Source organism: Heteronotia binoei, chromosome 4, assembly GCF_032191835.1.
Source record: "Heteronotia binoei isolate CCM8104 ecotype False Entrance Well chromosome 4, APGP_CSIRO_Hbin_v1, whole genome shotgun sequence".
NCBI lineage: Eukaryota > Metazoa > Chordata > Lepidosauria > Squamata > Gekkonidae > Heteronotia > Heteronotia binoei.
Genome location: NC_083226.1, coordinates 161,099,672 through 162,253,104, shown reverse-complemented (window position 1 = coordinate 162,253,104; position 1,153,433 = coordinate 161,099,672). Strand labels below are relative to the sequence as shown.

Sequence of the window (1,153,433 nt, the reverse complement as noted above, 5' to 3'; positions counted from 1 at the left end):
TCTCTCCAGGTAAACAGATACCTGTAGACTGGAGATCAATTGTAATTGTAGGAGATCTCCAGGCCCCACCTGGAGGTTGCAATGCAATCACAACCTACAGGTTATAGTGATAAATAACTATGTAATAAACAATGCAATAAAGTCCCATACAAAATCACAGTCTCTTCTCATTATTCAAAATTCATAAGGAAGTCCATATTATTCTTGTTCTCGAAGAACTAGCAACCACTGCTGCAATAAAACTTGATCACAAAGGAACTTGCAAATGGATATCTTCATGCAATGAGAAGGGAAAAAAAATCTATATCACTGTATCCACTGTGCAATGATATCAAAATGAAATTCCCTGGACAGGTCTTCAACTTCTGCCACACCCGTTTCAATTCCTTTATCAATGAGGGAAATTTCTCAGCTTCAAATGATACTCAATATCCAAATTTCTAGAAACAAATTCTTAGGGACACAAAGTCTCCAATACGTTTTCTTTATGGCGGCACACGCCCTGGCAACCTGAGCACACACACTCTGTGTACATCACAGCTTGTAAAATTACACAGGCTTTCCAGGTCAACACAAGGCAGTACACACCATGCTTCAATTCTATTGCATTGGTGTAGTATAGAGAGCCACTGGGTGGATAAGTTGTTGAAGCTGTATCTGGGAGGGCCACATTCATATCCCTGCTCTATCATAAAGCTTGCCATTCACTCACTCTCAGCCTAATCTCTTGCACAGGGTTGTTGTTATTGCGAATGTGAAACGCAGGAGGGGGGAATCACTTACACAGCCCTGAACTCTTTAGGGGAAAGGTGTAATAAAAATACACAATTACTAAAATAGCATAGTGGCTAAGAGAATGTATTATGACCCTGGAAGCTAAATCAGGGGTTTTAAATTACATTTCTGCCACGAACTTATTAGGTAGTAATAGGCAAACTGTTCTGTGCCTAAGCACCCAATCTGTAACAAGTCAAATCATAATAATGTCCCCAGGGCTTTTTTCCTTTCCTTTTTTTTTTTGAGCAGGAATGCAGTCCTGGCTAGCTTGGCATCAGGGGGTGTGGCCTAAAATGCAAAGGAGTTTCTGCAGGGCTTTTTCAACAAAAAAGCCCTGACTGTCCCACTTTATAGGGTTGATATAAGGATTGCAGCAAAATAAGGTTCTGGAAGGACTCAGAACACTGCAAATTAGTTAGTTAGTTAGTTAATTTGATTTATATCCTGCCCACCCTGCAGAAGCGGGCTCAGCAGTATATCCCGGTTTTGATCTAATCTGATAATCCTGTAATTACGATATTGTTTTGTTTGGATGTGGTTTATTTAATGTTGCTGTAAACTTTTTAATGTTGTAAGCCGCCCTGAGCCCACTTGTGAGATAGGGCGAGGTACAAATCAAAACATTAAATTAAATTATATAAATGTCAAGTGTTCTTATTGACAACGTATAGGACTGTCGCCCTTGAGGTCAGGTCACACAGGCATGTATATTGAATGGTGCCTGTGCTGGGCTGGGAAATACCTGGAGATTTGTGGGGCGGAGTCTCAGGGGGTGGGGTTTGTGGACGGAAGGGACTTCAATATACATAGAATCTGCATTCCAAATGGGCCATTTCCTCCAGGGGAACTGATCTCTGTTACCTGGGGATCTGTTATTATCCCAAGGGATCTCCAGCCACTATCTGGAGCTCCTGCTACAAAAAAAAAAAAAAAAAAAAAAAGCCCTGTAGGTTATTGGGAAGTTCTGCCTGAGCAACCTGCGATGATGTGTTCACACGATCAACCTCTTGTGGAGACCGAAGTCATCACAAGATGAACTTTGTCCATACAAACTATTCTGTAGAACTGGGAAGGACCAAAGGCTATTTAGTCCAGTTCCCCATCTCAAAGGCAGAATCATGCATCCCTCCTCCCACCGCAGACAGACCTGCGTAATTCAGATTGCAGAACACCACATGTCCCCAAACAGGTGCGGTGCAGAGGTGTTCTTGCAAAAATCTAATCATTAACTAAATAACTGACAGTTTGCTGCCCTTTAAACTGCTAAATAACCATCTGGGGGTGAAATTCTTTCCCAGTTGCATTTTTTTCTTTTTGCAGAATGCATACAGAAGTAGCTCTATGACTTTGTCCTTTTAGGATGTTGTCACCTGCTCGTTAGCAAAGAATTCCCTACCTCCAATACAGCCACTTACCTCTTGCAGGTATTTTCTGTAAACAAAAGCACCTGCGGTAGAAAAGAACTTCAGAAAGAGGATATATATTTTGTGTGGTTAGGCAAGTTTCTTATCATTAGGAATGTGATCGGATGTGATCGGGGTATTGATCGTATTGGGCTAAAGAAATGCTCCAAGAGGATTTCCAGGCAACACTGATCCAGGCCTCATTTGGGACAGGAATAGTGCTCCGCAACCTGTAAATTGTATTGTGCTCTTTCTTTCTTTAAAAAAGGTAAAAGAAAGGTCCCCTGTGCAAGCACTAGTCGTTTCTGACTCTGGGGTGATGTCACATCACAACGTTTTCACGGCAGAATTTTTACAGGGTGGTTTGCTATTGCCTTCCTCAGTCATCTACACTTCCCCCCCAAAAAAACTATAAACAGTGGTACTAATCACAGTCTCCAATAATTTATCCAAGTAACTTTGTGAAGCCTTTTGTAACAGTGCTACCCTATTGCTTGCCTAGAAAAACACCAAATCTGGAGTGGTGCACACTGAAGAAGACCAAACTCACAGCTAGGATGCCAGCCTGAGGGAAGATGAGCTACAGGGTTCAGCAATATCAAGAGACTCAACAAGAACTGTAATAATAAAAAAGGTAAAAGTAGTTCCCTGTGCAAGCACCAGTCATTTCCAACTCTGGGGTGACATCGCATCACAACATTTTTACGGCAGACTTTTTACAGGGTGGTTTTGCCATTGCCTTCCTCAGTCATCTACACTTCCCCCCCCCCCCCAGCAAGTTGGGTACTCATTTTACCGACCTTGGACGGATGGAAGGCTGAGACAACTTTGAGCTGGCTACCTGAACACAGCTTCCACAGGGATCGAACTCAGGTCATGAGCAGAGAGCTTGGACTGTAGTACTGCAGCTTTACCACTCTGCGCCATGGGGCTGCTTTTCTTTCTTTCTTACCTCCCCCCCTCAAAAAAAAAATACTTGCTTCTGGGCTCCACTGTTCAAACCCCCTGTGAGAATTTTGCTAAACTGTAAGATCTAACAAACTTTCTAATATTTTCCCCCACAAAAAAATGGGAAAATATTCCAAACATGATGATGATGATATTGGATTTATATCCTGCCCTCCACTTTGAATCTCAGAGAGGCTCACAATCTCCTTTACCTTCCTCCCCCGCAACAGACACCCTGTGAGGTGGGTGGGGCTGAGAGGATTCTCACAGCAGCTGCCCTTTCAAGGACAACCTCTGCCAGAGCTATGGCTGACCCAAGGCCATTCCAGCAGGTGCAAGTGGAGGAGTGGGGAACCAAACCCGGTTCTCCCAGATAAGAGTCCACACACTTAACCGCCACACCAAACTGGCTCTCTATAAAGCAGACAGATGAAAATCTTCCTTATACCACTGTGGCCGTATAGGAGAAAGTAATTTAAAAAGTATGATGGGAGTAAGGTTTTATTCTGACAATTGTAACTCGAGATGCATTTTAAGGTAGATGCTGAGCTGATGTGATTTGCTACACCTTCCGGTGATGTCAGGGGTGTGTGGCATATTCAATTGAACTATGCAAATGAGTTGTGCTAATGAGCTCTGGCACCTCTTTTTCTATGAAATGGCCCTTGGTTGTAGAGTCCTAAGTGGGGATTTGAGCCTGGGTCTTCTGGAGTGACATGTTCATCACTGCATCACAATCGCCTCCAGATATGGGTGTCTGGATTTTTGTTGTTCAGCTAATGGCCTAGCTACTCCTGCAGGACTGGATCTACTTTTTTTGGGGGGGGGGGGAGGGGTGGCAAAATTTAAAAAATGATGCCTTGTTATGGACCCATAGAATAGAATGGACTCCATACCCAATTTGGCACCCCCCCCCGGCAGTGCCCGGGGCAAGTACCCCTCTGTTCCCCCCTAGATCTGGCCCTGTACTCTGTATGGGATCTCATGTGTGAGAGATGAGCATGTGGCCTAGTTTGGCTGGGGAAATTCCTGGAGATTTCAGGGTGGAGCCTGGAGAGTGGATGAACCTCAGTGGATACAATGCCATAATGTTCACCCTCCAAAGCAGCCATTTTCTCCAGGGGAACTGAACTGATCTCTGTTGCCAATCCCCAGGTAGGGGCAGGGGATCCTCCAGTTTTGAGGCCCTCCCCCCACTTCAGGGTCATCAGAAAGCAGGGTGGGGGAATGTCTGCTGGCACTCCATTATTCCCAATGGAGACTGATTCCCATGGGGTACAATGGAGAATTGATCTATGGGTATCTGGGGCTCTGGGGGTTGTTTTTTTTTAGGTAGAGGCATCAAATTTTCAGCATAACATCTTGTGCCTCTCCTTGAAACACCCTCCAAGTTTCCAAAAGATTGGACCAGGGAGTCCAAAACTATGAGCTTCAAAAGAAGGTGCCCCTATCCTTCATTATTTCCAATGGAGGGAAGGCACTTAAAAGGTGTGTGGTCCCTTTAAATATGGTGGCCAGAACTCCCTTTGGAGTTCGATTATGCTTGTCACAACCTTGTTCCTGGCTCCACCCCAATGTCTCCTGGCTCCACCCCCAAGGTCTCCTGGTTCCACCCCCAAAGTCCCCAGATATTTTTTGAATGGGACCTGGGCATCCTACTGTAGTCTGAAGATCAGAGATAATTCTGGGAGATCTTCATCTGGAGGTTGGAGACCCTACCATATGCACTAAGCCATGATCTAGAAAGGCCCATACCTAAGTGCATCTACATAGACTGTGCTGTGATCTGCTTTGTGGTGTACACAAAACAAAGTTTGAGCATGTGTGTGAGAGATGTGGAGGCGGAGATGAGGACAGAATCTTTGAAACAAGTTGCTATCAATTAAACAGTAGACGTGCTAACTGGATGGGTAAATGAATTAAACTATATTTACTCAAGTAAAGAAGCAATTAGATGTCGTTGAATTGCTATTGAAGGTGCCAAACCAGGACAAGGTAGAGAGAGAGTAAATAAGATGAAAGCTAAGAGATTTAATATTAAATTAAAGCCACTCAATTACTGCAAATGTTAAATATGCCATTTTCTGACATTTAAATGATATTTTTCGCCAAAAATTAAAAAATGAATTGTCCACCCCGAATTCCCACTTCTTAGCTGGCAAGTAAATGTCAGGCCAAAATTAAAGCTAACTAGTACCAGTGTCTGCTATATGGTGTTAGGAAAAAAAAAATAAAGATTTAATTAGAATCAATAAACTACCTTTTAATGAAGTTTCTCAAGTGTTCTATTTTTCTAAACATACAGCTTGAGTCGCTTTGCTCACAGTGTTCAAAGATTTTTCTGGCACGTTGAGGTCAAAGGGGAAACTCTGGACTTCAAAGTTCAATAACGCCATCTGTGAGCAGACCAGGAAAAGTAAACCATCAGAATCTGTTGCCATGGGCTGGATGTTGCCTTCTCTTGTTCCTTTATCAGACTGTTCTCTTTCTCTCCATAATCCAAGCTGTGAGCGCAAAATCAAAGAGCCGGAAGTTCTCCCAAGAATCTTAGAAAATTTTTGGTTCTACCTTGCTATTGAAAAGTTACCTGACTGCTCGCACAATGTTGGGTGAAAATGATAGATGCTCGAATGCTCAGTGGTTCGGTTCACGTTCTGCTTGCCACTTGCAAGCAGAGAGAGGATTTTCTGCTCAGCTGCTGGGCAGTTTCTGAGCAGTTTGGACTACTTTGTTGGGTTACTTTCCATGTATGGAAACCGTCTAGTTCAGCAGTAGCCAAACTTGCTTAACATAAGAGCAACATAGAATAAATGTCAGATGTTTGAGAGCTGCAAGACATAAACATCTGATATTTGAAAGCTGCAAGGGAGGAAGGAAGGAAGATGGAGGGGGGGGGAGGGAGAGGTGGAAAGAAAGCAGCTTTAAATGCATTCTTCAAGCTGCCAGCTGGCTTGGCTTGAAGGGTGATTTAAGGATAGAAATGTCTTCTCCAAGCCAACCAATGAGGCAGCAGGGGCTTCAAGAGCCACACAATATGTGTGAAAGAGCCACATGTAGCTCCCAAGCCACAGTTTGGCCACCCCTGGTCCATTCTAGCCCATTGCAATCAGCAGTTTTTCACGCATGCTTGAAGACAGCACAATCCTAAACAGAGTTTCAAAAAAAGGAATATATTGTGCATATAATAAACAAGGATAAATATTCCCACAATCTAGGTGACATTTAGGGAAAATATTCTCCCCCACTGAAGCTGGTATTTCAATCCAAAAAATCAAATCAGGAGAATATGGACCACACTTAGTTATAAGCAGTTTAATATGCCAATATATCTGGTACACATACCAAAAGCACAAGCCTTTTTTTAAGTAAGCGCTGAATCATCTGAGTGGGTAAATTTCAATATGCATAAAATATACATTGAATATACATTTTTGCCTTTTAATCTTGACTCTATTCAATTGTGGCTCTTTCAACTCATCTGAGAATCTTGTTCTAGCCCCTGTCCCTTCTGATCGCATGATAGAACCATGGAGATGATACATTGGTCTAATTTTACTCCTCCAACTGAAATCTGAAATTGGGACTCCTGGTGGGAACTCATTTTTGAAAGCGCAACATTTGCTTCAAAACACATCTGTCTAGAGCAAAAAAAAGAGAAATGTCTTCCCCTGTGTACTTTAGGGTTGTTTTGGGAATTGTGATCCTGCAGATGGAGATCTTTTTCTCATCAGCGATCATCCCCACTGCATTCTGGGTAAAAGGCTGGAAATTCTGAGGCAATATCTGGGATACAAAATGGCCTCCTGCAAGTGGATTAAGGGAGAGAAAGCTCTTAATAAGACAATAAGAATAGCTCTCAAAGGCACTTGGTCTTGAACTGGGGAACTTGGTGAGTGGTCCCTATGGTTTGTAATGGGAACCCCATCACTACAGAAGACAATGAGGCATTTATGGCCGTCCGTAACACCACACAATCTCAGATCAATGCGTACTATCCATTGCTTATCCCTTGGCTCCTGATTCTAAACCACAGACAAAACATTCTGAAATCCCAGGCTGCTTTGAATTAGTTCTAATTTGATTAGAAATGTCCCACAAGTCAACCTTACTATGTCGAGATTATGTATAATTAATGCTGTGATCAATTAGATCTGAATTGTTAGCCCATCTAGAAGCAATAACACGAGCTCTGATATTTTTTTTTCAAAGAGTTTTCCCTAATCCTCTTGTTCTATTGCTCTTTATGATGAGATAAAAAAAAGTTCTTCAATTAGGACAACATTATGCTTTACCCAACTGGGAAAAAAAACCCTTCTGGTTACATGTTATATCTATGTAAATGATACATTGGTTTAATTTCGTTGAGAGTGCGAAAGAAGAGCGGCTCTGTTTTGCCACCAGGGGAATTTGGTTTACCTACGCAGAAGCAAACCTATTTATGCTGATACCTAACGTCAGACCTTGTGATAGGGCCGGCTACAGATTACACAAACAGAGTAAACTGGAACCGATCATAACAAATCCTTGGGGGCATTGTCAGTATTCACACAATTTAGCACAACTTTCAAAGATTTAGTTTCTCAGAATATGAAACTGTCAAGTGATATAAGGGAATACTTTCTCAAGAAGGCTACAAGAGCATCCTTCCTTAATCTCTCTCTGTATCTCTCTCTTGGCCTATGGCCATGGAACTATCTGTGGTCAATACATGGATTTCTGTATGTTTCTTCCAGTGGGGATGAACAACAGATATGTGGAGTTGTTTCAGGTCAAAAGAACAGTGCAGCCATAAAGGTATCATACACCTGCTATGCTGTGGGATGAAACTGATTTGGGCTTTGGGTTGCCAAGCTCCAGGTGAGTCCTGGAGAACTGCCACTATTAAAATTGAATTCCAGATGACAGAGACCAATTCCCCTGGAAAAAAAAAATGGCTGTTTTGGTGGGTGGACTCTCTGGCATTGTAGCCTGCTGAGGTTTCTCTCCTCTTTTCCCCTCTCCTCTCCGTACCATTAGTCCAGCATCTTGTCTCACACATATAAATGAGAATAAAGTAGTCCATGCTTTACCACCTTTTCTCTCTCATCGTGGCCCAACTTCTGAGGAGCCTCGGAATAGCGAGGGGGGCAAAGTGGGAGCCTGAAACAGAAACCAGCAAAAATTATCTCCCATTTCTGCAAACAGAAGTGTTCTGCTAGAACAAGTGCCATTACATCAGCAGAAAAGTACCTTTGGGTCCAAACCCATGCAATTTATAAAGTTCAAGATCGAATACAACCTGCTTTTATAAATACATGTCCCCATAAAATTTAATAGTACCTTATATTTTGGATTATTTTTAAATATAAATGCGTCCCTCCCCAAATATGGATTTTGAGATTATCAAAGAATTACACAAAATGTATGTTGGTTTACAATGAAATAATTTGACAAAATTGTATTAGGCCTAGTACATATAGGGTTGCCAGCTCCAAGTTGGGAAATATCTGGAGATTTTGGGGGGTGAAGCCTGAGGAGGGCTGGGTTTAGGAAGGGGAGGGACTTCCATATGGTATAATGGTATAGAGTTCATCTCCCATAATGGCCATTTTCTCCAGGTGTGGCCTGGAGATCAGTTATTATACCAGGGGATATCCTGCCACCAACTGGAGGTTAGCAACATTAACCCTGAGGTTCTTGTGACCAAAATTTCCATAAGAACATAAGAGAAGCCATGTTAGATCAGGCCAATAGCCCATCCAGTCCACCCATGTGCCTGAGTTGCTTGAAATACATTGCAAAGCAGCATGTCACGTGCCTGCACTCTGGTTGGCAAATGTGGCTCCACCTCCCATGTCTGGCTTCCAGTACAGATGGGAAGCAGAGCCTCACTGGCTGGGCTGCTGCACTTGTGTGCGTACTCGGGCTCGACTCAGGTTCATGAATTCGGGGGTGGGGTAGGGTTGCCATGATAATGAAATACATTTCATGAACTGCTCTTGAGAGAACAACTCTGAGAGAACTTATGATTCACTCAAAGTCACTCCAGAAGCTGCAAGTGCAGGAGTGGGGAATCAAACCCAGTCCTCCCAAATAAAAGTCTGCACACTTAACCACTTCACCAAACTGGCTCTTGACCAAAATGGCTGTAACAGGAAGTGGAACCAGCCACCAAATGATTTCTAACAACACATCTTCAGGAACAGAGTGCAGATCCTTGTGCCGGGGCGGCAGCTGCTGTCAAAGCAACATTTTCAAAAAATCTGCACAGCCAATCAAATCTCCAATAGTCAATCAGAAACCTTACTGGGCAAAAGCCCTACCTGGTCCCACCCACTTCTGGTGGGCACCAGAAAGGTTTTGTGGGCATCCTGGCGCCTTGTTGCAAGAAGAAGATGATATTAGGTTTATATCCCGCCCTCCACTCTGAATCTCAGAGAGAGTGGCTCACAATCAGGCCCGGTGCATCCATAAGGCAGGATTTGGCGGCTGCCTGGGGCACAGGCCTGGGAGATGGTGGCGATTTTGGCCCTCCCACCCACCCATGTGCCTGAGTTGCTTGAAATACGTTGCAAAGCAGCATGTCACGTGCCTGCAAATGTGGCTCCACCTCCCATGTCTGGCTTCCAGTACAGACGGGAAGCAGAGCCTCACTGGCTGGGCCGCTGCACTTGTGCACGTACTCGGGCTCGACTCAGGTTCATAAATTCAGGGCGGGGGGGGGGGGGAGGGTTGCCAAGTCCAATTCAAGAAATATCTGGGGACTTTGGGGGTGGAGCCAGGAGACATTAGGGGTGGAGTCAAGATCAAGGCTGTGACAAGCATAATTGAACTCCAAGGGAGTTCTGGCCATCCCATTTAAAGGGACGGCACACCTTTTCAATGCCTTCCTTCCATAGGAAATAATGAAGGATAGGGGCACCTTCTTTTGGGGCTCATAGAATTGGACCCCCTGGTCCAATCATTTTGAAACTTGGGGGGTACTTTGAGGAGAGGCACTAGATGTTATATGGAAAATTTGGTGCCCCTACCCCAAAAAACAGCCCCCCCAGAGCCCCAGACACCCGCGGATCAACTCTCCATGATTTTCTATGGGAATAAATCTCCATAGGGAATAAGAGTTCCCAGCAGACATTTCCCTCCCCTCCCCCCGCTTTCTGATGACCCTGAAGCGGGAGGAGGGCCTCCAAACCGGGGGATCCCCTGCCCCCACCTGGGGATTGGCAACCCTATGTGGAGCCAGGAGACTGGGGGTGGAGCCAAGATCAAGGCTGTGGCAAGCATAATTGAACTCCAAGGGAATTCTGGCCATTGCATTTAAAGGGGCGGCACACCTTTTCAATTTCTTCCTTCCATAGAACATAATGAAGGATAAGGGCACCTTCTTTTGGGGCTCATAGAATTGGACCCCCTGGTCCAATCGTTTTGAAACTTGGAGGGTAATTTGGGAAGAGGCACTATATGCTATACTGAAAATTTGGTGCCTCTACCCCAAAAAACAGCACCCCCCCGAGCCCCAGATACCCGCGGATCAATTCTCCATGATTTTCTATGGGAATAAATCTCCATAGGGAATAATAGAGTTCCCAGAAGACATTTCCCTCCCCTCCCCCTGCTTTCTGACAACCCTGAAGTGGGGGGAGGGCTTTCAAACCGGGGTATCCCCTGCCCCCACCTGTGGATTGGCAACCCTAGGGGAGGGGCAATGGCAGAGCCTTGCCTGGGCTGCTGCTCACAATCTCCTTTATCTTCCTCCTCCACAACAGAGAGCTCTCCCAGAAGCTGAGAGAGCTCTCCCAGAAGCTGCCCTTTCAAGGACAGTTCTGGGAGCACTATGGCTGACCCAAGGCCATGCCAGCAGCTGCAAATGGAGGAGTGGGGAACCAAACCCGGTTCTCCTGGATAAGAGTTCACGTACTTAACCTCTAAACCAAACTGTGTCTCCAACCGCTGGGTATCATTCCCTCTTCTGTTTATGCACTTGCATGGGAAGGGGCGGGGGAAGCCACTCAAAGCCATTCATATGCATCTTTGGTTCCCAACACCAGCAGCTTGTGCGTTTTACAGAAGCAGCAAAAAAAAGATTTCATCCTGGATTCACAGATGGCGAAGAAAGCTTCCACCTGGCCTCCACTGGGACTTTGACTGGTGACCTCAGAGACGTACGAGGGGAAGGGGGGGGGGCGGGGAGAAGGAAAAAAAAGATGTCAGCAGTCTTCCAGAGAGGCCATGGTGAATAATACCCGGAGCTGCGCTGTGACAAGCAAGGTGCACGATCGCCTTTCTGAAGTCGTAATAAAGTTATGTACTTAAAATCACGTACCAAGGTGGGAATTGTATTCTGCTGCCTGACATGCAAACCCTTTCAATAATTCATGGGGTTTTATTATTCAATGGGTAATTCCCGACAAAAGCTAAAATTGCGTTGCCGAAGCCCTCAGGAATGTTATGTTTCTTAAGTGTTACACATGTCAGGCAGTAAACCGAGGTATGAATATTTTAAGCGGAAGGTACATTTTTTTTTTTTGTTATGAGTATAAATGCGATGTGTGTCACCGCATTTCACACCCTCTCATCTATTAAGAAGCCAACGTAGAGAGACTAAAATTACTTTACTTTGAGAGTCTGATCTTTCCAGCTGGGTTAAATATTTTTTTTCCCTGACATTATTTGAAGTTATTGTCACTTAAGGAGCGCAAAAGCCTGTTCTGGTTAATACACGTCAAGCTTCTTCTTGATGTGATGCTAATTTACTGAAGCACAGACTCAGATGCAAAGGCTCCAGTGCGCACGTGGGGCTTTCAATGCCTACATGGAGCTCCGTACGAGCAATGGCTTCTCCATTCATGCCAATATTTTTTGGGGAAAGCAGAGGTGTGCCTACTGTTAGAGAGAAGAAGAAGAAGAAGAAGAAGAAGAAGAAGAAGAAGAAGAAGAAGAAGAAGAAGAAGAAGAAGAAGAAGAAGAAGAAGAAGATGATGATGATATTGGATTTATATCCCGCCCTCCACTCCGAAGAGTCTCAGAGCGGCTCACAATCTCCTTTCCCTTCCTCCCCCACAACAGACACCCTGTGAGGTGGGTGGGGCTGGAGAGGGCTCTCACAGCAGCTGCCCTTTCAAGGACAACTCCAGGCAGAGCTATGGCTGACCCAAGGCCATGCTAGCAGGTGCAAGTGGAGGAGTGGGGAATCAAACCCGGTTCTCCCAGATAAGAGTCCGCAAACTTAACCACTACACCAAACTGGCTACACCAAACCACTACACCAAACTGAAGTACTTCTTTACCCAAAGGGTGATTAACACATGGAATTCACTGCCACAGGAGGTGGCGGCGGCTGCAAGCATAGACAGCTTCAAGAGGGGACTGGATAAACATATGGAGCAGAGGCCCATCAGTGGCTATTAGCCACAGCATATTGTTGGGCAGTGATGCTCTGTATTCTTGGTGCTTGGAGGGGGGGGGGCACACTGGGAGGGCTTCTAGTGTCCTGGCCCCACTGGTGGACCTCTTGATGGCACCTGGTTTTTTTGGCCACTGTGTGACACAGAATGTTGGACTGGACAGACCACTGGCCTGATCCAACATTGTTTCTCTTATGTTCTTATGAGACACACGCAACTAATCTCATTGGCTGGAAAAGACAATAATGCCAGGAAAAGTTGAGGGCAGCAGGAAAAGAGGAAGACCCAACATGTGATGGATCGTCTCAATCAAGGAAGACGTGAACTTCGGTTTGCAAGACATGAGCAAGGCTGTTAATGATAGAATATTTTGAAAGTCATTAATTTGCAGAGTTGCTGATGCTGGAAGTAATGTACACACAATGTTCTTCCAAGAGTTGCAGAACGATTTTCCAATATGACAACAATATTCCTGATATTTAACAATAAGAATACCATTCATGCTTTCCCCATATGGGATTAAAATTATTTTTCCCCTAGTGCCCACCTTTAGAGGGAACACTTCCCCTTCCCACCAGGTTCCTGCTCCAAACAGTTTCAAGTCAGTCTTGTTATTCTGCTAAAATATTACTTTATTAGTGTTTTTTTTTAAAATATTATTTTACTAGTGACCAAAAAGCTATAGGTCGGCAGTGTTACTGTGCAATCTGGGCCATATTTGAGGTCGCCGCACCTCAAAAAGGATATTATAGCATTGGAGAAAGTTCAGAAAAGGGCAACTAGAATGATTAAAGGGCTGGAACACTTTCCCTATGAAGAAAGGTTGAAACGCTTGGGGCTCTTTAGCTTGGAGAAACGTCGACTGCGGGGTGACATGATAGAGGTTTACAAGATAATGCATGGGGTGGAGAAAGTAGAGAAAGAAGTACTTTTCTCCCTTTCTCACAATACAAGAACTCGTGGGCATTCGATGAAATTGCTGAGCAGACAGGTTAAAACGGATAAAAGGAAGTACTTCTTCACCCAAAGGGTGATTAACATGTGGAATTCACTGCCACAGGAGGTGGTGGCAGCCACAAGCATGGCCACCTTCAAGAGGGGGTTAGATAAAAATATGGAGCAGAGGTCCATCAGTGGCTATTAGCCACAGTGTGTGTGTGTGTGTGTGTGTGTGTGTGTATATTTGGCCGCTGTGTGACACAGAATGTTGGACTGGATGGGCCATTGACCTGATCTAACATGGCTTCTCTTATGTTCTTATGTTCATATTACACAGGATCATTTTTGTATAATTACTTGTATATAGTGAAAATAACGTACAGCATACTGGCACAGAACATACAGTGTGCTGACACATGTAAAGTATGCATACCTTTTACGTACAATGCAGTAGGTTCTTATTTGCATGAGTTCGTATTCACTTCTATAGAAGACCAAGTCCTATGAAGAAAGGTTGAAGGAGCTGGGCATGTTTAGCCTGGAGAGAGGCGGTTGAGAGGTGATATGATCACCATCTTCAAGTATTTGAAGAACTGTCATATAGAGGATGGTATGAAATTGTTTTCTGTGGCCCTAGAAGATAGGACCAGAACCAATGGGTTGAAATTAAATCAAAAGAGTTTCTGGCTCAACATTAGGAAGAACTTCCTGACCATTAGAGCAGTTCCTCAGTGGAACAGGCTTCCTCGGGAGGCGGTGGGCTCTCCTTCCTTGGAGGTTTTTAAACAGAGACTAGATGGCCCTCTGACAGCAATGAAGAGCCTGTGAATTTAGGGGGAGGTATTTGTGAGTTTCCTGCATTGTGCAGGGCGTTGGACTAGATGACCCTGGAGATCCCTTTCAACTCTTTGATTCTATGATTATATGACAAAGCTATTGAGAAAATGGTTCTTGTGAAGCTGAACATCCCAGGATTAACGGTAACAACGTACCCAGGTGAACATGATCAAGGCAAAACAAATCCAGAAGACACAGCTGGTGGCACTGGCTCTCATCCCCAGCCTGGAAGAGGAGGATCAAAGGCAAGATAAATGCAAACAGCCCGTCACATACTTTCTGCTTTCAGAGAGAAGGGACCCCAGGAAAGCAAGAAGAATGCAATAAATGCAAGATTCCACTCCCACCCCACAAATATGGAAAGATGTACAAGATCCTTTAAGGCACTGAAATTATTGAATGAAGGAAGCCTTGAATGAATGACTCTAATGGGTGAGGCGATGCACTTACATTCTTGTAAACCAACAGACCTTTGAAACAATTTCAGATTCCGCAGCATTTCAGTTATTTACCAGATGGTGTAATTTTCCTTCCTGCCCTAAAAAGATTGAACTGCCCATTCCCAACAACCATTAAGCCTCTATTAAAGGGACAAGACATTTTTCTCCAGGTCTGTTGGCATTCCTGCCCCTCAACCCTAGATGAGTCATTGAGGAACAAAGAGCAGCTTTTGATCTCATCTTGATGTTGGTCACTGAATGCACATTTTTATTTTATTTGTTTAAGAGAACAATGGATCATCATGCACTCATTTGGGGATAACAGAACCTCTGCATTGGGAATAGTGACTAATCAGGGGTGTACTAGTATTTTTTTTGGAGGATTATATTTATATTATTATATTTTGATAGGTTGGGTTGAGGCTTCCGCCCATGGTATCTGTGTTTTTAGGACAGTGTGACTCAATGGTCGCAGAGGTGTCTGCAATGGTTGCAGAGCCTATGCCGACTAGATAAATGTAGCTTACCAGATTTTAGTGAAATATACTGGATAGTTTTAATGTTAAGATTTTAAGGTTTTTAGGTTTTTTAAATGTTTTAAATGTTTTGACTTTTAAATGTATTAACTTTGTACCTTGTTTATTGTTTTGTCGTTTGCTGTGAGCCGCCCTGAGCCACTTTGTGGGAAGGGCGGGATATAAGTTATAGAATAAATAAATAAATAAAATAAATAAATGTATGTTACCCCATGATTTTTTGGAAGCCGTAGCTGATTTCTCTTCCTCTGCTCTACCCCATCTGTGAAACCTTTGTTTTAAAAACTTTAAAGCTACCAAAAAAAAGAGAGAGAGAGATGGATCTTGTGACTACAAAAAAGGATGCATCGTGGGACTTCAAGCAATCTTGGATCCTGTATCTTGGGACTTTAGCTGAAAAGTAGTGGGTCAGTGCTATAGTGATTCCAACATAGCACTTTTATTAGCGAAACCCAACTGAAAATACATGCAGCTAGCCACAACTATATACACAGAACCTCCACACAAAACACACCTCCAGCAATAAGCAACTCAATAGGAAAAAAAGCACTTGGAACCCTCATTTGCATGGGCTTTATTCAAATGAATATTACTTAATTGGCCAGCTCAACAAGGGTGGCCACTCTGAGTGTAGTTGCAAGGAGCTCTCAACAATGGACTTCATTCGAATGAATCTTACCTGATTGGCTGGCTCAGCAAGGGTGGCCAATCTGACTGTAGCTGCAAGGAGCTCTCAACAATGGACTTCATTCGAATGAATCTTACCTGATTGGCTGGCTCAGCAAGGGTGGCCACTCTGAGTGTAGTTGCAAGGAGCTCTCAACAATGGGCTTCATTCAAATGGATGTTATCTGGTTGGCTGGCTCAGCAAGGGTGGCCACTCTGAGTGTAATTGCAAGGAGCTCTCAGCAAAGGGCTTCATTCGAATGGATATTACCTGATTGGCTGGCTCAGCAAGGGTGCCCAATCTGAGTTTAGCTGCAAGGAGCCTCTCAAACAATGGGCTTCATTCAAATGGATATTACTAGATTGGCTGGCTCAGCAATGGCGGCCAATCTGAATGCAGCTGCAGGGAGCTTCTCCAACAAAGGGTTTTCATTCGAAGCTCCCAGCACACTACAGTAGCAATGCTGTGTTTCTGGTACACAGCACCCATACCGACAACTGAAAGGAAAGTCAAATAACCTGTCCTTATGGGGGATGAAATTCTGCAGAGAAGGAGGCAACTGTGAGTGATCTATATTTGAAAAATAGAAAGCATTCTAAGCAGGTCTACCTAAAATCTTATTCAGGTCTGTTCAGTGGGATTTGTTCCAAGGAAAGCATTCTTAGGATTCCAGAGCTAGTGATCCAACCAGGTCCCTGAGGGGTACATGCTGCCTTTGTCAGTGATCAAGAAGACCGAGTCCTCTAACAGTAGCATGGAAGGAACAAAATATATCTACCAGAAAAGCAAGAAGAATGTGATAAATGCAAGATCCTCCCCCTCCCCCCCGCAAATATGGGGAGATGTAAAAGATCTTGCAGCATAGCATTTGAGTGCAACATTGGACTGCTGCCCCAGGCTACCCGGGGAGGAGATTCAAGTTTCATGTAAGCATGAAGCTTGATTATGGGACAGTCGGTTGATGATCACTGGGGCTTTTTTTGAGCAGGAACGCACAGGAATGCAGTTCTGGCTGGCTTGGTGTCAGGGTGTGTGGCCTAATATGCAAATGAGTTCCTGCTGGGATTTTTCTACAAAAAAGCTCTGCTTATCATATTCATTGTCTAGTTCTCAGCAGGTCTCATTTTAATGCGTTTTAAACATTTCTATGCCAATTAATGACATTTCTTGAGACAATTGATACAAAACCAGAAACCAACAATAGTAATTCTACTGATTTTAAGTAGTGTGGTTGGGATGGGGAAAAGGATGGCTGCAATTTCATTCTGTCCAAGAATCACACATATACTTTTACATTGTAGCCTCTATCAGGATGAGAGATGTCAAATACTTATCCCATTACTTTCTAAATTCAAACCCTTGCAAGACTATATCAACCTCAGACCTGAAATACTGCAGACATTCTTGTTAAGTCAGAAACAGGTAACACGTGTGGTAGCAAAATTCTGTGTATTAGCTTCTTAAGAAAAGCAATTGTGTGATTAAGGGAATGTAATTGATTTAGGACTTATTTTTATGTACTATTAAAAACCTGCTTTCTACTTGCTTCAAACTGGCTGGTCCTTGGACCATAATAAAGAATTGATTGATTGATTGATTGATTGATTGATTGATTGATTCCGTCCAAGGACAACTTGGGTTTTGTGTGTGTAAAATGCCATCAAGTCACAACTGACTTAAAAGTGACCCCACAGGGTGTTCAAGGCAAGTGATCGAGCAGAGGTGGTTGACCATTGCCTTTCTCTGCAGAGTCTTCCTTGGTGGTCTCCATCCAAATACTCATCCGCCTTAGATTCTGAGATATGATGAGATTGGGCTATACTATACCTACTACCATCCCACATCCCAACTCAGGCTAGAACCTGAATTCTTTGAATCTAGATCGTATATCCAAAAAATAGTGTGAACCATCAAAAACCTCCAAAGGAAGTTTAGAGTTCTAGTAAGGGACCAAAAGTTAAAACTTCAATAATTATAGGCAAAAGTACACGTTTATTACAAAAAACATATAAAAACCTTGTAGGGGTCCAAATGAAGCCTCATAAAATAATCAAAATGACAAAGGCACAAAAAAGAACCACCTATGACCTGACGCGTTTTGGCCTGCAGAGGGCTTCTTCAGAGGTCAAATAGTACAAATTACAACATACAACAAAGTCCATGGTATACTTGTAAGGCAATAAACAATTAATATAAGACCCAAAACAGAATGTTCCAATCTGGAAATGAATGACACACAAAAATTTTTTGGGGGGAGGCCACAAATGTATCTGGCCTTCTGTTATTGCATATATGCCTTCCAGTTTAGTTCCTACAAGTAAAATTCCCTTATCAGGGCCCATGTAACATCAACATGTATTAAAAAATAGTGTGCCCACAAAATCCAACAGTACCTACAAAATGCAACAGACGCATGTACATTTCCCTTCATATCCTGTTTGCAATGTGGCCTTTACAAAGTTATTCATTTGCATGGCATCTGCTGGGTCCCTGAAATAAATTTTGAAGAAGTCTTCAGATTGAGTTGTGTTCATCAGAAATTCAGTAAAGTCTAAGGTGACCTTACACTCATCACCCTTCTCCAGAAGAAGGGTCTCTCTCTCCAGAAGAAGGGTCCCCCAACATTATGTTATTTATTTATTTGTAGATGGAGACGTTTGGAAGGGTCCCTGCCAGACAGTCTAGGGCTTGCTCGGCTAGCACCCTTTTCTTCATTGGCTGGGACCAGGGATGGAATTCTAGCCGGAGCTCCTTTGCATATTAAGCCACCCCCCCCGATGTAGCCAGTTCTCCATGAGCTTCCAAAAAAAGAGCCTCATAACCGAGTCACATGGGGACACCCCCAGATGGCTGGTGCCCTAGGCAATCTCCTAGTTTGTCTAATGCCAGGGCTGGCCCTGGGTGCTAGGCATAGCTGGGCCTGTTCAATACATCCAGAGTTGCAAGGTATCAAAGAAGCAACATGTCTCGTGATGTCTAACCAACAGCAATGTGCCCTGCATACATAAAGCCACCTTTCTTCCCATAATGGATTAGGTCTTTTCCATTCCTCAGTTGTCTCTGGCGAGTACCATGAAGCCGGGGTCAACAAGAGCAGGCAGGAAGAGCGGTGAAGCTTAGCAGACTTTTTCTTAATTCATTTTGGCCTCAAGCCACAGACTCCAAAATTGTGCTTAAAAGGGGTCCCTAAATTGATAAATTGGAGTTAACGTTGTGCCGTGCAGAGACCCATGGCATTTCTCCAGGGAACTCCGCAATACATTCAGGTAATACATGAGGCCTCACTCTTTTGGTCTCACTCGTCCGTCATCATGAAGGGAATTTTGCTAATATAACATAATCCACGATTCTTCTCTCTTTCAATGCTGGGGGTCCTGTTTCCATCCATCGTTCAGGCAAATCTTGGTCATCTTCAGACACTTTTCAATTATTATCTTCAGAAGAATCCTTCCTTTTCTGCCAAAGATATGATGATGATAGTTATCATAATAGCAGCAATTTTAGTACTTGGGGGTGCAAGTGACTTTGTGCAATTGCTATATGCCATAAAATACAACGCAATTGAGGGTTTGAAAACGGCTCAGTGTTCGGGTTACTGACTTTGTACAGAATGCATTGCAATGCACAACATCTGTCTTTCATCTGTCTTCTTTACCTTTCCATTCCTCAAACCTTTTCAGGGAGAATTCTAAAACAGGTACGACAGGTGCGACTTCTGAAACAATGTAATCTTATCCACACCTCGTAAAATTGTATGCAGGGTGGAATGACTTCCCTTCGCTTAAGGTTCTTTCAGGTGTTTTATTGCAATCACCCACAGCCTCGATAACTATTTGAAGATCTGTCTTTGATGGCTAGCATTACCGGTGGGTTTTATTTATCAAACCTTTGGTGGAAGGGAAAGAACCTCATTGTGAACCTGCCTGAAAGGCAGATGCTAATGCTTAAGCATGTATTTATCTAAAAATAATATTTTCTGAATTGCTAAGAGCTCACTAGTAAGTACTTGAAGGGCTGTCATATAGAGGATGGTGTGGAATTGTTTTCTGTGGCCCCAGAAGGTAGGACTAGAACTAATGGGTTGAAATGAAATCAGAAGAGTTTCTGGCTCAACATTAGGAAGAACTTCCCAACAGTTAGAGCGATTCCTCAGTGGAACAGGCTTCCTCGGGAGCTGGTGGGCTCTCCTTCCTTGGAGGCTTTTAAACAGAGGCTAGGTGGCCATCTGCCAGCAATGAAGACCCTGTGAATTTAGGGGAAGGTATTTGTGAGTTTCCTGCATTGTGCAGTGGGTTGAACTAGATGACCCTGGTGGTCCCTTCCAACTCTATGATTCTAAGTATTCACCCCCCACCAGTCTTCCCTTTAAGCTGAGTTAGTGTGAGATAGCTCACAGATTTTTAGCCTCCAGCTCAAAGATTTTTGTCTCAGCTCCGGAAGGATGACCCCAGAGCACCCTAACTGATGCAGCAGCTCACTGCTTTAATGCCAGTAGCTCACAAAGCAGAATTTTTGTTCACCAGACTCTGCAGTTTAGAGGGAGCATTGCCCCCCCCAGAATGTTTTACAAAATGCTGCACTTCAGTCCATTCCTCATTTGTTTGAATTTCAAGCATGCCCACAAATGATAATGCAGCTCCTTTAGAGCTGCAATTTATCCTGTGTTATGTCTTCACTGAACTTTCTAAGCTTTCTGTCTTCAGGGAACTTTAAAAGGGGCATAGGAACAAGGGGAAAAAAGAGTGTACATGGAAAAGATAGGGAACTCCATTTGGTCTTCTGGGGCCAAATAAACAAATCTAATTGCTCAATGTATTCACAGGACATCGCCGTTAGAGTGTTTCTCATCTATTTCTGGAATCCAATTATCAGGGTGTATTTCTTGTCTGCTTCCTTCAGATAGGTGTCACTGCAGTTTCTGAGACCTATAATTTCCGAAATAATGTTTATACTCAAAATTAAAATTATTTTTTTAAAAAACAACAACAAAAACCTTGTGTTTATTTATATCAATATTAATTGAGATATTTAATTAAAATACATTAGAAACTTTTTTGCCCCTTCTCTGGGGGGGGATGTCATGGTATGAATATTAAATTAACCACAAACCAAAAATATCCTCAACTTCTCCTTGCCCATCTACAGCCAATCTCTTGCTATTATTCCAAAGCAGTAGCAGCTGCTAATCTTTAAAAGCATTTGGTCACGATAAACCAATAGAAAGAGGTGAGCTACTTGAAAAGTTTAATCAGTACAATCTTCAGCCCCAACTCATTTCAGCAAAGGCTGAATTTTCTCTTGCTCTTCTGGGGAAATTTGATACCTTGAAATTAAGTAGCAAAATGGAACACTTAACATGGCTGGTTCTCTTGATCCCAAATGCCTTGAAATGAATGAGCAACTCTGCAATAATACTAATAAATTGATCTGCATTTGCTGATGATTAATCAGTGGAAGACAAATTTAATTGGTACAGGCCAATGTAAATCAGTGGGACTCTGGATTTAGGAAATGCTTGTTTACTTTTTTGTGTGTGTTGGGGGGGAATGGAGGCTATTTGCATCTTAGAATGTTAGCATAATAAAGGATGCAAAAGAAAATGTTAAGGATTAATAGGGTTGCCAGGTCTGGGTTGGAAAATATCTGGAGATTTTGGAGGTGGAGCTGGGAGAGGGTGGGATTTGGGGCGGGAGGGGCCTCAGCATGGGACAATGCCACAAAATCCACCCTTCCAAGCAGCCATTTTCTCTGAGGGGAGCTGATCTCTGCCAGCTGGAGGTCAGTTAAGAACATAAGAGAAGCCATGTTAGATCAGGCTGTGGCTAATAGCCACTGATGGACCTCTGCTCCATATTTTTATCTAAACCCTTCTTGAAGGTGGCTATGCTTGTGGACGCCACCACCTCCTGTGGCAGTGAATTCCACATGTTAATCACCCTTTGGGTGAAGAAGTACTTCCTTTTATCCATTTTAACCTGTCTGCTCAGCAATTTCATCGAATCCCCATGAGTTCTTGTATTGTGAGAAAGGGAGAAAAGTACTTCTTTCTCTACTTTCTCCATACTATGCATTATCTTGTAAACTCTATCACGTCACCCCGCAGTCGACGTTTCTCCAAGCTAAAGAGTCCCAAGCGTTTCAACCTTTCTTCATAGGGAAAGTGTTCCAGCCCTTTAATCATTCTAGTTGCCCTTTTCTGGACTTTCTCCAATGCTATAATATCCTTTTTGAGGTGCGGTGACCAGAACTGCACAAAGTACTCCAAATAAGACCACACCATTGATTTATACAGGGGCATTATGATACTGGCTGATTTGTTTTCAGTTCCCTTCCTAATAATTCCCAGCATGGCATTGGCCTTTTTTATTGCAAACGCACACTGTCTTGACATTTTCAGTGAGTTATCTACCACGACCCCAAAATCTCTCTCTTGGTCAGTCTCTGCCAGTTCACATCCCATCAACTTGTATTTGTAGCTGGGATTCTTGGCCCCAATGTGCATTACTTTGCACTTGGCCACATTGAACCACATTTGCCACATTGACGCCCACTCACCCAGCCTCAACAGATCCCTTTGGAGTTCCTCACAATCCTCTCTGGTTCTCACCACCCTGAACAATTTAGTGTCATCCGCAAACTTGGCCACTTTACTGCTCACTCCCAACTCTAAATCATTTATGAACAAGTTAAAGTTGTAAAAGCGGGAGATCTCCACCTTCCAAAGCACCAATTTTCTCCTAGAGAACTGATCTGTGTAGCCTGGAGATGAGCTGCAATTCTGGGGGATCCCCAGGTTCCACCTGGAGGCTGGCATCCCTATCTATCTATCTATCTATCTATCTATCTATCTATCTATCTATCTATCTATCTATCTATCTATCATCTATCTATCTATCTACATCATCATCATCATCATCATTATCTGTCTATCTAAAATCTGTCTGTCTGTCTGTCTATCTATAATCATCATCATCTCTCTCTATCATCTCTATCTTCATCATCATCATCATGTCTAAAATCTATCTGTCTGTCTGTCTACCTATCTATCTTCATCATCATCAGTCCGTCTGTCTGTCTGTCTATCATCTATCATCTCTCTCTATCTTCATCATCATCATGATGATGTCTAAAATCTATCTGTCTGTCTGTCTATCTATCTATCTTCATCATCATCATCATCATCATCATCATCATCATCATCATCATCATCATCATCATCATCATCATTATTATTATTATCTATCTATCTATCTATCTATCTATCTATCTATCTATCTATCTATCTATCTATCTATCTATCTATCTATCTAGTTTTGGGGAATGCGTGCATTGAAATGCCATTTTTCATCAGTTAACTGGTCAAAACAATCCTGATAACATTCCAGATTGACATTACATCTTTATTGCTCTTATTCAGATTAATAAGCGGATCACCCTTTTACAAGCTGAGCGCCGACATTCCAGTCACCCAACCATGTTCGAATGAAATTAATAATATCTGACCAGGTTTTGTTTTGCACCTGTGAAGCACAAAGCCGAGCCCTGTGCCTGCAGCGAAATGGGCAGCGAGCCTGGCGCGTGCAAATAAATAAATAAACCTGAGCTCTGCAAAGAGCTTGCCCCGGAATCCCACGGCAACACCTTGTCACATAAATTAGAAGAATTGCAGTAAAAAGGTAGAAAATGCTGGCAAGAATGGAAGAAGGGCATACGGCAGTTAAATAGCCAGTGCTGCATTAATGTCCAGCAAAACGTCCAGCCCTGGAAGGAATTTCCCTTCCTTGCCAGATGCTATAAAATGCTGCTGAGTTTGCGGAATTTCTTCCGGCACGCAACGGCCAATCAATCAGATGATTTGCAAGAAGAGTTCAGCCAGTAAGGCCCACTGTGACGAGGCATTGCCAGGAGCGGTCCAACATGGTGGCTGGAGAGCCGGCTAACTAATGTGAGCAGCAACGAGGGCTCAGGGATGGAGCTGTCTGTTACCATAACTGCCAGAGCAGCCCCAGAGTGCTGTCGAGTTGGAAACAGCTGTGATTAGATTTCTCATTACTGCCAGTTGACTTGGGAATGGTTACAGTGGCGAACGCAGAGCTGTGGAGAGAAAAGCCTGGGAAGATGAAACTAATGGACCGATCTGTATGCATCGTGAGCGCCGTGGAGCTTTCCGTTAGAACTTTTGCAAATCAGTAGGGGCCTCCGGGCCAAATCCAGCCTGAGGGGGGAAGATCATTTAGACCCACACTCCAATTATCAATATGAAAGAAAGACAGATGTATGGAGGGAACAGCAAAACTGGGACTTGTTGGGAGTTCATTTTGGGGTCAAGAGTTGAGGCTTTACCCCCACCAGCCAGTGTGGTTCAGTGGTTAAGAGTGGCAGACTCTCATTTGGAGAACTGGGTTTCAGTCTCCACTCCTCCAAGTGAAGTCTTCTGGATGACCTCAGGCCAATCACAGTTTTCTCAGAACCCTCTCAGCCCCACCTATCTCACAAGGTGCCTGTTGCTGGGAGAGAGAGGGAAGGGAAGGAGATTGTAAATGGCTTTGAGATTCCTTAGGGTAGAGAAAAACAGGGGTATAAAAAAGCCAACTTTTCTACTCATCTTCTTCTCTCTTTTTTTGCCATCAAGTCACAGTTGATTTATGTTGGGTTTTCCGAGCCAGAGACTTTAAGAGGTCATTTGCAATTGTCTGGCTCTACACAGAGATCATGGTATTCCTTGCTGATCTCCTATCCAAATACAGACCAGGGCCAACCCTGTGTTGAAAGTTAACACAAATGAATGGGAGTGATTCTAATTTATGAAGTCATTTTTTTCTCTATAGCCCTTTCTGAGTTTTTTTTTTTTTTTAGCAGGAACACACAGGAATGCAATTCTGGTTGGCTGGCCTAATATGCAAATGAGTTCCTGCTGTGCAAAATAATTGCCTGTCAGGGGTGTGGCCTAATATGCAAATGAGTCCCTGCTGTGTTTTTTAAAAAAATACAAAAAAAGCCCTGGCCCTTTCATGTTTTTTTGGCTCTCCAGCCAATGAAGAGGACAATTAGTTTGGGACTAATATATCCTTTATATCCAACAGGTGGAGGGTATGTTAATACTTCCTGAACTGACATGTGGGGTTGCCAACCTCCAGATGGAACTAGAGACCTTGCAGAATTACAGTCTCCAGACTGCTGAGATCAGTTCCCCTGGAGAAAATGGCTGCTTTGGTGGGGGTGGGGGGGGGTGGACCCTATGTGATTATACCCCACTCAGGTCTCTCTCCTTCTCAGGGTCCACCTCCAAACCTCCAAGATTTCCAAACCCAGAGTTGGCAAGTCCAGGGCTCTCTCTGTAGCAGGAACTCATTTGCATATTAGGCCACACCCCCTCATGCAATCAATCCTCCAAGAGCTTACAGTAGGCCCTGTAATAAGAGCCCTGTAAGTTCTTGGAGGATTGGCTACATCAGGGGTGTGTGGCCTAATATGCTAAGGAGTTCCTGCTACAAAAACAGCCCTGGCCAAGTCTACTAGGTAGAGAGAAAGTGATTGGCCAAAGGTCAATATTGTCCTCACACTGCTGTATATGGTGCAGAAGCAGTAATTTGCAACTGGATTTCCCTGTGTGAACAAGACAACTCATTAGGGAAATGACTGCTATGGTGCCCAAGTAGCGTAGAATCCAATAATGTGTGACCTAGCGACCTTCAAGGGGGGGAGGGATAGATCAGTCATCAACTGATGGACATGCACACCCTAAGAGGAGAAATATTGAATTATTGTCACAACAATGTGGTGGGTGAAAGCAGAGAATATGTCAACAGGAAGCATGAGATTTTATAGGAACACTGAAGCTTGTTGTGAAATCTTCTAATTATGGCCTCCTTGAGTGATTGTTAACTAGTTAGCATTATTGATCAAAAAAAATTTCTATCAATCATTAGGAAATCTGGGGGTTTGATCTGTGATTCCTGGATTCCTTTTGATAGTTTGCCATGTTTAGAAAGAGAAATTTGCAGTATCTTTTTTTTTTCCAAGACAGCAAATTCTGATGTAACCTGAACTGCAGCAGGTGCAACCGAGCTCCTGATACACTAATTATATGGTGACTGCTATCTTTTCCTCTATGTGCACATCTTACATGTGCCAAGCTGATATTAATAGATAGTAATTGTTTGCAAGGCACAGACTGGGCCAAGAAAATTGATTTTTACAGTTGCTTAAATGCTGCAAGTAAAAAAAGTTTTTTAAGAGGCTACTAGGAGGAGCTTAAAACTGACTCCATGACATCTGTTATGGATGCCGAGTTCAGAACCAGGCCTGAAAATCTGTGTGCACTGAATAGGGCCTCTACAGAGCCAGTCTGGTGCTGAGAACCAGTCTTATCTAGTGGATGGGGTGTTGGACTAGGATCTGGGAGACCCAGGTTTGAATCTCTGCTCATGATAAATGATAAATATTCCGAATACTGATGTTTGCACAGCTCTAGTAGCACACTTGGTAGCAGTTCAGACCAATGCTCTTGGTAGGAGCACTACACCCATTTGGTTGGTTAGTGGTTAAGTGTGTGGACTTTTATCTAGGAGAACTGATTCCCCACTCCTCCATATGCGGCTGCTGGAATGAGTCTGTGCTGGGCTCTTTTTCTAGCAGGAGCTCCTCTGCATATAAGGCCACATCCCCCTGATGTAGCCAATCCTCCAAGAGCTTAGAGGGCTCTTAGTACAGGGCCTACTGTAAGCTCCAGGAGGATTGGCTACATCAGGAGGGCGTGGCCTAATATGTAGAGGAGCTCCTGCTATGCATCTCTCAGAGCTATTCTGCTCAAGAGCAGTTCTTGGAGAGCTCTCTCAGCCCCACCTGCCTCGTGGGGAGGGGAAGGGAAAGGAGACTGCTCTGAGACTGCAAGTGAAGGGTGAGGTAGAAATCCAATCTCCTTCTCCTTTTCATCTTCTCCTCCTGTCTTGACCACTCTCTGGGATTCTTGCATGAGGGCAGATGCTTTGGAGGAATCCCTCCAGCCACCACTTAACCAGCCAGTCAATTCAGCTCTGAGTGACACCTGTGAGCAGGGCTTTTTTGTAGCAGGAACTTCTTTGCATATTAGGCCACACACCCCTGATATAGCCAATCCTCCAAGAGATTGCAGAAGGCCCTGTAATAAGAACCCTGTAAGCTCTTGGAGGATTGGCTACATAAGAGGGGTGTGACCTAATATACAAAGGAGTTCCTGCTACAAAAAAGTCCTGCCTATGAGCACCGATTTCAGCACTACTAGCAAAAAAATACACAACAGCCACAGGATGCTGCTGGAGAAGTATGTCTTGAAATTGCCATTTGGTGTGTGTTCAGATTGGTCAAAGGTACATAATCCTGTTAACACACACAATGTGGTTGTGCAAGTGGACACTAATGCTGCTATTCACCAATGCCGTAGAGATTTGAGCGCAGAGAGCTAGCCGTTCACATCTTCCCCTTTGTACGCTCTGCCCAGCCTCAGTGGAATCCTCTGTTTGGTTGTTAATTACAGTGTACTGTAGACTAAAGAACTGATGATGGGATAACACCAGAGCAAATAATCTGTTGTCACCAATGCAGGGTGACAAACTACAAGCATAATCATGGTGATCGCAATGCTGTATAAAGCTAACACACATCGTAAAATGTTCCCCAGATGAACAGGTAGTAAGACCGAACTACAAAGGTGAAACCATGCTTGCAAAGGTCTCTTCCATGGAGGGGCTGTGTCTCCGTGGTAGAACATCTGTTTAGCATGTAGAAAGTCACAGGTTCAATCCCTAACGAGTGGACACTAATGCTGCTATTCACCAATGCCATAGAGATTTGAATGCAGAGAGTTAAAGGACCTTGCTGTAGGTAATGTGAAGGAACTTTGCCTGAGACCTTGGATTGCTGCTGTTGGTCTGAACAGACAGACTTTGATGGACCAAGGGTCTAATTCATGTAAGACAACTTCATATGCTTACATTCCAGCATTGAATTCCAGCCTTGATCTGCTACCTATCGCTGTGAATTTCCATGATCTGCTTCTATGGGGTTCAGGAAAAAATTCAAAGTCACTCTACTATGACATCTCACTTTGAGATATAACAATAAGCAGGGCTTTTGGGGGGCAGGAACATACGGGAAGGCAGTTCCAGCTGGCTTGGTGTCAGGGGGCTTTTTTGAAGGAAAAGCCCAGCAGGAACTCATTGCCATATTAGGCCTAATATGCAAATAAGTTCCTCGTATGTAAATAAGTTCCTGCTGGGCTTTTCCTACAAAAAGCCCTGTGTGAAACAATGGTGATTTCAGGGAGTGTGGCCTAATATGCAAATGAGTTCCTGCTGGACTTTTTCTACAAAACAAGTCCTGAGAATAAGGAGCTAACAGACAGATAGACACCAGTATAACCTTGAGGATCAGTTTGAGCTCTACTTCAATTTTTTTTAAGGGAGGTAAGATGAAAGCTAAGATTCAGGCTTAAAGCAATAGCTTTCATAACCAGGTAGTTAAGAAGCACCAAGAGACTGCCAAAGGAAAGAGAGGACAGGAAACAAAGTGGCCACACAGTAAACAGATCAAGGCAAAATCACTGTGCAAACACAAAATGAATCAACAATAATAGAATAAAGTGTCCAATTTATATATAAAGATACTCCAAATACACAGGAAGTATATTTCATGAGGAGATGGATTCCACAATAATTTTCAAGAAGATTTCATGGAGAATGCAAAAGGTCCATTCAAAAGGCTTCCCCTGGAAATTCAATCACAGTCAATTTCACAAGATGTGGTTGATCCAAAAGCTTCATCCAAGAGCCATCCTGTTTGAGCGTTGCATTTTATTCAAACAGGATGGCTCTTGGATGAAGCTTGTTTGCGAAATGTGGTATATCAAGTTGACAAATACGTAAAGGAAGGAACTTTGTACCTTTGGAGCCTTTATTTTGGGAGACTGGATCGACCACATCTTGTGAAATTGACTGTGATTGAATTTCCAGGGGAAGCCTTTTGAATGGACCTTTTGCATTCTCCATGGAATCTTCTGGAATATTATTGTGGAATCCATCCCCTCATGAAATATACTTCCTGTGTATTTGGGGTATCTTTATAAATTATTTGGACACTTTATTCTATTATTCTTGATTCATTTTGTGTTTGCACAGTGGTTTTGCTTCGATGAAAGGAAGGAGAGGAGCATGCCGGACAAGGTGGCCCCTTACCTCAAGTGCTTCTTGGTACACAGGCCAGCAAGCCCATGGATGATCTTGAGCCTAAATAATGCTGGTAACATAGTAATAGAGAACAACTTGGGGAATATGTTGGCAGCAATGTTCCCCGTAAGCTGCAGTCTTGTGAGCAAAAATTCTACTTTGTGAGCTGCTGGCATTAAAGTTGTTAGCTACTGGCATGAAAGTTGTGAGCTACATAAACTATTGTGCTCTGAGATCATCCTTCCTGAGCTAAGACAAAAATCTGTGAGCTGGAGGCTAAAAATCTGTGCGCTAGCTCACACTAACTCAGCTTAGAGGGAACGCTGGTTGGAACTCCCACCTGGCCCAGGGGCTTGGCAGCCCTAGTCCATGAGCATTGTTTAAGTGACCCCTTTGAGGATCACATGGTCTAAGTGACTTAGATAGCCAGGCTAGCTCAATCTCAGAAGCTAAGCAGAGTCAATCCTAACTAGTATTTGGATGGGAGACCTCCACACAGAGGCAGGCAATAGCAAACCACCTCTGAATGTCACTTGCCTTGAAAACTCCACTAGGTGGCCACAAGTCAGCTGTGATGTCATGGCAAAAAAACCAACACAAAACAGGAATCAGCGTCTGCTCTCTGTTGTTTTCTTCCCTTGTTTCCTTAATTTGTATTTTCAAAAATCAATTGTTATTTAAATTATATTCAGGGGCTCTTGTAAGCTGCTTAGGGCCCCCATCAGGGAGAAAAGCAGGATAAAAAATTGCATGTGTAAATAAATGACTGAGCTCTATATTAGTTTGGTAAGGGGATTTCCAGTGGGATGGGAGGTGGCATGGCATACCCCCATCTCATCAGATCTTGGAAGCTAAGCAAAATTGGTAGTTGGAAGGGAGACCACCAAGAAAGACTCTGCAGAAGAAGGCAATGGTAGACCACCTCTGCTTAATCGCTTGCCTTGAAAGCCCCTTGCTTAGATCAACTGCAACTTGATGGCACTTTACACACATATAAGGTGAAATCCAATAAAGAACTAAATGGAATATAACATGGCTGTGGTGGTAATGATGTGATGGAGGTGGTGGAAAATGCCATCAAGTCATAGCAGACTTATTGTGACCACGTAGAATTTTCAAGGTGAGAAACCTTCAGAGGTGGTTAGCCATTGCTGCCTCCACGTCACAACCTTGGCATTCTTTGGAGGTCTCCCATCCAAATTCCAACCAGGGGTGATCCTGCTGAGCTTCCAAGATCTGAAGAGAGTAGGCTGGTCAATGTGATCCTGTGGGGACACTTAAACAATGGCCATGGGCTGTTCATCATGAGTTAAGAGCCAGGCTAGCCTGTACTATCCGGTCAAGGCGATGATGCAATGCTATACCCAGGGGTCATTTCATAGGGAAAAAGAGGTGCTGGAGCTCATCACCACAACTCATTTGCATATGCCACATTTCCTGACATCACCAGAAGGTGTAATAAATTACATCAGCTCAGCATCTACCTTAAAATGCTTCTTGAGTTATCATGGTCATAATAAAACCTTACTCCCGTCATACTTTTTAAAATTACTTTCTCCTATGTGACTACAGTGGCGTGATGAAGATTTCCATCTGCCTGCTTTATATGTTTTGATTATTTTCCCATTTGTTGTGGGGGAATATATTAGAAAGTTTGTCAAATCTTAGAGTTCAACAAAATTCTCACAAGGGGTTTGAACAAAGGAGCCCAGAAGCAAGTTGGGTTTTTTTTTGGGGGGGGGAAGAAAGAAAGACCACAATAAAATTTATAGATTCCAGAGCTCCACTCCTGTGAGCTCCTGCCCAAAATGAGGCCTGGCTATACCATTAACTCAGTGCTCTATTTTTGCTGTTTGGACCCTTTGGCTGCTTTGCTTGAGCAGTCAGTTGACACACAGTGAGCTTTCCTAACTCTATGAATTGTGGGATAAGTTGGTGACTAATATGGAGCAAACATCCCCTCCCCTCACAATGAAGACACTAAACAAAATTTAGATTTTTCAGAAGACAAAGGATATCATTGCAGATGAGACACTCAATGTACACAATTTGTCAAGAAGTTGGGCTTGGAAGGAACAGAGCTACATTGTGAAATATCTTCACATTTCCTCCCTTTTTTGCCATGATGTTGCCCAAGCTTCCCCAGCAGGTCAACCTTGTTTCAAGGGTATAATTTGACAAAACAGCAAAAGGGAGATGGCATGACGAAGTGCCCACAAAGCCAGATTTCGGGTTCATTTAATATTTCTCTCTGTAGTGTTCCAAGCTTGAAAGGGAACATTCAGTTATTCTGTCAGCAGAGACATCGCTGGCGGTAATGTGCTAAGGTCGGCTTCCAGACCTCCATTTGTCAATTGTCTTTTTAAAAAATCTCTTAGGGCCAGGCTACACGTTACAACACAGGTAATGTTTAGCCAGTGGCAACTGCAAAACATCTTTTGTAGGCATTGTTCTGCAGCAGAGAAGCTGCTGGGGAAATTTTACCCATTTCTTGTTCACCATGTTTATCTGTTGAGTACCAGAAGATTTATCTTTTCCCTATGCCCTGCCCCTGTTGCTTCTCAGCTACAAAATGCCCCTTGATGAGGATATTTTGTAGCAAAGAAGAGGTTAAATCTACACACTGGTTAGTTCTGGTTACACTTCCAGAAGACTGGAAATCCATCACCCATTACCTTAACTACTCTCATGTGGTCACATCACACAAGTTAGTGACTAGGGGTACACAACTAGATATTGCCAACCTGATAGAACGGTCGATAGTTCTGCTATCAGATAGGATCAGCAATATTCAAGACCATACAAGGCATTCCTGATATTTTTCAGTTCCAATATTTCACTACTGATACATATCAGAAGTAGCCAGAACTGGGTCAGGAGGCTCCTTCTGCTGTTCTGCAGATGGTATACCAGTGCTTTTAAGTTTCAAGGGCCATTGTTTCAATGGCTGGTAGACAGGTCTACTATCCTTTGAAACACTAGCTCTTTAAAGTTTAAAGGGCTAATGCATCCTGTGAACATATGAAGCTGCCTTGTACTGAATCAAACCTTTGGTCCATCAAAGTCAGTATTGTCTTCTCAGACTGGCAGCGGCTCTCCAGGGTCTCAAGCTGAGGTTTTTCACACCTATTTGCCTGGACCCTTTTTAGTTGGAGATGCCGGGGATTGAACCTGGGACCTTCTGCTTACCAAGCAGATGCTCTACCACTGAGCCACCGTCCCACCCCTCACATCGTCCCTCCCCTCACAGCATGGACCAGCAGTGGTGCTTTGCCCCCTCCCATTGCCTGGAGGCATTTCAAAAATTAAATTTTAATTTTCTTTTGGTAATTTTGAAAAGGACATAGCTATTGTTTTTCACTCAGCTATGGGAGCATTTTAAAAAATATATATTAATTGAAAACAGAGATCTCCCCCCTCCCTGCCATTATTTTTCCAATGTTTATTGAAAAAGATAATCATACTCTTCCCAAATTTCTGATGCAGAATTAAAACATTTTTTTAAAAAATGCAGACCCCTATCAGAGAGCCATGTTTGATTCCCCACTCCTCCACCTGAAGCCTGCTGGGTGACTTTAGGTCAGTTGCAAGTTCTCCCAGAGCTGTTCTCTTAAGAGCAATTCTCTCAGAGCTCTCTCAGCCCCACCTTCCTCACGGGTGTCTGTTGTGGGGAGAGGAAGGAAAGGAGATTGTAAACCCTGTCACAGTTTTGGTGCCACACATCTCATTTTCCCATTCCAGACATTCCCCACAAGCAACATAGGACACGACCAGAAAGAGGCAATGATTATACTGATGAGTGAACATAATAATTGAATTAGAAGCCAGCCACCCCACAGGATATTTCCACATATGCCATACCACAACATACAGTAGCCTAACATTGATTGGTTGAGTTGGACTTCAATGATCAAGATCAGGCCTCGGATTCAGTGGGAGCTCACAGGAGCGTAGCTCCTGAACCTTTCTGAGAGTTCCACCTCCTCCTTCTCACCTTGTCCTTTGAATAGTAGGTACAGTTGCATAACAATCCCTGCATGAGCTCCACAACCTATATTTCTACAAAACGACCCCTGATCAAGATTATTAAAAATATGAAACCGACTTAAAAAAAACCAGGCAGTTAGGCTCAGTAGGATGTGAAAGAAAGCATAGCCTGTTTAGGTTAAAAATGAAGCCTGATTTTTAAAAAGGTTTTTTTTTTTTTTGCTGACTAAATACAGAAATTCATATTTTCACTAGGGTTGCCAATCCCCAGGTGAGGGCAGGGGATTCCCCCCCCCCTCGCTTCAGGGTCATCAGAAAGCTGGGGGAGGGGAGGGAAATGTCTGCTGGGAACTCTATTATTGCCTATGAAGATTTATTCCCATAGAAAATCATGGAGAATTGATCTGCGGGTATCTGGGGCTCGGGGGGGGGCTGTTTTTTGGGGTAGAGGCACCAAATTTTCAGTATAGCATCTAGTGCCTCTCCTCAATAGACACCCCAAGTTTCAAAAAGATTGGACCAGAGGGTCTAATACTATGAGCCCCAAAAGAAGGTGCCTTTATCCATTATTTCCTATGGAAGGAAGGAATTGAAAAGGTGTGCTGTCCTTTTAAATGTGATGGCCAGACTTCCATTTGGAGTTCAATTATGCTTGTCACAGCCTTGCTCTTGGCTCCGCCCCTAATGTCTCCTGGCTCCACCCCCAAAGTCCCCAGATATTTCTTGAATTGGACTTGGCAACCCTAATTCTGACATCACATTTTTAAATGTGTCTGTTAGGGTTGCCAGCTCCAGGTTGGAAAACACCTGGAGATTTTGAGAGCAGAGGCTTAGGAGGGCAGGGGAATGATTTCAGTGGGGTATAATGCCATAGAAACCACCTTCCAAGGCAGCCATTTTGTTCCAGGTGGACTGATCTCTGTTGCCTTGGAGATCAATCATCATAGCAAGGTTTAATCTGGCCCTGTTGGCAAGGTACTGAGAGCCAGTTTGGTGTACTGGTTAAGTGTGCAGACTCTTATCTGGGAGAACCAGATTTGATTCCCCACTCCCCATTCCCCACTCCTACACTTACAGCTGCTGGAATGGCCTTGGGGCAGCCATACCTTTCACAGGAGTTGTCCTTAAAAGGGCAGCTGCTGTGAGAGCCCTTTCAGCCCCACCCATCTCCCAGAGTGTCTGTTGTGAGGGGAGAAGATATAGGAGACTGTAAGCTGCTCTGAGTCTCTAATTCAGAGAGAAAGGCGGGGTAAAAATCCACAGTCTTCTTCAAGGAAGACACAGTAGGCAAGGTTTCTTACAAACCTCATGCTCCTTTCTTCCATGTCCTTCATTTTTTTCCTGTCCCACCAGCCAAGCACCCTGGGAAATGTCAACTTAAAGTCCAGAATACAGAAATTCTAAATGGGGAAAACTCTGTTCTGAGCACAAGGGACAAGCCTAAACTCCTAACAATACGACCTATTTGTTTTTACGATGCTAGCTGCCTCAGATGCATTTCTGGAGAGGCAACCTCTCATATAAATAAAACCATATGGCCCTGGCTGTGATCTAGATAGCCCAGGTTAACCTAATTAGGGATGGGAACAAATTGACTGATGGACTAAAGTTCGTCATGGATTTTGGCCAGTTCATGGTTTGCAAAGCAATATTTATGAACTGAAGAACCACCACAAACATCCATGAATTTTCATACAGTTTCTGGTGGTTCATGAAGAGCAGAAAGCAGAGGCTTAAATGGTTCTGGGTTTACCCCTGCTTTCTTCTCTTTTTGTTTGATTTTAATGGCTTGGAGTCATTTAAACCCCTGCTTTCTGCTCCCTAGCGGCCCCATGGCAGAGTGGTAGAGCAGCAGTACTGCAGTACTGTGGTCTGAACTCTTTGCTCATGATCTGAGTTCGATTCCAGCAGAAGCTGGATTCAGGTAGCCGGCCCAAGGTTGATTCAGCCTTCCATCCTTCCGAGGTGGGTAAAATGAGTACCCACCTTGCTGGGGGGAAAGTGTAAAAGACTGGGGAAGGCAATGGCAAACGATCCCGTAAAAAGTCTGCCATGAAAACGTTGTGAAAGCAACATCATCCCAGAGTTGGAAATGATTGGTGCTTGCACAGGGGACCTTTCCTTTCCTTCTGCTCCCTGCAAAAAGTTGTAGAGAGCTGAAAGCAGGGTTTTGTTCCCCCTCCCCATAAGTAATTTTATTAAGAAATTGCAAAAGATACAGAATAAAAAAAAAGAAGCGTCACCAAATAAACTGATACAGCGATGAAATGCTAGATAAAATACTGTTTCAATATAAGCATAACATGGCTAAAGAGTCTGAGAGTACTCCATCATTACTGCATAATGTGTATTGGACCTAAAGCAAATACTGTAGCACCAGGGATACTATTTAAAACTGGGATTCCAGAATCAAAGCAGGGGTTTAAGTGGTGGGGACCAATGTTCCCTCTAAGCTGCAGAGTCTTGTGAGCAAAAATTCTACTTTGTGAGCTACTGACCTTAAAGTTGTGAGCCACTGCATAAATTAGTCATCCTTCCTGAGCTGAGACAAAAATGTGTGAGCTGGAGGCTAAAAATCTGTGAGCTAGCTCATGCTAACTCACCTTAGAGGGAACACTGGTGGGGACTGCAGAAAGCCACAAATCAAACAGGTGAGCCTTGGTCCCTCCAAAGCTGTGGGAAGCAGAAAGAAGGGGTTTAAACTTTAAATGGTCCATGAACCAATACAAACAGATTTAGTTAATGAATCAGAATGTTGGTTCATTGTTCAGCCACGAATCACAAACCAAACTGCTGTGCCCACCCCTAAGCTTGATCTTGTTAGGTCTTGGAAACCCTGAAAATCTCCAGGTAGTTTCCCACCCAGAACAGGCATCCCTGTTCCTTTTAATCTTCATTCTCTGATGTATTTACAGGCTCTCTGACTATTAAGCCCTGTATTCCCAGTTTCACAAAAAAATAATTTTCATGATACAAAATGGATTTGGATGCAACAGTTTCCTCCAACGAAGAGGATGAAGATTCTGTTGAAGGAAGACTCTTCACTTAGTGGAAGGGAGTCATTGTATTCAACTCCAGCTGCCCATCATTATGAGTCCGTGACATCTGGAATACAATAATTCTGAGCAACATGGTTCAAGAAAGATGGTGACAAGTGGAGAAGGTTACAGAGGAGACTGAGAAGTGTTTTGAACAGGGCTTTCTTGGTAGCAAGAACTCTTTTGCATCACATCCCTCGAATGTAGCCAATCCTCCAAGAGCTTACAGGGCTCTTCTTACAGGACCTACTGTAAGCTCCAAGAGGACTAGCTACATCAGGGGTGTGTGACCTAATATGCAAAGGAGTTCCTGCTACAAAAAAGCCCTGGTTTTGAAACCAAAAGAGACAGAACTGGCTAAGCTTAGCCTTGATACAAGAAAGTCAAAGGGATGGGGAAGGAAAACAATATGCACAGAGGTGTGAAGACCCCATGAGAAAAAATGGTCAATTTTATCAAAAGTGATTCAGTTTCTCTTGAAACCGGTTAAAGGTGTTCCGCATAATGGAAATCCTCCGAATATGCATCATATTTCTCTTCAGGCAAAAATTGGTCTGGTACAAAGTGAGACAGAATGAAAGTGCTTCTTTGATGTCCGGATACTGCACAACAAATGAGTTGCAACTGCAATGGTCATAACATGGCCAACTGGTGTTCTGAACTAGCTCCACCCATCTCTCCCCCTGCCATCCATTTTGTTTTGGAATGCAAAGAATTGGTAAGCTGTGCTTAGCTTCTGAGATAGATGGTGTTATGGTGACCTGCCAATGTATTATTTTGAAAGTGCTGATCAGATCAAGCACAGATGGGCTGCACAGAGCTCTGATATTCAGCTTGGATTCAAAAGTGTTATCACTGGGACAGTAAACAAGTTCATAAGGACCCTAATGAGGCAAAGAATTGCTATGGTAACAGACAAAGAACAGTCTGAAAACCAGAGAGGAGTCTGTACATGGTGGCTCAAAAGTTCCTGGGATTTGATGCTTCTGCCGAGATACTTTGGCTTGGCTTTTGATGGTCTTTCCGTATTGAAGTTCAGATCAATTTTTTGCTTCTGGTGAGAACATCCATTCAGTTGCAATTTTAACATTTCCATATGGCAAAATGTCACAAGCATTTCAACAGCCATTTAAGATGCTGGACACACTAAGACAAACATAGCTCATGCATGGTGGCAAAGGACAATTGGAAGGAGGTTGGGAGTAGTTTGAGGAGGATGTGATCTCACTTTTGGGTGGTGGTCTAGGCATTTCCCCTACTTTTTGTGTCAAAGACCATAAAAAATAGGGGGAGTTGCTAGAGTGTCACTCTAAAGGTCGTTTTTTTCCTCCTGCTCCTCAGTTTCTTGAGGGTAGGGCTGTGGTTGGGGAATTCCCTGCCAGACTTGATTCACTGGAAGGTCTGATGGTAGCCCATTATGGTCTTTGCTGCCTACCTGGGGTTGTAAACTCTCTCATGGGTAGTCTTTATCAAGGAGGGGTTGAGAAGAAATTAAAAACTCTACCACTTCTTATTTCTTCAACATTACAAGCACCAGTTCTTCGGAGATAATGAGAAGACTGGATATGTGAGCACTACAAGCACTTTCTACTATAAGCACTTTCTGCCTTTCAAGTTTGGAGTTCAGACTGCATACATTTCTAGGGCCTTTAGGACCTTATTTAACCAAAAAAATGTATTTATGAATTGTTGTATTGAAATCTTGGTCAGCAATAGTCAGGAGCATTAATACATAAGAGATTTATAATTCGGTGTAGGTGGTATTTTTGGTGAATCATTGTATTGCATTGTTGCCTTACTCACCTGAAGGCTGACAATCCTACAAGAGAGTCAGTTTGTTGTAGTAGTTATCTGAGAGAACCAGGTTTGATTTCCCACTCCTCCACATGCAACTGCTGGAGTGACCTTGGGTCAGTTGTAATTCTGTTAGAAGCTGTTCTGGAAGGGGGAGTTTCTGTCAGAGCTCTCTCAGCCGCACCTACCTCACAGGGTGTCTGTTGTGGGGAGAGTAAGGAAAAGGAGATTGTAAGCCACTCTGAGACGACTCCTCCTCCTTCTTCAGGCTGTTGGCTTGACCCCCTTCGCCACCCAAGCCATAGTTGTAAAATCATTCCTGTGAGGAAAACGGTACAAGTTAAAGTAGCTTCTCCAGGGATCACTCCCAGGGGTTGTTTCTCATTGCAGTCACAGCCAAGAACAGAATTAACAAAACTCTGGCTCGGGAGCGACATGTGGGTCTTTCACACATATTGTGTGGTTCTCAAAGCTCCTTCCTTCCTTCCTATCTTGTAGCTCTCAAATATCCAACATTCATGTCTTGAGATGCTGACTTTTATTCTATGTGGCTCATATATTAAGGAAGTTTGGCTAACCCTGGTTTATTGTATGTATTATCTTGGGCCTGACTACATTGTATTCTATTTTTGTAATCTGTTTTCTGCATTGTATATTGTATGCCATTGTTTATACTTTTTTTTTGTCTGAATTGACTTCTAATTTTGTAACCCTATTGCACTGTCTACTGAATGTCTCGTGCTGCTTGGCTTATATTATTTTTTTATATATATTTTGTATTCTAGTTTGAGTCTCAGAAAGAAAGGCAGGCTGTAAATAAAGTAACCCAACAACCAGCATGCTTTCTTAGGCCATCCTTGAGAAATGGAAGAATGGAGAAATGAATGTGGACCTCCCAGATTCTAGTCCAGGACTCTCAGCTCTACACCACACTGACCTTTTTGCCTGTCAAACATTTTCTGTCTGTCATATAGCACCAAGGAGCTCAGAGCAGCAGAGTTGGGTCTCCATTTCCCAATTTACCCTCCCAACATGGCAGATTTGGCTGAGAGATAGTAGCCCCTATGTAGAAAAAAATGAATTCCCAGCAGGAATTCATTTGCATATTAGACAACACCCCCTGATATCACCGTTGCTTCACATAGGGCTTTTTCTCTAGAAAAAACTCCAGCAGAAACTTTTTTGCATATTAAACCACACCCATTGACATCACCATTGCCTAGTACAAAGCCTTTTTTGTAGAAAAAGCCCAGCAGGAACTCATTTGCATATTAGGCCACACACCTGACACCAAACCAGCCGGAACTGCGTTCCTGTGCATTCCTGCTTTAAAAAAAAAGCCTTTGCTCAAATGACAAGCTTCATGCAAGAGTAAAGATTTGAATGCAGGTTTCCTGCATGCTAGTCGAACACCCTAAAACTGCACTACACTGGCTCTTCTGTGTATTAAATTATCATAGAATCATAGTGTTGGAAGGGACCTCCAGGGTCATCTAGTCTAACCCGCTGCACAATGCAGGAAACTCGCAAATACCTCCCCCTAAATTCACAGGATCTTCATTGCTGTCAGATGACTATCCAGCCTCTGTTTAAAAATCTCCAAGGAAGGAGAGCCTACCACCTCCCGAGGAAGCCTGTTCCACTGAGGAACCGCTGTAATGGTCAGGAAGTTCTTCCTAATGTTGAGCTGGAAACTCTTTTGATTTAATTTCAACCCATTGGTTCTGGTCCTACCTTCTGGGGCCATAAAAAAACAATTCCACAGCATCCTCTAGATGACAGCCCTTCAAATACTTGAAGATGGCAATTGTATCACTTCAACCTTTCTTCATAGGACCTGGTCTCCGGACCCCTCACCATCTTCATCACCCTCCTCTGGACCCTTTCCAGCTTGTCTATCCTTCTTAAAATCTGGTGCCCAAAACTGACCACAATACTATGTCACTTAACATTTCCCAGACCTGATAGGAAAAAAGCAATATGATTATTAGTTTGTGCCATGGCAATGGCAACTTTAATTTACAAGACCCTTTACTGACTTTATTTTATTCCTGTGGGGAACCAGGATGTAGTACAATGGTAAAGAACATACTTGTAAGGTTGTAAAGCACATACTTGTACTTGCAGGTTCAATTCCATGTTAAATAGATCTTAGGTAGTATGTGGTGGAAAAGACCTTTACGCATGCCTACCTGTGCATGTAGGCACATAAATGTTTGCACTTGTCTTCAGAAGTTTACAAAGTGGATGACTTTGTTCTCCCAGGCCCCAGGATACTAGTGGACTGACATCATTCTGTTATCATGCACATTAAAATGAATCGTGTTCCAATTGCATTTGTGAGTCCAGTGATCACAACTAATGATCTGAAAGACCAAACAATCATGGCACACCACATAATGACTTCACATACTGTGCATGTAAAGCCTATTCCTTTCCTGGCTGCTGCTGCAAATCTCTTTTCTCCCAATCTGTGGCTGGTCTGGAACTCCGAAAGCCCAACATCCTATCCCATCTGCGGCTTGGCTTGTTCAATGCTGTCATGATAATTGCCATCTCAAGAGAAGGAGCTTAAATTGTCCTATTTTCCTGGGTTTTCTGGTGATCACAGGAGACATCCCATCAGGAAAACTCCATGGTTAGAACATTCTCTAAAATAGGGAGCTGAAAGTGGGCCTGAGGATCTTATTAATTTTTTTTATGGATCGACCCTGTGACCCATGTTACTCTTTTCATGGGGAAATTACTGAAATATATTCCGGGCAAAGAACCAGACTGTCTGGCACCTTAGGCAAGGCTAACTTTTGGTGACCCCTCACTGCACTGATGACATCATCACTTGTGGGGCACCCAATTTGGTGCCCCCAGAAGACTGGCACCCTAGGTAATTGCCTAGTTTGCCTAGTGGCAGGCAGTGGATACATTCACTGCTGTATGCTCCAACTTCTGTATATCTCATTCTGAACCTGACTCCAGAGTAGGGTTGCCAATCCCCAGGTGGGGGCAGGGGATCCCCCGGTTTGGAGGCCCTCCCCCCGTTTCAGGGTCATCAGAAAGCGGGGGGAGGGGAGGGAAATGTCTGCTGGGAACTCTGTTATTCCCTATGGAGACTTATTCCCATGGGAAATAATTGAGAATTGATCCGCGGATATCTGAGGCTCTCGGGGGCTGTTTTTTGTAGTAGAGGCACCAAATTTGCAGCATAGCATCCCGTGCCTCTCCTTAAAAGACCCCCAAGTTTCAAAACGATTGGACCATGGGGTCCAATTCTATGAGCCCCAAAGAAGGTGCCCCTATCCTTCATTATTTCCTATGGAAGGAAGGCATTTAAAAAGGTGTGCGGTCCCTTGAAATGTGATGGCCAGAATTCCCTTTGGAGTTCAATTAGGTTTGTCACACCCTTGCTCCTGGCTCAACCTCTAAAGTCTCCTGGCTCCACCCCCAAAGTCCCCAGATATTTATTAAATTGGACTTGGAAACCCTACTCCAGAGTGAGGATCAAAAAATCCACACAATGGGGCTAGGGACAGACAGGGAAGATGTTTCTACAAACTCAGGGGAACCTCCAAGTTGCAGAGAAATTATAAAACTAGGAGGAGTCAATGTATAATGTACAAAATCTTGGAGTCAATGCAGCTTAAGGGTTATGGAGATAGTTGCATCAACCCTATATGTTACAAGTAGTTATATAATCTGGTTGAGTTCATTTTTGAAGATGATCTTTAACATATCTTCTTGTATATTACTACTTATGTGCCATTGATGACAAAATTTATTAAAAATGTAAAAAAAAAGAAAAAGAAAAAACCAAACTACACAACTACCCCCCCCCCCTCCAGTATTCAAAGGTTTGCTGCCCTTTAAGTGGAGAAAATGGCAACAGTTGGGAGCTGGAGAAAGCAATGACTTGATGGAAGAAGAAGAGAATGGATTTATACCCCACCATTTTCTATCCAAAGGTGTCTCAGAGCGGCTTACAATCTCCTTTCCCTCCCCCTCCCTTCAACAGACACCCTGTGAGGTAGGTGGAGCTGAGAGAGCTCTGACAGAAACTGCTCTTGAGCAGAACAGCTCAGAGAGAACTTGTGGCTGACTCAAGGTCACATCCGCAGCTGCAAGTGGAGGAGTGAGGAATCAAATCCGGTTCTCCCAGAAAAGGTCTGCACTCTTAACCACTGAACCAAACTGGAGAAAGAGGTTATGCAGGATGAGCAAGAGGGAAGAAACTGTGTGCAGTGGGGTGGATGGGATTTCCTTCTTCATGATTTCCTCCTTGTTCATTTCTGTTACCATTCCTTCTATAATAGAACTGAAGAGTGTGACAGTACAGCATACTAAAAGGCTGATGGTGTTGTAGCGAAGTCAAATTCATATATTAAGAAGAAGACTGCAGATTTATACCCCATCCTTCTCTCCGTATCAGAGACCCAGAGCTGCTTACAATCTCCTATATCTTCTCCCCCCACAACAGACACCTTGTGAGATGGGTGGGGCTGAGAGGGCTCTCACAGAAACTGCCCTTTCCAGGACAACTCCTGCAATAGCTATGGCTGACCCAAGGCCATTCCAACAGCTACAAGTGGAGGAGTGGGGAATCAAACTCGGTTCTTACGGATAAGAGTCCACACACTTAACCACTACACCAAACTGGCTCTCCTTCTCGGGGTGGAATATGGATTTGACCCTTAAGATCTGCTGGGTAGAGAATTTGGTTCCTGTGAAAGAAAGTCCTGCCTCCTTAAACTTTGAGTTCTCTCTTCGCAATCATGGTGATCAGGAAAACCAGGGCTGTTTTTGTAGAAAAAGCCCAGCAGGAACACATTTGTGTATTAGGCCACACCCCCAATAGGGCTGCCAACCCCCTGATCTAGAAGGGGAACCTCCCTCTGCAACCCTGGCATGATGACGTCACCCGGAAGTGATGTCATCAAAATGGTGATGCCCCATGCGAGGCCGTCCAGGCATTTCCAGGAAAACTCTGGTTTTCCTGGATGCTCTAGCCATTTGGAAGGTAAAACTCTACGGTGCATAGAGCTTTCCTGGAAATGCCTAGAGCAGCCCCGAATGGGCGCCGCCATTTTGATGACGTCACTTTTGGGCGATGTTATTTCATTGCACGGCACATAGCGCGTGCACGACTGTCCCCCACTGGGGGATGAAGAGAACTCGGCAACCCAAACCCCCAATGTCAACATTGTTCCACACAAGGCTTTTTTGTAGACAAAGCCCACCCAGCAGGAACTCATTTGCATATTAGGCTACTCCCCCTGATGCAAAGCCAGTTGGAACTGTGTTCTTCTGTGTTCCTGCTAAAAAAAAGTCCTGAGGAAAACATATACATGCAATCACAGAAAGGGTTTGACAGTCCATTACCAAACTGCAGGGCCGGATCTAGGGGTGGGGGGCAGAGGGTGGTGCTTGCCCTGGGTGCTGCCGGAGGGGGGGTGCCAAATTGGGTATGGAGTTCATTGTATTCTATGGGATCCTAAGATAGAATGGCCCATGGGGGGGCATCATTTTTTAATTTTGCCCCCCCACCCTCAAAAAACATGTAGATCCATTCCTGCCAAACTGATGAGTTGCTTGTTTTTATTTTGTCAAAGAAAGAGCCTTTATTTTTGCTGCTTCCTCCCAGGAGTTTCTGGGGCACCTTCAGATTTGATTTGCACTCAGCATCATCCACCTGTCCAAAGCAGACACTTCCACCAGGGGAAATGATATTAGTCATCTGGAGATCAGCTGTAATTCTGGGAAATCTTCACCCCCCCCCCACGGAAAAACTGGCAACCCTTTAACTGGACTGGAATCTAAATGGACACTGTTTGGCACTTTTAGTTATGCAGATATTTAATAAGAGATGGAGGACTCAGGGCATTTCTTATCCTCTTTGGGCAATGCTTTTATTAAAAAAGCCAAGTACTGGACTTGTGGTCTCTTTTGTAAATTTTTAAAAAAACCCTACCCCAAATATCTTAGGCAGGGGTGGAATTCTAGCAGAAGCTCCTTTGCACATTAGGCCACACCCGTCTGATGTAGCCAATCCTCCAAGAGCTTACAAAAAAGAGCCTCGAAGCTCCAGGAGGATTGGTTACATCAGGAGTGTGTGGCCTAATATGTAAAGGAGCTTCTGCTAGAAGTCTACCCCTGATCTTAGGCCAGAGGTCCCCAGTGGAGTGCCTGTGGATACCATAGTGAAGGCTGGTACCATCTCGGGTGCCCCCAAGTGTTTTTAGCAGGGCTTTTTTTTTGTAGCAGGAACTCCTTTGCATATTAGGCCACACACCCCTGATATAGCCAATCCTCCAAGAGCTTACAGGGCTCTTCTTACAGGGCCTACTGTAAGCTCTTGGAGGATTGACTACATCAGGGGGTGTGGCCTAATATGCAAAGGAGTTCCTGCTAGAATTCCACCCCTGCAATACACGTTACCTATGTTACGCTAAACTGCATGGAAAGCTCTCTTGCAGAATTTGGCATCACTGCCAGGGTGACACCAGGCTGAATTTTGTTCCCCATCCTCTTCAATTATGCTGTAGATTGGCTCAGGCAGAAAGCTCTGACTGATCATCTGGGCACAGCGACCAGTCCTCAGAACCGTAACAGTGATTTAGTCGATGCCAACAAACAGCGCTTGTTGTATGCTAAAAGCACCGAGGGGAACCCGCACAGCAGTGAACAGGATCGCTGATCTCTCATGCAAATCAATAGGGCTTAACTTCTACCTGAGGCTAAACTCTTCTCTGCAAGTGGAGCCAGTCACCTAAGTTATGGTGTTTGGAGACACAGAAAGGATTTGGTAGTCGCTGTTTTATCTCAGGGCTTAAAACACGGAAGGGGGAAAAAATAACAAATTACAAAGTCGAACCGTCTGTCGGCAAAATTCAGTTCGGCTGCTGTACACACAATTTGCAGTAAATTTTGTTTTGGAGTGAAACCCTTGGCGCCATTGAGCTGTTCCAGAACTTTGGGAAATCAGTGCAGGCATTGTGGGATAGTTTTCCCGTAGGGTGAGAGGAGGGGTCAGCAACTGGCAGCCATTCTTCCAAATTAGAGATATCAGCAGGGGGGGAATTCTAGCAGCAGCTCCTTTGCATATTAGGCCACACCCCCATGATGTAGCCAATCCTCCAAGAGCTTACAAAAAAGACCCTGGTAAGCTCTTGGAGGATTGGCTACATCAGAGTGTGTGGCCTAATATGCAAAGGAGTTCCTGCTAGAATTCCATCCCTAGATACCAGCCTCCAGGTGGGACCTGGAGATCCCCTGGAATTACAGCTTCTCTCCAAATTACAGAGTTCAGTTCACCATGGGGAAAATGATGCTTTGGAGAGTGGACTCTATGGCATTGTACCCCACTGAGATCCAGGTGGGTAGCAGTGTTGGTCTGAAGCAACAGTACAGTTTGAGTCCAGTGGCACCTTTAAGACCAACCAAATTTTATTCAAGATATAAGCATTTGTGTGCAGGCACACTGTATCTGAAGAAGTGTGCCTGCACATGCAACGTTGTACCTTGAATAAAACTTGGATTTGCCACTGGACTCAAAGTTTGTCCTGTGGACTGGGTTAAGACTGAAAGAGTGTGTCTGGCCCAGTGCTTTTTTTGTAGCAGGAACTCCTTTGCATACAGCTTTGCTGTGGTGCTGAATCTTATTATTAACAACATCACTTCTTCTTGAGCCAAAAACTGCTGTATTTTGTGAAATGTGCCCTTCCTGCCTGTGATGTACCTTACTTTGTTCTATTGTTCTATTGTTTTGGTCTTTTACTATATTATTTTAAAATTAAATTGTAGGTATTTTTATTTTTCAATTTATGTTGTGATCCACCCTGAGCCCATTATGGGAAAGGACAGAACATAAGCCTACTAAATTAAAAAATAAATAAATAAAATTAGGTCACGCTCCCTCCCCCCCCCCAGTGTAGCCAATCCTCCTGCAGCTTACAGTAATAATAATAATAATAATAATAATAATAATAATAATAATAATAATAATAATAATAATAATAATAATAATAATAATAATACTTTTTATTTATATCCCGCCCTCCCCGCCAGGGCAGGCTCAGGGTGGCTCACAACATACGAATGCAATATACAATAAAACCATACATAGTAATTACAATTACAATTATAAAATCATCATTAAATCATTAACAACTTATATTAAAATTAACATTAACATTGTGGTGCTATAACTTAGGTCTTTAATAAAATTCAGTGGCTAAAATATGTCCAGCAAGACTTTCTTAGCTCGGTGTTAGGTGAAGGCTATTTTGAAGAGGTAGGTCTTACAGGCCCTGCGGAATTGGTCTAAACATCGCAGGGACCGTACCTCCTCCGGGAGTTGATTCCACAGCAGTGGAGCTGCAATGGAGAAGGCCCGATCCCGGATGGTCTTCAATCTGGCCTCCCTTGGCCCAGGGATATTCAGCTGGTTTTTTCCAGCTGACCTCAGCGCTCTCTGGGGTTCATATGGGGAGAGACGGTCCCTCAAGTAGGCAGGTCCTCGGCCATATAGGGCTTTAAAGGTGATAACCAGCACTTTGTAACGGACTCGGTACACCACTGGCAGCCAGTGCAGTCCGCGCAGCCCCGGCTGTATGTGCTCCCACCTTGGGAGTCCCAACAGCAGCCTAGCCGCCGCGTTCTGCACCAGCTGCAGCCGCCGAGTTCGGCACAAGGGTAGGCCCTGTACTAAGAGCCCTGTAAACTCTTGGATGATTGGCTACATCAGGGTGTGTGGCCTAATATGCAAAGGAGTTCCTGCTACAAAAAAACCTCCTGGTGGCCCAAGATCACCCAGTGAGATTCCATGGCATGAGTCAGGATTTGAACCCGGGTTCTCCCACATCCTAGTCAGACACTCTTAACTACTAGTGGGAGGCCTGGTAGCCTTACATAGTCCTCACATTCTAACCACTACACCACCTCTGTTCTTTCCTCACTACAGTCCCCTGAGGTAACATAAACCAAGTGTGAAGTTTGATTATTCTCCCAGATAAGTGTGAGAGCAGATTATTCCCCAGTTGCTCCTGTCTAAAACCACCCCTCTATGAAAAAACCTTCAATAACACGTCTTGAATTTTTCTACAGAAAACACTACAATATTTTAAGTGTGGTTCCAGATTTTTGAATTAGATACAGAAAATCTATAATAAACAACATGCAAAAATTTCATCAATCAGGTTTTAACAAAAGGATATAAAACAAAAAGGGAACCTGTCAAGGATGCCCACTTTCTCCATTTTTTATTCTTGCAATGGAAATTTTTGCTTCTAAGATAAGACAGGGCTTTTTTTTTGTAGCAGGAACTCTTTTGCATATTAGGCTACGCACCGTGACGCAGCCAATCCTCCTGGAGCTTTCAGGGCTCCTATTACAGGGCCTGCTGTCAGCTCCAGAAGGATTGGCTACATCAGGGGTGTGTGGCCTAATATGCAAAGGAGTTCCCGCTACAAAAAAAGCCCTGCAAGATTGTAATATTGGAGGATTAGAAGTAGAAAAAGAAGAGTTTAAACTAAAGAATTTGGACCTTTTTCAAGTTATAAAATCAACAAGAAGAAAGCCAAGGTCATTCTAAAATTTTCATCTAAATGAGAAGACGACGATGACCACAGATTTATACCCCACCCTTCTCTCTGAATCAGAATGTCTTACAATCTCCTATATCTTCTCCCCCCACAACAGACACCCTGTGAGGTAGGTGGGGCTGAGAGAGTTCTTACGGCAGCTGCTCTTTCAATGACAACCTCTGCAAGAGCTATGGCTGACTCAAGGCCATTCCAGCAGCTGCAAGTGAAGGAGTGGGGAATCAAACTCTGTTCTTCCAGATGAGAGTCCACACACTTAACTACAACACCAACTACAACAAGCAATCCAGTCAAATATTTAGGAATACATCTTATGGGACAAAATGATACACTATTTAAAGACAATGATAGGACAATTAAAATGCCAAAAGATCTTGAAAGATGGTAAAACCACCTCTAGCCACTATATCACACTGTTTTCATGTGGAACTGGCGATGAAATGCCCAGCAGTGACTGGGTGCTATTTCACTGACGTTTGAAACAAACGTTCTAGAGACCAACACAGTTAGTTCAGTCCTCCTGAAACAGCCACATTGCCTTTTTAAAGGCAGCCTTTTGCATAATCTCTCCCTCAATAAAAAGGAAACACAGGACCGCAAACCCTGTCTGAAAATGAGGCTTATGGCAGGATCCTACAAAAAACTGCATTGAAGTGATAAGAGCTGGTAAAAAGGTCCAGTTTATCTTCCCCGGCTGGCCCAGGGGCCTCACCCCACTTCCACTGCCAGGACACTAGCTGCCTTTGGCATTTCTGTTCCCCTGCGTTGCCCAAGCTCTGTGTGACCCAGCTGTGCTGAGCTAGGAGACAGAATAGCTCTGCCAGAGGAGAGAACATGGTCTCCTTCTGCCTCATCCTGTGGCATTCTGTACTCCTTGTCTGGGCTCATAGGACAAATGTGCAGAAAAGATACCTCACCTGAGTGGCATGGGTGCACACACAGTGTGACTTCTTGCCCACAGCTTCTCTTGAGGTACCTTCCAAGGACAGCATTTCACCTCTCCTAATTTCTCAGGTCTGTAGCTGTTGTTGGAATCCAAGAACATCTTTTGCCATCTGGTCTTTGTTAGACAACAGTCATGTATGCCTTTATCACCTCAAGGCTAGATTACTGTGGTGTGATTGATGTGGTGCAGCCTTTGGTGGTGCAGAAGGTATCAATTAATCTCCTAGCAGATTTGGGATGCTGGATGAAAATTCTTCCTGTGGGGACTTCCGGGTTTCATCGCCTTGAGCTCAGCGGAGGTCCACAGAGCTTGTGGCCCCCCTGAATCGGGCAGTTGGAGAGGTGCCACAGACATGGCACCTGTAGGGGGGACCCGGGAGGGGTTTCCTTTCGGCATGGGGCTCTTACAGGAAGACAGGGATATAGCAGCAGCTGTTCCTGCTCTTTTTGGGCGCTTCAGTGCTTTGCTGCCTTGATCGCCATTATAGCAGAAAGAGGTGAACACCCGACCACTTGCTTTCTTTGTTGCTAACAAGCCTTGGATGTATTGTTTTCCTATCTCAAACACGGCAATCCTACTCTGCAAGTAAGTTTGCTTTTCATACCATTGGCTAATGGGTTGTTTTACATAACAACAAACGGGTCAGGAAACGAAAAGAAGAAAACTAAAATGGAACCTTATGGCGCAGCTACTAAGAAGAACCGGAAGTTAAGGCTGTTTGAAGTTTTTTTGAGAGGATCTAATGGCTTGGGATTTTTACTATCGTTACTGAGAGGAGTGCTTGCATTAAGGCGAGAGGATGCACATTTCATCAGAAAAATCAAAACGTGGAAAACTTTTAGGAAAAAGGGATTTTAAATTGTTTTCCTTTCTGTAGGTAACTGGATAATATGGAACCCTCAGCAAGATATGAGATTTTAAAAGGCAAAGTGAGATCTTTGGGACATAGTATGCTTGTTCCTCTCTGATTAATATGGACATAAGAGCTAAAGGATTGAAAAGTTCTGAAAAGAAATTTAGATAAACAGTTAACTTGGATTAATTTTTAAGAAGACAGGCAACGCAATTATTTTGCAATCTGGTAGATCTGCTCTTAATATGTTTGTTTGGAGAAATTGCTTATATTGAGATAGATAAACTAATATGCTCCTTTACCATTTTTCTTTCTTATCTCTCCACTTTTTACGTTATTTTAAATTTGATCTGTTTCTCTATCCGTTTGAAATATGTAAGTTAGAAGGAGTTAGAGTGCCCCAGATGGATTGAAATGAAATCAGAAGATTTTTTGGTCAGACATTTGGAAGAACTTCTTGACAGAGTGGTTCCTCAGTAGAACAGGCTTCCTCAGGAGGTTGTGGTGGGCTCACCTTTGAATATTTATAAGTAGAGGCTAGATGGCCACCTAGCAATGCTGATTCTGTGAAACCAGGGGAGGGATGGTGGCTCAGTGGTAGATCATCTGCTTGGTAAGCAGAAGGTCCCAGGTTCAATCCCTGGCATCTCCAACTAAAAAGGGTCCAGGCAAGTAGGCGTGAAAAACCTCAGCTTGAGACCCTGGAGAACTGCTGCCAGTTTGAGTAGACAATACTGACTTTGATGGACCAAGGATCTGATTCAGTATAAGGCAGCTTCATATGTTTATATAGGCAGGTCAAAAGAGGGAGGGCAGGAAAGGATGAGTCAGTACTCAGTTCTCATCTTCCTTTCTTGCATGCCCAGGATAGTGCTGTTCTCCACTTTGGGGTCAGAAAGGAATTTTCCTGCAGGCCAGACTGGCCCAGAGATCTTGGAGGCTTTTTGGTTTTCATTGGGCATAGAGCAGGGGTCACTGGGGGAGTAGGGGGATAAATTAAGTTGTGAATTTTCTGTGTTGTATAAGGGATTGGACTAGATGACCCTTGATATACCCAGGCCCAGTGCATGGGGTTCTGCAGCCCAAGGCTAAACCCCATTGCGTGCCCCCCAAGTAAAACTTTTGTGTGTGCAAGCGCATGCACGGCATGATGATATCACAGTGGCATCATCACGCTGGGCACTCAGTGCCACTCTTTGAACATATGAACATATGAAGCTGCCTTATACTGAATCAGACCTTTGGTCCATCAAAGTCAGTATTGTCTTCTCAGACTGGCAGCGGCTCTCCAGGGTCTCAAGCTGAGGTTTTTCACACCTATTTACCTGGACCCTTTTTTGGAGATGCCAGGGACTGAACCTGGGACCTTCTGCTTCCCAAGCAGATGCTCTACCACTGAGCCACCGTCCCTCCCCAACCGTCCCTCACCGTCCCTCAGATCTCTTCAGCTCTGAAGGATCGGGGAGCTCCTCTGATCCTTCAGAGCTGAAAGAACGCTCAAGCTTTCCCTTCCCTGGCACCTTCAGAGGACATCTGGGGAGGGAAACGCACCTCTTTCGGCTCTGGGGGATCAGATCCCTCAAAACCAAAAGAGCTCAGAGATGGCGCGAGTGGGGAGGGGGCACCCGCCCCTGCTGGGAGCTGGTGCCCTAGGCAATCACCTAGTTCGCTGACTCCCACATGACGGCTCCGGATATACCTTCCATTTCTATGTTTCTTACTAAAAATATTTTTGATGAGTATTTGTGTGTGTGTGTGTGTGTGCGTGCATTGCTCTGGAAGTCATGGTGGACTTCTGGCAATTCTTAGTAAGGCTTGAATGTTCAGAGAGATGACTTGCTATTGCCTGCCTCTGCATCCCAGCTTTGGTATTCCATGGAGATCTCCCATTCAAGTACTTGCCACAGTTAGCCCTGCTAAGCTTTTGAGATCCATAAGCTTGAATTTTATGTACCTTATAGGCTGTCTGCTTTTTAATTTCTAAAGGATAATCTCCTACCGTATGTGATCTCAGGCATAAAAAGACACAATAGGGTCTTTTCTGTGATGGCACCACTTATGTGGCGTGTCCGCCCTAGGGAATTTTGTTCATCCTAAGCCTGCTCTCATATCCCGATAACCAGTAAAGAACTTTTGAGGCCTTAAACCCCCTTAAAAGCTACCACAGACAGCTTGATTTGGTTTCTGCCCTCTTCCCTCCCTCCCCCTTTTGTAATTTAGCATCTGTCGTGACTTTCAAATAAATTTGACTGTTGTGGCTTTAACTGGTTGACTGTTGCTTCATTGCTTTTGATCTTTATCGTTGAAATAGCGTGCTGTTAGCGGCTTGTTTTTAAATAAAATGGAAAAGCAGGCCTCAAATATTTAAGTCAACACACACGGTGGTCTCCAGTCCAAAACGCCAAAATGTCCAGGTGAATGCCCCACAGTTATGGAACTTCCTTCTCTTGGGAGACTCATCCGAATCGGATCATCAGCACCTTTTGGAAACATTTTAAGAGCCATCTGTTTTCGCTGGCTTCAGTAACCAAGGAGGAGAATTTTAAACTCAAATCCCATATAGGCAGCAGTATTTAAAGAGATGGGTCCAGGTTGTGGAGAATGACTTCTAAAAAAAAATCGGAGAGCCCAAAAGAGTACGGAATGGTACCTCACCTCCTCCCCCCTCCCTCAACAGTGTTCTTGCATCAAAACCATGCTGTGGGAGGGGGAGTTATTTTGCTGCTTCACTCCATGTAGAGCAGCAAAACTGGTGAAATAACTCATCAGCAGCATTGTTTTCGCACGGGGAACTCTTCCCCTCCCTCCAAATGTGTCGGCCTTTAATATCTAAACCGGCAGAGGACTGCCACCCCACATCACTAAAGAGCTACAATTATTATGCGATCACCATCAGGAAAGAAGAGCCCTCCTATATCGAAGTTGTACAGCACCATGGACTCTTTTAATTGTAATTGTATTTTATTGGTTTTAAACTGTAAATATAAACATCTGAACTGACTGTTAGCCAGCCTGAGTCCGCTTGCGGAGAGGGCGGGATAGAAATTTAAGGTAATAAAATAAATAATAAGGTAATTTATTGTTTTAACAAGCAGTACAAGTATTGCTATATCAGTTGCAGTCTTCATTCAAAATTACAATGTACAAAATAAATGAGTAATAGCAACATTTTGTTTTCGTTATTTCACTTAAGAACAGTATTAAGTTTTTACAAATGTTGATAAGTAATATCTATGAATATAGTGTTTACATACATTAAAGAAACTGTTGATTAAAAATAATTTTTGTTGACTGTTATAGATATAAACTTGTTAAGGTAAGATAACACTACCCTTACAACACATATTGTCTAACATATATATTCAGAACATTTAAAAAGTAACTATACATTACAAAAATACAATAATTATTACTGTTAATGAATTACTAACAATTTTAACAAAGCTGTAGATCTGTTGCCACTTTTGGTATTTCATTTTGGTCTTGCAAATATTCAAGTATCGGGTTCCATATTGTAAAGAAATCAGTGTACTCAGGTTGTGGTTGGAACTGGGATTTAATGTTGTCTTGTTTTCAAAAACAAGCAAAATTTACTAAAAATTACTAAATTTCAGAAATGAAATTAACCCCTCAAACGAACAAAGAATAGCCTTTTTATCACATGCCATTTTTATTACATGCTGCGAAATTGTCAATAGCTCAAAGATGGAAATCGGATAAACCACCAGACATAAATTTACGGCACTCAGAGTTATGTCTCTTATGCATAATGGCACAGGTAACTCTTTAAAATTTGAGATGTATAGTTTGGCCCGTATGCTACAATCCTAAAGACACTTTTCTGGGAGTAAGTCCTATTGAATAACATAGGGTTTATCTCCGATTACCCTTGCTGATGATTGCTCCCGTAATCCAGAGAAAATTTGTCATGCCAAGTTAGTAACAACTAACGCTTCTGTCCATGCATGGTTACTTGGAAGGTTACTTGGAAGCAATATTCCACTAGATTCTATCAGGCCCCTTTCAAACAGCCTTTGTATTATGCTTTAGTAGCTGGTTGCTAATGGATTTTTTTTTTTTTTTTGTCATTTCAGACAGACGCATTTTAGTAACCAGCTGCTAACAGATTTTATTTCCCTTCTCATGCAAAGCCACTTGCATCTGGTTAGCATAGCATGGTTGAACCGCTTTTGAGAGAATCTGTCTTCTTCCGTTTTCACCTCTTCTTTTGCTTCTGGACCGCTGTGGTGTGCTGTTTATAATGTCTATAGCACTTCCTACAATGTCACCTCCCCCCCCCCCCCGGCTTTTTTTTGCAGCAATATAGTGCTCAACTTAGAACATTCAAAACAAAAGTTCAAGGAAGATAGCAGCACAAAAAAGTCATGATGACCTCTGATGACTGACTCCTACTGGGGGCGTGGAGGATACTCAGGGACAGAAGAAGAAGAAGAAGAAGAAGAAGAAGAAGAAGAAGAAGAAGAAGAAGAAGAAGAAGAAGAAGAAGAAGAAGAAGATGATATTGGATTCAAATCCTGCCCTATACTCTGAATCTCAGAGCGGTCACAATCTCCTTTACCTCCCCCCCCCCCCAACAGACACCTTGTGAGGTAGGTGGGATTAGGAGAGCTCTTACAGCAGCTGCCCTTTGAAGGACAGCTCCTACAAAAGCTATGGCTGACCCAAGGCCATTCCAGTAGGTGCAAGTGGAGAAGTGGGGATCAAACCCAGTTCTCCCAGATAAGAGTCCGTGCGCTTAACCACTACACCAAACTGGCTGCTGGTATTCCAGAGAGGTCCCCCACCCAAGTATCTGCCAGAGTTGAACCTGCTTAGCTTCCAAGATCTGATAAGATTGGGCTTGTCTGGGCTGTCCAAGTCAGGGCAGTATATAGATATATGTCAACCGGCTGTTAGATAATTTCTTATGGTCAATTTTAGAGCAAAATCTACTGGAAGGTAATATGTGCTCTGTCTCTCTCCCTCTAAATCACCCTGTGAAGGCTTAAGTATAAATAAGAGTTGACTTTAGGAATTGTGTCAAAGACATCAGCCATTGATCTGACACAGATGCCATTTGCCAGGATCAAATTTTATTTATTATTTTTAAGATAACAAGTTTTATTAATTTTTTTCTACATACTACAAACAATAAGGGAAGGGGTTGTGGGATACAGCCACAAGAGCATTATAAGTTCTACATATAATTATCTTTTCTCTTAAAATCATCACCAGTAAGCCTTAATCATGTCATTATAAATTTTGCACACATTTTTAATATTTAGTAAAACATCTCTATCTCAAGTTCTAATATTTCTTCTGAACCTCCAACATTTTTTCAAACAATATATGTTTTATTTAAAAAAACCTGAAAATAAAAAATGCTTAAAACATTAGCACTTGTTGGTCTTAAAGGTGATTTCTTTGTATTTCTCCTGTGGGATCCAGGGAACTGGGCAAAGGAAGCTCTGGCTTTTTCCCTCCCTCCCCAAGGGACCAGGAGGGAAAGAGCCTCAACCAATGGAGGAAATTGAGGTTTTGTTCTTTAGCTCCTGTGCAACTGAGTAAGCCTTGCAAAGCAAGTTGAGATGCAGAAGGAAGCAAGAGAGAGGGAGAAGGAAGCAGACAAGAGTCAGTTATTCAGGGGCCTGTTAGAAGCCCTCCAGGGGGCCTGATAGGAGCCCCTGGGCTGCATGTTTGACACCCCTGCTCTAGGTATTACCATTAACTCTGTGGTTTGTCATTTCCAGGACAGCTCTAGGAATACCTGAAAACTATGGTTTCCCAGCAATTCCTAGAGGTACATTTTGTCACTTATGATAACAACTTCTGGTAAATACATGAGGCTGCACTGTATTAAATAAATTATCTCGCAATACTGTGCCCCCCTATATTTTTTACCAAACCTTACAAAGTAGGCATTCACATATATAGAAATTATGTGCACAAGAGACAACCACAATGTTGTGCATATAATTTCTATATACATGAATGCTTATTTTGTAAGGTTTAATAAAAAATATATAGTATTCATAAATTTATAAGTTTTGAGTTACTGTTTGTATTATTTTTAAGGCTTGTTTCATATGGGTTCTCCCCACCTCCCTTTCATTGACTTATATCTCACTTTGTTTCGGATAACCTCCAGGTGGTGGCTAGAGATCTCCCACTATTACAACTGAACTCCAGACAACAGAGATCAGTTCATAGGCTTCCCAATCCCCAGGACACAGCGGGGGATCTCCTGGTTTTACAGGTTTCCCCCCATCCCCCAACCAGCTAGCCGGTGGGGGAAGCCCCACCCCCCACAGCCCCCACAGCTCTAGATCTCTGGCAGTTTTAGGGAATAATGAGGAATTGATCCACGGATATCGGGGGCTCTAGGGGGGCTGTGTTTTGAGGTAGAGGCACCAAATTTTCGGTAAAGCATCTAGTGCCTCTCCCCAAAATACCCCCCAAGTTTCAAAATGATTGGACCAGGGAGTCTAATTCTATGAGTCCCCAATGAAGATGCCCCTATCCTTCATTATTTCCTATTTAAAAAGGTGTGCTGTCCCTTTCAATGTGATGGCCAGAACTCCTTTGGAGTTCAATTATGCTTGTCACACCCTTGCTCCTGGCTCCGCCCCCAGTGTCTCCTGGCTCCACCCCCAAAGTCTCCTGGCTCCATCCCCAAAGTCCCCAGATATTTCTTGAATTGGACTTGGCAACCCTATCAGTTCACTTGGAGAAAATGGCTGCTTTGGAAGGTGGACTCTATGGCACTGAAGTCCCTCCCCTTCCCAAACCCTACTATCCTCAGGCTCCACCCCCAAAATCTCCAGATGTTTCCAAACCTGGAGCTTGTAACCAATACTCCCTCTAAGCTGTGGAGTCTTGTGAGCAAAAATTTTACATTGTGAGCTACTGGCATTAAAGTTGGAGCTACCGCATAAATTAGTTGCTCTGGGGCTATTTTTCCTGAGCTAAGACAAAAATGTGTGAGCCAGAGGCTAAAAAATTGTGAGCTAGCTCACACTTAGAGGGAACACTGCTGGCAAGCCTATGCCCCCCACACTTCATCGCCTGGCAACCCAAACCACTTCCCCATAATTCCCAAGGCAGCTTACTCAGTATAAACATACACTGTTAAAAAGATAGCTAAAACACACACAAAATAAAACAACGTACATCAAGTTAACTGAAAACTTTCCTAACATCTATTTATATCAGTGACAAGCCAGTACAGTCAGCTTCCCTAACCAGCACGATCTCTTTTTTTTCCTGGATTCCTTTTAGATTCTGTTCACAAATGCCCAGGGCTTTTTTGTAGCAGGAACTCTTTTGCCACACACCCCTGATGTAGCCAATCCTCCAAGAGTTTACGGGGCTCTTAGTAAAGAGGCTACTGTAAGCTCTTGGAGGATTGGCTACATCAAGGGTATGTGGCCTAACATTCAAAGGAGTTCCTGCTACAAAAAAGCCATGCAAATGCCCCTTGCCCTCGTCCTGCTAGTAGGAATAAAAATCTGTGCCTATAACCTATCTCTTTGGAAAAGCCCAGATCTTTAATTGTGGCAGCTTCTCTGGAACGAACGATTCACGAATCAAGGGAGGCCCTCTCCAGAGGCACCTCCCACAACTGCACCCCCCCAAAAAAGTATAATTAGCGTTAGGCTATCCGAGAGGAAACTGAACACGTTGCTCCACCGCTGCCAAATAAAATTAAGGCCCAATTATTGATAAATGAAGAGTGGTTTGTGCTGGAGCCTGGCCTGCAGTTGGAGGAAATACATCTGTCATTTGGCCTGCGCGGGAGTCGTTCATGTGTGCCTTCACATCCTGTGCATCTCTGGTGCATCTGCAGATTTTGTGCTGAAATTCATTTAGCTGTCTAACTAGATTTGGTGCTGGATGCTTTGGAGGTAGCGGGTATTTGGACTGACAGATGCAATTCTAGGCTGAAATGATGTGTGACATGACCAGCTACCCTGCATATTAATTATTATCGAACCGGGAACAGCTGAAGCTTAAAAACTAATGGTCTATTCTCTTATCAGGGGGTTGAGGGTGTGCACGCATGGGCCTGCACATACTTTTCTATACTTCCCTTTCATCAAACAATTGCTCTCTGGCTCTGGGGCAGGTAGGAGATGCTGTGGATCAGCGGGCCATTGTTGTGGAGGGCATTTATTATTATTGCTGTGGAAATTAGAATGGAGGTGTTTCAAACGTGGCAAGCTGGATGGGGGAAGCATCCCTCTTTTACCCTTATGCAAATTGCAAATTCTATAAATTGTGTGTGTGTGCGTGTGTGTGTGGCAGAAGCTGATTTGGGGGGAAGCTGGGGAGAGGGTTCCATAAATCTTAAATGAGTAAAATAGTTTATTAATTCCATTGTCAATTGCAAATGGAAAACAAACATTTGTTAAGATGATAAAAATTGCATTGTCTGCGCGATTGTTTTGAAGCCGGCTCAGAGCCGTCATCCGCGAGACTTATTTATCCCGCTGCACTAAAGTTTGATTTAAAGTTCATGTAATTTCATCATCTTATTGTAGGGAGAATTGAAAATAAATGTCACCTTCAAAGAGAAGAGCTAATGGAGTTCTCCTTCTCTTGGCCCCTCCCCAGCACTGAAGTTCTGAGACAATATTCTGCAAGCGAAGCATTAAAGAAACATTTGCCCAGTTGAGTCCCCCCTCCTATTTCTTTCCTTTGGTTTGGTCACATGATTCTTTAGCAGAACATGGATCTAGGTAAACTCTTGTTGGGAACTAGGTGTCAACCTACAAACGGGCCAGATTCCCAAAACTGCTTGTACCTGTGCTTCCTCCATCATGGCTCCCGTCTCTTGGAATAGCCTTCCTGAGGAGATTAGGACACCTCCATCTTTACTGGCCTCCCACAAACTATACAAAACTGAAGTATTCGTGAGGGCTTCTCTGCTCAGATGATAAGGCTGCATTGTACAAAATGGCTCACAAACTTACCTGGGTAAACGATTGGGACTGTGTCTATACTACCATGTATAGCTTGTTGTAGTAGGAGGAGCCTATTATGTAATCGCTATACTGCTTAATGGGTCATGTGAATACTTATGGTCAGGGGACATTTACTAGAAAAAGAGCTACCGGAACTCATTAGCACCACTCTTTTGCATATGCCACACACCCCTGACATCACTGGAAGGTGTACTAAATTATATCAGTTCAGCAACTATCTTAAAATGCTTCTTGAATTATAATTGTCATAATAAAACCTTACCCCAACATACTTTTAAAATTACTCTCTCCTATGTGGCCACAGTGGCATGAGGAAGATTTCCATCTGTCTGCTTTATATGTTTTGGTTATTTCCCCATTTTTTTGTGTGGAGAAATATTGGAAAGTTTGTCAAATCTTAGAATTCAGCAAAGTTTGCACAAGGGGTTTGAACAATGGAGCCCAGAAGCAAGTATTGGGGGGGGGGGGGGAGGGTAAGAAAGAAAGAGCACAATCAAATTTAGAGGTTCCGGAGCTCCGCTCCTGTGAACTCCTGACCAAAATGATACCTGCTTATGACATCTTTCAGTTCTTTCTGGTGGTTTCAGACTTCTAAAATTCTGATGCATTAGTTACCGAATGTCCCCTTTTGTTGATTGTACTGACCCACAATGTGTAATTTGCCTTGAGTCCCTGGGAGAAAGGTGGATGGTAAATAATGTAAATGAATAAAAATGAATAATTTATTTCCAGTAGATTAAATAAACTTCACTTCATGCTCTTAGGAGAGCAGAAGTAGTGCTTAGAAGCCTTGGTGCAGAACTAGGAATACCCTCTTTCAGCTCCCTACATTGCTGTGAAACTAACTGAATGACCATGGCCTGTTCTCCCACAGAACAGCCTACCTGACAGAGATGGCATGGAGTTTTGAGAGTGGCACGGAGATGGGGAGGATCATGCATGCCACTCTGATTCCTTATAGTAACTGTGCACCATCAGATCGCAACTGACTCAAGACAAACCCTCGTTTATGTATTTTTCGAGACAAGAGATGGTTTGTCATTGCCTTCCACTGCATAGCAACTCGGGTCATTCTTGGTGGTCTCCCATCCAAGTACTAACTGTGGCCACACCCTGCTTAGCTTCCAAGCTCTGAGATTGGGCTAATCAAGGCTATTCAGGCTAAGTTTTTGGGTGGTATACAAATACCCAGATAAATATCTCCAGATGTTAGGGTAGGGACTGTGGCTCAGTGGCAGAGCATCTTTTTTGAATGCAGAAGATCCCAGGTTTAATCCCCAGCATCTCCAGTTACAGGATCTAGGTGTAGGTGATGTGAAAGATCTCAGCCTGAGACACTGGAGAGTCACTGCCAGTCTGAGTAGACAATGCTGACCTTGACAGACCAAAGGTCTAATTCAGTCAGTCTAAGGCAGCTTAATCTGCATTCGTGTTCTGGAATCGGTGGTCAGGTTGAACATTCCTGAGAGCCACTTTGATCAGTTGTCACTGAAGAACTGAATTAAAATCTCAACTATTTGTGTCTTTTGAAGGGTGCTTTGACTCTGCAGAGCTTATATCTTAAAAATACTTTTGTCCTCTAAGGTGCTATTGACCTTAAATCTGACAGATCTCACCTGAATTGACGTTAGACATGTGGCTACTCATGTACACATGAAAAGACTTCACTTGATGCTGGCTTACACCTATCCACAGTCACATTTTACTAGCAGGGAGCTGGAGGACTATAGTGACGATTCAATTTTCACAAATAAGATGTTCAACAATTGAAGTCACCTTACTTGCAGTGCCTGTTGTTTAGAGATAAACGTCCCACATGATTGCATTAATGGTACGTTCGCAACACGAATTGAGCAATATTTTAAGTGTTTCTTTTTAATCTGCTCACTTGGCAGCCTTCAGCATGGCTGTTGGCCAGCTAGCCGTCGTTGGCACGTGTTCACCGTTTTCTGGCTTGTTTGGATAATGTATGCCCCAAAGTCATTATGAGCAGGACATGCATCATTTAAAACCAGCGACATTTTGAATCCATCGTGTTGGCGCATGCTCAGAATTTACTGGATTGCACTAGGTTCCCCAGGCAGCATGAAAACATGTGGAGTATTTGCAATCAAATTTTGAACACTCAGATCTCTCTTTCTTTCTTTCTCTCTCTCTTCCTTTATTTATTTACTTTAAATGTGTATGCTGCCCACTCCATATGGACTCCGGGCGGCTCACAGTCATAATACATAACAACAATATCTTAGGGTTATAAACACATATAAACAATTTAAAATTTAAAAGACTTTAAAATGGTGCTATAAATTTTTTTTACATAGGTGGACCATAGGTAATATAGGCAGACCAGCTTCATCATAGTTCTTAGTTCTCTATATTACTCTATTAGGTAATAGTAACTTATAGTCACTTATTCAGTGACATACTAGTGGCAGCTGTTCACACATTAGTTACTGTACTTTCTATCTATCTATCTATCTATCTATCTATCTATCTATCTATCTATCTATCTATCTATCTATCTATCTATCTATCTATCTATCTATCTATCTATCTATCTATCTATCTATCTATCTATCTATCTATCCCACCCTTCCCAAAAATGGGCTCAGGGCAGGTTACATCAATAAAATTTGCACAAATATAAGAACAAACTAAAACAATCAAAAGCAAAATCTAAAATTTACAGAAGCAACATTCCAACAACAGCCAGGTCAAAAACCTAAATCTTGGCTGGCACAGACAAATAGCAGTAGTCAAAAACAATTCCTGCTCAACTGGAATTCACAAGTTGGCCTGCATGTGGCAGGGAGGCCATGTTGATGTTTAATGATGTCTGCCACCTCAACTAAAGGCCTGGAGGAACAGCTCTGCTTTACAGGCCCTGCGGAATTGCAGTAAGCTCCACAGGGCCCGGATCTCCAATGGGAACTGGTTCCACCAGGTAGGGACCAAGACGGAAAAGGCCCTAGCTCTAGTTGAGGCTAAGCCTCAATGATAACAAATGCACTCAGCTGAGAAGCTGGGCAGGCAAAAATGGAAAAGTCTGGAATATTAGGCAGAAAAACCATTCCATGTCTCCTACTAGGAGACCTGAAACAGCACCTTTTTTTCAACTGAATATTTTTTATCAGGTGGGTTGGGCAAATGAGAGATGGAGAAGAGACAACAGCATCCCCAGGAATGCAGTGTAAAAACATGCAAGTGCAAAACATTTGCAATGTAATTTAGAACAGGGGAGCAGAGGTCCATCAGAGGCTATTAGCCACAGGGTACTGATGGATCTCTCTGTCTGGGGCAGTGATGCTCTGTATCCTTGGTGTTTGGGGGGGGGGCACAGTGGGAGGGCTTCTAGTGTCCTGGCCCCACTGGTGGACCTCCTGATGGCACCTGTTTGTTTTTTTTTTTTGCCACTGTGTGACCAGAGTGTTGGACTGAATGGGTGGATGATCCAGCATGGCTTCTCTTATATTCTTATGAAGAACATTTCAAAGATTCCATTCTTAATTTGCAATAAAACTGTGATTTGACAGAGGCAAGTTTGCTGATTACTGATTGCCAAGCCAAGCAGATTTTCTACTGCTGAGCCACAGGCATGGTATAAATGAAGAAAATAAATGAATCAATTAAAAGGTTACCTACTTGAGTCAGAAATACAATTCTGAACCCGCAGATCTTCCATTTAACATAATAACAATGCCCAGATGTTATTTAAAATGTTGCACCATTTCAGAGGAGCACTGATTTTCCTTTATATGAGATTTTGGTAGCTTTTTTTTTTTTTTTTAAATCTTACTTTGGCAATGATGGGATTCAGTAGCTCAGTGAGAAAATGTGTTCCCATATACAACTTTGGAATACCATTGAGAAGCACAGGTGTGTCTACTTTCACCTCCAGGTTCGCTCACCTGCATTGTGAACATCATATAATGATATGTTTGTTCTGTCGGTGACATATTTGTGTTTACAAAAGAATACGAGAGAAACAATTGGTGCTAGGTAACTGGCATGCCAATTCATGCCAAAGTATTCCCCATTGCTAGGTACAGATGTGAAACTTGGACGATGAAGAAAGCTGACAAGAAGAAAGTGGATTCATTTGAAATGTTGGAGGGGAGTTTTATGGATACTGTGGATCACCAAAAAGACAAATTAGTGGCTTCCAGATCAAATCAAGTCTGAACTTTCCCTAGGAGCTAAAACAACTATACTGACTCTATTGTACTTTGATTACATTGTGAACAGGGTCGGATCTAGACTGGCACCCTAGGCAAGGCTGCATCTACTTGCGCCCCTCTGCTCTCTCTCTCTCTCTCTCTCTCCCTCTCTATCACACACACATACAGAGGCCCATAGGATAGAATGGAGGGATCAGGGCGCTGCTGTGGTGGGACCCCAGAGAAGGGGTTTAAAACCCCTTCTCAAGCATTGTGCCACAGTGGCAGCCTGATCACTCCATTCTGTCCTATGGGCCCATAGGATAGAATGGAGAGATCGGGCTATCGCTGCAGCCCAACCCCAGAGAAGGGGTTGCCCTGCCAGCCTGTGCCTTTCAGAGACTCCAAGAAGTGTGTGGGGGGAGAGATCATTTTCTTGCTTTTGCAACTCAGGGTTCAAAAGCAGGAAGAAAGCCCCACTGGCCTGTGCCTGAGGGTGGGGGTTGCCGTATGATCCAATTCTGCATCCCTGGGCTGTTGGCACCCTAGGTGGTGGCCTAATTTGCCTAGTGGGCAGTCAGGCCCTGATTATGAGAAGACAAGAATCACTGGAGAAGACAATAATACTAGGGAAAAGTTGAAGGCAGAAGGAAAAGATCAAGACATGAGATGGATGGAGCCCGAGGGCGGGATATAAATTTGATAAAATAAATCACAGAAGCCACAAGGACCCTCAGTTTGCAAGACCTGAGCAAGGATGTTAAAAACAGGATGTTTTGGAGAACATTAATTCATAGGGTCGCCATAGGGTCGCCATAAGTGGAAAGCAACATGATGGCATGTAACACACAACCAACTGGCAGATCTTTTCCAAGAGACATCTCAGTGCAAGAATGTTGGGTCTTTCTCATGCAAGCTCATTGTAGGCAAGTAGCAACTAGCTTACTCTGAACCAACCTCAGTGTTGGTTCCAGGGCTTTTTTTGATACTGGAGGGATGGTGGCTCTGTGGGTAGAGCATCTGCTTGGTAAGCAGAAGGTCCCAGGTTCAATCCCTGGCATCTCCAAAAAAAGGGTCCAAGCAAATAGGTGTGAAAAAACCTCAGCTTGAGACCCTGGAGAGCTGCTGCCAGTCTGAGTAGACAATACTAACTTTGATGAACCAAGGGTCAGATTCAGTATAAGGCAGCTTCACATGTCCATATGTCCATATATGAACGCAGTCCTGGCGGGCTTGGTGTCAAGAGGTGTGACCTAATATGCAAATGAGTTCCTGCTGGGCTTTTTCTACAAAAAAGCTCTGCGTGAAACAATGGTGACATCAGGGGTGTGGCCTAATATGCAAATAAGTTCCTGCTGGGCCTTTTCTGTATGCGTAACTGTGTTTGAAATTATTTTTAATGATTTTATTTTATTTCTATTTTTATGTATTTTAAGTTGTTAATTGCCCTGAGCCCGTTAGGGGAGGGTAGGTTATAAAGATGATAAATAATAATAATACATTTTAAAATCCTTGATTGGCTCCTATAGAAGATTTCTGCTGATTCCCATCCCCCCCTAATAAGGTGTCTCTGATCTTTACAAACAAATGCATTACCCAACACTATTAGTTGTAATGATGTGGTGAAGTTTCAAATGAATACATAATCTGAATTTCCCCTGGCTTGCGATGCTCATTTTTATCACCAATTGATCCCCCATGCTCCTAAATTATTACTTCATTTGCAAGAAAAAAGATGTATTCCAGACTTATATGTCCCTTTTGTACTGTGTGATCAAGATCAATCAGGTTATGTAGACGAGATCAGTGGCTTCTGTTAGCCCCATGCTTGAAAGTTAGGTTCCTTGAATATCTTGCTCAATGTCCATTAAATGGCCTGATTCCCACAATTCTCAATGATATCTGAGGCAATGTAATTGTAACTCTGCTTTCTCTTCCCAGGTGTTCAGTTGGAAATTTTCATTATGCTTTGGACCAAGCCATGAAATTGAGATCTGACCTCTCTCATATCCTCTGGCTAGTTGTCAGCTCTGGGTTGGGAAATACCAGAGATTTTTGGGGTAGAGCCTAGAAGGGCAGGATTTGGGGAGGGAAGTGATAGCAGGATATAATACCATAGAGTCCACCCTCCAAAGCAGCCATTTTCTCCAGGGCAGCCATTTTCTCCAGTAGGCCCAGTACTAAGAGCCCTGTAAGTTCTTGGAGGATTGGCTACATCAGGGGTGTGTGGCCTAATATGCAAAGGAGTTCCTGATACAAAAAAGCCCTGCCCCCTTCTCTCCTCCAAATATTTCCAAGTCATTCTGTCCTCACAGTGTCTTTATCTATGGACAAGAAACAACTTTGCAAAGCCATTTCAGGATTTTTTTTTTTTTTGGGGGGGGGTCCAGTTTGGTGTAGTGGTTAAGTGTGTGGACTCTTATCTGGGAGAACCGGGTTTGATTCCCCACTCCTCCACTTGCACCTGTTGGAATGGCCTTGGGTCAGTCATAGCTCTGCCAGAGGTTGTCCTTGAAAGGGCAGCTGCTGTGAGAGCCCTCTCCAGCCCCACCCACCTCACAGGGTTTCTGTTGTGGGGGAGGAAGGTAAAGGAGATTGTGAGCCGCTCTGAGACTCTTCGGAGTGGAGGGCAGAATATAAATCCAATATCTTCTTCTTCTTGTTGTTGTTGCATGATCCCAATCAGAATCAGACCATTGTGTGATTGATGCTAAATTGCTAGGTAAACCTTTGTGTGATTGAAGTTAAATTGCTGGGTACACCATTCCAGAAACTCTTTGAATCTTGTCTGATTTAGCATGGTCTCAGACTAGATCCTAGACTGGTAACCCTCCATGAGCTTCAGGGGACAAGGCTAGGCATCATATGACATGGCTAGGTATCATATGCGTAACCAGAAGTGATGTCATGTTTTGTTGCAATTCTCTTTGCTGTTGTTCAGTCGCACAGTCACGTCTGACTTTTTGCGACCCCATGGACAAAGTCATGCCAGGCCCTTCCACCATCCTCCAAAGTCTGCTAAAATTTGTGTTTGTTACATCAGTAATGCTGTCCAGCCATCTCTAGCATTCTCTAGCAGTCTCCCAAATCTCTATTGCCATGACATATGATATCATCTTTGGTTACACTGGAGCAGGAGACCACCAAGCCTGGTAAGTCCTCTGTCAGGTTCCACTGACAGCCCACATCCATATTTCTTCTTGGGACACACCCACCATCCCGTTTCTTGTCCATGGAGTTGCCAGCCTCCAGGTGAGGCCTGGAGATCTGCTTTTACAACTGATCTCCAGCTGGCAGAGATCAGCTCCCCTGGAGAAAATGGCTGCTCTGAAGGGTGGACTCTATGACATTGTTCCATGCTGAGGCCCCTCCCCTCCCCAAGTTCCCTCTCCCAGATCCATCCCCAAAGTCTCCAGGTATTTTCCAACACAGACCTGGCAACCCTACTTGTCTAGCACCCATAGACCTCTATGGTATTGAGGAAGACCGCTCCACTCTCCATACTCATTCTCACCCACATTGTCAAGGTTATCCAACCCTGACCAAACAGGCAGGAGACAGTTTTTGACAGAAAAGTAGATGTTTGCTTACATCCAGGGCCACCAGCTGTTACATACGGCCAGATGCCAGCAGCTACATCTGGATTGGAGCCCAAATCTCACTCTCCTTCTTGCTTTTGAACACACAAACACACACAGAAGTTTTATATATATATATTTTTTTTTTTTTTTACACTTTATACTTGTAAATCAGAAGGTAGATGGGCACACCAGTAGTTTCAGCTCTGGTGGTTTTTAGAGGAGATTTGAGCTAAGAGTATTTTCTAACACTGAAGTATTGAAAGAAACGGCTTTAAAACATAGAGCTCAGTTTTAATACAGTTGCTTTGTGCCCCGTAAAAGCAGAATGACTCGACGCCCCTTTGAGGCTTTTGAACAGCTCAAGGTTAGCTACGCACACTTCTGGGCTGCATGTTGTCATAAACTACTTAATGCCTTTGGTGATGTCGTGGTTATTAAGCCACATCAACAGCAGTCGTGTTATAAACTTCTATTGATCATGCATAGCACTTGAACGGCTGCAGTTTCTTATATGAATAGAATAAATGGGTTACTTTGCCCTTCCCCACCTATTAAACTATAGAGTTATCAAGGGACACAATAACAGCTCATAGCGCAGCCATTTATTTTTGCAGGTTCTGTATTTGGCCATGTTTCAGCATAATCACCTATTAATCTGGTATTTGTTATGTAACAGCAATGTGTAATATTTATACATTGTAAAATAAAGCCAGGCATTTAGAAGAACTTGATACTTTCCAGTTTTGTTTTGTTTTTTAAAAATCTGCTCTTTCCCCCATTAAGCAACTGTGTGGCACATTTTCCTTCACCCAAATCCTCACAGGTCCCCCCCCCCTCCCCCAATTCAACCTGAGAGTATTCAGCTTCTGAGACTGGTATTCTGCTATATCCAGCGAGTTCATCCATGCATGTAATACGCCAGCATTTCCCTCCACAAATTGACTGGAAAGGATGGAAGGGATTGTACTAGTAGTGGTCTCAGAAATACAAAGTACTCCTGTGTTTACTAGAGGTGCTGAGAGATAGTGGAAGAAGCAACTGAGAGAGCAAATTCCCATGTCTAGGGATAGCTTAATTAAATTCAATAAAGATTTCTCTCTCTCTTCTTTTGATGATCAGAGGAAAGGGGAGGACACCTCTTTAGAGTTTAGTACAGACCCATTCCATATTGCTTGGATATTGCTATACTTTGTCTAAATATTATCTGACTACCATTCCAATATCCCCTTGTGTGTTTTTCCAGGGCTGTGACTCAAACGGATTAAAGTTTTTTAACCTGGAGAAGAGAGCCTTTAATTTAAGATACTACAGACAGGGCTTTTTTTGAGCAGGAACGCACAGGAGCGCAGTTCTGGCTGACTTGGTATGAGGGGTGTGTGGCCTAATATGCAAATGAGTTCCTGCTGGGCTTTTCCTGCAAAAAAAGCCCTGTGCGAAACAATGGTGATGTCGGGATGTGTGGCCTAATATGCAAATGAGTTCCTGCTGGGCTTTTTCTACAAACCACCCCCCTCCCCAAACTACAGAAGCTTGTCTATGGATGTATTTGTGGTGGTGGAAAGTGCCGGCAAGTTGCAGCCTACTTAGGGTGACCTCATAGAGTTTTCAAAGCAAGAGACATTCAGAAGTAGTTTGCCATTGCCTGCCTCTGCATAGCAACCCTGGTAATCCTCAGTGGTCTCCTGTCCAGATACTAACCAAGGCTGACCCTGCTTAGCTTCCAAGATCTAGAAGATGAAGAAGATGAAGATATTGGATTTATATCCCGCCCTCCACTCCGAAGAGTCTCAGAGCGGCTCACAATCTCCTTTACCTTCCTCCCCCACAACAGACACCCTGTGAGGTAGATGAAGATATTGGATTTATATCCCGCCCTCCACTCTGAAGAGTCTCAGAGTGGCTCACAATCTTCTTTATCTTCCTCCCCCACAACAGACACCCTGTGAGGTAGATGAAGATATTGGATTTATATCCCACCCTCCACTCCGAAGAGTCTCAGAGCGGCTCACAATCTCCTTTACCTTCCTCCCCCACAACACACACCCTGTGAGGTGGGTGGGGCTGGAGAGGGCTCTCACAGCAGCTGCCCTTTCAAGGACAACCTCTGCCAGAGCTATGGCTGACCCAAGGCCATGCCAGCAGGTGCAAGTGGAGGAGTGGGGAATCAAACCCGGTTCTCCCAGATAAGAGTCCGCACACTTAACCACTACACCAAACTGGCTCTCCACACCAAACTGGCTCTCTAACATGACTGGGCTTTGTGGTAGTCACTATGAAATTGTCTGTAAAATACACATGGTTTATTACAAAACCTGACAATACACTCATTTGGGAGTAAGTCTTAGAGAGATAACATCTCTAGACATTTTTGGGAAAAATGAAAAAATTGGGATTTTGCCACCACCACCACCCCCCCCCCCCTCGATATAAATGGAATTTTGGGCAAAAATTGAAATATCTTTATAATAAAAGCACTGTGTGGTAGCCAAATGCAGGTCTCCCATTGGCTGAGGGATGTGCATCAACCATTGACCCATCAATTGCCACTCAAGGTCTGTTGTGTTTCAGTGACCAAGGAGAGAAAGAAAGCTTTCCCTAGATTGGCTGATGGAGAGAGGAGGGAAACTGCCACAGAAAGCCTGCCCTTGATTGGCTGAGGGAGGGAGGAGCAGGGAAATAGCCACGGAAAGCCTCCCCTCTATTGGCTGAGGGCTGCACCTCCTCTTCCCCTGGGGAATCAAACAACCAGAGAGACATAGACCAAAAAATTCCATCCCTTCCCAGCAAAACAATGATGTTTTATTCTAGATACCAAGCGAGGGGTGTGGGAAGAGATAAAGAAAGAAAGAGAATATGGCATCCTGTGTTTAAGACCAGGCCACTGGGGAAGTGCCTTTGCTCTCCCCTCAGTGCCTGTTGCTAGCCAATCAACTTGGTTCTGGCAGTAAAAGGTGGAGGGAGGGGCTTTCAAGACCAATTTTGGCCTTTGAGGGAGAACTCCTGACTATGGTTGCCAGCTCAGGTTGGAAAATTCCTGGAGATTTTGTGGTAGAGTCTATGGAAGCCACACTTGGGGGAGGAGAGAGGCCCCAGCTGGGGATCCCCCCTCCAAAACAGTTATTTCCTTCAGGATGGGGAGAGAGATATGTTGTCTGGAGTTCAGTTTTGATACCAGGAGATCTTCAGCCTCCATTTGGAAGTTTCCTACTCTAGGCCTGGCAGCACCCTATAAATGACTTCATGCCATCTGACTGGCATGACTTAACGAGGTCTGGCATTTTGCTCCTGTTCAGCAGCAGCCCCCCTATGACATCCACTGTGATGTGATAGTCAGTGCTTCAGAGCAGGGTCTGCCAGACCCAAATTCCTGCTGTGGAAGCTGACTGGGTGATTTTGGACCACCTACATATTTCAGCCTAATCTACCTCACAAGGCTGTTATGCAGATCAAAAGCGGAAGAGGAAAATGATGTAAACTGCTTTGGTCCCCATTGCAGAGAAAGATTATCGTTTTCCTAGGTGGAGGCTGCAAGGAGGAGGGAGGAGATAGAAAGCTGACATCAGAAGGGCAGATAAAGGTAGGTTGATGGTTACAGCTGCCGTCTTGACATACCTTGCCTCCCTCTATCTTTCCCTTCCCTTCCCTTCCCTTCCCTTCCCAACCCTCCCCCCCCCCCAGGACATGACATTCACCCACAGCAAATTTCTAGTGGCCATTGTATTTCTCCCCACAATGGGCATTATTACTAGTGTACAATACTTACCTATCAAACCCATTTACTGTTTTAAAACATTGTATATAAAATGTAATATTGTGTTAATTGGCATATTCATGAAATTTCAAAGTATGAATTGCTGACTTTTCTACTAGCAAAACTGCAAAGAAAAAAAATGCTATCATGTCACATCTGACTTACAGTGACCCCTAGTGGGGGTGTCAAGGCATGAGGCATTCAGAAGTGGTTTGCCGTTGTCTTCCTCCATGTCATGACCCTGGTTTTATTATTTCAAAATGTATGCCATAAAAAAATCTGATGAGTATTGCATTTTTCCAGTGCAAACTTTGGGGTATACTAAAAATGTATCATGATAGCATAGGGTGCAGTAGAATGGAATATATTTGCAGAATATATTTTGGAATATATTTTGCTAGAAGATCTCTCAGGCTAGCTTGATCTCATCAGATCCAGGAAGCTAAGCAGGGTTGGCCTTGTTGTGATCCGCCCTGAGCCCGCTGCAGGGTGGGCAGAATAAACATTTTAAAAACCACTTATCTTTCTCACTTGCCTTGAAATCCCTGACTGGGGTCTCCATAAATCAGCTGCAACTTGACGGCACTCCACACACACACAGGTTTAAACAAATAATACAAACCTGAATCATGTCCTCACTAGCACTATTAATCTGTGGCTAACAATATTTGCTTTACAATTCACTAAACTGCCATATAAAACCCTTTAGCTAATTCCGGTCTGAGATATGTACATGCAAATTATTCTCCAAACCACGATCATGGCACCTAAAATACTATCAACCTCATTGCTGCCTATGCTTCCACAGATGTCAGTCCAAAGTGAGAAAGAATGTGCATTCATTTTAGAAAACGGTGCCAAATCAGCAGGCAATAGATCCCTTTTTGTGAATACAGACATGCTTTGATCAGCTTCATAAAAGATAAATGGCAGCAGGAGTTTTTCCTCGTGTGAAAATGAAGTGATGGGGAATACTTTTGATCTGCGCCTGTTATGCAGATGTTTAGCTAAAGATACACGGGTTCTATGTCAACAAAAGTGGGGACCTTTGGGTTATATTCTGCTGTAGGAATTACATGGCCATTATCAGGGGTGGAATTCTAACAGGAGCTTCTTTGCATATTAGGCCACACACCCCTGATGTAGCCAATCCTCCAAGGCTCTTGCTTGTAAGCTCTTGGAGGATAGGCTACATCATGGGGGTGTGGCCAAATATGCAAAGGAGCTCCTGCTAGAATTCCACCCCTGGCTATTCCACCCCTGGCCAGATCCATTACTGTGGATCTGGATGTACACATATATCCTACAAATAGGATTGACAGCTCAGGGTTCGGAAATACCTGGAGATTTGGGGGATGGAGCCTGAGGAGGCTGGGGTTTGGGAAGATGAACCTCAGCAGGGTACAGTGCTATTGTTAGAAGTTTTGATATGTTTAGCAGAGTAATGTGGAGTAAACCACAACTAATAGCCAGGCACACGGTTTAGCTTAAACAAAGTAGTTTACTTTACTAATGGGGAAAGGGAAATGACTGGGAGTTCTAAGAAAACAAGAAAAAGGATTCAGTATCCTATCTGACTCCTTAACTACATGTTGACTCTCTCGAGTCTTTACTTCAACTGAATGGAGATCTGAGGACTTAAGGCAAAGGGCAATAAAAGTAACCAAATGCTTTCCCCTCAGACCACCACCCAAATATATTGATTAGCCAATTAGGGCTTTTCCTTTCTGGTCACTATGCATATTGACACCTAGCCTCTGGCGGGAAGTACGTGCAAACATTCTCATTGGCTCCTACCACTGACTGACTAAACATCAGCATGCATAAACAAACAATTAATTAACTCATGACGACAGGGAGTGAAATTGAACCAAAAACCCAACAGCTATAGAGTCCTCCCTCCAAAGCAACCATTTCCTCCAGGGGAACTGATCTCGATCGTCTGTTGATCAATTGTAATAGCGGGAGGCCTCTAAGTGAAAAAGAAATGCAGGGGTGGAATTCTAGCAGGAGCTCCTTTGCATATTAGGCCACACACCCCTAATGTAGCCAATCTTCCAAGAGCTTACAAAAAAGAGCCTTGTAAGCTCTTGGAGGATTGGCTACATCAAGGGTGTGTGGCCTAATATACAAAGGAGCTCCTGCTAGAATTCCGCCCTGGCCAATTGAGAACACTCAGGAAAGGGAGGAAGCAAATATCTGAAACAGGAAGGGAAAAAATGAGATGATGATGGTCCTGATCTTAACAGTCATGCTCTCCTCTCACCAGCCCAGTGACTCAGACTTGGAATATTCAGGGGAGAAGCCTGAGGAACCAAACCTAATGACTGAGGAGGGCCAAGGGGAATATTGAAGACCCAGCACCACTGAGGCACCTTCTGACAAGGGTCCAGTTAAGAGTCGTGGTTACGAGCGGCAGACTCTAACCTGCAAAACCAGGTTGGATTTCCCATTCCTCCTCCAGCTGAAGCCAGTTGGGTGGCCTTGGATTATTTATTTATTATGTATGTATTTATTTATTTTATTCGATTTTTAGTCCGCCCTTCCTGTAGAACAGGCTCAGGGTGGGTTACATTGTAAAAAACAGTCAACAGTAAAAACAGTAAAATACCAATTTTAAAAATATAAAATCTAAGCTTACAAAGATTAAGGCGGAAGAATTCTGCCTCACAGATGTGACCTATTGTCCAGGTCCAGCAGATCTTGTAGCGCTGGGATGGAGTGAGGGATGGATTAGTCACAGTTCTTGCAGAACTGTTCACTCAAGAGCAATACTCTCAGAGCTTTCTCAGAGCTTCTCCCTTGAATATTCCAAGCCTGAGTCACTGGGCTGGTGAGAGGAGAGCTGTTAAGATCAGGACCATCATCATCTCTGCCTGCTTCACAGTGTGTCTGTGGGGAGAGGAAGGGAAGGAGATTGTAAACTGCTCTGAGTCTCCAAGTGAAGGGTGGGCTATAAATCCAGTCTCCACTTCTTCTTCTTCCCTTGTAAATCTTGTTGGTCTCTCAAGTGCTACTGGGCTGGAATCTAAAAATCCTGACACGTCAACAAGGCTACCCTCTGAAACCCAATGGCAGGAGTTCCATTTTTGATGCAGCGCTTCCTTATGACTGACTTGTATGATTTGTGACTGACTGAACTGTTTGTTCAAACAACTGCTTGGCTAGGGAAGCAGCAGCACAGCAAGGGCAGGGAGGAAAACTCCGCTGAGCTGTCTGAGAACATGAATGTGGGGGGTGGGGGGGAAAGCCAATTGCGCTGTACTGCACAGCTAGGGAGGAATATGTCCAAGTAAACTGCCAAATGGCTGGGAATGTGGTCTGTCAAAAAAGAGGCTCCCTGTTTGGGACTGGCAAACAGGACATGACTCAAACCTCACATTTTTGAGAAGTCCCAAACAAGATTACTAACTGCCCCCCCCAATAGCTTTATTGAGTCAGAAGGATCAAAACCAAGAGAGCATCGTGTAGCCCAGCATGATGATACAGACCAGTTCCAGGTTTTGAGATAGGCTTCCCAACCCTCCCGCCCTGGTGGGGGACCCCAGGATTTCCACCCTCTTCCCCCGCTCCCCAAAAAACGGAAGCGGGGGGAGGGGTGGAAACGGCGCCGGGGAGCATGGCGAGTTGCCCCATCCCAGAGCGGGCAAGGCCGCCGCGCCGCTGCTGCCCCCTCCCCGCCCACCGCAGCTACTCCTCCGAGATGGGCCCAGGCTGAGCCCATTTCGGAGGAGCAGCCAAGAGGTGGCAGCAGCGCAGGGGAGGGCGAGGCAGGCCAGGAGCATGGCGAGCTGCGAATCAGGGCCTTTCTAGGACCCGGACTCGTGGCTCGCCACGCCCCCGGCCCGCCTCCACCCCCCCCGATTCCACGGTGGAGCGGGCGAGGCCGCCGCGCCGCTCCCGCCTCTTCTCCGCTCGCCGTGGCTGCTCCTCCGAGATGGGCTCAGGCTGAGCCCATCTTGGACGAGCAGCCACGGTGAGCGGAGAAGAGGCGGCAGCGGTGCAGCGGCGTCGCCCGCTCCGAGATGGGGCGGCTCGCCACGCTCTCCGGCGCCATTTCCCCCCTCCCTCCTAGCTCCACCCCAGTGTCTCCTGGCTCCACCCCCAAAGTCTCCTCGCTCCACCCCCAAAGCCCCCAGATATTTCTGGGGTTGGACTTGGCAACCCTATTTTGAGAGGTCCCAGAAAGAGACTTCACAGGGGCCCCCCTCATCAATTTCAATGAAATTGCTGAGCAGTCAGGTTAGAACAGATAAAAATACTTCTTCACCCAAAGGGTGATTAACACATGGAATTCACTGCCATAGGAGGTGGTAGGGGCTACAAGCATAGACAGCTTCAAAAAGGGATTGGATAAACATATGGAGCAGAGGTCCATCAGTGGCTATTAGCCACAGTATGTTGTTGGAATTCTCCGTCTGGGACAGTGATGCTCTGTATTCTTGGTGCTTAGGGGGACACAGTAGGAGGGCTTCTAGTGTCCTGTCCCCACTGGTAGACCTCCTGATGGCACTTGGAGTTTTTGGTCACTGTGTGACACAGTGTTGGACTGGATGGGCCGTTGGCCTGATCCAACATGTCTTCTCTTATGTTATTATGTTCTACCCACCAAGAAGTGCCTACACATGCCCTCTTTCCCTTTGGTGCACCTGAATGCCTCTCACCTGCCTCTGCTTGTGAGCTCTCCCACTGCCCATGCTTACCACTACCTGGTCCTACTGGTGGACCTCCTGATGGCACCTGGGTCTTGGTCATTGTGTGAGACAGAGCATTGGACTAGATGGGCCATTGGCCTGATCCAACATGGCTTCTCTGACATTCTTAAGAGCAGAGGTCCACCAGTGGCTATTAGCCACAAGGTATAGATGGTACACTCTGGGGCAATGATGCTCTGCATTATTGGTGCTTGAGGAGCAACAGTGGGAGGGCTTCTGGAGTTCTAGTCTTGCTGATGGACCTCCTAATGGCACCTTGGTTTTGTCCACTGTGTGACATAGGGCGTTTTCGCACTGACCTTCAAGTGGCGCAACCACCCTCTTCACACCGGAGGATCTGCCCGGATTTCGCACAAGAAGCGCCGGCGCACCCAAAAGAGCCGGCTACTTCCGTCGCGAAACCCGCTCAAACGTTTTCCTGCTTCTTGGCGGTTTCCGTTTGAGCGGGTTTCGCGACGGAAGTAGCCGGCTCTTTTGGGTGCGCCGGCGCTTCTTGTGCGAAATCCGGGCAGATCCTCCGGTGTGAAGAGGGTGGTCGCGCTACTTGAAGGTCAGTGCGAAAACGCCCATAGAGAGTTGGACTGGAAGGGCCATTGGCCTGATCCAACATGGCTTCTCTTATGTTCTTACGTACCTGCAGCTTTTTTCTCAGTAGCACTGGGTAGTGAGCACAGCGCTACTGGGCACATTCTGGAGCACTAGTGTGTGTGGGGGGTCAACAGCAGTGGACCCTACCAGAAGCCCTGGGCCTTGGCACCTGCCCCACCTCAGGGTATACTGATGCTGGCCCTGGATTGACAGATCAGGATCCAATAATAACCCCCATCATGCCAACTGCCACGTTTCCACAGAACACCACACTAGTTTTATAGAACCCAATCCAGACAGTTTGAATGATCAAAACCCGCCCACAGTAAGTGGAAGGGATGAGATTCAGGTAACCCATCTTGAGGTGGAACCTGGAGATCTTCCAGAATTACAACTGATCTCCAGACTGCAGGCATCAGTTACCCTGGAGAAAATGGCAGCTTTGGAGGGTGAACTCTTTGGAGTAGTATAGCCCACTCAGATCCCTCCCTCCTCCAAACCCCGCCCTCCATAGACTCCACCCCAAAATCTCCAGAAATTTTCTGGCCTGGATTTGCATAGCAGTGAAGCTGCTTATTGCTGACATTAAACAAATAGTATACAACTTGTAAATGTTGCTTTATGTGATTTTACGAACTGCACCTCAAATGCACACAAGAGCAGGCATAAATTACTTTGGAGAATATAATTTATTTTGGACAAAATAATTTTCAACAGGGAAAAAAAAAAAGGAACGGGGAATCAAAATTAAAAGAGTTTTCAACTAAACATTCGAAAGACCTTCCTGAGAGTTCTAGGGGTTCGTCAGTGGAACAGGCTTCCTCAGGAAGTGGTGGGCTCTCCTTTGGAAGCTTTTAAACAGAGGCTAGATGGCCATTTGAGAGTAATTCTGATTCTGTGGTCTGAGGCAGATCATGAGAAGGAGGGCAGGAAGGGTTGCATCAGTGCTTAGTTCACATATGTATGGAGAGCCAGTTTGGTGTAGTGGTTAAGTATGCGGACTCTTATCTGGGAGAACCGGGTTTGATTCCCCACTCCTCCACTTGCAACTGCTAGCATGGCCTTGGGTCAGCCACAGCTCTGGCAGAGGTTGTCGTTGAAAGGGCAGCTGCTGTGAGAGCCCTCTCCAGCCCCACCCACCTCACAGGGTGTCTGTTGTGGGGGAGGAAGGTAAAGGAGATTGTGAGCCGCTCTGAGACTCTTCGGAGTGGAGGGCGGGATATAAATCCAATATCATCATCATCATCATCATCATCATCATCATCTTCTTCTTCTTCTTCTTCTTCTTCTTCTTCTTCTTCTTCTTCTTCTTCTTCTTCTTCTTCTTCTTCTTCTTCTTCTTCTTCTCATGGCCATTTCTTATATGCCCAGGCAAATGGTGCTCACCACTTTGGAGCTGGAAACAATTTTCCTCCAGGCAGTTTTGCTAGGGATCATGGAGGGTTTTTGCATTCTCCTGGGCATGGAACAGGTGTCACTGGGTGTGTGTATGTTGGGGGAGGTATTTGTGAGTTTCCTGCATTGTTCAGGGGGTTGGGCTAGATGACCCTGGAGGTCCCTTCCAATTCTATGATTCTATGAATGTCCCCCAAACAACATGGCAGTCTGTTTACATTTCTGCTACATATGTATGGAGATATTATCCTGCAGTGATTAGAGTGGTGGACTAGGATCTGGGAGACTCGAGTTCAAATTCCCACTCATGCTATGGAAGCTCACTGGGTGACCCTGGGCCAGTAAAGATAAAGATGCAAGATAAAGATGCAAGGGAGCCAGTTTGGTGTAGTGGTTAAGTGCGTGGACTCTTATCTGGGAGAACCGGGTTTGATTCTTCACTCCTCCACTTGTGCCTGCTGGAATGGCCTTGGGTCAGCCATAGCTCTCAAAGTTGTCCTTGAAAGGGCAGCTTCTCTGAGAGCTCTCTCAGCCCCACCTACCTCACAGGGTGTCTGTTGTGGGGGGTGGGAAGGTAAAGGAGATTGTGACCAATCTGATACTCTGAGATTCAGCATATAGGGTGGGATATAAATCCAATATCATCATCATCATCTTCTTCTTTCTGACTCTCAGCCTGGACTAGTTCACAGGGTTCTTATTATGAGTATTAAATGGAGAACTGCATTGTAAGCATATCGGGAAGAACAAGTGGGGTATAAAATATCTAAATTTACATAAGGTATAGGGTACAGTTTCTAGAACACAAAAAAATCTGTTAGTCTGAACAACTGAATATTCAAAAGTTATACGCTTGATCAAGTTGCCCTGATTTTTTTTTAAAAAAATGCGTTTTGAAACAAAAAAAAACAGCAAAAAAACCCCCTTTTACACAGATGTTTAACTTTCTCCAGATGTTCCTCAAGGTATCCATGACAAGTTGGCTAATTTCTTGTAGTCATTCGGGAGGCGGTGGCTCTTTTCGCTATCTTGTTTAATCTCTTTGTAAAAGCACGGGGCTGGTTTTTTTTGGAAGAGGAGATGGGCTGCTGCGTGGAGCTGCCAGAGGGAGGCTGTGTAAAAGGATTGCTACGTTGTCAAACGCTATAATGTGTTATGACATAGATCGGCTGTTGTTTTCCAGTCTCACCGGAAAGCTTGTGGAATCTCATTTCTTTGACTGTATTAAATTATCTGCAAATGTTGTCCTTTAAACTGACACCCGGGCTCTCTTTCATCAGAACGCTGAGACATGGACTGCATCAATGGGGGAATCGCTCCGAAGCTATTGTTTCTCTGGAGGACTGGTGGTTTACCTTTACTTTTGTATCAAACTAACTTAATAAACACAGGGTTAAGGGACAATTGTTACTATAGCAATCCCCATGGAAACGGAGAAATTGCCACAAACAGCCGTCCTCCCAAGAATAGCCCCTTCCAAGAGCTCCACAGTGAGGGAAGCACAGAGAGAGAGAGAGAGAGAGAGAGAGAGAGAGAGAGAGAGAGAGAGAGAGAGAGAGAGGGAGCTCTTTAAGCAATTTTGATTCTAAATCCAACCGAATTGCAACTGCGGTGGAAGTTATAGAAAATAAGAAGACTTAACATTCTCACTGAAGAAATCAATATCCATGGCTGGAAAAATTATCTCCCATTCTCTCAACAGGCAAATTTCCTTCCATTTTACGTAATCCCTAAAGACTATCTTATATACTGCCCCAGGGGTATCTTAAAACAAGACATCTTTTTATAGAAGAAGACTGAAGACTGCAGATTTACACCCCGCCCTTCTCTCTGAATCAGAGACTCAGAGCGGCTCACAATCTCCTATATCTTCTCCCCTCACAACAGACACCCTGCGAGGTGGGTGGGGCTGAGAGAGCTCTCTCAGCGGCTGCCCTTTCAAGGACAACTCCTGCGATAGCTATGGCTGACCCAAGCCCATTCCAGCAGCTGCAAGTGGAGGAATGGGGGGAATCAAACCCGGTTCTCCCAGGTAAGAGTCCGCACACGTAACCACTACACCAAACTGGCTTGACCCCTGGAGGTCGGCAGCCCTACATAATTACCAATTTAAGGTTGCCAGGTCCCACCTTCTTCCCAGCAGAGGAATTTTTGGGCCTTCCTGGGAGTTTCTGCCCCTTGTGCAAAGCAGGCACAGCATAATGACATCTCCTGGAAGAGATGTCATCACACCATCACATGGTGATGCTCTAGTTTTTAGGCAAAACCATAGTTTGAGCCCAAATTTACCAGAGTTCCCCCCCAAAAAAACCTGGAGCATCACCATATGACATCAGTGGCGCAATGATGGGTCTTCTGGGTGATATCATTGCACCACATTTCAGGGCATTTTTGTGGGAGTTGGAAGGAGTCCGCAAAAGCAGGGGAGCCTCTTTCTGGACCAGAAGACTGGCAACTGGGGTGGAATTCTAGCAGGAGCTCCTTTGTATATTAGGCCACACACCCCTGATGCAGCCAATCCTGCAAGAGCTTACAAAAAAAGCCTTGTAAACTCTTGAAGGATTGGCTACATCAGGGATGTGTGGCCTAATATGCAAAGGAGCTCCTGCTAGAATTCCACCCCTGCTGGCAACCCTGTAACCAAAGCTTTTCTCATAGAAAAAGTCCAGCAGAAACTCATTTGCATATTAGACCACACCCCTTGACACCATGCCAGCTGGAACTGCGTTCCTGCTCAAAAAAAGCCCTGCCTATAGCCATTTTTATTGGCACTCTCCAAAAATGGTGTTCACCACTTTGGAGCTGGAAACAGCGGGAGGGACTGTGGCTCTGTGGTGGAGCATCTGCTTGGTAAGCAGAAGGTCCCAGGTTCAATCTCCAGCATCTCCAGCTAAAAATGATTCAGGCAAATAGGTATGAAAAACCTCATCTTGAGACCCTGGAGAGCCGCTGCCAGTCTGAGTAGACAATACTGACTTTAATGGAATGAGGGTCTGATTCAGTATAAGGCAGCTTCATATGTTCAACTGGGAAGTGAAATCAACATGCTTTTTCTGTGCTCGTAGAAGTGCACAGGTGCAACCTGAAAACATAAGTCTCATAGTGAAGAAAGATATTTGAGTAGCCTTGCTTGCATTTGCATGAGCGTTAAGGTATTAGACTACTAGGTTTTTTCAGGCTTCCATGGTGTTTTAATTCAGTTAGGGCAGTTAGATTTGAGTCCAGTCGCACCTTAGAGACCGATAAGATTTTTTAGGTTATCTGCTTTCAAGAGTCAAAGCTCCTTTCAAGAGCCACTTTGGTACAGTGGTTAAGAGTGGTGGACTTTAATCTGGAGAACCAGGTTTGATTTCCAACTCCTCCACATGCAGCCAGTTGGATGACCTTGGGCCATTCACAGCTCTTTCAAGACTCTCTCAGTCCCACCTTCCTCACCTGGTGTCTGTTGTGGGAAGAGGAAGAGAAAGGAGATTGTAAGCCACTCTGAGACTCCAAGTGAAGGGCAGCATGTAAATCCTCCTCCTTGAGACCAGGGTCATTTTATTTCAATCAGAAGGTGGGAAGAGTCTTTGTAAAGCAGTGGTCCCCAATCATTGTGATGCCGGGGACCGGCACCAGGGCCAGCCCACCCTCCACAGACCCAGGGCTGGCAGGGTGGGGGCACCAAATTCGGCCCCACTCCCTGCAGTGCTGTGCAGCCTCCCCGCCACCCTCTGCAGCCGTGCAGCCTCCCCGCCACCCCCCTATGGCCATGCAGCCTCCCCGCCACCCCCTGCGGCCGTGCAGCCTTCCTGCCCCATCTTTCGTTGCAGTGCCTCCTCCACCACCCTCCATTTCTACCATTTCAAGGCAGAAGAAAGGGCAGTGAAGCGCCGCCTTCCTGGCCCCTTAAAGGCAGACCGCTCCCCACCCCGCCCCCCATGCCGATCTCCATGGGAAAAACCTTTGTAGCAGCGGATGGCAACCCGCTGAAGAAGCGGCGCCAGCCTTGTCTCCACCCCACTTCCTTCCCACGCCCAGGAAGGAAGTGGAGAGGAGGCAAGGGCAGGATCCCCTGCTCACACCTGGGAGTTAGCAACCCCAAAGCCAGTGCCGGATTAAACCTTGTGGAGGCCCCTAGGCAATCAAAATCTTGAGGGGGCCCCCCTCATAAATTATCTCAGTGTCTGAGCACCTGCCCCACCTCCCATGCCCCCTGCTGCAGCCTTTAGAGTAGCCAGGGTGTCAGCTTGCCCAATGGCAAGTGGGCCCCTGATGAAGTGGCCCTGCTTAAACTTTAGGAAAAAGGAAAGGTCCCCTGTGCAAGCACCAGTCGTTTTCAACTCTGGGGTGATGCTGCTTTCACAACGTTTTCATGGCAGACCTTTTACAGGGTGGTTTGCCATTGCCTAGATGACCCTAGAGGTCCCTTCCAACTCTATGATTCTATGCCTTCCCCGGTCATTACACTTTCCCCCCAGCAAGCTGGGTACTCATTTTACCGATCTCAGAAGGATGGAAGGCTGAGTCAACCTGGAGCCGGCTACCTGAACCAGCTTCCGCTGGAATTGAATTCAAGTCGTGAGCAGAGGGCTCCGGCTGCAGTACTGCCACTTTGCGCCACAGGGCTCTTTATAAACTTTGGAAAATATGTTTAAAATGTTAATGGCCTTTTAGTAGCTTGAGAATATAATAGATGTTCCAATATTATTACTGTAATACAACTAAAATTTATGTTGTATTAAGGTTGGCAGCCTCCAGGCGGGCTCTGGGGATCTCCCGCTTTTACAACCGATCTCCAGTTGGCAGAGATCAGCTCCCCTGGAAAAAAATGCAATCTACGTTTACATTTATTATCTCCTGTATACTGCCAATAATATGTACAATATATGTACACTGTAATCACTAAAATATATATACATTTATTTTGCAAAAGTTTTAACTGCACCCTTTTCCCACTTACATATTTTTGGGAATTTTATTTATTTATTATAAAAATTAAATGATAGCCTTAAATAGGGTTGCCAAGTCCAATTCAAGAAATATCTGGGGACTTTGGGGGTGGAGCCAGGAGACATTGGGGGCGGAGTCAGGAGCAAGGGTGTGACAAGCAGAATTGAACTCCAAGGGAGTTCTGGCCATCACATTTAAAGGGACAGCATACCTTTTAAAATGCCTTCCTTCCATAGAAAATAATGAAGGATAGGGGCACCTTATTTTGGGGCTCATAGAATTGGACCCCCTAGAACAATCCTTTTGAAACTTGGGGAGTATTTTGGGCAGAGGCACTAGATGCTATACTGAAAATTTGGCGCTTCTAACTCAAAAAACAGCCCCCCCCCCCCAGAGCCCCTGATACCCGCAGCTCAATTCCCACTCATTCCCTATGGGAATTGTTCATGGAGGTGCATAATGGCTGTGGGGGTGGGGCTTCCCCCGCTGTCCAGCTGGCTGGGGGAGGGGGGAAGCCTGTAAAACCGGGGGATCCCCCACTGGGACCTGCGGATTGGGAAGCCTAGCCTTAAAGTTGTTAGCAGGCCTCCTACGTCTCCTGGTAACCAACATTTTTAGACCCAGTCTGCTACTGCCTGCAGGCACCTAACCTGAGCCTGTTAGGGGACGGTGGGATATAAATGTAATAAAATAAAAATAAAAAAAAATTCTTAAAAGCCCTTTTGACTAAGCTGCAGGGGAGAGAGGCAGAGAGAGGCAAACGTGGCAACTACGCCAGCAGCAGCCGCACCAGGCAAGCAGGTCAGGCAAAGGGCAGCTCAGCCTCAGTTGCTGCCTGCACATTCAGGCTGGGAGGGCTGCAAGCAGGGGGGAAACCAGGGGAGGGAGCGGGTCCGGGGTCCCTAAAGGTGTGGTGGCCCATAGACCAGTGCCTACTAGGTCTAATTGTTAATCCGGCTCTGCTCAAAGCCATGGCCCTCCATTTGCAAGAGCTGAGAATGGCTGCTAACTATAAGACATTTTGGTGGACATAAATTAGGGTTGCCAATTCCCAGGTGGGGGCAGGGGATCTCCCAGTTGGAGGCCCTCCCCCCTGCTTCAAGGTCATCAGAAAGCAGGGGGTGGGAGGAAATGTCTACTGGGCACTCCATTATTTCCTTCAGGGCCCTATTCCCAGAGGGTATAATGGAGAATTGACCTGTGGTTATCTGGAGCTCTGTGGGGGCTGTTTTTTTGAGATAGAGACACCATCCATAGCGTCCAGTGCCTCTCCTCAAAAGATCCTCCAAGTTTCAAAAAGACCATGGGGCCCAATTCTATGAGCCCCCAAAGAAGGTGCTCCTATCCTTCATTATTTCCAATGGAGGGAAGGCATTTAAAAGGTGTGTGGTCCCTTTAAATATGATGGCCAGAACTCCTTTTGGCGTTCAGTGATGCTTGTCACACCCTTGCTCCTGGCTCTGCCCCAATGTCTCCTGGCTCCACCCCCAAAGTCCCCAGATATTTCTTGAATTGGATTTGGCAGCCCTAACATCAATTCATAGAGTTGCCATAACTTCGAAGCAAATTGACAGCACTTAAAACACAAAAAGAGAAGGCCTGCATCCTGGATTGCTCCTAGTAACCTGGCGCCTTTTAAAAATCTGTTCAGTACAGTTCTCCTTATCACTCCCGCTCCCCCTCAAATGTACAGCATTCCCTTTCGGGAGGGAATTGTTGTGCTCTCTAACAATGCAATGTATTTTTAGAATTGTCCAAGAAACAATTACAGGTTCCCAGTGACTGCAGAGGCAGAGAAAAGCCAGTAAATAAGATCTTAGAGAGAGACATTGATTTATAAGAGGCTACGGGGGTCTTTCAAGCCTTTCAAAAGGATGGGAGGAACAGGCAGACAGAGACAGCGATATATTCCAAGACTGCCTTAGGGACAGGGAAAAGACTCGCAAGCACCATGGAGGAGCAAACAAAATCCACGGCCGTCAAATGTGGGCATTACAATCTCTCTCTCTCTCCCTCCCTCCCTCCATCAAGCCACAGCAGACTTATGGTGACCCATGGGGATGTTCAAGGCAAGAGTCATTTAGAGGTGGTTTGCCACTGCTTTCTTCAGCACAGTGACCCTGAACTTGCTTGGTGGTCTCCCATTCAAATCCTCATTGGAGCCGACCCCACTAAGCTTCTGAGTTCTGACAAAACTGGGCTAGCCTAGGCTATCTAGATCAGGTCAATATCTTACACTTTCCCATTTTTAAAAGGTGGGCTTGATCTGTAACAACCTGAAGAGAAGTCCTTTGTCAAGGAGGATTTTCTCTCTTTTTTTACAAAGATTCTGTAGGAATCAACCTTGCTTTTTAGCTTTTTCATCAATCAGTGAATCAACTAACTGCAGTTCAATTACAATAACGGTAACAACCAGGGGTGGAATTCTAGCAGGAGCTCCTTTGCATATTAGGCCATACCCTCTGACTTAGCCAATCGCCCAAGAGCAAGGCTCTTTTTTTGTAAACTCTTGGAGGATTGGCTACATCAGGGGGTGTGGCCAAATATGCAAAAGAGCTCCTGCTAGAATTCCACCCCTGATAACAGCCTTCTTCTTCCACCTGTAGATAACTCGAAGAAGAAAAAGAGGAGGAGGAGGAGGTTTTTATACCCTGCTTTTCTTTTTTAAGAGCCCCAGGGTGCAGAGTGTTAAAGCTACAGTATTGCAGTCCCAAGCTCTGCTCATGACCTGAGTTCGATCCCTGGAGGAAGCTGGGTTTTCAGGTAACTAGCTCGAGGTTGACTCAGCCTTCCATCCTTCCGAGGTTGGTAAAATGAGTACCCAGCTTGCTGGGGGGAAAGTGTAGATGACTGGGAAAGGCAATGGCAAACCACCCTGTAAAAAGTCTGCCATGAAAATGTCGTGATGCGATGTCACCCCAGAGTTAGAAATGACTGGTGCTTGCACACAGACTACCTTTATCCCCAGCAAAGTGCTTTCTGGAGAAATGACAGTCATTTCCCCAGAAAGCACTTCCCTGGGGGCACCTTCTTTGGGGGGGCTGTAGCTCGACCCCCATAAATCCAATCCTCACCAAACTTGGAGGGCAAGTAGAGGAGAGCCAGCTGGAGATCCCCCGTGGGTTTGGCGTCTCTAGCTTGCACAGGATCTGTTCTGTACACTCCTGAACCCATGCCTGTCAACATGACTGATGGTGACATGGAATTGCAACCAGAAACTCAAGTCTTTTCTCCTGTCCCTGCCCTCAACCCTCTTGCCAGTTCAGAAGAACCGTAGGTTCAGAGGAGTACCCTCAACTCATATGGGGACACTAACTCTCCCATGTAAAGGGCAGGAAACCACCTTGACCCATCCCGGAAAGTTGTTTGTTCCCCCTCCTGCTCTCTGCTTGTGGCCATTGTGGTTTGGATTCCATGGGCAGGTTGATTAAAGGATGGGGTGGGGTGCTGAAGTGTGGAAAGTACCGCCTTGGGGCAGGGGGAGTTTTTGTTAATGGCCTCTTTTCCCCCTGCCAAGACCGTGATTCACATACTGCTCACATTAGTCAGGGATTAATGGTTCCATTCCAGGTTAATTGCATATAGATTTAGGAACCTGATCTTACACTAAGTAGCGGCTGGAACAGCTGTGTCTGAAAGGAGGCAAAATGTTAGCAGGTGCCTTACAAACTCTGATATTCGGTGCCCTAATAAATCAGCCTCTGTTCGGAGTGGCGTTTTGTAGAACAACCCTGCGATTCAAGAACGGGCCCACCTCATCAAGGGGGCCACGCAGGGCATGCCAAAATTGAGGAAGGGGGCTAATTTTGTTTTCTTTCCTCTTCGTACAGGAAATGTGAGATTAGATCTCATTGGCTGGGCCGGCAGGCTGAAAACGCTATTTATTTTCAAGGAGGGGGGCATATTTGGGTTGTGGGATGCTAACAGCCACCCTCTCCGACTTATTTGCCGGCGGCTCTCCGGCCAGCCGCAGAGAAGCTGTTTGTAGAGGCAAGCCTCCAAGAGGAAACACCCGTAAACGCCGCTCCTCGGCCCATTCATTCCCCTCGGCCCGTGAACAAAGGTTCTGTGATGAATTCCTCCAACTCGCGTCACACTGAGCTGCATTCAGAAAGACCGTGTGCTGTATCTGCAATGAATCTGTCCCCTGATCCGAGCCAGGATTTCAGAGTAACCAGAGTCACAGGAAAAAACAAGTCTATTTCCCAACTTCTCCTGGACTAACAAAGGGCAGGGATTCTGCAAGGATGCAGAATGGGAGGGACGGTGGCCCAGTGGTAGAGCATCTGCTTGATAAGCAGAAGGTCCCAGGTTCAGTCCCTGGCATCTCCAACTAAAAAGGGTCCAGGCAAATAGGTGTGAAAGACCTCAGCTTGAGACCCTGGAGAGGTGCTGCCGGTCTGAGTAGACAATATTTTGATGGACCGAGGGTCTGATTCAGTGTAAGGCAGCTTCATATGTTCATATGAAGAGCTCAAGTGTACTTTGGCTGTACTCCTGTGTTAAACCAGGAGCAATAAAATTTCCCCATCTGTGTTGGACTTGGGAAGTCTCCAGTGTTTTTGCCTATGTTCCCCCCCCCCCTCCAATGGGACCTTTCTCAAATTTGCATTGGGATAGCCAGGGTCAGCTCTGCCACTAGGCAAACTAGATGATTGCCTAGGGCGCCGGCCTTCTGGGGGTGATGAATTGGGCACCCCCCTGTGACTCAGTGATGTTCCCAGTGCAAGGGGGGTGCCAGAAGTTAGCCTTCCCTAGAGTGCCAGACCGTTTAGGGCCAGCCCTGGGGATAGTGTAGTGTATTGGTTAGCATTTCAGATTACGATACAGTTGCCAAGTCCCCATGTCTGCCAGCGGAGTACTTTTGGTACCATAGAGTTTACCCCCAAATTGGTTGAGCATCCCTGTGTGAAACCATAGAGTTTTCTGCAAATTCCTAGAGGGTCCCCACACGATGTGTCTGGCACAATACGTCACTTCCGGGCATTGGGGCTCTTTTGGGGGCTGGGATTCTCCTGGCAACCTCCTCCCCACTGGCAGGTTGGGGTCCGCCAAAGTGGGGGATTTCCAGCCCTCAGCGGGAACATGGTAGCCCTGGATTAGGACTGGGAAGACCTAAACTGTTTCTACACAGGGTTTTTACCCAGGTGAAACACAGAACGATGGTGGAAAGTGCCCCCAAGTTTCAACCGACTTATGGTGAACCCAAATAATTTTCAAGGCAAGAGAAGTTCAGAGGTGGTTTGCTGTTGCCTGTCTCTGCGTCATGACCCTGGTGTTCCTTGGAGGCCTCCCATCCAAATACTAGCCAGGGCTGACCCTGAGTCTGAGATCTGATGAGACCACAGTAGCCTGAGACATGAAGGTCAGGGCCCCTTTTCACTGGTGGTAGAAAGTGCCACCAAGCTGCAGGTGCCAGAATGTGACCCCATGGTGTTTTCAAAGGAAGAGATGTTGAAGAAGATGAAGATATTGGATTTATATCCCGCCCTCCACTCCAAAGAGTCTCAGAGCGGCTCACAATCTCCTTTCCCTTCCTCCCCCACAACAGACACCCTGTGAGGTGGGTGGGGCTGGAGAGGGCTCTCACAGCAGCTGCCCTTTCAAGGACAACCTCTGTCAGAGCTATGGCTGACCCAAGGCCATTCCAGCAGGTGCAAGTGGAGGAGTGGGAATCAAACCCAGTTCTCCCAGATAAGAGTCTGCACACTTAACCACTACACCAAATTGGCTCTCCAGATGTTCAGCGGTGGTTTGCCACAGCCTGCCTCTTTCTAGCAGCCCGGGGCATCTCTGGTGGTCTCTCACCCAAATACTTACCAGGGCTAGGGATGCCAGCCTCCGGGTGACACCTGGAGATCTCCTGCTATTACCATTGATCTCCAAGCAGGGCTGGCCCTGCCCCTAGGCAAACTAGGCAATCTCCTAAGGCGCTGGCCTTCTGGAGGCACTGAATTGGGTGCCCCCATATGACTCGGTGATGTTATCAGTGGGGGGGGGGAGCACCAGGGGTCTAGAGCTGGCCCTGTCTCCAGGCAACAGAGTAGGGCTGCCAGGTCCCCAGGCTGGGCAGGGGAAATCCTTCCCGGACATCGCTGGCACGATGATATCACTCAGAAGTGACATCATTGCACCGTGACATCATGCACCGGACGCTCTAGGAGCATCCAGGAAAACTCTATGGTTTTCCTGGACGCTCTAGCAATCTGGAAGCAAAACTCTATGGGGCCTTGGCAACCCTACAACAGAGATTCATTCACCAGCAGAAAATGGCTGCTTTGGAGGGTGGGCTTCATGGTAGTTTACCCTGCTAAGGTCCCTCCCCTCCCCAAACCCTGCCCTCTCCAGGCTCCACCCCCCAAATCTCCAGATATTACCCAACCTTGAGTTGGCAACTCTAACCAGGGCTGATCCTGCTTAGCTTCCAAGATTGGATGAGATTGGGCTAGCCTGGGCCAGTTAGGTTGGGGTGGGGATATTAGTGCTGCTTTCGAAATGGCTGGTGTAGTGGTTAAGTGAGCGGACTCTTATCTGAGACAACCGGGTTTGATTCCCCACTCCTCCACTTGCGGCTGCTGGAATGGCCTTGGGTCAGCCATAGCTCTCGCAGGGGTTGTCCTTCAAAGGGCAGCTGCTGGGAGAGCTCTCTCAGCCCCACCTACCTCACAGGGTGTCTGTTGTGGGGGAAGAAGATAAAAGAAATTGTGAGCCACTCTGAGACTCTGAGATTCAGAGTGAAGGGTGGGATATAAATCAAATTTCTTCTTCTTTTCACCCCGAGTATCCCATGTGCACATGAATGGCTGAGATTGGGAATGATGTGTTCTGATCAGATCATGCAATAATGTGGCAGGGAGTCATTTCTGGCATGCAGGGAAGAGCTCAGCATGAAGCTGCCTTTGTAGAGGCATTGGCACACGTTTCTGCTTCAAGTGCTGCGATGAACGCCGATCAATATGGTTGGGCCACCTGTCTGCGATGTCACATTCTCCATTTGCTGGCACCGGACCTGACAGGGCTTCTCTATCATACATCATCTCTACTAAGGGAGTTCGTGACATGCCCAGGCAAGACCTGAGGTTGCCAACTGTGGCTCAGGAAAGTCTTAGAGATTTTGAAGCATCCGGGGAGGATGGAGTCTGAGGAGAGGAAGTGGGAATGTGACACTGTAGAGCAGGGGTGGCCGAATTTGCTTAACTTAAGAGCCATTATAGAATAAATGTCAGATGTTTGAGAGCTGCAAGACATGAACATCAGATGTTTGAGAACCACAAGAAAAGGAAGGAAGGAAGGAAGGAAGGAAGGAAGGAAGGAAGGAAGGAAGGAAGGAAGGAAGGAAGGAAGGAAGGAAGGAAGGAAAACAATAGATGGAGAGGAAGAGGTGGAAAGAAAGCAACTTTAACTTTGAATGCATTCTTCAAATTGCTGGTTGGCTTGGCTTGAAGAAGTGATAAGCATATGGAGCAGAGGCCCATCAGTGGCTATTAGCCACAGCGTATTGTTGAAATTCTCTTTCTGGGGCAGTGATGCTCTGTATTCTTGGTGCTTGGGGGGCACAGTGCGAGGGCTACTAGTGTCCAGGCCCCACTGATGGACCTCCTGATGGTGCCTGGGGTTTTTTGGTCACTGTGTGGCACAGAGTGTTGGACTGGATGGGCCATTGGTCTGTTCCAACATGGCTTCTCTTATGTTCTTATTTAAAGAGACGAATGCCTTCTGCAAGCCAGCTGACAGGGCAGTGGGGGCTTCAAGAGTCACACAAGATATGTAAAAGAGCCACATGTGGCTCTCGAGCTGCAATTTGGCCACGCCTGCTGTAGAGTTCACCATCCAAAGCTGCCGTTTCCTTTAGGAGTACTGGTCTCTGTAGTCTGGAGATCGGTTGTAATTCTGGGTGAACTCCAGGCCCTGTCTGGAAATTGGCACCCCTCCCCCTTAGCCTGCAGGATGGTTCAGTATCAGAGGACTGGTGCCTTTGTATCTAGCCCAGTGTACACTGGAGGAATATAGAAGCCACAATGTGAAAACTGTACATTCAAGACTGTAGCCAGAGTGGGATAGGATGAATTGTTTTGCAGCTGCTTTTGAAGCCCTGTTTCGACTCATCTAAGACTTTTCATTAAATGGCATTAGCTTTGCAACATGGCAGTTTCTGGTTAAATAATGGATCTTGGTGTGTGTGTTTTCTTTGTTATGGAATAGGAAAATCCCCAGAGATTTTAAAAGATCCCTGTCGGGGTCCAGAGCATGGTTTAAAGGTGGTTATGGATAACTTAAAGCACATGAAAGCTCATACCTTGAATAAAATTTTGTTGGTCTTAAAGGTGCCACTGGACTCTAACTTTATTTTAAAGTTGCAGTGGGTAACTTCGTCAGTCTGGGGCTGCATCATGCCCAGCCAGGATATCACCCTCCAGTCAAAAGCAATTTATCTGGGGAGAAACCATGACTGATTGGTGGATCATCTGCTTGGCATGCAGAAGGTCCCAGGTTCAAGCCACAGCATCTCCAGTTGTGAAACTCAGGTGACAAATGATATGAAACATCTCTCACTGTGAGACACTGGAGGCCTCCTGCCAGTCAGAGGAGACAGTTCTGATCTACTGACCTTGATAGATCAAGGCCCTGATTCAGTATAGGGCAACTTCATGTATTCATTATATATAAGGTCTTTAAGAGACCAGGCTATGGTTCAGCGGTACAGGTTGACTCCTCGACATCACCAGGGGTGGAATTCTAGCAGGAGCTCCTTTGCATATTAGGCCACACACCCCTGAAGTTCTTTTTTGTAAGGTCTTGGAGGATTGGCTGTATCAGAGGTGTGTGGCCTAATATGCAAAGGAGCTCCTGCTAGAATTCCACCCCTGCGCATGACCATATGAAGCTGCCTTCTACTGAATCAGACCCTTGGTCCATAAAGATCAGTATTTTCTACTCAGACTGGTAGCCTCTGTGTGTTCTTAGGCAAAGTTCTTTCCTATTACATACTGCCAGATCCTCTAATTGGAGAAGTGGAGGACTGAACCTGAGACCTTCTGCATATCCAAGAAGTTGCTCTGTTGCTGAGCTATGGTCCCTTCCAGAGAGCCAGTTTGGTATAGTGGTTAAGTGCAGTGGACTCTTATCTGAGAAGAAGAAGAAGGTATTGGATTTATATACCACCCTCCACTCTGAATCTCAGCATCTCAGAGCGGCTCACAATGTCCTTTATCTTCCTCCCCCATAACAGACACCCTGTGAGGTGCGTGGGGCTGAGAGAGCTCTCACAGCAGCTGCCCTTTCAAGGACAACTCCTATAGAGCTATGGCTGACCCAAGGCCATTCCAGCAGGTGCAAGTGGAGGAGTGGGGAATCAAACCCGGTTCTCCTAGATAAGAGTCCACACACTTAACCACTACACCACACAGGCTCTCCTCCACGATTCCCCACTCCTCCATTTGCAGCTGCTAGAGTGACCTTCAGGGCTAGACCTAGACTGCTCCAGCCATCCCCTTCCCATACCTGCCCTCTGCTAGCTGCTCTCCCAGATCACCAAGGAATTTCCCACCCTGGAGCTGACAACTTCAGCACTTCCTGTGCTCCTGGAGTTGTTTTCAATCATAGCTGCAGCAGGCGAGGGTCAGAACTGGCAAAGGGCCCAAGCTCCTCCGCAGCTCTGCATCCTTTCAGGGATCAATTTGGCTCTTAATCAGGGCTGACAATTAGGCTATACGGTTAATATTTTTACAGCTGTTTTATTAATAACACATACAGCTCATCCAGCCAGGATTTGTTGGAGACACCTCAGGAAAATGAATGATGTAAATAACAGATGGGAGCGGAATTTTCTTACAAACAGGCATAAAGATATTCCCATCTTGTTTAGAAGGAATTTAAATAGACAGATTGTAGATAAACAGGCAGACCGAAAAGGAAAGGAGGGGAGAATCCCTGGAGGAAGGGGAAATGGGTTGGCGGAGAGGTGGGGAGGAGAGACTTTAATATATAGACGGCACAATCTATAGCACGCTCCCCTTTATCTATTTTCAGTGCAATGCCATCTATTTGCATTGCTCGAAATACCCACTTGAATTGAGAAGGCATCAGTGGCAAAGGTGACCGCCGCGCACGCACAGACGCACATGCCAGAGTTGTGGGCTCATGAAAACAGATGGTGCTGAGAAGCCAATGCTTCTTCAATACTCATTGCTGCTATTTCTCTGTGCCTCGCGTGCTTTGCCTGTGTGGGCCTTTCTTTTGGTGTCCTCAGCCTTGTTGAATTTTTCCAGCAAAAGGGTAAAACGGTGCAATGTGAAACCCTAGCGGTTGGGACATAGGGATGTCAATCCTTGGTGTGGGGGCTGGAAATCTCCGGGCTACAGAGATCAGTTGCCCTGGAGAAAATGGATGCTTTGGATGGTGGACTCCTTGGCATTGTACCCCATTGAGGTCCCAACCCTCCCCAAGACACTTATCTGGGAGAACCTGATTTTATTCCCCCATCTGCAGCTGCTGGAATGGCTTTGGGTCAGCTATAACTCTTGCAGAGCTGTCCTTGAAAGGGTAGCTTCTGTGAGAGATCTCTCAGCCCCACCTACCTCAGAGGGTGTCTGTTGTGGGGGAGGAAGGTAAAGGAAATTGCAAGCTGCTCTGAGATTCAGAGTGAAGGGCAGGCTATAAATCCAATATCATCATCATCATCATCATCATCATCATCATGAGAGCCAGTTTGGTGTAGTAGTTAAGTGCATGGACTCTTATCTGGGAGAACCGGGTTTGATTCCCTACTCCTCCACTTGCAGTTGCTGGAATGGCCTTGGGTTAGCCATAGCTCTGGCAGAGGTTGTCCTTGAAAGGGCAGCTGCTGTGAGAGCCCTCTCAGCCTCACCTACCTCACAGGGTGTCTGTTGTGGGTGGAGAAGATATAGGAGATTGTAAGCCGCTCTGAGTCTCTGATTCAGGCAGAAGGGCAGGGTATAAATCTGCAATTCTTCCTCTTCCCAACTCCTCCACTGCAATTCTTATTCTTCTTGATTACCCACTCCTCCACTTGCACCTGCTGGAATGGCCTTAAGTCAGCCATAGCTCTCGCAGAGGCTGTCCTTGAAAGGGCAGCTGCAGTGAGAGCCCTCTCAGCCCCACTCATCTCACAGGGTGTCTGTTGTGGGGGGAGAAGATATTGGCAATTGTAAGCCACTCTGAGTCTCTGATTCAGAGAGGAAGGTGGGGTATAAATCTGCAATTCATCATCATCATCATCATCATCATCATCATCATCATCATCATCTTCTTCTTCTTCTTCTATTAGGATTGGTTGCCAATTCCCATTTGGGAAATACCTAGAGATTTGAGGGGCAGAGCCTGGGGAGGGTGGGGTTTGGTCAGGAATGGGAGCTCAGCAGGGTCTAACGCCATAGAGTCCACTTTCCAAGGTTGCCATTATCTCCAGGGGAACTGATCTCTGTTATCTGGAGATCAGTTGTCATCCCAAGAGTTCTCCAGCTCCCACCTGGAGGTTGGCAGCCCGAGGACACCAAGACATTCTGAAGCACACAGATCAGCTGCAGAGGCGGGGAAGAAGGGTAGGTGCCCAAGTCTCATTTATAAATGGGTTTGGAAGGTCTTTTTTTGATGCTATGGAACCTAGACACCCAATGGAGTCCTTCTAGGGTTCCCACCTCCAGCTTGAAGAATTCCAAGAGATTTAGGATGGAGCCTGTTATGTATTGCATCTCACTGGGTTCCTGTTGCTTGAGCTTGAGACAGGCACTCCTTGCAAACCAGGATCCTGAAGCCTGGATGAACTGGCCAATCAGGATGCTAGGCATGTAACAACTTGTAACAAAGAGATGCAAATGAAGGATTCTGGAGTAAGCCAATCAGGATGCTAGGCAAGTAACAACTTGTAACAAAGAGTTGCAAATATAGCATTCTAGAGTGAGCCAATAGGAGTAACTGTTGCATGCTGGGTGGGTGGGTGTGTGATTAACCATGGCCAGAGTGTATATAATGACTGAAGTGCTTGTGCTGTTTGTGACTGTTTCTTCTTGCAATAAAGTGTTCTTAGTAGAAAGAGCTGGCTGATCTCACTTTATTTCAGAGCCCAGGGACGTTAGAAAGTAGGGAGGAGATGGAATTCCTTGGGGACATGATCCTGTAGAGTCTACTCTCCAAAGCTGACATTTCCTCCGGGGAAACTGATTTCTGTTGCCTGATGATCAATTATAATTCTGGGAGGTCAGCAAAGGTGTCAATGGACTTCATGGCACCCACCGGCACTATATTGACTCTTGCCCTAGAACCTACAAGCTTCCATCATTAGGGTTACCAGGTCCAATTCAAGAAATATCTGGGGACACTGGGGGTGGAGCCAGGAGACTTTGGATGTGGAGCCAGGAGACATTGGGATCGAGTCAGGAGCAAGGTTGTGACAAGCATAATTGAACTCCAAAGGGGGCTCTGACCACATTTGAAGGGACAACACTCCTTTTAAATGCCTTCCCTCATTGGAAACAATGATGGATAGGGGCACCTTATTTGGGGGCTCATAGAATTGAACCCCATGGTCCAATCTTCTTGAAACTTTGAGGGTGTTTTGAGGAGAGGCTCCAAACACTATGCTGAAAATTTGGTGCCTCTACCTCAAAAAACAGCCCCCCGCCGAGCCCCAGAAACCCGCAGATCAATTCTTCATTATACCCTATGGGAATCGGTCTCCATAGGGAATAATGGAGTGCCCAGCAGACATCCCCCCCCCCCGCTTTCTGATTACCCTGAAGTGGGGGGAGGGCCTCCAAACCAGGGGATCACCTGCTCCCAACTGGGGACTGGCAACCCTATCCATCATCAGAGCACTGTTGTGACATGAAGGCTGCAATCATGCACATTAAATAATGCATTTTCAATACACTTTTAATGCTCTTTCAAACTGGATTTTGCTAGTTCACACACCAAAGAGCCAGTTTGGTGTAGTTGTTAAGTGTGCGGACTCTTTTCTGGGAGTACCAGGTTTGATTCCCCACTCCTCCACTTGCACCTGCTGAAATGGCCTTGGGTTAGCCATAGCTCTCGTAGGAGTTGTCCTTGAAAGGGCAGCTGCTGTGAGAGCCCTCTCAGCCCCGCCCACCTCACAGGGTGTCTGTTTAGGGGGAAGAAGATATGGGAGATTCAGAGAGATGGGTGGGGTATAAATCTGCAATTCTTCTTCTTCTAAGATCCAGGTGGAAAGTGCATTAAAAGTGGATCGAAAGTGCATTATTTCGTGTGTGTGATCGCAGCCGAGATATCATCAGTCGCTGGGTGGGCCAGCAATAGCCCAAGAGAGGTCTTTTGTGCCCCAGCAGAAGCTTTCCTGAGGACATCTGCTTGGTCACTGTTGAACACAGGATGTTGGATGGGATGGACCTTTTTCACCTGCTCCAGCCAAGTCTTCTTAACGCTGTTCTGTTCTGAGTCGTGCAAGCTTTTTCAGAGTCAAGGAGCGGAACAAAACAGGATATTTGAATCATGCCTAGTTCCTCTTGCATTGTGTGGTCAGCTGTCTTTGCTTCCAATGGCCGCCCCTTGGAGGAAGCGATTGCAAGACAAGGGTCGGAAGGGGAAACGCTAACTTGGCCATCGTCGTCAATAATTGGGACAATAGCGAGCGTGCAGGGTTTGCGGTAAACAAGAACCTTTGTCTCCCGGAAAGAGTGCTGGTGAAGTGTGTGTATGTTTGTGTGTTGTTGTTTTTTTAAAAAAGGAACTGGTCGCTCAAAGGGAGGCATCTGTGAAATATTTGATTTCAGTTACGTTGCGGTTGGACTGATGAAGCCACAAGTGAGCACTTAGCAGCTTCAGCTGCGTCGGCTGCAAACCTGCAGAATGAGTGGTTAGATAACAGACTGGATATTCTCTTGCACAGACAGGCTGATTCCTCTGAGATTTCACTCCTGGGGCTGTCAAGGCAGAGTGCTGGCAAGGAGGAGAAGATCACTGCAGATTTATACCCTGCCCTTCTCTCTGAATCAGAGACTCAGAGCAGCTTACAATCTCCTATATCTTCCTCCCCCACAACAGACACCCTGTGAGGTGGGTGGGGCTGAGAGGACTCCCACAGCAGCTGCCTTTTCAAAGGACAACTCCTGGGATAGCTATGGCTAACCCAAGGCCATTCCAGCAGCTGTATGTGGAGGAGTGGGGAATCAAACCCAGTTCTCCCAGATAAGAGTCCATGCACTTAGCCACTACACCAAACTGGCTCTCAGCAAAACTAGGGTTGCCAAGTCAAACTCAAGAAATATCTGGGGACTTTGGGGATGGAGCCAGGAGCAAGGGTGTGACAAGCATGACTGAATCCCGAAGGGAGTTCTGGCCATCCCATCTAAAGGAACTGCACACCTTTTAAATGCCTTTGGAATAATGAAGGATAGGGGCAGCTTCTTTTGGGGCTCAAAGAATTGAACCCCCTGGTTCAATCTTTTTGAAACTTGGGGGGTGTTTTGAGGAGAGGCAACAGATACTATGTTTGGTGTAGTGGTTAAGTATGTGGACTCTTATCTGGGAGAACTGAGTTTGATTCCCTACTCCTCCACTTGCAGCTGTTGGAATGGCCTTGGGTTAGCCATAGCTATCACAGGAGTTGTCCTTGAAAGGGTAACTTCTGGGAGAGCTCTCTCAGCGCCATCCACCTCACAGGGTGTCTCTTGTGGGGGGGGGAGAAGATTTAGGAGATTGTAAGCCGCTCTGAGTCTCTGATTCAGAGAGAAGGGTGGGGTATAAATATGCAGTCTTCTTCTTCTGTGCTGAAACTTTGGTGCCTCTACATAAAAAAAACAGGCCCCCCTCAGAGCCCTAGATACCCATGAATCAGTTCTCCATTATACTCATAAGGTATAATGGAGTGCCCAGCAGACATTTCCCTCCTCCCACCCCTGCTTTCTGATGACCCTGAAGCGGGGGAGGGGAGGGCTTCGAAACCAGGGGATCCCCTGCCTCCACCTGGGGATTGGCAACCCTAAGCAAAGCAGGGAGAGCCCAAGAGAATCACAGGAAGGCTCAGCTTTTTTCTGTTTGTTGAAATGATGGGAAGGGAGCACACTAGTTGAATGTATGTGAAACACTGAAGTATGTTGGAATTTTATTTTTTTTTAAAGAAAAAAGGACTTCACAAGGAGCCAGCATGGTGCAGTAGTTAAGAACAGTGGGCTCTAATTTGGAGAAATGAGTTTGATTCTACACTCCTCCGTCTGAAGCCTGCTGGCCAGTCTCAGTCCTCTCAGAATTCTCTCAGTCCCTCCTGCCTCACGAGGAGAAAAATCGAAGGTGATTGTAAGCTGCTTTGAGATACATGAGGCATGCTGGGTGACTTTAGGCCAGTCACGGTTCTCCCAGAACTCTCTCAGCCCCACCTGCCTCACAAGGAACCTGCTGTGGGGAGAAGAAGGGAAGGAGATTGTAAGCTGCTTTGAGACTCCTTACAGTAGAGAAAAGTGGGGTATAAAGCCCACTCTTCCTCTCTTTCCCTGTTTGTAGAAGTACTCAGTTGGCAGTAAAGAGCACTACTGTGAGAGGACATGTGGGTCACCCCTCCCCTCAGGATCACTTCAAGACCCAAGAGTCCACCAAGATTTTTTCACACTAGCCCACCAGATATCTCTAGATTGGGGATGTCAAACACGCGGCCCGGGGGCTGAATCAGGCCCCTGGAGAGCTCCTATCAGGCCCCCGAGCAACTGGCTGCCATCTGCTTCCTTTTCCCTCTCTCTTGCTTCCTTCTGTATCACAGCTAGCTTTGCCAGAGTTGCTCAATTGCACAGGAGCTACAGAGCAAAGCCTCTGTTTTCTCCATTAAGAACATAAGAGAAGCCATGTTGGATCAGGCCAATGGCCCAGCCAGTCCAACACTCTGTATCACAAAGTGGCATATATATATATATATATATATATATATATATATATATATATATATATATATATATATATATACACACACCTATATATAGATATATGTGTGTATATAGATATATGTATGTGTGTATATGTATACACACATACATATATCTATGTATGTATAGATATATGTATATAGATATATGTATGTGTGTATATGTATGTGTGTATACATATATCTATATACACACACATATATATATATGTGTGTGTGTGTATATATATACACACACACACACAGTGGGTAATAGCCACTGATGGACCTCTGCTCCATATTTGTATTCAATCCCCTCTTGAAGCTGGCTATGCTTGTAGCCACCACCACCTCCTGTGGCAGTGAATTCCAGTGAATTCCACATGAATTCAACATTGGCTGAGGTTCCTCCCTTGGGGAGGAAGCGGGGAAGGAGAGCTTGTTTTTCCAGGCTCTTTCAGTTGCACAGCAGAGCTACTGAGCCAAGCCTCTCTTCCTTCTGTTGGCTGAGGCTCCTCCCCCAACTGGTTCCCTGGGGAAGGAAGGCAAGAGTGTAAGAAAAAGCCCCCTTCTCATACACATGGACATTGTGATCAGCAGTATGTTTGCCAGGGTGCCTGGAGTTCTGACTCACACACATCTGCTCTAAGAAGTGGACTTTGCCCACGGTTTCTAAGGCTTATGTGAATACTATAAGTCTCAGCTTTGCAGCAGCATTCTACATCTCTGGATGGGTGTTAGCCAGAACTACAGACGAGCCTCCAGCCTCTCCTTGTGTGCACAATCTTGGCCATTGCAGTGGAAGAAGCCACGCCACCATGAACTGTACAGGCAGACAGTTTCCAGCCTGTTTCCATGAACCAAAGGCTAACACCACCAGAATCCATCTTGTTTTCCTGACTCCATTACAGCACAGCAAGAGACTCATGTATCCAACAGCTGCTTCAACTTCTGCATAAAGCAATCAAGCTTATCATAGGCAGGAATCCTGTCAGACTGTCTAAGCCTTTGTGCAACGGAACTCAAGACAAAGACTGGTGCCAAGAGAAGATCAAAGAGGAGAAAGAACATCTTCACCTAGAGCCAAGTTTCTTTGTATAGACCAGGTGTTACCTAGGTAGCAATTTGGCCATCTACTGTCACCTTTTTAGATAAGTTTGATAGACTTAAGTACCCCTCCACCTTAATAATTTTTCCCATTCTTTCCCTTAATGGTCACCCTTGGCCCATTGTTACCTGGAAGTCCAATCAGGTAACTAAGGCCAAGTCTGCTCTTTGGCAAGCTATGAGCATCCAATCAGGGACCACCAATTAACTGGCTATTGGCTACTGCATAAGTCCAGCCCTTATGGTCATTGCAGAGCCTCCCCTTTTCTGAGGTCATATACCAGCTGACCACCTGTCATCTGCCCCTGTACCTCCCATCCCCTAAGGGCTCAAGGTAGTCCTTATAACCTGTGACCCAGCTCCCTACAGGTATGCATCTAGCAGTACCCCATTCCTGCTGTTTAGATACATCCCCAATTCTTGGCCAGTTGAGGGTCCCCTTCCCCCTAGTCCTCGTTTGTCGCCGTTGGAGCCTTCCTTGAAGACTACGATTGGTAATTATCACCCTGTTTGTCCATCCTTATGTTACCTCTATGCATTTCCCTCTATTTTTATTAGGACTGTATGTGTGTTATATGTATCCAATACCTTGTATGTGTGTTCTATAAGTTTCTGTAATAAAAGCATAATTGTTTTACTTTATTAGTGTCCTTGGTAAATTTAACAATAATTTCTGGAGGTGGAATCCTGTACACATAGATTCTAGATCCTTTTTAACAAAGGTGCTCACCTGTTAATTCCCCAACCTCTTTTGAGGGCATTTTGGCTTACAAGAGCCAGAGCTTCCTTTGCCCAACAATGTTGTGAGCCGTCCTGAGCCTGCTCCGGCGGGGAGGGCGGGATATAAATAAAATGTGTTGTGTTGTTGTTGTTGTTGTTGGATCCCATGGGAGAGATACAAAGAAAGCACTGTTAAGACCAACAAGTGCTAATGAATTAATCATGTTTTACTTTAAGTTTTAAAAAATCTCTGATGGTGTTGTGTCCTTTATAAAGTTTATATCTCCGCTATCTGGCCTGGCCTGACAAGGTCTCATTCAGCCCTCAAGGACTTTAATATTTTCTCCAGGGGAAGTGACCTCTATCACCTGGAGAACAGTTGTAAAGGCAGGAGATCTCCAGGTCACATTTGTGAAATATTCTACAGATTAAATATATGGAGGCAAAGGAGTGAAAACACAATAGGAAGGGAAAGCAGAATTTGGCCAGTTTTCCATCAAAAACTTGCAGCCTTTTGAATCTCTTTTTCTTTTAAAAATATCTGTTGGGAAACTGCTATTTTGGCCCTGAACAAGTGGCAATCACCCTATCCAGTGGTCATGAAATCTGGAAGATATTTTTTTCTGTCAAGTTGCCACCTTTTTATGGTCACCCTCAATGTTCCCTCTAAGCTGCAGAGCCTTGTAAGCGACAATTCTACTTTGTGAGCTACTGGCATTAAAGCTGTGAGCTGCTGCATCAATTAGTATGCTCTGGGGTCAGCCTTCCTGAGCTAAGATTAAAATGTGTGAGCTGGAGGCTAAAGATCTGTGAGCTAGCTCAAGCTAACTCAGCTTAGAGGGAACACTGGTCACCCTGTAGGGTTTTCAAGGCAGGAGATGTTCAGAAGTGGTTTGCCATTGTCTACCTTTGATTCTTGCCTCTGGCCTTCCTTGGTGGTCTCCCGTCCGAATACTAACCAGGGCTGACCCTGCTTAGCTTCCAAGATTGGATTAGATCAAACTAGACTGGGCCATTCAGGTCAGTCTAGAACAGGGGTGTCAAACATGCAGCCCGGGAGCTGAATCAGGCCCCCGGTGGGCTCCTATCAGGCCCCCAAGCAACTGGCAGTCACCTGCTTCCTTCTCCCTCTCTCTTGCTTCCTTCTGCATCACAGCTTGCTTTGCAAAGGCTTGCTCAACTGCACAGGAACTACAGAGCAAAACCTCTAGTTTCTCCATTGGCTGAGGCTCCTACCTTGGAGAGGAAGCAGGGAGGGAGAGCTTGTTTTTCCAGGCTCTCTCAATCGTAAAACAGAGCTACTGAGCCAAGCCTCTCTCCCTTCTATTGGCTGAGGTCCCCCCCCCCATCCCCTGGGGAAGGAAGGAAAGATTCACAACTTCCTTTGTGTTTGTCTGTGTCCTTTATAAAGTTTATATCTTGCTACCTACTTTTAATAGGTACATACATGGCCTGGCCCAACATGGCTCAATCCAACTTGGGCCGGCCCGACTCGACATGGCTCAGCCCAACAAGGTCTCATTTATGTCAGATGCGGCCCTCATAACAAATGAGTTTGACACCTCTGGTCTAGAAGATATTTGTTTGCATACAAAGAAAGAAGGTTGTTGATCCAACCACCAGTTTGGACAGCTTCACTTTTTTGACATGGGAGTCAAAGGCTCAAGAGTTAATTTCAGGCATGTGATTTTAGCTTAGGTCAATTCAAGCCCGTGGACTTGCCTTTCATTCACTGAAAAGCAAGAAAAATGGTGGCTTGCACCATAAACGGAGGCTCTTAAGTTTTTGTTTTTCTTTGTCTCTGGCCCTTAGCTGTCGGCTTCTTTACGGCGAAGGCTGCCAAATAGTCACATGCAATTTATAGTTCCGTAAACAGACAGTGAGGCATAACAATTTAGCACAAATCATGGGCAAATCCTATGGATTTCCAATTTCCTTTGTTGGGGGAGGGGGGTTCCTTTGTAGTTCTGATTCAAGGGTAAGCATCTGTAATTGATTTGATCCGTGGGGAACCTGAGTTATCCACCAAATGGCAAAGAAATAGGGGGATGAGGTGAGGAACTGATCAATGCCAAGCCTCAGTGGAAGGGAAACCTCAAAGGAAGAATGTTTCACTGATCCACCAATCATGTGTTTTGTGGGTGATTTCAGAGGAAGGATGTGTAATGATCTGGCTCGCTTTTCTATGTCTGCCTGAAATGGAACAGAGGACATTAAAAGTCTGAACTACCATCACATGATCCTTCTTTAACAGCCTCGTCAGGTTTAAAGGGAGCCCCCCAAAGGCGGTCTCAAGAAACTTTGCTACTAGGGTTGCCCATCTCCAGGTGGGGGCAGGGGATCCCCCGGTTTGGAGACCCTCCCTCACTTCAGGGTCAGAAAGAGGGGGGAGGGAGGGAAATGCCTGCCAGGAACTCCATTATTCCTTATAAAGACCGATTTCCATAGGGTATAATGGAGAATTGATCTGCAGGTATCTGGAGCTCTACGGGAGCTGCGCTTTGAGGTAGAGGCACCACATTTGCAGAATAGTATCCAATGCCTCTCCTCAAAATGCTCTCCAAGTTTCAAAAGGATTGAGCCAAGGGGTCCAATTCTATGAGCTCCCAAAGAAGGTGCCCCTATCCTTCATTATTTATAATAATAATAATAATAATAATAATAATAATAATAAATTTTTATTTATACCCTGCCCTCCTCGCCAAGGCAGGCTCAGGGCGGCTAATGGAGGGAAGGCATTTAAAAGGTGCATGGTCCCTTTAAATGTGACAGCCAGAACTCCAACTGGAGTTCAATTGTGCTTGTCACAACCTTGCTCCTGGCTCCACCACCAAAGTCCGGAGCTATTTCTTGAATTGGACTTGGCAACCCTATTTGCTACAGTGGATTCCCAGAATTCAACATTTTGTCTAAGATCTGAATCCAGTGTGCTAAAGGAAAATGCTTGATGGGGAGGTGATAGAGGAGAGGAGAAGCAGCAGTTGCCAAATTCTCCAGCTTGGAAAAGAGAAACAGGCAAGGTCAAGAGATCATGAGATGGGCCATGGCTCAGTGGTACGGCACCTGCTTGGGCAAAGACCTGGAACTAGGTGATGTGAAGGACAGGAAGTGGATGGGGCCAGGTAGGGCTTTTGCCTAGTGAGGATTCTGAGTGACTATTGGAAATTTAGGCGGTTGTGCAGATTTTTTAAGATGTTGCTTTGGCAACAGCTGCCACCCCAGTATAAAGATCCGCACTGTGTTCCTGAAGTTAAGCAGTGGCAATCATTTTGTGGCAGGCTCTGCCTCCTGTGGCAGCCATTTTGTGGCAGCCACTTTGTTGCTGTGCCCACCATGCCATGTCAGAATTTCACATAAGCCTGCAGGCTCAAAAGATTTGGGGACCTCTGTGCTAGGGTGTCTTAAGTAAAAACGTGCAAGAACCAAGCTTGTTCCTGGCATCAGGTATGCATCTCCTGTTTGCCCTTCCTTTTTCACACCAAGAATTGCAGTAAAACACAAACTCTGTTTATGCATGGTATATAAACTAAGATGAGCAGGTTAACTGAGCTAATTCCCCATCCAATAACTGGAATTAAACCTTGAACAGTAGAAGCAAGACTGACCCGTGTACCTGAATTTGTATGTCATGGGTAACCAGAGCTCATTTTAAAACTGTGACTCTCTGCATGAGATGGGAGGGAAGAAAAGCAAGCCCAGCACAGACTAAGATTGCCAACCTCCCCTGTGGAAGCAGGGTTCTCCCACTAACAGGCCTTGCCCCCACAACTGATCCAATGACCAGCAACGGTAATTCCCAGAAGAAAGAGGAAGACCCAGGCAATGTTGCCAGTGATATCACTTCCAGCATGCACAGGAAGTGACATCATCATGCTGGCTTTGTTCAGGAAATACTCTGGTATTTGGGCAAAAACTCTATGATGGAAGCCATTTTTTACCATAAAGCTTTTGTCCAAATACCAGAGCGTTCTCATGATGTCACTATGTGATAACATCACCTCCAAAGCGCGATGGAAGTGATGTAGTTACATCACTGGGGATGTTGCCTGGACCTACCTCCTGCTCCTTGTATTCCCCGCCCCCATCCCCTGCCATTTGGCAGGAGTGACCTGTCAACCTTAGCTCAGGTCTGGGACTGGCACATTTCTGTTTATTTTTTAATTCTTCCTTAGCCACAGTTGAGTAAGATGTCTTACTGCTGTCTAGGCCTGAGGAAAGCCATTATTATTATTATTATTATTATTATTATTATTATTATTATTATTATTATTATTATTATTATTATTAAAATTGGAGCCCCTTTTGCACCCCTCCAAATCCTTGGTAGGTTTCACTTGAGCTAACATTTACCTCAAAGTTTTTTTTTCTTTTAGGAAAAAATTCAGTGGCAGCTCCTAGACATAATGTATGCAAGGTTCTTGGAATGCTCCAAAAGTGCTGTATAAATAGTCAGTATTATTATTATTTTGACAGACACCTATATAGACACAGATTCAGGAGCTTCGTTAAGGTATCCAGTTTGGGGGCTGGGGAAAGAGGAGAGCTTGGCACGGAAACGCAGATCTGAATTTCACGTATTAATGGTACCAGATGGTGCCACCACACGGTTTAAGAATGAGTTGGCTAGTGAGAATGTAACCTTTAGTAACAGTTTGAGGTAGTTATATCTGCAAAACGATAGCTTTGATTCACCTAAAATGGTCGGGCAATTAATTATATTGGTGCAACATAAAAGAAATCTAAAGGGCTCCTTCCTCAGCCATCTGACGACGGGCTGCTCTGTGACAGAAACCCAGCGGGAGGCCCAGGAAGAACTCCAAGGAACGGTTTGACAGCCACTCTGACTGAGAAACCATCTCTCCATTCGGAGCTGGCTGAGTTTTGCCACTGGGGAGAGTTGTGAGCGGCTCCCCTAGGTCAGATATCATGCGCTTTTTACTTCGAGCAAAATATCCTTCAGAATAGTATTATTTATGTAGCAGACTTCTGCATTGCTTCTCCAGCATATCTGTGCCAGCTGGGTGATGCATAAGACCAGATTCTAATCAACCCCACCTTTTCTCTTTTCCCAGTATTTGCTTTCCACCATCATTTCCTCATGATGCTCCAACAATTTCCCCTTATCTCTATGGTAAAGAGAGCCAGTTTGGTGTAGTGGAGAGCCAGTTTGGTGTAGTGGTTAAGTGTGCGGACTCTTATCTGGGAGAACCGGGTTTGATTCCCCACTCCTCTACTTGCACCTGCTAGCATGGCCTTGGGTCAGCCATAGCTCTGGCAGAGGTTGTCCTTGAAAGGGCAGCTGCTGTGAGAGCCCTCTCCAGCCCCACCCACCTCACAGGGTGTCTGTTGTGGGGGAGGAAGGTAAAGGAGATTGTGAGCCGCTCTGAGACTCTTCGGAGTGGAAGGCGGGATATAAATCCAATATCTTCTTCTTCTTCTTCTTCTTTGGTGCAACAGTTAAGAGTGTGGACATTAATCTAGAGAACCGGCTTTGATTCTCCAGTCTTCCGCATGCAGCTACTGGGTGTCCTTGGGTCAGTCACAGTTCTTGAAAGAGCTGCTCTCTCAAGAGAAGTTCTCAAAGAGCTCTCTCCGCCCCATCTACCTCAAAGGGTGTCCGTTCCGGAGAGAGGAAGGGAAGGAGACTGTAAGTCACTCTGAGAGTTCAAGTAAGGGGTGGGGTATAAATCCAATCTCCTCCCATGTACTCTTCTAACAATCACCCACATCATAGGTATTCACTGTAGCAAACATAAAAAGTTTGTATCCAAAGTATTTCTCAAGAAATACACACCTGCCTCTCAGCTCTTATCAATAATGTGTTAGTTGCTGCAGGAGCCCTCTCAGCCCCACCTACCTCACAGAGTGTCTGTTGTGTATGTGGGGCGGGGGGGAAGGTGAAGAAGATTGTGACCGCTCTGAGACTGAGTATAGGGCAGGATATAAATCTAATTTCTTCTTCTTCTTCTTCCCAGATAAGAGTCCACTGCACTTAACCACTACACCAAACTGGCTCTCTGGAAGGGACCATAACTCAGCAACACAACATCTTCTTGGATATGCATAAAGTTCAGGGATCAATCCTCCACTTCTCCAGTTAGAGGATCTGGCAGTATGTAATAGGAAAGACTTTTGCCTAAGACCACAGACAGAGGTAGGCAATATTGATCTTGATGGACCAGTGGTCTGATTCAGTAGAAAACAGCTTCATATGGTCATGTGCAGGGGTGGAATTCTAGCAGGAGCTCTTCCTCCTCCTCAGGAAATGCTGAGCGCATCATTATAGAGGTCATTTTCTAGCCATTTTAAACTCCATTCCTTACCTTATCAAGGGTGGAGAACTGGGACCAGTCTCTGCCTTCCCAACCAGCATCACTTTTGTCTTGTCCAGATTTAGTTTCAGTTTATTCACTTTCATCCGTGTGTTCACATTCAGTCAGACAGTGGCCCAAGACCTCAACTGCATCACCAGAGGATTTGGATAGAGATACAAAGAGCTGAGGGTCATCTTGCCATCTTGCATCTTTTCTCCTCATATCTGACAAAGGGAGCTTTGACTCTTGAAACCCTGAAAATATTGTTGGTCTCTGAGATGCCACTGGACTCAAATCTAACTTTTGTACTGCGGATCAACATGGCTGCCCTCTGAAAGTATCTGCCATTTGACGACATCTTATTCCAAAGCTATGATTCGATTATGTAATAATGAGCATGTGTAAAATCTGCTGATGGCATGGTCCTATGTGGTTCATCTGATGGTGGTATGTTTAGCAGCATCCAGGGGCAGAATTCTAACAGGAGCTCCTTTGCATATTAGGCCACACACCCCTGAGGTAGCCAACCCTCCAAGAACTTACAAAAAAAGAGCCTTGTAAGCTCTTGGAGGATTGGCTACATCAGGGGTGTGGCTTAATATGCAAATGAACTCTTGCTAGAGTTCTACCCCCGGCAGCATCCAGTGCAAAAGGCACATCCCCCAGAGGGTCAAGCACTGCAAGATATTCTGCCTCAGTTCAATTCAGGAGCTTCTGTTTAATGATCCTGGGTGAAATGGCCATGACTGGTCTTATCCTCCACAACTGCTTTTTCCCTCTTTTTCACAAACTGTTATTTAACATAGCTGCCATCATGACACTGTGTGGGAGTAAATATCATAAGCTAATTAGATGTTGTGTGAAAAAGGACTCCCATTTTTTCAGTTCTCTTCCTACAGCCAGTCAGCTCCCTTAGGTGACCCTGAATTAAGAGAGGAGGAGAAGAAATAGCTTTGACTTTTATTCTCTCCATACTGTATTGTAAAGATTTTTCATGTGACCCCTTGAGAGCCAAACTCCATGTGAACATTATCCTATTGATCATATTGATGGCACAGTTTAGAGATTTAGGAGAGGAATTGGAACAGAAAGGAATTTTGGGAAGGGGAGAGACCTCAGCAGTGTATAATGCCATAGAGTCCATGCTCCAAAGCCACCATTTTCTCCACAGGAATCGATCACTGTAGTCTGCAGACCAGCTGGAATTCTGGGAGATCTCCAGGGGACACCTGCAGGCTGGCAACCCTAGTCTGCAAATTTGCAAACAGTGACTCAGGGGGCGCAATTTCAGTGGGGAAAGCGGGAAAAAAGATAACCTCCATTAACCACTTCCATGGCATAGATGGAACTTTCACATTCCAGGGGAGTAAACTGCTGAACAGCAATGCCAGAAGACAACATCAAGGGAAGGTCTTGGCTTCTATGCTCTCCAGAGGAATAGATTGGCTACCGTGTGAGACAGATGGCCCATTGGTCTGATCCAGCAGGGCTCTTCTTATGTCGTTATGTTAGATCAGGGGTGGCCAAACTCTGGCTCTTTCACACATATTGTGTGGCTCTTGAAGACCCCACCACCCCTTGGCCAGCTTGGAGAGGGCATTTGTCTCCAAGCCAAGTCAGCTAGAGGCTTAGATAATGCACTTAAAGTTAAAGTTGCTTTCTTTCCACTTCTCCCTCCTCCGTCCCTTCTATTTGCCTGCCTTCCTGTCTTGCTTCTCTCAAGCATCTGACGTTCACGTCTTGTAGCTCCCAAACCTCTGACATTTATTCTATGTAGTGCTGATGTTGAGCAAGTTTTGCCACTTCTATGCTAGATTGATTCTGGAGTCCTGGCTATCGTTATCTCACTGTAGATTCTTTCTTTCTTTCTTTCTTTCTTTCTTTCTTTCTTTCTTTCTTTCTTTCTTTCTTTCTTTCTTTCTTTCTTTCTTTCTTTCTTTCTTTCTTTCTTTCTTTCTTTCTTTCTTTCTTTCTTTCTTTCTTTCTTTCTTTCTTTCTTTCTTTCTTTCTTTCTTTCTTTCTTTCTTTCTTCCTTCCTTCCTTCCTTCCTTCCTTCCTTCCTTCCTTCCTTCCTTCCTTCCTTCCTTCCTTTCCTCTCCTGTTCTAATCAAGTCAGTTACATTCTTGCCTCCTGACTTCTTTCTTTATAAGGAAGCGTTACTCTTGAAAACTCATACCCTGAAAATCTTGTTTATCTCCAAGGTGCGACTGGATTTGAATGTAGCTCTCTTGCTGTTGCTTTTAGCTCGAAGAGAAACAAAAGGTTGAACATCGTTTTAGAATTTAGTCCTGTATCCATCACACACACACACCTCTGTGCTTTACTTCAAAAGCTTTTAATAACCAGCGGTATACCCAGTAGGCTTATCCAGTGGAATGATCAATCAAATGTTTCCCTGAAAGATTGGTATCAGCTGACTGATAAAAAGCAAGCTCTGCTCCTACCTTCTAATGGGAGCATCTCAGGAATGTAACAGCAAGTCAGGAATGCCTCCAATACAGGGTCACAGGGCTACATGTCATGCAGCTGGGTTATTGAGAAATGCCTTCTCTTCAAAATACCAGAAATCCTGTCACCAACCCAATAACATGTGTAGCCTTTTGGAGCCGCTGAATGTAAATAAATCCCTTTATTTAGCAATAATGGTGGAGCCCTACTGTAACTTCAAACTTATCAGCCAGGAAATTCCCAGATAAGGCTGATATTCTAACCTCTAAATGACCACGGGGAGTATCTTCCTTTGTGACTTATCACAGCTATGTGAATTCTTCAGTCTTTGATGAAGTTTGGAATGGAAAGCACGGGCTTAACAGAACGCTGCTGGGAAAATGGGAGATGATGTCTTCAAAGAAGTGCAAACCACTGGCAACTTCTCCTGTGGATGGTCTAAACTCCAAGGTTCATGGGAAATTCATCACTAGATCTGCAGTCTTGAAACTTTTCTTAAAGAAAATGTAGCCATAGGGAGAGGTTTGGTTTGGATCAGAATAATGCTGCTCTGCCTTTCCTTTCATGCTATTTCACAAAGAGAAGTCTCCGTTCCCAAACAAATAGGTATAAGAACAATATGATCTTATATGCTGGATCAGAACACTGGTCCATCAAAGGAGGCTTTCCTGAAATTTCCTATTGCTTGGGGGAGCAGAGAGTTGTATAGATTAATGTTATGGAAACAAAACATGGAAATGTGGGGGTCTGCCTTAAAAGAAACAAAATGAAAATTAATATAGAAAGATCTAGGTGGGCAGCCGTGTTGGTCTGACACTCCATGATTATGATGGATACATTTACACATCAATCACCAATTCTGACATTCTTATTTGCCTCACTGTTTTCCCCTGGACTTAAATCTAAATAATTATGACTTTATAAACTTAGCTTGTTATTCCTGTTTGCATCTGTTAAAACATTTCACTCTATTGGATGATGTTGTTGTTCAATCGCACAGTCGAGTCCGACTCTTTGCAACCCCATGGGCCAAATCCCTCCTGTTTTTCACCATCCTCCTAAGTCTGCTCAAATTCATGTTTGTTACATCAGTAACACTGTCTAGCTGTCTCAACTTTTGCCATCCCCTTCTTCTTTTGCCTTCTGTCTTTTCCGCATCAGAATCTTCTCCAGTGAGTGCTCCCTTCTCATTTGGTGGCCAAAGTATTTGAGCTTCACCATCTGACCTTCCAGGGAACAGTCAAGGTTGATTTCCCTTAGGGCTGACTGATTTGAACTTCTTGCGGTCCAAGGGACTCTCAAGAGTCTTCTCCAGCACCACATTGGATGCTCATGCTGATTTGCTGTTCAACCTCTGCCTTATATGTATGAACTGGTAAATTTCATTCTAGTTCAACCTCTGCCTTATATTTATGGACTGGTAAATTTCATTCTAGTTTGTCTGAGGAAGTGTGCATGCATATGAAAGCTCACACTCCGAATAAAACTTTGTTGGGCTTTACAGTCCCATTGGTCTTTAACTTTGTTCTATTAATTTAGAAAAACAGCCGAAGAATCTCTCTTGGTGCTGTCAATGCGTAAAAGCAACCACGGGTTCACCCCATTCAAGGTCTGAGCGCAGGAGAAGGGGAACACAAATGCCTTTTTACCGGGCTGTTCATCACACTCAGAGGCTGTGTGCTACTGAATCATAAAAGATCAGGCGAGAGTTCGTTGTGACTTGCCTGAAGGTCTCTTAGGAGAGGAGTAAACAAATGGCAGTTAGAACCAACCTTAACATCACCACCACCATACAGACAAGCTGCCTCCTACCGCTGCTTCAATTTTTCATCATATGGAATGGAGTGCTTAGAAAACTTGGGCATGTGGCCTAATATGCAAAGGAGTTTCGGCTACAAAAAAAAAAGCCCTGGAGACATCCAAGAATTCCAAGAGATGGCTGTAGGCAAGGTATTCTCTGTTAGCACCAAGGGGTGGATCCAAACAAAATAAGGCAGTCATGGTTGCCAGCCTCCAGAAGAGGCCTGGAGATCCCAGGGAATAACAGCCAATCACTAGGCAACAGAAATCAGCTCCTCTGGAGAAAATGGCAGTTTTGGAGTGTGAACTCTATTGTATCACATCTCCACTGAGGTCCCCCTCCTCCCCAAACACCACCGGACTCCACCCCCCAAATCTCCAGGCATTTCCCAACCTGGAGCTGGCAACCCTATGTAAAGCAAAGGAAAAAAAAATCCTAGCCTCTGTGCCAGGGTAGAATCTGGAAGTGACAACTGGTGGCTCTAGGAATTGTGAAACTCTATGATAATAGAATTCTGGCGATTCCTAGAGCTACCCACCGTCACTTCTGGATTGTAGCTAGGAGCTATGTAGCGATGTTGGCAATGTCACCTTCTTATGTTTTCCCCCCTCCTTCTTCCCACTGGTTGCAAGACTTGGCCTGGCAAAACTACTTCCAGCCTTGTGAAGAGACTGAAACATGACCAAACACTGCAGGGCTCATTTCAAAAATTCACCTCACCTGGCTGTACTGGCTGACAACAACTCATTGTACTCATAGGTGGATAGGTGTGTTAGTCAGTAGTAGCAGCACAGAATTTGAGTCCAGTAGCCCCTTAAAGACCAACAATATTTTCCAGGGTATGAGCTTTCAGGAGTCAAAACCCACTTTGTCAGATCTGGCATCAGACAACATGACCTTTGACTCACAAAAATTTATGCCCTGGAAAATTCTGCTGATCTTTAAAGTGTTACTAGACCAGATTATTTTCTTACTATGGTACATACCACCATTGTCCTAAACAAATACAAAATACAAACAGTCGTAGGATAAAAGTCTTTCATGATAAATCCCTGTTTATTAGTTCAACAACAAAAAATTTAGTCCATACAAAACGTGAGAAAGTGCAACCTCCAGGGCTTTTTTTGGTAGCAGGAACTCATTTGAATATTAGGCCACACCTCTCTGATGTAGCCAGTCCTGGAGCTTGCAGAAGGCCTTGTAATAAGAGTCCTGTAAGTAGAGACATCACCCTGCCAACAAAAGTCCGTATAGTTAAAGCGATGGCATTCCCAGTAGTAATGTATGGCTGTGAGAGCTGGACCATAAGGAAGGCCGAGTGCAGAAGAATAGATGCTTTTGAGATGCAGTGCTGGAGAAGAGTCTTGAGAGTTCCTTGGACTGCAAGAAGATCAAATCAATCAGTCCTAAGGGAAATCAACCCAGACTGTCCACTGGAAGGTCAGATGCTGAAGCTGAAGCTCAAATATTTTGGCCACCAAATGAGAAGTGAGCACTCCCTGGAGAAGATCCTGATGCTAGGAAAAACAGAAGGCAAAAGAAGAAGGGGACAGCAAAAGATGAGATGGCTGGACAGTGTTACTAATGTAACAAACACAAATTTGAGCAGACTTTGGAGGATGGTGGAAGACAGGAGGGCCTGTTGTGACTGCACTTGGCCTTCCATGAGGTCACAAAGAGTCGGACTCAACTGTGCGACTCAACAACAACAAATGCACTTGGAGGATTGGCTACATCAGGAGGTGTGGCCTAATATGCAAAGGAGTTCCTGCTACAAAAAAAGCCCTGGCAACCTCAAATGGATATACACACAATCCATAAAACTGAAACACGCAATCCTTTCTCTGACAAATTCATGAATTTTATAACCTTGTGGACGGAAACAGTTTGAGTAGCGTTCCCATTTTTAAATTTAATTTCTGATCAGAGAAGCTGGACAAAGCAAGAGCGATTCTGGGTCTGCTTGTTGCTAAGTTTTGGATTCTAGTTGGGCTACTTGGTGCTATATCATATTTGGAACAGAAGAAATCCATGTGTGAAAGAAGGAGTGGTTTCTTATGCAAAATAGAAAGCAGGGCTTTTTTTGAGCCGGAATGCACAGGAACACAGTTCCGACTGGCTTGGTGTCAGGGTGTGGCCTAGTATGCAAATAAGTATGCAAATGCTGGGCTTTCCCTACAAAAGAGCCCTGTGCAAAGCAATAGTGAAGTCAAGGGGTGTGGCCAAGTATGCAAATGAGTCCCTGATTGAAAGGATTACCTGTTTCAGTTTTATGGATTGTATGTATATCTGTTTGCGGTTGCACCTTCACATGTTTTTTTATGAACTAAATGATTTTTTTGAAATAATACACAGGACTTTTTTTTTTTTTTACAAAAGACTGTTATTTTGCTTATCAGTGTGAAGACAGACATCACTGTAGTGGCTGCTTGGATAATTTCTAGGAGGGGCCGGGAGATCTCCGGGAATCACAGCTGATTGCCCGACTACAGAAATCCATTCCCTAAGAGGTAATGGCCACTTTGGAAGGTGGACTCTCTTCTGAGGTTCCTCCCCTCCCCAAATTCTGCCCTTCCCAGGATCCACCCCCAAATCTCCAGGAATTTCCCAACCCAGAGTTGGCAACCCTATACTGAGGGTTTCGTAAAGATCTTAAATTATGCATCACAATTCCGTTATTGCTTTTTTGTCCTGTCTTTCTTCCATCCCAGATCCCAAATTGCGATTGTTGATTATGCAATTGACATTTACAAGTATTTTGTTAATTTAAAAAATTAATTCGGGTGAAGGTTGTTTGGTAATGCTTTGGCCCAGATAAGCTGTTTGAAATGTCTCTTTGAAGGCACCTGCCACAGATTGCTAGAACAGAGTCAGATAAATATATATATATTTTAATTTATGTATTTTTCCAGGGGTGTCAGGGTAACCAACATCCCATGTAAACGTATTATTACGATTCCCTCTTATATGCTTATGGCTCATTAGGACCGCATCTTTATGGGCTGGCTCCGTAATTAAATTTTGTTAACTGTAAAAGGCAGGACTCTGGGCCTTCTGAACTTCAAAGCCCCCTTGCCAGGTTTTGCAAATGGGCACAAAGGCGTTCGGTTGAGTGCGTGCCAACCGTCATTCCGTCAGAGAGAGAGAACGGGGAGAAGCGGGCATTTTAGTGCAGACAGTTAAAAGGATAATGCGTCGAGAGATGCCGATCGTTCGGCTGCGCTGCGTTTCTCTCTTGGATTTGCACAGATCTACAGTACAGACGCTTCGACACATAAATCCCACAATTATTATTGTGTTGCCCTTTTCCAAGAAAGGGTAAAGGAGATTTGTAGGAGCACTTAACACATGTAAATCCCCACCTCTTCAAACCAAAGCTGCGTGCTAAATGGGTCCATAAATTTCTTAACTATTCTGTCCTTTTAGAGGGGAGGGGGAAAAGTAGCATACCAGCCACCAAACTTTCTTTTGCATACATACATGTATGTGCATGCATGTAATTAAATGCACAGCATATGCATCTACAATTCTTGAGAGCTCAGCTGAGATCCCCCCCCCCAAAAAAGAGTAATCTCAAAATAAATGTTTGCATATGTATTTTTTTTTTTAAAAAAAATTACCTATTAGCTTATTTAATATAGAGGGATTTCTTACTTCCCGCACCGTAGTGGCTAGGAGCTGGCAATAATGGCCACAAAACAAATGCCAACGCTAAGAATGAATGTAGACAAATGTCATAAAGGCACTGGCTTTGATCCAGCTCTGTAAAACCTGGGAGCGCAACAGGTCCCCAAATGCACACCTGTATGGAGACACACACCTGTAGGGAGAAGCTGAAGCTCAAATACTTTGGCCACCAAATGAGAAGGGAGCACTCAATGGAGAAGATCCTGATGCTGAGAAAGACAGAAGGCAAAAGAAGAAGGGGACAGCAAAAGATGAGATGGCTGGACAGTGTTACTAATGTAAAAACACGAATTTGTGCAGACTTCAGAGGAAGGTGGAGGACAGGAGGGCCTGGCGTGGCTTTGTCCATGGGGTCGCAGAGTCAGACTCGACTGTGCAACTGAACAACAACAATGGAGATGCACATCTGTATCTACATCAGATCCATGTGTGGTTCCCAGTTCCCAGCAAGGCATCCCTCTTCCCAGGGCCAACCCTGTCACTAGGCAAACTAGGTGATTGCCTAGGGCGCCAGCCTTCTGAGGTCACCAAATTGGGTGATGTTATCAGTGTAGGGAGGGGGCAGCAGAAATTAGCCTTGTCTGGGGTGCCAAACAGTCTAGGGCTGGTCCTGCCTCTTCCAGAGTTGTGTCCTGTGTGCTGGATTGAGCCAGCTGTGCTGAGTCTTCTATTGGCTTTCTGGAAGGGGTGTTGAGAGGCTTGTGTCACAGTCTGAGAGGGAAGTTCCCCTGTGGCAAGGGTAGCCAAACTGCGGTTCAGGAGCCACATGTGGCTCTTTCCTACATATCGCGTGGCTCTCGAAGCCTCCCACTGCCCCATCGGCCAGCTTAGAAAAGTCATTTGTCTCTTTAAATCACTTCTCCAAACCAAGCTAGCTGGTGGCTTGGAGAATGCTTCTTAAGTTAAATTTGCTTTCTTTCCACCTCCCTCTTCCCCCCCTCCCCCGCATCTATTAGGCTGCCTGCTTGCCTTCCTCTCTTGTGGTTCTCAAACATATGACGTTTATTCTATGTGGCTCTTATGTTAAGCAAGTTTGGCCACCCCTGCCCTATGGGATCTGGCATTGCAAAGAGAATCTTGGCTTTGCCCTGAGCTTGCTACATGCCTTGAGCAAACTGTTCTCTCTCAGTTCCATGCTTGCAATCCGACACTGCCTACAGAACACATGAACATATGAAGCTGCCTTATCCTGAATCAGACTCTTGGTCCATCAAGGTCACTATTGTCTACTCAGACTATCAGTGGCTCTGCTGGGTCTCAGTTCTTTCACACCTAACCAACTACATCTCCAGCCTTCAGGTGGCACCCTGAGATCTCTTGCTATTTCAGTTACCCTCCAGATAGGGTTGCCAAGTCCAGTTCAAGATATATCTGGGGACTTTGGGGATGGAGCCAGGAGAAAGATTTCGACAAGCATAATTGAACTCCAAAGGGAAGCTGGGGACTTGGCAACCCCTCCCCAGGGCTTCACCCCCCGAATCTCCAGGTACTTCCCAACCCAGAGCTGGCAATCCTGTTTTCATCACTTATTACATAAGAACATAAAAGAAGCCATGTTGCATCAAGCCAATAGCCCATCCAGTCCAACACTCTGTGTCACACAGTGGCCAAAAAAATCCAGGTGCCATCAGGAGGTCCACCAGTGTGGCCAGGACACCAGAAGCCCTCCCATTGTTGCCCCACCCCAAGAACCAAACACCAAGAATACAAAGCATCCTGCCCCAGACAGAGAGTTCCATCAATACATGTGGCTAATAGCCACTGATGGACCTCTGCTCCATATGCTTATCCAATCCCCTTTTGAAGCTGTCTATGCTTGTCGCTGCCACCACCTCCTGTGGCAGTGAATTCCATGTGCTAATCACCCTTTGGATGAAGAAGTACTTCCTTTTATCCATTCTAACCCGACTGCTCAACAATTTTTTTGAGTGCCCATGAGTTTGTGTATTGTGAGAAAGGGAGAAAAGTACTTCTTTCTCTACCTTCTCTACCCCACGCATAATCTTGTAAACCTCGATCATGCCACCCCTCAGTCATTGTTTCTCCAAGCTAAAGAGCCCCAAGTGTTTTAACCTTTCTTCATAGTGAAAGTGTTCCAACCAATCACCTGATCTTTTAGGGTCTCAGAGCAGTCATAAGCTCCTTTGCCTTCCTCCCCCACAACAGACACCCTGTGAGGTAGGGGGGGCTGAGAGGGGTCTCATAGCAGCTGCCCTTTCAAGGACAACCTCTGCCAGAGCTATGGCTGACCCAAGGCCATTCCAGCAGCTGCAAGTGGAGGAGTGGGGAATCAAACCCAGTTCTCCCAGATAAGAGTCCGTGCACTTAACCACTACACCAAACTGGCTCTCAATCCACCCCCCTCACTCTGTGGCTTGTAAAATGGGATCCAGTGCTCCCTGCAGGCAAGGATCTACCACACTCTCAAAGATCGCTGAGAGTTATAAATTTTAAAAAGCACAAAGAACCCTAGAAAGACTGCTCTGAGTCCTGCTTATGAAGGGTAGTATAATATAGTGGGTTCAATGCAATGAAGAGGTGAGGTGGTAGCGATCATAGCTCTTTATTAGATACAGTATAGTATAGGTCTGCACTAAAAGACTGAGGGGAGAGATGGTGGCTCAGTGGTAGAGCATCTGCTTGGGAAGCAGAAGGTCCCAGGTTCAATCCCTGGCATCTCCAACTAAAAAGGGTCGAGGCAAATAGGTGTGAAAAACCTCAGCTTGAGACCCTGGAGAGCCGCTGCCAGTCTGAAAAGACAATACTGACTTTGATGGACCAAGGGTCTGATTCAGTATAAGGCAGTTTCATATGTTCATAATCAGGAACTGGGCCACCAGGGCCAACTAAGTACACATCAGGGTTCCCCCACTAGCATGCCGTTGGGTCATTCAAACCGGGCTTGTGATTGGATCAGGGCAATAGGTATTTGGATCCTGCTGTCCATTGTTCCTGAGTCCCCAAGCTCAGTCCTTATGGCTCCAATGAGCCAGGCAGGAACACACACCAGAGTCTTCATTCAGGTCCACATGCACAACAGGTAGAGAAGAGTGGCCTGGCTGACCGCAAGTGAACATTCTGAGCTTTGAGATCCAAGCAAAGAAACAGAATAGCAAGAGAGGCAAGCCTTGAAGCTTTCCACCCTCCAACACCCAGACTTCCCCCCCGCGGGATGAAGATTTGTTTGCAGAGATGGGGGAAGAAATGACTCTTTGTGCACACCTCCCACACGTGCAAAGTCACATTCTATAAAGTTTATTGCAAGAAGAAATAACTAGGGTTGCTGCTTACCTGGTTCGGAAGGTTTGTACATAGATCATAGAGTCATAGATATATCGAATCACAGTGAGACTCGTACAGGTCGAAAATCTGTTATATAAATGTTGTTCAAAAGCGAATTTTTGACATTTGTCCACGTTTTGGTGGAATAACATCTTTGATCTTCATTTAGGGCTTTGCATTTCATGGGGGGGGATACTTTTGATAAATTCATGATATAAAAGGTGGCTCATGCACAACTTATGGTATGTTTGGGGCTCTTTAGCTTGGGGATCTTTAGCTTGGAGAAACATCGACTGCGGGGTGACATGATAAAGGTTTATAAGATTATGCATGGGACAGAGAAGGTAGAGAAAGAAGTACTTTTCTCCCTTTCTCACAATACAAGAACTCGTGGGCATTCGATGAAATTGCTGAGCAGTAGGGTTAGAAGGGATAAAAGGAAGTACTTCTTCACCCAAAGGATGATTAACATGTGGAATTCACTGCCACAGGAAGTGGCGGCAGCTGCAAGCATAAACAGCGTCAAGAGGTGATTGGATAAGCATATGGAGCAGAGGTCCATCAGTGGCTATTAGCCACAGCCTGTTGTTGGAACTCTCTGTCTGAGGCAGTGATGCTCTGTATTCTTGGTGCTTGGTGGGGAGCACAGTGGGAGGGCTTCTAGCCCCACTGGTGGACCTCCTGATGGCACTTGGGGGTTTTTTGGCCATGGTGTGACACAGAGTGTTGGACTGGATGGGCCATTGCCCTGACCCAACATGGCTTCTCTTATGTTCTTATGACCTAGCCTCAGATTGCAAAGCATGGAGGCACCCCATCCACCAGGCTGTCTCTTCCTTTGAGAACGCACGCATAGCTGGTCTTGAGGACAAAAGGAGATCGAGGAAGAATCGTACTGCTACAGCACCAACCCCAAATCAGACTTTTCCCTGCAGCCACTGTGGCCGGACCTGCCTGTCCCGCATTGGTCTTGTCAGCCACCAGCGAGCCTGCAGCAGACGTGGACTACTGCACCTTTCTTAAATCTTCGTTCGCGAAGTCAAGCCGAGATCGAGAGATGCTATGACTAGGGCATCAAACCACAGACACGCATTAAAATGAGACTGGATGATCTTTAAATCTGGGGTGCTTCACTTAACACCAACCCAACACTCTACCGATTGTATGAATCCCATCCTCGCTTGGTGGCATTACTTTGCTGCCAAATTAACAATTTTTCCTGTGGTGATGAAGAAAGAACAGGAAAAAAACCTGGCATTTGGCATTTTTAATTAGATAATTCTTTCTTTCTTTTTTTTAAAAAAAAAGAAACAGCAGGAACGTGAAATATATTTTCCATGCTGGGTTTTTCCCCCCCATCTGTTCCAAATGAGGTGCAATGTTAGCCAGTCCTGATCTTATGAATGTACCTTTAATGAATATTTCAGGATTATTTGTGGACAAAGATGTATAGGTGATATCCGCTAGGCAGGGCATCTGGCTGCAACACGTGCCTCATTAAACTACACCTGTAAGTTGGGTGGGTGGGGGCTCCCTTTTTTACACCAGAAATGGCAATAAAGAAACATTCAATGAATGGGTTTATTAATGGAGCCAGGTGCCGCATGTTGTAAGCTCTGGTATATTGCGCAGACACCAGTCACAAATTGGTTAACACGGCTGTAATGCCAAGAATTCCAGGGCGGGATTTGGCTAATAGAACAGTGGAACAGTTATTGATGAGACTTGTTTCTTTTCACACACACCATTCTTATCAATTCTGCATTGTTGTGCAAGGAAAAGTAGAGGGGGGGGGGGATAGGAATGTCGATGTGACCTGCATGAAAGGTTTCAGACACATTGACTAGAAATGTAAGTATGTGAAGTTAAGAGTATCATCCAGCATCTGCTGAGGACTTTTAAGATACGTTGATTGCACTGGGGACTTAAAAGTGTACCCCTACGTTTGGTGTAGTGGTTAAGTGAATGGACTCTTATCTGGGAGAACCGGGTTTGATTCCCCACTCCTCCACATACACCTGCTGATGTGACCCTGGGTCAGCCACAAGTTCTCTCAAATGATCAAAGACACCACGTATACTTGGTGGCTTTGATCAGTTGACTAATTACACCAAGTGCCCTTCAAGCAGCACACAAGTTCTCTCAAAGCTGTTTTGCTCAAGAACAGGTTCTGTCAGAACTCTGTCAGCCCCACCTACCCCACAGGGGAAGGGAAAAGAGATTTGTAAGTCACTCTGAGACTCCTTTGGCTACCAAAGGTTGGGGTATAAATCCAAACTCCTCCTCCTTCTCTTCTTCTTCGAGTGGTGCACTCAAATTGATGGGACATATGTAGGACTGCCAGCTCTGTGTTGGGAAATACCTAGAGATTTTGGGGATGGAGGCTGGGGAGTGTGGGGGTTGAAAGGCGGAGGGACCTCAGCAGGGTCAAATGCCACAGAATCCATGCTCCAAGCCTGCCATCTTCTCCGGGGTGGGGAGGGGGACACACATACAGGAGAGAACCACAGAATAGATAACCAATTACACAAAAGTAGATGGTAGTTAAATTATTGACACAAACATTCTTCAATGTATTTCATAAATATAAACATTCATAATCCATAATTCGTACAATAGCTGAAAGCTTGTAAGTCTGGAATCTTGCATCATTATTTGAGATGAGATTCTACACAAGCACTTTATTGGGCTGGATAAGTTTATTATACCAATGAACAGGACTTTGTTGTTGAGTCACACAGTCAAGTCCGACTCTTTGTGACCTCATGGACAAAGTCATGCCAGGCTTGCTCTCCTGTCTTCCACCATCCTCCGAAGTCTGCTCAAATTAATGTAAGTTACATCAGTAACGCTGTGCAGCCATCTCTTCTTTTGCCGTCCCCTTCTTCTTTTGCCTTCTCCAGTGAGTGCTCCCTTCTCATTTGGTGGACAAAGAATTTGAGCTTCAGCATCGACCTTCCAGGGAACAGTCAGGATTGATTTCCCTTAGGACTGACTGATTTGATCTTCTTGCAGTCCAAGGGACTCTCAAGAGTCTTCTCCAGCACCGCAGCTCAAAAGCATCTATTCTTCTGCGCTCGACCTTCTTTATGGTCCAACTCTCACAGCTGTACATTACTACTGGGAATACCATAGCTTTGACTATATGGACTCTTGTTGACTATATGGACTCTACTTTTTATTAAGATGACAGTGTGCCAAAGGGATAGGACTGACTGATTTGACTTACAAGCTGACTAATTGCCATATCTTCAGCCACTATCCAAACACTTCTTGGACAAAAAAAACCTATATAAAATATAATCAAAGTCCAGCAAAGCACAAGGAGGCACTAATTGCCTTGTTGAACCACCAGCTATACAGGAAATGATCCAACCGCCCCGAGATGCTAGATTGTGGTTTAAAAGGAGAGTTAAATGAAGGAGCATGGAAATGTTTGCTGAGGCTTGGATAGGCTAAACAGATGTTTGGAATCCACAGATGTTTGTTTTAAAGCAAAGGTGGTATAGACGGGGTGCATTTTATTTTGAGAAAGGGAGGGTGGATTCTCTGGTGTAATGCTGCCGTTGCTATAGCGATTGATTAAATTAAAGGATAACTTTTAAATTCCAAATCCTAATTGTACTGACAACAATCTAAATGTGGTTGGAATAGTGAGTCACACTCCAGATTATGTGTCTCCAATAAGGGCTTAATTTAAACTTAACAAGGCAATTATTATACAGTATGTTAATTCAATACCATTTGATTAACAAGGAAGGGGGAAAAAACTTGTTGCTTTAACATTAGCACCTTCATTATTTAGTTAGATCCCTAACCACTGCATAGTTAAGCGTCTCTTGTGTACACAACGATCACAATTAAGACACAGTAGCAGCTTCAAATTGAAGCACTTTAAGACAGTTTTCAGAGTTTATTTATGATTGTTGGGGTTTTTTTCCTCAGACACATTTTTTGGGTGAGATTCCCTCTCCTTTCTATAATGTGAGATGTGCGGATCCAAAATTTTGTTTTATATCAACAAAAGAGACATCTGTATGTGGAGTTCTCTGGCTCCCTTAATTGCCTATCCATCCTCAACTCTTGAAAATACCGAGGGCTAGGGTTACCAACTTCAAGGTGTTGAAAGGGTCCCATTCCCGCAGCATGTTGTGTGCATAGAGTTGTGTGTGGTGTGTGGAGTCATGTGCAGTGCCACATCACTTTTGGTAAAAACATGGAAGTGACATGCAGTAGTGCTAGGAATCACTGGAAATTCTATGGTTATACCACTGAGTTTCTGACAATTCCTAGAACTCCTTATGTCACTTCTAGGGTTTTTTTTGGTTGTTGTTTTTTTTTACCAGAGGCAACCTGGAATTGCTGCTGGCAGCTCAGTCCTCCCCATACCCTTGCCCACAACCCTCCAGCCATTTGCGGGGCACTGCCTGCCAATCCTAATGTAGGCTCAAGAGTTCTTCTGGAACTGCTGGGGATTGAACCTGAGATCTTCTGAATATGCTCCTTACCGAACAGTAATGTGGAACCCATGAATATGCTAGCTGTGTATTTGCAGTGTTTAATGGATGTAGCCATTCCGACATACATAGTGTCCAGGCAAATTCTGTGAATGTCTGAAAACTCAAAAAAATCGCTGCTTTGCCCTGACCTGGATAGCCCAGACAAGTCCAATCTCATCAGATCTCAGTAGCTAAGCAGGGCCAACTGGCAAGTACTGGGATGGGAGACCACCTCGGAATACCAGCAGTTGGGAGGTGGGGCAGGCTTTTTTCAGTCACCTCCCAGAATATCCTCCAGGCCCCAAGCTGGGGTCAGTTACCACCATAGGTTGCTATGATTTCCAGATACACACTCATGCACACACAAATACAAAAAAAAAAAAAGATTTCCTGCTTGTAGGAATAGTTTCAGATTTCTCATCCCTACTGGGTTGATCTCCAAAATGCTGTTTCAATTTCACTTCTCCCTTGTTCAAACTGAGCCCATGATTATTTATTTTTCACACCATTTGCTGTTTTCTTGCACCTAATGTTTTCCATAAAACATATACTTTAAAAAACATTGTGTGTCACTGAATCCGTGTGCCGCATTATGTCTATTGTATGAATAAATACCGTATCAATGGCATATAAAAATCACGCGAGTGTAGACAATAAAACCAAATTTGCACACCAGCACTGAAGAGGGAGCAGCCAAAATAAAGAACATAAAAAAGAAACAAAACATCTTCAATCATCTTCAAGCTTAAAAAAAAAAAAGTTGGATCCAACTGGCTTTTTCCACTGCTGAAAAAAGAGGGGGGGGGGGGTCCCCTTTGCCCATCAAAAAGACTGTGCTGGGGATTTTTGGATCTGCAAAAAAAGAAAGGCATGTGGGGAGAAATTCAGAGAACTAGATATAAAAGAGCTGACTGGATCTAACCCTACACATGAAACAGCCCACAATGCACATACATTTTTAAAAAAAACCAGTCCAATCAGGGATTCAGCCTCCTGCCCAGTCAGTTTGGTGTAGTGGTTAAGTATGCGGAGAACCAGGTTTGATTCCCCACTTGTAGCTGCTGGGATGACCTTGGGTTAGCCATAGCTCTTATAGGAGTTGTCCTTGAAAGGGCAGCTTCTGGGAGAGCTCTCTCAGCCCCACTTACCTCACAGGGTGTCTGTTGTGGAGGAAGGAGATAAAGGAGATTGTAAGCTGCCTGAGACTATGATTCAGAGAGAAGGGTGGGGTATAAATCTGCAGTCTTCTTCACAGCTAATGATCAGGAGGGTTATGAAATTAAATGTTCTAGACTCGCAAACCCAGTTCCTAGATTAAAAATGGGGATTGTACGCAGAGTAACCCTCTCTACAATGGTGTTGAAAACTGCCTTCAAGTCACAGCTGATTTATGGTGACCCTGTAGGGTTTTCAAGGCAAGAGATGAACAGAGGTGATTTGCCATTGCTGCCTTTGTGAAGCAGCATGAGATTTCCTTGGTGGTTTCCCATCCAAGTACTGATGGACCTCCTGATGGCACCTGGGTTTTGGCAGAGTGTTGGACTGGATGGGCCATTGGCCTGATCCAACATGGTTTCACTTGCGTTCTTATGTACTAACCAGGGCCAACTTTGCTTTGCTTCAGAGAACGGACAAGATCAGGTTAACCTTCTTGGGTGATGTCCCATCCAACTACTACCCAGGGCTGCCCCCTGCCCTGCATAACTTCTGAGATCTGGTGAGATTGAGAAGCCTTCCTTACTGGTCTCTATCAGGGCTATGTGGCCTAATAGGCAAAGAAATTCCTGCTACAAAAAAAAAAAAGCCCTGGTATTCAGTATGTGGTATCAATATTAAATGCAAAAAATATTAAATGCAAAAAGCAAAAGAACATGTATCCAGTTTTGGAACTTGTAGAAGAAGAAGAAAGAAGAATTGCACATTTATACCTCGCTCTGTACTCTGAATCTTAGAGAGGCTTACAATCTCTTTTATCTTCTCCCCCCCCCCCCAACAGATACCCTGTGAGGTGGGTGGGGCTGAGAGGGCTCTCACAGCAGCTGCCCTTTCAAGGACAACTCCTACAATAGCTATGGCTAACCCAAGGCCATTCCAGCAAGTGCAAGTGGAGGAGTGGGGAATCAAACCCAGTTCTCCCAGATAAGAATCCACGCACTTAACCACTACACCAAACTGGCTCTCAGTAGATGACTGCATCCTACAAAAGTTCAGATGCTTAACAAGAGCAAGCACAAGTTTCTTTTTGGAATAAAAACAAACACACTTTGTTCTAGGGATGTAAAACGGGAGTCCCCATGGCACATACAGTTATCTTGGGTTTTATTTTAGAATGTATTATTTAGTTATAGAATTACATACAAATACTTTGCATCCAAACTAAAAATTACCAATAGATCTACAACAAAATTAATGTGGAAATAAAGTAGGAATGAGTTCATTTGTTTGCCTTTCTCCAAAAATAGAAAATGTTAGGGTTCTTAAAACACACGCACAGAGACACACAAACACACCAGCCTTCTGCTTAAATTAAAATGTCAGAACCTAGTGGCAACATCGCTTTAAAATGTACCAAAAAAAGAAATAATATTCTATAATTACAACTTGTGTGGAAAGTAAGCCAGGCGCATAAATATATGAGGCAGATCTAACGAGATTGGCTTAGTATTATTATTAAAGTTCAGTTTCCAAAAGGGATTTTTTTAAAAAATAAAAAAAATCAACTTTACACTTTATAGAACAATTTATGAGGTTACTGTTCATACACCTCATCAAAAAAAAACCCACCACTGCCCATAAAACAGAGGCCCTTTCTGATGGTATCTGGAGATTTTTTAACAAGAATGTTCTTTTGGGTCCATATATTTTTTTTAAACACAGAGATAAATGGCAAGTCTCTTTGTGTACTGGTCAACTTAAAAACCAATCATCAGGTTCAAACAAGCAGTCTCCTTGACCCCAATTCACTTCCCTTGACATTTACTGCGGAGCTCTGTTCTGATAGAAAACCATTTACAGATGCCTTGTGTAGAAAGAGGACATTCTTTGGCCTGGAAAAAAAGGCACGCGGATTCAAGGAGACAAATCTGAAATGCACCGCTGCTGTAATCTTTAAATCAGCAATTCCCCAGCTGCACGCCGTGGCACACTTACGTGTCACGAGAGGACAGTGGAGCACTCCGCAAGAAATAAATAAACTAATTTATTAATTAAAAGCAATTAATCAAGGAAATAAATAAATTAGATTAATTAAAGACTCCCACGAGTCTTATCTGCAGGAGGCTGTTAGCGGCATCTCATACCTGATTCATTGCTCTGGACTTCCCTTCACTCAGTTGGCCTCTTCTGCTGGGGCAGGAGATTGTACCTGTTCTCTGAATCACATTGGGATGGGATCCTTGAATCTCTTCTGATGCAAGCTTACTTGACCGCTGAGGAGTGTGCCTGTTACCTCCCTGCATGAGGAACTGCTCTGAATATATGTCTGCAGATACCCAGGGGTGTATCCAGTTTTAATCCAGACCAGAGCCAGTTTGGTGTAGTGGTTAAGTGTGCGGACTCTTATCTGGGAGAACCGGGTTTGATTCCCCACTCCTCCACTTGCACCTGCTGGAATGGCCTTGGGTCAGCCATAGCTCTGGCAGAGGTTGTCCTTGAAAGGGCAGCTGCTGTGAGAGCCCTCTCCAGCCCCACCCACCTCACAGGGTGTCTGTTGTGGGGGAGGAAGGTAAAGGAGATTGTGAGCCGCTCTGAGACTCTTCAGAGTGTAGGGCGGGATATAAATCCAATATCTTCTTCTTCTTCTTGCCATACAGATGTTGTGTTCCATTGTGGCTTACTTAATACGGCACTTGGACCCTCCCTTCTGGTACAAGCGGAAGTGCCATCTTCTCATGCAATGGCACCTTTGGAGCCAACCCTGACATCATAATAATAATAATAATAATAATAATAATAATAATAATAATAAGAAGAAGAAGAAGAAGAAGAAGAAGAAGAAGAAGAAGAATGGCAGATTTATACCCTACCCTTCTCTCTGAATCAGAGACTCAGAGTAGCTTACAATCTCCTATATCTTCTCCCCCCACAACAGACACCCTCTGAGGTGGGTAGGGCTGAGAGGACTCTCACAACAGCTGCCCTTTCAAGGACAACTCCTATAAGAGCTATGGCTAACCCAACACCATTCCAGCAGCCGTAAGTGGAGCAGCGGGGAATCAAACTCGGTTCTCCCAGATAAGAGTCCACACACTTAACCACTACACCAAACTGGTTCTCAACATAAGGGAAGGCATATTGGATCAGGGAAATGACCCATCCAGTCCAGCACTCTGTGTCACACAGTGGCAAAAATCCAGGTGCCATCAGGAGGTCAACCAGTGGGGGCCTGAACTCCAGAAGCCCTCTCATTGTTGCCCCCCAAGCACCAAGAATACAGGGCATCAGTGCCCCAGACAGTGTGTGTTCCATCTATACCTTGTGGCTCATAGCTACTGATGGGTCTCTGTTCCATAAGTTTATCCAATCTCCTCTTGAAGCAGGAATTCCTGCCGCAGAGAATTCCATGTGTTAATTATTATTTGGATGAAGAAGTACTTCCTTTTATTTGTTCTAAGCTTATTGCTCATTAATTTCATTGAGTGCCCATGAGTTCTTGTATTGTGGTAAAGGGAGAAAAGTACTTCTTTCCCTGCCTTTTCTATCCCATGCATAATTTTGTAAACTTCTATCAAGTTACCCCTCGATTATCATTTCTCTAAGCTAAAGAACCCTATCCTCTTTGAAACATTTAGAAGCAACAAGGGGAGGAAATTAAAGAACATGCTTTTAAAATGTGAATATTAATATAAAATGCTTTCAGAATGATCAAGTTTATTGATATAGTTTAGGTTGGGCACAAAGAGGCACAAGCAGAAGGAAAATTGCCTTTATTGCTTTTGCTAATGCAAGTTCTAGAGTCCATGCAATATTATACAAGAGATTTCTACAGTTCCCACTATTTGTGTGATGATTTGTGGAAACTGTTGTGCAAACTCTCACATAAACAGAAATACACCTTTCAGTGTCTTTTCTTTTTTCACTTGGGCAATGAACTGGAACAGCTGTCTGAGTTGAAGCTTTTTCTATATAAGGAAAGACGTATTAGGTTATCAACTCGTTATTTTGCTGTGATCCATATAACAAACTTGTAAAGTTGGACCATATTATTTGCCCAAGTTTCAGACAGAGGAGTGGAGATTAGAGAAAGCAGTTTGCTTAAAGCCAGCAAATATGTTGAATCAGACTATTGAACAGGAATGCTTGATCATCTGCTGATTAAGCTTGCATCCTTTTCTGCCAGTCACGATCAGAGAAACAAGGATGGTTTGTATCTGAACAGTTCAAGTTTGTATCTGAACAGTGCGCGATTATGGGCAGCTTTATCACTGCTGCCAACTCCAATCATCAAAAAGGACAGTTAAAAGAGAAAAAAAAATTAAAGTTTGAGACTCACTACTTAGATATCTTTGTGTCTTCTGGTACTATCCCTGAGTGTCTGCACATGAACCTAGGTGACAAATCTTGCCATCTGTTTTTGCATTCTCTTCCCGATAGACAATAGATCCAGGTGGGCAGCTGTGTTGGTCTGAAGCAGTAGAACAAAGCAGAAGTCAAGTGGCACCTTTAAGATCAACATAGTTTTATTTAGAACGTAAGCTTTCGTGTGCTAGAAGCACACTTCATCAGACAGTAGGATGGAATGGCAAGCAGACCTAAATATAAAGAAAATGGGCAGTGAATTAGAATGCAAAATCATGGGAATGTTTTTTTAGCAGGTTAAAAGAATCACAAGTTGGGGTCTAGTGATTGCTAGTTTGAGTTGATCTGATAGACCAGGGGTGTCAAACTCATTTGTTATGAGTGCCGGATCTGACAGAAATCAGACCTTGCTGGGCCGGGCCATGTCAGGTTGGGCCGAGTCATGCCAGGCTGGGTCATGTGTATACCTATTTAAGATTAAGTAGCAGAGATATAGATTTTATAAAGAACACAGACAAACCCAAATATATTTTTTTAAAAAACCTAAAACATGCTTAAAACATTAGCACGCATTAGTTTTAAAGATGCTTTCTTTGTATTTCTCCCATGGGATCCAGGGAACTGGGCAAAGGAAGCTCTGGCTCTTTCCTTCCTTCCCCAGGGGACTGGGGGGGGGGGCTCAGCCAATAGAAAGAAGAGAGGCTTGGCTCAGTAGCTCTGCTGTGCAATTGAGAAAGCCTGGCAAAGCAAGCTATTCCTTCTCCCTTCCTCCCCAAGGGAGGAGCCTTAGCCAATGGAGAAAATAGAGGTTTTGCTCTGTAGCTCCGGTGCAATTAAGCAAGCCTTGCAAAGCAAGCTGTTAGGAAGAAGGAAGCAGAATATAGAGAGAAAGCACCAGATGACAGCCAGTTGCTCAGGGGCCTGATAGGAGCCCTCCGGAGGCCTGATTCGGCCCCCAAACTGCATGTTTGACATCCCTGTGATAGACAATAGTTCAATTTGTGTAAGCTCCAGGGGTGGAATTCTAGCAGGAGCCCCTTTGCATATTAGGCCATACCCCCTGATGTAGCCAGTCCTCCAAGAGCTTACAAAAAAGAGTCTTGTAAGCTCTTGGAGGACTGGCTACATCAGGGGTGTGTGTGGCCTAATATGCAAAGATGCTCCTGCTAGAATTCCACCCCTGGTGAACTCACCTGTTGCTTGTGATCATGCTGAAGTTCTTCACATCCATCTCTTTGCCTTCTGCTGCTGCATCAGTTCCAGGAGAAACTTCTGTGCAGTGTGCCATGATGATGAAGTTCTGTTGGGAGGAGGAGGGGGGAAAACACACAACCTTGTTCTGTTAAATGGCATTCTACAAGACAAGGAAGAAACCCTTCTATTACATGCACTTACGAGAGGACAAAAGCTTCACAATCAGCGCAGCTGAGAAACGTGGAGTTTAGCGTCGTTTCCCCTCCATCTAATTGTAGGAAGAGAATAGCTTCCATGTAGGGGAAACACCGAGATCAACTGTAATTTAATCACAATCAAAGTAATTATAGATATAAAGCAAATTATGCTGGAACGAGAAAGACTCGGTTGGATTAGGGTGGTCTCCTTTCCTGGAGTTCTTCTTCTACCAGGGGTTCCAGTCCCAAAGACTCTGTGTTGTTGTTGCATGTGTTTTGATACTCAAACTCAACGTGTCTACTAATTAAGAAAATGAAGACAGGATTAAAGGAAGACGCACAGAGGAAAAAGGTCTTTGGATAGGCCTCTGTTTGGATTCCTTGTCATAGCGTCTCCCATGGAAAGGATAGTCCCTGTGGAACTCAAAGAATCTCTCTCTCTCTCTCTCTCTCTCTCTCTCTCTCTCTCTCTCTCTCTCTCTCTCTCTCTAACTGATATTCGAGAGAATGAGTTGTGTTTTACTCTTGCGGTATTATGTACTTGCCCTGATCTGGAGGGCCTAGGCTAGCCCAGTCTCATCCACACTCAGAAGCTTAGTTCTGGATAACCCAGGCAAGCCCAATCTAGGGTTGCCAAGTCCAATTCAAGAAATATCTTGGGACTTTGGGGGTGGAGCCAGGAGGCATTGGGGGTGGAGCCAGGAGCAAGGGTGTGACAAGCACAATTGAACTCCAAGAGAGTTCTGGCCATCACATTTCAAGGGACTGAAAACCTTTTAAAATGCCTTCCTTCCATAGGAAATAATGAAGGATCGGGGCACCTTCTTTTGGGGCTCATAGAATTGGACCCCCTGGTCCAATCTTTTTGAAACTTGGGAGGTATTTTGGGGAGAGGCACTAGATGCTATACTGAAAATTTGGTGTCTCTATCTCAAAAAACAGACTCCCAGAGCCCCCCAATCCCCACGGCTCAATTCCCCATCATTCCCTATGGGAATCGTTCATGGAGGTGCATGATGGCTCTGGGGGCGGGGCTTCCCCCGCTGGCCAGCTGGCTGGGGGAGGGGGGAAGCCTGTAAAACCAGAGGATTTCCCTCTGGGACCTGGGGTTTGGGAAGCCTAGCCCAATCTCATCAGATCTCGGGTGCTAAGCAGGGCTGATCCTGGCAAGGATGGGCCATTGGCCTGATCTAACATGGCTTCTCTTATGTTCTTATGTTCTAAGGACTTGGATGGGAGACCTCCAAGGAATACCAGGGCAGGGACACAGAGGCAGCTAATAAAAAGACACCTCTCTGAACATTCAAGCACCAGTAAGGGTCGCCAAAAGTCAGACATGACTTCCAGGCATGCACAGACACACACACGCACTCACACAGATACATGAATGTAGAATTTGGTAGCCCAAGGATGTACCAGATGAAGGCTAAAAGTCAGTGCAGTGGTCTGGGGTCTCCCATGCTGTTTAATGTCTACTTGAAACTGCTTGGAAAGATCATCCTGTATTTGGAGCAGGGTTGGTTTGTTTGTTTTTGAGCAGGAACTCACAGGACCGCAGTTCTGGCTGGCTTGGAATCAGGGAGTGAGGCCTAATATGCAAAGGAGTTCCTACTTGACTTTTCCCTATAAAAAATCCCTGTGCGAAACAATGGTGACATCAGGGGTGTGGTCTAATATGTAAATGAGTCCCTGCTGGGCTTTTTCTGCAAAAAAAGCCCTGATTTGAAGTATGGTCAACCAGCTCTATAGCGGCCCCGTGGCGCAGAGTAGTAAAGCAGCAGTATTGCAGTACTGTGGTCTGAACTCTTTGCTCATGACCTGAGTTCGATTCCGGCAGAAGCTGGATTCAGGTAGCCCACCCAAGCCTTCCATCCTTCTGAGGTCGGTAAAATGAGCACCCAGCTTGCTGGGGGAAAAGTGTAAAAGACTGGAGAAGGCAATGGCAAACCACTCGTGGGCATTCAATGAAATTGCTGAGCAGTCAGGTTAACAGATAAAAGGAAGTACTTCTTCACCCAAAGGGTGATTAACATGTGGAATTCACTGCCACAGGAGGTGGTGGCGGCTACAAGCATAGACAACTTTAAGAGGGGATTGGATAAAAATATGGAGCAGAGGTCCATCAGTGGCTATTAGCCACAGTATATATATATATTTTTGTGTGTGTGTGTGTGTATACACACACACATATATTGGCCACTGTGTGACACAGAGTGTTGGACTGGATGGGCCATTGGCCTGATCCAACATGGCTTCTCTTATGTTCTTATGTTCTAACCACCCCACAAAAAAGTCTGCTGTGAAAACGTTGTGAAAGCAACGTCACCGCAGAATCGGAAACGACTGGTGCTTGCCCAGGGGACCTTTCTCTTTCCAACCAGCTCTACATTTCAGCTGAGTGAGGTGCATCCATCGCAGTCTTGAACAAGCGCCTGTTGCTTTTATCCTTGATGGTTTCTTTCTGATTTAAGTCCAGTAGTACCTTAGACCCACAAGGTTTTTAGCGTGTGAGCTTTCAGGGATCAAACCTCCTTTAGTTAGGTACAAAAGGAGAGCCAGTTTGGTGTAGTGGTTAAGTGCATGGACTCTTATCTAAGAGAACTGGGTTTGATTCCTTACTCCTCCACTTTTTAAATTATTATTATTATTATTAGTTTATTTATATTCTGCCCATTCCCCCATAGGGGCTCAAAGCAGAGTACATAATCATAATAAAATCACAATAAAATCACAACAGCATCACAATAAAAACCAGTTACAATATTCAGTACAACAGGATGGTCCAGCAAGATGGTATAATAAGATGGTATAATAGGACAATACAGCAGATCAGCACAGTAAGATAGTACAGTAGGAGAGGCCAACCAATCTAATAGATAGATACCTGCCACCTCACCCGAAAACCTGGCGGAACAGCTCCGTTTTACAGACCCTACAAAAGGCTAACAAGCCAGGTAGGGCCCGGATCTCCATAGGAAGCTGATTCCACCAGGTTGGGGCCAGGATTGAAAAGGTCCCGGCCCTGGTAGAGGCAAGATGGGCATCCCTTGGGCCGGGGATGGTCAACCTATCTTGGGAGTCCGAACGAAGCGACCTCCGGGGCATATATAGAAAGAGACGGTCCCGCAGGTATGTTGGTCCCAGGCCGCATAATGCAGCTGCTGTAATGGCCTTGGGTTAGCCATAGCTTTCGTAGGAGTTGTCCTTGAAAGGGCAGCTGCTGTAAGAGCTCTCTCAGCCCCAGCTACTGTCTGTTGTGGGGGATGGGGAAGGTAAAGGAGATCGTGATTGCTCTGAGATTCAGAGTATAGGATGGGATATAAATCCAATATCTTCTTCTTCTTCTGCGAGTCATAACGGAGATTCGGGTGTCCTTATATCCCAGTCTGAAGGTGTTACAAAGAAAGAAGTCAGGATGCAGAGGTATACTACACATCGCTATCAGCTTGATCAAAGCAGGGGAGAAACGTTCAGTAGCAGAAAATTAGCATCTGAGCAGGACTTGGACAAAACAACAGAAACATGTTGAATTTCCATGTAACTTGGACACAGGAAACTGCCTTATACTGAGTCAGACCATTGGCTGATCAAACACTGCATTGTCTACTCAGACTGGCAGAGGCTCTCCAGGGTCTTAAGTGGAGGTCTTTTTTTATGACTTCCTTACTTCCTGATCCTTTGAACTGGGGATGCTGGGGATTGAACCTGGGACCTTCTACATGCCAAATAGAAGCTACAGTCCCTCCATGCAGCAACTCTCTAGGGCAGGGGTGGCTAGACTGCAGCTCGGGAGTCACAGGTGGCTCTTTCACACATATTGTGTGGCTCCCGAAGCCCCCAGCACCCCATCAGCCAGCTTGAAGAAGGCATTTCTCTCTTCTCTAAGCCAAGTCAGTTGGCAACTTGGAGAATGAATTAAAGTTGCTTTCTTTCCACTTCTCCCTCCCTCCCCATCTATTTTCCTTCCTTCCTTCCTTCCTTCCTTCCTTCCTTCCTTCCTTCCTTCCTTCCTTCCTTCCTTCCTTCCTTCCTTCCTTCCTTCCTTCCTCTAACATTCATGGCTTGTGGCTCTCAAACATCTGATGTTTATTCTAAGAGGCTCCTATGTTAAGCAAGTTTGGCCACCTGCCACTCTAGGTGTCTCAAGCTGAGGTTTTTCACATCAACTGCTAGCTGGTTGTTTTAACTGGAGATGATGGGGATTGAACCTGGGACCTTCTGCCTGCCAAGAAGATGCTCTTCCACTCAGCGGCAGCCCCACCCAACCACAGCCCTGCTTCATACCTGTCCAATGAAAGTTTGTCCCTTGTTGAAAATGCAACCTTTGACTCGTCAATGCAAACTGATGAAAAGCTGCACAGCCTTCTGTAGAAAAGCTAGGGAATGAAAATCACTTCTTGGTGTGGGATCTAGCAATAATTCCCTTCAATTGTGCTTTACAGCTACATGCATCAAGGGTGGGGGGATCCATCTTGGGCAAGCTTTAATGTTTGGAAGTTGCTACACTTGCTATTCCCACCCACCCCTCCCACACTGACTCTGCGCGATGCTTTTTCAAAGGCATGATTATGCCACTGCATAAGCTCTTTTTAAACACCACTTTTCGTATTAAATGCCAGCTCACAGGCTCCCTTGCAACTGGCTCATTAGTTATTAATGAAGCAACACATTTGTTCAAAATTTATGATTGTTGATTTGCTTCCATCGCCGTATGAAATATTAACCGTGCATTTGTACTTGCAACCGTTTTGCAGGCGTTAGATGGAGGGGCTTGCATATTCATGAAGTCTCATAAATGTTTAAGGGGACAACGCAGGAAACATGTGAGCTGTCAGCCAGCCAGTAAAAAAGGCATATTTACAGTGCTAATAAGTATAGGAGTTTATAGGACAAAAACGGCGAGGAACAAATTAAACAAATTTTCCATTTGCCCCGTCGCAATGGCCCACCGTAAGCTTCCTCCCGCTCTGATGAAGCTTGGTCGATTTAGGAACCCACCTGCCAGTGGAGTTTCCCCCAAGGCAAGTCATGAATGCTAAACTCTCACTGTTTCTGCAGCTTCATTTCAGACTCATCGCAACTTCCCCTGTGTTATCTTGGCTGTGTCGTGGTAGAGCACCGTGGAACTGCCGATGCAATGAGGAAGGAAAGTGGTTCGCCATACTGAAATATTCATTGCTCCTTCCATCACCACCACCTCCTTTAGGCCTGAGGACTACAGCTTGGGGAGTTCATGCAGATCTGAGGGCAGAGCCAGGGCTGGCCCTGCCACTAGGCAAACTAGGTGACTGCCTAGGGCGCTGGCCTTCTGGGGGCATCGGATTGGGCACCCCCATGTGATTCGGTGATGTTATCAGTGCAGGGGAGCAAAAGTTAGCCTTGCCTAGGGTGCCAAACAGTCTAGGGTCAACCCTGGTTGGACTCTGAGGTAAGTGGCTGGGAGGAGAGGGAATTCAACAGGGATATCAAAATCACAGGAGGTCATAGCTCCATTGTATACTGCCTCGGTCAGGCCACACCTGGAATACTGCGTGCAGTTCTGGAGGCCTCACTTCAAAAAAAAATGTGGACAAAATCGAGCGGGTGCAGAAGAGAGCAACGAGAATGAACAAGGGCCTGGAGGAAGAACCCTCTGAGGAAAGGCTGAGGGCCCTCAGTCTGGAGAAGAGGAGACTGAGGGGGGACATGATGGCTCTCGTTAAATATTTGAAAGGCTGTCCTTTAGAGGAGGGCAAGGAGCTGTTGCACTTGACAGCCGGGGATAGGACCTGAAGCAATGGGCTCAAATTACAAGCAAAAAAGTACCTGCTGGATATTAGGAAAAAAAAAATTACAGTCAGAATAGTACAGAGGTGGAACCGGCTGCCTAGGAAGGTGGTGAGCTCCCCTTCATTGGTAGTCTTCAAAACGCGGCTGGATGATTATTTGTCAGAGATGCTTTAGGCTGATCTTGCATGGAGCAGGGGGTTGGACTAGATGGGCTGTATGGCCCCTTCCAACTCTATGATTATGTGATTCTAAAATTCTATGATGTGGTACTAGAGAGTTCTCTCTATGTAGCTGCCATGTTCTCTGGGAATACTGATCTTTTTACTCTGGAGATCAGTTATAAACCTAGGAGAACTCCAGGCCCCACCTGGAGGATGGTAACCCTGGCCTCCTTGCATTCTTAACAGGACATAGTAAAAGTAGGGGTGGCAGTGGCTGTGTTTCATATGTCATGTGATTATCCTACAGGAGAGGCTGTGGCTCCGTGGCAGAGCCTCTGCCTGGCATGCAGAAGGTCCCATGTTCAATCACCAGCATCTTTACTTAAAGGATTAGGTAGTAGGTGATGTGAAAGACCTCTGCCTGAGACCCTGGAGAGCCTCTGCCAGTCTGAGTAGGCAATGCTGACCTTGATGGACTAATGATCACATTCAGTATAAGGCAGCTTTGTATGTTCACCTCTAGACAAATCACTGGTTCCACCCCATGAACTATTGATGTAAACCAGGCCTACTGAATATGAGGCTAAGATCCACCAATGACTTCCTTGCTTCTGATTTGCAGAGATCTAGTTTGGTGTAGCAGTTAAGTGTGTGGACTCTTATCTGGGAGAACTGGGTTTGATTCCCCCCCTCCACCATCTGCAACTGTTGGAGTGACACTGAGTCAGTCACAAGTTCTCACAGAGTTGTTCTTCTCAACGGCAGTTTCTGTCAGAGCTTTCTCCGCTCCACCTGCCTCACAGGGTGTTTGTTGTGGGGAGGTGGCAGCTACAAACATAGCAAGTTTCAAGAGGGGATTGGATAAGCATATGGAGCAGAGGTCCATCAGTGGCTATCAGCCACAGCATATCGTTGGAACTCTCTGTCTGGGGCCTTGATGCTCTGTATTCTTGCTGCTTGGGAGGGGCAATAGTGTGAGAGCTTCTAGTGTCCTGGCTCCACTGATGGACCTCCTGATGGTGCCTGGGGGGATTTTGGCCACCATGTGACACAGAGTGTTGGAGTGGATGGGCTATTGACCTGATCCAACATGGTTTCTCTTATGTTCTTAAATGAGATTGTAAGGTGCTCTGAGACTCCTTCAAGCAGTGAAGGATGGGGTATAAATTCAATCTCCTCCTCCTTCCTTTTGGGAAGTTCTGGTGATCCATTGTTTGAGAACCATTCATATCCCTTGTGGGCACATCTATGGGTATTTCTAGTCAAGTGGCAGTAAGGATTGGAATGCGATAATGTCACTATTGTGTCTGCATTGCTCCTTCTTACTCTGGATTTCAGAGGTGTGCAGCAGAGCCACGGTGGATCAGGCCAATGGCCAATCCAGTCCAGCACTCTGTGTCACATAATGGCCAAAACCCAGATGTCATCACATAGCTCACCAGGGAGCCCAGAACTCTAGAAATCCTCCCACTGTTGCCCCCAAGCACCAAGAATACAGAGCATCATGCCCCAGACAGAGTGTCCCATCTATACCTTGTGGCTAATAGCCACTGATGGACCTCTGCTCTTAAGAACATAAGAGAAGTTATGTTGGATCAGGCCATCCAGTCCAACACTCTGTGTCACATAATGGCCAAAACCCAGGTGTCATCACAAGGTTCACCAGGGGGCCCAGAACTCTAGAAGTCCTCCCACTGTTGCCCCCAAGCACCAAGAATACAGAGCATCACTGCCCCAGACAGAGTGTTCCATCTATACCTTGTGGCTAATAGCCACTGATGAACCTCTGCTTCAGATAAAGCCACCAGGCTACCCACTGGGGGGAAAGGGTGCTTTCTGGCATGCCACTTGCCACAGCAGACCTGGATGCTTCAGGGGCTGGGGGGCACAGGGCTGGTTGGTATCCCCCTGCCTCTGGAAGCCTAGGCAGTTGGCAGCCAGCCCTCCCTATGATGCACAGGCGCCTGAGACTCTTCATCTTGTCAATTCTTATGGGAGCCTTATTGAGAGAAACAACATTATCATTTGGCAATAGGATTTCGAAGTATGCAAAATGCTCTGCCAAGCTCAAACTTTCCCCCTCTCTGGTGGCATTCTGTCTTCTCCTTCCCTGGGTGATCCTAGAGAATCAATGGTCACTCGACAAGCAAGATAATGTCACACTGCTGCAGAGCCAGTCAAATTAATAATGAAGAGGGAACCTTACCTATTCACCTAGGGAATGTGGGGGTACATCTCTCTCTCCTCTACACACAATTAACACTTTTGACCCTGTTTGTTGGCCTTCCCCAAAAAGTCATCCAGAAAGGAGGCTTTTCACATCCTTACAACAAAGTCAAGAAGCTGTTTGTTTACTTAGTCCTATTGTCTAAGAAGCACCCAAGAAGAAAATGAGTGGAACAAAAGAGAGACTGAATGAACAAACTAATTTTTTTTGGGGGGGAGGTGAAGAAACACAATCTTAACAGCCAAGAAGAGCCGGTTTGGTGTAGTGGTTAAGTGTGTGGACTCTTATCTGGGAGAACCGGGTTTGATTCCCCACTCCTCCACTTGCACCTGCTAGCATGGCCTTGGGTCAGCCATAGCTCTGGCAGAGGTTGTCCTTGAAAGGGCAGCTACTGTGAGAGCCCTCTCCAGCCCCACCCACCTCACAGGGTGACTGTTGTGGGGGAGGAGGGTAAAGGAGATTGTGAGCCGCTCTGAGACTCTTCGGAGTGGAGGGCGGGATATAAATCCAATATCATCATCTTATTATTATTGTTGGTTGAGACTGAAGATCCAAAAAGTTCAACATTCTGTTTTCAGCAGTAGCTGGCCAAGTGTCTTTGAGGAGCCCTCTAATTAGCGCTGCTAACCCTAGGCTGGGAAAATCAGGAACATAAGAACATAAGAGAAGCCATGTTGGATCAGGCCAGTGGCCCATCCAGCCACTGATAGATCTATCCTCCATGAATCCACCTAATCCCCCCTTTAAAGCTATATGTGCCAGTAGTCATCACTACCTCCTCTGGCAGAAAATTCCACATTTTAACCACTCACTCTATGGCTGTGTTCACACACGCTAAATAATGCACTTGCAATCCACTTTCAGTGCTCTCTCCAACTGGATTTTACTGTGACCGATTTCGCACTCACCTTACGCCACTCTTGCATTCGTCTTAGTGCGGCTTTCTTCTAATTTCCCACTATCTGCCCTGGGGCTCCAGCAAGGATCGTCGTTTTCGTGCTGCAAACAGAAACTAGTTTTTAGCGGTTTCTGTTTGCTGCGTGAAAAAGACGATCCTTGCTGCAGCCCTGGGGCAAATAGTGGGAAATCGGAAGAAAGCCGCGCTGAGAAGAACGTGAGAGCGGTGTAAGGTGAGTGCGAAATCGGTCTGTGTGAACTGGCAAAGTCCAGCTGGAAAGTGCATTGAAAGTGGGTTGAAAGTGCATTATTTAGTGTGTGTGATTGCAGTCTGTGTGTGAAGCAATATCTCCATTTGTCCATCCTAAACCTACTGCCCATCAGCATCCTTGGATGCCCTTGAGTTCTAGTAATTTGGGAGAGGGAGAAAAGCTTTTCTCTTTCCACTCTCTCTATCCTATGCATAATTTTATGAACCTCACAGTATTTGCACTTAGCCAACTCTTTTCTAAACTGAAAAGTCCAGAACTCTTCAGCTTTTCCTCCAACCCACTAATCATCTTGGCTCCCATCTTCTGTACTTTTCTCCAGTCCCGTGATTTCATTTTATATTCTTCCCTTTCCCCTAATTGTGTTAAGATAACGGTTCTTCTAAGGGGTCGTTTTGTAGAAAATTAGGTGGCAGAGCTCATTAGCATAACTCATTAGCATATGCCACCACCACCCCCAGCCAAAAGCAACCTGATGCAAGAAAGGAGAGCCTCGGGAGAGTGAGGCCTGCTTGGGCTGGCTAGAAATCCAGCCAGCCCAAGCAGGCCTTGCTCACCTGGGGCTCTCCTAGGCCACCCCCCCAGTCAAAAGATCAGCAAACCACCTACTACCCAAAATCACATAAGAAGCGAAGAAAGGGTATCATGGACTTCTCCAAGGGTTAATGAGGGCTGCTGGGGGTGTGGCAAAGCTCCTGGTGGTTGGTTGGCTGCCTGCTCTCCTAATCCAGGGATTGTTATTCAGCTCCATCTACTATTCAGTGGACAAGGAGGAGGGGGGCATCAGAATGGGGGGCATAAGAATGGTTCAGGAGCTGTGCTCCTGTGAGTGCCTGCTGAATCTGACGCTTGGTTCTTCTAAGACAAAAGCTTCTTCAAGATCCCAAATGTGTGTGCCAGTGAGACAAAGACTAATTCCTCCTCTCCTCCCACGTTTTATGCCACTTCCACAAACTAGCAAACTTCCTTTGTTAATCCGTGAAAATCAAACTGATTGTAAACAAATGTGCATTTTGATGTAAATTGCGGGAACCGAGAAATCCAAAGAACAGATTAAAATTGTTAAAGGAGAACAAACTCATAATGTGCCGGGGAATGCTTGTAATAAAAGGCTAAATTAATTTTATTAAATAATACATTTTGTATTTATGAACTTTTAAGGAATCTGGATAATGACCATGAGGCATTCATTTTCTACTCAATAATTTTTAATGCCTTAAAAAAAGATATATTGCCTTTGCATGATGAGTAAATTTGAAGTGGATGGTCCATGTTTTAATAAGAGGCTCAAGTTAGTTATTTTAATTTCTCTTGAAGTTTTTAATAAATGTCTGTTATTGATTTCTTTCTAACACACTGCAGAAAAACTGTACGCAGAGATGCTCTTGGTGCTGAGCAGCATCAGTTGGACCTTTAGTGGCATGCTGGATGATCAGAATGAGGCTTAGTGTAGTGGTTAAGTGCGTGGACTCTTATCTGGGAGAACCGGGTTTGATTCCCCACTCCTCCACTTGCACCTGCTGGAATGGCCTTGGGTCAGCCATAGCTCTGGCAGAGGTTGTCCTTGAAAGGGCAGCTGCTGTGAGAGCTCTCTCAGCCCCACCCACCTCACAGGGTGTCTACTGTGGGGGAGGAAGATAAAGGAGATCGTGAGCTTTTCTGAGACTCTAAGATTCAGAGTGAAGGGTGGGATATAAATCCAACATCTTCTTCTTCATCATCTTCATCTTCTTCTTACAGGTAGGGTTGCCGGTTCCCCCTGGCTAGGGTTGCCAAGTCCCCTGCAGGGTCCAGCATTTGATATCACATGCGAGCAATTTGGGAGGGGAAACTCTACGGTACAATAGGTACTGTAGAGTTTTCCCTCCCAAATTGCTAGAGTGTCCAGGAAAAGCATAGAGTTTTCCCGGAAGCTCCTAGAGCAGCCGGCGTGCGATGTCACCAGTGTGATAATGTCACATGTAATGATGTCATCGCGCTGGCAACATCAGGGAAGGCTCCCCCCTGCTGGCCCAATGCGGGCTGGCGGGTTGGGAACCTCTGGGGTGGGGGAAGCCCCGCCTGGCCTGGGAAATTTGCAGCCCTTACCCCCTGCCATTGGTTGGATGGGATGGGGGCTAGGATTACCAGCTCCATGCTGGGAGACTCCTGGAGATTTGGGGGTAGAGTCTGGGGAGGACAGGGACCTCAGTGGGGTAGAGTCCATCCCCTGTAGCATTCTTTTTTCCCCCAGGGGAATTGATCTCTGTAGTCTTCAGATGTGCTGTAATTCTGGAGGCTGGCACCCCTAGGCACTGTTAGAGCTACAATCAACAATCCAATGGTAAAAACCATAGAAACTAGGGAAGGCAGCCAACAGCATCACCACATGACATTATATCCTCTCCAAACATTGCCTTCCCCAGGCACACATTCCAGGGCTTTTTAGGTAGTGGGAACTCCTTTGCATATTAGGCCTCACACCCCTGATGTAGCCAATCCTCCAAGAGCTTACAGGGCCTATTGTAAGCTCTTGGATGATTGGCTACATCAAGGGGGCATGGCCTAATATGCAAAGGAGTTCCTGCAACAAAAAAGGCCCTGACACATACCCCAATCTCACAGAATTGTCAAGGCAGTATTTATTTTCACAGAATTATTCTCTCCCCCCCCCTCCCATCTCCTCAGGGAATTGTAGTAGCACCAGGGATCAGAGTCTCAGAAGTCTTTCTCATCACCTACTACCTTATCCTTTAAACTGGAGATGACACAGGTTAAGCCTGGGAGCTTCTGCATGCCAAGCAGATACTCTACCGCTGAGCCACTCTTCATCCCCCAAACGATTAATCAAAGCGCCATTAATCAAAGCGCCATTTAATAAGGGGAACAGCTGTGATCATTTTTGGTATTGTGAGGTATTGGGATTGAGGATATCTTTTTCCAGGGTTGAGTTTTTGGTGGCTCTTAGTACAGGCAGACCCTTTATTGAGAAGACTAATTTTGCATCCTGATGTGGCTTCTGAAGAAAAGCTGAGTTCACTTTGGGATATAAAAGCTTGAAATGTTACTTATCACTTTGATATAACAGATTCTCTGTTGGGACCCAAAGGTGAGTCACAAAGCCTCTGACAGTGGGTCCCGAGCCCTCTCTGCCTACTGCACATCTCTGCACCTTCCATTGTTCTCTTTTGTATTTTGGAAACCAAGAACTGATCCTGGGAACAGTATCTTCCATGTCATATATTTATTTATTTATTTATTTATTTATTTATTTATTTATTTATTTATTTATTTATATTAAGATTTATACCCCGCCCTTCTCACCTAAGTGTCTCAGGGCGGCTTACAACATAATAATTAAAACAACTTCAGTTTAAAACATTTAAAAATACAATTAAACCATAAATTAGTAAAAAACAAGATAGAATAAAACCGGCGGCCTATAGATACATTTTGTTCCACCCAAGATGTTTTACATTGTCAGCTAATGTCATAGGCCTGCCGGAAGAGGACTGTCTTGCAGGCCCTGCGGAATTGCCCTAGATCCCGCAGGGCCCGCACCTCTTCCGGCAGCTGGTTCCACCAATAAGGTGCCGTTATTGAGTAGGCCCGATCCCTGGTGGATTTTAGACGGGCCTCCTTTGGCCCGGGGACTACCAACAGGTTTTGTGAACCTGAGCGTAGTACTCTCTGGGGAACGTGTGGGGAGAGACGGTCCCTAAGGTAGGCAGGTCCTAGGCCCCATGTAGCCCCATGTAGAGGGCATTACAGTAGTCCAGCCTCGAGGTGACTGTAGCATGAATCACTGTTGCCAGGTCGTCACGTTCCAGGAAGGGGGCCAACTGCCTCACCCGCCTAAGATGAAAAAAAGCGGACTTGGCAGTGGCTGCTATCTGAGCCTCCATCGTCAATGAAGGCTCCAACAGCACCCCCAGGCTCTTAACCCTGCCCGACGCTGTTAATGGAGCGCCGTCAAAAACTGGCAGGGGGAGTTCCCTTCCCGGGCCGCAGCGCCCCAAGCAAAGGACCTCTGTCTTCGCCGGGTTCAGCTTCAGCCCACTCAGCCTAAGCCACCTAGCCACTGCCTGTAACGCCCGGTCCAGATTTTCTGGGGCGCAGGCGAGCCGGCCGTCCATAAGCAGATAGAGCTGGGTGTCATCAGCATATTGATGGCAACCCAGCCCATACCCTCGGGCCATCTGGGCAAGGTAAGGGTTTTTTTTTCACTGCATACATAATTGAGCAAGTAAAACATAGAGCACGTTTCTTAGAATTTTAGGGAGGATTCGGAGAAATAATGTTAGAAGAACAGACTGACGATGTCTCTTGCTCAGTCCTCCAAGACTACAAACACCATAGTGCAAGTCAGATAGATAGGCTGATATCAGTCTCCTTCCGGTCTACTATCACTCACCCTCTCTGATTGGTAGAATGTAGTCTCAGGGGACTTCCTTCTTCCTTCCCTGCATGCATCAGGAGGAACAGCATGGTGCCTCTCCTCATGCTCTGAACTAAGCAGATGGCCTACTAGAATCCAAAGCCACCCAGTTAGATAGAATAGTTTAGACACTCTTTCTCTCCACAATATTTATATGCTATGTTTTCTTTTGCATAAATCCACCAGTTTTGGTTTCTTATCTTAAAGCAAGGCTCTCAGTGCAGTTTGTGAGAGATTGTGGTAACCAGTAGACTTGGCCACGCTGCTGCACTGAAGCTCAGAAGAAGCACTCTGCTAAGGGAAGGGAAAGACGGCTGCCTGACCAGTCCAGCCATCCTAAACCAGACTCAACAAATAATGGAGAGGGAGCGGGTGGTCAAAGGCTGAACTGTGACCTCCATGTGCAAAAGCTGTATATGCTGGAATGTCACTTGCTTGGGGTTCACAGTGGAGGCAGCTTTGTGCAATGGTTGTTCGGTTCTCAAAAACATCTAGTTGGCCTTACTTACCTTCAGTTTCTCTCGCTATAATTCTTTCTAACTCATGCTATCCCCTCTTCCTCTTTAAATATTCCCTTTCATTTGGCTTGGGATGGAGCAAAGCGTTATTCTTAGCTTAAGAGTCAACAATTTTAGCCCAATTATCAGCTAATGTATCCTTAATATTTATTTATTTATCTATTGACTGATTGATTGGCAAACCGGATGTCATCTCAAATGCTAAATAAGATGTTCTACGATGTTATATAGACCACAGTACTTTATGCATAGTCGAATTTTGTTAGATATGGAATTAATCAACTTGACACTACTTCATCCAACAAAGTTCTGTATAACTTGGAATTTTTAAAATAAACTTATCATATGTAAAAAAAAAAATCCGGCTGGCCGCTGTAGGAAATGGAATGCAGAACTAAATGGGTGCCAAGGCCATAGTTTGCCTGGGGTGCCAAAAAATCCTCGGGTCAGCCTTGGATGGGTCATCATGCTGTGCAAATTGGACTTGTGGGCCATCCTGCTAAAAAGTTTGGGAAGCAGTGCTTGTAAATGAAGGTCTCACTTGGCATGGAGCACTGTGGTTTGCTTCTCTAACTGCGTGTGTATGTGCTTAAGATGAGCAGCACGGGTAAGACCATGACAGTGGTACATTATTGCACAGAGTCCTTCCTTTTCAGACTACAGATGACCTATAGAAGTGATTTAACGCCGAGCGGCTGGATTTCCAACATTTCTCCTGTGCTTCTTGGGCTGAGACTTGGTTGATTTCTTTGGGGTGTTATAACTATGACCTGCTCCATTAAGTAGCAAGCAAAGTACAGCTGGAGATAGCAAGCTCAGCTAGACTCTTGGCTTTTGCAGAATCTGCTTGATTAGGAAAAATGCAGTGCCCTTGTCACACAGCTCTCAGAGCAGGCTCGGAAGATGGGTAGCCATTGATTTCTCTTTAATAGGAATCTAAGGGCTGCCTTTCCAACAATAGCATGAGTTGTTATTTTTTCCTCTCCCTCCACCCCTTCTTGCATCCTATGACAGGCTGTCAAGAGCTCTGTTCTCCCCCTGCCCCCTCCCCTTTGCTGTGCTAGATGTAAACGCATCACAACAAACTCCAGGCAATGTGGTGTTTATTACAGAATTACCTGGAGAACTTCGCTGTGCATTAATCGCCGCTTGATCGGAGCGTTCCCCATTTGGTAATTAAACTGAAGAATATAATGAAATATTACTGGTGATGGAAACAAGAAATGAACAAGTTGAGCCTGGGCTCCTTCATTCCTCTGAATGATATAAGCTGAAACTCAGAAAGGGAGCTAAGTAGCAATGGATTCACACTGAGATAAAAAACTGCAATGATAAAAGTTTCTTTCTTTCTTTCTTTCTTTCTTTCTTTCTTTCTTTCTTTCTTTCTTTCTTTCTTTCTTTCTTTCTTTCTTTCTTTCTTTCTTTCTTTCTTTCTTTCTTCCTTCCTTCCTTCCTTCCTTCCTTCCTTCCTTCCTTCAAAGTGAACTACAACCAATACTTTGTTCAACAAGTAGGTCACTTTCATGATCCAACCATGACCCTGGAGGACATGTGCCCATTCTCGGGTGACTGGGAAGATTTGGTTCATGGACTGTGTAAAAAGCAATTGCATCTTTGCCTTTTTTTTCTTAGGATCTCTCTCATCTCTGCAGGATGTCGCTACTGAGCAAATGCAAAGGTTTGGCACTATGTTCTGGGCATGCTTTGAACAAAAAAAGGGGCCACACCCCCCCTGATGTAGCCAATCCTCCAAGAGCTTACAGGACTTTTCTTACAGGGCCTATTGTAAGCTCTTGGAGGACTGGCTATATCAGGGAGGCATGGCCTAATAGGCAAAGGAGTTCCTGCTACAAAAAAAGCCTTGGATGTAGGAGGTGGGAAATGTGACAGGAAAGGGGGGCGAAAATTGAATAATATGTGGAAGAGATTTTACAACGTGAAGAAAAACAGCTGTGAAAGAGGGGGCAAAGCATAGATGTAGAACATTTCCATCCCCCATTGTTTCTCCGCCCAGTCTGAGAAGTGAGGGTGGGTAGGATTGTCCAACAGCAGGAGACTGCCCAACTGAAGAGTGTACTTGGTATGCCAGCCTGTCATGGAACTATGCCACCTCAGAATGCATGTTAGAATTATTACTTTTTGGGGACCAAAAGTGCCATGCATGTAGAATGCTGATAAAACAGGAAGTACTTGAAGTACTTGAAATCTCCCTGGCATCCTAACTCTCTATTTTCAGGAAATTTTTTACATTGTGACGTATTCAAACAACAATTCCTTAATATTTAAGTTTACAAGTATTTATTTGCTAAACCTAACATCCATCCATCTATCATCATAGTCGCTTTTTGTAGAAAAAGCCCAGCAGGAACTCATTTGCATATTAGGCCACATCCCTTGATGCCAAGTCAACCGAAACTGCATTCCTGCTCAAAAAAGTCCCAATTATTATTGTTGTTGTGGCTTTTTGTAGAAAAGTCCAGCAGGAACTCATTTGCATATTAGGCCACATCCCCTGATGCCAAGTCAACTGAAACTGCATTCCTGCTCAAAAAAGTCCCAATTATTATTGTTGTTGTTGTGGCTTTTTGTAGAAAAGTCCAGCAGGAACTCATTTGCATATTAGACCACATGCCCAGATGCCAAGCCAGCCAGAACTGCATTCCTGCTAAAAAAAAAAAGGTAGTTTTTGTTGTTGTTGTTATTTCAATTTATATCCTGCCCTTCCTGGTGAAGCAAGCTCAGGGTGGGTTACAACAAGAGTTAAAAACAATTCAATAATTACATACAATAAAATGGATTAAAATTTCAGATAGTTCACTAAAAACCAACAAACAGACATGATCACTTAGATCCATAGGCCATTCAATCCCAAGCTCTGGGGGGGGGGGGGCGGGATCCTGGCAGGGGTTTTTGGTGATGAAAAAGGGGGGAAGGGACCCCAAATGACTATGCTCAGAATCACGGGACCTACATGGACAGAGGGCCATAGGACAAAGGCCACATGGGACAAGAACTGAGGAAGATGGTGTGAAAACATTGACTGGATCCAACCCCATCATTCTATCTTCAAGAACATCCAAACAGATGTCTTGATGCTCACAAGGAGGGCATGAATTTGATGTACTTCCCTTTTTTTTTTTGTATGCTCCAGCCTAAAATGCTACTCATAAAACAGGCTCAAGGCAGAACATTAAAAAAAAAATTAAAAACATCAACCAACAATACTGAGATTCTTCAATGAAAAATCTGGACAACCAGAAATGTTTTGGCCTGGTGCTTAAAGGACAGCACAGTCGGCTTCAAGGGGAGGGTGTTCCAAAGGCAAGGTGCCACCACTGAAAAGGCTCTGTCTCTAGATGCCACCTGCCACACTCTGTATTTTAACAGGTGGGCTGGATACTACCTTGTGTTTTGCAAAGAAGTGGCTCCTTTGTCAGTTTTGAGCATCTTGCCCAGAAATTTAAATGGATGCCTTTAAGTTCTAGTATTACAAAAGAATCAGAAGCATATCCTGCTGAGGTTCACAGTGCTGATCATCTGGATTTGAATTATCTTCTGGGGACATTTTCATAATCATCCCCCTCATCCCATTCCTAACCCACATCACTCCAGGCACAACACTAATCCTCAAGCTGCACTTTGGAATGAAGAGGAGGAGGAGAATGGATTTATACCCCACCCTTCGCTACCCAAAGGAGTCTCAAAGTGGCTTACAATTTACTTTCCCTTCCCCTCCTCACAATAGACACCCCTGTGAAGTAGGTGGGACTGAGAAAGCTCTGACAGAACTGCTCTTGAGCAAAGCAGCTCTGAGAGAACTTGTGACTGACTCAAGGTCACATCAGCAGGTGCGGAATCAAACCCAGCAGCAGATGTGGAAGAGTGCAGAATCAAACCAAGATCTCTCAGATAAGAGTCTGCATACGTAACCACTGCAGTGAGAGCCAGTTTGGTGTAGTGGTTAAGTGTGAGGTGTAGTGGTTAAGAGCCAGTTTGGTGTAGTGGTTAAGTGTGCGGACTCTTATCTGGGAGAATCGGGTTTGATTCCCCACTCCTCCACTTGCACCTGCTAGCATGGCCTAGGGTCAGCCATAGCTCTGGCAGAGGTTGTCCTTGAAAGGGCAGCTGCTGTCAGAGTCCTCTCCAGCCCCACCCACCTCACAGGGTGTCTGTTGTGGGGGAGGAAGGTAAAGGAGATTGTGAGCCGCTCTGAGACTCTTTGGAGTGGAGGGCGGGATATAAATCCAATATCTTCTTCTTCTTCATCTGCACCGAACTGGCTCTTAACTGGAAGGTTAAGAACATAAGAAGAGCCCTGCTGGGTCAGACCAGTGGTCAGTCTAGTCCAGCATCCTGTCTTGGGCCTTTTAAAAATAGCCTGCTTAAACATTTCAGCCTTATAAACGGCGTATTTGCTTCTCCATGTATAAATCATCTCTTCCTTGTGTGAACAAAAAAAGGGGGGAAATTGCAACAAAGTCATGTTTGCTAAAATCTGAAGCCTCCTCGTTCACTTCTGGCCAGGTCACAGGCTGCTAACAGGGCTCTTTGAAAATCCACTTCGGCATTTGATAGAACGGGTGGGCAATTTGCAATTTTTTTTCCCCCTTTTCTGATGGGAAAATTACAAATGTAAATACATTCCAGAGAGCTTTGCTTTATGCAGAAATTCTTTACATTTAAATTGGAGCATTATAATGTCAAAATAATCAGCAGGTATTAATCAGTGTTTCAGCTCAGTAGATGTTTGCCAGTTTCCATAGTGATTGGCAAGCTGATATACAAAAAAAGTACCTTTACCATCCACACCATTTATCACTTGCTATTAATAAAAATCACGAAAACATTCTTCAGACAGCTAAAAAGAAGAATAAACACCATTAATTAATAGATTTATAAAAACAGAGGAGGAGGAGGTGGCAAATGGGGGAGGGGGGGGGTTAGCACAAATACATTTAGGAAGCAATACACCAAAGCTTTATTTTGTTATAGTTGTTTTCTTTCTACCTGGAAATGAAAGCCCCAGCAGCTGTTCCAGTTTTGATGCATCTTGACACACCAAACAACCAGCTATTGGTGGGAAGTGCTGTCAAGTCGCAGCTGACTTATGGAGACCCTGAACGTTTTTCACAGCAAGAGACAAACAGTGGTTTGGCATTGCCTGCCTTTGTGTGGACAAAAGGAGATTGAGGAAGAATCGCACTGCTACAGCACCAACCCCAAGTCAGACTTTTCCCTGCAGCCACTGTGGCCAGATCTGCCTGTCCCGCATTGGTCTTGTCAGCCACCAGCGAGCCTGCAGCAGACGTGGACTACTGCACCCTTCTTAAATCTTCGTTCGCGAAGCCGAGCCGAGAGCCTTTGTGTACAGGGCTGGCTCTGGCAGTAGGCAAACTAGGTGATCGCCTAGTGCACCAGCCTTCTGGGGGTCACAGATTGGGTACCCCCATGTGACTCGGTGATGTTATCAGTGCAGGGTGGGGAACGACGGAAGTTAGCCTTGCTGAGGGTGCCAGACGTCTAGGGTCGGCCCTGTCTGTGTAGCAACCCTGGAGTTACTTGGTGGACTCCCATCCAAGTACTAACCTGGGCTGATCCTATGTAGCTTCTGAGATCTCATGAGACTGGGCTGGCCTGATCATCATGGTCAGGGCCTCTTCCTGTTGGTGGTGGAAAATGCTGTCTAGTTGCAGCCAGTGTATGGAGATGTGGTAGGGTTTTCAGGGCAGCAGTCTTCCAAAGGTGGTTTGCCATTGCCTGCCTCTGTGTAGCAAACCTTCCTTGGGGGTCTTCAGGGGTGGAATTCTAGCAGGAGCTCCTTTGCATATTAGGCCACACCCCTCTGATGCAGCCAATCCTGCAAGAGCTCTTTTTTGTAAACTCTTGGAGGATTGGCTACATCAGGGGTGTGTGGCCTAATATGCAAAGGAGTTCCTGCTAGAATTCCACCCCTGGCGGTCTTCCATCCAAGTAATAGCCAGGCTCTACCACGGAGCCATGGCCTCTCCCCTCACAAGTTGTCCTGCACAAGAATCCAGGGGAGCAGGTGCCTTTTTAAAGTATGCCAAATCAAACCTGTTGATGATATATTTATTCATTTGAAGAATCTGTATGCTGCCTCTGTAGAACCTGCTCAAGGCAGCTCACAACTGAAACAATAAAATACATACAAGTAAATAAAGTGGCAAGCCCATAAAAATAAGTTAATAAAAACATGCAGTCTAAATAGGCCATAAAACAGCTAAAAAAAGATTAAACCCCTTATTTAAAGATCTGGGTAAAGAGAAATGCTCCGGCCTTCGCGCTACTAAGCCCTGGGAAAGGCGAGGAATCCCATGCCCCCTGTTCCTGGTGCCTGCCACTTCTTGGAGTGGCAGCAAGAGAGAGAGAGAAAGCAAAGAATTGCCAGAACCTCTTTAGTTTTACCATAGAGTTTCCAGTGATTCCTAGAGCTACCCTAGGTAATTTCCAGTTTCTTCCCAGAAGTGACATGATTTTGCAGCGGTGTCTTGGGCCACCCTCTGTTTCCCTTCCCATATCCCTTCCACTAGTTTCCGGGTACTACCTTACAACCTTATTTGTAAGAGAGGCACCAGGCAAGAAGTGGGGGAGGGTATTCCAAAGGGTAGGTGCCACCATCGGGGGGGGGGGGGGAAATCCTGCCTCTGGTTGCCACCAGCACAGCAAGCTGAGGAACAGAGGATCTTAACTGGTGGGCTAGACAATGATGGAGGAAGTGTATATTGAGAAAGATGGAGGAAGCTCTGTATTGAGTAAGTTTGCCAGGTCTGTGTTAGAAAATACCTGGAGACTTTGGGGGTGGATCTGGGAGACGGCAGGGTTTGGGAAGCAGCCTCAGCATGGCACAGTACCATACAGTCCACCCTTCAAAGCAGCCGTTTTCTCCAGGGGAGCTGATCTCTGCCCATTGGAGATCAGTTGTAAAAGCTGGAGACTGGAAACCCTATGAGCAGGGCTTTTTTTGAGCAGGAAGACAGTTCCAGCTGGCTTGATGTCAGTGGGTGTGGCCTAATATGCAAATGAGTTCCTGCTGGGCTTTTTCTACAAAAAAGCCAAGCGAAACAATGGTGACACCAGGGGTGTGTGGCCTAATATGAAAACGAGTTCCTGTTGAGCTTTTCTCACAAAAAGGTGACACTAGGGGGTGTGGTCTAATATGCAAATGAGTTCCTGCTGGGCTTTTTTTAAACACCCCCCCGGCCTATGAGAACACTGTCATTTAAGTCATGTACAGAGAAAAAAAATCAATGAAAAAGGTGGTCTTGGCTAACTGTTATTGCCTGTAAAACACAGATTTTCATCTGTATTTCCCCCCATAAATATTAATCAAACTGGTTTTAGAATGATTATCTTGAATTAACTGCCCTGAAATATGACCAGAACTCCTGCAATGTGTTCTTGTGTGCATGTCATAGGTACCTCAGGTCTTGCTCTCCCACCAATACCCATGACTACAAATGAAACAGCATTTTTAAAGTTATGCTTTTAACTAAATTAATACTTTTTAAGAATAGGTGTGTATACATCTACATTCTCACACATTCCTTTTAAAAAACAGCATAGCATTTCCCTTAAATGTGAAATTAACTAGACCAGAAGCTGCCGCAATGTGCTTCAGTCAGTTTCACCATGCCATTTGTGTGTGTGTCTGTGTTAAGGGAGGCACCCTGGAGCTGGACTACAGACTTTCTGCTCTGAGGTCACACTTAGCCCTGTGAGTTATGGTAGACTATATGCAGTGAAACGTTCATTAGCATTTCCCAGAAGCTGCTGCATGTGGTTCAGTCAATTTCACTATGCCATTTGTGTGTGTTTTTCTGTGTGTCTGTGTTAAGGGAAACGCTCTGGAGTTGAACTACAGACTTTCTGCTCTGAGGCTGCACTTAGCCCTGTGAGGTATGATAGACTATATGGAGGGAAACTTTCATAGAATTATAGAGTTGGAAGGGACCTCCAGGGTCGTCTAGTCCAACCCCCTGCACAATGCAGGAAACTCACAAATACCTCTCCCTAAATTCACAGGATCTTCACTGCTGTCAGATGGCCATCTAGCCTTCATCAAGTGCATAAAGGAATAAGACTGTGCAACCTTATCCTATGTAGTGGGAAGCTCCTGGGTTGGTCAGGTCTGGAAACACTACTAGGAGGTGGATCTTCTGCCTGTGCCTGTAGAAGAAGAAGAAGACAAAGATGTGGATTTATACCCCACCCTTCACTTGAAGTCTCAGAGCAGCTTACAATCTTCTTCCCTTCCTCTTCCCGCAATGGACACCCTGTGAGATAGGTGGGGCTGAGAGATCTCTGAGAGAACTGCTTGGTGAGAATGGCAACTGACCCAAAGGTCACCCAGCTGCTGCATGTGGAGGAGCGGGTATTCAAATGTGGTTCTCCAAATTAGAGTCTGCTGCTCTTAACCGCTATACCACACTGGCTCTCCCTGGCTTTATGCTTGAGTTTCTCTAGTTGTTGAACTCAAATCACGTGATATGAAAAATTTCTCCTCCTGGTCTTGGTTGGGTATAATCTAACTTGGCAAACTCCAGGTGAGGTCAGGAGATTTCGCAGAATTACAGCTGTTCACCAGGCTACAGACATCTGTTCTCCAAGATAAAATGGATGCCTTGGTGGGTGGACTCTGCGACATTGTACCCCAATGAGGTCCCTCCCCTCCCCAAACCCCACCTTCCCCAGGTCCAATGTCCCAAAATCTCCAGGATTTTCTCAACCCAGAGCTGGAACTGAGAAATCATCCTGAATGCTTTACCTACCTATTCAAGACAGAGTCTGCAAATAGATGGAAAAAAACCTAGGTTTATCACTGTAATTATATAGAGAGCAAGTTTGTGTAGTGGTTAAGTGTGCGGACTCTTATCTGGGGGAACCAGGTTGATTCCCCACTCCGCCACTTGCACCTGCTGGAATGGCCTTGGGTCAACCAAAATTTTAGTAGGAGTTGTCCTTTAAAGGGCAGCTGCTGTAAGAGCTCTCTCAGCCTCACCTACCTCATGGGGTGTCCGTTGCGGGAAGAGGAAGGGAAGAAGACTGTAAGCTGCTCTGAGACTTCAAGTGAAGGGTGGGGTATAAATCCATATCTTTGTCTTCTTCTTCTACAGGCAGAGGCAGAAGATCCACCTCCTAGTAGTAGAGGTAAAGGAGATTGTGACCGCTCTGAGATTCAGAGTATAGGGCAGGATATAAATCCAGTATCTTCTTCTATGTACAACTAATAAGCTACTGGGGATGAATCAGAGCTATCATAACCAGGGGCCGTTTCATAGAAAAAAGAGTGGCTGGAGCTCATTAGCACAACTCATTTGCGTATGTCACACACCCCTGACATCACTGGAAGGCGTACATAGGAACATAGGAAGCTGCCTTATACTGAATCAGACCTTCCTTGGGTCCATCAAAGTCAGTATTGTCTACTCAGACTGGCAGCGGCTCTCCAGGGTCTCAAGCTGAGGTTTTTCACACCTATTTGCCTGGACCCTTTTTTTGGAGATGCCAGGGATTGAACCTGGGACCTTCTGCTTCCCAAGCAGATGCTCTACCATTGCGCCACCGTCCCTCCCCGAGGGACTAAATTACATCAGCTCAACATCTACCTGAAAATGCTTCTTGGATTCTAATTGTCCTAATAAAACCTTACTCCCATCATACTTTTTAAATTACTTTCTCCTATGCGGCTACAGTGGCATGAGGAAGATTTCCATCTGTCTGTTTTATACGTTTGGGTTATTGTCCCATTTTTTGTGTGTGGGGGTGGAAATATTAGAAAGTTGGTCAAATCTTAGAGTTCAGCAAACTTCTCACAGGGGGGTTGAACACTGGAGCCCCGAAGCAAGTATTAGGTGGGGAGGGGGGCTTTACAAAAGAAAGAGAGAGCACAATAACATTTAGAGGTTCCAGAGCTCTTCACCTGTGAGCTCGTGCCCAAAATTTGGCCTGATCATAGCAGTATAATGAAGTAGCAACACTGCTGTGAATGGGCAGTTTCTCTGTAACCAAAAGTGACCAAGTATGAAGACCAGGCAATAGAGCTAGGGCTGCATTTCTTTCCACCCCAAATTTACTTATAAAACTTACAAATCTCTCTAAGCAGCATCCTGATTTCCATGCCTAATCTAGTTTCTTATACAGTCACCAGTGTAATTTTGGAACAATGCCTGTGTGCTGTTTCCTCATTTGCAGCTGCTATGTGGCATTTAGCCCAAATCAGGAAGTTAAGGCTGAGATCAAATGATGCTTTAAAAAGCACTGTGGATAGGGTTGCCAATCCCCAGGTGGGGGCAGGGGATCCCCCGGTTTGGAGACCCTCCCCCTGCTTCAGGGTTGTCAGAAAGCAGGGGGAGGGGAGGGAAATATCTGCTGGGAACTCTATTATTCCCTATGGAGATTTATTCCCATAGAAAATCATGGAGAATTGATCTGCGTGTATCTGGGGCTCTGGGGGGGGGCTGTTTTTTGGGGTAGAGGCACCAAATTTTCAGTATAGCATCTAGGTCCTCTCCCCAAAATACCCCCCAAGTTTCAAGAAGTTTGGACCAGGGGGTCCAATTCTATGAGCCCCCAAAGAAGGTGCCCCTGTCCATTATTTCCTATGGAAGGAAGGAATTGAAAAGGTGTGCCGTCCCTTTAAATGTGATGGCCCGAACTCCCTTTGGAGTTCAATTATGCTTGTCACAGCCTTGATCCTGGCTCCACCCCCAAAGCCTCCTGGCTCCACCCCCAAAGTCCCCAGATATTTCTTGAATTGGACTTGGCAACCCTAACTGTGGATGTATGTAGCTATGTATATGTTGGAACTGGAAAAGATAAAAATGATGCCGTTGGGTTGCCACTCTCCAGGTGGCACCTGGAGATCTCCTGCTATTACAGTTGCTGTCTGGACAATCAAGTTCAGTTTCCCTGGAGAAAATGGTGGATTGTATGGAATAGTGCCCTGCTGAGGCTCTTCCCCTCCCAAAACCTCACACCCCACAGGCTCTATCCCCCAAATCGCCAGATGTGTCCCAACTCAGAGCTGGCAGTCCTACCTTAAATAGGCCTTTACAGACACATGACAGTTCCCAACCTTGATAGGGCCTGGCTCGGGTACTGATTTGTGGTGGCCCCAATCTGAAATAAGACATGATGAGAGCATCATTGGCTCTTGATGAGCCATTTTCTGCCTTGTGCAGAAGAGCCAATCATAAAGATGATGGAGAATCTATTGCTCTCTGCCCTGTTCCCTGCAGCTGGCTGTTGATGTGTGTTGGCCTACTCATCCTCCCCATCGATAAGGTAGCTGGCTGCTTTTTCAGGGGCCAAACATGACATTTTGGGGCCTTCTTCATATTGGCTGGAGGGCCAATTGTGTCTTTTGTTGCCTGCTCCAGTGTCCTGGGGACTGGTGGCAGGAGTCATTTCGTAGAAAAAGAGATGCTGGAGCTCATTAGCACAACTCATTTGCGTAACTCATTTGCATGCACCACAGAATCCTGACATCACCAGAAGGTGTACTAAATTATATCAGCTCAGCATCTATCTTCAAATGCTTCTTGAATTAGAATTGTCACAATATAAAACCTTATTCCCAGTCCCATCATACTTTTAAAATTACTTTCTCCTATGTGGCCACAGTGGCATGATGAAGAGTCCTCTGATATTTCTTAAGTCAGACCTGGCAACCCTAACACATGCACATAAAACCCACCAAAAATACACCCTCTCCCCCCCCCCCCCACAAAATCCCAACCATCTAATAGTGAGAAACCATACTGGGCAAAAGCACTACGTGGCCCCACCCACTTCCAAAAACATTTGATGGGTGATAGAAAAGATGTTGGTGGGCACCACATTGGGACACCTGTGGTACAATATGTTGTTGTTCAGTCGCACAGTCGAGTCCAACTCTTTGCGACCCCATGGACAAAGTCATGCCAGGCCCTCCTGTCTTCTACCATCCTCCGGAGTCTGCTCAAATTTGTGTTAGTTATATCAGTAATGCTGCCCAGCCATCTCATCTTTTGCCGTCCCCTTCTTCTTTTGCCTTCTGTCTTTCCCAGCATCAGGATCTTCTCCAGTGAGTGCTCCTCATTTGGTGGCCAAAGTATTTGACCTTCAGCTTCAGCATCTGACCTTCGAGGGAACAGTCAGGGTTCATTTCCCTTAGGACAGGCCAGAGTTGAGAACCCAGACAAAATGTGATCCGCTGGAGAAGGAAATGGCAAACCACTCCAGTATCTTTGCCAAGAAAACCCCATGGACAGTAACAAAAGATGGTACAATGTAGATAGGAATAATTGGCAAGTGCTTTAAGCCATCTTAGGAGCGGGGATTGTTTCCTCAGCTAACTTGTCATTGGCTTGAGTGACCTGGTGGGCTCACTCTTCGTGGGTGAGTAGCATCAACCAAGCCTTTAGTTGTTCAAGAGGAACATGAGGGATGAAGCATAGCTCCTCTTGTCACAGTTTTCCTGCCGATGAAGATAAACAAAGCCGTCCCAAGGGTCATCACAAGGATGATCAGGGGTCTGGAGACCAATCCCTAAGAGGAAAGGCTGAGGGAGGTGGGAATGTTCAGTCTGGAGAAGAGAAGGTTGCGGAGGGGACACGATTGCTCTCTTAGAATCATAGAGTTGGAAGGGACCTCCAGGGTCATCTAGTCCAACCCCCTGAACAATGCAGGAAACTCACAAGTACCTTCCCCTAAATTCACAAGATCTTTGCTGTCAGATGGCCATCTAGCCTTTGTTTAAAAACCTCTAAGGAAGGAGAGCCCACCACCTCCCGAGGAAGCCTGTTCCACGGAGAAATCACTCTAACTGTTGGGAAGTTCTTCCTAATGCTGAGCCAGAAACTCTTTGATTTAATTTCAACTCATTGGTTCTGGCCCTACCTTCTGGGGCAACAGAAAACAATTCCACACCATCCTCTATAGGGCAGTCCTTCAGGTACTTGAAGATGGTGATCATATCACCTCTCAGCCGCCTCCTCTCCAGGCTAAACATGCCCAGCTCCTTCAACCTTTCTTCATAGGACTTGTTCTCCAGACCCCTCACCATCTTCGTCGCCCTCCTCTGGACCCGTTCCAGCTTGTCTATATCCTTCTTAAAATGTGGTGCCCAAAACTGAACACGATACTCCAGGTGAGGTCTTACCAGAGCAGAAGACCCCTCTTGAACTATTTGAAGGATTGTCACTTAGAGCAGGGCGGGGAGTTGTTCCTCTTGGCAGTAGAGGAAAGGACTCAAAATAATGGGCCTTAAATAAGGGTGGGAAGGTACCGATTGTGTATTAGGCAAGAGTTGTTCAACAGTGGAATTAGCTATTGAGGGAGGTGGTGAGCTCCCCCTCACTGGCAATCTTTAGGCAGCAGCTGGACGAATCTTTTCCTTGTTTTTGTGCATGTTTGGTTTGAAGAATGGGGTTTCTTTGCAAGTGATCTCTTAGGAACTGGATTGTGCTTAAGGATTAATTCTGTAAAACACTGTAGTGGTGTGCAAAATCATGAAGCTCACTAACCATGATCTGGAAGTCTGCACATTCAGCTGAATGCCTGCACCCACACCCATACATGTTTCCATGAGATCTGGACATAGCTATTTAAAAATACATGAGAAGCCATGTTGGATCAGGCCAGTGGCCCATCCAGTCAAACACTCTGTGTCACACAGTGGCATTCTGATTACAATGAGTAGCAGACCTAATAGCCTAGAGACTAACCTGATCTCATTAGCAACCAGAAGCTACGCAGGATCAGCCACGGTTAGTATTAGGACTTGTCCCAAAGTTTATTACTTCTTCTCGGCTGTCCATCAGCACTTCCAGATAGTATCTCTCTTCCTCTTGTGGACAAGACAGGAAGGTGAATGAACAGACTGCCAGAGATGCAAGACATTGGGGAGGGGCAACCTTGTGAGGACTTCTAGTGTCCTGGTCTCACTGATGGACCTCCTGATGGCACCTGGGGTTTTTTTACCACCGTGTGACACAGAGTGTTGGACTGGATGGGCCATTGGCCTGATCCAACATGGCTTCTCTTATGTTCTTATGACATAATTATTTCAGGCAATATCAGAGGCACACTTATCACCCACCATAAAAATGCATTCGTTTTTAAGATGCCGTACAATTCCTGTTAGCTTTTGAAGCAGTGGAGTAATATGGCTGGCTGCCCCTCGGTAATTTGTTCTATACAGTCCTTTTGAACTGATTATTGATTTTTTAAAAAGTTTCTCTCTAGCCGATTAAACAGATTTTCATTAGGGAGCGCTAAGTTTCATTTTGGAGGAAGGGATCTAGAAGAGAAGCCGCATTTTATACCAGAAAAGTACTATGGAGCTGCCATGAACAGGACATAAATGGCAGACTCAATGGATTCGGATAATTAAGTATTATACCAGAGGGTTGGCTAATGATGATTCTGCTGCGTACATCTCTTTCAACCACTTTGGAGTCAAGACTTTTACCTTTGGGATCTTTACAACCTCGTCTGCGGTAATGATAGCCTCATTTTTACAATCTGAAATTAAGCGAAATCGCATCGCTACCCCATTATTCCCATATTTTGATGGCAGCTGGAGAACGAGCAACATTTTTGGGGGTTGATTAATGCCACACAACCATCTGTAAAGAGAAGAGAGCATCTCCGTGCGATGCAGCTTTAGCGATCACGCCTGACATCTAAGTAATGTTGATTTTGTTTAGATGACAACCTCATTATAGTGTATAATTGCTAGGCAATCGCCTAGCAAAGACTGGGTTAAAAACTACTGGAAGACGCTTGTTCTTCTCGTTATTAATTAGTACGTGTCCACTCCGCCAAATCCCGTGCCCAAACTTCATTTGTTATGTTCAGCCAAATGCATGAATAGCTTTTGAGTAATTATTTTCCAACATCATCTAATACCTCTTTGCACATCAATTAAAAATCCTCTTAACAAGGAACTGCATTTTGTTCGAGATCAAATGCCTAGACCAAGGCTGTATCAATCATGTAGAGCTAATTAGTGGCTCTGCTTTATATCATTTGTTTTACTTTATTATTCTATTATACACTTCCTAATGAAACCAATTGAACAATTTTAAAATCTTTGTTCAATTAATTGAAGGCTTAAAGGCCAGCTACCTAACCACTCCCCCGCCCAACTAATTTTTTTTTAAAGAAAAGCATAAATAGAAAAAAAAATCCTTAACAATTCTCTATCTGTTTAATTTACCTGGCAGATTTCTCTAAAACGCTTTCTGGCAATTGCTCATTACTCAACAGAGTTGTTTTCTGGCATGTATATTAAATAGAAAGGAGACAAAGCAATAAGAGAAGCATCTAGGATAGTTAACCTGTGAATAGCAAAGTAGGGAACGTGAGAAATTAGGAATTCCCCAAGACATTGCCGGTCTAAAACCATGTATACCATTTAAGATGGTTAAATTGGAAGAGGAGAAATCAGTTCATACACTATTAACTTCAGGAAGTGCCTTAACTTCAGGAATGTGATGTTGTTTCACTAGCTGGGGTTTTTAAAAAAAGTTTTAGACAAATTCATGGTCTATCAGTGGGTATTTGCCGTGATAGCTAAATGGAGCCTCAAAATAGTAAACCCTTGAATGCCAGATTTTAGGGCTATGATATGAGAGACAGAAGTTGCCTTAGTATCTTGTTTATAGGCTTTTTAGCAGCATTTGATTTGAGGAAACTGTATGTTATTGCTAGACCATCTTATCCAGAAGGGGTCTTAGTACTGAGTGAGAGATTCCCAGCAAGGTTTCATGAGTCTTGAATATATTCAGGGGTTTCGAACTCATTTGCTATGAGGGCTGAATCTGAAATAAATGAGACCTTGTTGGGTTGGTTCATATCGGGCCAGGCCATTGTGTGTACCTATTTAAGATTAGGTAGCAGAGATATAAACTTTATAAAGGGCACAAACAAACACAATTTAATATTTTTTTTAAAAAAAAAAACTTATAACATGCTTAAAATATTAGCACTCATTGGTTTTAAAGGTGCTTTCTTTGTATCTCTCCTATAGGCAAAGGAACTTGGCAAAGGAAGTTCTGGCTCTTTCCTTCCTTCCCAGGGGACCAGGAGGGGGAGGAGCCTCAGTTAAAAGAAGAAAGAGAGGCTTGGCTCAGTAGCTCTGCTGTGCAACTGAGAGAGCCTGGCAAAGCAAGCTATCCCTCCCCCCGCTTCCTCTCGAAGGGAGGAGCCTCAGCCAATGGAGAAAATAGAGGCTGTAGCTCCTGTGTGATTGAGCAAGCCTGGCAAAGCAAGCTGTGATGCAAAAGGAAGCAAGAGAGAGGGAGAAGGGAGCAGACAAGAGCCAGTTGCTCAGGGGCCTGATAGGATCCCTCCAGGGGCCTGATTCAGCCCCCAGGCCACATGTTTGACACCCCTGCTAAGTTTGAAAGTAGCTATCTCTTGTAAGAGCATTTGTTGTAATCTGCTGTTTTCTGCCTCATAATGGCTATATCAATATAGATCGAAACCTAACACTCAAGCCTATGTAACACTGGATCATATTCACTCAGTGTATTCAACCTATCTTGCTTTAAATATCGAAGGAGGAATGTTCATGAAGAACTGGATGTGTTGAGTGCTTCCTCTGAGAAGACTTTCCACTGGAACATGGATTGCAGGATATTTGCAGTAGGTTACAAATTAGTATAGCACAGAGCTGTAGTAGAGTTGCCAGGTCGCCCCGGCCACCAGTGAGGGATGGGGGCGGGGTAGGGTGGCCAGATGCGGGTTGGGAAACTCCTGGAGATTTGGGGATGGAGCCTGGGGAGAACAGGGACCTCAGTGGGGTACGATGCCATAGCGTCAACCCTCCAATGCAGCCATTTTCTTCAGGGGGATCAATGGTAGTCTGGAGCTCAGTTGTAATTCTGAGAAATATTCAGGTTCCATCTGGAGGGTGGCGTCCCTAAGCTGCAGTCACTACCTCCTGCTCTGCAACTCACTAAGAGAGATGATGATGATATTGGATTTATATCCCACCCTATACTCTGCATCTCAGAGCAGTCACAATCTCCTTTACCTTCCCCCCCCCCACACACACAACAGACACCCTGTGAGGTAGGTGGGGCTGAGAGGTTGCCCTTTCAAGGACAACCTCTGCGAGAGCTATGGCTGACCCAAGGCCATTCCAGCAGATGCAAGTGGAGGAGTGGGGAATCACTCCCAGATAAGAGTCCACAAGCCTAACCGCTACACCAAACTGGCTCCAACCAACCAAGTACTTGAAGGACTGTCATATAGAGGACGGTGTGGAAATGTTTTCTGTGGCCCCGGAAGGTAGGACCAGAACCAATGGGTTGAAATTAAATCAAAAGAGTTTCCGGCTCAACATTAGGAAGAACTTCCTGACAGTTAGAATGATTCTTCAGTGGAATAGGCTTCCTCGGGAGGTGGTGGGCTCTCCTTCCTTGGAGGCTTTTAAACAGAGGCTAGATGGTCATCTGCCAGCAATGAAGACCCTGTGAATTTAGGGGGAGATATTTGTGAGTTTCCTGCATTGTGCAGTGGGTTGAACTAGATGACCCTGGTGGTCCCTTCCAACTCTATGATTCTATGATTCTAAAGCATGAAAAGGAAAAATGTTTTCAAAGCGTTAGGCTTCCCATCCCAGTGTCTCTCTTTCTTTACATCTCTTGTCAATTTCATTCCACACTGAAGATCCCCCTCCCTTTTTTATTTAAATGCAGCACTGAAATCCTTTTTTTCCTGCTGGGGATGCTGCTATTTGCCTCCTCTCTCATCCCCCTTTCAAGTCAATACCAGCTCCTTTTAAACTCCCCCCTCCCAATTGTTTTAATTTTTTTTTAAATTCAGAGAGCCAAGACTAGCAATAGTCTCATATCGCTGGACTTGTGCTATCTGCAAAAAAAAAAAAATGTAAAAACCAGGGGGAAATGGAGCGTGTACAACAATGAAGGAGGGAGGATGGTGGAAGATGCAGAGTGGATGGAATGACCTTGATTCGGGCAGGGGAGTGACCTTCAAGGAGTGACAAATGAATGGGGGGGGTGGAAATCCGAGGGAATCTGTACTGTTTGAATTACCTTTGGCTTCAAAGCGAAACAAGGGGGAAATTGTCACAAAAGCACTCTCAGAAAACCTGGGGAAACAGCAACCAGAAAGCAAACGGAGCAATGAAGGGAAGAAAACCGATGCAGAACAGACCCAACAGACATGCATGGTAAAAGCGAGGGAAAACACCTGTGCATAATAGGGCAGTATATTTTTAATTTTGTCTACTTCTTTAGGTAGCGTGATTTAATTTGTCCATACAAAGAAAATGAATGAGAAGAGAGATGTAGAATAGAACTCAAGTGGCAAAGGAAAGGCATTGTTCCATTTTTTATTCTGCCAAGTGCCAATTATTCCCCTCTTCTTAAGTCCTTTAGTTTCAGAGGCTGACTGAGTAGTTTAAAGGATAAAAGTATTAGTCTTTCATCTGCAAGATTCAAGTGCCAGTCCTCCAGGCAGACCAAAGACAAATGAAGTAGGCTGTTTTCAATATGCGTCTTAAAGCATTATTATTAGAGAACATTAAAAAAAATAGCACAGAAGAGAAGGGGAATATCTGACATTGAATCTTTTTTGTAAAAAAAAAAAATCCCTATTGTGTATCATCAGCAAAATTAAAAAGGAACGTTTCTCATGAGAAGAACCAGGGCATGCCATTTCCTTATGATTATTAACAGTTCTGAGGAAAAAATTGGAAATCTTAAGGGTTTTTTTAATGCTATACAAGAAAATCACTCAAACAGATAAAAGACAATGTAGGGTTGCCAACTCTGGACTGGAAAATTCCTGGATATTTGTGGGTGGAGCCCATGGAAGGCGTGGTTAGGAGAGGGGAGGGGAAGGACAGCAGGGCATAATACCATATAGTCCACCCTCCAAAGCAGCCATTTTCTCTAGGAGAACTGATTAGGGTTGCCAATCCCCAGGTGGGGGCAGGGGATCCCCCAGTTTGGAGACCCTCCCCTTGCTTCAGGGTCATCAGAAAGTGGGGGGGGAGGGAAATGTCTGCTGGGAACTCTATTATTCTCTATGGAGATTTATTCCCATAGAAAATCATTGAGAATTGATCTGCAGGTATCTGGGGCTCTGGGAGGGGGGCTGTTTTTTGAGGTAGAGGCACCAAATTTTCAGTATAGCATCTAGTGCCTCTCCCCCAAAATACCCCCCAAGTTTCAAAAAGATTGGACCAGGGGGTCCAATTCTATGAGCCCCAAAAGAAGGTGCCCCTATCCTTCATTATTTCCTATGGAAGGAAGGAATTGAAAGGTGTGCCGTCCCTTTAAATGTGATGGCCAGAACTCCCTTTGGAGTTCAATTATGCTTGTCACAGCCTTGATCTTGGCTCCACCCCTAATGTCTCCTGGCTCCACCCCCAAAGTCCCCAGATATTTCTTGAATTGGACTTAGAACTGATAGCTGTAGTCTGGATTCTGGCCCATCTAGTCTCCCGGCCCACCTAGAGATGGGAACACTGAAACAATTCCAGGATTTTTGTCTTTAAGAATATAAGAGTCCTGCTGGATCAGATCAGTGGTCCATCTAGTCCAGCATTCTGTCTCACATACTTGTCAACCATTTCTTCTGGACAGCTAACAACAGGGCATAGAGACCAAGGCCTTCAAAGAACATAAGAAGAGCCCTGCTGGATCAGACCAGTTGTGGGGAGAGGAAGGGAAGACGATTGGGAGAGGAAAGGAAGTTAATTGTAAGTCACTTTTTCTCTGGGACTGATCTCTGCCACCTAGAGATCAGTTGTAATCCCAGGAGATCTCCAGCTACTACCTGGATGTTACAAAACAATAATACACTGCTCCAGGCACAACAAGAAACAATATAGTAATAGCCAGTGTTTTTTTAAAAAGGTAAAGGTAGTCTCCTGTGCAAGCAGCAGTCATTTCCGACCCTGAGGTGATGTCGCTTTCATGATGTTTTTATGGCAGACTTTTTACGGGGTGGTTTGCCTTTGCCATCCCCGGTCATCTACACTTTCCCCCCAGAAAGCTGGGTACTCATTTTACCGGCCTCAGAAGGATGGAAGGCTGAGCCAACCTTTAGCTGGCTACCTGAACCCAGCTTCCACCGGGATCGAACTCAGGTCATGAGCAGAGCTTGGACTGCAGTACTGCAGCTTACCACAAATACACAATATACAAATGCCAAATATAAAGTATGGACTATGGTGGATCGATCAAAAGAATTCATAGTCCAACTCTAATCTACTCATCCTTGGACCTGAGGAAGATTTGAAATGGTGAACTGAATCGACCCACCATAGTCCATACTTTATATTTGGCATTTGTACATTGTGTATTTGTAAACAAATTACTAACTATTACTATATTGTTTCTTGTTGTGCCTGGAGCAGTGTATTTTTGCTTTGTATTCTCCATGACTGGTCCCCCTGGAGGATAATGGAGAAACTATCTTTGGGTATCTGGGGCTCACAGGAGCTATTTTTGGGGGTAAAGGCAACACATTTTTCAGCATAGCATCTGGTGCCTCTCCTAAAATAAAAACAACCCAAGTTCCAAAAAAATCTATGAGCTCCAAAATAAAGTGCCCCTATCCTCCATTATTTCCAGTGGACCAAAGCCATTTCAAAGGAGAGTAGTCCCTTCAAATGTGATGGCCAGAACTTCCTTCAGAGTTCAATCATGCTTGATACAACCTGGCTCCTGGCTCCACCCCCAAAGTCTCCTGGCTCCACCTCCCCATTTCCTGAGTTGGACCTGGCAGTCCTTGAGGAGGAAATGATATTTAGTACCTTCTCTATTATTTTGCTCTGTCCAAAGGTGGGTGAGAGACCTTATTTCAGTGGCCCTCAACATGTCTGTGAGTACCATGGCACCAGCATCTTACCTGGCACCAGGGGTGGAATTCTAGCAGGAACTCCTTTGCATATTAGGCCACACAGCCCTGATGTAGCCAATCCTCCAGGAGCTTACAGTAGGCCCTGTAAGAAGAGCCTTGTAAACTCTTGGAGGATTGGTTACATCAGGGGTGTGTGGCCTAATATGCAAAGGAGCTCCTGCTAGAATTCCACCACTGCCTGACACCTACAAAGTGTTATTGGAAAATAGATGGGACCAGCATAGGGCTGTCAAGCCCTCGGTCCAGGCGGGGGTTCCCTTGCCCAGGAGGTTCCACATTGGGCCAGCGGAGGGAACCTCCTCCTACATCGCCAGCGTGATGATGTCACCCAGAAGTGACATAATCGTGCTGGCGACGGTGCACAGTGGTCGCTCTAGGCATTTCCACGAAAACTATGGTTTTTCCAGACACTCTAGCCATTTGGGAGGGAAAACTCTATGGTACAATAGGTACCATAGAGTTTTCCTCTCCCAAATGCCTAGAGCATCCGGGAAAACCATAGAGTTTTTCCAGAAACGCCTAGAGTGGCTGCATGCAGTATCGCTGGCACAATGATGTCACTTCCGGGGCTGAGGGGACTTGGAAACCCTAGATCAGGAGGTGGGGCTATTGACCAACCTAGTCTGATTGGCCAGTGGCTGTGCAGATTGGCAGGTGCCACCAGGCTATTAATTTTATTCTCACCAGACTTTTTCAGGTTTTTTTTTTTTTTAGTCTACTAATCTACTCAAACAGCAGATCACATGGTAAAATCACTCCTGGACTGTTTCAGGTAGAAAGGGAAGGCAAACTCCATGTCTTAGTGCAAAAAAGCCCTCAAAATCCCACACATAAAAAAACCAGGCATATCACACAGGCAGGAAGATGACAAGAAATCCTGAAATGTCTCTTTTCCTGAATTGTTTGCTTCTTCACCTACCTGTAACCTGACATGTTGAGGCCCAGGAACCACTGAACCTCATGACTTGCTGTTTGCATAGACAACTTCAGCCAGAGCCAGTTTATCAAGGCCGAGGACAAATTCTCATGTCCTGAGCTCAAATGTTTTATTTTTCTAAACGAAAACTTTTAAAAAAAAATTTAAGCAAGAAAAGGCTCTTTTAAATCTCCACAAGCGTTCTGCAGGTAAAGCCAGCCAGCAGGACAAAATGAGAGAGAAGGTACTAAATTCCAACTACCTTGGCAATCACCCCTTCCTGGGCAGCGTGACTGAATGTTTGGGCTGCTCTGTCTGTTTACGCCGTTCCATAATCACAGCCCCCTAATCCTCAAAAGCACAGCTCCTCCACACTCACGGCGGAAAGGAGATTGCCGTAATTTTCTGCGGCACCAACCTCCTCCCTTGGCAGCCGAGCCGACTGGCAGAAATACCTGTGCCAGGATTTGGGCTATGGCAGGAAACGGATTAAACCCAGGGTGAATTTGGCTTTGGAAACGCATCTGGAGGGGTCGGTGTGTGTGTGGGGGTGTTGCTCGTATGTGTGAGTGTGTGTTTTCCCTCCCTTCTTTCTTTGTTTGCACCAATCCAGACTCTGATTTTGTGTTATGTAGGAAGCATTTTAGCAACCTCTGGAAAAGGCATTTGTGTACACACACAGAGAGAGGTCTAGGGGTGAGAAAAAGGCAGAGCTTTCCTTTGCGGTGATTTGCATAATTCTGACATTCAGTACCTGACTCGGGGAGAATTAATTGAGTGTGCCCAAAGAGAAAGACAAAGATGGAGAGGTGGAATGGGTCCAAGCATAACATCAGATGCAGGCTTCACAGGAAGCAATCCAAGCTCCAACTTCCTGTGACAGTGCCGGCTTCCAAAAAAAAAAAAAATCCAGTTCAAGCCTCTGAGGACTTATTCATGCTCCAGACTGGATGCCACACCGGCTTCCCTTTCCAGCGTGGTGAATGCAACTGGGATTACAGCCACCAAGCTGGACGGGCTGGATAAGAGGATCGGAACAATGGCAGGCCACACGGAGATAACTGCCGCGCTGGAAAGTATCAAAAGGAATCCTCCAGGAAGGAACTGGCGCTTGGTGTGAACCTAAACTTTGTCCGTAACAACTAAACTTTCTTAAAGCACCCTTTCAGCTTGGAGTTGCAAGCCTGGGATATCTGCCTGCTGGCCCTGGTTACCCAAATTTATCCTACATGGAAAGCATTTTTGTTCAGGCACTTTCAAGGGCAGCCTGCAGGGGTCCTTCCTAAGAGATATCCCTCCCGGGACTAAAAGGAACCTGTGGGAAACTGGAGATGGAGCAGCTAAAGACCAGGTTTCCATTATTTCAAACATTATCTCCAGGGCTTTTTTTTTTTGCAGAAAAAGCCCAGTAGGAACTCATTTGCATATTAGGCCACACCTAGGCTTCCCAAATCCCCCGCCTGGGCGGGGGACCCCCGATTTGGAGCCTCCTCCCCCCGCTCGCCAAAAATCCAAAAAGCGGGGGGGGAGGGGGAATGGCGGCCCTTCCCACCCAGCCCCGATCCCAGCAGCTTCTCCTCGCCCCTTCCCTTCCCACCGATCCCCGATGCTTCTCATCCCTTCCCTTCCCTTCCCACCCCGGATCGCAGCAGCTTCTCCTTGCCCTTCCCTTCCCACCCAGCCCCGATCGCAGCAGCCATTCTTCCATTTTCCCAGGCTGCTTCCCGCCCGTAGTCAGCTGGCTGGCGGGAGGGGGGAAGCCCCGCCCACAAGGGACCATGTGCCTTTGCACCTCTGGAGGCTTGATTGAAAGGCTTCAATTTGGGATGGTGTTTCTGTGTTGCTGTGAAGAAGCTGGCAGCAACTTGTGAGTAGAGAGGCCAATCCCCTGCATCAGATTTGCCATAAAGGGGGCGGGGGGAGGAGAGGGAAACGTCTTCATTATTCCCTATGTGGAGATTGATTCTCATAGGGTATAATGGGGAATTGATCTGGAGGTTTCAGGGGCTCTGGGGGAGCTGTTTTTTGAGGTAGAGGCACCAAATTTTCAATATAGTATCTAGTGCCTCTCCCCAAAGTACCCCCCAAGTTTCAAAACGATTGGATCAGGGGGTCCAATTCTATGAGCCCCAAAAGAAGGTGCCCCTATCCATTTTTTCCTATGGAAGGAAGACATTTAAAAAGGTATGCTGTCCCTTTAAATGTGATGGCCAGAACTCTCTTGGAGTTCAATTATGCTTGTCACACCCTTGTTCCTGGCTCCGCCCCCAGTGTCTCCTGGCTGCACCCCCAAAGTCTCCTGGCTCCACCCCCAAAGTCCCCAGATATTTCTTGAATTAGACTTGGCAACCCTAGCCACACCCCCTGATATCACCATTGTTTCACACAGGGCTTTTCTGTAGAAAAAGCCCATCAGGAACTCATTTACATACTAGGCCACACCCCTTGACACCAAGACAGCTGGAACTGCATTCCTTTGCATTCCTGCTATTGAAAAAATATCCCTGATTCTCTCCAGTTCGACCCTATATATGATTCTGGGGACTCTTCTATTTAGTTTTACTGCTGTAGTCACAGTTATAATTTTCTACCTTGTGGAACTGTGGTTCGTTCCCTGGTTTGGTTGGAAGGAAGCCATGATAGTCAGAGTGATTTCAAGTTTACGGTTGCCAGCTGTGGGTTGGAGAATTCCTGGAGGCATAACGTGAAAACTGGGGAGGGGAGGGATTTCAGTGGAGTACTATGATACAGAGTTCTGCCTCCAGATCAGCCATTTATCTACAGTGGAATAGATATTTGTTGTCTGGGGATCAGTTGCAATTCTGGAAGATCTCCAGCCTCTACCTGGAGGTTGGCAAACCTATTGGTTGCAGATGACATATCTACAGTTGCCAGATGCAGGCTGGAAAATTCCTGGAGATTTGGGGGGTGGGGTGGAACCTAGGGAAGCTGGGGTTTGGAGAGACCGCAGCAAGGTATAATGCCATAGAGTCCACCCTCCACAGCAGCCATTTTCTCCGGAGGAACTGATCTCTGTCCAGAGATCAGGCTTAAAAGCAGGGGATCTCTAAGGTCCACCTGGAGGTTGGCAACTCTAGACGTATCATGTGTTTGACTACTTCCATTGGTACCCATCCCTTTGCTTTTCAAAAGAGTGATTGATCATCCAGTGCTTATGCCCTCATTTCTGTTATTGTATCCACAAACATGTGGTTTAAACTGCACAGCTCCACCCCCCCCCCCACCCCCAGTTGAATCTGGAATATATTTAAATACAGGTCTTTAAACGTCGCTGAGAATCTTGCTTTTTCTCCCCCCCCCCCCCTCCGCCTTTCTACTGACAGGGCTCTGCTACCACTTCCTCCAATGAAATCTGAAACTTCTGAATGTATGTGTTTTAACAAAGACCAAATCAAAATGGGGGAGACTGTTTCACATAAAACAATATCACATCGCACAAAATATTCCGTTCCATACCCCATCATGGTTGGCAATAGTTCAAGGCAGCCTGCAAAAGGAGATGAAAATACTTCCCCCATCTCTGATTGAAACAGAGCGATGATATTGCTTTGGTTGGCCTTTATGTTGATATAGTGTCCTTATGGTCATAGAATACAACAGATAGTATAATTAGTAAGTTTTTTAATGGAAGAGGGAAGAACAATGCAGGAAACCATTTTTTGAGGGAAATAGGTATTAAGTATCTAAATAAATAAATAATGCAGGTAAGCTAATTGGTAGCACATATTAGGTGTGTGGTCACTGATTAGCTAGATCAGGGGTATCAAACACACGGCCCAGGGGCCAAATCAAGCCCCCGTAAGGCTCCTATCAGGCTCCCAAGTGGATGACTGTTGTCTGCTTCCTTTTCCCTCTCTCTTGCTTCCTTCTGCATCACAGCTTGCTTTGCCAGGCTTGCTCAATTGCACAGGAGCTACAGAGCAAAACCTCTATTTTCTCCATTGGCTGAAGCTCCTCCCTTGGGGAGAAAGGGGGGGAGGCAGAGCTTGTTTTGCCAGGCTCTCTCAATTGCACAGCAGAGCTACTGAGCCAAGCCTCTCTTCCTTCTATTGGCTGAGGCTCCCCCACCTCCTGGTCCCCTGGGAAAGGAAGGAAAGAGCCAGAGCTTCCTTTGCGCAGTTCCCTGGGCCCCATGGGAGAAATACAAAGAAAGCACCTTTAAGACCAAGTGCTAATGTTTTAAGCATGTTTTAAGTTTTTGGGGTTTTTTAAAACATGTTTAATTGTGTTTGTCTGTGTCCTTTACAAAGTTTATATCTCTGCTACCTAATCTTAAATAGGTACACACGTGGCCCAGCCCAACATAGCCTGACCTGACATAGCCAGGCCTGACAAGGTCTCATTTATGTCAGATTCAGCCCTCGTAACAAATGAGTTCGATACCCCTGGGCTAGATTATGTAGAGCACTAGAATAATGTTTCTGGGTTGTTGGGGTTTTTTTTTTAAAGATATCAAAGAAGTTCCTAACATGAGCAGCAAAAATGTTAAGATTTGGTGGCCCTTGAGAGAACAATTTGGGTTCTTCAAAGCTCCTTTGCTCCCATCAAAACTGCTAACCCACAACATTATTACTTAAGCCCTAGCTGGAACAGAACAATTTTGTTCTGTTCATTTCGGTGAACCTTGATTGGTCCTAATTTCCGCAGGATTTCATCCAAAGAGAGTAAGCCAACATTTTCTTGAATCCCACCAGACAATTAACTGGCTTTCCTTTGTTCCCCCCACAGAACAGCTCATCCATACTAGTGAACACGTTATGATAGGCTATATATGTCAGTAGTAATAAAGAAAAATGGTATTGTGAATCCAGACAGAAGAATTCTAGGGACCTTCCATCATGTCAGCAGCTTTCTGTCATGCCCTAATAGGATCATACAAGTAATTTTGTTTTCACTAATAGGATACAATGAATAATATAATCGTATTAGGAAGTTTTAAAATTACATTAGGAAAAAGATGAGCATTGGAATGACATAATGTAGGCATGAGGGTTTTTTTTTTTAAGGAGAAATGTTATAGATACGGTTTTTTTTCTTTTTAAAAAAGATAGTTTTGGACTTGATTCCATTAGTTATTCATAAAGCATTAGTCATAAAGATATTACTGTTCATGCTCATGTATTTGATGCACTGCCTGTAGTTATTCAAGAATGGCAGACATCTTTATCATTTGGGAATGTGTAGGTACGGTGACAGGGATGCGTCTTTTCCACTCGGATATGCCTCCTCAATAATAAGCATGTTAGCCCACCCCCACCCCACTTGCCTGTCCTGCAATACGTGGATGACTAGCACGATATGTTTTCATTAAGACCCGAAAGCAAAATGCAGAGGCTGTTCCTACGAGCCGAGCAGTTCTGACCCCCAGTATCCAGTTGCGAATCACATTTGGTTTATGTTGTATTATGTGGAGTCGTGTACAATTCTCATCAGTGTTCCTGCCTGGCTCATTGCAGCCTGGAGGACTGAGCTGGGGGATTCTAGAACAATGGGCAGTAGGATCCAAATCCCTGCTGCCCTAATCCAACCAGAAGCTCCTTGCTGGTTCAAACGATCAGAGGAACCCAGGACTGTATTTAGTTAGCCCCATTGGCCCAGTTAGCCAGTCTTCTTTAGCCAGTAGTTTAGGTAAAAGGTAAAGGTAGTCCCCTGTGCAAGCACCAGTCGCTTCCGACTCTGGGGTGATGTTGCTTTCACAACGTTTTCATGGCAGACTTTTTTACAGGGTGGTTTGCCATTGTCTTCCCCAGTCATCTACGCTTTCCCCCCCAGCAAGCTGGGTACTCATTTTACCGACCTCAGAAGGATGAAAGGCTGAGTCAACCTCGAGCTGGCTACCTGAACCCAGCTTCTGCTGGGATCAAACCCAGGTCATGAGCAGAGCTTAGAACTGCAGTACTGCAGCTTTACCACTCTGCGCCACAGGGCCCTTCCTTAGCCGCTAGTTACCATGCTGTAACTCAATAAAGAGCTACGATCACTGCAACTGCGTCTCCTCTATGCTTTGAACCCACTATATTATAGTTTGTTTATTTATTTGCTTTCGAAAAGAGCTGAAAAGGGGGAATCAGAAGCCCAGAGCTGAATTCTGAGATCTGACGAGATTGGGCTAACCTGGGCTATCTGGGGCAGAGCTAGTGGGTCACTAGGGGTCCAATAGACATGATTTTTTTCCCCTCACCTGTCCAGGCTAAGTAAAATGGAAGAGAGGATATGCCAAGGATCTGGAAGAGGTATTATCCAAACCTTGTGACACCGTGCCAGTTGAAATCTGGAAAATGCGACCTCGATGAACGGAGTGAATTTATTTCCTGAAGAAGGGCTTGATCCTGAAACATCTGAACTTCTCCAGAAACTGCGTGGTCTTCCGGCTTCTCTTAATCAGATCTGCATTTCTGTTTTTTTCTGAAACAAGCTTTCTACACAGTGTTGCTGGAACTTTCACTTTCAGACTTTACAAATTGTAAAGGCATCTTTGTGTATTATGTTGATACCGTTATGGAGTCTGGCAATTAAGCCATTGTATTCATAAGCAATTCTGTCTATATTTCATTGCATTCATAAGTACTTTATTAATATAATATTGAATTCATATCGTGTCTTAGAACACAGCGGTGGTTTATTGATTCATCGTTTGTTCTGTGTTCTCCTTCTTACTGAAGGATTTGGAAGTCCACAAAAAGAACTGTTGATCTGTGTTTGGCTCATTGAGTTACAGGTTGTGCTGGTTTGCTGTTGTTGTTTGTCCTGCTGGCAGGTTGATCAACTACAGGGCTGGGCATCCATTGAGCCACAGTAGGTGGCTGCTGGGAGCGCAGAGCTGGGGAGAGGGCGCTGGTTTGGACCCTTCCAGCCACCCATGCTTCTAAGCTGACTGAAATAGTCCACATAGAAGCAACAACAAGGCTCTCGGTATCAGCGTGCACACTGTCGCTGCCCGACATTGCTCTGCCTCTCACATCACAGATGCGAGAGGCAGATCAACAGTGGGCAGCGGCAGCGTGCTTGCTGATAGAGGAAGACTCGCTGCAGCTGTGCTCACCCTTCCCGGTGCTGGTGTTGGGAGGGTGACAGTTCCTTGCTTGGGGCTCCAGCCTAGGGCTGGTGTCCCAGAGCCGCCACTGATCAACTTAAACTCGAGTTCATTGTGTCTTTGAGTCAAAGCACCTGGAGAGTGCTACAGAGACTAAATAGAATGGAGCCACTTCCCCTCCACATCCACCAAGTCTAGGCTGATGCTGAACCAGGAAGCCTGAAGGTAAAGCTAGCAGAGAGCTACCTACCCACTTAGGTTTCTATGATACATAACACGTTGACTTACTCATCCAGTACACTAACTGGGAAGAAGAAGGAGGAGGAGGAGGTATTGGATTTGTATCCCACCCTCCACTCTGAATCTCAGAATCTCAGAGCGGCTCACAATCTCCTTTCCCTTCCTCCCCCACAACAAACATCCTGTGAGGTAGGTGTGGCTGAGAGAGCTCTCACAGAAGCTGCCCTTTCAAGTACAACTCTGTGAGAGCTATGGCTGACCCAAGGCCATTCCAGCAGCTGCAAGTGGAAGAGTGGGGAATCAAACCCAGTTCTACCATATAAAAGTCTGTACACTTAACCACTACATCTAACTGGCTCTTTCCCAGGCTTGGCGTATCCCTTCAGTTAGAAGAAGGACCAGAAGAAGGCATGGGCATGACCTGAAGACCGCACCCCTTTTTATTTATCTTAGCATTTTTAAGGTGTGTTGTTGTACCTTTTGATATCTTTTTAATTAAGCAGGCCCATGCCTGTGTAGGAGGGAGGAGGCCTGAATTTAAAACAAAATATCAGCTTTCACTTTTAATGTTGGGAAATCCCTGGAGATGTGAGAGGCATAACCTGTAAAGGTGAGATTTGGGGTGGCGAGGGATCTCAACTGGGTATAAGGCTATATAGCCCACTTCAGGGGAACTGATCTCAGTCATCTGGAGAATACAGGAATGTCAGACCCCCCAGTAGGGGTCCCCCACTTTCAGGCCCCACCTCTCCAAAAAAGGGAAAAATGTAGAAATCGCACATGGTATGCCCACGTAACCCTGAAGTGATGTAGGTATGTCAGAGACATTGGGGGTGATGCTCTGGTTTTGGGTCAAAACTAAGAACATAAGAGAAGCCATGTTGGATCAGGCCAATGGCCCATCCAGTCTAGGGTTGCCAAGTCCAATTCAAGAAATATCTGGGGACTTTGGGGGTGGAGCCAGGAGACATTGGGGGAGGAGCCAGGAACAAGGGTGTGACAAGGGAGTTCTGGCCATCACATTTAAAGGGACAGCACACCTTTTTATATGTCTTCCTTCCATACGAAATAATGGATAGAGGCACCTTCTTTTGGGGCTCATAGAATTGGACCCCCTGGTCCAATCATTTTGAAACTTGGGGGGTACTTTGGGGTAAGGCACTAGATACTATACTGAAAATCTGGTGCCTCTACCTCAAAAAAACAGCTCCCACAGAGCCCCTGAAACCTCCAGATCAATTCCCCATTATACCTATGAGAATTGATCTCCACATAGGGAATAATGAAGTGCTCAGCAGACGCTTCCCTCCCCCCACCCCGTTTCTGGCGACTCTGAAGCGAGGGATTGGCCTCTCTACTCATGAGTTGCTGCCAACTTCTTCAAAGTAACACAGACGCACCATCCCAAGAGGAAGCCTTTCAATCGGAAACTGAAGCCTCTAGAGGGGGAAAGGCACATGGTCTTCTGGGGGCGAGGCTTCCCCCCCCGTCGCTGACTAGGGGTGGGAAGGAGCCTGGGAAAGTGGGGGAACCCCCACTGGAACCTGGGGATTGGCAAGCCTAATCCAATCCAACACTCAATCACACAATGGCCGAAAACAAACCAGGTGCCATCAGGAGGTCCAGCAGTGGGACCAGGACACTAGAAGCCCTCCCACTGTTGGCCCCTCAAACACCAAGAAGACAGAGCATCACTGCCCCAATCAGAGAGTTCCATCTACACCCTGTAGCTAGTAGCCACTGGTGGACCTCTGCTCCATATGTTTATCCAATCCCCTCTTGAAGCCATCTATGCATGTAGCTGCCACCACCTCCTGTGGCAGCGAATTCTATGTGATTATGTTAATTTCTGCACTTTTTCCAATGCTATAATATCTTTTTTGAGGTGTGGTGACCAGAATTGCACAAACTATTCCAAATGAGGTCGTACCATCAATGTATACAGGGGCATTATGATACTGGCTGATTTGTTTTCAGTTCCCTTCCTAATAATCCTCAACACAGCATTGGCCTTTTTTATTGCAGTCACACACTGTCTCAGTGTTTTCAATGAGTTATATACACCATGACTCCAAGATTTTTCTCTTGGTCAGTCTCTGCCAGTTTGGACCCCATCAATGTGTATTTATAGTTGGGATTTTTGTCCCAAATGTGCATTACTTTGCACTTGACCACGTTGAACCTCATTTGCCATGTTGACGCCCACTTGCCCAGCCTCTACAGATCCCTTTGGATCACAATCCTCCGTAGGGCTGCCAAGTCCAATTCAAGAAATATCTGGGGACTTTGGGAGTGGGGCCAGGAGACTTTGGAGGTTGGGCTAGGAGACATTTAGAGTGGAGTCATGAGCAAGGTTGGAACAAGTACAATTGAACTCCAAAGGAAGTTCTGGCCATCACATTGAAAGGGACTGCACACCTTTTCAATACTTTCCCTCCATTAGAAATAATGGATAGGGGCACCTTCTTTGGGGGCTCATAGAATTGCCCCCCCTGGTCCAATCCTTTTGAAACTTGGAGGGTGATTTGAGAAAAGGCATCAGATGCTATGCTGCAAATCTGGTGCCTCTACCTCAAAGAACATCCCCCCAGAGCCCCAGATATCCGTGAATCAATTCCCCATTATTCCCTATGGGAATTGTTCTCCATAGGGAATAATAGAGTGCCCAGTAGACATTTCCCTCCCCCCCCACTTTCTAAAGCTTTCTAAAGTGGGGGGAGGGCCTCCAAACTGGGGGATCCCCTGCCCCCTCCCCTCTCTCTCTATCTCTCTCTCTCTCACACACACACACACACACACACTTACTGGGTCTGGTTCCTCCACAACTTTACTTGCTCTGAAAACGAAAGCAAAACAAACGGAGGGTCTGTGCTCTGACGAAACTGCTGCTGACCCTTCCCCATGAAGCGCTTCCTGTTTCCTGCTTCCTGCTCAACTTTAAAGGCAAGCATTTTAAAAACAGGCCTGTTTGCAGGTTTCTATACCTGCCAGAGCTCTAGAGGTACATGGTGACTGTGGGGGCAGGGCTTCTTCCCACTGGTCAGCTGATTGGGGGCAGGGGGAAGCCTGTAAAATCGGGGGATCCCCCGCTGGGACCTGGGGATTGGGAAGCCTAATCTTCCCTAGTTCTCACCACCTTGAACAATTTAGTGTCATCTGCCAACTTAGCCACTTCACTGCTTACTCCCAACCCCAAATCATTAATGGATAAGTTAAAAAGCATCAGACCCAATATTGAGCTTTGTGGTACCCCACTGCTTACCACCACTGAGAAAATTGCCCATTTATGCTCACTTGGTTTCCTATTAATTAGCCAGTTTTTGATCCACAAGAGGACTTTTCCTTTTCCCCCATGACTATACAGAGTCAGAATCGACTGATGCTTGCACAGGGGACTACCTTTACCTTTTTATTGAGCTTACTTAGGAGCCTTTGATGAGGAACTTTATCAAAAGCTTTCTGGAAGTCAAGGTAAACAACATCTATTGGATTCCCCCTTGTCTACATATTTGTTCACCTCCTCGAAGAACACTAACAGGTTAGCGAGACAAGATCTTCCCTTACAGAACCCATGCTTAGTCTTCCTCAATAGCTCTTGTTCATCAATGTGCCTACTAATTCTCTCTTTAACAATGGTTTCCACCAACTTACCTGGTATTGACGTCAGACTGACTGGCGTGTAATTTCCCAGATCTCCTCTGGAACCCTTTTTAAAGAAGGTGGTGGCATTAGCTACCTTCATCCCCTACAATGTAAGGCTGAAGGTGATGTACAACCAATAACCTGACTTTCTACTCTATAGTAGAAGCTAAATCTACTATAGAAGTTTCCCCCAAAACCAGACCATTCCCCCCAACATCCCTGATGTGCCTATATCACTTCTGCACCATTTAGGCATGTCACACATATTTTTGGCTTTTTTCTCTGCTCCCAGTAAATTCACCCCTATCCCCCACCAGCAGGTCCGAAGAATCTCGCAAGCCTAGGAGAACAGCTGTAATCCTAGGAGATCTCCAGCCTTCACTTACAAGCTGGCAACTCTCTAACTTGATGTGTTTCCATTTGATTGCTATAATCACACAAGAGTGTTACTTCATGTGACAGACACCTTCCAAAGTGCAAATTGAACTTTTAGGGCAAAGTCATCTGAACTTGACTTGAAGCGGGAAAGGGGGGGGGGGATAATAAAGAGAATAAAGACAAATAATAGAAACAGTGAAGGGTTTTAGTTTGCTGATCTTCAGAGAAAACATTTTCACATGCTGCATTTTCCTGACTGAATAGAGGCATCTCCCAACCTTACCTTCTCCTACATCCCCCTCTCCAGACTATTGGTATCCTCCTGGAAGCCCACATTTCACTGTTTTCCGCTCTCTTTCCCAAGCACCAAACAACCTACCTCTTATCTGCAAAGATTTTATTCATTTATTTATATTCAATCACCCATTCCCAGGGCTTTTTTGGTAGAAAAAGCCCAGCAGGAACTTATTTGCATATTAGGCCACACCCCAACATCACCATTGTTTCACACAGGGCTTTTTTGTAGAAAAAGTCTAGCAGGAACTCATTTGCATGTTATGCCACACATCCTGATGTCAAACCAACTGTCAAACCATTCCTGCCACCCCCCAAAAGCCCTGTCCATTTCCTACAACAGGGGTGGCCAAACTGCAGCTTAGGAGCCACATGTGGCTCTTTCACTCATCTTGGGTGGCTCTCAAAGCTGTTTTAGAGAAGGCCTTTGTCTTTTTAAATCACTTCTCCAAGTCAAACCAGCCAGTTGCCTGGAGAATGCATTTAAAGTTAAAGTTGCTTTCTTTCTACCTCTCCCTCCCCCATCTATTTTCCTTCCTTCCAACATCTGGCATTCATGTCTTGCAGCTCTCAAAAATCTGATGTTTATTCTATGCGACTCTTACATTAAGCAAGTTTGGCCAACTCTGCCCTACAACGTAAGGCTCTATGTTAGGGGTGTCAAGCATGCGGCCCAGGGGCCGAATCAGGCCCCTGGAGAGCTCCTATCAGGCCCCTGGAGAGCTCCTATCAGGCCCCTGAGCAACTGGCTGATGTCTGCTTCCTTCTCCCTCTCTCTTGCTTCTTTCTGCATAACAGCTTGCTTTAACACACAGGAACTACAGAGCAAAACCTCTATTTTCTCCATTGGCTGAGGCTCCTCCTTTGGGGAGAAAGGGGGCAAGGGAGAACTTGCTTTGCCAGGTTCTTGCAATTGCACAGCACAGCTACTGAGCCAAGCATCTCTTCCTTCTATTGGCTGAGGCTCCTCCCCCCTACTGGTCCTCTGAGGAAGGAAAGAGCCAGAGCTTCCTTTGCCCAGTTCCCTGGATCCCATGGGAGAGATACAAATAAAACACATTTAAGACTAACGAGTGCTAATGTTTTAAGCATGTTTTATTTCTTTTTTAAAAAAACAATACTTAATTGTGTTTGTGTCCTTTCCAAAGTTTATATCTCTGCTACTTGGCATTACATTTTATGACACACATGGCTGGGCCCAACAATGTCTCATTTATGTCAGATCTGGCCTTCAAAACAAATGAGTTTGACATCCCTGTTCTGGGTGATGTACAACCAAGGCCCTGCCTTTCTCTCCAATGGGGAACTGAACCACCTTACATCATTCATCTCTCCTTCATTCTATCCTCACAACAGTGTTCATGAGATAGGTTAGGCTGAGAACATGCAACTGCGCAAGGTTACCCATTGAGTTTAAGTGGTAGAGTAGTGATTTGAACCTGGGTGTCCCATTCTCATTCTTTAACTCTAACCAGTATGCCACTCCGGCTTTGATGGGTTGGCTACTGTTGAACAGTAGCAAACAGCTGGGCATGGTAAGTTATGGAAGCTGTGTGGAAGCAAGCTGCTCCGTGGTTGCTGCGAGGCCTAGCCATGGTTCCTTCTCCCAGGGCCAGATTGGCCATTATGGGAACCAGGATGCCTCCTGGTGGGCTGATGGCTGCCCCCCTTCCGGGCTGGACCAGTCCTGTGGTAGAAGGGCTGTGTCTGCCCCTCCCCTCCAAGCTCTGCACAGTGTGGGGATGGTAGTACCCTTGTGAAGTGAGGAAGGTGACAGTTAAGTCCCTCATGAGGGAGGTGATGGTGATGGTAGAACCCAGCAGATTCAAGCTCCATGTGAGCTACAGGAGGTGATGTTGCCAGTTCACTCAGGCCCTGCATAAGGTGAGTCAAGGGAGATGATGGCATCTGGTTGAGGCAAGCCCTGAGTAAGCCAAGCCCTTAATCTTTCCAAGCACTGTCTAATGCAAGGGAGGTGATACATGGCCAATTGAGGAGGCCCTTCACTCTGAACCTCAGAGTAGGTTACAATCTCCTTTACCTTCCTCTCCCACAACAGACACCGTGTGAAGCTGAGAAAGCTTTCACAGAAGTTGCACTTTAAAGGACAGCTCTGTGAGATATGGCGAACCTGGGCAGTATAATAAAAAGTAGACATCCCCCTGCCAACAAAAGTCCGTATAGTCAAAGCAATGGTATTCCCAGTAGTAATGTATGCCTGTGAGAGCTGGACCATAAGGAAGGCTGAGTGCAGAAGAATAGATGCTTTTTAGATGTGGTGCTGGAGAAGGATCTTGAGAGTCCCTTGGACTGCAAGAAGATCCATTCAGTCAACCCTAAGGGAAATCGACCCTGACTGTTCCCTGGAAGGTCAGATGCTGAAGCTGAAGCTCAAATACTTTGGCCACCAAATGAGAAGGGAGCACTCCCTGGAGAAGATCCTGATGCTGGAAAAGACAGAAGGCGAAAGAAGAAGGGGACGACAAAAGAGGAGATGGCTGGACAGTGTTACTGATGTAACAAACATGAATTTGAGCAGACTTCGGAGGATGGTGGAAGACAGGAGGGCCTGTCGTGACTTGGTCCATGGGGTAGCAAAGAGTTGGACTCGACTGTAAGACTGAACAACAACTGCAAGATATATAGCTGACCCACGGCCATTCCAAACAGCTGCAAGTGGAGAATCAAACCCAGTACTCCCAAATACGAGTCCGTACACTTAACCACTACACCAAACCAGAACTAAAATGAATACATTCATCAGCAGTCTGATTTTTTTTGAAAGAGTCAGATAAAAGATTCTATAAAAATAGACTAGCGCATACTAAAAGAACTATTAATAATCCGAAGGACGACTCTACGCTACAAGCCACAAAATGTAAACTAATAATACCATTCTGCAGTTGGAAAAACTTTCTAACACTTAAATTGAGGGCGTGACATCATAAACTAATTAAAGCGATACCTGGGAGAAGAAAGGGGATATCACCTGGTGCCTAACCTTGGAACTGCCTAGGTTCGGGCAAACTGCTAATGCGAAAGGGAATTAACCTACCGAGGCCTGTAGGCACAATTATACTTTTCTAGGGGAACGTCTTGCAATCTTTCCAAAGTTTGAGGCGCCTTTCCAGTAAAAACAAACAAATAAATCAAACAAAACAAGGAGAGAAAAAAAGAGAGATTGTGGCCTCGATGTCAAGACTGCTGACTACACAAAATGTAATGATTTTCATCAGTCTCTGACAGCTTTGCGCAAGCTGCAGAAAGATCCCGGAACAATACACCTGTCCCTGGGACAGGTACCGGGAAAGTAATTACTCAGTCCTTTCTGTTCCACTTCCAGATGCTACACAATGGCTGATAATAAAGATGCATGGTTTTTGTGTCATCCATCTGTGTTCCAAAAGGGGACCCGGACCTGTGTTTTCCACAGAGCCTTTTCTTTTGGCAGCATGAAATGGAAGCCTCCGGAAGACAGCAGAACCTTTCGCTGACCTTGCCTTGCTTTGTCTGCATCCCCTCTAGGGGAACCTCTTGTAATCTGAACAAGTAAGCAGTGACTCACGAAAGCTTACCCCTGCCACAAATTTTGTTAGTCTTTAAGGTGCTACTGGACTCTTGCAGCAAATGTAGAGAGAATCCTAGCAAAACTTTTTATAAGAGGATAGATTAAATCAATTCATAAATCGGCTCTGGCAGTTTTTTCCTTAAAAGGTTATTGATTAGTTGATTGACATTTTTCCTAAAGAGAAACACAAAATCAGAACAAAGATAATGTCAGATTTGCATATTATTGTCTTGCCTCTGACCCTACATCTTTTGGTTTTCAGTATATCAATCTCTGGTTAGCCATCAAACTCAATAATTGAGTTAGGGATGGACATCTGATTAGTTCAAAAAGATCTGATCCATTCATTGTTGCCAAATAATGGTCACATATTTTTAAAGCATTAGCTTTACTTAGAATAACAAAAAATGCCTCAGTGGTTAAGAGGTCTAATACTGACTCTAACTGAAAAAAAAAATGGTTAGCTGTTTCAATGAAACTACAGTATTAACTTTACAAACGCTGGATCCGGATCAATGACTTTCTCCAATGGAAAATACCTTTCTCTCGTGAAGGAAGTTTTTCACTGATGGGACGATTTCGCACTCACTTTACGCCGCTCTCACGTCCGTCTTCTCAGTGCAGCGTCCTCCCGATTTCCTACTATTTGCATTGGGGCTGCAGCAAACATTGTGGTTTTCGCACAGCAAATGGAAACTGGGTTTTAGTGGTTTCCGTTTGCTGCGCAAAAACCGCGATGTTTGCTGCAGCCCCAGTGCAAATAGTGGGAGATCGGGAGGACGCCATGCTGAGAAGACAGACATGAGAGTGGCATAAGAGTGAGTGCAAAATCGGTCATGGTCTTTCTCCACCAAAGGGAAACTATCCAATCCTAAATAGAGTTGTATCTTTCTAAGTCCATTGAAGTCCATGGATTTAAAAGGTAAAGGTAGTCCCCTGTGCAAGCACCAGTCATTTTCGACTCTGGGGTGACATTGCTTTCACAACGTTTTCACGGCAGACTTTTTACGGGGTGGTTTGCCATTGCCTTCCCCAATCATTTACACTTGCCCCCCAGCAAGCTGGGTACTCATTTTACCGACCTCAGAAGGATGGAAGGCTGCATCAACCCGGAGCTGACTACCTGAACCAGCTTCCACTGGGATTGAACTCAGGTCATGAGCAGAGGGCTCCGACTGCAGTACTGCAGCTTTACCACTCTGCACCACAGGGCATGGGTTTAGAAGGGGGTAATTCTGTTTTAGGATTGCACTGTGAAAGAAGTTTATTGGATCCAGTTTAGCAGAAGGGAGTTGTTGGATCCCGTCCACTGTAATGGATCAATTTGAGTTTTAAAAAAGTGATCACAGAACAGTCCATCACCATTATTTCCTTTTGTCATGGGACACTCAGGGCTTTTTTGGCAGAAGAAGCCCAGCAGGAATTCATATGCATATTAGGCCACACCCCAACACCAAGCCAGCTGGTGAGTTCCTGCTCAAAAAAAGCCCTGGGGACACCAGGGTCAGCCTACAAAACAGTGGCAAGCAGAGCTTTTTTCTATAGCAGGAACTTTGCATATTAGGCCACACACTCTGATGTAGCCAATCCTCCAAGAGCTTCCAGGGTTCTTCTTACAAGGCCTTCTGTAAGCTCTTGGGAGATTGGCTACATCAGGGGAGCATGGCCTAATATGCAAAGGAGCTCCTGCTACAAAGGGTGTTTTTACATTTAGTTTGATCCAGAGTTTTAGAGTCTTCAAATTGCCTGCCACCATTCCATTTTAATTATTTTCCCTTTTACATTGGTGGATTTGCTCTGCTCATTTTGCATAGCCAAACCTATATTTCCTGCTGAAAGCATTTCAATTTTTTTTGGGGAGGGGTCTCTGATCAGACGGCAGCCGGAATAGCAGTGCTTAGTTGAATGTATACGATTGCTTGGAAATCGTGTCAACTCTGCAAAAACAATACAAATTTTAATTTCAAGATGAGGCAAGCAATGATATGTAAAAATTTCAAGTGCTGTTGGTTCTCATGCAAATTATTGCACCTTTTGGTTTTTGGAGGAGTTTTTTAAAACGCATGAAAACTTCTCTACAATATAAGTTTGAAACGTAGAGAAATGACCGGATCAAAACTAGTTTTGAGAAAAACGTTGCAGCAGCAGTGCCAGAACTCATGACACTGAAACAAATGTAGATGCTTCCGGCAGCAACAATGCAAAACAGTTGTGAGAATGTTAGGTAATGTCAAAGGTGAGTTTCCAATGCGGTGATAGAGTCACAAACTGTCAGTGTAAAACACCCCAAAAAAGCCCTGGTGGCAAGTAGGGTTGTCAGCCAGCTCTGGGTTGGGAAATTCTTGGAGATTTGGGGGGTGGAGGGCAGGGATTGGGGAGGAGAGGGGCTTCAATGGGTACCATACCATAGAGTCCCTCTTCCAAAGCAGGCATTTTCTCCAAGGTGGACTGATCTCTGTTTGGTGTAGTGGTTAAGTGTGCGGACTCTTATCTGGGAGAACCGGGTTTGATTCCCCACTCCACCACTTGCACCTGCTGGAATGGCCTTGGGTCAGCCATAGCTCTTGCAGAGGTTGTCCTTGAAAGGGCAGCTGCTGTGAGAGCCCTCTCAGCCCCACCCACCTCACAGGGTGTCTGTTGTGGGGGAGGAAGGTAAAGGAGATTGTGAGCCGCTCTGAGACTCTTCGGAGTGGAGGGCGGGATATAAATCCAATATCTTCTCTGTTGCTTGGAGATCAGTTGTAATCCCAGGAGATCTCCAGCTGCCACCTGGAGATTGGTAACGCCAACAAGTGATATTTAAACAAAATATTAACTCTCGATTGTCTGATATGACAACCCTAAATGGTACTAAGTTTGAATAGTATGAGTTCAATGCATGCTGAAAACTTCAGCGGTGGTTTGATCACTCTGCAAAGTTGTATCCAGAAACTATCATTCTGTCATACATTTCTTCCCTCCCAAATTTAATTCAAGTTAATTCCCCCCCCCCCACCGTTATTAGAACTTCTCTTGATATATAAACTCAATCTCTCTCTTTTTCTTCTTCTAGATGGTTTCTGTCATGGAGCTTTGAATATGTTTATACATATTCAAAATTCCTTGTTCTTATTACTATAGAACAAGGAATTTTAACAACTGCATCTCCTCATTTAGGGATGAAAATCATCCTAAACATGGAAGAACATGTTAGGTATGTGCGGAGAAGTTCTATAAATCCATTTCAACAGTTGTGGTTAAGCAGAAGATGCCTACAGAATATTCCATAGCAAGAGGGTCAAATGGTTGAATTCCTGGGCTTGTTTGATGTAATGAAATGTTACACCGCATAAGAACCAGTTGGTGCGATTTATGGCACAGTAAGCATTCACCATGGTTAGAGAGGGATTTGTTCCAAGAGCAACTCACATATACTGTGCAATGTTTTCCATTGTTTTTCTGGTTAAAAAATGTATTTTGAAACAGCAGATGATGCATGTTAGAAAGCTATGGATCATCAGTTTGGTGTAGTGGTTAAGTGTGCGGACTCTTATCTGGGAGAATCAGGTTTGATTCCCCAGTTCTCCACTTGCACCTGCTGAAATGGCCTTGGGTCAGCCATAGCTCTGGCAGAGGTTGTCCTTGAAAGGGCAGCTGCTGTGAGAGTCTTCTCAGCCCCACCCACCTCACAGGGTGACTGTTGTGGGGAAGGAAAAGGAGATTGTGAGCCGCTCTGAGACTCTGAGATTTGGAGTGGAGGGCAGGATATAAATCCAATATCTCCTCCTCCTCCTTCTTCTAACCTGCAGAAAAATGGCAGGCCATTTATCTCTCACCATTGTGATAGTGACTTCTTTCTCCTTCAGATTGCAGACTCTTCACAAGCACAATGAGCAAGTCTAGGAATTTCCTGCCTATGGGGAAAGACCCACCTAAATCCAATTCTCTCTGTCGTTTTCTTTTCTTTTTAAAAAATTTGTTGTGTTGTCCAGCTAACTGTGGTGATTGGAGGCTCATAGTGGCCAGAAGATTTAAGACACATCTTCCATGGAGGACACCAGTTATCATTCCAGCAGCAACTTCCATATCTTTGGTGACAAAAGAGCACCATAAATAAGGCTCGGAGACTGATTCCCCGCTAGGCTTGTTCCGATGTCAGAGCTCTTTTCCCCCTGACACTTCCATCCAATTTTGTACAAGCTGCCCCGGGGCTGTGACTCGCTTCACCTCTTTCCTGCAACAAGCAAGATCCTCTGAAAACTGCTTTCTGCTTGCTGTGGGAAAGACGCGGGGTGAGTTGCAGCACCACGGCAGCTTGTGCGGAATCAGATGGAGGCATCGGGGGCGGGGGGGGGGGGGAAAGCTCAGATGCTGGAACAAGCCTAGTGGGGAATTGGTCTGAGATCTAATTTTAATGGTGAGGCACCTTCTGGCTTTACTATCAAGATCTTCTGCATGGCCAGAAGTATCATCTCCTCATGATACTTAACACTGCTTTTCTATTTCAAGTGATATACTTCTGGTTTTGAAACCTTGCTGGGAAACAAAATTATTAGAAGTGACCTGATTCTTTCCTGTAAGGACTGCAGGCTTCACACTCATGTATTACTGTTATAGTTGGAAGAAGGGGTAGAATTTTAGCAGGAGCTCCTTTGCATATTAGGCTACACACCCCTGATGTAGGCAGTCCTTCAAGCACTTACAAGGCTCTTTTTTGTAAGCTCTTGGAGGATTGGCTACATCAGGGGTGTGTGGCCTAATATGTAAAGGAGCTCCTGCTAGAATTCCAACCCTGGTTGGGAGGATGAGTACTTTGTTCATGAACCCATGAAGCGACAATATAATTTCATATCAACATGAAGACATCCATTGTGAGTCTATTGATTAATTAGAGACAGATGTACTTTCATAAGAACTTTTTCTCTGTATCATGTTGTATTATATTATTACGAGCTAATATATTTGAAGGGTTGTCTTTTGCTAAAAGCTAGAAGAAGAAGACTGCAGATTTATACCCTGCCCTTCTCTCTGAATCAGGGACTCAGAGCGGCTTACAATCTCCCATATCTTCTCCTCCCACAACAGACATCCTGTGAGGTGGGTGGGGCTGAGAGGGCTCTCACAGCAGCTGCCTTTTCAAGGACAACTCCTGTGAGAGCTATGGCTAACACAAGGCCATTCCAGCAGCTACAAGTGGAGGAGTGGGAAATCAAACCCGGTTCTCCCAGATAAGAGTCCGCACACTTAACCACTACACCAAACCGGCTAAAGAGTGACTTCTCTGAGCCTGCTTCAGCGGGGAGGGCGGGATATAAATAAAATATATTATTATTATTATTTTATATACACATGGATTATTTATTAATTTTAAGGTTTTATCTGTTTTAAATGTTTAACCCTTTACATGCCTAAATATTGTTTAATTTTTATGTTGGATTCATTATTGGGAGCCGCCCTGAGCCATTCGTGGGAAGGGCGGGATATAAATTCTAAATAAATAAAATAAATAAAAATTATTATTATTATTATTTATGTTTTTACCTTGTAGGAATAGTGCAGGAACATTGGTTGTGCTGCTTGCTATAGGCATCCGTTTGCTCCTTACAGAGGGTTTTGGGGTTTTTTGCATACTTACAAATAACCATTTGAAAAGACAAGTTAAGTCTCTCATCCAAAGAAAGTAAATCCGTTTGTGCTGACCTGTACGTTCTCACCAATTGGGGAACTATGAGTACCTAAAAGTCTGTTGCGCAGGATTAGAACAAATTACAGTCAAAACAGGATTCCTCTAGCAATCTGGAAAGGCTCTGCAATACGCAGTTCTGTAGAAAGGTCTATACCGGATCTCAACTATAGGAGCTTTGGGTATTGATTTTTTTTTTTTTTAAAAAAATCTTTTCTTCACTAAGCCTCCGTCACTGTCAAAGAGCCCCCCCCCTCGCCCCGTGTCGCCAAGTGAAGTATAAATATAGAGTACAGAGGGCAGAAATCACTGGAGACTGTCAACGTTAGATTTAGTATTAGAGTCCCTTTTCCCCAACCTGCCAAAATCAGCATTAATATCAGTCCTATTAAGGAGCAAGGTCATACAATTCAGCCAAAGACTGATGGAGGATAATAAAGGGAAGGATGTATACAGCCCCACAAATGCAGTTGCTGCATCTGTGGCCGTTTGACATTTGCTGGTGCTCGGCCACAAGGGTTTCCTGTCTTTACCCAGGTGGAGATCGAAAGGTGTGTGCATGAGGGACAGAGGTTACCTGCCTTCAAATCTGGTTGAATACTGAAAAGCTGTCTTGCTATGCTTGAGTATTTATTTGCTAGTTCTTTATTTGGTCCACCTTTCACCCACAGGGAACTGATTAGAATGGCAACTAAAAACATATTTATAGAGCTTATATAATGCAGCACACAATCAGCAATAACTCAAATGCAAATCTTCAGTGTCTGAAGATCCATACATCTCAGTGTCAGCTCTCGGAAAGGCTTTCCTAAATACATCATCCTTATCGAGCTTATGAAACTTCAGTGAAATGGTGACCTTCCTCATATGTTTAGAAGGGCTGTTCTCTGTTGTCAGTGCTACCACTGAAAATTTCCAACAAAGGTCTACCAATAATTTCACTTTTTTGGTGCTTACAGTATGGAGAGGAGGAGGAGGAAGAGAAGAAGATGATGATGATATTGGATTTATATCCCGCCCTTCACTCTGAATCTCAGAGTCTCAGAATGGCTTACAATCTCCTGTACCTTCCTCCTCTACAACAGACACCCTGTGAGGTGGGTAGGCTGAGAGAGCTCTCCCAGAAGCTGCTCTTTCGAGGACAGCTCTGTGAGAGCTATGGTTGACCCAAGGCCATTCCAGCAGGTGCAAGTGGGGGAGTGGGGAATCAAACCTTGTTCTCCCAGATACGAGTCTGCACACTTAACCACTACACCAAACTGGCTCTCACTGATAGAAGCTGCTTTAAAGAGCACAACTGCCACATGGGAACATCTTTGGGGATGCTTACAAGTATGTGAATCCTAAGCCATGAAATGTGTGCATTATGAGTACAAAATATTCATATCTGGTAGTGGCAGTGGTAGTGTCATCCAGTTGCAGCCAATTTATGGTGATCCTGTATGGGTTTCAAGGCAAGAGATGACTAGAGGTGGTTTGCCATTGCCTGCCTCTGCATAGAAACCCTGGACTTCCTTGGTGGTCTCCCATCTAAGTACTAATCAACACTGAGCCTGCTTAGCTTTTGAGATCTGATGAGATCAGATGGCCTACCCTGGGCCATCCAGGTGACATCTGGGGTCTGTATTTTACCAGGCTGGCCACTAAAACTGTGACTTGTGAGGTTAGTAATGGGGCCTGAAAAGCCATCAAGCTTCAGATTCTGCCAAGTTCTTCCTGATTGGACACCATGTCTGTCTCTGAGCTTCCAGAAGATTCTAGGCCAGGGGTGTCAAACATGCAGCCCATGGGCCAAATCAGGCCCCTGGAGGGCTGCTATCACGTTCCCGAGCAACTGGCTCTTGTCTGCTTCCTTCTCCCTCTTTCTCGCTTCCTTCTGCATCTCAGCTTGCTTTGCAAGGCTTGCTTGATTGCACAGGAGCTACAGAGCAAAACCTCAATTTTCTCCATTGGTTGAGACTCCTCCCCCTCCTGGTCCTCTGGGAGGGAGGGAAAGAGCCAGAGTTTCCTAGTTCCCTGGATCCCATGGGAGAAATACAAAGAAAGCACCTTTCAGACCAACAAGTGCTAATGTTTCAAGCATGTTTTATTTTTAAGTTTAAAAAAATCTTTAGTTGTCTTTGTGTCCTTTAAAAAGTTTATATCTCTGCTATGTAATCTTAAATAGGTACACACATGGTCCAACCCAACATGGCCCAGCCTGGCCCGACCAAGTCTCATTTAGGTCAGATCCGGCCCTCATAACAAATGAGTTTGACACCTCTGTTACAGGCTTTGCTCACGACTCACCAGGTTCTGCTTTGGAGCCCTTAACCAAATAGGAAAGATACATCCACCTTCACAAGCCCTGGAAGAGAAGGCTGAAGATGACACCAAGCCACCTCCCACATATATTTTAATGTGGACGATGCTCGAAAAGAAACAAATCCATCGCTGACAAATGTAGTGGTGCACATGTCTATTTTGTGTGACTGTATCATTTAGCTGATTAGACTAATGCCTAGGTTAATGGATTTAAAACATTTTGATTGATTAGAAAGGTGCCCTGATTAATTGCTCAGCAGATTTAAAAGCAATTAAGTTATTTTTAATGCAAGTACTTGCTAAAACTGCAGGTGACAAATGCCATTCTCAAAGAGCCATTACCTCTTGTTTGGCAGGCGTGCCGCTCTGTTGAATAGAAAACTGGCTCACCCTCCCATATGAATAATTATGGTTGCCAACTCCACTTTGGAACATTCTGGAAGATAAGGGGGGTATCTGGGAAGGGACTTTCTCTTAGACCAGGGGTGGCCAAACTTGCTTAATGTAAGAGCCACATAGAATAAACATCAGATGCTCGAGAGCCGCAAGACATGAACGCCAGATGTTGGAAGGAAGGAAAATAGATGGGGGGAGAGGTAGAAAGAAAGCAACTTTAACTTTAAATGCATTCTCCAGGCAACTGGCTGGCTTGGCTTGGAGAAGTGATTTAAAGAGACAAACGCCTTCTCTAAGACAGCTTTGAGAGCCACACAAGATGAGTGAAAGAGCCACATGAGACTCCCGAGCTGCAGTTTGGCCACCCCTGTCCTAGACTGTATGGTGTATTGCAAAGTCCAGCCTCTAAAGTTGCCATTTTCTCCAGGGGAACTTATCTCTGTTGCCGTTTTGGGATGTCTCCAGGCTCTACCTGGAAGTTGGTAACTCTATAATAATAATAAATTTATTCTTATATCCCGCCCTCCCCCGCCAAAGCGGGCTCAGGGCGGCTCACATGACATGGTTTACACCATGATTACACTAAAATCCAAGCATTACACTAAAGGACAATTAAAATAGTTAAATACATTCAATTAAATTAAATAAATAGTTAAATTATTAAAATTATTAACAGCTATAAATTAAGGTGCCACAGTTCAGTATATGTATAAGATGGCTAGGTGTCATTTCCGGGTTCCATCTTAAACGCGAGTTGACAGAGGGTGGTTTTGCAAGCCCTGCGAAACTGATTTAGGTCTTGCAGGGCTCGCACCTCCTCTGGTAGTTGATTCCGCCATTGGGGAGCCATTATGGAGAAGGCCTGCTCCCTTGTTATCTTGTTATAGAGATGATGAAAGTGGAAAAACCAGCTCGCCTACAAAAGCCCAGTTCACAAGTTGCAGGGAATGCATGTTCATTTTCAGCACAGTGTACATTTGATTGTTCTTTGCATGTACCTTAAGTAATTCCAATGCATGCATAGCTAACTGTGGGACTGAAACCTTACATTTATCCAGGTCCTGGTCCCTAGTTTCATTCATGGTGGTCATGTCACTGATGTGAAAGAAGACGCTGCACTAGATGGAGCACTGGTCTTATTCAACAAGGTTCTTCTGATGTTCTTATGCTTACCTGGCACTGGAGTTCAGCAAGATAGTATTAACAGGACATTGCAGTTTCTCCAGCCCTGATCAACAACTAGATTTCTTCAAGGACCTCCTTCGAGAGTGGAGTCAGATGATAGGGCGAGGGTGCAAAAAAAAAGTGCCTCACCCAAGCAAGGACAAGGAACTTTCTGATTTGCATTTTCTGTTTGAAAATAGCAGCATGTTGTCCTGTGGGATGGGGGGGGGGGGCGGGAAACAACATGGTGTAGCCCGATCCTGTTACTACTATCTTGCTGAACTGCAGTACCAGATGAGCATAAGCAGGGGTGGAATTCTAGCAGGAGCTTCTTTGCATTTTAGGCCACACACCCCTGATGCAGCCAATCTTCCAAGAGCTTACAAGGCTTTTTTTGTAAGCTCTGTGAGGATTGGCTACATCAGGGGAGGTGCAACCTAATAGAAGAGGAAGAAGACTACAGATTTATACCCCGCCCTTCTGTTTGAATCAGAGGCTCAGAGCGGCTTACAATCTCCTATATCTTCTCCCCCCACAACAGACACACTGTGAGGTGGGTGGAGCTGAAAGGGTTCTCACAGCAGCTGCCCTTTCAAGGACAATTCTTGCGAGAGCTATGGCTGACCCAAGGCCATTCCAGCAGCTTCAAGTGGAGGAGTGGGGAATCAAACCCAGTTCTCCCAGATAAGAGTCCACGCACTTAACCACTACACCAAACTGGCTCTCCCTATTTTCTAATATGCAAAGGAGCTCCTGCTAGAATTCCGCCCTTGAGCATAAGAATATCAGAAGAACCTTGTTGGAAAAGACCAGTGCTCCATCTAGTCCAGCATCTTCTTTCACATCAACCAGCATGACCACCATGGGGGGAAAATCCTTGTGTGTAATCAGACCAGGCTGCTCAAACCTCTAAGATCTCAGCAAAACCTGAGAGGAAGATTTTGTAGTGGAGTCGTGTCATTGACATATCGTTCGCCAACTCTCCCATGATTGTATTTATAAATAAAGTATATGTATCGTGCTGATTAATTGTTGCAGAAATTATGTGGGGAAAGATGCATGTGTTTTATGGGGGAATCTTGGAAACAGAAAATGGAGTGAAAATGTATAACCCAAGAGTTCGAGTCATACAAGGGAAAGTGAAATCTAAACACGCCTTTTTGGGTGGAAACAGGAAAGATAAGAAATGAGAAAGCATCCCTGTCTGGTATAATGAAGTCCGATATAGCCATCCCTGAAGACAAGAGACATGCAATGCTTCTGCCCCATTTTTCAGGACACGCACATTTGTACTCTTTTTTAAAAAAATGCTTATTTTTATACTTCCCCCCAAACAGAACTCTCTGATTTTCAGATGTTTATCTGCTCTGTGTGATCCTGCGTTATGTGTATATGCCATACCAACTAATCTAAACAAATCTCTTCTCTGCTGGGGAAGAACCTATTTAGTCCCAAGTTTCCTATGAGCTTTGTCAGAGGATTACGTTTAACACTGAAAATGAAAATCCGATGTCCCAACAGCAAATTTAGCCAAAATGCTCTATCACTGGACCCCCCCCCCCCCCCCAGTTCCTGGCCTTCAACGCACTTACTAGAACCCGGATTTCCTCTGACTGTATAGAGGAAAGGATTAATGGAATGAATCACCTGACTTCCCCTTAAGATTTGCCTAGGCATGCGATTTGTGTCTGCTAAGCTGGTGTAATGATGAACAATCCTTTTTATCAATGTTGTTAAAAATAGAAACGGCAGTCAACCTTACATAAACTAGGAATAACACAAACCAACTCATGCTCAGTTCCCACAGTGAATGTCCAGGGGTATCTACAAGCAAGTTTTTTTTTTCCCCCCCGTTCCCCACCGGTCATAAAGTAGGGAGTTACTATAAAACTGCACTTGCATCTTTCTATAAAATTCTGAAAGTATTATGGGATATAGGAGTGTGTATTCAGATATAATAAGGACCCCGTGGGGCAGAGTGGTAAAGCTGCAGTACTGCAGTCCAAGCTCTGCTCACGACCTGAGTTAGATACCTGTGGAAGCTGTGTTCAGGTAACCAGCTCATGGTTCACTCAGCCATCCATCCTTCCGAGGTCGGTAAAATGAGTACCCAGCTCATTTTACTACACCCAGCCAGTTTGGTGTAGTGGTTAAGTGTGCAGACTCTTATCTGGGAGAACCGAGTTTGATTCCCCCCTCCTCCACTTGCACCTGCTAGCATGGCCTTGGGTTAGCCATAGCTCTGGCAAAGGTTGTCCTTGAAAGGGCAGCTGCTGTGAGAGCCCTCTCCAGCCCCACCCACCTCACAGGGTGTCTGTTGTGGGGGAGGAAGGTAAAGGAGATTGTGAACCACTCTGAGACTCTTCGGAATGGAGGGCGGGATAGAAATCCAATATCTTCTTCTTCTTCTTCAGCTTGCTGAGGGTAAAGTGTAAATGACTGGGGAAGGCAATGGCAAACCACCCCATAAAAAGTCTGCCGTGAAAACGTTGTGAAAGCAACGTCACCCCAGAGTCGGAAACAACTGGTGCTTGCACAGGGGACTACCTTTACCTTTATTCAGATATAAGCCAAAAATGCACCCCGAACCCCTTTGTTTCAGGTCAGCTCTGGCGATTCAGAAAGCTCCCCAAATTTGGGGATTAACAGTAATTAATCTCCCAGAATTTGGAGATCATTTGGGGCAGGGAGAGAGAAAAGGGGAAGCTGTCCCAGCAAACAGCTGTTTGGCAGAGCGTGGTCCCTGTAAATTTTAAAGGGTTATTATTTTCAATAGGAGCAGACCTGGAGCCAGGTCTTGTAGAAAACAATTACCCTTTAACATTTAAAGGGACCGTGCTCCACAAAACAGCTGAACCTCCAGCCCATGCTGCTAGAATCAGAGGTGGCACAGCCTGCCCAGACTGCTGGAAAATACAGGGAAGAAAAGAAACAGACTATATCCTGCAGGTGGTAGGTGAGTGAGGGTCCCACGGGGCAGGGATAATGTGGACTTTCCTACCTAGCAGGGTCATTGAAAGGCTGTTGTAATAAATTATATGAAAACTGAAAGTCCAAATACAAATAAAATGAAATGCGTATAAGTATTAAGATCTGAGAGTCCAGTAGCACCTTTTGTTGTTGTTGTTCAGTCACACAGTCGAGCCTGACTCTTTGTGACCCCATGGACAAAGTCACACCAGGCCCTCCTGTCTTCCACCAGCCTCCGAAGTCTGTTCAAATTCCTGTTAGTTACATTAGTAACGCTGTCCAGCCATCTCATCTTTTGCCATCCCCTTCGTCTTTTGCCTTCTGTCTTTCCCAGCATCAGGATCTTCTCCAGTGCGTGTTCCCTTCTCATTCAGTGGCCAAAGTATTTGAGCTTCAGCTTCAGTATCTGACCTTCCAGGGAACAGTCAGGGTTGACTTCCCTTAGGACGGACTGATTTGATCTTCTTGCAGTCCAAGGGACTCTCAAGGTTCTTCTCCAGCACCACAGCTTGAAAACATCTATTTTTTTGTGCTCGGCCTTCTTTATGGTCCAACTTTCACAGCCATACATTACTACTGGGAATACCAACACTTTGACTATATGGACTTTTGTTGACAGGGTGATGTCTCTACTTTTTATTATACTGCCTAGGTTTGCCATAGCTGTCTTCCCAAGGAGCAAACATGTTTTAATTCATGACTACAGTCAGGGCCGGCCCTAGACTGTCTGGCACCTTAGGCAAGGCTAACTTCTGGTACCCCCTCCCCGTACTGATAACGTCGCTGCGTCACATGGGGGTGCTCAATTTGGTGCCCCCAGAAGTCCAGCACCCTAGGCAATTGCCTAGCTTATTTTGTGACAGGGCTGGCCGTGGCTACAGTCACCATCTGCAGAGATCTTGGATCCCAGAAATGTGAAGTCTGTCACTACTTCCATGTTAGACATCAACAAGACGCCAACTCGTGAGAATGAAATTGCTGAGCAGTCGGGTTAGAACTGATAAAAGGAAGTACTTCTTCACACAAAGAGTGATTAACACATGGAATTCACTGCCACAGGAGATGGTGGTAGCTGCAAGCTTCAAGAGGGGATTGGATAAACATATGGAGCAGAGGTCTATCAGTGGTCTATCAGAGGTCTATCAGCTATGAGCCACATCGTATTGTTGGAACTCTCTTTTTGGAGCAAGTGATGCTCTGTATTCTTGGTGCTTGGAAGGGGGCAACAGTGGGAGGGCTTCTAGCGTCCTGGCCCCACTGATGGACCTCCTGATGGCACCTGGTTTGTTTTCCACCACTGTGTGACACGGAGTGTTGGACTGGGTGGGCCATTAGCCTGATCCAACATGGCTTCTCTTATGTTCTTAAGATGTTCAGGGCATAAGCTTTTGAGAGTCATGGGAGCTTTGAAAATTTCAGGTGGGCAGCCGTGTTGGTCTGAAGCAGCAGAACAAAGTCCAATGGCACCTTTAAGACCAACAAAGTTTTATTCTGGCTATAAGCTGTTGTGTGGATGTACATTTCTCCAGACACATTGAAACAGAAATCATCAGCCATTACATATAGGTAGCGGGTGAGGAGGATGTTGCCAGGATGCCGTTCCCGCATCTGTTTGTAAACTCCATTATTATGCTGTATGCTAATTAGCTGCTATTCACAGGTCTTACCAGTCGCCTTCATCCAGGCTTAGCTATATTTACTGCTCAGTTACTTATGCATTTTTACTCTAATTGGCCCTTCCTGGCAACAACATCCGCCTTACACGCCGCTACCTATATGCACTGATTGCTGACTTCTGTGTCAATATATCTGAAGAAGTGTGTGTGTGTACATGAAAACTTAAACCCTTACCCAGAACAAAACTTTGTTGGGTCTAAAAATCTTGTTGGTTTCTAGGGTGCCCCTGGACTCAAATCTAGTTGTTGTGTTGCTGACCAACATGACTACCCTCCGAAATGACACTATTATTATTATTATTATTATTAATATCTTTATTTCTTCAAGTTATGTATACTGCTTCCTCAAGAGAAGAGGATCTGTGCCTTTGCGACACACACCTGGTACACACACATGCACGATTTTAACTATTTTTACCTATTGCATAGACTCAGCCAGAAGTGGGGTTGCCAATCCCCAGGTGGGGAAATAGGAGAAACCCGTGTTCAATGAATTTTTACAAAAAACATATACAGAAAAAGCTAAAGTAGCATGATGCAAAAATACCAACTCAGTAAGTACCAACTCAATCCTTCTTAAGCAATTACATAATATATAGCTTGAATACTTATTGAGTTGGTATTTTTGCATCATGCTACTTTAGCTCTTTCTGTATATGTTTTTGTAAAAATTCATTGAACACCGGTTTCTCCTACTTCTCAACTTTACTGTGTTCTTCCCATTCGGTTTACTAATCCCCAGATGGGGGCAGGGGATCCCCCAGTTTGGAGGCCCTCCCCCGTTTCAGGGTTATCAGAAAGGGGGGGGAGAGGAAATATCTGCTGGGCACTCTATTCTTCTCTATGGAGACTGATTGCCATGGCGATAATGGAGAATTGATCTGTGGGTATCTGGGGCTCTGGGGGGGGGGGTGGTTTTCTATTTTTTGAGGTTGAGGCACCACATTTTCAGCATAGCATCCAGTGCCTCTCCTCAAAATACCCTCCAAGTTTCCAAAAAAGATTGGACCCAGGGGGTCCAATTCTATGAGCTCCCAAAGAAGGTGTCCCTATCCTTTATTATTTCCAAATGGAGGGAGGGCATTTAAAAGCAGAAGGTCCCAGCTTCAATCCCTGACATCTCCAACTAAAAAGGGTCGAGACAAGTAGGCATGAAAAGCCTCAGCTGGAGAGCCTGGAGAGCCGCTGCCATTCTAAGTAGACAATACTGACTTTGATGGACTGAGGGTTTGATTCAGTATAAGGCAGCTTCATATGCTCATATGTTCAAAAGGTTTGTGGTCCCTTTAAATGCGCTGGTCAGAACTCCCTTCAGAGTTCAATTGTGCTTGTCACACCCTTGCTCACGGCTCCACTCCTAGAATCTCCTGGCTCCACCCCCAGATATTTATTGAGTCAGACCTGAGAGCCCTAGCCAGAAGGGCCCAGAAATATATTTCTGAGGTTTCCTGCAAATGATTCCCAAGTTGGCACCTGCCTACATAGCCCCTCTGCCTATTAAATATGTAGATGGGTAGTGTGTAGGTTGTACTTCAGGTGCTGTTTCTCATTCTGTGGGGTGGGGATGTCACCCTGCCCCACGCACACCTAAGGAAGAGAGACGCACGTTGCAAAGAGCCCTTTAAGCTATTTTTTGAGGCGAGTGACCTGATACTTTAAAAGCAGGCATAGAGATCGAGGCATGCTTTAACATCTTGCAGGTGAAAAGAAGGAGCAGTGGAGAAGTTCTAAGGGCCAAGCTGGGTACCGGTAATAATAGTGGGGGGGAAGAAAATTATTATTTTTAGATATGCTAATGTGTTATTGATAGAGTTGCGAGGCAGGTGTGCGTTTGCTGAGAAATAGGTTGGAGACAAACTTTTTGTTGCAGTGCATGAATACCCAAGATGTGGGTGATGGCTGACATGCTCTTGTGAATGTGGATGATTCTCGGCTAATTTTGTGGGCCTCTCAGAACCAGCATGGTGCAGGGGTGTGAGCGTCAGGCTAGGATCTGGGAGACCCTGGTAGGCTTGCCAGCCTCCAGGTGGGGCCAGGAGATCTCCTGCTTTTACAACGGATCTCCAGCTGGCAGAGATCAGCTCCCCTGGAGAAAATGGCTGCTTTGAAGGGTGGACTCTATGGCACTGTACCATGCTTAGACTCCTCCCCCCGCAAACCCTGCCTTCTCCAGGCTCTACCCCCAAAGTCTCCATGTATTTTCCAACCCAGAGCTGGCAACTCTAGAGACCCAGGTACGAATCCGACGCTGCCACTGAACCTCTATGGTTAGGGTTGCCAAATCCAATTCAAGAAATATCTGGGGACTTTGGGGGTGGAGCCAGGAGACTTTAAGGGTGGAGCCAGGAGACTTTAAGGGTGGAGCCAGGAGACATTGGGGTGGAGCCAGGAGCAAGGGTGTGACAAGCATAATTGAACTCCAAAGGGAGTTTTGGCCATCACATTTCAAGGGACCGCACATCTTTTAAATGCCTTCCTTCCATAGGAAATAATGAAGGATAGGAGCACCTTCTTTGGGGGCTCATAGAATTGGACCCCCTGGTCCAATCTTTTTGAAACTTAGGGAGTATTTTGGGGAGAGCCACTGGATACTATACTGAAAATTTGGTGCCTCTACCTCAACAAACAGGACCCCCAGATACCTGTGGATAAATTCTTCATTCTTTTCTATGGGAATAAGTCTCCATAGGGAATCATAAGTACCCAGCAGACATTTCCCTCCCCTCCCCCCGCTTTCTGATGACCCTGAAGCGGGGGGAGGGCCTCCAAACTGGGGGATCCCCTGCCCCCACCTGGGGATTGGCAACCTTATCTATGGTGCCCATAGGCCAGCCATGCTCTCTTGGGCGAAGCCAGCCTCCGAGGAGTTTTGTAAGGATAAAAGTGAGGAGGGAATAATGTTATCAACCACTTTGGGTCTTGGAGCAAACCAGCCTCAGCAGGTTTTTGTAAGGATGAAATAGAGGAGGGGGAAAGGGGGGTATATATGAAGTAAATAGTAATAGTAATAAATGTATTGATAGTAAACCCAAGGCAATCATCAGCACTGATTGGTACATGTCTAAGAGGTGGGCATATCAGCAGGGCTTTTTTTATATAGCAGGAAGCCTTTGCATATTAGGCCCCACACCCCTGATGTAGCCAATCCTCTAAGAGCTTACAGGGCTCTTAGTACAAAGCCTACTGTAAGCTCCAGGAGGATTGGCTACATCAGGGGTGTGTGGCCTAGTATGCAAAGGAGTTCCTGCTACAAAAAAAGCCTTGCATATCAGTATCCATATCTGTTTATTCACAATATTCTTCTGGGATTGTTTAAGAACATAAGAGAAGCCATGTTGGATCAGGCCAACGGCCCATCCAGTCCAACACTCTGTGTCACAAAGTGGCAAAAAAAATTATATATACACACACACTGTGGCTAATATCCACTGATGGACCTCTGCTCCATATTTTTATCTAAACTCCTCTTGAAGGTGGCTATGCTTGTGGCCGCCACCACCTCCTGTGGCAGTGAATTCCACATGTTAATCACCCTTTGGGTGAAGAAGTACTTCCTTTTATCCGTTTTAACCTGTCTGCTCAGCAATTTCATCGAATACCCACGAGTTCTTGTATTGTGAGAAAGGGAGAAAAGTACTTCTTTCTCTACTTTCTCCATCCCATGCATTATCTTGTTTCAGGTGGGTAGCCTTGTTGGTCTGAAACTACAGAAACAGGACTCTCTAACTTTGTTCATCTGGGATCATTAGCATTTGTGTGTGATGTCAACATTCACTCAACAGTGTAGATTTGGGTTTTGTAATTTAAAAAGAGAGAAAGCACTGCCAATGCAAAGTTGCCTCTCTTCAGAGTTAAGCGTCAAGAGAGAAATTAGAAACGCAGTCATGAGAAAGGGAATCGAGAGACTTCTCCAAGCTGTCAAGTGCTTTTTACTGGATGATTAATTGGCAGTGCTCTGGCCAGCCCTGGGGTCCTGCCGAAGGCCATGGCCCTTGACCTGCATCTGCCACACCGAGAGGGACTTGGAGAAAATGGATGTCTTCACTTTTTTTCTTTCTTTTTTTTCCCTGCAGCTGTTGAAGTGCTTTAAGAGAAATCTTGTTTATGGAGAACAGAACCTTGAACTTATTTATTCGGCAGAGGAGGCAAGGAAACAAATCCCTGCTCCCAACTCCTTGCCAAAGTCAGATTCTTGAATACTTGAGAAGAATGGGAATGCTAAATGCCTGGCTTTGCCTTTCTCTGTGTTCTCCCTATCGCAAGGTGCCCCCAGTTGGGGGCAGGGGATCCCCTGGTTTGGAGGCCCTCCTCCCACTTCTGGGTTATCAGAAAGCCGGGGGGGGGGAGAGAAATGTCTGCTCAGCCCTCCATTATTCCCTATGGAGAACAGTTTCCATAGGTTGTAATGGAGAATTGATCTCTGGATATCTGGAGCTTGGAGGTGCCTTTTTTTGAGGTAGGGACACCAAAGTTTCAGCATAGCCTCTGGTGCCTCTCCTCAAAAAACACCCAAGTTTCAAAAAGATTGGAGGTCCAATTCTATGAGCCCCAAAAGAAGGTGCCTCCATCCTCCATTTTTTCCAATGGACTGAAGGCATGTAAAAGGCGTGTGGTCCCTTTAAATGTGATGTCCAGAACTCCCTTCAGAATTCAATCATGCTTGTCACAATCATGCTCCTGGCTCCACCCCTAAAGTCCCCAGGTGTTTCCTGAGTTGGGCCTGGCAACCCCGTTACAAAGACACAATCCAGTCAAGCTCAAGCACTTTTTTAAAAAAAGCATTGACTGAAGTCAAGATGGGCTCGGATTTCTCAGATTGAAGAGATTAAAAAATGGACAGAAAGCCAATAGCACAAATGAGAGAGAATATATTACGATTCAGCTATAAACAAATTCCCTATGTGTGTCTCGCAATGAATCTGAGATGGTGGTGGGAAGCGCCATCAAGTCACAGCCAATGTATGGCAACCCCTCATGGGGTTTTCAAGGCAAGAGACGGCACAGATGAACAGAGGTGGCTTGCCATTGCCTGCCTCTGTGTAGCGACCCTGGATTTCTTTGGTGGTTTCCCATTCAGACACTATCTGACTGGGACCAACGCTGCTTAGCTTTATCCAAATGGCAGTTTGCCATTTGGATAAAGTGTTGTTGAAGCTTTGGAAGTTTTGCGAATTGAATTTTTGTATTTGTAGCAATAGGGCATGACATGAATTGGGATACGAGTACTTTTGGGTGTTGTTTGTCAATTATGTTAACGTGTATAATGTCAGAATGCTGTAACATTCCTTGGCTCGACAAAGCAGGGGCTGTGCTATATGGCTGTGAAACACGGTAGGAATTAGCTAGCAAACGCAATGGACACCAGGGAAAATACTCCAGTGGACTGGAGTGGATATCTGTGAACATATTCCAGTGGACCGGTTCTTAAGGGTTATGAGTTTATATACTTTTTTGTAACAAAGGAAGTATTCTGGAACATTAAAGGAGGAGGATACCCCGATGGGAGAACTGTATGGAACTAAAGAAGATAATAAAAAGGGCATTATAAGAAAGATCTACAGTATAATGAGTCAAGATAAAAATTATATGATTGGTATAATATAGTCAAAATGGGAGAAAGAAGTAGCATTATCAGAAAATGAAATAAATAAAATAACGAGAGGTATTAGGGATATAAAAATGGAGAAATTTAGAGAACTGGAGATGAAGTTAATATTGAAATGGTATAGAACGCCTGCTCAACCATCTTATATGATCAAGGGTATGACATCTGATTGCTAGCATTGGAAAAAAGGTAAAGGGATACTTAAAATAGCCAGTTCGGTGTAGTGAGAACCAGTTTGGTTTAGTGGTTAAGTGTGCGGACTCTTATCTGGGAGAACCGGGTTTGATTCCTCACGCCTCCACTTGCACCTGCTGGAATGGCTTTGGGTCAGCCATAGCTCTGGCAGAGGTTGACCTTGAAAGGGCAGCTGCTGTGGGAGTCCTCTCAGCCCCACCCACCTCACAGGGTGTCTGTTGTGAGGGAAGGAGATAAAGGAAATTGTGAGCCACTCTGAGACTCTAAATGGAGGGCGGGATATAAATCCAATAAAAAAATTATTTTTAAAAAAAAAATCCCAGTGGACCAATTGAATGCACAGTAGACCTTTGGGGGCCATGTTTAAATGGTGACAGTGTCACTTTAAATTTTTGAAGTTTTTCCTTCGTAGTCATTGATGCGCCTTCTGAAAGACTATTTTTCTGTCCTAGTTTTGCAACGGAGACAGTCTGTTTTTGTACTACTTTCTGGAAATTTGCACATTTTGTAATAATTACATTTTGATATACATTAAGACACATTGAGATGTTGCTTAGGATAATTTTTTTATTTATTTGGCACAGTTGGCTTGTTCTTTCCAGTCGCTTCTGAGAGCCAGCAAAACCAGCCCAGCTGGGGCTATCTAGGTCAGGGTGGGAATCTGCTAGTCTTTCAAAATTTTATGGTGAGGATGCAAGACCGATCATGCATTCCCTTGAAGAAGCTTTATTAGGAAAAGAGTGCGAATTTTCTTTTACCCGAAAAATAAAATATTTTTCCTCATTTGTGCCATCAGCTCTTTGCCTATTTTTAAAATTTCTGTGATGGATGCGGTCCTTCCAGTTTGGTGTAGTGGTTTAGTGTGCGGACTCTTATCTGGGAGAACTGGGTTTGATTCCCCACTCCTCCACTTGCACCTGCTGGAATGGCCTTGGGTTAGCCATAGCTCTCACAGGAGTTGTCCTTGAAGGGGCAGCTGCTGTGAGAGCCCTCTCAGCCCCACCCACCTCATAGGGTGTCTGTTGTGGGGGGTGGGGTGAAAGATATGGGAGATTGTAAGCCGCTCTGAGTCTCTGATTCAGAGAGAAGAGTGGGATATAAATCTGCAGTCTTCTTCTTTTTTCCAGACTGAAACCGATGAGTCGTAAAAGTATTGTTATTATTATTATTTCATTTATATTCCACCTATTCCCCCATTTGGGGGCTCAGAGTGGCGTACATCAAAATAGTAATAAAATCACAATAAAATTACAATAACTTCCTAATAAAACCAATTTTAACATTTAGTAAAGTGCAACAGAATGATCCAGCAGGATGATATAACAGAATAATATAGCAAAATGATACTACAGAATGGCAGATTGGTACTACAGACTAGCACAAAAATAGCACCACAAAACAGTGCAGTAGGGGGAGGCCAACCAATCGAATAGATAGATGCCCACTGCCTCATCCAAAAACCTGGCAGAACAGCTCCATTTTACAGGCCCTACGGAAGGCCAGCAAGCCAGGTAGGGCCTGGATCTCCATAGGGAGCTGATTCCACCAGGTCGGGGCCAGGACCGAAAAGGCCTGGCCCTGGTGGAGGCAAGATGGGCATCTCTTGTGCTGGGGACTGTCAAAAGATCTTGGGAGGCCAAACGAAGCAACCTCCAGGGTGTATATGGGAAGAGACGGTCCTGTAGGTATGTTGGTCCCAGGCCGCGCAAGGCTTTGAAAGTACTGATGTCCAGCTTTCAGGACTGTCTAAAGAGAATAATTTATGTGTTGCTAAACTGTCTGTGATCTCTGTCAACACGCAGGTCTGCTCTTCCACACTTAAAAGTACTGGTCCATTCTCTCAACCAGAGGATCCCTACCCAACAGTACAGCTACATTTACAATTCAAATTCCTTGCAAATCGAATGCTGGCTTCTCCAAGACTCAGTGGGATGGGGAGCAGGGCTTTTTTTTTTGTAGTAGAAACTCCTCTGCATATTAGGCCACACACCCCTGATGTAGCCAATCCTCCAAGAGCTTAGAGTAGGCCCTGTACTAAGAGCCCTGTAAGCTCCTGGAGGATTGGTTACATTCAGGGGGTGTGGCCTAATATGCAAAGGAATTCCTGCTACAAAAAAAGCCCTGATGGGGAGGGAAGAAATCAGTTGGGTTGCTCTTCTAGTGACAAAAATGTTAGGAGGGGGTTCCACTGAGTCCCATCTTACCTTGAAAGGCCAATGGTCTGATTCAGTGTAAGGTGGCTTCATGTATGTTCCTCATTGGATCTCAGTGGGAGGAAGAAGGCAGGAAAGCTTGTGTCCAATGATGAATCTGGATTTAACCCTTTATCTTGGAGAAACCCTTCTCAGCTCCTTTCTGAAAATGAGAACCAGAGTGCTGGAGTGCTTGGAACATTGGATCAGGGCTGGACAGTCCCAGAATCAAGTCTGCTCACTGGGTGATTTGGGGCCAGACAGTCTTTTTTTAAAAGCCTAGCTTATCTCACAAGGCTGTTGCAGACAAGAAGGGGAGAATCTGAGCTCCTTGGGGGAAGAGTGAGATAAAAATCTAACAAATAAATTATTGTAGTTTTATCAACCAAATCTGTGATTTTACTTGAGGGCTATGATCAAGAATTTGGAAAGCCACATTTTATCGATAATTTTTTGTTTTGTTTATTTGTTGGTTGGTTGGTTGGTTGGTTGGTTGGTTGGTTGGTTGGTTGGTTGGTTGGCTGGCTGGCTGGTTGGTTGGTTGGTTGGTTCGTTCATTGGTTGGCTGGTTGGTTGGCTTGTTTGTTGACATTATGTACAGTCTGTCTTTCTCACTGGCACTCAAAGCAAGAGCAAGTCAATATGATCAATAGCACAGGACTTTCAATAAACAGTGCAACAGGATTTGCAGTGTGGAAATCAGCAACCAAGCAGAAATCTGAAGACAGAAATCTGAAGCATAGCATCAGTATTCACATGACACATGAAGTAGCAAAAAAATTACATTTTATGATCCTACTTACAGCAGTGGGCAGGCCAAGCAATAAAAGTGAAGTTTGCCTAAATGAATTTTGTTTTCTCTTTGTCTTATTTTTACTTTTTAAAAAATCAGAAGGCTTTGCAGGGGTCAAACTAATTATCGAGGAACATCAGTTGCCACAGTGAAGGCTTTAGGTCCGCATAGCAGGAAATATACTTTGTGGAACCCCTTTAAATGGTTTTAGCAAATGCTTTGATCCTTTCATGGAACTATTGGGTTTTGGAAATTTAACAGGAGAGGAGATTACAAAGCATAAACAACCTGTTTTTCTTTTCTTTTCTCTTCCCTCCCCCTCCCCTTTTCTGTTTGTCGTTTCAGCCATTCCTAGACCCTTCCATGTCTCGCTGAAACAACCCAGTAAAAGGGAAACAATTTAAGCTGTTTATTTGTGTACCGTTTGTAGAACTCCATTGCTACTGGCAATTTCTTTAATTAGAGTCTGTGCCAGTGTGGGATGACGGTGCGCCCAGGAAGCACTGGGTAAACCAGCTGCCTTTAATCTCTCACTCCTCAATTCGAGAAGACATACTGGGTAGCATTCCCTCTGTCAGAGTGCGCTTTTGTTCAGCTTTCTTGGCTGGGCAAGAAACAGTCATGTCATTATTTATGATTAATTTCTGATTCAAGCCTATTCTTTGGATGAGAAACAAAAGTGGGGGGGAAATATAATTAACTCTATAAAGTACGACTCGTGGAGCAGATGAAGGAACGTGCTGAGATGATCCTGGCACACACGTAGTACTGGGGACATCTTATTGGGACTCTTTTTCATTTAGAGTTGCCAAGACCAATTCAAGAAATATCTGGGGACTTGAGGACTTCCGGGGTTGGAAAATGCCAAGCTGAATTGCTTCTCAGAAGGGGAGCAGGCTGGGGCTTCTGTTTGGGGCAGTGGAGGGCAATTTAATGCCTACTGCCTACTTTTCTCAGTCAGAGTTCTGTCCAAGATATGCACAGGAAACTCTGAAGAGATTTATCTTGGCTAAAAGGGAGTCCCGGGGGGGGGGGCTCCTTTGAGGGGTCTCCGGAGACAAGTTGCATATTCATCATCTGCAGAAGTTTCTAGAGTCATTTATTTGACAAAAGCTCGACAGGATCCTAAACTTCTTTGCGACTGCTAAACATCTAAAGCTATACAAGACCGGTGTTGGATCTGGATAACTGCAGAAAAAGGTACTGATGACTATCTTCATTCTGGGACTATTTAAAGTTAAACAAAATAAAATCAGAAGGTGGGAAATAGAGATTCAGAAAGCTTGGAAGAAGAAGGGGAGAAGGGGCAAAATTTGAACTTTGTAAATTTAAAGGACAGTACTAAAAAGTGGAAAGGAATTTATTGTTTTGTCTACTTGCGGTTTTGGTGAAAAAGCCCCATCGTCACAGATTTGCAGCTCTCACAGTCAACACAGGAAATACATCAAACATTGCGAGATCTTTTTACCAGTGAAAACGGGATTTGGTGGCAAGAAAAGCAGAAAGTGTTGGATTGAAAAGGGAAATCATTGAAGCAGCTAGCCTACTCTAGTACTATAATATCATAGAAAAACACTGGCGGCCATTGCTAGGAGGTCAAAATTTAAACAAAGTTTTTTAAGTGTTTGGGACATTAAAAATTGGTAAAGCTGACAGAGGTGACAATTATAAGGTAAATACTATTGGACGTTATCGCTGATAATTATTTTAGAAGCCTTTTGAATTTTTTTTTTTTTAAGTGAAGCAGAAAGTCACGACTGCCATTTTGGAAGAAATAAAAACTTTAAAATTTAATATCTGAGCCCAGGAGGCTCTGAGGATGGCGAAATTAGGCTTATTGAAAATGGCAAGCCTTACTCTATCAAACCTGATAGTTTAAATTTAATTTGGAGAGGTTAAAATTTGGGGTGTTTTTTTAAATGTAAGAGCATAAATTAACCCATGCAAGGACTGCCTCAATGAAGAAAATGCAAGAGCAATTAGAAGCAATGGAAGCCAGGATGGTGAAAGGGGTGAGAGACATGATAACTGCTTCTAAAAAAGAAATTAGAAAAGACATTGAAGAGCTAAGGAAAGATATAGAAGATCTCAGAAATGAGACTGTGGTAACATCAAAGAAAGTGCAAGAGGTGGAAGAGAGAGTGAAAGTATATGATTCCAACTTGGTGGAAAAGGTGGCAATTCATGACTGCAAATGGATGGAAACCCAGATATGTCTGAGAGGAGTACCTGAGGATGAAGAGACTGATTTGAAAGGATATATAATAAGAATAATTGCAGAATTTTTGGAGGAAGATCCTGAAGGAACTAGAAGCATGTATGACTATATGTATAGAGTGAACTCACTATATGCCAAGAAAAATAATCTACCAAGGGATGTGGTTATAAGATATATGACAAAAGAAATGGTGGGAAAAATTTTGGAATAAAAATTTTGAAAAGACATTGATAGTGGGAGGCAGCAGAGTAAGAATCATGAAAGAATTGCCAAGTCAAGTGATAAATGACAGAAAAGCATACCAAAAATTGACAGAAAAATTACGTGACAATGAAATGAGGTATAGATGGATAATACCTGAAGGTCTGAGCTTTGAGCTGCAAGGAAAAAGGATTACAATTACAAGCACACAGGAACTGTGTAGGTTTTTTGAAGAACATAAAAAATTTGCACCATGATGGATTACAAATTATTATCTTGGAATGTAAATGGACTAAATTCACCACAAAAAAGGGCAACATTTCATTGGATTAAAAAGCAAAATTGTAATATAGTTTGTTTACAAGAAGTGCATATCAAACAAAAGGATTACAAATTTTTATGGAATAAACAATTGGGACTAGAATTTTATTCATTGGCTGAACAGAAGAAAAGGGGAGTGATTTTCTATATTAAACAAGAATTGGAGCCAAAATTAGTATTTAAAGATAAAGATGGAAGATTTGTAGCGGTAGAAATAATATTAAATGCAAAAAAACCCGTTGTTATTGGGACTGTATGCACCAAATGGTGCAAAGGATGCTTTTTAAAAAGACATTATACAACAATTTGATGAACTGACTTATGGCCAAGTTTTGTTAATGGGGGACTTTAATGGAACAATTAAGAACACACTGGATAGGTCTGGGGGGTAAAAAAAAAATAATAAGGAAGGAAAATTGCCAAAGTCTTTCTTTGAATTGGTCAAACAAGAAAATTTGGAGGATATATGGAGGAAATTTAATCCTGAAGCACAGGACTATACCTTTTTTTCAACAAGACATAAAACTTTTTCCAGAATTGACATGTTGTGGGGCACTAAAGACTTAGGCCTTATAACAAAGAAAATAGAGATTTTACCTAAAATTGGGGCTGACCATAACCCAATAATGTGGATTACAAAATTGTCTAAGAAGTTGAGAAGATGGAGATTGAATGAAGATTTACTACAGAATAAAGAAATAGTGACAAGGCAATTTCATCCACCAATCTTGGTACCCAGCTCTGCAAAACACCCTACAGACTATAAATTGCAGAAAGTCACAGAACAACCAGCACATTACACAGAACAATCAGCACAGTCAACAACCACCTTCCTTATCTTCACACCCCTTCCAACCCTCCCAGCAATTAACACAGAACAATGGTCACATTCAACAGCCAGTTTCCTTATCACTACCCTTCCAGGAAGCCCCACCAAACAATGGGCACATCCACAAACCAATTGCCCTTTCGCCACACCCCCTCCAGCCTAGAAATAGCAGCTCTCCAGCAGCCCTGGCCCCACTCAATGCACAGCAGCCAAGAAGGTCAGAGCGCCTGCTCCAGCTGCAACGCCACTGAGGATGTTCTCTGCAGCTGAGAACGAAACATCTGGAAGGAAAACTTTCTCCAGTAGAGCACGGCACTTGAGCCCGAAAGATAGTGACATCTCTAGAAAATGAAACTAAAGCTTTCTTCCAAATAAACGATAAAGAGGATATAGAATTTCAGACGGTCTGGGATGCTTATAAAGCAGTAATGAGAGGAATATTGATTACATTGAATAACAAAGATAAGAGGGCAAAAGAAAAACAGATGTTGGCCATTCAAAATGAAATAAAGAAAAAAGAAGGGGAACTGAAAAAAAGGCCAGGGAAAAAGAAAATTATAAGGGAGATTACAATATTACAAACGCAAATGAGACATTTGTTAAATAAAGAACTGGAATGGAATCTGAAAAGATTGCAGCAGAAATCTTTTGAGGGAGCAAACAAACCCGGAAAATATTTGGCCTGGCAACTGAAGAAAAAGAGAGAAAGTAAAATTATTAATAAAATTGTGGTGGATGGAAGAGAGGTGGTAGATCAAGAAGGAATAAAAAGAGAATTCTTTAAGTATTATGCCAAGTTATTTAAAGGTGTTAAAATAAGGAAAGAAAAGATGGATGAGTACTTACAAAAGATAAAAATAGCACCCTTAGCAGAAAATATGTGAAAAGTTTTTAACAATCCAATTGAAAAAAATAGAAATTGAAGCAGCAATTAATGCAATGAAAAATGGAAAAGCACCTGGGCCAGATGGATATACAGCTAAATTTTTTAAAACCCTCAAAGAGGAGTTAATCCTGAAACTTCAGAAATTGATGAATATGATAAGAACAAAATGGAAAATACCAAATACGTGGAAGGAAGCTGTTATTCCATTGATTCCAAAGGAAGATAGAGATGTCACGGACATAAAAAATTATAGACCAATTTTATTATTAAATAATGACTATAAAATATATACAAGAATCTTGGCAGAACGGGTTAAACAATATTTGATAAATTTTATAAAGGAAGATCAAGCAAGGTTTCTTCCCAAAACGCAAATAAGAGACAATATTAGAACTGTTGTAAATATTGTAGAATATTATGAAAGACATCCAGAAAAGGAAGTAGCATTATTCTTTGCGGATGCAGAGAAAGCATTTGACAATCTAAATTGGGATTTTATGTTTGCAGTAATGGAGAAAATGGAGTTGGGAGAAAGCTTTATAAGAATGATAAAAGCAATATATACTGAACAACGTGCAAGGCTATGTATAAATGCTGATCTTACAGAAGACATGATAATTAGTAAAGGTACAAGACAAGGTTGTCCACTTTCCCCATTGTTGTTTATAATGACTCTTGAAATATTACTGATGCAAATTCAAGAAGATAGAAATAGAAGGATTAAAAGTAAAAGGATTTACTTCCAAATACAGAGCATTTGCAGATGATATAATGTTTATAAATGAAAACCCTATACAAGTCACACCTTTGTTGTTAGCCAAAATACAAGAATATGGGGAGTTGGCAGGACTTTGTATTAATAAGGAAAAATCAAAACTTCTATGTAAAAATATGCAAATAAATAAGCAACAGGAATTGCAGAGACTAACGGGCTGTGAAGTTATCTCTAAGGTAAAATATTTGGGTGTGGAGATAACAATGAAGAATATTGATCTGTTCAAAAATAATTATGAGAAGCTATGGCGTAAAATGGATGAAGATATGTTAAAGTGGAATAAACTTAATTTGTCACTGTTGGGTAGAATAGCCGCAATTAAAATGAATATTCTACCAATAATAATGTATTTGTTTCAAACTATTCCAATTGTGAAAGATAGTAAACAATTTAATAGATGGCAAAGAAAAATTTCAGAGTTTGTGTGGACGGGGAAGAAACCAAAAATTAAAATGAAAATTTTAACAGATGCAAAAGAGAGAGGCGGATTTCAGTTACCAGACTTAAAATTATATCATGAAGCAATTTGCTTAGTATGGATAAGCTGGCACGCTTATATGTATCATGGGGAAAAAAAGATAAGAAACCATTTTATAAGAAACAGCTTGCTAAATACATGGATGAAATATGGAGATGAGAGAAAACCGTTATGGATAGTGCCAGCTGAAGTGATAAAAATAACAGCTGAGACGGGTGAAGAAAAGTGGTTGTCATATAATCAACTATTAAAAATACAAAGTGGCAAAATAGAATTGAAAACTGCTGAAGAGCTGAATAATAAATATGATTGGTTTCAAATGCAACAAATAAAGAGCTTGGTGGAGAATGATATTAAAACTGAAGGAATAAGAAAAGAGCAAACAGAAATGGAAAAAGTTCTGCTTGGAGACAACAAAAAATTAATTTCAAAATTACTTTTAAAATGGTCTACGGAAAATGAAGTAGTGAAATCTCAAATGATTAAGTGGGCAATTAATGTAAATAAAGAAATACAGATGGAAACTTGGGAATATTTGTGGAAGAACTCTATGAAGCTTTCGACGTGTCATAGTATTAAAGAGAACTGTTTTAAAATGATGTATAGATGGTATATGACTCGTAAGAAATTGGCAAAGATGAATAATAAGATGCCAGACAGATGTTGGAAATGTAAAAAACATGAAGGTTCTTTCTACCATATGTGGTGGACTTGTGAAAGAGCAAAAAAGTATTGGCAGATGATTCAACAAGAAATTTGTAGGATCTTGGGATATGAATTTAAGAAAGTTGCAGAGACTTTTCTGTTGGGATTACAAATGGAAAAATTTCCAAAAGAAGATAGAACTATAATTTGGTACTTGCTTTCAGCAGCTAGGACATTATATGCGCAGTTGTGGAAGCAAGAAAAAATACCAGAGAAATGGGATTGTATTGTAAAAGTTATGAAATGGAGTGAAATGGACAAATCAACAAGAATTTTAAGATACTATGATTTAGAAGTTTTTAAGATGGAGTGGAAAAAGTTCAGAAGATATGCAGAAAAAGAGTGGAAAATAAAAGGACATTGGACAATTTTTGATAATGATTAAGTCTTAGAAAAAAGAAGAATATTAATTTTTGTTTTTTATTAGTTAAGGGTACCTTTAAACATTAGTACTTGAAGTAAATAACACCGGTGGGGGTCAAGTAACGGGGGGAGGGGTGGGTAGAAAGTAATATATGGGATAGATAAAAGAAGTTATTAATGATGCAAGAAATATAATTTGTTACCATATGTTACCAAATAAAATTGTTTTAACCGAAAGAAATATCTGGGGACTTTGGGGGTGGATCCAGAAGACTTTGGGGTGGAGCCAGCAGCAAGGGTGTGACAAGCATCATTGAACTCCAAAGAGAGTTTTGGCCATCACATTTAGAGGGACCACACACCTTTTAAATGCCTTCCCTCCATAGGAAATAATGAAAGATAGGGGCAACTTCTTTGTGGGCTCATAGAATTGGACCCCCCAGACCAATCTTTTTTGAAACTTAGGGAGTATTTTGGGGAGAGCCACTGGATGCTATACTGAAAATTTGGTGCCTCTATCTCAAACAACAGGGTCCCAGAGCCCCAGATACCCGTGGATCAATTCTCCATTATTTTCTATGGGAATAATTCTCCATAGGGAATCATGAGTACCCAGCAGATATTTCCCTCCCCTCCCCCATTTTCTGATGACCCTGAAGCGGGGGAGGGCCTCCAAACCAGGGGATCCCCTGCCCCCACCTGGGGATTAGCAACCCTATTTTCATTTGCTTTTGTGGGCCTTTTTGTCACCTCCATTTTCGTTGCTGGTGTCCCCCCGTTTGTTCCCTTGATTCCATTGTACTCCCTTCGTACACTCTTTATAGGCTCTCTATACTCCATTTGTGATAAAATGTTTAAAACCTGCATAATGTTAACAGGTTACAATTGGTGTCATGTATCCTTCCACTTTGTGGACAGAATGCAGAGTTTTTCTGCACTTCTCTTTCTTCCTGGAATCCCTTCCAGCATCCAGAAAGATCATTCCAAGGGTCATGGAATCCCAAACCTGCAGAAAAAGAAACAGCTTTTTTTTTAGTTAGGGTTGCCAGGTCTGTGTTGGAAAATACCTGGAGACTTTGGGGGTGGATCTGGGAGAGGGTGGGGTTTGGGGAGGGGAGGGGCCTCTGCGGGGTACAATGCCATAGAGTCCACTCTCCAAAGCAGCCATTTTCTCCAGGGGAGTTGATCTATGCCAGCTAGAGATCAGTTGCAAAAGCGGGAGATCTCCAGACCCCACCTGGAGGCTGGCAAAGTAGTCTGGCAGTTAATAGCACCCTCTCCTTCTCTCTCTCTCTCTCTCTCTCCTATGAAGAAACTGTACCTCCATAACTCAGAATGAATACAGTGGCACCTTTAAGACAACAAAGTTTAATTCTGCATGCACATCAAAGCTTATACCCAGAATTAAACTCTGTTGGTCTTAAATGTGCCACTAGACTCAAATGGTGTGGGGGGTGGTGGGGGGTGGGCTCCCTCTGGGAATCCTACCCCCCCCAGGGAAAGTGCATGCGCAATACATAGCCTCTCCTCTCCCGGTGTAGTGAACGCCGCGTGGTCACTGTCTGGCTATGCCTGGCAGATGGTCACTGCAATGGCCTCTCCTGCATTACTGCATCCGTAGCAACACCTTCTCGCTGGTCCCCCCCCCCCCCCCGTTTTCACAGAGTTTGCTACGTCATGGTGCGACTGAATTGTCCGGCGGTATAACCGGATGGGCAGGCTGGGCCCACCAACCTCGTCAGCCTAAGAGAAGGAAAACTCTAACATCAAACCCGGGCAGATAGAGCTCGTTAATGTAACACCTACCACCTGGAGGACTCACTGCCGGCGTCCCGGCTTACTGGGCCATGGCAGATGACCCCCAGGTGAAAGGGTGGAGCCAGTACCGCGCACACTGCGCTTCACCTAAAAAATTCCTCTGCGCAGGCCTGAAGGGCATATCCACACACACAACTCACAACGCATCAAGTCCTGCAGCGATAGGCAAGGGGCGAAATGGCAGGTGGAAGGTGCCACTGGAAGCCGCAGTCCCGATCCTGCATGTAGGCGGTTCAGGATATTGGTCGCCTGATGCTAACCCGGAGACGAAAGCATCTTTCGGCAGCACCCTGAACGACCAAGCAGCCTTATCTAGGGACAGCACTGCTTGCTCCACACGGAGAGGGGCCTAGAAAAGGTGGCCTAAACAAAGCTCGTCTCCCCCACCCCAGTTGGCTAGCCGCGGTCAACGGGCATCCTTACTTGCGGTCGAAAAATAACAACAAAGAAAAGGCATGCACCTGCCTCACAAAGTGTGCAAAGACTAAAGCTTGCGTGTTGGAACATCAGAACCATGCTTGACACAGTAGGCAGTGGTCGCCCTGAACGACGCTCTGCTCTAGTTGCCCACGAACTTCTCAGGTTGAATATCGACATAGCAGCTCTCAGTGAGGTCCGTTTCCCTGAGGAAGGTAGTCTTCAAGAACACGGTGCTGGCTATACCCTCTACTGGTCGGGTAAGTCAAAGGCTGAGAGCCGCCTTTCTGGCGTTGGCTTCATGGTCAGGAACTCCATTGCCTCCAAACTCGAAAACCTTCCAACAGGTCACTCAGATCGCATCATGTCCATGCGCCTCCCACTTCAAAACAAGCAGCATGCAACACTCTTCAGTGTGTATGCCCCAACCCTTCAAGCAGATCCTGCAGAAAAGAACAAGTTCTATGCTGATCTACGCAACCTCGTACGGAAAACCCCTACAGAGGACAAGGTGATCATCCTTGGCGACTTCAATGCCAGAGTAGGTAAAGACTCGGAAGCCTGGAAAGGAGTACTTGGCAAACACGGCATTGGCAACTGCAATGACAACGGGCGCCTCCTGCTAGAATTCTGCATGGAGCACCAGCTCACCATCACCAACACTATCTTCCAGCAGAAGAACAGTCTGAAGACAACCTGGATGCACCCACGGTCCAAGCATTGGCACCTTATCGACTACATTCTGGTGCGCCAGAGAGACCTTCGAGATGTCTTACACACCCGAGTAATGCCCAGCGCAGAATGTCATACGGATCATCGTCTTGTACGCTGCAATCTCCGTCTTCACTTTAAACCCACACCCAGGAGAGGAAGTATCCCTCGGAGGAAGTTTCAGGTTGGCAGCCTCCAGTCAGCCGAAGTTAAAGCTGCCTTCCAGGCAAAACTCCAGTCAAGAATTGAGGACCTCAGTTGCCCCACAGACCCTTCTCCAGAAGCACTCTGGGAACACCTAAAAACTACCGTCCTGCAGATCTCTGAAGAAGTCCTCGGGTTCTCCACAAGGAAGAACAAGGACTGGTTTGATGAGAACAATCAAGAGATCCAAGAATTACTGGCAAAAAAGAGATCTGCCTACCAAGCACATCTTGCTCAGCCCTCCTGTCCTGGGAAAAAAGCAACCTTTCGCGCTGCATGTAGCAACCTCCAGCGCAAGCTTCGAGACATTCAGAACGAGTGGTGGACCAAGCTTGCAGAGAGAACCCAGCTGTGTGCAGACACTGGTGATTTAAGAGGGTTCTACGAAGCCCTGAAGGCAGTATATGGTCCATCATATCAGGCTCAGAGTCCCTTGCATAGTGCAGACGGCCAAGTGCTCCTCACAGACAAGGCATCCATACTGAACCGGTGGTCAGAGTATTTTCAGGTTCTCTTCAGTGCCAACCGCGTAGTTCAAGATTCAGCAATCCACCTCACCCCACTTCAACCGGTGAAAACAGAGTTGGATGAGATCCCCACCCTAGAAGAGACTGTTAAAGCCATCAAGCAACTGAAAAGTGGCAAGGCAGCAGGAGTTGATGGAATTCCACCAGAGATCTGGAAGCATGGGGGCACAGTACTACATAGCTCACTTCACAAAGTACTTGTCACCTGCTGGGAACAAGGCAAATTACCACAGGACTTTGCCGATGCAATCATCATCACCCTATACAAGAACAAAGGGGAAAAGTCAGACTGCTCCAACTACCGGGGGATAACCCTGCTCTCCATCGCAGGCAAAATCCTTGCCAGAATACTCCTGAACAGACTGGTGCCCACCATTGCAGAAGAACTCCTCCCAGAGAGGCAGTGCGGCTTCAGAGCTAACAGGAGCACCACCGACATGGTATTTGTTCTCAGGCAGCTCCAAGAGAAATGCAGGGAACAGAACAAGGGTCTGTATGTGACTTTTGTCGACCTTACCAAAGCTTTCGATACCGTTAGCAGGAAAGGCCTGTGGCAAATCTTGGAACGTTTAGGATGTCCCCCAAGGTTCCTCAGCATGATCATCCAGCTACACGAAGACCAGCGAGGCCAAGTCAGACACTGCAACGACCTCTCGGAGCCCTTCCCAATAGGCACAGGTGTAAAGCAAGGCTGCGTTCTCGCGCCAACTCTCTTTACGATCTTCTTTAGCATGATGCTTCAAAGAGCCGCAGTAGATCTAGATGAGGACGATGGTGTCTACATCCGCTATCGCACCGATGGCAGCCTGTTCAACCTGAGGCGACTAAAGGCACACTCCAAGACAATGGAAAAACTCATCCGAGAGCTACTGTTTGCTGATGATGCTGCACTCGTCTCCCACTCGGTATCAGCTCTGCAGCATATGACGTCCCTCTTTGCAGAGGCTGCCAAGCTATTCGGCCTAGAAGTTAGTCTGAAGAAGACAGAAGTTCTCCACCAGCCTGCACCCCAGGAAGATTATCACCCTCCCTGCATCACTGTGGGTGAATCAGTTCTGAAGACAGTCCAGCAGTTCAGCTACCTGGGGTGCATCATCTCCTCAGATGCCAAGATCGACAAGGAGATTGACAACAGGCTGGCAAAGGCAAACCGTGCATTTGGCCGACTGCACAAAAGAGTGTGGAGCAACAAGCATCTGAAAAAAGGCACAAAGATCAATGTTTACAAAGCGGTTGTGATGACAACCCTCATCTATGGCTCCGAATCGTGGGTTTTATACCGTCATCACCTGCGACTCCTTGAGCGCTTTCATCAGCGCTGCCTTCGCACCATCCTCAACATCCACTGGAGTGACTTTGTGACCAACACTGAAGTCCTCAAGCGGGCAGAGGTTACCAGCATCGAGGCACTGCTGTTGAAGACGCAGCTGCGCTGGGCAGGGCATATTTCTAGGATGGAAAACCACCGCCTTCCCAAGATTGCCCTGTATGGCGAACTCTCCACCGGCCATCGAAATAGAGGGGCACCAAAGAAGAGGTACAAGGACTCCTTGAAGAAATCCCTTAGCACCTGTCACATCAACCATCACCAGTGGTCTGACCTAGCCTCAGATCGCAAAGCATGGAGGCACACCATCCACCAGGCTGTCTCTTCCTTTGAGAACACACGCATAGCTGGTCTTGAGGACAAAAGGAGATTGAGGAAGAATCGCACTGCTACAGGACCAACCCTAAATCAGACTTTTCCCTGCAGCCGCTGTGGCCGGACCTGCCTGTCCCACATTGGTCTTGTCAGCCACCAGCGAGCCTGCAGCAAACGTGGACTATTGCACCCTTCTTAAATCTTTGTTCGCGAAGCCAAGCCGAGAGAGACTCAAATGTTGTTCTGTTCCTTCAGACCAACATGGCTGATTCTATCTCTATTAACTCCAAAACTCCCACCTGAATTTATCTCTAAAACTCACTTTCTTTATATGTTACATTTGTATAAATTTGGTCCTGGACATGCCCAACATACTTTCCCTCCACTGTAAAATAAAACCTCTCTCATGTTGTGTTCCCCTGCTTGGTTTTTAGTGTGGAAAAGGTTATAACCTTTGTGCTTGTCACAGCCTTGCTCCTGGCTCCACCCCACCCCAAAGTCCCCAGATATTTATTGATTTGGACCTAATCTCTAATCACAGTCCTTTCAGAACTCTCTCAGCCCCTCCTGCCTCACAAGGTGCTTTTCAGCATAGTTTAAATATCACTTGTCACTAGGGTTACCAATCTCCAGATGGTGGCTGGAGATCTCCCGCTATTACAACCGGTCTCCAGGCAACGGAGGTTAGTTCACTCAGAGAAAATGGCTGCTTTGGAAGGTAGACTCTCCAGCATTGTACCCCCACTGAAGTCCCTCCCCTCCCCAAACCCCACCCTCCTCAGGATCCACATCCAAAATCTCCAGGTATTCCCCAACTCAGAACTGGCAATCCTATTTGGAGTGACAAGTGCTTTAAGCACCTTTAGACCAATGGTAGTCCTACTCAGTGATGCGTTGAATCCATGGCTGCCGTCAGGACTTTTTTTGTAGCAGGAACTCCTTTGCATATTAGGCCACACCCTCCTGATGTAGCCAATCCTCCAAGAGTTTACAGGGCTCTTAGTACAGGGCCTGCAGTAAGCTCTTCGAGGACTGGCTACATCAGGAGGGTGTGGCCTAATATGCAAAGGAGTTCCTGCTACAAAAAAAAGTCCTGGCCGTCGTCATGCTTTGTTATGCCAGTCAGCCTTACCTTTTCCCACGTAAGTCTGGGAATTAATTAAACGGTGGCACAACATGTATTTCTTGCTTATGCAGGTGTGAAATCTAGGGTTATAATTTTATTTACCACTTTATAGGGCCCTGAAAAGGAAACAGAGAAACAAACAGTGGCAAAAAAAGAAAGTTATAGCTGGGCCTTCAGAAGTCAATTTAATCTGTGCGCTTAACCATAAAGACAACATCTGCTCTGCTAAATACAGGTGTTTTGTATACTTGTCATTAATTGAAAGGGACATTATGTCATCATACATCAACAGTTAAAGTTGGTTAAAGTGCCACTTATCTCAGGTGCAATCATTAATCAGCTCCTTTTTGCCATGGCGCTCACAGAGCTGCGATTAGCAGCCATATTATACAGTTTGACTATGACCCTTCTGGGTTTCCTTACCTTGTTCTGAATGAATGGATGTGAAACATACAACCATATGAGCCTAGGCATGTATAATTTGTAGAGAGTTTGGAGCCACAAGAGGGGGGGGGGGAACCAGGTGGATTGTAGCAGGATCATCTAGATCAGGGGTCCTCCTGTACGGCTAGGGGTTAAGTTGCAGCTATCATTTTGTGGCTGGCTCCGCCTCCAGTGGCATCCATTTTAAGATAGCCACTTTCTATGGCTGTGCCCACCATGCTGTGGCAGAATTCCAAAGGCTCCTGCAGATTCAGAAAGCTTAGGAGTCCCCCGACCTAAACATCTGGTGGAAAACTGAAACAGATGCAGTATTTTTGTTATCAGTTCTGATAATTCCCTTTTACAAATTCTGCTGAATGACAGAAGTGTGAGAGATCTGAGGTGAGGGATCCTGGAGAGGGTGGGATTTGTGGAGAGGAAGGACCTCAGCAGACTTTAGCCTCCTAAAGTATTTGTTTTTTCTAGAGGAACTGATCTCTTTTGTCCGGAGAACAGCTGTAATTCTGGGAAGTCTTCTGGCCCCACCTAGAGGTTGGCAACACTAGATCAGTGGCTCCCAACCTTTCTGGCACCAGGGACCAATTTTGTGGAAGACAGTATTTCCACGAACTGGTGTGGAGGGGTGCTTGGGGTTTTGCCGCCCCATGTTGCCTCCACGCCCTGTCCCTGCCACTCCATGGGGTCTTTAAGTGAGGGGTAAGAGAAGAGCCCCGTGGCGCAGAGTGGTAAAGCTGCAGTGGTAAAGCTGCAGTCTCCTCACAATCTGAGTTCGATCCCGGCAGAAGCTGGGTTCAGGTAGCTGGCTCGAGGTTGACTCGGCTTTCCATCCTTCCGAGGTTGGTCAATGAGTACCCAGCTTGCTAGGGGGAAAGCGTAGATGACTGGGGAAGGCAATGGCAAACCACCCCGTAAAAAGTCTGCCGTGAAAACATTGTGAAAGCAACGTCACCACAGAGTTGAAAACGACTGGTGCTTGCACAGGGGACTACCTTTACCTTTTCTTTTCTTTTTTTAAGAGAAGGTTACTGCTGTGCTGCCCCTTCCACCCAACCTGGACCTGGGCGGATGAAAGAGGTGGTGCTTTGGAGTGAGTTTGCACCGCCTCTTTCGTCTGCCCAGGTCCCAGGCAGGCAGAAGTGGCAGTGTGGTGCCTCTGCCCAGGTCCCAGGCAGGCAGAAGTGGCACTGTGGCCTAGTTGCTAACAGGCCACAGACCAGTACTGGTCTGCGGCCCGAGGATTGGGGACCCCTGATCTAGATTGTGTCCAGCCTTCAGTAGAATGGCCATGGGTCTTTCCCATTTCCCACTCCTCTCAGCACTCCTGAGAGCCAGTTTGGTATAGTGATTAAGTATGTGGACTGTTATCTGGGAGAACCAGGTTTGATTCCCCACTCCTCCATTTTCAGCTGCTGGAATGGCCTTGAGTCAACCATAGCTCTTGCAGAGTTGTCCTTGAAAGGGCAGCTTCTGGGAGAGCTCTCTCAGCCACACCCATCTCACAGGGTGTTTGTTGTGTGTGTGTGTGGGGGGGGAGGAAGATAAAGGAAATGGTGAGCCGCTCTGAGACTGGATTTATACCCTGCCCTTCACTAGCCAAAGGAGTCTCAGAGCAGCTTACAATCTCCTTTCCTTTCCCCTCCCCATAACAGATACCCTGTGAGGAAGTTGAGCTGAGAGAGCTCTCCTAGAACTGCTCTTGAGCAGAATAACTTGAGAGAACTTGTTGCTGACCCAAGGTCACATCAGCAGGTGCATGTGAAGGAGTGGAGAACCAAACCTGACTCTCCCAGATAAGAGTCTGCACACTTATCCACTACATCAAACTGGCTCTCAAGAGTAAGAGACCAATAGCACCTTAAAGACAAACAAAATTTGTGGTAGGGTATGAGCTTTTGTGAGTCACTGCTCACTTCTTCAAATACAGAAGTGAGCGGTGATTCATGAAAGCTCATAGCCTACCACACATTAAGGTGCTACTGGTCTCTCACAGACGGACTAACATGACTCCCCATCTTCATCTATCACCACACATGGTTTTTGTAAGAATACAGTGGAGGAGAGAAGAACAATTTAAGCTGTTTTCGGGCACCCAGTGGGGAGAAAAGTGGGGTATCAATGAAGTAAATGAAATGTTTAAAATGTCCCCAAGAACAAGGAGCTTTGTTTAAAATAAATAATGCTTGTCTTCATACTGCACCCAGGTATGAATTGGTGCTGTGAGATGCTGTGAATGCCAATAAGGACTGCCCACAAACAGCTCAGGTTTCACAAAGGTGGATTTATGGGAGGGGGGGGGGACATAACTTGCATATAAGTCAGGATGCTACAAGACCGACATCTACTAATTCAGATTTCTAAGACAAACGATGGTGACCTTGCAGTTCACTCAGCTTTGATTCAGGGCGTCTCGGTTGATCTTAGAACCTTAATCATATCATTACTCTCTCAGCTTTTAATGACTTCATACGTGATGAAGAAGCTTCCTGTAGAACTGTTGAACGGATTGCCGTGGTTTTGGATAGTTCAGCCCCCCTCCCCCCTGCCTTCGTCCCACTGGTGAAGTCTGGCATGCTCACACCCGATATTTGTTAGGCCATACCATTGCTAAGACAGCCCCAATTTCCTTGGAATATCAATTACTAATCAACAGCACAGCATGGGAGCAGAGAAGGATTCCAGCAGCACTTGTGTTAATGAATCACACCTTGGAACTCTATTCCGCCCTCCCAACCCTCACTCAAAGGGTGAGGACAAACAATTCTGCAAGGCATTGGAGAGACCTTTTTAAGACAGTTCTTCAATTTCTTTCCCCACAGCTGATTTGCAGAAGTTTGTGGCTCTATCACACATATTGTGCGGCCCTCAAAGACGCCACTGCCTGTCGACCAGCTTGGAGAAGGCATTTCTCTCTTTAAATCATTTCTCCAAGCCAAGCCATCTGGTGATCTGATAAATGCATTCAAAGTTAAAGTTGTTTTCCTCCCTACCTCCCTTCTTTCCTTCCATCCTTCCTTCAATCCTTCCTTCATTCCTTCCTGTTTTATGGATCTCAAACAAGCCAAGCCATCTAGTAATTTGATGAATGCATTCAAAGTTAAAGTTGTTTTCCTCCCTCCCTTCCTTCCTTCCTTCCTTCCTTCCTTCCTTCCTTCCTTCCTTCCTTCCTTCCTTCCTTCCTTCCTTCCTTCCTTCCTTCCTTCCCTCCTTCCTTCCTGTCTTATGGATCTCAAACAAGCCAAGCCATCCAGTAATTTGATGAATGCATTCAGTTAAAGTTGTTTTCCTCCCTCCTCCCTCCTCCCTCCCTCCCTCCCTCCCTCCCTTCCTTCCTTCCTTCCTTCCTTCCTTCCTTCCTTCCTTCCTTCCTTCCTTCCTTCCTTCCTTCCTTCCTTCCTTCCTTCCTTCCTTCCTTCCTTCCTTCCTTCTTCTGGGTCTCAAACAAGCCCAGCCATCTAGTAATTTGATGAATGCATTAAAAATTAAAGTTGTTTTCCTCCCTCCCTCCCGTCCTTCCTCCCTCCCTTCCTTCCTTCATTTCTTCCTGTTTTATGGATATCAAACAGGCCAAGCCATCTAGTAATTTGATGAACGCATTCAAAGTTAAAGTTGTTTTCCTCCCTCCCTGTCTTATGGGTCTCAAACATGTGACATTTATCCTATGTGGCTCTTACGTCAAGCAAGTTTGACCACCCCTGGGCTAGACAGTAAGGTTGCTGAGCCTCACTTGAAACCTGGAGATCTCCTAGACTTACAGCTGTTTTCCAGGCTTCAGAGACTGATTCCCCTGAAAAAGTTGGATGATGCGCCCCCTTGCCCAGATTGCCAGGAGACATGGACTTGGGTGCCATCAATATGCAGATGACACCCAACTCTATCTGCTAATGGACGGACGGCCTGACTGCGTCCCAGAGAATTTAGACCGGGCCCTGCAGGACTTGGCAACCTGGTTGAGGAAGAGCGGGCTGAAACTGAATCCAGCGAAGACAGAAGTCCTTTGTCTGGGTCGGGGCGCTCGGGGAGGGGAAATACTTCTCCCGGTCTTCGACGGGGCGCCGTTGAAAGCGGCGCACCGAGTTAAGAGCCTGGGAGTTTTACTGGAGCCTGCATTATCAATGGAGGCCCAGATTGCAGCCACTGCCAAGTCAGCCTTCTTCCATCTAAGGCGGGCAAAGCAGTTGGCTCCCTTCCAAGAGCGCCAAGATCTGGCAATGGTGCTTCATGCAACGGTCACCTCGAGACTGGATTACTGTAATGCCCTCTACATGGGGCTGCCTCTGTGCCGAACCCGGAAGCTGCAACTGGTGCAGAACGCAGCGGCTAGACTGTTGCTGGGACTCCCTAAATGGGAGCACATACAGCCTGGGCTGCGCGAACTGCACTGGCTGCCAGTTACATACCGGGTTCGTTACAAAGTGCTGGTCATTACCTTTAAAGCCCTATATGGTCGAGGACCTGTCTACCTTAGGGACCATCTCTCCCCATATGAACCCCAGAGAGCACTGAGGTCAGCCGGGAAAAACCTGCTGACTGTCCCCGGACCGAGAGAGGTGAAGCTGCAAAGCACCCGTAACCGGGCCTTCTCCTCTGTAGCCCCGAGCCTTTGGAACCAACTTCCAGAGGAAATGCGGGCCCTGCGGGACCTAGAACAGTTCCGCAGGGCCTGCAAGACCTTCCTCTTCAGACTGGCTTTCCCTGATCGAAATGGAAATTGCGAAGGAAACCGCCATCAGAAAAAGTAAACATAGCACTAGCACTTTTAAAAATTAACTTAATTTTAATGTTTAATCAGATTTTAAGTAAATGCTGATAATGTTTAATGTAGTTTTATTCACTTGTATAAGTTAACTCCGAACCATGTTGTTAGCCGCCCTGAGCCTGCTCCGGCGGGGAGGGCGGGATACAAATAAAATTTGTTGTTGTTGTTGTTGTTGTTGATTTGGAAGTTGGAAAAAAATACACTAAAATATAGTGGAAGATGGGTTTAATATATGTAATGAGATAAACAGCCAATATTCCTTGTTTGAGTATGTCAATGTATTTATTTATTTATTTATTTATTTATTTATTCGGGATTTATATCCCGCCCTTCCCACAAGTGGCTCAGGGCGGCTTCCAACAATTAATCAAGCATAAAATTTAAACAATTTTAAGTATAAAACAATTAGATACTTAAACATTTAAAACCTTAAAAACCAGTAGCATTTCAATTTGATAAAAACAATTAAACCTTAAAAACCAGTAACATTACATTTCATATAAACAGATGGCTGGCCAGTTACATCAAGTTTTCATCCCAGCTAGGTGTAAGCTAGCCGGAAGAGGGTCGTCTTACAGGCCCTGCGGAACTGAACCAGGTCCCGCAGGGCCCTCACCTCTTCCGGCAGCTGATTCCACCATGTGGGGGCCATAACGGAGAAAGCCCTTTCTCTGGTGACTTTCAAGCGGGCTTCTTTTGGCCTGGGGATAGAGAGGAGATTTTGTGTTCCTGACCTCAGTGCTCTCTGGGGAACATGTGGGGAGAGACGGTCCTTCAGGTAGGCAGGTCTCAGGCCATATAGGGCTTTAAAGGTAATAACCAGCACCTTGTACCGGACTCGGTACATCACTGGAAGCCAGTGCAGAGTCCGAAGACCCGGCCGAATGTGTCCCCACTTTGGGAGACCTAATAACATCCGGGCCGCGGCATTCTGCACCAGCTGCAATTTCCGAGTCCGGGACAGGGGCAGCCCCATGTAGAGGGCATTGCAGTAGTCCAACCTCGAGGTGACCGTAGCATGGATCACTGTTGCTAGGTCGTCACGCTCCAGGAAGGGGGCCAGCTGCCTTGCCCGCCTAAGATGAAAAAATGCGGACTTGGCAGCGGCTGCTATCTGAGCCTCCATCTTTAAGGAAGGCTCCAACAGCACCCCCAAGCTCCTGACTCTGTCCGCCGCCGTCAGCGGTGCACCATCAAAAGCTGGCAGGGGGATCCCCCCCCCGGGCCACGGCGACCCAAGCAAAGGACCTCTGTCTTCATAGGATTTAGCTTCAGCCCACTCAGTCTGAGCCACTCAGCCACAGCCGGTAATGCCCGGTCAAGATTTTCCGGGGTGCAGACCGGCCGTCCATAAGTAGATAGAGCTGGGTGTCATCAGCATACTGGTGACACCCCAGCCCATACCTTCGGGCAATCTGGGCAAGAGGCCGCATGTAGATGTTGAATAACATCGGGGAGAGAACCGCCCCTTGGGGCACACCACAGTCGAGTGTGCGCCTCTGGGATAGCTCCCCCCCAATTGCGACCCTTTGTCCCCGACCTTCCAGGAAAGAGGAAACCCACTGTAAGGCCAACCCCTGAATCCCCGTGTCGGCGAGGCGGCACGTCAGTAGCCGATGGTCGACCGTGTTGAATGCAGCCGACAGGTCTAACAACATCAGCACCGCCGAGCCACCCCAATCCAGATGCCGTTGAAGGTCATCCACTAGGGCAACCAACACTGTCTCCGTCCCGTGTCCTGGGCGAAAGCCGGACTGAAATGGGTCAAGGATGGAAGCGTCCTCCAGGAAAGTCTGTAATTGCATCGCCACTGCCCTCTCAATAAGTTTACCCAAAAAGGGCAAATTTGAAACTGGCCGATAATGTGCCAATTGGGCCGGATCTAAGGATGGTTTTTTTAGGAGGGGACGGACCACAGCCTCTTTGAGTGGCGTTGGAAAGTGCCCTTCCGTTAGGGATCTATTTATGATATCCCGTACAGGATATCTAAGATCCCCCTGGCAAGATTTAATAAGCCAGGAAGGGCATGGGTCCAATTTACAAGTTGTTGGGTAAGCCGATAAGAGAATCCTGTCAACTTCCTCCAGGCTGAGGGGGCTAAAGCCATCCAGAATATAATCCGAAGACAGGCTCGGGGCCTCAGGTTCACTAACTGTCTCCAAACTGGCAGGGGGGTCAGGGCGGAGTGACGCGATTTTATCCGCAAAAAAATTCGCAAAAGCCTCACAGCCAATTTCCAATTCAATAGAATTTAAACTGCCTTGCGGCAGCGTTGTAAGTCCTCTAATTATGTCAAATAATTGTGCCGGGCGTGAAGTTGCGGACGCAATCTTAGCCGCAAAGAATACTCTCTTTGCGGATTTGATTGCCATCTCATAGGCCTTCAAACTCTCTCTATAAGATGTTCGGGTCGCTTCGTCTCGAGGTCGCCGCCGCCAACGTATGTCAATATACAGTGTTATATCCCACTGTGGTCCCTCCCATCTCCAGGCCTCATTCCCAAATCTCCAGGGATTTCTCAGACTAGAGTTGGCAACCCTACGTGGAAAGGTGTACTAGTCTTAGTCAAGCTTGAGCTCAGAAAAATAAGAGTTAATTGAATCCAGTTGCAAAGATCTCCAGAGGGGAGAAGCAATGCACAGACCAAACCCAGTTGCAAGCAGGGGAAAGGAAGTTGTGTTCATACCTAAGGCTGCCACTGGGGGCAGTAGAGGAAAGGGAAGGCTGGAGATGCACTATACATATGCCCTAAGCTAGGGGTATCAAATTTGTTATGAGGGCCGGATCTGACATAAATGAGACCTTGTTGGGTCAGGCCATGTGTGTCATAAAATGTAATGTCAGGTAATGGAGATATAAACTTTATAAAGGACATAGACAAATACAATTAATGTTTGTTTATTTATTTATTTATTTTATGACTTATATCCCACCCTTCCCAACAAGTGGCTCAGGGTGGCTCACAACACAAGAATCTGACATAAATACATTTTAAACATAAAAACATTTAAATTTTAAACATTAAACCATTTAAAACATTAAACCATTTAAAACATTTAGAACATTGGGGATAGCAGACATCTAATGTAACTACGCTCAGTATCTTGTATCAGCTAGTCATAGGCCAGCCGGAAGAGGGTTGTCTTACAGGCCCTGCGGAACTGGGCGAGGTCCCACAGGGCCCTCACCTCTTCTGGCAGCTGGTTCCACCAGGAGGGGGCCGTAATAGAAAAGGTCCGGTCCCTTGTAGATTTTAAGCGGGCTTCCTTTGGCCCGGGGATAACCAGGAGATTTTGAGTTCCTGATCTCAGTACTCTCTGGGGAACATGTGGGGAGAGACGGTCCTTCAGGTAGGCAGGTCCTTGGTTGTTGTAGATTTTCCTGGCTGTGTGGCCGTGGTCTTGGCATTGTGAGACCTGACGTTTTGCCAGCAACTGTGACTGGCATCCTCAGAGGTGTAACCCAGAAAACTGGAGTTCTTTCTGGGTCATATTTGACCTGGAGAGAACTCCAGTTTTCTGGGTTACACCTCTGAGGATGCCAGTCACAGTTGCTGGTGAAACGTCAGGTCTCACAATGCCAAGACTATGGCCACACAGCCCGGAAAATCTACAACCACCATCAATGGACTCCAGCCGTGAAAGCCTTTGACAACATAATGTTTATTTGTTGTTGTTTTTTAAAGAAAAACCCCTTAAAATAAAACATTCTTAAAACATTAGCACTCATTGGTCTTAAAGGTGCTTTTTTTCATGGGATCTGGGGAACTGGGCAAAAGAAGCCCTGGCTCTTTCTTTCCTCTTCCTTTCTGGCTTTTCCAGGAGGGGGAGGAGCCTCAGCCAATAGAAGGAAGAGAGGCTTGGCCCAGTAGCTCTGCTGTTGAGAGAGCCTGGCAAAGTAAGCTATTACAAATGCCCGAGAATTGAGAAGATTTTTTGAAAAAAATAAAGAATTTGCACCATGATGGATTACAAATTATTGTCTTGGAATGTTAATGGACTAAATTCACCACAAAAAAGAAGGGCAACTTTTCATTGGATCAAGAAGCAAAATTGTAATATAATTTGTTTGCAAGAAGTTCACATCAAACAAAAGGATTATAAATTTTTATGGAACAAACAATTGGGAAGGGAATTTTTTTCGTTAGCTGAACAGAAAAAAAGGGGAGTAGTTTTTTATATTAAACAAGACCTGGAGCCAAAATTGGTGTTTAAAGATAAAGATGGAAGATTTGTAGCAGTGGAAATAACATCAAATGGGAAAAAAACGCTGTTATTGGGACTATATGCACCTAATGGTGCAAAAGATGTATTTTTTAAAGACGTTATACAACAATTAGATGAGCTGACCTACGATCAAATACTCTTAATGGGAGATTTTAATGGAACAGTTGAGAACTCACTGGATAGATCCGGAGGAAAAAAAAATAGTGGGAAAGAAGGGAAATTGCCAAAGTCTTTCTTTGAATTAGTTAAACAGGAAAATTTGGAAGATATATGGAGGAAGTTCAATCCTGAAGTGCGGGACTATACTTTTTTTTCTGCAAGACATAAGACCTTTTCTAGAATTGACATGCTGTGGGGAACCAGAGATTTAGGCCTTATAACGAGGAAGATAGAGATTTTGCCTAAAATTGGTGCTGACCATAACCCAATAATGTGGATTACAAAATTGTCCAAAAGATTGAGAAGATGGAGACTGAATGAGGATTTGCTACAAAACAAAGAAACAGTGACTTTCCTAGGAAAAGAAACTAAGGAATTTTTCCAAATGAATGACAAAGAAGATATTGACTTTGAGACAGTCTGGGATGCTTACAAAGCAGTAATGAGAGGGTTGTTGATTACTCTGAACAATAAAGATAAAAGGGAGAAAGAAAAACAACTATTGGACATTCAAAATGAAATAAAGAAAAAAGAAGGAGAGCTGAGGAAAAGACCAGGGAAAAAGAAAATTTTAAGGGAAATTTCAATATTGCAAACTCAATTAGGACATTTATTAAACAAAGAAGTGGAATGGAATTTGAAAAGGCTTCAGCAGAAATCGTTTGAAGGAGCAAACAAGACGGGGAAATACTTGGCGTGGCAGCTGAAAAAAAAGAGGGAAAACAAAACAATTAGTAGAATTGTGATAGATGAAAGAGATGTAGTTACTCAAGAGGGAATAAAAAGAGAATTTTTTAAGTATTATGCCAAGCTGTTTAGGGGGGCTGAAGTAAAGAGAAAAAAGATAGATGAATATCTACAGAAAATAAAAATTGAGCCTTTAACTGAAAACATGAGAAAAATTTTGAATGACCCAATTGAAAAAATAGAAATTGAAGCAGCAATCAACGTGATGAAAAATGATAAAGCCCCCGGGCCAGATGGGTATACAGCTAAATACTTTAAAACTTTTAAAGATGAATTAATACCAAAATTACAGAAGCTGATGAATGTAATAAGAGCCAAAGGGAAGGTACCAAATACATGGAAAGAAGCTGTTATTTCTTTGATACCGAAAGAAGAAAAAGACGTCACAAATGTGAAAAATTATAGACCAATTTCACTTTTGAACAATGATTATAAAATATTTACAAGAATTCTGGCGGAACGACTTAAGCAATATCTGATAAATTTTATAAAGGAGGATCAAGCTGGTTTTCTTCCCAAAAGACAAATAAGAGACAATATTAGAACTGTTGTAAATATTGTAGAATATTATGAAAGACATCCAGAAAAGGAAGTAGCACTATTCTTTGCGGATGCAGAAAAAGCATTTGATAATTTAAATTGGGACTTCATGTTTGCAGTGATGGAAAAAATGGAGCTTGGAGGGAGTTTTATAAGAATGATAAAGGCAATATATTCTGAACAAAGGGCAAGGTTGTGCATCAACGCAGATCTTACAGACGAAATGAAAATCAGTAAAGGTACCAGGCAAGGCTGCCCGCTTTCGCCATTGTTATTTATAATGACTCTTGAAATTTTACTGATGCAGATTCAAGAAGAAAAAGATTTAGAAGGATTACAAATAAAAGGATATACCTATAAATATAGAGCATTTGCGGATGATATAATGTTTATAAATGAAAATCCCTTACAAGTTACACCTTTGTTGTTAACAAGAATACAAGAGTTTGGGGAGTTGGCGGGACTTTACATAAACAAAGAAAAATCAAAAATCCTATGTAAGAATATGCAGAAAAATAGACAACAAGAACTACAAAAACTAACGGGTTGTGAAGTTACCTCTAAGGTAAAATACCTAGGGGTAGAGATAACAATGAAAAATATTGACCTGTTCAAGAACAATTATGAAAAGCTATGGCGTAAAATAGAAGAAGATATGTTAAAGTGGAACAAGCTCAACCTGTCATTGTTGGGCAGAATAGCTGCAGTAAAAATGAATATCTTACCAAGGATTATGTATTTGTTTCAAACTATCCCCATTGTGAAAGATGCTAAGCAATTTGATAAATGGCGAAGAAAAATTTCGGAATTTGTGTGGGCCGGGAGGAAACCTAGAATTAAAATGAAAGTCCTGATAGATGCAAAAGAGAGAGGTGGATTCCAATTACCAGATTTGAAACTGTATCATGAAGCAATTTGTTTAGTATGGTTGAAAGAATGGATAACGCTATTAAACAAAAAACTTTTAGTGTTGGAAGGCCATGGGAAAAAATTCGGCTGGCATGCATATTTGTACTATGGGAAAAAGAAGATGGACGGTCTTTTCTCTCACCATTATATAAGGAGAAGTTTATTAAATGTGTGGATAAAGTACAAGAAATATGGTGATGAGAGGAGACCTTTGTGGATAGTGCCGGCTGAAGTGATAAAGTTAACGGCCAAAACAGTTAAGGAAAAACAACTATCATACAATCAATTACTAAAAATACAAAGTGGGAAAATAGAACTGAAAACTGCAGAAGAACTGAGTTATAAATATGATTGGTTTCAAATGCAACAAATTAAAAGTTTGATGGAGAAGGATATTAAAGCTGAAGGAATAAGGAAGGAACAAACAGAAATGGAAAGAGTTCTGCTTGGAGATAATGAGAAATTAATTTCAAAAGTGTACAAATTACTTTTACAATGGTCTACAGAAGATGAAGTAGTGAAATCTCAAATGATAAAATGGGCAATTAATGTAAATAAAGAAATAAAGATGGAATCTTGGGAATATCTGTGGAAAAACTCTATGAAACTCGCAACATGTCATAGTATTAAAGAGAACTGTTTTAAGATGATGTATAGATGGTATATGACTCCAAAAAAACTAGCAAAGATGAACAATAAGATGCCAGATAGGTGCTGGAAATGTAAAAAGCATGAAGGTTCTTTCTACCATATGTGGTGGACTTGTGAAAGAGCGAAAATGTTTTGGCAGATGATTCAACAAGAGATATCTAAGATCCTGGGATATGAATTCAACAAAGAAGCAGAGATTTTTCTGCTGGGATTACAAATGGAAAAATTTCCTAAAGAAGATAGAACTTTAATATGGTACTTGCTCTCAGCTGCTAGGACATTGTATGCGCAGTTGTGGAAGCAAGAAAAAATACCAGATAAATGGGATTGGATTATAAAAGTTATGTCATGGAGTGAAATGGATAAATTAACAAGAAAACTAAGAAACTGTGATTTAGAACTTTTTAATCGGGAGTGGAAGAAATTTAGAAGATATGTAGAGAAAGAGTGGAAGATAAAAGGACATTGGACAATTTTTGATGATTAAGATTTTTAAGATTTTTAAGATAAGAATATATCTTTTGAAGGGGGAATATTTCTCTTTATTATTCTTTATTTTTTCTTGATAGTTAAAGGTACCTTTAATATCTGTTTTTTCAAAAAAAATAACACTGGCGGGGGTCAAGTAATGGGGGGAGGGGTGGGAGGAAAGTAAGATGTGGGGTAGAATGATGATTTTTTTTATCCTAAACTTTTTATAAGTTGTAGATTTAGTTCTACTACCATATGTTACTAATAAAATTGTTTATACACAAAGCTCTGCCTCCCCCCTTCCTCCCCAAGGGAGGAGCCTCAGCCAATTGAGAAAATAGAGGTCTTGCTCTGTAGCTCCTGTGTGATTGACAAGCCTTACAAAGCAAACTGTTATGCAGAAGGAAGAAAGAGAGAGGGAGAAGGGAACTGATAGGAGCTCTCCAGGGGCCTGATTTGGCCCCCAGGCCACATTGATACCCTTTCCCTAAGCAGTGTCCAGTAGCAGCCATGTAAGTTAAGACTATGATCATCTTGTACTCATGCTTCTCACTGTGATTAGGGTTGGGTTGGAATTCAATGGCAGAGCATCTGCTTGCCCTGTAAAAGGTCTCCGGTTCAATCCCCAGCTTCTCCAATTGAAAGGGTCAGGCAATAGGTGATAGGAAAGACCTGACTGAGATTCTGGAGAGCTACTGCCTGACAGAGTAGACAATATTGAGTTTGATAGATCAACGGTATGATTCAGTGTACATAAGAACATAAGAGAAGCCATGTTGGATCAGGCCAACGGCCCATCAAGTCCAACACTCTGTGTCACACAGTGGCAAAAAATGTTATATACACACATACACTGTGGCTAATAGCCACTGATGGACCTGTGCTCCATATTTTTATCTAAACCCCTCTTGAAGGTGGCTATACTTGTGGCCGCCACCACCTCCTGTGGCAGTGAATTCCACATGTTAATCACCCTTTGGGTGAAGAAGTACTTCCTTTTATCCGTTTTAACCTGTCTGCTCAGCAATTTCATCGAATGCCCACGAGTTCTTGTATTGTGAGAAAGGGAGAAAAGTACTTCTTTCTCTACTTTCTCCATTCCATGCATTATCTTGTAAACCTCTATCATGTCACCCCGCAGTCGACGTTTCTCCAAGCTAAAGAGTCCCTAGCGTTTCAACCTTTCTTCATAGGGAAAGTGCTCCAGCCCTTTAATCATTCTAGTTGCCCTTCTCTGCACCTTCTCTAAAGCTATAATATCCTTTTTGTCTGCCGAGTGTAAGCAGGGGTGGAATTCTAGCAGGAGCTCCTTTGCAAACTAGGCTACACACCCCTGATGTAGCCAATCCTCCAAGTGCTTACAAGCCTTGTAAGCTCTTAGCGGATTGGCTAGATCAGGCAGTGGCAGACTGGGGCTAAAAATACTGGTTGCTAGGAGACATAGGGGGCCCACCCACAACTATAAGACTATTACTGAGTTTGTATAAGCAATAAAAATTTGAAATAATGCATAAGTGGGGGGAAAGTACAATTAAAACTTTTGTGAAATAAATGTCTATATTTTAGTAATTACAGTATACATATATTGTACGTATTATATTGTACCTATTACTGGTACATATTAAATGTAAGTACAGATTGCATTTTCTCCAGGGGAGCTGATCTCTGCCAGCTGGAGATCAGTTGTAAAAGAGGGAGATCCCCAGCGCCCACCTGGAGGCTGGCAACCCTAAATACAATGTAAATTTTAGCTGCATTGCATAATATTGGGACTTCTATTATATTTTCAAGCTACTAAAAAGTCGTTAACATTTTTAACATATTGTCTAATGTTTAAGGAAGCCCACTTCCTCAGGGGCCTACAGGGCCCACTTGCCTTTGGGCAAATTGACACCCTGGCCAGTCCACCACTGACATCAGGGGTGTGTGGCCTCATATGCAAAGGAGCTCCTGCTAGAATTCTACCCCTGAGTGTAAGGCAGTAAGAATCCCACTAACCTGGCTCAGACACCCATTGAAGAACTTTCCCATGCTGCCGCAGCCCACCCGACCCCCCTTCCTGCATCTATCCTTGACCAATGACACCCTCCAATCTGACTTCCTCTAAACTTCATTCCAAATGTGAGTTTTGTGGCTTTTTTTTTTTTAATTATACCTTATGCAACAGTAGTTTTTGAAGAGTGTTCCAAGAAATCCCTGTGGTTTCTTGGATGTTCATCTGAGGCTCCTTCAGAAGACGATCATTAACAGCAAACAGACTTTCCTGGACAGCAGCTTGCCTGCTGCTCCGGACGGTCCGCCTGGAATGTGCAACCGCAGGAGAGTTTGGGACAGACTCTCTGTTTGCAGAGGATGATGGAGAGATTGAATGGGCTTGGCCAAGGTTCCTTAGGAGGCGGTCGGGAACAGGCGCCAGGAACCTCTGCAGTGCACCGCAGTTCTGTGACAGATTTGCACAGACTCCTCAGCAGACAAATGGAAAAAGTTCTCCGCAGGTAGAAACACTGAGAAATCACTGCACTAGAGCAACACTTCCTCCCTAGCAGGAAATTAAAGTAATGAGGTGAAATCCATATTCGGGTGCAATCAAATTTCATACACAACCCCACTGCTTATGACTCAAAAAATCCTTCCATTTATTTTTTTTCCTTGCGCAGATTAATTACACACATCTACAGGGCTCTATTTCTAGCAGGAGCTTCTCTGCACATTAGGCCACGCCCCCCCTGATGTAGCCAATCATCATGGAGCTTACAGTAGGCCCTGTACTAAGAGCCCTCTAATCTCTTGAAGGATTGGCTACATCAGGGGGCGTGGCCTCATATGCAGAAGAGTTCCTGCTAGAAAAAGAGCCCTGCATGTCTATATTTTCAGGCCAGTTTCTACACTTCTTTGTACGATGCATACAGAACTTACAGAACTCAACTGACAGGTGTGGCGAGGCACAATAGCCTAGAAAGCTTTTTACGGGGATTGGCCCACTTCAGAAGAGCTGAATGAAATGTCCATGTTCAGAGGTAGTACAGATCTGGATACCAGTTGCTAGGAGGACTGCAACAGATGGAAATATAATGTTGTGCCCCTGCATGCTGAACCTCTGAGCACAGGACTGGGTACCATGAGAAAAAGGATGCTAGACTAGATAGACCACTGGTTTGATCAAGCAGGACATTTCACATGTTCTTATACAGAGAGCACTGAGCCAAGAATGTACTAAAGAGATACACAGTTGTGTATATCTGCTCCCCACCATTTGTGTACCAGGAGCCCAATATGGTGAGTTACTTAACCCTTTCGGTGTTGCTCTAACACATCAGTCCCCAACCTTCTTGGCAGGGTTTTTTTTTGTAGCAGAAACTCATTTGCATATTAGACCATGCCCCCTGATGTAGCCAATCTTCCAGGAGCTTACAGTAGGCCGTGTATGAAGAGCCCTGTAAGCTCTTGGAGGATTGGCTACATCAGGCTTAGGGTTAGGTGTGTGGCCTAATATGTAAAGGAGTTCCTGCTACAACCCCCCCTCCACTTCTTGGTATAGTGACCCTCAAGTCCAAATTTACTTGGAATGTGGTGACCCATCCAAGGCTTCCCCAAGGTGTTTTGGAGTCCTAGGCAAACTGTGACCTTGGTACCAATTTAGTTCAAAGTTCCATTTTCTCCAGTGACAAACTGGGTCTTTTTGAGAAACCAGTAAACACTGCACAAATGGTACCGCTTCCTCCACAGTGAACCCCAAGTAAGTGACATTCTAACTATACAGCTTTTGCATATGGAGGTGACATTCCACCCTTTGACCACTTCTCCTTCTCTATTACTCCTCCCTCTAACCCCCCCCTAAGATTCTAAGAAACTGACTCTAGTAACCACTGGGCATGTTTTACTTGCTCAATATGTGCATGCAGCGAAGAAAAAAAAAATACCAGCTAATGTATAACATGGAAGATATGGTTTCCAGGGTCAGATCTTGGTTTCCAAAATATAAAAGAGAGCTATGGAAAGGTCAGAGGTAGGTGGCCGTGAGGAAAGGCTGCCCTACATCCTACTTTCAGAGGCTTTGCAACTCAATTTTGGGTCCTGACCAACGTTCCCTCTAAGCTGTGGGGCCTTGCGAGCAAAAATCCTACTTCGGGGGCTACTGGCATTAAAGCTGTGAGCAAGTGATTTGACTAATGCATAAGTTAGTTTGCTCTGGGGCCCTTTTTTCTGAGCTAAGACAAAAATGTGTGAGCCAGAGGCTAAAAAAACTGTGAGCTGGCTCACACTAAACTCAGCTTCGAGGGAACACTGGTCCCGACCCGTAGGTGGAACAGCACTGCTCTAACGTATTTACCTGGTTGTAGTCACCAGCACGTCACTGCGCATGGCACTGGAGCCACACTAATGTGCAGTCCTTTGATGGAGAAAGTAGGGAATATTGTATGTCTGTCCTGACCTGAATAGCCCAGCAGTCCCGAGCTCAACAGATCTCAGAAGCTAAGCAGAAACAGACCTAGCTAGTATTTCAATGAGAGACCTTGAAGAAATACCAGGGCCATGACATAGAGGCAGGCAATGGCAAACCACCTCTGAATGTCTCTTGTCTTGAAAACCCTACAGGGTTGCCATGTCAATTGTGACTTGACGGCACTTTCCACCATCACTACCATGCTATGTCTGCCCCGCTTTTTTGACGCTACTCTTCTATATATAAAATGCATATGGACAACTTCAGTAAACGTGTTCTCTTCCTGTCCTTGTGAAGTCTGGATGAAACTATTCATGTTGTTCCTCTACCCTTCCACCTTTGACGGTCATAAGAAGCCCATGTGGGGAAACTGTCCCACGAACCAGGCCTTTTTTTTTTGCAGCAGCAGCAGCAGGAAGTCCTTTGCATATTAGGCCACACCTCCCTGATGTAGCCAATCCTCCTGGAGCTTTCAGTAGGCCCTGTAATAACAGCCCTGCAAACTCTTAAGGATTGGCTACATCGGGGTGTGTGGCCTAATATGCAAAGGACTTCCTGCTACAAAAAAGCCTTGCCAGGAACCATTATTAAGAGGAAATGGAATAAAAACAAATTGAGCATGATGTTAAGAAATTAAAAGTATTGAATAGATTCTCTTCCCTAAATTACATAAAGCCGAGGATCTTATTAAGGTCCAAGGGAATTACATTATATATGCTTTGCCAAGAAATGCGTCTCCCTTTGAAAACAATAATGAACGGCGTCTTTGCACTCATTTACATACCTTTGATAAATTACTGTAACCAGATTAGGGAGATAAAATAACTAGTCTATTAATTATAATGATTATTATTTAACAGAAAATGGGATTCTGGGCTTTGTATATAGTAGGAGGAAGACTTAGCCATGCATTATGTGGATGTGGTATTTTATCTTAACGAGTAAGATAAGTGTCCGGTCCGCACAGCAATTGGAAGACTATGTTCATTTCCTGCACAAGATTTATAAGTATAATTGAGGGTAATATTTTAAAACTATTTGTTTGATTTCGGCGTACACAGAGAACACGGCAGGAGTATTTCTTTAATTAAACTCTATGAGCTCCTGAAGGAAGCTATCCACCAAGGATGGCATTTCGTAGGAAATCGCTGAAAGTAGTGCTCCGTAATGATATGGTTAGATGTAAAGAGTGAACCCAAGAGAGATTTTGGAAAGTGAGACGTTGGTTTAAATTCTACAGCCTGAAAATGGGATAGCTTGGGGGAAAGCAAAAACATAGTCTTGGATCCAGCAGCGTGCAAGAAGAAATGTTAAAAGATTTAACTCAATTAAGAACATAAGAAGAGCTCTGCTGGCTCAGGAGAGTGATCCATTTAGTCCAGCATCTTGTCTCACACAGTGGCCAACCAGTTCCTCTGCACCAGGGGTAGGGAACATTGGCTCGCCAGATGTTTTTTGCCTACAACTCCCATCAGCCCCAGCCATTGGCCATGCTGGCTGGGGCTGATGGGAGTTGTAGGCAAAAAACATTTGGAGAGCAAACGTTCCCTACGCCTGCTCTGGACGGTCAACAACAGGGCATTGTTGTTCAGAAGTTTACTACTTCTGAATGTGAAGATTCCAACTGATTTCCCACTCACCTTACGCCGCTCTTATGTTCCTCTTCTCAACAGGGCTTCCTTCCAATTTCACACTATCTGCCCTGGAGCTGCAGCTAGTGTGGGCTTTTTTGCACAGCAAAGAGAAACCTCTACAAACCAGTTTCTCTTTGCCGCGTGAAAAAACTGACGCTAGCTGCAGATAGTGTGAAATCGGAAGGAAGCCCTGCTTAAATGAGGGACGTGAGAGCGGCGAAAGGCGAGTGGGAAATTGGTTTCCCTTTAGTCACCATGGCTCATAGTATAACCTCCATGAATCTATGTAATCTTTTAAAGTTGTAAGGCCATCTCCACCTGCACTAGATCTTGTGCGTTTCTCCCTGTATCTTATGGCAGGGGTGTCGAACCCATGAGGGCCAGATCTGACCTAAATGAGGCCTTGTGCCAGGCTGTGTGTGTCGTGAAATGCAAGGCCAGGTAGTGGAAACATAAACTTTATAAAGGACGCAGACAAACGCAATTAAAGTTTTTTTGTTTAAATAAAATAAAAGCTTTAAATAAAACATACTTAAAAGATTAGCAGCCTTGCAAAATTTTATTTAACATTCTCTGATAACTGAAAGAAGCAAAAGGAAGGGAGAAGGAAGCAGACTTGCTTGCAGGCCTGATAGGAGCCCTCCATGTGGACAAACAGTTCAGGATATTCTAGGTTTAATTTAGAGCAAAGGAATAGCATAACGTTTTCATGCTTTTGCTTTCGCAAGGACCTCAGCGTGTGAGGAAATCTTCTGAGGTAGATCCAAGCATAGTTCTGCTAATTGAAAGCTATTATGGAAAAAAAAAACCACGCACAATGAATATTATTCATCACTTCTGGGAGTTATTCTGCACGGAGATGGGTCCAGTGTTATGTCTTGCATCCAAGTCTTCATGTACAACACAGCGAACGCTACAGAGGCGACCAGTGGAAACCCACAGGTCCCCGGATGTAGCTCGCTAATACGCTCTGCCAATCAAGATCTGTGGCGGGAAGTTTAACTGCCCAGGATTGGACCAGGCCAGACGGAGGGTTGTTCTGGGGCATGTATATAATCGGGACCCGGCCCGCATTTCTCTCTCTTGTGATGTACTCACCAATAAAGTATGTTGCCTTCAACATGTCTCGTCACTCAATACATTACAATTAGGAAATCTCTTATCCAGCTGTACAGGTGTGATTTTGTGAGCAGCATTATGTCCCACGCCTGGACCAAAACAAATTCAAGTGGACAACACATTACGGAAGACTCCAAAATGCCACTGAAATGAGCATCCTGTCTCAAATTCCCCCCTCTCTTCCTCTATAATATAGTGGGTTCAAATGCAAGGAAGAGACGTGGTTGCACAGCTGAACAGCTGAACTCTAAGATTGGCTTACTGGGTCAACTATATACAGTTCAAGGTTCCCATGCTAGGATGCCATTGGATCATTTAAACAAGCAGGGGGCCCGTGATTGGAGCAGGGCAGCAGTGATTTGGATCCCACTGCCCATTGTTTCCTAGTCCCTAGGCTCAGACCTAAAGGCTCCAATGAGCCAGGCAGGAACACAGGTAACAGCATCATTAGTTAGGGTTGCTAAGTCCAATTCAAGAAATATCTGGGGACTTTGGGGGTGGAGCCAGGAGACATTAGGGGTGGAGTCAAGATCAAGGCTGTGACAAGCATAATTGAACTCCAAAGGGAGTTTTGGCCATCACATTTAAAGGGACGGCACACCTTTTCAATGCCTTCCTTCCATAGGAAATAATGAAGGATAGGGGCACCTTCTTTTGGGGCTCATAGAATTGGACCCCCTGGTCCTATCGTTTTGAAACTTGCGGTATATTTTGGGGAGAGGCACTAGATGCTGTACTGAAAATTTGGGGCCTCTACCTCAAAAAACAGCCCCCTCCCAGAGCCCAGATACCCGTGGATCAATTCTCCATTATTTTCTATGGGAATAAATCTCCATAGGGAATAACAGAGTTCCCAGCAGACATTTCCCTCCCCTCCCCCCCCCCCGCTTTCTGATGACCCTGAAGCGGGGGGAGGGCCTCCAAACCGGGGGATCCCCTGCCCCCACCTGGGGATTGGCAATCCTATCATTAGTCCACATACACAACACCCTCTGTAATATGTAACAATGCTTACCTCATTTTCTCTCCTCCCCTTCTTCATTGCTGCTAGTTCTGGCGGGCAAATATTCTGCCAGTCCCCATTACAGAGGAGGGGAATGAGGCACAGGGATGCAGTTACAATATTTAATTATCTTTTTCTTACACTAAACCATATGATATTTCACCCCCCCCTCCCTCCAATCTTGACTTCCCTGAAGTCACAAATTTGAATTCAATTCTAAAGGTACCACTAATCTATCAAAATATAATACTTTTAATTAATACTAAAAAATTGTCCAATGTCTTTTTATGTTCCACTCTTTCTCCATGGCCGTTTTCGCACTAGCGTTTACTCCAGCGTAGCACCCCATTTACCTCCGGATCTTTTCCTGGTTTTCGCACCTGTTGCTCCGGCGCTGCAGGGGTTTCACGCCGGAGTATCTAGATCCACCTCCTTCCGGAGTTTTTGAAAACCTCCGGATCCACACCGGATCCACTTCTCGGAGTTTGCTGTGGGAAATCCATCCACGCCGGATCGACTGCTTTGTGGGCGTCACCCTCTCCCTTTCCGTCCTCCCACCCCATCCACCCCCTTGGCCAATCATCAGCCGTTCGCGGCGCTTCCCAAAAGTGCCCGCACGGCCATTTTTTTTAAAAAAACTTCATATTTCTTGCGTAATAGCGATATTTCGAAATTAACAACAACAAAAAAAAACCTCCTGCGTTATTTCGCTGTTGCGTTATCTCGCAACTACATTATACATTGTTGGGGGGGGGGAGAAATCTAGTGCCGGCATGGGCCAAAGCGTTCATGTGTGTGTGTTTTAAAAAGGCAATGCCTCCCTCAGCTGTGCCACCAGGATTTCTGGACCTGCACAAAATCGCCATGTATAAAATGGGAAGTTGGAGTCCTGCATTCTTCTCCCTGGCTACATTCCGCTCGGTTAGGAAATAGACGCGAGCTCGCTCTTCACACGCGCCACAGAAGGGGAAGGAGAGAATGGGGTGGGGTGGGGGAGCTCTGGCGGCAGGAATCAGTCAGGTCCCCGTTGCAAGCGCCAGCCAGGGAGGGGAAAGAGCGCAGAGGAAATCCCAGCTTCGCCACCCGGGAGGGAGCGAGGCTGGGAAAGGAAGAAGCTGCCACACACACACACACACACACACAAACCCCTCGATTTCTCTCTCTTTGTTATTGCGATATTTCGCAACTTCAGAATTTGGGGGGGGGGGAATCTAGTGCTAGGATTCTCCACTGTGAATGCTTCTGTTAATACATAAAGGGCTGTAGAGGATTCTACAGCTGCAGCCAATCCATAAGCAGCAGCAGCACACGTGATGCGGTTTGTCCACGAAAAGAAGGGGAAGGAACAGCTGTGACTGCCGATGTTACGTTAGTACGTCCTTACGCAACCAGACTTGCGCTTAAAAAAAAAATGATTGACAGGGCATCGAACTCAAGTCGATGCCAGTGGGAAAACGATTTGAGCCGGGGCTTCATGGAAAGCGACTCCGCAAATGAGTCCATGTGCGAAAACGAGGAAAATGAGCCGGACATAATTGCGCCGTGGAATAAGGGGAGCAAACGCTAAGTGCGAAAACGACCCATATATCCTTTGAATTTCTTCCACTCCTTTTTAAACAAGTCTAAGTCATAGTCTTTTAAAGTTTTAGTTAATTTGTCCATTTCACTCCACGATAAAACTTTCACAATCCAATCCCATTTCTCTGGTATTTTTCCTTGTTTCCAAAGCTGCGCATACAATGTCCTAGCAGCTGAGAGCAAGTACCAAATTAAAGTCCTGTCTTCCTTTGGAAATTTTTCTAATTGTAATCCAAGCAAAAAAGTCGCTCTGTGTCATCCTTGACGTATGGCCCTCTGGCTCCAGTTCTCTCTTGCGGATAGTCTTGCTCACTTGCCCAGCAAGAGGCTACACTAGCATGCTGTTTTGAATGCTTTTTTATTCTTGCGAGACCTCTGGGGTTTGTTGCTATCCAACAGCTGTTTTGGTGGCTCACTGACATTAAATTGAAATATAAGGGAATCTGAAATTCAGTGAGCGTGCTCTTGACAAAACCAAGCTGAGCTGTGTCGTGCCAAGTGGCCTTAGGGAAATCACAATCTTGCCGTCTCAGTCCCCAGTTGTGTGCGTGATTATTCCCCATTTCTACCATTCTCTCCTTACTTGTGGCTTCAGGCTTGGTTCAACTTTCCCAGACTCCTTAACCCTAAGTAAAGCAACATAGAGGATACTGCATTAGGAGGTGATGGCTACAAGCATAGCCAGCTTCAAGAGGGGATTGGATTAGGGTTGCCAAGTCCAATTCAAGAAATAGCTGGGGACTTTGGGGGTGGAGCCAGGAGACTTTGGGGGCGGAGCCGAAAGCAAGGGCATGACAAGCATAATTGAACTTCAAGGGAGTTCTGGCCCTCACATTTAAAGGGACTGCACATCTTTTTAAATGCCTTCCTTCCATAGGAAATAATGAAGGATAGAGGCACCTTCTTTTGGGGTTCATAGAATTGGACCCCCTGGTCCAATCTTTTTGAAACTTGGGAGGTATTTTGGGGAGAAGCACTAGATGCTATACTGAAAATTTGGTGCCTCTATCTCAAAAAACAGCCCCCCAGAGCCCCCGATACCCACGAATCAATTCCCCATCATTCCCTATGGGAATTGTTCATGGAGGTGCATGATGGTTGTGGGGGCGGGGCTTCCCCCACCGGCCAGCTGGCTGGGGGAGGGGGAAGCCTGTAAAACTGGGGGATCCCCCTCTGGGACCTGGGGATTGGGAAGCCTAAATTGGATAAATATATGGAGCAGAGGTCCATCAGCGGCTATTAGCCATAGCATATTGCTGGAGCTCTCTGTCTGGGGCAGTGATACTCTGTATTCTTGGTGCTTGGGGGGGGGGGGGGCAAAGTGGAAGGGCTTCTAGCCCCACGTGTAAACCTCCTGGTGGCACTTGTCGGGGTCTTTTACTACTGTGTGACACAGTGTTGGACTGGATGGGCCATTGGCCTGATCCAACATGGCTTCTCTTATGTTCTTATGTTAAGATCCTTTTTTAGAAGGTGCTGGTGAAGTGACACCAAATCGATAGTTTCTTTAAATGTTGATTCTTTTCCTAAACTGTTAGATCTTTCTGAGTGTACGGGCAGCCCAGATCTTAAAGGCCAGCTTTAGAGATTGCAGTGCAGATCTGGGTATTAAGCTCAACATTTCTTCGTGGCTTACAGTACTGAGGATGCTGAGACTTCTCCAAGCCTGCTGACAGGGCAGTGGGGGCTTCAAGAACTTCCACAATGTATGTGAAAGAGCCACATGTGGCTTCCAAGCTGAAGTTTGGACACCCTTGGCCTACACATTTTTAATCTCTCCCTTTCCCCAAGCAGTTCTGGATGACACTGAGGAATCTTCCTCTTCCTCTGTGGAGTATTCCTTTCAAGTCAAGGGTAGGGCAGAGTATATTGTTACAGCTGATCAGGATTTGTTGTAGCACATTGTTACAGCTGATCATTGTTACAGCTGATTTGTTGTACATGTGTAGGGTTGCCAAGTCCAATTCAAGAAATATCTGGGGACTTTGGGGGTGGAGCCAGGAGACTTTGGGGGTGGAGCCAGGAGACATTGGGGGTGGAGCCTGGAGCAAGGTTGTGACAAGCACAATTCAACTCCAAGGGAGTTCTGGCCATCACGTTTCAAGGGACTGAACACCTTTTAAATGCCTTCCTTCCATAGGAAATAATGAAGGATAGGGGCACCTTCTTTTGGGGCTCATAGAATTGGACCCCCTGGTCCAAACTTTTTGAAACTTGGGAATTATTTCGGGGAGAGGCACTAGATGCTATACTGAAAATTTGGTGCCTCTATCCCAAAAAACAGCCCCCCCAGAGCCCCTGATACCCACAGCTCAATTCCCCATCATTCCCTATGGGAATCGTTCATGGAGGTGCATGATGGCTCTGGGGGCGGGGCTTCCCCCGCCGGCCAGCTGGCTGGGGGAGGGGGGAAGCCTGTAAAACTGGGGGATCCCCCTCTGGGACCTGGGGATTGGGAAGCCTATACATGTGTGTGTGAACAAGGCCTTGATGAAGGTGTGAACAAAGGAGATGAAGGTATGGGATCATGTTAGAAGAGACATGACTGTTCTACTTGTGACAATCCATTCACACATGCATCAGTCAGGCAGTCATCAGGTGATGGACATGAATATGTGAACTGGGGCAGTGACACTAGATAAGTGTTAGAGCATCTGAGCATCTTCATGCACGTGTAATGCATATGATCAATCAGGATGAAGGCATCAGTCGCTCCTTTAGTTTCTAACAAAGAAGCTTCAAGGGGAGATTACAATGTGAGACTGCTGAACTCATTCACAAATTCAGAATAATGGACTCAGCTGGGCTGAATAGTGACACAGGATTCTTATCTCACTACAGACATTAATTATCTACCCGTAAGCATTTCTCTGCTGCTCTGATCAAACTGATAACATTTTGGATTGTACCTCTGCATCATGACTTCTTCAGACTGAGATAGAAGAACTCCAGGATCTCCATCTCAACTTGTATCTGGATGAAAGGAGCTTTAAGTTTCAAAAGCTCATAGCCTGAAAAGAAGATATTGGATTTATATTCCACCCTCTACTGCGAATATCAGAGACTCAGAGTGGCTTACAATTTCCTTTATCTTCCTCCCCCACAACAGACACCCTGTGAGGTGGGTGGGGCTGAGAGAACTCTCCCATAAGCTGCCTTTTCAATACAGCTCTGTGAGAGCTATGGCTGACCCAAGGCCATTCCAGCAGCTGCAAGTGGAGGAGTGGGGAATCAAACCCAGTTCTCCCAGATAAGAGTCCAGGCACTTAACCACTACACCAAACTGGCTTACCTTATTGGTCCCTAAGGTGCTACTGGACTTGAATCTAAGCGGTTCCTCCTTTGCCACTGAAAAGGAGATTTTTCAAGTCAAAGACTACCAAGGCAACTCAAATTCATAAACTTGTTTTGTTTTGTTGAAAATGCACAGCGGACTGAAAGAGAGGAAGCAAAACTATGACCACCTGTCAGGTCTTATTAGTCAGATTCTTCACACTGGAGATTTGTTATATTAGAGGGCACTGGAATTACTCATGTCAGGTAAATGAATTATAATTAAATGCTATGTAGGTTATTAAAGCACGCTTACCACAACAGGGAACCATAAACGGTAACTTAAGACAGCCTTGTTGTAGAATCAGCTGACTTGTTTCTTGTTTATTGGCCATAAACAGGAATCCTTCTCAGGTATTAGAAGATGCTCCTCAATCCATACATATATATGGGAACGTCAAGGCATTCTAAAAGAGAGGGTGGTATTTCCTGGAATGGTCGTCAGCGTTAGGTAAAAAATGGAACAAAGTTTGAGTCTTGTGACACCTGGACAATAGGCCATGTTTGTGAGACAGAATTTGTAATTTTAATCTCCACTGTTTACTTTGTAATTTTAGATCTTATATATTTTAATTGGTTTTAACCGGGGTATCCAAACTTGCTTAACGTAAGAGCCACATAGAATAAATGTCAGATGTTTGAGAGGCACAAGATAGGGAGGGAGGCAAATAGATGGGGGAGAGATGGAAAGAAAGCAACTTTAACGAAGATGGTGAGGGGTCTGGAGACCAAATCCTATGAGGAAAGGTTGAAGGAGCTGGGGATGTTTAGCCTGGAGAGGAGGTGACTGAGAGGTGATTTGATCACCATCTTCAAGTACTTGAAGGGCTGTCACCTAGAGGATGGTGTGGAATTGTTTTCTGTGGCCCCAGAAGGTAGGACCAGAACCAATGGGTTGAAATTAAATAAAAAGAGTTTTTGGCTCAACATTAGGAAGAACTTCCTGACCGTTAGAGGGATTCCTCAGTGGAACAGGCTTTCTCGGGAGGTGGTGAGCTCTCCTTCCTTGGAGGCTAGATGGCCATCTGACAGCAATGAAGATCCTGTGGATTTAAAGAGAGGTGTTTGTGAGTTTCCAGCATTGTGCAGGGGGTTGAACTAGATGACCCTAGAGGTCCCTTCCAATTCTATGATTCTAAGTGATTTAAAGAGAATAATGCCTTCTCCAAGCTGGCCAATGGGGCAGTGGGGGCTCTGCAAGCCACAAAATATGTGTGAAAGAGCCACATGTGGCTCCTGAGCCTCAGTTTGACCACCCGTGGTTTTAACTGTTGATTGCCTTTTTATGATATTACCCGCTCTGAGCCTGTTCTATGGAAAGGGCAGGCTAAAAATCAAATCAAATAAATAAGATCGACAAAGTTTAATTCTGGGTATAAGCTTTCCTGTGAATGCATATATGTCATGGAGTTGACCTCAATAATGAAATTTTATATCACCATTTAAGAACACCGCCCTTTTCAGCCCTGAGCTGGATAGCCCAGGCAAGCTCAATCTCATCAGATTTTGGAAGCTAATCAGGGCCTACTCTGGCAAGTACTTGGATGGGAGATCATAAGAACATAAGGAGGGACGGTGAATCAGTGGTAGAACATCTGTTTGGTAAGCAGAAGGTCCCAGGTTCAATCCCCGGCATCTCTGTCTAAAAAGGATCCAGGGAAATAGGCGTGAAAAACCTCAGCTTGAGACCCTGGAGAGCCGCTGCCAGTCTGAGTAGATAATACTGACTTTGATGGACCAAGGGTCTGATTCAGTAGAAGGCAGCTTCATATGTTCATATATGTTCAACATAACAGAAGCCATGTTGGATCAGGTGAATGGCCCATCCAATCCAACACTCTGTGTCGCACAGTGGCCAAAAAACCCAGGCACCATCAAGAGGTCCATCGATGGGACCAGGACACTAGAAGCCCTCCCACTGTAGCCCACCCCCCTCCAAGCACCAAGAATACAGAGCATCACTGCCCCAGACAGAGAGTTCCAACAATACCCATTGGCTAATAGCCACTGATGGACCTCTGCTCCATATGTTTATCCAGTCCTCCTTGGAATACCAGGACTCATTTGAATATCCGGACTGGGACACAGAGGCAGGCAATATCATACCAACTGTAGTGTATCGGCAGCGCGTCAGGCCTTGCGCGACGGCGACCAGGTGGCTGGACGCCCAGCGCAAGGCACGACGAGCCCCGCCCATCACCAGCAGCGGCGGGAAGTTCAACAGGCCACTATTGGCCTGACCTGTCCAGTAGGCTGAACCGGGGTTTTGTATATAAGCGGGGCCCGGCCCGCGTGTGCGCTCTCTTGCAACGTGCTCTCAATAAAGAATGTTACCCGACTCGCGTCTCCTGTCTGAGTACGTTACACTGGCGATGAGGATGGGATCCTAGCCTCATCGGCTACTACGGAGATCGAGGGCAACCACCGGCCACCACCGCCACCATGGCCACCCCGAGCGGGACCACCGGCTACATCGAGACATTCGACCCCGCCAATCCCGAGGGCTGGGAGTCCTACGCGGAGCGGGTCGAGTTCTACCTCAGGGCCAACAAGATCACCGACGCCGGCACAAAGAGGGACGTTCTCCTAAGCGTCTGCGGCCCAGCCACGTTCGAGATCACCAAGGGTCTCTCGGCTCCCGTCCGCCTCACGGAGAAGTCCTACGAGGAGATCATCAGACTCCTCACCGGCCATTTTTTGCCACAGCCTTCGTGGGTGGCCCGTCGGTTCCTGTTCCACAGAAGGGACCAGGCAGTGGGAGAATCGGCCGCCGACTACCTGGTGGCTCTCCGCAAGATCGCCGGGAACTGCAACTTCCCCCAGTTGGAAGAGACCCTGGCCGATCGCTTCACGTGGGGTCTTCGCGACGAGAGGCTCCAACAGAAGCTCTTCACCAAGGAAGAGCTCACCCTACAAAGCGCCTTCAGCGAGGCTGTGGCATTCGAGTGGACCTCGAAGACCTTCCCCAGGGGTCGGTCGGATGCAGTGCACCACGAGGACCTGGACCAGGATCGCCCAGAGGAGGGAGAAGCCCACCAGCTGCGCCGGCCACCAGTCGGCCCGCCCAACCGAGCTTCGCAGCGGCCCCGAGCGGCCGAACGACCCCCATCGGTGGAAAGGCCGCCTGCCCCCAAGTGCGCCAGTTGCGGGGGCCCCCACGACAGGCGGGACTGCCAATACAGGACCTGGGACTGCCGGAGCTGCGGAAAGACCGGGCACATCGCGAGGGCCTGCCGGGCCAGAACGGGCCGTCGAAGGCCAGCCACACACCAAGAGTCGGCGGACTACCACTCCACCGCATCCACCTCCCTACAGGTACTGAACTTGCCCCCATGCGTCCCTAACAAAATCAAAATGGCGGTCCGCATCGAGGGCGCTCCATGCAAGATGGAGGTGGACTCGGGTTCCTCCATTTTGATTATATCGGAGGAGACCCTGAGAGACCTGTGCCCCGGGAGGTGGTTTCAGACAAGACCAGCGGACTTTGTTTTAAGAGACTTCCAGAAGAACCCGGTCCAGACCGCGGGGTGGGCCCGGGTGAATGTAGAGCGGGGGTCCTTCAAGGGGCGGTTGGACATTTTGGTGGTCAAGCGCCAGCTAACCACCCTGCTAGGGCTGGCATGGTTTAAACCCCTGGGAATACGTTTGGAGGCGGTGGGGCAAATCCTATCCACCAGCGGGGTCGGGGACGTATGCCGAGAGTTCTCCGATGTGTTCGATGGGTCCCTGGGCAGTTACAAGGGGCCGGCTATCTCCCTACCGCTGGACCCCACAGTCCGACCTATTAGGCTCAAGGCCAGGCGGGTGCCGTTCGCGCTCAAGCCTAAGATTGAGGCAGAACTGGACCGATTAACAGCTCAGGGGGTACTGGAGCCAGTAGATTACGCCACGTGGGAGACCCCAATAGTCACACCGGTTAAGCCCAACGGAGAGGTGCGCATATGCGCCGACTACAAGTGCACCATTAACAGGGCACTTCAAGACAATCCGTACCCAGTCCCGGTAGTAAGCCACGTCCTGGCGGCCCTAGCCGGGTCTAAAATCTTCGGGAAGCTGGACCTGGCACAGGCCTATCAACAGCTCCCGGTAGACGAAAAAACGGCAGAGGCCCAAACCATAGTTACGCACAGGGGGGCTTTCAGGGTGCGGAGGCTACAGTTCGGGGTGAGCGTGGCCCCGGGGATTTTCCAAAGCATAATGGATGCTCTCCTTAAAGGAATCCCCGGAGTCCAACCGTTTTTTGACGATGTTCTAATCGCCGCCCCGGACCCAGAGGAATTCAACAACCGCCTCCGAGAAGTACTCCGCCGGTTCCAGTCAGCGGGGCTCAAGGTCAAGCGGGAAAAATGCTTACTGGGCGTCCCGCGAGTGGAGTTCCTGGGGTTCGCTGTAGACGCAGCAGGGATCCACCCAACGGAGGAGAAAACACGAGCCATTGTTCAAGCCCCGGCCCCAAAATACAAGGCCGAACTCCAAAGCTTCTTGGGCCTATTAAATTTTTACCACACGTTCCTCCCACACAAGGCAGCCCTGGCGGAACCCCTACACAGGCTGCTAGACAAAAATGCCCCTTGGGTATGGGGCAAACGCCAAGCCGCCGCGTTTCAGGCGGTGAAGGACACGCTGGTCTCCAATGCGGTGCTCCACCACTTTGACGAGAATCTTCCGGTCATACTGGCTTGCGACGCATCGCCATACGGGGTGGGCGCCGTCCTCGGGCACCAACTCCCGGACGGGAGGGAGGTGCCAGTAGCGTATTACTCTCGCACCCTCACGCAGGCCGAGCGAAATTACGCGCAGATCGATAAGGAGGCGCTGGCCATAATAGCGGGGGTCCACAAGTTCAACGATTATCTTTATGGGCGTAGGTTTACGATCGCCACCGACCACAAACCGCTCTTGGGTCTGCTAGCGCCGGACCGCCAGACCCCCCAAATTCTGTCCCAGAGGGTACTGAGGTGGAACCAGTTCCTGAACTCCTACATGTACACTCTGGTCCACCGGGCGGGCAAATCCATGGGCCACGCAGACGCCCTCAGTAGGTTGCCGCTACCCGAGGAGGGTCCAGACCCCGCCCCCGCGCACCATATCATGCTAGTGGAAAGCCTCCCGGAGCAACCCCTACACGCGGCGGAGGTCGCCAAGGCCACTCAGAAACACAAGATACTGGCACGGGTGCTCGACTGGGTGGTGAGGGGGTGGCCGGAGGGGAACATGGGGGAGGAATTCAAACCCTACAAGACCAGGAGGGAGGAACTGACAGCCCACAAAGGGTGCCTCTTATGGGGAAGCAGGGTGGTGGTGCCGCCCCCGTTACAAAAGCGGGTACTAGAGTCCCTACACGAGACCCACCCCGGCATAGTCCGCATGAAGGCCCTAGCCAGAAGCTACGTATGGTGGCCGGGGATGGACGGGGAAATCGAGAGCTGGGTGCGGGGGTGCCAGGCCTGCCAAGAGTCAAGGCCCGATCCGCCTAGCGCGCCCGCCACACGTTGGGAACCCTCCAGGAAGCCGTGGTCGAGGCTTCACCTCGATTTCGCCGGGCCCTTTCAGGGGCAAATCTTCCTGATTATCGTGGACGCCTACACTAAATGGCTGGAGGTTTTTCCCGTAGCATCCACATCCTCAGCCTCCACCATCCGGGCCCTACGCAGGGCATTATGCACCCACGGCATCCCAGACACCATCGTCTCGGATAACGGGGCGGCGTTTACCTCGGGGGAATTCCAGGCGTTCCTCCAGAGGTACCTCATCAAACACATACGGTCTGCCCCGTTCCATCCGGCCACCAACGGCCAAGCCGAGCGCATGGTGCGCACTACAAAGGAGGCCTTAAGCCGGATAGTACAGGGAGATTGGGAACACCGGCTGGCGGCCTTCCTATTCGACAACCGGGTGATTCCCAACCCCGTCACCGGGGTGAGTCCCGCAGAACTCCTAATGGGGCGCAAGCTCATTACACGACTCGACAGGCTGCACCCAGACAGGGCTTCTGACATTCGCGGGGACCCCGAGGTCAGGGATGCAGCCCGGGGGTTCTTTGCGGGCGATCCGGTGTACACACGAAACTACGCCAGGGGCCCCGAGTGGGTGGCGGGACGAGTACTGAGGGTCACGGGTTCCCGCCACTACGACATATCCACAGAGGGGGGCCAGGTAGTAAGGCGGCACATTGACCAAATACGCCGCCGCACAATACCGGAGGAACCAGTGGGGTCGGAAGAAGGGAGACCCAGGGAGGAGCCGCCCAGGGCTCAACCGGAGGACGCATCCCCTCCACCAAATATCCCGACACAGGAAGCGGCCGGGCCGGCAGCGACCGATAGACCGGCCGAAACGGACCAGCAGCCGCGGCCGACACCACCGCCAACGGAACCACCGACAGCCGGGGCCCCCCCCCGGAAACCCTACGCCGGTCCACCAGGGAACGGCGACCTCCAGCTTATCTTCAAGACTATGTGCATTCACTAGGAGGGGAGGGGTGTAGTGTATCGGCAGCGCGTCAGGCCTTGCGCGACGGCGACCAGGTGGCTGGACGCCCAGCGCAAGGCACGACGAGCCCCGCCCATCACCAGCAGTGGCGGGAAGTTCAACAGGCCACTATTGGCCTGACCTGTCCAGTAGGCTGAACCGAGGTTTTGTATATAAGCGGGGCCCGGCCCGCATGTGCGCTCTCTTGCAACGTGCTCTCAATAAAGAATGTTGCCCGACTCGCGTCTCCTGTCTGAGTACGTTACACCAACTCTTTAAAAAAACCCATCGTAGCCCCATTATGGGTCACCAGAAGTCACCATGACTTCCAGGCATGCAAGAACCTACACTCACACACAAGCGCACACACATGCACACAACAATCAGGGGAAAAAAGAATGTAGTACTCTTCTAGGCACTTTGCTTTGGAAGAAGACAGGGCTACCATTAGGATACCCTCAATTTGGGGCAGCTGGTAGGCTCACTGCTGCTAACCCCCATCCATAGATCTCCCCTGCCACCCAGCTGCTCTCATGCTTTCAAATACCCAGTCATGGAGGGAGGATATGTAAGACGTACGCACCGGTGGCACTCCTGGTAGCAATGCCAGAAACACTTCCAGCCACACACAGTGAGCCGTGCTGTGGGGGAAAGGGGGTGAAGGTAGGTAGTGCAGCCAATTGGACTTGGACACCAGGAGGGCTTGCAAACAGGAGAAAGGTGCATGGGCAGGTGAGGGGTATGTATGCAGGTGCAGGGAAAGAAAGTCAGAAGAAGAAAGAAGAAGAGGAGGAGGAGGATTTTGGATTTATACCCCACCCTCCACTCCAAATATCAGAGCGGCTCACAATCTCCCTTAGCTTCCTCCCCCACAACAGACACCCTGTGAGGTAGGTGGGGCTGAGAGAGCTCTTACAGCAGCTGCCCTTTTAAGCACAACTCCTACGAGAGCTATGGCTGACCCAAGGCCATTCCAGCAGGTGCAAGTGGAGGAGTGGAGAATCAAACCCAGTTCTTCCAGATAAGAGTCCATGCACTTAACCACTACACCAAACTGACTCCTGGCAGTGGGCAGGTCCCGGTAGTGGGCAGGAGGGACCCCTGGGCACTGTTCACCCAGGGGCCCCCAAAACATGCAACCCGCTCTTGGAGAAGACATCACAAAATCTAATCTTTACACAAGCAATTACATAGTACTAACAGCGGCAGAAACAGACCAGATGTTTTATCATTCTTTGTCATCCATGTGCAACAGGAGCATGGCAGTCAAAGTTAATCATGTGCTACGAGGTCAGTGTGATCATCACGAGGAATTAAACAAATTCTTACAGGGTTTATCTCAAATCCGACTCATCTTGAGACTTCGGATGCCTGGCCGCTTGCGTAGCTTTCTTGGCATTCACTCTGGTGTGAACACCATCAATTGAACACCATCTGTGCGCCAACACATAGCCAAAATGGGTAATCTGCTTTGTATCAAGACACCATAGATGAATACTGAGCAACAGGTTTGGCAAGGCTGCCTGATAGGACAGCTGATACAAGTACTGTCTTATCAGAGGAGGGTTTAAATAGGTTCCCACAGACCTTGGAGGTCCCTCTCCCAATGGGCTAAAACCAATAAAATGAATTTTAACAGGGGTAAATGTAACGTTCATTTAAGTAGGAAAAATCCAATGCATAGCTGTAGGATGGGGGAATACTTGTCTTGGCAGTAATATGTGCAAAAAGGATCTAGGGGTCTTAGTGGACCATGCTCTGAACATGAGTCAACAGTGTGATGTGGTGGCTAAAAAGGCAAATGCAATTTTGGGCTGTATTAACAGAAGTATAACGTCCAGATCACGTGAAGTGATGGTATCGCTTTATTCTGCTCTGGTAAGAGCTCACCTGGTGTATTCTGTTCAGTTTTGGGCACCACATTTTAAGAAGGCTAAAGACAAGCTGGGACAGGTCCAGAGCAGAGAGATGAAGATGGTGAGGGGTCTGAAGACCAAGTCCTATGAAGAAATGTTGAAGGAGATGAGTATGTTTAGCCCGGAGAAGAAGCGGCTGAGATGTGATATGATCACCATCTTCAAGTACTTGAAGAGCTGTCATATAAAGGATGGTGTGGAATTGTTTTCTGTGGCCCCAGAAGGTAGGAACAAAACCAGTGGGTTGAAATTAAATCAGGAGAGTTTCCAACTCAACATTTGGAAGAACTTCCTGATGTTTCGAGTGGTTTCTCAGTGGAACAGGCTTCCTCAGGAGGTGGTAGGCTCTCCTTCCTTGGAGTTTTTTAAGCAGAGGCTAGATGGCAATGCTGGTCCTGTGAATTTAGGGGCAGGTATTTGTGAGTTTCCTGCATTGTGCAGGGGGTTGGACTAGATGACCCTGGGGGTCTTTTCAAACTCTATGATTCTATGATGGGTGGACGGTGCTTTTAAATCCATCCCTGAATTGGTACCCATGGCCCATGGGCATCATGTTGAGGATGCCTTATTTACGCTATCATTTCCCCCCTATAAATGAGCCCTCTAAAGTCTGGGGTTCATAAAAAAAAATTTACCTTAAAGGCCCAAGGTAAGTCAAGCCATTTTTGAACTAGTTCTTGATGGACACAATTTATGTACAGCCCGTTAAAGTGTTTACTGGTCAGAATAATTAATTCATAGATTCATTCTGTGCCTTCATTCACCAAACTATCCACCCACACAGGATGTTGCCATTTCCTTGCAGGACATTAAAGGCAGGTTATATTGTCTCTAAAATAATGGACCTCGGCATCCATTTTCATAGAACTGGATTTGTTTCATGTACCTATCTCAAAACCTTCATACAAACCAGATGCTAAAAATATTATCTCTTCACTCTCACTCTCCTCTGATCCATCCTTTGATTCTTTTCTTGTTTTCTTCTATGGCTTTTCTAGCTGCTTTTCCATAAAACAAAACAAAACCTTGCTGTCCTTTTGATACAGTAACCCATTGTCATGTGTACTGAGCAGCAATCAACCTGGAGACTTACAGAAGAAATTAAAATGGGACCATCCACATGAAAATTCACAATATTTGGCCAGAGCATGTTCACCGAGCATGGAAATACCAACATTTTTACAAACTTAAATGCAGTTACATTTATTAATAAACACCACCACCACCACCATCTTCTCCTTCTCCTCCTCCTCCTTCTTTTGCCATCAAGTCACAGTTGAGTTATGGCAACCCCATAGGATCTTCAAGGCAAGAGACGTTCAAAGACAGTTTGCCATTGCCTGCCTTGGCATAGCAACCTTGGACTTCCTTGATAGCCTTCCATTCAAATACTAACTAAGGCCAACCATGTTTAGCTTCTGAAATCAGACGAGATCAGGTCAGAGGTGACTGTAGGGCTGCCAAGTTCCCAGGCTGGTCAAGGGTTCCCCCACTTGGGAGGTTCCCACCATCACTTGCAGTGATATCATCATGCCAGTGACGTCGCGTGCCAGCCGCTCTAGGAGCTTCTGGGGAAACTCTATGGTTTTCACAGATGCTTTAGCAATTTGGGAGGGAAAACTCTATGGTACCTATTGTACAGTCCCCTGCTGGAGGGTTTGGGGGACTTGGAAACCCTAGGTGACTGCTTACAATTATAATAATCAGGGGTGGGATTCTAGCAAGAGGTCCTTTGCATATTAAGCCACACACCCCTGATGTAGCCAATCCTCCAAGAGCTTACAAGGCTTTTTTTTTTTGCAAACTCTTGTGGGATTGGCTACATCAGGGGGTGTGGCATAATATGCAAAGGAGCTCCTGCTAGAATTCCACCCCACTAATAATTATATTACCACTGTTTCAAATGTCAGCATTGAGCTATCATTTCATTTAAGGCTTTAATCTTTTAGAAATCCCTACATTTTGCAAGAGGAAATTCCTTTTTGCCATATTAAAACACAAACCCTGGAACAGTGGGGCATTTCTTAAAAATTGGCACCACTCAAATGCATATCAAAACACATGTACACTCATGCACAAAGCAGGAAGGGTAAGGCATACTTATTCCTCTGCCATCGCTGACTGCAATTTATTAAAAACCTGGAATGAGCAATAGATTCTGTGTAGTATAATAGTTAGAGTTGGACTAGGATCTTGGAGACCTGGGTTCAACCACACCCTGTCTTCCTGACTGACCTCACAGGAGTGTAGTGAAGAAAAAATGAAGAAGGGACATGGAGGAAGGACAGGATTTTTAAAATGTACTTGATAGAAAATTCAATGGATGCATAGAAGCCAGAATCTAATGAGGGTAGTTATCCAGAGGAGAAGGAGGAGGATTTATACCTCATCCTTCACTCAGAGTCCCAGGGCAGCTTACAATCTCCTTCCAGTTTGGTGTAGTGGTTAAGTGCTTGGACTTATCTGGGAGAACTGGGTTTGATTCCCCACTCCTCCACCTGCTGGAATGGCCTTGAGTCCGCCATAGCTCTCACAGAGTTGTCCTTGAAAGGGCAGCTGCTGTGAGAGCTTTCTCAGCCCCACCTACCTCACAGGGCGTCTGTTGTGGGGGAGGAAGATACAGGGGATTGTAAGCCACTCTGAGTCTCTGATTCAGAGAGAAGGGTGGGGTATAAATCTGCAGTCTTCTTCTTCTTCCCTTCCTCTCCCCACAACAGGCACTGGGGGTGGTATGTGTGAGAGATTTCTTTCAAGGCCCAGTAGGGGACATTAGTTTCGCCCTTGTTTAATGCTCTAAGAAGAGAAACTGCACATCTCTTTATATATTCAAGTCGCCTAAAAATAATGCTCCCCAAACTATAGTTTTGAATTTAATATTTCATTTTAATTTAGGAAAAGAATAGTTTCTGAAGCTAAAGTTTGACCACTAAAATTTATTTCCTCATACTCTAAGACATATTAATCTATGTATACCCCCCTCAACGTCTTCAATACATGGACTGTGCTTCTTCTGAGCATATGCAGAATGCATTTTTTTTTTACAAATTAGGATCAGGGTTAATCTCAGGCATTTGATATTATGAGGCTGGGGAGGAGTCAAAGAGGGGAGGTCGCTAAGCAAAACTAAGCCCTGGCAGAGTGGTTTTCTTTAAAAACATATTTTAAAAAATAAGTATAGAAAACAGGCCTTTCAAATCCTAGCAAAACTGCCTCGAAGAGGATATGCATATATGTGTCATTCCTTTTATAAAGCATTTTAACTAACGAGCAGTGATTTTCTCCGGAGCAGTAGATAAAATGGCAAACGCAATCTATAGAGCAATAACTTCTGAGATCTGGATGGAAATGGCGGCTTTAATATACGCTTCTTTGCGAGCAGATAGGTCATAATACGACAATAATGAAATATGAATGGGCTGTATACAAAGATAAAAATCAGGTAATTACCAAAACATCAGCTCTGTATGAAAATAATTGGTAACGACCTTTGATAAAGAAATACTTTTGCGATATTGCTGACCGGACAAGTTTAGTCTCAGAGCAAAACACGGCTTTAAATCAGAGAGGACTTTCACTTCACCCACCCAGGTGATAGGAAGGCAGGTGGGAGTTTATGGAAAGCCAGTGGCTGGTAATGCCCACATCTCATTCTAAGAAAAGAAATTGCTTGCCTACTGACTGCTGGCATGTTTCTAGTTTGGTATAGTGGTTAAGTGCACAGACTCTTATCTGGGAGAACCAGGTTTAATTCCCCACTCCTCCACTTGCAGCTGCTGGAATGTCTTTGGGTCAGCCATAGCTCTCGTAGGAGTTGTCCTTGAAAGGGAAGCTTCTGGGAGAGCTCTTTCGGCCCCACCCACCTCACAGGGTGTCTGTTGTGGGGGAGGAAGGTAAAGGAGATTTTAAGCCACACTGAGACTCTGAGATTCACAGTGAAGGGTGGTGGGGGGGTATAAATCTAATTTCTTCTTCCAGCTTTGGTTTCTAAAAGAGAAAAATAAGAAAGATTCACATTCTCCAGGGATGTGTGTATGAGATGGGGGAGTATTTTACTACTGAAAACATGCAGAAATGTAAAATAGCCCCCGCAATGGAATTGGTGCTATCGTTGCAGAATATTTCCCATGAGGGAAACCCTTCTAAAACAGAAGTTCAGCAGCACATTAAAGTTGCTAGAGAGTCAATCGAATGTCCTTCTTAAAGAAAGGATGAGCAGAAATCTGTCATAGGTGGTTTTGTGGCCTGCAGTTGGATTATACGATCCGCTGGAATCGTTCCCAATCGATTGTTCTTGATTACCAGTATTCCTGTACGGAAAAGGAAGTAAAATTTGACTTTATTGTTCTGGAGGTCATCCAAAAAGCAGAGGATCCAATTTTATTGGCTTGTGCATTCCAGATGTTTTAGGAGGACAGGAAATAATGTAAACAAAGATGGTCCCATCTAAAGATGCGAGCTCTGGATCACATATTAACCTCTTCCCTCCTCAGGATACTTCATTCTGAGGCAAATCTGAGCCAAGTCTTTTTTTCACAGCTGGTCAGTCTCCCACTGCCCCGTGGTGCAGAATGTTAAAGCTGCAGTACTCCAGTCCAGCTCTGCTCACCACCTGAGTTCGATCCCCAGCGGTAGCTGAGTTTTCAGGTAGCCGGCTCAAGGTTGACTCAGCCTTCCATCTTCCGAGGTCGGTAAAATGAGTACCCAGCTTGCTGTGGGGAGAGTGTAGATGACTGGGGAAGGCAATGGCAAACCACCCTATAAAAAGTCTGCCGTGAAAACGTTGTGAAAGCAACGTCACCCCAGAGTCGGAAATGACTGGTGCTTGCACAGGGGACCTTTCCTTTCCTTTCAGTCTCCCACATCAGTTGAGGTGTGCAGGCAGGGCTTTTTTGTAGCAGGAACTCCTTTGCATATTAGGCCACACCCCCTGATCTAGCCAATCCTCCAAGAGCTGACAGGGCTCTTAGTACAGGGCCTACTGTAAGCTGCAGGATGATTGGCTACATCAGGAGCATATGGCCTAATATGCAAAGGAGTTCCTGCTACAAAAAAAGCCCTGTGTGCAGGTAAGAAAACACAGAAGGCTCATTTCAGGTCAATGGTGTCTTTGCTTAAGAAGAAACTCTATTACACGAGTATAATAGAAATGCCTTCTTTGTCCATGCACGTTGAAAAGAAGTACTTTTTTTTTTGATGAGGCAATTTTCATTTGATAGACAGACATATGTCAGCTTTCATTCCCCCTTTGACAGACTGTAAAACTGATCTTTTTTGAGCGTGATTGATTAATTAAACAACACTCAAATGCAGCATGGTTGCATTTTAAATGGTTGCTTAGATCGGCAGGATTGAAGTTTTTAAAATATAATGTCCCTCCGTTGTTTCAAAATAAGCATTTAATCTCTATAGGTTCTTTGTGTTAGAACACACCCTAAAGAATCTGACCTCCCCCGCAAAGCATTAAGCCTTTTAAAAACTCTATTATTAGATATGTGCACAGAAAATTAAATTTAGGTTCAGATGTGGGTCATCTTTATTTGTTAATTAGCCCAAAACCAATAAATTCCATACCCATTCCTATTAGTTTCAGTAGGAATCACATCCCCACATCATCTAGGACAGGTAAAATTCTCAGGGACTGGGCCTGACTCAAGAGAGCCACCCATTCAAATGTCAGCCATGCAGAAGGTCACTGCATTCAATGGGCAATGAAAGACATAGTGCTTTACCAGCTCTTTGCTTGCCCCCTCCCCCCACTGCTGCCCATCTTGGCCCACACAGGAGGTAGCAGCACATCAAATCTCCTCTCTGAGAAGAAGAAGAAGAAGAAGAAGAAGAAGAAGAAGAAGAAGAAGAAGAAGAAGAAGAAGAAGAAGAAGAAGAAGAAGAAGAAGAAGAAGAAGATGATCACAGAATCATAGCATTGGAAGGGACCTCCAGAGCCATCTAGTCCAACGCCCTGCACAATGCAGGAAACTCACAAACACCTCCCCCTAAATTCACAGGATCTTCATTGCTGTCAGATGGCCATCTAGCCTCTGTTTAAAAACCTCCAAGGAAGGAGAGCCCACCGCCTCCCGAGGAAGCCCGTTCCACTGAGGAATCGCTCTAACGGTCAGGAAGTTCTTCCTAATGTTGAGCCGGAAACTCTTTTGATTTAATTTCAACCCATTGGTTCTGGTCCTACCTTCCAGGGCCACAGAAAACAATTCCACACCATCCTCTATATGACAGCCCTTCAAGTACTTGAAGATGGTGATCATATCACCTCTCAGCCACCTCCTCTCCAGGCTAAACATCCCCAGCTCCTTCAACTTTTCCTCATAGGACTTGATGTGGTGGTGGCAATGTGAGAAAGCAAAGAGATATTGGAACCAAATCCACGGTTGGCTACGAAGGATATTAAAAATGAACACAAAACACCTACCTGAGTTTTATCTATTGAACATGTCAAACCCTCATACCTAAATTAATAGTTAGATTTTTAGTGCATGGAGTTACAGCTGTGAGGATTGTTTAAGCAAGACACTGGAAGACATCGCAGATACCTAAGAAAGAAGAATTTGTTCAAAAATTGCTTGAAACAGCGGATATGAACTTCCTTTCAGTGAAATTGAAGGAGGGAAATATACGAGATTGTAAAGAAATGTGGCAACCTTTATATGTTTGGTTGAAAATGGCTCAATAGGTGAGGAATAAGAAAGAAGCAGAAATAAACGAATTGGGGCTCGGTAAAAGTAGTAATTGAAAATATGAATGATGAAATATATGGTAAATAACTGATTTAAAATCTTACTCTCCAGTTTATTGTTTTTTGTATTTTGTGTTGATTTTGTGTGTCTTTATATGTTTCTGTTATGTATTCATTGGAAAATTAAAATATTTAAAAGGGAAAGAAGAAGATGATGATGATGTTCTTGATGATGATGATATTGGATTTATATATCCCGCCCTATACTCTGAATCTCAGAGTCTCATAATGGGCACAGTCTTCTTTACCTTCCCCCCCACACACAACAGACACTCTATGAGGTAGGTGGGGCTGAGAGAGCTCTCCCAGAAGCTGCCCTTTCAAGGACAATTCTGCAAGAGCTCTGGCTGACCCAAGGCCATTCCAGCAACTGCAGGTGGAGGAGAGAAGAATCACTGGAGCCGATTGCAGTTATAGCCAAGTTTTTAATGGGTTATCAGCCCCTTGTACCCAGCCCCCTGTCACATCCACTGGAACCCCTAGAGGGCACTAGAACTTTCACCTCAGAACCCAGGCTGACTTGTATCTGTTCTCCTTCACCTCAAGTCATCCCTTGTTCTGAGCTCTCGCTAAGTCCCTCTTCCATTCATCTCTTCTTCTTCTCTGCTCCTTACTTAGCGTTGCCAATTAGAGTTGCCAAGGAGTTGTTGCTCTTAGCAGAGCCAGGCTGGCTTCCTTCATCAGCCTGGTTGAGGGACTGAAGATGCCTGCTCCCACAAAATGACTGGTGGGTGGGGCTGCCAGTAGCAGAGTGTCCTGCTCTTCCTCCTTCATGGCCCACATCATAAACATGCCTTATACTGAATCAGAGCTGAAAGAGAAATGACAATTGCACATATGTTCCATTGAATGTTGCCCAACTGCTGGGTGGTTTTTTTGTGTGTGTGTAGCAAGGATTCCTTTGCATATTAGGCCACACATCCCTGATGTAGCCAATCCTCCTGGAGCTTACAGTAAGCCCTGTAAGAAGAGCCCTGTAAGCGCTTGAAGGATTGGCTACATCAGGGGTGTGTGTGGCCTAATATGCAAAGGAGTTCCTGCAAAAAAAAAAAAAAAAAGCTCTGCCCAACTGTCCTTTAACTTGTAGCTGCAGCTCCTCTTGTTCATCTTCTCTGCATTGTATCACGTGTTTGTGTTGATCACCTGACTATCTCACAGCATGCCCTTGATATAGGGTTGCCAGGTTCCCCCCTGGTCACCAATGGAGGATGTAGGGTTACCAGATCCAGGTTGGGAAACTCCTGGAGATTTGGAGACGGAGTCTGGGGAGGGCAGGGGCCTCAGTGCGGTACAATTTCATAGAGTCCATCTGCCAAAGCATCCATTTTCTCCAGGGGTCTGGAGATGAGCTGCTCCTGGGCACCCTCCCAATTAGGGTTGCCAATCCCCAGGTGGGGGCAGGGGATCTCCCGGTTTGGAGGCCCTCCCCCCGCTTCAGGGTTGTCAGAAAGTGGGGAGAGGGGAGGGAAATGTCTGCTGGGAACTCTATTATTCCCTGTGGAGATTTATTCCCATAGAAAATCATGGAGAATTGATCCACGGGTATCTGGGGCTCTGGGGAAGCTGTTTTTTGAGATAGAGTCACCAAACTTTCAGTACAGCATCTAGTTCCTCTCCCCAAAATTCCCCCCAAGTTTCAAAAAGATTGGACCAGGGGGTCCAGTTCTATGAGCCCCAAAAGAAGGTGCCCCTATCCTTCATTATTTCCTATGGAAGGAAGGCATTGAAAAGGTGTGCCATCCCTTTAAATGTGATGGCCAGAACTCCCTTTGGAGTTCAACTATGCTTGTCACAGCCTTGATCTTGGCTCCACCCCTAATGTCTCCTGGCTCCACCCCCAAAGTCTCCTGGCTCCACCCCCAAAGCCCCCAGATATTTCTTGAATTGGACTTGGCAACCCTACTCCCAATAGATTTAAAACTCCCGGGAGAGTGGGCAGCCCCCATCTACTGCCTCCTAGGCGACCACCTAAGGTCACCTAATGGGCACTCTGGCCCTGCCTGGAGGTCCCTTCCAAGTCTGCGACTCTCTGATTCTTCCCAAGCTCTTGATTCCTCCTGATGTATCTCTCGAATACTCAAGGTTTCTCTCTCTCTCTCTCTCTCTCTCATCTCTCCCCCCCCCTCTAAAATCCACACTCAGAGACAAATCAGCCAGCAACAGACTTGATGGTGTAACCCTGCACCCCCACTGGGATTCCCAAGAGTGAAAGTTTACAAAATGGAAATGTGCCACAAGGCTTAATAGCAGCTGCCAAGCAGAATAAGTGCTGCGATATCAGCAGATTTCACAAGGCATAAATCCATCTAAAACGGAGTGCAAATACGAAAGGCATATCAACAAAATTTCCAAAAAAAAAGAAATCTATCCCTTTCGTGCAACAGACTTTGCAACGCACCCACAAACCTCCTTTCCTCCCACCTTCTCCTTCCCCTCCCCACCCCCTGCTGAATGAAAGTATCTTCACACTTCCTCTAATACCAGCTGGCTCGTAGATATTGCAGAAGTTTCACTAAACAGTTATTGACAGTGATACTCTAAACATAGGTTAAACCTGCCCATGATCACCACCTGGATCCAGTTAGAAAAGCTACACACAACATATGCATCTGACACGAAGAGGAAAGCTAGTCGTACGACGGAACTGCAGAAAAGACATTAACAGAAGTCGTGCACGGACTAGGAATCCTGAACTCACAGTCAGACAAAGGAGAGAGTTGCCAACAAAAAGTTCATGGCACAGTTCCTGAGGCTTGCATTTTTCAAGCCAGGATCCTTTAAGTTTTTTGGGGCTACTTCAATGAGAAGGTCAGCAAACTGGGACAGGACTGCGCACAGACAGCTGGTCACCCCTCCTGATCTTGCTCTTCTGTGTAAGGCTGCCAAGCCTTCTGGTGTGAAGGGAAGTTAGAAAGAAAAAGAAGGTTTCATTTACATACAGGAAGTTCTCACCATAGAGTCCCTGGAAGTTCCTAGAGCTACCCAGAAAGTGACAATTGGTAACTCTAGGAATTGCTGGAAACTCTATGGTAAAATCATAGATGAGGCCTGATTTTTAATTTTTCTCCTGAGCTTCTGCCCCCTAAACTCTCCTGCCAGTTGCCAGGCACTGCCAAGGACCAGTTCAAGTGTTTTGCATGGATGGGGCTGAACCGCTCCTCTTTCTGATTTAATGATCACCTAGATTGTAGCTTGACTTTGTACTGGGTTTGGCTATGCGTGCATGTCTAGTTGTAACTGCTGGAATAGGAAATCATGCCCCCATATTCTTTGTCTTGCTTGGTAGATCTCTAGAACTTTGATTCTGTGATTGTGCTCCTAGTTTGATTTGGATGCTTCTCTCTAGCCCGCTCTGCCTCTGTTTCTCTCTCATTCTGTCATTCACTCAGTTGATTTCTACCTTGCCATATCTAGAAAATTTAAGAAACGAAATATTTGCACTTCTTCTTCTTCTTCTTCTCTAACAACACTTTGTGCTGGGAGAAGCTCCTTCACAGTTCTTGCTGTTGCAAAAAAGTGTAATATTCTCAAGAGATTTTTTGTATATATATATGCATCTGCCTCAAAGACCAAACACTGGCATGTTGAAGACCTGGGAAGCAAGCATAATCCTTGAAATTTACTTTAAACAATGTTCAGAGGTGATGTTAAAAAAAAAAAAAATCCCTATTTTGCATTTCTTTCCCCCTCAAATTGTTATTGTTGATTTTTAACAAGCATTTGTCTTCTGGAGACTTTCCCTAAGGAAACAAGTCAAAAGGATCTACAAGTGTCTTCAGAAATGGATACCACCAGAGAAGAAAAGGTGACCATGCTGTAGGGCTGCAGTGTTGACCACAGTGGGTGGCAGCATGCGCACGATGATCAAAAATTGTATTCATTTTTAGGGCACTTTCACACATGCTGAACACTGCCCTTTCAATCCACCTTCAGTGCACTTTAATGATCATTGGCAAGTGCAAAGGACTGATGCAAAGTGCATCGAAAGTGAATTGAAAATGCATTGTTCCAAGTGTGTAAAAGCACCTTTAGCACTGAGAATGAGGATCATTGAGCAAGTCCTTTGGGATCTTGGAAGCTTTCTTGCTGCAGTGGCTCCACAACTGGGACTGCTCATTGAACACAGAAAGGGCAATAGAGTATTCTTTGGCAATATTGTTGTATGTTTTTTTTTGTAGCAGGAACTCCTTTGCATATTAGGCCACACCCCTCTCATGTAGCCAATCCTCCAAGAACTTACAGGGCTCTTGTTACGGGGCGTATTGTAAGCTCTTAGAGGACTGGGTAGACCAGGGTGTGTGGCCTAATATGCAAAGGAGTTCCTGCTACAAAAAAAAATCCTGGGTTTTTTCATTGTTAAATGAGTGAATACTTTGACCTGACACTGTTGTTGTTTTTTTGATGCATTTGTTTGGTGATTGTAGCATGTACATTTGGAATTATTTATGAAGGAATTATATACTTTGTTAGTTATTTTTGACCTCCAGGTGCAGCCTGAAGATCTGGAATTACAATTGCTCTCCAGAATACACAGATCAGTTGCTCCGGAAAAAATGGCTTCTGTGGAGGGTGGAGTCAATAGCATCACATCTTCTGAGGTCCCTCCCCTCCCCAAACCGCACTTTCCCCGGGCTTCAACCTCACCTCTCCAAGACTGCCCCAACCCAGAGTTGGCAACCCTAGGTGAGTATGGACAAGCTGTAGTTGGATGAAAATTCAGTCACATGTTTAGCAATATTGGATGGATCGTTTTCTGAGGATCCGCAATGGCTTGAATTCAGCCCTGGAGAAAGTTCCGTTTCCAAAAACAATGCTAATAACTGTTGCTAACTTTGAATTTCTTCTAGCTTTTTAATGTTAGGGAACCCCTGCTGATAGTTCAGCATGTTTCTCTTTGTCTAGAACATTTGGCTTGCAGCCTTGGCAGGGAAAATGTTCCAAGGGGGGATTTAAAAAAATTTAGAAATGTGTGTTCTTCCTTTATGCCTTGCAAAACTGTCGTTTGTGTTAGTTTGACTCTTTCTAATTGGGGAGGGGAGTTTGCTTTGTTTTAGCACGGAAGGCTGTGTGCTAATTTAGAAGCTTTTGTCTTGACACAGAGTGTAGCACATGGCATTTCTAAGCTCACTGCCAATAGACTCCATCTTGATGATGATGATGATCTTGGATTTAAATCCCGCCATATGCTCTGAATCGCAGAGTCTCAGAACGGTCACAATTTCCTTTACCTCCCTTCCCAACAGACGCCCTGTGAGGTAGGTGGGACTGAAAGAGCTCTCACGGCAGCTGCCCTTTCATGGACAACTCTTGTGAGAGCTATGACTGACCCAAGCCATTCCAGAAGCTGCAAGTGGAGGAGTGGGGAATCAAACCCGGTTCTCCCAGATAAGAGTCTGCACACTTACACCACTACACCGAACTGGCTATCTTGTAATGGATTTTATAATATTGTGGGTTCTTAGGCACTGAAGAGGCGAGGTGGAAGTGATAACAAACTCTTTATTGCGTAGAAGAAGAAGAAGAAGAAGAAGAAGAAGAAGATATTGGATTTATATCCCGCCCTCCACTCCGAAGAGTCTCAGAGCGGCTCACAATCTCCTTTACCTTCCTCCCCCACAACAGACACCCTGTGAGGTGAGTGGGGCTGGAAAGGGCTCTCACGGCAGCTGCCCTTTCAAGGACAACCTCTGCCAGAGCTATGGCTGACCCAAGGCCATTCCAGCAGGTGCAAGTGGAGGAGTGGGGAATCAAACCCGGCTCTCCCAGATAAGAGTCCGCACACTTAACCACTACACCAAACTGGCTCTCCATGCGTACTGCATGGAAGGTGGCTGCACTAACAAGACTGAAGAACGGGGTCCACTGGGTCAACTATATACAACTCTGGGTTCCCGCAACAGCACATTATTGGCTCATTCAAACCAGCAGAGGGCCTGTGACTGGAGCAGGGCAGTCTGGATTTGGATCCTACTGGCCATTGTTCCCAAGTCCCCAAGCTCAGTCCTTCAGGCTCCAATGAGCCAGGCAGGGATACCATTGGTAACAACATGGATTCTCATACACAACAGATTTCATAAGGGATTTTTAATTGGTAGTGGCAGCGGTATGGTTGAGAGGCAGTGTTGGACTGGTTGGGGTGCTCGACTGGGAACTAGGATAACTGAGTTCAAATCCCCATTCTCTCATGCAAGCTCACTGGGTGACTTTGGGCCAGCCACTGTATTCAGCTTAACCTAATTTACAACAAAAATCACCGGATAATAATAATAATATATTCACACATTTAGTGTGTTTACATACTCAATTCAGTACTGAAGTCAATAAACATGATTAGGGTTTGTAGAATCTTTTGGGATCAAGTGCCGTATTCTACTGGAGAAAGTTTTCCTTCCAGACGTTTCGTTCTCAGCTGCGGAGAACATCCTTAGTGGCGTTGCAGCCAGAGCAGGCGCTCAGACCTTCTTGGCTGCTGTGAATTGAGTGACTCAATGCATTAACTCAATGTGCATTGACTCAATGCACAGCAGCCAAGAAGGTCTGAGCGCCTGCTCCGGCTGCAACGCCACTGAGGATGTTCTCCACAGCTGAGAACGAAACGTCTGGAAGGAAAACTTTCTCCAGTAGAACACGGCACTTGATCCCGAAAGATTCTACAAACCCTAATGATGTTACCAGCCGTGAAAACCTGAATTCTTCAATAAACATGCATCAACATTAATCACATATCACTAATAACCACTTGGAACTGGAACACAAGGTGCTTTGTTCACCCCCAAGAAAGTCTATTTCACAGTAATTGCAACATATGTTTCAGGGGCAAACGCCTACCTGACTTGCAGAAAATCACACCAAACCAAAACAAGCTGCCCATTCAATTTGAAAAATAAAAAACCAAATAATCCCGCTTTAGGTTTGAAGAATCCCTCAAAAAAAAAAAAGGGGTAGGGGGGAATTCAAAATTAAGTCCCATAATATTGTGCCCGTTAGAGAATAGTCTTATAATCTCTTCTTATAGTCTGAATAAAAATGAAGATCCCCTAGTTCGAAAATCAGAATATCCATTCCAAGATATTATGTCAGATCCATAATATTATGCTCATGTCATGCCACTGTATGGTAAGAGTTTATATACTCTTCTTCCTGAAAGCCTTCCAAGTCATAATCCTTATTGTTGGACTTGCTCTGAGGCTGTAGATTTTAATTGAGTCGGCTGATTTTTTTCCTTTCATTGCTGAGCATTTTTACAAAAAAGCTTTGGAGCCGAATCAATGTTATTCCCCCCTTTCTTTGTCTCAGTGAACTGTAGGTTTTGTTTCTCCTGCATAAGTGCATAAACTGCATTCATTTTAAAATCAGGCAAGGCAATCTCAGGCAATTGTCGTTTCACTTTTGCCCGCTTCTCAGGCAGATTTTGTGCTCCTTGATACCTCTGTTCTTGTATATTTTCCATATTTTCCATTTCTTTACAATTCTCCAGAAATTTTCCCATCGGTTCCTTTACCAATTCTGCTAAAAGACCAAGTCCCTGCCTTATGGAGACTATAGTAGCCATAAAATCTTTTGAATTATTCATCTCCTCCCTGCTGTTATAATCAGTATGATATTAGAAATCAGAGAATATGTTCAGAGTGCCAGGTTGAAAATCCAGAAATCCAGCTGTTCTCATATAAAGTCCACCTTTGATTAAGCTTTGTATAGTATGTTGGTAGTCCAATTGTCACATTTAATTTTAAACCAGATCTATCCACAACTATATACTCAGTCCAATTCCTTTTACTTGAAATAAAGACAATTGTTATAAGCTTGTTCTTTTAATTTTAGAAGCCTTTCTTGGGGGGGGGGCAGTCTTTTAGCCTCCTCCCCCTCTTTTGAACAGTCAAATTTGGTTTTATAATAGGACTTTAGTTGATAGGTTACATTCCAGAGTGAACGTACTTGCAAGGTATAGTTTGTTAGCTGAAGTAGAAAGACGATTAGAAGAAAGTATTTTGTTACCGGTAGACACAGCTAGTGCCATACAAAATGGCGATTGTCACAGTGAGGCTTCAGGATAGACAAAGAACCAGGCTTCGCGCGCCGACAAAATCCCTGGGAATGTCGTTTCCCATGCTGTCAGGGCTCCCCCCTCCAGGGGTCCCCTCAGGTATCTGGGCTTCCCAGACCCCCTCAATCTGCTCAATTCGGGGAGTTCGCAAGAGCTGCAATTCCCCCCACCTTGCTGAGCTGAAGCCAGAACAGCAAAGCTAAAATCCACTTTCCCTACACATCATGGTCCTGATCCAAACTGGAACTGTGTACGCCTCAGAAAACCCCCAGGTCATATCTGTCGGCTCATGAAATGGCTGGCTCACTACAGAAAGTAATTGTTCTTCCTTACAAGTTCATTTAAAGTATTCACCTCATTTGACTGTGTTTCCCCTGAGGCTGGAGCAAGGACCTGGGATTTCTCAGCCATTACAGGTATTAATCAGCTTAGCATATCTAGAGAGACTGCATTATCACCAATTACGGCTGTTGCCAAGGGTCACTGTTGGTTTTCCTTTTTTATATTTTTAAAAGCAGGGTTGTTGTTTTTTTAGCAGGAACGCAGTTCCGGCTGGCTTAGCATCAGGAGGTGGGGCCTAATATGAAAACGAGTTCCTGCTGGGCTTTTTCTACCAAAAAAAACCCTGTTTAAAAGTGTGTGTGTGTGTGCTTGCACTCCTGGAAGTCATGGTGACTTCTGGCAATCATTATTGTTGTTGCTGCTGCTGTTGTTGTTGTTATGAATCACCCAATGCTCTAGGTAAGGTACAGTAAATAAAACTGTTAAAAAGGTAAAGGAGAGCCAGTTTGGTGTTGGAGAGCCAGTTTGGTGTAGTGGTTAAGTGTGCGGACTCTTATCTGGGAGAACCGGGTTTGATTCCCCACTCCTCCACTTGCACCTGCTGGAATGGCCTTGGGTCAGCCATAGCTCTGGCAGAGGTTGTCCTTGAAAGGGCAGCTGCTGTGAGAGCCCTCTCCAGCCCCGCCCACCTCACAGGGTGTCTGTTGTGGGGGAGGAAGGTAAAGGAGATTGTGAGCCGCTCTGAGACTCTTCGGAGTGGAGGGCGGGATATAAATCCAATATCTTCTTCTTCTTCTTCTAATCCCCTGTGCAAGCACCAGTTGTTTCCAACTCTGGGGTGACATTGCTTTCACAACGTTTTCATGGCAGACTTTTTATGGAGTGTTTTGCCATTGCCTTCCCCAGTCATCTACACTTTCCCCCCAACAAGCTGGGTCCTCATTTTACCGACCTCGGAAGATGGAAGGCTGAGTCAACCTTGAGCCAGCTACCTGAACCAGCTTTCACTGGGATCGAACTCAGGTCATGAGCAAAGCATGAGTTTGAAAATACAGAAAACCATAAAAAAAATACTTAGACAGTACTAGTGCAACAGGTGAGCTACATATTACTTCCCATTTCAAACTGCCCAGCCATCTCATGGGCAGGTGAGGAGGAGGAACCAAACAAATCTGGAGAGCAAGGATACGGTGTCAGTCCTACTGAGGCCAGGTAATTTTTCAGATAGGTGGCTTGTATTGCTTGCCTCTGCATCCTGGCCCTGGTATTCCTTGGAGGTCCCCCTTCCAAGTACTTGCCAGGGTCAGCCCTGCTTAGCTTCCAAGACCTGATGAGACTGAGCTTGCCTGTGCTATCCAGTCAAGATAGTCACTGTGCTTTCATCGCCAGGGGTGAAATTCTAGCAGGAGCTGCTTTGCATATTAGGCCACACCCCCTGATGTAGCCAATCCTCAAGAGCTTACAAGGCTCCTTTTTGTAAGCTCTTGAAGGATTGTGCGGCCTAATATGCAAAGGAGCTCCATCTAGAATTCCACCGCTTCTTATTGCACTTAAATTTTATGTATTAGTGTCCGATCTTGTTCCTCTTTCCTGCTCTGTTTACAGTCTCCTCTCCAGTTTCCTATATTTATACTTCAGACATCCTTCGTGCATCCAAAACAGTGGGCTGTGGTCCACAGAAGCTTATGCTAGAATAAAAAATGTGTTAGTCTTTAATATGCCTCTAGACACCTGTTTGTTGTTTCTGTGACAGATTAACTTTGGAACAGTTCCTCTTGCTCTGCCAATTCATCAACAGTTGTGAGATGTCCACCCCCTCCTCTGATTGGATGGCATGCTTGCTATTTGGATGATGTCAGGGAGTGGCCCGGACTTCGTGGCTGAGTATCTGCTTTCCATGAAGCAGGTCCCAGTTTTAGTCCTTGGTGTCTCCAGCTCAAAGTCTTAGATAAGCAGGGCCTCTATAGGAGATTCTGGAGACCAGCTGCCAATCAGAACAGAGGAGACAGACAGACCAAGGGTCTGATGCAGGGGTGGCCAAACTGTGGGAGCCACATGAGGCACTTTCACACATATTGTGTGGCTCTTGGAGCTGCCACGACCCCATTGGCCAGCTTGGAGAAGGCATTTGTCTCTATAAATCACTTTTCCAAACCAGGCCAGCCAGCTGCTTGGAGAAATCATTTAAAATTAAAGTTGCTTTCTTTCCACCTCTCTCTCCTTCCTTCCTTCCTTCCTGCAGCTCTCAAACATCTGACATTCATGTTTTCTGACTCTCAAACTTCTGATGTCCATGACTTGCGGCTCTCTAGCCTCTGATGTTTATTCTACATGGCTCTTATGCAAAACAAGTTTGGCCACCCCTGGCTCTGATGCATCTTAAGGCAGCATCCTATGATCTTTGTTTGTCTGTACTCTGCAAAGAGCCGGTTTGGTGTAGTGGTTGAGTGTGCGGACTCTTATCTGGGGGAACCGGGTTTGATTCCCCACTCCTCCACTTGCACCTGCTGAGATGGCCTTGGGTCAGCCATAGCTCTGGCAGAGGTTGTCCTTGAAAGGGCAGCTGCTGTGAGAGCCCTCTCCAGCCCCACCCACCTCACAGGGTGTCTGTTGTGGGGGAGGAAGGTAAAGGAGATTGTGAGCCGCTCTGAGACTCTTCGGAGTGGAGGGCAGGATATAAATACAATATCTTCATCTACCTCACAGGGTGTCTGTTGTGGGGGAGGAAGGGAAAGGAGATTGTGAGCCGCTCTGAGACTCTTCGGAGTGGAGAGCGGGATATAAATCCAATATCTTCTTCTTCTTATGTCTTGGCTTGCTGGGTCTTATGGTCTCTCTTTGTAATAATGTGTGTATGTCAAAGTGGATTATGGCTCAACATTTTCCAAGATTCTTGTTGAATGAGGAAGGTGCAAGACAATAATATTTTTCAGTCCCCGATGAAGCTAACATGAAAGGCACAGGGATTGCAATATAAAAATATTTTTCCCTGTAACAAAAAACTTTTTTCTTATAATAAATATTCTCTTTCATACACCATTGGCTCCCCCCCACCCCGTCATGAAAAAGTTTATATCTTTTTAGTATTTCAGATGCTTCAAGTCCAGGCCTGGCGTGTCCATTGAGCCATAGTAGGAGGCTGCCTGGAGAAGCGAGCTGGGGAGAGGGCGCCCGTTCGGACCCTCCCTCCCACCTGTGCTTCTAAGCGGACTGAAATAGTCCACTTAGAAGCAAGAGCGAGGCTCCCAGTATCAGCATGCATGCTGCCACTGCGAGCTGTCACTCTGCCTCTCATGTCACCGGTGCAAGAGGCAGAGCAATGGTTGGCAGTGGTGGCGTGTACGCTGTCACCAAGAACCTCACTGCAGCTGCGCTTGCTGTTGCCGGTGCCGGCGTTGAGACGGAGCTGGAAGTGTAGCTGCTGGGGGAAGAGGAAATGAAAACTGTATTCAGGAGAACTGCACTGTTGTATTTTTATGTATTTATTTTAGGGAATGCGAAAGTCTCCTGGCTCCACCCCCCAAAGTCTCCCAGCTCCGCCCCCAAACTCAGATATTTTCTGAGTTGGACCTGGCAAGCTGTGTGACAACCCTGCAAGGTAGGCAAGGCTGAGAGAAAGTGACTGGCGCAAGAGTACTTAATGAGCTGCGTGGCTACAGATCAAAGATTTTAACTAAAAATGGGGGAGGGGTCTCCCCAGCCCTAAGCCAACGTTCTAACCATGGGAACCCGTACTGATGTTACAACTGAGGCCTGAGTTGAAATCTGATGGAAAGTGCCGCCAAGTCACAGCTGATGGAAGACGACCCTGTGGGGTTTTCAAGGCAAGAGACGTTCAGAGGTAGTTTGCCATTGGCTGCCTCTGCCTCGCAGCCCTGGACTTCCTTAATGGTCTTCCATTCAAGTCGGGCCTTCCCTGCTTGGCTTCTAAGATCCATCCAAGGCAAGGCAAGAAATCTGGACCCACAATTTTTCATGGTATTCCAGTCACTTTGTTGTAGTATAAATTGGAATGATGTATGTGTTTGTGTGGGTTTGTGTGTGTGTATGTGTGTGAGAGAGAGAGACAGAGAGACCGAGAGAGAGACAGGATGGGAGAGAGGTTTCCCAGTCTCAAGAATGGCAATTTAATTGCTAGTGCCTCATTCATTCATTGTGGTTCTCCTTCCCCCTCCCCACTTGAAACATTTTTTCAATTTAGACCAATTTTATAGCATCAAAAATCTCTTATAATGATTAGGCTCAGCTGTGTCAAGAAATTAAGAAGCTGATGTAGCAGGTTCATTGAAAAAGCATTCAGGGGAAAGAATACTATTTGAGATTTTTTTTTTTTTTTCCTGGAAGGAGAGGAGAAAAAGCCAGGTGCTTGGAAAAAAAAAATTAAAAATTCCAAGGTGCAAACTGAATTACAAGATGCCCAGGAGTGTGCAATAGCATTTCATTGTTTGAGTTTGGAATAAAAGACAGATAATTAGGAAATTGGGAGTCTATTAATTTTCCAAATTTACTCATGCACGAAGCACTGAGCTAAGGTGATATTTGCTTACCTCGTCATTATGCAAAAATATATTAGCTAATTATTTTGACTAATGCAATTAAGATATGCATATTTAGCATAAACTATACAATGGAAACGTTACAGTCAGCAACTGCCAGGTTGCACTCATGGGCAGCCGAGAAGCAAAAAGTCTCTGCACAGCCTGCGATGGCAAGCGGGGAGATTGTTACAGCTTTGCCTGAACGTCTTCTTCTTCTTCGTTCTGTTGCAGTAATTAATTTCCTTTGCAGGCTGGCTAGGTGGCACAACAAGCGTCGGCATTAATTTTTGGCGAGGCAGAGACACCTGAAGAGCAGCAGAATCTGGGCCTCCATTTGAGGACAGGCAGTATCTTTCGGCAGGATCCAATGAAGACGTTTCGTAGACTTTGTTTTCTTCCTATGGAAGAAGCTGGAAAGGCACCAGCAAGTTATAGGATGCATTTTTAACCCTCACCACACTCGTATTTCAAATCTGAGCCAGGGGTGTCAAACTCTTTTGTTATGAGGGCCTATCCCTGGAATCATTGTCCATGCTGTCGTTTTCGGCAGCATTTGACCAAATTAAAAGTAGACTTTTGGACATTGAACTAGGCTTCCCAATCCCCAGGTCCCAGAGGGGGATCCTCCGGTTTTACAGGCTTCCCCCCTCCCCCAGCCAGCTGGCCGGCGGGGGAAGCCCCGCCCCCACAGCTATCATGCACCTCCATGAACGATTCCCATAGGGAATGATGGGGAATTGATCCGCGGGTATCGGGGGCTCTGGGGGGGCTGTTTTTTGAGATAGAGGCACCACATTTTCAGTATAGTATCTAGTGCCTCTCCGCAAAATACCCCCCAAGTTTCAAAAAGATTGGACCAAGGGGTCCAATTCTATGAACCCCAAAAGAAGGTGTCCCTAGCCTTCATTATTTCCTATGGAAGGAAGGCATTTAAAAAGGTGTGCGGTCCCTTTAAATGTGATGGCCGGAACTCCCTTGGAGATCAATTATACATGTCACACCCTTGCTCCTGGCTCGGCCCCCAATGTCTCCTGGCTCCACCCCCAAAGTCCCCAGATATTTCTTGAATTGGACTTGGCAACCCTACATTGAACGCCAGGAATTATATAGTCTGGCCAATAAAAACCTGTTCTCCACGGTGTTTTGAGATTCCTCTCACCATGGGGGAAATGGCTTCACACTTTTCCCTTTTATTGACACCCCAGCACCGAAGAGCTTTCTCTCTTGCTCTGCCCTCTAATGCTCTGCCCTCTGCCATACTTCTTGGCAGATTTAACAAGATGACCTCCTCTCTTAGATACTTCCAAGCGGGCAGCCGTGTTGGTCTGAAGCAATAGAACGAAGCAGTAGGCGTTGCACCTTTAAGACCAACTCAAATAAATAAGTTGGTCTGAATAAAATTTAGTTGGTCTTAAAGGTGCCACTTGTCCACTGCTTTGTTCTCGTAGATACTGTCCTTGTGACCACACATCCGTTGAAACGGTCCCTCATGTCTTGCTCCACTGTTTGCTATATGCACAGCTTCATAACTCACTTCTGCATCCCATTTTAGAGAAATCAGGAGACTGCTCGCATGCCTCGAAAGTCTGTAGGCTCCTGAGTGGTTTCTCCCCGAAAGAAACTGAAATAGTAGCCAAGTTCATTTTTCTAGCTGCTATGATACGTCAAAGGATTTTGTAACCATAGTTTTAATTGTTAATGATGTTTCTAAATTTTAACTGTATCTTTTGTATTTTTATGGGTAATTTTCATTCTGTATCACTTGGTAATCCTCTTACTCTGTGTAGCTGATTTCTTTTATGCCAATAGGCTGATGATGAATGAATGAATAAAGGCTGATGATGAATGAATGAGGGCTGGATCTGACATAAATGAGACCTTGTCAGGCCAGGCCATGTGTGTTCCTATTTAAAATTAGATCACCCCAGAGTCGGAAACAACTGGTGCTTGCACAGGGGACTACCATTACCTTTTAGAGATATAAACTTTATAAAGAACACAGACAAATGCAAATAAAGATTTTTTTAATATACAAACCCCTTAAAATATGTTTAAAACATTAGCACTCGTTAGTCTTAAAGGTTCTTTATATTTCTCCTGTGAGATCCAGGGAACTGGGCAAAGGAAGCTCTGGCTCTTTCCTTCCTTCCCCAGGGGACCATGAGGGAGAGGAGTCTCAGACAATAGAAGGAAGAGAGGCACTTGGCTCAGTAGCTCTGTTCTGTGATTGAGAGAGCCTGGCAAAGAGAGCCCAGCTCTCTCCTCCTTCTTCCCCAAGGGAGGAGCCTCAGCCAATGGAGAAAGTAGGGGTTTTGCTCTGTATCTCCTGTGCGACTGAGCAAGCCTGGCAAAGCAAGCTGCTATGCAGAAGGAAGCAAGAGAGAGGGAGAAGGAAGCAGATGACAGCCAGTTGCTCGGGGGCCTGATAGGAGCCCTCCAGGGGCCTGATCCTGCCCCCAGGCTACATGTTTGACACCCCTGATCTAAACCATTCCTGTTGGAATGAGTGACTCAGCGTGCCTGGACATTGGGGGGCACTACATCACTCTTAAGTGTGAATAGGTGTTAGCTCCTTGAATGGAATGCCTTCTTTGTCTTAACTTAGGAGCTTCCCTTTGATCCCCATCCTCTCCCTTTGTCCTCTTATTTACCTCACATGGCCTCCATGGCCTTCCATGGCCTTCATAGGACACCATCTTGATCCTACCCCTTTGGCTAACGGGAAAGGGAATGCTATTTCAGCACCACCAGATATCCAAGTTCCAGACCTTGGGGCCCAGTTCCCCAGCCACAGTGGGTTTTGAAGGGGTGACCAGAGAAATCACTGGCCAAGGTTTTATTTAAGTTATTTAAGCTCGAAGTTGGAAGGGACCATCAGGATCATCTAGCCCAACCTCCTGACGATGCAGGAGCTACAACTATAATATCCCCAACAAGTAGCTATCTAATCAATACTTAAAACCCTCCAATGATGAAGAATCTATCACCTCACAAAGGAGACCAGCTTGGCCAGGTTTTTTTTTTCTTTTTTGCTATCTTCTGGGCCTGGAACAGGAGTCACTGGGTGTGGGGGGGAGGTATTTGTGAATATCCTTCATTGTGCAGTGGGTTGGACTAGATCAGGGGTGGGGAACCTTTTTCCTGCCAAGGGCCATATGGATATTTATAACATCATTTGCGGGCCATAAAATATTATCAGCTTAAAAACCAGTGCTCCGCAGAGAGAGAATGATTCAGGCCAGCAAAATTAATGCAAATAATTGTTTTTCTATGTGAAGTCATGTGGGGAGAGCCTATTCTGGTGCATGCACACACACACCGGGCCCATTGCCCTAGGGCCTAGGCAAATGGATAGGTCCAGAACTTTTTTGTAGAAAAATCCCAGCAGGAACTCAGTAGCATATTAGACCACATCCCTTAGATCACACACTCATTAGCATATTAGGCCACACCATCTGGGATAATCAAGTGCAAACTGAACTGTAACAGTAACTTTTCCAGGCCCTGCGGCAATTCTGGCCAGCCAGCCAGGCCCCAGGGAAGCTGCCGCACATTACATCTGGGCCCTGTGATCTCTGGCTGGCCCTGCAGAGGCTGCTGCACAGCACGGCTGGGCCCCACAATCCTTGCTGGCCAGCCAGGCCCCAGGGAGGCTGCCACATGGCTCGGTTTGGCCCAGCAATTCCTGAGGGCCACACCAAGTGACCTTGAGAGCCATATACGGCCCTGGGGATGGAGGTTCCCCACCCCTGGACTAGATGATCCTGGAGATATCTTCCAACTCTATGATATAAATAGGACATGGGCAGGAAACATGGGGTCCCAACACCCAAGACTGCCTTCATCCACTGAAAGATTTTCCCCAATCTGTGCAGCTTGAAACTGCTATTACAATTAGGAGGGTGATGGTGTAGAGGTGATGCCACCACAATACTCCGGGACCTGCTTATCTTTTAGCTTTCTGACGCCCATGAGAATGTTTTGGCTAAGCCTACCATGGCCATGTGGACTGTCAAATGGCTCCTGCTATATTTTGTTGTCCTTTCGAATATTTCTCAAAGAGTAGGCTGTACCATCTGGTGGACAATCTGCCTGCAAGCGACTGCATCATACCTAGCTTGCATATGCAACTGTAGACTGGCCCAAAGGAGCTGTCGTCTACAGCGAAAAGAATCCAGCGATGGATAACTTATTGAGTAGTCCACCTTCTCCATTGGTAGCAGCAGTAGATGTTTTAGTGTCCTACTTAACCCCTGGGCCTCACCCAGATGGCCAGGGCTAGTCCAATCTCATCAGATCTTGGAAGCTAAGCAGGGGTGGCCTTGGTTAGTATTTGGATGGGAGACCACCAAAGAAAACCCTACAGGATTGCCATAAATGAGCTGCAAGTTGATGGTGCTTTCGATCACCACCATAAACCTACAGGCCCCTTGCTCCCAAGGATATTTATAATGCTGCTGATAAGAGCATAAAGATACATTCACACAATATCCATGTTTTGTATATGGGGGACATTGGGAACTTAAGCCAGGAGAAACCTGAGCTAACACGTCCTGTTGATCCTGCCTTCAAGCCTGCTGGGCTTTTTCCTAGCACTCCAGGGTTTCATCGCAATGGACACTTGCCCAGTGTTAAAGGGGGCATATACCTGTAGTGGGGAAGAAACAATAGGCAATCACTTTAATTAGATTATGGACACCCCCCTATCCAACTATGTATTAAATTGTTGTCCTATGTGCCCTCCTATGAGTTTGGGGAAGTTCAACCAGCTTGCTCACAACCACTGAAGAAGAATTCTACCAGCCAGCTCCCAGCCACTGAAGAAGAATTCTACCATCCTGCTCACAGCCACTGAAGAAGAATTCTACCAGCCTGCTCCCAGCCACTGAAGAAGAATTCTACCAGCCTGCTCACAACCACTGAAGAAGAATTCTACAAACTTGCTTGCAGCCACTGAAGAAGAATTCTACGAGCCAACTCACAACCACTGAAGAATTCTACCTGTCTGCTCCCAGCCACTGAAGAAGAATTCTACCAGCCTGCTCCCAGCCACTGAAGAAGAATTCTACCAGCCTGCTCCAGGCCACTGAAGAGGAATTCCACCAGCCTGCTCCCAGCCACTGAAGAGGAATTCTACCAGCCTGCTCACAACCACTGAAGACGAATTCTACCAGCCTGCTCACAACCTCTGAAGAATGCCACGAGCCTGTTCCCAGCCACTGAAGAAGAATTCTACCAGCCTGCTCCCAGTCACTGAAGAAGAAAAACACACCATCTGGTCACAATGGACTTATGATGACACCATTCATAAGGTGTTCCTGGCAAGAGTGGAGCAGAGGTGGTTTGCCACTGCCTTCCTTTGCATAGCAACTCCAATCTTCCTCTGTGGTTTCCAGTCCATGCACTGACTATGGCCAAACCCAGCTCAGCTTCTGTGATCTGATAAGCTGAGTTAAGCTGACCTAATTGAAAAAGCAGGGATTGGTTTGGCCGCTGAAGAAGAATTCTACCAACCTGCTCCCAGCCACTGAAGAATTCTACCAGCCTGCTCACAACCACTGAAGAAGAATTCTCCCAGCCTGCTCCCAGCCACTGAAGAAGGATTCTACCAGCCTGCTCACAGCCACTGAAGAAGAATTCTACCAGCCTGCTCTCAGCCACTGAGGAAAAATTCTCCCAGCCTGCTCCCAGCCACTGAAGAAGAATTCTACCAGCCTGCTCACAACCACTGAAGAAGAATTCTTCCAGCCTGCTCTCAGCCACTGAGGAAAAATTCTACCAGCCTGCTCACAGCCACTGAAGAATTCTACCAGCCTGCTCTCAGCCACTGAAGAAAAATTCTCCCAGCCTGCTCCCAGCCACTGAAGAAGAATTCTACCAGCCTGCTCACAACCACTGAAGAAGAATTCTTCCAGCCTGCTCTCAGCCACTGAGGAAAAATTCTCCCAGCCTGCTCCCAGCCACTGAAGAAGAATTCTACCAGCCTGCTCTCAGCCACTGAAGAAAAATTCTACCAGCCTGCTCCCAGCCACTGAAGAAGAATTCTACCAGCCTGCTCACAGCCACTGAAGAATTCTACCAGCCTGCTCTCAGCCACTGAAGAAGAATTCTACCAGCCTGCTCACAGCCACTGAAGAAGAATTCTACCAGCCTGCTCACAGCCACTGAAGAATTCTACCAGCCTGCTCTCAGCCACTGAAGAAAAATTCTCCCAGCCTGCTCCCAGCCACTGAAGAAGAATTCTACCAGCCTGCTCACAACCACTGAAGAAGAATTCTTCCAGCCTGCTCTCAGCCACTGAGGAAAAATTCTCCCAGCCTGCTCCCAGCCACTGAAGAAGAATTCTACCAGCCTGCTCACAACCACTGAAGAAGAATTCTTCCAGCCTGCTCTCAGCCACTGAGGAAAAATTCTACCAGCCTGCTCACAGCCACTGAAGAATTCTACCAGCCTGCTCTCAGCCACTGAAGAAAAATTCTCCCAGCCTGCTCCCAGCCACTGAAGAAGAATTCTTCCAGCCTGCTCTCAGCCACTGAGGAAAAATTCTCCCAGCCTGCTCCCAGCCACTGAAGAAGAATTCTACCAGCCTGCTCTCAGCCACTGAAGAAAAATTCTACCAGCCTGCTCTCAGCCACTGAAGAAAAATTCTACCAGCCTGCTCCCAGCCACTGAAGAAGAATTCTACCAGCCTGCTCTCAGCCACTGAAGAAGAATTCTACCAGCCTGCTCTCAGCCACTGAAGAAAAATTCTACCAGCCTGCTCCCAGCCACTGAAGAAGAATTCTACCAGCCTGCTCTCAGCCACTGAAGAAAAATTCTACCAGCCTGCTCTCAGCCACTGAAGAAGAATTCTACCAGCCTGCTCTCAGCCACTGAAGAAAAATTCTACCAGCCTGCTCTCAGCCACTGAAGAAAAATTCTACCAGCCTGCTCCCAGCCACTGAAGAAGAATTCTACCAGCCTGCTCTCAGCCACTGAAGAAAAATTCTACCAGCCTGCTCCCAGCCACTGAAGAAGAATTCTACCAGCCTGCTCTCAGCCACTGAAGAAAAATTCTACCAGCCTGCTCCCAGCCACTGAAGAAGAATTCTACCAGCCTGCTCTCAGCCACTGAAGAAAAATTCTACCAGCCTGCTCTCAGCCACTGAAGAAGAATTCTACCAGCCTGCTCCCAGCCACTGAAGAAGAATTCTACCAGCCTGCTCCCAGCCACTGAAGAAGAATTCTACCAGCCTGCTCCCAGCCACTGAAGAAGAATTCTACCAGCCTGCTCTCAGCCACTGAAGAAAAATTCTACCAGCCTGCTCTCAGCCACTGAAGAAAAATTCTACCAGCCTGCTCCCAGCCACTGAAGAAGAATTCTACCAGCCTGCTCTCAGCCACTGAAGAAAAATTCTACCAGCCTGCTCTCAGCCACTGAAGAAAAATTCTCCCAGCCTGCTCCCAGCCACTGAAGAAGAATTCTACCAGCCTGCTCTCAGCCACTGAAGAAAAATTCTACCAGCCTGCTCTCAGCCACTGAAGAAAAATTCTACCAGCCTGCTCCCAGCCACTGAAGAAGAATTCTACCAGCCTGCTCTCAGCCACTGAAGAAGAATTCTACCAGCCTGCTCTCAGCCACTGAAGAAAAATTCTACCAGCCTGCTCCCAGCCACTGAAGAAGAATTCTACCAGCCTGCTCTCAGCCACTGAAGAAAAATTCTACCAGCCTGCTCTCAGCCACTGAAGAAGAATTCTACCAGCCTGCTCTCAGCCACTGAAGAAAAATTCTACCAGCCTGCTCTCAGCCACTGAAGAAAAATTCTACCAGCCTGCTCCCAGCCACTGAAGAAGAATTCTACCAGCCTGCTCTCAGCCACTGAAGAAAAATTCTACCAGCCTGCTCCCAGCCACTGAAGAAGAATTCTACCAGCCTGCTCTCAGCCACTGAAGAAGAATTCTACCAGCCTGCTCCCAGCCACTGAAGAAGAATTCTACCAGCCTGCTCCCAGCCACTGAAGAAGAATTCTACCAGCCTGCTCCCAGCCACTGAAGAAGAATTCTACCAGCCTGCTCCCAGCCACTGAAGAAGAATTCTACCAGCCTGCTCCCAGCCACTGAAGAAGAATTCTACCAGCCTGCTCCCAGCCACTGAAGAAGAATTCTACCAGCCTGCTCCCAGCCACTGAAGAAGAATTCTACCAGCCTGCTCTCAGCCACTGAAGAAAAATTCTACCAGCCTGCTCCCAGCCACTGAAGAAGAATTCTACCAGCCTGCTCCCAGCCACTGAAGAAGAATTCTACCAGCCTGCTCCCAGCCACTGAAGAAGAATTCTACCAGCCTGCTCCCAGCCACTGAAGAAGAATTCTACCAGCCTGCTCCCAGCCACTGAAGAAGAATTCTACCAGCCTGCTCCCAGCCACTGAAGAAGAATTCTACCAGCCTGCTCCCAGCCACTGAAGAAGAATTCTACCAGCCTGCTCCCAGCCACTGAAGAAGAATTCTACCAGCCTGCTCCCAGCCACTGAAGAAGAATTCTACCAGCCTGCTCCCAGCCACTGAAGAAGAATTCTACCAGCCTGCTCCCAGCCACTGAAGAAGAATTCTACCAGCCTGCTCCCAGCCACTGAAGAAGAATTCTACCAGCCTGCTCCCAGCCACTGAAGAAGAATTCTACCAGCCTGCTCCCAGCCACTGAAGAAGAATTCTACCAGCCTGCTCCCAGCCACTGAAGAAGAATTCTACCAGCCTGCTCCCAGCCACTGAAGAAGAATTCTACCAGCCTGCTCCCAGCCACTGAAGAAGAATTCTACCAGCCTGCTCCCAGCCACTGAAGAAGAATTCTACCAGCCTGCTCCCAGCCACTGAAGAAGAATTCTACCAGCCTGCTCTCAGCCACTGAAGAAAAATTCTACCAGCCTGCTCTCAGCCACTGAAGAAAAATTCTACCAGCCTGCTCCCAGCCACTGAAGAAGAATTCTACCAGCCTGCTCTCAGCCACTGAAGAAAAATTCTACCAGCCTGCTCTCAGCCACTGAAGAAAAATTCTACCAGCCTGCTCCCAGCCACTGAAGAAGAATTCTACCAGCCTGCTCTCAGCCACTGAAGAAGAATTCTACCAGCCTGCTCACAGCCACTGAAGAAAAATTCTACCAGCCTGCTCACAGCCACTGAAGAATTCTACCAGCCTGCTCTCAGCCACTGAAGAAAAATTCTCCCAGCCTGCTCCCAGCCACTGAAGAAGAATTCTACCAGCCTGCTCACAACCACTGAAGAAGAATTCTTCCAGCCTGCTCTCAGCCACTGAGGAAAAATTCTCCCAGCCTGCTCCCAGCCACTGAAGAAGAATTCTACCAGCCTGCTCTCAGCCACTGAAGAAAAATTCTACCAGCCTGCTCACAACCACTGAAGAAGAATTCTTCCAGCCTGCTCTCAGCCACTGAGGAAAAATTCTCCCAGCCTGCTCTCAGCCACTGAAGAAGAATTCTACCAGCCTGCTCTCAGCCACTGAAGAAGAATTCTACCAGCCTGCTCACAACCACTGAAGAAGAATTCTTCCAGCCTGCTCTCAGCCACTGAGGAAAAATTCTACCAGCCTGCTCACAGCCACTGAAGAATTCTACCAGCCTGCTCTCAGCCACTGAAGAAAAATTCTACCAGCCTGCTCCCAGCCACTGAAGAAGAATTCTACCAGCCTGCTCTCAGCCACTGAAGAAGAATTCTACCAGCCTGCTCACAGCCACTGAAGAAAAATTCTACCAGCCTGCTCTCAGCCACTGAAGAAAAATTCTACCAGCCTGCTCCCAGCCACTGAAGAAGAATTCTACCAGCCTGTTCCCAGCCACTGAAGAAGGATTCTACCAGCCTGTTCATAGCCACTGAGGAAGAATTCTACCAGCCTGCTCCCAGCCACTGAAGAAGAATTCTACCAGCCTCCTCACAACCACTGAAGAAGAAAAACACACCATCTGGTCACAACGGATTTATGATGACGCCATTCACAAGGTGTTCCTGGCAAGAGTGGAGCAGAGGTGGTTTGCCACTGCCTTCCTTTGTATAGCAACTCCAATCTTCCTCTGTGGTTTCCAGTCCATGCACTGACTATGGCCAAACCCAGCTCAGCTTCTGTGATCTGATAAGCCTGGGTTAAGCTGAGCTAACACAATTGAAAAAGCAGGGATTGGTTTGGCCAGTGAAGCTTGGTTTCAGGTAAAGATACATATATTCTGTGAGTAGGGGGGCTAGTGGACCACTCCTCCATTGGTTTGACTCAGTCCAGGACTTTCTGGAAGCATCTCAGGGGCCTCAAAATGGGGGGTGGTGGTCAATTAATTCCTTCTACTTTTGTTGGGAAAGACCTTTTCCCTACTACATTTCTGGCTGCCGTGTCACTTTAAAGTGATTTTGTACTTTTTCTCTCATTGAACTCAAAGGCTTTCTGATAAGTTTTTACTCCAGTGACCTATAATTTTTTCTACTGGAATCATTACAAAAATGCTTAAAACCATAAACGTCATCCAGGAACTCGGGCTTCTCCTCCCCTGTTCCTGCTCTTCCGTCTCCGTCATCCCCTTACTCGTCACTAGGGGTGGAATTCTAGCAGGAGCTCCTTTGCATATTAGGCCACACCCCCTGATGTAGCCAATCTTCCAAGAGCTTACAAAAAAAGATCCTTGTAAGCTCTTGGAGGATTGGCTACATCAGGTGGGTGTGTGGCTTAATATGCAAAGGAGTTCCTGCTAGAATTCCACCCCTATTCATCACAATCCTCTCTGACCTCTCTCCCATCCCTGTTCATTGGCTGCAGAAACAGCAGTTGTATTAATTTTCCATAAGTCAGACTGTTAGGTCAAACGTCTGCTTGGCGTGTACCTAAATTTGTTTCTGTTGGAGGTTAGGATCAATCCTCAGGAGCAAAAGCATTTTAATGCCCTCTGCCAGCGTTCCGTCTAAGCAGAGTTAGTGTGAGCTATAGGTCACAGTCTTTTAGCCTCCCGCTCACACATTTTTGTCTTAGCTCAAGGAAGGATGGCCCCCAAGCATTATTTATGCAATTTATGCAACTAATTTATGCAACACTCAAATCGCTTATTCACAACTTCAATGACAGTGACTCATGAAGTGGAATTTTTGCTCACAAGTCTCCACAGTTTAAAGGGAGCGTTGCCCTCTGCTGTTCTACCTGGTCTCAGGCAGGCCTTGAATTCAGCAGGAGCTCACAGGAGTGCAGCTCCTGAACCTTTCCGAGGGTTCCCCCTCCTCCTCCCCATCTACCTACCTTGTCCATTGAATAGTAGGTGCAGCTGCATAACAATCCCTGGATGACCTCCACCACCTATTTTTCTGCAAAATGACACCCCCCCCCCCAGGCATCTGGAGCTGGCCACCATCGGAGTCAAAGAACTGGGTTTAATGGACCATTGGTCCAATACAGGAGGGCTGTTTGCATATATTCTTTAGGCAGCCGCCAGGATTTACTGCTGGCGAACCTGAGCAGCGGGCTTTTCTATTCATAGAAATGCACAAATGTGAATGGAATAAAACACAGTTCAGCTCCATGCCATTGTTCCGTGGAGTGCATGTGCCGCGTATTCAGTTATGGCTTCCATGTGTTTGGAGGGAAGAGAGGCACAGATAATAGAGTCCTCTTGTCTTCCTGACTTTCAAATGACTTCAAGCTGCCAAGGGGACTCTGGGGTCAGAAAGTGCGCGGCTGCCAATCGACAAGGGCCCTCTCAGAAGTGCATTCTTCAGGTCAGTCGATACAGCCGAATCTTCACATGTGGAAAAGTTGGGAATGGGATTCTCAGGTGGTAGAGTGGATCATACCTTTTCAGGCTGCAGGGGGAGAGACAGGCCGTTTTTAAGGCCTGCCAACGCAAAAGAAACCATTGTGAGTAAAAGAAAAAAAAATGTGCTAAGAAAATCAAAGAGAAAGGGTGTGTTTCAGCCCACTTTGTGTTATGATCATTTTCTACTTGCAAGGAATATATTTTAATGCAGAGAGACATTTCAAAATATGGTTCACAACCCTACAATCAGTGCTGGATTAAACCCTGTGGAGCCCCCTAGGCAGTCAAAATCTTAGGGGGGGGCCTTGCAAATTATCTCAGAGTCTCAGTACCCACTCCGCTGCCCACAGCCCCTGCTGCAGCCTGCAGCACCTTCTCAAAAGCCCCTTTTATTAATTTGCAGGGGAGCGGCAGAGAGAGGCAAACTTGGCAATAACACCAGCAGCAGCTGCACTAGGCAAGTTGGGCAAAGAGCAGCTCAGTTGCTGGCTGCGTGTGCAGGCTGGGAGGTCTGCAAAAAGGGGTAAGATGGGGGGGGGGGAGTTGGCCTGGGACTCCTGAAGGTGTGGGGGTCCATAGGCCAGTGACTACTTGGCCTAACTGTTAATCTGGCTCTGCCTACAATCTGAAGTGGTACAGTCCATTCTGATCCAAGTCCAGGATTTATGCCCATTGTGTAAAGCCTGCAATCAGTAGGATCAAACGGCAAAGCTTTCATTCTGGATTGTACCATTTTAGACAGTGGCAGTGAGATTGCAGCTCTGGATGCTCCTCTGTGTGGTGGTGGTGGTGGTGTGTGTGGGGGGGGGGCGGGTGATTTAAAGAGATATGGCTTGACTCCTAAGTGGTGGTTCAGTTAGTGTCAAAGGTCTTCTTCTGATAGTACATTTCAATTTTCCCCAAGTTCCTCTCCCCCATGTATACCTCATGTTACCTGAAGTGAGTTTCTAGTACTGCTACGGGAGCCAGGAGTTCTTCTGGAATTCCAGCAGATCAGCAGACTACAGGTATCAGTTTCACAGAAGGAAATGGCAGTTTTGGAGGTGAAATATTATGGTATACCATAGAGGAGAAGTGGAAGCTGCAGAGGGTGAATGCTCTAGGATAGGGGTGGCCAAACTTGCTTAATGTAAGAGCCACATAGATTAAATGTCAGATGTTTGAGAGCCACAAGACGGAAGGAAGGAAGGAAGGAAGGAAGGAAGGAAGGAAGGAAGGAAGGAAGGAAGGAAGGAAGGAAGGAAGGAAGGAAGGAAGGAAGGAAGGAAGGAAGGAAGGAAGGAAGGAAGGAAGGAAGGAAGGAAGGAAGGAAGGAAGAGGAGGGAGGGAGGGAGGGAGGGAGAAAGAGGGCGAAGGAAAGCAACTTTAACTTTAGATGCATTCTCCAAGTTGTCAGTTGGCTTGGAGAAGTGATTTAAAGAGACAGATGCCTTCTCCAAGCTGGTCAACAGGGCAGTGAGGGCTTCAAGAGCCACACAACATGTGTGAAAGAACCACATATGGCTCTTGAGCCACAGTTTGGCCGTCCCTGCTCTAGGACTTTCATTTTTCCTATGGTAGACCACAGAAGTGGAAAGAAACGGTCACCTGTAAAGACACCAGGGTTCCAATCTTAAGGATACTTTCCTGGGAACAAAACCCACTGAAGAATATGCGTAGAAATGCTCCAGATTGCTCACTGAAGAACAGGAGTTAGTTGGGAATTAATAGATGGATGGAATCACTTTTAACCAGCAGTCTTCTATAGGCCCTCAGAGTGGGCTTTTCTTCTTAGCCCTGAGGAAAACTGAATAGGACTGAATAGAGGCTTTTTAGCAAGGTTTTATAGCATTACCATGACGTACGGATTTTTAAAATTTGGTTTCGATGGGAGGAAGTGACCTTACAGAACAGGAAGAGTTGGAGATGCTAACCTTTGACCAGGATGTGACAGTACATCCATGCTGCAGTCCTGCCCTTCCCAATCTTCTGTCCTCTCCTGCATGTTGAAAACCACCTGCATGTTGAAAACCACCTGCATGTTGAAAACCCTAGGCACGCTGACCCAGAAGAGCAAAATTGGGATAGGGGATGCATATAAGGTTGCCAATCCCCAAGCTTTTTTTAATTAACATTTTTAATTGAACTTTCTTTAACCATGATACAACAGTCCTTCAAACCTTGAAAGTTACAGAACAGAGGATTTGTTATAGTAACAGGTATGCATGTCTAACGTATAGAATTTAACCATTAAAATTTGCGGTATTTTGTGTAAACAGTAGGGTGAAAATAATTTTGAATTGCTTAATTTAACTTAAATTTTATTTCCTGGAAAATAGTAAAGTACCGTATTTTTTGGACCATAAGATTCACTTTTCCCCCCCAAAAAAGTGTGGGGGAAAGCGTGTGCATCTTATGGAGCAAAGGGACGATAGGACGTACCTTCCTCCGGGGGGGGGGGGGCAATCCGCTGCCTCCGCCTCCGATCCCGGCGCTTCCCCCGCGCCTGCCTGCCTGGCTCCAGCTCTGCTTCCAGCAAGTGCTGGGATCGCTCCACACTGCCCCCACCGCAAACCCAGCACTTCGCGAGCTCCGGCTGCGGAGGGGGCAACGTGCTTCCTCCGTGCCTGTCTGCCTGGCTCCAGCTCTGATGCTTAAAGAAAGCGCTGGGATCGGAGGGCAGAGGGAGCAATCCTGGCGCTTGCTGTAAGCATCAGAGCTGGAGCCAGGCAGACAGGCACGGAGGAAGCACGCTGCCTCCTCCGCAGCCATCGCTCGCGAAGCGCTGGGTTTGCGGTGGGGGCAGCGTGGAGTGATCCCAGCGCTTGCTGGAAGCAGAGCTGGAGCCAGGCAGGCAGGCGCGGGGGAAGCGCCGGGATCGGAGGCGGAGGCAGCGGATCGCCCCCCAGGAGGAAGGTGCGTCCTATGGTCCGGAGCGCCTTATGGACCGAAAAATACGGTAACTAAAAAGATTATTACTATGTGATCAAAGCCTAGATTATTTTGTGAGTTTATACTGCTTTCCCCCCTCAAAAGAGAATAGGAAAGATCAGGGCTTTTCTTTTTGTAGCAGGAACTCCATATTTCCTAAAAGTATATTAATGATTGGTACATAAAATTACTTGGTATAATCTCCTGTTGAGTTAAAAAGGTAACTATTGGGAACCAAGGGATTACAATTTTGCCAGTCCCCAGTTGGAGCAGATAGAATACCACTGAAAGACAATGAATATACTTCAATCCTTAGACCAGTATTGAAATGTCTTGAAATCTAGAGGAGACGTCTTACGTACCAAGGCTGCAAGGATTTCCTGGCCCCTCCATTTGAAAGAATTTCACAAGAAGTTATGGACTGCATTGTTTACTGGAGGAAGGATTTCTGAAAATCCAGCTATTGGAAAGTATTAGAACTAGTTGTTGTTTGTTAATAATTTGTAAATTTTCTGGAGGGAAGAAATTGGAAATTGATGTTGATATTTGTATACACTGGTTTAAAGTTGTATATAGGATAAATCGTATTTAAGGATTGAAGTTTATTCATTGCTTTTCAGTGGTATTCTATCTGCTTTGACTTTACACTGAAACCCCTTCTTCTGTGGTAATCCTTAGCTGGGGACAGGGGATTCCCCAGTTTGGAGGCCCTCCCCCCACTTCAGGATTATCAGAAAGCGGGGGTGGGGGTGGTAAATGTCTGCTGGGCATTCCGTTATTCCCTAGGAAGACCAATTCCCATAGAGTATAATGGAAAATTGATCCATGGCTATCTGGGACTCTGGGGGGCTGTTTTTTAAGGTAGAGGCACCAAATTTGTAGCATAGCATCCAGTGACACTCCTCAAAACACCCACCAAGTTTTGAAAGCATTGGGCGAGGGGGTTCAATTCAAGCCCCCAAATACAGTGTCCCTATCCATTATTTCCGATGGAGGGAAGGAATTTAAAAGGTGTGTGGTCTCTTAAATTTGATGGCCTGAACTCCCTTTGGAGTTCCATTTATGCTTGTCACAACCTTGCTCCTGGCTCCACCCCCAAAGTCTCCTGACTCTACCCCCAAAATTCCCAGCTATTTCTTGAATTACACCTGGCAACCCTATCTAATCCACTGATTTTAGAAGAAGAAGAAGAAGAAGAAGAAGAAGAAGAAGAAGATATTAGATTTATATCCCGCACTCCACTCCGAAGAGTCTCAGAGTGGCTCACAATCTCCTTTACCTTCCTCCCCCACAACAGTCACCCTGTGAGGTAGATGGAGATATTGGATTTATATCCCGCCCTCCACTCCGAAGAGTCTCAGAGCGGCTCACAATCTCCTTTACCTTCCTCCCCCACAACAGACACCTTGTGAGGTGGGCGGGGCTGGAGAGGGCTCTCACAGCAGCTGCCCTTTCAAGGACAACCTCTGCCAGAGCTATGGCTGACCCAAGGCCATGCTAGCAGGTGCAAGTGGAGGAGTGGGGCATCAAACCCGGTTCTCCCGGATAAGAGTCCGCACACTTAACCACTACACCAAACTGGCTCTCCACACCATGCATGTGTAAGGCTCCAAAAACAAAAACTGGGGAGAAGAGGGAGCCCATAAACAATGTCACCCCCCCACACACACACACACAATGTCTTAATTTCCCTGTTTGAGATTTCCCCCCCCCCCCTTCTTTTTTTTGGTGGCTGGATATTGCACAACTCAGTGCATTGAGTCACACCTTGCTTCTCCAACTGGATTGCCCTGCAAACTCTCTACCAATGAAACTGACACGTCTGAAGAGCCCTTTGCATTCCAATGAGTATCATTTGAATCTTGTTTTAATTCCCTCCATGCAACACTGTCTGCCTGGTGCTCCCAACATGTCAGGTCATTCAAGGAGCACAGCTAATAAGCGACATGTTTCTTTGGATGTTAACTGATAACAGCACAGGAATCGTTGCTGTTCACATTCCCAGACATTCAGTAATACATATTTCTTGCATAAATCTCCAGGTAACGTTACACTGTGAGGCATGCTGTATTACTATGTGATCAAAGCCTAGGTTATTCTGTGAGCTTATACTGCTTTCTCCCCTCAAAAGAGAATAGGAAAGATCAGGGCTTTTTTCTTTTTGTAGCAGGAACTCCTTTGCATATTAGGCCACACACCCCTCTTATGTAGCCAATCCTCCTAGAGCTTACAGGGCTCTTAGTACGGGGCCTACTGTAAGCTTCAGGAGGATTGGCTACATCAGGGGTGTGTGGCCTAATATGCAAAGGAGTTCCTGCTACAAAAAAAGAAAGAAAGCCCTGCACTCAGCTCAGGGACACTGGCTCACTGATCCAGTCTTCCTCATAAACTAGCACCAGTGCAGGGGACTAGGAAGCCGACACTAGTTTTCATCTATGGTCGCCGGTTCTGACTCAGGAAATAAACGGGGACTTTGGGGGTGGAGCCAGGAGCAAGGGTGTGACAAGCGCTATTGAACTGTGGAGTTCTGGCCATCACATTTAAAGGGACTGCACACCTTTTAAATGCCTTCCCTCCATTTGGAAATAATGAAGGATAGGGGCACCTTCTTCAAAACTTGGAGGGTGTTTTGAGGAGTGGCACTGGATGCTATGTTGCAAATTTGGTGCCTCTACCTCCAAAAGATACTCCAATTGGCATATTAAAGGTTCTTGGGAATGCAATATGGTTTCCATCCTTGCACAGGTCTGGATCGAACTTTAAACACCGGTGATACCCTTCTTCACACAAGCTCTGATTCTGGATGGCTACAACATCACTCTTGTTCTGTCCGTCACCGTTTTATGCCATTGTTCCTTCAAATGCTTGGGGCATCCCTGGTGAAATGCTAGCGGGCAGAAGATTAAAAACGGACAAAAAGAAATGCTTCTTTACACAGAGAGCGATTAAAATGTGGAATTCGCTGCCAGAGAATGTAGTGATGGCCAGAAGCATAGGCAACTTTAAAAGATTAGATAGATTCATGGAGGACCGATCTATCCATGGCTACTTACCATGGCAACTAAAAAGAACCTCCACGTTCAGAGCAGTGTTCCCTCTAAGCTGAGTTAGTGTGAACTAGCTCACAGTTTTTTAGCCTCCGACTCACACATTTTTGTCTTAGCTCAAGAAGGATGGCCACAGAGAAAACCAATTTATGCAGTAGCTCCCAACTTTAATATCAGTAGTTCATGAAGTAGAATTTTTACTCACAAGACTCCACAGCTTGGAGAGAGTATTGGTTCAGACGCAGTCACCCTCTGAATCCCAGTGCCAGAGGCAACATCAGGGGAAGGCCTCAGCCTGTGTGCCCTGCTGTTGGACCTCCAGAGGAACTGGTTGGCCACTTTGTGAGACAGGATGCTGGACTAGATGAACCACTGGTCTGATCCAGCAGGGTTCTTCTTATGTTGTTATGTTCTTAAAAGGATCAGGTGTCGAGTGATGTGAAAGATCTGTTGCTGAGACCCTGTAGAGCAGCTACCAGTCAGAACACACAGTACTGACCTTGATGGACCAACAGTTTGACTTCCTATAGGGCAGCTTCATACAAAAGGTCCCAAGTTTGATCCCTAGTATTTACATTTAAAAGGATAAACCAGTAGGTGATGTGAAAGTGGGAGGCACTGGGAGATGGAGGTGGGAGGTCTCCCATCACTAGTGGGGATTTAGCAATCCTACTTGTGAAGGTTTGATACCTCCCAAGGGAACTTTTAGGACAAAAATAGCCAATCTAGATTTTAAGGTTGCCAGGTCTGTGCTGGAAGATACCTAGAGACTTTGGGGCAGGGGTGGAATTCTAACAGGAGCTCCTTTGCATATTAGGCCACACACCCTCACGTAACCAATCCTCCAAGAGTTTACAAAAAAGAGCCTTGTAAGATCTTGGACAACTGGCTACAGCAGCGATGTGTGGCCTAATATGCAAAGGAGCTCCTGCTAGAATTCCACCTACGCTTTGGGGGTGGATCCAGGAGAGGGCAAGGTTTGAGGAGGGGAGGGGCCTCAGCATGGTACAGCGCCATAGAGTCCACCCTTCAAACAGCCATTTTCTCCAGGGGAGCTGATCTCTGCCAGCTGGAGATCAGTTCTAAAAGCAAATTTCCAGGCCCCACCTGGAGGCTGGCAACCCTACTAGATTTGCTTGAGAATTATAATGTATACATTATTTATAAATGATTACAGGAGACTGTGCTTCAATCCATTGTTTATGTTTCCTATTAAGTCTCTGAAAGAAATAATAACTCAAATAATATTTTTCCTGAAAGCAGTGTTGCATACTTGGATTGGTTCGTGCTTTCCGATGTTTTAAAAAATTAAACTTGCAGCCACAATGACATATAAGACTGAATTCTACAAAGGCTCTGGAACTATGTCTTCAATAAAACTCAGAACATTTTTAATTTAGTGGGACTGACTTCCAAATAAACATACTTTCTTTTTTTTTATGCATCATGTATTTCAAAAAGTTTGAATCCACGTTGTCAGTCAATTAATTCTCAAGATGGCCAACAGTCAGACAGTAAAATGGTTAGGAAATGACAAAAATCTAAAAGAAAAAAAAATGAAAACAATACCACAACAATTCAAACAAGTACCAACAGATAAAAGGCTAATCAGGCAAACAACACAATGATATATAACTCAAGCTCAAAATCAAATAGCAAACTGAAACCAATGTGCAAGCAAGTTATCAGTCACACAAATCAAAGAGCCCGTTGAAAACCAGCAAAAAAACTAGAGTGATTTAGGGCTGCCAGCCTCCATATGGAAAATTCCTGGAGATTTGGGAGGGAGTGAAACCTGGAGAGGCTAGGGTTGCCAAGTCCAATTCAAGAAATACCTGGGGACTTTGGGGGTGGAGCCAGGAGACTTTGGGGGTGGAGCCAGAAGTAAGGTTGTGACAAGCATAATTTAACTCCAAAGGGAGTTCTGGCCATAACACACACCTTTTAAATGCCTACCCTCCATTGGAAATAATGAAGGATAGGGGCATCTTCTTTGAGGGCTCAAAGAATTGAACCCCCTGGTCCGAGCCTTTTGAAACCTAAAGGGTGTTTTGAGGAGAGGCATTGGATACTATGCTGTAAATTTGGTGCTTCTACCTCAAAAAACAGCCCCTCTCAGAGCCTCAGATACCCACAGATCTATTTTCCATTATACCTCATGGAAATCAGTCTCTGTGGGGAATAAGAGTTCCCAGCAGACATTTCCCTCCCCCTCCCCGCTTTCTGATGACCCTGAAGCAGGGGGAGGGCCTCCAAACTGGGGGATCCCCTGCCCCCACCTGGGGATTGACAACCCTAGGAGAGGCCAAGGTTTGAGGAAGGACAAAGCTGCCGCACTATCCAGTGTGGAGATCAATGGAATTCAGGGAGATCACCAGAACACATGAAACTGCCTTATACTGAATCAGACCTTTGGCCCATCAAAGTCAGTATTGTCTACTCGGACTGTCAGTGGCACTCCAGGGTCTCAGGCAGAAGTCACTCACATCACCTATTACCTGGTGCTTTCATCTGGAGATGCCAAGTATCGAACCTGGGACCTTCTGCATGCCAAGCAGATGTTCTACCACTGTACCACAATCCCTATAGTGAGTCCACATGACATGGAAACATAACAAGTTGGGAAATTTCTGGAGATTTGAGGATCGTAGCTGGGGATGGAGGAGTTTAGGGCAGGAAGGAACCTCAGTGGAGTATAAGACCACAAAGTCTACCCTTCAAAGTAGCCATTTTTTTCCAGGGCAACTGATCTGTGAAGTTTGGAGATCACTTGCAATTCTGAGCGATCTCCAGGCCCCTTTGGGAAGCCTAGCCTTCAGTCACCCTCCCTGCCCAACAAAAGAAGCAGGGGTGGAATTCTAGCAGGAGCTCCTTTGCATATGAGGCCACACCCCCTGATGTAGCCAATCCTCCAAGAACTTACAAGGCTCTTTTTTGTAAGCTCTTGGAAGTTTGGCTACATCAGGGGTGTGTGGCCTAATATGCAAAGGAGCGCCTGCTGGAATTCCACCCCTGAAAAGGAGTGGGTGTGCGAGCACGGAAATGGCATACTGGTGCCCATCAGGGCTTTTTTTGTAGCAGGAACTTCTTTGCATATTAGGCCACACACCCCTGATGTAGCCAAACTTCCAAGAGCTTACAAAAAAGATCCTTGTAAGTTCTTGGAGGATTGGCTACATCAGGGGGTGTGGCCATGCTCACACACACCCCTGGTGTAGCCAGTCGGTCTTGTAATAAGAACCCTGTAGCTCTTAGAGGATTGGCTATATCAGGGGTGTGTGGCCTAATATGCAAATGCTACAAAAAAAGTCCTGGTGCCCATCATGGGTAAATAGTAGTTTGTTGTGATATCTGAATACATCCAGTCTGTGTATCCTCCAAGTGGGTCTGTTTTCACTTTATCCCAACATTTAAATTCCAGAGTTATAATAAAAAATATATATAAATAAAAATAGATTGGGACAAACGACTGCAGCGGTTAAACCAGACACGGATAATTTAACGGCAACAAACTGAAATGTATTAGTTACGAGGAGGTTGTATATTTTTCACATTAAAAATCACTTATTTTTAATTAAAAACATCAAGAGCCAAGTATGAATACTTGCAAATTCCTTCCAAATGAGAATCGGCAGGAAGCACTGATCTAAAGTTCACTCCTATGCTGTTCTTGCTTAATCTAGATGGAGCAGAGCCTAATACTGTTGCAGCAGATCCAATGGCCTTCTCCATCCCTTTGAAAGGAGGTCCTGAATGCTGTGGGCATCCTCAAGATCAGCTTCCAAGGAATGGATAGTATTATCTCGCATGATTTCATCAGGTTTCATTTTTAAAAGGGTCAGACCTTTCCAGGAGAAAAGGGAGTAAACTCCTTTGTAGTATGTAGGTTGCAAGTACTTCTGCGCCTCCGGCAGAGGTCTATCTTCACATGCGCAGGGCGCAAGGACATCACCTGAAAGTGATGTCATTGAACACAGCGTCCACTCTAGGCATTTCCGGGAAAACTCTTTGGTTTTCCTGGATGCTCTAGCTATTTAGGAGGGGAAAACTTTAAGGTACCTATTGATGATTAGTTTTTGCAATTCTGTATCTAATATTCTATGTTTATCAATTCTGTATTTAAGATTCTATGTTTATCTGTATCTAAGATTCTATGTTTATCAAAGATTTCAGGTTTTCATGGCTGGCATCATCATTAGGGTTTGTAGAATCTTTCGGGCTCAAGTGCCGTGTTCTACTGGAGAAAGTTTTTCTTCCAGACGTTTCATTCGCATCTGCGGAGAACATCCTCAGTGGCGTTGCATCCGGAGCAGGCGCTCTGACCTTCTTGGCTGCTGTGCATCTTGGGAATGTTCAGTCTGGAGAAGAAGAGGTTAAGGGGGCACATGACTGCTTTTTAAAAAGCATTTTAAGGGCTGACTCTTAGAGGAGTAGGAGCCCCGTGGTGCAGAGTGGTAAAGCTGCAGTACTGTGGTCTGAACTCTCTGCTCATGACCTGAGTTCAATTTCGGCGGAAGCTGGATTCAGGTAGCCAGCTCAAGGTTGACTTAGCCTTCCATCCTTCCGAGGTCGGTAAAATGAGTACCCAGCTTGCTGGGGGGAAAGTGTAGATGACTGGGGAAGGCAATGGCAAACAGCCCCATAAAAAAGTCTGCCGTGAAAACGTCGTGATGCAACATCACCCCAGAGTCGAAAACAACTGGTGTTTGCACAGGGGACCTTTCCTCTTTCCCACTTAGAGGAGGGCAAGGAGCTGTTCCTGTTAGCAGCAGAGGAGAGGACTCACATTAATAGGTTTAAATTAAGGGCAGGGAGGTACCGGTTGGATATTAGGGAAAACTTTTTTTACAGTAAGAGTAGTTCAGCAGTGGAATGAGCTTCCTAGGGAGGAGGTGAGCTCCCCCTCACTGGCAGTCTTTAAGCTGGACAAACACTGGTCATGGATGCTCTAGGCCAGGGGCGGCCAACGGTAGCTCTCCAGATGTTTTTGCCTACAACTCCCATCAGCCCCAGCCATTGGCCATGCTGGCTGGGGCTGATGGGAGTTGTAGGCAAAAAACATCTGGAGAGCTACCATTGGCCACCCCTGCTCTAGGCTGATCCTGCATTGAGCCAGGGGTTCAACTAGATCAGGGGTGGCCAAACTGCAGCTCGGGAGCCACATACAGCTCTTTCACACATACTACGTGGCTCCCAGAGGTCAAGGAGGAACTTAATGCAGGCTTACTCACTAGTAAGCATGCTTAGCATTGGGACGTCAGTCAGCCTGTGAGCACTGACCCATAGGTAGGCAACTCTTTCCACTGTGTGTGAAGCAGGGAGGGAAGGCGGGCTTGCAAGCTCTTCTCCTTCACCACAGAGTTTGGCAAGAGACCTAGAGTGAGGAAAGAGAGTGCAAGAACCAAGGGAGCCACTGGAAGGAGGATTGGAATTAAAGAGGGTGGCGCAGAGTTCCCCCTTAGTTTCATAGCTCTTGTAGGAGCTGTATTTACTAACCTTAGTGTCAAGGCAAACATAATGATGCAAACGGTGGTCAGTGATTTATATGGCATATGTGTGTTTCCTTCTCCCACTGGTGCTAAAAAATAATTCCCTAACCTTTCCCTATGCTGGTCTTCTGGGGACTGTTATTCCCAGCTTTTGTTTTTTTTTTTAAGAAGTCTCCTTCTTGCATGGTTGTACTGTAAAGTGCATGAATATGTATTTTATCTTCCTGTACAAAGTATTAAAAGTTTCTATAAAGGCATCTGCATAATATGTGTTCATGTTTTGCGACTCTCAGACATCTGACATTTATTCTGTGTGGTTCTTACATTAAGCACGTTTGGCCACCCTGGATGGGGCCTCCCAACTCTATGATTCTAGGTCCTATATGAGATGAAACAAAGAAGGCCAGCAAGGGTCAAAGAGGCTCAACATCAGACAGATGAAAGGGAGGGGCCAACTGCCAAGTGTACCCCAGTGAGGGAATTCTCTTAACCCTTTCCCTCCCAGATCCACTTGCCTGCAGAGTTATAATATCGAACAGATTTGGGGTAGGTCTGGACAGGACTGGGGGAGAAAGGACCCATAGCTGCAGCAATGCAGAATCTCAAGTTCACTAGATTTTCAGACCTGAAATACTGACTTCCTACACACTAGGCACAGGATGGCAAAAATCCCACAAATTCTCACCAGAGAGATTCCAGGAGATTCTCCTGGAAGTATGCAGGTTTCTGAGCAGCGCTTTTTTGCAGTAGAAACTCTTTTGCATATTAGGCCACACACTCCTGATGTAGCCAATCCTCCTTAGAGGAGGCCCTGTAAGCTCTTGGAGGATCGGCTACATCAGGGGTGTGTGGCTTAATATGCAAAGGAGTTCCTGCTACAAAAAAAAGGCCTGGTCTGAAGCACATTTTGCTAGCATGGAGCAAGAACTCACTTCATCCCTTCCTGGCTGCCTTTTCCAAGGCAGATGCATCAAAGGGCTTTAAATCCCTTTTTCTTTTCCTTCCTTCTTTTTTGCAGGGGGGAGATTCTGTGAAAGGTTGTGTCCCGGGACAGCTGGCCCTTGGGGAGGAAAAAGGAATCGGTGACCTTGCCAAGCTGACTCAGCACATTCATCACGACATTAAAGGAGCTTTAAGCCTTGCCAGCTCAGCGGGAAAAGAGGTCAGGAAAGATCCATTTCCTCTGCCCCTCATTGGTGCATTTTCGCTGTGGACACAGCATGGCTGGGATTATTTACTGGAGTTACTGTTATGAATAATCATGTCTCTAAACCCTTTTCTCAGCAGTTTACCATTTTCAGCACTTTGCAATCCTCATCTTGTTTATCCTCCAAACAACCCCATGAGTGCCAGGGTATGTAACCTCTGGGGAACTTGGGTTCTGGGAATAAAGTTCCCTTCTTTGCTAGTAGATAAATTGTTGTTCAGTTGCACAGTCAAGTCTGACTCTTTGTGACCCCATGGACAAAGTCATGCCAGGCCCTCCTGTCTTCCACTATCCTCCGAAGTCTGCTCAAATTTGTGTTAGTTACATCAGTAACAGTGTCCAGCCGTCTCATTTTTTGCCGTCCCCATCTTCTTTTGCCTTCTGTCTTTCCCAGCATCAGGATCTTCTCCAGTGATCTTCTCCAGTGGATAAGGAGTAATTAATCTGTCCTTGCATAATGGCAGGGCTTTTTTTGTAGCAGGAACTTCTTTGTATATTAGGCCACACCCCCTGACACCAAGCCAACCAGAACTGCGTTCCTGTGCCAGGGTCCACCTTCCTTGCTTTCTGAGATCTGGTGAAATCAGGCTTGCCTGGGCTATCCAGGTCAGAACAGTGTAGATGGCTTTAAAGGGAGTTCATAGAGAAGAGGCTCATCAACTGCTAGAAGCCGTGGTGACTAAAAGAAATGCCTACAGGCAGAGGGGTGGATCCGGCCTTCTTCTAAGTCAGGGGTGTCAAACTCATTTGTTATGAGGGCCGAATGTAACATGGACTCATAGAATCATGGAGCTGGAAGGGACCTCCAGGGTCCTCTAGTCCAACCCCTGCACAATGCAGGAAACTCACAAATACCTCCCCCTAAATTCACAGGATCTTCATTGCTGTCAGATGGCCATCTAGCCTCTGTTTAAATACCTCCAAGGACATAAATGAGACCTTGTCAGGCCAAACCATGTCGAGCTGGGCCATGTTTGTACCTATTTAAGATTAGGTAGCAGAGAGATAAACTTTATAAAGGGCACAAACACAACTAAAGACTTTTTTTGAAAAAACCCTAAAACCTAGTTAAAACATTAGCATTTGTTGGTCTTAAAAGTGCTTTCTTTGTATATCTCCCCTGGGATCCAGGGAACTGGGCAAAGGAAGCTCTGGCTCTTTCCTGCCTTCCCCCGGGGACCAGGAGGGGGAGGAGCTTCAGTCAATAAAAGGAAGAGAGACTTGGCTCCATAGCTCTGCTGTGCAATCAAGAAAGCCTGGAAAAGCAAGCTCTCCCTCCTCCCCTTCCTCCCCAAGGGAGGAGCCTCAACCAATGGAGAACGTAGAGCTTTTGCTTTGTAGCTCCTGTGCGATTGAGAAAGCCTTGCAAAGCAAGCTGTAATGCAGAAGGAAGCAAGAGAGAGGGATAGGGAAGCAGATGACAGCCAGTTGCTCAGGGGCTTGATAGGAGCCCTCTGGGGGCCAAGTGAGGCCCCTGGGTTGCATGTTTGACATCCCTGCTCTAAGTAGAATTCCTCCAGCTTAGGTGGCTCTTCTTCCAACGTATGTGGCTGTTCCCCCAGTAGAGGGAGGCTCCTTAGACTGGAAGAAGACTTCAAACTTGAGTGAAAATAAAAGGTGGGGTATCCATATTTTAATAAGTGGATGAGTGCATAAATAAACTTTACTCAGTGAAGTGGTAAGATAGCATAGGATCTACTCCAGAATCATGTTTGGAGCAGTGGTCCATCAGTGGCTATTAGCCATAGCATATTGTTGGAACTCTCTGTCTGGGGCAGTGATGCTCTCTATTCTTAGTGCTTGGGGAGGGGGAGCAACATTGGGAGGGCTTCTAGTGTCCTGGCCCCACTGATGGATCTCCTTGTGGCACTTGGATGCCACTGTGTGACACAGAGTGTTGGACTGGATGAGTCATTGGACTGATCCAACATGGCTTCTCTTATGTTCTATAAAATCAAATAAGGGACACTCACTCAGCCCTAAATTCATCCAGATCTAAGCATATGTTCCATGGGAAAATGGCACTAAATGTGCCTTGTTTGGGCATTACAATAAATGGTTTTAACATTAATACTTTACACACAAACAATTATTCTCAAATGTACATAAAGGGCTTTGTCAATACACAGGAAACATTTTTGATGGTCACCATACGGATTTTCAGAGAAAAAGAAATGACATCGTTTAGAAGCATTGCAGCTTTTGAATTTTCCCTAGAATTAAAGTTAAATAAAAAGTTCTCAGTTATAAGTTTACTTGCCCCCCCTTGTAAATGCAAATCTCTGCCCCCCCCCTTTGATAAATGTTTGCTAGTCTTAGCAGGTCTCTGTGGGCGAGTGATCTGTCTTTGTTCTGCCCAGTAATTATAAATTGGGCCATGATTTACAGGGAAAATTCAGAGTGTGAACCAAACACAGCCTCTGAGCAGACTGGAGGAGTACAAAATTCCTTCTAAATAGAGAACAACTGTAGCTGTTAACCCTTAGCTTACCATTTCCCTCTCCCCAAGATGTGCTGGCAAGATCAAATACCTTGTACAACTACAGTCTGAATATAGTGGAATAGCCAGGGCTTTTTTTGAACAGGAATGCAGTTCTGGCTGGCTTGGCATCAGGGTGTGTGGCCTAATATGCAAATGAGTTCCCGCTGGGCTTGTTCTACAAAAATGCCCTGCGCAAAACAACGGAGATGTGAGGGGGTGTGGCCTAATATGCAAATGAGTACATGCTGGGCTTTTTCTATGAAAAAAGCCCTGAAGATAGCTAACTAAGAAGACAGAGAACTAAGCTAGTCCTGCCAATGTCAAGTTGAGAAATTCTTGCAGATTTGGGGGGTGCAGCCATGGCTGGTAGGTGGGAGTCAGTGAAGCTAGCGGCCGCCTCAGGCGCCACCTCACCTACAGGGTGCCTTCAGGCACCCTCTTCCACCACTCCACTGCTCTCGGCTTCTCCAGTCGCAGACCCCGGAAGCTGAGAACAGTGGGACTACATGCCAGTTTGTGCTCTCCTCCAAGCTCGGCTTCCTAGCTGGGCTCAGAGGAGAGCTGCCTGAAGCTGTCTCCCCTGCAAGGGAAGACAGCCTCTGAGTGAGGCACAGCAGCCCCATGGCCCCTTTTCCCCACCCGGCACTCGGGTGGAGGAAGGAGGAGGCATTGCCTCACTCTGAAACTGCCTCCCCTGCAAGAGGAGACAGCCTCAGAGCAATAGGCAGCGTGGCCTCGCTCTGACTCCCATGGGGGGTACAGCCATGGGGGCGGCCTGGGGCGGTAAACCCCCCAGCGCCACCCCTTGGTGGAGCCTGGGAAGGGTGGGATTTGGGAAGGGGAGGACTTAAGAAGGTAGGGTTGCCAAGTCCAATTCAAGAAATATCTGGGGACTTTGGGGGTGGAGCCAGGAGACTTTGGAGGTGGGGCCAGGAGACATTGGGGCAGAGCCAGGAGCAAGGGTGTGACAAGCATAACTGAACTCCGAAGGGAGTTCTGGCCATCACGTTGAAAGGGAGAGCACACCTTTTTAAATGCCTTCCTTCCATAGGAAATAATGAAGGATAGGGGGCTCATAGTATTGGATCCCCTGGTCCAATCGTTTTGAAACTTGGAGGGTATTTTGGGAAGAGGCACTAGATGCTATATTGAAAATTTGGTGCATCTACCTCAAAATACAGTCCCCCTAGAGCCCCCGATATCCACGGATCAATTCCCCATTATTCCCTGAAACTGCTGGAGATCTAGAGCTGTGGGGGCTGTGGGGGCTGTGGGGGTGGGGCTTCCCCCGCCAGCTAGCTGACTGGGGGCGGGGGGAAACCTGTAAAACCAGGAGATCCCCCGCTGGGACCTGGGGATTGGGAAGCCTATAAGCAGGGTATAATTGCTGGGAAGGGTACAGGTTCTGGTGGTCCAAATCATTTCTCAGTTAGCAGAGCACATGGCTTTAATGCAGCAGCTGTTTGTGTTGAATCCGAACAGACCATGTGGTTTCAACGTTACAGGACATCTCTGCAGTTTCATTGAGGAAAAGGCTTTAAAACTTGTTGGGGAATATTCAAAGGCCTAAAAGGTTTGGGAGTCTTACTGGGACAGTATACAGCTTTCAAGAACCAGAGCTCTGTTCTTCAGATATTCTTGACAGCTCACACCCCCAAAAACTAGTTGGTTTTTAAGGTGCTACTGTCTGACTAGGATAGTCAATCCTGTCAGATTTTGGAAGCTAAGCATGGTTGCCCCTGACTAGTATTGGGATATGAGCCCACCAAGGAATACCATAGTCATGCCATGGAGGCAGGCAACGCAACCCACATCTGAACTAGGGCTGCCAAGCTTTTGCTTGGGGGCAGGGGACCCCCCATCCAGGAGGGCCTCAACCCATCAGCAGGGAGCAGGCAGCCAGGGGCGGGATCCCCACCCACAAAGAGCGTGCACAATCAGCACATCAGCGTGCACAATCTCCAGTGCAATGGCATCACCTGAAAGTGACGTCATCACGCCAGGGACAATGTGCCAGGAACGCACTAGGACTTGTGCTAAATTTGCCACAAATCCTAGAACATTTTCAGTGTGACACTCTAGGAATTGCGGTAAAACTCTATGGTACCATAGAGTTTTATTGTGAGTCCTAGAGCATCCCTAGCACAATGTCCCCCAGAGCGTTGATGTCGCTTCCAGGTGATGTCATCGGGCCCCCTGTGCTTTACACGCATGAGGAACAAATCCCCCGCAGCAGCAGCGGAGGGACTTGGCAACCCTAGGCTGAACATCTCTTGCCCTGAAAACCTCACAGGGTCACCACAAATCAGCCGTGACTTGATGGCACTTTCCTCCACACCAGGGTGCTATAGGATTCAAATCTAGCTGTTCCACTGAAGAACAACATGCTTGGCTTTTGAAACTATCTTCAAGGGTTGAGTAGTAGCTCATGCGAAAGATGTATACCTGAGACCCTGGAGAACTGGTGGCAATCAGAGGAGACAATGCTGACCACAGTAGATGAACGATTTGCTGCAATATAAGGCAGCTTCACGGGAAAGACAGCAGTGCCTCTACACATATTCACAGGGCTTCCTCTTAATGCTGACCACGGCCCTGAAAAACCTTTGCTTCCTCAGGATTAGTGAGAGGAGTCAAAGGGCACTATCTGCCCAACATCCTTGAACCTGATTTTAGAAATTAAGCACTGGTTAACCACAATCAAAAGGTAAACTAGCAGTGCAGCAGAGTGAGGCCAGAAGTGCGTCAAACTAGTTTTCATTAGGGTTTCCATTGCAATTTTGCCTAATTAGTCTCCAGTAATTAATGCTGTGAGGATAACGGGGATGTAATCAGACAAAGTGCTGGTGAGTAAACCCCCTGAAAGCAATTCATCTTTTGATAGTAATGATTATGTTCTTTTTTATTATTAAAGATCCCATTAAAAAGAATTTATGATTTCCCCCCTTTGTGAGAGAAATAATAAACACAATATCGGATGCTCTTATTTTGGGTATCTTGCAAACGCCCGTGCATAATTAGACACAGTTAAAAAGAGATTTTGCAAGAATGGCTTTTGGGGAACATTACCGATCAAATTAGAACCCAGATGATTTTAAAACAACCCCCCACCACCGCATGTGGAAGTACAGTATCTATAAATTACCCAAGCGCAGTTGTTTTGAAAAGATGTATTTGGATCCTTCAAAAGACCAAGCAAGAGAGGAAGTGGCTGCAACCAAGGGACTGATTAGCTATTGGCGGGCAGACAGACCTAGGCAGGCGAGACACTTGAAGGATGCCTTAACTCATCTGTTTTCAAGAGCATCATTTTACTTCCCAGAAAATCACTGGGTAAAAACTGTGGAATGCTGGTTCCCATTTTGACAATGCTAGAATGCACTGTTCTTAAGGAAATACCGAGACCGATTCCCCACTTGCCTTATGCCGCTCTCACGCTCCTCTTCTCCACAGGGCTTCTGTCGGATTTCACACTATCTGCCCCGGGGCTGCAACCAGCTTCGCCTATTTTGCATAGCAAACAGAAACTGGTTTTTAGAGGATCTTGTTTGCTGGAGGAAAGAGGCGGAGTGAGTTGCAGCCCCGGGGTAGATAGTGTGAAATCTGATGGAAGCTCCGCGAAGAAGAGGAGTGTGAGAGCGGCATAAGGCTAGTGCGAAATCGGTCTGACTTATATGCACCCAACACACACACACAGTCTCCTAGCGTCATCTTTGGAGAAGTGGTCCTCTTCCTCAAGAATCAACTAAAGAGGAAACTGTCAGTACATTTCTTCTTGTGCACAAATCCAAAACTAGGAACATTTGCTAGAGATTTCCCACTCCCCTCTCCAAATCGCAGAATCATAGAGTGGGAAGAAACCTCCAGGGTCATTAAGTGTGATCCAATGCAAGAAATTCACAAATACCTCCCATCTAGTTACCCACCCCCCCCCCCCCCAGCTCCATGGTCCCTGGCCAAACCGACCTGGAGAAAAATTGCTTCCTGACCCCAAAGCAGTGATCAGCATTTGCCTGGATTGGTAAGAAAGGGCCGTGAGAACTAAGCACTGATGCAGCCCTTCCTGCCCTCCTTCCCGTGATCTGCCGAAGTTCACAGAATCAGCATTGCTGTCAGATGGTCATCTAGCCTCTGTTTCAAAACTTCCAAGGAAGGAGCAAAGAAGGTAAAACTTGAGAATCCATATGCCAATCAGCCATCATATTGCATATATAAGAGTTTTAAAACCAATCCCATCTCTTTTGTCACAATTCTCTCCCCCTCCCCCCCCCCCCCAGTATGACCAGGAAATCAAGACTGTGGCTGCAGGCCTGAGGACAACCTCTTGGGAGTAATCTCCATTAAGTAAAATGAGGCTTACATGTGAGTAGACATGAACATATATGAACATATGAAGCTGCCTTATCCTGAATCAGACCCTCAAGTCCATCAAAGTCAGTATTGTCTACTCAGACTGGCAGCGGCTCTCCAGGGTCTCAAGCTGAGGTTTTTCACACCTTTTTGCCTGGACCCTTTTTTGGAGATGCCAGGGATTGAACCTGGGACCTTCTGCTTCCCAAGCAGATGCTCTACCACTGAGCACCGTCCCTCCCCACAACTGATATCAAGTTGTAGAGTGCCAGCTATGCTGTCAAAATCAGATTTTGTGGCAGAAATCTGAAGTTTGAGTTTACAGGTTAGGCAGTGGGGCTCAAGAGTAAATTGTAGCTTTGCTTTGGCAGGATATGTTGATATCTAAATGCCTAGGATTCCTCCCAGAGTGGCCTAAGCGGGGACACGCACTACACAAAAATTCATATTAATTTCGGGTCTGGATTTGGGGGTTGGGCTCTGTTTTCGTTGTACTTGGGGGGGGGGGTTGGGGGGGGTGCTGTTATTTATTTATTTGCAAGCACTAGTCGTTTTCGACACTGGGGTGATGTTGTTTTCACAACATTTTCACAGCAGACTTTTTACGGGGTGGTTTGCCATTGCCTTCCCCAGTCTACACTTTCACTCCAGCAAGCTGGGTACTCATTTTACCGACCTTGAAAGGATGGAAGGCTGAGTCAACCTGGAGCCAGCTACCTGAAAACCCAGCTTCTGCCGGGGATCGAACTCAGGTCATGAGCAGAAGGCTCCGACTGCAGTACTTGCTGCAACCAGCTTCACCTTTTTTGCATGGCAAACAGAAACTGGTTTTTAGAGGATCTTGTTTGCTGCGCGAAAGAGGCGGAGTGAGTGGTAGCCCCGGGGTAGATAGTGTGAAATCCAATGGAAGCCCCGCGGAGAAAAGGAGTGTGAGAGCAGCATAAGCCTAGTGAGAAATCGGTCTGACTTATACCCACCCAACACACACACATAGGGCGTTTTTCCACAGAGCTTACCGCGGAGCGACGTCTCTCTTCACCGCGCAGCGTCTGCGCGGATTTCCCACCAACTGCTCCGCAGAACCAGGAAGTGCCAGTCCTTTTGCGTCGCAGATGTTAACCGCTAAAAACCAGTTTACATTAGCGATGCAAAAGCCGCAGCTCTTCCTGGTTATGTGGAGCAGTTGGTGGGAAATCCACGCAGACGCTGCGCGGTGAAGAGGGACGTCACTCCGCGGTAAGCTCTGTGGGAAAACGCCCATACTCTCATAGCATTATCTTTGGAGAAGAGGTCCTCATTCCACCCATTGGTCAGTTACCAGTTCAGGACTGGAGAAGGAGGTGTGTGCACACCTGGAAGTCATGGCAACCTCTGATGACTGACACCTACTGAAGTCCCAAAAATTCAGGGCAATTATTTTTGTCATCTGCCACACACACATCCCATTCCCACCAAGAGGCAACAGAAGAGAGGGGATTGTGGGTGGAAAAGACTGGAAGCTGGCTCTGGACGTACCATGTTGGCAGCTTTTCCATGGGCAACCAGAAAACACCAGACATCTCCCTTGTTCAATGAAAACAATGTACCTAATTACACAAACACATGAAAAATACACAAAACACTAGTAATACTTATGGGGAAAAGACAACATTACAACACATACACCGTTGCCAATAAATACAATGGTCAGAATAACCAAAACCAAACCACTAAATTCCAATACATTTCCAAACTTCCAAGGAATATGTAAAGACTGTTCAACACTCAAGAGTAGCGTGAATGTAAATTCTCCAAATGCGGCCACTGTGGCCGGACCTGCCTGTTCCGCATTGGTCTTGTCAGCCACCAGCGAGCCTGCAGCAGACGTGGACTATTGCACCCTTCTTAAATCTTCGTTCGCGAAGCCAAGCCGAGAGAGAGAGAGCATAAAGTAGGTTCTCAATGGAATTTCAATCATTAGACTTCCCGTTTCGATAAATATCTTTATCAAGAGCTGCACAAGTAAACAACTTAAGCCTTTACACTGAGGCTCTCAAGACGATGCATCTCCATGGGCACCTTCTCCCTGTTACAGCGTCAGAGGCAGGGGTGGAATTCTATCCTTTGCATATTAGGCCACACACCCCTGATGTAGCCAATCCTCCGAGAGCTTACAATGCGGTGTGGCCTAATAAGCAAAGGAGCTCCTGCTAGAATGCCACCCCTGATCAGAGGTAGCACAGTCCACCCTACATCCCGCAGCTGGAAAATGACAGGTGGATCCGTCTTGTGCACAGAGAGGAGCCATCCTTTTCACCCCTTGTGAATAATTATTTTCTGCAGAGAACTTCTATCGGTGATGACAATGTAAGATGCTATATCTATGCATGTGTAGTGTTCTGCATGCTTGCAGAACAACTTTGTTGTTGCATTGTTAGCTGCCTAGGTGAGACATAAATATATAAAAGAAATACATAAATAATAGTGGTCCAAGGTCAATCCATTGAACTGCTTCGTTTGTACCTTTTCCCTCATGCTGACAGCTTGGACAGTAGGGTTGCCAAGTCCAATTTAAGAAATATCTGGGGACTTTGGGGGTGGAGCCAGGAAACATTAGGGGTGAAGCAAAGATCAAGGCTGTGACAAGCATAATTGAACTCCAAAGGGAGTTCTGGTCATCACATTTAAAGGGACGGCACACCTTTTCAATGCCTTCCTTCCATAGGAAATAATGAAGGATAGGGGCACCTTCTTTTGGGGCTCATAGAATTGGACCCCCTGGTCCAATCGTTTTGAAACTTGGGGGATATTTTGGGGAGAGGCACTGGATGCTGTACTGAAAATTTGGTACCTCTACCTCAAAAAACAGCGCCCCCCCAGAGCCCCAGATACCCGCGGATCAATTCTCCATTATTTTCTATGGGAATCACTGCATAGGGAATAATGCAGTGTCCAACAGACATTCCCCCCCACACACACACACACACGTTTTCTGATGACCCTGAAGCGGGGGGAGGGCCTCCAAACCGGGGAATCCCCTGCCCCCACCTGGGGATTGGCAACCCTACTGGACAGTCAAGACAAAGATCATGCCTCTTGTTCTGCCCATACCATGCAAACTGCAGAACCTCACCGCCTCAGTTTGCCTTGGGGCCATGTGGGGAAGGAAGAGGAGATTTAATCCTTCAGCCTCCACAGCGTCCCTGTTCAAAACCAAGGCATCCTGTTTTGCTATTAGCATTGTAAAGGATAAAAGTATATCCTGTACGCAGAACAATATCTGAACCCAGTGGCACCTTTAAGACCAACAAAGTTTTTATTCAAGGTCTGAGCTTTCGTGTGCATGCACGCTTCCTCGGATACATATTTCAGGTGGTGTGAATGCACACTGAGGTGTCTTGAATAAAACCTTGAATAAAACTTTGTTGGTCCTAAAGGTGCCACTGGACTCAAACATTGTTCTACTGCTGAGTATATCCTGTAAATAGGGTTGCCAGCCTCCAGTTGGGGCCTGGAGATCTCCCACTTTTACAACTGATCTCCAGCTGACAGAGATCAGATCCACCGGAGAAAATGGCTGCTGAGACCCCACCCCTCTCCATGGCATTGCAGAGCTTGGACTGCAGTACTGCAGCTTACCACTCTGTGCCATGGGGCTGCCTTATACTGAGTCAAATCATTGCTCTATCAAGGTTCATATGGTCTACTCTGGCAGCATCTCTCCAGCATCTTAGGGTGAGGACTTTCACCTCACCTTTAACTTGCTCCATTTTTAAACTGGAGTTTCCAGGACTGAACCTTGGGACCTTCTGCATGGAAACCAGACTTTCTACCCCTGGGCTGTTGTCCTCTCCCAAAGATGACAATTTCTCCCCAGATAAACAGTTCAGAGGAACTCTGAGCTCCCCCTCACCCCACAGCAGCCATCTTGGTTTTCCAGCAAGCATTCTGAAAACAGGAGCAAATAGGGTTGCCAATCCCCAGGTGGGGGCAGGGGATCCCCTGGTTTGGAGGCCCTCCTCCCGCTTCAGGGTCGTCAGAAAGCAGGAGGAGGGGAGGGAAATGTCTGCTGGGAACTTTATTGTTTCCTATGGAGATGTATTCCCATAGGAAATAATGGAGAATGGATCCGTGGGTATCTGGGGCTCTGGGGGGGGGCTTTTTTTGAGGTAGAGGCCCCAAATTTGCAGTGTAGCATCTGGTGCTTCTCCCCAAAACACCCTCCAAGTTTCAAAAAGATTGGACCAGGGGGTCCAATTCTATGTGCCCCAAAAGAAGGTGCCCCTATCCTTCATTATTTCCTATGGAAGGAAGGGGTTTAAAAGGTCTTCAGTCCCTTGAAATGTGATGGCCAGAACTCCCTTTGGAGTTCAATGATGCTTGTCACAACCTTGCTCCTGGCTCCACCCCCAAAGTCTCCTGGCTCCACCCCCAGAGTCTCCTGGCTCCACCCCCATAGTCCCCAGATATTTCTTGAATTGGACTTGGCAACCCTACATTGTACAATGCTGATTCCCCTCTCTTTCCCAAATTCTGCCATTTCCTGAATTCACCCCCAAAGTCTCCAAGTATTTTCCCACACAGACCTGGCAACCCTGCCTGTAAATATTCACTCCCTCCCCCTTTAAAATGCTAATAACAAAGGCGGGAGCTCAGTTTCTGTGTCTTCTTGGATATATTTAGTCCCTCCCTCACTCACCTCTGAGGTATCATATTGAAGCCCCATCAATATTACAGTTCTATGTTCTTTGTAAACCACTTTAGCTATTCTAGCCCTGAATGGATTCTGGGAGTTGTAGTTTTGTGAGGTACCCAGTATCGTCTGCTGGACATTCTTAGTTGTCAACAGAACTTCAGTTCTAAGGACTTGTAAAGGAATGACCCTGAAGCCAATTTAGGCCTGTGGTGGGGAAAGTCATTTTGTGATACTTTTGGAGTTCCACATAATACCCCCTCCCATGAGATTCACTACTGATGCACTGTTCTGTGCACAGATTCAGGCCCTTCATTTCACATCCTGGGAAGATGTGGACCCAGCTGTTTCAGTGTGGCTTCCCTGATGCATGAAGAGCAAATGTACAAGTCCCTCAAGAACGCTCCGCAATTCAGCTTTGAAAAATTACTATCAGGATAGATAAAGTTGGTGCACTTATTCGCAGGAGGAAACAAACGGAAATACAATTGCCTTTGTTCAAATGCCGCCATTCAGGCTGTCCCTTAGAGCAAGGATGAGGGTTTTTTATTTCCTCCCAGCATACGTGTTCCCATTTCCGGGCCTTTTACCCCTCGCCACAAATATTATACAAATACACCTTTCGCATGTCCATAACTCAAACCACATTTGGTTTCTGTCAGCAGCATCCAGGAGGCCTGCTTCGTTTTATAGAATATTTGCACCTGCAAGTTGTTTCTCATGGGATTTTATCACAAAGGTTTCTCATGGGATTTTAGTATATGGAAACAACCTCAGTACAAAACAGATGGACTGCATTCCTGCCTCTCTAAACTTTCTTTGGGTCTCCAGTTTATTGGCACCTTGACTTTGCATAGTAATAGCCAGTCAGTCTGCCAACCCTGTCCCAACTATGGGCTACTTCAACTCATCAGGAAGGGAATAGGGAGTCATGGATATTTCTGTTCTTATGGTGGACCAGCACAAAACCTAAGGTTATGTTCAGGTACTGCTCAAAAATATATAGCTGCTAGCAGGGGTGGAATTCTAGCAGGGGCTGCTTTGCATATTAGGCCACATACCCCTGATCTAGCCAATCCTCCAAGAGCTTACAAAAAAGAGCCTTGTAAGCTCCAGGAGGATTGGCTACATCAGGGGTGTGTGGCCTAATATGCAAAGGAGCCCCTGCTAGCATTCCACCCCTGGTCTCAGGCATGTGTGAACATTGGCAGTTCTGTCCATAAACCTCACAGCCCTGTACATAGCAGAAACTGTACAGAAATAAGCATTGCCCTCTCCAGACTGGAAACGCAAGTTCATAAATAGATGTGACTGTGCAGGCTGAATATTTAAATCTGGACACATTGATTATTCCAGCAGTTTTTGCACATGCACCTGCATGGGAAGGGGGAGGGTGTATTTGCAAATTGGCACCTATGTGCTCAGCTCCACTAATTGCATCTATATGCACCTGTCTACGCATGCCGGGGTGTGCTTTGCATATTGAACGAGCGAGCTACAATGCGTAGGTTTCGTGGATGCCTCAGCTGTTCCCATTTGCAAGTGTCTTTGTGGAGGCAATGTTATGAGGCAATTAAGGCCTGTCTGTTATTTGGGGTCTGCGCAAGTGGATCTCGCCTGCAGATCTTGGTGTACAGGTGTACCAGCGTAGGTACCGGGCACTGAAGAATGCCATAGATGAGCACAGAAACTAGAGAGCTCATAGGGCGGAAAGGGAACACAGCGTTAGCTCGTATGGCTCTCTGAACAAATGGAGGCTCTGCAAAGCCAAAAACATTCTTGGAAGAGGGATAGCATGGTTCACAGGCTGTGTGTGTCACCTGAATCTCGTTCATGCAAACAGGTGAACAACACTTCGCTGTGCTGTGACAGGACTACATTACAACAGAATGGTTTGGGAAGACGCTTTGGGAAAGAAAATGGGACTGTGGCCTACTCCATTGCGTATAGTGTTGCATTGTCTGTTGCTGTATGCATTATCTTGCTCTTGCTGTATTATAGTTCTCCTTATGTAATGCTGTTTTCTGCTTGTTTAACATGTCATGTTTGATATTTATGCTTTGTTCAGATTTCTGCTTTTCTTTATGTTTCCGCAGCCCTAGTCTGGGGGATTCCTGGAGATTTTAGGGTCAGAGCCTAGGAAGGGGTGGGGTGGGGGAAACCTCAACCGGATATTATGTCATAGAGTTCCCCCTCCAATGCAGTCATTTTTTCCAGGAGAAGTGATGTCTGTAGTCTGGAGATCCAGGCTTTTTTTGTAGCAGGAACTCCTTTGCATATTAGGCCACACACCCCTGATGTAGCCAATCCTCCAAGAGCTTACAGTAGGCCCTGTAATAACAGCTCTGTAAGCTCTTGGAGGATTGGCTACACCAGGTGTTTGTGACCTAATATTTAAAGGAGTTCCTGCTACAAAAAAAGCCCTGAAGATCAACTGTAATCCCAGGAGAAAGTCAGTCTCCACCTGGAAGCTGACGACCCTAGGGACGCTACGTCTCCTGCTATGGCTTGAGATCTTCCACCTTCTGCTGGTTCTGCCTGCCACTGCCCAGTTGGGTAGCTGAAGGGGGGGGGATGCTGTGGGAATGGAGGGCAATCAGCATTTGGGCTAACCCCATGACATCACTTCCAGAACAACTCAGAAGTGATGTTTGGCATCAAGTAACACTCTAGCATCCACCAAACTCTATGGTTAAACTATAGAGTTTTAGGTGAACGCTAGAACATCACCACTTCTGCAATGATGTCATTTCCTGGTTGCACCAGAAGTCACATCATTGCACTTCTGGCAAGGCCCCTGACCCCTGAGTAAGTCTCACCCCTGGTTACCAACTTTGTGCTGCCTGGCTTGATTCCATCTTGATGCTCCCTACAGGGCTTTGAAGGCAGAGAAAGCTGCAGTTCCACTGAAAAATAGTAGAGTCCAGTGGCACCTTTAAGACTAACAAATTGTATTGTAGCATAAGCTTTCGAGAAACACAGCTCTCTTCATCAGATGCATGGAGATCACTGAAATAACATATTACTGTTGTTCTTATTTCAGTTTATATATCGCCCCTTTTCCACAAAGTGGTGCTCAGAGCACATCACAGCAGTATAAAAATTGAGGTAATCAGGGATGGAATTCTAGCAGGAGCTCCTTTTCATATTAGGACACCCCCCCTCCCAATGTAGCCAATCCTCCAAGAGTTTACAAAAAAAAGCCTTGTAAGCTCTTGGAGGATTGGCTACATCAGGGGGCTTGGCCTAATATGCAAAGGAGCTCCAGCTAGAATTCCACCCCTGGAAGTAATAAATACAGGGCGTTTTCGCACTGACCTTAATCGGCAGCGACGCCCCTCTTCACCGTGCAGGATCTGCGCGGATTTCACACCAATTGCTGCGGAGCACCCGGAAGAGCCGCAAAGTCCCGCGGCTTTTGCGGTGCAAATGTAAACCGCCAAAAACCAGTTTACATTTGCGCCGCAAAAGCCGTGGGACTTTGCGGCTCTTCCGGGTGCTCCGCAGCAATTGGTGTGAAATCCGCGCAGATCCTGCGCGGTGAAGAGGGGCGTCGCTGCCGATTAAGGTCAGTGCGAAAACGCCCACAGTTAAAACAGTAAAAAGAAATCCATAGGAAGGATGTCTGCCTTCCAATGTCATCTATCCATAACACATTCCTTTCAAAGTGATACAAATTCAGATGCACATTCCGTCATACCTTTACATTCTGCCTCACCTAAACTAATAAGTACAACTAGATTGGAGAAGGAAGCATCAGTCCAATTGCCTTGTCCACCAGATATGTTTCTTGTTCTCCTTGGTAGTCATCCCCACAACAAAAGTCTTGTCGCATTTCACAAAGTAAAATGAAATAGTTCACAAAAAGTCCTACATCACGTTTTGGCTTAGCACTAGACATCATCATAAGATCGATTCATTGATTTTCTTGATTTTTTTTTTTTTACTAATTTATATTCAGCTAATGTCACCATTGCAGCTTAACATAAAAAAGCAGAAAACTAAACAAAAGTCAAACAGTGAGAATATGGACTGTGGATTAGCATTATCGCTATATTGACTGAATAAATAAACAGATAAGTGCTGCTATTTGTAGCTTATTGTAAGTAGGTTCCTATTAATGTCATTTCTGTACTGCTTAATGTGCTATCTGAATCTCCAACACTATGCTCTGAATCTCCAACACTATGCTTCAGTTCTTTCTGGTGGTTCTCAGACTTCTAAAATTCTAATGGTTGTTTAATGTTCCCATTTTGTCAATTCTACTGACTCACTCTGTGCTATCCGCCTTGAGTCTCTGTAAAAAAGGTGGACTATTAATAACTTAAATAAATAAAATAAAAGCTTCTTCCACCTAAGAACATTAGAAAAGCCATATTGGATCAGGCCAATGGTCCATCCAATCCAACACTCACACAATGGTCAAAAACACTTAAGTCACTTAGTTCTCTTAGTCAAAGAACTATAGAGCTGTGATGAGTGGTCCACTCTCCTCCAACAACACACTTCAAATAAGGTAATGTACTTCTTGTCAGCTTTCTTCACCATCCAACTTTCACACCTGTTAGGTTTGCCAATCTCCAGGTGGGGGCAGGGGATCCCCCAGTTTGGAGGCCCTCCTCCCACTTCAGCATCATCAGAAAGCGGGGTGGGAGTGGAAAATGGCTGCTGGGTACGCCATTATTCCCTGTGAAGACCAATTCCCATAGGGTACAATGGAGTATTGATCTGTGGGTATCTGGGGTTCTTTGGGGGCTGTTTTCTGAGCTAGAGGCACCAAATTTTCAGGATAGCATCTGGAGCCTCTCTTCAAAACACCTTCCAAGTTTCAAAAGGATTTGACTGGGGGTCTAATTCTATGACCCCCCAAAGGAGGTGCCTCTTCATTATTTCCAGTGGAAGGAAGGCATTTAAAAGGTGTGCGGTCCCTTTAAATGTGATGGCCAGAATTCCCTTTGGAGTTCAATTATGCTTGTCACAACCTTTCTCCTGGCTCCACTCCCAAAGTAACATGGCTCTACCCCCAAAGTCCCTAGATATTTTTTGAGCTGGACTAGGCAACTCTAATACCTGTTCATAGTAGTGCGGAATACTATGATATGAATTAGTTTGATCTAGGTCACCAATGACAGAAGGTTTTTAAATTCCAGTTATTAATGCTGACCATTCCAAGACATTTTCAGCTGAGGGAAAGACAAGAGTGCTCTTGTAATCTTGAAATAGTAGCCAGCAACCATGAAATCCATTCTGTAATTTGCTTTTTAACTTCCATTACCCATTCTCTCCCTCAGCCTATGCACTTCATTAAAAAATCCCCCTTCTGGTGGTTTGTAACCACCACAGAAGCCACTGTGGATGGACAAAACATGCACTTTCAATAACACATTTTCAACCCACTTTCAATGCACTTTGCAACTGGGGTTTACTCTGTGAATTGGCAAAATCCGCATGCAAACCGTCACTGAAGTGGAATGAAACTGCATTATTTAGTCTTTGTAGGGCTTTTTTTTGTAGCAGGAACTAGGGTTGCCAAGTCTAGTTCAAGAAATATCTGGGGACTTTGAGGGTGGAACCAAGAGCAAGGGTGTGACAAGCATAATTGAACTCCAAAGGGAGTTCTGGCCATCACATTTAAAGGGACAGTGCACCTTTTAAATGCCTTCCCTCCATTGGAAATGATGGATAGGGGCACCTTCTTTTTGGAGCTCATAGAATTGGACCCCCTGGTCCAATCTTTTTAAAACTTGAAGGATACTTTGAGGAGAGGCACTAGATACTAAGCTGTGAATTTGGTGCATCTACCCCAAAAAACAGCTCTCCCAGAGCCTCAGATAACCACAGATCAATTTTCAATTATACCCTTTGGGAATCAGTCTGCATAGGGAATAATGCAGTGTCCAGCAGACATCCCCCCCCCCACGTTTTCTGATGACCCTGAAGCAGGGGGAGGGCCTCCAAACCAGGGAATCTCCTGCCCCCACCTGGAGATTGGCAACCCTAGCAGGGACTCCTTCATTCACTTATTAAAATATGTATACTCCACCTTCCCTTTTCCAGGCCTTTTTTTTAAAGCAGGAACTCTTTTGCATATTAGACCACACACCCCTGATGTAGCCAATCCTCCAAGTGCTGATGGGGCTCTTTGTACAGGGCCTACGGTAAGCTCTTAAAGGATTGGCTACACCAGGGGTGTGTGGCCTAATATGCAAAGGAGCTCCTGCTACAAAAAAAGTCCTGAGCATGTGTGAAACTGCCAGCGAGCAACTGTTATAACTCCTGTCATGTATAACACAGTTTCTAATAAGAAATGAACCAAGATTCATGCACTGAAAAATAGTCAAAATATCTCCTCTTTTAAATGATGCACAGTCCTACATTTTTCAGACATGCTTTTTTTCCCCCTGCAAAGGTGGAACAGGAGGTATTCTCCATGTTATTTTTTTTTCCCAATTGCCTAGAATTTGTAATTTGCATGCACTTTTTGAATTGAAATCAAACATTTGCCCCGTGTTGGCCTGAGTTTAATTAAAATGATGAAAATGCTTGATAGGCTTTTGGTCTAAGGCAAAAAAAAAAAAGGATGAAGAGCTGAAATTTGGAACAAACATTTAAAAAAATGGAGAAATGCATGGTTGGAAGTGATAAGAAATGCCAAGAGTATGTATTACATGGGATCACGGGGATGAAAATAGAAAATATCCTTTAAAAAGGAGAGAGAGAGAGAATGAATTCTGGCATATGGAGTAACTGTTGCGGGGAGGTTTGGATAGGATTACATGCTTTATGGCTAATGCCCCTGTTACTAACAGTGTAGATGTTTGTAATCTTTTCCATGGCCTTTTTTGTACAACTGATGGGGGCTGCTCATCAGTCTTAGCTTAACGTTTTGCTTCCCGCATCTCGGTTAGGAAATTCAGGGGTCGTTAAGAATGGCTCGGTTTTGAAAGAGAAGCATTGAGGGACTGCGGGAAACTTGTAGTAGCAAAAATGAGCATCATTCACGGGGGATCGTTTCTCTGAACAGGCCTGGGGGACTTGGCAGTTGGGATCAGCAAACTTGCCAATATCTTGAAAACTGAGGATCAGGGACTCTCAGAATGAGTTTGCGCCATCCATTTTGCTCGGTTTAGAGTTCTAACTATCAACCTGAGATTGTGGGGCAGGGAATCATAGAGAGATGTGGATACATTTGATCAGAGTTGTGTTAATTTTATGTATTAATAATTTAGTCCGTTTTCTTTAAAATCATAATGAAAAATATTGAGATTAGTTATTTGAATCGGTAGGGGCTTTTTTGTCATTTTGGAGGAGAAGGAATTGGAGAAGAGCCAGGGCTTTTTTTGCAGCAGAAACTCTTTTGCATGTTAGGCCACACCCCCTGATGTAGTCAATCCTCCTGGAGCTTACAGTAGGCCCTGTGAGAAGAGCCCTGTCAGGAATTCTAGCAGGACCTCCTTTGCATATTAGGCCACACCTTTCTGATGTAGCCAATTCTCCTGGAGCTTACAGCAGGCCCTGGAATAAGAGCCCTGTAAGGAATTCTAGCAGGACCTCCTTTGCCTATTAGGCCACACAACCCTGATGTAGCCAGTCCTCCTGGAGCTTCCAGTAGGCCCTGTGAGAAGAGCCCTGTAAGGAATTCTAGCAGGACCTCCTTTGCCTATTAGGCCACACACCCCTGATGTAGCCAATCCTCCTGGAGCTTACAGTAGGCCCTGTACTAAGAGCCCTGTAAGCTCTTGGAGGATTGGCTATATCAGCAGTGTGTAGCCTAATATACAAATGAGTTCCTGCTACCAAAAAAGCCCTGAGATGAACTATGGCTCGTTGCTAGTGGAAGAGCTTTTCTTTGGCATGCAGAAGGTCCCAGGTTTAATCCTTGGCATCTCCAGCTAAAAGGACCAGGCAGTAGGTGATGTGGATGACTTCTGCCTGGCACCTTGGAGAGCCGTTGCGTGTCTGAGCAAACAATATTGCCCTTGATGAACCAAGGGTCTGAGTCGGTATAAGGCAGTTGTATGTGTTCATGTGTTCTTCCCTGCTCCACAGCAGCAGGTTCAAACAAGCTATTTCTTCACTGGCTCCCCTATTCAGGTTTATGCCCAAGAAAATGGTTTTAGGATTGCATCGTCCCCTTCTTTAAATGGAAGGTATAGGATCAAAAATTGAATGGTGCTCTTCTCTCTAGAAAATATTCCATGCACATGCAAAAGAAGCATGTACAGTAAGTAAACTAAAATTAAGCAGTATGTTCAGGGGGAAAGGATTCTCATTTTTTTAATGAGGGGGGCATTTCTGTGAAAAGCATCAGTGATCAGTGAAGAGCCAGTTTGGTGTAGTGGTTAAGTGTGCGGACTCTTATCTGGGAGAACCGAGTTTGATTCTCCACTCCTCCACTTGCACCTGTTAGCATGGCCTTGGGTCAGCCATAGCTCTGGCAGAGGTTGTCCTTGAAAGGGCAGCTGCTGTGAGAGCCCTCTCCAGCCCCACCCACCTCACAGGGTGTCTGTTGTGGGGGAGGAAGATAAAGGAGATTGTGAGCCGCTCTGAGCCTCTTCGGAGTGGAGGGAGGGATATAAATCCAATATCTTCTTGTTCTTCTTAGGGGATAGACGGTGGCTCAGTGGTAGAGCATCTGCTTGGGAAGCAGAAGGTCCCAGGTTCAATTCCTGGCATCTCCAAAAAAGGGTCCAGGCAAATAGGTGTGAAAAAGCTCAGTTTGAGACCCTGGAGAGCCGCTGCCAGTCTGAGAAGACAATACTGTCTTTGATGGACCAAAGGTCTGATTCAGTATAAGGCAGCTTCATATGTTCATATGTTCTTCTAATCCCCTTGCCTAATAGGCAGCATTCTAAAGTGGTGCTGAGACTACCTCTGTGATGACAGCCATTGATACTACACGATGACTGTGTGAATCTGCCTTACAACTCTTGGGGCATTTTCGCACTGACCTTAATCGGGAGTGACGTCCCTCTTCACCACGCAGCGTCTGCGCGGATTTTGCACTAATTGCTCCGCAGAACCCGGAAGAGCCACAAAGTCCCGCGGCTTTTGCGTCGTAAATGTAAACTGGCCAAAAACCAGTTTACATTTGTGACGCAAAAGCCGTGGGACTTTGCGGCTCTTCCGGGTTCTGCGGAGCAATTAGTGCGAAATCCGCGCAGACGGTGAAGAGGGACGTCGCTCCCGATTAAGGTCAGTGCGAAAACGCTCTTGGTCTTTTATTTTGCACCCCCATGATCTTCCTCTTAGTGTGCACATCTCTTGAAATCTGTCAGAACTTCTATTGATCATTTGATACCTAATTGATCCATACTTTGAGAAGGGGATGTCAGACCTCAGAGGGAGTCCAGAGGTCACTGAAATTTAACGCAGGCACAATTCCACCATCCCTGTCATCCCAGAGGTTAAAAAATCCTGAGCATCTAACCATGGAGGAAAAGAGAGATGTTTTTCTTGTCACGCCCCCAGGCTCTTGCTTGGATCTCAAAGGATTACACTCATAGACAAGACAATCCCCAGAAATTCCTGTGCTTTTTTAGAAGAGATGCCCTCTCCTTGCACTGTTTTGATTTGGTGCCCAGAACATCTGCTCACTCTTATATCTCTCTCCTTTATTTTGAGAGCTAACATTTTCTCAGCACATTGCTGGTTACCATCCGACGAGTGGTAACGGAGGAGTCAGGAAAACATTGAATTTGTACTCTGTTTCCCTAGCCAGAATCCACCCACATGCTTCAAACATAGGCATATTGGGGGGTAAAGTTTTCCGTGCGGTGTCTTGGGATTTCACTTTGTTACTCGTCGCTGAACAGCTGATTTGCTGCACTTGGAAATCAAATGGGTCCTTTTTTTCTTGCTTTGTTACTCAGGGAGAGGGTTTTTGTTTTGTTTTTTTGCTTTGACTGTGTGAAACAGAAGGCTCATTGTATGCTAAAAGGTAGCGACAGCATCGTTCTATTTCTGAATGAAGCACCTGTAACTGTGATTTGCAGTTCTGCCTCCCTAAGCCCTCCAAGAGAACTCACATTATTTCATTGATACTTCCTGGCAAAGAGGGCATCATTATAATTTGGAGGCTTGTTGGACTCTGAACCCGCAGTGTTGATTTTTCAATACCAGGAAGAAGCCAAGTAGTAATTCCTCTGAGCCAGGGGTGGAATTCTAGCAGGAGCTCCTTTGCATTTTAGGCCACACCCCCTTGATGTAGCCAATCCTCCAAGAGCTTACAAAAAAAGAGCCTTGTAAGCTCTTGGAGGATTGGGTACATCAGGGGGTGTGGCCTAATATGCAAAGGAGCTCCTGCTAGAATTCCACCCCTGCTCTGAGCATGTGTTGAGCCCGTGAGTCAAGAGAAGACTTGAACACGTGAAGCTGCCTTATACTGAATCAGACCACCGGTCCCTCAAGATCAGTATTGTCTACTCAGACTGACAGGAGCACTCTAGAATGTCCAGTAGAGGTCTTTCCCATCAGCTACTACCTGATCCTTTTAACTGGAGATGCCAAGCAGATGCTCTACCACTGAGCCACAACCAGGGCTTTTTTTGTAGCAGGAACTCCATTGCATATTAGGCCACACCTTCCTGATGTAGCCAATCCTCCTGGAGCTTACAGTAGGCCCTGTACTAAGCTAGGGCTCCAAGCCCCTGGGCCGGGCGGGGATTCTCTTGCTAGGGTTGCCAAGTCCAATTTAAGAAATATCTGGAGACTTTGGGGGTGGAGCCAGGAGACTTTGGGGGTGGAGCCAGGGGACATTAGGGGTAGAGCCAAGATCAAGGCTGTGACAAGCATAATTGAACTCCAAAGGGAGTTCGGGCCCTCACATTGAAAGGGACGGCACACCTTTTCAATCCCTTCCTTCCATAGGAAATAAAGGATAGGGGCACCTTCTTTCGGGGCTCATAGAATTGCACCCCCTGGTCCAATCTTTTTGAAACTTGGGGGGTATTTTGGGGAGAGGCACTAGATGCTATACTGAAAATTTGGTGCCTCTACCCCAAAACACAGTCCCCCCCAGAGCCCCAGATACTCGCAGATGAATTCTCCATGATTTTCTATGGGAATAAATCTCCATAGGGAATAACAGAGTTCCCAGCAGACATTTCCCCCCTCCCCCCCGCTTTCTGACGACCCTGAAGCGGGGGGAGGGCCTCCAAACCGGGGGATCCCCTGCCCCCACCTGGGGATTGGCAACCCTATCTCTTGTCCAGGAGGTTTCCAACCCGCTGGCCCACATTGGGCCAGCAGGAGGAACCTCCCTCAACATTGCTGGCATGATGACATCACCAGGGAGTGATATCATCGTGCCGGAAACATCGCACACCAGCCACTCTAGTCATTTCTGGGAAAACTCTATGGTTTTTCCAGATACTCTAGCATTTTGGGAGGGAAAACTCTGTGGTACAATAGGTACCATAAAGTTTTTACCTCCCAAAATGCTAGAGGCTGGGGGGGGGGCGGCCTTGGCAATCCTACTATAATCTCTCGGAGGATTGGCTAAATCAGGGGTGTGGGGCCTAATTTGCAAAGGAATTCCTACTGCCAGAAAAAAAGCCCATTCCAAAGAAGCTCCCCAAGGTCTCAGGCAGTAGTCTTCTACATCAACTGGTTTGTCTCTACCTGAACTTTAAAACGATACCGGAGATGCCTGGGATTGAACCTGGGGGCATCTGCCTGCAAAGCACAAGATCTTCCACTGAGCCACTTGATATCTCTTATAAAGTTAAGAAAGAGCCATAGTTCAGTTGCGTGTTTTATATGCAGAAGACACCAGAGTCAAGCCACGAAGTGTTGAGATTTTTAAAAAAAAGTTTTAAGGTGACAGAGTGTCACTGTCATTGACCACACTAGCAGTGCTAAGTCAGTATAAAGAAGCTTCATTTATTAGTTTGGTTTTTTTTTTCATATTTAGGGATGGGCATGAACCTGGAAAATGCAGTTCAATTTGTGGCATGAACCTTCACAATCTATTTGCTTTCACAGGATTCATTCTATACACTCCTGAACCTGTGCATTTTGACAGGTGCAGGTTCAGGAGTGAACAGAATGAAACTTTTGCAAGCCAGAGATACCAAACTCGTAAGAAACCTCCAGCTGTCTCTCCCCTACCTGCCCATCCAGTTTGGTAAGGATTGGATTTGCAGGGTCTGAGTTACAGCCCCCCAAAGAAGGTGGTTTGCTGTAGCTTGCCTCTGCACAGCAACCCTGAACTTTCCTTGGTTGTCCCCCATCCGTGTGCTAACCAGAGCAGACCCTGCTTGCAGCTTTGATCTGAAGGCATCGGGTTAGACTGGACTAGAGGTGGCCAAACTTGCTCAATGTAAGAACCGCACAGAATACACATCAGATGCTTGAGAGCCACAAGACATGAATGTCAGATGTCTGAGAGCCGCAAGACGAGAAGGGAGGGAGGGAAGCAAATAAATGGAGGGGGGAGGATGAGGGAGAGAGAGAGGTGGAAAGAAAGCAACTTTAAATGCATTCTCCAAGCCACCAACTGGTTTGGCTTGGAGAAGTGATTTAAGCCTACTCCAAGCTGGCCAACAGGATGGTGAGGGCTTCGAGAGCCACACAATACGTGTGAAAGAGCCACATGTGGCTCCCGAGCCACAGTTTGTCCACCCCTGGCTTGGACCATCCAGGTCAGGGCACAGACAACATAGACAACCTGGGATTCCATTTTCAGCCACTTGTTCCTAGGGAGTATTAATTTGTGCTTCCTACAAGCTCCCTTGATGAGACTGTCAGAGCATCAGAGGCTGTAAATGAGAACAGAGTACATGCATAAGACACTGTGTTGATCATTGGCACCTCCAGTTAAACAAGGGAGGGACGGTGGCTCAGTGGTAGAGCATCTGCTTGGAAAGCAGAAAGACTCAGGTTCAATCCCCGGCATCTCCAACTAAAAAGAAGATAAGAAGAAGATATTGGATTTATATCCCGCCCTCCACTCCGAAGAGTCTCAGAGCGGCTCACAAGCTCCTTTACCTTCCTCCCCCACAACAGACACCCTGTGAGGTAGATGAAGATATTGGATTTATATCCCGCCCTCCACTCCGAAGAGTCTCAGAGCGGCTCACAATCTCCTTTACCTTCCTCCCCCACAACAGACACCCTGTGAGGTGGGTGGGGCTAAGAGAGCTCTTACAGCAGCTGCCCTTTCAAGGACAACCTCTGCCTTGAAAGGGCAGCTGCTGTAAGAGCTCTCTTAGCCCCACCCACCTCACAGGGTCCAGGCAAGTAGGCATGAAAAACCTCAGCTTGAAGACCCTGAAGAGCCGCTGCCAGTCTGAGAAGACAATACTGACTTTGATGGACCAAGGGTCTGATTCAGTAGAAGGCAGCTTCATATGTTCTTCATATGTGAAGTTGGGGGAGATGGAAAGCACTTTTGTTTAAGATTCTGCCAGTCAGAGTAGACCATACCAGGCAAAGACAAACCAATAATCTCACTATCTGCAAGGCAACGTCAGATGTTCATAACCAGCCCTGCATAATACAAATCTTGACTGATATAATATAGCGGGTTCAATGCAAGGACGAGATGCGGTTGTTGTGATCATAGCTCTTTTATTTACAGCATGGTAATGACTGAACTCTAGACTGACGAACTGGGCAAACAGGGCCAACTATATACACTTCAAGGTTCCCGCGCTAGGATGCCATTGGATCATTCAAACCAGCAGGGGGGCCGTGATTGGAGCAGGGCAGCAGGGATTTGGATCCCACTGCCCATTGTTCCTGAGTCCCCAAGCTCAGTCCTAAAGGCCCCAATGAGCCAGGCAGGAACACCTTTCATTATACACAGTCTTAGTCCACATACACAACAACTGATTTAAAGGCAATTCACTCACTGGGCTGATCACTTGGAATCTAGAATCAAACCCAAAACAAGGATGCCTAGGCTTGGGAAGAGCCTTTCCACACTTCACAACCTCCCTGCTGTGCTGAAACTGGATTTCCTCATGGGTGGAGTTTATCCATATTTTCACATAAGATGTCAAATCTCCCGAAATGGAAGCCAGTTTGATTGTTGTTAGGTTTGCCTGGCAACAGGCAAGAGGGCTGTGGACAGGGATATGGGGGTGGGGGACAACATTGCCTATGGCGTCTCATCGTTTCCTGTGAAAAATGGAAGTGATAGAGGGTAGCTCTAGGAATCACTGGAAACTCTGTGGTTTTACCATAGAGATTCTGGCAATTCCTAGAATTATCTTATGTCACTCCTGCTTTTTGTGTGTGTGTTTAATTTTTTCCACTTCTTCTGCTGCTCTGAGCGGTAAAAGACATTGAGAGCAGTGGGGCAGGGAGGAATACAATGCACCAACCAGTGTCATGGCAACCCTATTTTCTGAGTGGAAGAGCATCTAGCTTCGGGTGCAGAAGGTTCCAGATTCAGTCCCTAGTACTCTTGTTAAGTACCAGGTTATAAGAAGGCCCTTTCTATGCCTAAGACTTTGAAATTCTGCCAGAGTAGACAATGCAGAGCTCAATGGACCAATAATCAAGCTCAGTGTGGGGTTGTTTCAGGTGTTCAGCTGATGGGGTGAAGGTTATCTGCTGGGCAGGTCTGATGTGCAGCAATGTTCATAATTATAAAACAAACAGCTCCATACATCCTGATTACTTTACTTGGTGGAAAGGCACAAATGGAAAGCATCTTCATTCATGAGGTGATTCAGTTATATATGGAAGCTTTAAGTATTCAGTTTTAATGCCAAGTATTAATGCGATAAAAAAGGTGGGAAATATATTTATTATATAGGAACACTGGTCAGAGAACAGTGATGACTGGTTTCTTTGCTGAGTCTATAGGTTGGATCCTGCAGGTATAGTTGTCTAGTGTTTACACCTTCCTTGATGCAAGAGCCTCCTCTTGCACTGAGGGGAAGCTTCTTGAGACAGAGAAAAGTGCCACTGCTAGAAGGAAGGGGCATGTGGAAAGTCCCAGGATCAATCCCCAACATCTTCAGATATAAAGATCAGATAACAGGGGTAGCCAAACCTGCTTAATGTAAGAGCCACATTAAATTAATGTGAGGTGTTCGAGAGCCACAAGACATGAGTGTCAGCTGTTTGAGAGCTGCAGGCAGGCAGGCAGGCAGGCAGGCAGGCAGGAAGGAAGGAAGGAAGGAAGGAAGGAAGGAAGGAAGGAAGGAAGGAAGGAAGGAAGGAAGGAAGGAAGGAAGGAAGGGTGGACCAATGATCAAACTCAGTGTGGGGTTGTTTCAGGTGTCCAGTTGATGGGGTGAAGGTTATCTGCTGGGCAGTTCTGATGGGAAGGAAGGAAAATAAAGGGGAGGGGGCAGGGGGAAGAAAGCAACTTTAACTTTAAATACATTCTCTGGCTGACTTGGCTTGGAGAAGTGATTTAAAGAGGGAAGCCAGCCAATAGGATAGTAGGGGCTTCAAGAGCTACAGAATGTGTGTGAAAGAGCCACACGTGGCCCCCGAGCCATAGTTTGGCCACCCCTGTGATAGCAGGTGATGTGAAAGACTTCTGCCTGAGACCCTGGAGAGCTACTGCTAGTCTGAGTAGATAATATTGACCTTGATGGACCAAGGGTCTGATTCAATAGAAGGCAGCTTCATGTGTTCAAGAACAGATCAGTGGGATTCAAGTCTACATTCGGTAGCAAACCGTGGTTGATTCCTACCCATGCCAACTCAAGGTGCACCTCTTAACGTACAAGCAGGGTATGATCTATGGTTTCGACATTGTCCTTTCTTGGTGGAAAATTGCTTCAGGCATATGTTTCCAATCTGGCACTTTCAAAAGTCTGACTAAGCATGCGACAGAACTATGCACAGATTGGGGGAAAGAAATGTTGGCAATTGTTTGGGTTTTGGAGCAGCTTCACGAACATGTTTGTGGGCAGAAATCAGTTAAAGTAGAAACAGACTATAGACCTTTGGAAGCCATTGATTAGAAACTGTCTGTGCTAAGGATTTGGAAAAGGGTTGTAAAATCACAAATGTTCATGCTATCATCTACAAGTGACCTTTAATGAGTGTCATTGCTACAGAATGAAGCTGAATTAAAACATGCCTAGCCATTCCTTCTAGATCCTGGAATAAAACGGGGGGGGGGGAGAGAAAATTCCCAAAGCAAGTGCTCTGCATAAAATCTTTTTTTAAAATAATAATAATAATAAAAATCTTATTTAAAATAATAATAGGATAAGCCAGTTTGGTGTAGTGGTTAAGTGTGTGAACTCTTATCTGGGAGAACCGGGTTTGATTCCCCACTCCTCCACTTACAGCTGCTGGAATGGCCTTGAGTCAGCCATAGCTATCATAGGAGTTGTCCTTGAAAGGGCAGCTGCTGCGAGAGCCCTCTCAGCCCCATCCACCTCACAGGGTGTCTTTTGTGGGGAAGGAAGGTCAAGGAGATTGTGAGCTGCTCTGAGACTCTGAGATTTGGAGTGGAGAGCGGGATATAAATCCAATATCATCATCATCATCATCAATGCACATTTCTATTCCTCCAAACTGAATATTGAATATAACTTTCTCTATCATGGATGCACAGATCTAGAGTTTTAAGGGAGACACGGTTGCTATTTTTTTTAGTGTGTCCCTGTAAATGGAATTTTGAATAACGATCGGTTATAGCTGCCCAGCCTTTCAGCTAGTAAAAAAAGAACCACAGAGATTTGGGATTCCTAGAGTGTCACCTAGAAGTGCCATCACTCATCCATCATTCTGATCACCCTTTGATCATGAAGAAATGCTCTGATGGAGATCATAGGATCTTAGGGTTACCAGCTCTGGACTGGGAAATACCTGGAGATTTGGGGGGTTGGGGCCTGAGGAGGGTGGATTTGGGGAGGGACCACAGCAGGGTATAATGTCATAGAATCAACTGTCCAAACCAGTCACTTCCTCCAGGGAAGTGATCTTGGTCATCCGGAGATCAATTGTAATAGCAAGAGATCCCCAGGTGCCACCTAGAGGTTGGCAACCCTATAGGACCTGAAGCGGGCAAGGCAGTTGGCTCCCTTCCTGGAGCGCCGAGACCTAGCAACAGTGATCCATGCAACGGTCACCTCAAGATTGGATTACTGTAATGCCCTCTACATGGGGCTGCCTCTGTGCCGAACCCGGAGGTTGCAGCTGGTGCAGAACGCGGCGGTTAGGCTGTTATTGGGGCTCCCGAAGTGGGAGCACATACAGTCGGGTCTACGCGGACTGCACTGGTTGCCAGTTACTTACCGAGTTCGTTACAAAGTGCTGGTTATTACCTTTAAAGCCCTATATGGCCGAGGACCTGCCTACCTGAGGGACCGTCTTTCCCCATACGAACCCCAGAGAGCACTGAGGTCAGCAGGAAAGAACCAGCTGGCTATCCCCGGACCAAAGGAGGCAAAACTACAAAACACTCGCACATGGGCCTTCTCTATTGCAGCTCCACACCTATGGAACCAGCTCCCGGAAGAAGTGCGAGCCCTGCGGAGCCTTGACCAGTTCCGCAGGGCCTGCAAGACCACTCTTTTCAGGATGGCCTTTGCCGGCTGAGTGACTGATGCTAGGTGACTTCTATCACCATTATTTTTATGAACAGAATTAGCACCTGAAATGTATTTGTATTTGTTTTAAATTGGAATGTTTTTAAGATTAATGTGATTTTAAACCTTTGTATAATTATATGGATATGTTGTTAGCCGCCCTGAGCCTGCTTCGGCGGGGAGGGCGGGATATAAACAAAATTTTTATTATGGACAAAAGTCATCTGTAGACTTACCATTTGCCCAGTGCTCTCTGTCACCTGCCTTCAATAATCTGAACAATGGGAGAAAACATGGAGAGGGAATGGCACCAATGGTGCTATTCAAGGAATATCCCCCAATATCTGTGGTAAAGACCATAGCGATTTGGGATTCCTTGAGTGTCACCTGGAAGTGACATCACTCATCCATCATCCTGATCATCCTTTTAAAGCACAGAAGTGTCCAATGCCCATCATTATTCCTACAATGTAATCGTGACCCATGTTGAATTCTACCGATATAAAAAATTGCTAATGATAGGAGTGGGAAGGTTTAGCCACTGGCAGGATGGTGACAGTTACTAACTTTAGAAGAGCTGAAAGAGATGTCTGGTGCAATGATAATAGTTCTCTTGTCCCAATTTTACTTCTGGGTGGAACGGGATTTGCAGAAATCCCATTTGCAAATCTGTTTTCTGCACTATATAAGAATCGGTCCTTTTAAGCCTCCAGTTTCCAGCTCATGCATGCAGGGCTTTTTTTGAGCAGGAACGCAGTTCTGGCTGGCTTGGTGTCAAGGGATGTGGTCTAATATTCAAATGAGTTCCTGCTGGGCTTTTTCTGCCAAAAAAAAGCACCCTGTCTGGAACAATGGTAATGTCAGGGGGTGTGGCCTAACATGGAAATGAGTTCCTGATGGGCCTTATCTTAAAAAAAAAAAAAAAAAGCCCTGCATACCAATTCCAGCTTAGAAAATGCTGGCTATTTGGAGGTGGTACTGGAGAAGGTAGGCCATGTGGCCTCTACACCAAAATTCTTGTCGTTTTTCAGCCCCGTCAATTAATCTGGGAAGGGCTTTGAATCAGCTGCGAGTAGACTAAAAAAATATCCATGAAAATGTGCAGCCCAGATACGATCTATACTCACACAAAGTCCCTACATTTTAATGAAAAGGGGGGGGGGATCATTGTTTACTCCACTGAGTGCTCCACTGTTTGGGCTAGCAGTATGCTCACATTCATCTGAAGCACAACATTTCGAAAGCGTAGCAAAGAGAACCAACTGTTTTTCCTCCCCTCCAAACCCTTACCTCAGTCATGACATAAGTATTTCAAGATGTTTGCTGAAGTATTACAAACCACATTGCAGGCTATCAATCTGTCAATGAAACAGCAGAAGCGCTGGTATTTCTGAGTGATATTTGAAATCTTAAGCCCATAAGAAAATTAACTAGGGCAAAAATTGCATCCTGTTCTCCATTCGGAGCGTACGGCTTTCCTCAAGCAATGAGAGAAACGCCGCCACGATTGTATTCCTCATTCCTGGGCTAAACCGTGTAATGCAAAGGAGTGAGGGTTTCTCTGTCCTTCTGTGTGTGTGTGTGTGCACTGTGTTTTTTGGGTTTTTTTTTTTTTTTTTGCAGAGCACAGCTGAATCCAAAGGAAATATTTTGGCAATGACATCACTCAAGTGAAAGAATGTTGAAATTCCCAGACCTTGACACAACTCGATATGGGGCAAGGAAGGGAGGCTGATCTGAACAATCGCTGGTCTGTGGGTGATGGAAGGCATCTTGAGCCTGGACCACGTGGATGTTGGATGATTCCCAGATGGGACTCCTGTGACCAGATCGACATGTGGAAAGAAACATGCAGCGTGAAAGAACTCTGGCGGCATATATACACTACTCTGCAGCCTCTAAACGTGACCCTACCCTGCCTGAGCGATCCGTGCTGCACATTAACCTGCTATTAGTGCTGGACATTTTAGTTGGCCGAATCAGTAGGTTAATCAACAACAACAACACATTTTATTTATATCCCGCCCTCCCCGCCGGAGTGCCACTTGATTAATTTGTGGAAGCCATTTTAATTGTAGTGACAAGTCAAGAACCATTCATACGCATCTTAAATTTATTTATGTATCTATTTATTTATCTATTGGGGAGGGACGGTGGCTCAGTGGTAGAGCATCTGCTTGGGAAGCAGAAGGTCCCAGGTTCAATCCCTGGCATCTCCAAAAAAGGGTCCAGGCAAATAGGTGTGAAAAACCTCAGCTTGAGACCCTGGAGAGCCGCTGCCAGTCTGAGAAGACAATACTGACTTTGATGGACCAAGGGTCTGATTCAGTATAAGGCAGCTTCATATATATATATGTTCATTTAATCTGATTTGTATCCTGCCCTCCCCTTACGGGTTCAGGGCGGCTAACAACATTTTAAAAACATCAATTCAGCTTCAAAACAAGACAATATAGCAAAACAACAATTTAACAGTTTACAAAACTATAAGCTGATCATCCAAGATTCGTTTACCACCGCTGCCATTATTGCTTTTGCACTCCCATATTGCTGACATTATTACTACTGTTGTGTTATTGCCATAGCGTTATTATCATAGTTATTATCGGGCTCTCCGAGATATGATGTAGCGATTGCCTGCCTCAGGTGTTAAATGCAAGCCGAAAGAGTTCAGTCTTGCAGGCCCTGCGGAACCGTACCGGGTCCCGCAGAGCTCTAATTTCTTCTGGGAGGGCATTCCACCATGTGGGGGAATGAAAAAAAACTACACAGTGGTTTAATAGGAGACAAATCCAGGCATGGGGGTGCCATCTTCCAAGTGGTGACTGAAGATCTCCTAGAATTACAGCTCATCTCCAGGCTACAGAGATCAGTTCCATGAAGAAAATGGATGCATTGGAGGGTGGATTCTATGGTGCTGTTCCACACTGGGGAGGGGCCCTGTTCTTCCCAACCTAGATCTGGGGGGTACTCCATCCCCTGCTGGTAGCCAGGGGGAGCTGGCAACCTTAGGGTGATACCTTAATGTAGACAGGGAATAATATATAGCATAGACAAATCTATATAACATATCTGCCCTGACCTGGATAGCGCAGTCTAGTCCGATCTCATCAGATCTTGGAAGCTAAGCAGAGTCGGGCCTGGCTAGTATTTGGATGGGAGACCTCCAAGGAATACCAGGGTCATGACATGGAAGCAGGCAATGGCAAGCCACCTCTGAAGGTCTCTTGCTTTGAAAGTACTACAGAGTCACCGTAGGTCATCTGTGACTGGACAGCTGCAGCAACCACAAATATAATATGTATAGATCTATATGAAAGAGCCCCGTGGCGCAGTAGTAAGCTGCAGTACTGCAATCCAAGTTCTGCTCACAACCTGAGTCTGATCAAGGCGGAAGCTGGGTTCGGGTAGCTCATGGTTGGCTCATGGTTGACTCAGCCTTCCATCCTTCCAAGGTCGGTAAAATGAGTACCTAGCCTGCTGGGGGTGAAGTGTAGATGGCTGGGGAAGGCAGTGGCAAACCACCCCGTAAAAAGTCTGCCGTTAAAACATTATGAAAGCAATGTCACCCCAGAGTCAGAAATAACTGGTGCTTGCACAGGGGACTACCTTTACCTTTATAGATCCATATAATAATATAGACAGGCAGACAACAGAGAACCAGTGTGATGTATGGTTAACGTGTTGAAAAAGAGTCTAGGAGACTCAAGTTCGGATCTCTACAGTGCCCTGAATCTCAATGGGGGACCTCAAGAGCACCCTTACCTACCTGGCAGGATTGTTGTGGAACTAAAATGAATATGACATGCACACAGTCCTAAACTGCTTTTAGAAAGGGTAAGATAAAATCAAATAAACAGAGGGAAAATGGAAAAGAAGGTGGGAAGCCAATGGGGCTTAACCAGGAATGGTCAATTTTGAAACAGATTAATTTTCAGGCACTGAGACTTAAAAAGGGGAAGCGATGGGGTGGTGCATACACCAAAAGGAAAGATGTGCCCCAGATTGGGAGATGAATTAGAAAAGGAATGAAGACGAGCAAGAGACTCAGGTTTACAAATTAAGAAGGTGCCAGATGGAGAGATAGTATGGTGCCATGGTTAAGAGTGGCGGACTCTGATCCAGAGAATCGGGTTTGGTTCCCCACTCCTCCTCCACATGAAGCCTGCTGAGTCACCTTGGGCTAGTCACGGTTCTCTCAGAACTCTCTCAGCCCCACCTGCCTCACAAGGTGGGTAAGGGAAGGAGATTGTAAGGCAATTTGAGAATCCTTGGAGTACAGAAAAGCAGGGCATAACAACCAACTCTTCTTCTTCTCCCAGATGAAGTTAAAAGTATGCCTAAGCGTATGGGATTTTTTAAAAAAGTTTTGATTCTGGTGTGAGGGAGCCTACCAATTCTAATGAATTAACGCCCTGAACTTGTAGAGCTGTCATTTGTATGTGGACATTGCACATGTCCCACTGGCTCAAGGAGAGAAATCAGGTGGGACGGGGGGAGGGGAGGGGAGGCAGCAAGGACTTGTGGAGGGGCTTATTTTCCCATCCCCCACCATTTCTTCTATCTCTTTTCTGAAAGTGCCCACAGCCTCACCCCTTTTCCTGCTTCCTTCTCTCTTTCCCACCCACCCACTAACCTACCTCTCCCCCCCACACACACATCTTCCATTTTCCCTCCTTCCTGCTGGATATTGTAACTCTGGGAGGGAAAAGGTTTTGGGGAGGGACAGTGGCTCAGTGGTAGAGCATCTGCTTGGGAAGCAGAAGGTCCCAGGTTCAATCCCTGGCATCTCCAAAAAAAGGGTCCAGGCAAATAGGTGTGAAAAACCTCAGCTTGAGACCCTGGAGAGCCACTGCCAGTCTGAGAAGACAATACTGACTTTGATGGACCAAGGGTCTGATTCAGTATAAGGCAGCTTCATATGTTCATATGTTGTTAAGAAAATTCTCTCACTGGCCTCACCCTCTTATCAGTTAGATTTTGAGCCTCTTCAGCCCTTGCTGGCCTTATCTGTTTTATCTGATATAGGACCTCTCTTCTTTTCTCTTACCTGGGGTTGGAGCTGTAACAAGCTAACCTTTTTGGAAGTCTATCTGTTCACAACGGTTCCTACATGAATATGTCATGTAATATGTGCTTCTATTTTTGTAAGTAATATTTCTTTCTCTTTTTACCATTGGAGTCAGATCATCTCTGTCATTTGTTTGGAGAGCATTTTTCCCTTAACCAGGTAACATGGAGGGCTGGGGATACTGGGAAAAGCTTCCAAGGCAAATTATGTTTTAAAAAAACATTTACATTTTTCACATTTTCATTTTCCCTTCCCCGCTATTTCTTCTATCCTTTCCTGAAAATCCCTATAGCCTCACTCCTTTTAATGCTTCCTTCTCTTTTTCCCAGCCGTACACCAACCTACCATTATCTTTCCCAGGGATTTTTTTGTAGTAGGGACTCCTTTAATATCAAGCCACACCCACTTGATGTAGCCAAACCTCCTGGGGCTTACAGTAGGCCCTATACTAACAGCCCTCTAAGCTCTTGGAGGATTGCCTACATCGGGGTGTGTGTGGCCTAATATGCAAAGGAGTTTCTGCTACCAAAAAAAGCCCTGATCTTTCCCCTGTCTTCCACCTTCCCTCCTTCTTATCTGGGAGACTCTTATCTGGGAGAACCAGGTTTGATTCCCCACTCCTCCACTTGCACCTGCTGGAATTGCCTTGGGTCAGCCATAGCCCTGGCAGAGGTTGTCCTTGAAAGGGCAGCTGCTGTGAGAGCCCTCTCCAGCCCCACCCACCTCACAGGGTGTCTTTTGTGGGGGAGGAAGGTAAAGGAGATTGTGAGCCGCTCTGAGACTCTTCGGAGTGGAGGGTGGGATATAAATCCAATATCTTCTTCTTCTTCTTCTTGCCCCCAGCAACCTCTACCCAAGAAAGCTCTCATTGAGTTGCATGGCGTCAACCAGGCTGTTCCCATTTGCACAGTGGGAAACCTGCAAGGCCTTTCTGATTCTACAAGAAAGCTGTTTTTCTGTTTTATACATCTTGTGTGTTACATATGGCCCGTGCTTTGTGTGATTTCAGCCGTGAACCTCCCTCCAAAATCAGCCATATGCAGAAATTCACAGGTGCCAAATAGTTAGGTGAAAGAAAGTTGGAAGAACACTGTATTCGCCACAAGATGGCACTGTTTTAGTTTGTTTCTCCCTCCCTTTCAATCAAGCCGAGCAGAACACAAAACGCAGCGCAAAAGTAATTATTTCCATTCTCTGTTAGAATAGGTTAAATATGAAACTGTTTGCTTTTTATCCTTTCTCCCCCCACATGATTAGTTTTAGACAGAAAGAAATCATGGAACATTAGGGCTGAAATGTTCCCGTTACAAAACTTTGATGTTACTGGAATTTTAATTTAAACTCACAAAACGCATGCAGGTGTACAGAAATGAAAATACGACTTACGTGTAGGTCTGGTTGCCAGGATGCTGCGCTGTCCTGTGGATGAAAAGATTTCCTTCAAAAGCAAATACAGATACGCATTTGGTTTAACCATTTACCCAGGGACAATTCTCATTGTCTAATACTTTTCCCTGTTAAATCATTGTCTCTATTTTTGCCTTCAGAGGAGATCTTTTTCTTTAAAAAGAAAAAACCCACTCGTGTGAGTGCGGGAATGCAGAGTGTTTCAGAGGTCCTCAACCTTTTTCAGTCTGCAGGTACCTTTGGATTCTGCCACAGTGCGGTGGGCGCAACCACAAAATGGCCACTGCTGGAGGTGGAGCCAGCCACAAAATGGCCACTGCTGGAGGTGGAGCCAGCCACAAAATGGCTTCCACAGCCTACCTTCAATCACACAGTGAAGCTCCTTGTGGTGTGGTGTCAGGTGCTGCCAAATCCAGACAATCAGATTTCCTTCTGCCAAGCAGCAGCCTGGCTGGGCAAGAGCCTCGCCTGATTCTGGCTACTTTCTAAAAACAGAGTCTTGTTTCCATTCAGATGCCACTAGGGTTGCCAATCCCCAGGTAGAGGCAGGGGACCCCTAGTTGGGAGGCCCTTCCCCCAGTTCAGGGTCATCAGAAAGCGGCGGGGGGGGAGGGAAATGTCTGCTGCCCACTCCATTATTCCCTATGGAGATCGATAGGGAATAATGGAGAATTGATCCGCGAGTATCTGGGGCTCTGGGGAGGCTATTTTTTGAGGAAGAGGCACCAAATTTGCAGCACAGCATCCGGTGCATCTCCCAAAGGTACCCTCCAGGTTTCAAATAGATTGACTAGGGGGTCCAATTCTATGAGCCCCCAAAGAAGGTGCCCCTATCCTTCATTATTTCCAATGCAGGGAAGGCATTTAAAAGGTGTGCAGTCCATTTAAATGTGATGGCCAGAACTCCCTTTGGAGTTCAATTATGCTTGTCACACCCTTGCTCCTGGCTCCACCCCCAAAGTTTCCTGATATTTCTTAAATTGGACTTAACACTAGATGCCACAGAGATCCTGTTACCAGGACTTGCAGACAATGGTTCTCATCGCTGACTGTACCCCAGCAGCTGATGATCAGAGGTAATCTGCTGAGGTATTCCTTGGGTTACCATGGCTAACCCTGGCAATTGAGCTAGGAGGACTCTGTGCCCTGTTGTTGGCCCTCAGAGTAACTGACTGACTGCTGTCTGAGACAGGATGCTGGACTAGGTGGACCACTGATGTGATTCAGCAGAGCTCTTCTTAGGATCTTAGATGCTCCATATCTTGGACAACTTCCTTTTAAACCCTTCTAAACCGCCAGGCCTCAACTACAAGTCTGCGACTCATAGTCTGAAACAGCACCCTCTCTGTCTTTCTTGAATCTCCTACCAATCCATTTCATAGGCTGAAAGTTCTAGCTTGATGGGTTTGTTGTTATTGCCTTTTCTAGAACAGATGATGACCAGATTGTCCTTATTTCCATCTGTGAGGTGGAAATGTTAGAGGGGCGTAGCTGTTCTTTTAAGATTGCACAGTCTATCATTAAAAGGTAAAGGTAGTCCCCTGTGCAAACACCAGTCATTTCTGACTCTGGGGTGACATCTCATCACAACGTTTTCATGGCAGACTTTTTTACGGGGTGGTTTGCCATTGCCTTCCCCAGTCATTTACACTTTCTCCCCAGCAAGGGTACTCATTTTACCAACCTTGGAAGGATGGAAGGCTAAGTGAACCTTGAGCCAGCTACCTGAACCCAGCTTCCACCAGGATAGAACTCAGGTCATGAGCAGAGGATTTGGACTGCAATACTGCAGCTTTATCACTCTGCACCACAGAGCTCCTGGTCTATTATTACAAACCAATTATCAACACAGTGGCAAAGTTAGACTGTTGTGCTGCAAACACAAAACCATAGAACAACAAACTGAACAGAACTTGGAGGTTCATCGTTTGTGGCCCTACAAACCCATTGAATGGGACTGCATTCCCTTTAAATGGGGTTTCCAGAGAGCCCCAAAACAGCTGAGCAGAGGGGAGCACACTGCTCCCCCCAGTCAGCTGTTTCTGGCTTTCGTGTGCAGTTCGTTTAAACTTAAACAGCCTGCTCCCTCCTAATCAGATGGGGTTTTTTGGAAGGGAGCTTTTGTAGAGAACAGAAAGTACAGGTTTAATGGGACTTGGAATTCCTTTAAACCCCTGCTTTCTGCCCTATCCATGAACTACCAAGACCCATCAAGAACTGCTTTAAAAGTTTGTGGAAGTTCATGACTGTAGAGCTGTTACAAAATTCAATTTGCGAACCACAAGCAGGGCAAAATTCAGAATGAATTTTGCTTTGTGGTTCAGTTTATGCACATCCCTATTTAGGAGAAGGCACCATTTAAAAGAGTCATCCTTAATAGGTGTCTTGAATATTGTGCTCTCTTCAACACAAATAACGCGAGCAGAGAAATTGGCCCTTGGAGAAGAGAATGAAACGTATGACAGATGGTTTTTTAAAAAGCAATTATCAAGAGGGATTTATTTTTTTGGAACCTCTCCTTCCAAACATGAAAAAAATGTTTGGCTTTTTCTAGCAGCTGATTTTTTTTTTTTTACTATTTTGAAGCATCTGATGAGAGGTTTTAGTTCTTCATTTCCTCTTCTCAGGAGCTGAGCCATCCACCATAAGACCAGCCATGGCGCACACTTGTCCTTTCTCCCTCTGAGACGAATAGGCTAACCAGATGAAACGCAGTGTCAGACTCTTCATTACGATGAAGTCATGTATGAGGGGGATGGTTTAACTTTCTCACCGGGAGGGCTGCCTTCCAAAAGAGGATGCCAACAATACAGAGATGGCCAAGCTGAAGTCAGTGAACTCAGGCAAGCTTCTTGTTGCTCTTTCTGGGCCCCCTTCAGAGTTCCATGTGTGCTGTGATGTTTCCACAGAGTTCATGCATGCACTGGGATTCCACACAAAGGAATGTGTGTTCCACAGATATTAATGGTCACGATCTTCATAGGAGCAGACCAGTGTTCCATCTAGATTTAAAAGGTAAAGGTGCAAGTATCGAGTTGTTAACGATCCATGGGGTGACGTCACATCATTACATTTTGTTAGCAGACTTTTTGTTACAGGGTGGTTTGCCATTGCCTTCCCCAGTCATCTACACTTTACCCACAGCAAGCCAGATACTCATTTTACCAACCTTGGAAGGATGGAAGGCTGAGTCAACCTGAACCCAGCTTTTGCCGGCATCGAACTCAGGTTGTGAGCAGAGCTTGGACTGCAGAACTGCAGTTTACCACTCTGCATCTCGGGGCTCCTTCCATCTAGATTAGCTCCCCATTTCCTTCAGCAGCCAACCAAACACCCTTGGAGAGCCCACAAGCAGGGCACGAGTGCTACTGCTGATTGTTGCCCCTCCCCCTAAAAAGTGGGCATTCACAAGTACACTGCCTCTGGACAAAGAGGGTCAATTTAGCCATCATGCATCCATCAATGGACCTCCCCTCACACTTTGCCTTCTTCAGGTCCCCTCCCCCAGTCTCTAGTACTTCCCATCCTGGAGCTGGCAATCCTGGAAGCTGATATTAAGCTGATAAATGTCATGAGCTTGCTGGTCCCAGTCTGCTTCTCATTTGTATAAAGACTCAATTTTTGTATCATTTCCTTTTTTTTTTCCCCTTGTGCCAAATTCTTCTCATAAAATGTACACATTTTTAATACTGTGCACTGGTTTGTGTATCTGACAAAGGGAGCTTTGACTCTGGAAAGCTCATGCCCCAGAAATCTTGTTGAACATATGAACATATGAAGCTGCCTTCTACTGAATCAGACCCTCCATCCATCAAAGTCAGTATTGTCTACTCAGACTGGCAGTGGCTCTCCAGGGTCTCAAGCTGAGGTTTTTCATGCCTACTTGCCTGGACCCTTTTTAGTTGGAGATGCTGGGGATTGAACCTGGGACCCTTCTGCTTACCAAGCAGATGCTCTACCAACTGAGCCACCGCCCCTTCTCCTAAAATGTGGCTGGACTCGAATTGAGCTCTTCTATGGCACACCACCATAACACCCCTCTGAAACTCCCCCAATTAAGTTGTGTCTCAGTATGGGCAGAGCTGTAGTCTCCTAGAGCTGGGAACAAACCAAAACACAATTTTGTTGAGGCATTTCAGTAACTCCAAAAATGAATTGAAGGTTCAGTGGTGCCTAGTAATTATGGAATTATTGTTAGTCATGACAGGGCTTGCCATAGATTTATAATGTTCTCTGGTGTGCTGAGAAATGAACCACTCCTGAGACACACATTTCTCATTTAGACTTTCCATATTTCTCTCTCGTTTCCTTTTATTTCTTTTAATGCAGTGAAGACCTGAATGTGTCTCTCTTCCGAACACAAATGGCCAGAGCATCTTTCCCTCCAGCAAGGAGTATGAAAAATGTGTTGGGTTATCTCAATGTGAAGGTTGCTTCCTTCATCAACAGCTTTGAGATTTGAGCTTTTTTCATGGGTCGTTACATAGGAAACGAAGGAAAGACTTTTCAGCTGACTTTATCTGAGGGGGCCTTTTCGGTCAATTGGCTTTACACCTGCCTGTGTAATCTCATGATCCGTGTTGTGGTTTTGCCTCAGATCACTCACAGTTGATAAAGGTTAAAAGAGAGGGGAAACCTGGGCTTTTACTTGGCGCTTCACACCTGCAGTGGGCAAAATTTTACACAGTATGTAGAAAGTGACCAAGTTTCATAGCATTTGCCATACTTAAGCCTAGTGTAGCCTATAGGCTATAGGGAAGCCTGTGTAGGAGTTGCTGGTGGGCCTACATCTCCCAGAATCCCTTCCGTTCCTTTGATTGGGTGGCAGAGTTTTTGGAGGGAAAACTTGTTCAGAACCTGGCAGAGAAGCAATAAAAAACCCAGCTAGAAAGGGAGTTGTTCTCTCTGGAGAGGCTGCTTCTCTCTGCAGAGACTGCAGCAGGTGGGTGCCCTCATCTAAGGGTGGTGAGTTTATTGAGTTAGAAGAAGAAAACATTCAGTCAGACACATCAGGGCTTTTATTCAGGGCTTTTGGGGTAGAAAAAGCCCAGCCAGAACTCATTTACATATTAGGCCACACCCCCTGACAACAGTTTCACACAGGGTGTTTTTGTAGGGGAAAGCCCAGCAGGAACTCATTTGCATATTAGGTCACACACCCCTGATCCCAAGCCAGCCGGAACTGCATTCCTGTGCGTTCCTGATTTAAAAAACAAAACAACTCCCCCCCCCCCGCTTATATTTATTTACACCAACCTTTACTATTTCTTATTTCACTGTTGCACTACATGTTCTGCTTAGGATTGCCAATCCCCAGGTGGGTAAGATACAAAAGACCCACTGTGTAATAGACACTTCAAGAAATAATCATTCACAAATATATTTCTTTTACACTTGCTTATTTGTATTCATTTACATTCATGAAATACATTATTTATGCTGCTTAACGTCCAATATCCATCTTATGTAAACTGCTTGAAGCAAAACTCCATATCCTGGATGCTGAAAATACATGTTGGTACAGTAATCCTGCTGAATCCAGATGTCCTCTACTGGCAGACGCAGGCAGTACCAAAACAGAACTTGACTTAATCCCAAGGCAGCAGACCTCTATTCAACAGGTGCAGCTACACGATTCCTAGGTATAGCTCGTGTTTCATATGCCGCTTCCTCTGGCCGCAAAAACTTATGTGGGAACCTGTGCTCGGGCAACAGCCCTCTTATGCATCGCTTAATTTCTGATCTCCAAACCAACCTTTTTATAGTTTCTCACATCACATGCACTGCTACAGGACCAACCCTAAATCAGACTTTTCCCTGCAGCCGCTGTGGCCGGACCTGCCTGTCCCACATTGGTCTTGTCAGCCACCAGTGAGCCTGCAGCAAACGTGGACTATTGCACCCTTCTTAAATCTTCGTTCGCGAAGCCAAGCCGAGAGAGAGAGAGAGAGAGAGACATCACATGCTGATTTCAGAGACAGTGCTTGCTCTGCCACTAGGCAAACTAGGCAAAATACAGCGCACTAAAAGTTTATAATGCATTAGAAATTTGGGACTTTAGATACAAATCACATTTTTAATAGTAGGATGAATGGTCTTTTAGACTAATGGCCTGATATTCAAACTCTGGAAAAGTTCTTAATAACTAGAAATAGGAGTCTTGGCACCTTAAATGCCAAGGTGAAGCCTGGAATTCTCCTGGAATTACAACTATCTCTAGACCGCAGAGCAGAAGTTAGGAAAAGACTCTTCTCTCAGCTTTCCAGGTCCCTCCTGACAACAGGTGAGGGATGTGGGGAGACTTACCAGGAGAAAGAAAAAGGCCTAGGAGATGTCGCATAGGAAGTGATGTAATCGCACCACAATGTTGCATGAAGCGGTGGTGTTTGGACAAAGAAATGGCTTCTATCATAGAGTTTTTGCCCAAATACTAGAGCAAACTTGCTTAACGAAAGAGCCACATATAATAGACATCAGATGTTTGAGAGCTGCAATACATGAACATCAGATGTTTGAAGGAAGGCAAATAGATGGGGGAGGAAAAGAGAGTTAGAAAGAAAGCAACTTTAACTTTAAATGTCACCATTTGGTTTGGCTTGGAGAAGTGATTTAAAGAGACAGGTGCCTTCTCCAAGCCAGGGCCAGATCTAGGGGAGGGGGGTGCTTCTCCTGGGCGCTGACGGAGGTGGGGTGCCAAATTGGGTATGGAGTCCATTGTATTCTATGGGACCATGAAACAGAATGACCCTTAAGGGGGTGCCATTTTTTTAATTTTGCCCCCCCCCCTCAAAAAACATGTAGATCCGGTCCTGCTCCAAGCCAGCCAACAGGGTGGTGGGGACTTCAAGAGCCGCACAATATGTGTGAAAGAGCCACATGGGGCTCCTGAGCCGCAGTTTGGCCACCCCTGCACTAGAGCTTCACCTGGAGGTTGCTGGCACGATGATGTCACTTTCTGTGTGACGTTGCCTGAGTCTTACTCTTTCTCCTGGTAAGTCTTTCCTACTGGCCAAGTGATTGGCAGTGGGGGCAGGGGACTCCCACCTTCATTGGGGATACTGACAACCTGTGAGACCCCAGAGACCCCCTGCCCATCCAAGTAGGCAATACTGACCTAGATGGTTTTATTCAGTTTAAGGCGCATCACTTGAGTTATTTTGGAGGTCAGGCTTTAAAGATACTACAGAGGCTAATTCAAAAAAAAAAGAAAAGAAAAATGGTCTCCCCTTTCCCAGCACCGTCCATTCAAAGCTCACCTTGAACACTTTCTCCCGCAAAGCCCCTCTGATTTGCAAGGATAATCCACCATGCCATAAAAAAATTTAAAAAGTCTATGGAGAAATGGCATCGAGTCTATCCAATATCAATGATTTAGGATAAGTGAATCTAAGGAGATGAAGCATGTTTAATGTAATTACACATCCACTTCTTGTGATGTACGACCCTGTGAAGCATTACTAATCCCCAAACAGATACCTGCAGGGAAGACTATCGAGAACAGCTGTTAGGACAACAAGAAATGAACCACATGAACTCGGGATTCTTGCCGGCATTTGCCTGCACCACTTGGGGGACTTGCATTTTGCCCACTAAATCCGAGTTCCGTAAGAAATTAAAGTCTGTTCCCTAAGACAGAGCATCGGTTGCCTACATAAATCAAGCCACAGAGTCCCTTTTTTCTTTTTTCTTTTTTGCTTTAATGGCAATAACCTCCCTATTACTTCTTAAAAGGTAAAAAAAAAAGTAAAGGTAGTCCCCTGTGCAAGCACCAGTCGTTTCTGACTCTGGGTTGACGTTGAATCACGTTTTCATGGCAGACTTTTTTACAGGGTGGTTTGCCATTGCCTTCCCCAGTCATCTACACTTCTCCCCAGCAAGCTGGGTACTCATTTTGCCGACCTCGGAAGGATGGAAGGCTGAGTCAACCTTGAGCCGGCTACCTGAACCCAGCTTCCGCCGGGATCGAACTCAGGTCGTGAGCAGAGCTTAGGACTGCAGTACTGCAGCTTTACCACTCTGCGTCACGGGGCTTCTTAGGACTTTTTAAATGGATAGGTGACAGCTCTTAAGTCTAGGCCATGGGTGGCCAAACTTGCTTAACCTAAGAGTCACACAAAATAAACATTAGATGTTTGAGAGCCAATATCACACACACAAGTCTTTATGAAAACTCTTAATACTTTCTTTGCATAGAAAGATAAAATATATGTGTATGCACTATATAACATGACCATATTAGAAGGACACGTTTTAAAGAACAAAAGCTGGGAATAATAGTCCCCATAAGACCAGCATAGGGCAGACTGGAGAGAAAGTCTGCATTAAGTTCCTCCTTGGCCTCTGGGAGCCGCATAATATGTGTGAAAGAGCCGCATGTGGCTCCCGAGCCACAGTTTGGCCACCCCTGGTCTAGGCAGTTGACTTCAGTGTCCTGTTCTCTTTGGCTGTTTCTCTCCTATATCACGGAAGCAAAAAGCACCACTGGCCCTTATGTCTCTCTGTGTTTATCAGATGCAGCTCTGTGTATTTCATAACTTCATTATCCATTTAGGATTCGGTAAACCAGAGAGAGAAATAAGAGAAGCCGTTTCTCCACCAGCTCCTCAAACCCATCGGCTCCGCGGTGGCTGAAAGTGGTTAAACCACTGGAATTATTTACATGCCACTCATTTAATTAGAAGCACCTATACGCTCTTTACCATCATATTACAGTACTTTAATAACCTATATTTTATTTATGCTTCATTGCTAAGTTTATTATGCTTATTATAGGATGCGATCTTAATTTTATGTTTTACAAAACAATTTAAATAATTAAGAGTTACTTTTGTGAGCATTATTTTTTCCTTCCCCCCTCCTCCTTCCAACTGGTGACGAGATGGGTAAATTAGAAGAAGCCATTTCGTTTGCGTGGTAACAGGTGCAAGAAAGATTGACAGAACCACTGGAGTAAATATTTGTTCTATAGGGTTTCCCGGAAATGGAATGGAAGAAAAGAATAGGAATGCATCACATACAGACACACTTGGATACACGCAAGAGTAGCAAACCCAGTCTGTATGCTTTTACAAGCTGGTATGCTGCAAGAAACCTCCAAATGTAGTGGAAGAAATAAATTAAACCGTTTAAGGAGCCTAAAAAATACACACGCACACTCCAAAAAAGAGAATTCTTGTCCTTCTATATAGGAACATGAGCAGACATGCCACATTGGACCAATGGCCCATTTAGTCCAACTTTCTGCTTCCATCCACGGTTAAACTTCTGGAAGACCTAGTGTGATAGCAGAAAAACTACCCCCCCCCCCTTTTAAAGGATGAAACTGTACATTTGGCCCACTATATAGCTTCATCGAATTGCTTGTAGTATGTAGAATCTATACAGATTCCAACCCCCTCGAGTTAGCTGCCGTAACCCACCTCACCGGGCCATTTTGAGGATGAAATGGAAGGCAGGAGAACTTTGCAGGCCATTCTGAATTCCTTGAAGGGCCAGGTTCAAATGTAATGGAGAAAAAATGTCACAGGTAGTCCTGAGACACAATAGGCTGCTATTCCCACATCAAATGGTGCCTGTCCTCATCTAGTTTGGTGTAGTAGTGGAGGAGAAGGAGGAGATTGGATTTAAATCTTGCCCTTCACTTGGAGTCTCAGAGCAGCTTACAGTCTCCTTTCCCTTCCTCTCCCCACCACAGACAGTCTGTTAGGTAGGTGTGACTGAGAGAGATCTTTCGAGAACTACTCTTTTGAGAACAGCTCTGAGAGAACTGTGACTGACCCAAGATCAACAGCTGCATGTAGAGGAGTGGGGAATCTGGTTCTCCCAGATTAGAGCCCATGCTCTTAACCACTACACCAAACTGGCTTTCTAGAGTGGTGTTTCTTGTGGGGAGGGGAAGGGAAGGAGACTGTAAACTGCTCTGCGATTCTGGCTGGTTTCTTACTGTGAAATTGACACAATTTTATCCTGTTCAGAAAAAATCCGCTAAAGTTTGAACCATTTCTGGGCAATCAGACAGCTGCTGCTGAAGTGGCAATATCCTGGCAGCAGTCCGTGGTTGCCCATTCACACTGCTAGCCCAGCTCAACCACAGAAAAAGGGTTGTCTCTTTTAAAAAGACCCCGTGCATGCGCTCAATTGGAGAAGCGGAGAAGTGTACCTCGGAGAGGCGTGGGGGGGAACCTGACCTTGCTGGAAACGGTTTGGCACGATCACACAGCTCTTCCGCTTATGAGTCGCCCCAGGGCATTCAGACAGCAGCCGATTATGCAACCTACATCCGATTCAGGGGAATGCTACCGGAAAATCCAGGCAGCTTTTTGATGCAGATAGGAGGCGTCTGGAGATGGGGTGAATACGGGTGCAGCTTGGAGGGCAGATGTGCTTGTGTGATTGTGCACTTTTAATCCAAATGGGAGGCAGGGCTAGGTCGGGGCAAACCTCCTGTGTGAAACCACCCTCTGAGTGAAGGGTGGGTATCAATCCAACTCTTTTTCTTCTTCTATATTTGGTATGCATGTTCATATTAGATAGGCATCTTGTTTTTTGATTATAAGATCTTCAAAACACCTAGGGTGATTACAGACCGGCACTTTGGGCAGACTCAGAGATGCCTTAGAAATCAACCAGAAAAGTCCTTCCACACACAAACATCTGCCGCCCATCCTTGTCCCATTTTCACCCTGTCCTCTGGCCTCGGCAGTGCGGCTCAAAAAGCTTCCAAAGTGGTAGCAAAATTTTTGAGCTGAATTCCAGTTGCCTCCTCGCCGTCTGGAAGTGGAAGGGCACAAGTGAGGCACCTTGGCAGTGTGAAACTGCCAAGCCGCCCCAAGCCGCATCTGGCCTTTATTTATTTATTTTTTTACAAAAACTGCACATGCACATTACCACTAAAATGTATGGGGGGGGACCCAAACCGAGCAACAGAAATGGTGTGCAACAGCCATCTGATTGCGCCCGTGTCGCCCTGTGGACAGGATGGGGACAGCTTGAGCCGTCCCAATTTGGAACGCCTCCCATCTGCCCCACATTGGCCATCTGTCATCAGCCCTTGTATCACTTTTTAAGACAGTATTTTCTTGCTTATTTAATTTGCATTTATATGCACTTTTTCTCCCCCAGTGGGGACCCCAAACAACTCACATCATTCCCCTTTCCTGTTTATTTATTTTATTTATTTTTATTCGATTTATATCCCGCTGTCTATGCTTGTTGCCGCCACCACCTCCTGTGGAGTGAATTCCACATGTTAATCACCCTTTGGATGAAGAAGTACTTCCTTTTATCCGTTTTAACCTGACTGCTCAGCAATTTCATTGAATGCCCACAAGTTCTTGTATTGTGAGAAAGGGAGAAAAGGACTTCTCTACTTTCTCCATCCCATGCATAACCTTGTAAACCTCTATCATGTCACCCTGCAGTCGACGTTTCTCCAAGCTAAAGAGCCCCAAGCGTTTTAACCTTTCTTCAAGGTGTTCCAAACCTTTAATCATTCTAGTTGCCCTTTTCTGCACTTTTTCCAATGCTATATCCTTTTTGAGGTGCGGTGACCAGAATTGTACACAGTATTCCAAATGAGACCGCACCATTGATTTATACAGGGCATTATGATACTGGCTGATTTGTTTTCAATTCCCTTCCTAGAGCTAGTTTGGTGCAGTGGTTAAGTGTTAAGTGTGCGGACTCTTATCTGGGAGAACCGGGTTTGATTCCCCACTCCTCCACTTGCACCTGCTAGCATGGCCTTGGGTCAGCCATAGCTCTGGCAGAGGCTGTCCTTGAAAGGGCAGCTGCTGTGAGAGCCCTCTCCAGCCCCACCCACCTCACAGGGTGTCTGTTGTGGGGTAGGGAAATAAAGGAGATTGTGAGCCGCTCTGAGACTCTTCGGAGTGAAGGGCGGGATATAAATCCAATATCTTCTTCAATATCTTCTTCCTAATAATTCCCAGCATGGCGTTGGCCTTTTTTATTGCAATTGCACACTGTTTTTACATTTTCAGTGAGTTATATACCACGACCCCAAGATCTCTCTCTTGGTCAGTCTCTGCCAGTTCACACCCCATCAACTTGTATTTGTAGCTGGGATTCTTGGCCGCAATGTGCATTACTTTGCACTTGGCCACATTGAGCCTCATCTGCCACATTGACGCCCACTCACCCAGCCTCAACAGATCCCTTTGGAGTGCCTCACAATCCTCTCTGGTACTCACCACCCTGAACAATTTAGTGTCATCTGCAAACTTGGCAACTTCACTGCTTACTCCCAACTCCAAATCATTTATGAACACGTTAAAGAGCATGGGACCCAGTACTGAGCCCTGCGGCACCCCACTGCTTACCGTCCTCCACTGTGAAGATTGCCCATTTATACTCACTATCCGCTTCCTATTAATTAGCTAGTTTTTGATCCACAAGAGGACCTGTCATTTTACTCCATGACTCTCGAGTCCATTATGGAGCCCATTGTATTCTATGGGCCCATAAGCAGGCACCATTTTTTAATTTTGCCCCCCCCCCCTCAGAAAACATGTAGATCCGGTCCTGACTGCTCGCTTATGCTGGCAGACAGGCAGACTGGAGGGAAATACAATCTATGGGGTAACAAATGCAGAACCTCAGGTTTCTGTCCAAGGGATTTCCAAGCTCCACTTGGAGGCTGGCAACTCTAACTGGACAGGTTGTCCAAGCAGGTTCTAGCAAAAGAAGGAAATTATTTGTAATTGGCCCAGAGAAGTCAGGCCTTTCATTTGAATCTCCTATTGGAGAATTCTGTTTGTAAATTTTAATTGCTTCTCTTTTTTTCCCCCTCTTGGAAAGCAACAATCCCACTGAAGTGCAAGCAGAATTAAATGTAGTGCTTATGTTCAGTTTTATGTTCCATTCAAAACCCAACTCTGCCCTTGCACCTGTTTTCAGAAAGGAGACCACAGTAAAACGCATTTGCAAGGTACTAATATACTAATCCGATGGTTAAAATATCAGCATGCTCAAGGCACCATTCTGCATTTCTCCACCTGGGCTGCTCCATTTTCAGAGGGGTGGGCAGGAAAAATGTCAGTGGCACTACAAGAACTGAATTCAAGACCATGAGATCAAAGCAAGGCTGCCCACAAACATTATCCACAAGCCTCTGAAAAACTATTCCCTCTCCCTCCACCCCCAATTTAAAGATAAGAGAGAGGAATTAGGGATGGAAAGCATTCACCAGCTGCAATACGTCACTTGAACCCTTTCTTTAGCTGGAAGAAAAACCAGCAACTGCTTTCTTGCAGCAGGAGGCAACTTGCTATGATTTTATTTTATTTAAGGAGTTAAAAGGGGCAATGAAGGATTCCTAGAAAGTCCCCCAGATGTTTCTGAAGACCTGAGATTGTTGACGGGTAAGAGCATGAGTGGCAGATGAGGCAGGGGGGCCTTGGCCCTAGCTGGCTGCTTTCATATACTTATGCCCCCGTAGCCTACAAAGAATCTTCTTCAGGGCTTTTTTTTTTGCAGAAAAAGCCCAGCAGGAACTCATTTGCATTTTAGGCCACACACCCTGATGCCAAGCCAGCTGGAACTGCATTCCTGTGCATTCCTGCTCCAAGACAGTGTGGTGTAATGTTTGAGTATCAGGCTAGGATCTGAGAGACTGAGAATGAAATCCCCCTCTGCCATGGAAGTTCGCTGGGTGACCTTGAGCTAGCCGGACTCTCTTGACCTAGCCTTCCTCACAGGGTTATCGTTGTCAGGATAAAATGGAAAAGGGGAAAAGAAGAAGACTGCAGATTTATACCCTGCTGGAGCACTTTCCCTATGAAGAAAGGTTGAAACGCTTGGGACTCTTTAGCTTGGAGAAACGTCGACTGCGGGGTGACATGATAGAGGTTTACAAGATAATGCATGGGATGGAGAAAGTAGAGAAAGAAGTACTTTTCTCCCTTTCTCACAATACGTGGGCATTCGATGAAATTGCTGAGCAGAAAGGTTAAAACGGATAAAAGGAAGTACTTCTTCACCCAAAGGGTGATTAACATGTGGAATTCACTGCCACAGGAGGTGGTGGCGGCCACAAGTATAGCCACCTTCAAGAGGGGTTTAGATAAAAATATGGAGCACAGGTCCATCAGTGGCTATTAGCCACAGTGTATGTGTGTATATAAAATTTTTTGCCACTGTGTGACACAGAGTGTTGGACTTGATGGGCCGTTGGCCTGATCCAACATGGCTTCTCTTATGTTCTTATGTTCTGCTAGGGTTGCCAAGTCCAATTCAAGAAATATCTGGGGACTTTGGGGATGGAGCCAGGAGACTTTGGGGGTGGAGCCAGGAGACATTAGGGGTGGAGCCAAGATCAAGGCTGAGACAAGCATAATTGAACTCCAAAAGGAGTTCTGGCCATCACATTTAAAGGGACGGCAAACCTTTTCAATTCCTTCCTTCCATAGGAAATAATAGATAGGGGCACCTTCTTTTGGGGCTCATAGAATTGGACCCCCTGGTCTATCTTTTTGAAACTTGGGGGGTATTTTGGGGAGAGGCACTAGATGCTATACTGAAAATATGGTGCCTCTACCCCAAAAATCAGCCCCCCCAGAGCCCCAGACACCCACGGATCAATTCTCCATGATTTTCTATGGGAATAAATCTCCATAGGGAATAATAGAGTTCCCAGAAGACATTTCCCTCCCTTCCCCCCGCTTTCTGACGACCCCGAAGCGGGGGGAGGGCCTCCAAACCGGGGATCCCCTGCCCCCACCTGGGGATTGGCAACCCTATACCCTGCTCTTCTCTCTGAATCAGAGTCTCAGAGCAGCTTACAATCTCCTATCTCTTCCTCCCCCACAACAGACACCCTGTGAGGTGGGCGGGGCTGAGAGGGCTCTCACAGCAGCTGCCCTTTCAAGGACAACTCCTGCGATAGCTATGGCTGACCCAAAGCCATTCCAGCTGCTACAAGTGAAGGAATGGGGAATCAAACCCATTTCTTCCAGATAAGAGTCCGCACACTTAACAACTACACCAAATTGGCTCTCAATGTTGTAAGCTATTTTGGGTCCCCATGGGAGGGGGAAATGGAGTCTAAATACCTTATTTTAAAAAAAAAGTTACAATACAAACACAGTAAGTTCAAATGACGATTATGTTTGCATCAAAGTTTTCAGCATGCCCGCTTGCTGTGCTTCGTTCTCCACAGTGCTGGATTAAACCCTGTGGAGGTCCCTAGGCAGTCAAAATCTTGGGGGCCCCTCACAAATTCTCAGTTGGAGCGCCCGGCCCACAACCCATGGCTCCCACTGCAGCCTGCAGGCCCCTTCTCGAAAGCCCCTTTGACAAAGCTGTGGGGGAAAGGCAGAGAGAGGCAAATTTGGTGATGACGCCAGCAGCAACTGCACCAGGCAAGTCAGGCAAAGAGCGGCTCAGTTGCTGGGTGCGTGTTCAGGCTGGGAGAGCTGCAAGCCGGAGGAAAACTGGGTTGGGGGAGCATGGGGGCTCGTAGGCCAGTGCTTACTTGGTCTAATTGTTAATCTAGTCCTGATTCTTTGTCACAGACAGCAGGATTCGAGTGACCTGTGCGCGGTGCATTCTCACAGCGACACCCGCAGCGAGCGCAGGATTCCTCCCATTGTGCTGAGTCAGCCTGGGATGACAGTTTTGAGCAGCCAGCCAATGATGTGGCAATTATGATCCTCCTGGGAATCATGGGGCCCAAGCCATAAATCACACTGGATGGGACTGGCGCTAGAAAACCTTTTGACAGAGCGGCTCCCTGCCTTGGAGAATTGCTGTCATCTTTCGGCTCTTATTGCCAGGGGATGGCTCAAGGGAATCCAGGCCATTTAAGAGATAACAGTATGCTATGGGGTGACTTTCTAAGTTAAAATGTGAATGCCTTCAGAAAGTTAAAATGAAAGCAAGAAGAAAAAGAAGAGTTGGATTTATATCCTCCCCTTCACTATCTGAAAGAGTCTTGGAGTGGCTTGCAAGCTCTTTTCCCTTCCCCTCCCCACACCAGGCACCGTGTGAGGCAGGTGGAGCTGAGAGAGCTCTGAGACAACTGCTTTTGAGGGAACAGCTCTGAGAGAACTGTGATTCACCCAAAGTCACCCAGCTGGCTTTTGTGTGGAGGAGTGGGGAATCAAACACAGTTCTCCAGATTACACCAAACTGTCTCTCATGTGTTTTATTTTGTTTTCAGTTTGCACCAGAATCCTATGCTACAAAGAACAAGGAGTGTGTTGATTTTGGTGTGCAGGGACAGATTCCTTAGGTATGAGGGGGGAAAGCAAGGTTGTTGTTCCACTTTGCTTAGAAGAAGGAAGGCTCCCCTCCCCACATACATGAGACCTTATCCTTCATCCCCACAGAGGGCTGTAAAAAGAAGAGAATTTTGTCAATCATCTCAATTTTAACAATTTGGTTCCTCGCCGAGTGCTTTTGTCAAACCCTGCCACTCTTCTGTGGATGTATTTTTGAGAGATTTCTGCCCACCCACTGATCTACAGTACAATGAGCAGATTTTGGACCATTGTCTGTCTCTCCTCCTACCTCCCCCCCCCCCCCAGTTCTAATCTCTACGCATCATTCATATCTGCAGAACACTTAATTGCAACTCCTTTCTCCCCTTTTGGTGGCAACGATTGCACCATGCACACAGAACAAATGCTCCGTGCCACCCATCAAGGTCTTAATCCGGTGCTTTCTATAAAGAAGAAGAAGAGGAAGAAGAAGAAGAGTTAAATGTTTTCTGTGCTGGCCTGCCTAAAATAAAACACATTGACATCAACGAAAACAAGTCGCATTCTTCCCCCACCCGCGCCTTCGATAATCTATTGTTTTTCTCGATCGAGACATTTTCCTCGTCTCCTCAGAAGTCTGATTGAGCAGAGACCACCCAAGTTAATTTGATACAAATGTTTTAATCTAATAAAGTCCTTGTGCCTCTTACTTTTCCGTGACCCTGGTCCCTTTCAACTTGCAGTAAATTTCTGGAACTAAAAAAAGATTTTCTCCTGTCAGCACTTAAAAGAAATGGGGGGTGAAATGTACAACTCAACCACATCAGTGGCTTTCAAGTATTTGAGGATCCCCTCTCCTCCCTCAATGAAACCCAGATTCTTTTCCAGGCAAATGTCTTTGTGAACCTCCCCCCCCCCCCCCGCTTTTACTTTTAAACCACAGAACTGTGATGGGAGTCTTGAGGCAAATCTTTGAAGGAATAACACAATGACCGTTAGCAGAGAGAGAACACCACTCAGGGGGCAGCAGAAAATGCCGTCAAGTCGCAAATGACTTAGGGTGACCCCTTCATGGGGTTTTCAAGGGAAGAGGTGAACAGAAGTGGTTTGCCCTCGCTTGCCTCTTCATAACAACCCTGGCCTTCCATTGTGTCTCCCATCCAAGTATTGGGCCTGTGCAGTTCACTCTTGGCGGCACGGAGCACTTCTGAGAGCGCACTGCGGACGAGTTCTCCTCCAGGGCATGCTCAGAGAAGGCATGTCGATGCCCTGCCCAGCTGCTTTCGCCTTGAAGACAAGAGCAGCCAGGCAGGGTGCATTGTTTTTACATTCAGTTTGATCCAGAGTTTTAGAGTCTTCAAATCGCCTGCCACCGTTCCGCTTTAATTATTCTCCTTTTACATTTGTGAATTTGCTGCACTCATTCTGCATAGCCAAACGTCTATATTTCCTGCTGAAAGCATTTCAATTGGGGGGGGGGGGGGCGGTCTCTGATCAGAGGGCAGACGGAATGCCAGTGCTTAGTTAAATGTATACGATTGCTTGGAAATGGTGTCAAAGCTGCAAAAACAATACACATTTAAATTACAAGATGAGCCAAGCAATGATATGTAAAACTTTCAAGTGCTGTCAGTTCTCATGCAAATCACTGCACCTTGTGGCTTTTGGAGGAGTCTTTTAAAACGCATAAAAACTTCTACCATACAAGTTTGAAACGCTTGTAGAGAAATGACCGGATTAAAACTAGTTTTGAGGAAAACATTACAGCAGCAGCGCCGGAACTCATCTCACCTAAATAAATGTAGACGCTTCAGGCAGCAATGATGCAAAACAGTTGTGAGAACGCTAGGTAGTGTAAAAGGTGAGTTTCCAATGCGGTGATAGAGAGTCACAAACTGTCAGTGTAAAAACACCCCAAGTTCCCTTGTGAGGGAAACCAGCTCAGAGAAGCCATGCCAACACACCACCCGGCTGCTTTTGCCTTGAAGGCAAGACCATCCGGGCAGGGTGCGTTCTCCTTCGAGCTGGGCTTTCCTTGTGAGGGAAGCCCGGCTTGGAGGAGAGATGCGCCTCTGATCAGCACACCTAGCGACTTCCTGAATCAGTGCTCTCACAAGCGAACGATGGGATAGATGGGGCTTTGGGGAGGAGTTTGAAAATTCTGAGGGAAAGTTCTACAGCTATGACCTTAGATCCGTATGTTGAAGAAAACTCCTGTTCAAAAGCACTCTTGTAAAGTGAGGAGCAACTTTAAAGCGTTTTCGGTGCCCATTCAACAAAAATGAATGTAGAAGACTTAAGAAAATGCAAAGCAAGACAGAAGTGACAGCAATATGCAATGCAGATAGGGTCTGTCTTTGTTGAACAGGGAAATTTCCAAATATGCTCTTCCGTTTATGAGTTGCACCCAAGCATTCAGACAGACAGCGAATATGCGACCTAAATGTGATTCAGGGGGAATATGTGGTGTAGGGGTTAGAGAGTTGGGAGAGGATCTGGAAGACAGAGAAATTTCCAAATATGCTGCCCTAAGGCCCTTAAAAGAAGGGTGGGATAAAAATGGTCTTTGCTACCATGCTATTCTTGCCACCCATGTTCATAAAAGCCAATGTGGTGTAGGGGTTAGAGAGTTGGATCTGAAAGACACCGGTTTGAATCCCCTCTCTGCCACAGAAGCACCTTTTGCATTGCAAATGTAAACCGCCAAAAACCAGTTTACATTTGCGACGCAAAAGCCGAGGGACTTCCGAGTTCTGCGGAGCAAGTAGTGTGAAATCCGCGCAGACGCTGCGCGGAGAAGAGGGACGTCGCTCCGGAATAAGGTCAGTGCGAAAATGACCATACTCAGTTGCACATTCTCAGCTTAGCCTACCATACAAAGTTGTCAGAATAAAAATGGAAAAGAGGAGAATATTGTAATCCATTTTGGGTCCCCACAGGAGAAACTACAGGGGGGGGGGGTATCTAAATAAAATAGATCAATAAATTGGTATAATCACCCTGTCCTGGATAGCTCAGAAGCTCATTGGGTGCTATCACATTGGAAAACTGTCAAGATATTATCTTGTTGCAAAAAAAAAAAAAACCCTCTTGAGTTTGGTCCAATTCAGAGGGATCAGACACTGACCATTGAAGCAGAAGCATCCCAGCAGCAAGCCATGGTTGCCCATTCAGACAGCTAGCACAGCTCAACCATGGACTTGCACAGGGGCTGTTTTGTAGAAAAATAGATGCTGGAGCTCATCCAGAGATTGTTATGCAGCTGCACATACTATTCAATGGACAAGAAGGTGGAACTCTCAGAAGGAGGAGGTGGAACTCTCAGAAAAGTTCAGGAGCTACGCTCCTGTGAGCTCCCACTGAATCCGAGGCCTGGACCTCCGTCAGAAAGGAGTTTTTTTAAAAAAAAAAGAAGTTCCCCAGTGTGTGTGCACTCAAGCAGAGAAATTCATAATCACTCCTCAGAGCAGGATTTTTTTGGGGGGGGGGGGGGGAATCCCAACTGCACCGGAAATGGCTTGGCATGATCACACCGCTCTTCCGTTTATGAGTTGCACCCAAGCATTCAGACAGACAGCGAATATGCAACCTAAATGTGATTCAGGGAGAAACTACCGGGAAGATCCAAGAGGCTTTAAAATCCAGATAGGAGGCGTCTGAAGATGGGGTGAGAATGGGTGCGGCTCGGAGGGCAGACGTGCTTGTGTGATCGTGCACGTTTAATCTGAATGGGAGGCATAGCTAGGTCAGGCCAAATCTCTTGTGTGTAGGGTTGCCAAGTCCAATTCAAGAAATATCTGGGGACTTTGGGGGTGGAGCCAGGAGACATTAGGGGTGGAGCCAAGATCAAGGCTGTGACAAGCATAATTGAACTCCAAAGGGAGTTGTGGCCATCACATTTAAAGGGACGGCACACCTTTTCAATTCCTTCCTTCCATAGGAAATAATGAAGGATAGGGGCACCTTCTTTTGGGGCTCATAGAATTGGACCCCCTGGTCCAATCTTTTTGAAACTTGGGGAGTATTTGGGGGAGAAGCACTAGATGCTATATTGAAAATTTGGTGCCTCTACCCCAAAAAACAGCCCCCCCCCAGAGCCCCAGATACCCGCAGATCAATTCTCCATGATTTTCTATGGGAATAAATCTCCATAGGGAATAATAGAGTTCCCAGTACATTTCCCTCCCCTCCCCCCACTTTCTGACGACCCTGAAGCAGGGGGAGGGCCTCCAAACTGAGGGATCCCCTGCCCCCACCTGGAAATTGGCAACCCTACTTGTGTGAAAGCACCCATTAGATCTCAGAGGCTAAGCAGGATCAACTCTGGCAAGGACTTGGATGGGAGATGTCACGACCAAGTGCTGCCACCGCTCTGGGTTAAGGGTTCCCCTTAAGAAGGCCCAGAGGACCCTCCCAAGCCCTTCAGGACTCCTGTAGCTTAGGCCAAATAATAGGCGTGAGGACCAGGCAGAGTGAACAACAACAAAAAGGTTTATTTCAGTGCAATATAAATTAACAAGGTGCATAAAACAGAAAAAGGGTGAAGGGAAAATAAACAAAAGTCCTAACATTAGGGTTGCCAAGTCCAATTAAAGAAAAATCTGGGGACTTTGGGGGCGGAGCCAGGAGACTTTGGGGGTGGAGCCAGGAACAAGGATGTGACAAGCATAATTGAACTCCAAGGGAGTTCTGGCCATCACATTTAAAGGGACTGCACACCTTTTTAAATGCCTTTATTCCATAGGAAATAATTAAGGATAGGGGCACCATCTTTTGGGGCTCATAGAATTGGACCCCCTGGTCCAATCGTTTTGAAACTTGGGGGGTATTTTGGGGAGAGGCACTAGATGCTGTACTGAAAATCTGGTGCCTCTACCTCAAAAAATAGCCCCCCACAGAGCCCCCAATACCCACGGATCAATTCCCTATGATTCCCTATGGGAATTGTTCTCCATAGGGAATATAAAGAGTGCCCAGTAGACATTTCCCTCCCCCTCCCCATGCTTTCCAAAGGGGGGGAGGGCCTCCAAACCAGGGAATCCCCTGCCCCCTCCCTCTCTCACACACACAAATACTTACTAGATCTTCTTCCGGAGAACTCTACTTGCTGTGAAAATGAAAGGGAAAAAAGGAAGGGGCTGTTCTCCGAAGCCCTTCCTGTTTCCTGCTTCCTGCCCAGCCTTAAAGGGGCACACATTTTACAAACGACTCAGGAGCTCTACAACAATATGAAGCCTACACGTATGTTCTCCCCCCTCTCCACCCCCCCACCCCCCGCTTCCTGATTTTTAAAGAGCGGGAGATGAGGCTGCGAACCCAGGAGTACCCCGCCAGGGCGGGGGGGTTAGGAAGCCTACCTAACATGTCTGAACTTATAGTTCCTAAACTACTAACCAGCACTCACACATCACTTTCCCTTTGCTTCAAGCTCTCCAGGCTACAGCCCGCCTCCAGCTCAGACTTCCAGGAAAAGAACACACCCTGCCTGGGCTTGGCCTTTCATCCCAGGCCCCACCCCTCTCTGGGCATGTTTCCCTCCAAAACCCTTGCTACCCAGTCAGAGGGACAGAAGGGATCCTGGGAAATGTAGGCTCTTCCCAGTAACTCCTAGGCAGGCTTATCTAAGGCCCAGGGTCATGACAGGAGACCTTGGAATACCAGAGCATGGAGGCAGGCATAGGCTTTATTCAGCCACCTTTTTGAATATCCTCCATGCCCGCAGTAGGGGTCAGTCACCAGAAGTTGCTATGACTTCCAGGTGTACACACACATTTGTGCACATACACACACACACAAATACAACCTCCCCCCTCAAAAAATCCCAGTATGTTAAAAACATGTAAACAATATGGAAAAACCATGCCCTCTGACTGTTACACAGGGAGGATATTGGTCAGGAGAAGAACCACCAGCGGCTACCTTTCCAGTAATATCAGTCCAGGTGTCCCGGAGGAAAGCAGCTTGGAGTCCAAAGGAATATAAACAGTCCCCAAGCTCCGATACAGGTGGCAGAATCCAGTCATGGAGCCTTAAACTCTTGTCCCGATGTGCGTTTTTGCCATCCAAGAGGGACAGGAATTTCCTCTCGCAGCCAAGGTCTGATTAAAGTATCCCATGTGAGCAGGGAGCAGAGAACATGGGCAGCGTCTCACGAGAGCTCGCCTCTGGGCTTGCGGCTTAAAAGCCATTCACCCGTCCCACATTCCTAGGAACAGCAGCTGCTCCCTTGCGGACTTCTCATATAACACCCCTGTGGCAAGAACATTTTTTCTTTCTCAGATGGGAAAAAAAATACATGCCCTTTTAACTACCTTCCAGTGACATTTACCCACTGAAAAAGGGGGGGGGGAGAGATGGGCTGCATCAGCCTCACTCAAGATAGCCAACATCTGGTCTCTGACTTTCCAGGAGCCATGGAAGGACAGGGAGTAGGGCTGCCAAATCTACATTGGAAAATACCTGGAGGCTTTGGGGGTCAATCCGGGAGAGGTAGGGTTGCCAAGTCCAATTCAAGAAATATCTGGGGACTTTGGGGGTGGAGCCAGGAGACTTTGGGGGTGGAGTCAGGAGACATTGGGGTAGAGCCAGGAGTAAGGGTGTGACAAGCATAACTGAACTTCAAGGGAGTTCTGGCCATCACATTTAAAGGGACAACTCACCTTTTTAAATGCCTTCCTTCCATAGGAAATAATGGACAGGGGCACCTTCTTTTGGGACTCATAGAATTGGACCCCCTGGGCCAATCGTTTTGAAACTTGGGTGATATTTTGGGGAGAGGCACTAGATGCTATACTAAAAATTTGGTGCCTCTACCTCAAAAAACAGCCCCCCCAGAGCTCCCAATACCCAGTGATCAATTCCCCATTATTCCCTGTGGGAATCATTCTCCATAGGGAATAATTGCCCAGTAGACATTTCCCTCCCCCCACCGCTGCTTTCTGATGACCCTAAAGCAGGGGGTGGAGGGCCTCCAAACCTGGGGATTGGCAACCCTCTCTCTCACACACACACACTTACTGGGTCTGGTTCCTCCACAATGACATCTGAAAAGAACAGGGGCTATGCTGCTCCCTCTCTCTCTCACACACACACACTTAGTTGCTCTGAAACAAAAGCAAAACAAACCGAGGGACTGTGTTGCTGACCCTTCCCATGAAGTACTTCCTGCTCAACTTTAAAGGCACACAGACACACACACATTTTGAAAAGGACCTGTTTGCAGGTTTCTAAATCTGCCCAAGATCTAAAGCTGCATGGTGGCTGTGGGGGCGGGGCTTCCCCCGCTGGCCAGCTGGCTGGGGGCAGGGGAAACCTGTAAAAGCAGGAGATCCCCCACTGGGATCTGGGGATTGGGAAGCCTAGGGAGAGGGTGGGATTTAAGGTGGAGTTTAGGGAGGGGAAGGGCCTCAGCATGGGACAATGCCATCAAGTCCACCCTGCAAAGCAGCCGTTTTCTTCAGGGGAGCTGATCTCTGCCAGCTGGAGATCAATTGTAAAAGCAGGAGATCTCCAGGCCCCACCTGGAGGCTGGCAACCCTAACAGGAAGGGCCTGGACTCAAAGGCAGAGCCTCTACTTAGCATGTAGAAAGTCCCAGGTTCAATCCCTGGCATCTCCAATGGAAAGGATCAGCTGGGAGGTGATGTGGAAGACCTCTGCCTGAGACCCTGGAGATCTGTTCCAGTCTGAGTAGACAATACTGACTTGGGTGGACCAGTGGTCTGGTGATGACAAGGAAGAAGAGGAAGATGACGACAACAAGGAAGAAGAGGAAGACAAGGAGGAGGAAGAAGAGGAGGAGGAGATTGGATTTATACCCCACCTTTCACAGAAAGGTAAAGAAAAAGAAAGAAATCTCAGAGAGGCTTACAGTCTCTTTCATTTCCTCTCCCATGACTGAGGAGAAACAGAACAATTAACAGAATCCACATTTACTGCCATTCTCTCCATCATTCTCCAATTCCAACATGTTTATTGCCTTTTGCCGTTCCCCCCCCCCCCGCAACTTATACTATCCCAAACTATTATTTTACTAGACCAAACTATTATACTAGACCAAACTATTATTCTTTCAATTTGTTAATCTCACTATTTTGCCTTTGGATTCTAACTTTGTACTATTTTCCATGCTTAACCACTACCCACAAGCTATATGTACCACTGCTAACTGTACGCCATTTCATTGTCCAATGAAGCCTGCTTTTAGCACACGAAAGCTTACATTCTCAATAAAACTTTGTTGATCTTAAAGGCGCTACTGGACTCCAACTTTGTTCTCTGCCTACAACAGACACCCTGTGAGGTAAGTGGGGCCGAGAGAGCTTTTGAAAGAACAGCTCTGGGAGAATTGTGGTTTGCCCAAGGTCAACCAGCTGGCTGCATGTGAAAGAGTGGGGGAATCAAACTCAGTTCTCCAGATTAGAGTCCATAGCTCTTAACCACTACACCAAACTGATTCTCAGGGAGCTTCATATGTGGTGGTTTTGAGAATCCTGCATTGGTCTGCGTGTTTAACCAGCACTGGATTCTGCATTGTTTTATGCGCTGATGAGTTTGCAAACCAAGGAAGAGAACCATGCCCAGAGAGAATTGTTTTTCCATTTTTTAAAGACTCTTCCTTCTGCCCCGTTTTCCTTCCCTCCCCTCTCTGTATTTCCATCTAACTTGGTCCAAAAGAACAGAATAAGGAACAGATGGAGCCCTGGTCCCACCCTTCTTAAGCCAGTCCTATTTGCAGGTTCATACCAGTTAAAAGGAGGGAAAACATATTCTCCAAAAGGTCAAGAGCATTTATTAAAGCTGCCTCTTGGAAGCTGGAGCAGATGCTGGGAGCCTCCTGTGACTGGTAACCTCAGGCAAAATGGACCTTGGTGAAATGAGACCTGCAACAGCCCTTCTTCGGATATTCTAACTTTGCAACAGTGACTCCATGAAAAGTTTTCTTTTCCTTTTTCTTCCTGGCAGAAATAAAGGGCAGTGAGGAGATCAAGGTGGCTGGTACTTTAAATAGACCTTCAGGGAATAAACTGATGAATACAAGAACAAGATGACCTTCATTAATGGGGCCTCATAGTGATGGACAGTGTCCTAAGAACATAAGAGAAGCCATGTTGGATCAGGCCAATGGCCCATCCAGTCCAACACTCTGTGTCACACAGTGGCCAAAAAACCCAGGTGCCATCAGGAGGTCCATCAGTGGGGCCAGGACACTAGAAGCCCTCTCACTGTGTCAAGCACCAAGACTACAGAGTATCACTGCCCCAGACAGAGAGTTCCAACAATACACTGCGGCTAATAGCCACTGATGGTCCTCTGCTCTATACGTTTATCCAATCCCCTCTTGAAGCTGTCTATGCTTGTAGCCGTCACCACCTCCTGTGGTAGTGAATTCCATGTGTTAATCACACTTTGGATGAAGAAGTAAGAAGAGCTCTGCTGGATCAGACCAATAGTCCATCTGGTCTAGCATTCTGTCTCACACAGTGGCCAACCAGTTCCTCTGAGGGCCAACCACAGGGCAGAGAAAGAGGCAGAGGCTTTGCTCTGATGTTGCCTCCTGGCACCGGGATTCAGACTCTTAATCAGTGTTCCCTCTTTGCTGAGTTAGTGTGAACTAGTTCACAGTTTTTTAGCTTCCAGCTCACACATTTTTGTCTTAGCTCAGGAAAAACGGCCCCAAAGCAAACTAATTTATGCAATTGCTCACAACTTTAATGCTAGTAGCTCACAAAATAGAATTTTTGCTCACAAGTCTCCACAGCTTAGAGGGAAGATTGCACTTAATGCCTCTAAATGTGGAGGGTTACTTTAGCTGCAAGGCTAATAGCTAGTGATAAACCTGTCTTTCATGAATCTATCTAATCCTCTTTCAAAGCTGTCCAAGCTTGAAGCTATCACGCCATTCTCTGGCAGTGAATTTCACATTTGAAGCACTTTTTGTGTAAAGAAGTACTTCTTTTGGTCCGTCCTGAATCTACTGCCTATAGCTTTATTAGATGCCCTCAAGTTCTAGCATTTTGGAAGTGGGAGAAAAAGTTATGTTTGTCAGCAATATCCACCCAATGCAGCTATCTTATGGTGACCAGTGTTCCCTCTAAGCTGAGCTAGCGTGAGCTAGCTCACAGATTTCTAGCCTCCAGCTCACACATTTTTGTCTTCGCTCAGGAAGGATGACCCCAGAGCACAATAATTTATGCAGGAGCTCACCACTTTAATACCAGTAGCTCACAATTTTAATACCAGTAGCTCACAAAGTAGATTTTTTGTTCACAAGACTTTGCAGCTTAGATGGAACATTGATGGCGACCCCATAGGGTTTTCAGAAGAAGAGATGAGCTACTAAAGTGTGTTTTGCTGTTGCCTGGCTCTGTGTTGGGACCATGCACTTCCTTGTTACTTCAAAATTCTGGAACACCTTTCCCCAGGAACTTCAGCGTCTTCTTGCTATAGACCTTTCCACTAGAGAAGAAGGGGGAGGAGAATGGACTTATACCTCATCTTTTACTCAGAGCAGCTTACCATCTCCTTCCCTCCCACTCCCCACAAGAAACACCCTATGAGGTAGGTGGGGCTGAGAGAGCTTTCAGAGTTCTGCTCTTGACTGTTTCAGGGTCTGATTCAGTGTAAGGCAGCTTCATATGTTTATGTATACACTACTATCTCACTCATATTGTAGGTTTCTAAAACTGAAGGTCAATGGGAAGTAAGTTACACTTAAATCCTTACAGAAGGAAGCGGAAGATCTTGCCACACACCCTGATAGGCAAACGTCTCCATCAAGAGCAACGTGTATGATAACCATTACAGAGAAAGCTTTTGAAGGTGGCAAGTTTTCCTTCTGATTTGAAATGCAAATTCTCCTTGACAGTGCGAAAGTACAATAATTTAATAGATTTGCAAATTAGAAATATTGTAGAAGTACAAGCATGATGAGTTTACCGCTGGCATTGTAATAAACTTAAAATAATCTCACGGAAAATTCCAGGTTTTGTTACATCTATTTGTCTTACAAAACCTTCAGCACAGAAACTTAAATTCATTTTTCCCCTCTCTTTGATGCATAAAACATAATCTAAATGATCTCTACAAAATGAGCCAATATTCATAACCTGGCAAACACTAGTGGGTTTTATAGAGTATTGCTATATGGCTAAAGTTTATAGGCATCTGGTATAGAATATGAATATGGTGCCTTAAGAAGCTTGAGATTCCAAACCCCCCCCCCCTTATCTTTAAAGTAAGTTTCTAGCCTTTATGATTTCCAGCAGGGCTTTTTTTTAGCAGGAACTCCTTTGCATATTAGGCCACACCCCCTGAAGTAGCCAATCCTACAAGAGCTTACAGGCCTTTTCTTATAGGGCCGACTGTAAGCTCCAGGAGGATTGGCTACATCAGGGGGCATGACCTAATATGCAAAGGAGTTCCTGCTACAAAAAAGCCATGGTTGTAGCAGCAGTAGTAGTGGAGGAGGAGGAGGAGGAGGAGATTTTATACCCTGCCCTTCACAGCAGCTTACAATCTCCTTTCCCTACTCCTCCCTAACCTTTCTGCTGTGAGGTAGGTGAGGCTGAGAGGGCTCTTTCAAAAACTGCTCTTTCAAGAACAGTGCTGAGAGAAGTTGTGACTGACCCAAGGTCACACCAGCAGCTGCATGTGGAGGAGTGGGGATTCAAACCCACTTCTCCCAGATTAGAATCCACACTCTTAGCCACTACACCAAACTGGTGTATTAATCAGGGCCAAACCTGCTTAGCTTCTAAGATCAGGCTAGCCTGGGCATGTACAGCACATAAATCAATTCTTCTCTTATTGACTGTGAGGGGCAAGCTCCTCCTTAGTCATAAGAACCCAAGGCTTTTTTTGTAGCAGGAACTCCTTTGCATATTAGGCCACACACTCCTGATGTAGCCAATCCTCCAAGTGTTTACAGGGCTCTTAGTATAGGGCCTACTGTAAGCTTCAGGAGGATTGGCTACATCAGGGTTGTGTGGCCTAATATGCAAAGGAGTTCCTGCTACAAAAAAAAGCCCTATAAGAACCTAGGCATAGCCATTGTGCATCAGATCAATGTTCTATCTATCCAGCCCAGCAGCCAGCATCGAGTCTAGTGGGACTGTAGAGACGAACAAGATTTTCAGGGTTTGAGCTTTTGAGGGTCAAACCAAAAATAATCAAGGGAGCGTTGATTCCCAAAAGCTCATACTATGATAGGAAAGGAAGAATAGGCATTCTGAATCCCTATCACAGCTAGGATGGGAAGAGATGCTAACAGCAAATCATGCCTTCTTGGAGGGTAGATAAAGAAGAAAGAGAATCAGGTCACCAGAAGGAAGGAAGACCCTGAAAGTAGCAACCAGGAGACAACAGCAGAACGGACAAGAGGAAAGATACAGAGGAACAGGTCTTTTTTTTTGTAGCAGGAACTCCTTTGCCTGTTGGGTCACACCACCCTGCTGTAGCGCATCCTCAAAGAGCTTACAGGGCTCTTCTTACAGGGCCTACTGTAAGCTTCAGGAGGACTGGCTGCATCAGGGGTGTGTGACGCAGGCCTCGGATTCAGTGGGAGCTCACAGGAGGGCAGCTCCTGAACCTCTCTGAGAGTTCCACCTCCTCCTTCCCACCTTGTCCATTGAATAGTAGGTGCAGCTGCATAACAATCCCTGGATGAGCTCCACCACCTGTTTTTCTACAAAATGACCCCTGGTGTGGCATAATAGGCAAAGGAATTCCTGCTACAAACAAAGCCCTGACAGAGGAATCTGATCCATCCACCTTTTGTTAGCTTTACTGCTTCCTCTGGAGCACTGGTGTGCTCAGTACCACAAGATATGACACATGCTCTTGTGTTTTCTCTCAGTGTCAACACGAGAGGCAACCGGGAAGGCTGGAATTCAACCTCACTTCCTTTCTTTGCACCGATGCAGCAATTCTGAGCGAGCCTGCGGAATAGAAGCAGTTCTGAGCAAGCCTGTTAAATTGGCACACGCCCCTGCTGCAGTTATTGATTGAGACAGTAACGGGCACTGAGTGTTCATTTGGCATTTCTTTGCGGGGGGTGGGGGGAGTTGCTCTGGCAAAAGCTGTCCACATGTTCCTTTAGGATTCTCCTGCTGTTTCCAGGGACCTTTTAGACAGGGGTGTCAAACTCATTTGTTATGAGGGCATGATCTGACATAAAGGAAACCTTGTCAGGCCAGGCCCTGTGTGTACCTATCTAAGATTAGGCAGCAGAGATATAAACTTTATAAAGGACACAGACAAACACAATTAAAGATTTAAAATAAAACATGCTTAAAGCATTAACACTCATTGGTCTTAAAGGTGCTTTCTTTGTATCTCTCCCATGGGAATCAGGGAACTGGGCAAAGGAAGCTCTGGCTCTTTCCTTCTTACCCCAGGAAACCAGGCCTGGGAGGAGCTTCAGCCAATAGAAAGAAGACAAGCTTGGCTCATTAACTCTGCTGTGCAATTGAAAGAGCCTGGCAAAGCAAGCTCTGTCTCCTCCCCCCTTCCTCCCCAAGGAAGGAGCCTCAGCCAATGGAGAAAACAGAGGTTTTGCTCTGTAGCTCCTATACGATTGAGCAAGCCTGGCAAAACAAGCTGTGATGCAGAAGGAAGCAGATGACAGCCAGCTGCTCGGGGGGCTGATAGGAGCCCTCTGGGGGCCTTATTTTGTTCCTGGGCTGCATGTTTGATACCCAAAGAATGTTACAGTTTGAGAGTGACTGTAGTGCTCCTCTTGAGAGCATTCGGTGGCTTTTTGCGGATGGAGGAGACACCTTTCGGAGTCTCATCGAAGAGATGTTCTTCTGTGTCTTCAGTCTTTAAAACATTTCTGCAATCTCCTCTGGCATCTCTCCCTGGTAATCTTTCCCTCCTCTCTGACTTCACACTTTTGATAAGCCTTCTGGTCTTCCAGCAGATGCTTTTTGAATCCTCTCCTTCGACGTATCCCGCATATGTTTCATTAAAAGTGTTTGTTTCTTTGATCAGCTTGACGTTCTCATGTGCGTTCGGGTGGGGAGAAGGGAGGGGAAATCACATTTTTTTAGGATCGGCAGCCCTCCGTTGAATTGTGGCGCTTCGGTACACGCCGTCACTCGGAGGTCTTAACTTCTTTTTTTTTTCCTTTTTGCCAATTTGCCTGCCTCTCCTTCCAGGGATGGCAACAATTTTGCACTGGCACCCAACGCTCGAAAAACAGCCTTTTGATTTGTTACACTGCGGAGCTGAACATGAAAGAACATGGTGGGAGGTGCCAAATGGGCACAGCAGAAAGTGGAATGTATTTTCGCGAAGGGTTGCTTAGCAATAGGTAGCAAGAGGAGCGCTTGACATTTTGCTAGAAGAGGGGACACCATCCCTTCCACATTTGCACTGGCACACGGGCCTTTTGACAAAATGGAGGCTTGGCAACGAGAGGAATGTAGCGAGGCAACAGTTGGGGCATTGGCAATGTCCCTCTTGGCCGCCATGTTCTCATTTTCAAGGAGAAGAGATTAGGAGAGTTTGGTAAAAGTACGTGAGTGTTTCCCTCTCACACACACATTCTTCTCTCAGTTACAGGCTTTGGACTAAGCCTGCAGATACGAGAGTCATGAAGAATCCAGTCTGCAGAGTTAACTCAAAAGCAAAGCCTTGTGAACACCAAATGCACAGAAATGGAGGTTCCCGCATGAAGAAGAAGAAGAAGAAGAAGACATTGGATTTATATCCCGCCCTCCACTCCGAAGAGTCTCAGAGCGGCTCACAATCTCCTTTACCTTCCTCCCCCACAACAGACACCCTGTGAGGTGGGTGGGGCTGGAGAGGGCTCTCACAGCAGCTGCCCTTTCAAGGACAACCTCTGCCAGAGCTACAGCTGACCCAAGGCCATGCCAGCAGGTGCAAGTGGAGGGGTGGGGAATCAAACCCGGTTCTCCCAGATAAGAGTCCAGACACTTAACGAAGCACATGTGACCCAGCAACCTTGCCAAACAGACAGAGATCTAGGCCTGGTCGGATCTTGGATGCAAGAGCTGCTGGTCGGGTTGCCAGTCTCCAAGTGGTGGCTGCAGATCTCCACCAGGATTACATCTGGTCTCTGGGTAAAAGAGACATATTGACCTATGCACTTGCAAATTATCTATAAAATTTATATTGTATTTATAAATTCAGCAGGGAAAACAGGAAACGGCTTAAAAGTAACGACTCACAGGTTCGATTGGTACAAAGGAGTTAAAGCACCACAATGTTTTTCAAGTCAACACAGCAGGGATAAGAACCTCAGCAGCATCCCAAATAAAAATGTTCCCACCCTTCCATCTCCTGCTTGGAAGAGTCCGTTTGATGTAGTGGTTAAGTGTGCGGACTCTTATCTGGGAGAACCAGGTTTGATTCCCCACTCCTCCACCTGCAGCTGCTGGAATGGCCTTGGGTCAGCCGTAGCTCTGGCAGAGGTTGTCCTTGAAAGGGCAGCTGCTGTGAGAGCCCTCTCAGCCCCACCCACCTCACAGGGTGTCTGTTGTGGGGGAGAAGATATAGGAGTAGGCTTGCCAATCCCCAGGTCCCAGCGGGGGTTCTTCCACATTCCCAGTCTCCTTCTCACCCCCAGTCAGCTGGCCGGCGGGGGGGAAGCCCTGCCCCCAAAGCCACCATGTGATTTTTTCCCCTCCGGAGGCTCCAGTTTCCGATTGGAAAGGCTTCCTCTTGGGATGGTGTGTCTGTGTTACTTGGAAGAAGTTGGCTGCAACTCGTGAGTATAGGGGCCAAGCCCTCACTTCAGAGTCACCAGAAAACAGTGGCGGGGGGAATGTCTGCTGATCACTTCATTATTCCCTATGTGATTGATTCTCATAGGGTATAATGGGGAATTGATCTGGAGGTTTCAGGGGCTCTGGGGGAGCTGTTTTTTGAGGTAGAGGCACCAAATGTTCAGTATAGTATCTAGTGCCTCTCCCCAAAGTACCCCCTCCCCAAGTTTCAAAACGATTGGACCAGGGGGTCCAATTCTATGAGCACCAAAAGAAGGTGCCCCTATTCTTCATTATTTCCTATGGAAGAAAGACATTTTAAAAGGTGTGCTGTCCCTTTAAATGTGATGGCCAGAACTCCCTTGGAGTTCAATTATGCTTGTCACACCCTTGTTCCTGGCTCCACCCCCAATGTTTCCTGGCTGCACCCCCAAAGTCTCCTGGCTCCACCCCCAAAGTCCCCAGATATTTCTGGAATTGGACTTGGCAACCCTAAATAGGAGATTGTAAGGCGCTCTGAGTCTCTGATTCAGAGAGAAGGGCGGGCTATAGATCTGCAGTCTTCTTCTTCTTGTTGCCAGCCTGTTCTGGCAACCCTGCTGAGAATGTTAACTTTGCTAAGCATTCTTCAAGTCACTGGGATAAAGTTAAGGTTTGAATGGCTGGTTTAGCCCCCAAACACTAATTGAACCAGTCCTAACGTAGCTGCTGTTCATTAAAAAAAATTACCTGAGCTTGCCCCCACGTTTCAGGCACATATTCTGTTACAATATAAATACAGGTCTGTTTTTGCTTTTTTAAAAAATCAATAACTACAACAGCAATAATAATGAGTTCTCATTGTGCCAGAATTCAGACCGCTCTATTGTTGCTTTTTAAAAGGAAATGACGGCTCAGTTCAGAGTAGACCCATCTCCTGTCCCCCTCCCCTTGGCACAAACAATTTGAAACCTCATTTTAAAAGTCATTGCCCTTGCAGCGCTTGGAGGGAGGGAGACGTTTGGCCTTCTCGTGTGTTTTTAAAAGTCCTTAGTCCTCTCCTGAAATTCAATTTCCTGCAAAAAAGCCTGTGCAAATGAATTAATCATTTCTTACCGTGGCAATTAATTTTGCACGGTGCCTATGAAGCCACTGAGCAGGCATCTACCAGGCAGGGAACCAGAAAGTATTTCACTTCTGTTGATGTTGCTTCTGTTCTTTTAACCTGTTGGATGCCAGCTGAATTCGCCACTTGCAGATGTGGCTGTGCAGTAAAGGTCCCCAACAAGCTGGAGGAAAAAAAAATGTCTTGCCCCTTTAACAGAAGCCTAAAGCATGGAAAAGGGTAGCTGAATATTTTTCATAATGCAAAGGTAAATATTTTGCTCTGGTTAGACCTCACCCAGAGTATGGTGTTCAGTTTGGGGCACCACAATTTGAGAAGGTTGTAGGCAAGCTGGAATGTGTCCAGAGGAGGGCAATGAAGAGGGGTCTGGAGACCAAGTCCTATGAGGAAAGACTGAAGGAGCTGGGTATGTTTTAGGGTTGCCAATCCCCAGGTGGGGGCAGGGGATCCCCCAGTTTGGAGGCCCTCCCCCCGCTTCAGGGTCATCAAAAAACAGAAGGGGGGGAGGGAAATGTCTGCTGGGTACTCATTATTCCCTAGGGAGACCGATTCCCATAGGGAATAATGGAGAATTGATCCACAGGTATCTGGGGCTCTGGGTGGGCTGTTTGTTGAAGTAGAGGCACCAATGCATAGCATCCAATGCTTCTCCTTAAAATGCCCTCCAAGTTTCAAAGGGGTCCAATTCTATATGTCCCAAAAGAAGGTGCCCCTATCCTTCATTATTTCCACTTGAAGGAAGGCATTCAAAATGTGTGTGGTCCCTTTAAATGTGATGGCCAGAACTCCCTTTGGAGTTCAAGTTATGCTTGTCACAACCTTTCTCCTGGCTCCACCCCCCATGTCTCCTGGCTTCACCTCCAAAGTCCCCAGATATTTCTTGACTTGGTCTTGGCAACCCTAGACTATGTTTAGCCTGGAGAAGAGACAACTGAGAGGTGATATGACCACCATCTTCAAGTGCTTGAAGGGCTGTTGTATAGAGAATGTTGCAGAGTTGTGTTTTGTTAACCCAGAAGGTCAGACCAGAACCACCAAGTTGAAATTAAATCAAAAGAGTTTTCTTCTAAACATTAGGAAGAACTTCCTGACAGTTAGAGAGATTCTTTAGTGGAACAGGCTTCCTCGGGATGTGATGGGCTTGCCTTCCTTGGAGGTTTTTAAACAGAGGCTAGATGGCCATCTGACAGCAATGCCAATTCTGTGGATTTCAGCAGATCATGAGAGGGAGGGCAGGAAGGGTACACCGGTGCTGGGGGGTGGTTTTGCCATCTTCTGACTATGAAGCAGGGGTAACTGAGGGTTGGAGAAGGTATTTGTGAATTTCCTGCATTGTGCAAGGGATTAGAATGCATGACCCTGGAGGTCCCTTTTTCCCAAGTAATTTTTGAGTTGTTCACCACCAATCAATACCATGCCCAGGCAGATATGTGTTCTGTGGCACACATGAGTGAGAGGTTCAACAACAGCACATTGATGCTCCCTCTCCAAAAGCTGTCATTGCAACTGAGAGAGCCGTTTTGGTGTAGTGGTTAAGTGCGCGGACTCTTATCTGGGAGAACCGGGTTTGATTCCCCACTCCTCCACTTGCACCTGCTGGAATGGCCTTGGGTCAGCCATAGCTCTCGCAGAAGTTGTCCTTGAAAGAGCAGCTTCTGGGAGAGTTCTCTCAGCCCCACCTACCTCACGCCTCATGTATTGTGGGTGTCTGTTGTGGGTGGGGGGGAAAGGTAAAGGAGATTGTGACCGCTCTGAGACGCTGAGATTCAGAGTATAGGGCGGGATATGAATCCAATATCTTCTTCTTCTTACGGTGTCTGGGTCCTGTCGCCACCTGGGTTCACTTGAAAATTGATCAGAACCTACCTCCGTCCGAAGATGCTGTGAAGAGGCTGAAAGATGGCTCCGTCCCGGATAGTTCATCATCGTGGCGTCCCGACAGGAGAGAACAGATGCTTGGTAAGGATCCTGCTGTCGTGGAAGTTGCTAAACAATTTGCCTTTGATGGATGCCGTAGTACTCTAAAAGGAATTGTGTACCAGTCAATTCAAGACGTGGGATAAAGGCAGAGGGGGCCTCTCTCCTGCCTGCGCATCTCTCCCTCCCCCCCCCCACCCCTGTTCACTTTGATTTGATTCTCCCAGCTTTTATTTTCCGCAGCTTTCCTGTTTGCATTGACTTATTTATTTAGATCATTTGTCTCCTGCCATGTCAAAACACACTCTAGGCGACACAGAGTTAAAGCTTATAAATTAAATATAATCCATACAAGCATATGCAGTCATCAAGTAAGCTAATACTAGCGAGAACTAAGGGTCAATCTACACACTGCAGCTGCCTCTGGGTCGATCACACAGACATTTTCAGTCAAGGTTGGCCCCTCCACTAGGCAATTGCCTGGGCACTGACCTTCTGGGGGCTCCAAATTGAGCACCCCCATGCAGGGCTCATATTGTAGCAGGAGCTCCTATTAGGCCACGCGCTACTGATGTAGCCAATCCTCCTGGAGCTTATAGTAGGCCCTGGAAATCTAAGAGACATGTTCTGAACCTTATTGGTTTTTTATGAATGTACTGTAAAGATCGGGTTCCCATGATAAATAAGCCTCCGAGCTGAAGAAAGACGGATGAAATGTCTTGATATCTAGAACAGACGTCTTCGGAAGGGCTTCCTTTAGTTCTATGGACTAAATACTGGAATATTGTTACTCCTTTGTGACTGGAAAGACTGTTTTTGAACTGTAAATGTCTTTTTGCTATATGCTCTTGTTTATTTGAAGTTCTATGTGCAAGCTTTGTCAGAACACCACTGACCTCTACATTACACTGTCTTGTTGTTTAAAATGTATGGTGTCTCTTAGCCGTTTTTTATTTACACGGCTGTATGCTAAGATCCTATAGTTTCACTAAGGTGCCAGACAGTTTAGGCTGGCCCTGTTTTTAGTCAGACGCCATTTTGCAAGTTCTCCACTGGAAATGGAAGTCTGAGGGATGGTGGAAGGGCTGATTTGGGAGATGGAGCTTAAGCCTCCTTGACCCCTATTTTCCTGACTGGAAATGATCCTGGTGAGGGGGGTGGGCACTATTTGTTCCACAGGAGGCTGTACATGCACTGATAGACAGGACCAGCCCAAGGGGCTTTGGTGCCCTAGGCAAATGATTTTGTTCCACCACCCCCATGCCATGGGGAAACCTCCCCCACTCAGGCCACCTTCACTGGGGCTGGGGCTTGCTGCTGCATCCCCCCAAACCTGGATCCAGCAGTCAGGGAAAACCCCAGGGTGCCTCAGCACAGTGCGACTTGCTGCAGCCAATCCTCCAATGCCACAGTAAATGTCAGATATCTGAGAGCTGCAAGACATGAATGCTGCCAGACTAGAGGGGGAGGGAGGGGAGAAAGAGAGAAGGAAGGAAGGAAGGAGATGGGGAGAGGCAGAAAGAAAGCAACTTTAACTTTAAATGCATTCTCCAAGCCACAGACTGTCTTGGCTTGAAGAAGTGATGTAAAGAGTCAAATGCCTTCTCCAAGACAGGGCAGTGAGAGCTTCAAGAGCCACACAATATCTGTGAAAGAGGTACAGTAGCTCCTGAGCCACAGTTTGGCCACCTCTGGTCTAGTCAATCTGGCAGCAGCTCTCCAGGGTCTCAAGCAGAGGTCTTTCGCCTTATGTTTTGCCTTGTTCTTTTTAATTGGAGATGCCTGAGACCTTCTGCATGCCAAGCAGAGGCTCTACCACTGAGCCATGGCCCCCTCCCCAGAAAAGAATTGGAACTCAGTTCTACAGATGTTCAGTGTAGTAGAAATGGTTAAGTTGGTGGAAAGACAGGTCTTGTGGGCGAGTAACTTTGCACACTGATTTGCAAGAGTGTCACATTGTCACACGTGTTTATTATGCAGAGTTCTTTTCTAGTTTGTATTATTAGAGTAGCAGGGATGTGGAGGTATGGGGGGGGGGGGGGTGTTGTTTAGTTTTTTATTTTTAATTTTTTTGCTCATTTCGTATCACCGCTGAGCTACTAGCACCACAAATTACAGTTTTCTATGTGGCGCAGAGTGGTAAAGCTGCAGTACTGCAGTCAGAGCCCTCTCCTCATGACCTGAGTTCGATCCCAGCGAAAGCTGGTTCAGGTAGCCGGCTCCAGGTTGACTCAGCCTTCCATCCTTCCGAGGTCGGTAAAATGAGTACCCAGCTTGCTGGAGGGAAAGTGTAGATGACTGGGGAAGGCAATGGCAAACCACTCCGTAAAAAGTCTCACGTGAAAACATTGTGAAAGCAACGTCACCCCAGATTCGAAAACGACTGGTGCTTGCACAGGGGACTACCTTTACCTTTTTATGTCCATTGAATTCAGTGGGCTTAAAAGAGTGCAAGTTCGAGTTTCCCAGGGAAGAGAAGAATATCCCTGTCAGCTGATTTTACTGCATCTTAACCATGGTGTTCAATACAGAATTCATTCTACCTCCAAATTTTTGTCGGCCTCTCAGGTGTGACTGGACTTAAATCTCGCTCTCAAACCTTGAAAGCCAGTTTGGTGTCGTGGTTAAGTGTGTGGACTCTTATCTGGGAGAACCAGGTTTGATTCCCCACTCCTCTGCTTACAGCTGCTGGAATGGCCTTGGGTCAGCCACAGCTCTCATAGGAGTTGTCCTTGAAAGGGCAGCTGCTGTAAGAGCTCTCTCAGCCCCACCCACCTCACAGGGTGTCTGTTGTGGGGGAAGAAGATAAAGGAGATTGTAAGCTACTCTGAGAGAGAAGGGTGGGGTATAAATCTATGGTTGTCTTCTTCTTCTTCTTCTAGACCCACACAATATGTGTGAAAGAGGCAGAGTTTGGCCACCTCTGGTCTAGTCAAACTAGCAGCAGCTCTCCAGGATCTCAGGCAGAGGCCTTTCACAAGGTTGTCAGTTTGGTGTCGTGGTTAAGTGTGTGGACTCTTAGCTGGGAGAACTACCGTATTTTTTGCACCATAAAGCGCTCCAGACGATAGGACGCACCTTCCTCCTGGGGGGCGATCCACTGCCTCCAATCCCGGCGCTTCCTCCGTGCCTGCCTGGCTTCAGCTCTGACGCTTACAGCAAGCGCCAGGATCGCTCCCTCTGCCCTCCGATCCCGGCGCTTGCTGTAAGCATCAGAGCTGAAGCCAGGCAGGCAGGCACGGAGGAAGCACCCGCCCCCTCCGCAAACCCAGCGCTTTGCGAGCGCTGGCTGTGGAGGGGACAGCGTGCTTCCTCCGTGCCTTTCTGCCTGGCTTCAGCTCTGACGCTTACCGCAAGCGCCGGGATCGGAGGGCAGAGGGAGCGATCCTGGCGCTTGCTGTAAGCGTCAGAGCTGAAGCCAGGCAGGCAGGGAGGAAGCACGCTGCCCTCTCCACAGCCGGTGCTCGCAAAGCGCTGGGTTTGCGGAGGGGGCGGGTGCTTCCTCCGTGCCTGCCTGCCTGGCTTCAGCTCTGATGCTTACAGCAAGTGCCGGGATCGGAGGGCAGAGGGAGCAATCCTGGCGCTTGCTGTAAGCGTCAGAGCTGGAGCCAGGCAGGCAGGCACGGAGGAAGCGCCGGGATCGGAGGCAGCGGATTGCCCCCCCCCCGGAAGGTAGGTACTGGTACCTTCGCTCCATAAGATGCACACGCTTTTCCCCCCACTTTTTTTTGGGGAGGGGGAGTGCATCTTATGGTGCGAAAAATACGGTAGGTTTGATTCCCCACTCCTCCGCTTGCACCTGCTGGAATGGCCTTGGGTCAGCCACAGCTCTCATAGGAGTTGTCCTTGAAAGGGCAGCTGCTCTAAGAGCTCTCTCAGCCCCACCTACCTCAAAGGGTGTCTGTTGTGGGGGAGGAAGGGAAAGGAGATTGTAAGCTACTCTGAGATTCAGTGTATAGGGCAGGATATACATCCAATATCATCATCATCATCATCTTCTCTTCCACTACAGATCAACCCAGCTGCCCTCTGAAAGAGAACTCCTTGTTCTCTCGCCCCTGATTTGTTTCTCAAAAGATTCCTACGATAGCTTCCCTCTCCACCCCCACCCCATGTCTTTCATGAAAAATGAGATTTTTCTCACCACCTTGGCAAATATTTTCCCCGGCAGGTATGCTGTCGAACATGTTGCATTGACAGCATGACATGGAATCTAAAAAGCACAGAGAGACTAATTACGGGAAGGAAATTACACCAAAAGACCAATTTTCTCATGATGCAAATGACAGCCCGGTGCCCTGCCTCCTAACCTGATTGGGCAGTTTGCCGGAGAAACATTCTTGTATCATGTTATATACAATTGCCACGGCAATTGGAAAGAGAGCGGGGGGGGGGGCGGGATGGCATTCTTGCACAGCTAGCACCGAGCTTGAGAATCCAAGGTGAGTTGACAGCTAAGTAAGGTATCATATTAACAGCCCCATCCTATCCTGCTGCTTCAGTTTCAGCACATGAGGAGAGATTTCCAGTGGTAGGCCTGCAGCTGGGCTCAAGCCAGAAGCCCTTATGAAATCACATGGTCTGCACTGCTATGCCAGGTTTTGAATTAGGGTTGCCAAGTCCAAATCAAGAAATATCTGGGGATTTTGGGGGTGGAGCCAGGAGACTTTGGGGGTAGAGCCAGGAGATATTGGGGGTGGAGCCAGGAGCAAGGTTGTGACAAGCATAATTGAACTCTAAAGAGATTTCTGGCCATCACATTTAAAGGGACTGCACACCTGTTAAATGCCTTCCATCCATAGGAAATAATGAAGGATAGGGGCACCTTCTTTTGGGGCTCATAGAATTGGACCCCTTGGTCCAATCTTTTTGAAACGTGGAGGGTATTTTGAGGAGAGGCACTGGATGCTACATTGAAAATTTGGTGCCTCTACCTCAAAATCCAGCCTCTTCAGAGCCCCAGATACCCGCGGATCAATTCTCCATTATTTCCTATGGGACTCGGTCTTCATAGGGAATAATAGAGTTCCCAGCAGACATTTCCCTCCCCTCCCCCCGCTTTCTGATGACCCTGAAGCGGGGAGAGGGCCCCCAAACGGGGGGATCCCCTGCCCCCACCTGGAGATTGGCAACCCTATTTTGAATGCAGCCCACCAACCCTAGTCAGGGACTAGTGTGTGGGATGCAGTTGCAAGGATGCCAGCCTCCAGGTGAGGCCTGGAGATTTCCCGCTTTGACAACTGATTTCCAGCTGGCAGAGATCAGCTCCCCTGGAGAAAATGGCCGCTTTGCAGGGTGGTCTTTATGGCACTGTACCATGCTGAGGCCCCTCCGCTCCCCAAACCCCACCCTCTCCTGGATCCACCTCCAAAGTCTCCATGTATTTTCCAACACAGTCCTGATAACCATAAGCTCATCTCCAGACTACAGAGACCAGTTCCCCTGGAGAAAATACTTTGAAAGGTGGGCTCTTGTCATGGGTGCTGGGGACCCTGTAGAGGAAGTTGAGCCTGCAGCAGAAACTGTGCCCCTGCCACCTGCACCAGTGCCCCTGCCTCCTGCTGGAGAAGATCCCAGCCCCCCTGCCTCGCCCTCTCGGGTGGCGCGTGTGCGTGACCGCCTCCATCAGGACCTCAGGGATCGGAGGAGGGCGGCACGCTCACAAGCAAGACGCTCCCTGAGCCCTGAGTTTTGAGCCTACCAAGAGTTCTGGCCCTTCTAAGAGCAAGGATGCTTGAGTTGCAACAGGATCCTGGCTGCCTCTCTGAGCCAGCAATTAGCCCAAATGGGCAACAGCCAGCAGAGGGCTATATAGCTGTAAGCTTTGGGAGGAGGCTTTGTGGAAGCAACTAGTCATCTACCTGACGTCCTAGCATCCCCTTCGGCTTTTGACTTTGGACCTCCTGACCTTGGCTTGACTTCTGGACCCCCTGACTACGGCTTCTGAACCTCTGACCTACGATACCTGGACAACGATTTGGCTTTGGCACCTTGGACACTCTTGCTCACCGGTTACAGACCTTGGACTGCCCCTGGACTTCGCCTGGCCTGGCCCCAGCTCGTGACAGCTCTATGGCATTCCACTCTAACAGGTCTCTGTCTTCCCCAGGCTCAATCCCTGAATCTCTAGATGTTTTCCAACCTGGCGCTGGCAAACCTACACACACACTCCAATTCCCTGCCAGTGGTCAGGGGGACCTGACAACTCTGCTTGAACAGGGAAGGCCTTTCTTACCCATGATCACTTGGTACTGGTCACTGCATAGTGCTCTTCCGGAATGGTTTTTACATGAAGGGTTGCTGTGAGGATAAAATGGAGGTAGAATTCCCCAAGTATTCATGGCACTTTATTTATCTGGAACATTTACATTTCACACTGCCAGCTGGGATCATTGCACTCATGGGAAGATGGGGGGCGGTGTTCTGGGAGTGGGTAGGGCCTTCGTGAAGTGCACTGTCACCTGGAAGTGACATCAACACATTGGGGGCAACTCTCTCATTTTTGGTGAAAACTCTATGGTAGAATCAGCATCGAACCATAGAGTTTTGTCCCAAAACCAGTGTGTTACCACATGATGCCTCCAATGTGGTGATTTCACTTCCACATGACATTTTGGAAGTAAACATTTTGCCTGTAAACCGGTCATGGATGTGTGTCAAAGTTGGAATCTTGCCATGCTCCGAATCAGTAATTGAAGCTAGTCAAAGCTAAAAGTGAAACAAGGGAATATAAAGTACAATCTCGAAGCTGCTCTGTGGTTCTGTGTTGTGAGGATCATATTGGAACTTGGATATTATTCAGATTCCTCAGGAGACACGCCGGACTGAGGATTCCTATGAAATTGAAAAACTGTATGCTTTTGAAAGGAAAGTCAACCGGACTTTAAATTATCAGACTTCAGTCCTCATATTGTATGATTGTATGGTGATCCAAATGTCAGGATATGTTTGTAAGAAAGTTATGTATGAGAGTGTATGAATATATTGTATTTTGGCTTAATTGTTTTCATGGATTTATTTCGGAGGCTGGTCATCAGGAAAGCCTTGGGGTTTTTTTCTCCAACCACTCTCTGCCATGATTCTCTGTATGGTTGCACAACCTCCCAGTGGTGGCTGGAGATCTCCCACTATTACTATTGATCTCCAGATCAGTTCATCTGGAGAAAATGGCCTCTTTGGAAGGCGGACTGCATGGCATTGTACCCCATTGAAGCCATTCCCCTCCCCAAGCCCCGGCCTCCTCACACTCCACTTCCCAAAGCTCTAGCTATTTCCCAACCCAGAGCAGGTAGGTCCAGTTGAGGATCTCAAGTATCAGTTTGGGGAAAGATTTTTTTCTGCCTGATGGAGAGCCACTGCTATTCAGAGTATGCAGTGCTTATGGTGACCCTGTAGGACAGGGGTGTCAAACATGTGGCCCAGGGGTGAATCAAGCTCCTGGAGGGCTCCTATCAGGCCCCGGAGCAACTGGATGTCATCTGCTTCCTTCTCCCTCTCTCTTGCTTCCTTCTGCATCACATCTTGCTTTGCCAGGCTTGCTCAATTGCACAGGAGCTACAGAGCAAAACCTCTATTTTCTCCATTGGCTGAGGCTCCTCCCTTGGGAAGGAAGCGGGGAGGCAGATCTTGCTTTGCCAGGCTCTCTCAATCCCACAGCAGAGCTACTGAGCCAAACCTCTCTTCCTTCTATTGACTGAGGCTCCTCCCCCTCCTGGTCCCCTGGGGAAGGAAGGAAAGAGCCAGAGCTTCCTTTGCCCAGTTCTCTGGAAAGCACCTTTAAGACCAACAAGTGGTAATGTTTTAAGGATGCTTTAACTTTTTTAAAAAAAATCTCTAATTGTTTTTGTGTCCTTTATAAAGTTTACATCTTTGCTAGGTACACACATGGACCAGTCCACCATGGCCCGGCCCAACAAGGTCTCATTTATGTTGTATCTGGCCCTCATAACAAAGGCTGAGCACATCTCACAGAGGTCTGGGAGGAGCAGAGCAGAGCAGCTCTGATAGCTGAGACAGCTGGAGAAATTGCTGAGAATTTCTGAGTTTTGAAGGACTACATTCTAAGGTTTGTGGGGCTGCCTAAAATTCTAAGGTGTGATAGCTGGGGAACTGCTCTTTGTTTGGTTGACTGCTCTTTGTTTGGTTGACTGCCTTAAGGGTGAAAGAGATTGAGAGTGATTGCTGCTGATTGAGAGTGATTGCTGAGGAGTGCCCTGCTCCACCTCTTTGCATTTTAAGCTGCGCCTTGCCAAAGGCGCGAGCCTTTGGCGCGAGCCGAAGGGCGAGAGCTAAAGGGCTCTTGGCCTGTGGCTCTTCGCCTAGGGGCTCTCTAAGGAGCAGGAACCCAGATCCCTGGCTTCCTTGTTCTCCAAATAAGGTAAGTTCCCAATAAGGTAAGTTTAGGTAAGTTGACCCGCCAGAAGGGGAGCCACTTAAACAGCATTTAAAGAGGACTGTATATTTTAATATATATATATATACAATGAAGATAGAATGCCAGCAGGGGGTTGGGGGCTTTCCAGTGTTTTGCACTGAGTGTCACATGTATGACTATCTGCCCAAAGGACAGAAGTCTTGGGTGTGTGCTCGATGCAAGGAGCTCCTGGTCCTCAGGGAACGAGTTCGTACCCTTGAGGCCGAGGTGACTGCCCTGGAGAAGCAGAGACGGTCAGTTAGGCACTTGGGGAAGACTCTCGGGGGCGTATTAGATGAGCCCCGCTCTGAACGTAGCAGCCCCGTTGCTGCCAGAGAGCGTGAGGGTCGAGAGGGAACAGGGCACCGTGCTGAGGATAAGGGGAATGCGCCCTCAGAAGGGACCTCTTCTTCGGTCGGTGAGCGGGAATCCTTTCGCGCCAAGGAACCATCCCTGAGCAGGGGGAGAGGGGGGGTATTGGTAGTTGGTGATTCGATCATTAGGCAAGTAGACAGCCGGGTGGCGAAACCGCGTACTGACCGTATGGTGACTTGCCTGCCTGGTGCGAAGGTAGCGGACATTACGCGTGTAGTAGATAGACTGATAGACAGTGCTGGGGAGGAGCCTGTGGTCGTGGTGCATGTTGGCACCAACGATGTGGGGAAATGCAGTCGTGAGGTCCTGGAGGAAAAATTTAGGCTGCTAGGCGGGAGACTTAAGGCCAGGACCTCCAAGGTAGCCTTCTCGGAAGTGCTACCTGTTCCACGTGCAGGGCAGGAGAGACAGGCACAAATTAGAAGTCTCAATGTGTGGATGAGACGATGGTGTAAGGAGGAAGGGTTTAAGTTTGTTAGGCACTGGGATGCTTTCTGGAACAAGCGGGAGCTGTACAAAAGAGACGGTCTCCACTTGTCCCCGGATGGAACCAGGCTGCTGGCGCTTAAAATCAAAAAGGTGGCAGAGCAGTTTTTAAACTAAATCTTGGGGGAAAGCCGACAGGAGATGAAATGTCTCTGGTTCGGGAGGACTCGTCTCAAAGAGATGAAGGGTTAGCTGCTATTTTTCTACCGGGTAACGGACCGGAGTTGTCCACTGTGAAGGTGACAAACAATATGGACTGTCTGCCAGTGTCTCGAGGCGGCAGGAGGAAGGTGGCGGGCCTAGCTCGCCTGGGAAATTATAGATGTTTGTATGCAAATGCTAGAAGTGTTCAAAGTAAAATTGGTGAATTGGAATGTTTAGTGCTGGGAGAAAACATAGACATTGTGGGAATTTCAGAAACTTGGTGGAATGAGGAGAATCAGTGGGACACGGTGATTCCTGGATATAAGCTATATCGGAAGGATAGGGAGGGAAGGGTTGGAGGTGGGGTGGCTCTGTATGTCAGAGAGGATATACGGTCCAGTAAGGCTGAGATCAGAGAATTAGATTCACTTTTAGAAATGCTTTGGGTTGAAATAGAGGGCCCAAAAGGAAATTTAACTATGGGAGTTTGTTATCGCCCACCAAATCAAAAGAGAGAGGACGATTATAATATGATGGAAGGCTTAAAGATAGCGGCTAAACGTAAAAACTGTGTTGTAATAGGTGATTTTAACTACCCGCAGATTGATTGGGTCAATATGTGTTCTGGTCGAGAGAAAGAGATTGAGTTTCTTGATGCTCTCAATGACTGTGCTATGGAGCAGATGGTCTCAGAACCTACCAGGGGTGGGGCGATCCTGGATTTGGTCCTAAGTAATGCCCAAGACTTGGTGAGAGATGTAAAAGTGATTGCGCCGCTTGGGAGCAGTGACCATAATGTTATTGATTTCACCGTTTGTATAAATAGGGAGTTGTCCAAAAAGACCACCACAACCACGTTTAACTTTAAAAGGGGTAAATACACTGAGATGAGGAGGCATGTGAGGAAGAAACTGAAAGGAAAGGTACATACGGTCAAAACCCTTGAGAAAGCTTGGACGCTATTTAAAACTATAATCCTAGAAGCTCAGATAAAATACATACCACAAGTTAGGAAAGGCACAAACAGGCATAAGAAAAGGCCTGCGTGGTTAACAAACAAAGTAATGGAAGCTGTAAAAGGTAAGAAGGACTCCTTTAAGCGGTGGAAAACCAGTCCAAGTGAGATTAGTAAAAGGGAACACAGGCTGTGGCAAATCAAATGCAAGACTGTGATCAGGCAGGCAAAAAGGGACTATGAGGAGCATATTGCAAAAAACATAAAGACCAACAATAAAACTTTCTTCAAATATATTAGAAGTAGGAAACCAGCCAGGGAGGCAGTGGGGCCCTTGGATGACCATGGGGTAAAAGGATTACTGAAGGAGGATAGGGAAATGGCTGAAAAGCTAAATGAATTTTTTGCCTCCGTCTTCACTGTAGAAGACGAGAACTTTTTGCCCGCCCCAGAACCACTAATTTTGGAAGGGGTGTTGAAAGACCTGAGTCAGATTGAGGTGACAAATGAGGAGGTCCTACAACTGATAGACAAATTAAAAACTAATAAGTCACCGGGTCCGGATGGCATACATCCGAGAGTTCTGAAGGAACTCAAAGTTGAACTTGTGGATCTTCTAACAAAAATCTGTAATCTTTCATTGAAATCTGCCTCCATTCCTGAGGACTGGAAGGTAGCAAATGTCACCCCCATCTTTAAAAAAGGTTCCAGAGGAGATCCGGGAAACTACAGGCCAGTCAGTCTGACTTCAATACCGGGAAAGTTGGTAGAAACCATTATCAAGGACAGAATGAGTAGGCACATTGATGAACACGGGTTATTGAGGAAGACTCAGCATGGGTTCTGCAAGGGAAGATCTTGCCTCACTAACCTGTTGCATTTCTTTGAGGGGGTGAACAAACATGTGGACAAAGGAGACCCGATAGATGTTGTTTACCTTGACTTCCAGAAAGCTTTTGATAAAGTTCCTCATCAAAGGCTCCTTAGAAAGCTTGAGAATCATGGAGTAAAAGGACAGGTCCTCTTGTGGATCAAAAACTGGCTGAGTAATAGGAAGCAGAGAGTGAGTATAAATGGGCAGTCTTCGCAGTGGAGGACGGTAAGCAGTGGGGTGCCGCAGGGCTCGGTACTGGGTCCCATGCTTTTTAACTTGTTCATAAATGATTTAGAGTTCGGAGTGAGCAGTGAAGTGGCCAAGTTTGCGGATGACACTAAATTGTTCAGGGTGGTGAGAACCAGAGAGGATTGTGAGGAACTCCAAAGGGATCTGTTGAGGCTGGGTGAGTGGGCGTCAACGTGGCAGATGCGGTTCAATGTGGCCAAGTGCAAAGTAATGCACATTGGGGCTAAGAATCCCAGCTACAAATACAAGTTGATGGGGTGTGAACTGGCAGAGACTGATCAAGAGAGAGATCTTGGGGTCATGATAGATAACTCACTGAAAGTGTCAAGACAGTGTGCGTTTGCAATAAAAAAGGCCAATGCCATGCTGGGAATTATTAGGAAGGGAATTGAAAACAAATCAGCCAGTATCATAATGCCCCTGTATAAATCGATGGTGCGGTCTCATTTGGAGTACTGTGTGCAGTTCTGGTCGCCGCACCTCAAAAAGGATATTATAGCTTTAGAGAAGGTGCAGAGAAGGGCAACTAGAATGATTAAAGGGCTGGAGCACTTTCCCTATGAAGAAAGGTTGAAACGCTTGGGACTCTTTAGCTTGGAGAAACGTCGACTGCGGGGTGACATGATAGAGGTTTACAAGATAATGCATGGAATGGAGAAAGTAGAGAAAGAAGTACTTTTCTCCCTTTCTCACAATACAAGAACTCGTGGGCATTCGATGAAATTGCTGAGCAGACAGGTTAAGACGGATAAAAGGAAGTACTTCTTCACCCAAAGGGTGATTAACATGTGGAATTCACTGCCACAGGAGGTGGTGGCGGCCACAAGTATAGCCACCTTCAAGAGGGGTTTAGATAAAAATATGGAGCACAGGTCCATCAGTGGCTATTAGCCACAGTGTATGGAGCACAGGTCCACCAGTGGCTATTAGCCACAGTGTATGTGTGTATATAACATTTTTTGCCACTGTGTGACACAGAGTGTTGGACTTGATGGGCCGTTGGCCTGATCCAACATGGCTTCTCTTATGTTCTTATGTTCTTATGAGTTTGACACCGCTGCTGTAGGGTTTTAAAGACAAGAGATTAATAGAGGAGGTTTGCCATCGCTTTTCTCTGCATAGCAGTTCTTGACTTCCTTGGTGGCAGCGCCGGTGCTTGGGAGTAGGCAACGTAGGCAGTCGTCTAGGGCGCCACCTGGCCTAGGGGGCAGCACTGGGCGCCCCCTCCCAACACGTGACTCTGGCTCCTGACCACTGTCCCCTTGTCCTCTCCCATCACCAAGCTGCCCTCAACAACGCCAAGCCACGCCCCCTCTCCCCGATGTGTGTCTTGGCCTCCCACCTCATCCTATCCTGCCACCCTCCTTCCTGGTGTGACCGGCAAGCACTTACTCACATTTTTTTTTAATAACTTATCACATTTTTTTTGAAAAATTAAAATTAAAAAAACAGTAAATTAAAAATGTGAAAAGTTTCAAGTTTGGTGCTCTTCATTTTCCCTATATATTTTTTTTTTCTAATGGGGGGGGCACTAGTGGGTGATTTGCCTAGGGTGTTAGAAAGTCTAGCACTGGCCCTTCTTGGTGGCTGCCCATCAAGCACTGACCAGGATTGACCCTGGTTAGCTTCTGAGATCTGAAGTGTTGTGTACTGCATTTTGGTCCCTGAATTTACAACACAGCGTCGCCTCATGCGCTCAGGGGAACTGCGGGACACCGCGGGTCACCTGGCTAGGAAGGGACTTAACTGGACCACCTATTAAGAAGTGTGGCGTGAACTTTAACCGGTCAGGATTGGACTGGACTTGGGAGGGGGTTGTTCCGGGTACATGCATATAAGCGGACACCCGGCCCTGCTATGTTGCCTTCTTGGGTGATCGCTAATAAAGAATGGTTGCTGTCGAACATCTCCAAACCCAGAATATTACAGCAGCTAAGGTTCTCAAGCTAGCCTAGGCCAGGCCTCGGATTCAGCAGGAGCTCATAGGAGCACAGCTCCTGAAACTTTCTGAGAGTCCCACCTCCTCCTTCCCACCTTGGCCATTGAATAGTAGGTGCAGCTGCATAACAATCCCTGGATGAGCTCCACCACCTATTTTTGAACAAAATGACCCCTGGCCTAGGCCATCCATGTCTGGGCATTCCCATTGCAGAAGCAGCTCAAAACGTTACCCAATCCCTCCTTTAGTGAGTCTTGTCTCATCTAACCTCAGACAAAATGATCATCATTTCACTCCTGGCCAGCAGATTCCTTTCCCAGTCCTTTCCTTCCCTTGTGATTTTCCATTGCAGGCCTCGTTAGCCTGGAATCCCTCCAAAATGTTTCTGAGAGCGGCTGCCATCTTTGCTAATAGCTATCTCAGTTTGTTCCAACTTCCGCCGGTGAGGTGCATTGTGGCTCCAGTGGCTGTCTTTAGATGAGGGAGATCACATCGAATCCCTGTTCGGCTACAAAGCTACAGCTGGAAGCCCTGGGGCAGGCTACTTTCAGCCAAACCTGTCCCAGCCCATAAAGCTACTGAGAAAGCAGGAGGGCTGTTCTAAGCTCCTTGGGAGAAGGGCTGGTTGCAAAAGAAATACATTTTGTGCTGTAGCCCAATCTACGGATCAGTGTTCCCTCTAAGATGATCCACGTGGGCAGCCGTGTTGGTCTGAAGCAATTGAACAAAGCAGGAGCCAAGTTGCACCTTTAAGACTAACAAAGTTTTATTCAGAACGTAAGCTTTCGTGTGCTAAAAGCACACTCCTTCAGGCAAAGGAACAAGATACAGTGGTCTGAAATAGATGCAGTTGGTGGGTTAAGAGGGCAAGCTGATACAAAGCTGGGATCGCATGGTGGAACAGTGTGACAAATTAGAAGGCCATTTGGTCTAGATAGACATAAAAAGTAATAAAAGTTGCCTGCTAATTGGTGTTGCTGCAAGTCTAGGTAAATTACAAAAGCTATGTATGGCTTTGCTCACTGTGCTGGATTCCTCATCTGATGAAGTGTGCTTAAGAGCAAACGAAACCTTATGTTCTAAATAAAAATTGGTTGGTCTTAAAAGTACAACTTGACTCCTGCTTTGTTCAACTGCTTCAGACCAACATGGCTGCCTGCTTGGATGTATTTCCTTGTTCTCGTCCACCTAATTTACTTCTCAACATCATGAGTTAGTAGGGTTGCCAAGTCCAATTCAAGAAATATCTGGGGACTTTGGGGGTGGAGCCAGAAGACATTGGGGTGGAGCCAAGATCAAGGCTGTGACAAGCATAATTGAACTCCAAAGGGAGTTCTGGCCATCAAATTTAAAGCGATGGCACACCTTTTCAATTCCTTCCTGCCATAGAAAATAATAAAGGATAGGGGCACCTTCTTTTGGGGCTCATAGAATTGGACCCCTAGGTCCAATCGTTTTGAAACTTGGGGGGTATTTTGGGGAGAGGCACTAGATTCTATACGGAAAATTTGGTGCCTCTACCCCCTAAAACAGCCCCCCCAGAGCCCCAGATACCTGCGGATCAATTATCCATGATTTTCTATGGGAATAAATCTCCATAGGGAATAATACAGTTCCCAGCAGACATTTCCCTCCCCTCCCCCCGCTTTCTGATGACCCTGAAGCGGGGGGAGGGTCTCCAAACCGGGGGATCCCCTGCCCCCACCTGGGGATTGGCAACCCTATGAGTTAGTGTGAGCTAGCTCACAGTTTTTTAGCCTCCGGGGCATGTATTTTTGGCTTAGCTCTGGAAAGATAGCTCTGGAGCAAACTAATTTATGCAGCAGTCAAATCGCTCAGTCACAATTTTAATGCCAATAGCTCACGAAGTAGAATTTTTGCTCACAAGACTCCACAGCTTAGAGGGAGCCGTCTTTCATACACACAGGGCTTTTTTGAGCAAAGGAACACAATTCCGGCCGGCTTGGCACCAGGGGGTGTGGCCTAATATGCAAATGTGTTCCTCCTGGGCTTTCCCCCCCAACAACAAAGGCCCTGCATACACATAATGCTTCAGAGATGGCAAAGGTTCCACCAGTGCAGACTTTTTGTGGATGCTCCCATAGTTTATGCAAGCTCTAGAGCAGGCTCAAGGGCTTTGCAAAAGGGCAGATGTGATCCTCCACTTCAGAGCCCGCTACTGCAACCCACCCTTCAAGCCTCTTAGAGTGCTGAACCACCTCAGTCCAATCTAGGCTTCCCAACCCTCTCACCCTGGCGGGGGACCCCAGGATTTCCAGCCTCTTCTCCCTCTCCCCAAAAAAATGGAAGCGGGGGGAGGGGGGAAATGGCGCCAAGGAGCGTGGCGAGCTGCCCCATCTCAGAGCGGGCGACGCCGCTGCGTTGCTGCCGCCTCTTCTCCGCTTCACCGTGGCTGCTCCTCCGAGATGGGCTCAGGCTGGGCCCATCTCGGAGGAGCAGCTGGGATGGGGCAGGGAGGGGGCGGCGGCGGCACGGTGGCATCGCCTGCTCCACTCCACCTCTGAGGTGGAGTCAGGGGGGGGCGGGCCAGGAGCATGGCAGGCCGCGAGTTTGGGTCCTTCTAGGACCCGGACTCGCGGCTCGCCATGCTCCTGGCCTGCCTCCACCCTCCCCTCCCCTTCTCTGGTTTCGCCTCGGCTGCTCCGTGACTGCTCCTCCGAGATGGGCTCAGGAGAGCCAGTTTGGTGTAGTGGTTAAGTGTTCGGACTCTTATCTGGGAGAACCGGGTTTGATCCCCCACTCCTCCACTTGCACCTGCTGGAATGGCCTTGGGTCAGCCATAGCTCTGGCAGAGGTTGTCCTTGAAAGGGCAGCTGCTGTGAGAGCCCTCTCCAGCCCCACCCACCTCACAGGGTGTCTGTTGTGGGGGATGAAGGTAAAGGAGATTGTGAGCCGCTCTGAGACTCTTCGGAGTGGAGGGCGGGATATAAATCCAATATCATCATCATCTCGGAGGAGCAACTGGGAGGGGACGGGCAGGGGGCGGCGCGGCGGCATCGCCCGCTCTGCTCCGCCTCTGAGGTGGAGTCAGGGGGGGGCGGGCCAGGAGCATGGCGGGCTGCGAGTCTGGGTCCTTCTAGGACCCGGACTCGCGGCTCGCCGTGCTCCTGGCCTGCCTCTACCCTCCCCTCCCCTTTTGTGGTTTCTCCTCGGCTGCTCCGTGGCTGCTCCTCTGAGATGGGCTCAGGCTGGGCCCATCTCGGAGGAGCGGCTGCGGTGGGGCGGGGAAGAGGCGACAGCAGCGCAGCAGCGTCGCCCGCTCCGCTGCTCCTCTGGGATGGAGGTGAAGGGGAGGGTGGAGGGAAGGAGTTCAATTGTGCTTGTCACACCCTTGCTCCTAGCTCCACCCCAGTGTCTCCTGGCTCCACCCCCAAAGTCCCCAGATATTTCTGGAATTGGACTTGGCAACCCTAGTCCAATCATAGTACTCATCAGGGGTGGAATTCTAGCAGGAGCTCCTTTGCATATTAGGCCACACACCCCTAATGTAGCCAATCCTCCAAGAGCTTACAGAAAAAGATCCCTGTAAGCTCTTAGAAGATTGGCTACATCAGGGGTGTGTGGCCTAATATGCAAAGGAGCTTCTGCTAGAATTCCACCCGGTACTCATCACCTTTAAGTATGAGTAGCAGCCTCCTGAAGTGAAGGAGCCCATATTAGCTTCTCCTTGCAAGATTAAATCCTTTGCTGAAAAAACATCCGCGGTATAGTGCTGTTGGCTTCAACACCCTGCCTAGACCCTTTTTCTTCAGCCTCTCACAAGACACCAAAAAGCCACTGTGCACATGTGGAAGATCGCATGTAGGTCTTTCAGTTTTGTTATTATTAGGTTGGATACTGCCAGCTTTCCTATTGGGTTAAGAGGATGGAGGAATCTACATGTCACAGGGTAGGGTTGCCAGCTTCCAGGTGGGACCTGGGGATCTCCCGCTTTTATAGCTGAACTTCAGCTGGAAGAGATCAGCTCCCCTGTAGAATACGGACGCTTTGAAAGGTGGACTATATGGCATTGTAGGATGTGAGGCCTTCCGGATCCCAGACCCCACCTTCAGGTATTCAGTCTCCAGGTGTTTTCCAATGCAGACCTGGCAACCCTATCACAGGGTGTGTCAAGAGGGAGGAGATTACCCCTCTTTCTCTTGTGCCCATGGAAAAACTAGCAGGATCCGGTCCACTACCCCATTGTTTATTTATTGCATGAGAAATGAACAAACAAATCAGGAGTCACTTCATAGAAAAAGAGGTACTGGAGCTCATTAGCACGCTCATTTGCATATGCCACACACCCCTGACATCATCGGAAGGTGTACTAAATTGTATCAGCTCAGTATCTACCTACCTTAAAATGCTTCTTGAGTTAGTTTGTTGGACTTTTCCAACAAAAAAGCCCCATGTGAAACAATGGTGACATCAGGAGGTGTGGCCTAATATGCAAATGAGTTCCTGATGGGCCTTTTTCTACCAAAAAAAGCCCTGCTTTCTCCTATGTGGCCACAGTGGCATGATGAAGACTTCCATCTGTCTGCTTTATAAGTTTTGTTTATTTTCCCATTTTTTGTGGAGAAAAATATTAGAAAGTTTGTCAAATCTTAGAGTTCAGCAAAATTCTCACAGGGGGTTTGAGCAATGGAGCCCAGAAGCTAGCATTGGGGGTGGGAGGGTTAAGAAAGAAAGAGCACAATATGATTTAAAGGTTATGGAGCTCCGTTCCTGTGAGCTCCTGTCCAAAATGAGGCCTCAGACAAATGAATAATAGACAATTAAAATTTAACTGGGGATCTAATCCAAATACCCTTTTCTAGGCTTACCTATTACCTTGTGAAATATTTCAGAAAGTACTCAGAATAAATGTTTTTGCTGCTGTATTAAACCACCACTGGTTAAGTGTTTTAGCTCTGCATAGAGAGAGCTAAGCAGAACCATTGACATGAAGAATGAACCCCAAAGAGGTCTTAAATAGAAATAAGACACACAAGTTTAATGTGCCAGCTATTCTTCATTTCCCCTCACTCTCCTTCGCTGCAAGACTAGCCTCTTTCTTACCTCTTATAATGCTTAGCATCCATTTTGCATATATTGTGAAAAGCAAATCATTGTCTCATTTGTAACTCGGAAAGACAAGCGCCGGAAACGTCTTGGCTGTAGGGCTCCCCAGATACCTTTAGGCCTCCTCATTCGGCTGCCAAACGAAGTGGAGTTCATGGAATTTTTGACACCTTCCAGTGGATTTAAGTGCACCCTGGCAGATGGTGTGAAAGGGATACAGAGGAAGAACACAGAAACCTCTGCCAGCTAGGCTGGTGCTCTAGGTAGCGTCGTGTTTGGGGAAGAAAGGAGATGACTGTTATTGTTAGCACTGGCAGCCCATGCCAAAAGCTGGGAGATCCCACCAAAGATACAGCATCTCATTAGAAAAATCCTCCACTTGTTATGGGATGCAATGAACCTGCAACTTCCATGGGGTCGTGAAGCAATTACTGAATGCTTTCTCCTCTCACTTCTTAAAAGTATGCCATCTTATTTTCAAGGCAGCGGCCTCAAAATGACATCCTGGCTTCATTTCACTGTGGAGTATGCTAGATAACTCTTCTCCTCTTGCTCCCTGGGGTCTCCGGCTGGCTTTTACCTCACATGAAAGCCCAAGCCAGGAGAACTGTCAAAAGAAGAAGAAGAATTAACCGTTGAAGAACGATCAGATGCATTTTTTTTCCCAGGGCTGAAAGTGAAGGGGGGAAGGCGGATGCATGCAGAAAGCATTTCGCCAATCTGAAAATATTTCTCAGGCACACATGTGAAAGAGTAACAGAAACAAGGGGTAGGGAGGCCACGCACATCACAGATGAAACAGCCAAATAAGCAAAACATATGAGTTTAATTTTTCTTAGCAGTGGGGCTTCAGTTATTTCATATTTCATCTCTGTAGGGTGGCAACTGTTATTTGGTACAGATCCAATGCATTTATTTAGATTGTTACACCCTACTGTCTCCCCCATTGTGGACTCAACGTTGCTTACAACACTGCTCTCCCCTTCTCCATTTTGTTATCACAACAATCCTGTGAGGTAGGTATAGCAATAGGAGGCAAGGTGAACGCTTTTTTTCCTATCGCCACAAATTGGTCACCTCTGCTATTACCACAGGTGTCAAAATTTCACCCATCAGAAATGTGGCACACTAGGCGCTGGTAGCGTTTCAAAATGAGGTATGATTTATTTAAAACAGATTGGCAGGGAAGAGATGGGATTTGTACTGAGGTTTCTGGGATTTAGAATCTGTGGGCAAACAGAACAAAAATGGATACAGAACTCCATCACACGCAACTTAGTTCATAAGATACAGAGTTTCCCTCAGATGACTCACTAAAATTAACCTTGATGTTAAAGGTTTATATTTTTATAATTATTCTAGATCTCTGAGGAACTTTCCCTCTGTCTAGTCACACAAGCTTGAGGGTATTTGCCTCATCCCTTGGGTAGACAACTCAGGTCTCTCACTTGTAGACCTCTTTCTTCTGGCAAACTAGTTATTCTCTTCTCAGTAAGAGAAATAACTCTAGTCTTTGGCACCTTTGAGGGCCCTTCTCTGACATCTCACAACCCTTTGCCAAGTCCTACTCTGCCAGACTACCTGTCTTTCCTTTGGGATACTAAGCTTAATAGAGGGACCTTTGTCTCTTTCAAGATGTAAGCCTTTTTTTTTTTGGTACACAATCCGAGACTGTCCTTAATTTCTGGAATCAGTGTCCCACCAGAATCTCCAGCATTCAGAGCTACACCACATTCACTTTGACTCTGCTTCTGTGACACACAGGGCTTTGTTTGTAGAACAAGCCCAGCAGGAACTCATTTTCATATTAGACCACACACCCTGGTATCACCATTGTTTTACATAGGGCTTTTTGTAGAAAAAGCACAGCAGGGACTAGTTTGCATATTAAGCCACACCCCCTGACACCAAGCCAGCTGGAACTGCGTTCCTGTGCGTTCCTGCTCAAAAGAAAAGCCCTGGTGACACATAGGGTGTTTTCGCACTCACCTTCAGCCGGCGCCGCGACCCTCTTGACGACGGAGGATCTGTGCTGATTTCCCACACGAAGCGCAGGAGCAACCAGAAGAGCCGCCAATTTCCGGCGCGAAGCCCGCTCAAGCGTTTTCCTGCTTCTTGGCGATTTACGTTTGAGCGGGCTTCGCGCCGGAAATTGGCGGCTCTTCTGGTTGCTCCAGCGCTTCGTGTGGGAAATCAGCACAGATCCTCCGTCGTCAAGAGGGTCGCGGCGCCGGCTGAAGGTGAGTGCGAAAACACCCATAGTCACCAATGTTCCCTCTAAGCTGCAGAGTCTTGTTAGCAAAAAGTCTACTTTGCAAACTACTGGTATTAAAGTTGTGAGCTACTGGCATTAAAGTTGTGAGCTATTGCATAAATTAATTTGTCTGGGGCCATTTTTCCTGACAAAAACATGTGAGCTAGAGGCTAAAAATCTGTAAGATAGCTCACGCTAACTCAGTTTAGAGGGAACCCTGATTGTCACACATTCGAGAGCCTCACAAGAGCACTGCTCTCTCCTCCAGACCATCTTCTACTCTCTCCAATTGCATCTTTGACTCCCAACTGCCACAGTTTGACCGTTAGAAACAGTTGTCCAGTCACAGTGAGTTCCGTGACCTGTCACTCACCGAGAATTCCATCATTTGCACTGCCCCTTACTCATGCATAGGCTTCCAGTTTGTCACAGTAGGATTCAACCCTGTGAAGTAAAAGAGTCGGTGTTGTGTAATGGTTAAGAAAGATGGAGACTAATCCCCATCTCTCCATGTGAAGCCAGCTGGGTGACTTTGGGCCATTCACAGCTCTCTCAGAGCTCTCTCAGCCCCACCTACCTCACAGGGTGTCTGTTGTGGAGACAGGAAGGGGTGGCGATTGTAAGCTACTTTGAGACTCCTTCAGGTACAGAAAGAGAGGGTATGGAATAAGGTAGCCAGGTCTAACAGGGGTGGATCTGGGAGAGGGCAGGGTTTAGGGAGGGGAGGAGGCTCCACATGGTACAATGCCACAGTACAACACCCTTCAAAGCAGCCATTTTCCCCAGGGGAGCTGATCTCTGACAGCTGGAGATCAGCTATAAAAGCCAGAGATTTCCAGGCCCCACCTGGAGGCTGGCATCCTCTTCTTCTAGATCAGGCTCAAAAAGTGACTGGCCCAAGATCACACCAGAGTGGAAGTTGAACTTGGGTCTCCCAGTGATGGTGGAAGGTGTGGTCAAGTTGCAACTAACGTATGGTGAACCCATATGGTTTGCATGGCAAAAGATGAACAGAGATAGTAAGCCCTATGAGGAAAGGCTGAGGGGCTTGGGAATGTTCAGTCTGGAGAAGAGGAAGTTGAGGGGGACATCATTGCTTTCTTTAAGTATTTGAAGGGCTGTTACTTAGAGGAGGGCAGGGAGCAAAGGAAAGGACTTGCAATAATAGGTTAAATTACAGGTGGAAAGTTATCATCTGGATATTAGGGAGGAAATTTATAGTAAAAGTAATTCATCAGTGGAATCAGTTTGCCAGAGCGGGGACTTACCAGTAGAAAGAAGACCTGGGCCAGATTGCTGGCATCACATAGGAAGTGACATCATCATTCAGGTGACTTCTGGGCAACATACTGGTATAAGGCCAAAAACAATACGGTAGAAGCCAGTTTTACCATAGAGTGTTTGCCCAAATATCAGAGTGTTTCCTGGAAGTCACTGACATGATGATGCCACTTCCTGTTTGGTGCTGGCCTAGACTGTCTTCTTTCTACTGACAAGTCCTCCCCATTCCCCACCAGTTGCCAAAAGGGATCTGGCAACCCCAGAACACATTAATGTGAAATTTGTAGCACCCCTCATCCTCTTTGAGCTCTGCATAGTCTTCCTAGATTCAGACCGATTTCCCACTAGCCTTACCTCACTCTCACTCTCCTCGTCTCTGTGGAACTTCTGTCAAATTTCACACAAGCTGGCCCGGGGCTGCAACTAGCTTTGCTTCTTTCACGCAGCAAACAGAAGCCGGTTTTTAGAGGATCTTGCTTGCTGTGTGAAAGAGGCAGAGAGAGTTGCAGCCTCAGGGCAGCTTGTGCGAAATCCGATGGAAGCCCCACTGAGAAGAGAGAGAGCAGGGTAAAGCTAGTGGGAAATCAGTCTTAGGGCGTTTTCGCACTGACCTTACTCCGGAGCGACGCTCCTCTTCACCGTGCAGCGTCTGCGCGGATTTCGCACCAATTGCTCCGTAGAACCCGGAAGAGCCACAAAGTCCCGCGGTTTTTGCGTCGCAAATGTAAACCGCCAAAAACCAGTTTACATTTGCAACGCAAAAGCCGCGGGACTTTGAGGCTCTTCCGGGTTCTGCGGAGCAATTGGTGCGAAATCCGCGCAGACGCTGCGCGGTGAAGAGCGACGTCGCTCCGGAGTAAGGTCAGTGCGAAAACGCCCTTAGTCTTTGCTTACCACTCCCCACCCCCCCACCCCCACACACACACTACCCTCTGCAGTTAGCCTGTTCTTTCCAGCCATATATATATATATATATATATATATATATATATATATATATATATATATATATATATATATATATTTCTGCTGCAGAAAGTGAGGGCTCTGGCTATATTTATAGGCTGTTTATAGTTCAGGATTTTGCCTACAACAAAACCCCTTTCTAAGGGCAGAATTTGGCCCTTTAAGATGTGCATGCAGAACTATATGCCTGGACTGACTTTCCTTCAGCCCTGCCTTTGATTTCAAAACTGTGCTTTCAAGGGAGGAAATGTGTGCTTCAGGAGACAGGAAAGAAAACAGCAAAATATGCTTTCAAGTTTCAACCCTCCCGCTCCAGCCTAATAAGAATAAACTGTTTGGCAGAAATCTAACACATTGTCCGACACACCCGCTGAAAACTCAGATTCCAGCAAGGAGCAATAAAGCATTGGTATTCTCATTAGGCATTAGTAACTGGTTTTCCAACTGGGAGTTTCCATTTCCTCCAGGGGAGCTGATCTCTGTAGCCTGAAGATCAGTTGTACTTCTGGGAGTACTCCAGCCCACAGCTGGATTTCGGCTAGATCCTATGGGTTGGATCCAGGCTGAATCGTCCAATGGTAGAACAGAACTTCCCTGCCTCCCCAGTCCTATTGCAGCCCACTCTCCATGAAATGCTTTGGGGAGTGGGGAGGGGACCCCAAGGAATGACATGATCAGTAGAAGGTGACAATTTAGTAGAGATCTATCCCATTGGTTTCTCTTAAGCCAGGCTTTCAAACTTGGACTTGTAACAGGTTTATAGCTAGTTTGTTAAGCGCAACTTCTACTAATTATTGTTGTTTGTTGTATTGCTTAAACTAATAAACCACAGTTTGTTGAGTAGCATTACCCCTGGCAGGAGGAGGAGGAGGAGAAGAAGACATTGGATTAATATTCTGCCCTCCACCCTGAATCTCAGAGCGGCTCACAATCTCCTTTATCTTTCTCCTCCACAACAGACACCCTGTGAGGTGGGTGGGGCTGAGAGGGCTCTCACAGCAGCTGCCTTTTCAAGGACAACCTCTGCCAGAGTTATGGCTGTCTTAAGGCCATTCCAGCAGGTGCAAGTGGAGGAGTGGGGAATCAAACTTGGTTCTCCCAGATAAGAGTCTGCACACTTCGCCACTACACCAAACTGGCTAGAAGAAGAATAAGAATTATACCCTACCCTTACCTTGCATTCTCAGATCGGTTACAGTCTCCTTTCCCTTCCTCTCCCCATAACAGACACCCTGTGAGGAAGGTGGAGCTGTGAGAGCTCTTTTAAGAACTGCTTTTGAGAGAGCCGCTCTTTCAAGAACTGTGACTAACCTAAGATCACTCAGTGGGTGCATGTGGAGGAGTGGGGGATCAAACCCAGTTCTCCCAGATTAGAGTCTATGCCTTTAACCACTGCACCAACCTGGACACAAAGATGGCAGCACAGAGAGACACTCTCCCATGCTGGGTGGCAGAGAGGCGGCAAAAAGCAAACAGATTCAGAGTGAATCCTCACTGGCATTTGCTCCGCCCCTGCTTTTCTCCCTGTGCCAGTGTAACGTACTGAGTGACGAGGCATGTTGAAGGCAACATGCTTTATTAGCGAGTACATCACAAGGCAAGGCAACGCGGGCCGAGTCCCGATTATATACATACCCCGGAACAACCCTCAGTCTGGCCAGGTCCAATCCTGGCCAGTTAAACTTCCCGCCACAGATCTTGACTGGTGGAGCGTATTTGCGGAGCTACATCCGGGGACCAGTGGACTTCCACTGGTCACCTCCGTAGCGTCCGCTGTGTTGTAATTTCGGGACTGAAATGCAAGACACAACAGCCAGCTCTAGCGATGGATTCCCCACTAATTGCTCCACAGCACCTCTTATATTGCCGGTACTTCCTATTACCATTACAGCAACAGGATGCTGGTTTTTTGGAGTTCCAGTTGCCGCAACAGGAATCGGAAGTAGCCCTGAAGCAAGAGATGCTGCAGAGCAACTGGTGGGGAATCAATGGCTTGTGCCAATGCAAGGAGGAGCGTGGGAGTGGGGCAAATGCTGGTGAGGAATCACTCTGGGTTTTACACACAAACCAGGATTTCGCACCTCCAACACACTAACCAGAGTTTGCACAGACAAAAATGGTTTATGGTGATGCCTGAATGTTGCCTGAATATTGCAGTGGGAATCATGGCATTTGACCTCTACCTGAGACTCTGGAGAGCTGCTGCCAGTCTGAGTAGACAATACTGACCTTTGATGGACCAAGGGTCTGATTCAGTATAAAATCAACAATGCAACACCACCACACCATGAAAAATCAGTATCAAACAAATCCTGATTTTTCACAGTGTGGTATTGTTGTATTGTTCATTCTATGTCCACCATGGTCCCTAAGAGGCTGACACTAATTTAAGATAAGGCAGCTTCTTGTGCGTTCATGTGTCTTTGGCGGGGACCGAATTGTTATGAAACAGGAAAGCTGAATTGTTCCATTGTATGCAAAAGCAAAATGTGTCCACTCAAGATGGCAGCGTAATGCTACCGGTCATGTGCCCAATTAAGCAATCCCTTGGACTTATTTGAACAGATTGCCCCCACCTTCCCCCTCACCCTCCACAATGAACTCTCCTTTGAGTTCATTAAAGGCATGATTCATAGGGGAGATGCTATTGCCATTAAAATGAATGAAGGTTTGTGTTCCACATACTTTCCGACATTCTCCTTCTTATTACAGCCTACTGCATGCCCACCACTAATGCTGCCCAGGGATGCCCAGGGACGCCCAGGAACAGCATGGGGCACACTGTGGAGGCCTGATGTGCAAGTAGGGAATTTGCAAAAATAACTGCCGCTGCTTCCACTAGTAGAAAATGACAATTGCAGATGACCAGGGGTGGAATTCTAGCAGGAGCACCTTTGCATACTAAGCCACACACCCCTGATGTAGCCAATCCTCCAAGAGCGTACAGGGCTGTAAGTACAGGGCCTACTGTAAGCTCTTGGAGGATTGGCTACATCAGGGGTGTGTGGCCTAATATGCAAAGGAGCTCCTGCTAGAATTCCAGCCCTGCATATGATTGGGACCAGGATACCCCAAGGCCAATGGTCCCAATGTAAAGTACCACCACAATGTGATCATCTCATGAAACCTTTTTTGTCCCCAATGCCAGAAGTCAATGGATGGCAACCTGTGACAGGGACTTTTGGGTGGTGACACCGAGAGTGCTTTCTGCCTTGAAGCATGCCTAGCACCCTCTCTTTTGGCTTGTAGGAGGACTGCTACAGTATTTCATTGACCTCTGAGCCTAGCCTAAGGCTGTCTGTCTAACTTTGCTCACTTGTGCAGCTGCTCTTTGACTTCTGTGTGGTATTGTCCATTATTTAACTTGACCGTTTTATTGTCTGTCGTACGGATGGCTTTCATGATTTCCTAAGCCTCCTCAGGGGCTCTTTGTGGCAGAAGGTGAGATGGAAATATTTCAATTAATTAATTAAGCCATGAAATCGCCCCTACTATTAGAGCAAATGTGGGATCTCACACAGGCAGGGAATTATATACACAACTCCCACACAGAATAGAAGGGATTCTGGACTAAGGAACGTAGATTGTCTTGGCACTGTATATGTACCCTCATTTTGCACTTTAATGCACAGCCAGGAAATGAAATAGCTAGAATTTTTTTTTTATTTAAAAAGAGCCAATTAATATTCCATGAAAGTTTCATTTAGCAACAAAGAAAAGTCATCTTCCCAATGAATGGCATGCTTATAATCGCCCTGTTTTATTGTCTGGGAATGTGGAGTTGAGGAGTAGGCTTGGTGAGTAAAATACATGTTGCAAAGGTTAGAAAAAGTCACTAAGCAATTTTTATTGTCTGTTTTTTATCAAGATACTGAAAGTTGAAAATTTCACCCAGTGTTAATAATACAGTATTAGTTACACATGACTGCCTTATTGGAACTAAACCAACATGACTTCTGCTCAGTCAGTCCTGAATTTCTCTAGCGGGCAGCTATTTAAGCATACAAAAGCCTTCCTAATTCACAATATAGGTCAGTGCTTAGCTATGGGAGTTTTAACGTGGACCAAGTGTTAATTCTGCACATTTGACAAAATCACCATAGGAATATTGCGGTAAACAATAAGATAAAAAACAAAAAAAACCCCTTCCGTGTAAAGAATATAGCACTTTTTAAAAAATAAGCAATGCCCATATCTTAGAACCTCATAATTGGTGCTTGGGAGGGGGCAACAGTGGGAGGGCTTCTAGTGTCCTGGCCCCACTGATGGACCTCCTGATGACACCTGGGTTTTTTGGCCACTGTGTGACACAGAGTGTTGGACTGGATGGGCCATTGGCCTGATCCAACATGGCTTCTCTTATGTTCTTATGTTCTCTTATGTTCTTATAATCAGATATGCTTCTTTTGCAAACAAAACTTAGAGTGTACATGCTTAGGTTTGGCCTGAACCATGCCATAAGTTTGGCCTGAACCATGCTACATGGACATTTATGAAGCTGTCTTGTACTGAATCACCATCGATTTATCAGTATTGTCTACTCATATGGGCAGTGGCACTCCAAGGTCTCAGGCTGAGGTCTTTCACATCACCTTCGGCCTGGTCCTTTTCTGTGGGAGACACTGAGGATTGAACCTGGGACCTCCTGTATGCCAAGCAGATGCTCTCCTACTGAGCCAAACAAACAATTCAATACATTCAGAGATAAACACACACACTAAGCTGCCTATAATGAATCTAAACTTTGGTCTATCAAGGTCAGTACTGTCTAGGATTTTAGCTGGAGATGCCAGGGGTTGAACCTAGGACCCACTGCATGCAAAGCAGAGGCTTTTCCAATGAGCCACAGCTCCTTGTCCAATGGGCCAACAATATCTGCAGGGCTGGCCCTAGACAGTCTGGTACCCCCTCTGCACTAATAACGTCATGGAGTGCCCAGTTGAGCAACCCCAGAAGGCCAGCGCCCTAGGCAATTGCCTAGTTTGCCTACGGAGATGGCCCTGCATGTCTGGCAATCTGCAAGCAAAGGTATCTTGAATCATTGGGTGCCATTAGAATGAGACATTTTGTCCCAGAGGCTGAAAATCCAAGTGGCACCAAATGCAGTTTCAAATCCTCTTCCTACCACATTTCCTAGATGACCTTTGAGCCAATCATGTACTCTCAGCTTAACCTACCTCACAGGTAGGCATATGAGCCTCCTGGGGATCCCCTGGAATTACAACACCACTCCAGACTACAGAGATCAGTTGTCCTGAGGGAAATGGATGTTTTGGAGGGACTTCTTGGCATTGTATCCCACCGACATCCCTGTCCTCCCAGGGCTCGACTCCCAAATTTACAAGTTTCCTAACCTGGATTTGGCAACCTGCTGGTGGCCAGGGGACCTGGCAACCCTACTCACAGGCTTTTTGTTAGGGTACAATTGGTCACTGTGATGACTACTACTATAGATGGCTTGAAAAGGGGATTAGGCCGATTCATGGGGAAGAGTTTTGTTGAGCCATGATGACTAAAGACAACCTCCATGTTCAAACAACTTGCAGATGAATGGATAACTTTATAAGGAATCCTTTAGATCTTGCACCATTGCAAAGAAGAAGAAGAAGAAGAAGACAATGACATTGGATTTATCTTCTGCCCTCCACTCTGAATCAGAGTCTCAGAGCAGCTTACAATCTCCTTTATCTTCTTCTCCCACAAGAGACACCCAGTGAGGTAGGTGGGGCTGAGAGAGCTCTCCCAGCAGCTGCCCTTTCAAGGACAACTCCTGTGAGAGCTATGGCTGTGCCAAGCATGTGGTTTCAATGACGAGTCGAAGTTGATACAAAACTACGTTTATTGATAAACCGATACTTTCAGTGTAACCGATTCTTGAGAGTGATGCTGCAAATCATCATCATCATCATCATTATCATTTTATTTATATCCCTCCCTCCCTGCCGGAGCAGGCTCAGGGCGGCTAACAACATAAGTCAATACATTATACAATAATATTTAAAACAAAGACTAATTTAACAATTTAATTAAAATTCTAAAATTGATAAAATTAATATGCTGGTGCTATTACAATAGATGGTAAGTTTACTTAGCAAATACATTGATACAATACTTTTAAGGCTTACTTCAAAAGGATTCCAAAGGGTGGGGGCGAGGGATAGCTCTCAACATAAACTATCATAAATGTCTACATTCTCATAGCCTTATCAGGACTCTGTCCTTGCTTTCCCCAGGAATGTATGGGAAGGTGCTGATTACTTCTTCTCAAGTTAGTTTCATTTCTCTCTACTTCTACTTTGCAAGCAATAAAGCAGGAAGGGGGAGGGGAAAGAATAACAGAGCTAACAGACCTTGGTCCTCCAAGATACTTCACAGACCAGTGTTATGGAAGACCCTAAAACAAACAATTATCAATGGAATTTTACCATGCTTGACAGGCTGACCCAAGGCCATTCCAGTAGCTGCAAGTGGAGGAGTGGGGAATCAAACCGGTTCTCCCAGATAAGAGTTCACACACTTAACCACTACACCAAACTGGCATTTCTTTTAGGAAGAAAGTGCATCATCAGTAACTGACTTTTTTTTTAGGAAGAGGGTGCATCATCTTTTAGTTTGTAGATGACCATATGACGGCAGAGGTGATTCAATGAGTTTCCAAGCAAACTTGGAAAAAAGTCACAACACTTAATGCACTCACAATATCACACTAGTATGCATTACAAACATTCAATATAAGTCACAAGCAAGCACAGAAATGGTGCAGCACCGTAAGGGCAGTCCAAGCCAGAAGTCCTAAAGGTCAAAAAAGTGATGCAATCACCAATATCTTTTGTAGGACATCTTCCATTCCAGCGCTGCTGACTAGAATCCACTATGGAGCGAAATCCAACAAGTATACAAGAAGCCGCTAAATGAGCATCTCCAGATATTTGGACCTAGTTTTCGCAGAAAGCTTTGCCTAAGCTTAACCTTCAAAGAACACTACCTCTTCAAACTCCAGTGCGTTTAACTCTGTATTCCCTCCAGTAAGGTTCATATTGGTCCAGGAACCCTGGAGGTTTTTGTCTTCCTCTGGGCATAAAGCATGGGTCACAGGGAGAATGGTGGGGGGAGGGTGTTGTTTAGCTTAGAATTTCTTGTGCTGTGCAGAAGGTTGGACTAGATGACCCTTGAGGTCCCTTCCAGCACTATATTTCTATGTTTCTTTCATACCAACATTTATACAAAAGTGTGTGTGGGGGGGGGGGGTTTGTTTCCTTTTCATGCATTGGATCTCTTCAGCATTTTTGCCGAAACCTGCCCAGTTCCCTTCCTTACTGCAGTTCCCATCTCTCATGTCTTTTGATGGTTCACTCCTTCTCACTAGTCCAAAAGCTGGTTGAATCCGAACCCTAGCCTCAAAATCTGGATTCATTCTTAACCTACATTGCAGGCAATGCTGTTAATGTGTTTACATGTTAGGCTCTGGGCAATTTCCTCACACATATCACCTTGTTTCAGCTCTGCCTCTTCCCTTGGCCAACCCCACAGGAAACAGGGCCTTATTCTCATACATCATCCGACAATTAATTATGTATGATGGTATGGCGAGGTCCAATGATGATACATCAAAAAATATGACACTTGAGAAATCACATCCACATTTCACTCCCAAGGAGCAGAGGATTATTTCAGCCCGACTTGTTTATACCATCAGGGGAACAAATTAATTATCCACTCGACGATTGCCTATTGGTAGAAGGCAACACTTCCCCACTATGGCAGACCGGAATAACTTTCAAAATAGTTGGAAAGGGGGAGAGAAATGTGTGCCGACGGGTTGACGCAAGATTCTGGGAGCTCCAGGCCAAGTTGGATGAGCTGGAACGTGGCTTGTTTTTCATTATCTTGTGGAGAGAGGAGCAAGATGCCTTCTGGAGCACATTATCAACAACACGAGATTTCGAGGGGTTGTGTTTTCGTTTTCCAGTGTTATAATCTGTGGATGTCAAACTTCTGGCTATGAGAAACAGGCCTTGGGGTCACAACCTAAGAACGGTACCAGATGTCTTTGCTCTAAGGATAATGTGCTCGAAACCAAAAGCAAAGTAAAAGAGAGAGAAAGTCGACATACTGATGGACTTAATAGTGACTTGAGATGAGAGACAGAACATTTCTAGTTGCCTTCACCAGATCCTCACAGATTATGTTAATCTTACCATCACGAAGTGTGGGGAGGGGGGGGGTCGCTGTTATCAGATTGTAACTTCTGGTTGATTCCAATGGAGATCGTTGAGCGATTCATTTTTTCACACATCTGATTTCTGCTAAAACAGTTCTGGATTCTGGCCACATGCACCTCTGTTTGAGGGACCCCCTGACCAAGGCTAACATTCCTTTTACAACAGCAATCCTTTTATCTGGTAAAGAAGAAGAAGAAGAAGATGATGATGATGATGATATTGGATTTATATCCCACCCTATACTCTGAATTTCAGAGTCTCAGAGCGGTCACAATCTCCTTTACCTCCCCCCCACAACAGACACCCTGTGAGGTGGGTGGGGCTGAGAGAGCTCTTACAGCAGCTGCCCTTTCAAGGACTACTCCAGTTTAGTGTAGTGGTTAAGTGCGTGGACTCTTATCTGGGAGAATCGGGTTTGATTCCCCACTCCTCCACTTGCACCTGCTGGAATGACCTTGGGTTAGCCATAGCTATTGCAGAGGTTGTCCTTGAAAGGGCAGCTGCTGTGAGAGCCCTCTCAGCCCCACCCACCTCACAGGGTGTCTGTTGTGGGGGGAGAAGATATAGGAGATTGTAAGCCGCTCTGAGTCTCTGATTCAGAGAGAAGGGCGGGGTATAAATCTGCACTTCTTCTTCTTCTTTTACAAGAGCTATCACTGACCCAAGGCCATTCTAGCAGCTGCAAGTGGAGGAGTAAGGAATCACCCAGTTCTTCCAGATAAGAGTCCACAGACTTGACCACTGCACCACAATAGCTCTGTCCAGGGCTTTTTTTGTAGAACTTATTTGCAGGACGAACATATTTGCATATTAGGCCACACCCCCTGACATCACCATTGTTTCACACAGGGCTTTTTGCAGGAACAAAGGCAAGAACTCATTTGCATATTAGGCCAAACTCATGATGCCAAGCCATCCGGAATTGCTTTCCTGCGTGTTCCTTCTCGAAAAAAGCCCTGGCTCTTTCTCCTGATAGGTAGGGTTCCAGATCCCCCCAGCTCCGGACAGGGGATGGGGGGTAGGGTTGCCAGATCCAGGTTGGGATGTTCCAGGAGATTTGGGGATGGGAACAAAGCCTGGGGACAACAGGGACATCAGTGGGGTATAATGCCATAGATTCCACCTTCCAAAATATCCTTTTTCTACAGGGGAATTGATCACTTTTTTCTGGAAATCAGCTGTAATTCTGGGGGACCCCCAGGTTAGGGGAGGGATGGTGACTCAGTGGTAGAGCATCTGCTTGGTAAGCAGAAGGTCCCAGGTTCAATCCCCAGCATCTCCAACTGAAAAGGGTCCAGGCAAGTAGGCGTGAAAAACCTCAGCTTGAGACCCCGGAGAGCTGCTGCCAGTCTGAGTAGACAATACTGACCTTGATGGACCAAGGGTCTGATTCAGTATAAGGCAGCTTCATATGTTCATATGTTTGTTCATATGTTCCACCTGGAGGCCGGCATCCCTAAAATAATGGAATAAGATAGTATTTTGATTACAGGGCTCTTCTTACAGGGCCTACTGTAAGCTCTTGGAGGATTGGCTACATACGGGGGTGTGACCTAACATGCAAAGGCATTATACTTCAATTGAAGAACTTTAAGCAGGTTACAATTGCCTTCCCTTCCTCTCCCCACAGCAGAAACCCTGTGATATAGGTGGGGTTGAGAGAGCTCTTTCGACAACTGCTCTTGAGAGAACAGCTCTGAGAGAACTCAAGGTCACTCAGCTGACTTTGTGTGGAGGAGTGGGGGATCAAACCCAGCTCTGCAGATTAGAGTCCACCACTCTTAACCACACTGGCTCTCTGGAACACTTCACAAATTTGCTCGTCAAACTTGAGCAGGGCCCATGCTAATCTCTGTATTGCTCCAGTTTTAGTATATGTGCTGCCAAAGCGAGGAGGCATGGAGGAACAAAAAGGCACTAGGTAGAAGCGTGCAATTAATAGATCACCAATGATGTAAATGGTCTTTGAGAAGCACCAAACATCTAACTGTTCCTTCCAACCTGTAATTAAAAGACAAGCTGCTCAGTGCATGGTTTGATATTATTCCATAAATAGAACAAAGGTTAAGTCCTGTGGCACCTTTAAGACCAAAAAAATTTTAATTTGGGGTATAAGGTTTGGCTTGCATGCTGAAGAAATCTGCATGCACATGAATGTCTATCCCCAAAATCAGGGCTTTTTTGGGAGCAGGAACTTCTTTGCATATTAGGCCACACACAGCTGATGTACCCAATCCTCCAAGAGTTTACAGGGCTCTTCTTTCAAATACATTTTGTTGTAATTTTGGATAATATATAGAATACAGCTATGAGATGAAGAACTGATGTAGCATAAGATCACATAGTACTTATTGCAGATAACCCAAAAACATTTATAAATAGTGAATAATATGAGACAACTGAACCATAAATACAATCAAATTTAGAAATAAGAAATGAAAATAAAATAGTACTGAAAATCCCTGTATTTTTGACCTCTAATCGCTTTGTTAGCAAAAATGTAAGCACTACCACAAAGAAAGGTCATTAACTATATCTGGAATAACCTCTTGTGAAATGAGATATTCTAGAATAGAAAACCATATAGCATAGAAGTTGGAAAAATAGAGAGGACATTCTAGTTGGTTAATGTCAGAGATTTTGATTACAGGGCTCTTCTTACAGGGCTTACTGTAAGCTCTTGGAGGATTGGCTACATAAGGCGGTGTGACCTAATATGCAAAGGAGTTCCCACCAAAAAAGAAGCCCTGCCCAGAATTCAAACTTGCTATAGGACTCAAACTTGGTTCTCTTGCCTCAGACCCACCTGATTCCATAAATAGGTTACTTTTCTCCAATTTTTAAGTTACAGAAATCACTGTGTCTTTCGCCGATTGGTGTGACACTACTATTTTTTTCCCATATTTAATATACACAGAAGTGTACTCATCCAGTCATCCCTAGCTTGTGTTATCTCTGCCTGCTGGTGTCTTGCTGGGAACACCAGCAGGCAGAAATAAACGCTGCACAGACATTTATAGTACGTTCTCCATTCTATCATCTTCTAATAATCCTAATAACACAATCCTAATAATCCGGATCTTCATAATCTTGCTAATCCGAATAAGACAATTGCTGGGTCTTTTCAAAATGGGATTCCTGTTATAACGTCAGCCTCTCCTGCACCCCTTGCGCACCTTCTTTCTCATTCCAATATTGTATAGATTATTATACATCCTCTTTAAAGCCAGGATGAAAGTTAACCACCCAGAAGCTTTGCTTCCCGTTTATAATTATTCATTAAAATGCATTCCTTCCATCTGCATGGAATTATTTATTTTTTCCAAACATCCCTCTTTAAACAAAGAGCTCCTCTCCACAAACCTGACATTACTAATTACTAATTTCCTTCTTCAACTGCACAGAGAGAGAGAGAGAGAGAGAGCGCACCCCTTCCCCAAAAGCTTTCTGAAAGGGAACCAAATTGTACATTTGCGATCAGTCACATTAAATAAAGCACTTTCAATCCACTTTCAGTACACTTTCCTACTGGATTTTCTTGTGTGAACTGGCAAAATCCAGTTGGAAAGTGCATTGGAAGTGGATTGAAAGTGCATTATTTTGTGCATGTGATGAAAGTGCATTATTTTGTGCATGTGACCACAGCTCGGTATGTCACTAACCAGGGCTTTTTTTGTACCAGGAACACCTTTGCATACTAGGCCACACATCCCTGATGTAGCCAATCCTCCTGGAGCTTACAGTAGGCCGTGTACTAAGAGCCCTTTAAACTCTTGGAGGATTGGCTACATCAGGGGTTTGTGGCCAAATATGCTAAGGGTTTCCTGCTACAAAAAAAAGCCCTGTCACCTCACTAGGACACTTCTCTAAGTCTGGGTGCTTTTTTCTGGTTTTGTACCTGCATTCAACACATCTAAGACAAAGAGAATGAGAGGAGCCAGTTTGGGATATTGCTTCCGGTGTGTGTGTGGGGGGGGGAGGGGGAGCCACAAGCCAAATTTCGGCAGGAGTTACCTCAGATGGGTTGTTTCATCTGGTTAGAGAAAGAGAAACTGTTTCTGGAGCTGGCTGGGAAAATGTGAAGATGTTTCAGTCTAGTTGTTTTTTTAGAATGCAGCATTGATGTTGCTTTGAGACCAGCATTTGGCAAACAAAGACTCCATTTGCTTCCTGCCCCTATATCTACAGAGAAAGAAAGATTTACAAAAATGTAAAAATCTTCATGACTCTCGCCTGACAAGGATTCTGACTCCATATAGCTGGAATGTAATATGGAGAAGTCAGGAGTTTCTTTCTTTGGGCATTTTCCCCCAGAGCTTACCTCGGAGTGACGTTCCTCTTCACCGCGCAGCGTCTGCGCGGATTTCCCACCAACTGATCTGCATAACCAGGAAGTGCCGGACCTTTTGCATCGCAGATGTAAACCGCTAAAAACCAGTTTACGTTAGCGACGCAAAAGCCATGGCTCTTCCTGGTTATGCGGAGCAGTTGGTGGGAAATCCGCGCAGACGCTGCGCGGTGAAGAGGGACGTCGCTCCGAGGTAAGCTCTGTGGGAAAACGTTCTTTCTTTCTTTCTTTCTTTCTTTCTTTCTTTCTTTCTTTCTTTCTTTCTTTCTTTCTTTCTTTCTTTCTTTCTTTCTTTCACAGTTCACCTTCTCTAATGAAACATTTGAGGAAGATTATTAACTCGTGAATGGCTTGAAACATTCACTTCAAGCCATCATTTGGACATCATGAAAAGACTCTAGTTTGTGGTTTCTTTATTGCCTGCAGAACAGAAAGAAAAATATGATATCAAAACGATTTAAAATCTAATCCAGTGCAACCTCTGCTAGGGCTACCAGGACCCTGGTGGTGGCGGGAGAGCTCCTGGAATTACAACTGGTTTCCAGATTACAGAGATCAGTTCCCTGGGAGAAAATGGCAGTTTTGAAGGGTGAACTCTATGGTATTATACCCCACTGAGGTCCCTCCCTTCCCAAAACCCCACTCTCCCCTGGCTCACCCCCCAAATTTCCAGGTATTACCCAACCCAGAGCTGGCAACTCAAAGTATGAACCTGACTCCATCATCCTCATGCAAATGCCTTTCTAAATAATCCTTCCTTACAGATTTTCCCCAAAAAACTTAAACTGTGGAAGCCTTCCTCATATACTGAAGAGTGCCATTCCAGAACATGGAAGCCATTTTAGAAAATGCCTGAGACTATCTTCTTTGAGAGCCAGTTTGGTGCGTGGTTAAGTGCACGGACTCTTATCTGGGAGAACTGGGTTTGATTCCCCACTCTTCCACTTGCACCTGCTGGAATGGCCTTGGGTCAGCCATAGCTCTCGTAGGAGTTGTCCTTGAAAGGGCAACTCTCTCAGCTCCACCCATCTCACAGGATGTCTGTTGTGGGGAGGGAAGGTAAATGAGATTGTGACTGCTATGAGACTCTGAGATTCAAAGTGGAGGGGAGGATATAAATCCAATATCTTCTTCATCATCTTCTTTTTAACAAGTCCACAGTGGTTGAAAGATTAAGACTCAGTGTGGCGTAGTGGTTGCAGTGCTAGTCTAAGACTGAAATGACCTATGATTAAATCTCCATTCAGACCAGAACCAGGTAAATTGTTGGGCCACAAGTCAGAGACCCAGTGTGGTATAGTGGCTACAAGAGATGGACTCTAATCTGGAGAATTGGGTTCTATTCCTCACTATTTCCTGCTTAGCTTTCGAGATCTGATGAGATCAGCCTACCTGGGCTATCCAGTTCCCACCCACTCCAGGCTGCCCCATCCCTGCCCCCCATGGAGATCTATAAATGACGGGTAGATGAAGGTTGCGGCCGTGCTGCCCCTTCCGCACACTTGGGACTCAGGCGGATGAAAGAGGTGGTGCTTCGGAGCGAGGCCATGCCGCCTCTTTCATCCAGCCTGGTCCTGGGTGGGTGAAAGGGGTGGTGTGGAACCTCTGCCTCATTCTGCAGCCCAGTTGCTAACAGGCCATGGATCGGTACAAGTCCACAGCCTGGGGGGTTGGGGACCCCTGGCCTACAGCACACAGCTAAGTCCCATGAAACAAACAAAAAAAAGATACGTTCTCATCAATGCCAGCTCTCTCTTTGGGGTTGCCAATCCCAGGTAGGGGCAGGGGATCCCCCGGTTTGGAGGCCCTCCCCACGCTTCAGGGTCATCAGAAAGCAGGGGAGGGACTGTCTGCTGGGCACTGGGTAATTTCCTATGGAAACCGATTCCCATAGGGTATAATGGAAAATTGATCTGCAGGTATATGGGGAAGCTGGTTTTTGAGGTAGAGGCACCAAATTTGCAGCATAGCATCCAATGCCTCTCCTCAAAACACCCTCCAAGTTTCAAAACGTTTGGACCAGGGGATCCAATTCTATGAGCCCCCCAAAGAAGGTGCCCCTATCCTTCATTATTTCCAATGGCCAGCTCTCCCTTTGGAGTTCAGTTATGCTTGTCACAACCTTGCTTCTGGCTCTGCTCCCAATGTCTCCTGGCTGCACCCCCAAAGTCTCCTGGCTCCACCTCCAAAGTCCCCAGATACTTCTTGAATTGGACTTGGCAACCCTATCTCTCTTTCATCTGCTTGCGTGATACGTAAGCATCCGTGCGCCACTTTGGTAGGTGTCTCAGTCCGGCCTGCTGAAATATCTCACAAGAAGGTGAACTGTATGTCCCCCACCCCCATACTGACGCTGCATGTCAGCAGCCAGAAGCAAGGTGTCTGCTGACTTGATGAACCGGCGTAACTTCACCTCTCCCTGTTGCTTCCTGCTGTTTGTGGCTTGTCAAAGTAGGCGCACTGAAAGGATGTAACGTATCTACGTGCTAACCCATTTGCATGCAGCGCTTGACAGGAGAAGGGCTGAGGGAAGAAGGCTCAGACGAGCGGGAGCCGGGTTTTTCAAATAACGGTGATAAATGATAAGCATTTCTGTTTGTTCGCTCCGAGAAGCGTGAGACTACATTAATGAAGTTAACTTCCCAAAGTGGAACTGTTGGCCTTCTCGCTGGTGACCCGTCTTCTCTGGAAATCAGCACACCAGCAGGGGGGAGGCTCACAGGGCGCCAAACCATTTCGAAAGGATATGGAAGGAGAAGCACAGGAAGAAAGAAGGTATTAAGAAGGGATAGCCAAACCAAGGCCCTGTAAGCTTTTGGAGGATTGGCTACATGAGGGGTGTGTGTCCTAATATGCAAAGGAGTTCCTGCTGCAAAAAAAGCCCGGAGCCAAACAAATGCTTCAACTTGGGGAACTCAGTTCTACAGCCCAGATTAAATGCTCAGTTGACCTTGGAGCATAAGAACATAAGAGAAGCCATGTTGGATCAGGCGTGCATGTATATATAGATATAGATATAGATATACACACACACACACACTGTGGCTAATAACCACTGATAGACCTCTGCTCCATATTTTTATCCAATCCCCTCTTAAAGCTGGCTATGCTTGTAGCCACCACCACCTCCTGTGGCAGTGAATTCCACATGTTAATCACCCTTTGGGTGAAGAAATACTTCCTTTTATCCGTTTTAACCTGACTGCTCAGCAATTTCATTGAATGCTCACGAGTTCTTGTATTGTGAGAAGGGGAGAAAAGGTCTTTTTTCTCTACTTTCTCCATCCCATGCATAATCTTGTAAACCTCTATCATGTTACCCTGCAGTCAACGTTTCTCCAAGCTAAAGAGCCCCAAGCGTTTTAACCTTTCTCCAGTAGAACATGGCACTTGAGCCCGAAAGATTCTACAAACCCTAATAAGTTTTAACCTTTCTTCATAAGGAAAGTGTTCCAAACCTTTAATCATTCTAGCTGCCCTTTTCTGGACTTTTTCCAATGCTATAATATCCTTTTTGAGGTGCGATTACCAGAATTGTACACAGTATTCCAAATGAGACCACACCATCGATTTATACAGGGGCATTAGGATACTGGCTGATTTGTTTTCAATTCCCTTCCTAATAATTCCCAGCATGGTGTTGGCCTTTTTTATTGCAATTACACACTGTCTTTACATTTTCAGTGAGTTATCTACCACGACCCCAAGATCTCTCTCTTGGTCAGTCTCTGCCAGTTCACACCCCATCAACTTGTATTTGTAGCTGGGATTCTTAGCCCCAGTGTGCATTACTTTGCACTTGGCCACATTGAACCTCATCTGCCACGTTGATGCCCACTCACCCAGTCTCAACAGATCCCTTTGGAGTGCCTCACAATCCTCTCTGGTTCTCACCACCCTGAACAATTTAGTGTCATCTGCAGACTTGGCCACTTCACTGCTTATTCCCAACTCCAGATCATTAATGAACAAGTTAAAGAGCATGGGACCCACTACTGAACCCTGCAGCACCCCACTGCTTACCGTCCTCCACTGTGAAGACTGCCCATTTATACTCACTCTCTGCTGCCTATTAATTAGCCAGTTTTTGATCCACAAGAGGACTTGTCCTTTTACTCCATGACTAGGGGTCCCAACCCTCCCGCCCTGGCGGGGGACCCCAGTTTTTCCAGCCTCTTCCCCCGCTCCCCCCAAAAATGGAAACGGGGGAAGGGGGGGAAACGGCGCCAAGGAGCGGGCAACGCCGCTGCGCTGCCGCAGCCTCTTCTCCGTAGCTGCTCCTCCGAGATGGGCTCAGCCTGAGGAGCAGCTATGGAGAAGCGTGGCAAGCCCCGAATCTGGGTCCTTCTAGGACCCTGAGCAGCAATGCTTGAGGAGCAAGGGGGACGCGCTTCGCTTCTCCGCCGGAGAAGGAGGCGGCAGCGCTGAACTGAGCCGTGGCGGGAGGAGGAGGAGGCAGAAGGAAGGGGAGGGGCGGTGTTGAGAAAGGCAAAAGGAGGGGGAAGAAAAAGGAGGAGGCTGCTGTCGTCGTGGTGTGCGCGCGCAGCAGTAGTGGAATCGCCGCTGCCGCCTTTGCTAGACCGAGGCTTGAGCCCGCGGGGAGGCCCCGGAAGAAGAAGGGGAGACGTCGCGCCACCGCCACCCACCACCCCAGAGCCAAGCTGCCCAGTCACCAGCCCTCAGAGCCAGGGTAAACCTGAGAGAGCAGCAGCGACCCCTCCTCTCCGCCCTGGTACGCCTCAACTCCTCCCCTCCTCGCCCGCCCTCCTCAGGGGGTTGCTTGGCAACGCCCCTTGCGAGGGAGGGAATCGAATGTGTTGGGGGCTGCTGTTTGAAGCGAGGAGATTGGGAAAGATTGGCCTGGCTGCCTCCTCGCCTTCCCTGCTGGCCGGTAGGGTTGCCAATCCCCAGGTGGGGGCAGGGGATCCCCCGGTTTGGAGGCCCTCCCCCCCTTCAGGGTCGTCACAGCCTTGATCTTGGCTCCACCCCTAATGTCTCCTGACTCCACCCCCAAAGTCTCCTGGCTCCACCCCCAAAGTCCCCAGATATTTCTTGAATTGGACTTGGCAACCCTATACATGACTCTCGAGCTTACTAAGGAGCTTTGATGACGAACTTTATCAAAAGCTTTTTGGAAATCAAGGTAAACAACATCTATTGGGTCCCCTTTGTCCACATGTTTGTTCACCCTCTCAAAGAACTGTAACAGGGTAGTGAGGCAAGATCTTCCCTTACAGAACCCATGCTGAGTCTTCCTCAATAACTTGTTGAGGAATAACAGTGTGCCTACTCATTCTGTCCTTGATAATGCTTTCTACCATTTTTCTCGGTATTGAAGTCAGACTGACTGGCCTGTAATTTCCCGGATCTCCTTTGGAACCCTTTTTAAAGATGGGGGTGACATTTGCTACCTTCCAGTCCTCAGGAACGGAGGAAGATTTCAATGAAAGATTACATATTTTTGTCAGAAGATCCACAAGTTCAACTTTGAGTTCTTTCAGAACTCTTGGATGTATATCATCCCGACCTGGTGACTTATTAGTTTTTAATTTGTCTATCAGTTTTAGGACCTCCTCTCTTGTCACCTCAATTTGACTCAGGTCATTCAACACCCCTTCCAAAATTAGTGGTTCTGCAGCAGGCGAACACTTCTCATCTTTCACAGTGAAGACTGAGGCAAAAAATGCATTCAGCTTCTCAGCCATTTCCCTATCCTCCTTCATAATCCTTTTACCCCTTGGTCATCCAAGGGACCCACTGCCTCCCTGGCTGGTTTCCTGCTTCTAATATATTTGAAGAAATTTCTATTGTTGGTCTTTTTGTTTTTTGCAATATGTTCCTCATAGTCCCTTTTTGCCTGCCTGATCACAGTCTTGCATTTGATTTGCCACAACCTGTGTTGCCTTTTATTAATCTCACTTGGACTAGCTTTCCATCGCTTAAAGGAGTCCTTCTTACCTTTTACAGCTTCCATTACTTTGTTAACCATGCAGGCCTTTTCTTATACCTGTTTGTGCCTTTCCTAACTTGTGGAAAATATTTTATCTCAGCTTCTAGGATTGTAGTTTTAAATAGCCTCCAAGCTTCCCCAAGGGTTTTGACTGTATCTACCTTTCCTTTCAGTTTCCTCTTCACATGCCTCCTCATCTCAGAGAATTTACCCCTTTTAAAGTTAAACGTGTTTGTGCTGGTCTTTTAGGGCAACTCCCTATTTATACAAATGGTGAAATCAATAATGTTATGATCACTGCTCCCAAGCGGTGCGATCGCTTTTCCATCTCTCACCAAGTCTTGGGCATTACTTAGGACTAAATCCAGGATCGCCCCACCCCTGGTAGGTTCTGTGACCATCTGCTCCATAGCACAGTCATTGAGAGCATCTAGAAACTCAATCTCTTTCTCTCGACCTGAACACATATTGACCCAATCAGTCTGCGGGTAGTTAAAATCACCTATTACAGTTTTTACGTTTCGCCGCTATCTTTAATCCTCCCATCATATTATAATCATCCTCTATCTTTTGATTTGCTGGGCGATAACAAACTCCCATAAGTTAAATTTTCTTTTGGGCCCTCCATTTCAACCCAAAGCATTTCTGGCAAGTTGGAGAAATCTCTTTAGGTAAAACTTCCATTTTGAAAACCAAAACTGAGGATAAGAATAGGGTTGCCAGGTCTGAGTTGGAAAATACCTGGAGACTTTGAGGGTGGATCTGGGAGAGGGCGGAGTTTGGGGAGGGGAGGGGCCTCAGTATGGTGCAATGCCATAGAGACCACCCTCCTGCGCAGCCATTTTCCCCAGGGGAGCTGATCTCTACCAGCTGGAGACCTCCAAGACCCACCTGGAGGCTGGCAACCTTAGAAGAAGGAAATCCTACAAAGAGTTAATTCACGCACACCCCACAGACCACTTGCGTTTGCTTTCTGTTCCAATGATGACTGACTGTGGAATGCATGAATTGACTTCACTGGCCTGCCTTGCCTTAGAACTATAGAGTTGGAAGGAACCTCTAGGGTCAACTAGTCCAACCTCCTGCACAGTGCAGGAAATTCACAAATATCTCCCCCCCACACACCGCTGACACTTGCTCCATGCCCAGAAGATGGCAACAACAACAACAAAACCCCCAGAATCCCTGGCCAAATTGGCCTGGAGAAAAATTGCTGCCTGACATCAAAGTTGTGAACAGCATTCCCTGAGTGTGTAAGAAAGAGCCACGAGAACTAAACACTGATGCAACCCTTCCTTCTCACGATCTGCCTAATCTCACAGCATCAGCATGGCTGTCAGATGGCCTTCTAGCCTCTGTTTAAAAACTTCCAAAGAAGGAAAGCCCACCCCCTCCTGTTCCACCGAGGAACCGCTCTGTCAGGAAGTTCTTCCTGATGTTTAGTTGAAAAAGTCAACTAAATTTCAACCCGTTGGTTCATTTGGGGAGATGTGAGCTGGCATGTTATAACTGTGATGGGTCATTCGCATATAGAAATGCAGAAACGTAACGCTGGAAGGAACTCCAAGGCTCATCTTATCCAGCCCCCTGCATAATACAAGAAATTCAAGCACCTCCCCCCCCCCCCCCCAAACACACACACAGTTACCCCTGCTCTATGCTCAGAAGCAGGCAAAAAAAACACCCAGGATTCCTGGGACAATCTGGGCTGAAGGAAAATTCCTTCCTGACTCCATATCAGGGGTGGAATTCTAGCAGGACCTCCTTTGCATATTAGGCCACACACACTCTCATCATGATTGAAATGATGTAGCCAATCCTTCAAGAGCTTACAAAAAAGAGCCTTGTAAACTCTTGGAGGATTGGCTAAATCAGGGGTGTGTGGCCTAATATGCATAGGAGCGCCTGCTAGAATTCCACCCCTGTCCATAGTCATGATCAGCACTACCTAGCGCACAAAAAACAGGCTCACAAGAGCAGAGCATTGGCTCTTCCCTACCTGTTACCTGCCCTTCTTCTCAAAATTTGCCTAAATTAATAGCAAGTCATGGCATCAGCATGGCCACCTAAGCATCTACTTTAAAATCTCTGAAGAAGGAGAGCCCACAATCCCCCGAGCAAGCTTGATGTTGCAGTCATCAGGCAGTGAGCATTCAAGTGTGAACCAGCCTTCATTTTCAAATGCATTTCAAGGCTCGGTTAATATAATGCAATAACCGTTGTTGTAGCCTATTTAAAGACCTGTTTGAATGGTTTGGGCAGGCGCCGCCTCCATTTTAAAAAAATGGGGAATTGCTCATGCTATGAAATATGATTCCAACCAGTCTGGGATCTCATCATGATTGCAATGATGTAACAATGTCACACAACCAATCAGATTGGGTTCTGTACTGATGTCACAAAGCTCATTCAGGGCGAGAGCAATGCTTCCCGCTCTCAGAATGGACGTTTCAGAATGGGCTATTCATCCCTTCCCCTGAAAAATGATCCCAAAGAGATATTTCCCCCCCACACAAGGGTAGAAGTTTTTGTAACTCCCCTCCCCCTATTGTTTCAGGACAGCTCTGAAATATGGTGTTCAGCAAGTGTTTTTCCTGAACGTATCTCTCATTCCTCATTTCCATCAACCACAGTGCTGCCACCATATTTTTTTAAGGGTGGTATGCCCAGAGCTGCTAACCAAAGCAACTTTGCTCTGAGGTACACACAGCAGCCTGAGGAGTACTCAACCTGCAGAGATAAAAGCTGCTCCAGTCTGGAGAGGGTTTCTTGCCAGGTGCAAGTTAGTCTCTCCCCCCCCTCCCTCTCTCCAAGACACCCTAGCAGCAAGAACAGCTGTGGAAGGGAACGGGAAGGAGGGAGGGAGGGAGGGAGGAAAAGAAAGGGGGAGGGGTGGAATAATACTATAAACTCAATGCAAAAACAACTGCCACAGCCAAAACGTCCGCTAGAAGAGACAAGCACTATTTACATCCTAATACTGCATCCAGTGTGTAGAAGGTAGATTTCATAGAATCATAGAATCGGAAAGAGACCTCCAGGGTCGTCTGCACAATGCGAATGGTTTATAAGCGTATGAAGTCAATAACTGACACGATGAACGGGAAACGATCTTTTAAAAACTTTATTCTCCGCATGTTGGATTTTGAAATTTGTAATGTTTTGTACCTCACTAAGTGACATGTAGTTTGTGAAAAGTGTTCTGAACTAATTAACATTTATAAATTCATCTTTAATACTGTTCATCAATCTTCCACAGGTTTTTTTTGTGTGTGTTTATATAAATTGATCTGTACTGTAGTACTCTAGCTTTTGCCCAGCTTCCAGGTGGTGGCTAGAGATCTCCACTATTACAACTGATCTCCAGGTGACAGATATCAGTTCACCTGGAATAAATGGTCCCTGTGGTATGATATCTCCTAGGGTTGTTTGTCCCCAAGTCCTAGCAGGGGATCTCCCTGTTTCAGGGGATTTCCCCCATCGTGGACCAGCTGGCCAGTGGGAGAAACCCTGCCCCTAACAGGAACATCAAGTGGGGATGCTCTGGGTTTTGAGCAAAACTCTGATTTAAACCCAACTTTACCATAGCATTTGCTCAAACACCAGATCGTCCTCATTGTGACTTTCCTGATGGAATGATGTCACTTCTGGGTGGCATCATCGCATTGGGGACATCATGTGACACATCTGCCCATCCCCAGAATGCTCCCAACCTCTCCACTGGAGCAAAGAGGGGACCTGGCAACCCTATACCCCACTGAAGTTCCTCTCCTCCCCTCCCCCTTTTCAGGTTTCACCCTGAAATCTCCACCTGAAATTTCACCCTGAAATTTTGTAACCCAGAGCTGGCAACCCTACTGCTAATGAGAGAGATTTCCAGGGCTTTTTTTTTTTTTTTTTTTTAGCAGGAATGCACAGGAACACAGTTCTAGCTGGCTTGGCATCAGGGGGTGTGGCCTAATATGCAAATGAGTTCCTGCTGGACTTTTTCTACAAAAAAGCCCAGTATGGAACAATGGTGATGTTAGCGGGTGTGGCCTCATATGCTAATGCGTTCCTGCTGGGCTTTTTCTACCAAAAAATAAACCCTGAGGATTTCTATAGTGATGTGGACTTTGAGGGTTGCCAGTTCCAGGTTAGGAAATACCTGGAGATTTGGAGGGTGGGGTTTAGGAAGGAGAAAAACCCCAGCATACCATAATGCAAAAAAGTTCACCTTCCAATGCAGCAATTTTTTTTCCCAAGGGAAGAGATCTCTGGACACCAGTGGTAATTCTGGTAGATCTCCAGCCACCACCTGGGGGTTGGCAACCCTATTTTCCTATGCACCTCCTGCAGGATAAAATGTTCTCTAAAATACTGCTCCGGTGGGTGTGACTTCCAGGAACAGTGTAAGAGATGAGTTGGAGGCCTGCAGTGGGAAGAGAGAACTGGTGGGAATGAATCCCTTCCATTTTATGTGTAAAGTACCAACAAGTCGCAGCCAACTTCTGGTGACCCAACAAGGGGCTTTCAAGGGAAGTGAGAAGCAGAGGGGTGTTGCTACTGCCTTCCTCTGCAGAGCCTTCCTTGGTGGTCTCCCTTCCAAGTACTGACCCTGCTTAACTTCCAAGATCTGATAAGATCAGGCTATACTAGGCCACCTTCCCTCCCGATATCCCCTTTCCTTAGTGGAAATGTATCATGAAAATTATTCCTTCTAAGCCGAGTTAGTAGGGCTGCCAAGCCCCCCATCTGGATAGGGAATCTCCTGCCCAGGAGGTTCTCAACCCGCCGGACCACATTGGGCCGGGGGGGGGAACCTCCCCCTGCGTCGCTGGTGTGATGATGTCACCCAGAAGTGACATCATCAAAATGGTGGTGCCTGTGCAGGGCCGCTCTAGGCATTTCCAGGGAAACTATGGTTTTCCCGTACGCTCTAGCCATTTGGGAGGTAAAACTCTGTGGCGCATGGGCACCACCATGTTGATGAGGTCACTTCCGGGTGATATCATTTCGTGCGCGTGTGCGCACATCGCATGCATGAATGTCCCCCACTGGGGGATGAAGAGGACTTGGCAACCCTACAAGTTAGTGTGAGCTAGCGCACAGTTTTTTAGCCTGTGGCGCACACATTTTTGTCTTACCTCAGGAAAAATGGCCCCAGAGCAAACTAATTGATGCAGCAGCTCACAAAGTAGAATTTTTGGTCACAAGACTTCACTGCTTAGAGGAAGTACTGCATGGACTCCAGGGACACCAGGGCTTTTTTTGAGCAGAAACACAGTTACAGTTGGCTTGGCATCAGGGGGTGTGGCCTAATATGCAAATGAGTTCCTGCTGGGCCTTTCCTACAAAAAAGCCCTATGTGAAACAATGTGACGTAAGGGGCTGTGGCCTAATATGCAAATGAGTTCCTGCTGGGCTTTTTCTGCAAAAAAAAACCCCTGAGGGACACCATCTTGGATACCTTTTAATCTGATCGTCCATTTTTAAATTCATTTTGTTATGCTGAATTTTAACATTTTGTATTTGTTTATGACATTATACCTCTTTTATACATTGCCCAGAGCCTGGCACAAGTTGGGATAGGGCAAATAATAATAATAATAAATAGGTGTTTGCAGATATGTGATGGATCCATGGTGTGGTGCAGCTCACCTGGGCAGCCGACCTAAATCTGATTCTTGTTCTAAAAAATGCAGCCCTCGAGACAGCTGCATACTTTGTAGAGGTGTAGGAAAATACTTTTATATGGTACAGGAGGGGTGGCCAATGGTAGCTCTTCAGATGTTTTTTGCCTACAACTCCCATCAGCCCCAGCCATTGGCCATGCTGGCTGGGGCTGATGGGAGTTGTAGGCAAAAAACATCTGGAGAGCTACCGTTGGCCACCCCTGTGGTACAGCATTATAAGGGTGGGGAAGTCTTGCCTGCTTAGAAAGATGTTAGTCACAGGCAGGAGAGCTTGCTATACTTGTAACCAACTGAAGTGCTGGGCACTTATTTGGACAATATTAAGATTTATATCCCTCCCATTCCCCCCCAAAAATCCCCATAAATATCAGCCCTTCCAAAGATGAAACAATTTTCTCCTGCTCTTGTCGTGCTCTTAGTCTGGGACAAACAGAACCACAGCATCCCGACAGCATGCCAGTCCAGCTTCCAGTAGAAGTCTTCTGCTTTATTGTTAGTCATTTAAACTATTCATAAGAGCCAGTGGTCAAAGTGCCTGACTAGAGAACTCGGAAGCCCAAGTTTGAACTCCTACTCTGCCATGGAAAGTCAGCCTGACCTAACTCACAGGGTTGTTATGAGGAGAAGAGGAGGAGAGAACAATGTATGCCACTTTGCATCCCCTTGGAAGAAAAAGCGAGTTATAAATAATTTTTAAAAACTTCATGAACTGGGGCAGCTACCCCAGTTATCCCAGAAAAAATAGGGAACTGTTGCACGCAAAAGCTAAGGAAGAAGGAAAAGGCATATACACCCACCTACACACACCCATTGTCAACTTTTACCCAACAAACCATCAATGGAAGGCATGCAGATTTTCCCTGCTGTCTCTTCCCACAACACAGTTCCTTTCAGCCCCCATTCTCTGGCATGATGGGGCTGCAGTGAAATCACACTCTCTTCTCTCAGTGAGAAACCCACACTCAAGAAGAACAGCCAAACTCTTCTCTGAAGAAGAATCATCTACACACTGCAAGAGGATGCCTCGGTTTTTTAAAAAAGCCTGCGTCCCTGTTTAAAGTACAGATACAGCTATCTGGCAACCTTCCTTCGCCTTAACAGCCCAGAAGCTTAAAGCTGAAAGGAAAAACCGTTTGCCGGTTTACAAACTGGTCTGATGTCATAAGCGATTTGCTGAGTGATGGAAGCCAGCCTCTGAAAACGGTTCCACTCAAACCACTTTCTGACCAACCCAGCTCAGCCCAGCTTGCTAACAATCTTGTGTGTGTGTATGTGGGTGTGTGCACAACACAGGTGGTGATGGAGACCAAGCTACCTGGACCTTCAGTCGTGTTTACATATTTTCCTCATGAGGTATATTTGCCCTCATAAAGTACGCAGTAATATGTTTATCCTGTGTGTAATATAACAACTTATTCTGCCAACAGCTTTAGGATGGATCTCTGTTCTTCCTGCTCTGATATCTCCCACTTTCTGTCACTGAAAGCAGGAAAGGAGCTGAGAACTGCAGTCGCTTTCAATGGGGTTTGTGGGGCCATGAGCTGGTTTGGCTATGAACTACGGTTCATGGTTTGCCCATGAACTGAATTTTGTCATGATCTTATTTTCTTTTGACTTGCCTGATGTATATAAGCACTGAGCGGTTATGTATTTCTGGGAATGCCTGCACTTCACAGCTAAAAACAATGTAAGATGGTTTGAAACGTTAACTGTTGGTACATATCTGCTTTACAACTCCCACACTATATTTCCAATTTATCTTGTATTTGCTTCTGTAGAGACCTTCCCCTATATGGAAATATTGCTGTCTCTCTGTTGTTTGGTTTGGTTTTGTCTGTTGAAAAAATTGTAATAATAATATTTATTAGGGTTTGTAGAATCTTTCGGGCTCAAGTGCCGTGTTCTACTGGAGAAAGTTTTTCTTCCAGACGTTTCGTTCTCAGCTGCAGAGAACATCCTCAGTGGCGTTGCAGCCGGAGCAGGCGCTCAGCCAAGAAGGTCAGAGCGCCTGCTCCGGCTGCAACGCCACTGAGGATGTTCTCCGCAGCTGAGAACGAAACGTCTGGAAGAAAAACTTTCTCCAGTAGAACACGGCACTTGAGCTCGAAAGATTCTACAAACCCTAATGATGTTACCAGCTGTGAAAACCTGAAATCTTTGATAATAATATTTATATCTTCATTAAAATATTAATTTTTTAAAAATGAACTGAACTGCGTTTCCCCAGTTCATGTCCATCCCTAGCCTGGGCTATCTAGGTGAGGGCAAAGTGCCTTGAAAGTGCATTATCCAATATGTGTGAAAGCAGCTTACAAATGAACTCTGAAATGCCTGGCCCCAGGATGGCTCAGGGAAAGGGCCTTCTCAGTTGTGGCTCCTGTCCTGTGGAAGGCACTCTCAGATGACACCCATGCTGAACTTGTTTAGTTGAATTGTTCAGGTTGGCCTTTTTGGGGGGGGGGAACCAAATGTTTGGGCTGCTTTAATAGTGGTATGGTGACGGCCACATACTTTTATATTTTAATGTTCATATTTTATGTTTGTTATTTGTTTTTATGTTGTTTTACCTTATTGGTTTTAATGTTTCGCTGCAAGATTCTTTAGATTAGCAGGAACTTTTAAAGAAAAAAAATCTAATAAATAAATAAATAAATAAAGTCCATACTTACCAAACCCTACATACCTAGGGTTTATCTCAAGTGGCAGACAACAGACTGGATTCCGTGGATCATTCCACTAGCTGTGTTCCTTGCTCTAGCACAAAGATCTTTCCCCTGATGTGGTTAGACATTGGCCCTTTCTGCTTTTGTGTTTACTATGGCTCTCACCTTCCTCCGCTTTAAAAACCTGCTTCCATATTCACTTGCGCACTCACCTCACTCTCCCATTGGATTTTTTAATTCCTTCCACATCCTTTCCCCAGTATTCTGCTGTCACTCTGCTGTATCCGTCATTTCCAAGAGTGGTTTTTCAGAGCAATATTCCCCCCCCCCTCCTCCTCTTAATTTGCTTCCAAGCCTTTAAAAGCAGAAACATTTCCTTGGACTTTCCGCCTCCCCTTCCCTAACAAGCTAATTGGTCTGTTCTTGTTAGTCAGTTTCACACTATGCTTGTCTTCTGAAACAGAGATTAGGAAAGTAAATTAGCTTGGTTGGTTAAGATACTGGGCTATTTTGTATTTGGAAAAAAAAAAGTTTCCTTTTAAATTGACTCTGACCACAAACATTTCAAACATGAGAATAATGCTGTGGAACCTACTTTGTGGTAGCAGCAGCCTTTAAAAAAAGTCTGGTCCATCGTCTTCCCCTTTTGTCATTTCTAAATAACAATAGGGGGGTTGGGACTCAGGCTGCAAAGCACTGACTTCTCCACCTCCCCTCTCTCCAGCCAAGTGGTCAGCATTGACTCTAACTACATTTTTAAAACAGTGCCTGGCAGTAGGTTTTTTTCTCTCCAGCAAACTCCTTGACTACTGATAAAGGAGAGGAAGGGGATGCTAATAGCGACTGCACAGTAAATTCAACTGGAAGAATCTCCTATTTCAAAAGACACACCCAGTGTGAAACTAACCAATCAGGAGAAACCAATTCCAGAACACTACCTAGGTTTTCTCACTGGCATACACCGCAATTCTCAATAGAAATCGGAGAGAAAGAGAAAGATGTAGAATGCAGGCACAGCATTCAAAGTAAAACCCAACCAACTTGACTCCAATGAAAATCAGAAGTAAGCTGTGTAGAATGGACCAGCAAAATGGACCACTGCTGGCAGGAGAGGTTCTTGCACCAGTGGAATGCTCCACCATTAACAGACTAGAACTGCAGGATCCAACCCAAAGCGTCTTTTGTCTGTCCTTCCCAGCCTCCTCTTTTGAGAGCCCCAGATCAGATTCCGAGGAGAAATTCAGGAACCACAGATGGAAAACATCTGTTCCATCGATCCTATAACTTACAGCCAGTCCTTGCTAGAGCCCTTCTTCTCCAACAGAGTCTGTTTTTTAGAGTCAAGGCAGGGTTAGTTTTTAGACCATACAGCCTGAGAGGTATCAGGTGCTTCCACACAAGAGATTTGGTCCAACCTAGCCCTGCTACCTGTTTGGATTAAAAGTGCATGACCACACAAACACATCTGCCCTCTGAGGAGCAACTGTTCTCACCCCATTTCCAGACACCTCCTATCCGGGGTAAAGAGCCACATGTGTTTTCCCAGTAGTTTCCCCCTGAATAATAATAATAATAATAATAATAACTTTTATTTATATCCCGCCCTCCCCGCCGAGGCAGGCTCAGGGCGGCTCACAGACATGGCATGTGCCCTGATTACGGTAAATACATTATACAATAAAATACATTCAAATAAATTAATTAAAACCACAACAGTTAAAGGTGCTATAGTACAACACAGTATATATCAGATGGCTAGGTGTCACTTCAGGATTCCATCTTGTAGGCCATTTGAAAAAGGACAGTTTTACAGGCCCTGCGGAACTGATTATAGTCCTGCAGGGCTCGAACCTCCGCTGGTAGTTGTTTCCACCAATGGGGAGCCATTATTGAGAAGGCCTGCTCTCGTGTTGTTTTCAATTTGGCCTCCCTTGGTCCAGGGATTTTTAGGAGATTTTGGGAGCTAGATCTCAGTGTTCTCTGGGGGATATATGGAGAGAGGCGGTCCCTAAGGTAGGCAGGTCCTCAGCCATATAGGGCTTTAAAGGTAATAACCAGCACCTTGTAACGAACTCGGAACACAATTGGCAGCCAGTGCAGCTCCCGCAACCTAGGCTGCATGTGTTCCCACCGGGGTAGTCCCACTAACAGCCTGGCCGCCGCATTCTGCACTAGCTGCAGTTTCCGAGTTCGGTACAGGGGCAGCCCCATGTAGAGGGCATTACAGTAGTCCAACCTCAAGGTGACTATTGCATGGATCACTGTTGCTAGGTCACCGCGTTCCAGGAAGGGGGCCAGCTGCTTCGCCCTCCTAAGATGAAAGAAGGCGGCTTTAGCAGTGGCTGCTATCTGTGCCTCCATTGTCAAGGAAGGCTCCAGTAGCACTCCCAAGCTCTTGACCCTGCGCACTGGTATCAGCGACGCACCGTCAAAGGCTGGTAGGGAGATCTCCTCCTTTGGCCCGCCGCGACCCACACAAAGGACCTCTGTCTTCGCTGGATTCAACTTCAGCCCACTTGACTTGATCCACCCTGCCACGACTTGCAGCACCCGGTCTAGATTTACAGGGATGTCGCCAGTCCGGCCATCCATCAATAGATAGAGCTGGGTGTCATCAGCATACTGGTGACAGCCCAGTCCATACCTTCGGGCAATCTGGGCAAGGGGGCGCATAAAGATGTTAAACAACATCGGAGAGAGAACTGCCCCCTGAGGCACCCCACAATTAAGTAAGCACCTCTGGGACAGCTCTCCTCCAATCGCCACCCTTTGTCCCCGACCCTTGAGGAAGGAGGAAAGCCACTGTAAGGCTAGCCCCCGAATTCCTGTGTCGGCGAGGCGGAGGGTCAGCAGCCGATGGTCGACCATATCGAACGCAGCCGATAGGTCTAACAACAGCAATACTGCCGAGCCGCCTCGATCCAGATGTTGCCAGAGGTCATCCATGAGGGCGACCAACACTGTCTCCATCCCATGGCCCGGGCAGAAGCTGGACTGGTATGTGGAAGTGTCATCCAAGAAGCCCTGTAACTGCAACGCCACAGCCCTCTCAATGATTTTGCCCAAAAAGGGCAAATTTGAGACCGGCCGATAGTGAGCCAATTTGGCCAGATCAGATGTAGCCTTTTTCAAGAGAGGGCAGACCACTGCATCTAGGCAGGGCTTTTTTGTTGAAAAAGTCCAGCAGGAACTCATTTGCATATTATGCCACACCCCCTGATGCCAAGCCAGCCGGAACTGCGTTCCTGCTTAAAAAAGGGGGGGGCCCTCACATCTAGGTCACATAATTGGCAGCTGTCTGAATGCCCAGGCACGACCCATAAACAAAAGAGCTGTGTGATTGTCCCAAGCCATTTCTGGCATGGTTGGGGTTTTTTTTCTTAACCCCCCTCCGAGGAGCACTTTCGCACTTCTCTGCTTGAGCACACACACTGGGGGACTTTTAAAAAAGGACAACCCTTTCCATGGCGGGTCTGTGGTTCAGCTGCGCTAGCAGTTCAAATGGGCAATCATGGACCGCTGCCAGGATCCTGCCGCTTCAACAGTGGCTACCTGATAGCTCGGAGACAGACCAAACTCAAATGGTTTTTTTGCTGTCAATTTCCCAGTGTGAAACCACACATCATGGCCCATGGTTTTCACACTTGCATGGAAGACCATTTTTATTCTGTGTGACTTTTACATGAATAATTTATCCATGGGACATATCCAAAGAGAGATCATGCATGGGACATACCCAAAGAGAGATCATGGAGAGTTAGAACTAAGAGACATATAGAATCAATGGGATGAACACAGATAATATCAGGGGTGGAATTCTATCAGGAGCTCCTTTGCATATTAGGCCACACACCCCTGATATAGCCAATCCTCCAAGAGCTTACAAGACACTTTTGTTAGCTCTTGGATGATTGGCTACATCAGGGGTGTGTAGCCTAATATGCAAAGGAGCTTCTGCTAGAATTCCACCCCTGAATATTATAAGTGGGAGGCAGTGCTTCCCATTTTCTCAGTCTCCAGGCACCAGCATTGATAACATTCAGCACAAACAGCTGCAGAACTTTCAGTGCAATCACTTGTTCCCTCCAAACTTGGTTCAGCATTTTAAGAAACCCTGTAGCATCATGCCCCTTCCCCAGCTGTCTGTTGTTATGTTTGATGGCTCCTCATCTTTTGTTGTTTATTCAGCCTTGTTGGATTGACAGTGCTAAGCAAAGTTACATCCTCAGAAGATGGTTGACTTCCATAGATTGCTTAGGGTTGACTTTCTTAGAAACTGTCTGCCTTGAAGTCTAGAGTTCATAGCTCCCAGTTGACCTTTCCCAATACTCTTGACCAGAGATCTTTTCATGGGAGATTCAGCCTACAGTCTTCTGTTTCCAAAGTAGGCAGCCGTCTTTCTAGGTTCAGATGGTAGTTGGAGATCTCCTGGAATTACAACAGATCTCCAGGCTACAGAGATCATTTTCCATTGAGAAAATGGCTTAAGAACACAAGAGAGCCATGTTGGATTATTATTATTAGTTGGATTATTATTATTTGAATTAAAATCACAATAAAATCAACTTCAACATTCAGTAAAGTGCAACAGGTTACTTCAGCAAGATGACATGAAGCAAGATAGTATAGCACAAAAGTAATGTCACAATACGGCACCACAATGCAGTGGTGCAGCCGGTCGTGAGAGCATAGGGGGAGGCCAACCGATCTAATAGATAGATAGATGCCCGCTGCCTCATCCAAAGACCTGGCGGAACAGCTCCATTTTACAGGCCAATGGCCCATCCAGTCCAACACTCTGTCACACAGTGGCCAAAAACCCCAGGTGCCATCAGGAGGTCCATCAGTAGGGCCAGGATGCTAGAAGCCCTCTCACTGTTTCTCCCCCTCCTAAGCACCAAGAATACAGAACATCCCTGCCCCAGACAGAGAGTTTCATCAATTACACTGTGGCTAATAGCCACTGATGGACCTTGGATCCATATGTTTATCCAGTCCCCTCTTGAAGCTGGCTATGCTTGTAGCTGCCACCATCACCTGTGGCAGTGAATCCCATGTGTTAATCACCCTTTGGGTGAAGAAATACTTCCTTTCATCTGTTCTAACTGCTTTGGAGGACAGACTCAACGGCATTATATCTTCCCTGCCCTATACCCCCACCCTCCCCAGACTCCACCCTCAAATCTTCAGAAATTTCCCAATCCCAACCCAAAATCAAACCCAGACATTGGTGATTCAGTTTTTACAGACATATAGATGAGTACCAGTACTCATCTTCCTCGGCACTGTCCGTTCTGTTTGGTAGCAGCTCTCAAGACGAATCCTTCCCAACTCCTGATAATTGGAGGTGGCAGAGGTAGGAATGGATGGGCCATTGGCTGGATTCAACATGGCTTCTCTTACATTCTTATGAACCTGAGGTGTTCTGAAAACAAGGCGAGGGCTGGCACTCTAAGCACTTTCAGCAGCCTCAAGGCCTGAAGTTCTCCCAGAAGTACAAATGATTTCCAGACTACAGAGGGTAGTTTCTGTAGGAATAGCAGCTTGTGAAGACAAATTCTAGGTAGGGTTGGGAAATTCCTGGAGATTTGGGGGGGAGGTGGAGCTACAGAGAAGAGGAAGGGACCTCAGTGGGGTACCACTCCATGGGGTACACCCTCTAATGCAGCCATTTTCTTCAGGGGAATTCCTTTGTCATCTGGAGATGAGGCATAATTCCAGGAGACCTCGAGGCCCCAACTGGAGGCTGGCATCCCTATGGCATCACATCCTGTCTGAGCTCCCTCCCTTTCCTGTAGTCTGCCCTCCTCAGGCACTGCCCCCGAAGCTGCAGGAACATCTAGGATTTGGCAACCCTACTTCTGAGCCACGATCCTTTCTCTCCCCCCCCCCTCTTTAAATTGGATTGTTTATCAACTCTAGATTTCCAACACAAAATATTTATGGGTTTCACCACAGAAATGCCTGGAGAACTGGACAGAGCAACAACATTCTATATGCCTGGAGATAAGGTTGTCAACCGTGGCTTGGGAAATTCCTGGAGATTCGGGGGTACAGCCTGGGGAAGGAAGAATTTGGGGCGGGAGCTCCACAGGGATGTGTTTCCAATACTGTCCATTCTCTGAGGAGAACTCATCTCTGTTGCCCAGAGTTCAATTGTAATTCCAAGAGATCTCCAGCCACAACAAGTGGTGTAGTGGTTAAGAGCAGTGGACTCTAATCTGGAGAACTGGGTTTGATTCCTCACTCCTCCTCCACATGAAGCCACGTGGGAGACATTGGGCCAGTCACAGTTCTGTCAGAGCTCTCTCAGCCCCACCTACTTCACAGGGTATCTGTTGCGAGGAGAAGAAGGGAAGGAGATAGTAAGCCGCTCTGAGACACCTTAGAGAGTCAGTTTGGTGCAGTGGTTAAGAGTGGCATACTCTAATCTGGAGAATCTGCATGCAGCCAGCTGAGTGACCTTATGTCAGTCACAGTTCTCTCAGAGCTGTTCGTTCAAGAGCAGTTCTCTCAGAGCTCTCTCAGCCCCACCTACCTCACAAGGTGTCTGTTGTAGGAAGAGAAAGGAAAGGAGATTGTAAACCGCTCTGAGACTCCTTTGGGTAGTGAAGGGCAGGGTATAAAACCAACCCTTCTTCTTCCTTAAGGTAGAGAAAAGTAGGGTATAAAAACCTTCTCTTCTGCAACTTGGAGAATGTAAAACCTATGACCCCACATTATGGACCTTTCTCCATTAGGAGGGGAGACTCTGGTTGTGATCACACACACTAAATAATCCACTTTCAATCCACTTTCAAACTGGATTCTACTGTGTGAACTGGTAAGATCCAACTGGAAAGTGGATTAAAAGTGCATTATTTAGTGTGTGTGATCACAGTCAGTCCCTACTTCAGGACTTCCAAGGCCTTTTTTTGAGCAGGAACGCACAGGAACTCAGTTCCGGCTGGCTTGGCATGAGAGAGTGTGGCCTAATATGCAAATGAGCTTCTACTGGGCTTTTTCTACAAAAAAACCCTATGCTAAACAATGGTGATGTCAGGGGGTGTGGCCTAACATGAAAATGAGTTCCTGCTGGGCTTTTTCTACAAAAAAGGCCCTGAGGACTTCCAGAATGAATTGAAGCCCTTTTGACAGCAGATGGTATTTGAAGATGATTTGTGACATTCGAGCTTGCTCCTTTAGCTATGCTCCTTTTGCTGGAAACTCATCACTTTGGCAGAAGCCCTGCTTTCTTTGATCTCTGTCCAGGGCACAGCCACTAAACGTTTCGAAATGACAAGCTACATCACAGGAGAGCCAGAAGGAAAATTTGCTTGGAAATCACCAAAATATATCTGGATAATAAACAACAACAATAACAACAATGACATCCTAATTTGAGGTAGGAAAAACGGTTTCTTGCAAAAGCCGGTAGGAGGGGTCAAGAGAAAACAGCCGCTTAGAGACAAGCTTCCGAATGCCCTGTGCAGTTAGTGACATCTAGTGGTGTAATTGCAGAATAATTGGTGATGCTAGTCCAAAAGAGGGTGGGGAGAGGGAATTTCCTGTGCTTTTCCTTAATATTGATCTCTCCGCTATCTAATAGCTGGTTGCTGGTAACCTCTGTTTTTTCAAAACCCAGCCAAGTTCCCAAACCAGATACGAGAATGCAAAACAGAATGCAATTTTCTTTACAGCAGATGTTCAGGATAATAATTACTCCGAGGGGGATAGTTTCCAGTTTAGCCATGCACATTCTTCACAATAAGTTCCTTAATCAATATCATTAATGGGTCTGAATTTTCAACTTGGGGAAAACACAAATGCCCATGCACTTAACTTGAATGCCATAGTTATAGTTTATTCAATTTATATCCCGCCTTCCCCGCCAAAGCACGCTCAGTTGTTGTTGTTGCCATCAAAAGAGGGGTGTCAAAATTTAAATGCTTTCCTCCCCCAGAGGTCATGTCATAGAAAAAGCGGTACTGGAGCTCATTAGCACAACTCTTGCATATGCCACGCACCCCTGACATCACCAGAAGGTGTACTAAATTATATCTGCTCAGAATCCACCTTAAAATGCGTCTTGAATTATGTCGTAATAAAACCTTACTCCCATCACACTTTTAAAATTACTTTCTCCTACGTGGCCACAGCGGCACGAGGAAGATTTCCATCTGTCTGCTTCATATGTTTTCCTTATTTTTTTGTGAGAAAAAATGTTAGCAAGTTTGTCAAATCTTAGAGTTCAGCAAAATTCTCACAGGGGATTTGAACAATGGAACCCAGAAGCAAGTATTGGGCGGCGGGGCGGGGGCGGTAAGAAAGAAAGAGCACAGTAAAATGTAGAGATTCTGGAGCGCCGCTCCTGTGAGCTCCTGCCCAAAATGAGGCTTGCTTCCCCCACCGAAATCCATCAATACCATTGCTGCTTGCAAGTCTCTTTCAAAAAAACCAAAACACATTTTGAATTGTATTTTGGTATGCTGCCTTGTGTATTTTCAAATGGGAAAGTTCCAAAAGATATGTATATCTAAGTATATGTACACACACACACTCTTTGGGCACCACTTATGATCTAAGAACTACTGCAGTAAGATTCTCTTCTATGGTCAATGGGAAGAAGCCAGCGTGGGGTAGTGGTTAGAGCACAGGATTATGGAGACATGAAAACAAGTCCTCACTCAGCCATGAAGTTCACGGGGCGACTATGGAATCAGTCCTAAGCAGGCCTTTGTCATTGTTGTTCAGTCACACAGTCAAGTCCGACTCTTTGCGTAGACCAAGTCTACTCAGAAATAAATCCCATTGCATTAAACAGGACTTACTCCCAGGAAAGTGTGTTTAGGACTATGGGTTTAGCACCAGTCACTTTCTCTCTTCGCCTCACCCCACCCTCAGGGGTTTTGTGAGGATGTAGAGGACAGGGGAGGAGTACATATGCTGCTCTAAGCTTCTCAAAAGAAGCATGGAGTTAAATATATATAGAAAGGGGATGGGGAGCAGTGTTCCCTCTAACCTGAGTTAGTGTGAGCTAGCTCACAGATTTTTAGCCTCCATCTCACACATTTTTGACTTAGCTCAGGAAGGATGGCCCCAGAGCAGACTAATTTACGCAATAACCAAATTGCTTGCTCACAACTTTAAGGCCAGTAGCTCACAAAGTAGAATTTTTGTTCACAAGACTCCACAGCTTAGATGAGGTGTGGCCAAACTTGCTTAATGTAAAAGCAGGCGGGAGGGAAGGAGGGAGGGAGGGAAGGAAGGAAGGAAGGAAGGAAGGAAGGAAGGAAGGAAGGAAGGAAGGAAGGAAGGAAGGAAGGAAGGAAGGAAGGAAGGAAGGAAGGAAGGAAGGAAGGAACAAAAATGGGGAGGAAGAGGTGGAAATAAAACAACTTTAAATGCATTCTCCAACTCACTGACTGGTTTGGCTTAAATAAGTGATTTAAGGAAACAAATACTTTTTGTCCAAGTTGGCCAACAGGGCGGTGGGGGCTTCAAGAGGCACACAGTATGTGTGAAAGAGCCACATGTGGCTCCTGAGCCACAATTTGGCTACCTCTGGCTTAGAGGGAACATTGAGGGTGCTGATTCAGATTGGGAAGTTCTGATTCAGATTGGGAAGACACACTTCTCCAAAATTGTATTCTTCATCCCAAAATGGTGACACTTCCCTTGCCATTAGCCAAGTGACTGTCATTTGAATAGGATGCCTTGGCCCATCAAACATTCAGGGAATAAGAAAAACTAAAGCCCTCCATTACAGGTGAAGGTTGAAGGTTTGCAGCATTCTCAAACCAGGTCTAATCAGCAAGAAAACACACACACACGCACATACACACTCACAAAGTAACAATGTCAGAATGCACCTGGGTGAAACCTCCTATTTGAACATTGCCGCATGTGAAATCCCCCTAGCTCTCAGGGTACCATGAAGACTCAATCCCCAGACATGCTTTAGAAAGAGCTCTCGCTTGCCAAACCTCCTCTGAACCACAGCATCCTTCTTGAGGTGGCTGCAGAAGAAACACTTCTTGTCCATAACGATCCAACTGCGAGCAGCTGACTGAAGCATCCAATAAGACCTAGCCTGGAGGTATAAAGCTGCTACCTCCATACTGGGCCCTCCAATCTCAACAGGACTCTGCATCTGAATGGACCTGTAACATACAACCCTGCACTCTTGAAGCTGGACAGACCATGGCTGAGTGACACAGCATCCATTTTATGTGCAGAAGGTCCCAGGTTCAATTTCTAGTGTCTCCAGCTATAAGAGCCAGGCATTCAGTGATTATGAAAAACCTCTGTCTGAGATGCTGGATAGCCGTTGCCAGTCTGAGCAGACAATTCTCTGATAGACCAGCTGCCTAACTCAGTAGAAGGCAGCTTCATAGGTTCACAGGTGATCATAACATTATAGAAACAGAGTTGGAAGGGACCTCTAGGGTCATCAACCCTCTGTACAATGCAGGAAACTCACAAACACCTCCCCCTAAATTCACAGGATCTTCATTGCTGCCAGATGGCCATCTAGCTTCTGTTTAAAAACCTCCAAGGAAGGAGAGCCCACCACCTCCTGAGGAAGCCTGTTCCACTGAGGAACTGCTCTAATGGTCAGGAAGTTCTTCCTAATATTGAGCCGGAAACTCTTTTTATTTAATTTCAGACTGCTGCCTGTGTCTGACCTCATACCCTGTCTTCTGCTCAGACTGATTTCACACAGGGCCTGATTTCTGGCCAAACTCTGACATGATGGTGGAAAATGTCATCAACTCATAGCCAGCTTGTAATGTACTGAGTGATGAGGCGTGTTGAAGGCAACATGCTTTATTAGCGAGTACATCACAAGAGAGGGAAACACGGACCGGGTCCCGATTATATACATACCCCGGAACAACCCTCAGTCTGGCCAGGTCCAATCCTGGCCAGTTAAACTTCCCGCCACAGATCTTGATTGGCGGAGTGTATTTGCGGAGCTACATCCGGGGACCAGTGGACTTCCACTGGTCAGCTCCATAGCGTCCGCTGTGTTGTAATTTTGGGACTGAAATGCAAGACGCAACACAGTTTATGGCAACCCTGTAGGATTTTCAGTGGAAGAGACATTTAAAGGCGGCTGGCCCACTGCCTGCCTCTGCGTAGCAATTCTGGACTGTTTATTTCTGTGCCCATCACTACATCCTCTTGCAGAAAATTCCACATTTTAATCATTCTCTGTGTAAAGCAGCATTTTCTTTTGTCCCTCTGGGTTCACCTCACACCCACTCAAATGTTTTCTTCAGGGCTTTTTTTTGTAGCAGGAACTCCTTTGCATATTAGGTCACACCCCACTGATGTAGCCAATCCTCCAAGAGCGTACAGGTCTATTCTTACAGGGCTTCTGTAACGTCTTGGAGGACTGGCTACATCAAGGGTGTGGGGCCTAGGGTTACCAATTCCCAGGTGGGGACAGGGGATCCCCTGGTTTGGAGGCCCTCCCCCTTCTTCAGGGTCATCAAAAAGCGGGGGGAGGGGAGGGAAATGTCTGCTGGGAACTCATGATTCCCTATGGAGACTTATTCCCATAGGAAATAATGGAGAATTGATCCGCGGGTAGCTGGGGCGCTGTGGGCCCTGTTTTTCTAGGTAGAGGCACCACATTTTCAGCATAGCATCCAGTGGCTCTCCCCAAAATACTCCCTAAGTTTCAAAAAGATTGGACCAGGGGGTCTAATTCTATGAGCCCCCAAAGAAAGTGACCTATCCTTCATTATTTCCTATGGAAGGAAGGCATTGAAAAGGTGTGTGGTCCCCTGATATGTGATGGCCAGAACTCCCTTTGGAGTTCAATTATGCTTGTCACACCCTTGCTCCACCCCCAATGTCTCCTGGCTCCACCCCCAAAGTCTCCAGATATTTCTTGAATTGGACTTGGCAACCCTAGTGGGGCCTAATATGCAAAGGAGTTCCTGCTACAAAAAAAGCCCTAGTTTCATTTTAAAAAATTTCTTAGCTTTCTTCCTTACGGAGCTCAAGGGAGCTTGCAACAAATCTTGCATGAAAAGAACTTGCAGGGCTTACTCAGCTCTCTGAATTTTGCCTCCCTCTTCCATCCAATAAGTGCCATCAGTTGTACTTGGGGCCCTTGGAATAAAGACGAAGCCCCCTGCTTGAGTTTATTTTGCCTACCCTTATTTTGCCTGCTTTATTCATCATTGCTTGCTGTATTGTTCACATTTCTATCACGTACGGATTTCCCTCTCGGGATCCCTTTTCTGTATTTTTATTTAGCTCAATCATGCATTTGTTTGAACATGTTTCGCCAGCTGAATCATTACAGTAGCTTCGATTGATTTAGCCTTATCAGGGCTCTTTTTCTAGCAGGAGCTCTTTTGCATGGCCCTGTAAGCTCCAGGAGGATTGGCTACATCAGGGGGTGGGGCCTAATATGCAAAGGAGTTCCTGCTACAAAAAAAGCCCTGTTTATAACCCTTGACTTTCAGATAGGAGGAACTGTACAGCTGACAAAGACGCAAGATGGCTTTGCACAGTATCGATCACACTCATCTTCTACCAAGAAGAAAACTGCCAGGTCATCAAACCCTTGCGCGTGTGTTTCAGGGTCACCACGTTGCTCCCGACTTATGGCAACCTGTATGAATTAATGTCCTCCCAAATGTCCTATTGCTCCAGTCTTGCAAACGGAGGGCCGTGGCTCCCTTGATCAAGTCAATCCATCTCCTGTTGGGTCTTCCTCTTTCCAGCTTGCCTTCAACTACTCCTGGGATCATTGTCTTTCTCAGTGGCTCTTGCCTTCTTATCATTTCCCCCCCCAAAAAAAATTTTTTTAACAAATTTTATTTGACAAAATAACAATGACAACAGAAAAGACATCATAAACATACAACAAATAAAGGAGCTTAAGACTCATATCAATTATATACATCATATTCCATCAAATCAATTCTCATACATTTTTGCCCATTCATATAACGGCTTCCAAGTTTCTTTACATTCTTCTAGGTTACCTTCTCTCAATTTTGTCGTTAAAAAGTCCATTTCTGCTGCTTCGTACAATTTTTGCAAAAATTCCTCTTTTTCTGGTATCTGTTGGGTTTTCCAGTATCTAGCATACACTAGTCTGGCTACAGTTACTACATGTAATAATAGTTTTTTAACTACTTTGGGAATAGAGTTCTTACATAGATTCTATAAGTATAATTCAGGTGCATGCTGGATATTTATTTTTAATATTTTTTGGATCCATACATAAATCTGTCCCCAACATTTTTTGACCTTATCGCATTGCCACCGGATATGGTAGAAAGTTCCTTTTGTCTTTTTACATTTCCAGCATTTGTTAGTTGAGTTAGGATATATTTTAGCCAATTTCTCAGCCGTGAAATACCAATGATAAACCATCTTTAGGGGTTTTCCTTAATGTTGATGATTTTGTTAATTTAAGATTTTTCCTCCAAATTTTCTCCCATTCCACCAATTCTATGTTGTAACCAATATCCTGCATCCACCTTATCCAGCTTTCCATAACTACTTCATCTCTCATTGAGAGAGCCAGTTTGGTGTAGTGGTTAGGTGTGCGGACTCTTATCTGGGAGAACCAGGTTTGATTCCCCACTCCTCCACTTGCACCTGCTGGCATGGCCTTGGGTCAGCCATAGCTCTGGCAGAGGTTGTCCTTGAAAGGGCAGCTGCTGTGAGAGTCCTCTCAGCCCCACCCACCTCACAGGGTGTCTGTTGTGGGGGAGGGAGATAAAGGAGATAGTGAGCCGCTCTGAGACTCTTGAGTGGAGGGCGGAATATAAATCCAATGTCGTCGTCTTCTTCTTCTTCTTCTTCTTCTTCTTCTTCTTCTTCTTCTTCTTCTTCTTCTTCTTCTTCTTCTTCTTCTTCTTCTTCTTCTTCCATTTTAACCTCTAACAGACAATTATAAATTTTTGAAATCAATTTCTGATCAGTACCTAGGATTATGGAATCAAATTCATTCAACTTTTTTTAACAAAATCCAATTCTTTATCACCTTTGTGTCTTGATTTAATTTTTAGTTTAGTCCACCAATCTAACTGTACATTTTCATCCAACTTTAAATTACCTTTATCATCTAATAAAGAGTCTTAGTTATAATTGTCTTCCCATTGAAAAAGATTCGGGTGGATTGAAGCTTTTACTGGGGATAACCTAGGTGTATATTTATAAATTTGAGATTTTATTCCCATCCAAATTCTATATATTGATTTTCTTATTTCATGTCTAAAAAAGACACTATTCTTTTGGGGGGCTTGGTACCATATATAAGAATGCCAACCCCTTGTTAGATCTGCCCCTTCCAGTATCATTAATCTTTTATTTTTTAATAATAACCAATCCTTTGCCCATGCCAATACACATGCTTTGTAATATGTTTGCCAATCCAGCAATGCAACCCCCCCTCTTTGTTTACTCTCTTGTAGGATCTTCCATTTTATCCTAGATCTCTTGTTTTGCCATATGAATTTACTTATTATCTTATTCAGTTGCTAGAAAAAGGCTGTTGGTAATATAATCGGGATCATTTGGAATAAAAATAAAATTCTAAGCAGCACATTCATTTTAACCGATGCAATTCTTCCTGTCTGTCTGTTGTGGGGGGAGAAGATATTCGGGTTGCCAAGTCCAATTCAAGAAATATCTGGGGACTTTGGGGGTGGAGCCAGGAGACTTTGGGGGTGGAGCCAGGAACAAGGGTTTGACAAGTATAATAGAACTCCAAGGGAGTTCTGGCCATCACATTTAAAGGGACAGCACACCTTTTTAAATGTCTTCCTTCCCTAGGAAATAATGAAGGATAGGTGCACCTTCTTTTGGGGCTCATAGAATTAGATCCCCTGGTCCAATCGTTTTGAAACTTGGGGGGTACTTTGGGGAGAGGCACTAGATACTATATTGAAAATTTGGTGCCTCTACCTCAAAAAACAGCTCCCCCAGAGCCCCCAAAACCTCCAGATCAATTCTTCATTATACCCTATGAGAATCGATCTCCACATAGGGAATAATGAAGTGCTCAAGAGACGTTTCCCTTCCACCCCCCCCCCCCCTTTCTAGCAACTCTGAAGTGAGGGATTGGTCTCTCTACTCACGAGTTGCTGCCAACTTTTCAACGTAACACAGACACACCATCCCAAGAGGAAGCCTTTCAATCGGAGACTGAAGCCTCCGGAGGTGGAAAGGCACATGGTCCTCTTGGGGTGGGGCTCCCCCCCACACCGGCCAGCTGACTTGGGGTGGGAAGGAGCCTGGGAAAGCAGAAGAACCCCCACTGGGACCTGGGGATTGGCAAGCCTAGAAGATATAGAAGATCATAAGCCACTCTGAGTCTCTGATTCAGAGAGAAGGGCGGGGTATAAACCTTCAGTCGTCTTCTTCTGTCAAAATAATTTGTTCTGATGGCCAGATCTGACATAAATGACACCTTTTCGGGCTGGGCCATGCTGGGCTGGGCCTTATGTATTCCTATTTAAGATTAGGTAGCAAAGATATAAACTTTATAAAGGACACAACACAATTAAAGGTTTTAAATAAAACATCTTAAAATAAAACATGCTTAAAACATTACCACATGCTGGTTTTACAGGGTCTTTCTTTGTATTTATCCCATGGGATCCAGGGAACTGGATAAAGGAAGCTCTGGAGACCCCATGGGACCAGGAGGGGGAGAGCCTCAGCCAATAGAAGGGAGAGAGGCTTGGCTCAGTAGTTCTGCTCCCATCCTCCCAAGGGGGTGCCTCAGCCAACAGAAAAAATAGAGGTTTTGCTCTGTAGCTCCTGTGCAATTGAGCAAGCCTGGCAAAGCAAGCAGTAATGCAGAAGTGAGGGAGAAGAAAGCAGATGACAGCCAGTTGCTCGGGGGGCTGATTTGATACCCGTTCTAGAGAGACTTCACGCTTGATCTGCTCTAGAACCCACTGATGTGCCTCTCTGGTGGTCCACATTACCCACAAAAATCTCCCCCAACACCATGTTTCACATTAATCAACTTTTGTCTTAGGTAGATCCCAGTAGGCAGCTGTGTTGATCTGAAGTGATAGAACTAAAGCAGTAGACAAGTGCGGCTGTAAGACCAACTAAGTTTTATTCAGAATTTAGGCTTTTGTATGCTCTTAAGCAGACTTCATCAGACAAAACTTTTGTCTTGTCAGCTTTTTCCATTATCCCACTTTGACACTCATATGTAGGGCAAATACTATGGCAGGGGTGGCCAAACTTGCTTAACGTTATTATAGTAAATATATATTCCTCTAGCTTTGTTTGTTTCTAATGACTGGGAACCAAATGTATTATAGAGGGTTATGAAATGTTGATGCAGAGAGTGCAGATCAGAAGTCTCCTCTTAACGATCCTAGAATTTGAATGCGCTAATGAAATTGAGAGCTGGAATGTTTAAGGCAGAGAAAATGAAGTACTTCTACAAGCAACACAGAGATAAGCTTACAGAATTCTCTGCTACAAGGTGAACTAATTACTGCTGTTGACTTTGAACCAAATTTCACAAAGGATGTGTCTATTCCTGGCTGTTGGTATGAAATCCAGGTGGAACATCTGTAATCATCAGCAGTAATGTCTTCAAAGTATCAGGTGTTGGGAATGAATGGTACCAAATCGCTATCTTCCTGTTTTCCAGCATTTGTTTGGCCTCTATACAGAAACAGGATCTGACCTTGATGGACCTTTGTGCTGAGTTAGCCGGACTGTTTTAATATCCTAAGACCCTCAAAACCAGCCACTGGGTATTAGGGTTGCCAAATCCAATTCAAGAAATATTTGGAAACTTTGGGGGGTGGAGCCAGGAGACATTGGAGGCGGAGCCAGGAACAAGAGTGTGACAAGCATAATTGAACTCCAAGGGAGTTCTGGTCATCACATTTAAAGGGACAGCATACCTTTTAAAATGTCATTTCGTTCAGGTTCTGCGGCTTGGTGATAAGGCGCCTGGTGTCCACCACAGTCTCAGCCATTGCCGATGCCCGCCCGCCCCTGCCTCGTCACCTTCGGCTGGAGAACTGTCGGAGAAGAGACACCTGAGGGGTGCACGAAAGGGAAGAGGCGAAGACGGGGGGCGCTCGGGTGTCACAGTGACCCAGCGCTCGCCACCTCTTACAAGTCCCGTGCCTCTTGCACCAAAAGCCAACACGACGCCCCCAAGACTCGCTCCGACCCGGCAACCGCCGGCCGCAGAGAGAGAGCGCAAAGTGGCACGGGACTTGTAGTCTTCTGCGACCTCCAGCCAACAAAGAACAGTTTTAGTGAAGGGGCAGGACATGCGCGCTTCCCTCCCTCCCTTTGGGGACAGCCGGCACTCCACCAACAGGGCGCGGAAGAGCCCCCAGCCAGCTGGGCTGAGGCGGGACTCGTGGGAGGGGAAGCTGCGCGGCCACCACCAGAAAGAAAAGGGCTCCGAGAAGGAGCGCCCAGCTCCAGCTCACCCCGCCAGCGCACAGCCAACCCAGCCAGAGGCTCACTCGCACTCGGCTCCTCTTATCTCCGGCAGGTGGGAAGGGCCGCCATTCCCCTCTGCTTTCCAGATTTTTGGCAAGCGGGGGGAGGAGGCTCCAAATCGGGGGTCCCCCGCCCAGGCGGGGGATTTGGGAAGCCTACTGGGTATGCAGGCCCAGGTCTCCACCTTAGCCATTACCATTGTCTCTTCTGCTATGACATTTATAGCATGTCTTTCATCTGAGGAATACAAAGTCACTTTCTCCTCCACTGTTTGCTCACAAAAGAGACTGTTTGGCTGCCAGTTTGTTTCCAACTTCAACTCAAGGTGCTGGTTATGAGCTTTAAAGCCCTTCATGGCTTGGTGCCCACATATCTGAAGGAGGCAAAGAGGAGTGAGAGGATCATGGAAGATTCCCATTTAAGCCGGTGGTGGCCGCGCAGCTTCCCCTCCCACTTTCAGTCAAGAGAAGTAATCCCTGCCCAGTGAAAAAGAAGATAACTCTTGGAAGAGGAGTGATCCCTGGTCTGTATTTATAGAAGGATTTTGGGAACTTTGTCTTCTAAATGTGAAGTGTCAGTGAAACTTGGAAACCTATGCCTGTGAGTTAAAGCAGAAACTGCAAATTAAGCCTCTCTCCTCAAAGTTCCAACTTTTTTTGGAAAAGAAGAACAATACTTACTTGTTGACAACATATTATCTGGATTTAGTGTGATATGATTACAAAGTTACCTCAGTTTTTATTATCGGTTCACCACATACATCCTATCCCTGATTCCACCTGACCTTCATCCCTCCAAGTTAGATATTTTATTTTGAACTTTCAAAAGCCTTTTGTGTGCCATTTCAAAAGTATAAGAAGGTGATTTTGTCTCTTCCTTCAAGTCCCTGGGCTGGGCCAGCATCAAAATATATAACATGACAGGGTGGGATAGCTATAGACCAACTAATAAGACAATAGATACAGGGGCTGCTCAACAAGCAAGAAAGAAAAAAATGAAAAATCTTGTGAGGGAGGGAAGAGGGTGAAGTTGCCATACACCCCTAGGCCAAATGTTGGGCATCTCAATTATCTCAGAGTCCCAGCAACTTCCACTCTCAGTCATCTGAGCCACCCAGTCAGTGGCATTCACTTGAAGATATCCCCAACAAGGGTCCTGATGCATCCTAAACCCAATAATTCCCTCTAACCAAGAAAAAAGATATCAGAAATCCCCCTCCCCAGCTTCTCTTCTTTGTTTCCATCACTAGACCTTCTGCTACTGACATGCAATGAGGATCACTTCTACAGGACAGGGTACAACCTAATCTCCCTCTTTGAACCTTGCCCCCAAATGCTTCATCCTCTCCTACTTATCTACTACCTGCCCCAATTCTTTGCTGCCTGGCTGTTGCTTGCTGGCTCTCCATAGCTTCCTTAACCTCTTACTCCCAGGCCAGAACCTCTTACTCCCAGGTTCTTCCTTAACCTCTTACTCCCAGGTTCTTCATTCCATCCAGACCATCTCCGGGGACAATCCCTTCCCTTTCTCTGCTCTCAAGTGAGTTTTCCTCTATGAAGAAGAGGAGGAGGAGACTGGTTATACTTCACCCTTCACTACTCAAAGGAGTCTCAAAGCAGCTTACAATCTCCTTTATCTTCCCCTCCTCACAACAGACACCCTGTGAAGTAGGTGGGGCTGAGAGAGCTCTGAGAGAACTGCTCTTTAGCAGAACAGCTCTGAGTTATGACTGACTCAAGGTCACTCCAGCAGTTGCATATGGAGGAGTGGGCAATCGAATCTGGTTCTCTCAGATAAGAGTCTGTACATTTAACCACTAACCAAACTGGCTCTCTAGCCAAAGGGGAAGAGCACATTAATTGCAGGGGTAAATTAGACACTTGGATTTGCAAATGCAGAGTGCATCGCACAAGGCTCGAGATTCAGCCCTTTGGGAGTATCTCACTGAGGTTGGTGGTGGAACGTTCTATCAAGTCACAGCTGACTTATGGTGCCCCTGTAGAGTTTTCAAGGCAAGAGACCAACAGAAGTGGTTTGCGATTGCCCGCCTCTGTGTAGAAGTCCTGGACATCCTTGATTCTCTCCCATCCAAGTTTTAACCAGGGCCAACCCTGCTTAGCTTCCAGATTGGAAGAGGTTGAGGTAGCATAGGTCATCCAGGTCAATGCAACCACATTTGAGCTCAGTTGTTCCTCCACCCCAAATTGGCAAGGCTGGCTCAAGGTGCATTGTCATTCCCAAATAAGGCAGACCTATTACCTCTGAGAGCCAGTTTGGTGTAGTGGTTAAGTGTGCGGACTCTTATCTGGGAGAACAGGGTTTGACTCCGTACTCCTCCACTTGTAGCTGCTGGAATGGCTTTGGGTCAGCCATAACTCTTGCAGAGTTGTCCTTGAAAGGGCAGCTTCTGTGAGAGCTCTCGCACTCTGAGATTCAGAGTGAAGGGCGGGATATAAATCCAATATCATCATCATTATCTTATGACCACTGACCCCTAGATGAGTCAGTGACAATAGCACATGGCTCTCTATTTGGCACGGGCAGGAAGTTATAGGTCCAATACCTGTTGCCGTGTATGCCATTGCTAATCGGAAGGCAGTAGAGTAACGGCAGAGCATCCGCTCCCAGCTTATAGCACTGCCCCAAGCAGCGGCTTGGCTGAAGAACCAGCTCAGTTCCTTTGCTAACTCAGTTCAATTTTCCAAGGCGGCTTCCACAGGAGAGATTTCTCGTGGACCGTGTCCAACTCTTTGTGCACGAGAATTTAGCTCCGTTTTTAATGCTTAAATCTGCCAAGACGCAACAAAAATTGCCTGCAGCATTTAACAAAAGAACCCGGAATGCTAATGAGGCTAGGATTTAAATTTTTGTTGGGATTTATTGTACTTAGAAACGCAACAAAATTTAAGTCAACAAAGTAATTATTACAATTAAAATGTCTTTGTTAGAGACGGACCATGAATTAGAAAGCAGCCACATACGGACGTGGCGCTGGTCAGCGTTCGACTTAGGGGGAAAATTCCGGAGAGGGCGCTTTGCCAAGGAGATTTGCAGGAGAGGCTTAAAGCAACTGAGCCTAGACATTCGTCCCTCGATAAGGATATCTGCCTTTTTTATCGGTATAAAACCTCCCGCCGAGATAATATAATGCCATTTAAAGTTTAGCGACAAACGTGAAAAAAAGAAAGAGGCTCTGAATAGGCAGATATCAGAAATATTTGCCAATGACAGCTTTTTCCCCTCTCCCGCTGAGCTCAAATCTGGGAAAAGAAAGGGGAGGAGTTGCAGATTAGAAAAATACGGTACCTCTCTGCAAAGTTAGATTTGGACAATGCTATAATCCAAAAGGATTCAGTCTCCTGTACCATGACATGCACTCTCTTCCACTTTTCTCTCCTTTTCTTTGCGGTCAAATCACAGCCATTATTATTATTATTATTATTATTATTATTGTCACAGTCAACATAATGCAGCCCTCTAGGGCAGGGGTGTCAAGATCATTTATGAGGGCCGAATCTGACATGAGACCTTGTTGGGCTGGGCCATGTCTAGCCAGGCCATGTGTGTACCTATTCAGGATTAGGTAGCAGAGGACACAGATAAACACAATTAAATTTAAAAAAAAAAGCACTTGTTGGTCTTAAAGGTGCTTTCTTTGTATTTCTCCCATGGAATATGGGGAACTGGGCAAAGGAAGCTCTGACTTTTTCCCTCTTTCTTTCCCTGGGGAACCAGGAGGGGGAGGAGCCTCAGCCAATAGAAGGAAGAGCCTTGGCTCAGTAGCTCTGCTGTGCAATTGAGAGAGCCTGGCAAAGCAAGATCTGCCTCCCCCCTTCCTTCCCAAGGGAGGAGCCCCAGCCAATGGTGAAAATAGAGGTTTTGCTCGGTAGCTCCTGTGCAATTGAGCAAGCCTGGCAAAGCAAGCTGTGATGCAAAAGAAAGCAAGAGAGAGGGAGAAGGAAGCAGATGACAACCAGTTGCTTGGGGCCTGATAGGAGTCCTCTGGGGGCCTGATTTGGCCTCCGGGCTGCATGTCTGACACCCTTGCTCTAGGGTTTTCAAGGTAAAAAGTGAAGAGGAGGTTTGCCATTGCCTCACTCTGCACAGTAGCCCTGGACTTCCTCACTGTTCTCCCATCCAAGTACTAACCTGAGCTGCCCCTGCTTAGCTTCCGAGATCTGACAAGATCAAACTGCCCTGGGCTACCCAGAGGAGACTGTTTCCCCTTCACCCTGAGACCATGTAGCAGATGAGTATGAGGAAACGTTCTGCAAAACCTAGTTCCATGGCATCTGGATAAGCGTTTGCAGCATATCTGAAAGGGCATTCAAACCAAAGCAGGCTTTCGTTGGCCAAGTGAAATCGTGAAGACAGCTATTGAAACGTTACATTCTGGCTCAGCCCTGTCAGAATGCAAAGGTTCGGCCCAATCTGGCACGTAAGAAGCTAGCCTTGCCCCCACTGAAGTTGCATTCTGGAAGCGGTTGTGGCTCAGGAACAGAGCATCTGCTTGGCATGCAGAAGGTCCCAGATTCAATCCTTGTCATCTCCAGTTAAAGGTGACATGAAAGACCTCTGTTTGAGACCCCAGAAGGCTGCTGTCAGTCAGAGTGGACAAGATTGAATCAGGCGGATCAATGGTCTCATTCAGTAGACGGAAGCTTCATAAAGAAGAATATGAAGATATTGTATTTATATCACGCCCTCTACTCCGAATCTCAGAGCGGCTCACAATCTTCTTTATCTTCCTCCCCCACAACAGACACCCTGTGAGGTGGGTGGGGCTGGAGAGGGCTCTCACAGCAGCTGCCCTTTCAAGGACAACCTCTGCCAGAGCTATGACTGACCCAAGGCCATGCTAGCAGGTGCAAGTGGAGGAATGGGGAATCAAACTGTTCTCCCAGAACAGACACTTAACCACTCCACACACTTAACCACTACACCAAACTGACTCATGTGGATTCCAGGGAGTTTGAATGGCACCAGTGGAAAGCAGGCTAGTGGACAACCCCCATCACCCACCGTTTTCACTGCTGACTTAAGAATGTGGATGTAAATGTGTATTATTAAAATATTAAAATAGAGGACAGTAGATTTCTGAGACAAAGAGGACAGAGTCAGTTAATTCTGTCCCACACAGGCAGGCTTAGAATGTTGCTGCAGCAGAAGCAGTGAGATCACTTATTGGATCAGTCTGGAAGCTGGAAAATCAGTCTTTTTCTGAGCTTGGTGGGGAGGGTCGCAGTGGGAGGGCTTCTATTGTCCCAGCCCCACTGGTGGACCTTCTGATGGCACTTGGCTTTTTTGGCCACTGTGTGACACAGAGTGTTGGACTAGATGGGCCATTGGCCTGATCCAACATGGCTTCTCTCATGTTCTTAAAAGCACTCGAGTAAAACCAATGTGAAAGCCTGCGCAAGAAGGGGTCAGCAACAAGCCACCTTTAAACCTATCTGAGTTTCTCCATTGGTCATTCCCAGAGATTAAAAAAATGTGCAACAGAGATCTGTGGGTCTTGATTGGGTGCCAGGACATGGTGGGGGGGGGGAGCTTGGGTATCATAGTTTCCACACCCCTGTTAAAGTGGGCCTCTAACAAAACTGGTTACAAATCAAAGCTTTACATTATACAGGTGGAAGCTGGGTTATCAGAAGGCGAACTACTTCCATTAAAATACCCTGATATCAGTTATCGCTTAGTAAAATCCACCTCAAAACCAGAGATTTTTAGAACATTAAGGATGCTTAAAAATCTTCAACAACAGAGACGGGGGAAAAGATAAACACAAGAACGAGCTACGAGTTCCAGCTTCGACCTTCTAAAGCCATCTTCAGCTCAGGAAAAGCCAAATCTTCCACTGTGCAACTTGGCAAAATTAATGAATTTTATTTACAAATTCACGTCCCAAGATTACAACAGTAAACACTTGAGTGAAATCCCGCACTAACAAAAATGCCAGCGATTTTATTTGCAATGGTATTAAAATGGAACAGACTGAGAGTCTCTCTTGTGGTCAGGTCAAGCGGCTTCTTGCGAGTCTGAGATAAGGTGACGGTCTTGTGTTGATTGCAGTAAGGCCTTCCAGTGTTTTCCCTCATAATCTAGTGGCTCTCTCCTTTCTTGCCTACCACCTGTTGGGAAGAGAAGGGTCAAGTTACCGCTTGGAAAACCGACAAGACAACTCATAGCCACATGAATAAGGAAGCTAGGGGCTGTTGCAAGTATTTTCTCTTCCAGATGTATTCCAGAGCTGGCAAGGATGGGGAAGAGAGATCTTTAGGCCTAACCTAGTCCCACAACAAAACAATAAAGGGTCGAACGGGAAAATTAAGAGTATTCAGCCAACTAAGCAAGTCAGTACACACTCTTTTTGAGTTGTGAGAATATGAAGACCGCAGGTTTATACCCCGCCCTTCTCTCTGGATCAGAGACTCAGAGCGGCTCACAATCTCCTTTATCTTCTTCCCCCACAACAGACACCCTGTGAGGTGGGTGGGGCTGAGAGAGCTCTCCCAGCAGCTGCCCTTTCAAGGACAACTCCTACAACAGCTATGTCTGACCTAAGGCCATACCAGCAGCTGCAGGTGGAGGAGTGGGGAATCAAACCTAGTTCTCCCAGATAAGAGTCCACACACTTAACCACTACACCAAACTAGATAGAATTCCCCCCTCCCCACCTGGGAACAGGCCTAGCCTTCTGGGCCTACATTCGGCCAGAAGCATCATACCATGTCCTGCTGTGGAGCGAAGCCCAAAGACAATTTCAGTAGCAGGATGAATAGACTGCGAGGTACAGAGCACTGCATCGGGACTGCGGGTCCCCCCTGTTACCCTGTTAAGTTCCAGACTGTCAAAAATGGACTTCCACCAGAGCCTCCGAATGGAGAGCAATGGCCAATCCCACAAGACTCCTGGCAGGAACAGGTAGCTATATGGATGGAAAGCAAGTGCATCTGTACAAAAACCCAAGAGGGCCCCCTGCCTGGGCTCCCATAATCAGTTCTCTCATTTTTCCGTTCCTGGCAGTGAACCCTGCTGCAGTTAATGGGGCTGATTTCCACAAATGTATTTCCTGGGAGCAGGGAGCATGGCAGAAAACAGGTTTCGATGCTTCGAGGTTCAAGCACTTACTAAGCAAGATTTGAACACCGAAGAGCGAAAACGTTCATTCTTCGCTTGCATTTAAAAAGCCAGGTGCCCCAGTTTGGAGTAAGTAGAGCAGGGGTGGCCAAACTGTGACTCGGGAGCCACATGCGGTTATTTCGCACATATTGTGTGGCTCTCAAAGCCCCCACTGACCGATCGGCCAGCTTGGAGAAGGCATTTCTCTTTAAATCACTTCTTCAAGCCAAGCTAGCCGGGAGCTTAGAGAATGCATTTCAAGTTAAAGTTGCTTTCTTTCCACTTCTCCCTCCCTCCTCCTTCCCCCATCTGTTTGCCTGCCTTCCTTCCAGCTCTCAAGTGCCTGATGTTTATTCTGTGTGGCTCTTACGTTAAGCAAGTTTGGCCACCTCTGCAGTAGAGGTACACCCATGAATTAAACCATTACGAGGTTATCAGAGGGAGGCTGACCATCCCAATAGATAGGGAAAAAAAATGCAATTTGCCGCTAGTAATAATCATTGTCCGGCAGTGTGTGTTGTCTAGGCAGGAGATCTGAGGATTGTCTGGCCGTCAAAGTTCTCTTCAGCATTATGCACCACTAGTTTTGGCCAGCTATACTTGCTGGGGGGCTGAGAGGGCTGGCTTCATGTGGAGGAGTCGGGAATCAAACCCGGTTCTCCAGGTTCTGCCACCCTTAACCACTACAGCAAACTGGTTACTCTGAAACGGTCAGCTCAGAACAGTGGTTTCTAGCACCGTCCCCGGTGAAAATGTATACTGCCATCTCTCCATGGTCCAAGGCTATAAGCAGTTACAATAACACTACAGAAACAGCCACTGCATGGAATTGAGACAGTGGCCCATTGATTACAGGACAGAATCGAGATGGTGGCCTATTGATTCCTTGTGGGGACTGAGGTTGCTCAGACAGCAAAAGAATCAGTTCTCTCGTTCTTACATTCTTAGCAGTGAACCCTGCTGCAGTTAATAGGGCTTATTTCTACATATGCAGGGTTTGGGGGGGAAGGTTGGTAGCAGGAACTCCTTTGCATATTAGGCCACACACCCCTGATGTAGCCAATCCTCCAAGAGCTTACAGGGCTCTTAGTACAGGGCCTACTGTAAGCTTCAGGAGGATTGGCTACATCGGGGAGGTGTGGCCTAATATGCAAAGGAGTTCCTGCTACAAAAAAAGTCCTGTATATATGTCTTTACTGAGAGCACAACAGGTTTCAATGCATTGAGGCTCGAACACTTAGTACCAAGGTGTGAACATGTCAGTCAGAAGCCATCCATAAAAAGAGATCTGTCCTCAAGTAAGGGATGAAGTTTAGAAATCACAGCTTATGCAGAAACCTGTAGCCTATGTGTATATATAACAGGCTGCTATAGAAGAAGAATTGCAGATTTATACCCCACCCTTCTCTCTGAATCAAAGACTCAGAGCGGCTTACAATCTCCTATATTTTCTCCCCCCACAACAGACAGTGGGTGGGGCTGAGAGGGCTCTCACAGCAGCTGCCCTTTCAAGAACAACCTCTATGAGAGCTATGGCTGACCCAAGGCCACTCCAGCAGGTGCAAGTGGAGGAGTGGGGAATCAAACCCGGTTCTCCCAGATAAGAGTCTGCACACTTAACCACTACACCAAACGCTCTAAGAGAAGACAGTCCTATTCCAGTTTTACCAACTTTGATTTCAGAAGGCACACAGCACAGTGACCCTCAAGCTATCTTCTGTTGCCAAGTAACAGAATGTTACCTACCCAAAAGGCATACTGGGGGTCATTAATTCCACAGGCCAATTTAAACACGCTATGCATTTAAAAAGACAGTTTTCAGCTTTAACTGATAACAAAGATGTCAAAATAATTAGTGTTCTGGTCAGCAGAAGGAAGGTTGATAACTTCTGAAGCCCAATATCCATTATTCAGCATTGATCTGTGCAGTGTATAGTCATATATCCCAAATATTCCCTCTGATCCCCCAAATCAAGGCTAGCCTAAGCTAACCTAGCAGAATAGGCATTGTGCTATACAGTGGCATGCAGAAAAGGACCTTTCTGAAGAGAGTGTCCAAAAACAGAACTAAAATCTCACATCACCACAATGTTGTGTAAAAAAAAAAAAATCCAATCTGTTAAAATTTGATTAATTATGTTATCAAAGGCAAAATTAAACCAGACCAAAAGAGTGAGACATTTATTCTTCACTTGTTTTAAAAGCAAGGTGCTCCAGTTTGGATTAAGTAGAGTTACATCGATGAATTAAAACGTATGAGGTTAGCAGAGGTAGACCAACCATCTTTTAAAAACAAAATTACATCTATACCATTCAGAAGGGGGAAATAGTCAACTGGCCCATGTGTATTACCTGGAAAGAAAAACATTAAACATTTTGGCATTGATACTTTGTCAGCACAATGGGAACGGACTGCATACGCTCTTCCGTACCAACCAAGCAACTTACGTGCATGGCTAAAAACGGAAATAAAGCAAACTGGTTATCAATCCAGCACTTTGTGTAGTAAGTCCACATGACTTGTTTCCCTCCATCGGGGATTAATTCTGTTCAGATTCTTTATTGGGGAGGGAGGGGGAGATGTATGACTTACAAACCTTCTGAACAAAGACTGAGTCCAGTGGCATCTTTAAGACCAACAAAGTAAGTTTAATTCTTGGTATACGCTTGTGTGCCTCCATGCTTCATCACTGTACCTACACTGTCAATACATCTGATGAAGTGTGCATGCAAACAAAAGTTTATACCCAGAATTATACCCTTTATGGCCTGGGGCCTGCATATCTTTGGGACCGTCTCTCCCCATGAGCCCCCCCCCCCCCGGGTTCTGAGGTCAGCTGCACAACATCTTCTTGCCAGGGCCTTTTTGGTCCAGGCCCCCACCTGGTGGAATGAGCTCCCGCTGGAGATCCAGGCCCTGCGGGACTTATCTAAGTTTCGCAGGGCCTGTAAGACAGAGCTCTTCCACCACGCTTTTAATTGATCAGTGGGTGTCCCCTGAAGTCATCGCTCCCCCCGCACCTTATTAGCACCTTACCATCTTGGTGCTTATGTTATGCTGAATACTACCAGCCTATATGTTGGTTTATGACTTGTTGCCAATGATGTGGATCATGGTTTCTGTTAATTCTGTAATTATGATATTATCTAGACTGGATGTGGTTTGTGTAATGTTTCTGTAAGGTTTTTAATGTTGCAAGACACCCAGAGCCCGCTTGCAGGACAGGGCGGGGTATAAATTGAAATTAAATTAAATTAAACCTTGTTGGTCTTAGAGGTGCCACGGGACTCAAAACTTTGTTCTATTGCTTCAGACCAACACAGCTACCCACCTGGATCTTACAGCCATCTGATTATTGTTAGAAGTAACTTCCAGCTAGGTCACAGCAGGTAGCCAAGGTAGTACCCAACAGGGGCTCAGCTTGCTCCCAACCCTTTGGTAGCACAGGAGGCAATGGGCATGGCTGGGTCTGGGGGTAGTACTGGGTCCTTCTCTCTCCTCCCAATCTAACTCACAGAATTGGTGTGAAATACAATCAGGGCTTTTTTTGAGCAGGAATGCAGTTCCTGCTGGCTTGGTGTCAGGGAGTGTGGCCTAATATGCAAATGAGTTCCTGCCAGGCCTTTTCAACAAAAAAGCCCCGCACAAAACAATGATGATGCCAGGGGTGTGGCTTAATATGCAAATGAGTTCCTGCTGGGCTTTTTCTGCAAAAGAAGCCCTGGATACAACAAAGAGGAAAGAACCACATATGCCACCTATAGCTCTCGGAAGGAAAGAGAAATAAAAATTCGATGCAACTGTCAATTGTGGTCAAGTTGTTAGTGTTTTTTTTTAAAAAGACAACTGGCCCGCCAGCTTTCATTCTCTACCAGTACCAGCAAAGGAACATTTCAGCCTTATCTTTGCTTCCCACTGAATGGACCTGCACTCTGCCCGTTGGCCCTTTATATGCAGAATCAGGGCTAGAATTCCAGCAGGACCTCCTCTGCATATTAGGCCACACACCCCTGGTGTAGCCAATCCTTACAAGGCTCTTTTTTGTAAGCTCTTGGAGGATTGGCTACATAAGGAGGGTGTGGCCTAATATTCAAAGGCATTCTGGCTACAAAAAAAGCCCTGCTAACAGCTGACACTAAATTACACTCTGCCACCTAATCGGTGGCATTCTTGGCTTCATGGGCAATCAGCTGACCAATACGGCAATCTTTGCTCTTCTCAACATCAAGTGATCTTGCAAAAGCATGCCCTCCCCTCCCCTACAAGACTCAATACACACAAAAGAACTGCAAGCTAACATCCTTGGAAAATATCTAACAGAAAAAAGATGACAGTAGATTTATACCCCGCCCTTCTCTCTGAATCAGAGTTTCAGAGCGGCTTACAATCTTTTATCTTCTTCCCCCACAACAGACACCCTGTGAGGTAAGTGGGGCTGAGAGAGTTCTCACAGAAGTTGCCCTGTCAAGGACAACTCTTGCGAGAGCTGTGGCTGACCCAAGGCCATTCCAGCAGCTGCAAGTGGAGGAGTGGGGAATCAAACCTGGTTCTCCCAGATAAGAGTCCGTGCACTTAACCACTACACAAGACTGGCTCTCAGCAGACAAACATTCTGTGAGGTGGGTGGGGCTGAGAGAGCTCTTACAGCAGCTGCCCTTTCAAGGACAACTCTTGTGAGAGCCATGGCTGACCCAAGGCCAATCCAGCAGGTGCAAGTAGAAGAGTGGAGAATCAAACCCGGTTCTCCTGGACAAGAGTCCACACATTTAACCACTACAGAATCAAACCCGGTTCTCCTAGACAAGAGTCCACACATTTAACCACTACACCAAACCAGCTCTGAAAAGACAAGTGTGAAATGATAACCCAAGATATGAAAGTATCTGAATTACAGGGATGTATGACAAGAAGTTGCCTTGCCGGTAACAGAAAGAGACATTAAAAAACATAAAGAGATGAGTCCGTTAGAAAAGAAGAGGCCCAGGAATGCTGTCCCAGGAGGCAGAGAAGTAGGCAATGATGGCGCCATAAGCAGTGAAATGGCGGAAAAGGCAAGATGAGCAGAGGGAACTGGGATGGGGGGTGGTGGAAGGACAGATCTTGTTAACGTAAGATATATGTCTATATCTTCTGCATTTTTATCTCTTGGGGCCAGGGAAATGCTGAAAGATAGTAAAAAACAAAACGAGAGTGTTAGAATGAAGCGAAGGGATTAAGAGTAGCCATCAAACGAACAGGAAGCATCATGCCATGGGGGTGATACCCAAAATGGATGCACGTCTCATGCGCTTGCATTTGGGATGCTGTACAACACAAAAAGAGTGACAGGAACTCTCATAATCATATGCTCCTTGTGGGGGCCCATCCTAATAGTCATTTTCCTATCAAAACATTTACATCTGGTCTTGTGCAGGTCAAGGAAATAATAATTAAAGGACATTTTTCAGTTAAAAGGCAAAACGAAACAAACTCCAAATCTCTCCCTCCCTCCTCAATATTAATGAAAAAGGTAAAGGTAGTCCCCTGTGCAAGCACCAGTCGTTTGCGACTCTGGGGTGACGTTGCTTTCACGACGTTTTCATGGCAGACTTTTTACGAGGTGGTTTGCCATTGCCTTCCCCAGTCATCTACACTTTCCCCCCGGCAAGCTGGGGACTCGTTTTACTGACCTCAGAAGGATGGAAGGCTGAGTCAACCTGAAGCCGGCAACCTGAACCCAGCTTTCACCAGGATCGAACTCAAGTTGTGAGCAGAGCTTGGACTGTAGTACTGCAGCTTTACCACTCCGCGCCACGGGGCTCGTGTTAATTAGCAACACGTAAAAAAGAAAATGAAGTCGGTCTGGTCAAAAGTCACGCTTGGACATTGGAAAGGGCTGACGGCTCTTTGTGCTCGCTAAACTTCAACCCTGCAACGTTTCAGCAAAGCGCGCAGCATGCCGAGTCATGCAAGTCTTTATTCAACGTGACAGTCAGGGAAAAGGGAATCAAATCAGCGCTCATGCTGCTTCTTGAAGCTTTCCTTGGCACGTTAACCTGGAAAGGCTAATGTTTTAAAGATCTTCTCCGATATAATATATTTTTTTATCAGATGCTGCTGTATAACAATAAATTAAACAACATACCAGCTAGGTTCAGGCACAGATTTGTCAAATCTCCTGTGAATGTAGACTCCATTCATGATACAAAGCGAAAGTTCACTGGAGTCCTCAGTGTGGTTCACGTGGGCACTGTGATGCCTGCCGAAGCTTTCCCGGGGCCCTTCAAGTGTTTCTAGAATGGGGGCGGGGCCAGGTGGGGCATGTGCACTGGAGATTCAATCAGCGGTGCAGTTTTGAAAATGTTACTTTGCGGACTGTTACTTTGGCAGCAGCTGCCGCTGCAGCACAAGGATCTTCATTGTGTGACTTGAAAGTAAGCCGTAGCAGGCATTTTGCGCCTGGCTCCGCCCCCTCTAGCAGCCATTTTGTGGCACGGCTCACCATGCTGTGTAAAATTCCAAATGTGCCCACAGGCTCAGAAAAGGCTGGAAGCCCCTGCTTTAAACCAGCATTTGCAAAACTTGCAGCCCACCAAGGTGAACATAGCTCTGTAAGTCACTGGACCTACAAGGCCCTTGACGAGTCAATTCCTGTATTTTTGCAAACAGGGAGGCAGGGGCTTGGATCCAGTGAACTGCAAGCAGAATAAAGCTTGCTTGGAATGAGACTTCCCTACTTTGCTGCTCTATATGGCCGAGGACCTGCCTACCTGAGGGACCGTCTTTCCCCATATGAACCCCAAAGAGCACTGAGGTCAGCAGGGAAGAACCTGCTGACTATCCCCGGGCCGAAGGAAACAAAACTACAGAGTACTCGCATGCGGGCCTTCTCCGTTGTAGCTCCACACCTATGGAACCAGCTCCCGGAAGAAGTGCGGGCCCTGCAGGACTTTGAACAGTTCCGCAGGGCCTGCAAGACCATCCTCTTCGGGATGGCCTTCACTGATTAAAAGATAGAGAGACTGCTTAAGTGATTTTTACCATCTGTTGAAATAGCACCAGGATGTTAATTTTATTAATTTTAGAATTTTAATTAAATTGTTAAATTAGCTATTGCTTTTAAATATTATTGTATAACTTACTGTATTTGATTTAATGTTGTTAGCCTCCCTGAGCCTGCTTCGGCGGGGAGGGCGGGATATAAATAAAATGATTGATTGATTGCTCCCAGTAAGCTTCCTAAAATATCACTTGGGTGGAGCCCAAGTACAGAACTGCCATTCTACTTAGCATGCTACACCAATGGAAGGACACTTTTGGATCGAATCAAGATAATGTACAAGATGAGATGCCGTTAGGACCAAAGCAGAAATTAGCAACTAAAGTTATTCTGGGGAGAAGAGATCAATGACCACTGTGTGTGTGTGTGGGGGGGGGGGGGGAACAAAGATAAAAAGGCTATACAGATATGACCCTATTTATGATTTCTGCAGTCTGCTACATTGCTGCAATACAAATAATACAACAAAACGGATTTTGCATTGCCAAGGTCATCCTTGTTTCTATTTCAAGAGAGGAGGATGTGAACCTATCGAAATAGCAGCACATTTTCTCTCTTCGTATGCTGAATGTAGGCAGACTACATTCCTCCCATTCAGGGCTTTTTTGGTGGCAGGAACTCCTTTGAATATTAGGCCACACACCCCTGATTGTAGCCAATCCTCCTTACTGTAAGCTCCAGGAGGATTGGATATATCAGGGGTGTGTGGCCTAATATGCAAAGGAGTTCCTGCCACCAAAAAAAAAGCCTGCTCCCATTTAAGGTTTTGTATTTCAAAGTGTAAGAGTACGCAAATGGAATCTCACTGTGGTCCCAGGGCCTTCCCATGTAGCCTTCATCACAGTCTTCATTGCCCAGTATCACCCTCCCCCTTTTATGCACCTCAAATTCTCATTAACCTCTCCCTTTACAGCATCACCTGCTAGAGACAGCTAGCAGAGCCCTCGCCTAATTCATTTAGATTCAAGTCCAGTATCACCTTAGAGACCAACAAGAGTTTCAAGGTAAGAACATAAGAGAAGGCATGTTGGATCAGGCCAATGCCCCATCCAGTCCAACACTGTGTCACACAGTGGCCAAAAAACCCAAGTGCCCTCAGGAGGTCCACCAGTGGGGCTAGAAGCCCTCCCACTGTGCCCCCCCAAACATCAAAAATACAGAGCATCACTGTCCCAGACAGAGAGTTCCAATGATAAGCTGTGGTTAATAGCCACTGATGGACCTCTGCTCCATATGCTTATCCAATCCCCTCTTGAAGCTATCTATGCTTGTAGATAGCGAGGCAGCGAATTCCATGTGTTAATCACCCTTTGGGTGAAGAAGTACATCCTTTTATCAGTTCTAACCCGACTACTCAGCAATTGCACTGAATGTTCACGAGTTCTTGTATTGTGAGAAAGGGAAGTATAAGCTTTTGAGAGTCAAAGCTCCTGAAAGCTGATACCCTGAGACTCTTGTGGTCTTTAAGGTGCTATGGACTCTAACTGTTTTACTGCGGACCAACATGGCTACAGTCTGAGGCTCCCCTAATTCACCCTTCTGTTTATGATGCAACCAGAGCTGCCTCAATAGCTGAGGCATGCCTTATGTCAGGCATGCTCAGATGGTGTTTCTGCCACTTGCCGAGACAAATAATTCTACATAAACTCCACTTTGGTCCAAATTTGTTTTAAAAAGAGAAAGAAAAAATACCTTCTTCAAACATCAAAGAAAACCCACTCAATTCCTCTTGAATTGCCCTCCCCAAGACCCTCCCCTGCTGTCCCCAAAAGTTCACCAACCTCCAGGACTGAGACACAAGGGGGCAGGATGTCATATCAGATTGCATTAGGAAATGAGAAAACTCCATTCCAACTCAGAATACTTCAGCTTCTTTCCTAATTTCCCAGAATCTTAAAAACCTATTCCTGTACCGGAGCACAAATATTTACTGTGGATGCAACCATTTCACAGGAGGGGAAAGGGTTGGGGGAAGCCATGAAAAAAGTGGCAACAAGAAGCTGCAGACAAACAGGAAGATGCTTGGCTGGCTACAATATAAAAACCAACGTCAACCTTGACCACGCCGGATGAACAGACATGCTCTCTGTGCGGTGCCAATTCCAACCATTTTTTTTAAAAAAATCTACACAACACGCCAACATGCACACTGCAAACCAGCAAACGTCCTTCTTAAGTCAGGGGTTCTCGAGGTTTTTAAAGACAGTGTTTCTCAAGTCCGTCCGGCCGCTTTACAACAATCGCCCTCTCCTCCTCTACAGGTAGGGCGAATCCTTCTGCATCCAACCCGAACTATTTATCTGTTCTTCTGAAACGACACGGCTGATTCATCAGAGCTTTCAGTTTTTGCCAGGCTAATGAATTCACTCGGGCAGCCCCAGTTAAGTCAGTCACTTTTGACCATGACGATCAGTTCTGTACGTCGCTGGACCTGCCCGCAGTTAAAAACAGGCGGCTCAGCAGGAGGAGCCGCGCTACGCTGCTCGGTATCCCCTCTGACTGCCGCAGCCCCACCGTTCCCTTTGCTAACAAAGGGCGGCATCAGAAAACCGGTATCAGAAAATAAACTCAGCACCCAACACAGTGACATTCTTGGCGTTGTGGAATATTGATTTGATTGGGCTGGGGCTAAACAGACAGCCACAACTGGCTGCATTTCGAACGGTCGACTGGCTGGCAATGCCAACCTCGGCCTCATTCAGATCTTTTAATCTGCCTAGCCAGGTGGTCCCCCGGCTCCCTTGGCCTTGCAATGGCACACTACCTATCACCAAGCCAAAAGTCGGGCTTACTCCCTAGCAGGGCTCATTTTGCAGCAGGAGCTCCTTTGCATATTAGGCCACACGCCCCTGATGTAGCCAATCCTCCGAGAGATTACAGCAGGCGCTGTAAGAAGAGCCCTTCAAGCTCCAAGAGGATTGGCTACATTAAGGGTGTGTGGCCTAATATGCAAAGGAATTTCTGCTACAAAATGAGCCCTGCTCCCTCCAAGCAGTACTTCTCAATGTGTCGGCGAGTTCCACACACAAGCTAAGGATTGGGGTTTTTTTGCATCTGGAGTGTTATTTGGTTGGGCTCCAAAGAATGAGATCCCGAGCCCTTCCGACTGCAGAGAAATCACTGAAAGATACACAGTGAGGGCTGAGTCTGTAGAGGGGGACCCAAGCAAGGCTTTCCAAGATTACAGGATCAGCTTTAATGCCAAGCTAGATTCCCATTTCAATCATGTCTTCTATGGGGCTTATGATTTTCTACACTCTTACTACCTGCAAATTACATCTTGGAGGTAAGAGAATATCGCACAACAGCATGTGTACTTTTTAAAGAAAACCAAAACGCTAGTCATCATACTGCTTCTGAACATTTTTGGGGGGTGGGGGGGGTGGGGGAGAGTACCACATGCTTATTGTGTGCTGCAAAAAGGAGGACCAGCAGCCATTACACCCCCCTCCCCCCAATCCCTCTACAAATCCTACTTCTTGGAGAGGAAAGAATCTGCTTTGGAAAACCCTGCCTTAAGAGGTCATCAGTCCTCACAAGCTTTCCCTATAGAAAGTGTGCATTGAATTCCTTGCAAGCACACACAGAGCAATCCAGCCAAGAGGCTTTCAGCTCTCTGGCTGCAGTGCAAGTTCAAGGTCCAAACCAGCAAAAAACCCCACACTCATTCAGCTTCCAACAACCCCAACCCACCATGTGATTGGAGACCCAGGCTTTAAACGTACCCGCTTAAAATCATTCATATTTGTCGCTTGGACTGGCGTTCCGATGAATGTGAAATACGTGATTCTCGTTGCTTCCTCATCTCCTTGATTGGACTGGACAAATAACTGAAATGGAGGAGATTAACAGTGAGACGCAGGAAGTGGAGAGCCGGCAGCCCGTTTCTTTCCCATTCGATAAAAAGCCACAGGCAAAGCAAGGGGGTTGGATCCAGACTGAAGTCCCCACCAGAAGAATGGGACTCTCCTGCTTCCCACTGCAGCTCATGGATCTACATGAAATGCTGTTCCTAAGGGAATAAGAGATGTGCGGAGAGGAGGCAGCTGAGAGGTGATTTTGGGCCGTATCGACAGCAGTACAGTGTCCAGATCACATGAAGTGATGGTTTCGCTTTACTCTACTTTGGTAAGACCTCACCTGGAGTATTGTGTTCAGTTTTGGGCACCACATTTTAAGAAGGGTATAGACAAAGCCCAGCCTGCTTTCTAAAAAAAAAAACACTTGACAGGTGCCAGGAAAGGTACCTGTGGGCACCGCGTTGGGGGCACTCTGTTCTAGTCTCCTTTTCACCTCCCAATTGCGTTCTTACACAAGGGTCACAACTAAGAGAAAAAGACTTGTTCAGATTCAGATCTGTAGTGACAAAACCGGGCTCTGTAGGAGTGGCGCAGCGCCGGTGGATGGCCTCAAAGTTCTACTCTACTTGGAGGTGGGCTTTTGAGATGCTCTCAATGAAACTGCAACTAAAAGGCTTTCAACTTACAGTTACACTGTTAACGTTCTGAAACTTTACATAGCGAAGCTGGATAATACTGTCTTCCTTAATATCATCTGGTGACAGTTCCAGGGCTTGAGTGGGCTCGCTCCTTTCTGCTTCTTCAAAATCCATTGATCGGGGGAGGTTGATGAAGATTTTTACATACTTGGGACCTTGACCTGTGAGAAAATATTATTTTTTTTAAATCAAAACAATTTTAGAGCAGGCACCAATCTTTCATTTATAGCTGGTGGAGTTTTGAAAGTTCCTCTGCGTGTCACTGGCCCACGATGTGATTTTGACCACACTGCTCAAAGCTCTGCCCTGAAACGTGACACAATGACAACATGATTCTTGGTGGCCAGATCCAGATTAACCCACAGGCCACATCCTACCACCCATTTGACCAATGGCAGCATCCTCCACCAGTACAAAGAGTAAACCATCTGATGTTATGGCAATATTGGAAAGTTCTATGGACTAGATCAGGGGTGGCCAAACTGTGGCTTGGGACCCACACGTGGCTCTTTCACACATATTGTATGGCTCTCAAAGCCCCCACTGCCCTGTTGGCCAGCTTGGAGAAGGCATTTGTCTGTTTAAATCAAAGAGCCAGTTTGGTGCAGTGGTTAATTGCATGGACTCTTATCTGGGAGAACTGGGTTTGATTCCTCACTCCTCCACCTGCACCTGCTGGAATAGCCTTGGGTCAGCCATAGCTCTTTCAAGAGAGGGACGGTGGCTCAGTGGTAGAGCATCTGCTTGGTAAGCAGAAGGTCCCAGGTTCAATCCCCGGCATCTCCAACTAAAAAGGGGTCCAGGCAAATAGGCTTGAAAAACCTCAGCTTGAGACCCCGGAGAGCCGCTGCCAGTTTGTGTAGACAATACTGACTTTGATGGACCGAGGGTCTGATTCAGTAGAAGGCAGCTTCATATGTTCATAATGTTCAAGAGTTGTCCTTGAAAGGGCAGCTGCTGTAAGCTCTCTTAGCCCCACCCACCTCACAGGTGTCTGCTGTGGTGGGGGGAGGTAAGGGAGATTGTGACTGCTCTGAGATTCGGAGTGGAGAGTGGGATATAAATCCAATATAATCTTCTACTTCCTCCAATCCAAGTCAGCAGCTCGGAGAATGCATTTAAAGTTAAAGTTGTTTGCTTTCTGTCTCTCCCTCCATCTATTTGCTTTCTTTCCTCCTTCCTTCCTTCCTTGCTTCCTTCCTGCAGCTCTCAAACATCTGATGCTCATGTCTTGCAGTTCTCAAAATATATTATGTTTATTCTATGTGGTTTTTCCGTTAAGCAAGCTTGGCCAACCCTGGACTAGATGGAGGCAGCATTAGCGGAGTGCTAGGTCTCTGATTTAATTGTGACCCCAGCCCCAGAATGGGATTAAAAACACTCACGCAATGGGACCAAGTACTTGAAGCAGAAATATTAATTTTAAATTTCAAAAATAAAGGAGATGATGAAACATTTTAAAATGCCAATATCTCACGAGGCAGTCTCACAAGATCCCAGCAGCCATTTTGGGTTGCCTAGGCAACAAAAATTCCCTGGGCAATTCAAAAATGGTGGCCGCAGTTTCACTCTGAGGCCGGGAATGTGTAGGGAAGAAATGGGCAGACAGCAAAGACCAGGTGAAAGACTGGGGGTGGAGAAGCAAAGCAAAATGGAATAAAAAAGGAGAGGCAGAAAAAAAGTAGGGAAAGAAAAGAAGCTGTGAGGAAAGGAAGGAAAGTAGAGATAACATGGGGAGATCCACCAGATTTCCCCTACCCCATGAGTTCCCTTGCTTGTCACAGCGTAGTTCTAGTTCTAGCCCATTTTTCAGATAAGAACTGCCTCCCAAAGTATCACAATTAAGTGCTGTCAAGTCACAACTGACTTATAACAATCCCAGGGGAGTTGTCACTTCATGAGGTTTTCAAGGTAAGAGATGGTGATTGGCCACTGCCTTCCTCTGGACAGTGACCCTATAGTCTAAGCCTGGTGGTGCCCCCTGCAAGTACTGACCATGGCTGACCCTGCTTAGCTTTGGACCTAGGACTAGCCTGAGCTATTTCAATTGTGGATCACATCAATCGAGAGTCTGAGGTTTGCAGTCTAATAAAACACATCAAGGGGAAAGCCAGTTTGGTGTAGTGGTTAAGTGCATGGACTCTTATCTGGGAGAACTGGGTTTGATTCCCCACTCCTCCACTTGCACCTGCTGGAATGGGCTTAGTCAGCCATAGCTCTCTCAGGAGTTGTCCTTGAAAGGGCAGCTGCTGTGAAAGCTCTCTCAGCCTCACCCACCTCACAGGGTGTCTGTTGTGGGGGAGGAAGATACAGGAGATTGTAAGCCGCTCTGAGTCTCTGATTCAGAGAGAACGGCGGGGTATAAATCTGCAATTCTTCTTCTTCTTCAATGGAAGGAAAAGATAGGAGGATATCAGTACAATAGCGTCAGAAGACATGGAGAGCAGGACCAAGTGCAATTGAACCCTCAGCTTATGCTTCGTATTAGCAAAACCATGATGGTGCTAAAGCTGTTTTTGGTGAAGAAGCCACTTCACCCTGAAAAAAGTCTTTTCACTCACCATTATCGGGTCCGTGAAATTTCATAGAATAAAGCTTGACAGGCTGATTAAAAGCTACCGTAATAAGCAGCTGCGGAAGGCAAAAAAAAAGAAAAAAAGAAAAAATTGCAGTGAGGAAGGTTTCAAAGGCATAAACAATATTATTCCACAATCTTGTTTTGGTTTGGATCGCAGTGCTTGTTCCCGGTCAGTGGCAAACAGACAGCACAGCGTATTAAAAAACAGTGAGGCGGAGCCATTAGAGCACGGATTCTTAACCTTTCACCAATACCATCCACCTGGGAAAGAATCATGTAGAGAATACCTCTGCCCTCCCCAAGGGGGGGAGGCGGGAAGAATAGGACATAACATTATGCCACACACAACAAATCCATACATATTTTATTCTATATGCAGACAAGGCATAAACAAAGAATGGCAATTCTTATCGTAACTGAATTGCCTTTTTGTGATGAACCCATTCCTTCCTCCTGTCTTTGTTGCTACTTATTTATTTCCTTCATTTGTATCCCACCTTTTTCCTCAGCAGGGACCCAAAACACCTTACTCCATCCTCCTCTCCTCCCATTTTACCTTCACAACAACCCTGTGAGGTAGGCTTAGACTGAGAGAATATGACTGGCCCAAGGTCAGCCAGCAATTTTCCATGGCAAGAACGCACATTTGAACCCGGGTCTCCCAGATACTGGTCCAGTGCTCTTAACCATTATACCACACTGGCTGTCAGTGTGCCTCCTCTGTTGAGTTCTTATTCTCGTGTTCATTTTGCCCCAAGTTTTGAGGGGCCACTTCTGTTTGAATCCAGGTTGCTTCATGCCACTTTCTTAAGGGCCTGCGTGTGTGTGTGTGTGTAAGACTAGAGATTTTATCCTGAGGGCAGGGTAAGCACTGCAAAACAACTCTTCCACATTGGGTTATTGCAGTGAGAAAGAAAGGGATGTCTGAAATGCTAAATGCCTCAGTTTTGTCCTACAGGGTTCTGGTTACCTAAAATCTGTACATTGTCTCATGCTCAGGGGACTTCCCCGCTATGAAGCACTGAGTTTGTGCATCTGACTAGAACTGGAAAGATCTGGGTGGGTGGGTGGGTGCGGGTGTCAAATCCCCATTAAGATGAGAAGCTCAACTGGGACATCCTGGGCCAGTCACTCTTTCTTTCAGCCTAGCCTCACATGGCTGTCATGAGGATAAATGCAGGAGGGGAGAAACATGCTTGCACCCTGAGCACCTTAGAAGAAAGGATTTTTTAGAAATGTATTTGTTATAGTACAGAGGTGGCCAAACTTGCTTAATGTAAGAGCCACGTAGAAGATAAAATACATTTGTATGCACTTAACAACACAACCATGCTAGGAGACTTAAAAAAAAAAAAAGCTGTGAGTAGCACTCCCCATAGCTGGGAGTAGGCAAATGGTGGTCAGTGTTTTATATGATGCATGTGTCTTTCCTTCTCCCACTGGTGGGGAAAGGTAAGGGATTTTTTTTTCCCCACCAGTGGGAGAAGGAAAGACACATGCATCATATAAAACACTGACCACCATTTGCCTTGACTCCAAGGTTAGTAAATACAGCTCCTACAAAAGCTATGAAAAAATAGCTAGGAACCCAGCACCACCCTCTTTAGTTCTGTCCCTCCTTCCAGTAGCTCACTCAGCTCTTGTACTCTCTTTCCGTACACTAGATCTCCAGCAACCTCTGTGCTGGAGGAAAAGAGCTTGCAAGCCTGCCTATTTTCACTTCTTCCACACTTCACACATGGTGGAAATAGTTGACCAGCTATGTGTCAGCACTCAGAGGCTGACTCAGGTCCTGATGCTAAGCACGCTTACTTACGCGTAAGCCTGCATTAAGTTCCTCCTCACTGGGGAAGCCAATGGCAAACCACCCCGTAAAAAGTCTGCCGTGAAAGCATTGTGAAAGCAATGTCACCCCAGAGTCGGAAACGACTGGTGCTTGCAAAGGGGACCTTTCCTTTCAGCCTCTGGGAACCACACAATGAGTGTGAAAGAGATGTATGAGGCTCTTGAGCCGCAGTTTGGCCACCCTGTTATAGTGGGTCAGGTTAAAAAATGCCTTTCTGCTGGTGCAACAGCAATTACACTGGCACTTCTGCTGGCAGAGTACAATTTCTGCCTGTTTCCACCATTCCCACAGCTTCCAAGAATCCTTTGACCTGCCAAGAGCAGAATTTCAGGGCGATTCAGGGCAGTGAAGTAGGAGCAGGGAGACTGAGAAATATCCATCTGCTGGTTTCATTCTTCTTCATGGAACGATACAATCAACACCGGAAATATTATCACACCAAAGTGTGTACAAACACATATTTTAGAGACAAAGACTTAACAACATTTAAACATACAGTAATGCTTCCAGAATAGCAGCTGGTTACAAAATGCAATCACAGAAGTCTAACAGTGAAAAAGTCCACACAACTCCATATATGGGGCAAAGTCCACTTCCTGTGCACATCTCTATGTCCTGTTGTCTTCTGTGCTGTTACCAAAGAATCAAAAAAATTCCACTGGAGAGAGAAATGGGACGTACCCCCTAAGTCAAATTATGATCAATGGGTGTAGAGCAAAAAATATATTGATCTGAAAGCAAAAGTATTTCTCTGTGGTTCCGTCGAATGATGGTTGTGGAGAGATCAGGCTGACAAAGGGACAAGAAACAAAACCATAATTTGACCATAGGAGTATGGTCCCCTTTCTCTCTCCAGTGGAATTTTTTTGATTCCTTGGTAGCAGCACAGAAGACAACAGGACGTAGAGAAATGCGCAGGAAGAGGACTTTGCCCCATATATGGAGTTTTGAACTTTTTCACAGTTAGACTTTCATGATTGCATTTTGTAACTAGATGCTGTTCTGGAAACATTACTGTATGTTTAAATGTTGTTAAGCAGGGCTTTTTCTGAGCGAGAACGCACAGGAATGCAGTTCCAGCTGCCTTGGTGTCAGGGGTGTATGGCCTAATATGCAGATGAGTTCCTACTGGGCTGTTTTCTACAAAAAAAAGTCCTGTAGTTAAGTCTTTGTCACTAAAATATATGTTTGCACACACTTTGGTGTGATAGTAAGCATATTTCCGGTGTTGATTGTACTGATTGAGGAAGAATCGCACTGCTACAGCACCAACCCTAAATCAGGCTTTTCCCTGCAGCCACTGTGGCCGGACCTGCCTGTCCCGCATTGGTCTTGTCAGCCACCAGCGAGCCTGCAGCAGACGTGGACTACTGCACCCTTCTTAAATCTTCGTTCGCGAAGTCAAGCCGAGAGAGAGAGATATTTACACATCGGAATCTGTTGAATTTATGGTTTCATTCTGCAGGCTACAGCCTGGACTTGGCCCTATATATGTAGACATAGGTGCCTGGTATTTATGTATTACAATATTTATTTATTTCCTCATGGTTTAAGATGTCTAACAGTTTTTCAAAAACAAAATAGCAAAACTCCAAATCTCTTCTAAGACTGCTGGAATCAACGGGCTTAAATGGCAGTAACTTGACATAGGATTGTGCTCATAAAATGCACAAATGGAGGGCCTATTCTCTCTCTCTCTCTCTTTCATAAGACTCTCCTTAGAAGTACTAATTAAACATTCTTTGGAAGTGAAATACCTGCTCATCACAGTCTGATTCCAGGTAAGAAGAGTCTTTGCGTAGACAGTTATCAAAGCCGTGCTCGTCACTTTCGTTAAGGCATTCACAACCGGCTTTGTTGACAAACGGCAACAAATCCATCTGGAAAGAAGAGAGTGGCACAGATTAGGTGGCTGAGCTGCATATGTATACAAGACATGCTTGAGCAGTAGCATACCAAAGGATAAGGAGCAAAGCCCAGGTTTCCTTTAAGGGATAAGCCCTTCACTGCTACCTCCACTTCCAGTTCATATATATTCACAAGTTATAAATCAGGACCAATTTTCTCCTTTTCCTGGGTCTGGTGAAAATGCATAAAAGCAAGGCCAGGGAGGAAAGAGGGAAAGACAGGACAACACAGAAACCTCTGTCCAAAAACTTTCATTGGAGGAGCTTTGATGTTTGGAACACATTTCCTACTTCCTTACAGCTAAAACTTCTCTATTGGCCTCTTCCCCAACTGCTTTTTCAGCTTGCGGGGGGCGGGGGGAATCAAGGAACTGTCCACACATGCTCACTTATCACACGATGGATGGCAAAATCAAGTGATGCCTTGCCTATGTTAATGACCTAAACACAAGAAAGGACTCATGTCATAGTGCATCAAGTTAAACAAAAAGAAATGCTGGGTTTACTATGAAAGTTCCCTCAACACTAAGGAGGAAAATTTCTAACTAAGAAGGAAAATTTCTGAGAATGAGAAAGGCTCAGACACTATAAGATCACCTTCAACACAAAAAACACATAAAAGAGCCAGTTTGGTGTAGTGGTTAAGTGTGCGGACTCTTATCTGGGAGAATCAGGTTTGATTCCCCACTCCTCCACTTGCAGCTGCTGGAATGGCCTTGGGTCAGCCATAGCTCTCGTAGGAGTTGTCCTTGAAAGGGCAGCTGCTGTGAGAGCCCTCTCAGCCCCACCCACCTCACTGGGTGTCTGTTGTGGGGGGAGAAGATATAGGCGATTGTAAGCCGCTCTGAGTCTCTGATTCAGAGAGACGAAGTTTATAGCTTATAGAAGAAGACGACTGCAGATTTATACCCCGCCCTTATAACACGCTTCTCCCACATAAGAGTCCGCACACTTAACCACTACACCAAACTGGCTTATATTGGATCAGACCCTTGGTCCATCAAGGTCAGTACTGTCTATTCAGACTGGCAGCTGCTCTTCGGGGTGTTAGGCAGAGGTCTTTCACATCGTCTACTGCCTGGTCCTTCAACTTGAGATACCACAGACTGAACCTAAGACCTCCTGCAGGCCAATCAGATGCTTTCCCACTGAGCCGTGCCTCCTCCCCTTTGTGGAGCAGAACCTTCTTATCTCCTCAACCCTGGTCACTGTAGCCAGCTGAGCACTCTAAATTCTGTCTTTGGAGGATCAGTAGAAATTTTACTCTCAACAACCCTGTGAGGTAGGTTATGCTGAGTGTGGGCAACTACTAATCCAAGGTCCCCCCGCAAGTCTCCATGCCGGAGTAGGAATTTGAGTCTGTGTCTCCCAGACACTCTAATGATTACACAAAAATGGCTCTCCAGTTCATAAGTACAATTCGATTTTTTGTTTTTAAATAGAAAAACAGAGAGATTTGGGAACCCAGGCAAAAAAAAAGCCCCCTTAAAATATTTCCTGTTTTGGAATGAGTGGAATATTTTTACATGCAAGGTTTTATTCTTTGAAAATGCTTTCTATAAACCAGGGGTGGCCAACGGTAGCTCTCCAAATGTCTTTTGCCTACAGCTGCCATCAGCCCCAGCCATTGGCCATGCTGGCTGGGGCTGATGGGAGTTGTAGGCAAAAAACATCTGGAGAGCTACTGTTGGCCACCCCTGCTATAAACTGTGTAACAGGAAGATTTTTATGCAGGTTGCAATAATAATTACTGTGCAAGTTTATTTTTCAAGCTTAATTAATTTGTTAAAGCATAATTAAATGCAGGCGTGGCATTCTAGCAGGAGCTTCATTGCATATTAGACCACGCAGCCCTGATGTAGCCAATCCTCCAAGAGCTTACAAGGCTCTTTTTTGTAAGCTTTTGGAAGGACTGGCTACAGCAGTGGGGTGTGGTCTAATATGCAAAGGAGCTCCTGCTAGAATTCCACCCCTGATTAAATGTATATGTTGAGAATACACTATTGAACAGGTCAATGTTTTCAGTTTTTGTACCCTGAATCTAATTATAGTTTCTAGTATTAGAAAAGATCAAGTGTTCAGTAGTATCTTCAGATTCAGGAATCTCAAGAAGAGACTCGTGAAAGCTCATCCCCTGATCCAAATTCTGTTAGTTTTTAAGGTACTACTGGACACTTGCTGTTTTCTACTGCCACGGACTAAAACAGCTATCCATCTTGATCTAGTCCGCAGTATTGTGAATGTACAGACAGCACTTCCAAGTCCACATAATAAATCTGTGTTTGTTTGCTATATGGTTCCCATTTTCATATTTTCTCCCTTACTCACAATACAAAACTCATGGGCACTCAATGAAATTGCTGAGCAGTTGGGTTAGAATGGATAAAAGGAAGTACTTCTTCGCCCAAAGGATGATCAACACATGGAATTCACCGCCAGGAGGTGGTGGCAACTACATGCATAGATGATTTCAAGAGACTGGATAAACATATGGAGCAGAGGTCCATCAGTGGCTATTAGCCACAAGGTATAGATGGATTTTTTTGTCTGTGGAGGGCTTCTAGTGTCCTGGCCCTGCTAGAGAACCTCCTGATGGCACCTGAGGGTTTTTGGCCACTGCGTGACAGAGTGTTGGACTGGATGGGCCACTGGCCTGATCCAACATGGTTTCTCTTTTGTTCTTAACATATTTATCCAGGCCTGATAGCAGCCTACAATAAGACAGTTTCCTGAATGGTTTTTATTTAAGTCATATTTGTGTATTCAATGCTTTTGTTGTTGTTGTTTTGGCCGTCAAGTTGCAGCAGACACACAGTGACTGCCAGTTTTTCAAGGCCAGACACATTCAGAGACAGTTTTTCATTGCCTGCCTCCGTGTCATGACCCTGTGTCATGACTCCCATCCAAATCCTGGCCAAGGCTGACCCTGCTTAGCTGCTGAGATCAGGCTAGCCTGGGCTATCCAAGTCAGGGCGTTTAAGTTGCACTGTGGGTTATTTTGTAAGCTGCTTCGGGTCTGAAGCAAGGCATAAACGCCCCGACAGACCTAGAGAAAAAGAATAATTCCAAAACTCTCCACTTAGTCAAGTTTTACAATGCCAGAACAGCGTTACAGTCAGGGCTTTTTTTTTTGTAGCAGGAACTCTTTTGCGTACTAGGCCATACCTCCCTGATGTAGCCAATCCTCCATGAGCTTATAGGGCTCTCATTACATGGCCTACTGTAAGCCCCAGAAGGATTGGCTACATCAGGGAGGTGTGGTCTAATATGCAAAGGAGTTCCTGCTACAAAAAAGTCCTGGTTACAGTATAGGTAAGAGTTGATGGTTCTTCAGAAGTTAAAGCTGTCAAATTAATTAGCATCACTAACTACATCCGCACTAAACAAATGAACGCAGTGGCAAAGACAACGTTCCTAAACCCAAAATGGAGCAGATTCAAGCAGTATTAATGGTGCTAGAGTGAACACAAATTCACAGACAATACTCCTGGAGGTTATTTACATAAGAAAGATTCAGCTGGGAAAGTCAGTTGGGTTGCATTAGCATGACAGGGTCAGGATCTATTCAGCTGTGAATTTAACATACTTCACGTATCAAAAGAGACTTGTTTCTAGTTCCTTTTTAATTTAAAGAGATTCTAGGTTTCTGCAAAGCTGTTTCCTCAGCTAATGGACTGGATTTGGAAAATAGGTAAGACAAACGTTCACAACAGCAGAGCAATGGAACGCGAGCCATTCAGGCTTATGAACTATTAGTAGCCTTGGCACCTCACTGAAATATTGAGCGCTGAGCCCTGTCAAAAGGTTTCATTAACATTTCGGCGAAGGGGGCAAAAAAACGGACCTCCTTTTTAAAGCAGGCACATGAAGCCAAATATTGCTCAGAAGCTGTCATGAAAATGACAGCTCCAGTGGAGTGTTTTGTCACATTATGGCGCTCATTTACATGTGTTTGTTACTCCAGCTGTCAGGCGAGGCTTTGATCTGCAGTCTGCAGGAGCGGAAGATTAAGACTCAAACACGGGAAACATGCTAAAAGGTGTTTGCCGACAGCCAGTCGCCATTTCTTTCAACCCAGGCCAGAACCCAGAATCAGGGCCTGCCAAGAGGTTTCTTTCCTCTTTCCTCAAAATGGATGCCAAAATCTCACTATGGAGGGTTGCGAGGTTTCATTCCATCCCTCGGTAAGTGGAGGCTTGGGTTTTTTTAAAAAAAGTTTCCACACCTTTTATTTTTCATTTCCAGAAGAATGTTCCCTATCAAGTCAAGTCAAGTCAAGCTAGCCTTTATTGGCATAAATGTTCCGTATCTATCCATGGGCCTACTGTGCGGATTTCTTGATTAAAGTTCTGAGGTATTTTCTGGAACTGAAATAGTGGCCACGGTGAAATTTCAGTGACGGGTACACAAAAATCAGTTGTACTTTGTGCTCTGTGGGCTGGGCAGCTTATTTTCAACATGGCCTCTCCTATGTTCTTACAAGTTTTAGTATCTGTGATCCAGAAGTTACAAGTTTTAATATCTGTGATCCAGAAGTGCCATTCATGACTCCTTGTACTCCTATTTGGAAATGCCTGCTGTTCTAGTAGATAACCAGTAGGAGAAGATCTGCTGTACTGATTGGCTCTTCCTCAGCTGACAAAGGGCTGGGAAGGGGGTTAAGCAGCCCTCACTAAGAAAGGACACCAGAATGAAATAAAAGAGATGAAGTGAAATTTACACAGTGGCAGCTCTTGATTCAAATACTGGATTGCAGGCAAACAGGTAGTCAACAGACACTGTATGACTAACGCCAACCTTACTGGATTTCTGTTCAATAACTTTATAACGCAGCGCAAGTATAAATCATTAGAATAGTATTTAAATAAAATGTGCATACATATCCTTTTGGAATATCAGTATCCTCGTTCTTTCCAGGGTCGTTCTCTAGGTGCTGTTTGATTTTCTCTTCTAGCCCCACGCCATCAGCTCCTTGATACTGGTCGATTCGCACTTTGTTCCGGAAGAAAAGAAACGTAGGGGTGGCTGATATATTATTGGTTGCTGCTGTTCCCTAGCATGCCAAAGAAGACAAAATTGTTAGATCCCTGTAGCAGTGTTCTCCAGTTTTCAAAGCAAGGAGTAGACACAACACATCTAAAGTCAATTATATAAATTTTAGCAACTGCAATACATTTGGCCATATTGAAAAAATAATTTGGTCTTCAATGAGAAAGAACCTGAAAACCAATCCCAAGTACAGGGAAGAATGTCTACATGCTGGCTTTCAAACTACATGCCATCTAAAACTTTAGGACTGTAATAAATAAAGCAGTAAAGGCGATCATTGGCTGCTTCACAAGGTACATGCAAAAGACGGGGGAACTACAGGAGTTGGTATGAAAACCTGAGAGCAAAAGTGCATCCAATGCAGAAGGCAGGTGTTTGCAGGGGACACACACCAGAAGCTGCACTGAATGTCACACATGTTCTCTCAGAAACAGAGTTGCAATATACTTCTTCCTCTTGATATGTCTTGGTAGCACACTATGTGCTTCTCTTTGTGCAAGAGCAGTGAACGGTTCAGAGGAACACACCCTGCATCGGAGAACTACTTGCAAACAGCTGAAGAGTTGTGCAAGTGGAGTGAAAGTTCAGGATCCAAGCTGATCTATTGTCCCATGAGGCGAAATGGTTGTTCAGTAGCCTGTACAGTCAAGGGCTAACAGAGCTGACTGTGTCCCCTATACAGCTTCTGTAAATTTCACTTTGCATCAACACATTTTCTTTTCACCAACTTTGGCTTAGAACTGAATGGCATGAAAATTGCAGGCTGGCGTTGGAGGCAACATACCTGCTGCCTCTAAACCTCTTTAACTGAATGCTTCAAATATCTTATTGTGCTTCTCATCTCCGAACAGAATGCCTCGGGGCAATAAAAAAGGAAAACAGAGCAGCTCAAATTATTTTTATTTGATAATGCAAGAGATACGGTATCACTTGTGTGATTAACTGCCAAGTGGAATTCTGACTTTGACAGACAGCTGTATGAGTCCAAGGTGAACAAAACTGGATAACCAAAACCTCTTATCAAATATCAGCTGGCATCAAGGCGGCAGCTAAGGATGCATTTTTGTGCCCCTGAGAAGTCAACTGAGCTAGGACAGCCTCAGTAATTGTGTAGCAATAAGGAAACTTGTCATTTCCCATCCTGGCATGTGCAGAGCAAGAAAGGAAGGAAGTCCCTTGCTAGGGCCACCTGCAAGGAAAGGTATCAAGAGAGGGGACAAGTTAAGCAAGCAGTATCAACCATCTAAACTGTCTTGGAAAGTTTTGGCTTTTGATGACAAAAATTTTACACTGCCTTTCTGCTTGGGCCTCCAAGGTGGCAAGCAGTTAAAACAAGCATTAAAATGCATCGTAAAACCATTAAAACGAGAACTAAAATACATATCTAAAGGCGCCGGGAAAAAAGGAATTAAATGCAGGACAGGAAGGAGGGAGCACAAATGCGCAAATGTGGAAGCAAGATAAAATACCAGAGAAATGGGACTGGATCTTAAAAGTGTTACACTGGAGTGAAATGGATAAACTTACTAGAATCTTAAAAGACTAATTCAGAAAAATTTAAGGACGATTGGAAGAAATTTCAATATGTTGAAAAACAATGGAAAGTCAAGAGACACTTAGTGGTCTTTGATAATATTACATGAACTTTTAATGGGAAGATAAAGTGGTTAATATGGTTTTCTGATCTGATATGCAATTTTATAGGTGGTTAGATTGTGAGAAAAATAGAAGGTTAATATTAATAATTACTAACGCATAGTCTTGGTTTATTTTGTGTTAAGATAACTGGAAATCTAAGTGAAGATTCTATAATTGTGAATTTTACTTTTTTTCTTTTTTTAATTATTTTAAGCACTGGCGAAGGTCAAGAAACTGAGGGTTGGGGGGGAAATTTGTAATGTATTGGTTAAAGTCTTAAAGTATATGTTTAAATATATTTCAATATGTTGCAAAAAAAAATTGTTTTTCAACGAGGAAGGAGGGAGCACTGAGGGAATGAAAGATGAAACCAAAAAAAAGTCTTCCCTCGTGGTGATAGAAGAGGACAAAAGAATATATCTGGGAAGAGATCAAGGTCACCTTTCTAAGGTTGCCACGTGGATAATCTCAGAAAGCTGGGGCACCCAAAGCAGGGCCTTGGAAGATTAGAGGTAATCAGTGGATTCATAGGGGAGTACGCAATCATTCAGGTATGCTGATCCCAAGCCATAGAGGGCTTTAAAGGTCAACACAAGCTAATTTCTACATAATGCAGCAGTTACACTGTATAAAAATCAGTGGGTGCCCCATTTCAAATCAGGGGAAATATCCCATTAACCACTGTGTTTTGCTTCTTTGCATACAACCACATCAACAAGAACCAGCACAACTCACCTGGCACTGATGTACGTCGACTTCCAAAAAGGTTGCTTGGGGATATTTATTGCTCAAAGCATTGAATGCAGGAGCTATCCTTAAACATGGCCCACATCTGTCAGGGGAAAGAAAGAAAACACATGAACTCTCCAAATTCGTTACTTCAGTAATGGAAGCAATTAGACATGTGAAAGCCTGGAAAAAACTGGGGGAGGGAAACTGAAAAAAAAAAAAACACCTAGGTTTTCCACCCATTTTTCCCCCAAGGCTTTTTTCATTTTTTTTCCCCCAATGGAACATTTGAAAATTTTGGAGAGTACTGAAAAAAATTCCTGTGATTTTTTTTTCTTTTTGAATGAGAAAATTGCTTTTGAGGTCACCTCCTGGCGCCCCTCCCTTCCTGCAAAGTAGAGCAATAAGCTACTTTTTGCCCCATCTGTGGATAAATGTGTCACAGTAGTTTGAGGTGAGCAGTAAAAAAGGACAACAGGAGGCATACAACTGTTGAGAAGCAATGAAAGCCCTGCATGCTCCCCCTTGTGAAGATCAGGTATCCTTCTAGGTGCAGAAATGCATCTTGGATTGAAGAGCTGTCTTCAGAACAGGAGTTGGGCAGAAACTGCACCAACGTCTCAGAAGGAAACCGCAAGTTTCATTGAGAACGTGGCTCTCTCTAATCAGATAAAATAAATAAAGCACGTGCTAAAACAGCACAGGGTGTATCAGCTCACAGCTTTCTCTCATATACTGGCTATATTTGCAATTTTGCTTGTATAAAACAAAAGGCATTGGTAACTTTTAAATTCCACCAATTCCACAATGCAATTTTATATTATGTTAAGTTATAAATGATGCACTTTACGTTGTGAAAGCAGGGAAATTAGTTTAGGTTTGATAGGACAGTAAGTACTGCATGCATTTCAAGTTTTCTCCCAATTTTCTTTTTTTCCTTTGGGAGAGGGGAACAAAAAAAAAGTCCTGCCCCCCCCCCCCCTTATGGCTTCAAAATTACTAGGAATTTTACATCTCTAGGAGCCACCATTGGGAGTCACTTGACTTAAACTGGAAAATCACATTACAGAGTTCAGAAAAATGGCAACCCGACAACAATAGGTTGAACATATATATATGAACATAAGAAGCTGCCTTATACTGAATCAGACCCTTGGTCCATCAAAGTCAGTATTGTCTTCTCAGACTGGCAGCGGCTCTCCAGGGTCTCAAGCTGAGGTTTTTCACGCCTACTTGCCTGGACCCTTTTTGGAGATGCCAGGGATTGAACCTGGGACCTTCTGCTTCCCAAGCAGATGCTCTACCACTGAGCTACCGTCCCTCAGAATTACTGTATGTAAAGAAACCAGGGGACCTCAGGTCCTCAGCATGCACAAGGAAGTCAACCCTCCGCTGAGAAGAACAGTCACACCTCCCGGCTGAAAGTTCCATACATCAAAAGATGGACAGCAATTGGCCTGATTGGTCAAGCAGACATGCACCAGATCTGGGAAAAATGGTGTCTTGGTGAAAGGACATCCCCATGCTGATTGACGGTGAAGAAATGCAAATTCAGTTCCCACTCCTCTTCTCCCCCCCTCCTCCCCCCACAATGTTTAGGCAATTAAACTGGGTTACAGGATGTCAACTTGCTGCTGGTCTCCCTATGCCAGCCAGTTCACTGACTTCCACTCGTAAAAATAGGAAAACCTGCAGTGCGAGAGTGTCGCATCTTAGCTAAATCACTTCGGTTGCGGAAGGAGATGCGTGAAATGTTTTTGGCAGGATCCCTGCAGTTGGCACAATGTCTAGTTTCAGAAAAGACATCCAAGTGAATCATTTTCTTGTCAGATGCAAAATGAAAGCTCACCAGTTGAGCCTTTGAAACGGAATCTGTTTCTATATTGGAAGCCCGCGGGGAACTCTGACCTGACTAGAAACGGATATTTGTCATCTTAGAAGTTTAAGATTTAGAAACTTCGGAATTTTTTTTCTTTTAATGCTTCTCCATAAGGCTCGAGGGCGGACTATAACCAACTTGAAAGCCACAAGAACAGTGGAACTGTTTTCTGAAATAATACTACCCAAGTGCTCAGTGCACTTTCGCTTTCTGGAGATGTAACATCCCTCATTTATTAAAACACACCACCACCTTGGGAGCACAACAGATTACCTTCTCGGCCATTCCGAATATTACAAAAATTAGCCCATGAGGAGAAGACAGCTGTAACTATTGCCCATAACTTCTTCTCCCTCCACACATATACCCTCTGCCAATTTGTGCATGTTCGCAACATTCCTTTGGCTATCTGTGGGATCCACACCCAAGTGAATTCAGCACTTCCAAATCAGACCCAAAGATTTGGCCTTGACTTACTAGCCACCCGTAAAAAGTCTGCTGTGAAAATGTCGTCATGCAACATCACCCCAGAGTTGGAAACGACTGGTGCTTGCACAGGGGACTACCTTCTTTTTTAAAGAAAGCACATAGAGCTGCTTTCAATCTTAGGACCCTTGTTTGAATGCAAAGAGCAAAATAAGATGTGGTGAGAAACCTGTGTGGATTTATTCATGACCGCTTCAGTAAAGCAGGGTGGGCAGGTAGGTCTATCTTTTGCAGAAGGGGAAGAGAACTAAACATGTCCCTGCCTTCTATTGATTCAGACCATCGGCCCATCAAGGTTTGTATGACCTTCTCCAACAGGCAGTAGCTCTCCAGGATCTCAGTCAGAAGTCTTTCACTTCACCTACTGCCTGGAGATGCTGAGGATTGAACCTGGCGAGGTTGTAAATCACAGCTGAGCCAGCAACTACAATCTCTTGCCATTAGGCCTTCTTCTTAGAGAGCCAGTTTCTTCTTCATAGAGAGCCAGTTTGGCGTAGTGGTTAACTTTCGGAGAGCCAGTTTGGTATAGTGGTTAAGTGTGCGGACTCTTATCTGGGAGAACCAGGTTTGATTCCCCACTCCTCCACTTGCACCTGCTGGCATGGCCTTGGGTCAGCCATAGCTCTGGCAGAGGTTGTCCTTGAAAGGGCAGCTGCTGGGAGAGCCCTCTCAGCCCCACCCACCTCACAGGGTGTCTCACCCACCTCACCTCACAGGGGGAGGAAGATAAAGGAGATTGTGAGCCGCTCGGAAACTCAGAGCGGAGTGCGGGATATAAATCCAATATCATCATCATCATCATCATCATCATCATCATCACACTTCTAGAACCTGTGTGGATGGGGAAAAGGAGGGAGAGGAGCTCACAGCCCACAACACTTTTTAACTGGACAACAGGCTTCACTATCCCAGGTTAACTTTGAACGCCACTCTGGGGTCAGTCAGCATTTTTCTCCAGCTCAGTTTGGCCAGGGATCCTAGAGGTTTTTTGCCATCTTCTGGGTGTGTATGGAGGGGAGTAGTTGTAAATTTCCTGCATTGCTCAGGTGGTTGGACTAGATGACCCTGGAGGTACCTTCCAACTCTGTGATTCTATTATTCTAGTTGCAATTCAACGTCGATAAGCAGTCACAAGAACGGCGGCATCTGCGACTTTCCAGATACATACCCTTTGATGGCTATCCCTTAATGACAGTGACAAAAGTGTATCCCGAGCAAGACGTATTGTGATTAGTCACAGCAAATGAATGAAATCAGACTAGAGAATCTAGGATGTGGGTTTAGTTGCTAGAACAAGAGTCAACTTACTAAGCACCATGGGAAGGGTTGATACAAATAAATCCAGCAAGAACAGATTAGGCCAGGACAGAAAACCAAAATATCTGGCTGAAAACTCCCCCCCCCCCATAGATGGGTAACCATGTTAGTCTGTCTGCAGCAGTAGAAAAGAACAAGAACTCAGTAGCACCTTAGAGACTAGAGCCAGTTTGGTGTAGTGGTTAAGTGTGAAGACTCTTATCTGGGAGAACCGGGTCTGATTCCCCACTTCTCCACTTGCACCTGTTGGAATGGCCTTGAGTTTGCCACAGCTCTCGTATGAATTGTTCTTGAAAGGGCAGCTTCTGGGAGAACTCTCTCAGCCTCAATCACCTCACAGGTTGTCTGTTGTGGGGGACAGGGGGGAGAGGTAAAGGAGATTGTGACTGCTCTGAGACTCTGAGATTCAGAGTATAGGACAGGGTATAAATCCAATTCAATATCTAAAAAAAAAAATTGTGGTAGGGCTTGAGGTTTCTTGAGTCACTGCTTGCTTCTTCAGATACAGCTATATCTGAAGAACTAAGTAATGATTCGAAAAAGCTCATATTCTGCCACAAATTTTGTTAGTCTTTTAAGGTGCTCCTCGACTCTTGCTCTTCTCTAAAGGTAAAAGTAGTCCCCTGTGCAAGCACCAGTCATTTCCGACTCTGGGGTGACGTCGTATCATGACGTTTTCACGGCAGACTTTTTACGGGGTGGCTTGCCATTGCCGTCCCCAGTCATCTACACTTTCCCCCCAGAAAGCTGGGTACTCTACCTCTATATTATTTACTTCATTTATACTCCACTTTCCTCTCCAGTGGTGACTGAAAGCGGCTGACAACTCCCTCCCCTTCTCCATTTTATCCTCACAACAACCATGTGGTGTAGGTTAGGCTGAATGTGTCACTGGTCCAAAGTCACCCAGCAAGCTTCCATAGTGGGGTGTGGTATCTGCACCTAGCTCTTCCAGATCCTATACCGACAACTCTAACCAATGTACCACGTTGCTTCTGTCCACAACAGTATAAGAGTGCTTTCTGTCATTGTTCTGCTGTGCTTTTATGGTCACATGACTCATCCTGTCTCATCCAAAGGAATAAAAATACTAGAAAACATTAAGAATATAAGAACATAAGAGAAGCCATGTTGGATCAGGCCAATGGCCCATCCAGTCCAACACTCTGTGTCACACAGTGGCAAAAAAATTTATACATACACACACACTGTGGCTAATAGCCACTGATGGCTAATAGCCACATTTTATTACACCGATCTGTGCTGTGCGTAGGCAGTTTTCAGCACGGCATGTTGCATGGCCAAAGAAGAAAACTCACTGCTATGGGGCAGACAAATGACCGAGGATGGATCATAAGCAGTGTTCCCTCTAAGCTGAGTTAGCGTGAGCTAGCTCACAGATTTTTAGCCTCGAGCTCACACATTTTTGTCTTAGCTCAGGAAGGATGGCCTCAGAGCACAATACTTTATGCCGGAGCTCACAAAACAGAGTGTTTGCTCACAAGAGTCTGCAGCTTGGAGGGAACACTGATCAAAAGACAAACCATGCTGGATCAGAGTCCAAAGATCTTAACATTTCAAGAATTCTTTTTCCAACAGCAGCCAATCTCCAAGCATGGCATGACAGCAACACGCCCTCCTCCTCCTCCTTTTTTGCTCCACAGCAGTTGGGTTAAGAGGTATTCTCTACCATTGGTGCTAAGAACCACTGAGAGAGAAATCCAGGGACGTCGGGTGAAACTTTCTGAAGTCATTCAGGGCAGTGGCCATCACCGTATCTTGTGGAAGGAAATCCCTTCAATTAATTCTACTTGAACTAATAAGTACTTATGAAGACGGAAAGAATGCTCCCTTTGTCTCTCCCTGCCCTCTTGTACATAATTATGACCCATGTCCATAAACAAAGAGAACTCCCAACCATTCAGTTTCACAGATTTCACCATTCCTCAGTAATCTCTTTCCTAAGGAACAACAACAACAACAAAATCTCACACACCTAATACAGTTCTTGCATCAGAGCTGTGGGATTCTGAAATACGTGGCTGGCACTGCCCTTAGACCGGGATTACGCTGAATGTAGGGCTTGGATAGTGGTATTACGCTTGAAACTCAAAATAATGTCATCTGAGGGTAACAGCTTCTTATAATATATGAAACAAGATAATATCTCCAGTTTACGGAGTCCAACGATAACAGAAAAACTAAATAATGTATGATGTCCTGAGAAAGCAGTTTTTGGATTCAGGTGGCTCCTAGCTTGTAAAACTATCTAGCAGATTCAGGTGAGTAGCCATGTTGGTCTGAAACAACAGAACAAAGATTCAGGTGAGTAGCCATGTTGGTCTGAAGCAGCAGAACAAAGACTAACAACGTTTTATTCAAGGTATAAGCCTTCATGGGCACGCACACTTCCAATATGTAACGGCTGTGGAAGTCTGCTTCACTGTATCTGAAGAAGAGTGCATGCACAGGAATGCTTATACCCAGAATTAAACTTGCTGGTGTTAAACTGAAACTTTAGACCAGGGGTGGGCAAATTTGCTTAATGTAAGAGCCACACAGAATAAACATCAGATGTTTGAGAGCCGCAAAACACGAACATCAGATGTTTGAGAGCTGAAGGAAGGAAGGAAAATAAATGAGAGGGAGGAAGAGGTGAAAACAAAGCAACGTTAACTTTAAATCCATTCTCCAAAGCTAGCAGCTGGCTTGGAGAAGTGATCTAAACTTGAGAAAACTGGAGAAGTGATCTAAACTTCTCTACGCCTATCAACAGGGTGCGGAAGGGGGTGGCTTCGAGAGCCACACAATAAGCGTGAAAGAGCCACATGTGGCTCCCAAGCCGCAGTCTGGCCACCCCTGCTTTAGACTATAAAGCAACTGATTATGAAGACTGGTATCAAAGCACCATCTGCCAGGTGAGGTGTGCTTGCTCTACTGTGGGAAATCCCACCACTCTTTACAATTCCAAAATACTTGTTTAGCCTTACCTCCTTATCTCCAAGACACAGGAGAGCAATTATGCTCACAAAATTAAATGTATTACCATCTGTGAACTCTGAACGCCATATATTAGGCATACTGTTTTAAGATAGCTATTGCAGTTACGGTTTAAGGATCATCGAAACTGTGAAGCATTTTTTACTTGAATGTCCATGGTATAAGGAAGCGAAATGGATCAAGCCACATGTGCCAGTGAAACAAGCAAATTTAGTCTTTAAATTTTAATGGATTCTAGATCACCTGATGTTCTCTCTCTTTGTTAAAAAAAAAAAAGCTAAATTCCTTGTTCAGGCAACATGTGACGAGACTTCTCTAATATGGATGTCCCCTCTAGCTTTTTCCCTTTTATTGCTCACTGTGATTGATACTACTCAAGATCTGTAGAACAGAGAAGTAGAGAAAGAAAAAAACACAGCTTTTACAGCAACGTGGTTTTAAGTGACCTGAAGTCAGAGATGAGAGACAGGGGTGGACAAATCTACAGAAAGCACCAAACTGTAAGATACATTAAAGGCAGCCCAACGTAAGTGAAAAGTGAGATAGATCAGATCCAAGAATCTTCTTAATTCAAGTTCAGTGGCATCTTAAAGACTGACAGATTTTGAGGCATGAGCTTTTGGGAGTCAAAGGCCACTTTGTCAGATAGCGATGTTGTTCTTCTGCTAGTGTTTTACACGCTGACATGGCTACCCAACTAAGATTAACTTCTTTAAAACAAAGAACTCTTATGACATGTTATTAAAAGACTAATAGAGCTGTGCCTTTTTCATGTCCTAGTACTGTGACTCCAATGTTTACATTTTCCCCTAGCTCCATGTGTACACTTTCAATACACATACACCTTACCCTGGCCAACAAAATACATTTCAAGCACTGGATATAAATGGGATGCAATCAACAAACCATATATTGCAGTATAAGCTTTCAGTTTTTTAAGGTGCCCCAAGGCAGACTTTCCCCCCCATTAACAGAGTTACACAGTCACCTCTCTGGAATTTATAAGCTCACAAATACGCTGTTAGGTCTCAACTCGCAATGCCTAGTCAGGCAAGTGATACAAGAGCTATGGCAGACAGCTGAATGAATATACCATTCCGTGTGCAATGGTGGTGGAAACAGGCAAGTTCTATTCTAGCAACTGTTTAAATAGGGATTAAGAATACAACTGCAGGAATCGTTACCACTGTTTTTACGTAAGATCCATGTGCCTTGGCGAGGCATGGGGGGGCGGCAGGGGGCACCTGCTTAGGGCTCCAGACACCCATGGGCTGGCCCTGCACACATACAACAAGCTTTCGCCCAAGGGCTGGGGAGCCTGAGTTTCAAATCCTGGCTGAACCACGAAGCTAACCGAATGATCTTGGTCCAACTGCAACTTGGGAGTCACATGTGGTTCTTCCACACATATTGTGTGGCTCTGGAAGCCTCCACTGCCCCATCAGCCAGCTTGGAGAAGGCATTTCTCTCTTTAAATCACAGTCCAAGCCAAACCAGCCAGTGGCTCGGAGAATGCATTTAAAGTTAAAGTTGCTTTCTTTCCATCTCTGAATCTATTTGCCTTCCTTCCTTGCAGCTGTCAAACACCTGTCATTCATGTCTTGCAGCTCTCAAACATCTGATGTTTATTCTATGTGGCTCTTACATTAAGCAAGTTGGGCCACCCCTGGTCCAATCATTCTCTCCCACCCTTGCCCACCTTACAGGATCGTTGTGAGGATAAAGGAGAAGGGGGGATGCAGCTTGCCTGCCTCCTGGAGTTCCTTGGAGGAAAAGCAGGAGGGATTCCAAGGGGAGGGATTAGCGCAGCTATCTGACTCTCCTGCGGGGCTCACCCTCTCCTTGCTCTAGGGTTGCCAAGTCCAATTTAAGAACTATCTGGGAACTATCTGGGGGTGGATCCAGGAGCAAAGTTGCGACAAGCATAATCGAACTTGCCATCTTGGACTTTTAATGAACGGATTGAAGATTGTTAATATGTATGGAAATGTTTTATTATAGATTCTATTTTCTAATATTCTATGTTTGTTCATTGTTAATGTTTTTAAACTGTTGTTAGCTGCCCTGCGCCCATCAGGGGAGAGCGGGATATAAATCGGGTAAATAGGTAGTTGAGTAGTAGTTAAATAGATGATGGATAGACTGCAAAGGGAGTTCTGGCCATCACATTTAAAGGGACCGCACACATTTTAAAATGCCTTCTCTCCATTGTAAATAATGAAGGATAGGGGCACCTTCTTCTCGGGCTCATAGAATTGGACCCGCTGGTCCAATCCTTTTGAAACTTGGAGGGTGTTTTGAAGACAAGCACCGGATGCTATGCAGAAAATTCGGTGCCTCTATCTCAAAAAAAACCAGCACACCCCCCCCCCCCGATTAATTCTCCATTATACCTTATGGGAATCGGTCTCCATAGGGAATAATGGAGACATTTCCCTCCCTCCCCCCCCCCTCCGTTTTCTGATGACCCTAAAGGGGGGGGAGGGCCTCCAAACCGGGGGATCCCCTACCCCCACCTGGCGACTGGCAACCCCACCTTGCTCCCCCGCCCCGGCATCCCTCACTCACCCCCTCATGGTGAACTTGGCCACTACCAGGCGGGACCCGGCGGCGCTCAGCTCGCTCTGGAACTCGGCGTCGTTGGCGATCACCTTCACGCCGACCATCCCGGCAACGGACGGGGCCCTCAGCGTCGCAGGCGAGCCGGCGGCACTCTCGGTACCTCTATGTGCACAGTCACCGCGGGAAGCAAGGGGCGCGCCCAGCATGCACCGCAGCTCCGCCTGGCGCAGGCGCACTGCCGCCGTCATCGTCCCAGAAACCCTCGCCTCGGAGAGTCATTCAGGTCCTCTCACCGAGAGAGCTACCAACGGGACTAGGAAGGATAGAGCGGCGCAGAGATGCAGCTTCCGGCAACCCCCCCTGAAAGGCGGCATTGGCGTGGCCGCTCTAGCCTCGGCATCTTTATCTTCAAGCCCCTAACGGAAGTTAAGAGAGTTCCCGGCGAAGGCTTGTCGTTGATTCCTCAGCCGCCATCTTGGGATAGGGCAATGTTTCGGGAACGAGAAGTCCGCTGGGCGATAATGTCACCATTTCGGATCCCTCTCGACATGCACGAAGAGCCTTTACGGCAGCGCTTCTCTAGAGGGGGGAGGGATTTGCAAAATATTTTGACTGTAGTACGAAATATAGGATTGTAAAAACGAAAAAACCATGGCAGCCATTTTTGTTTGGGGCGAATAACACGTAAGGCCGCAAGATTTCTGCCCCCCCCCCCACACACACACTCACACAGGAGCAATCTGCCAGTTTTTCTGCCGCAATTTAGACTGTCCACGGCATATTTGAGTATGGTGAGGGCTTTTTTGGTAGAAATCATATTAGGCCACACCCGCTGATGCCACTGTGCTGGAACTGCGTTTCTGTTGTGTTCCTGCTCAAAAAAAGTCCTGAGTACGGTTTGCCAAAGGCTACATCCTTCTTGCTGGGGTAAGGTCAATTGAACTCAACTGCAACTTCTGAATAACCAAGCAGAGACTTGGGTTGTCAAACAGCACAGACATGTTTATGCATTTACGTGAGGGCCCCCTCCCAATGGGGACCCAAAGCAGTTCTCCTGTATTATACCCTCACAACCGTCAAGACCCCAGCAGTTCAGCGAACACAAACAGTCCACTTCATAAATGGTTGTTTATTAGTCACTGACAGTACTAGAGGCAAAACAGGCCTTGCAAAGACCGAGGAAGCTATTCACTTGCCCCCTTATATATGGTTAACAACAACCCTTACAGGTTCAAACAGAAAGCGGGAAGCAAAAAGCGGGAATCTGTGATTCCCCCCGACGTTCCCAGGCCCCTTCCTTGCAGGTGCATCTAATCTAGCAGGTTAACCTTAAAGTTCCTGTAGCAACCTGCTAGACTGGCAAAAGGAATTTGGATAACTCGTTACAAGAAGAGATAGGCACAGCAGAAGCAGCAAGGCAGACAGCTAAAGTGAAAGTACTTCACACAAACAAAAAAATGGCAAGGCACTGGACAACAACAAGCCTGCGAAGGAGGTGAGACGGATTGTGCGGACTGGATTGTGGTAGTCTAGCAAGCTTCCATGGCAGAGTGAGGATTCAGACCAGCGTCTGACTCTCCCAGCCCCTATTTGAACACTAACTGCTGCACCACATTGGTCTTGATGTTAATGCATAGCTGATCCACATTCACACATTATGCTAACCTAATTTAGAAAAAAAAAGGTTTGAAACCATGTTTAAGCCCTGGGTGTCACACTTTTGCTTTCTAATGGGAAAGCCAGAATGCATTCTCCTCAGCTACTGCCTGCAATATTTTATGGGAGTAAACCTTACTAGCTTTGGTGCTTGGGGGGCAACAATGAGAATGTCTGCTGGCTAAGCAGTAAAAGAACAAGACAATTAAGACCATTTTGAGCAGGGGTGGGTAAACCAGACATCTTTTGCTTCATTCAAAACAGATTCCATTATGAAAAGATAAGAACCGACAATGTTGCCAACATATGACTTTTTGTAGCTATTTTACTCGCTACAGGTTTCTCTTTGTTACATTTTTATCCCACTATCCACCATGGAGTTCAAACTGGCGTTCTCCCCTATATCCTCACAACAATGCTGTGAGATAGAAGAGGCTGAGAGGGAATACCTGAAGATAATGTTTGAGCTCAGTGACATGGAACAAGACGGGAGTGATATAGTCTGTATGATCCTCTCTAGTTAAGATTCTGGCTGCAGCATTCTGTACCAACTGTCCTTGCACACAGTCTTCAAGGGCAGCCCCATACAAAGTGTATTGCAGTAATCTAAGATATTAGATTACCTACCTGAATAGCCCAGGCTACCCCAATCTTGCCAGATCAAAGAAGCTCAGAAGTGGCACCTTTAAGAGCAACAATATTTGATTCTGGGTGTAAGCTATCTTACAGAGGTCCTATGCGTGGGTCGCGGCGCTCTGGGAAGGGAAATAGCTCTCCCGGCCTTCGATGGTGCGCCATTGAAAGCAGCGCGCCAGGTAAAGAGTCTGGGTGTTTTACTGGAGCCTTCATTATCGATGGAGGCCCAGATAGCAGCCACTGCCAAGTCAGCATTCTTCCATCTGAGGCGGGCAAGGCAGTTGGCCCCTTTCCTTGAGCGCCGGGACCTCGCAACAGTGATCCACGCAACGGTCACCTCAAGACTAGACTACTGTAACGCCCTCTACTTGGGGCTACCTCTGTGCCGGACCCGGAAATTGCAGCTAGTGCAGAACGCGGCGGCCAGGCTGTTGTTGGGACTCCCGAAACGGGAGCATATATGGCCGGGACTACGTGAACTGCACTGGCTGCCGATTATATACCGGGTCCAGTACAAAGTGTTGGTCGTTACCTTTAAAGCCTTATATGGCCGAGGACCTGCCTACCTGAGGGACCGTCTTTCCCCATATGAACCCCAGAGAGCACTGAGGTCAACGGGGAAAAACTTAATGACTATCCCTGGGCCGAAGGAAGTTAAATATCAGAGCACCAGAATACGGGCCTTTTCGATCGCGGCCCCTACCCTATGGAACCGACTCCCCGAGGAGGTGCGGGCCCTGCGGAGCCTTGAACAGTTCCGCAGGGCCTGCAAGACCATCTTTTTTAAATCAGCATATTCGGACTGCTAAGAAAAATGGTAATTAAAGATCCGCCAATGCGGTCCAAAGATCTATACCGCAGTATAATTGTATCTACTAGACTGGTTTTTAATTTAATGTTTTAATGTTTTATTGTTCTATAATGTAATTCTAATGTTCTATTTATTATGGTGTGTTTTTTATGGATTGCTGTTAGCCGCCCTGAGCCTGCCAAGGTGGGGGAGGGCGGGATATAAATGAAATTAATAAATAAATAAATAAATAAATATCTTATGCAGGTACACTTGTTCAGACACATTGAAACAGATTTCCTCAAGCTTAGGGGAGCCAAAATAGATGGAACAAGACAGGAGTGATATAGTCCCCTATGATCCATTCTAGTTAAGATTCTGGCTGCAGCATTCTGTACCAACTGTGCTTGCAGACAGTCTTCAAGGGCAGACCTATGTAGAATATAGCACAGTAATTAGATTACTTCCCTGAATAGCCCAGTCTTGCCAGGTCTCAGAAGCTAAGCAGGGGCAGCCCTGGCTAGTATTTGAATGGGACACCTCCAAGCAGGGCTTTTTTTTTTTTAGGAAAAACCCAGCAGGGACTCATCTGCATGTTAGGCCACACCCCCTGGCATCACCATTGTTCCGCACGGCTTTTTAATAGAAAAAGGAGCTCATTTGCATATTAGGCCACACCCCTGATGCCAAGCCAGCCAGAAATGCATTCCCATGCGTTCCTGCTTTACAAAACAAACAAACAAAACAAACCCTGCCTCCAAGGAGTATTAGGGTTGTGATGTGGAGGCAGGCAATAGCAAATGAATGTGTTTTGCCTTGAAAAACTTACCAGATCACCATGAGCCTGCTGTAACTTGATGGCACTTTCTGCCACCACCAATCTAGATACTAGTTTTCTTCACCATTATAACTTCCACAGATTACTCTTATAAATGAGCCCCATCCTTGATAGATTCAACCCGAGTCTTTCTCAGCTGTCACTCTAGCTGCCTCCCTTGTCTTTTCATTGTCTGCAGCCCCTCAGTAAACTGATCTATACTAAACCTCGGTAAACTGATCTATACTAAACCTTTGCATACGTTGCTGGCAAATTGCAAAGAACTCATGGCGACTAGCAAGACATTTTCAAGGCAAGTGAAAATCAGAGGTGGTTGCCCTCATCTTCCTCTACGGAATCTTCCTCGGTGGTCTCCCATCCAAGTATCAAACCTGCTTAGCTTCCTAATCTGATGAGATCAGTCTATACCAGGGGTGGCCAAACTTGCTTAACGTAAGAGCCACGTAGAATAAATGTCAGATGTTTGAGAGCTGCAAGACATGAACAAATACTACACACACATCTTTATTAAAATTCTTAATACTTCCTTGGCACAGAAAGATAAAATATATATGTATGCACTTTACAACATGACCATGTTAGAAGGAGACTTAAAAAAAAAATCTGGGAATAACAGTCCCATAAAACCAGCATAGGGAAAGATTAGGGAATTACTTTTTTTTTTGCACCAGTGGAAGAAGGAAACACCCATATACCATATAAATCACTGGCCACCATTTGCACCCTTTCCTTGATACCAAGGTTAGTAAGTGCAGCTCCTACAAGAGCTCCCTTGGCTCTTGTGCTCTCTTGCCCCCACTCTAGGTTTCCAGGCAACTTCTGTGGTAGAGGAGAAGAGCCTGCAAGCCTACTTATTTTCCCTCTTCACACATGGTGAAAATAGCCTACCAATGACTGAGGTCCTGATGCTAAGCACACTTACTTGAGAGTAAGCCTGCATTAAGGAGCCACACAATATGTGTGAAACAGCCACATGTGGCTCTCGAGCTGCAGTTTGGCCACCCCTAGTCTATAATATGCTGCCTTACTCTCTCATACAAACTCATTACATGCTACATAAGTATATTAAATGCATCATCATATATACATAGTCCATATATCTCTTTATATAAACCATATACATATTGTTTGCAATGTACCATCAAATTGCAGTTGAATTATGGTGACCCTACAAGGTTTTCAAGGCCAATGGTGGTTTGCCATTGCCTGCATTTGTATAGTGACCCTGACTTCGTTTGTGGGTGTTCCCAACTTCCCTCTAAGCCAGGGGTGTCGAACTCATTTGTTATGAGGGCTGAATCTGACATAAATGAGACCTTGACCTGTGTTGGGCTGGGCCATGTGTGTTCCTAATTTAGATCAGGTAGCAGAGATATAAACTTTATAAAGGACACAAACACAAATATTTTTTTTTAAATAAAAATCTTAAAATAAAACATGTTTAAAACATTAGCACTCGGTGGTCTTAAAGGTGCTTTCTTTTGTATTTCTCCCATGGGATCCAGGGAACTGGGCAAAGGAAGCTTTGGCTTATTCCTTCCTTCCCCAGGGGACCAGGAGGGAGAGGAGCCTCAGCCAGTAGAAGAAAGAGAGGCTTGGCTCAGTAGCTTTGCTGTGTGATTGAGAGAGCCTGGCAAAGCAAGCCCCTGCTTCCAGGGAGGTGCCTCAGCTAATGGAGAAAATAGAGGTTTTGCTTTGTAGCTCCTGTGAAAGCCTTGAAAAGCAAGCTGTAATGAAGGAAGCAAGAGAGAGAGAAGGAAGCAGATGACAGCCAGTTGCTTGTGGGCCTGATAGGAGCCCTCCAAGGGCCTGATTCGGCCCCCGGGCTGCATGTTTAACACCCCTGCTCTAAGGTGAAACAGTGTGAGCTAGCTCACAGTTTTTTTAGCCTCTGGCTCACACATTGTTATAGCTCAGGAAAAAATAGCCTCAGATCAAGCTAATTTATGCAGTGGCTCACATTAATGCCAGTAGCTCACAAAGAAGAATTTTGTTCACAAGACTTCACAGCTTAGAGATGAGCTGGTCTCCCATCTATATACTAAACGGGGCCTATCCTGCTTAGCTTTCAAGTCCAGAATAGCCTGGGCTATCCAGGTCAGGGCACAAACATGATAAATATATACAGGGCTCATTTTGTAGCAGGAGCTCCCTTGCATATTAGACCACACCTCTCTCATGTAGCCAATTCTCCAAGAGCTTACAGGGCTCTTATTACAAGGCCTACTGTGAGCTCTAAGCTTTTGTAGGATTGGCTACACCAAGGGTGTGTGACCTAATATGCAAAGGAGCTCCTGCTACAAAATGAGCCCTGAAATATAGTGTATTTCTATAATATGACTATTGTGTCTGTCCACACGTCTTTATATTCAGATGTGTTTAAATGTGCCTACATATACACACAGAGAGATTATATATACAACTTTATGGCCTCTACAATTAATATTTTAGCATTGTGAAAGATGCAGAAAAGGGCAATTAAAATGATTAAGGTGATGGAACACTTCCCCTATGAATAAAGATTAAAAGAGCTCTTTATGAAGAAAGATTAAAAGGGCTCTTTATCTTGGTGGAACAACTGAGGGGTAACATGATAATTTACAAAATTATGCATAGGAGAGCCAGTTTGGTGTAGTGGTTAAGTGTGCGGACTCTTATCTGGGAGAACCGGTTTTGATTCCCCACTCCTCCACTTGCACCTGCTAGCATGGCCTTGGGTCAGCCATAGCTCTGGCAGAGGTTGTCCTTGAAAGGGCAGCTTCTGTGAGAGCCCTCTCCAGCCCCACCCACCTCACAGGGTGTCTGTTGTGGGGGAGGAAGGTAAAGGAGATTGTGAGCCGCTCTGAGACTCTTTGGAGTGGAGGGTGGGATATAAATCCAATATCTTCTTCTTCTTCTTCTTAGAAGTTGGAGAAAGTACTTTTCTCCCTTTCTCACAATACAAGAACTTGTGGGCACTCAATGAAATTAATGAGCAGAAGGTTTAGAACAGATAAAGGGAAGTACTTCTTCACTCAAAGAGTAGTTAACGTGTGGAATTCACTGCTGCAGGAAATGGTGGCAGGTACAAGCATAGACAGCTTCAAGAGGGAATTGGATAAACATGGAAGAGAGGCCCATGAGCGGCTATTAGCCACAAGATCAGTTTGGGGAAGTGATGCTATGTATTCTTGCTGCCCCAGGGGCAACAGTGGGAAGACTTCTGGCATTCTAAACCTGTTTTGATGTGGAGGGCAGGATTTAAATGGAATAAATAAATAAAACTAAATAGTTCTGGCCCCATGGTGGACTTCCTGATAGCACCTGGGTTTTGGCCACTCTGTGACACAGAGTGTTGGACTGGATGGACCATAGGGCTGCTCCAACATGGCTTCTCTTATGATCTTAATATAGCCAAACGGAAAAACTCAGGTCTTCATACAGATATAAAAAGGTAAAGGTAGACCCCTGTGCAAGCACTACTCATTTCCGACTTTGGGGTGATGTCGCGTCACGATGTTTTCATGGCAGATTTTTTATGGGGTGGTTGGCCATTGCCTTCCCAGTCATCTACACTTTCCCCCCAGCAAGCTGGGTACTTATTGTACCAAGCTCGGAAGGATAGAAGGCTGAGTCAGCCTTGAGCTGGCTACCTGAACCCAGTTCCCGCCAGGCTCAAACTCAGGTCAGAGCTTGGACTGCAGTACTGCAGCTTTAACACTGTGCCACAGAGCTCCTTCATATAGATATGCAGTATACATATTAATATATCTCTGAATGGTTATCCTTTAGAGTTTTCAGGGCAAAAGTTGAACAAGATGGCTTCTGCATAATGTCCATGGACTTCCTTAGTGGTCTCCCCTCTACATACAAACCGGGATCACTTGTAGGATTGCCAGTTCCAGGTTGGGAAATAACTGGATATTGGGGGGGGGGGAAGGCATGCCTGGGGGAGAGGAGGGCCCTCAGTGGGGTATACTGCCATAGACTCCACCATTTAAAACAGCCATTTTCCCCAGAGGAACTGATCGCAGGCTCCTGCAGGCTAGTTGAAATGGTAGGAAATCTCCAGCCACCACCAGGAGGTTGGCAGCCCTAGAGATCAGGTTAGCCAGGTGGCTGTCTATGCAGGTCGAGTTATACAGTATACACACACACACATAAGCTGCCAATCCCCAGGAGAGGAAAGGGGATCCTCGGTTTGGAGGCCCTCCCCCTACTTCAGGGTCATCAGAAAGTGTGTGTGTGTGTGGAGGGGGGGAGGAATGTCTGCTGGGCACTCCATTATTCCCTACGGAGATCAATTCTCATAGGGTATAATGGAAAATTGATCTTCAGGTATCTGGGGGGTGTTTTTTGAGGTAGAGGCACCAAATTTTCAGAGCCTCTCCTCAAAACACCCACCAGGTTTCAAAAAGATTGGACCAGGGGGTCCAATTCTATGAGCCCCAGAAGAAGGTACCCCTATCCTTCATTATTTCCAAAGTGGGGGGGGAGGCATTTAAAAGGCGTGCGGTCCCTTTAAATGTGGTGGACAGAACTCACTTTGGAGTTCTATTACGCTTGTCACAACCTTGCTCCTGGCTCCACCCCCAAAGTCCCCAGATATTTCTTGAATTGAACGGGGCAACCCTAACTCATAAAAATCCCATACGCCCCGCCCACCTTCTTCCCATGGCTACGTCCTGCTCATCACGCACCGACGGGAGGCCTGGCGTACACAGGCGCGCGCCCTTCCCGCCCCCTCTAGTCCCCATGGCGACGGAAGCTCGCCGGCTCCTTCCTTCCCTCCCTCGGTGGGCGGGGGCCGCTGCCGCCAAGCGCGGCGCGAGGCTTTTGCGACACTTGCGGCGGCTGGCAGAGCCCGTCAGCTGATTCGCAGCAGCAGCAGCAGCAGGATCGAGGGGGAGACAGGCAGGCAGGCGAGGAGGAAGGAGAAGGCGAAGGGAGCCGGGGAGTCGCCGCCCTCTCCTCACCCCCGCCGGAAAGGGGGCGGCGAAGAGGCAGGTAGGTGTCCCTTCAGGCTTCTTCCCTTCTCCTTCCCTCCCTTGGCCCCTCTCGGCGTGGGCTGCCCAAGGTTGTCCTGCTCCCTTCAGGCGCAGGGGCTCCAAATGGCATCCCCTCTCCCCACACACTTTCTGTCCACCTTCTCTCCAGATTTCTCCCTCTCCCTTCTGGGTCTCCTCTTCCTCCTCCAAAAGGACGGCTTGGGGAGCACCGGCGAAAGCCCTTCTGTCCTTTTTTAAAATTTATTTTTATTTTATTTATTTTTTTGCAGCGGGGGGAGGGGAAGGGGGGTCCAAAGGGGCGCCCTCTCCAAATTGCACCCTTCCACCTCGTGGATCTGTATTCTGCTCCTTAGTGTGTGTTTCTCTGTGTTTTCACATTGCAAGCTGCTTGCAGAGACCTGGAAGGAAGTATGGTGTGCATATGGGGGAGGGAAGGGGAGACACACTGGAAGAGGTCAATTCCCGGTAGTGGTGATAGAGTCACAGCTCTGAGACTATCAACCTCCTGAATTTCCGGCATTGTTCGAGGGATTGGACTAAAATCAATGGTCCCCAACCTTTTTGGCACCAGAGACCGGTTTTGTGGAAGATAATTTTTCCATGGACCAGGGGGTGGGCAATGGTTTTGGGGTTATACAGTTGTACACTTTATTTCTATTAGTTTGGTGTAATGGTTAAGTGTGCAAACTCTTATCTGGGAGAACAGAGTTTGATTCTCCACTCCTTCATTTGCAGCTGCTGGAATGGCCTTGGGTTACCCATAGCTCTCGTAGAGTTGTCCTTGAAAGGGCAGCTTATATCAGAGCTCTCTCAACCCTTGGGGAGGGACGGTGGCTCAGTGGTAGAGCATCTGCTTGGGAAGCAGAAGGTCCCAGGTTCAATCCCTGGCATCTCCAAAAAAAGGGTCCAGGCAAATAGGTGTGAAAAACCTCAGCTTGAGACCCTGGAGAGCTGCTGCCAGTCTGAGAAGGCAATACTGACTTTGATGGACCAAGTGTCTGATTCAGTATAAGGCAGCTTCATATGTTCATATATAACCCCACCCACCTCACAGGGTATCTGTTGTGGGGGAGAGGGAAGGTAAAGCTGCTCTGAGATTCGGAATGGAGGACAGGATATAAATCCAGTGTCATCATTTTATTATTATTATTACTACATTGTAATATATAATGAAATAATTTTACAACTCAAGGCCCGGTTGCTAACAGGCCATGCAACGGTAGTGGTCCACGGACCGGGGGTTGGGGACTCCTGGACTAGATGACCCTGGAGGTCATCTATTCTAACTGTTCTGTGATTCTGAGTCACAGCTGACTTAGCAGGTTTTTAAGGCAAGGGACGGACAGAAGTATTTTGCTGCAGAGTGGCCATGGGCTTCCTTGGTGATCTCCCATCCAGCTGCTAACCATTCATAGGTAGGTGCATTGGTCCAAAGTGAAAGCCCCAAATCCATACCACTGCTTTCCTTAAGGACTAATCTCAGGTTGCCAGCTCCAGGCTGAAAAATTCCTTGAGATTTGATGGTGGGTCCTAGAGAATGTGGGGAAGGGGAGGGCCTCAGTGAGTTGTGGTGCCATAAAGGCCAGTCTCCAGATCAGCTGTTTTCTCCAGGGGAACTCATTCCTGTACTTGGAAATCAGCTGTAATTCCAGGAGATCTCCAGCTCCCACTTGGATGCAGGCAATCCTAAACTAACTCAAGCAAGCAAGCTTGCTGTTGGGTCATTTTGAGTTGGTCATAATAACATAGTTTGGGGGATATGCAGTGAAGGCTGTGTTCATTTCCCTGAAACCTTTTGAATTGTGGCGTGGACAACTTAACTAGCCATTTCATCGCAGTGTTCTTGGCCTCCTTCAGTAGAGTTGTGACAGTTCTGTAAAAACACAGTCTTCTTCCCTGGCTTGGTACGGATACTGTTTTCCTTGAGAGCAGGTGTCCTTTACTTCTAAAAAGGTAAAGGTAGTCCCCTGTGCAAGCACCGGTCTTCTTCCTGTCTGGAAATCTGCAGTCTGAAAAATACTTAGGCAGCCTGTATCCCTTCCAATATAAAAACTGTTTAATAATTCAAGAATAGCAGGCTGGTTGCTGTTACTTTTTTTCAGAGTGTGATTTCTTCTGTTCAGCAGGCATAAGCTTGGATTATAGAATCAAAGAGTTGGAAGGGACCTCCAGGGTCATCTAGTCCAACCCCCTGCGCAATGCAGGAAACTCACAAACACCTCCCCCTAAATTCACAGGATCCTCAATGCTGTCAGATGTCCATCTAGCCTCTGTTCAAAAACTTTCAAGGAAGGAGAGCCCACCGCCTCCCGAGGAAGCCTGTTCCACTGAGGAACCTCTTTAATGGTCAGGAAGTTCTTCCTAATGCTGAGCCAGAAACTCTTGATTTAGTTTCAACCCATTGGTTCTGGTCCTACCTTCTGGGGCCACAGATTGCAGAATCCCTAGTACCACATTGAGAGGTGGTAACTTCTCTTTTCAAATGATACTGGGAATATATGCCTCCTATTAACTTTCAGATAAAAGTAGCCCTCTTATATGTTTTAGGCCATCTAGCGGCTGATGCTCTCTTCTGTATTTCTGCCCTGGAGCCCATATTTTCTAGGGCACTGGGTCAGATGGATAGGGTTGCAAATATTCCCTGTCTTATTACCAGCCACTCCTCCCTCCCCCCTTTACAACCTTGTTTCTTAAAATTGTTAGGGTGTTTAGAAAATAAATGTGTAATCTGGTGGTTTAGGAAGTTGACTCTTCCTCCTCCCACCTCACTCTAGCATTTATTCCAGATGACTTGAATGACATTCAGAGCTGTATTCAGGTATTTATTTATATCTTGCTTTCTTCCCCAGTGGGGGCTGAAAGCAGCTTACAGTATCGTCCTCATCTCCATCATTTTATCTTCTCAAAACATACTCAGTTGGATAGAACTGCAGCTGTTTTGCTTCTTTATGGTATCAGTTATAACGCTGTTTATAATAGTATTTGCATGTTAGTAGATTGTTCCATTATGAAATTGACACTTACTTTTTTACCAACTGAATTTTAAAAATAATGTGTTAGTAGGGCCATTTGTCCTGGTGCGCTGTTTCAGATGGAAGGTACATTTAAAAAAAAATACATTGCTTTGTGACTTGAGAGAGCACAGACACTATTAGGCTAACACTTCAGAGTCAGAATAGAGAGTGCTGTAGAGAATGTCATGCTGTAGTAGAGATAAGGAAAGAGGGAAGCTTGTCTGATAAGTAAATGGATGAGAGAAGTCTGTGTTGGGAGGAGAAACTTTTGTTAATGCCTTGTAGAAGTTTCAGAACAGACAGTCATAAGACCATAATGCATTTTTCCAGCACGAAGGAGCAAGTAACTCTCTTCTCCAACAAGCGTTCTGTCGTTTCTTATCTTCCCTCTCAACTAGGGACTGCCAGCATTTGCTGAGGGACTGCCCTGACTTAACTGGCATAAATTTATTGGAAGGACTTCTTTTTCTTACAAAATATTAAAGCCCACCCCAGCCACAGCATAAAAATAACCTAAAACATTTAGCAGTTGAAAGAAGTTCTCAGACTTACAAAACAAACAGTATATAAAGATAAACCCCTTAAGTGAAAGTCTGAGTGAAAATAAGTCTTTTAGGCCTAAAAGTGTTGGGTGGATTCCAGGTGAGACTCAAGGGAAAAGCATTCCATCGCCTTAGAGCTGTAGCTTATGGTAGTATGTCTGATGTGTAGTAGTATAGAATCATAGAGGTGAAAGGGACCATACAGGAGATCTAGTCCAATCCTCTGCTCATTGTGCTTATGATAGGTCCATGGGATGTGGCCCAGAACTTAAGAATTTGCTTTAACACACAATGCTCAGTACTTCAGTGATGCTACACATATAAGCTGGTAGGAGACATTGGCTGGAGTGCAGAGTTTGCATGTGTGAGCCCAGGTTTGAATTGTGACTCAGCTGTGGTGGCCTGCAACAAGATAGCCATCTCTTAACATGCTATACCATAAAGATGTAAAGAAAGCAATTGTACATTGGGATCTTTGAGGAATGTATGGGCTAATGCGTTAAATCAAGTCAGTACTTTTGCTATACATAGCCTGTTTGAGAGCCAGTTTGGTGTAGTGGTTAAGTGTGTGGACTCTTATTTGGGAAAACTCAGTTTGATTCCCCACTCCTCTACTTGCAGCTGCTGGAATGGCCTTGGGTCAGCCATAGCTCTCGCAGAACTGTCCTTGAAAGGGTAGCTTCTGGGAGAGCTCTCTAAGCCCCACCTACCTCACAGGGTGTCTGTTGTGGGGGAGGAAGATAAAGGAGATTGTAAGCCGCTCTGAGACTCTGATTCAGAGAGAAGGGTGGGGTATAAAGCTATGGTTGTCTTCTTCTGTTATAAACAAGTTGTTGCTGATTCTACCATTAGCACAGAACAAGGCAATGTAGACTTAGGCTGCACTACATGTAAAGGATCCATCCTGGAAACCTTGACTTGCAGCTTCTGTATTTTAAGTCCACATCAGTGGAAGGTAGCAGCTTTCAGTGGGGAAAGTGTTAGTTAAGGGTAGAGGGGCTTAATTTTTCTCCTATATTAGCTGTTTTTGCCCAGTTCAGCATTTGAGATGTCCCCATGCCATATGAAATTTGTAAATAGCAGCTCTGTGCATGCAAAGGACAAGAGGAAAGAAATAGGAATTGCAGAGGGGAAAGTATTGGATGGCAGAGGAGTCCTAACCCCCATCTGTTGCTGCTTATCTGTAGATCTCTCTTTCCTCTGATGCTTTACAACAAAGAAGGCAATTCCAAATGAGTAGCCATGTTTGTTCTAGCTTCAGGTGAGTGGCTGTGTTGGTGTGAAGTAGCAGAACAAAATTTGAGTCCAGTGGCACCTTTAAGACCAACAAAGTTTAATTATAGGTATAAGTTTTCATGTGTATGCACACTTCTTCAGATCAGATGCCAGGTGGTCCATCAAAGTCAGTATTGTCTACTCAGACTGGCAGCTGCTCTCCAGGGTCTCAAGCTGAGGTTTTTCATTCCTACTTGCCTGGACCCTTTTTAGTTGGAGATCCGGAGACTGAACCTGGGACCTTCTGCTTACCAAGCAGATGCTCTACCACTGAGCCACCATCCTTCCCCTGAGACTCACTGTGCACCGAATCACTGTGTAATCTGCCTTGAGTTCCCATTAGAGAGTAAACTATAAATAATGTAAAAAAAAAAAAAGTACAAATCCGCTGGGGGATTTCTTGCATTGTGCATGGGGTTGGACTAGATGACTCTTGGGATCCCTTCCAGCTCTGTGTTTCTAAAGTTTATGTGTGGTCCCCCACCTCCATCAGTGTCCCAATTGAAGCTAATATGGTAACTGTTGGACAACTCCTTATGGGATTAGGGCCATCAGTTCTAAATCATGCTGGAATTGTGTGTGTTCTGAATAAGAAAGAGATGCCGTGTCATAGATTTGTATTATATTGAGCATCTCCTATTCATACGGTGTAGCTGCAAGAACAGAGAGGCATCTTCTGCCTGAAGAGAACTTCCCCATTCCTCTTGTGTATGGTTTAGACACAACCCAGAATGCTAATGTTACCATTGTATGTGCTTTTAAAAATGTACTTGCCCGTGGTGAGTTGTAAATTCATTTTGTTAAATCAGTCAGGCATTTATTGTCTGTCTTGCTCCACTGTGTTGAGAGAAGGTTGTAGCTTTTGGAAGTTCCTTGTGAACAAAATTGGATGGTTCACAGCAGATGGAGCATTGGGGTGGGGGGAAGGCCTGAACTTGATAGCCTTAAGTGTGTTGAATATTTTGTGTTGTTGGCAGTTTGAATGAGGTAGGAGCACGAAGCTATGAGGGAGACTTCATATTACACAGTAGTGAATGCAGAGAGGAAAAGAAATCATTACACACTATTTTATTTTTAAATGCTTTTACAAATCAATGCTAATTAACTTTTAAAGAAATTATTTTCAGAAGGGAAGTTTGTGTGGTTTGGGGAAGGCATAAATTTGGTCTTGTAGGCTGGGAATAGTGCTAGGGTTACCAAATGTCCTCTTTTTTCTGGGTCCATCCACAGAATGGACTCTTTAAAAAAACGGATGAAAATTTCTTCTTTTGGGATTGGAAGGTGAGGAATATCCTTAGCAATTATCATGGTTTAAATAGTAGAGGTCTTTAAAATGAGATTTGTCATAGTGATTGCTTGTTGGAAGTAGTCAGTTGGGAAATATTTATTTATTTATTTATTTATCGCATTTATATCCCGCCCTCCCCCCCCCCCCGAAGCAGGCTCAGGGCGGCTAACATCATCATTAAATATCCACAACAAAACAATAAAACCATAAAGCAATAAAAACAATTACAGTAAGATAAATTAAAATTAACAATTACACTTTAAATATTGAACAGATTTTAAAAACAGTTTTGGTGCTAAGTTCCATACCATGATGTTAAGCAGCTCTGTACTTTAGTTGAAGGCCATTCGAAAAAGTGTTGTTTTACAAGCCTTGTGGAATTGGGCAAGGTCCCGCAAGGTACTCTTTTTTTGTTTTTTAAAATTTGGTAACCCTGAATCAGTGCATTTGCTCAAAACTGTGCAGTCTAAGGAAATAACAAGACAACAGTTTATGACCCAAAAAAGACGGTGGTTAGCAGTGGATTTTTGCAGAGATCTGAACAGTGTTTGCATGGAACTGGGTCCATTGAGCGCAACTGGATTTAGTTCCAAATAAGATTAAGATTGCAACTTTAATGTTATACTTTGTGGCATGCAATAGTAAATACGCTGCTTGGCTTCTAAACCAATGGTATAAAATCAGCTGTGTACTTTGTAAACAGTGGTAGTCTTGACCTGTGCACAACAAAGTCTTGAAAAGTCATCTGTTTCAGCACTAAAATGTTCTTGTATTTGTTTAGTGAAAAATTTGTGCAATTGAAACTTTTGAGATTTAATTTGCTTCAGATTATATGTTGCTTTAATTTCCTAAAGTCAGTACATGCATTGTGTCACTTCATTGAGAAGAGTTTGAAACCTTCTAGCCTAGGAATGTTTTCTTCTGTGTTTTATTTTAGAGAAAGGCTGAATGAAGTGGTAGGATACGTGTTGGGAGGCATTTTCGGTTTCTGTAAAAGCTTTGTAATGTGCCAGATTTAAGTATATTCACTGTTACTGCTTGTTTGAGATTTTTTTTTTTTTTTACAAAGGTAGTTATGATTTTTCACTGATGCAGATTTGGAATAGATTGATTTTGTAATTATCACAAGCTTATGGTTCTTCAGCCTGACGAGCATATATAAAGAAAGCAAATGAACACACAAGTGAATTCATCGAGATGGGTAGCTGTGTTAGTCCATCTGTAGCAGTAGAAGAGAGTAAGAGTCCAGTAGTACCTTAAAGACTAACAAAATTTGTGGCAGGGCGTGAGCTTTTGTGAATCGCTGCTCACTTCTTCAGATAAGAAGCTAGCAGTGACTCACAGAAGTGAATTCATGTTTGTATTTACTGTTCTTACATATTATGAGAGTTCCTTCCAATAGCTGTGTTAAAGGATTACCCTTCTGAACAGTGGCCTAGCTACGGTAATTTCCCAGGTCAGTTCAATTCTCGGCCCTTGTGCTGATAATGATAGCTTGATTACCAATTGCTGCTGTGGATTCATCCCCATGGCAACCAGGGCTGAATCTGCCTACTTAATTTTCCAAAAGCCATTATACCGGGCGAGCTGAAAAGAACGATTTTCAGCATTTTGCCCCCAACAAACAATTTTCTCATCCATTGCATCCAAGATTGCAAATGACTGCAGTTGAGGAGGGGGAAAAAAAAAATACTTTGACTTCTGCCTCTGTATTCTCTGTTCATACAATATGTTGTGCTGGCTAAGAATCTGTTTTTAGTCCACACGAATTCACTTCTGTGAGTCACTGCTAGCTTCTTATCTGAAGAAGTGAGCAGCGATTCACAAAAGCTCACGCCCTGCCACAAATTTTGTTAGTCTTTAAAGTACTACTGGACTCTTACTCTCTTCTACTGCTACAGATGGACTAACACAGATCCTTCTTAAGAATCTTCTTCTTCTTTAAATATACATTTTTTTTTAATTTTCTGATCATTTCATGAACATGATCGAAAGGGTCCATTTATTCTCCCCTCCTTCCCTGGTTGCTTGTCAAATAAAGAGCGTACACAAATAATGACCCAAGATCTTCTGTGGTGATTTTAGTACTAGCCTGGATGTTACTGATAACCAGTGTGGTCACCTGAATTGATCATAATCTCTACAAAGCCACTTAAATCTTTTGTCCCCTGTTTGTCACCCAGAAGAGTGTTTTCTGAATGTGGCAAAATGTTGCTGTCTCCATTTGAAACTTATTCATTGAGTGTTCGCACCAGCTTCTAAGGGCATGCTTACTTGCTTCCTGAAATCACGGTAGTGTGTTGTGCAAGGCATGAGTTATGGGGTCAGACTCAGGGCTTTTTTCTAGCAGGAACCCTTTGGATATTAGGCCACACACCCCTGATGTAGCCAATCCTCCAAGAGCTTACAGGGCTCTTAGTACAGGGCCTGCTGTAAGCTCCAGGAGTATTGGCTACATCAGGGGTGTATGGCCTAATATGCAAAGGAGTTCCTGCTACAAAAAAAGCCCTGGTTGAGCTAATGTTAAAACTATCATTTTAGAAAGCTCCATGAAGCCATGATTTGCCCCCCTGTCTTTATCAACAGCCCCTCTATGGTCCCTCAACCTAGACCTTCCCATTTTCCCCCTCTGTGGCCACAGAAGGGCAGCTCCACACTCTTTGCTCTATGTACATTGACCCACATTGGGACTCCAAAGAGGCTCCCTGTTTAACCAGGTTGCTATCTGCAACCCATCGATAGCCTCTGCTGGATGGGTTTGAAGAAGAAGACTGCAGATTTATACCCCGCCCTTCTCTTTGAATCAGAGACTCAGAGCAGCTTCCAATCTCCTATATCTTCTCCCCCCTGTGAGGCGGGTTGGGCTGAGAGGGCTCTCACAGCAGCTGCCCCCTTTCAAGGACAACTCCTGCGATAGCTATGGCTAGACCAAGGACATTCCAGCAGCTGCAAGTGGAGGAGTGGGGAATCAAACCCGGTTCTCCCAGATAAGAGTCTGCACACTTAACCACTACACCAAACTGGCTCTCTCATAAAGATGCACTTTTCTTCTAGCATGCTAGGGTCATTGCTTTTTTTTCTTGTTATATTGTAACTTAACCACTACACCAAACTGGCTCCCTTGAATATGGCATCTTCATGGTATTTACTTTGTTTCTGTGGCTAGATACTTAAGTGTCATATTTGACATTGTTACACCAGCACCCCTGTAGTTGTCTAGAGCAGGGGTGTCAAACATGCCGCCCGGGGACCAAATTACACCCCCCAGAGGGCTCCTATCAGGCTCCTGAGCAACGGGCTGTCGTCTGCTTCCTTCTCCCTCTCTCTTGCTTCCTTCTGCCTCACAGCTTGCTTTGCCAGGCTTGCTCAATCGCACAGGAGTTACAGAACAAAGCCTCTATTAGCTGAGGATCATCCCCCTCCTGGCCCTCTGGGGATGGAAGGAGAGAGTCAAAGCTTCCTTCTCCCTGGATCATGCAGGAGGGATACAAAGAAAGCACCTATAAGACCAATGAGTGCTAATGTTTAAAGCATGGTTTATTTTACTTTTTAAAAAGAAATCTTTAATTGTGTTTGTTTGTGTCCTTTATAAAGTTTATCTCTCTGCTATCTGGCATTACATTTTATGACACACATGGCCCGCCCCAACAAGGTCTCATTTATGTCAGATCTTTCCCTCAAAACAAATGAGTTTGACACCCCTGCTCTAGAGCCTCAGGCTGCCCTAGAAAGCCAAAAAAGGGGGCAGCTAGAAGCCCCCCCCTCCACTTTCATACTTAAAGAAAAGATGCCGAAAGGGCAAAGGGGTTGGAAACAGCTTGAACAGACTCAAAGGAAATGATTTCCAACATTCACCAAAATGCAAAATGAGGTTTCCAAGTACCCTTTTGCAAGAAAGGTCATCCTAAAGGCAAAAAAAAAAAAAAAAAAAAAATCCTGACTTGCTAAGACCATTTCAGATTCCAGCCATAAGTGATGGTTGGTCAGTGCTTGTAGCAAGAGGTTAAATACTAACAGAAGATGTAAAAGCATTTTCATGAACTAAATGTTTAATGCAGCCAAGAAAGCAAGTCTCCTTCCTGATTTAATTATAAGGACAAAAATGCGTCTCTTGGGTTCCACCAAAACAAATATTCAGTCATTGCTTTTGAGTTGATCAGGACTGTCGACATAATCTCAAGTTAGCTTTGTCTCATGCAAATATCAGTTTGTCAGTTAAGCAGTTTTCTCTAGCCTGACACTAGCAAGTGATTTAATTTGACTCCACTATCACAACACCTCTTCCCTCAAAGATAGAGAATTAAGTATTTGAGGTCTGAGATTCAGCCATACTCTCCAGGTCAGGTTTTTTGATGTAACTTACCTTCTTCAGTGTGGAGACAAGGCACACTCCCCTCAGGATTGAAGAAGATATTGGATTTATATCCCACCCTATACTCTGAATCTCAGAGCGGTCACAATTTCCTTTACCTTCTCCCCACAACAGACACCCTGTGAGATGGGTGGGGTTCAGAGGGCTCTCACAGAAGCTGCCCTTTCAAGGACAACCTCTGCCAGAGCTATGACTGACCCAAGGCCATGCCAGCAGGTGCAAGTGGAGGAGTGGGGAATCAAACCCGGTTCTCCCAGATAAGAGTCCACGCACTTAACCACTACACCAAACTGGTAACTGGTCTAATTTTTCTCTTTTTCTTAATCTCCTTCTTTCTCTCACGGTGGCTCCATTGTTCCCACAGTTTTTTCCCCCATTGCTCTGACTCTGTTCCTGCTGAGGAAGCCTCCCTTTGTCTCTCTCCAAGCCCCTTTCCTGTTGCCCTCCCTCCTGCAGTCCATGTCTCTGTCTCTACCACCTCTCCTCTTAGATTCCCAAGTCTTCTCCCTGCATTATCTTTCATTTTCTGTCTCTCATCTAGCCTTCCTTCTCTTATGTTCTGGGACACACACACACACAAAGGGCTTTTTTTTGTAGCAGAAACTTCTTTGCATATTAGGCCAGACATCCCTGATGTAGCCAATCCCTTTGGAGCTTACAGGACTCTTAGTACAGGGCCTACTGTAAACTCCAGGAGGATTGGCTACATCAGGGGTGTGTGGCTTAATATGCAAAGAAATTCCTACTACAAAAATAGCCTTGCACACATCCATGCACCTCTTTCATAGACTAGCCATGAAAGAAACATAATTAGGCATCTTAATCATCAAAGATCTTAGTAATTGTTAATTTAGGATTTACCCAAGTAGATATTTGAAGAATTTTGACTTGCCAAAGGCTTTTGATTTCCAAGTTTTAAACTTTCTGTTTTGCCTTTAGTCTTTATCTGACTTTGATGCTCAAGGTGTGGCCCTTTCAGTTCCTGTCATAGGTCTCCAGGTTAAATTACTTCATGTGCTCTGTATTGAGCTCTCTCTGAAGATTCCTCTGAAAATAAAATTGCTTCGAAATGTAGCTGTAAGACTCTTTGCTGGGGAATATATCTTGCTAGCACTGAAAGAACTACACTGGCTGCTACTGTTTTCCCATTCATTCAGAGTTCTGATTCTTATCAGTGTGCAAAGCCCGGTTTGTTTATAACCAGGGGAGGGACGGTGGCTCAGTGGTAGAGCATCTGCTTGGGAAGCAGAAGGTCCCAGGTTCAATCCCTGGCATCTCCAAAAAAGGGTCCAGGCAAATAGGTGTGAAAAAGCCTCAGCTTGAGACCCTGGAGAGCCGCTGCCAATCTGAGAAGACAATACTGACTTTGATGGACCAAGGGTCTGATTCAGTATAAGGCAGCTTCATATGTTCATATGTTCAGGTCCTGTGATGACCAGTTCAGGAAACAGACATGTTCAGCAGCCTGGTTATCAACATTGACTGGGAAATCAGAGCGGCCAGGTCTTGCTTCAGCATTAAGGTCTCCACATAGAACGTGGGAGTTGGAGAACTGTGCAAAACTAAAGTGTCAAGGATGGTAGACAGAAGACAAAAGTTTTTTGTAATTCTGAGGTTTTAGAAGTTCTGGTGGGATGTAAACACTGATGCAAAGGAAAGAGCCAATATTTTGACCTTGGATCAAAAGGATCGGAATACAGTTCTGAGACCCTCCCAATTCCTCTTTCCTTGGGCACGAGTTTTGACAGCTTGGACTGCAGAGGCATGATGTCCCTGAAGAGCCAGAGGACTTGATACCTGGAACCATGGTTCTTATTTATTAAAGCTGTAAATGGCTTGGGACAACTTGGATATTTAAATAACCTTTTGTGCCATCAAGTTGTCTGATAGATAAGCTGTTCCATGAAAACCTCGTACTATATGCTTTCATTCTCAGAGGTGAGTGTCATAGTAGGAGGAGAGAAGACTTTCTCAGTGGTAGAGCCTTTTGGTTGGAATTCCCTCTCCATTCCTATTAGCTTAGGCCAGAGCTTTTGTGTTAGGTATGGAGATTAAGAAGAAGATTATATTGGATTTATATCCCGCCCTCCACTCCGAAGAGTCTCAGAGCGGCTCACAATCTCCTTTACCTTCCTCCCCAACAACAGACACCCTGTGAGGTTGGCGGGGCTGGAGAGGGCTCTCACAGCAGCTGCCCTTTCAAACAACCTCTGCCAGAGCTATGGCTGACCCAAGGCCATGCTAGCAGGTGCAAGTGGAGGAGTGGGGAATCAAACCCAGTTCTCCCAGATAAGAGTCCTCACGCTTAACCACTACACCAAACAGGCCGAGGACCTGCCTACCTTAGGGACCGCCTCTCCCCATATGTTCCCCAGAGAGCACTGAGATCTAGCTCCCAAAACCTCTTAAAAATCCCTGGGCCAAGAGAGGCTAGACTGAAGACAACCAGGGAGCAAGCCTTTTCAGCAATGGCCCCTCGATGGTGGGATCAACTTCCAGAGATGGTACGAGCCCTGCGGGACCTGAACCAGTTCCGCAGGGCTTGCAAAACCTCTCTGTTTCAGCTTGCCTTTGGGACAGAACCGGGTTAAACGGATCTGTAGCCATCCCGCCATCCTGTACATGATCGTGATCTATTGCACTTTATAGCACCGTTTTATCCATCTAATTAACTATGTGATTGAATTTGTAACTGAATTGTATTTTAAAACTGTTTGTTTTATATTGTATTTTACTTATATCACGGTGTTCCGTGTCTGTGAGCCGCCCTGAGCCCGCCATTGGCGGGGGAGGGCGGGATATAAAAATAAATTTATCTTATCTTATCTTAATATTTGTTGATGGCTACTTTTGTGTTTTTGCTCTGCTTAAATACTGCTGCAGTCTCTGCTGTTCACATTTTGATTGTTTTTGTGCTTTTATTGTTTGATATGATTGTTTTTAGCATGACTGCTGATATTACACTGTAGTACTTTGTGGTTAATGAAGGTTATTGCTATTGTTTTTTACTTTATATTTTAACTGTGTTGTCTTGTATGCATATCTGTTTAAATAAATTACTTCTTAAATCGGTCCCTTTTAGTTGTCAAACCGAGGATGCTGTTTTAATTGCAGCAATCAAGAAAGGGCTCCTTTATTTTAAAAGTATTTGCAAGTTGGATGCTAATTTTATTGGGTTTGTCCACCTGTAACAGAGCCCCGTGGCACAGAGTGGTAAAGCTGCAGTACTGCATTCCGAGCTCTCTGCTCACGACCTAAGTTTGATCCCAGAGGAAGCTGGGTTCAGGTAGCCAGCTTGAGAATGACTCGGCCTTCCATCCTTCCGAGGTCGGTAAGATGAGTACGCAGCTTGCTGGGGGGAAAGTGTAGATGGCTGGGGAAGGCAATGGCAAACCACCGGGTAAAAAGTCTGCCGTGAAAACGTCGTGATGCGACGTCACCACAGAGTTGGAAATGACTGGTGCTTGCACAGGGGACTATCTTTAAAAAAACCAAAAAAACAGAGCTGAATGTTCCTTGCTTGAACTTTCTTCCTTATATAAAAGGTAAAGGTAGTCCCCTGTGCAAGCACCAGTCGTTTCCGACTCTGGGGTGACGTTGCTTTCACAAGGCTTTCAAGGCAGACTTTTTATGGGGTGGTTTGCCATTGCCTTACCCAGTCATCTATACTTTCCCACTAGTAAGCTGGGTACTCATTTTACCAACCTCAGAAGGATGGAAGGCTGAGCCGGCTACCTGGACTCGACTTCCACCGGGATCGAACTCAGATCGTGAGCAGAGGTTAGGACTGCAGTACTGAAGCTTTACCACTCTGCGCCATGGGGCTCTTATATAGAGTGGTTTAAATGGCATATTTCAGTTTCTTTGGGGGTGGGGAAAAATACTAGTTCACAGTTGAACTACCTGGAAACATAATTGTGATTCTTTGGCTTAGACTAGTAGTTAGTGTTGGGTATAGGTAATATGGAGAAGAGAGAGAGAGAAGGAAGAGCAGGTTTTAGCTAGAAGGACGATTCCTTGGGAACAGCAATCTACATATCAAAGGAACAGCATAAGAGAGTGAAAAGGAAGGATAAGGTCCTGACCTATCTATTCCTGTGACTCTTCGCCCCCTTTAAAGGCTTGGTGTGCATTGAGACTCAGAGGCATTCCAGAGTCCTTCACTACCAACAGTTAGCAGATAAATATTTGTCTGCTACTGTAGCTTTCTCATTGATGTTAAAATATTGATCCCCCCCCCCCAGTTATATTTAGCATTGTAAATCACAGCGAAGCTTAGTCTGTTATCAGCCTATTATCTGTTAAAATGAGCTTGTGGCACTCCTTGAAAATGAAGATATTGGTGATAAAGGCATTCAAATCTTGTACTAAAAAATCAGAAGGGAGCAGGTAACAATGTGTATATATATATGTATTTCTTCTAGTGGTGTAATATTCTCTTTGTGAAGGCTTAGCGGCAGTAGTTCTTCATATGGGTTCTTTATGGTGTATTCTTGCTAGCAATTGCTAGTGATAACAAGTTTTATATTAGAATGTGTGCTGTTTCTTTATTTGGGCAGTACTACAATGAAAGTTTAAATGAAGAATGTATTATTGTATGTAGTATACAACATTTTTAACTTTAAATGAATGTGAGATATGTGGGAATATACTGTAGAATCAGTAAAAATATTTATGTTGCACTGTAAATACTGGTATTTGACTGCATTCATGTTGAGTAAAGGTCTATAATTTGGAAATGGGCAGTAAAAACTAAAAAAGGCAGTTTGCACTGAGCAAATTTCTGTTAGATTTTTTTCAGTTATGTACTTAATCCATAGACCGTTGCATAGCGAATGCACAGTTATGGTAGATATCCAATGCTAGGAAACCTGAAAAATGTTCAGGTATATACAGAATATTGATGAGCCAAAAGCATGTAATGTTGCCACTTACATTTTTAACACATCTGATTGGGAAGTTCAAAATACTTTTCCAGTCCTAGTCAGTGCCTGTGATCATAGTTGAATCTTAAAGTTATGCATTGCTTAATAATGAGAACATTACAGCATTGATGTTTCTTGGGTTTGTGGTTAACAGAAGTCCTCTCTCTGATCTTCTAGAAACCATATACTGTATTCAAGATGGGCAGCCATGTTAGTCTGTCTGTAGCAGTAGAAAAGAGCAAGAGTCCAGTAGAACCTTAAATTCTAACAAAATTTGTGGCAGGGTATGAACTTCCATGGATTGCTGCTCACTTCTTCAGATACTGAATAAGTGAGCAGTGACTCACTGCTACAAATTTTGTTAGTTCTTAAGGTAGTTGTAGATTTTCTGGGTTGTATGACTGTCATATGGTCTTGGCATTGTAGAACCTGATGTTTCACCAGCAGCTGTGACTGGCATCCTCAGAGGTATAACACAGAAGGTTAGAGTTCTCTCTGTATCAAAATGAGAAGATGGTAAAAGGTAAAGGTAGTCCCCTGTGCAAGCACCAGTCATTTCCGACTCTGGGGTGACGTTGCTTTCACGACGTTTTCACAGCAGACTTTTTACGGGGTGGTTTGCCATTGCCTTTCCCAGTCATCTACATTTCCCCCCCAGCAAGCTGGGTACTCATTTTAAGGCCTTCAGAGACAAGTAATTTATATCTACTCAGGAAAATGGAGTAGGACTGAGTCATTATCTTGTGGGAGTTTCCTAAACTTTGACATGTTAATGGAGGAGCTTTCCTCAGAAGGGTCTTTTGCATATGGATTGACTGCTGAAATTCTAATCTTATCTGTAGTGCTGTTGTAAGATGCAGAGCATTTTGTGTTTTTCAGTACTGGAAACCATTCCCTAATCATTTTTAAACTCTCTTCTTTCCTGTTGAACTTGGTGTTTTATGTTTATGCATTTCAATAGGTTCCCTGTGTAATCTTACATTGTAATTTAATGTGTTGTTCAGCATTGTAGTGTCTTGGAATAAGATACTGTGTCCTGTTTGAGTTAGGCTATGTTCAGCCACTGCTGATTTTTCAAGTTGGTCAAATCTGCAGTGTCTTTCATGTTCTTTTATTCTTGTCTGGATGCTACGTTGAGTGGTCCTGATGTAAACCTGTCCGTGACTAGTCTTTAATGTATTCTTCTTGTATGAGTATATTAAGACATTGGTCTTAGATGCCAACATTAGATATTATTAGATACCAAAGCAAGTATTGTTGAAGTGGAGTTAGCCTTTAGTCCAGTTAATCCACACACTAATTTGTCATTACCTTCACTATCCGTCTGAGTATAAATAGTGAGGTAAATGGAATATTACAACACAGGAGAAGAAAGAAATATGACTCAGATAGCATTACCAAGTACCCTTTTTAATTTGAGAGATGACTTTATATTTCAGAACATTGCTGAACTTAATTAGCATCCTTGTTTCCAGAATTTGCTATTTATGTGGCCCTCAATTTAGTGCTGGAATGCTGGTCAGTTGATATCCCAATGTGTCAGGATATTACCTGTCCACTGTCAAATATTACACGGAGTCAAGAATGCTCTTATGTGTCAGTTTGCTTCTTTTATTACATCGTGTTTTCTGATACCAGCAGCCGGGGTGAAAATACCTTGCTCTTAGTGATGCATAGTAACAGGAAGATTTATTTTTTTTCTTGCAGAATGTCCTATAAATGATTTTGATGTTAAAAGCATTGTTGCTTTTGTATTTAGTTCTGTGTAAATAGTACCAATAAGCCATTGTTAACATGGGGTTATTTCTCACTTAAATATTGAAGTGCAGTCTTGTTTTGTGTATTTTGCTTTCTGTTTGTGCACTTTGTATGGCTCCTTGTGTGTGATTGGTTCAAACATGTTCCATGCCCAAGGGGAGATGTGTAGTTTAGATAGCTGAAGGTTGATGTAAACAGAAGAGAAGTGGAATAAATTGACAAACTTTGAAGCTGTACTTGATGGCAGGTTTATTGACTTTAAACACTATCAGAACTTTTACAATACTACATAAAAGACAGTAAAATCTTTTTTTAATTATTTATAGGAGACACAATTTGGCAATTTTTAGCTATAACGTGTTATGATCCTAAATACAAAATACATTTTTTTCCTTCTGCTTCTGAGGTTTCATTTTCTTCCTTAAGCACAAAATCTGCAAGGGTGATTTGAATTGCTTTAAGGAGCAATTGAGATGTTGCAGAATGTTTAACTTTAGCCATCTTGACCCTTGCAAAGGTTAGTGTCAATAGTATTGCGGAAGGAATCTTCATGAAGAAATAATTTTAGGAGCACCTAGGCAGAATAAAACCAAAGATGGTAGGTGGGATTTCAGAGGCTGAGTTTACACTTAACATTTTACATGCTTCTCTTTCTGTCTATGTGTGTGTTGTTTTCATATGTTACATACTAAAGGGACAGCTATGTTAATGGTGGTTGAAGGGCTGGTTGATTCCAACAAGGTAGAGTAGAGATGAGAACAAAGGTCAGGTTCCAGAAAGTTAAACTGCAGGGAAAAATGGGTGTGTGATTTTCAGAGAACCAGGGAGGGCAAGGAGTAAAGTTGGAACAGCCAAGGGTAAGATGAGGAATGGTGTCTGAGCAGCGGCTCAGTGCACAGTGGCAGTTTCACCACATGGAAGGAAATCTTAAATAAAGGTTACAAGGGCCAAAAAGTGTCCTAGTGATCAGTCATGGAATTGGGCAAAACCGGGGACCAGCAATACTACTGAAGCCCCATATGCCATTCAGCTTTCATTTAGAGGAGCAGGATTCCCACAGTTTGTCTTTTGATAGGGTCTCACCACAGATAAAGCAGCATATGAAGGCATGTGAAGAGGAAACTGAAAGGAAAGGTAAATGCAGTCAAAACCCTTGGGGAAGCTTGGAGGCTATTTAAAACAACAATCTTAGAAGCTCAGATAAAATATATACCACGAGTTAGGAAAGGCACAAACAGGTATAAGAAAAGGCCTGCATGGTTAACAAAGTTACGGGAGCTGTAAAAGGTAAGAAGAATTCCTTTAAGCGATGGAAAGCTAGTCCAAGTGAGAGTAATAAAATGGAACACAGGCTGTGATCAGGCAGGCAAAAGGGGACCATGAGGAGCATATTGCAAAAAACATAAAGACCAACAATAAAAATTTCTTCAAATATATTAGAAGCAGGAAACCAGCCAGGGAGGCATTGGGGCCCTTGGATGACCAAGGGGTAAAAGGATTATTGAAGGAGGATAGGGAAATGGCTGAGAAGCTGAATGCATTTTTTGCCTCCGTCTTCACTGTGGAAGATGAGGTGTTTGCCCACTCCAGAACTGCTAATTTTGGAAGGGGTGTTGAAAGACCTGAGTCAGATTGAGGTGACAAGAGAGGAGGTCCTACAACTGATAGACGAATTAAAAACTAATAAGTCACCAGGTCCGGATGGCATACATCCAAGAGTTCTGAAAGAACTCAAAGATGAACTTGTAAATCTCTTGACAAAAATATGTAATCTTTAATTGAAATCTGCCTCTGTTCCTGAGGACTGGAAGGTAGCAAATGTCACCCCCATCTTTAAAAAGGGTTCCAGAGGAGATCCAGGAAATTACAGGCCAGTCAATCTGACTTCCATACTGGGAAAGTTGGTAGAAACTAGGGTGGCCATAATATCTGCAGGCCAGCCAGGGACACCTTGAGGGGGGGATGAATGTGTGTGTGCGCGCGCAAAGCGCGCGTCCGCCGGAAACAGGAAGTGACGTCATGCCACTGCCGGAAACAGGAAGTGACATCACTTCCCATGACATCGTTTTCCCTGCACCACCTGCCGGAAGCAGGAAGTGACATCACTTCCTGTGACATCATTTCCCCCAAATGCCACTGCCGGAAACAGGAAGTAAAATGAGTACCCAGCTTGCTGGGGGGAAAGTGTAGATGACCGGGGAAGGCAATGACAAACCACCACCTAAAAAGGTCTGCCGTGAAAACGTGAAAGCAGCGTCACCCCAGGGTCAAAAACGACTGGTGCTTGCACAGGGGACCTTTCCTTTCCATTGGTAATAACGGCTAGGAGCACCTTCATTGGAGGCTCATAGAATAAGACCCCCTGGTCCAATCTTTTTGAAACTTGAAGGGTGTTTTGAGGAGAGACACCAGATGGTATGCTGAAAATGTGGTGCCTCTATCTCAAAAAACAGCCCCCCAGAGCCCCAGACACCCGACAATTCTCCATTATACCCTATATCAATTCTCCATTACACCCTATGGGAATCAGTCTCCATAGGGAATCATGGAGAGCCCAGCAGACATTTCCCTCTTCCCCTCTGCTTTCTGATGACCCTGAAGTGGGGAGAGGGCCTCCAAACTGGGGGATCCCTTGCCCCCAACCTGGGGATTGGCAACCCTATCCCTCAGGCTGCTTTCACGGCCAGCGGCTGGCCAATCTCGACTCTCGTCCGGCTTTCCTCCCTGCCGCGCTCCCCCCACAGGCGCTCCTCCGATCCTGAGGAAAGAGCAAAAGCAGCCCTCCCTCCCAGCAGAGAGACATGCTTTGCAATCCATTAAGAGAATACTGGCACATTCAGAGTTTCTGTAGTAATTCATTCTGCCCGCATTCTATTACATCCTATGAATGCAACAACTCCTAGTCATTGATCCCAGTACTAATATTATTGGTCATTTCAGGAACGTTATTTGTGGGCAGTGTAAAACTTTTACTCACTTTATCTTCCACCCTCAAATAACTATTACAAAAACAACCTAGATTCTCCTTTCCTAAAACTAAGAAGTATTTCCTGATGCCACCCTGCCACCCCAGATCTGAGGACTCTCACATGCCTCTATTAAAAGATGCTCAGAAGTACTTTCCACAACTTCCAATGGCAAACAGAAAAGGATTTCACACACACACACACACACACAAAAGATTGCCTTTAAAACACTATAACTCTTTCTTGGGTTTTGCTGTAAGTTCTATGGAACTAGACCCCCTTTTTTGTAAGCTCTTGGAGGATTGGCTACATCAGGGGGTGAGGCCTAATATGCAAAGGAGCTCCGACTAGAATTCCACCTCTGAATAATACCCATCTTGATAGACCAAAGGTCAGTATAAGACAGCTAGAAAGCAGTATAAGCAGCTAGAAAGCGTCTTTGGCTTGGCATGCAGAAGGTCCCAGGTTCAACCCTGGCATCTCTAGTTAAAAGGATCATGTCATGTGAAGACCTCCACTTGAAACCCTGGAGAGCCAATGCTAGCTTGAGCAGACAATACCCATCTCGCTAGACAAAAGGTCAGTCTACAGCAGACTGGAAGAGTCTGTGGCTCAGTGGCAGAGCACCTGCTTAGCATCAAAGAATCACAGAGTTGGAAGGGACCTCCAGGGATAAGAAAGAAAGAAAGAAAGAAAGAAAGAAAGAAAGAAAGAAAGAAAGAAAGAAAGAAAGAAAGAAAGAAAGAAAGAAAGAAAGAAAGAAAGAAAGAAAGAAAGAAAGAAAGAAAGAAAGAAAGAAAGAAAGAAGAGAGAGAAGGAGGGGGAAAAAAGACAACAGGGGGTTGGTCTTTTCCACAACAAGCCTCTTGTCGGAGACAGATATTATTTCTCTTTTTAAAAAAAATATACACCACCACCACCATAACAACATCCAGAGAGCCAACAAGCAACCTTTACACCAAGCAGCCTAAGCACCCTGTGATAGACAATTTTACACGGCAAAGTGGGAGAGGAAACCCCAATTTTAAAAAGCAAGCTGGCCTAAGGATAGGGTTGCCAAGTCCAATTCAAGAAATATCTGGGGACTTTGGGGGTGGAGCCAGGAGACTTTGGGGGTGAAGCCAGGAGACATTGGGGCGCAGCCAGGAACAAGGGTGTGACAAGCATAATTGAACTCCAAGAGAGTTCTGGCCATCACATTTAAAGCGACAGCACACCTTTTTAAAATGTCTTCCTTTCATAGGAAATGAAGATGTTTCCCTCTCTCCGCCCCCACCCTTTCTGGCTAGTTGGCTCTGAAGAGGGGATTGGCCTCCCTACTCACGAGTTGCTGCCAAGGGAGGTGCAAAAGCACATGGCCCTGGGGCTTCCCTCCTCCCCGTTCCTGGCTAGTTGGCTCTGAAGGGGAGATTGGCCTGTCTACTCACGAGTTGCTGCTGCAGGAGGTGCAAAAGCACATGGCCCTGGGGCTTCCCTCCTCCCCGTTCCTAGCTAGTTGGCTCTGAAGGGGGGATTGGCCTGTCTACTCACGAGTTGCTGCTACAGGAGGTGCAAAAGCACATGGCCCTGGGGCTTCCCTCCTCCCCGTTCCTGGCTAGTTGGCTCTGAAGGGGGGATTGGCCTGTCTACTCACGAGTTGCTGCTACAGGAGGTGCAAAAGCACATGGCCCTGGGGCTTCCCTCCTCCCCGTTCCTGGCTAGTTGGCTCTGAAGGGGGGATTGGCCTGTCTACTCACGAGTTGCTGCTACAGGAGGTGCAAAAGCACATGGCCCTGGGGCTTCCCTCCTCCCCGTTCCTGGCTAGTTGGCTCTGAAGGGGGGATTGGCCTGTCTACTCACGAGTTGCTGCTACAGGAGGTGCAAAAGCACATGGCCCTGGGGCTTCCCTCCTCCCCGTTCCTGGCTAGTTGGCTCTGAAGGGGGGATTGGCCTGTCTACTCACGAGTTGCTGCTACAGGAGGTGCAAAAGCACATGGCCCTGGGGCTTCCCTCCTCCCTGTTCCTGGCTAGTTGGCTCTGAAGGGGGGATTGGCCTGTCTACTCACGAGTTGCTGCTACAGGAGGTGCAAAAGCACATGGCCCTGGGGCTTCCCTCCTCCCCGTTCCTGGCTAGTTGGCTCTGAAGGGGGGATTGGCCTGTCTACTCACGAGTTGCTGCTACAGGAGGTGCAAAAGCACATGGCCCTGGGGCTTCCCTCCTCCCCGTTCCTGGCTAGTTGGCTCTGAAGGGGGGATTGGCCTGTCTACTCACGAGTTGCTGCTACAGGAGGTGCAAAAGCACATGGCCCTGGGGCTTCCCTCCTCCCCGTTCCTGGCTAGTTGGCTCTGAAGGGGGGGATTGGCCTGTCTACTCACGAGTTGCTGCTACAGGAGGTGCAAAAGCACATGGCCCTGGGGCTTCCCTCCTCCCCGTTCCTGGCTAGTTGGCTCTGAAGGGGGGATTGGCCTGTCTACTCACGAGTTGCTGCTACAGGAGGTGCAAAAGCACATGGCCCTGGGGCTTCCCTCCTCCCCGTTCCTGGCTAGTTGGCTCTGAAGGGGGGATTGGCCTGTCTACTCATGAGTTGCTGCTACAGGAGGTGCAAAAGCACATGGCCCTGGGGCTTCCCTCCTCCCCGTTCCTGGCTAGTTGGCTCTGAAGGGGGGATTGGCCTGTCTACTCACGAGTTGCTGCTACAAGAGGTGCAAAAGCACATGGCCCTGGGGCTTCCCTCCTCCCCCAAACACCCCAGTTTTCCCTCCCCTCCCCATCGTACCTTCTTCTCTCTCCGCTCTTCCATCTCTAGTTAACTGCAGTCGGGCGGGAAGCCTGGAGGCAGAGCCTCCAGGGCAGGCAGCAGGGCCCAATCTGGTGAGAGCCCTGGTGCCTGGCATGCCCCCCTCGCCTTCTAGGTGCCCATGTGATTGGCTGGGGGAGGCAGGCTGCCTTGTAATTGGCTTCATCATTAAAAAAATAATGGAGAAAAAATGACGGACAGGGGCACTGGCCAATCCGGGACTCTGAATGAGTCCCGAGCTTGGCCAATCGGGACACGGGATTCAGGAGGCGGGGGCGGGACTTTCCCGGGAGGGCGGGACGTTCTGGCCACCCTAGTAGAAACCATTATCAAGGACAGAATGAGTAGGCACGTTGATGAACACAGGTTATTGAGGAAGACTCAGCATGGGTTCTGTAAGGGAAGATCTTGCCTCACTACCCTGTTACAGTTCTTTGAGGGGGTGAACAAACATGTGGACAAAGGAGACCCAATAGATGTTGTTTACCCTGACTTCCAGAAAGCTTTTGATAAAGTTCCTGATCAAAGGCTCCTTAGTAAACATGAGAGTCATGGAGTAAAAGGACAAGTCCTCTTGTGGATCAAAAACTGGCTAATTAATAGGAAGCAGAGAGTGAGTATAAATGGGCAATCTTCGCAGTGGAAGACGGTAAACAGTGGGGTGCCGCAGGACTCAATACTGGGTCCCATGCTCTTTAACTTGTTCATAAATGATTTGGAGTTGAGAGTAAGCAGTGAAATGGCTAAGCAAGGGTGTCAAACATGACACTAAATTGTTCAGGGTGGTAAGAACCAGAGAGGATTGTGGGGCACTCCAAAGGGATCTGTTGAGGCTGGGTGAGTGGGCGTCAACATGGCAGATGAGGTTCAATGTGCAAATTAATGCACATTGGGGCCAAAAATCCCAACTGCAAATACAAGTTGATGGGGTGTGAACTGGCAGAGACGACCAAGAGAGAGATCTTGGGGTCGTTGTACGTAACTCACTGAAAATGTCAAGACAATGTGCGATTGCAATAAAAAAAAGCCAGTGCCCTGCTGGGAATTATTAGGAAGGGAATTTAAAACAAATCAGCAAGTATCATAATATATAAATCGATGGTGCGGTCTCATTTGGAATACTGTGTCTCATTTGGAGTCCTTTTCTCCCTTTCTCACAATACAAGAACTTATGGGCATTCGATGAAATTGCTGAGCAGTCGAGTTAGAACGGATAAAAGGAAATAATTCTTCACCCAAAGGGTGGTTAACATGTGGAATTCACTGCCACAGGAGGTGGCGGCAGCTAAAGAATAGCTAGCTTCAAGAGGGGTTTGGATAAAAATACGGAGCAGAGGTCCATCAGTGGCTATTAGCCACAGCATATTATTGGAACTGTCTGGGACAGTAATGCTCTGTATTCTTGGTGCTTGTGGGGGGGGGGCAAAGTGGAAGGGCTTCTAGCCCCACTTGTGAACCTCCTTTTTTTTTGGCCACTGTGTGATACAGAGTGTTGGACTGGATGAGCCATTGGCCTGATCCAACATGGCTTCTCTTATGTTCTTATATCTAAAGGGATAATTTCTGGTAGTGGATTTGGTCAAACGTCACAAACCTATGCAGCCCACTACAAGTGAAGTGTGTTAAGTGCGGCAACTTGTTCCTGATTTATGGTGACCCAATGAATTAATGACTCCAAAACATCCTATCCTTCACTGCTTTGCTCATGTCTGAGGACAGTGGCTTCCTTGATTGAATCAATCCATCTCATGTTAGGGCTTCTTCCTGCCTTCAGCTTTTCCTAGTTGTCAGTTTTTCCTATTGTCTTTTCCAGTGAGTTTTGTCTTCTCATAATGTGGCCGAAGCACAACAGTCACAATGTAGTCATTTCAGCTTCTAGAGAGAGTTCAGACGTGACTTTATCTAGAAACCACTATTTTTTTTTTACTGTCTACAGCAAGGGTGTCAAACATGCAGCCTGGGTGCTCGGGGGCCTGAAAGAAGCCCTCCGGGTGTCAATCAGGCCGCCGGAGGGCTTCTTTCAGGCCCCCGAGCAACTGGCTGTTATCTACTTCCTTCTCCCTCTCTCCTGCTTCCTTCTGCATCACAGCTTGCTTTCTCAATTGCACAGGAGCTACAGAGCAAAGCCTCTATTTTCTCCATTGGCTGAGGTGCCTCCCTTGAGGGAGGAAGGGAGAGCTTGCTTTGCCAGGCTCTCCCAATTGCACATAAGAACTACTGCACCAAGCCTCTCTTCCTTCTATTGGCTGAGGCTCCTCCCCCTCCTGGTCCCCCGGGGAAGGAAGGAAAGAGTCAGAGCTTCCTTTGCCCAGTTTCCTGGATTGCATGGAAGATATACAAAAAAAGCACCTTTAAGACCAATGGGTGTTAATGTTTTAAGCATGTTTTATTTTAAGTTTTTAAAAAACCTTTACTTGTGTTTGTCCGTGTCTTTTATAAAGTTTATATCTCCACAACCTGGCATTACATTTTATGACACACATGGTCTGGCCCAACAAGGTCGCATTTATGTCGGATCCCGCCCTCATAACAAATGAGTTTGACACCCCTGGCAGTATCTGTAAAACTCCGCATTTCCACAAAACCTCCAGCACCACATTTCAAATGAATCCACTTTCTTCCTGTCAGCGTTCTTCGTTGTCCAACTTTAATGCTCATACATAGTAATGGGAATTTCATGGCATGAATTATCTTGATCTTGGTCACCAGCAACACATCTTTAGGTTTAAGAATTTTATCTTGCTCTTTCATGGTTGCCCTTCTCTGTTTCAATCTCATTCTGATTTATTGAGTGCAAACTCTCTTTTGGTTGATGATGGAGCCAAGGAATAGGACATCTTGAACAATTTAATTTCCTCCATCAGTAATTCCCCACTGTAGTCATTACTTTTGTTTTGATGTTGAGCTGTAATCCTGCTTTGGTGTTTTCTGCTTTAACCTTCATCAGCAGTCATTTCTGCCAGTAATATGGCGTCATCTCAAATTGTTAATGTTCCTTCCACCAATTTTTGCTCCACTTTCATCTAAATTTAATCCAGCTTTCCTTATGAATTTAAGAACATAAGAGAAGCCATATTGGATCAGGCCAGTGGCCCATCCAGTCCAACACTTTGTCACATTGTGGCCAAAAAAACCCAGGTGCCATCAGGAGGTCCACCAGTGAGTCCAGGACACTAGAAACCCTCCCACTGTCCCCCCCCCCACCAAGCACCAAGAATACAGAGCATCACGTGCCCCAGGCAGAGAGTTCCATCTATACCTTGTGGCTAATAGCCACTGAAGGACCTTTGCTCCATAGGGTAAGTTCTGCATATGGATTGAAGGGATAGGGAGATAAAATACATCCTCGTCTGACACCTTTGCCAATTGGAAGCCATTGTGCTTCTCCATATTCTGTCCTAACAGTAGCCTCTTGTCCAGAGCACAGGTTCTGTATCAAAATAGTCAGATGCTGGGTTACACCCATTTCTTTTAAAACCAACCATGACTTTTTGTGATTTGCACAGTCAAAAGCTTTGCTGTGATCTGTGAGATGCAAGCTGATTTTCTTCTGAAATCCCTTCATATGCTCCAGTAACCAAAGTAAATTTGTCACTAAAAGTGATAGGCTAGTGTAATATAGCCAGCTTCAAGAGGGGATTGGATAAGCATATGGAGCAGAGGTCCATCAGTGGCTATTAGCCACAGCTTATCATTAGAACTCTCTGTCTGGGGCTGTGATGCTCTGTATTCTGGGTGCTTGGAGGGGCACAGTGGGAGGGCTTTTAGTGTCCTGGCCTCACTGGTGGACCTCCTGATGGCACTTGGGGGTTTTTTGGCCACTGCGTGACACAGAACATAAGAACATAAGAGAAGCCATGTTGGATCAGGCCAACGGCCCATCAAGTCCAACACTCTGTGTCACACAGTGGCAAAAAATGTTATATACACACATACACTGTGGCTAATAGCCACTGATGGACCTGTGCTCCATACACTGTGGCTAATAGCCACTGATGGACCTGTGCTCCATATTTTTATCTAAACCCCTCTTGAAGGTGGCTATACTTGTGGCCGCCACCACCTCCTGTGGCAGTGAATTCCACATGTTAATCACCCTTTGGGTGAAGAAGTACTTCCTTTTATCCGTCTTAACCTGTCTGCTCAGCAATTTCATCGAATGCCCACGAGTTCTTATATTGTGAGAAAGGGAGAAAAGTACTTCTTTCTCTACTTTCTCCATTCCATGCATTATCTTGTAAACCTCTATCATGTCACCCCGCAGTCGACGTTTCTCCAAGCTAAAGAGTCCCAAGCGTTTCAACCTTTCTTCATAGGGAAAGTGCTCCAGCCCTTTAATCATTCTAGTTGCCCTTCTCTGCACCTTCTCTAAAGCTATAATATCCTTTTTGAGGTGCGGCGACCAGAACTGCACACAGTACTCCAAATGAGACCGCACCATCGATTTATACAGGGGCATTATGATACTGGCTGATTTGTTTTCAATTCCCTTCCTAATAATTCCCAGCATGGCATTGGCCTTTTTTATTGCAAACGCACACTGTCTTGACACTTTCAGTGAGTTATCTATCATGACCCCAAGATCTCTCTCTTGATCAGTCTCTGCCAGTTCACACCCCATCAACTTGTATTTGTAGCTGGGATTCTTAGCCCCAATGTGCATTACTTTGCACTTGGCCACATTGAACCGCATCTGCCACGTTGACGCCCACTCACCCAGCCTCAACAGATCCCTTTGGAGTTCCTCACAATCCTCTCTGGTTCTCATCACCCTGAACAATTTAGTGTCATCCGCAAACTTGGCCACTTCACTGCTCACTCCGAACTCTAAATCATTTATGAACAAGTTAAAAAGCATGGGACCCAGTACCGAGCCCTGCGGCACCCCACTGCTTACCGTCCTCCACTGCGAAGACTGCCCATTTATACTCACTCTCTGCTTCCTATTACTCAGCCAGTTTTTGATCCACAAGAGGACCTGTCCTTTTACTCCATGATTCTCAAGCTTTCTAAGGAGCCTTTGATGAGGAACTTTATCAAAAGCTTTCTGGAAGTCAAGGTAAACAACATCTATCGGGTCTCCTTTGTCCACATGTTTGTTCACCCCCTCAAAGAAATGCAACAGGTTAGTGAGGCAAGATCTTCCCTTGCAGAACCCATGCTGAGTCTTCCTCAATAACCCGTGTTCATCAATGTGCCTACTCATTCTGTCCTTGATAATGGTTTCTACCAACTTTCCCGGTATTGAAGTCAGACTGACTGGCCTGTAGTTTCCCGGATCTCCTCTGGAACCTTTTTTAAAGATGGGGGTGACATTTGCTACCTTCCAGTCCTCAGGAATGGAGGCAGATTTCAATGAAAGATTACAGATTCAGAGCAATTGAGATGTTGCAGAATATTTACCATAACTTTAGCCATTTTGACCCTTGCAAAGTGTCAATAGTATTGTAGAAGGAATCTTCATGAAGAAATAATTTTAGGAGCACCTAGGCAGAATAAAACCAAAGATGATAGGTGGGATTTCAGAGGCTGAGTTTACACTTAACATTTTACATGCTTCTCTTTCTGTCTATGGGTGTGTTGTTTTCATATGTTACATACTAAAGGGACAGCTATGTTAATGGTGGTTGAAGGGCTGGTTGATTCCAACAAGGTAGAGTAGAGATGAGAACAAAGGTCAGGTTCCAGAAAGTTAAACTGCAGGGAAAAATGGGAGTGTGATTTTCAGAGAACCAGGGAGGGCAAAGAGTAAAGTTGGAACAGCCAAGGGTAAGATGAGGAATGGTGTCTGAGCAGCGGCTCAGTGCACAGTGTGGCAGCTTTACCACATGGAAGGAAATCTTAAATAAAGGTTACAAGGGCCAAAAAGTGTCCTAGTGATCAGTCATGGAATTGGGCAAAACCAGGGACCAGCAATACTACTGAAGCCCCAGATGCCATTCAGCTTTCATTTAGAGGAGCAGGATTCCCACAGTTTGCCTTTTGATAGGGTCTCACCACAGATAAAGCAGCATATGAAGGCATGTGAAGAGGAAACTGAAAGGAAAGATAAATGCAGTCAAAACCCTTGGGGAAGCTTGGAGGCTATTTAAAACAACAATCCTAGAAGCTCAGATAAAATATATACCACAAGTTAGCAAAGGCACAAACAGGTATAAGAAAAGGCCTGCATGGTTAACAAAGTTACGGAAGCTGTAAAAGGTAAGAAGGATTCCTTTAAGTGATGGAAAGCTAGTCCAAGTGAGAGTAATAAAATGGAACACAGGCTGTGGCAAATCAAATGCAAGACTGTGATCAGGCAGGCAAAAAGGGACCATGAGGAGCATATTGCAAAAAACATAAAGACCAACAATAAAAATTTCTTCAAATATATTAGAAGCAGGAAACTAGCCAGGGAGGCATTGGGGCCCTTGGATGACCAAGGGGTAAAAGGATTACCTGCTTCGGCGGGGAGGGCGGGATACAAATAAAAAGTTATTATTATTATTATTATTATTATTATTATTATTATTATTGAAGGAGGATAGGGAAATGGCTGAGAAGCTGAATGCATTTTTTGCCTCCGTCTTCACTGTGGAAGATGAGGTGTTTGCCCACTCCAGAACTGCTAATTTTGGAAGGGGTGTTGAAAGACCTGAGTCAGATTGAGGTGACAAGAGAGGAGGGCTTTTAGTGTCCTGGCCTCACTGGTGGACCTCCTGATGGCACTTGGGGTTTTTTTGGCCACTGCGTGACACAGGGTGTTGCCCTGATCCAACATGGCTTCTCTTATGTTCTTAATAGATTATTCTGACTTCTGACTCAATCAATGGTTTGTTTGGTTTGCTTGGAACAACCTGTATCTCCCTATAATACAGGTAGTATTATAGTTTTAAGTTGGGGTGTACTCAGTCTAAATATTTTAAATTGAAATCTGTAAGTGCTGATTTTAGTAGTACAATTGGAGTTTAAAAAGCTGCTTCATTTTCCCCTTGAAAAGGTCATGTTACTATATAATCTCTTATGGCAGCACAAATACAGATTTTTAAGGCTCTGATAGCGTGCCAAATTAGCTGTTTACCACTAAAGTGATGATGCATTGAGGGATGAAATAATTGCCAGCTGTTGTCCCTTTCCCTGAAAACAGAGGCTTTGTGCACTGCTGATACTCAGACAAAACTCACAGTAAGAAGGAAGCAATATTTGTCTTGAAGGGGAGTGCAAAAAACCCTCCCCAAACACCATACTGCCTAAATATGAAAATCCTCTGCAGTAGTTTCTGATCTGGAGCGGTGTGTGGTATCCGGCCAGTGTTTCAGAAGTCTTCATCAGAGAGTTGTATAGCAGTTCTTCATGTAGCAATATAATACACAAACAGTATTATTTGAAGTGCCAGTCACAAATACACCTAACAGTAGTTCAAGGATTCCTATGGCTGGTGATGCTTCTTTGAGTTACTGCTCTAATTTCCAGCATTCTTGAAGAATCCATGGTGAAAAGTCGAAGCTAAAATTTTGAATGGGAGACCTCAATAGTGACAGCAGTGGCAAACCACCTCTGAATGTCTCTCACCTTAAAAACTCCATTGGGTCTCCATAAGTCAGCTGTGACGACGGCACTTGATGGAAGGTTCCACCACCATCAAGGGAAGCTTAGTAAGAAGCGAAATGGGCAGGAATCCTTCCTCTTCTGTCTTGTATGAACCTTTGCTCTGTGAGTGACGATGGATGAACTTGGCTAGTTCCTCTGCTTTATCATAGCTTCCCTTGCCATGTGGCATATTAGTCAGAAATGACCATTAGCAGTAGCTTTTTGAAAGGTATCGAGCATTGCCACAAGGAAGGAGTGTGCTTATAGACTCCAGGGAAACTTGGATTTTCATTTGTTCAGAGTTTATGATCTGGGGTCCCTAACATTTTAATTTAATTTATTTAGTTTAATTTTTACATTTATATCCCACCCTATCCCGCAAGCAGGCTCAGGGCGGCTTACAACAATAAAACAACAGAGTTAAAATAATATCATAAAAACAGATGTTATGAAACATGAGCAGCACAGTAAACGATCTTACAGATATAGTCTTTTTGAGGTTGTGGGCAGCTTTGGGAGTATGGGAGGGGGTGGTGAGCACCACCTCAAAATGGCTTCCACAGGAAGCAGAACCAAGCCCAAAATGGTTCCCTTATGTGGTGAAGACAATCCCCCAAAATGACTGCCTCATGTGGTGGAGACAAACCCAAGATGGCTGCCTCATGAGTTGGAGATAAACAGAGTATTGCTGTTCTCCCACCACCTGGGAAGAAGGAAATCTTGAAGGGGGAATAGAACCAGGCTCTAAGAAAACCTAGTTGCTTACCAGTCTTCCTTATCCTCCAGTGGAAAATTATGTCATTTGACTGGGGGAAGAAAACAGAGCAAAGGTTCATACAAGAGAGAAGAGGAAGGATTCCTGCCCATTTCGCTTCTTACTAAGCTTCCCTTGATGGTGGTGGAACCCGGAGTCCTGGTCTCCAGTGGCTCCACCCACTTTCTGGAAAGCTCAGTGGATGCCAAGGCAAGTCCCATTCTGGAGAACCCTAGTTTACATGTTACCTCAGTGCACTTATTTGATAACGTGATTCTTGAACAATTTTCTGTTTCATTCGGCTGAAGTTAAAAACAATCTTTTTTTTTTTTTTTGTTTAGGTGCAAAAGCATAATGGCGGGCAACAGTTTGGTGCTGCCGATTGTGCTGTGGGGACGCAAAGCCCCCACTCACTGTGTATCTGCTGTTCTATTAATGGATGACGTGTCAATGATTGTAACTGGTTGTCATGATGGGCAGATATGTCTCTGGGACCTTTCGTCAGATCTTGAAGTAAGTGTAAACTGCATTTTATGACTTCCTTTAGTCAAACCATTTATTTATTTTAGCAGCTTACTGAAATGTAATTTAAACACATCTGGTCAGGTCTACTCTGAGTTGGATATGTCTATAATCTACTGGGCAAGGCTCTTTGTAGTGCTTATGCATCTCTTAAAACAAAACCTTGCTGCTTGCGCTGATGCATAGCAATCAATAAGTTATTGATATTCATAGGCTTGCTTTTGTTGGTGGTTAGAGTGTTGACTTTAAAAAAAGCACCACATTAAGCCATGGAAAATCAATGAGCCAAGCTGAAAAGGGACTCTGTGGGGTCATTTCCTCCCTGCCTGACCTTTTATGGGTCATTCCACTAGGTCAGTTTAACATGAATAACTAATAGAGATATCAATCCTGGGAAGGCATTGTTTTTTCTTAAATACTTTTAAAACTGTACATATTATTTTGCTGCATACAGCTGAATGTTGTTATATGTGAAGATCAAATGGTCTTGATAAAACTGCATATAAAAACTCTGTTTCATTAGCAACCCAGATTTATCCATGTCAGACCACTTGCTCTCTTTTCCTTTTATGTTGAGGTGGATGGATATTTTTTGTTGTTGCTTCTAAAGCCCATCAAACCTTTTCTGTGTACATCCACAGGACGTTGCTGGGTTTTCAGAGATTTCAGTAACCGTGAATTCTGGTAGTAAAAGTTGTTTTTTTCTTTTCAAATCTTCCTCTGTAAGATGAGAAAGGCAAGCGTTGGCTGATTTGACTAATGTAACACCAGGGCTCTGCTGCTGGGCCAGATCTGGATCAGTCACTGCCTGTTTTAAACTGTGATGTGTTTTGAAGAAAAATAGTTATGAATGTGACTTAAGTGCTAAGCAATCCTGAAGTGAAAACACCAACCCATGACAGGGAGAGTGTTTACGCTTTATGCTGATGCTTCTCCAACAGCCAAAGGTGTGTAATCTGACTTCGTGCACCTTCAGCACACAAAACACAGCTGTCGAGGATAACTGCAAACACCATCCTACGGATCTTTCACATATGAGATAAAAAGGCGTCCGCTTTCATATACTGTAAACTGATTCTTATATAAAACTCAAACTCTTGAAATACAGATTGATCTTGCTGATAAGAACGCCCCCCCCCCCCACACACACATGGTCTCAAGCTAGAGCTAAAGAAGGAAGACAGATCGTACTGATTGGATATTATAAATAGTAGTCAACAGAGAAATTATCTGGTGTGCTTATCATTTCAACAGGAGTAAATTTCCAGAAGTGTTATAGATAAGTCATGCCATCTGTTTGCATACTGCTTTCACCATAACTGCAATAACCTTTTATTTAGCACTTCTAAAAATTACATGGAGACTTTCTCAGTTGTTCTTCTGTTTATCTTTTTTCTCTAATTCTAGATAAATCCCAGAGCTCTCTTGTTTGGTCACACAGCTTCAGTTACTTGTTTATCTAAAGCCAGCTCTTCCAGCGAAAAACAGTATATAGTGAGTGCATCAGAAAGTGGGTAAGATCTCTCTTTTTCTTCCTCCTCCTGTGTAATACATTGCATAATTTGTTATCCTAAGAGAAAAAAGGAAAGGTCCCCTGTGCAAGCACCAGCCATTTCCGACTCTGGGGTGACGTTGCTTTCACAACGTTTTCACGGCAGACTTTTTATGAGGTGGTTTGCCATTCCCTTCCCCAATCATATATGCTTCCCCCCCAGCAAGCTGGGTACTCATTTTACCGACCTCGGAAGGATGGAAGGCTGAGTCAACCTCGAGCTGACTACCTGAAAATCCAGCTTCCACCGGGGATCAAACTCAGGTTGTGAGCAGAGCTTAGGACTACAGTACTGCAGCTTTAACACTCTGCGCCACGGGGCTCTTCATATCCTAAGAGAACTGGGGAGGGGAGTTCATTTGGACAATAGGGGGTGATCAGGAGCAGTCCTTGAGCTTGTCTTTCCCCCTTGCTTCCCTCACCCCCAGAACTCAGCAAATTGAAGGAAAGAGCCTGGGCTCATACAAATACAAATTAATGATCAGTTAATTGCCTTTTATGTTATTTAGGGAGATGTGCCTCTGGGATGTGAATGATGGAAGATGCATTGAATATACTAAATTAGCCTGCACACACACTGGCATACAGGTAATTACTTTATATACGGCTTAACCTGCCTGTATAAAAATATGAATGCTGTTTATAGAGGCTTTACTATAAATGCTTTTAAGAAACCTTTGGGGCTCTTATTCATAACCCTTGCAACCATTCTACTTCTTCTACTTCTACTTCTTCTTTGCCTGCTATTGCATGTAGGTGACACAGATCTGATTCCCACCCCACCCCCATTTTTGGGATTTGCTACTTGAGAATTGAAAAAAGAGCCATTGGTGATCTTTTGGGGGAAGAAAACCAGTATTAATATTCCGTGAGAGGTAAAGAGAGCCTGTATGCTGGCCTTTCACGAACTACATGGAATATAGAAAATGGTGAAATTCTGATGATTGGTTAGGGAATGTCTGGTATATAAAATCACTTATTAGTTGTGGAAGACTCACTTTACTGGATGAGAGAATGTATGTGCAGAAGGCAAAAACTGGCAAAACACTTAATTGATTATGCAAATATAATCTAGAATACAAAGTACCCCTGTCAAGCATTTGAAAGTGTTTGGGCATTTGCAGACTTTTGGGTCGCTTGCAAAACATGCATGTATGCCCATGCAGAGGTGCCCTGTCCTCTGCCTGCCACTTCTCCTCTTGCCATAAATCCTTCTAGTGGAGATGTGGTGACTGGCCACAAGGGGTGGTTCTTTAAATTGGGAATTGGTACAGACCAGAGCCAGTCTTCCCTGTAAAATTAGCCTTCACAGTTTTGCCAAGCGTGACTTCTCAGTGGGAATTCTGCTATTTGAGATCTCGTAAATTAAATTAGATGGCTGAGAGAGGTTACAATTTCTATCGTTCTCTGCAATCCAGAAATTTATGAGTGTGCACTGGAAGCAGTCATTGCCTGCCTGCTTGTGTGTTGACAAATGCTGGCAGTTGTGCAGAAACAAATGTGCTCAGAATATAGCATGCTTCAGATTGCAAGCAAAATATTTCAGTCATAAAGGGTGCTTACCTTGAAGAGAACATAATACATAGGCTTTGTAAGCAGGGTGGTTTCAGTTTCCTAACATGTGACTTCCAGAGAGTATGATACTAGTTGTAACTTTGGGTCTCTGGATAATACCAGAAATGAAATTAAATAGGAATGAATTGCTTCCATTAAGTGTAAAATGCTAGAACTGTGCTGTGACTTCTGTAGAGCAATGCTGAAGATATTTTTTGATATTTACATTTTTCCCAGTTTACTTTGTAAAAATCTGTGCTACGGAGTGGGTTACTTAGTGATCTAAAAGCTGCCAAAATAGTGGCCCCAAACCACACAGAGATTCATAACATACTAAAAAATAAAATGACAGTGCTGAACTGCATAGCCTTTGTTCCATAATATGCTGTCTTTTGTTCATCTAGTTCTACCAGTTTACAGTTGGAACCCAGCGTGAAGGCAGGCTGCTCTGTCATGGCCATTACCCAGAAATTCTTGTTGTGGATGCTACCAGCCTTGAAGTTCTTTATTCCTTGGTGTCAAAGATCTCTCCCGACTGGATCAGCTCTATGAGCATTATTCGCTCTCATAGAACACAAGGTTAGCAAAGTGTATTGCTTCTGATTCTTATTTCTCTTGGCTCTTTCCAGGTAGGAAAGACCTCCTCCTTCCATCTTGCAGGTGGTAATCTGAGTTCAGCTCCACATTATGGATTTGTTTCAAAGTTATGTCATGTTATTCAAGAACTAGCATGGTGCAGTGATTAAGAGCGGCAGACTCTAATCTGGAGAACCAGGTTTGATTCCCTGCTTTTCCACATGGGTGACCTTGGGCCAGTTGGAGTTCTCTCAGACTTCTCTCAGCCCCACCTACCTCACAAGGTGCCTGTTGTGGGGAGAGGAAGGGAAGGCATTTGTGAGCCACTTTGAGACTCCTTAAGGTAGAGAAAACCAGGGAATGAAGCCAGTTCTTCTTCTCTGGTTTGCCTGCTGCGATATTATTGGGGGAAGACCCATTGAATTTTAGTTGTAAAATTTTACAATGTCATCATCATATTCTGAGAACAGAAAGAGTTGTGCCTGCCTGTCAATGCAATCCTGAAAAAGAGTTATGTCCTAGGTCTATTGAAAACAATGGGTTTAGCTATGCCTGGGTTTACACTGTGGGTATAACAGGGAGATGTTTTGGAAACTAGGGGAAGTTGTTGATAGAGGACTTCTGGAGTCCCTCCCAGCATTAAAATGCCAATAAATTGTTATGCTGTAAATATATATTTTATTTGGTAATAATATTCAATAGCAAATTGCCTCTAAAGGAAGGACAAATCAGCAGTGTGTTTTCATGTCGTACGGGGACATCTTGAAAGGTAGAATATTCATCATGACATATGGAGGGTGGGGGGGGAAGACTCTATAGCAGTTTTGAACCTGGGCTTATGTGGACCGGATAAATCATGCTGTCCTTCACTTCCCTGTACTCATCTGCTGTACACAGATTAACACAAGAAGCTGTGCCTTATACTGAATCAGATCCTTGGCCCATCAAGGTCGGTATTATTTACTCAGGCAGCAGCTCTCCAGGGCAACAGGAAGAGGCCTTTCACATCACCTGCTGCCTGGTCCTTTTAACTGGGGATGTTAGCAATTCAACCTGGGAACCTTCCACATGCCAAGCTCTTCCACTGAGCCACAGCCCCAGGGATGGGTGAAGGACTGAGGCAGGCTCTCTTACCTTAGACCGCATTGGTCTGGCTTATGGGAGCCGATTAGCTCTTGTTAGTAGAACAAAGCAAGAGTCAAGTTACATCTTTAAGACCAACAAAGGGGTTTTTTCCAGAATGTTAAGCTTTCAGACAAAAGTATGGAATGGCCAGCAGTCCTAAATATAGAGAAAGTAGGCAGGGAGTTAGTATGCAGAATCATGGAAATGTTTTGTTTAGCAGATTAGAAGAGTCACAGGTTGGTTTGTTTGTTAGTTTATGTTAACAGGGCTGAAACAATAGGGAACCATTCAAAGGCTATGTGTGATGGCTAAAATCTAAGGCAGGGGTGTCAAACATGCAGTTTGGGGGCTGAATCAGGCCCCCAGGGGGCTCTTATCCGGCTCCTGAGCAACTGGCTGTCATCTGCCTCCTTCTCCCTATATATATCTGACTTCTGCATCACAGCTTGTTTTGCAAGGCTTGCACAGAGCAAATCCTTTGTTTTCTCCATTGGCTGAGGCTCCTCCCTTGGGGAGGAAGGGGAGGAGGAATAACTTGCTTTGCCAGGCTCTCTCAGCTACTGAGCCAAGCCTCTCTTCCTTTTGTTGGCTGAGGCTCCCCCCCCCCCATTCCCCTGGGGAAGGAAGGAAAGAGCCAGAGCTTCCTTTGCCCAGTTCCCTGGATCCCATGAGAGAAATACGAAGAAAGCATCTTTAAAACCAATGAGTGCTAACATTTTAAGCATGTTTTAAGTTTCTTTTTAAAAAAGTGTTTGTGTTCTTTATAAAATTTATATCTCTGCTACCTAATCTTAAATAGGTACACACATGGCCCAGCCCGGCATGGCTCGGCCCAACCAGACATGGCCTGGCCCCTGAAGGTCTCATTTATGTCAGATCCAGCCCTCATAACAAACTAGTTTGACACCCTTGATCTAGGTTTTGGAATTTCAGTCCTTGCTCATCTAGGAAATTTACCAGCTGGCCCAGAGGCTTCCTTTGCATCTGTTGAACCCAACTGGCATATTTGCTGAGAGAGAGAGAGAGAGGGAATCCTACATTTTTTGCCCAGAGCTTTTCAGACTGTGGATGGTGGTGGGGAGTGCCATCAGACTGCCATGCTTGTGTGGCAACACCATGTGGTTTTCTAGGCAAGAGGCGAACAGAAGTGATGATGATGATATTGGATTTATATCCTGCCCTCCACTCCAAATCTCAGAGCGGCTCACAATCTCCTTTACCTTCCTCCCCCACAACAGACACCCTGTGAGGTGGGTGGGGCTGGAGAGGGCTCTCACGGCAGCTGCCCTTTCAAGGACAACCTCTGCCAGAGCTATGGCTGACCCAAGGCCATGCTAGCAGGCGCAAGTGGAGGAGTGGGGAATCAAACCTGGTTCTCCCAGATAAGAGTCCGCACACTTAACCACAACACCAAACTGGCTCTCGGGTGGTTTGCCATTAACTGCCTCTGCTTGAATGTGGTATACTTAATGAAGATAATGCATAAGGTGCATCTCCCCTGAGTTTGTTTGTTTTAAACGAGAATTTAACATGTTTTATCACTGCCTTTAAGGGGAAAAAGTTACGTCAGTTCCTCTTTTGAGTAGTCTTCATTTCTTTTCTTTTTTTAAATTTTCCTTAGAGGACACGGTTGTAGCGGTGTCGGTGACTGGCATTCTTAAAGTATGGATAGTAACGTCTGAAGTGAGTCACATGCAGGTAAAGGGGGAAAATCTGTAGTTTCATACTCACTGATACTCTTTGTCCCTTTCCATCCCTTCTTCTAACCAAGAATAAACATAACCAGGCCTCATTTTCTAGCAGGAACTCCTCTGCATGTTAGGCCACGCTCCCCTGATGTAGCCAATCCTCCAAGAACTTAGAGGGCTTTTAGTACTGGGCCTACTGTAAGCTCCAGGAGGATTGGCTACATCAGGGGGAGCATGGCCTGATATGCAGAGGAGTTCCTGCTAGAAAAAGAGCCCCGAACATAGCTATGGCTCTTTGCTGGTTGGTCGTATTTTTATCTGTTGCACTGTATTGCTTGCTTTCACACTTCTTGCTTCTCAGATATGAAATTCTTGCCTAGAACAGCAAACAAAAAGGAGGTGTTTAAAATCTGCTGATCTACTTCCAAGCCTGCTAGACTAATTCCCTGTAGCATGGCTTGTTGTGCCTTATGTTACTTGGATTCATGTGTAGGAAGTCCAGCATTCAGTTTTTATGGATGCATCAAGAGATAGTATCCCCTTTCAGGCAGCTGAAAAGCTAAGTAATTAAGATCGGTAACAGGCCTTGAAAATGAGGTATTGAATATGTATGCCTTGCACATTTAACAAAAGGGAGCAAAACAAAAGAAGCAAAAAGGCCTACTTTACCGATCTTTAGGTGCCAGAATGTAGCTCGTGCACACAACAAAAGAGAAGGACAGAAACAAAAAGACCTCTCTTACTGATCTTACTGAGCTCGTCAGGGGAAGGCGGGATATAAATATGATAAAATAAATAAAATAAGGTGCCGGGATAGGACAATCCTGGTCTCTCAATCTTTTGATGGTTTTGTTTTTATTCTGCTTCTGTCTCTTTTGTTGTTTATTGAATTTATGGGCAGTGACTTATTTGTGGATTTTTATTCCTTAGTTGACTTGGAAATATTCTGCTTTGAAAGATGGGAATACCTTCATACTCACATTCACAGCAGGAGTTGAGAGGGAGGGCTATAGCTTGCACCTTTTGTTCGTTGTGATAAATTCCATGACGTCTCAGTGCACCTAAATTTCATTGTAACTAATTGGAATGCGTGCTTTTAATAGTGTTCATTAAGTCACATATTTCTTGTAGACTGCTCCTCATTTATTTGACCTTCTCATCGAGTATTTTTTTCCCTTCAAAAAAGTTTTGCAAAACTGCTTGGTGTACATTAGTTGTATTCTCCATTATAATTAAGAACATAAGTAGGGCCTGTTGGATCAGACCAGTAGTCCATCTACTCCAGCATCTTGTTTCACAACCTTTTGCTCTGAAAAGCCAATTAAACTCTGTATACTTGTTTTATGGTAGTATGACTTTTTTGTACATTGCCCCGAACCTGGTGTAAACTGGGATAGTGTGAGCAATAAATTGAAATTAGTAGTAATAGTAGTAGTAATAAAAATACAGGACATAGAGGAGAAGGATATTTGCTTCCTTTGAATGTGGAGATTCCCTTCAGTCACTGTGGGTAGTTGCCACTGAATAATCTCCCCTCCGCAAATTTGTAACCATCTTTTAAAGCTGTCTGTGCTCGTGGCCACCATGGCAGTGAATTTCCCATATTAATTACTTCTTGTGTTTCCTTTTGCCTGTCCAGAACTATTTTTCAACAGTTTCATTGGGTGTCTCCAAGTTATAGTATTGTGGGAGAGAGAGGAAGAGCTCCCTCTCTCCACTTCATCTACCTCACCCCATGCATGATTTTATAAGCCTCTATTGCAGGGGTGGCCAAACTTGTTTATCATAAGAGCCACATAGAATAAATGTCAGATGTCACAAGAGATGAATGTCAGATGTTTGGGAGCCGGAAGGAAGGAAGGGAAGGAAGGAAGGTTCGAAGGATGCCAAATAGATGGGGAGGGGGGAGAAAGGGGAGTGGAAAGAAAGCAAGTTTAGCTTTAAATACATTTTCCAAGATGCCATCTAGCTTAGCATGGAGAAATGATTTAAAGAGACAAATACCTTCTCTTAGCCGGGCCTTGAGAGTCACACAATATGTGTAGAAGAGTCACGTGGCTCCCGAGCCACGGTTTGGCCACTTCTGCTCTATTGTGTCTCTGCTTCACCTGGATTTTTCATTCTAGAAATAGGTCCTTCAGCCTTTCTTCATGGGAAAGGTGCTCCAGCCCACTAATGATCTTGGTTCCCCTCCTTTGTACTTTTTCCAGATTTGCTTTTTGAGATCCGGTGACCATAACTGCACACAGTATTTCAAATAAGCCCCCACCATAGCTTTAAACAAGGCCATCAACGTATTGGCCATTTTATATTCATTCCTGTTCCCAAAAAGCCTTAGCCTGGAGTTTGCCTTTTTCACTGTTGCCATACTCAGGGCCAATATTTTCAGTGAGCTTTCCATTACCAACCCCAAGATCTCTTTCGATCTCAGTCCCATCCAGTTTCAGATCCCATAAGCACATATTTTAAATCAGGATATACTTTTTTAGCACTGATGTTAAACTTCACAGTGTGTGTTTCTGGAACAGCAGTCTCTATATTCTGACAAGTAAAACAGAGAAACTCTGTCTAGTTAGTGATCCAGTGACTATTAGTCAGTAAAACCCATATGTAGGGGTATTATGATAGACGTGACAGCTGTTTCATACAGACAACCCATGGATAAATACAGGCCTGTCATAGTATGCCAAGATGTGTATAGTTTCATTATGCTAGTTTCTCAGCAGGTCTATCCTTGCCTGACATTCTAAGATGATTCAGTAAAAGCTTTGTTAACCAGCACTCCTGAGCAGCGGGAGAGTTTCTGGTTAACCAAGTTTTCACCTAGTGGCAAATTGACAGCAGCCTTGAGCAGGTGATAGCCATGGCGCCTGAGACCCACAGGCTGTTCCAGCATCTTCCCCTGAGCATGCTGGGTTGTGGTTGTTGTCCTCTGACTGTTGGGTAGGGGCATGCCAGTTAACTGAGGCGTCCAGTTAACCAGAGCCTTTATTGTACGAAACTAGATAGATCAGGGGGTGGCCAAACTTGCTTAATGTAAGAGCCACATAGAATAAATGTCATGTTTGAGAGCAGGAGGGAAGGAAGGAGGGCAAAATTGATGGGTGGAGGTGGGAAGAAAGCAACTTTAACCTTAAATGCAGTCTCCAAGCCGCTGGCTGGCTTGGAGAAGTGACTTAAAGAAATGAATGCCTTCTCCAAGCTGGCTGACAGGGCGGTGGAGAGCCACACAGTATGTGTGAAAGAGCTACGGTTTTGGCCATCCCTGTGATAGATCTTCTTTTAAGAAATGCTAGGTTTGAGGACTCTTACTCATTTCTTTGCTATTCGGGAAACAGCTGTTTGGTGTTGGATGCAAAGATTCTAAAAGCAGAATGGTGCTTCAGTTTAGCAGTCCCCTTCTCCTGTTAAACATCCCCCCCCTCCATTTGCCCTCCGCATAATTGGTTGAAGGTCACTTGACTGCTCAGGATCAGAATATTATTGGGGGAGGGTGTCAGTGGATTGTAGCAAGAGGCAGAAGGCTTCACTCCACCTGTGGCACTTTGGATCCAACCCATGGTACCGGCGGGGGTGAGGGGGAGGACCCCAATGTTTCTGCTTATTAGTGTTTGTTGGCTTAAAACTTTGGGATTGATCAGCAGCAGAGAGCTGGTCCTCGATTTGTACATCTTTTTTTCAGAATAGGGAATAGGTAGGCTTCTTGCTCTTGCCAGCACAACTATGGCACACCTGTGACGGTTATGCCTTTGGGAGTCCAGCAGTCAGCTACTAAAAAAATGATAAGAATGTTTAGCCACCTGCATGCACAAGCACCCCAGTCAATATCTTCCTCCTCCCCCTTAGGTTTTGGGGATGATGGGAAGCATTGAGGGGGAGTAATAAGCAAAGCGCATCCAGCTTTGAGTCGCTGCTGTCTGGATGAGGTACAGGCACAGGGTCATGATTTTGTGAGTTTAAAACTGGCAAATGTTGTACACTGTGTTGTTTTATTCTATAAGAACATAAGAGAAGCCATGTTGGATCAGGCCAATGGCCCATCCAGTCCAACACTCTGTGTCACACAGTGGCAAAAATTTTTATAAATACACACACACTGTGGCTAATAGCCACTGATGGACCTCTGCTCCATATTTTTATCTAAACCCCTCTTGAAGGTGGCTATGCTTGCGGCCGCCACCACTTCCTGTGGCGGTGAATTCCACATGTTAATCACCCTTTGGGTGAAGAAGTACTTCCTTTTATCCGTTTTAACCTGTCTGCTCAGCAATTTCATCGAATGCCCACGAGTTCTTGTATTGTGAGAAAGGGAGAAAAGTACTAATACGGTACTTCTTTCTCTACTTTCTGTTGCTCGCAGGGAATGAAAGGGCAAGAAAATTCTGTGTAATAACTGAGGCTTCAAGGCTTCAGGCTCGAAACGCTGCTTAACCTCATTCTGGAGACCCAAGATTTGGCAGATTTGCCCACTTTCAAATTTATCACTTGTCCAGAAGTGCTAAACATACACATGCATTTTTGTCTTGTGTATAAACAGAAGCTGCTCGTTGCTGAATTCCAGTCCCAGTGCCCCAGTGCCCCATCATGCTCTTGTACAATGTGGTCACACAGTACCTATGACTCTTTAGCAATCCCCAGCTCATGGCTTGTGCTTCCCCAGCCACTGACGGTGACTTTGCATAAAGAAAACCAATAATGCATCTTCCTCTGCCTTTCTAGGATACGGAACCTATCTTTGAGGAGGAGTCAAAACCGATTTACTGCCAGAACTGCCAAAGCATTTCTTTCTGCGCGTTTACCCAAAGATCGCTTTTGGTGGTGTGCTCCAAATACTGGAGGGTAAGGGTAACCAGTTAAGTAAAAGCAGGCTTGTCTTTGTGGTGGAGGCTGCTGTAATCAAATTGCCGGTGAGGCTTGTCTGCAAAAGAAGTTCAGAGTAGTCAGATTATAGAAATCAATAAGGGCTTATTTTAATGGAATGTGTAATCTCTTCGGTGCGTGTGAACTCACATTGCTGCTGGTGCACTATTTTTTAATCCACATTTTATATGGACATTTATAAATAATTTGGTAATATAATATCACTGATGGCCTTTGCTTTCTAAATGACTATTAAAAGAATGCTATTTAACAACCAGAAATGTTACAAAATCTTTAATGATAATTTTATCTGTAAAACGACAGAAATCTGGATTGATCCGATTGTAACAGAATCTGGTATCTATTCAGCTAACATGATAATTTTAGATTTACTTAACTGAATGATAGGTTTTATTAGAAATTCCTGTTTTAATATTTTATTTACTTTTTTAGATTTGAATATTTTGACTATAACTTTTGAATACTGTGAATTTTGTGAGTAATGTTGTCTATCTGCGTATGTTTGATAAATGATACATTCTGGTTGAGTTTAAGACCTTTGGTCATAGAAGCTGATAAAGGAAATGGATCTTTAACATTCAGAAATGTATGTTTAGTGGATCACTGGGGGAAAAAAGTTTGCCGTTTAAGACTGTATATATGTGCTTTAAAATTTTTAGCTTACCACCTTTGTCCTTTTTTAGATTTTATTTATTTATTTACTTTGGATTTATATGTCGTCTTCTCCGCAAGAGGACTCTGGGCAGCTAACAGTCATAATAAAAACAATTTGAGTTACAGTTTTAAAACAATAAAAAGCACGTATAAACAATTTAAAACTAAACATTTGGTGCTGTGGAAAAAGATTTTTAATACAGGCGGATTAGATTATATTGATATTTCCGTTCTTCTGTTAATCTGTTAGTAGTCCTACAGGTAGTATTGTTCCGCGGCATAGTAGTGGGCAGCCTCATCCCACATTAGTTGTTGTCGAAAGAGTTTGGTTTTACAGGCCCTGCAGAATTGGGAGAGATCCTGCAGGGCTCTTATGGCTTCTGAACAAGCTATGTGGTGTTTTCTGAACAAGCTATGAGAACAAGCGATAAATGTTCTGAACAAGCTATGTGGTGTTTTCTGTTATGCCAGTACTGACTCACTTTGTGACATAATGATTCTGTGCTGTAAATCTTTTTTTTTTTGTTCTTAATTAGGTGTTTGATGCTGGAGATTATTCCCTGTTATGCTCAGTCCCCGGTGAGAACGGGCAGACCTGGACGGGAGGTGATTTTGTATCAGCAGACAAAGTGATCATATGGACCGAAGATGGCCAGAGTTTTATATACAAACTGCCTGCCAGGTATGTGGCATTATGTATAATGGGTGGGGTGGGGAGTAGGAGGTTTAACTTTGAAATGCTTGATACATGTTAAGCTCGTAGCGCAGAGAGAGGTGGAGTTTTTTTTTTTTAAACTGAGGGGTCTAATCGTGGTTAAAGAGAATGTTTGTTATTCTAAGGTCTTTATCAAGCTTCTGTTGTTTTTTGTTGCCCCACAAGGCCAGACCAGAACCATTGGGTTGAAATGGAATCAAAAGAGTTTTTGGCTAAACATTAGGAAGAAATTCTGGACAGTTAGAGCAGTTCCCCTCAGTGGTGGTGGGCTCTCTGAGGCTTCCTCCAAGGGAGTGGGCTCTCCTCCTTTGGAGGTTTTCAAACAGAGGCTCGATGGCCATCTGACAGCAATGCTGATTCTGAGAAACTTAGAGGGAGGTATTTGTGAGTTTCCTGCATTGTGCAGTGGCTCCCAACCTTTTTGGCACCGGGGACCAGTTTCATGGAAGACGCTTTTTCCACAGACTGGTGTGTGGGGGTGGTGGTGATGGGGTTTTTGCCCCCCACCCATGCCCAGTCCCCGCCTCTCATGGGAGTTTTTAATGGGGCGAAAGACTGGGGCTATTTCTGCTGCCTCCCCACTAGGTGGCCAGGCTGCCGATGACCAAACTGCCTCCCCCTCCCATTTAAAGGTCTATAAATGAGGGATAGGCCAAGGTCACTAACCTGGGTGGATGAAAGAGGCAGTGTGGCCTTGCTTCAGTGCTGCCTCCCCAAGGGGCCGCACTGCCTCTTTCCTCCGCCTGGGTCCCAGATGCGCGGGGGCAGTGTGGCGCTTCTGTGTCAAGAGTCACTCCATCTTGTTCCTCTTGTCATGTGTATTCAGTTGTACAATGCTATGCTGTGCTTCAATGCTATGCTGCGCTTGCTATGCCTTTGCTATAACTGTAACTTGTTGCTTATCTGGAGGGAGGATGGCATGTCTGGGAACTGGCTAGTTGCTAGGTAATCAAGGTCAAAGAGCTGGAGGAGATGCGAAACATGAACTGATAGTGGGCACCTGCGGTGATGAGAGCTTAGCAAAAAACCCCCGCTTTTGCTTGGCGCGCTTTGGCTTGAATTATAACGGTCAGGGCAAAGGTTTATAAGTTGGGGGAACTGACAAGAGAGGTCAGTTCCGACAATGCATGTGTATGCCTCGCACTGAGACCCGGTTGCTAGCAGGCCACAGACTGGTACTGGTCCACAGCCCTGTGGTTGGGGACCCCTGGACTAGATGATCCTGAGTCCCTTCCAACTCTATGATTCTAAGCAGAATGACACACTCTCTCTGGGACTGGTAAAAGTGCAAGGCTTGTTCTCTCATAATCCCAGCCTTGGGTGTGAACATATGAACATATGAAGCTGCCTTATACTGGATCAGACCCTTGGTCCATCAAAGTCAGTATTGTCTTCTCAGACTGGCAGCAGCTCTCCAGGGTCTCAAGCTGAGGTTTTTCACACCTATTTGCCTGGACCCTTTTTGGAGATGCCGGGGATTGAACCTGGGACCTTCTGCTTCCCAAGCAGATGCTCTACCACTGAGCCACCGTCCCTCCCAAGGTGTGCATTTATTCTTCCTTCCTTGGGCCAAATTATTTTATTTCTTTTTCCCCTATCCATGTTTAAATACTATGTTGACATTAGCATTAGTAGCTGTTAAAGCTATAAGTCATAATGTCTTTAGACAGTCCAATGTACTTCCTGGCCTAAGATAGCATTGGGAGGGTAGCCATGTTGGTCCACAGTAGAACAGCTAGATTTGAGTCCAGTAGCACCTTGGAGGCCAACAAGAATTTCTGTGGTATAAACTTTCCAAAGTCAAAGCTTCTTTTGTCGAATACCAGTATTTTACAAAAGGAGCTTTGACTCTCAAAAGCTGATACCCCAAAAATATTGTTGGTCTCTGAGGGACTACTGGACTCGAAACTAGCTGTTTGTGGCTTAAGAATCTGTTTAACCTCCAGCGTATTTAAGAATAGTGCAGATCTTGTAAGGAAAGCCCCCTACTGGACGTGTATTCTTGTATACATTGGTAAAAGATTCCTAGTGAGCCAGGTGCCCACCTATTTATTTATTTATTTTTATTTATTTATGATTTGTATCCCGCCCTTCCCACAAGCCTAACTAATTCCCCAACCTCGTTTTGAGGGCATTTAGGCTTACAATCTGCATAAGTGGAAACTAGAGGAGAACGTCTCCATTTATGTATGTCCCTCGCCCCTTCTGGATTGTAGCAGCTAGTCACTCTGTAACTGAAAGGTCAAAAGATTTACCAAGTTTTCACCATCCATCTATCTGCAAGAGGAAAGGCTGAAAATCTGACAGGGTGCTGTGATTTCATAGTATAAAGGGATAAATAAATAAATAAATAAATAAATAAGAGCAGGGGTGGCCAAACTTGCTTAATGCAAGAGCCTCACAGAATAAATGTCAGATGTTTGAGAGCCGCAAGACATGAATGTCAGATGTTTGAGAGCCGGAAGGAAGGAAAATAGATTGGGGGAGAGAGAGGTGGAAGGAAAGCAACTTTAACTTTAAATGTGTTCTCCAACCTGCCAGCTGGCTTGGCTTGGATAAGTGATTTAAAGAGAGAAATGCCTTCTCCAGGCCAGCCGATGGGGCAGTGCAGGCTTTGAGAGCTACACAATATGTGTGAAAGAGCCACATGTGGCTGCCAAGCCACAATGTGGCCACCCCTGGACAAGAGGAAAGTATTGTATCAGGGTGACCTGATGAATAATCTTGCTATGAGGACTTGCTGGAGGATCAGCAGAGATCTTCTGCACCCCATTACTGTGGCAGGGATGTGCCATCTGACAGGTTAGTGGCTCCTGGAATTCCTCTGAATTTCATAAGTGGATTGTCAGCTGATGGTGGAAGCTGCTTTGGGAAGTGGTGTACCGTTGAGAAAGCCATTGTGCATGGTGAAAATTGAGCAGAGCACTTGAATTGTGAGGTAAAAAAAGAAGGACAAGTGGAGCGTGATTTATTGAGCTGGTCAGTGCAGTGAGATACAGTGGGGCAAGAAAGAGGACGCCAATAAAGACACCGCATACTCAAAAGAATTCACATCCCTTTGAGAAAGAACCGAAACAGACTGATCAGACGTTTAGTACCGTCAGGGGACAAATACTGAGAAAATTTGCAAGCGCTGCAACCATATTGGAGTCATATGCTCAAACAGTATCGTCACAGCTCTTTTGGTATGTTGTCCGTACCATTGTTAAGTGTCTATGACACTGGTGTTAACAAAAAGCTGTTGTGTAAAATGTTGAAGTATTTATAAAACTGTAAAGAATTGTGTTCTGTTTAATAGATACAATAACTTGTTAGCATGGAGAGTTCATTTGTTATTACAGATTTGGTACTCCCGTGGTTCCAGTATTTGTTATTGTTGGGAAGGGGAGTGGCAGAGCTCTGAAGCATCAGTGCACTTAAGAAACACCCTGGGTAGTCTCCAGTTATTCCCCAGTAGTGGAGGGAACTACCAGGAAATTACACAACTTTAAAATTGACAATGAAAAAACTGACATCGTTAAAAGATTTTCTGTTTCTTGGTTCCATCACCAACAGAAAGGGAGACTGCAACCAAGAAATCAGAAGGAGGCTGAGACTGAGAAGGGCAGCCAAGAAGGAGCTAGAAAAGATCCTTAAGTGTAAAGATGCGCTGCTGGCAACCAAGATCAAGATTATTCATACCATAACGTTCTTCATTATTATGTGTGGGTGTAAAAGCTGAGAGGAAGGAAGTTGATTTGTTTGAAAAGTGGTGTTGGCGGACAGTTTTACAGATTTCTCTGGACAGGGCTTTTTTGGTAGTAGGAGCTCCTTTGCATATTAGGCCACACACCCCTGATGTAGCCAATCCTCCTGGAGCTTACAACAGGTCCTGTACTAAGAGACCTGTAAGCTCTTTGGGGATTGGCTACATCAGGGGTGTGTGGCCTAATATTGAAAGGAGTTCCTGCTGCAAAAAAAGTCCTGTCTCTGGACCACCAAAAAATGAGTTCTAGATCAAATTAAACTTGAACACTCCCTAGAAGCTAAAATGACCTATCTGAGGCTATTGTACTTTGGTCACATTGTAAGAAGACAAGAGTTGCTGGAAAAAGACAATAATGCTAGGAAAAGTTGAAGGCAGCAGAAAAAAGAGGAAGCCCCAGTGTGAGATGGAGTGACTCAAGGAAGCCACAACCTTCAGTTTGCAAGTCTTGAGCAAGGATGTTAATAATTTTGTGTTTTGGAGGTTGTTAATTCATAGGACCGCCATAAATCAGAAGTGACTTGATGGAACTTAACGCACGTGCATGCGTGCGCCCATTCTCTCCTTTGGTTTCCAACCTCTCTTTTTAAACTATAATTGGAGCGTGTAGTCATGTGTTTTTCTCACTCAACCAAGACTCGGACAGAGTTTAATTATGTTAATTCAAGCAGACAAGGAGAAGCTGTGGTCACACCTAATTCAGCCATAGTTCTTACACACACCATGATGATGTTGGGTTTTCTTGTTTCTTTCTCCTGCTCCCAGTTGCTTGCCGGCGAGCGATACCTTTCGCAGCGATGTTGGGAAAGTCGTCGAGAATCTAAACCCTCCTCAGCTCCATTGTGTTGTTGTGGATGTGGTGATGAAATCGGATAAACAGGTAAGGAGGGAATTCTGTGCTGTCAAAGCTTTGAGGAAGGAGAGAGCAATCCAGCTGTCGTAGGGAAGAGAGTCCGTGTTTGGGCAACATTGCTGTGCCCACAGGGGTGGCCAAACTTGCTTACTGTAAGAGCCACATAGAATTAATGTCAGATGTCTGAGAGCCACAAGACAGAAACGTCAGAGGAAAGAAGGTAGGTGGAGGAGGAGAGAGGTGGAAAGAAAGCAACTTTAACTTTAAATGCATTATCCAAGCTGCTGGCTGGCTTTGCTTGGAAAAATGATTTAAAGAGAGAAATGCTTTCACCAAGCCAGCTGACGAGGCAGTGTGGGCTTTGAGAGCCATGCAATGTGTGTGAAAGAGCCACATGTGGCTCCCGAGCCACAGTTTGGCCACCCCTGATATAGGAGGTGCTTTGAGATGAGTGAAACCTTTTGTCTGTTAAACCCAGGGGTTTTTTTGTAGCAGGAGCTCCCTTGCATATTAGGCCACACACCCCTAATGTAGCCAGTCCTCCAAGAGCTTACAAGGCTCTTAGTACAAGGCCTACTGTAAGCTCCAGGAGGATTGGCTACATTGGGGGTGTGTGGCCTAATATGCACAGGAGTGCTTGCTACAAAAAAGCCCTAGTTAAACCTATTATCGTGCCTGTTAACTGGCAGGAGCTCTTCAAGCTCTCAGGCAGGGGATCTTTCCCAGCACTGCTGCCCCGGGTGCTTCTGCTGCAAATACCAGGTATTGACCTTATGCATAACAACCATGTGCTCTACTAGACAGCTGTAAGCCTTTCCCAGAAGTCTTGCAACAGTATGTTAGGTATTCAAACTTTTTTTTTTGCGGGGGGGGGGGGGGGAGGAAAGGGCTGTCTTGCACTTTTCCAGGACTTTCCTTCACAAAAATACACCTTTTCTCTTTCAAATTAAAAAAAGAGTAAAGGGAAAAACAAAACTTAAAAAATCAGCAGCAAAGTAGGAATTTTTTTTTTAAAAAGGTGTAAAGGTAGTCCCCCGTGCAAGCACCAGTCGTTTCCGACTCTGGGATGACGTTGCTTTCACAACGTTTTCATGGCAGACTTTTTTACGGGGTGGTTTGCCATTGCCTTCCCCAGTCATCCACACTTTACCCCTCCCCACCTCGTAAGCTGGGTACTCATTTTACCGACCCCAGAAGGATGGAAAGCTGAGTCTGCTACTTGAACCCAGCGTCTGAGCATAGCTTGGACTGCAGTTCTGCAGCTTTAACACTCTGCACCACGAGGCTTCTTTTTTTCATAAAAATGGTATGCAATCTTAATACCAGTGATAGCAGATCTTCACATAAGTCGAGGACCTTACAGCTTTATTAATACTTGAATGCATGGCAGTAGACAGCGATTGTGTATGGACTGGTTTGTAGATATTTGTCCACTGTTAATAGAAACTTAACAGTTTCCAAATATCTAAAAATAATCCACATACATTTGCCATCTATATAACATGTTCAAATATTAATTGAGTTCCAGTGTCCTCGACCCATTGATTTACCAGCGATGGGCTTTTATCTTTCCAACACTGTAATATGAGTCAAAAGTCTGCCTTGAAAATGTTGTGATACAACGGCACCCCAGAGTTGGAAACGACTGGGGCTTGCACAGGGGACTACCTTTAACTCTTTACTTTAAGGGCATGGAGGGTCCATTTCCATTTTCATTGACCATCAGCTAAGTCTCCAAGAGATGAGGAGGTAGTTTAAAATTCATGAGGCCCCCTCAAAAATCAATGTTCTCACAAATACTATTATGACAAGGTGGCTTTAGTGAATATACTCATAAGGTGGCCGGAAAACTAGAAATGAGTTAATGGGGGAAATGTGGGAAAGACAGCAGGGTGTTGAGGGAAACAGAGCAGGGAGCGAATTCTTATTCACTGTGGAGAACGTGCCCTGCCCTGGATAGTAAAGGCAAACCTAATCTTGTCAGTTTTCAGAAGCTAAGCAAGCTACGCCCCCTGGTTAGTACTCAGATGGGAGACTTCTAGGGAATACCAGGGTCTGATGCAGAGGCAGGCGAAGGCAATCCACTTCTGAATGTCTCTTGCCTTGAAAACCCTGTGAAATTGTCATGTCAGCTTTGACCAATGTTCCCTCTAAGCTGCAGGGTCTTGTGAGCAAAAAATTCTACTTTGTGAGCTACTGGCATTAAAATTGTGAGCTACTGCATATATTAGTGCGCTCTGGGATCATCCTTCCTGAGCTGAGACAAAAATCTGTGAGCTGGAGGCTAAAAATCTGTGAGCTAGCTCACACTAACTCAGCTTAGAGTGAACACTAGCTGTGACTTGTTGGCACTTCCTGCCACTGCAGAGAACATAAGGTCCAAAAAGCCAAGATGGTTTGACAACTGAAAATAAGGAAGAATAAAGAGAAGGGTTCCGTGCTTTCCTGCTTTCTTGCCCCTTTCTCAGGAATTTGTATGGATTGGAGGGGAAAGCAGGAAACACTTACTAGACTTCAGTTCCTTCTCTTCCTACAAGACGTTGATGCCTTTATCTTTTTTGGACAGTTTTAATTTCAGCCTTCCTACAAGGAACTCATAGTATTGTGCCTCCTTTCCCCCATTAGCCACAAGGTATACATGGAACACTCTGTCTGGGGCAGTGATGCTCTGTATCCTTGGTGCTTGGGGAGGGGGCAACAGTGGGAGGGCTTCTGGAGTTCTGATCCCATTAATGGACCTCCTGAGGGCAGCTGGGTTTTGGCTACTGTGTGACGCAGAGTGTTGGACCGGATGGGCCATTGACCTGATCCAATATGGCTTCTCTTATGTTCATTTTATCATGACTGAGCGGGGACTTTTAAGTTTGGGTTTGAGTTAAGATTTTTAAGCTTGTTTCCATCCTCGCAAGGTTCTTGTGCTCTTAGCCACTCAAGGGTACCACAATACAGGCACACAAAAGACAGCATTATAAAGGAGGGATTCTCTAGGAGAAGAAGCATTAAGAAATGGAGCACATACAAACTAAGGCAGAGAGCTTGCAGGATCAAGATGGAGATTAATTCAAAGGCACACGGAGGGACTAGCAAATGACCTGTGCATTAAAGTCATTATCAGATGATAGACACCTTGGAAATGTTCAAAAAGGTTTGAAAGGGAATGCATTGAAAAATATTTTTATGAGTCCATCCCATCCTTTGAAAAAAGCACCCCACCCCAATGGATGTACCTCATTATTGAAGTAGCTGCCTCAACAGAGAGGAGCCATGGTGGAAGCCTGACTTAAAACTTGGGTCTCTCCTTGTTGCTTGCCACCTGAGATTGTTTCGATGCCTCTTTATTTTGCAGCTGTTAATCTGCCCTCCTGTTACTCGGTTCTTCTATGGCCGCAGGGAGTGCTTCCACAAACTGCTTATCCAGGGAGACTCATCAGGCCGGCTCAGCATTTGGAGTGTACCAGATATGTTTGACCAGCAAGACGTGACAGAAGGTAAGCACCTTGGGAGTTTATTGCTTTTCATTTTTCTTATCTGGTATTTCTCTTATAGGGATAGTGCTTCTTAATGTTGATAGTCTTTAAAAAAAAATCCAGAAAATGTTTTTTTGGTAATTGTGAAGACTCTTCTATTTTTGTACTTTTGAAGAAGAAAATGTTGATAGAGAAGCCAAAGCAGGGGTGGGATTCTAGCAGGAGCTCCTTTGCATATTAGGCCACACACCCCTGATGTAGCCAATCCTCCTGGAGCTTACAAGGCTCTTTTTTGTAAGCTCTTGGAGGATTGGCTACATCAGGGGTGTGTGGCCTAATATGCAAAGGAGCTCCTGCTAGAATTCCACCCCTCAATTTAAGAGTAGAGATGCTGGTCTGTAGCAAATAGAGATGCCAGCCTGGGGATCCCCCAGAATTACAACACATCTCCAGAGTTCAAAGATCAGCTCTCCTGGGGGGGTGGGAATGGATATTTTGGAGGGTTGATACTATGGCTTTGTATCCCACTGAGGTCCCTGTCATCTCTAGGCTCCTTCCCCAAATCTCCAGGAGTTTTGCAACCTGGATCAGGCCAGCCTATCTCCCACCCCCACCTGTAGCCTGGGAGAACCTGGCAACCATCCATGTGAGAAATCAAAAACAAACAAATGTATTGCAGTGAGACCTTCCACGGGCAAGGGCTAGGGTTGTGGTATGAACTTCTGTGTGCAAGAATTTGGGTGATGGCTGAAGATCTCCCACCATTACAAGTGATCTCCAGGCAACAGTTCAGTTCACCTGGAAAAAATGGCCTCTTTGGACGACGGACTCTTCAGCATCAGGGCTTTTATTTTTTTAGCAGGAATGCAGTTCTGGCTGGCTCGGTATCAGGGTGTGGCCTATTATGCAAATGAGTTCCTGCTGGCCTTTACTATAAAAAGCCCTGTGCAAGACAATGGTGATGTCAGAGGGTGTGGCCTAATAGGCAAATGAGTTCCTACCAGGCCTTTTCTACAAAAAAGGCCTCTGCAAGACGATGGTGATGTCAGAGGGTGTGGCCTAATAGACAAATGAGTTCCTGCTGGGCCTTTTCTACAAAAAAAGCCCTGCACGGCATTATACCCCATTGAAGTCCCTCGCCTCCTGAAACCCTGCTTTCCTCAGGCTCTACACCTCAAATCTCCAGGTATTTCCTAACCTGGAGCTGGCAACCTTAGAAAGGATGTACTTCAACAATTGCATGAATTGCATAGTGGAAGTCTTGTATATAACACATATACAGTTGGGCCCAACGAGGAATGTCTAAAGGTAGTGAGCACATTCCTGTAATCCTACATTCACAATTTTCTTCTGCATGTGTTACAAACGGCTGGACAAATACTCGGAGTAGCCATAGCAATTGATCTTTTAGCAGCTTGAGCACAATCTCTTCTTCTGTCTTTGTTATGCTTCACTGGATTTCTCTTTGAAGTAAAACTCACATAAAAACAAATAGAATTAATAGCTTTAGTAAGTTAGAAGAATTCTGGGAAATGGAATTCCTAGTCCGATTGAAATGTGAGGGTAGAATCTAGGAATCTGCAGTACTGTTGCTGACCGAAGATAACTGTATGTTTCTGCTTTCGTTTGTTTCTTTCTTTTCTCTATCATGTCTGTTTTAGACTCAAGTTGCAGTATGTTTTAGTTTAGTTATAGAGCAGGGGTGGCCAAACTGTGACTTGGGAGCCAGCTGGCAACTTGGAGAATGCATTTAAAGTTAAAGTTGCTTTCTTTCCACCTCTCTCTTCCTCCTCCCCAACTATTTCCTTTCTTTCCACCCACCTTTCCTTCCTTCCTTGCGGCTCTCAAACATGTTCATGGCTTACAGCTCTCAAACATCTGTCATTTATTCTGTGTGGCTCTTATGTTAAGCAAGTTTGGCCACCCCTGTTATAGAGCCTTCTTCCCCCTTTGCTCCTTAAAACCTTGGATTTCTTTTAATGATCACATTTTTAATCTGGTGATATAATTCTCAACAATGCCATTTAAATGATTTTGCAAAGGGTTTCTTTTGAGTGGGGAGAGGGACCCAACATAATTTTTGTACTGATAGCTTAGAGGCGGTTCTTATTTGCTATCGGCAACCAGTCACGGGCAGTTTTTATGTCTCGCTCTGTAAAAAATATCTGAGATAGTTTTAATTTCTATAGCTGTTTTCTTCAGACTATTTTATTTTTTAAAAGCAGGGTTAAAAATAACAACCTCCACTTCGCTGCAAGAAGCATTCAGCAAACTTGTTCCCCGCCCTGCCGGAATTATCGATCAGCTGAGCTTCATGCCACACAGCGATGAGCCGCTTAAAGTGACAGCCAGCGTTTACATCCCAGCACACGGTCGCTTGGTTTGTGGTCGTGAAGATGGAAGCATTGTTATCGTACCAGCAACTCAAACTGCTGTAGTTCAGCTCTTGCAAGATGAACATATGCGCAGAAGAGGTGTGTGGAGTCATGGGAAGCGTCTGTCGGTCGCATGCATGCTGTGTAATGCCGTATGACATGGTTGTCTGTATTTGCATTCTTTTTCAGGAGGCATTTGAAGAAATTGCCAGCATGAGAGCCAGTTTAGTGTAGTAGTTTAAGTGTGTGGACTCTTATCTGGGAGAAGCAGATTTGATTCCCCACTCCTCCACCTGAACCTGCTGGCATGGCCTTGGGTTAGCCATAGCTATCGCAGGAGTTGCCCTCTCAGTCCCCCCCACCTCACAGGGTGTCTGTTGGGGGGGAGAAGATATAGGAGATTGTGAGCTGCTCTGAGTCTCTGATTCAGAGAGAAGGGCGGAGTATAAATCTGCAGTCTTCTTCTTCTTCAGGCTTATTCCAGCTATTTTAGTGAGCACGAACTGGCCTTTTTATTCACACACACACACAGAGGAAAGAGCTTTTAAAATTAATTTGGCCTGATCCAACATGGCTTCTCTTATGTTCTTAGTTACAATCTTTTCGTTTCATTGAAACGTAGAGCTTGAAGGTACTTCAAGGGTCATCTAGTCCAACCCCCTGCACAATGTAGGAAATTCACAATTACCTTCACCTCTCCCAGTGACTTCTGCTCTGTGACCAGAGTAAGTCAAAAGACATCTAGGATTCCTGGTCCATTCTGTAGCCTGGAGGAAAATTTCTTCCTGACCCCAGAGTGACAATCAGGATTACCCTGAGAAAGGGCCATGACAGCCAAGCACTGGCTCATCTCTCCCTGCCCTCCCTCTCACCATCTGCCCTAAATTCACAGAATCAGCATTGCTGTCTGATGTCCATCTAGCCTCTGCTTAAAAACCTCTAAAGAAGGAGAGCTCACCACCTTCTGAGGAAGCCTGTTTTACTGAGGGACCGTTCTGTCAGGAAGTTCTTCCTAATTTTAGCCAAAAATTTCAATCCATTAGTTCTGGCCTAGCCCACTGGGAGAACCTCTGTAAAACCTACATGAGAACCTCTGTAAAACAACAATAAACAAACTTGAAATTATGTTTTTTGGTTTTTAAAATTGGAAATGTGAATGCAGATGATAGGATTGCTCGTGAAAATATCTAGATTCTTGAACAGACTGTTAGCAGCTATAATGTTGGGTATGTGGGTTAGGTAAAATACTTGAAAGGCCAGGTCTGGTGCATTGATCCACAATAATGGTGGTTGTAGCATCATGGCAGCAGTGGAAGTTTTAAAATTGATCCATACTCCTCATTCTCAATGTTTGGTGTAGTGGTTAAGTGTGCGGACTCTTATCTGGGAGAACCGGGTTTGATTCCCCACTCCTCCACTTGCACCTGCTGGAATGGCCTTGGGTCAGCCATAGCTCTTGTAGGAGTTGTCCTTGAAAGGGCAGCTGCTGTGAGAGCTCTCTCAGCCCCATCCACCTCACAGGGTGTCTGTTGTGGGGGGAAAAGATATAGGAAATTGTAAGCCACTCTGTCTCTGATTCAGAGAGAAGGGCAGGTATAAATCTGCAGTCTTCTTCTTCCTCTTCTTCTTCCTCCTCTTCTTCCTAGAGGCAGTTCTCTAGGGGTTGTGTTGAGTAAACCAAGCAAACACTTGGATGCGGTAAGCCAGCCATCATAGGGATCTGCAGATAGAATGTTTTCATTCTTCTCACACAGTGCTTTTCGGTGGGGTCAGTTATTCACACATTCAGCTGTTGGCTGACAAAGAGAAATCAGAAAGTGTACATGAATGTGCAGCCAAGCACATGTGAATCAGCTGAGTGTTTACAGCGTAGCCTAGCAGTAGGCTAGGAGCAGGCTGTGTAGTAGGGAAGCCCTACAACAAGCTATACATCAAACATGGTAACATGATAAGTTAAATGGTTTACAGTAACAATAACAAAGTGCCACCTGGTTGCACCTGATGGCACATATTGTTGCACCCAACTTACGGCACCCTCTCATAAGATTTTCAAGGCAAGAGATGAGCGGAGGTGGTTTGCTGTTGCCTTCCTCGGCACAGCACCCCCCAGCTGTCCTTAGAGTAGTCTTGCTACAATGCTTGCCACACCCAGTTTGGTGTAGTGGTTAAGTGTGCAGACTCTTATCTGGGAGAACCGGGTTTGTTTCCCCTCTTCTCCACTTGCAGCTGCTGGAATGGCCTTGGGTCAACCATAGCTATCGCAGGAGTTGTCCTTGAAAGGGCAGCTTCTGGGAGAGCTCTCTCAACCCCACCTACCTCACAGGTTGTCTGTTGTGAGGGGAGAAGATATAGGAGATTGTAAGCTGCTCTGAGTCTCTGATACAGAGAGAAGGGCGGGGTATAAACCTGCAGTCGTCTTCTTCTTTTCCCATCCAAGTACTAACCCCAGCCAACATTCGCAGCTTTTGAGCTCTGATGAGATCAGGCTGGTCTGAGCTATAAAGGCTGCTATGTGGAATACAGCCATTATAATACTGCCACAGGAATGGAGAGCAGAATGATACAGGGTGGCCAGAGAAGGGAAAGGAATCTTCTTTTGCATGATTTATTCTTCCTGGCTTATTTTCATGTTGTCATCTCCCCCCCCCCCCCCAAAAAAAAAACAACCTCAATGTCTTCATGCAGACTATGTTTGTTTTCACCCCACCCCGCCCATTTTGCAGGTTGGCCACCCCATAGAACTCTGCGGGGTCATCGGAACAAAGTCACGTGTTTGCTGTATCCTCACCAGGTCTCCTCTCGCTACGACCAAAGATACTTGGTCTCTGGCGGTGTAGACTTTTCCGTCATTATCTGGGACATCTTTTCTGGGGAAATGAAACATATCTTCTGTGTTCACGGCGGAGAAATTACCCAACTTTTAGTCCCGCCAGAAAATTGCAGCGTAAGTTGACAATGGAAGAAAATGGCTGTTGGCGGTCCTTCTTTAGTAAATGGCTGGTACGGCCCATCCAGAATTGTGCTGCTCTTTCTAGTCCTGTGATACTGTTGATCTGAAAATCAGTCTTGTTACAGCAGAAGCCCCTGACTCTTTTCAGCCTGCAGACACCTTTGGAATTCTGCCACAGCATGGTGGGCTCAGCCACAAAGGATAAAAGGAAGTACTTCTTCACCCAAAGGGTGATTAACACATGGAACTCACTGCCACAGGAGGTGGTGGCAGCTGCAAGCATAGCCAGCTTCAAGAGGGGATTAGATAAGCATATGGAGCAGAGGTCCATCAGTGGCTATTAGCCATAGCCTATTGTTGGAACTCTCTGTCTGGGGCAGTGATGCTCTGTATTCTTGGTGCTTGGGGGGGGGGGGTGCACAGTGAGAGGGTTTCTAGTGTCCTGACCCCACTGGTGGACCTCCTGATGGTGCCTGGTTTTTTTGGCCACTGGGTGACAACAGAGTGTTGGACTAGATGGGCCATTGGCCTGATCCAACCTGGCTTCTCATGTTCTTATGTTCACAATATGGCTGTTGCAGCTTATTTTTGGTCATACAGTGGAGCTGTTTGTGCTGCGGTAGCTACTACTGCCAAAGCAACATGTTTAAAAATGATTCCTGTTTCCCTTCCCTATGAAGAAAGGTTAAAGCGTTCAGGGCTCTCTAGCTTGGAGAACCAAACGACTGAAGAGAGACGTGATAGAGGTTTACAAACTTATGCATGGGATAGAGAAGGTGGAGAAAGAAGTCCTTTTCTCCCTTTCTCGCTAGGTAAGAACTTGTAGGCACTAATTAATTAATGAGCGTTAGGCTTAGATGAGATAAAAGGAAGTACTTCACCCAAAGAGTAATTAACATGTAGAATTCACTGCTGCGAGAGGTGGTGGCGGCTACAGACATAGATAGCTGCAAGAGGGGACTGGATAAACAAATGAAACAGAGGTCCATGAGAGGCCACAAGGTATAACAAGTGAGGTTCTTTTTTTTCTTAGTCACGAGTTCAGCACTGTGTATGCTCTGTGGCCAGTGACCACTCGGTAGGACTTCTGAGTTTACGAGAGAAGAAATGCATCATGCTAGCTTCCCGGCATCTGTTCCCAGTTCAAGTGATAAAATGGAGGCCGTCTGATGACTATCTAGTGGTTGGATGTTCCGATGGATCTGTGTACGTCTGGCAGATGGATACCGGTAAGGTCAAGAGTGCAAGAAGCCGCTTAAACCATACTTTCAGTTAAGAGTATGCTCTGAGCACTATAGAAACTGTCTGTGTCTAATCTTGTGTTTGTGATAAAGCTTGATGTGATGTTTGTTGTCCCCAAGGGTTGCCAACCTCTGGCTATCCCATGCAGTGTTTTGAATGTATATTGTTAGATGCTGACCCAGCCTAGGGAACTGAGGGGAGAGACACAAATCATAGAATCATTGAGTTGGAAGGGTCCTCCAGGATCATCTAGTCCAACCCCCTGCACAATGCAGGAAACTCACAGATACTTCCCCCTAAATTCACAGGATCTTCCTTCTTACGTCCTGTTTTGAAAATGGCACGAGAGGCTGATGGTAGTTCAAAAATAAGAAACTGTTTTATTTAACTTAAATCAAAGGTTGGAATCAGGTGTAGGATTTATGAGGTGAACAGGCAACAGGAATGAGATAACTTTCTATACAAATAAACAACAGATAATTTGTCACAAAGAAGTAATTGTTTCTGTTATTCACATAGATCTTTATAACTTGAGGAGAGAGATTTCTTTTTTTGCAATCTGCTTAAATACACAAGCATAACCATTTTTTAAGCTGGTGGATGCTGGAAAGTACAAGTTCCAGTTCCTTCTTTACCCATTGGCTAAGGATCACTTCCTTCTTTTAGGAGCGGTTTGCTTTAGAATAAGATAGGGATTCCCCCCCCCCCACCCTTCACTAGAAGCTGTTTTCCATCAGGATTGAAAGGGGGTCCTTTTTGATCCTCTCACTCCCTTAGCTTTCCTTTCCAGACAACAGGGGGATAGAAATTCCATAAATAATTTTTTTTTAAAACCCTGTTAGTTCTTAACTGTAGACTCTCAACTGCCACTCCTGACTCTCTCAGCTGAAGAATTCCATTTGAATCCCTTGTCACTCAGGGTTCTTAGACAAGGCCACAGCTTTAACAAATTACTGTCCCTCACAGCTATAAATGTCGCTGTGGACTTAACCAGCTTAGAAATATTTTTGTTTTTACTGCAATTGCAACATCACGAAGGCTGCTGAATGTCTTTATGAGCTTTCATAGGCAAGAATCATTTTTGTTGGATATTTCTGATGAAGAAGGGGTTGCTGTCCGGACAAAAGCACAGGGTCACAATAATCACCCACAGGAAGCTGCTGTACACTGAACCACACCCTTAGTCCATCAGAATTGATTCAAACTGGGAATGGCTCTCCAGAGTCTCAGGCTGAGGTCTTTCCCATCACTTGTTGCCTGATCCTTAACTGAAGATAGGACCTGGTATCTTCTGTGTGCCAAGCATTTGCTCTGCCACTAAGCCATGGCCCCTCACTGAAATGTTTTATGGGGCAACAAGGTATTTTATTCTATAACAGACTGGTTCTGGGTTTCCTGCTGCATTTTTTGATCGTTCTAATGTGAGAGAGAACTTTGAGCCAGCTGCGAGATTGTGCAGAGTGAGATTGCGGTATGGTGCCTTTACTCCATAGAAAAACATACGAATTTGTTTCGTTTTCAGACAGTTTCTCCCCTCCTTTTTTCCCCTCCAGGTGCGCTCGACCGCTGTGTAATGGGGATAACAGCTGTTGAGATCTTGAACGCTTGCGACGAGGCTGTGCCTGCTGCTGTGGATTCCCTTAGCCACCCTGCTGTGAACTTAAAACAGGCCATGACCAGGCGAAGCCTGGCTGCTTTGAAAAACATGGCCCATCAGAAACTGCAGACCCTTGCCACCAATCTCTTGGCTTCGGATTCATCCGACAAAGTAAGGTTTGCTTTTATACGAAGGGGATAAAAACCACTCCTGTCTTGTTGCTCTTCAGTATACTCATGAAATGATTGTTAATAATGGGGTAGCAGGCCTTGTGAGAGCCAGTTTGGTGTGGTTAAGTGTGTGGACTCTTTTCTGGGTGAACCGGGTTTGATTCCCCACTCCTCCACTTGCACCTGCTGAAGAAGAAGATGAAGAAGAAGATATTGGATTTATATCCCGCCCTCCATTCCGAAGAGTCTTAGAGCGGCTCACAATCTCCTTTACCTTCCTCCCCCACAACAAACACCCTGTGAGGTGGGTGGGGCTGGAGAGAGCCAACAAGCAAGCAGTTGTACAGATTTTGCCAGAAGTACAGGGGTTTATTAGTCGCTCCTCTGAATGAATTGTGGCTATTCATTTGTATGGGGGAAATTTAAGGGGTGGAAAAGATAATGCCAGAAAGAGTTGAAGGCAGGAGGAAAAGAGGAAGCCCCACCATGAGATGGTTTGACTCAACAAAAGGAGCCACAGGTTTCACTTTATGAGACCTGAGCAAGGCTGTTAATGAGAGGACATTTTGGAGGCCAGGCTGAGAAACAGGTTTTTATACCTCATGGATGTGTGTCCAAGGATTGAAATATATTGTCCTGTAGAAGTGTGTTAGCCCCTGTTGGCATAGCACCATCCTGGGCTCTGTTTCATTGCTAGAGCATTGATTGTTAATGAGGGTTGTATGGCCTCATTAGGAGTTGGTCCACAGTTAGGGTGGAACATTCAGGATTTTAGGTCATAGAGTCCAAGACCTTCCCCCGAAAGTCATATGTGAAGATTCTGGAAATTTGGAAAGCAGTTGGGAAAAAAAAAATGGTTAGAAATATAGTGTTTTTAATATGTCTGCCTTGATTAAAGGAATTTTGTTTGGCTTTATTATGAATAATTTGTATCTTGCCCTCCAGGACTTGAAGGGGTAAAAAAATAATAATAGTGGCCATAAATTAAAAGGCCTGATGTTTCAGGAGCATTGCAGAATGGTTATTACCCACTCAATGCACAGCAGCCAAGAAGGTCTGAGCGCCTGCTCCGGCTGCAACGCCACTGAGGATGTTCTCCGCAGCTGAGAACGAAACGTCTGGAAGGAAAACTTTCTCCAGTAGAACACGGCACTTGATCCCGAAAGATTCTACAAACCCTAATGGTTATTAACTTGATAATCATAGCAACTGTTGAAATAAATGGGGGGTTTCTGAAGGTTCTTATGTACTGGATTAGTTGAAATAAGTTTGGAATACCCTCAACATACTGAACCCTTTTCCACATTCAGTAAAACTGTATGATAGTGTCTTTTAGATATCGTTTGGTTAACTATTTAAGATTTACTGAAGACAGCTCTTAAGAATGTGCCTATAGAAGCCCTATTTTTATCTGTTAGCTGCCCCCCCCCCTCCGCTTTGTTGAGAGGAGCATTCATACCAGTTGTGGGGTTTTTTTTTGTTTGTTCTGTAAAGTCAAGTTTATAAATGCAAAAAGAAAAAAAAAAGTCTAGCCTGCCTTGTCCTTTTAAAAATCACTTTTATGCAACTGAAAATAGCGAGGATATGAGTCTGTCCTCCTGAGTATGGCTTTCAGCTGTAGTTATTGTTGCTAAGCTCAAAAAAGAGAGCAACGATAGAAGCCAGCCTGCCTGCTGAGATCCTTCATGAAAAATTTATTCGAGCCGAGCCACTCGGGATCTTTCTTGCCACTTCCTTTGCTTGGGGAATTCTTCTCGCCACTCTTGAGTAGCGGTTTCTCATCTCAGGGAAGAAAACAAAAACAGAGGTGAGACACCTCTCTAATGGCTTCGGCTTCGGTAAGGAGTTGAGCATAGCTTGTTTATGAGAAATTTTAAACCGGGATGAATAATTAAAACCGTACAAACCAACATTTCCCAGACAGAATTGCAATGGTATTTTGTCTCTATTGTATAGTGCCGTGAGGCTCTAAGACAACTTCAGTTTTACAGCTGCTTTAGTGGGGTTCCCTAAAATGAGGGCGACCTGGGAGAGACAGAGCATAGGCCTAGAATCATAAGGTGATTCCACGGGCAGCTTTGGGAAACTGGTTATTTGAAAGGAAGCTCGCAAAGGCTGTTGCCAGTGCCTTCTTTAAGATAAACAAAAAGGGCTTGATCCAGTGACTGTCTTCCACTTAGATAGATCCAGGTGGGCAGCCGTGTTGGTCTGAAGCGGTAGAACAAAGTAGGAATAATACCGTGAACAGAGCTACTTATAGCCGGTGGGCAGACCAATTCTTTCAGTTTGTTAATTTCACTATTCCGCCATTGGATTCTAAATTTGCATCTCTTTGCATTCTTAACCACTGCCCACTAGCTAGCTCTGCTCACTGTGCCCCATTGTCCGATGAAGTATGCATGTGTACGAAAGCTTACTTTCTGAATACAAGTTTGTTGGTCTTAATGGTGCTACTGGACTCCTACTTTGTTCTACTGTCTTCCACTAAGCGAGGGGTGGGATTCTTTGTTGCAAAAGGAGTCATTCAATCCTTTGGCATTACAAAGTAAATTATCAAGTCTTGCCTCTTTCCTCCCATATTTCTTCATCTACCTATGTGCTGTTTTCAATGCAGAATTGATGTTATTGGATATATTTGCCAAGTTCATGTTCTAATAATTTTCACTCAGAATGGACAGAGATCCTTCATGGAAGATCTCTTCTGTTCCGGTTTGTTGTCTTCCACCACAGGTCCTTTTGATTAAATGAGTCAGTTGCAGATGTGCTTTGGCACAAAAGCTGCACTGTAGTAGCACAGAGATCAATAATTAAGGCAGATTATCAGTATCATCCCTCCACCCCCTCCAAGGAAAAGTATGAAAATAATATGCCTTATAGCTAAACTGCTATGCAGGTGATACTTAATATTTATTTATTGAAAATTTTTAGGCTGCCCTTCCCTGCAAGCAGGGCTCAGGGTGGCCTACAATCGAAAGGAACATACAATAAATAACTAGAAGATAAGATCTTACAATAAAATGCATAATAAAAAGGTAAAGGTAGTCCCCTGTGCAAGCCCCAGTCATAAGAACATAAGAGAAGTCATGTTGGATCAGACCAGTGGCCCATCCAGTCCAACACTCTGTGTCACACAGTGGCGAAAAAAATTATATATATATATGGACACACACACACACACACACACACTGTGGTAGTAGCCACTGATGGACCTCTGCTCCAACTCTGGGGTGACATCACATTGCAATGTTTTCATAGCAGACTTTTTTACAGAGTGGTTTGCCATTGCCTTCCCCAGTCGTCTACACTTTCCCCGCAGCAAGCTGGGTACTCATTTTGCCGACCTCGGAAGGATGGAAGGCTGAGTCAACTTTGAGCCGGCTACCTGAACCCAAGTTCAGCCGGGATCAAACTCAATACATAAGCAATAATTCAGTCCATCCCAAGATGGCAAGGAAATTTCAGATTTCACAAGCCTCTTAGGGTGTGGGCCCGTGAAGAATGGAGGGTATGGGAGTGCCTGTAATACATGCTGTACCATCGCTGTCCTCAACCGAATGCCTGGTGGAACATCTCTGCCTCACATGCCCTGAGGAAAGATAACAAACCTCCCAGGGCATGGATGTTTTCTGGCAGAGAGTTCCACCAGGTAGGGACCAAGGCTGAAAGAGCTCTGGCCCTGGTTGAGGACAGCTGGATCTCTGTTGGAACAAGGACAACCAAGAAGTGCTTAATTTCTGAGCATAACTCTCTTCTGGGGGCATACTGAGAGAGGCGGTCCCAAAGGTATGTGGATCCCTGACTGCTAAGGGCCTTAAAGGTCAAAAACAGCACTGTGAACCTGATCCAGTGATCCAACAGAAGCTAGTACATCTTATGCGGCACAGGTTGAATATGTGCCATCCAAGGATTCCCTGTAAGGACCTGCACAGCTACATTCTGGATCAATATGTGCTTCTAAGTCAGTCTCAAGGGTAGACCTGCATAGAGCGAGTTGTAGTAGTCTATCCTGGCGGTGACCATTGCATGGATTACCTTGGCTAGGTCAGAGTGAGATAGGGTAGGGAGCCAGTTGTCTGAACTGGCACAGTTGGAAAAATGCCAGCCTGGTAACTTTCGTGACTTGGGCCTCCACTGATAACAGAACACAGACATAAACAGCATGTAGATATCAAAGGAAGCCCGAGGACTGCTAGAGCTTCCCCAGTAGCTTCTCTGGCAAGAACAAAGGTAGGAGAATTCTGTGAGGGCTTTCATGATTGGGCACGAATGCTGGAATCTGGAGCTCAGTGTAGAATCCTAACACTGAGTCACTCAGCATTGAGCATTTTTTGGAAAATAAATTTTCTAGCCTGTGAAGGTAGCCCTGAACGTGTGTGGATTAATGCCCTGGGGAATCATGGAGACCAAAGGACAAGAGTAGAAACATATTAAAACAGGGGAGTCAAACATGTGGCCCAGGGGCTGAATCAGGCCCCTGGAGGGCTCCTATCAGGCCCCCAGGCAACTGGCTCTTGTCTGCTCCTTTCTTCCTCTCTCTTGATTCCTTCTGCATCTCAGTTTGCTTTTCAAGGCTTCTCAATCACACAAGAGCTACAGAGCAAAACCTCAGTTTTCTCTGCTGGTTGAGGCTCCTCCCCGTCCTGGTCCTCTGGGGAGGGAGGGAAAGAGCCAGAGCTTCCTTTGCCCAGTTCCCTGGATCCCATGTGAGAAATACAAGAAGCGCTAATGTTTTAAGCATGTTTTAAGGTTTGTTTTTTTTAAAAAAAATTAATTGTGTTCATCTGTGTCCTTTAAAAGGTTTATATTTCTGCTACCTAATCTTAAATAGGTACATACATGGCCCAGCCCAATGAAGTCTCATTTATGTTAGATCTGGCCCTTGCAACAAATGGATTCGACACCCCTGTATTAAAGGTTCTAGTAACTAGGGGGTGAACTTGGGTAGTGCAGAAGAGTTTTTTGCATGCCCCTGACTAAATAGAAACGGAATAGAGTATGCCAGTTGAAATGTTTATTTTCTATCATTCATTCAGGCCACAAAAATCAAGCATTTTTTGTGTGTGGGGGAGGGTCCCTTGGCCTCGGTGCAGAATTTGTTGTATGCAGGAGACTCGAAACTACTTACCCTGTGTGTTATTGTATCTTCAGGAACTTCAAAACAAAAGTGATAATGCTAGCCTCATCTCATAAACACCAGCAAATGAAAACTCTCACCCATCTTGGGAAGAGCACAAAGGTTAAGGATGGAAGTGCCCAGGGCTTTTTTGGAGGAGGAATACACAGGAATGCAGTTCTGGCTAGCTTGGCGCCAGGGGTGTGTGACCTAATATGCAAATGAGTTCCTGCTGGGCTTTTTCTACCAAAAAAGCCCTGGGAGTGCCCATAAAATTATTCTGAGTTTTGTTTTTGGGGGCTTCTTGCTTTCTAACTATGACAGAAGAGGGCAGCAGAGATCCACTTTGGGTTGCAGATTCATTCTCCCCCCCCCCCCCTGCATTTTACGTTTGGTGTTGATTATAAGCAGTGTCATTCCCCCCCTCCCCCCGCCTGTGCTGCAGTCTAAAGCCTGCATCCAGATATATAGATTTCTTTATGTTTCATTAAAATCAATGCTACACACATGTGATCCTACGAGCAGGGCGGTTATCGTATTTCCAGCATTAGCTTGCAGTCTTGAATTTCGTTCCAGCTACCATTCTCCTATAAGGCGTCCAGTTGATTTCACAGGATAAGAAATTTAAGAATGAGAATATATTTTTTAATGCTATTTTGAAATGAACCAGCCCATTCATGCAGCAGTCTTGTTTAGTGAAAATAATGCTCTGGAATTTAATTTTTTGTTTGAAATTATTGGTACATAAGGAGAATCTTTACATTTTAAGGAAGCTCTTACTAAAAAAAGCACGTCATATTAATGTCCATAAATGTGTTGCGTGATTAGATTCTTGTGTGATTTTTGTTGCTTTTAAAATAGTTCTTTATTTTTTTTGCACTGTATTTTGGTATTGTAGGCAGTACCCTGTCAGCTGCCTATTCTTTTAAGACTACAGGGTAGTATCCTGTTATTAAGTAGACGAGTTGTAAGACAAAGTAGCCCCGTAGTGTGGAGTGGTAAAGCTGCAGTACTGCAGTCCGAGCTCTCTGCTCACGACCTGAGTTCGATCCCAGAGGAAGCTGGGTTTAGGTATCTGGCTCAAGGTTGACTCAGCCTTCCATCTTTCTGAGGTCGGTAAAATGAGTACCCAGCTTGCTGGGGGGAAAGTGTAGATGACTGGGGAAGGCAATGGCAAACCACCCCATAAAAAAGTGTGCCGTGAAAACGTGATGCGACGTCATCCCAGAGTCGTAAACGACTGGTGCTTGCACAGAGGAGACTACCTTAAGATAAAGTAATGTTTTCAATTCCAGTCATATCTTACACACTGTCTGTGTTCAATTCCTTTTTGTATCTTGTATTTCAGTTATTACAGCAGTGTAATTAAACTGGAACTATATTTTCTCCTCTGTGTATGTGTGTTTTCACTGGTTTTATTTTTATGCTTTTAAAGCTTCCATTTGTTTTATTAAAGCTTATTTTGTCCCATTTTTTACTTTTGTAAGTATCTCAAGGAGCATGCATACAAATTTTTTAAAAAAACATTATCAAATATTTTTAAAAGACCAGCAGTCATGTTAAACTTTTCCACTCACAAGATAAGAACATAAGAGATGCCATATTGGATCAGGCCAATGGCCCATCCAGTCCAACGCTCTGTTCTACAGTGGCCAAAACCTAGGTGCCATCAGGAGGTCCACCAGTGGGGTCACAGACAACAATAAAATGTCAACCATGAGCAAGATAGAAAGCATGTTGCAGTAATTGGGGACGTTAGAAAGTCAGTAGTTGATAAATACTATTCTAAATTGAAAAGCCTTTTGCTTGAAGATTCATTCCCAGCCAGAGAAGTTCAAAGGATCCCTCTAAGGAGGGCAGTTCAAAGTACGGGAACCACCATTATGGTGGTTTTATCCTCCATGTGAGGGTTTGAACTCACAGAGTGCTTACTTCCAATTTCAAATAATTAATGAACAAGTTAAAAAGCAGCAGACCTAATACTGGGCCCTGTGGCATCCCACTGCTTACCACCTTCTTCCCGTGGCCTCTAGACTAGGAGTGTCAAACATGTAGCCCAAGGGCCAGATCAGACCCCTTGAAGGATTCCTATCAGGCCCTCAAGCAAGTCTCCTTTCTTCTCCCTCTCTCTTGCTTCCTTCTGTGTCACAGCTTGATTTGCCAGGCTTGCTCAATCACATAGGAGCTATAGAACAAAGCCTCTATTTTCTCCATTGACTGAAGCTCCTCCCTTGGGGAGGAAGGAGAGCTTGGCTCAGAGCTACTGAGCCAAGCCTCTATTCCTTCTATTGGCTGAGGCTCCACTCCCCTCATCCCCTGGGGAGGGAGGGAAAGAGCCAGAGCTTCCTTTGCCCAGTTCCCTCAATCACATGGGAAAGATACAAAATCTTTATGTTTGTGTCCTTTATAAGGTTTATGTCTCTGCTACCTGGCATTACATTTTATGACACACATGGCCCAGCCCTACAAGGTCTCATTTATGTCAGATCCAACCCTCATAACAAATTGAACATATGAACATATGAAGCTGCCTTCTACTGAATCAGACCCTTGGTCCATCAAAGTCAGTATTGTCTTCTCAGACTGGCAGCGGCTCTCCAGGGTCTCAAGCTGAGGTTTTTCACACCTATTTGCCTGGACCCTTTTTTGGAGATGCCAGGGATTGAACCTGGGACCTTCTGCTTCCCAAGCAGATGCTCTACCACTGAGCCACCGTCCCATCCCCAAATTAATTCGGCACCCCTGCTCTAGACCTTGTCAGGCAGCCTTGATGTCTGGGGGCCACAGTGGGAGGGCTTCTGGAGTTTTGCGCCTACTATTGGCCCTCCTGATGATACTTGGGTTTTGGCCACTATGTGACACTGGGTATTGAGCTGGATGGGCCATTGGCCTGATCCAACATGGCTTCTCTTATGTTCTTCTGTTTTTATATTGTGTCCCTCTCTGAGTGTGTAAGAGGGCGCACAGGAAAAACACTGATGATGAAAGTACTATGGTAGTATATGTGATGTTCTCTGTAACCCTAAAACGATTAAATAGCTGTTAGACGTGTTAGTAATCATTACTACTTCAGCTTGAAAAAAAAGCCTAGTTACTTGGTCTGTAGAAAAGAACAAGAGTCCAGTAGCACCTCAGAAACTAACAAAATCTGTGGCAGGGTATGAGCTTTTGTGAGTTGCTGTGCACTTCTTCAGATACAGCTAGAATGAGAGACCATCTGTCCTCACATCTTGGAGAGTACAGTGATTTCTTATGTTGAATGACAATAGCAGGTGTGATTGGATTATGTGTGATATGCAGAGTGGTGGCAGAAATCAGCATGAGTCAGGAAACCTAGGTCTCAATTCAGTCCAAGAGGATGCATTATTTTGAGCATCATTATCAGTTGCAATTCAGCAGTCTCTCTAATCTCCCATTTAAATTTGTTTGTAAGAGAACTGCTGCTCTTAAATCAGCAACTGAATGTCCTGAAAGATTAAAATGTTCCCCTACTGGTTTTTGAGTGTTGTGGTTTCTGATGTCAGACGTATGTACATTTGTCTTTTGTTGGTAGGGACTGGCCTATTTGTCCACTGTAGAGGGTGAAAGGACATTGCTGACTAGTGTTCCCTCTAAGCTGAGTTAGTGTGATCTAGCTCACAGTTTTTTAGCCACTGGCTCATACATTTTTGTCTTACCTCAGGGAAAATGGCCCCAGAACAAGCTATGCAGGAGCTCACAACTTTAATGCCCGTAGCTCACAAAGTAGAGTTTTTGCTTACAATACTCCCTGTAAGCTGTGGAGTTTTGCTTACAAGACTCCACAGCTTACAGGGAGTATTGTTATTGACATGATGGCATAAGTCACATTACAGGATGAGCATGAAAGCTCACACCCTGCCACAAGTATTTTTAGTCTTTAAGGTGCTACTGGTCTCTTGACCTTTTCTACTGTTTCAGACAGACTAACATGGTACCCATCTTGATCTAGTTCCTTGGTCATCTGTGAGCCTAAAAACTGGATACTGTACCTAGGAATTAGGAATACCTTTTTTTCACTCTTAGAAGTAAAAAAAAAAAGTAAGTACTTGTAACCCAGTCTCTTTGACTGGTAGCTCAATGTTAGCAGCTCTGAGCTTTCCAAGGCAGAGCGGTATGTATGAGAAATGGAGTATGGCTTTGTTTTAAAACAAAATACTGGCTGGCAGTCTAGGTTGATAGTATTTGAGAAAACATTAAATGAAAATAAGTCGCTCCCCCCCACCACCACAACATAAAGAAATAACAGTTTTGAAATTTTCTCCAAGGATACTGCCTGAAGAAGACATGTATGCACATCTTAATGCCACTAACTGCCCCAAAACATTAATTTAAAATGAGTTAAAATGAGACTTCTGATTGGCAGTTAGGCTTCCCAACCCCCCCGCCCTGGCGGGGGACTCCAGAATTTATAGCCTCCTCCCCCGGTCTCCAAAAGTCCAGAAGCGGGGGGAGGGAGGGAACTTCATGCCACTCTCCGGAGAGAGCCTGCCTGATTCCCTGCACCCACCGAAGGCTCGGCGCTGGAGTCCAGTCCTCACCCAGGCATGCTAAGCAAGAGCCGAAAAAGAAGGGAAGGGAGGGTGTGTGTGTGTGTGTGTCCTGTCCTGTTAGTAAAGAAGATTTGTAGAGGTGGTTGGTGTGTAAATAAACATTCCTTCCAGGCACAGAGAGAGGGAGATCTTGCAAACATTTTCTCGTCACACAAACCTGCTCTGTGCCTTCACTGCAGAACAGAAAGGCATGAGGTGTTCTTGATGAGATTTTGAATGATGCATGAACTGATAAACTGCCTTGCCCTCAACCTGTCAGCAGCAACTTCTGCAAAACTTTGCAGTAGAATACTTATTGAGAACTTTTGGGGTTGTTTTGCCTTTAAGAAGAAAAGCCTCTCTTCCAGAACAGGAAGTGCAGGCAAGGAGTAGTCTTCTGACGCTGTTTTGCTCTGCGACTAAGGTGCTTTCTAAAGCTTGATTTTAAATGATTTAAGGTATCGGTTTAGAGTGCTTAAGTTTTCGTTTTATGTGCTTCTCAGCCGGGCTGGGCTAAGCACAGTCCCAGCCTTGTGTTCTTGTGGAGACTGTTTATTTTTTCATTGTCTTATCTGATTTATTGCCTCCTCTGCTTTTATTGCCTTTGGCTACCCCATGTTCAGCTTAACTTTGGTATATGCTGGCCCGGGTGTCTGGAACATTCTGAAGAAATTTGTCTTAATTTTTAAAACCTTGCTAAAACTTTGAACCCAGTGGCACCTTTAAGACCAACAAAGTTTAATTCAAGGTATATTTTTTCATATGCAAGCATATTTATTCAACTGATTTGCAGATTACAGAAGTCATTTTCACTTGAGAAAATGGGTGTTAAAACTAACCTATTTTTATTTGCTAGCATTGTTTTGCTGAGTTAATTATCCTGCTCTCCTCCCCCCCCCCTTAAGATATAGCAGGTTTTTTATCACAACAAACACACCAAACAAACCAATCCTATAACGACTGGGGGGAGGGATTTTCCAGGTAAAGATCAGATAGTTTGACAGGAATTGTATTTTTTGTGAAAAGGAAGCAATATAGTTTATTGCATTATGAATATGTTGGTTCTAGATGACTTTTAAACATATTTTTGAGCAATGTTTCCTCTAAGCTGAGTTAGTGTGAGCTAGTTCAGTTTTTAGTCTCCAGCTCACACATTTTGGTCTTAGCTCAGGAAAAATGGCCCCACATGAAACTAATTTATGCAGGAGCTCATGACTTCAATGCCAATAGCTCACAAAGTAGATTTTTTGCTCACATGACCCCACAGCTTAGAGAGAACATTGCTTCTGAGTCTCAGGTGTTCTAAATGCAGTACTGCAGATATTGTTTTGATATTGTGTTCTTTTCTAATCCCACTAAATGAAAAGATGAATAACTGATACTTGAAAGTATTTCCTGAAATTATGGCATATCTCCAGATTACAAAGTCAATTTCTGCTGGAGAAAATGGATGCTTTGGAGAGTGGACTTTGGGAGCATTGTAATCTACTGAGTTCCGTGTCTTCCCCAGGCTCCACCTCCAAGTCTCCAGGAATACCCCAACCTGGAGCTGGCAACCCTACTCCTGCCTCTGGTCAGTGACAGGTCCTGGCAACCCTAGAGCTATTCTATTACATGATGGTAACCAGAGCTGCTTATTAGGATTTTTGGTAGGGGTGATATATGCAAACCTCCACTCCCAATTGCTAGACATAGAGGAGGACATAATATGCTCTAGTGTGCATATAAGAATTTTCTCTGGTGTGAATTATCTTAAGCTTCCAAATTGCCAAGTTCCTGAAGCATAAAGAGCTACAAATTCTTTTTTGTGGCAAAGAGAATGCAACTGAGAAATACCTGACCACAGAATTACCAGAGGTATGATAGAGCTACTTAGGCTTGTAATTGTGTTTGACCTGAGAAGACAGCAGTAACTAAGTCTTACTAGGTTGGGAATGGCTTCCACTGTTTAAGAGGGAAGCCCATATCTGTTTTGAATTAAGTGACATTATTTAGCAAGATTTCATCCAAATTTGTCAATTAGAATCTTATCATTTGAATTGAGTCTAGCACTAAAGTCTCTCTCCCCCCCCCCTTTAGAATCAGGTGTGCTGGAGTATCTAATAAAAGTTCTTCAATAAAAAATTCAGATTAATTACAGCACCTTGCTATATCTGATCATTTTTGCTGGGGAGGGATATATACATTTAGTATTAGAAGAGACCCCATTTTGAAGTGTAGGAGGATAGCCATTGCCCATGGGTTTGAATTTTTTAGATGGACACATTCAATTTAAGTGATGTAGAAATTAGGATTCCTAAACCCCCATGAAGGGTTTTAGAGGTGGGGTTTGATGCAGTGTGCTGGAAGTGATATAGAGGAGTGAAGTTCAGGAAGTGACATCACTTGACCTTTGACTTGGAAGTGATGTCACTTCCTTGCTCCTGGCTCCACCCCCAAAGTCTCCTGGCTCCACCCCCAAAGTCCCCAGATATTTCTTAAATTGGACTTGGCAACCCTATTGGCAGTTGGAAATTTGATTGGCTGTACAAATTTCTAAAAAGCTTGCTTTAGCAGCAGCTGCTACCGCAGCACAAGGATCTTTACTGTGTGACTGGAGGTAAGATGCAGCAGCCATTTTGTGCCAGGTTTGGTCCCCCCCTGGTGTAGCCATTTTGTGGCTGCACCCACCATGTGGTGTCAGAATTCCAAAGGTGCCCAAGGGCTCAAAGGGGTTGGGGCCCCCTGCTTCAGATATTACCAAGTTTCATCCTTCAAACGTGGCCTCTTTGTAAATGGACAGAGCTTGAGAAAGGTGTTGGGGGGGACAGATTCCCAAGGTGTCCATCATAATCTGCCCAGGTGCTTTCACAACATTTCTCAGTGATGCGCTGAATGAAATAAATTTAGCTGTAAGCAGTGTTCCCTCTAAGCTGAGTTAGCATGAGCTAACTCACAGATTTTTAGCCTTCAGCTCATTTTTGTCTTAGCTCAGGAAAAAAGGCCCCAGAGAACAATAATTTAGGCAGTAGCACACAACTTTAATGCCAGTAGCTCACAACTTTAATGCAAGTGGCTCACAAAGTAGCATTTTTGCTCACAAGACTCTGCAGTTTAGAGGGAACATTGGCTGTAAGGTCACTGACAGAGCAAGTATTGAAAACAAATCTTAAAGTAGCAATAATAATTTGACAGATCATTTTGGGGGTGTTTGTACCTTCAGCCTTACTATTTTATTTTAAAACATTTTAATGCTGCCTTTCCACACCGTCAGGGTCCACACAGCATTTAAACAATTTAAAATGCAGTTAAATTATAACATTCGGTTAAAAACGTATAAGTAGCATTAGAAGGAACCACCAGTACCATTATTGGGATTATGCCATACCTAGGGTTGCCAAGTCCCCTTCGTCCTGGAGCGGGGGACATTCATGCATGTTTTGCATGTGCATGTGATGCAATGAAATCACCTGGAAGTGAAGTCATTGTGCTGGCGATGCTGTGTGCGGCCGCTGTAGGCTTTTCCGGGAAAACTCTATGGTTTTCCCGGACACTCTAGCCCTTTGGGAGGGGAAAACTCTATGGTACCTATTGTACTACAGAATTTTCCCTCCCAAATTGTTAGAGCATCTGGGAAAACCATAGAGTTTTCCAGGAAACACCTAGAGCAGCTGCACATGGTGTTGCCGGCGCAATGACATCACTTCCGGGTGATGTAATTGCGCCGGCAACGTAGGGGGAGGTTGCCCCCGCTGGCCCAGTATGGGCCAGTGGGTTGGGAACCTCCCAGGTGGGGGAACCTCCATCCGGACCAGGGGCTTGGCATCCCTAGCTAGATCAAACAAAAAGATCTTCACCTTCTGGCTAAAAAACACTGTTAGGATAGGAAGGGAGTTCCAGAAATTTAGTGCAGTGACAGAGAAGGCCCATTCTTGGGTCGCCATAGTGAGGGGCAACCAGAGCACAGCCTCCGAGGATGGCTGGAGCGAGCCGGTAGGTTTGTATGAGAGCAGGTGTTCCTTATGGTGCAAATTCTGTAATCCAGTCTAAGTGTGTTGACTTCCATGGACTTCCAGTCTATGTGGACTTAAACCGGGGCAACTCTGCATAGGATTTCAGTGTTAACTGAAATACCTGGATTTTCAAAAAGTTTTGAGACATTAGCCAAGTTTCTGTTTTATTTTGAAGACTTAGAATTTTCAGTTATATACACAGGGTATATAATGTTGCTGGTGTTTTGTGTCTTGGCATATGTCCTGTGAACTCCTGCATTTTATCAACATGTGGGAGAAAGATTTCTCTCTCCCCAAGAAACATTGGGGGTGTCAATCTGCTCCCTTGTCATTTGTGTAGCTGCACAGTCTTCTCTTAGCGGGACTAATGTAATCCTTCCTGTTGTTAAGTCTGGTGTATATATGGATAGAGACAGTAGAAGCATTATCCTCACATTAAAACATGAAAGGGTAAACACCTCAGTATTTTAATATGGTAAATGCCCCAATAAGGTGAATGTTCCTAACGGGTTCCAAAGATACGGAGAAAGAATTTTGTGGTTTGCATTTCCGTGTGATCATGGAATTTAGAAGGACTTTAGTTTAGTGGGTTGTGGTAGTGTAGTTTTTAAAAAAATTAAAGCAGTGTATCTCAGTATCCTGCATTCACTCTGCCCTCCTTGGTAGAAAAAAAAGTACCCTTCAGCTTCCATGTTGTCTTTTAATTAGCACATATTTTAAAATGTGTATGTTACTGCTTTGTATGTGAATTTAAACAGGATCATACAGTATTTGCAAATCATCTATTTATTTGCTTTTTAAAAAAATGGATGCAACTTAAAAATTTTCATGTGTGTCCACATTGCACATAAATCCTGAAGGCAGAATAAACCAAAAACCATTTTTTTTTTTTGGTTACAGGGAAACTTGCCTAAATACTCACACAATTCTCTGATGGTCCAAGCCCTCAAGACTAACTTAACAGACCCAGATATCCACGTGCTCTTCTTTGATGTGGAAGCTCTGATTATTCAGCTACTAACTGAAGAAGCCTCCAGGCCTAACACAGCCCTTATTTCCCCGGAGAATTTGCAGAAAGCATCTGGCAGTTCTGACAAAGGAGGTTCCTTCCTGGCTGGCAAACGAGCAGCAGTCCTGTTCCAGCAGGTCAAGGAAACAATCAAAGAAAACATAAAAGAACATCTTCTTGACGAGGACGAGGAAGACGAGGAAGCCAGGCAGAGGAGAGAAGACGGCGACCCAGAGTATCGGTCCAGCAAATCTAAACCATTAACTCTTTTAGAATATAACCTAACCATGGACACAGCTAAGCTGTTTATGTCATGCCTTCATGCCTGGGGCTTGAACGGTGTTCTAGATGAGCTGTGCAGTGAACGCCTGGGGATGCTAAAGCCACACTGTTCTGTATCATTTGGCTTGATCTCAAGAGGAGGTCACATGTCTCTGATGCTTCCCGGATACAATCAACCTATAGGCAAGGTACCCTCTATTGATGCAGATGTAGGAAAGACTGTGTCCCTCACGGAAGGGCACATCAGGGGTACATACGGCATATCACGAGCAGTAACCACTCAGCACCTCCTCTCCATTATTTCCTTGGCAAACACCTTGATGAGTATGACGAATGCGACGTTTATTGGTGATCATATGAAGAAGGGACCAGTCAGGTAGCTTGAAAAGCAATTTAATGTTCTCTTCTAACTGTCTGTTTGCCCTTTACAGTATATTTTTTGCCCATTCTTAGTAACCATCGCATGTGTGCCAGCGATCTCGTTAACTTTCCACTCTTCCTTGGGAATCATAAAAACCAGGCCATTGATATCAGAAGTAGTGAAATTCTAGGTATATGTAATTGGACTCCATTCAGGGATGCTGTTTCCTTCAGAATCTTTAAAATGATAACATTTCAAGTAAGGTGAAAGCTGTGTTTGTGAGTAGATTTATTCATAGAACTTGGGTTTATTTACAGAACTTGGGTTTATTGGGTCGTATCCAATGAAATCCACAAGGGCTTTCCATCCTTCCCTTACTGACACAGTCCATTGAATCTCATTGCCTGAAATCTTCCTAGGAGTCAATAGACCAAGTAACACAGGGGTCTACTGTGGAAGAAAGTAAATGGTAGGATTTGCCTCTGACAAAATTCTTAGTCAGATACTGGGACAAGTTACAACACTTTTAAAGCCAGCGTGTTGTAGTGGTTTATCTAGAAAACTGGGTTTGATTTCCCACTTGTCCTCCACATGAAGCCTGCTGGGTGACCTTGAGCCCATCACAGTTTCTCTCAGAACGCTCTCAAACCCGCCCCCCACTTCACAAGGTGCTTGTGGTGGGAAGAGGAAGGGGAAGGCAATTGTAAGCCGTTTTGAGACTCCGTACGGTAGAGAAAAGCGAGGTCTAAAAACCAGCTGTTCTTAAAGCAGGATTGCATGTGTGTGTGTTTGTCTGGTTTTAAAGATGAATTGCTGCTGTAAAATATCAAAAATCTCCTAAGAATGGGGGTGACACCTGTCCTGGGCACGGGGCCCATGTGGAATGCCGAATTAACCACCAGAAGGAGGAATGGGGACAGTATAATGTGGAGACATAGTGGAGGAAGGATGTCTGCAGCCTTGGAAGAAGGTGGATGGCTGGGAGAAAATGAAAAGGAACAAAGAGGCATGAAGGAGATCCCAAGACCAGTAGGGTAGAGAGGAAACACCCAGTATTTACATTTATTTCCATTTGTATCCTGCCCTCCCCACTGAAGCAGGCTCAGGCAAACAATGTTCCCTCTAAGCTGCAAAGTCTCGTGAGCAACAGTTTTGCTTTGTGAGCTCCTGGCATTAAAGTTGTGAGCTACTACGTAAATTATTGTGCTCTGGGGTCATCCTTCCTGAGCTAAGACAAAAATGTGTGAGCCGGAGGCTGAAAGTCTGTGAGCTAGCTCACACTAAGTCAGCTTAGCGGGAACACTGGCAGCAAACAAGGCCAGTAGGCCAACCAAAACTTTAAAACCAGTAAACAATCATAAAGGTAAAGGTAGTCCCCTGTGCAAGCACCAGCCATTTTCGACTCTGGGGGTGACGTTGCTTTCACAACGTTTTCACGGCAGACTTTTTATGGGGTAGTTTGCCATTGCCTTCCCCAGTCATCTACACTTTCCCCTCAGCAAGCTGGGTACTCATTTTACCGACCTCGGAAGGATGGAAGGCTGAGTCAGCCTGAGCCGGCTACCTGAAAACCCAGCTACCACTGGGGATCGAACTCAGGTCGTGAGCAGAGGGCTTCGACTGCAATACTCAGCTTTACCACTCTGCGCCACGGGGCTCCCTGAACAATCATACAAAACATTAAAGCGCTATAGTAGTGATGGCGGTACTGCAGTCGTCTTCATCACAACATTCACTACATGCACTGCCTCCAAAGAACTCACTTAAAAAATATCTCCTGATTTATTTATTTATTTTTTTACGTGTTCCGCTTTTGATGATGATTCTTATTTGCAGACCTCCTAGGCCAGGGACTCCTGAGCTCGCTAAAGTGAAGGTGCCTGTACCACCTGCCAGTCCAGCATCTCAAGGGCTGATTAAACAAGGTAAAACATCAAAGGACAGATTCATCATTTGGGCTGTTATTTGTCTTGGATTATGTCCTCTCTCTCTTGAGCCTTGAAAAAAAAAATTGACCTCTGTATGAGAATTAGGATGATTAAAACTTTAAAACAGTATCACCAGACACAGATTATTGCGGCTGAAAAGAGGTTGAAATGTCTGACTCTTCTGACGAGAGATTGCAAGCTGTTGCAGAACTGAAGGCTGACTTGCGCATACCCAAGGTGGGCCCATGGCAGCCATGTTTCTCACAGTGCCTGTGTCAACATCCAGGGGAGTTGCCGTAGCTGTGAGGTGGTCCTGTGCTTCCACGCCTGGGCTGGCTTTTTACCAGTAGTTTACCCCACCCCTCCCGCCCAATTTTGCTACTGTTGCTTTTGGGCTTAAAACATTGATCTGAGTTCAAAAGAGAACGTTCAGAAAGCATAGTTCATGGCAGTAGTGCTGGAAGTCACCTAGTTCCAGCACAAAACTCTTGCTTCTGCCTTTGTAGTCAGACTTGTTACCAAAAGTTTTCCATTCTGCTTCTAAAGTGGTGGTGGTTGGAATGTTCACCTATTCAGAACGAACTGTTTCTGCTTCATTGCAATAGCTTATTCTACCACAGGAGCAATGGCTAGCCTGCAGAAGTGGGTCAGTTGCCAAGCATCTATCCGCGTGCAGTGACCATGTCGAGTCCTCAGAAGTGACCATGTCTGAAATAACATCTGAATCCTTGACTTGGCCAATGAGCTTTTGCATTATTCTCCCCCACCACCTTCTGACACTTTTAAGATAGTTTTATACCACTTTTCCTTATAGCTCAAAACAGTTTTTGTTCTGATGTTTGGGCAAAGAAGTGGTCCGTCCTTGTAATCCCTTTACTACTAGCTGCTTGTCCCAGGTGTAATGAGGTCCTCAATCCATGGCTGGTGGAAGAGTCACATTTGCAGTTGCCATCAACCAGGAGGAGCCATGTTCCATTCCAACCCTGGAATGAAACTTGTTCCCCAGGTTTGCTGCAGCTTTCCCATTCCTCTGGCAGCAGCCATTTCAAGGTGAGAAGCCACTGCCAACCCCAAGCCCTACAAAGCAAGGGCCTTGTCCACTGGCCTGAAACATGAAACAGTCACCACTAGGAATGGGCACAGAATGCGAAAATGGTGGCTTGTTTTGTTTTGTGGTTCATTGGGTTATCCAGTTTGGTGGCTCCTTTTGTTTCATGTTTGTTTGTTTGACTTAATTAATCACCCCACTGAGACCAAAGCTGAGCTCTGGGCAATGTACAATGATAGCTAAAACAATAAATAATACCAGATTTCAGATAAAAGCATTTCCAGAACGATTTGTGATTCCTTGGTTTCGGAAAGGCGTGGAATGGCCCCCAAGAAGGCTGGAAAGCGCAGGTGCACCTCAACGTGTCCAGCATGATGACATCACCTGCAAGTGATGTTATCACCAGGCACATTGCCACGGGGATGCTCTGTCACTCAGGAAAAAACTCTATGATGACCATAGAGTAGGTTTTTCCCCAAGTGATAATGTGTCCCCCCCCCCCCCCGGGCAACATGTCCGGCACAATAATGTCACTTCCAGGTGATATCATCATGCTGGGCATGTTGTGGTGCGCGAGGAGGATCCCCCACCAATAATGACATAGACGAACTGTCCCCAAAAACAAGCCGTTTCCTTTTTATTTTGTTCACAACACCCATTTGCCAAATCAATTCACAATGAACCGTGAATCAGCCATTTTTAACACAAATCGCAGTCTGTCCTTCAATTCCTGCTCATGCCTAGTCGCTACATTGGGGAAGAGTGCTCATAAGAGCCATGTCTAGGTGAGGTAACTGTATTAGTCTGTCTGTAGCAGTAGAGAAGAGCAAGAGTTCAGCAGCGCCTTAAAAAACTAACATTTGTGGCAGGGGGATGAGTTTTCCTAAGTCGCTGCTTATCTGAAGAAGTGAGCAGTGACTCACGAAAGCTCATGCACTGCCACAAATTTTTGTTAGTTTTTAAGGTGCTGCTGGTCTCTTGCTCTTTTCTACTGCATAAGAGCCGCTGAGAGAGTGTCACTGGCTTGTTTTGTTCTGATGTGATGCTAATTTGTTTTTTTAATTAGGCGCTGGTATTCTACTACTCACTTAATATATAACCTTTTTTGTATCCCACTGCACTGATTTAAACAGGCAGTAGGTGCACATTGCATTGGGGGCAGTTGCACATTTCACTGCAGATGTTCCTTTTTCAAACTCCAGGCCTAGAAAAGCCATGAGGACTTGGCATCTTTTGTCAAATCAAAGTTATCTGTGTCCTGCTCCCCCAGTTTGGTGTAGTGGTTAAGTGTGTGGGCTCTTATCTGGGAGAACCAGGTTTGATTCCCCGCTCCTCCACTTACAGCTGCTGGAATGGCCTTGGGTTAGCCATAGCTCTCGCAGGAGTTGTCCTTGAATGGGCAGCTGCTGTGAGAGCCCTCTCAGCCCCATCCACCTCACAGAGTGTCTGTTGTGGGGGGGAGAAGATGTAGGAGATTGTAAGCCGCTCTGAGTTTCTAGTTTTCTTCTTCATATAAGCAAGACAGTGGTTGTTCCTGTTGGAGGGAATTTGTCACTCAGTATGCTTACCAATCTCTTCTCTCAGGGTTTTTTTCCCTGATTCCCTCCCCCCATCATTCACACAGCACTTTGATCTGTATTTGGTCCACATGGAACCCACAACTCTCAAGACAATCTTTCTAAGATGGACAGAGATTGTAGATTGCTAGTCCAAACCCCGAGGCCTTCTGCTGGTGGTTGTTTGAATGTCATAAAAATACCATCTAGCAGATACTTGTTCACAAATGCCTGACTTAGCAGGGCTGAGTATTGTTTTACTAAGGCCGGGATAATAGCTTGGGATTTCGCATACACATTTGCCTTCAAGGTATCACTTCCTAGAATGCATTTTAAATTTACAAATTTTCTCGCCATCTCTGTTTCCCAAAGCATCTCTCACGGTGAGTTTCTGCTGCCATAAAACTTCGCAGCTTGCAATGCGGTTAACATACATCGGAGAGAGGAGGGGAGTGATCAATTCATGTGGGTTTTTATTTTCAGATGGCCAGAGAGCCTGGTGCTACTGAGTATCCAGCCAGCTGTTACTTTCGGTTACCCTGATGGATATAAACAATGACAGCCAGAGAGACGGTTCTTGTCCCTCACTTGCCCCCATCGCAAAGGAGCAAAGCTAAAATAACAAAACACTAAACATCCACCTCTTTGCAATTGCCAAGCTTGCATTTCTGGAAAGGCCCATCTTTTATCAGCATGAATGTTTCACCCGCTCTAACACCAATAAAAAAAAGGGGGGGGGGAATTGAAATTCACAAAAAAAAAAAAATTGAAAAACGTGATCTAGTTTTACGATGGCTCCCCTTAACCGCTTTGCGCGTGCCACCATAATGCATTTGCGTGGAAATCATGGAAGAAGTAATTTTGATGCAGATGTCTTAGAGCGACAAAAGAAGTTCACTGCATGAAAACCAAACATACCATTCAGGAAACAATGGTTAATCTGTTCAGGGCGCCTGAACCTATTGTCACTCCTCTGCAGAATAAAGGAAGAGGATTAATTTGAAGATGCTTGTGCATGACATATGGTAATTCTCTGGGAGAAGGAAGTGGCAGCTAGTGACCTCTAAATCTTACCATTGACCTCTGGTTGTAGAATGGTGTGTGCCATAAGGTCTGCCCGTCCTTTCATATGATAATTTGATTCATGGAGCATTAGCGAAACTATAAAGTTTACTGCGGCCTCTGGACTGCCTCCGCATGATAAAATAAGGACCCCTGCCGCCATTCAGAAAACGGCCATCGTAAAACTGCAGAAATTTTAATTTGGCAAAAACTGTTTTGCGCAATTAAGTTTTAAGTGGCTTCCTCACCAGAAGTAGTGGAAGGGATACGCATTAAATCAATCCCAACGTGGCCTTTAGGAGATTAGTTTTCAAGGTGGTTTTATTCAGTGTGGCATTTGAAAGAAGCTTCAGAGGTTGGGATGCTCAAAATTATGTTCAACTAAGTCACTTTTTGTTGGTGGGGGGGAATGGGAGTAGGGGGTAAGTATGTGTATTTAATGTTTTCAAAATTTGTAGTTTTGCATAATCTTAAGGGTAGCCATAACAGTGGCCAAAGCATGACTACAAAGAGGGTTGTAGTTCCCCCGCCCCATCCCCCAGTATAAAACAAGATTGTTTGGTGTTCCGGGGTATAGTCTAAGTAAGCAAACGTCTCTTTTTGTTCTACGACTAAGTTTTCTGCTCCCGACACATTTCTTGGAAGGTGACTGTAAGACGATTGTTTAGTTTAAAAATAGTCCCAGAGATACTTTGTTCTTTTTTAATTTACTAACCAGCTCTTTTTTCTTTCTTTCTTTCTTTTTTTAACTTCTGGAAACGACTGCCTTCATTATCCTCTTTATTTCTGTTTCCTACTCAAGTTGCTCCCGCTGTTTCTGCTAGCACTGAAGCTGATCACTTTGGCTCTGACTCTGCTCCTCCTTTACATACCTGTTTCTTAGTAAATGAAGGTATTCCTTTGCCTCCGTTTCTGTCTGTCTACTTGGCCTCTTTTTTCCTCTTGACTAACTTGCTCTCTCATTGTGACGTGCCTCTCTTAATCTGAACATCCATCCACTTTTGCCACACTAAAGACAAGCTTCACTTAGCAGCCCTTTACTTAGAACTAATGATCAGTTTTAATTTGTTGTCCTCTGCCTTTGGGTCAGATCGGCTTAAAAGGCAGAACGACTATATATCACATAAACAGCCAGCTAATCCAACTGGCAAAGAAATGTATAATTAACATATTAAGTTCTTTAAGTTTGTTTGTTTTTTCCCGCCCTAACCTCTTTTAACTTGGGGGGGGGGGAGAGAGAGGGAGAGAACAACCACTTCCTTAATGTGCAGTCCTAAGTAGGGTTAACCGATTGACTTAAATATACTTAGGGCAAGCAGCTGTTTAGGATTGCGCTGCAAATGCACCTATTTTTTGCAGAATTGGGGTTTATGCAGTTTAACAAGTGGAATGTTTTGGGAACCTAGAAGAAACATGAATCACTACCTTTTTTGCATGCTGGGAAAACAGGTTTGCTTATGAATAAAGAAGATATTTTTCAGTGCGAGTAAGGTTTTGACCTTGTTTTGACAGTACGGGAAGAACAGCCGTGAGCCAGGAGGAAAGGCAGGGTATAAATATTTGAATCAATAAAATAAATAAGAAGCGAAAAGGGAAAAGGGGGTGGGTGGGATTTGGGAGCGCTTTTCTTTACTAATGCAGCGTTGTGCTGCCTGGCTCAGTTTTCCCCTAAGCCCATGGTACTCATTGTTAACTGGTCTACAGTCTGTTACAAGATCATTACTTTTGACAACCTTAAAGACTAAAAGAATAATCTGCAGATGAATAAAAACTCAGCATTTATCCACTTAGCCTCATTTACTTCATTGGAAACGAAGCTGACTCTGAGTAGATCTGTCACTTTAAGTGATTGTAGATCACACTGTTTACAGCCTATTTTATATATATTTTTTTTTACTGCCCTTGATTTATGGAGAGGCTTTCAATTATTTGTGTAAATTGTCCTCATTCAGAAAGAGAATGCCGTTCAGTCTATTCAATTTTCCTTTTGCACGAGAGAAACAAGCAATTTTTTTTCCCAACAGGTAACACAAATTAGTCTAATGGCTTGGGCACACATTGCCTTGTATCCCTTAGTTGCCACACTGAAAGAGAATGGCTTCATTTAGCTCATGGGGAAAAGACAAGCCTTCCTCTAAAAAAGAATAATTGAGGGGAAAAGCAACCATCCAGTCTACTTCTAGAGAGATTCAAGAGCAGGCAGCTTTTCCCACATGATAGAGCTAGTGCAGTAGCTGTGCCAAACATTCTCTGGTTTTGATTTCTCAAAAATCCAAATTTCAGGAGGGTGAACTTTTTAAACTTCCTATCCCAAGTTATGCAATTAAAAACAAAACAAAAAAACCCAGCCCACCCCCTCTTGGGTAGCCTTGTTCCCACTTACCTTGGTGGCACCATCTTTCTCCCTGTTACATTTTCCTCCTCCTCCAATTAGTTATAGGGGTGGCTGCACCCTATCAGAGATTTCACAGTGGGTGGAATGTCATGGCAGTACTATGTTGCGAATCAGATTTATTTGCATGACTATATTAGTGAGAGCAAAGAAAGCTTTTGTAAACAGATACGTGAATGTTTTTGCAAGGAGGTCCCAAAAGTTGAAAGGGGGGGGGGGGAGGAGGTGCATTACATTGGCACATGCAAAAATATTTGTAAATAACAATCTGTTACTTGGCTTGGGACCGTATATTGAGAAGAAAGGTTGGCTTTGTAAACATCTCGCTAAATATAAATGAACAAGTTTTTGCCTCTGTTCTAGCAGTATTCTGCTAAAAAGATATGGAGGGAGGGGAAATGTAATGTGTGCGCAAGCCTGAAGCAGCTATATTTTAACTATTTTTAATAAGATCGTATGAGATAAGAGATCTCTTTGGTTTGTATGATTTAACATCTGGCATACAGAGATTCCGGTTTGGAACCAATACTTTATCTTGTTGATGGTGAAACAAAATCAGTGTGTTTTGTTGTACTGTGCTGTCTTGTTAACTGTTTTAAAATTGTGTGGATTCCCCCTCCCCCCTGCTTTGTGTGGTGTTAAAGGCTGGTGCTTTGGTTTCGTTGGTTGTAGAGGAGTATTTGCTTTTTTCTCCTGCAGAGCTTTTGGTGGCTTGCCGTCCATGTTTTAGCTTTACATATTGGCTGCAATCCTGCATCTAACCTGCTTACATGTAGCATGTAGTTGATAGCAGGGCTGGAGAAGTCCTAGGAGCATGGCTGCCAAGGTGTCTGAAAGATTGATGCTGGTACCGAACAATTGTGTCACTTCTATGTTATTGTTCATGGCTTCAGCCTAAATAAAATTGATACTTTTTCTGAAAAGAATTGATTCCAGTGCTTAGGAGTTATTTTTTTCAGCCTTGTTTCTATGGCATTGCATATGCAGAACAATTCACTGTGCACTTGGATCACCAGTGCTGGGGCAGATAATTCTGTACTTCTGCTACTTTTCATGTACCCATGGAAAAGGGGGCACTGTACACAGGGCGAGAATCATTCCTACCTTCCTGTACGTTGCCTCTCTCTGTTGCTCATGGCAATACACCAGCGCCTTGGTATTGCTCATACAGGGCATTGCCTCCTATTCACTACACTGTAGCTGAGTGTGGCATGGCCTATAGGGTTTTGGATGCAGGACAGGATTGCTGCCATTGTGTGCGTTTTTCATCTCTGTGCATAATTGTGTTGTGATAATTCTGTAGCATGAAAACAGTTAATTGGTTGAAATGGAACAGAAGAGGTGAATTTTTTTTTTATAATAACACATGAGTCTTGTAGCCAATGCGGTGAGAGACACATGTTTAAAAGTGGTATCTATGTATATTATACATTGCATTATATTAACTAGTGTTTGAATAGTATGTGGTCTTGCTTGGGGATTAAGACTAGGTATGGTGATTTTTATATGCATAGCTAAAGAGGTCTGGCTGTCCTCAACTAGAGGCAGGACTTTTTCAGTCCTGGCCTTGACCTGGTGGAACTCTCTGCCAGAAAACACTAGGGCTCTGCAGAATCTTTTACAATTCTGCAGGGACTACAAAGCAGAGATGTTCCGCCAGGTTTTTGTTTGAGGACAGAGACGGCTGCTGTCCTCAAACACACACACACACACACACACACACACACACACACACACACACACACACTTAAGCGTGGGAACTGATCCCAATACCTGGAAAGCAGAATTACAGCACACTATAAAGTATGTTCATTGAATAGCAACTGTTTTAAATTACCTGGTTTTATTGATTTTATGTGTACCTCTTGCTGTACACCGCCTAGAGCCCGGCATTGGCCGGGATGAGGCGATTCATAAATTTAATAAATAATAATAATAATAATAGTGTGATAAATCACTGGCTAAGGAACAAGGGGGAATATAAGGAAGAAAAATATATTGGTATTCCTCTGGTATTCATGTTGACACACAGCTGGTTCGCTTTTCTATCTGGTATCACCAGCAGTCTTTCGATCTCAAACTTTTTTTTATAGCTGCAGTTCACCAATTTGGAAGGATTTTAATTGGGGGAAATGTGATGCAACAGGAGACAGGATGCTGGACCGTTGGTCTGATCCAGCAAGGCTCTTCTTTTGTTCTTGACCTCATGCCCCATTTTAACTTTCTTATTTGTGACTTGCTTGCTTGCCTGGAGTCTGGAAAACAGTTCAGTTTTTGCGCACTCATCCCCCACCCCCATGAATGTAGGAGTAATTCCTTCATCCCATGTTGTCTGAAGGCTTTGTATCCTAAAGTTACAATAAGCAGCCTCCTGGAGATGAGGAAAGGAGAAAGCAAAAGACAACAAGATGTAAGATTATAATAAATGCAGTTAAGCTTCAGTGGGCGGGGGGGAGGGGTGGCATTGTTTGTACGGGAGGCTTACTCCTTCAGGGCACTCCCGGCCCCAAAGATTGAAGGTATTGAGTGTGCCGGCCTGGCGTGGGAGGCTGGAGAGGGGTTGGCGGTCTGGCTGGTGTACCGTACGCCTAACGCACCAGCCAGCGCCTTACCATCCCTACTGGAGGCGGCGACGGGCTGGGCGTTGGAGCACCCAAGGTTGATAATCCTGGGTGACTTCAACGTCCATGCTGATGACCCGTCCTCCAGTCAGGCGATGGACCTAGTGTCTTCCATGGCGACACTGGGACTCTCTCAACTTGTTGTAACCCCCACTCACCAGGCTGGTCACATGTTAGACCTGATCTTTGCGGCCGGGGTTGTTGTGAGCGATATAACCGCCAAGGCGGTGCCATGGTCGGATCACTTTGCCCTCAAGGCCCGTGTAGACTTGCCTCCCCAAACCTGTTTAGGCGAGGAGCCTATTATGGCTCGCCCGCGGAGCCAGATGGACCCGGAACGGTTCCAAATGGCTCTGCGGGATCCCTGGCCCTCTGGCACCTCTCTCGATGGCCTGGTTGAGTCCTGGAATAATCGGCTCTCCAGAGCCATCGAGGAGATTGCACCTCGGCGTCCTCTGCGGCCTCGGACTAAGCCGGCTCCGTGGTATACCCCGGAACTGCGCCGGCTGAAGCAAGGCCTTAGACGGCTAGAGAGGCAATGGCGGCGTACCCGCGACGAAGCGACTAGAACATCTTATAGGAAGTTTATGAAGACCTATGAGATGGCAATCAAGGCCACAAAGAAAACATACTTTGCGACCAAGATTGCATCTGCAAATTCGCGCCCAGCTCAATTGTTTAGAATAATTCGGAACCTTACTTCATTGCCACAGGGCAACCCAAAAGCTAAGGAATTGGAGATAGGCTGCGAGGCTTTTGCGAAGTTTTTTGCAGATAAGGTCCAATCGCTCCGCCACGACTGCCCCGCCAATTTAGACGCAGTAAGTGAACTTGAGGCCCAATGCGTGTCTTCGGATGTAACCTTGGACTGCTTCGACCCGCTCAGCTTGGAGGAAGTTGACAGAATTCTTGGCACTGCACGATCCACAACTTGTGATCTGGACCCATGTCCCTCCTGGTTAATTAAGGCCTGCCAGGAGGAATTGAAATGTCCTATACGGGACATTATAAATCGATCTCTTTCGGAGGGTGTTTTCCCAACATCTCTGAAAGAGGCAGTGGTCCGCCCTCTCTTGAAAAAAGCTACATCAGACCCGGCCGTATTGGCACATTATCGGCCGGTCTCAAATTTGCCCTTTTTGGGCAAAATTATAGAGAGGGCTGTGGCGTTGCAGTTACAGGATTTTCTGGAAGACGCTTCCACCTTGGACCCATGCCAGTCCGGCTTTCGCCCGGGCCATGGGACGGAAACAGTCTTGGTCGCCCTCATAGATGACCTCCGGCGGCAACTGGATCGGGGCGGCTCGGCGGTATTGCTGCTGCTCGACCTGTCGGCGGCGTTCGACATGGTCGACCACCGGCTGCTGACCCGCCGCCTCGCCGACGCAGGAATTCGGGGGCTAGCCTTACAATGGCTCTCCTCCTTCCTTGAAAATCGGGGACAAAGGGTGGCAATTGGGGGGAAGCTGTCTCAGAGACACCCGCTTCATTGTGGGGTGCCTCAGGGGGCAGTTCTCTCCCCGACATTGTTTAACATCTTTATGCGCCCCCTTGCCCAGCTTGCCCGGAGGTATGGGCTTGGTTGTCATCAGTACGCTGATGATACCCAGCTCTATCTATTGATGGAAGGCCGGACTGGTGATGTCCCTACAAATTTGGACCGGGCGTTACAGGCCGTGGCTGACTGGCTCAGGCTGAGCGGGCTGAAGTTGAATCCAACGAAGACTGAGGTCCTTTGCGTGGGTCGGGACGGACCGGGGGGGGAGATTACTCTGCCAGCTTTTGACGGTGCGCCACTGACACCAGTGCGCAGGGTCAAGAGCCTGGGGGTGCTACTGGAATCCTCGCTATCAATGGAGGCCCAGATAGCTACCACCGCAAGATCCGCCTTCTTCTATCTCAAGAGGGCGAGGCAGTTGGCTCCCTTCCTGGAACGCGACGACCTAGCAACTGTGATCCACGCAACGGTCACCTCAAGACTAGACTACTGCAATGCCCTCTACATGGGGCTGCCCTTGTGCCGAACGCGAAGACTTCAGGTAGTGCAGAACGCAGCGGCCAGGCTGTTGATGGGACTACCTAGGTGGGAACATGTGCGGCCGGTGCTGCGGGATCTGCATTGGCTACCGGTCGTCTACCGCGTTCGGTATAAGGTGCTGGTTATTACCTTTAAAGCCCTATATGGCCGAGGACCTGCCTACCTCAGGGACCGCCTCTCCCCATATATCCCCAGGAGAGCGTTAAGATCTAGCTCCCAAAACCTCCTACAAATCCCTGGGCCAAGAGAGGCTAGAATGAAGATAACTCGGGAGCAAGCCTTCTCATTAGTGGCCCCGCGCTGGTGGAATCAACTCCCAGAGGGGGTGCGAGCCCTGCGGGACCTGAACCAGTTCCGCAGGGCTTGCAAAACCTCTCTTTTCCAACTCGCATTTGAATTAGGACCAGACTAACTTGATAAAATCATTCTAACTCTAGCCATCTTATGTTGTAACTGAAGCTGATAATATGTAATTGTGACATCAGAAATTATAGCACCTATTTTTATGTATTTTAATCTATATATGTAATTGTATTGTATTCATAATGTTTATCTGCTTTTAATTGAATCATGACGTAGTCATGTCTGTGAGCCGCCCTGAGCCCGCCTTTTGGTGGGGGAGGGCGGGATATAAAAATAAAATTTATTTATTTTATTTATTTATTTAAATTGATGTAATGATCAGGGCACGAGATTAAGGTGCAAATACATGCTACAGTAAGTTTAATTTTATGTCTTCCCTGTTTAAGGCTGCCTCCATGTGGAGGTTTTCCTTCATTTTGGATTTCAAACTAGAGTGCTGCTTTGGAGCATCTATGCAATCTTGTGTTGTAATCATCCTTTCCATACCTTTCCCAAACCTGCTTTTGCTATGGTCTTTTGGGGAAGGTGCACATTTTCAGAGGTCCTGCTTACAGGGGCACCTTTTCCCTTCTGTTAGCTCCTGGCATCTGCTATGTTTTTCATTTGCCACCAGAGGGTGTCTTGAGCTTTTTCTTTCTTAAAGCTATAGCAATTATTAATTGGTGGGGGGAGAACCCGCCACGGCGGGTGGGATTCAAGAACTTTGGCAGCTGATGGAGGAAAGCTAACTGAACACTCCCATGTAGGAAGCTCAGATGCCTCTGTGCGTGGCTCCACATCTGCAGCAGTGCACCGATGAATACAAAATGGAGAATCCTCACTGTGTGGATGCAGCCTTAGTCTGAAATATTCTTTGTGAGTGAACTATGATAAACCCTGATAGTCAGAATGCTGTGAATGTTAATGAATAGTGTGGTGTTCAGTTACCTGTGTTGATGCTAGGTTTACATGTTTAAGCTAAACTGAAGTCTAGTACCACAGAGACCAGCAAGATTTTCAACGTGCGAGCTTTCAAGAATCATAAGAACATAAGTGAAGCCGTATTGGATCAGGCCAATGGCCCATCCAGTCCAACACTCTATGTCACACAGTGGCCCAAAAAAATTATATATATACACACACATATATATACACTGTGGCTAATAGCCACTGGTGGACCTCTGCTCCATATTTTTATTTAACCCCCTCTTGAAGCTGTCTATGCTTGTAGCTGCCACCACCTCCTGTGGCAGTGAATTCCACATGTTAATCACCCTTTGGGTGAAGAAGTACTTCCTTCTATCCGTTTTAACCAGATTGCTCAGCAATTTCATTGAATGCCCACGAGTTCTTGTATTGTGAGAAAGGGAGAAAAGTACTTCTTTCTCTACTTTCTCCAACCCATGCATAATCTTGTAAACCTCTATCATGTCACCCCGCAGTCGACATTTCTCCAAGCTAAAGAGCCCCAAGCTCCCTTTGTAAGATACAAGTCAGAACAGAGATCCTTGAGTACTTATATCCGGCTGCTGATTTTGCATCCGGAGTACCTTCTGTGCTAACCCCCTTTCCACCTCCTATTGGAATATAAGGACTCAAGGATCTGACTTGTATCTGATGAAGGGAACTTTGGCACCTGAAAGCTCATGCCCCAAAATCTTGTTGGCCTCTAAGGTGCCTCCAGACTTGAATGTAGCCATTCTGCCGCACACCAACACGGCCACCTTCTGAAACTACGGTCTAACCTGTATCTTAATAGGATGGAGTCAGCTTGCTGCGATGCACTGCGTTATGCTTCCTGACTTGCTGGGCCTGGATAAATTTAGACCGCCTCTCCTTGAAATGTTGGCTCGCAGATGGCAGGATCGATGCTTGGAGGTACAGTTTTATTGAAGGCGGAGGGAGGGAGGGAGGGAGGAATGAATCTGTTGGCCAATAATGTGGTGGGGGGATTTTTTTTTTTTGTATTGAATATATTGTTCCAAGAAAAAAAAATGTAATATAATTCTGGCTTAAAGGTTGGATTTATATATAGGTATATGCAGTTCAATTTGCAGGTCAGTTTTGCAAAAAATGGAGAGTTAACATCCCAGCATGACATCCGTATATTGTAGTTTAATGGGAAGCCAGACTTTCAGAAAGGAGGGGGGTGGGGTGGGGGGTTAATGCAAAGGAACAGGATGCATCTTTCTGGCCACTGGATGTCGTCATTGTTCCATCAGAACATGGAGGTGAAGCACTTTGGAATATAAAAAGCCTCCCTTTCCAAGAAGCTGCAGACCATTTCAACCAATTTGGATTAAGTTGTTCATAGTGTGTTTACTTTTTATGCTTCAGCGGTTCAATAACGGCTGCAATTTTATTTTTAATCCTTTAAAATATTCTGCTTAAAAAAAAAAAACCCCAGACATGTAGAGCGCCATACCTTTTATGCCACTGCCCCAGAACTTTCATTTCTTCACTGTATAACTATTTCTTGAAATGAGATTCTGATATACAGCACTCTATGCATGTATTTTTTTTTGCATGTAAACATGGGCATTTTTAAAAAAAGAATGAGAATTAGCTGGTTTCCCGTAGTGCCATTTTAATGTCAACATTTGCTTCAGTTGGTGGATGATGCTAGATGAAAAATTCAAAGATGACATCCATGTTTGCGTTGGTTCCTATATTCAGTTTTGTAAGAGCCATCTTTACCCTGGTAAAGAAAATGGCCGTAGGCTGGGAAGCTTCTTGAGCCAGTTCTTAGGGGGAGGCTGCAGAGTTGTTGACCGCAGCTCCACTAGTCGGCAAATGAGGTTGGCACCTACTGTTTTTGATAAATGGCTGTCTGGCCTTGACATCGCTTCTGTGCTGTTGTGGCAAAAAAAAAAATATGTTGATTGTGCAGCTTTAAAAAGAAATATATGAGGAGCAGACCTGTGACATTTACAGTACAATTTTGAACCAGCGCCTCAGCTTAATTGAAAATCTGCTGCTGGTTTTGTGCAGTTTCCGTGGTGTTCTGTGGTGCATAACAGCAGAGGAAGTCTCTGTGTTTGTATCCTGCCTGATGTCAAGAGCTTGGGAGGGTAGGGTGGTTTCTTGTCACTGGGGGAACTTAGCAACTTCAGCTTATTTCCTCATGCAAATCAAACTGATGGGTAGTAGTTAGAGAAGAGAATGGCTAGGAATCTTAGATGCTACCGGGCCTTGAATTCAGTAGGAGTAGGAGCACAGCTCCTGAACCTTTCTGAAGGTTCCCCCTCCTCCTGCTCTCCTACCTCCCTTGTCCATTGAATAGTAGGTGCAGCTGCATAACAATCCCTGGATGAGCTTCACCACCTATTTTTCTACAAACACCCCCCCCCCCCCCCCGGATGCTATATGCAGCTTAAGAGTCCCTCCAACTACTTTCTATCTTGATAAAGGTTTATTGAAAAATTTGAATTGGAAAATTGTTTGGCGAAATTTTCCAATGTCTTGATTACAGAATGATTTGACATGTACATTTTAAAAAGCAGCACAAGTTGATCTTATGGCAGCAAATACTTGAAGAGCAGGAAGTTTAACTGGGAAGGGGGGGGGGCGGGAAATTAAGTCCTTTTGGCTTAAATGCTATGTTCAAACAAATTGAAAGATTGATGTAGAAATGATTTCCAGCGGAATACTACCTCTAGAGAGTAAAAGACGATTTTGCATATGCAAGGTACATCTTGGACCACTGAGAACTATTGACACGCTAATTCTAGGATGTCTGAAAAAAAAGTTAGTGCCACATCAGATTGGTAATTATAGTATCCACAGCTTTTTTTGTAGCAGGAACTCCTTTGCATTTTAATAATGTTATAATACTTTTATCATGTTTTGCAGATAGTTCTTATGGATATGTATAGTTATCCCTTTTGTTTAAGACGTTGGCTTTTGCCGTAAATAAAATCTGTCTTGCATATTGGGCCGCACACCCTTGATGCAGACAATCCTCCAAGAGCTTAAAGGACTCTAAGTACAGGGCCTAATGTAAGCTCTTGGAGGATTGGCTACATCAGGGGTGTGTGGCCTAATATGCAAAGGAGTTCCTGCTACAAAAAAATGTCCTGAGTTATAAGGCAGCTTCATGTGTGTTCATGATCAGGTAATACTGACCTCATTGGATCAAGGGTAAGCCAGCTTAGTGTATGTTCATGTGAGTCCCTGTTAGTGAAGAAGATGATGATATTGGATTTATATCCCGCCCTTCTCTCTGAAGAAGTGGCGCCATAGCACAGAGTGGTAAAGCAGCAGTACTGCAATACTGTGGTCTGAACTCTCTGCTCATGACCTGAGTTCGATCCCAGCGGAAGCTGGATTCAGGTAGCCGGCCCAAGGTTGACTCAGCCTTACATCCTTCTGAGGTCGGTAAAATGAGTACCCAGCTTGCTGGGGGAAAAGTGTAAAAGACTGGGGAAGGCAATGGCAAACCACCCCGTAAAAAGTCTGCTGTGAAACGTGAAAGCAACATCACCCGAGTCGGAAACGACTGGTGCTTGCAGAGGGGATCTTTCCTTTCCTTTCCTTCTCTCTAAATCAGAGTCTCAGAGTGGCTCACAATCTCCTATGTCTTCTCCCCTCACAACAGACACTCTGTGAGGTGGGTGGGGCTGAGAGGGCTCTCACAGCAGCTGCCCTTTCAAGGACAACCTCTGCCAGAGTTATGGCTGACCCAAGGCCATTTCAGCAGCTGCAAGTGGAGAAGTGAAGAATCAGATCCAGGTCTCCCAGATAAGAGTCTGCGCACTTAACCACTGCACCACAGTGGCCAACATTACAGTTGGTTTTATATCATTTCCTTCATTCCTCCCCTCTGAAGTTATTTTGAAAAGCTGTTTAGTCCTGCAAACATACATGAAGACTCTTCGACATGCTTTTTTTTTGCTTGGATTCGCAGGTGAGAGAAGCTGCCCAGGCCTTGCTGTTAGCAGAACTGAGAAGGATTGAACAGGCAGGCAGGAAGGAAACCATTGATCTATGGGCTCCTTACTTACCTCAATACATGGACAGCGTTATATCACGTAAGTATTTTCTGATGCCGAACCTAAACGTGCTAAAAAAGGAGATTCTGTTAAAATAATTAGGGATGTTAGTAAGAATGAACGAAAAAACTTGGTTTGATTTTGCAAGAGTGAAAAAGAGAGAGGCCTGTAGCCACATCCCAAGCTATAATGATTGTCAAATAAAGACTGACAAATGGTAACAAGAGGGGCAGTGCGGTGCTGGCATCATACCCCTGTCACCCTTACTTTCTGCCATCCCAGCAGCATGTGTAGGGTCTGCAGCACTAGTGGCGACAGCTTGCCTCCTGATGTGACATGGCATCATTGTGCAAGGCTGTTGCATGCTGCAATAATGAATAAAGAAGCATGGGGCAGGACTGGGTGTTGCCAACCCCCAGGTGGGGCCTAGAGAGCTGCTGAAATTACAGCAGGCCTCCAGGGGACAGACATCAGCTCCCGTGGAGAAAACGGCAGTTTGGGAAGCAGGACTCTACAGTGTTCTACCCCACATGCAGTTGGCTTACACTGAATCAGACCATTGATTCATCAAGGTCAATATTGTCTACTCAGTGGTTCTCCGGGGTCTCAAGCAGAGGTCTTTCACATCACCTACTGCCTGGTCCTTTTAAAGTGGAGATGCTGGGGATCAAACCTGGGACCATGTGCATGTAAAGCAGAGTCTTTTCCACTCAGCCACAACCCCTCCCCACAAATTAATATTGTCAGGAGTTGGATTCAAACCTACACCTCCAGGAGAGACTGCAATCTGAATGCAGCGCCTTAGACTGCTTGGCCATCCTGACACTCAGGTCCTTCCTCTCCCCAAACCTCCTCTAATGTCCTCCTCTAATGGCTTAGTGAGGAGAGCCATCTGCTTCAGGAGTGGTGTGCCTCCCACCCGTAACACAGCGCATATTTGTGGGGATCCCAGTGCTAAATAATTCGTAGATTACTTGATTCTGGGTTGGGGTTTTGTACACAGCAGAGCATCTTCCCTCACTGCAATCTGTTGAAAGCAAGTGAGCTATTTTGTTGCTCAGGTGTTAACGAAAGAATGGGTTTTCGATATTTTTTTAAGCATCCAGTCAGCTCTTGCAGCCAGTAGAAATGGAGATACCCAGAGCTTTTTTTGCAGCAGGAACTCCTTTGCATATTAGGCCACACACCTCTGATGTAGCCAATCCTCCAAGAGCTTACATGGTTTTTAGTACAGGGCCTACTGTGAGCTTCAGGAGGACTGGCTACATCAGGCGGGTGTGGCCTAATATACAAAGGAATTCCTGCTACAAAAAAAGCCCTGGGGATATTGCAACAAAAGAGCAAGGGTGGGGGGCATCAGCATGTAAGGATTTGATGCTGCAGTGTGGGAAATGGTAACTGCCCAAAGAGGTTTAACGTGGTTTAAGAGTGGCTAATGGTTAGGACCCTAAGAGCATTTTAGCCACCTTAGGGTCTGTGATGTCAACTTATGTTGTTAAATTTGGTAGCATGCTTCCTGCCATTAGAAAAGCTTAGCTAGCCTGTGGCATACCTGCTGTTTTCTAAACAAGCAAGATTTTTTTTTCAACAACTCCAAAATTAATGTCATTCACTAACGCTTACATCAGAAAATATTGAACAAGATTTTGTATCCAGTTCCACCACCCCTTCTCATTTTTCATGATTTACTGATAGAAGACATACCATGTGGTGTAAAACCAAGCTGTATCTAAAACGGATCTTTGTAAAACAGCATTGGTATTGCAAAGTACACTGTAAAATATCCTTTAGAAAATCTTACAGAGCCTTCTAAAAACTGTGACCAATACAGAAAAGGCCCTGCTCTGAGCTCCAGCTATCTGACTAGAAAGTACTTAGAGGGGATTCTCCTGTAGATGTTAAAGCATTTTTGCATGTTTGCAGTTTAGTTACTGGTCTTAATTCAGTATGTGTAGAAATGTATGTTTCCCCTCTTACTGGATTTGTATGACTACAACTTTGGTTATCCACTGCATTCTACCTGCCTTTGTGGACAGCTATTATTTGGTTCTTTAGATAAGCTCATGCAAGTCACTGTCTCAATTTTCCAATTGTTTGCAAGGGTGGATCCAAGTATATTTGCAACAGTTGAATACATATGAGTGCCATTTATACTTAGGTCAATATTTTGAATTAAGTTTAGTTGCATGTCATCCTGCTCCCTACCTTTTGGTTTCTTTTCTTGAACCCCTGAACATAGCTGTCAAATGTAACCAAAATATCCATCTAGAAATGAATGATGTATGTCTGTGGAATCATATGAAACAAGCTTTTAACTTAGTTTGTTTTGCTTTTATTGGTGGATTACAATTTGTTTATTTCTAAGAGACATTTTTATGACATGAGAAACGCTTTACCCAAAGGAATTTAATTTCCTTTCATCAAGAGTGCTTTGTATCTTAAATGCCAATTGATTTTTTTTGAAAGATATATAATGATCCTGTTAAATCTTGAAGAGGATATATAATGTAGCTTTACATGTTGTGGAGTGTTGTCCCCAAGAACAAGTTTGAATACATACAGCCTTAAAATTTTGACTTTAAGTTTAAAATTATCTTTGTTTGAATAATTAAATTTAAAAATTGTATTAGATATTACATTATGATGATAAGAGAGCCAGCAATAATTTCTTTTATATAAAAATGTTTGAATAATTGGGGAAATAAGTGCATCTGAATTAATTTTTGTTTATTTATACCCCATTTTTTTTTCCTGGGGAGCCAAACTGGCTTCCATCCTTCTCCTTTCCTTAGGGTTGCCAGATCTGACTCAGGAAATATCTGGGGGGTGGAGCCAAAAATTTTTCCCATTCCCTATAAATAAATAAAATACAGCAGTGCAGTTCCCCTAAATATAGTCTTGATTTCCTCATCCTCTTTTTTTGCCTACCCTGGAAGCTGCACTTCCACTAAATGAAAGTGAAATTTGTCATACCCCCACAAGTCCTCTTGTCAGTCTTTGGAAGCATTTCCAAGCATGGCTTTTTTAAAGAACACACACACTAATAAAGCATCCAAAATAAACAGAGCTTGCAAGCCTATTCTTTTGTGATCTCACTGGGGCAATTTATTCACAGGAGTTGCTGAACATTTGTGGCAGAGGATGAACTGCTCATTTCGGCTCAACCCCGGCAACAAATTTCGTTAGTCTTTAAAGTTCTACTAGACTCTTCTCCTTTTCTGCTTTTCATAAAGCCATTTTTCTTGGTGACAGACAGATGAATTTGCACCAGCTTGATGAGGATGATATTGAATACAAGATGATAGTAATGACTGCTCCAGAAACGTTTCAGAAATTCTTAAAGCTTTGTGCTTGCACTATGTTAGCCGCTGTTGGTGCTTTTAGTGCCGTCATTAGGAACACCATGTTCCCCGTCCATTTCCATGTCCCCAAATTAATCTGGTGATGGCATTTCTTAAGTTCCAAACACTGCTCTTCCTCCAGTTATACCACGTGTGACAGATTATGTGTGCTCAAAATTAAACGCAATCTTCAAATTATGCCATTAAGGGTAGCACAGACAAACCATCTCACAGGGGGATCTAGAGACATTTACAATAAGAAACGTTCAATTTAAGACCGTTATGAGACATGGTAAAGTAAGTTTAACTATGGTTTCATTTTTACTTTCAAAACTCTCCATTGCCTGGGTTTGAAGAATATCACTAAATGCTGTTCTTGGTCCTTATCTGTTAGCACCTGTTATATCCCCCATGACCTTTGTTCCTCTGGCTCTACCACCCTCAGCCATCTAAAGATCTTTTGTTCCTTCAAACGACTTTCTCCTTTTCCTTCCATTGCTGCCTTTATGCCTCTTAGAATGCCTCTGTTATGTCTCTTGCTCCCCCGCCCCCAATTCCTCCTCAAAACCCACCTTTTAAATACCTTTTTTGAAACAGCCTCCTTTCCCTCTGTAAACCTAAGCCCCTCTAGCGGGAATAAGTGCATGCGTTGCTTCTTTTCTACTGAATTGTTGTTTCTCTTGTGTCCTTCTACTTCATTGGCATTGGTCCATCAAGAACAGTATTGCCTGCTCAGACAGTTATTTGGCTGTCCAGGGTTTCAGCCAGAGGGCTTCCACATCATCTCCTACTTCATCCTTTTAACTGGACCTGGTGGGGATTGAACCTGGGACCTTCTGCATGCAAGGGCTCGAATCGCTAGAAGGCAGCTCCGTGCGTTCATGTGACGCTCTTGTCTGTCCGGGTCTTTGGCACCTTTAGGCAGACTTGGACTGTAAAGGTACCTGCAAGTGTTCCACCACAGGTCTCAGTCAACAGACTAGGTGTCCCAGCTCCCTCCCCCCCCATAAGTAATATGAGATGCCAAGTATTGTCAGCTGTGCACTGCTGATGCAGTGGAGCTTCCTACCTCCTGCTGTGTATCCACTGAGCTCCCATTTTAGGGATGCACTCTCTTCCTAAAAGAAATGCCAGTTTGGTGTAGTGGTTAAGTTTGCGGGCTCTTATCTGGGAAAACGGGGTTTGATACTCCACTCCTCCACTTGCACCTGCTGGAATGGCTTTGAGTTAGCCATAGCCATCACATGATTTGTCCTTGAAAGGGCAGCTGCTGTGAGAGCCCTCTCAACTCCACCCACCTCACAGGGTGTCTGTTGTGGGGGAAGAAGACACAGGAGATTGTGAGCCGCTCTGAGTCTCTGATTCAGAGAGAAGGGCGGGGTATAAATTTGCAATCTTCTTCCTCCTCCTCGCTCTGAAATCAGTTGTAAAAATAGTTCACTTGGATTGTAGCTATTGTATGCATCAGGCATTAAAAATTAAAAGAAGTCTTTTAACACTTTAGAGGCAAATAGATTTACTGAAGCATGAGTTTTGCGGTCTGAAGTCCAGGTGTATTGTCATGAGATGCATGAAGCGGGTTCTTGGTTAGCAGATATACAGTGTTCGGAAAACATTTTTAACACCTTGGATTGTCTTAAGTACATGCTAACTGATACCATTCAGGGCACAGTATTAAAATCACACCCTAAAAAAAATCAATGTGTTTGGTCCAAAGAATCGTAAGTAGAAGAAAGACAGCTACCGTGTAAAACTTTTGTGTTGACCAAAGTCAGTTCAATGGCGTTCTATAAAAACTTGTGTAATTTTAAGGTTATACGTATACAGTAGCAGCATCCCTGGGGAAAAAAAATCAATTTCCCCATTATAAACCTATAGAAATCAAATCGTAAGAACATAACACAGAAACCTGAGGTCCACCTAGTCCAGCACCCTGTCTCATCCAGTGGCCAGCTGTGGAGGCCCAACAACAGGGCAGAGAGGGTGAGGCCTTCCCCTTACGTTGCCACTCCATCTGGCACAAAAAACAGCTGAGTGTCTTTGGATTAAGATTTCCTTTTCCCGCACAGCACTTTAGGATGAGGTTTCACGTGGTGTTTTCATGAATAGAAGACTCCTTTGTGTCAGAAGGGACACTTTTAGGTTCCCTCTTTTGCTGAGTGCGGCCTGCTAAAAGGTAAAAGGTAGTCCCCGTGCAAACACCAGTCGTTTTTACTCTGGGGTGACATTGCTTTCGCGACGTTTTCACGGCAGAATCTTTACGGGGTGGTTTGCCATTGCTTTCCTCGGTCATCTACACTTTCCTCCCAGCAAGCTGGGTACCCGTTTCACCAACCTTGGAAGGATGGAAGGCTGAGTCAACCTGGAGCCAGCTACCTGAACCAGCTTCTGCTGGGATCGAACTCAGGTCGTGAGCAGAGGGCTCCGACTGCAGTACTGCAGCTTTTCCACTCTGCGCCACGGGGCTCATTCCTGCTAGCGCTGTACGAAAGCCTTAGGTTGGGCAGACTGCCCATAATTGTTACAAAAAGAATATAAAATGCAGCAGTATTCTTCATATGTGTGCCTTCCTCTGCCGTTTTTCATCTGCCAAATACCTTAAGTCATTTTACATTTGTTTTAGTGATTCTGTGGTCTGGTAGTAACCTCTTACTCGTATTTCCCCACACTTTATGTATACAAGCTAATTCTCTAAAAGCCCTGGCTATAGGCACTGATTGCTTCCTAAATTAGTTCAACACTTGCAGCTTTGAACAGCTTTGAAAATCATTTGTTGAGTGTGAATATATAGAACGAGCTGTGAGGTTTAATCAGTGTAATGCACTGATGTAGCTACATGCTGCTTTAGAAGCATTACACTTTCATATAGTGTAATCACTGTTTCCTCCACAGTTTAATAACAGTTTGTCATTTTTAGTCTGTCTACAAATCCATATGCACAAAGCCTCTAGAAGAACATGCAGCGGCTTATGAGTCCTCTTCCACCAAGTCAACAATTAGCTTAGATGTATAAATGCTCCCCCCCCCCCATGACACAGCTGTGAAACTAGTTCGATATAGGTCTGTGTGACTATTTAGAAATACGATTTGCTGAGGTCATGACTGAAAGTGCGAAATAATGTAAGTTCTAATATTAACTCTCATCGTTCACTGTTTACAAGTGATACCTAATTTATTTTAAATTAGATCCAAGTAGGCAGCCGTGTTGGCCTGAAGTAGTAGAATTAAATAGGAGTCAACAGCACCTTTAAGACCCAACTTAGTTTTATTCAGAACATCAGCTTTCATGTACTCTAAGCACACTTCATCAGACGAGAATCCGGTGCTGGATTCCTTGTCTGATGAAGTGTGCTTAGAGCACACGGAAGCTTACGTTCTGAATAAAACTAAGTTGGTCTTAAAGGTGCAACTTGACTCCTATTTTGTTAATTTAAATTAATTTAATTTTCGATTTATACCCCGCCCTATCCCGCAAGCAGGCTCTGGGCGACTTAGAACATTAAAAAACTTTACAGAAACGTTAAAGTAACCACATCCAGACGAGATAATATCATAATTACAGAATTGACAGAAACCATGATCCACATCATTGGCAACAAGTCATAAACCACATATAGGCTGGTAGTATTCAGCATAACATAAGCACCTAGATGGTAAGGTGCTAATAAGGTGCTAGGGGGAGCGATGACTTCAGAGGACACCCACTGATCAATTAAAAGCCTGGTGGAAGAGCTCTGTCTTACAGGCCATGCGAAACTTAGATAAGTCCTGCGAAATGTAATAAGTCCCTAATGTTTAAGCCAAATGTTTCCTTTTCTGGGCACTGAAAACAAGTCCCTTAAGGGATTGGGGGTGGTGGAGGACAAAGTGAACTTCCCTTTGGATTCTGCTGGAAAAAATAGGTCAGATTCTTCACTTTGTCAGACCTGATTCCAGTAACACCTTCGATTTCCAGAATATAAGTTTTCAAGAGTAAAAACTCATTTTATTAGATCTTAGGAATGGCACATTGAATCTTGAAAGCTTATGCCCAGCCCTCAAATCTTGCTGTCTCTACTGATCGTGGATGTACCTCTTTGACTGTGCACCAACACAGTTACCCTCTGAAATTTCACTGGTTGTTCTGTGAGAAACCCTAGATTTTTCAGCCTTCATAGAACCCCCTTTTTTTTTTTTACTCTTCTGCCAATGAGCCCCTGTCTATCTTCCAGAGACCACTGACATGTTGATGTTGCAGAAGACTGGCATGTTTTTATTAGGGTACACATTTAAATAGTGCAATACACTGGTCACGTATTGGTTTCTGTCACTCTGTGGCATGAATTCATGACCTAGGTCCTAGAGCATGCCTAGTCTTCTCCTGTGGTCATGAACTCCAAAGGAAGATTGGTAGTGGTGCTGGGGAAGCTGTCCATCAAGGAATGGTTAGCAGTTGTTACAACTGTGACATTCCTGGGACAGTAGGTTTTAGGACTGGACATGTGGACAGCTTATTCAGTTACACATTTGAGAAAGGGTTATTCAGTTACATATTTGTAATAAAGCCAAGTGAGAAGAAACTGTAGGCTAATACACCTGTTTGTATTGGAGAAGAGGACTGCATAAGCAGACAAGATCTCTTCGAAGTCCTAACTGCATCTGATCATATTTCTGAACAGGCAAGTCTAAATTTTTAAGCAGAAAAACAGCTTGCCTCTTTTGCTATGAGCAGTTACTGTGTAAATCTGAAAGAAATCTCCACTATTGCACATGGCTCTCTGGCATGTGATATGCATGCGTATAGATTTACAAGGTTATGCATGGGATAGAGAAGGTAGAGAAAGAAGTACTTTTCTCCCTTTCTCACAATACGAAAACTCATGGGCACTCAATGAAATTGCTGAACAATCGAGTTAGAACTTCTTCATCCAAAGGGTGATTAACACATAGAATTCACTGCCACAGGAGGTGGCGGCGGCTACAAGCATAGGCAGCTTCAAGAGGAGATTGGATAAGCATATGGAGCAGAGGTCCATCAGTGGCTATTAGCCACAGCTTATCATTGGGACTCTCTGTCTGGGGCAGTGATGCTCTGTATTCTGGGTGCTTGGGTGGGGGGCACAGTGGGAGGGCTTCTAGTGTCCTGGCACCACTGGTGGACCTCCTGATGGCACTTGGATTTTTTTGGCCACTGAGCGACACAGAGTGTTGGACTGGATGGGCCATTGGCCTCATCCAACATGGCTTCTCTTATGTTCTTAGAGATATATATATATATATATATATATATATATATATATATATATATATATATATATATATATATATATATATATATATATATATATATATATATATATATAGCTTGCTTCTCTTGAAAACTGGCAATTTTGGTATATTGTCATACGTTAGGTTAGCCATAGTATTCATAACTTTTGGGGAGTGACTGGTTTCTTCTCTGATGCACATAAAATTGTGAATGCATGAATAAAGCAAAATTTTACTCATTCTCATTCACTGCAAGTGCAACAAGTACAAAGTGATCATCCAGAGTGGGTTTGATTTTTGCCAGGTCTTAATAAAGCTCATAAAGCATGATATGAAGCACAGCTACTGGTGGCTGGTACATGATAAGGTTAACAGCATACTGTTACCACTTATATTTATGCCGTATCCATTTTCAGGCTCCCTCCTTGACCTTCCTTTTTATATTCACTTTTATAATCTTTTTGGTTAATACCAAGGGGGATTTTTTGAGCTGGAGGTCATTGCACAATAAAACTTACTAATAAAGCCTATTATCGTTTTGTACATGGTATTATTAGCATAGCTGGAAAGTAATGAATGATTTTATCTCTCTCTTTAGTGAAGTAATAAATTATAATTAGCCTGTTTGGGCCGTGAAGTCATTGTAACAGGGAACTGTAATACGGGCATTTAAAGTTGGTTATTTTTTTTATTTTTACAAAACTACTGTTGATTTGCAGAAATGTATATATATATATATATATATAATTGGATTGATGGGGGGGGGGGGAGAGAAGTCTTATTCTATTCTTAAGAGAGTAGGAAGATCCAGTAGTGAGAACCAGAGGACTGTACAGCAGAACTATAATAGGCAATAGGTGATATGAAAGACCTTTGTTTTCTTGAGTCCTTGGGAGAGGCACTGCCAGCCTGAGTACACGGTACTGACCTTGATGGACGAACTGTCTGATTCAGTATTGTTCTGATTCAGTGTGTTCATGTGTGTTCAACCAGTCTGTCCCCCAGGGGAGCTGTCCAAGTACTCAGTGCTGCAGAGCACATAAAAGATTGAACTGATGTTCAGAATTGCCTCCCTTCTATTTCTGCTGGCCAGAATTGGCACCAGACTGCTGGATTCTGAGATGCAGCTCATGGGGCACTCTTACCTCTACCATGCCTGACTTGGTCTTGCTTTTGCCACCCTCTGTTCTTCAGCCTCCAGTCTAGCCAGCAACCTAGTCCTGTTGCTACAATCAGCATCAGGGCCGGCTGTTCCACTAGGCAACCTAGGCGGTTGCCTAGGGTGCCAGGAGGTTGGGCGTGGAAAATTGGGCTCCCCACCTCCTCCCGATGCCCCAGGCAAGCACTTAGTTTGCCTGCCTCCTTTCCTGCCACCGCCCCTCCCTTCTCTTCGCCTCCCCCCCCGCCACGCCTCCTCCTCCCTCCCTTCCCCACGTATCAATTGCAATGCCGGAACCGGCTCTAATGCTGCATTCTGGCAATCTAAAGCCCCCCTCCCCGGCTGGCGATAACTCGCTCGGCAGGTAGAACCACACCGTGGGGTCTCGCTTGCACTCTGTCTGGACCAGCGTCCTGAAAGGGCGGCCTCGCTGTCTCCTCCACTCTCCGCTTCCTGGATGGGAGGAGTCAGCGACAGCAAGGCCGCCCTTTCAGGATGCCGTCTGGACAGAGTGCAAGCGAGACCCCACGGTGTGGTTTTACCCACAGAGCAAGTCATTGCTGGCGGGTGGGTGGACTTTAGATTGCTGGAACACGGCGTTAGACCCGGTTCCGGCATTGCAATTGACATGTGGGGAAGGGAGGGAGGAGGAGGAGGCACAGCGGGGATGGGGGAGGAGCGGAGCTGCAGGGGGGGAATCCGCGGGGGGCGCTTTTGGGGGACACCAGGCAGCAAGTCTGCCTAGGGTGCCCCAGGATGTTGGGCCGGCCCTGATCAGCATGTACATGTGCAGACAGGGCTTTTTTTTTTGTAGCAGGAACTCCTTTGCATATTAGGCCACACACTCCTGATGTAGCCAATTTTTCTGGAACTTATAGTAGGCCCTGTACTAAAAGCCCTGTAAGCTCTTGGAGGATTGGATACATCAGGGGTGTGTGGCCTAATATGCAAAGGAGTTCCCGCTACAAAAAACCCCACCCGTGTGCAGACACAGAGGAATGGGTACCTGAGTTCCATAACCCTAAGGCACAGCTTGGTCTGCTGCTGGTGATATAAATAAAGGTGGCAGGTTAAAATTATTAATAGGAACTTGCCAGTTCTTCATGGCTCTCATTGAGTTATATGTGGCAAAGTAAATAAACTGTACCTTTGTGTGCAGGATTTTTTTTTTTTGGCGTGGGGGGAGCGTTGCCCTAAATTGTCATTACCATGGTTAGAGAGGTTAAGTTTCTCTCCTTCTCCTGAAAGGTCTTTGGGTTTACCCTCTTATTTTTCCCCATATGCATGAAACTGCCCATTATTCCTGTGTGAGGTGGGAAAGAAGCAATGGGCAAAACTTGGGAGGCCCCGACAACACCAACAGAGGAAGGGGTTCAATCTCTGCCACTCCCAGAAGTCCTTGTGAAGTTCAAAGCCTCTTTCAGCATGCACTGCCCATCATTTTGCTGTTAAATCATTGTATAATGCTTCTCTTAAGCACTTGAGATACTATAATAATCCTAAAAGAAGCCTTGATGGTGGCTCAGTGGTGGAGCTGTGGTCCCTCCCTTAGGGGAGGGACTGTGGCTCAGTGCTAGAGTATCTGCTTGGTAAGCAGACGGTCCCAGGTTCAATCCTTGACATCTCCAACTAAAAAGGTCCAGGTAAATAGGTGTAAAAAACCTCAGCTTGAAACCCTGGAGAACTGCTGCCAGTCTGAGTAGACAAGACTGACTTGATGGACCAAGGGTCTGATTCAGCATAAGACAGCTTCATATGTTCATATGAACCATAATGTCTGTTTTTGGGGAGGGACGGTGGCTCAGTGGTAGAGTATCTGCTTGGTAAGCAGAAGGTCCCAGGTTCAATCCGCGGCATCTCCAACTAAAAAGGGTCCAGGCAAGTAGGCATGAAAAACCTCAGCTTGAGACCCTGGAGAGCAGCTGCCAGTCTGAGTAGACAGTACTGACTTTGATGGACCGAGGGTCTGATTCAGTATAAGGCAGCTTCATGTGTTCTTGCTCACTGAGTCAGTATTGCAATTCTAGTATTGAAGATGGTGGTCAAGGCTGAGAGATCCCTGGGGATACGGAATGATTTTGTATCTCCCATGAGAGTTGAACCAGAGACTTTGCAATTCACAGCCATTTAAGAACATAAGAGAAGCCATGTTGGATCAGGCCAATGGCCCATCCAGTCCAACACTCTGTGTCACATAAGAACATAAGAGAAGCCATGTTGGATCAGGCCAATGGCCCATCCAGTCCAACACTCTGTGTCACACAGTGGCAAAAAAAAAATGTATGTATACACACACACACACACATATATACACACTGTGGCTAATAGCCACTGATGGACCTCTACTCCATATTTTTATCTAACCCCCTCTTGAAGCTGTCAATGCTTGTAGCCGCCGCCACCTCCTGTGGCAGTGAATTCCACATGTTAATCACCCTTTGGGTGAAGAAGTACTTCCTTTTATCCATTTTAACCTGACTGCTTTTAAACGCTATGTTATTGTAGATCTTCATTGTGATAAAAGCTACTAGTATAGCTGGTACTTCCATTACGTTGCAACACCTTACTCTGGGAAGGAGAGAGGAGCAGAACGGGCTTAAGCCTCATGGTTTGATCCCATCAATCACTTTCCTGACACTTTGTGACAAAGGTGGGGCGCATCATCTGGGAGTTAGAGGAAGGCAGGTCATGTCCAAGATGGCTCCTGGTGAATGAAATCCCAGGAAATTACAGAAATTAACCAAAAAAGAGATCAGTGCTGGAAGTCAGTAGAAATGCTTGGGATTTCTTTGGTATGGCAATTCTTAAAACATGCCACATGGAGTCATAATCAGAGCTTTTTTTTTTGAGCAGTAACACAGTTCTGACTGGCTTGGCATCAGGGGGTGTGGCCTAATATGCAAATGAGTTCTTGCCGGACTTTTTCTACAAAAAAAGACAGTGTTCCCTCTAAGCTGAGTTAGCATGAGCCAGCTCAGAGTTTTAGCTCAGGAAAAATGGCCCCAGAGCACACTAATTTATGCAGGAGTTCACAACTTTCATGTCAGTAGCTCGCAAAGTAGAATTTCTGCTCACAAGACTCTGCAGCTTAGAGGGAACATTGGTCATAACTCTGTTCAGTCCCCAAGTCTGTTGTATGAGAGGAGGAAATGTAAAATGTTTGTTATTAGAGCCAGTGTTTCAGTGCGGTCAAGGAAGTCAACTCTGAGCTCTGTCCTGTCTTTGCTCCTCCTTTAACTCCTTTTCCTTTCGGTCTTATTTTTAAGTGTGGTTTGTGTAGTACTGACGTGTGTTTCTCTATGGCACCAGCTTCCTCCTAACCTATTTCCTCCCTGGTTTGGTTGGCTTTTCCCATCTAGTTGCAAAAGAAAGGAAATGCTCTGACCACACAAATAGTTGAATAATGTTGCTATTCAGGCTAGTAAACTATTTGTAATCAAATGAGGAATTGCTGGATTCCCCCCCCCCCCCCTTTCCCATGGATGCTTTTAAAATACATTGAGAAGTTTTGGTTATTCCCTTTGGAAGAAAATCCTGATTGTCTGTGATTTTATACTTTCCTCTTAACTTCTCGAATAGCCTGCTGTGATGTCATAGTGAGAGGATTATGACTTCAGGGGAAAGACGAACAGCAGGACCAGATGAGCACGCTTAGAAATGCACACTCCGTCTCTCTGCCAGCATCCTTTGTAATAAGCAGAATATATAAGGAACCCAAATAGGGAAGTTTGGGGATGTATCTTCTATTTTTTTTCCCCTTTCCATTTTTTATTGAGCTTTTAAGAAAGGGGAGAGGGGAGTGAAAGTTGCTTTAATTCGTAATTCAGAATCATGTTATTTCAGAGGGTAGCCGCATTGACCTGCAGTTGAGCAGCTAGATTTGAGTCCAGGATCACCTTACTGACCAAACAAGAGTTTCTGGGCAGAAGCTGCTGGACAGAGAGCCAGTTTGGTGTATTGGTTAAGTGCGCAGATTCTTATCTGAAAGAACCGGGTTTGATTCCCCACTCCTCCACTTGCAGCTGCTGGAATGGCCTTGGGTCAGCCATAGCTCTGGCAGAGGTTGTCCTTGAAAGTCCTCTCAGCCTCACCCACTAACAGGGTGTTTGTTGTGGGGAAGAAAGATAAAGGAGATTGTGAGCCGCTCTGAGACTCTGAGTGGAGGGTAGAATATAAATCCAATGTCGTCATTGTCTTCTCTTGTTCTGAAGTCTTCTGGGATTGATGGAACTCTCTGGGGCAAGTGATGCTCTGTATTCTTGGTGTTTGGGGGGGCAACAGTGGGAGGGCTTCTAGTGTCCTGGCCCCACTGATGGCACCATCATTTCTTTTGTCCACTGTGTGACACAGAGTGTTGGACTGGATGGGCCATTGGCCTGATCCGACATGGCTTCTCTTAGGTTCTCTTATGTTCTTGTGGGATGAGACCCACTTTGGTATAGTGGTTAAGCATGTGGATTTGAATATGGGAGAACCAAGTTTGATTCCCTACTCCTCCACATGCAGCAAGCTGGGTGACCTTGAAAGCAGCTCTCTCAGCCCCACCCATCTCACGGAGTGTCTGTTGTGGGGAAAGAAGATTGTAAGCCGCTCCAAGACCCTGAGTGAAGGGTGGGCTATAAATCCAGTCTCTTCTTCTAAACTGGTTAGATGTCTTGTGTGTGGAGTTTAGGTATATTCATTCTTAGATTCTTGCGCCTGAGAGCCTCTGCTTCAGGCCTTTTTCCTAATCCTGTATGCCATTGTCTTGAACCTTACCCCAGCCTCCCTTTAGATGAATGCCCTCAAACACTGCACGTTTTTCTTCCAAGAAAGTTCACTTTTGTTGCATATTCTATCGGAGCGAATGCACTGAGCATACATATATCCTCTTGCCTTCACATTAGTGTCTGACGTGAACTGTGTTATGTTGGATTTCGCATATCCGCCAAGGGGGAACACATTAGCAGGATGGATCTATGTTGATCCAACCTTTTTGTTCATTTATTGTTTCATCTTGTGCTGCTGTTTGAAATTATACTTGTTCATGGAAGCTGGCATAGCAATGCGTTCCTAAACTGAAGCAGTTTACCACAGCTGGAAGGTTTTGTTACCTGGTTTTCAGGATGTACGTGGAGTATTCTGAATCCCCAGTTAAGTCAGTTGTTTTTTTTTAGTGTGCAAAATAAGTGTTTCATTGATTTCACACACACAGACACTCGTGTTTGAGTATTTGAATGCTGCTGCTTTCATTGCCACTGTTGGGTTTTTGATACATTTATTCTAAAGCTACCCACAAGAATTTTATCCCAGTGATACTGCTTAATCTGCTGTTTTTTTATGGTAGTTTAATGACTCTGCTCTTATTGATGACCCATTTAAGCATTGTTAATGGTTTTGTTAGTATTTTAGTATTTAATGGCTTTATTCCGTTATTCTTAACTTACCAAAGTAGTTCACAACAGTGTTAAGAGTTCAGGGTTTAAATACTTAATTCCTCCCTTCTTTCAGTTCTCATACCTGGAATCTTTTAACTCCCCGTGCGATCAGTTCTTGCACCTTGCCTGTCACGGGGGTAGATTGTATAGTCACCTTCTGTTCGGCACAGTTCCTAACTCTTCACATTATTGAATAACTCCACATTTATTTATTTATTGCACCTCTATCTTGCCCTGTCCTACAGTGGGCTCAGGACAGCTGACCGTGAATAAAATACAATTAATATACAATTAAAAGCCAGTTAAATAAAACAGGACGGCAGTAAAGAAATATGCATTGCTCAGATCAGTCCAATACACCTCCTGTTCGATGTTTGCTGGATAGGAGGCACCTGAAGACTTACGGTGGGCAGGGAAGGCCGAGAGGTTTACAAGATAATGCATGGGATTGAGAAAGTAGAGAAAGAGGTACTTTTCTCCCTTTCTCACAATACAAGAACTCGTGGGCATTCGATGAAACTGATGAGTAGACAGGTTAAAATGGATAAAAGGAAGTACTTCTTCACCCAAAGGGTGATTAACGTGGAATTCACTGCCACAGGAGGTGGTGGCGGCCACAAGCATGGCCACCTTCAAGAGGGGTTTAGATAAAAATATGGAGCACAGGTCCATCAGTGGCTATTAGCCACTGTGTGTGTGTGTGTGTGTATATATATATAAATTTTTGGCCACTGTGTGACACAGAGTGTTGGACTGGATGGGCCATTGGCCTGATCCAACATGGCTTCTCTTATGTTCTTATGTTCATCTGCCCCCTCAACCAGAGGCCTGACAAAACAGCTCAATTTTGCAGGCCCTGTGGAACTGTAGCAAGTCCCACAGGGCCCTGATCTCAGTTGGGAGCTTGTTCCACCAGTCTGGGGCCAGGGTAGAAAAGGCCCTGGCCCTGTTTGAGGCCAACTGGACATCTTTCAGGCCAGGGACTACCAATAGAAGTTGGTCTGCAGAGCGCAACATATGTTTTTTTTAAAATATATAAAAAAACCTCACCTGATATTTTTGAACTGCAAAAAATAAGAAAGGCATAAGGGACATGCTGCAAGCCAGTACTGTTAAATAAAAAAGAAAGAAAAGTGGTAAAATGAACTTCAGGATGACGAACACATTTTAAAAATGGATCCTTAATGGTTCTTATAGTTTTTTGTGCTTAACAAAGATACAGATCTTTTGCTGCTTGTGTGATTTAATAGCCTCTTCATAAAAGTATTCAGTTCTCACAAGCAAGTCATGCAAAGAATCCTTCAACCTAGCCAATTCAAATGCCTGACAAATTTAGGAATTTCATCTGAACATTCAGGCTGCAATTTACTTGGATTTTCTGTTCTTTTTTTGTTTCTGCTTTGGATTTCTACCATCTGCATAGCATAGAACATCTCTTTGTTTGAGAGACAAAAGATCTCTTTTGTATGTCTTAGTTGCTTTTCTTTGTCCACAAAGAGAGGTTGTTAAAGAAAGCTTTTTGACTTGTTGGCAATATAGATTTCTGGTCGGGCTGCGCATAGTGGAGCAAGCTAAGATCCAGGTTGTAAGCTGCCTTTCGGTTGCCCTTTGTGTAGCTCCACTCTCCTTCCTCCATCGCGCTAACACTTAAGGTGCCACTGTCATTTGTGAATATCATTTGTGGCCTTTACTACTGCCACCATATTCTGCTTTCTGTAAATAGGCCGCTTCATCTACTCCATGCACAGTGTTTCTTTTCGTGCCGGTTCTTTAGGAAAGGCAAGGGTGGTTACTGGCAGCCCAGGGAGAAGGGATCCTTGTTTAGAAGCTTTTGAGGATTTGCATCTCACACCCCCTCAACGGTCCAGATTTGGGGCTTATCCAAAGTAGGGTACTTTGCATTATTTTCTGAATCAGTGATTATAATCTGTAAACAATCGCTGAGGACTGTGGTAAGGAATTTGGAGCCTCAGTGCCAAGATGGATTTCTCTCCATGTTGCAACACAGATGCATTGTTCCGCTTTTGTTTGGGTCTTTGGAAACTCAAACGAGCATTCCTAGCTTGTTGCCTGTATTTTTGTGTGTTTTTTTTTAAGAAGTCTGTGCAGAAGTGTCCTGTTAACCATATTGTCAGTTGATAAGTATTTTGTCTCTGCTCTCTCTAAAGCGTTAGCATCACGATTGGAAATTTAATACATGCTCACTGCCTATATTTTTATCTTTTGTATGGGCTGTTCTTAGAGGTACTGTAAAAAAAAATGTATTCAGTGTCATCAGTTATGGTTTTGCGATTTGGTGAAGTTTTAGGTCACATCTAAACCTGAAAGCAGCTCCCTTGGTTTGTAGCAATACAGGGATAATAAATTGGAACCACATAACGTTGCTTCGTTGAACCAAAATACCACTTTGAAAGGATTTCTTGGCTATATGTATCTCTTCTCCCAGGTTCCTCTCTCTCCTCCCCCTTCCTAGCTCCCCCCCTCCCTAAACCCATCACCACTACACGTATCGTCTTTGGCCAAATGAACATCTTTTTCTTTTCTTTTTTTTTTAAAGTGAAAATGATTGTTTTCTAGACTATAGCTGTGGATGTTCTTGAAATCTTCGTGAGCCACTTGATTTTTGTCCTGCAGGCAATAGAAATCCTAGTATATTTTTTATATGTTCTGATGCTTTCTGCAGATAGAAAAAAAAAATGGCCACTGTGTCTTTAATGGAAAGCAAAAGGTTATCTTTCTGTGGCCTTTGTGTATATGTGCTGATGTGGATGTAGGCAGCCAGACAGGCAATGTGTGCAAAGAGACTAGGGAACCGACTGTGGATCGATAGAAATAGTGTGAAGTGAATTAATGTGAGGCAGGCAGTCTGTCTGTCATAAGGATTGCAGGGAATGTGGGGCAGGGCTGGTCACTCACTGCAGAAATCTGTTTCCAATAAATTCAAGTCTTCTGTCTGGAAATAAACCATAGACAAAAGTCGTACACCCTCCCATATTGTTAAATTCTTTTCTATGTAAATAGCATTTGCGCAAAACCGTTTCTGCCGTTGCAATGCATTTTAAAAAAAAGAAAAGCAAAGCAAACAAACATCCCCTTTTTCAGGATGCGTTGGGATGAGATCCAAATGAGCCGTCTTAATCGTCTGAACCTTTCAAATGATCCTGTAAATCCACATTAGCCCTCTGAAAGAAAAATACAATAAATTCTTTATAACGAGTATCAGTCTGTCCTTGCGTATCAATATCTGTTTTCTTTCAAATTATAAGGCTGCAATCTCATGCGCAGTGACCACGCACGCAAGTGTTATTGACTTTAAGGATGCGTAATGGTTTTCGGGATTTCAGCCTATGATTGTGCATCGTTATGAAGCTCTCTGTCAAATCGGGAGCGTTCATTTGCCCTGTCTTGGGAGGGGGAAAAAAAATCTCTGAATGTTTTCAGTTGACTGTTTGGCTGTCAGTCCAGGCACCTCTAAGATATTTACTTTCGGATGAATGCTCAGAATGGAGACGAGCGCACAAAATATGTAACTCTAAGAAGACCCGTGCATTCGAAGGATTAAGTTCAACTCATGTATGTAAGCCCTGAAAATGAGTTGAGGAAAAATTAAGCCCTGTGGCTTAAAGAGATTCGTACAAAGAAGATTGTAAGAAAAAAAAAAAAAGGAAGATTTCCTGCTTGGCTCCATATGTGCAGTGATCAGCCTACAATCTTAAGAGATCTACTGGCAGTTCTTTCCCATACAAAACAGCTCAGAGTTGCACGTTGATGGCTGCAGAGTTGTTGTTGGGTTTTTTTTTTTTTTTTAATCTCCTGCTGAGACTCATGATAGCCTCATCACAGACGGGAATCTTGATTGGCTTCTCTAAATCACTTTTTGGGGTTCGTCTCAGACCTTGTCTGATCAACAGGGTTATTTTCTCCAGCCCATCTTTCCCCTGCTTGCTGGCTGCATCGATCCTGCCTTTGAGTACCACTTTCGCTGTTCCACAGCATACCTAATCACGGCTGCTCTTGCCCAGTGTTGCTCCTTGCCTCCAGATTCCACTTCCTTGCTCCCCGACCTCATGAACAAAACCCTTTGCTATTGATTTTAGCTTGACGTTTGACTTCTCTGACACCAAACTTTGACTAGACGTGCAGTTTGAATTGCTGACGTGGCCGCAACCTTCCTTCTGCGTGACCACGCTGGGGGTTATCTTGGTTATTTTGATCCCTGATTTTAGTCTAGATTCCCCACCTCCACCCTTTTGTTTTAAACTCTAACCCAGACAAGAGGGCTTGAACTGGTCATTACTATCAACCCGAACAGCCTACTTTCCTTTTAGCGAACAGCTTCTAGGAATGGGTCGGGGCAGACATGCCCCAGTCTTTCCCACACTTTTAAAAGTGGTTTGCCATCCCAACAGGCTTTTACCATAAATGCTGCTTGTCTCAACCCTAGATAGGAAACAGAGAGCCAGCTGGTGTCATTCACTGAGCCAGATTAAGCCCAGGAGATCCATAGCTGTTGAATATTAACTTGCGTTATTAGTGTCATTGAGAAAGTATCCATCTAAGGCCACACTAAGCACTCAGCTTTTGTTAAAATTTTTAGAAGCCGCTGTCATTGGTAAGAATGTTTGCCAAATAATGTTGCTGAAACATTCCCTCCCCCCCCCCATAGCCCCCGTCCACCCAGGTCAGATATGAGGAAACCAGAAGTGTTTCTTGGTCAACTGACACATGGAATCATCAGTAGAGAGAGTTGTGTGAAACAGCTTTCAAGGACCACACCAGTGACAGAAAGCCACATTGCCTCATAACCCTTCGAGCTCAAGGGATCTCAGTCGCGCATGGCTAGTGGGAATAATTGAATGATAAGCACGTGTGTGTTTGAATTGAGTGTTACTACCCTGAGCTCTTGATTGGACATTTCTACCAGCAGCTCACCTGCCCATAGCTCTCATTGGACTTGACTGCCAGATCTGGGAATGTGTTGCTTAAAGATGCACTGGAAATATGTCGCAGGATCTTCCTGAGCAAGATTTGGGTCCTGCAGCACCTTAAGGACCAGATTTCCAGTGTGTAAGATTCCGAGAGTCAAAGCATCCTTTGTCATCTGTTCCTGTAGTAGTGCAGCTCTCCTGACAACTAGATATAAGAAGAGTTGGGTTTGATATCCCCTTTTCTCTACCTTAAGGAGTCTCAAAGCGACTTACAATCAATCCTGACCTGGATAGTCCAGGCAAGCCTGACCTCGGAAGCCAGGCAGGGTTAACTCTGGCAAATACTTGGATGGTTGACCTCCTTGGAGTGCCAGAAGTTGGGAGGGCAGAGGCAGGCTTAATTCAGCCACTTCCCTGAATATCCTCCAGGCCCCCAGTTGAAAGTCAGTCATTAGAGGTTGCCATGACTTCCAGGTGCATGCACACATACACTCACATAAAAATACCTCCCAAAAAGTGACTTACAAACACATTTCCTTCCTCTACCCCTCAACAGGCACCTGGTGAGATAGGCGAGGCTGAGAGAGTCCTGAGTGAACTGTGACTGACTCAAGGTCACACAGCAAGCTTCATGTGGAGAAGGACTATGGAATCAGTCCCAGTTCTCCAGATTAGAGGCTGCCGGTCTTAACAACTACACCATGCTGGCTCTGATGCAGCCCCCCCCCCCCACACCATTAATTTATTTTATAACTTCTCATTCCATGGATCCTTAAGGCTCTCAGAGAGGCCTACATCATAGCTGATGTGGAAGAAAAAGATAATACTCATTATAAAATTGCTTTGATGCATTATAAAATGGCTTGGGATGGGCTGCTTTGTAAAAGCAGCCTAAAAATATTAGTCAGCTGCATTTAACAGCTGTCTTCAGTTCACAAGTGTCTTGCCGTGTTCCCCAACATCTGCAAAATGAAATGTTTTTGTACTGTTCACTTTTAAAGAAAAGAACTGAGGCAGTCTGAGTCACTTCTATGAGAAAAATGAGATTTGAGTCCTGTAGCACATTACTGGTTAAGGAGGGTTTGTGGGAGGCACTTGCTCGTGAACCGGCCTGATTCATGCATGAATAGTTCATTTCATGTCATAGTAGTCAGTGAATATCAGAAATAAAAGTTAACCACCCCTCCAAATAGGCACGGACTATAAACTATGGATAGGAAGACCAGGTGGTGTTATAGCTGAAGATCTGTATGCAAGCAAGTAAGCAACTGAGCTCTTGATAATTAACTAATTCCAAATTTTCATGCTGCAAACATTCTTTAAATTCTTGTGTTCTACCTTCTTTATGTGATATCACTCTAGAAACGAAAATAGATTACATAAAAGGAATTCCTTGCGCTCTTTACACACCTAGCCAGTGATGGATCTTCATAATTCTCTGTGTGCCCCAACAAGTAAGATTGGATAAAGGCTAATAGGTGTTATCAGAATTGGGGGTCTCCTAATATTTTGGGAGAATGTTAGCTCTTAAGGAGACTTACAAGGAAGATTTCCAGGGTATAAGCTTTTGAAAGCCAAAGTTCCTGTCATCAGATACAAGGAATCTTTGACTCTTATGTACAGGATAAAACAAGCCGAAAAATGCAGAGCCAAAAGTCAGAGCACAGGGGATTAAGATGCCTCCCACATGGTTCCTCAGCAACTATATTGCATTTGCTACATTTGGGATGTACTATTTTTATTCCATAACTAGGGATAAGGCCCATTGTGAAGAAAAATACAACGGGCTCTAGAAAGAGGCTGTGGGTGAGTAGCCCCCACTCTTGCTGTCTTTCCACCCACCCAAATGAAGGCATTCACTCCCCCCCCCCCCCCGCCACCTCAAGGGGAGCTGATCTCTGCCAACTGGAGAGCAGCTGTAATTCTAAGCGATCTCCAGCCCTCACCTGGAGATTGGCAGCAGTAACTCTCCAGGAGGAAATGGCAGGTTTGGAGGGTGGTATATATGGCATTGTACCTGTCTGAGGTCCTACTCCTCCTCAAACCCCACCCTCTCCAGACTGCAACTCTTAAATCTCTTGGAATTTCCTAACCTGGAGTTGGCAATCCTGTCGCCTTCCCTTTATCTGTCCCTCTGATTTCAGCTTTCCATCACCTCTCCCCTCCCTGAACCCTCTATGTAGGAAAAGGACAGTATTTCTCCACGGGGGAGGGGGGAAGAAGCTTAGATCAATCTCCTCTTCCTGTGAGGTAGATGAGACTGGAAGTGTGTGACTGGTCTGAAATCACCCAGTCAACTTTCACAGCAAGAACCTGGGTCTAGCAGACCTGCTCTGAAGCCCAAACTCATATGTCCTTCTCAGAGTTCACCACAGAATCTCCAGGAATTTCCCACCAACCTGGAACTGGCAGCCATAGTCAGGACTGGCCCCAGTGAGTTCTCTCTTAGAGGCCTTTAGTGATACCTTTCAGAACAACATTCTCTCTCTGATAGTATTGACTTCAATCTCTCTCTGTTTCTCACTTTCTCTTCCTATTTGTGTCTCTGTATCTGACCTACTACAACAGAACACCCATTTCCCCCCTGTCACTGGGTGTTTCTTTCTAGAGGAGGATAGGGAATTGAGGGAGTCCTCAGCCAATTGAGAGAAAACCTTCTTTCCTCCTCTCTCGCTCCCTTCCTCAGCCAGTCATGGGAATGCTTTCTCTACAGCTCTTTCCCTCCTCCTCCATCCCTCAGCCTCTCAAGAGAAAGCTTTCTTCCTCTCCTCTGCAAAGCAGCTTAGGCAATGGAAGAGTAGGGAGAGGCAGCAACTGCCAGAGCCAAGTTTGGTTGCCTTTTACTGACAGAATCAGCTTGGCTGACAGGCAACAGCCACTTGAGTGGGAAAGAGGAGTGGAGTCAACCAATGAGTTCTCCCTCAAAGGCCAAAATAGGACTTGAAAAGCCTCCCCCATTGGCTTCTATTGAAAGAACAAAGCTTGGTTGCTTTTTACTGAGAGAAGCAAGATTACTTGCCTAGCAGCAGCCGCTCACTGCCTAACAGTTTCCACAGAGGGCCAGTCTTCATCTGTCCTGGGACCAGAAGTGAGTGGGGGCCAGCAAAGTCAGCCAATGAACTGCAAGATTGATGGTTTGACAGGCCAAAGGTTGATGCACCACAGTCCCTCACAGTCCCAACCAATCAGGTTGCTCAGTTTTGCCAAGAGGAAAGGGGAATTATATATAAAATATTTGGATATACAGGACTAAAAATTGTTGATAAAATAAACTTGTGAGTTGGTCTGACTCTTACCCGGTTATCGAGATAGTACTAGAGAACAAGGGAGGTCAGGCCTTGTAATGCATGCTCTGTTCATTGACTTTATTTCAAAAAAGGAGCCATATTTCACAGTCTGTCTCCATCTGATTTATTTCTGTTTTTCACATTCTCTCTCCTTTTTGTCTTTTGGGTTGCTGCTGCTGTTCTTTTTTTACTGTTATTATTTACGATCTCCCCCCCCTCCCCCCCGTGGAAATACAGGTTGAAGTCTCTCAGATTATTTGCTTTTAAAATAATATGCTCCAATTTTAGCACGTTGAATAAAAGCTAGTATAAACTCTGCCTTCTATGTAGGCTGCCAGTGCTTTTGAAATGGCACTTGTGCTGTTTTACCAGCATGGCTGCTAAATCAGGCAATCCGGTGTTCTAATGACTTTATCTCATCCATGCAAAACTGAACTATTCAAGAGGGCTTTTCTGTGCCAGTGAGAGGGTTACACCACACAAAACGGTTTTACAAACTTGCTTCCATAAATGCTTAAGAACAGCAGCCTATACTGTTTTGTTTAGCTTATTGCAAGTAGAATCCTATTTATATAATTTCTGTACTGCTTAATGTGCCGTGTGAATACTTACACTCACGTTTTAATAATCTGTTTGTGGTTTAGAAGAGAGACCACTGTTGTGTGCTGCACACTTCAGAGGGACATGTCATTTGGTTTGCCGTCGTTTGAGTAGCATGACCGGATCTCGATAAAATAAAACTTCTTGACTAAAACAGTCACAAAGGTGGGACTTGAAGAACCCAACCTCTGTCCTGTTATGATCTTCAGAGAATCTGGTATAATTAGATTAGTAGGTCTTCTGAAGGGGAGAAATAAAGCATGAAATTCAGTTTCTGTAAGATCTCTTCGATGCAATTTGTATGTTCTGTAACTCTTGGAATGCTACAACAGACTGACGTTTTCTGTGGATTGACTTGTTTCAGCTGGAGTGACCACAGAAGCCATTCAGACTGCCACTGCTAGTCCAGAGCCATCAGGGACAGAAACCAAAATTCAAGAAGAAGAGCACGATCTGGTAGATGATGACATCTCTGCGGGTAAGCATGTGTATATTTAATTGCTCTACACCAGGGCTCTCAGGTGTATTCCTGTGGTGGTGGAAAGTGCTTTTGATTTGCAACTGACTTATGGAGATCCTGTAGGTTTTTCAAGGCAAGAGACTATGGTTTGCCATTGCCTGTCTCTGAACTTCCTTGGTGGTCTCCCATCCATGGACTTACCATGCTTAGTTTCCAAGATAAGAGATGGGCAGAAACCTAAAAAAATCTGGTTAGGTTTGGAGTTTGGGGCAGCCCCTGAACTGACTCAAAAGGTCCCTGGGCCGGTCCATAGAGAAAGGGGGGATTGCTTGGAAAGGGTTAAATACCTGGCAGCCATTTGGCAGCCATTTAACCTGCTCAGTTTTCTTCCCCCCTTAAAGTGGGGAAGGGAAGCAAAACTGACAGGTTCAATGGTTTGCAGTCATTTAAACAGTTGATGGGCAGACCTGCCCCACTGTTAGGTTGACAGCCATCAACCTAACAACTCAGCTACAGGTCCTGCACTACTCAGCTGTTAAGTTTAAGTGTCCCCAAGCAGCCAAACCAGACAAAAATCTGGTAAATTTATGAGAGAGGCACCTTCCCAGAGCATCAGTTCAGGGGCTCTGAACCAGCCAAAGTTTGTGCTGAATTTTGACTTGTGAGCCAGTTCATGTCCATCCCTATGCAAGATTTGAGAAGATTAAACTAGGCTGCAGTGGAATTATTGCCCAATTCCATATTGTAGAAGTCTCAGGTATAAATATTTTCTGCATTTGACGTAGGTAGCTAGCATGCTACTGCAGCAGTTCTGTTCTCTTTGTTTTATTGCGTGACTAATCTCTACCAAACATCTCCGTAATGATAAGTGGCATGTTTGTACAGAAAAAGATTCTCAGCTAATGGTAATTGCACTGTTGGTCTAATATAGGAAGTTGGATATTTGTGTATTCTTTGTTTATATTATGTTGGGAGTTGAATGGAATTCCTAGAGAGGCCAGGTCAAATCACTTTGCTGCCACTTCAAGACTTGATGTTGGATGTCAAAAAAGCTCTTTTGTGAAGACCTGCATTATGCAGGATTAATTAATGTACTGTCTTCACTTTGCATGGTGTTTTGCAGTGTAAGCAAAAGCAAGAAATCCTTGCCCCAAAGAGCTAACAATCTCATTGTCAGCAGGAAAGGCCAAAGTTACGAGGGTTGAATGCATTTAAATGCGGTTCCCAGACCTTGGTCTCCATCTCATTTGGAGTTGAGGACCCAGAATTTATAGTCCATTTTAGACACAGGCACACTTTTGAAATAGTGGGGTAGATCCTGAAAATTTCTACCCTTCCTTGCCCACCCCGTCTTGTGCAGCCTATTGGCCTTCTCAACATGCTGCCACTGGGGATGTGGGTCCCCAATGAACAGCAAGAAAGGAGAATCAGAGATCTGTTGTGGGGCAGGGAACAATTGGTACAAATAACCTCCTTCTTACACTGATGGAGATTATTGTTGGGATACAACTCATGGTATATTTTTCCTTGCAACCTCTCATATGGCTTCCACTTAAGTCAGTATCTTCACAATCTAAATAACGAAAGGCCTTCCTTAACATTCTGTCAATACAGCTAGCAAGCCACAGTTTATAGACCGAGTGAGTTTCTTTTTGGATTCTGTGACTTGATTGAGCTCCGTATAGATTTCTGTGCAGGTTTAAAAGAGAACTATATTTATTTCTATTGACTGGAAGCCTGCATAAATTACAATATGAAAAAAATCCAGTAGATCTATAAGGAGTGAACTAGTATAAAGGGCAGTAACTTTTTTCTTTGTGTCAGTGACTGAAAGAAGGTGGAGTTCAGCGGGTAGCTAGAGCACTCATGCTATGGAACAGTGAATCCATTTGGGCTTTTGATGATCGTTCACATATGGTGAACTCTTAGTAATGTCTTCCTTCCGATTCACAATTTGCTGTAGTTGTATTTTTCGGAGAGCCAGTTTGGTGTTGTGGTTAAGTGTGCGGACTCTTATGTGGGAGAACCGAATTTGATTCCCCACTCCTCCACTTGCACCTGCTGGCATGGCCTTGGGTCAGCCATAGCTCTGGCAAAGGTTGTCCTTGAAAGGGCAGCTGCTGTGAGAGCCCTCTCCAGCCCCACCCACCTCACAGGGTGTCTGTTGTGGGGGAGGAAGGTAAAGGAGATTGTGAGCCGCTCTGAGACTCTTCGGAGTGGAGGGCAGGATATAAATCCAATATCTTCTTCTTCTATTTTTTGAGGGTCTTGATAGCTTTTTAATGTTTATACTTTTGTTCTGAGTCATACTGAAGTCAGTGGTGTAGGGCCTGACTGTGTAAAACAAGACATCTGCAGCATTTTCTGATCCATATAAAGCACGCATCATAGGTTTGCTTTAAATTGTTGACAGCTGTTTATTTCTGCTGATGTTTGATATTGTTGCTGGCTGATCCTAAGCGATGAAAGTAGCCCAGACTCTGTCTCAGGCTGGTAGTCAGATTGCTGTTGATGCTCCCAGGACAGGTTTGCTGACTCCAGATTTGGAAATATCTGGAGATTTGAGAGTGGAGCCTGGGAGAGTGGGGTCTAGGGGGAGGAGGGACCCCAGTAGGTTATAATGCCATGCAAGTCACCTTATAAAGCAGCTATTTTTCTCCAGGAAAAGTGAATAACTATTTCAAATCAGTAAGAAGTAACTGGTTTATGTAGTCTGAAGATCAGTTGTGATTTGAGAGATCTCCAGCTCCCATCTGGAGGTTGGCAGCCCTATCAGGATCAAGATTTTCCCCCAAAGAGGGTGTCTTTTGTGGAGAGATGAAGGAAAAGAAGACTGTAAGGTACTCTGAGTGAATGGCAGGGTATAAATTTCTTTTTCTTACTAAGGCTAGCCTCATATGTGTTTGAGGTATCAGTTCAGTTCTTGTAGAAATTGGTATATGAAGCACCACTGAGGCACAAAATACTTTAAATTACATATTAAATATTAAAATTTTACATATTTTAATTCTGTGTTATATACATATAATGAAAACCAAAACTGCTATAATCAAAAGTAGTATGTAAAAGTGGAAGTAGTTAAAAAACATCTTAACGCCTTTAAACACTATCAGAACTTTTACAATACTACATAAAAGACAGTAAAATCTTTTTTTTAATTATTTATAGGAGACAAAGTTGGCAATTTTTAGCTATAAAATGTTTATGACAGACTGTACAGCTTATTCAAAGTTTGTCAATTTATTCCACTTCTCTTGTGTTTACATCAAAAAACATCTTAATGCCTACCTCTCATCATTGTTGTTGTACCCATTTTATTATCACATTTTAAGTGCATACATATATTTTGGCCTATTATTGCAGAAGGAAACAAGACACTGAGGGAGACTATTAAAGGTAGTGCCTTCCTAACTAGGATAAGTAACATTGCTGATTATCAGTTGAAACTCACCCTTTGAGTATCTCTGAAGGTTTTGGTAATGGGCAGAACTTACATTTAACTCAGTTAAAAGCAGGGCTGTTTTTGTAGAAGAAGCCCAGCACGAACTCATTTGCATATTAGGCCACACCCCCTGACACCACCATTGTCTGGCACAGGACTATTTTTTGTAGAAAAAGCCCAGCATGAACTCATTTGCATATTAGGCCACTCTTCCTGACCCCAAGCCAGCCGGAACTGCGTTCCTGCTCAAATAAAGCCCAGGTTAAAAGGCAAGTGATTAACCAGCCCACATCATTTAGCTGGTCAAGAGCTTTAATCTTGCTAGCATTTAGTTTTCCTTTAAAAGCGAAAGGTTGCCATCTGTAGAGATGGCCATCCAGAATGGAAATGGAAGGACACAGATGAAACAATATATAGTCAAATGACAGTCAGTTGACTGTAATAAAAATAATGCTTTGTTGTAGGATGACAACTGGGGAAGTTCAAACAAGGAAATATTAAGTTGTGATGAAGACAACGTAAATCTCAACTTGTCATCTTGGAAATATGATGCAGCTTCTTTCTGTATCTGTATTTTAATGCTAATATGTATTGATTGGTTTCATAATGCAAGACAGTGTGAGATAGTTCCCAGGAATTGCTTTCAGCTGAAATTGTGAATCACCAAAAAAGAAAGAAAAATAAATTTAAAAAATCATTTTATTGTAAATAAAATTTTCAGGTCTGCACCATTTATTTTTAAAGGTAAAACTGCTTTTGAGACATTTAAAAATGCAAAAATCCGTTTCAAGTGCAGGGTTTTATGCTGCTCTCCCTCCATGTTAACAGTATTAAAACATTTTATTTATTTATAGCAAAAAGCAGAACATGTTAAATTATGTCAGGTGGGCTGAAACAATTAGCAAATCGCTTTTGACTTCCGTTAGTAGCTTTGTTGCAGATTCAAGTGAATTTCTTCTAGCTACGATATATGTAAGTCACCTATGATACTAAGACATTTAGGGAGAAATACTCCATCCACCCAGTGATGTTAATTAGATTAATGAAATCTGTTGAGTTTCTGAATGAGACCCTTGAAAGGAAAACCGTCAGATAAAGATAGTGTCACCACTATTGTTTTGTTTAAAGGGGGAAATGTCTTCTCCTACCGCAGTTAAGTCAATTCTCTCAGCTCTTTTAATAAATATATGTAGCTATTTTTATTCCTTGAACGTTAAGGCTAGAAAAATTTGGTATGCTCTTTCTGTATTTTTTAAATGTAAGGCTTTCTGCATGGATTCTCTGTTTTCTGCACTACTGCAGCCAGGGTCTGTAAGAATAGTTTCAGCTGCCTCCTTGGTCAGCTCAGCTGACCACATAATGGGAGCAAAGGTCAGATGTCACCAGCATTGTCAAAACCAGACAATACGATACTATATCACTGCATCTTGTTGACAGATTTAACTATGTACAGCTAAAAGCAATACGGTCACAGCTGCAGCCTTTCCTGGACGGAGAAGATCTAACCCCCGTGGCGCATGGCCTGGTTACATCTAGATTAGATTACTGCCGTGTGCTGTATGGGGGCTGCCCTTGAGAGTTGGTGCAGGATGCTGCAGCCCCAGAAATATTGACTGGAGTAGGTCAAAGGGACCATATCGCTCCAGTCTTGATCCATCAACACTGGCTCCCAATTAGGGTTGCCAGGTCCAATTCAAGAAATATCTAGGGACCTTGGGGGGTGGAGCCAGGAGACATTAGGGGTGGAGCCAGGAGCAAAGTTCTGGCCATTGCATTTAAAGGGACCGCACACCTTTTAGATGCCTTCCCTTCTTTTGGGGCTTATAGAATTGGACCCCCTGATTCAGTTTTTTTGGAACTTGGAGAGTGTTTTGAGGAGAGGCAACAGATGCTATACTGCAGATTTGGTGCCTGTACCTCAAAAAAACAGCCCCCCCCCAGTCCCAGATACTCATGGATCAATTCTCCATTATACCCTATGGGAATCGGCCTCCATAGGGAATAATGGAATGCCCAGCAAACATTTCCCTCTCCCCCCACTTTCTGATGATCCTGAAGTGGGGGGAGGGCTTCAAAACGAGGGAATCCCCTGCTCCCACCTGGGAATTGGTAACCCAATTTGTTAGTTTGCACATTTCAAGGTTCTGGTCTTGACCTTTTAAAAGCCCTGATGGTTTGGGACCAAAACACTTGAAGAACTGCCTACTGCCTTATGAACCTTCCAGACCACCATGGTCATCTTCTGAGGCCCTGATTCATGTGTCCCCAGCTTCTGAGATTAGGCAGGTAGCAACTTGGGGGGACAGCCTTTTTGGTTGTGGCACCAAATCTCTGGAACTCTCTCCCCTAGGGAGACTTCTCTGTCCTCTTCTGTTGCCATCTTCAGCTAGCGGGTGAAGAGGGTTTTTTTTTGTTATTTTTCTAAATGATCTCTCCTTCCTATCCAATGAATTTTTAAAAAACGTTTTTGTATGATTTTAATGATTTTGTCAGTTTTTATGGTTTTTAAGACGTGGGCTTATTAGATGTGTTTTAATTGGTTAGCTACCTTTGCAAAATAAATAAACATTTAAGTGTATTTGAATATGAAAAATCATGAATAAATGTTTTAATAGATTTTTTTTAAGTATTGATTTAGTTTTGTACTGTTGTAGAGTATATCTTCTTTTTTTCTGAGGCCAGTATACAACTGAGGATAAGAATACATATTTGTTGGCTAGACTTTCAAAATATTCTAGAGGTTTTTCTCTCTCCTTGGCCAATAGGTTTGGTCTCTGAACTCATGCCAAAAGGGTGCAATGAGAAATTATAACAGAGTATGTGCATCTGTGCCGCCTTAATAATTTCCTGAGAGACATCCTTGTGTCTGTCATTGTCAAGCTGCCCTATTTTTTTATAAATCTTTGTATACAATTTTTATAAACTTTTAAATATGATTTGTATAAATCTTTTATTATATTTTTTTATAAATGAACTCTATGACAAAATGTCTGGCACAGAGGCAGGGTCAGTTGCAAAGAGGCTATCGTGGGGATGGGACCAATCACAGCACTGGGAATTCATAGCCAAGCACCTTCCTACAGTCGGACTGGATAAACATATGGATAAACATATGGAGCAGAGGTCCATCAGTGGCTATTAGCCACAGCATATTGTTGGAACTCTCTGCCTGGGGCAAGTGATGCTCTGTATTCCTGGTGCTTGGGGGAGGCACAAAGGGACGGCTTCTAGTGTCCTGGTCCCACTGATGGACCTCCTGATGGCGCCTGGGTTTTTTGGCCACTGTGTGACACAGAGTGTTGGACTGGATGGGCCATTGGCCTGATCCAACATGGCTTCTATTATGTTCTTATGAGGTGGCTGCTTATGAACGGGTGCTCCCTGCGGGTCAATCTCAATGATGCCTCCCTGCATTCTGCTAAAGCACTTTCAGCACTGAGTAAATAGAGGAAATCTGAAAATCAGTTCTTTGCTTCTGATTAAGGGGCACTTTTCTCTCTTTCAAAGGGGAGGTTTTGCTTTCTGCAAGGACACAGGGAGATGTTTCCAAGCCCAGAGATACAAATATAGTCTGCGTTCAGACTGAGGGTTCCTGCCTGGGATAAAGTTAGTGCTTTGCTGACCAGTAGGCTGTTATTGAGTAACTTTGTGCTCTCTGGGTTTATGTAGAATCATAGAGTTAAAAGGGACCTCCAGGGTCATCTAGTCAAACAATGCAGGAATTTCAGAAATACCTCTCTCCCTCCCCCCACGCACATCCCCAGTGACCCCTGCTCCATGCTCAGAAGATGGAAAAAACCTTCAGGATCCCTGGCCAAACTGGCCTGGAGAAAAATTGCTGGCTGACCCCAAAGTGTCATTCAGCATTTTCCTGAGAAAAGGATGCAGCCCTTTCCATGATCTGCCTAATTTACAGAATCAGCATTGCTATCTGATGGCCCTCTAGCCTCTGCTTAAAAACCTCCAAGGAAGGAGAGCCCACCACCTCCCGAGGAAGCCTGTTCCACTGAGGATCCACTCTGTCAGGAAGTTCTTCCTAATGCTTAGCAGAAGGTCCCAGGTTCAATCCCCGGCATCTCCAGTAAGGATTAGTTCACAGGTGATGCGAAAGATCTCAGCCTGAGATGCTAGGGAGCCACTGCCGGGTTGAGTAGACAATACTGACCTTGATGGACCAGGGGTCTGATTCAGTATAAGGCAACTTTCCTGTGTTCACATGTATTATACATGGCCTTTTCATTTCTGTAGCGTCAATTCCCATACGCCCTTAAAATGTAACTACTTCCTGTTTCCCTGTGTGTCTCCCAAGTGATATACTTTGTCTGAAACTTCAGTGAAAGAGCCCTCCATCAGTTTAACATCTGTGATGAATACTTTGCACCCATAAGCAGCATTCCCTCCAGGGGTGGAATTCTTTCAGGAGCTCCTTTGCATATTAGGCCACACACCCCTGATGTAGCCAATCCTCCAAGAGCTTACAAGGCTCTTTTTTTTGTAAGCTCTTGGAGGATTGGCTACATCAGGGGTGTGTGGCCTAATATGCAGAGGAGCTCCTGCTAGAATCCCACCCCTGATTCTCTCTATGCTGTGCGCATGAGTGGCCGCTCATTAACATAGAAAGCCCCGCTCAGCAGCTGTCAGGAGCAGGTCTTGCATTGCCATTGCCCATTTAAGAGGTTTTCTCCAGAGCTAGTGTCATAGGAATGTTGTATGCTGGGAGTTGATAAGTGGAACACGTCTCTCAGATGAAGACATTTGAAACAGTATTACAAGCTTCACTGTTAGAGGCTTATGACCATCCACTATATAATAAACGTCTTTAAAGAAATGAAGGATATCACGGGCTATAGTTTACCCTTAAGATTGGAACTCATTTTGCTTGACTGTTGGAAAGGTATTCCTATTACTTCTCTCAATAAATCCCTGATATCCCTTTTACTAGCTGCTGCTAAAATGGTGTTAGCCCAGTTTTGGAAATCTCCCAATATTCCTCCAGTTAAAGCCTGGTATGCTAAAATCTGGGAGGTCTGTGCTATGGACAAGATAGCAGATAGTTTATGCAATATAAACAATTCAGAGGGTAACGAATCTCTGATGTACAAGTGGCTTCCATTTCTTAAATTTTCTTTTGGTCCTGTAGATCAAATGCGTACATGTATACCTGGTAGATATTATGGCATTATCAATTTGATGTAATTAATATATGGACAGAGTACTTATTTTTTTAATTCAGCTGCCAATTATGTATGTGTGTGTGAATATATATATGGGTGTGTGTGTGTGTATATATATATATATATATATACATACATATATATATATATATACACGCACATATACATATATTGTGTTTTGTTGTTTTGTTTGTATTTTGTGTGTATATATATATATATATTCTGCTGGTATGGTATACTATGCTTATACACAAAGAATGATTGCAGATACAGTCATTGATTGCTTTATTTGTATGTTTATTAAGTTCAATAAAAAGTTTTTGGACAAAAAAAAGAAAAAAAGAAATGAAGTTTAAAGCAACGTCTTAACATCATAAATTCTTTGCTGAAGAACAAGAATTATCTGCAGTTGCAACACATTGGACACTGGCACTTTAATTAGTGGCTTTCAGGGACTTCAAACTGGATATGGACTAACTGCAAGCACTTTTGAATATTTATTCTTTGTGCTTTATATCTTGCATTTGTGATAATATGCTGTTGTATGTAATGATATGTGAAAATGTATGAAGTTGAGGTGTTTGATTATCTATTACACTTTTGAAGTATTTTTCACTAATTTTTCGTTATTTTTCCAAAGGGTTTTTTTGTTGTTGTTGGTTGAGTCATTTTAAGATTACAGCAGTTCTATTCCGTTCAGGATGTGAAATGGTCTGCTCAGGGAGGGGGCGGGGATGAGAGAACATTGCCATTAAGTGTTAGAAATGTATTTTTAATTTTTTAAAAAATAAAGACTTGGAATTACGCAAATCCAGGGAGCCGATTGCTGACATTTAACAAAACCAATTCATTTGCAGGAAAAGAAGCAGTGGACTCGTCTGCAGGAAAAGAAGCAGTTTGCAATATTTCTTTTAAGCAATAAGGAATGTACTCTAAAGCATTCTTGAAAGAGTTTGTCAATGAGCAGAAATGTAATCCGAGAATCTCCTTCACAGTGCTTTGTATTCTGACCTGTTAATGCCAAGTGGAACATGTGGAGGAGTGAGAGGTGCATAAATGCCTCTTGAAATCATTGCTCACTGTGGCCAATTGTTTCATTTTTAAGCAATCATGCTCACTAACCATCATCACTCTACTTCCTTCTGCCCATATATGTATTATCATCGTCTCATAATTTGTTTTAAGACGTTTGCCGGATTTGAGGGAACGTCTACTGTCCCTATTAAGTTCAGGAATGTAAATAGAGTATAAATGAATCATTTTTGAAGGCATCTAATGCTGAAAAATATCCATTTCCAGTGTTCAGGGATATAGTTGAAGGAGGATTTAGTGTGAGACTGAGTATTGATTTGGACTTGTTTCTAGTTTCTGAGGTTCCCTGCTAATAAAGCATCTGTATATCCCTTCTGGCTGGCAGAGTTGAGGTAATTTTGCACCATATTGAAGGGTGAACCAAGTCCGGAATGCAAAAATAGAAGCTGCTATGAAAATACATGGCTCTCCTACATGCTTTGCTTAAAAATGAGTTTATTTTCCTTGGGTTTGTTGTACAGAGGCTTTTCTAGAACTCTGTACCATAAACAGTCTTACTAGTTGTCAAGGCAGTGCAAAATCTTATTGCTAGGAAGGGCTAATGCTTGTAATTCTGCTTACCTAAGCTGGCTTTGAGTCCAGTAGCACCTTAGAGACCTAGAGAGCCAGTTTGGTGTAGTGGTTAAGTGTGTGAACTCTTATCTGAGAGAACCAGGTTTGATTCCCCACTCCTCCACTTGCACCTGCTGGAATGGCTTTGGGTCAGCCGTAGCTTTTGCAGAGCTGTCCTTGAAAGGGCAGCTTCTGGGAGAGCTCTCTCAGCCCCACTTACCTCACAGGGTATCTGTTGTAGAGGAGGAAGATAAAGGAGATTGTAAGCTGCTCTGTGATTCAGAGAGAAGGATAGGGTATAAATCTGCAATCTTCAGTCTTCTTCTACAGTTTTTTTTTTTCCTGGGGAGGGGCAGAGACTTTCAAGAGTCAAGGCTCCCTTCATCAGATATCAGGGTACAAAAGCTGGTACTTTGAAAATGTTGTTGGTCTCTAAGGTGCAGCTAGACCCAAATCCAGCTCTCCTGCTGCACACCAAGACAGTTCTCTGAAACACTTTGTAGACTAGCTGAAGTGTCAGGTGGGTACCATGTACCCATAGCTTTCACAGATGACCCAGGAAACCATTTCTTACATGGCCCAAATGGAAGAAGGTGAAGCCCCACCAAGATCTGTGGGTCCTACACAGAAGTGAATTTGCATGGGATCTGATGAAAGAGCTGTGAAACTTGGCATATTCTGAAAGAGCTGTGAAACTTGGGATACTTCTTCCTGAAGAATCTTGGCTCCTAGTTATCAAACTCAGCAATGTGGATGTCTCTTTCAATTGCAACTGGAATCTTTTGGCCAGCTATATCCTCCTTAAACGCCTAGGGCGAATATAGGAATCTGTTAACTTCAGGCTTGGGTTGCTTGATGGCCCCATTTTTAGAAGAGGTAGCCCCCTGTGCAAGCACCTAGTCATTACCGACCCATGGGGTGACATCACATCACAACATTTACTTGGCAGCCTTTTTGTTATGGGGTGGTTTGCCATTGCCTTCCCCAGTTGTCTGTTTTACCCACAGCAAGTGGGTAAAGTACTCATTTTACTGACCTTGGAAAGATGGAAGGCTGAGTCAACCTTGAGCCAGCTACCTGAACCCAGCTTCCACTGGAATCAAACTTGGACTGCAGTACTGCAGCTTACTACTCTGCACCATGGAGCTTCTCATATCTAGAGGAAGGCATTGGCAAAACCACCTCTTCTCATCTCTTTCCACCTCAAGAGTCAGTTGCTCCTCGAAGACACACTTCACTGTTGTTGTTTTATAGGTGAAAGGAAAGTTCACAAGGAAGATGTTAGAATTAATTATGCTTGGGAACTAAAGGAATGGTTCACTTTCAGAGTTTTGAAGACAACACCACTAATTCCCCCAATATGACTTTAAGCCTTTAATTTGCAAATAGAAGAAGCAGGAAAATTAAATAGCAGACCAGTGTCCTTATAACAGCATTGTTCAATAAATCAGTTAATAATGTGATCTTCCTCAGAATTCCACCACAAATGAGTTTGCTTTCTTCTTGAAGGGGTTTGAAAAGGAGCGGCACGATTGTATGTGAAGTCTGATCGCTTCCGTCTTATACCCACAGCTGATAAAAGCAAGCAGCCACCTTTCCCGGCTTATTCTGCATTCCTTCGGCAGCACAGTCGGCAGTTGCTGCCAGCGCCTATTGGTGGGATGGCCTTAGGGAGTCTTCTTTAGTAACTTTCCAGTCTCTTTCATGGTCAGCAGGCTGCAGCCTTCAATTGAGCCGGATACCATTTCATTCTCTTACTGTTTTTCCTTTCATTGTATTTCCTGAGTCTTGCAGTGCCATCCTAAGCAGAGTTATGCCCTTCTAAGTCCCTTTGCTTCAGCGGCACTGAAAGGGTTAAGTCTGGCGAGGGTGGCGCTGGGAATCTCTGAAGTGCAACTGTTTTGAGCTGTCATTGCTGCTTATGATTTTTCTTGGAGAATTAAATCCTTTCTCTGTAGGTCAGCGGGTTGTTGCTTTGTAAAAAGCGAATCTGTCACAATGCATTTGAGGGTCCAGCTTTCCAAAAGTTTCCCGTTGTTTCTCAAATATAGGTGTAATCAAACGGCAGCGGTTGCAGGTCTCTCAGTCTCAATCCAGAAAGGACCCAGAAAATTGAGAGGACGGTCAAGACCGCTTACGGGATGAGGGAAGAAATCTCTTTCTTTTCCCCCTGCAAGTCTTCCACTGTCATATTTCCTGGGTCCTCTCTATAAGACTCCAACCAACACCATCCGCATTTGCAGTTTCACTCACCTAGCTGCTTTTTCCTAGCTTCTCTTCTGTGGCAGGCCAGTCCGGAAACGTGGCCAGCTGGGAAAAAGCCGGCTGAACAGATGTCCTCTCTTTGCCTTCCCCCTCCTGTTCTCTCCCCCTTTTCTAGCATCTCACATGCTGCTGAAATAGTGTCCAAGCTGCCAGGAATGGAGGGAGGGTGAGAAGGAAGGATAGACAGAGGCTCTCTGCCCATGTGGCCATCAGTTGAGTGGCTACAGCAGCCACAAAACTGATATTCCAAGATGGGAGCACACAGGTTTCTGTGGCGCTTAGAATTTCAGGTTTACCACTGCAACTGTGCACAGAAGCTGCTAAAACCTCTCTAGAAGCCAATCCTGTTGTAAAGTGGACACCTTTTCAGACAGCCCTGCCAACAGGGCTTTTTTCTAGCAGGAACTCCTTTGCATATTAGGCCACAAATCCCTGATGTAGCCAATCCAGGTTGGCTACATGAGGGGGGTGTAGCCTAATATGCAAAGGAGTTCCTGCTACAAAAAAGCCCCGCCTACCAATATGTCATAATCTCCCACCCAATTATCTTTTCCCCTACCTTTACAGATGATAATGTATTAAAATACAATCCATTCCTTTGCTTTTAGGGAAGGTATATGATAAAACCAGCTAGTGCTTCCTTCCCAGAAGTTGAAATTGTTTTAATGTAGTGTACAATGAATGAAAACGGTAAGCTCGTAGCAAAAAGGGAAATACTACTAGGTAAATTTTTATTATAGGCTGATTTATACAAATGCACATTAATGCAGTGACCATTTGGAACACATCTGCAGAGGAACTGGCTTTCTGTGAAGCTGCAGTGATTCTCAGTAGACCTTTGTGACTCTTTTTTCCTATTTTGTATTTTATATATATATATATATATATATATATATAAACAGCGTGGAGAGCTTCTTTTGCCTAGATATTACATGGTTTCTTGTAGTTTTCTTTCAAGGGACTATGGCCTATACCATAGCGCGTGTATAGTGCGTTGAAACTAGGGGTGTGCATCGGTTCGGCCGAACAGAATAGACCGCCAAATACCCCCTGATTTGGAAGTATACGGCATCGTATACTTCCAAATCCAGTTAGAAGCCATTATACGGAAGCCATATATGGCTCTCTGTATGCTTCCGAATCAATATTCGGAAGTATACGGAACTCAATGTAAAAGGCGTGAAAGGAGCTTCTGCAGCCTCAGGGAAGCTGCTTGCCTGCTTTCCCGCCTTTGGAAGCCTTTTCCCGCCTTTTCCATAGCCTCCCTGGAATCAGGGAGGGAGGGGGAGGGGGAGAGAAGCCCCAGCAGCCAATCCAAAGCATGCATTTGCAAAATGCATTGCAAATGCATGCTTTGCAGGGCTGTTGTGTAGCTGATGGCTGGGCTAATCCCCCAGCCATCAGCAGCATTGTTGTTTTTTTGTTTACTTGGGTATCCAAGTAAACACTGTTCTCTGGCCGATCACAGAGCAGTGGCATTTTTTGAAACTGCTCTGTGTAGGGCCAGAGAACCTTTTTAAGGAGTCTGCCTGGCTGGACTCCATTCCGTTGCTGCTGTGTTGGTGTGTGAGAGGGATTGTGCTGCGCTGGGCCTTGGCCTCTCTCTCAGCCTTGCCTGACCTGCCTGGAGAAGACATCTAAGGTAAGACAGTTTTGGGGTTCTTGTTTTTATTTTAGTTAGGATAAAAGTAAAAGCACTTTTTAAGACTCTGAGTCCCTTTACTTATCCTGATTTGGGTGGGTGGGTAGCTTATTTAGGGTTAGGGGGTTCTGCTGGGGGTGGGGGCCTGGGGTGGGGGGTTGTCAATTTGCCTATATCTTATTTTAGTGAGAGGACTTTTAAAAGTGCAGTGTCCTTTTACTTTTCCTGATTTGGGTGGCTTGGATTTCTTGGGGTTAGGGTGAAGGTTTTTTTGGGGGGGAGGTGTTGGCTTAGTTCCTGTATCGTTAAAAGTCAGGTTTTTTACTGTTTTAAAAGGATTCTGTGTTTGATTTGTTGCTGCTGTGTTGTGCTACTGTTGTTCCTTTTCTCTTCTGGTTCTGGTTCTTGGGTGGAGGGGCTGTTTGGCCTAATTTTTATTATTAAAAAGTTCAGTTTTTTAATAGTTGAGTTTGTTGGCCTTTTCTTGGATTTGTTTGGATCTGATGCTGTTAGTTTTGCATCCTGTCCTGTTGTCCCTTTTCCTGGTTCTGGTTTTTTTTGGGGGGGGGAAGGGGGTGTTAAAATTTAAGTTTCTTTCTGACATGTTTTGGGTTTTTTTTAATTACCTCTGGTTGGTGTAAGGGGGTTGGTGTGTGGGGTGGGTCACTTTCATGTTTTTATAGAGCTATTTTTGTAGTCTGAGGGTTCCATGCAGTTTTGGGGGCTCTCCCTGAAACCCCCTGCCCCCCAGTAGCCTCTGATTATACCTTATTTTGCCATCGAGTTAAATGGGGGTATAATGGTGGGATGAATCCCTGGCCCAATCTTTTTGGGACTTGGGGGGTTCATAGGGGAGAGACTCCTGCAGGTCCCCTGCAAATTTGGGGGCTCTCTCTCAAATCCCCTCCCCTCCAGGTGGCTTCCAATATACCCTATTTTGCCATTGATTTCAAAGGCACATAGGGTATAATGATGGAATAGGGGCACCCAAATGGGAACCCCTGGCCCAATCTTTTTGGGACTTGGGGGGTTCGTAGGGGAGAGTCCCCTGCAGGTCCTCTGCAAATTTGGGGGCTCTCCCTCAAACCTCTTCTCCTCCAGGCGGCTTCCAATATACCGTATTTTGCCATTGATTTCAATGGCCCATAGGGTATAATGGGGCCGTATATTTGGAAATAGCCATATATCTCCCGTATATACAGCTATTCTGAATACCGGTATTTGGAAATATATGGTATTCCAAATATTTTGGCCCCGTATATTTCCGAATCCGATTAATTCTGAATTATTATTATTTTTTTGAACACCCCTAGTTGAAACTAGGATCCTACTATGGAATTTTGCTTCATTTAATGCTTTGCTTCTGATCTGTTTTTTTAGACTTCTGGTTAGTTCTACAACCCTAATCCTACTACATTCTTAACTAATTATTCCACCCTGTCGATTGTGTTGATTCACTCTGTAATCCGCCTCAGGTCCAAGTGAGAAAGGCGAACTACAAAGGATGTAAATTAAAAATAAAGTACTCTTTGTTTGTGCAAACTAAGTTTCAGGGATAAGGATGATGCAGAGGAGCTATTGTTATCAGTGTGGCTGCAAGAAAAGTGAGATGTGTAAAAGCCTGTATTGTTCACTTTTATAGTTAGTTTCAGGCAGTACTTAAGAGAATGGTGTTGGAAAGTGCTGTCAAATCACAGCTGACTTATGGCAGCTCTGTGGGGTTTCCAAGGCAAGAGACCTTCAGAGGTGGTTTGCTGTTGCCTGCCTCCACATCACAACCCTGGTATTCCTTGGTAGTCTCCCATCGAAATACCAGCCAACCCTGGTTAGCTTCTGAGATCTGATGAGATGGGGCTAGCCTGGGGTATCCAGGTCAGATTCCATCTGTTCAGAGAATAATTTGGATGCTATTATTGAAAGATGATGACTGAAAGGAAAAAAGGCTTCGTGTAACCCCAAGAAGAAGGTGGGATAAGCAGCGCAGGTTTAGATGGACTGCAAATCTAATTCCGCTCTTTGTGTCTTTACAGTTCCTCTCTCTGTGTGCTCAGTCAGCAATTAATTCCCCAATAAAAGCCCAGAGAAGAGTGCAAGACTAAACCTCATGATGAACATAGGACTGCCACTGAAAAAAAACATCGTCCTCTTATTTTATAATGCTGAGTACAACTTACCTTGTGTCTTAGTATCTTAGCATTGTGAGTTTCCTTGCCCCTTGCCAGCCTCAACCAGTGGGGTCAGATGGGGGGAATACACAATGCTGTGGCAGTAAGACACAAAGGCTTTGCTTTGTGTTGTGAAATATACAGTGGCCTGTTCTGTCTTTCTTATAAAGTGCAGGGGGTTTTTTTCCACTTCCCCCCACTGGTAAGATGGGTTGATTAGTACCTTTATATCGTGCCAATGCCTGCTAGCGGGTTAAACAAATTCTCCAGCTTTTCCAAAGCACTTCTTAAGGTTTGTAAAAGGTGAGCCAAGTTTCGAGCTCTACAAAGAGGCCATAAATTAACGCAAGGGCGCATTAACATCCAGTTACACATCCTTGAAAACGCCCCTACACTGTAAAGCTTTTGCCATCTTTGAAATTGTGCTTAGAAGGCTCTTCCCATAATTTCTCTGTTCTTTTCATAAGATGTTATCTGTCTCTTGAAACTTAAACTAGCTCACGTAAATCACTCCGCCCAGTCCATGTAAAACGGACCCAAGTTGGCTGCTTTATGGTCCTCCTGGGTCAGAGTTCACCGCCGCTGTCAGAAACCACAGGCTTTTTCTTTCATCAGCATTACCGCTGCATCTGACAGCTTTGCGTTGCTGAATAAAGGGAGTTGCAAAGATGGGAAAACTGACTAGTGTCTTCAGTAATTTTAGTAATTTATACCTTTTTTTGCTATTTTTTTTAAAGGAGAAGAGTTTAATCTCAGCATGCTTCATTGCAAATATCTGCAAATAATTTAGGGAATTGTCCTCTCTGTGTTTATCCATAATGGCAGTTTTAGGAAGTCTTGAGAATTCTCCATTTAAAGATAAATGTTACTTTTCAAGTAGCTTTTTTTGTATTAGGGGTTTAAATGCCTTGGAACTGGATAGGTAAATGCAACTAAGCAGAGATGGTGTGGTGAGGTTGCAGCTGCAGGAAAAAAAAATCCAAAAACAACAGAAAGCTTTATGTTGTCACTACATGCTATGTAATTGGTGGTATTAGTCCTAGATTCTGCTGAACGGGGCTCTACATTAATTTCGACTAACAGTGAAAGAGCACCACTCTAGACGCAGCCTTGTCAATCATAAGGGAATGTATGTGCAGGATTTAAGAAGCATTCAGTGCCACGTATGAATTTTGCTTTATACTGTATTTGAAACCCCACTGCAAATCCTGCTTCAGTCTTTGTTTTTGAATCAGCGAAGCGGGGTGGACGGGGAGGAAGGGTGCTGTGCGAGAGAGCAGTATATGCAGATGTTACTGAGTGGAACTGCATTCTAACAACTGGAATTGTATTTATCCAACAGGTGGCAACGTAAAGCGGTTGTTCTGGCCATATAATTAATGTGTTGGCAATTAAACTGTTCCGTGGAACTGCTTTTTCTTGCCTGAAATTATTTTTTTTTTCCTTATCCCCTTAGATTCAGCAAAGCCTGTGCTATAAAACACTGTGTTTCTTTCAGTATCCATTTCGCTATTAGTGTTCTGGTATAGGGAGCACCAAGCCATGTTAAAACTGAGGGTTTGGGGCCCGTTATATCGACAGCTGTTGGTGTGGTGACTCACTGGTTTCTTTATTTTCTGAGTGTTGCCATTCCACGATCTCATTGACTCTTAAAAACTGGTATCCTTGGGTTGCTAGTGTGAAATTGAATCATTTATTTTAATAAATCCAGAATTCATACCATGAGAAGTCTCCACATCTTTAGATGCTTGAGCCAAGGAAAACAGGCTTTGTTCATTTTAAAAATGTGTTTGTGTGTGTGTGCACACACACCTGGAAATCATGGTGACCTCTGGTGACTGACTCCTACTGGGGTCCTGGAGGATATTCAGATAAGTGACTAAATAAAGCCTGCCCCCACCTCCTGACTGCTGATTTTTCAAGGAGGTCTCCTACCTAAGTACTTGCAAGAGTCGACCCTGTTTAACGTCCAAGATATGACAAGATCAGGCTTGCCTGGGCTATCCAGGTCAGGGCTAAAGACATTTTGTTCTTGAAAGGAAATTTGCCTTGTGCAGAATTGGCTAGCAAAAACCTTGGGGCTTTACGCTGTGTTGTAATACCTGGCATTCGGTGGTTGCAGCTTTTGCTTAAATTATGTTCTTAACAGACTTGCGGAAGAACTTTAAAAGAAGCATGTACATCTAGAAACATGGAATTAGTTCTCTTGCATTTGTTCTTTTTTTTTTCCCAGCTCCTGCTTGTTCTTTGAGTTACTTTCTCTGTCAACTCTCAAAATGATTTGTTTTAGATGTTCTGGAACTTCCATGGCTTGGTGTACATAAGGACACAAGAAAGCTATGTTGGATTAGGCCATTGACCCATCCAGTCCAACACTCTGTGCCACCCAGTGTCTGGCATCCAGGTGCCATCAGAAATCCACCAGCAGGGCCAGAACTCCAGAAGCCCTATTACTATTGCCCCCCAAGCACAAAGAATGCAGAGTATTATTGCCCCAGACATAGTGTTCTGTCTATACCTTGTGGCTAATAGCCACTCATGGACCTCTGCTCCATATGTTTATCCAATCTCCTCTTGAAGCCAGCTGTGCTTGTAGCTGTTGCCCATTTCTGTGGCAGTGAATCCCACATATTAATTACTCTTTAGGTGAAGAAATACTTCCTTTTATCTATAATAAGCCTGCTGCTCATTAATTTCATTGAGTGCCCATGAGTTCTTGTGAGAAAGGGAGAATAGTACTTCTTTCTCTAACATAATGTAATGATAGAGCAAACATACATATAAGAACATAAGAGAAGGCATGTTGGATCAGACCAATGGCCCATCCATTCCAACATTCCGTGTCAAATAGTGGCCAAAAAAACCAAGTGCCATCAGGAGGTTCATCAGTGGGGCCAGGACGCTAGAAGCCTTCCCACTGTTGCTCACCCCCAAGCACCAAGAATGCAGAGCATCACTGCCCCAGACAGAGCATTCCAACAATACGCTGTGGCTAATAGCCACCAATGGATCGCTGCTCCATATGTTTATCCAATCCCATCTTGAAGCTGGCTATGCTTGTAGCCACCACCACCTCCTGTGGCAGTGAATTTCATGGGTGAAGAAGTACGTCCTTTTATCTATTCTAAACCGACTGTTCAGCAATTTCATTGAGTGTCCATGAGTTCTTGTATTGTGGGAAAGGGAGAAAAGTACTTATTCTAAAATCTTATTCTTCCTCCAAAGAGCATAGGATAGCCTACATGGTATTATTCCCCTTCTCCACTGTATCCTCACACAACTTAACACATATTATTTGTAGTAAAGTACAATTTTTAAAAAGTTATACTCCTCAACATTAACACACACACCCCAAAAAAACCCCAGCCATTGAAAGCCAGCCCTCCCTCCCCCTCTAAAAATGTTTCGCAGCATTTCTGCAAAATGATCATACTTTTGACTTCAGTGACTATCCAGAAGGCAGATGTGTTGGCAGCTGTGAAAATGGGATCAATGACATATCTCCTAGATTGACAAGGCGGACAAGTTCCTGTGTACTGCCTCAGGAGTTCTCTCCAGCTACTGAAGTGAGAGTGAGGGTTGTACAGCAGAGAGACTATTTGACTTGTTCTTTGGATTTAGGAGGTCAGATCCCCAGTCATCGGTGCAGCTCGCGGAGTTATGTTGAGCCAGCCACTTACTCTTATCCAGATGGAGATGGAGATGGGTAGTTATGTTATGTTAATCTGTCTGTAACAGCAGAAAAGAGCAACAGTCCAGTAGCACCTTAAAGATTAACAGAATGTGTGGTAGGATAGGAGCTTTCATGAGTCACTGCTCACTTCTTCAGATATCTGAAGCAATGACTTATGGAAGCTCCTAGCCTATGACAAATTTTGTTCGTCTTTAACAAAGACTAACAAGGGTGACATGATAGAGGTTTACAAGATTATGCATGGGATAGAGAAGGCAGAGAAAGAAGTACTTTTCTCCCTTTCTCACAATACGAGAATTCGTGAGCACTCAATGAAATTGCTGAGCAGTCGGGTTAGAACTGATAAAAAGAAGTATTTCTTCACCCAAAGGGTGATTAACACATGGAATTCACTGCGCAGGAGCCACATGTGGCTCTTTCACACATATTGTGTGGCTCTTGAAGTCTCCACTGGCCTGTTGGCCAGCTTGGAGAAGGCATTTTTCTCTATTAAAATCACTTCTCCAAGCCAAGCCAACCAGTGTTTTGGAGAATTTATTAAAAGTTAAAATTGCTTTTTTTTCCACCTCTCCCTCCCCCATCTGCACCTCCCTCCCTCCCTCCCTCCCTCCCTCCCTCCCTCCCTCCCTCCCTCCCTTCCTTCCTTCCTTCCTTCCTTCCTTCCTTCCTTCCTTCCTTCCTTCCTTCCTTCCTTCCTTCCTTCCTTCCTTCCTTCCTTCCTTCCTTCCTTCCTTCCTTCCTTCCTTCCTTCCTTCCTCTCACATTCATGTCTCGCAGCTCTCAAACATCTGATGTTTATTCTGTGTGACTGTTACGTTAAGTAAGTTTGGCCACCCGTGCTATAGCATGAATTAATCTTGGTTGTGAGCAAGCAAAAGGTCCTTACATCTTTTCTAGCTCCTTCATGGCTGTTCTTCCCAGCAATGTTCCCTCTAAGCTGCAGAGCAAAAATTCTACTTTGTGAGCTACTGCTATTAAAGTTGTGAGCTACTGGCATTAAAAATTGTGAGCAACTGCATAAATTATTGTGCTCTGGGGTCAACTTTCCTGAGCTAAGTCAAAAATGTGTGAGCTGGAGGCTAAAAATCTCTGAGCTAGCTCACACTAACTCAGCTTAGAGATAACACTGCTTTCCAGTCTCAATCGCCTTCTGATTTCTTGGTTTCAGTCTTTCTTTTGGTTAATGATGAAGCCAAGGAATATAATGTCTGGAGAGCTGTCGCCAGTCTGAGTGGAGAACTCTGACCTCAATGAACCAATGATCTGAATCATTATAAGGCAGGTTCATGAGTATGTTCAAGTAATTTGAATTGTGTGCATGTTAGCTTTTGATGTACACATCAAAACAGTGATACTAAACAGGGGCCATATGTCTTCTTGGGGTGGTCTACAAATCTTGTGGTGTGTTTAGAACGTTACGGGCAAATTAAGTATTGCAGATTTTATGCAACCCTTGCTCTGTACTTGTAATGGCTTTTGACAGCCAGCAGAGAGGAGTTCTTTTAATGATTCTCTCTATCTGATCTGAGGGTAAAACTTCTAGGTCCTAAATTTCCCCCACAGGACTTTCAAAAGCTGGCATGCAGCAAACGGGAGTCAGTCTTAACATTAAATTGGATGGCGGCCACCAGCCACAAACTTCTCACTGACCATATGCTAGAGATCTGCGCATGATATGGATATATATCTATAGACATATGTATAGCCATCAAGTCACAGCTGACTTCCGGTGACCCCGTGAGGTTCTCAGGACAAGAGATGCTCGGAGGTGGTTTGCTGTTGCCTGCCTCTGCGTCCCAACCCCTGGTATTCCTTGTTGCTCTCCCATCCAAATATTAACTAAGACCAGCCATGCTTAGCTCCTGTGATCTCACGAGACTGTGCTAGCCAGGAACAATCCAGGTCAGGGTTTATGCCTGAATAACTACATTGAGTCTTTTCCAGGGCCACCTCTGGGGTGAGCTCTTCCTCTGAGTTGTCTTAGCAGCACAGGCCTAGTCCTTTTTCAGTGGCAGCTTCAGCATTATGCAGTGTCCTCCCCGAGGCATTGTGGAGGCCCCTGTGTCATATGCCTTCTTTAAGAAATGTAGCTTGTTATGTTTAGGTGGGCATTTTTTGTCAAAATTGTTAAGAGAGCATTTTGCAGAAAAGTCCCATTAGTATATTTTTCTTGTCTCTCTGTCTCTGTCTCAATCTCTCTGTGGCTCTGTCTCAATCTCTCTGTCTGTCTCTCTCTCTCTCACTGTTTCTGGCATGTCAGGAAAGCTGCCCTGAATGGCTGCGATTGAATGAAAAGGCAACATTTGTTAAATAATTAAATTATTAATTAAGAACCACTGCATGGGAACATAACCCATGAAGTAACTTCAGTAATAACGAAATATGAAAAATTATGAGTAGTTGTGTAATTTATGTGATTAGAATTTGAACAGTGCAAAGAATTCATTAGGTTTTGTTCTGTTTGCTTTTTAAGTTGGGTAAGTTTGGGTGGTTATGCTTTGATCTTAACCATCCTGCGGTCCGGTTCTCACATAAGACAGGTACTTCAAGTGATGCTGATGGTCAAAATTAAAGCACCTGTCCCTGAAACATGGGTCAGGGGGGAAAGCATAACTTCTGGTACAAAACAGACCTTTTTCGATGTGAAGAAATAACCTTCAGAATGAACTTTCAGGTTTGACCTCTGATGTGCTGGGTGATATTACCTCACTGATGGAAATAAATTACATTAGACTGTGGCACACTATTATATATATTCTATATAGTACATGGATTGCCCTTATAATTGATCACAAGCCCATATGAAAAAAGTTGTAATTCACAAGAGTAATGACAGCAGTGTCTCATATTTCAGAGATTTTACATCTCACCTGTGAATTATGACTATCCGTGTACAAACCCTGATAAAAATGGGGGGAAAGGATTTTTTTTATTAAAAAAAAATCAGGCTGCTGGCCAACTCTGGCTGTTTTATTTTTAGGCAAAGTACACTAGCTCTTTAATGGATCGTGTACGGGTGCTTAAGTTTATGTCTGCGTTGGTAAAACGAACCCTTGCGTTGAACCTCTGACTTGCGTTTTCGTCTTATGTGAAGGATTTACTACTTCAGGGGGCGAAATTAAAGCCATAATTGATGACTAAATGGAGGAAGTCTTTTTTTTTTTTGTTACTGCATTATTTTAGTAGCATCAGTGTGCTAACTTTTTGATGAGATGGAAGCAGAGGGCAGGGATAAGGAACAAGGATTAGAAAGGGTGAGTGTAAGAAAATTCAGGTATACGTGCACAGAACCACTGTCATGTAGTAGTTAGAGTAGGAGTCCTCAGTTTAGTGCCCATAAGGACCTGGTGCCTACCATGTTTTTAGAAAGTGAGCAGGCCAGGTGGGTCTTTTGCCCAGGGAGGCTTCTGATTGGCCATAGGAGATTTCATTGGCGGTGCAGTTTTTTTTGGTTTTTTAAACAGTGCTTTGGCAGTAGCTGCTATCACTGCACGAGGATCTTTGCTGTATGACTGAAGATGAGGTGTAGCATCCATTTTGCAGCTGGCTCCTCCTCCTTCAGCAGGCATTTTCTGCTGCACTCACCACATCATGTCAGAATTCCAAAGGTGTCCGCAGGCTCAAAAAGGTTGGGGACCCCTGAGTTAAAGCGTTGGACCAAGGAGACCTGGGTGTGCGCCACTGTTCTCAGCCAAGTTCTGTAGCCCTCTCCAGGTGGACGTGGCTCTTCTTCCTGTTACCATGCCAAACCTTTAATGGCATAACAGTTGCAAATTAAAATACACAGAATATAAAAATTTAAACATTGGAGAAAATCAAAATGAAACCAAGCTTATAAATGCATTCATACATGGTCAGATTTAAATTTAAGGATGTCAGCCAAAAATTTAAGGATGTCAGCCACAGCCTTGCTAACCTCCCCCTCAGTATCATTCAATAAATAATAACAGGGTGGCAGAATAGACATCTGGGAAGAAAGAAAGCTTGCAAAATAAATCTTTACGGAGATTATGATAAAAGGAACAATCAAGCAATATATGCTGAATTGAGTCGGGAATATTCGCTCCACAAGAACAGAGTCTGTCGCCTAAAGGGACTCGATGATATCTCCCTTGTAAAACTTTGGAGGGAAACGCATTTAATCTAGCCAACATAAATGCCCGGCGATGACTTGGAATGGTTAAGTCTGATAGATAATGGGACATTTTGCTGCAGAAAGCATAAAGGCCTAAGGAAGCTGGGGAGCAAATATAAGGGTCTGTTGGACATAGTTTCGTTTCCTCCAACTCCAACAGTCTCAATTTAATACATCTGAAGATATATGACTCATCAGAAGTAAAAAAAATCATCAACCTCTATCCCCAACTGGCTAAGTTTGGACATAAGAACTGCTGACCAGGATGAAATATATGGGTCTCTTTTCATACAATCAAGAAGGCTGTTAGGATCTGTTCTAAAGTGAATTTTGAGCCAGAATTTAAACACTGCAGTTCAGACTTTTGTCTCCACCAAAGACTGACTCACTTCAGAGCAGAGAGCAAAGTAGGACACACATTTTGGCATACCAAGAATTTGTCTAAAGAATGAGGCTTGAATGCCCTCCACTTTCCTGGTAAATGCTGAGATTCATATAGGGATACCATAGAGAATTTGGGCTAGTGTTTTAGCTTTGAACACGTTAATTGCTGCCGGGACTAATTGGTTGCCCCTTGCAAAGAAAAACTTTAATTTAAGCAACCGAACATTTAGCCAAGTTGACGGTGCTGTTACGATGTGAAACCCAGCTTAACTTGTGATTAAAAGTGATCCCCAATATTTAAAATTTTTTGTTTGCTCAATTGTTGAGTTGCCAATAAACCATCTCTGTGGGCGCCAGTAATTTGAAAAGACAACTGCTTTAAATTTGGCATAATTGATAGAGTGAATTACAATTACAGTAGTCATAGAAGGAATTCAGATACCTTTGCAGGCCCACACTTGTGCAAGAGAGGATAGTAGTATCATCGGCATAAAGTAATAAGGGGACCGCTTGGCCTGCTAGTTTAAGCGGATGACCATTAATAGGGTTCAAAAATTGTACCAGGTCAGTTAAAAATAAGAGCCACTTCCATAGGTGGTTAGAAGTTTATAAAATTATGCATGGATGGAGAGAATTGATCAAGATAACTTTTTCTCCCTCTCCCTAAATATTGGAACTCGAGGGCATCCAGTGAAACTAATGGGCAGTAGTAGGTTCAGGATGGACAAAAGGAAATACTACTTTACACAGAGTGTGATTAAAAGGTGGAATTTTCTGCCGGAGGATGTAGCAATGGCCACAAGAATAGACAGTTTTAAAAGGGGATTAGATAGATTTATCGCCATGGTGACGAAGGGAAACCTCCGTGTAGAGGCTTGGGACACTTCATTTCAGTTGAAACTGAGGAGCAAGTGACTGCCAAACAAGACAAGATGGCAGAAGGTGTATTATGAGATCTCTCCTTGTCAGTTCAAAGCAGGTATTGTGGAAGCAACATGGGATTGGCGGGTGTGTGTGTGTGTGATGCTTAATCATGGTTTTAAAAACCATTTGCTGTATAGAATCCATTTTAGGCACCTAAATTAAAAAAGTTGTTTTCCAAATGTGCTGAGTGCTCATTTGTTTGCATCTCTTTAGTATTAAATTTTCATTTATTGGATTTGTTGATAGCAGCACCGTCCGTGCCCATCTGCCCGCTTTCTGCTTGCCTATATTTTATCATGGGCCAAATTGCACTTGTATCAGGAGTAGAATCTAAGGCTTTTCAGTGGACCAGGCAGGGATGTTTTTAATCGGCCACTTTACACGCGCTTCATTGATTTCAAGGGAGGTGTTTGACTCTCTGAAATGTTAATCTGACGTTTTAATGTGGGTTTGCTGTGTCCTTTAATTGGATTAATTCAGAACCTGAATAAGAACAGACGCTAAGCAATTAGAAGCGTAACTATAAGAGCTTTGTTGCTGAGGAAGGGCGTTTAACAACTTATTATTTTCTCCGTTTGTTGTTGTACAAAGCGATGAAGTCTTTCAGCTGGCATGCAATTAACATAGAGTGCTAAACATGCCATAAACATAAGTGAAGCTTGCTCTAGGAGAAGAAGAAGAATTGCAGATTTATACCCCGCCCTTCTCCCTGAATCAGAGACTCAGAGTGCCTTACAATCTCCCATGTCTTCTCCTCCCACAACAGACACCCTGTGAGGTTGGTGGGGCTCTCACAGCAGCTGCCCTTTCAAGGACAAATCCTGTGATAGCTATGGCTAACCCAAGGCCATTCCAGCAGGTGCAAGTGGAGGAGTGGGGAATCAAACCTGCTTCTCCCAGATAAGAGTCCGCACACTTAACCACTACACCAAACTGGCTCTCTAAGCATTCTACTAGTACTAAAAAAAAGTTTCAACATGCTGTTATCCACACATGTGATCCATAACCCTTGTATGTATCCCATGACTCTTTCCTTGTGACAGCCTATTTAAAATACTTATCCACCATGAACCATGCATGTGAGCAATTTTCAGGGTCAACTCAGAATTCTACTGTCATCATCAATGTGTCAAAGGCTAAATAAGGGATTAGTTTGCTCACTCACGGATTTGGAAGGTGGGGGTGTCAGAAGTGTATTTACATTCAGATTTAAAGAACCTAACTAAAACAAAAACCTGCAGTCATTTAGCATGGGCTGTCCACATCACGTAGATGGAGATCCAAGCACCTGAGTTTTCGTGGGGCTGGGAAGATGATGATACTGGATTTATATCTCACCTTATACTCTGAATCTCAGTGCAGTTACAGTCTCCTTTACCTTCCTCCCCGCTCCCCACAACAGACACCCTGTGAGGTAGGTGAGGCTGAGAGAGCTCTTACAGTAGTTGCCCTTTCAAGGACAACCTCTGCCAGAGCAATGGCTGACCCAAGGCCATTCCAGCAGCTGTAAGTGGAGGAGTGCGGAATCAAACCTGTTTCTCCCAGATAAGAGTCCGCACACTTAACCACTACACCAAACTGGCTCTCCAGAAAGGCCTTCTGAACCCCCAAGGCAAAGCTCATACATATAATGAAACCCAGAAATAATAAATTTAGGATAACTAGACAAGTAAGTGTAAAGAACCCTGTGGCGCGGAGTGGTAAGCTGCAGTACTGCAGTCCAAGCTCTGCTCACAAACAGAGTTCAATCCCGGTGGAAGTTGGGTTCAAGTATCCAGCTCAAGGTTGACTCAGCCTTCCATCCTTCCAAGGTCGGCAAAATGAATACCCAGCTTGCTGGAGGGAAAGTGTAGATGACTGGGAAGGCAATGGCAAACTACCCCATAAAAAGTCTACCAAGAAAGCGTTGTGATGCAACATCATCCCATGGGTTGGTAACGATTGGTGCTTGCACAGGGGACTACCTTTACCTTTTTTTTTTAGATAAGTATTAAAAACAAATACTTGCATTATTGAGTCATACCCATGCTACAGACGGGAGGGACGGTGGCTCAGTGGTCAAGCATCTGCTTGGTAAGCAGAAGGTCCCAGGTTCAATCCCCGGCATCTCCAACTAAAAAGGGTCCAGGCAAATAGGCATGAAAAACCTCAGCTTGAGACCCTGGAGAGCCGCTGCCAGTCTGACTTTGATGGAACGAGGGTCTGATTCAGTATAAGGCAGCTTCATATGTTCATGTACAGACTTGGTTTTAGCTGTGCACCTGTCCCAAAGCACTGAGAAGTTAGGGGATCAGGTATCTCTAAGAGAGAACTGTCACCATCTTTGCCAAATTTAAACCCCTAGAAGATCTTAGGGGAGGCAACAGCTGGACTGGGTGTGAATAGAGGGCAGCTGAGAAGGCCTCTCCTGGTCCTAGATAGCAGCCATAGGGCCAGAGTGGTTGTACAGGACAATGATGTAACATCATTGTACATATTCTGTGGCAGTGATGGTGTCGAAATGTTTATTTTTCCTACTCTATGCCATGCGTCTGAACAAAGCGAGAGAGAAAAAGAGTGAGCTCATTTTAATTCACTTTGAGACTTTAATTCACTTACAGAATTAATTCTCCCACTGCACCAGTTGTCCTTTGTTGGTTTCCCCGTGCTTGATGCAACCTTCCTGGTCTTGGTTTAAGCAAAGCTGACCAACAGTACCGTTCCGGTTGGTGGGGGGAACTGTTGCGTTTGACCCCCCCCCCTTGCTGAGTGTTTATAGGGGAATTATTTCACAGTTAAAATTATCCCTATCCTCAGCTGCTGCCTGTGTTATTTGGTATCTTGCAAGCATCAGTAATGAAGAGGACAGGCCTGGTTAGCGAGTACCTTTCTCACCAGTGTTTCCAATGCCATGGGGGTGTCTACTATTTTGTTTCCTAGATGATTGCCGGGTGGACATACAGTCATTACTGTGCTCCACTGGCCCAAGTGCTGCCATAGAGTCAGTTTACATAGCAAGACTATAATCTCAGCCTGTAAATGGTCTGTATCTCGGCGTTTCCTCTTCTTTACGCATCTTTTACAGCCTTCCTGGATTTACATCACAGGGCTTTCTGGTACTTGACATTCATTGTATTAGAAAGATCTCTTAATACATTTGCACTGAGTGTCTTGACTGGTAAGTTTCTGCATAATTTCATTTGATGAAAATGCTTCTCCCTCCCCCCCCCCCAAAAAAAAAAATTACTTCAAGGAGTTATCAGAACATTTTACTGAAGAAATCGGATACTGCCCGTTACCTTTCTAATGTACTGAAAATCAGACATACTGGGTACAACAGCCACAGCTTATCCTAGAAGGAGCCAACAAAAGAAATATCAGTTCTGCAAAAAAAAGAAAGTGCATTTTCTTGTGTCACTTCCCACTCACTGAAATGAAGCTTTCAGTAGGGGAGATTTGGACTGTAACCCTTCAAGAATACTCTTCTTGTTTTACACTTGCACCTCACGTTTGTAAGGTTTTAATAAAACAGAAGTTAGTGATAAAGCCAGGTCCTGACACTTTCCTCAGCATGCTCCCGTTCTGTGCTTTCCTCCCTCCCCTTCCCACATGTGCACACACACCCACCCTCTAAAGTTGTGTTTTGTTTAAGTGGAAAATGGCAGGTGCGGTCACGCATTACTTCCCTCTCATCAGGCCACTACCCAAAACTTGGTGAGCAATAGAAGTTTTGCAACAAATGAAACCATCTGTCATCCCCACCAAACAAGCCAACAACCCCACTGTTCAGGACAATGATGGTTCCAAAGGAAGTCAGCCTGCGGACCAGGTCCCTGCTGGGTTTCATGTAAGAAGGTTAGACCAAACCTGAGAACCTTCTAAAGATCCTGTCAGCATGGATTTCAGCGTGCATCCTTCGCAGAAGCCTGCCCTAGGCAGATCAAAGAAGCTTTTTAATTTGTGTTTAATCACCCCTCGGGAAAAACCCATCCACCGTATCCCGCCCCTAGGTATTATGCGACATGCTTGATGATTGTAAGGTTTAGCTCATCCCCAACAAATGCTGCCCCCTTTTCAGATGCTAAATAAGAAAATCAGATGGGGCGGGGAGGAAGTGCACGTAGTTTCCAATATGTTGCTTTTTCTCTCCTTTGCGTTTCAGTACAGGTTAGAATTTCAACCGCGGCGAGTTCGTTTCGATCAAACACTGCCGAGAACATGCTACGGAAATTGTGTTGGAATAAATGCTAGTGAGAGGCAGTGGGGTAAACACAACTAGTTTCTTGAACTCTTAATGAACCAAAATTTGAATTATTTGTGAAGCGCATAGAACACAATCACTGGGAAAGACAGTGGCACCAGGAAAAGTTGAAGACGGTAGGAAATGAGGAAGATCTAACTTGAGGTGGGTGGACTCCGTCAAGGAAGCCATGGCCTTCAGGTTGCAAGATCTGAACAAGGCTGTTAACACTAGGAAGTTTTGGAGGTCTTTATTTCAGAGGGTGGCCATGAGCCGGTAGCAACTTGATGGTACCTAACACACACATCCCAATACTTTGGTGATTGGATTAATTTATCCAAGTACTGTACATTCTTTAAAAACATGAAAACATGAAGGTGTTTTAAAGACAGACATGGGAAAACCAAGATATCAATTCACACAAGAATGGGCACCTGTCACTCAAAGTAAAGTCGCCAACTAAATTTGCAGAGGTGTTTTTTTTTTTTGTCTGGAGCCAGCATTAGGAAAGTGGTTTTAAAGGGGGATTAGATAGATCCATGAAGATAGATTCTACCCCATTAAAGCTCCTCCCCTCTTCAAATCCCGCCCTTCTCAGGCTCCACCCGCCAAATCTCCAGGTATTTCCCAACCTAGAGCAGGCAGCCCTAGCTACTGGCTGTCCTTCCACTTAATTTGAATCAGTCTATATGCTCACATTCAGGAGTGGAATTCTAGCAGGAGCTCCTTTGCCTATTAGGCCACACCCCCTGATGTAACCAATCCTCCAAGAGCTTAGAAGGCTCTTTTTTGTAAGCTCTTAGAGGATTGGCTACATTGGGGTGTGTGGCCTATTATGCAAAGGAGCTCCTGCTAGAATTCCACCCCTGCTCACATTCATTGCATTTCCCTTTATCCTGGTTTGAATTTACATGGTAAGCTACCTGGGGCCAAAATCCGTTTGTCTTCTGTAATGAGTCCATTGATATTGCAATATTAATACTAATAATTAGAAAACAGCATTAAGCTTTCCTAGCTAATGAAAGGAGTCGTTTGCTATTCTAGGAAACCAGACAATATGTCCAGGAGTATATAATGTAATACATTACAGCTATAATTTCAAGAAATCACTGTGCATATTAGTTGTGTAGTCATAAATCAGACATTTCATTTGTTATATATATATATTGACACCATGGCTGTAAGGCTCTAAAAGCAAGAAAATAACTTTAAAATTATTCTTCTTGAATCTGTGTATTTGTGAAAGCCGCATTGTTTGGGACACAGACTACAAACCTAAGGTATAAATTTCAAATACAGATCATTTCAATCCCCTGCTCCTCAGCCCTAAACTCCCCCCCCCCCCCGCCATTTTGTGAGGTCTGACGGGTAGCTGTTCTGTCAATATGATAATATATTCTTATTAACATCAACCAACATTGAAGCTTCTTACACACTGAGTTTAAAATGCCACTCTTCATTACAGAACCTTTCTCAGTTATGTATTATTTGTCTCTTAGCTTCCCCTGTGGTGAGATCAAGGTGATAGATCTGGTTTTCCCACTCCTTCTCCCTGAAGTAGGTTAGGGTTCATGGTTGGCTCAAAATCAGCTTTGTTTCAGAGTGGAGATTTGAATCTGGGACTGCCTTAGGCTTGCCAACCTTCAGGTGAAGCCTGGAGATCTCCCAGGATTACAGCTGATCCCCAGATGACAGAGGTTAGTTCACCCTTTTTCGGAGGATGGAATATATAAACACATGACACTGCTTTCTACTGAATCAGACCCTCGGTCCATCAAAGTCAGTATTGTCAACTCAGACTGGCAGTGGTTCTCCAGGGTCTCAAGCTGAGGTTTTTCATGCCTACTTGCCTGGACCCTTTTTAGTTGGAGACCCCAGGGATTGAAGTTGCGGCCGTCTGCTTACCAAGCAGATGCTCTACCACTGAGCCACCGTCTCTCTCCAAATCTATGGCATTATGACCCAAAACACACTTTTCCCAGTCTCTGTCTCCTAAAATTCCAGGAATTTCCCAATATGGTATTGGCAACCATAGACTGCCCGTTGCTGAAATGCATTGGTACTTTGCTCTTAAGCACATTATTCCAGCTTTGTGCAGAATCTTTATGATTATGTGTTAAGTTTAATATTTTTTTTTTCATGGCAAAAGGCTGATCTTCTTGTTTTGGGGAAGAAGATAGGGGCCCACCAGTGGGTAGGAGAAAAAGGAACAAGATGCAAGGTTCAGAGTTTTATTAGATCTTCTGGATCCCGTCACGTTTTGCTATTAGCTTTGTCAGGGGATCTTGTATGGAAACTTTTCAGCTTCCACCTTGAGCAATTGGAGAAACGTAGGGATCTAGAAGACTTTGTAGTTTGTTCCTTTTTTCCCTCCTACCTTCTTGTTTCTTGAGTGCTCCCAGCTTTTCTCAGTGACATCTGACAGTTTCTATATGGTATTTATTTTTGTCTTAATTGCTTTCCTTTTAATTCTATGGGTCGGAAATAGTGTTTAGTAACTGGAATGATATTCTGAGGCATTCTCTTTCTTTTAAGAGGGGCATAAAAACAACTGATTTGAAGACTGCTTATAAGAGAAAGGGATGGTAAAATCAGCAGTAAGGCTAGGCTCTAGAGTCCAGAAGCCCCTTAAAGACTAACAAAATTTGTGGCAGGGTATGAGCTTCCGTGAGTCACCGCTCACTTTTTCAGATCTGAAGAAGTGAGCAGTGACTCACGGAAGCTCATATCTCGCCACAGATTGTGTTAGTCTTTGAGGTGCTCCTGGAATCTTGCTGTTTATGCTACAGACAGACTAACACGGCTACCCATCTTGAGTCAAGGCTCTGCTAGTAGAAAACCCATATTTTAGGCATGTGACCCAAACTGGTTGTTGGAGTTAGCAAGTGCCATCAATTCGCAGCTGATGTATGGCAACCCTGTAGGGCAGGGGTATCAAACATGTGGCCCGGGGGCCAAATCAGGCATCCAGAGGGCTCCTATCAGGCCCCCAAGCAACTCGCTCTTGTCTGCTACCTTCTCCCTCTCTCTTGATTCCTTCTGCATCTCAACTTGGTTTGCAAGGCTTGCTCAGTCACAAAAGAACTACAGAGCAAAACCTCAATTTTCTCCATTGATTGAGGCTCCTCCCCCTCCTGGTCCCCTGGGGAGGGAGGAAAAGAGCCAGAGCTTCCTTTGCCCAGTTCCCTGGATCCCACAGAAGAAATACAAAGAAAGCACCTTTTAGACCAACAAGTGCTAATGTTTTAAGTATGTTTTATTTTAAGTTTTTTTTTTTAAAAAAATCTTTAGTCATGTTTGTGTCCTTTAAAAAGTTTATATCTCTGCTACCTAAACTTAAATAGATATATACATGGCCTGTCACAGCCTGGCTCGGCCCGACAAGGTCTCATTATGTCACATCCAGTCCTCATAACAAATGAGTTTGACACCCCTGCTATAGAGTTTTTAAAGAAAGAGACATTCTGCAGTGGTTCAGGGTAAAGAAGTTTGGTTTCTTTTAAGATTACACCACCCTCTACACCACAAGAGGAGCAACTGCAGTAGAAAAATTGCTTTTTTACTCATCAAATGTATTTTATTTCAGTTTACGTGACTCTGACAAAGCTTGTGTTTGAGGCTGACAGCTGGCTCTGGAAAATGGTTTTCTAATGTTGCTTTTAAAGGGTTTTGCCTGTCTCAAAGATTACACACTGTGTTTTATTTTTTGAATACCTCATTTTTGAAGTCCGCTAGGGTGGGAAGGTTGGGCTTAATGGTGGTGCCATTCAACTATTAAAGTAATGCCAAAGAGAAGGCACCTTCCGGAAGTCATACCGGTCAGTAGTTTTGGCTGCTTCCTGCTTTGTCCATTTGTGATTTACCTTTAAACAGTGAAATTTAGAACATAAGAGAAGCCATGTTGGATCAGGCCAATGGCCCATCCAGTCCAACACTCTGTGTCACATAAGAACATAAGAGAAGCCATGTTGGATCAGGCCAGTGGCCCATCCAGTCCCACACTCTGTGTCACATAAGAACATAAGAGAAGCCATGTTGGATCAGGCCAGTGGCCCATCCAATCCAACACTCTGTGTCACACAGTGGCCCAAAAAAAAAATTATATATATTTGCGAGATTTAGGTGCTGTTGTTTAGACAACTGAGTTTGAGCCAGACTGTTCTAATAAAGCTTACAAAGCAAGTCCCATGATGGTAAAAGTATTTAGGAATGTACCACCATATTGTCTGCTAAACTCTGTTTCTCTCCTGCTTTATGGCTGCTGTGGTGTGCCCCTTTGACATACAAGATAACGGGGCAAGATTGAATAAAATGTATGACTAGTTCTACCTGCACGTGGCCTTTGGCTAAGTGTCTGAGAAAGTAAGAACAGTCCTGCTGGATTAAATCAGAAAACCATCTAGCCCAGCAACTTGTTTCAGACCACAACCAACTGGTTGCCTCGGAGGGCCACGGAAGAAGGCACAGGGCTAAGAAGAAGAATAAGAAGAATTGCAGATTTATACCCCGCCCTTCTCTCTGAATCAGAGACTCAGAGCAGCTTACAATCTCCTATATCTTCTCCCCCAACAACAGACACTCTGTGAGGTGGATGGGGCTGAAAGGGCTCTCACAGCAGCTGCCCTTTCAAGGACAACCTCTGCCAGAGCTATGGCTAACCCAAGGCCATTCCAGCAGGTGCGAGTAGAGTGGGGAATCAAACCCGGTTCTCCCAGATAACGGGGCAAGATTAAGTCCATGCACTTAACCACTACACCAAACTGGCTCTCTTTCCCCTATTGCTGGGTTTCAGAGGTTTTAAGCCCCTGACTATGAAGGCTCACTTTAGTCATCATACTTATCATCCATTGATTGACTTCTCCTCCATCTGTCTAATCCCCCCACCCCCCACACATGCACACACTATGAAAGTGGCCATCACTACATTCATGGGCAATGATTCCTACAATTTAATTATTCATCGAGTAAAGAAGAACTTCCTCTTGCCCTGCATCTATCACTCATATACAGAACCACAGAGGCTTCTGACCGTGGAGGTTCACTTTGGTCACCATACCTAGCAGCCATTGATTGATCTTGCAGTTCTGCTTACTACATTATTTACAGAACGAAGTTAGAGTCCGGTGGCACCATTAAGACCAACATATAGGTACCTATATGTAGAGACTGGTAAGATCCATTTCAATATATCTGAAGAAGTGTGCATACGCATGAAAACTTATACCAGGGTGTCAAACATGCAGTCAGGCTCCCAGAAGGCTCCTCTCAGGCCCCCAAGCAACTGGCTGTCATCTGCTTCCTTATCACTCTTTCTTGCTTCCTTGTGCATAACAGCTTGCTTTGCAAGGCTTGGTCAATTGCACAGGAGCTACAGAGCAAAACTTCTATTTTCTCCATTGGCTGAGGCTCCTCCCTTGGGGAGGAAGGGGGGGAGGAATAGCTTGCTTTCCCAGGCTCCCTCAATTGCACAGCAGAGCTGCTGAGCCAAGCCTCTCTTCCTTCTATTGACTGAGACTCCCCCCCCCCCCAAAGTCCTTGGAGAAGGAAGGAAAGAACCAGAGTTTCCTTTGTCCAGTCCCTTGGATCCCAGGGGAGAAATAAAAAGAAAGCATCTTTAAGACCAATTAGTGCTAACGTTTTAAGCATGTTTTAAGTTTTTTAAAATATAAATGTTTGTCTGTGTTCTTTATAACATATCTCTGCTAAAGGTAAAGGTAGTCCCCTGTGCAAGCACCAGTCGTTTTCGACTCTGGGGTGACGTTGCTTTCACAACGTTTTCACAGCAGACTTTTTTTTTACGGGGTGGTTTGCCATTGCCTTCCCCAATCATCCACACTCCCCTCCCCCCCAGCAAGCTGGGTACTCATTTTACCGACCTCGGCAGGATGGAAGGCTGAGTCAACCTGGAGCCGGCTACCTGAACCAGCTTTCGCTAGGATAAGAACATAAGAGAATCCATGTTGGATCAGGCCAATGGCCCATCCAGTCCAGCACTCTGTGTCACACAGTGGCCAATATATGTGTGTGTATACACACACACACACATATATATATACGCACACACACGACTGAACTCAGGTTGTGAACAGAGGGCGCCAACTGCAGTACTGCAGCTTTACCACTCTGCGCCACGGGGCTCTTATATGTCTGCTACCTAATCTTAAATAGGTACACACATGACGCGACCTGACCTGGCTCAGCCCAACCAAACATGGCCCAGCCCGACAAAGTCTCATTTATGTCAGATCTGGCCCTCATAACAAATGAGTTTGACACCCCTGACTTATACCTTGTGTGGTGGAATGGGCCTGCTCAGGGCTGCAGGAACTGTTCCACCTTGCCCACCAAGGTTGTCGCAACACCTGGAGAAGCTTTTCTTTTTCTCTCAGGTAATCACTGCCACCACTTGACTTTTGTAAGGAATTGCCTGCTGGGAGGGTCAGGACTCCCAGCTTCCCTTCCAAGTTCTGAAGCCTTGCCTCTATGTCTCCTGCTGCCCAGCGCCTGGTCACCACAGGGACAGTTTACTGCCTTGTGTGCCCACAGAGGAATAGCAACTTGCCAGCTGCCTGCCTCCCTCCCGGCACTTCTTTTAAAATTGCGTGTCCAAGACGGCGGAGGTCTATGTGGTACACAGAACCAACGACCAGCATCAACAGTTATAAAGTATTTAATAAAAAGAAAATTTTCACAAGCATGCTTTTAACACAGCATCAGACTGAGCAAGGAATTCAGAATAAAAGAGTAAAATGCAATTCCTCTGTCCCTCTCTCTATACGTGCCCTATCAGATATAAAAAATATAGGACAGGCTCCTTTGCTAAGGATGTTACAGATCTGTACAGAGTTGTAATTACTTTGCAGCTTCCTTCAGTTCTTTAGGCCCCGCCTGCTTCAGACCTAGGGTTTCTAGGTCGGTGTTGGAAAATACCTGGAGACTTTGGGGGTGGATCCAGAAGAGGGAGGGGAGGGGCCTCAGCATGATACCAGGCCATAGATTCCACCCTCTGAAGCAGCCGTTTTCTTCAGGGTAGCTGACCTCTGCCAGCTGGAGATCAATTGTAAAAGTGGGAGATCTCCAGGCCCCACCTATTGACTGCCAATTCTGTCAGACTTCAGTTAAGAGCTGACTTTGAAACCGAGAAATGGAACCTGGATAAATGTGGGCTTTCAAAAATTATCGTATGACGTTGTGTGTGGAATAACCAGGAGATCTCCAGGAGCAGGCCTTGAATTCAGCAGGAGCTCACAGGAGCAAAGCTCCTGAACCTTTCTGATAGCCCCCTCCCCCCCACCTACCTATCTTGTCCATTGAATAGTAGGTGCAGCTGCATAACAGTCCCTGGTTTAGGAGAGCAGGCAGGCAGCCAGTCAGCCACCAGAAGCTTTGCCACACTCCCAGCAGCCCTCACCAACCCCTGGAGAAGCCCACACCACCCTTTCACCACTTCTCATGTGATTTTGGGAGGCAGGTGGCTTGCTGGCCTTTTAACTGTGGGGGGGGGGAGGAGCCAAAGAGAGCCCCAGGCGAGTGAGACCTGCTTGGGCTGGCTAGATCTCTAGCCATCCCAAGCAGGCCTAGCTCGCTGGGGGCTCTCCTTTCTTGCGTTGGGTTGCTTTTGGCTGGTGGGGGGGGGGCAGCATATGCTAATGAGCTATACTAGTGAGCTCCAACACCTATTTTTCTACAAAACGACCCCTGCCCAGGAGAGATAGTTTGGCTGCCGAAGCTTATAGCTCTTTTTTGGTACTACTTAAGCAGCAACCTATGATTATTTTTCAGCTGAGAGCACTGTGAGCACTAAGATCACACAGCTAGTTTCAAGTAGGGAATCGAACCTGGTTCTCCAGATGAGAATGTGCTGCTGAATGTACGAGAATTGTTCATCGCATTTTAAAAATTCAAGCGTACTCTGTACATGGATTGCATACACTGTCACTGTAACTTGTGAACAGGGCCAGTTTATAGTAGGTTTGGGGTTCTCTTGTTCAAAGGGAGAGGGGAAGTAGGCCACATCCTGGGATAGAATTTCCAGCTTCCCATTGAGAGCTGGAGATTTCCCAAATGACAGCACATCTCCACACTATATAAATCACTTGTTTATTATTTCTTTAAAACATTTAATCCACTTCTCCTGGAGACAACATCTGCTTTGGAAGGGGGACTCCATAACACTATACTCTACCAAAGCCACTCCCATCCCTAACTTCCACTCTCACAGGTGCCATGCTCCAATCTCCAGCTATTTCCGAACCCAGAGTTGGCAACCCTACCCTGGGAATGCACAAACATTTCAGTATGCCTAAAACAACTTGATTGCAGCCATTGAGCAGACCTAGTTAATTTTTAACCAAGCATATGTATAGTTCATTTCCAAGGACAGTGTAAAGAAGCTATTTTTTGACAGTGTGTATTGAAAAGGTAAAGGCGGTCCACTGTGCAAGCACCCAGTTGTTACTGACTCAAGAGGTGATGTCACATCCCAATGTTTTCTTAGCCAACTTTTATGGGGTGGCTTGCCATAGCTTTCCCCAGTCGTCTACACTTTACCCCCAGCAAGGTGGGTCCTCATTTTACCGACCTCAGAAGGATGGAAGGCTGAATCAACCCTGAGCTAGCTACCTGAACCCAGCTTCCACCAGGATAAAACACAGGTTGTGAGCAGAGCTTGGACTGCAGTACTGCAGCTTACCACTGCACCATGGGATTTGCTATATATATTGTAATGAGGCCAAAAGGCCAGTACAGATGTCTTCCTTCCCTTTTGTTGCTTTCACTACTTAAATCCTGTCAGGTTACCTTTTGTTTCAGCGGGTTGCTTCCTAAATGCAATTACTGTTGCTCCATAGAAATTAGCATCACTCGGTTTTTTAAAAGTCAGCATCGCTCTTTTATTCAGTTAACTTGTAGACTGCTGAGGCTCCCTTTTGGGTCTTTTAAATAGTGTGTTGATATTTCAGTGGGGAGATCAGTGTATCATTGAAGCCTTCGTGCTTACCTGGAGCAGTTGATAGCATTGTTAAATCCAAAGAACTTCGCTTCAAAAACATTTACCGAATCTCCTGTACTACTGACCAGAAAGCAGGAAAAGCCATGGCTGTTTTTTAAATCCATTGTGTCAGGGGCTTCTAAAGCCAGGGACCAGCTGCTGCTGAAAGTGTTCCTGCCCTTATGGGCCTCACCACTGTGACTGATAATTCCATTGTGCTGGAAGAGAGCATCTGCTATGGAAGGTCATGGAATTTGAGAGAGAGATCTCCTAGGTATCTTGGCACCCAACACCTTTAAAAAAAAGTCTGGAAGCAAGAAGTCTGGGAGTTATCAAGAGGTTTCCAAGCTTTAGCAGCTGTCTGATTGAATACTGGTTTTCCAATGGACTAAACTCTTAAGTGTTTTTTATATATACGGTAACTCCCGGTCTTATTGTAACATATGGATTCTTTGATGCATGATGCTGTAAGTATTGTTGTCTTGAAGCTCACTGTGGAAGGGAACCAAAACGAGGCATTATACCCGAGGAAGGGGACCAAAACGAGGATTCTTGTGTGAATTTTGATGAACTATGAAGTTCTCATTACATTGTTTTTCTGAGACCTTAATGAAGACTCCATGCTCTTACCTTGATCTTGTTGGATAATTTTTGCAATTTTTGTTATTTTTTTTTGGCATTTTAAGATTTATAATATATTGGTTTGCAGAATTATTTAGCATCTTTATTACAACATTTTCTTGTCCTGTTGTCTATACATATTGTAATCCTTCCTGTTTACTACTACTTTTTTTTTAGGTGTAAATGTTATGATGGGGCAGTTAACACACATCTTTGAAACAGTTCTCAGCTCTGCCAAATGGATGTTTTAGAAACTTTTGCAGAGAGGAATTGGTTTTCCAAAACAGGTTCACAACAGGGCCAGAAACTTGATTTAAAAAAAAAAAGAAAAAAGCCAATGCTGTCAGAACTTTATGCCAGTTACCAGACTTCTTGTATAATTTCAGTGGAGCAGCCATGTTTTGCCTTGCTGCAAAGACAAACAAGAGTCTAGGGGTGCCTTAAAGACTAACAAGAATTTTATTCCAGCATAAGCACTTTTTCAAATGTGATGTGTGGTTCTCCCTTACTGCAACAACAGAAGTGGCTGGCAGCCCACAAAAGCTTATGATGGGTTAAAATTTTGTTTATATTTAAAATGGCACTCGATTCCTGTTTGTTCATATGCAGATTATGTGAAATTCTAGAGTGCTAGTAACTGTTTTGATATACCTCTGGACTGGGGTCACTGGGGGACTGGGAGGAGGGTATCTGTGAATTCCCTGCATTGGGCAGGAGGTTGAATTAGATGACTCTTGGGGTACCTTCCAGCTATGTTTCTATGTTTCTCTCTGTGTACTTAATATTTTCTCTATGTATGCTTGTTTATTCCCACCCTCTGCCTCAGTAATTCCTCACAAACCTCCAATTTATGTCTGTACAATTAGAGCTAGACTGTTACTCTAGCGATATTCGGTTTTTCAGATGTATTCTCCTCTCCCCTACCCCCGCCGTGAGGGCTTAAAAAAAATAAATAACAGGCCATGTCTTGAAAAACCACCACGGGGGGGGGGGGGGGTTGTAGCAGGAACTCCTTTGCATATTTTGCCACATCCCAGATGTAGCCAATCCTCCAAGAGCTTAAAGGGTTCTTAGTACATGGCCTACTGTAAGCTCTAGGAAGACTGGCTACATCAGAGGTGTGTGGCCTAATATGCAAAGGAGTTTCTGCTACAAAAAAAAGCTCTGACACCACTAAATGATAACATGTAATAAACTACTGAGTTAGCAATGCTGCTTGGCTCTTAATACCGGAGTCTCACTGCACTGGCTGTTATTTGTTGTGTCTGTAGGCTTATTAAGGATCTTCTAAGGATCTTCTGTGTTTGATTAATTTGGACACTGTATGCTCAAGGAGTGTGTGTGTGCGTGTGTGAGAGATATTGATAGCAAAGTGGCTAAGTGTCTCCACACAGTCTTAATCCACCAGAATAACCTAATGGCCATTAGGGGTTATCTTGTTAAAGTTTAATTTAATAATGTTTTGGCCTTTTGACCACACTCAAAAATCGGTATGTGGCTGCCATGCTTGTTCCTGCCTCAGCAGTTGTTAAACAACAGAGAGGAAGGGGAACTTTTTTTTTTTTTTTTAATGTTGATAGATAAAAGATCTTACATGCATTGTTAATTATTTTAGTAAGTACTACCTCTGAAAGTGCTCTTACTAGACAATGATTTTTCTAAATGTTATGCATATGTAAAGGATCGGTTTAATGTGGCTGTGCTTCAAGTACAGAGGTTTGGGTGTTAAGTGTGGCTATAGGATGGGGTGTTCAAAAATATTTACTGGGCTGCAAAAGTCCCAGGATTCCCTTGTGTTAAGTGTCTGTCCAATACAGCTTGCTAGCAGTAAATCTGGAAATTGTAAAGCAATATGTACATTAGCAAAAGTGCTCTAGAATTTGGTGGTAATTTCCAAAATGGTTGTAATGATGTCTGTTATGTAAAAACAAATTGGTTTTTTTTAAATAGAGGAAACAAAATCAAATGACTTCATCAATAATAATTTCAAACCAGAAACTAATGCATTTTCTCCTTTATACCTTCCATTATTCTTAGTATATTAGGTGTTACCATTGATTGACATCTCTCAGAACCAGTTAAAATTCACAGCAGCACCTTTGAGGATGTGGCAGCTTATTTGAAATACCTTGGATTACGATGTGCAAGTTACCTAGTTGCCACTGTGATAGTCAAGTAAAATATGTCATTTTCCTCCTCAAATAAAAAATGTGTTTAATTTCTAGAATAAATCCCTTGGCTTGATATTGTTTATAATTCTCCTATTTGTGAATAAGAAGGAAATCAACTTAAAACTTGTGTCTATCTAATGATGTAAGAGATAATAATAATAATAAATACATCTGATTCAGAGAATAACATTCTCTACTTCACGTCATGAAAATATAAGTAATGTGTGTTAGTGGAGAAATGCTTTATGTGGCCAAAAATTCCATATTTAGTGGTCAAAATGCTAAGGTCTTAAGTCATTTTTCTCACATTTAAATGTCAAAACAATATTTAAATAAACAAACTGTAAAATATGTGTGAAGTTGGCAGTCTAAAAATGCCAAAATGTTGTGGTGTCGAGTATTAAATAGTTCAGGGGGCTGTGTTTCTTATGATTCTTTTACTTAATTTTATTCACAGCGTAGCAAGCTTTAAATATCAATGGAGGGTAAAACATGTATAACTTACACCCCGTAACCTAGCAGCTGCAAAATTTGCATGTGGAATGCCTACATTATCACCCTCTCAAGCCGCATTTTAAAAGTTTAATGCATGCAGCTCGTTCTTTTTACCCATTTTCAGCTGCGCTTTGATAAATAAATAGATCATCTAAGATTCAATAGGCCAGTTGCAGCATATAATAGCTATTCAGAGGCAATTAAACTGCCTTTTTTCATGCCGGCATGTGAGTGCGCCCTTTTCCAACCTTCAACTTGATTCACCGTGATTCAAAATTAACTTAAAAGTCTTGTTTGCTGACAGCTTAAAGCTTAATTGACTGAAAGCCAAATAGAGTGTGTTCTGTATTCAGCACTAGGGCTATTGATAAAGCCATGTGTAAATTGCACATGTTGAAAGACAGCCATTGGGCCCCCTGTTCTTGTATTAGCCCACAACTTAGCATTGCTGCACAGTCAGAATTGCTTTGTCAAGTCTTTTATCACACCAGGTTAACTCTCTGGAGTTCCTCCAGCAGCAGAAGCATCCTAGAGTACTGAGCCTCGCCGGTACCATTGGTCTTTCTATAAATCTGAAGCTGAGTTCTGGCTTCCTTGTTGGTTGGTACTCACTTTGCCCCCTTTTGCTTGTAATCGGTCACATCGGTTACGTTTTCCTCCTCATTACTATGATGTGTTTGAGTGGTATTCCTTGTTATGCTCTGCTTTCACCAAGCAGGTAGACGGAGGAGTTATTTATGTGCATTTTCAGCCCCCCCCCTTTCCTAAAAGATTCAGGATAGGTAGTGATAGATTAACAAGCAAACAGATAATAACTAAAGTTTCACTTGATGAGCACAAATAAGAAAAGCCAGTAACTGCACAAGGTTTTCATCTGCAGCATGCTTTAAATCAAATCTCCCAATCTAAATTTTTAAAAACCACCCAATGCCCCCAAAGGATTCCAGAAGAGGAGAGCCACTCTTGTTTTAGAGGCATCCATTGGAAAAATGCCTTTCTAATGGGCTTATTGCCCTGGCTAGGTGGGCAAAAAGATGCATTCAGAATGACCCACTTGGGGAATTCTGGGAGCAACGTGCAAAGTATCAGGGATGCTCTGAGATGCACTGTAAGGTATTAAAAATAAACTATGCATCCCTGTGCTGTTCAAGAAAGAAACGTGATAAGCACAGCCCACTGCTATTAGTGTTCTTGCTGTCATGGCAACCAATGGTATTTAAATGAACATTGACACATCACTGTGGATATTTCTCTCTGTCTCTCTCTCGCTCTCTGCCGCTTATTTGCTTAGGTAGATACCCCTCACCCACCGGATCTAAATCCCTCTTGATAAGGAATTGTCTCTCTAAAGCATAATGCACGCTGGAGATATTGTGTGAACAATAATGCAGAATGATTTAAGTGATAATGTGAATTAGAAAGTGGGATAGTTTGTCAACAGTTGTTGTTTTTTTCTTTTTCCTGAATTGAGCGAGCTTTTAGACTATGTAAAAATACTGACTAAAGCCTTCGTAGGTGGATAGAAAGCTTACCTCTTATGTACCCAAGTACATTTGAACAGTTAGGGTGCAGGAGGCCCATATTTCCCCTTTATCAATCTAGGTGTATGGACCCTAATGTAGGCACTTGGGTTCTCTTAAGTGCCAGCAAAGGCTTGCTTCTCTCTGTTGTGAGCTGTTTGCCAACCTCTTTCTTTGTATTTACTTGCACGATTATGAGGCTGCTTTTCAGGCATTCCTTAGTTCCTGTCTCGTAATAACAGTCATTGTGCTGATTGGACTCTTCTCCTTGTGGTTGATGAACAGGAAGTGGGAGGGGGAGGGGGGGATTGTGAACAGGTTCTTGTGTCGAGGTTGCATTGCTGGTGTGTGGTATCCTGCTTTGGCACTTTGCATTGTTTCCAGCTGGAACGAAGGCTTTAGTAAATGGCCTTATTCTGTCGTTTGCAACATTACATCACTTCCAGGGGTGTGGGGGGGGGGGTCGTCTCCTCTGGATCGGTATGCCTAGAAGCTTTTGAGTGTGGCTGCTGTCTCTGCTTGCCCCCAGCTGTGCGTTCCACATCCGATTCTTGCCCTGAGCATTGCATTTTGCGCAATCCTGAGTCATTCCATCCATTCGACAACACTATGCGATATGTTCCTCAGCTGTTAGTCTGCTGCTGTTGTAATATTTGTGTGTGTCTTAATTTATTATTAATTGCTTTGAGTGCCCTTGGCATCCTTTGTTTCTCTTCGGGTGACAGTGAAACATACGTTTGCCAGGCCTTTGGCTGAAAAAAAAAAAAATAGCTGTTCCTTTTCTTTTTCTGTCCAAAGAAAGACTGGAGCAATTTCACATATGGCTGTTTTTATTTTATAAATGTGTATACGTTAATTTTGTTCAACTGCACCTTTATTAGTATTTATTGGCTGCCTGAAGAGGTAGGATTTTTTTTTAAAAAGTGAGCAGGAACTCACGGTTGTGCTCCTGCAGTGGGTTGAACCTCTAATTGTCGCTGCTTTGCACAGCCCACCATAGGGTTAGGCTATTAGTGTCATTCGTGTGACACTAAGGAGTGCTTTAACTTTGTCCTTATCGTTTTTTCCTTCCTCTTTTGCTCTCTCTATGGTGCTTCTGCAGACCTTGCCTAGCAACTGCCTCTTTCCATAGCCAGAGTAGCCCCCTGCTTGAAGAACTGTGGTTTTAATAACTGTTCTTAATTTTACTTAATGGCAGCGTGCTGTCTGGATTGTATGGGACCTCTGCTAATTGCTGGGAGTTGCAGAATTCTGTGCACTCTCTCTTTGTGCTCGTCCGTTTTTCAGAACTCACCTTGATAATGAAGGGTGCGAGGAATACAGGATGAATCTCTGAGCAGAGGCAGATAATCCTTTACAAAAGAGGCACTCTTCAGTTTGGCACACGTGCGATGATGATGTTTTATTGCCTTCTGAGAAGCATGTGTGTAGCATAAAGAACTAAGCAGCCCCCTTGCGTTCCCTCCTCCCACAAGCTTGCTAATTGCATACGTAACATTATGCCTGATCTGAGCCGCCTCTTGAGACATGAGCAACTGTTGTTCTGAAAAATCTGTTGGCATTAAAAAAAAAAAAAATTCTGCTAGTTTACGTACATAACCTATATTGGCTACTGCCAGTTTTTGCAAGTATGTTAATATTGAAACGGTTGTTGCCCTTCTGATACCCACAATATACTCTATGGTTTTGGTTTTGTAATCCCTTGAATTTGTTTGTAATATAGTTCCCCTGTTGGAATGATTTAATGAACCGTTTTCAGACATTCCTTGAGAAACAGAAGAAAATGTGATGTGTAGTTCTTTTTTTTTTTTTAATAACAGGAAGACAACTGAGTACTAATAAATGCAATTTGCACGCGATCTCTGGTATTTTATGACACTTAAAATCTCTTGCTGTTTTTTAAAAAAATAAGGTTTTCCTTTGTGGGGAAAATACATTTTCAGTTTCTGTAAGACATTCCATTTTTAGTTTCTGATATTGCTGTATCTCTTATTGATTTCCTGGCAAATCATGGCTATCTAATTTTACCTGCCTCCTCATTGATTTCCAATAAGAACCTGGTCTGTTCATAAAGAATCGGGATAAGTTGCAACTCGGTTTCAAAATGATTGCAATTTAAAATAGTTTGTTACTCTTATACTTTTCAATAAAATAGTAATCATGCTTCAAAATGTAAAATCCAGAATACTGGTTTTATTGAAGGTTTACCAATGCCCAGTGAGGTTTGATACTCCAGAATGAATTGCTTTTATTGATCAACTGCTTGTAATCTAGCATATCTTTAAGAGCAAGGATGATTTGGAAAAAATATTTTCATATGTATGTTGATTTTCCCCCCTTCTATTTGTAAGCTTGTCTTCAGAATCTTGCCGAGCTCCCCCCTTTATTTAACTGATAATTTTACATATTTGATTTGTTTTCTTATCATATGGGGCGTTTTAATATTGTGAAGGCTGTGTTCTCTTCTAATTACTACCTGTGCTAATGCAAAGCCACAATCATATGGCAAGTTTAAGGACACAGAAGTTAATCTTGTATTGCTGTATGAACGTCGTTTCCGACATTTTATTCATTCATCGAGGCAAAAATGACGCTTTTCTCCATATCACAATGTGTTGATATCTTTAAAGCTGTTGTAACAATGGCAAAAATAATCCGATCAGATCCTCTTCCCGCAGACGTGGTTCAAATGTACATGCATTACACTAATCTTGGCATATCTTAAATGTGTCTCCTTGCATAAATAGATATATTTTAAACCTCACATTACGGTATGCATTTCTCTCCTTGTGTGCACTCCCCCCCCCCCCCCCGCTGCTGCTGTTCTGGACCAAACATTTCACTGTATTGACAAATGAGAGATCTAAAATGGATGAAGCTACCATTTCCCTAGCACACAGTGAGAGCAGTCAGAAAATAGTTTGACACAAAATGGATTCTCTGCAGTTCTTTGTGGAGCAGACTAGCCCTTTAATCAACCAGTCCTAGATTTTGTGTGTTTTCCTGTGACCTCTCCCACATATATGATCCCTATTTGAATTGCTGAGGCTGATATGTGTGTGTGTGTATATATATATTCAGCTACAAACAAATACTGTAAAATTCTAGCCTTTCCCCCCACTGTGTTAATATTGTTTTCTAAATATCAAAGTTCTTTAATTTGACAACCTAGTGTGCTGCTGGTTTGTGCAGTCACACTTAATTAAACTTCCAGTAAGTATCTAAAGAAGTATGCATACACACGAAAGCTTATACCCAGAATTAATTTTTGTTGGTCTTAAAGGTGCCACTGTACTTATACTTTATTCTGTAGCTTCAGACCAACATGGCTACCCACCTAAATCTGTCTGCAATCCCACAACTGAAAACCCAAGTAGTCACTGCTTCCTTTGATTTGAGAGGTTAGACTGTACAGTAATAAATGTACTAGATATGAAACAGCTGTTTGTATTTCTCAGTAATATTTTTATGTAGATTGTTCACTGTATAATAAAAGTACTAGATGCCGTAATCAGAGTGTATCTCAGTGAGTAACAAAGTAGATTTGTGTGTGTGTGTGTGAATCAATCTGGTGAGTATAAGGAAGTGAGAAGCTAGAGAAACTTCCATAGCACAAACCAGTCTCAGACTCACAAACGAGTCTCAAACTTGCACTAATTATGTAAATGTCATCTGCCTACAGCCCCGCAGATTAACGAAAACTCTGATGGAAAGCCTTGGGGGAAAAAAAAAAATAATCAGCTACATAAGATTGGATGCGAAACAGCAAGCCATAAATGTATGAGTAAAGATGATAAAAAATGTTTGCAGTTTTATATCTTGACAAGGCCATCTGTGAGCAGTATCTATCTTCTTAAAAAAAAAAAATTGGGAGGACTATTAACCCTTCCATGAAATGGCAGCAATTTAAAGGCACCTGGAAGAGGGACCATTAAGTGAAGAGAATCACCAACAAACGTGCTCTTATTCCGTCATGCGCCGTAGCATGTCAGTACATTGTTAAAGTTAAGTGTATCCACATCCCTAAGAGCTAATGAATACTTTGGTAGTCTATACTAATACTTTAGTGGATGCTGAACAAGTTTAGATGTTAAGCTTTTTAGGAAGAATGAATGATGGCTAATGATTATTTAATGACAGATCTCTGGACTGAAAGGCACTTAGCACTCAAAGTGTAGTGCAAAGCCTATTTCTCAAAGCTTCAGACAGGTTTATTTGGTCTCACCTTGAAGAGAACAGTGCTGTATTGATTTCATTGGTGTGGATTTAAGCATGCTATTGGCTCAGAATAGCACCAACTATGCAGCAGAAAAGCAGAGCCTTAATCCTTACAGTTACTGTAAACTACTATGAAAACATTTGGTTCCAGCTGCTCAAAAAATGGAAGCAAGTTTTTAGCTTAAATGCCGAACTTGTGTGTTTAAAATAAGGCCTTGCCATGCCGTTTACTGTGGGTAGGATGAATAGGCAAGGTCAGAGGTCCAGAACCTTTGTTTTTAATCCAATTTTTTTTTTATTTGTTTCGCTTGTGTATCTTGCTTCATTCTAAAAGCTGTGAGAAGTTGGTGGAAATATTTTAAATTTTCTTCTAAAGGAGGTAGGGAATTAATTTGTAATTTCTAGCTAGATTGTGGAATATGTAAATACTGTTTCTAAGTTATAAATAAAAATAATATTAAAACAAGCTGCTGGTTTCTTTTGAGGTTCCTTTAGCAGTCGGTTGTGCTTTAGTGGAGGTACAGAATGTTCATGAACATTCGAACTGCTGACAGGAAAGAATCAGTCGTATAAAGTTACCAGTCAGTGTAGATGTTGCCAAGCTTGGGAACAGGGGATGATTCATACTTTTGTCAGGTAAATTCAGAGAGGCAGAGGGGCGAAAAAGGAGGAGGAGTAAATAATAAGTCCACAAAAGTTTCAGAAGTGTCTGTTTACCATCTATATCTGTCTACCTGGAAATACTGAAGGTGGCTAAACTTGACTCCTGCTGCAAGTAAGGCATTTAATGTATTCACACCATAGAATTAGTCCCATTTTTGTGCAGTTTTGTTTTGTTTTCCTGCTTTCCTTTGTTCCTAGTAGGTTGCCATTAACATCAAGCTTTTTTAGTAGAATTGTTAACTTTTGAATTGAAAAGAGGTGAAGAGAAGAGGTCTAGATTTCATAAGATCATAAGAGAAGCCATGTTGGATCAGGCCAGTGGCCCATCCAGTCCGGCACTCTGTGTCACATAGTGCCCCCGCCCCCCAAAAAAGCAGGCGCCATCAGGAGGTCCGTCAGTGGGGCCAGGACGCTAGAATGTTGTAAGCCGCCCTGAGCCACTCGATGGGAAGGGCGGGATATAAATCCCAGATAAATAAATAAATAAAAATAGAAGCCCTCCCACTGTGGGGGCCCCCAAGCACCAAGAATACAGAGCATCACTGCCCCAGAGAGTTCCATCAATACGCTAAGGAAAGGAAAGGTCCCCTATGCAAGCACCAGTCATTTCCGACTCTGGGGTGACGTTGCTCTCACAACGTTTTCATGGCAGACTTTTTACGTGGTGGTTTGCCATTGCCTTCCCCAGTCATCTACACTTTCCCCCCAGCAAGCTGGGTACCCATTTTACCGACCTCGGAAGGATGGAAGGTTGAGTCAACCTCAAGCCGGGTTCCTGAAAACCCAGCTCCCACCGGAGATCGCACTCAGGTCATGAGCAGAGTTTAGGACTGCAGTACTGCAGCTTTAACACTCTGTGCTACGGGGCTCTTTCCAATACGCTAAACTGGGTTGCTAAACTTCAGTTGGTAGCTGGAGAACTCTAGGTGACAGAAATCACTTCACCTGGAGAAAAGGCTCCTTTGGAAGGTGGTATCATATCCCATTAAAATCCCTCCCCTCACCCAACCCCACTACCATCAGGCTCCACCTCCCCATCTCTAAGTATTCCCCAATCTAGAACTAAATTATGTAATCTGGACATTCCTTTTGTATTTTTTTTATTTTTAAACTTTAAATCTTAAAATGTTGAACATTACAAAAAACAATATTGTACTTACAGTCAAAATGTTAAAAGTTATATTTCTAGCAGATAAAGGGATACTATAATTAAGGTGGATATTTTTAAAAAAAGATGACATTTATTTCTGAGAACTCCTAGTGGCTACAGTTGTAATTTAAAAAAAATTAATTTACAATAAATCCAGAGAAGTTGAAAGCTAACACTATAAAAGAGACAACAATTTCAGTCTTAGATATGCATTAAATTTCAGTCAAATTAGTTGAAACACAACAAAATGCTCAACTATGGGTCCATCTCTGTTGAAAATTTCTTGTTCATTGACATTTATATGGTCAAACATTTTACTAACCAGGCAATCTGGTTTTAGTCACCTAGGGCGCTGAAAATGCCTCACTTCTAAAATATAGTCATCCCAGGTGACTTCAAAAATGAAGTCTTGGATTATGGACTTCTCTTAAGAACATAAAAGAAGCCATGTTGGATCAGGCCAATGGCCCATCCAGTCCAACACTCTGTGTCACACAGTGGCCAAAAAACCCCCCAAGTGCCATCAGGAGGTTCACAGTGGGGCTAGAAGCCCTTCCACTCCCCCCCCCCCCAAGCACCAAGAATACAGAGCATCACTGCCCCCAGAAAGTTCCAATAATATGCTGTGGCTAATAGCCACTGATGGACCTCTGCTCCATATTTTTATCCAATCCCCTCTTGAAGCTGTCTATGCTTGTAGACGCCACCACCTGTGGCAGTGAATGCCACATGTTAATCACCCTTTGGGTGAAGAAGTACTTCCTTTTATCCATTCTAACCCGACTGCTCAGCAATTTCATTGAATGCCCACGAGTTCTTGTATTGTGAGAAAGGAAGAAAAGGACTTCTTTCTCTACTTTCTCCATCCCATGCATAATCTTGTAAACCTCTATCATGTCATCCCGCAGTCAACGTTTCTCCAAGCTAAAGAGCCGCAAGCGTTTTAACCTTTCTTCATAGGGAAAGTGTTCTAACCCTTTTTAATCATTCTAGTTGCCCTTTTCTGGACAATGCTATAATATCCTTTTTGAGGTGTGGTGACCAGAATTGCACACAGTTCTCTTCATTGGATAAACACTTGTGTTCTTTCAAAATCAGACTGACCTTAAAGCTCTCACAACAAACTCTTGTTTGGTTAGTAGTCATTTCTTTTTTTTCCCTTCCCAGATAAGATGATTGGTATGCCCCAGTGCATTGTTGGGGAGAAGGGTCGTTAGCAGAGCTGAACTATGGAAGTTGCTGAAATCAGTGGAGGAGAGAACTAATTTGAAATAAAGACTTCTTGTTACCTGGAGATCAGCAATAGATGTGGTTGGCCCCAACCTGGATAGCCCAGGCAAGCCCGATCTCATCAGATCTCAGAAGCCAAACAGGATCTACTTTGGCATGTACTTGGATGGGAAACCTCCTTGGAATATCTGCAGTTGGGAGGCAGGGGCAGGCTTTATTCAGCCACCTCCCTGAATATTCTCCAGGCCCCCCAATAATAGGGGTCAGTCACCAGAAATCACCACGACTTCCAGGAGCACACCTATGCATATATTTTAAAAATGCAAAAAAAACCCCCAACCCAATAGACGTGGCTGGCTCTGCCTCCCATAGCAACCATTTTGTGATTGAGACCACCATTCTGTATCAGAATTCCAGAGATGCCCACACTTTCCAAATGTTGGTAGGCGTATGGGTAGACATTTTATGCTTTTGATATAAACCAGGAAACTTAGCATACATGGCACGTTTTGCATATTTCCTGTTGCATGATAGAATACCCTTCTCAGGAGCGTTTGTCCGGTACCAGCTTTGTTCTCTCTTAAATACCAATTATTAAAATATTTTTATTCACCCAAGACTTCCATGACATTTGATTTCTGTTTTTTTAAGATTATTTCTTCCAGCTATATTTGTTTTTTATTTTGCATTATGTAGCAAAATTTCTGTGCCTTGACCTGGGTGGCCAAGGCTAGCCGGATCTCATCAGATCTTGGAAGCTAAGCAAGATTGACCCTAGTTAGTGGGAGTCCACAGAGGAACTCCCAGGTTGCTACGCAGAGGCAGACACTATGATAAAATACTGTGTCTGGGGGACTGATGTTCTGTATTCTTCATGCTGCAGGGGGGGCAACGGTGGGAGGGCTTCTGGAGTTCTGGCCTTGCTAGCGGACCTCCTGATGGCACCTGGATTTGGGCCACTTTGTGACACGGGGTGTTGGACTAGATGGGCCGTTGGCCTGATCCAACATCTCTTATGTTCTTAGGCAGTGGCAAACCACCTCTGAATGTCTCTTGCCCCCAAAGGCCTGTGAGGCCGCCATAAGTTGACTGCAACTTGACAGCAATTTCCACCACACATTTCTGTACAGTCTACATAATGAAAAAATAAACATTGGTTTAATTTAATCGGTATGGTTTTGCATTGTATAGACTGTTACAGATTGCTGGTTGTGGAGTCTTTGTTGTAAGGTGCCTTGCAGATTAATTTTTTTGGGGGGGATGGAAAAACAGGATATAAATGTTTTTACTAATGAATCCAGCTGTTTAATAGCTAAATAACTAACTAAATAAATAAATAGCAGGGTATAAGATAAGAGCCCCGTGGCGCAGAGTGGTAAAGCTGCAGTACTGCAGCCCTAAGCTTTGCTCATGACCTGAGTTCGATCTCGGCGGAAGCTGGGTTCAGGTAGCTGGCTCATGGTTGACTCAGCCTTCCATCCTTCTGAGGTCGGTAAAATGAGTACCCGGCTTGCTGGGGGGAAAGTGTGGTAGATGACTGGGGAAGGCAATGGCAAACCACCCCGTAAAAAGTCTGCCGTGAAAACGTTGTGAAAGCATTGTCCACCCAGAGTCGGAAACGACTGAGGCTTGCACAGGGGACTACCTTTACCTTTATAACGCCCCCCCCCTTATCCATTGTATTAATCTAGCTTCAAACATATCCTACTTGTTTGTGGTGAATCCCTTCCAGGTGATCAGGAAGAGAAGCTTTACAAAAATTAGTTTTCTTTTTTTTTTCAGGCTGTAAGTGGCACAAATGGCTGTGTTTGAGCTCATAAGCTAGTGAAGACTTCTGTGAACATGTACATTTTTCAACTTCTTTGCAAGAATTTATTAATTTCTGTGCGTGCATCTGAAAAATAATAAGTATTAATAAAATGTTGGTAAAATAGTAGTCTTTAAGGGTTGCAAGCTCTGGGTTATGAAATAAACTGAAGATTTTGAGTATGGATCCTGAGGTGGGCAGGGTTGGGGAGAGGAGAGATCTCAGCAAGGTATAATGCCTTAGAGTCCACCCTCCAAGACAGCCATTTTCTCCAGGGGAATTGATCTCTGTAGTCTGAAGATCATTTCTAATAGCAAGAGCTCTTGAGGTATGCGCTCAATTTAGAGTTAACTTCATAGATCACATTGAACATTAATTGAAGTGCTGCTACTACATACTACTGCTAATAATGGTGCAACAGAAATTGGGAGCTTTTGAACGTATGAGCATAGGAAGCTGCCTTATACTGAATCAGACCCTCGGTCCATCAAAGTCAGTATTGTCTACTCAGACTGGCAGCAGCTCTCCAGGATCTCAAGCTGAGATTTTTCACGCCTACTTGCCTGGACCCTTTTTAATTGGAGGGGATTGAACCTGGGACCTTCTGCTTACCAAGCAGATGCTCTACCACTGAGCCACCGTCCCTCCCCTTTTGTGGCACAATGGTTGAGATGCAGTTGGTAGCCACAAAATCTCCTGTTCAATGTTATCTCTTCCATGAGTGAGCTAGGCAAGTCACTGTCCCTCAGGCTTCTCCTCTCACAAGTGGTGGTATATGTATAATATTTCCAGAGTACTTTACCAAGGTGATTATTCACTTCAGTAAACCTTGCAGACTGCTGTATAACTGCAAGAGGATTATGACGATAACTTCCATCGTTTTTAATTTCTTACCAGTCTTTCAGGGTGTACATCCTTGCAGTCCTCTTGTGCTTAAAATCATAGAGTTGGAAGGGCTCATACAGGCCATCTAGTCCCAACCCCCTACTCAATGCAGGATCATCCTAGAGCAGGGGTGTCAAATTCATTTGTTATGAGGGCCAAGTCTGACATAAATGAGACCTTGTGGGGCCGGGCCATGTGCGTCAAAAATGTAATGCCAGGTAGCAGAGACATAAACTTTATAAAGGACGCAGGCAAACACACAGATTTTGTATCTCTCCTGTGTGATTGAGGGAACTAGGCAAAGAAAGCTCTGGCTCTTTCTCTCCCTCCCCAGGGGATAAGGAGGGGGCAGAGCCTGCTAATAGAAGCAATAGAGACTTGACTCAGTAGCTGTGAGCCAAGCTCTCCTTCCTCTGCAAAGGAGGAGCCTCAGCCAATGGAGAAAATTGTTCTGTTGCTCCTGTGTAATTGAGCAAGCCTGGCAAAGCAGGCAGTGACACAGAAGGAAGCAAGAAAGAATGAGAAGAAAGCAGACTTGCTTGTGGGCCTGATAGGAATCCTCCAGGGGCCTGATCTGGCCCCCGGGCCACATGTTTGACATCCCTGTCCTAGAGCATTCCTGACAAATGTTTGTCCAGCTGCTGCTTAAAGACTACCAATGACGGAGAGCTCACCACCTCCCTCAGTAGCTGATTCCACTGCTGAACAACTCTTACTGTAAAAAAAGGTTTTTCCTAATATCCAGTGAGTACCTTCCTACCTATAATTTGAACCCATTATTGTGAGTCCTCTCCTCTGCAGCCATCAGGAATATCTCCCTGCCCTCCTCTGTGACAGCCCTTCAGATATTCTTAAACTGTTAAATTGTTTTATGATTTTTTGTTGTTGTTCTAATGTTCATTTATTTGTCACCCACCCTGAGCCTGTCCTTGTAGGGCTGCTGGTTCAAAACAGAAAAGTCTGTTTTGTGTATTTGCGAGATTGGCAAGTAGGGAAGAAGGAAGAAGAAATGCAGTAAAATGGGCCTGGCTTACAATCAATTTTTCACACTTCCTGAGGTACATTTGAAATTTTTATAAGCATCGTTTGGTGCTCTTTCGCTCAGGGGCATGCACAGCTGATGGTCAAGTGTAGTTCTGCCTCAAAAGTGGCACAACAAGAATCTCAACACTTCACAGATGACAACACAGTAAGCTTCCCAATAGTTCAGGTCACCCAATGGTGTCACATTTATATGAATAATTAAAAGGCAAATAGCAACGCCTGTATACTTCTGTTAATGTACTGCATCACTTACAGGCTTTTTTCTGTATTTAATGTCTAGTCTTGTTACTCTCCAGGTCAACAGTGCTTGAGTGCTACAGAAATAGCTTGCCAAGGATTTTTTTTATTTCTAAAGAACCAAAACCTTCCATTGACCCCAATTTGTAAAGCTGGGCTCCAGCAGAAGCCCATGCAGTTTTCCAAGAAGCAGAGAGAAGGCATGTCAGTAGATTATAACTGAAAGTCTTGCAAAGTGAGGCATGACAATAATTCCTTTAAAAACCTTTTACTTTGTTATAGCTTTTTTTTTTTAAATTACCATCAACTTTTATTTCTGAGGTAGCTTTCCAAAAACAAATGTAAATTGTTAAAATAAAATGAACAGTAGCCATGAACAAGACAGAGAGTAAAACCAAAGATGAGGATAAAAATAGGTCCCAGTTAGGGTTGTCAAGTCCCCCGTGTCCTCCAGCGGGGGACTTTTTCACACGCAACGCAATGACGTCACCCACAAGTGATGTCATTGCACCGGCAATGTTGTGCGCTGGCCTCTCTAGGCGTTTCCGGGAAAACTCTGGGGTTTTTTTGAACACTCTACCAATGACATTGGTACCACTCTACCATAGAGTTTCCCCTCCCAAATTGCTAGAGCTTCCAGGAAAACCATAGAGCTTTCCCAAAAATGCCTAGAGCAGTTGGCACGTGACATCACCGACATGATGACATTACCCGCATGTGACGTCATTGTGCCGGCAACGTCAGAGGTTGTTCCCCCTGCTGTCCCAATGTGGGCTGGCGGGTTGGAACCTCCAGGGTGGGAGAACCCCCACCCGGCCTGGGGGCTTGGCAGCCCTAGTCCCAGTGTAGTCACAGGTCTAAAATGGCCCTAGTTGCCCTGGTGGATGTCCTTTGTGAACAGATGGCCAGAATGTTGATAGGGCAGTATCTATAGCATGTAGTCTGGCACTCCCATGTCCTTCATTCTCTGCAAGCCTCCCCAACAGGAGGCTTGTAGAATCTGAATTTCTTCCCCACCATCTTGAAATGGACTGAATTTTGATGTATATATTGTGTATTTTGCTGTAGAAGAAGAAGATGATGGTATTGGATTTATACCCCACCCTCCACTCCACAACTCAGAGTCTCAAAGTGGCTCACAATCTCCTTTACCTTCCTCCCCCACAACAGACACCCTATGAGGTGGGTGGGGCTGAGACAGCTCTCACAGCAGCTGCTCTTTCAAGGACAACCTCTGCCAGAGCTATGGCTGACCCAAGGCCATTCCAGCAGCTGCAAGTGGAGGAGTGGGGAATCAAACCCAGTTCTTCCAGATAAGAGTACGCACACTTAACCACTATACCAAACTGCTAAGTTCTAGTTATTTATTGTGTTCCTTTTTGTTGTAAGCCGCCCTGAGCCCTGCTTGCAGGGAAGGATGGCCTAAAAAATTAAATAAATAAATATTCCAGCCTTGTTCCATCTACACTTGGTTCCCAGCTTGCTCCCAGGCTCAACTCAAGGTAGTGGTATAAACCTTTAAAGCCTACATGGTTTGAGGCCAGCATACCTGAAGGATCACTTTCTCCAATATGAACTTACTCATTCACTCAAGTCATCTGTGGAGACCCTACTTTGGGTGTACTGCCATCTGAAGCTAAGTATTCATAATTAGACACCAGGCATCTACTATTAAAGCAAAATCATGCACCTGGAAATGTTTAGCAAGCTATTCTATTAATCAGTAGGTAGAAGGTCTTTGAATTTTGTTTCTGTTTTGTAATTAATCGATGAATCACAGTTAGGTTTAAAACAGATTCACATTAACCAAATCTGCCTGCCTTGTTCTGTGAATCCAGAAGAGTTATTTCTTTTTTGCTTATTTTTATGTAGATATTTATATTCTTCTTCTTTCCAGTGGGGACCAAAGCAGTGTGCAACTTTGATCCCCTCTCATCATTTTTGCCTTAGAACAACCATCCTGTGAGGATAGGTTAGACTGAGATACATAGATTGGCCCAAGATGATGCAGTGAATTTCACAGCAGACTTGGAGATTAAACGTTTATTAGTTGTCCTTCTTCCTTACGGAACTCAGGGCAGCTTACAATATATATAAAATACGTAAGATTAGGGTACATAAAATACATAAATCTCAGGCCAAGAGCTTAAGTCATGCTGTCTGAGATCATTTTAACTGGAATTGTCAAGTTTTTAAAGTTCTCTACTTACTTATATATATCCCATATGGGTGGCATGGGGTGAGATTCTGAGGCAACTGTCTTCTGGACTGAAAAATATGCACCACCACCCTTTGCCTTCCCTGTAGATCCTTAGTTTATACAGTATGTCACAGAATTGAGTGCACCCCCTCACATTTTGTAAATATTTAAGTATATCTTTTCATGTGACTATACTGAAGAAATGACACTTGGCTACAATGTAAAGTAGTGAGTCTACAGCTTATATAACAGTGTAAATATGCTGTTCCCTCAAAATTATGCAACACACAGCCATTAATGTCTAAACTGCTCGCAACAAAAGTGAGTACAACCCTAAGTGATAATGTCCAAATGGGGCCCAAAGTGTCAATATTTTGTGTGGTCACCATTATTTTCCAGCACTGCCTTAACCCTCTTGGGCATAGAGTTCACCAGAGCTTCACAGGTTGCCACTGGAGTCCTCTTCCACTCCTCCATGATGACGTCACGTAGCTGGTGGATGTTAGAGACCTTGTGCACCTCCACCTTCCGTTTCAGGATGCCCCACAGATGCTCAATAGGGTTTAGGTCTGGAGACATGCTTGGCCAGTCCCTCACCTTTACCCTCAGCTTCTTTAGCAAGGCAGCAGTCGTTTTGAAGGTGTGTTTGGGGTTGTTATCATGTTGGAATACTGCCCTGCAGCCCAGTCTCCCTCCGAAGGGAGGGGATCATGCTCTGCTTCAGTATGTCACAGTACATGTTGGCATTCATGGTTCCCTCAATGAACTGTAGCTCCCCAGTGCCGGCAGCACTCATGCAGCCCCAGACCATGACATTCCCACCACCATGCTTGACTGTAGGCAAGACACACTTGTCTTTGTACTCCTCACCTGGTTGCCGCCACACACGCTTGACACCATCTGAACCAAATAAGTTTATCTTGGTCTCATTGAACCACAGGACGTGGTTCCAGAAATCCATGTCCTTAGTCTGCTTGTCTACAGCAAACCGTTTGCAGGCTTTCTTGTGCATCGTCTTTAGAAGAGGCTTCCTTCTGGGATGATAGCCCTGCAGACCAATTTGATGCAGCGTGCGTCGTATGGTCTGAGCACCGACAGACTGACCCCCACCCCTTCAACCTCTGTAGCAATGCTGGCAGCACTCATAGGTCTATTTCCCAAAGCCAACCTCTGCGTATGACGCTGAGCATTGGCACTCAACTTCTTTGGTCGACCATGGCGAGGCCTGTCCTGAGTGGAACCTGTCCTGTTAAACCACTGTATGGTCTTGGCCACCGTGCTGCAGCTCAGTTTCAGGGTCCTGGCAATCTTCTTATAGCCTAGGCCATCTTTATGTAGAACAACAATGCATTTTTTCAGATCCTCAGAGAGTTCATTGCCACGAGGTGCCATGTGGAACTTCCAGTGACCAGTATGAGGAAGTGAGAGCGATAACCTGCTCCCCCTTCACACCCACTAACGAGTCACACGAGCCAGTTTGGTGTAGTGGTTAAGTGTGCGGACTCTTATCTGGGAGAACCGGGTTTGATTCCCCACTCCTCCACTTGCACCTGCTGGAATGGTCTTGGGTCAGCCATAGCCCTGGCAGAGGTTGTCTTTGAAAGGGCAGCTGCTGTGAGAGCCCTCTCCAGCCCCACCCACCTCACAGGGTGTCTGTTGTGGGGGAGGAAGGTAAAGGAGATTGTAAGCCACTCTGAGACTCTTCGGAGTGGAGGGCGGGATATAAATCCAATATCTTCTTCTTCTTCACATGACACCAGGGAGGGAAAACGGCTACTTGGACCCCATTTGGACATTATCACTTTGGGGTGTACTCACTTTTGTTGCCAGCAGTTTAAACATTAATGGCTGTGTGTTGCGTAATTTTGAGAGAACAGCGCATTTACACTGTTATACAAGCTGTAGACTCACTACTTTACATCGCAGCCAAGTGTCATTTCTTCAGTGTTGTCACATAAAAAGATGTGCTTAAATATTTACAAAATGTGAGGGGGTGAACTCACTTCTGTGACATACTGTACCTATAGGTTCTTATCATCCACAATTGAAGAAGAAAAGGATGAGGAGGAGATTGGATTTATACCCCACCCTTCATTACCCAAAAGAGTATCAGAGTGACTTTATACCCCATCCTTCATTACCCAAAGGAGTCTCAGAGCAGCTTACAATCCTTTCCCCCTTCCCCTCCCCACAACAAACACCCTGTGAGGTAGGTGGAGCTGAGAGAGCTCTGACAAACTGCTCTCGAGCAGAACAGCTCTGAGAGAGTTATGACTGACCCAAGGTCACTCCAGCAGTTGCATGTGGAGCAGTGGGGAATCAAACTCTGTTCTCCCAGATAAGGGTCCATGCACTTAACCACTACACCAAACTGGCTCTCAAACAGGGGGGGGGGGGCACAAGGTTTATAAAGTTTGGTAATATGTAAATTATGTATATGTAAACTATGTATATTTAAACTATGTGCTCCCTAAAGGTCTCCTATTCGCAAACTTGCTAGACTAATGCTATACTTATATTGAGGTAAACAGAGACCCCTGCTTCTTAGATTTTTTATTTGCCAGACAAGACACAGATGAGGATGAACAGGGCTTTTTTTTGTAGCAGGAACTCCTTTGCATATTAGGCCACACACCCCTGATGTAGCCAATCCTCCAAGAACTTACAGGACTTTTCTTACAGGGCCTACTGTAAGCTCTTGGAGGATTGGCTACATCGGAGTGTGTGGCCTAATATGCAAAGGAGTTCCCTACAAAAAACCCCAAAACCCTGAGGATGAACAAGAAAGGTTTATTTAACAGAGTAATAAAATATTTAATAAGGTAAAAAGAATATGTGGATAACTTATATGTTACATCAAGTAACACTGACTCCCAAATAAAGTAAATAATACCTGAGGAGAGGTTTGATTCCCCTTTCTTTGGACAGAGTACCTCAGCAGGTTCAAACCTGCTCTTTTCTCTAAGTGACCACCTGACCACAGAACCTACACATGCCAGGTAGGAATGGCAGACTCTTAACGGGATGCTTATTTGAACCACTAAAATAAACTTTCTTCCCTATGCTGACCTCCAAATTCTAACTAAAAAGTCAAATAAAAGCCTGGCTAAGTTGACCCGCCCTTTCAGAGCCACAAAATTCCTATCTGAAAGAAGAAAAAAGGTTTTCTTCTCCCTTTTAAAGCTGAGGCTGGCTCACCCCCTCCTATTCAGTGGAGTTCCATGGGCTCTGATTGGTTGACAATCGCCTGGATTTGCATAAATCAGAAAGATTGGTTCAGAGCCCTGGAGGAGAGGCAGGACTTTTAAGGACAATTGTCACACCCATTTCACATTTCCCAAAGCATTTCACAATCAGATCATAACAATGAATGTTATGTAAGTTTATGTGTTGTGAGCCGCCCTGAGCCACTTCGGTGGGAAGGGCGGGATATAAGTCAAAATATAAATGAATGAATGAATGAATGAATGAATGAATGAATGTACAGTTAAATCAACGCTTGCGTCTGACAGAGGTAGATCTTGTTCTCCCTTCTCAGGTGCTTTTCCTTTGCGACTGCCCCAAGGAGGCTTTGGCTAGGAAAAGCTGAAGTCATTAGGTAAAGAGGGGGAAGACCCAACCTAAGATGGATTGACTCAATAAAGGAAGCCATGGTTTCTAGTTTGCAAGACCAGAGCAAAGCTGTTAAAGATAGGGCATTTTGGAAGTTATTAATTCACAGGGGTTGCCATAAGTCAAAAGCACATAAAACACAAGAGGGCTTTCTAGGGCTGGGAAGACAACAATGACTAAGGTGATTGGAGTGTACTTCCTACTGCTGGCACCTTATATATATGAAGCATGTATTCTCTGGGCCTTCAGAGGTGGCTACTGTTTACATGCTGTAAGCTTTTAACACAAAGGTTTGTGGTTCAAAGATGGTATCCGCATTCAAGGTCTGGGTGGAACAGGTGTGGTAGGAGCTGGCTGTCTCGCCCGGTTTGTAGACCATCCAAAACAAAGACGACCCTCCCCTGCTCAAAATCTTAAAAAAACTGTATTTCTGTGATAATAAATTAGTTTGGCATTTATTCCTCCCAAGTTTTTAAATACCTAATACAATAACAGAGGACCATCAATATATGTCTAATAGCAGATATAAAGTATCTGGGGATAGTCCATCTCCCATAAAATAGCCTTTAGCCTTAATTCAAATCCATTGATTCCTGTTCCAGTTAAACCTGCGGAACTTAATATGTCTCTTAATCCTTTTATTGTAAGCTAGGATAAAATTAATTTCACACTAGAACTGTGCAAAGCCAATTAACATGATCTTTAGAGTTATTTAGTAAAGTGCTTCAAAACTGTTAAATTTATCCTGACCTCTCGCTTGCACTCCCTGACTGCTTTTTAAATGAAGTAATCAATATCTCGCAACCTTTTAAACAGCTTAAACTTTTCAGACATTTTTACCTATATTTTATTTAAGCACATTTGGGTGGAAATTATATACATTCACGCTCACAGACCCATTCCTCAAAAGCTCACTTTGCCTTTTGTTTTTGGTATGCAGTCGGCACCTTTTTTGGCAAAGCATTTAAATATGGAGCCAAAGTGTTCCATTTTCCTTAAAACCCAAGCCGATAATGAAGAAATCTGTCACTTCCATTTACTTAGTGCACTTTCTATGCACTGTCTCTACAACCTAAGTGTACTAGAAACCTCCCCCCCCCTTTCTCTGGCATAGCTTCTGTTTTCCACATAGGGCTATTTGAGGTTATTAATTTTCTTGCTGTGATAGGGTGATCAACCGTACTGTCAAGAAAATGGATCTCTGTGTCACCCTTTAGCATGATTAAACGAAGGCACATCACTGTGAGAAAATACCAAATTTTCACGAGACAAATGAAACTTGTAGGGAGGACAACTTTTATAGACGTTATTTCATTTTAAAATCTCCCATTTGACTGTCAGCTTATTTGTTGGGAAGGGCTGCCATTAATTGCACGTTTCTACTAATAACTCAAAAAATGAGTAAAAGCAAAACCTGGCTCCACACTTAAGCGGATCAAGGTGCTCATGTGCTTTTGTGCACAGAGCTCTGTTTATACAAACTATGACGCTAATGAATCTCTCCGAAACTTTTGTCTCAATCCACCAACAGACTTTTTCCAACACTGAGCGTTTGTGACTTTAAGCACAGTTGCAGAACGCTCAGATCTCACCACGTCTCATCACCAGTTTCAGACTCCCTTTTAAAGTTTTTGACCCTTAAGCGAGCAGGAGACAGGAGTAATATTTTTGCACAGTAATGTGCAAAATATGTCAAGGCTTGTTTTAACGCAAGTCTGAAATCTACCAGTAGTAGTCGATGTGAACTTTTAATCTGGAGGAACAGGTCCATGTAAATAAGGCGACATTTCAGAATTGTCCGAACAGTACGAACCCTTTGATAAACGAGTGTTTCGAATTCGTCTGAACAGCATGAAACCTTTGAAGATAAAGGAGTGTTTGGGTTATAAATTTATTTCAATACAAGAAGGGTTACCTTAAAGTTGCTTTAATCCAACAAAAGGAAGATCAACAAGGGGTGTTTTTGCGGGGGGGGGAGGTTTTCCAAGTGCCCCTGTTGTTTAATTTCCTACTGGAAGCAGCACATGTGTGGGGCATTCCCCCTCTTTCTTTTCTTTAAACAGTGACCATTGCAGAGGCTGAGCGGCTGGGGTCAATGCCTTGCCTATTGATCAGTATCCCCGCAGTCCCCAGCTCCAGCATCTGCTTCATTGGCTTCTTTCAGTGCCTGCTTCAGTACATTAGAATAGAAATCCATAACCAGAGCTGTGCTCATCCGAGCAGGGGAAGAAACTAAATTAAATGGTATAAAACAATCTTGGATCAGGAGTTTGTGCCAATTCATCTTGATCTAAGATGTCACACTGGGCTCTCCGTCTGAGCACCTGGGCTAGAGGCAGCCATAGTGAAAATAGATGGAGCCGCGATCATTCATTTGTCAGCAAAGGAGCTGGGCAGCGGTTAGCAATTCCCTTCTGCAGAGGTCAGCTGACAGAACAATCAGTGCAACTGCAGAATGGAGCTTTCCTTTGAACTATTGTTATGGAGCGTGTTTCTTCGAGGTGGGGGGGGAGGGTGGGTGGAGGAAGGGGCAGCGTGGTGGCTTCCTTCCAGATCATTGTGTTGTGAGTGAAGGGAATTTAAAAATGGATCTATTTAGGCAAGAGTCCGCTTTAAGTTTGTGTTGCCTTTAATAGTGGTGATTATATAGCCCAATTATGGATGTTTAAAACCGTTACGTATCACTTAGCATCGAGAGTGTTTTCATCTTTCTCCCCTAGAAGGTGACTATTGATTTTTTTTTTTTTTTAGTTCCTTCCCTTCTCATTGTTAAAGATTCCACCCACCCTTTGGGTGTAAAACTATCAGAGCTAGAGCTGAACTGGGAATCAGTTTTCTTAACAGGGATTCTTATGCTCATTTTAAGAAAAGAAAAAGAAATTTCATTTGCTGCAGTTTGGACATACAGTAGAGCACAGAAGACCTTTTATTAATTCACACTTAGTTAATCTTCAGACTTAGTAATTCTCCCTGAGTACTAAGTGATCTTCCCCAGACTTTTCACAGGAGATATTTAACATCACATTGTAGTAGGGAAGGGTGAGATTTTAATTAATTTAGCTGGAATATATGAAAGTGTCTTTCCTGACATGTTCAAAAAAAATTATAAAAATAAACCTCGAATACAGTTGTCAAAATAACAAAGGTAATGTTAAGAAGCATTGGGGAGTTTATGTTTAACTGTTTTAAATGCTTTTAACCGTAAGGCTGCAGACCTGTATTTGGACAGGTATCTGTATTCCTCTGATGTTTCAATATAGGTGTATATTCCTTTGTCCACTGGAAAGAGAGAGCTTCAGTTCAATCACTCACATTCCTGTCCCCATATCCTCTTCCTCACCCCATATCCATTGATTTGGAGTACCTGAGAAGTAGTTGTACTACACCCTGATTTTGTAGTAAACACTCAGAATCCACTCACAATGTGGCACAAGTGGATCTGGACTCCCAACACCCCTAAGCATTTAGAAGCAAAACTGGGGTGTGGGGGGGGGGGGAATCTTCCACTGCTTTTTTAGATACAGTGCTTGTTTTGTTTTTTTGGCCATTAATGATGTTTGGGAAGACTTTTTAAAAAATATATAAGTATCTATTCATTTCAGTTTCCCATGACCTCACCACAAGTCTTGGAGGCTTAGGTAAGGCTAGAGAAGATGGTGTATATTCCTTCGCGCACTGGTGTGGACAAAGATGGTGTGTATTTCTTTGTCCACATGGTCCAAGGTCATCCAGGAAGCTTTATATTCATTCATTTCTTTAGTTTTCTATCCCCCCCTCTCCGCAAGTGGACTCAGGGCAGTTAACAATGGAATGGGGATTTGAATCTAGAACTCCTTGGTTTAATCCAGTACTAGGAGCTGCTGAAGCATGGATTCTTCCTCTGCTGCACAGTGGAATCTGCACTCTGGCTCCTTGTCGATCTGATTTTGCTCTAAAGATAATTGTGGAATGGGAAGGAACCACATAATAGGCTTCTCCCATGTGGCCAGAGGCTACTGATGTTGATAACCATAGCAGGAGCAAGCAGCATTGCAGTGACCTTCATGTAACTAAGAATAAAACTGGAGAAGAGCCTGGACTATACATAGCGAAGGGACACCCCCCCCCCCAAAAAAAAAAAACATTTGTGACCAAAATGGCGGTGAGCAGACCTCATTTTGGGCAGGAGCTCATAGGAGTGGCGCTCCAGAACCTCTATATTTTATTGTGCTCTTTTTTTCTCTCCCCCCCTCTTTCCAATACTTGCTTCTGGGCTCCATTGTTCAAACCCCCATGAGAATTTCGCTGAACTCTTAAGATTTGACAAACGTTCTAATGTTTTCCCCCTCAAAAAATGAGAAAATAGTCAAAACAGACAGATGGAAATCTTCCTCATGCTATTGTGGCCACATAGGAGAGAGTTGTTTGAAAAGTATAATGGGAGTTAGGATTTAGCATGACAGTTATCAAGAAGCTTTTTAAGGTAGATGCTGAGCTGATATAATTTGGTACACCTTCCAGTGCTGGCAGGGTTGTGTGGCAAATGAGTTTTGCTAATGAACTCCGGCACCTCTTTTTCTGCAGAATGACCCCTGGTGGTGAGTAGTTGATCTTCCTGCTGATTGTCTTTGTGTTACATTGCAGGTTCTCTTTCTGGATTTCCACAAATGAAGAAGATATCTATGTCTTATGAAGAAAGGCGCAAACAAGCTACCGCTATTGTTCTGCTAGGAGTAATTGGAGCAGAGTTTGGAGCTGAAATTGAACCTCCTAAATTGCTGACCAGGCCGCGCAGTTCTAGCCAGATTCCGGAAGGCTTTGGCTCAACTAGCGGTGGATCAAACTATTCTTTGGCCAGGCACACTTGTAAGTTACCTCTGTCACCTCTGAATGAGTTTCTTATGACAATCTCCAAATGAGCTGGTTTGATAAACATTTACAGCTAGAAGCCTATAAAGTAGATCTTGATTGCTTTTGATTGCCTAGGTTAAGAAAAGACGCACAACTGAAACACTTGAGCCACCAACATAATCCTGATTACGATATCATATCAATTAAGGACATGATGTCCTTGAATTCTTGCAAATATATTGCACACTGCTAATTTATGCACTTTTACACATATTTGGACATATATGCAGAGTACCATAAAGATGATGAAGAGCTGTAGACCATTGGGCATCAGGTTGGATGAAAAGGCAGGGTCTGTTTACTTATCTGTCCCAGAAATGCATTCTCATGCTTAAGTGGGTTCAGAGGGGAAGAAATTTCAGTTCTGGGATTGTGGGAAGGAGATTTGCATCAAGGTTTGAAGATGAGCTGTTGAGTATTTTATTTTCTGCCATCAAGTCACCGCTGACTTATGGCGGCTCCGTAGGGTTTTCAAGGCAAGAGACATTCTGAGGAGGTTTGCCATTGCCTGCCTCTTTGACACAACCGTGGTATTCCTTGGTGGTCTTCTATCCAGATACTAACCAGAGCTAGCCCTGCTTAGCGTCCAAGATCTGATGAGATCAGGCTAGCCTGGACCATCCATGTCAGGGCTCTGTTGAGTATAACATAAGAACATAAGAGAAGCCATGCTGGATCAGGCCAATGGACCATCCAGTCCAACACTCTGTGTTACACAATGGCCAAAAAACCCAGGTGCCATCAGGAGGTCCATCAGTGGGGGCAAGATACTAGAAGCTTTCCCACTGTTGCCCCTCCCAAGCACCAAGTTTAACCAAGACTAAATTGTAAAAAAGGCAGTGTATTTAAGAGTGCATGTGGTTCCACATACTTGGTCACCTCCAGGTGCATTTAGAAAAGCTTCCCGCACAGGGTGTGTCGTTCCCATACTATTTGAGCAAACAGTAGCAGGAAATAGAATCTGTTCTCTTTTGCCCATTAGTCCTCTAGCCATTTTGACCTGTGAGCATATTTCTTTTCCACTCAATATGTTGTTTACTCAGTCCTTGGGCATGCCACCTTCAAATCAAATTTGAAGAAAGAAGATTGTATTAGGGATAACTCTGCATCACACAACATGCTTCTAACAGAAATTCTCAGTGCCTTGAGAGATGACTGAAATATCTAAACAAAATACTCTAGAAGAGGAGGAAGAAACTCCTTCCCTTAACCTAACCCCCCCCCCCAGTTGCATTATCTGAATTTAACATTCCAAATTCTCTTTTGTAAATTGACCCAGATCTGCCTGGAAATGAACAAAGGTCTTTAGTCTTATAATCAGGGGTGGAATTCTATCAGGAGCTCCTTTGCATATTAGGCCACACACCCCTGATGTAGCCAATCCTCCAAGAGCTTTCAAGGCTCTTTTTTAATAAGCTCTTGGAGGATTGACTACATCAGAGATGTGTGACCTAATATGCAAAGGAGCTCTTGCTAGAATTCCACCCCTGCTTATAATTTTTGCAGGAAGAGAACTCTACAGTTGCATATAGTGGTGGTGGTGGTGGAGGTGACAGCTGCCATGAAGTCACAGCTGACTTATACTTACCCCATAGGGCTTTCAAGGTAAGAGACATTCAGAGGTTGTTTGCCATTGCCATTAAGAGAAGCCATGCTGGATCAGGCCAGTGGCCATCCTGTCCAACACTCTGTGTCACACAGTGGCCAAAACCTAGGTGCCATCAAGAGGTCCACTATTGGGACCAGAACTCTAGAAGCCCTCCCACTGTCTCCCCAAAAAAACATGAAAAATACAGAGCACCATGAAGAATGCTGAGCATCACTATGTCTGAAAGCCTTAAATTTAAACCAAGGATTCTTGATTTAAATTTAAGGCCATTAGGCATCCTGTTCTATCTGTGTTGTTCAGTCACACAGTTGAGTCCAACTCTTTGTGACCCCATGGACCAAGTCACGCCAGGGCCTCATGTCTTCCACCATTCTCCAAAGTCCACTCAAATTCATGTTAGTTACATCAGTAACTCTGTCCAGCCATCTCATCTTTTGCCACCCCCCCCTTCTTCTTTTGCCTTCTGTCTTTCCCAGCATCAGGGTCTTCTCCAGTGAGTGCTCTCTTCTCATTTGGTGGCCAAAGTATTTGAGCTTCAACTTCAGCATCTAAATAGGGAACAGTCAGGGTTGATTTCCCTTAGGACTGACTGATTTGATCTTCTTGCAGTCCAAGAGATTCTCAAGATTCTTCTCCAGCACCACAGCTCAAAAGCATCTATTCTTCTGTGCTTGTGGTCCAACTCTCACAGCCATACATTACTATTGGGAATACCATTGCTTTGATTATGCAGAGTTTTGTGATCTATAAGCTACTCATGGACCTGTGTTCCATATGTTTATATGCCTGCTCTGAACTTCTTTGGTGGTCTCATCCAAGTTCTAACCAGGGCTGACTCAGCTTAACTTCTGAAATCTGATGAAATTGGGCTAGGTTGGACTATCCAGGTTAGGGCCCACAATTTCATACTGCTTTATGGATTTTTAAAAATCTGTTTCTGTTCTAAATAAGTGACTAGCTTACCGCCATTAACTCTTGCATCCAATCCTTTTTTCACCCCTCTGATGTCTATAGAGTGCTACTATGTCCTTTCTGCGGCTACTGTTCCTTCTCTCCATAGTCCTTATTACACTTTCACTGGTGGAAAGAACTGGATTAGGAGTCATGAAACAGAGTTCTTATTAGCCCATCCCATGCACTTAATAGTAGTTGAATACGAACTATGAAATGCAAGAAAATTATTTCCTGTGATTATTGGTAAAGTTATTAATTTTTCCCCTCTTTCTCCAGTTTATGAATTTTGTAGCTAATTACTTGAATGGTTTCACCATTAAATCGCCTTGGATAAATTCCCAAAGATTATGATAAAACTCTTCCATAGCACAAAATCGAATAAGATTGAGTGCTCCTCAGCTTGTGTTCTGTTCCTTTAAAAAAAAAATCTTGTGCTTAATTAATTCATGATCCAGACATCAAATGAGTACAAAGTCTGTCTGAAAATCCATGGCTTTTTTTGAGCAGAAATGCACAGAAATGCAGATCCGACTGGCTTGGCACCAGGGGTGTGGCCTAATATGCAAATAAGTTCCTGCTGGGCTTTTCTGTAGAAACAAAGGTGACATCAGGGGGTATGGCCTAATATGCAACCAAGTTCCTGCTGGGCTTTTTCTATAACAACAAAAAAAAAAGCTCTGTGAAAATTCATACCCCCTTCTCTTCTGTCACATCACACATGCTAAAGCAAACTTCAAAGTTAAGTTGTACAGAAAATGTTTCAGGCTGAGGTCAGTGCCTCAGTTTAGGCACTGGATATGTTTCCCAGCTCTGGGTTGGGAATTAGCAGTAGATTTAGTGGGGTGGCACCTGAACAAGGTGGAGTTTGTGGAGAGGGACTTCAGTGGGGTATAATGCCATAGAATCCATCTTCCAAGGCTGCCATATTCTCCAGGTGAACTGATCTCTGTTGCCTGGAGACTAGTTATAATTCCAGGAGATTTACAGCCACCACCAGAAGGTTGGTCACCCGAGCTCTGGATCAACTGTAGAACATAGCAAATCTATTGCTTAGTTTGTTGATAACCAGAATTATACCCACCAAAATCTCCCATCTGATGCTCTCATCTTCCTTGCCCCCTGAGTTCATCAGTAGAGGATGATGCTGTCACTGAGCACTGAATTTCCAGATGAGTTGTTCAGTCGCACAGTCGAGTCTGATTCTTTGCGACCCCATGGACAAAGTCACGCCAGGCCCTCCTGTCTTCCACCATCCTCCGAAGTCCGCTTAAATTTGCGTTCGTTACATCAGTAATGCTGTCCAGCCATCTCATCTTTTGCCATCCTCTTCTTCTTTTGCCTTCTGTCAGGATCTTCTCCAGGGAGTGCTCCCTTCTCATTTGGTGGTCAAAGTATTTTGAGCTTCATCATCTAACCTTCCAGGGAACAGTCTGGATTGATTTTCCTTAGGACTGACTGATTTAATCTTCTTGCAGTCCAAGGGACTCTCAAGATTCTTCTCCAGCACCACAGCTCAAAAGCATCTATTCTTCTACGCTCAGCCTTCCTTATGGTCCAGCTCTCACAGCCATGCATTACTACTGGGAATACTATATGAGAACTACCTACAAATTGAACTTTCCAGTGGAAAGCCTCCAATGCTATGCATGCTCCACTGCATCATTTCGTTATATCTATAATGGCAGTTGTCATCAGCATGCATCCGCTTTCATTCTTGTAATATGCTTAAGGAAACTTTGTGGGTGATGTAAATACATTCTTCATGTATTGTAATTTTTGAGCAAAACCCCACGCCCATCTTCATATATCAGAAGATGAATGTATAAGAATAAGGTCACATGTAGACTTTCATTGCTGTCATGTCCACTGCAAAAAAAAAAAAAAAGTGCCAAAAGGGTTTGGCTTAGACATTTTTGTACAAGTTCACTTCAAAACCTCAAGCTTGTTTGTGAGGGCAAGTCTATAATCAAAGCTAAATTGTCTGTTTTGCTGGGGTTTTGCACTGTCAGCTAGGTCCTTCCTGACAATAGAAAGGCACAAAGAACATCTTGACAGAGAGAGGTTACTTATCATTAATTGTAGTTCTCTGAGAGAACTGAGCGTTGCCTCTCTTATAATCACATTTGTTGACCCCTTTGCCTTTCCCCTCGAGTGCTGTTCCCCTGTAAAGGAAGAGCATCAGCTCTCTCAAACACAACTGCAAACGTATGATACCACAAGTCCCTTTGGGATTGAAAATATTGGCTGCCCTTTCTCTCAAGTGAACTCTGGATAATGCTTGCAGAAGACCACGTTCATTCTCTAAAACAGGTTTTGTCATGCAAACGACAAATAACCGAATGTTCATTTTTACCTTTTGAGTTCTTGCTAAGAACTCGAATGGGAAATTGTCCTTCATTCAGAATTGTTCCTTCAAAAGGTAATTCAGGATCAGGTCTTGGTTAAACAGTTAAAAATAGATTCAGATGACCATTCTCACTCCCCAGCATCTGTCGAGTAGCTGTACACGTACAGCTGAGTTATGATGAAAGTATTCCACAAGCAATGAGTTAGATGTCTACTCACGCTTCCTTCACCAGCAACAAATATCTGACTTGTGCAAAGAAGAAATGAAAACATGACCCGCTTCTGTGTAAATCCCAATATTTGGAATGTCCTCTATGCTCACAATCTGGATAGTCTTGCTTTTTCTGGTGACTTGACAAAATGGGACAATGTACCTTTTGTGCATTCACACACTAGTCAATATATCGAACTGAACAGTGAGTAGATCTCTAAGCCTGTATAGATAAAGATTTTTTCCATGTTGGCATTGCACTTCAGGCAATTCGCTGTCTTTCGTATTGTTAATAGTTGGTTGTTTATCTCCACATTACATTAACCATGTTTGAGTCTTTCTTACTTTGTCCAAACAAGATGGGTGTGCTTCACTTTCACTTCTCCTCTACAGCCATGATTAGGCGAAGCAGTAGGCCTCATTATAGAAATAGAGACTGCTGCTGCAGGTATTGCAAGAACCTCTTTGAGCTTTCCCAAGCTGGTTGTTGCATGAGCCTTGTCTGAAGCAATTGACCATGTATCCTCCTTGAAATTTGCTCAGGAAATGTGGTTTTGCTGTTGTCTTGCAAAAGAAGTTCTGGAACTAGGGTGGTATTAAGCATGCAAATAAGGCAGCAGAGACTTCACCAATTGTTGCATCTTCTTTATTGCAAGCGCTGAGAGATTAGATTCACGTAGATGCCAACCTGACAATGACTGTTGAAATCAGTGCTTGAGAATGGAGGTGAACAGCTGTGGAAATAATCTTGGATGTATTAATCCCCCCTTCCTTCAGAAAACTGATCCTTGCTGAGATGATACATCTGAGCCTGAGCTATATTCCCCCTCCTTTGTGTCTTCAAGTTGAATCCAGCTTACAGGCGACCACGTAGGGTTTTCAAGTCAAGAGATGTTCAGAGGTATTTGCTGTTGTCTGCCTCTGCATAGGAAGCCTGGTCTCCCATCCAAATACTAACCACAGCCAAATCTGCTTAGCTTCTGAGATCTGGTGAGATCAGGCTAGCCTGCGCTATCTTGGTCAAGGCACCTACAGTAATACAGATGAACAGGCCGAAGAAAAGTATTTCAGATGTAGCCTTTTGCCTGACCTGGAGACCTTTGCTCAGAGCATTCTTTTATATGGAGGAATGTTCATCCTTGTAAGCACTCCCACCCACCCCCAGCCTGAAGTGCTACATCCCAGATACAGGCATATCACATCAACAAGAACTAGACCATTTTTTCAGAGGTAGTCAGGGGTGGAATTCTAGCAGGAGCTCCTTTGCATATTAGGCCACACACCCCTGATGTAGCCAATCCTCCAAAAGCTTATAAGGCTCTTTTTTTGTAAGCTCTTGGAGGATTGGTTACATCATGGATTTGTGACCTAATATGCCAAGGAGCTCCTGCTAGAATTCCACCCTTGGAGGTAGTATATGTCTGCCAGACAGTTAGACCTCTACTTCCAGTTTTGCCCGCTGGTTCTGGCCAGGAGCAGTTTGTGATTGCCAAAAGAAATTGGTCATGTTAGCACTAAATCTTTGTTCACCTGCATGACACTTCCAGCATCCATGGAGCATGTTTTGCATGCACAGGCAAAAAGAAATGGGCAGTGTTATATCCAAAATGGAATGAAAAGGGAGTGAATGTTCCTGCTTTAAATGATTGCATACCAAAAATGTATATAGACGCAACATACGTGAGTTGTGTAATTGTGATTTATTTAAGTTGGACTGTTCTGTCTGATCTTGGAGATCTTGTACTTCTACAGTTAAAGATTTTTAAAGGAGCCAGTCTGGTCATGTTCTTTGGTTGGATGGCCCTGTAATTAGCCACAATGTGCCTGGGGACCGCATGAAAGACTCATAGAATCAAAAAGTTGAAAGGGACCTCCAGGGTCATCTTGTCCAACCCCCTGCACAATGCAGGAAACTCACAAGTACCTTCCCTCTACACACACTCAGTGACTCCTGCCCCACGCGTAGAAGATGGCAAAAAACCCTCAAAGATCCCTGGCTAACCTGGCCTGGAGAAAAAATTGCTGTCTGACCCCTAAGTGGTGAGCAGTATTTCCCTGGGCATGCAAGAAAGAAGGTGATGATATTGGATTTATATCCCACCCTATACTCAGAGTCTCAGAGCGGTCACAATCCCCCCCCCCACAACACAACAGACACCCTGTGAGGTAAGTGGGGTTGAAAGAGCTCTCCCAGAAGCTGTTCTTTCAAGGACAACTCCTACAAGAGCTATGACTGACCCAAGGCCATTCCAGCAGGTGCAAGTGGAGGAGCGGGGAATCAAACCCGGTTCTCCCAGATAAGAGTCCGTGCATTTAACCACTACACCAAACTGGCTCTGTGCACCAGAGGGCTACAAGAACCAAATGCTGATATAGGCCCTCCTGCCTTCCCTCTCACAATCTGCTAAAGTTCACAGAATCAGGATTGCTGTCAAATGGCCATCTAGCCTCTTTCTAAATACTGCCAAAGAAAGAGAGTCCACCAGCTCCCAAAGAAGCCTGTTCCACTGAGGGAACCGGTCTGTCAGGAAGTTCTTCCTAATGTTTAGTCAAAAACTCTTCTGATTTAATTTCAACCCGTTGGTTCTGTTCCAACCTTCTGGGGCCACAGAAAACAAACTCAGCAGCATCCTCGTGACAGCCCTTCAAGTACCTGAAGATGGTGATCGCATCTCCTCTGAGTTGTTTCCTCTCCAGCTAAACATACCCAGCTCCTTCAGCCTTTTTTTCGTAGGACTTGCTCTTCAGACCCTTTACCATCTTCATTGCCCTCCTTTGGCTCCCTGAGTTCTTTGAAAAAACAGCACTGGATAAATGTAATAAATATAAGAAATACAATTCATATTAAAACCAGTAGGTCCTGTGATTTTTTAAAAGACAAAACGCTAAGAATCCGTGGCTTAAATTTAAGGCCATCAGCCCTAACTAGCAATGTGATTTGTACTAACAATTAGAAAGTAGCTTGTTTCAGTAAGCAAGCCCCTCGCTGATTCGATATTGTAACGTATAAGACTCTATCAAACAATTACCTTCTGTTGTGTTTAATGCCAGTTAATTGTGATATTCCTGCCCTGTAAGGAAGGATGTGATTCTTTTGGAATTCACACAGTGACCTTGCCTGACATCTCGCATTAATCTCTGTTGACCTTACAAATGGTTCATGAGATATTTAATTATAAAATGCCACGTGAAGGATTTCTCATTACAGATTCACCACATCACACCTAAATGGCAGCTAATGCTATGTTTATAAAGTTAATGGGCTGATAAATCTGAATGACTCCTCCATCCTGAATATGAAAATACTCAGTTCAGTCATTTACGCAGTGTATTTTTCAAACCATGTGCCATCAATATGGCTATTAATGATAAGCGTTTTGCACTCCAGCTCAGTCAATATCAGCCTTTTTTTTTTGCAAAAAAAAAAAGATATTTATTTATTCACATTTCTAACCTGCCTCAATCTCTCTGCATACACCGCAGTGTTTAAAAAAACAAACAAACCTTGACTATGTTGAAAATTTAACTCTGACAAAACTCTAACAAAAATATTTATTTTAAGCAGTGATAAAATGTACCTGCAGTCAGTTCCTAATCCCATCCCATTTTGTTCTCACCCATTTCCAAATCATAGCCAGATGCTTCAGCAGGCATTGAGATGGTGACAGAGATCAAGTCCATTGGGAAGAGGAATGTGGTGCTGACATTAAGAACATAAGAGAAGCCATGTTGGATCAGGCCAGTGGTCCATCCAATCCAACACTCTGTGTCACATAAGAACATAAGAGAAGCCATGTTGGATCAGGCCAGTGGCCCATCCAGTCCAACACTCTGTGTCACACAGTGGCCAAAAAAACCAGGTGCCATCAGGAGGTGCACAAGTGGGGCCAGGACACTAGAAGCCCTCCCACTGTTGCCCCCCCCAAAGTACCAAGAATACAGAGCATCCCTGCCCCAGACAGAGAGTTCCATCAATACGCTGTGGCTAATAGCCACTGATGGACCTCTGCTCCATATGTTTATCCAATCCCCTCTTGAAGCTGTCTATGCTGGCAGCTGTCACCACCTCCTGTGGCAGTGCATTCTATGTGTTAATCACCCTTTGGGTGAAGAAGTACTTCCTTTTATCAGTTCTAACCCGACTGCTCAGCAATTTCATTGAACATCCACGAGTTCTCATATTGTGAGAAAGGGAGAAAAGTACTTCTTTCTCTTATCATTGAACTGCCCTGTGAACGTTGAATAGGGCAGACTGGAATGCCAAGGGGACCAATGTCAGGAGGGTTCCTGCTATTGGCTGCTTCTTGTGGGGACAGTGGGCAAGAGGTCAGGGAAATGTGTGGTGCGATGATGCCCTGTCTTAGGTTCTTTATAATAATTCAGCGAAGGCAAGAGAATGAACTTTGCATGTGGTGGAAAGTACTATCAAGTCGCTGGTGACCTATGGCAACCAAGTGGGGCTTTCAAGGCAAGCGATGAGCGGAGGTGTTTGGCCATTGCCTGCCTCTACATAGCAACCTTGGTCTTCCTTGGTGCTCTCCCTTCCAAGTGCTTACTAAGGTCGACCCTACTTAGCTTCTGAGATTGCATGAGATCAGACTAGCCTGGGCCATCCAGATCAGGGCGAACTTTATATGGGGATGGCATTTTCAATGAAACCCACATTCATCATCAGTCTAGTTTCATTGGTAATGTCACTTATGAAACAAATTCCATAAGACTGTTTGGGGTATACCACAAAAACCTTTCCAGTCTATTCAAAAACTCCAGCACCAGGAGCACAGTTCTTATGCGATGGCTGCAGAGCTGTTCCACAGCCATCGCATAAGCTTTAACTGCAGGCTTTTCCACGGGAACACAAAATGAGTTTCTTCCTAGTGAAGGAAGTCACAGCATTAAGTTTGGAACCCCATTCTAGTTTACCACTGTGGGGGAGTCAAAATGAGATCTAATGACGTTTTAATATGGGTGGCACAGTTTGTCTCCAGCAGAAGTTAATAGAAGAACTCGTGTTGGTTTTAATGGAGCTGGGCTGATCTTGTGGTTTTCAGCCTGTAACATGCAATACAAAAGGTTGTATAGCTTATTTTAAGGTGAACAAACTTGCTTAACATAAGAGCCACATAGAAAACATGTCAGATGTTTGAGAGCAGCAAGATATGAATGTCTGATTTTTGAGAGCTGCAAGACATGAACATTAGATGTAGGTAGGTAGCAAGGAAGGAAGGAAGGAAGGAAGGAAGGAAGGAAGGAAGGAAGGAAGGAAGGCAAATAGATAAGGCAGAGGGAGGAGATGTAGAAAGAAAGCAACTTTGAATGCATTCTCCAAGGCACTGGCTGGCTTGGCTTGGAGGAGTGATTTAAAAAGACAGATGCCTTCCCCAAGCTGGCTGATGTGGTGGGAACTTGGAGAGCCATACAATATGTGTGAAAAAGCCACATGTGGCTCCCAAGCCACAGTTTGGCCACTCCTGGCATTTATTTACTTACATTATCTTAAATCTACCTTTCTCACCAAGGCTCAAGGCACATTACAAAATGTTAAATCAGTGCTCTTATTAATAGGATGAGACATCTAATAGGCAGCACATTGCAAAAACCTGATTATAGCATAAATATTAAATGTGTTAAGCAATCAAACTCCAATGCATAAGTCGAACTACAGCGCACTGAGAACAGCAAAAGGTAGCACATACCAAAATAGTAAAGTCCACAGTTCTCTTCACTGAAACATCTCCTGAACCATTCCAATGTAGCCCTACCACCTTTATTTAAGAAATATTCTCTCCTAAGTCCTGATTTATTGTTCTACATAGTTTGTACAATGTCAGAATCATGGGAGCTTTCCTGAGTTCTTGAGGCAAGGCATTCCACAGGATTGGGGCCACTACACATGGGCAAGGACCATTGTTGATTTTGACCATTTGTAGGATGGTACCTGCACACATGAGGGTCCACACCCATGAAAGACTTTATATGTGATGGTCTGTATCTTTTGAATTGAACCCAGTAGCTAATAGGCAGCCGGTGGGGTGCCTGTAAGATGAATGCTCTGCTTAGCTCCTGTTAATAAACAAGCTGTGGCATTCTGCATCAACCAGAGTCTCCTGAGTTGACATCAAGGAAAGACCCATGTAGAGTGCATTACAGTAGTCTAGTCTTGATGTTACCATAATGTGAATCCAGGTGGCCAGGTTGGCTGCTTCAAGGTAGGGGGACATCTTCTGGGTGAAACTAATTTGAAAGAAAGTATTTGTCTTGGTGAAGTGGTCTCAACACACATCAAAGTTGTTCTTTTGCATGAAAAAGTGTGTGCAATATTCATAGTTTAAAGGGCTATCAATCTTTTACAGTAATGATAACTTTTTTAGTAGCTTTGCAAAGTGAACTTTAGCAATTGGAAATCCAAATCAGAATTGGGGTCATTTTCTTGTTAACCGAAGCACACTGATTGCCCCCTCCAACTGAACAAACGAATTTGGGCAAAAAAAAAAAAAAATGTCGAATGTTGAATGTTCACTGTTTTCAAAGTGGTGTAATATAGTTTCATAGCTGGACGAAAAATACACTTAAAAGCTGGTATAGTTGGACTCTCTCCATAAATTGAAACAAATCTGAGCTAAAGCTCATTTACTGTCTTGGAACGGAATTGATCTTGCTTTCACATTTGATTCACCCTCTGCAGATTTTGAGAGGAAGAAAAATAGCATTGTTAGGTCAGTTTAACTAGGCCAGAGTTAGACGGGAAAGATTGGCAAACTCATTGTTTTAATCCTTTTCTCTTTCTTTGTGGCCAATTTTACGAGCAGCGGCGCTCATTTAAATGTGGTTTAGCGCCTGTTCTAACATAAATATACGAACAGTGTTTTTTCCATTGAGAGTACCAGACTAGAGAGTCGTGATGTTGTTTTATATGTGTGTGCGTATTTGATTAAAGCACCCACAACCCTAATAAATAATGTCCAGAGTTAGCGGTGTGCATTTCTGGGGACTTCACTTTGTAAAAGATAAAAGGTTGATTGCTCCCTGTATAAACATTTTTGAGCTTTCCTCCTTCTGCAGTATAGAACCATCAAGCCAGCAGCTGTGTTCATTCCCACTCAATCCAGGCTTGCGGCATTTCATCAGTGTGCTTTGTTTCCAGCCATTGAATCTCTGGATGTCTTAATCTTGCAATTCATTGAGATCAGAGAATATTTTAGATGATGAAATTATTCTGTGGAGCGATAGGAAAATGTCACTGCAGCAAACCCCAGTTTTAATCTTGGAATGCATGTGGATTATTGGTCCACTCAGATGTTTGTAGCTTGGATCTCCAAATTCTCTTGAAAGAAACAGGAAAAATATGAAATGAACCAACTATTGGAATAATCCGTTATATGGGTCTCACTATTAAAAATTTGACTGTTTACAAAATTCATGTGCATGTGCACACAAATGCATACACGATGCCCCTTTCCACAAATTCGCATTGACTTAAAATATAATTAAAATTCCAGATAAATTAGAATTGTAAAATAAAAGCACTCAACAGCTGCAGACGGAATGACATTCATATTAATTTTATCTTTATTACTGGAAGGTGTTCAAATAGATTTTGCATAATTTTGTGAACACCAACCGAGGTAGAGTAGCAGATCTCTTTGTATGCTGCTTTTGAACAGGACAATACGTGTTAATTTCAACTGGTAAGGGATGTGAAGAAATGCAGTTTTTCTCCCGGGAGGTTTACAATGAGCAAAACCTCCACTGTGACTGTGGGCAACTGGAACTGGAAGAAGAAGCCAGAGTTAAATTTGCCTTCATCACTCCTGATGGTCAGCATGAGGTACTGTGTCGCATTATCTGATCTCAATGGAATGCAGGGGTTCTGGAGATCAAGTCGTATGAAGAAAGGTTGAAGGAACTGGGCTTGTTTAGCCTGGAGAGGAGGCTGCTGAGAGGTGATAGGATCACCATCTTCAAGTACTTGAGGGGCTTCAAGTACTTGAGGGGGGGTAATGCCATAAGTTTCTGCTTACCAAATATTATAGGTGAGAGGGGTTTCACTAGCATTTGTTACCTCAAGATCCGCAATAAAGGTCTCCTTGCATCGTGAACTCCAGTTAGCATACAGTGAAACCCTTCAAGCTGAAAGTCCTGGAGGAAGACTTAGTTCATCCTACAGAGCATACCTAGGTCATTTTCTCCAAGATAGGGGGATTAGTGAGGTGGTGGGCTCTCCTTCCTTGGAGGTTTTTAAACAGAGGCTAGATGGCCATCTTACAGCAATGAAGATCCTGTGAATTTAGGGGGAAGTGTTTGTGAGTTTCCTGCATTGTGCAGGGGGTTGGACTAGATGACCCTAGAGGTCCTTCCGATTCTATGATTCTAGTGGGAAAGCATAGTGAGGGTTTGATGCTTCATGGAAATGAACACTATCACAATATCACATCATCGGTAACTCTGTCTACATTTTCCGGGCTTCGCATGGCTGGATCCCTTTCCCTCGTTGGCAATGAGATTAACATAAGAACATAAGAGAAGCCATGTTGGATCAGGCCAGTGGTCCATCCAGCCCAACAATCTGTGTCACACTGGCCAAAAAACCCAGGTGCCATCAGGAGGACCATTGGTAGGGCCAGGGCACTAGAAGCCCTGCTACTGTTGCACCCCCACCCCAAGCACCAAGAATACAGAGCATCACTGCCCCAGACAGAGAGTTTCAACAATGCACTGTGGCTAATAGCCACTGATGGACCTCTGCTCCATGTGTTTATCCAGTCCCCTCTTGGAGCTGTCTCTGTTTGCAGCCGCCATCACCTCCTGTGGCAGTGAATTCCATGTGCTAGTCACCCTTTGGGTGAAGAAGTAATTCCATTTATCCATCCATTTATCCAGGAGAGCCAGTTTGGTGTAGTGGTTAAGTGTGCGGACTCTTATCTGGGAGAACCGGGTTTGATTCCCCACTCCTCCACTTGCACCTGCTAGCATGGCCTTGGGTCAGCCATAGCTCTGGCAGAAGTTGTCCTTGAAAGGGCAGCTGCTGTGAGAGCCCTCTCCAGCCCCACCCACCTCACAGGGTGTCTGTTGTGGGGGAGGAAGGTAAAGGAGATTGTGAGCCGCTCTGAGACTCTTTGGAGTGGAGGGAGGGATATAAATCCAATATCTTCTTCTTCTTCTTCCTGACCTGACTGCTCATAAATTTCATTGTATGTCCACGAGTTCTTGTATTGTTCTCCATGTGTGAGTCATCTAAACCATCCTTTTCTCTTTCTGAAACTGAGGATTCCTAAAACACTCTGTTGACTGCAGTGGCAATCAGAGTAGAACCTTTGCAGGCCTTTGCATAACAGCCAGCTAAAATTATCAGAATTGTCCAAGAGATAAGGGCAGAATTAACTGTTCTGAAGAAATGAATTGATCACATCCCATTCATCTTCATTTTATTCTTCATTGGGTCTCTTAATATTTGTTTACAGTTCCTGGGGAAAAAAAGGATGTACCACAAATCAATTTGTAGACTGGCACAGAAATGTGCTTGTAGCACCGCTGAGATAAGCCACCTTCAAAACCGTATACCCTTGGTTCATTTCTTTTTTTACAGTTAAGCCATAAAAAGCTGGCAGGCAAATAAGAGATGGACTTGCCTCTTTTAATAAAACAATTAAAGTAATAAAAAATATGTCTTACTGTTTTATTAATTTCACTGTTAGAACATAAAGGGCATTGGGTGATATCTTGAAATCAATTGGAGTCTTCCCCTGGGGGCTCAAAAAGTCAGGATCTTATCTCGTATATTTGCACTTAGGAGCTCATGTTTAAATTTCATTTTAGCCGATAGTGACAAAATCAGCAAAGGTTGTTTTATGTTTTTTTTTTTAAAATAGTTCTCTGAAAAAGCTATGGATGCAGAGCTACTGCAGACTTAGTGAAGAATACTGCTGTTAGAAGGTCACAAAAGTGTGCTCCTTCCAACACAACTTATTTGCTTCCTGGCTTGAATATGTTTGAGCATTTTGTTTTGACACAATATTAAATATGGTTTAAGATCATGAGGATTTTGCTCAGCATGCACATGAAGAAGTATAAGTTACTGTTTCGGAAGAGATACCAGTGTTGTGAGGGGTTGTGAAAATGGTGTAGGAGGCAAGGGGAAAGTAAATGTGTGTCTTTCATGCTTACATCTGCTTGGTTCTTGGCTATCTCTCGGGGCTGTCTGTTTGAAATTTCCTCTAATGCTTGCTTTGTGCTCAGGTGGGAGGGGCTCCTGCTGCTTGAGCTGGGTCATTTGTCCAAGCCTGCTGTTGCCTCAGGCTTGTGGGTGGAGCCACAGCCCCCAGCTGGGTAATTGAAGTTCATCTCTCTAAGAAGTCACACAGTTTGGAGTGTGCAAAACAGGGTGTGCTAATGAGAATGGCGCTCCCCACCTTGAGAGGTGAGGTGAGTGATGACTAGAGACAGGGCCTTTTCGGTGATGGCACTTCACCACTGGAATGCTTTCCTTCTCATTGTTCTCCTGTCACCTAATTTAGTGTATTTTTGACACCAGGCAAAAACACATGTTTTTTTTTCCAAGGCCTTTGTCTTACCAGCTTTTTAATGGTCTAGTTCTGTTTTATGGATACTTTTTCTGTCAGAAGTGTCCCAGGGCTTCATTTTTGTTTTGTTTTTATACTGTGGCTTTTAACTGTAAGCCACCTCGAGCAAGATATTCTATGCAAAAATATTCTAAATAAATTAATAATAAATAGCAAATGAAGTTCAGTGTCGCTAAGCGTAAGGTGATACACAGGGGTGGGATTCTAGCAGGAGCTCCTTTGCCTATTAGACCACACATCCCTGATGCAATCAATCCTTCAAGAGTTTACAAAAAAGAGTCTTGTAAGCTCTTGAAGGATTGGCTATATCAGGGGTGTGTGACCTAATACGCAAAGGAGCTTCTGCTAGAATTCCATCCCTGATGATACACGTTGGAACAAAAATCCTGATGTCGAATATATGCTGATGGAACCTGAACTGGTGAAAACTCCAGGTGAAAGAGATCTTGGGGATGTAGTGGACAGTTCAGTTAAAATGCCAATTCTGTGTGCAGCATCAATGAAAAAGTTAAACTCCATATTGGGAATTATTAGGAAAGGAATCACAGATAAAGAGTATAGGGTGTGTTTTCTGTTTGCTGTAGGTATTAGCCTGCTGCCACTGCATTATTTTCCACTGATGTAATAACACTTTCCTACATTGCATCTAATGATATAATACAATTTTCTGCATTGTATCTGCATTCTGAATCATCTATAATATTCTGTGCTGTAATCCTAGTTCTAATACATTGCTTATTAGATGTCTCTCATCCTATTGATCACATCAACTTCCTGTGTAAATATGCCATAAGTCTCAACAATAAAGGAGGAATATAGCCTTCCATCCTTCTGAGGTCGGTAAAATGAGTACCTGGCTTGCTGGGGCGGAAATGTAGATGACTGGGGAAGGCAACGGCAAACCATCCCGTAAAAAATCTGCCATGTCGTGATGCGACGTCACCCCAGAGTCGGAAACGACTGGTGCTTGCGCAGGGGACTACCTTTACCTTTTACAGCTCTATGATGTGGCTTCATCCGAAATACTGTGTACTGTTCTAGTTGTATATCTCAGAAGAGATATTTGCAGAGCTGGGGAAAGTGCAGACCAAGACGTTGCAGGGCTCTGGGTGATATACAATATAGCAAAACAATTAAATTACAGAACAGAGATTAAAAATACCGTAGTTCTGAAATGGCTTTTTCTTCCCTCTCCCATAGTATCAGAAGCACCCAGCGAAGTTACTGTGGAAGAGATTCAGGATGGAAGTGCTAATTTACCACTGAGAACTACAGAATTCACTACCACTGGATGTGGTGATTACCACAAGCCAGGGATGGAATTCTAGCAGGAGCTTCTTTGCATATTAGGCCACACACCCCTGATGTAGCCAATCCTCCAAGAGCTTACAAGACTCTTTTTTGTAAGCTCTTGGAGGATTGGCTGCATCAGGGGACCTCTTGCTAGAATTTCACCCCTGCCACAAGCATAGATGGCTTTAAAAGCGGATTAGACAGATTCCCAGAGGAAAGGTTCAACGCTGACTACTAGTTATAAACCTTTGAATACCAGGCAGAAGCTAAAGAGGCATCACTGAGGAAGGGCATATCTTCCATGCCCTCTTTGTTTGACCTCCAGAGCAACTGGGTGGCCACTCTGTGGGACAGGTCCAGAGGCTAACCCTGTTGGTCTGCCGTAGAACAAGATTTGGATTCAGTAGCACCTTTGAGACCAAAATTTTCAGTGTATGAGCTTTCAAGAGTCAGAGCTCCCTTTGTCAGATAACGGCTTGCTGGATTAGGTTGAATACTCACCTGGTCCAGCAGTGGTCTTGGTATGTTCAGATGATGATGATGATATTGGATTTATACCCCGCCTTCACTCTGAATCTTCAGAGTCTCAGAGTGGGTTACAATCTTCTTTACCTTCCTCTCTCAAAGACGCCCTGTGAGGTAGGTGGGGCTGAGAGAGCTCTCCCAGAAGCTGCCCTTTCAAGAAAAAGAAGAAGATGATGATGATATCGAATTTATATGTCGCCCTCCATTCCGAATCTCAGAGTCTCAGAGCAGCTCACAATCTCCTTTATCTGCCTTCTCTACAACAGACATCCTGTGTGGTGGGTGGGACTGAGAGAGCTCTCCCAGGAGCTGCCCTTTCAAGGACAGCTCTGCGAGAGCTATGGCTAACCCAAAGCCATTTCAGCAGGTGCAAGTGGAGGAGTGGGGAATCGAACCCAGTTCTCCCAGATAAGAGTCTGCACACTTAACCACTACACTAAACTGGCTTTCCTCCAGGAATCTAATCCACTTCTAAAGCCGTCTGTGCTTGTGGGATACTGTATATGACAGGGGTGACCAACGGTAGTGACCATACTGACTGGGGCTGATGGGAGTTGTAGGCAAAAACATCTGGAGAGCTACCATTGGCCACCCCTGGTATATGAGAATATGAAAAATAAGCAGGGACCTGTAAGGAATTTGTGGAAGTTGCCACTCCATTTGCCCACCTTTCCTTATTCCTCTCCTTCCACCCCTTCTCTGTCTCTCTCTTTCTCCTTTCCTCCACTCCTATTTTATCCCTCTGTTTTTTTCTGGGCCTTTCTCCCTCTCCCACAGCTACTGTCACTTTTTTCCTCTCTCACTTTCTCCCTCCCACCCCCCTCTCTCTCTTGCTTTATCTCCCCCTCCCCACCCATTACTCTTTTTCTTTCTCTCCTTCCCTCAATCAGTTACTTGGATCCTGCCCACTGCTGGATTGTCCCTTGCTCATGGGGCCTGTCTGCAGCTGCTGGGAGGGGAGTCTCTCATGGCCTGTGCTCCCACCAGCCTTGCCCCAGCTTTCTGGCCAGGGCACCTCCAGAATGTCTGCCCAGCCCCATTGCACCACGGTATTGCCGGGACCACGGAGGAGATGCTAAACCACAGCAAAGATAAAGCTCTCCGTGTTAAAACACGGTTCTGACTGCGTAATGAATATATAGTATCAACATACAAAAAGAGTATCAACGATACACAACATATCAGTAATGCAAAAGGTTAAAACCTCATAAGTTCCACAATGCTCTACCGTCCTTATGTAGCACAAAGCCACTATCTTAAATTCCAGTGCAATATTTGAGGAAAAAGGTCCAACGGAGAACCGGTCCGCTTAACAATCCGTTTCCGATCTGTAATCCTTGGAACCAATCTTGTATAGGGCAGCTGCTGTAAGAGCCCTCTCAGCCCCACTCACCTCACCTCACAGGGGGAGAAGATAAAGGAGATTGTAAGGTGCTCTGAGTCTCTGATTCAGAGAGAAGGGCGGGGTATAAATCTGCAATTCTTCTTCTTCATTATGTGCAATATTCTCGGTCCAGTAGTGCCAAAAATTATTCAATCAACAGTGACAGTCCAGAATTCCTTTTTGTTGTTCAGTCGCACAGTCGAGTCTAATTTTCACGCATTATAGCAGGAACGCTATAGTTAATACTTTCCTTGTCTGCAAAACTTATGAGGTTTTAACTTTTGCATGACTGACGTGTTGCGTGTTGTTGATACTCTTTTTGTATTTTGATACTATATAGTCATTACACAGTCCCATTGCACCAGCATCTACCCAGCACCCTCACTGGGGCCCATGCCAGCTTTACTGAATTAATTTAAGACACTCTTATCACATGACGTGAAGCCACTGTGTTGCAGAAATGTCTGACTCTTGTGGGAACTTGTAAGTTAATAATTTCAGGATCTCACATGATGTGTGGTAGTTTCCAGACGTTATCAGTGGAACAAGAGGGAAAATAAATGCAGGGCTTCTGTTTCAGAGGGTAACCATATGACTTCTACAAAGTCTAGTTCTAGTCTCTGATGCCTAAATGTGACAAGTATGTAACATGTGAAGAGTGGCACTGAAGCCAAAATCACCATGTCTTTGGAATAATGGAAGCGCTTCATGTTGAATGGTTGCTCATAATGATGGTGAGAAAAACAGATCATAGAAACAGAGAGCTGGGAAGGACCCTTAGCATCATGGAGGACGTATACAACTACTTCTCACCCACCCCCAGCAACCCCTGCTCTATGCCCAGAGGAAGGCAAAAACTCTTCTAGGATCCCTGGCACAAGCTGGCCTGGAGGATCCCAAAGTTTAGCATGTAACAGCTGATCCCAAAGTTTAGCATGTAACAGCTCCTTACATGCAATTTGCATGTAAGAGAAGGGCTACGAGAGCTGAGCGCTGATGCAACCCTTCCCTCCCTCCTTCTCATGATCTGCCTAAGTTCACAGAATCAGCATTGTTGTCAGATGGCCATCTAGCCTCTTCTTAAAAACCTCCAAAGCAGGAGAGTCCACTACCTCCTGAGGAAGCCTGTTCCGCTGAGGAACCCCTAGAACTGTCAAGAAGTTTTTCCTAATGTTTTCGATTCAGGGCTGACATCGGCATACCCTGAGGTAGAGCAGCTGCCAGAACTGAGGCAGTTTAGCACACTGCCAGTGACCCACACCACCCTCTTCTCCTGCCACCTGTCTGTCCCTGTGCTCCCAACCACTTGGAGTCACTGAGGAAGGGCATGTGGGTGGTGCACAGTGGTGGCACTCCTGGTAGTGGTGATATGGGCAACTGAGCATGGATGGTGGGAGGGCTTGTAAGCAAGAGAAGGATGCACAGGCAGTGTGTGGGGATGCGCATGCAGGTGTGGGGTTGGAGGGGAGAAATGAGGGGGCCCTTGCCACTGTCCACCTTTGTTGTTGTTCAGTCGCACAGTCGAGTCCGACTCTTTGTGACCCCCATGGACCAAGTCACGGCAGGCCCTCCTGTCTTCCACCATCCTCCGAAGTCTGCTCAAATTCGTGTTTGTTACAAAAGTATGTGACTTTTGTCGACCTTACCAAAGCTTTCGATACCGTTAGCAGGAAAGGCCTGTGGCAAATCTTGGAACGTTTAGGATGTCCCCCAAGGTTCCTCAGCATGATCATCCAGCTACACGAAGACCAACGAGGCCAAGTCAGACACTGCAACGACCTCTCGGAGACCTTCCCAATAGGCACAGGTGTAAAGCAAGGCTGCGTTCTTGCGCCAACTCTCTTTACGATCTTCTTTAGCATGATGCTTCAAAGAGCCGCAGTAGATCTAGATGATGACGATGGTGTCTACATCCGCTATCGCACCAATGGCAGCCTGTTCAACCTGAGGCGACTAAAGGCCCACTCCAAGACAATGGAAAAACTCATCCGAGAGCTACTGTTTGCTGATGATGCTGCACTCGTCTCCCACTCGGTATCAGCTCTGCAGCATATGACGTCTTGCTTTGCAGAGGCTGCCAAGCTATTCGGCCTAGAAGTTAGTCTGAAGAAGACAGAAGTTCTCCACCAGCCTGCACCCCAGGAAGATTATCACCCTCCCTGCATCACTGTGGGTGAATCAGTTCTGAAGACAGTCCAGCAGTTCAGCTACCTGGGGTACATCATCTCCTCAGATGCTAAGATGGACAAGGAGATCGACAACAGGCTGGCAAAGGCAAACCGTGCCTTTGGCTGACTGCACAAAAGAGTGTGGAGCAACAAGCATCTGAAAAAAGGCACAAAGATCAATGTTTACAAAGCGGTTGTGATGACAACCCTCATCTACGGCTCCGAATCGTGGGTTTTATACCGTCATCACCAGCGACTCCTCCAGCGCTTTCATCAGCGCTGCCTTCGCACCATCCTCAACATCCACTGGAGTGACTTTGTGACCAACACTGAAGTTCTCAAGCGGGCGGAGGTTACCAGCATGGAGGCACTGCTGTTGAAGACGCAGCTGCGCTGGGCAGGGCATATTTCTAGGATGGAAAACCACCGCCTTCCCAAGATTGCCCTGTATGGCGAACTCTCCACTGGCCATCGAAATAGAGGGGCACCAAAGAAGAGGTACAAGGACTCTTTGAAGAAATCCCTTGGCACCTGTCGCATCAACCATCACCAGTGGTCTGACCTAGCCTCAGATCGCAAAGCATGGAGGCACACCATCCACCAGGCTGTCTCTTCTTTTGAGAACGCACGCATAGTTGGTCTTGAGGACAAAAGGAGATTGAGGAAGAATCACACTGCTACAGCACCAACCCTAAATCAGACTTTTCCCTGCAGCCACTGTGGCCGGACCTGCCTGTCCCGCATTGGTCTTGTCAGCCACCAGCGAGCCTGCAGCAGACGTAGACTATTGCACCCTTCTTAAATCTTCGTTCGCGAAGCCAAGCCGAGAGAGAGAGAGAGACATCAATAACGCTATCCAGCCATCTCATCTTTTGCCATCACCTTCTTCTTTTGCCTTCTGTCTTTCCCAGCATCAGGATCTTCTCCAGGGAGTGCTCCGTTCTCATTTGGTGGCCAAAGTATTTGAGCTTCAGCATCTGACCTTCCAGGGAACAGTCTGGGTTGATTCCCTTAGGACTGACTGATTGGATCTTCTTGCAGTCTAAGGGACTCTCAAGATTCTTCTTCAGCACCACAGATCAAAAACATCTATTCTTCTGCGCTCGGCCTTCCTTATGGTCCAGCTCTCAGTCATACATTACTAATGGAAATACCATCGCTTTGACTATATGGACTTCTGTTAGCAGGGTGATGTCTCTACTTTTTATTATACTGCCCAGGTTTGCCATAGCTGTCCTCCCAAGGAGCAAATGTTTTTTTTTAATTTCAGGGCTCTCCAAAATTTGGAATCAGCCCTGTTTAGATCAGATTACACCTGGCCTCTTTTCAGCTCACTGAATAAAATGCGTCTATTAGCAATATTTAATTTTATTGTAGTGACTGCTGATAGTTGTATTCGTAAGCTGTAGGCGTTATTCAGATAGACCTCTCATGATTTGGCATGAGCTACCCATTGCCATTTCGATTAGCGGTTGTGATTTTTCCTCCCTCAAAAAGCTGTATGCAGGTTAGAACACAAGAGCTCTGATTTGGGGTGCAATGAAAGCACTAACGGTTAAAAAGAAAGGACTTAACTAACATTCCCCACCAAAAAGGGTAGTAGCCTCTTAACCCCCTCTGTTCTCTACTATTACTGCCCATTCGTACTCTGCAAATGCATTGGCCTCGGTAGCTGGTTGTAATCCTTTGAGCTGTTTTGTACACTTGTCAGTAGACATTGAGTAAATATGCGAGGCACCAGCCTCTGCCCCTCCTCACTAATGCAAACCTTGGCTACTGTACCAAGGCCGATGCGTATTGGCGGATTTTGCATTAGCATAGATGCTGCTCATCCTGCGCTAGATAATGGACTCAAAGGTTAAGAGCAAAGGATCGCAACAGCCCCAATCAGGGAGGCTTTTCTGGGGCTAATTACCTCTTCACTGCGCTGACTCTAATGTGACATGTTTATTGCCTTAACTAACAACTCATTAGCTTAGTTGATGTTTTTGTCAATATTAATTCATTCATTTAAGCCAAGTCAAACCTTAAACAAAGATGTCCAGACTGAGAAGTGGGCAGCGCGGTGACTTTTTTGTTTAGTTCGCCTTCCCCCCCACCCACCCATCCTTCCCCTAGCTCAATTTAAACAAGATAAATGTTGACATAAGAAATATTTAGAGGGTCCGTAGGTAGTATAGGTGTTTGCTAATGTGTTAGCGTTCAGGGGCCAGGGTGCTTTATTTAAATAAAAAGGAGGCTTAAATGGTTCGGGAGTGAAATGTTTAATCAATTAAAATGTGCAGTGGGTGCCTGTCTCAGGAAGAGATGGCTGCCATGCTTTTAAAAAAGGAGTTCGGTCTCCAATCGGTTAAACCGGGCTGCTTAGGAGGATGTGCTGATTGGCCAGCTCCTTTTAGTGGCTAAACATGGTAGGCGGTGTGTTCAGTAAAACAAACATAAGAAGCTGAGTTTTGAGAACTGCCTGTAGGAGGGGGGGGGGCGGTGGTAAACCCATGAAAATCAATACTTTATCTCAACCACAGCAATAAGTAGCTAAATGAATGATATTAAAAAGAGCCCCTGTATAATAGCATCAGAGTAATGATCAATCACATTTATCTAGGAAAGTTACTTGTTTAGCTCTCATTCACATTTTACTAATGGATGATTGCTGCAGTTCATTATTTCAGCGTGCTTCATTTGGAAATGAAAATAATCCATTACAAGATTCATTATCGCGATTTCAGGATGCATAATCTGAGCGTGGGAGCGAATATGACAGTGGGTTGTACCAGGGCTGGCCTTCTGTGTGCCTTCTCCCCCACCCCTCCTTTTCTAAAAAAATATATATGAAGGAAAAGACCAAATTAATTTTACGTTTAACAAGCTAGGAGCTGATGATGTAGCGGAGTATGGATCGCAGTGTTCACAGTCACTTCCCCTAATTGAATGTAGCTGTTAACTCCGGTGCAATAAATGTAAATGAAAATGCGGGGTTTATTGTGTTATCTGTAGAGAGCCGTAAATGTACAAAGTGCTTTTCAGAGCCTATCACTGCCCAGGGATGTTGTGCCAAAGCGATTGGTGTCCATAAAGCTGCAAGAGTGTATAGGGAGATCAGTATAGGGTGGACTTCAGGGCAGTAAATTGGAGGAATGGAAGCATTTTTTTTATTTTAGCTTCTCAAGAAATGTTAGAGGACAAGGAGGAATGTGAAGAGGGTATACAGGATGTCTGCAGCTACCTAGGTAGAGCAGGTTTGTCAAACATGCGGCCCAGGGGCTGGATCAGACCCCCAGAGGGGTCCTATCAGGCCCACGAGCTAATCAAAAGTAGGTTTGCAACTTACAGATACCTCTTTGAACAGCATACTCAAAATTGCTACAGCACAGACATTGTCTCCAGTTTTTAATGCTGTAATTCAGAACAAAAGGTATCAGTTATCAGAGACTGTAAAACAAAATATTGCAAGAGTGCTAGTATTTTAAGCATATTTTAAGGGTTTTTTTTTTAAAAAAAATATTTGTGTGTCTACTACCTGGCATTTTATGGCACACATGGCCCGGCCCAACAAGGTCTCATTTATGTCAGTTCCGGCCCTCATAACAAATGAGTTTAACACCCCTGAGTTAGAGTGCTTATGAACCTGGTCTGGAAAGCACAGAATAAAATACCCTATACAAAAAGGTAGTCCCCTGTGCAAGCACCAGTCTTTTTCGACTCTGGGGTGACATTGCTTTCACAACGTTTTCACGGCAGACTTTTTACGGGGTGGTTTGCCATTGCCTTCCCCAGTCATCTACACTTTCCCCCCAGCAAGCTGGGTACTCATTTGACCGAGCTTGGAAGGATGGAAGGCTGAGTCAACCTCAAGCCGGCTGCCTGAACCAGCTTCTGCTGGGATCGAATTCAGGTCTTGAGGAGAGGGCTCCAACAGCAGTACTGCAGCTTTACCACTCTGTGCCACGGGGCTCTTAAAATGCCCTATAGAAAAGGCCTGTAACTAAATTTTTTTTTCCAATCAATACCCTAACAATCAAAACTTAACTAAACAACAAGGCCACGCAGGGTTTCAAAGAGTTCTAAGCTTTAGCGAGTGATACTCCCCTCTAGAATCCTCGTTTGAGGTCATCTATGTTACCTGAACTGCCACAAGCAATAGTCCATGTGCCTGTTGCTGTATAGCAGCGGTCCCCAACCTTTTTGGCACCAGGGACCGATTTTGTGGAAGACAATTTTTCCATGGACCGGGGGGGGGGGGGGGGGGGGCGGGGGCGATGGTTGCGAAATGGTACAATTGTGCACTTTATTTCTATTTGTTTGGTGTGGTAGTTAAGTGTTCTCTTATCTGGGATAATTGGGTTTGATTCCCCACTCCTCCACTTGCATCTGTTGGAATGGCCTTGGGTCAGCCATAGCTCTCGTGGGAGTTGTCCTTGAAAGGGCAGCTTCTGGGAGAGCTCTCTCAGCCCCACCCACCTCACAGGGTGTCTGTTGTGGGTGGGGGGAGGTAGAGGAGATTGTGACTGCTCTGAGACTGAGATTCAGAGTATAGGGCGAGATATAAATTCAATGTTATCACTACATTGTAATATTATAATATATAATGAAATAATTATACAACTCAAGGCCTGGTTGCTAACAGGCCACGGACCAGTACCGGTCCAGAGCCCGGCGGTTGGGGACCCCTGCTGTATAGTAACAAACAAGCTCCAGTGAGATCTCTGCTAGCCTTGTATTTACTTCCTGGGGAAATTCCTCCAGTGTCTTCCCTGACCTGAGAGCATGCATCCGCATGGGAATTACTAGGGGGAAAGATCTGTGGCCCTGAAAGGTCACCTGTTCTTCTCCCCTTACAATGGGGCAGATTGTTTCATCACGTCAACATTGCTACTGAGTGTACCTCTTTCCTTTCCCATGTATAAGCAGGTGGCTTACGAAAGCAATACTCAAGCTTTTAGAAGCGGAAGTCACTTCTAAACATACCCTGCATTCCCTACAGTGAGACTTCTGAATCTGAGTTCATTCATACCAGATTGGTGGGGACCCCTGAAGGCTGAATAGGGACACAGGATTCTTATGCACTACAGATGCTAATTTTCTGTTGCCAAGCGTTCCCCCTAAACTGATTACAATATCTGCTGCACCTTTTCATCCTTTGTAAGTATTCTTTGCAACACGTCTCCTACTTTCTGACTGGAATAAAAAGACTCAGATCTCCATTCATACTTGTGTCTGAGCCCCTTTGCGCTGCCCATAGGTGAAGGACCCTCCTCTGTCTGCTTTCTTCATGTTAAGACAACTGCTGCAGCAATATTCCCCCCCCCCCCCCAGCAATGTAGCCATCTTAATTTGTTGCAGTGGAAACCTCCTGGGGAGCATGAACTGGGGGCAGGGTCCAGCTGCAGCTTCCTGTGTTCTCCATCATGTCTGTCACCCACTGTGCCACCATCTGCCAGTCTAAGCTGAGTGTGTGCAGCAACGCTGATGGTGACACAAACTGGGGCTTGCTGGTGGACCCAGTTGCTAGTGGTGCAAGGCTGGGAAGTACTGGGCCATTGGCTATGTTTGTTCCTTTTTGGAATCTCAGGGCTCAGCATGAGCCCTGCATCTGTTTGGTTCCACCATGGAGCCAGGCCTGTGCATGGAACACTTATCTTCCATGTGGCAGCTTAGCATCTCTCTCATCTTTAGGAAGCCATGTGGCCAGTCTAAAGGAATGTGTGGAGACTCCGGGCAAGAGAGCAAGGAGGAAGGAATCAGCGATTCCAGCCTCTGTTTTTTCCCCCTGCCATTCAGTGGTTCTTTGGTTCTGCCTGAAGACTCGCCTGCATGAGAAACGGTGCCTTAGGCAATGGCCCAAAGAGATGGGCAGCAGAGACCTTGAAGTTAAGCGATTCTGTTCTTTATTTCGTTTGCTTGTTTAGTAAAGCATTTGTGTCCCACCTTGTTGAAATTGTTAAAGATTTTCTATCCCTTGGCTCTGTCATCAGCGGAAGGGGAGACTGCAACGGAGAAACCAGAAAGAGATTGAAGCTGGGACAGGCAGCTATGTAGGAGCTAGAAAAGATTCTTAAGTGTCAGGACGTTTCACTGACAACCAAGATCGAGATAATTTCTCCGTATTATGTATAGGTGTGAAAGTTGGACAGTGAAGGAAGCTGACAGGAAGTTGGTTCCTTTGAAATGTGGTGTTAAAGGAGAGTTTTATAGATACCGTAGACTACCAAAAAGACAAATAAATGGGTTCAAGATCAAATCAAGCCTGAGCTCTTGCTAGAAGCTGAAATTACTAAATTTAGGCTTATCATACTTTGCTCATATGAGAAGGCAAGAGTCACTGGAGAAGAAAGAATGCTAGGAAAACTTGTAGGCAGCAGGAAAAGAGGGAGACCCAACATGAGATGGATGGACTCAATAAAAGAAGCCATGAACCCTCAATTTGTGAGATGTAAGCAAAGCCTGGTTTTCCTTGACTGACATTTTTTGATGTCATTAATTCATAGGGTGACCATAACTTGAAGTGAACTTGCGGTTCAAAGCAGCTTACAATAATAGTTAGAAACATTTTCAGTTAACCCAAAAATGAAATAGTAAACTCCAGATCTCTCCTACCCACCCTATAAAAATGTCTGTCCAAACCTCCTCAGAAGCTCCTCCAGAAAAAAAGCCTTGCAAGTTGAGGGGACCCCCCCCCCCCTCTTCAGGGAGCCCTTTCCATTCTTGAACACTGCCCGAGTGATCTTTCTCATTACAGTAGGTATTTTTCCCTTGCTTTGTCAAGTAGCCTATGTTCATCTTGCACCATGAATCTGGATTGGATAAATGTATGGAGCAGAGGTCCATCAGTGGCTATTAGCCACAAGGGATAGATGGAACACTATGTCTAGGACAGTGATGCTCTGTATTCTTGGTGCTGGGGAGGGGGGGTAACCATGGGAAGATATCTGGAGTTCTGGCCCCACTGGGTTTGGCCATTGTGTAACACAGAGTGTTGGACTTGATGGACCACTGGCCAACATGGTTTCTTATGTTCTTATGGATCTGTTCAAAGTACTTGACATGTTTCCTGGTCTTAGAATGATCATTATACAAAGTTATACAGAACATTTTTAGCCAACTCGAGCACTCAAAAGAACGGTGTGAATAGTGCAAATAAATTGGAAATTTCTGTTTCTGCTCCTTAATTTTATTTATTTATTTATTTGGAATTTATATCCTGCCCTTCCCACCAGGTGGCTCAGGGCGGCTTACAACATGTAAAAAACTAACATATAAAACTAGCATAGAATATAAAATTAAACATAAAAAGTTAGTATTTCATAATTTACGTAGTTAAAATCTAGACGTTTATCACAGTTATATACATAAACATTAAACCATACAGCGATCTTACAACTACACTCAGTTCAAGTTCAGTGCCGGTTAGTTGTGGGCCAGCCGGAAGAGGGCTGTCTTACAGGCCCTGCGGAATTGAGCAAGGTCCCGCAGGCCCCTTCCCTCTTCCGGCAGCTGGTTCCACCAGGAGGGGGCCATTACAGAGAAGGCCCTGTCCCTTGTAGTTTTCAAACGGGCTTCCTTTGGCCTGGGGACAACCAGGAGATTTTGAGTTCCCGATCTGAGTACTCTCCGGGGAATGTGTGGGAAGAGACAGTCCCTCAGGTAGGCAGGTCCTAGGCCATATAGGGCTTTAAAGGTAATGACCAGCACCTTGTACCGAACTCGGTAGAGTATTGGCAGCCAGTGCAGAGCCTGGAGTCCCGGCTGGATGTGCTCCCGTCTTGGGAGCCCCAATAACAACCGGGCGGCGGCGTTCTGCACCAGCTGCAATTTCCGAGTTCGGCACAGGGGCAGCCCCATGTAGAGGGCATTGCAGTAGTCCAACCTCGAGGTGACCGTTGCATGGATCACAGTTGCTAGATCGTCGCGCTCCAGGAAGGGAGCCAGCTGCCTTGCCCGCCTAAGATGGAAAAATGCGGACTTGGCAGTGGCTGCTATCTGGGCCTCCATTGTTAAGGAAAGCTCCAGTAGTACCCCCAGGCTCTTGACCCTATGCGCCGCAATCAGCGGCGCACCGTCAAAAACCGGAAGGGGGATTTCCCTTCCTGGACCCCGACGGCCCAAGCAAAGGACCTCTGTCTTTGCCTGATTTAGCCTCAGCCCGCTCAGCCTGAGCCACCCAGCCACAGCCTGTAATGCCCAGTCCAGATTTTGTGGGGCGCAGACCGGCCGGCCGTCCATAAGCAGATAGAGCTGGGTGTCATCAGCATACTGGTGACAACCCAGCCCATACCTTCGGGCAATCTGGGCGAGGGGACGCATGTAGATGTTAAATAACATCGGGGAGAGAACCGCACCCTGAGGCACCCCGCAATCAAGCGTGTGCCTCCAGGACAGCTCCTCCCCAATAGCGACCCTCTGTCCCCGACCTTCAAGGAAGGAGGAAAGCCATTGCAAGGCCAACCCCTGATCCCGGCGTCGGCGAGGCGGCGGGCCAGTAGCCGATGGTCAACCGTATTGAACGCTGCCGATAGGTCCAACAACATCAGCACTGCCGAGCCGCCCCGATCCAGATGCCGTTGCAGGTCATCTACTAGGGCGACCAGCACCGTCTCCATCCCATGGCCCGGGCGAAAGCCGGACTGAAGGGAATCAAGGACGGAAGCGTCATCCAGGAAGGTCTGTAGCTGCATCGCCACTGCCCTCTCGATAAGTTTGCCCAAAAAGGGCAAATTTGAGACCCGCCGATAATGTGCCAATTGGGCCGGGTCTAATGATGTTTTTTTCAAGAGGGGACGGAAAACCGCCTCTTTAAGCGGTGTTGGAAATTGCCCTTCCATCAGGGATCTATTTATGATATCCCGTACAGGATATCTAAACTCCCTCCTGTAATTAATTGAGTACAATGATGGCATTGTTTGTTCTTTTGGCATATTTCATCTCATTTACGAGTGCTTGTGTGTCTTTTCTATCCTTGTGATTTTAAAAAATAAATTGCTCTTGTTAAGATATGCAGAAATCACTCATTGAAAATAGTTGTTGCTTGTGTCTCAGCCAAGAAGTCTGAGAACATTTAAAAAAAAAAAAGCAAAAACTTGAGGACCATCATGGAATACTAAACCTGGCCACCTGTATTCTGTAGCCCAAGATACTGTAGTGGGGGAAGGTTTCGGTCACTTAGCAACACTTAACATAAGTGGCCAGTCATTATTAATTCATTTGGCATTCTTTGCGATAACATAAATCTTAGCAAACTAATTTGGTTTTAAAGTGCTTATAATAAGGAATCTCCAGAGGTTGTAACTTTAATTGAGCTATTAATGAACGTATCATTATCTTAAGGTGGCGTTATTTTCTTCCATCGCCTCTTCAACCACTGATGTCAAGAGAGATTTGTTTTAGCTTTGCTCAGTTCCTTGTATGTGTGTTCCATGCACTGCCATTGCAAAGAGAGTTCCAGATGGGTAAATGTTCTCTGTTCCAAAAAGCTTTCATGGTGGCAGCTCTGTATGTATCTTGCACCGTCTGAGAAGCCACAGTTAATTGGCATAAAAGCAGTAGTTCTGGAAACAGCCTCAAGATATCAGGTTGAAACTCTCTGGGAGTCCTGGATTCTAGTTCTGCTGCCTTTCACTTTGGCAGAAAAGGACTATAGGCTAATAGCAGGGGGCATGCGCTGCACACCATAGCACCATGATGGTGTTTATGTTTTTATGTAAGGTTTTAACTGATGTACTTGTTTCCGATGCCATTTTAGCTTGTTAGCCGCCCTGAGTCCGCTCGAGGAAAGGGCGGGATATAAATTTAACATAATAAATAAATAATGCTGAAGGTCCCATCCCTGCCATCTGGAGTTAAAGAATCTCAGGTAATGGAGTTAGTGGTGGAAGAATTAGTATTTGAGGTGGACAGGGCTTTTTTTGTAGTAAGAACTCCTTTGCATATCAGAAGAAGATGATAATATTGGATTTATATCCTGCCCTATACTCTGAATCTCAGATTCTCAGAGCGGGTCACAATCACCTTTACCTTCTCTTCCCCCCGCCACCCCCCCAACAGACACCCTGTGAGGTAGGTGAGGCTGAGAGAGTAGGTGAGCCTTTCAAGGACAACTCCTATGAGAGCTATGGCTGATCCAAGGCCATTCCAGCAGGTGCAAGTGGAGGAGTGGGGAATCAAACCTGGTTCTCCCAGATAGAGTCCGCACACTTAACCACTACACCAGACTGGCTCTCACACCCCTGATGTAGCCAATCCTCCAAGAGCTCACAGGACTCTTAGTACAGGGCCTACTATAAGCTCCAGGAGGATTGGCTTTATCAGGGGGGGTGTGGCCTAATAAAAGGAGTTCCCGCCACAAAAAAAGCCCTGGACAGCTTTATAGACTAATCTTCTAGTTTGGTACACTGCGTAGCAACCCTGCTGTTTCTTGGTGGTGTCCCATCCAAGTACTAACCAGGGACTGCTTAGCTTCAGAGATCTGACGAGATTGGGCTAGCTTGAGCCTTCCAGGTTAGGTCATATTCTGAAGTAGGGGTTCTCAAAGATGGTTTGGCCCTCTTCAAGCGTCACGTAGACCAAAACAGAAAGAGGCTATCATCTGTCATAAGATTAGACAATTCAGCACAGAAAGGGATGAGTGGACACATTTTTGCTGGGTCTGAAGTTCTCAGAGGCGGGGCTGGGCTGACGTAATGGTTTGCACTGATGCATATTACGTTTAGGAGGCCATAGTGCGTGCTCTGATGGTGCATATTCTTCAACAGTTTAAAAGCATAACTAATTGTGTTTTAGAGGTCCTGTGCAGTCTTGCTCAAAAAAAGAAATGCCTTGCAGGCTCAGAAGAAAGCATGGTTTTGTTTGTGCTTTTTTTAAAAAAAATCCTAGCGATCTGTAGGCAGCCCCCCAGCATCTAGCCCAGCAGATTACATGCCAGCATCCTAGCAGAGGGCAAATACCCCATTCCCTTTCCTTAGAATCATAGAGTTGGAAGGGACTCTTAAGGCCCCCCAATGGTGGAATCAACTGCCGGAAGAGGTGCGGGCCCTGCGGGATTTTAACCAATTCCGTAGGGCCTGCGAAACTGTCCTCTTCCAGCTAGCTTTTTAAGACGGAACCCCTGATAACATCAATAACACCGAGCCATCTTATACTCAATTTGATTATATTATAATGTTATATTGTTTTATTGTATCATGGTTTTACCATGTCTTGTTAGCCGCCCTGAGCCTGCCTTGGCGGGGAGGGCGGGATATAAATAAAAGTTTATTATTATTATTTTTTATTAAGGGCCATGTAACCCAACCCCCTGCACAATGCAAGAAACTCACGGGTAGCTCCCCCCTACACACGCACCCAGTGACCCTTGCTCCAACCCCAGAAGATGGCAAAACAAACAAACAAAAAACCTCTTCAGAATCCCTTGGGAAACTGGCCTGGAGAAAAATCGCTTCCTGACCCCCAGGGCTTTTTTTGAGCAGGAACGCAGTTCCAGCTGGCTTGGCACCAGGGGGGTGTGGCCTAATATGCAAATGAATTCCTGCTTTCTACCCCAAAAAGCCCTGCTGACCCCAAAGTGGCAAACAGCATTTCCCTGAGCATGTAAGAAGGGGCCACAATAACTAAGCATTGATTCAACCCTTCCTGCCCTCCTTCTCATGATCTGCCTAAGTTCACAGATTCAGCATTGCCATCAGATGACCATCTAGCCTCTGTTTAAAAACCTTATTTCTTCTGTCAGACACTTATTCTGTTCGAAGTAGTCTCACTAACTTCCGAGTACGCTCCGTTCCTCTGTTTATCCCCTGAATTTTGAGCTCCCACGAATGACCTGCTTCTCTGTCTGTTTGCCTGCACAGGCAAAGACCTCGAGCAGCCAGATCTGCGGGAGCAACGGCTTTTAGCCAAAGCCAGGGACTAAATTAAGCACGTGGCCACGAAACATATTCACGGCGGGGTTAAGTTTAAGGGCTAGGACACCTTCATTCTCCTCTCGCTGTATTACTCACACGAGTTTAATTCCTGAGACAGCACAATTCATACAGATTGAAAGCCACTTCTCGTGGTTGCTCGGATGATGTCACCGGCATGTTGTGAAGGGGGTCATTAAAGATTATGCATGTATTCTCATTAGAGTCTAGCCGGCCTACTTTCTCCCCTACCCCCCGCCACTGCTATTAAAGCTTGATAGAAAAGCAGTTGACATTATTGCAAGAACTGCTTTATCAACTCTTGGAGGGGCTGAAGGGGAGAGCCTGTGTGACTGCATGTGCGTAGGCCTGGGTAATAGGTTTGAATTACGAGTGGAGAGATATTGGTGGGATATTAGAGAATTTTTTTTAACAATAAGGGGAGTTCAGTGGTGTAATCAGTGTCCAAGGTTGTTGTGAGTTCTCCCGCCTTGGAGGTGTTTAAGCAGAACTTGGATGATTATTCGTCTGGGATACTTTAGGTCAGGGGTGGACAAACTGTGACTCAGGAGCCACATGTGGCTCTTTCACACACGTTGTGTGGCTCTTGGAGCCCCCACTGCCGTTGACCGCCTTGGAAAAGCCATTTCTTTTCTAATAATCACTTCTCTGAACCAAGCCAGCCAGTGGCTTGGAGAATGCATTTAAAGTTAAAGTTGCTTTCTTTCCACTCCTTCCCCCCTCCTCCCTCTCCTGACTCCCTCCCTCTCCTGACTCCCTTCCTCCCTCCCTCCCTCCCTCCCTTCCTTCCTTCCTTCCTTCCTTCCTTCCTTCCTTCCTTCCTTCCTTCCTTCCTTCCTTCCTTCCTTCCTTCCTTCCTTCCTTCCTTCCTTCCTTCCTTCCTTCCTGTCTTGCAGCTCTTAAACATCTGATATTTATTCTATGTGGCTCTTATGTTAAGCAAGTTTGGACACACCTACTTTAGGTCATGGTGCAGGGGGTTGACTGTGTGGTTTCCTAATTTCTGAAGGATGTTTTTTTGCTTTGCATTTCCCTCTTTCCTCATGTATATAAATTTGGTGATGTGTGAGGCCAGCAGCTTTAGATTTCTGAATTTTTCAGCTGAAATAGAATTATCCTAAATAAGGCCCAGATTCAACCGTGGCGGTCATTCGGGTGGTAGGCAGGCAAGTATTTGCATAGCCCGTGCTGTTGTTGTTGTTATCGTTGTTTCAATGTAGTGCTTGAGAAAGCTGGTGGCCATGGGATGAGTTTCCAGGTTTGTGTGTGTTTTTGTATTATATCAGGGCTCAGTGATATGGTCTTCTTAATGAGCAGGCCTCATTTTGTGCAGGAGCTCACAGGAGCAGAGCTCCAGAATCTCTAAATTGTATTGTGCTCTTTCTTTCTTAACCCTCCCCCCCCCCCCCCCCCAATACTAGCTTCTGGGCTCCATTGTCCAAGCCCTCTGTGAGAATTTTGCTGAACTCTAAGATTTGACAAACTTTCTAATATTTTCCCTCACAAAAAAATGGGAAAATAATCAAACTAGTTAAATCAGACAGATGGAAATCTTCCTCATGCCACTGTGGCCACATAGGTGAAAGTAACTGAAAAAGAATGGTGGGAGTAAGGTTTCATTGTGAGAATTACAATTCAAGAAGCATTTTAAGGTAGATGCTGAACTGATATAATTTAGTACACCTTCCGGTGATGCCAGGGGTGTGTGCGGCATATGCAAATGAGTTGTGCTAATGAGCTCTGGCACCTCCTTTTCTATGAAATGACCCCTGTTAATGAGTAGGTTTCCACGCTGGATACCAGTTATTTCAAAATACATAGAAAGACGTTTAAGCATCTAAAATCCTGACTCTGGATTTTTGTTTTATTTTTTCCCCTTGTACGACAGGCAAGGCTTTGACGTATCTTCTGCTCCAGCCTCCCAGCCCCAAACTTCCTCCACACAGCACCATCAGGAGAACCGCCATTGATCTCATAGGACGAGGGTTTACCGTGTGGGAGCCTTATATGGACGTGTCCGCTGTGTTGATGGGCCTGTTGGAGCTCTGTGCAGATGCTGAGAAACAGCTTGCCAAGTACGTACTTCTTTCCCCTCGAATTACTGGTTGGGAATGACACAGGGTAGCATTTGAGGTATCTGGTCACGGTTTCAATGACATTCATTCTGGTGGTGGGTGGAAAATGCCATCAAGTCACAGCTGACTTACGGTGACCCTGTAGGGCAGGGGTGGCCAAACTTGCTTTAACGTAAGAGCCGCATAGAATAAGCATCAGACGTTTGAGAGCCACAAGACATGAATGTCAGATGTTTGAGGGCAAGCAGGAAGATAGAAAGGGGGAGGGGGAAAGGAAGCAACTTAAACTTCAAATGGCTTGGAGAGGTGATTTAAAGAGACAAATAATAATAATAATAATAATATTTTATTTATATCCCACCCTCCCCGCCGCAGCAGGCTTTCTCCAAGCCAGTCGATGGGGTGTTGGGGGCTTTGAGAGCCACGCTATATGTGTGAAAGGGCCACATGTGGCTCACGAGCTGCAATTTGGCCACCCCTGCTTTCCAAGGCAAGAGATATTCAGAGGTGGTTTGCCATTGCCTACCTCTGCGCCACAGCCCTGGAATTCCTCGGAAGTCTCCCATCCGAATACTACCCAGTATTAGCTTAGCTTCCGCCAAAATCAGGTTCGCCTGGGCTGTCCAGGTCAGGGCAACACTCATTCTACAGAGAACTAATCTGCAGTGGTAGTGTGTATTTTTTCCTTGCAGAAGTGTGTGTGCGTTGTTTGAGGCTTGAACTATTCCAAATTAAATCCAGAATGTAAATGTAATCTTATACTTGTATAAAATCCTAGCTTTATGACAATGCTGGAAGTGTGTTAGTGGTCCCTTGTCTCTCTCATCCAACCCTTGCCCAAGATTTCAGGGATAACGAGGAGGAAAACAGAAAAACCAAGACAGATTGTTTGTTTGACATTTGCTGTGGGTCTTTTTATATCGTATAAAATTAGCAAAAGAGCCCTGTGGTGCAGAGAGGTAAAGCTGCAGTACTGCAGTCGGAGCCCTCTGCTCACGACCTGAGTTCGATCCCAGCGGTAACTGGTTCAGGTAGCTGGCTCTAGGTTGACTTAGCCATCCTTCTGAGGTTGGTAAAATGAGTGCCCAGCTTGCTGGGGGGAAAGTGTAGATGACTGGGGAAGGCAATGGCAAACCACCCCGTAAAAAGTCTGCCATGAAAACATTGTGAAAGCAACATCACCCCAGAGTCAGAAATGACAGGTGCTTGCACAGGGGACTACCTTTACCTTTAAAATTAGCAATGAGTCGAAATCTGGCACTCTGTTCACAGGCTGCAAACTTGTGGATCTGTTTCAGCTACAGGGGGAAGGGGCATTATGAGGACAAAGATTTCAGCCCACTTTCCTATGCTGCAGATTATGCATTCAGCTGCTATGGTGTGCCTTTTTTTATGTACTTCCCCCCCTTCAAAATATGGCATAGTGTTGTTTCTATGGTTTAATTTGGCTTCCTGATAATACCATGTAGCCAGTAAAATGTGTTTGTCACTTCCAAGCCCTATTCTTGTGTTTTGAGGGTAAAGGTTTTTTTTAAAAAAAATATAAAAATAAAATAAAATGTTGTGCCCTGAACCAGGGAGCATGGTTAATGCCAGGGCTACATAAAGCAGCAGCAAAAAAGGTAGCTGTATCTCTGTTCCCCTCTCAAGCTAAGAAAGTTCTAGAAAGTATTAATAACTGAGGGAACTATACAGCTACAGACTCATGCTTGCCACCAAACTGTATTCTCATCAGGGATCTGAAGCCAATCCTGACTTTCTGATGCCCACTTGTGCAGTGCATGCGTTTTCAAGCACTTTGCCACATACAAATTATGCCTTTTTTAGAAGAGCAGTGATAGTGGTACACTGAAAAAGTTATTGTGTGTGGAGAGGCCCCTGGGCAAGTCGTAATGAGGTAGGGTTTTGATTAAGCACCTTGGTTCTTCTATTATCACTCATTCTTAACTGTGGTTAAGAGAAGCCATGTTGGATCAAGCCAGTGGCCCAACCAGTCCAATCCCATGTGTCACACAGTGGCCAAAAACCAGGTGCCATCAAGAGGTCCACCAGCAGGGCCAGACTCAGTCACCTCTTCAGCCAGACACACTCTCTGTCAGGGCAATCAGGTTTCATGTTAATAAGCAAATCCGACTTAATGACTAGCCGTATCTTTATATTGATAAAATATAGCTGAGTACTGCATGCAAATTAAGAAGCAAGTCTGTTACATCAGCTCATATTTCTTTATTTGCTGAAAATTACTCAGACCAGGCTATTCCGCACTATTTTTAGTGATGGGTATAATGACAAACAAACAGTATGCAAAACTAGTAATTCAGTTTCTATCCCAAGTTTTTTCCCCCCCAGAGTGAATTGTTAATTCCGTATAGCAACCTTGCCATTCCAGTCCAAGGAGAATGTCTCAGTGGGCGTTTTGAGCTTCTTAAAAGCTTGTAGCACTTGCTTAAAACAAAGAAAAAGGCTCTTGAAATACTTTAATGCAACGAGCATACTCCACATGGCAGAACCCAATAATTTCTTTTTCAACAATGCTATGATGTACATAGTCTTAATTTCATAATCGTGTTAATGAGTTGCCCGTCTTTTTCCTTGCATGAGGGATCACAATGATTCTTTTCCAGTTTTTAATCTGACTCAGATTTCAATATGTGCACTGGAAGATCATTCCCCCCCCCCTCCTTTAAATTCATACTCTGTTCCGTCCTAGAGATTTGCAGTTACGTAACAGGAAAATACCAATTAAAATGACCTTGAGGAATCTGTATAGATGCTATTGTGTATCATCTTTTTTTTTATTTATTCCCTTACAATTTGAGTTATGTTTCATGGGAAATGCGCACACAAAATATTCACTCGGTTCTGTAAAATACAACCGGCAAGATAAATGAGAATACAGCAGGTGCTTCTCTGTTCTATTCTGATGATCTCAGTCCTTCATCAGAAAATAGAAATGCAGAAGTTGTGGTGGTCAGTGGTCACGTGCTAAAATTCATAACTGCATTTGTATAGTATATCAAATATAATTGCAGGTAGATTAAACTGTTCTGTATGCTTGCTCTGTTGCATAGATATATTTATTTTTTTCCCCGCAAAGAATTTATTTATTTATTTATATCCCGCCATCCCCGCCGAAGCAGGCTCAGGGCGGCTCACAGCAAGCAAACCAAAACAATAAAACAACAGATAAACACTAGTATTTAACAATTAGGACAGATTAAGTAATAGCAATTAAAATTATTTAAAACAATTCTGGTGCTAATGTAGTAGTTCCAAGAACTCATAATTGTTGCACTTGCAGCCATCGAGTGATGGACAAAGCCTTTCACCGGGAAGGTTTTTCTGTTGCCAGTTGTTATAACTTGAAAAATTCAGACTTTTGATGTTTACGTCTTGCTTAACCAGAAGCAAGTTAGGAAACTCCTGGAGATTTGGAGGCGGAGCCTGGGGAGGGCAGGGACCTCAGTGGGGTACACTGCTCATAGACTCCACCCTCCAAAGCATCCATTTTCTCCAGGGGAACTGGCCTCTGCAGTCTGGAGATGAGCCATAATTCCAGGGGATCCCCAGGTCCCACCTGGAGCTTGGCACCTTTATTTAACACACACACGCAAACTGTCTGCAAGTCAAACATTGTTCTATTGAGCCAAAAGTCATAACAAAATAAAGCTGATGTGTTAGAGACTGATAACAAAAAATGCAATTTCATTCCAATACAGGCCTGGTTAAATCAATTGGATTTATAACCTCTGATTAGCTGCTTTTGTGCTAACTTTTTACAAGTAATAAAAAACAAAGCGCAACCGGTTTTTTATTTATTTTATTTTTATTTTATTTTATCAAATTTATATCTCGCCCTCCCCTAATGGGCTCAGGGCGCGGCTCACAAGAGTTAAAACAACATAAAATTTAAAAGAAGATTTTAGTCACTAGTAGATCTGTGGCACCTAATAAAACCACAGTTTGAGCTATAACTGACAGTTGTGTCATTTGTTCCAGAGTCTCAAATGTAGCCAAACTGCAATTTCTTATCTATTTCTCATGGCTTAACTTATATTAGAATTTTGATGACCAGAGTTAAGTTTAAAAAACAAAATTGCCAAAAATAGAAATTCTTGCTTAAGTGAATAAATTTGTTTTAACAGTCATAGTCTAATATATGTTGATGTCTTATGAAACTGAAAGTATTGTCTCTGACTACTGTTTTGTGAGGGGAAACTGACTAAATATTATCTACCATTATCTAGCAATGTTATAATTTTATGTAGCCTACCTAGAGAAAAAGAAACAACAAAGGCATTCTGGTGACAAGAACGTGTTTTGATCTGTGTACTCCTAGTTGAAAATTTTTATTCCAAGACATGTTCAGCATCTGAGAATATAAATGTCCTAGATGAGAAAGCATAGTCCTGCATATATAAATAAGATAACTGCATGATTTTCTGCCAAGCTCAAAATACTTTTTTTCTCTTATTCTCTTGATAAATTTTGCACTAGTTTCCATCATTTAATTATTTATGGAATGGATAGTGAGGGAGGGAAAAAAAACCCGTGCTTTTCTCAGCAGTCTTAGAATTGCAGCTTGCATTTAGCATCTAAACAGATTTGGATGCATCAAGATTAAAAACTAAGGTTTTTTTTTTTAATATATGTGTGCCATACGTAATGGTTTCAGTACCACTCATCTTACAAAAATAATAAGGTCTGATATTCAATAATAATTATAAAGTAATTCCAGGGAATTTCAAATGTTCCCATTTTAAAAATTTTCTCACTTCTTATCAGAATACAGCACAGATAAAAACAATCTCTGTATTTCTGTTTTGTTTTTTGTTGGTTTGTGGCGGGGGGGGAGTTGAAAAAAGAAAAAGGAAACCTTTGGAAAAACTAACTCATTGAAACTCCCGATTTATTTTTGTTTGTTGATAAAAATGTAGTGTGAATTCAACTTTAGATTTTTACCGGCAAATGGTACTGTTTGATTTTTTTTTTTAAAAAAAATTATTTATTTTTGTACATGGTGTGTGTATAGACTAACAATATTACACTGAAAACTACGTATTTTCTCTAATCCTGTAATTGTATTATTACGTATTCTTGCATTGAACTGGTTTAAAAAAAAAACCTGTTCAATACCCTGTGATTGATGTGGATTTCCATGTGGTTAGAATGAACCTGCACAATACCCCCCCCCCATTGCACCTAGTAATCACTCTGAGTCATCAGATGACTCAACTTTGTGTACATTATGATGATAATGACTCTTTGCCTTGTATTTGCTGGCACCAGTGAAACAGATTTTCAGAGATCAGCTAAACTATGTTACTTGAGCCCAAGAAATACATACGTGGTGCTAATTCTGATGGTGTTTCAATTAAAATCCTTCTTCCTTTCCTTTCCTTTCCTTTTTTTTTTTTTAAAGGATTGAGAAATGCACATTGTGCATGCTCGTGCATTAAGCACAGCTTTTCTAAAGACCAGGTACAGTTTTTCAGGGATTCTATTTTCGGCTTCCCAGTGCATCTCCCTAGCTGTCATAAAGATTAGTATTTGCTCTCTCCGTATACAGAGCTGCTGAATAAATGAATGTATCAGCATGTAGCCTTGAGGAGACCAATGCAATTTTCATCATGATAAATTGCATAATAAGCGAGAAAGTGTTTGCTTATTAATCCATAACAAGATTTAGATTGAAAACGGCCTGTTACATCCGTGACAGGTACAGTGCTGAGTGTAAAGAGGGGGGGGGGGGACTTAAGAGGGAAAAGAAATGGAGCAACAGGGTGTGCAGGGGGTTAAGTGCGCTTCTTACCCTCCCAGTGTCCCGCTGCGCTGCCCCTTTTTGTGTGCCTGATTTACCGTGCACACAATAACAGTGCACAGCTGCCTCGCTTCTGTCGGTGATGTTAAGCATGGTTTATAAAAAGAGCTTTTATGTCAAGCGTGTGGTTTCAAGGGGTCGGTGGGGGGGGGGGGAGAGAGGAGAGGGAAAAAATCGCTTCACATTTATTGACAAAAGAAGAAAACACATGCAGTGTTTATCTTTTTGTGTGTTACATGCATGTGTGTGTGTGTGTGTGTCTGCACTTGTGTATTGAATAAAACGCATTTCCAAGCTGGAGTGTGCTGGAGAGCTTTGAATTGCATCTCCGCTGTTCTTTCCTCCTGCCCCTTCCATCGTGCCGCTCTCCCCCCCCTCCACACACCCTCCAAAACAAAAGATTAGACTGTACGTTGAGTGGAACTGTTCACTCCGGAGGATTAAGAGTATTTTTCTAGCATTAATTAGGCTTTGATTTCTAGGCTTGGACAGCTGTAGGGATCACTGTTGCCCATAATTTCTCACCCTTTGAATTTATAAACTGCAGGCTGCGATTCCGATTACTTTGTACATTGGGTCCTCATGTGCGGGGATGTAATTAAGCGTCAGCTTTTAATATTTTAATGGCAAAGGGGGTGGGGTAGGAGTGTAGTTTATCGGTACTGTTTCCATGTATCCCCCTCCCCATTTCCACAGGGCTTGTACTTAAACGGAACTTGATGGTGTGATCTTTTTTCCCCCTTCACCTTCAGACTGCAGTAGTCGAAGACTGAAAGGAATATAAAGGATATAGGGCAGCAAATGTCAGAATGAGACTGAACTGGGAGCCAGTAGATAGCACACCAGTCAGAGAGACCAGGGTTCAAATTACACCTATCCAAGAAACTCACACAGGGCCGGCCTTTCCACCTTTGGTGGGCTACTACATTTTCACACGGGGCTTTAAAGAAAAAAAAAAATTAACCATAATGTATAGATAGAAAAAGCAGCCCTGTGGCACAGAGTGGGAAAGCTGCAGTCCTGCAGTCCAAGCTCTCTGCTCATGACCTGAGTTCAATCCTGGTGGAAGCTGGGTTCAGGTAGCTGGCTCAAGGTTGACTCATCCTTCCATCCTTCTGAGGTTGGTCAAATGAGTACCCAGCCTGCTGGGGGGAAAGTGTAGATGACTAGGGAAGGCAATGGCAAACCACCCCGTAAAAGGTTTGCTGTGATGCAATGTCACCCCAGAGTCAGAAACGACTGGTGCTTGCACAGGGGACTACCTTTACCTTTTATAGATAGAACATCATGTCTTGGGCAGTGATGCTCTGTCTGAAAGCCAGTTTGGTGTAGTGGTTTAGTGTGTGCACTCTTTTCTGGGAGAACCGGGTTTGATTCCCCACTCCTCCACTTGCACCTGCTGCAATGGCCTTGGGTTAGCCATAGCTACTGCAGGAGTTGTCCTTGACAAGGCAGCTGCTGTGAGAGCCCTCTCAGCCCCTCCCACCTCACAGGGTGTCTGTTGTTGGGGAGAAGATATAGGAAATTGTAACCCGGTCTGGGTCTTTGATTCAGAGAGAAGGGCAGGGTATAAATCTACAGTCTTCTTCTTGGTTCACGGGGGGCCACAGTGGGAGGACTTAAGAACATAAGAGAAGCCATGTTGGATCAGGCCAACGGCCCATCAAGTCCAACACTCTGTGTCACACAGTGGCAAGTTCTCTCCCCATTGGTAGACCTCCTGATGGTACCTGACTTTTGGCCACTGTGCGACGCACAGTGTTGGACTGGATGAACCATTGGCCTGATCCAACATGGCTTCTCTTATGCTCTTGGGTACACATGGAGCTATCTTATACTGAATCAGATTTTTGGGTCCATCAGGATCAGTATTGTCTATCCAGCCTGGCAGCAGCTTACCAAGATTTCTGGATGAGGTCTTTCACATCAGCTACTACTTGATCCTCAGAACTGGAGCTTCCAGAGTTCAACCTGGGACCTTCTGCATGCCAAGCAGATGCTCTGCCAAGTAGCCAAAGTCCCTCCCTGTGGAAAATGGAAAATCAATAATGTCCTCCTAACCTACAAGAACAGCTACAGTCTTAATGCCAAAGCTAAGATACTATGGCAGTAGAAAACAGCAAGACTCCAGTAGCACCTTTAAAAACTAACAAAATTTGTGGCAGGATAAATGCTGATGAAGTAAGCAGCAACTCACAAAAGTTCATACCCTGCCACAAATTTTGTTTACCTTTAAGCTACTGCTGGGCTCGCTTATTCAGGGATGTCAAACATAAGGCCCGTGGGATGGATCTGACCCCCAAGCAACTTACTTCCCCTGTTTCCTTTTTGAAGACTGCTGCTGAAGCTGAACTGTAGCTTCTCTCCCTCCATCTCTCTCCCTCTCTCCTCTCCCCCATCTCTCTCTCTCTCACACACACACACACAGATAGCTTTTGCTTTCTTCTCTGGGGCTGCTCCTCCTCTTGGAGACGAAGAGAGGGGGAGGAAAGAGAGAGACAGAAAATGAAGTTGGAGTCCCGTGGCAGCTTTAAAACCAACAACATGTTATTCCAGGTGTAAGCTTTTGTCTTCAAGCACTTTCCTTCAGAGCGAAGGTGGATGGATTCTTCTGAAAAAGCACAATGTACACCGAGGAAATTATTTTGGCTTATTCTGAAAAGGGGGTTTTGTGGTTGCTGTTTAAGATTGGATTTCTCTGTTCTTATCTGGATTTCTTTTTCTTTCAAAAAGACCCAGATTAAGAATTAAGAGCACCTGGATTGGCCCTTATATCGTGGAGAGTGGAGTGATTTCAGATGCCAAATGATAATAGCACACATTGGTAATAAGACAGGAAAACATCTCAATTTCATCCTGGAGGATACAGCGTCTTGAGCTTCATTGTCAATTGCAGTTCAGCAGTCTCTGTTTCTGATCTCCCCTTGAAATTCCTTTGTAGGAGCACTGCAGCTGAATGTTGTGGTTCCTAAAGTCAAACCAATGTCCATTTCTTCTTTGCATCCTCCTGGACTGAATCCTCCTGGATGAAACCGAGACCTAGGTTTCCTGTCTCATTGTCAATGCTGATATCCCCATGCCTGCTACCCCTCTGCTTATCACACCTAATCCAATCAAGCCTTTTATTGTCATGCACCTGCTATTGTCATTCGGCATCTGAAATCACCTTAATAAAGTTTATATCTCCAGTACCGCATGTCACATTTTATGGCACTCATGGCCCGGCCCAACAAAGTGACATTTATGTCAGATCTGGCCCTCATAACAAATACATTTGATACCTCTGGCTTTCATCATTCTTCTTTCCTCCGTTTATCCTAACAACCAACCCTGTGAGGTAGGATAGGCTGAGGGTGCATGACTGGCCCAAGATCACCCGGCTAGCTTTCATGGCAGAGTGGGGATTAAAACCTGGTTCTCCCATATCTCAGCACAACACTCTGACATCTACACCACAAAAATGGCGATATAGTAAAGGAATGAATGCAGGGTCTCTTAGGATGGAACTATATTAACTATAAATCCAGTAGCACTCAAAAGACCAACAAGACTCCCAGGGTATAAACCAGGGGTGGCCAAATTTACTTAACATAAGAGCCACATAGAATAAAAGTCAGATGTTTGGGAGCCACAAGACAGGAAAGAGGGAGGGAGGGAGGGAAGGAAGGTAGATAGATAGATAGATAGATAGATAGATAGATAGATAGATAGATAGATAGATAGATAGATAGATAGATAGATAGATAGATAGATAGATAGATAGGGAGGGAGGGAGGGAGGGAGGGAGGGAGAGGTGGAAAGAAAGTAGCTTCAGCCTTAAATGCGTTCTTCAAGCAGCTGCCTGGCTTGTCTTGGAGAAGTGATTTAAAGAGAGAAATGCCTTCTCCAAGCCAGCTTTGAGAGCCTCACAATATGTGTGAAAGAGCCACACGTGGCTCCTGATCCACAGTTTGTCCATCCCTGGTATAAGCTTTCGAGAGCTCATACCTTGGGAATCTTGTTGGCTTTTTGGTGCTTCCAATAAAATATTAGCATAGAATGTCAGCAATTTCTTTCTGTCCTACTGCAGACCGATATCACTACCCCACCCTCACCCCTCTGAAAATACGTCACATGTTGTTGCCTCATTTCAAAGAAGTCCCCCCCCCTCCCAGTTACATCTTGCAGCCACAGAGGATGTGATTTTCAGGGGGTAGCACTCCTGCTTCTGAATATTGTGGTTTCAGTAGCCACCATCTGAGATTGGGGGGTTGGAGTCTTTTAAAACAATCCTGGCACTATGCATAGTAAATTGTAGTTCTGTCTGTAGTGTTACTGATACAGAAGTGTAAGATCTCCCGTTTGAAATGATGGCCATTGCTTTTCCCGTCAGTGCCGTTCTTGCATCTGCTTTTGTTTCAGGCCAGGCCTTTGCACTGCTGTCCTGCTCCTTCAAGCAGAGTTCTTGCTCTGGCAGGCCAGCTGGCCCAGCAACAGGAGGGGGTTAATCTCTGGCCACATACTAGTACTGCAGAGTGTCATTAATGAATTAACAAGGAGCCTGTTGCTTTTTAGTAAAAATCCATCCCTTGCCCAACAGGAGGAGAAAGAGTGCTGTTGAGAGAAGCCAAGGGCGTATCTTCCTTAACAGCAAACTTTTTAACATGGGGAAGTTGCAATCAAAATTCTTTTTTTAAAAAAAAAAAAAATTGCATTAAAAAAAATAGAGCTGTAGCATCTTTGGTATGTCCCTCACAGAAATTGCGTGACCATATAGTGTTAAGAACATAAGAGCCCTGCTGGAGCAGAGCAGTATTCCACCTAGACTCACACAGCCGGAATGCCAAGGTGCATTTCTGGAGGGGGGAAATGAAGGAAATTTGAGTAGAGCCGCCCTGAGCCTGCTTCGGTGGGGAGGGCAGGATATAAATCAAATAAATAAATAAATAAATAAATAAATAAATAAATAAAAAGAACAGAACTCAAGAAGCAATTTCCAAAAGCCTTGTGTATGGTTCTCACTTTAGCATTGGGAAAAGTGCAGAAAAGGGCAACTAGAATGATTCAAGGGTTGGAACACTTTCCCTATGAAGAGAGGTTAAAACACTTGGGGCTCTTTAGCTTGGAGAAACGTTGGCTGCGGGGTGACGTGATAGAGTTTTACGAGATTATGCACGGGACAGAGAAGGTAGAGAAAGAAGTACTTTTCTCCCTTTCTCACAATACGAGAACTTGTGGGCATTCAATGAAATTGCTGAGCAGTTGGGTTAGAATGGATAAAAGGAAGTACTTCTTCACCCAAAGAGTGATTAACAAGTGGAATTCACTGCCACAGGAGGTGGCGGCGGCTACAAGAATAGCCAGCATCAAGAGGGGATTGGATAAACATATGGAGCAGAGATCCATCCGTGGCTATTAGTCATAGCATATTGTTGGAGCTCTCTGTCTGCGGCAGTGATGCTCTGTATTCTTGGTGCTTATAGTCCCACTGGTGGACCTCTTGATAGCACTTGGGTTTTTTGACCACTGTGTGACACAGAGTGTTGGATTGGATGGGCCATTGATCCAACATGGCTTCTCTTATGTTCTCTTAAGATTGTGAGTGGTCTCAGATTCATATTCTAGACAAGCCCTGCCTAAATTAATGGCAGAAGCCCTTTAAAGAAGGCACTGAGCTCATACTTTGCATTCAGAAGGTCCTGTGTCCTATCCCTGGGCCTCCATTGTCCAGTCACAGCAGGAGAGGGAAGAAGGTAATGTAATCCCTGCCCTCCCTTTTTTCTTAGCTTCTTCCCCTAGCCAAGCCCTACTGAAGAAATCCTGGAGTCAACTTGGGTTTGACATCTTGGCTCAAGTTGAAACACAGGTTTCCAGTTCTTGAAGTGGAAGCACAAACCCAAGTTGACTGGCTTGGACATACCCAGTAAAGTATGGTTTGCCTGAACCAAGAAGTCACTGGGGAGTTGGGATGAAGAGAGTGGTTGTGGGTGGGAATACAAGAGTCTGAGGCTTTGAGTGGGCCCACAACTACAACTAGGGGCCATTGCATGTGAACTAGGGGCTAGACTCTGACAGTGTGGCTGTTGCTGTTTCATAGCAAACTGCTTAATGTGTGCCCTAGAGCACTAGTCTTCATCCCAGGGTTCAGAACCCTCATCTGAGTCCCAAAGAGTTGTTGTTTTGTTTCACTGGTCTTCTAAAGGATGGGCGGTCAGAGTATATGCAAAGAGAGAAAGGACACCCTTGATTCTCTTTTGCAAACAGCCTGAGAGGGGCAGTGGCCACAATGACAGCAGGTCTCTCAGCAGTGGAACAGATTCTCTTTTAGTACAGGCAAGTTCAAACAACTGTCCCAGCAAAACTCTCCCATGCCTCCTCTGCAAGTTTTTTTTTTTTTTACCACAGTGAACTTTTTATATTTTGTACAACAATAACTATGAAACTATGCAATTACTCTATTAATGCAAAACGTTCAAATCCACATCTCGTTAAACAAGTCCACTCTACAAAAAAATCTGGAAGACAATGAAACTCTTAGAAAGACACTGAAGTCTCTTGCTCCTGGGATCCAGAGCTGTTTTGTTTTTTGTTTTGTCTTTTTAAATAATTCCTTCAGCACTCGTGACGCAGAGTGTTAAAGCTGCAGTACTGCAGTCCTAAGCTCTGCTCACAATCTGGGTTCAGGTAGCCGGCTCGAAGTTGACTCAGCCTTCCATCCTTCCGAGGTCGGTCAAATGAGTACCCAGCTTGCTGGGGGGAAAGTGTAGATGACTGGGGAAGGCAATGGCAAACCACCCCGTAAAAAGTCTGCCGTGAAAACTTTGTGAAAGCAACATCACCCCAGAGTCGGAAATGACTGGTGCTTGCACAGGGGAACTTTCTTTTCCTTCCCTGAGTACTCTGTTTGAAGGACTTTTGTTTTGTAGAGTGGACTTGTTTAATGAGACGTGGATTGAGTAATTTACCAGTACTTTGCTACTGCCAGAGACGTAGCATTTGAACGTTTTGTATTAATAGAGTAATTGCATATAGCTTCATATTTATTGTTGTACAAAATATATAAAGTTCACAGTGATATAAGATATTGAATTGTATGAGGAGTGCATTTTCCTGTGTTTTATATAGTTGTGCACTGTTTTAACACAGGAGCCCATTTTTGTTCTCGTCCTCTGCAAGTATGGCACACCCGCACCAGTTGGTCCTCAAGTGTACCTTTGAAGTCCCCCACTCCTGTCAGTGAGGCTGCAATACAAGCAGCTCCTCTTCCTGTCACATGATTTCCTGCTGTGTGCTTTTGCTGTCCAGTGGGCCCCATGCCGCTACCTGGAGGTTGATTAACAGTGGTTCTTGGGTCTGGAAACGCTGAAGACATTAACAAGCAAAGGAGTAACCTTTTAAATTCCATCTTTGAATATTGTCCTTGTAATGCAAAGCTGCAGTACTGCAGTCAGAGCCCTCTGCTCACTCCCTGAGTTTGATCCCGGTGGAAGCTGAGTTTAGGTAGCTAGCTGCAGGTCGACTCAGCCTTCCATCCTTCTGAGGTCGGTAAAAACCCAACAACCCAGCTTGCTGGGGGGAAAGCATAGATGACTGGGGAAGGCAATGGCAAACCACCCTGCAAAAAGTCTGCAGTGAAAACGCTGTGTTGCAATGTCACCCCAGAGTTGGAAACGACTGGTGCTTGCACAGGGAACTACCTTTACATTTTTAATGCAAGGAATTCTGAACTGGAGCATCATGTTTGAAAGTCGGCTGTATCCTCCATTTATAATGGCTGCACTTAGAAGGAGAGGGACTCAGCACAGCAGGCTGAAATGGAAGTGAAATCAGTCTTTTTTTTTTCTCTGAGCTCTTTTTTGCCCTGTAAGCCAGAACAAACCAGTGTAGTTGGCTGATTGGAATAATAATGGTAGCACAGCTGAGTGCATAATTGTCTATAAAACTTCGGCCAGGAGGTAAAAACACACTATTTTCTTTGGATGGCACTGTATATTTTGCATTGCCCTTGGTTCCATCATATGTATTCAGTGCTACAGCCAGATAATTTGTTAACAAGGCCTTTTTAACACTTTGGACAGATGCACATACTGTTTTCAATCTTCACGGTTAATTATTTGATTTTGTATTAGATGCTAGAACACCCTGACTCCTAATCACCGCTCATTGTTGGAAGTCCATTATATTCTAACTGTTTGAGTGCTCCCGTTGACCTTGAACTGACATTATAAGCTGTGTCTAATCTTTTCACTCTATATTTCTAATGCCTCTTTTCTTTCGGGGGGGGGGGTTCTCTCCCCCCCTCTTTGTCTGATCTCCGATTAGCATCACAATGGGGCTGCCTCTGAGTCCAGCAGCTGACTCCGCCCGCTCCGCCCGACACGCTCTCTCGCTCATTGCCACGGCTAGGCCACCCGCCTTCATAACAACCATCGCCAAGGAGGTGAGCAGAACTTTTTTCCGCTGCTCGCTGAGCTGCACTTCAGAAAGAACAATTACTTCTTTGTTTAGCGACAAGAACTGTTTAGGAATTGATTTCCCCGTCTTTTTATATATATATATTTTCTTTATGTTTTGCTTTTGTTTCTCATTCGTCTCTGTATGTGTACGTGTTACGTTTCTGGGTTTTGTACGCTCTGCGTTCTGTATGCGTGTAAGAGAGAGAGATAATATATAGAGTTCTGTGCTGTATAATATAAAACAGGGGTGGCCAAACCTGCTTAACATAAGAGCCACAAAGAATAAATGTCAGATGTTTGAGAGCCACAGGACAAGAACGTTAGATGTTTGAGAGCATAAAGACAGTAAAGGAGGGAGGGAGGGACAGGTGGAAAGAAAACAACTTTAAGTGCATTATCCAAGGTATTTAAAACACTTGGAGAAGTGATTTAAAGAGAGACATATCTTCCCCAAGCTGGCCAATGGGATGGTGGGGGCTTCGAGAGCTACACAATATGTGTGAAAGAGTCTCATGTGGCTCCCAAGCCACAGTTTGGCCTCCCTGAGCCAGTTTGGTGTAGTGGTTAAGTTCGCGGACTCTTATCTGGGAGAACCGGGTTTGATTCCCCACTCCTCCACTTACAGCTGCTGGAATGACCTTGGGTCAGCCATAGCTCTGGCAGAGGTTGTCCTTGAAAGGACAGCTGCTGTGAGAGCCCTCTCAGCCCCACCCATCTCACAGGGTGTCCGTTGTGGGGGGAGAAGATGTAGGAGATTGTAATCCGCTCTGAGTCTCTGATTCAGAGAGAAGGGTGGGGTATAAATCTTTAATTCTTCTTCTTCTGATATAAAGTGTACGAAAGCGAACTAAATGGCCCTGAGTCCTTAGAAATACATAGTTAATAACAGCATTTTTAAAATGAAGAAATGGCTGGCAGAAACCCACATAAAATTATTAAACTCTCCAGCTTTTGCCTTAATTGGTAACAGCTGATAGGTTTCAAAATGTACATGCTTGGTAGCTTTTTGCGGAGTACTTTTTAAATGTGTGGATATTACTTGGGATCGTGAGCTCAGAGCAGATACCCAAATCGAAGTACAGACATACGGCAAGGATTCTTTTTGCCACATCGCAGCATGACGAATTAATTTACTTATAGCCCTCTTTACACTGGAGGTGGATTGCACAGTATAAAAACAATGGTATCTAATACGCAGTGCAATAGGACTAGGATTACAAAAATTAGAAACTATGCCAAAAACAAACAAACCAACCCAACAACCCAGACAGGATTCATCAAACAAAATCACAGAATTAGAACAAAATTACAGAATTAGAACTCAATGCAGCAAGAGCCAACTAATATATACAGTGAATAGATAATGCATATTGATAAACGGTGGCATAGACTACAGTCCTAGTCTCTTTATAAAAGCGCCTTCCTGAGCCATTCCATTAATACTAGAGCCCTGATCTCTTATGGTAAAAATGCCCTCCTGAATAGTTCTGTTTTACATAGTTTGCAGAGGCCTTCCCAACCTCCTTAAGCATACCATTCCACATGGTGGAAGCCACCATAGAGAGCACACATTTGCAGACAGCTGTTTTACACATTCTCAGAATAAGGAACTAGAACCGGTGGCAGCGCTTTGTAAACGTGTAATGGGCAGATTCTCAGAAGAAGATGATATTGGATTTATCTCTGACTCTTCACTCAAGAGTCTCAGAGTGGCTCACAATCTCCTTTATCTTCCTCCCCCACAACAAACACCCTGTGAGGTGGGTGGGGCTGAGAGAGCTCTCACGGCAGCTGTCCTTTCAAGGACAACTCCTGTGAGAGCTATGGCTAACCCAAGGCCATTGCAGCAGGTGCAAGTGGAGGAGTGGGGAATCAAACCTGGTTCACCCAGTTAAGAGTCCACACACTTAACCACTGCACCAAATTGGCTTTCAGACAGAGCATTACTGCCCAAGAAGACAGAGCATCACTGCCATTGTCTAGAAGAAGAAGAAGAATGCAGATTTATACCCCACCCTTCTATCTGAATCAGAGACTCAGAGTAGCTTACTATCTCCTATATCTTCTCCCCTCCTCCCCACAACTGACACCCTGTGAGGTGGGTAAGGCTGAGAGGGCTCTCACAGCAGCTGCCCTGTCAAGGACAACTCCTGCAATAGCTATGGCTAACCCAAGGCCATTCCAGCAGCTGCAGGTGAAGGAGTGGGGAATCAAATTCGGTTCTCCCAGATAGGAGTCCGCACACTTAACCATTACACCAAACTGGCTCTCAGTGCCTCTCACAGATTCTGTAGCTTCAAGTAAACAGGCCACAGTCCGAGATGTATAGTTAGAGGTGTGAAATGTCCCTCCACATCCATGACACTGCTGCTAACGATCTCTTATGGTACGTGGACCTAGCGCCTGTGCAAGTCATCGCTAACATTATGATGAACCTTATAACTGCAAGCAGAACTGCAAATATAGTCCACTTTTCCCATGTGCATTCTTTGGGCGGTAAATGCCCGCTCAAAAGAAAGGTCTTATAGTACATCCAGACATCACCTGAGCCATGTTAAATCCTTGCAGAAACTGACGTGTGGCATCACCTACCCCTTGGTCCGTTCAGCTGGAGATCCGGGATTGAACCTGAGACCTTCTGCGTGCAAAGTAGAGGCTCTTCCACCGAGCCACAGCCCCTCCCAAGTCCATCTGGCTTTGGCAGTGCAATCCTGTTCAGTCCGTAATGCATTGATTTCTTTTGGTTTAGACTGCAGTAACGGCCCAGGCTAGCCTGATCTCATCCTGTCTTGGCAGCGAAGCCAGGTCAGCCCTGTTTAGATGGGAGACCACCAAGGAAGTCCAGGGTGTCCTTGAAGAGGCAGGCAATGGCAAACCACCTTGACTTGAAAACCTTAACGGGGATGCTGTAAGTCAACGGTGACTTTACAGCACTTCCCACCGCCAACTCTACATAGGATTGCACCATGAAAGAACCAAAGTTATCAATTTTCATTTGAAAAATTATAAGTTGTAACCCAAAGATACGAGGGAAATTGTAGCAATTCACCCCCCCAAAGGGTTTCAGAGACAGAAAGCCAGCATGAAGAACCTCAAATGTATTCCCGTAACTTGCGGCTTCCCACTTTTGTTTGCAGATCACGTTTAGGATGCTGAACTGTGGGGTTTGGCAGCCCAGCACCCTTTCCAGCGTTGCAGCTTTGAGGACTCTTCAGACTAATCAATACAGAATAGGGAGATATGAAAACTGCCCCATAAACATGCATTAAAATAATAAAACTTAATATGGTGTTGCTTTTTTTATATGTTTAACCACCCGACTGGGATGCCAGCGCACATTAAATCCTTGCTAATCGACATTGACTCACCTTGAGAATCCACTTAGAAATTCATTATTGTTTTAATGTGAGTTGCTTATTATGGTACTCAAGTGAGAGAAGTTATTTCAGTTTCTGATTAATTTTATGCAGAATAAAGATGCTTATTTCTTGTCAGTGCCTTTTGTGTTTCATCATGCCTAGACCACAAAGGAGAAGTGTTAGAGGAGAGCCCTTGGGTAATTCTGATCACTTGGGACAAATAGTCAGTACTGATCCTTAAAATCAGGAAAGCTCTTCCAACTCCAAACTGCACTAGATAAAATGAATGTGGATTTAGTGCTAGAAAATAAACTGAAAATCCGCTTTCTCTGTCTCTCTCCCTCTGTGTGTCTGTTTCTGTCTCTCTATCTCTGTGCACATATAGCAAACCACGCTTTAGAAGTCAAATAGTTTAATCTTTGGGGGTCCCCTCTCCTGTATACATTGGGTTAGATCCACCAACTTTTTAATTCAGTCTCACCCAATCCCCCATCATACTACAGTCGCTGGCCAATACGGCTTTTTGTATAGTCATGTCCCATGGTCCCAAGTATAGTTTGATTTGCCTTGCAACGGATTCTTCCTGCCTCCCAGCTTTAATTTAGCACATTTCTGAAAACTGATTTTGGAACTGCACAGTTGTCCAGAGCTGTTGGAAGCCTGGATATTGCAGTCGTCGTGGTTTACAAAAATTTATATTCCCACCTTTCTGCCCTTTTCTATGTATGTGTCACAGATTAAATGGTTAAATCACAGTACATAAAGGCGTTTTGAATCAGTCTCATCATGGTTTCTTTTTTTGCTCAGTGTTTTAGTCATAATTGGGAGGGTTCTAGCCTATGTATTTATTTATTTAAGTATTTACACCACGTCTTTACTTTTCATTCATGTTTAAAGCCTTCCTCCCCCTTAATTGGCTTTTCCACTGGAGGGAGAATCGTTTAAAGTTGGCAGAAGGCTCCTTAGACTGGAGGGAGGCCACAGGGCCAGATCTAGGGGGAAGCAGAGGGGCTGCTTGCCCCGGGTGCTGCCAGAGGGGGGGTGTGCCAAATTGGGTATGGAGTCCATTCTCTTCTATGGATCCATAAGATAGAATGGGCCTATAAAGGGCCATCATTTTTTTTTAATTTTGCCCCCTCAAAAAACATGTAGATCGGGTCCTGGGAGGCCACTGAATCCACCCCAGTATATTAGTCCTCGTTCATACCGGTAATTGAAGAAAAGATCTGGAATCACTGAATATTAATCTGAACACAGTCTAGAATTGGCATTTAAAGGCAAAACAAAAGATTGCTGCTGTACTGGAGCCACTCCACAGAGAGTGGAAACGGAGGATGGCGGTAATTTTTATAAGCATCCCTGCTGTTCTTGTAGGTACACCGGCACACGGCTCTTCAAGCGAACACTCAGTCTCAGCAGAACGTTCACACCACGACGTTGGCTCGGGCCAAGGGAGAGATTCTAAGGATCATTGAAATACTTATTGAAAAGATGCCCACCGATGTCGCAGAGCTCATTGTGGAGGTGAGGCTGTCTCTCATGACTCTCGTATGTGTTTCTGGTTAATCAGGTTGGTGGTCCTGAAAATTCCACGGGGCCTTCTGGACTCCGAAAGGCTTTAATATTTTGCCTTTTCCTTGGCTCGCATGGTGGTAAAACAAATCACAGGGGCTTCTAGATACAGTAATATTCAGTAGCACCTTAGGCTGACAAAACTTGTGGCAGGGTATGAGCTTTCATGAGTCGCTGCTCAGTTCTTCAAAAACTCATGAAATCTCATACTCTGCCACAAATTTTGTTTGTCTTTAGGGTGCTACGGAACTCTGTCTGTTTTCTACTGACAGACTAACATGGCGCTGCATCTTGATCTGTCAGTAATGTACAGAGCAGGGCATAATAGCTTGTTGCTTTTATACTGAGAACTTCTTTGAATTATAAGCCACCTTGAGCAAGACTCTGAGAAGGCAGCATTGAAAGCCATTAAATAAACGATTGAAATAAAATAATAGCCTTATCATAAAACTTTGGTCCGTTCGGAATATTATGGAATTGAAATTTCATGTATGCTATTGTGTTAAGTGTTCGGGTCTGCCCCACAAAAACTTTCTCCGGGGCTCTGTAAGATTTCATGGGTTTGCAGAGGGTTGACTTCTCTACCTCACTCCCCTTTTAACATCTCTAGTGTTAATCTACTTGCAAGGTCCCATCCCTTCTGGAGCAAGATAGAGTAAGCAGCGAAATAGCTAACTTTGCAGATGGTACTAAATTGTTCCGGACAATGAGAACTAGGGAGGACTGTGAGGTAGTGGCGGACTTGGGTCTAAAACTCTTGGTTGCCAGGAGACAACTCTAAGGCTATCATTTAATTTGTATAAGAAATAAACAAAATTTTGAAAAATACAGAAGTGGAAAAAGGTACAATTAAAACATTTGCAAAATAAATGTGTGTGTGTATATATATATATATATATAATTACAGTATACATAAAATTGTACATATTATTGGCGGTATACGGTAGATACTAAATGTAAATACAGACTGCATTTTCTCCAGGGGAGCTGATCTCTGCCTGCTGGAGATCAGTTGGAAAAGAGGGAGATCCCCAGACCTCACCTGGAGGATGGCAACCCTAAATGCAACATAATTCTTAGTTGCATTACAGTAGTAATATTGGAACATCTATTATATTTTCAAGCTACTAAAAGGTCATTAACGTTTTTAACACATCGTCTAAAGTTTAAGGGGAGCCACTTCATCAGGGGTCCACTTGCCATTGGGCAAGGTGACACTCTGACCACTCCACCACTGCTGTGAGGATCCATGGAGGCTGGGCAAGTCCAAAGTAATGCACATTGGAGCCAAAAATCCTAATTATAAATATATACTGATGGAGGGAGCTGGCTGTAACTGACCAGACAAGAGATATTGGCGTTATAGTAGATAATTCACTGAAAATGTCGACTCAGTATGCATTTGCAATAAAAAAGGCAAATGCTATGCTGGGGATTATTAAGAAGGGGACTGAAAACAAATCAGCCAGTATCATAATACCCCTGTATAAAGCTATGGTGTGGCCTTATTCGGAATATTGTGTGCAGTTCTAGTCACGCTATCTCAAAAAAGATATTATAGAATTAGAAATTGTGCAGGAAAGGGCAATTAAGGGGATGAAACACCTTCCCTATGAAAAAAGGTTAAAGAGATTAGGGTGCTTTAGCTTGGAGAAACTACGATTGAGGGGTGACGTGAGAGAAATTTACACAATTATGCATGGGATAGAGAAGGTAGAGAGAAAGAAGTACTTTTCTCCCTTTCTCACAATACAAGAACTTTAGGGACTCAATGAAACTAATGAGCAGTAAGCTTAGAACAGGTAAAAGGAAGTACTTCCTGTAACATCTGGAGAGGCCTCTTACCTTTGCCAGTTGTGTAAGCTCTAGGTCCGTAGCACTTCCAGGTTATGCAAATATAATATGGCAACTGGCTGTACACATAAATGATTGGAGGGGGGAGATGAATAAGCTCAAAGAAAGTATGTAAATCACCCTGTGTCTGAAAGACCTTCCATATATACCAGCTCAGTAGCATATTAAAGGCTGAAATTAATAGCCATCATCTCTCTTAGAGCTTCTAAAGGACTCCCATATTTGTGCTATTGTGGTTCAAATGAAACACTCCCTCCGAATGCAGCCTAAGGGCCTAAAGTCCCCAGTCCTTTTTGCCACATAAATATCTCAGGTGTCTCTTAAGGCTTGTTTGCACAAGTAATTAGCTGTAGGTCAGTACCCAGTTGAAGTAGACTTAGTGCACATCTGACCTGCATTGTACTCGCCAAAAACACCAGGGAATCGATGGAGGCCCGGTTCAAATTATATTATTTTGAAAGGAGGGGGGGGGGGGTAGTCTTTCTGTAACTGACAATGTTCCCTCAGCCGTCATCGCCGTTGCAGGTGAACAGAGGTTGTCTGCCCTTGTGTCCTTTGTTGCCTGTCCCCTTGTTGCCTTTGACAACAAGATGAAGCACCCACCGAACCTATTTTCCTCTTTGTTCGCTGTTTCAGCATGGCAGGAGTACATGACTGTAATTGTGCGTGCAGGGGGGAAGACTGAAGAATGGACAGAATGGGAGGCGAATGGGGCAAAGGTGTCCGGAGCAGAAGCAAGAGAGTGACTTATCAAAAACAAAGATGGTAGAAAGGGCAGCCAGAAAGGGAGGTGGCTAGCAGATAACAGAAACGAATCAGAGTTTCAGCGGAATGCAGCGGAGCCGAGAAAAAGACGAATCAGATTTGAGGGAGCTCGAGAAGGGAATTAGTAGCATTTAGGGCAAGATGGAAAGTGAGAAGGAAGCACGGGGGGGGGGGGGGGGCAGAGGTCCAAAACAGTACTTAGGAAGAGAAAGCAACTGGCCAAAACTTGGAAGGATCATCTGAATGAGTGTTAAAAACTGGAAGGATTGAGTGAGATGGGAGAAGTAGGGAGTACCCTTGACCGAAGAACGGTACACTCCATCATCCTCTTCCACCGAGCGTGCAGCTTCGGGAGGGACACACATGGAGCGGTGAGGGAGGGAGGGGACACCTGCCTAGCCAGCCGGATCAGCCAAATCAACCCTGGCGAAGGGTCTTAAAGGGGTCTTTAAAAACGCTGTGAAATGTTTTTGTGTGTAATTAAAATTATTTTATATTTTACCTTTTACACACAGGTTATGGACATCCTAATGTACTGTCTGGAAGGTTCGCTAGTCAAGAAGAAAGGTCTTCAAGAATGCTTTCCAGCCATCTGCAGGTAGGAAGGTCAGCAAAGGGGAAATGGAAATGTGGAGACCAGGGATAGGCAGGTTTTGGTGTAGTGTCAATACTGTCCTCACCAGTGTTCCCTCTAAGCTTAGTTAGCGTGAGCTAGCTCACAGATTTTTAGCATCCAGCTCACACATGTTTTTTCTTAGCTCAGGAAGGATGACCCCAGAGCACACTAATTTATGCAGTAGCTCACAACTTTAATGCCAGTAGTCCACAAAGTAGAATTTTTGCTCACAAGACACTGCAGCTTAGAGGGAACATTGCAAATCCTCACTTGTCACTATTTATTTATTTACCTTAAATTTATATACCACCCTCTCTACAAGCTGACTCAGGGTGGCTAACAATCAACATTACAATACTAAAATCATTAAAATACTACATTACAATACAATACTAAGGTTATTTAAATTTAAGGTTATTTACCTTAAATTTATATCCCACCCTCTCTGCAAGCTGACTCAGGGTGGCTAACGATCAACAATACAATACTAAAATCATTAAAATACAAACATTATGGTGCTACTCAGTACAGTACAGTTTATTTATACGGCACCAAGCCAACAAAAAGCCCAGCAACTGAACAAATTTAAACATTGAATGGCAAAAATTATCCATAGTTAAAACAGAATAGTAAAAGTAATAAAAGTATCAATAAGATGCTTTGCTTTGGTGCTACTCAGGAGTAAAACAGGCGGGTTCAAAACGTTCTTCAACAGGCAATTCAAATTCATATTTTTGAGAAATAAATAAATATTAGTTCTTTAAAAGTTACAGTTATATATCCACTGGTGGTCCTTAAGATGTTACGCGGTTTCTAGCAGTTGGTGTTACTCAGTCACTGTTAGAAGTGGCAGCTGTCTCCCAACTCAGATGTTATAGCGCAGCCAAAATAATTCTGTTTTACAGGCCTTGCGGAATTGGGAAAGATGCCACAGGGCCCTTATTGCCTCTGGGAGGGTGTTCCACAGCACCGACACTGCCACTGAGAAGACCCTGGCCCTTGTAGAGTTCAGTCTGGCCTCCCTTGGTCCAGGGATGGAGAGAAGATTTTCGTCTCCTGAATGCACTGTTATCTGGGGAGCATGTAAGGAACCCCTGCAAAGGGATAGCCTATGTATATAGACAGACCCCCTGCAAAGGGATAGCCTCTCCCTGAAATGTGCCTAGAAGACATTGAAAAATGAGCATCCCATCCACTGTTATGGTGACTGGGCAAGGCCCATTTGTCAAGCACAACTCCTAAGTATTTACTTGCTCAGATAAGCCAGATTCACTAAATAGCTGATGAAAGAAGGGTTAGCCTCAAAGGAACTTTCACAAGAGAAACTGGGGCTGGTTCATATAGCCAGTGGTTTCTGCACAATGGCCTTCATTCAAGGTCTATGGCATTGTTGCCCAACAACCTGGAGTCCTGTGAAGGCACAGTTATACACACTGTGCTCAGGAAGGCTGCATGTCCACCGTGGTCTATCTGATCTCCAGCAACTCAAAAAAGGATTGCTTGCAATTTCACATATTGTGGAAAATGCATATCCACCATCTAGGGATGCCACACCATCTAGGGATGCTTGATAACCAGCAGGAAGTCTGTGGGCAGAGATGGAGGAGGGTGGTCTGCAATACTAGCTGTCGTATCACATCGCCTCCAGTGGACACAAAGGTGTAAGGTTTTGCCCAAGTTCAACCACGAGAGGCTCCTTAGGTTGGTTCAAAAGAAGCTTTTAATGATGACGCTTGAAGCACACACTAATGACATGCGTTGCAAGATCAGGTCTTGCCAGACTGATTTGAACTGACTGACCCCTGGCACTTACAGGTTACAGGAACATGGCCTTTTTCCCATGCTTGCTAAATGTCTTTTGAATTAATCAAAAGTTCTTTTCCCAGGCCTCAGTGCTGCTCCCAGTCAAGGTCACATCCCACACACTCCAGATCAGTTGGTTCCTATCAGCAGTGCCCAGGGAAACTAGATTAGCAGTGTCTCCCCATGCTCTTCTTCCATCTGCCGGCCTGGAACATCCCACAGAACACAAAATACCAGCTGGCTACAAAAATTGATGTGGATTGTACTCGTGGATACACTTACAGTATGGGGTTCGTGCATCATAGAAATACAATGGCAATAACGTGATACTAACGGAGCATAAACAAGCAGAGAAAATAATACCAGTAAAAGCAACAGTCGTAACTGTTAGGGACTTGTTCCTGACAATAGGTAGCTCTAGGAACAGGCCAACACTCTCTGGTAAAACCACAGATTTTCAAGCAAATTGTGGGAAACGCCATGATTTATCATAGAATTTCCTGTGGTTCCTAGAGCTACTGTATGCTACTCAATTTTTTTAGCTGGAAGTCATGTGACCTGCAGCCGGCTCTTGTTGCCCCCACCACAACCACTTGCACAGCCAGCACAGAGACTCAGTTCAGACCCACTGGCAGCACACGTTATAACAATACATGGGAGTACTAAACAGTAGCGACTGTCCAAATGTTTTCATATTTCCTGGATCTGTGCACTGTGCAGTTGTGACCCCATCCTTCATATATCCTGAAAGCTCAACTGTTACAGTTTACCATGCTTTGCTTTCAGATACCACTCCCGCAATTTGTTTGTGTGGGAAAGAGGATCCAGATGTGGCCAGGGGCAGATGTTTTCCCATGGCAGTCAGATGCAGGCAGCCCTTTGATAATGCGCATATTTTAAGTCCATGTTTGTTTCTAGGAAAGCACACATGCCTTTTGTTCATATTACACAGCAGTGTTTCTATTGGTTACTATTTGGAATTAATAGCTTCCTCCCACGTGACCCGTCAGTTTAAACAATGTTCACAAGTTTTCATTAGAAATGAAATTGCCTTTTAGCATGATTCGTAAAAGGAACTAAAGGCAGCTGACTCAGTTTCACTTATCACAGCATCTCACAGTCTTGGCTTTTATTTAATTTTCTTGTTCTTATGGACGTGCAATAATTTATTTGAAATGTGTGGTTAGCGTCAGATTTTTATTTTATTTAACAAAGATTCTGAGCTTGCGGTCTGGAGCAGCAGAAAATTTTACATGCTTCCAAAACCCCGCTAGTGCTATTGTATCGTAAGCCCGTCTTGTGAAACACGGACAGAACAGTCGTGCTGCATCAGGCCAAGGGTTCAACTCTCTGTTTCTGGTATTGGTCACCCAGATGACACTTGCAAGGAGATCATGATGGCAGAGAGCCAGTTTGGTGTGGTGGTTAAGTGTGTGGACTCTTATCTTTGAGAACCGGGTTTGATTCCCCACTCCTCCCCTTGCAGCTGCTGGAATGGCCTTGGGTCAGCCATAGCTCTGGCAGAGGTTGTCCTTGAAAGGGCAGCTGCTGTGAGAGCCCTCTCAGCCCCACCCACCTCACAGGGTGTTTGTCTACTGAGAGCCAGTCTTGTGTAGTGGTTAAGTGCACAGACTCTTATCTGGGAGAACCGGGTTTGATTCCCCACTCCTCCGCTTGCACCTGTTGGAATGGCCTTGGGTCGGCCATAGTTTTCGTAGGAGTTGTCCTTGAAAGGGCAGCTGCTGTAAGAGCTCTCTTAGCCCCACCTACCTCACCAGGTATCTGTTGTGGGGGGGAGGGGAAGGTAAAGGAGATTGTGACCACTCTGAGATTCAGAGTATAGGGTGGGAAATAAATCCAATATCATCATCTTCTTCTTCTGTAACTTGTTTCCAGTATTTCAGAAGAATATCTAAGTGGTGCATTGAAGGAACAATCTGTACTCCTGCTCCCTTTGTTTTTTATTTATAATCCCTACTCTCCTCTAAGCAAGTCATAGGAGAGAGTGTAGCGATTCTCTTCTTTCCTTTCAATCTCACAACAACCCTACAAGGTAGTTAGCGTTGAGAGACGGGGGACTGATTTAAAGTCATCATGTGAACTTCATGACTGAGCAGTGGTTTGAACTCAAGTCTGTCAAGTCTAGGAAAGCATTATTGGTTCTTTTTAAAAAATTGTTCTAAATAACTTATCTCAAGGTTTGCTTTGGGAAAGGAACAGTGTTTCAGTGACAGAGCATCTGTTTGGTATGTGGGAAGTCCCAGGTTCAATCCCTGACATCTTCAGTGGAAAGAATCGGGTTGATGTGCGCTGGGGTGGAATTCTAGCAGGAGCTCCTTTGCATATTAGACCACGCCTACTAATGTAGCCAATCCTCCAAGAACATACAAAAAATACCCAGAACCAGGGGTATAACCTTAAAGGGAGGAACTTCCATCACTGTGTAAAGGAAAAATTAAGTATTTTCACATAATAAAACCATGCCTGGTGATTTACGTAATGAAATATTGATAACTCAGTATTTGAGGCTTAACCTCTCCTCAGAGTGGCTTAATGCAGCCAACACAATAGCTGCAGGTATGTTTTTATACAGTGTAAAAGTAAAACGTGACTGACAGGCCCACAGCTTCAGAAATTTCAGTAATGGTGAAAGCCTCATTCCATTGGGGTTCACGCACACATTTTGCGCTGGCATTAAAAGTTGTAGCTATACTGCTCGTACCGTGATCTGGATGGCCCAGGATAGACCAGACTCATCTGATTTCAGAAGCTAAGCAGGGTTGGTCCTGGTTAGCACGGGTGGAATTCTAGCAGGAGCTCCTTTGCATATTAGGCCACACACCCCTGATGTAGCCAATCCTCCTAAAGCTTACAAAAAAAGAGCCTTGTAAGCTCTTGGAGGATTGGCTACATCAGGGGCGTGTGGCCTAACATGCAAAGCAGCTCCTGCTAGAATTCCACCCCCCCCCCGGTTAGAATTTGAATGAGAGACCTCCAAGGAAGCCAAGGGTCGCTACACAGGGGCAGGCAGTGGCAGACCACCATCTCTGAATGGCTCTTGGCTTGAAAACCAAACAGCGTTGTCATAAGTCAGTTGCAACTTGACAACAACAAAAAATGTTGTCCGTATTTTGCTGCAGGAAACAGAAGTAAAGCTGGTGCACTGGCTGCTGTGCCTGTTGCATAGAGTTACCAAAAAACCCCCAACCCCACCACTGTTTCTGCAGCTCATAGGCTCTGATGACTCGAGGGCCAGTTTTGATATAGGAAGCTGTAAAAGCGAGGAAGAAAACGCACCTAACAGGAGTGTCACTAAAAATTTCCCCGTTCATTGCATACTTGAAATGTAAATACAGAGGCAAAGACAAGCTGGGGAATTAAGGTTGAGAAAATTCTCTCTCCCGGTGGCTGGTTTAATAGAGATGCATTGCCTTTTAAATTGTGTTAAATAGCATGCATTATATCTTACTGTACGTGATTATGGCTACTATAAAAATGATACAGCATTCTACTAATGACAGGACAGCTTTCAGACCAGGGATAAAAATTTCCCTCTGATTTTGCTTTGTAATTCTGGAAGGAATCCAAATAGGAACACGTTGATACAGCCTTCTAACTATACTTTTTTAATACCACTACTTTGCTGTGTTGATCAAATGGCTAGGGGATTCATTTGATTTTCCCCCTTGGCATTATTTTAATTATTATTATTTCCTGTTTTATTGAATCACTGGTATCTTCTAAGTGAGCTGTAGAGGCGAATGCAATTTTGGGCTGTATCAACAGAAGTCTAGTGTCCAGATTACTTGAAGTGATGGTATCGCTTTGCTCTGGTAAGACCTCACCTGGAGGATTGTGTTCAGTTTTGGGCACCACATTTTAAGAAGGATATAGACAAGCTGGGCGACGAAGATGGTGAGGGGTCTGGAGACCAAGTCCTATGAAGAAAAGTTGAAAGAACTGGGCATGTTTACCCTGGAGAGGAGGAGGCCAAGAGATGATATGATCACCATCTTAAATACTTGAAGGGCTGTCACATAGAGGATGGTGTGGAATTGTTTTCTGTTGCCCCAGAAGGTAGGACCAGAACCAATGGGTTGAAATTAAATCAGAAGAGTTTCTGGCTCAACATTAGAAAGAAGAACTTCCTGACAGTTAGAGCAATTCCTCAGTGGAATAAGCTTTCTCGGGAGGTGATGGGCTCTCCTTCCTTGGAGGTTTTTAAACAGAGGCTAGATGGCCATCTGACAGCAAAGAAGATCCTGTGAATTTAGGGGGAGGTATTTGTGAGTTTCCTGCATTGTGCAGGGGGTTGGACTAGATGACCCTGGAGGTCCCTTTCAACTCTATGATTCTTCCTATTTGAACTTGGACATAAGCTGTCCTGCTAGTAAGATATCAGGAGTCCCCAGTGGGTTGCCTATGGACACCATAGCACCCCCTACCCCTTTCTTGGTGCCCCCCACTGAGTTTTTTTTCAGAATGTGGGGCAGGTTTTCAATTGGTCACTGTAGATCAGATTGGCCACATAGTTTAAAATAACATTGTTTCAATATGAGCTGCCACCACAGTATTTGTTTTATTCTGTCACTCCTCTTTCTCAGTGTATTTTTTATCTATCTATCATTCTCTCTCTCTCCCCCTGCTTCCCTGAACTTGGGCTTGCTCTCTTATGTGTGTCTCTGCCTCCTGCGACAGCCATTTTGTAGCTGTCTCTGCCTCCTGCAGCAGCCATTTTATAGTTGTGTCCACTACCTAGTTGTCAGGATACCAGAGGTATCCATAGACTCAAGAAGGTTTGGGACCCCAGCAATAGATCATTGCTAGCCACTGCTTCTTAACTATCCAGTTTGGTGTAGTGGTTAAGTGTGCAGACTCTTATCTGGGAGAACCAGGTTTGATTCCCCACTCCTCCACTTACAGCTGCTGGAATGACCTTGGGTTAGCCATAGCTATCACAGGAGTTGTCCTTGAAAGGACAGCTGCTGTGAGAGCCCTCTCAGCCTCACCCGCCTCACAGGATGTCTGCTGTGGGGGGAGAAGATATGGGAGATTGTAAGCCGCTCTGAGTCTCTGATTCAGAGAGAAGGGCGAGGTACCAATCTGCAGTCTTCTTCTTCTATCCTGGAATTTTCCTGTTAACACAATATAGGTTGGAAATGATTGTTTTGTCATGGCAGGCAGACCTGCAAACTCCTTTGTGATCAGGTGCCCTGTCCTGTTCTCGGTAGCGGCATGTCAGTTCTTACACTGCACGTTCATCTGGGCCAGATGTAACAAGGAAGTTCTGTTTTAATTGCCATATGGAACTGTTACCACCAGCATACCTTTCCTGATCTGTCAAGCCCAAATAATATGTCTGTGATTGTCCAAAGTCCTTATCTAAGCCCCAGGCAAGAATTTTTGTTGGGGGGCGGGGTGGTCGTGGTTGTTTTGCTGCTAAACAAAGTTACAAAATACCAGAGAGACACTGCTCTCACTCTAGACTTGGTAGGTGCCACCAGTCCTTTCTGCCTATCCCAGCAGCTCAGAAGGGAAACAGCAAGTCTCCTAGCTGTTCAGGGAGTTAACAAGAAAAGTCATCCCTGCAGAGTAGGACTGCAGACTGAGTATCCAAACGCAACAGTTTACCTGGTGGGGTGGTCAGTAGTCAAGGCTCCGTTCCACCACCACCCACACCGGGGCTGACCGAAGCCTAAGGAGTGGCCTTCAAGCCAGCTGCCAAGGGGACAGGCAGCAGCAGTATGTGGGAGCTTGCTCTTTCTGTTTTTCCCTCCACTGTTACAGGTTGTGAGGGGCCCTGAGCAGTCATGAATGCTTCATAGCTAAGACTACCCCTTCATCCAGACATTGCTTGAGCTGAGAAGCTTTACGTTCAAAGTAAACTGCTAAGCGATGTTGTTTCAGAAATATATTATTGTACATCAAAACCAGAATACTCATTTGTGAAAGAGTTGAATCATGTTGCAAAAATATGAGTTAAATTTTGGAAGCTCAATCCTTGGCGCTTAATAAATACAGCTATCTCATTCTAGCAGACATATGTTACCAATATGGCCTCTTGAAACACTCCACTTTTGAAAAGTACACATTTCAAAGCCATTTGATGCACGATAAACACAGACAGAGAGACAGACACTTGACCCTTAATAAATAAATATACACACATACATATACATACATACACACATACTTGGCCCTTAATAAATACAGCTATCTCATTTTAGCAGAGATATGTTACCAATATGACTTTAAGCACACTCCACTTTTGAAAAGTACACATTTCAAAGCCATTTGATGCACCATAGACAGACAATAGACAGACAGACAGACTTGGCCCTAAATAAATATATACATACACACACTAATGTGAGTTGCAGAAATCCAATCAGTCCCAACTCCTCACCACTTCTTTTTATTGGTTATAGAAGTATTAAGATCAAGATGTGCATTTCCATCCAAAAGTCTATCAGCCAGTGCAAATCCCATTTAATTTGTGCCGCCAATTGAAAGACTCTGTTCCCTCTATTGGAATTTCTGTAGGTATGCCCACTCCAGTCTACTGTCTTGAGCCACTGGTTGCATGGCATTTTCTGACTTTACAGTGTTTTACTATTGCTGATCTCTTCCGATATTTTGGTTTTCTCATTCTAGCTCATTCTGTATTTTCTGTGCCTATTACAACACAAGATACAAATACTAGAAGCTTGAAACAATAAAATAATAGTAGTAATTCTGTTAGGCATAGGGTAATGTCACTCTTGACATTTTGAAAATGTTAAGGATAGAAAGGCCTTCTTTCATTTTCTGAGATTTATATAAGGCTTAATTTGGCAAGATGTGTAAGGATGTGCCTACCTTTAAAGTCTGAGTATTGCTGAATTATACTTTTTAATGATCAGGATTAAAATTCAGTGGCTATCATCTTTGAACAGGAACTGCTGAAAATACCTGCTGAAAATACCTGCTGAAAATACCTGCTGAAAATACTTGTGTTTGCATGTGAAAGAGGGGACCAGATGTTAGCCAGATGCAGATGTTTTCCCATAGCAGTCAGATGCAGTTAGTGCACATGCTCATCTATGTTTTAATGGATCTTACAGAGGCAAATAGATTGCACCCAATTCATCCATGTACTTCTGCTAAACTGAAGAGCCTTTGATTATTTCAGCAGCTACTTTGTTGGTTTTGATTTGTAAAGAAGAAGATTGTAGATTTATACCATTCCCTTCTCTCTGAATTAGAGTCTCAGAGCAGCTTACAAGAGCCAGTTTGGTGTAGTGGTTAAGTGTGCGGACTGTTATCTGGGAGAAATGGGTTTGATTCCCCACTCCTCCACTTGCAGCTGCTGGAATGGCCTTGGGTCAGCCATAGCTCTCATAGGTTTGATTCCCCAGTCCTCCACATGCAGCTGCTGGTGTGACCTTTGAGTCAGTCACAAGTTCTCTCAGATCTGTTGTCTCAAGAGCAGTTCTCGAAAGAGCTTTCTCAGTCCCACCTACCTCACAGGGTGTCTGCTGTGGGGAGGGGAAGGGAAGGTTGATTGTAAGCCACTAAGACTCTGAGTGAGGGGTGGGGTAGAAATCCAATCTCTTCGATGATGATGATGATGATGGCAGCGGCAATGACGACAACAACTGCTGTAAGAAAGATAGTTTTCATCTGTCAGTTCAAGCAACTTTTGATCTGTCTCATGACCCTTTACCATTACACACAAGTGTATTGGAGGGGTTGTTGCACTTTGGTTGAGTGTTTAGGGTGTGTGTGGAAGATACTGAATTGCTCAATTGTCCTTGCTGCATAAGCCATCTCCTGGACACAAATCAGGTTCATAAATTCATGCAGATGCAGTCAGTCTAATTGAGGATATTATAATAATAATAATAATAATAATAATAAATTTTATTTGTACCCCGCCCTCCCTCGCCGAAGCAGGCTCAGGGCGGCTAACAATACGGTGACCAATGGTGCACCAATCCCCAATACACAAATCCCCAATATGTATAAACCAACCCATTGCTTTCATTTCCCCCCCACACACATTTTGTTTGATAGGGTGTATAGAAAAGCTGAAATTCTGCTAAATAATTACTTAGGTGTCTAAAAGCCTTTTCCTCAAAATAGATGATGACCTGCTGGTACTGAAAACTAGAACAGGAATTTTTCTGAATTTAGACTTTATTTCTCTATCAGGATACTGATTTAAAATGGTGACTTAACAAACCTTGTTTTCTTCTACAAAGGAAGTCACAAATATTTGCCAGCAGCTCTGTTGGATTTGTATGTGAACAACGTAACCAAAAGCAGTTGCTTTGTAATAGATTCTTAACTACTAAAGTGAGCAATATAATTATGCACATAAATGGCCATTAGGTAGCACTCCAGTCAAGCAAGTTAATTCCTTTATATACTGGATTATTTTTTCCCCTTTTGCAAGAAGTTGTAACTGTCCAATTGACTATATCCTTGATCAAAGAAAGACAAAAACCTTGGAGGCTATTATAGCATTACTGAGAAAAGAGGGGCCAACCACCAATTATTCTTCGTTCCTTTACAGAGTACATATTTGGGGTACTGGCTAGAATAACTAGAATGGTTTCGTGTTTTTTTTAGCTCAGTTTTGTCAATTTTCAGTTTTTTCTCACTGTCTCATTTTTGAAACTAAAAGCCTGTTTAAACTTGCTTGGGATGTATGTTTTATAAACTACTGCCTTAGGCTCCTCAGGTTTTTGATTTAGTAAGCTTCTTTCTGCTGTAAGGGAACAAGAACATAAGAGAAGCCATGATAGATCAGGCCAATGGCCCATCCAGTTCAGTACTCTGTGTCCACAGTGGCCAAAACCCAGGTGCCACCAAGAGGTCCACCAGTGGGGCCAGAACTTCAGAAGCCTTCCCACTATAGCTTCCCCCCAAAAACACCAAGAATATAGAGCATCACTGCCCCAAACGTAGTGTTCCATCTATATATTTGCTCCATATGTTTATCCAGTCCCCCCTTGAAGCTGTCCATGCCTGTAGCTGCCATCACTTCTTGCGGCAGTGAATTCCATGTGTTGATTACTCTTTGGGTAAAGAAGGACTTCCTTTTATCTGTTCTAAGCTCATTGCTCATTAATTTCATTGCATGCGCACAAGTTCTTGTACTGTGAGAAAGGAAGAAAAATACAACCACCAGTATAGGCCAAAAGACTTATATCCTGGAGATTTGTGGCAAAGGAATATATAGACTGTGTGTATTTATTACTTCTGTTTTTTACAGTTTAGGGTTGTCATCTCCCCAGACCGATCAGCTGGCCAGCTGTCATAGCCAGCAACACAGAGACACTCTGGTATATGGGGAAAAATTCTGTGGTAAAAATGGCTTCTGCCTTACGTTTTTTTGCCCAGATACCAAAGAGACATTACTTCCAACACATGCAGGAAGTGACATTGCCAGTAACAACGCTGAGATTCTGTTGTAGGCTTCCCCTGCTACCCAGTGGTTGCCAATGGGTACCTGGTAACCTTATTTCAGTTAGAATTCAAGTTAAGACTCAGTTAAGTGGCATAGATTAGAATGGTTTGTCCCATGTCTGAGGTTTCCAGATTTCCTTTTAATACAAGATCATGGGCTTTAGATATATACTGTCAAATTAAAGATGTATTTTTCTTCTTTGCAACTACTTTATTACAAATGATGAATACTTTTGGAATTGAGGGGTAGGTACTGTCAAACACATTATAGTTGAGTTTACACTTATGGTGGGAATCATATTTAAGATCTCCCACATTGTTTGCTTTTGTATAACCATTGTGAACATGGCCTGGATTTTCCTTGTCTTTGGAGGTGGGCAAATGTCTTGGTCCATTTACTAAATTACAGGGTATTTCCTGTAACTAGTCTACTGGCTAAATTTGCAATGGTGGAAAATGACAGAAAACTTCATTCAATCGACTTTAAAGGCGGCTATCCAACTTACGTGTAACTTTATGTGGATAGTTTTGATAGATGTGTGACATGCTGGCACATCAGGTCTTAACTGGATTTTCATTTTATTATTTGATTTTAATTATATTTGCAATTGGCAATTATGGCTTAGAACGTTTGGCTGTGATTGACATTTAGTAATCTAATTATCGCCTCTTGTAATAGCCAATTGGTTAAGCGATAAATCCAATCTTCAGCTTGAGTGTAAACCATTTGTAAACTTCCGGTGTGGATTTTCACAAACAAGGTATTAAGCATATGCTGAGAGTTACAAATTCTAGGAAGAACTATGGTTCAAGTGGTGGAGCACATATTATGTAGGCGTGAGGCTCCAAGTTCAATCCCTGGCATATCCAGTTAAATGATTTCAGACAGGAAATGTTGGGAAAGTCCTTTCTGCCTGAGAGTCTGAAAAAATCCTGATTGCGCAGGGTAGGCAGTGCCAAAGATGATGGACCCAAGGGTATAGGTCAGGAACAGTGTTCCCTCTAAGCTGAGTTAGCATGAGCTAGCTCACAGATTTTTAGTCTTCAGCTCACACATCTTTGTCTTAGCTCAAGAAAGATGACCCCAGAGCACAATAATTTATGCAGCAGCTCACAACTTTTATGCCAGTAGCTCACAAAGAAGAATTTTTGGTCATAAGACTCTGCAGCTTAGAGGGAACATTGGTCAGGAAGCATGCAGATGGGTTTCCTCCCATTTGAGTAGGAACGTGTTCAGGAAAATCATTGGAATTGAAGGGTAGGTACTGTCAAACACATTATAGTTGAGTTTACAGTTATGGTGGGAATCATATTTAAGATCAGAATTTAAATCGCTGCCTGAAATTATGATTGTAGCACATGAAATTGTTTTAAATTGTTTTTATGTTTTATGTTTTTATTGTTGTTTTATTGTATCGGTCACACTAATGTGCTTGTGTCAACCCTTGGTTTGTGAGCCGCCCTGAGCCTGCCTTTGGTGGGAAGGGCAAGATATAAATTAAATTAATAATAAATAAATAATTCCACTAACTCCACGGATGAATTTAAAGATTTTAAACATCTTCAGCACAATTTTACTTTGGATTTCAACAAAATTAAATGAACTAACTCAGCTTTCGTTTTCTTTTTAAGGCCACATATTACTGAAATGTTTAGAAACTCAGTGGGGGGGGGGGAATTGGTTTCAGTTTTCCAACTAATATACATTTTATATTCACTATACTTTTTATATTTTCTGTACACTGTGCGATGGTAGTGGTTAAGAGTATCTGGGAGACCCACATTTGAATCCCCACTCATGCCATCGAAGCTCTCCAGGTGACTGGTCACAGATTCTCTCCCCCTAAACTACCTTGCAAGGCTGTTGTGAGAATGAATGGAGGAGAGAATAAGCCGCCTTGAATCCCTATTGGGGAGAAAGACTGGAGACTAAATAAATAAACAAACAATAAATAAATTGCCCTCATCTTGGATATTGTAAACTCTTCTAGTCCTTCTCTCACTTTTCTGTTTAGTCAAGCCACACTTTCTTGAAACGGAAGCAGAAGAAAGCTACAGTGAAACGCATTTAATCATAACAAAAGGCCTCCTATGGAAGCCTGACTACTGCATGAGTGATCCAACCAGACTGAGTTCTATAAGAACAGAAGAGAAGCAATGTTGGATCAGGCCAGTGGCCCATCCAGGCCCATTTTTGGTCACACAGTGGCCAAAAAAACCCAGGTACCATCAGGAGGTCCATCAGTGGGACCAGGACACTAGAAGCCCTCCCACTGTGCCCCCCAGCACCAAAAATACAGAGCATCACTGCCCCAGACACAGAGTTCCAACAATACACTGTGGCTAATAGCCACTGATGGACCTCTGCTCCAGATGTTTATCCAGTCCCCTCTTGCAGCTGTCTATGCTGGCAGCCACCACCATTCCTGTGGCAGTGAATTCCACGTGTTAATCACCCTTTGGGTGAAGAAGTACTTCCTTTTATCAGTTCTAACCCAACTGCTCAGCAATTTCATTGAATGTCCACGAGTTCTCGTATTGGTCTGCCTGCATACAGCAGCTTTCTAAGTACCGAAACGAGTGAGCGCATGCACAGTTTTTGCAGTCCCAGCGAAACAGTAAAACCAGGAGAGTTGACATTCCCATGATGGACTGATGTTGACAGATATTTAGTAGGAGGTTGGAGTAGATGGCCTGTATGGCCCTTGCCGCCTCCATGATTATGTGATTTTGCTGGGAGGAGGGATGCCGTAAGTTTTGCAAGTCTACACAAGGGCATAACTGTGATTCCTAAATAAACCTGCCTGAAAATCTGTATTGCTGTATCCATTCCTGCTCAGAAAATCCCAGAGATACCCATTCCTTTCTCTGCACCGTGGTACGTAGCATAAACTGCTGCAACAAAAAATGATGACTTGGTATCCATTTTATTTTGTGTCCTGAGTTTTGTTCAAGCCTATTAATTCTGTACCGCTTTCTTCTGGCCCCAGGCTTCAGAATTCCTCATGTAAAACAAAAACCTCCCTGCACTTGAGAATCACCTTTTCAGCTTCGAGCCATCCTCTGTCCAACACAGCCAAGAACAAAGGCCACTGGTCTTTGCATTAAAATCTGTTCTTTCTTTTGATGTTTATCAGAAGATGCTTGCTCCCCAAATACCAGTCTACTGGTAGAATGCTGGCGGGGGTGGAGTGGGGTGGAAATAGGCCAAGTCTTCTGCTGTGTTAGTTTGCAAATTGTATCTTATATTCCAGTCCTAAAAAGGCACTTGAGGCTGCCAACAGTGGCATTAATTACATTGCCTCTAGCAAGAGGTCTGTTGTGAATTCTGAGAGTTGCACCCTTCCCCCCTCTCCCCCCCCACAAAGGAAGTCGACTGTCCTTAGCCATTGGTTAGACTTTAGAGGATGAATAGCTGCAAGGAACTTGCTTCCTCAGCCCCGGACAGGAAGAACTCTTAACTACCAGTTGCTCTGGGACTGCAAGTTTGAAGGGAAGAGCATTGTCTTGTACCTGTCCTTTGCAAGCTACCTTCAAGACCCTTTTATTTTATGTCTAAAATAAAAGCAAACAATGCACTATAAGACCTGTTCCAACAAAAGAGGAGGCATTTCTGTGGCTCACACATGAACACATGAAGCTGCCTTATACTGAATGGGACAATCAATCCCTCAAGGTCAATATTGTCTACTCAGACTGGCAGCAGCTCTCCAAGGTCTCAGGCAGAGGTGTTTTACATCACCTACTGCCAGATAGTAGTAGAAGAAGGAGGAGGAGAAGAAGATGTTGATGTTGTGATGATGATATTGGATTTATACACCGCCCTGTACTCTGAATCTCAGAGAGGTCACAATCTCCTTTATCTTCTCCCCCCACAACAGACATCCTGTGAGGTGGATGGGGCTGAGAGGGCTTTCACAGCAGCTGCCCTTTCAAGGACAACTCCTATGAAAGCTATGGCTGACCCAAGGCCATTCCAGCAGCTGCAAGTGGAGGAGTGGGAAATCAAACCTGGTTCTCCCAGATAAGAGTCTGCACACTTAACCACTACACCAAACTGGAGATACCAGGGATTGAACCTCAGATCTTCTGCATGCCACGCAAACAATCTGCCAGTAGCCACATAGGGTTGCTAGCCTCCTGGTGGTGGTTGGAGATCTCCCAGATCTGTAACTCATCTCCAGGCTACAGAGATTACTTCTCCTGAAGAAAGCATCTGCTTTGGAGGGTGGACTCCTTGGCATTAGAGCTGCAGAGGTCTGAAACCTTGCCCTTCCCAGGCTCCTACCCCAAGGCTTCAAGAATCTCCCACCCTGTAGCTGGCAACTGTCAACATGAATGAGTGATCTGGAGAGCCAGTTTGGTGTAGTGGTTAAGTGTGCGGACTCTTATCTGGGAGAACTGGGTTTGATTCCCCTCTCCTCCACTTGCACCTGCTAGCATGGCCTTGGGTCAGCCATAGCTCTGGCAGAAGTTGTCCTTGAAAGGGCAGCTGCTGTGAGAGCCCTCTCCAGCCCCATCCACCTCACAGGGTGTCTGTTGTGGGGGAGGAAGGTAAAGGAGATTGTGAGCCGCTCTGAGACTCTTCGGAGTGGAGGGCGGGATATAAATCCAATATCATCTTCTTCATCTCATGCAGAGATGGAGAATGCCCATCTGCTACTTTGCCATGAGGTAAAATTTCAGATCTGCAGTATGGAAGCAATGTTTGGCAATCAGTAGGACTGTTATAAAAGTTATCTGCATTTGATCTCGAGTTAGGGCAAAAATTGGTAATAATCTAACCGTTGCCCTCGCTGCTGCATAAGAATTAGATTTATACCCTGCCCTTCACTAGGAGGCCTAGAGCTCGTTCCCTTCTTTTTTTCACAACAGATATCCTGTGAGGTATGTGGGAGCACTGAGAGAACAGCTCTGAGAGAACTGTAGCTGACCCAAGGTCACACCAGCTGCTGCATATGCAGCAGTGGGGCATCAAATCCAGTTCTCCCAGTTTTAGAGCCTGTGTACTTAAGCACTACACAAGCTGGTTTTCTCAAGAGAAGGGGAAAGTAACTATAACATATCGTGTGTGTGTGTTAGGATTCCCAGCTCCCACCATGAGTAGGGAACCCCCTTCTCTGGCGCCCCTCCCCCTGGCACTTATCAGCCGACCAGCGAAGGGGGACTTACTGGCTGCAAACTGAGGCAAAGGCCTCTGTTGCTGGCTTCTTTACCATACAATTTCTGCCCAAATACCAGAATGTTCCCTCATCGGCAGCAACATGATGACATCACTTCTGCTGCGTGTCAGAAGTAACGTCACCACATCACTGGCGACAGAGGCCTAGGCCTCAGTTTGCTGCTGGTAAGTCCCTACCCCACTCCCACCAATTGCCAGGGGTTACCTGGCAACCTGTGTGTGTGTGTGTGTGTGAGCGAGTGAGTGAGTGTGTGTGTGTGTGAGTGAGAGAGAGAGAGAGAGAGATTGCTGGAACTCAGAAATTTTCCAAATAAATAAAAATCCCTTTATTTCCCATTGAAGTAAAAAATGCTGAGCTGAATGATGACGGAGTGGGAAATCAAACCTGGTTCTCCCAGAATCTTTCAGGATTTTGTATCCTTTCTGGCTGTAGCTATTCAGTGCTCCTTAAATGGGGCCAGAACGGTTCCCAGCTAAAATGTTCAGACTGGAGCTATCCCGGTAACAGCAAGGATTACAAGATGCGCAAAAAAGCACACACGGGCTCCTAGTGGCTTATTCAGAAGTGGTGTGGATATGTTTTCAGCAGTTTTCCATTGGAGCAGAAACTTACTGGAGAAATATTCTATTGCAGATTTCCCTGTGTTAACAGTTGAGACCTGCACATTAAAAATTAAAAAATCCGTTAAACTTTTATTTAAAGGCCAAGGCATCCCCGAATCAGGCATAAGCAGGCTGGTTTAACTGCATAAATTGGAACTGAACTCTTATTCATCAAGTTTTTGCCCTGCCCTCCTTCTAAGATGCCAGTGCGTGGTTATCCCCTCATCTCCATTTTATCCTCACAACAGTTCCCAGCTCCGGGTTGGGAAATACCTGGAGATTTAGGGGTGGAGCCTGAGGAGGGCGGGTTTTGGGGAGGGGAGGTTATAATGCCATAGAGCCTGCCTTCCATAGGGCCCAAGGAAACTGATCTCTATCACCTGGAGATCAGTTATAACAGTTAAGAGATCCAGTCACTACCTGGAGGTCAGCTACCCTATAACAGCCCTGTGAGGCTGGTTCAACTGAGAGAGAATAAACATTTCCAGCCGCTAACCGGAAGGCATCATGACCGAAAAGATCCTGTTTGGAATAAAATTTTCTATAGAGAGAGGTACAAAGCAGTCAGAGCCAGTGTGATGGAGTGGTTGGAGCATTAGACTAAGCCTGCTTGTCATGAAATCCACAGGGAGAATAACCTTGGGCCAATTATTCTCCTCACTTGGGTGCACTGCTAAACTGTATTCAGACAGCACAAACAGCAAATGGTTCATACGGCAGCCAGCCTCCAGGTGGTGGCTGGAGATCTCTTGGGGTTACAACCGATCTCCGGGCTACAGGAATTTCCCAAGCTGGAGCTGGAACAAGTCTGAAATCCTCAGGATTCCTAGGGTCCTGCCTTCTTCCCTCTTGTGCGGAGGTAAGATTGAAGACTTCCTAGTTTGGGATGTCTTTGCCCACCGTTCTCTGAGTGAGACATGAATTCATGCACTTCAATGAATTTCTTGTGACGTCTGAATTCTGGTGCTAGAGCAAACTGAGGTTTGCTTCTTGCCCACCAACTGGGATAGTAAACCATGGTTGGTTTCTCTATCTACAAAAATTCTGTGAGTTAGAATTCTGGTTTGTGGGTAAGAAACAAATCCCAGTTTGTTGAAGCGAAAGCCGGAATGGTGCAGCAGTTATATTGTCGGTGTGGAATCTGGAAAGCCTGGCTTCAGATCCGAACTCTGACTTAAATGCTTCACTGGATGACTTTCAGCTAATCACTCTCTCAGTCTGAGTTTCCTCAGATGGCAGCTGTGAGGATAAAAATGTGTGGAGATAACCATGTAAGGCGCCTTGGGGAAAACTGGGATAAAAATGTACCAGATTCAGTAAAAACATACTGCAGTTCAGTATTTCAATGTTATAAAGTTTAGCTTCTTATCCAAACATACTGGCAGTCTGAACTATTGTGACTATAAGAGAGCGTTTATCCAAATAAAAACACTTTGTTTTGTTTGCTACACAATATGTTTTCTACCTTCAACTTCCGTTTCTGTCTGTCAGAGGCAAACATTAAAGATACATGCACTACTGTAGAATCAACTCTTTGTCGTACATTGGATATGTTTGCAATTTTCCATATAGAAATCAAAGATACTTATTCTTTTATATTCCATAACAATGGCAAGTACTGCAGTTTTATGTCCTAAGTTATAAATGATGCTTTTAGTGTTCTTCAATCAGTCAAAGAGATTTAGGTTTGATAGGGGAGTAATTATTGCATATATTTCCATTTCCCTCAACATTGGTATTTTGTTCTTTCCTTTTCATTCTTTTTTCTCTTTTTTAAAGGGGGGGGGGCGGCATTTTTCCAGGCTTCAAAATTTCCAGAAGTTTTCCAAGATTTTTGCAACACATTTGTGGTTAGATTGGAGGCTTCCAAAACCAGGAAGATGAGGAAGGGATGTGTGTGCAAACCTGAGGATTTCAGACATGTTCGCATCACAAATCGTAGTTTGTAGCCCCAGATAGTTTTTGCCAAGGTGAGGATGCCACAGCAACCACGGCGCTGCCAGGGACAGAACTGTCACGCTTAAAGGACAGGGTTGTAAAACTCACTCTTTGCACCAGCACTATTAAATATCATTGTAACAGAGTTTTACATCATGCACAATCTGATTAAATCTCCTTTTCCCTCCCTCTCTCTAACGTTCCCTTCAGGTTCTACATGGTCAGCTATTATGAGCGGAGTCACCGCATAGCAGTTGGATCTCGCTTGGGTTCAGTGGCCCTCTACGACATCCGGACTGGGAAATGTCAGGTAAATAAATCATTGTGAACTCATCTCTGTAAACTGTAGAAGTTACTGAAAGGAAAGCGACGAACTCTTGCACCGGTTGACATGCTGAGTCTCTGCAACGTTATGGATAATGCTAAGGGGGATCAATAGTTTAATGAAGGACTCAATGTATATAGAGTCTTACTGTTTCCATTTGCTGCAACTGAATGGTGAGCACAGATGGGTTAATAATAGCTGTCCAAAAAAGCTGTAACTCATCACAAACTGTCTTGGACATTCAGCCTGTTTCAGTATTGAGTTTAAATTTCTGCTAATTTCCACATTTGTGGCAAAACTTTTTAGTGAAGTTTTTTTTAAAAAAAACAAAAACCTATTTTGCCTTTTTAATATTCAAGAGTTTGGTATTGCAAGTGCAATAGATAAAAATAGAACAACTAAAAATCTAAAGTCTGGAACACAGCTATTAAGATTTAGCCTCACTCTCTGTGAAATTTTCTTCTGAGTAAATGTGCTTCAGATCACACTGTAAATTTTAATGCATACAGTCATGCTAGCCTGTGACCTGAATAGCCCAGGCTAGCCCAATCATGTCAGATCTTGGAAGCTAAGCAGGGTTGGCCTTGGTTAGTATTTGGATGGGAGACCACCGGGGAAGTCCAGGGTCACTACACAGAAGCAGACAGTGGCAGCCACCTCTGAATGTCTCTTGCCCTGAAAACCGTATGGAGTCACTGTGAGTCAGCTGCAATTTGAAGGCACTTTCCACCAACAACAATAGTGCAGAGAGAGCAAAGCCTCCTAAGCCCAAGAAAGAAATTCCCAGGGCTTTTTTTGTAGCAGGAACTCCTTTGCATATTAGACCACACACCCCTGTTGTAGCCAATCCTCCAGGAGCTTACAGGGCTCTTAGTATAGGGCCTACTGTAAGCTCCAGGAGGATTGGCTACATCAGGGGGTGTGGCCTAATAGGCAAAGGAGTTCCTGCTACAAAAAAAGCTGTGGAAATGCCAATAACTGTACATGCCAGAAGCCCCAGATCAGCAGACTCCACTGCTTATTCCCCCTTCCCCAAACCTAGGAACAGCCATTAATTTAACACTCCCCCCCCCCAACTCTTGCCAACACGAAGTAGCTCCCATTGTTAGGAAGACAGGAGAGGTGGATCTACTTCTGAACTTCATTGGCTCCACGTTGAGCCTGAGGAGCAGACCTCATTTTGGGCAGGACCTCACTGCAGCGGAGCTCTGGAACCTCTAAATTTGATAGTGCTCTTTCTTTCCTACCCCTCCCCCCCCAATACTTGCTTCTGGGCTCCACTGTTCAACCCCCCTGTGACCATTTTGCTGAACTCTTAAGATCTGACAAACTTTCTGATATTTCCCCCCACACACACAAAAAATGGGGAAATAACCAAAACATATAAAGCAGGCAGATGGAATCTTCCTCATGCCACTGTGGCCACATAGGAGAAAGTAATTTTAAAAGTATGATGGGAGTAAGATTTTATGATGACAGTTCTTGTGCCCTTCTCACCTGTGGTGCACTTTATTTATTGTTTTATTGTTTCTCCTTGTTTAATTTTAATGTATTGTTTTAACTTTGAATTGTAGGTTTTTAGTGTTATTATTGTATGTTGCGATCCAACCTGAGCTGGTTTACTGGAAAGGGCGGAACATAAGCCTGATAAATAAATAAATAAATTCTAATCCCAGAAGCATTTTAAGGTAGATGCTGAGCTGATGTAATTTAGTACACCTTCCGGTGATGTCAGGGTGTGTGTGGCAAATGCAAATGAGTTGTGCTAATGAGTTGTGCCAGTGAGCTCCGGCACCTCTTTTTCCTACAAAATGACCCCCGAATAAGGTTGATAAGAAATGTTTTAAATAAATAACTGTAATTTAAATGGAGAGCCAGTTTGGTGTAGTGGTTAAGTGTGCGGACTCTTATCTGGGAGAACCGGGTTTGATTCCCCACTCCTCCACTTGCACCTGCTGGCATGGCCTTGGGTCAGCCATAGCTCTGGCAGAGGTTGTCCTTGAAAGGGCAGCTGCTGTGAGAGCCCTTTCCAGCCCCACCCACCTCACAGGGTATCTGTTGTGGGGGAGGAAGGGAAAGGAGATTGTGAGCTGCTCTGAGACTCTTCGGAGTGGAGGGCGGGATATAAATCCAATATCATCATCTTCTTCTTCTTCTAAATCTCCAGTGCATTTTTGTGCTTTAGATTTTGACACTGACCTATGAATTGAATTTATGTTTATAAGTCTAGTTCATCATGTGAACACATGTTCTTCAGAAAAAGAGCAGTAGTTACACATAGAATCTCCCTCCAGTGCTGGCTGAGAAAGCATAAAGGACAGCCTGGTCATAATTTTTTTAAAGAATACACCCTTCTTTAAGTGCTTCCCTCTTTCTCTTCTCTCCCTCCCCCACTCACCTTGGATCTTATCCTGGCAAGAAATAAAACCCAGCTTCACATTTAGATGACCTGTAGGAGAGAATTGCTCCATCTGCCTGCTCATTTCAGAGGACGATCTAGCAGTTGAACAAGCTGTGGTTTCTCTTCCTTTTTGTTAAGCGAAGCAGACAATTTCATATCAAGGGATGAAAACTCCGTTCCTCTGCCTTGGCTCCCTTCTGTCACTGCTACAGCTTAAATTTTCACTTTTAGAAATGTGGGTGGCCCAAATCCTCCCTAGCGTTTCACAGCGTCAAAAGAACCTTCATACATTTTTTTTGCTTGACCTTTTTGGGCCTCATTATTATCTCTGTTAGGAAAAACAGCCCAATGAAGTTTCAGTATTTGAACACGCATTTATCGTAGGTTCTCCCCTCCCTCACCATCGTTTGCTTGCAAACATATCTGCAGGGCAAATAGTCTGAATCCCTTTTTTTTTTTTCCTCCTGCCGCTGGTTCTAGAAATTGTGCCTCCACATTATGGATTCCGAAATGTGCTTTTAAAAATGTGTCTGTCTGTGAGTCTAAAGTAGCTAACAAAGGTCAGGGGTGTTGATAGACAGGCTGGGTAAGTGCTTACAGCTACATATCTGTATGAATGGTTGAATCTGCAGTGAAAATCTTCCCTCTGGCTGGCTTTGCCCTTGGTTCAGTGGACATGCTGGAGTATCTTATCTTCCTGACTTTTTCGCCCTCTTTTCTCCCAGCAACCTTTTAGGAGGCATTCTGTGAGCTGACAGCCGACAGTCTGGAAAAACAGCAAATTGTTGGCTCTAATAGAACACCTCACCCGTGCATGCTTTGTTTTTACTGTGTGCCATTAGGCCGCCTTTAAATCAGTACAGCGAAATCCAGATTTCTTTTTGTAATTTATGTTAAGAAGCCTGTCAGACTGTTTGGTTGGGATTCACGATAGTCCTGACGAAGGGACGCATCCGAAACATGGCACTGCCCAGAAGCATGGTCTGATTTCGCACGGCGGTTTGACACATCCTGCTTTCTTTTGCGAGCCTTCAGACACCAGACTCGCCATGGACTGCACTGTGATGTCACAACAAGATGCAGTTGAATTCCAGTCGGAAACAAATTGTTCGTTGCAGAGCTTAAACAACAGCTGGTTATTAAGGTGAACTAAGTTTGTGGGTCCAAAATTAATGGAACTCACTATCAAGTATACTCAAACAGACAGTAGCACTGGCTTTAGCCAGATTTTTTTGGGTAGAAAAGACTCAGAAGGAACTCATTTGCATATTAGGCCACACCCCCATCATCGTCATTGCTTCACACAAGGCTTTTTTGTAGAAAAAGCCCAGCAGGAACTCATTTGCAAATAAGGCCATGCCCCCAGCATCACCATTGTTTCACACAAGGTTTTTTTGTAGAAAAAGCCCAGCAGGAACTAATTTGCATGTTAGGCCACACCCCTTGATGCCGAACCAGCCGGAACTATGTTCCTGTGCGTTCCTGCTCAAAAAAAGTCATGGCTTTAGCCAAGATAGCTAAATTGAGCCACTGAATTCCTTTTGAATGCCAAATGCCGGCCTGACCTGGATGACCCAGGATAGCCCAATCTTGAATGTTAAGCAAGGTCAGCCCTGGTTAGTACTTAGATGGGAGAACACCACCATGGAAGTCCCAGCTTGCTACGCAAAGGCAGACAGTGACAAAGCACCTCCGAACATCTCTTGCCTTGAAAAGCCGACAGGGTCCCTGTAAGTCATCTGAGACCTGAAGCTGCTTTCTACCACCAGGTGCTGGGGGCAAACAGAGAAGGTCTCTTGCCTTCATGCTCTGATTGTAAGTTTCCAGGAGGCTTCCGTGCAGCATGTACTTGAAGTAGAACTGTGGACTGCAAGGGCCCTTGGGTCTGGTCTGGTGCTGGAAAGTGCCTTCAAGTTGTAGCCAACTTATGGTGACCTCATTTGGTTTTCAAGGCAAGAGATGTTCAGAGGTGAAGTGCCATTGACTGCCTCCAACTAGTGACCCTGGACTTTGTTGGTGGTCTCCCATCCAAGTGCTAATCAGGGCCAACCCTGCTTAGCTTCTGAGATCTGTCAAGATCTGGCTAGCCTCCATTATCCATGTCAGGGTCTGGTTTTGCAACGCATTTTTTAACTATCAAAAATATGCTGAAATACATTAACAAATTGGTGCTAGGAACTTGCTCCATCATTGTGCATGACGGGTCTCTTGAACTTTATGCTTCTGGAAGTGGGAATGTTGGTCTTGTGAAATTACTTCTTGTAAACAAGCCTGGGCTTCAAGAAGGAGTTCTAGCAGCTTCCATCTGACAAATGAATTCAATGTTTTTGTCGTTCGTTATGTAGTAAACTGGCGATCACAACAGCCTATTGGATAACTGGTTAGCGACTGCTGGCCGGAAACGTGCTACAGGTGTTGTTTTCATAGGGTGGGCTGAAACGTGGTTCCCATTTGCTACCTTGAAAGTTGACTGGCAATAAGAGTGGGACAGGTATCTACAGAGTTTGGCCAATGAAGTTTGTGTTTGACAATACCCTGTTGGACCCAACAAAGTTTGTAGCATATTTAGGAACAGGGGGAGGGGGGTGTATGTGTGGTGGCCTTGCATTCTACTGGAAACCCTTAACTGAAACTAGGGTGAGATTGACATGCACGGTTGGGGGGGGGGGGAAATTACACCACTTTTGTTTTTAGTTTTATACGACTCGTACACTGTGTATTCTTCAACCTTAATGAGTTCATTTTCCCTGCAGTACTTCCTGCCCCTCCCCTATAATTTTCTGTAAATTGCGGTCAACTCACTGATGGTACTTGGGCAGTTTTTACCCCAATTGGATATTTAGGGTGAAATAAAATATAGAATGGCTTTGACAGAATGGTACATTTCCTTCTCTCCTCTTGCCAGTTTTTTTTTTTTTTTGCTTGCTATTCCATTCCTGTACTACAAAAAGGAAATTAAAAAAGTTAAAAGGTTGATTTTTTTTTCCCCCTTGGCAGCTGGTTGCATGCTTAATGTGACCTCCAAGATTTCCTTTCTTAAATTTCCGTGGCTTAATTTGGGATCTGTGTGACATCTACCTTTTATTAGTAAAGTGCAGTTTTTGCTTGGACAGTAATCAGGCGCAATTTCAGAAGGCAAGAGTGAAAGCTGTAGTACTTGGGTCACAGTCACTGAAATACTTAGTGTTTATGTAACTAACTGGAAGTGTTTGAATTGCTTCTCCTACCCTTCCAATTGAGTGCAAAAACATACTTTAAAAGGTATTGACATGACCTTGGAAACCTTGTACTTTGGAGCTCATGCAGATTACATTGCCTTTGCTGACTTTGCATTTGCCCCACCCCTTCCAGGAGGGCACGGAACCAGCCAAGGTAGGAGGCATGGATCACACTGGTATCCATCATATATGACCCCAAGAGAACTTAAAGCTTTATTACAGTGTCGCTTGCCCTCAAACTCAACCCGCAGCAGACTGGTGAATCACAGAATAAGTCTGATGGAACTTAAGTCGATGATTGCTCAGCACTTTGTAGTTGGCAACACGGACCAGTTTGACCCAAGTTGTAAGAGTGGATGTAAGAACATAAGAGAAGCCATGTTGGATCAGGCCAATGGCTCATCCAGTCCAACACTCTGTGTCACACAGCGGCCAAAAAAAACACCAAACCCAAGTGCCACCCCAATGTGCATTACTTTGCACTTGGCCACATTGGGAGGGATGGTGGCTCAGTGGTAGAGTATCTGCTTGGTAAGCAGAAGGTCCCAGGTTCAATCCCCAGCATCTCCAACTAAAACGGGTCCAGGCAAATAGGTATGAAAAACCTCAGCTTGAGACCCCGGAGAGCCGCTGCCAGTCTGAGTAGACAATACTGACTTTGATGGACCGAGGATCTGATTCAGTAGAAGGCAGCTTCATATATTCATATATATTCATGTATTCATTGAACCTCATCTGCCACGTTGACACCCACTCACCCAGCCTCAACAGATCCCTTTGGAGTGCCTCACAATCCTCTCTGGTTCTCACTACCCTGAACAATTTAGTGTCATCTGCAAACTTGGCCACTTCACTGCTTACTCCCAACTCCAAATCATTAATGGACAAGTTAAAGAGCATGGGACCCAGTACTGAGCCCTGCGGCACCCCACTGCTTACCGTCCTCCACTGCGAAGATTGCCCATTTATACTCACTCTCTACTTTCTATTAATTATTCAGTCCTTGATCCACAAGAGGACTTGTCCTTTTACTCCATGACTCTAGTTGTGTCTTTTTAAACGGCCCACTTGAAATTCCCCTCCTTCATGTTTTATTCCATTTGGTATACCTTGTGCTTAAGACCATGACTTGCTGAGTTTTTCTGCTCAGTCTCACCAGATTCTTTTGCTTACCACAGACCCCACTCCCACTATGACCATTGTACGTGTAGATCCCATGGTGAACACATGAAGCTGCATTATGCTGAATTATATGTTTGGATAAACATGGAGCAGAGGTCCATCAGTTGCTATTAGCCACAGCGTATTGATGGAACTCTATCTGGGGCAGTGATGCTCTGTATTCTTGGTGCTTGCAGCACCGGCCCAAGGGTGCATAGTGCCCTAGGCAGATTGGTGGCCTCCAGCCCCCCTCCACAGTGTCCCCCCATGGCGCCGTGTCCCTCTCTCACGCCTCCTCTTCCCTCCCTTCCCCACCCCAGGTCTATTTCAATGACCGGAAGCGCAATTGAGCGCAGCTCCTGGGCTGTCTAAAAGCGCCTCCCTGCCGATCAGCCGATCGGTGGATAAAATCACACTATGTGCTCACTCAGCACCAAGCAGGCCAGCAGCAGTATGAACAGACCGCATTTCAAAAAGGCGCTGCCATCGCTCCCTCCTCCGCACTTCCATCCAGGAAGTGGGGAGGAGGGAGTGGCGGTGGCACCCTTTTAGGACGCAGTTCATTTGTGTTGCTGCTGCCCTGCCCAGCACTGAGTGAGTGCACAGCGCAGTTTTACGCGCCGTTCAGCTGATTGGCGGGGGGGGGCACTTTTAGACAGCCCGGTAGCGGCACTCAATCACCCTTTCGGGCATTGAAATAGACCTGGGGTGGGAAAGGGAAGGAGGAGGTGGCATGGGGAGCAAACTAGATATTTGCCTAGGGGAGAGGGGGGAGGCAGAATTCGGTGCCCCCACCCTGCTGGCACCCTAACCAACCGCCTAGTTTGCCTAGTGGGTGAGTCGGCCCTGGGTGCTTGAGGAGGCAACAATGGGAGGGCTTCTAGTGTCCTGGCCTCACTGATGGCACCTGGTTATTTTTGGCCACTGTGTAACACAGAGTGTTGGACTGGATGGGCCATTGGCCTGATCCAACATGGCTTCTCTTATATTCTTATGAATCTGACCATTAATCCAGCAAAGTCAGCATTGTCTACTTAGACTGCTAGCAGCAATCCTGGGTCTCAGGTGGATGTCTTATCACCTACTACCTGATCCTTTTGAACTGGAAATACCAGGGATTCAACCTCTGTGGCAAGCAGATGCTCTACCACTGAGCCACAGTCCCTCTGATGATTTCCAACATAGCCTTTTTGAGTGATCAAAGATGATCCCCAATTCCCTTTTTTGACCAGCAGAAAAATTGATCGGATCAAGCCATTGTCTCTTGGTGTTCCTCAAGCTACCTGCACTGGCAATCTTAAGAAAAACTGGGGCTATTTTGAAGTGGCTACGAAAATCACCTATAGATGAAAATGCCGACTTGTGTCCTCCCACTTTGCTCAGCAGACAGTGGTGCATTTCTCCCGTGGAAGAGCCTGCTACATGGAAGGAAGGTTCTTGCTCTAGAGGAGAACCCTTCTGTCAGCTTGACTGATATGACAGGAGACTACTTGGTCTTGCATTTTTTTTTAAATATATTGAACACCACACTTGATTACTGTTTGTGAGTTCCCCCTCCCTCCAGATTTCTGGCCGCTGAGATGAAACCCACTGCCTTCTGCACTTTATTAGGAGTGGCTCCCATAGCTGTTGTGTCTAAACTGTACAACCAGCAGCTTGTGGACTCAATCTGGCCTCCAAGGGCTAACCCATCTGGCCATACTGTGCTCCTGAGGTCCTTCCTCTGCAGTATGAGGAGCAACAGATGCTTGGCAGAGCCCTTCTCTTGTTCTGTACCTCTCAGCAGGTCGCTGAAATTTGGTCCACACATGCAGCAGATGCAGTGGAAGTAATTGCATCACTTCTGACTGCAGATGTGCTCGGAAAGGAAGAAAATAAGATTTTTTTTTTTTAATCAACCTTACCCCACATTTTTTAAAGACAACAACAACCTCTCGGAAAGTAGAAAACTAGCACAGAAGGGAGCAAGCTAAAACGTTTCTCCATGTTGTTCTAACGTTTTGGTTGTAGGGGTTACTTTCGACTTTGTTAATCTGGAAATTGTTATTTTAGGATCGTTTCAGAGGGTAGCTGTGTTGGCCTGTGGTAGAACAGCTAAATTTGAGTCTAGGATCACCCTAGAGACCAACAAGGTTTTGGAGGTATGAGTGGTTGTTGTTGAAGAAGAAGAAGAAGATACTGGATTTATATCCCACCCTATACTCTGAATCTCAGAGTCTCAGAGTGGTCTCTATCTTCCCCCTCCACAACAGACACCCTGTGGGGTAGGTGGGGCTGAGAGAGCTTTCACAGCAGCTGCCCTTTCAAGGACAACTCCTGCGAGAGCTATGGCTGCCCTAAGGCCATTCCAGCAGCTGCAAGTGGAGGAGTGGGGTTCTCCCAGATAAGAGTCCACGCACTTAATCACTACACCAGACCTTGAGAGTCCAAGGGCATCTTGATGAAAGGATCGTTGACTCTTAAAAACCTCATACTCCCTAAACAGTGTTGGTCTCTAAGGTGGTCCTGCACTCAAATCTAGCTGTTTTAGGCAGTAAGGGGTCTGTTTTTGTGGTCTGTGTTTTTATGCAGGGCTGAGATTATTAATGATGGGTTTTAATCAACATCTGCTAATGTTTTTTATTATTATTACACTTTGGAATCTTGTGAGCAAAAATTCTCCTTCATGAGCTACTGGCATTAAAGTTGCGAGCTACTGAATAAAATAGTTTTCTCTGGGGCCATCCTTCCCGAGCTAAGCCAAAAATGTGTGAGCTGGAGGCTAAAAAACTGCGAGCTAGCTCGCACTAACTCAGCTTGGAGGGAACATTGCCTGTGAGATAGGTGGAGCTGAGAGAGCTCTGGCAGAAACTGCTCTTGAGAGGAACAGCTCTACGAGACCTTGTGACTGACTCAAGGTCACAACAGAAGAAGAGAGGTACTTTCTCAGATGCTCTTAAATAGAGGAGAGGAGAAAGATATGAGCAGTTTTGGGTCCCCATTGTGGAGAATGCTAGGGTATAAGTGAAATAAATAAATAAATATAGCTGAAGATGAGAGGCAGATAAAATATTGGTGGGTGGGAAGGAGAAAGCAAGCAGGGAAAGGTTGCCAGGAGGGGTGAAGGAGAAAACAGGGATTCAGGCGTAAGTATCACATAGAATTTTTCCATGGAGAGGCTGCCGGGGGGAGGGAAAGATGAAACAGGCTGGTAAAGTTGGTTGGCTGGTGGGTGGGTATGAGAGAAGGAAGCAAGGAAGTGGAGAAGCCCCCCGGGGGGGGGGGCTGTCAGGGAAGGGAAAGAGGTAGTAGTGGGGGAGGTATACAAAGAAGAGATTGGGTTTATACCCCACCCTTCACTACCCAAAGGAGTCAGAGTGGCTTACAATCTCTTTTCCCTTCCCCTCCCCACAACAGGCACCCTATGAGGTAGGTGGGGATGAGAGAACTCTATCAGAAACTGCTGTTTCCAGAACAGCTCTGGCAGATTTATGACTGACCCAAGGTCATTCCGGAAGTTGCATGTGAGGAAGTGGAGAATCAAACCTGTTTCTCCCAGATAAGAGTCTGCACACTGAACCACTACACCAAACTGGTACCCCCTACAAGTCCTTCCAGGTCCTACCTGTTTGTTAAATTATCATAGTACAGTGAGCTGTAGATTAGCCAAAGCTTCTGTTAAAACTCAGAGCCATTCTTATATACTTAAGAGTATGAAGGCATCAGATTTTTTTCTCTACATTTTCCTACTTCCATTCCTGTAAATCATGTCTGCAAATAAGCCAGTAGTGTATGTGAGTGTTAATTATTCACATTGCCTTGGATTTCTTTCATTGTTTTCATGCATTGTGCTTTATCTGTATTCTTTAAAAAAAACAGCAATTGATTTCTGGTTATGACAGAACAGGGTGTTGGCAGGCCTGCAGCCTGTTGTCCGAGTAAAGGGGGGAAAGAGAGGTTACTTTTGTTTGGAATTCTTAGAAATAGATCCATTGGTTTCTGTATGCATTCTTTCCCCCTTTCAGCACATTTTTAATCAGGTCTCTAGCCTGATGGCTCTATGTAGCAACTTGGAGATTGCATCTAGTGATTAATGCCATGATGGATGCGGAGAATCACCTTTTCCTTGAGAAATAATAAATCAACACTTGTTTCCAATGGTGGTTTTTTTTCCCAAGAGTGGTTTTGCAAAATTAGCATTGCGTGTTTAAAAAGTTGTCATTTATTAATACGACTTGCGAAATATTGCCTCTGGCAACAATAATATGCATTGCCTTATTATCCCATTACGTTGATTCATTAGCTCTGGCAGTATACTGTACATATAAATCTATTAACTTAAGACTGTTATTTGCTACTTAATGTTAAAAGCTAGTGATCGTTAAGCGTTAGTTTTGTTATTTATATATTTTTCTAAAAAAACACAGGTATTACGGTAGCCTTGTTAGAATCCAAGCAGAAAGCTGTGTGCCTCTATGATGCCTTTAAAGGAATCTCTGATTGTTTTAGGAGGCAAGCAGCATTCTTTTTAGTATTGCACAATAAGTATTCAGTGTACATACTATTTCCTGTCTTACAGTCATCACTCATTGTTTAGCTCTGTTTTCATCAGGCTTTACTCCTAATATGTTCTTTACCTCCGTAAGATTTCTCTTTTCTTTTTTTTCCTGACCACCGACCCTGGGTTGTATAAAACATTTTTAACAGCCATTTTTATTTCGTTGTTTGCAGTTTGCCAAGTTAGAATTCATTTCATTTTGTGTCTGTGTGTGCTTTTCCTGTAGTGGTAGGTAGTGTATTGTGGGAAGTGGAACAAGGCAGTGTCCTTCCCATGGCTGTATTGATTTGCCCTTCAGCTGTTTGCAGTGCATAGAGAACCTAAGGCCTTGTTGTTGATTATCTACACAATGTCTCTGTGAACATTATTGACCCAATGCTGCTTACTGCCTGTGGCTCTTGATTTTTCACACCGTCTCCATGACACTCATAATAAAACATACTATCTTATTGCTACTCTGCTCTGGAAAGAGACCGATGCAGCTTTAGTACAACTGCTAACATTTCTGGATAACATTTATTATATGTTGGGGGCAGGGGCGGGGGAGAGGAACAGAAGGCTGTAGCAACTTATAAGGTTGAGCATTGGGGCTGTGGTTTTTGCAAATTTCCCCCAGTTTGAGGCAGGGGATGTGGTGGGGAGATGCTGTCTTAGCTTTAAAGAATTGTGGAATCATATCACTCAAATGAACAGGTTGCAATCGCCTCCCCCCCCCCCCCCACTGTCTCTCATAATTTCCTTTGAATTGGCAGGCAGCTTCATAAGCATTGAAAGCAGAATGCTGATGTCTGATACTGGCCTAATGCTGCAGGCAAAACCTTAGCCACTTCAGCGGCAGAGATGAGGGGTCCTCGTGTTTTGCCTTTCCCTAATTGGCTGTCAAATGCTGGGGGTGGGGAAGTGCTCGCTTCATTCTATTTCATTCAGTAATTTGTGTCTTAAATATAATTCACCTACATGCCTCAGACTCCTTAAAGTGGCATGATCTCACTGAGGTTAATAGGAATAAGTGAGTGTGCTACTGGTGTCCTTAGGAATTCAAGCATCCCGTAAGAAATCAATGGGAGCCCATTGTTCAATGCGCACCATTGCAAAAGGTGTTCTGGCATATTCCTGCAGGACACAGCAGTGAGATTATATCCCCAGCCCCCAGTTAAACTGCTTGAGTTGCAATGAGATTCCTTCCTCTCCAGTTAAGCAACTTATATATATATATATATTTTTGCGAGTAGATCATCATTTATTTGTTTATTTAATTTAATTTATATGCCGCCCTCCCCGCCAAGGCAGGCTCAGGGCGGCTAACAATATGAGGGTCAGCAATAGCTTGCCCAACCATTTAACAGTAAATATAAGCAATATTAAATATAAAAACGTTAAAACATTTAAAACATCTGGTGCTAATTCGATGTATCCGAACAACAAGATACCCTATATACTCGAGTATAAGCCTAGTTTTTCTGCCCAAATTTTGGGCAGAAAAAACCCCTCCTCGGCTTATACTCGAGTCACTATTCCGCCCGCATCCCCGGAATTCCAAGGACAGCTAAAGCTGCCCCCTGCTCTCCTCTCCTCAGTGAAGGGGGAGGGGTCGTGCTGGGACTGGTGTTTTCAGTCTGACCAGAAATGACTTCTGCCTTGGTATTGTTGATTTGTGTTCTGCACCACCATTCTCCTCATCTTTCATTGCAAGCAGCATTGTGGCCTTACCTGCCACAGGAATAGTAACTGCTGCGTTTCCCACCCTCGGCTTATACTCGAGTCAATAAGTTTTCCCAGATTTTTGGGGTAAAATTAGAAGCCTCGGCTTATATTCGGGTCGACTTATACTCGAGTATATACGGTATTAGTGGTGGTAATCAGACTGGTCAATTTTTAAACTTCTGGAAGTCCCGGACAAGCCACTGGTGGTGTTTCTGGGCCCAGTCCATCGCTGTAGATGTCATGAAAAAGCGTGGTGAAAGAGTGCCGTTTTGCAGGCCCTGCGGAACTGTGTGAACTCTCGCAAGGCCCTCACCTCCTCCGGCAACTCATTCCGCCAGCTAGGAACAGTGATGGAAAATGTCCTGGCTCTTGTTGGCACAAGCATAGCTTCTTTGATGCTGGGGACCATCAACCGGTTTTGGGTTCCGGACCGAAGTGCTCGCTGGGGCATATATGGGGAAAGGCGGTCCCTAAGGTATGCAGGACCCTGTCCATATAGGATTTGCATGATCCTATGCTTGTTGGTATATTAGGAACCCCCACCAGGCCTAGCAATTTTTCATAGTTAGTGGATTGTAGTTAAGAAGCTCATCCTAGAAGACGGTGGCTTACATTTATGGCTTTTTAACTCAATTGATAATCAAATAATTGTGGTTTGAACACAATGATTTGAGCACATTCATCTTGAAACACATAATGAGATACCTTGCCGAAACCAGCTCAAGAGCGTTCAGTAATTGAATCAGCTCCGTATGCAGAAGTGGGAGAGTAAACTTGTTGGCCTCATGTACTTGTTGAGCCCTCATGTGACTAGACTTCTGTATGTAAGAGGGCTTCTATTCAGAGTCTCTTCCTAATCATAAGAAGTGTGCCATGGCAGGCAATGGCAAACCACCCTCGTTTGTTGCTTGCCTTGAAAACTCTGTGAGGTCTCCATAAGCTGGCTGTGACTTGATGGCACTTTACACAACCGCCACTGAGCTCCTTGTACCCAGAAGAGCACTGATACATTGGACCTGATCACTGCTTCTGCAGATCGGAAGACTGCTGTTTTAAAAACATCTGGAGAGATCTGGGCTGTTTCCCCACTAGCCTTGCCGCAGTCTCGCACTCCTTTTTTCCATGGTGCTTCTGCCCGATTTTGCACACGATGTCTCGGAGCTGCTACTTGCCCCGCCTCTTTCCCAAGTTCTCTCCGTAGTTTCAAAATTTGGTTTTCAGAGAATCACACAGCCACAGAGAGAACTTGGGAAAAAGGTGGAGCAAGTCACAGCTCCAAGGCAACATGTTGAAACAGGAGCATGAGACCGCGCCAAGGCTAGTGGGAAATCAGCCTTAGTGACCAGTTAGGCTTAAGTGGAAGTTGCAAGCTCAGCTTACAGCTAACCTGGTTACCAATACCGGGCATAATGCTGCACCATGGTTCACTTCAAACTGACAGGCAACACAGAAGCCTGTTATGTTCTCTTAGCAACCTGCTAACTATGGTTAGGAGAAGAGGGTCATTGTGTCTACATCTGGGTCACAGCATAAAATGGACTAGCATGTTATTCAGTGCAAGGATTATATTGTGTCATTTATTCAAAATCTACCCCACTTCTCTAAATGTTTGTGAAAGGCGGCTAGAGAGACGGTGCCTTGTAACCCTCTTAGGGGAGATAGTTCCATAGGGTAAGATAGCAACCAAACGTGGCATTGATCTCACAGGGGATAATTGAGCTCTCTGATAGAAGGGCACTTCAAGCATATATTGCTGAGCCAAATGTAGCTGGAGGGTGAGACTATAAAGGAAGAAGTGTCCCTATGAAATGATGATTGCCTCAGATGTATATAAATGCAAATTTGAGCATCCTCTTTAGTGAAATACTACATGGTTTCCTGAACCCTCGCATTATGATTGGTAGCACACCTTGCTGAATACAAGGGTAGAAGATAGAAGAAGAAGATATTGGATTTATATCCTGCCCTCCACTCCGAAGAGTCTCAGAGCAGCTCACAATCTCCTTTACCTTCCTCCCCCGCAACAGACACCCTGTGAGGTGGGTGGGGCTGGAGAGGGCTCTCACAGCAGCTGCCCTTTCAAGGGCAACCTCTGCCAGAGCTATGGCTGACCCAAGGCCATTCCAGCAGGTGCAAGTGGAGGAGTGGGGAATCAAACCCGGTTCTCCCAGATAAGTGTCCGCACACTTAACCACTACACCAAACTGGCTCTCCGGTATGGCAAGAAACCCAATATTTATTTAATCAATTGACACCACCTTTCTCCACGATGGGAATCCAAAGCAGCACTCTCCTCTCCTCCATTTTTGTCCTCACTACAACCCTGTGAGAGAGGCTGGGCTGCGAAGAGAATCATTGGCCCAAGGTCACCCAGCAAGCTTCCATGGCAGAGTGGAGATTCAAATCTTGGTCTCCCACGTACTAGTCCAGTGCTCTAACTGCTACATTGCATTGGCTCTCACTATCAATAAGCATGTCTGGCAAGTGTCTTTAAGCAGACCTTGTTGTGAAAGTACATATTTGTTCCCAGTTCCATTGTGGACAAAGAGCTAGAGTCCAGCCATACTTTAGACTCCAGCAAGATTTTGGGGGCCAAAGAGAGTCAAAGCTCCCAAAATTGTGTTTGCCTCTAAGGTGCTGCTGTACTCCAGTCTGCTTCTTCTACTGCGCGCTAACATGGTTACCTACTGGAACTGTCTTCCATGTGCAGACAAAAAAGCGTATCTGTGTCGTCCAGACATCCAAACCATTTATCGTTTGAACCCTACTAAAAATTACACCCGCGGTGATTTTCAACTTGATTCCAGGGCCTCCATTCTTATGCAAACAATTGACCTTTATTCTCTTATCACTTCCATTTGTGATAGATATTTGAATTCTAGCAGTACAATAGTGTTATCTGGCTGCAGAGTGCCTCATAATATCTCCATGCAGCCCTTCCTTGTCCTTCTTGAATGGAGGATGCTCTCTGGTAAGCCACTATGATACCCTTTTCTGTTCTGGCCTGGTTTTAAATGCCCAAGCCTCTTTTAAGTGTATGCTGGGGCTGCATCTTCTGAGTCATAGTTATCAGGTATTGTAAAGGTTAAACCTTATCATCTGCACGCACACATGCACCAAAAAAAGGTTGAGGTTTCATCAAAAACTTCCATCCTCACAACCTGTCGGCCACAATTTGATTATTATTATTGATTATTTTCACAGCCTTTCACTCACTCTCTGCCACTGCGGCCCGCCTTGATATACAGATAAGGCTGCAGTCCAGCTAAAATAAGACTCCATCTTGATAACAGACTGAGATGAGATATTGTTGTTTGATAAAGATAATTGATGTTTCGCTGTGAATCGGAAAGCAGTTCCGAGCGTACCAGATCCGTTAGTGTGTTCTGTCTGCCAAACAGGGCAAGTGTTTACAGAACAGAACAAAAGACACCTAACTTCTACATACCTTGTCCTGTGCGTTTATAGCATTTACCCATCGTTCAATCCCTGCCTGCATTTTTTTTTTTTTAGTGGCCCGAATATATGGCTGGCATAAATAGGTAGTTTTAGCTATCTTCCTTGATCGTATTCTGGAGTGCACTTCCCTTGCTTACCCTGTCATTAAATACTGGATTATGAGGATTCATTTTTGCCCGAACAATCTGCCTTCAGGTGCTAGCTGAATATAATGTTTCTTAAGCGCGCTTATTAAATTTCCTTTCACAAAACCATTGACAGGGCCAACGATTAAGTGTGGGAATTTCCGCTCCACCTCTCAGCTGATGCATTCTTGTATAGCACATAATTACCACTAAGTGATTATATGCCTTTTGTTAGCCCATGTCCATTTTCAGCTGCTAGATTTGAGTTGATTAAGGTATCGCTCATCTTGGGTGCCGTTCCTCTGATTTCTTTTAGTCTTGTTATCACCCTCGTAACCCCTAATTAAGCAATAAGGCTTGACAGGGAGTAGGGTTATCATCAGATAATGACACCCCAAGTGTGTTAGGAGGCACAAGGTTCAGCTGAGTGCCTTTAATCCTCCAGGGGTGTGATTATCTCATGATAAACATAGAACATCACAAGCTCATTGATATTACCGCAGTGTGTTTGCACAACTGGCGTTGGCCTTCGAGTTGCCAGTCTTTAAAAGAAATCTTGCTTTTAAAAAGGTATGCTCTCGTTGATTATACAATCACGGCATTGAGCTTTAATACACCTTGTATCATCTGTGGTTTAATTTACCGTTATGTCAACTTGCAGTTCAAAAAGCATGCTTAAACGGACTTCCGAATGTTAGGATAGGAAGCAAAATAAATCTGAATTTAGCTGTGTGCCGATTTAAGGCATGAACGTTTAAAAATTTAAATGCCCCAAAGTAGAAGAGCATTTAAATTTTTAAACGTTCATGCCTTAATCGGCACACAGCTAAATTCAGATTTATTTTGCTTCTTATCCTAACATTCAGAAGTCAGCTTAAGCATGCTTTTTGAACTGCAGGTTGACATAACGGTAAATTAAACCACAGATGATACAAGGTATATTAAAGCTCAATGCCGTGATTGTATATGGAGAGCCAGCTTGGTGTAGTGGTTAAGTGTGCGGACTCTTATCTGGGAGAACCGGGTTTGATTCCCCACTACTCCACTTGCACCTGCTAGCATGGCCTTGGGTCAGCCATAGCTCTGGCAGAGGTTGTCCTTGAAAGGGCAGCTGCTGTGAGAGCCCTCTCCAGCCCCACCCACCTCACAGGGTGTCTGTTGTGGGGGAGGAAGATAAAGGAGATTGTGAGCCGCTCTGAGACTCTTTGGAGTGGAGGGCGGGATATAAATCCAATATCTTCATCTACATCACAGGGTGTCTGTTGTGGGGGAGGAAGATAAAGGAGATTGTGAGCCATTCTGAGACTCTTCGGAGTGGAGGGCGGGATATAAATCCAATATCTTCTTCATCTTCTAGAAGTGAAATGCTGAGCTATCCTCCCCTGTACATTTTGCCACTGCGTAAAGCGTTATAGGAACGTTGAGAGCCAGTCCAAAAAACAAAATTAATTACTTGGACAATAATTTATTCATTCATTTATTTGATTTTTATCCCGCCCTTCCCTGCAAGCGGGCTCAGGGCGGGTCCAACAGTCATGTGTAATACATAAAAATGAAACATTAAAGCACAATAGTTAATAAATAACAATAAAATTCTAATAAAACCTAAAGATGGCAGCCTAACTCTGGGAGTTCAGATGCCACTTGAAAAAGGGTCATACATAGCAACTCGGTGATGCTTGTTGGTCTCTTAGCTGGGCAGAACAGACTAAAAATAAGTTCCATTAAAATTAGTGTTTCGGAAATGTGCAAAATACTGTACACATTCTGGGAGCTCTAAAACCTTGCTTGACCAGCTCTCTTCCCCGCCCCCTGATCAGGATTAGTGATTGAGTGGGGATGCATATTCGACATGGACCTTAGTAGTGTTTTTCTTTGAAAGATGCATGATAGTCCATTGCTATGTCTTTGACTTGTAAATGCAAAATAGCACACCTGTGCTACACCTTTGTAGAGCAGCATGGATCACAAACTCAGGGTTTTGTTTTTGTTTTGGGTTGACTTGTCATACTGAGCTGGTCCTGTAAATTTCAGCACAAACTTTTACACAATTATTCTGTGAATGAGAATTTGTCTTTTGGCTAAAGTGAAGAGGAGCCTGGTTAAATACACCCCACACCTCGTCTCTCATAGTCAGGTTGAAGGCCTGTTCTTATGTTCCACTTTTTCTATGGGGAGAAAAATCTCAGTGTATTAGGGCAGTGGGGAGCATGTATACTCATAAAGCACGATGCAAGAGTTTATTTTGGCAAAAGTGCACCATTCCCTCACCTTTGCTGCACAATAAACACTCCTGCTACGTTTCATTGATGGCAAAGTGCATACTTGATGAATGCTTCTTACTCAACAAAAATGTCAAGCATAAAGCAGCTGTTGGTTCCTCTACAGTCAAGAGGAAACAAACCCGGGAATTCGACTCAGCTGTGCTGGAGGACTGGTTTGTTAGGATGGGAGCTTAAACACACTTTACTTGGAATAAATGTTGCTGCAATCAGTGAGACTTGTTTCCCTGCTTATATCCCATCGCTAATAGCTGAAGCCAAAAACACATTTACCAGAAAGTAAATCTCAACTAAACTTGGAGAAGGGGCAGATTTTTCATTTGGATGTTATCGAATCAAAACAAGCAAGCAAATAGATACTCCCTGGATGAATGTGTATTGATAAATACTAATGCTGTTGCCATTAAAGTAATCCATAACTATGCTCCATTAGCCAGGCCCGGACTAAAGAGGGGCCGTGGCTTAGTGGTAGGGCATCTGCTTCACATACGGAAGGTCCCAGGTTCAGTCTCCAGTTTGGGGGGGGGGGGGGAGCGGAGATCAGGTAGTAGGTGAGGTGAAAGACCTCCAAGAGAACTGAGAAAGACCTCCAAGAGACCCTCTGAGAACTGCAGAGGGGTAGATACTGTCTGTTGTAGCAGAATAAAACAGAAGTCCAGTGGCACCTTAAAGACTCACAACATTTATTCCCGCATGAGCTATTGTGAGTCTTCTGATGCCATAATCTCAATCCTGAGAACCTGGAGAGCCACTGCCAGCCAGAGTAGATGGCATTGACCTTGATAGACCAGTGGTCTGACTTGGGATAAGGCAGCGAGAGATGGGGATTGGGTTGCCAGATCCAGGTTAGGAAACTCTTGGAGATTTGGAGATGGAGCCAGGGAAGACCAGGGACTCCAGTGGGTTATGCCATAGAGCCTACCCTCCAAAGCATCCATTTTCTCCAGGGGAAATCTCTGTAGTGTAGAACTGAACTGTAGTGTAGAACTGAACTGTAATTCCAGGGGATCCTCAGTTCCCACCTGGAGGCTGGCATCTCTAGCTGCTGTTCTTTTAATACTTATTTGCAGCCAATATGCTAACACAGACGTGACTTTTAGTCCCTCCATACAAGGAATGCCGCAGCATATCTGCACTGCAAACATATACCCATTTTGCAGTCATGTATCTGTCTCCAGGTTCAGGGTATTGGTCGCCTGATGCTAACCCGGAGATGAAAGCATCTTTCGGCAGCACCCTGAACGACCAAGCAGCCTTATCTAGGGACAGCACTGCTTGCTCCACACGGAGAGGGGCCTAGAAAAGGTGGCCTAAACAAAGCTCGTCTCCTCCACCCCAGTTGGCTAGCCGCGGTCAACGGGCATCCTTACTTGCGGTCGAAAAATAACAACAAAGAAAAGGCATGCACCTGCCTCACAAAGTGTGCAAAAACTAAAGCTTGCATGTTGGAACATCAGAACCATGCTTGACACAGTAGACAGTGGTCGCCCTGAACGACGCTCTGCTCTAGTTGCCCACGAACTTCTCAGGTTGAATATCGACATAGCAGCTCTCAGTGAGGTCCGTTTCCCTGAGGAAGGTAGTCTTCAAGAACACGGTGCTGGCTATACCCTCTACTGGTCAGGTAAGTCAAAGGCTGAGAGCCACCTTTCTGGCGTTGGCTTCATGGTCAGGAACTCCATTGCCTCCAAACTCAAAAACCTGCCAACAGGTCACTCAGATCGCATCATGTCCATGCGCCTCCCACTTCAAAACAAGCAGCATGCAACACTCTTCAGTGTGTATGCCCCAACCCTTCAAGCAGATCCTGCAGAAAAGAACAAGTTCTATGCTGATCTACACAACCTCGTACGGAAGACCCCTACAGAGGACAAGGTGATCATCCTTGGCGACTTCAATGCCAGAGTAGGTAAAGACTCGGAAGCCTGGAAAGGAGTACTTGGCAAACACGGCATTGGCAACTGCAATGACAACGGGCGCCTCCTGCTAGAATTCTGCATGGAGCACCAGCTCACCATCACCAACACTATCTTTCAGCAGAAGAACAGTCTGAAGACAACCTGGATGCACCCACGGTCCAAGCACTGGCACCTTATCGACTACATTCTGGTGCGCCAGAGAGACCTTCGAGATGTCTTACACACCCGAGTAATGCCCAGTGCAGAATGTCATACGGATCATCGTCTTGTACGCTGCAATCTCCGTCTTCACTTTAAACCCACACCCAGGAGAGGAGGTATCCCTCGGAGGAAGTTTCAGGTTGGCAGTCTCCAGTCAGCCGAAGTTAAAGCTGCCTTCCAGGCAAAACTCCAGTCAAGAATTGAGGACCCCAGTTGCCCCACAGACCCTTCTCCAGAAGCACTCTGGGAACACCTAAAAACTACCGTCCTGCATATCTCTGAAGAAGTCCTCGGGTTCTCCACAAGGAAGAACAAGGACTGGTTTGATGAGAACAATCAAGAGATCCAAGATTTACTGGCGAAAAAGAGATCTGCCTACCAAGCACATCTTGCTCAGCCCTCCTGTCCTGGGAAAAAAGCAACCTTTCGCGCTGCATGTAGCAACCTCCAGCGCAAGCTTCGAGACATTCAGAACGATTGGTGGACCAAGCTTGCAGAGAGAACCCAGCTGTGTGCAGACACTGGTGATTTAAGAGGGTTCTACGAAGCCCTGAAGGCAGTATATGGTCCATCATATCAGGCTCAGAGTCCCTTGCGTAGTGCAGACGGCCAAGTGCTCCTCACAGACAAGGCATCCATACTGAACCGGTGGTCAGAGTATTTTCAGGTTCTCTTCAGTGCCAACCGCGTAGTTCAAGATTCAGCAATCCACCTCACCCCACTTCAACCAGTGAAAACAGAGTTGGATGAGATCCCCACCCTAGAAGAGACTGTTAAAGCCATCAAGCAACTGAAAAGTGGCAAGGCAGCAGGAGTTGATGGAATTCCACCAGAGATCTGGAAGCATGGGGGCACAGTACTACATAGCTCACTTCACAAAGTACTTGTCACCTGCTGGGAACAAGGCAAATTACCACAGGACTTTCGCGATGCAATCATCATCACCCTATACAAGAACAAAGGGGAAAAGTCAGACTGCTCCAACTACCGGGGGATAACCCTGCTCTCCATCGCAGGCAAAATCCTTGCCAGAATACTCCTGAACAGACTGGTGACCACCATTGCAGAAGAACTCCTCCCAGAGAGCCGGTGCGGCTTCAGAGCTAACAGGAGCACCACCGACATGGTATTTGTTCTCAGGCAGCTCCAAGAAAAATGCAGGGAACAGAACAAGGCTCTGTATGTGACTTTTGTCGACCTTACCAAAGCCTTCAATACCGTTAGCAGGAAAGGCCTGTGGCAAATCTTGGAACGTTTAGGATGTCCCCCAAGGTTCCTCAGCATGATCATCCAGCTACACGAAGACCAGCGAGGCCAAGTCAGACACTGCAACGACCTCTCGGAGCCCTTCCCAATAGGCACAGGTGTAAAGCAAGGCTGCGTTCTCGCGCCAACTCTCTTTACGATCTTCTTTAGCATGATGCTTCAAAGAGCCGCAGTAGATCTAGATGATGACGATGGTGTCTACATCCGCTATCGCACCGATGGCAGCCTGTTCAACCTGAGGCGACTAAAGGCCCACTCCAAGACAATGGAAAAACTCATCCGAGAGCTACTGTTTGCTGATGATGCTGCAATCGTCTCCCACTCGGTATCAGCTCTGCAGCATATGACGTCCTGCTTTGCAGAGGCTGCCAAGCTATTCGGCCTAGAAGTTAGTCTGAAGAAGACAGAAGTTCTCCACCAGCCTGCACCCCAGGAAGATTATCACCCTCCCTGCATCACTGTGGGTGAATCAGTTCTGAAGACAGTCCAGCAGTTCAGCTACCTGGGGTGCATCATCTCCTCAGATGCCAAGATCGACAAGGAGATTGACAACAGGCTGGCAAAGGCAAACCGTGCATTTGGCCGACTGCACAAAAGAGTGTGGAGCAACAAGCATCTGAAAAAAGGCACAAAGATCAATGTTTACAAAGCGGTTGTGATGACAACCCTCATCTACGGCTCCGAATCGTGGGTTTTATACCGTCATCACCTGCGACTCCTCGAGCGCTTTCATCAGCGCTGCCTTCGCACCATCCTCAACATCCACTGGAGTGACTTTGTGACCAACACTGAAGTTCTCAAGCGGGCGGAGGTTACCAGTATCGAGGCACTGCTGCTGAAGACGCAGCTGCGCTGGGCAGGGCATATCTCTAGGATGGAAAACCACCGCCTTCCCAAGATTGCCCTGTATGGCGAACTCTCCACCGGCCATCGAAATAGAGGGGCACCAAAGAAGAGGTACAAGGACTCCTTGAAGAAATCCCTTGGCACCTGTCGCATCAACCATCCCCAGTGGTCTGACCTAGCCTCAGATCGCAAAGCATGGAGACACACCATCCACCAGGCTGTCTCTTCCTTTGAGAACGCACGCATAGCTGGTCTTGAGGACAAAAGGAGACTGAGGAAGAATCGCACTGCTACAGCACCAACCCTAAATCAGACTTTTCCCTGCAGCCACTGTGGCCGGACCTGCCTGTCCCGCATTGGTCTTGTCAGCCACCAGCGAGCCTGCAGCAGACGTGGACTATTGCACCCTTCTTAAATCTTCGTTCGCGAAGCCAAGCCGAGAGAGAGAGATAGAGAGAGAGATCTGTCTCCAGCCATGGATTTCCAAAGACTTAGGCATTTGTGTTTTCATAAAAGGGGAGAGCCACCATCCACTGCAGTTTTGCTCTTGGGTTTCAAGAGAATCAGGAGAGCAAAGTGGGGTCTGCAATAAGACAGGGGAGTTATTGGAAAGGACCATCCCTCCTGAGAAAGCTTAAGCATCTTTAAGTCTTTGTAACCCACATGATTGGATACAAACCATTGTTTACCCTGAACATCTTAGAATTGTAGCTTGATGAATGTGCTGTGGATTCTTTATTTTGTTCTAGACCAGGGGTGTTGAACTCATTTGTTATGAGGGCCGAATCTGACATAAATGAGACCATGTTGGGCCAGGCCATGTTGGGTTGGGCCAGGCCATGTGTGTACCTATTTAAGATCAGGTATATAAACTTTATAAAGGACACCGAAAAACACAATTCAATATTTTTTAAAGAAAACTTAAAACATGCTTAAAATGTTAGCACTCGTTGGTCTTAAAGGTGTATTTCTCCCATGGGATTCAGGGAGCTGGGTCAAGGAAGCTCTGGCTCTTTCCTTCCTTCACCAGGGACAGGGGAGGGAGGAGCCTCAGCCAAGAGAAGGGAGAGAGGCTTGGCTCAGTAGCTCTGCTATGCGATTGCTAGAGCCTGGAAAAACAAGCTGTGCCTTCCCTCCTCCCTCCTCAAGGGAGGAGCCTCAGCCAATGGGAAAAAAATAGAGGTTTTGCTCTGTAGCTCCTGTGTGATTAAGCAAATCTTGCAAAGCAAGCTGTCATTCAGAAGGAAGCAAGAGATAGGGAGGAGGAAGCGGATGACAGCTGGTTGCTCAGGGGCCTGATAGGAGTCCTTTGGGGCCTGATTCAGCCCCTGGGCTGCATGTTTAACACCCCTGTTCTAGACCCTCTTTTCTTTCCCCTCTTTCAAAATTGCAGCTCCCAGGAAACCTTTGGAGGAAAGAACAGCTGTTAAATATTTTAAATCTACGGTGCCATTGGTATGCTCTTACTCTATCCCTTAAATGGCAGCATAAAGAGATTAAACTTGGAGTAGGGTCTGTCCAAAACCATTTTTTTTTAAATTTGTAAAGTTACTGCCATGTGTCAGTTCTGTAGTGAAACTAATACTGGGGAAGAATTCAGATGTTGTATGTATGTTTGAGCCAGACATTGGCACTTCAGGAATTTGGGGGTCTAATTTGACAATACCTGAATGAGAGATGAAATTGTTCCTGGGACTGGCAGGCAGCAGCATAATCAAGTTAAGAACATGGGGAGGGACGGTGGCTCAGTGATAGAGCATCTGCTTGGGAAGCAGAAGGTCCCAGGTTCAATCCCTGGCATCTCCCAAAAAGGGTCCAGGCAAATAGGAGGGAATAATAGGACATTCTCATACCCATAATAGCATAGTGCAGCATGAATGAGGTCTAGATAAGTGTTTCACAACATATGAACATATGAAACTACTTTATACTGAATCAGACCCTCAGTCCATCAAAGTCAGTATTGTCCACTCAGGCTGGCAGCAGCTCTCCAGGGTCTCAAGCTGAGGTTTTTCACACCTACTTGCCTGGACCCTTTTTAGTTGGAGATGCCAGGGATTGAACCTGGGACCTTCTGCTTACCAAGCAGATGCTCTACCACTGAGCCACCGTCTCTCCCAAGCCTTTGGCTTGGGCCCCAAAAGTGAAGGCTCTACAAGTGGGTCGTGCACCAGCCCTCCCCTAATGACCACCCCTTTCCACTGCTCTCTTTTTTATCTTGGAAACCAAGATCTGACCTTGATAACATTATACATTAGGGTTTTTTTTCTTTACTGCATATACACATTGATCAAGTAAAACTTGTCCTAATGGTTAGAGGGGTGAGTTTCTTTGAATCTGGGGTGAGGGATTAGAGGGAGTAACAAAGAAGGAGAGGGTGGTCAAAGGTGAAATCTAACCTCCATACACCAAAGGCTGTGTATGTCAGAATGCCACTTGATTGGGATTCTTAGTGGAGACAAGTGCACTGTTTGTGCGATGTTTGTTGGTTTCTCAAAAACATCTGGTTAGCCACTGTAGAAAATGGAATGCTGGAAAAGATGGTTACCAAGATCATAGTTTGCCTGGGCACCAAAAAATTTTTGGGGACCAGCTCTGGGGTGGGCCACAATACCTAGTAAATTTGGACTTGTCAAAAAGGTTGGAAACCACTGGTCTTGATGGAATAGTTTCTTGATCCCCGAGCCCTGAGTAGCGCAGTGACTCTTGCTGCAGGCATCTTGGGGATAGGCAAGCTGAAAGCTGCTTGTTTAGCTTTAAAGCTGAGGGTTAAAATGCATGATTTTAACCTCTCTTTCTCCCTGTGCTGTCGGGAAGAAAAATTGGGCTTCGGGAAATGCATGCCTTGACCTAAGCATCACTCTTCATTCCAGGTACTTCCCCCATGCAGCTTAAGAGTCCTTGGGTTGTAGCACACAATTAATTACAATTAGAGAGAGTGCTTCTCCCCTGCCCCATTCCCATTTTAACTTACCCGAACCAGTGTCCCCTACTCTCTCTGCAAGTGGCCCTATGTTTTGAAAAGGAAAGACTTGATCAACCTCAGAGTCTCCCTTAAGGCTGGTGGTCTTAAATCATGATTTTTCTCTGTCTGATTCTCTCTGCTTGCGTTTTTTTTTTTTTAAAAAGTGTCAGTTAAACATATTCCTTAATCTTTTAAAGGATGACCTATACTCGTAGTCTAGACGTGACCTTTGAGAGTTACAAGGTTGTTTTGGAGGGGCTTGTCTTCTCTTTAAGGGAAAATAAGCAGATGAATTCTAGACTCCTTTCTGTATTTCACCTCCATAGGGCACACGTACAGAGTTATTTTAAAAGGGTCCAGCTTATTCTAGCTCCTGCAGTGCAAATAAACCAGCATGCTGAAAGGGATCGGAGACGCTCTGGGGGGGGGGGGGGTGCCTCTGCCACATGAAATGCGTCCTATACCATCTGGTAATTCAGGGTGGCTGTGCTCCAGTATGAAGCCCCAACGATGTCTGAGTACTTACTACTCTTTCAAGGGGCTTTTATACTCATGCACTGAAGTGTAGAGTCATATACTTAAGCAGACATGCACTGAAGTGTAGAGATCTTAGCTTCAAAGCGAAAGTGAATCTCCTTTGTGAAATGGATTATTTCTTACAACATGGTGTGGGGGAGAGGAAGTTGCCTCTCCTTTTGTCACACACACATGCACACTTGGGCAACGATTTGAGACTCTCTTAGAGGATTGCTACGAGGCTAGCGGATGTAGGGCATTTAGTGAAGTTTAGCGGAAAGAAACTTTTTAATCCCCCTGTCAGAAGCACATCCTGACCTGGAAAGCCCAGGCTAGCCTGGTCTCATCAGATCTCGGAAGCTAAGCAGGATCGACTCTGGCTAGTATTGGAATGCAGGACCACCAAGGGATAGCAGGGTTGTGATGCAGAGGTAGGCAATGGCAAAATACCTTGACATTTCTTTGGCCTTGAAAACCCTATGGGGTTGCCATAAGTCAGCTCCGACTTGGTGAAGCTTTCCGCCACCATCAGAAGTACGTTTGAAATGCAATTGAAGCAGCGCAAGGAAAATCTCATTCAACATATTAGAATAACAGGATTGTAGAGTAGAAAAGTATCTTGCTCACCTATTTTCACTGTTGGATAAATAGAAGAAGGAGGAGGAGGAGGAGAAGAATTGTAGATTTATACCCCGCCCTTCTCTCTGAATCGGAGAATCAGAGCGGCTTACAATCTCCCATATCTTCTCCCCCCACAACAGACACCCTGTGAGGTGGGTGGGGCTGAGAGGGCTCTCACAGCAGCTGCCCTTTCAAGGACAACCTCTGCCAGAGCTATGGCTAACCCAAGGCCATTCCAGCAGGTGCAAGTGGAGGAGTGGGGAATCAAACCCGGTTCTCCCAGATAAGAGTCCACACACTTAACCACCACACCAAACTAACTCTCTGATTTTGCCTTTGAAAAACAGAACAATGCTGAGTGGCTGGGTATGCCAAGTAGATTAGTATTACTTATTAACTATTATTTGGATGACATCTGCTTTTCAGATGCACAGCAATTATATGAATAATCAGAATTGCTTCTGCCAGGCAATATCACTGTTTATGAATCTCCCTGTTTCCCCATTTTAAAGCATGGGTTGAAACAGGGTTGGTTTGTTTCCCTTCCTTCCTCTCCCCATTTCTCCTGTGCTTTATACAGTTCATTTGAGGTTTTGCCTTTTGGGGGGCTATGTCGTATGGATTTTAAAAATGCCGTGGGACACGTTACTGTACGCAAACCATGCGACACAAGAGCAGATTGTGTGGTATTGACCGGGAATGCGGGAACGTGGATGTGCCTTATGACACAGCTGTTAGGAGGGCTGGCCACATAAGCAGACTAATATTAGTGATGTGTGATCATATCAGTTTGGGGGGTGATTTGAGCATTTAGGTTTTTAAAAGCATAGCGGCAATCTTATTATCGCCCCCCCCCCAAGCTTGTGAGAACAAGGTCTGCCTTCCAGTGTTGTTGGGGGGGGGTGTTAAGCGTATTTGGGTGTTCAAGAGTGTGAAAAGCATTAAAAAAAGAAGGCTGACAACAATTCGTCAAATGATTCTTTTTAAAAAATGCATACTTGGTTTTTTAAACAATGTCATTGGCTGTTGGAGTCCCTTAAGTGGCCAGTAGGTATACATTTGTTAAACTTAATGGCTGTACTGATTAAACAATGGCAAATCAAAAGACAAGCTTCAGATGAAGGAAGTGATGAGAACGTGTTATGAAAGAGAAAAAGAGAGAAGCAACAAGCTACAAATAACATCATTTCAAGCTTAAAACCCAGTGTCAGTATTTACTGTGCACCTTTTGCAGAAACACAGTGGCATGCAGTCCCAATGGAGATCATTAGATGTTGGATAGCACCTTTCTGTTAGACCCCAAACACCCTTATTGGCTTCCGCTTCTGTCATGTCTGGCTCTCGTAGTGCTCAAAAAGCAATCTCGGGCCTGATTCTGTTGAAAGCCATTAGTATTGACTCTATCACGCAGAGACCCGATACTAACATTTACCAAACGGGAAACTTAGAAGTGCTTTATTGTCTGAAATAAGTCCATGCAAGCTTCCATATTTCCTTTGGCCCATATCTCCTTTGCTGGAAAAAGTGAATGTACCTCTATGTATGTTTGAATCCGATAAGACCACCTTTTGGGCAGGCTCTTCCATATTTGCTTATTTTGCTGCTTATGTAGACTATAGCCAGGCACTGGAGATCTGATTCAGTAGGTAACTGGGTCCAGTCCGGTATAGCACTTATATTCAGGTAGCCATCCGTGTTGGGCTTGAGCTACGCAAACAGCATAGCAAGCTAAGAGATGCCAATTTCAATCTTATCAGTCGAATGGCAGCTTTACTGAAGCTATGCACAGGGAGTAAGCCACCTTATTTATTTCCAGGAGTGGATTCCCGAGTGAATATTTTTAAAGGAGCTTCAGTGGTAATTGGGTGGCAGTCTCTTAATTGACAATGGCTTTGGAGAAAGAAGCAGCTGTTACGCGAACAGATCTAGCAGGAAGAGAGTTCTTAAGGGGGCATCTGCAAATGCACCGGTGCACAAAGAAAGTAGGCACAGTGCAATAAGCAAGAATTCACACCATGGCTGGTCCGTGGCGTGAGCAATGGGTGCCCCGTGAATTGGTCACTGCAGACCATGAACAGCAGGGGTAGGAACAAAGCACCTCTTATTTTAAGCATTTGGAATGAGGGTACAGTACAGTAAATGGAGAGGAGGCCAGTAGGTCAGTATCAGAGCATGTGTTTTGCATGCAGATTTAATCTCTGGTGTCTCTAGTTACAGCATCTCGTGGAGTTGACTTCTTGCTGCGCTAAAATTGTAATTTTTTTTTAATTTATTAGATCTTTTTAGAAGTTGCCACTCACCCAAAAGGTCTTGTAGCAACTTTACAACATTAAAACCAGTAAGATAAAAACAACATAAATACAAATAAATATAAAATATTAATATTAAGCTATTAAACGATGTGGCTTTCATCATACCACTAATAAAGCAGCCCAAACATGGTTACCCTCCAAACCAAGTCCCGCAAGACATGGGTGTGTCATCCAAGAGTGCATTCCACAGGGTAGAAGACACAATGGAAATCCTAGAAAAAAACCAAACAGTCAATAAAAGTTTTACTAAGCTCGACAGACCAGTGGTCTAATTTGGTGTAAAACATCGTCCTATGTTCATATAAATGGCAATCCAGGTTTTACAGCTTTCTGACTCATGCAGTTTGGCCTTTGCGTAGAGATGTAAAATTTCCGGAAATTTTGAAGCTCTGAAAAAAACAGTTTTTTCCGGCTTTTTTCAGGAAAAAACGGAAATTTTTGGAAAAATTGAAAAAATGCTACATTAGCATTTCTTTTTCTTTTCCAGATTGAAAGTCATTCTGTTACTTTAGGAACATAAAATTCCTAAATTTTATGGACAATTTTACTTGGCATGAAATTATCACAACTAGCATATTTAAAATATAGTGTATACAAACAGAATTTACTTTTTAAAATAATATTTATTTGTAATTGCAACAAATGGAGCAACAATCTCCTGAACTGTTTACTAGTTAGAAGAAGAAGAAGAAGAAGAAGAAGATGATGATATTGGATTTATATCCCGCCCTCCACTCCGAAGAGTCTCAGAGCGGCTCACAATCTCCTTTACCTTCCCCCCGCACAACAGACAGCCTGTGAGGTGGGTGGGGCTGGAGAGGGCTCTCACAGCAGCTGCCCTTTCAAGGACAACCTCTGCCAGAGCTATGGCTAACCCAAGGCTATGCCAGCAGGTGCAAGTGGAGGAGTGGGGAATCAAACCCGGTTCTCCCAGATAAGAGTCCGCACACTTAACCACTACACCAAACTGGAACATAAACTATTCCACTAGTTTATGTGGAATAGACAAAAAAACCTCCACAAAACAATTTTTAAAAACCCAGAAGTAACAATTATTCTTATTTCCTCTCCACAGTATTAAATAAAAATGAAAACTTATTCTTGTAAAAAGAATTGAAGAGGCAGGAAGTGCATAGAAGGGAGTGTAGGACTACGTTTCAGTGAATAGGCATGACCTGCTTGTCCTGAGTGCCCAGAAATTAGAATAATCTGATACCATACATATTTTTTTAGAAATTATTTGAAAAATATCTGATCACCTTGTCTTAAAATATTTTATGTATCATGTTAAAAATAAAACATTCCATAATCAATTTTTTTCTTTTCTTTTTTTTTCAATTTTTCCAATTTTTCGGAAAAAAAAAACAAAAAAAAGGCTTCAGGAAAAAAAACGGGAAAAACCCATTTTCCCCCGAATTTTTCCATTTTTTTCTCAGGCCTTCACACCTCTACCCTTGCGTTTATTGTGTGCAACCGTGATGACACAGAAGGATGCCATTTTTCCCTGTTCCACTCATCTTACCTGGCAGAGTACCGTTGGTTTTCATTTGGGTTTGCATTTTATTAGGGTTCCCCAAACGTTGGAATGTGAGCCACAGCTCAAGCGCAATGGTCTCAGCTGTGGGGAACTCGGAAGGCGTGGGTACTTGCTACGTAGACACATTCTCAGGAAAGAAAGGAGAGCCTCTCATCAGGCTGCTGCTCTGTGTTAAGGTAGCAAAGGGAAGGATTTATTATTATTATCATCATCATCATCATTATCAGAAGAAGAAAAAGAAGAGGATGATATTGGAGTCTCAGAGCAGCTCACAATCTCCTATATCTTCTCCCCCCACAACAGACACCCTGTGAGGTCGGTGGGACTGAGAGAGCTCTCACAGAAGCTGCCTTTTCAAGGACAACTCTGCAAGAGCTGTGGCTGACCCAAGGCCATTCCAGGAGCTGCAAGTGGAGGAGCATTCATTTGCTTTTAAATGTCCCTCAAAAGATGGGACATGGGCCACAGCTCCCATGTCTAGTAAATAAAGGAAAAGCACCATGTTCTCATTTGGAACGGTGCAAGGGAAATCTTATTCAACGTGTGGTCTCATGGTCTCAAATTCGAAAGGCGTGGATGCTTGCTACATAGACATATTTTCATGAAAGAAAGGAGAGCCTCTAGCTGAACTGTGATTCTGTGGTTCTGCACCTTTAAGCACAGTTTATGCATTATGTTGGTACTGTGATTGCAGGTGTGATTCCCACAGGCACCACGTGGTTACCTTTATCATCCTCCCTGAGACAGATAAAGGGAATAAAGGAAGGGGAGGGGATCTGAATTGTGGGTATGTTCCTTCTGCACCAGACAGACTTCTGTCTGTACAGGCAGCTAACGAAGGGAGAGAGTTGCCTGTTGGGTACTAGATTATGCTGGTGCCGTAGATGCTGCCACAGTATATATGTTGGGGTTTTGAATGTATATGTTGGGGTTTGGGTTAATGGTTAATCTAGGCCTTGGAGAAACCACTGGAGTGGGGAGGGGACACTTCTAATGGACTTTAACGAGGTGCTCAAATTTCTGAGCCTTTGAAGCTATTGTGGGTAATTTAATCACCAAGCCAAGAAAAAAAAAACCCCTAACCTTTCAGTGCTGATGAGATGTGCTAATTTCCTGGCTGTTCTGCAGTTGGTAAATATTATATAGCTAAAAGTTGCAGCTTGTTTTGGAACTAACAGATGTGTGGCTTTTTGGAACAGTGGACTTTATTGATTAGACTGAGTATAGTCCTTGGACATTAAAAATCACTCATGGGAGGACAGCTTTACAATTGCTGCTAGTTTTGCACTTAGGCTGTAGCTCCATACATCTCACACTGTTCCATTAAACACGTGACCCTCAGCAGCAGCTTTTGAGGTAGCAAAGGGAAGGATCAGTTCTCAAGGTTGGGTTCGTCAATCCATCAGCAGAATGCAGACTTCAGTTTCATTCCTCCCCCACAATCCCTTCTGACCCAAGGAGGGAAAGATGAATCCTGAGAAAGGGAGCATACTCACCTTCTTCTCCTTCCTTACTGCAGTCCCCCTCAACCCACGTGGGTGTCCTTGTGCATCCCTCGACTCAAGGAATCAACTTGCCCAGTATGAGCACTGCTGCGGAGAGATGGGAATGCAATGCAAGTCCTCTCTCCTTCCATTGATGGTTGCTGGGATCCAGCCCTCATTGCAGAATTCCAATGACAGGTTGAATCCCCGCTCTTCCACATATACATGCTGATGTGACCTTGGGCCACCCACAAGTTCTCTCAGGGCTGTTCTGCTCAAGAGCAGTTCTGGGAGAGTTCTCTGAGCCCCACCTACCTCACAGGCAGTGTTCCCTCTAAGCTGAGTTAGTGTGAGCTAGCTCACGGTTTTTTAGCCTCTGGATCACACATTTTTGTCTTAGCTCAGGAAGGATGGCCCCAGAGTAAACTGATTTATGTAGTGGCCGAATCGCTTGCTCACAACTTTAACGCCAGTAGCTCACAAAGTAGAATTTTTGCCCACAAGACTCCACAGCTTAGAGGGAACATTGCTCATTGTGGGAAGGGAAAGGAGATTGTAAGCCGTTTATTGCCCACAGGACCCCACAGCTTAGAGGGAACATTGCTCACAGGGTGTCTGTTGTGGGGAGGGGAAGGGAAAGGAGATTGTAAGCCGCTCTGAGACTCCTTTGGTTAGTGAAGGGCGGGGTATAAATCCAATCTCCTCCTCCTCCTCCTCTTCTTCTTATGCTCCCATGAAGCCAAATGGCATGCATCTTACAAACCCACTGAGCAAAGGCTGAAGTTGTCCTCTGGTGGGAATGGATCTTCAACCAAAGGAAGAGCCACTGAAAATAGAGGACAGTTCCTTTGTTTATCTTCAAGCCCATACAATTCGAGTTCATGGTTACCATGGATCTCTTGTGAAACTTTTTTTACATCTAGTATCTTTGTACCCTGGAACTCCACAGATTTCCCAGCAACCTCTTCAGCATTCAAACATGCCTTGTTTGACACTCAGGATCAAGCCATGAGTCAACAAAGGAGGGTATGTTCAGCTTGCAAAAAGCGACTTGAAGAGCCATCAAGCAAGTTGCCAGTAATCCATGGGTAGTATCAGGTAGTATCTCTCCACTTCCCCACAACTTAACTTTGTTGTGCTAGGACATAGGGAAGCTTTGGGGGAAATCAGAAGCTGACTCACAGCTGGTGGGGGAGCAGCTGAGAACTGGGCGTCTGATCTGTTTCTTCTCAGAAAAACTTTCACAACAGTGAAGCTGAAGATCACAATCAGTCAGCTTTTGCTCTCCCAGTCCTGAAAGGGAGAAGAGAAACAGATCTTTTGTAGTCACTCCCCTCCATGTTGGATGGGGTGCTCAGAAGCAATACTTTTGATCCCACCATTAAAAAACTAAGAAGTGAAAGAGATCATTTTAAAGATAAGAGAAGCCATGTTGGATCAGACCAGTGGCCGATCCAGTCCAACACTCTGTGTCACACAGTGGTCAAAGAAACCCCAGGTGCCATCAGGAGGTCCACCAGTGGGGCCAGGACACTAGAAGCCCTTCCACTGTTGCCCCCCCCCCAAGCACCAAGAATGCACAACATCACTGCCCCAGACAGAGATCCATACACCATGGCTAATAGCCCCTGATGAACCTCTGCTCCATATGTTTATCGAGTCCCCTCTTGAAGCTGCCTGTTCTTGTAGCCACCACCACCTCCTGTGGTGGCATCAACAAACATTCACCTTGATTCAAACTTGGATGAAAGCAATCAAACTTTTCTCCTTTTCTTTGCAGCCCGATATGACAGCTTGAGTGTGGGAAGAATTATTTTTCCTTCATTCATACCTGATCTTTTATTGCAATTGGGGACCCACAGTGGCTTACCTCCTTCTCCTGTCCTGTTTTATCCTCACAGCAACACTGTGAAGTACGTTAGGCTGAGAGTGTGTGAGTGGCCCAGGGTCACCCAGCAAGCTTCCATGGATTTGATCCCAGACCTACCAGATCCTAGACCAAGGGTGGCCAAACTTGCTTAACATAGGAGCCACATAGAATGAACATCAGATGTTTGAAAGTGGCAAGACATGAACATTGGATGTTTCAGAGCCAAAAGAGAGACGAAGGAAGGAAGGAAGGAAGGAAGGAAGGAAGGAAGGAAGGAAGGAAGGAAGGAAGGAAGGAAGGAAGGAAGGAAGGAAGGAAGGAAGGAAGGAAGGAAGGAAAATAGAAGGGGTGGGAGACAGCAACTTTAACTTTGAATGCACTTGCTGGCTTGGCTTGGAGAAGTGATTTAAAGAGACAAATGCCTTCTCCAAGCCAGCTGATGGGATGGTAGGGGCTTTGGGAGCCACACAATATGTGTGATAGAGCCACATGTCGCTCCCAAGCCACACTTTGGCCACCGTGTCCTAAGCCAATGCTGCAATACTGTACCATACTGGATCCCCCTTCTCCACTGTGGAGAATAGTAGTGGTGTGTTTCTTCTCCACCGCCATCACCAAGTGAGAGTCTGAGCTGCAGGGAAGAGGAGGGATAGCTCCTTTTCTTTTCAGCCCAGGTGAGAAGATGAATCATCTTGGTTTCTGCCCTAGGAAGTCTGGGATGCAGCAGAGTTCCTGTGACTAGACACAAACATGTTTGTGAAGAGCCTGTCAGTTAATTGGCTGCTCAATCCCCAGTGGCGAACAGGAGATGAGCCGAACTAGCAGGTGTTCAAGCTTGACTCTAGACACATCAAGGTTCACAAAGCAGCTTCTATCATCCTCCACAATACTGTCATTTAACATAGGGAAAGACTTCTTCCAGCCAAAAAAACGATTGTGTTGGAGAGTTCTCTTTTTCGCTTATTCAAAAGACGCATCCTAATGTTACAGTCTAATCTGTGGCTCAAAAGAGGCCCCCATTATAAAATGCTTCTTCTCTCCCAAGATGAGTTCAGAACAAATAAGATTGATTTATTTTTTTTTAAAGGGGAGGGTGGCAAAATGTATTGGAATATCGCTTTGAAAACTGATTTGTTCTACAAGATTAATTGCAAACAGCTGGAATTGCCGTCTGACTAAAATGGCACTCTGCGTTATGGGGAAAACACTTGACCAGAGCTTATGGGTCAAGTGGTGCTGAACATTTTACAGCCAAAATACCCCTTCTTTTGTACCTGGAGTGTCTCCTTTGTTGGAACATGACAACCTGTAAGGATGATCCTTGAGACAGAAATTGCAGAGACGCTGCCTGGATGTCATTGAATCGGGGAAGCTGATGAGCAAGTGATCTTTTTGTCATGTTTCCAGTGGCAGAGAGAACTAGATTCTGAATACCGCTCAGCCCTCACCGTTCGGAAAATCGTGACTCTCCTCCATGCACCATTTTGTACTTTGTGCTGTTGTTTCAAATGCTGGTTAAACAAATCTCCTTTGCACCCACTTTCGTGGCTTCGATACATTGTCGGAAGGCAAACCTGGATGCGGTTTGCAGAAGTGAATGGAAAGAAGATTTTCAGGCTGCACGGCGTGTGTATTTATTTGTATATTTGCATTATGTATAGTCGCCATGCTCACGGGGATTCAAGGTGGATTACACACAGTGAGCTAGCATAATCACAAAAATGACTATTCAGTAATCAATGCTTTCGGATTTTAGACGTTTGGAAGCATCAGAAAGAACTTAAGCACGGTAGAAGAATTCACACATTAAACGGTGCAGAGATTATGTAAATAGGATCCTGCTTAAACTAAATACAGCATTACAGACCACGGTCCTTAAGCATTTATCCAGGCAAGTTTGTAAAACCATTTTATGCAGTGTAACCCTATTACCAGATTAGAGCCTGCACACTTAGGAAAGGTCCCCTGTGCAAGCACCAGTTGTTTCCGACTCTGAGGTAACGTTGCTTTCACGATTTCACGGCAGAATTTTTACGGGGTGGTTTGCCATTGCCTTCCCCAGTCATTTACACTTTCCCCCCAGCAAGCTGGGTACTCATTTTACCGACCTCAGAAGGATGAAAGGCTGAGCCAACCTTTGGCTGGCTACCTGAATCCAGCTACGGACGGAATCGAACTCGAGCACACTTAACCATTACACCAAACTGGCTCTCAGTACAGTTAACTGAACAAAATAGCTATTATTTTCTTGTACTTCATCAAAACACTTCAGACTGTATAAGCTACAAACATGAATTCTATTTCAGTATAAATTCTACAAAGATCCTTACATTTATGTATTGCTATCCTGATTTAAATTTATTGTGGCATACCATTCCTGTAAAGCAGAGTGGTCATTTAGGACTCGGTGCATTTTTTTTCTTTTAAAAAATATGTGGGTCCACCCCCCAATCCATTTTCCTCTATTTTCTTCCCAGTTGCTCTCCCCTTATGTCTTCATTTCTTGTATGATTTTCATTTTAAAATTGTAAGTTTTCTAATGGGATTGTTGATTTTGTCGGTGTCATGAACCACATTGGGAACTCTGGTCAAAAACTGAGATACAAAATCTACTAAATCAATGCAAATGAATAGCAATAAGCAGCTTTTGTGGACCAGTATCCAGGTCCAAATTAAAAAGTCCAGTTTGCTTCCCAGAGATACCTTTCTAAACAATGCATCCACATTATGTATCCACAGTGTTGTTATTTTCTCTCTCTAACAGCTGTGTCCCTTAAGAAGCTTTGCTTCTGTTCAATTGTGAAGGTTCACATGAACATTTATATTAATGTTAATTGCACTTCATATTTGGTTGTTGGCATTAAAACCGGATCTGCATTTTCCCCCCGTGTGAAGTGTTCTTTCTCAAGCTAGCGCTTCTTGTATTGAACATCAACTTTGTGGGATTTGTGGTTCAAGAGGAAGTACTGTGCAATGATTTATAGCACTGAGCCCATGTAAATTTGAGGATCATTACTTGTCTGGTTAGGTGGATTCGATGCGTTTTTGTCACTTAGTCTTGTAGGCATTTATAACAGCAGCAGTGGCGTGTCAACTGTTCTCAGTATTGTACCTAACAGCAATTTCTTCCTAGGAAGTTTGATCTATGACAATGGTTTCTTGGCCCAGTGTGTGAGATGCATATGGCATCATGTTTTCAGAGCAGTCTTTCTGTTACTAGTCTAGAGCAGGGGTTCCCAACCCCTGGTCCGTGAATCGGTCCCGGTCCATAGCCTGTTAGCAACCGGGCCGTGAGTTGTATAATTATTTCATTAATAATAATAATAATAAATTTTTTAAAAGACACTGGATTTATATTGTGCCCTCCACGCCAAATTTCAGAGTCTCAGAGCGGCTCACATTCTTCTTTACTTTCCTCTACCACAACCGACACCCTGTGAGGTGGATGAGGCTGAGAGAGCTCTCCCCAGAAGCTGCCCTTTCAAGGACAATTCTGCAAGAGCTATGGCTAACCCAAGGCCATTCCAGCAGCTGCAAGAGGAAGAGTGGGAAATCAAGCCCGGTTCTCCCAGATAAGAGTCTGCACACTTAACCACCACACCAAACTAATAGAAATAAAGTGCACAGTGGTATCATTTCAGACCCATCACGCACACACACACACAGTCCATGGAAAAATTGTCTTCCACAAAACCGGTCCCTGGTGCCAAAAGGGTCGGGGACCACTGGTCTAGAGCATATAGCCAGTTTGTTGAACTCTTTCATAAGATTAAATATTTGAGGAGGAAAGATTCCTGTTCTGTGCATAGATTTCTTTAGTGTGTGTGTTTTTTTAAAAAAAATGAGTAGCATGAATTATCATTTAAGGCTTATTCACAAGCAGCAAGAAGACTAAAAGAGGTTCCGCTTCCCCAAAAGTGCTTGTCTGGGCTGATTGAAATATTCTTACCTCATCTAGATAAAGGTCACTTGTAATTCACTGCTTGCCTATGTGTGTTGGGGGAAGGGGGGGTTGAGAGTTCTTTTTTTAAAAAAAAAGACGTTGCAGGAGTTTACAGCAGCCATGGGCTCAGGCATGTTTACACACACAGGGAGATATCAGCTGTCTTTCCTTTGAAGTATTTTATGCCCCTTGCCGTAATCTTGGGAGCCCAGCCCCTTAACTGCATCCACTTAGAGGTGAGCGCTCCTAATTAGGAATAACTGCTCAGAATGCACCGTTGACTTTACTGCCATATTAATTTTTGGCGGTGTCATCTTGAAATATTCGAAACAGAAAAAAGAAGCCGTGCGCTCCTTAAACTGCGAATGTAAATCAAATCTTTGTAAATGTCTGGCGTCGCTTGAAAAATAGGCGGCATTGATTTTTATTTTTTTTTAACGAGATCAGCGTAAATAACTTAATAAAATGCGATGGGCTTAGAGGATATGGGGCGCATTGGCCGGCGCTCTCGTTTAGCATCATGTGATGTTTTGAGGGGGGGGGCGCCTGAGCGAGTACATTTGAGATAACATTTTGTGAAACACGCTGTAACACTCGGATGGCTGCAGCTGTTGTCTAATTTTTTCTGGATTAAGTTTGGTCAGGAAAGACGCTGCCTCATTTTCAGCTTGTCATTTGCCCAGGAAGTAAAAGCAAATTGTAATGAGGGAATCGCAGCAGGAGAACCTCTGAACAAATGAGAGGCATATATTGACTGACAGGCAGCGTGCCATTTCAGTGATAAATGTATTTTTATACACTGCTGTTCAAGGTCACTTTCTGTTCTCCTTTGTACGCTGGCTGTCAAATCATGCAGTTTTACGTTTTAATACAAAGTAATTTGTGGTGGCTGATGCAAAATAATAACGTTAGATTGTTGTTGTTGTTGTTTGCTCAGGAAAAAAAAATTAAGATGTATATCTGAGTGAAAACTTTACCGCTTTACCTCCTGCTTTTTTATTGAGGAAACCATTTGGAAGACAAGTAGAAAATAAATTTAAAACCTTAACATGAGCTCGTCTTCCCCTCACCTTCCGATAATGTAATAGTGAGACTGCAATACTAAGGATACGTAATGGAGTGCAAATGAAATCTAGAGAATCTACTTCTACTAATGTATTTAAGATGGAAGTGTGGATTGTTTCATCCCGAAGATAATGGCTCTTTTTAGAAGAAAAGTTCAAAATTCTAACACTATCCATTTTGGGGAAAAAACCTTGCAAGTTATCCTTGCGGGAAAAGAAAAGTTTATTTAAAACATATATGTAGCTTAGTTTGAAGTACGTGGTTGAACGACATGTAAGATGACCCAAGAGGACCACTGCATACTGGTTTTTTGGGTTTTTTAAAATGTATACTTTGAAAAAATGAAGGCTGCATGCAACATATACTTGAATAATACTGGTATGTATGGTTTTTTGTAGAAAAAGTTTAACAGGGACTCATTTGCATATTAGGCCACACCCATTGGCCCCAAGCCAGCCGGAACTGCGTTCCTGTGCATTCCTGCTAAAAAAAAAAGCCCTTCTAGGGGTCTTAGTGTATCATACACTGAACTTGAGTCAACAGTGTGATGTGGTGGCTAAAAACGCAAATGCAATTTTGGGCTGTATCAACAGAAGTACAGTGTCCAGATCACGTGAAGTGGTGGTATCACTTTACGCTGCTCTGGTAAGACCTCACCTGGAGTATTGTGTTCAGTTTTGGGCACCACATTTTAAGAAGGACATAGACAAGCTGGAAGGGGTCCAGAGGAGGGCGACGAGGATGGTGCGGGGTCTGGAGAACAAGTCCTATGAAGAAAGGTTGAAGGAGCTGGGGATGTTTAGCCTGGAGAGGAGGCAGCTGAGAGGTGATAGGATCACCATCTTCAAGTACTTGAAGGGCTGTCATATAGAGGATGGTGTGGAATTGTTTTCTGTGGCCCCAGAAGGCAGGACCAGAACCAATTAAGTCAAAAGACTTTCCAGCTCAACATTAGGAAGAGCTTCCTGACTGTTAAGAGCGATTCCTTAGTGGAACAGGTTTCCTTGGGAGGTGGTGGGCTCTCCTTCCTTGGAGTTTTTAAACAAAGGCTAGATGGCCATCTGACAGCAATGAAGTTCCTGTGAATTTAGGGGGAGGTATTTGTGAGTTTCCTGCATTGTGCAGGGAGTTGGACTAGATTACCCTGGAGGTCCCTTCCAACTCTAGGATTCTATGGTACGCTTGTCAGAAAGCCAGCAATGCCTACAGCTCCCTCTGAACTGTGTATTCACAACAAACCCAGATTTGCTCCTAAGCAATGTGTGAACAATGAATGTTCGACATCACATACAATATGTATAGAAATTGCATGCATATTCAAGAAAATATAGTTTAGAACACGTTTTCTGTGGTTTTAAAGATGTGCGTCAGTCTTGTCTAGTATCCTATATTTTCATACTGCTCATTAATGTACTACAAGCCGAGGGATTTATCATACCACTGATTCATTCCTAGCTTCTGTTGCCCTTGTGGAACAGAGGAAGATTCTTTCCTTAGCTTCGATTTTTGTTTGTTTTTAGCTTTTGTACTCTACAGAGAGGGAGCTAGAGAGCAGTCTTTGCATGGTGAAAATCAGTAATAACTCTCTGTGTAACTTCAAGGTAACTTTTACCAAAAATGACAAGTAAGAATTTATTGTTCATCTCACAGGATCTATAGATTGCAGCAGCCAAGTATAGGATTTGGGATGGAGTGGAGGGTGGAATTCCCTTTGAGAGCCAGATCAGTCAATAACAGCATTGTTGCACCACTATGATTTCCCCATACTGGCAAACAAGAAGACATTTTGCTTCTATACTGGAGTGATGTATGGTTATGAATCTGCTTAAAGCTTTTTGGATTAGTTTACCTCAAATATTCCTTAACTGTTTTACATGTTACTGGATCTAAATGAAGGAAAAGCCTTACAAGCAGGGCTTTTTTTGAGCAGGAACACAGTTCTAGCTGGCTTGGCACCTGGGGAGTCAATATGCAATATGCAAATGAGTTCCTGCTGGGTTTTCTCTACAGAAAAGCCTTGTGTGAAACAATGGTGACATCGGGGTTTGGCCTGATATGCAAATGAGATCCTGCTGGGCTTTTTCTACAAGAAAACCCCTGCTTACAAGATTAAACCAAGAAACAAGCCATACAAACATTCACTTTTCAGAGTGCCAACACTGTGTACTGGTTAAGAGCTGCGGACTCTAATATGAGGATCTGAGTTTGGTTCCCCACTGCTCCACCTGAAGCCAGCTGGGTGACCTTGGGCCAGTCACAGTTCTCAGAACTCTCTCAGTTCCAGCCTAAATTGAAGGGCTTTGTAATGTTAAGGAGAGCCAGTTTGGTGTAGTGGTTAAGTGCGCGGACTCTTATCTGGGAGAACCGGGTTTGATTCCCCACTCCTCCACTTGCACCTGCTAGCATGGCCTTGGGTCAGCCATAGCCCTGGCAGAGGTTGTCCTTGAAAGGGCAGCTGCTGTGAGAGCCCTCTCCAGCCCCACCCACCTCACAGGGTGTCTGTTGTGGGGGAGGAAGGTAAAGGAGATTGTGAGCCACTCTGAGACTCTTCGGAGTGGAGGGCGGGATATAAATCCAATATCTTCTTCTTTATGAACTGTTTCTAGGCTAAGGAATATTTTTTTTCTGAATATCATTTAAGACTGCTGAAATAAGAACATAAGAGAAGCTATGTTGGATCAGGCCAATGGCCCATCCAGTCCAACACACTGTGTCACACAGTGGCCAAAAATCCCAGGTGCCATCAGGAGGTCCATCAGTGGGGCCAGGACACTAGAAGTCTTCACACTGTTATCCCCACCCCCCCCCAAGCACCAAGAATACAGAACATCACTTGCCCCAGACAGAGAATTCCAACAATATGCTGTTGCTAATAGCCATTGATGGACCTCTGCTCTTTATATTTATCCAATCCCCTTTTGAAACTGGCTATGCTTGTAGCATAGCAATTATGAGTTCTTTTAACATCCTAGCTTATTTTAAATGGCTTGTATATTATTGTTAGTTTTTATGCTGTTGGTTTTTATGGCTTTTATTGTGTAGTTCTTACTTTGTGAGTTGTTTCAGGAGTTATAAAATTTTCTGTATTAAAAATTAATCTCTCCATTTAATTCGTGGTTCTAAACAGCTCTGACTTATTCTCCTTTTTAGTTGCCTTTTTTCAAAATGAAAAGCCCCCAGCTCTTCACCCTTTCCTTGTAGGAAAGAGGCTGTATTCGCTGCCACACTCGATTTTTATTAGATGGTAGCATCTCCACCAAGGACTAACTTGTTTACTCTCTATGACCAAAAGTTTATGGATTACCTCCTGGATAAGATAGCCTTTGGTGATCAAGAGATTAAACACGGTAAGAGGAGTTCACCGTAGACTAAGACACTAGATGAGGTGGAATTTCGGCTAATCATCAACCGAGACAAATATGTTATTGCTAAAAATCCAAGTTGTCTTGCGTATACCAGCTCCATCCAGAGCCCCTCAAAAAGCTGTTCTTGGATACTGGGGTCATTTGAAAGGGCTGGAGCACACATAACTTGCAGTGTTCCCTCTAAACTGAGTTAGTGCGAGCTAGCTCACAATTTTTTAGCCTCCGGCTCACACATTTTTGCCTTAGCTCAGGAAGTATGGCCCCAGAGCAAACTAATTTCTGCAGGAGCTCAGAACTTTAATGCCAGTAGCTTACAAAGTAGAATTTTTGCTCACAAGACTCCACAGCTTAGAGGGAGTGTTGATAACATGTTATGCTGAGTCAGACCATTAATCTATCAAGCTCAGGCTGGGAATCAAATTTTGGACTTTCTGAATGCCAATAATAATAATAATAATAATAAACTTTTATTTGTATCCCGCCTTCCCCGCCGAAGCAGGCTCAGGGCGGCTAACAAGACATGGTATACCATGATTTACATAAAACAATTAAAATACAGTTAGTGCATACATTTAAAAAACGGTTACATAAAAGTTAAAAATTACAATAAATTAAGGTGCTAGATGTATTTCGATGGCTAGGTATCGCTTTCAGGGCTCCTTATATGCTTGCAGAAAGAGGGTGGTTTTGCAAGCCCTGCGGAACTGATTAAAGTCCCTCAGGGCTCGCACTTCCTCCGGTAATTGATTCCACCAGTGGGGGGCCATTATGGAGAAGGCCTGCTCTCTTGTTACTCTCAATTTGGCGTCCTTTGGTCCAGGGATCCTTAAAAGGCTTTGGGAGTTAGATCTTAGTGCTCTCTGGGGAACGTGTGGAGAGAGGTGGTCCCTAAGGTAGGCAGGGCCTTGGCCATATAGGGCTTTAAAGGTAATAACCAGCACCTTGTAGCGAACTTGGAATATAACTGGAAGCCAGTGCAGTTCCTTCAGCCCAGGCCGCACGTGTTCCCACCGAGGTAGTCCCAGTAGCAGCCTGGCCGCCGCATTCTGCACTAGCTGCAACTTCCAAGTTCAGCACAAGGGCAGCCCCATGTAGAGGGCATTACAGTAGTCTAGTCTCGAGGTGACCGTTGCATGGATCACTGTTGCTAGGTCGCTACGTTCTAAGAAGGGGGCCAACTGTCTCGCCCTTCTAAGATGGAAGAAGGCGGATTTCGCAGTGGCAGCTATCTGTGCCTCCATTGTCAGGGAGGACTCCAGTAGCACTCCCAGGCTTTTGACCCTGCGCACTGGTATCAGTGACGCACCGTCAAAGGCCGGTAGGGAGATCTCCCCTCCCAGCCCGCAGCAGTCCACGCAAAGGACCTCTGTCTTCGCTGGGTTCAGCTTCAGCCCACTCAGCCTGATCCAGTCTGCCACGGCCTGCAACGCCCGGTCCAGATTTATAGGGGTGTCGGCGGTCCGGCCGCCCATCAATAGATAGAGCTGGGTGTCATCAGCGTACTGATGGCAACCCAGCCCATGTCTCCGGGCAATCTGGGCAAGGGGGCGCATAAAAATATTAAACAACATTGGGGAGAGAACTGCCCCCTAAGGCACCCCACAATTAAGTAGGTGTCTCCGGGACATCTCTCCTCCAACCGCCACCCTTTGTCCCTGATCTTCAAGGAAGGAGGAGAGCCACTGTAAGGCTAGCCCCCGAATTCCTGCGTCGGAGTGCTCTCCCATTGAGGCATGGCCCTTCAGAGCCTCACAGCCTCAGAGTTACCCTCTGAGCCCACCTCGCATCATGTAAAAGCAAGTCATATGCTTTGTCAAGTTCTTCAGGTTTCCAGAGTTTCCAGGAGCACTGGAATGTTGCCCCCTTATTTTCTTCCTTCTTAATAGGGTTGTCACCAGCTGGGATTGGGGTGGAGGGTAGGATTGCCGGAAATCTGGGGACGGAGCCTGGGGAGGACAGGGGTACAATCCAATAGAGTCCACCCTCCAGGGGAACTGATCTCTGTAGGCACAAGGTGAGCTGTAATTCCATGGTATCCCCAGGTCCTACCTGGAAGCTGGCATCCCTACTTTGTAACAGCCTTGCTTTTGTGATTTCATTCCATGGTGAATGCAGTTTTCCAGTCCAGCCCATTTTGGTTCAAACATGAAAGCAGATTCTTGATGGTTAACCATATGTTGGATCTGCTTGACCACATGCAACCCAAATGTTAGGACCACTGTGGTAAACCAATAAAGTTTAGACAGGTTTTGTTTATTCAATATACTTTTATCCTACCCTTTCTCCAAAGACTTCAGGATGCTGTGCATCATTCACCTCCCCTCTGCTTTATTCTGATGATAATCCTGTGAGATAAGTTAGACTGAGAGAGAAAACGACAGGCCCAAAGTCACCTAGCAAGTTGCACTGCAGAGTCAGGATTTGACTCTGCAGAAACCAGAGCTGGTTTCTTTCAAATCCTAGTCCAATGTGATAATCACTACACCCGCTAGTTCCAGATTACAGTGTTGGGGGCATTTCTCAGCAAAGGTATAAGCATTCTTAAATTACATTGAACAGACCAAAGAGATGAGGGTGTGCGTTGAAAGAAGAGCTTTGAGATGCCATTCAAATGGGATGAATCCAGTAGCACCCTAGAATCATAGAGTTGGAAGGGACCTCCAGGGTCATCTAATCCAACCCCCACACATATACATCCCCAGCGACCCCTGCTCCATGCCCAGAAGATGGCAAAAATTGCCAGGATCCCTTTCCAAAGCGGCCTGGAGAAAAATTGCTGACTGACCCCAAAGACTGACCGTAAAGCTCCATCAGATATTTGACAAAGGGAGCTCTGATTTTTCAAAAGCTCAAACCACGAAAATCTTGATAGGTTTTAAGGGGCTGCCAGACTCAAATCTTGCTCTTCTACTGTAGACCAGCATGGCTGCCCACCTGAAGTTATTCAAATGGGTTATTATCAGGGGTCGTTTTGTAGAAAAATAGGTGGTGGAGCTCATCCAGGGATTGTCATGCAGCTGTACCTACTATTCAATGGACAATCCTCAAAAAGGATATTATAGCATTGGAGAAAGTCCAGAGAAGGGCAACTAGAATGATTAAAGGGCTGGAGCACTTTCCCTATGAAGAAAGGTTGAAACGCTTGGGGCTCTTTAGCTTGGAGAAACGTCGACTGCGGGGTGACGTGATAGAGGTTTACAAGATAATGCATGGGATGGAGAAAGTAGAGAAAGAAGTACTTTTCTCCCTTTCTCACAATACAAGAACTCGTGGGCATTCAATGAAATTGCTGAGCAGACAGGTTAAAATGGATAAAAGGAAGTACTTCTTCACCCAAAGGGTGATTAACATGTGGAATTCACTGCCACAGGAGGTGGTGGCGGCCACAAGTATAGCCACCTTCAAGAAGGGTTTAGATAAAAATATGGAGCACAGGTCCATCAGTGGCTATTAGCCACAGTGTATGTGTGTATATAAAAATTTTTGCCACTGTGTGACACAGAGTGTTGGACTTGATGGGCCGTTGGCCTGATCCAACATGGCTTCTCTTATGTTCTTATGTTCTTATGACAAGGAGGTGGAACTCTCAGAAAGGTTCAGGAGCTGTGCTCCTGTGAGCTCCCACTGAATCCAAGGCCTGGTTATTATTAACCCTTGCCCTTTTTTAGGGCATAATGGAAAGAAACTCACACCTGCTCATTTATAACATAGCTACAAGATGAGTGCCCTGACCTGGATGGCCTAGGCTAGCCTGATCTCAATACAATACGATAAAACCATAAAACAATAATATGGGCCATAGATGGCGGTATCAGTTGGCCGTTTTCTGCTGATCAGTGCATTTATGGTCCAGAGAGTACAGTAAGTAGATAGTGGTAATAAGATATGATCACAGCAGGGAAGGCCAACAGATGGAATAGGATGCCCGCTGCATCAACCGAAGGCCCAGAGGAATAGCTCCGTCTTGCAGGCCCTCTGAAATGATAACAAAGCAGAGAGGACCAGAATCTCAATAGGGAGCTGATTCCACCAAGCCGGGGCCAAGGAGTCAAGTAGGGTTGAGGCACGTAGGGTTGGCCCTGGTTAGTATGTGGATTGGAGACCACCAGTGTTCCCTCTAAGCTGAGTTAGTGTGAGCTAGCTCACATTTCTTTAGCCTCTGGCTCTCAAATTTTCGTCTTAACTCACAAACAGTGGCCCCAGAGCAGTAGCTCACAACTTTAATGCTAGTAGCTCACAAAGTAGAATTTCTGCTCACAAGACTCCACAGCTTAGAGGGCACATTGGAGACCTCCTTGATGCAGAGGAAATCGATGGCAACCCATCTCTGTTAGTCTCTCACCTTGAAAAGTCTACGGGATTGAAGTCGGCTGTAATGTGATGGCTCCTTTATACACACATGAGGTGCGGCCTTTCTTGGAAATTGCTTTCTTTGCAAACCTGAGCATATTCTAGTATCAGGGGCTTTTTAAAAATTAGTAACTCTTCTGAGTTCTGCAGTTATTAAATTAAATATGCCTGTTCTAAATTGAATATGCAGTCTTTGGCTGCATGCTGTGCTTATTATGTTGAGTGGAGAGCCATATGATTGGGAAAAAAACGTGGGGGGAGACATCAAAAGAATACTTCCAACACCTGCACACAGTAGAACAGATCAAAATAGGGTAGCCGTGTTAGTCTGTCTGTAGCAGTAGAAAAGAGCAAGAGCCCAGTAGCATCTTAAAGGCCAACATTTGTGGCAAGGTATGGAATCCCATGGCACAGAGTGGTAATACTGCAGTACTGCAGTCAGAGCCTTCTGCTCATGACCTGAGTTCGATCCCAGCAGAAGCTAGTTCAGGTAGCCGGCTCCAGGTTGACTCAGCCTTCCATCCTTCCAAGGTCGGTGAAATGAGTACGCAGCTTGCTGGGGGGTGGGGAGTGTGGATGTCTGGGGAAGGCAATGGCAAACCACCCTGTAAAAAAGTCTGCCGTGAAAATGTTGTGAAAGCTACACCACCCTAGAGTCGAAAACTAACGGTGCTTGCTCAGGGGACTACCTTTACCTTTTTTTATGAGTTCCCATGAGTCACTGCTCCATTCTTCAGATACAGTTCACTGAAGAAGTGAACCGTGACTCAGAAAAACTCAACCCCTGCCACAGATCTGGTTAGTCTTTAAGGTGCTACTGGACTCTTGCTCTTTTCTACTGATACAATAGAACAGCTAGATTCGAGTCTAGTGCCACCTTAGAGACAAGATTTTTCAGGGTTGGAACTTTCAAAAGTCACTGTTCATCAGTTATACAGGTTTCAGGTTTCAGAATTCAGAAATCGCATCCTATGTGTGAACTGGAGCTACAAACATAGATCTCCACAAGCTACAAAACATGGCACAGCCTCCACCTGAGCAGTCACCATTTTCTGTTCCTCCCCCTTGTTTGCACATAGTTGGTGATGCAGCCTTCTATGCCAGCTTTAAGCACCTTTATCCTGCAAGAGGGCTTGAACTGGACCCAGGACGTGATATGCAGGCCCATTAATCTCTTCCGTACGTCTAGGCAGCCCCACAGTCCACTCTTCAGGTCTTTTTGCTGTATTTAATTTTTTACAGCATATTCACTTTACAGTGGGTAGCATCCAGTCGTTCCATGCTGCTGGCCCATTTCTCCAAAGAACGCTCTTCCAATCCAAGAACCTCCTCCGCCACCCAAGGCGTCTCTTGAATGAGCAGAAGTCTCCTTGCGTTGGAAGACTACATCGGCAGAATGGACAGATAGGAACCAACCCATTATCATAGATCTCAGGTTGTGAATTATGGCTCGACTGTGCTTTGCCACTATGAGACTGAGATTGGGAGGGAGCCTACGTCTTGCTTGCAGACTCATCTGGCAAACTATTTAGACACTTTCCAGTTTGCAGTTTTGTTGTTTTGTTTGTTGTTTTATCTGAACCAGCGATCTATGGCTTGCATATGCCTTGAAAGCGAAGATCTCAAAATGGTTTTCCAGGCACATGGAAGCCATAGTTTGCTGTTTTGGATGTAACAATAGACTGTGGCTTGCTGCAAACCAAGTATTTAAATAACTTGCCCCATGCAATGGGAGGCAGAGATTATGGAGAAGAGGAGATTGGATTTATACCCTGTCCTTCACTTGGAGTCTCGGAGTGGATTACAGTCTTCCTCCTTTCCTCTCCCCAAAACAGACACCCTGTGAGGAAAGTGGGGCTAAGAGAACTCTTTTGAGAACCGCTCTTGAAAGAACAGCTCTGCTGAGAAATTATGGCTGACCCAAGGTCACAACAGCAGCTGCCGGTGGAGGAGTGGGGAATCAAACCCAGTTCTCTCAGATTAGAACCTGCTCACTTAACCACTACACCAAATTTAGCCTCATGAAAAAGACCCCAACTCTCCTCTCCACTTTATTCACATAGTGCCAAACCAGAGTTTGTTGTTGCATCTAAACCAAGCCTAGGTTTACTTTTTTCAAATAACAGCCCACATGACAAAAAGGGGCACAGTGGGAGGGCTTCTAGTGTCCTGGTCCCACTGGTGGACCTCCTGATGGCACTTGGGGGGGGGGGTTGCCACTGTGTGACACAAAGTGTTGGACTGGATGGGCCATTGGTTTGATCCAACATAGTTTCTCTTATGTTCCTAAAGTAACCTATATTGAGTTACATATGTGGCATCCAATGCAGAAGTTTAAAAAAAAAAAGCTCAAGTCTTCCCACTCTAAAGTCATTCGTGGAGCAGTTGTCTCATTTTTTCTTATTTTTCTATACTGACTGAAGTCTGCTTTCTGCATTAACAAAATGAAGGCTGCAAACCTTTCTACAAATATTCGGTGATACAAATTTGTTAGCATGAGCAGCCGCCGAGTATCTCCTTCCATGCCGCCTTTTATCGCAGAACCGCTGTGCCCTATGCCAGCTGAAAACCTCAGCAAACAGAAATGCATTTGCTTCAGCCGCAAGGATGCACAGATGTGTGCACGTCCTTGCTTATTTGATGAATAAATAAGAGTGAGCCCTGAAAAGTGCAAACTGAATTACGCCAAGGAGAGGGAAAGCTGTTTTTAAAGGATTAGCATCTGCAAGGAAAAGCACATAAATTAAAACATCAAAGCGATTTGGCTCCCTTAAGGATTGCCGTTATTTGGATAAATTGTCAGTGGCTGAGAGTGCAACAAGTTTGCTAGCAGTATTGATTTTCACCTTTGAATCACCCAAACATTTTTCATTGGCAAATATTAATTGCTTGTTAAGTGCTAAGGAATTTGATGGCCGAAATATTGAATCCCATAATTAATCGGCCTTTTAAGTTTCCCTTTTCATTAAGCAATTGAGATTACATAAGGCACTGGGGTTGGCTTGAGCCAACCTATCTTCTACATGATGTACAGTAGGCAAATATCACAATAGATTATTAATGTTGGCTTTTTGGTAAGTGCAGTACATCTTAGTTTCTACTGTAGGGCAGCTATCTCCCTCTGACAATCAATTATTGGGATGGTGCTTGAACGGCAGATTTTGTTTACAGATTCTAGAGGTTTTTCATAAACATGGACTTTAAAATATTGGGGATCTGGTTGGAGCATATTTCCAAAGGTCTGCTGTACACAAAGTTTTCTTTGGCTGTAACTTGCCCAACTGTACTTGGCCCACAGTTCTCAAAACAGGAGACAAAGCTCCTTAAGACAAAGATTTGTAGAGAGGAGTCTCGTAAAGACTGGACATGGAAACCTGGCAGGAATCAGAGAGAAGGAATGCCAGACTTGTTTGCACTCACTTGATAGTAAATGAAGCCCCCAAAAGCGATCCCTTAATTTCAATTGGATTTTTTAAGTTGAGGGTTTGTTAAGAATATTATGAGTGATTTGTTTATTATACTTTTAACAATGTCTGTGATGTATTTTATCCTACTTTTGTTCATCACCCAGAGCCCTATATACCCAGGGACTCAGTGATCTGATCAAGATTATGCATGGGATGGAGAGGGTAGAGAGAGAAGTACTTTTCTCCCTTTCTCACAATACAAGAACTCGTGGGCATTCAATGAAATTGCTGAGCAGTCAGGTTAAAATGGATAAAAGGATATATATATTTGGCCACTGTGTGACACAGAATGTTGGACTGAATGGGCCATTGACCTGATCCAACATGGCTTCTCTTATGTTCTTATGATTTATAAATTTAAAATATAAACAGGGCCTTTTTTTAGTAGAAACTCCTTTGACCTGAGTTTGATCCCCAGTGCAAGCTGGGTTTTCAGGTAGCCGGCTCAAGGTTGACTCAGCCTTCCATCCTTCAGAGGTCGGTAAAATGAGTACCCACCTTGCTGGGGGGAAAGCGTAGATGACTGGGGAAGGCAATGGCAAACCACCCCGTAAAAAGTCTGCCATGAACACGTTGTGAAAGCAACGTCACCCCAGAGTTGAAAACGACTGCTGCTTGCACAGGGGACATTTCCTTTTTCCCTTTGAATAGTAGGCCACACACCCCTGATGTAGCCAATCCTCCAAGAGCTTACAGGGCTCTTCTTACAGGGCCTATTAAAAGCTCTTAGAGGATTGCCTACATCAGAGTTGTGTGGTCTAATATGCAAAGGAGTTCCTGCTACAAAAGAGGCCCTGATTATAAACCGGATGGATTGGCCTATCCGTCCAAACAGGGTCCCCAAGGCAACAAACAGCACTAGAACATTTTATTTCCCCCCCATTTTTAACTGAACAATGTTCCATTTATATACTGTGTTATTCCATCATGGAGCTCAAGACAGCACACAAGATAATTCCCAGGAGATCTCCCATGAAGCTGTCTATATCTGCCTAGCTTCAGCACAGCTGCCATATCATGTGCCTTCCACCCATATTCTAGATGTCTCCTGGAAGAACAATGCCCAGCTCCTGTTGCGTCTGTCTTCATAGACAAATATAGTGACTTTTAACTGTCCTGATCTTTGGAATACAGAAAGCAACTGAGGTGGTAGACAAGATTGTTACTGGGCAGCTTCTCTTACTGACCAAAGTCCGATTGGCTCCCTGGTATGCAAGGCAGCTGGGGAAAATGAAGTATCAAGGACCTTAACTATAGTACTGTTGTTCATTTGTTTTTTGGGGTGGAGGTTTGCCGTTGAGTCACAGCTGACTTAAGGCGACTCTGTAGAGTTTTCAAGGCAAGAGATGTTCAGAGGTGGTTTGCTGTTCCCTGCCTCTGTGTCGCAACCCTGGTATTCCTTGGTGGTCACCAGGGCTTTTTTTCTAGCAGGAGCTCCTCTGCATATTAGGCCACGTCCCCCTGATGCAGCCAATCCTCCTGGAGCTTACAGTTGGCCCTATACTAAGAGCCCTGTAAGCTCTAGGAGGATTGGCTACATCAGGGGGAATGGCCTAATATGCAGAGGAGCGCCTGCTAGAAAAAGAATCCTGGTGGTCACCCATCCAAATGCTAGCCAGGGTCGATCCCATTTAGCTTCTTAGATCTGATGGGATCAAGCTAGCCTGGGCCATCCAGGGAAGGGCTCTGGGCCTCTAGCAGGACAGATACGGCAAGGTCCTCATTTTCATAGCGGTTTGTGGAAGTCCATTGTACAGTAGCAGCTACCGTTCTGAAGTTTTATGCGCTGCCGATGCCATGGGCTGGCATCATAATTCATTTACGACTGCGGTCCACCTAATTACACGCTGCAGGCTATGTCAGGAATCAACAAATATTGTTCTGTTGATCTCTGGGAGAGGAAAACTGCTGCGAGCCTGGCCACTCCAGCAGCTTTCTTGCCACCAGTGGGGCAACTGAAGATAATACCCTGTCAAGCAAGCTCTGTTCACCAGCATGGAGGGGGGGTGGATATTGTTTAGCAGCAGAAGGGGGGGGAAGGAATTAGGTTTATAGTCTCTTGTTTCCGACCCCCAAAGTGGATTTCTGCAGTTTTGCATAAACAACACGCTTGGTATGTAAAAACTTGTTCCTTGTATCTATTTTAAAAAGCATTGAAATCCCTTTTCGTTTCTGAAAACCTCAGTCAAATGTAACAGCAGAGGTTGTGTTAGACTTCATTAATGCTGTGGTCTGCCTGTTTGGCAAAAACGCCAAGGCTTTGTTTCCAAAATGCATCAGCAGCTGGCAAAAGAATACTAAGTGACCTGCAGTGGATCTTGGTGCAGCCAATCACCCCGGCCCCACCATCCCTAAGAAAGGGGAGTGGGGGGCAGAATGTGCCATCAGATGATGTGCCATCACTTTGGCAACCCTGTAGGGTTTTCAAGGCAAGAGACATTCAGAGGTGGTTTGCCTTTGCCCACCTCTGCATAGCAGCCCTTGGACAAATTATTAGGGACTTCCTTGACCATCCAAGGCAGCAGTAGCTGTTGCTTAAAATCCACACAAGTCATGTGCGCAGAATCTGATGCACACCTGCAGACCACCTGCCCCGGTCTGCACAGGCACTTGCGTTTTATGATTCAGACCTCTCGAGAATGCACATCTGGCCATTTTCCGGGTGTGGAAAAGTGAAGTCAGACGTTCCTAGTCCAAAGGATTGACCTGAAAACATTGCTCCGAATACTGTACTAGATTTTAGTCTTGGCTGGCTTAACCTAGATCAGTGGCCCCCAACCTTTTTGGCACCAGGGACCAATTTTGTGGAAGATAATTTTTCCACGGACCAGTGGGGGTGGAGGTGCTGGGGTTTTTGTTGTCCCAGGCTGCCCCCGAACCCACACCTCATCCTTGCCTCCCCATGGGTGTCTTTAAATAAGGAGTAGGTGAAGGTCTCTGCCTCACTCCGTGGCCCGGTTGCCAACAGGCCATGGACCAGTACCAGTCTGTGGCCTGGGGTTGGGGACCCTTGGCCTAAATTGTTGTAAAGACTATTGACACAATATTTACAATACACTTTGAACTTGTGAAGGAGGTGCTGCTTATATAGTTACAAAACCCTTGCTGCTTTTTGCCTAAATACCTTTTCAGGGATGCGTAGTGAGAATAAGCAGTAAAGCACCCCTTGTACCCATGAGTGACTGAGCAGTGACTCACGAAAGCTCGTTCCCTGCCACAAATGTTGTTAGTCTTTAAGGTGCTACTGGATTCTTGCCCTTTTCTACTGCTGCAGGCAGACTTAACTCAGCTACCCATCTTGCTTTATTTCCTGAAGCAGTTGCCATCAATTGAACAAAGCAGGACTCAAGTTGCACCTTTAAGACCAGCCAATTTTAATTTAGAACGTAAGCTTTCGTGTGCTCTTAAGCACACTTCATCAGACGAGGAATCCAGCACAGTGAGCAAAGCCATACATAGCTGAGCAAAGCCATACATAGCTGGTAGGCAGTTGCCCAGAATGCAACATGGTACAGATTTAAGAACCAATGACAGTGAAGTAAAATTATCTGGTAGGCAGTGGTTTAAAATCTAAAATGGTACAATGGCAGAATAGTAAAATTAACAAATTGAGCAAACCTTTGATCTGAGTAGCACGAGCATGCGAAAGCAACAAAACAGTAGTATGTCAAAATGTGAGACTGTCTGTCAATGACAATGGGGAATGGGTTCAATATATGTAATGAGATAAGCAACCAAAGTCCTGTTTGAGTGTGTCAATACAGCTAAAAGAGAAATACATTGGATAGTGATATTCTTGTACACCTAATTTACTTTTTAACATGTAAACATAATTCTAGTTGCTGTTTTACTGCAAAGGAATTTCAAGAACAGAATGGAGAGAGAAATTGCTGAATTACAAATTATTATGAAACTTGGAACAAACACCTCCCCAGGACTGAACGGGGATATTGGTTTTTTATCTCATTACAGATGCTAAACCCACTCTCAGTGAGTATAGCTATACATCCACAGTATTCCATTGTGTTTCTCTTTTAGAATTGGGTATCAGTATAATTATTTGTATTGACATACTCAAAATAGGGATATTGGCTGTATATCTCATTACATATGCTTTACCCATTTTCACTATATTTTATTGTATTCCTTTTTTCTATGGCAAACTAGAATTATGTTTACATGTTAAAAAGTAAATTAGGTGGACAAGAACATCACTATTCAATGTATTTCTCTTTTAGCTGAATTGACACACTCAAACAGGGACTTTGGTTGCTTATCTCATTACATATATTGAACCCATCTCCCATTGTCATTGACAGACAATCTCACACTTTGACATACTACTGTTTTGTTGCTTTTGCATGCTCGTGCTACTCAGATCAAAGGTTTGCTCAATTTGTTAATTTTACTATTCTGTCATTGTACCATTTTAGATTTTAAACCACTGCTTACCAGATAACGTTACATCACTGTCATTGGTTCTTAAATCTGTACCATGTTGCATTCTGGGCCACTGCCTACCAGCTATGTATGGCTCTGCTCAGCTATGTATGGCTTTGCTCACTGTGCTGGATTCCTCGTCTGATGAAGTGTGCTTAAGAGCACATGAAAGCTTACGTTCTAAATTAAAATTGGTTGGTCTTAAAGGTGCAACTTGAGTCCTGCTTTGTTCAACTGCTTCAGACCAACACGGCTGCTCGCTTGAATCTAGTTACCATCAATGTTCCTTCTAAACTGAGTTAGCATGAGCTAGCTCAGATTTTTAGCCTCCAGCTCACACATGTTTATCTTAGCTCAGGAAGGATGACCCCAGAGCACAATAATTTATGCAGTAGCTCACAACTTTAATGCCAGTCGCTCACAAAGTAGCATTTTTGCTCACAAGACTGTGCAGTTTAAGAGGGAACATTGGTTACAACTCATTGTGATTTTTTTTTATTATTATTATTATTATTAATTTCATTTATATCCCGCCCTCCCCCACCTTGGCAGGCTCAGGGCGGCTAACAGCAATCCATAAAAACACACCATAATAAATAAAACATTAGAATTACATTATAGAACAATAAAACATTAAAACATTAAATTAAAAACCAGTCTAGTAGATACAATTATACTGCGGTATAGATCTTTGGACCGCATTGGCGGATCTTTAATTACCATTTTTCTTAGCAGTCCGAATATGCTGATTTAAAAAGGATGGTCTTGCAGGCCCTGCGGAACTGTTCAAGGCTCCGCAGGGCCCGCACCTCCTCGGGGAGTCGGTTCCATAGGGTAGGGGCCGCGATCGAAAAGGCCCGTATTCTGGTGCTCTGATATTTAACTTCCTTCGGCCCAGGGATAGTCATTAAGTTTTTCCCCGTTGACCTCAGTGCTCTCTGGGGTTCATATGGGGAAAGACGGTCCCTCAGGTAGGCACACAAAAGCTTATACCCAGAATTAAACGTTGTTGGTCTTAAAGGTACCACTGGACTCAAAACTTCATTCTGTTTTTATAACTCCAGTATGTTTCTGTTCTGTTAGCAATGCCTTGTTTTTTTTTTTTGTTTCAAACTAGTCTTTACATACGTTCTCCTTCTGATATGGTAACTTGTTTAATGGCAGTAAGATAACTATTGGCATTCATCGCAACTTAACAGAGCATTCGCTGTAGGGGTATAACTAGCTCTTTGAAGCACACAGTCTGTTAAAAGCCCTGCATGGATATTCTCTCCGCAGCCAGTTGACCCATGCGGCAGAAAGGTCAGTCTGCAGCATGGGTTAAAAGAACTCTCTGTGCATCAAGAGAAGATGGGATCATGCATACATTGCCTCTCCCAACATCTTAGAAGGAGTCTTCCCTGTGCCTTTCTGAAATACCTTAGCGTGCTGAACCTGTGAAGGAAGGAACTTTTAGCAGTGTGCGTAACGATTTTTTAAAAGAAGAGGACAAAAGCACTGGTTGTAGCAGTGTGTGTGTGTGTGTGTGGTCGCTGAGGTAGAGACTTGGTTGTCATGTTGTTTCATTTCTCTTTGTTGTGCTAATATTCTAAAAGAGGCGTATTAATGAGAACATTTCCAGTTTGGGATGGGCACGAATTGAGAAAACAGCGGTTCATTTTGGTTCATGGTTCGCTTGATTTCCCAAACCAGTTCCTGGTTTATTTGGTTCAGGAGGTGGTTATTGTTAATATGTGCTTGGGGCACATCATTAAAGGATGCAGGAAAAAGCTGGAAGAGTGCAGGAAAGAGGATTACTATAAAGTGTTCAGACTCTCAGAAAGGGAGAATCTAAGCCTAAAGTTGAACCTGCAGAACTTTGCCTAACGTTTTATAACTCCAGGTGGGTAGCCATATCAGCCTGAAGCATCAGAACAAAGTTTGAGTTCAGTGGCACCTTTAAGACCATGCACACAAAAGCTTATACCCAGAATTAAACGTTGTTGGTCTTAAAGGTACCACTGGACTCAAAACTTCATTCTGTTTTTATAACTCCAGTATGTTTCTGTTCTGTTAGCAATGCCTTGTAATGATTCGTAATAACTGTGCTAATTGTGTTCTGTCCTATAATCTGTTTTTTTAGTTTGTATTTGAAGAAAGAAAACAGTTTATTCCATTGTTCTTGTTGTTCTCAAAAGTGTGCTATTGATTTTTACAGCAAAAAGTTTCAAGAGGTATTTGCTTATTTGTGCTAGTGATCTATGCAACTGTTGATGGCCAGAGCAAGTCTGGAGGGTTTTTTGGCATTATTAACTATGGCATTTCCTGACAGCTGTTCGGCTTTAATAAATCTCAGATTCTAGTTAAGTTTGGCTTTGACTGTATCTTCATTATACCCTGGAGTAACTTAAGTTGAGAAGCTTTTGCTATGTGGGGTGTTATCTGTTCTTGAAGACAAATTCACAACCTTTGGTTCAGTCCTCCAGGTTTCATAAAAGGCAAGCTTTTGTAGAAGTTCTGCAGTTGCATTAGCCATCAAAAGAGGTTCTTCTGTTCATATTAAACAGTCTTTTTTATTTCCGTTTTAATGAACAAACAACAACAAAATTATATGCAGTACATTACCACAAGTAGACATGGATGAATGGCTTGCATGAATACAAGCGTGAGCCTATAAGCCAGGGGTGGCCAAACTGTGGCTTGGGAGCCATATGTGGCTCTTTCACACATATTGTGTGTGGCTCTTGAAGCCCTTACTGCCCCATCAATCTGCTTGAAGAAGGCATTTGTCTCTTTAAATCACTTCTCCAAGCCAAGCCTTCCTTCCTTCCTTCCTTCCTTCCTTCCTTCCTTCCTTCCTTCCTTCCTTCCTTCCTTCCTTCCTTCCTTCCTTCCTTCCTTCCTTCCTTCCTTCCTTCCTTCCTCCCTTCCTCCCTTCCTCCCTCCCTTCCTCCCTTCCTCCCTTCCTTCCTCCCTTCCCTTCCCTTCCCTTCCCTTCCCTTCCCTTCCCTTCCCTTCCCTTCCCTTCCCTTCCTTTCCCTTCCCTTCCCTTCCCTTCCCTTCCCTTCCATCCTTCCTTTCTACCAACATCTGACGTTCATGTCTTGCAGCCCTCAATCATCTGTTGCTTATTCTATGTGTATCTTACGTTAGGCAAGTTTGGTCACCCCTGATATAAGTCTTTATGGTCTTTTGCTTTTCTTATTCTGTCTACTTTCTACATAAACTACCAACTATTCTGTGCTTCACAATTGCCCAACAAACTTACTTCATAACATAACAGACAAGTTTTTAATTTTCATTGTTGTGATATCTATAGTCTGTCCTATCTTAAGTATGTCATATCTAGTGTTGCTTCGGAGTTATAACACATGTAAGCACCTCCATGCATTTTTACCCTCCTTTAATCCACACATGTTTCTGTGTGCCTGTATGATGACACCTTGGTGGTCTTTTACATCACTGTCTCTTATTCTTGCTTAGTTCCACACTGGTGGAACCAATTGCCAGAAGAGGTGCGGGCCCTGCGGAGCCTTGCCCAGTTCTGCAGGGCCTGCAAGACTACCCTCTTTCTGCTGGCTTTTTCTTAATGTGGAACCTATTGTACCGTCATCACGAAAAATTGTAAGATGAGTAACATAGAGACTGTAGCACCAAACTAATTTGCTGGAACTGAATTTGATGTTTTAATTAGATGGTTTTAATGTAATAGTAGATGTAAGTGAATTGTAATATGTAATATGTTGTGTAAACAGTGTGCTTTTGATTCCCCACTCCTCCACTTGCACCTGCTGGCATGGCCTTGGGTCAGCCATAGCTCTGGCAGAAGTTGTCCTTGAAAGGGCAGCTGCTGTGAGAGCCCTCTCCAGCCCCACCCACCTCACAGGGTGTCTGTTGTGGGGGAGGAAGGTAAAGGAGATTGTGAGCCGCTCTGAGACTCTTCGGAGTAGACGGCGGGATATAAATCCAATTTCTTCTTCTTCTTTTATTATTGTAATATTTGTATTTTATGTTATGCTATGTGAGCTGCCCTGAGCCTGCTTTGGCAGGGAGGCCGGGATACAACTTAAATATTATTATTATTATTTATTATTATTAGACCATCCATGGCCACCAAGGGCCCATCACAGCCGTGGCATTTGCGCCTGATGGACGGTATCTTGCCACTTACTCGAACAAAGACAGTCACATCTCCTTTTGGCAGGTAAGTTATATGTTTCAAAAATGGCATGCCGTATTTAGTTATTTTGCTCTACGGAGCTCTATTTTAAAATGTTTCTGTCTGTGCTGATGTGATAATACGTGCTTTAAATAGAACTGTGTTTACCCAAAGGAAAAACTAGGGGGTTTTGTCAGATGTGAACATAAGAGAAGCCATGTTGGATCAGGCCAATGGCCCATCCAGTCCAGCACTCTGTGTCACACAGTGGCCAAAACCCAGGTGCCATCAGGAAGTTCACCAGCAGGGCCAGAACTCCTTCCCACGCTTGCCCCCCAAGCACCAAGAGTGTGGAGCATCACTGCCCCAGACAGAGTGTTCCGTCAATACCCTGTGGCTAATAGCCACTCATGGGCCTCTGCTCTTAAGAACATAAGAGAAGCCATGTTGGATCAAGCCAGTGGCCCATCCAGTCCAACATTCTGCTGTCACACAGTAGTCAAAAACCAGGTTCCATCTGGAGGTCCGCCTGTGGGGCCAGAACTCCAGAAGCCCTCCCACTGTTGCCCCATAAGCACCAAGAATGCAACACACAGTGCTTTAATAGATCTAGGTGGGCAGCCATGTTGGTCTGAAGCAATAGAACAAAAGTTTATTCAAAATTTAAGCTTTTGTATTAGCATAAAAAGGCTTCCATCCTGAATAAAACTTCGTTGGTCTTCAAGGTGCTGCTGGGTTCCAACTTCGTTATAGTGCTTTAATGTAATTTCTAATAAAATATCCTAAGTGCCTGTGGATCACGGGATGTGCAACAGATAGTATTCGTGGATTTTTTAAAGTGTGAGAAGAAACACCTTGTGCTAAGTTGTGCATTCATGGAAAAGATCGTAGGGATATAGTTGCTTTCACTTACATCAAATAAAGCACAGTGAAGAATAATTTTAGCACTTCTATTTGTGCAAGAGCTGTTGCACACATGGAAGACTTGCATGGGATTCAGCTCCTTAAGAATTCAGTGGTTCACTTCGAGAGGGGAATGCCTTTATGTTTTATCAACCAAAAACTTTTGAAGCAATTGCTATAATCAACCCATCAATAATGACCAGAATGATTACAGGGTTGGAATACTCTCCCTATGAAGAAAGATTAAAACGCTTGGGGTTCTTTAGCTTGGAGAAACATCGACTGAGGGTGACATGATAGAGGTTTACAATATTATGCATAGGATAGAGAAGGTATCTCCCTTTCTCACAATATGAGAACTCGTGGACATTCAATGAAATTGCTGAGCAGTCGGGTTAGAACAGATAAAAATAATTCTTCACCCAAAGGGTTATTAAGACATGATTCACTGCCACAGGAGGTGGTGGCAGCTACAAGTATAGACAGCTTCAAGAGGGGATTGGATAAGCATATGGAGCAGAGGCCCATCAGTGGCTATTAGCCACAGCGTATTTATTGTTGGAACTCTCTGTCTAGGGCAGTGATGCTCTGTATTCTTGGTGCTTGCGGGGGGGGGGGGGGCACAGTGGGAGGGCTTCTAGTGTCCTGGCCCCACTGGTGGACCTCCTGATAGCACTTGGGGTTTTTTTTAGCCGCTGTGTGACACAGAGTGTTGGACTGGATGGGCCATTGGCCTGATCTGACATGGCTTCACTTATGTTCTTAATAAAACCAGCCACATATTTTTTGAAAAACCGCCCATATTAGACCTATATAAAACATTTGGAGGAGGAGGAGAGTTGGATTTATGATCTGACCTTCACTTGGAGTGTCAGGTGGGTAGCCGGCTGTCTTGTGTACCTGCAGTATGGCACATGGCACTCAAAATGGGGAATCTTTCTGGATTTGCAATGAAATGCAGGAATGCGGATAAGTGGCTACTGAATGAAGTACATGTACATTGCAACCAAGTTTCAGGAAGAAAAACTGTTAAAAGCATTTGTTTTTTTTTAAAAAAAACACAAGCTAATTACATAAGTTTCATCAGCCAATCCTGTTGTTCCAGATCAATACTATAAAGTATGAGGCATTCGTGGAAGGAGACAACACACACACACATTTGCATACCCACTAAAGGAGTTGTGTTGTGGGTAAAGTCCAGCAAACTGCAATTCTTGTGTGGCTTCCACTTGTTGCAGTGGAGTTTGTGCTCCATTCAGGATTCTCAAAGCTAATTTTAATGCACTCAAAGCTAAAAGCTTTAGAGAGCACCCAGTGCTAAGATAGCCGTAAGGGGGCGGTGGGGCTGTGGCTCAGTGGTAGAGCATCGGCTTGGCATGCAGAACGTCCTGAGTTCCATCCCCAGCATCTCCAGGTAGGTAATAGATGATGTGAAATACTTCTTCCTGAGACCTTGGAGAGTCATTGTTAGCCTGAGTACACAATACTGGCTTCGATGGACCAAAGTCTGATTCAGTAAAAGGTAGCTTCATGCGTTCAAGAATGTGGGTGGGTACAACTTCCTGGATGTACATACAGTGTTAGGATCCTCCCCATGCTAGGATAGTGGGATAGCTCAACAAAGCATCCTTGTTTACCTCTGCTGAGAGTGAGAGAGAATAAAGAAGCTGAATAAGGCACTTCAGCAGGGGTGTCAAACATGTGGCCTGAGGACCGAATCAGGCCCCTGGAGGGCTCCTATCAGGCCCCTGAGCAACTGGCTCTTGTCTGCTTCCTTTTCCCTCTCTCTTGCTTCCTTCTGCATCTCAGCTTGATTTGCCAAGCTTGCTTAAAACCTTGATTTGCTCTGTTGGTTGAGGCTCCTCCCCCTCTTGGTCCCCTGCGGAGGGAGGGAAAGAGCCAGAGCTTCCTTTGCCCAGTTCCCTGGATCCCATGGGAAAAATACAAAGAAAGCACCTTTGAGACCAACAAGTTCTAATGTTTTAAACATGTTTTATTTTAAGTTTTTGTTTAACAGAATCTTTAGTCATGTTTGTCAGTGTCCTTTAAAAAGTTTATATCTCTGCTACCTAATCTTAAATAGGTACACCAATGGCCCAGCCCAACATAGCCTGGCCTGGCCCAACGAAGTCTCATTTATGTCAGATCTGGCCCTCATAACAAATGAGTTCGACATCCTTGGACTACAGAATCTAAAGTCCTTCACTCCAGCTGCAGAGCAACTTATGGAAAGGATAGGAGAAGTTCTACCTACTGTATTATAATGGAGCAGTTGACTCAGGGTATGGAGTCTTTTCTAGCAGTCAAGCCAGTTTTTAGAAGAAGAGGAGACTGGATTTATACCCTGCCCTTCACTACCCAAAGGAGTCTCAGAGCGGCTTACAGTCTCCTTTCCCTTCGCCTCTCCATAACAGACACCCTGTGAGGTAGGTGGGACTGAGGGAGCTCTGACAGAAACTGCTCTTGACAGGAACAGCTCTGTGAGAACTTGTGACTGACTTAAGGTCACAGCAGCTGCACGTGGAGGAGTGGGGAATCAAACTCCATTCTCCCAGATAAGAGTCCGTGCACTTAACCACTACATCAGACTGGCGCTTAAACCCCACAGGATTCACCATCGCCTCAGACATGAAGGGGAAACAGTGGGCATAGCTACCACATGTTTACTCCACAGCTAGCCCATAGCCAGATGTTTACCCTGCTCTCTCTTTTCACCGGACTATAAGATACAGACTAAAAGAGCCAAACATGGGGATTGGAGCATGATCAATTTTTTTTTAAAGTTAAATAAAGAAATGGAGAATGCCCAGCTGTTCTCAGGGCCAGCATCGGCATACCCTGAGGTAGGGCAGCTGCCAGGACTCAGACTTCCTGGCAGGGTCCACTGCCATAGAGCCTCCCCCAGCCACACGCTGCCAGGAAGTGCTGTGCAGGGGAAGTACAATGGTGACCCTCCCAGCGGGGCACAGTGGTGGTGACTCTCATCTGCACATACCACCCAGCACCACTGGGGAGAGGATATATGGGCAACAGGAAGGGCTCACAAATGGGCAGGGGGAGGAAGGACGCACAGGCCGGTGGTTATTTATGTGGGCTGGAAGGGCAACACAAGCAGGTCAGAAAGGGTGGTGATCAGAGAAGGAAAGGGGCCCTGGCACTCTGTGCCCGGGTCCTTATGAAACCAGAAACCAGCCCTGGCTGCAATGACCAGTGGGTTGCACTGTATCTCCACTAGCAGGGTTGTTGATTTCATTTTTTTAATCAAAGTAAAGTCCTGTTTCAAAACCTACACATTTTTTTTTAAAGATTCTGCTGCTGAACTCCAATCCATGAAAGAAGGCAGCTTCCCTGTTTTTGTCGCGGCAAAATTTGTTCATTGTCGGCGAGGGCTCTAAAAATAAATACGCGATTGCGTTTAGCTTTCAGTGGGACCTCATCCACTAATAAGCTTGGGCAATGGGGGTCCTCCTTTGCAGGGGGCCCCTGAAGCACAGTGGACATTGGACGGTCGAAGCGCTCCCATTCGTTTTGGCGGGGCTCCTGCCGGCAGTTGTTCCAGGAAGATTACGCCTCCCATTCAGAATCAGAGCCCACATAGGCAGCTTACCTTCGTGAACATGGGAGGAACCTCTGCTGGGCAGAATTATCGTTTCCTTGGATTCAGTATTCCTGTAACCCTCAGCGAACAGTATATATCTTTTAATCCACCGTGAATTTCCGCATGTCATTCGGCGATAACCGTACGTGCCGTCGAGCGTATTGAATTATTATCCATCATCATATAGTGTGTGATTTCTGAAGCAGTGAATAAGAACTGCGGAAAAACCCTCTTCCATCACTTGCATATATTTAGCTGAGTTACCCAGGAAGATCTAGGGAAGCAATCAGACGTATTGATTGAGATGTTTTACATGATCGTCTAAGAGTGCCGGGGACGGCGGGTGCGATCTCTCTGCCCGAGCACGTGCTTGAACAAATAAACTGCCACACTTAAGTCTCCTGTATTTAAATTCTCCTTTCTTCTCTCTCTCTCTTTTTTTAATGTAAAGAGTTAAAATGAGCCTAGATGTTGTGTTTTAAAATGTGACCTCCCCTGCACTAGTGATTCGTTCCCCCACCACTGCCCTCCTGCGTTCTATTCAGCGCTACTATTAATGCAGGAAAATCAGCAACATTAGTCATCTTAAAAGGGTTATTACTCAAGATGATTTAAATTGTGAAAATGTCAGCGGGGCTTGCATGCTCCCTGCTACGGATGCCATGATTTACACTCTCTGACACCATTCTGCTGCTGAGAAGGACGGGGGTGGGGGGAGAGAGGAAGTAATGGTTTCTCTGTTGCACTGATCAGAATTCAGGACGCGATATCAGCAGTAGCACATCTTAAAACGTCCTAGGATATGCCAAGGTTTTCATGTGTCGGAGTCTTGTGCGCAGCATTCGAACCGTCATCCCCACCTCTTCCGTGCAAATTTATCGTTCCTAATGCATTTAGTTGAAGGGTGGAGGGGGGGGATGTCCAAGATTACAGGGGCATGTAAGCCAGCAAAGGTCTGTTGCTTTATTTCCTTGTTTTAAAGCTCATAACACATCTAGCAAAGTGATATAAATTGACCAGTTGCCTAGAGAATTGGAAGCTCCAATATTTAAAGGTTTGTTCCCTTGATAGTTTGCTTGGAGAAATGGCAGAACTATAGAAAGCTCCTGCCTGTTGTTGCTTTCTTTTTCTTTTTTCTTTCCAAAATGCACTCTATCGATAATACCCATTCTACTATTCCAAAGCATCAGTGACCAAAGTAGATGTTTTCTGCTGTAATCTGGTATGGTTGTGGCAGTTTCATTCATGCATTCTAACACAGAGAAAAGACAGTCTCAGTAAACTTCATAAATCAGTGATTGACTTGATTTGTTAATTGATGCAGCAGCTGCAGGTTTGCTTGTTGTTGTTTTTTTAAATGCATTTTTAAATACAAGATTCAAGGCATGCTTCCCAGCAGCAAAGGCTATGTGTTGAATTTTTGCACCCCAATTTATCGATACAGTGCAAGGACTTCCAGTGAGCACATAGATCTTTCTTGCCAGCAAGGAACGTCCCTCTTCATTGGAAGACAGATCTTTGCATATGGGCAGAAAGGCATTCTTAGAGCTAACCTTCCAATGGAAGTGCATGGGAAAGGCTGTTCTCATAGAACCACTTGATTTCTGTTGTCTCAGTATACTCTTAGAAGGCCCACATACGATGGACCCTTGCCATTTATCCCCATGTATGTAAATAGGGTGGGCAGAGCTAAGAATGAGAAACTAGTGGCTTGTTTAAGGCCATCTAGACTGGGACTTCATATTAAGTAAAGCATATACTGCTTTCATTGAGCAAGATTAGCGTTCACTAGCACCTCGGAGAGCAACAAGGTTTCCCAAGTATAAGTTTTTGACAGTCTCGATAAAGAATTATTTAATTTTTAAAAAATTAAAAAGCTTTTAACAGTCAAAATTCCCTTCGTCAGATGCAACACAGGTGCAGTAGTTAAGAGCAGCAGATTCTGATCTGGAGAGCCAGGTTTAATTCCCCACTCCTCCACATGCAGCCAGCTGGGTGACCATGGGTCAATCACAGTTCTCTCAGAGCTCTCTCAGCCCCATCTACCTCGCAGGGTGTCTGTCATGGGGAGAGGAAGGTAAGGTGATTATAAGCCACTCTGAGACTCCGAAGGAAGGGTGGGTATAAATCCAATCCCCTCCTCCTCCTCATAAGAACATAAGAGAAGCCATGTTGGATCAAGCCAATAGCCCATCCAGTCCAACATTCTGTCACACAGTGGCCAAAAAACCCAGGTGCCATCAGGAGATTCATCAGTGGGGCCAGGACACTAGATGCCCTCCCACTGTTGCCCCTCCCAAGCACCAAGAATACAGAGCATCACTTGCCCCAGACAGAGAGTTCCAACAATATGCTGTGGCCAATAGCTACCGATGGACCTCTGCTCCATATATTTATCCAATCCCCTCTTGAAGCTGGCTATGCCTGTAACCACCACCACCTCCTGTTCCTCCTCCTTCTTCTTCTCCTCCTCTCAAATCTTGCTCTTCTACTGCAGACCAACATGGCTACCCACCTGAAACTGCATTCGCTGAGGTGCAGCTTAAAGAAAAGACCTGACTGGTGGCAGCTGAGAAGGAAGTATAGATGAATAGTTGGTGAAGGTTCAGTGAAGTTCCCCGTGCCCAGATCCTCTTCCGAAGCAAATCAGACAGTAGCCAAGCTGTGGTGCAGCTGGCCCAGTTTCCCTTCTTCCTTCCCTTCATGCATGAACAGCGTAAGAACCTAGGGAGAGTCATGCTGAATCAGACAAAAGGGCCATCAAGTCTAGCATTTGGGACATACAGCAGCCAACCAGCTGCCTCTAGGCCCTTTTAAAGGACCCGGCTTGTTTTCCAGCCCATTGTAAGCTACAGACTCTTCTGGTTGGAAGTGACCAGGATACTACCCTAGCTGTTGTTAAGTTTTTCTCTTATGTAACCAAATCTAATGGATAATTAGATGTGGATAACTTGTAACTTGATGTTTTAGCCATTATAGGTGTATCAGTTTGGTGTAGTGGTTAAGTGTGCAGACTCTTATCTGGGAGAACCGGATTTGATTCCCCACTCCTCCATTTGCACCTGCTGGAATGGCCTTGGGTCAGCCATAGCTCTGGCAGAGGTTGTCCTTGAAAGGGCAGCTGCTGTGAGAGCCCTCTCCAGCCCCACCCACCTCACAGGGTGTCTGTTGTGGGGGGGGAAGGTAAAGGAGATTGTGAGCCGCTCTGAGACTCTTCAGAGTGGAGGGCGGGATATAAATCCAATATCTTCTTCTTCATCATCATCTGTAGTATTTACTGTCATTCATGATGTATTTATTGTGTTTACTGTTACTATTGCTACTATTTATTTTTTTATTTTATTTATTTAGAATTTATATCCCGCCCTTCCCACGAGTGGCTCAGGGTGGCTATTGCTGTTACTGTCATTTATTGTTGCTATCATTATTCCTCTTATTGCTGCTTTGTCATTGATCCGCTCAAGACTGTAGTCATAAGAGCAATAAATGAAATGAAAGCTGCTTCTAGGAAGAAGAGTAAGTAAGTTTTATACCCCGCTTTCCTCTACCTGAAGGAGTCTCGGGGTACGATTGCCTTGCCTTCCTCTCCCACAACAGGCACCTTGGGTTTCACTATCAACTGACCATTTCTTTCCCATTTTCTCCTGGCAGATGAACACCTCTCTTTTGGGAAGCATCGGGATGCTGAATTCTGCCCCGCAGCTTCGCTGTATCAAGACGTACCAAGTGCCCCCGGTCCAAACGGCATCGCCAGGCACCCACAATGCTCTCAAACTGGCCAGGCTCATCTGGACTTCCAACCGGAACGTTATCCTTATGGCTCACGATGGCAAAGAACATCGGTTTGTGGTGTAGGGTGGGCAGGAGTTCTTTCTCTAAATACAGTTTTTCTTTTTTTAAACTCCCTGGTAATGTTCTCCCCCACTCTGTGAACTTAACCCTTGGAGGGTTCCATGCTGGTGGCCCAGCGGCAGGTTTATTCTGCTTGGTTCTCTGGAACAAAGCCCTGCCTGAAGCCACCTGCTGAGCTGGAGGTATACATGTACTAACTCAGCAGCCCATGGCAATAACACCAGCATGTTAGAGGGGTACGTGTTGCGTATGTCTGTGTTTTAAATCTACAGATAGATCAGTAAAAGAGAGGATCTTCAGTATACTGTGGCCTTATGAGTTGCGGCTTCATCTGGAAGACCTTAATTTGGCATTTTTAAAAAAATCAAATCACAAGATGGAAACTGGGCTGAGTCTTAATCTCAATAAGAAAAGCTGAAAATCCACAAAATTTAATTTTTTTTTTTAAAAAAAGTTATTTAAAATGTTGATGTTTACTGCAAAGATTTTATGTTTACATTGATGTTCTTCCAGCAGCTGTTGGAGGAAGGCTGGCTTTGGGGGTTTTGGGCCACTCTCCAAACCTCTTGGGGACCCACAATGTGCACATGCAGCTCTGCGGATGGAGCTCTCTTTGCTTTCTCAGCTTACAGAGGAGAACCCGATTTCTTCTCCAACCCCAGGTGCTCCAATGTGCACACTGCACATGCCAGTTCACAGCATTAAAAGGTTGCGCCTGTCAGACTTGGGAGTTCACGAGAGAACAGATAAGAGAATTTTTCTACTTGCTTTGAGAATATCCTCATATACATTCTTGAGTGATTTGCGAATGGCGGTACTCTTTAATGAATGAAGAAAAAAATTATGGATTTTAGGAAGCGGGGGGGATTATGTCAACGTCGAATTTTAGAATATGAAAGTTAGCAAAGAAAAGTTAGAGAAAAACAATGTGAATATCCATATTTTCTGGGAATGCTAATATAGTTGTATCCAAGGCTTGTTCTTTCTCCCCCTGCACTGGATTTGGCAGGGGCACAAGGACTCTTCACGTTTTAGAAGACTGGCTTGGTTTTTGTCTTGTTTTGTCGCTATGTGAAACCAATCATGAAATTGCCCATTTTCGACATTTTGATTGCATTAAAGAACAGAAATGTAAGAGTTTGGAAACATGCGGTGACACAAAGATGGTAATTATTGCAAGAAACATAAAAGAAGTTAACTAGAATCCTGCTTGAATATTTTTGCGCATTTTGTTTATGAAGATCCCATTGTAACAGCTGACATTCACATATAACCCCCCACCCCACCCCGTGTCTTGCATATTTATTTTTGTGTGTTGATGACCCGGACAGGAGAGAGAAAAACTATGTAGAAGATTTTTTTTTTAATCATTGGTGTGTGTGCATGCATTTTCAGTGCTTCTAGCTTGCATTCTCTTTGCCTTGGAAAACTAGGGATGCCATTTTCCAGGAGGGACCCAAACAAACACCGGAACTGCAGTCTAGATTAAGAAAAACACTGTTACAAAAACTGTATACTCAAATTATACACTCAGTTGAATTCCACTTATTTATCGCTTGTGTTATTGACATTCCACAACTCTGTGTAACACAACTCAAACATAAATGATTTTTACTACATAAGAAACAAAGTCTTTGGCATCCACATTAGCACTGCACTTCCTGGTTGCTGTTAGATGAACACTGACTCAGAAGTAGACACAATTCAGACCTGGCTTGAATGATGGAAGCGGCAGTTCCTGAAGCCAAAAATCTTTTACCACCAATAGATAAACAGGACTATGCTCATAGCCTTGCGAACTTCGTTGACTGAACAAAGAGGGTTGGCTACATGATTTCCTGGATGCAATCATGTTTCGATGAATAAACAGTACTTCTTCTGGCCACCCGACTTACCACAGAACCTGTGCTCACAATTATTCACTATAGAAATAACTCCAAATACTTCGCAAGGCACCAGTTCTCGCTCAGGAGGGGACAGGGAATCCCTCGGTTTTTGGGGCTCCACCCAGACACCAACCAGCTGGCCAGTGGGGGGAAGCCCCACCCCCAACAGTAATCCATGGCCCCACTTGAAAAGAGCAGGTGCTGTGCACACCTGCCCCACAACCAGCGAATTTGTGGCGTGCAGAGCAGGTGCAGTGAGGTGCCCGCTTTTTCTCCCAACCGTTTAAAGGGAAGGTTCCCTTAAAATGGTTGGGGGAAAGCAAGGGGGCATGCACACATGGTGCTGCATCCCTGATGTGATGCTGTCACTCTGCACAACATCATTACGTCGGCAATGGCCCACCCCCTCCTGCAATGCCCCCCAAATCCCCTTGCCAAGGAGAAGATGGGACCTGGCTACCCTATGGAAAACATGGAGAAAGAATGCTCTTAGTAAACACAGACCTATTTGACAAAAGTGGAGTCTGTAGAAAAATCCAGACTAGACTCTAAATGAATAAATAAAATGAAAAATGATAAGTTCTTAATGTAAAACATGATTCTTTTGTCCCCCTTGAAATGAATGAAAGTTGTTTTGGGAGTAGTGTAGAATCCTTTTCCTACTTCAGTAGGCCAAAAAACGGAGTTCAAGTTGATAATCTGTTTTAATACACTGAACTTGTAACAAAGATTGCACAGGCCACAGTCAACCTATCTGCTTGAGATTGTAAAAGCACAGCAAGAAATTAAAGACCACTAGGAAAGTTTATCTCATTACTGCTGTAAATTTGTATCCTTTTTAACTATGGCAAAGCTAAAATATTGTATGTTCAGTGGTGGTTTTAAAAAAAATCAGTCACGGGATGTAGATGTTTTGAAGTGAATCTATGCAATGTGCATTGTACGTATCGAAAGCTGACTGTGGGATCTGGAAAAGGCATAGAAACACACAGAGAACACGGACACTTTGCAGAATCGAACAATGTTTCTAGCATTTCGTTTGAGTGTGGATAATGGAATGTTAACTTCGGTTTTTTTCCCCATGGAGATTCCAAAGGAATATTTACTTCCGCTGAAGACTTTTCTTTGTTCATCTGTTCCCGTGATCGCAGTGTGGGGTCCTGATTCTTACATGGTGCTGTATATAATCAGGGAGGCAGTCGCATCTCTTCAGTCTCGACTAAATGCCTTCTCACGCAATGGGACTTGGTGCAGAACACTGAAGAAAATTGAATGGGCTTTCATGAAGTTCCACGTAGGGCAACCGGACGGAAGTACACATTAAAGTAAACACAGGGTAGTCCCTGAAAATGGCATTCCCCGTGTCAGGTTTTCTCCCTCCTCCTTTGTAACCTCTAATAAAACTTAGCTGTGCCCTGATGTCATAACGTTGTGTATTTTTCCCACCAGCGGGGCAGCTAATGATGTTGGGCTGGGCAGGGGCAAGGAAATGTATGACATTAGGACACAAGCAGGATTTACCGAGTAGGGAAAGGGAGGAAAGACAGTGGCAGGGGTTGCCATTTTAGCCAGCAGCCTTTGTGCGTGTTGTGATGTGTAGTTCCATTGTCTGCACGTATCGGAGATGGTGTACTCTGCTGAATGTGTGGGAGCACTGGGCAGGTTTGCACTCAGCTGCTGTTCGTTTCAGTAGGCCTGTACATGCATCACTTTAAAAAAGAAAAAGAAAAGAAGCACTAATGCACAGCAACTATGCTCAGTGAGTGGCCTCCACGACTTTTTTTTTTTAAACGGGCTGCTTCAACGTATGTTGCTAAATTCAAATTTGCAAAAATCCAAAATGAAATACATCTGCTTTCATTAGCAAAAAGTTATATTCTAGCTGTGCAGGATCTACACGGATTATGTCTTCCGCAGATACCTAACACATGACGTGTTACTGTCAGTTAAAAATATATATATATATCCAGGGCTTCTAGCCCAACGAGAAAGAAAGCCTGTGGACAAGAGTAATTTAAACAGGAGAATCAATATTCACATGCTAGCGACTGCAACAATCCACCTGCACGGGGACTCCGCACTGGAGCAGACAGTAGCTGCACTGTGCTTTGTGGGTAGTTGCCTTCCAAGTCGTAATTCCCCTAACCTCCACATACGCAAATCTGCACTTGAGTGACTTTCTCAACCCTTGCTGCACAAACTCCACCCCACAGCTTAGATCTTTCAGCACTTGTAGTAAAAATTGTATTGTCATCCCAGTGTAAGCTTTTAGTGTTCTATTGATTTGTTTAGTACTGTATTTGGATTTGTCCTTGTAAATGTAGAGGCGTGCGTGGCTTCATTGGCAGTTTACAAGCAAAAAGATGACATGATGAGACACCTGTATGAAAATGTTGTCGCGGCTCAAGTCGCAGTGTTACGGTACCTGATTAAAATGCCCTGCCTCGAGAAGCTCTTTGGCAATTCCGCATATTGGCTGCTGCATGTACCAAATGGCCCTTATGTAGATAATGTGTGTGAAATAAAATACTAAATCGGATTGAAGATTGTCTTCCCTATGTTGCGATCCTAGTTTCCTTTTTTTTATTGCCGCGCTCAACACCACTAGGGAGTGGCGCTGTTAGGGCTGAAGGCGTCACTCTTAAACATGCAGATCATATTGAACAGCCACCACACATCTTAGAAGCATAGAATCATAGAGTTGGAAGGGTCCTCCAGGGTCCTCTAGTCCAATCCCCTGCACAATGCAGGAAACTCACAAATACCTCCCCCTAAATTCACAGGATCCACATTGCTGTCAGATGGCCATCTAGCCTCCATTTAAAAACCTCCAAGGAAGGAGAGCCGACCATCTCCTGAGGAAGCCTGTTCCACTGAGGAAACGCTCTAACAGTCAGGAAGTTCTTCCTAATGTTGAGCCGGAAACTCTTTTGATTTAATTTCAACCCGTTGGTTCTGGTCCTGTCCGGGGCCACAGAAAACAATTCCACCCCATCCTCTATATGACAGCCCTTCAAGTACTTGATTATATCACCTCTCAGCCGCCTCCTCTCCAGGCTAAACATGCCCAGCTCCTTCAACCTTTCTTCATAGGACTTGGTCTCCAGACCTCCATCATCTTCATTGCCCTCGTCTGGACCTGTTCCAGCTTGTCTATATGCTTTTTAAAATGTGGTGCCCAAAACTGAACACAATACTCCAGGTGAGGTCTTACCAGAGCAGAATAAAGAGATACCATCACTTCACGTGATCTGGACATTATACTTCTGTTGATACAGCCCAAAATTTTATTTGACTTTTTAGCCACCACATCACACTGTTGACTCATGTTCAGCATATGGTCCACAAAGACCCCGAGATCCTTTTTGCACGTACTACTTCTAAGACAAGTCTCTCCCATCCTATAACCATGCATTTGATTTTTCCTACCTAAATGCAGAACTTTACATTTATCCCTGTTATCTTGTTCCTCTTTCTTTCGGTAAAGTTATCTTGTAGAACTGACTAAATTCGTTGTTGGTCTTAAAGGTGCTGCTTGACTCCTACTTTGTTCTGATTAAATTCATGCCACTGCAAAATTCGTTTGCATGCCACCACTGCCAAGAAGAGAAGACTAGAAAACACGGGATACAATGCAATTTGATTTCCCAATATGTTATGAAGAAGAGAACCTTATTATAGTATAATAATGTTACAAATAAAATTAATAAATAAGAGATAGGAAGTAAATAATAAACAGTAAACCATTTTTAGCAGTAAGTGTCTGGCTTAACATATGGTTTGGCATTTAGTTTCAGATTCAATTTTTCATTTGGCCTCTTAAAATGTTTCCTCTTACCCCAGAAGGTCTTACCGGAAACAAGAAGCTGAAATTAAACTAAAAGAGTTTTCAGCTAAACATTACGGAGAACTTCATGACAATTAAAGCTGTTCCCCAGTGGAACAGGCTTCCTGCAAGCGGGGGGGGGGGGGGGGGAGACTCTTTCTCTTTGGAGGTTTTTAAGCAGAGGCTAGATACTCAAATACTTTGGCCACCAAATGAGAAGGGAGCATTCACTGGAGAAGATCCTGACGCTGGGAAAGACAGAAGGCAAAAGAAGAAGGGGACGGCAAAAGATGAGATGGCTGGACAGTGTTACTGATGTAACTAACACGAATTTGAGCAGACTTCGTAGAAGACAGGAGGGACTGGCATGACTTTGTCCATGGGGTCGCAAAGAGTCGGACTCAGCTGTGCGACTGAACAACAACAACAGATGGTCATCTGAGAGCAGTGCTGGTTCTGGGGCTCGCTATTAATTTAGGTAGCTCATGAAAGGAAGCAATGAGTCAGTGCCAGTTCTTGTGATCCTTTCTTATATGCCCAGAGTGATGCTGATGACCATTGTAAGACCAGGAAGAAATTTTTCCCCAGGCCAGATTGGCCCAGGGATCCTGGAAGTGTTGTTTTGTTTTGCCTTTCTCTGGACATAGTAGCATGGGTCACTGGGGGAGTGGGGGGTGAAGGTAACTGCGAAATTCTTGCATTGTGCAGGGGATTGGACCAGATGACCCTTGCGGTCCCTTCCAGCCCTATGTTTCTATTTTTCTTTGTTTCACTGTGATGAGTAGAGACTAATTTTCAAAAGATCCATTGTGTTCATACTGCAAAAAGAAATGAGAAGATGCCAGGGGGTAGGTAAGCCCCTTGGGGAGAGCGGGGGGGGGGGGTTGTTTACTTGTTCAGGGGCAATACGATTCTACCACAAAACAAATGTATATCTTTTTAAAGTTGTAATAGCATCCTCCATTGCACTCAAAAGCAGTAGGTCTTTTTTTTTTTTTGTGACCCAGCCTCTGGAGAAGCAGCCACAGAGCCAAATTATTCACCGAGATGTTTAGACAAGGGCAGCTGTCCGCTGGGAGCAGAAGATGTTGTCTTTGCTTCATCCGGCGATTTGGTACTGCATACCTGCGGTATCAACGGATTAATTATTCTTCAGAGACGATCATAGCAAACAATTGATTCATCCTTTTCTTTCCCCCCCCCCACCTCCCTTTGAAGTCTTTTCTTGTAAGAAGGCAGAACAGGATGAATTAAGTTGGTCATTACATAACAGGAGATGGGGGGAGGAGAAGGGGGGGTGGCCGTGAGGTAATCACAAAGCGTTCCTAATTGCATCACTTCGAGGCTCCTCTTGATTCTCGAGGTGCGGGCCTGTGTTAAAATAATTGATGGCTTAAATATTTTTCCTATAGGTGGAATCTGCTCAGTAACTGTTCTATTGCTGATCGCATAAACTGATCAAACGCAGAAAGGGCATGACATTAATAGGAAGGTAAAGCCAGGCAGTGCTGCATGAACTTTCACCTTTCACCTCTTCAGCTGACAGACAGCACTGAGTGTTGAAAAAAATCGATACTTAGGAGCCAGGAGGGAAATATTTCCAACCTCTAACTAGAGAATGTATTTTGACAAGGCCAAGATAATCCAAGCTGCACAGGAGAAAGAGAAAAGAAGACTCATTTTTAAAGCTTGACACTTCAAGGTGTTTTTGTACAATGGTTTAGAGAAAGCATCGATAACACACAAATACCAAAGGTCAAAAAGAAAAGCGAAGAAGAATTTCAGAAATCACATGCATTGTCTTCCCACTATTTACTTTACCAAATAACAAGATTGTAGCCAAGCTTTGATTCCCCAAATACATATGCATGTTATAAGGGGAGGGGAAAAAAATTTAAGTGATTCCTTGAATTCTAGCAGCTTGTCCTCTTTGGGACGGGGGTGGGGGGATTACAGGCGTTTGTGTTCTGCCTGAAGCAATTTTCATTGTACAGAAGCACACACGCTTCTTGCTCATTCCCTCTCTCTTGTATTCCAGCACCATCGTGTAGCAATTGCTTATATATTGAGTACAAGATTCCTCTTTAGGGAATGCGAACATTTGGCACACACCCAAAACTGAGCAAGGAACAGATCACACTCCCTGTAGGATTGATTCATACGTGTGCATAGGCCAGATCTGAATATGTAAATAGACCCCAATGTATGCAAGTTGATGTAAAGATTCTGGGGAGTCAGCTGCCTTTGATGTTGGGGAAAAAAGCATCCATTGATGTTGGAAATCACCTAGAGATGAATATCCATATCCAGACAAAGTTAAACCTGTCTGTTTCCATCTTGTTCCGAGAGCCATTTAGTATTCTGTGAAATACAGAGGTTATCTACTGATAACTGTAATGGGTTTGAGACTTTGGTTCACCTACTGCTATATCTTTGTTCTGTCCTTTCTTCCCTTTGTATTAGCATCGGTGATGATGGAAAGTGCTGTCAAGTCACAACTGACATATAGCTACAGGACCGCCTCTCCCCATATACGCCCCGGAGAACACTACGATCTGATACTCAACATCTGCTGACCGTCCCTGGCCCAAAAGACATTCGAGTAGCCTCAGCCAGGGCCTTTTCGGCCTTGGCCCCAGCCTGGTGGAATCAGCTCCCCTCAGAGATCCAGGCCTTTACTGAATTGTTACCTTTCCGTAGGGCCTGTAAGACGGAGCTATTCCACCAGGCGTTTGGTTGAGGCAGCAGGCATCCTATTCCATCGGCTGACCCTCTGTTGTGACACCACCTCTGCTGCCATACTATTTTTTACTATCTGTGTTTAGTATATTAGGATGTGCCCAACTGAGCCACCAAATCGTATTCTCTACTTTTATTGGTTTTAAATACTGTTTTACTGTTTCAAAATGTTATCCACCCTGAGCCCGTCTGGGAAAGGTGGAATATAAATTAAAGAAATGGTGACCCTGTAGGGTTTTTAGCTGAGCAACGTTCGAAGGTGATTTGCAATTGTCTGCCTTTGCATCACAACCCTGGAATTCCTTAGAGGTCTCCCATCCAAATACTAACTGGGGCCAAATCTGCTTAGCTTCTGAGACCTGATGAAATCAGGCTAGCTTGGACTATCAGTATTGCTTTGTTAAATTTCAGGGCCAAATTAGCTCAGAACTTCCTGAGGTCACTGGTCAAATGTAACTACAGGGGTCCTTTCCCTGGCTGCCATATTTTCTTAGAGACCAACAAGATTTTGGTGTATAAGCTTCTGAGAGTCAAAACTCGCTTTGTCACCTATGAGTCTTGATAGGTTATAGCTTGAAAATCTTCTTGGTCTCTAAGAAGAAGAGGTTGGATTTATACCCAGCCCTTCACTCAAAGTCTCAGAGCAGCTTACGATTTAATTTCATTTCCCCTCCCCACAACAGCTACCTTGTGAGGTAGGTGGGGCTGAGACAACTTTTTCAAGAAACTGCTCTGAAGCCAAACAGCTCTGAAAGAATTTGTGACTGACTCAAGGTCACAACAGCAGGTGCATGTGGAGGAGCGGAGAATCAAACTGGGGTTTCCCAGATAGGAGTCCGTGTTCCTAACCACTACACCAGACTGGCTACTAGACTCGAACCTAGCTGTTCTACTGCAGAGCAGCATTGTCTGCCTTCTGAAACATATTTTCATAAGATACTATACTTGTGTATAGATGAGTTCATTAAAAACATCGTAGGTCATATATGAGGTGATGAGGTATGAAAAGGAGGGGGAAAGGGGGGTCAGGCCTAGAATGTAGAGTGTACTCTTTATATTAAACAGATTTCAGGTTTCAAGATGGCAATGTTAATTATTAATTAGGGATGGGCATGAACCAGGAAAATGCAGTTCTGTTTGTGGTTCGTGGCATGTCCTGTTTGCGAACCATGAACCATCATGCATCTTTAGCCACCTCACAAACTGACTTGGTTTGTCAGATTCGTGAGGTGGTAAAATGGCCTCCCTGGCATGCCAGAGACACCAAACCTACAGGAAACCTCTGGCTGACTCTCTTCTACCTGCCTTCCAAGTTTGGTGAGAACTGGATTTATGGGGTCCAAATTACAGCCCCCCAAAAAGGTGCCCCCATTAACATACTTTCTGAGGAAATGACAAAATCACTTTCTTTGGTGGCCATAACTCAAATCCTGTTAATCCAATCCTCAGCAAACTTAAAGGGCTGGTAGAGGAAAGACAACCAGCGATCTCCTGTGAGGTTGTTTCCTGAACCTGTGCCTGTTAACAGGCAATCATTTTGACAGATGCAAGTTCAGAAGTGTATAGAATGGTTTCTGTGCAAGCTAGAGACACAAACTTGTAGTAGCAACCCTGGACTGCCTTGGCGGTTTTTCATCCAAGTACTAACCGGGGCTGGCCCTGCTTGACTTCTGAAGTCCAAAGAGATCAGTCTAGCTTGAGACAACCAGGTCAAGGGGTCTTTGGATTAGCTAGTATATGTTTTTGTGTGTTTTGAGTTGCCTTCGTCTTAGAAGAGAGGTATACAACTTATTGCCAACAAAAGTCCGTCTAGTCAAAGCAGTGGTATTCTCAGTGGTAATGGGGGAGGGACGGTGGCTCAGTGGTAGAGCATCTGCTTGGGAAGCAGAAGGTCCCAGGTTCAATCCCCGGCATCTCCCAACTAAAAAGGGTCCAGGCAAGTAGGCATGAAAAACCTCAGCTTGAGACCCTGGAGAACAGCTGCCAGTCTGAGTTGACAGTACTGACTTTGATGGACCAAGGGTCTGGTTCAGTATAAGGCAGCTTCATATATTCATATATTCAATGTATGGCTGTGAGAGCTGGACCATAAGGAAGGCCGAGCGCAGAAGAATAGACGCTTTCAAGCTGTGATGCTGGAGAAGAATCTTGAGAGTCCCTTGGACTGCAAGAAGATCAAATCAGTCAGTCCTGAGGGAAACCAACCCAGACTGTTCCCTGGAAGGTCAGATGCTGAGGCTGAAGCTCAAATACTTTGGCCACCAAATGAGAAGGGAGCACTCACTGGAGAAGACCCTGATGCTGGGAAAGACAGAAGGCAAAAGAAGAAGGGGACGGCAAAAGATGAGATGGCTGGACAGTGTTACTGATTTAACTAATGTGAATTTACGCAGACTTCAGAGGATGGTGAAAGATAGGAGGGCCTGACGTGATTTGGTCCATGGGGTCGCAAAGAATCGGACTCGATTGTGCAACTGAACAACAAATACAGCTTAAGTTTTACAGTGATTAGCACTGAAGTAAAACTGGAGAGACCCAGAATCAAAACTTCCTCTGCCAAGAAACTTACAGAGCGACCTTGAGTCTGTTATTCTTCCTCAGTATAACCAGGGCCTTTTTTTTAAAAGCAGGAATGCAGTTCTGGCTGGCTTGGTGTCAGAGGGTGTGGCCTAATATGCAAATGAGTTCCTGTTGGGCTTTTTATACATTTTAACTTCTCAAAAGCTTTTTGAGAAAATAAAATGAAAGAGGAGAGAGCCATGTAAACCAACCTGTGCAGGAAGAGCAGGATAAAATGAGACAGTGAGTAAATGTAGAAGGCCTTGCAGAAGGAAGCATATAGTAAAACCTGTATTTTCAAGACATTGCTGGGAACAAAGATTGCCTGGGGCTAGGGTTGCCAGTATCCAAATGGTGGCTGGAGATCTCCCAGAATTACAAATGGTCTCCAGGTTACAGAGATGTGGTCCTCTGGAGAAAATGACATTGTACCCCACTGAAGTCCCTCTCCTTCTCAAACTCCACCCCCAAAATCTACAGGAATTTCCCAACCCAGAGCTGGCAGCCCTACTTGGGGCCCAATGAATTAAATGGCAGCCTACTCTGATGCCTCCTTGCTCAAAATAAGCCCCATATGGCCTCCTCTCTGGTTAAAATTTGCAGTTTGGGGGATGACCCAAAAAAGACTTTGAGGTGGGGTGGAGCTTCTTCGTTTCTGGCCCAATTTAAACTGTTGAGAGTTTCTGTGATAAACTGTAGAGTTTCTAGGGTGCTTGTGACATAATGAAAATAGCATGGAGACATCAAATGTCTGTATCTCCCATAGGATTTCCGAAGCAACACAGATCATTGCAGCAATGTCGGCCTGTCAAAAATGGAGGCAAAAGTTCATATGTTCAGTGCTTCCGTGGAACCCCCAGCAATTCATGACTCAAAAAGTCATTCTGCTCTATGAAAGTAACTGACCATATGAAATGGGCCAATAAGAACCTAATATGTCATGCCTTCAGTCGGACTCGTGGTAGCAGCTGTCCTTGTTTTAATTGCATGTGAATCGTAAGCATGGGTAAATCAGCCCTTTAACTTATTGGGGAAGTTGGGTTGAGCAATCCCTGTTGCACTATTAGGGTTATTCCAAAGCTTCTTTAATAACCCAGTCCACCTCTTTTCATAAGAGCAGTCACGTTATTACTTCCAAGTTTTATTTATCAATGGATTGATTGATAACCTGTTGGAAGATAGTAAAATTAAATACATATATATGCTATTATAATACTCTGAAAAGAAATCCTGGTGTCTTCTTGCCCTGTGGACTCACTCTCAATGGCTGACCCATGTTCTAATAATGAAAGCAGCAATGCCAGGCAAGGAAGGGGAGGGGCTGTTACTCAGCGGTAGAGCATCTGCTTGGCATGCTAAAGGTCCCAGGTTCAATCCCCAGCATCTCCAGTTAAAGGACCAGGTGGTAGATGATGTGAAAGACCTCGGCCTGAGACCTTGGAGAGCTGCTGCCAGTCTGGGTACACAAAATTGTTATTTTTATTTATTTTGTGGATTTATAGTCCGCCCTTTCCCATAATGGGCTCAGTACTGACTTTAATGGACCAAGAGTATGATTCAGTATAAGGCAGTTTCATATGTGTCACGCTCCGGGTACCTCTCCCGGTCTCCCGGCGCTGCCGTCGCCCCTCCCGAGCACTCTGGGGCGTTCCCCAGAGGTCTCAGAAACAGGGGTGGGAGCCAGGTTACTTCACCTCAGGCCCCCCCCCGTTCCCCTCTGGCTGTGCACGGACTCCTTTCTCTCTCTCAGGAGGCAGCCCCACTGTGCACTTGCCAGCTTCCTCCCCGACCTCCTCCTTCCCTCCCTTTATCCCCCCGTCTCAGTCCTCCCCCCTCCTGGGTTCTGCCCCTCTCTGGCTCCTCCCCCCCTTCAAAGCCCCAGACGCCCGGGAGAGGCGCACCGGGGTTGGTCTGCCTGGGCATGCCTCAGGCGTCTCGGACTTCTGCAGCGTGCTGGGGTGTGGCGTCTCACCACCACGGGTCAGGCGGCTCTCCTCCTTTCTGCCCAGCGCTGGGCTCAGCTTCTCCCTCCTGCTCCTTGACGTCTCGCTCTGGCCAGGCTCCTCGGACCCGGAGACGGGCGCGGTGGCTGAGAGGCGCCGTTCGGGCGGCTGTTGGCACTCCGTCAGCCCAGGTGAGGGGTGGGGCTGCCGCGGGGGCTTGGGAAGATGTGGGAGGCTCTCGGGGCGGCGGCGGGGGCCGGGAGTGGCTGGCAGGCGCCGGGGGGTCCCCCTTGCGTAGTCCTCGCCCGGGCTGGGCGGGACAATATGTGTGCAAGACAAGGGTTTGTACATACTGAATGGAGTCCCCAGATGTACAGAAAAACATGGTTGTGAATTTTACCCAAAATAAATGAGAGACAAAAATGGCCTAGTGAGGATGGATCATGCTCTGGAGGTACTGCATAAGGAGGGGCAGGACCCACATTTTAGTGGTTTAGTTTGGAGTTTGTGGCTGAACCACAAACCAATAGGTCAGTTCATGAAGTGATCCAGTTTGTATCAGTTTGTGAGCTATTTAAGTTTAAACTCCTGGTTTCGGCTCCCCGTGAAAAGCCAGGGCAAGCAGAAAGCAGGGGTTTAAATGGCTCCCGGCCATTTAAACCAAACAGCTGGGGGTTTTTTAATGAACTGTATCAAAATTCATGGGAGGTTTGTGGCAGCTCTTTGGTTCACATACGTCGCATTGTGAACCACGAACCTGCCAAAATTCATGACAAACTTCGCTTTGACCTAGATAGCCCAGGCAAGCCTGACTTCATCAGATCTCAGAAGCTACGCAAGGATGACTCTGACAGGTACTTGGATTGGAGACCTCCCTGGAATACCAGAGTCCGGAGGCAGGGACAGACTTTATTCAGCCCCCTATCTAAATATCCTCTATGCCCCCAATAGGAGTCAATCACCAGAGGTCGCCATGATTTCCAGGTGCACACACACACACACATGCACATATACACATACATAAAAATACCAAAAAAAGTAAAAAACTTTCATTCATGAGCCAGTTTGTACCAATCCCTACTACAGCATGTTGAAAGCAGCTGAGTCAATTTTCCTGCCTCCCCATTTTCCTTACTCAAGTCCTTGAAAGTTTCTAGAGTCACGAAGGAAGAGATTTGGGAATGGCGTGAAGATTCCAGGGATGGAAGACAGCATGGAGTAACCGGTTGTCCTCATATCTTGGAAGCTAAGCAGGGTCAGAAAGGGAGACGACCAAGGAATATTTTGCAAGGGAAGGCAATGGCAAACCACCTCTGCTTCTCACTTGCCTTGAAAGCCTCTTGCTGGGGTTGCCATAAGTTGACTGGGACTTAACAGTACTTTACAGACAGAGAGATTTAAAATTGTTGCCCCTTCCTGCTATTCAGTGCCGACCCTCAGGTTGTAATCAAATATTGTTATTTAGAGGTTACAGGAATACAAATAGAAGGGGAAGACATGGAAGTAGTGACAGACTTCACATTTCTGGGATCCAAGATCACTGCAGATGGCGACTGTAGCCATGAAATTAAAAGACGTTTGCTCCTTGGGAGGACAGCTATGGCGAACCTGGGCAGAGAAAGTAGAGGCATCACCCTGCCAACAAAAGTCCGTATAGTCAAAGCGGTATTCCCAGTAGTAATGTATGGCTGTGAGAGCTGGACCATAAGAAAAGCCAAGTGCAGAAGAATAGATGCTTTTGAGATGTGCTGGAGAAGAATCTTGAGAGTCCCTTGGACTGCAAGAAGATCAAATCAGTCAGTCCTAAGGGATAGCAACCCAGACTGTTCCCTGGAAAGTCAGATGCTGAAGCTGAAGCTCAAATACTTTGGCCGCCAAATGAGAAGGGAGCACTCCCTGGAGAAGATCCTGATGCTGGGAAAGACAGAATGCAAAAGAAGAAGGGGACGGCAAAAGATGAGATGGCTGGACACGTTACTGATGTAACAAACACGAATTTGAGCAGATTTCGGAAGGTTGGTGGAAGACAGGAGGGCCTGGTGTGATTTTGACCATGAGGTCGCAAAGAGTCAGACTCGACTGTGCAACTGAACAACAAAAAGCACTGTGAGGTTACAGTGCTGGAAATCCTAGAATGTCATCAGTGGTAGTGTTTGTGGTTGCCTTGGAAATCCAAAATGTCTGGCAGATCTCATATAGCGATGTGGTACAAAAGTATTTTATGTTTAATCCATTCGCCTTTTGTTAAGATTACCATTTTTCCACCCACCAGCTTGTAGGTTTGCAGAAACATTTCCGTAATCGATACCTGCCCTAGGGCTCCCAAACCTTTGCTGGCAACTGGCAGGAGGTAGGGGAGTGCTAGCGATTGAAAAAAATGATATTGTGCAATGTTATGACATCACATATGGGCAAGTACCAGGAAGTAGTGTCACCATATTAGACAAAGCCCTGGGAATTTCCCTGAACTCTTCAGTAAAAACCATAGGGGTTAGAGAAATTCCTTGAGCATCATCCGATACAGTGATGTCACTTTGGGGTACTCACCCAGAAGTGATGTCACAGCATCATGTGTTACTGTTCTCCCTTTTTGCTCCTGCTCTTCATTCAAGCAGCTGCAGGGGACTAGAGGTTGCCCTCTGAAGCTGGCAATGCAGTGTTCCCAGGGCTCTTTTTTTTTTTTTTTTTGCAGGAATGCAGTTCCAGCTGGTTTGGCATCAGGGGTGTGTGGCCTAATATGCAAATGAGTTCCTGCTGGGCTTTTTCTAAAAAAACCCTGTGTGGAACAATGGTGACATCAGGGGTGTGGCCTGATATGCAAATAAGTTCCTGCTGAGCCTTTTCTACTAAAAAAGCCCTGAGTATCCCAAAACTGGCTTCATGGTGTGGATTTTTTTTGAGGGCGAAATTCAGAATTATGTATAAAGTAGTTTAGGCTGGGTGGATTGGTTTTTTTTTAAAAAAAAAATGTAGTTGATTTGGGGTTTAACTGCTTCAAAAAAAAAATTTTTATTGTTTAATAATTTTGCATTTTAACACTGTGAACCATTGGAGGACTTCTTAGTCCAACAGAACAACTATATAAGAATCTGAATCTTTAAAAGCACATCTGTGACATTAAAATCAAGATTCGAGATAAATCAGACCAAAAGGAGAATCTAATTTTTTTTCCTTGCCATTTACTGGCAGTTGGAGGGGGTTTTCTAGCAGCTTTTTGAAGAGCTGTATTTATGGAGGCTGAAACAAACATCTTTAAACCTTCCCCTTCCCCCCACCCCCCCAAAAATTGAGGAAAATAAGCTTGGCAAATAAGAGGTTGAGCATAGAGGTGATGCACTTGTAATAACTGAAGAGGCATGTCTCCAAGCTATAACCCAGCATTGTATCTGAGCTGTTGCAAATTGCTTAATAGCTATGGCCACCTACTGGCTAATTACTTCAGTATCACAGATGATCCATCCGTTGCAAGCTCTACAAGCCCCACTTGGAAAAGATACCTGTGATGAGAGGGGGCACTTGAGATCTATAAGGAAAATATTATTACAGGAAATTACAACTGTCTGCTCTTTTGTTGTCGAAACCGGGCTTCTGTTCTGTTCCGAGCACTGCCAGGCTTCTGACAGTCAGCATAATAGCCTCCCTGCTTGGACAATCGAGGCCTCCTTTTTGTACGTACCGCACATAACCCTTGTCTGAGCCTTTATGAATTATAAATTCATGGTATGTATTTATGAAGTGTCGTCTTCCAAGAGATGCCGGTTGCAAGTGGAAAGGAAATTCTGTCTCAGAATGCAAAACCGGGGCTGTAAACAAAGGCTGCATCCCTGGTATTGATCTAAGAATTTTGCAAAGAGCCGAATACCATCTTTAAAAAAAAAAACACGCACTATGCACGTCTCGAAAACGTCAGCCTCACCAGGTAGTTAACAGAAGAGATGGCTTCTAGCCTAGCTATGAATGTTTTTGTTATGGGTTTCTTAATAAGTTTCCTTAACTGTTGGATAAAGTGAAAAAGGTAATATTGGTAACAAAGTTAATACATTTCTGGGTTAACCTGGCCATGCAGGCCAATCCAATGCAGCTCTGCAACAACACTCATTATCAGGGCTCTTTTTCTAGCAGGAGCTCCTCTGCATATTAGGCCATGCCCCCCTGATGTAGCCAATCCTCTAAGAGCGTAGAAGGCTCTTAGTACAGGGTCAATTGTAAGCTCCAGGAAGATTGGCTACATCAGAGGGGTGTGACCTAATATGCAGAGGAGTTCCTGCTTTAAAAAGAGCCCTGGTCATTATATTTAATGCACATGACTCTGTAGAGCAGGGGTCCCCAACCCCTGGGCCGTGGACCAGTACTGGTCCGTGGCCTGTTAGAAACCGGGCCGTGACTTGTATAATTATTTCATTATATATTACAGTGTAGTCAAGAGGAGGAGGAGGAGGAGGACAACATTGGATTTATATCCCACCCTCCACTCCGAATTTCAGAGTCTCAGAGTGGCTCACAATCTCCTTTACCTTCTTCCCCCACCACAGACACCCTGTGAGGTGAGTGGGGCTGAGAGAGCTCTCTCAGAAGCTGCCCATTCAAGGACAATTCTGTGAGAGCCATGGCTGACCCAAGGCCATTCCAGCTGCTGCAAGTGGAAGAGTGGGAAATCAAACCCGGTTCTCCCAGATAAGAGTCTGCACACTTAACCACCACACCAAACTCATAGAAATAAAATGCACAGTTGTATCATCCCAAAACCATCCCCCACTACCCCAGTCTGTGGAAAAAATTTCTTCCACAGATCCGGTCCCTGGTGCCAAAAAAGTTGGGGACCACTGCACTAGAGTTTCTAGCCCTCTTGGATATTTTTTTTAAAAAAACTTTCCTAGGTATAATTACTGAATGTGTTTGAACAAATAAGGGTTTCGGAAGGATGTGGTCTAGGAAGCCACATGTATTAGCAGCCTTGGCCTTTCTTTAAAACACCCCATGGTGCAGAGTGTTAAAGCTGCAGTACTGCAGTCCTAAACTCTGCTCACAACCTGAGTTCGATCCCCGGTGGAAGCTGGGTTTTCAGATAGCCGGCTCCAGGTTGACTCAGCCTTCCATCCTTCCGAGGTCAGCAAAATGACTCCCCAGCTTGCTGGGGGGAAAGTGTAGATGACTGGGGGAGGCAATGGCAAACCACCGCGTAAAAAATCTGCCGTGAAAACGTTGTGAAAGCAACGTCACCCCAGAGTCGGAAACGACTGCTGCTTGCACAGGGGACCTTTCCTTTCTTTTTCCTTTCTTCAGAATACCAGTTACCCTCATTCCCTGCTAGTATTCTTGAAGTCCACTCAACATGAGACCAGAGTGGTATCTCCTCTGACCATATGCTTGATCAGCCAAAAGGCATTTAAAAAAAACTTAAATCTTTGCTGTTTGATTCAAATGCTCTCCTATCTTGTAATCCAGTTACTGGTTGGCTTCAAAAGATTCCTGTGTTTACATCAGTATGTGTGTAAAAAAATAGGAATCCAAGCAAAATTTAAAAAAAAAACGGAAAGAAAAACAACTTATGCAATGGTTCTTCCAAAGATTATATAGTGCTTCATTTCTGCAGCGTTCCCGTTCAAAGGTTTCTAAAGTTCCCCTCTGGTTTGCAGAGTAGACGCTGCTGGGATCGATGCTGCGATGGTATAAAAGATTTACGTTAATCTGAGTTTGTAAGCTAAATCTTTCAGTAGCACTGGTTGTATGCGCACGTTCCAGTGCTAAAATACTAAAAATGAATATTGTATAATCTCTGCCTCATCCTTACGACTGATGCTAGAGGTCTCCTTTCGAGATTTAGTGAAAACTTATTTCTGGAAGTGAATCACCGAACGAATCCAGTATCATTGTAAAAGTTGCTCCAGCCAAAGATGGTTTGAAGGATTTCCCTTTTCCCCTTGGAAAAACTGGCCAGGTCTCTGGGAAATTCACAGTTTCTAGCAAATAGACTGGGAGCAAATCATAGCTAAGATGCAGTCAGAGCATTCAGGGGTAAAGAATTAAAGACGAGGGCAACAGACACCCAAAGAGAAAGAAAAGCTCTTTGAACAGTTGGCTTCACTAGGAGCCTTCCCTGTTGTCGGGAAATTAAAAATTCATCTGCTATGAAAAATTAAAAGGTGAAACCTTCCTCTTGAGCAGTTCCAACAGCTTAGATTGCTTGCAGAGTGTTTCTTTTCTTTTCTTTTCTTTTTTTAAAGATGATTGTTATAAGGTTGTAAACATTGAAGCCAAAAGCAGGTCATTCTAATCAAAAGCATAGATTTGCTTTAAAACACAAACCAGTGCTCCTTGATGTGAACGGAAGTCATTGGAAAGGTGCTGGTAAGGAGGAGGAGGTTGCGGTGGTGATCTGATCTGGGATCATGCGAAGGAGAAGAACCAGAATTTCCCAGTTCAAAGCTTGCCTCTCACATGAACTTAGGAGCTGGCCATGGTGCTGTTTCATCTGGGTTTGAATCATAATACAGTATGCAATGGAGCCATGACCCGCATCTAGAAGAAGATATTGGATTTATATCCCACCCTATACTTTGAATCTCAGAGTCTCAGAGCAGCTCACAATCTCCTCTACCTTCCCCCACCCCCACAACAGACACCCTGTGAGGTAGGTGGGGCCAAGAGAGCTTTTTACAGCAGCTGCCCTTTCAAGGACAACTCCTGCGAAAGCTATGGCTGATCCAAGGCCATTCCAGCAGCTGCAAGTGGAGGAGTGGGGAATCAAACCCGGTTCTCCCAGATTAGAGTCCGCACATTTAACCCCTACACCAAACTGGCTCTCTAGTTCGATTTCATAATATCTTGGAAGCTAAGCAGGGTTGGCACCAATGTTCCCTGTAAGCTGCAGGGTCTTGTGAGCAAAAATTCTACTTTGTGAGCTGCTAGCATTAAAGTTGTGAGCTACTGCATAAATCAGCTACTGCATAAATCATCTCACAGAGGTCTGAGAGGAGCAGAGCAGAGCAGCTCTGATAGCTGAGACAGCTGGAGAAATTGCTGAGAATTTCTGTGTTTTGAAGGACTACATTCTAAGGTTTGTGGGGCTGCCTAAAATTCTAAGGTGTGATAGCTGGGGAACTGCTCTTTGTTTGGTTGACTGCTCTTTGTTTGGTTGACTGCCTTAAGGGTGAAAGAGATTGAGAGTGATTGCTGCTGATTGAGAGTGATTGCTGAGGAGTGCCTCTGCTCCACCTCTTTGCATTTTAAGCTGCGCCTTGCCAAAGGCTGAGCACATCTCACAGAGGTCTGAGAAGAGCAGAGCAGAGCAGCTCTGATAGCTGAGACAGCTGGAGAAATTGCTGAGAATTTCTGAGTTTTGAAGGACTACATTCTAAGGTTTGTGGGGCTGCCTAAAATTCTAAGGTGTGATAGCTGGGGAACTGCTCTTTGTTTGGTTGACTGCTCTTTGTTTGGTTGACTGCCTTAAGGGTGAAAGAGATTGAGAGTGATTGCTGCTGATTGAGAGTGATTGCTGAGGAGTGCCTCTGCTCCACCTCTTTGCATTTTAAGCTGCGCCTTGCCAAAGGCGCGAGCCTTTGGCGCGAGCCGAAGGGCGAGAGCTAAAGGGCTCTTGGCCTGTGGCTCTTCGCCTAGGGGCTCCCTAAGGAGCAGGAACCCAGATCCCTGGCTTCCTTGTTCTCCAAATAAGGTAAGTTCCCAATAAGGTAAGTTTAGGTAAGTTGACCCGCCAGAAGGGGAGCCACTTAAACAGCATTTAAAGAGGACTGTATATTTTAATATATATATATACAATGAAGATAGAATGCCAGCAGGGGGTTGGGGGCTTTCCAGTGTTTTGCACTGAGTGTCACATGTATGACTATCTGCCCAAAGGACAGAAGTCTTGGGTGTGTGCTCGATGCAAGGAGCTCCTGGTCCTCAGGGAACGAGTTCGTACCCTTGAGGCCGAGGTGACTGCCCTGGAGAAGCAGAGACGGTCAGTTAGGCACTTGGGGAAGACTCTCGGGGGCGTATTAGATGAGCCCCGCTCTGAACGTAGCAGCCCCGTTGCTGCCAGAGAGCGTGAGGGTCGAGAGGGAACAGGGCACCGTGCTGAAGATAAGGGGAATGCGCCCTCAGAAGGGACCTCTTCTTCGGTTGGTGAGCGGGAATCCTTTCGCGCCAAGGAACCATCCCTGAGCAGGGGGAGAGGGGGGGTATTGGTAGTTGGTGATTCGATCATTAGGCAAGTAGACAGCCGGGTGGCGAAACCGCGTACTGACCGTATGGTGACTTGCCTGCCTGGTGCGAAGGTAGCGGACATTACGCGTGTAGTAGATAGGCTGATAGACAGTGCTGGGGAGGAGCCTGTGGTCGTGGTGCATGTTGGCACCAACGATGTGGGGAAATGCAGTCATGAGGTCCTGGAGGAAAAATTTAGGCTGCTAGGCAGGAGACTTAAGGCCAGGACCTCCAAGGTAGCCTTCTCGGAAGTGCTACCTGTTCCACGTGCAGGGCAGGAGAGACAGGCACAAATTAGAAGTCTCAATGTGTGGATGAGACGATGGTGTAAGGAGGAAGGGTTTAAGTTTGTTAGGCACTGGGATGCTTTCTGGAACAAGCGGGAGCTGTACAAAAGAGACGGTCTCCACTTGTCCCCGGATGGAACCAGGCTGCTGGCGCTTAAAATCAAAAAGGTGGCAGAGCAGTTTTTAAACTAAATCTTGGGGGAAAGCCGACAGGAGATGAAATGTCTCTGGTTCGGGAGGACTCGTCTCAAAGAGATGAAGGGTTTGCTGCTATTTTTCTACCGGGTAACGGACCGGAGTTGTCCACTGTGAAGGTGACAAACAATATGGACTGTCTGCCAGTGTCTCGAGGCGGCAGGAGGAAGGTGGCGGGCCTAGCTCGCCTGGGAAATTATAGATGTTTGTATGCAAATGCTAGAAGTGTTCAAAGTAAAATTGGTGAATTGGAATGTTTAGTGTTGGGAGAAAACATAGACATTGTGGGAATTTCAGAAACTTGGTGGAATGAGGAGAATCAGTGGGACACGGTGATTCCTGGATATAAGCTATATCGGAAGGATAGGGAGGGAAGGGTTGGAGGTGGGGTGGCTCTGTATGTCAGAGAGGATATACGGTCCAGTAAGGCTGAGATCAGAGAATTAGATTCACTTTTAGAAATGCTTTGGGTTGAAATAGAGGGCCCAAAAGGAAATTTAACTATGGGAGTTTGTTATCGCCCACCAAATCAAAAGAGAGAGGACGATTATAATATGATGGAAGGCTTAAAGATAGCGGCTAAACGTAAAAACTGTGTTGTAATAGGTGATTTTAACTACCCGCAGATTGATTGGGTCAATATGTGTTCTGGTCGAGAGAAAGAGATTAAGTTTCTTGATGCTCTCAATGACTGTGCTATGGAGCAGATGGTCTCAGAACCTACCAGGGGTGGGGCGATCCTGGATTTGGTCCTAAGTAATGCCCAAGACTTGGTGAGAGTTGTAAAAGTGATTGCGCCGCTTGGGAGCAGTGACCATAATGTTATTGATTTCACCGTTTGTATAAATAGGGAGTTGTCCAAAAAGACCACCACAACCACGTTTAACTTTAAAAGGGGTAAATACACTGAGATGAGGAGGCATGTGAGGAAGAAACTGAAAGGAAAGGTACATACGGTCAAAACCCTTGGGGAAGCTTGGACGCTATTTAAAACTATAATCCTAGAAGCTCAGATAAAATACATACCACAAGTTAGAAAAGGCACAAACAGGCATAAGAAAAGGCCTGCGTGGTTAACAAACAAAGTAATGGAAGCTGTAAAAGGTAAGAAGGACTCCTTTAAGCGGTGGAAAACCAGTCCAAGTGAGATTAGTAAAAGAGAACACAGGCTGTGGCAAATCAAATGCAAGACTGTGATCAGGCAGGCAAAAAGGGACTATGAGGAGCATATTGCAAAAAACATAAAGACCAACAATAAAACTTTCTTCAAATATATTAGAAGTAGGAAACCAGCCAGGGAGGCAGTGGGGCCCTTGGATGACCATGGGATAAAAGGATTACTGAAGGAGGATAGGGAAATGGCTGAAAAGCTAAATGAATTTTTTGCCTCCGTCTTCACTGTAGAAGACGAGAACTTTTTGCCCGCCCCAGAACCACTAATTTTGGAAGGGGTGTTGAAAGACCTGAGTCAGATTGAGGTGACAAATGAGGAGGTCCTACAACTGATAGACAAATTAAAAACTAATAAGTCACCGGCATACATCCGAGAGTTCTGAAGGAACTCAAAGTTGAACTTGTGGATCTTCTAACAAAAATCTGTAATCTTTCATTGAAATCTGCCTCCATTCCTGAGGACTGGAAGGTAGCAAATGTCACCCCCATCTTTAAAAAAGGTTCCAGAGGAGATCCGGGAAATTACAGGCCAGTCAGTCTGACTTCAATACCGGGAAAGTTGGTAGAAACCATTATCAAGGACAGAATGAGTAGGCACATTGATGAACACGGGTTATTGAGGAAGACTCAGCATGGGTTCTGCAAGGGAAGATCTTGCCTCACTAACCTGTTGCATTTCTTTGAGGGGGTGAACAAACATGTGGACAAAGGAGACCCGATAGATGTTGTTTACCTTGACTTCCAGAAAGCTTTTGATAAAGTTCCTCATCAAAGGCTCCTTAGAAAGCTTGAGAATCATGGAGTAAAAGGACAGGTCCTCTTGTGGATCAAAAACTGGCTGAGTAATAGGAAGCAGAGAGTGAGTATAAATGGGCAGTCTTCGCAGTGGAGGACGGTAAGCAGTGGGGTGCCGCAGGGCTCGATACTGGGTCCCATGCTCTTTAACTTGTTCATAAATGATTTAGAGTTGGAAGTGAGCAGTGAAGTGGCCAAGTTTGCGGATGACACTAAATTGTTCAGGGTGGTGAGAACCAGAGAGGATTGTGAGGAACTCCAAAGGGATCTGTTGAGGCTGGGTGAGTGGGCGTCAACGTGGCAGATGCGGTTCAATGTGGCCAAGTGCAAAGTAATGCACATTGGGGCTAAGAATCCCAGCTACAAATACAAGTTGATGGGGTGTGAACTGGCAGAGACTGATCAAGAGAGAGATCTTGGGGTCATGATAGATAACTCACTGAAAGTGTCAAGACAGTGTGCGTTTGCAATAAAAAAGGCCAATGCCATGCTGGGAATTATTAGGAAGGGAATTGAAAACAAATCAGCCAGTATCATAATGCCCCTGTATAAATCGATGGTGCGGTCTCATTTGGAGTACTGTGTGCAGTTCTGGTCGCCGCACCTCAAAAAGGATATTATAGCTTTAGAGAAGGGCAACTAGAATGATTAAAGGGCTGGAGCACTTTCCCTATGAAGAAAGGTTGAAACGCTTGGGACTCTTTAGCTTGGAGAAACGTCGACTGCGGGGTGACATGATAGAGGTTTACAAGATAATGCATGGAATGGAGAAAGTAGAGAAAGAAGTACTTTTCTCCCTTTCTCACAATACAAGAACTCGTGGGCATTCGATGAAATTGCTGAGCAGACAGGTTAAGACGGATAAAAGGAAGTACTTCTTCACCCAAAGGGTGATTAACATGTGGAATTCACTGCCACAGGAGGTGGTGGCGGCCACAAGTATAGCCACCTTCAAGAGGGGTTTAGATAAAAATATGGAGCACAGGTCCATCAGTGGCTATTAGCCACAGTGTATGTGTGTATATAACATTTTTTGCCACTGTGTGACATAGAGTGTTGGACTTGATGGGCCGTTGGCCTGATCCAACATGGCTTCTCTTATGTTCTTATGTCTTATGTAGTTTGCTCTGGGGCTATTTTTTGTGAGCTAAGACAAAAATGTGTGAGCCAGAAGCTAAAAAAACTGTGAGTTAGCTCACACTAACTCAGCTTAGAGGGAACATTGATTGGCACTGATCATTATTTGGATGGGAGACCCCCAAAGAATACCAGTCACTACACAGAGGCAGGCAATGGCAAACCACCTCTAAACATCTGCTTTGAAACCACTGTGGGATCACTATAAGTCAGCTGTGACTTCAGCCCCCCCCCCCAAAAGTAGTGAATCATACACCTCTCTCTGTTTCCTGAACTGAGGAGGCCAACAATCTCTTGTATTTGGCTTCTACACAAGAGGCAAACACCCTTTCCCATATGGGGTTAGATCCATCTGGCTTTTCTTTTGGCGACAAAGGGAGGGGTCCCTTTGACCGTCAATAGTGGTTATGCTGGGGGTTGTGAGGCCTGCATAGATGAAAGCCATGTGGGATAGAGCTATATTAAGGAAAGGGGATTGGGTGAGATTGAATGAAATAAATAAGTAAATACTTACTCGCACATATTCACTGTTAACACAGTGATTGTTACATCACTAATCAGAGCTAAACCCTGTGTTATTCAATGGGACTTACTCCCAGGAAAGTGTCCTTAGGATTTCAGCCCATGTTTTATTTTATGCTGAATTACTAAAAGATAAGACGTGATAGTTGGAGGAAGGCTGAGCACAGGAGAATAGATGCTTTCGAGCTGTGGTGCTGGAGAAGATTCTTGAGAGTCCCTTGGACTGCAAGATCAAATCAGTCAGTCCTAAGGGAAATCAACCCTGACTGTTCCCTGGAAGATCAGATGCTGAAGCTCAAATACTTTGGCCACCCAAATTAGAAGGGAGCACTCACTGGAGAAGGCCCTGATGCTGGGAAAGACAGAAGTCAAAAGAAGAAGGGGACGGTAAAAGATGAGATGGCTGGACAGCATTATTGATGTACTAACACGAATTTGAGCAGACTTCGGAGGATGGTGGAAGACAGGAGGGCCTGGCGTGACTTTGTCCATGGGTCGCAAAGAGTCAGAATCGACTGTGCAACTGAACAACAACCAAAAGGTCAAGGACTTGATAATATTTGGATTTCTTGCTTTTTTAAACAACAAAAAAATGATAGTTGAGATACAAGGAAAGCAGTGCAAGAACGTTCACTCAGACTCAAAGAAAAGAAGCAAAGAAAGAACTTAGGGAGAGGGATTCTGCTTATGTGGATTTATGAAAGCCCTCCCAAAGCTGTTGAAGCAGCCACATGATTGCCAGCAACACTGGGGAACAAAGACCTTTCTGCAGAATTCTCTTCTTTTGCAAGATCCGTTTGACTTTGACGACTGGAAAGCTTTGATGCCAGTGTTATAACTGATCTTTTCCTTTCTCTCGCTCTCTCTCTCACTCCCTTTGTCCTTGAGTTCTTTAAACGAGACTGTCAGATTGCGAGGCCACAAATGCCATTCATTCATTCATTCGTTCATTCATTCATCTTTATTATCCTAATGAAAGTCATGAATGGGGCTGTTCATTTTTTCTCCCCATTTCCATTGGAAAATGTAGGCACATCTCTGTGCTGTGGTGAGGTGATCATACGACTGCTAAATGTCTTCTCTGCCAGCCTGGAGGAGGAGTTTGGACTTATACCCTCATTACCCAAAGGAGCCTCGGAGCAGCTTGCTGTAGTGGTTAAGTGTGCAGACTCTTATCTGAGAGAACTGGGTTTGATTCCCCACTCCTCCACTTACAGCTGCTGGAATGGCCTTGGGTCAGCTAGCTATCACAGGAGTTGTCCTTGAAAGGGCAGCTGCTGTGAGAGTCCTCTCAGCCCCACCCCACCTCACAGGGTGTCTGTTGTGGGGGGAGAAGATATGGGAGATTGTACTCTCTGGTTCAGAGAGAAGGGCAAGGTATAAATCTGCAGTCTCCTCCTCCTCCTTCTTCCAATCTCCTTTCTCTTCCCCTTCCCACAACAGGCACTCTGTGAGGTAGGTGGAGAAATATCTTTCCTTCTGGTCTTGGCACCTCTCCACACTATTCTAGCCTTTTCCAACTTGGCAGCAGGTAAGCAGGACATGCCTCCTGTATCTCTAAACATCCTAGTAAGACAAGGTTAGAATCCTCTCTCTACTCCATCCTGCCTGGAAATGAAGTTCCTTACAATAAAGGACTCATATTCTTCTTGCAAAGATAAAGAGGCTCCATGCATAACTTGGTTTCTCTGCTGCTCTTGAGCACTCTACTAACTCAATAATCCATCAAACGCAGGGCCTGGTTGTTAGGGCTGCCAATCCCCAGGTGAGGGCAGGGGATCCCCTGGTTTGGAGGCCCTCCCATCACTTCAGGGTCATCAGAAAGCAGGGGGGAGGAAATGTCTGCTGGGCACTCCATTATTCCCTGTGGAGACCAGTTCCCATAGGGTATAATGGTAAAGTGATCTGAGGGTATGTGGGGCTCTTTGGGGGCTGTGTTTTTAGGTAGAGGCACCACACTTGCAGCATGGCATCCACTGCCTCTCCCCAAAACATCCCCCAAGTTTTAAAAAGATTGGACCAGGGGGTCCAATTCAATGAGCCCCAAAAGAAGGTGTCCCTATCCTTCATTATTTCCAATGGAGGGAAGGCATTTAAAATATGTGCAGTTCCTTTAAATGCGATGGCCAGAGCTCCCTTCAGGGTTCCGTTATGCTTGTCACAACCTTGCTCCTGGCTCCACCCCCAAAGCCCCCAAATATTTCTTGAATCGGACTTGGCAACCCTACTAGGGTGGCCAGACCGTCCCGGTCTCCCGGGACTTTCCCGGTTCTGGCCACCAAATCCCGCCTTCCGGGCTGCCTATACCGGGACCATTAAAGGTCCCGGTTTAGCCAGCCCCGGAGGCGGTGGGCCACCTTCCCCGCCCATGCGTGGGGCCCGGCGGCGGTGGCGGAGGCCTCTCCGCGGCCTTCGCTGGTCGCTGGAGGCCCTCCAGAGACTCTGGAGGGCCTCCAGCGACCAGCGGAGGCTGCGGAGAGGCCGCGGAGCGGCCGGCGCTGGTCCCGGGAGGCCCTCCAGAGACTCTGGAGGGCCTCCAGCGACCAACGCCGAACAGCTGAGGCCTTTCCGCGGCCTCCGCTGGTCCCTGGAGGCCCTCCAGAGTCTCTGCGGCCTCCGCTGGTCCAAGGAGGCCCTCCAGAGACTCTGGAGGGCCTCCAGCGACCAGCGCCGAACAGCTGAGGCCTTTCCGCGGCCTCCGCTGGTCCCTGGAGGCCCTCCAGAGTCTCTGGAGGGCCTCCAGGGACCAGCGGAGGCCGCGGAGAGGCCGCGGCGCGACCAGCGCCGAACAGCTGAGGCCTCTCTGCAGCCTCCGCTGGTCCCTGGAGGCCCTCCAGAGACTCTGGAGGGCCTCCAGCGACCAGCGCCGGCCAGCCGAGGCCGCGGAGAGGCCGGCGCTGGTCCCTGGAAGCCCTCCAGAGACCAGCGCAGGCCCTCCCCGGCCTCCGAAGCCGCCGCCAGCCTCGCCAGCAGCACCAGCCGCCCCCCTGGAAGAAGGTAAGCTGGGACTCTGGTAGGGTGGGGGCCGAAAGCGGGGGGGGGGGCTGGCGGGAGGGGGCGGCCTTCCTTCCTTCCTTCCTTCCTTCCTTCCTTCCTTCCTTCCTTCCTTCCTTCCTTCCTTCCTTCCTTCCCTCCCTCCTCCCTTCCCTCCCTCCCTTCCCCCCCTCCTCCCTTCCCTCCCTCCTCCCTTCCTTCCTTTCTTCCTTCCTTCCTTCCTTCTCTCCCTTCCTTCCCTCCCTCCCTCCTCCCTTCCTTCCCTTCCCTCCCTCCCTCCTCCCTTCCTTTCTTCCTTCCCTCCCTCCCTCCCTCCTCCCTCCCTTCCTTCCTTCCTTCCTTCCTTCCTTCCTTCCTTCCTTCCTTCCTTCCTTCCTTCCTTCCTTCCCTCCCTCCCTTCCCCCCTTCCCTCTTTGTGTTCTTATGTGATGCAGAGTGTTGGACTGGATGGGCCACTGGCCTGATCCAACAGGGCTTCTCTTATGTTCTTATGTGACAATACTGACTTTGGTGGACCCAAGCACTGATTCAGTGTAAGGGAGCTTTGTGTTTGTGACTGGAGTGGACAATACTGACTTTGGTGGACCCAAGCACTGAGTCAGTGTAAGGGAGCTTTGTGTTTGTGACTGGAGTGGACAGTACTGACTTTGGTGGACCAAGCACTGATTCAGTGTAAGGGAGCTTTGTGTTTGTGACTGGAGTGGACAATACTGACTTTGGTGGACCCAAGCACTGATTCAGTGTAAGGGAGCTTTGTGTTTGTGTCTTCTGGTGCAATTTTGTTCTCAGATCCTGTATTTACTTCATCAGTATATGGGATAAGGCACTTTCTCAACTGTGCTGCATAATGCAGCCTATTTATTTTGTCCTGTTTGCTCTGTTGGCTCTATCTGCGCCACCTTCATCACTTTCGGGGTGTGGATCCCCCAGTGGGGTGGTCTCGCGACTCCCTCTGCTGGCTGTTTCTGATAGCCCTGCGCCCCCTCTTTCATTTGATATGTGTCCCGTGCGGGTGCCACCCTCCCGCCGGGAGATGCCGCAAAATGAGCCCCCTTGAGGCTTATGGCGGCAGGGCTCGGGGGAAGCGAGCTAGACTGCTGTTCTTTTGAGGGGTTATAGAGTGTTTCGAGCCCGTCCCTGTGGCATCGGTCCCATCATTGTGGGGCCCAGGGGGCCGGCGCAGCGGCACGCTGAAGCAGCCTGTCGGTCACTTCCGGGTTCCTGTCCTGCATCTCGACCTGTGTTATTAGTGACAGGCTGTGAAGTCACTTCCTGTTTCCGGCAGTGGCATTTGGGGGAAATGATGTCATTTGGGGAAAGTGATGTCACAGGAAGTGATGTCACTTCCTGTTTCCGGCAGGTGACGTGGGGGAAATGATGTCACAGGAAGTGGCGTCACTTCCTGTTTCCGGCGGTGGCATGACATCACCGGAAGTGACGTCACTTCCTGTTTCCGGCGGCGCGCACGCACTTCGCACGCGCGCACCCCTACCTTCCCCCCCCCAAGGTGTCCCTGGCTGGCCTTCAGACATTATGGTCACCCTAAACCCTACAGTGGTTGTGGAGTGTAAGAAACAGAGAAAAAGAAGGACAGCCAGAACCAGAACCTCAGGCAGAACTTCAACCAGACCATTCCAACAGCAAGGTCTCCTCAGGAGAAAAGGATTCCTCGGAAGGAGAGCTTCAGGGAAGGAACTCGGAGGCAGCAGATTTTGAGCAACCAGGTTGGCAGAACTCACAGCTAATAGCCGGGGCAAAGTCACCAGCCCTCCCTAGCCCTGCTGCAACAAGTGAGGCTCAGGGGCTTGTTACCAGCCCTCCGGCTTCACCCCCACCCTTGGAATGGAGGAGGCTAAACCTTACAGCAGAGTTTCAGGAGAGAAGGAAGAGCACACGTCTCCAGGCCAGATAACAGCTGCTTGCTGAAGATGAGGACTTGTAGGTTTATGTTCAAGCAGCTGCCTGCCATAGGGCCTGTTCTGCAGATGGATATAAAAAGTGAAGAAGAGAGCAGAGATTGGATTTATACCCTACCCTCTAAATCTCAGAGTGGTTTACAATCTCCTTCCCTTCCTCTCCCCTCAACAGGTAGGCGGGGCTGAGAGCGCTTTTTCAAGAACTGTGACTAGGGTTGCCAGAGCTGTATTGGAAAATACCTGAATACTTTAGAGGGTGCACCCAGGAGAGGGTAAAGTTTGGAGAGGGGAGGAGCTCAGCATGATTCAACGCCATAAAGTTCACCCTTCAAAGCAGCCATTTTCTCCAGGGGAGCTGATCTCTGCCAGCTGGAGATCAGTTGTAAAAGCAGGATAGCTCCTAACTGTGAGGGACCCAAAGCCCCCAGCAGGTGCATGTGAAGAAGTGGGGAATCAAATATGGTTTTCCCAGATTAGAGTCTGTGCTCTTAATATCTACACCAAACTGGTTGTCAGTCAAGGAGAGTTCTGTGACCAGTCAACGTAGCATCCTCTGGGGAAGCAAGAAGTCAGTCTAGTAGACTCTGTGACTATAATTCCTGAACTTTTCTTGTGTGCCCTTGGACTGGCTTTTGTATTCTGATTTTGGCTTGTGATTTGGACTTCGGCTTTGCAAACCTGTCTTGTGTATGACCTCTGGATTTCCTGACCATGCTCCTCAGTTTATCCTCCAGTGTAAACTCTTGGCTTGTTGAATTCTTGGATTGCTCTCCAGAGTTTGCTTGAAACACTAGTCTGTGCCTTGCTTATGTGTGTGACCAGCACATGACAAAGATGGAGCTTAGTACAATGGCTGGATGTGAAGGAGGAAAGAGCAATGGATGGGAACTGGCTGGAAATAGAAGGCGCAGGAGCAGAAAGGAAAGCCAAAAGAAGGAGGGGGAAGGACTGGGAGCAGGACACACACACACACACATATACAGGAGTGGAATTCTAGCAGGAGCTCCTTTGCACACACTCCTGATGTAGTAATCGTTCAAGAGTTTACAAGGCTCTTTTTTGTAAGTTCTTGGAGGATTGGCTATATCAAGAGGGTGTGGCCTAATAGGCAAAGGTGCTCCTGCTAGAATTCCACCCCTGTATATGTTGTGTGTGTATGTATATATGTGTGTGTATATATCAGGGTTTTCAAGGTAAGAGACATTCAGAGGTGGTTTGAAGCTGCCTGCCTCTGCATCACGATTCTAGTATTTCTAGTATATATATAGGGGGAACTCATGGGGATTTGGGGATGGAGCCTGGGGAGGACAGGGACCTCAGTGGGGTATGAAGCCATAGAGTCCACCCTCCAATGCCTCAGTTTTCTGCAGGGGAACTGATCTCTGCAGTCTGGAGATGAGCTATAATTCCAGGGGATTCCCAGGTCCCACCTGGTGGCTGGCATCCCTAGGCTAGCCTGATCTTGTCAAATCTCAGAAACTAAGCAGGGTTGGCCCTGGCTGGTATTTGGATGGGAGACAACTTAGAAATGTGGTCTCCCATCCAAATGTCTCTTACTTTGAAAACCCTGAAAAGTTACAATTGGCTGCAACTTGATGGCATTTTCCATTACCAACCCCACCCCCTTCCCCAATGGTATTGGGTCACTCTAGAAATTCCTGGAAACTCTTATGGTTTTACCACAGAGTTTTCAGCAATTCCTAACCTGTGTCACTTCCAGGTTTTACCAGAAGTGATGTAGCGGCACAGCCTGCATAATGTCCCCCATGTCCCCGCCCACACCCTTCCCGGCATCCATATATGTACTGTTAGTGTATGTGGAAATAACCCACCAAATGGGCTTGAGATGTTTGTTGGTTTTAAACAATTTATTGGTAGCATATGGTTACAAAGCTTATCTATTCCTTAATTTTTTCTTTTTTCACATTAACCCATATGACATTTCCATCCCCCCTCCCTCCAATGTTGACTTCCCCGAGGTTATAAGTTCAAATCCATACTAAAGGCACTTCTGACTGCTCAAAGTTCCATATATATATTCTTACAACTAAAAAAATGTCCAATATTTCTTTACTTTCCAAGTTTTCTCCATATATCCTTTAAATTTTCTCCACTCCCTTTTGAATATCTCTAAATCATAGTCTCTTAGTGTTCTGGTTAATTTGTCCATTTCACACCACGATAAAACTTTCATGGTCCATTCCCATTTCTCTGGTATTTTTTCTTGCTTCCAAAGCTGCGCGTACAAAGTCCTAGCAGCTGATAACAGGTACCAAATTAAAGTCCTGTCTTCTTTTGGGTATTTTTCTAATTGTAATCCAAGTAAAAACGTCTCTGCAATTTTCTTAAAATCATAGCCCAAAATTTTGGTGATTTCTTGTTGTATCATCTTCCAGAATTCTTTCGCTCTTTCACATGTCCACCACATATGGAAGAAAGAACCTTTATGTTTTTTACATTTCCAACATCTATCCGACATTTTCTTACTTATCTTAGCCAATTTTTTCGGAGTCATATACCACCTATACATCATTTTAAAACAGTTCTCCTTAATGCTTTGACAAGTTGATATCTTCATTGAGTTCTTCCAGAGGTGCTCCCATGTTTCCATTTGTATTTCTCTATTCACATTAATTGCCCATTTGACCATTTGAGACTTTACTACTTCTTCTTCTGTAGACCATTTCAATAATAACTTATATACTTTTGATATCAATTTTTCATTGTCACCTAACAGGACTCTTTCCAGTTCTGTTTGTTCTCGTCTAATCCCCTCTGATTTTATGTCATTTTCCATCAAACTTTTAATTTGTTGCATTTGAAACCAGTCATAATTGTTATTTAGCTCTTCTGAGGTTTTTAATTCAATTTTGTCTCCTTGAATCTTAAGCAGTTGGTTATATGACATTTCTCTTTTTTCTTCAGAATCGGCTGTTATTTTTATTACTTCTGCTGGCACTATCCATAATGGTTTTCTCTCGTCCCCGTATTTCTTGTATTTTATCCAAGTATTTAGTAATGTATTTCTGACATAGTGGTGAGAGAAAAAACCATCCATTTTATTCTTCCCATAGTACATGTATGCATGCCAGCCGAATCTATTTCCGTGAGCTTCTAACCACAGAGGTTTTTTGTCTAACAGCATTATCCAATCTTTTATCCATGTCAAACAAACTGCATCGTGGTATAGTCTTAGATCGGGAAGTTGAAAACCTCCTCTCTCTTTGGCATCCGTTAAGATCTTCATCTTAATCCTTGGTTTCTTTCCGGCCCAAATGAAATCAGAGATTTTCCTTTGCCATTTGTTGAATTGTTTTGCTTCTTTTACAATCGGGATGGTTTGAAACAAATACATTATCCTTGGCAAAATATTCATTTTGATTGCAGCTATCCTGCCCAGTAAGGACAAGTTGAGTTTATTCCATTTCATCAAATCTTTGTCCATCTTACACCACAGTTTTTCATAATTGTTTTTGTATAAATCAATGTTCTTCATTGTTATCTCTATTCCAAGGTACCTAACTTTGGTTGTGACTTCACAACCTGTCACCTTTTGTAGTTCTTTTGTTTTATTTGGTTGCATGTTTTTACAGAGGAATTTCGATTTCTCCTTATTTATGTATAATCCTGCTAGTTCTCCGTACTCTCTTATCTTAGCTAACAGCAGTGGTGACACTTGAACCGGATTCTCCATTATGAACACTATATCATCTGCAAAAGCTTTATATTTATAAGAGAATCTTCTAATTTTTAGACCTTCTATTTTTTCATCTTTTTGAATTTGTTGTAACAAAATTTCAAGAGTCATTATAAACAACAATGGTGATAGCGGGCATCCTTGCCTTGTTCCTTTACTCACTTTCAATTCTTTGGTAAGGTCTGCATTTATACACAATTTTGCATGCTGATCTGTATATATTGCTCTTGTCATTTTTATAAATTGTTCCCCTAAATTAATTTTTTCCATTACCGCAAACATAAAGTCCCAATTTAAGTTGTCGAAGGCTTTCTCTGTGTCAACAAAAAATAAGGCCACTTCTTTTTCCGGGTGCTTTTCATAGTATTCCACAACATTAATAACAGCTCTTACATTGTCCCTTATTTGTCTTTTAGGAAGAAATCCCGCTTGGTCTTTGTTTATAAAGTTGGTCAGGTATTGTTTCAGTCGCTCTGCTAAAATTCTTGTATAGATCTTATAGTCATTATTCAACAATGAGATTGGTCTATAATTTTTTACGTTTGTGCTATCTTTATCTTCCTTAGGAATCAGAGAGACTACAGCTTCCCTCCAGGTCTTTGGGATTTTTCCTTCTTCTCTTATCGTGTTTAACAACTTCAACAGTTTGGGTGTTAATTCATCCTTAAGAGATTTGTAAAATTTTGACGTGAATCCATCTGGCCCTGGAGCTTTACCCTCTTGCATTGCTTTTATTGCTGCTTCTATTTCAATTTTCTCTATTGGGTCATTTAATATCTTTTTCATATGTTCCGTCAAAGGTGCCACCTGAATGTTTCGTAGATACTCTTCCACTTTTTCTTTACTTACATTCACACCCTTGAATAAATTTGCATAGTATTTAAAGAATTCTCTTTTAATTCCTTCTTGATCCACTACTGTTTTCCCATTTGCCATGATTTTATTTATAGTCTTATTTTCTTTCCTTTTTTTTAATTGCCAGGCCAGGTATTTACCAGGTTTGTTTGCACTTTCAAACGATTTCTGTTTCAAATTTTTTAAATTCCATTCTAGTTCTTTATTCAGCAAATGTTTAACTTGGGATTGTAATATCGTAATTTCTTTTATTAATTTTTTCTTCCCTGGTCTTTTTTTTAAGTCCTTTTCTTTTTTATCTATTTCATTTTGCAGTGCTGACAGCCTTTCTTCTCTTGCTCTTTTGTCTTTATTATTCAATGTGATTAATATACCCCTCATTACTGCTTTATAAGTGTCCCATACTGTTGGATATTCCATATCATCCGTTTCATTTATTTGGAAGAATGCTGCAGTCTCCTTTTCTAAGAATGATACAGTGTCTTTATTTTGTAGTAAATCCTCATTAATTCTCCATCTTCTTGATTTTCTTTGCAATTTTGTTGACCAGCATATTGGATTATGGTCCGCCCAAACCTTTGGAAGAATCTCAATTTTTTTTGTTATGAGGCCCAAGCTTTGGGAACCCCACAACATGTCAATTCTGGAAAAAGAATTATGCCTTGCTGAGAAAAATGTATAGTCTCTTACCTCAGGGTTGAACTTTCTCCAAATGTCTTCTAGATTTTCCTGTTTAATCAACTCAAAGAAAGAATTGGGCAGCTTCCCTTCTTTATCATTCTTCTTTGGACTTGATCTGTCAAGGTTGTTTTGTATTGTCCCATTAAAATCGCCCATCATCAATACCTGGTCATAAGTCTCTTCGTCCATTTGTCTATTTATGTCTTTAAAGAATTTGTCTTTCGCTCCATTGGGTGCATAGAGTCCTAGTAGTAACGTTTTTTTCGCCTCTATCGTCACCTCAACAGCAATATATCTTCCTTCTTTGTCTTTAAAGATTAATTTTGGGTCAAGTTGTTCTTTAATGTAAAAAACCACCCCTCTTTTCTTTTGCTCTGCTAGTGAAAAAAATTCCAACCCCAAATTTCTATTCCACAAAAATTTACTGTCCTTGCGTTGTATATGAACTTCCTGTAAACAAATTATATTACATTTTTGCTTTTTAATCCAATGAAATGTTCTCCTTCTTTTCTGTGGTGAATTTAGTCCATTTATATTCCAAGATAGTAATTTGTACTCCATTATGATGTTGGTTCTTTATTTTCTTCAAAAAAAGCTATGCATCTCTTGTTCGCTTCTTATTGTAATCCTTTTGCCATTTTGTTCAAATCCAAGACCCTCTGGTATTATCCATCTATATCTTGTGCCCTCTGCACGCAACTGATCGGTTAGCTTCTTGTACTTTTTCCTATCGCTGATCACTTCTCTTGGTAGCTCTTTCATTATTTTAACTCTGCTCCCTTCTATTGCCCAGGCTTTTTGGTACCCTTTCCTCAAAATTTTCTCTGCCACCTCTTTTGATCTTAATCTTATGACAATGTCTCTTGGCAGACCTTTATTTTTCGCATAAACTGAGTTGACTCTGTAGGCACCCTCCAACATACTCTTAAATCTGTCAGGGTCTTCTTCTATGTACTCAGTGAAGATATCCACCATATAGCCTTTTAAGTCTGTATCTTCTTTTTCAGGTACCCCTCTTAGACGCACTTGTGACTCCAGCAACTTACAGTCGTGTATTATGACCTTTTCTTGAATTTTTAGCAAGGCAGAGGCCTGTGTATCCACTTTCATCTCTACCTCTTTCACTTTATTTTGAGTCTCTTCCTTAAAATTCTCTATCTCCTTCTTAAGGTCTCCAACTTCTTTTTTAATATCTTTTTTTATTGCCAAATGCAATTTGTCCATAGCTTTTAACATTTTTGCCTCCAGAGCGTCAAATTGAGACTGCATCTTGTCAAATGATTGGGCTCTTGCACGTGTTGTTCTTTCTACTGACATATAAAAAATCACCAAACCTTAAAAAAATCCCCACATAAAATTTAGCATCCAATCCAATAGCTTAGAGCCAGTTCTTTCAGATGAGACTAGTTTCGTTTTTCTCCCTTCTTCCTGAGCAAAGATATTGAATTTTAACAATTTTGACAGTTTTTCTCCCTTTTAAAATGGCAATCGTTATTTCTCTATGGTACAGTTCCAGCCTAGAGAGGTCTCTCTTCGTCTTTCTTGATCTGAGTCTTGGACTCAATTCCTTCCTAGTTCAAAGGTCGGATGTCACAGCTCTTGTTGTCCTTATAGGCTCTGATTTATTGTCCAGCCCCTTTTAGTTTCACTTCCTGTCACAGCTTAGACTGATCTCGTGTCTAGTCTCGCAGTTTTTTGAGCTGCATGAAGAAACCGCAACCACAAAAATCCACAACAATATGTCTTTTCTCCAAAATATCTTTGAAGGCAATTGTTTTTACGACGTTCAATTTTCACAAGCTGAATTCTTTTCCTGCTATGCCCCCCCTCAGCTCAGTTCATTCTAGGTTCTACAGTTTATGGGCATATATACACGGCAACTCTCTTTTCTTTCTTCTGCGTCACCAGCCTCCCATTGCCAACTTTCACTCTTATCTTGAAGGTTTTTTTTTTTTTTTGCTGTTGTTCACATCCAAAGCCACAGAGCTCAGCTTAACAAGGTAAAAGTTTTTTTTTTTCCATTCAATTATGCTTTGCCTTCGTCTGTTATTAATCCACTCAGTGTTTAAACTATATTCAAAGTCTCTCAGAGTGAAGATAAGAATGATGAGTCTACCTTTTAGATGTTCTCAACTCCCCCGGCTGTTATTTTCTTGCAATTAAAATCAGTCCTTCTAGAGTGCTTGGATTCCGACAGCCTTAAGTGACCGAAGTCACTTTAGAGTCACTGTAGACGATGGTTGACAAATTCCAGTGCCGGACATCAAGAAATGAAGGAGTCAGCTCCCTGACTGCTCCAGTTCGATATCAACAGCATTAAAGGAAGATAAGTCGTCTTGGGTTAACCCTTGCCTAGGGTTAATGAGCATAGACCTTATCAGGGGTCTTTAATACCCTGAACAGTGACAATAAAATCCCCCTCTGTTAGGGAGCTGCAGACTGTCTTCCAGCCAAACAGGAAGTCTTGGCTTGAGATGTTTGTGAACAGAGCTGGACCTGGTAGGTGTAGGGTTGACAATGCCCAGGTGGGGGCAGAGGATCACCCAGTTTAGTGGCCTTCCCTTCACTTAAGGGTCATCAGGTCTGCTGGCTCTTCCATTATTCCCTATGGAGATTGATTCCCATAGTAGGGTATAATGGAGAATTGATCTGTGGGTATCTGGGGCTCCAGAGAGGCTTTTCTTAGGTAGAGGCACTAAATTTGCAGCATAGTATTCAATGCCTCTCATCGAAACACCCTCCAAATTTCAAAAGGATTGGAGCAAGGGGTCCAATTCTATGAGTCCCCAAAGAAGGTGCCCCTATTCTTTATAATTTCTAATGGAGGGAAGGCATTTTTAAAAAGCACCGTCCCTTTAAATGGGATTGCCAGAACTCCTTTTGGAGTTCAGTCGTGCTTGTCACACTTTTGCCCCTGGATCCACCCCCAAAGTCCCCAGATATTTCCTGAGTTGGACTTGGCAACCCTAGGTAGGTATTCAGATACATTCATTAGAAGATGGAGGCCATACAGTTGTTAGCAGCTATTTGAAAAAGTCCACAAATGTGCCATTATAAAGAATGCTCTCCTCTATCTAGGTTTCAGAGTGTCTTGAAATTCATAGAAAATCTCAAGGCATTTCTTCTCAGGATTGAGGGATGAGATCTCAGAGGAGGTCTCTGAATACGGATGGCAAATCAGTAAAATCTGAGTGATGAGATGACATTAAAACAATATATTGATAAAGCTGGTATCCTGGCCCCTCAGTGTCCTGACTGATGCAGCAAAGGGCTATCTTTAGAAATGCTTATCCTAATAGTTACAGAACTGCAGAACAAATTGCTCCAGGAAAATGGACACAAAATACAGTAAACCAAATCTGCAATGCAAGATTTGTTGGTGCACGATAAAAATGGCTGCTTTTTGATTTACTGGAAATCCTGATGAGATAAATAGGTCTCGTTTGAACATAAAGGCTCCACAGATTATTCTAAAAATGAGGAGGTATTTTTGTAAAGAAAATGATCAGGGGTGCGTAGCTACAGTTCAAAACCACAGATCCCCACTGCAAGTCACATTAGTCTATTACATGACGGGTGGGGAGAGATACTGCTGTTGTGTTGCAAGAGGAAATTAATAAAAACTCCTGTACATCCTGAAAGAGTTGGCCTGCTGCATCTCTGGATGATGTACTGCCCAAAAGAGCCTGCCCACTGCATTACTGTATGATGTACTGCCTGTTCTAGCCTCTTTCCAATCAGCTTCCATTAGAGGGGGGCAATATTACTGTGTCTGTTCTTTGCATCCATTTGGATCATTTGCAGTTCAGCTCTTCTTCCAGACTAAGCCGACTGAAATCCAAGAGTAGGCTGCAGCAGTGTCCCCTCTAAGCTGAACTAGTGTGAGCTAGCTCACAGATGTTTAGCCTCCAGCTCACACATTTTTGTCTTAGCTAAGGAAGGATGACTCCAGAGCACACTAACTGATGCAGTAGCTCACAACTTTAATGCCAGTAGCTCACAAAGCTGAATTTTTGCTCACAAGACTCTGCAGCTTAGAGGGAACACTGGACTGCAGCAACTCTGTGTAAACTTGCACTATTAATCACTCACAATGCAGAGGTGTAAAGGAATGGCCGGGCTTCAGAGAGACTCTCCCAAGGGCGGACTGGTCCCTAAACTTACTGGGAAAGGTTCCAACAAACTGCTTCTCTGAAGAGCTTCTGGCAAGCAAGAGCAAGCTGAACTGAGTCTCAGGGGCACAGACAGCTCCACTGGGGCCTCTTGGCTCTGACTCCACATTGTGCATTGGTTGTTTTGACTTCTGGTTTGTTATGTCTGTTATTTGACCTTGAGGCATAGTTACTTGCCCTCCAGGATCCTGATGCATACATTCCGATTGGCTGTTCTCCTAGAACCAGCCAATCAGGACGTGAGGCATTTCTCTCAGGAAATGCAAATGAAGGATCCTGGAGAAACCAATAGGGTGGATTGCTGCCCACATAAAGGGGTGTGGTTAATTCAGACCAAATGGATAAAAGGAGTGGTGTTGCCTGTTTGGGTTCAGTTCTGCTCTTGTTCAGTTAATGTTTTTGCTTACCTCAAGCTGGCTGAACTCACTATATAATAGTCAGCATAAACATGTCACCCCTGGCTGGATGAGGGCCACGGGGCCCCCTTGGGGCTGCCAATACTCCCAGGATTCAACTCATAGAATCCTCCAGGGTCATCGAGACCAACCTCCTGCACAATCCAGGAAACTCACAAATACCTCCCTCTAAATTCACAGGATCAGCACTGCTGTCAGGTGGCCGTCTAGCCTCTGTTTAAAAACCTCCAAGGAAGGAGAGCCCACCACCTCCCGAGGAAGCCTGTGGTGGCATAGTTCTTCCTAATGTTGAGCTGGAAACTCTCTTGATTTAATTCCAACCCATTGGTTCTGGTCCTACCTTCTGGGGCCACAGAAAACAATTCCACACCATCCTCTATGACAGCAGCCCTTCAAGTACTTCAGCTGGCTCCTGAGCTGCTTTAACTTCCCTGTATTCTCTGGGTTGGGGGAGGAAGGCAGCACAGTATAGCCTATTGTTGTGAGACCTCAGAAGCGAAGCAGGCCAGTACTTGGAGGGGAGACCACCAATGAAGACTTTGCAGAGGAAGGCAATGACAAACCACTTCTGCTTCTCACTTGCCTTGAAAGATCCTTGCTGGCAAGGGCGGCACGTGAGAGTAGGCCATGTAGGTGGCTGCCTAGGGGGGGGTGCGAGTGGAGAAAACAGTAGCGGTGGAATTCTAGCAGGAGCTCCTTTGCATATTAGGCCACACACCCCTGATGTAGCCAATCCTCCAAGCGCTTATAAAAAAAAAGCCTTGTAAGCTCTTGGAGGCTTGGCTACATCAGGGGTGTGTGGCCTAATATGCAAAGAAGCTCCTGTTAGAATTCCAGCCCTGGAAAACAACATAATAAATCTCAGGCTGGCCCATTCAGAACCACAGGTGACAAACAATGGGCTATGAACCCAGGGTGAGAGTCAAAGGGATCTTTCCTTTTGATTTTGCCTCTGACCAAACTCAGGGTTAAGACCCTGCACCAGTAGGCGAAATGGAGGCTCAGCCTGGATGTTATGCAGCTAGCAAAGACATTCCTCAGTTTAGCCTGACCCTTTGAAGCACCCCAAATACATTGCTTGTATTTAGAACACCCCTGGAAGGTAGCTATGGGTCAGTATCCCCATATTACACATGGTGCAATTCACTGTCAGAGGATGGAGTGATGGCTACAGGCAGGGCTTTTTTTGTAGGAAAAGCCCAGCAGGAACTCATTTGCATATTAGGCCACACCTCTAGTGTCACCATTACTTCACACAAGGCTTTTTATAGAAAAGGCACAGCATGAACTCATATTAGGCCACACCCCCTGATGCCAAGCCAGCTGGAACTGCGTTCCTATGCGATCCTGCTCAAAAAAAGCCCTGGCTGCAGGTATAGACAGCTTTAAAAAGGGACTAGATAGATTCATGGAGGATAGGTCCATCAGCCATGGTGGCTGAGGGTTACCTCCACGTTTGGATCTCTGAATCCCAGAGCCAGGAGGTAATATCGGGAGAAGGTCTTGGCCTCTATGCCCTGTTGTTGGCTGTCCATAGAAACTAGCTGGCCACTATGTGAGACACTATGTGAGACAGGATACTGGACTAGATGGACCGATGTTCTTATGAAGGCCTTGGCCTCTATGCCTTTTTGTTGGCTGTCCATAGGAATTGGTTGGTCACTGTGTGAGACAGGATGCTAGACTAGATGGACCATTGGTCTGATCCAGCAGAGCTCTTTTGATGTTCTTATGGAGACTTGAGGATAGTGTCTGATCAAAAGCCACTTAGTAAATTCATGGCAGCAAGGAGATTCAAACTAGGAGCTTCCCGATTGGTAGCTCAGGGTGTTTTCGCACTGACCTTAATCAGCAGTGACGCCCCTCTTCAGCGCGCAGGATCAGCCCGGATTTCGCACCAATTGCCGCAGAGCACCCGGAAGAGCCGGAAAGTCCTGCGGTTTTTGCGGCGCAAATGGAAACTGGATTTTCCAGTTGCCTTCCGGCTCTTCCGGGTGCTCTGCGGCAATTGGTGCGAAATCCGGGCAGATCCTGCGCGCTGAAGAGGGGCGTCGCTACAGATTAAGGTCAGTGCGAAAATGCCCTCAGTGTCTTCATAACCACACTATGTCAGCTCTAAAGGATATGGTTTTGGTTGAGGAGAAGACAGAAAGCAACTTACGTGCTTTGTGTCCCGCCACCTAAAACACCTGCGTCATTTCTGCCCGCCGTTCCTGCATTTCAATGCTGCTTTTCCTTGTACCGTTGCCAAGGTCAATGCAAATCACTTGGCTGAACTTCTAGCGAGACCTGCTTAAGTCTTCCCCCTGCTTTTGTGCTCAGCAAATGAACCTCCTGCAACAGGCTGCAGAAGGAGTCTGATCCCGCTGGGAAGCCGGCGCAGCCTCTGATATAATCTCCTTCTCCAAATCTACGGCATGAATCTTTAAGCACTGAATCCCAAATCAATGAAATTAATGATCTTGCTGGCTGCTAATTTATACCTGTCTCTAAATGAAGACATAACTTTTATTTTGTCCAACTTGCTCTGCTGGTGCCTGACATTAGTACGGAGGCTGACAGGGGATCAGCGGATACCAGGAGGGAATTTTTTTCAGGCCTGCACCAACATGCATGCAGAAAAGGTCCTTCTCTAATTAAGCCATAGCCCTTTAAAATCTCTCAGCCCCACCTACCTCACAGGGTGTCTGTTGTGTGTGTGGAGGGAAGGTAAAGGAGATTGTGACTGCTCTGAGACACTGGGCGTTTTCGCACTGACCTTCAAGTGGCGCGACCACCCTCTTCACACCGGAGGATCTGCCCGGATTTCGCACAAGAAGCGCCGGCGCACCCAAAAGAGCTGGCTACTTCCGTCGCAAAACCCGCTCAAACGTTTTCCTGCTTCTTGGCGGTTTCCGTTTGAGCGGGTTTCGCGACGGAAGTAGTCGGCTCTTTTGGGTGCGCCGGCGCTTCTTGTGCGAAATCCGGGCAGATCCTCCGGTGTGAAGAGGGTGGTCGCGCTACTTGAAGGTCAGTGCGAAAACGCCCACTGAGTATAGGGCAGGATATAAATCCAGTATCATCGTCGTCATCTTCTTGGAGAGCCAGTTTGGTGTAGTGGTTAAGTGTGCGGACTCTTATCTGGGAGAACCGGGTTTGATTCCCCACTCCTCCACTTGCACCTGCTGAGATGGCCTTGGGTCAGCCATTGCTCTCGCAGGAGTTGTCCTTGAAAGGGCAGCTGCTGTGAGAGACCTCTCCAGTCCCACCCGCCTCACAGGGTGTCTGTTGTGGGGGAGGAAGGTAAAGGAGATTGTGAGCCGCTCTGAGACTCTTCGGAGTGGAGGGTGGGATATCAATCCAATATCATCTTCTTTTTCTGTTAAGGAATCGGGATGCAAGAGGAAAGTGCAACACACTTTCCCTTCCCCAAACAAATTCAGATAGATTCCTGGGATCTTGGAATGTCCTCTGGATGCCAGACTGTTTCCAAGTTCAAATCACAGTACCATTCATAATGTTTAGAGACCTTAACATTCTGGGACCTACACACATGCTGGTCCACCCCCTTCCCACTAAGATCCACAAACGTTCTGCCCTCATCCCAACAGAGTCTGCTGGCCGACAGTCCCAAGAGCAAAGAAGCTTAAGATGGTTGCATCAAAGAGGGAAGTTGGGCAGGTGCTTTGCTCACCCTTGCAGTGCTGTCGTGTAGTGCCATGTTTGGGATCTCCCATTATCATCACAACAATGACAGGAGGTAAATTAGGCTGAGAATAGTGAACTGCCCTAGGTCATCCACCTCTCCAAAGTTGCAAATCATCTTTGCTGAGACAGTGGAATTAAAGCTGGTGTGCTTTCTCAGGGCATTGCTTTGTGTTTGAAGTTGGAATAAGAACATGAGAAGCCATGTTGGATCAGGCCAATGGCCCATACAATCCAACTCTCTGTGTCACACAGTGGCCAAAAAAACCGAGGTGCCATCAGGAGGTCCATCGGTAGGGCCAGGACACTAGAAGCCCTCCCACTGTGCCCCCCCGCAAGCACCAAGAATATAGAGCATCACTGCCCCAGACAGAGAGTTCCAATAATATGCTGTGGCTAATAGCCACTGATGGACCACTGCTCCATAGCAGCTGGACTTCCATCCATGTTTCTTAGAATTGATGAGAAGCACATTATGTTGGGATGGAGCCCTACAATTCCATTTCACCAGTGGTGGATCCAGGCATCTGAAGTAAGGAGAATTCTGCTGACAGAATACACCTCCCATTGGAAGACTCATTCTTCTTGGTGGAAGGCACCACTATTCGTGGAACCAAATGACAAGTCATGGCATGGCATGAATAAAACCCATTGTCATGGCATGTTACAACCTTGTTGTCTCAGACAATGGGTTTTATTCATCCAGGGGTCCTCAATGGGGTGTCCACCAAGTGTTTTTTTAGAAACTGGATGGGGCTTTTGCCCAGCAATACTTCTGAGTGAGCACTGGAGATCTGATTGGCTGTGCAGATTTTTAAACCATTTGCTTTGGCAGCAGGGCCCACTATGGCACAAGGATCTCCACAGTGTAACTGATACTAATATGTAGCAGCCATTTTGTGACTGGCTCATCTTCTTATAGCAGCCATTTTGTGACTGGCTCCTCCTCTTATAGCAGCCATTTTGTGACTGGCTTCTCCTCCTGCAGCAGCCATGTTGTGGCTGCACCTACCACAATGTATCAGAATTCCAAAGCTTACCCACATAGGGTTGCCAGGTCTCACCTGGCAGCCAGCAGGGGATCTTCCTCACACACACAAAGCATGCACAGCGCAATGACCTCACCCAGAAGTGACATTATTGCACTGGGTGTGTCGCAAGAGGGATACTCTATAACATGGGGGAAACTCTATGGTTATCATAGAGTTTTCCCCCAATGCTACAGCATCCCTCCCCACAACATGCCCAGTGCAATAATGTCACTTCTGGGTAACATCATCATGCCAGGCACATTGCATCATGCCAGTGCTCTTCAGAAGTGAGGCTCCCCCACCAGCCAGTTCTGTAGTGGTGGGTTGGAGACCCTGAAATTGGGGGAATGGCCACCCCTGACAGGAGGCTTGGAACCCTATACTCACAGTCTGAAAAAAGTTGGGGACCCCTGTACTAGTCCACAAGAGACACCATCCTCAGAGTCCTTTCCTATTACTACGAGGAGTCTATTTGGTGTAGAGGTTAAGTGTGTGGGCACTTATCTGGGAGAACTGGGTTTGATTCCCCACTCCTCCACTTACAGCTGCTGGAATGACTTTGGGTTAGCCATAGCTCTCGCAGCGGTTGTCCTTGAAAGGGCAGCTGCTGTGAGAGCCCTCTCAGCCCCACCCACCTCACAGGATGTCTGTTGTGGGGCAGGAGGAGAAGATATAGGAGATTGTAAGCTGCTCTGAGTCTCTGATTCAGAGAGAAGGGCGGGGTATAAATCTGCAGTCTCCTTCTCCTTCTTTTTCTTCTCCTCCTTCTTCTTTTGACTATATCTAGGTAGGATTCTGAGCAGACCTGGTTAGGATTGGTTTCTAGGCCATCCTGACAGACTGACAGATCCTGCCTACAACCACACAAAGATGAGATTTCAAAGTGGTAGTCATCTTTGACCCTTCCTGAAGTCCTGCGCCACGGATCATTCATCTTATTATGACCCCTCGCCAGCAACCTCTTAACCATCTTTTTGGCCAGCAAACATTATCTCTTGTTTTCATTGATTGAAACCTGCCTCTTCTCAGAAGCAGAGGCAACTGTTTCTCTCTCTCAAAGGATTTGATATGATTTCCCTACTTCCCATTCCAGTAATTTTATGATAAGAGTTTCCCCCCTTCAAAATGGAATTTGGAAGGAAGACTGAGAAAGGCAGGGCTTTTTTTGTTGCAGGAACTCCTTTGCAACTCCCCACACCCCTGATGTAGCCAATCCTCCACTGTAAGAAGATCCCTGAAAGCGCTTGGAGGGTTGACTACATCAGAGGTGTGGGGCCTAATATGCAAAGGAGTTCCTGCTATTTAAAAAGCCCTGGAAAAAGGTATGCCTAAACAGGGTTACACCTTTTCACACCACTATCTTCCATAGACTGAGAACACTGCATAGGATTTCACTCTTAAGTATGGTTGCCAGAACCTTCCCTGCTGTCAGGCTCCACCCACCTGTTGCCAGACAGCTGGCCAGGGAAACCAAGCAATTGCTGCTGCGATTACCAGCCTCAAAAAGAAATATTAACCAAAGAAAACAAATTAGAAAATACCATATCAAAATATTTATACTGATAAATAAACCTCACAATCATTCAGTCTATAATTCATGCAAAAGACGTGTTCACCGGACGCCAGTCCCAGTCTTTTATAGCACTCCCGTGCTGATTTTCCTTGAGGATAGTCCTGGTGAAAATGTATAATAAATCCACTTTGTGCAGAAATCTTCAAGGAAAGTAGACAAAAGTCCAATAAGCTCTTCACAAAAAGCAGCCAGCAGGTCAGTACAGCTACAAGATCTTACTGATATCTTTGTTTCACTCAAGCTTTTTCCAGTTGCATAAAGAATTCAATACAATATCATATTAAAATACAAATGTTTTAAATGTTTTAAAATGTTAGTGGTCCCTATGGATAATAACTTGTTCATACATTACCCCTTCCAAAACAGTCTTAAACACAGGGTAAAAATGCCATATACTATAACTCACAGAGTCTCACTTCAACGTGATACTACTACTGCTGAAGTTATATACCCACAGGTGTATCCGTTTTACGACGAACATAGGAACATTCACAATTTTACAGCGTTTTTGCAAACATTTCTATTACAAACTACAGCAGTGTCAGTAACAAAAATCCACCTGAAAATTTAACCAAAGAACACCCCATTATATCTCATGATTTATAAAAAGCAAGCTAGATCCCAGTCATTGTTCAAGCCATGCGGCATCAAGGTCTGCAATTTATAGATCATGCGCATCTCCTGTTGCAATAGCCACCTATTGCGGTCCACTTTGTCTTGCAAGCTGTTAGGAAACTTTAATAATACAAAGAAGCGTATAGTCTCCGGTGGATGATTAAATTTCCGGAAATGTTCAACCAAAGGAGCATCTGTCACGCAATTCTTTACCCGAGATTTGTGCTCCAAGATGCGCGTGCGCACCACGCGCATCGTGGAGCCCAAATATATATATTTTTCAAGGACACAAAATTTCATAAATGCACTTCTTCATTGCACATGTGGTAGTATCCCTTAGAAACACCCTATAGCCTGTACTGGGATGAACAAACTCAGAGATTTGTAGGCATAGGACACAGGTGGAGCAAGCGCCGCATTTAAAGTGCCCGCCCGTTTTTTCCGTCCCTGTTTGCAGTGCGCAAATATTAGATTTCAGTAAGTGGTCCCCAATATTTTTGGTTCTCCTAAAACTCATACTGGGTATCTCTTGGCAGCTCGGCAGATCTTTAACTAAAAACCAAAATCTCTTAATGATATTACAAATAGGTTGAGTCAATGGAGAAAACTGCATAGCGCAGGCTATTCTATTGCTAGAGAGAGCTGCCGAGAATCCCGTAACAAAGAAGTTCTCAGTTCTCGATTAATTCTTGAAACAGCCTTCTGTAGAATTCTGTTCGGATATCTCCGAAATCTAAACTGATGGTAAATGTGATCCCTTTCTTTTACAAAATCCTGTACTTCAGTAGAATTGCGTTTAGCACGTATCATTTGACTAAAAGGTAAACTAGCTCTCAAATGTGATGGGTGGCAAGATTGGAAGTGTAAAGGAACACTCTTGTCTATTGGTTTTCTGTATATTTTAACTGCCGGAGTACTATTTTTGGTTTTATAGACACGTGTGTCCAAAAAGGCAATTGTCTGCTTATCAGCTACATACGAAAATTTAATTGACGGATGCACAGTATCCATCCATTGCATCAACATGGGCACTATAGACTCATGTGCCACCACTACCATAATGTCATCAATATATCTCTTAAACCACAAAACAGATGAAAAAAGGGATTAATCTCAGAATTGCAAAAAAACCTTTTTCTCCAGTTCAGCCATAAATAGGCATGCCAAGCTCGGTGAAAAGACCCCCTTTACTTGTTGGTAAAATTGTTCATCAAACTGAAAAAACTACTCAAGAATAATATTGATTAAATCCATCAAGAAATGCGTGGGCGGCTCCAAACAATGTCTAGAATCCAAAACATTTTGCAGTACCAGCCTTTCCTCCTAATGCGGTATATTGGTGTAAACGGACAAAACGTCCATAGACACCAAAACCGCTTCAGTGGGGACCTTTAAACCCTCAACTTGCCTAATAAAATCTGAAGTGTCTTTTATATATGTGTCAATTTTTAATACATGAGGTTTTAAGTAATGGTCAACAAACTGGCCCAATGGTTCCAGCAGAGATGCTGACGCTGAGGCGATAGGGTGACCCGGTGGAGGAAACCCCGACTTATGAATTTTTGGTAATATATAGAACACAGGGGTCCTGGGGTATGATTTTTTGTAAGAAATTATTCGCCTTATCATTAATATAGCCCAACTCACTGGCTTCTGTTACTGTAACCTGAATGATGAGCCAGTTTGGTGTAGTGGTTAAGTGTGCGGACTCTTATCTGGGAGAACCGGGTTTGATTCCCCACTCCTCCACTTGCAGCTGCTGGAATGGCCTTGGGTCAGCCATAGCTCTGGCAGAGGTTGTCCTTGAAAGGGCAGCTGCTGTGAGAGCCCTCTCCAGCCCCACCCACCTCACAGGGTGTCTGTTGTGGGGGAGGAAGGTAAAGGAGATTGTGAGCCGCTCTGAGACTCTTTGGAGTGGAGGGCGGGATATAAATCCAATATCTTCTTCTTCTTCTTTATTAGTTGGATCATTTGGGAGGGGCTTGTAGAATGTTTCATCTGTCAATTGGCGCATAACTTCTGTTACATAGTCCACCTTATCTAGAATGGCAATTCCACCCCCCCTTATCCGCAGGTTTGATTACGATTTGATCATTGTTCATTAACCTTTCTAATGCCTGCCTGTCCAATTTAGAAAAGTTGCCAATCAGCTGGCCAGCAGGGGGAACTTACCCCAAAAAAGAGCAAGGTCCGGTCCTTGTTACAGTGATGTGTCTATGTTACTTCCGGCATCACCCAGAAGTGACGTCATCATGTCAGTAATGTTGAGGTGACGCTCTAGCATTTGGGCAAAAACTCTATGGTAGAGTCCAAATTTACCATAGAGTTTTTGACAGACTACCAGAGCAGCACTGTAACATTGCTGTGTGAGGACATAATTTCTGGGTCTTGTTGGAAGTGACGTAGACATGTCCAGGGTGGGTTTTTTTGTAGCAGGAACTCCTTTGCATATTAGGCCACATGCCCCAATCCTCCTGGAGCTTACAGGGATTTTAGTACAGGGCCTACTGCAAGCTCTTGGAGGACTGGCTACATCAGGGGTATGTGGCATAGGGTTGCCAAGTCCAATTCAAGAAATATCTGGGGAATTTGGGGGTGAAGTCAGGAGATTTGGGGGTAGAGCCAAGAGATATTGGGGGTGGAGCCAGGATCAAGGGTGTGACAAGCATAATTGAACTCCAAAGGGAGTTCTGGCCATCACATTTAAAGGGACCGCACACCTTTTAAATGCCTTCCTTCCATAGGAAATAATGAAGGATAGGGGCACCTTCTTTGGGGCTCATAGAACTGGACGCTTTGGTCCAACCTTTTTGAAACTTGGGTATTTTGGGAAGAGGCACTGGATGCTATACTGAAAACCTGGTGTATCTACCTCAAAAAAAACAGCCCCCCAGAGCCCCAGATACCCACAGAACAATTCTCCATTATTTTCTATGGGGATGTCTCCATAGGGGATAATTGAGTTCCCAGCAGACATTTCCCTCCCCCCGCACTTTCTTATGACCCTGAAGCAGGGGGAGGGCCTCCAACCCGGGGAGTCCCCTGCCCCCACCTGGGGATTGGCAACCCTAGTGTGGCCTAATATGCAAAGGAGTTCCTGCTACAAAAAAAGCCCTGGATATGTCAACTGCAACATTGACTGGGCCTCCCAGTAAGTCTCACAGGTTGCCAGGAGGGACCTCTCAATCTTATTCTTAAATCCTTTTGATGAACGAATTAGAGGAATCCTAAAAAGAGTTACTCACGCGTTAAGTCCCACCTTGCTCAATGGTGAGTAACCCCAGCTAATTAATCAATGGAATATAAAGAAATGTCCATATTATCAGCATGTTGAGCTATTGAGGGGTAAGAATGAGGTTGCTAACCTCCAGGTGGGGCCTGGAGATTTTCCAGAATTATAATTGATCTCCGTACCACAGAGATCAGTTCCCTTGGAGGAAATGGCTACTTGATAAGGTCTCTCCTCAAGGCTCTACCCCCAAACCTTCACAAATTTCCTAACCCAAAGTTGGTAACCCAGTAAGAATTCACATGTTTGTAAGTTTATCAATTGTTTGTGATATATATTTGTATACCATCTGTTGGAAAGTTTTTTCCCAAAACATTTTATTAAATAAACTCCAAAGGAAACATACATACAATAGCAATATAGTAAGAATACACCTTAAAAGTGATTTGCAGAAAAATTGGCAATGTAACAAAGATAAGATACATTGGTATATAGAAACTACGGAAGCCACAAGAACCTAATAAATCATGTTGATTGCATCTACTGTGGATTTGAATTCTTGTTTAGATGGTAGAAATTCCAAAACAGTAACCAAACAGTCACAAAGAACAATGAGTAGGGGTCTAATTCATTTTGCGATATAGAATGCACAAGTTTATCCATCATACAGAACTCCTTCAATGTCATAATCCAATCTGACACTGTGAGCCTTTTATCACATTTCCAAAAGTTGCTGAAAAGTTAAAGCACTTTCTTTTAAAAAACAAACAAGCATTGTTTATTGACTTACAACCATGTAAAACCACCTTTCTCCAAACAAGATGGCATAGATCAATCTTCACAGAAAATGCCATGCCAAAGCATCAACAGATCAAAATTCACCAAGAAACACATGTAAGGAACTCAAGTCTGCATAGCATCCTGGTGGCTGGCTGCCTGCCTGCTCTCCTAATCCAGGGATTGTTATGCAGCTGCACCTACTATTCAGTGGACAAGGTAGGTAGGTGGGGAGGAGGAGGGGGGCGTCAAAAAGGTTCAGGAGCTGTGGTCCTGTGAGCTCTTGCTGAATTCAAGGCCTGCGTGGAAGTGAGTTGAAGTGAGTTCCCGTGCATTAATAAAATTACTAAAATAATAATAAAATAAAATAAAAAATTGGGGGGAGGGGTGGGCTCCCTCTTGGGTATCCTGCCCCCCCAGGGGAAGTGTATGCGCAATACATAGCCTCTCCTTCCCGGTGTAGTGAACGCCGCGTGGTCACTGTCCGGCTATGCCTGGCAGATGGTCACTGCAATGGCCTCTTCTGCATTGCTGCATCCGTGGCAACACCTTCCCGCTGGTCCCCCCCCCCCGTTTCTCACAGAGTTTGCCACGTCATGGTGCGACTGAATGTCCGGCGGTATAACCGGATGGGCAGGCTGGGCTCACCAACCTCGCCAGCCAAGAGAAGGAAAACTCTAACATCAAACCTGGGCAGATAGAGCTCGTTAATGTAACACCTACCACCTGGAGGACTCGCTGCCGGCGTCCCGGCTTACTGGGCCATGGCAGATGACCCCAAGGTGAAAGGGTGGAGCCAGTACTGCGCACACTGTGCTTCATCTAAAAATTCCTCTGCGCAGGCCTGAAGGGAATATCCACATCCACAACCCACAACACACCAAGTCCTGCAGTGATGGGCAAGGGGCGAAACGGCAGGTGGAAGATGCCACTGGAAGCCGCAGTCCCGTTCCTGCATGTAGGCGGTTCAGGGTATTGATCGCCTGATGCTGACCCGGAGACGAAAGCATCTTTCGGCAGCACCCTGAATGACCAAGCAGCCTTATCTAGGGACAGCATTGCTTGCTCCACACGGAGAGGGGCCTAGAAAAGGTGGCCTAAGAATCGCACTGCTACAGCACCAACCCCAAATCAGACTTTTCCCTGCAGCCACTGTGGCCGGATCTGCCTGTCCCGCATTGGTCTTGTCAGCCACCAGCGAGCCTGCAGCAGACGTGGACTACTGCACCCTTCTTAAATCTTCGTTCGCGAAGTCAAGCCGAGAGAGAGAAATAAAATTACGCAATCCCTAACAACACAATTCTTTTGTGTGTATACATACACACACTGTGGTTGGTTTCGGCACCTGCCCTCAGTGTCTGTGCTCCCAGGAGTCCGTTCAAAGCTTGCAAATAAGGATCTCTGTGCATGCTGAGTGTCAGGGTGCTGTTGCTTTTTTAAAAGCACAGATGCTCTTTGAGTGTGTGAGCCTTGTCTTTTTCGGTCCTAAGTGATGTCACGGATAGTATATATCTGTCAGTTTCTGACTCAGAACTGCTCTAACTGCCAGAAGGAAAGCTGAGGCAGGAGTCATCCAATCTTCCTGCTGTAGGTTTGTGCCCTTTTTTATAACAAGGTATGGATTTCCCCCCCACCCCAAGATGACACGGACTAATGTCACCTATTTGTATTTCCTGTCTGTCTCCAGCAACCTTGTTGGAGAGAGATGAGGGGGCTTGCCTAGAGGACAGTTTTTATGGGTCACTGGGAACAGAGAAGGGCTGCTTCCCAATGCACAGTATCCTGTCCTCCAGTTCTTTCACTTCCCCGCTCTCTTTCTTTGCTGCCCAGGGATACACTGGAGTCCATGTCTGCTTCTGCAGAAACGTGGAAAAGGAGAAACTCACAGACCCTGCATGAATAAGACAGCTTTCAATAATTCCTTACCCTTTCCTGAATGGCCCAGGCTTGTTCAGTCTCATTAGATCTGGGAAACTAAGCTGTTACCCCAATGGGTCTTATAATTAGTTGGGGAAATTGAGGGGCAGGTAACATGGGAATCTTCACCTATAATATGTCACAGAAGAGAGTACACCCCCTCACATTTTTAAATATTTAAGTATATCTTTTCATGTGACAACACTGAAGAAATGACACTTGACTACAATGTAAAATAGTGAGTCTACAGCTTGTATAACAGTGTAAATAATAATAATAAAATTTTATTTATACCCCGCCCTCTCCGCCGGGGCAGGCTCAGGGCAGCTTACAGGGTGTGGCAAAAGCCATGTTGAACAATAAAACAATTATACATTTCTATACCATTTAAAATTTACCATTAAGTTTTACATAATATAAAAAGTCTAAAATCAATCAAAAATAATCTCATCTCATTGCTCAGTTATATTGATGTTAGTGATGGCGTGGTGTTTATTTCAGGTTCCATCTTGGAAGGCTAGCCGGAAGAGGGCGGTTTTGCACGCCCTCGGAATTGGCTAATGTCCCATAGGGCCCGCACCGCGCTGTCCCCTCAAAATTACGCAACACACAGCCATTAATGTCTAAACTGCTGGCAACAAAAGTGAGTACATCCCTAAGTGATAATGTCCAAATGGGGCCCAAATAGCCGTTTTCCCTCCCTGGTGTCATGTGACTCGTTAGTGGTACAAGGTATCAGGTGTGAAGGGGGAGCAGGTTATCGCTTTCACTCCCTCATACTGGTCACTGGAAGTTCCACATGGCAGCTCATGGCAATCTGTCAGTGCTCAGACCATACACCGCAAGCTGCATCAAATTGGTCTGCAGGGCTATCATCCCAGAAGGAAGCCTCTTCTAAAGATGATGCACAAGAAAGCCCGCAAACGGTTTGCTGCAGACAAAGGACATGGATTCCTGGAACCACATCCTGTGGTCCGATGAGACCAAGATAAACTTATTTGGTTCAGATGGTGTCAAGCGTGTGTGGTGGCAACCGGGTGAGGACTACAAAGACAAGTGTGTCTTGCCTACAGTCAAGCATGGTGGTGGGAATGTCATGGTCTGGGGCTGCATGAGTGCTGCCGGCACTGGGGAGCTACAGTTCATTGAGGGAACCATGAATGCCAACATGTACTGTGACATACTGAAGCAGAGCATGATCCCCTCCCTTCGGAGGGAGACTGGGCCGCAAGGCAGTATTCCAACATGATAACGACCCCAAACACACCCCCAGAACGACCACTGCCTTGCTAAAGAAGCTGAGGGTAAAGGTGATGGACTGGCCAAGCATGTCTCCAGACCTAAACCCTATTGATCATCTGTGGGGCATCCTGAAACGGAAGGTGGAGGCGTGCAAGGTCTCTAACATCCACCAGCTACGTGATGTCGTCATGGAGGAATGGAAGAGGACTCCAGTGGCAACCTGTGAAGCTCTGGTGAACTCTATGCCCAAGCGGGTTAAGGCAGTGCTGGAAAATAATGGTGGCCACACAAAATATTGACACTTTGGGCCCCATTTGGACATTATCACTTAGGGGTGTACTCACTTCTGTGACATACTGTATGTAGAACAGTGTTGTTCCTCAGAGGAAACTTTCTAAATAAACTAGTCAGATGTTCAACTAGAAGTGTTTTTTATTGAAAAATAATAAAGGGGATAAGAGCACACAAAAAAACACATTGATTCATACAAGAGAAAACAAAGGGGGGGACAAGGAGAAGGAGGAGGAGAAGAAGACAAAGAAGAAGAAGAAGATATTGTATTTATATCCTGCCCTACACTCTGAATTTCAGAGTGGCTCACAATCTTCTTTACCTTCCTCCCCCACAACGAACACCCTGTGACCAATGTTCCCTCTAAGCTGCAGAGTCTTATGAGCAAAAATTCTAATTTGTGAGCTACTGGCATTAAAGTTGTGAGCTGCTGCATAAATTATTGTGCTCTGGGATCATTCTTCCTGAGCTAAGATAAAAATGTTTGCGCTGTAGGCTAAAAATCTTTGAGTTAGCTCATGCTAACTCAGTTTAGTGGGAACACTGCCTGTGGGGTAGGTGGGGCTGAGAGAGCTCGCCCAGAAGCTGCCCTTTCAAGGACAACTCTGCGAGAGCTATGGCTAACCCAAGGCCATTCCAGCAGCTGCAAGTGGAGGAGTGGGGAATCAAACTGGATTCTTCCAGATAAGAGTACGTGCACTTAACCACTACACCAAACTGGCCATGTTGGATCAGGCCAATGGGCCATCCAGTCCAACACTCTGTGTCACACAATGGCAAAAATCAGGTGCCATCAGGAGGTCCACCAGCAGGTCCACAACTCCAAATGCTCTTCCATTGTTGCCCTCCAAGCACCAAGAATATAGATCATCACTGCCCCAGACATAGCGTTCCATCTATACCTTGTGGCTAATAGATGAATCTCTGTTCCATATGTTTATCTAATCCCCTCTTGAAGTTGTCTATGCCTGTAGATGGCACCACTTCCTGTGGCTGTGAATTTCATGAGTTAATTACTTCCTTTTATCTGTCCTAAACCTACTGCTCATTCATTTCATTGAGTGCCCACAAGTTCTTGCACTGTGAGAAAGAGAGGAAGGTACTTCTTTCTCTACCTTCTCTATCCCGTGCATTATTTTGAAAACCTGATCTAGTCACTAGGATCCATGCCTCGGTTACCTTGAGAATTCACTTAAATGGATCTGCCCGTAAAAAACTCAGAAACTCCACTTGGCGTAGAACACCATGGCTTGGTTTGTGTTAGGCACCAGGTAGAATATGTATGTTGCACCCATTCTACAGTCACAGCACTGGTTACTGATCATTTACCAAGTTTAGTTCAAGCTAATACTGCAGTTGGAGCCCTCTGCTCATGACCTGAGTTCGATCCTAGCGGAAGCTGGGTTCAGGTAGCCGGCTCCAGGTTGACTCAGCCTTCCATCCTTCCGAGGTTAGTAAAATGAGTACCCAGCTTGCTGGGGGAAAAGCGTAGATGACTGGGGAAGGCAATGGCAAACTACCCCATAAAAAGTCTGCCATGAAAAGGTTGTGAGAGTAATGTCACCCCAGAGTTGAAAACGACTGGTGCTTGCACAGGGGATCTTTCTTTGAGACTCCTTAGGGTAGAGAAAAGTGGGGTATAAAAACCTGTTCTTTTTCTTCTTCTAATTTAAGAATGTACACAGAAGCGCAAACTTTGGGAGACCTATTTGGGAGTCTGTCAGCTGGCGAGCCCCATGGCTCAGAGTGGTGAAGCTGCAGTACTGCAGTCCAAGCTCTCTGCTCACAACCTGAGTTCAATCCCAGTGGAAGCTGGGTTCAGGTAGCCAGCTCCAGGTTGACTCAGCCTTCCATCCTTCCAAGGTTGGTAAAATGAGAGTACCCAGTTTGCTGGGGGGAAAGTGTAGATGACTGGGGAAGGCAATGGCAAACCACCCCATAAAAAAAAAAAAAGTCTGCCATGAAAACGTGAACGCAACGCCACCTCAGAGTCGGAAACGTCTGGTGCTTGCACAGGGGACGACCTTTATCTTTACCTTTACAATGCTCATCACCACAAAGCCCTTAATGGCTTTAAACCCACATTACCTACAATACCCACCTGCCTTGCTATGCTCTACCATAACAGCTTCTTTGGTCATCTCAACAAGCCAAGCTAAAAGAGCAACTGTGTATGTGTCCAAGGTGCCATCAAGTCACAGGTGAATTTGGCACCAGAAAGCTGGACTGAAGAAGCATGGTGGAGCAAAAGCTATACTGGTGCAAGAACAAGGGATGGGTGATTTCACCTGATTCCCCCTCCTCACTGCAATGCCCCATGCCTAGTGGCTTTTTGGCTACTAGACATGACTTCCAGACATGCCTTCAGGGTAGGTGGGTCAAAGACAGCTGATATGGGAAGGGGCAGGCAAGGAATGATATACCAACAAAAGATCCATCCTCAAGTTCAAGTTAGCCTTTTTTGGTGCTAAACATGTCCCTTCAGGAAGCAGTTGTGTCCCTGACCTCAACCCTTTTATTTTCTTCTGGGTATAAATCAAAATGGGCAAAATACTTAGACCAAGGATCTGTAACATGGTGGCCATAGGAACCATGGCCCCCTTCAACATATTTTCTGGTGATCTCCAAGTGTCTTTCAAAAGTGGGCAGGGCCAGGTGGGTGTTTTGCCCAGCAAGGCTTCTAATTGGCCTTTAAAGATTTGATTTGCTGTGCAGATTTTAAAAAAAATACTTCAACCACCACACTGTGTGACTGGAGATAAGCGTATGCAGCAGCCATTTTGTAGCAGCATTTTGTAGCAGCATTTTGTGACTGCACTCACCCTCCTGTTCCAGAATTCCAAAGGAGCCCATAGACTGAAAAAGGTTTGGGACCCCTTGATTTAGACCCTCCCTTCACTCACAACCATTTTTTCTAGTCTGTTTTATGCAAACGTGCATGAAAAACCACCTTGTTTTCATCTGACTAAACTGGAAGCTATTTATACAAGAATGTGTCATGGCAGTTGTTTTCTCCAGCAGCCAAAGGAATGTCTCTGAGGGCCAATGCGTTTCTCCTAGACAGGTAAGGCTCAGAGCTGATGCTCTTTTGAAAGGTTTGTCTTACTTCCCTCTCCTGTGTGTCATCCTTTTAAAATGTCAGCCGGTGAAAAGCTCTTGAGCGTATGTAGAAAAACTGTACACATAATAAAACAAGTTTGGCATTTTAGAAAACACATTTGCCACCCATTCCGAGGCTCTTGGGCTGATCCTCTGGTTACAGCTCAACATTGCGATCCATTCACTGGAGCCAGGTGATAAAGCTCTTTCAACCACTACAGATTTCAAGGCGGATGTTGCTTTTTTGACTTCTTGCTGTCTCTCACACAAAAACCTTCTTTCTCTATGATGAACAACAGATAGAGAGAAAACTAGACTGAACTCCCCTCCATTATACATTAATTTCCTCAGATAGTTGTTTTCAGGGGTGGATTTCTAGCAGGAGCCAATCCTCCAAGAGTTTACAAGGCTCTTTTTTGTAAGCTCCTGGAGGATTGGCTACATCAGGGGTGTGTGGCCAAATATGCAAAGGAGCTCCTGCTAGAATTCCACCCCTGGTTGTTGTTTATTTTTAATGATGAAGTACTCAGTTGGTAGAAAAGCATCCCTCCAAATCCTTTCCCACTACCTTTAACTTAGATGGGACAACCACATTTTCCCCTGCGGCTCCCTCTCCATTCTACTACTACTTTCCTTCTTTCCGGCAATCCCTATATCCTCACTTTTCCTTGCTTCCATCTCTCATTCCCACCCACCAATCTATCTTTTACCTCCTGCTCATATTCACCTAACTTTATGATTTATTCACTTCATTTATACCCCTCTATCTCCACATTGGGGCCCCAAAGCAGTCGACATCCCTCTGCTCTCCTCCATTTCATCTTCACAATGACCCTGTGAGGAAAGCTAAGCTGAGAATGTGTAATTGGCCCAAGGTCACCCAGTGAGCTTAAACAGTGGAGTGATGATTTGCACCTGGTTTTCCAAGCATCCTAGTCTCAAACTCTAACCACTACACCACACCAGCTTGCATGAGGTAGCCAGCAGCTGGGCCTGGATAAGTCATGCAAGTCTCATGTTATCAAGTCACTTAGTGGCTGCTGCTGGTCCTGACCCAATGAGTTCTTCCCTCAAAGATGCAAACAGCCCTGAAAAGAACCCTTCCCCTGATTTTTATTGATAGAGACCAAGGCTTAAAGCCTGGCAGTATTGTTATGAATGCGTAGCAATGGCTACTGAGGGCATTCATTTTTTTTAAAACTACAGGTGCTGCTTCTATTCCTTGAAGGGGGTGGGTTAACCCCTCCAATATTTTTCTTTTAAGATGTCAGGTTTTTCGGCAATCTGTGGTGTTTTTCAGGTTTGTAGAAAAAACTATCTGTTGTCTGTCCATGGCTCCAGTCTTTGGATTTAAGTATCTACCTAGGGTAAGAGAACAGTGTTGCAGGACTTTAGACCAAGTCCCTGTGATTTTATACAGAGTGCACTTGATGACTCCAAATGACTCATCCGGGCGAATGTGGAGATTTTATACACAGTCTTCTCCTGATGGAATCAAGGCATAGCTAAAGCAATTAGTTTGCAAAATTATACTCAGAACACTCATATTTGTTACTTGAATTTGTATCAGACCTAGTATTAAGCATCTGACAGCATTTGATAGGAGATAGTGGCATTTAGTATTTGACATCTAACAGACTCTGTGCAGTGTCATATTTGACGTCTGCTCCCAAAACAATGAAAACCAGCCAACAAACTGTCCAGGTTTCAACTTCTACAGTGAAACTTTGCATTTAAAAAACTGTAAGTTCTTGGAGGATTGGCTACATCAGGGAATGTATGCAAAGGAGTTCCTGCTATTAAAAGTCCTGATTTTGAACAAGCATATTCTCTGTGCCAATGTGGGGCTGAGAATGTGTGGGCCAGGAGTAGGGTTAGCAGGCACAATCCTGCTCTGTGCTGCACAGGGCTTTTTTTGTAGTAGGAACCCCTTTGCATATTAGGTCACACCCCCTTGATGTAGCCAATCCTCCAAGAGCTTAGAGGGCTCTTTTACAGGGCCTACTGTAACCTCTTGGAGGATTGGCTACATCAGGGGTGTGTTGCTGTAATGTACTGAGAACCGAGACGGTTTGAAGGCAACGTACTTTAATGGGAGCACATTACAAGAGAGAGAGCACGCAGGCCAGGCCCCGCTTATATACAATACCTGGACGCCCCCCCTCGTTCGCCCAGGCCAATCCTGGTCAGTTAAACTTCCCACCACAGATGTTGAGGGCGGGGCATCTGGTGAGCCACATCCAGGAACCCGAGGGTCGCCTTTGGTAGCCATCGCCATGCGGCCAGGCCGCTTATGTTCAATACATAACAGTTGCCTAATAAGCAAAGGAGTTCCTGCTATAAAAAAAGCCCTGTGACTGTCAGTATACACATCTACTGTGTGTGCAGAGACTCCTGTTGGCGTATATCAGGCCATCCCCTGCCATAACTCCTGAGTAAACAAAGCGCTGGAATTGAATCGCTGGCCTCCAGTCGCAGACGGCTCCTGCCTTTTGTGTGCAGATGGCTGAGCCATTAAGAATCTGAACATCCCCCTATTGTCTCTTAAATGGTTCCTCTCTTTTCCACAGTGCACTTGATGGCTCCAAATGACTCATCCGGGCGAATGTGGAGATCTGCCTTCTGGGTGATTGCAGGCTTTTTACAAACTCGCACTGCTGCATCATAAAACATGCCCATAAGATTGGCAGCGCATCAATCCGCCAAACCTTCTGCATGTCCTCAAGGTAGGGCAACACTGGAGCGGGGAAGGACAGAAACGTTTGTCCGGGAAGCTGATGGGCAGACGAATCAGGAGAGTGCATTATTAACCCATGGGACTCAGTGCTGCAAAAGGCAATGGTAGCTACTAGACTAGGGGTGTCAAACTCATTTATTATGAGGGCCAGATTTGACATAAACGAGACCTTGTCGGGCTGGGTCATGTGTGTCATAAAATGCAATGTCAGGTAGCGGAGATATAAAGTTTATAAATGACACAGATAAACACAATTTTTAAACTTAAAATATGCTTTTGCTCTGAATTATTGCATCAAAATCTGGAGACAATGTCTGTGCTGTAGCAATGTTGAGTAAGCTGTTCAGGTGTTGTTCAGGTGTCTATCTGTAAGCTACAAATCTCCTTTTGATTTATTGACAATAATTACAGAAATCTCATGGTCAATGCTCCAAGCCTAAGACCCAGGGGAAAACATGAAATGGCTGGGCATTGTGAGCTTTTGTACATAAGCTGTTTCATGTGTTGGGCAGCCAATGGAGCTCTGTAGCTTCTGTGTGACTGAGTAAACCTGGCAAAGCGAGCTGTGATGCAGAAGGAAGCAAGAGAGAGAGAAGGAAGCAGATGACAGTGAGTTACTCATGGGCTTCAAACTGCACATTTGACACCCCTGTACTAGACACATACATTACCCACCAGTTGTTCAGAGGCAGTAAATCACTGAATACTAGTTTATGGAGGACAACTGATGGAAACTTTGGCCTTGTGGACTTCCCAGGGATAAAAGTGGGGTTGTCAGCAATACTCCCTCTAAGAGCTGTGGAGCCTTGTGATCAAAAATTATATTTTCTGAGCTACTGCATCAATTAACTTGCTTTGGGGCCATTTTTCCTGAGCGAAGAAAAAAATTGTGAGCTGGAAGCTAAAAATACTATGAGCTAGCTCACGCTAACTCAGCTTAGAAGGAACATTAGCCTCCAGTTGGCAGCTGGAGATTTCCCACAATTACAAGTGTGCTCCAGTGACAGAGATCAGTTTGCCTGGAGAAAATGACTACTTTGGAAGGTGGACTCTATGGCATAATACCTCAGTGAAGTCCCTTGCCTCCACAACCCCTACCCTACTCAGATTTCACCTCCAAAATCTCCAGATATTATCTAACCCAGAGCTGGTAATCCTAGGGAAATGGTGTAGGGTTGCCAACTCTGGGCTGTGAAATCCCTGGAGATTTGAGGTGGAGCCTAGAAAGAGCAGGGTTTGGGGAGGAAAGGGACCTCAGCTGGGTATAATCTCATATTGTACCCTCCCAAAGCCACCATTGTCTCAAGGGTAGGGCTTTTTTGTAGCAGGAACTCCTTTGCATAATAGGCCATGCCTCCCTGATGTAGCCAATCCTCCAAGAGTTTACAGTAGGCCCTGGAATAAGAGCCTTGGAGGATTGGCTACATCAGGGGTGTGTGGCCTAATATGCAAAGGAGTTCCTGCTACAAAAAAGCCCTGCTCAAGGGGAACTGATCTCTGTCATCTGGCAATCAACTGTAATTCTGGGAGATCTCTAAGCCTCACCTCAGGCAAGGTAGCCAGGTCTGGGTTGAGAAATATCTGGAGATTTTGAAGGTGGGACCTGAGGAGGAAAGGGCTAGGTGGAGTTTTCAACAGAGTATAAACTTATATTATAAAGCCATAAAGTCCACTTTCCAAAGCAGCCATTTTCTCCAAAAGAATTGACTCTGTTGCCTGGAGATCAGTTGTAATCCCAAGAGATCTGCAATCCCCATTGGGTTGACAACCATATCTACTTGGGGGGCTGGCAACCCTAAACTGCTTAGGCCTTACGGGGAAAAAACACTGGACTGGATGGGCCAATGGTCTGATCCAGCTGGCCTCTTTGTAAGCGCTTCTGAGGATCAAAGTGTATCAAGTCAATATCTCCCTACCCTTTCCTCTGGGCCAATTCTTCTACGATTGAATTCTCCTATGAAGAACACCCAAGGCAGAACTAAAGGGCCAACTGGCTCATTAAAAAGCAAAATCCATTTCAGGCTTTCAGTGGGTAAAGAAACTTCTAAGACCAGCAAGTTCTTACTTGGATAGCCCAGGCTAGCCTGATCTCATCAGATCTCAGAAGCTAAGCAGGGTCAGCCCTGGCTAGTATTTGGATGGGAGACCTCCACGAAATTCCAGGGCCGTGACACAGAGGCAGGCAGTGGACAACTTCTGCAAGAGCTATGGCTGACCCAAGGCCATTCCTGCAGCTGCAAGTGGAGGAGTGGGGAATCAAACCCGGTTCTCCCAGATAAGAGTCCACACACTTAACCACTACACCAAACTGGTGTATTATGACCAAGACCTTCTTAGAAATCCTGACTGTGGAGAGGGGTCACACAGATGGGGAGTCTCTGACATGTGTAGTCCCAGACATTGGTATTTCTAATGAGGACATGGCACGCATATCAAAATAACGTGTTATGCATCTTGTCTGTGGATTTCCCCTTGCTTTTCCCACTGATTCCTCCAGTGTCTCTGTTTCCACAGCAGTATGATACATCCTGTCTGAACCATACCCGATCTTTCAAAACTCTCACGCATTTCAGTCTGCTGGGGCTAGGTGTTCAGCACTCGTTCAATCTGACAAAGACCCAGAACCTGATGGATCATAGTTACCAGTGAACTGCTGTGGCTTCCTGAAAAGAATCTTGGGAACTGTAGTTTGGTAGCAGGAGCTGAGAATTCTGGCTAGGGGGTCTGCAGTCTCCTGTACAGAACTGCAGTTCTCCAGGGAGAAGGAATTAGGATTGCTCCAGTTTAAATGTGTTGTATCGCCATGCCAAGAACTCTATTGCTATGCCTGAAATTGCTTTCTATGCTCTTAGACAACCTCTATAGCAGGGGTCCTCAAACTTTTTAAATAGGGGGCCAGTTCACTGTCCCTCAGATTGTTGGAGGGCCGGACTGCCATTACTGTACAAGGCCGCGGGCCGTCAGTTCTCCGTCTTCTGCATCTCTCTCCCTTCCCCACACCACACACCCCGGCCTGGGAACTCACCTCACCTCAGTATCACCTCACACTCTGTCTCCGCCGCCTCAGCCCAGTGCCGGAAGTGTGCGTTGCTAACGCGAGTTTAGGTCAAATGTCACTTCCGGTCTGATTTTGCCATAACCCGGCGGGCCGCATCTGGCCCACGGGCCGTAGTTTGAGGACCCCTGCTCTATAGGGTTGCCTTGGGCTTTTTTTTGAGCAGGAACACACAGGAACGCAATTCCAGCTAACTTGGTGTCAGGGGTATGTGGCCTCATATGCAAATTAGTTTCTGCTGGACTTTTTCTACAAAAAAAGCCCTGTGTGACACAATGATTGTGTCAGGGAATGTGGCCCAGTGTGCAAACGAGTTCCTGCTAGGCTTTTTCTACAAAAAATGCCCTGTTTATACTGCTGTAATAGTCACTGCCTCCAGGGGACTGATCCCTGCAGGTCCCCTGCAGATCAGTTGTAATTCCCAAAGTCCTCCAGGCCTCAGTTGGGTGTGGGCAACACTATTCTGTGAAGGGAGCTGGAGAGCTCAAACAGCAACCCCACAGAATTATAATTCTCATGGGTCCTTGAAAAGAGCTGTGGGAATTACACTGAGACCCAGTTTGGTGTAGTGGTTAAGTGCGTGGATTCTTATCTGGGAGAACCGGGTTTGATTCCCCACTCCTCCACTTGCAGCTGCTGGAATGGCCTTGGGTCAGCCATATCTCTCACAAGAGTTGCCCTTGAAAGGGCAGCTTCTGGGAGAGCTCTCTCAGTCCCACCAACCTCACAGGGTGTTTGTTGTGCGGGAGGAAAGTAAAGGAGATTGTGAGCTGCTCTGAGATTCAGAGTGTAGAGCAGGGTATAAATCCAATATCATCTTCATCATCATCATTATCTAACCAAAGCCCTGTTGAGATGGTTGGTTTTGGCACTCCAACCATGCATAGCAGGAGTATGTTCTACTTTCAGTCTTCATGATATGTATGGTAACCATTTTGTGTATGGGGGGAGGGGGCAACACGTACATTTTCCAGCTTGGTATAGGCAAACTAATGCCAGATTTTTTGAAAGAATGCATTTCTGTATCTTGAAACTGCATGGAACATGTGTGCCTTGTGCCTATTCACACAAAATGGAAAACATGTGTGTCAAAGCAATTGTGGACAGCATGCACCTATGAGTCATGACACGTCTGAACAGAGCTCAGGACAAGTCTTTAGGATAGCTATATCAATATCAGCTGTTTTGAAATAGGTTTGTCTCAACATTCAGCATGTGCTAAAAAGAACCAGGGATTTTCCATTCTTTTATCTTGACCTATTCAGTCGTTTCTCTCAACGTCCTCCCTTTAACCACATAATAAGAGATTTGCAGTTGTTATTCACTTCCATTTGAGGGTGACAGATTATACTCTTTCCCCCTTTACACCCTGCTCCTATTTTTGGATCCTTCCATCAGGAGAGCCAAGTCTTCGGCTGGCCTAAATTGGCTTGATGCCATCAAAGTCAATCGCTTTTGTGTGCCTTCCATTTTCACCGTGGCATCATAGTGGCAAGGCAAAATTGGATGTCTGGGAGGCCTTTGGATCTTAAAAGCGTGAGTAATGGCCCTTTTGGAAGTCCGCAGAGAAGATCTGAGGGTTTCCTCTGGATCTCAGGGTTGGCCTTATTGTCAGAACGTAACTCCTTGGCATCCTGCCATCCTGCCCTGAATGTAGCAAATTACTAGATCATCGCGTGAGGCCAGAGTCACTCAGCTGCCTGTTGTTATTTTCCTCGAGCAGGTGCAGGTCTTTAGCGGCCCCCGAAGTAGCGGGTAGAACCCCGTACCCCACCTCTTTGACTGCAGTAGAGGTGAACTCCTTCCCATCCGCAATAAGTTAAGCAGCAAAAAGAGAGGGGAAAAACACAAATGGAAGTATTCTAAGCACGGTTATTCCATGGAACCTCTTTGTTCTGATTCACTTGGAACGTTTATTCATTCATTTGTTTACACTTTTCTTTCCTACGGGGACTTAAAGTGGCTTAGAATACTGAAATACAATACAGAAATAGCAGGAACAGACAGAACAGGCAGGGAGGGAGCAAAATACTCCCCATGCAGATCAGCAGCACTCTCTCTCCCCCCCCCCCCCATCTGCAAACAGAACTCCTAACAGCCGGCTGTGGATGCCAACTTCTCACCCCCACATACTGTTGGGCAGTGGAGTGACAGGGCTGTAGCCAGCAGGGGGCACTGGGGGCAGTGCCCCTATAGAATCTGCAATGCCCCACCCAACTACCCGCAGATTGCTGCAGATCTATAGAAGAAGAAGACTGCAGATTTATACCCCGCCATCCTCTCCGAATCAGAGACTCAGAGCGGCTTACAATCTCCCATATCTTCTCCCCCCACAACAGACACCCTGTGAGGTGGGTGGGACTGAGAGAGCTCTCACAGCAGCTGCCCTTTCAAGGACAACTCCTGAGAGAGCTATGGCTGACCCAAAACCATTCCAGCAGCTGCAAGTGGAGGAGTGGGGAATCAAACCCGGTTCTCCCAGATGAGAGTCCGCACACTTAACCACTACATCCAACTGGCTGCAGATTCTATAGGGGGCACTGCCCCCAGTGCGCCCTGCTGTCTATGACTCTGATGAGTGCTGGAAGAAAATGGGAGGTGATGGTGTGAACATGGAGACATCACTTCCCAGTTGTTGTGTTTCCCTGGTTTCTATGGTTTTTACCATGGAAATCTTGGGGGAATTCCTAGAGTGTAACTGACATGGCAGTGTCACTTCTGGGTGATCTCCAGGAGGTCCTCCTCCCTCCACTCTGCCCCCCAAAGCTTCTAGAGGTTTCTGACACCACAGGGCTTGCAAATCTACTAAAAGCCCTTTGGCTCATGCTCCTGGCCATACCCAGGCCTTAAGTACCTGTGGGCAGGGGAGGAACAAACTCACCCATGCTTTCCTTGGCTGCTGCTACCCAGCTAGCAGGATCTTCTCCACTTCTGTCACTGCCAGCTAGACAAAATAGTTAAACACAAACTGGATTGTGCTGAGAATCAATAGGAGCACCAGGATTATCAGTAGGATGAGGTGGGGGGGAATGGAAGAATAAGAGAAGGGGAAAATAGATATTATAGGCTTCTCATGTTCAAACATATGTCAGTAAGAACTAGGGCTGAGTCTTCAACTGAGTGATCGTCTGGGGCATCATGAGAAGGAGTGCACCAAAGCACTCTCTCTGACTAAATCCAAGCCAAGTCTTTGTGACACCATTGTAGGGACTTGGCCATGGCAGGCCGGGAGAAAGCAGTAGGTGTATCTTGCTTTAGGTGTTGTCCCAGCTTCAATTGGACCTAGGACCAAAGATGGCGGCCTTTAGCTTTGCTCCTCTTCCCAGATCAAATCTATAAATATCAGAACAGATAACCACTAATTAAGTTAAAGGTAAAGTGCAAGCACCAGTCATTTCTGACGCTGGGGTGATGTTGCATCACAACGTTTTCATGGCAGGCTTTTTTACAGGGTAGTTTGCCATTGCCTTCCCCAGTCACCTACACTTTACCCCCAGCTTTACTCATTTTACTAACCTTGGAAGGATGGAAGGCTGCGTCAACTTTGAGCCGGCTACCTGAACCCAGCTTCCACCAGGATTGAACTCAGGTCGTGAGCAGAGAGCTTGGACTGCAGTACTGCAGCTTTACCACTCTGCGCCATGGAGCTCCTACTAATCAAGTTATAGCCACGTAAAAAACACAACACATGGTAGCTCCAACTGTACAAAGAGATATTCATAATGGTACATTGTTTTAATGGTTATTCAGCCAGCTTGGTGTAGAGGTTAAGTGTGCGGGACTCTTATCTGGGAGAACCGGGTTTGATTCCCTACTCCTCCACTTGCACCTGCTGGCATGGCCTTGGGTTAGCCATAGCTATCACAGGAGTTGTCCTTGAAAGGGCAGCTGCTGTGAGAGCCCTCTCAGCCCCACCCACCTCACAGGGTGTCTGTTGTGGGGGAGGAAGGGAAAGGAGATTGTAAACCACTTTGAGTCTCTGATTCAGAGAGAAGGGTGGGGTATAAACCTGCAGTCGTCGTCTTCTTCTTCATACACCACATTCATACAAGATTCGGATGGGGGTGAGTCTCATAGAGTCGCAAGTCATGCGATGCATACTCAGAGGTAGTTGCAATGCATAATGTCCTATATACAGTTCTTAGTGCCCTGAACGGGATGGTCCAGGCTAGCCTGATCCCATCAGATCTTGGAAGCTAAGCTGGACTAGCTGTGGTTCATATTCGGATGAGAGACCCAGGGAAGTCCAGGGTCGCTATGCAGAGGCAGGCAATGGTAAACTACCTCTGAACCCCTCTTGTCTTGAAAACCCTCTGGAGTAGGCCATTAGTTGGTGCAACTTGATGGCACTCCACCATCACAGTTCTTAACATCTCCTCTTTAAGGTCCTCAAGGGGGGGCGGGGTCAGGAAAACCCTTGCTCTAAAGGGCCACTGCTGAATAGATTGGCTTCTGCTGACTCAGAAGGGTGTCACCTATGGCTGCCAGCCTTCAAGTAAGGTCAGGTGTTGTCCCAGAATTACAAGAGATCTCCAAGTTACAGACCAGGGGTGGCCAAACTGTGGCTCGGGAGCCACATGCCGCTCTTTCACACATATTGTGCGGCTCCTGAAGGTCGAGGAGGAACTGAATCCAGACTTATTCTCAAGTAAGTGTGCTTAGCATTGGGACCTCAGTCAGTCTCTGAGCAGTGACCCATAGGTAGGTGATTATTTTCACTGTGTGTGAAGCAAGGAAGGATGGGAAAATAGGCAAGCTTACAAGCTGTTCTCCTCCACCACAGAGGTTGCCTGGAGAACTAGAGCAGGGAAAGAGAGCGCAAGAGCTGAGGAAGCCACTGGGATGGAATTAAAGAGGGCAGTGCAGGGTTCCCTTTTAGTTTCAGAGCTCTTGAAGGAGCTGCATTTACTAACTTTGGTGTCAAGGCAAAGAGAAATGCATAATGATGTGAATGGTGGTCAGTGATCTATATGGTACATGAATGTTTCCTTCTCCCACTGTTGCAAAAAAATAATTTCCTAACCTTTCCTTATGCTGGTTTTATGGGGACTGTTATTCCCAGCTTTTGTTTTTTAAAAAAGTCTCCTTTTGTATGGTCATGTTGTAAAGTGCATACAGATGTATTTATGTATAAATAAAGTATTAAGAGTTTTAATGAAGTTGTGTGTCATATTTATTCATGTCTTGAGGCTCACAAACATCTGACATTTATTCTTTGTGGCTCTTACGTTAAGCAAGTTTGGCCACCTCTGCTAAAGACACCAGTTCTCCTGGAGAAAACAGCAGCTTCACAAGCAGTTCTATAGCGTCCATCATATCCCTGCTGAGTTTCCTCATCTCCCCAAACTCCCCCCTCCCTAGGCACCATCTCCAAATCTCCATAAATTTCCCAAGCGTGAGCTGGCAACCCAAGTTTCCCTCTGTTTAGGGTAGTTTCAGGAGGGTAGCTGTTTTGGTCTGCAGTACAAGAACAACATTTGAGTCCAGAAGCACCTTAGAGACCGACAAGATTTTTTTTTTTTTGGGGGGGGGGGAATAAACTTTCAAGAAAGTCAAAATTCCTGATGAAGGGAGCTTTGACTCTCAAAAGCTTATAACCTGGAAATCTTGTTGGTTTCTAAGGTGACCTGAAAAGCCCAGGCTAGCCCAGTCCCATCAGAAGATTATTTCATTTTATTGTTCTTGATTTGCAAATCGTATTGTACTGTTTTTAAATTTAAATTTGGAAGGGGGGGGTGTTCATTGTTGTTCAGTCAATGTTGTGATCCACCCTGAGCCCATATGGGAAAGGGTGGAATATAAGCCAAATAAATAAATAAGTAGAATCATAGTTGGAAGGGACCTCCAGGGTCATCTAGTCCAACCCCCTGCACAATGCAGGAAGCTCACAAATACCTCCCCCTAAATTCACAGGATCCTCATTGCTGCCAGATGGCCATCTAGCCTCTGTTTAAAAACCTCCAAGGAAAGAGAGCTCACCACCTTCCAAGGAAGCCTGTTCCACTGAGGAACCCCCTCTAACGGTCAGGAAGTTCTTCCTAACATTGAGCTGTAAACTCTTTTGATTTAATTTCAACCCATTGGTTCTGGTCCTACCTTCTGGGCCACAGAAAACAATTCCACACCGTCCTCTAGATGACAGCCCTTCAAGGACTTGAAGATGGTGATCGTATCACCCCTCAGCCGCCTCCTCTCCAGGCTAAACACGCCCAGCTCCTTCAATCTTTCTTCACAGGACTTGGTCTCCAGACCCCTCACCATCTTCATTGCCCTCTTATTAAGTAAGTACGGAAGTAAGGAAGTAAGTAGAGTGGGCCCCTAGCTAGTGTTTGGTTGAGAGACCATCTGATGTGGAGGCAGTCAATGGCAAACCACTTTTGGAACATCGCTTGCCTCGAAAACCCTACAAGGTTGTTGTAAATTGACCACCAAGGTGCTACTGGATTTGAATCTAGCTTTGTTTAAGATTGAACTGTAGATGACCCGATGGTCTGACGGCTCAGGATACAGCAGCTCCGTATGGATACATGCACAAGATTGTTTTTCTTCTGGTGTACGAATATTCAGCATACAAGAAGACAGTAGGCCAAAAGGGGGGGGGGGCTTGGCAAAGGACCAGGCCGAGAAGTTAAGTCGAGCTCCTCTTTGACGCTGAACCCTGTGTGTTTCATTACCTCCTGCTCATTCTCCAATGGGCACAGCATGAGCCGCTGGAAAAAAAGAAAGCGTGGCCAGGGCTGGGGATTATGGGTTACGGATTGCTGTGGCAGATGGCAGGGCTTTGCAGCTAAGGGGGGGTTGGAAGGTCTACTCTGGTGTTTTTGCACATCTTGAAAAGATTCCTTTCAGAGCTCATCTTGGCTTGGAAATGACAATGCCAAAGGTTCACTTTGGGGCTTTGAAAAGGGAGGCAGGGGGAAAAAACAATCTTTGTTGCATGTCCTCCTTCGGTTTTCTCCCAGAGGAAAGACGCCCGCTTTGCCATTTCCTCAGTCAATTACTTTGTTAAAAAAAAGACCAAAAAAGAGAGAAAAGAACCCTACCACAAACCCCTCACCATCGCCAATTGTTGGCTTGTTCTAATAAACGCCAAATGTCGGAATGGCTTTCTGATAGATTTTTTAAAAAAACACAAAACTATTTGCATGCGGAACGTTGACACAAATAAGGGTCGTGTCCACTGGAAGTGACCGTGCTGGGTGGACCCCCATTGCATCGTATGTAATAAACTGCAAAATACAGTGTACAGTGGGTTACCATTTGAAATGTCGCTCCATTATGCGAGCTGTTCTATCAACTTGGCAGTGAAATTGTGCATCCCGATCTTTGGTTAAGCACTGGGGAGTAGGCAGCGCTGCATTGTTTTGTTTATGAGACTGGATTCCATGGTGTAATATTTCATATCCCCTTTGTCCCCTTGGAGTCTCTGATTTCAAAGACCACCTCTTCCAAACAATGACCACTTAGCAACATCCCAGAGTTCATTACTGGCCTCTAAATGTGCAAATAAACCATTCCTATGAAGGAGGGATGATTTTGAATCAACAGAGGATTTAAAAAACTGTAATGCTGCAGCTATTTTTTTTTTTCCTGGCCTGCTTTCTCGAGACTCCCTGTGTAAGGTCCACTGATCATTCATAGAATGTCAGGTGGCTTACAGATGGGAACACAAGGCTATTGATTTTTACTAGCTTGCTAAAAATTGAAGGTGGGGGAGGGAACTTTTAAGAGCTCAGCAATCCGGCTTGGTTTTCAGAGCGACAATTTTGCCCCTCCAGAACTTGGGTGGATGGAAGCGAAATGTAAACCGGTTTGCATAGTTGGAGACATCAACAACACACTTTGCAGCATGTAGACACACACACTCAAACACACACACACAATCACGCATACAGGTCAAATTCTTTTGCAAGACCGTTTAATAATGAAAACGGTGAGAAGAGGGCAAAGTGACCTGGTATCTTAAAATGCCATAAATGCAATGAATCCAGCCAACCCTAAATTGGCAATTGAACTGGTTTTTAACGTTATTAAGTTTATTGTTGATGTTTTATATTGTTAAACTTAAAGGTTTTATTATTATTATTGTATGTTTTTATAAAATGTTGTTAGCCGCCCTGAGCCTGCTGAGGTGGGGAGGGCGGGATAGAAATAAAATTTATTATTATTATTATTATTATTATTATTTTGCCCCTCCAGAACTTGGGTGGATGGAAGTGAAATGTAAACTGGTTTTTCATAGTTGGAGATATCAACATCACTCTTTGCAGTATGTACACACACACACTCAGTCATGCATGCAGGTTAAGTACTTTTGCAAGAACGTTTAGCAATAAAAATGGTGAGGACAGGGTAGAGAGACCTGGTATCTTAAAACCCCATAAATGCAACGAATCCAGCCAACCCTAAATTGGCAACAGTTACACAACTAAAGATCTAAAGGGTATGTAATCAAAGCGGGAGAGTCATGATGAGTTCCCATCAAGTGCATTGAGTTGGAAAATGGGGAAAGTTTAGGGTCAGACATAGGCATTCTCGGGGGAATCCTTGGCTTGTGCTGAAAAACTAAAAGCCAACAAGAGCTTTCCAAACATTGTCATTATGGTTTTCTTATTTCAATGCCATATATACATATCTCCCTCTTTTCCATTTGCTGAAAATATCCACCTGCTTACAAAGTGGCGGTGAAGATGCGCAGCGGTGCGTCAGGAACCAGACGATAAATTATTAATGGCAGGGCAAGCTTAGCCACAGAGAATGTCTCATCCCGTGGTTAATAGTAAGCACGCCGAAATCTCCATTGCTACGTTAAATTAAAGCAGTGCTTAATATCCCCCTCCTCCTGCCTTGCGTGCTTGCTGACAATACACAATGATTCATTTTTACACTGGAATGTGCAGGTTGAGGCTTACACTGATTCCCAAATTCATCTTTCATCAGGATCGACGGCCATCAGCTCCTTGGCGAAGAAGGCTGCAGATGAAAAACATCTCCCCCCACCCACCCTGTTTGTATGGGAAAACATCACGAGGGGGCTTCTTCTATTAGGAGTTGTCCACAAGAGATTACGCGGGGGGTGGGGGGCGCACAGGCAGGCCTTGTTTCTGCGATTGGCTAATTTTTCTTCTGGTTCTGGGCACGGAGCTTTTCTTCCGCCTTTATGGCCCTCAAAGGCCTGGGTTCGGGTACTGTTGCCAATCTCCTGGTGGTGGCTAAAGACCTCCTGGGATTGCATCTGATTGTCAGGTGACAGAGATCCGTTGACCTGGAGGAAATGGTCACTTGGAAAGGTGGATCTGACATCACACTCCACTGAAGTTCCACCCACCCACCCACCCCAGTATTTCCCTACCAAGAGCTTCTGGCAACCCAATGGGCAGGGTACTTGCCAAGGTTGCCAGCTTTTTGCCAGTTGGGAAATTGCTGGAGATTTGAGGGTAGAGTCTGTGGAGGGGAGGGATATCAGTAGGGATATCATGCAGCCTGCCCTCAAAACCTGCCATTTCGTTCAGGCCAACTGATTTCCATAGTCTGAAGATTATGTGTAATAATTTTAGTGCTTGAGGGGGGCACAGTGAGATGGCTTCCAGTATCCTGGCCCCACTGATCAACCTCCTGATGACACCTGGATTTTGGCCACTGTGTGACACAGAGAGTTGGACTGGATGGGCCATTGGTCTGATCCAACATGGCTTCTCTTATGTTCTTATGTGACACAGAGTGTTGGACTGGATGGGCCATTGGCCTGATCCAACATGGCTTCTCTCATGTTCTTATGTGACACAGAGTGTTGGACTGGATGGGCCATTGGTCTGATCCAACATGGCTTCTCTTATGTTCTTATGGGAGCTCTTCAGCCCCCACTTGGAGACTAGCAATCCTAGAAGGCATGCCTCCTCCCAAACCATGCAGCCTGCCAGTTAAGGTCTTCCTAAGCTCTGGTCTTCATGACCGTGACTACAAAGGCGAGGTCAGTGGCAACCTGAGACAGTGCCTTTTCACTGGTGGCACCTTGCCAGTGAAACACTTTTCCCCTTGAGGCATGCCTGTCACCTCCTTTACTGTCTTTTAGTTGCCAGGCGGAAACATTTGATTTTAACCCATATTTTTATGGTCTGCTTCTAGCCTAAGAACTGGTGTTCATTTGTGTGTGTGAATGTTGCTGTCAGTTTCTGAATACTGTTTTATACTTTTCAAATGTCCCTTGCTTGTATTTTTAAGTCTTGCTTATTATTGATCATTCTTGTGTTGTTGTTGATGTCATTGCTCTGTTTACTTTGCAAGTGGTCTTGAGTGGGTCCCCTGAGAGGCAACCTAGACATTTTCAGAAGCAGGAATTAAATTCTTATTAATAGCATCTTGATCCACTGACATGCCTGTAGCCATTCAAAACTGTGGAGAGAAAAGGAAGTGGAGACATATGCACTTCCTGTTTCCATGGCAACATGTAGCGTTTGCAATGGGAACATCTTCTTGTATTTTGCACAACCTCGTTGGTCAGTGTGAGATTGCCAGTTGCCCACAACACTTCTATATCCACAAAGTCTACTCCATGCACTTCTGTAGGGAAGGGGACGGCTGTCCCAAGCAGGCACAGAGTGGTGGGCGGTGTTCCCTCTAAGCTGAGTTAGTATGAGCTAGCTCAGAGTTTTTAAGCCTCTGTCTCACACATTTTTGTCTTAGTGCAGGAAAAATGGTCCCAGAGCAAGTTAATTTATGCAGTTGCTTACAACTTCAAGGCCAGAAGCTCACAAAGCAGAATTTTTGCTCACAAGGCTCCACAGCTTAGAGGGAACATTGGTGGTGAGCACTGTTATGTCTCCTTGGGGAATGAACTAGAGATGCCAACTCCAGCTTGGGAAATTCCTGGAGATTTGCTGGCAATGTCTGTGGAGGGAGAAATTTGAAAAGAGAATTCTCTTGGAATCTATGAGGTTGGCGTACCATAGAGTCCCCAAGCAAGGCTGTTAAAGATAGGATACTTTTCAGGTCAAAATCCACAGGATCGCCCAAACTCAGAAGCAATTTGACAGCGCTTTAACACAGACACACAACACAGTTTGAAATTATCTGTTTGAAACTGTCATGTCCTCCAGGGGAACTGATATCTGTAGTCTGGAAAATAGTTGTAATTCTGAGAGAACTCCAGGTTCCATGCAGAGGATGATAACCTTAGAATACACAAAAGAGGAAGCTGGCTTACTGAGGCATTCCATGTGTACATCAAAGCACATACACAACTGTGGAACAACAACATTTCTGTGTGTGTGTGTGTCTTCACATAAGCCAGGAGTCTCGAGCAGGAAAACAGATCCCACTTGCTAGCTCCCACAAATACAAAACAGGGGTGTTTCCCCCCTCCACACACAGTCCATTATATGCCACCTTTTGGCCCAAGCTGGCTCCCCCCCCCCCCACTCCTCTATTCATTTAAATACAGAATCACCACTTAAGGTGAGACCTTCGCCTGATAATATTCTGCAACTCCTGCAGTGAAGTAACTAATGTCAACTTTGGATTAGGTAGAGAGGAGAGATAAATAGAAGTAATTAAAATTGGTGTCAATAATGCGGTGTGTCTTATGCCTCAAGCGAGGCACGTGCAAGGCTGCATAATTATCTTCTAAACTCTCGTCAGATCCGAGTGGGAACTGACTCCAGCGGCTGGAACACCAAAAGAGAGAGAGAGAGAGGTTTGTTTAGACCGGTACTTGCACATATAATGCAAATTCCAAGCTGATGCTTCCCCCACCCCCCCTGCTTCATGGCTATTATCGTTGCAGGGACAACACGGTTGATTAGACTGTTAAAAAAAAGGAAACCAGGAACAAGAATTTGCAGTTTATACAGAAAAATTGAGGTGGTGGTGGGGAGATAATGGAAAGGCTACTGACAGGAAAGCTCTTCACTGTTACACTTGCCAAGATTTATGGAACTATTGTTTGCAAAACAATAGCTCTATATTTAGTCATGTCCTCGGGGACAGGGGGCCCCCAAAGCCAGAGGTCAGAACACAGAGGTTGGAGGTCAGAGCCACGAGGGGCTTGAGGAGATTAAATATCTTCCTTCTCAAAACTGGAGGTTTTGATAATTAATTGGTCCCCAAACATAAAGGCTTTAAATTATTCCCCTCCCCACCTCCACATCCGCATCGAAGATTGCCAGGATCCTTTCTAGCATGCAAGAGTGACTCCCTTCTCATTAAATACCGCCAGGTGGTTGGGACACTGTTTGACAAAGTCAGCCCAAAGCCTACACAAGGGTACGCTACAATAAATGTCTTCATCTTCATGAAGTCACAGGTCTCTCCTCTCTCTCTTTTCCCCTGCAGTATACTACACAGGACAGGGGCTGTGACTCAATGGTAGAGTCATTGCTTGGCATGCAGAAGGTCTCAGGTTCAATCTGTGGCTTGTCCAGTTAAAAAGGACTGGGTGATGTGAAAGACCCCTGCATGAGATCCTAAAGAGCCATGGAGGGGGGCTGTGGCTCAGTGGTAGAGCATTTGCTTGGCATGCAGAAGGTCCTAGGCTCAATCCTCAATATCTCCAGTTAAAAAGAAGCAGGCAGTAGGTGATAAAGACTTCAGCCTGAGACCATGGAGAGCACTGCCAGCCTGATAATACTGATGGGGAGCAACCAATGGTCTGATTCAGCTTCATGTGTTTACACAACTACCACACAACTGGAATTTATAATCCATCTCATTTTAGAAGCAGAGCCATGTACGAGTTGCCTTGGGTTTTCCAATCTTGCTCCGTTGAGTCTGATTAAAGGCTATTATATCACATTAATCAGCTACTTAAACATCAACTTTCCTTTTCAGTGGATTTGGAAATATATTCTCAGCTGAAGAAATCACCTATTCACCTTAGAACACTAGTCAGTTACATGGTGGAGAGGGACCCACATGCTAGTTATTTACTTCCCAGATTCTCTTGCCTGCACAGGAAACCTCAGATGACTGCAATAGCACAAAATCCAGAATCACTTGGATCCCCTGTTTGGTGTAATGGTTAAATGTGTGGACTCTTATCTGGGAGAACCGGGTTTGATTCCCCACTCCTCCACCTGCACCTGCTGGAATGGCCTTGGGTTAGCCATAGCTCTCGTAGGAGTTGTCCTTGAAAGGGCAGTTGCTGTGAGAGCCCTCTCAGCCCCACCTACCTCACGGGGTGTCAGTTGTGAGAGGGAAAGGGAAAGGAGATTGTAAACTGCTCTGAGACTCCTTTGGGTGGCGAAGGGTGGGGTATAGATCTAATCTCTTCTTCTTCTGTAGGAGACTTTTTTCTACTAATATCTATAGCTGACTTGTATCCTATCCGCATCTAACAAAGGGAACTTTGACTCTTGGAAGCTTTACCTCCCCAAAATCTTACCGGACTTGAATCTAGGGTTGCCAGCTTCGGATTGGGAAAATACCTGGGATGGAGCCAGAAAAGGGCAAGGTTTGGGAGGGGGGAGGGAATTCAAGGGGGCATAATGCCATAGCGTCCACCTTTCAAAGGAGCCATCTTCTCCTGGTGGCAAATCAAGAAGAGAAACATGGGGGGAAGCCTATGGTAAATATAAAAAAGGGTAAAGGTAGTCCCCTGTGCAAGCACCAGTTGTTTTCGACTCTGGGGTGATGTTGCATCACAACATTTTCACAGCAGACTTTTTTATGGGGTAGTTTGCCATTGCCTTCCCCAGTCATCTACACTTTCCCTCCAGCAAGCTGGGTACTCATTTTACCAACCTCGGAAGGATGGAAGGCTGAGTCAACCTGGAGCTGGCTTCCTGAACCCAGCTTCTGCCAGGATTGAACTCCGGTCGTGAGCAGAGCTTCGGACTGCAGAACTGCAGCTTTACCATTCTGCGCCGCAGGGGTCTTATGGTAAACATACAGATCATAAAAAAATTACTAACACACAAATTATAAATATACAACTTTTAGTCTACCATTCTCGGCAGACAATTATACTCCAGGTCCACTGATCTCAGTTGCCTGGAAATGTTATAATCCCAGGAGATCTCCAGCTCTCACCTGGAGATTGGCAACCCTACTTGAATCTAGTTCTTCTACTGCAAACCAAGATGGCTGCCTTTGGAAATTATCTGTAGGAGATTAATCTACCATACTGTACTTATTCCAATGGCCCTTACATAGTAACCTTCTGCATGGGCATTTTATTTCAAGATCAACTGTATTGGCATAACAGTTTCTTATTTTGGCTGATATCAACATGTGGGGCTTGCCCTAGCCAGATTCTGCAGCACTGTGTCCAAGAAGGCAGGAATCCTCGAAGCTAGCAGAAGCTGCCACTGGGAAGAGGATAGATGGCCATCTGTTGAGGAAGATACTTGCCAACTGTCCATAGGCTGAGAGAGGGCAGAGAGAGGACAGGCAAAAGAGAGAAATGGTTGCAGGAAAAGAACCACTGCACCCTTGCCTTTATACCCATTTTGTGCCTGTGGGTGATCTCGGGGGTGGGGGAGAATCAAGCAGAGAAGACAACCCTCTCTGCAATGGAGAAAGGAGAAGAGAAGAGATTGGATTTATACCCTATCCTTCACTTGGAGTCTCAGAACAGCTTACAATCTTCCTTCCCTTTCTCTCCCCACAACAAATACTCTGTGAGGTAAGTGGGGCTCAGAAAGAACTGCTCTTGAGAGAGCAGCTCTTTCAAGAACTGTGACTGACCCAAGGTCACCCTGCAGCTGCATAGGGAAGAGTGAGGAATCAAACCCAGTTCTCCCAGATTAGAGCCTGCACACTTAACCACTACACCAAATTGGCTCATATTGATGTGAGAAGCAAAATGTTCAAGGCTACCGATATAATGAAAATAGGAAGGAAAATAGGAGGGAGAGAGGGAAAGGTGGAAAGAATGCAACTTTAACATTAAATGAATTCTCCAAGTCACAGGCTGGCTTGGCGAAGTGATTTAAAGAGACAAATGCCTTCTCCAAGCCAGCTTCAAGAGCCACACGATATGTGTCAAAAAGCCACATGTGGCTCCCAAGCTGTGGTTTGGCCACCCCTGTTCCAGTCCATCCCTGTGGACGTTGGGAAATCCCTGATTCAAATATCAGTTGAGCCAGAAGCTGATTCCATGGCCTCAGACAAGGTTTAGGGCTCCTCCTATCGTATAGAGGAATAATGTGTACCCCATGCAGTGGCCTTTCACAGCTTGAAATAGTGTGATGTGAATGCCTGAGAAGTCTGCATAGATGCTAACTATTATATGCACGCATGCTCCAGGGTCCAATGAGAGGTGCTCTCTTGGTGAAAACCTCATCTGAGCAATGAGGCCAAGTCAGAAGAGCATCTGAGAAAGGTGGCTTTAGGGGAGCGTTCTCGAATCTTCCAGCCTCCGATTACCTTGTCTCTGTCCTGATGATGTGAGATCTCCCGGGGAACTAAAACTCCACCACAGGCTCATCTACCTCTTGATGAGTTATCACTCTCTGTAAGACCTTTGACCTCAGGTTGCATATCCCAGCCGTGACCTTCATCAAGAATACATAGAGGTGGAAAAGGTGAAACCGTGGTCCAGCCATTGCTATGGCAACATGCACAAAGAGCAGGAGGCAGATGCTAAGTGAGCAAAGTTTCTGAGAGCAGGAAGAGAATCCCCACGAGCTCTAAATCCAAATTCCACGGGTAAGCCAGGTCCTGCCTAGGGGATCCTGGGATCTCGGTATGTTCAGGATAGTGAGGTCCTATCAGGGTCCATTAGCTCTAAGCACCATTAACATTTACATACTGGAAAGACTCAAATTCTTGCCTGGCCGAGCTAGAAGATTCATAATTCTTTCTTGAGAGCTGAGCAAGGAAACAAAGGGCAGGTGAAAACATCAGGGACTTCCTAAATGATGTTTAATTGAGGGCAAGATGGTAGCCATGTTAGTCTGCCTGCAGCAGTAGAAAAGAGCCAGAGTCCAGTGGAAGGTCAGAGAGTGACAGAATTTGTGGCGGGGAAGGAGCTTTTGTGAGTCACTGACATGAGTATCTGAAGAAGGGACCACTGGCTCACGAAAACTCATGACCTACCACAAATGTTAATCTTTAAGGTAGTACTGGAGTCTTGCCCTTTTCTAATTTACGACAGGCTGGCTTTCCTTGAAATGGCCATACTTTAAAGCTCATCATTACCTTAATTCTCATGGTTGAGTCTTCTTCCCATTGTCCCCAGTTGTGTGGACAAGATGGAGTCTCTGGATAAAAACTTAGTCCGTCATGGCTTGTGCCGAGGGCTTTTTTTTTTTTTTTTTTGTAGAAAAAGCCCAGCAGGAACTCATTTCCATATTAGGTCATACCCCCTGACATTGGGTTGCCAAGTCTCCCATAGCCTCTGGTGGGGGACTTGTTTCGTAAGTGGTATCATTTTATTTATTTATTTATATTAAGATTTATACCCCGCCCTTCTCACCTAGGTGTATAGAGTTTTCCTCCCAATCTCCTCTATAAATGAGGAACCACTCTCTCCTCTTTTTTTTTGCCACTATTTGGGCTTGGAGCAGGGGCATAGAGTGAAGGTACTTGTGAATTTATATATATTTGGGCCACTGTGTGACACAGAGTGTTGGACTGGATGGGCCATTGGCTTGATCTAACATGGCTTCTCTTATGTTCTTATGTTCTCTCTCTGGTACCCCCATCTCACTTCTGAAGAAGGGGGTGGACAAAGAAGGACCTTGACAGATGACTTAGGTTGAGGGACAGGGCCACAGAGTGTTGGACTGGATGGGCCATTGGCCTGATCTAACATGGCTTCTCTTATGTTCTTATGTTCTCTCTCTGGTACCCCCACCTCACTTCTGAAGAAGGGGGTGGACAAAGAAGGACCTTGACAGATGACTTAGGTTGAGGGACAGGCATGTATGGGACTGAGTGACCCTCTCTGTGTTTTAATTTTTAATGTTTAGCTATTTTAATTCTTTTATTGCTACTGAAATGATTCCCCAGTATCCACGTCATCTTACTTTCTTGCTGAAAACTAACAGAAACATGTTCAGTCCCTCGTTGACACCTCCATTTTATTTCCTTGTGCCAAAGTATCATATCTGGAACTTCTGCATTTTATTATCACAGGCCAAGGAGAAAGATTTCCTCCATTCCTTGTGAGAAAGTTTGAAAGTCAACCCAAGTCACCACAATCATGATGAGCGATTGTACCACTGTCGATGTAGGAGATATCTAAATGTGTCCTGCTCCGAGTTCAGTTTAGGATCCTGGACTTTCCTCAATCACATACATGTAGGATTTTTATTTTTTTACAAAATCTGTTGCATCGAACATAGCTGTTGTAAAGATTTCACATAGGAAAACAAGAGACTTCCTGGGATGAGCTTCAGAAGAGATAATTACATCCTTCCAGGATTAGTCACACTTGACTGCCTCCCTGGGGTGTGAATTATCTAACACAACCACTCTCCAGGTTGGGTTGCTTCAACCCAACACAGAACGAAATCCTCATTAACCGTTGCTGTACTGAACGTCATCTGAAAACCACCAGAGGTCCCACAGTAGGGGTTTTGAGAGAAGAAGAAGAGGAGATTGGATTTATATCCTGCCCTTCACTACCCAAAGGAGTCTCAGAGTAGTTTACAATCTCCTTTCCCTTCCCCTCCCCACAACGGATACCTTGTAAGGTAGCCTTTTCTGTGAGAGGGCTCTGACAAAAACTGCTCTTGAGAGGAACAGCTCTGTGAGAATTTGTGGCTGACTCAAGGTCACATCAGCAGGTGTATGTCTGGTGTAGTGGTTAAGTGTGCAGACTCTTATCTGGGAGAACCGGGTTTGATTCCCCACTCCTCCACTTGCACCTGCTGGAATGGCCTTGGGTCAGCCATAGCTCTGGCAGAGGTTGTCCTTGAAAGGGCAGCTGCTGTGAGAACCCTCTCAGCCCCGCCCATCTCACCGGGTGTCTGTTATGGGGGGAGGAAGATAAAGGAGATTGTGAGGCACTCTGAGATTCGGGGTGAAGGGCAGGATATAAATCCAATATCATCATATAAATCCAATATCATCCTCATGTGGAGGAGGAGTGGGGAATCAAAGCAGGTTATCCCAGGTAAGAGTTTGCACACTTAACCACGACACCAAACTGGCTCTCAGCCCCTCACTGACACCTCCATTTTATTTCCTCATGCCACCACCAGAGCTCTCTTTTTAGATGATAGTTTCAGAGGGCAGCCATGTTGGTCTGCAGTACAAGACGGGTAGCCATGCAGCAATAGGAAAGAGCAAGAGTCCAGGAGCACCTTAAAGGCTAACAGAATTTGTGGCAGGAGAGGAGCTTTCATGAGCCACTGCTCACTTTTTGTGGGAGGTAGGGTTGGGAAACTCCTGGCGATGTGGGGATGGAGTCTGGGGAGAGGAAGAGGAGGAGGAAGAGGGTCGGCTTTTATACTCTGTTTTTCTCTACCTCAGGGACTCTCAAAGTGACTTACAATCACCTTCCCTCCCTCTCCCCGCAACAGACACCTTGTGAGCAGTGTTCCCTCTAAGCTGAGTTAGCGTGAGCCAGCTCACAGATTTTTAGCCTCCAGCTCACACATTTTTGTCTTAGCTCAGGAAGGATGACCCCAGAGCACAATAATTCATGCAGTAGCTCACAACTTGCATGCCAGTAGCTCACAAAGTAGAATTTTTGCTCGCAAGACTGCAGCTTGGAGAGAACATTGCTTGTGAGGTACGTGAGGATGAGACCGTTCTAGTAGGACTGTGACTGGCCCAAGGTCACCCAGCAGGCTTCACACGGAGGAGTGGGGAATCAAATCTGGTTCTCCGAGTCCACCACTCTTGACCACTACACCACCCTGCCTGGGAACCTCAGAGGGCTATAATGCATCCATTTTCTCTAGGGGAGCTGATCTCTGTAGTCCTGAGATAAGCAGTAATTCCAGGGGATCCCCAGGTCCTCCCTGGAAGCTGGCAACCCTACCCCTTCATATATATATTTTTTTGCTCTGTTTGACATCCAATCCAAAAAGGAGTGCTGGGAATCTACAAAGCTGCTGTTATTAAGGTGATGCTTTGGTTGTTCCCCTAAAGGGAACTCCTACTGGCTGAACTTTGCAACATTTCCAGTTTTCAAGGCTCTTCCCCTGCGGGACGAGGAAATTAGGTAGACTTAATCCAGGTGCCCTTTCAAGAGAGCTATTCAGTAGCTGTGACCTGCCACATTACGACCTCCTGCGTGCCTGTTAACTGCTCACACAGATGGTTTCTAATTGGCAAAGTGCAACTTGGACTTTAATGAGTCAGCTTATTCGAAGCTATTGGGACGGCTGCAGCCGCTGCGGCTTTTATTTAATTTCTATTTTATTTTACTGCTAGCCATTGATTTTATTGATTCTGCTTTATTGTTAGTAATTGACTTTACATTTTATTTGTTTGCTAGCTGGCCTGAAAGTTGATTAAGCTGAAAGGCAGGAAATAAATAAGTAAATACATTTGCTGTCCGTTCCGGCCTGGAGTCTTTAGCCTCTGATCCAAACTGGTGTTTCCTAGTGTTCCAGTTCCTGCAATCCAGGTCTTGCACATAGAAGCAAGCCCTTGACTTACTGGATCAGCACAAGGACTCACCCTGTTTTCAGCAATCAGTGATAAGCAGTCCATGATATTTTTTTCACCCAAAGAGTAATTAACATGTGGAATTCACTGCCACAAGAGGCAGTGGTGGCTACAGGCATAGACAGCTTCAAGAGGGGATGCGATCAACATATGGAGCAGAGATCCATCAGTGGCTATAAGCCACAAGGTATAAATGGAACACTATCTGGGGCAGTGATGCTCTGTATCCTTGGTGAATGAGGGGCAGCAGTGGGAAGGCTTCTGGAGTTCTGGCCCCACTGGTGGGCCTCCTGATGGCACCTGGGTTTTGGCCACAGTACGTCACAGAGTGTTGGACTGGACGGGCCACTGGCCTGATCCAACATGGCTTCTCTCATGTTCTTATGTCTAGAGCAGTGATGTTCTGTATCCTTGGCGCTTGGGGGGTTCAACAGTGGGAGGGCTTCTGGGGCGTTTTCGCACTTACCTTTTACTGGCGCGACCATCCTCCTCACGCCGGCGGATCTGCAGGGATTTCGCACCAGAAGCGCCGGCGCAGCCAAAAGAGCCGGCAACTTCCGTCGCGGAGCCAGCTCAAACGGAAACCGCCAAGAAGCAGGAAAACGTTTGGCCCTGTTGGTGGACCTCCTGATGGCACCTGGGTTTTGACCACTGTGTGACACAGAGTGTTGGAATGGATGGGCCAATGGCCTGATCAAACATGACTTCTCTTATGTTCTTACATTCTTAAGCAGTCTTAGGGGTACTGGGAACTTGGACACAATATGATCGCCAAGTTTTGATCACATATCCTTGAAAGGTTCCTCCTCAGATGTTTTCTCTTGAAGTTCATCTTGAGCATCATGCTGAATGTTTATTTGATTTGTTTGTACCCTGCCTTTCTCCCCAATAGGGACCCAAAGCAACTTGCTTCATTCTCCTCTCCTCCATTTTATCTTCAAAACAACCCTGTGAGGTAGGTTTGGTTGAGAGTATGATAGGCCTAAGGGTGCCCAGGGAGCTTCCATAGTAGAAGTAGGGATTCGAACCTGGTTGTTGTGAGGATAAAATGGAGGAGCGGAGAATGATGTCAGCTGATTTGGGACACCATCGGGGAGAGAAGGTAGGGTATAAATTAATAAAGTTGGGCCCACTTTTGATACAGCTACTCACCATTGCTGAGAATTCTACAACAATCAGAAAGACCTTTCTCCATAGATCTCAATGTTTATCTCTCCTACCATGTTTTCTTGTGTCTTGTTTTTGAAAAACTCACACATGGCTACCAAAAGCATAGGTTTACACAGAAAAGCCTTTAAAAATTCACTCTAGGCAGAATTCTTTTTTTAAAAAAAAATCACAAAAAGATAAAAGCACACCTCAAGTGAATATATTTTAGAACTGCTAACAGCAGCTTGGAGAAAGCGAAGTTTTAAAAATCTTAATTCTCTTTCTGCTAAGCAGAATAATGTAAAACACAATGAAATATTTATCAGGTGGATAAAAATCTTTTATTAATATTAGCTCATTAAGCCTCCTTCCATCTCCTGATATTCTTTAGGCAAATTAGATCAAGTGTGGTCTTGTGGGCTTAATTTTGTGGTTTCTGCACTCATTCCTACAATAAACAAATGGGTACATGCCTACAAATGAGAGAATCTGGAGGTCTAGTGAAGTCTCTTTGGTCCACAACTCATGTGCTCTTATACGTTTTCCACCATTTTCCATTCCCCATTTAATAGAGTTTGAAAGGCCTTACAAAATATATTAAACACATAACAGAATATCAAAATTGAAATGCACCATAAGAAAACATTAAAAGACAGCCAAACAACAATACAGTACTGCCAGCATCAGCACTGGGGCCAAAAAGGTTGGAGGCCACTGATCTACACTTTCCCCCCAGCAAGCTGGGTACTCATTTTACCAAGCCAGTTTGAATCCCGTTGGGAGGGAGATCTGGGTATAAATGAAGCAAACAAATAACATAAATACTGGAGTAGTGGCAGAAAGGTGCAGGCAGTGAAAAACAGTACAAGTGACCATGTTTATTAATAAAGCAATAGTTGTAACAGCCTAATAGCTCAGAGGAGCCTAGTCTTGTCACAGCTTAGAAGCTAAGTAGGATTGTCCAGAGCAGGGATGGCCAAACTGTGGCATGGGAGCTCTTTCAAACACATTGTGTGGCTCTTGAAGCCCCCACCGCCCTGTTGGCCAGCTTGGAGAAGGCATTTGTCTCTTTAAATCATTTCTCCAAGCCAGGCCAGCATGCAGCTTGGAGAAGGCATTCAAAGTTAAAGTTGCTTTCATTCCAGCTCTCCCTCTCTCCCTCATCTATTTCCTTCCTTCCTTCCTTCCTTCCTTCCTTCCTTCCTTCCTTCCTTCCTTCCTTCCTTCCTTCCTTCCTTCCTTCCTTCCTTCCTTCCTTCCTGTCTTGCGACTCTCAAACATCTGACATTTATTCTATGCAGCTCTTATGTTAAGCAAGTTTGACCACCCCTGTGCCAGAGTTAGTATTTGGATGGGAGACCACCAAGGAAGACCAAAGCTATCACTCAGAGAAAGGCTCATCTCCTGCTTTGAAAACCCCATGGTCCTGGGGCCACCATGAGTTGTTTGAAACCTGATGACACACAATTATTATTCTAGTCTTTGGGTGAATGGAAATGCCCTCTAACAGTATAGACTATCCAATTGCATTATTTATCCTTTTCAGAACAGGCTGACCAAAGCATTTGCAACCACTGGATGAGGCTGGCAAATGTGAATTTCCTAGCCAGGGGCTTGTTCTGTACTGTCCTATGCTTCCATTAACACGCTGAGGACATTTGCTGCATTAGAAATGTGCCAGCTGCCATTCTATGGTGCTACAGAATCCCAGTGTGAACTTTCCTAGGTTTTTGTACCAGGTCCCCCCACCCCACCCCCGTCGCCCTTAAAGTGGTAAATAGCAGAGAGTTTTCTATTTCAGACTAATGAAAAGAAGTTAAACTGAGGCAAAAGGAAGAAGACACAGTGCAAAACAACTTGGGCCCTCCAGTTATACCCCAGAGCTTAAAGTTACAAATATCGTGGTTTGTGTGGATCAAATGTGAGCCTGAGTTTGACAGCAAAACGTTGAAAAGTAACGGGGGAAATCAGTTGACAGAGTGAGTTTTGAAGAATAAGGTTGAAGCCAAAAGAGGATGGGTTATCGTTTGGCTTGCCTGTCATTGGTCAGGCTGGTAAGCAGTGTGCCTGATTGGTGGACATTTGAAAATTCAAGAGTTACGATGAGTCTGTTAGAATCAGTTAAAGTCAGTTAGTGGCAGTTGGGCAACCAGAAGTCTGAGAAGAAAGACTGAAGGCCAGGAAATTATTGGTAAATAGTGACACCAAGAAATGTGTGTGGGATAGATATAAATGCTATGGAAACAGAAAATTTACTGTGTCTAAATATATTGTATATCTATATGCGATGGTATATATGGTATATATGTACCATGACATGGTATATAAAGAGACAGGGGTTGTTTTTTCCCCTTATATTATTTCTGTTGTCTTTATATGCATTCAAGTAAAATTTGTTCTGTTATTCAGATCTTCATAAATCAATTTATTTAATCAGTCCCTACATGTTGCATTTAATTATATTAACTACAATGTTATTAGAGTTGTAGAGGGAGGGGAATTGGGGTTTGTCCCGAACAGGTGATACTCTAGGTACCCCCCCCCCCCCCCAGATCTCTATGGTAAAGGACATAAAGATTTGGGAGGACTTCAAGAGTGTCTCCTGTCACTTCCAGATTCAGATGCAATTCCCCCTCACCTATACACTCTCTCCTGCCATGAAAATAAGCATCGACAATCTAGTTGAGGTAATTAGTAGGCAAACGTTCCCTGGGGTGGGCAGACGGCAACCCTGCATAATATATTGCCATACTTCCATGTTATAATTATATTAAGTAGCATGGTTTGAGAGCAAGTGGTTAGAGCACTGGACTTAAGTCTTGGAGATCCAGATTCGAATCTTTGCTCTGCCCTGGAAGCTTGCTGACTGAGATTGGGCTCATCACACACTCTCAGCCTAGTCTACCTCAAATGCTGTTATGAAGAAGAAGACAGCAGATTTATACTCTGCCCTTCTCTCTGAATCAGAGACTCAGAGCGGCTTGCAATCTCCTATATCTTCTCCCCCCATAACAGACACCCTGTGAGGTGGGTGGGGCTGAGAGAGCTCTCACAGCAGCTGCCCTTTCAAGGACAACTCCTGTGATAACTATGGCTGACCCAAGGCCATTCCAGCAGATGTAAGTGGAGGAGTGGGGAATCAAACCCGGTTCTGCCAGATAAGAGTTCGCACACTTAACCACTACACCAAACTGGAAAACATGGAGAAAAAGAGAACTACATAAGCCACTTGGGGTCCCCATAACCTGTTTGTCTCCCCAGTGGAATATTTTTGAAGTTACATTTGAAGGAAAGGAACAGAAACATCCCTGGTAACAGTAACCCCAAATGACTATATGCCACAACCTGTGTCCCACCATTCTCTGAAGGGACATATAAACATATGAAGCCGCCTTCTACTGCATCAGACCCTCGGTCCATCAAAGTCAGTATTGTCTACTCAGGCTGGCAGAGAGTCTCCAGGGTCTCAAGCTGAGGTTTTTCATGCCTATTTCCCTTTTTAGTTGGAGATGCCGGGGATTGAACCTGGGACCTTCTGCTTACCAAGCAGATGCTCTACCACTGAGCCACTCTCCCTCCCCTAAAGTGGGGGAATCACTTAAATTGGAAGAAGTCTCTTAGACTGAAGGAAGACTTCAAACATTGCTGAGTAGAATGGGAGGATATAGGCCTTGCCTGTGGTATCCTAACAAGCATATTTCTTTTCCAAATTGCTGGTTTCAGAGCCACTGCAGAACCTATTTCCCCACACAAGGGTTAAACTACAAGGAATCTCAGCCAACCAGAATTTTCTTCCACCGTGTAGCAAATGTTTAAAAATGTGTTTGGAAGATAATTTTTTGCTCTAGCTACATAGCTACAGTTTAGTGTAGTGGTTAAGTGTGCAGATTCTTATCCAAGAGAACCGGGTTTGATTCTCCACTCCTCCACATACACCTGCTGATGTGACATTGAGTCAGTCGCAAGTCTCTTAAGGCTGTTCTGCTCAAGAGCAGTCCTGAGAGAACTCTCAGCCCCAACTACCTCACAGGGTGTCTGTGGTGGGGAGGGGAAGGGAAAGGAGATTGTAAGCCGCTCTGAGACTCCTTCGGCTAGCAAAGGGTGGGGTATAAATCCAATTTCTTCATCTTCTTCTATAAGTGAAAACAAGCGCTGCCAGCTTTAACCATCTGATCAGTAGATTAATCAGTCAATTGACCAATTAAAGCTTTTGTTGATTCACCCATAGTGATGGACAACATCTCCCTTGGGCTTGATTCAGAAAGGGATCAGGTAAACTAAGCTATTTGCCAATAAGTTGGTGCTTGATTTCTCCAAGCTGGGAGTTGAGTTCCAAACTGGGTGCAGAAATCTCTTTGCCTGACCTCCCTTCTGCTCCTTCCTCCCTCCCACTCTGCCTCCTGAGACCCAGTGTGGTGTAGTGGTTAAGAGTGGTGGACTCTAATCTGAAGAACCGGGTTTGATCCCCCACTCCCTCTCATGAAGCCTGTTGGGTGACCTTGGGCCAGTCACAGGTCTCTCAGAGTTCTCTCCACCCCACTTACCTCACAGGGTGTCTGTTGTGGGGAGAGGATGGGAAGGAGATTGTAAGCTGCTCTGAGACTCTGAATGGGGTATAAATCCAGTCTCCTCCTCCTCCTCTTCTTCTTCCTCCCTGTTCACAAGTTACAGTGAACAAATGCTCAATACCTGTACAGCCTACACTTCATTGTCCTTTGTACATGCACTGAGTAATTCTCACCTTAAGTTCAATGTATATACCATCACCAATATCCTGCATGGTATTCTGAACAGTAATGACCACTCTAGCTGTATAATACAGATATGTGCAATCAAATGACAATCAATTTATGGTGATCCCAGCAAGGGGCTTTCAAGGTAAAGGTGGTTTGCCATTGCCTTCCTCTGCAGAGGAAGGTGGTTTGCCATTGCCTTCCTCTGCAGAGTCTTCTTAGGTGGTCTCTCATCCAAGAACTGACCCTACTTAGTTTCTGAGATTAGGCTATACCATGCTGCCTTCCTCCCCATTGATGGAATACTGCAAAGAACATAAGAGAAGCCATGTTGGATCAGGCCAATGGCCCACCCAGTCCACTCTATGTCACACAGTGGCCAAAAAAACCCAAGTGCCACCAGGAGGTCCACCAGTGGGGCCAGGACACTAGAAGCCCTCCCACTGTGCCCCCCCCACAAGAATACAGAGTATCCCTCCCCCAGACAAAGAGTTCCAGTGATAAGCTGTAGCCAATAGCTGCTGATGGACCTCTGCTCCATATGCTTATCCAATCCCCTCTTGAAGTTGTCTATGCTTGTAGCCGCCACCACCTCTGGTGGCAGTGAATTCCATGCAGGGAGAAATGACAGAATTTCTACCTGGGTGATGCAAGGGAAAATGACAGAATTTCTACCTGATTCTACCTGATTCATCTGTAAGTGCCAACAATGTATGGCAAGCTCAGCAAGGGGCTTTCAAGGAAGTGACCAGCAAAGGTGGCTTGCCATTGCCTCCCCCTGCAGAGTTTTATTTGGTGGTCTCTCATCCAAGTACTAGCCCTGCTTGGCTTCTGAGATCTGACGAGATCGGGCTGCACCAGGCCAGCTTCCCTTTCTCCAGCAATCACATTTTTTTTCTCATCAACCGAATATTGTACTTGGAGTACTGGGAAAAAATACTATATCCCCGCAGCCAAAACGTTATGTATTGAAAAGATGTCTGGATGCCTACAACAAAGGAGCCGCAATTGTGCATGAATTGCACTGTAAACTGACGGTCTAGACAGAACCACTCTTTCACCGGGGCTTACTGGCAGTCTGAAGCGGTCAGTCATTCAAAGGGTCAATTGTGCCATTTTTGTAAATTGCTCCTGGCTTCTTTCATGATGAAAGAGGTTGGCTGTTATCCTGTCTCTGCCTTGCCCCCCATTTTGCCTTTGCATTCTGCTGCTGAAGGGATTTCCTCCCCCACCCCCTCTGCAGTCATGCAATAACTCTGAACAGAGTCCTCTTACTGTGTGCCTTGTATCAGATAGAAAGTCTACACACAGCAAGAAAAGCTTTCAGCTTTGGCTGTTAGGTTTAACACACACAAACACTCCGAGTAAGCTGGCAGCAGAAGAGGCAACGGGCAGCTTTCTATCCCTCCTGAGGAAACTTCTTCAAAAGAGGGCTCTCATCCGTCTATTGCTTTAAGGTGAAGATTCTTTCATGTATGAAATGACACACACACTCTCTCTCTCCTGCTTTTAAGAAGAGCCGTGCATTCTTCATCCAGAGCCTAGCAGGGAATGGAGGTTAATAGATATTTTACAAACGATTCACATTTGGCTCACGGTCTATGCATCCCTCCCACTTTCTCTTTGATTGCAGCTCAGAACTATAAGAATGAAGGGGAGGGGGAAACAATCCTTGTCTTTCTTGCACATGTAAGGGATGAGGGTGCTAAAGAGGAAGAGGAGGAGGAGGAGGTTTATACTCCACCCTTCACTCGAAGTCTCAGAGTGGCTTACGATCTCCTTCTCTTCCTCTCCCCACAACAGACTCCCTGTGAGGTAGATAAGAACATAAGAGAAGCCATGTTGGATCAGGCCAATGGCCCATCCAGTCCAACACTCTGTGTCACACAGTGGCCAACCCCCCCCCCCCAAGTGCCATCAGGAAGTTCACAAGTGGGACTAGAAGCCCTTCCACTTTGCACACCCCCCCCAGCACCAAGAATACAGAGCATCACTGCCCCATATTGTTCCAATAATATGCTGTGGCTAATAGCCACTGATGGACCTCTGCTCCATATTTTTATCCAATCCCCTCTTGAAGCTGGCTATGCTTGTAGCTCCCACCACCTGATGGGGCTGAGAGAGCTCTGAGAGAACTGCTCTTGAGAGAACAGCTCTGTGAGGACTGTGACTGACCCAAGGACACCCAGCAGCTGCATGTGGAGGAGTGGGAAATCAAGAGCGGTCCTCCCAGATTATAGTCTGCACACTTAACCACGACACCAAACTGGCTTTCATACTGGCACCTAACCCCGACACCATGGCAGAGCAGGAAATCCAACATGATGCAGTGGTTGGAGTTTCAGGGTAGGATCTGGGAGACCCAGGTTCGAATCCTCACCCTGACATGGAAGCTTGCTGGGGACAGTTCCATACTTGCTGCCAATCTCAATTTGCAGTGCTGTTGTGAGGATGAAATAAAGGGGAGGAGAATGAAGCTCCCATTGGGGAGATAGGTGGGAGACAGGAAGTAAGTAAATAAATAAATCTTGGATGAATAAATCCTTGATCGCAGAGGTCTTTCAAATGGCCAGTCAGTTAGAAGTGACTGTCACTCAGCCTAGCCTAACTCACAGGGTTATTGCGAGGATACAGGGCTTTTTTTTGTATCTGGAATTCCTTTGCATATTAGGCCGCACACCCCAGTCCAATCCTCCAGAAGGGCTCTTTGTACAGGGCCTACTATAAGCTCCAGGAGGATTGGCTACATCAGGCGGAGTGGCCTAATATGCAAAGGAGTTCCCACTACAAAAGAAGTCCTGTGAGGATACAATGAGCTAATGTCATGCAGGGTCATAGCTACCCATTCTCATTTGGTGGAGCTGCCCCCTTTCCTAGAAGGGCTTTACAAATGGAAAAATCAGGGGATTCCTCATTTCATCTTTTCATTACCCCATCTCCCGGGGTGGCCAGAACAGTGGCAACTGATTAGAGGACCCTCCTCCTAGTATTTTCCTTAGTAATTTCCCTCTAGCATTATGGAAAATTGCTTCCTTTGGAAGTCAGAGATATAACTACCCTTTTGGAGTTTAGTAAGGTAAGAACAACAACAGGGATTTTAGTTGACACCTCAGAAACTGGTCTGCTGATTGGACTGCTTGTTAATATTTATTCTATTTTAATAGTTTTGTTAGAATGTGTTTTATTTGACAGCTTTACTGTTGATAGTTTAGGAAGCTGCCCTGTCCCCCCGTCCCTTTTTGGTGGTGCAGATGGCAGCATGGAACTGTTTTGACCAATAAATGAAAATAAATTACATCTATAAAGTTAATTGCTATGTTCAAGTGTCTCAGTGCATTTGGTGCCCATGAATCATAGAATCCCAGAGTTGTAATGGGCCATACAGGCCATCTAGTCCAACCCCCTGCTCGATGAAGGATCAACCTGGAGCAGGGGTATCAAACTCCTGGCCCACGGGCCACACCTGGCTCACCCAGGGCTTTAATCATGCCTGCGGGGCTCTTTTCTCCCCCTCCTCCCCCTCCTGTCCTCACCTTTTGAAGCTCCGGACACTGTGGAGGACATTTGCAGCTCCTTTTGCCTTATCTTTGCTGGCTTCTGGCTTGCAAAGCTACAAGGAAAACACGGAATAGATTTCCCATTGAGGTCTATGCACCCACAGATTTTAAAAGAGAATCTATTCCAGGTTTTCCTTGCAATTTTGTGCTGCAATGTATTTCAATAAAGTGGAGCTAAGGCTGCATTTTGCAGCTTTTTGTTGCATTTATGGCCACTCAAAACTCCTTAAAAATAAAGGGTTGCTCTTTTGAGCCAGCTTGTATTTAATAAATGAACTGGTGCCTAGTAAGTACTCTAACCTGGGAACCCACATCCAAAGGGGGATATTATACTAGAGAGAGCCATTGCCAATCTAAGGACACCCAGGGGAGGAGGGTAGGTGATGGAGAAGAAGCTTGCAATACCTTACCATTTCATGTTTTCCCAGGCTCAGAGCATTTTATATGTTTCGTTTATATTTTTAGTTTCTGCATTGATCTTTGTGCTTTTTCTTCATATATTATTTTAAAAATTGCATTGGCAAATCCCAGTATCCCCCCACCTTTCCATTTTAAACAAAATATCACAAGAGTTTTAAGCATGTTTGTATTTTAAGTTAAAAATAATATCTTTAATTGTGTTTATCTGTATCCTTGATAAAGTTTATATCTCCACTATCTGGCAATATATTTTATGACACGCATGGCTCAGCCCCACAAAGTCCCATTTGTGTCAAAACTGGCCCTCGTAACAAATGAGTTCGACACCCCTGGCCAAGAGTATCTCTGACAAGTGGTTGTTCAATTGCTGCCAGTGAGGGGGAACTCACCACCTCCCTTGGGAGCTGATTCCGCTGCTGAACAACTCTTCCTGCAAAAAAGTTTTTTCCTTATATCCAGCTGGTACTGCCCTTAATTTACATTCCCGCCCTTAATTTAAACCCATTACTGTGAGTCCTCTCCTCTGCTGCCAACAAGAACAGCTCCCTGCCCTCTTCTAAGCAGCAGCCCTTCAAAGACTTCGCGAGAGCAATCCTGTTCCCCCTCAACCTCCTCTTCTCCAGACTGAACATTTCCAAGTCCCTCAGCCTTTCCCCATAGGTCTGTTGGTTGTTAGCTGAATAAAAACAATAATAATTGCTTCCCAAATTTTGGCCCTGCTTACAGTGAACATCTTCTTTAAATAAACAAGAACCTTCAGTTACCCCACACCACTCTCATTTAAACAGCTTGCCAGGCGAACGGTATAATCCTATGTACACTTACCTTGGAGTAAGCTCCACCGAATACAGTGGACATACTTCTCAATAAATTTACACTGAGTTGCCAGCTCCAAGTGGGAAAATGACTGCAGATTTGTGAGTTGGAGTCTCAGGACCAGGGATCGTTCTGTAGAAAACATGGTGCAGCTCATCCAGGGATTGTTACGCAGCTGCACCTACTATTCAATGGACAAGGTGGGAAGGAGGAGGTGGAACTCTCAGGGCGTTTTCACACTCACCTTCAGCCGGCGCGACCCCCCTCTTCACCGCGCAGGATCTGCGTGGATTTCGCACTAAACGCCGCGGAGCAGCCTTTTGCGCCAGAAACTCCCGGCGCAAAAGCCGCTCAAACGGAAACCGCCAAAAAGCAGTTTCCGTTTGAGTGGCTTTTGCGCTGGGAGTTTCCGGCACAAAAGGCTGCTCCGCGGCGTTTAGTGCGAAATCCGCGCAGATCCTGCGCGGTGAGGAGGGGGGTCGCGCCGGCTGAAGGTGAGTGCGAAAACGCCCTCAGAAAGGTTCAGGAGCTGTGCTCCTGTGAGCTCCCGCTGAATCCGAGGTCTGCTCAGGACTGTGGAGTTTGTGGAAGAAGAAGATATTGGATTTATATCCCGCCCTCTGAATCTCTGAGTCTCAGAGCAAGTCACAACCTCCTTTATCTTCCTCCCCCACAACAGACACCCTGTAAGGTGGGTGGGGCTGAGAGAGCTCTCACTGCAGCTGCCCTTTCAAGGACAACCTCTATGAGAGTTATGGCTGACCCAAGGCCATTCCAGCAGCTGTAAGTGGAAGAGTGGGGAATCAAACCCAATTCTCCCAGATAAGAGTCCGTGCACTACACCAAACTGGCTCTCTGTAATTGAAATTGAAATGAAAAGAGAGGGGAGCGATCTCAGAAGGTTACATAAGACTGTCCACCTTCCATTTTATTTATTTTTTATTTATTTGATTTATAAACCACCCTTCCCTATGCAGGCCACAGGGTGGTGGACAGTATCTCAAGAAATAGTTTTACAGAGGAGCCCTCTGTGCAATCAGGGCCATTTGGCCCCACTAGGGTTGCCAAGTCCAATTCAAGAAATATCTGGGGACTTTGGGGGTGGAGCCAGGAGAAATTAGGGGTGGAGCCAATATCAAGGCTTTGACAAGCATAATTGAACTCTAAGGGAGTTCTGGCCATCACATTTAAAAGGACGGCACACCATTTCAATGCCTTCCTTCCATAGGAAATCATGAAGGATAGGGGCACCTTCTTTTGGGGCTCATAGAATTGGACCCCCTGGTCCAAACTTTTTGAAACTTGGGGGGTATTTGGGGGAGAGGCACTAGATGCTATGCTGAAAATTTGGTGCCTCTACCCCAAAAAACAGCCTCCCCCAGAGCCCCAGATACCCGCGGATCAATTCTCCACGATTTTCTATGGGAATAAATCTCCACAGGGGATAATAGAGTTCCCAGCAGACATTTCCCTCCCCTCCCCCCGCTTTCTGACGACCCTGAAGCGGGGGGAGGGCGTCCAAATCGGGGGATCCCCTGCCCCCACCTGGGGATTGGCAACCCTAGGCCCCACTTGGCCTTCCTGCAACGTGGGAAGGTCAAGCGAGGGGGGGGGGGGACTTTGCACAGAGGGCTCAAGCTGAATTTGGGTCGGTGCTGGGGGCCCTCCCCCCACTGGAGGGCATGGGGCAGAGCCTTGCCTGGTGCGGCAAAAACTCCAGCGCTGGCCCTGACAATAGCAATCCCAAGACTATTCAGATGGCAGTTAAGAACCAATAATGGTATGATATCTTTTTTTTTTTTTTGAGATGTGGTGACCAGAACTGTACACAATATTCCAAATGAGGCTACACCATAGATTTATACAGCGGCATTATTCTTCACCATAGCTCTTGATGCCTCATGGGCAGGGCTTTGTTTGTAACAGGAACTCCTTTGCATATTAGGCCACACACCCCAATGTAGCCAATCCTCCAAGAGCTTACAGGACTCTTAGTACAAAGCCTACTCTAAGCTCCAGGAGGATTGGCTACATCAGGGGTGTGTGGCCTAATATGCAAAGGAGCTCCTGCTACAAAAAAAAAACCCCAATGGTTCCTTTGGCCCTCAGCAAGGGTTCAAAGGGGCTGCCATGGGAAAAGATGGTCAAAAATCCTTTCTCAAAGTCACTACCTTCACCAAGTCCCTTCAGAGTTGCTTGTGGAGATACTGAGGGAAGAAAAAAATGCCTTGCCATTGACTTCAGAGGGATCAGGGTTATTTTGCTCCCTCTTTCCTACTGTTATGGAGTCGTGCAATAATATCTGTGAGAATTTCAATTACAGCAAATATAATTCTTTATGGAGGCACCAGGAGCATTACACAGGAAGTAAAGTACCCACAAAGGATCATGGGAGTTGTAAGCAAACATTGCCGAATTATTCCCATTTGGCCCGTGCGAGGAGACTGAAGGAAATATCTGTGCTCTTGGGAGAGCTGCCAGTGCGGGGAAAGAGGAGAAGATAAATGTTTCTGGGAAGATAAAACTCAACACTTGGCATGTGCCAAAAAGCTTCTGCTGTTTAAGGTAGATCTCCTTTTTCATTGTCCCCATGTAGTCTTATTATGGTGCCTCAGTAAAATGAACCCAGTTATCCATGGTGAGACATTAAAGGGTACTGTTTCATTAATTTAACCATTACATTTTGTATACCTCCCCCCCACAACCACTGCAGTTCTGGAAAATCTTTTTCCTATCACACAGTACATAGGTAAAGATTGGGGGAGTATTCCCAGGCAGGTTTGGTCAGAAGCAATGTTCCCTCTAAACTGTGGAGTCTTGTGAGCAAAAATTCTACTTTGTGAGCTACTGGCATTAAAGTTGTGAGCTGCTGCATCAATTAGTTTGCTATGGGGCCATTTTCCTGAGCTGAGACAAAAATGTGTGAGCTGGAGGCTAAAGAAATGTGAGCTAGCTCACACTAACTCAGCTAAGAGGGAACATTGGTCAGAAGTAAGTCCCATTTTAGTGAACTGGGGCTACCTCTCAATGATCTGAGGATTACAACCTGGCAGTGCTATCCTAAGCAGAGTCCATTGATTTCAGTGGACTTAGAATGGCGGCACTTTGTATAGGTTTATAATGTAACCGCATCATTCCGTGCAGAGTCTTTTAATTTCAGCAGTCTTAAACTGGAGTGACTCTATATAGGATTGCACATGGAAAGAAAGGGGAAGCATGGAATCTGGAGCGAGGAAGAAGGAGCCCCGTCTGGAGATCAGAAGGTATTTTTTTTTAACATATAAGTTTATTTTAAAAATTCCAAGTTATACAGAACTTTGTTGGATGAAGTAGTATCAAGCAGATTAATTCCACACATAACAAAATTCTACTGTGCATAAAGTACTATGGTATATATAACTTTGTAGAACATCTTATTTAGCATTTAAGCTAACATCCAGTTCGCCAATCAATCAATAGATGAATAAATACATACAGGGCTTTTTTTTGAGCAGGAACGCACAGGAACGCAGTTCTGGCTGGCTTAGTGTCAGGGTGTGTGTCCCAATATGCAAATGAGTTCCTGCTGGGCTTTTTCTACAAGAAAAGCCCTGAATACATATATAAATAAATATCTTATTAAGGATATATTAACTGATAATTGGGCTAAAATTTTTGACTCTTAAGCTAACAATAATGCCTTGCTCCATCCCAAGCCAAACAAAAGGGAATACTTAAACAGAAAGAATTATAGTGAGAGAAAGTATCGAAGGTATTGATGTCAGCCAGCATTTGCTGATACAACCAATAAAATCGTGCTCAGCCAGGTATGCCGGTTAACCTGGAGTTCAAGAAACCAGAAAACTGCAGATACTATCAAGCTCAGTCCCATCGTGCCGTATCATCCGCATCACCTAAGAACATAAGAGAAGCCATGTTGGATCATGCCAGTGGCCCATCCAGTCCAACACTCTGTGTCACACAGTAGCCAAAAAAACCAGGTGTCATCAGGAGGTCCATCAATGGGGCCAGGATACTAGAAGCCCTCCCTCTGTTGGCCCCCTAAGCACCAAAAATACATAGCATAACTGCCCCACCTGCTGGTTTCCACACTGGCTTCCCCCTTAATTGAATCAATCCCATCCTATCTTCACCTGTGAGTGATCAGATTTCTCCATTCTTTCCGCTTGAAACAAAACGTGCCAATACTAAGCGAAATTGATGAAATGGTGGGTGGAAGATTCACAGTGGGACTGCTGTAACTCTAAATGATACAGACATGACGAGTTTATGTCAAAAAGCCCATCACTAATCTGGCTCAGATATATTCCGTACTGAAATCTGGACTGCCAGGAGGAGAAAGTGTGATTAACCCAAAGCGTGATCAACCAAAGGGTGAACGTGGAATTAACTGCAACAGGAGGCGGTGGCAGCTACAAGCATAGACAGCTTCAAGAGGGGATTGGATAAACATATGGAGCAGAGGTCCATCAGTGGCTCTTAGCCTCAAGATATGGATGGAACTCTCTGTCTGGGGCAGTGATGCTCTGTATTCTTGGTGCTTGGGGGTCAACGGTAGGAGGGGTTCTAGTGTCCTGGCCCCACTGGTGGACCTGGGTTTTTTGGCCACTGTGTGTTGGACTGGATGGACCATTGGCCTGATCCAAGATGACTTCTCTTATGTTCTTATGTTATTTTAGAAAAGGGAGCCAACACAATTCCAAGGAAACCTCCATGTATGAGTGCTGGAGAAGCGAAGGTCCCATGAAGCTGCAAGCACATGACAGGAAGTGAAAAGACATCAGTCATGTGACAAGAAGAGGGGACAAAAAAGTATGATCTCACTGAGGTCAAGGTCAGGATTTTGAGCTGCCAGCCAACAGTGCAGACAACATAAGTGAGCACCAGAATGTGTAACTATTGTGTATATGATTCTGTTTCTAATGTGGGTTGCTAGTTCCTGCCTTGCTCATTGGAGCCTTTTAGGACTGAGCTTGGGGACTCTGGAACAATGGGGAGCTGGATCCAAATCTCTGCTTCCCCGAACCAATCGCTAGCCCCCTGCTGGTTCAAATAATCCAATGACATTCAAGCGCAGGAACCTTGAGTGTATGTAGTTGGCCCCGTCGGTCCAGTGCAGCAGTTTTAGTTTAACCATTGCCATTCAGTAATCACTAATAAAGGGCTTTGATCAAAGGTCACCAAGTCTTCTCATGCATCAATAATTTATGCAGTAGCTCACAATTTTAATGCCAGTAGCTCACAAAGTAGAATTTTTTCTCACAAGACTCCACAGCTTAGAGGGAACATTGCCTGTGAGGTAGGTGGAGCTGAGAGAGCTCTAACAGAAACTGCTCTTTGAGAACTTGTGACTGACTCAAGGTCACATCAGCAGGTGCATGTGCAGGAGTGGGGAATCAAACCCAGATCTCCCAAATAAAAGTCTGCACATTTAACCACTACACCAAACTGACTCTCACACCAAACTGGTTCTCCTTTGACCAATCTTGCTATAGAAATCCCTTAGAATCATAGAGTTGGAAGGGACCTCCAGGGTCATCTAGTCCAACCACCCTGACTCTTGGACCCATTTCCCACTAGTGTTGCTTCTGTTTCCCCCTGGCTCAAGTGATCAATTTCCTATCAGTTGCTCCACAGTGCATTTTGAGCCACAGCAACCTCCGGTTCCCTGTGCCATTTTTAGATGCTGTCTATTTAGGATTACGTTGTCGTGTGAAGAACTGGAGGTTGCCATGGCTCAGAATGCATCGAACCCAGTACATTTCAGTACCATAATAAGGAAAAAACCAAGACTGATTTCCCACTAGCATTGCTCTGCCCCCAGGCTTCTGTTTTCCTTGGAGCAAGCAATAGATTTCCCACTAGTTGCATTTTTTCACATTCAAAAATGTATATTCCACAGCTTTGCGGGTTTATAATACTTCATAGCTTGTTAGATTTCAATAGCAGCCCTTCAAGTTTCTCCATTTACAGATGTGGTGCCCTGGAAGATAACAAGACAGAAACTGAAGCCCAGAAAATTTTCCTGCACTGAGATCTATAACAGCCAACACAGTATCAGGCATGATGGAGAGATGGATTGTGAGATGCAGCCGTCCTAGAGAGAGAGAGAAACAGGGGAAAAAACCCAAAGACAAAATGTTGAGTCCAACAGTTTAAAAAGACAGAGGAAGTAGAGAGATACCACAAAGATGCTGAGAAGATAAAAGACAAGACCATAAGTACATAAAGCAGAAGTCGAGGGAGAGAGAATTTGACTGGATAACGTCAGCTGAGAGCAGAGATTAGAGTTCCACGGCTGTTAACTCCTTCTGGTACCCCAGGAGATGCAAGTTCTTCACAGCGCTCCTACACCAGGGTTTGAGGGATTTTCAGAGATCAAAACATGCTCTAATAATCCTGTTTTGTTTCCCCATCCCTCAGTGATGTGGAGTTGAGGAGTGCCTTTACAGGGTCAGTTTTCTTTAGAGAAAGGAATCCTGCAGGCTCACGGCATTTGCAAACGGAGATGGAAGAAGAGAGGAAAAGCTCTTCCTGCAGAACCTCTGGAGGGAATATATGAAAAGGGAACACCAAGAAAGAAATGGATATTATACTTAGTGTATTCTTACCACTGGAGATATGAAACAGAAAAATCAAGCAACACCCGATATATATGTACAGCTAACAGCTATACCGAATACCTACATGAAAAATGACACCAAACAGGAATAAATGAATTATTTAAAGAAGTGCTGAGCAAAATTGATGCGGAAGTCAGTGGATCAAGTCATACACAGAAAATATAGAACCACTGATCTAGAAGGGACCTCCAGGGTCATCTAGTCCAACTCCCTGCACAGTGCACAAAATTCACAGCCACCTCTCCCCCCCGCACTTCCACAGTGACCACTGCTCTATGCCCAGAGGAAGTTTAAAAAAAAAAAAAACCCTTCAGGATCCCTGGCCAATCTGGCTTGGAGGAAAATTCCTTTCTGACCCATGGATCAATGTGATAAAAAGGAGAATTCTGAGATGTTGAACAATATCAAACAGCAGGGCTTTTTTTTTTTGTAGCAGGAACGCCGTTGCATATTAGGCCACACCCCTCTGATGCAGCCAATCCTCCTGGAGTTTACAGTAGGCCCTGTACTGAGAGCTCTGTAAGCTCTTAGAGGACTGGCTACATCAGGGGTGTGTGACCTAATATGCAAAGGAATTCCTGCTACAAAAAAAGCCCTGTCAAACAGGATCTCAACATCCCAAAATCTTGAAGACTTCAACTGCTCCTTGTTAGGTTCATCCATCATTATATTTTGGAGATCTTTATTCAAACAGACAGATGAATCATCTTGTTTGTTTGTTGTGTTAAACTTGTTTGTCTTTGTGCATTGCTTAATTGATGGAGTTTTTTTAAAAAAAAAACTGGGGAACTTTATCCATTTTGAGTATTTATGGAGGATGATGAAGAGGGCTGGACTAAAGATGGAGTAAAAGAAGGGAAAAATTGGTGCAGTGGATAAAAGAGTTGTTTCAATCAGGTATACTGCCCCTAAGTATGTCATTGATGCTTCACCAATGCTACTCAAGTTAGGGCATAGTGGCTAAAGACTGGCAGACTCTAACCTGGAGAACCTGGTTTGATTCCCCACTCCTCCACATGCAGCCAGCTGGGTGACCTTGGGTCAAGTCACAGTTTTTGAAAGAGCTGTTCTCTCAAGAGCACTTCTCTCAGAGCCCCACCTACCTCACAGAGTGTCTGTTGTGGAGAGAGGAAGGGAAGGAGATCGTAAGCTGCTCCAAGACTCCTTTGGGTAGTGAAGGGTGGGGTATAAATCCAATCTCCTCCCCCTCCTCCTCTTCTTTCTTCTTCTTTATAATTTCATCAAGCACTTCCCACAACAACAGAATTTAAGATTTTACTTTTCCCCACACTGTACTTTTATTCCATTTGCAGGGGGTGTTTGACATTTTTGTAGGTAAAGTTGAGATGTAATGTAACAATCTGGAGGCTCATACATGTCCTTTTCCCCTTCCCTCTTCTCCGCATCTATCAACAGATAATTAGATTATTTCCTAAACCATGTTAAATCATAGTTACTGCATCCATAAGCAGCAAAATATGGTTCAAATTTGCCAGGGCTTTTTTGGTAGCAGGAACTCCTTTGCATATTAGGCCACACACCCCTGATGTAGCCAATCCTCCTGGAGCTTACAGGAGGCCCTGCACTAAGAGCCCTGTAAGCTCTTGGAGGAATGGCTACATCAAAGGTGTGAGGCCTAATAGGCAAAGGAGTTTCTGCTGCACAAAAAGCCCTGGGATTTGCCCTGAAAATCAGAACTCCAGTTTATTCCCAGTTTGGACTCCTACTTTGCAAAGTAGTAGTAGTAGTAGTAGTAGTAGTAGTAGTAGTAGTAGTAGTAATGGTAGTTGTGGTGCAACCTATAGTTTGATAGTTTGGATGCACTGGAAATTTATGGTTCGTCATGAAAGCAGAACCTCTGATTAGGTGGCTGCACAGAAGAAGAAGAAGTAGAAAAAGAAGATGACGATGACTGCAGATTTATACCCCACCCTTCTCTCTGAATCAGAGACTCGGAGCAGCTTACAATCTCCTATATCTTCTCCCCCCACAACAGACACCCTGTGAGGTGGGTGGGGATGAAAGAGCTCTGACAGAAGCTGCCCTTTCAAGGACAACTCCTGCGATAGCTATGGCTGACCCAAAGCCATTCCAGCAGCTGTAAGTGGAGTGGGGAATCAAACCCGGTTCTCCCAGGTAAGAGTCCACAAACTTAACCACTACACCAAACTGGCTCTCCTCCTAAGAGAGGAGGGAACATGCTCCAGAATCCCTCAAGGCAAATGCACGTGGCAAAATTCCAGGGCTTGCCTTTACATTGACTCCAAGCCTTAATTTTGGCTGTATCCTATTGTGAGATAAACAGAGGAGTTTCAGACAACAAATCCAACTAGCCTGTTTATTTAGACAACCTCCAGCATGTTGGTTTTACATCAGCAACACAGCAGTGGAACTTGACCGCATTTAACACCTAGATCCCAAAACTTATTTACCTGAAAGCTAAATGCCACTGAATTCAGCTGAGCTTACTTCCACGTTAAGAGTGTTCAAGATGGTAGTCTGAGAACTCTGCTGCCAGACAACCATCATCCATTTTTCTAGTCCCCACAAAATAAATCTTCAAGTTCAACCAAAGGCAGCAATTGTCTAGTACACTGAGATCTCTGGAGCAGAGCCAGCTGGGTCGCCAAGAGAGCTGAAGGTGAAGTGCTTTAAAAGACTCCCCTTTCCAGGTTAAAATATTGGTGTGCAGATGTTCTACTGAGTTCCTATTTGCTTCCTGGAAGGAGCAATATAAAACTTCTGATTTAGCTGTCTATCATTGAATAAGGATGAGAATTTAGCTCTGGCTTAATGTTTGAGGGTTACTGTTTGTGTTATGCTGGTTGCTGATATTAAAAATCAGGCCTTTTTTAGCAGGAACTCCTTTGCATATTAGGCCACACACCCTTGATGCAGCCAATCCTCCTGGAGTTTACAGTAGGCCCTGTAAAAAAAGCCCTGTAAGCTCTTCAGGGTTGGCTACATCAGGGATGTGTGGCCTAATATGCAAAGAAGTTCCTGCTACAAAAAAAGCCCTGATAAAAATGATGACATAAAAACATAAGAGAAGCCATGTTGGATCAGACCAATGACCCATCCAGTCCAACACTATGTGTCACACTACAATGATGATGATGATGATGATGATGATGATGATGATGATGATGATGAAGAGTTAAAAAGATATTGCAAACAAAATTAAATGGAGGCAACATGGTAGGGCAATTAATATGTGGCCAGTCTCAGTTCTAAGATATACAGCTGGCATTATTGACCAGAAACGAGCAGAATTAGAAGCAAGAAAAAGATTGCAAAATTAGAATTAGAAGCAACAAGCAAGAAGAAGGTTGCAAAACTCACAAGATAATGGCAGTGCATCATTCATGACACCCTAGAAGTGAGGCTGGTCATCTCTACTCCTTTGTACAAAGTATGACTTACCATAAGCCAGAAACTCATAGGAGCAAAAACCAGACAAAATCATGGTGAAAGATGAAATAACAATTCTTTGGAATTTCTGATTGCAAGCAGATAAACACCTGGGGCATAAGTCTCAAGAAACACCTGGCTGTTCTGGGCACTGAAGAGATAATGCGAGTTCAGCTCCAGAAGGCAATGTTGCTTGGAACAGCAGGAATCCTGCAAAGATACATCTGCAATTCCCAAGAACATGGACAGATCTCAAGTTGCAGAATATCATCTACCAGTCAAATATTTTACTGTGAATAACAACAACAATGCATCAAATATGCCATCCAATTGCAACTGACTCACAGTGACCCCAGGACCATGGAGTTTTCAAGGCAAGAGATGTACAGAGGTGGCTTGCCATTGCCTTCCCCTGCATAGCAACCTAAGAACATAAGAGAAGCCATGTTGGATCAAGCCAATGGCCCATACAGCACAATACTATGTATCACACAGTGGCCAAAAAAACCCTGGTGCCATCAGGAGGTCCATCAATGGAGAATACAGAGCATCACTGCCCCAGACAGAGAGTTCCAACAATACGCTGTGGCTAATAGCCGCTGATGGACCTTTGCTCCATATGTTTATCCAATCCCCTCTTGAAGCTGTCTATGCTGGCAGCCACCACCACCTCCTGTGGCAGTGAATTCCATGTGTTAATCACCCTTTGGATGAAGAAGTACTTCCAGAACTTTCCAACTCCAGTCTTCCTTGGTGATCTCCCATCCAAGGACTAACTGTGGGCAACCTTGCTTAGCTTTCAAGCTCTGATGAGATTGGGCCAGTCAGGGCTATTCAGGGTGCTATGCTGGTTGCTAATAATAATAAAAAAAGATGGGGCTTGAGGAATTTTGTGATGTGGAGCAAAGGAAAAAGAGAAGTCACTGCTGTAGTCTCTCTGGCCGAGCTGGGAAACCTTCTCCAGGCTTGGCTTCATGGAAGCCTTCATAGAAGCCCTCTCCAGACTTGGCTTCAGGGAGAACAGTTGCTGAATATATGGAGTTTGTTTGTTTGTTTGTTTATTTATTTATATCCCACCCTTCCCAACAAGTGGCTCAGGGCGGCTCACAGCATAAAATTCCACATAATGACATTTAAACATAGAACAGTTAAAATTAATTAATACATTTAAATTATAAAATATTTAAAATTACAAAACATTTAAACCATTTAAAACATTAGGGACAGCAACCTCTAATATAACTACACCTGGATTTCTTGTACCAGCTAGTCATAGGCCAGCCGGAAAAGGGTTGTCTTACAGGCCCTGAGGAACTGGGCAAGGTCCCGCAGGGCCCTCACCTCCTCCGGCAACTGGTTCCACCAGGATAGGGCCGCCACAGAAAAGGCCCGGTCCCTGGTGGATTTTAAGTGGGCTTCTTTTGGCCCGGGGATAACTAGGAGATTTCGAGTCCCCGATCTCAGTACTCTCTGGGGCAAATGTGGGGAGAGACGGACCTTCAGGTAGGCAGGTCCTAGGCCATATAGGGCTTTAAAGGTAATAACCAGCACCTTGTACTGGACTCGGTAAGCTATTGGCAGCCAGTGCAGATCCCGGAGCCCTGGCCGGATGTGCTCCCTTCTTGGGAGTCCTAACAACAGCCGGGCCGCGGCATTCTGCACTAGCTGTAGCTTTCGGGTTCGGCACAAAGGCAGCCCCATGTAGAGAGCGTTGCAGTAGTCCAACCTCGAGGTGACCGTGGCATGGATCACTGTTGCTAGATCGTCGCGCTCCAGGAAGGGGGCCAACTGCCTTGCCCGCCTAAGATGAAAAAAGCGGACTTGGCAGTGGCTGCTATCTGAGCCTCCATCGTTAAGGAGGACTCCAATAGTACCCCCAGGCTTTTGACCCTGTCCGCCGCCGTCAGCGGCGCACCCTCAAAACTGGAAGGGGGATTTCCCTCCCCGGACCCCGACGACCCAAGCAAAGGACCTCTGTCTTTGCTGGATTTAACTTCAGCCCGCTCAGTCTGAGCCATCCAGCCACTTCCTGTAGTGCCCGGTCTAGATTTTCTGGGGCGGAGACCGGTCGGCCGTCCATAAGTAGATAGAGCTGGTTGTCATCAGCGTACTGGTGACAACCCAGCCCATACCTTCGGGCAATCTGGGCAAGGGGACGCATATAGATGTTGAATAACATCGGGGAGAGAACCGCCCCCTGAGGCACTCCGCAATCAAGCGTGCGCCTCCGGGATAGTTCACCCCCAATCGCGACCCTTTGTCCCCGACCTTCGAGGAAAGAGGAAAGCCACTGTAAAGCTAGCCCCTGAATCCCCACGTCGGCGAGGCGGCGGGTCAGTAACTGATGGTCAACTGTGTCAAACGCAGCCGACAGATCCAACAACATCAGCACCGCCGAGCCGCCCCGATCTAGATGCTGTTGCAGGTCATCCACCAGGGCGACCAACACCGTCTCCGTCCCATGACCCGGGCGGAAGCCGGACTGGAGTGGGTCAAGGACGGAAGCATCCTCCAGGAAAGTCTGTAACTGCATCGCCACTGCCCTCTCAATAAGCTTGCCCAAAAAGGGCAGGTTTGAGTTGCTTTATACGCAGTCCAAACATTGGTCTATGAAAGTCAGTGTTGTCTACATTGTCTAGCAGTGGCTCTACAGGATCTCCGAAGCCTTCAGTATCACCTGCTGCCTGAGCTATTCAATCAGAGGTGCCCAAGATCAGCCTTGGAACCTTCTGCATGCAATTCAGAAGGAGCTCTTCTGGCTCCTTCCCAATGGACATGTGCAGGGCTTTTTTTGTAGCAGGAACTCCCTCCTGATGTAGCCCATCCTCTGAGAGCGTACAGGACCTACTGTAAGCTCCAGGAGGATTGGCTACATCAGGGAGGTGTGGCCTAATATGCGAAGGAGTTCCTGCTACAAAAAAAAGCCCTGGGCATGTGTACTCTAGACAACAGTTCATGGGAATGTGTCACTTTCCAATTCCTCCCTGAAGAGCTGCTAATCAAAATATTGAATAAGATAGATCAATAATCTGGCTTGGTACAAAACAGTCTCATACATTAGGAAGAACGTCCTGACAGAGCAGTTCCTCAGTGGAACAGACTTCCTCAAGAGGTGGTGGGCTCTCCTTCCTTAGTTTTTAAATAGAGGTTATATGTCCATCTGACAGCAATGTTCATTCTGTGAACTTAGGCAAATCATGAGAAGTAAGGCAGGAAAGGTAGCATCAGTGCTTAGTTCTTGTGGACCTTTCTTAAACACCCAGGGGAATACTGATTGTCATTTTGTGGTCTGTCAGCATTTTTTTCTTCAGCCCAGTTTTGCCAGGAATCCTGGAGGGTTTTGCCATTTTATGGGCATGGATCGGGGGTCACTGGGTGTGTCGGGGGGAAAAGGAATTTGTGAAGTTCCTGCACTGTGCAGGGGGTTGGGCTAGAGAACCCTGGAGGTCCCTTCCAACTCTATGATTCTATAGGATGCTGGGTATCCAAGTCCTATGGCACAGAGTGGTAAAGCTGCAGTACTGCAGTCCAAACTCTCTGCTGACAACCTGAGTTCAATCCCAGCGTAAGCTTGGTTCGGGTAGCCAGCTCAAGATTGACTCAGCCTTCCATCCTTTCGAGGTCAGTAAAATGAGTACCCAGCATACTGGGGGGGGGGGGGGGGGAAGTATAGATGACTAGGGAAGGCAATGGCAAACCACCCCGTAAAAAGTCTGCTGTGAAAATGTCAAGATGCAACGTCACTCCAGAGTCGGAAATGACTGGTGCTTCCACAGGGGACTTCCTTTACCTTTATCTGAGTCTCCACCAACATGATACCCAGCTGATATGAGGATGCATCGTATTCCTCCCTTGAAGGCCCACTTCAAAAATTAATAGAGTCGAATCCAGTAGCACCTTAGAGACCAACAAGTGTTCTTGGTATAAGCTCTCAAGAGTCAAAACTCCTTTCATCAGGCACAAGTAGAGTAGAAAATAAAGGAACAAAGGCAGATTCATCTCTCAAAAATTCATACACTGAAAACCTTGCTGGTTTCTACTGGACTCGTAGAAGTGCTACTGGACTCAAATCTAGCGGTTCTAATGCAGACTAACATGGCCACTCTCTGAAACTATCTTCAAAAATTAATGCAAGGTTTTAATGTATGGTTGTGCAATCAGATATAGCTGGCCCAATACAGTCTTGATACTTCCAGTATCAGATCAGATTGGCAATATCTGATAGTATAAAAGGTAGGGGTGAAATTCTAGCAGGAGCTCCTTTGCCTATTAGGCCACACCCCCTTGATGTAGCCAATCCTCCAAGCGCTTACAAAAAAAAAGCCTTGTAAGCTCTTGGAGGATTGGCTACATCAGGGGGTGTGGCCTAATAGGCAAAGGAGCTCCTGCTAGAATTCCCCCCTAGGTGAAAGGCATTGTGAAATTGCCTATGGTTTTATCGTTACCTGTTCAAACTTGCTGCACTCTGCCCTGAGACTGCCCTGTGGGATAGGGTGGAATAGAAATTAACAAAAACAAAATAAAATTCCTGGAAATTCCCAGTCTCAATATTTCACTTCAGATAAATATTAGAATTGGGAATTGTGTTGGAGGAGGAGCAGCAGGGGAGCTAGGTAGAAGAGTGTCTCCCCCTCCCCCCCCCCGCCCCAAGCTGGGGAGTATCGTTCTGATATCTGGACAGGAGTTTCAAATTCAACAGCAACATTTCTGATATTTATTGAAAGGGTCATTATGCCCTCTCCAACTTTCCAGTACAGAATTAAAAGGATAATGGTTGAGTTGCACACCCTTGTTTTATAACCCGGTTGCCTGGGGTATAGTCTAGGGCTTGGATCCTGAAGGCAGCAGCAGCTTCTCAGTCCAAACAGGTTTTCCATCTGCAGAGAAGAAAAGGAAGCTTTCTGCCCGTTCCCCCTTCTCATTGCAGACTCCTAGTTTACTCCGCTCTATGTCCATTCGGGTTTATGGAGCCACAGGAGCATAATTTCAGGGGGAACAGAGTGGGCATGCTACCTTCCTGTAGTGCGACTCCATTCATGCAGCTTGGTCAATACCGAAATCCAACACTGGCCACAGACTCCACTGTCATGGGTTAAATTATCCTCTCTTGTAGCTTCAGAATTGGGAAGAGCCTCGGTTGGGCCTCAGCAGCTTGTGTAGGCTCAAGGCGCTCTCTCTTTCTCAGACACAGCATCTCTGTTCCCCAAGCACAGAGTTTAGAGCAATGACCTCGAAAGCCCTCCGTGGTCTATTAACTTGGTTAGTCAGGAGACTGGCTTTCATCTGCTATCCCACCCTGTGGGTTGAGCTCAGCCTGGAGCTTTCAAGGTCATTTTCTAAGCATTAAAAAAAAAAAAAACCCTTTCCCAAAGTCAGCAGTCCTGCATTTCACTCTTGGCAAAGACAATTCCTGAGTGAATGGACAGAACACTTAAAAAAACCCACAGTGGAACAATCTTTGCTTTTTCTAGAAGTATGTCTTTGCAAAAATGTGGGAGACATTCAAGTACAGATGAGTGAGGCCTGCATTTGGTCTAAGTAGTGCCAGTGTGGTCAGAATGGCACACTGAGAGATTTAGGGTTGCCATGTCTGACTCAAAAAATGTCTGGGGACTTTGGAGGTGGATTCAAGAGACTTTGGGGGGTGGAGCCAGGAGCAAGGTTGTAACAAGCACAATTGAGCTCCAAAAGGAGATCTGGCCATCACATTTAAAAGACTGCAGATTTATACCCTGCTCTTCCCTCTGAATCAGAGGCTCAATCTCCTATATCTTCTCCCCCCCTTCTCCCCCCCATGAGGTGGATGGGGATGAGAGGGCTCTCACAGCAGCTACCCTTTCAAGGACAACTCCTGCGAGAGCTATGACTGACCTAAGGCCATTCCAGCAGGTGCAAGTGGAGGAGTGGGGAATCAAACCTGGTCCTCTCAGATAAGAGTCTGCACACTTAACCACTATGCCAAACTGGGACCGTGCTCTTTTTAAATGCCTTCCTTCCATAGAAAATAATGTGGGGCTCATAGAATTGGAACCCCGGTCCAATCTTTTTGAAGCTTAGAGAGTGTTTTGAGGAGAGGCATCAGATGCTATGCTGAAATTTTGGTGCCTCCCCTCAGCACCCCAGATACCCATTATATGCTATGGGAATTGATCTCCATAGGGTATAATGAAGTGTCCAGCAGACATATCCTCCCCCACCACCTTCTGATAACCTTGAAGCAGGGGGAGGGCCTCCAAACTGGGAATTGGCAACCCTAGGGGCCTTGGAGACCCAATTAGTGATCTCCACTCCACTATGGTAGCTTACCATATTGCTTTCTCTTTGCCTAATTACCTCACAGGGTGGTTGTTGTGGAATAAAATGGAAGAGGAAGGAAAAAGGAAAGGTCCTCTATGAAAGCACCAGTCGTTTCCGACTCTGGGGTGACGTTGCTTTAACAACGTTTTCACAGCAGACTTTATGGGGTGATTTGCCATTGCCTTCCCCAGTCATCTACACTTTCCCCCCAGCCAGCTGGGTACTCATTTTACCGACCTCGGAAGGATGGAAGGCTGTGCCAACCTGGAGCCAGATATCTGAAAACCTAGCTTCCACCGGGGATCAAACTTAGGTCATGAGCAGAGCTTAGGACTGCAGTACTGCAGCTTTAACGCTCTGCGCCACGGGGCTCTTCCCATGGAAGAAAATGGAGGAGGACCAGCCACTAATTACCTCACAGGGTGGTTGTTGTGGAATAAAATGGAGGTTAACTTCTCCCCACAGCAGACCAGTTGGCCAGTGGGGGAAACGTCTCCCCTAAACAGGGACATCACTGCCCAATGTCTCCAACACAATGATGTCACGCAGAAGTGACATTGTGTGGGGGGATGCTCTGGTTTTTCAGCAATCTCTATGGTTTTAAGTCAATTTCACCATACAGTTTGCTCAAAAACCAGAGTATTCCCTGCACGATGTCCCTGATGCAATGATATCTCTTCCAGGTGATGTCTTTGCATTGGGGATCTTGTGCAACATTCCTGCCCACCCCCAGAATGCCCCCAAAACCTCCCTGCTGGGTAGAATGATGCTGTAAGCTACTTTGGAACCTGCTGAGGTACAAAAAGAATGATACCAATACCGAAATAAATGCTCACTGACTGAAACAGCTGTAGAAAGAGACAATATATGGATTCGAAATGTACTGTCATTCCTGTAGCAACAGGCAACCAAGCCTAGAAACCAAAAAGAGGGTTTGGGACAGGGCCATTGTGGGGGCATGCAACATCAATGACAGGGCTTTTTTTGAGCAGTAACACACAGGAATGCAGTTCTGGCTGGCTTGGTGTCAGGGGGTGTGGCTTAATATGCAAATGAGTTCCTGCTGGGCTTTTTGTAGGCTCATCTGGTTAGACAGATAGACAGGCAGAAAAGATAGGTAGATAGATAGGTAGGTAAGTAGAAAGATGATAGATGACAGGCAGGCGGGCGGGCGGATGGATGGATGGATGGATGGATGGGTGGATGGGTGGATGGGTGGATGGGTGGATGGATGGATGGATGGATGGATGGATGGATGGATGGATGGATGGATGGATGGATGGATGGATGGATGGATGGATATGTAGCCTAATATGCACATGAGTTCCTGCTGGGCTTTTTCTACAAAAAAAGCCCTGTTCAATGATGTCACTGTATCACATTGGGGGAAAACCTGACCATGATGTAGGATAGTTCTTGTACTCCCCAAAAACTTTATGGCCAAACTCCAGGGAAAATGGGAAAGAAAAAGATGAGAAGAAGAAATTAGATTTATACCCCACCGTTCACTCAGAGTCTCAGAGCGGTTTACAATCTCCTTTCCCTTTTCCTCCTCACAACAGAGACCCTGGAAGGTAGTTGGGGCTGAGAAAGCTCTGACAGAAACTACTCTTGAGCAGAACAACTATGAGAGAACTTTGACTGTTCCAAGGTCATTCCATCAGGTGCAGATGCAGGACTGGGGAATCAAATCCCATTCTTCCAGAATAGAGTCTGTGTACTTAACCACTACACCAAACTGGCTCTCACACCAAACTGGCTCTCAAAGAGAGCTGCTAGAAGGGGTCTTATGGAAGGGGTTGGAGCCAACCAGCTTTTCAAGTGGTGAAAAAGGGAGGAGAGGTCCCCTTTGTCCATACAGAGTCTGTTTCCATGTATATGAAGAAGTGTGCATTCCCATACCCAGAATTAAACCTTGTTGGTCTTAAAGATGTCACTGGACTCAGACTTTGCTCTATTGCTCTAGGCCACCTGAATCTGTTCTTTCAATAGTATAATAATAAAGTGCCATCAAGTTGAAACCAACTTATGGTGATCTTTTGTGCAGGGGTGGATTAACAATTAGGTCAAGTAGGCACTGGCCTATGGGTCCCATGCCTTTACGGGTTCCAGGCTGGCTTCCCCACCGCCCAGCTTTCCCCCTGCTTGCAGCCCTTCCAGCTTGCATGCGCAGCCAGCAACTGAACCGCTCTTTGCCCGACTTGCCTGGTGCGGCTTGCCTGGTTTGCCTCTCTCTGCCTCTCCCCTGCAGCTTTGTCAAAGGGGCTTTTGGGGAAGTGCCTGCAAGCTGCAGTGGAGGCTATAGGTGGCAGGGCAGGTGCTCTGACTCTGAGATAATTTGCAAAGGGGCCCGCAAGATTTTGACTGCCTAGGGGCCTCCACAGGGTTTAATCCAGCACTGCCTTCATGGGGTTTTCATGGTGAAAGGTGAGCAATTGCCATTGCTTCCTCTGCATAGTGGTGCTAATCATCTTTGCTAGTCTCCCATCCAAGTTCTAACAAGGCAGGACTTTCTTTGTAGCATGAACTCCTTTGCATATTAGGCCACACACCCCTATGTAGCCAATCCTCCAAGAGCTTACAGGGCTCTTAGTTCAGGGCCTACTGTAACCTCCAGGAAAATTGGCTACATCAGGGGGTGTAGCCTAATATGCAAAGGAGCAGGGGTGGAATTCTGGCATGAGCTCCTTTCCATATTAGGCCACACCCCCTGATGTAGCCAATCCTCCAAGAGCTTACAGGGCTCTTAGTACAGGGTCCAGAGATAGAATTCTAGCAGGGGCTCCTTTGCATATTAGGCCACACCCTCCTGATGGAGCCAATCCTTCAAGAGCTTACAGGGATCTTAGTACAGGGTCCAGAGATAGAATTCTAGCAGGGGCTCCTTTGCATATTAGGCCACACCCTCCTGATGGAGCCAATCCTCCAAGAGCTTACAGGGCTCTTAGTACAGGGCCTACTGTAACCTCCAGGAGGATTGGCTACATCAGGGGGTGTGGCCTAATATGCAAAGGAGCAGGGGTGGAATTCTGGCATGAGCGCCTTTCCATATTAGGCCATACCCCCTGATGTAGCCAATCCTCCAAGATCTTACAGGGCTCTTAGTACAGGGCCTACTGTAACCTCCAGGAAGACTGGCTACATCAGAGGTGTGTGGCCTCATATGCAAAGGAGTTCCTGCTACCAAAAAAGCCCCAGGGCTTACCCTTAATGGCAAACCACCCTGTAAAAAGTCTACCACAAAAATGTCGTGATGCGATGTCACCCCAGAGTCAGAAGCGACTGGTGCTTGCACACCTTTACCTTTTTACTCTGCTTAGCTTCCATGCTCTAAGCCAGGGGTGGCCAAACTGGCTTGGGTGCCACATGTGGCTCTTTAACACATATTGTGTGGCTCTTAAAGCCACCTCCCCCCCATTGGCTGACTTGGAGAAGGTATTTGTCTCTTTAAATCACTTCTCCAAGCCAAACCAATAGGTGAATTGGAAAATCCATTTAAAATTAAAGTTGCTTTCTTTCCACCTCTCCCCATCTTCCTTCCTTCCTTCCTTCCTTCCTTCCTTCCTTCCTTCCTTCCTTCCTTCCTTCCTTCCTTCCTTCCTTCCTTCCTTCCTTCCTTCCTTCCTTCCTTCCTTCCTTCCTTCCTTCCTTCCTTCCTTCCTTCCGTCTTGAGGCTCTCAGACATATGATGTTCATGTCTTACAGCTCTGAATGTCTGCTGTTTATTCTACGTGGCTCTTACATTAAGCAAGCTCTGTAGTCTGGGCCGATTGCTGTTCCGACTGCTGTTATTTCAATAGGCTGTATTTTATTACCTTTCTAGCGACTTCACCCTATCCAGCAGTGTATTTTCTACTTGTGTGGCACTATAAGAGTATTTTCACGAACTGGGACCTAATCCCCCTTCCATGGCGAGTAGGGTTAAGACGTCTACACCTTTGTCTGAGTTGACACGAGACTTTTCTCAAGAGCTCTTGAAACTTTGCAAAAGAACCTGATCCATTCCAAGCAGTGAAAGGCAGTCGGGAGGGAGAGGAACCATCTGGCGATGGAAAATAATGAAGTGTCTATAACAGTGAAATGTTGCTCTTAAAAAGAGCAGAGCAGGCTGGCAAGCGAGTTTGGGGAGGGGTTTTTACAAGGATGGACTGCCTTGTCTGGTGACACTCGTGTTTGCGATGTCAATTGGCAATAGGATGAGTTTTTTTGCAGCGAATTGGAAGAGGGAGGGGGAACCATGATTCAAGCCCCCCCCCCTGACACCTGCAAGGAACCTCTGCTTGGTATAAACGGTGGGGCCATCGCCCGCTGGAATGGAATGCAAACCGTGCGGTCGTGTACCAGATGAGACAGGCCAGTGAGCCAACCTGTCTTGCTCTTGGACAATTGAATTGATTTGTATTTGGCTTTCTGGTTTTGTTTGGAAAGGATTGTCATCAAGGAAATAGATCTACCAGGTTGCAAAATCCCATAGCTGGTGCTGCTGGATTTTGATAGCTTCCATTTGCACTACAGCTGATCCAGGGCATTAAAAGAAAAAGAGCCAATTGCAACAAACTTTTTAAAAGAATAAAAACAGAGTGGCATGTTTGCAGAGCGGTGACTGTTGTGCTGTTAGCAGGGTTGCCAACTCTAAGTTATATCAGGGCTTTTTTGGTAGCTGGAACTCCTTTGCATATTAGGCCACACACCCCTGATGTAGCCAATCCTCCTGGAGCTTACAGGGCTCCAGGAGGGTTGGCTACACCAGTGGGATGTGGCCTAATATGCAAAGGAGTTCCTGCTACAAAAAAGCCCAGCATTATACCCTGCTGAAGTTCCTTCCCTCCCCAAATGCCTCAGTCTTGAATCTCTAGTAATTTCCCAACCTGAAGCTAGCAGCCTGAAGACATATGAGGTTAGGGTTGCCAGGTCTGTGTTGGAAAATACCTGGAGACTTTGGGGGTGCAGCTGGGATAGGATGGGGTTTGGGGAGGGGAAGGGCCTCAGCATGGAACAATGGCACAGAGTCCACGCTTCCAAGCAGCCATTTTCTCCAGGGGAGCTGATCTCTGCCAGCTGGAGATCAGTTGTAAAAGAAGAAGAAGATGAAGATATTGGATTTATATCCCGCCCTCCAGAGTCTCAGAGCAGCTCACAATCTCCTTTACCTTCCTCCCCCACAACAGACACCCTGTGAGGTGGGTGGGGCTGAGGGAGCTCTCCCAAAAGCTGCCCTTTCAAGGACAACCTCTGCCAGAGCTATGGCTGACCCAAGGCCATTCCAGCAGGTGCAAGTGGAGGAGTGGGGAATCAAAGCCGGTTCTCCCAGATAAGAGTCCGCACACTTAACCACTACACCAAACTGGCTCTCAAAAGCTGCCACCCTGAGCCCGATAGGGAAGGGCGGGATATAAATATGAATGAATGAATGCATGAATGAATGAATGAATGAATAAAGCAGGACATCTCCAGGCCCCACCTGGAGGCTGGCAATCCTAAATGATGTAATTCTAGAAGATGAAGCTCTGAACACAGGCAGGATGCAAGGTCTCCTGGGAATCATTTCCCAGAGTTCCTTGGAGGCAAACAGAGTTAATAGTATGTGCTGGAGTTTGCAGAGGAAATGACGTGATCCCCAACACAGTTGGTGCCTGTTCCTAGTGTTGGCTGGTTCCTACTTTCTTTCCCTCCAAAGTACATCTTCTCCAATCCTGGCTTTCTTCTTCCCTCTAGGAACAGAAAATGCTTCAGAAGAGCCCAGGAAACTTCAGAAGAGCCGGTTGATTTCAAAGGACTCCGGATCACACCTCTAATGTAGGGAACCGAAATAAAATCGATCAAAGCTTTCTTCACTATGGAGGCATGCATCTTTGAGAAAGCCAGAACAACGTTTAAAGAGGAAAGGAGGGGTTTCTGGCTGTGGAAAGCGAAGGGGACAGAGGGGGATGCTATTCTGAGGACTTCCACCAATTAAGCAGGCAGAAAAGCAGCTCATAAAGCCTAGCTGATCTAGATAGATAGATAGATAGATAGATAGATAGATAGATAGATAGATAGATAGATAGATAGATAGATAGATAGATAGATAGATAGATAGGAAGAAGAAGAAGAAGAAGAAGAAGAAGAAGAAGAAGAAGAAGAAGAAGAAGAAGAAGAAGAAGAAGAAGATGATGATGATGATATTGGACTTATATCCCGCCCTCCACTCCGAAGAGTCTCAGAGCGGCTCACAATCTCCTTTACCTTCCTCCCCCACAACAGACACTCTGTGAGGTGGGTGGGGCTGGAGAGGGCTCTCACAGCAGCTGCCCTTTCAAGGACAACCTCTGCCAGGGCTATGGCTAACCCAAGGCCATTCCAGCAGGTGCAAGTGGAGGAGTGGGGAATCAAACCCGGTTCTCCCAGATAAGAGTCCGCACACTTAACCACTACACCAAACTGGCTCTCCAATGAGAGAGAGAGAGAGAGAGAGAGAGTGAGTCAACTTTATGCAATAAGCAGCTATCATGCGAAATTTCCACTGTACAATGTAAACCTGCAAAAATGCTATGCACTGTGCAAAAAATACTGCCTGTTTTTCATTTCAAGGTTGCGGTGATCAAAACGGAACATCAGCTTGACACACACACCAAAAAGAGGCATTTTGAGCAAAGTAAATTTGAATGTTCACCCAGCCTTGACCAGTTTTGGTAAATTTTGGAAGCTAAGCAGGGTCAGCCCTGTTTAGCACTTGAATGGAAGACTGCAGAGGAAATCAAGGGTTGCTATGCAGAAGCAAGCGATGATAAACCACTTCTATTCATCTCCTGCCTTGGAAAACCCATGAAGGGGTTTCCATATGTCAGCTAGAACTTGACAGCACTTGCCACCCTCCAGTTCTGAATGGCAGCTGATTATTTTTGTCATTGCAAGACCATCATCTCCTGCTGGCATCCTCTAATGAAGGGGGATGTTGCTGGATAAAGCATCCGTTGGCAACTCACCTGTCCATCGTAGCACTGTGCTCTTGGCTGAGATGGCATGCTTTCACTAAGAACACCCCCAGTCTGGCAATTTAGTACTATTATCATCATCTACTATGAATTACTGGGCTTTTAAAATTTGCCTTATTCAAATTTGACTTCTAAAGGATCTGGAAACATTAACGCAATAGCCAATTTCAGATCTAGCAAAACCAAAATATGACAACAAGCATAAAATCTGTAGTGACCAGCCTGGAGAGGAGGCAGCTGTGAGGAGATATGATCACCATCTTCAAGGACTTGAAGGGCTGTCATATAGAGGATGGGGTGGAATTGTTTTCTGTGGCCGCAGAAGGTAGGACCAGAACCAGTGGGTTGAAATTAGAACAAAAGAGTTTCCAATGCAACATTAGGAAGAACTTCCTGACCATTAGAGCGGTTCCTCAGTGGAACAGGCTTCCTCGGGAGGTGGTGGGCTCTCCTTCCTTGGAGGTTTTTAAACAGAGGCTAGATGGCCATCTGACAGCAATGAGGATCCTGTGAATTTAGAGGGAGGTATTTGTGAGTTTCCTGCATTGTGCAGGGGGTTGGACTAGATGATCCTGGAGGTCTATCCAGCAGGGCTCTTTTTGTGTTCTCATATTCTTAACCCTGTAAAATAGGTTAAACTAAGAGTGCGTGACTGGTCCTGGATCACCTAGCAAGCTTCCATGGCACGAATAGAGGTTTGAACCTGGATCCTAATCCAACACTTTAACAACTAGTTTGGTGTAGTGGTAAAATGCATGGACTCTTATCTGGGAGAACTGGGTTTGATTCCCCACTCCTCTACTTGCAGCTGCTGGAATGGCCTTGGATTAGCCATAACTCTTGTAGGAGTTGTCCTTGAAAGGGCAGCTTCTGGAAGAGCTCTCTCAGCCCCAACTACCTCAGAGGGTGTCTGTTGTGGGGGAGGAAGATGAAGGAGATTGTAAACGGCTCTGAGACTCTGAGATTCAATATCTTCTTCTTCTACTACTTCAGGCTAGTATGAATGGTAACATCTTCTCCGCCTCAGAATATTCTCCTTCAGAGTCTTCAGCTGTTCAGTATCCGTTTGTCAGTTCCACAACAGTTTCTCAGATATCTTCAAATATTTCCTGGTGGAATTTAACACCACTGTCTCTAATAGCTAAGTTGTCTGTCCCCTGTGTAGATGAACGGACCCCTCACAGACAAGGCGGGGGTCTCTATGTCCTTGGGGGACTCTCCTCCCCATGAAGAAAAACATGACTTTGTTAATTAACCAACAGAAAAGAAAAGATAAAAATTACTTGGTTGGCTAAGTCTTTTATATAAAACTGAGGTAGGACGTCATTCCCCCTCCCACCAGCACCCTTGAAGGTTCACAGTGGCAAACAGACTGCAAAGTGGTGAAGCCTAGAGATGGTTTTTATTTTATTTTATTTTTTTATTTTGCAGCAAGGATAATAATAATAACAGTGTCAAGGACACCATTCAAGATGATGCCTGGAGAGCTATTCAGTATAGTCCTATTTACGGCCATTATAAAATGCCTGTGGATAGTTCAACGACCGATTTTTGAGAGTCTTTTTTTCCCCCTACCGTTTGAAGGATCAGGAAAAATCTATCAGCTGGAGAAATTAAGCGATTTTTCTTCAGGGGGAAAGAGATGGAACAGGGGAAGCTTCATACATTAAAATGCTGGCTGTAGATCCGAGATGAATGAAAAATTGGCCTGCATAATAATGAGTCCCCGAGATAGATTTTTAAAAGGTTGGAAACCGGCTGGGTTGCAGGAGTTGTTTACAGTGGGTGGAATTCCAGGCAGCCCAAGAGTTATCAAACCTAGTGGGGGATTATTCGCCCCTCTTTCGACCACTGTTTTGTTGTCTCTTGTGGAGCTAGCTTTCTTTCTTTTTTAAAATGACAATTCAGTTCACCGGAGTTGCACAGACCAGCACAAAATGGCTTGCTGGAGTGATTGTAAGCAAACACGTGCTAGGTATAGAACAAAGGCCCAGTGGTGAGAACATTCCGGAATATCCTATGCTACAGCCCTCGAATGACTGTATTACTGCAGAATGTAGGTGCAGGGGGTGGGTTTCATGATCAAATGTTGTTTGCATTTTTTAAAATAAAAGCTCCTTGGGCACAGAAAGATAACAAATCAAGAAAATATGCACTGACCTACCCTTGGCATGCTTGTTTTCCATGTGCAGAGAACAAGTGGGGAGGAACTGTGGCTTTGTGATAGAGCATCTCAGTGACAGAACCAGTTTGGTGTAGTGGTTAAGTTCATGGACTCTTATCTGGGAGAACTGGGTTTTAGTGCCCACTCCTTCACATGCACCTGCTGACATGACCTTGAGGACATTGCTCATGTAACGTGCCATCAAGTCACATTACTGACTTATGGTGACCCCAGCAAGGGGCTTTCAAGGCAAGTGGGAGACAGAGGTGGTTTGCCATTGCCTTCCTTTGCACAGCCTTCCTGGGTGGTCTCCCTTCCAAGTACCAACCCAGGTACCAACTCTGCTTAGCTTAGCTTTATGGTCATCCCAGTAACGATTTTAGAAGAGGACGGTGACTCTTCCAAAATAACTTTGTATATGGTAGGTTTGCATTGAATATTCATGCTTTCTGTAAAGCTTGTGAGTGTGCAACAGCTGTGATGCATGACTCTTTGTAACTGTGTTAGGTTAGCCTCTTCATGAGGCTGTACCAAAGGGAAAAGACAGTGTTTGAAGTAATCTAGGAAGGATATGGCTGTATGGCTGGTGCCTCTTCTAAAATAACTTTGTATATGGTAAGTTCATACTAGAAGAAGATTGGAAATGTATATCATTGTTGCAGCCTTTTAAGTAAGTTTTGGCCACATTTAATCTTTTTATCAAGAGTCCCGTGGCACAGAGTGTTAAAGCTGCAGTACTGCAGTCCTAAGCTCTGCTCATGACCTGAGTTCGATCCCCAGTGGAAGCTGGGTTTTCAAGTAGCCAGCTCGAGATTGACTCACTTTCATCCTTCCAAGGTCAGTAAAATGAGTACCCAGCTTGCTGGGGGGAAAGTGTAGATGACTGGGAAAGGCAATGGCAAAACCACCCCGAAAAAAGTCTGCCGTGAAAATGTTGTGAAAGCAATGTCATCCCAGAATTGAAAGTGACTGGTTCTTGCACAGGGGACCTTTCCTTTCCAATCTTTTTACAGGCATAAATCCTCAGAATTTTGACAGAATATTACTGGTCATAGCTGTTTCATTATACAGGGGTAAAACTTTTTAGCATGTTGGCAAAAAATGGTTATTTTGTGGCTACATATTTTATTGTTTTTTTATTTTTTTAGTTCACTGAAGAAGGAATGCCGGAACGAGAAATCTCCCAGAAATCTCATGAACTTTGGAATTTGTGAGTTTGGGTTATTCAGAATTGCTGTACTTGACACTTGAATGAACTTTGGAATTTGTGAGTTTTGGTTATGCAGAATTGGCATACTTGACACTTGAACTCAGACATTATAACTTTGTAACCTGTACTTTGACATTGTGTAATTTGTATGACCTTCAGTATTTTGGCAATGTTGCCTTAGAATCCAGTTTTTGTAATACTATTTGGAGTGAGTGAGTTGCATTTTTAAAAAAGAGAGAAAAACCACACACTCACTGTGATTGAAAAATCTATTTTGTAGCCATTACAGCAGCAACCTGAAGGTTGGCAACCCAACCTGAATCCTTCCAGAGGAAATGCCCCCCCCCCTTTCACTTTCCTTTTTCAGGGCTCTTTTGACCTTTGAAGGAGGACTAATTGGAGCTGAGCCAAGTAGTCGCCAAAAGGCAACTTGGAGTCACACAACTTGCATGGCTCTTGTAGATCATATCCAAGGGTGGCCAAATTTGCTTAATGTAAGAGCCACATAGAATAAATATCAGATGTTTGAGAACCCCAAGACATGAACATCAGATGTTTGAGAGCTGCAAGACAGGAAGGGAAGAGCAAAAAGATGAGGAGGGAGAAGCTGGTCACATGCTTGCAGCATCATCTACCTCACATGGGTGTTGTGAGGAGAAAAAGATGATGGGAGCTGCTTTGGTCACCACTGTGGAAAAAGGGAGGTGTCAATGAAGTAAATAAATAATAAATCTATAAGAAAACGGGAAGCAGAAAAGATGAGTCGGCGAATGGTTGAGAAGAAGAGAATGAGGCAGAGGAAGAGGAGAGGATATGGGAATTGTCAGAAGGAGGAAAGGAAGATCTAGTGTGGGGAGGGGATAACAGGGGAAAGTGAGGTACCCCCTACAAGTCCTTGGGGATTTCCTACCATTCAACTGGGCCTGGCTCAGCAGCTGTCCCAACACAACTGAGCCATAGTTTTCCTAGACAGAAGCTGCCCGAGGGGGTGGAAGGAAAGCTGAAGACAGAAGAGCAGATAAAGGTTGGATGGCTGTTGAGTGGGAGAGAGAAAGGAAGCAGAAAAAGGGGAGAGGATACGGGGATTTCAGGAAAGGGAAATAGAGCAGGAGGGGAAAATGAGGTCTCATTGACACATGAACAGGACTTTTTTTGTAGCAGGAACTCCTTTGCATATTAGACCACACACCCCTGATTTAGCCAATCCTCCTGGAGCTTACAGTAGGCCATGTACTAAGAGCCCTGTAAGCTCTTGGAGGATTCGCTAGGGGGTGTGTCCTAATATGCAAAGGAGTTCCTGCTACCAAAAAAGTCCTACACATGGATGTTATCAAATGATAATTGAGAACATGTGGACCAGACCTTAGCCTCTCTCCTCCCTTGATCCATTAAAGTTTTTCCATGCTTGCACTGGAGTTTACCCTGGCAACCCATAATAAACACCTCCTTGGTGTGCTGTCAGCTTTGGAAGGAAAAACATCCCTGTCGGGTTTTCTACATTTCATACAAACTTGTTCACCTTTTCTTAAGAATGAACATAAGAACATAACAGAAGTTATGTTGAATCAGGCCAATGGCCCATCCAGTTCAGCACTCTGTGTCATACAGTGGCAAAAAACCCCAGGTGCCATCAGAAAGTCCAACAATGGGGCCAGGACACTAGAAGCCCTCCCACTGTGCCCCCCCAAGCACCAAGAATACAAATCATCACTGCCCCAGACAGAGAGTTCCAATGATAAGGTGCAGCTAATAGCCACTGATGGACATCTGCTCTTGAAGTTGTCTATGCTTGCAGCTGCCACCACCTCCTGTGGCAGTGAATTCCATGTGTTAATCACCCTTTGGGTGAAGAAGTACTTCCTTTTATCCGTTCTAACCTGACTGCTCATCAATTTCATTGAATGTCCACGAGTTCTCGTATTGTGAGAAAGGGAGAAAAGTACTTCTTTCTCTACCTCCTCTATCCCATACATCATCTTGTAAACCTCTATCATGTCACCCCTCAGTCAACGTTTTCCCAAGCTTAAGAGCCCCAAGTGTTTTAACCTTTCTTCATAAGGAAAGTGTTCTTGTAGGCTTCCAGATGAGAAATGGGAAGATACCATCCTGAAAGATACTATCCTGGGGGGAGGAAATTTGGCTTCCCTCCCCCCTCTGCAACACACATGCCCGCCTCTCTCCTCTGAGACATTCTTTACGCAGTGTACTTTTCCCTGCATCTCCTGGCCTTGATTTGTTTTTGCTCAGCATCGTAATGTGCTTGGAACTATTTTATAAAATGGAGTATTTTAGAATTAAGTGCGAGGCGTGAGTCATGCGTCTTAATTAGTCACATTTTAAGAAGTTGATCAATACACAGAATAAACGGCTCTCCCCAGCTACCCAAATGGACTCCAGTCACGATTTTTGCTATCAAATGGTGCTCTTTGGGCACCCTGTTTCTATAAATGGAAGTCCATTTTCTTTTCCAATGCCTCCAGTTACGTTTAATTGACTGGGAAAGACATCTATTATGATTTTCTTTTTGAGCAAAAAACCTCTCAAGAGATGCCAGAACTCTGCTACGGATAACCACAAAAAGCATCTTCTCGGGATCTTGGGATATGCCAGCGTCTGTGTTTCCTCAGCACATTCCAAAGCTGAGTTTAATGTGGCCAGGGCTTTTTTTGTAGCAGGAACTCCTGTGCATGTTAGGCCACAACCCCCTGATGTTGCCAATCCTCCAAGAGCTTACAGGGCTCTTAGTGCAGGGCCTACTGTAAGCTCTAAGAGGATTGGCTACATCAGGGGTGTGTGGCCTAATATGCAAAGGAGTTCCTGCTACCAAAAAAGCCCTGTTAATGCCAGAGTTCTGAGGAGGAAGGGAAGCCAACCTAGGACACCATCTCCCAGTCACCCGCTCCCTCCTCCCATCGCTGATAGATCTGTCAAGGAAAGAAAACAGCACAGTAATCTGTTTAGCTTTAAATGATCTCACAACACTTACCGAGTGTGCGCCTTCCATTTTACTTTTATAGTGTATGAGATCTCAGCTGATGGGAATGGATGTACCACGCAGTGCCCAAGCCGTAAATTTGTGCCTTTGTTATTAAACGTGACCGTCCAGGTGGTGTACAGGAAATCTCTGCCGTACGTTTTTGCTTCTCACGTGGCAAGTTGTAGCTGACTGTTGTAGCTAACAGCCAACTGAGGCTATGAAAGCCATGCACATCTAGGGAAATTCCTGGAGATTTGGAGGGTTGGAGCCTGGGGAAGGGAGGGTTTGGAGAAGGGAAGGACTCAGCAGGGCACAGTGCCATAGAGTCTACCCTCCAAAGCAGCCATTTTCTCCAGGGGAACTGATCTTTGTCTTTGCCTGGAGATCGGTTAGAATTCTGGGAGATCTGCAGCCACCACCTAGAGTTTGGAATGCCTAACACACATCTGCAAAAGTTTTGGCTTTGGATAGGCGACCTACGCCATTCGCAAGCAGAACTGTGGAAAATGGCAGGGTTCCAGTGGCACAGATTTCACTTTGCCCCAGGGCTTTTTTTGTACCAGGAACTCCTTTGCATAGTAGGCCACACCCCCTGACATAGCCAATCCTCCAACAGCTTACAGTAGGCCCTGTACTAAAAGCCCTGTTTTTTGACACAGTGGTCAAAAAACCCAGGTGCCATCAGGAGGTCCATCACTAGGGCCAGGACACTAGAAGTCCTCACACCATTGCCCCTCCCAAGCACCAAGTATACAGAGCATCACTTGCCTCAGACAGAGAGTTCCAACAATATGCCATGGCTAATAGCCACTGATGGGCCTCTGCTTCATATGTTTATCCAATCCCCTCTTGAAGCTTGCTATGCTTGTAGCTGTTACCAACTCCTGTGGCAGTGAATTCCACATGTTAATCACCCTTTGGGTGAAGAAGTACTTCTTTTATCCATTCTAGCCCGACTGCTCAGCAATTTCATTGAGTGCCCACGAGTTCTTGTATTTGTGAGAAAGGGAGAAAAGTACTTCTTTCTCTCTCTCTCTTGGAGGGTTGGCTACATTAGGGGTGCGTGGCGTAATATGCAATTCCTGCTACAAAAAAAAGCCCTGCTTTGCCCAATATTTTCCTTAAAACCGTATCATTGCTGAGATAGATAGCTATCAAACTAGCACAGCTGTGTAAACCCCCGTGGAAGGGGTTTAAAAATTCACCCAACCAAAGCCACTGCATTTGTTCTCCCCGCCCCCAGTCCTTACAAAATGGCATATTTCAAATCAGTAACTACACATCTTGGATTCAAATTTTTACCCATGCCAGCCTCCAGGTGGGTCTTGAGGAACCCCCAAAATGTTATCTTATTACCAATGCTCTCTCTAGGCAGTGGCATCTTGTGAGCAAAAATTCTATTTTGTGAGCTACTGGCAATAAAGTTGTGAATTACTGCATAAATCAGTTTGCTCTGGGGCCATTTTTCCTGACCTAAGACAATAATGTGTGAGCTGGAGGCTAAAAAATGGTGAGCTAGCTCACACTAACTCAGCTTAGAGGGAACACTGCTCATCACCAGTTCCCCTGGAGAAAATGGATGCTTTGGAGGGAGGACTCTATGACCCCACTGAGGTCCCTGCCCTCCCCAGATTCTATCCCCAAATCTCCAGGAGTTTCCCAACCAGTGGCCAGTCTGGGATATGCCAACCCTACTTCACCTCTGGAGGAAGGTGACCTCAGCCATAAATAGTTGAGATATGCAGCAGCTCAGTCTCCCACACTGGAACATGTGATTGCTGTGATTTGTGCGATTGTGGCAGTGCCTCTTTGAGACAGCATCGATTGTGCTCTGCTTGAATCCCTTAGGGGGTCCCATTGCCTGCACTGAAAACCATAGTGCTTTTTCGTAAAAGGAGGGGGGAAAGAAGCTCTCGGTTTTCTTCTCTGAATAGCTAGATATTCTACCAAATGCAACTGTTCTTTTTAGCTATTACTTTTGACTGAGGAAGTGTGCTTGAATAAAAGCCAAGCTGTCCAACAATGGAAAGATACTTATCTATCCAGTCTGTAGAGCAAAACTCAAGTCCAGGAGGAGGAGGAGAGCGGGGGGGGGGGGGGGGAGAGATGAAGAAGATTATGATATTGGATTTATATCCCACCCTTCACTCTGAATCTCAGACTCTCAGAGCAGCTCACAGTCTTCTTTACCTTTCTCTCCCACAACAGACACACTGTGAGGTGGGTGGGGCTGAAAGAACTGAGAGCCAGTTTGGTGTAGTGGTTAAGTGTGTGGACTCTTATCTGGGAGAACCGGGTTTGATTCCCCACTTCTCCACATGCACCTACTGGAATGGCCTTGGGTTAGCCATAGCTCTTGCAGAGTTGTCCTTGAAAGGGCAACTGCTGCGAGAGCCCTCTCAGCCCCACCCACCTCACAGGGTGGGGGGAGAAGATATAGGAGATTGTAAACCGCTCTGAGTCTCTGATTCAGAGAGAAGGGTGGGGTATAAATCTTCAGTTGTCAGTCATCGTACAGCAGCTGCCCTTTCAAGGACAACTCCAGAGCTATGGCTGACCCAAGACCATTTCAGCAGCTGCAAGTGGAGGAGTGGGGAATCACACCCAGTTCTCCTAGATAAGAGTCTGTGCTTAACCACTACACCAAACTTACTCTGGCCAGGATGTAAGCTTTCACAAGCCAAATTTCACAAGCCAAAGCTCCCTCTGTCAGAAGCAAGACTAGAATCTAGCTCTTCTGCTACAAACCAGTGCAGTTGCCTTCTTGAAACTATCAGGTCTGTCTTCTCAATAATTTATTATGGCCATAAGAGAAGGATCCCTTCCAGTTCTCAAGAGCAGTAGAAACAGCGGCACCAATTTCCCACTAGCCTTATGCCTGCTCTCAAACTCCTCTTCTCTGCAGGGCTTCTGTTGGATTTCACACTATCTGTCCCGGGGCTGCAACTCCCTCCACCTTTTTCGCACGGCAAACAAGATCCTCTAAAAACCACTTTCTGTTTGCCACCCCAAAAAAGGCAAAGGTAGTTGCAGCCCCGGGGCAGATAGTGTGAAATCTGACAGAAGCCCCGCAGAGAAGAGGAGTGTGAGAACGGCATAAGGCTAGTGGGAAATCCATGCAAGAGTCCAGTAGCACCTTAAATAGCAAAAAAAAAAACTTGTGGCAAGGGACAAGCTTTTGTGAGACACTGCTCACTTGTGCAGTATAATGTCAAGTCTTCTGCATTTGGTGAGAAAGACGATGTCCGTTTGTACCTGTGCAAGTTTCTTCACAAAGCAGATGGATTTCCATTCTGTATGGCTAAATGTGCTGCCTTTCATGGAGATAGATCAAGATAGGTAGCCATGTTAGTCTGTCTGTAGAAACAGAATAGAGCAAGGTTCCAGTAGCCCCTTAAAGACCAACAAAATTTGCAATAGGTCAAGAGGTTTCGTGAGTCCCTGGTCACTTCTAGGAGTGTGCATTCGGTTCAGCCGAACCAAATAAACCTCCGAATGCTCCCTGATTTGGAAGTATACAGCGTCATATGCTTCTGAATCCAATTTACAGGCATTATACGGGAGCTGTATATGGCTCCCGTGTACTTCCGAATCAATATTCGGAAGTATTCGGAAGTCCATAGAAAAGGCGGGAAAGGAGCTTCTGCTGCCTCAGGGGAGCTGCTTGCCTCCTTTCCCGACTTTGGAAGCCTTTTCCTGCCTCTCCCATAGCCTCCCTGGGATCAGGGAGGGAGGGGGAGAGGAGCCCCAGCAGCAAATCCAAATGCATTGCAAATGCATGCTTTGCAGGGCTGTTGTGTAGCTAACGGCTCGGCTAATCCTCCAGCCATCAGCAACATTGTTGTTCTTTTGTTTACTTGGATATCCAAGTAAACAGTGTTCTCTGGCCAATCACAGAGCAGTAGTATTTTTTGAAACTGCTCTGTGTAGGACCAGAGAACCTTTTTAAGGAGTCTGCCTGGCTTGGCTCCATTCCATGGCTGCTGTGTTGGTGTGAGAGAGAGATTGTGCTGTGCTGGTCCTTGTCCTCAGCTGCTGCTACTCTCTCTCAGCCTTGCCTGACCTGCCTGGAGAAGAGAAGACATCTAAGGTAAGACAGTCTTGGGGTTCTTGGGACAGTGGTAGCTGGTGTGTTGCTGCTGAGCTGAGAGAGAAGGAATGGTTTCCTTCCTCTCACACAATCTGAGGCCCTCCCAGTGATCTTCCTCATTTGGGGTGCAACTCTGGCTTGTCTCCTCATGGTGCACCTTGGGTAACGTAAAAGAGCCTGGACCAGCCAACCATCCATCACTCAAGGTAAGTCTAAATGCTTCTTGCAGAATGATGTGGAACTAGGCCTGGTCAACTGCTTCTCTTGTTTGAGAGTTGTGTTGTTTGGGGCAGGGCTGGAGAGCTGGCATCTGTAGATTGCACGTTCTGTGGCAGGGAAGCTGGCATCTGGGTGAGATACCCAGAACCAGCATGCCTGTTGTGCTTGGCCAGCTCTCCCCACATTGTTTGGGGCAGGACTGGAGAGTTGGCATCTGGGTTTGCTGCAGACAGGTCTGCAGAGCAGACCTTGAGCAGATTGTGTTTTGTGTGGCAGTGACGTTGGCAACTGGGTTTATATTGGTTCCAGGCCTGCAGGGTTCATAGAGTAGATAGAGGGATGTAGTGCATTTGGGTCCTATAGAGATTCTCTGGTGTGAAGTTAGATTTGGCTTTGGGTGCCCAAGGAATTGGACCCCCGGTCCAATTTTTTTTTTGGCCTTGCGGGTTTTGTGTGGGACAGTGCCCTGAAGCTGCACGGCAGTTTGGGGGGCTCTCCTCAAAACCCCATGCTGCCCAGAGCCACTTTTCCCATGACAATGGCCGTTTTCCCACTCACCTTTTACTGGCGCCACGACCATCCTGACGCCGGCGAATCTGCCTGGATTTCGCAACAGAAGCGCCGGCGCTCCCAGAAGCGCCGGCGCTTTCCGTCGCTAAGCCAGCGCAAACGTTTTCCTGCATCTTTGCGATTTCCGTTTGCGCTGGCTTAGCGACGGAAGTAGCCGGCGCTTCTGGGAGCGCCGGAGCTTCTGATGCGAAATCCAGGCAGATTCGCCGGCGTCAGGATGGTCGTGGCGCCAGTAAAAGGTGAGTGGGAAAACGGCCAATGACAGTGGGGAAAGTGGCTCTAATTGGTTTTTTCTCACCATTGGGAACAGTGCTGCTTCTGAGGTGCCCACAGATGGTGCAGTCTTTTGGGGCCAGGGGGGTTGCATGCGGGGGAGTCCCCTGAAGCTTCCCTGCAGTTTTGGGGCCTCTCCCTCAAACCCCCCTCTGGCCAGAGCCACTTTCCCCACAGCAATTATAGTGGAGGAAGTGGCTAATTGGGCTTTCCCCAGCATTGGTGGCAATGGGCCTTTTGGGGAGCCCAAAGACAGGGACCCCCTGGCCCAATCTTTTTGGGACTTGGGGCTTTTGTAGGGGAGAGTCCCCTGCAGGTTCCCTGCAGTTTTGGGGGTTCTCCCTCAAACACCCTGCCCTCAGTAGCCTCTGATTATGCCCTATGTTGCCATTGATTTCAATGGCCCATAGGGTATAATGGTGGGATGGGGCACTTTCTTTGGGTGCCCCTGGAATGGGAACCGCTGGCCCAATCTTTTTGAAATTTGGGGAGTTCATAGGAGAGAGTCCCCTTCAGGTTCCCTGCAAATTTGGGGGCCCTCTCTCAAACCCCTTCCCCTCCAGGTGGCTTTCAATATACCCTATTTTGCCATTGATTTCAATGGCCCATAGGGTATAATAGGGCCGTATATTCGGAAATAGCCATATATCTACCATATATACGGCTATTCCAATTACCAGTATTTGGAAATATATGGTATTCTGAATATTTTGGCCCCGTATATTTCCGAATCCAATTAATTCTGATTTTTTTTTTTTGCACATCCCCTAGTCACTTCTTCAGAACCTGCCACAAATGTGGTTAGTCTTTCAGGTGCTACTGGACTCTTGCTCTTTTCTGCTGCTACAGTCAGACTAACACAGCTCTCTATCTTTATCAGTTCTCAAGAGAATAAACTCAATAGCTTCTATTACACCTTATGCCACCTCTTTAGTCTCTTCTCCTGTGTTTAGGGCTCTTTAGCTCAGCAGAAGCAAAAATGAGGAGGAGAACAATGTTGCACTGTCAATTCTGGTTCCATCTTGAAGTATCATTGCAATATTTGAGTTCCCTTGAATTTGTGGGAATTCCTAGAGCATTCTGATGTCACTTCTGGGAACAACTGGAAGTCTTATTCCACTGTTGTATGGCATCACTTCCTACCCCCACTTTTGCTCCTGCTGCTACAAAAAGCAGCAGTCAGAGTCAGAAAATTGCCCAGGCTTTGCTGTTTGTCCCCAGAACCTGAAATTCTAAGGTGTAGTGCCCTGAATATGGAGGTTCTTTTGGAATGTTATCACTCATGACCTTCAATGCACCTCTCTTTCATGAATTTGTCTATTCCTAATTTAAGTTAGTAGCAATCAGCATATTTCCTAGCACTGAATTCCATGCCCTACTATGTGTTTTGTGATGAGCTCAATCATGATCTACCTGTGGAAGATTTCAGAAATCTGACACTTGTCCCACCAATCTAAGATGGGCTTCAACCACCCAAGGAAATATTATTTTGATTAATCCAAATCTATCTATTCTAGATCAAGGCAACTCTCCCTAATGACTAAAATGACTAAACAGAGATTATCAGACTTTGGTCACAATATGAGAAGACAAGAGTCTCTGAAAGAGACAAGAATGCTAGCAAAAGTGGAAGGCAGCAGGAAAAGAGGAAGACCCAACATGAGATGGATTGACTCATTCAAGAAAGCCATTTGCAAGACCTGAGCCAGGCTGTTAATGAGAGGACATTTTGGAGGACATTTGGAGGAGAGCCAGTTTGGTGTAGTGGTTAAGAGCGTGGACTCTTATCTGGGAGAACCAGGCTTGATTCCCCACTCCTCCACTTGCACCTGCTGGAATGACCTTGGGTCAGCCATAGCTCTCACAAGAGTTGTCCTTGGAAGGGCAGCTTCTGGGAGAGCTCTCTCAGCCCCACCCGCCTCACAGGGTGTCTGTTGTGGGGGAGGAAGGTAAAGGAGATTGTGAGCCACTCTGAGATTCAGAGTGAAGGGTGGGATATAAATCCAATTTTTTCTTCTTCTTTTTCCATGGGGTCACCACAAATCAGAAGTAATTTGACAGCACTTCACACCCAGCTCTAGTAATACATTCATCCTACCCTTTATTTTCATAAAAACATGTGAAGTAGCTTAGGCTGAGAGAAGGTGTTTATCCCACGATTAGCCACTCAGTTTCATAGCTGAGTGAAGACCAGAACCCAGGTCTCCAGGTCCTCGTCTGACTCTCTAACCACTGGTCAAATGGTGTGTTGCAAACCTAGTATTCCATAAAGATGGACAGTAGCAATGGCGGCAAATAGGATAAATAACTGATGGCTGTACACGCACCATGAATGTTAATAATGCTATTTCACTCTGCAAGATTCTTACTTGCAGACAATGTGCTGTTCATGTTCTGGGTTTGTGCGTTTGTGTGTGTTTAACTGTAGCTTTCCCTGGGTTTGCTTTTTTTTTTTTTTTGCATTTTATTTCTACTGCAGAGAGTCTTGTTTCCTGTTAGGCTGTGTCTAGGAAACAATTTCAAGGCATTCCTGTGGGACAGTAACTTGGATGGTGAATTTCCACCACTGACATTATGAAATAAATGCTGCAAGGCCCTGCAGGCTGATCTTCATTTCGCTTTGCAGTAACGTTGCTCACCTATCAAGACAAGACCCTGGGATGGCAGGAAATCTCTGCCTGGCTTTGTAGTGTTGCTTTGTAAGTACGACCGCCAAGCCCCACATCGGGCTGGTGGGGGGTACCTCCCCTGATGTCGTTGGCATGAGGACATCACCCAGAAGTGATATCATTGCGGCGGCGACGTCATGCGGCGACCACTCTAGGCATTTCCAGGAAAACTCTATGGTTTTCCCAGATGCTCTAGCCATTTGGGAGGGGAAACTCTATGGTACAAGAGGGGACTTGCCGGGGAGCAGAGGGGACTTGGCAACCCTATTTGTAAGGGTCTTTTATGTGATAGAATACCACCATGGACACGTTAGTGCAGCGGTGTTGAACTAATTTGTTATGAGGGCCAGATCTGACATAAATGAGACCTTGTTGGGCCGGGCCATGTGTGCACCCATTTCAGATTAGGTAAAAGAGATATAAACTTTATAAAGGACACAGGCAAACACAATTAAAGATTTTTTTAAAGCCCTCTAAAATAAAACATGCTTAAAACATTAGCACTCGTTGGTCTTAAAGGTACTTTCTTTGTATTTCTCCCATGGGATCCAGGGAACTGGGCAAAGGAAGCTCTGACTCTTTCCTGCCTTCCCCAGGGGACCAGGAGGATGAGGAGCCTCAGCCAAAAGAAGGAAGAGAGGCTTGGCTTAGTAGCTCTGCTGTGGGATTGAGATTAACCTGGCAAAGCAAGCTCTGCCTCCCCTCCTTCTTCCCCAAGGGAGGAGACTCAGCCAATGGAGAAAATAGAGGTCTTGCTCTGTAGCTCCTGTGCAATTGAGCAAGCCTTGCAAAGCAAGCTGTTATGCAAAAGGAAGTAAGAGAGGGGGAGAAGGAAGTAGGTGACAGCCAGTTCCGCAGGGGGGTGATAGGAGCCTTCCAGGGGCCTAATTCGGCCCCTGGGCTGCATGTTTGACACCCCTGCATTAGAGGCTGAGATCCCCCATGGTGCCCCACTGACAGGCCTTGACCCCCCACCAATAAGCAGGCCAGCAGTGACTTACGAAGATAAACAGGAAGGCCATCAATGTTGCACAAGAAGTAACATCATTGTGCTAGTGACGTTCAGGCGATGCTGTGGTAGAATCCTGTAACTGTGCTTCAGATGGACCAATCAAGTCTCTTAGCTGTGTTATGGGCCACCATTTGTCTGTGCTCCCCATGGGCAGGGGTGGAATTCTAGCAGGAGCTCCTTTGCATATCAGGCCACACACCCCTGAGGTAGCCAGTCCTCCAAGAGCTTACAAGGCTCTTTTTTTGTAAGCTCTTGGAGGACTGGCTACATCAGGGGTGTTTCGCCTAATATGCAAAGGAGCTCCTGCTAGAATTCCAGCCCTGCCCATGGGCATCTGGTTGGCATCTGTGAGAAACAGGATGTTCCTCTCACAAGTCACTGGACTGTTTGCTGTGATCCACTAGGGCTCTTCTTGTATGTTTAGGTCAATGTTGGACGCAAGGGCCCCCTTTATTACCTTCTGGATTCCAGTTTTTGAGGCAGATCCAAAGCTCAGCCCTCCATAAAATCAGTTGCAGAATCTGAAAAACCCCAAATCCCTGCTGTGCTGTGCTCACGTTTGCTGCTGAATCAACCTCAAGAGGAGCTCCAAGCACTCTGCTACACTTTGGGAAACTTGATCCGGGGAGGCGAGTCCAGCTTTGTGGCTTTGAGGCCCTCCTCGAAAATGGACGGAAAGAATCTCCAGGCTCAAAAAGACAAAGCTAATTCTGGATACTGAGGTTAGTTAATGGCTGCGAAAGAGCCTTTCTCTCTCTACCCAAGTGCTGCATTACTTTACCACCCTCTCAAAAGCGAAGCGGAGGCCGCACTGGCATAGAACTCCACAGACGGGGCTGTTTTTAGATGACCTTTGCAGTTTTGAGTGCATCCTTTACTTTTCTCAAATGTTTCATAAAAAGCCATCGTAAACTTTTGCACAGTAAAATGTTTTTGAAGTCCTTACTAAGGCAGCACAGGATATTTTCCTGGGTTTTTTTATTTCCAAGGTTGCAAATGGTAAGAACTTTTGGATCAGACCACTGGTCCTTTTAGTTCAGCATCCTGTCTCACACAAGGGCCAACCAGTTCCTCTGGAGGACAAACAACTGGGCATAGAGGATGCTGCCTCCTGGCACTGGGCTTCAAAGGTTGACTGAACATGGAGGTTCCCTTTAGTCACAGTGGCTAGTAAGTCCAAAATAACCAAGGGAGTCTCAGCTGGAGAATTCTGTGTGTGTGGCGGGGGGGAGGGGTTTACTTACAGTAGCCTCCTCTTACTCTAACCCTATAGAAATACTTCTGTGTATCCAAATGTGTGGTACTTCTAATTATCCAAACTTCTGCTCTTCAAGTGGCTTGGAAAATGTGACTCTACGATAAATACTGCTGATATTCAAACAACAACAGTGGCTAGTAGCCACTGATAGACCTATCTTCCATGAATCTATCTAACCATCTTTTAAAGCTGTCTATTCCTGTGGCCATCACTACATCATCTGGCAGTGAATTTCTCATTTTAAACACTTGCTGTGTAATGAAATAGTTCTGTTTGTCCATCCTGAACCTACTGTCCTTTGGCTTCATTGGATGCTCTTAGAGTTTCCAGGTCTCTTGGAGCAGCCAGTGGGAGATGGGGGGTACATGTACTGGGAACAAGAAGGAACACCAGAAACTAATGCCTATATGACCCAGAAGTGATGTAGGCACATTGGGGGCAATGCTCTGGGTTTTGTTTTGTTTTTTGGAAAAGCTCTATGGTAGAATTAGCTTCTACCATAGAGTTTTGTCCAAAAATCAGAGCATCACCCCACACCTGCTTACATCACTTCTGGATCATGTAGACATGTCAGATTGATTTCTGGCTTTCCTCTCTTTTTTAGGAGGGTAATAGCTCCTCACTGGCCAGCTGGCCGGTAGCAGAGAGGTCGGGCTGAAATTAGGAGACCCCCAGCATGGAGTCTGGCATCCTTAAATGCCCTTGAGATACAGTATTTTGGGAGATGGGAGAAAAGTTCTTTTTGTCAACTCTCTACCCCCTATGCGTAATTGTATAAGCCTCTATCATGTCCCTTCTTAAGGTGTGTTCACACTAACACTGTTAACAAATGGATTTTTCCATTTCACGTAGTAAAATCTAATAGCAAATTGCATTAAAATGGATTATTTAGTGTGTGTGAACACACCTTCAGTCGTCCTCTTTTCTAAAGTTTCAGACCCTTCAGCCTTTCCTCATAGAGAAAGTGCTGCAATCCCCTAATCGTTGCCCTCTTCTGTACTTTTTCTAGCTCTGCAATGTCCTTTTTGAGATTCAATGAGTTTTGAAGGGCAGAATGATTTCCTGGAAAACAAATTGCAAATATATTCCCCCCTCTTCATATCAGTTAGGTGCCATTATTTTCCCTGTACCACATACATATGTATGCACCATCAAGTTGCAAGCAATTTATAGTGATCCCAGTAAGGGGCTTTCAAGAGTGGCTTGCTATTGCCTTCCTCTGCGGAGCCTTTTTTGGTGATCTTCCATCAGTGATCTGTTTAGCTTCTACGTTCGGATGGGATCAGGCTATATCATGCCACCTTCTTTCCTTTTCCCTGTGTTTTTATTGCTGTTTTGATGATGATGGGAGGGCTTCTAGTACCCTGACCCCACTGGTGGGCCTCCTGATGGCACCTTTTTTGGCCACTGTGTGACAGAGAGTTGGACTGGATGGATCATCGGCCTGATCCAACATGGCTTCTCTTATGTACCTCTCCCATATCCTGCTGTTGAGGTTTTCTCTGGGACCATTCACATGATTGACCACCCCCCCCCCCCAACCAATCATATAGAGCTGATCATGTATTAGATGGTATGAAAATGTCACAGTGCTTTCTTCTTCTTGAAATCGGTCATGTGGGAGATCACAACCAACAAGACGACAGCACAATGCTGCATAGCCAATCAGGATTGATTGCTGGATGACATTACTGAGAGGAAGCAAAGTCAGCAGAGAGTCACAGAACACCAGTTCAATGCAAACAATCAGGACAAAACCATCCAGTCCTTACTTAGGAGAGAGGTTATGCCTCAGTGGCAGAGCATCTGTTTGGCTTACAAAATGTCCCAAGTTCAATCCCCGGCATCTCCAGTAAAAAGGATCAGAAACTGGGTGATGTGAAAGACCCCTGTCTGAGATCCTGGAAAGATGCTGCCAGTCTGAGTAGACAATACTGATCTTGATGGATCAAGGGTCCAATTCAGTATAAGCAGCTTCATATGTATGTGTGATCTGGAAAGGAGCACTTTTTCAATACAATAAAAAATATTTGTCCCACAATAGGATTATGTCAACCCAGATTCATAGCCCTCAGGGGTGGCCAGTTTGGCATAGTGGTTAAGTGTGCGGACTCTTATCTGGGAGAACCAGGTTTGATTCCCCACTCCTCCACTTGCACCTGCTGGATTGGCCTTGGGTCAGCCATAGCTCTGGCAGAGGTTGTCCTTGAAAGGACAGCTGCTGTGAGAGCCCTCTCCAGCCCCACCCACCTCACAGGGTGTCTGTTGTGGGGGAGGAAGGTAAAGGAGATTGTGAGCCGCTCTGAGACTCTTCGGAGTGGAGGGCGGGATATAAATCCAATATCTTCTTCTTCTTCATCTTCTTCATGATTGTCAACAAATAGGATTGGATTACACTGTACAATTTCCCTAGATGGAAAGATTTCTGACCTTGGAAGTCCAAATGCGCTGCCTCCACTATTCCATCACAGCAAGAAATCCCACCAAATAGAAGACTGTAGATTTATACCCCGCCCTTCTCTCTGAATCAGAATCTCAGTTTACAATTTCCTTTATCTCCTTCCCCCACAACAGACACCCTATGAGGTAGGTGGGGCTGAGAGAGCTCTCACAACTCCTGCAAGAGCTATGGCTAACCCAAGGCCATTCCAGCAGGTGCAAGTGGAGGAGTGTGGAATCAAACCCAGTTCTCCCAGATAAGAGTCCGCATACTTAACCACTACACCAAACTGGCTCTCTGCTCTTGAGGGAGGGAGAAAGCCCCTGATTTAGCTTGGGAGAGGAAATCAAAGGTCTGCTACAAGAAGGGGGAACATTCAAAATTTCCACCCCTTATATAGGTGGAAATTTGAGTCAGGAAGATCCAACTTGTTTTAATTTTTAAAACTCTGCAAATGGAAGTGTGATTCCTCAAGAATCAAAACCCAGATAAAAGGGTCCAATCCCATCATATCAAGGATCCTGAGTTTTGCTCTCTAATAGATTGGCATGCCTGAGAAAGATGAGATGACTGATAAACACACTGCAGTATCTTAGACCATCCTGAGCTGTTTTGCTGTCTGTGCAATGACAGAGATTGTGCTGTCTGTGCAGCAAATGAAGAACAGAAAGACTTGAAATGTCTCCTCTGCAGCTGAGCTGGCAGTGCGTACTCACACCCAAGACTTGGGAACAGAGTGTTTCTTTTGTGCTGTGTGGGCACAGAGAGCTCTGCGGCAAAAGAAAACCGCTCGCTGAGGGATTCTTAACTCTTCCTTGAGGCTGGCAATTGGATCCTGGAAGAGATTGAGCTGAAGGATCCACTCCTGTCTACGGGGACTGAGAAGGCTCAAGAACAGGATTGCTGACAGTTCTGCCTTGGGAAATACTTGGAGATTCGGGGAATAGAGCCAGAGGAGCGTGGGGTTTGGGGAGGGGAGGGGCCTCACCAGGGTATTATCCAATAGAGACAACTGAAAATGGGAAAAGGGGAGGGGGACTTAACCAGTGTTCCCTCTAAGCTGAGTTAGTGTGAGCTAGCTCATAGGCCGTTTTCGCACTCACGTTTTACTGGCGCCACGACCATCCTGACGCCGGCGAATCTGCATGGCTTTCGCACCAGAAGCTCCGGCGCTCCCAGAAGCGCCGGCTACTTCCGTCGCTAAGCCAGCGCAAACGGAAATCGCAAAGATGCAGGAAAACGTTTGCGCTGGCTTAGCGACGGAAAGCGCCGGCGCTTCTGAGAGCGCTGGCGCTTCTGTTGCGAAATCCATGCAGATTCGCCAGCGTCAGGAGGGTCGTGGCGCCAGTAAAACGTGAGTGCGAAAACACCCATAGTTTTTTAGCCTCTGGCTCAAACGTTTTTGTCTTGGCTCAGGAAAAATGGCTCCAGAGCAAAGTAATTTATGCAGTAGCTCAGAGCTTTAATGCTGGCAGTGGAAGCTCAAAAAGTAGAATTTTTGCTCACAAGACTCCACAGCTTGAATTGAACTAAGAACCCAAAAAGTTAAGAAGGATCTAAGTGTATAGGCCCAATAATTCTGTTAGTCAAGTTAAAAAACATTAAATATTAACAGATATATAGAAATATGCATGTATTTATTACAAGGTAGATTTAAAAACATATTGACCCTGGTGATAGCTTCAATGAAGAATCAAATTGTATACTGACAACCAAAAATGACCATTACTGACTCTCACCAGATGTGTTTTGGCCCATTGGCCTTCCTCAGCGGTCAAACAATTCAGTTTACAAAACGGCTGCAATGCAACAAGCATTTCATATAAACAGACCGAGATGAAATTTGTTGATGATTATTGTCTGTGAACAAAGGCAAAGATAATAATCAGAGGCCTCCTTCTTGGTAGTTTACTGCCATGGTCAGATACACTTTGGTAATGGTTCAACAGTGTGCCTAAAATTTTAAAAAGATATTCTTTCTCGCTTGGTCGGAAATATTCAATGTCGCCAGGAACCAATAGTGATGCAGTAGTACCAATCCTACCCAAGAATCACAGCATTTAAGATTGCCAGGGGACAGGGGGGGTGGGCTTACCAAAAGCAGAGTTTCATTCCATGTTTCAGCAATGTGACTTCCAGAAATGATGTCAGGATGTCAGTGCAATGCACTAGTTTTTGCCCCAAAATCAGAGTGTAGCCCTGACATTCAGTTAATTTCATTGGGCATAAATCTGCATACAATGGCTCTGTAAGTGTTTCTTTAGTCAAACTGTGGCCAGCCATCTAACTACCTTACAAAGCTTGACTTATGGGGCACGACTTCGTATGCCATTTGCCCTTAACATTCAACAGTTATAGATATGCTACTTCTAATCACGGAAGCTCCGTTTGGTTAATAATGGCTGAGATCTGTTGAAATCATCCATTAATTTGTATCCCCCCCCTTTAAAAACATCTAAACTAAAATGACATAAATACCTCCCTCCCCCCCCCCCCCCCCCACATCATGAGATGAAACCAAAGATTCGCTGGATATGTTTTAACCACTGAATTTTATAAAAGATCTGAGTCATAGCACCATAACGTTAATTTTAATACAAGTTGATTTAATGATTTAATGATGGTTTTATATAATTGTAATTATTGTGAATTATGGTTTTATTGTACATTATATTTATATGTTGTGAGCTGCCCTGAGCCTGCCTCGGCGAGGAGGGCGGGATATAAATAAAAGGTATTATTATTATTATAAATCAGAGGAGGAGGAGGAGGAGGAGGAGAAGAAGAAGTAGAAGAAACCTCTCCTATCAGGCGTGCTGCCTGGAGAGGATTTTTGGCAACATTTGCCCTCAAAACAATACAAACTACTTGACGCGTTTGAGAACAGCTTTGTAGAAAAAAGAGGAAAGAGCATCTGTCTATTTTGGTTTGTTTCTTTGGGGATGTCCTGGCCTCCAGAACAACTAATTGAAGATGAAGACCTGGAAACAGAGGTTGATCTCTAACTTTTTACACAATGGGAGCAAAAGGCACCTGCATATGAATGTTTGTGTTCGGGAACTATAAGTCTTGAATATATGAAGCTGCCTTATGCTGAATCAGACTCTTGGTCCATCAAGGTCAGTATTCTCTTTTCAGACTGGCAGCTGCTCTCCAGGGTCTCAGACAGAAGCATTTCGGACCACCTACATACCTAGTTGTTTAACCAGAGACATCATACCATGCAGATGTTCTGTCACTAAGCAGAGTTCCCAGGTCCTCCATGGCCACTGGTAGGGGTGGGAGGTGGGGAGCTCCTTGAGCTGTGGGGGTGGAGCCTGGAGAGGACCATGCCATAGACTCCACCCTCTAAAGCATTCATTCTCTCCAGGGGAACTGGTCTCTGTGGTCTGGAAATGAGCTGTAATGCTGAAGGATCCCCAGGTCTCACCTGGAGGCTGACATCCCTACCACTGAGCCAACCTCCCCCCTCTTTCTCACCGGAGCGTCACCTGAGATGTCAGCTTTTTTCTGAGCCACATACTGGCAATGAATAAAAGCTGACTTATAATGCAATTGGAAGACTTCTGTCTAGTCCAAACCATTTCTAATAATGGGGCGGGGGAGCCCCTACACAAAGCTGGCATGTCAAGGGGGTTGCAGCCTAGTTTTCTCCCTGATACATTGGTGGGTTTATGTGTAAGAATCCTGGTTGGTTAAAATTGTTAAAGTTTATTTGAATTTGGTTCCAGGAAGTGCCCCATGAACGGAAGAGTCAAAAGAAGGGTGAGCCATTATACCTGCAGAAGTCGAGTTATGGGCAATCTGGAGGGGGGGGGGGGAGTCTTGGCCTCATAATGAACTCTTGGTGACAAAATGTTCTATCAAGCAACCAACTTATGGCAACCTTGTAGCATTTTCAAGGCAAGAGAGGAATTGAAGTCCTTTGATGTTGGCTACCTCTGTGTGCAGGAACCCCGTGGTGCAGAGTGGTAAAGCTGCAGTACTGCAGTCGGAGCCCTCTGCTCATGACCTGAGTTTGATCCCAGTGGAAGCTGGTTCAGGTAGCTGGCTCCAGGTTGACTCAGCCTTCCATCCTTCTGAGGTTGGTAAAATGAGTACCCAGTTTGCTGGGGGGAAAGCGTAGAGGACTAGGGAAGGCAATGGCAAACCACCTCATAAAAAAGGCTGCCGTGAAAACGTTGGGAAACCAACGTCACCCCAGAGTCAGAAACAACTGGTGCTTGCACAGGGGACTACCTTTACCTTTTTTACCTCTGTGTGCAGCAGTAGACTTCCTTGATGGTCTCCCATCCAAGTACAAACCAGGGCTGACCCAGCTTCGCAGCTGAGATCTGAGAGGTTGGTTACCTGGGTCATCCCAGTCAGGGCAATGGATTCTTGAACGCATGAAGCTGCCTTATATGAAATCCAACCATCAGAGCATCAAGGTTGGCATTGTCTACTCAGACTGGCAACCGCTCTCCAGGGTCTCAGGCTGAGGTCTTTCATATCATCTATCTCTGGTAAGAGCCAGTGTGATGTAGTAGCTAAGAGCAGTGGACTCTAATCAAGAGAACCAGGTCTTATTCCCTACTCCTCTACATGCAGCCAGCAGGGTGACCTTGGGTCAGTCACAGCTATCGCGGCCCAACCTACCTCACAGAGTATCTGCTGTGGAGAGGAAAGGAAGATGATTTTAACCCTCTTGGAGACTCCTTTGGATGATTGAAAGGAAAGGAAAGGTCCCCTGTGTAAGCACCAGTCATTTCTGACTCTGGGGTGACGTTGCTTTCACAATGTTTTCACAGCAGACTTTTTACGAGGTGGTTTGCCATTGCCTTCTCCAGTCATCTACACTTTCCCCCCAGCAAACTGGGTACCGATTTGACCGACCTCGGAAGGATGGAAGGCTGAGTCAACCTTGAGCCGTCTACCTGAAAACCCAACTTCTGCCGGGGATTGAACTCAGGTCATGAGCAGAGCTTAGGACTGATGTACTGCCGCTTTAACACTCTGCCACAGGACTCTTTTTTGGATGATAGAAAAACTATATAAAAACTCTTCTTCTTCTTCTATTACTTGATTCCTTTCAACTGGAGATGCTGAGAATTGAACTAGGGACTTTGCATACCAAGCCAATGCTCTACCACTGAGCCACAGCCTCTTAAATAACAGAAGCTAAATGGGGTGCTGCTTACCAGGTGATTGTTTTACCCATAATGCCCTTGAAAAGCTTCAATTGCCCATTTTCACACATTAAGCTTCTTTTAAAAGGATGGGACCTTTTCTCTCTCCACATTTTGGCCAACTTATACAGAAGCACGACACATATGTGGGCTTATCACCTCAGTGAGGATTGCACCTAAAGGAGAAGAAGATACTGGATTTATATCCCGCCCTCCACTCTGAATCTCCGAGTCTCAGAGTGGCTCACAATCTCCTTTCTCTTCCTCCCCCCACAACAGACTCCCTGTGAGTCGGGTGGGACTGAGGGGACTCTCACAGCAGCTGCTCTTTAAGGACAACCTCTGCCAGAGCCAAGGCTGTTCCAACAGGTGCAAATGGAGGAATGGGGAATCAAACCCAGTCCTCCCAGATAAGAGTCCGCACACTTAACCACTGCATCAAACTGGCTCTCAGATTAAAAGAGGCTCGATGCTGAGTGATCCATGACCAAATCTTCTCCATGTTTTAAGCTGAATTGCATCCACACACACCCTCCACCTCCTTCGTGGAGGAAAGAAAAGGGTTTTTTTTGTTTTTTTTTTACTATTATCATCTTATTCAGCCAGGATAACCCAGGTTTTTTTTCAGGGGCAGGAGGAAGAAAGAGGGAGGTGCCAGTGATGATGACAGGCAGCCAGCAGCCATACCAATGCTGAAGTCCCTCTAATGGGACAGTGGTAGCTGGTGGGTTGCTGCTGAGCTGAGAGAAAAGGAATGGTTCCCTTCCTCTCACACAGTCTGAGGCCCTCCCAGTGATATTCCTCATTTGGGTGCAACTCTGGATCGCCTCCTCGTGGTGCACCGTGGGTAACGCAAAAGAGCCTGGACCAGCCAACCATCCATCACTCAAAGTAAGTCTAAATGCTTCTTGCTTTGTGTCAGATACAGAATGATGTGGAACTAGGTCTGGTCAACTGCTTCTCTTGTTTGAGAGTTGTGTTGTTTGAGGCAGGGCTGGAGAGCTGGCATCTGTAGATTGTGTGTTCTGTGGCACGGAAGCTGGCATCTGGGTGAGAGACCCAGAACCAGCAAGCTTGTTGTGCTTGGTCAGCTCTCCCCGCATTGTTTGGGGCAGGGGTGGAGAGCTGGCATCTGTAGATTTCATATTCTGTGGCAGGGAAGCTGGCATCTGGGTGAGAGACCCAGAACCAGCATGCCTGTTGTGCTTGGCCAGCTCTCCCCGCATTGTGGGCCAAGGTGTGAAGCTGTACTGGACTGCACCAGGGGGATCATGCAACTGCTTCTTGGGATGTTTTGTGGTCACAACTTCCAACAGCCAGTTAAGGCAACTATCAGTAGAGAGGCCTTTGCAACATCTAACACGTGGAAGAGCAGGAACCCAGGCTGTAAGCAAGAAACCACAAAATGGCATAACGTATAAGTGTGCGCTGTCCTTGTGTAACAAGAACCTAAAGTGTACTGCCAGATATGAGGTCTAAGGGGGCAGGAATTAGGAATGATAAAGTAACCAATCAAGAGCTGGGCTTTTTTTGTAGAATAAGCCCAGCAGGAACTCATTTGCATATTTGGCCACACCCCCAACACCAAGCCAGCCAGAACTACGTTTCTGTGCATTCCTGCTCAAAAAAAGCCCTGATAAAAAATGATAACAAATATATGAAGTTGCCTTCTACTGAATCAGACCCTCAGTCTATCAAAGTCAGTATTGTCTACTCAGACTGGCAGCGGCTCTCCAAGGTCTCAAGCTGAGGTTTTTCACGCCTATTTCCCTGGATCCTTTTTAGTTGGAGATGTCAGGGATTGAACCTAGGACCTTCTGCTTACCAAGCAGATGCTGCACCACTGAGCCACCGTCCCTCCCCTATACATTAATAATAATGTATGACTACGTAAGCTTGTTCAGAAGTGCTGCTGTGGTACAAATAATCCAGTCAATAACTGTTAATGTTTTAATTTCTATATATGGAAAATAAGAGGAAATAGAAGAGTGTATAAAACTGTGCTGCACACTTGAATTCTTTGGAATTATACACTCTTCTATTTCCTCTTATTTTCCAAATGCCATTTTGCTCCTTCTTCCCCTTTACTTACAGTAAAAGTAAAACCTTTCTCTGACTGATCTGCCTGTGTGAGTTATTGGCCGTCTTGCACAAGGATACCTGTTTTTGTGGCTTAGCAGACCTATCAAGCCACTTCTGACTTATGGTGACCTTGGGAATTAATGATCTCCAAACTGTTCTCTTGTTAACAGCCTTGTTCAGTTCTTGCAAAGAGAGGACTTGGGGCTGGGGGGGACATAGTGGGAGGGCTTCTAGTGACCTGGCCCCACTGATGGACCTCCTGATGGTGCCTGGGGTTTTTTTTTGCCACTGTATGACACAGAATGCTGGACTGGATGGGCCATTGGCCTAATCCAACATGACTTCTCTTATGTTCTTACATTCTTAGGACTATGGATTCCTTGACTGAGTCAATTTGTCCCAGGTTGGGACTTCCCCTTCAGCTTTTCCTAGCGTTATTGTCTTTTCCATTGACTCTTGTCTTCTCATAATGTAATCAAAGTACAACAGCCTCAGTTTAGATAGATACATGTGGGCAGCTGTGTTGATCTGAAGCAATGGAACAAAGTAGGAGTCCAGTAGCCTTTAAGACCAACAAAGTTGTATTCAGAATGTAAGCTTTTGTGTGCTAGAAGCACACTTCATCAGACAATGGAATGGGGTACAGTGAAAAGAGCTACATATAGCTGTGGGCAGTGATTAAGCGTGCAAAATAATACCAAGTTAGAATCTATGGCAAAATACAACAGTTAACAAATTGAAAGAACAACCAATTTGGTTTACAGACCATTTATTGTGTTGGAAAACAGCAAAGTCAATAAACTTGTCAGAATTGAAGAGTGAGTTCAGGCTTGCTTAGATCTAGAACCCACTGATTTGTCTTTTTGATGGTCCCTGGTAGCCACTGTCTTTAAAAGGTAAAGGTAGTCCCCAATGCAAGCAGCAGTCATTTCCGACTCTGGGGTGACATTGCACCATGATGTTTTCACGGCAGACTTTTTACAGGGTGGTTTGCCATTGCCTTCCCCAGTCATCTACACTTTCCGCCCCCAGCAAGCTGGGTACTCATTTTACCAACCTCAGAAGGATGAAAGGCTGAGTCAACCTCGAGCCGGCTACTCAAACTCAGCTTCCGCCGAGATCGAACTCAGGTTGTGAGCAGAGCTTGGACTGCAATGCTGCAGCTTACCAGTCTGAGCCACGGGACTCTTTGCACCATGGGGCTCTTAGCCACTGTCTTAGCCCTACATAAAAGAAAATATATTCATTTTTTCCCCTTTGAAGGCCTAATAAATAATGGAGTGTAGGCTTTGGCATCAGTTCATGGAACCAAACAGGAGTTAAAAGGATTACATTCCCGTTCCTTTCTCTGTACAGCCTTAATACAAATTAGGGCAGATTTGTCTTTAAAAGAGAAATGGAGGCCCTTGATCTCTCTGCTGTCACTGGTCAGATTCTAACAGGGTCATCCTAAGCAGGTCTAGCAGCATTTCTTGCCAAGCTAGGGTTGCCATTCTCCAGGTGGTGGCTGGAGATCTCCTGGAATTACAACTGGTTTCCGGATGACAGAGATCAGTTCTGCTGGGGAAAATGGCTGCTTTGGAGGGTGGACTCTCTGCAATCACAGACCAGCTGAGTTCCCTTCCCTCCATATTAGGCCACACCCCTCTTATGTAGCCAATCCTCCAATAGCTTACAGGGCTCTTCTTACAGGGCCTACTGTAAGCTCCAGGAGGATTGGCTACATCAGGGGGTGTGGCCTAATGCAAAAAAGCCCTGCCTATATATGGCAAAGGGAACTTTGACTCTTACACCCTGGGAATCTTATTGGTCTTCAAGGTGCTACTAGACGTTCCTATGATTTGAGGCAAAGCATTATCAGAGGCTCAAAACATGGGAATAGTCCAGGGCTCTCCTTCATCTCCCGTTCCCTATTTCGAAAAGCTTGCCTTTGCTTACCGGGGTTTAATTAAGCAGCCCGCAGTAGAGATCCCCAGCAATGCATCTGCCGCCGGAAATTGACGTATTGAAACCATTAGTGCCAGAAAATTAACATCACTTTGCTAACTGTCTATGGCGCACCGGTCACATGCATTACCTTCCTTCACCCGTGCACTTTCTCTTGATCACTGGAGCTCTCCGTGTAACGCAGCTCAATTGTGTGTTTTGTCTTGTTGTGCAACCAATTTACTCGTCTCGCTCCTCTCTTGTGGACCGGATAATGGGCACTAATTAAGGCGGGAGACTGTGACTGCGGATGGAACAGTTTAATTCTTTGCTGACGTGCTCCGAGGCCTGGAAAGTTAGGGATTTGACTGACTAAGGAATCACTAGGGCTGTGTCTTTATTTTAGTTATACAAAGGGATGGCCAATGAAAGAAGGCTTCAGGAAGGGGCAGGGGTGGAATTTTAGCAGGAGCTCCTTTGCATATTAGGCCACACACCCCTGATGTAGCCTATCCTCCAATAGCTAGCAAGGCTCTTTTTTGTAAGTTCTTGCAGGATTGGCTACATTGTGGGGGTGGCCTAATATGCAAAGGAGCTCCCGCTAGAATTCCACACCCGGGAAGGGACATTTCCTGCCTGCCACAGATCCTCATACCTTGACCTGGATACCCCAGGCTAGCCCAGTCTCTTCAGATCTCAGAAGCTAAGCAAGGTTTGCCATGGTTCATACATGAATGGGAGACCACCAAGAAAGCCCAGGCAGGCAATGGCAAAGCCCAGGCCACCAAGAAAGCCTACGCAGAGGCAGGCAATGGCAAATCACCTCTGAACATCTCTTGCCTTGAAAAACCCAGGAAATTGCTGACCAGTGTTCCCTCTAAGCTAAATTAGTGTGCACTAGCTTACAGTTTTTTTTTCACCTCCAGCCTACACATTTTTGTCCACTCAGGAAAAACGCCCCTGGAACATGCTAATATATGCAGTAGCTCACAACTTTAATGTCAGTAGCTCATGAAGTTGAATTTTTGCTCACAAGACTCTACAGCCCGCAACACTCTACAGAGTATTGTTGCCGACTGTGACTTTCCACCACCAGTAGCAAGAGGCCATGACCTGCATGACCCAGGCTAGCCCAGTTTCTTTAGATCTTGGGAGCTAAGCAGGGTTAAATCTGGTTAATACTTGGATGGGAGCCCCCCACAGAAGTCCAGGGTTGCTGTGCAGAAGCAAGCAATGGGAAACCACCTCTGAACATCTCTTGCCTTGAGAACGCTAGGAGATTGCCAACTGTGATTTTCCACCACTAGCAGCAAGAGGCCATGACTTGGATGACCCAGGTTAGCCCAGTCCCTTTAGATCTTGGAAGCTAAGCAGGGTTGGTTCTGGCTAATACTTGGATGAGAGACCACCAAGGAAGTCTAGTGTTGCTATGCAGAAGCAGGCAATGGCCAACCAATTTTGAGCAACTTTTGCCTTGGAAAACCTGATGGGATTGTCATAAGAACATAAGAGAAGCCATGTTGGATCAGGCCAATGGCTCACCCAGTCCAACACTCTAGGTCACACAGTGGCCAAAAAACTCAAGTGCCATCAGGATGTCCATCGGTGGGGCCAGAACACTAGAAGCCCTCCCACTGTGTCCCTCCCCAAGCACCAAGAAAACAGAGCATCGCTTGTCCCAGACAGAGAGTTCCAACAATTTTTGTTGTTCAGTTGCACAGTCGAGCCTGACTCTTTGCGACCCCATGGACAAAGTCACGCCAGGCCCTCCTCTCTTCCACCATCCTCCGAAGTCATACGCTGTGGCTAATAGCCACTTTAGGACCTCTACTCCATATGTTTATTCAATCCCCTCTTGAAGCTGGCTATGCTTCAAGTGAATTCCTTGTGTTAATCAGTGGCAGTGAATTCCTTGTGTTTATCACCCTTTGGGTGAAGATGTACTTCCTTTTGTCCGTTCTAACCCGACTGCTCAGCAATTTCATTGAGTGCCCACGAGTTCTTGTATTGTGAGAAAGGGAGAAAAGTACTTCTTTCTTTGCCTTCTCTATCCCGTGCATAATCTTGTAAACCTCTATCATGTCACCTCTGAGTCACCTCTGAGTAAGTTGACTGTGACTCCATAAGTTGGCTGTGACTTGACAGCGCTTTCCACCACCAACATGAAGAAGTCCTGACCTGGATGGCCCAGGTTAGCTCAGTCCCATCAGCTCTTGGTAGCTAAGCAGGGTCGGCCTTGGTTAGTACATGAATGGGAGAGCACCAAGGAATCCTAGGGCTGTTAAGCAGAGGCAGGCAATGCCAAATCACCTCTGAACACCCCTTGCCTTCAAGACCCCATGGGTCAGCAGCGACTTGAGGGCAAAACAAAAAACTCAGATCCTCATGGCTGAGCATGCAGTGGGTGAAAACCGAAAGACACAGAATTTGTAATTTTGCAGTATTTAGCCCAAGGCTAGGTGCCATGACTGGCTTTTTGACATGTCAGCAGTGTACACATCACTCAAGTGACGATGAGCCACTAAAATATTAAGGACTCCTTGGGAAGAGAGATTTTAGCATGTTCCCACTGGGCAGTTGGGCAAATCAGTTGCAAGCTTTGCAGCAAGAGCAGGTTAAGTGTTTATTTAGTCACTTCATCAGGGCTTTTTTTATAGCAGGAACTCCTTTGCATATTAGGCCACACACACACAAACACACACATACACCCAGATATAGCCAATTCTCCTGGAGCTTACAGTAGGCCTTGTAGTAAGAGCCCTGTAAGCTCTTGGAGGATTGACTACATCAAGGGTATGCGGCCTGGAAATGTGATACCCAGCAAAAGCGCCTGGAATGATATCTGAGTGGAGGGCCATATACCACGGGGGAGTAGCTGTGACTCAGTAGGAGAGCCATTGTTTTGCATGCAGAAGGTCCCCGGTTCAATACCTGGCATCTTCAGCTACAAGGGCCAGCTAACAGGTGAAGCAAAAGGCCTTGCCCCAAGATCCTGGAGAGCTGTTAGCAGCTAGAGTACACAATAGTGACTTTGATAGATCAGTGGTCTGACTCAACACAAGGCTACTTCATGTGTTCATGTGCACCTCTCTTAAGGCATCTTGCTTGCTGGGAGGCAAGGGACAAAGCCTGGTAGGGTAAACAGCTCCAAGACGCTGCAGAGTACGTCATCAAGCCCATTGATCTGTCCAGGGTGCTGGACTTTAGTTTCTGTTCTAGGGAACTCAATTCCTGCTTCTTCACATACCTACAGCTATGCCTACAGCGTAAATCTAAGTGGACTTCAGTGGATTTAGAAGGGGACCACTCCAGCTACACTGATTATTTAGTTCATATACATGCCTTTTTGGAAGGAAGGCAGCATGGTATAACCCAATTCCGTTAGATCCTGGAAGCTAAGCAGGGCTGGTGTTTGGAAGGGAGCAAGGAACACTCTGCAGAGGAAGGCAATGGCAAACCACCTCTGCTTCTCACTTGCCTTGAAAGCCCCTTGCTGGGGTCACCATAAGTCAATTGCAAGTTGAGGGCATTTTAGACACACTATTCTCCTCACTACCTCAATATTTTCTGCAATGGCAAACCAAACTCGCAGGGTTCTCCTTTTCTCCTTTGTGTCCTCATAACAACATCCCTGTGAGGCAGAGAAGAAGAAGAAGAAATTGGATTTATACCCCACCCTTCACTCTGAATCTCAGAATGGTCACAATCTCCTTTTACCTCTCCCCCCCTGCCACAACAGACACCCTGTGAGGTGGGTGGGGCTGAGAGAGCTCTCACAGAAGCTACCCTTTCAAGGACAGCTATGCAAGAGCTATGGCTGACCCAAGGCCATTCCAGCAGCTGCAAGAAGAGGAGTGGGAAATCAAACCCGGTTCTCCCAGATAACCGTCTGCACACTTAACCACTACACCAAACTGGTTGAGTGTGTGTGACTGGTCCAGGGTCACCCAGTGAGCTTCCGTGGCAGAGTGGAGATTTCAACCTAGGGATTCTCTCAGATCCTAAACTGAAGCTTTAACCACTATACCAAAGTAGCTTTTGTGGAGAAAGGCTGCTGTTGAACATTACTGAGCAGCAAGGCCTGGTTGGGTTAGTTATGGATGCCGTCTGGCAGCAAGTCATCTAAGTGGTTGCTGCCAAGTCTGGCCTCCATAAGTCTACCCTCAAAGGTCAAAGTAGCACTGTAAAGGGCCTGCCTCTCCCCTTGCCTTTTACTGAGAGAAACCAAGGCTTGAGCTCTGGCAATACTCTTGTGATTGCCTAGCAATGGCCATGGAGATCATTTTGTTTCTTAAAGCCATTCTTAAAGAAATGGCTTCAGTAGTTTGAGTTCTTTTTGATATCCCACTGTACTGTTTTAAGATTTTCTGCAAACCTTTGACTTTCTGCAGGTTTGTCAAAAGATTGGGGGGTTTCGCCTGCTCATGGCCCCAGTCTACCCAATCCACACTTGGGGCCACATTGAGAATATATTGAAGAAGAAGAAGACTGCAGATTTATACCCTGCCCTTCTCTCTTAATCAGAGACTCAGAGCGGCTTACAATCTGCTATATCTTCTCCCCCTACAACAGACACCCTGTGAGGTGGGTGAGGCTGAGAGGCCTCTCACAGAAGCTGCCATTTAACAAGTGGAGACCTGAAAGAATCAAAGGGGGATATCTCATCCTCTTCCTCTTAGTTCTCTTACCCTCCCACCTTACCCTCCCATCTCTCTCTCTCTCCCCCCCCTCCTTATTATATATTATCATGAAGCACTTCAAAAGGAATCTGGAACACAAATATATGAGTCTGCTTTATGCTGAATCAGGTCGTGGCCCATCCAGGTCAATATTCTCTACTCCAGGGGTCCCCAGCCCTTTTAAGACTGCAGGCATGTTTGGAATCCTGACACAGCATGGGGGATGCAGCAACCAAATGGCTGCCACAGGAGATGAAGCCAGCCACAAAATGATTGCCACCATTTAACTTCAGGAACACAGTGTGGATCCTTGTGCCAGGGTGACAGCTGATGCTCAAAGCAGCATTTTAATAAATCTTCACAGCCATTCAAATCTGCAGTGGTCAATCAGAATCCTTTCACTGGGCCAAAATCCCAGAATCTTTTTGCTAGGCCAGTTTGGTGTAGTGGTTAAGAGCAGTGGATTCTAACCTGGAGAACTGTTTTGATCCCCCACTCCTTCACATGCAACTGCTAGGAGACCTTGGGTCAGTCACAAGTTCTCTCAGAGCTGTTCTCTCAAGAGCAGTTCTCTCAGAGCTCTCTCAGCTCCACCTACCTCACGAGGTGTCTGTTGTGGGGAGGGGAAGGGAGAGGAGATTGTATGCCACTCTGAGACTCCTTCAGGTAATAAAGGGTGGGGTATAAATCCAATCTCCTCCTCCTCCTCTTCTTCTTCTTCTTCTTCTTCTTCTTCTTCTTCTTCTTCTTCTTCTTCTTCTTCTTTCTACACACACTTTGTTCTTTTCTGCTATTTGTACCTCCTATCACAGCAGGTTAGTTTCTAAAACAAGCATGTTATTAAACCAGCCATCACATTCCATTTCCCCCCCACCTTTAAAAAAAATCCTTCTGAATGTTTTTAAGTGTTTAATTACATAATTGATCTCATTGTGCCCATTATAGTTACAACTCAAACATTCAACATCATTTACTTTTTGAATAAGCATTTACGGGAAGGGGCTGGGAGAACAGGAAATGCACCATAATGTACTTGTGCACACAAGCAATGCAAAGGAAAGGACACTACTCTTTCTCCGAGAAGAAAAATTATAACATTGATTTACCAGGGAAAGGAACAGGAAATTAGGGATTCTTTCTAATAAATGAGGACTTGGGGAGCGTAAGATAGATACGTTTCTAGTCTGAAACTGTTTTTAAATTATCAGAAGAATGGTTGCCAATGGAAGGAAATTTGAATCTCAAACAGAAGGACAGAATCTCTTGGGCAATTGGATGCTTAGCATGTACTGTGTAGGATGGGTCAGGGTTTGTTTTTTTTAAAGCAGGAATGCCCAGGAACGCAATTCCAGCTGGCTTGGCATCAGGGGGTGTGGCCTAAAATGCAAATGAAACCCTGCTGGGTTTTTTCTATCAGAAAGCCCTGTGTGAAACAATGGTGATGTCAGGGTATGTGGCCTAATATGCAAATGAGTTCCTGTCAGGCTTTTTCTACAAGAAAAGTCCTGGGATGGGTGATAGTTCTGGAGATAGTGAGCGTGGCAGTGGGCGGTGGGCACAGCTTTCCAAGACCCCTTCACAGCAATGCAGTCAATTTAACCCAAGATCCCCAACATGGTGCCCATGGGCACTTTCTTGGTGCCCATCAAGTTCTTTTGGACAATGCGTGTGGCGAGGTGGGGCCTTTGCCCAGCAAGGTTTCTGGCTGACTGGGCAGATGAAAAGGCATCCTTTGGAAAGAGTTTCTGCTTGAACTGCTGAAGACTTCCTATGAGACCTCTGTGTCATTTCATTGCGGGACATTTTGTGGTTGGCTCCACCTCCTGCAACAGCCATTTTGTGGCTGTGCCCATGGCCCTGTGTGAGAACGACAGAGGTGGCCACAGGTTCAAAAAGATTGGGGAGCCTGGGGTTAGACAGAAGAAGAAGAAGAAAAGATGATGATGGTATTGGATTTATATCCTGCCCTTCACTCTGAATCTCAGAGTCTCAGAGCGGTTTACAATCTCCTTTATCTTCTTCCCCCACAATAGACACCCTGTGAGGTGGGTGGAACTGAGAGAGCTCTTCCAGAAGCTGCCTTTTCAAGACAACTCTGCGAGAACTATAGCTGACCCAAGGCCATTCCAGCAGCTGCAAATGGAGGAGTGGGGTATCAAACCCGGTTCTCCTAGATAAGAGTCAGTGCACTTAACCACTACACCAAAGTCAGATGGTAACCGAGCCACAATTTTTTGAACAGTTGAGTGAAGCATTGTTGTTTTTGTTTTCAAGATTCCTTCCCACAGAAGGAATTGTCTTTCAATCTATTTGCAATCCCCCTTGATCCAAACCCTTCCGGAAGCATAGTTCCACCATAAACCTCTGGCAAATTTGTACATGGGGGTACCAATTTATTGGTAACAAAAGAGCGGGATGCTGTTCAAAGAGGATCATGCTGCTATCCCTGTGCAGGGTTGGGCGGGGGGAGAGATATAAGATGTGCTCGAATCTTTCTTCTCCCTCTTCTTCACATTTTTCCTTTCTTCTTACCCCCCCCCCACTTCTGTTCCATGACTTTGTTCTCTGTCAAAAGGCACAGAGTCAAGGAGGAACGGCTGCTCTTTTGTGCCAGAGATTTGAATTTGACCCCCTCCAACCTTTAAAAAAAATCAATATGTGCAGGGAGAGGCAGTGGGCACTGCTTTCCGAGGTTCTTTCACAGCTGTGCAGTCCTTTTTAGACAGATGTTATCTGACTCGGAGTCTTCTGAATACTTGAGTGAGGTCCCCCCCCCCTTTGCAAACTGCTCTCCGCCGTCTAATGTCACTGTTGTCTTTAGCCACCTCCTGAGAGTAACCATAGGTTTAAAATAAATCGGCCCACTTTGAGACATATAAAATAAATACGGTTACCTTGATGGCTGGCCAGAAGGGGGGAAATAGCCGGCATTTACATCCAGGAAGGCACTGGTGTGTGACAGAGGTCATCAGCTGCCTCCGTAGACCCTCTGCCAGAATGAAAAATATATGAAGCAGAGAGCTGCATCGCTTGGAGGTAGGAAGGGAAACGGGATGCTGGAAGCCTGAGGTGGGCCCACACCCCTCTGAGGTTGCAGACGGTTTGTTCAAGACCCCAGGCTGCTTTTGAGGAAACTTCCCGGGTAAGCTAGGATGAGCTTCTTGTATATTTTAGTATCGGAGAGGTGGTTTTTGCAAACAGCAAAAGCAGGTGGTAACTGTGTGAGCTTGGTCACTGCAGGGGTCCGTTGCTCCATGGGGAAAAGGGAGGTGCCATTTCACTGACTTGTTAATTCCCTATATGCAATTATTTTTCCCCCCCATCTCTCTGACACAATAATTTTCCAGCATGATGCTGTGGTTAAGAGTGGGGGACTCTAATTTGGAGAGCCGGGTTTGATTCCCTGCTTCTCCATCATATGAAGCCTGCTAGGTGACCTTGGGTCAGTCACAGTTTTCTCAGAGCTCTCTCAGCCCTGCTGTCTCACGAGGTGCCTTTTGTGGGGAGAGGAAGGGAAGGTGATTGTAAGTCACTTTAAGGTTCTGTGGGGTATAAAAACGAACTCCTCCTCCTCTTCTTCCTCTTCTGCAGTGATTTGTTTTTCCCATATACTTGACACTAATTTTCTATGTGCAGGAATTATTTTTACAATCTCCCTGACATGCTAATTTTCTATGTGCAGGGAATTGTCTTTTCCCTGACATGCTAGTTTTCTATGGGCAAGGAATTCTTCTGTAAGGAGGAAATGGTTTCTCCTTGGATCTTTGACCTGCAGTCTGTAGTGATACAGCCAAGACATACTTGCTGTTTCATATTATTATTTGGAAAACTGGTCTCAGATTTAGATTGTTTTAATGGAAGGTCCTCATAGCTTCACAAAAGGTACATCACTGTTTTAGGCTGTCTCCAGGCCTGTCGTTGTGCCAGAAGCAGACACAGGCTTCAAAGCTATCCTGCTATCACAAATCCCCGAGGTCAACTGGAGGAGATTCTCCCAACCTGACCAATATTTTTCACTGATTCTGATTCCAGCCACTAGAGGGCAATAGCACATCCCCGTGCTCTGCTCCTCTAGCATCCTCCATGCTATTTTGCATATGAAATCTCAGAAGCTTTTCTTCGGTGAAACTTTGCACTGAGATTCCCACCCTCAGAGAACATCTGCTACCCAGTTAGTTGTGCAAATAAATATTTTTTTTTTGGTATTTTGTTTACCCTTTCACCAAGGAACTTAGGGTAGCTCGTGGTTACCCATCTCCATTATATCTTCATAAGAACCCTATCAGGTAGGCACAGAGCTGTGAGAGTAACTGGTCAAAGGTCTCCCGTTCTGCTTGAGAACAGAATGGGGACTTGAATCCATACCTCCCTAAGTCCTAGTTCAAATCACAGGTTTTCTCCTCCGAGATACCATAGCAGTGTAAAAGAGCAAGAGTCCAGTACCACTTTAAAGGCTAAGCACAAATCACAGGTTTTCCCCTTCCCAAATACCATATCGGTGTAAAAGAACAGGAGTCCAGTAGCACCTTAAAGGCTAGCCACAGTTGTGGCAGGGTATGAGCTTTCATGAGTCACTGCTCACTTCTTCAGTGTGTCCCTGATGCTCTGACTCTTTCCTGAGCATTGGCCAATGTGTGTTTGGAAAAGAAATTCCATATGCACCTTCCATAGCCGATACAAGCCTTGTGTAAGATTTCCTAGGTGGTGAGTCGAGCTTCACCTAGAGACACCTGGGTTCAGAGCTTTTTTGTAAAGAAACTCCTTTGCATATTAGGCCATACACCCCTGATGTAGCCAATCATCATGGAGCTTACAGTAGGCCCTGTAAGAAGAGTCCTGTAAGCTCTTGGAAGATTGGCTACATCAGGGGTGTGCGGCCTAATATGCAAAGGAGTTCCTAAAACAAAAAAAGCCCTGCCTGGGTTCAAATGCTTGGCTGTAAGTCTCAAATACCACATAAGAACCCCGTAGATACTGACCAAGATTTGAGTCCAGTACTACTATAGAGACCAACAAGATTTCGAGGGTGCAAGTTTTCAAGGGTCACATGAACACACAGGGAGCTGTCTTAAACTGAATCAGACCCCTGGTCAATCAAGGTCAGTATTGCCTACTCAGGCTGGCAGCAGCTCCCCAGTGTTCCTGATAGAGGTCTTTCACAGCACCTGCTGCTTGGTCCTTAACTGGAGATGCCAGGAATTGAACCTGGGATGAAGCAGATGTTCTACCACTGAACCACAGCCCCTCCCATTCATTCAAAGCTCCATTCATCAGATACCGTTGACTCTCAAGAGCTTATACCCTGGAATTCTTATTGATATTTCAAGTGCTACTGGACTCAAATATTGCTTTTCTGCTGCAGATCAACACAGCTACCTACCTGGAACTACCATTGATATAAGAGCTCCATAAGAACATAAGAGAAGCCATGTTAGATCAGGCCAATGGCCCATCCAGTCCAACACTCTGTGTCACACAGTGGCATAGATACTGAATGGTTCATCAGGTTCCTCCACAGTATCCTTTCATAGCAACCTCCAATAACAAGAATGCAACTGGTCCTGGTCGCAGTTTAACACTAATGGTTCAATGGAATTTAATCTAAAAACCAAAAAAAAAAATCAATATTTTCTTTTTGTTGTCTAACTCCTATTTCAAAATTCAATTTTGGTGATGACTTTTTGCTTTAAGAAGGAAACTACCAAATTGTTAGTGAACCTTTTGGGTCATAATGTGAAATATTCTTGCTTAATTCTGTAATTTGCAGAACGGAGACATACTTAAATGAGATCATTCACATATAGATTGGGCTACAAATCATCCCCATATACCTTTATTGATGTCTCCATCCATTAGAATGCTTAAGTTGTGAGTGTGGTGGGGCTCTCATCAGGATTCCATGATTAACCCTTAGACCTGAGCTGTTGAAATATTTGTGGACATTCCATAGAATCAGAAAAAATCAGTCTATGGCCTGCCAGTTTTTAAGTGAAATGTCAGGGGAGTGGGACACTGCATTTTGAGATAGTATTTTATGAACCATAACTGAACCTGCCCTCTGTAACTGACAGAACCACTTTAAATCTCCACTGTGACAGAAGGTATAGAAAGAATCAGGAACAGTATGTCCATTCCCATAAGCCATTCATTTAATGGGTACAATGAGCCTCTGTACAGTATGTAAGTGAGCCCTCACAGGGCTTTTTTTGTAGCAGGAACTCCTTTGCATATAAGGCCACACACCCCTGATGTAGCCAATCCTCCAAGAGCTGACAGGGCTCTTAGTACAGGGCCTACTGTAATCTCCTGGAGGACTGCTTACATCAGGGGTGTGTGGCCTAATATGTAAAGGAGTTCCTGCTACAAAAAAAGCCCTGCCATGAGGCATCAAGAGCTGTGGTAAGAAGAATAATGTCCTATCACATGGCTCCTGCTTAACATCTGGGGGATTTTTTTTCATGCACTCCAAAGACCTTTCATTCTACTCTTGATTGGTTGGAGAGGATACAGTTAAGCAGGGCTTTTTTGGTAGAAAAAGCCCAGTGGGAATTCATTTGCATATTAGGCTACACCCCCTGACATCACAATTGATTCACATAGGACTTTTTGTAGGAAGAAGCCATGCAGGAACTCATTTGCATATTAGGCCACACACCCTGATGCCAAGCCAACCAGACTGACTCGAGGTCACATCAGCAACTTCATGCGGAGAAGAAGATGAAGACTGCAGATTTATGCCCCACCCTTCTCTGAATCAGACTCAGAGTGGCTTACAATCTCCTATAACTTCTCCCCCCACAACAGTCACCCTATGAGGTAGGTGGGGCTGAGAGGGCTCTCACAGTAGCTGCCCTTTCAAGGACAACTCCTGCGATAGCTATGGCTGGCCCAAGGCCATTCCAGCTGGTGCAAGTGAAGGAGTGGGGAATCAAACCCAGCTCTCCCAGATAAGAGTCCACACACTTAACCACTACACCAAACTGGTGTAGAGTTTGCCTAAAAAGTAGAATGTCACTGCATGATGTTGCTGACATGATGACATCACTTTCTCATAACATCATCCATCACACTGGGGACAGCGTCCTCACTCCCGGAATGTGCCCTCCTGATCTCCCAGCTGGTGCGACAAGGGGACCTGGCAAACCTAAATGAGAACAGGTTACAGCATTAGAAAACAGTGCAATAAAAACAGTAAAAGACATGACAGATCATGCCAAACAGTACCAAAAATTTTAGGTTCAAGTCCAGGAGCACCTTAGAGACCACCAAGATCTTCAGGGCATAAACTTTCGAGAGTCAAATCTCCCTTTATCAGATGCAAATAGGAATGGAGATCTCTGAGCAGGGCTTTTTTGCAGCAGGAGCTCCTCTGCATATTAGGCTACACACCCCTGATGTAGCCAGTCCTCCAAGAGCTTACAAGGCTCTTTTTTGTAAGCTCTTGGAGGATCGGCTGCATCAGGGGGTGTGGCCTAATATGCAAAGGAGCTCCTGCTAGAATTCCACCCCTGGGCTGCACCCTCATGATGGAGCCAGTCTCCAAGAGTTTACAGGGTTCTTCTTACAGGGCCTACCGTAAGCTCCAGGAAGACTGGCTACATCAGGGGTGTGTGGCCTAATATGCAAAAGAGTTCCTGCTACAAAAAAAGCCCCGTGTCTTTTTATCCCAGTCAGAAGGCTGGAGGGGGCTTGTAAATGATGCTGAGGCAGCCCATAGGACTGCAGGACTCCCACTGGGACCTGGAGATCTCCCACTATTACAGCTGATCTTCTGAGAACCAAGGTCAGTTTGGTGTAGTGGTGAACCAACCAGTTTGGTGTAGTGGTGAAGTGTGCGGACTCTTATCTGGGAGAACCGGGTTCAATTCCCCCACTCCTCCACTTGCACCTGCTGGCATGGCCTTGGGTCAGCCATAGCTCTCGCAGGAGTTGTCCTTAAAAAGGCAGCTCTCTCAGCCCCACCCACCTCACAGGGTGTCTGTTGTGGGGGAGGAAGGTAAAGGCGATTGTGAGCCGCTCTGAGACTCTTTGGAGTGGAGGGCGGGATATAAATCCAATATCTTCTTTTGGAGAAAATTGAAGGGTGGATTGTATTTGCACTCCTCTGCTGAGGCCCCTCTCCTCCCCAAACCCCTGGGCTCCATCTGAATTCCTGATTTCCCATCCTGGAGCTGGCAACCCTAAGATAATGCCAGCAGTGTCAGAACTGAATTGCGGAAATTAGCAAACAATGCAGTAAGAACAAGATCACGCATACAGTAAAGAGTGCTGTAAGGTACAATGGTTCCCAAAAGCTGCCTGAAAAGCAAAACAGCTTTGCCATTTTTTCTGGCAAGTGAACTGAAAGCTAAGGCCAGGCCTGTAACCCCACCCCCACTCCAGTTAGTTGCCACCCCATAACCAAGCTCCGCTGTAGGTCTCCTCGATCAATTGGGGTCCCGGCCCGATGCTGTGCTCAGAGAAAGCATCTACTCATCGTGCTTCCCAACCACCATGAGATTAATCATTAGAAGCACTTTCCCCTCACCCCCTTGGTAATGCTTTTCGGCCCAGAAAAGTTGCTAAGAGTCCAAGGACAAAGGTTGGCAGGAGGTTAAAAGATAAAGTACAGAGACGTGTTTACCATCCCACGGGGTCTCGGTGACAAAGCAGACGGGGGCGAGGGAGGAACAGGTCCAAGCGGCCCAATAAAAGTGTTGATGAAACCTCCAGGAGCACTTGGATTCAATTTGTGTTTTAGCATTTGGAAAGGAAAGAGAAAGCAGATCCAGTCAATGCAATGCCCTTTTGGGCACTTAACTGGGTCGTCTTGAGAGTCATGGAGTAAAAGGACAGGTCCTCTTGTGGATCAAAAACTGGCTTAGTAATAGGAAGCAGAGAGTCAGTATAAATGGGCAGTCTTCACAGTGGAGGACGGTAAGCAGTGGGGTGCCGCAGGGCTCGGTACTGGGTCCCATGCTCTTTAACTTGTTCATAAATGATTTAGAGTTGGGAGTGAGCAGTGAAGTGGCCAAGTTTGCGGATGACACTAAATTGTTCAGGGTGGTGAGAACCAGAGAGGATTGTGAGGAACTCCAAAGGGATCTGTTGAGGCTGGGTGAGTGGGCGTCAACGTGGCAGATGCGGTTCAATGTGGCCAAGTGCAAAGTAATGCACATTGGGGCCAAGAATCCCAGCTACAAATACAAGTTGATGGGGTGTGAACTGGCAGAGACTGACCAAGAGAGAGATCTTGGGGTCGTGGTAGATAACTCACTGAAAATGTCAAGACAGTGTGCGTCTGCAATAAAAAAGGCCAACGCCATGCTGGGAATTATTAGGAAGGGAATTGAAAACAAATCAGCCCCTGTATAAATCGATTGTGCGGTCTCATTTGGAGTACTGTGTGCAGTTCTGGTCGCCGCACCTCAAAAAGGATATTATAGCATTGGAGAAAGTCCAGAGAAGGGCAACTAGAATGATTAAAGGGCTGGATCACTTTCCCTATGAAGAAAGGTTGAAACGCTTGGGACTCTTTAGCTTGGAGAAACGTCGACTGCGGGGTGACATGATAGAGGTTTACAAGATAATGCTTGGGATGGAGAAAGTAGAGAAAGAAGTACTTTTCTCCCTTTCTCACAATACAAGAACTCGTGGGCATTCGATGAAATTGCTGAGCAGAAAGGTTAAAACGGATAAGAGGAAGTACTTCTTCACCCAAAGGGTGATTAACATGTGGAATTCACTGCCACAGGAGGTGGTGGCGGCCACAAGTATAGCCACCTTCAAGAGGGGTTTAGATAAAAATATGGAGCACAGGTCCATCAGTGGCTATTAGCCACAGTGTATGTGTGTATATACAATTTTTTGCCACTGTGTGACACAGAGTGTTGGACCTGATGGGCCGTTGGCCTGATCCAACATGGCTTCTCTTATGTTCTTATATTCTTATGTCTTGTAGCTGCCTGAATGCTCCTGGTCAGATATTTTATAGGGGATCAGGCAACTGTGGGACACCTGGGCAAATGATCATAAAATGAACTCAGCTGAAGCATCCTCCTTGATTTATCAAGTAGGGCCACATATTAGGGTTGCCAGTTTCCAGCTGGGGCCTGGAGGCAGCCCAGAGTTATAACTTATCTCCAGATGACAGAGATCAGTGCCTCGGAGAAAATGGCTGCTTTGGCGGGTGCTTTCTGTGGCATTATTCCCCTCCTTTCCCTCAGCCCTACCCTTCCCGGCTCCACCCTAAAATCTATTAAAAAAAAATCCCCAATCCAGAATTGGTAGCCTAGCCATAGTTCCTTGGTTGGGGAAGTGGAACACAATATGCTGAACGGGGCTTTTTTTTGTAGGAGCTCCTTTGCATATTAGGCCACGCACTCTTGTAAGCCCTAGGATTGGCTACATTGGGGGGTATGGCCTAATATGCAAAGGAGTTCCTGTTAAAAAAAAAGTCCTGATGCTGAGTATCTATTTATTTAGAATATTTCTATGCTGCGTCTTCAGAGGCTGGCGGGAGATGGCTTACAATTGAAAAACACAGTGTTCAAAACACAAGCACAAACCATTAAACATAAGGAGTGTTATGTATGTGCCTTAAAGTATGTACTTCCTGCCGGCTCATGAGCCAGGAAAGCAGAGCTTGGGGACTGTATAACAATGGGTAGTGGGATCCAAATACCTGCCGCCCTGCACCTATCACAGACCCTTGCCTGTTTGAATGAACCAATGGCAGGCTAGTGCAGGAAATTAGAGTTGTATATAGGTTTGGTCCACAGACCTTAGCCAGTCTTTGTTGGGAGCAGCCTTCACTATGCTTTCCTTAATAAAGGGCTGTCCTCACTATGATCTCGTCTCTGCAATGCTTTGAACCCACTATATTATAGTGGCGACGAAGGTGGGATCTTGGTAGGCGACACAGCAACCGGCAATGCACTGCGCCTTGCAGCAAGCTCCCACTCTGCGCATCACACTGCCATTGCTCACAAGGGTCGCCACACCAGGAGAAGAGTCTGAGCCAAGCTTCCAGCTCCACCAGTGCCGGGGAAACAACTTCTCCAAGGGCCAACTCCAACCAGGCTGCAGCGCCTGGCCCCCATGGGCAACTGCTGGAGTTCAACCCCAATCAACCCGAAAGATGGGACCAATGGGTGAAGCGACTCAACTTCTATCTCCTCTACCACGATGCCGAAAATGAGCGGAAGCAGAAACAGCTTTTGCTCAGTCTCTGCAGAGAAGACAAGTTAGCGCTGGCAGAGAGGCTGATGTCGCTGGTGCGGCTGACTGATGATGCTGCCACATACAAGGCCATCATGAAGAGACTCACCGAGCATTTCTCACCCAGGCCGACGCTCACGGCCCTGCGACTAGAATACCACAGGAGGGTACAGAAAGCAGGCAAGACCGTTTCGACCTTCTTAGCTGAGCTGCACCGCCTGGCCCGAGATTGTTATTTCACGAGCCTTGACGAAGCGCTGCTGTGCTGTTTCGTGGTGGGCCTTCGCGATGAGAAGATACAGGCCAAACTGATGAGGCACAAGAAGCTTATGCTAGCAGACGCCCTGGATGAGGCAGCTGCCTATGAGAAGTCGCATAAGGAGCGGCGGGCCGCTGCAACGAACCAGGTTGCCAGAGGGTCCAACTCAGAAGACTCTGGCGAGGAAGACACCCTGCATACACATCAGGCCCCGAAACGCCAACAGCCACATGCCACTGACCCTACCTCGACAAGAGGATGCGCCAGCTGTGGCGAGCCCTATGAGCGCTGTTCCTGCAAATTCCAGAACGCTGTCTGCCACGCGTGTGGAAAAATGGGGCATCTTGCATGGGTCTGCCGGTCGAAGTCGCTGCGCCCTGGCAGAAAACCAAGACAGAAAGATGGCTGCCACCACAAGGTCGCGCTCGTGGAGGACATCCAGGCACTCACCGGGGTGAGGGACCAGGTATGCCAATTTCCCATGCCCTCCCCAGGAAAGTACAAGGTGACTGTGCTCATAGCGGGCAGGCCCTGCCAGATGGAAGTCAGTTCGGGGGCGGGCCAGACAGTAATATCGGCCTGGACATTCAGGGAACTGTGCCCAGGGAGGGAAGCCCAGTTGAGCCCATCCCCCTTCATAGTCCAGGACTTTCAGAAGAGGGAGGTCGCAGTACTGGGAGTAGGAAATGTCCATGTAAAGTATGGCCAGTTTTCCGGCTGGCTGCACTGATTGTAGTCGAGGCGGACCTGTGCAGCCTATTAGATTGAAGGCCCAGTGGATGCCCCTGGCGTTAAAGTCCAAGATAGAGGAGGAGTTGGACCACTTTGTGGTTCAAGGGATACTGGAGCCGGTGGTGAATGCCAAATTGGAAACCCCCATAGTCACTCCAGTAAAGCCCAATGGCAGCATGCGCATTTGTGCAGATTACAAATGTACAATAAACAAGGCACTGCAAGGCCACGCTTATCCGGTGCTGGTGGTGGGTCACATGTTGGCCTCGCTGGCAGGAGCTAAGATCTTTGGGAAGCTTGATTTGGCCCAGGCTTATCAGCAGCTTCCAGTAGACGCCACCACCGCAGACGCACAGACTATTGTCACACGCAGGGGGGCTTTCAGGTTGGTGTAGTGGTTAAGTGTGCGGATTCTTATCTGGGAGAACCGGGTTTGATTCCCCATTCTTCCACTTGCACCTGCTGGAATGGCCTTGGGTCAGCCATAGCTCTGGCAGAGGTTGTCCTTGAAAGGGCAGCTGCTGTGAGAGCCCTCTCCAGCCCCACCCACCTCACAGGGTGTCTGTTGTGGGGGAGGAAGGTAAAGGAGATTGTGAGCCGCTCTGAGACTCTTTGGAGTGGAGGGCGGGATATAAATCCAATATCTTCTTTTGGAGAAAATTGAAGGGTGGGTTGTATTTGCACTCCTCTGCTGAGGTCCCTCTCCTCCCCAAACCCCTGGGCTCCATCTGAATTCCTGATTTCCCATCCTGGAGCTGGCAACCCTAAGATAATGCCACTCTTTGGAGTGGAGGGCGGGATATGAATCCAATATCTTCTTCTTCTTCAAACGGCTGCAGTTCAGCATCGGAGTGGTCCCGGGGATCTTCCAGAACTTAATGGACTCTCTCCTTAAAGGCATTTCCAGGGTTCAGCCGTTTTTCGATGATGTGCTGATCGCTGCAGCCACGGAGGAGGAATTTGCATCCCGCCTCTGAGCAGTTTTACAGCGTTTCGACGGGGTGGGGTTGAAGGTCAAGAGAGAGAAATGTGAACTGGGGGTGACCAGCATTGACTTCCTGGGGTACAGGGTGGATGAACAAGGGATTCACCTGGCTAGGGACAAAATCAGGGCGATTTGTGATGCACCGGCACCCAAGAACAAAGCGGAACTACAATAGTTTTTGGACTTCTCAATTTCTACCACACCCTCCTTCCCCACAAGGTGGCAGTAGCGGAACCTCTGCACCGCCTATTGGGCAAAAGGGCTCTGTGAGTTTGGGGTCGCCGGCAAGCCTTGGTGTTTCAGGCAGTAAAGGACATTTTGACTTCCAACAGCTTGCTGGCGCACTTTGATGAGCGGCTGCCATTCATCTTGGCCTTCGATGCGTCACCACATGGGTTAGGGGCGGTCTTAGCTCATGCGCTGCCAGACGGCCGCAAGGTCCTGGTGGCATACTATTCCCGAACCTTGCAAAAGCCGGAGCACAACTACGCACAGATTGACCAGGAGGGTCAGGGGTAAAGAAATTTCATGACGGTTTGTACAGCCGGTCCTTCACAATACACCCAGACCACAAGCCCTTGCTAGGACTGTTTGCCCCCGACCTCCAGACGCTGCAAATGCTTTCACCGTGGGTCTTGTGGTGGTCCATCTTCCTCATTGGGTACCAGTACGGCCTGTGCTACTGACTGGGGAAGGCAATGGGCCATGCGACTGCCGCTGCCTTCCATGGACCCAGATCCTGCCCCGGCTCACCAGATCATGTTGTTGGGGTCCCTTCTGGACTGCCCGGAACATGCTACCGACATTGCCCAATGTTCCAGGAAAGAGAAGACCCTCTCATGGGTTCTGGACTGGGTGCGGAGGGGATGACTGGCAGCCCGGGTGGGGTCAGAGTTCTCTGCATTTGTATCCCGCCAGGATGAATTGTCTGTACACAAAGGGTGTCTGTTGTGGGGAAACAGGGTGGTGGTACCCCTGGTTTTAAGGCAGCGGGTCCTCAATGCACTACACGAGACACACTCCAGTATTGTATGCATGAAGGCGCTAGCCCGCAGTTATGTCTGGTGGCCAGGGATCAATGATGCCATTGAGTCCTGGGTAGCTTGTTGCCAGCCATGCCAGGAGACTCGGCCAGCTCCACCTAGAGCCTCAGGTCAACAGTGGGAACACACACAAAACCCCTGGTCTCGCCTGCATTTAGATTTTGCGGGGCCCTTCCAAGGACAGATATTCTTCCTGATCATAGATTCCCACTCCAAGTGGCTAGAGGTAATCCCGGTAGCATCCACTTCCACCAGGAAGGCACTAGGAGTGCTCTGAAGGGTTTTTGCCACACACTGGTTGCCAGACACCCTTGTCTCGGACAACGGGAAGCATTCACTTCAGCCGAGTTCCAAGACTTTTATGGCTGAAATATAGGAAAGCATATAAGGTCGGCCCCCTTTCATCCCACCACAAATGGCCAAGCGGAGCGGATGGTGCGGGCTACCAAAGATTCGCTCCGCCGCATCGTCCAAGGCGACTGGGAAGCCAGCCTAGCTGAATGCCTGCTCGCCCATCACTATACCCCTAGTACGGTAACCAGCCAAAGCCCAGCAGAACTGCTCATGGGTAGGAGGCTTAAAACATTACTAGACCACATGCACCCAGACCGGGCCCCATACCTACAGGAGGTATCAGAGACGGTCCGGGTGCCCAGAGGTTCAACACAGGGCACCTGGTGTTAGCTAAAAACTTTGGAGGAGGAGCAGCATGGATACCTGCCTGAGTCTCCAGGGTACTGGGGGGCTGTAATATATGAGGTCACCTCAGAAGAGGGATTCACAATGAGGTGACACATAGACCAGTTACGGCCCCTTGAGGCACCAGGAGGCAGGGTAGCAAGCCCCGATACCTCACCAGCTGACAGTCCGGAGGTGGAAATTAAAGAAGCGACAGCTCCAGCAGCCGCGGCTCAACAGACACCTGTGCCACAAGAAGAATCGGAACATCTGGCCGGGGCTGAGCATCAGGAAGACCCCGAACCATTGGCCGAGGCTACAATGCTACTGGGCCCTCAGCCCGCTGCACCTGAGGCCGCAGTCTCCCCGCCTGCAGCCCCGGAATTCAGAAGGTCAACACGCGAGCGGCGTAAGCCAGCGTACCTACAGGACTATGTACAATAGGGCTTGCGAACTTTGGGGGGAGCGATGTTATGTATGTGCCTTAAGGTATGTACTTCCTGCCAGAAAAGCAGAGCTTGGGGACTGTATAGCAATGGGTAGTGGGATCCAAATACCTGCTGCCCTGCAGCTATCACAGACCCCTGCCTGTTTGAATGAACCAATGGCAGGCTAGCACAGGAGATTAAAGTTGTATATAGGTTTGGCTCACAGGCCCTTAGTCAGTCTTTCTTGGGAGCAGGCTTCACCATGCTTTCCTTAATAAAGAGCTGTCCTCACTATGATCTCATCTCTGCAATGCTTTGAACCCACTATATTATAAGGAGCATAAAACTATCCACAAAAGAGAAACAGGCCATAAGGACAATGGTACTTTGGAGCGCTGGAAACATTTCACCCAGGTGACTTTTGTTGCTGAGTTCATAGTGTGATGTAGTGGATGATCTGTAGAACTGGGTTTCTGGAGGAGGAGGAGGATGAGAAGGAGGAGGAAGAGGAAGTTGGATTTATACCCCGCCCTTCACTCACAGAGCAGCTTACAATCGCCTTCCCTTCCTCTTCCCACAACAGCCACCCTGTGAAGTAGGTGGGGCTGGAAGAGCTCTGAATGAACTGTGGCTGCCTCAAGATCACATCAGCAGCTGCATGTGGAGGAGTCCTCTGCTTTTAACCACTACACCAAAGAGGCATATGAAACTTAGTGGGTGACCTCAGGTCAGCCATTTTCTCTCAGCTTAACCTCTCTCACAGATTGCTGTGAGGATAAAATGGAGGAGGGAAGAGTGGTGTACACTGCCCCAAGCCCTTTGGAGAAAGGGGAGATACAAATGTATGATTTTTTTTTTAAAAAAAAATGGGAAGCGGAGCTTTGAACACAGGTCTTTCCGATCCTCTTTTTCTTTAGACAGGAGCTTCTTCAGCAGCCAGGTCACATCAGAGCAAGTCTGTTTTTCCGAGCCCAAATAACATAACAAAGAACTGGTAAGAGAGGAGGAGAAGTCCTTTTGCTTTACAACTCACAGGCCCGATGCCCTTCCCTTCTGTAGCTGTGCCATGACTTTGGAGCCTGGTAGAGACTGTAAGTGTTTGGAAAGTCTCTGATGGCAAGAGCCCATTAAAGTGCAGGGGTAGATTCCTGGAATTAGTCGTCGTTAGATTAAGAAATGCAGGCCTGGAATGAGCAGAAATGTCTAACGATGCCAAGGTAAGGGACAAAATATCAGGGCAATGACTCCCCAGGGGATTGAGAGCAAACAAGACGGAGGAAATGACTAAGCGTCTGCATGCCATTAAAACAAGAGCCGGGTACGGCTAGGATTAATTGCGCAGGCTCTAATGTAGAGGCAAGCTTTTAGTTGGGAGAGGAGTCTTGTCCTCCACAGGGCATTCGGATGAACGTCACTTCTATGCAACCAGATTTTCCCTTCAAAAGCCAGGAAAGCCCCCAGTGGCAGATTAGCTGGAAATCTATGACCGCCTACCCTGTTACTCCATTGATTTCATTTGTTCATGTCTTCCAAATCTGTGTCTATAAACAGAAGAGCTAGAGCTGAGGCCAGTGGCACCTTAGAAACCAGCAAGATGTTTGGGAGGTGGGCTTTTGAGAGGTTAAGATCCCCAGAGAACTTCTGAAGCCTGAATTCTCCCTGAAAGCTAAGATGACCGACTTTTTTTTGTAGCAGGAACTCCTGTGCCTATGAGGCCACACACCCCTGGTGTAACCAATCCTCCTGGAGCTTACAGTAGGCCCTGTATTAAGAGCCCTGCAAGCTCTTGGAGGATTGGCTACATCAGGGGTGCATGGCCTAATATTTATTTTTATTTTATTTTATTTATATTCCACCCTCCCCACCGAAGGCAGGCTCAGGGCGGCTCACAGGTAATATGCAAAGGAGTTCCTGCTACCAAAAAAGCCCTGGGCTATACCCCCCTGAAGTTGCCATTCCTCCAAGAGCTTACAGTAGGCCCTGTAAGAAGAGCCCTATAAGGTCTTGGAGGATTGGCTACCTCAGGGGTGTGTGGCCTCATAGGTACAGGAGTTCCTGCTACAAAAAAGGCCCTGAAAATGACTGAACTGCCATTATCATACTTTGGTAGCACTGTGGGTGAGAACACACGAAAGATTAGCTCCAGCGTAGCCACGCCTCTCCTCCAGACCTAATGTGCACATATTTGCCACCTGAGTCCTGCCTGTACTTACCTCATCTGGGACCAGATTAAAAACGCATACAGGGTGGCGTTTCCTGGCTGTCTGAACAGGAAGTTGCTAGGGTGGGCTAATTAGAGTCAAGATGCCCTCACCTATATGTAACAGTCGAGGAAGTCTAGTTTCAATGTCTCTGAAGAAGTGTGCATGCACACTAAAGCTTATACCCAGAATTAAATTTTGTTGGTCTGAAAGGTACCACTGGACTCAAACTTTGTTCCACGAAGGAAAAGTTTGCACTAATGCTATTTATGTGTTGCACTAATGCTATCTATGACTTAGTTTTATTGCTTGGCACGATGACAGATTGATTACTCTGTCCTGGGAAGGTTTTATTTATCTGGGCATTGGTACCTCCACTTTTTGCTCCAATGTAGGCCCAAAGCACCTTACGACATCCTTCTTTCCCTCTCCATGTGATGTAGGTTGAGAGAGAGTGAGGTAGCCCAAGTTCCCTTTGGAGAGCGAGGTTTTGAACATGGGTTTCCCAGATCCCTGTCTGACACCCAATCCTGGCAATGCAGATCAGCAAGATAGCAATGTTGCCCCCACCAAAGTAAAATATTAACAACAGTCGTGATATGGCAGGGATGGGAGGGACGCCAGTCCTCTGAATAGGGCATTCTTGTGCAAGTTATAAAAGAAATGGTGCCAACTCTGCCAGCGATGCTGTTCTTTTTTGACCTAGCCATCCTACATGGGAACGCTGTAAATCTTGGGCACTGACCCGTGTCTACACATTTACCAGATAATCATTGATCAAAGATTTATTTATTAGCCTAGGTATGATTGATTTATACGAGTTTTGTTTGAGCAAGTTAATAGCAGAGGGTCGCTCACAATGTCTGCTTTTGGAACACACGGCAGCCGGGTTAACACCCACCCACCCTGGCTTGCCTCCCCTCGCCGCTTTGGCCAGTGATAACGTCATGGTGGTGATAACATGTTGACTTGTGTCTGGATCAACAATGTGACTCTTTTGGAAACCTTACCTAAGAGAGATTAGCTGCTCCCTGCCATTAATAATCTACCCAGTAAGGAGCCAGGGGTTTTAGCAATGTCAGGTGGGAAGAGATATTTCTCTTCCTGTCCTGGGAAAGTCTAATATTTAAACTGATGTTTAATCTGGGGGTCAGCAGAGGCACCTTGCGGCAGAGGTCCACACTAGTATCTGCAAACCCTTGAGAGCCGGTTTGGTGTAGTGGTTAAGTGTGCTGACTCTTATCTGGGAGAACCGGGTTTGATTCCCCACTCCTCCACTTGCACCTGCTAGCATGGCCTTGGGTCAGCCATAGCTCTGGCAGAGGTTGTCCTTGAAAAAGCAGCTGCTGTGAGAGCCCTCTCCAGTCCCATCCACCTCACAGGGTGACTGTTGTGGGGGAGGAAGGTAAAGGAGATTGTGAGCCGCTCTGAGACTCTTCGGAGTGGAGGGCAGGATATAAATCCAATATCATCATCTTCTTCTTCTTCTGGTCAGGGGCCTTTGGGGTGCAATTAGCTTTTGGGGGCTCCCAGTTTTGGAATGTTAAAATAATCCACATGGGCATACCTCACAGCTAGAGTGGTTTGGGGGTTTATCACATCATTATCATTATGCTGGGTTTACCAGCATCATTATCACAAATTATGAAATATTATTATTATTATTATTATTATTATTGGAGGAGATTGGATTTATACCTGCCCTTCACTTGGAGAGCAGTTTACAATTTCCTTCCCTTCCTCTCCCCACAACAGACACCATGTGAGGTAGGTGGGACTGAGAGAGCTTTTAAAAAACTGCTCTTGAGTGAACAGCTTCAAGAGAACTTGCAACTGACCCAGGGTCACACCAGCAGCTGCATGTGGAGGAGTGGGGAATCAAATCCAGATCTCCCAGATTAGAGTCTACACTCCTAAGCACTGTACCAAACTGGCTTTCCAGATGTATAGCAGATTGTTAGAGAATATTATAATCGGTTAAATAGTAAGAATTACTGGTTGTTATTCATGATAATTGCCCTGACCTGGGTGGCCCAAGCTAGCCCAATCTCATGAGATCTTAAAAGCTAAGCAGGGTCAGTCCTTGTTAGTACTGGGATGCAGGGTTTTTTTGGTAGAAAAAGCCCAGCATGGACTCATTTGCATATTAGGCCACACCCCCTGACACCAAGCCAGCCAAAGCTGCATTCCGGTGTGTTCCTGCTCAAAAAAAGCCCGGCTTGTATGGAAGTCTGCCACTCAAATTCAGAGTCGCTATTCAGAGACAGGCAATGGCCAACTGTCTCTGTTCATCTCTTGTCTTTGCAAACCCTATCTGGTCACCATCAGTTTCCTGCAGCTTGACAGCACTTCCCACCATTCATGATAATCAGGCAAATTTAATATTGAGTCGTATCAAAGATGTTCTTGTAGCAATCTCTCAGCAATCCGTACAACAAACCTGTAGAGCAGGTCATGCCTCTTACGCTTATCTTGATGATGGGGAAGAGGAGGTTGAAAAGCAGTGGCTTTCTAAGGACAGATGAAACAGGAGTCCAATGATGCCTTCAAGACCAGGGCTTCTTTTGTAGAAAAAGCCCAGCAGGAACTTATTTGCATATTAGGCCACACCTCCTGACCACCATTTTAAAAGCACGGGGATTTTTTAAAAGAGAAAGCCCAGCAGGAACTCATTTCCATATTAGGCCACACCCCTGACATCATCCTTCTTAAAAAGCTCAGCAGGAACTTATTTGCATATTAGGCCACACCCCCTGGCATCAAGGCAGCCGGAACTGTGTTCCTGCTAAAAAAAAAGGTGCCCTCTTCAAGATAGCAACATTCATTCCCAGCATGAAGTTTTGTGCAACAGAGCTCACCCCAAGGACATTTAATTCAAAGATGGGACAGTTTGAATTCCTCACACACACATAGCTGTTGTAAATAAATAATCTTCTTGGCACACAGGAATGAAAAAGGAAAGAACAGAAGGCACAATCCAGACCAAGTAATAGGGCTGCCATCCTCCAGCTGGTGGCTGGAGCTCTCCTGGGATGACAACCTCTTTGGGATGCTTTGGAGGGTGGAGGCGGAAGGTGTTCAATGCTCATGATGGGCCAGAGAGGAAGCTGCAACACCCCTCTCTGCAGAGCAGGCTATGTAAGTGTATACCCACTGCTCTGAAAAATGGGGACTGAATCCTGATAAAGGTATAATAAATCAGTTTTCTGTTTCAGATGGGTAGCATGTTGGTCTGCAGTAGAATAGCAAGATTCGAGTCCAGTCACACCTTAAAGATTAGGGTTGCCAAGTCTAATTCAATAAATATCTGGCGATGTTGAGAGGTTGAGCCAGAAGACTTTAGGGGTGGAGCCAGGAGACACTGGGGGTGGAGCCAGGAGCAAGGTTGCGACAAGCATAATTGAACTCCAAAGGGAGTTCCGGCCAGCACGTTTAAGGGACTATGTGACTGAACAACAACACCCTTTAGCTGTCTTCCCTCCATTGGAAATAATAAAGGATAGGGGCCCCTTCTTTTGAGGCTCATAGAATTGGACCCCTTTGTCCAATCTTTTTTAAACTTGGTGGGTATTTTGAGGAGAGGCACCGGATGCTATGCTGCTAATTTGGTGCCTCTAACTCAAAAAAACAGCCCCCAGAGTCCCAGATATCCGTGGATCAATTCCCCATTATACTCTATAGGAATTGCTCTCCATAGGGAATAATGGAGACATTTCCCTCCTCCCCCTACCCACTTTCTGATGACCCCGAATTTGTTCAGTCTTTGAATAATTTGGAGGCCGATATATCACAGAACCTGCAGTTCTCCTGCACCCCACCAGGGGATTGGCAACCCTATTAAGGACCAACAAGATGTCCAGGGTATGAGCTTTTGAGAGTCAACATTCCCATGGTTGGAAATGCCATCTGATATCCTCAAATGCCACCTTCAAGAGGGGTTTAGATAAAAATATGGAGCACAGGTCCATCAGTGGCTATTAGCCACAGTGTATGTGTGTATATAACATTTTTGCCACTGTGTGACACAGAGTGTTGGACTGGATGGGCCGTTGGCCTGATCCAGCATGGCTTCTCTTATGTTCTTATGTTCTTAAATACTGTAGTTATGTTCTATTGTCTGCCTTTACATATGATTCTTTGATTCTATGAAAAAAAAGTATTTTATTAATAGAGTTGACTTGCTTTGTTGTATATAATTATTCATGATATCCAGGGCTTTTTTTTTTTTTTTTAAGCAGGAACTCCATTGTATATTAGGCCACACACCCCTGATGTAGCCAATCCTCCAAGAGCTTACAGGGCCCTTCTTACAGGGCCTATTGTAAGCTCCAGGAGGATTGGCTATATCAGAAGGGGTGGGGCCTAATATGCAAAGGAGCTCCAGCTACAAAAAATGCCCTGATGATATCTGTAAACTTTTTCATGAATTCTCATTTTCCCTAGTCCCTCTTTCCTTCTGTATCCTAATGTTTGTTTGTGTTTCTTTTTGAGGAAAAAAACCTTTATATACGATAGACAGAGAACTAAGAGAGCTTTGGACTTTTGGAAGCTTATACTCTGAAAATCCTGTTGGTCTTTAAGGTGCTACTGGACTTGAATCTTGCTCTGGTTTTCTGTTGGAACAGCTGGGAATCTAATCCTTTTTTGGTAATAAAAAAAGATAGAAATGAATGGGCGCAAGTTTGTTTAAATATAACACATCAATAAGCTGGGACCTTCTGACAGGCGTACAAATATTAGAACAAACTAACATAAACCAGGATTTCCAATTCTCAAAGGTCAGGCTGGGTTTGACCAAAAAAAGTGGGTGTTGCGACACTTTAAAGACTGACCAGATTGGTTGTGGCCTGAGATTTCTTAAGCTAGTGCCATCAAAAAGACAGTGGGGCTTGTTTTTTTATTTATTTGATATATTAATTGCCCAATCCCAGCTTGTGCTGGGCTCTAGGCAATGTAAAGCCATAAAACCAATGTCTCTCTCTATCTCTCTCGGCTTGACTTCACGAACGAAGATTTAAGAAGGGTGCAGTAGTCCACGTCTGCTGCAGGCTCGCTGGTGGCTGACAAGACCAATGCGGGACAGGCAGGTCCGGCCGCAGCGGCTGCAGGGAAAAGTCTGATTTGGGGTTGGTGCTGTAGCAGTGCGATTCTTCCTCAATCTCCTTTTGTCCTCAAGACCAGCTATGCGTGCGTTCTCAAAGGAAGAGACAGCCTGGTGGATGGTGTGCCTCCATGCTTTGCGATCTGAGGCTAGGTCAGACCACTGGTGATGGTTGATGCGACAGGTGCCAAGGGATTTCTTCAAGGAGTCCTTGTACCTCTTCTTTGGTGCCCCTCTATTTCGATGGCCGGTGGAGAGTTCGCCATACAGGGCAATCTTGGGAAGGCGGTGGTTTTCCATCCTAGAAATATGCCCTGCCCAGCGCAGCTGTGTCTTCAAAAGCAGTGCCTCGATGCTGGTAACCTCCTCCCGCTTGAGAACTTCAGTGTTGGTCACAAAGTCACTCCAGTGGATGTTGAGGATGGTGCGAAGGCAGCGCTGATGAAAGCGCTCAAGGAGTCGCAGGTGATGACGGTATAAAACCCACGATTCGGAGCCATAGATGAGGGTTGTCATCACAACCGCTTTGTAAACATTGATATTTGTGCCTTTTTTCAGATGCTTGTTGCTCCACACTCTTTTATGCAGTCCGCCAAATGCACGGTTTGCCTTTGCCAGCCTATTGTCAATCTCCTTGTCGATCTTGGTGTCTGAGGATATGATGCACCCCAGGTAGCTGAACTGCTGGACTGTCTTCAAATCTGATTCACGCAATGTACAGAACATTAAAATGTACAGAACATTAAAATTCAAATATAACAAGTTAATAAAAACTGGAGAAGACCAGGTTAAAAAGAACTGCAAGATGGCGTCTCTAAAAAAATAATAATTCCCATCTGAATTCTGGACTGCCTGGTTGCTTTCTAGGGGAGAGGAAACACAAAATCAGAATTAGAGGGTATTGAGGGTGCTGCCTACCTCACAGGGTTGTTGTGAGGTAAAAAGGAGGAAAGGAGACCCATGTGATCTAGCCCGAGCTCTTTGGTGCAGAAAATGCTGGAACAAAAATGTTCCTTTATGTATTCACACCCTGTTTTTCTCCCCAGTGGGGACCTGAAATGGCTTGGAACATTGTTCTTTTGTCCCCCATTTAATGCTCACAACAAGCCTTTGAGGTAGGTTAGGCTGAGTTTGTAACTGGTCGAAGTTCTCTCTGCAAGCTCTCATGGCAGGGTGAAGAGATCTGAACCTGCCTCTCCCACATATTAATCCCACCTTTTTCAACCCATGGCTACTTTTAGAATTCTGACACTGCATGGTGGGCACATCCACAAAATGGCTACCACAAAAAAAGCTGCAGGAGGTGGGCCCAGTCACAAAACGCCTGCCAGTCACAAAGTGAAGGTCCTTGTGCTGTGGGGGCAGTTGCCGCTCAGGAAACATTTTCTGTCCAGCCAATCAAATCTCCAGTGGCCAATCGGAAGCCTTGTTGAACAAAAGCCTCACTGGTCCCCATCTGCTTTCTAAAAACACTTGATGGGCACCATGAAAAGCATCCACGGGTGCTGCACTGGGGTCTTCTTCAGCTCTAACCACCATGCCGCACAGCCTGTCATAATTAACAGATAATGTCATATGCAATTCCATTTGATCCAAAACAAAAAGGAATCCCATGGTCCCTGCAAAACAAACTTGGCAGTGCAATCCTAAACAGAGTTACTCCCTTCTAATCTCACTGAAGTTCATGAGTTGAGAATGGCATAACTCTGTTTAGGATTGCACTGTTATGGTGGCTGACTAGGGTTGCCAGCCTGCAAGTGGGGCTTGGAGATCTCCTGCTTTTACAACTGATCTCCAGCTGGCAGAGATCAGCTCCCTTAGAGAAAATGGCTGCTTTGAAGGGTGGACTCTGTGGTCTTGTACCATGCTGAGGCCCCTCCCCTCCCCTCCCCAAACCCCACTGTCTCCTGGCTCCACCCCCAACATCTCCAGGTATTTTCCAACCCAGACCTGGCAATCCTAGTTACCAGCCTCCAGGTGGTGGCTGGAGATCTCCTGAGATTACAACTGATATTCAGACAACAAAGATGAGTTCCCCTGGAGAAAATGGCTGCTTTGAAGGGTGGACTCTATAGCATTGTACCCTGCTGAGGCCCCTCCCGCCCCTAAACCCCACCCTCTCCCAGATCCACCCCCAAAGTCTCCAGGTATTTTCCAACACAGACCGGGCAACCCTACGGCAGACACTTTTGAGGAGGCTAGAACCCAGTTGGTTGAATTGAACACATTCTAGTGAGGAAGCCATATTAGTCTGCTGCAGTGGAAAGAAAAGGGGGAAAAGCCTTAAAAAGGAATCATAGCACATCCATTTTCAGGATTCAGGCAAGGATTTTCAAACACTGACAGACATCCAAGGCCTGTTTCTCCCCCCACACTGAAATTAATCAGGAGAACGGCACTGGGAGAATGCCTGAGGACCCCTTTGAAAATCCCAGCCGTGTTCAGAATGGATTTCACGCCGAAACAACACCCAGAGCCATAGTGGATCTCTGCTAATTACCGCTAAGGACCAACCTCTTGGAGTGCCCACACACTGCGGCTTTTCTCCTGGCTGACAGACAACTGTCAGCCGGGCAAGAGCTACTAATTAGTAATTGATAAATATAAGTGTGCTTGTCTTCCCGGAGTAGAGTACCACTTGACGATAGTAATTAATTGTTCATTGATTCCCATAGGCTGACGTGAGGTCTGTTTGGCCGCTGTTGTGCTTTCCGCGCCAGCAGACACAGGGGAGCAAGGCTGGGTGCAGCAGATGGCCAAGGAGCAAAGCTTGGGGGAAGCTTGAGGGAGGGAGGAGAAGCTGAGAACCCGCACAGGAGATGACTGTAAACAGAACGCAGCTGAAGACCTGAAGCATCTTTGAAGGCAACCTTCTATGCCACAAGGTGTTCGTTTGCCTTGTTAGATCAGGAGAGATTTTCACCCTCAGAAAATGTATTGGCTGGAATGCAAAGAGCTGTTTTGGACGTTCGGGAAGAGGATTTCACCTTTCTCATTAGTGGGATGGTGACGTTGTGTCAAGACCCAAACGCATAACAGATCCAGATGGGTAGCCATGTTAGTCTTTCTGTAGCGGTGGAAAAGAGCAAGGCTCCAGTAGCACCTTAAAGACGAAACAAAATGAAAAGAGAGACAGCAACCAAGAAACCTGAAGGATATTGAGATTACGAAGGGCAGCCATGATGCATCTAGAACAGATTTTTAAGTGTAGGGATGTGACACTGAGATACAGGATGAAGATAATTCATACCAAAAAAAATTCCCCATTAATAGGTATGGGTGTGAAGCAATGTTCCCTCTAAGCTGAGTTATTATGAGCTAGCTCACAGTTTTTTAGCCACCAGCTCACAGACTTTTGTCTGTGAGCAAATTAATTAATGCAGAGCAAATTAATTAATGCAGTAGCTCACAACTTTAATATCAGTAGCTCACAAAGCAGAATTTTTGCTCACAAGGCTCCACGGCTTAGAGGGAGTATTGGTGTGAAGGCAGGACGATGAAAAAAGCAATCAGGAAGACAGTTTTATGGATAATGTGGACCACCAAAAAAGACAAATCAGTGGGTTCTAGATCAAATCAAGTCAGACCTCTCCCTAGAAGCTGAAATGACTAAACTGCCATTTTTTGTTACAATTTGAAGAAGAGTACATTGTTATACCCTGCTTTTCTCTACCCTGAGGAGTCTCAAAGTGGCTTACAACTGCATTCACTTTCTCTGCCCACAACAGGCACTTTATAAGGTAGGTGAGAGCTGAGAGAGCTCTGTGATTGACCCAAGGTCACCTACCAGGTTTCACGTGGAGGAAGAATGGGGAATCAAACCCAGTTCTCCAGATTAGAGTCCCCCACTCTTAGCCATTACACCACACTGGTTCTCAGGGAGTCTCTGGAAAAGACAATAATGCAGGTAAGAAGAAGAACCAACATGAGATGGAGTAACTCAGTCCACAGCCCTCAGTTCGCAAGACCTGAGCAAGGCTGCTAACGATAGGGTGTTCTGGATGTCATTAATTCCTAGGGTTGCCATAGACTGGAGGTAGCTTGATGGGACTAAACATGCACATGCACACTCCCAGATCCTAGTCTGACACTCCGACCACTATGCCATACTATCTGTCATATAAAGTTGTAAGGCCCATGTAGGGTTGCCAGATCTTACCTGACTTCCTACAGGGGGGTTCTGGGTGCATTCTGGAATATTTTCTCACACATACAAAGTCTGCGTGCAGCATGATAACATCATCTGAATGTGATGTCATCACACCAGGCATGTCGTGTTTCTACACTCTGGTATTTTGGTCAAACACTCTATGGTAACCATAGAGTTTTGGCCAAAATGCTAGAGCATTGTCACACACTTCTGGGTGACATCATCATGCCATTGACATGGGAGGGGGCTATTTGCGAATGGGGCTTCCCCCACCAGCCAGCTGGCCAGCAGTGGGTTGGAGTCCTCAAAATCGGAGAAACTCAAAATTGGGGAAACTCCTGCCCTGACCAGGGAAATGGCTACCCTAGTCCCACGAAATGGCCCTTTGCCAGTCCTCCGCTCTTCTTGAGCTGGTAGGTGACAGAAGTAGATGATCCCAAGTTCTGATTGCCAGTGGAGTGTGTTAATGAATCAGCGCATAGTATTAGCAATTTAGTACTTAGCATGTGACTATCATTGCCACAGAATATAATTAACATCAGCATTTCCTCTTCATCAATATTATTCATTTCTCTTTTGTTTATTTAGTACATTTTTATCCCACATGGATACATGAATGAGACCATTGATCCATCAAGGTCAATATTGCCTACTCATAATGACAGCAGCTCTCCGGGGTCTCAAGTCTTGCACATCTCATACTTTCTCATCATTTTAACAGATGCCGGGGATGGAACCTGGGACCTTCTGCATGCCAAGCAGATGCTCTAGTATGCAGCTATAGCCCCAAGATCCCCCTCCTCTATTTTAACCTCACAACAGTTCTGTGAGATACGTTAGGCTGAGAAAGCATGTCTGGATGAAAAAGAAGGGAATGTTTCTATGAACGTCTTTCACCACCCATCCTTCAGTAATGCAAGCTAAAGACCGAATGATCAGAGCTCAGAAGCAAAAACAATGGAATATTTCTTTGCAGAACCAACCAAAACAAAACTGTTTGCAAGCTTTCAACAGACTGGATATGTTTTTAAAAGGTGGGGAGGGAAGGAGAAGATATATAATAAAGACAATGGCTAAATTTGAGAAATAGCAGCCATTTATTTGTTTGGAAAAGCCAAACTGTATAGGAACATAAAAAAAAAAAGTACATCCCTGCTGGATCAGGCCAGTGGCCTATCTCGTCCAGCATCCTGCCTCACACAATGGCCAACCAGTCTCTCTAGAGCAGAGGTTCCCAAACTTATTTGGCCTAACTCCCCCTTTTCAGAAAAAAAATTACTCAACGCCCCGCTGGAAATCTACCTTCAAGGAGTGGACTGAAAGATGGCTATGATAGACTACTAAGGTTTTTCGTTTCTGTGTTTCCTGTTTGTTGCAGACAAAAAGGAACCCTCTATTTTTGTTAATTGGAACGTTTCTCTAAATTAGAAATTCTGGACCCCTCCCAGAAAAGTAATGTTTTGAAACCTCCCACCCTCTCCTCTCCTTCCACCCCCCCTTATTTTTATTCACCACCACCCCAATTGCACCCAAGGCTACTACCACCCCTTTGGATCATTCCAGCGCCCCCCAGGGGGCAATATCACCCACTTTGGGAAACACTGCTCTAGAGGGCCAACAACAGGACTTAGAGGCTGAGGCTTTCCCCTGATGTTGCCTCCTGGCAGGGCTTTTTTTGTAGTAGCAACTCCCTCCCCCCTTAGGCTTCCCAATCCCCAGGTCCCAGAGGGGGATCCCCTGGTTTTACAGGATTTCCCCCCTCCCCCAGCCAGCTGGCCGGAGGGGGAAGCCCCACCCCCACAGCCATCATGCACCTCCATGAACTATTCCCATAGGGAATGATGAGGAATTGATCTGCGGGTATCAGAGGCTCTGGGGGGGCTGTTTTTTGAGATAGAGGCACTAAATTTTCAGTATAGCATCTAGTGCCTCTCCTCAAAATACCTCCCATGTTTCAAAGAGATTGGACCAGAGGGTCCAATTCTATGAGCCCCCAAAGAAGGTGCCCCTATCCTTCATTATTTCCTATGGAAGGAAGGCATTTTAAAAGATGTGCAGTCCCTTTAAATGTGATGGCCAGAACTCCCTTTAAGTTCAATTATGCTTGTCACACCCTTGCTCTTGGCTCCGCCCCAAAGTCTCCTGGCTCCACCCCCAAAGTCCCCAGATATTTCTTGAATTGGACTTGGCAACCCTACCCCCCTTGATGCAGCCAATCCTCCAAGAGCTTACAGGACTCTTCTTAGCTCCAGGAGGATTGGCTACATCAGGAGGGTGTGGCCTAATATGCAAAGGAGCTCCTGCTACAAAAGAAGCCCAGCCTCATGGCACTGGGATTCAGAGGATTAGTGCCTCTGAATGTGGAGATTTTCCTCAGTAGCCACTGATAGACCTGTCTAATCCAGGAGGGATACTCCCTTTCATTGTTCATTTCCAAAGCAATTTATAACTCTGAAAAAAGTACCAATTACAGCTCATCAAAAACTAACACGGAAATAGCAAGGCTAAAAACATTTGCCAAAACACCTTCTGGAGCTAGACGGGGAGTGTGCCAAAGACCCAATAAAATAAATATTGCATTATAGATCAGATTAGATCCCCCTCCCCTTCTCTCTAAAATTAGTGTCTTCCCAGATTCAACCTTACAGTAATTCATCTCAATTTCCAAACAGTTGAAGGAGAGGCGGGTTGTGTGAGTGACGGACACGCTGCACTGCCAGGAAGCAGATTTTCCTCACTGGGCCCTGACAAGGTATTGTTCTCGGCAAGGTATTCTAGTGACAAGAAAGTACCCCAGAGAGGGTGGTGCGACGGCAGAAACCGGGGTTGTGCCCTCTACATTCAGGCTTGCTTAATGAACTGCAGCGTCCTCAAGAGCCTGGGAGAATGAGGTCCCTATCAGCGGCTCCAGCCGACTCCCTGTCTTATTATCCTCTTCATTCCTATTACAGCTGACATTTCCGTGGTGGCATAGACAGAGACTCGCATGGCGCAAAGGCCCAGCGCAGATGAGCAGAGCGCCGCCGTCAAGCGCGTGGCAGAGAACAGCATGGAGAGAGACATGCAGATATGCCTCCCGTTCTGGGTGTAGGGTAGCCAACTCAGGGTTGGGAAATTCCTGGAGATGTAGGGGTGGAGGATGGAGTTTAGGGCAGAGGTATCAAACTCAGTTGTTATGAGGGCCAGATCTGACATAAATGAGACCTTGTTGGGCTGGGCCATGTTGGGCCAGGCAGGTAGCAAAGATTGATTGATTGATTGATTGATTGATTGATTGATTGATTGATTTATTTATTTATTTATTTATTTATTTATTTTTTATTTATTTATTTATTCGGGATTTATATCCCGCCCTTCCCACAAGTGGCTCAGTGGCTATATAAACTTTATAAAGGACATAGACAAACACAATTATTCTTTTTTTTAAAAAAACATTAAAATATTATTAATGTTAGCACTCGTTGGTCTTAAAGATGCTTTCTTTCTATCTCTCCCATGGGATCCAGGGAGTGGGGCAAAGGAAGCTCTGGTTCTTTCTTTCCTTCCCCAGGGGATCAGGAGGGGGGGAGCCTCAGCCAATAGAAGGAAGAGAGGCTTGGCTCAGTAGCTCTGCTGTGTGATTGAGAAAGCCTGGAAAAACAAGCTCTGTCTTCCCCCCCTTTCTCCCCAATGGAGGAGCCCCAGCCAATGGAGAAAATAGAGGTTTTGCTCTGCAGTTCCTGCGCAATTGAGCAAGCCTTGCAAAGCAACCTGTGATGCAGAAGAAAGCAAGAGAAAGGGAGAAGGAAACAGATGACAGCCAGTTGATCGGGGGGCCTGATTTGGCCCCCAGGCTGCATGTTTGACACCCCTGGTTTAGGGAAAGAAGAGAGCTCAGCTGAGATGTGATGCCATAGAGTCCATCTTTGGAAGCTGCCATTTTCTCCAGGGGAGCTGCTCTCTGTTGTCCGAGGATCAGATAGGATTCCAGAAGATCTCCAGGCCCCATGTGGCAGGCTGAGTTTACAGGGAACACTGACTACAGAACCAGTTTGGTGTAGTGGTTAAGTGTGTGGAGTCTAATCTGGGGGACCCGTGTTTGATTCCCTACTCCTCCACATGCACCTGCTGGGTGACCTTGGGTCAGCCACAGTTCTCACAGAGCTGTTCACTCAAGAGCAGTTCTCTGAGAGCTCTCTCAGCCCCACCTACCTCACAGATTGTCTGTTGTGGGGAGAGGAAGGGAAGGAGATTGTAAGCCACGGTGAGACTCCAAGTGAAGGGCAGGGTATGAATCCAACCTCCTCCTCTTCTTCTACTACTACTGCTTCTACTACTACTATTCCTAACATTATTGTCTTTTCCAGCGACTCTTGTCTTCTCATTAGGTGGCTAATGAAAGTACTATTGCCTCAGTTTAGTCATTTTAGCTCATACGGAGAGTTCAGGCTTGATGTTACTTTGGTGAATTTCAGCAGTAACTCAACAATCCTATACTGAAAGACCATTCCTCAGTGCAAGGCCTTCACCTCATTCCAGCATCACACAGGAAGTGACATCATCACGCTAGTGACATCCAGGTGATGCTCTGTCGTTTGGGCAAAAGCCCTATGCCAGAGCCCGGTTTTACCACAGAGTTTTCCCTAAATGCCAGAGTGCTGCCTAGAAGCCATTGACATAATGATGTTCGTTATTTGTTCATAGGCAGGGCTTTTTTTTGTAAAATTGTACATAGGAGCTGATTTGCATATTAGGCCACACCCCCTGGCAGCACCATTGCTTCACACAGGGCTTTTTTGTAGAAAAAACCCAGCAGGAACTCATTTGCATCTTAGGCCACACCCTCTTGTGCCAAGCCAGTCGGAATTGCGTTCATGTGCATTCCTGCTCAGAAAAAGCCCTGTTTGTAGGTCTTGAGCCCTAGGAAACTACAGGGCACCTGTGTGTTCAGCTGATGTGGATCCAGGGGAGCACTGTGAGGGATACACAGAGCCACAGATTATTGTGTGAAAGCCTCAGCCCTTGCAAGACAATGGGAGACAATCGTTCAATTTCCCTCAGTCTTCCTTCCACCGTCTCTGGCTTTTAACACCATCTGCTCAGATTTCAGCATCCCCTCCTTGTCCCATATATTGAGAAGATTTATGAGCACCATAAATTGACTTTATTAAATTGACAGAGTCAGGCCTTTGACATTGTCTCACATGACTTGCTCCAGTGCAAATAAAGGAAACTGCACACCGAGGCTGCTCTGGAACGAGACTGGAAATTGCATGCATAGAATTTTTGTCAGTGAGCTACCTAGACTTATGCAATAACGGAAGATTAGAAGGTTCCGTCTGGTGAGCTCCAGCAATACTTAGTATCTCCAGTAATGATTCAGGAGGAAAAAAATATGAAAAATATACAGACATGTTGGGCTTTTGTCTTTTGTTTTAACAGGACCGTCCTCCTTGTCAGTCATCCAACTCATGTTCTGTACCAAAGTGCTAATGGACACTATAAATCCAGCTTTTCTGCACAGAGAAACAGGGAAAAGTTAATTTTAGGACAGGGGTGTCGAACTCATTTGTTATGAGGGCCGGATCTGACAAAAATGAGACCTTGTTGGGCCGGGCCATGTCAGGTTGGGCCAAGCCATGTCGGACCAGGCCATGTGTGTACCTGTTTAAGATTAGGTAGCAGAGATATAAATTTTATAAAGAACACAGACAAACACCTATATTTTTAAAAAAACTTATAACATGCTTATAACATTAGCACTCATTGGTCTTAAAGATGCTTTCTTTGTATTTCTCCCATGGGATCCAGAGAACTCAGTAAAGGAAGCTGTGGCTCTTTTCTTCCTTCCCCAGGGGCCTGGGGGGGTGGGGGAAGGAGTCTCAGCCAAGAGAAGGAAGAGAGGCTTGGCTCAGAAGCTCTGCTGTGCAATTGAGAGAGCCTGGCAAAGCAAGCTATTCCTCCCCCCTTCCTTCCCAAGGAAGGAGCCTCAGCCAATTGAGAAAATAGAGGCTTTACTCTGTAGCTCCTGTGCGATTGAGCAAGCCTTGCAAAGCAAGCTGTTATGCAGAAGGAAGCAAGAGAGAGGGAGAAGGAAGCAGATGACAGCCAGTTGCTTGGGGACTGATAAACTTCTGGGGGCCTGATTTGGCCCCCGAACTGCATGTTTGACACCCCTGTTCTGCAGAATCACAGAGAACTTCCCTGCTTTTTTCCTATTTGGGGTCAATTCTGGCTTGGGAAATACCTGGAGATTTGGAAGCAGTGTCTAAAGAGATTTTGCCATCGAAAACTGCCATTTCCTGTATGGGAATTGATCTCTCTATTCAAGAGAACACCCATATGTCTCTGGGAATTCTAGCCTCCACCCGGGGTTAGTCACCCTACATCTTTTGGTCATGTTATTTGTGTCTAGCTGTCTCAGAGTTTCCCAGTTACTCATGACAGCTGTGGTATGCAGGCTGTGATTGGTTAAGGCACCTTTTTTTTAACCCCAAAGATTCCTTCTCTAAAAGCTAAGGTAGTTGCTGTCAAGCGAAAGACTTAATAATGGACCAACTTCATAGGCTCCAATAGTGGCTAGGAGGTTTTTTTGGGGGGGTGTAGCCTGAGGAGGGTGGAATTTGGGGAACAGAGGAACCTCCATTGAGTATTTATTTATTTATTTAGATCTATTTATATCCCTCCCTCCCCACCGAAGCAGGCTCAGGGCAGAGTACAATGCCATGGTCTCTGCCAGGGGTGGAATTCTAGCGGGAGCTCCTTTGCATATTAGGCCACACACCCCTGATAGAGCCAGTCCTCCAAGAGCTGACAAGGCTCTTTTTTGTAAGCTCTCGGAGGATTGGCTACATCAGGGGTGTGTGGCCTAATATGCAAAGGAACTCCTGCTAGAATTGCACCCCTGGTCCCCACAAAGTTGCTATTTTCTCCAGGGAAAATGATCTCTGTAGTCTAGTTGTAATTCTGGGAGATCTCTAGGCCATACCTGGAGGCTGGAAACCCTAATTATGCTCTTTGTCCTGCAGGGCACTCCAAAGCAATGTGACGCCTTTCTAAATCTGTTGATGTCATTGGGCTTAGGAGTGTAGCAGTTTTTAGGCTGCCCACTCTGGATTGTGAAATTCCTGGAGATATGCAGGGTGGAGCTTGGGGAGGGAAGAAACCTCAGTGGGGTATAAAGCAAATGAGTCCACTTTCCACAACAGCTGGTTTTTTCTTTCCTGGGGAACTTATCTCTTTTACCTGGAGACCAGCTCTAATTCCAGGAGATCACCAGCTACCATATGGAGACTGGCAACCCTAGATTCTGGGCTTTGGACCAAAACCCAGAAGGAAGCTCCAGAATCACTGCTCTCCCTCCATAGGGCCAAGCATGGGGTGGTCCTCACCAGGGCTTTTTTTGTAGCAGTAACTCCTTTGCATATTAGGCCACTCCCCCCTGATGTAGCCAATCCTCCAAGAGCTTGCAGGGCTCTTAGTACAGGACCTATTGTAAGCTCCAGGAGGATTGGCTACATCAAGGGGGTGTGGCCTAATAGGCAAAGGAGTTCCTGCTACCCAAAAAGCCCTGGTCCTCACTCTTAGGAAGTCATGATGGCTTCCAAGAGGCCAGCTGCCAAATACTTGAGGGAGGCGGGCATCAATGACAGCAGACTGTTGGAGGGCCGGACTGCCGTTACTGTACAAGGCCGCGAGCCGTCAGTTCTCCGTCTTCTGCATCTCTCTCCCTTCCCCACACCACACACCCTGGACTGGGAACTCACCTCACCTCGGTATCACCTCACACTCTGTCTCTGCCACCTCAGCCCAGTGCCGGAAGTGTGCGTTGCTAACGCAAGTTTAGGTCGAACGTCACTTCCGGTCTGATTTTGCCATAACCCGGCGGGCCGCATAAACGTCCTCAGCGGGCCGCATCTGGCCCGCGGGCCGTAGGTTGAGGACCCCTGGTATAGTGGTTAAGTGTGTGGACTTGACCTTTATCTGGGAGAACTGGGTTTGATTCCCCACTCCTCCACTTGCAGCTGCTGGAATGGCCTTGGGTCAGCCATAGCTCTGGCAGAAGTTGTCCTTGAAAGGGCAGCTGCTGTGAGAGCCCTCTCCAGCCTCACCCACCTCACAGGGTGTCTGTTGTGGGGGAGGAAGGTAATGGAGATTGTGAGCCACTCTGAGATTTGGAGTGGAGGGTGGGATATAAATCCAATATCTTCTTCTTCTTAGTCTGCGTTGCTACCTAAGTGTCCCAGAGCAGCCACAGTGAAAACAGGTGACTCCAGTACTTCTGGAACATTCCCTTGTTTGTCTAGATTCCCTTTCAGAAATTACCCAAGGATCATTCCATCTCCTTGATAAGATGGCCAACTGTGAGTTCAAAAATTCCTGGATATTTGGGGGTGGAGCCTGGGGAGGGCAGGGTTTCAAGGGCCAGGACTCTCCCTCCTCCCCCCCCCCCCCGGTTGCTAGAAACCCTTCTTTCCAGCCAACTGCAAAGACAGTCCCAGCTTAATTGCAGAGGAATGGCATTTCTTAAAAACCAGCTTGGTCATTTTAGAATACTTTTGATATCCTCCACCCCACACACACTTCAGTCTGAATCAGCTGAATCTATTTCTGGTAGCAAATGGCTTCCTTTCTAGGTTTATTTCATGAAAATGAGCTGTAATCACAGAATCGGCACACTGGATTTCTGCCCTGAGGAACCGTTTTAAGGACAAATTTATTCTTTAAGGGAGAAGATGAGTAGCCTGAACTCTGCTTGAAATGATGCAGTGAAAAATCAGTTCCATGGTGTGCACAACATCTGCATTCATTCGGCTTGAAATCTCTGCGTGACAAAAAACAATTTAAAAGTTTGTGCTGTTAATTTTAAATATTTTAATGAGTTCCTCATGCTGTCTAATTTCTCCTATTAGGCTAATCTTGATTCTCCATCCAGCTGTGACATAATAGCATCAGACCATTGGTAGGTGGCTCTGATCCCAAAATACAAAACATGGCACTCACATACAGACACAAACACTCACATAACATGTCCAGAGGTTCACCAAAGTTCAAGTCCCAAATTGTAGCCAGAAAAAAAAGATGTTCTGCCCCCTCAACAGAGGCTGAATGGAAGAGGAGGAGTTGATTGGATTTATACCCTGTCCTTTACTTGGAGTCTCAGAGTGGATTTCAGTCTTCTTCCCTTCCTCTCCCCTCAATAGACACCCTGTGAGGTAGGTGGAGCTGGGAGAGCTCTTGAGAGAATAGCTCTGAGAGAACTTGTGACTGACTCAAAGGTCGCACCAGCAGCTGCATGTGGAGGACTGGGGAATCAAACCTGTGAGAGCTATGGTTGACCCAAGGCCATTCCAGTAGCTGCAAGTGGAGGAGTGGGGAATCAAACCTGGTTCTCCCAGATAAGACTCCATACTCTTAACCACTACACCAAACTGGCTAGATGATGTTATTTATCCCCATGCATGAAATCTTCAGCTGCCCATTTCCATACACTGTGTTTTTATTAAAGGGACAGGACATTTTCCCCCCTCCAGGTTTTTGGCAACCCTTGTTTGAGACTAAGCATGTTCTAAAAGTGGTTTGACGTTTTTGGTCTGAGCTGACTTTTCATGGCTGGGATTCAACTGGCAGCGATTTTCTAAAATCAGACATAGCACCAGGATGGATGGCCCAGGCTAACCCAATCTTGTCAGATCTCAGAAGCTAAGCAGAGTCAGTTCTGGTTAGTACTGATGGGAGACACCTCCAAGTGAACTCAAGGTTGCGGTACAGAGGCAGCAAGAGCAAACCACCTCTGTTCATCTCTTGCCTTGGAAACCCTGTGGGGTTGCCTCACATAGGGTTGCCAGGTCCACATCAGGAAATATCTGGGGACTTTGGGGGTGGAGCCAGGATCAAGGTTGTGACAAGCACGATTGAACCCCAAAGAGAGTTCTGGCCATCACATTTAAAGGGGCCACACTCTTTTTAAAAGCCTTCCTTCCATTGGAAATAATGGAGGATAGGGGTGCTTTCCTTTGGGGCTCATAGCATTGGACTGCAAGAAGATCCAATCAGTCAGTCCTAAAGGAAATCAACCCAGACTGTTCCCTGGAAGGTCAGATGCTGAAGCTCAAATACTTTGGCCACCAAATGAGAGGGGAGCACTCACAGGAGAAGACCCTGATGCTGGGAAAGACAGAAGGCAAAAGAAGAAGGGGACGGCAAAAGAGGAGATGGCTGGACAGCATTACTGATGTAACTGACACAAATTTGAGCAGACTTCGGAGGATGGTGGAAGACAGGAGGACTTGGCGTGACTTGGTCCATGGGATTGCAGAGTCGGACTTGACTGTGTGACTGAACAACAACAACAAGCATTGGACCTCCTGGTCCAATCTTTTTGAAACTTGGAGGGTGTTTTGAGGAGAGGTGCCAGATGCTATGCTGAAAATTGGGTGCCTCTACCTCAAAAAAACAGCCTCTCAGAGCCCCAGATACCCTCAGATCAATTCCCCACTATACTCTATGGGAACCATTCTCCATAGGGAATAATGGAATGTCCAACAGATACCCCCCCCCCCTTTCTGCTAACCCTGTTCTTCTCTGGAGGGGTGATATTGCAGTGCTCCAGTTTGAGGAGCTATATTTGTCACCTCCCGAAGCTGAGGTGAACAAAATTTCATTCATTCTCTCCTTCTGTAAGTTTTGCTTTAAATTTTCTAAAGAATGTCAGAGAAGGAGGGGAAGAGAGAGTGTGTAGATCTATCCAGCCCACAACATCTTCTTGGTGTCACTTTAGTTTTTCATCAAGATATGCTTGGGGCAATATTGTATTTCACCAGATCAGCTGGAAAAGGACGGAGGGATGGAGTTGAAGTACCAATTTCATTTCTTTGTCGTAGAAAATGAACATGCCTCTCTCTCTCTCTCTCTCTCTCTCTCTCTCTCTCTCCCTCTCTCCCTCCCCCTTTTCTTTCCTGCTCCTCCCTCAGCACTTCTTATCTTCTTCAAGATACCAGTAGAGACCTCTGTTTGTGTAATTAGATTAGAGTTAACGGTAGCCCAAAATAAAAGAAAGAGAAGACTTTAAAAAATTGTGTGTCCTTCCCCACAACATTAATTTTATATCATGCTTTTATGTCTGTACAAGTAATTAAGTTAGGGCACATATGAGAAAACTCGGAAAAGACAAGCTTTGTGGAACTGCCTGAACAGGGCCTTGGTCAAACCACATTGCCATGGGAGTCACGGCAACAGAGGTCTTAAACTATCTACCAGGATTGCCCATCATTTCAACAATCCTGATGTCATTTTCTCCCAGCTTGGTGGTGGGGGAAGTTATAGTGCAGGTGTGACAACAGGAAAGATTGGGAAGGTACAGAAAACTAAAATCACTGAAAGGGGAAGAACTGCCAAGAAATTGGCGGAAAGACAATTGTGCTCCTTCAGGGTTTACAAACTTTTGAGGGATTTGTTTGCTGATTTCCTCCCCCTGCACACACACACACACACACACACACACGACACACAAATGGCTCAAGTGGCGGACAACCAAAACCATAGAATCGATCCTAAACCATAGAGCCAGTTTGGTGTAGTGGTTAAATGTGCGGACTCTTATCTGGGAGAACCGGGTTTGATTCCCCATTCCTCCACTTGCACCTGCTGGAATGGCCTTGGGTCAGCCAGAGCTCTGGCAGAGGTTGTCCTTGAAAGGGCAGCTGCTGTGAGAGCCCTCTCCAGCCCCACCCACCTCACAGGGTGTCTGTTGTGGGGGAGGAAGGTAAAGGAGTTTGTGAGCCGCTCTGAGACTCTTCGGAGTGGAGGGCGGGATATAAATCCAATATCTTCTTCTTCTTCTTCTTCTTCTTCTTCTTCTTCTTCTTCTTCTTCTTCTTCTTCTTCTTCTTCTTATCATCAGTAAAATCATCATTATCAATTAAAAAAAAAACTAAAACCAGTTTAAAAGCTCATACCCTGCATCAAATGTTGTTAGTCTTTGAGATGCTACTGGACTCTTGCTCTTTTCTAGTACAACAGACCGACTAACACGGCTACCCATCTTGATCTGTCCCCATGGTGTACAGACATTTAGCTGTACAAAATGGAAATCCATCAAATCCAAAGTATCCGAAGAAGTGAGCAGTTCCTCACAAAAGCTCATCCCCTGCCACAGATGGACTGAACAAACAGATGGACCTTGGCAGAACCAGCCTGCTCTGACCTGCCCTAATCCACCCTGCCCTCCTATGTGTTTCTCCACACCTGGAGGGCCTTTTCTTCCACTCTCTTCCACCATCTCCTGACCTTTTGCCAGGATTTCGCACTGGGAGGCTCAGAACCAGAGGTGAAATTCTAGCAGGAGCTCCTTTGCATATTGGGTCACACACCCCTGATGTAACCAATCCTCCAAGAGCTTACAAGGCTCTTTTTTGTAAACTCTTGGAAGATTGGCTACCTCAGGGGTGTGTGGCCTAAAATGCAAAGGAACTCCTGCTAGAATTCCACCCCTGGTCAGGACCAATGGCCCCTCCAAGCTGTGGAGCAGGGCTTTTCTTTTTGTAACAGGAACTCTTTTGCATATTAGGTCACACCTCCCTGATGTAGCCAATCCTCCTGGAGTTTACAGTAGGCCCTGTAAGCTCTTGGAGGATTGGCTACATCAGAGTGTGTGTGGCCTAATATGCAAAGGAGTTACTGCTACAAAAAAAAGCCCTGTTGTGAAGTCTTGTGAGCAAAAATTCTGCTTCATGAGCTACTAGCATTAAAGTTGGGAGCAGGCGATTTGACTACTGCATATATTAGTTTGCTCTGTATAACACCCCCCCCCTCCCAAAACATTCCCCCGGGATAGTGTTCACTTTCAGTCTGCTTCATCCCTCAGGCTGAGGACGGCAGCTCTATGGCTTCTTTCCCCATCTTCCCCTCCTCAGAAAAATTCAAACTTTCCCGTGCACTCCCCAATGAATTCTCTGGCATGCCCCACAGAGGGCTGTGGTTTCTGGGAAGGGAAGCCCTCTAGAATTCAAGCTGCTGTGATAAAAGTTCCAGTCCACTTCAGCAGGTCTACTCAGAACCCTACTGAAGTATGTTCACTGAGGCTTACTCCCGGGAAAGTGTCCTTTGGAGGGCACTGTTGGCCCGTTGCAGTTGAAATAAACAGCAGTCTTGGGGAATCTTAAACATAAATAATGTTTTATTCTTGCATAATCATTTGTGAACAAGAGCTGACCATTATACTCTATTCTCCATTATACTCTGAAGAAGAGGGTTCAAGTCTGTGACTCTGCAGCAGAGCATCTGCTTTGCAAGCAGAAAGTTCAGGTTAGGGTTGCCAACAGGCCTGGAGAAGAGAAACCAAGGCCTGTCCCTTTAACAGAAGCTTGAACACGTGGAAATAGGCAGCTGAAGCTTTCCGCTCCATGGAGGTCAATAAAGAAGAAGAAGACCATAGATTTATACCCCACCCTTCTCTCTAACTCAGTCTCAGAGTGGCTTACAATCTCTTTTATCTTCTTCCCCCACAACAGACAACCTGTGAAGTGGGTTGGGCTGAGAGAGCTCTCACAGAAGCTGCCCTTTCAAGGACAACTCTTATGAGAACTATGGCTAACCCAAGACCATTCCAGCAGCTGCAAGTGGATGAGTGGGGAATCAAACCCAGGTCTCCCAGATAAGAGTCCACACACTTAACCACTACACCAAGAAGAAGAAGACTGCAGATTTATACCCCACCCTTCTCTCTAACTCAGTCTCAGAGTGGCTTACAATCTTTTTTATCTTCTTCCCCCACAACAGACATCCTGTGAAGTGGGTTGGGCTGAGAGGGCTCTCACAGAAGCTGCCCTTTCAAGGACAACTCTTATGAGAACTATGGCTAACCTAAGACCATTCCAGCAGCTGCAAGTGGATGAGTGGGGAATCAAACCCAGGTCTCCCAGATAAGAGTCCACACACTTAACCACTACACCAAGAAGAAGACTGCAGATTTATACCCCTCCCTTGTCTCTGAATCAGAGACTCAGAGTAGCTTACAACCTCCTATATCTTCTCCCCCCACAACAGACACCCTGCGTGGTGGGTGGGGCTGAGAGGGCTCTCACAGCAGCTGCCCTGTCAAGGACAACTCTGTGCTAGCTATGGCTAACCCAAGGCCATTCCTGCAGCTGCAAGTGGAGGAGTGGGGAATCAAACCTGGTTCTCCTAGATTAGAATCTGTAGACTAGACTTCCGGGATTTGGAGAATGCTGAGCTGACCTGCCTCTCTAAGGGGGGCAGACTGGATCTTCTGTTCGGGGTAGTAAAGGGCAAATTCTGCCTACTTTTCTCAGTGAGAGATTAGTCCAAGATATGCACAGGAAACTTTGAGGTGATTTACCTTGGCTAAAAGGGAGTCCCGGGGGGGGGGGGGCTCCTTTGAGGGATCCCCGGAGAAGAGTTGCATATTCATCATCTACAGAAGCTTACAGAGTCATTTATTTGACATAAGCTTGACAAGATCCTAATCTTCTTTGAGACTGCTAAACATCTGATGCTGTACGAGACCAGTGTTGATTTGGATAACCTTAGAAAAAGGTACTGATTGCTATCTACCATTCCGGGACTATTTTAAAGCAAACAAAATAATATTAGAAGGTGGGAAAGAGAAAGTTTGAAAGCTTGGAAGAAGAAGAGGAGAAGGGGTGAATTTTGGACTTTGTTAAATTAAGTACAGTGTTAAAAATTGGAAAGGAATTTATTGTTTTGTCTATCTGCGGTTGTGGAGTGAAAGCATCATCGTCAGAGATCTGCAGTTTCTACAGTCAACACAGGAAATGTGTCAAGTATCATGAGACTTTGTTACCAGTGAGAACATGACTTGGGGCAAGCAAAGCAGGAAGTAACTATACTCTAGTATTGTTTTACCACAGAAAAACATCGGCGGCCATTACTGGGAGGCTAAATTTAAAAAATTAATATCTGAGCCTGGGAAGGTCGGAGGATGGTGAAATTAGACTCATTTGAAAGGGCAAGTTCTAATCTATCAAACCTAATAGTTGAAATTTAATTTGGTGATATCAAATTTTTCACTTTTTTTAAAATGTCATAGTCAAAGGTAACCCGTGCAAAGGCTGCCTCATTGGAGAAGATGCAAGATCAGTTGGAAGCAATGGAAGCTAGGATGATGAAAGGGGTGGAAAAGATGATAAATGCTTGCAAAAAAGAACTTTAAAAAGATATTGAGGACTTTAAAAAAGAAATGGAAGAGCTTAGAAAGGAAACAGTGGTGGTGTCAAAAAAAGTGCAGGAGGTAGAAGGGAAAGTTAAACTCTAGGATTCCACCATATTAAAAATGCAAGAAAAAATAACAATCCATGACTGTAAATTGATGGAGACACAAATACGTCTGAGAGGAGTACCTGAAGAAGAAGGGACAGACTTAAAAGAACAAAAAGGTTATAAAAATAATTGCTGATTTCTTGGAGGAAGATCCTGAAGGGACTAGAAATATGTATGATTATATGTATAGAGTGAATTCATCATATACCAAGAAAAATAACTTACCAAGAGATGTGACTATAAGATATATGGCAAAACTAATGGTGGGGAGAATCTTGAATAAAAATTTTGAAAAGATATTGATAGTGGGAGGAAGCAGAGTAAGAATAATGAAAGAATTGCCAAGACAAGTGATAAATGACAGGAGAACATATAAAAAATTAACAGAAAAACTACATGACAATGGAATGAGGTATAGATGGATAATACCTGAAGGTTTGAGCTTTGAGCTGCAAGGAAGAAGGATTACAATTACAAATACACAGGAGCTGCGTAATTTTATGAAGAGAATAAAGAATTTGCACCATGATGGATTATAAATTATTATCTTGGAATGTAAATGGACTAAATTCACTACAAAAAAGAAAGGCAATATTTCATTGGATTAAAAAACAAAACTGTAATATAATTTGCTTACAAGAAGTTCATATTAAACAAAAGGATTATAAATTTTTATGGAACAAACAATTGGGACTGGAATTTTTCTTCATTGGCTGAACAGAAGAAAAGGGGTGTGATTTTTTATATTAAACAAGCATTGAACCCAAAAATAATATTTAAAGATAAAGATGGAAGATTTGTGGCAGTGGAAGTAATAATAAATGTGAAAGAAACCTTATTATTGGGACTGTATGCACCAAATGGTGCAAAAGATGTTTTTTTAAAGACATTATAAAACAACTTGATGAAGTGACATATGACCAAGTCATGATTAGGGAATACTTTAATGGAAGAATTCAGAATACATTGGACAGATCTGGGAAAAAATAACAATAAAGAAGGAAAATTGCCAAAATCCTTCTTTGAACTGGTTAAACAAGAAAACTTGGAAGACATATGGAGAAAATTTAATCCTGAAGTACGAGATTATGCATTTTTTTCAGCAAAACATAATAATTTTTCCAGAATTGACATGTTATGGGGTACAAAGGCCTTATAAGAAAATAGAGATTTTACCGAAGATAGGTGCAGATCATAACCCAATATTATGGATTACAAAATTGTCTAAAAAAGTGAGAAGATGGAGATTAAATGAAGATTTACTACAAAATAAAGAATTAGTGACATCTCTAGAAAATGAAACTTAAGCTTTCTTCCAAATAAATGATAAAGATGATATAGAATTTCAGATGGTGTGGGATGCTTATAAAGCCGTAATGAGAGGAATATTGATTACATTAAACAATAAGGACAAAAGGGCAAAAGAAAAACAGATGTTGGGCATTCAAAATGAAATAAAGAAAAAAGAAGGGGAACTGAGGAAAAGGCCAGGGAAAAAGAAAATTATAAGGGAGATTACAATACTACAAGCACAAATTAGACATTTGTTAAATAAGGAATTGGAATGGAATTTGAAAAAATTACAACAGAAGTCCTTTGAGGGAGCATATAAACCTGGAAAGTATTTGGCTTGGCAACTGAAGAAAAAGAGAGGAAGTAAAATTATTAATAAAATTGTGGTTGATGGAAGAGAGATGGTAGATCAAGAAGGAATAAAGAGAGAATTTTTCAAGTACTATGCTAAATTATTTAAAGGTATTCAAGTAAAGAAGGAAAGGATGGAAGCGTATTTGCAAAAGATTAAAATAGCACCCTTAACTGAATATATGAAAAAAAAATTGAATGATCCAATTGAAATAATAGAAATTGAAGCAGCAATTAATGCAATGAAAATTGGGAAAGCACCTGGGCCAGATGGATATATGGCAAAAAAAATTAAATTTTTTAAAGAAGAATTAGTACCGAAACTTCAAAAATTGATGAATATGATAAGAATAAAAGGGAAAATACCAAATACATGGGAGGAAGCTGTAATTTCTTTGATTCCTGAGGAAGATAGAGATGTCACGAATGTAAAGAACTATAGACCAATTTCATTACTAAATAATGACTATAAGATATATACAAGAATTTTGGCAAAACAACTTAAATGATATTTGATAAATTTGATAAAGGAAGACCAAGCGGGATTTCTCCCTAAAAGGCAAATAAGAGACAATATTAGAACTGTTGTAAATATTGTAGAATATTATGAAAGACATCCAGAGAAGGAAGTTGCATTATTCTTTGCGGATGCAGAGAAAGCTTTTGACAATTTGAACTGGGACTTTATGTTTGCAGTAATGGAGAAAATAGAGTTGGGGGAAAACTTTATAAGAATGATAAAGGCAATATATACTGAACAACGTGCAAGGTTATGTATAAATGCAGATCTTACAGATGAAATGATAATCAGCAAAGGTACAAGACAAGGTTGTCCACTTTCACCTTTGTTGTTTATAACGACTCTTGAAATTTTATTGATGCAAATACAAGATGATAAAGAAATAGAAGGGTTGAGAGTTAAAGGATTTATTTACAAATATAGAGCATTTGCAGATGATATAATGTTTATAAATGAAAATCCTACACAAGTAACACCTTTGTTGTTAACTAAAATACAAGAATATGGAGAACTGGCGGGATTTTATGTTAATAAAGAAACATCAATTTTTTTATGTAAAAATATGCAAGTAAATAAACAAAAGGAGTCGCAGAGACTAACAGGATGTGAAGTTACCTCTAAAATAAAATATTTGGGTGTGGAAATAACAATGAAGAATATTGACCTGTTCAAAAATAACTATGAAAAGCTATGGCGTAAAATGGATGAAGATATGATAAAATGGAATAAGCTTAACTTGTCATTGCTTGGAAGAATAGCTGCAATTAAGATGAATATTTTGCTGAGAATAATGTATTTGTTTCAAACTATTCTGATTGTGAAAGACAGTAAACAATTTAACAAATGGCAAAGGAAGATTTCGGAATTTGTATGGGCTGGGAACAAAACCAAGGATTAAAATGAAATTTTTAATAGATGCTAAAGAAAGAGGAGGATTCCTATTACCAGATTTAAGATTATATCATGAAGCCGTTTGTTTAGTGTGGATAAAAGATTGGGTGACGCTGTTGAATAAAAAACTTTTAGTGTTGGAAGGTCATGGAAATAAATTCGGCTGGCACGCTTATATGTATTATGGGAAGAAAAAGATGGATAGTTTTTTCTCTCACCATTATATAAGAAACAATTTGTTGAATACCTGGATGAAATATAAGAAATATGGTGATGAAAGAAAACCATTATGGATAGTGCCAGCAGAAGTGATAAAAATAACAGCTTAGACAGTGGCAAAATAGAATTGAAAACTGCTGTGGAGTTGAATAACAAATACGATTGGTTTCAAATGCAACAAATAAAGAGTTTGGTGGAAAATGATATTAAAACTGAAGGAATAAGATGAGAGCATACAGAAATGGAAAAAGTTCTGCTTGGAGATAATGAAAAATTAATTTCAAAAACTTATAAGTTACTTTTAAAATGGTCTACAGAAGATGAAGTAGTGAAATCTCAAATGATTAAATGAGCAATAAATATAAATAAAGAAATACAGCTGGATACACGGGAATATTTTTGGAAAACTCTATGAAACTTTCAACATGTCAGAGTATTAAAGAGAACTGTTTTAAAATGATGTATAGATGGTATATGACTCCTAAAAAATTGGCAAAGATGAATAACAAGATGCCAGACAGATGTTGGAAATGCAACAAAACATGAAGGTTCTTTCTACCATATGTGGTGGACTTGTGAAAGAGCGAAAAAGTATTGGCAGGTGATCCAACAAGAAATTTCTAGGATCTTGGGATATGAATTCAAGAAAGCTGCAGAGACTTTTCTGTTGGGATTACAAATGGAAAAATTTTCAAAAGAAGATAGAACTATAATTTGGTACTTGCTTTCAGTTGCTAGGACACTATATGCGCAGTTATGGAAGCAAAAAAAAATTACCAGAAAACTGGGATTGGATTATAAAAGTTATGACATGGAGTGAGATGGACAAATTAACAAGAACTTTAAGAGACTATGATTTTGAATATTTTAAAAGGGAGTGGAAAAAAATTAGAAGTTATGTAGAAGACGAGTGGAAAGTAAAAGGACTTTGGACGATTTTTGATAATGATTAAACTTAAGAAGAAAGAAGAATATTAATTTTAGTTCTTAGTAATTAATGGTACCTTTTAGTGTTAGTATTTTGAGTAAATAACACTGGCGGGAGTCAAGTAATGGGGGGAGGGGTGATTGGAAAGAAGCATATGGGATAGATGAAAAGAAGTTATTAATGGAAATCGTTACCATATGTTATCAATAAAATTGTTTAAAAACAAGGATCTGTACACTTAACCACTTCACCAAACTGGATCCTCAGTCACCTGGGAGACAACCTCTCATTAAGACTGTTAAAGCTCTAGACGTTTGTCTCCAGGTTGGTTCAGATTCCCATCCCAGATTCACTCCCCAGAACCTCCAATTAGAGTTGCCTTCTCCTGCTTTGGAAACAGCTGGAGATTTGGGGATGGAGCCTGGGGAAGCCAGGGTTTGGAGAGGGGAGGGTCCTCAGCAGGCTATAATGCCATTGAGCCCACTGGTCAAAGCAGCCATTTTCTCCAGGGGAGCCAATCTTGGCCCTCTGGAGATCAATTAGAATTCCAGAAGATCACCACCTGGAGGTTGGCAACTTTAAGCTGCCAGGTCTCCCAGTGGCTGGCTGGAGACTCACCTTGCTGGGGAAGAGGCTCATCAGTGACATAATGACATTGCCAGCAATACACTGATGTCCCAGTGATGCACTGACGTCATTCCCCATGTGCCCAGAAGTGATGTCAGCACACTGCCAGGGGTGCTCTGGCCCTTGGGCAAAACTCTATGATTTCTCATCACTGGCCAGCTGAGCAGCAATGCAAAAGTGCCCCCGGGTAGGAGGGAATCCCCCTCCACCAGCAAGGGCTTGGGAAGTCTATAAAAGGATCAGGTAGTGGGTGATGTGAAAGACTTCAGCCTGGGACCCTGGAGAGCTGCTGCCACTCACAGTAGACAATGCAGATCTTGGCTGATGTCAGACTGGAAGGTTGGTGCGGTTTGGGAGTGCTGTTAACCATTCCGTTGCATTTTATGATGGAGATTTTCTATCAGACTCCCCTCCTGATCGGTCCTCACTGTGCAGTCAACCATGGCGCATGCAATCTGGTCTTGTTTTTTGACATTTAACATTTGACATTTTTTGAAAAAAAAAACATTCATTGGGTGTACACGTGCACACATGTGCACATATGCACTAACAGTTTAGAAAAAACAGAACGGCAAAACCAGAATTAAAGGCTCACACTTCTGATCCAGTTTGAGTGCACATCAGGGGATTCAGACATCTGGAAATGCAAGATGAATGCACGGACATCCATAAACACCTGGCTTTCTCCAGTGGCTGTTTATTCTACATCCAACTCATCATACGGTGGGGTGAGTTTGACGGGGGAATGGGAAGCAGATGTGGCTGTGCGAAGGAGTCCATTAAATCCATAAAGGAACAGCAACTGTATCGGGCCAAAGTACCCATCTGACCTCAGCCCTTTTTAGACCAATGGTGTGTTTCAGCAGAAAATAGCTTCATTGGTTCGCAAAGGAGGACAGGAAAGAGGTCCACTTCAACCGCTCTCGTATTGCTAAGAGCATCAAAATGGAGCTTGGGGAAGAGCAAGTTGTAATGGAAAATCTCCCCCCGACCTGTTTTAACATGGCTTCAGAGAGGGCTTTTCTTTCTTATCTTCCCCCTCACTCCGTTCCATTATATGGCCTTTATCGCTGATGGACTTTTCTTGTTCGCTGGATGCAGTTTTTAGTGTGGTGGGATGTAGGTCATATTTGACAAAGGAGTTGTGCTGTGACCTGAATGCACAAGCAAGAACTTCTCAAAGTGAGTCTCGGCTAATGTGCAAACTTTGCAAGCTTAGTCCTCGGTGGCATTTGGCAAAAGCCAGCAAAAGTCAACACACTGCACAAAAAAAAAAAACTCGCTTCGAAAAAGCTGACAATGGCCAGCAAATGAAATTCAGACCGGCCTTAACTCCTTTATTTCTGCTTCTGTTCAGCAACTTCTGGGTTACGGTAGCTCAGATCAAAGAGCAATTAGAAATCCTGGCGCTTGCATCTGCAGAGAAACATGCCAAAATGAAAGGGACTGGAGATTTAGTGGGAGAGCACAAAGAGTACAGAAGGTCCCAGGCTTAATGTATGCCCTCTGCAGTTAAAGGATCTTTTAAGTTGCAAGTGTCGGGAAAGACTTTCTTCTGGCTGTGATCCAAGGGAGCTGCTGCCAGCCAGAGTAGAGAACTAGGTGGCCTGACTTCATAGACAGCCATTCCGTTGGAATGCACAACCTTGCAGGGTTACTATTTTGCTCTGGCCCTGTGTTTTCCCATTAACATCTGGATTGGTAATGCAACATGTGCATTTGCATCTTTCTGATGGTTTTGAATCCATGCCTTTTTCATATGTGTTACTGTATCATGTGACTGATTCTGTTTGCAGTCTGTTCTTACAGTCTATTGTGAAGTCATGCAACTCAATTCATATCAGATACATTTTGGTGTCTGCAACTTCCTAATGACTATCAAGTGTGTCTGATTGTCTGAACTTCCAGCTTTCATTTTGTTTTTAAAAGTATATCTCTGCCCCTTTTCTTTGTGGAGATATAAGGGGAAAGGCATCTCTCTGCAGCAAAAAGCTATCTCCTGCAACCATTTTTTAAAAAGAAAACTTCTGAATCAGAGATCTTAAGCATAGATAACTATAATGTTATAACAATATAAGGATATTCAATTGCCTTTGGTGCCACAGCATGGGGAGGGGAAAGTTATTGCCCAGGGACTACAGGAAGGAAATTGTGGAGAAACCATCTAGGTGGAACCCCCATTGCTGCTGTTCCATATTAGCAGCTTGCACAAGAAGCAGGGGAACTATGGAAGCCCATCCCCATGTGAAAAACACATCTCTCAAAGTTGATCTTGTTATCTTTTCCTTGAAACATATTTTCCATCCAAAGAGCTTGTTTTTGTGATCTTTCATTTAAAAACCCATCATAAACAGACATACAAAGAGCTATTTGTTTATTTAAAATTTATGTCCCGCCTGCCAAACCCTATACCTAATTGAAGTTTGAAAAAGAATAACAAAAAATAATAAAGAAAACAGAAAAGACAGCACCATCCTAAAAGGACAGGTACGGATTCAACAATCAACTAACTCCCCACCCTCTCTCTACCTAAAAGTACTGTTTGAGAAGTCTGTCTTAATGTATCTGAAGAAGTGTGCATCTACACAAGCTAAGTCACTCAGTTCTCAGTTGTACCCAGAATTAAACTTCGTTGGTCTTCAAGATGCCACTGGACTCAAACTTCATTCTCTCAGTCTTAGTATGCTAATTTGCTGCTATTCACAAGTCTTACCAATTGCTTTAATCCTATTTTAGCTATACTTATTGCCCAATTGCTTATGCTAAACCAGGGGTGGCCAAACTTGCTTAATATAAGAGCCACATAGAATAAATGTCTGTTCAGCAAATGTTTGAGAGCTGCAACACGGAAGGAAGGAAGGAAGGAAGGAAGGAAGGAAGGAAGGAAGGAAGGAAGGAAGGAAGGAAGGAAGGAAGGAAGGAAGGAAGGAAGGAAGGAAGGGAGGGAGGGAGGGAGGGAGGGAGGGAGGAAAATAGAGGGAGAGGTGGAGAGAAAGCAGAACATAAGAACATTGGATCAGGGCAATGGCCCATCCAGCCCAACACACTGTGGCCAAAAAACCCAGGTGCCATCAGGAGGTCCATCAGTGGGGCCAGGACACTAGAAGCCCTGCCACTGTTGCCCCTCCCAAGCACCAAGAATACAGAGCATCATTGCCCCAGACAGAGAGTTCCAGCTTTAACTTTAAATGCATTCTCCATGCTGCCAGGTAACTTGACTTGGAGAAGTGATGTAAAGAGAGGAATGCCTTCTCCAAGCCAGCTGATAGGGCATTGCAGGATTTGAAAGCCACACAATATGTGTGGAAGAGCCACATGTGTCTCCCAAGCTGTAGTTTGGCCACCCCTGGCCAAACCATGCTGCCTTCTCTCCTCCAGCATATACCTGTCAAAAGCTGAGAAATCACATTCTTTACCAACCGAACTTTGCAAGATACCTTCAGGGACAACCTCATATAGAAACATTTGTTATTGTTTAGGCAGGGCTTTTTTTGAAAAAAAAAACTATTTGCATATTAGGCCACACCCCCTGACATCACCCTTGCACGGGGCTTTTTGGTTGAAAAAGCCCAGGAGGAGCTCATTTGCATATTAGGCCACACCCTCTGACACCAAGTCAGCCAGAACTACGTTCCTGTGCGTTCTTGCTCAAAAAAAAACCCCTTGCTTTTAGGCCACCTTTCCTCTGAAGAGCTCAGAGCAACATACACAAGTCATTCACTCCCCTCCCTCTCTATCCTCACAACAAGCCTGCAGGTTAGGCTGAAAAAGAGAGAGAGAGCATGCGTCTGAGTTTATGGCAGAGCAATAACCTGCCGAGAGGTCACTTTCAAGACGATTGGCAAGATGTGTTTTGTTTCTGCAGGCCTTTTATTTAACTTCTTTTATCGGCAGTTTAATACGAGCATTTTTATTGTATCTTTGCAAACGGATAAACTGAATCTTTTTTTATGGGTCATTGGAAGCCCCTTCAGCAGGGTGGGAAGTGGAACAGAAAAACATATCATCAGGGCTTTCTTTTTGAGCAGGAACGCAGTTCCAGCTGGCTTGGTGTCAGGGGGTGTGGCCTAATTTGCAAATAAATTCCTGCTGGGCTTTTTCTACAAAAATGCCCTGTGTGAAATAGTGATGAAATCAGGGGGTGTAGCCTAATATGCAAATGTGTTCCTGCTGGGCTTCTTCTATCAAAAAAGCCCTGCATATCATACATAAACCTATCTGTCTTGGGCAGGGTCTCCAGCTCTGGGTTGGGAAATCCCTGGAGATTTGGGGGGGGGGAGTAGAGTCTAGGGAGGGCAGGGTTTGGGGAGCAGACTTCACTGGGGTAGAATGCCATAGATTCCACCTTCTAAGGGATCCATTTTCTCCAGGGGAACTGATCTCTGTTACCTGGAAATCAGTTGTAATCCCAGGAGATCTCTATCCACCACTTGGAGGTTAGGCAACCAAAAAAGAGTCACATGGTCTGTGGAGCTGGAGAACGAGCGTAAGCAACGTGTGGAACAGACCTCTATATTGATTCAAAGTCCAAAAACTTTTTTCAACAGTTCAGTAAAATTTCCAATATCAAAAAATCTCGTGTCTTCTTTTATTACAAAAGTGTGACAAATATCACCAAATATGTGTGGATATATCATTCCTCATATACATCCTGAATCAATAAAAGATGACTGTAAGTGGATCCTCTTTCAGCACATTACAGTCTCAACGACACCAAAAGCTGACAGGCAAAACCAGTCTAAATCGCTGTTTATCCAAGCCTCAACTTATTCAAGATTTCCTCTTCCCTTCTCATGCATTGTATTCCTCTTGCACTTCCAACAGTCACTTGAGCCTTGGATCCTAATCCTTTCACAGTTTCTATTATTATTATTTATTATTACTATTACTATTAGCAGCAGCAGCAGGGTTTTTTTCTGTAGCAGGAACTCCTTTGCATATTAGGCCATACACCCCTGATGTAGCCAATCCTCCAAGAGCTTGCAAGGCTCTTAGAACAGGGCCTCCTGTAAGCTCTTGAAGGATTGGCCACATCAGGGGTGTGTGGCCTAATATGCAAAGGAGTTCCTGCTACAAAAGCATGGGTCAAGGGGTGCAGAGTTCAAAGGCAAATTGTCCTTCATAGTGAGAATTCCCCAGAGTTTGCACTAAGGGGAGTGCGGCTATGATCGCCAATCCTCAAGGTGGGGCCTGGAGTTCTGCCAGTATTGCAACTGTTCTTTGCAGTTTAGACATCAGTTGCCTTGAAGGAAATGCTAGCTTTGGATTCAATACCACAGAGCTTAGAAGAAGAAGAGAAGAAAAATTGGATTTATACCCCACCCTTCACTCAGAGTCTCAGAGCAGCTTACAATCTCCTTTCCCTTTCCCTCCCCTCAACAGGCACCCTTTGAGGTAGGTGGGGATGAGAGAGTTCTGAGAGAACTGCTCTTGAGAGAACACAGCTCTGCTGAGTACTTGTGGCTGACCCAAGATCACCTAGCTGGCTTTATGTGGAGGAGTGGGGAATCAGATAAGAGGAAGTAGGATTGCCAGTTTGGCTCTCAAGGAGAAACAGGAAGTTCTAGACTCAAGTGATATCACATTTCTCCTAAGCCCCCGCTCAAGGTACAGGGTTGCCAGCTGCCTGAGGAAGAGAGAAGTCCCACCCTCTGCTGTCCGTTCTTGTTTCATTGAACAGTGGGAGGAAAATAGGGGGTGACAACACCATTGATTTTGTTCAATCTCCTCTCCATGAAAAGACTAAATTGCTATGGTATTTACCCTAAAGTTTTCTGAGCCCCTGGAGTGTCATGGGAATTGAGCAGTGATGTCACTTCCAGTGAGAGCCAGTTTGATGTCATGGTTCAGAGCGGCAGACTCGGATCCAGGTGAACTGGATTTGATTCTCCACTCCTCCTCCACATGCAGCCAGCTGGGCAACCTTGGTTCAGTCACAGTTCTTTCAGAGCTGTTCTCGCAAGAGCAGTTCTCTCAGAACTCTCTCAGCCCCACCTATCTCACAGAGAGTCTGTTGTGGGTATAGCAAGGGAAGGAGATTGTAAGCCACGCTGAGACTCCAAGCGAAAGGTGGGGTATAAATCTCCTCCACCTCCTCCTTCTTCCAGGTCTTTGCCCCGAAGTGAAGTTAAAATGTCACTGCTGCCCTTCCCTCCCAGCCCTGGCCCCCAAAGACCTCCCAGAGGAATACAAGCACTGGATTGGAATCCCTACCCAGGCACCTCCCCGAAATCTCCAGGGATTTCCCAAGCCAGAGTAGTCACCCTTAACAAGAGCCTACAATACTTCTTTCTCTTCCAAGGAGGTCCGGGAAGCCCGCAAGTCCTGTCAATGATTTTTATTTTATTTTTTTTATTTATTTGAGATTTATATCCCACCAGGTGGCTCAGGGCGGCTTACAACATATAAAAACTAACATAAAATATAAAATTATGCATAAAAATTAACATTCCAAATTTACATAATTAAAATCTAGACATTCACATAATTATGTACTTAAAACATTCAAGACATACGGCGGTCTTACAGCTACACTCAGTTTCAAATTCCCATGTTTCAGCGTTTCAGTATTTCAGTGCTGGTTAGTTCTAGTTGGTTGTAAGCCAGCCGGAAGAGGACTGTCTTACAGGCCCTGCGGAATTGAACAAGGTCCCGCAGGGCCCTTACCTCTTCCGGCAGCTGGTTCCACCAGGAGGGTGCCATTACTGAGAAGGCCCTATCTCTTGTAGTTTTCAAACGGGCTTCCTTTGGCCCGGGGACAATCAGGAGATTTTGAGTTCCCGATCTAAGTACTCTCCGGGGAACGTGTGGGGAGAGACGGTCCTTCAAGTAGGCAGGTCCTAGGCCATATAGGGCTTTAAAGGTAATAACCAGCACCTTGTACCGAACTCGGTAAAGTATTGGCAGCCAGTGCAGAGCCCGGAGTCCCGGCTGAATGTGCTCCCGTCTTGGGAGCCCCAATAACAACCGGGCAGCGGCGTTCTGCACCAACTGCAATTTCCTGCGATGATGGGGAACCACTTCCCAGCTTGGCTACAGAAAAAACGTGAGAGAAGTAGGATTGCCAATTCCCAGTGGGGGCAGGGGATCCCCCGGTTTGGAGGCCCTCCCCCCACTTCAGGGTCATCAGAAAGCAAGGAGGGGGGGGACATTTGCAAACCGCTCCATTATTCCCTATGAAGACCGATTTCCATAGGTATGATGGAGAATTGATCTGCTGGTATCTAGGGCTCTGGGAGGGCTGTTGTTTGAGGTAGAGGCACCAAGCTTTCAGCATAGCATCCGGTACCTTTCATCAAAGCACCCTCCAAGTTTCAAAAAGATTGAACCGTGGGGTCCAATTCTATGAGTCCCAAAAGAAGGTACCCTTATCCTTCATTATTTCCAATGGAGGGAAGGCATTTAGATGTGATGGTCAGAACTCTCTTTAGAGTTCAATTATGCTTGTAACAACCTTGCTCCTGGCTCCACCCAGTGTCTTCGGCTCCACCCCCAATGTCTCCTGGCTCCACCCCCAAAGTCCTCAGATATTTCTTGAAATGGCCTTGGCAAAAAAATACGCCAGGGACAAACGAATATTTCGCATGCCGGTTTCTCCAATCCTCGCCTCTTGCATTTATGTTGCCTTTCTTCTTCTTCTTCTGCAAGAAAAAAAGCCTTGCCCACCAAAGTCTGGCTGGAACTGGCTAATTTTTAATGAAGGCAACCGCAGTATTAATTATTTATAGGCAGCCTATTAAAGTTTCTCTGTTTTAAGTTGCCGGAGTGAGAGTCTTCATTCTGAACCATATAAAAATAGCCTGATTAATTGACTGTCTCGGGAAAATATAGGCTGTTCTCTTTATTCGCTAACGGCTCGGGTATGAAAATATCATCCCATTATTATGTCCCAGTTAGTGGATATTCAGATAATTCATTGTAGTTATAATTAATGCTTGGGCTGAATCTGATATTTCTTTTTCCCCTGGAGGTGTGCGTAGGGTGCAAGTTCTGTGGGGAGGGAACTGTTGCTGTTGTGTGATGATCTATCTTGTTTTTGCTTCATTCTTCCTTCAAGGAGTTCAGGGCAGCATACGTGGTTTTCCCCTCCTCCATTTGATCCTTACAATAGCCCTGTTTGACATGTAGGGGTAACCATCCCCAGTTGGGGTGGGGCATCCGCCACCCCCACTCAACTCCTCTTGACGCCACCACTCCGAGCGGATGAAATTGTAAAAGGCAGCATCACATGCAGCTCTGTGGTCACTCATGGGTGACATAGGGTAGCTCTAGGAATTGCAAGACACTCTATGGCAGGGGTGGCCAAACTTGGTTAACATAAGAGCCACATAGTATAAACATCAGATGTTTGAGAGTTACAAGACATGAATATCAGATGTTTGAAAGCCACAAGGAAGGAAAGAAGGAAAGCAAATAGATGGATGGAGTGGAGGTAGAAAGAAAGCAACTCCAACTTTAAATGCATTCTCCAAGCCATCAGCTTGCTTGGTTTGGGTTGGAGAAGTGATTTAAAGAAAGAAATGCCTGCTCCAAGCCAGCCAACATGGTAGTGGGGGCTTCAAGAGCCACACAACGTGTGTGAAAGAGTCACATGTGGCTCCCGAGCCACAGTCTGGCCACCCCTGCTCTATGGTCTCACCACAAAAATTTTGGCAATTCCTAGAGCTAACCTCCATCACTTCTGAGTTTTTATAGGAAGTCAGGCTTCATTTTAGGCAGGAGCCCACAGGAGCAGAGCTCCAGAACCTCTAAATTTATTTATTGTGCTCTTTCTTTCTTACCTCCCCCTCCCCAACAAAAATACTTGCTTCTGGGCTCTATCGTTCAACCCTCCTGTGAGAATTTTGCTGAACTTTAAGATCTGACAAACTTTCTAATATTTTTCCCCACAGAAAATGGGAAAATAACAAAAACAGATGGAAATCTTCATCAAGCCACTGTGGCCACATAGGAGAAAGTAATCTTAACAGTACGATGGGAGTAAGGTTATGACAAGTATAATTCAAGAAGCATTTTAAGGTAGATGCTGAACTAATATAATTTAGTACACCTTCTGGTGATGTCAAGGCTGTGTAATGTATGCAAATGAGTTGTGCTAATGAGCTCTGGCACCTCTTTTTCTACAAAATGACCTCTATAGGAAGCAACCTCATTCCCACAACATCATCCCTCAGTGGAGTCAAGGCATCTCGACGCGGTGCGCCTATAACACTGAAGTGCTGTATTGGTTTAGCTACAGCACTCAACTTGGAACTTTTTTGAAAATCTGAGGAAGATCACATGGCAAAAAAGGGCGGGGAAAAAGCAGCACTGTTTGACATGACCATAGTGCTTCAGAGATGGCTCATTCATGGAAGGAAATTTGCTGTATGAAATCCTTGTCCCTGTATTGTTTTACTCAAAATAGGGCTAACAATAAATAATATCCGGTTTAGAGCTGTAATGGTAAAAAGGGCCTCTGTGGTAGAGCATCTGCTTGGCATGCAGAACGCCTCAGGTTCAAGCCCTGGCATCTCCAGTTAAAAGAACCAGGCAGTAGGTGATATGAAAAGACTCTGCCTTGAGATTCTGGAGAGCCACTACTGGTCTGAGCAGAAAATACTGATTTTGATGGACCAATGGTCTAGGGTTGTCAGGTCCAATTCAAGAAATATTTGGGGACTTTGGGTATGGAGCCAGGAAACTTTGGGGGCGGAGCCAGGAAACATTAGGGTGGAGCCAGGAGCAAGATTGTGACAACCATAACTGAACTCCAAAGGGAGTTCTGGCCATCACATTTAAAGGGACTGCACATCTTTTAAATGCCTTCCCTTCACTGGAAATAATGAAGGATAGGGGCACCTTCTTTTAGTCCAATCCTTTTGAAACTTGGAGGGTGTTTTGAGGAGAGGCACAGGATGGTATGTTACAAATTTGCTGAGTCTGCCTCAAAAAACAGCCCCTCCCTGAGCCCCAGATACCCGTAAATCAATTCTCCATTATACCCTATAGGAATTGGTCTCCATAGGGAATAATGGAGTGCCCAGCCGACATTTCCCTCCCCCCCACACTGATTTCTAATGACCCTGAAGCGGGGGGAGGGCCTCCAAACCAGGGCATCCCCTGCCTCCACCTGGGGATTGGCAACCCGATCTGATTCAGTATACGGCAGCTTCATGTATGTTCATATGTAAGTTCATAAAGGGAAAAGCAGTATTATGGCCCTCAGTGATAGAGCCTATGAAACACCAGCTTCCTTGTACTTTCCCAGGCCTGAACTGAGGGCATTAAATTCTCTCCACATCTGAGTTTATTTCTTTACTTACCCCAGAAGTCAAAGCAATGATTGCTTCCCCCACCATCACCAATACACACAACACACACACACACACACACTTTTAATTAATTGACATTCTATTTTTATCCTTGTTTGGGTCAGACGCCTAAGTGTCTATCCGTTTGATAGTTCTCGAGGGACTCTTTTGTTCCAAGGAGGTGAAAAATCGTACCCACAAAAAGAGTTTCCTCATCCGATCAATTCTCTCTAACAACTTTATTGATTAGCTGCAGCAACATTTTTCATTTATTAATTATGAAGAAGATGTTCCGGGGAGGGGGGGTTCTTTAAGTTAACTATTTTGATAGCCCTCAACCCCACCCCCCCTTGTCCGTATTAACCGTGACTGACTAGAGCGCTAATTCCAAATGAAAACCCCCTATTAGTAATTTATAGGAAGTCTATTAAACTTTCTCTGTTTTAAAGTTGGGGAGTGAGAATCTTCATTCAGAGCCACATAAAAATTGCCTGATTAATTGACTGCCTGGGAAAATAAGTATCAGTGCATTTAGCTCCAGTAACAGTCTGTGTAGAAATATCATCCTGTATTCTCCTTATTACTGAAATTCCCAGTCTGCCGGCTGGGGTGCACTAGATTGCCACAAGAGAACGGACAGCATGCTGTGAGAAATCAATGAATCAAATTATTGCTCCCATAGGCCCAAAAGGACCTGTTCTCAAACGAGTTTGACCACTGAGTCTCTGCATGAATCACTGATCCAAACATATCTGTTTCCGTATCACCTGCCATTTGGGGGATGTTTTTCTGCTGCATCTCTTCCTTTGGTGAGATCAAATATTTAAATTTGATATTTAATTCTCCCGGCCCTTGACGGGGTGCCGGCCCTTGACGGGGTGCCACTGATACCGGTCCCCAAAGTCAAGAGCTTAGGCGTGCTCCTTGAGTCCTCCCTTACAATGGAGGCTCAGGTAGCAGCCACTGTTAGATCTGCCTTTTTCCATCTTCGGCAAGCACGGCAGCTGGCCCCTTACCTGGAGCGCAGCGACCTAGCGACGGTAATCCATGCTACGGTCACCTCAAGAATAGATCACTGTAATGCTCTCTACATGGGGCTACCCCTGACGCTAACCCGGAGACTACAACTAGTGCAGAACGCTGCGGCACGGCTGTTAATGGGGCTACCACGACGGGAGCACATTCGGCCAGTGCTGAGAGAGCTGCACTGGTTGCCTGTTGTGTTCCGAGTTCGCTTCAAGGTGTTGGTACTAACCTTTAAAGCCCTTTATGGTCAGGGACCTGCCTATCTACGGGACCGCCTTTCCCCATATATCCCCCAGAGAGCACTGCGATCAGGGACAAAAAATCTGCTGTCTGCCCCTGGCCCAAAAGAAGCCAGGCTATGCGTAACAAGATCCAGGGCTTTCTCGGTGGCAGCACCAGAACTTTGGAACACCCTCCCAGAAGCTATAAGGGCCCTGCGGGATTTGTCGGCGTTCCGCAGGGCCTGTAAGACCGAACTGTTTAGACAAGCTTTTCTGGTTGACTGAAAATGGGCTGCCACCGGACATCCTACAGAAGCTGGCGATCATAGTCAGAACCCAATACCGCCAGACTGGATTGAGACAGCGCAAATAGTTTTAAATTGATAAGTGAACTATGTTTTTATATGTTTTATGGAATTGATTGTTTTTATGATATTGTAAGCCGCCCTGAGTCCGCTTGCGGAGAGGGCGGGATATAAATGTAAAGTAATAAATAATAAATAAATAAATACTTACCAATGAAGAACTGCAATAGAATTGCCCACTTTCTGAAAAGTCTGCCTGTTGAGTCTCTGTGTGAATCCCTGTTCTGGGCTTATTCATTTCCAATCAGAAGGCATACCCAGATCGGTGACAACCAAGGCCTAGTTCTCACCTGCAGGAGAATGGCAGAATACTAAAGTAATAGAATGAAAAAGCCCCCCTGACTGAGACTCAGACAGGCAGTGACTTTCCAGAATCTCAGTCAGTGGGGCTTCATTTGGACTGCCAATTCAGATCACAGAAGTAGCTTCTTATTTTGGCTTTCCAAGTCATTTGGCAGGAAATGGGTCTGGGTAGCAGAACAGTTGGCTTCACAGTGCTTCCTACTTAGAAGTGTCATCGGTAGCTACAAATTGTATGAGTCACCCTAAACAGAGGACCATTCATCACCATCTGTATAAGCACCTCTACAAAGAAATGTCTCAAGTTTCTTGCTGAATTGCTCTTGAGATCCTAAGTTATCTGTTCACAAAGGAGGCTGCACTCTTGTCTCTGCATGACTCATTGATCTGATATAGCAGGAAAGGGGTCAAGGTAAGGAGAAACGCTTATAAAAGCGAGGTGGTTTCAATCTAGAACAAGACTGAAGTTGCAAGCACACCAAAGTGAGAGAAAGCTCCATAGAACATATTGGGAATTAGTTCTGAGTATAGGACTGAACTATAAAATACATTTGTGAGCGGGAAAGTATTTTTTCTCTCTCTTGCAGCACTAGACCTCAAGGTCATTCAATGAAACTGATGGTGGCGAGTTGGCTTTTCACTAGCAAAAGGAAGTTCTTCATCACATGCATGTGTATGTGCCATCAAGTTACAACTGACTTACGGCAACTCCAGCTAGGAGCTTTCAAGGCATGTGAGAAGCAGAAGTGATTTGCCATTGCCTTCCTCTGCAGAGCCTTCCTTGGTGGTCTGCATTCCAAATATTAACCCTGCTTAGCTTCCGAGATCTGATAACATCAGGCTATACCACACCACTGTCCTTCCCATTCATCCCATGCAACATAAGAACATTACAGAAGCCATGTTGGATTAGACCACTGCCCATCCTGTCTAACACTCTGTGTCACACAGTGGCCACAACCCAGGTGCCATCAAGAGGTCCACCAGCAGGGTCAGAACTTCAGGAACCCTCTCACTGTTGCCTCCTCCCCCGGTACCAAGAATACAGAGCATCATTGCCCTAAATATAGTGTTTCCTCTATAATGTTCCTTTTCGACCCTGGCCCCTGCCTGGTGGAATGAGCTCCCCCTGGAGATCCAGACCCTGTGGGATGTACTTCAGTTCCTCGGGGCCTGTGAAACAGAGCTTTTTCGCCAGGCCTTCAGCTGAGGCAATGGATGCCTCTTGTTATTGACCTCCCCCCTTTCATTACATCCTAGTGCTGTAGGATCTGCTGGGCCTGGACAATAGGCCATGTTTGTGAGGCAGAATGTGCCATTTTAGTCTCTACTCTGTAATTTTAGATTTTATGTATTTTAACTGGTTTTTAACTGTTGATTGTCTTTTATGATGTAATCCACCCTGAGCCTGTTCTACAGGAAGGGTGGACTAAAAATTTAAATAAATAAATAAAGTTATGGGTAGTGGCCACCGATGGACCTTTGCTCCATATGTTTAACATTTGGAATTCCTTGTCACAAACAATGGCAACCTCTATCCTTCATTGGTTTTCAAACCCACAAGAGATGTGACTTTCAAAACACACAAATCACCAACCTGTCTAGAACTATTACAGGTATGACCTCTATCAACAGAGGTCCCATTACAGGTGGAACCAGTATCAGCAGAGGCAGTATCCCAGGCACTGAAGAACAGGAAGAGCTGTTGTCTTTGTGCTCTCTGAGCTTCCGGAAGTATCTGACCACTAGATCAAGGACTCTCTGTCAAAACTATTCCTACGCTCTTTGGTCCTTATGTCGCAATTGTTTCCCCCTTGGCTTGGAATTGTGGGTTGACCTCTTCCGTCCACAGCTTTAATCCTTAGAAGATTTGTCTCCCGCTGGGTCTAGGAGGACAAGTAGAGAAAAAAACCTTCTCTCTTTCTCTTTCTCCGTGACTACTCTTCTTCTAGCACACCATGTTTAGTCAAGCTAGAAGGCAAGCCAGAGAAAAAGGCTCCAATTCTGAACCTCAAATAAAGGTTCTATTTGGGGCTTAGTTCGTCTTTTGTTTGTTCAAAGGATCACATTGGCAGTGTATTTAACCTAAACGAGTTTGTTCATCCTGGGGGTAAATACAGATGCACACAGCGATAAATATATGGGCTTTGGCCCTAGATAAATATATAGTCCCTGCCCCCAGCTCCCTGGTGAGTTGATAACAAAACTCCTATTCATTTCAGCCTCGTTATGGGCTTATCCTTTTTTTCTTCCCTTTTCTGTAGTATAAATGTAAGACGTGCTAAGAGAGCAATAGTTATCCATAGGGAAGGATCTGGGCATCCAAGCTGGGCTGATCATTTTATTATTGGGCTAGTTTTGTTACCACTGCAGTTTTATTACATGGAGTGGGTTTGTGGTTTGACTTTTCTCCACGCCCAAATAAAACGATAATGAACGTTCCCCCTTCTCTCCAAAACCACTGCCCCAAATCCATTTGACATTTTCAATATCTTTTACAGACATCGTCTAGCAGGTGCCCGCTTGGCAAAGCATTGCTGAGGCCAAAAAGTCCAACTTGGCCATGTAATAAAACTATCTGGAGAATTGACTCTCCCTCCGCGTTGCCACCAGGTCATCCCTTTGCCAAGATTGCTCTTCTTGAACTGAGCTGAGGCAATTTCTGTCCCTGTGGCTTCGAGCATGTGGGGACAGAGCGAGAGAAGGAACTCGTTTGGGTAAACAAGGAAACCAAAGCGACTTGGAGGGAAATGGAAAAAAACAACAACACTGGCCCACATGAAGCCAGCAAGTATTCTGATGAGTTAGATATTACAGTTTAATGCTCAACCAGAACACTGTGGAGAGAGCCGTGTGAGGCTGTGGTCCCCTGAATGCTATTAATTTTCAAAGTGTATTACAATTACGGGAGCACCTGGGCTACAGAACTTTGAGCCGAGACACCCAGAAGCACCACAGTTTCTAATAGCCCTCGAAATATCTAATTTCATGCTCACAGTGGGGTGTCGGCGGCTGGCGCTTTCAACAGAAGCAGCAAAGAGAACCGAAAAGGACATCCTCAGTTGTTCAAAGGTCTCTGATCAGACTCGGATGTGTGTTTGTGTGTGTGTTTTGCTTTCAATATTTTCAGCTTCATCCCAGGGCAGCTGGTTTTCTGGAAGATGAACGTTTGGTTTATGGGGTACTATTTTATTTATTTTATCATATTTATATCCTGCTCTCCCCTAATGGGCTCAGGGCAGCTCACAACAGTTAAAAACAACATAGAAGTTAAAATATAAAATATACAATAAAAATCATTTCATACAATTTACAATCCCCAAAAATCCAAGATGGACATTGATCTTACTAAATATTGTTTAGCATTATATTCGTTGACGTTACTGGATGTTATTTGGCGCTCTACACTTATATTGGAGTCAGTTAAAATTGTCGATGCTGCAGGGAGGGCGTTCCACATGGCAGGGGCTGCTACTGAAAAGACTCTAGCTCTAGTGGTAGATGGCCAAGCTTCTTTGGGTCGGGGATCATGAGGAGGTTTTGAGAACTTGAACGTAGTGCTCTCTGAGGCTCATATGGGGAAAGGCAGTCCTGAAGGTAGATACTAGGGCATCGCAGGGGTGTACTGGGCACTGTAGGTTTCCTGGACAGGGTACTATATGGCCTCCTGAACAGGGTACAATATGGATGCCAAGAACCATGTAAGATATTAACTATCAGTCCAGCGCATTTTATATAACACATTTTTTGAGGGGAGAGCAGGCTTGACTGGCATGCAAGGGGAGGGACGGTGGCTCAGTGGTAGAGCATCTGCTTGGGAAGCAGAAGGTCCCAGGTTCAATCCCCGGCATCTCCAACTGAAAAGGGTCCAGGCAAATAGGTGTGAAAAACCTCAGCTTGAGACCCTGGGGAGCCGCTGCCAGTCTGAGAAGACAATACTGACTTTGATGGACCAAGGGTCTGATTCAGTAGAAGGCAGCTTCATATGTTCATATGTTCCCCCTGCCTTTTTTTAAAAAAAATCTTTATTTATGACTTTTTCGGGGGGGGGAAGGAAGTACAAAAATGATAGTACAAACACATAGTTATAACAAACGACTGTATGGAGGCTAGCAATTGGTATAATAGGAACTGGATAACAACTCAATATATAGCAATGATTTTAAGGCTATCTGGAATCAAACTTTTCAACTTGGTTTTTTTTTTCTCTATAAGGTCAAGAAAAGGAAACCATCTTTCTAAAAACTCGGATAATTTGGTTTCTCAGATAATGAAATGCGATTAGATATTTTGTCCATAACTAGATATTGGCCCATTTTGTCCATAACTAGATGTCAACCCATTGTTGTAATGAAGCGTGATCCTTGCTTTTCCAATATCTTGCAATAATCAATTTTGCTGCAACATGCAACCAATTTAAGTGGTATTGAATCTTTACATATCGCAGGTATATCAATACCCTTCTGAACATTAAGTCAGGGGTGTCAAACTCATTTCTTATGAGGGCCAGATCTGACATAAAAGAGACCTTATTGGGACGGGCCATATCTATCATAAAACGTAATGCCCAGGTAGCAGAGATATAAACTTCATAAAGGACATAGACAAACACAATTAAAAAAAAAAAAGCTTAAAATAAAACATGCTTAAAACATCAGTGCTCATTAGCCTTAAAAGTAGTTTATTTGAATCTCTCCTGTGTGATCCAGGGAGCTGGGCAAATGAAGCTGTGGTTCTTTCCTTCCTTCCCCGTGTATATAAATTGTGAGCCGCCCTGAGCTTGCTTTGGTGGGAAGGGCAGGATGTAAATCAAATAAACATAAAGAAGGGACCAGGAGGTGGAGGAACCTCAGTCAATAGAAGGAAGAGAGGCTTGGCTCAGTAGCTCTGCTGTACCATTGAGAGAACATGGCAAAGCAAGCTATTTCTTCCCCCTTCCTCCCCAAAGGAGGAGCCTCAGCCAATGGAGAAAATAGAGGCTTTGCTCTGTAACTCCCGTGTAATTGAGCAAGTCTGGCAAAGCAAGCTGTGATGCGGAAGGGAGCAAGAGAGGGGGAGAAGGAAGCAGCCAGTTGCTTGGGAGCCTGATTGGAGCCCTCCAGGGGCCTGATTTGGCCTCTAGGCTGCATGTTTGAAACCCCTGTATTAAGCTGCATAAATGCAGGACAAGGTGGGATGTCATAACCTGTAATTTTCCTTATCACATTAAGGATATCTTTCCAATATTTGGCAATCCAAGGGCATTCCCACACACAATGTAAGCAAGATCCAATTTGGTTACAACCTCTCCAGTGGTTTTATTTTTTCAACAATCCATCAGGGTTCTTAAAAGGTGTGGGGACCAAAATATCTTTATTTTGGTGTAGTGGTTAATTGCACAAACTCTTATTTGGGAGAACCGGGTTTGATTCCCCACTCCTCCACTTGCAGCTGCTGGAATGGCCTTGGGTCAGCCATCGTTCTTCTAGGAGTTGTCCTTGAAAGGCCAGCTTCTGTGAGAGTCCTCTCAGCCCCACCCACCTCACAGGGTGTCTGTTGTGGGGGAGGAAGATAAGGGAGATTGTGAGCCACTCTGAGACTCTGCGATTCAGAGTGGAGGGTGGGATTTAAGTCCAATATCATCATCATCTTCTTTTCCTGTGTTGGACTGGATGGACCATTGGCCTGATCCAAAATGACTTCTCTTGTGTTCTTATGTTCCAAGTCTTGCAACTCATAGACAGTTTTGGCAGCAGTCGCATGTTGTTTGCGCAATACCCACAGGTTGTTGTTGGACTCTAATTTGGTACTTGCTATCAGCTGCTAGGACACTGTATGCGCAGCTATGGAAACAAGAAAAAATACCAGAGAAATGGGACTGGACCATGAAAGTTTTATCGTGGAGTGAAATGGACAAACTAACTAGAACGCTAAGAGACTATGACTTAGAGATATTCAAAAAGGAGTGGAAGAAATTTAAAGGATATATGGAGAAAGAGTGGAATGTAAAAAGACATTGGACAATTTTTTAGCATTAATGGGGGGGGGAAAGAATATATGTATTGAACTTTGATCAGTTAGAAGTACCTTTAGTATTGAACTTGAATCTATAACTCTGGGGAAGTCAACATTGGAGGGAGGGGGGATTGTAATGCCATATGGGTTAGCACTGAAAATTTAAAATTAAGATTTGTAACCATATGTTATCAATAAATTGTTAAAACATAATACCCACAGGTTGTCAGGCTGTGGTCTATGCACCAGGCATGGCAGCAGTTACCGTGCTTGGTCCCAGGATTCCATCCCAGTCTCTGAAGGCTAAGGGCAACCTTCTATACATTGTATACCCCTGTAAGAAGTCATCAGGGTGATAATCTTGCTAGGAGTGTTGGCTGTCTAAGTTTCCTATTTGGAGATGGGGAAATGGGAAGAGAAGAGTCACGTGTCTGCTCCTTCCTGGAATGTAAGCACAGAACAGACCAGGCCCGGCACTAGGGGTGCCCTCGCACCTAGGCCGAGTCTCTAATCCACCCACCCCCCACCAGTGTTTGTATGCGTGTGCAGCAAGCACGCCCAGATCATGTCACAATCACATCACTGCCATGCCCCCCTCCCGACTCTTCTGAAGCCTCCCAAGCCTCAGGAAGCTTCAGAAGAGTCAGAGGCAGGGCAGGCACACTCCAAGCCAGTCAGCTCGAACTCTTCTGAAGCTTCAGGAAGCTACGGAAGAGTAGGAGGACATGTGGGGGAGGCGGCAGCGGTGGGAAGGTGGCGGCGAGCACAGCAGGCGAGCGTGGGGTGGGGAGCACAGCAGGCAAGCGTGAACATCCTGGATATAAGCTATATGGGAAGGATAGGGAGGGAAGGGTTGGAGGTGGGGTGGCTCTGTATGTCAGAGAGGATATACGGTCCAGTAAGACTGAGGTCAGAGAATTAGATTCACTTTTAGAAATGCCTTGGGTTGAAATAGAGGGCCCAAAAGGAAATTTAACTATGGGAGTTTGTTATCGCCCAGCAAATCAAAAGAGAGAGGACGATTATAATATGATGGAAGGCATAAGATAGCGGCTAAACGTAAAAACTGTGTTGTAATAGGTGATTTTAACTACCCGCAGATTGATTGGGTCAATATGTGTTCTGGTCGAGAGAAAGAGATTGAGTTTCTTGATGCTCTCAATGACTGTGCTATGGAGCAGATGGTCTCAGAACCTACCAGGGGTGGGGCGATCCTGGATTTGGTCCTAAGTAATGCCCAAGACTTGGTGAGAGATGTAAAAGTGATTGCGCCGCTTGGGAGCAGTGACCATAATGTTATTGATTTCACCGTTTGTATAAATAGGGAGTTGTCCAAAAAGACTGCCACAACCACGTTTAACTTTAAAAGGGGTAAATACACTGATGAGGAGATGAGGAGGCATGTGAGGAGGAAACTGAAAGGAAAGGTACATACGGTCAAAACCCTCGGGGAAGCTTGGACGCTATTTAAAACTATAATCCTAGAAGCTCAGATAAAATACATACCACAAGTTAGGAAAGGCACAAACAGGCATAAGAAAAGACCTGCATGGTTAACAAACAAAGTAATGGAAGCTGTAAAAGGTAAGAAGGACTCCTTTAAGCGGTGGAAAACCAGTCCAAGTGAGATTAGTAAAAGGGAACACAGGCTGTGGCAAATCAAATGCAAGACTGTGATCAGGCAGGCAAAAAGGGACTATGAGGAGCATATTGCAAAAAACATAAAGACCAACAATAAAACTTTCTTCAAATATATTAGAAGTAGGAAACCAGCCAGGGAGGCAGTGGGGCCCTTGGATGACCATGGGGTAAAAGGATTACTGAAGGAGGATAGGGAAATGGCTGAGAAGCTAAATGAATTTTTTGTCTCCGTCTTCACTGTGGAAGACGAGAACTTTTTGCCCACCTCAGAACCACTAATTTTGGAAGGGGTGTTGAAAGACCTGAGTCAGATTAAGGTGACAAAAGAGGAGGTCCTACAACTGATAGACAAATTAAAAACTAATAAGTCACCCGGTCCGGATGGCATACATCCGAGAGTTCTGAAAGAACTCAAAGTTGAACTTGTGGATCTTCTAACAAAAATCTGTAATCTTTCATTGAAATCTGCCTCCGTTCCTGAGGACTGGAAGGTAGCAAATGTCACCCCCATCTTTAAAAAGGGTTCCAGAGGAGATCTGGGAAATTACAGGCCAGTCAGTCTGACTTCAATACCGGGAAAGTTGGTAGAAACCATTATCAAGGACAGAATGAGTAGGCACATTGACGAACACGGGTTATTGAGGAAGACTCAGCATGGGTTCTGCAAGGGAAGATCTTGCCTCACTAACCTGTTACATGTCTTTGAGGGGGTGAACAAACATGTGGACAAAGGCGACCCGATAGATGTTGTTTACCTTGACTTCCAGAAAGCTTTTGATAAAGTTCCTCATCAAAGGCTCCTTAGAAAACTTGAGAGTCATGGAGTAAAAGGACAGGTCCTCTTGTGGATCAAAAACTGGCTGAGTAATAGGAAGCAGAGAGTGAGTATAAATGGGCAGTCTTCGCAGTGGAGGACGGTAAGCAGTGGGGTGCCGCAGGGCTCGGTACTGGGTCCCATACTCTTTAACTTGTTCATAAATGATTTGGAGTTGGGAGTGAGCAGTGAAGTGGCCAAGTTTGCGGATGACACTAAATTGTTCAGGGTGGTGAGAACCAGAGAGGATTGTGAGGAACTCCAAAGAGATCTGTTGAGGCTGGGTGAGTGGGCGTCAACGTGGCAGATGCGGTTCAATGTGGCCAAGTGCAAAGTAATGCACATTGGGGCCAAGAATCCCAGCTACAAATACAAGTTGATGGGGTGTGAACTGGCGGAGACTGACCAAGAGAGAGATCTTGGGGTCGTGGTAGATAACTCACTGAAAATGTCAAGACAGTGTGCGTCTGCAATAAAAAAGGCCAACGCCATGCTGGGAATTATTAGGAAGGGAATGGAAAACAAATCAGCCAGTATCATAATGCCCCTGTATAAATCGATGGTGCGGTCTCATTTGGAGTACTGTGTGCAGTTCTGGTCGCCGCACCTCAAAAAGGATATTATAGCATTGGAGAAAGTCCAGAGAAGGGCAACTAGAATGATTAAAGGGATGGAGCACTTTCCCTATGAAGAAAGGTTGAAACGCTTGGGACTCTTTAGCTTGGAGAAACGTCGACTGCGGGGTGACATGATAGAGGTTTACAAGATAATGCATGGGATGGAGAAAGTAGAGAAAGAAGTACTTTTCTCCCTTTCTCACAATACAAGAACTCGTGGGCATTCGATGAAATTGCTGAGCAGAAAGGTTAAAACGGATAAAAGGAAGTACTTCTTTACCCAAAGGGTGATTAACAGGTGGAATTCACTGCCACAGGAGGTGGTGGCGGCCACAAGTATAGCCACCTTCAAGAAGGGTTTAGATAAATATATGGAGCACAGGTCCATCAGTGGCTATTAGCCACAGTGTATGTGTGTATATAAATTTTTTTGCCACTGTGTGACACAGAGTGTTGGACTTGATGGGCCGTTGGCCTGATCCAACATGGCTTCTCTTATGTTCTCTTATGTTCTTATGAGGAGGCTGCGGGCAGCACGGGGAGTGGCGGCAGGCAGAGGCAGCAGCGGCAAGCACGGGGAGTGCCGGCAGGCAGAGGAGGCAGCAAGTGCGGGGAGAGGGGGCACCTCATTGCACCCCTAGGCCAAGTGGTGCCTGAGGCAGCTGCCTACTTATAATAATAATAATAATATTTTATTTTATATCCCGCCCTCCCCGCCAGGCGGGCTCAGGGCGGCTAACAGACATGGGGTCCCATGATTCACATTAAACAATAAACAATATAACAGGCATGGGAGTCCCATGATTCACATAAAACATAGCAATTCAAACATTAATTACAAATAAGTTATTTAAAATACATAAAACATATAAAATAGGTGCTAAAATAATATAGTCCTGATGTATATGAGATGGCTAAATATCTGTTCGTTCGTTATCAGGTTCTGTCTCAAATACCACAAGATGTCTCAAATGCCAACTGAAAAAGAAATGTTTTGCAAGCCCTGCGGAATTGGTTCAGGTCCCGCAGGGCTCGCACCATCTCTGGAAGGTCATTCCACCAGCGAGGGGCTATCACCGAGAAGGCCTGCTCCCTAGTGGCCTTCATCCTAACTTCTTTTGGCCCAGTCCCATGCGCCTGCCCTGGAACAGACACACATCCTTGCCCCCTTTATCTCCACTTCAGCATCTCTCCCCTCACTTTGATGTTCTCATTGTCTCAAGTTTTAAATACTGAGCTCCTCAGTGGAGGAGGAGAAAGAGGAGGAGATTGGATTTATATACCCCACCCTCCACTTGAAGTCTCAGAGCAGCTTACAATCTCCTTCCCCTTCTCTCCCCACAACAGACACCTTGTGATGTAGGTGGGGGGTGAGAGAGCTCTGAGAACTGCTCTTGAGAGGACAGCTCTGAGACAACTGTGAATGACCCAAGGTCACACCACCAGCTGCATAGAATCATAGAGTTGGAAGGAACCTCCAAGGGCATCTAGTCCCACCCCTTGCACAATGCAGGAAACTCACAAATACCTACCCCAGGTTCACAGGATCTTCATCGCTGTCAGATGGCCATCTAGCCTCTGTTTAAAAACCTCCAAGGAAGGAGAGCCCACCACCTCCCAAGGAAGCCTGTCCCACTGGGGAGCTCCAACGGTCGGGAAGTTCTTCCAAATATTGAGCCGGAAACTCTTTAGATTTAATTTCAACCCATTGGTTCTGGTCCTACCTTCTGGGGCCCCAGAAAACAATTCCACACCATCCTCTATATGACAGCCCTTCAAGTACTTGAAGATGGTGATCAAATCACCTCTCAGCTGCCTCCTCTCCAGGCTAAACATCCCCAGCTCCTTCAACCTTTCCTCATAGGACTTGGTCTCCAGACCCCTCAACATCTTCATCGCCCTCCTCTGAACCCGTTCCAGCTTGTCTATATCCTTTTTAAAATGTGGTGCCCAAAACTGAACACAATACTCCAGGTGAGGTCTTACCAGAGCAGAGTAAAGCGATACCATCACTTCATGTGATCTGGACACTATACTTCTGTTGATACATGTGGAAGAGTGGGGAATCAAACCCTGTTCTTCAGATTAGAGTCCACCACTCTTAACCACTTCACCAAACTGGCACTCCAGAAACCTCTATTATTGAAAATCTGCAATGTGCCATGCACATTTAAGATGCTATATAAACTGTTGTTGTTGTTACTTTCATCATCAGTAAGAATGTATGAAGAAAATGTCTCATGCTGAGTCAGAATCCTGGTCCATCAGCAGGTCCTCAGGGTCTCAACTAGAGACCTTTCACATATCTTTACTACTAGCTGATATGTTTCACCAAAGATGCTGGGGAGTGGAGGGCTTCTGGAATTCTGGCCTTGCTGGTGGACCTCATAATGGCCCTTGGGTTTTGGGAATGCTGGTCCATTTTCAGCAGGTAACTTAGGTCTCATAAGTGGGTCATACCACAAACCCAAATTGCACTGTAGGAATAACATCATATCCATTTTTGTCTGCATGTTTAGGAGTAAGAAAGGGGGTGAGTAGATGCAAAGTAAGCCAGGCCCATCATGGCTTTAACCTTTGCACTCAAAACTCTCTGTAGGACGAGTTCCTGCTTCAATGCAACCTGTCCTCTTATGCAACTGGCCACCCTACAGAGGAAAAAAGTAGGGTTGTGGCTCAATGGTAGAACATCTGATTATTATGTACAAGGTCCCAGGTTCAATCTTCCATTGAACGGATCAGGTTGTAGGTTCTATTGCGGGGGACCTCCACCAGAACCCTGAAGAGTTGCTATTGATCAGATAAGACAATAGTCAAATTGTGAGATCAGGAGTCTGACTCAGTTTTAGGCAACTTCATGTGTTCTCCATCCGAACTTTTGGGGGAGAAGCTGTGGAGGAAGAGCACCCATTTGATGTGTAGAAGGTTCTGGAAAAGGACGCAGAAAAGTCAGGTTGTGGCTCCGTGGTAGAGCATCTGCTTGGCATGCAGAAGGTCCCAGGTTCAATCCCTGGCCTCTCCAGTTAAAAAATCTGGCTGTAGGTGATGTGAAAGACCTCAGCCTGAGATCCAGGAGAGCTGCCACCAGTCTGAGTGGACAACAAGGACTATACTCACTATAAGGCAGTTTCAAGGTGGCCATAGTTGGTAAAAAAAAAAAAGTGAAGGTAGTTTCTGAGTCGCAGATTGTAGTTCAGCATGGGGCCTTGGGTCCCAAAAGGCTGATCATTGCTGGTCAAGACTAGCTTTATAGCAGGGCTGTCCAGCCTTGTTGAACCTGTGGGCACTTTTGAAATTTGGTGCACAGGTAATAAGGGTCACAGGAAAATGACTACAAGGGTCACTTACAAGGGTCATTTCATAGAAAAAGAGGTGCTGGTGCTCATAAGCACAACTCATTTGCGTAACATATTTGCATATGTCACACACCCCTGATGTCACTGGAAGGTGTACTCAGTTATATCAGCTCAGCATCTATCTTAAACCCACAATCTGGGGGCCACACAGGGTCTTTACTGTCCATTGCCCATTTTAGGATTACAGCAGTTAACATTCTGCTCAGGATATGAACTGCTTCTCTCAATGCGGGGAGGGAAATAGAGGAAACATTGTTCACAACGGATAGCGGTAGATCCAGCAGTAAGGCCCCAGCAGATAAACATAACCAGGAAAGGCCTGACAGAAAGAATATACCCCCCCTCAAAAAAAATCTTGTTATTTTCTGAAGTGCTTCTGGACTTGAATCTAGCTCTTCTGCTACAGACCAATGTAGCTGACTTTGGAAGCTAGCCTTGGGCAGGGGTGGAATTCTAACAGGATCGCCTTTGCATATTAGGCCACCCACCCCCGATGTAGCCAATCCCCCAAGAGCTAACAAAAAAGAGCCTTATAAGCTCTTGGAGGATTGGCCTAATATGCAAAGGAGCTCCTGCTAGAATTCCACCTTTGGCCTTGGGAAAGAAGTCAGTGGGCATCACTGTGGATCCACAAGTGCCACAAGTCCATGCTGCCTGGCACCCACAGATAAGTGGCTGGCATGCCTCGGGCAGATGATCAGGTGCCTCCTTCTGACTGCCTAGCATCCCCCCCGCCACAAAACCCCCAGAGAAAGCGCCGCAACACACCCAAAAGATGAAAAATGAGGGGGAAAGAATGAAATAAGGGGAAAAAACATTTCAAAGCAACATCAATACAGAGTGGGGGTCTTCCACTGAGATTTGATTGCCTTCAAATGGAATTGGCTACGAACAGTCCAAGAGAAAACCTCAGTATCAATATGCTGTAATAAATTTTTGAGGAGATGGATGACTCCAGCGCAAGTTATTGCAGAGGGAAGGGAGTTGCTAATGATTTGCTGAAATCACTGCAGCTCAGGCAGCCGCGCCGGAGGGACCGGGGAGCAGGCGCACGAGGGAGGGGGGGATGCCACCGACAGTCCACACACACACACACACACACACAATAGGAGAATTTAGGGACTGGGATGAGGGGGCCACAAACATTTGGGGAAATGTTGGGGATGGTTTTGGAGTGAATTCGAAGAGGAAACGTAGATGTGGAAAATGTGTTTTGGGGGAGGGGGAACTCTTCCTCGCTGCAGGTTTTCCACAGTAATCCTCCACCTGAGAAAAATCAATGCTCCTCATTCCCTTTCGCCCTGATCCAGCTAAGGGCCGGCTGTGCGCAGAAGCAGGTCGGGGCATGTGTAGCTCTCTGGCTTGAATGCGGAATCCTGGCGGCAAGGCCTTGTTGCACCTCAACCCTCTCTCGTCCCAGCGGTGTGTTTACGGCCCTGGAAATGAAGCTGGGATGGCGCTAATTAGCTATTTGGGAGCAGGCAAAGGGGGACTAGATTCATCCTCTTGATCTCTGTTGAAGAAGACAGCAGACTTCATTCGGGCGTTTTGAAAATGGAGCATGGGTGGTGTCAGATGCCGTGTGCCTGCACGGTTCCGCCGAGGCCTTTGTCTTCTTGCACGGCTGCCAATAGTTTGAATTTATGAAGGTTTGGAGATGGCATATTTCACTTCTGCTGCCTCTCACCTCCATGCAATAAAAAGGGTGTCTGCCTTTGCCAGACTGGCAAATAGCCCACTCCTAAGCAGAGTTACACCTTCCTATGTCCACTGAGATCAATGGGCTTAATGCTGTTTAAATAAAAAACTCCAACAACAACAAAAAAAGCCCATCGAAGCCAGTGGGTTTAGGAGGGTATAACTCTGCTTAGGATTGCACCATAAAAGAAGGAGCCCTCATCAGTGTGCAATTCTTGCTTCTGCCAGAAATTCGCTAGGGGCCCTCACTTAGGGATGCCAGCCTCCAGGGGGAACCTGGAGATTTCCCAAAATTGTAAGTGACATCATTGCACCGGGCATGCCAACGCTCTAGGATTCATGGTACAAACACTATGATAAAAACGCTATACCATAGAGTTTTACTATGAATCCTAGAGCATCCCCAGTGTGACATGCCTGGTGCAATGATGTCACTTTCAGGTGACATCATCGAGCAGGGCACATCGTGCAATGATGGGACTCTTTGCAGATGGAGATCCTCCCAGCAGCCTGCTCCATGCCAGCAGGTTGGAGCTACCCAAACTGGGGGATCTCCTGCCCCCAGCGGGAGCTTGATAGCCCTATTCTATGGCTTTTTACCCCACTGAGGTCCCTATTTCCGCAGGCTCCACCCAAAAATCCCCAGGAGTTTCCCTAACTGGATCTGGCCACCCTAACCCCTATCCTCCACCAGTGGCCAGTCAAGTCATTCTCTCTTAACTTTAGCTGCCTTCCGCAATGCAGGGAGAACAGCTCTGGCCTACCTTACAAGTTAGCCTGGAGAGGAGGCGGCTGAGAGGTGATATGATCACCATCTTCAAGTACTTGAAGGGCTGTCATATAGAGGATTGTGAGGAATTGTTTTCTGTGGCCCCAGAAAGTAGGACCAGAACCAATGGGTTGAAATTAAATCAAAAGAGTTTCCAGCTCAACATTAGGAAGAATTTCCTGACCGTTAGAGCAGTTCCTCAGTAGAACAGGTTTCCTCGGGAGGTGGTGGGCTCTCCTTCCTTGGAGGTTTTTCAACAGAGGCTAGATGGCCATCTGACAGCAATGAAGATCCTGTGAATTTAGGGGTAGGTATTTGTGAATTTCCTGCATTGTGCAGGGGGTTGGACTAGATGACCCTGGAGGTCCCTTCCAACTCTATGATTCTATGATTCTAAGACTGTCATCATGTACGCATTTTGTATACCTAAAGTGCAGGGCTGCATAAATGCAGAAATGCATTCTTAAAAGCTGGTTCTGAAGCATTGATGTCTCCAATAGGGTTGCCAGGTCAGTGTTGAAAAAAATACCTGGAGACTTTGGAGGTGGAGCTGGAGAGGGTGGGGTTTGGGGAGGGAAAGGGCTTCAGCAGGGTACAATGCCATAGAGCGCACCCTTCAAAGCAGCCATTTTCTCCAGGGATAGCACCACAATGCACCGAAATAGTAATAAATATGTCAGGAGCATGTACAAAGTTCGTCTTACCCAGGAGTTGTTTTGTGGAAAAATAGGTGGTGGAACTCATTAGCATAACTCATTAGCATATGCCACCCCCCACCAGCCAACAGCAACCTGATGCAAGAAAGGAGAGCCCTCGGCGAGCAAGGCCTGCTTGGCCTGGCTATAGATCCAGTCAGCCCAAGCAGGCCTCGCTCACCTGGGGCTCTCCTTGGCTGCCCCGCCCCCCCACAGTCAAAGGCCAGCAAGCCATCTGCCACCCAAAATCACAAAAGAAGTGAGAAAAGGGTGGTGTGGGTCTCTCCAGGGGTTAATGAGGGCTGCTGGGGGTATGGCAAAGTTCCGGGGGACTGGCTGGCTGGCTGCCCGCTCTCCTAATCCAGGGATTGTTATGCAGGTGCACCTACTGTTCAATGGGCAAGGTAGGTAGGTTGGGGGGGGGGAGGGAGAACCCTCAGAAAGATTCAGGAGCTGTGCTCCTGTGAGCTCCTGCTGAATTCAAAGCCTGGTCTTACCAAATTTGGAATAGTGCAGTATAAGTCTCAAACACTCAAAACAGCAGTATACAACATTACAACATTCCAATAGCCCATTCCAAGTAGTTTCCAGGATCCTATGGGACCACTGTCACTTTAAATCTGTGTGACTTGGCAGCCCTGTTGGCAATCCTATATCCTAATTCATATCCTAATTCATGACTCATGCGCTGCCATTTTTTTTGAAAAAGTTACATATTTCCAGCATTGCCCTTTAAATCTTCTTCAGCAATCCTAGCAAATCACAACAATGTGCTGTGCAAATCAGACCACACAGATTTCCAAGTCCCCCATTCTGTTTCCAGCAACTGGCCAGTCTTGGGAAGCTCAAAGACCTGGTGACTTCAAAAGAAAAAAAGGAATCCAAGCTACAGACTGGGTTCCGCCCAGGTATTCACATTCCACGACCCAGTGCCCACACCAGGGCTTTTTTTGTAGTAGGAACTTATTTGCATATTAGGCTACACCCCCCTGATGTAGCCAGTCCTCCTGGAGCTTACAGTAGGCCCTGTACGAAGAGCCCTGTCAGCTCCAGGAGGATTGGCTACATCAGGGGGTGTGGCCTAATATACAAAGGAGTTCCTGCTGCAAAAAAACCCAACCCTGCACAGCACCACATTCCTTCATAGGAGCTCTCAAAGGGCACACCTCCCAAGGGCACACCTCCCAAGGCAGACCTGAGTGACATTGCTATGCATTCCCTACATTTACCTCTGAAATTTGGGAATAAAATCTCTGGTTTTTAAAAATTACTATTTTGATAATATCTGGATCCATATTCCAAAAGGTCGGTGAATAATTTAAACACTGAATTGCAAACATCCCTAGCATTTAGCAGAGCCCTTCGCGCATAATCAAGTTCATTCACAGCGAGGTGGCTTTGTGAACTAAATTCTGCCATTTATATATGTCTACATCTGCACAGTTTATAATCCATGCAACGGTCACCTCAAGACTGGATTACTGTAATGCCCTCTACATGGGGCTGCCTCTGTGCCGAACCCGGAAGCTGCAGCTGGTGCAGAACACGGCGGCTAGGCTGTTATTAGGGCTCCCGAAATGGGAGCACATACAGCCGGGGCTGTGCGGACTGCACTGGCTGCCAGTTGTATTCCGGGTTCGTTACAAAGTGCTGATTATCACCTTTAAAGCCCTATACGGTCGAGGACCTGCCTACCTGAAGGACCGTCTCTCCCCATATGAACCCCAGAGAGCACTGAGGTCAGCTGGGAAGAAGCAGCTGACTATCCCCGGGCCAAAGAAGGCAAAATTAAAGAATACCCATACACAGGCTTTCTCCATTGCAGCTCCACACCTATGGAACCAGCTCCCGGAAGAAGTGCAGGCCCTGCAGAGCCTTGAACAGTTCCACGGGGCCTGCTAGACCATCCTTTTTAAGATGGCCTTTACCTGACTGAACGATTGATGATTCGCCTTAAGTGATTCCGCTATAATATTTACACCTAATAGAGTAGCACCAGGAATGTTACTTTTAATTGGAATGTTTTTAAGTGAATGTGATTTTAAAACCTATTGTATGATTTATTGTATGGATTGAGATGTTGTTAGCCGCCCTGAGCCTGCTTCGGCGGGGAGGGCAGGATATAAATAAAATGATGTTGTTGTTGTTGTTGTTGTTGTTGTTGTTGTTATTATTATTATATGAACTGTATTTGATGCCCTATCTAGCATATTGTTCACTGACCCAGATTAGGTTCCCAACTCCCTGGTGGCCTCCGGTGGGGAACTGTATTTGCGCGCACGAAGTGATGATGTCACTCAGAAGTACCATAGAGCTTTCCTCCCAAATTGCTAGAGCATCTGGGAAAATCATAGAATTTTCCTAGATGCTCCTAGAGCGGCCGGTACATGATATCACTGGCACACTGACGTCACTTCCGAGTGATGTTATCATGCCGGCAATGTTGGGGGAGGATGTGGGCCGGTGGGTTGGGAACCAGGGTGAGAGAACCCCCACCCGGCCCGGGAACTTGGCAGCCCTAAAGATTAAAGATATGATTGGGGAGCTAAGTACTGAATCTGTGAAAAAAGGTCACAGTGCCGAGGGTGCGGACAGACAATCTATAGGTGGTCCAAGTTAACCCAGTCTCATCAGAACTTGGGAGCTGCTTAGTATTTTGATGGGAGACTCCTGAGGAAGTCCAGCATTGCTACATGGAGGCAGGCAATAGCAAGCCACTTCTGAGCTTCTTTTGGCTTGAAACCTCTATGGGGTTGCCATAAGTCAGCTGTGACATAACAAAAAGGAAAAGGAAGAGAGAGCCGGGCTTTTTTTTAGCAGGACTGCACAGGAACACAGTTCCAGCTGGCTTGATGCCAGGGGGTGTGGCCTAATATATAAATGAATTCCTGCTGGGCTTTTTCTACAAAAAAACCCCTATGTGAAACAATGGCGACATCAGGGGGTGTGGCCTAACATGCAAATTAGTTCATGCTGGGCTTTTTCTACCCAAAAAACTCTGAAAGAGAGTATTTTCTACACTGACCTGGTTGGTCCAGGCTAGCCTGATCTTGTTGGCTCTCAGAAGCTAAGATGGGTTGGCCCTAGTTCATTCTGGAATGACTCAGGGGTTATGAGCACATGAAGCTACCAGGGCTTTTTCTTTGTAGTAGGAATTCCTTTGCACATTAGGCTACACCCCCCCTGATGTAGCCAATCCTCCTGGAGTTTACAAGGCCCTTCATACAGGGCTTACTGTAAGATCCAGGAGGATTGGCTATATCAGGGGGTGTGGCCTAATATGCAAAGGAGTTCCTGCTACAAAAAAAGCTCTGATAGCTGTCTAATGTGGAGTGAGACTGCTGGTCCATGAAGGTCAGTGTTCTCTGCTCAGGCTGGCAGTGGCTCTCCAGGGTCTCAGGTGGAGGTCTTCATACCACCTGCTTCCTGATCCTTTCAAAGGGAGAGATGGCCAACACTCAACATGGGGCCTTCCATATGCAAAGCAGGTGCTCTTACCAGTGTGCCATAGTCACTCCCTTGATCTGAGAAGACACATGGACAAGCTTGGTGCAGTGGCTAAGAGCAGTAGACTCTAATCTGGAGAACCAGGTTTGATTCCTCACCCCTCCTCCACATAAAGCCATCTGGGTGACCTTGGGTCAGTCACAGCTCTTGGAGAACTCTCTCAGCCCCATCTACCCCACAGGGTGCCTGTTGGGAAGAGAAAGAGAGGGAAGGGAAGGAGATTGTAAGCAACTTTGAGACTCCTTTGGGTAGTGAAGGGCGGGGTATTAAACTAGCTCTTCTTCACATGAAGCCGCCGTATACTGAATCAGACCACCAGTCCATCAAAGTCAGTATTGTCTACTCAGGTTGGCTCTCCAGGGTTTCAGGCAGAGGTCTTTCACATCACCTACTACCTGAGCCTTTCAACTGGAGATGCTGGAGGTTGAACCTGAGACCTTCTGCATGCCAAGCAGATGTTCTATGACTGAGCCACAGCCTCTTCACTTAAATGCAGGGTGAGATGTTTATCAACTAAATTTTTCAACTGCAATTTTTCACTGTGGATTGACACTCCCCCCATCTTACACTGGATCAGATCACTGGTGCATCAAGATCAAACTTCTTAACTCTGACTTCTGGTACATCACCTGCTCTGATCCTTTTTACCTGGAGATGCTGGAGATTGAAACTGGGACCTTCTGCATGCCACGCAGATGCTCTACCCCTGAGTCATAGCCCCTCCTGAGAGCCAGTCAAGTGTGCAGACTCTTATCTGGGAGAACCGGGTTTGATTCCCCACTCCTCCACTTGCAACTACTGGAATGGCCTTGAGTCAGCATAGCTCTCATAGGAAGTGTCCTTGAAAGGGCAAATGAAGTGAGAGCCCTCTCAGCCCCACCCACCCACCTCACAGAATGTCTGTTGGGGGGGAAGGTAAAGGAGATTGTGACCACTCTGAGACTCTGAGATTCAGAGTATAGGGTGGGATATAAATCTAATATCTTCTTCCAATATTGTCTTCTCCTCCAAGACAGATAAAGGCTCTGAGAAAGCAGGCACTTTAGACCTGATGCCCTTGTTAATACATTCTGACTCCTGCAGCCATTCCTCTTAGTTTCATCTGTGCTGTGCCTAAAACCACCAGGCAAAGTAGAAATTTATGTGAATGACATGGCTTCGCTCCTCCACCAAAGTACAGAGCATTCTTTTGACTTGCTAAGTTCCCATCTGTTGCTCTGAGACATGTAGGAGTTGCTCCATCTTGCGTTTTTCCAGGCAGCTGTTTTACAAGGCTCTGCTATCCCTCCCTCATCGCCCTTTTCTCTTTATTGGGTGTTCCCTTCGATAGCTGCAGCTAGGATCTGTGTCCCTGGTGACTCACAAAGATGCCTTCCCACTCTTGCTTGGCTTCCCTGCCCCCCCCCCTCTGCTTATTTATTGTACACATTTATAAATTAAAAAGCCAGCTATGGGGCCATGGTTCTGCAAGTTTTGTCCATCAGCTCCCACCTTCTTCACGGCCGTGAAGTGAACAGATCTGCTTGACAGTTTTATAAGGAACTCTTCTCCACTGGCAGGTGCCTTTGTGTCAGATTATGGATATGATTGGAGAGCTAATTACTGAATCTATGAAACACAGTCACAGTGCAGGGGGGTGGTGCAGACAGACGATCTAAGCAAGGCCGATCTTGCTTAACGTAAGAGCCACATAGAATAAACATCAGATGTTTCAGAGCCACAAGACACGAATGTCAGATGTTTGAGAGCCACAAGGAAGGAAGGAAAAGAGGTGGGGGGAGGGAGGGAGAGGTGGAAAGAAAGCAATTTTAACTTTAAATGCACTGTCCAAGCCACCAGCTGGCTTGGCTTGGAGAAGTGATTTAAACAGACAAATGCCTTCTCCAAGCCAGCCGATGGGTGTTGGGAGCTTCAAGAGCCATGCGGTATGTGTGGAAGAGCCACAAGTGACTTCCAAGCCACAGTATGGCCACCCCTGATCTATAAACATGCATTCACAAGTCTTCCCCTTCCCAGCATGGAGAGTCAGCATGGTTTAGTGGATAAAAATGGAGGACTGTAATCTGTAGAGCTTGGGGGCAGTTGATTCCCCTCTCTTCCACCACCTGGGTGACCTTGGGCCAGTCGCGGTGATCTCAGAGCTCTCTCAGCCTACCTCGCAAGCTGCCAGTTATGGGGCGAGGAAGGGAAGGCGATTGTAAGCCACTCTGAGATGCCTTAGGGTAGAGAAAAGCAGGTTACAAAAACCTCCTCTTCTCCGTCTTCCCAGCCAAAGAGGCTAGAGGCAGGGAGAGAATGTAGACAGTTTGTCTCTCCAAAAGAAAAAGGTGAAGACCTTCTTCAGCTGGGGAACAGCAGATCTTTGTGTTGGGTTCCCTCTGCAGAATACAAGCAGGGTGGCTGGAGGTAATTTTGCCCTTCCATTTTGGCAGTACATTGGTTTATTTAGAAGATTTACATGCGGCTTCTTCAGAGATCTGCCCAAGGCATCTAACAATAAAAAAGTAAGCTTTAAGTTCAAAGCACAATAAAATACCATTAAATCCCAGCAGCACAGACCTATCCGAAAGGACAGTCATAAAAAGCACTATTTGGGGGGGGGGGGGGGACAGCATCAAACAGCATTGATAGCATCAACTCAGTGTGCATTATAGTGGTGTGCAGTGGGACCTGGGAGATATCTTTCAAAATGGTGGCATCATCAGTTCTGCTATGTCACTTCCAGGGAAACCTCACTGGTCAGATAGACTGCTCCTGCTCATTGCTTTGCAACCCCCCTCCCAGTCTCTTGGGAAAATGTAACTTTTTTCTCCCTCCCCACCAGTGTTTTCAGTGGCTGGATGATAAGAACCAGATATTTAATGAAAGGAGCTTTGTATCTTGGAAATTTATACTCCAATATTCTTGTTTGTGTCTAAGGTGGAGCTGGATTCAAATCTAGTTGTTCTAATGAAGACCATCATGGCTGCCCTCCAGAACCATCCTTGCAATTTGAGTCTGTTTTCACCTATCTCTCTGAACTGACCTGTTTTGTCTTAACATGAAGGATGGATGGATGGATGGATGGATGGATGGATGGATGGATGGATGATAGATAGATAGATAGATAGATAGATAGATAGATAGATAGATAGATAGATAGATGATGATAGATAGATGATGATAGATAGATGATGATAGATAGATGATAGATAAATAGATAAATAGATAGATAGAGAGAGAGAGAGAGAGAGAAAGATAGAGAGAGAGATAGCGAGATAGAGAGAGAGAGAGAGAGAGAGAGAGAGAGAGAGAGAAGGAAGGAAGGAAGGAAGGTGATAACACACACAACTATTCTGCAACAGTAGCTGTCCACTTTCCCTGAGGGACCTGAGTTTCAGAATGGCAGACCACTGCCAGAGAGAGAGAGAGAGAGATGGAAGGAAGGTGATAACACACACAACTATTCTGCAACAGTAGCTGTCCACTTTCCCTAAGGGACTTGAGTTTCAGAATGGCAGACCACTGCCAGAGAGAGAGAGAGAGAGAGAGAGAGGGAAGGAAGGAAGGAAGGAAGGAAGGAAGGAAGGAAGGAAGGAAGGAAGGAAGGAAGGAAGGAAGGAAGGAAGGAAGGAAGGAAGGAAGGAAGGAAGGAAGGAAGGAAGGAAGGTGATAACACACACAACTATTCTGCAACAGTAGCTGTCCACTTTCCCTGAGGGACCTGTTTCAGAATGGCAGACCACTGCCCAGCTATGGAAAGGAGCTGATCATGGTGCTGACATTCAGCTTCAAAACAATGCTGGGGAAATGTGTTTGGTCTAGAAGTCTCATGGACTGTTTTCTGATAGAAGGAATATACACATGATTTAATGTTTGGCTGTATTTGGTAGCTGATATACCAATAGCAATTTGTGTGTGGAAGTGCTGGGAAGCTGGCATGATACAATAGTTAGTAGTTAGCGGTTACAGACTTGTAAAACCCTAAAGCATTGGTCAGTGAATGACCCATTTTGTTGATGGTACTGACTCACTATGTGTAATCCACATTAAGAGGAAGGAAGGAAGGAAGGAAGGAAGGAAGGAAGGAAGGAAGGAAGGAAGGAAGGAAGGAAGGAAGGAAGGAAGGAAGGAAGGGAGGGAGGGAGGGAGGGAGGGAGAAAGGGAGAGAGAAAGAGAGAAAGAGAAAGAAAGAAAGAAAGAAAGAAAGAAAGAAAGAAAGAAAGAAAGAAAGAAAGAAAGAAAGAAAGAAAGAAAGAAAGAAAGAAAGAAAGAAAGATTTTATTTTGGGTCTAATTTATTTTGTTATTTATTATATATTCCATGTATTCTATTTTGTTTCTTATCTGTATTGTAAGCTACCTTGATCTATGTAAGGAAGGAAGGTGGCTCATAACTAGTTTAAATCAATAAATAAATAAATAAATGTTTGCCAAATGCCTGCCATCTATTGCCCAATATTTTACAGTTTTATCTCTGTGAGAACCATCAAGCATAAAGCACTTGATTTTTCAATGACGAAAGAAAATTTCATGTTTAAAATGTGAATTCAAGTCAATTTCATACTCAAAATCTGACTGGATAAATCAAAAAGTTTGCTTAATTTTTCAAATGTGGTAAAATTTGTTTCAATTAATCTTCAGCACTAGGAATTGTTTGAGGTATTGTAAAATACAAGTGGGGAGACAATTTGGAAATCTATTACCACCCCTCCCAATCTCTCATTCCAGGATATCTTAATTTCTTAGGGGTCTAAACCAGGATGACCCCACCCCCTTTTGCTTCCTTTAACTTTTTCATCTGTCCTCAACATTTCGTTCCTTCTAGAACTTTTCCAGGTGGGGGTTCATTTTTTTTTTCTGCCGCTGGTTAATTTTTAGTCACATTTTTCTGCATATTTGGAGATTCTTACACCAGGGAGAGATCAGGTGCATTATAGGGTTGCCAACCTCCAGTTGGTGGCTGGAGATCTTCTGGAATTACAACTGATGTCCAGGCAACAAAGATGGAGAAGACACCTGGAGAAGATGCAAAATAGTAAAGAATCCAATAGCACCTTAAGGCTAACAAATTTTACAGTGGGATAAGCTTTCAAGAAACACAGCTCTGTTCATTAGATTCCTGGAGGGTATATCTCCATGCATCTGACGAAGTGAGCTGTGTTTCTCAAAAGCTTATGCTACAATAAAATTTGTTAGTCTTAAAGGTGCTACTGGACTCTTTACTATTTTGCAGCAACAGGCTAACACGACTAACTCCTCCTCTGGACCTAGAGAAGATGGCCATTTTGGAAGATCGACTCCATGGCATTATAGCCCATTGAAGTCCCACTCCTTCCCAACTCTTGCCTTCCTCAGGCTCCATCTCCAAATCTCCAAGTGTTTCCCAACCCAGAGCTGGCAACCTTAATCATGAAATAGGTGAGCACTTACATTTATGAATCTGTGGGGTGCATTCACACTAAACTAAATAATGTGCTTTGCAACTGGATTTTTACTGTGTAAGAATAGCAAAAATCCAGTTCCAAAACACATTATTTAGTGTAGTGTGAATGCACCCTACTTGAATTGAAGTCTGGAAGAAGAAGAAGGAGGAGGAGGAGAAGGAGAAGAAGAAGACCATAGATTTATACCCTGCCCTTCTCTCTGAATCAGAGTCTCAGAGTGGCTCACAATCTCCTTTATCTTCATCCTGCACAACAGACAACCTGTGAGGTAGGTGGGGCTGAGAGAGCTCTCACAGAAGCTGGCCTTTCAAGGACTACTCTTGCGAGAGCTATGGCTATCCCAAGGCCATTCCAGCAGCTGCAAGTGGAGGAGTGGGGAATCAAACCCGATTCTCCCAGATAAGAATCTGTACATTTAAGCACTACACCAAACGGGGTCTCAGAAGGGAAAAATATATATACTTGTCCATAAATGAAGAAAATTGTGACCAGAGTGGACAAAGACACCCACAAGCAAGGTGAAGGGAAGGACATGGAGAAGGTCAGGTACAAAGGTAATTAAGGAAATGCGCCAAAAAGAAATTATACAAGAGAGGATCAGGAAAAAAAGTACAATAGTTGTCAGTTCCCAGGGACATAAATCACAGGTAGTTTCAAAGGAGATAGCAACAATGTGATAGGAAACCCTGGGATGAGAGTGTACCGGAGCTGGGATATGAGCATGAAATACAGCACGTCTGCAAAAAGTGAGTGGGGGGAAGAGAAATATAGCCTGCGTGATTTATATGCTGTCATGTGCTGTGCTGGGGAAGTGGCAGTTCCACTCCAGGCTGCTCTTGAGAGACTATAACTGGAATGCAGCATTCTGTTTGGAGCACGTCGATAGCTGAAAAATAGCAACAAATAAGCCATGAAGCCACAAGGCATCACTGCCCGCCGTTACCAGGTCGCTTGAAAATACATATCGGAGGTCATTAGTATGACAAAAATGAACGTGTCTGAGGGTGTACACAACGTAATTGACATAAAGCATACCCCCTCCGGGTGAATTTATTTAAGAGGCGGGAGTGGGATTTACTTCTCACTCTGCATCGAATGTCTCTAATATGAGAACTCACCAGCGTTCCCTTTGGTTGTTGCAATGTTTGCTCCGGTTAGGGGTTCATTGAGTTAGGAAAAAGGATGTGTTGGAATTTTCGGAAAGCCGTTTGAAAAGAACCAGACTTGTCTTGTGTTATAACGTTTCCTTGTTCTCGAGTCCAACACCTCTTATGAGCATACAGATGAACAAAGCAGGAGTCAAGTCGCACCTTTAAGACCAACCAAGTTTTATTCAGAATGTAAGCTTTTGTGTGCTCTCTAAGCACACTTCATCAGATGAGGGGATTGTCTGATGAAGTGTGCTTAGAGAGCACACGAAAGCTTACGTTCTGAATGGTCTTAAAAGTGGCCACTTGACTCCTGCTTTGTTCAACTGCTTCAGACCGACACGGCTGCCCGCTTGGATCTGAGCACACTGATGATTCCTGTGCAGATCAAAAGGAGAAGCATTTCAAGGAGTCCTGTGCTGCGGTGGTGTCGGGCATGGCAGCTGGTGAGGTAGCCGCCATCGGTGTTCACTCACAATCCCTCAGTTTGCCTGAATTATGCTGAATTGCCCCATGGTCATCACATGATTAAATCCTGTGTTGCTTTTGCCCCTGCATAGTTGGCGGCGCTGATCATATTGCTACATGCTCAGAACTTGCTGGACTGGACTACAGTTCCCAAGTGGCTGTGCGAGAACGTGGCCAAGTATTTAAATCAAATGTAGAACTCTGGAATTAACAGGAACACATCCTCGGCCTTGGGACTCAGCAACCGGGTAAGACTTACATAGTAGGCTGGGGTCCCCAACCTTATTAATCCTGTGGGCAGGGGTCATTCTGTAGAAAAAGAGGTGGTGGAGCTCATCCGGGGATTGTTATGCAGCTGCACCTACTATTCAATGGGCAAGGTGGGAAGGAGAAGGGGGAACCATTCGAAAGGTTTAGGAGCAGAACTCCTGTGAGCTCCTGCTGAATTCAAGGCCTGCGTGTGGGCATGATTAGAATTTGGAGGATAGGGAAAAGGCAGCACCACAAATGGCTTCCATGGAGGCGTGGGACCAATCAGAAAATGGCTGCCGTGAGGGACTGAGGTCAGTTACAAAATGTTGGGAAGTTGTAAGCCAAATATCCTCCTACCATGAAGTCAATTGTTTATAAGTTCTCTTCAATGAGGTAAAGCAAACAGGTGCCAGGGAAATCATCAGCATGCCCCATGGTGCCCGTGAGCACTGTGGTGAGGGATCACTGTACTAGACAGATCGGCCACTTTGCTTCCCCTGTGTACATACATCAAAAAAATATCAACAGGCTTGGGACAACCATGGAAATAACATATTTTATAAATGGGTAGGGTAGATGATGGATAGGAGATAAGGGCATGAATGGCACAGGAAAGCAGCACGGCAACATAGATGCGGAAAACATTCATTGTGAAACTCACGGCTTTTTGTAGCAGGAATTCCTTTGCATACAAGGCCACACCTCCCTAAGGTGTATGAAGAGCCCTGTAAGCTCTTGGAGGATCGGCTGCATCAGGGGTGTGTGGCCTAATATGCAAAGGAATTCCTGCTACAAAAAAAGCCCTGGTGAAACTGGTAACACATTTGAGTTTTTGAGTTGGGGGGGTGGTAAGTGAACATCTCCCTGAGTGTTGAAGACTTTTGAGTTTTTGAGCGGGGGGTTAAGTGAACATTTCTTTGAGTGTTGAAGAGTGCAGCTTGTAATTTGCAATTAAACTGGGGTTTGAAAGGCAGGATCTCGCTTCCTTTCTAGTGGGAAAATGAAAATGTGGAAGCGGGATGCGGATCCCACCTGTTATCCCCACCATTCCTGTAGGCTCCCACGCATAGACATCTATGTACAGGACATGTCATAAGGAAAGCTGGATTAGATTTAGATGGAAGAGTGAAAGTAGGTGGAAGGAACATTACCGGCAGAAAACAGTGAAGACTTGAAATGACTACTGATGAAGGTTAAAAGCAGAAACTGCCAAAGCAGAATGACAGATGAACATTAAGAAGACAAAAGGAATTACACAACTTTAAAGTTAACAATGAAGAGATTGAAATGATTCAAGATTTTCTGTTCCTTGCCTCCATCATCAACCAAAAGAGAGACTCCTTCACTTGCACCTGCTAGCACGGCCTTGGGTCAGCCATAGCCCTGGCAGAGGTTGTCCTTGAAAGGGCAGCTGCTGTGAAAGCCCTCTCCAGCCCCACCCACCTCACAGGGTGTCTGTTGTGGGGGAGGAAGGTAAAGGAGATTGTGAGCCGCTCTGAGACTCTTCGGAGTGGAGGGCGGGATATAAATCCAATATCTTCTTCTTCTTCAAACCCAGTTCTCCCAGATAAGAGTCCACACACTTAACCACTACACCAAACTGGCTGTTACATTTTGCATCCAGAGCTCTTTTTCTAGCAGGAGCTCCTCTGCATATTAGGCCATGCCCCCTTGATGTAGCCAATCCTCCAAGAGCTTAGAGGGCTCTTAGTACAGGGCCTACCGTAAACGCCAGGAGAATTGGCTACATCAAGGGGCGTGGCCTAATATGCAAAGTAGCTCCTGTTAGGAAAAGAGCCTTGAGCCTAACCGAACCATGTGTGCAGGATTTCTAAGGATTTCCCACTTGGTTTCCCTTGCTCGAAAGGTGCAATAGCATCACAAGAGCTGGTTCCAAAAGCTGAACTGATTCCATAAAAGGGCCTGGTGCCCAGAGCTCCACCATTTCCCCCAGCAATTCAAGAGGTTCATCCACCACAGGAAATGGAATTAGACACTGAAATGTGTCAGTTCTGCCTCATCTCTCAAACTCAGCCCATGAGGGCCAAACCAGACATACAATGGGAATAATCTTTCAAACACCATCTTTGGAAACTTGCAGGAAAACTGAGATTAAAACAAACAAATTTGGAGCTCCAGACACAGAACTTCCAACAGTTATGTTCAAGCACAGTAGCACCTTAGAGACCAACAACGATCCGTCACTGAGGAATTGCATCAAGTCCCTCAGGGCCTAAGTGTTGCTTGGCAGAGAGTCCCACTAGGTTGAAGTCAGGGCTGAAAAATACTAGGCACTGATTGAGGACAGCCAAATGTCTTTGGGCTATGGATCAACAGTCTGCTGTTCTCAGCAGAGCATAAAGCTCTTTGGGGACATAAGGGCTTTTTTTGTAGCAGGAACTCCTTTGCATATTGGGCTACACCCCCCTGATGTAGCCAATCCTCCAAGAGTTTACAGGGCTCTTAGTGCAGGGCCTACTGAAGACTCTTGAAAGACTGGCTACATCCAGGGGGTGTAACCAAATATGCAAAGGAGTTCCTGCAACAATAAAAGCCCTAGGGGACATACTGGAGGAGGTGGTCCTGAAGATACATGGGTCCCAGACCTCTCAAGACCTTGAAGGTCAATACCAATACTTCTTCCCTGGTCTATTCAAGCTGACTACATTTTGCATTGTATTTCTGCATCCTGATTTCTTTTTTTTTTTGCCATGCCCCTCCTCAGACTGGGATATAAGGATTCTGGGTTCTCCATTCCTACTTGTATCTGATGAAGAGAGTGTTGAATCTCAAAAGCTTCTTCCCAAAACACCTTGTTGGTCCCTAAGGAGCTACCAGGCTCAAGTCTAGCTGTTCTACTGTAGACCAACATAGCCACCCTCTGAAGCTATCTCAAATCATTGGAACACACACACCCGCCCCAGACAGAAATCTGTTTTACGCTGTCTGTCTATCTGCAACAATGGCACCATGAAACAGCAGAGACTAAATTCCATAACCTTGCTATGATGGTATAAAGGAGTACCTGGATCCTACAGCTAGAATCTGTGAATCCAGACTTTGCCAGCTGACTCCAAGGACTGTTGCTCTAAACTCACAGCAAATGAAAGGTTTTCTGTTTTGCTGAGATGGTGAGAATTGACTTGGCTGGAATCATCAAGAGAATTGCTGGTCAGCGCACGATTGCATTGTTGGAGGGTAATTGGCATAGTTTGGGGGAATAGGTCAAAATGGCTGGGAAGGAAACAGGGAGGTTGTACAGTGTACAAACAAAGAGCTTTGTAAGAGTGTTATTATATTGCATATTGTTCAGTGGGGTTTAGAGGCAGAAGAGAGAAAAGCTTTAAGAGAAGCTCTTTGCTAGCAACATATACCAAAGATAAACAGGGATAAAGGGGGGGGGGGAAGAGTCTTGGAGAAGGGGGGGGGAGAAGTGGGAATGGACAAAGATGATCAATACTTGGAGAAAGAGAATGGAACAATTTTTGTTATTGAGCCATGGCCATCTTGCAAGAAGATGACTGAAGCACAGCGATGTTTTCACCGAGAGCAATGTAGGCACAGCAAGGGAAAATTCAGGGCTGGTTGCTGCTCGTTTAAGATTAATTTTAGTGTTCCTTAGAAGTTCTGTTTGAACCTTTTCATTCAAATGGATCATCTGTGCATATCATTTTCCCTGTCAAGCAAGACAATAGAATCTCACCTATTTGTTCCTGATCAGTTTCTGAAAAGTGAAAAGTCACCTGGGAGCTGTGTTCCCTCTAAGCTGAGTTAGTGTGAGCTTGCTCATGGTTTTTTAGGCTCTGGCTTACCCATTTTTGTCTTAGCTCAGGAAAAATGGCCACAGAGCAAGCTAATTTATACAGTAGCTTACATCTTTAATACCAGTAGCTCACAAAGTAGAATTTTTGCTCACGAGACTGCACAGTTTAGAGGGAACACTGGGAGTGGCATCATCACTTCCAGGTTAATTACAGACAGTCACTCTCAAACCAGACACTTGTGACAGCCTCAAAGGTCTCTTTTTGTGGCCCCCACCTTGTGAAGATCAGGAAAGCTCTCATTCTCCCAGCTTTCTGCAAAGGATGAAAAATTATTGAAGAGGGCATTTCAGTGCAGGCAATAGAGTAGCATTGTACAAAATGCTTCCCTAAATTCAGAGCTTTTTTGTAGCAGGAACTCCTTTGTATATTAGGCCACACACCCCTGATGCAGCCAATCCTCTAAGAGCTTATAGTAGGCCCTGTAATAGGAGCCGTGTAAGCTCTTGGAGGATTGGCTACATCAGAGGTGTGTGACCTAATATGAAAAGGAGTTTCTGCTATGAAAAAAACCCTGCCTAAGTTATTTGGATAAATTATTAGGGACTATGGTCTATACTACTGAACAGTACCTCAGTTGAACAGGGTTTCCTGGAAGGTGAAGAGGAGAAGAAGAGATTGGATTTATACCTCGCCCTTCACTTGGATTCTCAGAGTGGCTTACAAGGCAGAGTGGAGATCTGAGCATTGGTTTTCCACTTCCCAGTCTGACAATCTAAACCACTATACCACACTGGCTGTTAGCTCCCAGATGGTTGGCGCATTCCCCAACAGTATGTTTGCAGAGTGCTGAAGCCAAAATTAGGTTAATTGCAGTAATTATATCATTACCAGAATCTGGAGACCACAGGACAGTTCCGCCATGTCTGGACTAAACAGCCCTCAGATCTCTGGCATACTCTGAACAAAATTATCCGTCTAAAAAAGTATGAAAACTCCCTCCAGCTGTGGTTTGCTGACCCAGTCGTCATAAGGATGCAGTCTGGCTTCAGGCAAGCTATCAGAACAATGTTCCAATGTTTTTAGGGTCTGGTTGGAAGCAATGTTCCCTCTAAGTCTTGTGAACAAAATTCTACTTTGTTAGCTACTGGCATTAAAGTTGTGAGCTGCTGCATAAATTAGTGTGCTCTGGGGTCATCCTTCCTGAGCCAAGACAAAAATGTATGAGCTGGAGGCTAAAAAACTGTGAGCTAGTTCACACTAACTCAGCTTAGAGGGAGCACTGGTTGGAAGGTAGTTGAGTATTTCTGTTTAATTCAGAACACAGAAGGAACAAGAAATGGTCCTTAACCACCAACTCACTGGGATACATTTTTTAAAAAAACACAGCAGCCACTACTGCTGGGAATAGCTTGCCCCTGGTTTTATTTGTGATCCTGCTGGGTCTTTATGAGTACAGAGTAATGATGCTCCATATTTTTGGTGCTTTGGGGGCAACAGTGGGAGGGCTTCTGGAGTACTGGACCCACTGGTGACCTCCTGATGGCACCTGGTTTTTGGCCCCTGTGTGACACAGAGTGTTGGATTGGACCCAGCATGACTTCTCTTATGTTCTTAAGAGCAAAGGTCCATGAGTTACTATTAGCCAGAAGATATAGTTGGAACAATCTGTCTGTGGCAGTGATGTTATTTATTCTTGGTGTTTGGGGGGTAACAGGGGGAGGGCTTCTGGAGTTCTGGCTCCACTGGTGGACCTCCTGATGGCACCTGAGTTTTGCCCACTATGCAGAGTCTTGGACTGGATAGGCCATTGGCCTGATCCAACATGGCTTCTCTTATGATCTTATGGCTTTAGTATTGTCATCATGATCTTCTCCAACTTCCTGCTGATGCAACAAATATATGGAACCTGCAGCAAATATAATTTTTTTTAAACCCCAAACCATAGCTCTTCTACAGGCAGAGGTGGAATTCTATCAGGAACTCCTTTGCATATTAGGTCACACCCTCAGATGTAGCCAATCCTCCAAGAGATTACAAGACTCATTTTTGTAAGCTCTTGGAGGCTTGGCTACATTAGGGGTGTGTGGCCTAATATGCAAAGGAGCTCTTGTTAGAATTCCACCCCTGTCTAAAGGTGTCATCTGAAGCCTCCTTGGGTGATGGACAAATGCAGTTCTATATTTCTAAATTACTTATCTGCAACAATTAATGCAGAGGAGAGAGGCAAATTTAGGCAGTTGTCTTGGGCACCAGGAGGGGAGAGTCCAATTCGGCGCCCCCTCTCCCGGTGCCCTAGGCAACCACTTAGTTTGCCTAGTGGGTGAGCCGGCCCTGATGCTACCATGTTTTTTAATGGAGTGGTTACATGGTGAATGTACCACCAGGCAGGTTCTTCATGCTGTTCTAGTACACTGTGTTTTCTGAATTCTTGCCCATAAGTTAAGACAGCTCTTGTTCCTTGGAAATTGTTCCATATATTTGCTGCTTTGAAGTTCATTTGTGCACACATCTACAAGATGCACATTTCAACAGATTTTTTTTTTAATACAGGTCTTCCATGCATTTAATAGTATTGCAATTTGTACTTCCAAACTACTTCCATAATGATAATACATATCCAAATCCTAGCTATAGATACAAGTTGATGGGGTGTGAACTGGCAGAGACTGACCAAGAAAGAGAACTTGAGGTTGTGGTAGATAACTCACTGAAAATGTCGAGACAGTGTGTGATTGCAAAAAAAAAAAAGGTCAATGTCATGCTGGGAATTATTAGGAAGGGAATTGAAAACAAATCAGCCAGTATCATAATGCCCCTGTATAAAGCGATAGTGTGGTCTCATTTGGAATACTGTGTACAATTCTGGTCACTGCACCTCAAAAAATATATTATAGCATTGGAAAAAGTGCAGGAAAGGGCAACTAGAATGATTAAAGGGTTGGAACACTTTCCCTATGAAGAAAGGTTAAAATGCTTGGGGCTCTTTTGCTTGGAGAAACGTCGACTGCAGGGTGACATGATAGAGGTTTACAAGATTATGCATGGGATAGAGAAGGTAGAGAAAGAAGTACTTTTATCCCTTTCTCACAATATGAGAACTCGTGAGCATTCAATGAAATTGCTGAGCAGTCAGGTTAGAACAGATAAAAGGAAGTCCTTCTCCATCCAAAGGGTGATTAACACATGGAATTCACTGCCACAGGAGGTGGTGGTGATTATAAGAGGGGAATGGATAAGCATATGGAGCAGAGGTCCATCAGTGGCTATTAGCCACAGCTCATCATTGGCCCCGTGGTGCAGAGTATTAAAGCTGCAGTACTGCAGTCCTAAACTCTGTTCATGACCTGAGTTCAATCCCCAGTGGAAGCTGGGTTTTCAGGTAGCTGGCTCGAGGTTGACTCAGCCTTCCATCCTTCTGAGGTCGGTAAAATGAGTACCCAGCTTGCTGGGGTGAAAGTGTAGATGACTGGGGAAGGCAGTGGCAAACCACCCCATAAAAAGTCTACCGTGAAAACGTTGTGAAAGCAACGTCACCCCAGAGTCGGAAACGACTGGTGCTTGCACAGGGAACCTTTCCTTTCTTTTTCCTATTGTTGGAACTCTCTGTCTGGGGCAGTGATGCTCTGTATGCTGGTGCTTGGGTGGGTGGGGGGGACAGTGGAAGGGCTTCTAGCCCCACTGGTAGAAGATGAAGAAGATATTGGATTTATATCCCGCCCTCTACTCCGAAGAGTCTCAGAGCAGCTCACAATCTCCTTTACCTTCCTTCCCCACAACAGACACCCTGTGAGGTGGGTGGGGCTGGAGAGGGCTCTCACAGCAGCTGCCCTTTCAAGGACAACCTCTGCCAGAACTATGGCTGACCCAAGGCCATGCTAGCAGGTGCAAGTGGAGGAGTGGGGAATCAAACCCGGTTCTCCCAGATAAGAGTCTGCACACTTAACCACTACACCACTACACCAAACTGGTGGACCTCTTGATGGCACTTGGGGTTTTTGGGGGGCCACTGTGTGACACAGAGTGTTGGACTGGATGGGCCATTGGCCTGATCCACCATGGCTTCTGTTATGTTCTTATGTTCAAATGCAAACACATTTAAACCCATGAAGCTGCTGCAGATCAAATGAGAAGATGACTCTGTCTGGCTCAGCACTGTCTTCTCTGATTGGCAGAACCCCTCCAGGGTCTCACACAGAGAAAAGTTTTCCGTAACATTTGAGATCTTTTAACTAGAGATTCTAGATTCTGAAGGTGAGGGGCTGTGGCTCAGTGGTAGAGCATCTGCTTGGCATGCAGAAGGTCCCAGGTTCAGCCCCCAGCACTGACTGATTCAGAGGTAAATGTGTGACTCCAGGCACAACCTTCAGGCTTATGGAAGACTCCCCATGAGAATGGCATTGCAGCACCACTGTCTTGCATCAGTGGTTTAGTGCAAGCATGAGAACACCCACTGGTTTAGTTCATTTCCTTTTCACCAGTTACAAACAGGAAGCCAGTTGTCGGACAGACTGTTGATCTGTTTGTTGATCCGTTGGTGGCTATTTGTGAGGATAAGAACATAAGAGAAGCAATGTTCTATCTAAGCAGTAGAGTCTTGTGAACAGAAATTCTACTCTGAAGAGCTACTGGTATTCAAGTCGTGAGCTACTGCATAAATTAGTTTGCTCTAGGGCCATTTTTCCTGAGCTGAGACAAAAATGTGTGAGCTGGAGGCTGGAAACTTGTGAGCTAGCTCACACTAACTCAGCTTAGAGGGAACATTGAAGAGAAGCCATGTTGAACCAGGCCAATGGCCCATCCAGTCCGACATTCTGTGTCACACAGTAGTCAAAAAACCCAGAAATCATCAGGAGGTCCATCAGTGGGGCCAGGACACTAGAAGCCATCCCACTGTGGCCCCCCCCTCCCCAGAGCACTAAAATTATTACGCATAATCTCCAGACTACGGAAATCAGTTGGCCTGAAAGAAATGGCAGGTCTTGAGGGCAGGCTGCATGGCATTACTTCCCTGTTGATATCCCTCCCCTCCACAACTCTACCCTCAAATCTCCAGTGGCCAAAACCCAGGTGCTATCAAAAGGTCCACCAGTGGGACCAGAACTCCAGAAGCCCTCCCACTGTCTCCCCCACCCCAGCAACAGTGGAGATTAGTTGTAATTCTGGGAGATCTCCCACCTAGAGGTTCACAGCCCTTCTTTCTATTCTGCCTCTTCTGCGCCCTAAAATGAATCCTCCCATTCTCTTTTGCTTCCTCTTAGGTCCAGAATACCTTCTTGGAACCATCGCTTCTCTCTTCCTGCAAATCCCTTTTTTCAAATCACCTAGTCCAGGCAGTCATTGCCTTGTTCCTCCCCCATGACCAAAACTGAGCTTTTTTAAAAGCACGTCTGCATTTGAACCCACCGATTCCACAAATTCAGGTGGGTAGCCCTGTTGGTCTGAAGCAGCAGAACAAAGTTTGAGTCCAGTAGTACCTTTAAGATCAGTAAAGTTTAATTCTGCATAGAAACTTTCAAGTGCATGCACACTTCTTCAGATATATACAAACAGTTTTCCTTAAGTCTTACATAAAAGTAAAGAGAGGGTGGGGAGGGGTTAGTTGCCAGGAAGGGCTAGTTAGGGTCAAAGTGCACAACTAGCCCCCAGATCCCAATGGGGGATCCCCCAGTAATACAGGCTCCTCCCTACCACCAGCCAGCTGGCCAACAGGGGGAAGCTCCGCCTCAACAGCCACCACGTACCTTTAAATCTGTGCAGCGTGTGAAGCATGTGGGAAAGGAAGAGAAGTGAGCAGAGTCCCTCTGTTTGTTTGGAGGAAAACGCCACTCCCTAGCCTACTCTGCTTTTATTTTCCTGTTAGTCTGAAGAAGTTGGTTGAAATACAGCAGATGGTTACATTCAGCAACTCCCGTGAGTAAATTGCCCCAGTGAGATCACAAAAGTGTGTGCCTACTAAATGTGTTTATTCTGGCTGCTTTGTGAGCGTGTGTGTGTTTGCTCACTTTCATTTAGTCAGGGCTTTTTTAAAAACAGGGACTCCTTTACATATTAGGCCACACACCCCAATGTAGCCAATCCTCCAAGAACTTACAGTAGATCGTATAATAAGAGCCCTGTAAACTCTTGGAGGATTGGCAACATAAGAGGGGTGTGGCCTAATATTCAAAGGAGTTCCTGCTACAAAAAAGCCCTGCATTTAGTGGAACTGGAGGTCCTGCCTAGGGATAAGGAAATGAAGACTGTATTCAGGGGAACTGAACTGCTGTATTTTTATTTATTTATTTTAGGGAATGGGAAAGTCTCCTGGCTCCACCTACACAGTCTCCTGGCTCTACCCCCCAAAGTCCCCAGGTATTTTCTGAGTTGGACCTGGCAACCCTAGACAAAACTTGAGAGTCATGGAGTAAAAGGACAGGTCCTCTTGTGGATCAAAAACTGGCTTAGTAATAGGAAGCAGAGAGTCAGTATAAATGGGCAGTCTTCGCAGTGGAGGACGGTAAGCAGTGGGGTGCCGCAGGGCTCGGTACTGGGTCCCATGCTGTTTAACTTGTTCATAAATGATTTCGAGTTGGGAGTGAGCAGTGAAGTGGCCAAGTTTGCGGATGACACTAAATTGTTCAGGGTGGTGAGAACCAGAGAGGATTGTGAGGAACTCCAAAGGGATCTGTTGAGGCTGGGTGAGTGGGCGTCAACGTGGCAGATGCGGTTCAATGTGGCCAAGTGCAAAGTAATGCACATTGGGGCCAAGAATCCCAGCTACCAATACAAGTTGATGGGGTGTGAACTGGCAGAGACTGACCAAGAGAGAGATCTTGGGGTCGTGGTAGATAACTCACTGAAAATGTCAAGACAGTGTGCGTCTGCAATAAAAAAGACCAACGCCATGCTGGGAATTATTAGGAAGGGAATGGAAAACAAATCAGCCAGTATCATAATGCCCCTGTATAAATCGATGGTGCGGTCTCATTTGGAGTACTGTGTGCAGTTCTGGTCACCGCACCTCAAAAAGGATATTATAGCATTGGAAAAAGTCCAGAGAAGGGCAACTAGAATGATTAAAGGGCTGGAGCACTTTCCCTATGAAGAAAGGTTGAAACGGTTGGGACTCTTTAGCTTGGAGAAACGTCGACTGCGGGGTGACATGATAGAGGTTTACAAGATAATGCATGGGATGGAGAAAGTAGAGAAAGAAGTACTTTTCTCCCTTTCTCACAATACAAGAACTCGTGGGCATTCGATGAAATTGCTGAGCAGACAGGTTAAAACGGATAAAAGGAAGTACTTCTTCACCCAAAGGGTGATTAACATGTGGAATTCACTGCCACAGGAGGTGGTGGCGGCCACAAGTATAGCCACCTTCAAGAGGGGTTTAGATAAATATATGGAGCACAGGTCCATCAGTGGCTATTAGCCACAGTGTATGTGTGTATATAAATTTTTTTGCCACTGTGTGACACAGAGTGTTGGACTTGATGGGCCGTTGGCCTGATCCAACATGGCTTCTCTTATGTTCTTATGTTCTAACTGGGTGATAAGTATAGCTCAGATTGTATTAAAACAGTTGGTAAGACCTGTGAATGGCAGCAAATTTGACAACATATATAACAGTTAACTAGCAGATGCCTTCCTCTTGAACTCTTCCTTGTTGACTCTCCTTCTCATAAGTCAAGTCAGAGCTAATACCTGGAAGCTGAAAAACATTCTATGTGTGTGTGTGTGTCTGTCTGTCTGTCTCTCTCGCTCTGTGTCTCTCTGTCTGTGTGTGTGTGTCTGTCTCTCTCTCTCTGTGTCTCTCTCTGTCTCTGCCTCTCTCTGCCTCTGTCTGTCTCTGTCTCTCTCACACACACACACAAACACACACACACACTTCCCCAGTATAGTTCTCTCTCAGTTCAGGGAAGGTTCTGTTTTGCAGTATCTCATTTCCGAACAGCTTAGTGGAAATGCTCTCTCTTGTTTTTAAGGATGTCCTACTTTTAGGCTGGCTTTATCAGGGTCTGAGCAGTTAGAAAGAGGTCAAGTCCCAGGCTTGTCTTCTCTTAGCACTGAGTGACTCACCGGTCGCAGCTGGGATTAGAATCTCGGACTCGTGGGCAGCTCTCAGTGGTTTACCTTTGACTGCTGCGTTTTTGGCTTCCTGCTCTAAACCGATGATGAAGGGGGAAATGATTGGGGAAAGATTAATAATCATTGTCATCAGGATGGGAGCACTGGAGCCCAGAAGGGTCAGGCCACTGTAAGGACAATTATTTTACTTCAGGGACAAATGCTAGTTGCGACTGGGGGATTAGAAGTCTCAGCTCAAAAGGATAATGACAAATACAGCAAATGATTATTGAAATGCTCATCTCTATGGCAACAACGGTCTGAAACAGATTACCAGTAGAAGTGCATGCACAACACACACACACACAAATGAGGAGGGGTATTCCTGGGATGAAGCCTGTTCTATAGGCCACAAATGGCATCACGTGACCTAGGGGGAAAAACCAATTGGGTGCTCATTTACACAGTCTATCAACGTGATGGATTCCCACTGCTTTAATAGTCATCCCTGTTCTTTGGTAAACCGCAGGAACTGTAGGGGAAGAAGACCTGGTACCTTCAAATAACATTTCCCAGGATTCTTTGGGTGAAGCCATGATATATAAATTGATGTAAAACCAGGGGGTGGGGGGATTGTAGTCTGGATATGCTTCAGGACTTCCTTCCCTCTAGAGTCTGACTAGCACCTGGAATTGCAACTTATCTCCAGATGACTGAGATCTCTTCCTCTGGAGAAAATGGCTGCTTTGGAGGGTCGACTTTAAGGGGGTCTGACTCTGCTGGGGACACCCCAGCCATAATAGGGTGTTCCATTATAGCTTTCTAGCAGAGCAGATGTAGGGTTGCCAGGTCAAACCCAAGAAATATCTGTGGACTTTGGGGGTGGAGCCAGGAGACTTTTCCATTCCCTAAAAAAAAAAATACAACAGTGCAGTTTCTATGAGTAGTCTTTATTTCCTCTTCCCCAGCAGCTGCATGTCCACTAAATGAAAGTAAGCAGAGAGAGAGAGAGAGAGCAGTCAAAATAAAGTTTGCAAACCCACATTTTTGTGATATCACTGGGGCAATTTACTCACAGGAGTTGTTGAACGTGACTGTCTGCTGTATTCAACCAAGTTCTTCAGACTAACACATGGAAACCAAAGATTCTAGTTTACTCTTTACTCTCTATTTTACTGTGCAAACGACTTCTAAAAGGAATGTAAAATAAACAGAAAGACTGTGCTGGTATCCCTTCCTTTCTCACAGCTCACTGGGAGCAGCTACATTGTTCTGCTGGCTCACCCAACCACATTCAGCCTGGCTCCTACAAAGATTTAAAAGCACACACGCCTTCAAAAAAGCAAGCAGTTTCCAAGGTTTTTCTAGCCTTCCCAGGTGGAAAGACACATGGTGGCTGTTGGGGAAGGGCTTCCTGCTGCCGGCTGGCTGGCGGCAGGGAGGAGCTTGCAAAACTGGGGGGTCCCCTGCTGGGACCTGGGGACTGGCAAGCCTAAGTGAATGTGATTAAAAACAGCTTGTTCACTACCCCAGAGGCTAGGACACACAAGGCAGCAGCCTAGATTATTCAAGGATGTTTCCAAGAGCACTAGGCTAGGGTCCATCTACACACCACAAAGTCTTTGAGTTATTGGGGAACAAGAACAGGATTTTGTATCACACATCTGATAGGAGTTTTGTGTCTCCCAGACAGTGGTGGAATTCCAGCAGGAACTCCTTTGCACATTAGGCCACACCCCCTTTATGTAGCAATCCACCAAGAGCTTACAAAAAAGAGCCTTGTAAGCTCTTGGAGAACTGGCTACATCATGGGGGTGTGGCCTAATATGCTAGAATTCCACCCCTGCTCCCTGATGTATGCCAGTGCTATTCTGCTTGCAGCCTCCCACTCACCTCCACATTTTCATGTCCTCAAACACCACCTCCCAAAGCACCACAATTGGCTTCATTGTAAAAATCATATAACTTACATAGCTGCATGTAAGTTTCACAAATGAGATAATTACTACTCCACAGGGCAGCCTGGGGAGAGGCAAATGGTAGGGGGGAGGCTACCGTGCTTCTCCCTGTGGGAACTTACCAATAGGTACCTGCAACTGCTGTAGAAGCATAGTTGTTTTCATGGTATATTGACTTGCTGATCAGTTCCTTTGGCATTATTTGATTGCTCCCCCTACACTTTCTGTCAATCATTTGTGGATTATGGAAGCATTTTGGAATGATAACTAACATAAGAATATAAGAGAAGCCACGTTGGATCCGGCCAATGGCCCTGCCAGTCCAACATTCTGTGTCACACAATGACCAAAATCCAGGTGTCATCAGGAGGTCCACCAGTCGGGCCAGAACTCCAGAAGCCCTCCCACTCTTGTACCCCAACCACCAAGAATACAGAGCATCATTGTCCCAGACAGAATGTTCCATCTATATGTTCTGGCTAACAGCCACTGATGGGCCTTTGCTCCATAGGTTTATCCAGTCCCCTCTTGAAGCTCTATAAGCTTGTAAACACCACCACTTCCTGTGATGGAAAATTCCACATGTTAATTACTCTTTGGCGAGTGGAGGAAGTACTTCCTTTTACCTGTTCTAAGCCTACTACTGATTAATTTCAATGAGTGCCCACAAGTTCTTGTCTTGTGAGAAAAGAACTCCTTTCTCTACGTTCTTTGATTTTGTAAACCTCTATCACGTCACCCCTCAGTTCTCATTTCTCCAAGCTTAAAGAGCCCTCTTTCACCTGGTTTCATAGGAAAGTGTTCCATCCTCTTCATCATTTTAGCTGTCCTTTTCTGAGTAGTATCCCATCACAAAAATGCCAGGGTGCTTTCTGCAAGACAGAATGTCCTGTTGACAGAGGCTGCAATGACACCATTCCATAATCAGAACTTGACGGCTAGATGGACTGGTCACAGTGATGTTTGCACAAGAACAAATAAAACATCATGCATAAAGTTCTGTCTTTATCTGTGGAATTTGTAGTCCAACTTTTTCACTTGGACTCAAGGCGGATTACATAGAATACAATCAAGCATAGACAGCTTCAAGAGGGGACTGGATAAACATATGGAGCAGAGGTCCATCAGTGGCTATTAGCAACAGGGCAGTGGTCCTCAACCACCGGGCCGTGGACTGGTCCCAGTCTGTGGACTGCTAGCAACCAGGCCATGGAGCAAAGCAGAGCAGCCCCGCTGCCCCTTTTGCCTTGGACCCAAGCGGATGAAAGAGGCAGTGAGGCCTCGCTCCAAGGCTGCCTCCTGCCCCTTCTGCCAGCCCTGGGACCTGGGCAGGTGAAAGAGGCAGTGTGGCCTCGCTCTGAAGTTTCCTCCCCTTGCAATTTGGGGTGGCAAAACCCCCAGCGCCGACCCCCCCCCCCCTCCACACACCAATCTGTAGAAACATTGTCTTCTTTTAAACCAGTCCCTGGGGCCAAAAAGGTTGGGGGCCACTGCCACAGGGGATTGATGGAACTCTGTCTGGGGCAGTGATGCTCTGTATTCTTGGTGCTAAGGAGTGGGAGCAACAGCGCGATGTCTTCTAGTGTCCTGGCCCCACTGATGGACCTCCTGATGGCACCTGGGGGTTTTTTTGGCCACTGTGTGACACAGAGTGTTGGACTGGATGGGCCATTGGCCTGATCCAGCATGGCTTCTCTTATATTCTTAAAAGGATGGAACGGTCAATAAACAGTGCAATAGAATTAGGATTGTCGGGCCAACCAGAAGCTGAAAAACAGGACTGAAGCAAAGCATAAGTGTTAGCGTGACGCATTAAAAGATGCAAAAATTCCATAACAGGATCGTAGTTGCAGCAAACTGAACACAGTAATATAGATCAGAGTCCCTAAAAAGTGTTCCAAGTAACTTTGTGGACCGTTTGGTAAATCACAATTGGAAAACAAGAATTTATAAAATGCGTGGCTCCACAGCAATGTTCAAAATTGCAGTGTGGGAAGATGTTCAGATTTTTTTTTTAAAGGCATGCCATCTGAATTCCATTCTTACCACCTGAAAAATTTATCTATCCAGTGTAAACGTATCAGACCTCATTCTTGGATGATGCTTCAGAGTTCAAGATACAGGTTGCCATGATAACACTAAGTAATATAACTGGGATTTTTTAAGACTGTTGTTATTATTGCAATGAAAGTTGTTTCTGGGAGGGAAGAGAAGCTAAAGATATGAAGGGAGACATAGTAAATTCCTTCTGATCCTTACCAAGAAATGAGAAAACCCAAGGCCCAATTTGTTGCTGTATGTACTTACCATGTTTCTAGTCCATCTTTCTCACGGAGGCTCAAGGTGGATTAAACAGTGAAAGCGAGTGAGATCTGTAGGGTGAGACATTGAATAAGCAATGGACCAGGACTGGGTTTACAGAAACCTGAAACAAGCATAGAAGAAGAAAAAGAAGAAGATGATGATATTAGATTTATATCCCACACTCCACTCCAAATCTCAGAGTCTCAAAGTGGTTCACAATCTCCTTTATCTTCCTCCCCCAAAACAGACACCCTGTGAGGTGGGTGGGGCTGAGAGGGCTCTCACAGCAGCTGCCCTTTCAAGGACAACCTCTGCCAGAGCTATGGGTAACCCAAGGCCATTCCAGGAGCTGCAAGTGGAGGAGTGGAGAATCAAACTCGGTTCTCCCAGATAAGAGTCTGTGCGCTTAACCACTACACCAAACTGACTCTGGAACATTAGACCTGATTCAGAATGTAGATGCGATGCAGAAAGTGGTATTACATCATTAGATGCAATGTAGGAAAATGGTATTACATCAGTTGAAAATAAGGCGAAGGCAGCAGGATAAATGCATGCCGCAAACAGACAATATGTCCTATACTACAAAAGATAGGGGGGATTGCAGTTTACTGAGCATAATACTTCTCTCTCCCCTCCCCTCTATATATATATGAATATGAGGCAGGAGGAAAGGACAAAACTGCTTTGTGAGAGAGAAGCCTCCTCTTCGCACACAAATATCTAAAAACTATTAATTTGGGGGCAGCAGCTAGGAAGAAATACATGAAAGGGAAATTGATTTCTATTTAAATGGTATGTTTTCATCACTTTTTTCCCGAGCCTGAACATTCATCTTTGAGTACCTGTGCTAATTGATTTCAAGTGCAATTCGACGCAATCGCTGTGGAATAATAAATCTAAGCCCAAAGAGTCCAAAGGAAGGGAGAATAGCTAATGGTACAGGGTTGGAAGAACAATGGCTGGGAAGAAAAATACATTTTTAACATCAGGGTTGCTGGGTTTTTCCTAAGCTCCATGCAGAGGGGAGACTGGAAGCCGGTCGGCAAAACCGTGTCTGAAATTTTGGGGAGGGAGTTTCCGACGGGCGCTTCTGTGTCCATGTTGACATTCTAATTACCCTTTGGGGCGATGCCCACATAAAACACCTTGAACACTCTCATTTCCTATCAGCGTAAAGTCAAACTGTGAAAAAGGGCGTTTTAATTTACAGAAATAATTCAATGGGAAGCATAATTAAAAAGGCTGATAGTTAATATGAAAGCTGCCATCAATCTAGGCAATGCTCTCCAAGCGGGAACAAATCTGAAGGAAAAACCTAAATCTAAAAAAAAGACCGAAGGGTCAGAGAGTCCAAATAGTTGCAATCAGATCTGGTGGAGCAAGAGGGTCAGGGCTTTTTTTGAACAGGAACGCACAGAAATGCAGTTCCGGCTGGCTTGGCATCAGGAGGTGTGGTATAATATGCAAATGACTCCCTGCTGGGCTTTTTCTACAAAAAAGGCCTGTGTGGAACAATGGTGATGTCAGGGGGTGTGGCCTAATATGCAGATGAATTCCTGATGGGCTTTTTTCTACAAAAAAGAACCCTGGAAAGGATTACAGTGTGATCCTAAGCAAAGTTTTACCATTCCAAGCCCATGGAATCGAACGGACCCTTTCTAAAGGGTGTAACTCTGTTTAAGATGGCACTGTCAGATATCAGAAGGTAGGAACTCACATGTCCCCAAGCTGGAAAACGCATTACCCTGTTCATGCAAAATGGTAACCATATGTATTTTTAAAGTCTTTGGTTGGGTGGAAACATGAGGCAGCATGAAGAGGACGCTGGGAAAGAAAAGAGCAGAGGGAAAGGAATTAAGTGCTGAGGAAATACATCTGTGGATTCAAGCTGGCAACTAACCAGTGCTGGTCTGCCCTGGAGAATTTCATCGGGCTGTCAGGGTCTGAAATGCTAGCAGACTTTAAAGTTGACCCAACAAATATTTGCTTTCTGTTGTTTACCACTGGACCTCATCTATCTAACCACCATGTTTTTATCCCACTGCGTCTCCAAGGAGCTCATAGTAGCATATCTGATTCTCCGGTTTATCCCCATAATAGCCATGTGAGGTCAGTAAATTGAGAGAGAGAGAGAGAGAGAGATTGGTTCAAGGCCAAGAGGTCCAAGCTGGGTGAGGATTTGAACACAGGTCACCCATGTTCTAGTCTGGTAGTAGGGTTGCTAAATCTGTGTTCGGACATACCTGAAGATTTGAGGGTGGAGACTTGGAAAGTGAATTTTAGAGAGGGGAGGTACCTTGGCAAAGGGTAATGCCACGCAGTCCACCTTCCATAGCAGTCCTTTTTTTCAACAGGAATCCACGATATTAAATACATAAGAAATGAATAAATGAGTGATTTATGTAGTCTGGAGATCACGTGAATTTGGAGAGATCTCTAAGCCACTGGTTGGAGATCGTTATAACCATCAGGACTTACAGCACACAAAGAGTGAAGAAAGAAAGAAACAAAACCGCTGCAATATCTTATTGCAAAGTACAAATTAATTAACTAGCTTCAACAGGGGTGGAATTCTAGCAGGAGCTCCTTTGCATGTTAGGCCACACACCCCTGATGCAGCCAATCCTCCGAGAGCTTACAAAAAAGAGCCTTGTATGTTCTTGGAGGATTGGCTACATCAGGCGTGTTTAGGAACATTTACAAAGCCCATCAATTAAAAAAAAAGCCCAATATGCAGTTCCTTTGTTATTTTCACAGCAAACCCTCCCCCCCCCTTCCTAGAGGTCATACAGCTGTGTGGTGCAACAAGGGACTCATCCTAAACAAAGTGTGACTTTGTCATATTGAAATTGGTCAATTAATTTGCACATTACAATAAGATATTACAGTGGTTTTGTTTGTTTGTTTTCACTAGCTGGAGGTTGGCAAGTCTGGGCGAGACTCCAGTTTCCACAGCACACTGGCTCCAAAGGCTTCATCGGACTCAACCCATCATCAGTAAATCTGGTTTGGGAAATTCCTGGCATTTTGGGAGTGAAGCCTGGGAGGGAGGGGGTTGAGGAGGGGAGGGGGCTCCACAGGGGTGCAGTGCTATAGAGCAGGGGTGGCCGAACTGCAGCCTGAGAGTCACATGTGGCTCTTTCACACAAAGCACTAGCACCAAATTGTTAGTAAACAGTTTTTAATGCTTTTTAATGTAAATGTTCTATTGTATGCCATGTGTTGTGAGCCGCCCTGAGTCTGCTTCGGCAGGGAGGGCAGGATATAAATCCAATTAAATAAATAAATAAATATTGTGTGGCTTGGAGAAGGCATTTCTGTCTTTAAATCATTTCCCCAAGCTAAACCAGTCTGCAGCCTAGAGAATGCAGTTAAAGGTTCCTTCCTTCCTTCCTTGGAACTGGAGAATGCAGCTCCTTCCTTCCTTCCTTCCTTCCTTCCTTCCTTCCTTCCTTCCTTCCTTCCTTCCTTCCTTCCTTCCTTCCTTCCTTCCTTCCTTCCTTCTTGTGGCACTCAAACATCAGACATTCATGTTGTGGCTTTCAAACATCTGATGCTTATTCTATGTCACTCTTCCATTAAGCAAGTTTGGCCACCCCTGACCTACTGCCTGTTTCTTTTAATCTAATAGATACTCTGGATTGAATGTGGGACCTTCTGCATTCAAAGTAAAGGCTCTTAAGAACATAAGAGAAGCCATGTTGGATCAGGCCAATGACCCATTCAGTCCAACACTCTGTGTCACACAGTGGCCAAAAAAACAAAGTATCATTAGGAGGCCCACCAGTGGAGCTAGAAGCCCTCCCACTGTGCTCCCTCCAAGCCCCAAGAATACAGAGCATCACTGCCCCAGACAGAGAGTTCCAACAATACACTGTGGCTAATAGCCACTGATGGACCGCTGCTCCATATGCTTATCCAAACCCCTCTCTAATCCCCTCTTCTGCACAGCCACAGTCTCCCCCTTCTGAGGTCCTTCCCCCTGTCCAAACCCCATCTTCCCCAGTCTCCACTCTCAAATCTTTAGAAGTTTCCCAACCTGAAACTGGTAACTCTTGCTATAGCCGTATTGTTGCCAGGTTCTTCCCAGCCATAGGCAGGGCTATAAAGCTATAGCAATGATTCCATGTGGCTGTGATTCTACACTATGCACTACTTAATGCAATAGCTAATCCTGCCCAAAGTCTTGCATGCCACAGAATCAGACCAAAAATCTCTGGGTGGTGTTTGACTTTCTTGGATTGTTCAGTTAGCCCTGAACAGACGAATTAGGTCAACAACCCCTGAAGAAAGAGCAAACCTCACTGTTTCACAATGAAGGGAGGGGCAGATTATCTTTGTGAGGAGAACTTGGGTGAAATCATGTGTAGAGAGACAGATCTCTTTGGTGATCTACGGAATTGGCTGTGGTTTATTGACACCCCCATCCCCCATAGTGGGTTTGTGCATGCATGTGGGAACTGGTGCTCTCTGGCCCCCTCAGGCCATCTCATATCCAGGCCATCTCAACTGAAGCAAACGTGTTTCCCACCCCCCACCCCCCTGACCGCAACAAGAACAAAGAAAACTTTGACTTGATGTGCCAGCTTGGGGTGAGAACAGTTGTTGGTCCCAATTAGCCCAGGCTGCTTGCATCCCCTTAATAAGGGCATTCTGGGCAAATAATAAATTTTTCATATCACCTCTCTTCATGTTGCGGTTAGTTCTGCCCCTCCCTCCATTCTGCTGCTCAGACTTCTTACACTGTAGAAGGAGAACACACTAGCTTGTGTCACAGTGTGTCTGTGTCTGAGGGTGGGGGCTACCTGTCTTTAACCAGACAAAGAACCCCCCCCCCAAAAAATGAGTTAAATAATTGCAAACCACTTTTCCCGTAGGGTTCGTTCCCCCCCCCCTTCCCAGAGCTCTCTCTCTCTTTCTCTCTCAAACTATCAGATGGCTCACAGTGCAAACCAACACACCTCAAGGAAATTTTATTTATTCTCTCCTCGCTCCTCTCCTCTCCTCCCTCCCCAAACACAAAGGGACGCTGCAGCCAATATCTATTGCAATAAATTTAATTCGGCATTTCGCAAGGGCTGACAGCAAGGGGCGAAAGGGGGAGCTCCCCTTCTGACACCCGAAGGCCTTTTCTTTCCACTTTGTCTGTGTTACACCGGATTATGGCGAGGCACATTATTTTACATCACAGCGTGCTGGAAATCAGCGTGAAGCGAGGCCGCGAGGCCAAAGAGAGTACCGGAAGATGCAAAAATCCTAAAATAAAAGGAAGATTTGCTCGAACTGCCCATCTGTTCCACACTTTCTGGTGCTGCTTTTTTTTTTTTTTGGTCACTGGGTTGCTCCATCTGGGGAAGAGGAACCACCTGGCTACTTTTGCAAGTGATGGCAGAAGAAAATTCACCGAAGCAGGTGCCAAATATTCATTTTTTTCTTTTTAAAAAAGAATTATTAGAAAAACTAGACTGAATACAACAACTGCAAGAAGTAAATACATGAACAATCAGGGACACACTTATATAGGCATCAAAGAGGCAACATAAAAGGTAAAGGTAGTCCCCTGTGCAAGCACCAGTCATTTTCGACTCTGGGGTGATGTTGCTTTCACGTTTTCATGGCAGACTTTTTACAGGGTGGTTTGCCATTGCCTTCCCCAGTCATCCACACTTTCACCCCAGCAAGCTGGGTACTCATTTTACCATCCTCGGAAGGATGGAAGGCTGAGTCAACCTGGAGTCGGCTACCTGAACCAGCTTCTGCTGGGATCGAACTCAGGTCATGAGCAGAGGGCTCCGACTGTAGTATTGCAGCTTTACCACTCTGCGTAACAGGGCTCTTATATAGGCATTAAAGAGGCAACATACTATATCATATAGCATTAAGGGGAAAAAACCAGTCTTAACATACATTTCAAAAGACTACATGTTTTGATAATGAAACCGTATGGTCTACAGACATGAATGTTCAAATAAGTATAGCTTTGACAGTATTGGACAGCAATGGAATAGGTTCTTGCAGACCTCAGATTCAGTGGGAGCTCACAGGAGTGCAGCTCCTGAACCTTTCTGAGAGTTCCACCTCCTCCTTCCTCTGAGAGTTCCACCTCCTTGTCCATTGAATAGTATGTGCAGCTGCATAACAATCCTTGGAGGAGGTCCACCACCTATTTTTCTACAAAACAACTCCTGAGTTCTTGATTAGAAAGGTAAGTGATGGCAGAAGAAAGTTTGCCGAAGCATGTGCCGAATATTCATTTAATAGAAACCCACGGACTCCTGAGAATGTTTCCAGCTGAGCGCTCTTCATCAAGTTCCATTAGGGAAAAGGGTAGCGTTCTCTTCCTCAATACACAGGCTTCTATCCAAGGAACAAACCGATCAAGTTCTTAGAAGCAACGTCGGGTCTTTTAAATACAATTCTCCAGCAATGCTGACATCGGTGCTCTGATTTATTCAAGTCCTTGGCCAATAGTATTCAAGTCCATGCGAGCGTCTGATGTCCACTTTACCCCACTGAAATGCCCTCACTGTGCATGCTGGCCAAAGAGCCACTTGAAAGAGCCCCGCTGACCTCTGCCATCCTCATTTTAAAAAGGCACACTATTTATTTATTTGTGCATCAACCTTGCACTTCCTTGGTGGTCTTCCTTTATGGTCAAGTATATCTTTTTCTTTCTTCTGAGAGCCGGTTTGGTGCAGTGGTTAAGTGTGCGGACTCTTATCTGGGAGAACCGGGTTTGATTCCCCACTCCTCCACTTGTACCTGCTGGAATGGCCTTGGGTCAGCCATAACACTAGCAGGAGTTGTCCTTGAAAAGGCAGCTGCTGTGAGAGCTCTCTCAGCCCCACCCACCTCACAGGGTGTCTGTTGGGGGGGGAGAAGGGTCACCCTGGATAGTACTGGGATGGGAGACTTCCAAGGAAGCCTGGGGTTGCTATGAAGAGGCAGGGGATGGGGAACTACCTCTGAACATCTCTTGCCTTGAAAACAGAGCCGGATTAACAATTAGGCCAAGTAGGCACTGGCCTCTGGGCCCCCATGCCTTTAGGGGCCCCAGGCTGGCTTTCCCCCCTGGTTTCCCTCCTGCTTGCAGCTCTCCCAGCCTGCAGGAGCAGCCAGCATCTCAGCTGCTCTTCGCCAGACTCGCCTGCTGCTAGTGTTGTCAAGCAGGCAGCCCATGGCAGTTATAGGGGGTATGCCAAAGGAAACAAAAAGTTTCACCGACAGGCGGAAGACACAGTAGAGGGAGACAGACTAATCTCGCTCAGGAGATTTTTGGTGTCCCGAAATTTTTGGTGCCATGCCTGGAAAGGCACTTTCCTAGGTTGCCACTGGTTTAGCCACAGATGGCTGGAGTGCTCAAAGCAGGGCCTCCAAAGATGTCTGGAGTGCATCGCTATTACAAGGAGTGAGGCTGATGTTCTTAAATAAGGCCCAAACTACACAGGCAGCTGGATTTTGGAAGCCTTCCCCCAGCCTAAAAAGGCTTCTTCTTCTTCTTTTTGGTGTAGTGGTTAAGTGCGTGGACTCTTAGCTGGGAGAATCGGGTTTGATTTCCCACTCCTCCACTTGCAGCTGCTGGAATGGCCTTGGGATAGCCATAGCTCTTGCAGAGCTGTCCTTGAAAGGGCAGCTGCTGGGAGAGCTCTGTCAGCCCCAACTACCTCACAGGGTGTCTGTTGTGGGGGAGGAAGGTAAAGGAGATTGTAAGCTGCTCTGAGATTCAGAGTGAAGGGCAGGGTATAAATCCAATTTCTTCTTCTTCTTCTTCCTCTTCTTCTTCAAATTTTTATGCTGCCTCTCACCACCAAGAAGTCTCCAGGTGGCCAACAACATACCTTCAACATAACTTTAAATGCATTCTCCAAGCTGCTGGCTGGCTTGGCTTGGGAAAGTGATTTAAAGAGAGAAATGCCTTCTCCAAGCCGGCCAATGGGTTGGTGGGGGCTTCAAGAGCCACACAATATATGTGAAAGAGCCACAGTTTGGTCACCCCTGGGCTAACCCAATCTTGTCAGATCTTGGAAGCTAAGCAGGATCAGCTCCATTTAGGACTTGGAAGGGAGACCACCAAGGATGTCCAGGGTCACTATGCAGAGGCAGGCAATAGCAAGCCGCCTCTGAATGTTTCTCACCTTGAAAACCCTACATCAGGCATGGACAAACTTGCTTAATGTAAGAGCCACATGGAATAAATGTCAGAAATTTGAGAGCTGCAAGGCCTGCAAGATGTGAACAGCAGATGTTTGAGAGAAGGAAGGAAGGAAGGAAGGAAGGAAGGAAGGAAGGAAGGAAGGAAGGAAGGAAGGAAGGAAGGAAGGAAGGAAGGAAGGAAGGAAGGAAGGAAGGAAGGAAGGAGGGAGGAAAATAGATGGGGAGGGAACAGAGGTGGAAAGAAAGCAACTTTAAATGCATTCTCCATGCTGCCAGCTGACTTGGCTTGGAGAAGTGATTTAAAGAGAGAAATGCCTTTTTCAAGCCAGCCGATGGGCTGGGGGGTTTCAAGAGCCACACAATTTGTGTGAAAGAGCCACATGTGACTCCAGAGCCACAGTTTGGCCACCCCTGCCCTACAGGGTTGCCATAATTTGGATGTGACTTGCTGGTAAAGGGGGGACATGGATCAACAACAGAACACACACACACACTTATGCTGTTGTTCCCACATTACACACACAAGGCTTGCTGATATTTTAGAAAACAGAGAAAGGGAATGATTTCTCAGTTCCTACAAGGAATCTGATCTTGATTCCTCCTTCCTAGGAGAGTTTTATCTCATGACCCCAAACTCAAAAAGGATGCTTTTTGGCCCTGCAAAGAATGGCTTTCTCCACATCGTCCTTTCGTATTACAAAAGGTGAGCAAGCCTCAGCACCATCTGGGGAAAAAGAAGTCTTTGGTTGCGTGTTACTTCCCTGCTAGACATGTAATTCACTCAAAAGACTTCAGCAAGAATGAGCCTTTTTATAGGTTTCCCCTTCAGGTTACCTAGCAAATTTCTCGAGGGTTAAAGGGAAGGGGAGGGGGGGAGAATTTGACCTGCCTTGGTTAGGCTAATTGCCAAATTGTCTCTCTGCCCCCCTCCCCCCCCACTCCGCTTCCCTGTTGTCTAGCTAATTGGATGGACCAGCACTGGCTGGGAGGCAGCTTGGAACGAGGCGCAGCAGGTCACTGCAGAGATGAAGGCTGGGTCATAAATAAATTGAAGTGGCATCGTCTCACTCGGTCATAAAATGCCAGAGGGAAGCTTTTGCCGGGATGGGCCTGATAGGCTGATAGGAGCATCATGCACTGTACCTAGCATAGAATCCTAGAGTTGGAAGGGACCTCCAGGGTCCTCTAGTCCAACCCCCTGCACAATGCAGGAAAACTCACAAATACCTCCCCCAAAATTCACAGGATCTTCATTGCTGTCAGATGGCCATCCAGCTTCTGTTTAAAAACCTCCAAGGAAGGAGAGCCCCACCACCTCCCGAGGAAGCCTCTTCCACTGAGGAATCGCGCTAGCTGTCAGGAAGTTCTTCCTAATGTTGAGCCGGAAACTCTTTTGATTTAATTTCAACCCATTGGTTCTGGTCCTACCTTCTGGGGCCACAGAAAACAATTCCACACTATCCTCTAGGTGACAGCCATTCAAGTACTTGAAGATGGTGATCATATCACCTCTCAGTCGCCTCCTCTCCAGGCTAAACATGCCCATCTCCTTCAACCTTTCTTCACAGGACTTGGTCTCCAGAGCCCTCACCATCTTCATCCCCCTCCTCTGGACCTGTTCCAGCTTGTCTATATCCTTCTTAAAATGTGGTGCCCAAAACTGAACACAAGACTCCAGGTGAGGTAAATACTCCAGAGCAGAGTGAAGCGATACCATCACTTCACGTGATCTGGACACTATACTTCTGTTGATGCAGCTCAAAATTGCATTTGCCTTTTTAGCCACCACATCACACTGTTAACTCGTGTTCAGCATATGATCCATTAAGACCCCTAGATCCTTTTTGCACATACTACTATTAAGCATGGGAGAGGCAGCGCCATAACAGGCCCGGCTGCCAACAGGCCTGGAGAAAAATGGTTCTGCCCCCTTAATGGAGGTTTAATAGAATATTATTTCCCTGACTGGGATAGCTCAGGCTATGCAGATCCTGCCTGAAGGCACTTTCCACTACAATGTTCTAGGATTGCCAGGATCCTCCTGGCAGCTAGTAGGGGCTGGGAGTGGGGAGAAAGGAGAAAGCCTAGACCTCATTGCTGGTGTTGCACAGGAAGTGACATCAGCACACCAACAATGTCAGAGTAATGCTCTGGTATTTAGGCAAAAGCTCTATGATAAAACCAGCTTCTATCATGGAGTTTTTGCCCAAGTACCAGAGCATCACCCAGACACTGCTGACATCACTTCCTTTGTGACACTTGTCCTTGTCCTTTCTCTTGTTAAGTGCCCCTCATCAGCCAGCCAATCTGCAGGTAGGGTAGGACCCAGTGGCAGGGGATCCCCATCTCCGCCAGGAAGGCTGGCACCTCTTTCTGAAACCTGGGTGCATGTGACAGACAACACCCTGCATCTAACTTCCCAGAGTAAGGTTGCCAGGTGCAACTCAGACAATCTCTAGGGATTTTGGGGGTGGAGCCAGGAGACTTTCCCATTCCCTAAAACAAATAAATAAGAATACTGCAGTACAGTTCCCCTGAATACAGTCTTCATTTCCTCGTCCTCAGCAGCTACACTTCCACTAAATGAAAGTGAACACACACACACTCTCACAAAGCAGCCAAGATAAACACAGTTAGCACACACACACACTTTTGTGATCTCGCTGGGGCAATTTACTCATGTTGCTGAATGTAACCATCTGCTGAATTTCAACCAACTTCTTAAGGAAAACGAAAGAACAACCTAGGGGGTAGAGTTTTCCTCCAAACAAACAGAGGGACGAGAGCAACATGACTCTGTCTGCTCACCCTGCCCCCCTGCAGTTTTCCTCTTGCCAGATTTAAAGTCACACACACATTCAGAAACACAAACAGTTGCAAGCCTCTTTTAAACCTGCTGAAGTTTAAAGGCACATGGTGGCTGTTGGGGTGGGGCTTCCCCCCACCGGCCAGCTGACTGGCAGCAGGGAGGAGCCTGAAAAACTGGGGGAGCCCCTGCCTGGACCTGGGGACTGGCAAGCCTATTCTGGAGGCATTTAGGAGGCAGCTGCTACAAGAACATCGGCTGAAGTCATCCTTGGTCTGTTCTGGCCAGGCTATTTTTTATTGTCCTTAGAGTTATCTGCTGCACGGAGAAGCCTTTGAAACATGCAAGTTCACATTCTGTGCTGTGTGATGCAGCTCCGGAACAAAAAGCGATGCTTTCTCCCAATGTGCATGCAAAGCACTCCAGGTGCATTCCCATCCCCCACCCTCTTTCGCTTCATGTCAGGCAAGTAATGATGGAGGCCCCACCAGTATATGGAGGAGGCTTGGTGCAATTACCTCTGTTGGTGATTGTATTTTCCCCCTCTTGCAGTGTTTCTGACCTATTTTTTTCGCTAGCATGATACGAAAAAGAAAAAAAAAGGAGAGAAGAAAGAATTGAAAGATGGATGCTTCTTTCAAGTTTTGATTCAAGGATATGATATCAAAAGGAAAAGAAAGGCAAAGCTGCTTTTTTCCTTCCTGCCGGCTGTTATTTATTGACTCCTAGACCCACTTTCCTTCTGTTTCAGGAAAACAGAGTGCCAGTTTGGTGTAGTGCAGGCATGTCAAACTTCGAACAAGTCGTGATCTATTTTTTCCAGACAAAAGTGCTGGTGATCTACCACTATGAAAATTAAGTTTCAAATTAGTTTTGAATTAGATTTTAACCCACCAAAGTTGCGTTCCGCCGCCCCCCCCTTTACAATGCACCTTCTGTCATTTACTGGTAAGCAAAATAAAAACAAAACAGAGACGAAGATCCAGAAAGAACTGCGAACAGTTTTTCCGAAATTTTTACTGTTATAACTTTCTTTGACTGTCTTAATAACTTTCTTTAACTTTTACTGAGTAATTTGTGTTAAATGTAGGTCAAGTATTGATCCAGGCTGATCTTGTGCAATCTTTAAAACTTCGCTCTTGCTAATTAGTGAGACGTCTCAGCCTGCATTTCATCCATCAGCTTTTTGAAGTTGGGTGAATATTGCACGAGGGCCAGTCTTAGGGAATCCTGTAGATGTTCATTTGTCATGTTGGAACACTGTGTTCTCTTTGTCATTTTCAGATGGGAAAACGCAGATTCACACAAATAAGTTGAACTGAAACAGGAGTGTACAGCTTCACTGCATCTTCTCAAGTTGGGAAATTTGTCTCTAGGCACTAGCTTCCAAAACGATTCTTGCTCAGCATGGGTCTTGAGAAAAATGTCATTTTTAAGGGTTACTATTCCTTTTTCAAGAGATGCCTTGTTCGATGAGCAATGTTTACTGACAGCAGCTGCAGTTTCCTTAATGTCTATATCTGCTTTGAACGGGTCTGACAAGTACTCCACAACTTTTTCAATTCTTTGGAAGTCACAGAATCTGTTTTCGAATTCCTGGATAACAGAACGGATTTCTGTCACATACTTCTCGTTCTGAAAAACAAAATTTGGATATTGTCCCAGATGGTCCTGCGTATTAGGAAAATGATCAAAAGTGTTGTTTACAAGGTCAGTCATCATTAGCTCAAATTTGCTCTTGTAGGATGAAACTGTACTCATCCTCTCACCAATGCATTTGTTTTTACCTTGTAGTTCAACGCTCATATTACTTAGTTTGCCTGTAAAGTCAGCGAGAAATGTCAGATCACATAACCACTCCTCATCTTCCAACTTTGCTTTGTCATCTCCCCTCTTCTTCAAAAACCTTCTTATTTCATTCAGCAAATCACGGAATCTTTGCAGAAATTTGTGCCTACTTAGCCACTTTACATCTGTGTGCAAAATTATTTCCGCTGCCCCTTCATCAAGAGTAAGATTGAAAAGCTGTCTTTGAAGTGATCTTCCATGAACTGAATTTACATTTTTGAAAGTGATGGCCATGACAGTCTTTGTATTGAGTCTCTTGCTTGCCAACACTGGTGAATGATGCAGTGGTAAGAAAGGAAATCTATCCCTGATAGGCCCCCTTCCTGAATCCAGGTGACTATTGTTTTGGGGTCTCAAGCTCAGCCAAGTCCCTGCTGGCCCTAAGGCCAAACTCCAATCGCAGTACATAACAGTAGGATTCTCTGAAAACCATTTTTTGAAGCCACAGAGAGAACTTGGGGCAGAAAAAGTTGCAGCTCTGAGGCGGCGTGTGCAAAATTGGGCAGAAGCACCACAGGAAAAAGGAGTGCAAGACCACAGCAAGGCTAGTGGGAAATTGGCCTCTGTGTCTGCTAGCCACGGTGACTGGCTCTACAGTCAAAGGATGACACTAAATGGTGGCTAAAGCAGCGAAGTGGCTAAGTTTGTGGATGACACTAAATTGTTCAGGGTGGTGAGAACCAGAGAGGTTTGTGAGGCACTCCAAAGGGATCTGTTGAGGCTGGGTGAGTGGGCGTCAACGTGGCAGATGAGGTTCAATGTGGCCAAGTACAAGGCAATGCACATTGGGGTCAAAAATCCTAACTATAAATACAAGTTGATGGGGTGTGAACTGGAGGAGACTAACCAAAAGAGAGATCTTGAGGTCATGGTAGATATGTTATTGAGTCTATAATGTTTATAGTATGATAGACAGAGATTATTAATTAGATTAAGGTTTAAGTTATATGTAAAATATTTAGTGGAAGAAACAAAAAAAACCTAAAATGTATTTTTAAATATTTTTCCTTACCCATTTCCTTTCCCTCCTATTCCCTCTTCCCTACATTCCCTCCTGTTTGAAACTTAATAAAAAAAAATGTTAAACCAGAGAAACAATCATTGAGGGGTGACATGACAGAGGTTTACCAAATTATGCATTGGACAGTGAAGGTAGAGAAAGAAGTACTTTTCTCCCTTGTTCACAGTACAAGAAATTGCGTGCACTCAATGAAATTAATGAGCAGTAGGTGAAAGCCAGTTCCTTTTATTCATATGACAGGGACATGGCTTCCATTGCAGATGTTCAACACAACAGTAGCCAAGCTTTGGAAGAAAGCACTTTTTACTAGGGAAGACGTTCCCTCCAGAACCGGCCTAAGAAAGCCAAACAATGGTTTGGCACCTGGAGAGAAGCAAAATGATATTTATCGACAGGGAACAGCTTGCTCGTTGCCAGGGTTCCGTACAAGAGAGACCTGGATGCTTCCGTTCAATCTTCTGAATCTGTAAATGAAGGCTTACGGTACATTGTTTGTGAGAAATTACCCAAAGCTTGGCTTGTCTGCATGTAGTGCGAAGACCCCGTTGCAATCGATAGGCTTGCCATGGTCTCCGCTTGTCCACTGGCTATTATTTTCCTGGTTTGTGTTTTGCTTAACTGTTCCAGCTGCATCGATACATTCCAACTGCTCCTGGGTCTAATTGTAGTTGCGGTAATCAGATTTTTTTTTTTGTCTGTGTGCGTGTGTGTGTTGTTGTCAAGAGGTCTACCAACTCTTGCTGGCAAGGTTACCCAGTCCTGTGTTAGAGAAAGAAAGGGGTTGGCGGCCGTGAACCACTTCAGTTTGATGGAGCATTGTTCTGCTTAATGCGACGCCCACACACTCGCCATTCACAACCCCTCCTCTCAGTTACTGCACATTATACCCGAGCATAAAGACCGAGGCGGACCCATGAGGGTGGATTTAATAGGCCTATTTAATTATTGTGGGATTCAGAGGGTACATTTAAGAGCAATTGAGCATGAGACATGAAGCAACACAAAAGGAAAGAAAGTCAACAGGATGTTGCCTACACAGTTTTGGGCTGTTCTCATGTGCTTGTATAAATGCAACAAGATGTACTGTGTTTCAGGTTGGGGTAACACATTGATTGATTTAGGCGGCTAACCATGTCAACCTGTGGTCCTAGAAGAAACCTTGAGTCCAAAAGCATCTTAAAGACCAACAAGCTTCCCCCCCCCCCTATATTGATTGATTGCTTAAGAATGCTAAAAGCGAAACCAAACAAACCATAAATGCGTGAAACAGGAAGTCCTTTCTGTAGAGTAAGTGGCAATGGGAGACAGGGCTTTTCTAGTGGTGGCACCTTGCCTTTCGAATGCCTTCCCCCCCCCCCCATAGGCTCTTGCCTACATTTCTTTTTTTACCCCATCTTTTTTAAGTTAAGAGGTTTTATTTAATCATTATGAAACTTGTTATGAAAATCAGTCAGTATGCTTGAAAACCGGAGAGTAGTAAATCAGTGCCAGATTAAACCCTGTGGAGGCCCCTAGGCAGTCAAAATCTTTCCCTCCCCCCTCACAAATTATCTCAGTCAGAGTGCCTGTCCTGTCACCTGCTGCAGCCTGCAGGCACCTTCTTGAAAGCCCTTTTACGAAGCTGCGGGGAAGAGGCAGAGAGGCAAACTTGGCAACAACGCCAGCAGCAACCGCACCAGGCAGGTTGGGCAAAGAGCGGCTCAGCTGCTGGATGTGTGTGCAGGCTGGGAGGGCTGCAAGCAGGGGGGGAAGTGGGGGGAGGCACCCCGAGGCCCCTAAACGTGTGGGGGCTCATAGGCCAGTGCCTACTTGGCCTAATTGTTAATCCAGCTCTGTAGCAAATGTTCCACCGATTTTTAAATAGGAGTCAAGAGGGGAACCAGGGAATTACAGGGCAATTAGCGTAGTGTCTGTCCCAGGCAAATTAGTAGACACTGTAATCCAAGATAGAATTGTTAGGAACAAATCTCGCTGAGGGAAAATTGGCCAGGCTTCTGCGAAGGGCAGTCCTGCGTCATCATCCTTCAGGAGTTCTTTGAGAAAGTGAACAAACATGTAGATAACTGTGCATTACATACTTGGAATTTCAAAAGGCTTTTGACAAAGGCCCTGACCACAGACTTCTGAGTAAGCTTTGCTGTTGTGAGATAAGATGATGGATCCTCTTATGGATTAAAACTGGTGAAATGAAAGGAAGCAAGGAGTAGGGCAGGTCTGAGAATGGAGGCAAGTGAGCACTGGCTTCACACAAGGATTGGTATTGGGACCTGGGCTCTGATCACACACCCTAAATAATAGAACAAAGGAGAAATCCAGTAAGACCAACAAAGTTTTATTCAGAATGTAAGCTTTCATATGCATGTTTGGTGTAGTGGTTAAGTCCGTGGACTCTTATCTGGGAGAACCAGGCTTGATTCCCCACTCCTCCACCTGCACCTGCTGGAATGGCCTTGGGTCAGCCATAGCTATCGCAGGAGTTGTCCTTGAAATGGCAGCTGCTGTGAGAGAGTCCTCTCAGCCCCACCCACCTCACAGGGTGTCTGTTGTGGGGGGAGAAGATATAGGAGATTGTAAGTCACTCTTCTGATTCAAAGAGAAGGGCGGGGCATAAATTCTGAAGGTACTACTGGACTCCTACCTTGTCCTTGTTATGTATGAGAGTAAATACTGTTACCAATGGTATTCCTGCCTGGCTCATTGGAAGGACTGAGCTTGGGGACTTGGGAACAATGGGCAGTAGAATCCAAATCCAGACTGCCCTGCTCCAGTCACAGCCCCCTGCTGGTTTGAATGAGCCAATAATGTGCTAGCGTGGAAACCCAGTGTTGTATATAGTTGGCCCAGTGGACCCCGTTCTTCAGTCTTGCTAGTGCAGCCACCTACCATGCTATACGCAACAAAGAGCTTGTTATCACTTCCACCTCGTCTCTTTAATGCCTAAGAACCCACTATGTTATAGTCCAATTGCTTCAGACCAACACAGCTGCCCACCTGGATTTATCTACATGGAAAACACCCTAAATAATGCACTTTCAATCTACTTTCAATGCACTTTCCAACTAGATTTTGCCAGTTCACTAGAGTTGCCACTCCCCAGTTGGGGGCAGGGGATCCCCCAGTTTGGAGGCCCTCCCCCCCACTTCAGGATTATTGGGAGGGGGGAATGAACTTCACATTTCTGGCAGTGAATTCCACATTTTAATCATTCTGTGTAAATAATTTTTTCCTTTTGACCGTCCTGAACCTACTGCCTATCAGCTTCATTGGATGCCCTTCAGTTCTAGTATTTTGCGAGAGGGAGAAAATGTTCTCTTGGTCAACTCCATTCCATACATAATTTTATGTCAGGATCATGTCACCCCTTAATTAAGAACCTAAGAACATAAGAGAAGCCATGTTGGATCAGGTCAATGGCCCATCCAGTCCAACACTCTGTGTCACACAGTGGCCAAAAAACCCAACTGCCATCAGGAGGTCCATCAGTGAGGCCAGGACACTAGAAGCTATCCCAAAAGTTGTCTCTTTTCTAAACTGAAAAGTCCCAGCCTTTTCTCATTGGAAAGGTGCTCCAACTCCTGAATCATCTTGGTTGCCCTCCAAGGTCACACTATAGATCTATAGAGGGGCATTACAGTATTGGGTGTTTTATTCTCAGTCCCTTTCCTAATAATCTCTAACACAGAGTTTGCCTTTTTCCCTGCTGCAGCACACTGGGTTGACGCTTTCATTGAGCTATCCACTATGACCCCAAGATCTTTTCCCCTCTCAGTCTCAACAAGATCACATTTCCCAGGCTGAGTGAGTATCTCCAGTCAGAAAAGGCAGGTATGGACCAGTGGATTCATTCAGTGGCTTAGTTCAGACACAAGCTCTTTTTGTTCATCATAAGGGGGAAGGGTTGTGCTATGTGTGATCCTCTCAAAATGCATGGTTCCCATCTGGTGTGGATAGGACAATGGATGTATTTCCCAGCTTGGATATGATCAGTAGTCCTGGTTATTTGAAGGTATTTTTAACTCGGAACCTTATTTGGGTAGAAAGGTGGCATAGAAATGTTTTGAGCAAATAAATAATACTGGATTAATGTTCCCTCTAAGCTGAATTGGTATGAGCTAGCTCAGTTTTTTTAGCCTCCAGCTCTCCCTCCCCATCTATTCTCCTTCCTTCCTTCCTTCCTTCCTTCCTTCCTTCCTTCCTTCCTTCCTTCCTTCCTTCCTTCCTTCCTTCCTTCCTTCCTTCCTTCCTTCCTTCCTTCCTTCCTTCCTTCCTTCCTCCCTCCCTCCCTCCCTCCCTCCCTCTTTATGGCTCTCAAACATCTGACGTTCATGTTTTGAGATTCTCAAGATCTGACATTCATGTTTTGCAGCTCTCAAACATCTGTCATTTATTCTATGTGGCTCCTACATTAAGCAAGTTTTGCCACCTCTGGGCTAGCCTGACCCATCAAGGACAAAGGCTATTCTTCTTATTGAGGGTGGAAACTGCTGTCAAGTCACACCTGACTTACGGTGCCCCTGTAGGATCTTCAAGGCAAGAGACGTACAGAGTCAGTTCACCATTCCCTGACTGCTCTGGGCAGTGCATGCAGCTGGGAGTGTGGCTGGTGGGATGACTCACAACAACCATAACAAACAGGGGAGGTGAGCAAGCAGTGCTCAGTTCTCATGGCCCTTTCTTACACCCCCAGGAAATGCTGTTCACCACTTTGGGGTCAGGCAGCAATTTTGCTCCAGGTCAATTTGGCCAGGGATCCTGGAGAGGGTTTTTTGCCATCTTCTGGGCATGGAGCAGATGTCACTGTGTGTGTGTGGGGGGAGGTATTAGTGAGTTTCCTGCATTGTGCAGGGGGTTGGACTAGATGACCCTTCCAACTCTATGAGCCTAGTGGGCTGTACAGAATAACTGGGCCTTGGTAACTGCCCCATCTCAGGGGATGCTGATACCGGCCATACTCCTCACTCCAAATCCCACCCTCATCCCAGCCCCCTGTTCACACATTCCTCCATTGCCTTTTCCCTCTCTTTCCCTGCTCAGCTCAGCTGCCCCCACCTTGCCATTCACCCCATGCTCCTTAGCCCCCCTTCATGAAACAACAGCTTTCTTGAGAACATAATAACATAAGGGAAGCCATGTTGGATCAGGCCAATAGCCCATCCAGTCTAACACCGTCAGAGACCGTTTTCGCAAACAGCTTACCATGCGGTCACGTTCCTGTTCTCTCCGCAGTCAGTGGGATTTCACACTATCTGCACTGGAGTTACTGAAAGTACCACGGCTTTTGCATAGCAAACGTAAACTGCTAAAACCCAGTTTACATTTGCTACGCAAAAGCCACGGCACTTCCTGTAACTCCGGCGCAGATAGTGGGAAATCCGACGGACGCTGCGGAGAGAACAGGAACGTGACCGCGTGGTAAGCTGTGTGTGAAAACAGTATCTGTGTCACACAGTGGCCAAAAAAAAACAAGTGCCATCAAGAGGTCCACCAGTGGGGCTAGAAACCCTTCCACTGTGCTCACCCCCAAGCACAAGAATACAGAGCATCACTGCCCCAGACAGAGAGTTCCAACAATAAGCTGTGGCTAATAGTCACTGATGGACGTCTGCTCCATATGCTTATCCATTCCCCTCTTGAAACTGTATATGCTTGTAACCACTGCCACCTCCTGTGGCAGTGAATTCCACATGTTAATCACCCTTTGGGTGAAGAAGTACTTCATTTTATCCATTTTAACCCGACTGCTCAGCAATTTCATTGTGTGCCCACGAGTTCTTGTATTGTGAGAAAGGGAGAAAAGTCCTTCTTTCTCTACCTTTTATATCTCATGCATAATCTTGTAAACCTCTATCATGTCACCCCACAGTTGACATTTCCCCAAGCTAAAGAGCCCCAAGAGTTTTAACCTTTCATCATAGGGAAAGTGTTCCAACCCTTTAATCTTTCGAGTTGCCCCTTTCTGCACTTTTTCCAATGCTATCATATCTTTTTTGAGGTGCGGTGAGGAAAGGCTTCATGCTACAAGTCACAGCTGCCAACCTTCAAGTGGTGGCTGGAGATTTCCTGGGACTGCAACTGATCTCCAGGCAACAAGAGATCAGATCACCTGGAGAAAGTGACTTCTTTGGAAGGTATATTTTACAGCATGACATCCTGCAGAGGTCCCCTTCCAGTCTCCACCCTCCAAAATCTCCATGTCCTTCTCAACCTGGAGCTGGCAACTCTGCCACAAGCACCTGCACAGAGCATCGGAGGACCGATCAGCAAGATGGCGGTGGCAGAAATATGCCAGGCTGGGGTAGGTGTGAAGAGACAGGAGGCAGAGGAGACCTCCTCTGAAGACTGAAAGTCCCTGAAGTTGCCTTGGAGAAACATGAATCTGCATTGCTAAGAAACCTCATCTTGTGTCTTGGCTGTTCCTCTTGGCTTGTGTGCCAAGAGCAGTGGGATGCATGGTGCCCTTGGCTCTGTTGGTGGGCCTGTCCAAAGAGCAGCAGATATACCGAGGTTCAGGAGGAGGAGATAATGGATTTATATCCCGCCCTCCACTCCGAATCTCAGAGTCTCAGAGCAGCTCACAATCTCCTTTACCTTCCTCCCCCACAACAGACACCCTGTAAGGTGGGTGGGGCTGAAAGGGCTCTCACAGCAGCTGCCCTTTCAAGGACAACCTCTGCCAGAGCTATGGCTGACCCAAGGCCATTCCAGCAGGTGCAAGTGAAGGAGTGGGGAATCAAACCCGGTTCTCCCAGATAAGAGTCCACACACATAACCACTACACCAAACTGGCTCTCTGGAGGAGGAGGGGGAGGAGGAGGCGGAGATTGGATTTATACCCTGCCATTCACTTGCAGTCTCAGAGTGGCTTACAATCTCCTTTCCCTTCCCTTCCCCACAAAAAACACCCTGTGAGGTAGGTGGGGGCTGAGAGAACTCTTTCAAGAACTGTTCTTGAGAGAACAGCTCTGAGAGAATTATGGCTGACCCAAGGTCACTCCAGCAGTTGCGTGTGGAGGAGAAGTGGGGAATCAAACCCAGTTCTCCCAGATTAGAGTTCACACACTTAACCATTACACCAAACTGGCTCCCAGAAAGGACTCCACAGCCCCTTTCCTGAGAGGGAGAAGACCACTGCTTTATGTCGGGTTGATCCCTATGTCAACCGCTGATTAATACTGCAAACGTAAGTACTGGTAAGAATCTTCATTTTTCAATGGAACTCTAAGCAGAGTTACTATTAATTTCAGTGATGTTAAAAGGGAGCAGCTCTTGCTTCAGACTGTTCTGTTTCAAATCCAGCCCCAGCCTACATGTTCTGCTTCGGCAGTAATTTTGAAAATTCAGTCTCGGCCTCCTTTTCCATTGCCTGTCAGCACTCTATAGACCTCATAAAGCAGAAAGCCAATTGCCACCTTATCCTCACCCTGCTTGTACGGCTATAAATATTAGGGATCCACTTGACACTTTTTGCATGTTCCGTAATGACCTTGATTATCGCTGGCTGACCAAGCTCAGAGATCGTCTCTGCAGATTTCGTTCGAGCTTCTTTCCTTTATAGGCCCCTTTTCTTCAGTTTCTCGGGCGATGCCCCCCACCCCCTGTCAATTCTGACTACCATCAGCTTTGCAATTTCTGCCCGCACTAAGCGGCGATGGATGTTGTGGAGCCTTGCAAATAACATGTTGGAAAATGGAACCTCCTCTGCGTGGAATGCCCATTTTGCTCTTGAGCTGACCACTCCATATATGTGCACTGATCATTTGTTCGAAATTTAGAGCAAGAAGATTTTTTTTTTTTTAGTGCCTTTGCAACAGCATCGTTGGTAGCGTTCAGGGCTTTTTGTGTAGCAAAAGCCCAGCTGGAACTCATTTGCATATTAGGCCACACACCCCTGACGTCACCTGACATCACACCCCTGACATCCAGCATGGCAGTATTCACCTGTCACTCATAACAAGGGTCCGATTGATATCATCAGTAGAATTACCATTGCATCCAATAGAATTTTCTTGGACTGCACCTTTTCCAGGTTGCAGGTGGGGAAATGGCATGTTTGAACCTTCTCCCCCTCCCTCTCAAACAACCCCTGTCTGCACACAAAAATTAGCACATCAAAAAAGAGATTTCAGCCTAGTTTTCTTTCTGACTGTGCAGGGAGAAGTTTACCCCCATGGGGGAAACATTCAGACATGCAAACCTTCCAACTGAAGCAATATAGTCCAAAACAGATTATGCTAAATTTATAAACCAGTGTTAGCGTTCATGAGTTCTTGGCTGTATTTTGAACATCCTTAAAAATAAAAACTCACAAAATAGACAGACAAATTCATGTTCTAAAAGAAACATACCTCGATGTGAACAGGGCTTTTCTGTAGAAAAAGCCCAGCACGAACTCATTTGCATATTAGGCCACACCCCCTGACACCAAGCCCACCGGAACTGCGTTCCTGCTAAAAAAAAAACCCCAAAACAAAACAAAAACCCTGGTAGCATTCATCATCACAAGGGTAGCCAGACCACAGCTGCTGCCGGAACATGCACAGAATTTAATAGACTGCTGGGATCAATGGCTGTTTTCTTTGTTTTTTTCAATGCAGTTAAGTGGTAGCAAAAAACTACAATTCCCATTCATAGAAGTTATACTGGAGAATAATTTATAGGAAAGTTAGGTTTCAAGTGAGGGGGGTATTGAAGCTTTCCTGGAATTACAATTGATCTCCAGACTACGAAGAATAGTTCCCAGGAGGAAACAGCCACTCCAGAGACCAGAGGTCCCCAACCTTTTCAAGCCTATCAGCACCTTTGGAATTTTGAGAAAGGATGGTAAGCACCATCCCAAAATGGCTGCCGCAGGAGACAGAGCCAAATCCAAAATGTCTGCCTCAAAAGGTGGAGCCAAATGAAATATTTCCTAATCACACTTCCTCAGAAGAAGGAACTCCTGAAAGGGGAGAAAAGGTAGGATTTCTGGCTTGGCTAGGGAAGAAACTGCTGAGAAAACAGTGACCACAGCAGCAATCATCTTACAGTGTTTATGGCCCCATGTATACATTGGATCACCCGGATCCATTCCACTAATGGTGATACTTTCCACAATTATGAAGATGTTTGCATTGATGCTAGAAGACCAGCAAATTAAAAAATATATAGTACCATAAGTGGCTTGGATCCATGGGACTCAAACTGTTTCACAAATGTCCTGTCAAATTCTCAAGTGCTCACTGAACGTTTTTGAGTACTTAACAATGCGAGCAGCATTGGATCCAGCATGGCAGTATTCACCTGTCACTCATAACAAGGGTCCGATTGATATCATCAATAGAATTACCATTGCATCAAATAGAATTTTCTTGGACTGCACCTTTCCAGGTTGCAGGCGGGGAAATGGCATGTTTGAACCTTCTCCCCCTCCCTCTCAAACAACCCCTGTCTGCACATCAAAAAAGAGATTTCATCCTAGTTTTCTTTCTGACTGTGCAGGGAGAAGTCCCCCATGGGGGAAACATTCAGACATGCAAACCTTCCAACTGAAGCAATATAGTCCAAAACAGATTATGCTAAATTTATAAACCAGTGTTAGCATTCATGAGTTCTTGGCTGTATTTTGAACATCCTTAAAAATAAAAATTCACAAAATAGACAGACAAATTCATGTTCTAAAAGAAACATACCTCGATGTGAACAGGCATAAATTGAGGGAACCTAGACTGTTCATTTTAATAAAAGCTCCCCCTATAGGAGTGCTCTGATCTGGACAGCCCAAATTAGCCTGATGTTGTTGGTTTTTGGCTGCTATGCAGAGTCAACTCTGGTTAGTATTTGGATGAGAGACCACCAAAGAAACCTAGTCTCATCTCAGTAGAATCTACACAGGGTCAGCCCTGGTTAGAACTTGACTGGGAAACTACCAATGAAATCTAGCCCAATCTGAGCTAACTGGACTGGGAGACAGAACCCAGGAGAAAGATGATGGGAAGGTGAGTGAGTTTTTGCCTTTCTTAGACTGCTAAATAACTAGGGAGCATTAACTGAGGTTGCTTTGTGAGAGGACAGAGTTTGAGAGGGTGAATGGGTGCTTGTAGACTTCTGGAGAATCTGGGTCTGTTTGGTCTTTTGCTCATTGAGTAAGGTCTATTTGCCTGGGGCGGCTTGCAGGCCCTACCCTCTGCTGTTGTGGCTGGTGGGGGCTATGGGCTTCTGAACTGTAAGGCTCCCCCTAGGCAGAGATGTGAGCCTTTGGCATGAACCAAAGGGCAAGAATCAAAGGGCATCTGGGCTGCACCTCTTAGCCTGGGGACCCTACATCACCCTAGATACCTTTAAACCACTAACCAGTTATGAAGGTAGAAAGCCAGCAGGGGAATGGGGGCTATCCAGTGTTTTGCAGAGAGTGCCACATGTACAATCATCTAAATCGTGTGTGAGTGTTTGCTGCATGGAGCTTGTGGCTCTCAGGGAGCAGGTTTGTTCCCTTGAGTCTAGGATTGCTGACCTGGAAAAGCTAAGGAAAAGAGGGGGCGTTTTCGCACTTACCTTTTACTGGCGCGAACACCCTCCTCACGCCGGCGGATCTGCAGGGATTTCCCACCAGAAGCGCCGGCGCAGCCAAAAGAGCCGGTAGCTTCCGTCGCGGAGCCAGCTCAAACGTTTTCCTGCTTCTTGGCGGTTTCCGTTTGAGCTGGCTCCGCGACGGAAGTTGCCGGCTCTTTTGGCTGCGCCGGCGCTTCTGGTGGGAAATCCCTGCAGATCCGCCAGCGTGAGGAGGGTGTTCGCGCCAGTAAAAGGTAAGTGCGAAAACGCCCAGGGAGAACTAGAGCAGAGACCCTCAGGGACAGCTCAGTGAAAGTGTCAACACACTGTGCTGTGAAAAGGGCAAACTCTGTGTTAGGGATTATTAGGCAAGGGGCTGAAAATAAAACAGCTGATATTATAATGCCCCTGTATAGTTCTATGGTGCAGCCTCTTTTGGAATGCTATGTACAGTGCTGGTCACTATATCTCCAAAAGGACATTCTCTCTCTCGGCTTGGCTTCGCGAACGAAGATTTAAAAAGGGTGCAATAGTCCACGTCTGCTGCAGGCTCGCTGGTGGCTGACAAGACCAATGCAGGCCAGGCAGGTCTGGCCACAGTGGCTGCAGGGAAATGTCTGATTTAGGGTTGGTGCTGTAGCAGTGCGATTCTTCCTCAATCTCCTTTTGTCCTCAAGACCAACTATGCGTGCGTTCTCAAAAGAAGAGACAGCCTGGTGGATGGTGTGCCTCCATGCTTTGCGATCTGAGGCTAGGTCAGACCACTGGTGATGGTTGATGCGACAGGTGCCAAGGGATTTCTTCAAGGAGTCCTTGTACCTCTTCTTTGGTGCCCCTCTATTTCGATGGCCGGTGGAGAGTTCGCCATACAGGGCAATCTTGGGAAGGCGGTGGTTTTCCATCCTAGAAATATGCCCTGCCCAGCGCAGCTGCGTCTTCAACAGCAGTGCCTCGATGCTTGTAACTTCCGCCCGCTTGAGGACTTCAGTGTTGGTCACAAAGTCACTCCAGTGGATGTTGAGGATGGTGCGAAGGCAGCGCTAATGAAAGCGCTCGAGGAGTTGCAGGTGATGACGGTATAAAACCCACGATTCGGAGCCGTAGATGAGGGTTGTCATCACAACCGCTTTGTAAACATTGATCTTTGTGCCTTTTTTCAGATGCTTGTTGCTACACACTCTTGTCCAGTCGGCCAAATGCACGGTTTGCCTTTGCCAGCCTGTTGCCAATCTCCTTGTCGATCTTAGCATCTGAGGAGATGATGCACCCCAGGTAGCTGAACTGCTGGACTGTCTTCAGAATTGATTCACCCACAGTGATGCAGGGAGGGTGATAATCTTCCTGGGGTGCAGGCTGGTGGAGAACTTCTGTCTTCTTCAGACTAACTTCTAGGCCGAATAGCTTGGCAGCCTCTGTAAAGCAGGACATCATATGCTGCAGAGCTGATACCGAGTGGGAGACGAGTGCAGCATCATCAGCAAACAGTAGCTCTCGGATGAGTTTTTCCATTGTCTTGGAGTGGGCCTTTAGTCGCCTCAGGTTGAACAGGCTGCCATCGGTGCGATAGCGGATGTAGACACCATCGTCATCATCTAGATCTACTGCGGCTCTTTGAAGCATCATGGTAAAGAAGATCGTAAAGAGAGTTGGCGCGAGAACGCAGCCTTGCTTTACACCTGTGCCTATTGGGAAGGTCTCCGAGAGGTCGTTGAAGTGTCTGACTTGGCCTCGCTGGTCTTCGTGTAGCTGGATGATCATGCTGAGGAACCTTGGGGGACATCCTAAACGTTCCAAGATTTGCCACAGGCCTTTCCTGCTAACGGTATCGAAAGTTTTGGTAAGGTCGACAAAAGTCACATACAGACCCTTGTTCTGTTCCCTGCATTTCTCTTGGAGCTGCCTGAGAACAAATACTATGTCGGTGGTGCTCCTGTTAGCTCTGAAGCCGCACTGGCTCTCTGGGAGGAGTTCTTCTGCAATGGTGGGCACCAGTCTGTTCAGGAGTATTCTGGCAAGGATTTTGCCTGCGATGGAGAGCAGGGTTATCCCCCGGTAGTTGGAGCAGTCTGACTTTTCCCCTTTGTTCTTGTATAGGGTGATGATGATTGCATCGCAAAAGTCCTGTGGTAATTTGCCTTGTTCCCAGCAGGTGACAAGTACTTTGTGAAGTGAGCTATGTAGTACTGTGCCCCCATGCTTCCAGATCTCTGGTGGAATTCCATCAACTCCTGCTGCCTTGCCACTTTTCAGTTGCTTGATGGCTTTAACAGTCTCTTCTAGAGTGGGGATCTCATCCAGCTCTGTTTTCACTGGTTGAAGTGGGGTGAGGTGGATTGCTGAATCTTGAACTATGCGGTTGGCACTGAAGAGGACCTGAAAATACTCCGACCACCGGTTCAATATGGATGCCTTGTCGGTGAGGAGCACTTGGCCGTCTGCACTACGCAAGGGACTCTGAGTCTGATATGATGGACCATATATTGCCTTCAGGGCTTCATAGAACCCTCTTAAATCACCAGTGTCTGCACACAGCTGGGTTCTCTCAGCAAGCTTGGTCCACCACTCGTTCTGAATGTCTCAAAGCTTGCGCTGGAGGTTGCTACATACGGCGCGAAAGGTTGCTTTTTTCCCAGGACAGGAGGGCTGAGCAAGATGTGCTTGGTAGGCAGATCTCTTTTTCGCAAGTAAATCTTGGATCTCTTGATTGTTCTCATCAAACCAGTCCTTGTTCTTCCTTGTGGAGAACCCGAGGACTTCTTCAGAGATCTGCAGGACGGTAGTTTTTAGGTGTTCCCAGAGTGCTTCTGGAGAAGGGTCTGTGGGGCAACTGGGGTCCTCAATTCTTGACTGGAGTTTTGCCTGGAAGGCAGCTTTAACTTCGGCTGACTGGAGACTGCCAACCTGAAACTTCCTCCGAGGGATACCTCCTCTCCTGGGTGTGGGTTTAAAGTGAAGACGGAGATTGCAGCGTACAAGACGATGATCCGCATGACATTCTGCACTGGGCATTACTCGGGTGTGTAACACATCTCGAAGGTCTCTCTGGCACACCAGAATGTAGTCGATAAGGTGCCAGTGCTTGGACCGTGGGTGCATCCAGGTTGTCTTCAGACTGTTCTTCTACTGGAAGATAGTGTTGGTGATGGTGAGCTGGTGCTCCATGCAGAATTCTAGCAGGAGGCGCCCGTTGTCATTGCAGTTGCCAATGCCGTGTTTGCCAAGTACTCCTTTCCAGGCTTCCGAGTCTTTACCTACTCTGGCATTGAAGTCACCAAGGATGATCACCTTGTCCTCTGTAGGGGTCTTCCATACGAGGTTGTGTAGATCAGCATAGAACTTGTTCTTTTCTGCAGGATCTGCTTGAAGGGTTGGGGCATACACACTGAAGAGTGTTGCATGCTGCTTGTTTTGAAGTGGGAGGCGCATGGACATGATGCGATCTGAGTGACCTGTTGGCAGGTTTTCGAGTTTGGAGGCAATGGAGTTCCTGACATTGCAGAGCTGGGAAAAGTACAGAGGAGGGCAAGCAAGAGGATTAGGGGGTTGGAGCACTTTCCCTGTGAGGAAAGACTGAAGAGTCTGGGACTTTTTAGTTTAGAAAAGAGACAATGAAAGAGGGACATAACAGAGGCTTGTAAAATTTTGCCTGAGGTGGAGAGAGCTGACAAAGACAACTTTTTCTCCCAAAATACTAGAACTGGAGGGCATTCGATGAAGCTGATGGGCAGTAGGTTCAGGACAGACAAAAGGAAATATTTCTTTACACAGAGAGTGATGAAAATCGCTGTCAAAGGATATTGTGATGGGCGTAGGAATATACAGCTTTAAAAAGGGGACTAGACAGATTCATGGAGGATGAGTCTACCAGTGGCTACTGGCCATGGTGGCTGAGGAGAACCTCCACATTCAGGGGCACTAACCCTCTGAATCCCAGAGCCAGGAGGCAACACCAGGGAAAGGCCTCTGAACTGGTTGGCCACTGTGTGAGACAGATGCTGGACTAGATGGACTACTGGTCTGATCCAGCAGGAATCGTCTTACGTTCTTAATCTTGTCAGGTCTCAGAAGCTAAGTAAGGTTGGCCCTTGTTAGTATTTGGATGAGAGACCACCAAAGAATGCTAGCGTCACTATGCAGAGGAAGGCAATGGCAAACTACCTCTGAATGTCCCTTACCTTGAAAACCCTATGGGGTTGCCATAGGTTGGCTGCAACTTGTTGGGGGGAAAATGATATTATTCACCAGGTGATGTTATTTTACTCCAAGGCCGTTTTCGCACTCACGTTTTACTGGTGCCACGACCATCCTGACGCCGGCGAATCTGCATGGATTTCGCAACAGAAGCTCCGGCGCTCCCAGAAGCGCCGGCTACTTCCGTCGCTAAGCCAGCGCAAACGGAAATCGCAAAGATGCAGGAAAACGTTTGCGCTGGCTTAGCGACGGAAAGCGCCGGCGCTTCTGGGAGCGCCGGCGCTTCTGTTGCGAAATCCATGCAGATTCGCCGGCGTCAGGAGGGTCGTGGCGCCAGTAAAACGTGAGTGCGAAAACACCCCAAGTCATGACAAATTTCAGCTGGGGGGTTACCAACCTTGGGGGGAAATTTGTAAAAAGTGGCTTTGTATGTGCCATTACATCACTTCTGGGTTTGACTGTAGAGTTTCCAGAAATTCCTAGAGCTACCCTCTGTGACTTCTGGGTTTCCTTCAGAAGCGACTTAATGGTGTACGTGTCATTGTACACCCAAGCCTCCCGTTGGTTGCCAGGCAAGGCCTGGCAAGTCTTCTACCTTCTCTAAATTCTGTTGTCCCCAGGCACCAACCCCAAATCTCCAGAGATTTCCCAGGCCAGAGCTGGGAATCCTAACTGCCAGTTTCCACAAGTTAAGACTCCGTAAAAAAAAATAGCAGGAGCTTTTTCTTCAATCCAGATAACCAACCTGGACCAAAAAGCCCCCTGCAGATCACCCCATAAGCACTCTCTGGCTTCTGACCAAGGGCATGAAACTTGTGGGGGAGAGGGAGAGATATCAGCCACTCATCCAGAAAGAAGAATAGTGTGAGTGACATTCTGCAGTTACTTTGAAATAAATGCACTCAGGACAAAATCAATGTGCAGCTCATTGAAAGGATTATTGCTGTCGTCTGTGACTAGAACCCACCTTTGATGACAAAAGTCTTTCTTTCTTTCTTTCTTTCTTTCTTTCTTTCTTTCTTTCTTTCTTTCTTTCTTTCTTTCTTTCTTTCTTTCTTTCTTTTTCTTTCTTTCTTTCTTTCTTTCTTTCTTTCTTTCTTTCTTTCTTTCTTTCTTTCTTTCTATCTTTCTTTCTTTCTTTCTTTCTTTCTTTCTTTCTTTCTTCCTTCCTTCCTTCCTTCCTTCCTTCCTTCCTTCCTTCCTGATTACTACCTTCATTAAGTTCTTCCAGAATTATGACTTTTCTCCAGACTACAGAGATCAGTTCTCCTGGAGAAAAAGGCATTTTCAGAAGACATACTCTATGACCATTTCTGCAGTAGTGAAATTCCCCACATTGATATTTTTAAAACAGCAGATTATGTGAAATTTTCTTCAGTAGATTTTTCCTCGCCATGCACAAACCTAAAGTTTTCTTCTTCTAATGCTGTATTTTCAGAACATACAAAACTGGGAGTTCCAGAAATGTGGGATAAGAAGGAGAAAACTTTGGGTTTTCACCCCTCAACTTCCTCTTCTCCAGAGTGAACAATCCCAAGTCCCTCCGCCTGACTGAGAGAGAGTGACCAATCCCAGGCTACCCACCTAGATTCCATGACAAAGTGTTAGGACTGAAACCTGGGTTTTCTAGATCCTAGGATCAGCAGGAGCTCCTTTGCATATTAGGCCACACACCCCTGATGTAGCCAATCCTCCAACAGCTTACAAAAAAGAGCCTTATAAGGAGGACTGGCTACATCAGAGGCCTAATATGCAAAGGAGCTCCTGCTAGAATTCCATCCCTGCCAAGGCTATCACTCTAACCACTACACCACACTGGTTAGACCAGAGATGTCAAACTCATTTATTATGAGAGCCAAATCTGACATAAATGAGATCTTGTTGGGCTGGGCCATTTGAGTTCGTATTTAAGATAGAGATATAAACTTTATAAAGGACACAAACAAACACACACAAAAAAAAACATTAAAAAATCAAACATGCTTACGACATTAGCTCTCATTGGTCTTAAAGGTGCTTTCTTTGAATTTCTCCCATGGGATCCAGGGAACTGAGCAAGGGAAGCTCTGGCTCTTTCCTTCCTTCTTCAGGGGACCAGGAGGGGGAGAAGCTTCAGACAATAGAAGGAAGAGAGGCTTGGCTCAGTAGCTCTCCTGTGCAATTGAGAGAACCTGGCAAAGCAAGCTGTTATGCAGAAGGAAGCAAGAGAGAGGGAGAAGGAAGTAGATGACAGCCAGTTGCTCGGGGGCCTGATAGGAGCCCTCCGGGGGCCTGATTCAACCCTCAGGCTGCATGTTTGACACCCCTGGGTTAGACCTCCCCTGTTCATGTGTCTTTGAAGTCCTCTTCAGACTGAAGGGATGGGGTTTCAGTCTTGGCTTTCACCACAATATCTGCTACACAAAGCTCTTTCCTTACCCACCTCCCCCTCCCCAAAATCACCCATGACAAAAATTTTCTCCAGTGGTGTCCCTGGTATATAATGTGTGTGTGTTTTTCCCTGTGGCCAATAAAGCTTCTTAAATGAGAGAAATTGGTGATGGAAAGAAACTGGTTAGACCTTCTAGTATTACAGTTCACGCTCTCTTCCAGATCATTAACACTGGATCCAGCCCAAATTCCCCACGGGATCTTGCCAGACAGTTCCCCACAACTTGATACATTGCTAATAATAATTATCGACTGTTTACAGTGTTTCAACCACTCTCTCGGTTTCATGACAGTTCTCATGCCCAAGTCAATTTGAAATAATTTTCCCCCACTAAGATTTCATGATCCACATCTATTCTACAGCAATGCGGTGTCAGATGATAACGGATGCTCAGCTCCCCTTGGAAATGTCTCTCCTTCCTTTTTGGTGTTTTCCAAAAAAAAGATGCTTCCAAGAAAAAGGAGAGATGATAACAATAATGATGATAACATTTATATGGCAATTTTCAAATTGCTATAAACACACCGGCTCCTTCCATTTTCTCAATAGCTGCTGTCGCTGCTACAAATGTAGAGTCGTTTTCAAGGGCAATGAAGCAACCGGGGCTGACCCTGCCACTAGGAAACTAGGCAATTGCCTAGGGTGCTGACCTTCTGGGGGCGCTGAATTGGGTCCCCCCCATGTGACTCAGTGACATTCTCAGTACAGGGGGGAGGCACCAGAAGTTAGCGTTGCCTAGGGTGCCAGTCAGTGTAGGGCCAGCCCTGGGAGGAAGCACAGAAATAGACAGGGAAAGATGCATCTTCATAACAGAAAGGACTAGAGATGCACTCTGTTTTAAATGAATGCTGAAGAACCAAAGGATTGTGGTATTAGAACACTTACAATACTGTAGATATCTAGCAATTGATATTTGTAAAGCTCTGATGGTGTGGCAGAAAAATGGCAGCCAGAAAGGAAGGTGGGAAGGAAAATGGCTCCTTGGATATTATGTATCTTCCCATCTAGACTGCCTGCCAATGTGCCACTCTCAAAAAGATAAAAGAGAGCCAAGTTTGGTAAAGAGTATATCAAGGATAGGGTAAGGAAGAAGATTGCCGAGCAATTAAATCACAACATTGTGTGCATGCTCCAAATGTAGTTTGGCAGCCGAAGCAGATAAATATATTGATGTGGAATAAGTCATTTTTGCAGTAATCTTTCCAGACTACCAGTCTTGTAATTTGGTTTTATATCATTACAGCTAGGGTTTCCAATCCCCAGTTGGGGGCCTGAGATCCCCTGGTTTGGAGGCCCTCCCCCCACTTCAGGGTTAACAGAAAGCAGGGTGGGGGGGTTGAATGTCCACTGGGCACTCCATTATACCCCATTGTGACTGGTCCCCACAGGGCATAATGGAGAATTGATCTGTGGGTATCTGGGGCATGGGGGGAGCTGTTTTTGAGGTAGAGGCATCAAATTTTTAGCATAGCATTTGGTGCCTCTCCTAAAAAAATGTTTCAAAAAGATTGGACCAGAGGGTCCAATTCTATGAGCCCCCCAAAAAGGTGCCCCATCCTTCATTATTTTCAATGAAGGGAAGGCATTTAAAAGGAGCACAGTCCCTTTAAATGTGATGGTCAGAACTCCCTGTGGAGTTCAGTTGCGCTTGTCACAACCGTGCTCCTGGCTCCACCCCCAAAGTCCCCAGATATTTCCTAAGTTGGACATGGCAACCCTACTTACACCCAATATCACAGATAGAGGAACTGAATTTCAGAGACACTGAGTGTGTCCAGGGCTATTCACTGATCATAAAGCTGAGCTCTGAGCCAGGAATTTTCAGCTCACAACATATTTTTATGCTCCATTGGCTCTCTAAGCACAACAGGGGCGAGAGCGTCATTTGCTGAAAATTAATGTGAATTATTGCCTGTCATTTTGCTTTACAGGTTGTTTTCTTCTCCAGCATGTATTGAGAAGAGCCAATTAAATCTTGCCATGTTCACAAATGAAATGACTGTAGTCTTGTCAGATTTGACGGGCAGGGAGGTGGGCGGATGGAGAACTGTAAGGAGGAGGAGGAGAGAAGAGGAGACTGGATTTATATGCCACACTTTACTCAAAGTCTCAGAGCAGCTTACTATTTCCTTCCTTTCCTTTCCTTTCTCCACAACAGACACCCTGTGAGTTAGGTGGGGCTGAGAGAACTGAGAGAATTGTTCTTGAGAAAACAGTTATAAGAGAACTGTGACTGACCCAAGGTCACTCCAGCAGCTGCATGTGGAGGAGTGGGGGAATCAAACTTGGTTCTCCCAGATTGGAGTCCATGCACTTAACCACTACATCAAACTACCTTACCCAATGGGTTTTTCTGTAAATATTACATTGGTCCTGACCATCATGGAGTGGTAGATGAAACAAGCATATCGTCAACTGCTTGTAGTCTGGACTTTGGATATTATTGGGATATTATTTCTGAAGATATTGAGAGCAACTAATGAATTTTTAGAAGTTTACCAAGTAGAAAGAAGGAGCTTTATTCTAATTTCAGCATTCTTGATTTCTGTGGATATAATTGTGGACTCTTTGCAAATGAATTTGGACTTATTTGTGGATTTATTAATGCTTTGAATACTGTATAGATATATTTGATAACTGCAAATTATTGATGAATGACTTCTGAAATGGTTAATTTATAACATACCGAATTTTGTATATTTGAACACTTTAAGGCATCATTAGTAATTTTTGGGTTATGATACTTAGTGTATTTCTCACAGTGTAATCTCCAAGTACAGCCTGGAGAATTCCAGCTAACCTCCAGATAACAAAGATCAGTACCCCTGGAGAAAATGGCTGTTTTTGAGGGTAAGCTTGGGCCAGTCACCCACTCTCAGCCTAATCTACCTTACAGGTTGTTACAGGCCTTTGTTGTGGCACTACATGTTGTTAGGTACTATGTGTCCAGTCAGTGGTGGCACACAGAGTTACAAACCCCTAGGTGATGGCTGGAGATCTCCTGGAGTAACAACTGATCTACAGGCCACAAGAGTTAACATAAGAACATAAGAGAAGCCATATTGGATCAGGCCAATGGCCCATCCAGTCCAACACTCTGGGTCACACAGTGGCCAAAAAACCCAGGTGCCATCAGGTGGTCCATCAGTGGAGCCAGGACCACTGCTGCCCACCCCCCCAGCACCAAGAATACAGAGCATCACTGCCCCAGACAGAGAGTTCCAACAATAAGCTGTGGCTAATAGCCACTGATGGACTTCTGCTCCATGTTTATCCAGTCACCTCTTGAAGCCATCTATGCTTGTAGCTGTCACCACCTCCTGTGGCAATGAATTCCTGTGGCAGTGAGTTCACTGCTGTGGCAGTGAGTTCAGTTTACCTGGAGAAAATGGCCATTTCAGTACTAGGTGACTGGGGACCAGCGAGAAGGTGTTGCCACGGATGCAGTAATGTAGGAGAGGCCATTGCAGTGACCATCTGCCAGGCATAGCCAGACAGTGACCACGCAGCGTTCACTACACTGGGAAAGGAGAGGCGATGTATTGCACATACACTTTCCCTGGGGGGGCAGGACACCCAGAGGGAGCCCACCCCCCCCCACCCCCAATTAATGTATACAGATGGAAACTTGGGAATATTTGTGGAAGAATTCTATGAAGCTTTCGACGTGTCATAGTATTAAAGAGAACTGTTTTAAAATTATGTATAGGTGGTATATGACTCCTAAGAAATTGGCAAAGATGCCAGACAGATGTTGGAAATGTAAAAAACATGAAGGTTCTTTCTACCATATGTGGTGGACTTGTGAAAGAGCAAAAAATTATTGGCAGATCATTCAACAAGAAATTTCTAGGATCTTGGGATATGAATTTAAGAAAGTTGCAGACTTTTCTGTTGGGATTACAAATGGAAAAATTTCCAAAAGAAGATAGAACTATAATTTGGTACTTGCTTTCAGCTGCTAGGACATTATATGTGCAGTTGTGGAAGCAAGAAAAAATACCAGAAAACTGGGATTGGATTGTAAAAGTTATGACATGGAGTGAAATGGACAAATTAACAAGAATTTTAAGAGACTATGATTTAGAAGTTTTTAAGATGGATTGGAAAAAGCTCAGAAGATATGTAGAAAAAGAGTGGAAAATAAAAGGACATTGGACAATTTTTGATAATGATTAAGTCTTAGAAAAAAAGAAGAATATTAATTTTTGTTTTTATTAGTTAAGGGTACCTTTAAACATTAGTACTTTAAGTAAATAACACCAGCGGGAGTCAAGTAACAGGGGGAGGGGTGGGTAGAAAGTAATATATGGGATAGATAAAAGAAGTTATTAATGATGCAAGAAATATAATTTGTTACCATATGTTACCAAATAAAATTGTTTTAACCAGCAAGTAGGGGCTGACAAGTTCTTAATTAGCAGCATTTCCAAGATCCATTTTTTACTATGCAGGAAATAGTTTCCAGGCATTAATTAATTGCTTTGCTCTTCCTGTGTTTCTTAGTGGATGGTGCCGCTCCATATCAGAATAGCTGTAAAGAAATATCATTTAGGTCCTGGATTCTTTGGCATCACACCCTGCCCTCCCCAAAGAGTCTCAAAGAAGAAGACGAAGACTGCAGATCTATACCCTACCCTTCTCTCTGAATCAGAGACTTAGAGCGGCTTACAATCTCCTGTATCTTCTCCCCCCACAACAGACACCTGTGAGGTGGTGGGGCTGAGAGGGCTCTCACAGCAGCTGCCCTTTCAAGGACAACTCCTGCAATAGCTATGGCTGACCCAAGGCCATTCCAGCAGGTGCAAGTGGAGGAGTGGGGAATCAAACCCAGCTCTCCCAGAGAAGAGTCCGCACACTTAACCACTACACCAAACTGGCTCAGATTTTTACAAAGGTGTGGATGGACAGAAGTGAGCCCCCCACCCTGCACAACCTTCCCAGAGCATCTCTGAAGTGGAGTTTGTAAGAAAGGTTTCCGTTCCTCGTTCAAAACAAAAGAGATTTCACAGGGGGTGGGGTGAGGTGGGGTGGTGGTGGTGGTGGGAAAACGGGTTCAGAGGTGGTGAATTTGATAAACTGTCTCATATTTTTAAATGAAAAAATGATACTTCATCTCTCTAATGACAGAACACTTGGGGATGGTTTACAGTAATATATGCCTTTTTTAATACATGGCTCGCCGTCCCCGGCCCAACAGCCGTATGAAGAATGGAGTAGTCGGCAAAAGGTTAATAGAGCACTGGTCCTTTTTTAATTGAAAAAATGACTGAGGGACCATGTAGCAGACTGAGCGGTAATATTATTACAGGCTGTAAGTATTGTTCCAGAGACGTACGGTTCATTTGGGAGCCCCGTAATGAACAGAAAGCTGTGTTTCTCAGCTTCAACAAGAAAGTGAACTTATACTCAAATAGGTTAATAACCATCTCCTTGTGGTTTGTCTTTCTTTTTTTAAAAAAGCTACAATCTTTTCCCCCTCCTAAAATAATATTTTTATCTCTCTTTTCATGCTTCGGCGGCTGCCCAAAATTTCTATACTGAGAATCATTGGGAGACTTAGAAGGGGGTTTATTTCTCTTTCACATCACTGGTACGGCTTCGTTCTAGCAGACCTCTCAACAAGGGGCTCTGTCGACGTTCTCCATTTTAAGCTCGCAACAACCCTGCAAGATTGCTGAGGTCAGGAAATTTTTTAAAGGGATTTTGGCTTGGGGGGAACAAAGTGCTAGGAGTCCCATTCATCAAAAGGGCAGTGGCTCCACAGAAGAGACCCCGCTTAGCGTACAGAAGGTTCCAGATTCAACCCCTGGCATCTCCAATTAAAAGGACCAGGCCGGATGTGAAAGACCTTTGCCTGAGATCCTGGGGAGCCCTACTAGGAGGGAGCCTTGGTAGAGCATCTGCTTGGCATGCTGAAAGTCCCAGGTTCAAATCCTTGGCTCATTGGTAGGGCCATTGGCCTTGGATCATTGGTAGAGCATCTGCTTGGCATGCAGAAGGTCCCAGGTTCAATCTCCAGCAGCTCCAGTTAAAGCATCTGGCAGTAGCTGAGGTGAAAAACCTCTGCCTGATACCCTGAAGAGCTCTATTAGAAGGGGACCTTGAGTCACTGGTAGAGCATCCACTTGGCATTCAGAAGGTCCCAGGATCAACCCCTACCATCTCTAGTTGAAAGGACCAGGCAGTAAGTGATGTGAAAAGTCTTTGCCTGAGGCCTTGGAGACCTGCTGCCAGCCTGAGTAGACAATACTGACCTTGACGGACCAAGGGTCTGATTCAGTATAAGGCAACTTCAGGTGTCCATATATGTTCAAACTACAGGTATCCAACCAGAAATTGACAAGAGTTACTTACACTGCAATCTTGATGAAGGGAGCCTTGACTCTCAGAAGCTTATACCTCAAAAATCTTGTTGGTCTCTAGAGTCCTACTAGGAGGGGCTATTGGCTCAGTGAGAGAGCCTCTGCTTGGCATGCAGAAGGTCCCAGGTTCAAACCCTGGCATCTCCAGTTAAAAGTGGATGTGAAAGCGCAATAGACAATGTGAAAGACTGCTGCTTGAGAACTGAGAGCCAGTTTGGTGTAGTGGTTAAGTATGCAGAGTCTTATCTGGAGGAATTGGGTTTGATTCCCCACTCCTCCACCTTGGGTCAGCCACAAGTTCTTTCAGAGCTGCTCTGCTCATAAGCAGTTCTGGGAGAGCTCTCTGAGCTCCACCTACCCCACAGGGTGTCTGTTGTGAGGAGGGGAAGGGAAAGGAGATTATAAACTGCTCTAAGACTCCTTTGGGTAGTGAAGGGCAGGGTATAAATCCAATCTCCTCCTCCTTCTTCTCTCCTACTGGACTGCAATGTCACTACAATCCTAAGAAGAATTAAGCTCTGGAACTCTACTGAAGTCTATGGGTTTAGAAGGAGGTCACTCCACTTAGACTGTACCACTAGTATACACATGTCTAAGCTTCCCATCTGACTGCCTGGACAGGAAGCATGAATGGAGCAGGCAGCTGATGTTATGATCTGTGGAATGACTGAATGGCAGAAGTCTTAGCCTCAGACTCCAGAGAAGGGGTCTTACAAGACAGTCAGGTAGACAGGCAAATGGTGAGTTCCTTCCTGTTTACTTGTCTGCCTCTGTCCCTTTGATGTGTAGACTGATAACTCTTAGGTTTCAGTAATCAAAATCCTTTCCCATCTCATACACACAATCCCTGGAGAATGTGAACCTTATCTTATTTTAATCTTTTAAAAACCAAAGCTGGGTACAAGAACAAAAAGGAGGAGGAGGAGGAGGATATTGGATTTATAACCCCCCCCCCCACACACACACACACACACTTCACTCTGAATCTCAGAGTGTCTTACAATCTCCTTTACTTTCCTCCCCCACAACAGACATCCTGTGAGGTAGGTGGGGCTGAGAGAGCTCTCCCAGAAGCTGCCCTTTCAATGGCTGACCCAAGGCCATCCCAGCAGCTGCAAGTGGAGCCCTGTGTGAAACAATGATGATGTGAGGGGGCATGGTCTAATATGCAAATGAGTTCCTGCTGGGCTTTTTCTACAAAAAAAAGCCCTGGAGATACTTAAGCATGTCATTTAACTTTTAAGTTAAAGTTGTACAGCTCAACTTTATATAGTCATGTAAGTGAAGTTTGCTTGTCCCATTTTAACCATCTGCTGAGTTTGAAGCTCTGTAAGAAAGCTTTATCCACCAGAAGACATAGTGAGCCCAATCAGGTAGCAAATGCCTGTGATGGTTAAATGCAAAAGGCTTTGAGACTCAAAGTAACTAGAAGATCCAAAGGGGAGATCCAGTTCCAGTGATAAATTAAAAATATACTGTGTTTAAATTATAGCGGTAAACTGCAATGGGAGACGAATGAGAGAGTCACATCATCATCATCCAAAAAGGAAAAGGAAAGCCGGTGCTGAGAACGGCAAATGCAATGGCTGCTCGTTCCTGAGCTTCCTCTAAATCGGGGTATTTTCAAAGGTTGTTAAGAACAGAAGCGGTAGGGAGGATAGGGAATTGAAGTGCATGGGTGGAAAGGAACAAAGGAGCATGCCGCTTCCCTCCCTGTTAGAGCAGCCTCCATCTTCCAGTCAAAAAGGAAAGTTCCCCCTTGGTTAAATGCTAAAAGTGGGGGGTTGGAGCTCTGCTCGCGCAGGCTGGCTTACAGCTAATCGGAGGCCTTGGCCACAATCTCTGCACGGTTCAAGCACTTCCACAGGGGCCGTGGTAAAGGAGGGAGCTGGCTTAATGAGCGTGGGGTTCAAACCATCCAGGACCTCACACTTATCTGCTGGCATTTACATGCCCAGGATGCTCAGATAAAATGGTAGCAATGCTTTGTGAAGCCTCAGGAGGCCAGGGGAGCCATCTGGATTTCTCCAGATCAGAGTGGGTAGAAATATGACGTTCCGTAGAATGCCAGTTTGCACTTCTTGAGAAGAACATCATACAGTGAGCCAGTAGACACACACAGAAGCAGGTCAAGCTTTTCTTGGTAGAGATTTTTATTCATTAAGCACTAGGCTTGCCAATCCCCTGGTCCCAGTGGGGGTTCTTCCGCTTTCCCAGACTCCTTCCCGCCCCCGGTCAGCTGGCCAGAGGGGGGAAGCCCGCCCCCAAAGGACCATGTGCCTTTGCACCTCCAGAGACTTCAGTCTCCCGATTGAAAGGCTTCCTCTTGGGATGGTGTGTCTGTGTTGCTGTGAAGAAGCTGGCAGCAACTTGTGAGTAGGGAGGCCAATCCTCTGCTTCAGAGTTGCCAGAAAAAAGGGGGGGGGGAAACGTCTGATGAGCACTTCATTATTCCCTATGTGGCGATTGATTCTCATAGGGGATAATGGGGAATTGATCTGGAGGTTTTGGGGGGCTCTGGGGGAGCTGTTTTTTGAGGTAGAGGCACTACATTTCCAGTATAGTATCTAGTGCCTCTCCCCAAAGTACCCCCCAAGTTTCAAAACGATTGGACCAGGGGGTCCAATTCTATGAGCCCCAAAATAAGGTGCCCCTATCCTTCATTATTTCCTATGGAAGGAAGACATTTAAAAAGGTGTGCTGTCCCTTTAAATGTGATGGCCAGAACTCTCTTGGAGTTCAATTATGCTTGTCACACCCTTGTTCCTGGCTCCACCCCCAAAGTCCCCAGATATTTCTTGAATTGGACTTGGCAACCCTATTAAGCACAGAGTAGACATACTTGGCGGCAGGGGTGGAATTCTAGCAGGAGCTCCTTTGCGTATTAGGCCACACACCCCTGATGTAGCCAATCCTCCAAGAGCTTACAATGCTCTTTTCTGTAAGCTCTTGGAGGACTGGCTATATCAGAGGGGGGTGGCCTAATATGCAAAAGAGCTGCTAGAATTCCACTCCTGCTTGGCGGTGACCTGGTGGCCCAGGCTGGTCTGCTCTCATTAGACCACAGACGTTAAGTAGAGTAGGGTTGTCAAGCCCAACTCAAGAAGTATCTGGAGACTTTGGGGGTGGGGCCAGGAGCAAGGTTGTGTGACAAGCACATCTGAACTCTGAAGGAAGTTCTGGCCATCACATTTAAAGGGACTGCACTCCTTTAAAATGTCTTCCTTCAATTGGAAATAATGAAGGATAGGGGCACCTTCTTTGGGGGCTCATAGAACTGGATCCCCTTGGCCAATCTTTTTGAAACTTGGGGGTTGTTTTGAGAAGAGTCTCCAGATGCTATGTTGAAATTTTGGTGCTTTTATATTAAAACACAGGGGGCCCCCAGAGCTCCAGATACCCACGAATCAATTCTCCATTATTCCCTATGGGAATTGGTCTCCTTAGGGTATAATGAAATGCCCAGGAGACATTTCCATCTCCCCACACTTTCTTATGATCCTGTAGTGGGGGGAGGACCTCCAAACCGGGGGATCCCCTGCCTCCACATGGGGATTGGCAACTCTAAAGCAGAATCAGTCCTGGATAGTAATTACATGGGAGGTCACCAAGGGAGCCCATGGTCGGTATGCAGAGGAAGGCAGTGGCAAACCACCTCTCTTCATCTCTTGCCTTGAAAAGCCTATGGGGTTGCCTGTGACTTGACCGTACTTTCCAGGGGTGGAATTCTAGCAGGAGCTTCTTTGCATATTAGGCCACACCTTTGCATATTAGGACATAGCCGATCCTTCAAGAGCTTACAAAAAAGAGCCCTGTAAGCTCTTGGAGGATTGGCTACATCAGGGGTGTGGGACCTAATATGCAAAGGAGCTCCTGCTAGAATTCCACCCCTGGTACTTTCTACAGTATATTCTTGGGGTGTGACCCGAAGGTGTCCTTCTCAGAGGAATTGCTTACTAAAGAAATCCTTCCTGGAACCAGATTTCTTCTGCTCACAGAGTGGTGTTTTGGGATCCAACTCGTGTCACTCCAACTCATAGGCTTCAACTGTGAGGCTGGTGGGAAATGCCTCAAGACACAACTGACTGATGGTGACCTCATAGTGTTTTCAAGGCAAGAGACATTCAGAGGTGGTTTGCCACTGCCTAACTGCAGGCCACGGCCCTGGTATTCCTTGGAATCCTCCAAGAGCTTACAAGGCTCTTTTTTGTAAGCTCTTGGAGGATTGGCTATGTCAAGGGGGTGTGGCCAAATATGCAAAGGAGCTCCTGCTAGAATTCCACCCCTGGGGCTAGAGGTGATAAGCCCTGACATGGATACTTGAGGCTAGCTCAATCTCATCAGATCTTGGTAGCTAAGCAGAATGAGCCCTAGCTAGTATTCAAATGGGAGACCCCTGTCTAGCCCCATTTTACATGATGCTGCTGTATGGGAGACAGTGATTAAGGACCAGTTCACATCAGAATATGTTGTCAAAGACTTTTGTGGCAGGAGTCCATTGGTTGTTGTAGATTTTCTGGGCTGTGTGGCCGTGGTCTTGGCATTGTGAGTCCTGACGTTTCACCAGCAACTGTGACTGGCATCCTCAGAGGTGTAACCCAGAAAACTGGAGTGTGATCAAGGGAGAAGGCATGTGAGATGCCAGCCTCCAGGCAGAACCTGGGAATCACCCAGAATTACAGCTCATCTTCATAAGAACCTAAAAGAAGCCATATTGGAATGACCAATGGCCCATGCAGTCCAACAAAAAATCCAGGTGCCATCAGGAGGTCCATCAGTGGGGCCAGGACACTAGAAGCCTCCTTCTGTTACCCCTGCCAAGCACCAAGAATACAGAGCATCACTTATCCCAGACAGAGTGTTTCAACAATACACTGTGGCTAATAGCCACTGATGAACCTCTGCTCCATATATTTATCCAATCCTCTCTTGAAGCTGGCTATGTTGTAGCCGCCACCTCTTATGGCAGTGAATTCCATGTGTTAATAACCCTTTGGGTAAAGAAGTACGTACTTCATTTTAGGAAGTACTTCAGGCTACAGAGATCCAGGCCTCGGATTCAGCGGAAGCTCACAGGAGCGCATCTCCTGAACCTTTCTGAGAGTTCCACCTCCTCCTTCCCACCTTGTCCATTGAATAGTAGGTGCAGCTGCATAACAAACCCTGGATGAGCTCCACCACCTATTTTTCTACAAAATGACCCCTGCAGAGATCAGTTTCTCTGGGGGAAGTGATGCTTTGGAGGGTGGACTTTATGGCATTGTCCCCCCAGGCTCCACTCCCAAATCTCCAGGAGTTTCCCAACCTGGATCTGGCAACCCTACCCCTTTCCCCTGCTGACCTGGCAACCCTAGGTCAGAGCCAAGGAGAGTTCCCAGTGAAGAGTGGATTCAAACTTAAGATTCCCCAGTCACCGTTGTATTTCCCTTTGCCTTGCTAACACTCAAACAATACCTCAGATTGCTGCAAACGTTCAGGGGTGAAAAGTAAACCGGCAGTTGCCAGGGAGAAGGATCTGATCTTTCCTGAGGAAAATTCAAGTGCTACTACTTACAATTCTGTCCAAAGGCAACTGTCTCTTGGCTGTGATTGACAGCTTTCTGTGTGCCCCTCTCTCATGGTGTTTTTTTTTCCAAGCTGGTAGGAGGTCAGGTTAAGAGACCACTGGGGGAACTGCCCCCCCCCCCAAAAAAAAGGGCAAGGATCATTGGCTGCTCATGGACAGATCACAGCCCAGATGCAGTTCTGAGGAGAAAAGGGAACCAATCCTGAAGCGACTTCCCCATTATGAGGGCTTAAAGAGGCAGGGAAATATTGAATAATTACTAATAGGGGGTAGGTGGCCCTCCAGGATTAATTACAGCGGTGGATGTTTCAGCCACAATTACATAGCGCTCTGATGAAATGTAGCGTTGTAAAGGAATCCTGTGGAGGGAGTTTGAGTCCTCCTGACATCCAATAAAGCTACGTGACCCTGAGGATATTGTCTTCCCTGGAGGTCAGAAATATGAATAAATTATACTTCTGACAACCTTGAAACCGAATAAAGGGAGGCAGGGGGAGATATCTCTCATTTCTGGTGAAAAAAATCTGACACATGTACCCGAGATTAACAGAAGTGTTCAAAATTAGAAAGAACAAAAGCACAAAGAGGGAAAGGGGGCTGGGAGGAGGGGAAAATGGCCTTCTGATTTTTCTTCATCCAGAATTGTCCAAACAGAAGATTCAAGTAACCTTTGGGAATTAGATTGTGACAATAAGTGGCTGATTCTGGATGTTGACATTATCGTATAAGGTGTGGCAACCACCATCAAGTCATGACAGGAATTAAGAATTTTATATACCCTGCTTTTCTCCCTAATGGATACCCAAAGCAGCTTACAATGCCATTCTCCTTCAGCTTTTATGCTCATAATGACAACCCTGTGAGGTAGATTAGGCAGAGAGAGAAAGAGAAGTCCAAGGTCACTCAGTGAGCTTCCATAGTAGTTTTTTTTTTTTCTATACTGGGTTAAAAGCAGCAAAAGGGGATAAGGTTGCCACCCTTCAGGTGGGGCCTGAAGATCTCTTTGAAGTACAACCGCGTACTGACCGTATGGTGACTTGCCTGCCTGGTGCGAAGGTAGCGGACATTACGCGTGATAGACAGTGCTGGGGAGGAGCCAGTGGTCGTGGTGCATGCTGGCACCAACGATGTGGAGAAATGCAGTCGTGAGGTCCTGGAGAAAAAATTTAGGCTGCTAGGCAGGAGACTTAAGGTCAGGACCTCCAAGGTAACCTTCTCAGAAGTGCTACCTGTTCCACGTGCAGGGCAGGAGAGACAGGCACAAATTAGAAGTCTCAATGTGTGGATGAGACGATGGTGTAAAGAGGATGGGTTTAAGTTTGTTAGGCACTGGGATGCTTTCTGGAACAAGAGGGAGCTGTACAAAAGAGATAGTCTCCATTTGTCCCCAGAGGGAACCAGGCTGCTGGCGCTTAAAATCAAAAAGGTGGCAGAGCAGTTTTTAAACTAAATCTTGGGGGAAAGCCAAGGGGGAGATGAAATGTTTCTGGTTCGGGAGGACTCGTCTCAAAGAGATGAAGGTTAGCTGTTACTTTTCTACCGGATAATGGATCAGAGTTGTCCACTGAGATGGTGATAAACAGTTTGGACTGTCTGCCAAAGTCTCTAGGTGGCAGGAGGAAGGTTGCGGGCCCAGCTTGCCTGGGAAATTATAGATGTTTGTATGCAAATGCTAGAAGTGTTCGAAGTAAAATTGGTGAATTGGAATGGGACTATGAGGAGCATATTGAAAAAACATAAAGACCAACAATAAAAATTTCTTCAAATATATTAGAAGCAGGAAACCAGCCAGGGAGGCAGTGGGGCCCTTGGATGACCAAGGGGTAAAAGGATTGCTGAAGGAGGATAGGGAAATGGCTGAGAAGCTGAATGCATTTTTTGCCTCCGTCTTCACTGTGGAAGATGAGAAGTGTTTGCTTGCTCCAGAACCACTAATTTTGGAAGGGGTGTTGAAGGACCTGAGTCAGATTGAGGTGACAAGAGAGGAGGTCCTACAACTGATAGACGAATTAAAAACTAATAAGTCACCAGGTCCGGATGGCATACATCCAAGAGTTCTGAAAGAACTCAAAGTTGAACTTGTGGATCTTCTGACAAAAATATGTAATCTTTCATTGAAATCTGCCTCCATTCCTGAGAACTGGAAGGTAGCAAATGTCAACCCCATCTTTAAAAAGGGTTCCAGAGGAGATCCGGGAAATTACAGGCCAGTCAGTCTGACTTCAATACCAGGAAAGTTGGTAGAAACCATTATCAAGGACAGAATGAGTTGGCACATCGATGAACATGGGTTATTGAGGAAGACTCAGCATGGGTTCTGTAAGATCTTGGGGTCGTGGTAGATAACTCACTGAAAATGTCAAGACAGTGAGCAATGGCAATAAAAAAGGCCAACACCTTGCTGGGAATTATTAGGAAGGGAATTGAAAACAAATCAGCCAGTATCATAATGCCCCTGTAGAAATCGATGGTGCGGTCTCATTTGGAATACTGTATGCAATTCTGATCACTGCACCTCACAGAGGATATTATAGCATTGGAAAAAGTCCAGAAAAGGGCAACTAGAATGATTGGAACACTTTCCCTATGAAGAAAGGCTAAAACACTTGGGGCTCTTTAGCTTGGAGAAACGTTGACTGCGGGGTGACATGATAGAGGTTTACAAGATAATGCATGGGATGGAGAAAGTAGAGAAAGAAGTCCTTTTCTCCCTTTCTCACAATACAAGAACTCATGCGCATTCCATGAAATTGCTGAGCAGTCAGGTTAAAACGGATAAAAGGAAGTACTTCTTCACCCAAAGGGTGATTAACATGTGGAATTCACTGCCACAGGAGGTGGTGGCTACAAGCATAGACAGCTTCAAGAGGGGGTTAGATAAAAATATGGAGCAGAGGTCCATCAGTGGCTATTAGCCACAGTGTGTGTGTGTGTATATATATATATATTTGGCCACTGTGTGACACAGAATGTTGGACTGGATGGGCCATTGGCCTGATCCAACATGGCTTCTCTTATGTTCTTACAACTGATCTCCAGATTGCAGAGATCAGTTCCCTTGGAGAAAATGGCTCCTTTGGAAGGAGGGTTGCATAGCAGTACAGCCCACTGAGGTCCCTCCTTTCTCCCGCCCTCCCCAAGCTCTGCATCCAAATCTCCAGGAATTTTCCAACCTGGAGCTGGCAACCCTAGGGGAGACCATCTTTGGGGGGAAATGTTGTGGGGGTCAGAGTTAAACCTGGCCTTTTCCACAGCAGGGTCTGGCTTCTAAATTACATGTTGGGGGATCCAATGTCATGTGTAATTTGGACATAAATGTTGTGGGAATAGATCTCACTTCGTCATTAAAGAAAGGAAAAGTACTCTACATGTTGTCAGAAATCTCATTCTTCATGTTATGTATCAATCTGTTTAGAGCATGTCTATCTTTGCTTTTTTCTACCTCACTGTATTTCCCGAGGTGGCTTTTGGTACTGCATCTTAGCAACACCCTCTTCTCTACTAAAACTAAGTCTGAGTACATATAACTGGAATGAATACATATTCTCAGTTTCTTTTTCTCCAAGTCCACCAATCTTCCTCCTGTTTGCTTGTCTCGTATTCTAGACTGTAAGTTCCTCAGGGCAGAGACCTGTCTCCCCACATTCTGCCATGCAGAGTAAAGACATTACTGCTACTACAACATAAGAACATAAGAGAAGCCATGTTGGATCAGGCCAATGGCCCATCCAGTCCAACACTCTGTGTCACACAGTGGCCAAAATTTTTTTATTTATACACACACACACACACACACACACTGTGGCTAATAGCCACTGATGGACTTCTGCTCCATATTTTTATCTAAACCCCTCTTGAAGGTGGCCATGCTTGTGGCCGCCACCACCTCCTGTGGCAGTGAATTCCATATGTTAATCACCCTTTGGGTGAAGAAGTACTTCCTTTTATCCGTAACTGTGTACTGTAACTAATTTTAGTGGCCTTTTCTTTTAACAGTGAACGATACTTTAAATAAATTTATTGTTTCTTTATTTCTTAAAACATTTATATCCCTCCTTTCACTCATGAAGGTACAGGAAGGTGCCTTATACTGAATTTGACAACAGAGATCCATGTTGTGACCATATAGAGTTTGAGAGAAATTACTTTTGAAAAATGAAAAAAGCTGGAATGAGCTTTTATACATTTGAAGTAAGAAATGACTGGAAATAACATCTACGAGTATTGGAATATTCTTTATAGCAACAGGAGTAGCACTAGCACTTTAAACTAACTTGCCAGAGTATCAGCTCATCTGAGTGATGAGATGACGCCAGTGAAAAAAATTATAATACAGCAAACAACCAATAGTTTGTAACCAACAATATGATAAAAGAAAAATACAATAATATTTTGTCACATATATCATATCTAAGTACTATATGCAATAAAATGTTTTCTGTTGCCCCAGAAGGTTGGACCAGAACCAACAGGTTGAAATTAAATCAGAAGAGCTCCCAGATCAACATTAGGAAGAACTTCCTGACAGTTAGAGTGGTTCCTCAGTGGAACAGGCTTCCTCGGGAGATAATGGGCTCTCCTTCTTTAAAGGTAAAGGTAGTCCCCTGTGCAACCACCAGTCATTTCCGACTTTGGGGTGACATTGCTTTCACAGCGTTTTCATGGCAGACTTTTTACAGGGTGGTTTGCCTTTGCCTTCCCCAGTCATCTACACTTTCCTCCCAGCAAGCTGGGTACTCATTTTACCAACCTCGGAAGAATGGAAGGCTGAGTCAACCTTGAGCCAGCTAACTGAAACCAGCTTCCGCCGGGATTGAACTCAGGTCGTGAGCAGAGAGTTCAGACTGCAGTACTGCAGCTTTACCACTCTGTGCCACGGGGCTTCTTTTAAGGTTTTAAATAGAGGCTTGATGGTCATCTGACAGCAATGCTGATCCTGTGAATTTAGGGGAAGGTATTTGTGAATTTCCTGCATTGTGCAGGAGGTTGGACTAGATGACCCTGGGGGTCCCTTCCAACTCTATGATTCTGTTATTCTGTTTCCCAACCCAGAGTTGGCAACCCTATAAGCATCCTGTGGGTGAAATCCCTGGCACAGGCACATTATTGGGCAGTTTCAGGGACCTGCCTAAGCTAGATTCAAGTCCAACAAGAATTCTGTACTATTAGCTCTCAAGAGTCAAAGCTTATACTCCAAAGAAACAAAGGGAGCTTTGACTCTTGAAAGTTTATACCCCCAAAATCCTGTTGGCCTCTAAGGTGGACTAAAATCTTGCTGTCTTTAGAAGAGTGCTTTAGCAGAGGGGAAGACCCCTCAAATCTCACAAGCCCGCTTATCGTGTCCAACAAGCCATTCGATTTGGCTTATGAGGCAGGGGCAGAAAGGGATGGAGCAGAAAGGCTGCTGAGATGAATAGGGACAGAGGGCAACAATGAACCTCCGCACCTATCCATTTACGGCTGCCAGGTCTGACACATAAAATATCTGGGGACTTTGAGGGTGGAGCCAGGAGTAAGATTGTAAGAAGCATGACTGAACTCCAAAGGGAGTTTTGGCTATCACATTTAAATGCCTTCCTTCTACTAGAAATAATGGAGGGTGGGGCACCTTCTTTTGGGGCTCATAGAATTGGACCCTCTGGTCCAATCTTTTTGAAATTTGGTAGGTCTTTTGAGGAGAGGCACCAGATGCTATGCTAAAAATTTGGTGCCTTTACCTCAAGAAACAGCTCCCTCAGAGCCCCAGATACCTTCAGATTGATTCTGCATTATACCCTGTGGGGACCAGTCTCCTTAGGGTATAATGGAGTGTCCAGTGAACATCCCTCCTCTTGCTTTCTGCTAACCCTAAAGAAGGGGGATGGCCTCCAAACCAGGAGATTCCCTGCCCCCAACTGTTTGTATTTCCCAACTGGATATTGCCAGCCCTACATCCATTCTGTTTCCCACATAGGTATTCCTTACAACCACACTCCAAGCTAGTGAGATGACAGGGATACCCTCTGTGATTGTGCAGTTGGTGAGCTAACATCTGCATGAGAGTCAGTATTATGTAGTAGTTAGAGCACTGGAATAGAATCTGCCAGGGCAGCTTGCTGGGTGACCTTGGGTCAATCACATACTCTCAGACAGAAATGAAGGAGAGGAGAGGATAACAATGTAAGTTGGTTTGGTTTCCCCACACCACGCTCAAATCCGGAGCTTAGGTTTGGGTTGTGATGATGGTGATGGTGACGATGATGATGATGAAGAATTTATTATTATCGTATGGCGCAATAGCCAAGAGATCCTCAGATTGTCTGGCAGCCTCAAGTTCAAGCTCTTAGAGTTATGCACCACTGTGAATTAATATGACTTAATAAGGTCAACACATGAGATGGGATGAAGCACAGGGGAGGGACGGTGGCTCAGTGGTAGAGCATCTGCTTGGGAAGCAGAAGGTCCCAGGTTCAATCCCAGGCATCTCCAAAAAAGGGTCCAGGCAAATAGGTGTGAAAAACCTCAGCTTGAGACCCTGGAGAGCCGCTGCCAGTCTGAGAAGACAATACTGACTTTGATGGACCAAAGGTCTGATTCAGTATAAGGCAGCTTCATATGTTCATATGTTCAAGCCAGCAAAAGTAAAAAATATCCTTAGGCTTAAAAATGCAATACTGTAACTGGGGTCACTTGGCAACTGGTGGGAGGGCCATGGGCAGGAAAACGGGGGTGTGATGCTGGTTGCAGTGCCACATTTCCAGAAAAATACTTCCAGATTCCTATAATTGGAAACTTAATGGTTTTATCATAGAGTTTACGGGAAGTTCTAGAGCTTCCCTATGTCACCTCCATTTTTTTGTCCTGTAAGTGACCTAAGGCTGCAGTCAATATTGCAGAGAAGTTTCCCCCCCCCCTCCCATTGCTGCTCAGAGAGGCCTTATGGTGGAGATCCCATCCCATCTGAGGGCTAAGCCATAAAGCAGAATTTTTTTCTGGAATGCTGGGATATGGGTTCTTGCGTACATAGATAAACTGTAAGCTCAAGGGCTTTATTTGTACCCCATTTTAGCTTTGCATTAGGGTTACGAAGTGGTAATGCAGCATCCCATGTTTGTGTTTGGCACCAAAACCACGCTTGTAAATATTGAGGCTGTCGTTTGCAATGCCCTAGACAGAAAATGGACCAAACCAGAAAGCTGTGAATTACAACATCAGCATGGGTTTGACATTTCCCAAGATCTGATTGCCATGCTCAAAATCCCACCCTGAAAAAGTCATCCGGTGGAAATTTTGAAACCATTGTGCAGATGGGTTTTTTAAAAAAAACAAAAACAAAACACACACACAATAAAAACGGTTGTGTGAATTGTCCCACAGACCCGTAGCCTTTGTTGCAAGCATAATCCTGGAAGATTTCAGGCTGAGCAGCGATCCTACTTCATTAAAAATGATCCATGGGGGGACAATGTCATCCGCAGGAGTTGAACTTTTGCTTGGCCGGGAAGCAAAATTGTTAAGTAGTTTGCAGCAGGTATTGGGAGTGAGCTGAAGATTTATGTTTGGGGAGAGCGGCCCTATCTGTCATCTGTGAAAAGCCTCATTTACAGAGAGACAACACCAGAAAAGGCAATCAGCTCAAAATCTGCTAAGCTGTGAATTTATAACTGCGGCTGCAACAGGGAAAGAAAAAAAGGTTGTCTCTTGTTTCAAGGCCTGTCAGCAGGAGCCGGAGATGCTCAAATCAAGACGAGAGGGAGTAGAAATGAATTACAAGGCCGGCCTTGGGAGGGCAGCCTTCAGGATGGAGGGTAAGGGTCAATGGGAGAGAGATTCAGACCCAGCCGTTCCACATCTGGACACTGTGGCCACATCACCTTCTCCCTGAGTTCAAAGAGCCAGTATCAATGAGCCATACCTAGCAAATTTGTAATTTAAGCCCCAGGTAACAGGGCTCAAGCAGAATCCCTGCATCGACAAAAAAAAAGAGAGAGGACAAGATTAATGGAAGCTAGGAATAAAGAATTTCATGCTCGGCACTTATGGGTGACCTCGAGCATCCAGATTGGGCCTCCCGCTCCCTCCCGAGGAAAGGGTCATCATTCTCACAATTAGAAAACACCAGGGCTTTAAAAAAAAAAAAAAAGCAGGAACACACAGGAACGCAGTTCCAGCTGGCTTGGTGTCAGGTGGTGGGGCCTAAGATGCAAATGAGTTCCTGCTGGGCTTTTTCCTACAAAAAGTGCCCAATGTGAAACAAGGTGGGCTTTTTCTACACAAAAAGCTCTGGAAAACACTGAGTAATATTTCATTGTGGTTTGCCAAAGTCAGGGCTTTTTTTTGAGCAGGAATGCAGAGGAACGCAGTTCTGGCTGGATTGGTGTGAGGGGTGTGGCCTAATATGCAAATGAGTTCCTGCTGGGCTTTTTTCTACAAAGCCCTGTGTGAAACAATGGTGCCAGAAGGGGGTGTGCAATATGCAAATAAGTTCCTGCTGGGTCTTCTCTACAAAAGCCCTGTGTGCGACAATGGTGACATAAGGGGTGTGGCCTAATATGCAAATAAGTTCCTGCTGGGCTGTCTCTACAAAAAAGCCCTGTGTGAAACAATGGTGACATAAGGGGTGTGGCCTAATATGTAAATAAGGTCCTGCTGGGTCTTCTCTACAAAAAAGCTCTGTGTGAGGCAATGGTGACATAAGGGGTGTGGCATAATATGCAAATGAGTTCCTTTTGGCTTTCTCTACAGGAAAAAGCCCTGGCCAAAGTTCAAAATGTTGAATGGGTGTAGTCTATGGAAGGGCCTGAAAATCTTAGCATTTATAGATCCTAACTGCCCAGTTAAATCACTCCGTGGACATTACTGCATCCTCTTTAAAATAACTTTGTAAGATAGGTTGGGGTCATATTACACCTTTACTTCAGACTGGTAGACTGAGGCAAATGTGAGGTTTACAAAACTATGCACGGGATAGAGAAGGTAGAGAAAAAAGTACTTGAACATATGAACATATGAAGCTGCCTCCTACTGCATCAGACCCTTGGTCCATCAAAGTCAGTACTGTCTACTCAGACTGGCAGTGGCTCTCCAGGGTCTCAAGCAGAGGTTTTCCACACCTACTTGTTTGGACCCTTTTTAGTTGGAGATGCCGGGGATTGAACCTGGGACCCTCTGCTTACCAAGCAGATGATCTACCACTGAGCCACCGTCCCTCCCCATCCCTACTTCTCTCCCTTTCTCACAATGCAAGAACGCATGGGCGTTCAATTAAATTAATCAGCAGTAGTCTTAGAACCCATAAAAGGAAGTACTTCATCCAAAGAGTAATTAATACATCGAATCCATTGCTGCAAGAAGTGGGGGCAGCTACCAGCATACACAGCTTCAAAAAGGGATTAGATAAACATATGAAGCAGAGGTCCATCAGTGGCTATTAACCACAAGGTATAGATGGAACGCTCTGTCTGGGGCAGTGATGCTCTGTATTCTTGCAGCTTGGGGAGCAACTGTGGGAGAGCTTCTGGAGTTCTGGCCCTGCTGGTAGACCTCCTGGTGGTGCCTGGGTTTTGGCCACTGTGTGACAAAGAGTGTTGGGCTGGATGGGCCATTGGCCTGATCCAACATGGCTTCTCTTATGTTCCTAAGAGCAGAGGTCCATGAGTGGCTATTAGCCACGAAGTATAGATGGAACAGTGCATCTGGGGCAGTGATGCTTTGTATTATTGGTACTTGGGGGGCCACAGTGGGAGGGCTTCTGGAGTTCTGGACCTGCTGGTGGACTTCCTGATGGTGCCTTAGTTTTGGCCAATGTGTGACAGTGTTGGACTGGATGGACCACTGGGTTGATCCAACATGGCTTCTCTTATGTTCTTAAATGTAGTTTGTGTCAGACCACATAGAAACAGGGTCACCCAACAACCAGTGGCATGGTTGACGGGAAGAGGACATGGAGGACTCGTGATGTTGGCATGTTACCATTATCGCTATGTCACTTCTGGTATAACCTGGAAGTGACAATGGGGAGCTCTAGGAATTGCCAGAAACTCTATGGTAACTCCAGAAGTGACATACCAACATAGAGGACATTGAGAATACCTTTTTCCTGCTGCCACTTGTAGCAGTAGTGGGCACTGGCGGCAATCACCATAGCAGGAGGCCTGGTAACCCTTCCTAGAAACCAAGGTAAGATTTGAATCATGAAATTACCCATGAGGTTGGTAAACTCAGTCACTTAGCCACTTCATTGGTGCCTTTGACAAAATCAAGCAGTTGGCCTTTCTAAGTTCAGCACTGTCTACTTTGATTGGCAGTGGCTGTCCCAGATCTCAGACAAGGGAAGGTCTTTCCAGACAACCTTGAGATCCTTTTCCTGAAGATGTCAGAAGCCAGAAACTAAACCTGGGCTGTCCCACAAGCAAAGTACTGAGGCCAAATTCCCACTCACCTTACGCTGCTCTCATGTTCGTCTTCTCAGCACAGCTTGCTTCCGATTTCATACTATCTGCCCTGGGGCTGCGACAAGCATTGGCGTTTTCGCACAGCAAACAGAAACTGGTTTTTAGCAGTTTCTCTTTGCTGTGTGCAAACGGCGACGCTCGTTGCAGCCCCAGGGCAGTTAGGGTGAAAGCAGAAGGAAGCCACACTGAGAACATGAATGTGAGAGCAGTGTGAGGTGAGTGCGAAATCGGTCTCAGTCAGACAACTGCACCATTTAGCTCTGACTGGCAACAGCATTACCCCAGCAAGCAGATCCATACTGAGGTACACCCATTTGAGCAAGTCCCAGCTCCCAACTCCGAGATCATTTTTGACAGCAGTCCTAAGAAAGTCAACTCAGAGCCCTATTCTGGTAAACCCAGGTTTATTCAGGGGGGTAAACTCAGTTTTATTCGGGGGGGGGGGCTTACTCCCAGGAAAATATTCTTAGGTTTGCACTGTTAGTCTTGGTACATACAGAAGCAATTTAGAAGAAGAAAAAGATATTGGATTTATATCCCACCCTGTACTCTGAATCTCAGAGTCTCAGAATGGTCACAATCTCCTTTACCTCCCCCATGCCCACAACAGACACTCTGTGAGGTAGGTGGGGCTGAGAGAGCTCTCCCAGAAGCTGCCCTTTCAAAGACAACTCTTGCAAGAGCTATGGCTGACCCAAGGCCATTCCAGCAGGTGCAAGTGGAGGAGTGGGGAATCAAACCCTGTTCTACCAGATAAGAGTCCACACACTTAAACACTACACGTCGACTGCGGGATGACATGATAGAGTTTTACAAGATAATGCATGGCTTGGAGAAAGTAGAGAAAGAAGTACTTTTCTCCCTTTCTCACAATACAAGAACTCGTGGGTATTCGATGAAATTGCTGAGCAGACAGGTTAAAACAGATAAAAGGAAGTACTTCTTCACCCAAAGGGTGATTAACATGTGGAATTCACTGCCACAGGAGGTGGTGGCAGCCACAAGCATGGCCACCTTCAAGAGGGGTTTAGATAAAAATATGGAGCAGAGGTCCATCAATTTTTTTGCCACTGTGTGACACAGAGTGTTGGACTGGATGGGCCATTGGCCTGATCTAACATGGCTTCTCTTATGTTCTTACACCAAACTGATTTAGGTTTGATAGTCTGAGGGCTGGCCCTAGACTATCTGGCATCCTAGGCAAGGATAACTTCTGGTGCCCCAATCTCAGACTGATAACCAACTTTTGAAAACAGATGGAATTGTGGGGGAAATGTGCATCTAATTTGCCCCCTCAAAGGCCAGCAGCCTAGACAATCACCTATTTCATCTAGTGGCAGGGCCGGCCCCGGATATTCCACTTGGAAAGGAGAGAGGGAGGCAGGTGTGAGCTTAACCAATTTTATCTTTATTGACCCAAACCCAAGACACAGGCTAGAAATAGAGGCAATTTGAGATAGAGGAGCAGCTTTAGAGTCGTTCTAAACATGGAGGCAGTTCTTTATGTGGACGAGTTGAAGCAATCCAGCAGTAGCAATTTACTCAGGCAATTCAACATACAATAGCTATATTTAACCACAGATCTCTAGTGTCCAGCTTACTTTAGAATATACCCCCAAACTATGCTCCACCCCTGGCTAGTCCCGGAATATACCACCTGTCGGGGAAAGGAAATGGTATGTGTATGTCCATGAGGAATAATGTGTATGTTGCAGGGAGGGGGGAAGGAATATTTTGGAACTTTTCATCCATGCAAGTGGAAACTGTTGGGGTTTTGGCAACTTCACTTCCTGGAGTCATGAGTTAACAAATTGTTTGTTTATGCACGCTGATACTTAGCCAGTCAGTGGTAGGGCCAATAAGCTAGTCTGCATGTACTTCCCACCAGAAGCTAGGTGTCAATATGCATATTAACCTGTGTTGGTAAACTCTAATCAATCAATACATTGGGGATGAACTAGGGAGAAAGCATTGGGTTTCAGTTTATGGTCCTTTGTCTAAGTCTCTAGTCTTCCTCGCCAGTTGTGAAGAAGAAGAAGAAGAAGAAGAAGAAGAAGAAGAAGAAGAAGAAGAAGAAGAAGAAGAAGATATTGGATTTATATCCCGCCCTCCACTCCAAAGAGTCTCAGAGCGGCTCACAATCTCCTTTACCTTCCTCCCCCACAACAGACACCCTGTGAGGTGGGTGGGGCTGGAGAGGGCTCTCACAGCAGCTGCCCTTTCAAGGACAACCTCTGCCAGAGCTCTGGCTGACCCAAGGCCATTCCAGCAGGTGCAAGTGGAGAAGTGGGGAATCAAACCCGGTTCTCCCAGATAAGAGTCCGCACACTTAACCACTACACCAAACTGGCTCTCCCTCAGAGAGTCAACAGATAGTTAGAGAAGACAGATAGGATGTCAAATCCTTTTCTTATTTTTTTGTAGGACTCCAAATTACCCCTTTCCTCACTAGACAAGTAAAGATTACTTTATTAAAGTTAAATGTGTGTGCTAGGACTGGATCTACATGTGTTTTTTGAGGGGGGGGGTGCAAAATTAAAAAATGGTGCCCCCTTATGGGCCCATTATATCTTTGCTGCCCCCCCTCCAGTGGCACCCAGGGCAAGCACCCCCTTCTGCCCCCCTCCACCCCCAGATCCGGCCCTGGCATGTGCCTGGCTGCCTTGTGGCTTAATCTGCAATACTTTGCTAACAAAATTCTAACAGAAACCCAGTTCTTCCTCTCCAGGATTCTGTGAGCTCTCTGAGAAGAGGACCATTCAACACCTCCAGCTCACACCAGCCTCTTGAACACACTCTCAGATGTTCTTATCACTCTATTCCTCCTGTAGCATCCTCAGCCTTTAGGATACTTTGGGGCTAGAGATGTGAAAGCCCAGGGGGAGAGGGGGAGGAACAAATAAAAAAATACCCAGGAAGAACATGTTATTTTTTCCTGAGGATTGTATTTTCCATTTTTGCAGTGAAGAAACTGGGAAATCAGCAGGAACTCCTATATTTTAATATTTGGAATGAGTGAAATGCTTTTTTGAGACACTCAAAAAGCTTTCCAAGAATTTAATTTTTAGATTTATATCCCGCCCTATCCTGCGAGCAAGCTCAGGGCTTACAACAATAAAACAACCGTTGAAATAATATCATAAAGACAGACAATTACAAAACAGGAGCAGCACAGTAAACAATCTTACAGGCATAGGCGATAAACAGCATGCGGCTGATGGCTAACGGCATAACATAACACCATAATGGTGAAATGCTGGGAGAAGTGATGGCTTTCAGAGGATGCCCGCTGGATTAATTAAAAGCCTGGTGGAAGAGCTCTGTCTTAGGCCCTGCAAAACCTTGATAAGTCCCGCAGGGCCCAGATCTCTAGCAGGAGCTCATTCCACCAGGTAGGGGGTCAGGCAATCGTACAGCACAATTATTTTTATTCAGTTAGTTAGAATATGTCTAGGCTGCCCCTCCAGAGTCTTGCTTAGGCTTGAAAAGCACAATATTTTAACACAAGTCACTAGGCAGCAACAGCATAAAAAACAATCCATAAAACAGACGCAGACTATTAAAAAGCTGATGAGATAAAACCCCTAATAAAAAAGTCTGAATAAAATTTTGTGTTTTAGCCCGGTGCCTAAACAAAAGCAATGTAGGCAACAAACGAGACTCAAGGTGGAGTGTGTTCCAAAGGCAAGGCGCCATCACAGAAAAGGCCCTGTCTCTGGTCACCACCCACATTGCTTCTGAAGGCAGGGACACAGAAAGCAGGGATGGAGAGGCAGCTCTTATGCGGTGGGCTGGATAGCATGGGAGGAAATGGTACTCTGTCGTAAAGGCATTAGAGACCAGAGGAGGCAGCCAGAGTGTCACCTGGAAGTGACATCACATCCGCCACCCTCCCTAGGCACCATCTTTCAAATCCCCCCGCATTTTTCAAAACAGTGCTGGGAAATCTACTTAGGAGTATGCTGTTAATGACTAAATAAAAATATTCTGTCCATAATTAATACAAAATATGACCTATTTTTTTGGTGTTTGGTATAGTGGCTAAGTGGTGTAGTGGTTAAGTGTGTGGACTCTTATCTGGGAGAACCGGGTTTGATTCCTCATTCCTCCACTTGCACCTGCTGGAATGGCCTTGGGTATGCCATAGCTCTGGCAGAAGTTGTCCTTGAAAGGGCAGCTGCTGCGAGAGCTCTCTCAGCCCCACCCACCTCACAGGGTGTCTGTTGTGGGTGGAGAAGATATAGGAGATTGTAAGCCACTCTGAGTCTCTGATTCAGAGAGAAGGGCGGGGTATAAATCTGCAATTCTTCTTCTGTTACTTGTATTATGTTAATGGAGTATTGAAGAATTTAGTATTTTTAGCGCTGTGAAGTTTAACTCAGTATCAAAAGCTGCTGATGGTCCTTAATGCTCTGACTTTAAGGGGACTGTTTCTGAGTCCAAATCATAAATCTTCTTTGGTTCACTACAAAATTTATGGCTGCTATTTTTCTCTTTTATTTTTATTCCAGCTTCTCATATGCTAAACACTAAGATATATGTGTTTAGGTAGCATAGAATTCTACAGTTAGCAACTCTCTCTCCTACTGAATATGTCTGCAATTTTTTTAAACAGCAAAGTGTTTACACTTTTAAATTTCATAAATATGCCATATAGTACAATTTTATGTGTGCACTAAGTTATCTATATGGGAACTGCAAACCTTAAATGCCGACTCCCTTATGAACCTGCCTGACTGCTGCAGCCAAGCTTTGGATGCCCCCAAATTCTGTGAGTGGCAACCCAACAAAGGGCTTTTTCAGTAATGGCACCAGAACAATGGAATTCCCTCCCCAGGAAGATTGGCCTATCCCCTATAATCAGCGGGGGGGGGGCGGTTTTCTGGAAAAAGAGGTGCCGGAACTCTCAAGAGGGAAATGAAGGAGAAACATAAAAGTGCCCAGTGGTCTTTTTTTGTAGCAAGAACACCTTTGCATATTAGGCCACACCCCCTGATGTAGCCAATCCTCCTGGAGCTTACAGAAGGTTCTGTACTAATTCCTTTGCATATTAGGCCACACACCCCTGATGTAGCCAATCCTCCAACAGCTCTTTGTATAGGGCCTACTGTAAGCTCCAGGATTGGCTACATCAGGGGTGTGTGGCCTCATATGCAAAGGAGTTCCTGCTACAAAAGTTCCTGCCTGTCTCCTCTCCTTGCCATCCACCAGCCACCCTACCTTTATCTTCTCCCCATCTTCAGTTTTCTGCCCATCCTGGCCTCTGGCAGCCTGTACCCGGTTGCACAGTTGCCAGGGCTGGCCCAATTCACAGAGGTGAACTTGAAAGGACTCACAGAGGGCACCCATGTCTCAGCTTCCCCACTCTTTTTCCCTCCACCTGGTAATTCCCATATCCTCATCCTTCTCTGCTTCCTTCTCTTCTTCTCACCCACCCAACCACCAACCTTTTTCCTGCTCCTCCATTTTCTGTTATATTTATTACTATATTGTTTTATTGTTGTTGTTTATTTACTTAATTTTCACCTCACTGTTCTCCACAACGGAGACTCAAAGCACCTTGCTTCATTTACCTCTCCTCCATTTTATCTTTGAAACACCCCTGAGAGCAGGGGTGGACTTGGAGTGAAAAACCCCAAGAAAGGGCCTGACCCTCAGCCCACCTATAATAATAAATAAATAAATCCTGACCCACCCACCCCCTCACCCCTCAAGAAAGGAGAGTCTGCCCTGCCCCTCCCTCGCAATGGCATCATTTTCAGCATGAATCAGAAGTGACATCATCTCATCAGTGTGACACTCTAGGCTTCACCCAAAACTTTATGGTTTCTCCTATCTTACTTATGGTGAATCCTAGAGTGTTGCAGCAACACAATGATATCCTTCCTCCTGTTCATGCTGGAAATGACATCATGATGTCAGCATGACACGGACTCTCGGGGCACTTTCACACACACTAAATAACAAGCTTTCAATGCACTTTCAGGGCACTTTGCAACTGCATTTTACTGTGTGAAACGGCAAAATCCACTTGCAAATGGCCAGAGAAATAGATTGAAACTGCATTATGTGGCATGAGTGAAAGCAAGGTTAATTACAACACACACACATCCATGGCTTTTTTTTGTAGCAGCAACTCCTTCTCATATTAGGCCGCACACCCCTGATGTAGCCAATCCTCCTGGACCTTACAGTAGGCCCTGTGCTAAGAGTTCTGTAAGTTCTTGGAGGATTGGCTACAGCAGGGATGTGTGGCCTAATATGCAAAGGAGTTCCTGCTACAGCCCTGAACCCAACCATTTTTCCCCTGCTGGTCATGGGGAGGTTGGAAAAGGGGCAAGAGTTCCCCTGCCTTCCCCCAGGAGACTGGCAACCTAGTCATAGCTAGCTCTAACAGCACAAAATATCATTGCCCTTTTTAGCATTCACAGTGTAATCGTCACTATTCTATTTAACTGCTCTTGTGCAATTAATGTTATGCCTATTTAATCATCTGCTGTTCTTTGATTTCCGTACAGGAAAGCAAAATATTTCTTTTAAATAAAAAGATGAATTTGTTCATTACCTTTCTTATTTCAAGCACAGGGAAGAAAAAAATGGAGCAGATTTCAACTGCTAGAAGCACATTCCTTTCAGCCTTCCTCTTTCTCTCTCTCTGTCTCTCTCTCTCTCTGGTGTCCCCCTGTCACTCAAGCGAGTTCTTTCCCTGTTGGGGGAATGTGAATGCTGCCCGTCATGGAAGTATCGATTCCTTTCACAAAATCATGGTGTAGCTAGCCGAGTTTCCACTTTGACCTTCAACTTACCCTTCTAAAGTATGTGCACAACACAGAGACTTTAATTTTTTTTCCCCCTTCCAGAAAAAGACAGAAAAGCACAAAGCCAAAGAAATGCAATTTTTCCCCTTGAAAGAGACTACTCAATCCTCCTTTTGCAGAGGAAGAGGACCATGACCTATAATTCTGGTCTACTCCTGAATTTTCCCTGCCTCGTGGTTGTTTCTCTGTCCTCTTTGTCTGAGCTGTCTTTCTAAGGTATCCCAAAGAAGATACCCTTGTGTGGATTCCTTGCATACAATTTTCCATAAGGAAAGATGAGCAAGGTGAGCTGAACAAGATGAAGCAAGAAGCAAGATGAGCTGTGCAAGAGTCCAACAGATATATCGAAGCTGTGCAAGAGTCAAACAGATATATCGAAGCCAAGCTCCTTGCAAGATCACAGCTGCCAGAGGAGGCTAGGGGTGGGATTCTAGCAGGAGCTCCTTTGCATATTAGGCCACACACACCTGATGTAGCCAATCTTCCAAGAGCTTACAAAAAAAAGACCCTTGTAAGCTCTTAGAGGATTGGCTACATTAGGGGTGTGCGGCCTAATATGCAAAGGAGCTCCTGCTAGAATTCCACCCCTGGAGGAGGCAATGAAACCAGTTGCTTTGAGATTTTTAGTTTTTCTGTGGGAGAGGGGCAAAAAGGAGCAATCTTTTATTTAATCAAACATTATATACCTTTTATTCATTCTGTGGTTAAGTTCTATACTGCTAACTTGCTCCAGTAATTCCTGCACAGCATACAGGAGCCAGTGTGGTGGAGTGGTTAAGAGCCGTGAACTCTAATCTTTAGAACCAGGTTTGATTCTTTCACTCTCCCACATGAAGCCTGCTGAGTGACTTTGGACCGGTCACGGTTCTCTCGGAACTCTCTCAGACCCGCCTACCTGACAAGGTATCTGTTGTGGGGAGAGGAAGGCAAGGAGATTGTAAACCGCTTTGAGACTCCTTAGTTGGGTTGCCAATTCCCAGTTGGATATTCAAAATGGACTGCAGTGTGGAGAATCCAAATAAAAAATACACTACTTTCAGGCATAACAATACAATAAGAGTCTTTTAGTGATAGCCAGTCATACACAACAAAACATTAATTCCAAATATACATTCCCAATATTGTTGTTGTTCAGTTGCACAGTCGAGTCCGACTCTTTGCGACCCCATGGACAAAGTCACGCCAGGCCCTCCTGTCATCTACAAAGTCTGCTCAAATTCGTGTAAGTTCCATCAGTAACGCTGTCCAGCCATCTCATCTTTTTCCGTCCCCTTCTTCTTTTGCCTTCTGTCTTTCCCAGCATCAGGGTCTTCTCCTGCGAGTGCTCCTTTCTCATTTGGTGGCCAAAGTATTCCCAATGTATGGATACACAAATTCCAGAAATCAATTCCAAGTACATTGACACATATATGGACAACGGTGGGTCAATCCAAAGTGCACCATTTCAAATCTTCATCAGGTCCAAGAACTTTCCCTATGTAATTACTGCAGCCTTCAGCTACGTGTGAATGTTTGTGGTGATTCCCATATGAACACAAGTTCTGGTTTATAAGATTACAAGCTCTTTGGAGCCTGCTTTGGCCTCACTCCAAAAGTGATAACAATTATTAAGATGAGCTTCCAACGAATACTTTACAAAATTCAGACAAGACGCTTATGCTTCCATTTGCTTCCATGCATTGTCACAGTAATGTCAAAGCAGAAGTGAAATGAGGGCTCAAGTACGACCTCTTCTCCAAGCCTCAGATTCAGCAGGAGCTCACAGGAGCATAGCTCCTGAACCTTTCTGATGGTTCCCCCTCTTCCTCCCCACCTACCTTGTCCACTGAATAGTTGGTGCAGTTGCATAACAATCCCTGGATTAGGAAAGCAACCAGCCAGCCAGCCACCAGGGGCTTTGCCACACCTCCAGCAGCCCTCATTAATCCCTGGAGAAGCCCGCACCACCCTTTCTCCACTTCCTATGTGATTTTGGGCGGCAGATGGCTTGCTGGCCTTTTGATGGGGGGGGGGGGGCAGCCCAGGAGTGCCCTAGGCAAGTGAGGCCTGCTTGGACTGGCTGGATCTCTAGCCAGCCCAAGCAGGTCTCACTCACCTGGGGCTCTCCTTTCTTGTATTGGGTTGCTTTTGGCTGGGGGGGAGGCATATGCTAATGAGTTATGCTAATGAGCTCTACCACCTATTTTTCTACAAAATGACCCCTGCTCGCCACATGTTTAAATTTTGCCTAGCTGTGTTGGAAACATCTGCAAATTGGAGCGTTGGACTCTTATGAGAAAACTCACTTTCTGAAGTTGCCATCCAGACCCTCTAGTTTGGAAATGTTTTGCATTGGCCACATTTGGAAGGATTTGGGGTACAGGTGGAGTGAATATTCTTATTTACATGCATGGTCTATGTTTAATTCGGGGAGGGATGGTGGCTCAGTGGTAGAGCATCTGCTTGGTAAGCAGAGAGTCCCAGGTTCAATCCCTGGCATCACCAACTAAATAGGCGTGAAATAGGCATGAAAAACCTCAGCTTGAGGCCCTGAGAGCCGCTGCCAGTCTGAGGAGACAATACTGACTTTGATGGACTGAGGGTCTGATTCAGTATAAGGCAGCTTTGTATGTATGTTATGTAATTCCAAAGAGAAATTTTGTCTACTTTTCATAGAGATTTGTCATTTCTTGTTATTTTGTGAGGCTGGTTTTTGCAGAGGTTTGTATAGCTTTTGTCTCCAACACCACCTGGAGGGTGGCAACCCTCTCAGGGGAAAGGGTAAACCCCCTGCACTGTGCCATGGCCCAGAACTTAATCGGGTGCCCCTGTGGCTACTATTTACCATTTTAAAAACCCGTGGGAAAGCCATTCACAGATCTCCCAAGTACCAGCATCTCATTTAGTTTGACCCTAAATCATTTAGTGCTACTCCTGGAAATTATGACTGCTTGGGGAAGTGGGGAGCATGTAACAATATGTTCCAGCCACAGTAACAGCAAATGTTTTATCAGCGAAGAAGAAGAAAAGGAGAGATAAATGTTGTTGAGAGGGAGGGGAGGCAGCAGATGGTTATGGCTTGGAAAGAAGGCAAGAGATGAGGCAACCTGAAAGCAGAGAAGAACAATTCAATTGTCCCACAAGAGGAGACCCAAAAATAGAATCGCAGATAGCAAAGTAAGCTCCTTCTCTTTTATTTAAATTCACTGCCCGAGCCCTTGTAAGAACTCTTGGAGGAGCGGTCCTTTAAAGTGATTACAATAATGGATTTTTTCATTCTGCAACACAATAGAATTAGGAGAAGGATTTAGTAAATGTATTAAATCTGTTAAGAGAAGTATAGGAGCAGGCAGCATCTCCAATTAATTGCATTTGATTGTAACGACGCATTACAGCTTTACTGCAAAGTGGTCCCTTAATAATCCGGTCATTGTTTGCCTCGGCATATCGCTTGACGTAGATAACTCCGAGAAGAGAAGAACCAAAAACAGGAATGATATTCCAAAGGTAGATTACTGGGTTGTTGCAGCGACTCTGCCTCTTGCAATGAAACACAAGCTATCACGCATCGCAGTTGTAGACAATGTCATACCTGTCAACTGGTATGATTTTGAGTGCCATGTGGCAGCCCTTAATTACTGGAGACACGGCTGTAATAGCCTTTGTGTCTCTGGAGTGAATAGCACAGATGCATTTTAACAGAGAGAAGTCTACAAGCGATCCTACAAAGTTTCGTTTTGTCTGAGTGGCTCGTGGTGCAATGTTTGGTGTAGTGGTTAAGTGTGCGGACTCTTATCTGGGAGAACCGGGTTTGATTCCCCCAGGGCTTTTTTTGTAGAAAAAGCCCAGCAGCAACGCATTTGCATATTAGGCCGCACCTCCTGACACCAAGCCAGCCAGAACTGTGTTCCTGTGTGTTCCTGCTAAAAAAAAAAAGGCCCGGATTCCCCACTCCTCCACTTACAGCTGCTGGAATAGCCTTAGGTTAGCCATTGCTCTTGAAAGGACAGCTGCTGTAAGAGCCCTCTCCACCCCACCCACCTCACAGGGTGTCTGTTGCAGGGGAGTAGATATAGGAGATTGTAAGCCGTTCTGAGTCTCTGATTCAGAGAGAAGGGCGGGATATAAATCTGCAGTCTTCGTCTTCTTCTTCAGTCCGGTGGCACCTTGAAGACCCGCAAAGTTCTATCTGAAGAAATGTGCATGCACACGAAAGCTTCTACCTTGAATAAAACTTTGCTGGTCTTAAGGGGGCCACTGGACTCAAACTTTTGTTCTACTTCTTCAGACCAAAAGGGCAACCCACCTGAATCTGTCTTCATAGTGTCTTTGTAATACAGTTCACTATTTACAAATAGGGCTTTTTTTGTAGCAGGAACTTCTTTGCATATTAGGCTACAAACCCCTGATGTAGCCAATCCTCCTGGAGTTTACAGTAGGCACTGTACTAAGAGCCCTGTAAGAGCCCTCTTGGAGGATTGGCTACATCAGGGGTGTGTGGCATAATATGCAAACGAGTTCCTGCTACAAAAAAAGCCCTGTTTACAAATATACACAAGGATCTACTGGAAGCAAGCAGACTCCTAATAGCAGGTGGCAAAACAGATTATCCTGCTTCAGATTTAGGGTTGCCAGTCTCCTGGTGAGACCTGGAGATCTCCTGCTTTTACAACTGATCTCCATTTGGCAGAGATCAGCTGCCCTGATCTCGATGCCCTGGCTGCTATGAAGAGCATATGGCATTGTACCATGCTGAGGCCCCTCCCCAAACCCCACCCTCTTCTGGATCCACCCCCCAAAGTCTTTAGGTATTTTCCAACACAGATCTGGCAACCCTACTCAGATTTCCAAAGTTGCTTCCAATGCCACCAACCACTTCTAGTGGGCGAGTTGGTCCAGCTAACTCAGTTCTCTTAGAGGTCATTCCATTGCTGACTTATGAGTGGCAGTAATCAAAGAAAGACATTTTAAAGTGAAATTGCAGTGCAAGATTGCTGAACATGAGTTATTTCACAAGTTCAGGACAATGGACCCCCCAGGGCTGAATAGGGATATAGGATTTTTATCTCACTACAGATGCTAATGTTCTGCCCCCAAGTATTTCCCTTCTGCACTAATCAAGCTGATTATAATATGCATGGTACCTCTGAATCCTTTACAAGCATTATTTACAACCCATCTTCCATCAGTTTGGTATAGTGGTTAAGAGTGGCGGACTATAATCTGGAGAACTGGGTTTGATTCCCCACTTCTCCACATGAAGCTACTTAGGTAACCTTGGATTAAGTCACAGTTCTCCCAGAACTTTCTCAGCCCCATCTATTTCACAAGGTGCCTGTTGTGGGGAGAGGAAGGGAAGGCAATTGTAAACTGCTCTGAGATTCCAAGTGAGGGGTAGGGTATAAATCCTCCTCCTCCTCTTCTTCTTCTTCCATACCCTAAAAATATGCATGATGCCATGCAGAAACTGAAGGAATGAATAACCCTGTAAATTTTATCTAACATTTTATGAAAGAGATGACCAATTCACCTCTAATCACTTGCTTGGCATCTAAAGCATTATCTAAAGATCAGGGGAAAGGTAGCTTTCTTTCCACGTGGGCTTATAAGTACACAGGCCCTACAAATAATAGATTACTTATAAAATAAATTTATAATAATTACTCAAAAGCAAGTGACAGTTGAAACAATAAGGAGACTCAGTTCCAAAGTTCCCTTGAAAGATAATGTGTGTTTTGACTCACAGCTGTCCAATGAGCACTTTAATCTCACCATGGCACTAACTGGTACAATAAGGAACAGGCGGAGATATTTATTTGAAAACTATGCAGACTGCTGTAATTTTTATGGCATCGTATTTAACTTCCAGATGGGCCCAGATAGGCACAGATTATCTACCAAATGGGATCTTGAGAAGCCAAGGATTCTTGAAGGAGAATCAGTATGGTACAATGGTTAGGTCAATGTTGGACTTGGACTAAGGAGACTTAGGTTCAAATTTAACCACGAAGCTTAAGGCCAAAGGACACAGGAGGCTGGAATATCCCTGGCTTCCAGTTAGTTATTAGATTCAGGGTTTTGGGTTTTTTTAAAGTTACAATTTTACAGCCCTTAGGGTTGTCAACCTCCAGGTGGTGGCTGGAGATCTGGGATTACGACTGATCTCCAGGCAACAGAAACCAGTTCACCTGGACAAAATGGCTGCTTGGTTTGGTTGACTCAATGGCGTTATACCTCAGTTAAGTCACTGCCCTCCCCACGCCCCAACCTCCCAAGGCTCCATCCCCAAAACCTCTAGGTAATCCTGGAGCTGGCAATTTTATTCACGACCCTGAGCACTCGTGTAGCTTTGGGACTGTCTCTCCTGGTATATTTCATTGAGTTTCCTCAGTTTAGCTGATCATTCAAAATCCTATCTTGCGGTTAAGATTCATGAACTAAAAACTGAGGTAGGTAAACCCTACCTCATGGAATAGTCTGCCTGAGTCTGTCAGGAAGATTCCCGCCTTGCTGGATTTTCAGAGGCAAATGTAAGGCTGAATTCCTCCAGCATGTGTTTTGCTTAAGGGCTATGTACAGGGTTGCCAACTGGGGCTGAGAAATTCCTGGAGACTTTGAAAGTGGAGCCTGGGAAGGATAGGGTTTGGGGAAAGGACAGACCTCAATGTAATATAGCCCATATAGCCCATCCTCCAAAGCAGCCATCTTTTGCAAGTGAATTGATATCTCTGGTTTAGAGATCAATTGTAATTCTGGGGGGACTCCAGGCCACATCTGGAGTCTGGTAACCCTTAAAGCTGGGACTAGAAAAACTAAAAAGAAGTTTCTCCCTTTTAGTTGCTGTTATGGTCTGCTTCTAGCCTGGGACTGTTTTATGATCATCATTATGGGCTATTCATTCAGTGTTGTTTTATGCTGTTTTTATACCCTGGAGTTGCTGTTTGGTGTAGTGATTAAGAGTAATGGATTCAAATCTGGAGGACAGGGTTTGATTCCCCATTCCTCCACATGCAGCTGCTGGAGTGACCTTGGGTCAGTCATAACTCTGTCAGAGCTGTTCTCTCAAAAGCAGTTCTCTGAGAGCACCAAGTGAAGGGTGGTGTATAAATTCAACTCTTCTTTTTTTGCTGCTGGTGGTGGTGGTGGTTCTATTGCATTGTTTTATTCTGTGAATCCCCTCGAGCAGAAGTGGCATATATTTTCACTAAGTGAACAAAAGATATAAATAATTCTTGGCTTGGTCTGATGGGATTTTTTATTATTATTTATTTGAAAACATTTATTGGCTGCCTTTCCCCCAAGACAATATAAAACACAATAAAAACCATTATAAGAACCATAAGAACCACAGTTAAAAAAAACTCCAGTGAGGACTGCTAGAAATAAAAGCTACATCAATCAAAATACTAACCAAAATAAAACTGTCTTCACCTGCCTCTTGAAGATTAACAGCTAGGGGGCCAGGCACACTTTCCTGGGGAGGCTGTCTCAAAATTGTGGGGCTGCCCCAAGAAAAGATTAGATGTTGCTGGGGTTTTTTTTTTTTGCTTTTTACTGATGCTGTTTTTATTGCATTTTATATAACATTGCAATCTACCTTAATTTTTTTGTTGCTAATGAAAGACTAGTTTAAAAACGTCCTGGTGGGTCACGTCATGGAAGAATAAGGACACTTCCTCCACCATCTATCTAGGACTTTAGCTATGAAGTCAGAGACTAGGGTTGCCAGTTCTGAATTCAGGAATACCTGGAGATTTGGGGGGGGGGGAGCCTGGGGAGAGTTGGGGTTGGGGGGGGAGGGACTTCAGTGGGATGTCATTCCATAGACTGCACATTCCAAAACACTCATTTTATCCAGGGCAACTGTTTTCTGAAAATCTATTGTAAAAGCAAGTGATCTTCAGGTCCCAGCTTGGAGGTTGGCAACCCATTAGGGTTGCAAACCCCAGGTAGGGGTAGGGAATACTCTGGGTTTGGAGGCTCTCCCTTCACTTCAGGATTATCAGAAAACGGAGAGGTGGGAAGGGAAATGTCTGCTGGACACTCCGTTATACCCTGTGGAGACTGATTCCCATAGGATATAATGGAGAATTGATCTGTGGGTATCTGGGGCTTGGGGGGGACTCTTTTCTGTAGTAGGAGCACCAAATTTGCAGCATAGCATCCGATGACTCTCCTCAAAAGACCCTCCAAGTTTCAAAAAGATTGGGCCAGGGGGTCCAATTCTATGAGCCCCAAAAGAAGGTGCCCCTGTCGTTCATTATTTCCAGATGGAGGAAAGGCTTTTAAAAGGTGCACAGTCCCTTTAAATGTGATGGCCAGAACTCCCTTCTGAGTGCAAATTGTGCTTGTCACACCCTTGTTCCTGGCTCCACCCCCAAAGTCTCCTGGCTCCATCCCCAAAGTTTCCTGACTCCACCCCTGAAGTCCCCAGATATTTCTTGAATTGGACCTGGCAACCTTAAAATCCTTATCTGAAATAAACTGTATGATGGAATCGACCTGGTTCATTGTTGCCCTCCCAGCTGTAGAACTGGGAGTGGGAGGGGGATGGTTGGGTCCAGATAGTTTTCACCCTCATTCTTCCCGAGTTCTACACCTACTATCCCACATGCAGACTTAAGGTTGCCAGCTCCTTTTGTCCATGCAGACTTGAGGTTGCCAGCTCCAAGTGGGGCCTGGAAATCTCCTGGGTTTATCACTCACCTCCAGACTACGGAGATCAATTCCCCCGGAGAAAATAGCTGCTTTGGAGAGTGAACTCTATGGCATTGTTCCCCACGAAGGTCCCTCCAATCTCCAAGCCCCATCCTCCCCAGGTTCTACCTCTAGATCTCCAGGAAATTACTCACCTGGAGTTGGCAACTCTGACTAGTTCTATGGTCCCCAGCTTAGCTGCTTTGGGTGGTCAAGGGCCCCCTCCCTTTCTTTTTTGAGCAGGAGAAAAGCTGGATGGCTTAGACCCAATGCTTGAACTCAAGAAATATGCAAATGCTTGGGGAAACGGCACAATCCACTTGGAAATTCTCCTGCCAAAATGAATGGGATATCTGCAAGAGATTCCTTTTTTGCAGCTTCCATTCATTTCAATAGGAGCCCCATAGCGCAGAGTGGTAAAGCTGCAGTACTGCAGTCCAAGCTCTCTGCTCACAACCTGAGTTCGATCCTGGCTGAAGCTGGGTTCAGTTAGCTGGCTCCAGGTTGACTCAGCCTTCCATTCTTCCGAGGTCGGTAAAATGAGTACCCAGCTTGCTGGGGGGGAAGTGTAGATGACTGGGGAAGGCAATGGCAAATCACCCTGTAAAAAGTCTGCCGTGAAAATGTTATGAAAGCAACGTCACCACAGAGTCAGAAATGACTGGTGCTTGTACAGGGGGACTACCTTTACCTTTTTATTCATTTCAGTGGAATGTGAACATCAAGACTTCCTGGCAGATAGTGTTCTTTAATTCTTTGGGGGTGGAGAAGGAAGTTGCTGTTGGTTCAGGGAGGGATATCAATTCTGGTGACTAGGAAATGTATAAAAACTGGTATTTATTAATGCATGCAATTAATTTTCCACTGCTCTGATTAATCTGCTGCTGCTTATAATTTTGTGCAAAGTATGGGGTTATTTTGCACAGTGAATCATATTCTGTTTTGCTAGATTTTTTATTTGGAGGTTACTTTTTTTGGGGGGGGGGGGACTGATCTACTTTGGCAAAGGGAATGTTCATTCATTTTAAAAAAAAATGGCTGTGCTGTCAGTTGTGGCAAACAATCAATACTAAACTCAACTGTAATATAAAGTAAAAGTAGCAATTAACACAGCCAGTAAAAATATGGAAGCACTAAAGGATTCTAACAGAAGTTTTAAAAGGTAAAGGTAGTCCCCTGTGCAAACACCAGTCATTTCCAACTCTGGGGTGACGTTGCTTTCACAACGTTTTCAAAGCAGACTTTTTATGGGGTGGTTTGCAATTGCCTTCCCCAGTCATCTAAACTTTCCCCCCAGCAAGCTGGGTACTCATTTTACCGACCTCGGAAGGATGGACGGCTAAGTCAACCTTGAGCTGGCTACCTGAACCCAGCTTCCGCCAGGATCGAACTCAGGTCATGAGCAGAGAGCTCAGACTGCAGGACTGCGGTCACTCTGGCACTCTGTGCCATGGGGCTCTTTAACAGGAGTTAACACCCCCCTCAAAAAGAGCAAGTTAAATAGGTTGTTATACACATTGAAATGGAGAGGTAGGCGGAAGCCATGTGATCACTGTTACCGGTAACAAGAGTCAAACACCTATATAAATAACTGTGGTTTAACCCTGTCCCTGCAGCTAAAAATGTTACAAAGCAGGCTAATACTTACAAGGCTAATTTCACATATGGGGAGCTACCACAGAAAAGGCTCTGTCTCTTCTGTTAGCCTCGCTTCAAAACACTGATCCACACAAGACAGTCCCTGTTTATGACCTTAATTGAAGAGCAGGCACATCTGGGGAAATGGTCCCAAACAGCTTATAGCAGGGGTGGCCAAACTTGCTTAACGTAGGAGCCACATAAAATAAATGTCAGATGTCTGAGAGCCACAAGATATGAAATCAGATGTTTGAGGGAAGGCAGGCAGGCAGGCAAATAGATGGGAGGAGAGAAGGAGAAGTGGAAAGAAAGCAACTTTAACTTTAAATGCATTCTCCAAGCTGCCAGCTGGTTTAGTTTGGAGAAGTGATTTAAAGAGACAAATACTAGCCTGCTGATAGGGGAGAGGGGGCTTCAAGAGCCACACAATATATGTGAAAGAGCCACGCAAGAGCCACACAATATATGCCAATGTGGCTCCTGAGTCACAGTTTGGCCATCCATGGAAAGGCTTTAAAGATGAGACCCACCATTTGGAATTGCACCCAGAAGCAAACAGGCAACCAGCATGGGTTTTTCAGTTATCTGGGATCTTGGTCAAATATGCTAACGATCCTTTTTGCAGTATTTTGAACCACTTCACACGCTGGATTTGATCAGAATGTGGATAACCATAGCCCAAATCCTACCAATCAAGAAATAGCTGGAGCTGATGCACCAGGCAAAGCTGGACATGGCAATGTGTACTTCAGAGATCTGCCTTTTGACACAGATCTAAGAGCAGACCCCAAGGGGAATGGAACCCCGCACTTTAATTAACTAGAGTTTATTGTAACTAACAAAATAAGCTTTCCATTCACACTAATGGCATTATAACAAATCATACCATTTCATCTTAGCCAGGGCTTTTTTAGTAGAAAAAGTCCAGCAGGGGACTCATTTGCATATTAGGCCACACACCCTGATGCCAAGCCAGCTGGCCCGGAACTGCGTTCCTGTGCATTCCTGCTCAAAAAAAGCTCTGCTGTTTTGTATAACTCAGGTGACCATTTAGGGGGAAAAGACAACTAAGGGAGGACATGACAGAGGTTTATAAAATCAGACTTACAAATGGAGAAAGTTGATAAGAGTTTTTCTCCCTCTCCCATACTCCTTGGAGTGAGGTTAAACCAATTAAGTTGATGGGCAATAGATTCAGGGCTGACAAAAGGCAATATTTCTTTTTTTGTCAAGTAATTAAATACTGGAATTCCCTGCCAATGGATGCAGTGATGGTCACACATATAACCAGTTTTTTAAAAGGTTAGAGAGATTCATGAAGGAGGTGACTAGCCACGGTGACTAAAGGGAACCTCCAAATTCAAAGGCAGCAGACTGCAGAATAGTAGCGCTAGAAGGCAACTTCGGGGAAGGCTTTTCACCCCTGCACCTTGCTTATCGGTCTTCCAGAGCAATTGGTGGGTTGCTGTGTGAAACAGGATGCTGGTCTTTGGATTTTTTTAAAAAAACAAAAAAACAAATCAGGGTTCTTTTTGAGCAGGGACACAGTTCTGGCTGGCACAGCATCAAGGGATGTGACCTAATATAAAAATGAATTCCTGCTGGGCTTTTTCTACCAAAAAAGTCCTATGTGAACCAATGGTGACATCAGGGGGTGTGGCCTGTTTTTGCAAATGAGTTCCTGCTGGGTTTTTCCTACCCCAAAAACCCTGGGAAAAATGTGTATCTTGTCTGTCAAGATTGCAACAGCCTTTGCCTATCAGCAATAAATAAACTTGACTTGATTAGACAGACCGCTGCTCTGATGTTCTTATCCTCATGTAACATCTTCGCTTTATCTCCACGGCTAAGGCACGTCTGCCAAACATTTTCTGTGGTCTTTTCCGAAAAGAGATTTTGAGTCTCATCGGTTCAGAGACTAATTAGAGACAATTGTCAGAATTGGTTCATGCCTATGTAGCTTAATTGATTCGTTGCCTCTTGCCAAAAGGGCTAAGTGAAAATGGAAGCTGGCAAGCACCTCTCCACACAATGTCCAGGATTCACTGTTGTGTTCTGAAAAATTTCTTTGCTATTTTTAATAATTAATTTTTTAAAAATGTGTAATGTCCAGCCTGATGAAGGGCCTTTGTAAACTTGAAAGCTCACACACCATTCTGTCTCAGTTCGTATGGTTGCAGATCTGGGTTGGGATATTCCCAGGGCTTTTTTTGCAGCAGGAACTCCTTTGCATATTAGGCCATGCCCCCTGATGTAGCCAATCCTCCTGGAGCTTACAGTAGGCCTTGTACTAAGAGCCCTGTAAGCTCTTGGAGGATTGGCTACATCAGGGGGTGTGGCCTAATATGCAAAGGAGTTCCTGCTACAAAAAAGCCCTGGATATTCCTAGAGATTTGCGGAGTGGAGCCTGGGAAGAGCTGAGTTCGGTGAAGCAAGGACCTCAGTGGAATATAATGCCTTATAAGCCAGGGGTGGCCAAACTGTGGCTTGGAAGCCACATGCGGCTCTTTCACACATATTGTGTGACTCTCGAAGCCCCCACTGCCCCATTGTCTGGCTTGGAGAAGGCATTTTTCTCTTTAAATCACTTCTCCATGCAAAGGCAGTCAGCAGCTTGGAGAATGCATTTAAAGGTAAAGTTGCTTTCTTTCCACCTCTCCCTCACTTCTCCCTCCCCAATTGTTTGCCTGCCTGCCTCCCTCCCTGTCTTGTGGCTCTCAAACATCTGATGTTCATGTCTTGTGGCTCTTTCATGCACCGACATCCCCTACCATCCTATTTGGTAGCCCAGCCATTTGTGGTTTTCTTTGTTTAAAGCAAACTGCAGCTGTCTTTTTAAAATTGTGAGCATCTTCAAGCTTACTATTCAGGACCCTGCTGGAAGTGCTTGGACAGCAACTCTTTCCCCCCAAAATATCCCACCTTTGACTTCAACTCTGACTTGGAAGGACAAATTGCTTGCAGAGTCAGAGAGGCTCCAAGTTCCATTTTTACAGTTGCGTGAGGCTTAATTCATTTGTGCTGAGCTAGCCCAAGCGGGGAATTATGCAGTGGAAGACGGGAAGATAATGCCAGTAAAGAACAGAAGTGATGGCAGAGCCTTTCTCATAGGGCAAAACTATCTGCAGATGGACAGTAGCAGGCAGTTTCAGAATAATTTGAACCAGATAGGGGAAAGACCATCACGTTTTTATCCCACTATTTCTCCAAGGAGCTCAGGTCAAAATACATATTCTCTCCCTTTCTCCACTGTACACTCACAACAACCTGGTGAGACAGGTTAGGTTAACATTAGGTTTCACAACCTCCACCTAGCATCTAAGGTTCATCCAGTTTGGAGTAGTGGTTAAGTGTGCGAATTCTAATCTGGAAATATAAGAACATAGAAGAAGCCATGTCAGGCCAGTGGCCCATCCAGTCCAAAACTCTGTGTCACACAGTGGCCAAAAAACCCAGGCACCATCAGGAGGTCCATCAATGGAGCCAGGACACTAGAAGCCCTCCCACTGTGGCCCCCCAAGCACCAAGAATACAGAACATCACTTGCCCCAGACAGAGAGTTCCAATGATAAACTGTGGTTAATAGCCACTGATGGACCTCTGCTCCATATGTTTATCCAATCCCCTCTTGAAGTTGTCTATGCTTGCAGCTGCCGCCACCTCCTGTGGCAGTGAATTCCAGGTGTTAATCATCCTTTGGGTGAAGAAGTACTTCCTTTTATCCATTCTAACCTGACTGCTCAGCAATTTAATTGAATGTCCACGAGTTCTCGTATTGTGAGAAAGGGAGAAAAGTACTTCTTTCTTTACCTTCTCTATCCCATGCAGAATCTTGCAAACCTCTATCCTTTTTGGCCTTTTTTATTGCAATTGCACACTGTCTCAACATTTTCAGTGAGTTATCTACCAAGAGTCCAAGATCTCTCTCTTGGTCATCTCCGCCAGTTCACACCCCATCAATTTGTTTTTTGGCCACTGTGTGACACAGAGTTTTGGACTGGATGGGCCACTTGTGCATTACTTTGCACTTGGTCACGTTGAACCTCATTTGCCATGTTGATGCCCACTCGCCGAGCTTTAACAGATCTCTTTGGAGTGCCTCACAATCCTCTCTGGTTCTTGGCACCCTGAACTTCACTGCTTGCTCCCAACTCTAAATCATTAATAAGCAAACCTGGGAGAACCGGGTTTGATTCCTCACTCCTCCACATGCAGCTGCTGAGTTTTCTCAAAGCTGCTTTCTCAAGAGCAATTCATGAAGAACTCTCTCACCCCCACCTACCTCGCAGGGTGTCTGTTGGAGAGGAAGGGAATAGAGATTGTAAGCTGCTCTGAGACTCTGAGTGAAAGGTGGGGTATAAATCCAATGTCTTCTTCTTCATCAACATCATCTACTACTACGATTGGTCAACACCCGACCAAGCTCAGTTCCCCTGGAGAAAATGGATGCTATGGAGGGTGGACTCTGTGGCATTATACCTGCTGATGTCCCTGCCCTCCCTAAACTCTGTTCTCCCTAGGCTCTAACCCCATATCTCCAGGTATGCCCCAACCAAGAGCTGGCAACCCTATTAGGTAGACATAGAGTGAGTAGCCCAAGATATTTCAGAGAGGTTCACAGGGACTTGAACCTGGGTATTCCAGATCTCTAGCAGTAACCCATATACCACACTGGCTCTAGATCCTTTTCTGTGAGCCAGTTTTGAATGATACATATCCAGCAACAGGATTTCTGAAAAATATTATGCATGGAGAAGCATATAAACTTGTGATTACCAGCACATATGGCCTCAGACATAGTTCAGTAGAAGATGTTTTATGACAGAATGCTGCTGTTTGTCCATCTCCTAGGAAGAATAAAGCAAAACAACAACACTAGTTTCCACAGTCATAAGACCACAGAATCCTAGAGCTGGAAAGTATCTTAGAGGTCATCTAGCCCAACACCTAAATGAATACAGAAAATCCAAACCTTGGGCATCCTGACAACTACCCAGCCTCTGCTTGAAGTCCCCTAGTAAAGGAGAGCTGACCACTCTAGTAGGCAATTGCTCCCACCATTAGGAAGTTTCTGCTGAGCTTCAAGCCAAAATGACTCTCCTGAAACTGAAGACCATTACATTTAGTATTTCCCCTGCTCCATAAGAAAGCCCTTCATATCTCAGCAGTGCATGATAAATGACTTCCTTCCTGCTTTTCCTGGTTAAGCACACTCAGTATCTTTCTTTCTTCACAGGACTCATTTTCAAGACCCATGTCCAGAGAGCCAGTTTGGTGTAGTGGTTAAGTGCATGGACTCTTATCTGGGAGAACCGGGTTTGATTTCCTACTCCTCCACTTGCAGCTGCTGGAATGGCCTTGGGTCAGCCATAGCTTTCGCAGAGTTGTCCTTGAAAGGGCAGCTGCTGTGAGAGTCCTCTCAGCCCCACCCACCTCACAGGGTGTCTGTTGTGGGGGAGGAAGATAAAGGAGATTGTGAGCCACTCTGAGATTCGGAGTGGAGGGCGGGATATAAATCCAATATCTTCTTCATTTCCTGCTCCCTTCCCATTGCCACTACCTGCATGCTTCATCAAGGGATCCTTGGCCATCATTTCTTGGATCTTCTTATTGGTATTCTCTACCTTAAAGTGGTTTTAAATTGTAGTTTTATTGTGACATTTTTAAGATTTTAGCTGCCTTGGTGGCCCTTGTGAAGGTAGAAAAGTGGAATAAAAATTTATAAATAATAATTTTTTTTTAAATGTTACATCAAGTCAACAAGAATCTCCACCTCCAGGTATCAAAGGGCCTTAGTAGAAGCAGACAGGTTAATTAGCTATTTATAACCTCTCTTTTCTCCCCAGCGTAGCCCAATGGAAATATACAACATCAATCTCTCTTCTTCTGTGTTACCCTCACAGTGACAACCCACCCTGCAAGGCAGGTTAGGCTGAGAGAACAGGAATGGCCCAAGGGTACCCAATCAGCTTCCAAGGGATAGTGGAGATCTGAAATCCAGCCACTATGCCAGGCCACATTGTGTCCACATGATAAGAGCATTCCCTCTGATAGGTGTTTCCAGCTGCCAGTCACCTAACCTTTGTGCTGGATAATAAACACGTTCATTTAAACCAAAAGGGTCACTGGTTTTTGAAGCAGACTGCTGCAATGCAAGGTTGCAAGTTCTGATTTTCCCATGAACTCACTCGCATCTTGAAGAAATGTTGCTCCCACATTTTTTTTTTAATTCATCCAGGATAATCGACTTGTGACAGACGTTTCAGACCAGTCTGTCACCTGTCACTAACGATGTCACTCTGTGACATGTTCCTTGGATGTCTGACTCTCTCTCTCTTCTTCTTCAGCTTCCCCATAAACGGAAACATTTTCTCTTCAGCCCAGAATATCACCATGGGTTGATGCCGTGACTGGGAGGAATACAGTTGTCGATATAGTTGCCCTCCTGGCCATGAGGTGGCCAACAGTTCCTAGGCCATCCCAATTGTCCAGAGCAGAGTCAACCTTTCAGGGGAGGATGAAGAGAGGGAGGGCAGAGAAAATTGATCACAGGTTTCCAGCCATGTGAAAACAAGAGCCAGGGAAAGAGAGTAAAAGAGAATTCTCCAGCTGACTTGTTGCTAGGCAACCCCAGTCTTTGCCAGAGTGGTCTTTCTACCGCAGTAGGCCCCTGCTATCTCTCTAGCTCCTTTCTTTCCCCCTCTCTTCCATCTATAATATATACCAGAATATTTATCCTCTTGTAAACACCCGCTATATGAAAGCAATAATGACCCCTTAGTAAAGCAATCCAAAGTTCTATATGCGTTTGCCCCCTTGCCTGGTGTTGATTGACAACCCAAATCCCTTCAGCTTTGTTTTTTTTCTACATCCCCACCCCACCCCTGTAGCTCTTTTGTGTTTAAAAAAAAAATACAGAGAAAAGGGAGCTTTAAAATGCATTCTGAAATCCAGCATTTTAGAGCAAGATTAGCATTCAGCCTTCCTCCGCACTTCCCACCATGCTCTCTCACATCCTTTCAAACCTCACCCTCTCAAAATTGTGCTGTTTGCCCTGACATCTTAAACCATGGCAAGATTCATGTTTTGGCCCATTGGTTATTATCTGGATGGGAAGTAGGGGAGGCAGAGAGAAATTAGCACTTGTGAGAAGGAGGGACTGGTCATGTGCAAGGGTAATCCAGTGCTTTCCTAGTCTATCTATTCCTGACATGAAGGACAGTGATTTTATTGGCAGAGCGGATGGAGGTCAAAGTGCTTCTAGCCCAATTAGAGCTTTGGTGAATAAAATTGACTGGACCACAGGCTGCTGAAGACACTGCCTTTTGTCCCCACTAGCTGCGGAGAGCCTCTTGCACTCACTGTGGTGGTAAACACCTCACAGTCAGGAAGGGACTCCATTTCTCCCTATCCTGCCACACAGGCTATGGTCACACAGAGTTTCTCTGCAGCTGGATTTCCCTCAAGAATAGGCATGCATTCACAAATATGGTATACGGAAGACGGCTCCGATGTGCCACCCTCCAACAACTTCCCTTCCTTTTGCCCAGCAAGGCCTGTGATCAGCCACTGGATTGGCTGTGCAGATTCCTAAAAAAAACAATTCTTCGGCAACATCAGCCATCACAACCCAAGGATCTTCACTGTGTGATTGAAGGGAAGCTGCGGCAGCCATTTTGCAGCTGGCTTTGCCTTCTGCAAAAGAAGATGATATTGGGTTTATATCCCGCCCTCCACTCTGAAGAGTCTCAGAGCGGCTCACAATCTCCTTTCCTTCCTCCCCCACAACAGACACCCTGTGAGGTGGGTGGGGCTGTTTCTCCCAGATAAGAGTCCGCACACTTAACCACTACACCAAACTGGCTCTCCTGCACCCACCGTATCAGAATTCCAAAGGTGCTGGCAGGGTCAGAAAGGTTGGGGACCCCTGATATCAGGGAAGAAGTGCATTCAGAACTTCACAAAGCCCAATCCTACTCAAACCACAATCTAACAAATTCCAGAAAGAACTCGAGAGTTGCCAGCTTCCAGGTGAGGCTTGGAGATCTCCCACTTTTACAACTGATCTCTAGCTGGCAGAGACCAGCTCCCCTGGAGAAAATGGCTGCTCTGAAGGGTGGACTCTATGGCATTGTACCACGCTGAGGCTGCTCCCTTCCTCAATCCCGCCCTCTCCCAGATCAACTGCCAAAGTCTCCAGGTATTTCCCAACACAGACCTGGCATCCCTAATCCAAACGAAGTTATTTCTGAGAACTGGGAGCAGGTGAACACATTCCAATTTAATCATGGTCTGATGGTGCCTATTATCTGGCTTAAGTTTTCCAGCAGCAGCAATGATTGGAGAGAGCGCATCAGGGTACATGATGGGGGCTTTGAGAACAGGATGGGTGATAACAGATGGGAAGTTGGGGGTGGTTGGGAGGCGTCCCAAATTGGGCCGGCTAGAAAAGAGCCGACCCAAAGCTTCCACACACTCCCCAGTGAAGTGCCTGCATTCCCGTCTACCAGGCACCTCCAGACATTGAGGTGCCTCAGAAGCCAGACCGCTTTTTCTTCCCCCAACAAGTTAAGCACTCAAGAGCTCCCAACAGTTTTTAGGGGCGGGGGGAGGCAGAAGCAGCTTGGGGCGGCTTGGTGCTTTCACAGTTGTCACCTCACATCTGCCCTGCTGCTTTCAGACAGTGACTGGATGTTGGCTCAGAAATCTGCTACCACTTCAGAAGTGGTAGCTTTTTGAGCTGGCCTGTGGAGGCCAGAGGACAGGGTGAGTATGGAATGGGGATGGGTGGCAGATGTTTGTGTGCAGAAGGATTTTTTGGGTTGATTTCAGAGCTGTCTCTGAGTCAGCCCAAAGTGCTGGTCTGTAATCACCCAATTTATCCCAAATGGCATCGTTTTAGTTCTAATGCTGCCACTTTCCGCAAGTTGCACTTCTCACCAGTTCTGCTGCTTACTCAGGTGGGGATCCAATATCTCAAGCTGCTCTCTATTCGGAAAGGACCTGTTTTATGGCAAGTCTCGAAAATGCGTTGCATTTGCTAGGAATGATGACACAGGTACTCTCTCCCAGTTTTGCTTAGCAGCAGCTTTGACTGCCAGTGAGATCAAATGTCCAGAAATACCTATTGTTTTTAAAGCACACATAGACAGAGTGGAAATCATCTAGTCTAACCCACAGCTCAGTGCAGGACTGAGTAGCTTACAGAGGATACTGAAGTTACTGATCCAGACTCAGTTCAGAACTATCATAGAATCATAGAGTTGGAAGGCACCTCCAGGGTCATCTAGTTCAACCCCCTGCACAATGCAGGAAACTCACAAATACCTTCCCCTAAATTCACAGGATCTTCATTGCTGTCTGATAGCCATCTAGCCTCTGTTTAAAAACCTCCAAGGAAAGAGAGCCCACCACCTCCCAAGGAAACCTGTTCTACTGAGGAACTGCTCTAATGGTCAGGAAATTCTTCCTAATGTTGAGCTGGAAACTCTTTTGATTTAATTTCAACCCATTGGTTCTGGTCCGACTTTCTGGGGCCACAAAAAACAATTCCACACTATCCCCTAAGTGACAGCCCTTCAAGTACTTAAAGATGGTGATCCTATCACCTCTCAGCCGCCTCCTCTCCGGGCTAAACACCCCCAGCTCCTTCAACCTTTCCTCATAGGACTTGGTCCCCAGACCACTAAGAACATAAGAGAAGCCATGTTAGATCAGGCCAATGGCCCATCCAGTCGAAAGAAGTACTTCCTTTTATCCATTTTAACCTGTCTGCTCAGCAATTTCATCGAATGCCCACGAGTTCTTGTATTGTGAGAAAGGGAGAAAAGTACTTCTTTCTCTACTTTCTCCATCCCATGCATTATCTTGTAAACCTCTCACCATCTTCGTTGCCCTTCTCTGGAACCCTTCCAGCTTGTCTATATCCTTCTTAAAACATGGTGCCCAAAACTGAACACAAGACACCAGGTGAGGTCTTACCAGAGCAGAGTAAAGCATCCTTGCTTAGTTCAACAAGGTTTTGGCAGCAAGAGGAAAGGCTGAGGAAGGTGGGAATGAGGAGGTTGAGGGGGGACATGACTGCTGTCTTTAAGTATTTGAAGGGCTGTCAGAGGATGGCAGGGAGCTGTTCCTGTTGGCAGCAGAGGAGAGGACTCACAATAATAGGTTTAAATTGCAAGCGGAAAGATACCGGCTGGATGTAGGGGGTGGGGATAACAGTAAGAGTGGTTCAGCATTGGAATCAACTGCCTAAGGAGATGGTGAACTCCCCCTCACTGGCAGTCTTCAAGCAACAGTCAAACTAACACTTGTCAGGGATGCTTTAGGCTGGGGGTGTCAAACATGCGGCTTGAAGGCCGAATCAGGCCTCTGGAGGGCTCCTATCAGGCCCCCAAGCAACTGGCCACCATCTGTTTTCTTCTCCCTCACTCTTCCTTCCTTCTGCGTAATAGCTTGCTTTGCCAGGCTTGTTCAATCACACAGGAGCTACAGAGCAAAACCTCTATGTTCTCCATTGGGTAAGGCTCCTCCCTTGGGGAGGAAGGGGAGAGGCGGAGCTTGTTTTGCAAGGCTTTTGCCATTGTACAGCAGAGCTACTGAGCAAAACATCTCTTCTTTCTATTGGCTGAGGCTCCACCCCCTCCTGGTTCCCTGGGGAAGGAAGGAAAGAGCCAGAGCTTCCTTTGCCCAGTTCTCTGGATCACATGATAGACATACAAAGAAAGCACCTTTAAGACCTAGTGCTAATGTTTTACGCAAATTTTATTTTACTTTTTAAAAAATCTTTAATTGTGCTTGTCTGTGTCCTTTAGTGGTGGAATTCTAGCAGGAGCTCCTTTGCATAATAGGCCACAAACCCCTGATGTAGCCAGTCCTCCAAGAGTTTACAAGGCTCTTTTTTGTAAGCTCTTGGAGGATTGGCTACATCAGGAGGTGTGGCCTAATATGCAAAGGAGCTCCTGCTAGAATTCCACCCCTGCACCCCAGGTTCCACCCCCCAGATCTCAAGGTGTTTCCCAACCCAAAGCTGGCAAGCCTAATTTATTTAGGATATTTACATGTCACTTCTCCAGAGAACCTGTCTTGAACCTGCTGGCAAAGTAAAATATAATCAAATTATTTTAAAACAGAATAAAACATTTAAAAAGAATCAAGCCATTAAAATGGTTTGGGGTGGGCTTTCATGGGGTGGAATTCAAAGTTACTTATAATGGTTGCCTGAACCATTTCTTTTCAGGGCCTGCATGAATGACATTCAGGGGATGAAAAATTTAGTTTTTGGGGTGGAACAGGAACAGAGCACAAGAAGAACAGTAGATTTTTATAACCTGCTTTTCTCTACCTTAAGGAGTCTCAAAGCAACTCACAATTGCCTTCCCTCTTATCTGGGAGAATCAGGTTTGATTCCTCACTCCTCAAATTGCAGCTGCTGGAACGGCCTTGGGTCAGCCATAGCTTCTCGCAGATCTGTCCTTGAAAGGGCAGCTTCTGGGAGAGCTCTCTCAGCCCCACCTACCTCAGGGTGTCTGTTTTAGGGGAGAAGGTAAAGGAGATTGTGAGCTGCTCTGAGATTCAGAATGAAGGGCAGGTATAAATCCAATTAGCAGGAGCCCTGCGGCACAGAGTGGAAAAGCTGCAGTACTGCAGTCCAAGCTCTCTGCTCATGACCTGAATTTGATCCCAGCAGAAGCTGGGTTGAGGCAGCTGGCTCAAGGTTGACTCAGCCTTCCATCCTTCCGAGGTCAGTCAAATGAGTACCCAGCTTGCTGGGGGAGAAGTGTAAATGACTGGGGAAGGCAATGGCAAACCACCCCATAAAAAATGTCATGATGTGACATCACCCCAGAGTCAGAAACGACTGGTGCTTAAGAACATAAGAGAAGCCATGTTGGATCAGGCCAATGGCCCATCCAGTCCAACACTCTGTGTCACACAGTGGCTTTCACAGAGGACTACTCTTTATAAATCCAATTATTTCTCCTCCTCCTCCTCCTCCTCAGTTCAATCCTCTGCATCTCCAGTTAAAAGGATCAGGAAGAAAGAACTCTACCCTAAAAGCTGGAGAGCTGCTACCAATCAGAGGAGAGAATACTGATCTTGATAGACCAGTGATCTGATTTAGTAAAAGAAGGGGTGGAATTCTAGCAGGAGCTCCTTTGCATATTAGGCCACACACCCCTGATGTAGCCAATCCTCAAAAAGCTTCCAAGGCTCCTTTTTGTAAGCTCTTGGAGTATTGGCTACAGCAGGGGTGTGTGGCCTAATATGCAAAGAAGCTCTTGCTAGAATTCCACCCCTGAGTATAAGGCAGCTTCATGTGTCTTCATCTCTGCACTCTGGAAGGACACCCACTCTCTCATCAGCTGAAGCAGCCTGCAGAATTAGAGCAGCAGGGCAAAGTCAAAAGGACGGCCAGCTGGAATCCTTGCCCAACATGGTTTGGAAAGAGCTTTTTCCTCGGATTTCCAATCCCTGCCTCGCAGGTCCTCCCCTCCCCCCCCCCCCCAAATTGATCTCATCCCCACAGAGATTAATTTTTTATATACAATTATCCTAGAGTCTGTGATAATCGCTCCACACAAAAAAAAAACACAAAGGAGATTTGGGTTTTGGAAGGCACAGGATTAGGCTTTAATGCGAGTAATCTATGGGAGTTTTGGCTTTGTATATGTCACTAATCACCCCGGCACTCCTTCTCAGCTCAGCTCTTCATCAAGGCTTTTCTCCATAATCTATATCAGGGGTGGCCAAACTTGCTTAGCATAAGAGCCACATAGAATAAACATCAGATGTTTGAGAGTCGAAAGACATGAACATCAGATGTTTGGGAGTAGGCAGGCAGGCAGGAAGGAAGGAAAACAGACGGGGAGGAGGGAGGGAGAGGTGGAAAGAAAGCAACTTTAAATTTAAATGCAGTCTCCAAGCTGCTGGCTAGCTTGGCTTGGAGAAGTGATTTAAAGAGACAAATGGCTTCTCCAAGCTGGCCCACAGGACAGTGGGGGCTTCAAGAGCCACACAATATGTGTGAAAGAGCCACGTGGCTCCCGAGCCACAGTTTGGCCACCCCTGATCAATATTCATAACAGGAAGTGCATGTGAACTATCAGATGTACCGTGTGCCTCTGTGTTAAGTGCTGCCACATCACTTCTGACTTATGGTGACCATATGAATGAATGTCCTCCAGAATGTCCAGTCATTAACAGCCTCGCTCAGGTCTTGCAAACTGTGGGCAGTGTCTTCTTTGATGGAGTCCGTCCATCGCACGTTGGGTCTTCCCAGGGCTTCTTTTGTAGAAAAAGCCCAGCAAGAACTCATTTGCATGTTAGGCCACACCCTCTGATGGCACCATTGTTTCACACAGGGCTTTTCTGTAGGAAAAAGTCCAACAGGAACTCATTTGCATATTAAGCCACACCTCTGACACCAAGACAGCTGGAACTTTGTTCCTGTGCGTTCCTGCTCAAAAAAAGGCCTGGATCTTCCTCTTCTCCTGCTGCCTTCAGTTTTCCAAGCACTATTATCTTTTCCAGTACGATAGCCTCAGTTTAGTCATTTTAGCTTCTGGGGAAAGTTCCAGCTTGATTTGATGGGGGTGGCCAAACTGCGGCCCAGGAGCCATACATGGCTCTTTCACACACATTGTGTGACTCTTGAAGCCCTCACTGCCCCATCAGCCAACCTGGAGAAGGCATTTCTCTCTTTAAATCACTTCTCTAAGCCAAGTTAGATGGCACTTTGAAAAAGGCATTTAAAGTTGCTTTCTTTCCACCTCTCCTTCCCTCCTCCCTCCCCATCTATTTTCCTTCTTTCCTTCCCCCTCCCTCCTTCCCTTCCTTCCTTCCTTCCTTCCTTCCTTCCTTCCTTCCTTCCTTCCTTCCTTCCTTCCTTCCTTCCTTCCTTCCTTCCTTCCTTCCTTCCCTCCAACATCTGATGTTCATGTCTTGCAGCTCTCAAACATCTGACATTTATTCTATGTGGCACTTACATTAAGCAAGTTTGCCCACCCCGGTTCTAAGCTTCGGAGCTCAATAGAAGTCAAGGTAAAATTGCTCCAAAAACAGTACTCAAGATCACAGGGAGGCTAGGGTGGGTGGGTGTGTCTTGGCCCTCCTAATTCTTGAGATGCTCCCCCCCCCCCCATTTTAGAAGGCTCTCTCAGAAGTCTCCGAGTGCTTGTGAACGTATGAACATAAGAGAAGCCATGTTGGATTATGCTAGTGGCCCATCCAGTCCAACACTCTGTGTCACACAGTGGCAAAAAAACCCAGGTGCCATCAGGAAGTCCATCAATGGAGTCAGGACACTAGAAGCCCTCCCACTGTGTCCCCCTAAGCACCAAGAATACAGAGCATCACTGTCCCAGAGAGAGAGTGCCAACAATACACTGTGGCTAATAGCCACTGATGGACCTCTGCTCCATATGTTTATCCAATCCCCTCTTGAAGTTGTGGGTTTCAGAAGGCTCCAGGTGCTTGTGTGCTTACCGTATAGAAAAAAATTTGTCCAGTGGCATTTTCAAGACCAACACAGGTTTATTCAAGGTATAAGTTTCCATGTGCATGCACACTTCTTCAAATACAGACCTATAGTTCAAGCATTGCCCAAAGGAAGAAAAGAAGATGATGCTAACTCAGCAACTTGGGTAATGCAAACGGTGCTACTGTTGACTTTTATCCCTGCCTGCCAACCCAGTGGGTGAAGGGGTCAGAGGAGACTCTGGAGGCAGTGTTGGCGTGCTCATTTCTGCCATTGTGTTGTCGGAGTGACAGATGGCCTCCACTACACAGAAAGGTGAACATGCAAATCAGGTGATCCCAATTGTTCTTCTCTTCACCAGAGCAGCTTCCATCTACCACTGCCAGCAATAAGCAGCCTGTGGCTTTTTGTTTGTGTGTTTGTTGGCCGGTACAGGAGCTCGATGGTGCAGAGTGGTAAAGCTGCAGTACTGAAGTCAGAGCCATTTGGTCACGACCTGAGTTCGATCCCAGCGGAAGCTGGTTCAGGCAGCTGGCTCCAGGTTGACTCAGCCTTCCATCCTTCCGAGGTCAGTAAAATGAGTACCCAACTTGCTGGGGGGGGGGGGGAGTGTAGATGAGTGGGGAAGGCAATGGCAAACCACTCCATAAAAAGTCTGCCGTGAAAACGTTGTGAAAGCAACGTCACCCCAGAGTCGGAAACGGCTGGTGCTTGCATAGGGGACTACCTTTACCTTTTTTTTTGTTGGCCAGCGCTGTAAATAAGAACATAGCTGTAAATTTATTTAAGAAATTTATGGTGTCTCCCCTTTCTCCCCTGTGGAGACCCAAAGTGTCTTACATCCTTCTCCTCTCCTCCATGTTATCCTCACAACAATCTTGTGAGGTAGGCCAGGCTGAAAGAGTGTGGTGAGCTTCTATGGCACACTTGAACCTGGGTCTTCCAGAAACTAGTCCGCCACTCTTCACCACTATGTCACACTGGCTCTCATCTGTAAATAAAGATGAGATATTTTCCTGCCGATGAAAATACATGGCAGGATACAGACATATGTCCGAATGAAAGCACCCCAAAAGCGAGAGTGTGAGGAGGGGCTGTGAGAGTTCCGAGAGAACTGTGCCTGACTCAAGGTCACCCAGCTGGCTGCATGTGGAGGAGGAGTGGGGAATCAAACCCAGTTCTCCAGAATTAGAGTCCTCTGCTGATAATCACTGCATCGAACTGGCTCTCAATAGGCAGAATTTCTCCAGTCTAAGTCCACTAAAATCAATGAACAGGTGCAAATGCATGAAGTAGCCTTTTACTGGGCCAGACCACTGACCTAGCAAGATCGGCCTTGTCTACTCTGACCGGCAGAAGCTCTCCAGGGTCTCCGGCAGAGGTCTTCCATGTCAGCTACTACCTGATCCTTTTAATGGGAGATGACAGGTATTGAGCCTGGGACCTTCTTGCATGCCAAGCAGAGGTTCTGCCACTGAGCCAAAGTCCTGCCTTGTCTATATTTAAACTAAATTACTCGAGGTGGTTTTTGCTGACACAGAATGCTAAGATACAGGGTAGGCAGTTAGATTTGAGTCCACAAGATCTTCAGGGTATAAAGCTTGACCATTTCTTGGCAGATTTTTTACAAGGTGGTTTGCCATTGCCTTCCCCAGTCATCTGCACTTTACGCCCAAGCAAGCTGGATACTCATTTTACCAACTTTGGAAGGATGGAAGGCTGAGTCAACCATGAGCTGGCCACCTGAACCCAGCTTCTGCCGGGATTGAACTCAGGTCATGAGCAAAGTTTGAACTGCAGTACTGCGACTTACCACTCTGCACCATGGGGCTCCTACAAATATGGATACAATCAGGGGTGGAATTCTAACAGGAGCTGCTTTTCATATTAGGCCACACTCCCTGATGTAGCCAATCCTCCAAGAGCTTACAAGGCTCTTTTTTGTAAGCTCTTGGAGGACTGGCTACATCAGGGGTGTTTGGCCTAATATGCAAAGCAGCTCCTGCTAGAATTCCACCCCTGGATACAATCAACACTGGGGAGGGGAGGGATCTCAGTAGGATATAAGCCGAGCTTTTTTGTAGAAAAATCCCAGCAGGAATTTATTTGCATATTAGGCCATACTCCTGACACCAAGCCAATCAGAACTGCATTTCTGCTCAAAAAGAGCCCTGAGGATAAGGCCGTAGAACCTACCCTCCAAAACAGCCATTTTCTTTTGGGGGACTGATCTTGGTTGTCTGGAGATGAATTATAATAGCGGGAGATCTCCAGGTGCTACCTGGAGGCAGGTAACGCTAGTAGTCAGTGTGGGCTTAAACTTAATTAAAGTTAACAAAAACAGAAATGCATTTAAAAACAACAACAACTTCTAAGCTAGTGTTATGTGTGTGAAGCCATGCTTCGACACGTTGAGTGTTGTGTCTTGAGCTTGAGGCGCAACATAATAGGCTGAGAGGATCCAAAGATCTGCATCCCAATTAGCTGCTTAATTCAAACTGGCCAATCAGGAGGCAGTATTGGAGGATCCTAGGATCTGCCAGTGAGGATGCATATTCTAATGAAGGATCCAAAAAGGGCACAATCACAGGAAGTTTTCTGCTTCTTGTGGGCTGGGTTTCCCCTGCACCAACTGAATATATTCCCACATAATCTGGTACTTAGCAGTAGTTTGTAGTCACTTAGTAGAGATGCTGAATTGCCTACCGTACAGGTAGTCATTGAATTTATGCACACCCGCCACTATTGCCAAGGGCTCCTTGTCTATCTGGGCATAGTTGCGCTCCGCAGGGGTCAGGGTCCTCGAATAATGGGCCACGGGAACCTCCCTCCCGTCCGGGAATTGGTGCCCCAGAACGGCGCCCACCCCGTATGGGGAAGCATCGCAAGCCAGAATCACTGGTAAGGATTCGTCAAAATGGTGGAGCACATCATTGGAAACTAGGAGGTCCTTGACTGCCTGAAAAGCGGCGGCCTGCTTCTTTTCCCAGACCCACGAGGCATTTTTATCGAGAAGCCTATGAAGGGGTTCTGCGATGGCCGCTTTAAGGGGCAAAAATGAATGGTAAAAATTTAATAATCCCAAGAAACTTTGTAACTTCATCTTGCACGTGGGGGCCGGGGCGTGGACAATAGCCCTGGTCTTGTCGGCCGTTAGGTGGATTCCCGCAGCGTCTACGGCAAACCCCAAGAACTCTACCATCGACACCCCGAGGGAACACTTCTCCTGCTTTACTTTAAGTCCCGCCACCTGGAAACGGCAGAGTACCTCACGCAGACGGCTGCTGAACTCCTCAGCGTCCGGGGCAGCAATCAAAACGTCATCAAAAAACAGTTGCACTCCGGGGATCCCTTTGAGAAGAGAATCCATTATGCTCTGAAACATCCCCGGAGCCACACTAACCCCAAATTGCAACCGCCGCACCCAAAAAGCTCCCCTGTGAGTCACAATGGTCTGGGCTTCTGCTGTCTCAGCGTCCACCGGGAGTTGCTGGTAGCCTGGGCCAAGTCCAGTTTCCCAAAAACCTTAGAGCCTGTTAGGGCTGCCAGTATGTGGCTGACCACCGGAACGGGGTATGGGTTGTCCTGAAGTGCCTTATTTATTGTGCACTTCTAATCAGCGCATATGCACACGTCTCCTTTCGGCTTCACTGGAGTGACTACGGGTGTTTCCCATGCAGCATAGAATACCGGTTCTAGCACTCCCTGGGCTGTGAGGCAGTCCAGCTCCACTTCTATTTTTGGTTTAAGATCGAACAGAACTTGCCTGGCCTTCAGCCTTATCGGTCTCACGTGGGGATTGAGGGGTAAGGTGATGGGAGGCCCCTTGTAGCACCCCAGGGACCCATCAAACACTTCCAGGAATTCCCGCACACGTGCTCGAAATTTTGCATTCCCATCTGCTGCACCCCCACTATTTGAATACCCAGCGGTCGAAACCAGGCCAGCCCCAGTAATGTGTGAGCTGACCATGAGAATGTCCAGCTTGCCCTTAAAGTTCTTAAACTCTACCCTTACAGTGGCCCAACCCAAAATCTGTACAGGGCTTTTTTGGAAGTCCCGCAGTATGAAGTCCGCTCGTCGCAGCCGGGGCTGGCCACGGGGACAAAGTTTTCTTAGAGACTCCTCCGAAATTATGGAGATGGAGGAGCCTGAGTCCAGCTCCATTAGGACTGACACCCTGACCTTATCCGGGGTAGTGAGGAGCAAGTTCATTACCTGCAGGCTAGTCGATGCGGTCGAGTAGGCATCGGTCGAGTCGTGGTTGGTGGACTGGCGTCTGCGAGTGGCCTTGGCCCGGCAAGCCCGTGTATGTGGCCCACTCTTCCACAGTTCCTGCAGTCCATGTTGCAATAGGGGCAGTCCCGGCGCTCATGTGGATCCCCACAGCTGGTGCACTTGGTGTTGGCTGGTCTCTCTGTCACTCGTGGCCGAGTGGGTGCTCTCGGCCCCATTCCTGGTTGGCGACGTAGCTGGTTTGCCTCTTCCTCCTCTGTGTTACCCGGTGCCATCTCCTCCTGGTATACGGCTTCCGCTCGCGGGTTGTTGTAAGCTTTGGTTGCTCTCTCGAATGTGTGGCTTCGTTGAAGGCAAGTTGGAGGGTGAGCTCTTCCTTTGCGAAGAGCTTTTGCTGCAGTCTTTCGTCTCGGAGGCCCCAGGCGAAGCGATCCCTCAGGGCTTCATCCAGCTTGTCGAATAGAAGGCTGTAGTATGGTACTTTGGTAAATGGCTTTGTTTTACTGTTTTACTGTTTTTACTGGTTTATTGTTTAAATGTTGTAAATTGATGTATTTTAAAACTTAATCCTATTTTAGAACTTCTGTGTTGTGAGTCGCCCTGAGCTGCTTTGGTGGGAAGGGCAGGATATAAACTAAATAAACTGAAATGAAATGAAATGAATGAAGCTGCAGTTCCCCGCGATTTGGCGGAGGGCAGCCAGGTAGATGGCGGCTGTCTCTCCCACCCCTTGATTCCTCTTGTGGAAGAGGAATCGGCGGGCGATGATGGAAGGCTGGGGCAAGAAGTGCCCGGTCAGGAGTCTGACTATCTCCTCGTACATTTTCTCTGTGATCTTCACGGGGGCCGAGAGACCCTTTGAGATCTCAAATGTGGCCTCCCTGCAGACACTCAGAAGCACATCTCTCTTACGACTGTCGTCTGTAATCATGTTCGCTCGTAGGTAGCAGTCGACCCGCTCCATGTAGATCTCCCACCTATCGGGGTTGGCGGGGTCGAACTCTGCAAGGTGGCCCATCGTCCCACTTGGGTTAGCCATGGCGGCGGCGGGTGCTTCCGTCTCCCTCGCATGCATGCCTTCCTCGTCTCCGGCCAGGTCAGCGTAGTCCAGCTTGGGGAGTTACCTGGCTAGAATCCTATCCTCGTCACCACTGTAATCTACTGAGTAACGAGACGTGTTGAAGGCAACATGCTTTATTAGCGAGTACATCACAAGGCAAGGCAACGCGGGCCGGGTCCCGATTATATACATACCCCGGAACAACCCTCAGTCTGGCCAAGTCCAATCCTGGCCAGTTAAACTTCCCGCCACAGATCTTGATTGGCGGAGCGTATTTACGGAGCTACATCCAGGGACCAGTGGACTTCCACTGGTCACCTCCATAACGTCCGCTGTGTTGTAATTTCAGGACTGAAATGCAAGACACAACACTAATAAAGAGCTTTAATCGCGACGCAAGAGCCTCCTCATGCGCTGAACCCAGTATATAATAGCTGGAAAGCCCGATTCTGCTCCCCCCTCATTGTGTCATTTTTCTCTCCATTTCCTCTTTCTGCACTCTTCACACTCTGGTTTTGCTGTGGAGCAGAAGGGGTGGGGGGTTGGGGAAGAGTTTGCTTTGCAGGCTGAAAACTGGCCCCCAAAGGCACCCGAACTGTGTGCAGCTGAGCATGGTCTAAAAATACAACTTGATTGACCATTCATCTAACATCCATGGCCCAGCTTTTCATTTCCCAGCAACAAAAGAGTCAGAAAAGGCTTCCTCGGCATTCAGACCATCCCCAGAGAACCCTATCAGACAGAATCGCAGCTCTGGGGGTTTCGCTGCCACAGGCAAGCGAGGAAATGTCTGCCCTTCGCCCTAACCAGGCCCTTGTGCAGAGAAAACTGCTCCTGCACCTCATATCTACACTTCCATTTTTCACAGGAAACCAACTCACGTTTTAGTGGAGGGGGAAGCCAAAAAGATAGTCTTCTAAACCATGTCAAAAGCGAAGGTAGGAAAACCAGATTAGGTTGGGGTCATTTTTTAAAAAATACAGTTAAATTCACCTCACACATTCTGTCAAAAGCATCTAAAGACTCTTCATTATCAAACATCTTGCCAAAGAAAAGGAGGTTTCAGCCACTTTCCACTTATTGGAATCCAAACACTCAAACATACACATACACACACAGACACACACAAAGGTAGAGCTGTCATGAGCTTTGAAAGGAATGGAGACAAGTACCTAGGGATTTTTTTTAAGAGCAGGAACACACAGGAATGCAGTTCTAGCTGGCTTGGTGTCAGGGGGTGTGGGGGTGTGGCCTGATATGCAAATGAATTCCTGCTGGGCTTTTTCTACAAAAAAAACCCCAAACCCTGCAAGCACCCATCTTTTCCACTTTCCATGGCCAGCCCTATAGATTAATCCACATCACATTGTCCAAAGACAATGCAAAAGCATGCATACTCTTTGTTCCAACCAGCTTGTCTTCCCCAA

At 45.1% G+C, this 1,153,433-nt stretch overlaps 2 protein-coding genes, 1 long non-coding RNA gene and 1 pseudogene across 7 annotated transcripts; 1 reads left to right on the top strand and 3 right to left on the bottom strand.

Annotated features, from left to right (window-relative positions):
- Positions 1-397,450: 397,450 nt before the first annotated feature.
- Positions 397,451-397,550, bottom strand: LOC132570655 (U6 spliceosomal RNA; annotated as a pseudogene).
- Positions 397,551-437,611: 40,061 nt separating this feature from the next.
- On the bottom strand, positions 437,612-473,765 carry TXNL1 (thioredoxin like 1). 3 transcript variants are annotated; one of them, XM_060236135.1, is made up of 8 exons: positions 473,403-473,765; positions 464,159-464,255; positions 461,616-461,789; positions 456,587-456,709; positions 452,967-453,036; positions 450,394-450,566; positions 449,633-449,737; positions 437,612-437,876 (listed from the first exon to the last, which is right to left on the bottom strand). In XM_060236135.1, the coding sequence occupies exons 1-8, from the start codon at positions 473,642-473,644 to the stop codon at positions 437,847-437,849; spliced, it is 1,014 nt and encodes a 337-aa protein (XP_060092118.1). In that variant the 5' UTR covers positions 473,645-473,765; the 3' UTR covers positions 437,612-437,846. The 3 variants fall into 3 exon arrangements, with proteins under 3 accessions (XP_060092118.1, XP_060092117.1, XP_060092119.1); XM_060236134.1 differs by lacking the exon at positions 437,612-437,876 and adding an exon at positions 441,022-441,219; XM_060236136.1 differs by lacking the exon at positions 437,612-437,876 and adding an exon at positions 443,921-444,030.
- Positions 473,766-513,871: 40,106 nt separating this feature from the next.
- Positions 513,872-815,112, top strand: WDR7 (WD repeat domain 7). 3 transcript variants are annotated; one of them, XM_060236131.1, is made up of 27 exons: positions 513,872-514,057; positions 515,474-515,580; positions 516,128-516,206; positions 517,577-517,751; positions 520,495-520,556; positions 525,281-525,400; positions 526,633-526,778; positions 531,322-531,436; positions 534,756-534,897; positions 537,102-537,350; positions 539,975-540,195; positions 541,235-541,430; positions 542,997-543,211; positions 557,766-558,532; positions 560,354-560,442; positions 564,914-565,003; positions 573,264-573,382; positions 576,411-576,534; positions 600,839-600,952; positions 666,088-666,309; positions 701,225-701,411; positions 715,534-715,651; positions 720,401-720,550; positions 723,733-723,815; positions 743,023-743,122; positions 802,270-802,374; positions 810,482-815,112. In XM_060236131.1, the coding sequence occupies exons 1-27, from the start codon at positions 513,899-513,901 to the stop codon at positions 810,683-810,685; spliced, it is 4,458 nt and encodes a 1,485-aa protein (XP_060092114.1). In that variant the 5' UTR covers positions 513,872-513,898; the 3' UTR covers positions 810,686-815,112. The 3 variants fall into 3 exon arrangements, with proteins under 3 accessions (XP_060092114.1, XP_060092113.1, XP_060092116.1); XM_060236130.1 differs by having other exon boundaries at positions 520,495-520,571; XM_060236133.1 differs by lacking the exon at positions 564,914-565,003 and having other exon boundaries at positions 520,495-520,571.
- Positions 776,264-1,099,474, bottom strand: LOC132569761 (uncharacterized). The gene is made up of 3 exons (XR_009555285.1): positions 1,099,455-1,099,474; positions 898,663-898,775; positions 776,264-776,405 (listed from the first exon to the last, which is right to left on the bottom strand). It is a non-coding gene; the product is annotated as an uncharacterized LOC132569761 (long non-coding RNA).
- Between the last annotated feature and the right edge of the window lie 53,959 nt (positions 1,099,475-1,153,433).

Bases quoted from the DNA above. Each gene is read 5' to 3' on its own strand.
- TXNL1 (XM_060236134.1), bottom strand. From the start codon at position 473,644: ATGACGGCGGCAGTGCGCCTGCGCCAGGCGGAGCTGCGGTGCATGCTG. The intron at 464,256-473,402 runs GTGAGTGAGGGA...TTCCCCTGACAG, and splicing joins GCCAAGTTCACCATGAGGGG to ATGTGGGCCATGTTTAAGGA. The intron at 441,220-449,632 runs GTACGTTTAAAG...TTTTCTTTCCAG, and splicing joins ATATGAATGATTTTAAGCGG to GTAATACACATGGGCCAGTT.
- WDR7 (XM_060236130.1), top strand. From the start codon at position 513,899: ATGGCGGGCAACAGTTTGGTGCTGCCGATTGTGCTGTGGGGACGCAAA. The intron at 560,443-564,913 runs GTAAAACATCAA...TTCCTACTCAAG, and splicing joins TCAAGGGCTGATTAAACAAG to TTGCTCCCGCTGTTTCTGCT. The intron at 723,816-743,022 runs GTAGGAAGGTCA...CGTTCCCTTCAG, and splicing joins TGCTTTCCAGCCATCTGCAG to GTTCTACATGGTCAGCTATT.